The following is a 1,153,433-nucleotide window of genomic DNA, read 5'->3' on the forward strand; positions in this document are numbered from 1 at the left end:
CAGAGACTGGAAAAGTCACTGGCCTTCCTTGTTGGCAGGGAACTGAATTCTGCAGGGTCTGCATTCATGGACAGAGTATCCTGTCTCAGAGTTTATGCAGCACCTTCTGTTTTTAGTTTACTGGTGAACGGGGCACATCACAAGAACTTGGAGTGCAGCTAAAGCCAAATCAGACTTGACAGAAAATTATTAGCAGGGTACTGAAGGAAAAAAGATCCCCCTTCCTTTCTGTAATCAGGTTAATATGTGCATGGAATGTTTCACTTAAAAAGGTAGTGTGTTTTGGCAAAGCTGGTTTCTTAAGTAAAATTTCAGTTCCCATTATGCGAGGCTATCCACTGCTGCTCTGGCAGAGCCTATGATCAGTGAACTCAGTGGGGGAGAAGGGCATAGGCATATTAATAACTTCAACATGTGGCCCTTCGGCCCAGCTGCACCCTGTCTTGGAAGAAGGCCAACTGGAAAGGGTTTTCTTAACACGACCTGTATATGCATATTTTGGAAAGGGGAAAGGGAAGGTAGGGGTTCAAAGGAGGAAATAAAATCTGGTTTTATTGTGGTTCTTTCTCTTGTCCCTGTTACCTATTTGGGCCATTCTACTAGTACATATGTGGATCCTGTGGAATCTGGCTCCATTTTCAACTTTTAGTATCTTTGTTCCCCCTCCTATAATATTATAAAGATTAAACCTAGGGGTTTAATTTACATACCAGCTCAGGACAAGGTTAGGGGGAGGCATGAGGCACCGTAAGAATCTACAGGGATGAGAGATTAATGGAAACCAGGTGTCCGAAATAGGAGCCCAGGGTCCATTTTGCCAGGATTGTATCTTTTGCCCTTTCCCCCCTACTCTGATATTTTTTTACTGTTTAATTTTAACAATCACAGAGTTTAGGCCTCATTACATTACTGCTGCAAAGTAGAGGCTAGCCTGCTCTTTTACTGTGTGTTTCCTTGTATTACTTCATATCATTTTCCTTTCATTTTCTACTTCTGAGAGGTTCATTTTCCATGTATCCCTGTCTGATCTTGAAAAGGTTCCTGAGTGACTCTTCATCATGGTCATGGAGCAGGCTTCAGTTCTCATCACAAGTGGCTTTGCAATGATGACCTCAGCTGACATTCATCTCACATTCTCTCACCCTCCTCCTCTTCTTTCTTCAATTTTATAATATTCTTATCATTTTCTTGATCCAAACCTCCCATGCTTTCAATTCCCTAGCTGCCTGATACCACCTTGTCACAAGGAATTAGCAGGGAATGATCCCAGAGGTGGGATGTAACACCTAAGGGCACTGTATAAGTTAGGGTACAGATTTGACTTATGTAACAAAGGCCAAAATATTAATGGCTTAAGCAAGACAGTGGTTGATTTTTGTCTCATATAACAGTCTGAGCATTAGCAGCATGGGGCTGAAAAGATGACACCATCAATTCTGGTAGTGGAACTCCTCTATCCTTTTGCTTTCTGATTTTCAACACACAGCTTACATTTTGTAGTCTCGGATTGCTTCTCCAGTTCCCATGCCCACATTCCCATGTAGGGAGAAAAGTGAGGGGAGGGCACACTCCTTCCATTTTGAAGGTGTTAAGTTTTACTTATTACTTCTCATATCCCATTATCCAGAACCTAACCACTTGGGCACACTTAGCTACCAGGCAGAATGGGACATAAATTCTTTACCTGCTGGCTTTCTTTGGCACAGAAACCTACTTAACATTTTGTCTCAGACAACTATGGCAGTTGTGAAATTGTGAGATAGTTATAAAACTGAACTATCACAGTTATGTTATCTTCTTGGAAAAGGTGAGAATTAGAAGAACAAGTAACAGTGTAATGGCAATGTTTTCCTTTTGTTTTTGAACTACTCTTCTTTGATCATCTCAATTCATTTATTCCTTCAACAAACTAAGCTCTGGACCTATAAAAGCTCCCCCAACATAGACTCTACCTTTATGTATCTTCCCACAGGCATGTGAAGGAGTCAAACAAAAACACAGGTGAGCATGCTGGGGATCGTGAGTTCAGTGGGACTCTAGTAAAGAGTTTCTACAAAGAGTGAAAGGAAAGAAGCTAGGCAAGAATGAGATTAAGATCAGGATAAGGAGATTCAAATTTATCCTATAAAAGGCAATAGCAAGATATCAAAGATAAATTAGCAGGAAATACATGAATTAATTTCTTTTTTAAGTACAGAATTCCTCTATAAAAGAGATGCTTGATCAATGTGACTAAATGAAAAGTTTTTTAAAATTTGTTGGCACAAACATCATGAAAAAAATCAAAAGATGAATGACAAAATGTGAAAAATATTATCTACACATATGAAAGACAAGGAGCTAATATCCTCATATAATACACAAGCAAATAATCTGAAGACCAGTAATCCAAGAGAAAAGTACCCAAAAGATAAGAACAGACCCTTCACAGAAAAAAATGATTTACTATTGACTTTCAAATAAAGGAAATAAGCTCAACCTTACATTAAAAAAATTAAACAATTGATACACCACATCCAAAGTCTGCTCATTCACCATATTGGTAAGTATTGTAGGGAAGAGGCACTCAGGGCAAAAAGGGTTACTCAAAAGGAATGCTTTTTAATAATAATCGTTTTAAAGGTATACCCCACTATGGTAAATAGCCCCTAAAATAGCCCCCAATCCCTGCTTCCTGGTATTCATGTCTTTGTATAATCCCTTCTCCTTAAGTGTGGGCTGGACTTACTGACTCTCTTGTAACCAAACGAACATAGCAAAACAACTGAGATGTCATTTCTGAGATTAAGTTACTGAAGAATTCTGGCTTCCATCTTGCTCACTCTCTTTCTTTCTTCCTTACTTACTCTGAGGAAGACCAACTGCCCCACTGTGAGGTGCTCTGTGGAGAGGCCCAAGTGGAAAAAAGTGATGTCTCTGGGCAACAGCCAATGAGGACGTGAGGCCTGCCAACAGTCACATGAGTAAGCTTGGTAGTGGATTCTCTCTTAGTTGAGCCTTGAGGTAACTGCAGCCCCAAATGACATTTTGATTACAGCCTTATAAAAGACTCTGAGTCTGAGAGTCCAGCTCAGCCATGCCCAATCCCTGGTCCACAGAAACTGTGAGATAATAAGGGCTTTTTGTTTGAAGCCACTAAGCTTTGGGACAATCTGTTGCACAGCAAGAGATAACTAATACAGACTTTGGTACTTGGAAGTGGGGTGCTACCTTGGCTTTGGAACCAAACATGGGCAGAGGCTGGAAGGATTTTGAGGATTCTGTTAAAGAAAGCTTAAGTTGCCTTGAAAGACTATTAATAGAAATCTGGACTTTGAGGATGCCACCAGTAAGGGCAAAAAAGGAAGTTAGGAACATGTTATTAGAAGGTGGTGAAAGAGAGATCCTTTTTATGTCATGGTAGAAAGCTTAACAACACTATTGCCTTCAGTAACATGGAAAGCAGGATATGCATTGAATGAACTGGGTGATCTAGCTTAGATTTCCGAACAAAGTGTTGAAGTTACTGTCTAAGTTGTTATGTTGTTTATTGTAAAATGTGGGATAAATTAAAGGAATAATGGTAAAATGAAAAGAAATCAGAACTGGAGAGAATTCCAGGAAGATGGTGGAGTGGAAAGTAGCAGAAATTAGTCTCCCTACCTAGATAACATTGTTCTGCAGAAACTAGCTGATGTAACTATTCTGGAACTCTGGAGTCTATTCAAAGACTTGCAACTTCCAGATAAAGGCTTGGACAGTTAATTAATTTTGTTCAATTTCTGTTCTTAATCTGCTAGCTTGCCCACCCACTAGCCCCAGCACAGGCAGTTACACATGTGTTCCAGCAGCAGCTTATACACCACTTGCAGAGACATGGGCAATAAGGGCTCTGTACTCCAGATATAGAAGATCTGTGCTCTGATGACTGACTGCTACTTCTGAAAGCAGAGGTGGAGACACACAAAAGAGAAGCCATTGTTGCTACTCTCACCACCATTGCTGTAAGCCCCTTCCCCTGTGGCTGAAGCAGTTTCTAGAAGATTTAAAAAGCCAACACATTTCCCCTCTTCGGTTTTCTCTTTTTCACCTTTTGGGAGCCAGACATTTAAGGACTAGGACATTCAAAAGCAACTATATATAAAAGATAATTTAGAAAGTAATTACACATATTTAGAGAAAGGTGCCAGCTGAGAAAAGGCATAAGAAACCTTAAATTTACTGATCCCAGGCACAGAGACAGCCTATACCAATTTAAAAAAGAAAGAAAAGCAAACTCTGAGAAAGAAGGAGAATCTGATTTCCAGACTTTCCACATTATAAGATTCAAATCTCCAGTTTTCAACAACAGCAACAAAAAAATCACGAGGCATAAAAAGAAACAAAACAGTATGGCCCATTCAAAGGGAAAAACTAAATCAACAGAAAATGTCCCTAAGGAAGACCAGATGGTGGACTTATCAAAGACTTTAAAACAACGGTCTTAAAGATGCTCAAAAAACTAAACAAAAACATGGAGAAAAATGTTTTAAATGTATATGAACAAAGTGGAAATATCAATAAAGAGATATAAAACATTTTTTTAAAACCTCAAAAGTGTTTCAGGGCTAAAAAGTGCAGTATCTGAATTGAAAATTTCAGTATAGGGATTCAAAGGCAGATTTGAGAAGGCAGAGAAAGAATAAGAAAACTTGAAGATAGGACAATTGAAGTTATTAAGTCTGAGAAACACAAAAGACAGAAAAAAAAGTGAATACAGCCTAAGGGACCTGTGGGACACCATTAAGCTGACCAACATGTACGTAATGAAAATCTCAGAAAGAAAAGAGAGAAAGAAAAGGCAGCCAAACATTTCTGAAATTTGATGAAAGACATGAATATAGAAATCCAAGAATCTAAACTGATGCCAATAGGATGAAATCAGAAGCCAGTATCAAGACATACTATAATTAAACTGTCAAAAGACAAAGAATCTTCAGGCCAGGTGCTGTGGTTCATGCCTGTAATCCCAGCACTTTGGGAGGCCAAGGCAGGTGGATCACCTGAGGTCAGGAGTTTGAGACCAGCCTGGACAACATGGCGAAACCCCGTCTCTACTAAAAATACAAAAATTAGCCAGGTGTGGTGGCTCACTCCTGTAATCCCAGCTACGTGGGAGGCGGAGGTTGCAGTGAGCCGAGATTGCACCACTGCACTCCAGCTTGGTTGATAGAGTAAGACTCTGTCTCAAAAAAGACAGAAATAAAAAAGAATCTTCAAAGCAGCAAGACAGAGCAACTCATTACATACAAGCATTCCTCGATAAGGGTATCAGTAGATTTCTCATCAGAAACTTTGGAGGTAGAAAGCAGTAGGATGATAGATTTCAAGTATTGAAAAAAAGAAACTATCAACTAGAATCCTACATCCAGCAAAAACGTCCTTCAAATATGAGGTAGAAAGTAACACATCTCCAGATAAACAAAAGCTGAGGAAGGTCATTACCACTAGACCTGCCGTTCAAGAAATGGTAAAGAGATTTCTTCGGGTTGAAATGAAAAGACACTAGAAGTTAACATGAAACCATATGAGGAAATAAAGGTCTTAGTTAAGGCAAATATAGGCAATTATAATAACTAGTATTATTGTAACTTTGGTTTGAAACTTCATTTTTTGTTTTCTACATGATACGAGACAAATACAGATATAACCATTGTGACATCAATAACTGAAAGTAGTTATTGAGGGGGACAAAGCTGTACATGAATAGAATTTTTGTAGTTATTAAAGTTAAGCTAGTATAAATTCAAATTAGAATGTTATAACATTAGGATGTTAAATGTTATACCCATGATAACAACAAAGAAAATAGCTATAGAAGATACATGAAGGTAAATAAAAAAGGAATTAAAACATCTCATGACCAAAAATAAAAAAAAAAATACTAATGCAGGAAATGAGGAACAAAACAGCTATCAGGCATATAGAAAAAATAGCAAAATAACAGAAGGGAGTCCTGCTGTATAGGTAATTATTTTAAACGTAAATGGATTAAATTCTCCAATCAAAAGACAGAGGCTGGCATAATGAATTTTTTAAAAAGTAATCCAACTATAGGTGATCTATAAGAGATTCGCTTTAGATACAAAGACAGAAAGAGGTTCAAAGTAGAGGGATGAAGAAAGATATTCTATGTAAACAGTACCCAAAGAGAGCAGGGGAGCTATAGTAATAAAAGGCAAGATAGATTTTACATTTGAAAAGATTACAGAGAACATAGAATGACATTATGTATTAATAAAAAATTTAATGCAGCAGAAGATATAATAATTATAAATATTTACACACCAGCAATAGAGCATCAAAACATAGGAAGCAAAAATTGCAAAAAGATTAACAAAATTGACAACTTTTAGCTAGATTGAGTAAGGAAACCAGATGTCTCAAATAAATCAGAAATGAAAGAGGGGACATTACTACCAATAAAAAGGATTATAAGAGCCAGCAGAGTGACACATGCCTACAGTTCCAGCTACTCAGGAGTCTGAGGTGAGAGGATTTCAAGGAGTTCAGGTCCAGCCTGGGCAATATAGTGAGATCCCACTTCTCAAAAAAAAAAAAAAAAACAAAAGGAACAAAAGAAAAGGAAAAAGGATTATAAGCAAAGACTATGAACAACTGTATGCCAACAAATCAGATAACCTAGATGAAAGACTCGTGCAATGAAAACTACAAAACATTGCTGAGGAAAATTTATAAAGACATAAATATATGCGAAGATTCCATGTCTGTGAGTTGGAGGGCTTAATATTGTTAAAATTGTCAACAGTACCCAAAATGATACAAAGATTCGATGTAATCCCTATTAAAATCTCAGTAGCATTTTCTGCAGAAACAGAAAAATCATCCTCAAATTCACACAGAATCTTGAGCCAAAACAGCCTAGAAAAAGAAGAGCAAAGGTGGAGTACTCACATTTCTTCATTTCAAAACTTACTACAAAGCTACAGGAAACAAAATAGTGTGGAGCAGGCTATTCTATTCCAAATGATTTCTTAGCTATGACACCAAATGCACAGGCAACAACAACAAAAAATTGGGCCACGCGTGGTGTCTCATGCCTGTAATCCCAGCACTTTGGGAGGCTGAGGAGGCTGAATCACTTGAGGTCAGGAGTTCGAGACCAGCCTGGCCAACACGGTGAAAACCCATCCCTAATAAAAATACAAAAATTAGCCAGATGTGGTGGCATGCACCTGTAATCCCAGATACACGGGAGGCTGAGGCTCGAGAATTGCTTGAACCCAGGAGGCAGAGGTTACAGTGAACTGAGATTGTGCCACTGCACTCCAGCCTGGGTGACAGAGCGAGGAAAAAAAAGAAAGAAAGAAAAGAAAAAATAGACAAGTTGGGCATCATGAAAATTTAAAATTTTTGTGCCTCAAAGCACAGTACCAACAGAGTAAAAAAGCCACCTCCAGTATGGGAGAAAATATTTGCAAATCACATATTTAGCAAGGGGTTAATACACAGAATATAGAGAGAACTTCTAAAACCCAACAACACACACAAAAATAAACTGATTAGAAAATAGGCAAAGGACTTGGATAGACAGTTCTCCAAAAGATATACAAATGGCCAATAAGCATGTGAAAAGATGTTCAACTCCATTAGTCATCAGAGAAATACAAATAAAAACCAAATGAGATACCACCTTCACACACATTAGGATGGCTACTATAAAAAACAAACAACAAAATGGAAATAGACAAATGTCGGCAAGGATGTGGAGAAACTGGAAGCTGTGTACTGTTGGTGGAAATGTAACATGTTGCAGCTGCTGTGGAAAACAGTATGGTGGTTCCTCAGAAATTAAAACCAGAATTACCATATGAACCAGTGATTCTACTTGAGGGTATATACCCCAAAGAATTGAAAGCAGAGTCCTGAAGAGACATTTGTACACCCATGTTCATAGCAGCATTATTCACAATAGCCAAATGGTAGAAGCAACTCCAGTATCCATTGATAGGTGAATAATGTGGGGTGTGTATATACACACACATACATATATGTATACATATATATATAGAGAGAGAGAGAGACATACACATACATACATACATACACAATGGAATATTATTCAGCCTTAAAAAAGATGGAAATTCTGACATGTTACTACTTGGATGAACTTTGAGGACATTATGCTAAGTGAAGTAAACCAGTAACTAAAAGACAAATACTGTATGATTCAACTGATATCAGGTACCTAGAGTAGTCAAATGCATAGAGACAAAAAGTAGAATGGTGGTAGTCAAGAGCTGGAGGAAGGAATGGGGAGTTGCTATTTAATGGGTATAGAGTTTCAGTTTTTAGGATGAAAAGTATTGTGAAGATGGATGGTGATGATGTTTGCATAACAATATGAGTGTACTTAATACCAGTAAACAGTACACTTAACAATGGTTAAGATGGTAAATATTATGTGTATCTTACCCCAATTTTAAATTTTTTTTAAGAAATCAGGACTTGATGTTTTTGAAAATTCTCAAACTCTCCAGATTTAGAAGATGCTAACATTAAGAAATAGCTCCCGGCCGAGCATGGTGGCTCATGCCTGTAATCCCAGCACTTTGGGAGGCCAAGGTGGGTGGATCACCTGAGGTCAGGAGTTCAGGACCAGCCTGGCCAATATGGTAAAACCCCGTCTCCACTAAAAATAGAAAAATTAGCTGGGCGTGGCGGCATGTCCCTGTAATCCCAGCTACTTGGGAGGCTGAGGCAGGAGAATTGCTTGAACCCGGGAGGCAGAGGCTGCAGTGAGCCAACACTGCACCACCACACTAAAGCCTGGGCAACAATGACACTCCATCTCAAAAAAAAAATAGAAATAGCTCCCAAGAAAAGTTCATACTGTGGGCACCACCAGGAGAACCCTGGTCTAAAGATGACACTAAGAAACTTTTTACAGATGACTGTAAAAACTTCTGTTATATTAAGAAAGATAAAAAGTGGTACCATCAGAGTACTATTCAGTCACACAAAGGGCCTTTGAAAAAGATTAAGGGTATGCTTCATAGATCCTCTCAAACAGTAAGGCCTTCAGAAAACTTATGTGCCTTGACCCTCAAACTTTTAAGCAGGAACCAAAGGTAAAGAAAGACTTATCGAGAAAAGATTTCTGGTTTGACTTTTGTGTAATGGAGTAAACCCTAATAAGAGTCACAGGAAGCCCACAAGGTTTTTGCAAGAATTTTATCAGGAAGAACTCAGCCAGCTTGAACTGAAAAGCACAGAATGAAAAGTACAGCATGAAATGAAAAAAGACTATTAGACTGCCAATATGAATGACAAGTAAAGAAGGTCGAGGCGATTTCTCAACTGTAGCATGTGCTACCTTTCTTGCAAAAGGAAAGGTAACTCTGAGAGTGAAACCTGAGCCCAAGGAGCAGAGCTGAAGGCCATGAAGAATAATTCCTAGGTCTTGAGACCTAATCAAAAAGCTTCTAACACTGGAAGGCCAGGAGTGGTGGTTCATGCCTGTAATCTCAGCACTTTGGGAGGCTGAGGTGGGTGGATTGCTTGAGCTCAGGAGTTCAAGACCAGCCTGGGCAACATAGCAGAACCCTGTCTTTACAAAAAATATAAAAATTAGCCAGGCATTGTGGCATGTGCCTGTAGTTCAGGCTACTCGGGAGGCTGAAGTAGGATGATCGCTTGAGCCCAGCGGGTCAAGGCTACAGTGAGCCATGATTGTACCACTGCACTTCACCTGGGCAACAAAGTAAGAACCTGTCTCAAAAAACAAACAATTTCTCACATTGGAGTAACTGGATTTCAGAATTGCACTGGACCTTTATGCCTCCCATTTCCTCTATTCTAAAACAAAAATGTCTAAAATGGTTATCCTGTGTCTGTCTCTCTACTGTATGTTGGGCTTGGTTGGGGAGGACTTTTACAGATTGAGCAGAACTGCAGAGGAACTACACCTGAGGCGCCTCATCTACACCTGGACATTATTTAGGTGATGAGATTCTGAACTTTAAGCTGATCATAATTGGATTAGACTTTGGGGGACTGGGAAGGGGGATGAGAGTATTGCATGGATGAGGGACATGATCACTGGGGACAGAAGGAAGACTAGAGTAGACAGCCTCTAAAATAGTCCCCGGAATTCCACAGTTTCTCGTATTTATGCCCTAGGCAATCCTCTCCCCTTGATTATGCACTGTACCTACTGACTCTTCTAACCAAAATAATATGGCAAAAATGATGAGATGTCAGTTCCATGTTAAGTTATAAAAAGACTGGTTTCCATCTTGCTTAAATTCTCTCTTGCTTTTTCCCTCACTCCCTCTAAGGAATACCAACTGTCACACTGTAGGCTGCCTGGCAGAGAGGCCTACATGTCCTGGGCAGGAACTCATGTCTCTGTTGAACAGTCGGTAAGGATCTGAGGCCTGCCAAGAGCCAGGAGAGTAAGCTTGTAAGCAGATCCTCCCCTAGTTGAAGCTTAGGATGACTGCAATCCTGGCTGATACCTTAATTGCAGCCTTGTGAGAGAGACTGACCCAGAGGACACAACTAAGCTGAGCCTAGATTCCTGATCCAAAGAAACTGAAATAATGTTTGTTGTTTGATGTTGCTAAGTTTGGGGGTAATTTGTTATACAGAAATAGAACTAATACAACCACAATGAAGGTTTAGCAATCCAATGATGGCAAAAAGTGTTCTTGATAAAAATGTCTTTAAATTTTTTAAGTAATTTTAAGTTTTAAGAAAGTTAAATTTTTTAAACAATTTGTAATATTCATTTTAAATATGTATCTAATATACATATTATATTCATATTACACATACATATATTTTAAGAACTTTGGGACATTTACAAAAGTTAACTCTATATTAGCCCTTAAAAAAACAATACATTCCACAAAGTATCATAAAACTAGTACAGATAAAATTATCTGATCAAATGGGGAAAAACACCCTAGAAATATTTTTACAACTTTCTTAACAAAGGACAAAAGAAAATCAAGTCCAAAATTACACAATTTCTTTAAAAAAAAGATAGCAGAAAAAGATTTATCAGAACTTATAGATAACCAGAGGATAATATGTAACATTAGTTAAGTATTTATGTTCATTTATGTTATTCACATAGGAATAAAAGTTTAAGTTTCCAATTCAAGAAATTGGAGGGCACCAACAAACCATTTAGCTAATAAGTAGTCTAAACAAGAAAAAAGAAACATAAATAAACAAAAAAAAATTAGAATGTGGAGAGAACAGATTCAGATAAAATATAAAACAAATTATAACTGATTGCTTTTCTCAACTCTACATATTTATTTATTTTAAGACAGAGTCTCTGTCACGTAGACTGGGGTGCAACAGCATGATCATAGCTCACTGCAGCCTTGAACTCCTGGGCTCAAGTGATCCTCTTGCCTCAGCCTCCCAAGTAGCTGAAACTACACGTGTGTACCATCACGCCCAGCTAATTTTTAAATTGTTTTGTAGAGACAGAGTCTCGCTATGTTGCCCAAACTGGTCTTCAGCTCCTGGCCTCTGGAGATTATCCTATCTTGGCCTTTCAGAGCACTGAGATTTCAGGCATAAGCCATAGCTCCTGGCCCCTGAAACCATTATTAAAATGGATGTATTTTTAGGAAAATATAAATAATAAAAATCTAGCTCCAGAGAAGACAGCAAATCTAAATGGACAAATTATGATACAAAAAAAATTTTGATCGTCAGAAAGCTACACCTCAAAATGCACCAGGCCAATAAATTTTTAGTAGTTCACTTTCACTACTATTACTTAGCACTGTCATAGAAGGAATAGCAAATGCGGTTAGGGAAGAGAAAGAAAAATGGGGTCTTAAATTGGAAAGGAAGAGGCAATACTTTCATTATTTGTAGGAGACACATGCCTATTAAGCCTCCTTATGTTCTGGAGGCCACACATTCCACAACTAGGTATACTGATCTCACCTACGTATCAGGCAATATAAGAGGCTGCCAGCTTTGAGTGGGGCTGGGAACAAGAGCTCTTTAGAAGGTACAGGCTGTGATGCAAGTCACCCAGCCACTTGAGTCATACAATCCAGCAGACCCTATGGTATTATATGTATCAGTTTTGATAAAAAGTGCAGTGTGTTTATAGTAAACTCTAGAGGAAGAATCACAGTGCAGAACCTGGGGTCTGTGACATCTGTAGCATAAAATTATATGACTTTTAAAAAACAGCTTCTGGGCCAGGTGGTGGCTCACGCCTGTAATCCGAGCACTTTGGGAGGACTATGTGGGTGGATCACCTGAGGTCAGGAGTTCGAGAGCAGCTTGGTCAACATGGTGAAACCCTGTCTCTACTAAAAATACAAAATTAGCTGGGCATGGTGGTGTATGCCTGTAATCCAAGCTACTGGGGAGGCTGAGGCAGGAGAATCGCTTGAACCCCAGAGGCAGAGGTTGCAGTGAGCCAAGATTGTGCCACTGTACTCCAGCCTGGACAACAAGAGCAAAACTTCATCTCAAAAACAAAACAAAACAAAAACAGCTTCTGATATGATACTGGGACCTGACAGAGATGGAAATTTGACCATGTGACACTTAGTGACCGTATGTCCAGAACTGCTGAACTCAGTAAGTCATAAAGTTAAGATGGCTTGCCAATAATCTATTATAAAATAGAAATACTACATACAGGATAATCACGAGCAGGACCACGGGGCACATGTAAGCTGCATGAGCGGACTCCCCCATCATCCACCACAGTTCACCCAGAATTCTTCCCTAAGTCACACTTATGGCCTACATACCATAACCTATGTACACACATTTATATATACACACATATGTACAACCATGTGAAGGAGGTAGACAAAGCCTGGGTTTTGAGGTAATGAATAGGTTACTCAAGCCAAAAATGAATGGCAGCTGCATTACAACTTCATTGACGGGTGGCCTTGAAAGACAGTGGAGAGGGAAAATCTTTCTGATGGTCCCAGTTCAGGCAATGGTCATCCACCTTGTGTGGAAGGAGGAGTGGGCTTGTGACGAGAGTATGTATGGATTCATGGGCAGTGACAAATGGCTTGGCCTACTAGTCAGAAACATGGAAGACTGAAAGATACAGAGACAAGGACTTCTGGGGTACCAGCATGTAGATAGGCCTATGAGAATTGACATGAATGAAGTACAAAGATTGTTGTATCACACACTAATGCTCATTACAAAGGTACAAGGGTCTTGGCATGTTGCCCAGGCTGGTCTTAAACTCCTGGCCTGAAGCAATTCTCTTACCTTGGCCTCTCAAAGCACTGACATTACAGGCCTGAGCCACAACACCTGGCCCCTGAAAACGTCATTAAAATGAAATTATTATCATGGAAGGAGCATTAAACAATCAAGTAAACAAAATGACTTGGTGAGTTAATATTAGCCAGTTTTTGTCACTGGCCACCCCAGCACAATGGCCCATGAATGAAGTGACCAGAGAGGCAGAAATGGAGGCTATACATGGACTCAGTGGCATGGGCTTTCACTCACCAAGGTTGATATAGCTACGGTTGTCTCTGAGTGTCCCACTTGCCAGCAACACATATCAGTGCTGAGCCTCCAATGTGACAACCAGCCATTAGATGGAAAGTTGATTATGTTGGGCTCCTTTTATCCTCGAAGGGTCCACGGTGTTTTGTTTTGTTTTGGTTTTTTTCCTCACAGCAATTGGTATCCATTCCAGATGTAGGTTTGCCTTTCCTTTCCTCAGGGCCTCAGCCAGCACCACTAACCAGGGATTTAAGGAATATCTGATCGATAGGCATGGAATTTTGGCCTGTTGTGTATTGTTTTTCCTCCTCTCTCTTCCTCGGTATTCAACCCAGACCTTGGCCAGGTAGTCTTGTGTTTATATCTAGGCAAGTCATGATCACTCCAATCCAGATGAGGTCTGATAAAGGCATATTAAGATTCTTGTCCCAGGGTGACAATGGAGATAAACCTGATGCTGTCACAAAGCTCACAGACAGCCACTTCTGTTCTGATTACGAGGATGTACCTTCCTTCAAATGTACCCTGAAGTTTTCTAAAGTCACAGCCCAGTGTAGTGACCAGAAACTTTGTTTTCCCCTAGCCTTTTTGCCTTTTTTCATGAGAAGAAGATCCTTTTCCCCGGCCCCTGGTTTCATATGGAAATCAGGATTCATGCCCCTTGTTCATATACTTTAAGTACTCCTTATCTCATGGCAGCTAAACTCCCAGCAAATACTGCCCCTTAAAAAAACAAGAAACCCACAACACAGAAGCCCTTTGACTTCAGCTCCACTCATTGTTTTGCTTTTCTGTTCTATATTTGGTTCACTGAGAGATTTATCTGTTTCTGAGATTGTGTCTTTTGGTGTTTTAATATTTCATTGAACATTGCTAAGTATTGGAGTGTTTTATATCATAAACTTATGATTATTGTGATTGGAAACACCCTAAAGGTGGCGTTTAAAATATTAATTGAGGAATGTTTTCAGAGAAGTTTAAAAGCATTTGGAAAAAAATAAAATTGGGTCCCTACCTCATATCTCTTACTAAAACAAATTCTCAATGGATTAAAGATTTAAACTTTGAAATAAAGCTGCTGAAATATTATAAAATACCTTAGGGTAGACAAAAGCTTTTAAAATACAAGTGCTAAAGACATACAAGTGCTAAAAATAAAGGGAAAAACTGATAAATGTGACTATATTAAAATTAGAAACTTATGTTCATCAAAAGACACCATTAAGAGAGTAAAACAGCAAGCCACAGACTGGAAGAAGATATTTGCATGATGCATATCCAGTAAAGAATTCATACTCTAGAATATACTTTCTTTTAAACTACTAATCAATAAAAGAGACAAAAAAAACCCCAAAAAAAAACAAAAAACAAAAAAACAACCAACCAACCCTCAAAAACCTAACCTCATTTTAAAAAATAGGCAAGAAATTGGAAAAGGCACTTTACAATATATGATATCTAAGAATCCAATAAACATATGAAAAGGTGATATATACCATTTGTCATCACAGAAATACAAACTAAAATCACAATGAGAAACCACCATCCCCTCATCTGAATGTTGGTGAGGATGTGGAGACACTAAAACTCTAAAAAATTGCTGGTGGGAATGTAAAATGGTAAAACCACTTAGAAAACTGGCAATATGTACTAAAGATAACTATAGGCCTAGTAAAGGTCAAATAGATTAAGTCATAGGCCCACTTAAAGTCACATAAAAAGGAAGTAAAAGAAATGTCTATCAGATGTCTGAGGCTTTGTTCTTTACTGCTATTCCTACATAACCCAGGTCTTGTACAAACACACCAATGCCTTAAATGGACTTGATGTCTCTTTCTGGTTCAATGTTATTTGTATTTGTTTAAAATGGAAGACTTTATCACAGCCCAGCCCTTGGTCAATTGTCGCGGTTTATTGAACCTTAATAGGAACCTAGAACTAAAATACCAGGTAAGAATTAGAAGAAGCATCACATAAACTATTAGTGGTTGTTTTTCTGATTTTAAGTTGAATAAAATCCTTCCCAATATACATCAGAATTATTTTTTAAACTAAATTGCCTTGCTACTCTTTCTCTTGGTTGAAATCCTCGGGGTTCAGAATATCCTCAATTCCTAACTCTAATAAAAATTCAAGGCCATGGCCTTGCCTAGTACTTATTTTGTTTCTGATGTCATCTGTCTATCACCTTAGATCGCTGCCTAACCTCATGTTTGTGAGTCTACTAAAGCTGCCAATATGTTATTACTTCAGGATCTCATCTGAAGTCCTTTACCTAGAAATCACCACAGGTTTTTCTTCTAGAAAATGCTTTTCACTCCTGTTGCTCATCAGGATCCAGTAAATCTGCATCACTAGACTAAAATTTATGACCTTTGTGGCCAAAACTTTTTAAAGCTTTTCCAAATCTTTGTCTTTTGGGCAATCCTAAACTGCTGCTTTCACAGCCAGTCGATGGGTTTCCAATCATATAGACACACCACACATGAACACCTGAACATTCCTGGGATAAATAATATCGCCACATTGATCTGCTAAGTTAATAAGTCTTGCTAATATTGTATTGGAGCCTAAAAGTTATGCATTAAACATTCCATTAAAAAGCAGCAGCATAGGGTGTAGTGGCACATGCCTGTAGGCCCAGCTATTTGGGAGGCTGACATAGGATTGCTTGAACACAGGAGCTCAAGACCAGCCTGCTAGCCAACACTGTAAGACTCTATCTCAAAAAAAAAAAAAAAAAAAAAGCAGTAGCTTAGAAACCATAAAAGTTTAATTTGTATTCATTTATTTAATAATAGTATTATTCACCCTGGAGGTCCCTCAACTAATTAGAAATCTTTTTTAAAACACTGAAAAATTTTAGACAGTACCTAAGGGACAGAAAGAAGACTCAAATTTCAGTCAAAAGCCTGACTATTACAAACAGTTTGCTGGAACAAAGTGAAACAAAGAAATCTCCTCAGATGTCAACCTTTTCCCCAGATATCAAGAGGCTTGGGCATGGACAGGAGCAAGGAAGAGTACACTTCTGAGCTCTGAATCTGCAGGAGAGCGTTTTCTTGATTGATTAAAGCAGGAAAAAAGGATATGAATTAAAGCAATCTGGCTAAATGAGAGAACAGGTTAGTAATGACTTTTTCCTCCTTAAGAAATTTTAGGACGATTCTACACATGTGGGACTGTCTAGGCTTCTCCAGCACAATTTTTTTTTTTTTTTTGAGACGGAGTTTCGCTCTTGTTGCCCAGGCTGGAGTGCAATGGCGCAATCTTGGCTCACCAAAACCTCCGTCTCCCAGTTTCAAGCAATTCTCCTGCCTCAGCCTCCCGAGTAGCTGGGATTACAGGCATGCACCACCACACCCGGCTAATTTTGTATTTTTAGTAGAGACGGGGTTTCTCCATGTTGAGGCTGGTCTCGAACTCCTGACCTCAGGTGATCTGCCTGCCTTGGCCTCCCAAAGTGCTGGGATTACAGGCGTGAGCCACCGTGCCCGGCCTGCACAATTTTCATTCTAGGCTTTGAAACTGTGAAGACTTCTTCCCTATGAACAATGAAGACTAAGCATCCTTAAACTGAAGTTAATGTTCAATTCATATAAGCCATAAATGTATATCATAGATATTGTGACACTGCTTTTTATCAGTTTGGTTCATATTGTGCTATTATATATGCCCTAATGCTCATGTTTATTTTAGAAACTGTGACCCAATGTCCTTTGTTCCTCTTCTAATTAAAAAAAAAAACAAAAAACAACAACAACAACAACAACAAAAAACTGTCCCAAGTCTTAAGTTTCTTACATTTTCCTATGTTTCTGAGACTGCTCTGCCTCACTTGGGGGTGCTCCTTTCTGTCTCCAAACCTGGGTGTAAAGGTTCACAACAGTAAGATTCTGAGTCAGGAACTTAGAATCTATAGGATGGAACTGGCCAGAAGGGTTTGAGTGAAGGCAGTGGATGTCAGGACCTAAGGCAGAATGACAATAATCAGGGATACCCCAGAACCCACTTTGCCTCTACCTTTGGCCACTTTGGAGAAGAAACTTACAGGTAAACCATTACTGGTATTAATCCTCACTCATTCTTACCAAATAATTGATGTGGTTTCTTTTTTGTTTTTTTTTTGAGACAGAGTCTCGCTCTGTCGCCCAGCCTGAAGTGCAGTGGCGCAATCTCCGCTCACTGCAAGCTCCACCTCCCGGGTTCACGCCATTCTCCTGCCTCAGCCTCCCGAGTAGCTGGGACTACAGGCGCCCGCCACCACGTCCGGCTAATTTTTTTGTACTTTTAGTACAGACGGGGTTTCACCGTGTTAGCCAGGATGGTCTCGATCTTCCGACCTCATGATCCACCCGCCTCGGCCTCCCAAAGTGCTAGGATTACAGGCTTGACCCACCGCGCTCGGCCTGATGTGGTTTTTTTTTTTTAATCTTAGAAGACAGAAGGATATTTCTTAGAACCATCAGTGTCCTTATGTTATTCCCATTGTTCTCTTGATCCTTGTCAGAATTCATTTTTAGCCTTCCACAGCAAATTTCCTACAATAGCCTTCTCATACCTTCCTGGAATTATATTTCCCCAAAAGGTAATTTGTTCACTTGTTTTTTTTTTTTTTTAACAAGTAGAACAGTGAATGCCAAAAATTCATAAGAATCATCATAGATAACTGTTAAAAATACAAAATACCAGTTTCCACCTCTGACTTACTGAATTAAGATCCATGGGAGGAACACAGGGATATTTACCTTTAACAGAACCCCAAGTGTTATCTTGGTTAGATAACTTTAAGATACATTGCAGAAGATCATAGTACTTCTGGTTATACATATGGTGACCATATAGTTTATCATCAAAACAGGACACTTTTGAAAGCTAAGTCAGAGCTATTAACAATTCACTGGCACACCTGGTAAAAAAATACTGGTTATTTGGGGCAATCAGAACATATGGTCATCCGAGTTGTGGATCACCATCTTCCTCCTCACCTACACCCCCTTTTTTAATAATAACTTTGAGATAAAATCCTCAAATTTCTCATACCATGCAATTCATCCACTTAATATGTCCAATTCAACATTTTTTAGTATATTCAGAGTTTTGCAATCATCACCACAATTAATTGAGAACATTTTCATCATCGCCAAAAGAAACCCCATATCCTTTAGTAGTCACCCCCACTTCCCTTCTTATATGTGGAATCATATAATAAGTGGTCTTTCATGACTGGCTTCTTCCACTTACATGTAAATGTTTTCAAGGTTCATCCCTGTGGTATTGTGTATCAGTACTTCATTCCTTTTTATTGCCAAATAATGTTCCATTATAAAGACATAACACATTATATTTAGCTACTCATCAGTTGATGAATATTTCTACTTTTTAGCTATTATGACTAATGCTGCTATGAACTTTTGTGCACAAGTTATGTGTGAAAGTATGTTTTCATTCCTCTTGGGTATATACCTATGTTCTCCCCCACCACCCCACCCATTTTTTTGTCACCCCTGTGCAATGCGCTTACCTTGGATGACTCTAATAGTTTTCACGAGCCATGAAGAAGAGCAACACATCAGTAAGAAGGACCTAAAAGGTAGAAAATTATGTTACTTAGATCAAAGAGCTATTTTTGTTTTAACACTACATGTATGCCCTTTTTAGCAATGACCCAAATACTTGTTCAGAAATTAGTGATTGAGAAACAGATCCAGTGAGGGAAGGAATCAGCCTTCAATATCAACAGAAGTCCCTGCTGGGCTACTAAGGGTCCTTGCTTCAGAGTTTAAAGTCATTTATCTATGAGCAGATGGACTAATAAATTGAAGCTAATATAATGGTTCCAAAAAGCTCCTGAGGTCTTTGTTCTCTGACCAAATATTTGCATCCTGTGTCTTGAATAAAAAGTTTTAATTTCCACTTAATAGTTCACTCACTGATGACTTCTTTAATTTGGTCTTTTTCTTTAAAATGTATGACACAGGCAGGCTAAGATTTCAGGAAATGTGTTTAACCTTATAAAGATCAACACATAGGTGTAATGGTCTTATGTGAGGAGAGGCATAGTAAAGTTAGTTGTGTTAAAGTAAAATCAATACCTATAGAAGAGAAAATTAGAAAGGAAACTGCTGATTTTCTGTCCCTCTTTCTTTTTTCTTGTCAACAGTCTGTGTAGGTTTGGAACTCTAGGAATCATTACATTATAAAACTCCAGGTTTCCATTCTAATGGGTTCCAGGTTTTCCTGTTATGGGGATGAAACTAGCAGACTTAGTAAATCCTTATTTATTTGTCCCAAAGGCCAGGCAATACTCTTTCTTCTCTGATGCTGGTTTCTATTCATTCACCACCTCTTCTCACATTCTTTTGCTGCCCATTATTAATCTTTCAAGCTACAGCTGGGTGGGTTCAGAACAAAACCATCAGAGGAACTGAAAAATGAAATATTTACCTGCACCAATGGGGAAAAAAGGCCTATCAACTTTATCCTTTCAATGCAATCACATTTTGAAAAATTTTATTCAACTCACTTTCTAGATAGAAGACAGGAAGTATACATACACACATATATATATTCACTCTTGGTGTTTTTATATATATATATATTTTTTTTACTATCTATCCTCATTTGTAATGAGGTGTAATATATAGAGCTCAGTTAGTTACCATGGAGACACTGGTCCTCTGTTTCTTATCACAGAGCCACACTATCGTCTGGTGTCCGCCAAGGAGGGATGACAAAAGCCTCCCCGAGAGCCTAGCTCTGCAATTACTGAGCAATCAAGCGCCTCTTTTAATAGAGCACATCCAGGTATACATGGCTCCTCTCCCAGCACTGTCTACCCTTCTTCCTTTTTGAACTTATACATAGCAGGATGCACTTACCAAATATAGATATATTCCTCTCTTGGATGGCTTGTTTATTTAGGATTTCAATGATATTCTTTGGTTTAAATAACAGAGCTCACTATCATCCTCTTTGTTTTTAAATCTCTAATTTTTTAGCAATTATTTTCTTCTGATGATACAAAGTGATCATCCTTTTATCCATTAATCCATTTTTATGGTTTGTCATAATTAATGAAGTGAAGGAGTGGATAAATGAAAATCACAGTCTCTAAATTTTCTTAGTCCTGAATTTTCCCTAATTTTTCTAACCAAATTGCTAGAGCTATCAACAACAAAAATTTTTTTAACCTGAACAACTAGCATTTATTCTTTGTCAGTGATGATATAAATGAGAAGCTAAATGAATTGAATGCATTTAAGAGGAGAAACAAAAAAGCCTCTTTAATTATTTTTATTTTATTTGGGGGTTGGTTCGACTATTCCAAGGTTTGCTTCTGATGCTCAGATGTTCTAAACTCACTCAGAAATCTGAAGTGAAACAAACACGAAAAAATGCTCAACACCACTAAGCAGAGAAATGCAAATCAAAACCACAATGAGATAGCATCTCAGGCCAGTCAGAATGGCTATTACTAAAAAGTAAAAAACAACAGACGCCAGTGAGGTTGTGGAGAAGACAGAATCCTTATACATAGTTGCTGGGAATATAAATTAGTTCAGCCACTGTGGAAAGCAGTTTGAAGATTTCTCAGAGAACTTAAAATAGACCTACTATTTGACCTAGCAATCCCATTACTGAGTGTATACCCAAAGAAAAATAAATCGTTCAACAAAAAAGATACATGCACTTGTATGTTCATCTCAGCACAATAGCAAAGACATAGAATCAAGCTAGGTGCTCATCAACAGTGGACTGGATAAAGAAAATGTGGTACATATACACCACGAAATACTATGCAGCCATAAAAAAGAACAAAATAATGTCCTATGCAGTAACATGGATGCAGCTGGAGGCCATTATCCTAAGCAAATTAATGCATGAACAAAAACGAAATACCACATGTTCTAACTTATAAGTGGGGGCTAAACAATGGGTACATACGGACATAAAGATGGCGACAACAGACACTGGAGACTCCAAAAGATAGGAGGTGAGGGTGGAATGCTGAAAAACTACCTATTGGGTAGTATACTCACTACCTGGGTGACAATATCAATTGTACCCAAACCTCAGCATCATACAATATACTCATGTAATAAACCTGCAAATGTACCCCCTGAATCTAAAATAAAAGTTGAAATTAAAAAATAAATAAATTGGGGATGAAATAAGATATAGACTGAGGCATTCAAATTAGCCTGAATGTATTATTGTAGATAGGCTTCTTGCAGTAACAGCTAAGCTTTGCCCTGTGTAGTATCTCTAATGTTACAAAATATACCGCTGTCTTTGATTTTGCTCAAGTTATAGAACTCTCACCTGAGAATTTGAGTGTCAGAGGAAAAAACAAAAAAAGGTTATAGAGCTTTGCTAACACACCCTTATTGCCAACGAAGAAGGAATGTTCAGGTGTTTAAAAAAAGTATGATTATAGTTGGGGTAGGGAAAGATAAAAACAGTGAGATACTATAAATGTATATGACACAATCCCTGCTCTGAGTAAACTTATAATCTAATTGGAGATACAAGCCTTTAATTTATGTACCAGGTTCAGTAATATGAATTAAGTAGCAAAAAGTATGCAACAGCATAAGTGTTGAGTGGCAGGGGATCGATCAAGTCCAGAGTTAGTAAGATTTAGTAGAAGAAGTAAGATTTGAGATTAATTTTGAAGAAAAAAAGCATAATAGACAACAAAAACAGTAGAAGCTAAAATGTAGTAGAAAACTGGTGATGGTCTTCTCAGGGGATTGTGATGTTAGCATTACTGGAGCAAATCATTTTTGAGTTTCAAGAAAACTTCTAGAATCAGTTTAAGTGATGATGTTAGTTTCCTCCTCTAAGACCAATGCCCAAGGTGCATCCCTCTTCCCTTTACTAGGAAGGGTGGAAGCGGTGAGGGAAGGGAAGAGAGGGAAAGAGGGAGAGAGGAAGGGAAGGAAAGAAGAAAAGGAGGAGAGAGAGAGAGGGAAGGAAGAGAGAGGGAGACAGAACAATGACATTAAAAAATGACACAATAAAGAAATGAAAAGCAGAGGTTGCCTTTTTGCAGATGGAGAACAAAGTGGGTTTTCACAGGCAGAATGTGGACACATTCTGTGCTATATAATCCCCATATGCCAGGAATGTCATTAATTAGATAGAAAGGAATGACTGGAGACTGGCCAAATGTAGCTCAGGAGATCAAGGGCTATATACTCACGCATTTTCACCTATGCTATGGAATCTTTGGTATAGCTACACAGTATGTATAGGCTTTGTCAGGAGATTGACAGGAGCCTGAATTAATACAAGGATTTTAATAAATCATTGATTCCTGGCATTTTTGTTACCAAAAGATGGTCTCATAAACATACAGTGTCTTTGAGCTGGACAACAGAGAAAAAGATACCTGGACAGTGGCATAAGCTGGGGGAGGGGGGATGCCAGCATAACAGTTTATTAGAACTACTTGAAAAAGTCTGCAGAAAAGGTTTACTGGGAGGTGATTTGAAAGAATAAAGATCTTCATGATAATATAACAGTAAGGACAGGCATGGTAGCTCACACCTGTAATCCCAGCACTTTGGGAGGTGTAGGTGGAAGGATTACTTGAGCCCAGGAGTTTGAAACCAGCCTGGGCAACACAGTGAGATCCCGTCTCTGCAAAAAATACAAGAGTTAGCCAGTAATGATGGTGTGAGCCTGTAGTTCCATCTAGTCAGGATGCTGAGGTAGGAGGATGGTTTGAACCCAGGAGGTTGAGGCTGCAGTGAGCCAAGGTTGTACCACTGCATTCCAGCCTGTGTGACAGAGCAAGACCCTGTCTTTAAAAGACAAACAGTAAGTGCTCCATAAACATTATCTATGTGCCAAGTACTGTGCTAAACGCTTCATGTGCTTGATCTCATGTAATTCTATAAGGTAAAGAGTAGTTACCTCCATATATTATAGAGGAGGAAACTGAGGCTCAGGAGAAATTAACTAAGCTCCCCATGATGACCTGACTCTATTATAACAAAGGCAGTATCTGCTTCAACATATATAATCACTATAGTATCTATTTCTTCAGCGTTTTCCTCTCTTCTGTTTCCTTTGATAAGGTTATATGCAAAGGCATTAAAAAATCTGCATTTCCTTTGTAAATTTTGTTAAGAAGGCAAACAAAAATTCAAGAGGATATTTCTGAATAAAGAGGGGAAATGGAGACATGGTGCTCGTAGCAAAATACTTCTTAGGACACTAGGGGAAAGTAGTAAAACAGTCAAGATAATTCTCTTCTTTAACATGCTTCATCTAGCTATGTAGAGACTCATGCAAAAACAAAAAAAAAATGTACAAATAAAGAAAAGTTAGTGTATTTCATCTTCCCTCATTCACTTGCCATTCTGCAGGCATGAGATTACAAATTCCAATGAGCTTTGCTCACTTCATAACCTGGTCTTGTCATTCTGGAACATACCAAGCTTCTTCCTATCACAGCATCTTCACACTGCTTGTTCCCTCCACTTAGAATTTACGGCTGACTTCTCAAGAACCATGTCTCAGTTAAGGTGTTAGTTCAGATTGACTTTTCCTGAACAACCTAGGTAAAATGTTTCTCCTCTTCCCTATTCAAAACCTACCCCCTTCCTCATACACTATCTAAATATCTTGATTTTTCCTCTTCACAGCATGTATCATTAACTGAAGTTATTTTTAATTTTTATTATTTTTTAATAGAAACAGGGTCTCACTGTATTTATTTACCAGGCTGGTCTCAAATTCCTGGCCTCAAGCCATCTTCCCATCTTGGCCTCATAAAGTGCTAGAATTATAGGTGTGAGCAACCATGCCTGGGCTATTTTTTATGTTTTATTTTTATATATAAAAATTTCCTCATATGAATATAAAGTTTTATTCATTACTATATCTCTAGTACTTACAAAAGTAGTTGGCACATAGTAGGCACGTAGTAAATATCTGTTGAATGAATGAATGACCACTATACTTGCCAACAGGAATAGGGCAAACCTAAAACAGATACATTTGGTAATGCTTCATAATTTAGAAAGTGCTTACATATACTTCAATAGTCAATATCCCACTGGGGACTAATCTGCATATCAACTGGTTATATCAAAACACCTACAAATCAAAGAATTCTATTTGCTATTACAAGTCTTAGTCTTATTTGTATGAAGGCCCTCAACTCAATTAAAATTCTTGGCATAGTTGTGTGCTTAGTTACTGTCTAAACTCCTTTCAAAGCACTGGTAAGAAGGACTTTCGATAGAATACAGAAGAGCAACAAAATATGTTGTATCAATGAGTTCTGAAGTTTTTATTGCCATTCACAACAGACAAAGTTCCTGCTTTCATCTGCCAAAAATGTCCTTATAAACACTAAGGTTTTTATTTCTGCTTTTCAGACTAGTACAAGTTATACTGCTCTGCACAGCTAGAAGAGAACACCATGGTTAACACATGAAAAATAGCTGGTCAAAGCACGTAACTTTTTTGTTCATAACACAGAGTTACTTTGAAATTTTCTGGGTATTTGAAGAGAGAATGACATCTAGGGTTGAGAATTCAATCTCATGTTCATACATTTTCTTTGCTGACTTATCCAGGAACTAGGATAAATTCTTTATGGATTTTATCCCATTCCAGTTTCACTGGCCTGGTATTATCCTGAAGAATTAGCACCTCCATCTCCCACTTGGGGCTTGACAAGAATCAACATAGTTGGAATTGGTAGAAGATACAGGTAGCAAACTCTGAACTTTCAGAAGTAATGGCATTTCAAAAACACTGAATTATTGGTGTCCCCTCTACCAAATGATTTTTTGTTTTCATTTGCAGAATGAGGCTTAGGTAAAAAATACCATTAAGAAAATCTTATGTTGGGGCCTGCCGCGGTGGTTCACACCTGTAATCCTAGCACTACGGGAGGGTGAAGTGAGGGGATCACTTGAGGTCAGGAGTTCGAGACCAGCCTGGCCAACATGGTGAAACCCCATCTCTGCTAAAAATACAACTAGCCAGGCATGGTAGCACACGCTGTCATCCCAGTTACTTGGGAGGCTGAGGCAGGAAAATCACTTAACCCCGAAAGGTGGAGGTTTCAGTGAGCTGAGATCACACCACTGAACTCCAGCGTGGACCACAGAGAGAGACTCCGTCTCGAAAAACAAAAAAAGCTAAACAAAAATGTTTCCCTTAGTTTTAATTTTAAAATAAGTATTAAAAAAAGAAAATCCTACGTTGAACTTGACAAAGAGATCCCAGGTCCTTTCAGTATCTCCAGTGGGAATTATAATTATTTTTGCTGAACTGATGACTGAAGGTTTTTCCTAGAGTATTTTCTTCTCAATATGAGGCAGAGACTACAGTTCTCATTGACCTCCATCCATCCAGTTATCTGCTCTTAACTCATCAAACAGTTCTGTCTCATTTCTAGGACATTACACATTGTTTCAGACCTCTTTTCACTATAAGAAAGGAAAACAGATGCCTAATTCCTAGGACCTATACGGTGGAAGACAGTCCCGCTCCTGGTGTAGACTCCAGTCACAAGAGTCCTTCTTAACTGACTGAAAACAACTAATCATTCTCTTTTTGTGATTTTATTACTGTGCAAATGTATATCCCATTAGGTATTCATTAACTGATAATTTAAAAGATTTTTGTCTATAAATAGCATGTTTATCTTGGAAACACTGCTAGCAATTTCAGCTTAAAAATTTGCAATGTGGTTCATTTGCCAAAAAAGGGGGTATTTTAAGTGAAATGCAATGTTCAATGCATCATATACAATTATTTTACGAAAGGCTTTTGGTTTTTTTAGCGCCATGTCAGAGCAGGTACAAAGTGATAGAAGAAAGCTGATTGGATGAGCACATAGGGCAGTACTTATTGAACTACACATGGGTAAACAATATGGTAAGGAGACCATTAATAAACTCAATAATGGTATCAAGAAATTGCAACAGAATACAGAAAATGGTAGTGCAAGCATGCATCTTTGAAAAGCTATGTAAACATTTGAGATTACCCAAATGAAGTCCCCTCCCTCACTTTGGTAGCATCTAAAGTTAACAAACCCTGGCTTTTGTCCTTCCCCTCCTGTTCTCCATTTTAACAAGCTAGTTTTTAAAAAAATGGTTGAGTGTGGTGGCTCATGCCTATAATCTCAGCATTTGGGAGGCCAAGGTGGAGGACTGCTTGAGGTCAGGAGTTTGTGATCAGCCTGGGCAACACAGTGAGACTTTCATCTCTACAATCAATCGAAATATAGAACACAAAAGCAAATAGTAACACAAAGAAGGGAAATCAACAAGATGTGGGAGCATCCAAGAGGTACACATATCAGTAAATGCTAAGTAAAATGAATAAAAGACCAAATTTTGGTCTTTAAATATATTTCTATCTCCATTCTTTAAGTATGTATTCAAGAGATTATCATAATAAATTAGTAACTTATTTTTCAACTTTAATTTCATTAAAAAGGGAGGATGTATAATATTACTGATGGTTAGATAAGCACACTAACTTTTATACAACAAAGTGCATATTTTCCTTTATAGTAATAATTGGGAAATTATACATTTATTCCACCACTAAATGTACTATACATTTTTTTAAAGCAAATCTCCTTTGGAGTGCCTTTAGTATCAGTTTAAAAATCCATAGGAGAAAATTTGTCTCATTACTTTAAAAATCCATCTCTTTCTGTTTTCTTTTTATTTTTTGAGATAGGCTCTCACTTTGTCACTCAGGCCGAAATGCAGTGGCACAATCACAGCTCACTGCAGCCTCAACCTCCCTGGGCTCAGGTGATCCTCCCACCTCAGCCTCCAGAGTAGCTGAGACCACAGGCACATGACATCACAACTGGCTAACTTTTGTACAGAAAGAGTTTTGTACAGACAGAGTTCCACCATGTTGCCCAGGCTGGTCTTGAACTCCTGGGCTCATGTAATCTGCCCACCTCAGCCCCCCTCAAGTGCTGGAATTATAGGCATGAATCATCATGTCTGGCCTCTATTTAAAACAAAAACAAACACAAAAAAACCCCACCTTGGTCACTATACTTATTTCCAAATGACTTTTGATTGTTTCAAAAACAGAGATACCTTTGGTTCAAACACTTGAAAAATATGGCAGGGAGGGGCCAAGATGGCTGACTAGAAACAAGTGCGGTCAGAGGCTCCCACTGAAAATGAAAACAACAAGTGAATCCTGCACGGGCAACTGAGGTATCCAAGTTCTCTCATTGGGACTAACTAGGCAGTTGGCATGACCCACGGAGAGCAAGGAAAAAAGCAGGGTGGAGTGACGGCCCACCTGGGAGCCACACATGGCAAGGGGAACTTCCACCCCCAGCCAAATGAGATGGTGAATGATTGTGCTATTTCGCCCGGGAAGCCATGCTTTCCCCACAGATCTGTGCAACCTGTGGATCAGGAGATCCCCTCAGGAACCCATCTCACCAGGGCCTTGGGTCTGTGGAGATTCTCAGTGGTCGCTCAGCTGGAGACTGCCTAAGACTACTGAGTTCCTGGGGGGGAGGGGCAGCAGCCATGACTACAGCTCCAATCTGCTGTTTTCCCCTGCCTGTGCCAGGGAGACTGGGTAGTTTGGACCCAGTAGGAATTCCCCACAGCACAGCACAGCAGCTGTAGAAGACTGTGGCCAGACTGCCTCTTTAGGCTGGACCCTGACCCATCCCTCCTTGCCAGGCATGGTCTCCCTGTGGGAATTTCAGCAACTCCAGCCAGGGAGTTAGGGACAGAACTCTGATCTCCCTGGGATGGAGCCCCTGGGAGGAAGGGTGGTCATGATCTCCATGGATCAGTGGCCTTAGTCTTTCCCCCTGCTGGCTCTGACAAATCCAGGCAGTCCAGACAAGTGGGATTCCCCCCAGTGCAGTGCAGCCCCTCCAGCAAGGGGCAGCCAGAGTGCTTTGTTAAGCAGGTCCCTGATCCTGTGCCTCCTGACTGGGTGAGAACCCCAAACATGGGTCACCAGACACTTTATACAGGAGCATTCCTGCTGGCATTAGGTCGGTGCCCCTCTGGGATGGGGTTCCCAGAGGAAGGAGCAGGCAGCTATCTTTGCTGTTCTGTAGCCTCCACCAGTGACACCTTCAGGTGCAGGAGAGACCCAAGTGAAAAGGGTCTGGAGTGGACCCTAGGCAAATGGCAGCAGCCCTAAGGAAGAGGGACCTGACTGTTGAAAGAAAAACAAACAAACAGAAAGCAACAACAACATCATCATCATCAAAAAAGTCCCCACAAAAACCCCATCCAAAGGTCAGTAGCCTCAAAGATTGAAGCTAGATAAATTCATGAAGATGAGAAAGAATCAGCGGAAAAACACTGAAAACTCAAAAAGCCAGAGTGCCTATTCTCCTCCAAATAATCACAACACCTCTCCAGTAAGGGCACAGAACTGGGCTGAAGCTGAGATGGATGAACTGACAGAAGTAGGCTTCAGAAGGTGGGTAATAACGAACTTTGCTGAGCTAAAGGAGCATGTTCTAACCCAATGCAAAGAAGCTAAGAATTATAATAAAACATTACAGGAGTTGTTAACAAGAATAACCAGTTTACAGAGGAACATAAATGACCCAATGGAGCTGAAAAACACAAGAGAACTTCACAATGCAACCACAAGTATCAATAGCTGAACAGACCAAGCAGAGGAAAGAATTTCAGAGCTTGAAGACTATCTTGCTGAAATAAGATGGGCAGACAAGATTAGAGTAAAAAGAATGAAAAGGAATGAACAAAACCTCCAATAACTATTGGATTATATACAAAGACTGAACCTATGACTGATTCAGGTTCTCCCCGATCCCTGAAAGAGATGGAGAGAATGGAACCAGAATATCATCCAGGAACACTTCCCCAAGCTAGCAAGACAGAATAACATTCAAATTCAGGAAATCCAGAAAACCCCAGTAAGATACTCCATGAGAAGATCAACCCCAAGACGCATAATCATCAGATTCTCTAAGGTCAAAATGAGGGAAAAAATGTTAAGGGCAGCCAGAGAGAAAGGCCAAGGGAAGCCCATGAGACTAACAGTGGACCTCTCAGCAGAAATGCTATAAGCCAGAAGAGAGCGGGGGCCAATATTCAACATTCTTAAAGAAAAGAATTTCCAATCCAGAATTTCATGTCCAGCCAAACTAAGCTTCATAAGTGAAGGAGAAATAAAATTCTTTTCAGATAAGCAAATGCTGAGGGAATTCGTCACCACCGGGCCTGCCTTGCAAGAGCTCCTGAAGGAAGCTCCTGCCTTGCAAGAGCTCCTGAAGGAAAGGAATTTAGGAATTCCTTTCCTAAATATGGAAAGGAAAAGCCATTACCAGACACTACAAAAAACACACTGAAGTACAAAGACCAATGACACTATGAAGCAACTACATTAACAAGTCTGCAAAATAACCAGCAAGCATCATGATGACAAGATCAAATTCACAATAACAATATTAAACTTAAATGCAAATGGGCTAAATGCTCCAATTAAAAGACCCAGAATGGCAAGCTGGATAGAGTCAAGACCCATTGGTGTGCTGTATTCAAGAGACCCATCTCACAAGCAAAGGTATGCATAGGCTCAAGGAAAATTTACTGAGCAAATGGAAAGCAGAAAAAAGCAGGGGTTGCAATCCTAGTTTCTGACCAAACACACTTTAAACCAACAAAGATTTTTTTTAAAAAGACAAATATTTTTTAAAAAGACAAAGAAGGGCATTACATAATGGTAAAGGGTTCAATTCAACAAGAAGACCTAACTACCCTAAATATATAATTACCCAATACAGGAGCACCCAGATTCATAAAAACAAGTTCTTAGAGACCTACAAAGAAACTTAGATTCCTACACAATAATAGTAGAAGACTTTAACACCCTGCTGTCAATATTAGACAGATGATCAAGACAAAAAATTAACAAAGATATTCAGGACTTGAACTCAGCTCTGGATCAAGTGGACCTGATAGATATCTACAGAACTCTCCACCTAAAAACAACAGAATATACATTCTTCTTGCTGCCACATGGCACTTACTCTAAAATCAATCACATGATTGGAAGTAAAACACTCCTCAGCAAATGCAAAAGAACTGAAATCATAACAGTCTCTCAGACCACAGGGCAATCAAGTTGGAACTCAAGATTCAGCAACTCACTCAAAACCACACAACTACACAGAAATTGAACACCCTGTTCACGAATGACTCCTGGGTAAATAATGAAATTAAGGTAGAAATCAAGAAGTTCTTTGAAACCAATGAGAACACAGAGACAATGTACCAGAATCTCTGGGATGCAGCTAAAGCAGTGTTAAGAGAAAAATTTATAGGACTAAATACCCATATCAAAAAGCTAGAAAGATCTCAAACTGACACCCTACTATTACAACTAAAAGAACTAGAGAACCAAAAGCAAACAAGCCCCAAAACTAGCAGAAGACAAGAAATAACCAAGATGAGAGCAGAAGTGAGCGAGACAGAGACACAAAAACCCTTCACAAAAACCCCCAACAAATCCAGGAGCTTTTTTTTTAAAAAAAACACCCTAATAAAATAGACTACTAGGTAGACTAATAAAGAAGAAAAGAGAGGAGAATCAAATAGACACAATAAAAAATGATAAAGGGAATATCACTACTGACCCCACAGAAATACAAACAATGATCAGAGAATACTATAAACACCTCTATGAAAATAAACTGGAAAATCTAGAAGAAATGGATAAATTCTTGGACACATACACCCTCCCAAGACTGAACCAGGAAGAGGTTGAATACCTGAATAGACCACTAACAAGTTCTGAAATTGAGGCAGCAATAAATAGCCTACCAACTGAAAAAAGCCCAGGACCAGACAGATTTACAGCTGAATTCTACCAGAAGTATAAAGAGAAGCCGGTACCATTTCTTCTGAAACTATTACAGACAATTGAAAAGGAGGGAATTCTCCTTTTCACTGCCGGGAGCAAGGCTGGTTCCACATACGCAAACCAATAAATATAATTTATCACAAAACCAGAACTAAAGACAAAAACCACATAATTATCTCAAAAGACATGGAAAAGGCCTTTGATACAATTCAACATCCCTTCATGTTAAAAACTGTCAATAAACTAGATATTGATGGAATATACCTCAAAATAATAAGGTATTATTATTTAATGACAAACCCAAAACCAATATCATACTGAATGGGCAAAAGCTGGAAGCATTCCCCTTGAAAACCAGCACAAGACAAGGATGGCCTCTCATCACTCCTATTCAACATAGTACTGGAAGTTCCAGCTAGGGTAATCAGGCAAGAGAAAGAAGTAAAGGGTATTCAAATAGGAAGAGAAGAAGTCAAACTGTCTCTGTTTGCAGATGACATGATCCTGTATCTAGAAAACCGCATTGTCTCAGCCCAAAAGCTTCTCAAGCTGACAAGCAACTTTAGGCAAAGTCTCTGCATATAAAATCCATGTGCAAAAATCAGAAGCATTCCTATACACCAACAATAGACAAGCAGAGAGCCAAATCATGAATGAACTCCCACTCACAATTGCTACAAAGAGAATACAATACCTAGGAATACAACTAACAAGGAAAGTGAAGGATCTCTTCAAAGAGAACGACAAACCACTGCTCAAGGAAATCAGAGAGTACACAAACAAACGGAAAAACATTCCATACTCATGGATAGGAAGAATCAATATCATGAAAATGACCATACTGCCCAAAGTAATTTATAGAGTCAATGCTATTCCCATCAAACTACCATTGACATACATTCTTCACAGATTTAGAAAAAAAAAATCTCCTTTAAATTTCATATGGAACCAAAAAAGTGCCCATATAGCCAAGACAATCATAAGCAAAAAGAACAAAGCTGGAGGCATCACGCTACCTGACTTCAAACTATACTACAAGGCTACATTAACCAAAACAGCATGGTACTGGTACCGAAACAGACACACAGACCAATGGAACACAATAGACAACTCAGAAATAAGACCACACATCTATAACCATCTGATCTTTGACAAACCTGACAAAAACAAGCAATGGAGAAAAGGATTCCCTACTTAATAACTGGTGCTGGGAGAACTGGCTAGCCATATTAAAAAAACTGAAACTGGACCCCTTCCTTACACCTTATACAAAAATTAAATCCAGATGGATTAAAGTCTTAAACATAAAACCCAAAACTATAAAAACCCTAGAAGAAAATCTAGGCAATACCATTCAACCATTCAGGACATAAGCACAGGCAAAGAGTTTATGATGCAGTGGCCAAAAGCAATTGCAACAAAAGCAAAAATTGACAAATGGTATCTAATTAAACTAAAGAGCTTCTGCACAGCAAAAGAAATTATCATCAGAGTGAACAGGCAACCTACAGAGTGGGAGAAATTTTTTTGCAATCTATCCATCTGACAAAGGTCTAATATCCAAAATCTACAAGGAACTTAAATTTACAAGAAAAACACAACCCATCAAAAAGTGGGCAAAGGACATGAATAAACACTTCTCAAAAGAAGACATTTATGCGGCCAACAAACATGAAAAAACACTCAACATCACTGATCATTAGAGATATGCAAATCAAAACCACAATGAGATATCATCTCACACCAGTCAGAATGGCAATTATTAAAAAGTCAAGAAACAACAAATGCTGGCATGGCTGTGGAGAGAGAACGCATTTACACTGTTGGTGGGAATGTAAATTAGTTCAACCGTTGTGGAAGACAGTGTGGCAATTCCTTTCCTCAAAGACCTAGAATCAGAAAAGCCATTTGACCCAGCAATCCCATTACTGGATATATACACAAAGGAATAGAAATCATTCTATTATAAAGATATATGCATGAGTATGTTCACTGCAGCACTATTAATAATAGCAAAGACATGGAATCAACCCAAATGCCCAGCAATGATAGACTGGATAAAGAAAACATGGTACATATACACCATGGAATACTATGCAGCCATAAAAAGGAACGAGATCATGTCCTTTGCAGGGCTATGGACGGGGCTGGAAGCAGTTATCCTCAGCAAACTAATGTAGGAACAGGAAACCAAATACCGCATGTTCTCACTTGCAAGTGAGAGCTGACTAATGAGAATACATGAAAACAGGGAGGGGAACAACACATGCTGGAGCCTGTTGGCAGGGGTGGGGGATGTTTAGGGGAAGGAGTACATCAGGATAAATAGCTAATGCATGCTAGGCTTATTACCTAGGTGATAAGTTGATAGGTACCGCAAACCACCATGGCACATATTTACCTATGTAACAAACCTGTACATCCTGCACATGTATCCCGGAACTTAAAATAAAATAAAAAGTATGTGCATGTTATGGGGACCCTCCAGTGTTTCTTGCATCCACCCCCTCCTTTTCATTCCCATAGCTATTGCTCCAGTGCAATCTGGCATTTCCCCTTCCCAGGATCTCTCTTAACTAGCATCTCTCTCATGATCAACTGTACACAGTAGTGCCAGGATCATACTCTTAAAGTATAGCGCCTATCTTTTCACCACCTTGCTCAAAAACCTTCAGTGGCTTCCAGTACAGTAGAGAAGATACTCCACTCTCTCATTTTCTAACACTTACATGGTGCTTGTTATGTGCCAGGCATTGTTTTAGATGTATTATATATTATTCCTCATAACAACCCTGTGATGTAGGTACAAATCTTATCCCCATTTTACAGAGGAGAAAACCAAGACACAGTTCAAGTCACTTGTCAAAGGACACGGTATGTTTCAGCACTGAGGTTAGTACCCCGGGACTCTAGCTCCAAAATTCTATCTCCGTTTCTTTTTCTGTCTCACCATTCTCTGACTGAACCAAATGCTTTTCTGCTTTGGGGTCTTTGCTTACAATTTTCTCTTTTCCTGCTATACCCTTCTCCCATATTTTCCTATCTATATCCATCGAGATCTGAAATGCCACCTCTTCCATGATGCTCACCCAGAGACCTTGTCGATTCCACTGTATACATTTATCTGCTATAACACTGTATTTTCTCTTTTTTTTGTTTTGGACCACTGAACTTTTCATTGGCCTCCTGCTCCCCAAAGGGTACCCTGCTTCTGCTGGCTTAAAGTTTCAGAACTTTGGGGTCATTGGTCTCAGACACCACTTTGCCATCCACTATCCGGCAGGTGGTGGTCTTTTGAATGGTTTGCATGGAGTTGCTGCTGTCCAGGGCATCACCAAGATTGAAATCCTCACCATCTTCCAGCAGGCAGCGGTAGGTGGCGATCTCAGCCTCCAGGTTGACCTTGATGTTCTGCAGGGCCTCATACTCCTCGGCCTGGCGCTACCACTCTGCCCGGGTCTGTGCCAGCTCTGACTCCAGGTAAAGCAGGATCCCGTTGAGCTGCTCCATCTGCAGGGTGTAGCGGGCCTCCACCTCCCTCAGGCTGTTCTCCAAGCTGGCCTTCAGATTTCTCATTGAGTCCAGGTCAGTCTCCAAGGACTGGACTGTATATCTCAGCTCTGTGAGTGTCGTCTCAGCAGCTCCAACCTTGACGGACTGCGTGGTGACCACTGTGGTGCTCTCCTCAATCTGCTGAGACCAGTACTTGTCCAGCTCCTCTCTGTTCTTCCGAGCCAGCTTGTCATATTGGGCCCAGATGTCTGCCATGATGTTGGCGAGGTCCTGAGATTTGGGGATCTACCTCCAAGGTCAACCCAGAGCTGGCAATCTGGGCTTGTAGGCCTTTTACTTCCTCTCCGTGGTTCTTCTTCATGAAGAGCAGCTCTTCCTTGCGAGCCTTGATCTCTGTCTCTAGCTGCAGCCAAGTGACACTGGTGTCATCAATGACCTTGCAGAGCCCATGGATGTCATTCTCCACAGACTAGTGCACGGCCAGCTCCGTCTCATACTTGACTCTAAAATCATCAGCCGCAAGACGGGCACTGTCAACCTGCAGAACGATGCAGGCATTGTCCACAGTATTTGCGAAGATCTGAGCCCTCAGGTCCTTGATGGTCTGGAAGTAACGGCTCCAGTCTCTGAACTGGGGTCCCTTCTTCTCCAGGTGCTCCCGGATTTTGCTCTCTAGCTTCCACTTCTCCATCTCCAGGTTCCTCACTGTGTTCAGGTAGGAGGCCAGGCAGTACTTCAGGCTTTGCATGGTCTCCTTCTTGTTCTGGATGCCTCCCATTCTTGCAAGACCCCCAGCCATCCCCGCGGACAGGCCCCCAGACCCCATGCCGCCCCAGAAGCTGGTGGAGTGGGACATGGAGATCCAGGAACCAGAGCCCCTGGTGCCTGCATAGACGCTGGCCGTGCTGCTGACTGGCCGGGCACTGTAGCTGGGCGCCTGGACAAAGCCCAGGGACCGGTAGTTGGTGGAGAAGGTGGAGCGAGTGGTGAAGTTCATGCTGTCCACAGAGGAGAGTGAGAGGACAGGACTCAGGCTTTGCCGACGACCTGTATTTTCTAGTATGTTAATTTGAATGTATATTTCTAAGTTATAACTCTTGGAAGAGAACCATTTCTTATTATTCTATTTTTATCTTATTATTTCTCACTGTCCACCTTCAGTACTTATTAACTGTTCCTGACACAAGGGAGACTGCTGTGCAATATCTACAACTGCAGTAAAAAAGCTAATGGGTGAAATCATGATACTTAAAAAGCACAGGCCAAGTGTAGTTGCTTATCCCTGTAATCCAAACACTTTGGGAGGCCAAGGCGGGAGGATTGCTTGAGGCCAGGAGTTCAAGACCAGCATGGGCAACATAGTGAGACTCCCATCTCTACAAAAAAAATTGAAATATATATATTATAGACACTAAATAAATATTAATTGACCTGCAAAGATAAGTATATTCAAAAGACTCTAACACAAGCTCTGAGGGCAATTCCAGAACTGTTTTGGACACTGATATAATAAATAAATAGCATTCCAAAAGAATCACTTTGAAAATGACCAAAGATTTTCATGGCTTCAACTATTATTGAGTACCTACTACATGCCAAACATAAAAATATTAAAAGACAAGAATAAAAGTCCTGAAGTGTTTAATTAAAAAAAAATCACTCTAGCTCCCTCATATTTTTAAGGAGGTCTAAATGATAAAGTATCATTGGGAACTCTGCTGTGGTATAAAAGCCTCTAAAAAACATGCCAACTGGGCACAGATCTCCTTTCAGTGGGAATAATCATCACTAGGAACCCCAAAAAAATTCCCAAAAACAATGGGATATAATGCATATACCCACCACACCTGCTCCACACCCTGCCAGGAATTTGCAGGAAGCCTCATGTTTTGTATATTTTACATATAACAACTACTATGTATGAAATTTGTGGGAATTTGAGATTCCTGGGTAAAAGATGCCATACTTGTTCAAAGTATTAAAAAAAAGATAGCTTCATCTGCCATTAAAAACACAGCTTTAAAAGAAAATTAAACAAAAAGAGGGGAAGAGGGAAATTCGGCTTTAATATATCTATTAAGGGGTATGTTTAAAGCTGAGCTATTTCCTAGATCTCTATATAATATCCTTAGCAGAGAGTCTAGGTTTTTAAGAACTGTAGATTTTTCTTCATTTCCACAGATGTCTGCTTCTATTTTGAGATGTCTGATTCTTCTGATGAAATAAACCCAATCAAAATGTTCATTTTCCTTCAGTTTTTGTTTATTTAATTAACATGATTTTCTACATGATTATAAAGGCCATAATTATATTATCAAATCCCTGTCAAAGTAATAACTTAACGTAAATCGTTAACACTTAGCAGTGTTTAAAACGATATTAAAAAAAAAAAACCCTGTGTATGAATAGGGTGAATTTATTCAGACTATTTCCTCTGGAATGCAAATGAAAATTTTGGCTATGCTTATTTTTTTATTATATATTATTGCAAGGAGAAACAGTTTTTAGCCTTTATGAATAATAAATGTCTATCCCAAACCAAGACCTTTTTCTGATTGGTTTATAATGGACACCAGCTATTATGAAACCAGGAATGATAATATGACAAAAGAACACAGGACAAGCAAGGTACACATTACCAGGTAATATTTATAGCTAAAATATTTGAGGATAACACAATCAGAAGTATGGGGCTAAAAGGGATTTCATTAGAATTTTCTCTTCCCTTTGGTTGGAAACACATGCACATAGCCATTCTAAATACATTAAGAATATTCTTTGTTTTTAGCCTCTCAGAGTTAGACAGTCTATCATCCTCTTTTGTCTTCCATGCTGTGTCTGTATGCTCCACTGAAGTATATTTCTCTTCTTCTGTCCTGAAGATGGAGAGCTGGCAGCCACCTTTCTGTAGCAAGAACCTTTGTGTACTTGAAGATAATGTTTAATCACTCATCAGCCTTATTGTCTCCAGAATAAAAACAGAGTAGAAGGTTTTGTCTTTTGTTTTTTAAGGATGTCAGAGGATATGGTTTATTATTGGCCCATATATAACATTCAAAATCCTTACAAGCACGTGAGGGAAGAGGAAAGGAATACACAAGAATAAAGGTCCAGCAGGCCAGCTGGAATGTAAAAGAAAGACTAATAGGAAGAAATAAAGAAAACATTCATGGAGAGCTTCAAAAGTAATATTTGAGTGCTTATGATACGCAAGGCATGGTGCAGAGTCCTTTATACAGTTGTCATCATCACCATCATATTAGCTAACACTCACTGAACACATACTTTTGTGTCAGGTACCATTCTAAGTGCTTTTCATGAATGAACTCACATAATCTTCAGGACATCCCAAGGGTGGGGTTATTACTACATTTCAGAAAAGAAACTAAAACATAAGTTCATAATACCTTCATATATTTGGTGCTTTCTATAAGGTTAGACATATTACTTCTTTTTGACAGATAAGAATACTGAGGATCACAGATTAAGTAACATGCTCGACGTCAAAACGGCTAGTAAGTGACAGAGCTGGGATTTAAACCCAGCATTGTCTGATTCCAAAGTAGTTTTTGACTACAGTAAATCTTCACTATCATCAACAGGTTCTTGGAAACTGACTTTAAGTAAAACAAGATATATCAGGTCTTCGAATAACACTGTTATTATAATGTTGATGATTAAAAATTGGTTTATTTGTTGAATCACTTAAAGTCAGTCTTCAAGAACCTCTCAATGATGTTAAGTGAGGACTCACTGTACATGCTTAACTTGATTGAGAGAAGAAAAATAATAATGATGATGACAAGCACGAGCAGTTACAGAGCATGTATTATATGCCAGGCACTGTTTAAAGTGTAACTATTAACATATTTAATCCTCATAACAATCCTATGAGAATGAGTACTATTATTATTTCCATTTCACAAATGAGGAAACTGAGACACAGAGAGACTAATGTACTTAGTGTTATTCAGCTGCCAATTAGGAAATTGGGCCTCAAATCCAGTTCCAGAGCCATGCTCTTACCAAAGCACTATTAAAATATATAATGAAAGCAACTGTTTGGGATACTAAGAATGGTCTCCCAGGTAAATATACATTGACACTATTATATAGCTAATATTTATTGAGTGCTTACTAAACTCTTCTAATAGACATTGTAATGTGCCACCCAACTCCCCCTAAAATAAAGAATAAAGGATTTATTTCCACAGCTAAAAAGACTGCTAAAAGACGACACCCCTTAGTTGTTGTCAGCTCCCAGGAAGCTGAAAAAAACCTGCCTCAGGGTTGGCTGAGATCTTTGTTGGAATGCACCGCAGCTCACCTTCCACAGGTGTTGACAGCACCCCCTAATAAATACACTGAATGTTAATCTCAGGTCTGCTTCTCTAGGAAAGCAACCTGTGACAATACTTAATCTCATTTAACTTACATGATCCTATACATTAAGTGTTATTATCCTCATATATTCATTTTACGAATTAAGACACTCAAGCTTAAATCGTCCAAGGTCACAGAGCTAGTCAAGGATGGAGTCAGAACTTGAACTGAGATTGTCTAATTCGGAGGCTACACTCTCAACATCTGTGTGATTGCAGAGGAAAAGACTTCAGTAAGTGAGACCTATCATTGGTTTAGTATGTATTTTTTGTTTAAAGTAGAGGTAAGAATAGCAGTTGGAATGACCTGAAATGCAAACAAGGTCTCCTGAAACAATTTTTCCTCTAGGCCTTCTACAACTTATTTCTTGGGAAGAAACAACTGAGGACAAAGTTGCCATATGATAGGGAAGAGGAAGATATTCAATTAAAAATATACCCTTATATATTAAATTACCTTGAATTCGAAGATAAAGGTTTCACTCTCCAATATGAAATGGTTATCATTTAATACATCTGTGTAGCATCTTTCCTCATATGAAGGAATTTGAGAACATAAAATGCCAGCATGTGGCCCTAACTTTAACAAGAAGTTACAGTATGCTATCTGTCTATAATATCCTAAAAATATGGAGTAGTGTTAAAAAGTAAGATGGAATGAGACGGCTTGAGGTGGCATAGAGCCATAGCTTTTGCCTCAGTTATGATGGTATGCAATCACAGATTTTATCCAGTGTTGTAAATTTCCTGGTGCTTTTCTCCATCTTTATTGCTTTTTCCAGGATAGAATGATTCAACACATATACAAATCTCTTCACTCATGTAGGCTTAAATTGTGTGGAATCCACTTTTTAAAATTACACTTTTTTGTAATTGCCCATTATTTCCAGTGGAGAAAAGGGAAAATTTGCAACTAAAAAAAATCCAAATATTAAATGTATCCTCTCAGTATTTGTATGTTCTGGGTACATCTTTGATTTCACTTAAAATATAGAGTAAATAAAAAATATATCCAGACATAAGAGGGCCTGAAAAATCCAGTCGAGAGAAAATGAGATGCAGTTAGCAAAGATTACATGCATCAATGAACTGTACTAAATTGAACACTTTTAAATGCCAGAGATTTTCCCCATGAAACTGGGGAGTTTGAAAGAAAAATCAATAATGTTGGGGAAGGGAAACCTTCTTCACACACCTCTAATTAGTCATAGCAGAATCTGGTGGATTTCCATATTATGACTCGATCAAACTTGCAAAATTGGTTTTGATCCCAGACTCATTTGGTACATCTTCCAGAAGAAGCTCCACTCCAGACAATGAAAGGTTTTTTCAACCTTGAATGAGCCTCAAGATCACTTTTTCAGTTTGTACCCATCCTATATTATGTTCAGTATCTGTATAATGTTGACAACAGCAATCTCCCTGGGATTACCCTGTAAAAGCTCCATTTCTAAGAACAGGCAAAGTATCTTCAAACTGGCTGGCTTCAAGTTTAGCATGAGCCTTCAAAATCTATATTAGTAAGTGAAACCAGGCATAAAGAGGCACACTTCTTCAGATCTTTCATTTTTTAATAAATCGAATAAATATTGGCCATATTGTTTATATTAGGGCATGCAATGCACCCTTCTGTAAAGTCATTGCTTGAGTCTAACAATGGAGTAGGTAAAAGGTTTCTGTGTTTTTCTGCATAATCAATACCAAACCTGCTGATGCAAATTTATCTGAACTCCAGGGAACATATCCTTTGAAGTTCTGGGAAAATTTTAAATATTGTGTGCAAATCAATAATTGGACAAAAACATCTCTGCCAATCTGTTCATTTTTATTCAGAGAGGAAATATATATTTAAGTGTAATCTCTCTCTCATTCCCTCTATGAACCTTTTCTCCAAATCATTTCTTTTACAAAAGAAACTCATGACAATCAGCTGAACATAAAACATTCTTTTTGGCATAATTATAAGTGGTATGGAGGTACCTCTCTGAACAGGATGATTCTTCAAGCCCTAAAGAGTCTTCCTCTTTCTACCCTTTTATAATGTTCTATTTTTCTCTTTTCCCATCATTTCACGTCCAAGTTTTGGAGCCTGAGTTAACTAGGACGGTGTGAGGGCATTTCCAGAAGGCCTAATTTGGTAGCATGTCTTATTTTGAATGGGATGCATCTATGAAATTAAAAAAAATTTTTTTTTGTGACTGCCTATTTTCACAGTCCACTAAGCAAAAACACAAAGCAAGTTTTTTCTTACCCCCATTTTCCCTTTCTCCCTTCATTTTCTTTCTTCCCCTGTGGAGTTCAAATTTTAAAAAGGTGAAAATTGAAGCTGTTGTATGGAAGGCGACTGCAACATGCATATTTGATTTTTATGATGGATCTAAATTGCTGAATAAGGCCATGGAACAAAGGGAGACTGCGGCTTCCTGCCCATCACATGCAGCCACTGAATGCAGAACAAAAGCTTCGGCCATTAGGGGCTCAGCAGGGAGACACATTATATAAATGACTTTGTCTTCTCTGCCCCCTCCCCCCCACTGGGTGCACTGGACAGGGATGGGTGTGTGTGTTTGTGTGTGTGTGTCTATGTGTTATGGTTTGCTAGGGCAAGAGATAAGAAATCCTAGGAGAAGCAATGGGAATAGAAATGAACAGCACGTTATGATTCAAAAGGGCCACGCTTTCCTCACTACACCAGTGTAGCTCTTAGTGCTGTGGTCAGAGTGTCACCTAAGACAACTACACCCCAACAAAACTTGGTATGTATTCAGAGTAACCTGTAGCTTTTCTTTATACTGTTTTCTTTCTTTCATCAGGAATGATGAAGTAGAAGGAAAAAACATTTAGAAAAATATAGAGCCCTAGTATTCCAAGGTAATTGCTAGGTCGGCTTCAAGAACAAACAGACATACAGTTTACTGTGGCACCAGTTTCCTAGGAAAATACACTCTAATTCCTCCTTCCAGGCTCAAGGCTTTTCTTTTGGCAGGACAAGAGATGATATCAATAAAAACGTCCTAAGCTATCACATAGCAGTCGGTCTATTTTTAGGAGGCCCCCTGTGGTGGTGACTTGAATAGGTACAACTGTTTTATCTAGTTTGAAAAACCAGCAATTCTGCACACACCTTCTCAATAATCTCTGCACGGTATTGCAGTTTTGTAGAAGAATTTTATTAATTTTTTTCTATTTTTTATTTTCCTCATCCCTGTGAATTACCTGAAGATGTAGAAGAATTTTAGTAAGCTTCACAAAGGTCAATCTTTCTACTACTTCTGGTATCAATGAAAGGGGTAAGGAACAGGAGAGAGTCTCTGCAGATTCTAGGTTGAAGCACAAACTGTACATTATTAAAGGTGACACAGTGAACTGGGTATGTTAGGACTGACACCCAGGTCAATGGACCCCTATTTCCACCCCAACTGTCACTAAACATTTCATGTGGGGAAACGTCTCTGTGGTTAAGTTTGTACTTCAGAAATTGTACTAGGATTTTCCAATAATCCTCCAAGTCTCTAATGGGAGAAAGCAGTCCTACCATGAGCCAAAATAACTGAAGGCCTTTCTATCATGTGCGTGGAACCAGAACTGAGGGTTCTTGGAGAGAATCAATCTCAAAGACAAAACCAACTTAAGGGTGTATCTTGAAGTCACGTAACAATAACTGAACTGTGTAAAGCTAGCTAAGGGAAATGCCATGAGACAAGTGCCATTTGTCACTTACCATCATTACTCTGTCAAAATGGGCTATTCATTTAAAATAAGGTAGAATCTTATGACTTATATAAAAGTTGAGAGGTTATGAGGGACAAAGAGTGGGTTGTCGCTGTAAAGTAATTCAGTTCTGAGCTACAGAGGTCACCAGGCTATCTTTTTATCAGTTCCTTTGGGTCTCACTTTCAGGTGGTATTTAAATATTTTTTTAAAAAGATAAAACTTTTTTATTGGATGGGAGAAGGTCTCTGCTTCATGGATTATGGATAATAGAGAGACTTATGCTTATCAATAGTTTTAAGTAACTGGGATGAATAGAAGGTTAGGGAGAGTCCTTTAACCCTGTATGGCCAGTGGTGAGGGGGTAACAGTCAATATGGATAAATAAGAAGATGGATGAGTACAGTAGAGATGAGACTGCTGAATACTTTATTCATTTATTCAGTTATTAAATATTCATTAATCGACTACTAGGATTTCATATACTGTGGATTCTATGCGAATAAGACAGGCACAGTCCCTGCCCTAAATAATATAATAATCTTATGGTGGGGTGTTGCACAGAAGATATAAAATAGTTATACAAATATATACATAGGTTAACAAATGACAAAAGACAGAAAAAGTGAAATGTTCTATGAGAATGTTAACTGAGAGAAACTATCTCATCCTTTAATGAGCAATAGACATTAAGTTGAAGCAGGAAAGAAAAAGTTAGATATGCTGTCACCACTTACATTTCACCTTTTGGAGGGCATCTTAAGATATCAATTAAAAATATGACTCAAGGAAATTATGTATTTCTTTAGGCTCTTATATATCTTCACCTCTCCTTTATCCTATCAAAAAAGGAAAGTTTATTATTTTGCTTAAAAGTAAAACAAAATACCAATTTAGCTACAGGCCTTAGGTAATTCAAATTTAATTACTTCAGAGTAAAAGCCAAAGGTCACAAGGCTGTAACTGTTCTATCCAACATGGTAGCCACTAGCCACATGTGGCTGTTCATACATTTAAATAAAATGAAGTAAAATTTTAAAAATTCAGTTTCTCCACTACACTACCTACCCTTCAAGTGTTCATTAGCATACTGTACACTACAGCTAGAGGCTATTAAATTAAAATTAACTAAAATTAAATATGCAGTTCCTCAATGGCACTAGCTATGTTTTGAGTGCTCAATTTCAAGTGAGTAATGGCTGTCATAGTGAACAGTGCAGACAGAGCATTTCCATCATCGCAGAAAGTGCTATTGGATAGTACTGCAAAACTACCTGGCACACTCTCCAACTGTTCCCTCTCCAATTTCATTTTTTACTCTTCTCTCCTTGCTCATGTCCCTCCAGCCATGGTGAAATCCTTGCTGCTGCTTGGGCGCACTAGGCATGCTCCTACTTCAGGGCTTTTGCATGATTTGGCCCCTACTTTCCTCTCCAGTTCCTTGTCTCTACACTAGCCATGCTGGCTTCCTTTCTCTGTCATTCCCAGTCTTTCTTGTCCCAGGGCTTTACACATATCGGTACCTTTCCCTGGAAGGCTCCTCCCTCCCTGCTTTACTTTTCCTTCAAATATCACCTCATTTATCACTTCATTAAGAAAGCCTTTTCTGACTAGATCAAATTTTCCTGTTACAAACTCATGTTCCTTTCTCTCATAGAACTTATTACAGTGGCAGGTTTACATTTATTGTGTCATTTTTAAATTCATGACAGACTCTTCAAATCCACTGAGAGCTCCACGAGGGTAGGGACCATGTCTGTTTTTGATTACCACTGTATTCTCAAAAGGTAGCAGAATGAATGGAAAAAGTAGGAGTTTAACAAACATCTATGACTGAATTATGAATGAATGAATGCTGGGGAATGGCAGCCAATGGTATAATAAGTTAAAAGATGTATGTTGTGTTGCTTCTTCCATGCATATCAAACACCCAAATTCCAAAACTTATACACAGTGAACAAAAATGAATGACAGGGATTGTAAAAATGTGGGAGGTATAAAGTACTTCTTTTAGGTTGATAAAAAAATACTGCCCCCCCCAAAGAAAAATTGTTATTTGAAAATGATAGAATTATGAGTGTTATTTGTATTATTTTGCTCAGCTAAATTTTCTAATATTTTCCATAATAGTGTATTAATATTGTAAGCATGTTATTTTTTTACTGCAACATAAAATCATTCTGGCTTCAGTGCAGCAGAAAACCAAAGTACCTAGGAGGGGCAGCAGTTAACCATAAGAGAGCTTTTTCCCGCCCCTCTTCTAGACAGATAAGAGTTGAATTCTTGGTTCATGGCTAGATGAGCATAGATCTCAATAATCATTCTCATTCTTATATATTAATTTCAAAGCAAAAGATTTTAGTTTACAGATTCCAACTTTGGTTTCTGATACTGGGTTTGCTCCCAAAATTGTATGATCTTTCTTTTGAATGTAACAAGTCCACAAATTCTACCAATTGAGATTAGTTCTGAGGAATTAAATCTATTCACTTCTTCAACAAACATTTTTGTATGCCTTTTTTTTTTTTTTTTTTTGAGACAGGGTCTTACTCCGTCACCCAGACTGGAATACAGTGGCACGATCTTGGCTCGCTGCAACCTCTGCCTCCTGGGCTCAAGCGATTCTCCTGCCTCAGCCTCCCAAGTAGCTGGGATTACAGGCGCGCACCACTACCACCTGGCTAATTTTTGTATTTTTACTGGAGATGGAGTTTCACCATGTTGGCCAGGCTGGTCTCGAACTCCTAACCTGAAACGATCCACCCACCTCAGCCTCCCAAAGTGTTGGGATTACAGGCATGAGCCACTGTGCCCGGGCTTTTTGTATGCCTTCTGTAAATAAGGCATTGTGCTGGGGAAATGGTCAGCAAAACACATATTAATACATCTCTTTCAGCCTTACTAACCTAGCTAATTCCTAGGTGAGCATGTAAGATAAAAATTCAGTTACCACCTGTCACACACATTATTTCATCATACCCACAAGAAAATGTTTTAATAAATAATTTTTTAATGCGTGCTATTTGTAGATGAGTGAAAAATGTTTTTATTTATTGGTATTATTTTCATAAGGGGTCTCTGTCACCCAGGTTGGAATACAGTAGAACAATCATAGCTCACAGTAGCCTCAAACTCCTGGGCTCAAGTGATCCTCCCACCTCAGCCTCCTGAGTAGCTGGCATTACAGGTATGAGCCACTATGCCAGCTGAAAAGTAATTTTTTCTGGTGGGGGGGCAGATATGGTTTTGTTCAGTCACCCAGGCTGGACTGTGGTGGTACAATCTCAGCTTACTGCAGCCTCAACCGCCCTGGGCTCTGGTGATCGTCCCACCTCAGCCTCCTGAGCAGCCGAGACTATAGGCATGCACCACTATGCCTGGTTAATTTTTTTATTTCTTGTGAAGTTGGGTTTTTGCCATGTTGCCCAGGCTTGGAAAAGCACTTTTACAGAGATATTATCTTAGCATTGTTTTTGCTATTGAAAATTTAAGTGCTCAATATAGTTACACAAATGATAATATAACCATATTATGGAATATTACACAACTATTAAAATGTAGTACAACTATTAAAATGTAGTGGCGAAGTATATTTACTGCTACAGCAAGATAATGATATGCTGGTAAATGCAAAAGGTTTCAAAACTGTATGTTAGGCAAGAACGTATTTATATAAAAATTGTATAAGCAAAAAGGTTGGAATGATATCAAAATGTTATTTGCTATATCAATGGTTCTCACCTGTGCTTCATATTAGAATCAACGGGGGCACTCAATAAATATACTAATGCAGGATTACAATTAGAAATTCTGATGTAATTGCCCATATGAGAGGCCTGGGCATCAATATTAAAAAAAACAAAAAAACAAAAAAAACACTCTAGATAATTCCAGTGTGCACCCAGACCTTCTTTTTAAGGCCTGAATTTGGTTAGTTATGCCTTTCTTATCCTTCCTCTAGAACCAACTTTTGGCTTTGCTGATGTCCTATATTGAATGTTTATTATTTCATTAACTGCTATTTTTAAATTATTTTCTTTCTTCTAGTTCTTTTTGGTTTTCATTTGTTCTTTTTTCTACTTTCTTCAGCTGGATGCTTAGATCACTGAGTTTTTGGCTTTTCTTCTTTTCTAATATAGGCATCTAAAGTTAAGATCTTCCTTCTATAAGCATCCCTTAGCCATGCCCCCCACAAATTTTGATATAAAGTATTTTGATTATAATTTATTTTAAAATATTTCCTATTTTTCTATTGTGATTTTTCTCAAGGCATGGGATATTTAATAGTGTATTTTGAAATTTCCAAAAACACAGAGCTTTTCTAATTATCTCTACGTTGTTCTTTTCTAGTTTAATTCCATAGTAATCTAAGATTATACTCCATCTGATTTCAATTTTCTCTGAAATTTGTTGGTACTCTATGGCTAAAATATAGTTGTTATAGACTGAATATATGTGCGCCCCTACCCCCCGCATATTCATATGTTGAACTCCCAATCACCAATGTGATGGTATTAAAAGGTGGGACCTTAGGGAGGTAATTAAAATCATAAGAGAGGAGCCCTCATCAATGAGATTAGTGCCCTTTTTGAAGAGATCCCAGAGAGTTCTCTACCTCTCCTCCTGCCATCTTAGGATACAATAAGACAGCAATCTACAAGCAAAAAGAAGGCCTTCACCTGAACCCAACCATGGTGGCACCCTGACCCTGGACTTCCAAACTCTGAAACAAGAGAAACACATTTCTGTTCTTTATAAGCAACCCAGTCTATGATACTTTCTCAAAACAGCCTGAACTACCTGAGACAATGGTCCAATTTTTAAGTGTTGTGTGCACTTAAAAATAATGGGTATTATGTAGTTATGTATTCTGAAGTTTTTACATACAAAATAAATAAGTCATGTTTGTTAATTGTGTTGTTCAAATTTTCCCTCTATAAATTTGTGTTTGTTCAAAAAGTTATTGGGAATGGTATGTTAAAATCTTCTACTGTAAATATGAATTTGCATTTCTCCTTCTTGTCTTGTAAGTTTACATTTTGAGGCTATGTTATGAGGTGCATACATTTTCAGAATTATTTTAGTTTCCAGGTGAATTAAATATTTTCTCAAGAAGTATCACTATTTTTCTCTAATATGTTTTTAAATGACATCCTTATATGATATTAATATACCTTTCCCATATATGTTTCGTTAAGATTTGAATGATTGGTACATTGTATTATTGGTTCCAGTTCTTCACCCCTTCCTGTATCCATATCCTTTGCCACATGACTGCTGTTCCTTAAACTAGAGGCAGGGTACCCTCCCTGCCCTTTGACTTTGGGTTCAGTCATATACTCACTCTGCCTTGAGAAGTTAGTAACTGTGCTGCAATCAGAGCCTTGAATTGCACTTATTCAACTGAACTTGCCCATGCTTCCACCATCACCATGAGATTATGTCCTGACTTCTAAGGAAGAACAGTAGACCTGGACCCAAACTCCAGTTTGAAGCCAAGCTAAACTTAGATCTGTTCATCCCAAGATGCATGAGAAAAAATAAATTATTTTTGTCACTAAATTAGAAGCGTTACTGTAGCAAAAGCTAATAGATAGAGAAGATGGTAACCTAGACATAGGATGCTCCAGTAGCAAAAACCTAAAATAATGTGATAGATTTGGAATCAGAAAGCAAGTAGTATGAAACTAAAATAGCAAGCTGGAAAATGGCAAGGAAAACAGTTACAGGAGACTAGAAAAATGATGACTTATAGTGGCAAAACATTTGGTAAGAATGTTGCATGGGATAATATAAGAGAAAAATTATATAATAAACTTGTGGAGTTCAGGTAGTAGAATATGAGGGAAAATGAACACATGAGCTGTCTGTTTCATGCTGCATTTGGTAAGGTACTACAAGAAAGAAATGACATCAAAAAAAGTGATCCATTTCCAAGTAGGATTAAAGTGACAATGAATTGTCCAGACGTTTTAGAATTGTAAAATAAAACTGTTTGCTACCAAGTAAAAGCTATGGCCATTAAGAAATAGCTTCAGAGAGAAGACCAAACCCAGGGAACTGGGTAAAGACCACATTAAGAATACGGCTGTCAGACCCTGTGCTAAGACCTCTGAATGATAGAGGTGCCTCACAGGTCATCTCTACTTGAGAAAAAAGGGTGACTTCTACAAATATAAAAGGCTTACTCCCACAGATATGTGATGTACCCCCAGGTACCTGTAATATAAGTCTAAAGAGAACAGCATGTCTAAAAAAGAATTGTGGGTGTGGGTTTTGGCATATAGAGTGAATTGGAACCAAACATGAAAACCTAGACAGTTTTTGAGAGAGACAAATTAGTAGAAGCATGGCCGGCCTGACCTAAAAGAAGTGGTGATTATTTGAGGTGTGACACACTTGTGGGGCAGAGGATTCTGGGAAATTAGTGGAGTAAGAGACACCAAGAATCCATCTCACCACCTAGACAAAAATTTCATTGGCAGAATCTAAGATAACTATTTTAAAACACTGGGAACTACTTTGAAGGCTTGCAACTTCTAGAGGAAGGCTTGGACAGTAAACAGTGATTACTTTCAGGTAGCTCTTAGCAAGGTGGCAGCTACGCATTCCGCATCCCCCAGCCCCATAGCAAGCAGCCATGCAAGCGTGTTCCTGGAGCAGTTGGCACACAATCATAAGAGCCAGGTTGGGCAATAAGTGCCCTGTGCTCCAAATATTGGGGGGCCATGCTGATAATCGCTGATTGCTGATGATGGAGGGACAGACAGAGAGACAGGCAGCCATTGCTTTAAGTCCCTACCACTCCAGCTGAATCAATTTCCAGGGGATTTAAAGGACTAGCATATTTTGTGCCCCTAAAGTTTTATTTTTTTCTCTTTTTGGGAGTTTAGTATTTAAGAACTAGGGGATTCAAATGCAGCCACATATACAGAGGATTTAGAAAGTCATGGCATAGGCCCAGAGAAAGGCATAGGCTTAGAAAAAAACTTGAGTTTTTAAAATCTTAAGTTGAACCCTCAGGCTGATGCCCAGCATGGAGATAACCTAAAACAAAAATTTTTAAAGCAAACCCTGGGGAAGAGGAGGATGTGATTTCCAGAGTAAAAGTTCAATTTCTGTACAGTTATCAACAAAAAATTCACAAAGCATACAAAGCCATAGGAAAGTATGGCTCATTCGAAAAAAATATTAAATAAACAGAAAATGTTCTTGACAAAGACAAGATGGCACTTACCAGACAAAACCTTCCAACAAATATCTTACAGATGCTCAAAGTCCTAAAGAAAAATTAGAAGAGGTCAAGAAAACATAGTTTGAACAAAGTAGAAACACCAATACAGACAGAAAACATAAGAAACTAAAAGAAATTCTTGACCTGAAAAGTACAATAATTGAAATTAAAAAGTTTACTAGACATATTCAAAAGCAGGTTTGAGCAGATAGTAGAAAGAATCCGTAAACTTGAAGACAATTTAAATTATCAAGTCTGAGGAAAAGAAAGAAGAAAAGTGAACACAAGCCTAAGGCAATCAAGGTGACCAACAGAGTGAAACCCTGTCTCTAATTAAAATAAGAGCCCCAAAAGAAGAGGAGAGATTATTTGAAACAGGAGTCAGAGAGATTATTTGAAGATAATGTGTGAACTCTCCAAATTTGATGAAATGCATGAATATAAACATCCACAAAGCTCAACTAACTCCAAGTAGGATAAAATCAAAGAGGCCCCACCAAAACATACTATAATCAAACTGTCAAAAGCCAAAGCCAAAGTATCTTCAAAGCAGAAAGAGAAGTAACTCATCACATACCAGATTTCTTCAACAAAAGTATCAGCATATTTCTCATCAGAAATTTTGAAGTCCAGAATGCAGTGGGCCAATATACTCAAAGTGCTAAAACAAAACAAAACAAAACTGTTAACCAAAAACTTTTATCCAGCAAAACTGTCTTTCAAAAGTGAGGGAGAAATTAAGACATTCACAGATAAACAAAAGCTGAGGGAGTTTGTTACCACCAGACTTGCCCATAAAGAAATGGTAAAGGGAGTGCTTCAAGTGGAAATAAAAGACACTAGAAAGTAACACAAAGCCATATGAAGAAATAAAGATAACCATAAAAGTAAATACATAGGCAATTATAAAAACTAGCATTATTTTAACTTTAGTTTATAACTCTACTTTCTGTTTGTACATGACTCCAAAGTCTAATGCATAAAAATTATTAAGTCTATGTTTCTGGACATACAAAAACTATCAGTCTATGTATAAAGATGTAATTTTGTGATATCAAAACGGTAACTGAAATGGCAAGGAGTTATATACAAGCAGTGATTTTGTATGGTATTCTGTATTTGTATGCTATTGAAGTTAACTTTGTGTAAGTTTAAATTTGAATGTTGTAACTTAAGGATGTTAAATGTAATTCCTATAGTAACCACAAAGAACACAGCTATGGAATAAACACAAAAGGAAATGAGAAGGGAATTAAAACACCATACTATAAAAAATTAATTAAACATTGAAGATGACAGCAATGTAGAAAATGAGGGGTAAAAAATGCTATAAGGCATACAGAAAACAAACAGCAAATGAAAGAAGTCTCTCCTTAGCAGTAATTGCTTTTAATGTAATTGAATTCAGTTTTTCAATCAAAACAGAGATTAGCAGAATGGATTTTAAAACATGATTCAAATATGTGCTGTCTATAAGAGACTCATTTTAGATCCAAAGACATAAATAGGTTGAAAGTGAAAGGATGCAAAAAGATATTTCATACAAATAATAACAAAAAGAGAACAGGGACAGTTATACTAATATTAGACAAAATACATCAAAAGATATTACAAAAGGGTGGGTATGATGGCTCATGACTATAATCCCAGCACTTTGGAAGGCCAAGGCAGACGGAACACTTGACCTCAGGAGTTCGAGACCAGCCTGGGCAACATAGTGAAACCCTGTCTCTAATTTTAAAAAAAATTACAAGAGATTAAAAATGACATATATTTTAATAAAAGACTCAATATGGCAAGAAGATACAACAATTATAAACATTATACCTTATAACTGACCATCAGAATATATGAAGCAAAAATGGAAAGAATTGAAAGGACAATTCTACAATAATATTTGAAGGCTTAATACCCTACCCTTAACTAACTGGGACTTATTCCTGGAATGCAAGGATGGTTCAACATATGAAAATCAATCAGTTTTCTTCAGTTGGCTTTTTCCATTTTATATTTTACATGCATAGATACATGTAAACATATCATGTTAACATGTAACAGATATAATATATGTACAGATACATGTAAACAGATACAAAGTTAACAGAATGGAGGAAAGAGAAAAAAAATAGATGATCATCTCAACTGATGCAGAAAAGCATTTGACAAAATTCAACATCCTTTCATAACAAAAACAACACAATAGGGATAGAAAAAATCTACTTTAACATAATAAAAGCCATACATGAACAACCCACAGCTAATATCATACTCAATGGTGAAAGACAGAGAGCTTTTTTTTATAAGACCAGAAACAAGGCAAGGATGTCCACTTTGCCACTATACTCAACATAGTAGTGGAAGTTCTAGCAAGGGCAATTAGTCAAGAAAATGAAAAAAAAAAGACATACATATTCCAAATAAAGAAGCAAAATTATCTCTGCTTGCAGATGTTATAATTGTTTATATAGAAAATTCCTAAATATGCCACACACAAAAATTGCTAGAATGAATGAATTCTGCAAAGTATTAGGATGCAAAATGAATACTCAAACAGCAGTTGCATTTCTAAACACTAATAATGAACTATCCCAGAAGAAAATTAAGAAAACAATGCATAAACAATAGCATCCAAAAGAACAAAATATTTAGGAACAAACTTAACCAAGGATGTGAAAGGCTTATATAATGAAAACAACAGAGCATTGCTGAAAGATATCACAGGTTAATGGGTTTGAAAACTTGATATTGTTAAGATGTCACTAATACCCAAAGTGATGTACAGATTCAATATCAAAATCTCAGTAACATATTCTGCAAAAACAGAAAAATCCATCCTCAAAACCATATGGAATCTTAAAGACTCTGAATAGCCAAAACAATCTTGAAAAAGACGAACTAAGTTGGAGTATTCATACTTCCTGATTTCAAAACTTACTACAAAGCCACAGCAGTCAGAACAGCATGGTACAAGCATAAAGATGACATATAGACCAACATAATAGAATAGACAGCACAGGAATAAATCCCAACATACATAATCAAATGATTTTCTTCAATGATGCCAAGACCACTGGGGAAAGACCAATGGGGAAAAGACTGTCTTTTCAAAAAATGGTACTGGGACTTTGGGAGGCCGAGGTGGGTGGATCACAAGGAAAGCAGTTCGAGACCAGCCTGACCAACATGGTGAAACCCCATCTCTACTACTAAAAATACAAAAAAATTAGCGGGGCGTGGTGGCACGTGCCTGTAATTCCAGCTACTCAGGAGGCTGAGACAAGAGAATTGCTTGAACCCAGGAGGCGGAGGTTGCAGTGAGCCAAGATTGTGCCACTGCACTCCAGCCTGGGCGACAGAGCGAGACTCCATCTCAAAAAAAAAAAAAAATGGTAATGGGAAAACAGGATATCCATACGCAAAACGGTGAACTTGGACCCTTACCTAATACTACATGCAAAAATTAGCTAAAAATGAATAAAAAGCCTATATACATAAGAGCCAAAACTATAAAACTCTTAGGACAGAACATAGGGCAAAAGCTTTATTTACTACAATGGATTTGGCAATTATTTCTCAAAAGTGACGTGAAAAACAGTAAAAGAAAAAATAGATAAATTAGACCTCATCAAAATTAAAAACTTTTGGGTATCAAAGGTCACTATCCACAGAGTAAAAAGTCAATCCATAGAATGGGAGAAAATATTTGTAAATCACATGTCTCATAAGAAATATCTGGAATAAATAGAGAACTCCTACATTAAGCACAACCATTTTGAAATATGTCTGCAAACTCCATTATATGAATCATCTGTGTGATTCTGTTTATACTGAGTGTTGCTTCTCTTGGTTTTCTATTAGGCAGTACTTTCTTAAGCTTTTTATTTTTGATAGAGTACCAATACTGCTTACAAAAACATTGCGGTGAGACAATTGATGGCCTAGGATAATTTCATCTTCCTCTAAAAATGGTTTAAATTTGTTTCTGTGATGGGAAAGGGCACTAGCAATTATGAGTCATCTAAATCAGATTAGGATTTCAAGTAATTTGAAGTTGGTTTTCACTTGCGTGGGTGAGCTGGTCTATTATAGGTTTAACCTTCCTCTTAGATTTAATTAGACATTTCTCCCCTCTCTGTGGGCCTTGAACTCCAATTTTCCCCTGGGCTTCATGATTCTGGGTATCTCTATTCAGCTTTGTAGTCTTTTAGCCATCATCACTGGAAATGGCAGATATTTGCATCTACAGGAAGTGGCACACACCTGAAGAGGGAATACACTTCTTTTTGAGACTGAGTCTCCCTTCATCACCCAGCTTGGAGGGCAGTGGTGTGATCTGGGCTAACTGCAACCTCTGCCTCCCAGGTTCAAGCAATTCTCCTGCCTCAGCCATCCAAGTGGCTGGGACTACAGGCACCCACCACCATGCCTAGCTACTTTATGAATTTTTAGTAGAGATGGGGTTTCACCATGCTGACCAGGCTGGTCTTGAATTCCTGACCTCAGGTGATCTGCCTACCTCGGTCTCCCAAAGTGCTAGGATTACAGGCATGAACCACTGTGTCCAGCCTAGGGGCAATGCACTTCTAAGTGCCGGACATCACTCTTGGATGTTCTCTGAGTTGGGCTCATAATTTTTCAGTATTTTGTTAGTATTACAAAGCCTCAGGTTTTTCTTTCCATTTCATCCAGTTTTCTCATTTATTTTTTTTGAAACAGGGTCTCACTCTGTCCTCTGTCACTCAGGCTGGAGTACAGTGGCCCGATCATGGTTCACTGCAGCCTCAACCTCCCAGGCTCGAGTGATCCTCCCACTTCAGCCTCCTGAGTAGCTGAGACCACAGGCATGCACCACTACAGCCTGCTAATATTTTGTATTTTTGGCAGAGATGGGGTTTTGCCATGATACCACGCTGGCAATCTTTCTAACTGTTGTCAGCATTAGGAATGGTCCAAATTACTTAGTCTACCATTATCACTAGAAACCAAACGGCATGCCTTAATTTTTAAAAGCATATTTAACTGTCAAAGTAAATTTTCACAAAATGGTAGTCATATCATTTACATAAGAATCATCTATGATGCTGGTTTAGAATGCAAATTCCTAGATTCTCTCTCCAATCTAGCTGAGTCAGAATTGTATTTTAAACCAGAATCCCAGTTCACTGAGTAACTATATGCATATAAAAATAAATTATTGGAACAATACCTTATTTATATAACAGTACTTGACCATCAGTCATAAATTACTACTTTTCAGATGAGTTAATGGAAATATATGTGTTCTAATACAGTTCTTAGTGTAAGTTGCATCTTTAATATGAAATTAGATGAAAAGAAAGACAAAAGTGAAGAAAACTGCTATAGTTTCCAAGTAATCATTCTTAAATGGATAGGCAAATACATTGTTAAATTTTCCACATAGAAATATCTTCCTGATTTTTTATTTAAATATAAACTATTAGTTTAAAACATGGTGGCTGGGCACAGTGGCTCATGCCTGTAACCCAAGCACTCTGGAAGGCCGAGGCGGGCGGATCAGCTGAGGTCCACAGTTCAACACCAGCCTGACCAACATGGAGAAACCCCGTCTCTACTAAAAATTAAAAATTAGCTGGGCGTGGTGGTGCATGCCTGTAATCCCAGCTACTCAAGAGGCTGAGGCAAGAGAATCGCTTGAACCCAGGAGGTGGAGGTAGCGGTGAGCCAAGACTATGCCATTGCACTCCAGCCTGGGCAACAAGAGCAAAACTCCATTTCAAAAAAAAAAAAACAATAACAAAAAAAAAACATGGCTATAAGATCTGTATCTACACATGTAAATTATGCAATGAAAAGAGCCAAATGAAGAAAATTTCTTCCCATTAATAAGATCAAGATGTGTTATAATGGGAAACTATCCAATAACAGAAACTGTTTTATCTTTTCTGTCCTGATTTAAAATTCTTATTTAGCAAACTGTCAGATAAAAGAATTTTAAGATCAAGATAAATGATAAGAGTGAACACTATAGAATATATTTAAAACTTAGCCTAATGAATCTTGATTAAAACTTCCTAATGGTGAACTTAAAATTTCATGTTTAGGAAGAAATGAGAAATAAATTTGTTCTCTTAACATACATAACTCCCAGTAGCATGTTAGACAGCTTCTGTATCTTCTTGAAATTTTAAGTGTTCACTGCCAGTCTTAGTTTTTGCTTAGACAAGCCATACATATTAACTTCCATTAAACTTGACTGAGAGATTAGTTCCCTTTAACCCATTAACATCTGTGAATATAGTCTTGTTAATTTCTTCCAATTTCCTTTTAATATAATGTTCAAAATGCAACACAATCGTCTTGTGTAGTCTTGCTGGAATAAATAGAAGTACATAACTATGTTCTTCAAGTTACAGTTGTCTCCCCTCATCCACAGCAGATACTTTCCAAAACCCTAAGTGGATGCCTAAAACTGCAGAGAGTACGTACCCAACCCTACATATACATTACGCTTTTTTCCCCTACACATATACATAAGTATGATAAAGTTTGGTTTGTAAATTATGCACAGTAAAAGATTAACAATAATAATAAAATGGAACAATCATAACAATATACAGTAAAGTCGTGTGACTATGGCCTTTCTCTCTCAAAACATCTTATTGTAAGGTACGCATTTATTTTCAGACTGCAGTTGACCACTGTTAACTGTAACCACAGAAAGCAAAACTGTGAATAAGGGGGGACTACTGTATATGCTTCTTTCATTTTATTGCTTTACCAGGTAGGAACATTTTAATCAATTTTTTATTCCCCTTTTGCTTGTCTCTACCTACTGCTTAGTCATCTTCCTAAATGTTCTGTGCGGTCCTTGATCTTTTAACTCAATCTAATCACAGTGCTTCCCAGCATGCTATTCATCCTTGCAGGATCTTCATCTTTGGTAAAAAGGTAATGTTCAATTTTGAATTGAAGGGATTTTGAATTGTTTGATTTTATCTGTCTCTTATAACCAATGTATTTTCCCCCACACTATAACTGACCCTCATTGTAAAGCTTTTTATGAAACATTTTACCAAAACTAAATTCAAACTGCATGTTCATAGGGGAAAACAGAATACCAACAAGACAAATCAGCTCCACTAGTCTTTGTAAAAATAACTTAAAGTCTGGAGAACGCTAAACACATAAGCAGAGTCCATAATTGATCACCTCTCTTAGTTGTTAGTTAAGTGAGAAGGCATAATGCCAAGGTGAAGGCTAGGATTCAATTAATGGAATCATTAATATTATTCATTAAGTAAAAAATAATATTTGTCCAAATTTCATGCATTAGGAGCAGTTACGTTTTATGTATTTGGTTCATATTTGTTATGGAAATATTAAAAGAAAAATCACATGAGAATAATGTTAGAATCAATGAAAGTAAAATTTTAGAAAAAAACTTGCCACATTAGAAATCCATTGTTATAGCCATAAAACTTCATATTTCTCACATTTTCTTTCTTAGGCTCAAAAAAGAGCCTAAGATTTGAATTAGGGGCTTAGAAGGTTTTCTCTTTCTCCTCTCTGTAAAAGTGAGAAGATAAAGAAGGGTGAGAGGAAGAGGACTGCTTAGACTCCCATTCCTCTATGATGCCACCTTCAACATAAAACACCTAAAATGGTGGCAAACCAAATGATGTCTCAATAAAAAAGAAGTCTACAAAAATGCTGTAGGCATTTAAATTACACTTTTTGTTCACTGCTTAATCTTTATTTGTTCAAGGATTTGCAGTGGGAAAGGAAGCTACGCCCCTGAGAAAAAATTCCCAGAATGCACTATGATCTGTGTTGCATTTGAGGGCTCTGCTTATTAAGGAAACCTACAAATTTCTTCTTTGTGTTTTAAGAGGGCAGAATCTAGTAATAACTCAAATGCTCAGAACTCTCCTCAGACATCATTTTTCTAACAGTCCAAGAGGAGCTGATTCAAGGTCAGAGGTCATAGGCTGTGCTCCATTTGCCAGCTGGCAGTAAGCTCCAAGGACAGAGGGTGCAAGAAGCGTGACGATTCCTCAAGATGCTCATTCACAGAGCATTGAGAGTATCCCCACGGATACCTCAGAAATACTCATTTTGTCTCAGTTCGGTGGGTTAGAGAAAAGGGGGTCAATTTTCTGGGATAGACTTGCAGAGCTTCACATGCTATGATCCCATCTCACTGAGGCTGACTTTATTTTACACTAACACAATAAAGCTTAAGAGAGGACAAAAAGTTTCTATTACAGATAAATATTATCTGCTCTGTGACTCTGAACCGAGCAATACTGACTAAAAGGCAAACATCTGGAACTTCAGTTGAGGCAGAAACCGTGACTAGCGTGAACACTCTATCTGGAGTGATAGGAAAACTTCCACAAGGAAATCATATTAAAATGTTGATCTATAATTATTTTGGTCGAGTTCTTTCTTATCTCAAACTTCTACCTCAGATTTTTTTGTGCCAGTCTCATACCTCATCCAGATTTTGACTGTTTTTCCCTTCTTAAATGGCTAAACTGAGATGCTGTGTGTAAGAAATAGAAAGTGACAAGATATGACCAAAGCATTGGAAATCAATCCAAATGAAATGTGCTTCTTAACTATAAGTGAACAGTTGAAAACAATCCTCTTTTATAGCCATGGAGATAAATACTCTGTTTTTATTAGGAAAAAACTGCTTTGGACTGAATAAAGTCATTTGATTAACAAGTCAAAGCAGATGGTTTATTGATATTTCAAACAGGAGTTTACAAGGTCTACTGAAAAGAGAGACCCAGGTCTGAATTAACAAATTACCCTAGTATATGGGACACTGACAGTTCACTGCTAATAGATTTATGGGCTACTGCTGGGTGTTTCATCCCCATTTGGGTTATTATGATAAAATATTGGGGCATGGGTAACCTATAGCCTTACTGCAATATACTATGTTGACCTTTGACCTTTAGGACCTGACAGCAAAACTATGTATTAGATTTTTAATTTGTCTTAATCTCACAGGATCAACATGAGTATTTTGTGGTTTATTTTGAAGAGGCTATGCAGTGTAACTAACACATGGTGTGCTGCCTTGGGATTTGCTAGAACTCAGTAAGTTAGCTCTCAGAGGTTATAGGAGTCATATGTTAAGATCCAGAAGTCACTGGCAACATATGCTATGTGGCTTGAAGGTGCACATAAAGAATCTCACTGTTCAACATAGAAGGAAGTATTTCTTGCCTCTTGGAAAATTTCAGAATTTTTTTATTTGAAAATGGATCTTTTAATTTCGATGAATTTAATTTTTTATCTCTAGCGCTTCCTTTTATTCCTCCCAAAATCTGCCTGGATATTCGATACTCCCTGTTCTTTTCTCATATTTTCCATTCCTTCTTTTTTTATGACACAGGGTCTCACTTTGTCAACTCTGCCACCCAGGCTGGAGTGCAGTGGTGAAATCACAGCTCACTGCAGCCTCAGCCTCCAGGGCTCAGGTGATCGTCCCACCACAGCCTCCAAGGTACCTGGGATTACAGGTACACACCACTACGCCCAGCTAATTTTTTTGTTTTGTTTTGTTTTGTTTTTTTGGTAGAAATGGTTTCACCATGTTGCCCAGGCTGGTCTCAAACTCCTGGGATCAAGAGATCCACCCAGCTTGGCCTCTCAAAGTGCTGGGATTGCAGGTGAGTCACCGTGGAAATTTAACTCAATTCTGCCATTTTAGAAATGTATTGTTTTCTGCTCAGATCCAAAAAAAAAAGGGAGATTAAGAATAAAAGAAAGGTACTTTATAAAACACGTCTAAGTTACTGTGATACTTTCCTTTTGAAGGCAGAGGAAGCAATAGAATAAACTGGAGTAGCTGTTATTTTTCAAAAATTACACTTATAAATTCAGTATTAATTCTGGTGCAAGAAAAAAAATCAGCCATACATTTTGAAAAATCATCTAAAATAAAATGAATTAGATGACATTTTCCTTCGGAAAATAAAAGGGAAAAAGGCTGAGTTATTCTGAATTAGTGGAAGAAAAAATATGTAATCAGGGAGTATATGTAAATTTGCAACAAATTTTAACTCTGCAGCAGTGCAGATGCAATATCTGCATCTGAAGATGAAATTGTGATGAATGGGACACAAATGCATCTTTTATTTCCTCTCCCAATTTTTTTTAGTCACTGGTAGACAGATGGATACAGGAATTCTTATGATTTGTTCTGCAGTCTCTCCCTGCCCATCCAAAGCCCCAACTCTACTAGGATCTGCAGAAATAATTTAAAAGCCTGAAAGATAATTGTTTTCTCTAAGCTTACTTTCTCTACCCCCTCTACATTTTCCACAAGCACGAGGTACCCTCCAAGTGAACTAACCCTGTTGTAAAATACAGTATTTCTTATCTTTATTCTTCTAGTCTACCAGTTGTCTTCAGTTGTATGTATAAGGCTTTAGATTAAATTGATAAAAATTAGTATTTTGATTTGTCTTCTCTTTAGACTTGACTTTGTATCATTTATTCCTTTAAATGCTATTTGTGTTCCTCCCTCTATCTCTCTGTCCTCTTTTTCTGTTTGTCCATGAGAGGGGTATTATATAAAATAGAATTGTAAAATCCCAGTTTCCATTCTATCTCAAATTTTCTTTTTCTAAAAAGAATCCCTGCTTTTTAGAAAACTAAAACCCCAAGTACTAATATGGCTTTAAATATCCTGAGTTACTCTTTTAGTAAGTGGAAACTTTAGTTTTATATTTGAAAGTTATAAACCTGTAAGTGAACCTAAAGAACAATAAATAAGACTTGTTAACCAGTCTGGGCAACATAGTGACACCCCATGTCTTAAAAAAAAAAAAAAAAAAAGTACAAAAATTAGCTGGGTGTCGTGGCTCGTACCTGTAGTCCCAGCTACTCAGTGGCTGAGGCAGGAGGATCCATTGAGCCCAGGAGGTCAAGGCTGCAGTGAGCCATAATCGCACCACTGCATGCCAGCCTGGGCAACAAAGCGAGACCCTGTCTCCAAAACAAAACAAAACAGACCTGTTAAATGATACAGCTCAAATTCAGAGTAAGTTGTAGAAGAGAATGTTTGACACCGCATATTCTCACTCATAGGTGGGAATTGAACAATGGGAACACATGGACACAGGAGGGGGAACATCACACTCTGGGGACTGTTGTGGGGTCGGGGGAGGGGGGAGGGATAGCATTGGGAGATATACCTAATGCTAGATGACGAGTTAGTGGGTGCAGCGCACCAGCATGTCACATGTATACATATGTAACTAACCTGCATATTGTGCACATGTACCCTAAAACTTAAAGTATAATAATAAAAAAAAAAAGAGAGAATGTTTGAACAGCTAAGAAGCTGGGCATATTTGCAGGTGACTCTGGAACAGAATCTACTCTTCAAGGACAGAATATTGATAATGTGATGTCAAGTCTACAGAGTTAGCCTTAAAACAATAGAAATACAAACCTAAGTATTTTTGTTTCCATAAAACCACCTCTAATGAGATTATGGACATGTTTCAGAAGGTAGTGAGGCATTTTGAATTGTGAGTATCTTTCACATCTGAACTAACTGTCATGGCTCGTGTTCCTCCATTCCTTTCTCCTTTGAAGCAATCTTTAGGAGTTGGGTCATACTTAACGGAGAAATATATGGTGGACCCCCAAGCCAAAGCCACCTAGTTTTAAGAGCACGAGTTGTGATAAAAGGCAATGGTAGGTATAAGTGCCAGCCTAAGTAAGCAATGAATAACTCTGCTTAGTTAACCAAGTCTTTCAAGTAGTTCCAGCATGAACCCATAATGATATCCCAATTTCTACCACTCCACTCCAAAATTAGCATAAATTTCCTTTTATCAATTGCCCATGGCTTGTCTTTCATCTTGAGTTTTTAACCTATATAAAGAAATAAAAGCATATTTACAGGTAGAAGGTAATGTGGGAGTTTGTAGGCAAAAAAACACAAAATTTATAATATAAAGGAAGGTTACATTTACAACTAGACACAGTGGAATACATTCTTTAAAAGCAAACAGTTAACAATTAAGAATGTAAGAGGTACTATAAAATATTTCATAGTTGGAAGATAGGACAGAAGAATGAGAGAGTTTTTCAAAGTTTAAAAAAGATTTTAAAAGGGCAAACAATTCCAACTCAAATTAAATATACAGGAAGGCAAAAAAAATCTGTTTGGATAGAATGTTGGTGAAAGAAATGAATAAAAGAAAGAACTGTATTAGAAATAGAGAAGACAGGCGAATGAAAGGATACAGTATACTAACTGCCAAGGAAGGCAGACTTAGAAAAAAAAGTAAAATGAAATAATGCTCAATAAGGGAATTAAAGGAGATCAGAAAGGATCAAAAATACATTCAAAGGGAGTGCGACAGGACTACCATAACACATGAGAAATGAGTATTTCGCAGGAATGTTAAAAAGAAGCCAACGCGGCGGCTCACACCTGCAGTCTCAGTACCTTGGGCGGTGGAGGCAGGAGGATCACTTGAGCCCAGGAGTTTGAGACCAGCCTGGGAAACATCGTGAGACCCCACCTGTGCAAGAAATTTCAAAATGTAGCTAGGCATGATGTGCACCTGCAGTCCCAGCTACTCTGGAAACTGGGATGGAAGGATCACTTGAGCCTGGGAAGTCAAGGCTGAAGTGAGCTATATGATTCATGCCAAGTGCACTTCAGCCTAGGTGACAGAGTGAGACCCTGTCTCAATAAATACATAAATAAACAAATAAATGATAAAAATAGCTCTTTTGCTTAGCTTCTGTAAAAAGGAAAATGATAAGAAAATCAAGAACATGGGTGAGTCTGGTGACTCATGCCTGTAATACTAGCTCTTTGGGAGACCAAGGCAGGAAGATTGCCTGTGCTCAGGAGTTCCAGACCAGCCAGGGCAACTTAGTGAGACCCCATCTCTACAAGAAAATTAAAAATTTAGCTAGGTGTGGTGGTGTACACCAGAAGTCCCAGTTATTTAGGGGGGCTGAGGTGGGAGGATTGCCTGAGCCTGGGAGGTTCAGGCTGCAGTGAGCTGTGATTGCACCACTGCAGTCCAGCCTGGGCTACCGAACAGGACCCTATCTCAAAAAAAAAAAAAAAAAAAATCAAGAAGAAAGAAAAGAAAATCAAGAACTTTATACAAGAAGCCAGCAGTTGAAGCCACCAATAATTGAGAAAAAAAATACTATAAACCTAAAGGATTAATAAAGATACTGAAAAGACAATTATATTTAATTATATTTACATATACAGATTTGTATGAAGTAGTCCCAAGAATGTTTAAAAAATACTGTGGAACACCCATAACTCATCTTGGAGTCCACAGTTACATTCATGATCAAAGGACAATGATGACAACAATGACAACAACAACAACAACAACAACAAAAACCAAAGGGATTCTACCTCAACATTCTCAAGATAACAGAATTTGAAATCTTGTATTATATGTTCTGGCATTGGCTCCATGAAAACTATAAACTCTCTGCTAATTCACATCTAAAGAGCTAAGAAAAAGACAACTAACTGATTACTAGTAATGGTAACTTTTACTAGATAAATCTGTGTCAAATAAACCACATAGGCTTTGCATAAAAGTTAGAATTTACTTAATAATGACAATTTAGAAGGGAGACAGCAAGAACATTTCGATATTCCTGAGATCATCAAGAATTTTGTAATACCTAATTATCATTTAATAAACTTCTTGTGACACTTAGTAGATTCCAAGAAAATTTTTTATAGTCTGGTTTTTATATGACAGAGTCTGTAAAGATGACACTGAAGTCCCACTATTTCATTTTGGTCACATATTGCCTGATAACATGCAGTTGCAATAAATTCAGTACAAAAAAAGGTGAACTTAAAGCTCTCCATACCATATGTTAGAGTTTGATTAATGAGCTAGTAATAAATACTGATCTACAGTAAAAAAGAACTTAAAAAAACTGTAAGAAATGGAGTTAAACCCCATATTACTTTCCATCAGTATCTAAAATATGAACAGACTCTTATTTTAAGTTAATACAACAACATAGCCTATTCCCAGGCTTTATGCACAAGGAAAACATGTGACTGTCTTGAAATTTCTTGTCCAAATTCTGTGGAAAGATAGAGATTCTGCTCTATCTTTCCCTATAGCTATAGGGAAAATAAGTTGGAAAAAAAAAAACACCAAAAACAATTTAGTTTGTCATTTGGAGATATTAGCAGAAATCAGGGATGCTTCAAAACTCCATATGGGACCACTGACTTAAAATTGCAGATTCTATCATGAATACCATTATAAATGTCAATATCACTGTAAGGAAAGTAACATTACCCCCAATAAATTCAAATTATGATGAAAGGATTACAGAATAAACATTAGATGATGTTTTCCAAGTGATCTAAAGGGTCTTACATTTTGTATCCACAGTTTGCATACTTGCTTTTTGTCTACGCAGTGTAGGAGGTAGATTACAATAAAAAAAAGAATAAAGAGATGATCTCATCCCATAGTTGGGATTTGTGCATAACAATAAATCAGGAAAACATGGAAATTCAATGCCATGATTAAGATAATTCTGTAGTTCTTTTAATATTTGTTTAGTTTAAATCAAAATATGAACAAAAAGGGTCAAGAATCTGAGCTTACAAAAAACTTCTTAGGAAATTCTCTGAAGAGATAGTACAATTGAGAAAGTTTTAAAAGGAAGGCAATAATGGAGGAGCCAGAATCAGAATAAATTATCCATTTGATAAGAATAAATAGTAATGATATCTTTAAAATCATAAATTCCTGGCCAGGCACGGTGGCTCATGCCTGTAATCCCAGCACTTTGGGAGGCTGAGGCGGGCAGATCATTTGAGGTCAGGAGTTTGAGACTAGTCTGGCCAACATGGTGAAACCTCATCTCTATTAAAAATACAAAAATTAGTCGGGCATGGTGGCAGGCGCCTGTAATCCCAGCTACTCAGGAGGCTGAGGTAGGAGAACCGCTTGAACCTGGGAGGCAGAGATCTTGGCTCACTGCCACCCCCACCTCTGGGATTCAAATCACTGAGGCAATTCTCCTGCCTCAGCCTCTCAAGTAGCTGGGACTACAGGCGTGTGCCACCACACCCAGATAATTTTTGTACTTTTAGTAGAGATGGGGTTTTACCATGTTGGCCAGGATGGTCTCGATCTCTTGACCTCCTGATCCGCCCACCTCGGCCTCTGAAAGTGCTGGGATTACAGGCGCGAGCCACTGCACATGGCCGGTTATAACATGGTAAAAGATTTAACAATAAAAAGATATGCCAAGCATCAAACAGCTCAAGGTCAAGGGAATATTTCTGATTTTTAAGAAAGTGATACAGACGTTAAGACCTAAATAAAACTCAAGAAATGCTAACTAGTGGCATCTAGAATGACAAGGATATTGAAAATTCTTAAAGAAATTAAGTTCTGGGTAATCAGAATTAGATACTTAATATCAATAGTAAACTTGATGCTTTTATGCCTTAAGTCAGTGGACATGATTAGTTTACTATTTTTTCGTTTTTTGTTGTTGTTGTTGTTCTTGTTGTTGTTGTTTGATACCGAGTTTCACTCTTGTTGCCCAGGATGGAGTGCAATGGCACGTGACCTCAGTTCACTGCAACCTTTGTCTCCCAGGTTCAAGCAATTCTCCTGCCTCAGCCTCCCGAGTAGCTGGGATTACAGGTGCCTGCCACCACACCTGGCTAATTTTTTATATTTTCAGCAGAGATGGTGTTTTGCCATGTTGGCCAGGCTGGTCTCAAACTCCTGACCTCAGGTGATCCACCTGCCTCAGATGGGATTACAGGCCTGAGCTGCCGCGTCTGGCCTACTAACTATTGTTGAAGTGATTGTAGAAATGAAAGTTATGCCTCTGACAGATGGGTAAGGACCAATATTATGACAGGGTTACCTCAAGGAATATGAAAAAGGCAGCCTCTTGGGGTTTGCTACTAAAAAAAAAAAAGTCCAAAATACTGAACAACATGACCTATTTCAGGTATAGGAGCAGCATTCCCTTTTTTATTCCTCATTACAAAATTTTACAAGAAATTAATGATAATCACATTTATGCCCAGCCTTTTATCCTCCTTATCCTTCTGGCCTTCTGCATGTTACTGGAGTACCAGGTTGTCTAGTAATAAATAATGTAATAACCAAGCATACCACTTTAGGCAACTAGAGATAAACTGAGGGAGCAGTTCTTGTTGTACCTTATATACTCATTCTTGTTGCATATTATATGAAATTTGTTATGTTTCATATGGAAAAGCTGTATCTCCACAGTTGGGAGGTTTATTGCAAGAAATAGACGGATAATGTTCTAGTTCTCCTGTAAAGCTTTTAAGACAACCAAATTGTCTTTGTATTGTGCAGGTATTCAAGTAGCCAAATGATCAACACAATATATCCTCAAAGCACATGAAGGGACCTTAGAAATGATTTGGTCCAATCATCCATCCAATGTAGGATTCTCCTCCATCCAGTGTAGGATTCTCCTCAGTTTCTCAAAATAAAGATCAACTTATTTACAAGTAACACCTTTTTCCAACCAGGTGGGAGTGTTCTTTCCTTCTTCTCCATGCTCTACATGACTTTATGCATAAAAGAAGGAGAATACCTTCGAACTCACTGCTTCTCAAATATGGGTTACTAGTTGGAACATACCAAGGGCCTAAATATTACACGTGGCCTCACAAATAATTTTTTTCAATGCAAAAGTTAAAGAAAAAAGCTTTCCTAAACTACAAAAAATGGAGATTCCTAAAGGCTTTGTTCTGTTTAGACAATTTTTTAAAAAGCATCTATCACATATCATTTAGTAAGTATAGATAGTCATCCAGGTGGGTGATAACATCTTGGGGTCACCTGATTTATGCTGTGCTCATTAAAATACTGTATTGCTAAATGAATCCAGATCTGTGGTTTATTTCTTTATCATTCATTCAGGTCTCAATTGCAACACAGTTCTGAGATGTTACTCTTGTCTACACTCTTTGTTCCATAGTTGCTGATAACATATACCTGTATTTGCAAATAGTGCATGCAGCAGTGGGACACAGACATGACCTAGACCTAAGATAGTTTCAGCAAGTAATCAAGGAATACTATATGTACTTTAATATAGAGGGAAATAAAACGTATTAGGAAGAATCATTTTGTAAGTTTAATTATGGAGACAAAGGAGGTTAAAGAGAGGTAAGGTGCTCTGAATGAGGCCCAGTATAAGTTACATATCTGAGGATGGGAGTTACCTACATTCGATAAGAAGTAGAATCAGCAACTATGAATGGAAAGACTTGTAAAATAGCCCAGGGTAATTTGCTGAAGATGAATATACTTGTTTGCAGTGTTATACGGCTTAATCATTCTTATTACTACTTCTATTTTGTCAGCAGTGGTTAGGTACCAACTTGCGACAAAATGAGATGTCTTCCTGAAGTCTTTTTACTGGAGGTATGAAGAACGAACTATGATGGGAGGAGCCAATATGGCCGAATAGAAACAGCTCCAGTCTACAGCTCCCAGCATGAGCGATGCAGAAGACGGGTGACTTCTGCATTTCCAACTGAGGTACCGGGTTCATCTCACTGGGGAGTGTTGGATAGTGGATGCAGGACAGTAGGTGCAGCTAACCAAGCATGAGCCAAAGCAGGGCGAGGCATCACCTCACCCGGGAAGTGCAAGGGGTCAGCGAATTCCCTACCCTAGTCAAAGAAAGGGGTGTGAGACGGCACCTGAAAATCGGGTCACTCCCACCCTAACACTGAGCTTTTCCAATGGTCTTAGCAAACGGCACACCAGGAGATTATATCCCGTGCCTGGCTCAGAGGGTCCTACGCCCACAGAGCCTCGCTCATTGCTAGCACAGCAGTCTGAGATCAAACTGCAAGGCAGCAGCGAGGCTGGGGGAGGGGCGCCTGCAATTGCCGAGGCTTGAGTAGGTAAACAAACTGGCCCAGAAGCTCAAACTGGGTAGAGCCCAACAAAACCTCAAGGAGGCCTGTCTGCTTCTGTATACTCCACCTCTGGGGGCAGGGCACAGCCAAACAAAAGGCAGCAGAAACCTCTGCAGACTTAAATGTCCCTGTCTGACAACTTTGAAGAGTGTACTGGTTCTCCCAACACACAGCTGGAGATCTGAGAACAGACAGACTGCCTCCTCAAGTGGGTCCCTGACCCCCGAGTAGCCTAACTGGGAGGCAACTCCCAGTAGGGGCAGACTGACACCTCAGACGGTCGGGTACTCCTCTGAGACAAAACTTTCAGAGGAACGATCAGGCAGCAACATTTGCTGTTCACCAATATCCACTGTTCTGCAGCCTCTGCTGCTGATACCCAGGCAAAGAGGGTCTGGAGTGGACCTCCAGCAAACTCCAACAGACGTGCAGCTGAGGGTCTTGACTGTTAGAAGGAAAACTAACAAACAGGACATCCACACCAAAACTCCAACTGTACGTCACCATCATCAAAGACCAAAGGTAGATAAAACCACAAACATGGGGAAGAAACAGAACAGAAAAACTGGAAACTCTAAAAACCAGAGCGCCTCTCCTCCTCCAAAGGAAGGCAGCTCCTCACCAGCAACGGAACAAAGCTGGACGGAGAATGACTTGGCGAGTTGAGAGAAAAAGGCTTCAGACGATCAAACTACTCCGAGCTAAAGGAGGAAGTTCGAACCCATGGCAAAGAAGTTAAAAACCTTGAAAAAAATTAGACGAACGGCTAACTAGAATAACCGATGCAGAGAAGTCCTTAAAGAACCTGATAGAGCTGAAAACCAAGGCACGAGAACTACATGACGAATGCACAAGCCTCAGTAGCTGATTCGATCAACTGGAAGAAAGGGTATCAGTGATGGAAGATCAAATGAATGAAATGAAGCAAGAAGAGAAGTTTAGAGAAAAACGAATAAAAAGAAATGAACAAAGCCTCCAAGAAATATGGGACTATGTGAAAAGCCCAAATCTACATCTGATTGGTGTACCTGAAAGTGACAGGGAGAATGGAACCAAGTTGGAAAACACTCCGCAGACTATTATCCAGCAGAACTTCCCCAATCTAGCAAGGCAGGCCAACATTCAAATTCAGGGAATACAGAGAATGCCACAAAGATACTCCTCAAGAAGAGGAACTCCAAGAAACATAATCCTCAGATTCACCAAAGTTGAAATGAAGGAAAAAATGTTAAGGGCAGCCAGAGAGAAAGGTCGGGTTACCCACAAAGGGAAGCCCATCAGACTAACAGCTGATCTCTCGACAGAAACTCTATAAGCCAGAAGAGACTGGGGGCCAATATTCAACATTCCAGAATTTTCAACCCAGAATTTCATATCCAGCCAAACTAAGCTTCATAACTGAAGGAGAAATAAAATCCTTTACAGACAAGCAAATGCGGACAGATTTTGTCACCAATAGGCCTGCCCTAAAAGAGCTCCTGAAGGAAGCACTACACATGGAAAGGAACAACCGGTACCAGCCACTGCAAAAACATGCCAAATTGTAAAGACCATCAAGGCTAGGAAGAAACTGCATCAACTAACGAGCAAAACAACCAGCTAATATCATAATGACAGAATCAAATTCACACATAATAATATTAACCTTAAATGTAAATGGGCTACATGCTCCAGTTAAAAGACACAGACTGGCAAATTGGATAGTCAAGACCCATCCATCAGTGTGCTGTATTCAGGAAACCCATCTTATGTGCAGAGACACACATAGGCTCAAAATAAAGGGATGGAGGAACATCTACCAAGCAAATGGAAAACAAAAAAAGGCAGGGGTTGCTATCCTAGTCTCTGATAAAACACACTTTAAATCAACAAAGATCAAAAGAGACAAAGAAGGCCATTACATAATGGTAAAGGGATCAATTCAACAAGAAGAGCTAACTATCCTAAATATAGATGCACCCAATACAGGAGCACCCAGATTCATAAAGCAAGTCCTTGGAGACCTAAAGAGAGACTTAGCCTCCCACACAATAATAATGGGAGACTTTAACACCCCACTGTCAACATTAGACAGATCAACGAGACAGAACGTTAACAAGGATATCCAGGAATTGAACGCAGCTCTGCACCAAGCAGACCTAATAGACATCTACAGAACTCTCCACCCCAAATCAACAGAATATACATTCTTCTCAGCACCACACCACACCTATTCCAAAATTGACCACATAGTTGGAAGTAAAGCACTCCTCAGCAAATGTAAAAGAACAGAAATTGTAACAAACTGTCTCTCAGACCACAGTGCAATCAAACTAGAACTCAGGATTAAGAAACTCACTCAAAACCACTCAACTACATGGAAACTGAACAACCTGCTCCTGAATGACTATTGGGTACATAACGAAATGAAGGCAGAAATAAACATGTTCTTTGAAACCAACGAGAACAAAGACACAACATACCAGAATCTCTGGGACACATTCAAAGCAGTGTGTAGAGGGAAATTTATAGCACTAAATGCCCACAAGAGAAAGCAGGAAAGATCTAAAATTGACACCCTAACATCACAATTAAAAGAACTAGAGAAGCAAGAGCAAACACATTCAAAAGCTAGTAGAAGGCAAGAAATAACTAAGATCAGAGCAGAACTGAAGGAAATAGAGATACAAAAAACCCTTCAAAAAATCAATGAATCCAGGAGCTGGTTTTTTGAAAAGATCAACAAAATTGATAGGCTGCTAGCAAGACTAATAAAGAAGAAAAGATAGAAGAATCAAATAGACACAATAAAAAATGATAAAGAGGATATCACCACTGATTCCACAGAAATACAAACTACCATCAGAGAATACTATAAACACCTCTACGCAAATAAACTAGAAAATCTAGAAGAAATGGATAAATTCCTCAACATATACACCCTCCCAAGACTAAACCAGGAAGAAGTTGAATCCCTGAATAGACCAATAACAGGCTCTGAAATTGAGGCAATAATTAATAGCTTACCAACCAAAAAGAGTCCAGGACCAGATGGATTCACAGCTGAATTCTACCAGAGTTACCAGGAAGAGCTGGTACCATTCCTTCTGAAACTATTCCAATCAATAGAAAAAGAGGGAATCCTCTCTAACTCATTTTACAAGGCCAACATCATCCTGATACCAAAGCCTGGCAGAGATACAACAAAAAAAGAGAATTTTAGACCAATATCCCTGATGAACATCGATGCCAAAATTCTCAATAAAATACTGGAAACCGAATCCAGCAGCACATCAAAAAGCTTATCCACCATGATCAAGTGGGCTTCATCCCTGGGATGCAAGGCTGGTTCAACATAAGCAAATCAATAAACATAATCCAGCATATAAACAGAACCAATGACAAAAACCACATGATTATCTCAATAGATGCAGAAGAGGCCTTTGACAAAATTCAACAACCCTTCATGCTAAAAACTCTCAATAAATTAGGTACTGATGGGATGTATCTCAAAATAATAAGAGCTATTTATGACAAACCCACAGCCAATATCATACTGAATGGGCAAAAACTGGAAGCGTTCCCTTTGAAAACTGGCACAAGACAGGGATGCCCTCTCTCACCACTCCTATTCAACATAGTATTGGAAGTTCTGGCCAGGACAATCAAGCAGGAGAAGGAAATAAAGGGTATTCAATTACAAAAAGAGGAAGTCAAATTGTCCTTGTTTGCAGATGACATGATTGTATATCTAGAAAACCCCATCATCTCAGCCCAAAATCTCCTTAAGCTGATGGGCAACTTTAGCAGTCTCAGGATACAAAATCAATGTGCAAAAGTCACAAGCATTCTTATACACCAATAACAGACAAATAGAGAGCCAAATCATGAGTGAACTCCCATTCACAATTGCTTCAAAGAGAATAAAATACCTAGGAATCCAACTTACAAGGGAGGTGAAGGACCTCTTCAAGGAGAACTACAAACCACTGCTCAAGGAAATAAAAGAGGATACAAACAAATGGAAGAACATTCCATGCTCATGGGTAGGAAGAATCAATATCGTGAAAATGGCCATGCTGCCCAAGGTAATTTATAGATTCAATGCCATCCCCATCAAGCTACCAATGACTTTCTTCACAGAATTGGAAAAAACTACTTTAAAGTTCATATGGAACCAAAAAAGAGCACATATTGTCAAGTCAATCCTAAGCCAAAAGAACAAAGCTGGAGGCATCACGCTACCTGACTTCAAACCATACTACAAGGCCACAGTAATGAAAACAGCATGGTACTGGTACCAAAACAGAGATACAGACCAATGGAACAGAACAGAGCCCTCAGAAATAATACCACAAATCTACGACTATCTGATCTTTGACAAACCTGACAAAAACAAGAAATGGGGAAAGGATTCCCTATTTAATAAATGGTGCTGGGAAAACTGGCTAGCCATATGTAGAAAGCTGAAACTGGATCCCTTCCTTACACCTTATACAAAAATTAATTCGAGATGGATTAAAGACTTAAATGTTGGACCTAAAACCATAAAAACCCTAGAAGAAAACCTAGGCAATACCATTCAGGACATAGGCATGGGCAAGGACTTCATGTCTAAAACACCAAAAGCAATGGCAACAGAAGCCAAAATTGACAAATGGGATCCAATTAAACTAGAGAGCTTCTGGACAGCAAAGGAGACTACCATCAGAGTGAACAGGCAACCTACAGAATGGGAGAAAATTTTTGCAATCTACTCATCTGACAAAGGGCTAATATCCAGAATCTACAAAGAACTCAAACAAATTTACAAGAAAAAAAAAACAACCCCATCAGAAAGTGGGCGAAGGATATGAACAGACACTTCTCAAGAGAAGACATTTATGCAGCCAAAAAACACATGAAAAAATGCTCATCATCACTGGCCATCAGAGAAATGCAAATCAAAACCACAAAGAGATACCACCTCACACCAGTTAGAATGGCGATCATTAAAAAGTCAGGAAACAGGTGCTGGAGAGGATGTGGAGAAATAGGAACACTTTTACACCGTTGGTGGGACTGTAAACTAGTTCAACCATTGTGGAAGTCAGCGTGGTGATTCCTCAGGGATCTAGAACTAGAAATACCATTTGACCCAGCCATCCCATTACTGGGTACATACCCAAAGGATTATAAATCATGCTGCTATAAAGACACATGCACACGTATGTTTATTGTGGCACTATTCACAATAGCAAAGACTTGGAACCAACCCAAATGTCCAACAACGATAGACTGGATTAAGAAAATGTGGCACATATACAACATGGAATACTATGCAGCCATAAAAAATGATGAGTTCATGTCCTTTGCAGGGACATGGATGAAGCTGGAAACCATCATTCTCAGCAAACTATCGCAAGGACAAAAAAACAAACACTGCATGTTCTCACTCATAGGTAGGAATTGAACAATGAGAACACATGGACACAGGAAGGGGAACATCACACACTGGGGCCTGTTGTGGGGTAGGGGTAGGGGGGAGGGATAGCATTAGGAGATATACCTAATGTTAAATGATGAGTTAATGGGTGCTGCACACCAGCATGGCACATGCATACATATGTAACAAACCTGCACATTGTGCACATGTACCCTAAAACTTAATGTATAAAAAAAAAAAAGAACGGACTATTGTATTCTTTCTGTAACATGCAGTACATGTGGCTGTAATCTTCAAAATCACTGTATCATAAATTTATATCTACTTTGTTATTCACTGCCACCCTTAAGTCTTTTTGACCATTTGATGACTTTCAGATCTTGTTCCCTTTGAATACTTATTTTGTTTTATTGTTTTTCTCCTAATGCAGTAGTAGTTTCTACCTTGGAAGAAGAGAATCTAATTTTGTTATTTCCACTCCATATATCTAAGCTCTCTGAGTACCTTTACCTTGCTTTTGTTGCCCTCACTGCTGTTTCCATTACCTCCTAATTTAATAGTATCTGTGAATTTCATTAACACGCTTTTCACTCCCTTTTCTACATCATTAATGCAGCAGCTGTATAAGACAGGACATAACACTGATCCTTGCAGCACCTAGACACATTCCCCAACTTGATACATTACCGTTTATGGTTTATCAATATTTTTTATGGTTCTCCAGCTAGTTTTTAATCCATATGACTCTGCTTATATCCAGGACAACTTAAATTAATTGTACACAGATGTCATGAGATACTACATCAAACGCTTCACTAAATTTAAGAAAGACTCTATCTACCATATTTTTTCATTTACTGATATTATATTTAAAAACATAATTTCAGACTAGCTTAATATTTATAATTCTAGTGATATATTTACTTCTCTTTCAATATTTGTACCATTATTTTCATATGAATACAGACTACACAATAATCTTTAAACACTCCTTTTTTTACTTTTGTAATTCTGGAATAATTTTAGACTTACAGAAAAGTTACAAAAACAGCAGAGTTCCCTTATGCCCCTCCCCACAACTTCCCCTAATATTAATATCTTCCAAAACCACAGTAAATTTATCAAAATTAAGAAATTAACATTGATATAATGCTCTAAACTACAGACTTCATTTAGATGACACCTGTTCTCCCACTACTGTTCTTTTTCTGTTCCAAGATCCAATCTAGAATATCACACTGCATTTAGTGGTTATGCCTCCTTAGTCTCCCATGATCTGGGACAGTTTCTCAGTCTTCCTTTGTTTTCCATTAGTATTATAGACTAAATATCTGTGGTTCCCCACCTCAAAATTCAGATGTTGAAGCCAATCCCCAGTGGTATCTGGAGGTGAAAACTTCAGGAGAAGATTAGGTCATAAGGGAGGTGTCCTCATGAATGGGATTAGGGACCTTATACAAGTGACAGAGAGCTCCTTTGTCCCTTTGGCCAAGTGAGGTTATAGCAAGAAGGAAGAGGTCTACGAACTAGGAAGCAGGCTCTCAACAGACAGCAAATCTGCTGATGTCTCAACCTTAGGCTACCCAGCCTCCAAAACTGTGAGAAATAAGTTTTTGAAGTTTATAGGTCACCCAGTCTATAGTATTTCATTATAGCAGCCAAAATCGACTAAGACAATTACCTTGACACCTCAGAAGAGGTCAGGTATTTTGTAGAATGTCCCTCAATACGGGTTTGCCTGATGTTTCTCCTAAGACTAAAGTTATGAAAAGACTACTACAAAGACAAAATACCGTCCTCACTGCATATGAGGGTATATGGTATTAACATGACTTATCACTGGTGATGTTAACTTTGATCAGTTGATTAAGGCAGTGTCTGCCAGGTTTCTCCAAGTTAGAATTTCTCCCTTTTCTCACTCTATTTCATGTATTCTCAGTGGGGGTTGTTAAAATGCCACGGAAGGAAAAAACTGGTTCTTGGTGGGCAAAAATAACTTACTATTTTATGCATAAAACATGGATACTCATATAGCAAAACACATACACAGAATATTTGTGGCATTAATATTTCACTGGGGCAGGGAGGATGTTAGAAAAAATTTTCTAAAGAAGCTCCTGCATGTCTGTGTTTGGGAAGGAGGAGGAGGTAATAACAGAAAAAAATACTATTTTATTCACTGGAAGCAAGTTACTAAGCACAGACCACACTCAAGGGGACGGGAATTATGCTCTCCCTTCTGGTGGAGGGAGTAGTTACATACATTATTTGGGATTTTTCCGTAAGAACATTCTTTTTTAAAAGTCATCATTTTGGTACCTTTTCTGTCACTAGTTTGGGTCTGTGTTTCTTTATTACTCTGGATTTTCCAAGAAGCAAATGCCAAGATGAGACTAGATATGCAAAAAGATTTATTAGGAGATTTACCTATAAAAGATGAAGGAGCAGGAGGAAAAGAAGAGAGCCTTCAAGACTGTGACACAGTTTTGTTACTTGTGATGGAGAAAGGGAAGGAAGGAGGATTGGGTAGGAAGGGTCTCAGACTGCAGCACATTTCTACAAAAGTTCTGGCCCAGCTGATCGGAAGTCCCTAAGCCAAAGTGTCTCATTAAAGGTCCTGCATTTCACAAGAAAGAGCCTGCATTAGAACTCCTACCATACACAGTCACTGCCTAGAAAGACCACTTATAACCACAGTCTTGGGACAAAGTTGGGGGTGAGTTCTAAAGGGCAGCAACTGTGGCCGTAAGTCAGTTACGCTCCCTGCAGCTGGAGATCTAAGCAGTATATATTTTCATGCCCATAGTCCCTAATTTTACAGTCTTATGGAGACACTAGAAATTATTTTTTTAAGATTGTCTAACTCTTTTTCCCATTCTAGGTAGTATCTTTACTTTTCCAAATATGGCTGGGTAAAATTTTAAAAACCAGTAATTTCTTAGAAACCACCCCTTTATTTTTCCATTTAAAAATACTGCTTTAGTAACTGCTGGCTTTCATAAATAGTGGCATATCTTAAATGAGATAACCCCTCTGATAATAACAATTATAAACCCTTCCTAAAATATAAGAAGACAACTATTTGAAGGCACTGTGGAGCAATCAAAAGCAGACAGAAACTGAAGGTGATATGACCCTTGAAAGAAGGAAAGCCAGGTTGGGCATGGTGGCTCCTGCCTGTAATCCCAGTACTTTGGGAGGCCAAGGTGGGAGGATCGCTTGAGCTCAGGAATTTGAGACCAGCCTGGCCAACATGGTGAAACCCCTTCTCTACTAAAAATACAAAAATTAACTGGGCGTGATGGAGCATGCCTGTAATCCTAGCTATCTGGATGACTGAGGCAGGAGAATCGCTTGAACCCAGGAGGTGGAGGCTGAAGTGAGCTGAGTTGTGCCACTGCACTCCAGTCTAGGCGATAGAATGAGACCCTGTCTCAAAAAAAAAAAAAAAAAGAACGGAAGCAGTAGATGATACCTACATTTATCTTGACTTTTAAAATGAGGTTATTCCCCAGTTTGCATGGTACACAGGGAATAAAGCTTACACAGAAGGCAGCAGCTTCTCGTCTGAGGAGTCAGAAGTTAGAGTCTGAGGCTGCTGATGCAGCTGGAGTAAGAGGGAGGAAATCTTCAGTAAGGGGAAGTCATGGGGTGAGGGGGAACAGGGGTTGCTTCAAAATCTGACTCCTGAACTGTGTACATGTAGGGCAAGACCCAAGAAACCTAGAGGAAAACAACAGCGAAAAAAAAAGGAATAGCTAAGCAGAAATTTTCGCAGCTTCCAAATGATGAATCAGTTTAGAGGGTGAATCTCTTTAAGTTGGAAGGATATATATAACACTAGACTTTCTAGAAACTCCAGAAGAAGCATACTGTAAGAGTATGGTTTATGCCTCAGAATAAGGGAAAAACTGAAGTAGATAAATTTGAACAAAGCCTAAAACCAAGCCTCCACAAAATCAAGAAAATCTATCAGTAAATTAACTACCTGCTGGAACAAAATTAAAAACTCTCTTCTAAGATAACAAAATCAAGAATGTCATAAACATATTACTTACAATAGTAATACATAGTCAAAAAATTATAAGATAAGAGAAAAAGCAAGAAAGTATGACCCATAGTCAAAGGAAAACAGTCAATAGAAACAGAATCACTGACAATCGCGATGTCAGGATTAATAGGTAAGTACTTTAATGTAGCTATAATTCATATATATGATAAATGATGTACAAGAAAAGGAGGATATAATGAGCGAAAATATAAGGAATTTCAGTAGCAATTAAAAACTGAAAATAAAAATCAAATGGAAATCCTGGAACTGGAAAAGACAGTATCTGAAATGATTAAAGAAAAGAAAACCACTATAAAGTTAACAGCAGATTGGACAATGTAAAAGAAAGGCTCAGTGCACCTGAAGACAACCTTTAGAATAGAAATTATCTAAACAAAAGCACACAGAGAAAAAAGATTAGAAAAAATTAACAGATCCTCAATGACAGGTGTATTCAAGATTAGGCTAACATATTTATAAATTGGAGTCCCAGAGAGAAAGGAGAAAGAGAATGGGGTAAAGGTTTTGATAAAATATTGGTCAAAATTTCCAGAGCTGGTTTAAAACATAAACCTGTACATCCAAGATGGACAGCAAATCCCAAGCAGGATAAATGGAAATAAAATCACAACTAGGCACATCACAGTTAAATGGATGACAACCAAAGATAAAAAAGAAATCTTGGCCAGGCGCGGTGGCTTACACCTGTAATCCTGGCACGTTGGGAGGCCAAGGCGGGCGGATCACGATGTCAGGAGATCGAGACTATCCTGGCAAACACTGTAAAACTTCGTCTCTACTAAAAATACAGAAAATTGGCCGGGTGTGGTTGCAGGTGCCTATAGTCCCAGCTACTTGGGAGGCTGAGACAGGAGAATGGCATGAACCCGGGAGGCGGAGCTTGCAGCGAGCCAAGATCGCGCCACTGCACTCCAGCCTGGGTGACACGGCGAGACTCCATCTCAAAAAAAAAAAAAAAGAAAGAAAGAAATCTTAAAAGTAGCCAGAGAACCAAAAATTATACAGAGGAACAACAATAAGAATGATGACTCGCTTCTCATTAGAAACAACAAAGAACAGAAGATAATGCAACAATATCTTTATTTTAAAGTCACCCTAATATTCTATAGTCAATGAAAATATCCTTCAAAAATGGTGAAACAGACATGTTCAGATAAATGAAAGCTGAGATAATGTGATACTAACAGACTCGCACTACAAAATTTGCTAAAGAAAGTTTTTTATCTGGAAGGGAATACTGTATGAAAATTCATATCTATGGGAAGGAATACAAAGAATTAAATAGTAAATATATGGTAAATAGACATTATTTCTTTCTTTTCTTACATTCTTTAAAAGTCAGTTGACTTTTCAAAAAATGATGCTGGGAAAACTGGGTAGCCACATGCAAAAGAATGAAGTTGGACCCTTACCTTACACCATATACAAAAATTAACTCAAAATGGATTAAAGGCCTAATTATAAGTGCTAAAGTTATAAATCACTTAGAAGAAAAGATAGAGGAAAAACTTCATGACATTGTATTTGGCAATAATTTCTTGGAAACAATACCAAACGCACAGGTAACAAAAGTAAAAGCAAATACATTGGACTGTATCAAAATTAAAAACGTCTCTGCATGAAAGGACACAATAGAGTGAAAAGGCAACATACAGAATTGAAGAAAATATCTGCAAATAATCTAATAAAGCTTTAATATGCAGAATAAAGAGCTCCAACAACTCAACAACAACAAAACAACCAACAGCCTAATTTTAAAATGAGCAAATTATGTGAAAAGACATTTCTCCAAAGAAGATATGCAAATGGCCTAGCAGCATATGAAAAGATATTCAAAATCACTAACTGGGGAAATGCAAATCAAAACCGCAACACCCATTAGAATAGCTACTATGACAAAAAATAGAAAATAAATAAGAGCCTTAAAAAGAAGAAAATTGTGACACATGCTGTAACATGGATGAACCTTGAAGACATTAGGCTAAGTGAAATAAGCCAGTCACAAAAAAGGCAAATACTTTATGATTATATTTATACTAGGTACCTAGGGTACTGAAATCACAGAGATCAAGTTAGAATGGTGACTGCCAAGTGTTGGAGGAAAGGGAATAGGGAGCTGCTGTTTAATGGGTATAGAGTTTCAGTTTTGCAGGACAAAGAGCTCTAGAGATTGGTAGCACGACAAGGTAAATGTATTTAACACTATTGAATGGTATGACTAAAAATGATTAAGATGGTTAATTTTATATTATGTGTATTCTACCATAATTAAAAAAAAATTGATGATTTTTTTCTTTTTTGAGACAGAGTCTCACTTTGTCACCCAAGCTGGAGTGCAGTGGTGCAATCTGAACTCACTTCAACCTCCTCCTCTCACATTCAAGTGATTCTCCTGCCTCAGCCTCCCGAGTAGCTGGGACTACAGGTGTGCACCACCACACCAGGCTAATTTTTCTATTTTTAGTAGAGATGGGGTTTTACCACGTTGGCCAGGCTGGTCTCGAACTCCTGCCCTCAGGTGATCCACCTGCCTCAGCCTCCCAAAATGCTGGGATTACAGGCGTGAGCCACCACACCTGGCCAAATTAATGACTTTAAGCAAAAATAATAATACACTGTGGAGTTTATAACATACACAGGTGTAAAATATATCACAAAAGTATAAAACATGAAAGAGAGGTAAACAGAATTATACCATTGTAAGGTTCTTGCATTGCAAGTAAGGCAGCATATCATTAATTCAAGGTATAATGTGGTAACATAAGTACATATATTGTAATCTCTAAAGCAATCAATAAAAAACAAACCCTATGGCCAAAAAAAAAAAAGAAATCAAAAAATACTTTATTAACCTAAAAGAAAACAGGAAAGATGAAACAAAGGGACATAAAACAGATGGGACATACAGAAAATAAATACCAAGATGGTGGACTTAAATTCAAACAAATTAGCAATTAAATGCAAATTGTCTGAACACATCAATTAAAAAATGCTGCATTTTATTTTTATAGACAAGGTCTTGCTCTTATATCCAGGCTGGAGTGCAGTAGTGTGATCATAGCTCACTGCAGCCTCAACCTTGTAGGCTCCAGCAATCTTCCCGCCTCAGCCTCCAGAGTAGCTGGGACTACAGGTGCACACTCTCACACCCAGCTAATTTTTTTTTATTATTATGTTTTTGTAAAGTTGGGTGTCTCACTTTGCTGTTCAGGCTGGTCTTGAACTCCTAAGCCCAAGCAATTCTCCCACCTTGGCTTCTCAAAGTGCTGGGATTACAGGGATGAGCCATGCTTTGCCTGGCCCAAATTGCTGCTTTTAGAAAATACACTGACAAATATTAACAGTCCCATTTGAAAACCCCTTCTAAAAACAGGGTTTTAATGTAAAAATTTGAATTATAGAAATGATGCCCTCTATTCTTCAGATAGTTCTGATCTTCCCATATATCACAGTTATATACAAAAGAAATGTGCGTTAATATATATTCTATTATTGTTATCTGCATTATGGATGTTTAAAATGCTTCCAATGAGACCTACTATCAATAGCACTGCTCTGAGGTAAAAAGATAATGGTACAAAACCAAGAAAATGTCTATTAAGTGGGTTGTTTTGGGGAGAACTTTTGTCACCAATGAAGCTTTGTTTTTTGTTTTGTTTTGGTTTTGTTTGAGACACGGTATCACTCTGTCACCCAGGCTGGAGTGCAATGGCACCATCACAGCTCACCACAGCCCCAACCTCCCAGGCTCAAGCGAGCCTCCACCTCAGCCCCTTTTGCCCCACCATGCCACAAAACCTGGGACTACAGGTGCATGCTACCCTGCCTGCCTAGTTTTTGAACTTTTTGTAGAGATGGGATTTCGCCATGTTGCACAGGCTAGTCTCTAACTCCTGGGCTCAAGTGATTCGCCCGCCTCGGCCTCCCCAAGTGCTAGGATTACAGGCATCAGCCACTGCGCCCGGCCAACCTTAACCTTTTTGTCTAAATTGTGTCTCACTCTTTTCTCCAACTGTTTCTATAGTCTGTCTATTTTTAGTTCTATGGATTTTATAGAGACAGAGTATAAAAAGACAGATTATCTAAACTTCTTATGAAAACTGTTTATATATCAAGCCAGCTTGTAGAACCAAGTTCACATTAGCAAAAAGATTTTTTAAATGGGTATATGAAAGAAGGAAACAGGGAAACTAAAGCATTTCCCATATATATTACTATATAATCACTCCCTCCTTTTTTATAAACTCCTATATATCATTAAAATAATGTTTGGTGGACCCTTCCTTGTATTCCTTCACAAATATTTTGTCATATTATAATTGGTTGTCATCTTGGTGCTGCTAAAATCATAGACTAGCTAATCCAGATAGAAAGTAAGTGGAAAATAACTTTTTACCTGATTTTTTTAAGCCTAGAAAACAAAGTTTTATAAGTTAGGTATAGTAATGCTTCTGTCCCAAGATAAAATTCACCTTAAGAAAGTAGCTAGTTTGCATGTCATTTACGTTTTTGATCTGTCTCAAGTAATCCTGATAATCCTAGACATTTTCTTTTTTTTTTGAGACAGGGCCTCACACTGTTGCCCAGGCTGGAATGCAGTGGCACCATCATGACTCTCTGCAGCCTTAACCTCCTGGGCTCAGGCAATCCTCCTGTTCCAGCCTCCAGAGTAGCTGGGATAACAGGCATGTGCCACCACTCCAGGCTAATTTTTATATTTATTTTTGTAGATACAGGGTCTTGCTATGTTGCCCAGGCTGGTCTCAAACTCTTGCAAGGCTCAATGGATCCTGTAGGTTCTGTCTCCCAAAGTGTTGGGATTACAGGTGCAAACCACTGCACCTGGCCTAGTATTTGCCATTTTTAGCTGTGACACTTCAATAACTTTGTCAGTAGCAGCAACACTACAGAATGAAACAGGTTTTTTAAAAGACTGACAAAAAATGAAATTGGAATTAGTTTGTCTAATAAACGATGGCAATGATGTATCTGATGGATAGCAATGGGAAGTAACCAAGCAGTTTCAGGAGATACTTGACTGTCCTTTACAGTCAAATACTCCTTCAAAAAGGAATGGTGAATATTCTTTTATGCATAATAATCGCTATGGTAGACACCCATTCCCCCCTTATTAATAGAACACCAATGTTATTTAGGCATCCACCCTTTAAAAAAATGATACAACAAAAAACCTGGAGATAAACTGATTTGTGTAAACCCATCCCCTAGGTAATTCATAACCCCACTCTCTTCACCAGTAATCATTCAGGAGGTGGGGATGTGACTCAGTCAATCCGTTAGGAAGGGAAGTATGCTAGAAGGCTTCTGGGAAAGATTTCCTTGTTCTTAACAAGAAACTCAGGTTAAGAGATAGATGCTTTTCTTTGTTTTTCTGGATGCTGTTTTGACTGGATTTGAAGACTGAAACTGCAGCAGTCACCTTGTGACCATAAGGTTACCTAGTTTGAAGACAACGACTACCTCTTTGAGGATAGCAGAGTGGAACAATAGAGATCTGAATTCTGATGAAGTCACTGAACATCTGAAATAACCAATTTGGGAGCTGTCCAACTTTGAAACTTATTAGAGAAACGTTTTCCAAATATTTAAGTAATTTTGAGTTAAATTAATCATGGCTGAAGTTACCCATATTTTTTACTTACTAGGTATCTGGCATTGTGCTAAGTGTTCTACCTGTGCCATTTAATACAATAAACATGTAAGATTGTTATTATAATGCCCATTTAACACATGAGGAAACTTTGTTTTATACAGTTTAACTACATCACCCACAGACACATAGCTAGTAAATGGCACAACTGAGAATCCAACACTTTAATTTTAAAGTTAGGGTCTTAGCTACAGTAGTTCTTGAGGTACTGGCTCAATGTTATTTTATCATTAATTCCACAAAAAATTACTGACAACAGATTATGGGCTATGTACTGTGTCAATTTCCTGAAAATTGTCTTCAGATTTTTTAAGTTTTTTTTTTTTTTTTTTTTTTTTAGAAAAAGCAGTATCTTAACTTAGACTGTACATGAGAATAAATATTAAAGGCAACCCAACAAATAGGCTTGGTAATAGTGTTTTCTATTTGGTAAGGAATACCTTCACTAGGTAAGTAATCTGCATTACCTATTTCAGTAGCCTCAGGTTTAGAGTATCTTGGAAAGCAACGTAGATTGCAAAGATCTGTGTTATGGATTAGAGAGGTATAAATCACTCTTATCAGGTCTGCATCTGCTGGGATATACAGGAAGGTTACCTTTGACTGATGAGAATTCTCAGGAGTGTAGCAGCAATCTCATGTTCAAAGTAACATTAATTCCAATTGCAATTATGATGTGCTTAAGAGCTTACTTAGAAATCACCAATTGCTAAAAATAAACAAATGTTTACTGAGTATTTGACTAAGTACATAGTGCTTCATGTAGGAGATACAAAACAAATATGAGCTATGAAATATTAGTATGTATAGGAGTGTATATACTGGTTTGGGAGATGAAATTAACGCCCACAAAATAAGAGCAAAATGCAAGGAAGTATATAATTAAACAATTATATAATGAAAATAAGGACTTCAGAAAAAAGATTATAATCAGTTGTCAAGTGAATATCTACATACCAACTTACAATTTTCAAAAAGCTCTTACACTATGTCATTTGATGTCCACCAAAATGTATGAACATAGAAAAAGCCAATTAATATTCAATCAATAATGACAGCTGCCATTAATGATAACCTGAAGTGTATCAGACACTGTGAAACACTTTACATTCACTCATTCTCATTTTATCCTTACAAGATTTCCATGTGGTAGGTACTACTGCCCCCATTTCCAGATGCTGACATTGAGTTAAAATTAATTGCTTGAGAACATACAACTAATTCACACAACTAATTTACACAGTTGGTTCTTAACACTAGCATCAAAGTTGATAACTGTATCAAAGTTGAGAGTTCTACTGAATTTTGCCAGTACTATGAAATAACGAATCTCCAAAACCTGTAAATATCTCACCTCTAAAGAAATCTTGTCCTTATTTTGTCTGAAATAAATTTTAGCAAATCTAAACGTCACTCAAACATCACATAGCTCACTGTGAAAAATTTTTTAAATGTAGGTTACTATGAAAGAGCCACTGACAGATCTTCATCATATGAAATCTGCATTTTCCACCTTTGAGGTAGTTAGATTGGTACTAAATACAAGAGGAACTCGAGCCTCTCTTGTAGATAGTTGTTGATGAGAAGGTAACATCACACAAATTTAGGGATTTCTTTCCTCCTGCAGCACAGCCTATCTTATCCTGACTAATGAAAAGGTAATATTTTGTTTTTAGAGTTACTTCAATACATAATGTCAAACAGGTAATTTGAATTACCCTGTTTGCACAGCACAACAGTTATGTACTTTGTTTCTATTGGGCCTCCGGGTTTACTATCACCAAGATATTCAATATTCTGGACTCTCAGTGTCAGAACCCCAGCTCAACCAACTCTAATCAACCCCAAAAAGCTAGGCCTGTTACCAAATTCTTCTGAGAACGACTGGTTATTTGAAAAGCACTCATTAAATTATAAAATTAACAGCAGAATACTAGAATATTCCTGATGCCTGGCCAGTATGTTTTATTCTTTTGAGACAGTCTCGCACTGTCACCTGGGCTGGAGTGCAGTGGCGCGATCTCAGCTCACTGCAACCTCTGCCTCCCAGGTTCAAGCGATTCTCCTGCCTCAGCCTCCCAAGTAGCTGGGATTACAGGAGCCACCACCATGCCCAGCTAATTTCTTGTATTTTTAGTAGACACAGGGTTTCACCACGTTGGCCAGGATGGTCTCAAACTCCTGACCTTGTGATTTGCCAGTCTTGGCCTCCAAAAATGCTGGAATTACAGGCATGAGCCACCGAAAAATCTATTTGGAAAACCCAAATAAGATTGAAAGATAAAGAATTTGAATCAAAAAAACCTAAGGGTTTTCTCATTAACTGTTAGGTTAGAGTAGTGATTCTCAAAAATAGTAACTACACTGAATTCTTATTCATATACATACATAATATAGTTTGTGGAAAAAAGTTTATAACATAAAATTTACCACTATAACTGTCTTTAAGTGTATGATTTGGTGGCATTAAGTACATTCACAATGTTGTGCAATCATCACCACTATCTATTTCCAGAACATTATTATCCAAAACAGAAACTCTGTACCTGTAAAGTAGTAACTCTCCATTCCCCCTCCTCACCCTGCAGCCCCTGGTAATCTACTTTGTCTTTATGAGTCATACAAATTTTGAATCATACAATATTTGTCCTTTTGTTTATGGCATTTCAACTAGCATATTTTCAAAGTCCATTCATGTTACAGCACATATCAAAAACTTTATTCTGTGGCTGAATATTCCATTCTATGGGTATACCATGTTTTGTTTATCCATTCATGTGTTGATGGACAATTGGGTTGTTTCCACATTTTGGTTATTGTGAACAGTGCTGTTGTGAACACTGGTGTACAACTATCTCTTTGGGTATATACCTAAGAGCACAACTGGTTGTTTAACATTTTGAGTAATTACCAAGCTGTTTTCACAGAATCTGTATCATTTTACCATCCTACCAGCAATGCACGAGGGTTCTAATTTCTCTGTATTCTTGCTAGTATTTGTGATTTTCCCTCTTTTAAAGTAATAGCTACCCTAATGGGTTTGAAGAAGTATCTTATTGCTTTTAATTTGCATTTCTCTCATTACTAACAGAGTTTAGCATCTTTTCATATGCTTATTGGCTATTTGCATATTTTCTTTGGAGAAATGTGTATTCAAGTCCTTTGCCCATTTGAAAATTGGGTTTGTCTTTCTGTTGTTGACTTGCAGCAGTTCTTTACATATTTTAGATGGTACACCTCATCAGATACATGGTTTGCAAATGTTTTCTATTCTGTGGGTTGTTTTTTCACTCTTGATAGTATTCTTTGATGCACAAAAGTTTTTACTTATGATGAAGTCCAATTTATCTATTTTTTCCTTTTGTTGTGAGTGCTTTGGGTGTCATATTTAAGAAATCATTGCCAAATCCAAGGTTATGATAATCTGTCCCTATGTTTTCTTCTAAAAGGTTTACGGTTTTAGCTCTAAAATGTAGTCCTTTAATCCATTTTAAATTTTGGATACAGTGTAAGAGTCCAGACTTATGCTTTTGCACGTGATATCCAGTTTTGCTAATACTATTTGTTGAAAAGACCCTATTTTCCCCATTGAATGTCTTGGCACCTTTGAAAAAAATCATTTAACCATATATGTGAGGGTTTATTTACGTGCTCTCGCTTCTGCTTCATTGGTCTATATGTCTATCCTTATGTTAGTATCAAACTGTTTTGGTTACTGTAGCTTGTCCCTCAACTTTTTCAAGATTATTTTGATTATTCAGGATCTCATGAAATTCCATATTAATTTCAGGACGAGTTTTTCTACTTCTATTAAAAAAAACACCATTGGGATTTTTTATAGAGATTAAACAATCTATAGATTGCTTTGGGTAGTACTGCTAACTTAACAATATTAAGTTTTCCAATCCATGAACATGAGATGTCTATTTGTCTAATTTCTTTCAGCATTGCAGTTTTTAGATTACAATCTTGTGCCTCCATGATTAAATTTATTCCTAAATATTTTATGTTAATGTTTTGGGTGCTATTGTAAATGGAATTGTTTTCTTAATTTGTCAGGTTGTTAATTGCTAGTGCATAGAGGTACAGTTATGCATCACATAATGACATTTTTGCCAACAATGGACCACATATATGATGTTGGTCCCACAAGATTATAACGGAGCTAAAAATTCCTATTGCTAACTTAATGTCATAGTGCAATGTATTACTCATGTCTGTGGTGATGGTGGTATTACAAAATCTGCACAGCCAATCATACAGAAGTGAAGAGTAATGTGCAAGGCCTTCACATTCACTCACCACTCACTGACTCACCCAGAGCAATTTCCAATCCTGCAAGCTCCTTTCATGTTAAGTGTCCTATACAGGTGTACCATCATCTTTTGTGCCTTTTTACTGTACTTTCTCTGTTTAAGTTTAGATACACAAATACCATTGTATTACAATTGCCTGCAGTATTCAGTACTGTAACATTCTGTACAAGTTTGTAGCCTAGGAGGAATAGGCTGTATCACTTAGGTTTGTGTAAATATACTCTATGATGTTTACACAAAGACAAAATTGCCTAACAATGCATTTCTGAGAAGGTATCCCTGACACTAAGTGACTCGTGACTGTATAACTGACTTCTGAGTATGAACTTTGTATCCTACAACTTTGCTGAATTAGTTTATTACATCTAACAAAGTGTTTTTGTGTGTGTGTGTGTGGATTCTTTTGGGTTACATATGATTACATCATCAGTGAATAAAGATAGTTTTACTTCTTTCTTTGTCTTACCTAATTGCTCAGGACAGAACTTCCACTACTATGTTGAATACAAGTGGTAAGTGTGGGTATCCTTGACTTGTTCCTGATTTCAGGGGAAAAGCTGCCAATCTTTCACCACTGAGTATAATGCCGGCTATAAGCTTCCACAGATGGCCTTTATCATGCTAAGAACTTTTTTTTTTTTTTTTTTGAGACAGGGTCTCATTTGTCACCCAGGCTGAAGTGCAGTGGTACAATCTCGGCTACAAGCATGCACCATCAGGGTTGGCTAATTCCTTTTTTTTTTTGGTAGAGATGGTGTTTTACCATGTTGCCCAAGCTGGTCTTGAACTCGTGAGCTCAAGTGATCTCCTCACCTCGGCATCCCAAAGTGCTGGGATTACAGACGTGAATCACCACGCCTGGCCTGAGTACATTCCTTTCTATTCCTAGTTTACTCAATGTTTTTCACTGGGGGATGTTTCCAGATTTTTCAAGTACTTTTCTACATAAATTAAGATCATGCAATTTTATTTCTTTATTAATGTGGTATATAAAATGATTAAATTACCTATGTTGATCCACCCTAACTTTTTTGGGATAAATCCCACTAGGTCATAGTGCATAATCTTTTAAACAGGCTGCTGGATTTGGTTTGCTAGTATTTTGTTGAGGATTCCTGCATCTATATTCATAATGAATATAGTCCTATAGTTTTTTGTAATATCTTTGCCTGGCTTCAGTATCAGGGTAATGCTAGCCTCATGAGTTAGAAAGTGTTTCCCACCTCTTCAATTTTTTTGGAAGGATTTATGTTAACTCTTAAATATTTGGTAGAATTCATCAGTAAAGTCATGCGATCCTGGGCTTCTCTTTGTTGGGGGATTTTTTTTTATTTTGATTCAATCTCTTGTTACAGGACTATTCAGTTTCTATTTCTTCTGCGATCAGTTTTGGTACTTTGCATCTTTCTAGGAATATGGCCATTTCAACTAGGTTATCCAATTTGTTAGCGTAATATTTGTTGGTATACAACTTTTCATAGTATTCTCTCACAATCCTTTTTCATTTCTGTAAAGTCAGTAGTAATGTCCCCATTTTCATTTGATTTTAATAATTTGAGTTTTTTCTTAGCCAATCTAGTTAAAGGTTTATCAATTTTATCTTTTCAAAGAACCAGGTTTTGCTTTGTTAATTTTTCTGTCTTTCTATTCTCCATTTCTCTCTGTTCTCATATTTATTATTTTCTCCCTTCTAGCTTTGAGTTCAGTTTGCTCCTTTTTTACTCATTCCTTAAGGTATATACTTAGGTTATTGGAGCTCTTTCTTCTTTTTAAATGGAGACATTTATAGCTATAAAATTTCCTCTTAGCACTGCTTTCCCCACATCCATAATTTCTGGCATATTGTGTTTTAGTTTTCTTTTGTCTCAAAGGATTTTCTAATTTCCCTTGTGATATTTTTCTTTTCATTTCTTTTCAAAGAGGGAAGCCCTTGTGATTTCTTCCTTGACCCATTTGTTATACAGCAGTTTGTTTTTTGAATGTCGCATAGTTGTGAATTTTCCAGTTTGCCTTCTATCAGCGATTTCATTTTTCTTTTCTTTTTTTTTGAGACACAGTCTCACTCTGTCGCCCAGGCTGGACTGCAGTGGTACAATCTCAGCTCACTGCAAGCTCCGCTTCCAGGGTTCATGCCATTCTCCTGCCTCAGCCTCTGGAGTAGCTAGGACTACAGGCACCCGCCACCACACCCAGCTAATTTTATATATATTTTTTTTTAGTAGAGACGGGGTTTCACTGTGTTGGCCAGGATGGTCTCGATCTCCTGACCTCGTGCTCCACCCGCCTCAGCCTCCCAAAGTCCTGGGATTACAGGAGTGAGCCACCACGCCCGGCCTTCTTTCTTATTTTATTTGAGACAGAGTCTCACTCTGTTGTGGATAGCGTGAGAGATCTCAGCTCACTACAACCTTTGCCTCCTGGTTTCAAGTGATTCTTGTGCCTCAGCCCCCTGAGTAGCTGGGATTACAGGTGCCTGCCAAAAGATCTGGCTAATTTTTTAAAATATTTTTCATAGAGATGGGGTTTCACCATGTTGGTCAGGCTGGTCTTGAACTCTTGACCTCAGATGATCCACCTGCCACGGCCTCCCAAAGTGTTGGGATTACAGGCGTGAGCCACCGTGCCCAGCCCCTAATGAATTTTTAAGATAGAAATCATACAAATTATCTTCTCCAGGAACAATGAATTGCTTGAACCTGGGAGACGGCAGCTGCACCGAGCTGAGATTGCACCATTGCACTCCAGCCTGGGCAACAAGAGCAAAACTCTGTCTCAAAAAATAAAAATAAAAACTTATTAGGACTTCCTTTGGGGCCTACCATATGGGATATATCCAGGAGAATGTTCCAAGGGCACCTGAAGAAAAATGTGTATTCTGCTGTTACAGGAAGTGAAGAAAAGTGATCTTTATGTCTCTTAGGTCTACTTGGTTTATGTTGTTGTTCAAGGCCTCCATTTCCTTATTGATCTCCTGTGTGGTCGTTGTTTCAATCCATTATTGAAAGTGAGATATTGAAGTATCCAACTACCACTGTAGAACAATCGATTTCTTCCTTATATTTTATCAATATTTGCTTCATATATTTCAAAACTTTGCTCTATATGTTTATAATATACTCTTGACAAATTCAACCTTTTATAAAGAAATAACGTTCTTCGTTTCCTGTTAACTTTTTGGCTTAAAGTCTATTTTTCTGGCTGGGCATGGTGGCTCATGGCTATAATCCCAGCACTTTGGGAGGCCAAGCCAGGTGGATCACTTGAGCCCAGGAGTTTGATACCTGCCTGGCAACATGGTGAAATCCTGTCTCTACAAATAATTTTTTTTTTAAATAACAAGGTGTGGTGGTGGCACATGCCTGTGGTTCAAACTACTCAGGAGGCTGAGGTAGGAGGATCATTTGAGCTTGGGAGGTTAAGGCTGCAGTGAGCTGTGACCACAGCACAGCACTCCAATCTGAGCGACAGAGCAAGACTCTATCTAAAAAAAAAAAAAAAAAACAGTCTATTTGGCCGGGCACGGTGGCTCGCGCCTGTAATCCCAGCAATTTGGGAGGCTGAGGAGGGCAGATCACCTCAGGTCAGAAGTTCAAGGCCAGCCTGGCCAACATGGTGAAACCCCGTTTCTACTAAAAATACAAAAATTAGCTGGGTGTGGTGGCAGGTGCCTGTAATCCCAGCTACTTGGGAGGCTGAGGCAACAGAATCGCTTGAACCCAGGAGGCATGGGTTGCAGTGAGCCAAGATCACACCACTGCATTCCAGCCTGGGGGACAAGAGCGAGACTTCGTCTCAAAAAAAAAAAAAAAACACATAAAAAACCCAGTCTATTTTTCTGACACTAATATAGCCACCTCAGCTTTCTTTTGATTACCACTTGCATAGACTATCTTTTCCTGTTCTTCTACTTTTAACTTCTTTGTTTCTTTGTATTGAAAGAGAGTCTCTTGTAGACAGTATATAGATGGATTGTGTTTTTCCAATTCTGACAATATTCGCCTTTAATTTGCAGAGTTGAATTCAACTACTTTCAAAATAATTACTGATAAGGACTCACTGCTATCATTTAGCTATTTGTTCTCTATATATCTTACATGTTTTTTTAACCTCAATTCCATCATCACTTAAAAATATATATATTTAGTTAATATTTTGTAGTGTACCATTTTGATGTGTGTGTATGTTATTTTCTTTGTGGTTACTGTGGGGATTACAATTAATATCTTAAAGTTATAATGACCTAGTTTGAATAATGTCAACTTTGTTTCAATTATATATATATATATACACACACACACACACACACACACACACTATTCCTATAGACGCCCATCTCTATATTGTCACAGGTAACATATTTTTACGTCATATACTATTAACACAAATCTAAAATTATTGTTTTATGCATTTATCCTTTAAATTACACAGTAAAATGAAACATCACAAACCAAAAATACAATAATGCTTTTATATTTACTTGTGTAGTTACCTTTACTAGTGTAGTTACCTTTACTAGTAGTTACTTTTACTAGTGTTATTTGTTCATATGGTTTTCATTTCAGCCTGAAAGACTCCCTTTACCATTTCTTGTAAAGCAAGTGTACTAGTAATAAATTTCCCCAGTCTTTTCATCTGAAAATATAATAACTGTTTCTCCATTTTTTTTTAGGAGTGGAGGGTGCTTCCAGTGAAGACTAGGAACCAGTTAGACAAATTCTAAAAGAGCTGTCATACTTTTCTCCACTCTTGAAGGACAGTTTTTCCAAATATAGAATTCTCAGTTATTTTCTTTTACTATTTTAAATATGCCATCCCACTTCCTTCTGGCCTCCATAGTTTTTGATAAGAAATCCACTGTTAATCTTATTGAGGATTCCTTGTACATGAAGAGTTAGCTCCTTTTGCTTTCTAGATTCTCTTGCTTTGTAGAATTTGAGTATAACATGTCTTACTGTGGATCTCTTTGACTTCATCCTGCTTAATGTTTAAGTTTTTGGATGAATATATTCATGTCTTTCATCAAATTTGGGAAATATTTGTTCTGTTTTTTTCTCTCTCATCCCTCCTGACACTTCCATGATGCATGTGCTGGTATGCTTGATGGTGTCCCACAAATCCCTAAGGTTCTGTTCCTTTTTTTTCACTCTTTTTCCCTTCCGCTCTTTAAATTGCATAATAGCCTTATCTCATGTTTGGTAATTTTCTCTTTTGCCTACTCATATTTGCAAATGAACTCCTCTGGTGAATTTCCATTTAATCTACTGTACTTTTATGTTCAGAATTTCTATTTGATTCCTTTTTTATAACTTTTATCTTTTTATTGATATGCCCTATTTGGTTGTACATTTTTTATTTTTTTTATTTCTTTTCTTAAGAGACAGGGTCTTACTCTTGTGACTCAGGCTGGAGTACAGTGTCAGTTCAGCCTCAAACTCCTGGGCTCAAGGGATCTTCCTGTCTCAGCTTCTCAAGTGGCTAGGACTACAGATATGTGCCACCAGACCTGGCTAATTTTTTTTTTTTTAATTTTTGTACAGATTGGAGGTCTTGTTATATTGACCACACTGGTCTCAAATTCCTGGCCCCAAGTGATCCTCCCATCTTAGCCTCCCAAAGCACTAGGATTACGGGTGTGCATCACTGTGCCAGGCCTTATACATTGTTTTTCTGATTTTCCATAGTTCTTTGTCCATAGTTTCCCTTTAACTGATTAAGCATTTTAAGAGAGTTGGTTTAATGTCTTTGACTAGTAACTCCAATGTTTAGTATTCCTCAGAGATGGTTTCTGTAAAACTTCTTTAAAAAAAAAAAATTCCCATGAATGGGCTATACTTTTCTGTTTCTTTATATGGTGACTTTTTTGTTGAGAATTAGACAATTAGACATCTTGAGTACTATAATGTGGTAACTCTCAAAATCAGATTCTACTGCTCTTCATGGATTACTCATTTTTGCTTGCTTAAGGCTGCAGTATTTTATGTGGACAAAGAAGTTTCTCTTCTGTTATTGCTGGAGTCAGGCACTGACCTGACAGAGATTTAATTAAATGTATGGATCCAAAGAGAGAGAGAAAAGAGTGTGTTCCTTTACATTTTCTGTTAGTTGCCATGAGAAAGCTGCTACAAGCCAGGGGGGCTGAAAAATAAAAAGTGTCTTTGCTGGTTCCTTAGGGAATTGCCAGACTGACCAAATGCACAACTCCTAAAATTTGTAGGAAAAGTTCCTTACTGCCACCCCTGGCAATAGCCAGCTACTCCAGAAATGCAGACTACTATCCCCATGGCTGCAGCAGGGTAGAAGAAAGGGGATTGCTAGCTGTATTGCAATGAAATGTTATTGCATTTCAGTTATACTTTTCTTCATCAAGCACTCCTCAGGTTGCTGTAAGTGTTCAATCAGTTTCCAGAGTTCTAAAATAGTTGATAATACCTTTTTCACATTTAGTGGTTGTTTTATTAGAAGACCAAGCTCTGAAACTTCTTATTCCACAATTTTCCAGGATATCACTCTTCTTTTTCCATAGTCACTGATGTGACAGTAAAAATCCACCCAAGATGTACAACTAGGTGCATTTTCACAAGAAAGCATTTTGAGAAGAAAGGCAGGCAATGGCCATTGAACCATCTTTTGTTTTTTGAACCATTTTTAAAAGGAAAAAGTTGTGTCATCTAAAAATCCAAGAACTATGTGTATCTAGATTTGAAATTTGAGAGTCTTTGTCATTGTTAATTTCTGTCATGTGGTTCATCCAATTCTTCTCTTACGACATGTAGGCCAAGAACTTAGAAAGAGATCCATTGTTCCAACAGACAGAAGGCTTACGTTTTAAGATGTCTTTATTTTTGACATAAATTAAATGTAAATCTTATTAAAAAATAAAAGTTGTCTATGCCAAAAGGTTACAATGGTTAATCCATTTATATAATATTCTCAAAATGACAAAACTGTAAACCTGGAGAATAGACTAGTGATTTGCAGGGGTTAGCAGCTGGGGTATAGGAGGATCAGTTGTGGCTATAAAAAAATGTGGCATGAGGAATACTTGTGGTGACTGAAGTTCTACATCTTGAATGTAGTGGAGGTAACATGAATCTACACATGATACAACTATATTGAACTAAATGCACACACACACAAATGCATGTTAAACCTGTGAATTCTACATAAGGTCATTAGATGTCAATTTCTTGATAGTGATACTGTACTATAGTTATACGAGATATAGTTACCACTGGGGGAAAATGAGTGAAGGATACAAGAGATCTTTCTGTACTATTACTAACTGCAACTACATGTAAATCTAATATTTAAAAAATAAGCTGTGGCTGAGTGTAACAGTATACAATAAATCATCTCTTCTGCTGTCTTAGCTGAAGAATTGAAAAAAATTTTCAAGACAGAAAGTTAAAAAAATAAGCCTTGTGAGTTAAATGCATGTTGAGAAAGAGAACTGGCCTGGAAATAAGAGGACTGCTTGTTATGCACTAAGTTTCTCAAGCTTTCTGCATCTCATCTGTAAAAGGGACTATCACAATATTGTTGAAAAGACTATATGAAGAATATATTTAAAAGCACTGTGAAAATTGTGATACGTGTTATTTTGAGATTTTTGATAACAGTATTTAACATTTACTGTTTTTATGTGTTGTGTGTTATTCATACTACAAGATCTTCTAATAACCCTAATTTTCTAATAACTTAATCTTCTTGATAACCCTATAAAAACATCATACAACTAATCCCATTTGACAGAAAAAAAAAAACTTAAAAATTCAGAGCAGTTAAGTAAATTGCATAAGGTCATTCACTTAATAAAAATAGCTACCATTTATTGAATGCTTTATATAGTTGGCACATACTTAACATTATATCATTTATTTAATGTTATAAGGCAGGTGTTATTATTTTCCATTTTATAGAACAGGACTAACTTAACCAAGGTTGTATACACAACTTGTAAGAGGCATGCCAGATCTTTTATATAGTTGACCACCACAGTCACTATCTACTTATAAATAGCTTATAAGACTGGCATATAACATGCAATGTTTATAAAACTAGTTTGTTGCTAAACCTAGAAAAAATATTATTTTCCCTCCAACTATTTTTCTTCTTTAAAACTTAAAAACTCCATTCCTCAAATTACCTTTATTCTTTTGTTTTCTTTTACTTCTTAAAAAGAGGACTTTTAATCAATTTTATTAATTCATTTCTTTTACCTTCCCCTACTATTCAAGAAGAACCTTACAAAAATCTATGTTTGGCTAATAATGAATGATTACTATTAATTTTATCATGGCCATTTTATCTCTCACTTTTTATTTCCTTTGATTCTGCTCTTAAAATTATTTTGTTATAAAAAATGGAAGTCTCGGCTGGGCACATTGGCTCACATCTGTAATCCCAGCGCTTTGGGAGGCAGAGGTGGGTGGATCACCTGAGGTCAGGAGTTCGAGACTATCCTGGCCAACATGGCGAAACCCTGTCTCTACTAAAAATAAGAAAATTAGCCAGGCATGGTGGTGGGTACCTGTAATCCCAGCTACCTGGGAGGCTAAGGCTGGAGAATCTCTTGAACTGGAGAGGCGGATGTTGCAGTGAGCCGAGACTGCGCCATTGCACTCCAGCCTGGGCAACAAGAGCAAAACTGTCTCAAAAAAAAACCAAAAAAAAAAACCTCTATGAATTAGAAGTAACTTGAGGGGTCACCTCTTTGTTATAATAATTTCTCACTCTTTTTTCTACATTATAAATTATGCTTAATCACCTAGGTTTGATTTTGCTGTGAATTTATTCTTCAACTCGTAGAAACCCCAACATTCTATAGAACTTCCTCTATTCAACAATACAGATACATGTCAATTCCAGAAACCTCTCTACATCCACACCACAACCCCTGTATTTCTTATTCACCTGCTATAAATATTATTTGCTTGAGACTCTTGTTTTTGGTTTCTGCCAGTTTGTTTTTCTTTCCACTTTGTTTCATATGCTGCCTCTTTGAAGGTCTCTAAAAAGAGAAATACTCCCTCAATTCTCTGTATAACCATTTTCTTTTTCTTTGATCTCTTAGAAATCTTTATTAAACAAAGATTTTCCAATTTTTTCTTCACTCATACCTCTTTTCCAGGCTCTTAAATGACATTTCTTACTTGCCGAATTAATGGCTTATCATATTCCCTGTCGCTCAAGATTTAATCTTTAGAATTCTTTTTCAATAGTCCCTCTTCCCTACTCACCATGGTTAACAGATCAGTGTGTTCTTAAATCGAGGTTTTTAATTTAAATAATCTAAATCAAAATCATGAAGAAGGGTTGTTAAAAATGCTAGATTCATGTGCTTTACCCTGAATTAGCTGAAAAGGTTTTCAAGGATAGATCCCAGAAATCTTTTTAAATCAACAACCCATGTAAGACTTAGGCATACTACATTTTGAGAACTACTGCATTATATCAATTTTCACCTAAGTCTGCTCATTCTACCTTCTCAGTGTTTCTCATCCATTTATCTCCTATTGTCTCTACCCTAGTTCAGGGCTGATTCATCTCTTAGCTGGACATCTGTAATAGGATTTTCCTGCCTTTAGGATATTTCCCACTTTAATTCATCCTACACACTGGTGTCTTATTAATCTTACTAAATTGCAGCTCTGCTCATTTAATGTGACAAGAATTTACTGAGAGCATACTATATACTAGGTGCTCTAGGGCAGTAGATTCTAAATGGTGTGATCACCAGATTTATTAAGTGAGGGAAAACTTTTCAAAATAGAGATCCTCTACCACCTCTCCAGGCCTACTTAATTACAATCTTCAGAGCTAGAATTAAGACAAGTTTCTTTTTAAAAAGTTCCCCAATTGACTCCTTTGGGTAACACTAGATGCTTTTGAATAACATTAGACTGGAACAAATAAAGATTAAGACATTCTTGTGTATTTCAGAACGTACTGCGAGGGATATGAACATAAGCAAATAGCTACCATATAATATGCCGATTAATGATATATTAGAGGTACCAAGTGCCATGAAAAGATTAATTCGAACTGCATTAAATACCTTCAGCACCACACCCAGCTGGATGAAATCTGTTTGTCCTCTAATCTTCCATAGCACTTTATCTATAATCCTCTTATGGTCTTCTTTCATCTTGCTCAATAATTATTTTTTTATTTGTCTCATTTCCTCTACCCTTGTACTTGAGGCCACGGTCTTGGTCTTTGTGGTGCATGTAGTCTGACAAGAAATTTTTTTTTGGAGTTCAAATTTACTTACACGATAAAGTTACACAAAAAATTAAATTTTGTAAAGTTAGGTATTTAACAAATGATCTCAAAAATAGGTCCTTTTAACTCTAGGATATATGTAGCCAAACGTATGGATCTTAATCCCTGCATGGCACTTAGTACAGTTCCTTTAACACAGCAAGTACTCAATAAAAAAAGCTGTGCGTAAACCAATGGGGTCTGGGAAAAATGTATTTGGATATGCAATAAAAATACTTAATATGTCCAATATCCACCATCAGGTTATGATTCCAAACGAAATAACATGGTGATGGTTTTTGCAAACTGATAACCTATAAGTCAAAACCAGCCAAACTGTTTTGTTTGGATGGCTCGGGTGGGGATGGAGGGTTGTTTACAATTTTAATTTGAATGTCTTCTGTCTGGGCAAATATACTTTGAATTGCCACAGGCCCTACCACTTCCTATTATCTTACACTAATCTGACTTACACATTTATGCTATCTATAGGTCTAAAAATGGGAGTTCTGAAAGGTGACAGATAATTGCTCCCAATCATTTCTGCTTTTTGAGTCTTGGCTACTGTTATGGGCTTGAGTCTCCCCAAAAGTTATATGTTAAAGGTGTAACCCCTAGTACTTCAGAAAGTAACCCTATTTGGAGATAAGGTGTTTGAAGAGGTAATTAAGCTAAAATGAGGTCTTTAACATGGGCCTAAATCCAGTAGGGTTGGTGTGCTTACAAGGAAAGAAAATTTGGACACAGGTGTGCACACACATGGAGAAAACAGCACATGAAGACAAAGAGATGAGACAGTGATCTGAGTCAAGGAGAGAGACCTCAGAAAGAAACCAACCCTGCTGATACCTTGATCTTGAACTTCTAGCCTCCAGAATTGTGAGAAAATAACTTTCTGTTGTTTAAGCCACCTAGTCTGTGGCATTTTGTTATGTTTGCTCTAGCAAACTAATATGGATCTCAACTATATTTAGTATTAATCTTGGCAGTTTTACATCAAAACTTATTTGTTCAAGTCTTTCTGCCAGGTACATGGTGAACACAATTCTGAGTAGTTTAGGGTTTAGATGATGCAAGTTATATGTAAGATATATTCATAAACATAAATAAGAAACATTATAAAGAATACAAAAAAATGCCAAATAAAGACTATTATAGGCATTCAGGAGGCAGAGAGGTGACTATGGACTAGGTCACAAAAGATTCACAATTTGACCTGGGTCTTAAAAGCGTAAGTAGGATTCAGCCAAGCTGAGGAGAGAGGACATCAAGGAGAGAACAGTGAACAATGGCAAATACATGTCTACTACCGGAGGAAATTTATTTTTCTCCTTTTAAGTACCTCTACGTTCAAGTTTCTTTTCTGTGCTTTCTAACCTCTAAGATCACTATATATTTTTAAATGAATGGTGTAAGTCCTTACAAAATTTAGGCATTTTTTTTCTTGTCAGATAAATAACAGTTCAACTGACTTTGTTCAGTACAACACTGACATCCAAAGGATACTCGGGTTCATCTGAAAGCCTCTTGGGCTTCTGCTGAGTTGGTTTGATTTTCAAATGGTCTATGTAGGCAGTAAGCTGCTCATGGAACATTCTCTTTTGAAACCCTGGGCATTTTTTGATCTCTTACCCATTTATCAAATCTCATCACATTAAATGGCTCCACAATGCAGGTGGCCTGTGTTTTCTTAAGTGCCTCCTCTTCTTAAGAATGTATTACTCAGTTCATTAATGTTTCATACTTAAGTATTCTGTGTATTTAATTTTTTATTTAATGAAATTTCTAACCTTCAGGCTGACGAATTATTCAGAATGTTTCATCCAAGCTGTTGGAAAAGTGCTCATTAGCAGGGAGTTTTGAAGATGGAATTTTAAGAAAGGGGTTGGCAGGATCCCAAACACACATAGATCTAAGCTTTCATAAATGCTTCCCTACCTTAGCTATGGAGGAAGAAATTGTTGATAAGCAGATAAGTTTTGCTTTAGTTTTTACATTTTAGTGACAATAACTATGATTTCTGTGGTCTGATAAAAGATGTTCGTTTAAAGAGTTATCTGCAGAAAGCTGTGTGGTCACTAATGTTTACTTTCATTGACAAATGAGATCGTCTTGTGTGGGACTATCATCATCAAATGAGACACAACTGAAACTAAAGCAGCCATGTTTACCATTCGGTTTAAAATTTTTTAAATTAAAATAATGCTCCTAACGAAAGGAGTCTCAGCTGAATTAGTTTGAGTGTTGGCATGCACTGGGCTCAAATCACCTGCTCATCTTTAACACCTGCCTTCAGATTTATGGGCGATTAAGAACTTAAGTCTGAGAACCTATGAGACTGTTACAGAAAATAAAATTTCAGTTCTTCGTCCATTAACTGGTTCAGATGAAATTTGGGGTCAGAAACAACCAGAACGTTAAATTTCATTGTAAACTTAAATCGCATTCAATGGTTAAAGACTACAAAATGTATGTAGTGCAGTTAAAAAACCTCACACAGCAAGAGGTTATTGAATGTTTAAAGATCCAAAATTTCAACTTTTTGTGGTTAAGTACAGTTATGTTGGGTAACAAAGTTGACAGCAGGTTTCTGTTAGCACCCTGTTGGAGGAGGAGGAGGCGCTACCACACGCTTACCTTAGGGAAATAACGTGCACTTTATAACCGTTCAGGTAAATCGTTGGGTGAGAAAGAAGAATAAAGGACACAGCCGGTGGAGGGACCCCAGCACACAGTCCCGTGGGTGCTCCGAAGGAAACGGCCGCAGCCCCAAATCTCCTAGTCCCTCTAGCAGGGAGTTTTCCCGCGGAGTCTCGCCTTGCGGCCGGAAGCCACCTCAAGCCGCCCACCCGGAAGCCGTCGTCTTGGCAACTGGGTATCGTCCCACCCCCTTTTCTTAGCAACGCCTATCGCCTTAGACGTCTGAGGTCAGCCGGGCCTCGATTGGTTCCTCTGTCTTTCACTCTGGGAGACGTTTGAGACCGAGCGTCTCTAGATCTCGTATTTGAATTTGTGGCGCTTGGTGTCCGCGAGTTGCCGAATGAAGCTGAGCGTCTCAGTGGAACCAGGGATCTCAGGGGTGAGCGACCGCGAGGGGAGAGCGACGAAAAGGGCGGCCGGAGCTGGAGGGGCGCGGAGTTAAACAAAAAAGGGCGGCCGGAGCTGCAGGGGCGCCGAGTTAAACACGTCATTTCCAGATGGGGGGCTTCAGGCGAGCTGCTTAGCTCCCCTGAGGCAGGCCCTCCGTCTGTTCGCCTATTCGTAGCCTCTGGGTTTTTCCCTCACGTAGTTTTCCTGCAGTCTCAGAGACGCCACGCCTGCCCCCGTTCTGTTGCCCCTGATGGAAGACTCCTCTTAACGCTACCTTCCCTCTTTCACAAACAAAATGTCTCTCAGCTTCCTTCTTTCTCCGACGTGCTTACACCTCCCCCAAGTATAATTCACTCCCCACTGATGTCTTTGGTAGTTTCATCCTCGTCTTCATCACTAATACTATGAGACACGGGGTGCGTGCACTTGACGATGTAGAAAAATGGCTTTCGCGCAACCTGGTGAGCGTCCCACACCTCACAAATTGAATCCAAAAAGTTCCTTATTCATAAAAGATGCTGCTGTCCTACTCTTCCCGACCGGGAATATCATGACGTGGAAAGCAGCAAGTGACAGCGTTTTATAAAGCGCTACAAAAGTAAGCTATTGATGCATTCACATCGGAAACATAATTGTTTTGTTTTCGGTCGGACACTCTTGATCCATAGGTTTCGTATTGGGTTTATGGATACTGTTCAGACTTTGAAACGAATAATGCCAAAAGTTACGTTGGAGGACAAACTGAGGATTGATCCCAAGCACAAAAGTAACCACTGATTAAAACCTTCTCTTCATTAACCTTTAGCTTCTTTGTCTATTATGATACTTCTCCCACCCCGGTGGATTTAATTTCCATTGAGATTTATGAACATTTTAGGAGTTTACAGTCTAAATAGACAGCTTTCCCCACCTCTCCTGCATATGACCATGAAAATCCTCTATTAACTTTCCAGTTTGATAATGCAGTATGAGCTTCTATATGCTTAGCCTCTAGAACAGAGATTCTTTTTGGGGTGGGGGGTCTTAGTCCTGTTTAAGACCCAGAGGAAAACCTTGGAGCTTTTCTCCAGAATATGACACATACACACAAAATTTTGTATTAGTTTTAGAGAGTTGTATTTTGTTTTAGTAGAAAAGAGATCTCACTTTGTTGCTCAGACTGATCTCCAGTGTCAGCCTCCCAAAGGGTTGGGATTACAAGCGTGAGCCGCCGAGCCCAACCCTGTTTTAGGGAGTTTTAGATTCTGTTTTGAAATGTGGATATTAGTGGGACCCCAGTCCAATTCTACACGTTTATTTATATATATACACACACATATGTCTATATATAATTATATATATTTACATAATATATATCTATGTATATAATTTTTTTAAGTAGAAATAAGCAGCGAAACAGAGTGTTTTAAGTTCTACCGAATGACTGTCATTTCTTAGTTTTAAGACTTGTAGTTCGGAGGGAGGTGGAATGAGAAGGCTGAAACTTTTACATGAGCTCTGATTTAAGGATATTAGAAAAGTCATTTCTAAGTGTGGCGGTCCACGCCTGTAATCCCAACCAACACTTTGGGAGGCTGAGGTGGAAAGACTGCTTCAGCCCAGGAGTTCGAGACCAACCCAGGAGTTCAAGACGATAGTCGGACCCCATCTCTACAAAAAAATTTTAACATTAGCCAGCCGTGGTGGTGTTCGCCTTGCTCCCAGCTACTCAGGAGGCTGAGGTGGGAGGATCACTTGGGCCGGGGAGTTCCAGGCTGCAGTGGCCAATGATCGTGCCTATCTCCAAAACAAACAAACAAAAAACAGAGAGATAAAGGTAGTAAGGTAGTATATGAGCACAGGGGCATACCAAAAAAAAAGTTCACAAGGTATTGCATCCAGAGTCTTTTTGAATTAACAAGAAATAGGAAAATTCTTGATCAACATGAAGAGTGAAAATAGTTTGTGTGCCTTAATTTTTTGGATGTTTTATATTAAAATAATTTTATGGTGAATTCTACCAGCATATACCTGAATATAATCTCATAATCTTCTTCCTAACCATCTCAGGCATTATCTTTCACATGAGAACATTAGCTTACCTGAAATTTGCTTTTATATATGATGTGAGGAATGGCTTTAATTTTTTTTTCACTGTTCAGTTGCCATTTTGGGGAGATTGGTCTTCAGTTTTGCTTTATTTTGATTGTCTGGTTTTAGAATTAGGGTAATGGTGTCTGACATCTTTAAGTGATCTGGGATGTGTTGTATTCTTTACTTCTTGAAAAAGTTTGTATAAGATTGGCATTGCATTGTTAAGTGTTTGATAGAATACATCCATCTATGTAGATCCATATTTTCATAATTTTCCTTCAGGTTGAATAACTTCATTTAATACTGCATGTAGGTGAAGGATTCTGTCAGTGTTTGTTTCTTAGAAAATGTTTTTATTTAACTTTCATTTTTGAAAGATTTATTTTTAAACTGGATATATAATTGTAGGTTGACTTTTTTTAGCACTTTAATATTCTATTGTCCTCTGGCTGTTGTTTTTAGATATTTGGTGTCATTCTTATCTTTGTTCTCCTGTATATAATGTCTCCCCCAACCCCATCCCACCTCACCCTCACTTTTGAAAAAACAAAGTCGGGCATATTTAGTCATAATTTGCATATGGTAAAGTTGACCCTTTCAAGGAATACTGTTCTATGAGTTTGGACAAATGTGAAGAGTTGTGAGCTATCACAATCATTTTTAGTATATCTGTAAGTCTGTAAAGTCTCATGCACTTATTATCGATTTTCTATCCTCACCATGGGTCCCTAGCAACCCTTGATCTGATATCTACTGCTATAGGTTTGTGTTTGGAGGCATCATGTTAGTGGAATCACATAGTATGAGCTGGTAGTGTCTGGCTTCTTTCACTTGATATAATACTTTCAAGATTCATCTATGTTCTTGCATGTATCACTAATTTTTTCTTTTAATGTGTGAGTAGTATTCCATTATATGTATTACCAGTTTGTTTATCCATTCAGCAGTTAATGGGCTTTGAGTTGTTTCCAGGTTTTGGCTGTTAGTAATAAAGCTGCTATAAACATTTGGCTACAGGTGTTTGTGTGGCCAAAGATTTTAATTGCTTGCTTGCTTGCTCTTTGCTTTTTTTTGTCTCTATTTTTGTTTTGTTTTGTTTTGTTTTGTTTTGTTTTTGAGGTAGGATATGGCTCACCATAACCTCGAATTCCTGGGCCTCAGCCTTTTCAAGTAGCTGGGACTACAGGAGCATGTCACCAGGCCTAGCTAATTTTTAATGTTTGGTAGAAAAAAGGTCTTGCTATGTTGTCCAGGCTGGACTTAACCTCCTGGTCTTAACCTCCTGCCTCAAGCAATCCTTCCACCTCAGCCTCCCAAAATGTTGGGATTATAGGTGTGAGGCACCATGCTCAGCCTTAATTTCATAAAATACTTTAAAACCTTTTTCAAAAGTGGCTGTCCCATTTTGCATTCCCATCAGCTGCATATGGCAGTTCCAGTTATTCAACAGTCATATCAGCCCTTGGGGTTGTTAGTAGTTAGTAGTTTAAATTTTTTAAACTATTGCTCTGGGTCTGTACTGATGTCTCATTGTAATTTTAAGTTATATTTCTCTGATGCTTAATGAAATAGAATAGTCAGTCATTCATCCACTTGTTATCTGAACGTCTTTTGTGAAGCATCTATAAAAATGTTTTGCCCTTTTTTTTTTTTTTTTTTTTGAGTTCCAGTCTCACTCTGTTGCCCAGGCTGGAGTGCAGTGGCGCGATCTCAGCTCACTGCAGCCTCCTCCTCCTGGGTTCAAGCAGTTCTCCCACCTAAGTCTCGCAAGTAGCTAGGATTACAGGCGCACACCACCATGCCCAGCTAATTTTTGTATTTTTAGTAGAGACAGGGTTTCACCACGTTGGCCAGGCTGGTCTCGAACTCCTGACCTTGGGGATCCACCTGCTTTGGCCTCTCAAAGTGCTGGGATTACAGGCATTTGAGTTACCATGCCTGGCCTGTTTTGCCTATTTTATTTGGTAGTTTTATTGAGGTACAATTTACATACAACAAATTTCATATTTTTAAAGTGTATACTTTGATAAGTTTTGACATGTACCCAAGAAACCATCACCACAATCAAATTAATGTACATCTACAACATGGCTGAACCTTGGAAACATGTTAAGTGAAAGAAGCCAGTCACAAAAGGTCATATATTGTATGATTTTATTTATAAAAAATTTCCAAAATAGGCAAATCCATAGAGATAGAAAGTAGATTAATGGTTGATAGGGGCCAGGGCAGGGGAGAATGGAAAATTACTGCTAATGAGTATAGAGTTTCTTTTTGAGATGATGCAAATAGTCTGGAATTAGATAGTTGTGGTGGTTGCACAGCTTTATGAATACTCTCAAAACTATGAATCGTACACTTTAAAGGGTGAATTTTATGGTATATAAGTTATATCTCAATAAAGCTGTTGTGAAAAAGAGAAAAATAACTCTAGTTGTGATCTAAGGGGCTGTTCAAAAAGCATTGTTTGTAGTAGTAGAAACATGGAAACTAAATGTCCATCAGTAGAAGAATGATAAAAATGGTTGTATATTCTTAAAATGAAAGTGATGCTATTAAAATAATGAAGCCAAACAGTATGTATCAATATGATATATCTCACAATCGTAGTTAGAGGGGAAAAACATTGCAGAAGAATCTGTAACAGATATAATACAGAATTAGCATTTAGAAATATGTAGAATAGTATATAGTTTAGTAAAGGTATCAAAAATGCATGGGGATCATAAACATCAGCTTCCAGGTGGTAATTAGCTGTGGTGATAATTTATGGTACATGTACCTGGTGTCGGTGGAGGAAAGAGAGGGGGAATGTTATTAAGGAAGTGTTCATAGAATGTTTCAACTATACTGGTAGTGTTTTATTAAACTGCGTGATAGATATACAGAAGTTATTTTTATTTTTAGAATATTTCAAATAATTTTATAAGAATATTTGCAGGACACAGCAAAATGATAGTAGATGATTTATCCCATGGAAGGGATAAACCATCAAGATAAAGATTTTTCACTTACAAGAGTAGCAACATCAAATGTAGAACTGAGGCTGAGCGTAGTGTCTCATGCCTGTAATCCCAGCACTTCCGAAGGCCAAAGCAGAGGATCCTTTGAGCCCAGGAGTTTGAGACCAGTCTGGGCAACATAAGGAGACCATGTCTACAAACAATTTAAAAAATCAGCCAGGTGCAGTGGCGGATGCCTGTGGTCCCAGCTACTCTGGAGGCTGAGATGGGAGGATGGTTTGAGCCTAGGAGGTTGATGCTGCAATGAGCTATGATTGCGCCACTGCACTCCAGCCTGGGCGACAGAGTAAGACTGTTTCTCTATCTGTTCTGCCATAGTAACAGAAGAAAAAAGAAAAAAAACAAGTAGAACCAAGGGCAGACAAGAACCAACTGAAGAAAGGATGTTAGGGGAGGCCTGATTTGCATACATGAAGTCATAATCATGTAACTTCTTTTAAAGTAGTTGTGGTTTCCTTTGGGAATATTACACCAAGCAAAAATGTAAAGTATGATGACCTGGAAGCAATTTCACTAATGCATATTTTGCAAAGTGTTATTACTCTCAGAAGTCAAATCAATGCCTTCTAGGAGATTTTTGAACGATATAAAATAGTCTCAGAGGGAGGAAACAGTAAGGATGTGGAGTGTGAGGAAAAACCTTAAGGAGATCATTCTTACATGGCATGGGAGCTCTGTTTTAAGGTAATCACCTAGTCAGGAGATCCCCCGAGAAACAGATTACACAGCTGAAACAAGAAGGTACTTGAATGATTTCTAGTTCATAAAAAATGTTATTGATATCAGACCCCATTCTAGTATCAAGGAATTATGAAGCTTTGATCCATGTCCTCAAGGAGGACAGAAATTTATTCTAACTATACCATCAAGCCTGTTTCCCGGGAAGAGAAACTTCTGTACAGAGGGCTTTTTAGGAGCTGTGAGTTCGAGAGTCTAGGATCATTTAAAAAGCATTACCCAGAGATCTACGAGGGACAAAGGAAGCTCAAGGGATTTCCAAAAACCCAGACCTACAGAACATGGACAGGGATTATAAGAACTTTTAATAGCTTCTTAAATTTAAAGACATTCTCTCTGGTGGGTTGCATTGTGTCCCTCAAAAAGGTATATTCAAGTCCTAACCCCTAGTATTTGTGAATGTGACCCTAATTCAGTGACTGGTTTCTTTATAAGAGAAAGGAGGCCAGTCACAGTGGCTCACACCTGTAATCCCAGCACTTTGGGAAGTTGAGGCAGGAGGATTGCTTGAGCTGAAGAGTTTGAGATTAACCTGGGCAACATAGCGGGACATCATCTCTACTAAAAATAAATAACAACAACAAAAAAATAACCAGGTGTCCCAGCTACTCTGGAGGCTGAAGTGGGAGGGTAGCTTGAGCCCAGGAGTTTGAGGCTGCAATGAGTTGTGATTGTGCCACTGCACTCCAGCCTGGGCAAAAGAGTTACACTCTGTCAAAAAACAAAACAAAACAAAACAAACAACAACAACACCAAAAAAAAAAAAAAAAAACAGAAAAGAGAAAGGAGAGGGAAACTTGGATACAGAGACCTAGACATACACACACACAGGGAAAGAGGTCATGTGATGACAGAGGCAGAAGTTGTAGCTGTGCAGCTGCAAGCCAAGGAACAAAGAATCACCTGCAATTCTGCACCAGAAGCTAGGGAGAGGGTAGGAAGGATTCTTCCCTAGACACATCAGAGGGAGCCCCAGACACATCAGAGGGAGCACAGCTGTGCTGAAATCTATCTGCACCTTGATTTCAGATTTCTAGTCTCCAGACCCCTGAGAGTTAAGTTGCTGTTTCAAACCACCCATTTTGTGGCAATTTGTTACCACAACCCCAGGAAACATACCTTCTTCACTAGGCACTACCTAGTTCCCTATAGCAATTAGTAATAAAACACTTAAAATGAAAATGACTGCTAGGCTTGCTTGGTGGGGCATAAAGAACAAAATACAACATTGGGGGATGTGTGTCCCTATTCTGTAGTCAGTCCTCAAGAAATAGAAGTACCAAGAGTAGTTGGTGACAGCTTTGGGGAAGAAAGGAATAAGACTTGTTTTTATTTATTTATTTTTTTAAGGTATACAACATGATTTTTAAAAATCATTTGTTATTGAAGTAAAATACACATATATAATTTACCATCTTTACCATTTTTAAGTGTACAGCCCAGGGGTAATATATATGTTTATATTTTCTTTTTCCTCTTCATTTGCCCCTCCCTCCTTCCCTTCCTGGCCTCTGGTAACCAGCAATCTATTCACTATTTTCATGAGATTCACTTTTTAAGCTCCCACATGTGAGTGAGAACATGAGATACTTGTCTTTTGGTGTTTTGCTTATTTCACTTAACATAATGGCCTCCAGTTTCATCTATGTTGCTGCAAATGACAGGATTTCATTCTTTTTGATGGCTGAATAATATTCCATTGTATATATATATCACATTTTCTTTATCCATTCATCCATTGATGGACAGTTAGGTTGATTCCATACCTTGTCTATTGTGAATAGTGCTGCAGTAAACATGGAACTGCATACCTCTCTGATATATTGATTTCCTTTCTTTTGGATGTATACCCAGTCACGGAATTGCTAAATCATATGGTAATTCTATTTTAAGTTTTTTGGCAACCTCCATACTGTTTTCCATAGCAGCTATGCTAATTTACATTCCTACCAACAGTGTGTGAGGGTTGCCCTTTCTCTACATCCTTGCCAGCATCCGTTATTGTCTGCCTACCTGTTTCTCTGGTAGAGTAAAGCCAGCATATGGCAGACATACCCTATAGGAGTTTCCTTTGTTACTATGTGTGATCCTCAAGGCACGACTTACCCATTCCTCAGAGTGGCTCATGCCAAGCATTTGACCTTACTCTCAAAAACAGTTACCATTGCTAAGACATACTCTCAAAAGTAATGATCATTGCTGGGAAAAGATAATAAATAGGAATAATAGCAACAGCTAACATTTATTGGATCTTACTGTTACCTCATTTGATTCTTTTGCCACACTCTGTGCTAGGTACTATTATCTCCCTTTTAGAAATGAGGAATTGAGGTTGCTAGAAACTTGACTTATCTATCCCCCAACCCCCCTACCTCAAAATTTACACCTCAAAGAAAAAAAAATCACCGTGTCTCAAGAGAATAAGGAAAACAAGAATTCAGGCATTAAATAGTACTGATTAACAAGCATATGAGATTCCGAATTTAGACCTGTTGGATAATGGAAGAGTCAATGTAGATATTTTAATTACATGTTCTGAAGTTGAACTTATGCAACAAGTATCTTGTAGCTGCTATAGAAATAAAAATGTGATTTCTCAGTTATTCTATGAAGATAATAACTCATTTACTACATTTTATTAGTTTTGTTCTCACTTAAAAAATGGATTAGAGGCCGGACGCAGTGGCTCATGCCTGTCATCCTAGCACTTAGGGAGGCCGAGGCGGGCGGATCACTTGAGGTCAGGAGTTAGAGACCAGCCTGGCCAACATGGTGAAACTCCGTCTCTACCAAAAACAAAAAAATTAGCCAGGCATGGTGGGGCATGCCTGTAGTCGCAGCTACTCAGAAGGCTGAGGCAAGAGAATTGCTTGAACTGAGGCAGGGTTGCAGTGAGCCCACATCGTGCCAATGCACTCTAACCTGGGTGACAAAAAGAGACTCCATCTCAAAAAAAAAAAGGTGGATTGGAAATAATTTTTTTAACTTAAAAAGTATATCCTCAAATGTTTTAAACCCACAGTTTTATTTTTTCAGGAAATAAAGATAAGTTTTCTTGTTCCTGCAATATGGAGAAAAAGATAACCAAAAATGCTATCCCTTACAAACACCTGTATATAGCATATGAGGCATTAAAAAAATAAGGGAAATCCCTAGGGTCTAGAAACAATCAGGGAGCTGTAGGCTCATAAAACTGCTGATAGGAAAGAGTTATAGGTCTCACTGTTCAAGAGGCTTGGGTTTTAAAGTCATATAGCCTCAAGAGATAAGGTCTTGGGGTCCTTAAGAGTCCAGTGGTTAGAAATGAGATGCCTGCAGTTAGACCTCTTAACATCATCACTGATATATTTGTGTTTAATCCCAGCACTTTGGGAGGCCGAGGCGGGTGGATCGCCTCAGGTCAGGAGTTCAAGACCAGCCTGGCCAACATGGTGAAACCCCATCTCTACTAAAAATACAAAATTATCTGTTTGTGGTGGCATGCACCTGTAATCCCAGCAACTTGGGAGGCAGAGGCACGAGAAACTGCTTGAACCCGGGAGGTGGAGGTTGTAGTGAGCCAAGATCGTGCCACTGCATTCCAGTCTGGGCGACAGAGCAAGACTCCCTCTCAAAAAAAAAAAAAAAAATGTAGGCAGGGTGCAGTGGCTCATGCCTGTAATCCTAGCACTTCAGGAGGCTGAGGTGGGTGGTTTGCCTGAGCTTAGGAGTTCGAGACCAGCCTGGGCAACACAGTGAAACACTATCTCTACTAAAATACAAAAAATTAGCTGAGCGTGGTGGCGTGCATCTGTAATCCTAGCTAGTCGGGAGGCTAAGGCAGGAGAATTGCTTGAACCTCGGAGGCAGAGGTTGCAGTGAGCCAAGATGGCGTCATTGCACTCCATCCTGAGCCAGAGAGCAAGACTCTGTCTCAAAAAAAAAAAAAGTACAGACCTTATAATATTTTATGTTCATTTATTCACACTTGTTTTTTGCTACTGTGCATTTTAATTCTCTATTTTTGGTGCCTTTAGACATTAATATTATTATTTTATACAGCCAATAATTGCTTAGATTTACCGTTTTTGTGGCTCTTCATTCCTTTCTGTGTCTTCTAGCTTCCCTTGGTGGGATTATTTCCCTTCTGCCTGAATAATGCACTTTAATATTTATTTTAATGTGGATTTGTTGATGACAAATTCTTTTTTATGCCTGAAGAAAAGTCTTTATTTCACTGTCATTGATGAAGGGTATTTTTGCTGTTTATGGATTGGCATATCCCTTTGATGATGTAATTCCATTGTCATTTGGCTTCTATCATTTCTGTTGAGAAGTTAGCTATCAGACTTATTTTTGTCTGATAAAATAATAAAGAGAACTTGCCTCCTTGGCTTCTTTGAAAGTTTTCCCTTTGTCTTTGATTTTCAGTAGTTTTAATAATAGGCCTATACATATATTTTTTTCCAATATATATATATTGTTTATCCTTTAGTGAGTTGAATCCATGGTTTTTTATCTTTTACCAGCTTTGTTAAAATTCTTGGTCAGTATCTTTTTAGATACAGCTTGTTTTCCCCTTCTCACTCTTTATCCCAGTAAGTTCTCTTGTCCTATCTTCAGTCATTTTCTATCCCTTGTCCCTCAACCCTAGGCAATCATTAATGTGCTTTTTGATTTTATAGATTAATTTGGACCTTTCTCTAATGTAATGTAAATGAAATTAAACAGTGTGTACTATTTTGCATCCAGCTTCTTTTTCATAGTATTGTTTTTGATATTTACTAATATTTTTCTGTGTATCAGTATTATGATATTTCTTTATACCTAGGTCTATCTATAGATTACAGTTTGTTTATCTATTCATTTATTGTTTGACATTTGGGTTATTTCCAGTTTGGAGCAATTATGAATAAAACTGCTGTGAACACTTGTTTACAGTCTTTGGGAAAATACTTAGGAGATGGAATTGCTGAATCATACAATCATTTTATGTTCAACTTTGTAAGAAACTGCCAAACTGTTTTCCAACGTAGTTGTAGTATTTTATATCATTTTCAGGAATGTATGAAAGTTGCAATTTCTCCACATCGTTGGAACTGTCAATCGTTTTAATTTTAGCCACTGTAAAGGGCGTTCGTTGCTATCTCACTGTGATTTTAATTTGCACTTTACTGATGGCTAATGATGTTGAATATCTTTTTATAAGCTTATTGTGTATTCAGGTATCTTCTTTCATGATATGTCTGTTTACATATTTTTCCAATTTTTAGATGGGTTTGTCTTTTTATTGAGGTATAAAAGTTCTTTTTGTGTTCTGTATAAAAGTTCTTTGCCAATTATGTATGTTCAGATTATCTTCTCCCAATCTGAAGCTTACCTTTTCATTTTCTTAATGATATCTTTTCAAGAGCAAAAGTTTTAATTTTGATAATGTGCTGTTTATTTTTATGTGTTGTCTCCTATCTAAGAAACTTTGCCTACCACAAGGTCACAAAGATTTTCTTCCTCTGTTTTGTAGATTTAGCTTTTTTTTTTTTTTTTTTCATTGAGATGGAGTCTCACTCTGTCACCCAGGCTGGAGTGCAGTGGCGCGATCTCGGCTCACCGCAACCTCCACCTCCCAGGTTCAGTAAATTCTCCTGCCTCAGCCTCCCGAGTAGCTGGGATTACAGGTGCCCACCACCATGCCCGGTTAATTTTTATATTTTTAGTAGAGACGAGGTTTCACCATGTTGGCCAGGCTGGTCTCGAACTCCTGACCTCAGGTGATCCACCTGCCTCGGCCACCCAAAGTGCTGGGATTACAGGTGTGTGCCACCGCACCCAGCCAGATTCAGATTTTATGTTAGTTTATGATCCATTTTGTGTTGAGTTTCATGTGTGGGAAGATTAATTTTTTCCATGTGGATATCTAGGTCTCCCAGCACTATTTTTACCTTTCCTAATGAGATTATTATTGCTTCTGATAACAAGAGAGTATCACCTATTTGAACAACTCTTCTGTGCTAACAACTATAATCTGTCAACAAAATATAAACTTAACTACTTGAATACAATGGAGAACAACCAAAAGCAAGCAGAAACTGGAAGAATATCTGCTTGGAAATGGGTGAATTTCCCATTCTTATGGTAACTTTTTTTTTTTACCCCAGTAGACACTACATTAGACAGCTATAACTTAAATAGAATATTAACAGACTTACTAACCTGAACATACAGAGGGCAGGATTTGGGCTAACCCCCACAGCTAGAAAGTGAGTAGGAAAATGACAGATTCACAGAGAGGGATTCTGTTTATAGTCTCTCCCTTCTCTTCACCTGACCCCTGAAATAGATTTCCATTAGACAGTTTTCAAGCAATTCACCTAAAGCTAAAAGATGTGAACAGAGCTTTCAACTGAAATCCATCACAGGAAAGACAAATGGGTTTTCTACTTCAGCCAAATTAACTCCTTGTTAAAACAAAAATGTCAACATTCTTCACAGGAACACAACGTAATTCAGAATCTCCACAACACATCAACATGTCCATAATACTGTCAAAAATAATGAGACACCTAAAGAAACAGTAAAATGTGATCTATACACAAGAGAAAAGGCAATCAATGGAAGCTGGCCCTAAGAGATATTGATTTAGTAGACAAGAATTTTAAAGCAAATGTCATAAATGTGTTCAACAATGTAAAGGGGAAATATTCTTGTAATAAATTAAAAATGAGGAATCTCACCAGAGAAGTAGAAACCGTTAAAAGAATTCTAGAATTGAAAAATATGGTACTCAAATAAAAATAGGGTACCTCAAATAGAAAATAAAAAAATAGATGGGCTTAAAAACAGATTGGAATAACAGAAGAGTTAGTCAACTTGGAGACAGACTAATAGAAATTATACAATCTGAAGACAAGAGAGATAAAGAATGAAAAATGAAGAGACTCATTTACATGTGGGACAGTAGCAAGATGTCTAATATACATCTAGTTGGAGTCCCAGAAATAGAGGTAGAGAAAGGGAGCAAAAATAAATAAATAAATAAATTGAAGACATATGAATGAAAACTTACTAAATTGCTGGGCGCGTTGGCTCATGCCAGTAATCTCAGCACTTTGGGAGGCCAAGGCGGGCTGATCACCTGAGATCGGGAGTTAGAGATCACCCTGACCAACATGGAGAAACCCCTTCTCTACTAAAAATACAAAATTAGCCAGGCATGGTGGTGCATGCCTGTAATCCCAGCTACTCAGGAGGCTGAGGCAGGAGAATCGCTTGAACCCGGGAAGCGGAGGTTGTGGTGAGCCGAGATCGCACCATTGCACTCCATCCTGGGCAACAAGAGCGAAACTCCATCTCAAAAAAAAAAAAAAAGTACCAAATTAGGTGAAAGGCATAAATTTACAGATTAAGAAACTAAAAATACAAAATTAGCCAGGTGTGGTGGTGCACACCTGTAGTCCCAGCTACTTGAGAGGCTGAGGCAGGAGAATGGCCTGAACCCAGGAGGCGGAGCTTGTAGTGAGCCCAGATGGCGCCACTTCACTCCAGCCTGGGCAACAGAGTAAGACTCTGTCTCAAAATAAATAAATAAATAAATAAATAAAAAATAAAAAAATCCCAATATACCTGAATTCTCTATTCAGCAAAAATATCTTTTGAAAATGAAGGTCAAGTAAAAAGAGTTTTTAGATAAATAAAAGCTAAGAATTTTCTGCCTGCAGGTCTTCAATATAAACAATGCTAAAGGAGGTTCTGAATTATTTTGACACCTTTGTTGAAAATCAATCTTATGTATGTTGTTTTATTTCTGGACTGATTAATCTGTTCTGCTGATTTATATGTCCTTTATGCTTATAATATACTGCTTTGCAATTAGGTATAATAAGTCTAAGTCTTAATATCTGGTAGTGTCACACCTCTAGCTTTTGCTACCTTTAAAAGACATCTTGGCCAGGTGTGGTGGCTCACACCTATAATCCTAAAACTTGAGGAGGCTGAGGAGTGTGGATCTCTTGAGCCCAGGAGTTTGAGACCAGCCTGGGCAACATGGCAAAACCCTGTCTCTACAAAAAATACAAAAATTAGCAGGGCACAGTGGCTTGTACCTGTGTTCCCAGCTACTTGGGAGGCTGAGGCAGGAGGACCGCTTGAGCCCTGGAGGTTGAGGCTGCAATGAGCTATGATTATGCCACTGCACTCCAACCTGGGCAACAGAGTGAGATCCTGTATCAAAAAAAAAAAATCTGCAGTTGTTGGCCTTTTTAAATATTAGAGTCAGCTGGTCAATTTTTACAAAAGGCTTGCTGGAAACCTCTTTGAGATTTTACTGAATCTATATTAGACCAATAAATTGTTGCTTTTCCCAGTAAGAAATACGATTCTTCCAATCTATGAACATGGTATCTCTTTTCATTTGTCTCTTTTTTTTTTTTTTTTTTTGAGGTGGAGTCTCACTCTGTTGCCCAGGCTGGAGTGCAGTGGCACGATCTTGGCTCACTGAAACCACCACCTCCCAGGTTCATGCCATTCTCCTGCCTCAGCTTCCCGAGTAGCTGGGACTACAGGTGCCCGCCACCACGCCCGGCTAATTTTTTGTATTTTTAGTAGAGAGGGGGTTTTACCACGTTAGCCAGGATGGTTTCGATCTCCTGACCTTGTGACCCACCTGCCTCAGCCTCCTAAAGTGCTGGGATTACAGGCATGAGCCACCTCGCCCGGCCCTATTTGTATCATTTTTAAATTCTCTCAGAAATGTTTTATAGTTTTCCATTTACAGGTCTTGTACATATTTTGTTAAATTTATTTGTAAATTCAAAATATGTATAAGTAGTTTATATTTCTTGATAACACTGTAAATTTTATTCTTTTTCTTTTGCTAATTTTAAAAATTTTTGTATATTAAAATTTTATGACTTTCCTGAATGCGCTATTAACTTTTTATTTTTAGAATTTTCTGTGTTAACAATAACTTCTGTGATGTTTTACTTCTCTCTTTCAGATATGTATGCCTTTAATTTATTTTTTGTTTTGTGGCACTGTCTCGAACTGCCAGTGTAATGTTTCATAGAGATGAGAGGCTACATCTTTGCCTTATTTCTGATCTTGGGGGAAAAAAAATGTTTAGTCTTATTTTAGACGGTTTTGGAATGAGAGAGAGAACAAAAATAAAGTCAGATACATGCACAAATGTGTTCATATCAAAAAAATTATACTCATAGCTATTACAGCCCTCACTTACTTAACTTATCATGTGGTTGTAGCCAGTATTTATAACTACTTTCTACTGCCAGTCTCAGTTTCCCTTTGCCCTCAGCAAGTACCTGTGTGCACTGTGGTTTCTTTTCTGGTGGGATGACTTAGACCTTCCTACAGGATTTGGTCTGGTAGTTGTCCTGTCTATATTGAGCTGTTTGTGGGGGGAGGGGTATGTTAACTTAGGACATAGCAGTACTCATAGGTTCTTCCTGGTTCCACTGTATTCCTGGTGTACCTTTCCTTATTCCCATCCTGTTTAAGTAGCTCAGTTTCTCCTGGCAGTCAAGAAGAGTCATCCAACTTAGTAGAATAACCCTTTCTTTGCCTGTTGATTCAGTGGCAAGAGAGAGCATTCCACAGGTGAGAGCCATATAAGCACCAGTTGGAAGCTGCATGGCATTTATTATCTAGTTTCATTGCATCACTTCTGTCACTGTAACTCAACAGTCACAAAGCTGCCCAGTTTTAAGATGAGGGGCCATAGACTTCATCTCTCAATAAGAGGAGTGTTTTGGGACCATATGTTTTTTCCAATAAACTTTTAATTTTAGAAGTTTCAGATTAAAAAAAAAACCTGCCAAGAGTTCGACAGTTCTCATATACCCACAGCAGTTTCACCTACTATTAACATCTTATGTAAGTATGGTATATTTGTTACAATTAATGAACCTTCATTGGTTCATTATTATTAACTAAGGTCCGTATTTTATTCAGATTTCCTTAGTTTTTACTTCATGTTCTTTTTCTATTCCAAGATCGCATCTGGTATCCCATATTACTTCCAGTACTCATGTCTCCTTAGCTTCCTTCTTCTTGGCTGTAACACTTTCTCAAACTTTGTTTTTGATGACCTTGAAAGTTTTGAGGAATAATGATCAAGTATTTTATACAATGTCCCTCAATTGGGATTTACCTGGGTATTTTTGTGGTTTTTTTTTTGTGATTAGACTGGGCGGTCACCTGGCTGAGGTAGTGTTTGTCAGGTTTTTCTGCTGTAAAGTTACTCCCTTTTCCCTCCTTTGTATATTGGACTCTTTGGAAGAAAGTCGCTATGCACAGTGCACACTTAGGGAGAAGGGAGTTATGCTCTATTTTTTTAAGAGCAGAGTATCTACATAAATTATTTGGAATTTTTCCGCATGAGAGATTTGTCTATTCTCTCCCATTTATTTGCTTACTCAATCACTTATTTATGTTAGTATGGACTCATGTATATTCATTTAATACTTTGGGCTATAATCCATTACTACTTAATTTTGTTGCACAGATTTTTCCAGCTTTGGCTCTTGAAAGCTTTCATTTGTCTCTTGTGTTTCTTTGACATAATTTCTTTTTTGTGGGCTTTTTTTAAAAAAAAAAAAAACGTTCTGGGGTCATATTTGTTATGCTTTTTTAAAGGTGGATACACATTTTGGATTGTTATATCTCCTTCCTGTACCTATTAAGGATGGGCAGGAAATATATGAACAAAGAATAAAACTTACATGAAAAGTAGCAGGTACTTTACTTTTTTGCTTCAGTAAAGGAGTATGGGGAATAAGGTTGGACTTTTCAGATCATTAATTCCAGGTCTTCAAGTTTGAAATGTATTTTTTAAAGTAGTGGAGCATTATCGATGTTTTTAATGGGGCACACAAATGGACAAGCCAACTTTTTGGAGATCAGAGGAACAAAAGGGAGAAAGAAAAATAAAATATTGAGATTTCTAAGCTTGGTGATTGGGAGAATGGTGCTGCTAGTAGAAATATAAAATGTAGAGCAAAGGCATGTTTGAGGGATGAATTGATGGAGATAGCTTAGGACATAGCAATTTGAGAGACCCCCCACCACTACAATCAGGTAAAGTTGTCTAGCCATCAGGAATAAAGACTATAAGTGGCAAGAGTTCTTGTCTTGAGAAATGTATTAGGGCATTGCCCATATAAAAGAGATATTTGAAGTTATGAGTGTGGTAAGAGCTCAGAAAGAAGAGAAAGGAGACAAAAGTAAAGGTGTCTTTGGCAATAGCAGGACAAAAGGTAATATGACAGGTAAGTAACTGAAATAAGCAGTCTTCACTTTATTGGCTATTGTTGTGTTGTATATTTCTGGTATTGTTGAAATGTAAGCATTTTATCAGTGAAGATGTTCATAGTAGCATTTATTATAGCGTTAGATAAAGTAGAAGCAACCTAAAATATTCAATAGTAAGAGACATACTTAGGGGCAGCATTGATAGTGGTTATGAACAGTATGAGCTTTGTAGTCAAAAAGGTTAAGCTCTATCACTTAATAGTTGAGTTCCTTTGGTACTTACTTGTTTAGTGCCTCAGTTTCCAACTTTGTAAGGTTGTTTTGAGTTTAAAAGACTTAATATGTTTGTTCCCCTGAATGTTGAAGTAAGAAAATAAAAATTTTAAAGTTTGAGAGTTAATATTTTTAAAGTTATTCAAACTGCCTAGCATGTGTTAAGTGCCATAGGAGTGTATATTCAATAAAATGAATTGTGAAGTGAATGTTAAGTAAATTGTATCTGTTTCATAGAATATCTTACTGTTCTTAAGCAATGCTTGTGAAGACAAAAATGAGTGTTTTGTCAGATCACGAACAAGTACAACACAAAATATCTATGATATCATCTCCATGAATATAAATGAAATATAACAACTACTAAAAGGAAATATAACAAAATATAAACAATGGATATGGGAAGTATAGGTGACCTTTCGTAATTTATATCCTTCTGTAATATATTCATATATTTTTTAAAGTTTTCTCTTTTATTTGTTTTTAAATAGATTTAGAACAGTTTTAGATTGTTCACAGGAAAATTGAGCATGAAGTATAGAGCTCTTGTTCACCCTTTGCTCCCACAACCACACAGTTTCTTCCCCTATCAACATCCTGCATTTGAGTTGTATGTTTGTTATAATTTACATGTATCTATCATTTTAGTATCATACAGAATAGTTGTATTGCCAGCCTTGGCAACATGCCAAAACCTTGTCTCTACAAAAAATGCAAAAATTAGCCAGACGTGGTAGATTAGCGACTGTGGGCCCAGCTGTTCGAGAGGCTATGGTGGAGGGATCTCCTGAGCCTGAGAAGTCAAGGCTGCAGTGAGCTGAGATCTTGCCACTGCGCTCTAACCTGGGAGAAAGAGCGAGACTCTAAAACATAAAAAAAAATAAGGAATAGTTTCATTGCCCTAAAAATTTTCTATGCTTTACCTATTTATCCTTCTCTCCCTCTAAGCCCTGGAAATCTCTGATCTTTTCACGGTCTTCATAGTTCTGCCCATTCTAGAATGCCATATAGTTGGAATCATACAGTATGTAGCCTTTTCAGATTGGCTTCTTCCACTTAGTAATATACATGTAAAGTTCCTTTGTGTCTCTCTTGATTTGGCAGCTTATTTCTTTTTAGTGCTGAATAATATTCTATTGTATTGATTTACCATAGTTTATCCATTTACCTGCCGAAGGGCATTTTGGTTGCTTCTAAGTTTTGACAATTATGAACAAAGCTACTGCGAACATATGTGTGCAGGTTTTCGCGTGAATATAAAGTTAACTCATTTGGGTAAATACCAACGAAGAAGATTGCTGGATCAGATGGTGAAAGTATGTGTGGTAGTATCTCATTGTTCTTTTAATTTACAGTTCCTTAATGGCATATTTTGGTGAACATCTTCTGATATGCTTATTTGCCATCAATGTATCTTCTTTGATGAGTTATCTGTTCGGAATGTTCTGCCCATTTTTAAATTGGGTAGTTCATTTTGCTGTTGTTGACTTTTGAGAATTTGGTTTAAGAGTTAGATTCAACTGTTGTCTCAGGTTGTTTTTGATTAATGCTCTAAGGAAAATGCTTTTCACACTGGTAAGCTCTGGATCATTTCAAATAAAGACAGTATATGTGGAGTCTTCCAGGTCCAATAATGACAGTACTCTGAGAATAGGGCTTTGAAAGAGTTTCAACTTCTTGGACAGTCATTGTTGATTGTGGCTATTGTTTTTCAAGACTCCTGTGTTGCCGAGGTTGGGCAGATGCGCATAGAGCAAATTTAAATGCCACGAATCTCAGCGTTCTTACCAAGATTTAGCTGTGGTTTTGTTGTCATTGTTTTTGTAACAATCATTTTCTGGATTGCTGGAAGTCTTTGGTTAGTTTCTAGTGTTCTGAAAAAGTTGGGGTTTTTTTTCTTTGTTTGTTTGTTTGTTTTTTCTTGTAGTCTCATTGATTTTATGGAGGATTTTCAGAGGTTTTTTTTTTGAGATGAAGTCTGGCTCTGTCAACCCAGGCTGGAGTGCAGTGATGCCATCTCTGCTCACTGCAACCTCCGCCTCCCTGGTTCAAGCAATTCTGCTGCCTGAGCCTCCCAAGTAGCTGGGATTATAGGCACCTGCCACCACACCTGGCTAATTTTTGTATTTTTAGTAGAGACGGGTTTTCGCCATGTTGGCCAGGCTGGTCTCAAACTCCTCAGCTCAAGTGATCCGCCTGCCTTGGCCTCCTAAAGTACTGGGATTACAGATGTGAGCCACTGTTTCCTGCCAGAGGTCTTTACTTTCAGTTTTTTAGTGATGTCCACTATCTTTTTTTTGTTAACAAAGCCATAGAATTTATAAGCTAATGGTCTGAGATCTGAAAGATATTCCTTTCCTGTGGAACAGAACAACAAGATCTCAATTATTTGATCAAGGAAAGTAATATGCTGTAAGCATAACATGTCAGTTGATAAATTGTATCGATGCCAGAACTGGATGAGCCAAACTTTGCTCTGTAAATAATGACTGATTAAATCTCATTAGCATATAACATAGAATGGTTTATATCCCTTAAGTTTCAATGAAAAAATATTATTTAAATAATAGTTAATCTAATAATACACTATTTCACCTAAAACTATTTTGCTATCTGGAATGTCTCTTGATAGAATGGCTATGTTTATTTGTTTGTTTTCCCTGAATGTTTTATAAGCAGTGTAATATTTAAGACTAGTGTTAGCTTTTTATTTGAATTTCCTGAATATACAGCAAGGATTTTTGAATCTTTATTACTAGATTTTATTTTTCTCTCCAGTTGTTGCTGTGTATGGAGTATTGTAGGTAGAAAAGAGAGGAAGATTGATTTGTAAATAATAGGTTAATCTGGCTAGGCCAGCCATGTATAGGTCAAGCTGCTTGAGGGTGACCTGCTAACATTGTGGAAAGATTTTATTGTACTTTCATTTTATTGAGTTTAATTATACATGCAGAGCAAATGGAAGGTGTAAATGCACTTGGTTTTGTGGTGTTCCATTCAATGTGATGGTCATTTTATATATTAAGTGCCTACGCTGAAAATACTGGGGAGAAAGGTTTTAAATGTCTTTTATCATCTATGAATTTTACATAAAAGTGCAATGTAGCTAATCATATTTGAAATTCTTACCTATTTTGCTCTATCTGATCTGGTTCAGTTATATTTGCAGTCTAAAAATTAGGATGCCAGTTTACTGTTGCCTGAGGATATATTATGGCATTTAAAATATGTTTCTCTTTTTAAAAAATTAAGCATATTTATATATTTATTATTTATTATTTTTTCTGAGACAAGCTCTTGCTTCATCACCCAGGCTGGAGTGCAATGACCTGCACTTCAATCTCGGCTCATTGAAGCTTCGACCTCCCAGGCTCAAGCAGTTCTCCTGCCTCAGCCTTCCAGTAGCTGGGAGTACAGGTGCACGCCACCACACCTGGCTATTTTTTGTAGAGACAGGGTTTCACCATGTTGCTAAGGCTAGCCTCAAACTCCTGGCCTCAAGTGATTGCACACCTCTGCCTCCCAAAGTACTGGGATTACAGGCGTGAGCCACTGCGCCCAGCTTAAAATACATTTCATAGTTGTAGTTAAATCTCATAGACTTAGGTGATCTTCTCATTTTTCTTGTGATCTGAAATGAAGGAATGAGCGATGGATTGATATTTGAATAGTTTCCTTCCATCTGGTGTTATTTTAGTAACCACATTAATAGGTGGGACTTCATAAACTGTAGACCATTCAAGTTTTCCAAAGGATGAAATGTTATATGAAGACCTACCTTTTTTTTAACCATCTATCTTTGATACAGATCATGTACTTAGTAAATTTGTAGTTCTACTACAAAAGGTAGGAAAACAGAATGCTTTGTGTCAGTGTTGTTGTGTGTTCATTGCTGGTGGATGCATTTAGAAGGCATTACAAGAAAGCAGAGATCAGAAAAGAATTGTCATTTTTGAAAACAGGAATGAAAGGGAATTAAAAGGAACTATGGTGTTGGGAGAGGCACAATTGCTTCTTAATCCTGACTTCACAAAAATAAAATTTATAAAGGCTTTAAGTGACAACGGCCAATTAAAACTCAGTCTTTTAGTAAGGATCAAATCAAGGGCCTGACCTTCACGTCCATTGATAAAACCTTAAAACTGATCCTGTCTCAGAATGAATTTCACCTATGGGTATATTTGAAAGTTCTTTGAATTGAACAGAATATTTCGTGGAAAAGAGTCCCTGCCTCAAATCCTTGATGGGCCCAAAATTCCCATAATTAAGAAGAGAAGTGAAAGCAAAAGGGAAAAAAAAGATGTAGCAGACCTAAGAAAGTCTAGAAAAGAACTGTGGATGTAGCTGTTGGACTGAGGCTCTGACTAAAATAAAGTAGATGAGAAGCCTGTTTATTAAGTTTGTGAGAGAAATGCATATTTTAGCTAAGTAGATGCATCACAGTTTTCCAAAATGGTTGCACCAATTTACACTCTCACAAATAGTGTATCAGGTTTTTAAATTTTAGTCAATCTTGTTTGGGTTGTAGCAGTCTTTTAATTAACATTTCCTTGATGTCCAATGAAGTTGAACATGTTTTCTGATCATTTGTATTGTGTGTGTGTGTGTGTATGATGTGTCTGTTCATGACTTGCATTTGTTGTTTTGGTTGTCTGACATGCAATAAACTGTACTAATTGTAGTGACTTTAAGTGTATAGTTCAAAAAAATTTATTTCTTTACATCTGCGGATAGATCCAGATTAAGATAGAGAACATTTCCAGCAGCCCATAAAAGTCCCTGTGTTCATTCCCAGACCACCCTTTGTCTTCCCAGAGGTTACCACAGTTCTCATTGTTATCAATATCAATTAGTTTTGCTTGATTTTGAACTTCGTTTAAAAGTTTGAGGCTGGGCGTGGTGGCTCACGCCTGTAATCCAAACACTTTGAGAGCCTGAGACGGGTGGATTGTTTGAGGTCGGGAGTTCAAAACCTGCCTGTCCAACATGGACAGGCTGTCTCTACTAAAATTACAAAATATTAGCCAGGCATGGTGGCGGGCACCTGTAATCCCAGTTGCTGGGGAGGCTGAGGCAAGAGAATCGCTTGAACCCAGGAGGCGGAGGTTGCAGTCAGCCAAGATGGCAACCCTGCTCTCCAGCCTGGGCAACAAGAGCGAAACTCCATCTCAAAAAAAAAAAAAAAAAGTTAGCTACTTTGTGTCTAGTTTCTTTTACTTAAAATAATATGCTGTGTCATTTATGTGTTTATAGCAATCTTTTGCTCTTTTTCATTGCTATGCAGTATTCCACTGCATGAACCGTCATCCTAAAATGAGTGATCCAGAGACCAGCCCTCCAAAGCAAAGAGTTTATTCAGGAATAGCAGAGGACTGAAGTCCAGGATAAACCTGCCATAAGCAGACTATAGGTACATCCAAGAGGGTTAGGGGAAAACGGGAAACTTTTAAAGACAAAAAACAAGTCCACATAAGCTAAACAAGACCATTGGCTAGAGGGGCTTGTTGCAGAAGCTGACATCAGTTCAGTGGTGGAGACAGCCACTGCAAGGAAAGTGTCCTTGTGCAAGTAGCTTATCTGGTTGGAGAAATTTCCCATGATAAGGTCTGTTACAAGGGTACATGTAAGACATGCAGGAATTTCTTGTAATAAAACCTGTTATAGGCATTCATATGTGAAGGCTCCTTCTTCCTGGCCCCCTGACTCCATTTAGTTAGTTTGACATAAGTCAAATATGCCATTTTGGTACCTGCATCCCTCACTGAATATACCACAATTTCTTCATGTATTCTCTTTTTCATAGACGCTGAGATTATTTCCAATGTTTGGCTATCAAGGGTAAAGCAGCTGTGAATATTCATGTGCACTTGGAAAAGATTATTTTTCTGTTATTGGTGTTTAAATGTATAGATACTGATAAAGCTTGTTTTGTTTATGTCTTCCACATCCTTTTGTATTTTCTGTACACTTGTTTTGTACTAAGTATGAGATTTTGATGTTTTCTGTTGGGTTTCTTTCTTTCTTGCACCTTTATTTCTCTTTGATTCTGTTTTATTAAAGCAGTTGTGTTAGTTGGTGGATAGATATTCATAACTATTGCATCTTTATTGGAAATTGTAGTCTTTATATCATAAAGTGTTCTTTATGTCATGCTTTTAGGTCTCAGTTCTCTCATGTTTAATATCAGTATTACAATACCTACTTATTGTTTTCATTTGCCTTGAATACCTTTTTTATCCCTTGCATTTTTAGCCTTTCTGATTCACTTTGTGTTTCTGTAAAATACAGTGTAGAGTTTTACTTTGAGTCCATTTGAAATTTAACATTTACAATTTAAAAAATAGGTAAGTTAAATCTATTTACATTCATTGATATGGTTATGTGGTCTCTGTCACATTATTTTATATACATTTATTGGGTTATTATATTTCCTTTGTTTCTTTCATAATCTATTAATAGTATGTTCCTTTCCCCACTCCTTTTTTATTTTTTGTTTTTGTTTTTGTCTTGTATTTTGGGAGGTTTGTATTTTCATTCTGGTGGTTACTTTTATATTATTATTTATAATGCTCTTAATTTCCTTCATTTGCCTTTTACTTACTTAGGTTTCAGCTGTTTGGATTGTCAGTTTAAATGACATACTTTAATTCCTAACTACTCATTATTGTCTTTTCTATGTTGCTACCAAGAAGTCTGACACTGGTTCGATTTTGCTTCCTTTACAAATAATCTCAGAAGATTTGTGCTTATTTTCCCTACCCTTGGATGTATTTTTTAAAAATCTTTAAAGCCTAGTTGTATATTGCAGTACATCTCAGTTTAAGTATTTGTATCAGTTTTTCCAAGTTCTTTATAGGCCTTTTTAATGTATACATTTATATCTTGTTTTATTTCTGATTTTTCTTTGTATATTACAACTTTATTTATTTATTTATTTATTTACTTTTGAGACAGGTTTTCAGTCTGTCACCCAGGCTAGAGTGCAGTGGCACAATCATAGCTTACTGAGGCACTGATCTCCCAGGCTCAAGTGATCCTCCCACCTCAGCCTCCTGAGCAGTTGGGACTACAGGTGCACACCACCATGCCCGGCTAATTATTTCATTTTTTGTAGGGATGGGGTCCCCCTTTGTTACCCAGGCTGGTCTCGAATTAGTGGGCTCAAACGATCCTCCTGCCTCAGCCTCCCAAGTTGCTGGGATTACAAGCATGAGCCACTGCACTCAGCCTACAACTTTATTTATTTACTTATTTATTTATTTATTTATTTATTTTATTTATTTTTTGAGACAGAGTCTCACCCTGTCGCCCAGGCTGGAGTGCAGTGGCGTGATCTTGGCTCACTGCAACCTCCGCCTCCCAGGTTCAAGCGATTCTTCTGCCTCAGCCTCCTGAGTAGCTGGGATTACAGGTATGTGCCACCACGGCCAGCTAATTGTTTTTGTATCTTTAGTAGAGACAAGGTTTCACCATGTTGGCCAGGCTGGTCTTGAACTCCTGACCTCGTGATCCACCTGCCTTGGCCTCCCAAAGTGCTGGGATTACAGGCATGAGCCACCACACCCAGCCACCTACAACTTTATTTTTAATTAAAAAGTTTTTTTTATACAGATGGAGTCTTGCTATATTGCCCGGGCTGGCCTTGAATGCCTGAGCTCAAGCAATTTTCCTGCCTCAGCTTCCCAAACTGTTGGGATTATAGGCATGAGCCACTACGCCCAACCCCTATTATAACTTTAAATATTAGTTTTATTCCATTATTTTATTTTCTTATTTGGGTCTTACAATTTTATGTATGTTGGACCCTCTTTCTCTCTCTTTTCCCCAGGTTCTTCTTCTTCTTCTCCTGGTTCTTCTTCTTCTTCTTCTTCTTTTTTTTTTTTTTGGCAGAGATGGGGTCTCATTATGTTTCCCAGGCTGGTCTTAAACTCCTATTCTCCAGCAGTCCTCCTGCCTCAGCCTCCCAAAGTTCTGGGTTTACAGGCATAAACCAGCATTCCTGGCCATTTTCCTGATGCTTACTACTCTACTTCATTTTGTTTTGTTCTCTTGGCTGTTTTTATGGCTTTGTTCAATGATATATATTTTATTTTCAGTCAATCTTTCCCTCTCTTGGGTACTTTATATTTATTTTTAATTTCTAAAATAATTTTTATCTCTCTCTTTTTTTTTTTTAATTTTTTTGAGACAGAGTCTCACTTTTTCACCCAGGCTGGAGTACAGTGGCATGATCACGACTCACTGCAGCCTTGACCTTCTGGGCTCAAGTGATCTTCCTGTCTCAGCCTCCTGAGTAGTTAGGACCACAGGCGTGAGCCACTGTGCTTGGCCATTTTTGTCTTTTTTAATTTTAATTTTTTGGGCATGAAACCAATTACATCTCATTTTAAATCTTTCTGACTTTTGCCTTTTTTTTTTTTTTGAGACAGTCCTGCTCTGTCACCCAGGTTGTAGTACAATGGCATGATGTCAGCTCACCGCAACCTCCGCCTCCCAGGTTCAAGTGATTCTCGTGCCTCAGCCTCTCAAGTAGCTGGGGTTACAAGTGCATGCCACCACAGCCAGCTAATTTTTGTGTTTTTAGTAGAGATTGGGTTTCACCATGTTGGTCAGGCTGGTCTCGAACTCCTGACCTCAAGTGATCCACCTGCCTCAGCCTCCCAAAGTGCTGCCATTACAGGTGAGAGGCACCACACCTGGCCAGACTTTTGACATTTTTGAACTGAATTGTTGAATGTTTGATTTAAGAGGATTTTTTTTAAAAAATCTGTAAATACTTATTTAACAACATAGAATTCAGGTTAAGATGTATTATAGTTTTCTCTGCCTTATTGTTTTGTTTTGTTTTGTTTTGAGGATGCTATTTATCAGCTGAAGCATTCTTGTTTTCATTTTCTTTATTTTTATTCTTTTATAACATTTTATAGTTGTTGCCTGTTTTCTGATCAGGTTTGAAAATTTTATTTTTCTTAACCAGCAATAATAGTTTATGTAAAAAGAGAAATTACAAGGTTTCTTAGTTCAAAAACATCCTATTCTTTTATTATAGTGAAGTGCAGTTTCTTTAACCTACCTGGTGTGTCTTTTGTGTTTATTGTTTTTGATTTTCTTGGAAGGGGAGGTGGGTTTGGTGTTTCTCTGATTTTATGATTATCTTTTATTCTTTTATTCTTTTTTTTTATTTTATTTTTTCTTTTTTTGAGACAGGGTCTCTCTGTTACTCAGGCTAAAGTGTGGTAGTGTGAACATGGCTCACTGCAGCCTCAACCTCCTGGGCTCAAGTGATCTTCCCACCTTAGCCTCCCAAGTATCTGAGACCAACAGTGCATGACCCTGTGCTGGGCTTTTTTTTTTTTTTTTTTTTTTTAAATTTTTGTAGAGACAGGGTCTTGCCATGTTGCCCAGGATGGTCTCAAACTCCTGGCCTCAGGCACCCCTGCCTCACCCTCCCATAGTGCTAGGATTACAACTGAGAGCCACTGCCCAGGACCTTTTTTTTTTTCTTTTTTTTTTTAAATATCTCTTATCTCTTATTTTCTTCTTTCTCTTTACCATCATATATCTCAGGAATCCCATGTCTAAGTCACAGTCCTCTCCCGGAGAAGTGGTTTTTTCCCCAAGAGTGTTACTTCTCTTTCTTATAATTGGAAGTCCCTTCCTTTAGATTCTATAGTAATCAGTGCTCTGTCCTAACAGGTCTCACACCTAATTTTAGGATTTCTATACTTCCTGGGGTTATTTTATCTGTATTTTGCTTCCCTGCTTCCTTCTATGTTTTCCACATAGTGTCTATCTTGTTTTTTTCTGGCATGGGCTCTAGAGACAGCTCCTGGATTTTAGTGTCCAATTTTCTACTTACATGTTGTGAGACACAGTAGCAAATGTAAGGAACCATGTTTGCTCATTCTGCTTGCCAGAAGAATTTCACAAAGGCTCTGACTCAGTGATGGAGGGCAGCCCTCTGGAAGAATGCCCTGGAGACTGTAAGCAGGATGCCCAGGTTACCACATCTCTTGATGGAATCATTGCATTTTTTTTTTTTTAAGATGAGGTCAATGATCCTAGCCTAGCCCTTGGCTCTTCCTGTATATAAGATAAATTCTGAGGGATTAGTGACTATGCCTCTGTAATCAGTAACAAGATGTACTCTCACACCCAAACTTTGATGGCGCTTTGCTCTAACGTAACTTGTGAGCGTGTTTAATGTAACTTATGAGCAGATGCAGAACTGCCACCCCCTGATACAGGGGCTGAAATACTGCTTGGGAATCTCTCTGAAAGATTCTCCTGGGTTACAGTCTTCAGTAAGACTGAATAAAACTAAATTTTCTTTTTTAAAAGTCTGATTTTTTTCCTTTAGTTGACAATCCATTTGAAGTTTGTACTATTCTGTGCCTCTTAGTTATGCCATAGACATGGATTATGAGGGTTTTTTCAGTTAATTTTTTTTTCTTTTAGCAATACTCATGTAGCCTCATCTCTTCATTATTTTTAAAGTTTTATGGAGGTTATGTGGAGGCATTTGGATTTAGGTGGTTACCATGTTTTTTAGGGGAAGCTATAGTTCTCTTCTGTTTTCTTGAGCATATTAGTGAAAGATATTTTAAAGTCTGGATCTGATAACTTTAACACCTGTGTTTCCTATAGGTCTGTTTCTTTTATTTTTTCCTTCTTATAGATTTGTCTCCTGGTATGCCTAGTAATTGTCAGTTGAATGTCAGATACTAATTTTTTCCAAAGAGGGTTTATTTTTGTTTCTGGCAGGTAGGTAGAATAGAGACAGTTTAACAATATAGTCAGAGATTGAGATGATACATAGTTGGGTTTCATTCTACAGATACACTTCTGGTTTATTGCAAGCAGTTCCCAAACTTCAAGTTTTTTTCCCCCTAGTCTGTGATACTGCTAACAGCTCTACTTAGCTTCCCAGCCTCTTGAGAATTGGCAAATGACTTGGGAAAGTTCATGCTGAAAGTTGAGGTTACTTCCCTGTACTTCTCTTTGGTTCAAGATTTTGGACCCTTGAGTCTTGGCTGCATTAGTAGCTCTCTCATGCCTGCATATAGATGTTTTCTGTATTTTACCTAGTTTTTCTAGTTATTCTTATTGGAAGGGGCAGTCCGTTGTAAACTAATCTTCCATAACCTTTCCAGTGAGTTTTTATTTTCAATTAGTGTATATTTAATTTGTTCAAATGTCTTTCCAACCTTCTAGATCATTTATTTTTAATTTTCTTTCTGTGGAGGTATTTTCCCAGTGTAAAAAATAATTTTAAATGTATTAGCATGGTTATTTTATAATCTACATTTGATAATCCTAATAAATGAAATCCTTGCAGGTTTATTTTGGCTGGTTCTTTTTCATGGTGCCATGTTTTCTTGTTTACTGTATTTAATAGTTTGTTCTACCAGATGACATTCATGTCTGCTACAGTCTGGCACCCAGGAACACTATCACTTGGGCACCACTTTGTGTTTATTTATTTGGGGGGCGGTACTTATTTTTGTGATGTGAATTTAGATTGTATCTCTGAGTGCCCATTTGCGGTTACGAGTTCTTGTGGTTTTTTGTTTTCCCCTGCTTTGCTTATCATCAAGGCAACTTTTCTTTTAGTCCCCTAGGTCCAGACTTCTCATCACCTTTACGTTGAGGGGATAACTCTTTGATGTCTTAGCTTCCTGGGAGGAGAGTCTCCTGTTAGACTCTTAGGTGGTGGTTATTTTTAAATTTTTATTTTATTTATTTATTTAATTTTTGGGGGAGGATAGTGTCCTGTTAGACTTTTAGGTGGCGTTTATTTTTTAATTTTTATTTTATTTATTTATTTATTTAATTTTTTGAGATGAAGTCTCACTGTGTCGCCCAGGCTGGAGTGCAGTGCTGCCATCTCGGCTCACTGCAGCTTCTGCCTCCCATGTTCAAGCAATTCTCCTGTCTCAGCCTCCCAATTATCTGGGATTACAGGCACCCACCACCACACTTGGCTAATTTTTGTATTTTTAGTAGAGACGAGGTTTCACCATGTTGGCCAGGCTGGTCTTGAACTCCTGACCTCAGATGATCCGCCCACCTCAGCTTCCCAAAGTGCTAGGATTACAGGCGTGAGCCACCATGCCTGGCCCTATTTTTGTTTTCTGTTCTTCATTTGAAATAAGATCTGTAAGTCTAAAGATCTTGTCAGAATGGCTGACCAAATATCCTCCGGGCAAAGACAGATTCAGCACTCCTTACCATCTCTGAGTTTGCACTTTCACTTCAATTTTGGATTGGTAGTTTCTTCTCAACTCTTGGATCCTGTCAAGATGTTTTTGTATTTTGCCTTGCATTTTTAGTTGTTGTCAGTTATGAAATTGGTACAAATGCTTTGGTTTTCTACATTGCCTGAAACAGAACTTTCTGTTGTATTACATAATTTGGAGAGCCATTCATAACACCTTTCTTTTTCACTTACCATTTTCTTTCTACTACACACACATACCTACCTTTAAAAGGAGACAAATTCTACTTTTTAAACTTTGCTTTTAGAGAGAAGGTTTTGAAATGCATCTAGTGTTTTCCCTAAAGTTGAGTTTTACTTTTGATTCAGAATTCTTTACTATTTGTAACATTTTTCAGTTCTACGAAGCCCTGAAATCATTTTCAGAAGGCAGAGATTTAGGCTACAATCAATTTATTTGGGATATTTCTGTAATTAGAATAATTTATTTGTATTTAAGTCGCATTTCTTTTAGTAGTGAACAATAAGTAAAGGTGTAACAAGAAAAGCAGGGGTACTCACCTTCTATTTTTTATTGCACTGCTTAGTTTCCCATTTCCTGAGTGATTAGAATTTGGTAAATTGGTGGCATTTTTTTGTCAGTTTGTATATTCATGGGATTACTTCTTCTAAATAATTTCCGAATTTACTTTATATCTTTTAAGGTGTGAATACCTCAAAGACAAGGACTTGTTTTGAGATTACTTTAAAATAGTTTCCTTTTATGAAAGATTACCTAATCAATATTAGGTGACAGAGATGTTTTATGTTAGAATAATATAGAACTTTAATGTTCCTTTAGTATTTAGTTTTGTAAATGAATACGAAAAGTGATCATCTTATAATATGTTTTTAAATTCACTTTCTTCTTTCCTCAGAAAGTAGAAAAGGTACTAAAACCGTTATTTCTTTCCTAATCTTCATGAATAATTTCTTACTGGCCCTGGGTGAGAGGCTGTTTTCAAGGCCATCTTATGGTATCCACAAAGGTAGAGTTTAGATCTTGCAGTTTAGGCCTCTGTGAAAGTGCTTCTAAATTACCGAAGTGAAGAGAGCTTACACTTAATCTTTGGATAATTTCAGTTGTGGACTTTCGAATGAATCAGCTAGGGGGAAAAATGTTCCTTATTAGAAGCATAAAACCTACTGACTCTATCTTGGCCAGTGTTCGCTTTTTTCCAGTAAGCTGTCTGCTATACAGAGGTGTATAACCCTAATGGCTTGTTGTATGCCATTAAAAGGTATTGTACACTCATAAAAGAATGACATTTTGATCAATGCTGTTAAAAGAATTACTGTCTTGACACAGAAAAGCTTTCCTGCTGCAAGTTTAAAAATATGCCTTTAAAAGCTTTTTATTGAATACCTTTGCATCCCTCAGAAATGTGCCATTTTGGCATGAGGTTATTCTGAAGTATTCCACATTGTAACTTAAATGCAAAACCCCCTATTTACCTTTAGAAATAGCAGAGGTATTTCCCTACCAAATAGAGCTTAAAGACTTGGTAGCATCTTAAACCACTGTTGGTGATCTGAAAATAGAATTTTTTAAAAAGAGAAAGCTGAAAACTATTCTTTTTTATTTTGTGAGTTATTGATTTTTTCGTGCTGTTTTGTTTAAACTTTGTGGTTTAATTTCCCTTTGGATTTAAGAATTATGCCTTTCCACCCAGTTCAGAGATAGATTTTTTCTAGTCATCTGGGAATTTGTTGTCTTAAATGGTGACATGCTGGATGTGGTACTGTTTCTTTTTCTTTTATTATATTTTTGATTAGGAGTTGATGAAAACCACGTCATAATAGACACATTCTTTCATGTTTCTTCTATACACAGCTGGTCTTTTACAAATTTTCTCATCTATCATTGCTGTTGTTTTAGCTTTTTTCATACTTTGTAAGCCTTCTACTGTTACCTAACTTCTGACTTTTTATCTTTTGTGAAACTGAGCATTTTAAAATTCAGTATCTTGAAAACCATTTCTTACATGTGTCACTACAAAGTGATTATTTACTAGATAGATAATATTGTACTTTTTGAATCTGATTTTAATCCCACTCTAATGAACTTTTCACACATTTCAGGGTATGGACATATTTTAGGATAGATTAGCATTGATTTTATTTAGCATGTTGGCTTTATCAGTCTGGTCTACTTTTACTTATGAAGCAGGTATTTTTTGTGTTGCTGGTGATGGTGGTTGTGTTTTTATTATTAGTACCCATTAAGTGTCAGATGATTTATATATATTGATAACACTAAAACATGTTACAGTTATGTGCCATGTTCTCTGCTAAAATACTTCCTATGGCTCAGAGAAATCATAAAACTTGATCAAACAATGAGTAAGTTGTGGAGTTGGGATTCAAACAGATAGTCTGACTCTCAACAGTTGTGCTCTTCTAACTCATTTTTTAATCTTATGTAATTGTTCTAGGTAGTATTATCCCCTTTTTAACAAATAAGGGACCTGAAGCTCAGAGTTCATACTTTGCCCATTGATACACAGTAAAGGAATGGCAGAGCTGGCATTTGAAACAAGCCTGTTTGACTTCAAAGGGTATCTTCTACTATGTTGTACTCATTTTTCCTTCAGCCTTCTCGTTACACGCCCTTCTCTTAATTATTTTTTGTTGTATTCAAACATGGCTTTTATTAGGAATATTAGAATAAGAATTTGCCTCATGATTTTTGTTTAATGATTTGAAGAGTAGCATACTGAAAAGATAATTGGACTAAGTGTCAGGAGAGTTGGATACTTTTATTGTCTCTGATTCTGGCCATATGACATTGGACAAATCACCTCTGAGAGGTCTTATTTATAAAATGAGGGTTTTGGACTAGGTGATTTTAAAGGTTTCTGCAAACTCTAAAATCCAATTTGACTATATTTTGATTTAATGTTTACACGTATTATTTTAGTATGGATAAAATTTTGTCACCTGTAATTCAGGCCATTAAATGCTATTTTTTATTAATGTTAGGGGACAAGAAGCTCTCTACTTGCACTATTACATCTAACGTTGAAATTCAATAATGGGAAGAAATTCCACATCAAGAAGTAATTTTATTACAAGGATGCTCTTTCCCTCCCTCTCCCCGTACCCCTCCCCCGGCTCTTCCTCTTCTTCCCTCCTTCCCTTTCCTTCCTTCCTTCCTTCCTTCCTTCCTTCCTTCCTTCCTTCCTTCCTTCCTTTCTTCTTTCTGAGAGTCTCACCCTGTCACTCAGGCTGGGGTGCAGTGGCAAGATCATGGCTTACCAGTTTGATCCAACTACCTCAGCCTCTCAAGTAGCTAGGACTACAGGTGTGCACCACCATGCCTGGTTCATTTTACAGTTTTTTGTAGAGAGGTGGTCTTGCTGTGTTGCTCATACTGGTCTTTAACTCCTGGCCTCAAGCGATCCTCCCGCCTCAGCTTCCCAGCCTGCCTGCTAGGATTACAGACATGAGCCACCGTGCCCAGCCAACACTCTGTCTTTTAAACTACTCAAAAGTCTCATAGTTTTTACAGTCAGAATAACTCTGGAAGTCTGAAAATTATAAAAGGAGAAAACCATTTTTAAAAGAAAACATTTCCACCAAAGAATACAGGAATAGGCAACTGCCACCTTCAAAGTACTTGTAAGTTTTTATCTGTACAGCAATACTATTAGCAATAGTAATAATATTTATTGGGAATTAATTTTATGCTACTGTATTGTACTAAGCATTTTATGTACATTGTGTCATTCAATACTCATGAAAACACTGAGGTAGGTACTATTATCCCCATTTTACATACTGGTAAATAGAAAATTAATGAGGCTAAGTAATTTATCTCAAGGTTACATTCTTGATAAGTGGTAAGCTGAGAATACCTCAGAGATTTTCCTCATATTTACAAATGGAATAATTGTCACAGGTTCCTCTGATAACACTTAGTGAGGTGAATATGATTTAAACATGAGACTTCAGGAAGGAGTGCATCTGATGACTTGTCCAAAATGGCAGTTTGTAAGTTCTCAGATTTGATCACTGCCAGTTACATATATTAATGATATGGTCATAAATAATAGCTTTTGGAAAATTTTACACCACCACATGTTTTCTGAAGAGTGAGTAAATGCATTTTAAGTTTTAGAAAAGCATTCCTTTTTTATTTTATTTTATTTTATTTTTTTGAGACTGAGTCTGGCTCTGTCGCCCAGGCTGGAGTGCAGTGGTGCCATCTTGGCTCACTGCAAGCTCCGCCTCCTGGGTTCGCGCTATTCTCCTGTCTCAGCCTCCCGAGTAGCTGGGACTGCAGGCGCCTGCCACCATGCCCAGCTAATTTTTTGTATGTTTAGTGGAGATGGCGTTTCTCCATGTTAGCCAGGATGGTCTCGATCTTCTGACCTCGTGATCCGCCTGCCTCAGCCTCCCAAAGTGCAGGGATTACAGGCGTGAGCCCCTGCGCCCGGCCTAGAAAAACATTCTTTAGAGTTGGGGATGTGAATGGGTAAGGGAGAGAGTGTGTGTGTGTGTGTTTGTGTGTGTGTGCACATACACATGTTCATGCATCAGTTGGTAGCTGTAGATTAGGGTGACTATCTCAGTTTGCCCAGGCTTGAATTTCTGGATCATGGAACTTTCAGTGCTAAAACTAGGAAAGTTCTGAGTAAACCAGCACAAGTATGTATGCATATATACGCTGATACATGTATATATGTGGGCGTGTGTATGTATGTATAATAGTGGGCTATGGGAAGTCAGATCTTGCAGAGAGTAAAACTGCTCTGAATTCATTGCCTAGACTGATGCTTGTCTGTTTTATTAACAGACAGCTTTAGTCTCCTGTGTTTTCCCCATTTCAGATAACCTTTTCTTGTCTTCTAAGAAATTAATTTCTTTGTTGGAATCATTGCAAGTAAACTTGATAGCAGGAATGCTGTTATTGAGGCAGCTTACACAGTGATTTGCTAAGTATAGCCTCCTCCTAAAAGGTGAAGCAGAAGTCATTTTATCGATCGCTACTAGGAACCTGTTGAACTACCTGATTTTTACCCCTTCTTCTGAAGCCCACTATTTCTATTTCTCTTTATACCTTAGCATTTAGTTGGAAGCATTTTCTAACATGTATTTTCACATCATGTTTTTATTTTTTTTTATTTTTTTGCTATTTGCTTCTTTCTACCATAGAATTGGAACTGTTTAAAAACTATTTTTAGGCTAAGCCACATGAAATTATCAAGATTTGGCTGTTTTTGACCCATAGAAATGGAATTTTATATGATTCAACTAATAGTTAATTCAACTTTCGGTTATTTAGAAATATTAGTCTACTAATTTAAATTTATGTGTGGAGTATTCCATTGAAACCCTGGTTAATGTTAGAGGAGAACTAAGGTGAACTTTGGGCTAATAACTCCATGCTGCCTATTTGCTAAAAAATATTTTTTAAAAGATATAGCTTGTGGGAACACTGAGCATTGCACAGTCATTAATATTAGTCACTTAAAATTTATCTTAGTCAAATGTTAAGACTAAATTTAATCATTTTTCTTAGAATTTTGACCTACTATGTTAATTTTAAGCTAGAGTAGGTTATATATATGTTCATTTTTGATTCATGTTTGTGAATGCTCCTTTCATGGAATCAGAAGTAAAATTGTTGCCGTATTGCTAATAAAAACAAATACCAACCAACAAGATAACTTCGTGTCTTTTGGATGTTCAGTTGGAGTCAGGGTTTGCCTTTTTGGATAATTTAGGCTCCTAGAACCTAAAGTAGTTAAATGAGTGACTACAAGGAGTGACTATGATTTTTTTTTTTAAAGAAATGTAGCCGCTGTGTACGGTGGCTCAGGCCTGTAATCCCAGCACTTTGGGAGGCCGAGGCGGGCAGATCACCTGAGGTCGGGAGTTCGAGACCAGCCTGACCAACATGGAGAAACCCATCTCTACTAAAAATACAAAATTAGCCGGGCGTGGTGATGCATGCCTATAATCCCAGCTTTCCAGGAGGCTGAGGCGGGAGAATCATTTGAACCCAGGAGGCAGAGATTGCGGTGAGCTGAGATCGCACCATTGCACTCCAGCCTGGGCAACAAGAGCGAAACTCCATCTCAAAAAAAAAAAAAAAAAGAAAGAAAAAGAAATGTAGCCAGTTACTATTTGTTTCAGCCTTATATGCTATCATAATTTTGAGATTCTTGTGGTATGTAAAAAATTGCACATGTGAATATGTGATAATAAAAATACTTTTTTTTTTCTCTTGCGCCATTAATTCCGTGTAGTACAACACTTGGCCTATAAAAATGAAAGGATTTCTTTATGGCCCCTAGTTGTGTATGCAGTAGACTAAGCAGATGCTGAGAATTTTGACTTAATACAACGACTCAACCTTATAGAAATAGTAACCTATCATGGAATTTTGGGTAGTTGCTGGGCGTGGTGACTCACGCCTGTAATCCCAGCACTTTGGGTGGCTGAGGCAGGAGGATCACTTGAGGAGTTTTAGACCAGCCTGGCCAACATGTGAAACCCCATCTCTATTAAAAATAAAAAATTGGCTGCGTGTGGTGGCACACGCCTGTAATCCCAGCTACTTGGGAAGCTAAGGCAGGAAAATCGCTTGAACCCGGGAGGCGGAAGTTGCAGTGAGCCGAGATAGCGCCACTGCACTCCAGCCTGGGCGACAGAGCGAGATTCTGCACCGCCCCCACCGCCCCCCGCCCAAAAAAAAAAGAATTTTGGGTAACTAACTGTAGCTTTAAGACTTTCGTATCTCTTAAACTCTAAAAGTGACCTTGGAGAAAGATGTATATTTTAACAGTGCATTGAAAAATTGGAGTTGATTCTTTTTTCTATCATGATCTTTCTTATATACTTTTGGCAAGTGTATATGTCTCTTGTTCTGCCTCTGTCATCAGTATCAAACATTTTGACTGTTCTTTATTATTGAAGTATTATACTCAGTCTTATGTATTTTTCACAAACTACTTTGTGACTATGATATGCATGAGTTGTGGTTTGGTAGATCTTTTCAGGAACAAATCATTATCAGGGCTATTTAAAAAATACTTTCTTGGCTGGGCCTGGTGGCTCACACTTGTAATCGCAGCACTTTGGGAGTCCAAGGCAGGAGGATTGATTGAGCCCAGGAATTCAAGACCAGCCAGATCCTGTTTCTGCAAAGAATATTCAAGAAAATTAGCCAGGCGTGGTAGCACACACCTATAGTCCTTGCTACTCAGGCAGGAGGATTGCTTGAGTCCAGGGATTTGAGGCTGCAGTGAGCTACGATTTTAAATTGCATTCCAGCTGGGTGACAGAATAAGACCTTGTCTCTAAACACACACACGCACGCACATACACAAACCCAAAAAACCTCTCCTAAGTCATTGGAATATTATTAGAAACTCCATTACGAAATAATAGACCTAAATGTAGTGAAACATGTTCCATTGCTCTAGTATGTCTAACTGGAATCTATCCTTAAACAGTTTAGCTTGGAAAGCTGAAAAACAAGTGTGAAACTTGATCAAATGGGAATCTGAACTATAGCTTTTCTTGGAGACTAAGTTCTTGGGGCAGTTGACTAGAGGACATGATGTTTCTTGATCACAAAGCTTTTTTGATGACAAAGATTCACATATTGTAAGTGTACAGTTTGATGAATTTTTATAACCTAAAGATACCTATGTAACTAGCACCTTGATCAAGAAACAAAACGTAACTGCTACTCTTCCTCTTAGTCCTTGCATCTAAACTAAACATCGGGCTCTATCCACCTAGCTAAATTTTAGTTGAGTATTATGTAATTTAGATTTAAAAACTATGTGACGAGCAAGACTACTTAGTATTTATGCAAAATATCCAGGTAGTTATATTATTTTCATCTTTGGCATACTAACTATGGCATACTACTATTCAATTTAATTCTACAGAATTTTAAATGTCTAGTATTTCATTAATTGGCTTTGTGATTGCTGAAAAAAGACCTAGACTGTTTTCTGAGTGCTATCCTGATTTTTCTGATTAACTACATTGCTTGTACAGTGACTGACATTCAAAGCTGATTTGACTGGCTCCTTAAGTTTCTCTGTTTTGAGCTTCTGGGATTACAAAACTCAATCATATGCAGATAATTTGCCATTCATACTGACAGTTCTGCCAGGTCAGATGGTGCAATTATCGTGCATGCTGCCAAGATCATTGTTATTGCTAGGTGTTTGGTTTTCTTCTTTTCACCCCTTCTTCTTGAAATCCAGGTGGAAGCTGTGCTCTCTGAAGGTGTAAAGCTAGAACATCAATCTGACACTTCCACTTGGCTTTAGCTTCTCTGTTGAGTTTCCATCCATGTGTGGTGAGCTGTTCAAGTCACAGCCCCAAACTCAGTGTTTTTCAGTAATGTTTTGTCAGAGAAAGGTCTGTCCTTTTTTGGTGAGATTGAAATGAGTGATGCGCTTTCGACACTATTGGCAAGTGGCTTTCACGGTCCATGGCAGATCTAATGAGTTACACCTGCTTGCTTGTAAAATTCAGCGTTCAGTGGTCTGAAAGGATCCCTGGAATATGGGCTTTAGTGCCTGCATGCGTTAAAACAACAACGGCAACAGTAACAACACAAACTTATAAATATACTATAAATTGCTTTGTAAGCTATTTTGTAACCTAACATTCAAAGGTTTTTAGTTTCAACTGCAATAATTAGTTTTTGCAGAAACCTGGTAAAATCAATATTATGAACTATTTGACAAAACTAGTTTTGCATCAGACAATGAATTTATGGTATGTTTGTTCTACAAAGTCAGTTGTATATTCATATTTAAGAGTAATGAAATTATATAAAACTGCTTTCTACAGTGTCGATTATGTACACTAATCTTTTCTGGGGCCGTCACCTTCTTTCTGCCTATACAACTAGGCATACCATGAAATGGGAATAAATTGTTATGCATGAAAGTATATAACAGAGTATGCTAGATTTCTGCTTCAGTAGACCATCTAGTGTATAAGCACAGTTTTACCCAAGGATCAGGGTTGCAACTTCACTTATTTCTGTTATTCCAATATGGAGAGTGATCTCTTATATTTATAATTCTCATGTAGAAAAGTAACTAGACTATTTTGTCTGAATTCGTGTGAGGTAAGTGTTCCATCTCAAAGTCGAAGGAAACCCTGTTTATGGTATCTTATTAATCTAATTAAACTGCTTTACTATATCAGTTTTAAGAAAGTTTTCTCTTGAAATGGCTTGATTATTCAGGGAGACATTTGGGGGTTATATAGGTGATTATTTTTATATCAACTATAAGAATGGCTCAAGCAAAACATTTCCCGACATTTGTAAGCAAAACTGCCTACCTTTGAAAGCCGATTTTTGCCTTCCTATGAAAAAAGGGGGCTGTCATTGCCCTTGGGAAAGAAGATGTAGGTACAAAGAAGTGCAAACAGAAGTCATTCAATAGCATTGCACAGATTAGTGAATTCACTATTGAGCTTTCTAATAGTTATTGCTATAAAATAGAGCAAATGGAGCTTGTCTACTAACATGTGAAGTTTCCTCATTGCAAGTAGATACCAGTTCTTTGACTTTAATGTGAGAATCTAGATTCAAGAAGGCATGAATCTGATACAGCTCTTGTGGTGCGTGGACTGATTTAGGACATATAGAGAATCTGCAAACAATGCAGAACAAGGGTAAAAAAAATGAGGCTCTAAAACAGGATCAGGATGGGAATGTTTTCCTTATTTATGCTTTTTCTCTAGTAAGGACCTTGGAAGTTAACATCAGAATGACATTCTATATTTATAATTGGAATATGTTTGTTGTATATTAGTTGATGAGTAAAGTAAGAAACAAAAGGAGTGGAAAACTGTGACTTTTCCAAGAACGGAATGTGTAAAAAGTTAAGGTAGATAGAAAAACAAGGAGGACAGTAGTAGACATTAAGGGATCTTCACTAAGATCATAAATTGCATAAACCCCCTTGTTTTTCTCAGGTACCTCTTCTCATTGTCATCTTTGTGACCCAATTTCTTCTTTTTTTTTTATTTTGAGATGGAGTCTCACTCTGTCGCCCAGACTGGAGTGCAGTGGCGCGATCTCAGCTCACTGCAACCTCCGCCTCCCAGGTTCAAGTTATTCTCCTGCCTCAGCCTCCGAGTGTCTGGGATTACAGGCGCGTGCCACCACGCCCAGCTAATTTTTTGTATTTTTATTAGAGATGGGGTTTCACCGTGTTAGCCAGGATGATCTCGATCTACTGACCTCATGATCCACCTGCCTCTGCCTGCCAAAGTGCTGGGATTACAGTTGTGAACCACTGTGCCTGGCCGTGACCCAATTTCTTTTACAAATTTTCATTGAGATGTAATTCACATACCATACAATTCACCCATTTAAAACATATAATGCAGTGATTTTTTTTGTCTGTTCACAGAGTTGTGCAATCATCACCACAATCAATTTTTTTAAAAATGTATTACCCCAAAAAGAAACCCTAAACTCATTAGCAGTCACTCTTTATTCTCCCCAAAATGCTCCAGCTCTAGGCGACCACTAATCCATATGATCCAAGTTTTAAAAGTTGTTGATTTGAAATTCCCTGCTGTCTTCCAAGGACATTCTACTTCAAACCATTTGATTGATTACACAGGCACAATCAGAAAACTGACTACTCTCTTTGTTGAGACCAGTCTTGTAAATCAAAGGGAGTGACACATAGCTGCATTCTTAGATATATATAATTATATATAGCTTCTTAAACATGCTCTTCAAAAGGTTGTTTTTTATCATAGATACAGACTTGTTAAATATGCCCCCTCCCTCATCCCTGACTCCGATCCTTAACTTAAAGATTCTGAATATTGATTGTCTGAGTCTTATAGTTTTTGGACTAAAAGATTCTGACTCATTCTGACAGTACTCACAAGACACTAATGTATAACTCAGAAAACAAATTATTCAATATAATATAAAATGTATTTGCCCAGGGGATTAAACACTATATCCTCTAAACAGCACATTCCCTTCCTTTAAGTAAGCCATAGGGTAAGCCAAAATATTATCAGTAAATTGTCCTGTACATGTGGAACCAGAACAGGGGGCTAGTTATATGGTTCAAACAGTGAAAGGTTCTACTCTCTTACAATCAGACCGTGATAGGCAGAATAATGACCCCTCTAACAACCTTCGTGGCCTAATCCCCATAATCTGATTATATAGCAAGAAGAATTTTGTAGATGTGATTTAGTCAGGGATCTTTAGATGGGGAGATTATGATGGGTTATCTGGGTAGGCCTAATCTAATCACATGGGTCCTTACAATTAGAGAACCTTTTTGTGATGAAAACGAGATGAAACTATGGAAGAACCAGAGAAGCATCAGCCTGAGAAGGACTCAACTGATTATTGCTGGCTTTGAAGACAGGAAGGAGCCATGAGCCAGGGAATGCTGGTGACCTCTGGAAGCTGGAAAAGGGAAGGAAGTAGATTGTCCTCTAGCCCCTTCAGAAAGGAATGCAGCACTGTGACACCTTGATCTCAGTTCAGTGAGACTGACTCCTTTCAGACTTCTGAGACAAAACACTGTAAGATAATAAATGTATGTTGTTTTAAGTCACTAAATTTGTGTAAATTTGTTACAGCAGCAGTAGAAAACGGATGAACACACCTAGATTTCTTCCCGCGTGAATCCAGTTGGTGAGTCTCAGGCAAGCACAGCCTCTTAGAACAGTGCGTGAGTGAGCCTTTCCTATGTTTGCTTCGGTGGCTGTCTTTTCTCTATGTCTCAGGTGCCTTTCCCAAAGCCCTTTCTTAAGTAACTTATTTGTTAAAACACATTTAATAAAAACACAGACTTAAGAGTTGGATGGATCTAGGTTTGAATTCTGGCTCTGCCATTTTACTAGCTGGATATCTTTAGACAGGTGACTTAATATTCTAAGCCTTGTTTTTTTTCATGGGCAAAATGGGACTAATACCTACATTTCAAGGTTTCTTTGAGGATAAAGTGAGATTATATATGTAAAGTAGCACAATGCCTTATGTATAGTGAGCACCTAATAAATGATAATTGTTGTTATCCCTTAAAGGCTAAAAGTGGAGTTTGCCGATGGCATGCATTCTAACTCTTGATCAGATATAAATATATTAAGAAATATTGGTACAGCTATTGTGTTTAGGGGAATATTCTACAGAATTCTCTTCATAACCCTCTGGCTGCTGACATTGAGCCTTCTTACCCAAAGGCTTATTTTTTGAAGCTTTAATGAGTAGGTTAAAACTACCTTTGGTTTATGGTGCAATATGTAACACCTTTTAATACTCCCTTTCTTCTAAGAGCTAATGTGCAAGAGAATACGTTAAGGAAAACCTGTAATTCTGTTTCTACAATTAAAAAATTCCTAATAACTGGAATTTTTCTTCAATTTTTAAAATCCTTAATGCCCAGCAAACAGCAGACACATAATAGGCAACAACGAATGTTTATGGAACTGAACTAAACTAAGTTCTAAGCAGTTATTCTTTCACAACCTGTTTTGAATTCATCCCTTTTGTTACTCTTAGTTTTCTTGCCTAGCTTATTGCAGCAGCTTTTGAACTGCTGTTCTTTCTGTACCTTGTCTTTTCCTTCCTTGATATGGTTTAGCTGTGTCCCCACCCAGATCTCATTTTGAATTCCCATGGGTTGTGGGAGGGACCCAGTGGGAGGTGGTTGAATCATGGGGACTGGCCTTTCTTGTGCTGTTCTCGTGATGGCGAATGAGTCTCACAAGATCTGATAGTTTTAAAAAATAGTTTCCCTGCACAATCTCTCTTCTCTTGTCTGCCACCATGTGAGACATGCCTTTTACCTTCCGCCATTGTTGTAAGGCCTTCCCAGTCATGTGGAAATGTAAGTCCATTAAACCTTTCTTTTGTAAATTGCTCATTCTCGGGTATGTCTTCATTGGCAGTGTGCAAATGGACTAACACACTCTTTGATTGATCTTCCACAGTGCCACCCACCTAGGCAAAGACTACTGTACATTATGTCCTCTCCTATTTACTCCTCTTTGTATCTGTTCCATTGCATATTGCATAATAGCCTTATTGTTTAACCCACTGCTTCCCAACTTTTTATGGCATGATACACTTAGACAATGATGATATTTGTGTGGCACACTGGGGTAGCAGGACAACAACCTTATGGCTAGAGGTTTGGACCTCAAGGGCTGACGAGATCACTATCTCAGTACACCTGACACCCAATTTAGGCACACTAATATGCCTTGGCATGCCCATTGGGAAGGTCTGTTTAGCATTTAAAACTAATTGTGATGGGAATTCATTCTGTCTTTTACATAGATATTTAATGAGCACCTATTGTGTGCCTTATAAGTTCTAGGGGAAGGGAATTAAGAGGACTAAGGAATTAAGAGGTTCTATAGGAACCCTCACTTCCAGGCAGACAGATGTATAATGGCCTCCAAATAGGCCTTCTGTACTCCTCTCCTACCTTTGCTCCTGTCTTTGTTCTGAATAACCTGCACTTCCTTCATCATCATCTGCTACAGTTAAAATATGGTAGTTTTATATGTTGTATTCTTTTTCATTTCATTATACCACTAACATTTAGTTTATTGCCCTCTATAAAGCATTGTTTCTTGTTCTTATTTCATTACTTTCTATCTTGAATTTATCATTTTTTCCCTTATGTACCTGTTGTTCCTATCATGTTTATTACTACTTACCAAAGTATTTACCCTGCTTCTTCTCCTAACAACTTTATCACATAAATTCTGAGAAATATTTAATACTTATACAATAAATATAAAATAATATTCATTGTGCAGATATATTATCAGGTAATAACAAATGTCTTTTGAACTCATACTTGGACCAGGTATTATTTAAATAGCTTTACATATATTTTGTGTATATAATCTTCATAATAGCCCTGTGATTCTAAAGTATTATATTTCCATCTCACAAACTGAGGCATAGATAAGTAACTTGCCAAAAGTTATATAGCTATTAAGTATCAGTGCCATGATTGAAATGTAATCAGTTAGTACAAGCAATCTTGATATATCAGCTCATGCTGATAACCATTCTGTTACACTGTACTGTGACAAAATAATTTATATATGGGTGAGCAGACCAGGAGGTATTAATACTTAATACTATACATTCCCTCTAAGCTGAGATAGGCTATTTTATACGAGTGAAAGAAGTTGTAGTCCTAAGAAACATACGATCTAGAGGGCATGATAATACACAATCAACAAATGCTCAGTATTATAAAAATCAAAAGATAGTGAGAATATTATTTGTGGATCATCTACTATATGAGCCAAGAAGTGAACTGGGTATTTCACATGTATTATCTCATCGAAGCCTTGCAATAACACTCTTGAGTAGTTACTTTTATTTCTATTTTATACATGAGCAAAAATTATCTCAAATAGATTAAGTAACTTGCCCAAGAGTTACTAAGCTAGGAAATGGCAGAGCCAAAGTTAGAACTTCGTCATGTCTCTCCTGTTTTCTATTCATTGTGCCTCTCTGACAATAGGATGTCCTTACAAAAGGGCAGGGCAAGTAAAGCAAGCTATTGCTAGAATGTAGTTAGAGCTGTGCTTAATTTGGGAAAATAGTTTTGTGACAATGTTAATTTGCCCTTCAAATTAGTGTTTGAGGAAGGAGCATAGCCAGTATTCTGAAATAAACCCGGTAAAAGCAATGTTCATTGTTGCTAAACATTACCTGGTGATCATGGCCTTCTCTTTGTGCTTCAGCTGTATCTTCTACAACATATATGTGGTTAATAGGCATCTATTTATAGCCAAAGATGTTTTATGATGTTAGGCATAGTGTTTGGACTCTGGAAGTACTACATAAATAACTATTTTTTAGTTCCTAGTCTGAACACTGACATTTGCCTTCACCATGTTTTATCTTTATAGCATCACACTTTTGCTTTGCTTTCTCTCTCTTATTCTTCTGACACTGACAAAGAGATTTGTTCATAGAGAACTGACTCTGAAGGTGACAACTCTTGGTTGTATCTCAGTGGCTTAGGCTCCACATGCAGTTTCTTCTCTGTCTTTAATTAAACTTATTTTTTTCAGTGTTGTAGCTGGGAGCACTGTGTTGACACAACTCACTCTTGTAAAGAACAGATTAAAATGTCAGTGTTCTAATGTTCTCATCTGTGGGAAAAAGAAAATATTTGGGGTATTTTATTTATAACTTTTAAAAGACTCCTTGGTGGAGAAAGATTACTTGCAAGATGGAAAACCATTTGACAGTTAAAGGGACAGAACTCTCTAATATTAATCTAACAAAAAACAGAGAAAAATATGAAAGCTTACTAAGACTATTTCCTATGGATTTAGAACACATCCTTCTCTCCATTCCTTCTTAATTTTCACTTCATTATGTCTTTTAATTCCCTAGTGTTTTGCTTAATCCTTCCAGATGCTGTGCATGCAGAGTATTGACAGTTTCCGCAAAGGCAGTTAGTCAGTTATTACAGTAAACACATATATCATGCAGAAGAGGACTACTAGTCAAGGGAAATGGAGTTGGTATATTGAGCCTTTAATCTTCAAATCATAAGTCTGAATGTATCTATTTTTACAATGAGTCATTAACATATGTTAGCTGTTTGTTGGTAAATAGGCCAACAAATTCAACATGCCACAGTTTGAGACCCTTTTTTGACTATAAGGCGTTCACAGGGTATAAACCACATAATTTAGCACTGCGTGCCATGCAAATTTTAGAAGTCATAGTAAAGAGATGAGCTTGCTGCAGATTGATAAGGCAGAGACTTAATAATAGACACTAAGACTTTAAGGGCATTTACAATGTATTTGGAGTGTTTGTACATGTCTATATTCATTGATTGTCTAATCCTCACAACCCTATGAGTAGATAAGATTATCTCCATTTTACAGATGAGAAAACTGAGGCCTATAAATGTAAAGGAGTTTGTCCAAGGCAACCCAAAAAGTGGAGAAGTAGGACTTGAATCCAGGGAACCTGGTTCTGTAACCTATTCTATTAGACAGTTTCTGAAAGTTTGTTAACTTTTGGTGCTGTATAGTTGGGAGCTTTTACTCTCTGGTGGTATTGTTAACCAACATGTTAATATTGGGTAGATGAAGAAGATAAACATTAAAATAACAAGGAAATTTCTTTATGTTCATATATTAATAGTAGGTGGTGACCAGGCAAAATGCCTAGTCTTCTTTGAGTATATCTTAATTAGTAAAGGAATTATGAATTGTTCTCACTTGCCCATATAAAGGCAAAAGGCAGCTTTCTAGAAAGGCACACATTAGTATTTCAAGTGCCCACTCCAAACTCCTGGTTTTGGAAGTTAGCTGCCCTCTAGCAGAGCGTCTGCCTTTTAGACCTTATTTAGAGATTTGCCTGGTTTGAGTTGTCCCTTGGGTTAACAGCTGTGGAATCTGAGTTTCTTTGGCATTGCTCCCTTTTGTGTAAATTACAGATGTTCTCTAATGCCCTTTTGGACTGCTTTTGGAAAAAGAGGAAAGAGAAGAACCTTTTTTCTCTTTAAAGGGATCTATCTTAGATTCTGAGTAGGAGGAAATACATTTACTGAGTTTTTCCCCTTTACGTTTCTCTTCAATCTTTAAATGTACTTTTTGCAGCCCTGGTGCTATGGGATCAATTTGTTGGCAAGCGTTATTCAAACATGAGCAGAATTTGTGTCCTCTTTAGATTAAAGCACTAAAGCCAACAATAACAATTTTCATGTGGGAACCCGTGCTTGATATCCAAGTCAGGCTATAGTTGGTGGTCTGTAATTTACTCTAGAATGAAAATATGCATTTGAGGGGAGAGAGGGTCTTTTCCTAGGTTTTTGTTTATTTGGCTTCAGTTTTAGGCTTTTTGTGACTTTTTAAAAACCTACTGTTTTTAAATAGAAGTTGTTCTAGAGGTGTTTTTTTGCCTTTTGATTTGGGAGGTTTAAGGTTGAGTACTGGAAATGAGACATATAATAAAGTTCTTTAAAATACTAACATTTATGTTATGATATAACTTATAAATAAGCAAACAAATCTCAAGAATGTAACTCAATGAATTTTTGCATATATGTAATTCAGTTCTTTCTTCTTCACTTCCGTTTTGATTAACTTTTACTCTTTTTTTTTTTTTTTTTTTTTTTTTGAGACAGGGTCTCGCTCTGTCGCCCAGACTGGAGTGCAGTGGCGTGATCTCAGCTCATTGCAAGCTTCGCCTCCTGGGTTCATGCCATCCTTCTGCCTCAGCCTCCTGAGTAGCTGGGACTACAGGTGCTTGCCACCACACCTGGCTAATTTTTTGTATTTTTAGTAGAGACCATGTTAGCCAGGATGGTCTCGATCTCCTGACCTCGTGATCCGCCCACCTTGGCCTCCCAAAGTGCTGGGATTACAGGCATTAGCCACCGTGCCCGGCCCCAACTTTTACTCTTTTAACCCCTGTTGCTGGAGAGAAATATTACATTATGGTGATGACTGCTACTTAGTTTATACTTTTGGATTTCAACCTCATTTGGACCCCAATACTGTGTGGCAGTTATTTCAAACCTTTTTCACTAGCTCCAGGACTTCTTTCTTTCATTCATTCTTTTTATTTTTATTTTTTTATTTTTTTTTGAGACAAGGTCTCACTTTTCACCCAGGCTGGAGTGCAGTGGCTTGATCATGGCTCACTGCTGCCTCAACCTTCCTGGCTCAGGTGATTTTCCTACCCTCAGCTTCCCAAGTAGCTGGGACTACAGGTGTATGCCACAATGCCTGGCTAATTTTTCTTTCTTTCTTTCTTTCTTTCTTTTTTTTTTTTTTGAGACAGAGTTTCGCTCTTGTTGTCTAAGCTGGAGTGCAATGGCGTGATCTCAGCTCACCACAAACTCTGCCTCCCGGGTTCAAGCGATTCTCCTGCCTTAGCTGCCCGAGTAGATGGGATTACAGGCCTGCACCACCACACCCATACCCGACTACTTTTGTATTTTTAGTAGAGATGGGTTTCTCCATGTTGGTCAGGCTGGTCTTGAACTCCCAACCTCAGGTGACCCACCCACCTTGGCCTTCCAAAGTGCTGGGATTACAGGTGTGAGCCACTGTGCCCAGCTTTTTTTTTTTTTTTTTTTTTTTTTTTAGAGAGATAGTGTTTTGCCATATTGCCTAGGCTGATATTGAACTCCTGGATTCAAATAGTCCACCTGCCTCAGCCTCCCAAAATGCTGGGATTGCATGGGATTACAGATATGTGCCACCACACCCAGCCTCCAGTGCTTCTTTCTTACTATTTTCCTGTTAGCTTTTACAAGATGGCTTACCTCTTACTTCACCAAGAAAGTAGGGGCAATCTGGAGGGAACTCCCTTTGCTCCTGCTAGGCACCCTTATCGCTCCTCAATATTTAGAAATGTTACCCATAACTATCCTTCTTTTCCTGTCTCCTGTTAAAGCTTCGCTTTCATCCCCTTCTGTCTTCTCAGTGACTGACATTATCTGTTGATCACTTTTCCCCATTAGCCTCTGTATTGATTTATTCTTCTCAGGATATATGCGTGATTGAGACTTCTCAGTTAAAAAATAAAAACAAAATAATGCAAAATTTGCCTTTGACTCTGAGCCACCATTACTATCCCCAGCATTCTCCTTCACCTCAAAGTCAAGCTTCCTAACTCTCACTACTTTCACTTCCTCATCTCTCACTGGCTCTTGCTCAGCTATAGGTCGAATTCCCCCCACCCCCAACCTTTCTCCACTGAAACTGCTTTTGCAAAAATCACGTGACTTTTCCCAAATCCAGTATATACTTTTTTGTCCTTCCTAACTTCCTCCTTGATATTATTCCTGTGATTTTTCTTTCTTCCTTTGCAATCCTCAGAATTGTTTTGTGAGTTCCAATTACTTTGCCTATCTCTTATATGTAGGAATTTTCCAGAATTTTGTCTTTCTCTGGCTTTACTTCTATCTTATGCTTCTTGTAAGCAATCTGGTCCACATACACAAGGTTTTAGTTACTGCTTGTTCCTCCTATATCACGATGCTTACTAACTCTATTCTGAAACTCCCTTTTGATCTCCAACTTCATAGAACCAGCTTTCATCTGACAATTTTGTGTTTAGATGTGTTGTAGGCATATAGGAAAAACTGACATCATTATCTTTCCTCAGCATGTCCCTTTTCCAAAACTAATCTGTTTCCCTTGTATTCTCTGTCCTGGTTGGTGACACCTTCTTTGCCAGGCACTAAACTCTGGAGGGGGTACAGAGCTACAAAGACATTATGAAATAAAGTCCTTACCCCCAATCGTAGAGACTAATGGGGGAGACAGACACATGAACAGACAATTACACTACATTAGAATGTAGTAAATACAATGATAAAGGTATGCACTGTGTGTATTTGTAACACAAAAAAGGACATTAAACTCAAATTGTGGATTGAAGAAAAGTTTAGGAGAAGGTGATGCCCAAGTGGAGTCCTCAGAAATAGGATCCGTGATTCCTCCCTTTCCCCTTCTTTTTTCCTCCACTATTTGCTGCATCCCATTAATTCTTGACTCTTAATATCTTCCAAGTTTGTCCTGTCTTTTCCATCACATCTGTTACTGCTTTAGTTCAGGTATCCTGGGATTACTTAAGCAATTTCCTAATGCCTTTCCTTTCTCCATTCTCATGATTTTACCCCTAATCTATTATCCACATTGATATTACAGTAATCTTTATTTTATACAAAATTGTCTGATCGTGTCCTTCACAGGTTAAATCTCTAGCAGCTTTCAATTGTTTTAGAAATATTACTCTTCAGTTACATTTCTAACTGAAGCAGCCATTTCTGACTGGTCCCTTTGGGTGCTGGCCCTGCCTCTTGCCTCATCTCGTTGTTAGTGTTGTTGTTTTAAGGGCTTTATTGAGATAAAATTCCTATGCCATACACCATTCATTTAAAGGGCACAACTCATGGCTGGCGCAGTGGCCCACACCTATAATCCCAGCACTTTGGGAGGCTGTGGTGGGTGGATCACTTGAGCCCAGGAGTTTAAGACCAGCCTGGGCAACATGGCAAAATCTTATCTCTACAAAAAATACAAAAATTAGCCAGGTGTGGTGATGTGCACCTATAGTTCCAGCTACTTAGGAGGCTGAGATAGGAGGATCGCTTGAGCCAAGGTGGTCGAGGCTACAGTGAGTGAAGATTGTGCTACGGCACTCTAGCCTGGGTAACAGAGCAAGACTCTGTCTCAAAAAATTTTTTAAAGTGCACAATTCAATGGTTTTTTAATATATTCACAGAATTGTCTAGCCATCACCAGAATCTACTTTAGAATACTTCCATCACCACAGGAAGAAGCCTCACCAACCATATCCATTAGCAGTCACTCCCCATGTCACCCCACCTCACCACTAGGCAACTAGTAATCTACTTTTTATTTCTATAGATTTGCCTATTCTGGGCATTTCATATGAATAGAATCATACAACATGTAGTCTTCACTTAGCATAAAGTTTTCAAGATTCATCCATGTTGTAGCACGTATTAGTACTTCCTTTTAATTGCTGCATAATATTTCATTCTATGGATGTATTACATTTTATTTATCCATTCAGTGCATTTGAATGGTTTCTACCTTTTGGCTATTATGAATAATGCTACTGTGAAATTCATCTGAAAGTTTTTGTGTACATGTATGGTTTTTTTTTTTTTCTCTTGGGTATAGACATAGGAGTAGAATTGCCAGGTTATGTGGTAACTCTATGTTTAACTTCTTGAAGAACTGCCAGACTTTTTTCCAAAGCAGGTGTACCATTTGACTTCCTCACCAGCAATGTATAATGGTTCCACTTACCCCACATCCTTGACAACACTTCTTTTTCTTTAACCTTTTTTTAATATAGGCCATACTAATGACCGTGAAGTAGTATATCATGGTGATTTTGATTTGATTTTCCCTGATGACTAAGCATATGGAGCTTTTCTTCTTTTTTTTTTTTTTTTGAGACGGAGTCTCTGTTGCCCAGGCTGGAGTGCAGTGGTGCAATCTCGGCTCACTGCAACCTCCACCTCTCCAGTTCAAGCAATTCTCCTGCCTCAGTCTCTGGAGTAGCTGGAATTACAGGCACCCGCCAGCCCCATCCGGCTAATTTTTGTATTTTTAGTAGAGACGGGGTTTTGCCGTGTTGGCCAGGCTGGTCTCGAATTCCTGACCGCAGGTGATCCGCAACCCCCCCACCCCGCCCCCCGCCCCTACAAAGTGCTGGGATTGCAGGCGTGAGCCACCGTGCCCGGCCTGAGCATTTTTTTTTTTAATGTGCGTGTTGGGCATTTGTATATCCTCTTCGAAGAAAAGAGTTTCGCTCTGTCACCCAGGCTGGAGTGTAGTGGCACACTCTCGGCTCATTACAACCTTCCTCTCCCGGGTCCAAGTGATTCTCCTGCCTCAGCCTCCCGAGTAGCTGGGATTACAGACACCCACCACCACGCCTGGCTAATTTTTGTAGTTTTCTAGTAGAGAAGGGGTTTCACCATGTTGACCAGGCTTGTCTCGAACTCCTGGTCTCAAGTAATCCACTGGCACCAGCCTCCCAAAGTGCTGGGATTACAGGTGTGAGCCACTGTGCCTGGCCAAAAATTCAGTTTTTGAAAAAAAACTGTCAAGTTATAGCAGTTCTTTATATATTCTATATACAGGTTTCTTATCAGATATATAATTTGCAAATATTTTTTCTCCATCTGTGAGGGTGTCTTTTCTTTTTCTTGGTAGTATCCTTTGAGGAATGAAGGTTTTTAATTTTGATGAATCCCATAATAGTATTCATTTCTTTTGTACTATGTGCTTTTGGTCTCACAGCTAAGAAACCATTGCCCAACTGATGGTTACAAATTTTACACCTATATTTTCTACTAAGAGTTTTATAGTTTCAGTTCCTTATATTTAGGTCTACAATCTATTTGGAGTTAATTTTTGTGTGCGGTGTGAGGAAGAAATCTAACTTCATTCTTCCGTAGGTAGATAACCCAGCTGCTCCAGGGCTACTTGTTGAAGATAATTTTCCCCCCATTGAATTATCTTGGCACTTTTGTTTATATATATATATATATATATATATATATATATATATATATCATAAATGTAAAGGATTATTTACAGTCTCTCAATTTTATTCACTTGATCTATATGTCTGTCCTTACACTAGTACCACTTTATTACTATATCCTTGTAAGTTTTGAAATTGGAAGGTGTGAATCCTTCGATTTTGTTGTTTCTCAGGATAGTTTTGGCTTTTCTGGGTTGCTTTCATTTCCCATATGAATTTTAGGAAAAGTTTCTAAATTTCTAGGAAAATGGTAGCTGGGATTTTTTTTTTTTTTTTTTGAGACGGAGTCTTGCTCTGTTGCCCAGGCTGGAGTGCAGTGGCATGATCTCGGCTCACTGCAAGCTCCGCCTCCTGGGTTCACGCCATTCTCCTGCCTCAGCCTCCTGAGTAGCTGGGACTACAGGCGCCCGCCACCACGCCTGGCTGATTTTCTGTATTTTTAGTAGATATGGGGTTTCACCATGTTAGCCAGGATGGTCTCGATCTCCTGACTTCGTGATCCACCCACCTCAGCCCCCCAAAGTGCTGGGATTACAGGTGTGAGCCATCACGCCTGGCAGAATAGCTGGGATTTTTATGCAGATTGAGTTAAATTCATAGATAAATTTGAAGAGCATTTTCATCTTAATATTAAGTGATCTAATCCACAAACATGAGATGCCTTTTCATTTATTTAGTTTTTCTTTGTTTTTTTTTTTTCCAACAATATTTTGTAGTTTTCTAGTATTTTTCTTTTTGGTTTTGAGACAAGGTCTTACTCTGTCACTTAGGCTGGAGTTCAGTGACACGTTCATGGTTCATTGCAACCTTGAACTCCCAGGCTCCAGCGATTCTCCCGCCTCGTCCTTCCAAATAGCTGTAAATACAGGCCCATGCCACCACATCCAGCTAATTAAAAAAAAAAAATTTTTAATTGTAGAGATAGGATCCCAGTATGTTGCCCAGGCTGGTCTTAAACTCCTGGACTGAAGCGATCCTGCCACCTTGGCCTCCCAAAGTGCTCAGATTACAGGCCTGAGCCACCGTGCCTGGCCTGTAGTTTTCATTGTATAAGTTTTAAAATCTTTTGTTAAATTTATTTCAAAGTATTTTATTCTTTTTGATGGTATTGCAAATGGAATTACAATACAATTTCATTTTTGGACTCTTCAAGTTTATAGAAATACAATTGATTTTTGTATATTGATCTTGTATAATGCAACCTTTCTGAACTGGCTTATTAGATCTAATAGGTTTTTAGTGTATTCTTTAGGATCTTTTGATATCCAACAAGATCATATCATCTCCATGGAGGGATAGTTTTATATTTTTGTCTCCAACCTAGATGTATATTACTTCATTTTCTTGCATAATTTCCCTGGCTAGAGCTTCCGGTACAATGTTAAATGCAAATGGTGAGAGTGGTCTTCCTTGCCTTTTTTACTTTTCTTAGGGGGAATTCATTCAGTCTTTCATCAATATGTAAAATGTTAGCTGAGTGTTTTTCTGAGTCTTTTTTTCAGATTAAATTCTCTACTACTAGTTTGTCAAATGTATTTTATCATGTATTTTATCATGAAAGGGTCCTGGATTTTGAGAAATGCTTTTTCTATTTCTATTTAGATGATCATGTGGAGTTTGCCCTTTATTCTATTGAGATGGTGTATTACATGAATTGATTTTCAGATGTTGAGCCATTCCTATATTCCTGGGATATCTCTCACTTGGTCATCACGTATAGTCCTTTTTGTGTGCTTCTGGATTAGACTTTCTAGTATTGATTTTTGCATCTATATTAGTAAGAGGTATTAGCGTGTAGTTTCTTTTTTGTGATGTCTTTGTCTGATGTTGTTATCATGGTAATATTGGCCTCTTAGAATGAGTTGGGAAATGTTCTCTGCTCATGAATTTTGGAAGAGTTTGTGAAGACTTAGTATTACTTTTTTTTTTTCAAATGTGTGGTAGAATTTCCTAGTTAAGTCATCTGAACCTGGGCTTGTAGGAAGTTTTTAAGTTACTAATTAAGTTTCTTGTTATGCATAGCTATTTGATGTTCTATTTTTTTCTTGAGCCAGTTTCTGGAAGGAATAATTTGTGTCTTTCTAGGGATTTTTCCATTTCATTCAAATTATCTAGTTAGTTGGTATATAATTATTCATAGTATTTCCTTCTAATCCTTTCTATTTCTGTATGGTCAATAGTGATGCGTCATCTTTCATTCCTGATTTTAGTAACTTAAGTCTCGTGTCATTTTTGTTTTTTGTTGTTGTCGTGGTGGTGGTGGGTTCTGTTTTTGTTTTGTGGGTTTTTTTTTTTTTTGCAATGGGCTCTCACTCTGTCTCCTAGGCTGGAGTGTAGTGGCACAATCATGGCTCACTGCAACCTCTATCTCCCGGGCTCAAGGGATCCTGCCATGTCAACCTCCCAAGTAGCTGGGACCACAGGCATACGCCACCACATCTGGCTAATTTCTTGTGTTTTTCTTAATAGAGACAGGATTTCGCTATGTTGCCCAGTCTGGTCTCGAACTTAGGAGCTCAGGCGATCCACCTGCCTCAGCCTCCCAAAGTGCTGGGATTACAGGCATGAGTCACCACACCTGGTCTCTTGTTTTGTTTTTTTCCTGGTCAGTCTAGCTGAAGTTTTGCCAATTTTGTTGCTCCTCTTAAAAAAGCAACTTTTGGTTTTGTTAATTTTGTCTGATTTTTTTCTATTTCTATTAATTTGATAAATTTTTAGTCTTTTTTATTTCACTTTTTTATGCTTGCTTTAGGTTTAGTTTCTTCTTTTTTTTTCTCGAGTCTTAATGCAGAAGTTTGACTTACTGATTTGAGATCCTTTTTCTTATTTAATATAGGCTTCATAGCTATATGCTTAGTATGTTTTAGCTATATCCCATAAATTTTGCTCTTTTTTCAGTTATCTTAAAGTATTTTCTAATTTCTTTTGTTATTTTATTTTTAATTAATTGCCTAAGAATATGTTGTTATTTTGCATATATTTGCAGATTTCCCAAATTAGCTTCTGTTACATGTTTCTAATTTCAATTTACTCTGTATGACTTCAGTCGTTTTAAATTTATTGAGACTTATTTTATGGCCTGATATATGTCCTATTCAGGAAAATGTCTTATGTGCACTTAAGAAGAATGTGTATGCTGTTGTTGGCTAGAGTGTTGTATAGACGTCTATGTCTGTTAGTTGATTTTTTTTTTTTTTTTTTTTTTTTTGTGATGGGATCTGGCTCTGTCGCCCAGGCTGGAGTGCAGTGGCACGAACTCGGCTCACTGCAAGCTCCGCCTCCCAGGTTCAGGCCATTTTCCTGCCCCAGCCTCTCGAGTAACTGGGACTACAGGCGCCTGCCACCACGCCCAGCTAATTTTTTTGTATTTTTGATAGAGACAGGGTTTCACCATGTTAGCCAGAATGGTCTCAATCTCCTGACCTTGCGATCCGCCCGCCTCGGCCTCCCAAAGTGCTGGGATTACAGGTGTGAGCCACCGTGCCTGGCTAGTTCCTGTTAATTGATAGTGTTGTTCAAGTGTTCTATTTCCTTGTTGATCTTCTTCCTGGCTGTTTTCTCCATTGCTGAAAGTGGGCTATGGAAGTCTCCAACTATTATTTTTAAATTATCTATTTTTCCCTTCCATTTTGTCAGTTTTTTCTTCACATATTTTGTGGCTCTGTGGTTAAGAGCATATATGTTTAAAATTGTTAAAGCTTTTTAGTGGATTTACTTTCTTACTATTATAAAATGTTCTCCTTCATCTCTAGGAATTTTTTTTTGTTTTAAAGTCTGTTTTGCCTGGTATTAATATAGCCACTCCAGCTTTCTTATGGTTGCTGTGTGAATGATATATCTTTTTTCATTGTTTTACTTTCAGTCTATTTAAAATATGTCTCCTATGGACAGCATATAATTGAATCTTTAAAAAAATCTAGTTTGACAATCTGTGCATTGTCATGGTTTATAATACAATTGTGTTATAAATTGTTGGTTGCACTTTATTGCCTGAGCAAACCTTCTAAGTACAGTGATACTCATGGAAGCTTCATAGTGAGTACTTACTGAATTTCTTTTCCTTTTCTCTATTCCTCATTTTGAATGCTGCCATTGTTACAGAACAAAGCCAGTATGCCTCATATTAGGTAGGTTGACTGATTAACACAAAAGTAAGTTATCTAATTAGCTTTGAAACCAGAGAGTTTAGTGTTAGTGGTTGTTGGATCATAATCTTTTGAGTCAGTAAAGTCTAGCCATATATATTAGAATTTAAAAGAACGTTTTTTCTGTAGTAGAAATCTCTTTCTTCTACTCCCAGCAATGTTAAAGTTATAGTTTTAGATTTAGGGTTGACAAGAATAACTTTGCTTTGCATAGCTAATTAACCAGATTGAGTAACAGAGCAAAAAAAAAGTTTATTTTCACACTGTGGTAATAATAGTTACCATTTTTGGAGTTCCACATTATTTCTATTGTTGTATATGTCTTAATAAGGGAATGGCTTCCTCTCACTAACTTCAAGTCACACCAAGAAACCTGCTTCTTCCTGAAGAGGGTTTAACTTATTTCTAAGCTAAATAATTTTTTAGCACAGGATGTTTAGATACTTACTTTTCTTCAGACTACAATCTAGAATTTGTTGGTAGAAAGACAAAGTGCACAGTGTCTGCTTTTGTAGATCCAGTGTTTTTCAATCTAAACTGCTCATTGAGGCATGCTAGTTCTCATATCTGTTTTCTTCCGTGTACTCTGAATATCATTATTATGGACACATAGCTATGAGGTAACCTCAATGTTATACCCTGCTTATATCCTGCTTGTTTAAGTTTATACCCTGCTTGTTTAAAATTGGGAATTTTGGCAAGGAGAAGATACTGGAAAAGACGAGTAAAATGTAATTAAAAGAATTTTGTAGCCCAGACTTCTTTGTAGTGACATTTATAAATAAAACTAGAAAAGGGGTTTTGAGTAATATTTCTAGGTTTCTACTTAGTTTTTGGTTGGAAATATTCAGTGTTCCATCCGTTTCCTTGCTTTCCTTAAATAAATGGGACAAAGAGTTCAAACTGTGACCCTTGAGAGTGTTTGTAACTTAGTTATATATTACTCTCAAATGTACTTACTTGGTGTAGGTTCACAAGAATTTTAAAGCAAAATTAAAAGAGCATCAAACATTAAATTGTTTCTTAAACAGTTTCTGCCCTTTTTATTTATGTTGAAAAACTATTTAGCTTAAGGGAGAAAATAAAATCTCATGGCAATTATTTCGTTCTATCTGTCCTGTCTTGGTAATCATTTTATCTTTTTCACATAGAATATGGCAACTTCCACATTATCTCATTGTAACAATTTTTGTTGGTTGAACCTAATCATCTTTAATGGTTTTATGTCAATCATATTTTCAAAATGAGAATGCCTCATAAAAGTTTTCATTCCACATTCCAAATTACTAACACATTTCATTTGATACTAGAAGGCATCACTCACTGTCCATTCATTAGCTGATGTTTGTTCCTTATCTGCCATCTTTTTGAAATCATATGTTGGTGTCTACCGTGAAAGGAACTGGAAGCCACCTTACCAATAATATCCTCGCTCTTTTGCCTGGGCTGGAGTGCAATGGTATGATCAGGGCTTACTGCAGCCTCTCCCTCCTGGACTCAAGGGATCTTCCTACCTTAGCTTCCCAAGTAGCTGGGACTATAGGAACATGTTCAGCTAATTTTTATTTTACTTGTTGTAGAGACCATGTCTCCCTATGTTGCCCAGGCTGGTCTTGGATTCGTGACCTCAAGGGATCCTCCCACCTTGGCTTCCCAAAGTGCTGGGATTATAGGTGTGAGCCACTATACCTGGCCTAAAAAACATTTTTTTGAAATTTTTACTTATTTAGAGACATGGTCTCACTCTTTTGCCTTGGGTAGAGTGTGGTGGTGTGATCATAGCCCACTGCGGCCTCAGACTCGGACTCAAGTGATCCTCCCACTTCAGCCTCCAAAGTAGCTAGGAATACAGACATGTGCCACCACACTTGGCTAATTTTTAAGTTTCTCTCATCTTGTGGACATGAGATTTTGCTGCGTTGTCCAGGCTGGTCTTGAACGCCTGGCCTCAAGTGATCGTCTTACCTCAGCCTCCCAAAGCGCTGGCATTATAGGCATTAGCCACCACACCTGGCCATCTATGTATTTATCTTGGAGGTATAATTTACAAATAGTTAAAAGCATAAATTTTAAGTATACATACAATGAGTTTTGACAAATGTATACCCAAATGTAAATACTGTCCCCACTTTTAGTATAGAATACTTTCATCACATCGGGAAGATGCCTTTTGCCACTTGTCAGTCAGCAAGGAAGTAAGTGCTTTAGTTACAAACCTGATCTGAATGCCTACTTTCTTGTATCACTGCTGGTAATAACTGCCCCATGCTGGGTCCCCGAGAATGTGGACTCCGAAAGGGAGTTTAGTTTGCAGAGTATTAAGGAATGCCCTTAGGGTCAACACCTTCGGAAGGCAAGGGAGGAAAGCAAGGGTGGGCAAAGGGAGAAATCAAGCTGCATGAAGGCCAAATGCCGGCCTGGACTCACCCTACAGGGAACTCTGGGGCTTGATTGGCTTCATAGAATTGTCTGGAGTTGGGGCAAGGGGTCAAGCCTTTATATTCCCATATTTATCAGTCATTGGATGTAGGGTACCCAGAAATGGGACCTGAGGCCATTGTAGAAGGGCCTATCATATGATAGGTGTAAACTGACCACTCTCTCAACATCTGGGAAACAAATCTTTCATCTAAGGGGAATCTGGAAAGTTCTTCACATTGTCGCCCACATCATGGTTAAGGAAATTCAAGTTGCTTAGAAACACAGGTATTTAAGTCTGAAAAGAGGAAACAAGAATTGGAATAAATAGTCATTGATAGGTAAATACTAGAAAATTTATAATTACATGTATTTATTTTAAACTTGCTCTAATAATATTCAATATATTTTAGGATTTATTCATTGAAAAATATTTGAGAGCTTATATAAATAGAGCCATTTATCTTGTATTGTGGCCACTTAGTTGCTGGATCTTATTCTATATGGGAAATCCTCTATATAAGGCCAAGCTCAACTAGGACTATAGAGGCTGAAAATGGAAGCCACTTGTTTTCCTAACCTCCTTGAGAGGGATGAAGGCCCATAGCCGCAACTCTGCCAAGCCCATAAAGTTTTGGATCAGACCTGGTGATATGAAAGACTTAAAAAAAGGTTTTTTTCAAAAAAGGGGTCTCATTTTATTTTTACTTTTTAAGTTTGAGGTTTAGGGATACATGTTCAGGTTTGTTATATAGGTAAACTAGTGTCATGAGGGTTTGGTATGCATATTAGTTCGTCACCCAGGTACTAAGCATAGTACCCAATAGTTGTTTTTCTGATCCTCTCCCTCCTCCCACTATCTAGTGTTGGTCCCTCTCCCTCCTCCCACTCTCCAGTGTCGGTCCCTCTCCCTCCTCCTACTCTCCAGTGTCTGTCCATCTCCCTCCTCCCACTCTCCAGTGTCTGTCCCTCTCCTTCCTCCCACTCAGTGTCTGTCCCTCTCCTTCCTCCCACTCAGTATCTGTCCCTCTTCCTCCTCCCACTCAGTGTCTCTCCATCTCCCTCCTCCCACTCTCCAGTGTCTGTCCCCCTCCCTCCTCCCACTCTCCAATGTCTGTCCCTCTCCCTCCTCCCACTCTCCAGTGTCTGTCCCTCTCCCTCCTCCCACTCAGTGTCTGTCCCTCTCCCTCCTCCCACTCTCCAGTGTCTGTCCCCCTCCCTCCTCCCACTCTCCAGTATCCATCCCTCTCCCTCCTCCCACTCCATTGTCTGTCCCTCTCCCTCCTTCCACTCAGTGTCTGTCCCTATCTCTCCTCCCACTCAGTGTCTGTCCCTCTGCCTCCTCCCACTCTCCACAGTCTGTCCCTCTCCTTCCTCCCACTGTCCAGTGTCTGTCTCTCTCCCTTTTTCCAGGCCCCAGTGGCTGTTGTTTATATCTTTGTGCCCAGTGGTTCTCATTATTTAGCTCTCACTTATAAGTGAGAACATAGGGTATTTGGTTTTCTGTGCTTGCATTAGTTTGCTGACGATAACGGCCTTTAGTTCCATCAGTGTTCCTGCAAAGGACATGATCTTGTTGTTTTTATGGCAGCATAATATTTCATGGTGTATATGCACCACACTTTCTTTATTCAGTCTACTGTTGATGGGCATTTAGGTTGACGCCATGTCTTTGCTATTGTGAATAGTGCTGCAGGGAACATATGCATATATGTGTCTTATAATAGAACAATTTATATTCCTCTGGGTATATCCCCAGTAGTGGGATTGCTGAGTCAAATGGTAGTTCTGTTTTTAGCTCTTTAAGGAACCACCACACTGCTTTCCACAATGGTTGAACTAATGTCGTACAAGCAGTAGCATTAGTTTCAGGTGAAGCACACAGGAGTAACGGTTCAGGACAATTAGTCTGCATATGCTATGCATAGGTAGTACATGTAAGATTGGTGCATGCCCCTTTACTTGTAGACATAAAGGTTTTATCTGACTAAAAATAAAACAAGGCAAAATCAGGTTTTTATTTTTATTTTTATTTATTGTTTGGTTGCTTGTCTTGCTCTGTCACTTAGGCTGGAGTGCAGTGTCGTGATCACAGCTCAATGCAGCGTCCACCTCCTGGGCTCAAGCAATCCTTCTGCCTGAGCCTCCCAAGCAGCTGGGGCTACAGGCACATACCACCACATCTGGCTAATTTTTGTATTTTTTTGTAGAAATGGGGTTTCGCCATGTTGGCCAGGCTGGTCTCAAACTTTTGGCCTTGGGATCCTCCCACTTCAGCCTCCCAAAATACTGGGACTACAGGTGTGAGCCACCACTCCTGTCTAAAATCAGTTTTTGTTTTTCCACTAAATTTTGCCTTTTTAGGTAGAGGCCTATGCTAGTTGTATTCTACAAGGTAAAAAAAAAAAAAAAAAAAAAAAAATTAGTTGGAAGTCCAGTTGCTAGGTATATCTTATAAGGCAAAAATTCTAGTAATTCTTAGTAGCTAATAGACTGAATTCTGGTCTGAGGCTATTGGTAATAAAAGATCAAAGACTCTTTTCTTTCATCTATAAGACATGCTTCTTCTCCAGAGCCTTCACGGATACTATGGATTAACTTCAGGTTTGGCTAATTTGAAGGAAACTCCAGTCCAGCTTTTTATTAACAGATACCATACCAAATAGTTCCTACCAAAGAGTCAATCTAGTTGGATAACTCTGAGTGGAAGGCAAACTATGTTTTAATTATGAAACCATTGATGATTTGGAGTTCTAAGTGAGGGCCAATGAATCTTGGTAGAATCCATGGAGAACATTTTCCCTGTTCTGCTTATTCTGATTACAATTAAACAGTTTTGTCTTCCTGTGTATAAAATTTTACCAGAAGAAACAAAACCCATACAACATAATATTCAAATGTGAGAAAACTGAAAGCACAGGCCCTGTGCTTCTCAAACTGGCATCTAGATATCATTACCACACTTCATTCCTCTTAACTGAGGATAAACATTCCACTTCCTAAGAGCATCACTTTCCCTTGATACTTACAATGTAAAACTTTATTTTCATCTGGAAACAAAAATGCATATATCTTGTAGTAGAAAAAATATTCTTACATAAAAATATGCTGTTAATATGCAATGATTTTCTATTGTTTTAAAATAATCTAGTAAATTTTTTAAATTTTTGTTTTAATTTTTATTATTATACTATTAATTGTTATAACCACACAAGCAAGCTCTTTGGAGTCCTGAATACTTTCTAAAAGCATAAAGAGGTACTGAAATCATAAAGTTTGACAACTACTAGAAAAAGACTACTCCCTACCAACTAAACTGGCATTTAAAAAAATTCTTACAACCTTGTTCATGGACAATATCTGTAACTTTTTGTTTCAGTTTGATTTTTACAGCTGGACGCAGTAGCTCATGCCTATCATCCTAGCACTTTGGGAGGCCTAGGTGGGTGGATCTCTTGAGTCTAGGAGCTCAAGACCAGCCTGAGCAACATGGTGAAACCCCCATCTCTACAAAAAATGCAAAAATTAGCCGTGCATGGTGGCATGTGCCTGTGGTCCCAGCTACTCAGGAGGCTAAGGCAGGAGGATTGCTCGAGCCCAAGAGGTAGAGGTTGCAGTGAGCCAAGATTGTGCCACTGTGCTCCAGGCTGGGTGACAGAGTGAGATCCTGTCTCCAAAACAAAAGAAAAATCTTACTGATTTTCACTTTTTATTTTCTTTCAGTTCTGCACAGAGTTCAGATAAAACAAAGACCTGGATTGGGAATGGAAAATAAGGAGACAGATGAGCATACTTCCATTATAAGGGGGTAATGGAAAGTATTAGGAAAACTCAGAGAATATCTTTTGTTTCTATGATTCTGACTTAAAGAAGTAGGATTTTGGCTGGGCACGGTGGCTCACGCCTGTAATCCCAGCACTTTGAGAGGCCGAGGCGGTCAGATCATGAGGTCAGGAGATCAAGACCATCCTGGCTAACAGTGAAACTCCATCTCTACTAAAAATACAAAAAAAAGAAAAAATTAGTCAGGCATGGTGGCAGGCGCCTGTAGTCCCAGCTACTCAGGAGGCTGAGGCAGGAGAATGGTGTGAACCCGGGAGGCGGAGCTTGCAGTGAGCTGAGATTGCACCACTGCACTCCAGCCTGGGCAACAGAGCAAGACTCCGTCTCAAACAAACAAACAAAAAAAAGAAGTAAGATGTTAAGCTTAGTATATGTTGAACATTGTTTTTCTTTGAAAACATTTTCTTTTTTTTTTTTCTAGATGGATTTTCACTCTGTTGCCCAGGCTGGAGTGCAGTGGTGTGATCTTGGCTCACTGCAACCTTCGCCTGCCGGGTTCAAATGATTCCACTGCCTCAGCCTCCTGAGTAACTGGGATTACAGGCATGTGCCACCACGCCTGGCTAATTTTTGTATTTTTAGTAGAGACGAGGTTTCACTGTGTTGGCCAGGCTGGTCTTGAACTCCTGACCTCAGGTGATCCATCTGAGTGTTGGGATTACAGCAGGTGTGAGCCACCACTCCCGGCCTTTTTTTGTTTGTTTGCTTGCTTGTTTGTTTGAGACAGAGTCTCACTTCGTTACCCAGGTTGGAGTGCAGTGGTACAGTCATGGCTCACTGCAGCCTCAACCTCCTGGGTTCAAGTGATACTCCTGCCTCAGCCTCCTGAGTGGCTGAGACTACAGGCGTTCACCACCACGCCTGGCTAATTTAGATTTTGTAGAGATGGGGGTCTCACTATGTTGCTCAGGCTGGTCTTGAACTCCTGGTCTCAAGCAATACTGTCACCTCAACCTACCAAATTGCTGAGATTACAGATGTGAGCCACCATGCCCAGCCTACTTTTTAAAAATAATTTTTTTCTTTTCTTTTTTTAATGCTAATGCATTTCCTGTTTTTAATAGAAGTCATGGGGAAATTATTTTGCTTATAAGTCATAGGGAAATTATTTTGCTTATATTTACTTTGCTTCTAACCCTTCAGGGATGGTATTTTGTATATAAATATATACATACATACATATATTTAAATATATTTATTATATTTTGGAGGGTAGAGACAGTCCTGCTATGTTGCTCAGGCTGGTGTCAGACTCCTGGCCTCAAGTGATTCCCCTGCCTTGGCCTCCCAAAGTGCTGGGATTACAGGCATGAGCCACTGTGCCTGGCCCTATATATATATGTTAAAGTGAGATAAGTAATCCGATGATATTAAAACTTCTATTCAGACTTTCTGATATGATAAAAGAAGAAAGATTGCTTTTGAGAATGAATACCCATTTCATTTTTTCTGAAAGAACTTAAAAAATATCATTGCTAGTTGCAAGAATAAATATCTCAGTAAACCTCTCATGATTCCATGTGGACACTTGGCATTTATTCCACCATTAATTGGGAAATTGTCTGTGGATACATTTCTTTGCATTTCAAGGTTATGAGTTTTGTTTGTTTTGTTTTGTTTTTAGAGACTGAGTCTTGCTCTGTCACCCAGACTGGAGCACAGTGGCTCAGTTATAGCTCAGTGCAGCCTCAAACTTCTGTGTTCAAATGATCTCCTGCTTCAGCCTCCCAAGTAGCTAGAACTACAGGTGCACCCCGCCAAACTTGTCTAATTTTAAAAATTTTTTGTAGAGATAGGATCTCACTATGTTGCCCAGGCTGGTCTCAAACTCCAAGCCTCAAATGATCCTCCTGCCTTGGCCTCCCAAAGCGCTGGGATTGTAGGCGGGAGGCACGGCACCTGGCCAAGATGAATATTTTATATTTTAGCTAAGCTGCCATTTTATTCATGAACATTAGGTTTAGGGCATCAGAACATCTGGAAACTGGAGTTAGCTTTTGAATAAAGCCACTCTTCTCTTCCAGAATCAGTAACTTAACATTTTTCCTATTTGTGAAAATGGGAGTCACCACAAAAAAATGCCAGTGTCAGTGAGTACTAGTTGGGAGAAGAACAGAGTGGAGGGAAAGTATAAGAGCGTATAAAAGAAAAAGAAAAAGTGAGGAGTAGTGATGGTAGAATCTTTTAGTAACATGCAGTGAGAATATTTAAAATAATTTAGGGCCAGTATAGGCTTTAGGAGCTAATTAACAAGGCCAGCAAATAAGGCAAGCAGATCTCTACTGTGATTTGTTAGTTAGCTGGTTAGTCCCTTCAGGCAGCATCACCAGAATGCTATTGGGTAGTGTTGAGAAGAGAGTGAGAGAATATTTGTTGATCATACCAGCCATATCAGACGCTGGTTTGAGTGCTTTGCTTAACTTTTTTGAGACAGGGTCTTGCTCTGTTACCCAGACTGGAGTGCAGTGGCACAATCTCAGCTCACTGCAGCCTTGACCTCCTGGGCTCAAGCAATCCCCCCACGTTAGCCTCCCAAGTAGCTGGAACTGCAGGCATGCACCACCACACCCGGCTAATTTTTGTATTTTTTGTAATGACAGGGCTTTGTCGTGTTGCCCAGGCCAGTCTGAAACCTCAGAGCTCAAGCAATCCACCCGCCTCAGCCTCCCAAAGTGCTGAGATTACAGGCATGAGCCACTATGCCTGGCTGGCTTAGTTAAAAAAAAAAAAAAAAAAAAAACTTGTAAATTTTGGAATAAGTTTAGAGTTACAGAAAAGTCGCAAAGATAATATAAAGCGTCCTCGTGCACCCCTTACCCCATTTCATTCCCCCCCCCATTATCACTGTACAGTATTATACTATACAGTACTGCTTGGTTGCTTTTAATCCTCACAAACAACATTTGAAAGAAGTTACTCACTTTCTAGAAATGGGGTTTCACTGTGTTTCCCAGATTGGTCACGAACTTCTTTTTCACAAGAAGAAACTTAAGCCACGTTGTGAGGAATAATTTATCTGTTCTTTCAACAAATATTTGAGATGAATGTGCATATTATGTGGCAGGCATGATTTTAGGGTGGCCATGGCAATACACTGGTAAGTAAGATGGTATGCCTGCTTTCACGGAGTTGTAATATTTATATAATTTATTCTGTGTAATACTTCATTGAACTAATTTCCTTTTTGTTTCTCTAGGTAGTCATTATAGGAAAAATGCTGAAATGTTTTATCTCATGTGTAAAGTAATATTGAATATCCCCTGTCCTCACCATCACTCCTGCCCCCACAAGACGTGCTTCCTCAAAATTTTGAGATCTAGTTAACTCCGTATCTCTACACTTAGAGACCTGTACAAAATGCTTTGTAATGTTAACAGTGCCAATTTGCATTTCTGATCATCTGTATGCCCAGTTATATTTATTGCTGTTTATATGTCATCCTCTAAACATCATTTGTAATCTTATAACCTATGCTATATGGGCTCTGTACATAGTACAGGTTATATGAAAATATAGTTTTCAGCATCAAAAGAACTCTGGGTTGGAATTTTCAGTGAAGTAGCCTGTAACTCCTGTTAACAATAATGGGAGTTCCATGACTACCTCACCATACCCCTTGCTGAAAATGCTACTATTCCTGAGGGAGTCACTGACCTTTGCATCCATTGTAGAGGTATGGGAGGAGCAAGGTGGGAGAAATACCTTAAAAGTAATAGGTTTGCCACACAGAGACAAAAGAATAATCAGAGCACTTAGAAGCTAGAGGAAGCTTATGAAAGAATGGGGAAAAAAGTGAGCTTCTCGTTCCAGGGATCCTTCCTGTTCTCTATTTTCAGTGTGGTCAAGCAAACCAGGCCCCTATGGACTCTAATACTAAAGAATGAATTATAGACCTGAATAGTAATGTGATAGGGCTAGTGATTTCATCAGTGACCACGGTCCTTGTCATTGCTTTTTAGATGTATGTGTGTGTTTGGGGGTGCCAATGTATTAAATAACTTATTTGTTTTAAAACATAAGTTGTGTTTTTTCAAAAATACTCATGATGAATTTGGCAGTATGAGAAATGCACTTTATATATATATATATTTCTGCAGTCGTAGTAATTGAATAAACAAATAGGTTACATCATTAATTTTTGCAGTCATCCCATGTACTATCACTCTTAGTTTGGTCCTTTTCCATCAATCTTTTAGACCTTTACTCAAATTATTATATTAAAAAATAGAATTTTTTTAAATGCTAAGTAATGATGGTATTTATAAAAAGTTGCTTACTTTATTCCACATTTGGTTTTAAGTTTTTTTGTTTCGTTTTGTTTCTAAGAGTCAGTCTCTCTATGTCGCCCAGCCTGGTGTCCTCCCACCTAAGCCTCTCAAGTAGCTGGAACTACAGGCCTGCACCACCGCACCTGACTGAAAACACTGATTTTTTTTTCACTTTTCTCTCCAAACTTGTTTTTCTATTTTTCTTCCAGCCTCTTGTAGTTCATTTTCACATATTAGTTTTTATTACTTTGTAAAGGCAGTCAGATTTCTTTTTGTTCTAATTTATACTTTTTCAGAAATTAGATTTTAATCTTGATATTTTTTAGTTTTGTTTAATGCCTACCTATTATAAATTAGAGATTTATATGCCTTACTTGTCAATGGGAAATGTTATACCACTATTAAGATTAAAAAGCATAGTAATGAATATTTTTACAGATGTATTTGTTGTTCCTCCAGACCAATATCTAAGCTTCAATGCAAAGCTCAGTTTGATTTTAGAAATATTTCACATGTTCTCATACTTCCTTATCCAAACATTCTGAAGAGTTTCTATGCTTTTCATGTCCTCTGCCTCTCAACTGTACTTTTATGACATTAATGTCCTTAGAGTTGTAGTGTTGGACTAGTTTTCCAGAATCTCATGGTCTTTTTAAAACTTATTTTGATTCCATACTGTTAGCTTTAGATTTTTCCCAAGTTCACTAAATGGGATCCTTCAGGGAGGTGAAATTGTAGTTCATGGGAAAATCATGAGACATCATTCAGTCTGTGCTTAAGTATGCAACATGGTCCGGCATTTCGGTGAGGACAAATGAAATGTCTCTTAGCTTCAAGGTAAAAAGTCGACCATTCTCTTGATATTCCAGTAAATACCAAGCTACAAACAACCAGACACCACAAGGAAATGTAGACATTGTACTACACTATGAGAAAAGTTCCAAGATGGGCTATTGTCTTTAATTTACATGAAGATTTATGTGACAGAAATGTATCTGGAGGAGATGGACATCCTCCAAAGAATGTGTCTTCTACCTAAGAATACTGTTTGCCATTGACAGTAAATAGCAACTTTGACCTAGTTGTGTGTGGCCTAACATGAAACAGAGAGTTAGTAATTATCTGTAAATCTGGATTGTCATCTGGATCATTTGTGGTATCAGTCTATTTTTTATTCTCCTACCACTGGGGCATGACCCTTGTGCAGGTGACAGGATTTGCATTTTTGTTAACTTGTGACTTCTAAGAAATCCCCTTTTTTACAAAGGGAAAATTTAAGGTCTCCCATATTGTCTTATATGCTGAATACTGCTCCTTGAGTTTAGATTGCCAATTTTGGCCTAATGGTTTTATCTTCCAGAGATCTCAAAAACAAATAATTCTGCTGCCATTTTTCTTAAATGCCTTTCAAATATTTGGTTGGAAACAGAAGACTTCTCTCTTACTCATCTGGGTAAAACTCATTTACTGTTTTTCCTTTTAAACTGTTAGCTCAAGTGACCTTACACACAAGTCCCAGCTGTGCATTAGCATTGCTTGGGGATGTGTTTGTATCTTTTGTCTAAAAATACCCAGCCGGCAGGATTCATGATCCATGAAAGCTAATTGAAACAATTTCTCTTCAAGTTTTGGCAAGCGAAGCATGCATTATAAGCATTAATATCTATAAATTGAATTGTTAATGAATCTGGACACTAATAATGAATGCAATTTTGCAGGCTTAACTAGAAACACTAAAATTATCAGGATCTGCAGCAGAAATTTCAATCATTTTGCCTATTAAATAGCAAAGCTATGCTTTTAATAAGCTAATCATTTTTATTTGACCCCATAGGAATAGCTCAGTTGATTAGAAACAGGTTTCCTAGCGCAAAACAATGTTGTTTTTCTCTTACTGTTTTAACCACCAAAGCACTGAAATTTTAAGATGGATATTTCATCTCATACTCTGTGTCTTTTAATCACATTTGTACTTGTACTCAGTGTTTCCAGAGATATTTACTTATTCCATTTCTCCTCTATTAGGCTGTATCTCTCATTCATATATATGTATATAGAGATGGATAGATACTGAAGTTTTTAAAATAATGTCACAATCATTTTTAAAATGGTCTCAATAGGCCGGGTGCAGTGGCTCACGCCTGTGATCCCCGTACTTTGGGAAGCCAAGGCCAGCGGATCACCTGAGGTCAGGAGTTCAAGACCAGCCTGGCCAACACGATGAAACACCGTCTCTACTAAAAATACAAAATATTAGCCAGGCGTGGTGGCACATACCTGTAATCCCAGCTACTTGGGAGGTTGAGACATGAGAATTGCTTGAACCCGGGAGGCAGATGTTGCAGTGAGCCGAGATTGTGCCACTGCACTCCAGCCTGGGCGACAGAGCAAGACTCTGTCTCAAAAAAATAAAAAAGTAAAAAATAAATGGTCTTATTTCACACGTAACATTTTAAAAATTACATTATCAAGGTAATACAGTTTTGAGCTTCATGGTTGCCTTTCTGACTTCATTATTTTCTGCGACTTAGGAAAGGATATATATTTCCATTTGAGTATCATCTCCTAAAACTTCCGCATAACACTAGTTTATACAGCAGCAAAATCCCAACATTAAACAACAATGGAGTGTTTTCTCCCTAGTGCTTGAGTGACTTCGAGATCCTAAGCCATGTACTTAGAGGCACACTTAGTGCATAGTAGCTGTGCACCAAATAGTTGCCAAGTTGCCTGAGAGAGTTAATGCACCTTTCTGTGTCCTTTCACTTACTACCCGGGAATGACTTAAACGCTAGGGAGAGTGAAACAGTAATAACAGGGAATATGTGGCATCTCTGTATATATTATCATGAGGTGCCTGAAATTGGAATTCAAAGTACCTTATCTGATTGTATCTTTCCCAACAAATCTTAAGGATATTGACAATTATCTGGACTTCAATTGTGGAAAAGTAAAATGCTGAAGTCTAGAAGTTGAGTCTGATAGTAAGTAGGGGTTTTTGCTTTGAAGGTTATGGGTTGGAATTTTTATGGAAGGGTAAAGGGAAAGGGTTATTAGGATTCTTTGGTATTGTTTATTTTTCTTCAGTATTGTTGCATATTTCTTTTGACTACCAGGTTTGAGAATCTATAATTCATTTAAGGGAATGAATTCAGGAATTCATACTCACGCAGAATTCCTTAGGAATGTAGAGTATATTCATTGCATTACCATTTATATAGTCGCTTTCAGGATTTGTCAACCAGCATAGATGTGATAATTATAGACATGCACATTTGTTTCTGATAGCTATTCACTTTACTGAACTGAAGCTTATACTTTGATTCTCTTATAAATGGCTTCATCAAATGGCAACTGAATGCTCTTAGAGCATTTTGTACTGCATTTCTCAAAATGACTGAATAGGAAAAGCTGCCTTTTCCCCCAGAACCTTCAGAGAACACTCATTTCTTACATATTAAGCTTTCACTACTTTCTGGGATTTTCAATCAAGATTTTAAAGTGTTTTTTAAATTGAATTTAGTCTTTTTTTGTTTTTACCCTGCTATTAATAAAATTTGTGTTGATGAGTTGACTTTTTAAAAAAATCTATAAATCTGATGAAATTAGTCCTTGTATTACAGTCTTCCCTGGATTTAACTACCTATTTTTATTCCAAGGATATGTAATTTTTTTCCAAGACACAGGGTCTTGCTGTGTTGCCCTGGCTGGAGTACAGTGGTGCAATCATAGCTCACTGCAACCTCAATCTCCTAGACTCAAGCAATCCTCCTGCCTCAGCCTCCCATGTTGCTGGGATAACGGGTATGAGCCACTATGCCCAGCCCAAGGATATGTAATAATCTAAGTTTTATCATCAAAATATTCACCAGAATTGCCTAAGTCATTTGGCAATCATTTTACATGGCTTTTTGAAGTACAGAAATAATATATACTTCTGAATAAGCAAGAGGTTTTTGTTTTTTATTTGCCATTATCTGATCAATTTCATGAAAGTTAATTCCATAGACGAGTCTTAATTGATAAGATCAATATATTGTAAGTAATTATTGATCCTCAGGATAAACCAAGTAGTCTTCTATTTTTTTTCTTACCCAAACTGATTTTTCTATATCAGTTTAGTTTTTTTTTTTTTTTTTTTTTTTTTTTTAGTTTCTATAATATCCTGGTCATGTGATAGAAAAATGACACAAAATCTTTATCATAAAATTAGTTAGGAGGTGTGCTGCAATTATCACTATAATATTTGATTTCATCCTATCTGTTTTCTTTTTTTTTTTTTTTTTTTTTTTTTGAGACAGAGTCTCGCTCTGTTGCCTATGCTGGAGTGCAGGGATGTGATCTCGACTCACTGCAACCTCCACCTCCTCGATTCAAGCAACTGTCCTGCCTCAGGTAGCTGGGATTACAGGCGCACGTTTTTGTATTTTTAGTAGAAACGGGGTTTCACCACGTTGCCCAGGCTGGTCTCCGGATCCTGACCTTCACTGATCTTAGCCTCCCGAAGTGCTGAGATTACAGGCATGAACCACTGTATCCAGTCCATCCTGTCTCTATGTCTAAAAAATGTTTTTTAAAATATCTGTAGTGTAATAAATAGAAGGACCAAAATATGTGTTACACTGAATGACATTCAGGGCAGGGTTGAGTTGAAAGGATATTTCTAACACAAACATTTTCCATTTTTTATGAGTGCTTTAGGAAGATAACATCCTATGAAAGAAATTAAAAGCAATAAGCCTGGGCAACATAGCAAAAACCCATTTCTTTTTCTTTTTTTTTTTTTTTTTTTTCAGGCAAAGTCTCACTCTGTCACCTAGGCTGGAGTGCAGTGGCACAATCTTGGCTCACTGCAACCTCTGCCTCCAGGGTTTAAGTGATTCTCCTGCCTCAGCCTCCTGAGTAGCTGGGGTTACAGGCACATACCACCACGCCTGGCTAATTTTTGTATTTTTTTTTTAATCATACTTTAAGTTCTAGGGTACATGTGCACAACGTGTAGATTAGTTACATATGTATACATGTGCCATGTTGGTGTGCTGCACCCATGAACTCATCATTTACATTAGTTATATCTCCTAAAGCTATCCCTCCCCCCTCTCCCCACCCCACAACAGGCCCCAGTGTGTGATGTTCCCCTTCCTGTGTCCATGTGTTCTCATTGGTTAATTCCCACCTATGAGTGAGAGCATGCAGTGTTTGGTTTTTTCGCCTTGCGAAAGTTTGCTGAAAATGATGGTTTCCAGCTTCATCCATGTCCCTACAAAGGACATGAACTCATCATTTTTTATGGCTGCATAGTATTCCATGGTGTATATGTGCCACATTTTCTTAATCCAGTCTATCGTTGTTGGACATTTGGGTTGGTTCCAAGTCTTGCCATTGTGAATAGTGCCGCAATAAACATATGTGTGCATGTGTCTTTATAGCAGGATGATTTATAATCCTTTGGGTATATACCCAGTAATGGGATGGCTGGGTCAAATGGTATTTCTAGTTCTAGATCTGTGAGGAATCGCCACACTGACTTCCACAATGGTTGAACTAGTTTACAGTCCCACCAGCAGTGTAAAAGTGTTCCTATTTCTCCACATCCTCTCCAACACCTGTTGTTTCCTGACTTTTTCATGATCGCCGTTCTAACTGGTGTGAGATGGTATCTCTTTGTGGTTTTGATTTGCATTTCTCTGATAGCCAGTGATGATGAGCATGTTTTCATGTGTCTGTTGGCTGCATAAATGTCTTCTTTTGAGAAGTGTCTGTTCATATCCTTCGCCCACTTTTTGATGGGGTTCTTTGTTTTTTTCTTGTAAATTTGTTCGAGTTCATTGTAGATTCCGGATATTAGCCCTTTGTCAGATGAGTAGATTGCAAAAATTTTCTCCCATTCTGTAGGTTGCCTGTTCACTCTGATGGTAGTTTCTTTTGCTGTGCAGAAGCTCTTTAGTTTAATTAGATCCCATTTGTCAATTTTGGCTTCTGTTGCCATTGCTTTTGGTGTTTTAGACATGAAGTCCTTGCCCATGCCTTTGTCCTGAATAGTATTGCCTAGGTTTTCTTCTAGGGTTTTTATGGTTTTAGGTCTAACATTTAAGTCTTTAATCCATCTTGAATTAATTTTTGTATAAGGTGTAAGGAAGGGATCCAGTTTCAGCTTTCTACATATGGCTAGCCAGTTTTCCCAGCACCATTTATTAAATAGGGAATCCTTTCCCCATTTCTTGTTTTTGTCAGGTTTGCCACAGATCAGATAGTTGTAGATACGTGGCATTATTTCTGAGGGCTCTGTTCTGTTCCATTGGTCTATATCTCTGTTTTCATACCAGTACCATGCTGTTTTGGTTACTGTAGCCTTGTAGTATAGTTTGAAGTCAGGTAGCGTGATGCCTCCAGCTTTGTTCTTTTGGCTTAGGATTGACTTGACAATGCGGGCTCCTTTTTGGTTCCATATGAACTTTAAAGTAGTTTTTTTTCCAATTCTGTGAAGAAAGTCATTGGTAGCTTGATGGGGATGGCATTGAATCTATAAATTACCTTGGGCAGCATGGCCATTTTCACGATATTGATTCTTCCTATCCATGAGCATGGAATGTTCTTCCATTTGTTTGTATCCTCTTTTATTTCCTTGAGCAGTGGTTTGTAGTTCTCCTTGAAGAGGTCCTTCACCTCCCTTGTAAGTTGGATTCCTAGGTATTTTATTCTCTTTGAAGCAATTGTGAATGGGAGTTCACTCATGATTTGGCTATCTGTTTGTCTGTTATTGGTGTATAAGAATGCTTGTGATTTTTGCACATTGATTTTTATCCTGAGACTTGGCTGAAGTTGCCTTTCAGCTTAAGGAGATTTTGGGCTGAGATGATGGGGTTTTCTAGATATACAATCATGTCATCTGCAAACAGGAACAATTTGACTTCCTCTTTTTGTAATTGAATACCCTTTATTTCCTTCTCCTGCCTAATTGCCCTGGCCAGAGCTTCCAACACTATGTTGAATAGGAGTGGTGAGAGAGGGCATCCCTGTCTTGTGCCAGTTTTCAAAGGGAACGCTTCCAGTTTTTGCCCATTCAGTATGATATTGGCTGTGGGTTTGTCATAAATAGCTCTTATTATTTTGAGATACGTGCCATCAATACCTAATTTATTGAGAATTTTTAGCATGAAGGGTTGTTGAATTTTGTCAAAGGCCTTTTCTGCATCTGTTGAGATAATCATGTGGTTTTTGTCATTGGTTCTGTTTATATGCTGGATTGTGTTTATTGATTTGCTTATGTTGAACCAGCCTTGCATCCCAGGGATGAAGCCCACTTGATCGTGGTGGATAAGCTTTTTGATGTGCTGCTGGATTCAGTTTGCCAGTATTTTATTGAGGATTTTTGCAGTGATGTTCATCACGGATATTGGTCTAAAATTCTTTTTTTGTTGTATCTCTGCCAGGCTTTGGTATCAGGATGATGCTGGCCTCATAAAATGAGTTAGGGAGGATTCCCTCTTTTTCTATTGATTGGAATAGTTTCAGAAGGAATGGTACCAGTTCCTCCTTGTACCTCTGGTAGAATTTCAACTGTGAATCCATCTGGTCCTGGACTTTTTTTGGTTGGTAAGCTATTAATTATTGCCTCAATTTCAGAGCCTGTTATTGGTCTATTCAGGGATTCAACTTCTTCCTGGTTTAGTCTTGGGAGGGTGTATGTGTTGAAGAATTTATCCATTTCTTCTAGATTTTCTAGTTTATTTGCGTAGAGGTGTTTATAGTGTTCTCTGATGGTAGTTTGTATGTCTGTGGGATCGGTGGTGATAGCCCCCTTATCATTTTTTATTGCGTCTATTTGATTCTTCTCTCTTTTCTTCTCTATTAGTCTTGCTAGATCTTTTCAAAAAACCAGCTCCTGGATTCATTGATTTTTTGAAGGGTTTTCTGTGTCTTCTATTTCCTTCAGTTCTGCTCTGATCTTAGTTATTTCTTGCCTTCTGCTAGCTTTTGAATGTGTTTGCCCTTGCTTCTCTAGTTCTTTTAATTGTGATGTTAGGGTGTCAATTTTAGATCTTTCCTGCTTTCTCTTGTGGGCATTTAGTGCTATAAATTTCCCTCTACACACTGCTTTGAATGTGTCCCAGAGATTCTGGTATGTTGTGTCTTTGTTCTCGTTGGTTTCAAAGAACATGTTTATTTCTGCCTTCATTTCGTTATGTACCCAATAGTCATTCAGGAGCAGGTTGTTCAGTTTCCATGTAGTTGAGTGGTTTTTAGTGAGTTTCTTAATCCTGGGTTCTAGTTTGATTGCACTGTGGTCTGAGAGACAGTTTGTTATAATTTCTGTTCTTTTACATTTGCTGAGGAGTGCTTTACTTCCAACTATGTGGTCAGTTTTGGAATAGGTGTGGTGTGGTGCTGAAAAGAATGTATATTCTGTTGATTTGGGGTGGAGAGTTCTGTAGATGTCTGTTAGGTCCGCTTGGTGCAGAGCTGAGTTCAATTCCTGGATATCCTTGTTAACGTTCTGTCTCGTTGATCTGTCTAATGTTGACAGTGGGGTGTTAAAGTCTCCCATTATTATTGTGTGGGAGGCTAAGTCTCTCTGTAGGTCTCTAAGGACTTGCTTTATGAATCTGGGTGCTCCTGTATTGGGTGCATCTATATTTAGGATAGTTAGCTCTTCTTGTTGAATTGATCCCTTTACCATTATGTAATGGCCTTCTTTGTCTCTTGATCTTTGTTGGTTTAAAGTGTGTTTTATCAGAGACTAGGATAGCAACCCCTGCCTTTTTTTGTTTTCCATTTGCTTGGTAGATCTTCCTCCATCCCTTTATTTTGAGCCTATGTGTGTCTCTGCACATGAGATGGGTTTCCTGAATACAGCACACTGATGGATGGGTGTTGACTCTTTATCCAGTTTGCCAGTCTGTGTCTTTTAACTGGAGCATGTAGCCCATTTACATTTAAGGTTAATATTGTTATGTGTGAATTTGATCATGTCATTATGATGTTAGCTGGTTGTTTTGCTCGTTAGTTGATGCAGTTTCTTCCTAGCCTCGATGGTCTTTACAATTTGGCATGTTTTTGCAGTGGCTGGTACCGGTTGTTCCTTTCCATGTGTAGTGCTTCCTTCAGGAGCTCTTTTAGGGCAGGCCTGGTGGTGACAAAATCTGTCCGCATTTGCTTGTCTGTAAAGGATTTTATTTCTCCTTCATTTATGAAGCTTAGTTTGGCTGGATATGAAATTCTGGGTTGAAAATTCTTTTCTTTAAGAATGTTGAATATTGGTCCCCACTCTCTTCTGGCTTGTAGAGTTTCTGTCGAGAGATCAGCTGTTAAGTCTGATGGGCTTCCCTTTGTGGGTAACCCGACCTTTCTCTCTGGCTGCCCTTACCATTTTTTCCTTCATTTCAACTTTGGTGAATCTGACAATTAGGTGTCTTGGAGTTGCTCTTCTTGAGGAGTATCTTTGTGGCATTCTCTGTATTTCCTGAATTTGAATGTTGGCCTGCCTTGCTAGATTGGGGAAGTTCTGCTGAATAATATCCTGAAGAGTGTTTTCCAACTTGGTTCCATTCTCCCTGTCACTTTCAGATACACCAATCAGACGTAGATTTGATCATTTCACATAGTCCCATATTTCCTGCAGGCTTTGTTGGTTTCTTTTTATTCTTTTTTCTCTAAACTTCTCTTCTTGCTTCATTTCATTCATTTGATCTTCCATCACTGATACCCTTTCTTCCAGTTGATCCAATCAGCTACTGAGGCTTGTGCATTCGTCATATAGTTCTCGTGCCATGGGTTTCAGCTCCATCAGGTCCTTTAAGGACTTCTCTGCATCGGTTATTCTAGTTAGCCATTTGTCTAATTTTTTTCCAAGGTTTTTAACTTCTTTTCCATGGGTTCAGACTTCTTCCTTTAGCTCGGAGTAGTTTGATCGTCTGAAGCCTTCTTCTCTCAAATCGTCAAAGTCATTGTCCATCCAACTTTGTTCCATTGCTGGTGAGGAGCTGCGTTCCCTTGGAGGAGGAGAGGCGCTCTGGTTTTTAGAGTTTCCGGTTTTTCTGCTCTGTTTTTTCCCCATGTTTGTGGTTTTATCTACCTTTGGTCTTTGATGGTGACATACAGATGGGATTTTGGTGTGGATGTCCTTTCTGTTTGTTAGTTTTCCTTCTGACAGTCAGGATCCTCAGCTGCACGTCTGTTGGAGTTTTCTGGAGGTCCACTCCAGACCCTGTTTGCCTGGGTATCAGTAGCAGAGCCTGCACAACAGCGGATATTGGTGAACAGCAAATGTTGCTGCGTGATCATTCCTCTGGAAGTTTTGTCTCAGAGGAGTACCTGGCCATGTGAGGTGTCAGTCTGCCCCTACTGGGGGCTGCCTCCTAGTTAGGCTAGTCAGGGGTCAGGGACCCACTTGAGGAGGCAGTCTGTCCGTTCTCATATCTCCACCTGCGTGCTGGGAGAACCACTGCTCTCTTCAAAGCTGTCAGACAGGGACATTTAAGTCTGCAGTGGTTTCTGCTGCCTTTTGTTTGGCTGTGTCCTGCCCCCAGAGGTGGAATGTACAGAAGCAGGCAGGCCTCCTTGAGCTTTGGTGGGCTCCGCCCAGTTTGAGCTTCCCGGCCGCTTTGTTTACCTACTCAAGCCTTGGCAATGACAATGACGGGCACCCCTACACCAGCCTCACTGCCGCCTTGCAGTTTGTTCTCAGACTGCTGTGCTACCAATGAGCGAGGCTCCATGGGCATAGGACCCTCCGAGCCAGGCACGGGATATAATCTCTTGGTGTGCCGTTTGCTAAGACCGTTGGAAAAGTGCGGTATTAGGGTGGGAATGACCCGATTTTCCAGGTGCTGTCTGTCACCCCTTTTTTTGACTAGGAAAGGGAATTCCCTGACCCCTTGTGCTTCCCGGGTGAGGCGATGCCTCGCCTTGCTTCTGCTCACTCTCGGTGCACTGCACCCACTGTCCTGTACCCACTGTCCGACACTCCCCAGTGAGATGAATCCGGTACCTCAGTTGGAAATGCAGAAATCACCCATCTTCTGCTCTGATGCTGGGAAATGTAGACTGGAGCTGTTCCTCTTCAGCCGTCTTGGCTCCACCCTCCCCTAATTTTTGTATTTTTAGTAGAGATGGGATTTACACCATGTTGGTCAGGCTGGTCTCGAACTCCTGACCTGGTGATCCACCCGCCTCAGCCTCCCAAAATGCTGGGATTACAGGCATGAGCCACCGTGCTTGTTGCAAAAACCCATTTCTACAAAAAAAAAAAAAAAATTAGCCTTGCCAGTCCTGGCTATTCTGCATGCTGGGCAGGAAGATCACTTGAGCCTAGGTGTTTAAGGCTACAGTGAGCTATGATTGAGCCACTGTACATCAACCTGGGTGAGGGTGACAGGGTGAAACCTTGTCTCTTAAAAAATAAATAAATAAAAAGCAATCAAACATGAATATAAGAACAATTCTTACCGGGTGAAGAGGCTTATGCCTGTTATCCCAGCACTCGGCGAGGCCGAGGAAGGAGGATCGCTTGAGCACAGGAGTTCCAGTCTAGCCCTGACAACGTAGCAAGGCCCCGTCTCTCCAAAAAATTAAAATATTGGCCGGGCACGGCCAGGCACAGTGGCTCAGTCCTGTAATCCCAGCACTTTGGGAGGCTGAGGCAGGTGGATCACAAGGTCAGGAGATCTAGACCATCCTGGCTAACGTGGTGAAACCCCTTCTCTACTAAAAATACAAAAAATGAGCCTGGTGTGGTGGGTGGCACCTATAGTCCCAGCTACTCAAGAGGCTAGGGCAGGAGAATGGCCTGAACCCGAAGATGGAGCTTACAGTGAGCTGAGATCGCGCCACTGCACTCCAGCCTGGGCAACAGAGGGAGACTCATCTCAAAAAAAAAAAATATTGGCCAGGCGCAGTGACTCACACTTGTAATCCCAGCACTTTGGATGGCCTAGGCGTATGGATCACATGAGGTCAGGAATTCAAGACTAGCCTGGCCAACATGGTAAAACCCTGTCTCTACTAAAACTGCAAAAATTAGCCGGGTGTGGTGGTGGCTGCCTGTAATCCCAGCTACTCAGGAGGTTGAGGCAAGAGAATGGCTTGAACCCAGGAGGCTGAGGTTGCAGTGAGCTGAGATCCCGCCACTGTACTCCAGGCTGGGCGACAAGAGTGAAACTCCATCTCAAAACAACAACAAATTAGCTGGGCGTGATGGCACATGCCTGTAGTCCCAGCTACTTGGAAGTGGCTGAGGTGGGAGGATGGCTTGAGCCTGGAAGGTTGAGCCTGCAGTGAATTGTGATTGTGCCACTGCACTCCAGCCTGGGCAATAAAATGAGACCCTGTCTCAAAAAAACAGAAACCCAAAAGAACAATTCCTTTGCAAACTTAATTCTTGACCATCATCTTAAAATATTCCTTTCAGTTAAAATAACAAGATTTAAGGGTCGTTAGTTTTAGAAGTCTGTTCTGTAATTCTCATTATGAAATTGCAACAACAGGAATGATTTTATGCCAACTCCCAAGCTAATACCTAAAAGTCATATGATTAGGCATAGCCAAGACTCAGAATTATTCTCTTTAAATCTTCCCTATGCTTCTCACAGTATCTTCTTATACTCATGTAAGACAAGAGATCAATGGAAATGTTCACATTGTTGAGAAACCCAGCCATCCAAACACATACTAGGATGGGTAAATTATGGGACTTTGAAATTACGTAATACCATCTATTCTTAGAAGTTAACTTAGAAGTGCCTTGAGGGCATTATGTTTCTTATGTCACCTTTTTCTGTCATTATGACCACCCATTAGCCTCTTTTGCATTATGGTGCAGGATTTTATTGTGGGTTCTAAGACTATATCAATTACAACTTCATCTTAACTGCTGTGGATTAATGTTATATTTTCTTATTAAACAAGTAGTTCAGAAGTAGTAAAGCACTAATTAGCTATTTGAGAGAGTCATCAAGGACCCAGTTTCTCTCTGACAACTTCCTGTTTTTCTATCTTTAATGGGTAACTTTTGTTCTTCTAGTCAAAAAATGATTGTTCCGACTGCAGACATTACATCCACATCTCAGGTAATAAGGAGGGAAAAATAACAAAGGCAAAAGGCAGAAATCTTCTTGCTAAGCTATATGTTTACTAGGAAAGAGAAACCCTCCTCAAGGGCTTTCATTTATTTCTCATTAGCTAATACTGTTACCTGGTTACCTTTGTGAGGGAATATGAGATGGTGAAATTAAAAATATATATATATTTTTACGTGTTTTTTTAGTAGCCAATACATTCTTAAGCTTAAAATATCAGAGTGTGAAAGAGTTTATGGTGAAAATCTCACTTTTGTATCCACATCCCTGTCATTCTGTATCTTGCCTTACTTTCCCTCCTCACAACAAATTACCACTGGTATTAATCTCTTTTTTAATCCTTCTAGAGATTTAAAAATGTATATGCAAGCACATCAAATATGTATTCTTCCCCCCTACTTTTTTTTTTTTTTTTTTTAACATAAATGGTATACACAGTGAGTATCTTTAACTGGGCACAGAGCAGTCTCGACCAAAACAAACCGAGCAAGAGCTTGTTTTCTGTGTTTGTTGTTGTTGTTGTTGTTGCTTTGGAGATGGAGTTTCGCCCTTGTTGCCCAGGCTGAAGTACAATGGCGCAATCTGGGCTCACTGCAACCTCTGCCTCCTAGGTTCAAGCGATTCTCCTGCCTCAGCCTCCTGAGTAGCTGGTATTACAGGCATGCGCCACCACGCCCGGCTAATTTTGTATTTTCAGTAGAGACAGGGTTTCACCATGTTGGTCAGACTGGACTCGAACTCCCGACCTTAGGTCATCCGCCCCCTGTAGCCTCGCAAAGTGCTGGGATTACAGGCATGAGCCACCACGCCCAGCCTTTTTTTCCATTTTAAACAGGGTCTCACTCTGTTGCCCAGGCTTGAGTGAAGTGGCAGGATCTCAGTTCACTGCAACCTCCGCCTCCTGGTCTCAAGCAATCCTCCTGAGTAGCTGATACCACAGGCCGCACCACCACACCAGGCTAGTTTTTTACTTTTTTTGTAGAGACGATGTCTCACTATGTTGCCCAGGCTTTTCTCGAACTTCTGGGCTCAAGCAATCCTCCAACCTTGGCCTCCCAAAGTGCTGAGATTATAGGTGTGAGCCACCACACCTGGTAAGAGATTTTTAATAAGGAGGAAAGGAGGCTGGGTATTGGGAAGACAACTAATAATATCTGTCTGTCATGGACTGTTTTGTTTTTGCTTTTGTTTTGGTTTGACTTTAGTCCAGTAGTATCCAGACAGCAGTGAAACCATTGATTCTACTTAGCAATTGACAAAAGCTTAATGTTCTTTAAAACAGATACCTGTGACTTCTGTGTAACACAGTGCCTTGTATGGAGAAGCAGATCAATAAGTGTACAAAATGGAGCCCATGGTGTCGCTTCCCCCTTAACTGCTCATCTTCAACTCAGTTAATGAAACTACTGTTTGATAAGTTATTCAGACAGAAATTAAGAGGCTATTCTTGATTCCAATCACTTCAGCCTCCAGATGCCTCTCCTTCTCTCATACAACACATCTCTTCAATCAGCAAGTCCTTTTGGCTCTACTTTCAAAAGATGTCCTCAACAGCTCACCCGCTCCACCACTACCTCAGTCCTGGGCCTGGTTGTCATACTCACTTGCCCATACTGTTGCAGTAGCTCCTTTACTTATCTCCGTACTTCCCTTCTTGCCCCCTACAGTCAATCTAACAAACAAAATGACCTTAAAAATAAATCATTTCCCTACATAAGACCCTCCAAAGGCTCCCAACTGTAATCAGAATAAAACCCAAAGACCCTACTGTGGCCCATGAGGCCCTTGGTACATCAGATGTTTGTCTACTTCTTCGTCTCTTACTACTATAGGTGCTCTTTCTGTTTTTGAACAGCAAGCTTGTTCCTGCCCTAGTGTCATTACATTTTCAGTTCTCTTGGCCTAGAATGGCATCCCATATGCATATAAGGCCCTGTATTCAGAATTCAGTTTATTTGATACCCCCGCATGGCAACTTTAAGAAAAATCACCTATACAACCCTTCCTGCTTATACTTTATCATTTTCTATTTCATCATTGTTGTTTCCTTATAACACTCATAACTATCTAATGATGATTATTTGTATACTTGTTAATTTCTGTCTTTCCCCACTAAAACATAAGTTCCATGAGTATGAGGACTTTGGCTGTTTTTCTTTAAATTATTCAACAAATGTTTATTGAACACTTGTTATGTGCCAAATGCTAGTCTTGGTGCAGGAGTGATAACAGTAAACAAAAGAAGCAAAAATTATTTCGTGGAGCTTTTATTTGTGTGTGGATGCGTGTATGTAGAGGGATTGAAAATAAAGATGTAAAATACATAGTATCTTAAGTGCTGTGAAGACAAATAAGCCAGGAAAGAGGGTGAGGACTGTCTGGATGTTGGTGGTTTTCAGTTTCTATTTGCTGTTTTTACAATAGTGCTATATAACAAACTGCCTAAAAGTCAATGGCTTACAAACACCAGACATGTATGTTGGTGGATCTCCTAGGGTTCTATATATGTATACCAGGCTAGATAGGACTCCAGGGTATGGCTCAGGTTCAGGTGTTCTCCACATGTCTCCCATTCTTCTGGCACCAGTGGAATACCGAATTATGTTATTTTTCCATGGCCAAAAGCAGGAGTGCAAGAGACCAAGCCTAGCAGTGCAAACCATTTTAAGTCTCTACTTGAATCATGTCTGCTAACTTCCTAGCGACCAAACAAATTGTATGGTCAAGGCTAAAGTCTAGGGGCTAGGACATACATTTGGCCACCATGACACCAGAAATGTAGATATGTGATAGTACTACAGAGGAGTGAAGCATAGAGACTGATAATGTAATCCATTGTAAGGTCAGGGGAGTCCTTATTGTCATTTGAGTAAAGTGGGAGGTAAAGGAAAGGTGAAGGAGAGAATCATCTGGATATCTGGCGACAGAGGGACAGGGTGGTCCAGGCAGAGATTACAGCAAACACATCGTTTTTTGGAGATGTTTATGTCATAAAAGGGTCATTAGTTTTGGTTCTGAGTTCCCGGATAGAAACCATTAGTTAAAAAGAAGAGGCTGGGCGCGATGGCTCATTCATACCTGTAATCCCAGCACCTTGGGAGGCTGACGTGGGCAGATCATCTGAGGTCAGGAGTTAAGAGAACAGCCTGGCCAACATGGTGAAACCCTGTCTCTACTAAAAATACAAAAAATTAGCTAGGCTTGGCCGGGTGCGGTGGCTCACGCCTATATTCCCAGCACTTAGGGAGGCTGAGATGGGCAGATCACCTGAGGTCAAGAGTTCGAGACCAGCCTGACTAACATGGTAAAACCCTGTCTCTACTCAAAATACAAAAAATTAGCCAGGCATGGTGGTGCATGCCTGTAATCCCAGCTACTCGGGATGCTGAGACAGGAGAATCACTTGAACCCGGGAGATGGAGATTGCAGTGAGCCGAGATCATGCCACTGTACTCCAGCCTGGGTGACAGAGCAAGACTCTGTCTCAAAAAAAAACAAAAGAAAGAAAGAAAAATTAGACAGGCATAGTGGCGGGTGCCTGTTATCCCAGCTACTTGGGAAGCTAAGACAGGAGAATTGCTTGAACCCTGGAGGCTGAGGTTGCAGTGAGCTGAGATTGCACCATTGCACTCCATCCTGGGTGACAGAACAGGACTCCATCTCAAAAACAAGAAAAGAAGAAGAAAAAAGAGTTTCATACTGCCAGGAATATTTACTCTTTGTCCCAGCTAAAACCTGATGACAATATATTCGAAAGGATTTACTTTTAGAGCACTATGATCAGAAGTTGGCTTAATTGGAAGTTATTACTCAGGCTACAGATAATTTTTAAGGTCCTGTCTGTTCTTTCTAAACTGGATCCTGCTTCTCCCATGGGACCATCTAAGTCGACTGAAAACTCTCTTCTCAAACCCCTGCTAAGTATGTGCTCCACCAACTCTACTCTGTCCACTTCCTTCTTGTGGAACTTCACTGTCTTCTTTGGGAAACTTCAAATTTCCCCAAACTGGTTCTTTAAGACCTCTTCTTTCCATTTGCTTCTGCTTCTCTACTCTCCTTTTGCCAGCTTTGTTCTTTCATTCAGTTCCCTTGAATCATTGGTATTGTCCTATTTCAAATCCCTACCTCTTTTAGTGCACAGTTATGTTTAAGTTTTAGTCAAGTTGACCAATGTAGCTATAGTTTAATTTTCCTTTCCACTGCTATATGATGTATTTATTCTACTGTTAATGAAAAATTAGGCTCTTGCTACAAATTGTTTTTTCTTGCTACAAATAATGCTGATAAAATGTTTTTTGTATGTATATCTGATGCACACACACATCTAGTCTATATTCCATGTTTATCTGGGAGTGGACTTGCTGGGCCACAGACTGTGTGGATCTTCAGCTTTATTAGAAATGCCAATTATTTTCTCCAAAGTGCTTATATTGGTTTTTGCTTTCACTAATGATATGCATGAATTCCTCTCATTCTGACAACATCTATATTTGTTGGGATTTAAAAATATTTGTTGGCCTTGTGGTTCTGAAATGGTATCTTTTTATTTCAATTTGCAGTTACTTCATTAATAATAAGATTGAATGTCTTTTTTTTTTTTTTTTTTTGATGGAGTCTTGCTCTGTCGACTCCTGAGTTCAAACAATTCTCTTGCCTCAGCCTCCTGAGTAGCTGGGATTACAGGCGCATGCCATCATGTCCCAGTAATTTTTGTATTTTTAGTAGAGACAGTGTTTCACCATGTTGGCTAGGCTGATCTCGAACTCCTGACCTTGTGATCCCCCCGCCTCGGCCTCCCAAAGTGCTGGGATTACAGGCGTGAGCCACAGCGTCGGCTGTATTGAATGTCTTTTCAAATGTTTATGGCCACTTGTGTTTTCTTTTCTCTGAACAGCTTTTTTGCCAGTTTTTCTATTCATTTTTCATTTGTTATTAAATTATGGTAGTCATTTAAATGTTCTGGATGAGAATCTTTTGTTGAGTGTGTGTGTGTGTGTGTATAAAACATCTCTTAATTTGTGACTTTAAACGTTTTTTATTGTACTTTGTGATGAATAAAAGTTGTTGATTTTAATGTAGTCCAATTTATTAATCTTTTTAAATAGTTAATGCTTTCAGTCTTTTGTGTAAGAAATCCTTTCCTGCTGTCGTATTATAAAAATTCTGTTATAAATTGTGTTTTACTGTTTTTACAGAAGAAAAATAGTACAGTATGTCTCTTACATTTAGGAATGTGCTCCACCTGGCAGTGATTTGGTGTGAAAGAGTTCTCTTCGTTCTCAGTTGCTGTACTACTACCACTATGTCTTTATCTTGGCTCAGTAAGTGTTGGTGGACTGGGCGCAGTGGCTCACGCCTGTAATCCCAACACTGGGAGGCCAAGTCAGGCGGATCACAAGGTCAGGAGATCGAGACCATCCTGGCCAACATGGTGAAACCCCATTTCTACTAAAATACGAAAAATTAGCCGGGCATGGTGGCACGTGCCTGTATTCCCAACTACTCAGGAGACTGAGGCAGGGGAATTGCTTGAACCCAGGAGCCGGAGGTTGCAGTGAGCCAAGATGGTGCCACTTCACTCCAGCCTGGCGACAGAGCAAGACTCGCCTCAAAAAAAAAAAAAGTGTTGGTGTTTGGAAGAGGAGTTTTGATAGGGCACATACCTTCAGTTTGTCCTTCTTCGTGAGTATATTGGCCATTCCTTCCTCTTGGCTTTTTCATGTACATTTTATGGTCACTTGTCATGTTCAAGACAAAGGCTATTGAAATTTTTAAATTTATCGGTTAATTTCAGGTAGAATTGCTCTCCTTAAAATGTAGAGCCTTTAGGCCAGGCGCAGTGGCTCACACCTGTAATCCCAGCACTTTGGGAGGCCGAGGGGCGCTGATCACCAGAGGTTGGGAGCTCAAGATCAGCCTGACCAACATGGAAAAACCCCATCTCTACTAAAAATACAAAATCAGCCAGTGTGGTGGCACATGCCTGTAATGCCAGCTACTCAGGAGGCTGAGGCAGGAGAATCGCTTGAACCTAAGAGGGGAAGGTTGCGGTGAGCCAAGGTTGTGCTATTGAACTCCAGCCTCGGCAACACGAGCGAAACTTGCTCTCAAAAAAAAAAAAAGAAAAAGCCTTTTTTTATCATAAATATGCATTTATATCTTTCCATTTATTTATATCTTTTCTATTGTCTTTTAATAAAGTTTTAGAATTTTTAATCTTTTGTATATTTATTGCTGCATATGCTTTTTTGTTACATAAATGGTATTTTATGAAATATTTTAAATATGCAGATAAAAATAGAGAATAGTATAGTAAACCCCTATGTGCCTAGTCCAAGCTTTGTAAAATGTTAGCACTGTGCATTATTCCCTGTTGCTGTTCCTTCTCCTCCAATTACATGTTAGAAATACAATTATTGTTCCCATTGTTTACCTCTCCTATTTCATTGTCCTCTCTCCCTCCTTCCCTAGTAGTGTTTCATGACAGATTTCCTTTTTCTTTTCTTTTCTTTTTTTTTTTGAGACAGGTTCTCACTCGGTCACATCGACTGGAGTGCAGTAGTGTGATCTCTGCTCACTGCAACCTCCACCTCCTGGTCTCAAGCAGTCCTCCCACCTTAGCCTCCTGAGTAGCTGGGACTAGAGGTGTGCACTACCATACCCAGCTAATTTTTGTATATTTTTTTGTAGAGATAGGGTCTCAACATATTGCCCAGGCTGATCTCGAACTCCTGGGCTCAAGTGATCCTCCTGCCTTGGCCTCCCAAAGTCCTGAGATTACTGGCATGAGCCACCTTGCCTGCCCAGAATTTTCATTCTTACACATGTTTTTATATTTCTACTATAAGTGTATTTATCTGCAAGCAGTATAAGTTACTAACTTGTATGTTTTATAACATGAATCGAATGATGTCCTTTATTAAAGCAGTAGCTTTTTTGTATCAGGAGAAACTAGTCTTTCAGGAAAATCTTTTTACCTACACTATTGGTGACTTATTTTTCTCCGGGTTTATCACTGAAATATTCCACCTTTGGAATTTGGAACTCATGCTATTTTTTTTAAATTTTTATTTATTTATTTTTTTAGGCATATAGGAAGCATTTAACAAATGCTTGTGGCTTTATTGATTGAACTTACAAGCTGCAGGCATACTTTTATTTATATGTAAATTTGTCTCTGCAAATTGATTTTTTTTAATTATTATACTTTAAGTTTTAGGGTGTAATGTAAACATTAAGAGCTATAGATTTTACTTCAAACATTGTTTTAGCTGCACCCTTAATTTTTGATATGTTGTATGTTTATTATTCAGTTCAAAGCATTTTATAATTGTGGTTTCTTATTTGTCCTATATGTTATTAAGAAGCATATTACTGTAATTACAAATACTTGGGGCTTTTCTAGATATCTTTTTGTAATTGATTTCCAATTTGATTCTGTTTTGGTCACAATACAAACACCATATTACATCAGCTTTTAAAGTTTATTAGGACTTTAAAAAATTTATTGAGATGCATCAGAAGAATTGGTGAATGTTTTTTCTGCACTTGAATGTATGTTCTGCAGTTTCTGGATTTACTCTTCTAGAACTTAATTAGGTCAAGTTGATTGTTCAAGTTTCTATTCCCTCCCTCCCTCACTTCCTTCCTTCCACCCTTCCATCCATCCATCCATCCATCCATCCTTTTTTTGTTTTTACTTATTCATCTTACATAACTGCAACTTTGTACCCTTTGATCTACATACTCTTATTTATTCTAATTTCCTCTTCCCTGCCCTACCCCTTCCCTTGGTAATCACCAGTTTTCTTTTTGTTTCTATGTATTATATGTATTTTTTCCAGATTCTACATATGAATGAGATCATGCAGTATTTTTCTTTCTATGTCTGGCTTATTTCACTTAATATAATGTCCTCTGGGTTCATCCCCATGTTGTCGTAAATGGCAGGATCTCATTTTTTTAAGACTGAATAATATTTCATTGTGTATGTATATATGTATACCACAATTTCTTTATCCATTCACTCGTCAGTGGACACTCCAGCTGTTTCCATATCTTGCCTGTTGTGCATAAAGCTGTAGTAAGTGTAGGAGTGCAGATATCTTTATAAGGTGATGATTTCATTTCCTTTGGGTATCCTTCAAATTAAATTAAACTACATCACATATGTCTTTAAGCTCCTGTCATTCTTTGTGTTTTTGTTATCATATATTTTGCTTTGATTTCTACCATAAAACAACTTTACAATGTTTAAAAAAATTAAGATATGAAAAAAATATATTCTATATTTACCCACACATTTTTCACTTCCAATGCTCTTCATTCCTTGTATACATGCGAGTTTACATCTGGTATTTTAGTTCAGCTTGAAAAACTTCCTTTAACATTTTCTGTAGTGCAGGTCTAACAGCAAATTCTCTGAACTTTAGTTTGTCTGGGATTTGAAATTCCTTAAAAAAATCTTGATCAAACTACAGATTTTAGGTGACATTATTGATATTTCTACATAAAATAACCAGTTTCCTTGGTTTTTTTTTTTTAACCCCTTTTTCTCCTGACTTTCCTTGAAGTCAAATGCTTCATTTCCGAAGTACAAGACGACTTTTCAACATTAATTAGTTGAAACCAGTTTGGAAACTGAGGGTTTCAGTAACTCTTCCCAGATGACTTCCTTTCACTGCCTGTCTCCTCTTTTCATTGTGCCAGTTGTTAAGGAATACCAGTTTATGTGACATTTTATGTAGGTGTTCTGTTTACAAAACCTCTAGTTTTATTAGCTATGAAGATTTGGTATGGTAGTCTCAGCTAACTCATTGCACTAGAGGCCTTTTTAAGAAGAAACAACACTAGAGTGTTAAGACACTGCAAGACTAATAGAAGGGTATTTTTTAACTTCTTGAAACATTGTCTGCAGTGATTAAAAGTTCTGTGTTTTTTTTTTTCATGAGCAATTGAGGCCATAAAGAAAAGGAAAGTGAAGGGTTTTAAAGTTATACAATATTCATTTCCATATTTTATAACTTAAGATCTTTTCTCTCTCAGTATCAAGATAAATAACTTTAGCAGGAGCATATACAGACCAGTCTTATCTCCATTGTCCTTAGAGGACTCCTTTTCAATTACCAGTCTTCTCTGTCTCCACGGAGAGGTCCATCAGCAAAACCTCTCAGATTTATCTCCAAAATAGAGCCCAAACTTGACTACTTCTCCTCACCTTCAATGCTTCCACTTAGTCCTAAGGTATTTTTTCTTTCTTTCTTTCTTTTTTGAGATGGAATCTCGCTCTTGCCACCCAGGCTGGAGTGCAATGGCGTAATATCAGCTCACTGCAATCTCCACCTCCCAGGTTCAAGCAATTCTCCTGCCTCAGCCTCCCAAGTAGCTGGGATTACAGGCGCCTGCCACCATGCCTGGCTAATTTTTGTATTTTTAGTAGAGACGGGTTTTCACCATGCTGGCCAGGCTGGTCTCGAACTCCTGATCTCAGGTGATCCGCCTGCCTCAGCCTCCCAAAGTCCTGGGATTACAAGCGTGAGCCGCTGTGTCCGGCCACTATTTTTTAAAATTTTAATTCAATTCAATTTATTTATTTATTTTAGTGTTAAGGTCTTGCTTTGTCACCCAGACTGGAGTGCAGTGGCGCACTGTAGCTTCGAACTCCTAGGCTTAAGTGAACCTCCTGCTTCAGCCTTCTTAGTAGCTGGGACTATAGGCGTGTACCAGCATACCTGGCTAATTTTTTATTTTTTGTAGAGACAGGATCTCATTATGTTGGCCGGGCTGAGAGTCCTAAGGTCTCTCTTGGTCTCTTATCTAGACTTCCCTAATAGCCTCTCAACCTGTCTCCCTGCTTCCACTTTTACCTCCTAAAAGTCTATTCTTCACATAGCAGCTAGGGTCAGCCTTTTATAATCAAAGTCATATTATGTTAATTCTCTGCTGAAAACCCTCCAGTGTTTTCCCTTTATGTTTAGAATAGCAACCAGTTTTCACCATGGCTTACAGTATCCTACACAGTCTGGTTCTACCTCTCAAATGACCTACCATTTTATCCCTTACTCATTCTGTACCAGACACACTGGCCTCATTGCTTTTCCTTGAACATGTTAAGCATGCTTGTTTGCTGGGCTTTATTCTTTTCTTTTTTTTTTTTTTTTTCAGACGGAGGCTCACTCTGTCACCCAGGCTGGAGTGCTGTAGCAGAATCTCGTCTCACTGCAAACTCCGCCTCCTGGGTTCACGCCATTCTCCTGCCTCAGCCTCCCGAGTAGCTGGGACTACAGGTGCCCGCCACCGCACCCAGCTAATTTTTTGTATTTTTAGTAGAGACGGGGTTTCATCGTGTTAGCCAGGATGGTCTCGATCTCCTGACCTCATGATCCGCCCGCCTCGGCCTCCCAAAGTGCTGGGATTACAGGAGTGAGCCACCATGCCCAGCCTGCTGAGGTTTATTCTTACTGTTTCCTTTGTCTGGAATGTTCTCCCAGATATTCTCAAAGCTCACATCATCTGTTTATTCAAGTCTCTGCTCAAAGTCATATCACAGAGCACTTTTCAAGTAGCAGCTCTCCCCCTTTGTCTCCTTGCTAACATAGTCACTCTCTATTTCTTTATCCCTAATAAATGAAGAGAGATATCAGGAATATTATGGAGGCTAAGTGGGGATTTCTAGCAGAAGTCCCTTTCTTACTATGTATGAAGTATATATATATACATTTGTTAGTGCATTTTATGGTTGTCTTGTTGTTGTTTTTTATTTTGAGACAGGGTCTCACTCTGTCTCCCAGGCTGGAGTGCAGTAGCAGGGTCATAGCTTACTGTAACCTTGAACTCCTGGCCCAAATAATCCTTCTGCTTCAGCTTCTTGAGTAGGTAGGACTACAGGCATATACCATCGTGCCTGGCTTATGTGTTTTTTGTTTGTTTGTTTGTTTGATTGTTTGTTTTTGAGACAGAGTCTCGCTCTGTCACCCATGCTGGAATGCAGTGGTGCAATCTCAGCTCACTGCAACCTCCGCCTCCTGAGTTCAAGTGATTCTCCTGCTTCAGCCTCGTGAGTAGCTGGGATTACAGGCACACACCACCATGCCTGGCTAATTTTTGTATTTTTAGTAGAGACTGGGTTTCACTATATTGGCCAGGCTGGTCTCGAACTCCTGACCTCGTGATCCGCCTGCCTCAGCCTCCCAAAGTGCTGGGATTTGAGCCACCGCGCCTGGCCTTATTTTTCATTTTTTGTAGAGACAGCATCTTGCTATGTTTCCCAGGCATGATGATACATACACGCTTGTAGTTCTAGCTACCTAAGAGGTCTCAAACTCCTGGCCTCAAGCCATCCTCTCACCTCAGTCTTTCAAAGAAGTGGGATTACAAGTATGAGCCACTGTGCCCACCCTACATTTTATGCTTCTTAAGCAATTGGTTCACTACCTAAAGTACATTATGAAGTTTGTAACTGACAAAGTTACTGGAAAACTTAGATTTGTAACCTTCCCCAAAAGTATGTTGTCAAAAGACAATATTATAACAATTTTATTTTAAAGGTCTTTTAAAAATAATTAATTTTTTATGGTTTTTTTGAGAGGGTGTGTTATTTTTTATTTTTTTTTGTGGAGACAGAGTCTCACTGTATTGCCCAGGTGGGTCTCGTTGTGTTCCCCAGGCGGGTCTCACCGTGTTGCCCAGGCTGGTCTTGAACTCCTGGCGTCAAGTGATCTTCCTGCATCCAGCCTCCCAAAGTGTTGAGATTACAGGCATGAGCCACTGTGCTCAGCCAATTTTAAAGATCTTAATTGGCTTTTATTATCAATTGTAGAATCAGGCAACACCTCATTCTGTGTTCCAATGAGCTGAGCAGAGGAGGTTGACTTTATAGACAGAAAAGGACTGAGGAAAGCAGAAATAACAAAAAGCAGATTGGGACTGGGCACAGTGGCTCATTCCTATAATCCCAGCACTTTGGGGAGGCCAAGGGGGGAGGATAGCTTGAGGCCAGGAGTTCAAGACCAGCCTGGCCAACACAGCAAGACCTCATCTCTAACAAAAACTGAAAAATAATTAGCCAGGCATGGTGGTGCATGCTTGTAGGCCCAGCTACTTGGGAAGCTGAAGTGAGGTGGAAGGATTGCTTAAGCTCAGGAATTAGATGTTGCGATGAGCTATGACCATGCCACTGCACTTAAGCCTGGTTGACAGAGCAATACCTTATCTGAAAGAAAAGAAAAAGTGGATTGGTCGTTTCAAAATTACTTTCTTTGCAAGGGTTAAAGTAGACGGTACTTTTTTATCATGCCGGCTAACACTAGCCTATTGGGGATTTGGCTATTATCTCTCTCCTGATTTCTTGGAAGGTCAGATAAACAACTTAGTTTTGGCTTAGTGGCATGGAACTTCAACATGAGTGAATCCATTTTGGTTTGATCTGTTGAGCCTAGTGAAGGAGCTCTGTCCAAAACAATGGCCACCTATAAGTTTAATTTAACAACATGTTTACCTGCATTAAGAATATATTATTTGGCCAGACTTGGTGGCCCATGCCTGTAATCCCAGCACTTTGGGAGGCCAAGGCAGGCAGATCACGAGCTCAAGAGATCGAGACCATCCTGGCCCATCTCTACTAAAAATACAAAAATTAGTTGGGCATGGTGGTGCGTGCCTGTAGTCCCAGCTACTCGGGAGGCTGAGGCAGGAGAATCACTTGAACCCAGAAGACAGAGGTTGCAGTGAGCCGAGATCACACTACTGCCTTCCAGCCTGGTGATAGAGCAAGACTCCATCTCAAAAAAAAAAAAAAACAAGAATACATTATTTATTATTTCACTCTGTTTCCACCTTTGTTTTTCCCTCCTTTGTTTCACATTTATGTTCTGTTGTTATTTAACATATTATTTCATTCTGTCTTAAATTCTTTCTGAAACAATTTAGCATATAAATGTGTAAACTTGAAGGTTGTAGCATTACCTACAGAAGTGTAACTGGCAAACAAAACAAGGTCAGTTCTTTTTTCCATAGTCTTTTTTTTTTTTTTTTTGGACAAGGTCTCGCTTTGTCACCTAGCAGTGTAGTGGTGTAATCACAGCTCACTGCAGCCTCGACTTCCTGGGCGCAAGGAATCTTCCAGCCTCAGCCACCCAAGTAGCTGAGACTACAAGTACGTGCAACTATGACTTATTTTTTATTTTTTATATTATTTATTTATTTATTTTAAATTTTTTTATTTTTATTGAGACAGGGTCTCACTATTTTGCCTAGGCTGGTCTTGAACTCCTGAGCTCAAGGGATCCTCCCACCTCAGCCTCCCAAAGTGCTAGGATTACAATTGTGAGCCACTGCGCCTGGACAATAGTCATTATTCAATAGAAAAAAACCATAGTGACATTAGTAAGTTTTAATGTAAAAAGTTATTGAAGATAACTTGACTTTTTAGGGTAGTGAACTTCTGTGTGTTTAACACACTTTTTCTGGAACTTTCATTCCCCATTCATATGTTTAACATACTTCTTTGTCCCATGTGTGTACTTCAGGACTACCTAGCTATTCAAGCTGGATACAGTTCCCCATCCACCTAATCAGAGTTAATTTGTCCAAGGGTGGACATATAATTTATTTGGGCCAATGAGAACCTTCCCTGATAATTTTGCATTTGCGACTGAAAGATTATGGTTAAAACTATAATATGTGCAGCTCTCTAGCTCTAGGCAGCCATGTTTTTCTTTATGTGGAAAAAGCCATTCTACAGTGAGGAAAGATTAGGCTAGCCCATGGAAACAGATGTGATTTTAGAATAAAACGTGCCCTAGTCCCAACTGTGTCTTTGTCCACCTTCTTGTCTTTGTATAATTCTTTTAAATAAGGTACTCCAGTGTTGTTTTAGTAAATTCCTCTTTTTGCTAAGCCAGTTCAAGAGTTTCGGTCACCAGAAGAGTCTTTACTAACAGTTATTTATGGGTAAGGTTGGTAGTAGGAAGTACATGTGGGTAAGGAATCCATATGCTATCCTAAGCAGCCTAAACCTGGGAGGCTGCTCAAATATAGAAAGCTTTTATTTCTTGAACTAAATTATGAAGATATGCAAGTTGATGAGTAGTTAAGAATATGTAACAATTTTTATTAAAGCCATTTTCTCCAACCTTAGAATGTTTCAGGTTTTTCTGTTGTTTAATATTCTCATTTCAATCTGGTGCCTAAGCTTTTATAGGAGGTAATAAAATCAGAGATAATAATGTCAGGCTCTATTTGGTCATTTAGATGAAAGGAAGCCCTTGGAATAGAACAGTTGTGTGCAGCGTACATTGTATCATGTGACTAAATGTTAGCTAAGTCTCCAGGGACAAAGCTTTTATCACTGGCAGAGTGTAGCAGCCAGAGCTTTCCTCTTCTCTTGCAATCAGCACTTTGTGTTTAATGTTTAAAAATCTTTGGCAAACACAACAGAAGAAAGGTTGTAGATGTTACCTTTAATTGGACTTTAAAAATTAATACAGTATAACAGTGTTCTGGTTTTTGCCCTTTTGCCATTGACCAGATGAAGAGAAGCCAGAATACTTTCTCAGCTCTATCTTGTTCTTTTAAAAGGCAGTGGTATTAAGAAGAAATTATTTGCTCTTAATGGTACTTTGGCTAGATGCATTTTTGAATTTTGTTTTTTTGTATACATAATCTATGTACAATAATATTTAATGGTTTTATATAGGAGAGAGATTATTCAATTAAACATAACAGGTGATCACTAGACCTCATTACTACCAGTCTCAATTTCTTCAAACAAAGATTCTAGATGCAGGAAAACTGACCAGTTTTTTTTTTTTTTTTAGACAGAGTCTCACTCTTGTCGCCCAGGCTGGAGTGCGATGGCGCAATCTCAGCTCACTGCAACCTCTGGCTCCTGGGTTCAAGCAATTCTCCTGCCTCAGCCTCCTGAGTAGCTGGGATTACAGGCGCCTGCCACCACGCCTGGCTAATTTTTGTATTTTTAGTAGAGACAGGGTTTCACCATGTTGGCCAGGCTGGTCTTGAACTCCTGACCTCAAGTGATCTGCTGGCTTCAGCCTTCCAAAGTGCTAGGATTACAGGCATGAGCCACCATGCCCGGCCGCATATTTGATTTTTATCTGCTCTTCTAAGCCCTTGCCACCTTCTTATGGAGGTACAAATGAAACACTAAAACAGACAATAACAACTAGTCTTGATAATCTTCAAAGTGAAATGTTAACTTTCCAGTTTTTCAGTTAACTAAAATTAACTAAAAGTTAAAACACATATTTTCTCTATCTTCAGAATTAGGTTGCTGCCACTAGAAGGTAAATGGGCGTCTTGAGAAAAAATGACTTTTGACTTCTCTTTGGGATTAATGTTCCAAGCCACCAGCCTATGCCATATGCTCTTTCATTAAGAAAGTTTCTCCACCACTTGGGTGCTCTCATGATTTCCACCAAGACAGAAGAGGCCAGGAAATGAACTTCTCTTTTCCCAATATATCTGCACTAGTATTAGTATTCCTTTGGTGGTACCAGTTCAGTCTGTTCAGAGATCCCCATCTGCTGGTCAAGCCCCCCACACAATAAAAAATAACAGTACAACCACAAAATACAACATTAGAAAGCTTAATTGTAATAATACAAATAAACAATATAGCATAACAAATTACATTGCATTTACATTGTATTAGATATTAAATGTAGAGATAAAGTGTATGAGAGGATGTAAAAAAGTTACATGCAAATAGTAAACTATTTTATATAAGGAACTTGGACATCCATGGATTTTGGTATCCTTGAGGGTCCTGGAACCCAGCAGATCCTGAAGGATGAGTGGATTCTATAGATTCCTTTCTGTTGTTTATAAGCCATCACTCCTCTATTCTTTACTAAAAATAATTTCCAAAGGCACAACTATCTTTCAACAATATGACTATTTTTTCATGGGGTCACCTTATACCAATCTCCAAGTTACTCGTTTGTGTTAAATATAAAGCTTCATACTGGATAGTCTTTCCCCCTAATCTCATATCATGGTATTTTTCTATAATAGATGCCATCACTGGGTCTAATGGAGATGGGCTCCTGGTTGGGGCTGCCTTGCCAGAGTTTTTCTTTTCTTTTCTTTTCTTTTTGAGACCGAGTCTCACTCCATCACCCAGGCTGGAGTGCAGTGCTGGGATCTTGGCTCACTGCAACCTCTGCCTCCCAGGTTCAAGGGGTTCTTGTGCCTCAGCCTCCCGAGTAGCTGGGTTTACAGGCATATACCACATGCCACACACCCGGATAACTTTTGTATTTTTAGTAGAGTCAGGAGTTTCACCATGTTAGCTGGTCTCAAACTCCTGACCTCAAGTGATCTACCTGCCTCAGCGTCCCAAAGTGCTGGAATTACAGGCGTGAGCCACCACACCCTGCAAGCCAGAGTAATTTTTATCAATGCTACTACTGCACCCTTGGGTTTAAGTCTTCCTTGTGTACTTGTACCACGGAGAATGTTTCTTTCATGTCCCTCTCTCAGTAGTAGACTTTTTTTTCTTGTTACTTGATGCTTGCTAGTCTGGTAGTGGGTACCAAGGTAGATATGGTATTGTCCTGGTTTGACTTCAGCCTTAGGTAGGCCCTTGTGTACGTGAGACTTGGGGGTGGGAATTTCTGAGTGATTCTGCTGCTTGGTAGCCCTTAGGAGATCTCTAATGTTATAGATCTGGGATAGTTTGTTGCCTTTCTCTGAGTGGCTTAAGGCTTATGTTCTGTCAAGAGAAGGATCAGCATGTTCCTGCAGCAGTGACCACTCACCTCTTCCGAGCCTATACCATAGAAGGAAGCTTTCTCCAGTCTCCCCCGCTGCCCCCAGTCTATCTTGTGAGCACTCAGTAAAGGTTCATATGTATAAATTCCCCATGAATCTATAGTTCACAGGGTTTTTATATTTTTACAGTAGCCCACATTTGGACTTTAGTAGTTTGTTAAAAACTTTAGCTGGTTTCCTCTTACTCATTTCTTCTATGTTCTTTTAGTGTCCTATCCAAAGTAAGTCAGTGCTCAGATCATGTATCTCCTTAGAGGCATTTGTTTCTCCTTAGGTTCCAGGTTGGTTTGTTTCCCTGTGAATTTAGCTCTAGTAAGTGTAAGGAAAGTTACGATTTGTACATTGTTTGGTCTTTTCTTGTTAGTTTGGGAGAGATGTTTTTTTCCTAGCTCTGTACATCCTGAGTGAAATCTGCTTTAAAAAAAAATAAAAAGACAATTTATTTAATCATTATCTCTGCTTTCTTACCTTTCATTGTATTCTGCTCTCTTATAGTGTGGCTTATGACACTCTCAGATCTGCCAGAATGTTAACGATAACCTCCTTGTTTGAAATCTAATGGACCTTTTCAAGTTTTGTCTAGTCTACCTCTCTGGTACATGTGACACTGTTAATCATTCCCACCTACTTTTAAATTGATAACGCATTATGCTGCTTTTATTTCTTCCTCTTGCTGTTCTTCTTAGTTTTTAATCTTCTATTTTAAAACAGAAAACCAAATAATATGTTACTTATTTCATATTATTGAAGTAATTTAATTTCTGTTAATACAAATCTTAAAAACATAAGAGAATAAAGAAAAAAATCACTCATAGTCCTACCATTCAGAGATGACAACTGTGAACCTTCTGTCTAAATGACCCATGGTTTTACTAAGTATTTCACATAAAGACATTTAAAAATCATGCATTTTGGCCGAGCTTGGTGGCTCACGCCTGTAATCCCAACACTTTGGGAGGCCGAGGTGGGCGGATCACCTGATGTCAGGAGTTCAAGGCCAACACGGTAAAACTGCATCTCTACTAAAAATACAAAAATTAGCTGGGCATGGTAGCAGGTGCCTATAATCCCAGCTACTTGGGAGGCTGAGGCAGGAGAATCACTTGAACCTGGGAGGCGGAGGTTACAGTGAGCCAAGATCGCACCATTGCCCTCCAGCCTGGACAACAAGAGTGAAACTCTGTCTCAAAAAAAAAAAAAAAAAAAAAAATCATGTATTTTGGCTAGCCACAGTGGCTCACTCCTGTAATCCCAGCACTTTGGAAGGCCAAGGCAGGCGGATCATTTGAGGTCAGGAGTTAAGAGACCAGCCTGGCTAACGTGGTGAAACTCCATCTGTACTAAAAATACAAAAATTAGCCAGGCATGGTGGCACACACCTGTAATCCCAACTACTTGAGAGGCTGAGGTGGGAGAATCGTCTGGACCCAGAAGGTGGAGGTTGCAGTGAGCCAAGATCACACCACTGCACTCCAGCCTGTGCAACAGAGTGAGACTAAGTAACAAATGGATAAATAAAAATTTAAAAATAAGTTATGCATTTCATACTTTCATACCTGGATTTTTTTTCACTAAAGTTTATTTCACATGACATTTTTCTGAACTATACAGCTCTTAAAAATTAAAACACTCATCATGCAAATGTATCATGATTTATTGGAACAGTCATATAATTGGAATTATAGGTTATTTCTAATTCTTCCTGAGATAATTTAGTAAACATTTTTCTATAAATAAGCATTACTTACATATCTCTGATTTTATTAGTTTTCTAAAAGTGACAGTATTGAGTCAAATGGTATTATATAGTTTTAAAATGTGCTTTTCTGGTTTTTTAAACTACATAATGGATAGTGGTTGATGGAGTTTTTTTGTAACTATTGAGATATAATTCACAAACCATTCAGTTCACCCATTTAAAGTATAAAATGTAATGGTATTTAGTGTATTCACAGAGTTGTGCAGCCATAACTACAATCAATTTTAGAACATTTTCATTACCTCCAAAAAGAAACACCCTACCCATATTCACCTCAACCCCCTGCCACCCTCTATCCATAGGCAATTATTAAGTTACTTTGTATCTCCATGGATTTGCTTATTCTGGACATTTCATATAAATGAAATTATATAATATGTGGTTATTTGTTTGTTGAAACCTACAGATCACTTTTAGAATCGTCATCTTTACTAAGTTGAGTCTTCCATTTTATGAACATGGTATGTCTCTATTTAGGTCTTCTTTGATTTTTTTCATCAGTGCTTTTTAGTTTTCAGCATACATATTAGTACCTGTTTGGCTACACTAATACCTGTATATTTTAAAATAACTATTTAAATGGCATTATTATTTTTATTATTGTCATCATCATTTTAGAGACAAGTTCTCACTCTGTCACCCAGGCTGAAGTACAACGATGAGATCATAGCCTACTGCAGCCTCAAACTCTGGGTTCGAGTGATCTCCCCACCTCAGCCTTCCAAGTAAGCTAGGACTACAGATGCAGGCCACCATGCCTGGCTAATTTTTTAATTTTTTTGTAGAGATAGGGTCTTGCTGTATTGCCCAGAGTTGTCTTGAGCTACTGGCCTTAAGTGACCCTCCTGCCTTAGCTTCTAAATGGTATTATGTTTTTAATTTCCGTTTCCAATTGTACATTGCCAGTGTACAGACATAAAATAAATTTTATTTTGTGTTGACCTGTATCCAGTGATCATGTTTGCTCACTTATTAGTTCTAGTGTTTTCTTGCTTTTTTGTCCTTTGTTTTTATAGATTTCTTCGCATTTTCTACATAGACAATCATGTCCTCTCTGAATGTACAGTTTTATTTCTTCTACTCCAATCCTTATGGTTTTGGTTTTTGGGGATTTTTTTCTCTTTATTGATTTGGGTAAGACTTCCTTAGGACTGGTGGTCAGAGTGTTCATGAAAAAACGAAATAAAAGGCATCTAGATTGAAAAGGAAATCCCAACAGGTTTTTTTTTTTCTTGTAGATACAGATAAGCTGATTCTAAAACCTACAAGAATGGCAAAGAAACAAGAAGAGCTTAAACTGGTTAGTACTTTTGTTGTTGTTGTTGTTGTTGTTGTTGTTGTTTTGAGACAGGGTCTCAGTCCTCAGTCTGTTGCCCAGGCTGGAGTGCAGTGGTGCAATCATGAGTCACTGCAGCCTCAGCTTCCTGGGCTCAAGCAATTCCCTGACCTGATTATCTGGGACTACAGATGTCAGTCACCATGCCCAGCATTTTTGTTTGTTTGTTTGTTTGTTTGAGATGGAGTCTTGCTCTGTCACCCAGGCTGGAGTGCAGTGGCGCGATCTCCGATCTCCGCTCACTGCAAGCTCCGCCTCCCAGGTTCACGCCATTCTCCTACCTCAGCTTCCCAAGTAGCTGGGACTACAGGCGCCCGCCACCAGGCCTGGCTAATTTTTTTGTATTTTAAGTAGAGACGGGATTTCACCGCGTTAGCCAGGATGGTCTCTATCTTCTGACCTCGTGATCCGCCCGCCTTGGCCTCCCAAAGTGCTAGGATTACAGGCGTGAGCCACCGTGCCCGGCCTTTTTTTTTTTTTTTTTTTTCTTTTCATAGCGACAGCATCTCACTATGTTGCCCAGGCTGCATTTTGTACATCTTTATCTAATTACTTTTTTTTTTTTTTTTTTTTCAAGACAGGGTCTTGCTCTGTCACCCAGGCTGGAATGCAGTGGCGCAGTCTTGGCTCACTGCAGCCTCCACCTCCCCGGTTCAAGTGATTCTCATACCCTAGCCACCTGAGTAGCTGGGATTACAACCACGTCCAGCTAATTTTTGTATTTTTTGTAGAGATGGTGTTTTGACATGTTGGCCAGGCTGGTCTTGAATTCCTGGCCTTGTGTGATCTCCCTGCCTCTGCCTCCCAAAGTGGGATTACAGGCGTCAACCACCACGCCTGGCCAAGTCTCCATTATTAGGAGGAAGACAATTAGTCCTTAACTATAGGTATTGTTAGCTATAGATCATCTCTAAATTCCCTTTATTGGGTTTGGTAAGTTCCTTCTATTCTTAGTTTACTGACTTTTTATTATGGAAATAACCTGTGTTTTGTCAAATGCTTTTCTGCATCAATTGGTATGATCATGTGGATTTTTTTCTTTAGACTGTTGGTAGACTGATGATTATATTGATTGATTTTTAAATAAACTAGCCTTGCATTCCCTAATAAACCCCACTTGGTCATGTTTATTATTCCTTTTATATATTTCTGGATATGACTTGCAATATTTTGTTGAGGCTTTCTTTTTTTTTTTTTTTTTTTTTTGAGATGGAGTCTTGCTCTGTCACCTGGGCTGGAGTGCAGTGGCACTGCAAGCTCCATCTCCCGGGTTCACGCCATTCTCCTGCCTCAGCCTCCCACGTGGCTGGGACTACAGGTGCCCGCCACCACACCTGGCTAATTTTTTGTATTTTTAGTAGAGACGGGGTTTCACCGTGTTAGCCAGGATGGTCTCGATCTCCTGACCTCATGATCCGCCCACCTCAGCCTCCCAAAGTGCTGGGATTACAGGCGTGAGCCACCGCGCCTGGCTGAGGATTTTTATGTGTATGTTTATGAGAGGTATTGGTCTGCAGTTTTCTTTTATTTTAATGACTTTGACTGGTTTTGGCACCTCCAGTGTATGGGATCTGCCGAGTCATATTGCCTAAGTAACACGACTGTTATCTAAGAGCCTCAACCTGATGTAGAGCTCTTTATGCTCTCTGCCCCACTCAAAAGAGGCAACCTTCCACATCTACTGATAGTGGGTCAGAGCAGTATTCTCAAATACTGCATCTGTTCTGAAGAAGTTTACCACATTTTATACATTTTCATTAGTGTTGGAAGTACAAAGTGCAATACATTTTTCTAATTTGGAGAAGAGATCCAGCATGTTCTATGCTACTGGACCCCTGAAACCTTTATCATTGGGGCAGGATTCTCTATCTTTGTGTTTTGTCTCTTGCTGCTTGGAGTACATTTTTTTCTGCTAAGGTATCCAGTATATTTGGTACTTTTGGTGAATAAGGCTTGATGAATATGATGCCATCAACATAGTGGACCAATATCATGTTACATGAAATGTTCAGATAGTTCAGGTCCCTTTTGACTATATTGTGATGGCAGAATTAACATAGTCTGGGGAGCAGGACCATGACAGTATATGTCAAGTAGGCAAACTATGCTTCACATGCCAAATCTGGCCTGTGACCTCTTTTTATGCAGCTCATGAGCTAAGAATTTTTTTAAAAACCTTCTAAATGTTTGAAAAAAGTCAGAATAGTATTTTCTGGTATGTGAAAATTTTGTAAAGTTTAAATGTCCATAAATAAAATTTTATTAGAACACATTCATGCCCATTTGTTTACATATTGTCTATGGTGGTTTTTTGCTACAATGGGCAAAGTAGTTGTGATGGAGACTATGTTGACATTCTTCTCAATTTGCACTCTTCCACAGCACGCTACAAGTCTCAGTGATGTAGTCATAACTTAATAACATATCAAGAGTCACACATACCATTGTCATGTGATGTTTTAAAAAATCACCAGTGAATATGCATTATGTTAAATCAAGAAAAGAGAAAGTGGATTTGAGTGTTACACTTTTAAGACACAATGGACTGTGGATAATTTTTTATTGAGTTAGATGACAAAGTATTGTATTTATTATGTGGTGACATTATAGCTATGCTAAAATAATATATGTCAATTTTATCAGACTAAGCTCTCAGCACAATGTTTTCAACTCATAGGAAAGTAATGGTCAGAAAAGGTAGAAAACTTAAGATGGGATATCTCATGAAGCATAATTTAGTCACATACACAGACACAAAAATGGGCCGGGTGTGGTGGCTCACACCTGTAATCCCAGCACTTTGAGAGACTGAGACAGGTGGATCACTTGAGTCCAGGAGTTTGAGACCAGCCTGGGCAACACGGCAAAACCCCATCTCTATAAAAAATACAAAAAAATAAGTTAGCCAGGCATAGTGGCATGTGCCTGTAATCCCAGCTACTTGAGAGACTGAAGTGGGAGGATCACTTGAACCCAGGAGGTGGAGGTTGCAGTGAGGCAAGATTGAGCCACTGCTCTCCAGCCTGGGTGACAGAGTGAGACGGTGTCTCAAAACAAAACAAAACAAAAAAATGTAAATGAGGCTACACCAAAGTAAGTTTCTAAGTGGTACTTTTGTTAGCCAAGCAAGGAAAATCATTTACTGATAGTGAGTTAATTAAATTGTGTTTGGTTGTAGTGGCTGAAGATATGTATCCTAAGAAAATTAACATTTAAAAGATTGTTCGCCTTTCCATAAGGAAAACTGAGGACACTGGGAACACCACCAGTGGTCAATTATAAAACAAGGCAAAAAAGAAAAAGGCAATCGATTTTCTTGACTCTTGAATAGTCTCTTTGAGACAACTACAGGCAAAATGTATAAAAAACATTAACTTAGTATAACCTGAAGTGGAATCTGCTAAGATGTATTAAAACTGTTAGTGGTAAAGATTTATGTGGAACAGAAAAAGACTTTGTTGGACAAAGTTATAAAAGCTATAGTTAAAGCCATAGTTATTCATTGTATTATTTATCAGCAGGTATTTTGTGGAAAATATTTGAAACTCTTTTTTTGTGTTATTGAACCAGTAGTGTTAACAGTGAACTTCACTGCTTTTGCAACTTAAACATCATTTGTTCTGTGAATTTTTGTCCAAAAGAGATGCCGGCTATCCTGAATTTATTTACCACACAAAAGTTCAATGACTTTGCAATTGTAAAGTTTTATTTTGAATTTTTGAGCTCAGGGGCAAGACTGAAACTTTTCTAAGTAAGAAGAATCTCTCTCAACCAATATGTTAGAAAATGAATGACTTTGAAATTTATTTTTTGCTGCAGACTTAATAATTTTTTAAATTAATTCAATAGCAAATCACAGTTATGTGCTGCAGTAGAGTCATTTCAATGTTAACTCACATTGTTTGAATCAGAACAAGAAGTGGGATCTATAATTTTCATATGAATTTGGAGTGAGTATATTTTCCAAGCTCAACCTACAGTTCCAGCAAGAGTTTTTGGACCTTGATTCAAGTGCAAAGGAAATTTCCATGTTTTAAAATCCATTTAACTTTGTGGTTGAGGAGCTTCCACCTAACCGTCAATTGAAAGTGATTAATATACAATGTAATGAAATGTTAAACTGCAATTATCAAGAAAAGAATCTAATATAATTCTATGAATGCCTTCCAATTGATGAATATGCTCAATTAATATCATATGCTCATGACTGATGTCAGTATTTGGTAATATGTATCATCTTTGTTAAGGACATTTTCAAAGATTAAATGTGTAAAATCTCATTACAGATTAGCTTTAACAGGTGTACCTTACAATTAATTTTAGTAATTGGGAACACTAACTTTGTACCCCCATTTTAGCAAAATGTTATCTCCACACAAAAAGGATTCTCTTCTTATTAGGAGACTTGTATTTTCAAAAAAATTATACTAAAATATTATTAATATGTTTTGAACTTCATCAATAAAAAGTTTGGGAAATGTGCATTTTTTGGATAATGCAAATAAGTGCCTTTATCATATCCTCCATCTTGCCTCTTGACTCACTAAGCTTAAAATATTTACTATGTGGCCTGTACAGATAAAGCTTTGACAATCCCGCTATATATTATTTTTCTATATATATTAGATTATATTGTTTTTTCAATGCATACTTCCTCTGATTCACCTTTCTTGTGAATAGATATTGAAAAGAATGCAATCTCCAAATCAGTAGATACACACCATGTACCAAAGGCCGTGTTAATTTGCTAATTATGATTTCTTTACTAAATACCACATCTGGCACAACAGCTACATTCAGTATTACTGTTTGGCTAAAATTACGGTAGTTCATTGTTTTCTGCCATAATTCATCCAGTTTTTGTAGAAATCTGACTTGTGAATTAAATGGGGATGAGATGAGGACTACCTGCCTGTATTATTCACAATTCTCCAGAGAAACAAAACCAATAAGATGTGCATCTATAAAGAGATTTATTTTAAGGAATTAGCTCCTGTGATTGTGGAGACTTGGCCAGTCTAAAATCTGATTGAGGAGCCCAATAGGCTGGAGATACAAGAAAGAGTTGTAACGGGAGTCTGCTGTAGATTCAGGAAGAATTGATGTGCAAATGAGGTCTGAAAGCAGTAGGAGAGAGAATTCCTCTTGCTTCAGGGAAATCAAGTTTTTGTTCTATTCAGACCTTCTCCTGATTGGACAAGACCCACCCACATTATGGAGGGCAACCTACATTACTCAGAGCTCACAAATTTGAATGTAAATCTCATTCAGTAACTCTCTCAGAAACATCCTGAATAGTGTTTGATGAAATATCTAGGCATCATGGCCCAGACAAGTTGACATATAAAATTAACCATTAATCCTATATCCTTTACATTTCTGAAGGTATGTCTGATCTCTGCATATCCTTTAGGGATACAATGCTATTTTTTACTTACTGTCTTGGGAATGGATGGGACATTTTTAGGAACTTTACTAATGAATTATATTTGCTTTGACTCCACAGGTCAGGGCACCAAGGTAAGGGTTCTACCAACCGCTAATATGTCCATTCTGGTTTTGTTGTTTGTTTTTATTATACTTTAAGTTTTGGTATACATGTGCAGAACGTGCAGGTTTGTTACATAGGTATACACGTGCCATGGTGGTTCGCTGCACCCATCAACTCGTCATCTACATTAGGTATTTCTCCTAATGCTAGCCCTCTCCTAGCCCCCCACCCGGTGACAGGCCCCAGTGTGTGATGTTCCCCTTGCTGTGTCCATGTGTTCTCATTGTTCAACTCCCACTTATGAGTGAGAACATGTGGTGTTTGGTTTTCTGTGCCTGTGTTAGTTTGCTGAGAATGATGGTTTCTAGCTTCATCCATGTCCCTGCAAAGGACATGAACTCATCCTTTCTTACGGCTGCATAGTATTCCATGGTGTATATGTGCCACATTTTCTTTATCCAGTCTATCACTGATGGGCATTTGGGTTGGTTCCAAGTCTTTGCTATCGTGAACAGGGCTGCAATAAACATACATGTGCATGTGTCTTTATAGTAGAATGATACGTAATCCTTTGAGTATATACCCAGTAATGGGATTGCTGGATCAAATGGTATTTCTGGTTCTAGATCCTTGAGGAATCGCCACACTGTCTTCCACAATGGTTGAACTAATTTACAGTCCCACCAACAGTGTAAAAACATTCCTATTTCTCTACATCCTCTCCAGCATCTGTTGTTTCCTGACTTTTTAATGATCGCCATTCTAACTGGCATGAGATGGTATCTCATTTTGGTTTTGATTTACATTTCTCTAATGATCAGGGATGATGAGCTTTTTTTCATATGCTTGTTGGCCACATAAATGTCCTCTTTTGAGAAGTGTCTGTTCATATCCTTCGCCCACTTTTTGATGGGGTTGTTTGTTTTTTTTCTTGTAAATTAGTTTAAGTTCTTTGTAGATTCTGGATATTAGCCCTTTGTCAGATGGATAGATTCCAAAAATTTTCTCCCATTCTTTAGGTTGCCTATTCACTCTCTTGATAGTTTCTTTTGCTGTGCAAAAGCTCTTTAGTTTAATTAGATCCCATTTGTCAATTTTGGCTTTTGTTGCCATTGCTTTTGGTGTTTTAGTCATGAAGTCTTTGCCCATGCCTGTGTCCTGAACAGTATTGCCTAGGTTTGCTTCTAGGGTTTTATGGTTTTAGGTCTTACATTTAAGTCTTTAATCCATCTTGAGTTAATTTTTTGTATAAGGTGTAAGGAGGAAGGGATCCAGTTTCTGTTTTCTGCATGTGGCTATCCAGTTTTCCCACCATTTATTAAATAGGGAATCATTTCCCCATTGCTGGTTTTTATCAGGTTTGTCAAAGATCAGATGGTTGTAGATGTGTGGCATTTCTGAGGCCGCTGTTCTGCTCCATTGGTCTTATATATCTGTTTTGGTACCAGTACCATGCTGTTTTGGTTACTGTAGCCTTGTAGTATAGTTTGAAGTCAGGTAGCATGATGCCTCCAGCTTTGTTCTTCTTGCTTAGGATTGTCTTGGCTATATGGGCTCTTTTTTGGTTCATATGAAATTTAATGTAGTTTTTTTCTAATTCTGTGAAGAAAGTCAATGGTAGCTTGATGGGGATAGCACTGAATCTATAAATTACTTTGGGCAGTATGGCCATTTTCACAATATTGATTCTTCGTATCCATGATCATGGAATGTTTTTCCGTTTGTTTGTGTCCTCTCATTTCCTTGAGCAGAGGTTTGTAGTTCTCCTTGAAGAGGTCCTTCACATCCCTTGTAAGTTGGATTCCTAGGTATTTTATTCTCTTTGAAGCAATTGTGAATGGGAGTTCACTCATGATTTGGCTCTCTGTTTGTCTATTAGTGGTGTATAGGAATGCTTGTGACTTTTGCACATTGATTTTGTATCCTGAGACTTTGCTGAAGTTGCTTATCAGCTTAAGGAGATTTGGGGCTGAGACGATGGGGTTTTCTAAAAAGACAATCATGTCTTCCGCAAACAGAGAAAATTTGCCTTGCTGTCTTCCTATTTGAATACCTTTACTTCTTTCTCTTGCCTGATTACCCTGGTCAGAACTTCCAATACTATATTGAATAGGAGTGGTGAGAGAGGGCATCCCTGTCTTGTGCCAGTTTTCAAAGGGAATGCTTCCAGCTTTTGCCCATTCAGTATGATATTGGCTATGGGTTTGTCATAAATAGCTCTTATTACTTTGAGATATGTTCCATCAATACCTAGTTTATTGAGAGTTTTTAGCATGAAGGGCTGTTGGATTTTGTCAAAGGCCTTTTCTGTATTCATTGAGATAATCATGTGGTTTTTGTCATTGGTTCCGTTTATGTGATGGGTTACGTTTATTGATTTGCGTATGTTGAACTGGCCCTGCATCCCAAGAATGAAGCCGACTTGATTGTGGTGGATAAGCTTTTTGATGTGCTGCTGGAGTCGGTTTGCCAGTATTTTATTCAGGATTTTCGCATCGATGTTCATCAGGGATATTGGCTTGAAATTCTTTTTTTATTGTGTCTCTGCCAGGTTTTAGAACCAGGATGATGCTGGCCTCATAAAATGAGTTAGGAGTCCCTCTTTTTCTATTGTTTGGAATAGTTTCAGAAGGAATGGTACCGGCTCCTCTTTGTACCTCTGGTAGAATTTGGCTGTGAATCCGTCTGGTCCTGGGCATTTTTTCGTTGGTAGGCTATTAATTACTGCTTCAATTTCAGAACTTGTTATTGGTCTTTTCTGGGATTCGATTTCTTCCTGGTTTAGACTTGGGAAGGTGTATGTGTCCAAGAATTTATCCATTTCTTGTAGATTTTCTAGTTTATTTGCGTAGAGGTGTTTATAGTATTCTCTGATGGTAGTTTGTATTTCTGTGGGATCAGTAGTGATATCCCTTTATCATTTTTTATTGTGTCTATTTGATTCTTCTCTCTTTTCTTTATTAGTCTGGCTAGCGGTCTATTTTGTTAATCTTTTCAAAAAACCAGGCCCTGGATTCACTGATTTTTTTTTGAAGAGGTTTTTGTGTCTCTATCTCCTTCAGTTCTGCTCTGATCTTAGTTATTTCTTGTCCTCTGCTAGCTTTTGAATTTGTTTGCTCTTGCTTCTCTAGTTCTTTTAACTTTAATGTTAGGGTGTTGATTTTAGATCTTTGCTGCTTTCTCCTGTGGACAAATTTAGTGCTATAAATTTCCCTCTTAACACTGCTTTCGCTGTATCCTAGAGATTCTGGTACATTGTGTCTTTGTTCTCATTGCTTTCAAAGAACTTATTTATTTTTGCCTTCATTTCATTATTTACCCAGTAGTCATTCAGGAGCAGTTTGTTCAGTTTCCATGTAGTTGTGCGGTTTTGAGTGACTTTCTTAATCCTGAGTTCTAATTTGATATTTGATTGCACTGTGGTCTGAGAGATTGTTTTTTATGATTTCCATTCTTTTGCATTTGCTGAGGAGTGTTTTATTTCCAATTATGTGGTCAATTTTAGAATAAGTGTGATGTGATGCTGAGAAGAATGTATATTCTGTTGTTTTAGGGTGGAGAGTTCTGTAGATGTCTATTAGGTCTGCTTGGTCCAGAGCTGAGTTAAAGTCCTGAATGTCCTTATTAATTTTCTCTCTCATTGATCTGTCTAATATTGACAGTGGGGTGTTAAAGTCTCCCAATATTATTGTGTGGGAGTCTAAGTCTCTTTGCAGGTCTCTTAAGAACTTGCTTGATGAATCTGAGTACTCCTATATTGGATGCATATATATTTAGGATAGTTAGCTCTTCTTGTTGCATTGATTCCTTTACCATTATGTAATGCCTTGTTTGTCATTTTTGATCTTTGTTGGTTTAAAGTCTGTTTTATCAGAGACTAGGATTGCAACCCCTGCTTTTTTTTGCTTTCCATTTGCTTGGTAAATATTCCTCCATTCCTTTATTTTGAGCCTATGTGTATCTTTGCATGTGCAACGGGTCCTCTGAATACGGCACACCGATCGGTCTTGACTCTTTTTCCAATTTGCCAGTCTGTGTTTTTTAATTGGGGCATGTAGCCCACTTATACTTAAGTTTAATATTGTTATGTGTGAATTTGATCCTATCATGATGATGCTAGCTGATTATTTAACCCGTTAGTTGATACAGTTTCTTCATAGTGTCTATGGTCTTTACAATTTGGTATGTTTTTGCAGTGGCTGGTACCGATTTTTCCTTTACATATTTAGTGCTTCCTTCAGGAGCTCTTATAAGGCAGGCCTGGTGGTGACAAAATCTCTCAGCATTTGCTTGTCTGTAAACAATCTTATTTCTCCTTCACTTATGAAGCTTAGTTTGGCTGGATATGAAATTCTAGGTTGAAAATTCTTTTCTTTAAGAATGTTGAATATTGGCCCCCACTCTCCTCTGGTTTGTAGGGTTTCTTCCAAGAGACCCACTGTTAGTCTGATGGGCTTCCCTTTGTGGGTAACCCAATCTTTCTCTCTGGCTGCGCTTAACATTTTTTCCTTCATTTCAGCCTTGGTAAATCTGATGATTATGTGTCTTGGGATTGCTCTTCTCGAGAAGTATCTTTATGGTGTTCTGTATTTTTCCTGAATTTGAATATTGGCCTGTCTTTTTAGGTTGGGGAAGTTTTCCTGGATAATATCCTGAAGAGTGTTTTCCAACTTGGTTCCATTCTCCCTGTCACTTTCATGTACACCAATCAAACATAGGTTTGGTTTTTTCACATAGTCCCATATTTCTTGGAGGCTTTGTTCGTTCCGTTTCTTTTTTTTTTTTTTCTCTAATCTTGTCTTCACACTTCATTTCATTAAGTTGATCTTCAATCTCTGATATTCTTTCTTCCAGTTGATTGATTTGGCTATTGATACTTGTATATGCCTCATGAAGTTCTCGTGCTGTGTTTTTCAGCTCCATCAGGTCATTTATGTTCTTCTCTAAACTGGTTATTCTAGTTAACAATTCCTCTAACCTTTTTTCAAGGTTCTTAGATTCCTTGCCTTGGGTTAGAACACGCTCCTTTAGCTCAGAGGAGTTTGTTATTACCCACCTCCTGAAACCTACTTCTGTCAATTCCTCAGACTCGTTCTCCATCTTCTGTCAATTCCTCAAACTCGTTCTCCGTCCAGTTTTGTTCCCTTGCTGGCGAGAAGTTGTGATCTTTTGGAGGAGAGGAGGTGTTCTGGTTTTGGGAATTTTTGGCTTTTTTATGCTGGTTTTTCCTCATCTTCCTGGATTTATCTACCTTTGATCTTTGATGTTGATGACCTTCAGGTGAGGTTTCTGTGTGGATGTCCTTTTTGTCAATGTTGATGCTGTTCCTTTCTGTTTGTTAGTTTTCCTTCTAACAGTCAGGCCCCTCTGCTGCAGGTCTGCTGGTGTTTACTGGAGGTCCACTCTAGACCCTTTTTGCCTGGGTATCACCAGTGGAGCCTGCAGAACAGCAAAGATTGCTGCCTGTTCATTCCTCTGGAATTTTCCTCCCAGAGGGGCACCCGCTAGATGCCAGCCAGAGGTCTCCTGTATGAAGTGTCTGTTGACCCCTGCTAGGAGGTGTCTCTCAGTCAGGAGGCACAGGGGTCAGGGACCCACTTTAGGAGACAGTCTGTCCCTTAGCAGAACACGAGCATTGTCCTGGGAGGTCTGCTGCTCTCTTCAGTGGCAGGCAGGAACGTTTAAGTCTGCTGAAGCTGTGCCCACAACCACCCCTTCCCCCAGGTGCTCTGTCCCAGAGATATGGGAGTTTTATCTATAAGCCCCTGACTGGGGCTGCTGCCTTTCTTTCAGAGATGCCCTGCCCAGAGAGGAGGAATCTAGAGATGCAGTCTGGCTACGGTGGCTTTGTGGTGCTGGTGGGCTCTGCCCAGTCCAAACTTCCCGGGGCATTGTTTACACTGTGAAGGGAAAACCGGCTGCTCAAGCCTCAGAAATGGTGGTCGCCCCTCCCCCCACCAAGCTTGAGTGTCCCAGGTTGACTTCAGACTGCTGTTCTGCCAGTGAGAATTTCAAGCCAGTGGATCTTAGCTTGCTGGGCTCCATCGGGGTCGGATCCACTGAGCTAGACCACTTGGCTCCCTGGCTTCAGCCCCCTTTCCATGGGAGTGAACAGTTCTGTCTCACTGGCATTCCAGTCACCACTGGGGCGTGAAAAAAAACTCCTGCAGCTAGCTCGGTGTCTGCCCAAATGGTCGCCCAGTTTTGTGCTTGAAACCCAGGGCCCTGGTTGTGTAGGTACCCAAGGGAATCTCCTGCTCTGCGAGTTGCGAAGACTGTGGGAAAAGCATAGTATCTGGGCCAGAGTGCACTCTTCCTCACAGCACAGTCCCTCACAGCTTCCCTTGGCTAGGGGAGGGAGTTCCGCAACCCCTTGCGCTTCCCAAGTGAGGCGACACCCCACCCTGCTTCCGCTCGCCCTCCATGGGCTGCACCCACTGTCTAACCAGTCCCAGTGAGATGAGCCAGGTACCTCAGTTGGAAATGCAGACATCACCCGCCTTCTACATTGATCTCCCTGGGAGCTGCAGACCGGAGCTATTCCTGTTCAGCCATCTTGCCAGCCACCCCCCGCTTTTTTTTTTTTAATACTCCACAGAAATATTCTGAGTTTTTGTTTAGGAACAGGGAAAATAATCTCTGGGTTAGTCTCTAAACACAGTGAACTTGCTGTGAGACAGGCTTGGGTTAAGACTCTTTATTATCACATCCTCCTATGTCTCTTTTGAGGCATTTTATTTTATTTTTTATTATAATTTACTATGAAACAACTTAGAGATGAAGATCTCAGAATTTCACACATCATTGGCTGGGCGCAGTGGCTCACGCCTGTAATCCCAGCTCTACAGGTAGATCATGAGGTCAGGAGATCAAGACCATCCTGACTAACACAGTGAAACCCCGTCTCTACTAAAAATACAAAAAATTAGCTGGGCGTGGTAGTGGGCGCCTGTAGTCCCAGCTACTCGGGAGTCTGAGGCAAGAGAATGGTGTGAACCCGGGAAGCAGAGCTTTCAGTGAGCTGAGATCGTGCCACTGCACTCCAGCCTGGGCAACAGAGTAAGACTCCATCTCCAAAAAAAAAAAAAAGGAATTTCACACATTGTTTTGAATTGGTGATTAATCATCCTTTCCTTTCTTCATAGTATCACGAGTGCTCAATAATAGCCATTCAATTCTGTGATACTGAAATGGCATTTTTGTCTGGGGTAAATACCTGGGGTTCGTTGTCTCACACCAAGAGGATTAAGGACAAGGACACGTGGGTGGGTTAAGGAATAGAAAGTTAAATAGGCAGAAGAAAGGAGGGAGGATAGCAGCTCACTCTCTCTTGCAAGAGAGAGGCATCTGAAAAAGGTAAAGTGGAGGACTGCAGCAGATTTTATAGGCAGGCTTGAGGAGGCAGTGTCTCATTTAGGTAGGGCTCACAAATGGGTTTGACTAGGTATGATGTTTATATAGCAGTGGGGAAGGCTGGTTGCCCCACCCTAATCTTATGCAAATGGGCTTTTCACTTGGCCAGCTCCATCTTGCCTGCTTCTTACTATACACATGGCTGGCAAAAAGAGAAGATGGAGCCACCATATTGAACATGTCTCGTCCCAGGTAGTATATTCCTGTAGGCACAACAGCTTGCGTTCACTCTGCTTGCTTGTTTATGTCTGCAGCTTAATTTTACAGGTTGCTCTTTGTTAGAAAAGAAAATTATTTTGGGGTTGCTTTTCATTAAAAGGAAAACCTTACCGAGGACTAATATACCCTCACTATCTGCCTAAGTAATTTCTTTTCAACTCTTATGTCAATACTTACATACTTACCACTTTCCTCATTCCTCTTAAATCTGGAAGTATGGCACAAGCCAGCGCATTTTCTACATGTATTCCATCCTTGTTCAAGTTTTAGCAGTTGCATTACTGCTACAGAATGCCAAAAACACCACTAATTCTGGGGTCCTCATTGGCAGCCAGCCAGTCAGTGAGTGATCCAGAATCTCAGCCTTGGAGCCTGCTTTCTAGGATCACTTCTGTGCACTGATTCTTTGGGTCAGTGGGTCCCCTTAGAAGCAGAACTCAAGAAAGAGATTCTTGTGCAGTGATTTATTGAGTGCTCTCAAAAGAAAATGAGAAAAGAAGGAAAAAGAGCAAGGATAGAAGCTAGGCAAAGATGAAGTTTCAAAAGCCTAACCTCAGCTTGATCCCCCAGGGAGCTCTGAGGAGTGAATGGTGCCACAGAATTGTCCCTCTTGAGATGTAATGACTTGGCTTTTGTAACCCCATATTTTTCCCTCAACTGTCGTGGGCCACCCTGGGACACTTGCTTTTATACCTCAGATATTACTAGGTGAAGAGACTCTCATTAATAGGCTAAAACTGGTAATCGCCAATTTTAATTAGGTTCCTAATATTCTATTGTAGGATTGTACTCTATTTAATTTAGCTAGATCTCCAGTTATTAGATATTTTGATTGTTTCCCTTTGTTTCTATCATAAACCACATGGAGATGAACATCTTTCTCTAAATAATTGAGTGTAATTTTTAAAGTAAGAACAAGATAACTGGTAAAATATGAAAAAGCCCTCGATTTACCAGCTTTTTACTCTGTGATATCAGTGCTATATAAGGATGAAAGTTGAGTTTTTTTTAGTAAATGGAAATATGTTAAAGTTGTTATGGATATGGACATGAGAAATGGAAATTAAAATGGAATAAAAAATTATGATAGGAATAATTTGATATTTAAAAATAGAAGTTTAGACTGGGCATGTTGGCTCACACCTGTAATCCCAGCACTTTGGAAGGCGAAGGGGGGCAGATCACATGGTCAAGAGATCGAGACCATCCTGGCCAACATGGTGAAGCCCCGTCTCTACCAAAAATACAAAAATTAGCTGGGTGCAGTGGTGCGTGCCTGTAGCCCCAGCTACATGGGAGGCTGAGGCAGAAGAATTGCTTGAACCCAGGAGGTGGAGGTTGCAGTGAGCCGAGATCATGCCACTGCATCCAGCCGGGTGACAGAGAGAGACTCCATCTCAATAAATAAATAAATAATAATAGAAGTTTAAATTTATGAGGGAATAAATATAGGTCTTATATTTAGGTACTGTTTGGGGAAAACTCTCTAAGCATGTTTTTCCTCTGCTTTCATACCACCACAGCAATCATCAACAGAGAAGCCTTCTGCAACCAAAGGTAAGAGAATTTTTTCCCACACACCAAGTGGCAGACACCACCTGAATGTCTGCTAATTAAATTCCAGCATGATCTACCTAGAGATAGCATCAGACCCCATGGATTGAGGGTTCAGTCCCCAAAACTGAGCCCTCTCCTCACACCAGTGGCAAGTCCAAGCCTCTGGAGCTTCTGGCTGAGCAACTCACAGAACCCAGGGAAATGCTTATTTTAGTTTATTGTTCATTATAACAGATATTACAAAGAACACACATGAAGCGATGTGCAGGGCAGGATATGGGGGAAAGTGTTCGGAACTTCCATGCACTCTCTGGGCATGCCATAATCTAGGAAACTCCACGTGTTTAGTTATCTGGAAGCTCTTTGAACCCAGTCTTCTTGGTTTAGTTTTGTTTTCCTTAATCCCAAATGTGATAGTACTTCTTGGGTTTTTATGGAGAATCATAGGCATGAAATGTGATTGAACAAAAAGGGTACAATCTCATATTAATAGGCTGAATGGGGAAACCCAGCAATGCCTGTTTAGATTCTTCTTGGCCTCTCTGTGCAGCATTTCTTCCTCCAGAGTATGGGGCAGAACCTTCTCTGGAATGAGGGTCTTTTGACCCACAGTCAGATCAGAGTTCTGCCTTGAGCAGGTAAAGGAGGACAGGAGGTCAGAGGGAGAGATTCTCTTTCCTGAGGCTTGCTCCTGAAGCCTGCTCCTGAAGCCTAAAGTGCCCCAACATTATAATGAAAGACTAACAAGAGCTATGCAAGTTATGAGCCAGGAACCATGGATGAAAACCATGGGTACCTATGACGTATATATACATATGTCATAGGTATATATATATACGTATGTATATATACGTATGTATGTATGTATATATACATACGTATATATGTATGTATGTATATATACATACGTATATATGTATGTATGTATATATACATACGTATATATATGTATGTATGTATATATACGTATGTATATATACATACGTATATATGCGTATGTATATATGCGTATGTATATATACGTATGTATATATACGTATGTATACATACGTATATACGTATGTATACATACGTATATACGTATGTATATATACGTATGTATATATACGTATATACACGTATGTATATATACGTATGTATATATACGTATATACGTATGTATATATACGTATATACGTATGTATATATACGTATGTATATATACGTATGTATGTATGTATATATACGTCATAGGTACCCACAAGAATTTTCCAATTTCTTAGAAATTAGAAATAATTTCTAATAATAGAAATTATTATTAGATAAAATTAGAAATTATTATTATATAAAATTTGAAATAATGAGATATAAGAATTAGTGAAAAAGCAAGTTACTCCTTGCTATTCTTGAAGTATACATATATACATCATAGGTATGTATATATACGTACTCATAACTCTCATATATGTATATGAGATATATATGTATATACATATATATGAGAGTTATGAGACAGGAACCATGGATAAAAACCATGAGTACCTATGACATATATATACATACATCATAGGTATGTATATATATGTATGTATGTATGTATGCATGCATATATACATCATAGGCACCCACAAGAATTTTCTAATTTCTTAACAAATATAATGAGATATAAGAATTGGCTGAAAAAAGAAGTTACTTCTACTAAGTATGTAAAATCAGATCTATATGCCGTAATTGGGCCATAATAAGCAATTTATAAATATGTATACACTAGTAAATGAGTACAAGAAACTGTCCCAAAATATGTAAGTTAAGAGGATGGATTAATAGGAAAAAGAAAAGTTTGTGGTATGTAAAGCTAACACTAGGATTTAGGTAAATAAAAAATTGAAGAAAAAAGAATGTATGCTTTCTTCCAAGATTATTGAAGACATATGGCAAGATATTCCTGTAGGAAAAGACAAATACTTACAAAAAGTAAATTAGTATAAGATGGAAATTGATGACTGAAATGTCTGAGATATTCAGTTTTTTAAAAATGCATCTTAACTATAGGGATACATATATAGATATGTAAACAAAACGAAGTAAATTATTTTTATAAAGTTAATAGCAGCAGATGCTCCTAAGGGAGAGAAGAGGTAAGCAATTGGAAAAATGTATCCCATAGCTGATAAGGTACTGGTAGTGGTGGTGTGGTGGTGGTGGTGGTGGTGGTGGTGTTTTCCTAACCTAGGTGGTGGATACATATATGTTGTTTCTAGTATTATGTTTCAAAACATACTTTTGGAGGTCTAATGTATTTCCTTATAAAAATGAAATTAAAAGTAGGTTTTAATACCCCAGAAGAATTTTAAATAACCAATAAATTCAAAAGAAATCACAGTTATAAAAGAGGAACAAAATAGCTCTTGTTCAGTTCATATGAACCATATTGATCTTGGTTCAACTTGCCAATTCCAAAATACTTAAAATACAAACATTCTAAATTAATCTTTACTCATTTAATATAACAAACTGTTGTCACAGTAAATTGGAATCTAAAATTTAAAAAACTCACTGCAACAGAATTTGGAATGTGAGATCTTTGACCATTTTACCTCATGGACGTGAGAATAACACATGAGAATAACATCATAATGTTGTTCTTCTGTGATGTTATTAATAGAATGAAAAAACACAGAAAGGTAGAAAATTGTCAGTTAAAGCTTTGTTATGTACAGAAGCAATCATAAAAGTAGTTTAGCACTAATATTCAAAAAAGGATAGCAGTGACCCTGAACATGATTCTGTTGTTAGTCTATCATGAACCACTCCTAAAATAATAAAACAAATATTTAGTGGCAAAAAAGTGGTGCCTTCTTAAGATTATAAACATTATAAGCAAGATTATAAACACTAAGCAGCATTAGAGTTTTTAAAATAAACAAATCATTGTAGAGAAACTTCATTAGTGATTTATAAGAGAGGATACACATCATGTTAATTAAATTTACAGATGATGCTAAATTGGATGGTGTTGGCAAAACCAGTGAGGGCAGATAAAAGGGACCTAAAGTGGTTAGAAATATGGGCAGGAAATGAAATGTGATTCAACCTGGAAAAATGTAGCTAATACATCTGGGGAAAAATAATCAGAAACACAGCCATTCAACTGGCAGGATATACAGTACTTGGAAAGCAGTATTACCAAGAGACTTTGAGATGATAGTGGTAGCAAATTATATATGGTCTTGTAATGCAATGTGGCAGTAAAATCAGTCAATGAGATTTTAGTCTGTATATGCAAAAGCTTCACATCATGTGGCTGAAAGATAAAAGTTATTTAAATGGTACTGCTGAGATCACAAAGAGAATACAAGTTTGGGGCATGTACATGCCCCAAATAAGCAAATCGAGTAGTGTTCAGACTAGAAAATAAATGTATAATGATCTTCAGACTTTAATCCTTAAAATATTAAAATAACAAAATGTATATTTTTTGCTCATCTCTGAGTATAGTTATGATAACATTTTACAAATATTTGTAAGATACAAACATTATGGAAGTCAAGATATTTTTAAAGGTAGGATAAGAGAGTTTATAGTCAAGTATTGGGATGAAATTAAGTAACAGAAATTTAAGACTGAATCTGGGAAATGTTTTCTGACAGTGAAATCTATTAGTCTCTGGAATGGAATCTCTAGAGAGGTGGGGAGAATTTCTATTCCTCTAGTCATTGGACTAGATCAAGACTTGGATAGCGTATTATTTAAAGTAAAAAAAAAAGGTAAAAACTGATTTGACCATTATGCATTGGATGGGCTGCACACAATGACATTGTCAAATCTTATCCAACTGTCTTATATGACCTCAGACTTCTCTGACATGCTATGTCCTATTAGTAAGTAACTGCCCATTATTTTTTAAATGAATGCTTTCTAAAAGACCAAATTCATATTTTCCAGTTCATGGACTTCAATTTCCTAGATTTTTTTTCTTCCAAGTCATAGGAATGCTAGAAAATAAAACACTCCTCCTTTTCCATGTTGATGAGATATGGTCTTAAATATTCCAAGCCTTTTGGATCAAATCAGAAGAGGTAGCTGAATTCTGAAGTCTTACTTACACCAGTGCATTGAAAACATATTTTTACTGCAGTTTTGCAACCACAACTATGCAATATATAAAAATTCATTCACCTCCTTTTGTGGGTTAATCCACAGAGAGATTTTTTACCAGATGGTATCCTGGTGATATTATTTACTTTTAGCAAAGCAATATAACTGAGTTTGAAAAATATACAGTAAAGTATGCACTTCATCCCAACATTAAAACATTCTTTCAATTGTACTTTTAAATTATATAGTCTAAAGTTTGTCTATAACTTTGTTCTGTGTCCTAACAGCAAAATGAAAGTGGAAGCAGAATACTTTAAAATGGCAAATAAATTTTAACCCAAAATGTTATTCTTTTAAGCAAAACCAAAACCAACCAAATAAAAATTAACATTAAAACATGTACCAGACTGTAGGCAAGAGGTAAATTAGATATATAAATTTACATACATTATATATCTATTTAAGGTATAGATAGGTGTAAAGTATGTATATATATATTTAATAGTCTTTTTATTTTTTATTTTTTATTACACTTTAAGTTCTAGGGTACATGTGCACAACGTGCAGGTTTGTTACATATATATACATGCGCCATGTTGGTGTGCTGCACCCATTAACTCGTCATTTACATTAGATATGTCTCCTAATGCTTTCCCTCCCCACTTCCCCCACCCACGACAGGCCCCGGTATGTGATGTTTCCCTTCCTGTGTCCAAGTGTTCTCATTGTTCAATTCCCACCTGTGAGTGAGAACATGCGGTGTTTGGTTTTTTGTCCTTGTGATAGTTTGCTGAGAATGATGGTTTCCAGCTTCATCCATGTCCCTACAAAGGACATGAACTCATAATTTTTATGGCTGCATAGTATTCCATGGTGTATATGAGCCACATTTTCTTAATCCAGTCTACCATTGTTGGACATTTGGGTTGGTTCCAAGTCTTTGCAATTGTGAATAGTGCTGCAATAAACACACAAGTGCATGTGTCTTTATAGCAGCATGATTTATAATCCTTTGGGTATATACGCAGTAATGGGATGGCTGGGTCAAATGGTATTTCTAGTTCTAGATCCTTGAGGAATCACCACACTGTCTTCCACAATGGTTGAACTAGTTTACAGCCCCACCAACAGTGTAAAAACATTCCTATTTCTCTACATCCTCTCCAGCATTTGTTGTTTCCTGACTTTTTATGATTTAAGTATATATATATATTTAATAGTCTTTATACTTCACATTGTTAATCTCTGTTATCACTGTAGAAAGAAGTAAAGAAAATAGAGGCTCCTGTTTTCAAAGTAGTTAACATCCTAGCTGGAGAGATATATGTGAGAGGCAAATGTAGGTGGTACAAATGCATATCAGTTATTTAATAAAAGCATTTCAGTGGAATTATGCAAATTGGGTAGAAGTTGACAAATGGATTTATTTCATTGTAGTAGAGAATATTTTGAGGTCTAATAAACGATCTGGGCGCCTGGGCAACATGGTTAGACTTTTTCTCTACAAACATTTAAAAAACTAGCAAGGCATGGTGGCGCATACTTGTGGTTCCAGCTACTCAGGAGGCTGAGGTAGGAGGATCACTTGAGCCCAGGAGGTTGAGGGTGCAGTGAACTTTGTTTGCACCATTCCACTCCAGCCTGGGTGACAGAGCAAGACACTGTCAAAAAAAAAAAAAAAAAAATCTTATGAAATGGTACTACAGAGTTGGGATAAACAGTATATTAGTCAGTGATCTTCAGAAAAACAGAACTAATAGGAGATACCTATCATGGGATTATGGACACTGGCTAGTCCAAAATCTGTAGAGCTTGTATCCGCTTTCAAGTCCAAAGGCTGGAAGCTGCTATAGAACCAGGAAGAGCAAATGGTATAGTTTGAGGCCCATCAGGCAGGATAATTTTCACTTATTCTGAGGAAGATCAGCCTTTTGTTCTATTCAGGCCTTGAAATGATTGGATGCCAATCCTAGATTATCTGCTTTGTCTAGTCTACCAATTTAAATGTTAATCTCATCCAAAAAACACCTTCACAAAAACAGAATAATGTTTGACCAAGTATCTGGGCACCCTGTGGCCCAATCAGGTTGACGCAAAATTAACCATCACACAGAGATGGAGAGGAAGTTGAACTATAGAGAACAATTCTAAGTTTTTGAGTAAGGAAATAACATCATAGAGCACTTGAGGACTATTCTAATAGCAGTACATAGAAAAAGTGTGAGAAATAGACTTGACTCAAGAAAAGTTGGTAGCTGTGGAAAGAGCTAGCAGGGAGGAGGAGGAGCTCCGGAATTCATGTCTAAAGGGGAAAGATTATGCCTTGATTATCAGCTACGACTATAAAGAGAGGCTACTAATTTGAGTTTAAAGAGATATCAGCCTGGGGATTCAAAGTTAAGTTGAAATAGGGAAGTTGGGAAAGTTTTGCTTTTTTGGATTTCTAAAAAAGATTTATTTTGTCTGCCTCTGAAAAAATAATTCTGAAAACCACAGTTTTATTCTACTTTACCCTTAAATATATTAAAAATATGTTTGAGAGAAATAAATGATCAGTTTTGTTTTGGGGATAATTATAATGTATAGTGTAATATATCACATATAATAATAGAATATAAATTTTTGATGTTAATAAGCCATACAAGTAGAAGAGTCTGTGGCTATGTAAGTACAAATGAGTTGGAAACTCCCCTTTTTTTCTTAGCTAAATAAGGGATATTGAGCCAGGAAAACAGCACTTCCAATGTCACAGATCTAGGGCACCTATTTTTTTATTTGGGGATGTTTACATATTTTTTGTTGTACAAACAAAAATACAAAAATTCCTAATCCAAGTACATAATAAAAAATGACCACATAAATTAGAGGCAGATCTTGAATTTAGAATAATTCTCTTTTTAAAAAAAAAAAAACATGCGGTGGCGCAGTGACTCACACCTGTAATCCCAGCACTTTCGGAGGCCAAGGCAGGCGGATTGCCTGAGCTCAGGAGTTCCCGACCAGCCTGGGCAACATGGTGAAACCCCTTCTCTACTAAAATACAAAAAAATTAGCTGGGCGTGGCAGCATGTACCTGTAACAGTCCCAGCTACTTGGGAAGCTGAGGCAGGAGAATTGCTTGAATCTGGAAGGCGGAGTTTGCAGTGAGCTGAGATCGCGCACTCCGGCCTGAGCAACAGAGCAATACTCCATCTCAAAAAACAAACAAACAAACAAACAAACAAAAAACATGCAGGCTGGGCACACTGGCTCATGCCTGTAATCCCAGCATATTGGGAAGCGAAGGCAAGTGGATGATTTGAGGTCAGAAGTTTGAGACCAGCCTGGCCAACATGGTGAAACCCCGTCTGTACTGAAAATAAAAAAAAAAATTCAGCTGCGCGTGGTGATCCACACCTGTAATCCCAGCTACAGCTACTGGGGAGGCTGAGGCAGGAGAATCATTTGAACCCGGGAGACGGAGTTTGCAGTGAGCCGAGATCGTTCCGCTGCAGTCCAGCCTAAGCGACAGAGTGAGACTCTGTCCAAAAAAAAAAAAAAAGTCTAATTACAGAAGCAGAATTCAAAGTTCATAAATAGAATTCAAATGTTTGTATCTTTACTAACATAAGACAATTCTGAGCTATTATTACATGGTAGCCTGCCAGCTAACAATTCAACTTGCAGAGTTTTTACTTTTTACTTCTTTGTAGTTACTCAGTTTTTTGTGTTGCTTCTTGCTTAACTTCCAACTTGATTTCCTCCAAACGCTGGAGAGATTCTTTAGATGCCAATATTGAAGGAAGGGCAGGGGTCTGAGTGGGAGGTGTCTGAATCCCGCACGCTGCTTCAACCAAGACAGCTCCAGATTATTTTTGTTTCGTTGGTTTCCAAAAAAGATTTGTTTTGTCCACCTATGAGAAAACAATTTTGAAAACCACAATTTTATTTCACTTTACCGTTAAGTGTATTCAAAATATTTTTGTCAGAGATTATATCTAAAAGTAAAGGTGTATCATAGGTAGTCCATAATTTATATTTAGCTCTTAGGAGTAGAACCCTTTGTAAACATAAAACGTTGATTCCCCCCTTTTAAAAACAGTATTATTGAGATTTAATTCACAGGCCATACAATTCACCCATTTAAAATATACAGTTAAATTTTTACATTGTTTTTATGTAGTTTTGCAACCATCACCGCAGTCAATTTTAGAACATTTTCATGACCCCAGGAAAACACTCCTTACCCTCTAGTGATCACTCTCTGTTTTACCCCAATCCTACAAATCCTAGGTAACCTCTAATCTACTTTCTGTCTATATGAATTTGTCTATTCTGAATATTTCATGTAAGAGGAATTATAATGTATGGTCTTTTGTGACTGGCTTCTTTAACTTAGCATTTTTTTTAGTTTCATCCATGTTGTAGCATGAATCAATATTTCATTCCTTTTTATGGCTGAATAATATTCCATCATGTGGCTATAACACATTTTATTTTTATGACTTCATTTTTATACATTCAATTTATACTCTGATTTTAGAAAACATTATGTACAAGTGTAGAAGACTATAAGCCATGTAAAATTATTTGATTCAGTTATAGTTACTACGTACAAAGTGATGTGCTAGACGTTGTAAGAGACACCAAAAGAAGATAAAATAACTATCTTAGGAATACTGTTTAATGATTTACTGAGCTCCTTGTCATATTTTCTAATATTCTTACTGCAATAATCTGTGGATTGTCATCATTGTTGTTAATCCCAAGGAATTAGGACTTGATGCAAGTTATTTAAACTTTCTTGGACTCAGTTTATTTATCTTAGAAACAGAATGATAATAGAAAAGCATTAGTGAAATGATAGGTATAAAATGTTTAAACAGGGCCTAGAACATAATTATTTCTCAGTAAATATTCTATGCATCAGAAACCTAATGTATTGCCCTCCAAGACCACACTGTCTAATATGTAGGCACTGGTCACATTTTACATGCTCAGTAGTCACTTGTGGTTACTGGCTGTTATATTGGACGCACAGATAGAGAACAGTTTCATCGTTGTAGAAAGTTATATTTGCAGTATTACATACTACATATGACTACCAAACAGGGAAGAGAATTTTAAGGTAGTGATTTAGATAGCATCACATATGTTCAGAATGAGTTGGGATCTCTTCCTTCTGTAATGATCAAAGCCCAGGGAGGAGATGCTACTTGAGCTAAACTTTGAAGAACAGATACACCACAAAAAGAAGGGATCATTTAGCAATATTAGGTGCAATATATACATATCAAAAGTACAAGGCACTTAGGAAGAAAAGGATTTATGGGACATAGTGGTAAAAATAAAACTAGGGACTTAGGAAAGAATTCTAGAGGATTTTGTTGTTTTGTTTTTTGTTAACAGTGAAAGTCTTTTTTTTTTTTTTTTTTTTTTTGACAAGGTCTCACTGTCTTTGTGTTGCCCACATTGGTCTTGAACTCATGGGCTCAAGCAGTCCTCCTTCCTCAGCCTCCCAAAGAGCTGGGATTCCAGACGTGAGCCACCGTGCCCTGCTGTCATTAACTTTTGATAAGGGAAATTTTATGTCAGGAAGTTTGATCTGACAAAATGGTTAGAATGGATAGGATGGATCAGAGGCTATAAGACTTATTCACAGGATGTTGCTACAGATCAGGTTGGGCCATTAACAGCCTGAATTTGTGATAATGTCACACGAACATAAGGTAGGTAGATAAAACTGTGTGCCTACCTTGCACAGATATTTGTGCGTATTGAAATGTTTAGGCTAGGCGCAGTGGCTCATGCCTGTAATCCCAGCACTTTGGGAGGCCGAGGTGGGCGGATAACCTGAGGTCAGGAGTTCGAGTCCAGCCTGACCAACATGGAGAAACCCATCTCAACTAAAACTACAAAATTAGCCGGGCATAGTGGTGCATGCCTGTAACCCCAGCTACTCAGGAGGCTGAGGCAGGAGAATCGCTTGAACCTGGGAGGCGGATGTTGCAGTGAGTTGAGATCGCGCCATTGCACTCCAGGCTAGGCAACAAGAGCAAAACTCCATCTCAAAAAAAAAAAAAAAAAAAACTGAACAGTGCCATAACCTCATAACCTCCTCCTTCCACCCAACATTGCCCCCTACCGGAAAGTACTCTTTACATACTTGAGTACTGCTATGTCTTTTCTTAATCATCTGATGACTCAACATCCTAAGTTACTTCAACATTTCCTCTTATACCCTGAGTTTTGTATCATTTACCATCCTGTTTCCCTTCTTTAGATTCACTCAGATTTGTCATGGCCTCTGAAAATGTGGTGCCGAATGAATCTCAGCGTTCCAGATACGGTTTGACCAGTCTAGGATTCAGAGAAACTGTTTCCTCTACTCTACAGGCATTTTATGTGTTGATGTGTTGATGACTAAGGGGAATCCCTGGAGAAATTTTAAGCAGGAATTTGGGAAATTAGAACTGGTGCCCATTCATTCAGTATTTATTTTTATTTATACCTACCATAAGCTGTACTCAGAATTACAGATAGATATTTCATGGTAGTTGACCTGAAGAGGAAATACACACACACACACACACACACAAACACACACACACACACACACACACACACACATAAAATAGTGTACCGAAGACAGATACTTGGACACATAATGTTTTTGAGTGACTTTCTCTGCGGAGGAGGAGCTCGGGAAAACGGATGTGAAGTATCTAAATGAAGCAGACATAAAAGCAAAGAAAGGAGAGAATTTCGAGAGAGGCAAAGAGTTAACAGGGTCTGGAACTTCAAAGAAGCCAAGGAGTTCCAAGAAAGGCTACTGGATTTAGCAATTATGAAATTCTTGATTGGCCGGGCGTGGTGGCTCACGCCTGTAATTCCAGCACTTTCGGAGGCTGAGGTGGGTGGATCACTTGAGGCCAGGAGTTCAAGAACAGCCTGGCCAACATGGCAAAACCCTGTCTCCACCAAAAATACAATAATTAGCCAGGTGTGGTGGCGCCCACCTGTAGTCCCAGCTACTTGGGAGGTTGAGGCATGACAATCACTTGAACTTGGGAGGCAGAGGATGCAGTGAGCCAAGATCAGGCCACTGCACTCCAGCCTGAGTGACAGAGTGAGACTCTGTCTTGAAAAAAAAAAAGGAAGAAATTCTTGATTACTTTTTTGTTTAATGAGATGGAATCAAGCTTTTAAGAGATCAAAGTTTTAATGTGAAAAGGAAGAAAGTAGAACTCTTATGAACAGAAAGCATAGGCTAAAGAGGATAGTAGGACACATGTATAGCTGTTTTTCTGGGTGAAGTTTGGAATTAGTCAAGGAACTCAGTTGTTTACGTGAAAAAAAATAATAACCAGGAAAATTCTTAAAAAGTAACATAATGGGCTGGGTGCGGTGGCTCACGCCTGTAATTGCAGCACTCTGGGAGGCCAAGGTGGGCGGATCACCTGAGGTCAGGAGTTCAAGACCAGCCTGACCAACATGGAGAAACCCCTTCTCTACTAAAAATACAAAAGTAGCCAGGCGTGGTGGCGCATGCCTGTAATCCCAGCTACACGTGAGGCTGAGGCAGGAGAATTGCTTGAACCTGGGAGGCAGAGGTTGTGGTGAGCCAAGGTCGCGCCATTGTACTCCAGCCTGGGCAACAAGAGCGAAACTCTGTCTCAGGAAACCCATCTCACGTGCAGAGACACACATAGGCTCAAAATAAAGGGATGGAGGAAGATCTACCAAGCAAATGGAAAACCAAAAAAGGCAGGGGTTGCAATCCTAGTCTCTGATAAAACAGACTTTAAACCAACAAAGATGAAAAGAGACAAAGATGGCCATTACATAATGGTAAAGGGATCAATTCAACAAGAAGAGCTAACTATCCTCAATATATATGCACCCAATACAGGAACACCCAGATTCATAAAGCAAGTCCTTAGAGACCTACAAAGAGACTTAGACTCCCACACAATAATAATGGGAGACTTTAACACCCCACTGTCAACATTAGACAGATCAACGAGACAGAAAGTCAACAAGGATATCCAGGAATTGAACTCAGCTCTGCACCAAGCGGACCTAATAGACATCTACAGAACTCTCCACCCCAAATCAACAGAATATACATTCTTCTCAGCAACACACCACACTTATTCTGAAACTGACCACATAGTTGGAAATAAAGCACTCCTCAGCAAATGTAAAAGAACAGAAATTATAACAAACTGTCTCTCAGACCACAGTGCAATCAAACTAGAACTCAGGATTAAGAAACTCACTCAAAACCGCACAACTACATGAAAACTGAACAACCTGCTCCTGAATGACTACTGGGTACATAACGAAATGAAGGCAGAAATAAACATGTTCTTTGAAACCAACGAGAACAAAGACACAACATACCAGAATCTCTGGGACACATTTAAAGCAGTGTGTAGAGGGAAATTTATAGCACTAAATGCCCACAAGAGAAAGCAGGAAAGATCTAAAATTGACACCCTAACATCACAATGAAAAGAACTAGAGAAGCAAGAGCAAACACATTCAAAAGCTAGCAGAAGGCAAGAAATAACTAAGATCAGAGCAGAACTGAAGGAAATAGAGACACAAAAAACCCTTCAAAAAATCAATGAATCCAGGAGCTGGTTTTTTGAAAAGACCAACAAAATTGATAGACCACTAGCAAGATTAATAAAGAAGAAAAGAGAGAAGAATCAAATAGACACAATAAAAAATGAAAGGGGATATCACCACCGATCCCACAGAGATACAAACTACCATCAGAGAATACTATAAACACCTCTACACAAATAAACTAGAAAATCTAGAAGAAATGGATAAATTCCTCAACACATACACCCTCCCAAGACTAAACCAGGAAGAAGCTGAATCCCTGAATAGACCAATAATAGGCTCTGAAATTGAGGCAATAATTAATAGCTTACCAACCAAAAAAAGTCCAGGACCAGATGGATTCACAGCCAAATTCTACCAGAGGTACAAGGAGGAGCTGGTACCATTCCTTCTGAAACTATTCCAATCAGTAGAAGAAGAGGGAATCCTCCCTAACTCATTTTATGAGGCCAGCATCATCCTGATACCAAAGCCTGGCAGAGACACAACAAAAAAAAGAGAATTTTAGACCAATATCCGTGTTGAATATCGCTGCAAAAATCCTCAATAAAATACTGGCAAACCGAATCCAGCAGCACATCAAAAAGCTTATCCACCACGATCAAGTGGGCTTCATCCCTGGGATGCAAGGCTGGTTCAACATATGCAAATCAATAAACGTAATCCAGCATATAAACAGAACCAATGACAAAAACCACATGATTATCTCAATAGATGCAGAAAAGGCCTTTGACAAAATTCAACAACCCTTCATGCTAAAAACTCTCAATAAATTAGGTATTGATGGGACGTATCTCAAAATAATAACAGCTATTTATTACAAACCCATAGCCAGTATCATACTGAATGGGCAAAAACTGGAAGCATTCCCCTTGAAAACTGGCACAAGACAGGGATGCCCTCCTCACCACTCCTATTCAACATAGTGTTGGAAGTTCTGGCCAGGGCTATCAGGCAGGAGAAAGAAATAAAGGGTATTCAATTAGGAAAAGAGGAAGTCGAATTGTCCCTGTTTGCAGATGACATGATTGTATATCTAGAAAACCCCATCGTCTCAGCCCAAAATCTCCTTAAGCTGATAAGCAACTTAGCAAAGTCTCAGGATACAAAATCAATGTGCAAAAATCACAAGCATTCTTATACACCAATAACAGACAGATAGCCAAATCATGAGTGAACTCCCATTCACAATTGCTTCAAAGAGAATAAAATACCTAGGAATCCAAGTTACAAGGGATGTGAAGGACCTCTTCAAGGAGAACTACAAACCACTGCTCAATGAAATAAAAGAGGATACAAAAAATGGAAGAACATTCCATGCTCATGGATAGGAAGAATCAATATCATGAAAATGGCCATACTGCCCAAGGTGATTTATAGATTCATGCCATCCTGATCAAGCTACCAATGACTTTCTTCACAGAATTGGAAAAAACTACTTTAAAGTTCATATGGAACCAGAAAAGGGCCTGCATTGCCAAGTGAACCCTAAGCCAAAAGAACAAAGCTGGAGGCATCACGCTACCTGACTTCAAACTTTACTACAAGCCTACGATAACCAAAACAGCATGATACTGGTACCAAAACAGAGATATAGACCAATGGAACAGAACAGAGCCCTCAGAAATAATACCACATATCTATAACTATCTGATCTTTGACAAACCGGACAAAAACAAGAAATGGGGAAAGGATTCCCTATTTAATAAATGGTGCTGGGAAAACTGGCTAGCCATATGTAGAAAGCTGAAACTGGATCCCTTCCTTACACCTTATACAAAAATTAATTCAAGATGGATTAAAGACTTAAATCTTAGCCCCAAAACCATAAAAACCCTAGAAGAAAACCTAGGCAATACCATTCAGGACATAGGCATGGGCAAGGACTTCATATCTAAAACACCAAAAGCAATGGCAACAAAAGCCAAAATTGACAAATGGGATCTCATTAAACTAAAGAGCTTCTGCACAGCAAAAGAGACTACCATCAGAGTGAACAGGCAACCTACAGAATGGGAAAAAATTTTTGCAATCTATTCATCTGACAAAGGGCTAATATCCAGAATCTACAATGAAGTCAAACAAATTTACAAGAGAAAAACAACCCCATCAACAAGTGGGTGAAGGATATGAACAGACACTTCTCAAAAGAAGACATTTATGCAGCCAACAGACACATGAAAAAATGCTCATCATCACTGGCCATCAGAGAAATGCAAATCAAAACCACAAAGAGATACCATCTCACACCAGTTAGAATGGCGATCATTAAAAAGTCAGGAAACAACAGGTGCTGGAGAGGATGTGGAGAAATAGGAACACTTTTACACTGTTGGTGGGACTGTAAACTAGTTCAACCATTGTGGAAGTCAGTGTGGCGATTCCTCAGGGATCTAGAACTAGAAATACCATTTGACCCAGCCATCCCATTACTGGGTATATACCCAAAGGATTATAAATCATGCTGCTATAAAGACACATGCACACATATGTTTACTGTGGCACTATTCACAATAGCAAAGACTTGGAACCAACCCAAATGTCCAACAATGATAGACTGGATTAAGAAAATGTGGCACATATACACTATGGAATACTATGCAGCCATAAAAATGGTGAGTTCATGTCCTTTGTAGGGACATGGATGAAGCTGGAAACCATCATTCTCAGCAAACTATCGCAATGACAAAAAGCAAACACCTCATGTTCTCACTCATAGGTGGGAGTTGACCAGTGGGAGCCCTTGGACACAGGAAGGGGAACATCACCTACCGGGGCCTATCGTGGGGTGGGGTGGGGTGGGGTGGGGCGGGGGGGAGGGATAGCATTAGGAGATATACCTAATGTAAATGACAAGTTAATGGGTGCAGCACACCAACATGGCACATGTATAAATATGTAACAAACCTGCATGTTGTGCACATGTACCCTAGAACTTCATAATAAAAAAAAAGTAACATAATGAGGAAAGACTCTCCCACTAAGATACTAAAACATAATACAAAGCTATATTGATTTAAATTGTGTGTAAGAATACTTTAATAGGCGGATCAATTGGTTGAATAGAAAGTACAGAAGTAGACTCAAATACTTATGGAAATTTAGTACATGTTAAAGGTGATGTTTCCAGTTGGCATAGAAAAGGTGTATTATACAACAATAAGAGATAGTGTGACAATGGGCTAGGCATCTGTACACACACAGAATGCTGGATTCTTATCTCACACCTTACAATAAAAATTTCAGATGAAACAAAGGTTTTATCTTGAAAAATAAAAACAAAAAAGTATTAGATTAAGCCCTGGGAGAATTATTTCTTTATACCAGAGGTGAGAACTCCTAAGTTGGACACAAACCTCAAAAGTCACAATGGAAAAGATTAATTAATTTGATTAAGTAAAAATATAAAAATTTCACAGTCAAATATCATAAGCAGAGCAAAAAGACTAACTATAAACTGTGGGAAACATTTAAAATTCTGTATTGCAAATAAGATACCTTAGTGTATTAGAAGCATCTAGAAATCAATGAGAACTACCAACTATTTCATAAAATAAAAAACAGACAAGCGATGAAAAGGGTAATAAATCTAGTAACTCCTAAAATCTTGATGAGATTGTCATATTTTTAGAACAGACAAGTGAATTAAGACTACACTGATGGACCATTTTTTAAATCCATCAGATAGGCAAAGGTAAAAATTTTGATTAGTTCTGTGGAGGAAAAGCAACCTCACACATTGTGAAATAAGTTGATTGTAACTGTGTGAATTTATTTCTAGTTTCTCTATTCTGTACCGTTGCTCTGTGTGTCTGCTCTTGTGCCAATGCCATGCTGTTTTGGTTACTATAGCTCTGTAGTATGTGTGATGCCTCTAGCTTTGTTCTTTTGCTCAGGATTGCTTTAGTTCTTCAAGGTATTTTGTGGTTCCATACAAATTTTAGGATTATTTTTTCTATTTCTGTGAAGAATGACATTGGTATTTTGTATTTCGATAGTGATTGCATTGAATATGCATATCACTTTGGTCAGCATAGAAATTGTAACAATATTAATTCTTCCAATCCATGAGCATGGAATATTTTTCCATTTTTTGTGTCCTCTTCCATATCTTTCATGGGTGTTTTATAGTTTTCCTTGTAGAGCTCTCTCACTGTTTTGGTTAAATTTATTCCTAGGTATTATTTTATTTTATTTTTCATAGCCATTGTAAATGGGATTGCTTTCTTTTTTTGATTGATTATTGTTAGTGTATAGAAATGCTACTGATTTGTACATGTTGGTTTTGTACTCTGCAACTTTACTGAATTTATCAGTTCTAATAATTTTTGGTGGAATCTTTAAGTTTTTCTAAATGTGAGATCACATCATCTGTTAAGAAGGATAATTTGACTTCTTTTCAATTTACATGTCCTTTCTTTCTTTCTCTTGCCTAATTGGTTTGGCTAAGACTTTCAATACTGTGTTGAATAGAAGTGATAAATTGACATCACATTTCACCTTTTCTTTTAACAAAAAAAAGGTTTTACAATGGGTCAGCCCAATATGAACTATTGGAAACATCTCTAAGATAAATTAAGGAAATACACACACTATGGAATAAAACAGCATGAAGAATCTATGTTTAAGAGGTAGCTATCTATTCTCCAGGGATTTGTGTTACCCTTCCATAGAGTAAAGTTGAATAAGTACCAACTCAGGGACTAAACTTCCCAGCTTCTCCTGCATTTAAAATCACTGTTACTTCTTGTGGAATATGTGCAAAGTGATCTGATAGGACTTCTGGGCAGGGTGATTAAGAAGCAATTATGTCTTAGTCTCTCTCTCTTTTTCCTCCATTTGCTGCTAAAGTGAAGACTGAAGCCCTAGGCTATGGCAGAAGTTGGGCGCCTGAAGTACACATGGAAATATGCCAACTGAACATTGGACTATCACGTGAGTCCAAACTAAACTTTCATTGTGTTAAATCACTGAGATTTTAGGGTTTAGTTATTGCAGCAGCTAGCATTACCTCACCTAAGCAGTATGTTGTTATTTGAATGTATCTATTAAATGTAATACATGTGTGCATCTGTATGTACAGTGTGAGAGAGGGAATACACAAACTGAGAATGGTGTTTCACTCTTGGGATGGATGGTATTCAGGTTCAACATAAGAAGGAGACTTCTCATGTTCTGTTCTTTATACCATATTGTTTGAGTGTAATATCTAGCAAGAAAAAAAAATATTTGACCTTAGAAGGAAAGGAAAAAGTAGGGAGAATATTAGAGATATGAAAGATACTGAAGGAATAGGGAATACTTGAAGAAGTAAATTTCTTAGATGCATTAAGAAAAAAACTGATTCAAAGGCATAGTTAGAGGCTTATAATCAATAGAGATTCCTTATCCTCTGACATGAGAGGTGGCGGAAATAGCAGTTATATTGCCCATAACAAGAAAAATAGTGCAAGTGAAAAAATACCAAAGTGTAATTTCTCACCTGTCAGATGGACAGAAACCCAAAAGTTAGATAATACATTCTGTTGGCAAGCCTGTGGGGAAACAACATTCTCATATATCAGTGGTGGGAGGGACAAGAATATGGTAAAAAACATATCTTTGACCTAGGACTTCCCCTGTGGTTATCTGTCCTGTAGGTCAAGGGTCTCCTACCCTTGGGCCATGGATCAATACCAGTCTGTGACCTGTTAGGAACCGGTAGCAGGAGGTGAGTAGCAGCCTAGCGAGCACTACTGCCTAAGCTCCACCTCCTGTCAGATCAGTAGTGACATGAGATTTTCATAGGAGCAGAAACCCTATTGTGAACTCCAAACACAAGGAATCTAGGTTATGCACTACTTATGAGAATCTAATGCCTGATGATCTGAGGTGGAACAGTTTCATCCTGAAACCACCGCCCCCATGTGTGGAAAAACTGTCTTCCACAAAACTGGTCCCTGGTACCAAAAAGGTCAGGGACCACTGCTGTAGGTAAACCTGCACTGGTACAAAATGACAGAAATATACACAGTCATTTATTATAGCATTGTTATATTGTTATATTGTTATTATAGCATTGTTGCATGAATACAGGATTGGAAATAAATCAAGGATCTAGTAATAAGGGACTGGTTGAATAAACCATGGAACACACGCAAACACACACACACGTATACAAAATAGAGCTGTATATACTGGTATGGAGAGATATACAGAATGTATGAAGCTGGTGGGGGAAAGGGAAACAATATATAGAGCAGTGTTTATTGTTTGTTACCTTTTGTAGGAAGAGTGGAAAAGTAAGAGTATATATTTGTATTTTCTTGTATTTTTGTAAAGAAACTGGAAAAATAAAAAAATAAGCAACTAATGAAATGGTTACCTATAAGGAGTTGACAGGAAATATGGTGGCAGGAGTGGGACAAAGATTCATCTGTTGAATTTTTTGTATAACATTGACTATTTAAAAACTTTTTGTTGTGTACTTTACACAAAAGAAGAAAGAATAGGTTAACTAACCTTGATACCCATCACCTAGCCTCAACAATTATCAATGCATGAGCTATATATTACTTCATCCATAATTCCACACCCATTTCCCTTCACTAAATTATTTTAAAGTCAGTGTCAGACATCACATTATTTCATCTGTATATATCCATAAATATTTCACTGTGTATCGCTAACAGATAAAGGCTATTTTTTAAAAAATCATATCACACTAAAAATTATTGTAATTTCTTATGTCTAATGGAAATTTAAATAATATCTAATTAGACTACATTTTTGTGACCATTACCTGATATTTCAGCTGCCCTGTTTCCTTCTTTATTTATAGTGTCTAAGTTTATTGTGGGTCTTCTTAGTACAAATTAGCAATAAATTTTCTCTTGGAAATAATCTCAGAGAAAAGCCTCAAGAATATTACAAAGAATTTCTGTATACTCTTCCCCCAGATACCCAAATTTACCATATTTGCTTTTTATCGTCCTCACAGTCTGTCTCTATGTATGATATCATATATTTAATTATATATGTGTTATGTTTTTCTGAACCATTTAAGGGTAAGTTGCAGACATAACACCTCTTTCCCCCAAAATACGTTCATTTGTATTTTCTAAGAATATCCTGATATATAACCACAGGGGAAATTAACATGATACAATACTATTATGAAATCTACAAATCTGATTCATATTACACCTTTTTTTCCCTTGTATTTCTTTGCCCTTACAGGAAATAAATAAATTTTTTTTCTGTATCAGAGTGCAATCTAGTATCTCACGTTGCATTTATTGTCAGATCTCTTAGTTTCCTTTAATCTGAAGTCATCCTTGTTTGTCTTTCATGACTTTAACCTTTTTTAAGTAGTGCAGGCTAGATATTTTGAAAAATATTACTCAGTTTGGGTTTGTCTGATGTTTCTGCATGGTTAGAATTTTTGGTGAGGACACCACAGAAGTGACTTGGTATCTTTCTCAGTGTATCATATTAGGAGGGATGTGATATCTTTTTATTCACATGTTTATGTTTAATGTTGATGTTAACTTGGATCATTTGGTTTATGTGCCATCTTATAGGTTTCCCATTGTGAAGTTACTCTTTTCTGTCTTATAATTAGCAAGAATTTTGTTGGTAAAATAATTTGAGATGATGGAGATATCTTGTTATTCGTAAGGTTTTCACCTATGAATTGTAATATATATTGATGATTCTTGACTAAATCTGCTTTTACTATAATATTTGCCAAATGATTTTCTTACCAAATAGTCCTTTCACATTAACTGGCTGGTGTGTTGCTATGAAGAAAAGCTTCTCCTCCTCTCCCATTAAGAAAAAAAAAAGGATCATTATGGACTCACGGATATCACATTTTTTCGGTGCTTATATTGTCCCAAATTCAGCCAGTAGAAATCTCTTCAAGCTGGCTCCAGTGTTTCTCAAATGTCCCTGTCTTTTTTTTTTTTTTTTGACAGGGTCTTACTCTGCTGCCCAGGTTGGACTGCGGGTGGCACAATCACAGCTCACTGCTGCTTAGACCTGAGTTCAGGTGATTTTCCCACTTCAGCCTCCTAAGTAGCTGGGACTACAGGTGTTTACCACCACAGCTGGCTAACTTTTTTGATTTTTTGCTGTTGTTGTTGTTAGTAGAGACAAGGTCTCACCATGTTGCCCAGGCTGGTCTTGAGCTCCTGAGCTCAAGCGATCCTCCTGTCTCGGCCTCCCAAAGTGCTGGGATTACAAGTGTGAGCCTCCAAACTTGGCCCCTAACATTTTTTTTTTTTTAAATCTCTTCCTTGCTTTCTGGTATAACAAAATGTTCCAGACTCATGTTCTATATTCCTTGCCACAGTTCTTCTATTAAGCCGTTTCTCCAGGGAGCCCTGGTTTCTTTTAATGATGTAAATCATCCTCTGTATACCAGATATACTTATTGTTACCAATTTTCAATTCTTCTTGCCTCAGTGTTGACTTTTAAAGCACGTAAATGTATTGTCTTTTTAAAACATTATAGTTAAAAAAACAGACCTGAAATCTCAAATAGATTGCAAAACCAAGTGAATATACCATTAAGAAGAAAAATGTAATACTGTCTGAGGACGCAGCCTTTAGAGTTGAATAGTTTAGGGTTCAAGTTCACCACCCCCAGTTAATAGTTTTGTAATTTCATTTTATTTACCTGCCAAATGATGATGGACAACCTCATTGGGTTATTGTGAAGATTTAATGAGATTTAAACCTAGTGACTCATATTTTACATCTAAATGTAGCGATGGCTTTATGAATAACTGTTTATACTTAGCAAGTATTGGACATTATATTCAGGAAGTATTTGTTGAGTTGAATTACAGCTCTCTCAACTATGAGATACATTTCTAGATTCATTAGTAGTGGACTGTTTCTAGTATTCCCTAATTCCATATTATTAATTCATAGACATGCGGACACAAAGCAACCTGGAATTTCTCTTCAGCTCCAGGATGTTCTGAGTTGATAGAAACTTGAGCCAACAATGCCTAAATCACACTTGTTAGATATACGGAAATAATTTATAAAAACCATTTATTTCAGATTAAACCTATATCTGCCTTATTACTAAATTTCTGCAGGTATATTATTATAGTGTTTTAAACTTTGACACTCTAGAATTATAGGATGAAAGTGAGAAGCAGGGAGAACAGCAGAATATTGGATTTAACATAATAGTGGAACTCATGTAGTTTAGCACAGGAAGGAATAGACAGGAGCGTGTTATTATAAATTGGATTTTCAGTTGGTTCATACATGTCATACAATATGAAAGTGTTCATTTAGGTTCTTATCAACTTCAGGAAGATGGCAAGTTGGCTGTTTTTGCAGCTGCATCTGTTATAGTTTCTTATTCCCCAATAATTATGAACTGTATATATTCAAGATATAATATACACATGGCACTGATGGAACTATTATGCTATCATTGTCAGTAGTTTTCACTCCTACCCTGCCAAATAAGCACCATACTGAATGTTTTGGATGGGGAAAAAAGGGACAAGCCAGTGCAGCAATGGTGGTGGTTAGTCACTTATACTATAGCAAAAAATTGGACTGGAGAAGGACCATTTCCTTCAGCATAACTCTCTATATTTCGTAAGCTTTGCCCAAAACTATTCGAACCAGCAAAAATGACTTATCCTAATTTATAAAATGTTTGCCAACATTAATTAGATGTTTCTTCTACTTCTCTTTATATAGATTACCTTGAAGGAATGTATGTTCTTCACGTGGATGGAGAGAGATGCAGTGTGTGTTTATTTTAGAAATACTGTAGGAATATAGAAAACATAAGTAAAAGTTGTGATGGATAGTTGAAAGGTTGCCTTCTACAGACATTGTATTAGCCAGGGTTCTTTTAAAGGGATAGAACTAATAGGACAGATATAGATATATATATTATTATCAGACTTACTTAACTTACATGATCACAAGGCCCCACAATAGGCTCTCTGCAAGTTGAGGAGCATGGAGAGCCAGTCCGAGGCCCCAAACTGAAGAACCTGAAGTCCGATGTTTGAGGGCAGCAAGCATCCAGCATGGAAGAAAGATGTAGGCTGGGAGGCTAGGCCCATCTCGTCTTTTCACATTTGTCTGCCTGCTTTATATTCCCTGGGAGTTGATTAGATTGTGCCCACCAGATTAAGGGTGGATCTGCCTTCCCCAGCCCAGGGACTCAAATGTTAATCTCTTTTGGCAATACCTACACAGACACACCCTGGATTAATACTTTGTATCCCTCAATCCAATCAAGTTGACACTCAGTACTAACCATCACAGACATGTAGGCAGAACTACAAAAAGGAAAAGAAGGAACTGTGATAGCTATCATATGAGAACTGTGTAATAACTATGTAATGGGATTTTATAAATATTCTGATAATTTTTTTAAATGACATAAGTAAGCTAAGGTTTTCTTATATTCCACACTACATGGTGAGGATTGAGTTACTCTTTTTATAGTATCTTTAAGATTCACAATTAAAATATATTATGAAATCTGCCAGACACAGTGGGCCACGCCTGTAATCCCAACACTTTAGGAGGCCAAGGTGGGTGGATCATTTGTAGTCAGGAGTTCGAGACCCACCTGGCCAACATGGTGAAACCACCACTGTACTAAAAATACAAAAATTAGCTGGGTGTGGTGGTGTGCACTTGTAGTCCCAGCTACTTGGGAGGCTGAGGTGGGAGGATCGTTTCAACTTGGGAGGTGGAGGTTGCAGTGAGCCAAGGTGGTACCACTGCACTGCAGCCTGGGTGAGAATGAGACTCTGTCTCAAAAAATAAAGAAAATATATTATGAAATAGTTACAGTACTGTAAAAAGTATTACAGTATGGCACAAACTTGTGGCAGCATGTGCAGCTGTTCTCAGAGGGCAATGCAGAGTGGTGTGGGCGTGTCATTGCTCTAAACTTTTCAATAATTGCTAATGACTATTTCACTTGGGCATGTAAAAACCATAAACTTAATTCCATTAATTCTCAATACAAAAAGATGTGTTCATGGAATGTTCAGGTTTTCATTTTCCATTGCTTTTCAGACCCTAGGGAAACCTTGAAATTATTCCTTAAAATCTGAAACAAGAGTTTAGATGTAGACCTTCATGTTTTGTTACTCCTGACATTATCCCTGGATAATATCATTCATTCTAATAGTTTTAGCCACAATACATATGTGGTGACTTAAAGCACACCTCAATACCACCATTTTCTTTTCTTTTTTTTTTTTTGTTTTTTTGTTTGTTTGCTTGTTTGTTTAGACAAAGTCTCGCCCTGTCACCCAGGCTGGAGTGCAGTGGCGCGATCTTGGCTCACTGCAACCTCTGCCTCCCGGGTTCAAGCAATTCTCCTGCCTCAACCTCCCGAGTAGCTGGGATTATAGACTCGTGCCACCACGCCCAGCTAATGTTTATATTTTTAGCAGGGATAGGGTTTCACCATGTTGGCCAGGCTGGTCTTGAACTCCTGACCTCGTGATCCACCTGCCTCAGCCTCCGAATGTGCTGGGATTATAGACGTGAGCCACCGCGCCCAGTGCCACCGTTTTCTACTGCATCAATACTGAAACAACAACTAATGATCCAAATAGACCATGCTCTTTTCTTTCTTCGTATTGTTTGCTCTACCAGAAATACCTGATTCTCAGGAGCTCCACTGTTCTAATCCATGTCTTATTTAGTTGACTAACTTTTGCTTATATTCCAAGATAAGTTGCACACCACCTCTACTAAAGAGCTTTCCCTGATAACTGCCAACATCTGTGGACCTTGCACTTCCTGATTTTCTGCATCAAATCTATTCCTGAAAGTATGCTGAATAATAAGGTTTTGGATAATAAAAGCCTTCATTGCATTATTTTAAATGGAAAGAAACAGATTAAACATTCTAATCAACGAACAAGGATTTCCAGAATGAATAAAAGAGCAAGATGCCACCATATGCTCTCACAAGAGACATACCTTGGATTCAAAGACACAAAAAGGTTCAAACTAATGGATAGGAAAACTTATACCACAGAAACAGTAATCAAAATAGAGCTGAAGTTGGTGTACTAATATGAGACTTTAAGGCAAAAATTGTTATTAGAGTCATAACAGGACAATTTATAATTAAAGTGTCAATCCATCTAGAAGATGTAAAAATATCAAACAAATATGTACTAACACCAGACCCAAAAACATAAAAAGCAACAACCAGCAGAATCGAAGGGAGAAGTAGACAGTAAAATAATAATAGTGGGAGACTTCGTACCCCATTTTCAATAATAGCACAACTAGGAAGAAGATCAACAAGGAAGTGTCATACAATACCACCAACTAACATGAACTAACAGGATCTATAAAACACTCCTCACAGCAACAACAAAAGTATATATTCTTCTCAAGCATACATAGAATAGTCTCCAGAATAGACCATCTGTAGTCCATAAAATAAGCCTCAATAAATTTAAATGATTGAAATCATACAAAGCATGTTTTCCTACCACATTGGAATTAAATTAGAAACAAGGGAAAGAAATTTGGGAAATCCAGAAATATATGAATAATTAACAATACACACATGACCAATGAATGAAAAATTTAACAAATGAAGTGAGAAAATACTTAGAGATTAATGAAAATAAAAATAAAACACAGCAAAAGGTATGAGATACAGTTAAAGCAGTACTTACATGAAATTATTGATATAATGCCTATATTTAAAAAAAGAGTTGAAGTCAATAACAATCTTAAGAAGCAATAAAAAGAACAAACTAAACACAGTGAGGCAGAAGAAAATAATTAAAATTTGAACAAAAATAAATATAATACAAGATAGAAAAACAATAGAGAAAATCAATGAAACCAAAATTTGGTTCTTCGAAAAGATCAACAAAATGGACAAAACTTTAGCAGACCAATAAAAAAGAAGATTCAAATTATTAAAATCAGAAATGAAGGAGGAAACAACACTTAAACCGCATGTCCTCACTTATAAGTGGGAGCTGAATGATGAGAACACATGGACACAAGGAGGGGAACAAAACACACTGGGCCCTGTAGGGGGTGGAGCTGGAGGGAGGGAGAGCATCAAGGATAAATAGCTAATGCATGTAGGACTTAATACGTAGATGATGAGTGTGGCAAACCACCACGGCACACGTTTATCTATGTAACAAACCTACACGTCCTGCACATGTATTCCAGAACATAAAATTAAAGAAATGAAATGAAAAGGATCGTAAGGTAACACTATAAACCACTGTACACCAACAAATTATACAACTTAATGAGATGGAAAATTCCTAGGAAGACAAAAACTACCAAAGCTGACTCAAGAAAAAATAAAAATTTGAATAGACCTGTATAAAAAGTAAAGAAATTTAATTAGTAATTTTTAAAATTCCCACAAGCCTAGGCCCAAATACCTTCATTGGTAAATTGTACCATTTGTTTAAAGAACATTAACACCAATCCTTTACAAATGCTTACAAAAATACCTGAGTAGGAAGTACTTCCCAACTTATTCTTGTCAAGTCAGTATTTCCCCGATTCCAAAACTAGACAAAGCAAACATGAAAAAACAATGCTGACCAATTTCCCTTGTAAATATAGATGCAAAAATCTTCAACCAAATACTAGCAAATCAAATCCAGCTATATTATAATATATATATTCACTATAACCGAGTGGGATTTATCCTAGGAATGGAAGTTTGCTTTGACATCTGAAAATCAATCTATGTAATGCATCAAATTAATACAACAAAGGACAAGAATACATAATCATTTCAATAGATACAGAATAAGTTTTTGGCAAAATTCAACATTCTTTCATGATAAAAACATCCAGCCAACTAGGAGTAGAAAGACAATCTGCCAACCTGATAAAAAGCATCTTCAAAAACCACACAACTAACATACTTCTTGGTGAAATACTAAATGCTTTTCAGAAAGATCAGGTACAAGATGATGTCCACTCTCAGTACTTCTATTTAACCTTGTACTAGAAGTTCTAGCCAGAGCATTTAAGCAAGAGAAAGGAATAAAAGGCATCCAGTTTGGGGAAAAAAATGTAAAACTCTTTCTGTTTGCATGATCTTGTATAAGAATACTTCATTTTACTGTGCTTCACAGATACTGCCTTTTTTTTTTCTTCTTTTTTAAACAAATGGATGGTTTGTGGCAACCCTGTGTGGATGAAGCCTATAGGCACCATTTTTCCAACAGCACGTCCTCACTTTGTCTCTCTGTGTCACATTTTGGTAATTCTTGCAATATTTCAAACTTTTTTTATCATTATTATATCTGTTATGCTGATCTTCGATCAGTGATCTTTGATGTTACTATTGTAATTGTTTTGAGGCACTACAAACTGTCTATGAAAGATGGTGAACTTAATGAATGTGATGTGTGTTCTGACTGCTCCACTGACTGGCCATTTCCCTGTCTCTCCCTATCCTCAGGCCTCCCTATTTCCTAAGATACAACAATATTCAAATTAGGTCAATTAATAACCTTGCATTGGCCTCTTAGTGTTCAATTGAAAGGAAGAGGTGCACATCTCTCACTTTAAATCAAAGCTAGAAATGATTAACCTTAATGAGGAAGGCATGTCAAAAGCCAAGATAGGCCAAAATCTAGGCCTCTTGTGCCAAACGATTATCCAAATTGTGAGTGCAAAGGAAAAATTCTTGAAGGAAATTAAAAGTGCTACTCCAATGAACATACAAATGATAAGAAAGCAAAATAGGCTTATTGCCAATGTGGAGAAAGCGTTAGTGGTAGAAGATCAAACCAGTCACAACATTCCCTTAAGCCAGAGCTGGATCCAGATACAAGGCCTTACTTCTCTTCAGTTCTAGAAGGCCATGAAAGGCAAGGAAGCTGTAGGAAAAAAAAAAAATAGGCCGGGTACGGTGGCTCATGCCTGTAATCCCAGCACTTTGGGAGGCCGAGGCTGGCAGATCATGAGGTCAGGAGATGGAGACCATCCTGGCTAACATGCTGAAACCCCCGTCTCTACTAAAAATACAAAAAATTAGCCAGGCATGGTGGCACACACCTGTAATCCCAGCTACTTGGGAGGCTGAGGCAGGAGAATCACTTGAACTGGGAGGCAGAGGTTGCAGTGAACCAAGATTGCGCCTTTGCACTCCAGCCTGGGCCACAGAGCGAGACTCCGTCTCAAAAATAAAAATAAATAAATAAATAAATAAATAAATAAATAAATAAATAAATAAAGCTAGCAGAGATTGGTTGATGAGGTTTAACAAAAGAAGCAGCCATCTCCGTAACATGAAAGTGCAAGGTGAGGCAGCAAGTACTGATGCAGAGGCCTGCAGCAAGTTATCCAGAATATCCAGCTAAGGTAACTAATGAATGTGGCTACATTAAACAACACATTTTCAATGTCGAGGAAATAGCCTTCTATTGGGAAAAGATGCCATCTAGGACTTTAATTGCTACAGACAAGTCAATGTCTGGCTTCAAAGAATTAAGGGACAGGTTGTCTCTTGTTAGGGGCTAATGCAGCTAGAGTCTTTAAGTGGAAGCCACTGCTCATTTACCATTCTGAAAATCTTAGGGCCCTTAAGAATTATGCTAATTTGGGGGGTTTGGTGGCTCATGCCTGTACTGCCAGCTACTTGAGAGGCTGAGGTCAGAGGATTGCTTGAGCCTGGGGATTTGAGGCTACCCTGGACAACATAGTGAGACCCCATCTCTAAAAATAATAATAATTAAAAAAAATTATGTTAAATCAACTCTACCTGTGCTCTATAAATGAAACAACAAAGCCTGGGTGACAGCACAACTGTTTACAGCATGGTTACTAAATATTTTAAGCCCACTCTCAAGACCTACTGCTCAGAAGTGAAGAATCCTTTCAAAATATTCCTGCTCATTGATGATGCACCTCATCACCTAAGAGCTCTGTTGGAGGTGTACAAGGAGATTAATATTGTTTTCATGCCTGCTAACACAGGAGCCATTCTGCAACCCATGGATCAAAGGGTCATTTTGACTTTCAAGTCTTGTTATTTCAGAATAGATAGCCATTCCTTTGATGGATCTGGGCAAGGTAAATTGAAAACCTTCTGGAAAGGAACCAGCATTGTAGATGCCTTTGAGAACATTTGTGATTCATGGAAGGAGGTCAAAATATCAGTATTAACAGAAGTTTGGAAGAAGTTGATTCCAACCCTCTAGGAAGACTTTGACGGGTTCAAGACTTAATAGAGGAAGTAACTACAAATGTGATGAAAATAGCAAGGGAGCTAGAATTAGAAGTAGAGCCTGAAGATGTGACTGAGTTGCTGCAATCTCATGGTAAAACTTTAATGGATGAGGAGTTGTTTTGTTTTGTTTTTTCTTTTTTTGAGACAAAGAGTCTTGCTCTGTCACCCAGCTGAAGTGTAGTGACGCGATCTCGGCTTACTGCAACCTCTGCCTCCAAGTTCAAGTGATTCTCCTGCCTCAGCTGTAGCTTGGATTACAAGTGCCTGCCACCACGGCCAGCTAATTTTTGTATTTTTAGTAGAGATGTGTTTTCACTATGTTGGCCAGAAGGGTCTCGAAGTCCTGACCTCAAATGATCTGCCCACCAAATATTTAAAGAATATATTAACACATATGATAAAATATTTTATTCAGAAAAAGTGAAAATAACCCAAAGGTCCATCAGCTGAAGAATGCAAAAGTAAAATGCCATATATTCATACAATAAACATTCTTTGACCATAAAAAAGAATGAAGTAACATTATATACTACAATATGGATTAATTTTGAAAGCATTATGCTTAGTGAAAGAAGCCAGTCACAAAGGCCACATATCATATGATTCCACTTATAAAAAATGTCCAGAATAGACAAAACAATAAATATTTTGAGTCATTGAAGTTTTTCCTTCTGTGGCTCATATTGTCCCCATCAGGCCTATCGTCAAGTCCTGTATATTTCTTCTAATTGAGAAACTCTTCCTTTTCCCCCAGTTTATATTTTTCTCTAAGGACATGTGCTAGTAATTATTTGAATTTTATTTAAATCATTTAGGTATTAACTCACTTTATAACATAAACATATGTATGAGTGAGTAAGTATGATTAGTTCTTTTCTATCATTAACAGATATAAAATCAGGCTGGCAAGTACTTGGCTGACATTTCATCATTCCTTTTGCCTAATCAATCCACTACTCTGCTTGTAAGCTCAGATGGCCTAGGAACATTTCTTGACACAGTCCTGAGCAGTCACTTATAGTCATTCAGAGTTGGGCCAGGAGATGAGACCTGTTTGTTGTCCCTAATAGGGAAGCAGGTAATGGTGTGATTAAATACACCAAAATGTTTCACTGTCTTTATCTTGTTATATTTTGGGGGGGAAAGGTGAGTAAAGGGTAATCTATGTTTGTTACAATTATAAAAAATGTGGTCTTCAATTTTATGAAAAGGTAGACTTTTATATAATGATAATAATTGTGAATGATTGGACTTCTATAATACTTTCTTTCAACCTGAAAAATCTTTTTTTTTTTTAATGTTTCCAAAATTTAAGTCATCATTACCAAAAGATGGAAAGAGTCTGTTAACTTCCATGGCTTAGGGGCTAAATGGTACCTTCTCCCTTCTTTTGTAATAATGTTTTTCTTAAAGCATTCAGCTCTTTTCAATAAGAGATGATTTTGTGTTAATTATTCTACTTGTTTCATTTGTATCTTTGGTAAGTGGAATAGTGGCAAACAGAATTGCTTCTTTTGAATAGCAATGAAAGGTCAGAAGTGAAGACTTCCTATTTATTTAGCTGTCATATGCTTTACTCATATAAAGGAAAACTGGAAGGATTTTCTTTTAGTGCAGTGCAGTGTGAAAGTTCATAAGGTTAGAAATAATTTTCATCCTGACTTAAAACTCATAGGTAATTTTAAAAAAAAGATTTAATTACAGTTGTCATTTCTGTGATTTCTACTGAGAAAACAGTGGGGAGACTACCCCACTGAATGTTCTCCCTCATTCCTGAATAATTACTATATTCTTGAAATGGTGACCTTGTCAGGTGACACTTTAGTGGGAAGGTCAGAGAGCATCTGATTTTTAAAATGCTTGAATTCATCCATACTAATTGCACCTTAAAAAAATTTAGCATTTTGACTAAATGAATCCTTTGACTTTTAGTAGTACTCTAATGCTGGCTTAGGTGAATAATATTTGCCCTTGGTATATTGATTGCAAAACAGAAAAACCATTCTGAGAAGCTTTGCTGTTTGGGGAAAGTTTAAATTTGTTGGATCGTGCCGTTTTTGTGTGTGTTAAAATATATTTTAAACAAACTGAAAAAAGGAGAGTAATATAAGCAATACTCTTAGGCCTGTTACACTGGTTAATAAATTGCCATTTTGTCATGCTTGCTACAGAATTTTTAGTAATAATAATGGTACATTATAGATATAAATCATGTTTTAACAAATCTGCTTATGTTTCTTCTCAGAAGTAGGCTGTACCTTGAAGATAGTGGTTTTATTCCTAAGAAATCTTATTATTATATGTTTATGTATCCAAAAATGGTATATATTGTTGTATAACAAGTTTTTGAGCTATAAATGGCATCACATTGTGTATGTCATTTGCAGTTTGCTTTTTTCTCAACATTCTATTTTCGAAATTCATTTTCATTGATACATTTTATGGTATTTAATTTTAAAAATATGTACCAGTTTATCATTTTTTATTTTCTTTATTTGAGATAGAGCATCACCTTGCTCTGTTACCCAGGCTGGAGTGCAGTGGCACAGTTTCGGCTCACTACAACCTCTGCCTCCTGGGCTCACATAATTCTCCCACCTCAGCCTCCCTAGTAGCTGGGACTACAACCATACGCCACCACGCATGGCTAATTTTTGTATTTTTTGTAGAGATGGAATTTTGCCATGTTGTCCAGGCTGGTCTCGGACTCCTGCAGTCAATCGATCTACCCACATCTGCCTCCCAAAGTGTTGGGATTACAGACATGAGCCACCGCGCCCAACTTATCCATTCACTTCTTAATTAACATTTGGGTAGTTTCCATTTTTTCAACTATTATAAACAATGTTATAATGAATATTTTTTTGCCTTCTTGTGCTTGTATGTAAGATTTTTGCCCCATTGTGTACCTAAGAATGAATTTGCTGGGTATACGTGTATTATAAACTATATTAGATGTTGGCAAATTGTTCTTCTAAGTGGTTATAGCAATTTACATCTGCATCCCCAACCATTTTAAAAACACTTTCTGAGATATAGTTTACATGTCATAAATATGCATCACTGGTATATCGTGTACAACTCAGTGGGTTTTAGTATATTTATAGTTATACGAATGTTACAAAAATCTAATTTCAGAACATTTTCATTTCATCATCCCCAAAATAAACATTGTACCTATTGGTAGTCACTTCTCATTACTCCCCCTTCCATTTGCTCATGCCCTCCAGCCCTGTGTCATCACTGATCTACTTGTTGTCTCTATAGATTAGCCTATTCTGAACATTTGCATATATGATACTATACAATATACAATGTGTGGTCTTTTGTAATTGGCTGCTTTCACTTACCATAATGTTTTTGAGGTTCATAGATGTAGCATGTATCAGTATTTCATTCCTTTCTCTTTTTTTTCTTTTGTCAAATCATATTACCCTGTTTTATTTCTCTGTTCATCATTTGATGGACATTTGAATTGTTTCCACTTTTTTTACGATTGTGAATAATGCTGTTGTGAACATTCGTGTATAAATTTTTGTGTGGATAATATGTTTTCTTTTCTCTTAAGTATATTCCTAGGAGTGGAATTGTTGGTCTAAGTCATAACGATGGCTCTATGTTTAACATTTTGAGGAATTGCCAGAAGTGGCTGCATCATCTTACAATCCCACAAGTAATGTCTGAGGGTCCCAATTTCTCCAGATCCTCCCAAATACTTGTTATTTATTGTCTTTTTTATTACATATCCTAGTGGGTATGAAGTGGTATCTCATTGTGGTTTTGATTTGCATCTCCTTAATGACTAATCACTAATGAGCATCTTTTACATGCTTATTGGCATTTCTATATCTTTTTTGGAAAAATTGCTATTCAAATCCTCTGCCTATTTTTAAAATTGGAGTTTTAGTCTTTTATTGAGTTGTATGTATCTTTCATATATTTTGAATGCAAGTTTCTTATCAGATATATGATTTGCAAATACTTTTTTCCTGTCAGTTATCTTTTCACTTTCTTGATAGTGTCCTTTGAAGAACAAAAGTTTTTTTCAAATTTTCGACGAAGTTCAGTTTTATCAAATTTTTTTATTGCTTGTGCTATTGGTATCATATCTAAGAAATCACTGCCTAAGTCAAGGTCAAGAATATTTACTCCTTTTTTTTTCTATGCGTTTTATAATTTTACCTCCTCCATTTAGGTATTTGATCCATTTTGACTTAATTTTGTATAGGGTGTGAGGTAGGGGACTACTTCGTTCTTTTGCATGTGGATATCCCTTTACCACAGCACGATTTGTTGAAAAGGTTTTCTTTCCCCCATCAAATTATCTTGCCACCCTTATTGAAAATCAATTGACCAGAAATGTAAGGGTTATTTCTGATATCTTAATTCTATCTCATTGATCTATATCTCTATGTCAGTACCATACAATCTTGATTACTATAGCTTTGTAGGCTGTTTTGAAATTGGGAAATATAAATTCTACGCTTTATTGGCTGAGTGCGGTGGCTCACGCCTCTAATCCCAGCACTTTGGGAGGCCGAGGCAGGCAGATCACAAGATCAAGAGATCGAGACCATCCTGGCCAACATCGTAAAACCCTGTCTCTACTAAAAATATAAAAATTTGCTGGGCGTGGTGGCAGGCACCTGTAGTCCCAGCTGCTTGGGAGACTGAGGAAGGAGAATCACTTGAACCTGGGAGGCAGAGGTTGCAGTGAGCCAAGATCGCGTGACTGCACTCCAGCCTGGCAACAGAGCAAGATTCTGTCTCAAACAAACAAACAAAAAAAGATTCTACACTTTATTCATCTTCCTCAAGATTATTCTGGCTATTCTGGGTCCTCTGTATTTCCATATGAATTTTAGGCTTAGCTTGTCAGTTTCTGCCAAAAGACATCTGATATTTTGATAGAATTCCTAATGAATCTGTAGATCACAATTTGGGGAGTGTGGACATTTAATACGATTAAGTCTTTCAGTCCATCGGAAGACCACTGGATGTCTTTCTATTTATTTAGGTCCTTGAAAATTTTTAAATTTCTTTCAATTATGTTTTATAGATTTTAGTATACATGTCTGTCCTGTTATTATATTTATTCCTAAGTATTTTATTCTTGTTGATGCTATTGTAAATGCAATTGTTCACTAAGTTTTATTTTCAAATTGTAGTCTGTACATTGGTAGCATATAGAGATACAGTTGATTTTTATATTTTAGTCTCATGTTCTGCAACTTTGCTAAGCTCGTTTAATAGATCTAATAGCTTTTTTGGTTTATTCCTTAGGGTTTTGAATGTACAAGATGCAGTCCAGAGCTTATTCATGCTCTTGAGTTTTTAATTTCGGTGACTGTATTTTCATTTCTAATTTTTTTCCACATATACCGTTGTTATTTCATATCTGACTCGTTTTATAGTTTATTGCCTTTTGCCTGAAATATTTTATATTTTTTATTTATGCCTTCAAATATTCCAAACATACTTCGGTGAAAGTCATGGAAGTCGTTGTTAGGCTTTTTCAATGAAACTAATGCTATGTGGAGTGGATTCATTTTCTTTTTCTCTAATTTTTTTTTTTTTTTTTTTTTAGACAAGGTCTCACTCTGTTGCCCCAGCTGGAGTGCAGATCTCGGCTCACTGCAACTTCAGCCTCCTGGGTTGAAGCTATCTTCCCACCTCAGCCTCATGATTAGCTGGGACTATAGGCTCATGCCACCTCACCCAGCCAATTTTTAAATTTCTTTTTGTAGAGATGGAATCTAGCCATGTTACCCAGCCTGGTCTTGAACTTCTGAGTTCAAGTGATCCTCCTGCCTCAGCTTCCCAAGGTACTGAGATTACAGGTGTGAACTACCACACCTGGCCAGAGCGAATTCATTTTCTGAGTGTTGATTTGTTGATTTTGTTTGATACCTTTGTTAGAATTTGATTTCTGTTAATTTTGGTTTTCCGTCCTATTTGAGTAGGAGGTTTTATGAGTGTTTTGCTCTTTTTGTCCTTGTTCATTCCGTCCTGTGATGATCTTTCAATTACCTACAACAGACTCCCCAAGGCTTCTGTCCAGACATATGCCTTACAATGACAGTTCAGCTCAGAGTGATACAGATTCAGCCACTGAGCTTTCCAGTGAGGGGAAGCCACACACCAGCCTCCAATATCAAGCTATTCCCCATTTCTCCAAAACCTATTTAGTCCCCCTTACCATACTGGAGCTGAATCCTGGCTACCACTGTTTCCCTCCAGAGTCTAGCACACAGTAGCCTCAGCCCTGCACACTGTTTTGCAATTCTGTCTTCATACTGGCCCATAGAAGTACGTATCTTGTTTGTGAGCCTATTTATGTATTTTGTTTTTGGTTATCCATTTTTATATTTTATCTCCCATGTTTTCTGTTTTGAGCAGAGGGCATGTGTCAAATTTTATATCAAATAATGAAGTCATTATACCTTCATTATTGAAAACCCAAAAATATTTATTCTGTTTTGTTTTGTTTTTTATAGAGATGGGGTCTTGCCATGTTGCCTAGGCTGGTCTTGAACTCCTGGCCTCAAGCCATCTACCCACTTGGTGCCCCAAAGTGCTGAGATTACAGATGTGAGCCACTGCACCCAGCAATATTTATTCTTTAAGTTAATTTTAAATTGTCAACAGGGTGAAACTTGTACTTGTTCTTCCATATTGAATGTTATTTCGTTATTATAAAACAAGTCATATAAAATGAATATTTTCATTCTCCGAGAGGTCCCCCTCCCCCGGGAAAATTCTTTCCATAGTAACTAGCATGTGAATATTTATTTGCTGTATGATAAGCAGTGTGCTGAGCATTTTACCTATATTATCTTATTCAGTCACAATAACCCTTCAAAGTTGATATTATTGTTTTTTTAATAGAAGAATAAATTGAATTTTAGACTGTTCAAGAACTTGTCAGTAGTCAACAGAATCAATATTCAAATTCGAGTCTGTCTGATTTGAACGCCTGTGCTTTAAATCATTTTTTAATGCTTTTCTATTTTAACTGTTGTGACGTTTGCATTATACTCTCTTCTTCCTTTTGGCAAATTTGTGCAATTTTAATGATGCTTTGGTATAGAAAAATAAGAAACCCGAGACAGGAACAGACTGGATGATTTTAGCGTTGTCAGAGCTTCAGCTATTGTATACGGTACTGTAAGATTTCAGCTTTCAGAGTATGTTTGAGGAATATTCCCTGAACTAGTGGGATCTTTCTTGATAAATTATTAATTTTACTATTGTTAAAGTTTTGGAAGTGGTGATGAGAGACTTCTTTTCCCTATCTTTTCATTTTTATTCCTTTTTTTTTTTTTTTTTTTTTTTGAGACAGAGTCTCGCTCCGTTGCCCAGGGTGAAGTGCAGTGGCGTGACCTTGGCTCACCGCAACCTCGGCCTCCCGGGTTTAAGCAATTCTCCTGCCTCAGTCTCCCGAGTAGCTGGGACCACAGGCACGTGCCACCACACCTGGCTAATTTGTGTATTTTTAGTAGAGATGGGGTTTCACCTTGTTGGTCAGGCTGGTCTTGAACTCCTGACCCCATGATCCGCCCGCCTCCGCCTCCCAAAGTGCTGGAATTACAGACGTGAGCCACCGCGCCTGGCCCTCATTTTTATTACTTTTATAAGCTGACTTACATAGAGGTATACTTACGAGTATGTGGCTTTGGGGACTTTTAAAAATAGGATTAGTTATTATAATCTTACATTCTAAAGGGAAGAATCATTTTTTTGATGTTAACAGTTCACACTCTCCATATATTATCATATGTGATGACACTCGAAAAAGAGACGTCCTAATTACAGAAGGGTAAAAGAAAGGGAGAGAGTTGGCATTAATGAATTGAGTGGTATCTGGAAGTTTTTAGCAGGTTTCCTATATTAGGCATCTATAGATGAAGAAGTAAACTTAAGTCTCATGCCCTGGCAGCATTTATTAACTAACTGAAATCTGCAAGTATTTCTTTTATGGAGAATGATAGGCAACCTATACTGGACAATTGAACTTAAAGAATAATGATTGGGTAATTATAGTGTTGAAAAGGATTTGAAGTTATAAGAAATCGGGAATTAATATAATAGGTATCAGAATCAAGAGACTAATAAGAAGGATGTATATATGCCAAAGCTCAACTAGACTGGTTATTAGAGTTTTAGGTGCTAGTTTGGAGTGGAGTATTGGAGGGACATGATTTTTGTTAGATTTTTAGTGATGAAATAAGTAGGGGAGAATAGAATAGTTCTAAATGGGCTGTAACTATCTGTTGAAATGAATCTCCTCTGTGCCTTTCTTCTAATTGTAGGAGATGGTTTATTGGAAATCTCAAATTTGAGCTACTCAGACTCTGTATCCCATCCCTCTAGGGCCAGCTCAGCCCTTCATTCTGTCAAAGCAGATAAAACAGAACAGCTTGCAATTTGCTATAAAGGGGTCCTTGGGATGAAGCATTTTAATGTCCATAAAGAGTAGACAAGACCTTCATTTTTAAAGACTCCCATGGAACGTTTCAAACGGCATGAATTTGTCTTGGTGCCCTTTGCCAAAACTAATAGATTTAGGCTGTGGAGTTGTCGGAAAGCTGAGCATTCAGGCCTACTTATCATCCAATAACATTTTACTACATTTTTCTTATTTTAGCCCACATGCCCTAAAACTGACAACATATTGAGTAAATAATACTTACATAAGAAACACTACTAATCTTTAGGCCTATGTCAGTTAAACATAGAAGGAATGCAGAATTACAATAATATTATTTAAAAATAAAAAATCAGGTACAAAGATCTAATTGATTTAACTTGACTTTTTTTTTTTTTTTTTTTTCTAGTTTGTTTACTTGTTTTTAATTTTGCCTCTGTTTATCAGTCTGAGGGTGAGCTGCCTTTCTGGTTCAGATAGCTATTCCAATCAAGAGCCCTGAAGAAGAAATGGCACAGAGGGACTGAAGTGTAGTAAAATACAAAGTATGTTATTTTGAATTCTTCTCATGCTCTGAGAACAGGAATATGTTAAGCTTTGATAGAATGGTGCAATTTTATATTTTCCATTTGACTACTTTAAAAGGTTCATTGTCTTTTAATTAAACTACAGGGGGGAAGAGCAGAGATTAAAAGATATAGTACTATAAAGGGGATGGCTTTTAGCTACATGAGTGAAGACACCACAATAAAGCAAGATGGAGTGCAGCAACAAGTTTTGTGCCTTGAAGCCTCCTCTTGTCTGACTGTGGCAGTAATTTGGAGTTAATTTGTGCAGCTTCTCAATAAAAGACTTTGTGTTTTCTATTCTTTGATTCTTCATAGCATCTCTTCCCAGCTGTTCTTTTATCTTTCCTTTTATGTGGCCCAGTGCAGCTTATCCAACTAGATGTGATAAGGAGGCAAACCATTTTAGGTAAGAAACTTGGACCAGGCTCAGTACATGAATATTTTCTATTTATCACCTGCTTTTTATTTTCTACAAAATGACTACCTCAAGTAACACCTTCCATGAATCTCCTACTTTCTACTCTCACTGACAAGTAGAGGCCCACTTTTCTCCTGTAGTAATTTTGTAGTTTTAGCATGGGGTGAATGTTTGTGATTCTGTATTTGGCAGTATATTACAACTAGTAGTTGTCTTATATTCCTTTGTCTGCATGAAGATTTTTTTTTTTTCTTTGTGTCTGTTTTTCTCCCCTTGCTTTCTACTCCCCCACATGTCCCCAAGTCCTTCAAGCCAATGAGGCTGTGGTGACACCTTCTGGGCAGTGCTGGGAGTGAATTACAGTCATAAGTTCCATGGTGGTGTTAACATACCGAAGATTGGGTGTACAATACTAAATTTGATTTGCTTCATTAGAAGAATTGATATTTCATCCTACATGTGCTCAGAGTGTCTAGAACTTGTGAAATATCAATGTTATTTCTTAGTAATAAGCAGTGATTTGTAGTTAGTTACATAAAAAGCCAGTGGGCCTGTATGCTTAATCAACGTAGGAGTATGGTGCTTGGTTGGGCCTGAAAATAAGTGTTAACAGAGCAAATATTAATGTTTTCATGTTATTAGATTATCAACACTGTAGTTCTGCTTTTTTTTCATGACACAGCAGTATTAGGTTATATGCCAGTGTTTTGTAGCAGTGGGAAAAATGTCCCATAAACAATCTCTGCAGAAGCAATGTCATCCACCTCATCCATCCACTGTCGGAGAGTACAGGATGAAGGTTTCTCCAGGGCTGTTCTTATCTATTCATGTCTCGTGTTGGCTTTAACAGATGTGTAAGGAGTCTTCTATGTGGCCTTTGTTGGAAACTTGCCTTTTTCTGAACAAACTTCATTCCCTCCACCTCTACTTCAAAGCGGATGTAACTCTTGTATTAAAAGATTTTAAATGATAACTTCTTCACACAGATAGCATGAAACAGTAAATATGCATTTACTATTACCAATTTACTTATTTTTTGTTGACCTCTGCTCGGACCCTAATTATGATAAAAGCTGTAGTTTCTAATGAAATCACTAGATAGTTTTAGCAAAGTTGCCATTACTATATCTCCAAGAAATTGGCTAATATTAAAATACTTATAAAATACCAAACTTTATAAGTTTGGTATTAAATAATTTTAGGGCTCTCAAGAATCTTTTCTCCAAATGTAGAGGCACCAAGCAACAAAGGCGTGACTGGCTGTCAACGTGGCTATAAAACTTCCCAGCTGTATAACATCACCTTAGGGTAATGTCAAATGGAAAAGCACAAGACATTCAACTTAAGAGTGAGGATGACCAATACAGTTGGATATGCAGACTTTAAAATGGCACCACATTCCTTATCTTTGCCTTTTGCATCATCCTTTGGTCAAATATTGCGTAGCCAATGTGTAATACATACATTTATGTTTGGTACAGAACCCAATATTTCTACTATTACTATATAATAAAATAAAAGCAAGAGCACATTGCTTTGTAATTTTGATTTGCAAACAGATGGTAGATAGCTGGAAAATAGACTAGAGCTATAAAAAATTGGGGAAAATGCTTTCATGAAATTAAAAGAAAACTGACTTAAAATACTAAGGGTGTGAATGGGTAACAAAATATCATGTAGTAAATGTGAAGATGATGGTTTTATTTGAAGTGGGGGGAGGGAGGAAAAAAGCTAGAAGGAGGCAAAAACACAATTTGGCCTAAAATTGAATTTCTGTGATAAGGCATTTCAGAAGCGGCTTGTCTTATTCACTCAGCAGCAAAATAATCATATGCGCTTTAATAATCTTTATTTTACAGGAGTGCGTTGCCAGGGTAACGGAATGTAAGCAGGGGAACAGCACCTTGCAGATCACAAAGGCAAATCTCTGGAAAGAAATTTCACTGAGTTTCTCTTTTCCTTACCAGTGTAATAACAACTCGTATTTTCCCTGCACTATTTAATAGTCTCACATAAACATTCTTTCCCATTTCCCTTTTTTGTATCTCTTTAAACATGGACAATAGCATAAATCTGAAACTGTCAAGCTCAGTGAGCTAAGCAAAAAAACAGATGTTATACCTTTAGCATTTTTATATAATTACTTTTTATTGCTATTTTACCCCATCTCCATTCCTCCTGACCTCATTGTTATTTCCTTCTCTCTGTAAACCAATCTGATGATAGTATTCCAAGTAAAGGGGGTTTGAAGTAGGAGTTGGTATTTGGCTATATTAATCAAAAATTATTAGCTAAGCTTGCCTGCATGGAGATTCTAAAGAGGCAAAGATTGCAACTGAAACATCTATTTTTGGAAGAGGGTAAATTGAATTATGTAAAATGGAGTGACAAGCATTCAGGCCAAAAGCTGCAAAAATAATTATTTCTTTATACTTGTGCACATACACAAATAAGTATACACACACAAGACAGGAGTGAAGAAGGAAAAGAAGCAAAGTTAGGTTATTTTAGCTTTCCGCTGGGCACTGGAACCTCAGTTAGTTCTGGGAAATTGTCTGATTTGAAATTAACAAAATGAAAGTTGCCAATACCTTTCCAAAAGAGGTAATAACAACTGGCAATAAGAATGTGCTTACTGATCATTTGATTGGATCAAATTTATAACTAATCTATGGTTTATAAATATTTGCCTGTCATTGTCTTTGCCAAAGGCCATAGCCTGTGAAAGAGAATGCAGAAAGAAAGTAATATTAGACTATAGAACTGGCAAGAAAAAGCCTTCATAAAATTAGATATGAAAATCTATGTTCACATGATGGTTAAAGGTTTGACTTCTGCCAAGAATTTTACATTAATGCTACATCTTAGTTTTAACATGTTCACTGTGTACCCAAGTATAGTTCATATAGTTCTTTCTCTAAGTCTATGGGACAATCAGTAACCACAAACAAGTGCTCACAGATCAGTTTCTGGATAGACTGCATTCTAAATTATATTATTCTCAATTTTGATGAAATGTAATAAAGTGTTTTAATTAGTTATTAAATTTTTCTAGAAATTATTCTTTTTTTGTAATATAAACCCTGCCCTAATACTTAAAATTCAAGCCAATTAAAGCTACCTTAAAAACAGATAATGGTAAAAGAGCAAGTGAAATTTGAAAGGGCCAAGAAAAAGACTTGTTAAAATGGCAAATTATAAGGAAAATGTTCCATAGTGATATAACTAATGTATTTCTGATGTTCACAAAAATGGAAAAGGGTCATATTGAAATATTAATAGTAAGATTTCTGATGTTCCAGAAGCATTTCAAACCCAAGTGCTATGGAAGTCAAAGCTTGCTTCTCATCAAGCACTATTGAAAGTTCTGGAGAAAAAATTTTAAACCCACTAGAATCCATTTAACATCATTTCTCCATGTTATAAAACTGTTGACTTAAAATCAGCTCCCAATTTTCATTCTGCATAGAATCAATTTGACACTTTCCTGGAGCCAATATCTTCTTGGATATAAAATCTCTATTTGATGTCTATGAGGTTAATTATTTCTTAAGAGCTTAGAATAAGATAATGTTGCCGTAAGGACAGACAATTCCCTCTCCCTGGGCTCTTGTTTACCTCTGGATTCTATATAGAAATTCCTCTATGGAAATAAGGTTAGTAGTTTTGGGTGCAGAATAGTATGAATGTTTTCTTAGCATTTGAGCATTTATCCCTGGTACCTGAAAATCATCAATAATTTTACATTTTTATTGTTATGAAGATAGCATATGGATGGCAAATGAAAACATGTTGGTAAGTAAGTACTGTTCATTTAGTGATCTTCAGCAATAAAAATTTTCTAATTATTTGCTAGCATTTGCTCTTCTTTATTTGGTAAAATAAAATAAAACAATTCTTTTCCCTAACCTCTTGAGTATGGTGCAAGTTTGCAACCATGTGTAACAGAATTTTAAAATGGGACTCTCCTTGTTTGTTTTAGCTATGGCCCTAAGACAGAAGATTTCAAGGTGAGATATGAAGACACCCTCCAGTTCTTACATGAGCAGAAGGGAAAAAAAACAGTTATGTGATTCTTAAGCCACTTAATCATGTCAAGGATATAAAAGGATTGGGAGTTTTGAAATTAAGGAAAGGAGGATGTTTGGAGAGAATTGTTAGTGTGCTAAGTGTCCCATCACACCTCCAAGGGGAAGGAAAGGAAGGTCTCCTTTCATCTGAATCCAAGAGAGGAAGGCTTTAAGAGATGTAGAACTTAGTTAAGTGACCCCTGCCATTTAAGACCAGCTAGCTGACACATGCCTAAGAAATCTAAAGAGCATGAGATTGATTGGCCAGCTGCTTTGAAGGTGGAGTGACAGGTGACTGTTAGGCAAATGTTGCTTAAGTGTATGCCATGGATCAGAGGTAGGCCATATCCACAAAAAAGATGATACAAGGTTGTCTTAACTCCAAAGACTGCCTGCAGGGTTCCAATGATCCCAAAAGTCAACTGAACTGCCATCTTCTCAGGAGCAGTAAGCTGAGAAAGAGCCTCAATTAAATCAAAGGATCTGCAAGTGAGATTCTAACCACCCTCTCTCATGGCAGGTGCCTATAACAGGACTTCAACGTTTTTAATACTAGGCTAGACTAGACATATTAATTGCTGAGTATTTTGATTGCCTATAAATGAATAAAAACATGAAATCTGCCCTGAATTTTATGCACAGACATGGGAAGCCCTATAGAATAAATTAAAAGAGATACTGAAAGTCAACAACAAAGTTATTTATTACATACCAACAGTTTTTTAAATTCAAATTATTTTTTAATACATAAATGCATGAAAATGTGATCTTGAAAGAAGGGTTGTGTGTTAGGAAATAACATTACACATTTCTTTTGACCCCTGTTATCTGTATCTCTGTAGTCAGTATTTCTACCCCTTCTACTTTACCATTCATACTTCAGTGAGAAGGTACTAAAGTCAGGCAAAAAAAGTATTGTAATCAGGAAGATTTTTGTTAGATTGTTTTATCTATGTGAATTTATCTCTTTTTCCAAAAGCCTTTCTACAGCTTTTCTTGATTTAATATTTTGCCACTTTCTTTTTTTGTCCAGAGCTCAAGTGGGTGGGGGGGTATGAAAATCAAGGGGGCCTTGATTAATCTACAAACAGGATCACACATTAGTAGATATCTGCAAGTTAATGGTAGTTATTTTTAAAAGGATATAATCAGTTTCTTAATATAGTATAATGGATTAAATAATAAAAATAGATATTGTGTGTTAATGCAGTATTCTAAAGGCTAATGGTCTAAATTACCTTTAATAAATTTTAAACATATAGGAAGAATCTCTAAAACATTATCCAAATAAATATTATTAGCATTATTACTTTTAGGTTGGTTTCCTTGGGACAATCTGGCCTCTGAGTTTTGGTGGGTTGGCTTGGGCTATAGCTATACTTACACCTTTTATTTAATTTCTTTATAACATCGGGACTTCTCAGAATGTAGGAGATAATGACAGGGAAGCCCAGGTAGAGAGTGAGATACTAATAGAGAGATGTTAGAAAAAGCAGTGATAATAGAACTCTATTTTGGAGATCGTATGATAGAAAACAGCCAGCCACTGCAATGATGTGCACATGAACAAAAGGAGGGATGATGTGAATGTCTTCAAGGCGACCCCATAATGCCCTATATAAAAAGTATTATTTTCTCTTGACCTTAACAAGCATTATGTATCTTAATTCAGACAGAGAAATCAACATATTTTCTAATGTCATAAAAAATGCTAAGGGCAGAAATCCAATTATTAAATATAGTTGGTCTTAGTGCTCTTATGCTGTTTAATTATTCTCATTAGTTGAATGAGACCTGTCCTGTCATTAGCAAAGTGATTTCTATTGCAATCCATGTAAATGGTCAGTGTTTTTTTCCTTTAAAGTTTATACTTTTTCTGCCTACAGGTACAGAGCTGTAACTTACTATAAAAATTAGTTGGTACAGATAGTACTAAAAATTGTTATTGAAATATGTTATCAAGGAAATTGATTAAATATTTTCTGAACATTTCTAACAGTGCTTATAATTTTATCACAGTGAAACATACTGAAAAGACTGACTAGTTCAAATCTTGGCTATGCTACTTGATAGGTTTGAGAGTTTGAATCAGTCACTTAACTTTCTGAATCTTTTTTCATTTCACCTATAAAATGGAAATAGTATTTCTTCCCCCGCTTAAATGATAATTATTGTAAAAATCAAGATAAGGCAAGTTGAAGATAAAATTAAGATAAGGAGTAATATATCAATATAGATATAACTCCATATGTATACATATACATGATGTTTTCACATAATGAAAATATCATATATGAAAAATATATATGATATATACAGTCGTCCTTCCATATCATGGGTTCCACATTCATGGATTCAACCAACTGCAGATTTAAAATATTCAGAAAAAAATTGATGGTTGTGTCTGCATTAAACATGTACAGCTCTTTTTTTATGTCATTAAAATCTAAATATAACAATCATTTACATAGCATTTACATTGTGTTAAGTATTATCACTAATCTAGAGATGATTTAAAGTATATGAGAGGATGTGTGTAGATCATATGCAAATACTACACTATTTTATATAAGGGACTTGAGCATCCATGGATTTCGGTATCTTCAGGGGGTCCTGGAACCAGTCCCCCTGGGATACTGAAGGATGACTTTATGTGTGTGTGTATATATACAGTCATCCCTCAGTATCCAGTGTATATATTATATATACATATATAATTGTTACATGAAAATATCATATTATGATATTCTTTTTCATTATGATTTTAAATGCACAAAAGTATCCAGTTGTGATTTTTCCTTTCCATTGCTGAGAATTGTTTGTTTTTTTGTGTGTTTGTTTGTTTGAGACGGACTTTCACTCTTGTTGCCCAAGCTGGAGTGCAACGATGCACTCTCAGCTCACCACCACCTCTGCCTCCCAGGTTCAAGCAATTCTCCTGCCTCAGCCTCCTGAGTAGCTTGGATTACAGGCAAGTGCCACCATGCCCGGCTAATTTTGTATTTTTAGTAGAGATGGGGTTTCTCCAAGTTGGTCAGGCTGGTCTCGAACTCCTGACCTCAAGGGATCCGCCTGCCTCATCCTCCCAAAGTGCTGGGATTACAGGCGTGAACCACTGCTCCTGGCTTGAGAATTGTTTGTTGAATGAAGATATAAATATATTTTCAGTCAATAGGAGGATTCATCAGGTCCCACAATTATGGGCAAGTCATGGATTTTAGGAGAAAGTAAGAATTTCAATAGTTTTCCTTCATTCTAGAGAACGGAGTTAAAGTTTTTAGACTAGGAACATAGGAAAGAAACAATCTTATTTAGAAGAATGCTGAAAGAACTATAAAGAGATTTCCTGAATATTTCATTTAGATACGTTAGCTTGCATTTTGGCTTTTGGATAATAGAGCTTACTATCTCAGTAGTAGAATAAAATGAAACTCTTTAAAAAAAAGACAACATTCGCGTTACTCATTTTTTATGGAAACAACATACCTCCATAGAAGTCTGTTAAAATAAAGACGATATTGCATCTCTGACTAAGAGTGAGAATAATGTAATTCATCACAGATAAAATATGTAGACTCTTAAAAGCGAGTCTGGGGCTAAGCTTAAAACTTAAATTATTTAATTCAACAGTGGAAACGATTTTTAGAAATACTATTTTATTATTAACCGTGACAATCCCTCCCCATCTTTGTTTGTTCCTCCCTTCATCTCTCCCCTCTCACCACAGGCCCTTTAATCACAAACGATGGAACATATTTGAATAATTTGCTGTTAATAAACTGACAAGCAAGTTATCTTGGCTATAGTTTGAGCTGAGTAATGTGTAACAGTTAAAATATGTTAAAGCTTCCAAATAAAGCTCTAACCAGAAATGTTGTCAGCCAAAAATAGGAATAGGTGACTAGAGACGACAGTGAGTACTTGTTCATTTCCCATATTGTAAGAATCATAAACTAAGAACTTTTTTTTTTAATTTAGAATACCAGACACAAGAACCTTTTGACATTTTATGCTTAGTTTATAAACAGACAATTTTACAGAAAGCATCACATTTTTTGTTCTTTAAGGTATAACCTCATAATGCTTCTTCGTCATTGTGGAATAGTAGAGGCTTACATGAGTCCTCCCACCACACATACAAATTAACTTAGGACAGGTATGTACAGGTCATCAGATTTCATCATTAGTATTAATTAACACTTTGCAGTGACTTCTGTGTGAATGAGTTAGAAAGCATTTTCCAAAGAGTAGGACAAATATGTTTCATGAACTAGGAATTTACAATTTGGGAGATTATTTCTGTGTTCCTTTTAGGAAAGATAAATTCCTTTTGTTTACTGTCTTCAGCTTGAATTCATATTTTTCTAGCCATAGGGTGTGTGTGTGTGTGTATGTGTGTGTATGTTTGTGGCTAAAATAATAGGATGTATCATGGACTGAGAGAAAGGCAAATATTTATTTTATTGTTAATACGATTGTATTAACCTTCATAGTATGAACCATCTACTTACTTTATGAGTGATTAACTGAGATCTTAGTAAGATAGTAATTATAAGTCTGGCTTGAAGTTTGAATTATTTGATCTTTATTATACTAGACCATATACCCTGGTAATAATTATGGGGGTCTTGTGGCTATTGTGTCTGAAATGTTTGCAGACTTATATGTGATCTCTTGTCATTTGAGAGTGGATTTGGCATGACCTACTTCAATATAATTCCTATTAGTAACTCCATTGAAGTGTTAAATGATAAATCCTTTGAAATTTTTTCCTTGGATAATCCTAACTTAACCATATTATGAAAATAGAAATAGCTCTCTAAGGAGGCACAGCGTGTGTGCGTGTGTGAGTGCACGCATGCGCATGTGTATTAGCATCTAGTCTTTATGAAGAGCAGCTACTTTGGGCTTCCTTTTGTCTCACAGAATGTTAGTTAAAGCTGCAGTTGACATTTTCCTGCATAATGCAAGAATTTATGAGAACACCTCTTCATTTCAGGACATGTATATAAGATTTAAATATAATCACAAGACTTAAAAGAAATGATCCAGTTTCTTATTCTAAAGCAGAAAGACAACACTACTTTATCCCACCACTAAGTGTCACGATGAGGGTGACATGTTCCAATTGTGATAAATCTTGTCAGAAACAAAATAGTTTGTCTCTAAAATTTAAGAGTATTTACACCTTAGTTTTCAGAATGGAATTGTCTGCAAATATAAGCGATCGACTAATGGTTGTTCTCCATTTAAAGCAAAGATAACTGTTTATCTTAGCTGATTACAGACCACCAAACCTAAGGATACTTTGTAGATCATTATAGCTGAGAAGGGATATAAAAAATGAACACCAACAAAATTGCATAAAGGAAATGGATTCTTATCATCATTATAACCAAGTGTTTGTTACTGACTGCCTTCTCTCTTCTTTTTCTCCACCCCCGCATCTCCCTGTACATCTTTCCATTTTGGGGGAAACTGTGAACATTTTTATGATTTTTTTTCTCTAATTAAGCTCCATTCTCTGTTAAGTGGACAATGACATGATAACTTAGTTGGACTAATGTAGTGTTACATGGTGGAGATTCTTTATCATGCCTATTGAGGTTCTGCTTTTTTAAAATCTCTTTTAGCTGGGAAAGAATTAATTCATAATTTACCATAATGTTCAAAGGTAGGGTAGAAGTTTCTTTTTTAAAAATAAACCATGATATTTTCAACAGCTTAAATTAGGTGATTTACTTTTTGCTATCATAGTAACCTGGATTCTTCCATCTTTTGAAGTGGAAACTGTCCTAACCCCATAACCTCGACATCACTGTGAGTAAAACTCTTTTTAATTATATGACTGTGTAGTGTGCACATTAGCATTGCTAATCAGCTTACTGCAGTGGATTTGTATCTTCACTACTAATGTTCATAGAATGTCCATTGACATAATTGCAGGTCTGTATCAGTGCTTAGATGCTACTGTATTTAAAACCACAGGTCGGAATTTATTAGTGCATACCACAGTATATGGAAAAATTTTAAACCCGATACAATTGTATGTCACTAACTTGAGTTTACATAGTTTTATCTGAAACCTTCATGGTACATAATGCTATAATACACTGGATCTTTAGCTTAAAAATAAAAAGACACTATCTCACTTGTTTTTGCTGTATTTTTTTCTTCTATGATTGAAAGGCAATCATCTCTTCTGGGGGAAGGTTTTTTAATCTATGTGAAAGAATAGCTGATGATTTCTGAAAATCACTTTCAAAGCCCTGTGTGAGGTTATCATGATTGTCACAAATGAATATTTATTAAATGTCCATTGGGTTCTTGACATCATACTCAGGTTTACAGAAATTTTACTGAAGACATACAATAGTGTTGAGGTGTAAAGGAGAGAAGATACCTGTGAATTTTGTTTTATACATATATAAATATGAAAGAAATTATTGCATAATTAGATGGCATGTATATATTTTAGTAAATATATGGTATATTTCTAATGCCTGTGAAGATGGTAGAAATATGATGAAAGAAGTATATATGGAGCAATTTCTATTTTATTATTTAGATATATTTTTATATTTATATTTATTAATATTCTAATATTTCCTTCTGGAAACTAAAACAAATTTTTATGTAAATCTTCCTCAAATTAATAAGTTATAAGAATAAAGCAGAATATAACAGCAGTCAATGATTAAGAATCATCTTATGTGCTACCCACATTTGCCAGTGCCTTATTTAGTGGAAAATGCAGTTGAATATAACTATTGAAAGAAGAAAAGAGTTTAAGACGATAAAAATGACCAAAATAAGATTTTTGCAAACCTCTTGGCAATAAAATGACATAGCAAGAGTTTCATGGTAAAAAGAGGACCAACAGGTCCACGTAGGGCAAATAGAAGGGAACAAACTGAATGCAGGATTACCATGACTGGTATAATAGTTAATGTGAGAAAATTATGTTAGTCTAAATGAAGTCCATAAAATATGTCATTCACAAATTTATGAGGAATTTGGGAAATCAGATTTGGAGAAAAATAATTAATGAAGGAAATGAATGCTGATAAAGAATGGTAATTCATTCATTCATCCAGTCACTCATCACATTTATGATATACTGCTGCCTAGCAGATGCTGTGCCATGGGCTATGTGACAAATAAAAAGATTTAGTAGAGAATTCCTAGACAGGCAACTTAGTATTAACTTGAAAACTCTCATACTACTACATATTTAGAAATACTATAATATGCAACAAATATCGTTTTGGTTGTATAGCTGTGCTTACAAGAAAGTAAGGAAAAATCTTAAGACCTGAAAATATATAGGGTTTAAAAAACAGAGTGGGAAGCATGAGTAGTGACATGGACTACCATGAGAATGGGATGGAGGGATGTCTTGGCCCAAGGATATAGATTTAATAGCCAGTCAAGATTTGGAGACAAGATCTGGGGCCTACATGGTGAACAGAGTTAGAAATGAAACACCAGTATTAAGCAAGAACCCTAGGAGCATTATCAAATAACAGGATATTAAAAACAAAAACAAAACATCTGCTTTTCTGCAGAGACAGACCACAAGGAAGATTTTTTTCTCAACCTGGGCCCAGTGTCTAAGTGGGGAAAATTTTAAAAGCTTCCCCATGAATTTCTGATCATAATCATAGGCATACCCTTTTTAGGTTTGAGGTTTAAATTTATACTCCTGACTAGTTCTTTACACTGGGAAATCAACCAACGTATAGTTACTGAATGTTAATACTCCTGAGGTGCCTTACAGAAACTTAAGACAAAAGCCATTTTAAAAGGGTGTGTTCTCAACCCAGGCTACGCTGTATTCCCTCAGAAAATCCACTTAGCATGGGCTCACTTTCTAAAAGTTATAAAATATGCAAGGAAACAGCCAGTATGAACAAGAATCAGTAGAACCAATATATACCAGTATTATCCTCTATTAACTTCTGATAATTGAGCACATAATATAAATATTAAAATACAGGCTATTTTTAAGCAAAATGAATAAGCAAAAAAAAGAAGAATATCTAAAAAATGAAAAATATGGCCAGTGAAGAGAGAATTAACAACTGTAAGATAAATTTGAGGAAATTATCCTGAAGGCAGTACAGAGTTATAGAAATAGAAAATATGTTATGGAGTTCAACATACATCTACTAAGAGTTGTAGATGAAGACCATGGAAGAATGAAGGAGAGAGAATATTTGATGAAGAAGTGATTGAGAATATTTCTTACAGTTTGTAGCACCTAAATTTCTGTAGCAAGATACCTTTTAATTTTAAATACCTGGAATCGTTTCTCTTTTCCCAGTTGATATATATTTCCACCTAAGGTATTATTCAAGAATAAGGGCATAATAATGACATTTCCAGAACAAACAAGAAGTGAAAGAGTCCACTAACTTATAGACTCTGTGAAAGAATTACTAAAGAATGTACTTAAAATAGTAGAATGAGCCTAGAAAATAAAGAGCATTATACTGAGCACACACACAAAAAAGCCAATCCCAAAAGGCTACTTAAAGTATGATTCCATTTATATAGCATCTTCAAAATGACAAAATTGAAGGAAAGCATTAGTAGTTGCCAGTGTTAAGGATGGTAGGTAGAAGTGGGGCAGAAAGGAGTAGGGGGGTGAGTATAAAGGAATAGCATGAGAAAGTACTTTATGATGACAGAACATTCTGTATCTTGATTGTAGTCGTGGTTATATGAATCTACATATGTGATAAAGTGACGTAGAATTATACAAAAATGTCATATCAATGTCAGTTTCCTGGTTTTGGCATTTTACATAGCTATTTAAGATGTAACCATTAGGGAAACTGGATATTTGAAATTCCTTGTATTAATTTTGAAACTTTTTATGAATCCAATTATTTTAAAATAAAAAATTTAAAGGGAAAATAGGAGTGAAACTAAAATACTGGACAAGAATACCATGTAGAAAGGAGGAAGACTTTGCCTTAAGAGTCTGAAATTCCTTGTATTCTTTGGAAGGAAGACATAGGATTGACATTGGGATTTAAATCAGTTTTCAATGGTAAAAGCTTAAGTGTATCTATTAAAAATTAAAATTCCAATGTGTAATTTTCAAACCAGTATAAAGGGAAAATATAAGAATTAAGAATATTTAGGAGATTAATTTTATTTCTGGCAATGTGGCTAAGTACTAACACCAACTTCCCAGTAAAATATTAAAAATAATGAATAAGACTTAAAAAAACTTAATTATATTCATGAGTTGGTTAGAAAATAAAGGAAATTCAAACCTAAAACTAAATGAAAGCAAGACCTAAGTCAGGCAAGCAAAACACTGCAGTCAGCTTTCACCTTGAAGACATTTGCTAAAGTGAGTTAACTATAAGTTTGGTTTTTATGATTTTCCAGAGAATAAGAAACAGGAGTTGAAATCCAGGAACTTCCCAAGTAAATGTCTTCTTAAAGCTGAGAACCCAAAGGGATAGAATATCAATGTAAGAGTGAACTAAAAATAAACCCATCCTATACCCATGTCCTCAAGAGACTGGAAGGAAAATGGCTGTATTTAAATATAGTGCTCTATGGAGAGGTTGTGAGTATGTGGGTGGCAGACACTAGCGGGGAGCAGATACAGCCCCTGAAAATTCATAGCCACAAACCAGATATAACATGGGTCTGTATCCCTATACATACTACTTGTGGTCTGAAAATCCTCAAGCCAAGAATTTTAAAGTAAATTTACTTAAAATGTTTTAAGAATAAAGGAGAGGTTTGAAAACAGCAGCAAATAGATTTGAAGAAAAACCAGTTTCTAGTAATTAAACTACCATAGCTAAAATTTAAAGCTCCAAGAACAGGTTTAACTGAGATAAGAAACAGCTAAGGGAAACTATGTGAATTAAAAGATATATCTGAAGAAATATGTAATGGAATGTTGTAACAAATATATGGAAAATGTCAAAGTGATTAAGGAACATGGGAAATGAAATGAAAAAATCTAAATTATGACTAATCAAAATTTAGGAGAAGAGGCAAAGAATGGAGTAGGGATAATGGCTGACAACTTTTCTGAAAGACACTAATCTACAAATTCAAGAATCTCAATCGAATCATAAGAAGGAGAAATAAAGAAATTCACTGCCAGGAACATCACTGTGAAACTATAAAACAGTAAGGTCAAGGAGAAGATTGTAAAAACAGCCAAGGGAAAAAAAAAAAACAGGTTATCATCAAAGAAACAGCTGTTAGACTGACAGCCAGTTTCTTGACACAAACAGTAGAAGCTGATAAACTATGGGATTATATCCTCAATGTACTGAGAAAAAACAACTGTCAACCAGAATTCATCAAAAGTATTTTATGAAAACAAGAAGAGAAAAAAGACATTTTTAGATATTAGTAATGGAGACAATTTGATACTAGCCAATCTTTGCTAAAGAAAATTCAGAAAATATATACTTTAGGCAAAAGAGAGTAATTTCAAGTGGAAGATCTGAAATTTAAGAATGAATGAGACATAGACAAAATGGTAAAATGGTGTATAAATCTAAAGAAAATTGTGCAAGACGATACTAGTAAAATATTGTGTTGTTAAAAACAAGTAGAGGCTGGGCATGTTGGCTCACGCCTGTAATCCCAGAACTTTGGGAGGCTGAGGAAGTCAGATCACTTGAGGTCACGAGTTCAAGACTAGCCTGGTCAACATGGTGAAACCCCATCTCTACTAAAAATACAAAACTTAGCCGGGCGTAGTGGTGCGCACCTGTAGTCCCAGCTACTTGGGAGCCTGAGGCAGGAGAATGGCGTGAACCCAGTGGGCAGAGGTTGCAGTGAGTTGGGATCGCACCACTGCACACTCCAGCCAGGGCGACAAAGGGACACTCTGTCTCAAAAAAAAAAAAAAAAAAAAGTAGAGCTAACATTTATGAGAGCAGAAACCTATAATGAGGGTATAGAGTGACTGGAATTAAAACTTAAGATAAAGACCGTCATGTAAGTATAAAAGTTCTTTTCACTAGAAAGATAAGATATTTCAAAATGCACATAATAAGAGGGTGTAAAAATAAGTAAAGTAAAAACTGACAGAACTAAAAGGAGACAAGTTTACCACCAGCCTATTTGGAAAAGGTTTGACATATCTCTCAATTTTTACAAGATTCATCTAATATTAATAAATTGATTACTGTATTTAATGACAGTATTAAAATCAAGAGAAAGGAATAGCTTTCATATATTTTGTAGATGTTCTTTTTTATTCCCTCAATACTCAATATAAAAAAATTTAAATTGGAAAAAAACCTCAAGTTAATGGAAGGCAGAAAAGGACAAGGAAGTTCTAAGAAAAAGTAAAATAACAAGCAAAAATAAGATGATAGAAAAACACCCAAATATCAGTTTTCAAAAATGTAAAATACACTAATTTACCAAACTAAAAACTAATATTGTCAGATTTTTAAAAATTTACCTAGATTTTACTTATAACAGGTATGCGTGAAACATTAGGGCACAGAGATTAAAAGTTAAAAAAGGAGGCAAACACTAATAAAAAGAAAGCTAATATAATATTATGTTAGACCCAGTGTTATTTGGGTCTAACATAGCTTTATTAGAGGAAAACAACACTACTGCAAATTACAAAATGAAAACTCCAAAGACAATATGTGAGAAAGACTTATTAACAAGGCCAAAAATGGACAGAATTAGAAGAATAAAATGACAAGTCTGTAGCCATAATGAGAAATTGAATATCATTCTCTAAATAACTACTCAAGCATACAAATTATTAGTAAGGCTGGAAAAGATTTGAAAAAAATAACAATATGATCTCAGGGATAGATGTAGTGCAGTTAATCCAATAGTTAATGAATATACTTTTCAAATAAATGTATAGTATTTGTAAGAACTTAACCGTACTAGGGCACTAAGCAAGTCTCAATAAAGCCTTAAAAATCAGTTTGATATCTCTAAACGTAATACAACAAAATTAAAAATGAAAAATAGAAAGATGCTCAAAAGCACCCCTTAGCCTGGAAAAATTTAGAAACACACCTCTAAACTCATGAATCAAAAATAAATATTATAATAGAACTTTGAGAATATTTAGAATGGAATAGTATTAAAAATGCACTATTTTTAAAATTGTAGGATGAAGCTAAGGAGGTACTTAGAGTAAAATACATAGCTAAATGCTGAACTCAAAGAGTAAACCTAAAGAAAGTTAAAAAAAAAAAAGCAAATATAGAGCAGAAATTGAAGAATTAAAAAACAAGATAGAATTTAAAAATTGTTCTTTGAAAAGACTAATAGACAAACGAAGCAAAATTGATAAAGAAAACTAATTATTTAAAAACGTAAGGGAATACAATTTACCTAGCTCTGATCCCCTGGAAACCTGTTTTCTCATTTCCCCTGGACTTGCAAATAATAATGGCAGCTGACTTTTGGAATGTGAGCTGTTCACCAGGCACTGTTGCTTATGTTAAAAATGACACTTCTTGGGTAAATTGCTTTGGCCTGGGAGGGTTGTAAATAAGCTAGTAATACCTGGTAGGAAATCTTAGTGTAGTGACTAGAAGCTATGCTGTTTGGTGGCGGTGTGGCCTGTTGTGATGACTGCTCCTACTTAAGAAGAATGTCTGACATTGCCTTGTCAATATGCTGTGTATCCTGACCTGTATTCTGCTAAAAAAGAATTCATGGCTGGGCTTGGTGGCTCACACCTGTAATCCCAGCATTTTTTGAGGTCGAGGTGGGCAGATCACTTGAGATCAGGAGTTCGAGACCAGCCTGCCAACATGGTGAAACCCTGTCTCTACTAAAAAAAAAAAAAAATTAGCCAGATGTGGTGGGAGGTGCCTGTAATCCCAGCTTCTCGGGAGGCTGAGGCATGAGAATCACTTGAACCTGGGAGGCAGAGGTTGCAGCGAGCTGAGATCACGCCACTGCACTGCAGCCTGGGCTACAAAGTGAGACTGTTTAAAAAAAAAAAAAAATTTATGCGAAGCATGGCCATTAATAGTTATATGAATCTAATTTTTAGGTGAGCTCAGAAAACATCCCCTGGTGGGCGTAAATCGTTTCCTGCCAATAAATTTGAAAACAGCTGAAGTGGACAATTTTCCAGAAAAATAAAACTTTTCCAAACTGAGTCAAGAGTAATTAGAAAACACAAGTAGAATCATAACTCTAAAAAGTTAATATAACTATACCTTTTTAAGAAATTAACTTTTTTTTTTTTTTTTTTTTTTTTTTTTTTTTTTTTTTGCTTATTGGAATACATTGTAAAAAGTGACAATACAATCCAGAGACTGGGAAAGCATTTTGGTAACATGCACTGAAGCCAAAAATGCTCATATCCTACAGCAGAGCAAATCTAGGTATTACTCAAAGGAAATTCTCATACTTATGCACAGAGACATGTATAAGAATATTGGTTACATCATTGTAAGAATGAATAATTGGAAACAAACTGTCCATCAAAAGAATTGATAAATCTCCTATGATGGATTAATGTAAAAGAGTAATACATAGCCAAATTAATGAATGAACTAGAATTGTTTGCATCAACGTGAACAAATATCGTAAACAATGTAGAGCAAAGTAAGCCAGTAACAAAATATTTACATTGGGATGTCATTAATTAAGTTTTAAAATGCAGAGGTAGTTATATATTTAATAAAAGTATAAGAAACATCCATGGGAATTTAGAATAATGGTTATCTCTGTAGGGGAAGGAATTGGGATGGAGAAGACTGTTATAGGATAGTTCAGTTTTACCTTTAATTTTTTCTTTCTTAAGCTAGATACTAGTTAAATTTATCGTAAGTTTTAAAATAGCATTATTTTATTAAACAAAAATATATAAGGCATGGTATCAATTTTTGAGGTACTTACATTATAATAAGGGTATATGATAACAGATCATTAACAATAAAAGGTATCACAAAATCACCATAAGAAAAGAAAAGAGAGCAAGTATTGCAAGATTTCAGATAAAGGAACAATGCCTTCTCTGTTGGGGTAAGAAAAAATTTCGTTGAGAGGTAGGCATTTTGTTGGGGTAAAATTCTGATAGACTTTTTAGGGTTCTATTTTGTCCTTTTCCCCTCATTATACATTTAGTGAAATCTTTATTGCATATCTGCAAAAAGACATGGTTGGGAAAGCATGGAATATGTTTTAAGATAGGGCAAGTGAATCAATTTGAGAGGTGCAGTGGATTTGTGAAGCAAGTCGTAGACAATGAGGATATATTGGTAGCTACAGGCAAGATTAGCATAGGTCTTGAATGTCAGGTGTAGCAAATTAGACCATATTCTTTAGGCCATTGTTTTTCAATTTTTTTCTTTTTAACCATGCTTCACAGGATACATTTATATTGTGACTTAGAGCCATGACTGGAAACAGTGCTTCCAAAAATAGTGCTTCCTTTGAAAAACACTGTTTTAAGCAAATGAAAAATTGACTGTCTTCAAGTAGCAATGTTATAATGAAAATGCACACACACAAGTGTGTATGTTTATCTGTGTTTTAAAAGTAATGTATTAAAAAATGTATCTGACCTTAGTTTGCAGTCAGTTTTAAAATGAAAAGATTTTGGATATAGGGAGACAAGAAAAGGAGTGGTTACATTCAGCTAGACATAAAAGTTTTACAGTTGAAACAAGAGAATTGTGAAGGAATAATCAGTCAATTTATGACTTTTGGAGAAAAAAAAAAAAAGCCTTGATTACCAGGAGTGTTAAAACCTTTAACAAAAACGGAAGAATGTGGCACCTGGTCTTTATCCTGAAGTATTTAAATTTTCATGACACATTGTGAAAGGAGACATTGTGACCTACATTTTAGGTTTGTGGTCTGACTTTATGTTACAAAACTGCTAATGTTCAAGAAAATGCAAATGGTTGATGAAAGCATTAGGACATTTACTAAGGTACTTGGATCCTAATATGAAACTAAAGTTGGAAATTAGGACACGTAATTTGTTTATTGGTGGCATGATGGATATAGATGTTAAAAACTATCAAGGTTAAATAGACTGACTGTATATAGATGCTTGGTCAGTGGTTAAGTGCAAATAAAGGAGTAAATGTAAACTGGATTAGAACTGGATTTTGGGGTTTAAAATAACCTGGACTTTTGAGTGAAATACAGATAAAAAGAGGTGAAGCATTCTACTAATTCAATATGAAAATAAAAGTTAAAAACAATTTCTGAGAGAAAAGAAACTGGCATTGGTGTCAGTTATAGAAGGGAGTTTGGAGTGGTTTGCAGGGGGAACTTTTATAGCACCATCTTGATTTCATTTTGTAATACTGCAGACAAACAGAGAAGAGTAAGAAAAAGAGATGTTGGCTGGGCACGGTGGCTCATGCCTGTAATCCCAGCACTTGGGGAGGCCGAGGTGGGCGGATCACGAGGTCAAGGGATTGAGACCATCCCCGTCAACATGGTGAAACCCTGTCTCTACTAAAAATACAAAAATTAGCTGGGCATGGTGGCATGCGCCTGTATTCCCAGCTGTTCAGGAGGCTGAGGCGGTAGAATCACTTGAACCCGGGAGGCAGAGGTTGCAGTGAGCCGAGATCATGCCACTGCACTCCAGCCTGGCAACAGAGTAAGACTCCCTCTCAAAGAAAAAAAAAAAAAAAAGAGATGTTATTTTTGAACACCAAAGCTGTTTCACCTGTAAGAGATATGATAAAACGGTTCTTGGTTAAAAGGAAAACTACTGTCAATTTTAAATTGCCTGAATTTTATCTTAGGGTGCATTGGCATGTTTAAGATGACAGTTACCTTCTAACTTGATTTTTTAAGTTAATTTCTACTTCATACTATTTATTCCTCCACTCAGCTGATCACTTTTTTAAATTAGATTTTTTATTTTGAGATAATTGTAGGTTCACAATTGTAAGAAATAATTTGCAGAAAATACTGTATATCTTTTATCTAGTTTTCCCCAATGATAACATTTTGCAAAACTATAGTACATATAACCAGGATGTAGACATTAATATGGTCAAGATACAGAACATTTTTATTATTTCAAGGATCTCTTGTATTGTCTTTTACAGCCACACCCACTTCCTTCCTGCCCCAACTCTCCTTAATTCCTGGCAACTACTAATCTCTTGTTTGTTTTTATAATGTTGTCCTATCAAGAATGTTATGTATCATACAGTATTAATCTTTGGGGATTAGCTTTTTTAAAACTCTGTATAATTCTCAGGATTTTTGTGTGTATCAATAGCCTTTTCCTTGTTATTGTTGTGACTCTAGATTCTGCCTCTGTCTTCACATCACCTTGTCATCTGTCTGTGACATGTCACATGTCCCCTGTGTGCTATAAGGACAGTTGTATTTAGGGCACACCTGGATGGATAATCTAGAATGATCTCTTTATCTCGTGATTCTTAATTATATCCGCATAGACCTTTTTTTTTCCAACTAAAGTAACATTCCTTGTTTCCAGAAATTAGGATGTGGACATATCTTTTTGGGAACCCCACCCTTCAACCCACTACGCTGCTCTAAACATTCCTGTACCCATTGTTGTTTAAGGAGAAAATAAATCTTCATTTCATTAAGATAAGTGCCTTGGAATGCAATTGCTGGGTTGTGTGGTAATTGCATGTTTAGTGTTTTTGAGAAAATGCCAAACTATTTTCCAGAGTTGCTGTACCATTTTACATTCTATCAGTGATGTATGAGTAATCCAGTTTCTCTGCATCCTGAGCAGCATTTGATGGTGTCACTATTTTTAATTTTAGCCATTCTGATAGATGTGTAGGGATGTCTTATTGTGGTTATAATTTGTGTTTCCCCAGTGGTTTGTGGCTAATGATGCCTAATATTTTTTCAAGTGCTTATTTGCATCTGTATATCTTCTTTGGTGAAATATCTTCATGTCTGTTGCCTGTGTTCTAATTGGAGTATATGCTTTTTTACTGTTGAGTTTTAAGAGTTCTCTAACTAGACTATTTTCTTCCGCTCTGTAGTTTGCCTTTTTATCCTCTTAGCGTGGTCTTCTACAGAGCAAAAGTTTTTAATTTTGATGAGATCATATTTAGCACTTTTTCCTTTCATGGATCATGTTTCTGGTGTTGAGTCTCAGAGCCCTTTCCATAGCCCTAGATCTGGAAGTTTTTCCCCAGTGTTTTTTCTAAAATTTGTTTATAGTTTTACATTTCACATTGAATTCTGTGAATTATTATGAATTAATTTTTATATGAAATGTGAGGCTTAGGTTGAGGTTGTTCTTTAGTCTATAGATTGTCAATTTCTCCAGCAGCATTTGTCATAAGGCTGGTTTTTTCCTCCATTGAATTGCTTTTGCAACTTTGTCAAAAATCATTTGGGCATACTTATGTGGCTCTATTTCTGGGTTCCTATTTTGTTCCATTGGTATGTTTCTGTTCTCCCATGAATACCATACTATCTTGATTGTTATCTCTAAGTCTTGAAACTAGTTAGACTGATTCTTCACACAATGTTCTTTTGCAAAATTGTTACAGCTATTCTAGTTGTCTTTCCATATGAATTTTAAAATAATCTTTTCTATATAGAAACATCTTTCTGAGATTTTTATAGTTAAACCTGCATATTCATTTGGGGAGAAATGACACCATTGCTAGGCTGAGTCTTCCCATCCATGGACACAATATGTTTTTCTATTTATTTGTAGTTTTCAACCTACAAGTCCTTTATATGTTTTCTTAGATTTACATCTAAGTATTTCACTTTTTAAAATTTTTATTACCAAAAAAAAATATTTTGGAGACAGGGTCTTACTCTGTTGCCTGGGCTGGAATGCAGTGGCTTGATTGTAGCTCGCTGCAGCCTTGAACTTCTGGGCTTAATTAAGCAATCTTCCTGCCTCAGCGTACTGAGTAGCTGGGACTACAGGCACATGCCACCATACCCAGCTAATTTACTTTATTTTATTTTACTTGTAGAGACAGGGTCTGGCTTTGTTGCCCTGGTCTTGAACTCCTGGCTTCAAGTGATTTTCCTGCCTCAGCCTCCTGAAGTGCTGGAATTACAGGCATGAGCTGCCACACCTGGTGAAGTATTTCACTTTTTAAAGGATTGTTAATGGTATTGTGTTTTTAAAAAATTTGGTGTCATTACTAGTATATAGAAGTACAGTTGATTCTTGTATGTTTATCTTGTATCCTGCTGAACTCACTTTGACTACTTTTGTGGGTTTTTTGTAGATTCTTTCAGATTTTCTACCTAGATAATCATGTCATCTGCAATTAAGGATAGTTTTACTTCTTCCTTTCCAATGTGTATGCCTTTTATTTCTTTCTCTTGACTTATCCCATTGGCTAGAACTTCCAGCACTGTTAAATAAGGGCAATGAAAGCAGATATCTTTGCCTTGTTCCCCAATCTTAGAGGAAAAACATACAGTCTATGATCATTAAGTATAATATTAGCTGTAGGGTTTTTTTACAGATGTTCTTTATCAAGTTGAGGAAATTCCCCTCTGTTTCTGTTATTCTGAGCATTTTATCATAAATGGCTATTGGATTTGTCAGTCCTTTATTTGCATCAATTGATATGATCATGGGATTTAGCCTGTTAATATAGAGGTACGTATAAATTGATTTTTAAAATATTGAACAAGTGGGCCGGGCACAGTGGCTCGTGACTGTAATCCCAGCACTTTGGGAGGCCGAGGTGGGTGGATCACCTGAGGTCAGGAGTTCGAGTGAGCCAAGATCGTGCCACTGCTCTGCAGCTAAGCAAAAGGGCAAGACTTTTTCTCAAAAAAAAAAAAAAAAAAAAAAAAAAATTGAACAAGTGTTGTTATAAACCCAACTTGGTCATGATGTATAATTCTTTTTCCATATTGCTGAATTGATTTTTTTTGCATCCATGTAAAAAGGGATATTGGTCTGTAGTTTTCTTTTTATCCTGCTTTCTTTAAATTTTTTTTTCCCTGTTTTTGTCTGGTTTTAGCATCAGTGCAATCCTCGCTTCATAAAATGAACTGGGAAATGCTCCCTCCTCTTCTGCTTTCTGAAATAGATTATGTAGAATTGGTGTTAAGTGTTCCCTGAACGTTTGGTAGAATTCTTCAGTGAAATAATCTGGATCCGGAGATTTTTCTTTGGTAATTTTAAAATTATAAATTCTTTGTTGTTGTTGTTGTTGTTTTCTGATACAGGGTCTCACTCTTTTGCCCAGGCTGGAGTATAGTGGCCCAATCCCGCCTCACTGCAGCCTCAGCCTTTTGGGCTCAGGTGATCCTTCCACCTCTGCCTCCCAGGTAGCTGGGATTACGGGTGTGTACCACCATGCCCAGCTGTCAATTTCTTTAATACTTGTAGGCTATTCAAATTATCTGTTTCATATTGGTGAGTTATGATCATCTATTTTTTGAGTAATTGGTCCATTTCATCTAAGTTGTCAAATTTATATATGTAGAGGTATCTGTAGCTCTTTGTTTTTTTTTTGTTTTTTTTTTTTTTTAGGGTATGCAGTGATGTTCTGTTTTATTATTGATGTTGATAATTGCTGGAGTTTTTTCACCTGTATAGATATCTTCAGAAAAACCAGTTCATCATTTCACTCATTTTTTTCTGTTGTTTTCCTGTTTTCAATTGTATTGAGTTCTGCTCTTTTATTATTTCCTTCCTTCTGCTTGTTTTGGGTTTATTTTGCTCTTCTCTTTCTAGATTCTTAAAGTACAGCTTAGATTATTGATTTGAAACTTTTTCTCTTTTTCTGATGTATGTAGTTAGTACTGTAAGTTTATTGTATGCTGTGTACTACCACCAAAACCAAAAAATATATATAATTTGAAAAATGCCATTTATAACAATAAAAGACATTAAATATAAAGGAATATATCTATATAAGGTACAGAATTTTTAAAGAATACATGATAAACCTTACTGAAAATTGAAAAATCTGAATATATGGTGAGAGAAACTATGTTTATAAATTATAAAGATGATGGTTCCCCCCAAATTAGTTCTAATCATTGCAATGAGATTCAAGTACTGTGCAGCCTAAAAGAATGATAAATGCCTATTATAGATACTATTTCGTACTCATCAGATTAACAAAAAATAAATTAGAATTGAAAATATTTATAAGCACAAATGTGGGGAAAAAACTCAGAAACTACATGTGATAGTATATACAGGTACAGTTACTGGGAAGAACAGTTTGATAATATCTAGAAAAGTTGAACATACTTTTATATGTCTTCATGAAACTCTCTTGTATATCCACACTAAAAGTTAAGATTAATGTTCATTGCTGCTTTGTTAATAATCATGAAAAATCCGGAAAGCCTAATTGTCCATCCATAAGAGAAGGGATGAATCTATTTGGGAATTTTCATTCACTGGAATACATATAACAATTAAGATAAATGAACTAGAACTACATGTATCATTAGGAATAAAACTCTAAAACATAATGTTGAGCATGAAAATATTATTGCAGAGTGTTTGCAGTATGCTAGCATTAATATAAACTTCTAAAATGTGGAAAGCATTCATGGGAATAATGAACGTTAAATTCAGGGTACAGTTTACATCCTGAGAGGGAGGAAGCTGGGGAAGTGAGGTCCCTCATTTCCATAATGCTTAAACTAAGGATTTCCATAATGCTTAAACTGCAACTGTAATGTTCTTTTTTAAAAAATTAAGCAAATATAGAAATGTTAAATTTGACAAAGCTAGATGGCTATATAGGTGTTAGTGGCATTATTCTTTTTACTTCTTTGTATGCTTGAAATATGTGATAATTTAAAAAATAAAAATAAAAACAAAAATATTTTGCTAATGGACCCAGAAACCATACATACAGCTTATTTTAACAATAAAAATCCCAAAAGAAAGAGGGGTAGTAAAATTTCTCAAAGATCACAATGAAGGAAAGAATAGGCAGTGTAAGTAAACTTAATCAGTTTGTTCCTGTGGGGCTAGCTAATAAGTGTTTGATTTATACCTCTATATTTCAGGTACTAGGTATATAGAAGCCCACAGGCTGAGCCTCACAGGACAACTTTTTCTTCTCTTGTTGTTTATTTCTCTTTACCTGTGTTCTAATATTTCTCTCTTCTCTCTTCCCTAGATGTGATACTAGCCTAATGTTTTGCTCTTTCATCTGTCGATGAGAAGCAGGACACATATCTTTATTTCAATTGATCCCTTTTCTAAGTCAAAGGGCACACACACGACAGACTTAAACCAAGTCTCTATGCCTATAAAAATCCTCAAAGAGGGTTTTTTCAAAAAGTGGGAGGTAACATTTTCAGGATCCTCCTGTAGAAGCCGGTTTTCTTTTCCCTTTTATCTCTAGCCTTCCTCACAGAGAAAACTCTCTTTGTTGAAGTTCACTACTAGAACAGGTATGTGTGTCAAGTGTTTGTTGTCTATTGAAGGAGCTACTAATATGATAATATATAAGCCTTAAACACACTTCAAAATTATTTGTTAATTTCGGTGAGAAAGGATCTAACCCATTTAATGTAATGTATTACATAGATTCATCTGACTATGAAGATTCCGCCTGATTAATCTTAAAAATTGAAAGGCTTTGCTAATGTACGTCACTGTTTTCTAAGCCAGCACAATAAAGTAATAGGACAAATTTTCAATTAGCAATCGTTATATTTAGTTAAGCCCTATATATTCTGTTATCACCAAAAGGTAAATTTATGTTATTTATGTTGGGTGGTAATAAGTACTGTAGAGGCGAATAAATCAGGTAAAGGGGGTATAGGGTGCCAGGGGTTAGGGTGATTGCTCTTTTATAATGAGTGGTCAGGAAAAGTTTTTGACTCTGGGAAAAGAATGTTTCAGCTAGAGGGAGCAGTACTTATAAGGGCCTGAAAGTGACAGCATATTTGACACATTCCAGGAACAACACGGAGGTGAATGAAGGCTGGAATAGAGTGAGAGAGAAGATGAATAGCAGGAAATGAGCAGAATGTTGGGGATGAGGGAGTTTGGATCAAGTAGGGCCTAGTATTGGCTTTGATTTTGAATGAGACAGAAAGCCACTGAAGCATTTTGATCAGAGGATGGACCTGACCTGACTTCTGTTTTAAAAAGATCCCTTTGGCTATAGAGAAGAGAAGATACCTACTCGCCATCCTACCTTTATAATCTGGGGAAATTTATAAAATAATAATAGTAATAGTTAATTTTTTATGCTAATATTAACTACACTATGTTTTTCAAGTATTCATTTCTTACCACAACACTATGAACTAGGACTATAATTATCTCTTATTTTACTAATGAGGAAAGTAAAACAAAGAGGTTAAGTAAATAGCCTAAGGCCTCATAGCTTGAATTCAAACCCAGGCAGTCGGACTTCATTGTTTCCACTTTTAATTAATGAAAATGCCATACTGTCTCTTCTACTTCAGGGTGGTATTGTGAAGAATGCATGGGTGTGGGTGTGAGTGTGTATACCTTTAAAATGTTAAAATCCACCAAGTATATAAAACCGGTGAAGTAATGGAAAGAATAAAATTGTAATAGAAATCAATTCCATAAGTAGTTTTAGGGGTAGGGGATAGAACTCATGGTAGATTTTTGATTTAAGGGAAAAAAATTGCCTGTAAAAGATGTGTGAAGAGAATATTGCATTGAAGGAAGAACATTTCTAAAAATAGTTCATTAAAAGGCAAACTTAAAGAGTAAGAAAAGATTAAAATCTAAGTGGCAATATTTAGTCTGGGTAAGAATTGACTGAAGCTGGATAAAATTAAATTTGAATAAGATCAGCAAGTATCACAAAGAACTAGAAGTGTTTTCATCATCCTTTAGAAAACTGATCCTCTGGTATACCACAATACTTTCTGAAAGTGTCTACATTAGCAATTATTTGCCTGTTTGCTGGATTGAACTGGGTTTTAAAGATCAGTTCCATTTGAAAGGAAAATGTTTCTAGTGGTGGTTTAAGACACTTTTTTTCTTGTTCGGTATTTAAACTGAGTCATACAATTTGAGACTATTGTGTCACATTTTCCACCTTTCATTCTCCTCAAGAGGCAGCAGTCAGGAGAAACAGGAGTGATGAACATTAGTGGCAGAGTATGTGGTTACAATAGTCAATAAACCACAGAATGCTTCAGATTCTTAAACAGCTAAAAGAAAAAAAAGCCACTACGTAGAGTCCACAGAAAGAGTGATTGTCTAAAGCTGGCACTCAGAGAGCAAGGACCCAGCCATAATTAAAGCTTCCCTATCCCATTGTAACTCCTTTTACATAGACATCCTGAGAGAACCCATAACCTTGACTGTGTCTGAATATTTTACAAACTAACAAAGCAGTTTTGTAAAGAAATAAACAAAAACAGTCTAGTACTTAATTGCAGTTGCAACAGTGTTAAACAGTCTTGCATGCAGATTAAAGAAAGCCTCCAGGCTTAGATTTTAAGACTTTAAACCAGTTCATTCTAATCTCTCCAGTCTCTTGTGATGACATAAAGTGTCACATCCTCAAAAAGAACTGTTTAGGATTTGTATTTCAAAATTTATTAAAATTCTTCCTTTCCCCTGGACTGATTTTTAACGTTTGTCTGAATAGATTCCATATTTAATTACGTAACACAGACTGATAAACATTTTTGAGGTGCCAGCTCTTTAACTGACCCTTTAATTGAACAGATATAAGCTGTTACTCTGTGAATTCTAAATTAGCCAAAAAGAGAAAACTGGGAAAATCCTGACAATGCATCAGTTTTAACATATCCCCTTTCTTCATTTCTTCAGTTCCAGCTTTTATCTACTTAAATCTAATGAAGTTAGCTTAGATACAGACTTTCTAATAGAAGTAAGCTTTTAGAAATAAATTTAAAGAGCAGAAGACTTGTTTTGTTTCAGGAGTAAGGTATAGAACATAACACAGTAGACAAGGAACAGAAGAGTGAATGTGAGCTAAATAGTTTTACAAACCACAGTCTTCAGGGTTGAAGAGAAGGGAGATGTTGATAGGGCAAATTGAAAAGGACTTTTGATATGAAAACAAAGTAAAGCTGCTTCTTGAATATATTTAAAATTAACTCTTTAGATTACCTATATAAAGCCGATATTTACTGAGCACCTATTATGTACCCAGAGTTTCATATAATTTTCACATGTAATGAAATATCTTTCTTTTGATTTTTATATATTTTTTTAAAATATAAAAATCTTTGGCTCACAGGCCATACAAAAACAGGCAGTGGGCCAGATCTGATCTTAGTTTGTCAGTCCCTGCTCTACAGCAATGAGAATGGACAAACTATAACTACATACATCACTGTGAATTCATGTCATATAATTTTAAGTGAAAGAAGCTAGACACAAAAGAGTACATACTAGAGCATTCTATTTATACAAAGTTCAAAAGTAGGCAGAATTATCTGAGATGCTAGAAGCAAGACAGAGACTACCCTTGAGGGAGTTGGTAGTGACTAAAAAGGAGCAAAGGGGAGCTTCTGGGTAACTAATAAAACATTCTGCTGCTTGGTCTCAATGCTGGTTACACAAGTGTGTGCAGCTAGTGAGAATTCATAGCATACGTTTTTTATTTGTGCACTTTTCAATATGTATGTTACTTGAATAAAGACTTCATTAAAATGGGACGCTATTAGTTATATGGAGTAGGAGAGGAAAGAATAGGTATATGTACAACAGTACTTTTCTACCTGAAAAAAAAAAAAAAGACAGAAAAGGCACAGCAACTAATGGCAGATTTTTTTTAAAGGATCATTGAAACGTTTAAAAATAATTAGGTCAATAACAAAATTCCAAAACAAAAGAATGAAGATTAAATGAAATATTGTTATAAAATGGCTGAACTTTTCAACTCCTTTAAACTCTCTGATTTGAAAGATCATTTCTGTTTCTTAAGGGAAATGATATAGGTAAGACTATATTGCTGAGGAAGTTCCCAAAAGGAAGAAATCAGAGGATCATTTGACATTTCACTAAACCTCTAGCCTTTTCAAGCATCTCTACATATGTACTGATTAGTTTTCTTCTGATGTCTTTGGATCCTGCCAGTGCTGTAGTTATAAGTTAGCCATAGTGAGTCTCAACTGTGCAGCCTTGAGAAAATATAGCCTTTTCGTATTATGCTATAGAACTGAAATTTAATTTTAATTTTTATACCCAAAGGACAAAAAAAATTATCTAAAAGGATATATACTTAAACTTGAAGTGATTTATGTTTCCATGGGTTGATTCCGCTGTTTCGGTGGCATCTATGGGAGATTTAAGAACTTATTTGGGATTTGCCATAGCTGCCAAGAAGTGAGTCCTGTGGCTATAGGACTCTATGAAATTTTACAATTAATTTTTAAACCAAGAAAGTATAGAGAGTAAAGTAAGCTATTATGTAATGAGAAGACAATAAGGGAATTTTTACTTTTCATCTGTTTGTCACTGAGCTTTGGAATAAGAAAAATATTGTTTTTTAAAGCTAGAATACCTTACTGGCTGAACTCTCTTTATAGCTCCTTGGAGTATTTGCATACTGTAACATTCACATATTTTCCATCGGTCTTATCATTCACTCTCATTGCAACATTACTGAAAATTTTTAAACCAAATTTATTTTGCTTAAAACTTCATTTATGGATATATATTTTGTCCTGTTGAATTGTCATCTTCATTCACAGACCAGCACATACAGACTATTCCATCCTGATTTCTAGAAATTTTAATATTTAAAAAATCCTGCTGCTTATAGCTGTGATACCTGATATTATTTATGGGTTTTCATAAAGGGGGGAGTCAAAAGGAAAAATACAGTACTGTCTGGCCTCTCTCTACCTTCTTCTCTATCCCCCCTTTCCACAGAGGAGTTTAATTTTAAATGATAAATGTGGAAATTAGAGACCATCGAGAAAATCCAATTTGGTGAGGAGTTTTAAAAATCCCATAATAAACGCGGAGTGAAATGTATGATTTAATGCGGGGCGCCAATGGCTGCTATTATGGGCTATTAGCAAATCGGGGCTGAGAGTGAATCTTTATCACTTGGTGAGTGCGGGTTGGTCCTGCCTTTCCCTCTGCTATTGATTTGTAGCCGCTTGTCATAATGACACCGGGAAGCAATGAATGGAAGATGTGCTTTTGATAGGATTCAGGGGGGTCTTGGAAGGGGGAAGGAAAATTCAGCAAGTTTTCTATCTCTTCTGCCTGATTAGATTTTTTTTCTTCTTTTAAGAGCTTTCACATTCCAATAAAAATGCCAGATCAGCGCTACACCAGAATTGTTATGGCGTAAATAGCTAGTCACATTTAAAGGAGGAAAAGATATAGAAATATCAACCAGACTATGTAACGTTAGATGAATTTGACTTTATAGAAATGGAGTTGCACATGTATATGCTTGTGAACACATGAAGAGCAGTGTGAAGAAGGGTCAGGCATAATACTAAGTATACACACTACATCAAGATACACCTCTATTTTTCTAAGTATGCGATCATTTGCCTTCAGTATGTGATAGAAGATGATTTAGCTTTGTATGAATGTGTCCGTTTTAGGAAGATCAACTCAGTTTTTGTTCATGTGTTTATTTTCATAAAGAGCACATAAGAAAGAGGTATATTTGTACTGACGATTAAGTAAATTTAATCTCCTGAATCTACTAGTCATAGCAGAAATTTACTCAACATTTTCAGATAGGAAAACCATACTGTTGGAGGACAGAGACACTCATGGGGTAATCCAATGGAAGGAAAAAAGATTTCTCCATAGAAAATCTACCCAAGATTTTCTTTACAGTAAATTAGCTGTGGGCATATGGAAATAGTTTTTTGTAGCCCCAGTATGTTTTTTCTATCCCCTTTAAAAGGAAACAATGGTTTTCCTTCCAGGCTCTTTTATTCCAAGACAATGCTAGGCATAAAAGTTCCTGTCTTTACATGCAGAAGTGCATGCATGCAGGCAGTATGATGTTACAGCAACGGAAAGGGCTAATGCAAGCATGGAGGGAGGAGTGCATTCAGTGAACATGTGACACCATTTTGACAGTTGTATCAAGTGATAAAGTCTGCCTTCTCACTTGCTTTACTTCTCAGGTAGGTCTAGATGACAGCAAGAAGAGCATAAATATTCCCGCTACAGTAAGTAGAATACCACGGTTAGATACTTATTAACGGTTCGTGGTGATCATTTATCCCTTTATCCTTTCTAGTTGAAGACTAAAAAACATTAAAATATAATGTTGCATGTAAGCAGAAACCATATATGAAAAATAAATCCCATCTGGATCCTTAGAAACAAACTTAAACACCAGAAGGTCTTCTAGTCTATTGAAATATACCATGAAAAAATATATATGGAGGACTGGTTTATAGAATTTAATGTCAGGGAACCAAAAAGCAGCTTTGAAAAAAAAATCAAAACAATTAATCTAAGTGTATTTCTCACATTTATGAAGTAAAAAGGGCTGTGTGATACTCTAGGTATTAATCTCCCTAGAAGAGTGTGTGATTTAAAGCCAACAGTAAATGAAATGGATGTTCATAGAGATGTGAACCAAGAACAGATAGACTATTTATCTGTAGTTGGAACTTTGTGCTATAGAAGGACTACTTCCCATTTGTCACGCATACCTGAAAGGACTTTATGAGAGCTTGCGTCTTTTCAGATGTTGAAAACAATGAATGCCCTTTAACAGAGAAGGTTTCCCAGGCAATGCAAACAGATACCAGAGTTCATACACTTCCATACTCCCCACCAACCTCCCATTAAAGGACTGTGCCTAAATTGTGATAAGTTAGAATGTTGCCATTTACTATGTATCATTTATTAAAAACTAATTAAAGGCAGAAAGAGGCATTTCTCCATTTTTTTCAGTGGCAGTTTTATTTTATCCTATGTAATGGAAGTGATTATTATTTGGTCTATATATAGCTGTTTCATACTACAATGAATTACCTGTATTAAAGTAATAATACCATATGTTCACACAGCTTTTGTTCTAATGTAAAAGCACAATTAATCATTCCAAGAGCACAATGAGAGGTAGTCGTTTCCATATTTCATATATATTAAGTGATTTCCACTGTTATCCACTGAAAAGCAATAGAGTTGAAAATAGAAATGTGAAACATTTCTATTTTTCTCCCCTGTGGTTATATAAAATATATCTTATTCTATAAATTGAGATAAAGAAATTTAGAAAATAGTTTTTTCTGTCTATTTTTATTTACTAAGAAATCTATTGAAAACTATAATAAAGTTTATTATTGGTTTATTACATCCAGTGGTTATTTCTTCTTCCATAGTGACACGATGAAAATTTTACTACTATTGAAAATTTTACTACTATTAAAATTTTACCTTTTGAGGGCGTCATAAATAAGATATATAAACTATCAACAATTTTTCTGATTGAGAGTAACTTGAATAAATACCTGAAATAAGATTAGCGTTTGTTTACAAAGCACTTTCAAATATATTAAGTGTTAGTATCATTGTTATGATTGCTTTTATTATACTTGAACAACAGAGATAATTAGTAGAAGAAAAAATAGTATTTGTGCATATATATAGAATGAGGGAAGGGAGAAATTCAAGACAAGAATAAATTCTTGTTTTTTTAGAAATAGAAAACTGAAAAGAAAGCAAATAAAGAGAAAGAATGAGATAGAAAGGGAATTAGAAATTCCCAGACATAAAAATATTAACACATAAGAGGTTATAAAAAAACAATAGATTGAAGAAACTATCAAGATAAATGAAAATGAAGATGTTAAGCAGAATTTAACATAATGTTTTATACATCCATTATCTTCTTTAAGCTTTTGTGGGTAGCAAAAAAACACATGATCTTTCCCAAAAGTGTACACAGCACAGTAAAATTTCTATAAGCTCTGTGCATTATCACACCAATCCTCCCATTATCAACACTCCTATGTGGTTTCTGGCAAGAGTTATTGCTCCTGCTTGATAGAGGAGCAGTGGAGAACACTGACTTTTTCAAGGTCAATGATGAGTCAGGGGTAGAAATAGAACCTAGAGTTGTTTTTTTTTTTTTTACTCTAAGTATGTGGCCTTGTTATGCCCATTTCTCTGTCTGTTTTTGTCTTGGATTTGCTAAGTTCTATTTAGACACCATTCAAGGGATTTAGATAATACAAGTACCTGAAGAGACATGTTTCAAGAATATTTTATTTCTAAACATTGCCCCACTCTGGAAACATTAGGATATGTGCTACTTTTTCTTTGTACCTCTTATATTTTGGGTTGGTATTTTTTAACAGATTTGTTTAATCTTTCCTGTGTTGCACACAGTTAACCTTATTTAATGTGCACAATGCAGAATAACATTCCCCCACCTTAAAAACAAACTAAAAGAAGAAAATGTTAAGCAAATCTAGTGGGTTCATCAATTCTAATCCTTTCTTCAGTGTTTTTACTCCTTATTTACCGGAAGACAATTTCAGAGATCTTATTTTTGCCCATGTTTCTGAGCCAAGTGTTTGACTGATATTCACTTTAATTATTAAACAAAGTGATAGAAATACATAAACATATATACATATATGGACATATCACACACTTGCATTCATTAACATGCTTTTTAGTCCTTTTTAATATTTAGCTTTTCATAATCTTTCTCATGCTATGTCTGTAATTCATTATGTAAATAAGCTCTTTTAAAAGAGAAAAAAGTATGTCCAGGATAGAGTGGTAATTTATGGAGTTACCAGTCTCACAGTTCGAATTTCTTGGTGTGTATTAGACAATGAAAACACTGATTTCCTTCATTCCTTTAAATTTCTTTGTGCTTGTGTCAAAACTGTTTAGAGGAATATATTGATGTTATGTAACGCTATCTTTTGAAATATCTCATTTTTCCCCCTGGAATTTAAAGATATACTCACTTTATAGTCAAGTAATTTATTTTTCTTATGTTCTCCCTTTTGGATTTTATTAAGCATGAACAAAATCTTGACTGTCACCAGAAATAAAAATTTCAGCACAAATACACTTCTGAGAAATTAGGTAAGTTTCCAGAGGTTGAGAGAAGCAAATTATTGTCACTGCTATTTTTTTCTGATAGAACAAATTCCTGTTTTTCTAAGTACTAAAATTCTTAGTACATTCTAACGTTAGCAGTGTACTAACATTTTATGCAAACTGTTTTCTTTAAAAACTAGCCTTTGAACAAAAGGCACATTATTTTTTGAAGTGGATATACCTTATTTTATAAAAGTTTTTTAAAGAAAACCTATAACTCTTTAATATAGGGGTATAGTTTTACTTAGCTGGCATTAAAAGCCAGAAAATTGTTCTAAAGCATCATTTATCTTTCTTGGCTGCAATGCCAAAGAAAACCTAAGGTTCAGTGTAAGCAGAACACTTCACGAAAAAAGAAAAAAAAAAAGGTTATTTCATGTGCATGCAACACAAGAGGGCACTCTTTAGCAGGTTGCAAGATAGGGACTTTCTTACTGGTATCAGAGCTTGGCTTAGTGATGGAGGTAAGGGTTTGAGGAGCTCAGAGGTTCGGGCAGGTGCGGGGTGAAAAAATGGCATTTAACCTTTTATAGTATCTACTCTTCCCAAAAAAACTGGAACATCACAATCAATGCCAATAATACTATGTCTCTTAAAACATATTCTTAAAATTGTTCGTGAAGCATGTATTTCTTAGACATTAATAATCTTAGTTACTTCTACATAAGTGTTTCTTCTTGCTATATGAATTGAATAACACTTATTACTTTAACTTGTTTTTAAAATTAAGTACTGTAACGTTGTTCACCCTATGTTTTGGTTTATATCAGTATTTTCTACAGCAGATAGAAAAAGTAACAAGTTCTGATACTTTGTTTCTGAAAAAAGAAGTCTATTTTAATTTTTTTAATTTGAAAAGGCTGAAATTAAAACCAAAGTAACATTTTTTGTCCTCTAATAAACCTTTTTTTCTTTCTTTTGCTCCACTATAAATGAGACCTCCTTTTTCTTTTGAGTTTGCTTTAAAGAAGCTTCTTTGCATATACTAATCTCATCCTCATGCTTATTATTTTATCCTGGTTCACAAAAGGGATATGATCTCTAAATCATGCATTTTCTCTTGCAATCTTTTGTTTTTTCCTTCTTTCTTTTCTTTTTCTTACATTCATTTTCCCTTTCTTAGTCCACCATGCTATAAGGCTGCAAAAATGAGAGTACTCTAAAGCTTATTAACCAGTTTTTCTGACAAGAAAAATGCTAAATTTACATAAGCAATTAGCATGTACATGCCTGCCTATAGTAGAGATACAATCAACAGATCACCAATATTGAATGATAATATTTAGAAGGCAGCAAACCATAGCAGTTAGAGATTAGGCTTTTGAGTTAGATCAGCTTGAGTTCCTACTCACTATGTGACAGTGAGCAATTTTTTATTTGACATCTATAAGCCTTAATTTCCCTACCTGTAAAAATGGGAATAATAATGATAATTATACTTTAACTCAGAGTTGAGGACTGAAGGAGATTTTATATGTGTGCGTGTATGTGTGTGTCTGTGTGTTTATATATAAATATATATATAATTGCACACAGCAAATAGTACCAACAGGTATGCTATTAGTTATTATTCAGATTTAGCTGAGATCTCTATTAATATTGCTCCTCTACGTATTTCATTTTTTTACAGTACTTTTTTGATATAAAGTTTAAAAATTATGTACTTGATTTTTGTTAGCTTTTGAGCAACAACAACAAAAAGATGTGCATCTGAAATAGCACAGCTTTGACTCTGAAAGACCTTTGACAATAAAATCCAAGGCCAGGACTAGGGTGAGGCTAGGAAGGTTTTGACTAGGGATTGAGACTAGGGTTTAGACTAGGGATTGAGAGCCTCCTTAAATTTTACACCATAGGCGTTTCTCTTACCTCATCCCAGTCTTGGCCCTGATATAAACCTTAATTTTCACTTTGGCTTTTTCCTTAAGTTCATGAAATAAATGCTTATGGAGAAAGATAATCTGCATATGGCTTAATCAGTCTGCAGGGGCTGGGCACAGAAAAGCTTAAAGAACCTTATCCAAGGCCTTCCAAACTATGGATTGACTTGAACACTCAAGGCATCTTTGTTGTTCAGATGGGTATTTGGCTCATAATAATAAAATGCCTTAAATATCTTTAACACTAAAGATGATACAACCCTTTTTTTCAGGCATATTATGACCTAAAAATTCAACTTCAGTTGCCTTGTGGCAACTAAACTTATCTCTGGCACAGCATGTTTTAGGACATTCTAGTAAGGTCACCAATCATGTATATTGCACACAAGTCATTTCAGCTGCAAATAAAATAAAATTAGAATCACTAATGTTATATTCAGAAGCTGAAATTGCATGCAAGTGTAGACTGTAAATACCTACACTGCAATTTAGTAAAGTGACAATGCTAGTATTTGTTCTGGTCATCATTAAGAGTTACACATGTATAAAGGAAGAAAGATCACCTTTTTGTGTGTTCATGCCAGACTAAAATTTTATATCTACTCAGAGAACCAGCATCCCTGCTCTTAAGAGACATTGTGTCCACATTCCACTCAGTTCCAAAGCACTCCTTATGCTAGTAATGCAAACACTTGCTCTCTTCATTACTGTATAGTTTGGTTTGTTTGACCCCTTCAAATCTCATGTTGAAATTTGATTTCTAATGTTGGAGACGAGGCTTAAAGGGAGGTGTTTGGGTCATGGGGGCATATCCTTCATGAATAGATTAATCCTCTCCCTGGGGGTGAGGGGGTAAGTGAGTTCTCATTCTTTTAGTTCTCATGAGAGCTGGTTGTTAAAAATAGCCTGGTGCAAACCCCAACTCGGCTTGCTTTCTCTGCTTCCTCTCTCGTCATGTGATCTCTGTGCATGCCAGCTCCTCTTTAACTTCTGACATGAGGGGAAGCAGCCTGAAGCCCTTACCAGAAGTAGATGCTGGTGCCAAGCCTCTTGTACAGCCTGCAGAACTGTGTGCCAAATAAACCTCTTTTCCTTGTAAATTACCCAGCCTTAGGTATTTCTTTATAGCAAATCTAAGCAGACTAAGACAGTAACTTTCATTTTGAAATTTAAACTCAGTTAAAGCTTATGTATTTGCCTAATTTGACTTTATTCTTATACTTTCTGGGGATCCCAATATATCAATACTTACAAACATAAAGGCACAAGCATTTTTTTTAAAGTATAAGCATAAAATAAGGTTTCTTGATTTGATAATAATACCCAAAGCTATCTACTTACAAGCCTTTCCTAGATCCTCTTGATTTTCCAATTCTTATCACTTAGTAAACTTTCAACTCCCTCTATGGCTATGATCCTTATTGGGTAATACGTAAACTGAGTTAGATTTTCATATAGCCCAAGAAAAACTAAGTCTTTTGACACGATAACTTTCTGGGAAATACTACTTTCTGTGAGTCAAAACTGAAACCAGTTCCTAAACAGAGTTACTGTTGGATGCCATATTGCTGATGATGATATTTTTTATGGTTTTATGATATGAAGCAATTTAAGGTAACTGAGCAGGAGATTTCTGTCATTTGTGTAAACCAGACTTATTTTATGTTCCTAAAATCTTTGTTCTCCCATAGTTCTATCAAATTAAAGCTGCCATACTCTTTTCCTACATTATTACTTTAAATATGCAGTGTTGCACTCTGCACACAAGTCTTTACAAGACTTTGACTGTTAAAGTTGTTACTGTTTCTGGTTTAATATAAGAAGTACTAAGAAAGCAGCCCAGTACAATAGTTAGGAGCTCAGCCCTAGATTTGAACTCTGGCTTCTGAATAAGGTAAATTACTTCCCAAAGCTTTAGCCTCTTTATATGCACCATGAGAATAATGATAGTACCTATCCCATAAAATGATTGTGATGTTCAATTAAGATAATACATTAAAATGCTGATTATTATTTGACATTGGAAGGCTTGTGAGAATTTGATACAGTAAATATGTTCTTTTTTCCAAAAGGCCTTAAAATAATGTGTTCTTATATTTTTTAAAACAATTATAGAATACTCTCTCCCTTGGGAGATCTCATTTATACTCAGGTTTCAATTATATGCCTGTGATTCTTTTAATTTGCATTCCTTGTTCTTATTCTGTTCTACTTGACATCTCTAAACATAGCTCAAAATTAACATGTCCAAATATGAACTCATGATCTTCAAACCACCCCCTACTTTAAAAATAAAGAAAAAAATCTGTTCTTTTGTCCCCATTCCTTACTTTTTGTAAATGACTTCACTAGTTGCAGAGACATTAGAATTATTTTTGATAATTCCCTCCCCATGTCTACTTCATCACCTAATGTCCATTTTACCTTACAAATATCTTTTGAATTCAGCCACTTATGTCATTATCCACTGCACTCTCCCAGGGCAAATTACCATGATATTTCACCTGGCCTACCACAAAAACTTCCTGTTTTTTCAACATCCGTTCTTACCTCTGACAATTATTTCTCCATATCACAACAAAGGTGATGTTTTAGAAATCTGGTCATTTGTCTCCTGTTGGTGAAACTTTTCAAAGGCTTCCTATTTCCCTAAAATGAAGACTGCCATCTTTAATATGGCATTCTAAGCTAAGCATGATCTGAACTTTGTCTGATGCTCCAACTTCATTACATCACATTCTTCCCCCTACTATTTCAGCTGCATACCTATTAACTTGGATCTTTGGACAAGCCTTTCCTTCTACCTACAAATACCATTTTCATCCCATTCCTCCCTTTCCTAGGTAATCCCTACTCATCCTTCAGATCTCAGCTTAAAATTGAGTTCCTCATGGAAATCTTCCCATACTCTCACTCTTTCCCCACCAAACTGAATCAGTCCCCTTCTGTGCATTCAGAGCTCCGTGTGTTTTTATAACACTTACACAATTTTTGATAATATATAGTTTCTTGATTAATGTCTATAAACTATGGGATCTATATCTAGTTTTTCTCTCAATTGAATAACCTATGCTCACAAAGCTGGCTGGAACATAATAAATATTGTCAAATAAGAAAGAGAAAGTCATCTGACTTCGTAAAATAATGGCAATGTTCTGGATCTTTAGATAGCCAAGAAACCTTAGAAATCATTAAATTATATATAATTGTTTTATAGATTAGAAAGCAACAGGCCGGGTGCAGTGGCTCACGCCTGTAATCCCAGCACTTTGGGAGGCTGAGGTGGGCGGATCATGAGGTCAGGAGATCTAGACCATCCTGGCTAACACGGTGAAACCCCGTCTCTACTAAAAATACAAAAAAATTAGCCGGGTATGGTGGCAGGCGCCTGTAGTCCCAGCTACTCGGTAGGCTGAGGCAGGAGAGTGGCTTGAACCCGGGAGGCGCAGCTTACAGTGAGTGGAGTTCGCGCCACTGCACTCCAGCCTGGGCGACAGAGCAAGACTCCGTCTCAAAAAAAAAAACAAAAGAAAGCAACATTTTTGCTGTTGCTGTCATTTGTATTAACTTCGGTAAATTATGCTTGTCTTATTGTACATCATCTATCAGTAATTAGGATAGTCTTTGAAATTCTCTGTGTCAGATATTATTTCTTTATTTGTTTATATTTACAGATCTGATTTATTTTAAAATAAATGGTCACACAATCAAAAAATTTTATTACACCATCATCCACAAACAGTTATCACATGCTGGTGCTCACTTTACACATATGCCATTTTGGCTGATGCACTCACTCCATGGAACCTATTGTTTGCAAACAGGGCCTAAGAATCCCTATCTTTTTTTGAGGATTAACTCTATAAAGCAGATCTTGTCCCTTCTTACCATGTGTACATGGGAATTATCAACCTTAAACCTGTATCTTTTTCTGAGACCCTATTGGGAATAAGATAGCTCCTTCTGTTTCAGTTTACAGAGAGAAACCCGACATTGGCAGTCATTCTTCAGAAACAATAGCTTTATCCTGACATCTGGTTTTTTCCTAAGGACAAATAAGCAGGTACAGGCTTACCTTAAAGGGCAAAATGGAGAAAACAAATAAAAACCAAAGAAGAAAAATCTATCGTCTTCAGTTATCTATGGATATTTGACTTATCCAGTTGTTAACAATTGGCTTTTAGGTTCCTAATACAGCTCCTAGAATTACAGTTTTAGTCTGTGCTTTTTATTTGCACTGAAGTGAATTTATCTGTGTCATATTGAGTTGAAAACTCTGAAGACACAAGAAATTGGTTCTCAAACCTACTAATTTACTGTCTTCATTAACTTAACATCTTCTTTCATAATAGCTCTTTAAATCTAAGCCAAGATTGAAAAAAAAAAAAAAAAAAAAGAACTGGTTTTCAATCCTGTTACTCATTTTGGGTTTATTTGTTGAGACTCCACACAGATGAATATTAGTTGCCCTTGTGGTTTGGAAGTGCAGAAATACATAAACTGAGTCTTAGTATATTCCTTCAGAATAGTGCAAAATAGCGACAACTTTCAGCTGTTGTTTTCTGCAGTAGATTTGTTACCTATAAGACTGTAGATAAAGATCTTAACATCATGGTTTTTACTGTTTGAGTTACAAAATAATAACCCCCAATTTCAGAGTTGGGTTTTTTCTTTAAAGCTGTTAGATTTAAAACCTTGTTAAATTTTACATCTATTAAAGTGTCTTAATATACTTACTTTTCTCCACTGAAACTTAAGGAAGACTCCAAGTAACATTTATAATAATATACGATTGCTCTACTGAAAATATCCTAGTATTCTGACTCCCAGTGAGAGGGGTTTTGGTGCTCAATGTTATGGGTCAAGAAAACATCCTAGTTTCCCTTTAATAACATATGATGAATTTAGCATACATTTATTTATTTTGATAGTTTTTAATCTTGATTATTTTTTTCTCTTGAAGCAATGATTTCTTTCTTTCTTTTTAAAGGCAGGATCTTGCTGTGTTGCCAAGGCTAGTCTTGCACTCCTGGATTCAAGCGATTCTCATGCCTTAGCCTCTCATTCAGCAGGAATACATGTGTGTGCCACTGTGCTGAGCTAGTATCTCATTAATTAGTTTTTTTTTTAAGACAGTGTCTCACTATGTTGCCCAGGCTGGGAAATAGCAATTTCTGAAACTTTACTTTGTTATGTCAAGTAATGTTCTGTCTTGTTTTATTTCATCATATTTGTTCTGTGTTTACCACTTTCAAGCTTCAAAAGATGCCCCTGGCTGGGTGTGGTGGTTCATGTCTATAATTCCAGCGCTTTGGGAGGCCAAGGTAGGAGGATCACTTGAGGTCAAGAGTTCGAGACTAGCCTAGGTAATGTAGTGAGACCCCCGTCTGCCCCTTAGAATTGAAACAAACTAGCTGAGTGTGGTGGTGCATGTCTGTAGTCCTAGCTACTTGGGATTCTGAGGTGGGAAGATTACATGAGCCTAGGAATTTCAGGCTGCAGTGAGCTATGATTGTGCCACTGCCCTCCAGCCTGGGTGACAGAGCAAGACCCTGTCTCTAAAAACAGACAAACAAAACAAAACAAAAAACAAAAGGTGCTCCTAATTTTAGGATTTGGTAAATCAGTTTTCATTCTATAAAAAATCTCCTTTATTCTCAGCTTTCCAGACTGAGACATCTTAATTGTTTTGAGTTTGTCTCCCCATTCCCTGACCTCTTTGATTGTAGTGACCTTTATTTAATGTTTAAAATCTCTGATCTGAACATAGCACATCAAGCATGAGTGAATCATAGTTACTTTGTGAATTCATTCTCATATGGTATGTTTTTCCAGTGGTGCCAGGATTTTGTTTTTTAGTTATAACTTTTGCTGCTCTGTGACACAGTAAGTCAAACTCTGCAGGGAACACTTAGCAACTCCCTAAGAAAGTCACACATTAACATAATGGATTATTTTTTGACCTCCAAAAGTTGAATTTGCCTTTATTAGTTAATATTTCTCTCAGTTTTATTTCTGACATTCATTGTCTTTTGAGCATGTAGCTTTAATTCAGATAGAAGTTAGCTTCAAATTTTTACATTTTAACTTTCTCTAATCAATGAGTTGATCTGGTAGATAATGCATTTACAATAGCATTATAGGCCGGGCGCAGTGGCTCACGCCTGTAATCCCAGCACTCTGGGAGGCCAAGGTGGATGGATCATAAGATCAGGAGATTGAGACCATCGTGGCTAAGACAGTGAAACCCGTCTCTACTAAAAATACGAAAAAAATTAGCCAGGCATGGTAGCGGGTGCCTGTAGTCCCAGCTACTTGGGAGGCTGAGGCAGGAGAATGGCGTGAACCCAGGAGGCAGAGCTTGCAGTGAGCCGAGATCACGCCACTGCACTCCAGCCTGAGTGACAGAGTGAGACTCCGTCTCAAAAAAAAAAAAAAAAAAATAGCATTATAACTACATATGCACTTATTCATACCTAATATACACAATATATTTCCTCAGTACCTCCCATCTTTGGAAAAGTTTGGAAGAGAAAATTTCAGGGAACTGTGGCTTTTGTTATTTTATAGAGCGATTTGCCTTAATATGTGGATACCTTTACTTCTATTTGAAAGATAAAGTTATTGTCAACCATTAACCAAACATTGTTTCTAGTTATGTTCAATTACAATATGAACTAAGTGTTTGCTTTATTTTCAGTATAATTTATTTTTATTATACTGACACTGCCTGGTTTTGAGATGCAGTTAGCTGTTTTTCTGTATTGATGAGAATTGGAGGAATGAGGGAACTTACACACCAAGAATGGTTAAGTTATTCTTTCTTACAAAGAAGCCTCAGAGTTTTCCTCTGCAAAGAAAGCATCTAGGGAGTGTGACATCAGCAAGATGGCAGAACAGGAGAATCTAGCTCTCATTCCCCTCAAGGAAACACCAGTTGTTGTAACCACCCACAGATGAGAATACCTTTGTGGGAGCCACAAAATATAGCTGAGAGTTTCCAGCACACAGGTGGAGCAAAAAATCTGAGAGTGGAAACATTGAAAAGAGTAAGAAGAGCAATTTCACTTTACTAATATCACCCCTCCTTAAAGTACCACATCTTTGTGCCAAAAGAGGCCCACAATTTCTCTCAGGAGGGAAAGGGAGAGCAAAGTGAGAGCCTGAGTTACCCAGCCTTGTGGGATGCTGCCTGAGAGTCTCACATCATCTTTCCCCTCCCAGAACACCAAGGGGATCTGCATGGCTGAATAATCCAGTGGTAGCTAGGAGTAGGGAGAAGAAGTGAACACTCACAGCAACTGGCATGCAGTTTTCAACAGCCAGCCACAGATATAGTTAACTGGTTCATGGACTCCATCAAGTGATCCACCCACAAATGCTGCAATACAATTTACCCATATACATTCCCAACAAGCTGCTGTGCACCCTTAGGACCCCATTCACCACCACCGCCATGGATGGTACCCCATGAGTCCCTGGTGCATGGCCTGTGCAAGCTCCCTCAGACAGTGCATGGATCTCAGTAGCCAATATGTATCTTAAAAGCCTGATCTACTGGTTTGTGAGAAAGCACACAACCTTAAACACTTCAGGGCGCAGCTCTAGGGAAAATAAATGAGAGGCTTTTGGCACCAGTCCCAGCTTTGTAGGATGAAGAGAAGGCACACAGTATTAAGATTTCCCCATAAGAGGAAACAAGAGGAGTGGAGCAAATGCATTCATAGTAAAGGTCTGAGAAACCTTCAGCATCTCTAACCAGGCTCACTGGTGCAGGTCTTTCTCTCTTCATGGTGATCAATAAAGACAGGAAGAGTTGGCTGTTTCTTCAAACGTGAAGGCTTCAAGGAACATCAAGATTCAAGGAAGTATATTACCACTAAAGAATTATGGGCCTTTGAAATTATCTAGGGAGAAGAATAAAAACATAAAAGAATGAAAAGGATGAAGAAAGCATATGGGATGATGGGACATCATCAAGTGAACCAAAATATGCATTATGAGAGTCCCAGAAGTAGCTCAGAAAGAGAAAGAGGAAGAAAGTTTATTTAAAGATATGATGAAAGATAACTTCCCAAATCTGGAAAGAGAAATGAGCATGCAGTTCCATGAAGCCCAAAAAACTCCAAATAACTTGAGCATAATGAGGTCATCACTGAGACACATTAAAATCAAATTATCAAAAGTCAAAGATGAAGATAATTTTGAAAACAGAAGGGGTTTTTGTCACATACAAAGGACTCATTATAAGACTATCAGCAGATTTCTCAGCAGAAACTTTACAGGCCAGGAAAGAGTGGAATGATATATTCAAAGTGATGAAAGAAAATAGCTGCTAACCAAGAATAGCATACCTGACAAAGCTGTCCTTCAGAAATAAGGGAGAGATAAAGATTTTCACAGGCAAACGAAAGCTGAGGGAGTTTATCACCGCTAGACCTGCCTTATAAGAAATGCTAAGGGAAGTTGTTCAGGTTGAAATGAAAGGATGCTTATTAGCATCAGGAAAATATATGAAGCTATAAAACTCAGTAATAAAGGTAAATATGTAGTCAAATTAGAATAGTCTAATACTGTAATGGTGGTATGTAAATCACTTTTAGGATGAAGGTTAAAAATACAAATGTATAAAAATAGCCAGCTACAAAAATTTAATTGATACACAGTATAAAAAGATGTAAATTGTGATATCAATAGCAGAAAATGTTGGCAGGGTGAGTAAAAGTATAAAGTTTTTGTATGTGACCAAAATTAAGCTGCTATCATTTAAAATAGACTGTTATAACTATAAGATGCTTTATATAAGCTTCATGATACTCACAAAGCCAAACTCATAATAAATACATACAAGACAAAAAGGAATAAAAGCATACCACTTAAAAAAAAAAAAGCGAGAGGAAGAAAGAAACCAAAGAACTATAAAATAATCAGTTTTATTCAAATGGCAACAGTAAGTTCTGACCTATCAATAATTAATTTAAATGTAAATGGATTAAATTCCCCAATCAAAAAACAGAGTAACCCAATGAATTAAAAAAATGTGATTTGACTGTAGGCTACCTGCAAGAAACTCACTTTAGAATTAAGAAGACACATGGGCTGAAAGTCAAGGGATAGAAGAAGATATTCCATTCAGAAAGTAACCAAAAGAGAGCAGGAATGGCTATCTGTCACAGAAATAAAGAATATTTCTATGTAATCATAAAGGGATCAATTCATCAAGAAAATACAAAGCAAATATTAACAGAATTGAAGGGAGAAATAGACAACAACATAATAGTAGGGGACTTTGATACTCTGCTTTCAACAATGGATAGATCATCCAGACAGAAAATCAATAAGGAAATGTCAGACTTGAACAAATGGACCTAACAAACATATACAAAACATTCCATCCAACAGCAGTAGAATACACATTCTTCTCAAGGGCACAAGGACCATTTTCCAAAATAGATTATGTGTAGGCCACAAACCAAGTCTTAACACATTTAAGAAGCTTGAAATCGTATCAAATATCTTCTGACCACAAAGGTATGAAACTAGAAACAGGAGGAAAATTCACAAATTAAATAACACACTCCTTTAGGTGGAGCAACATGGCAGAACAAAAGGCTCCACTGATCACCCTGAATTGCTGGGTGATTGAATTGCTGACGCCACCTCTCTACCTTCCCGACAGTGTTGGCATGGTGCCAAGGTGTTTCTTTGCTCTGGGAAGAGGAAGAGCAGCACAGCAGTTGTGAGGCACTGAACTCAGTGTTGCCCTGTTATAGCAAGGAAACAAAACAAACAAAAAAAAACAACCAAATTCAGCTGATGCCCACCTACAGAGTGAGCATTTAAACCAGCCCTAGCCAGGAGGGATTGACTGATCCCAGCAGTCTGAACTTGAGTTCCTGCAAGTCTCACCATTGTGGGCCAAAGCACTCTGGGACTCTAAATGAAGTTGAAAGGCAGTCTAGACCACAAGGACTGCAAACTCTTAGGCAAGTCCTAGGGCTGAACTGGGCCCAGAGCCAGCGGACTAGTGGGGTATGCAACCTACTGAGACACCAGCCTGAGCAGCTAAGGGAGGACGGACATCATCCCTTCCCTAATCCCAAGCTACACAGCTTACAACTCCTAAAGAGACTCCTTCCCTCCACTTGAGGAAAGGAGAGCAAAGAGTGGGGAGGACTTTGTCTTACATCTTGGATACTAGCTCAGCCACAACAGTATAGGGCACCAGTCAGAGTCATGAGGCCGTTTTTCCAGGCCCTAGCTCCTGAACAACATTTCTAGACACACCCTGGATCAGAAGGGAACCTGCTACCTTGCAGTGAAGGACCCAGTCCTGGCAGGATTCCTTACCTGCTAATTGAAGAGCCCTTGGGCCCTAAATAACCAGCAGCAATAACAAGCTACTACATTGAGGGCCTTGGGTGAGACTCTGAGACCTGCTGACTTCATGTGAGACTCAGCACACTTCCAGCTGTGGTGGCTATGGGACAAGACTCCTCTGCTTGAGAAAAGCAGAAGGAAAAGTGAATGGGACTTTGTCTTGGACCTTAGGTACCAGCTCAGCCACAGGTAGGTAGAGCACCAAGCAGGCTCTTGGAGTCTCTGATTCCAGGACCTGGATCTTGAATGCTATTTCCGGACCTACCCAGGGCCAGAGAGGAGCCTACTGCACTTAAAGGTCAGTTTCAGACCAGGCAGCATTCACCCCAAGCTTGGTGAAGAGCCCTTGGGCCTTAGGGAACATCAGCAGTAGTCTGGCAGTATACCCCATGGGCCTGTGATGGCAGTGGCTATGGGATGAGGCCTTGGGAAAGAGAAAGGAAGAATGGGAAAGACTGTGTCTTGTGGTTTGAGTGCCAACTCAGCTATAGTACAGTAGCACACTAGGTAGACTTTGAAGGTTTTTTATTCTAGTTTTGGTTTCAGGATGGCAGCTGTGGACCTGCCTGGGTCCTGGGAAAACTCACGACTCTGAAGGGAAGGACACAGGCCTGGCTAGCTTTGCCATCTGCTGATTGCAGAGCCTCAGAGTCTTGAGTGAACATAGGGAGTAGCCAGGGGGTGGTTACAGAAGGCCGTGGGTGAGACCCAGTGCTGTGTTGGCTTCCAGTGTGACCCAGCATAGTCACAGGGTCATGGTGGCCACAGGGTTGCTCATGTCACTCCACCCCCAGCTCTAGGTGGCCCAAAACAGACACAGAGAGAGACTCCGTTTGTTTGAGAGAAAGTAAGAGAAGAGAACTAGAGTCTCTCCCTTGTAATCCGGAGAATTCTCCCTGATCTTGTTCAGGGCCATCAAGGCAGTACCTCTATGAGTCTCCAAGAACCACAGCATTACTGGTCTTGGAGTGCCCTCTAAAGCAGACTAAGCTTTGATAATAACATCCAAGTCCTTTCAAATATTGGGAAAGCCTTCCCAAGATGGATGGGTACAAATGTGTCCAGACTGAGAAGACAGCAGTAAATACCTAAGTGTTCAATGCCCAGATACAGACGAACATCTGCAAGTATCGAGACCATCTGGAAAATATGACCTCACCAAATGAACTAAATAAGGCACCATGGACTATTCTTGGAGAAACAGAGATTTATGACCTTTTAGACAAAGAATTCAAAATAGCTGTTTTGAGAAAACTCAAAGAAATTCAATATAACACAGAGAAGGAACTCAGAATTCTATCACACAGATTTAACTAAGAGATTGAAATAAAAAGAAGCAGAAATTCTGGACCTGGAAAATGCTATTGGCGTACTGAAGAATACATCAGAGTCCTTTGATCGCAGAATTGATCAAGCAGAAGAAAGAATGAGTGAGCTTGAAGACGGACTATATAAAAATACACTCAGAGAGCTGGGTGTGGTGGCTCATGCCTGTAATCCTAGCACTTTGGGAGGCCGAGGCAGGCGGATCACGAAGTCAGGAGATCGAGACCAACCTGGTTAATATGGTGAAACCCCATCTCTACTAAAAATACAAAAAGTTAGCCGGGCATCGTGGTGGGCACCTGTAGTCCCAGCTACTCAGGAGGCTGAGGCAGGAGAATGGCATGAACCTGGGAGGTGGAGCTTGCAGTGAGCCGAGATTGCGCCATTGCACTCCAGCCTGGGCGACAGAGCAAGACTCCATCTCAAAAAGAAAAAAAAAAAAAAACACTCAGAGGAGATAAAAGAAAAAAGAATAAAAAACAATGAAGCATGCCTACAGGATCTTGAAAATAGCCTCCAAAGGCAAATGTAAGAGTTATTGGCCTTAAAGAGGAGGTAGAGAAAGAGGGGTAAAAATTTTATTCAAAGGGATAATAGAACTTCCCAAACCTAGAGAAAGATATCAATATCCAAATACAAGAAGGTTGTAGAACATCAAGCAGATTTAACCCAAAGATTACTACCTCAAAGCATTTAGTAATGAAATTCCCAAAGGTCAGGGATAAAGGATCCTAAAAGGAACAAGAGAGAAGAAACAGATAACCTACAATGGAGCTCCAGTACATCTGGCAGCACACTTTTCAGTGGAAATCTTAGAGGTTGGGGGTGATTGACATGACATATTTGCTGAAAGGAAAAAAAATTTACCTTAGAATAGTATATCTGGTGAAAATACCCTTCAAACATGAAAAAGAAATAAAGACTTTCCCAGACAAACAATAGCTGAGGGACTTCATAAACACCAGAACTGTCCTGCAAGAAATGCTAAAGGGAGTACTTCAATCAAAAAGAAAAGGATGTTAATGAGCAATAAGAAATCATCTAAAGGTACAAAACTCACTGGTAATAGTAAGTACAAAGAAAAACCCAGAATATCATAAAACTGTAACTATGATGTATGAACCACTCTTAAGCAGAAAGACTAAATGATGAACCAATCAAAAATAATAACTACAACTTTTGAAGACACAGTTCAATAAGATATATTAATAAATAGAAACAACACAAAGTTAAAAAGTGGGGGGACTAAGTTAAAGTGCAGAATGCTTATTTTCTTTTTGCTTGTTTCTTTGTTGTGTATGCAAACAGTGTTCAGTTGTGTTCAGCTTAAAATAATGGGTTGCAAAATAGTATTTGCAAGCTTCATGGTAACCTCAAACCAAAAAACATACAACAGATACACACACACAAAAAAGTAAGAAACTAAATTATATCATGAAAGAAAATCATCTTCACTAAAAGGAAAACAGGAAGGAAAGAAAGAAACAAGAGAGGACCACAAAACGACCACAAAAATAACAAAATGGCAGGAGAAAGTTCTTACTTATCAATAATAGCATTGAATGTAAATAGACTAAACCCTCCAATCAAAAGACATAGAGTGGCTAAATGGATTTTTTAAAAAAAGACCCAGTGATCTGTTGCCCACAAGAAACACACTTCAACTATAAAGACACACATAGACTGAAAATAAAGGAATGAAAAAAGATATTCCATGCCATGGGAAACCAAAAAAGAGCAAGAGTAGCTATACTTATATATCAGGCAAAATAGATTTCAAGAGAAAAACTGTAAGAAGAGACAAATAGGTCACTATATAATTATAAAGGGGTCAATACAGCAAGAGAATATAACAATTGTTAATATATATGCACCAAACACTGGAGCACCCAGATATATATACTAAATACTATTAGAGCTAAAGCGAGATATAGGCCTCAGTGCAATAATAGTTAAAGACTTCAACACCCTGCATTCAGCATTGGACAGATCTTCCAGACAGAAAATCAACAAAGAAACATTGGACTTAATCTGCTCTATAGACCAAATGGACCTAATAGATATTTACAGAACGTCTCATCTAATGGCTGCAGAATATACATTTTTTTCCTCAACACATGGATCATTTTCAAGGATAAACCATATGTTAACTCATAAAACAATATTCAAAAAATATTGAAATAGTATCAAGCACCTTCTCTGACCACAGTGGAATAAAACCAGAGATCAACAACAAGAAGAATTTTGGAAACTATACAAACAAATGAAAATTAAATAGTATGCTCCTGAATGACCAGTGGCTCAGTGAGGAAATTAAGAAGGAAATTGAAAAATTTATTGAAACAAACAATAATGGAAATACAACATTTCGAAACCTATTACGTATACAGCAAAAAACTGTACTAAGAGGGAAGTTTATAGCTCTTAGTGCCTACATCAAAAAAGACGAAAAACTTGAAATGAACAGCCTAATGTTACATCTTAAAGAACTAGAAAAGCAAGAGCGAACCAAATCCAAAATTGATAGAAGAAAATAAATAATAAAGATCAGAGCAGAAATTGAAATGAAGAAAACAATACAAAAGATCAATGAAACAAAAAGTTGGTTTTTTGAGAAGTTAAACAAAATAGGCAAACCTTTAGCCAGATTAACTAAGAAAAAAAGAGAGAAGACCCAAATAAATAAAATCAGAGATGCAAAAGGAGACATTAAAACTGATACCGCAGAAATTCAAAGGATCATTAGTGGCTACTATGAGCAACTATATACAAATAAATTGGAAAATTTAGAAGAAATGGATAATGAATCATTAGTGGTTACTATGAGCAACTACATACCAATAAATTTGAAATTTTAGAAGAAATGGATAAATTTCTTGACACATACAACCTGCCAAGATTGAACCTTGAAGAAATCCAAAACTTTAACAGACCAATAATGAGTAATGAGATTGAAGCCTTAATAAAAAGTCTCCCAGTAGAGAAAAGCCCAGGATCCTATGGCTTCACTGCTGAATTCTACCAAACATTTAAAGAAGAACTAATACCAATCCTGCTCAAACTATTTTGAAAAATAAAGGAGGAGGGAATACTTCCAAACTCATTCTACATGGCCAATATCATCCTAATACCAAAACTAAAGACACATTAAAAAAAAAAACTACGGGCCAATATCTCTGATCAATATTGATACAAATATCCTCAACAAAATACTAGCAAACCAAATTCAACAATACAATAAAAAGATCATTCATCATGACCAAGCGAGATTTATCCCTGGGATGCAAGGATGGTTCAAAATGTGCAAATCAATCAATATGATACGTCGTATTAACATAATGAAGGGCAAAAACCATAGGATCATTTCAATTGATGCAAAAAAGCATGTGACAGAATTCAGTATCCTTTCATGATAAAAACCCTCAAAAACTAAGTATAGAAAGAACATACCTCAAGAGAATGAAAGCCATATATGGCTGACCTCAAGCCAATATCATACTGAATGGGAACAAACTGAAAGCCCTTCCTCTAAGATTTGGATCACCACAAGGACACTCTTTTTCACTGTTATTGTTCAATATAGTACTAGACGTCCTAGCTAGAGCAATCAGACAAGAGAAAGAAATAAAGGGCATCCAAACAGGAAGATAAGTCAAATTATCCTTGTTTGCAGATATATGATCTTATATTTGGAAAAATCCAGAGACACCATCAAAACTGTTAGAACTGATAAACAAATTTAGTAAAGTTGCAAGATGTAAAATCAACATACAAAAATCAGTATCATTCCTGTATGCTGACTGAACAATCTGAGAAAGAAATGCAAAAAGTAATCCCATTTACAACAGCCACAAATAAAGTGAAATACGTAGGAATCAACTTGATCAAAGATGTGAAAGATCTCTATAATCAGAATTAGGAAACACTGATAAAAGAGATTGAAGAAGACCTCAAAAAATGGAAAGATATTTCATGTTCATGAATTGGAAGAATCAATATTGTTAAAATGTCCATACTACCCAATGCAATCTACAGATTCTATGCAATATGTAGACTGCATTCTGTGACATTCTTCACAGAAATAGAAAAAACAATCCTAAAACTTATATGGAATTACAAAAGACCCAGAGTACCCAAAGTTATCTTATGCAAAAAGAACAGAACTGGCCAAATTACTTTACCTGACTGTAAATTGTACTGTAGAGCTGTAGTAACAAAAACAACATGGTACAGGCATAAAAACAGACACACAGACTAATGGAACAGAGTAGAGAACCCAGAAACAAATCCACACACTTACAGTTAACTCATTTTTGAGAAGGGTACCAAGAATGTACACTGGGGAAAAGACAGTCTCTTCAATAAATGGTGCTGGGAAGACTGGATGTCCATATGCAGAAGAATGAAACTGGACCCCTGTCTCTCTATATATATACAAAAATCAAGCAAATGGATTAAAGAATTAAATATAAGACCTCAAATACAAAACTACTACAAGAAAACATTGGGGAAAATCTCCAGGACATTAGTCTGGGCAAAAATTGCTTTCTTGAGTAATAGCCCACAAGCACAGACAACCAAAGCAAAAATTGACAAATGGAATCATATCAAGTTAAAAAGCTTCTATACAGCAATGGATATAGTCAGCAAAGTGTAGAAAAACCCACAGACTGGGAGAAAATATTTGCAAACTACCCACCTGACAAGGAATTAATAGCCAGAGTATGTAAGGAGCTCAAACAACTCTATAAGAAAAATATCTAATAATCCAGTTTTTAAATGGTCAGAAGAAGACATACGAAGGTGCTCAGCATCATTGATCATCAGAGAAATACAAATCACAACTGCAAAGAGATTTCATCTCACCTCTGTTAAAATGGCTAATATCCAAAGGACAGGCAATAACAAATGCCGGCAAGGTTGTGGAGAAAAGAGTACCCTCATACATGTTGATGAAACTGTAAGTTAGTGCAACCAGTAGGGAGAATAATTTGGAGGTTCCTGAAAAAACTAAAAGTAGAGCTACCATATGATCCAGCAATCCTGCTCCTAGGTATATACACAAAAGAAAGGAAATCAGTATATCAGAGAGATATCTGCACTCCTATGTTTGTTACTGTGTTGTTCACAATAGCTAAAATTTGGAAGCAAGTTAAGTGTCCATCAACGGATGAATGGATAAAAAAATGTGGTACATATACACAATGGAGTACTATTCAGCCATAAAAAGGAATGAGATCCTGTCATTTTCAACAACGTGGATGGAACTGGAGGTCATCATGCTAAGTGCAATAAGCCAGGCATAGAAAGACAAATATCACATGTTCTTACTTATTTGTGGGATCTGAAAGTCAAAACAATAGAACTAATGGAGATAGAGAGTAAAAGGATGGTTACTAGAGGCTGGGAAGGGTAGTTGGAGTATAAGTGGAAGGTGAGGATGGTTAATGGGTCAAAAGAAAAAAAGGAAAGAATGTGAACAAGACCTAGTATTTGACAGCACAATAGGGTGTCTATAGTCAAAAATAATGTTATTGTACATTTTAACATAACTAAAAGATAATTGGATTGTTTGTAACACAAATGTAAATGTTTGAGGGGATATCCAATTTTACATGATATGATTATTACACATTGCATGCCTGTGTCAAAACATCTCATGTACCCTGTAAATACATATGCGACTATGTATGCACAAAAATTAAAATCAAAAATCAAAAAAGTAAATATTCACGACTAAGAGTCACAAAGAAGAAATCAAAAGGGAAATCAAAAAGTATCTTGAGAGAAACAAAAATGGAAAATCAACATACCAAAACTTATGCAATGCAGCCACAGAAGTTCTAACAAAGAAGTTTATAGCAGTAAATGCCTACTTTAAGAAAAAAAGAGAGATCACAAATAAACAGCCTAACTTTATGTCTCAAGGAACTAGAAGAAGAAGAACGAAATAAGCCCAAAGTTAGCAGAAGGAAGAAAGGAATAAACATCTAGAAGAAATAAATGAAACAGGCTAGAAAAACCATAGAAAAAAATCAACAAAACAAAGAGTTGTTTTTTGAAAAGATAATGAAAATGATAATGAAAATCTTTAAGGAAAAATGAGAAAAGAATCAAATGAATAAAATTATAAATGAGAGAAGAGACATTACAGGTGATATCACAGAAATACAAAGGATCATAAGAATCTTCTGTGAAAAGTATATGCTAACAAATTGGATAACCTAGAGGAAATGGATAAATTTGTAGAAGCATACAAATTAACAAGGCTGAGCCTTGACAAAATAGGAAATCTGAATAGACCAATAGCAAGTAATGGGATTGACTAAGGAATCCAGAACCTTTCAACAAAGAATATCTCGGGACAAGATGGTTTCACTGGTGAATTCTACCAAGTATTTAAAGAAGAAGTAATGCCAGTCCTGCTCAAACTCCTCCAAAAATGTGAAAAGGAGGGAACACTTCCAAACTCATGCTACAAGGCCGGCATTACCCTGATACCAAAGCCAGACAAGGACACTGCAAGAAAAGAAAATTACTAGCCAATATTTGTAATGAACATAGATGTGAAAATACTAAAAACAAAACTAGTAAACTAAATTTTACAGGACATTTAAAAGATTATATACCATCGTCAAGTGGGATTCATCCTTGGGATCCAGTCATGGTTCAACCTACACAAATCAGTAAAAGTAATATACCACATTAACAGAATGAAATATAAAAATCATATGATCATCTCAATAGATGCAGAGAAAGCATTTGATAACATTCAACATGATTTCCTGATTTAAAAAAAAAAAAACACCTCTCAATAGACTACGTATAGAATGAATGTACCACAACATAATAAAAGCCATGTATGACAAGCCCCAGCTAGCATCCTACTCAGTGATGAAAAACTGAAAGGCTTCCTGCAAGATCAGGAACAAGACAAGGATGCCCACTCTTGCCACTTCTTTTCAACACAGTGCCTGGAGGTCCTAGCTAAAGCAGTTAGTGGGGAAAATCCATCCAAATCAGAAAGAGAAGAGCAAAATTGTCTCTGTGTGTAGATAACTTTACCTTATTTCAAAAAAAAAAAAAAAACCCTAAAGAATCCACCAAAGAGTTGTTAGAACTAATAAAAGTAATAAAGTTGCTGGAATTAATAGAGTTGTATTTATATCACTAACAACAAATTTTCTGGAAAAGAAATTAAGGAAACAATTCCATTTACAATAACATCAAAAAAGAATAAAATACTTAGGTATAAATGTAACCAAGGAGGTGAAAGATGTGTTCACCTGTATTTATTATACTACATTGTATTGTACAATGTAATACAGTAAAATACTGATTAAAGAAATTGAGGTAGATGCAAAGAAATGAAAAGATATCTCAAAGAAAATGAAAGATATATCATGTTTGTGGATTGGAAGAATTTATGTTGTTAAAATGTAAAATTCAGTGTGATCCCTATCAGAATTTCAATGACATTTTTCACAGAAATAAAAACCCAATCTGAAAATTCACTTGGAAGCACAAAAGGCCCCAAATAGTCAAAGCAATCTTGAGCAAGAACAAAGCTGGAGATATCACCCTTCCTAATTTCAAATTATGTTACAAAGCTATAGTAATCAAAACAGCATTTAGTACTGGCATAAAAACAGACCCATAGACCAGAGGAACAGAATCAAGAGCCCAAAAATAAACCCACATATATGCAGTAAACTAACTTTTCACAAGAGTGCTGAGAATACACCACAGGAAAAAAAATTAGTCTCTTCAATAGTGTTGGGAAAATGGGATATCCACATGAAAAAGAATGAAATTAGACCTTTATATTACACTATACACAAAAATCAACTCAAAATGGATTTAAGACGTAAACATAAGACCTGAAATTATAAAACTCCTAGAATAAAACATAAGACAAAAGCTCCTTGACATTGGTATTGGCAATTATCTTTTGAATATGACACCAAAAGCACAGGCAACAAAGCAAAAATAAGTAGGACTGCATCAAACTAAAAAGCATCTGCACAGCAAAAGAAACAATCAACAAAATGAAAAGGCCGCCTACGGATTGGGAGAAAAGATTTGCAAACCATGTATCTGATAAAGGGTAGCTGGGTGCAGTGGCTCACCTGTAATTCCAGCACTTTTGGAGGCCAAGGCAAGCAGATCACTTGAGTCCAGGAGTTTGAGACCAGCCTGGGCAATGTGGTGAAACCTTGTCTCTATAACAAAAACAAAAATTATCCCGGCATGGTGGTGCATGCCTGTAATCTCAGCTACTCGGGAGGCTGTGGTAGGATCACCTGAGCCTGGGAAGGTAGAGGCTGCAGTAAGGCAAGATCACACTACTGCACTCCAGCCTGGGCAACAGAGTGAAACCCTTTCTCAAAAAAGGGGGAGCTAATATCTAAAATGTACAAGGAAATTACACAATTGATAGCAAAAATGAAATAGCCTGATTTTAAAATAGGCAAAGGACCTGCATAAACATTTCTCCAAAGATAACATACAAATAACTTTTCAGGTATATGAAAAAATGCTCAACACCACTAATTATAAGGGAAATGCAAATCAAAACTGTAATGAGCTATCACCTAACACCTGTTAAGATGGCTATTATAATAGATAAAGAAAATGTGGCACATATATACCATGGAATACTATACAGCCATAAAAAAGGATGAGTTCATGTCCTTTGCAGGGACATGGATGAAGCTGGAAACCATCATTCTCAGCAAACTAACACAAGAACAGAAAACCAAACACTGCAGGTTCTCACTCGTAAGTTGGAGTTGAACACATGAACACAGGGAAGGGGATATACACTGGGGCCTGTCGGGTGCTGGGGGGCTAGGGGAGGGATAGCATTAGGAGAAATACCTAATGTAGATGATGGGTTGATGGGTGCAGCAAACCACCATGGCACGTGTATACCTGTGTAACAAACCTGCACATTCTGCACATGTATCCCAGAACTTGAAGTATAATTTTTAAAAAACATGGCTATTACAAAAAAGACAACAGATGACAAGTATTGGCAAGGATATGGGGAAAAGGGAATCCTTGTATACTGTTAGTGAGAATGTATATTGGTACAGCTATTATGGAAAATATGGAATTTTCTGAAAAAATTAAAAAATAGAACCGCCATATGACCCAGCCATCTCACTTCTGAGTATATCTAAAGGAAATGAAACCAGTGTCCAAGAGATATTTGCACTTCCATCTTCATTGCAGCATGATTCACAATAGTCAAGATGTGGAAAAAATTTAAATGTCCAACAGATGCATAGATAAATTATGACATATAAATACAATGTAGTATTTTTCAGCCTTAACAAAAAAAAAAAAAGAAGAAGAAGAAGAAGAAAATCCTGTCAGTAACAACATGGGTTGACCTGGAGTGCATTATGCTAAGTAATGCAGGCACAGAAAGACAAATACTGTGTAATCTCACTTAAATGTAGAATCTTTAGAAGTAGAAGTTACAGATGCAGAGAGTAGAATGGTGGTTGCCACAGGCCGTCGGGAGGGCAAAAGAGGGAGGTTATGGTTAATGGGTACAAAGTTTACTTATACAAAATAAGTTAAGTTCTGGTGATCTACCATATAACATGATGCCCGTAGGCAAATTTGCTAGGAGAGTAGATCTTATGTTAAGTGTTCTTACCATACACACACCAAAAACAATAACAATAATAATGGTAAAGCAGGCGTGAGAAAACTTGAGGAAGTGATGGATATGCTTATGACCTTGATAATGGTAGTGGTTTCTTGGGTGTATACTTCTCCTCAAACTCATTGAGATATATACATTAAATATGTGCAGCTTTTTATATGCCAACCATGCCTCAATAAAGTTAAAAAGAAGCATCTAATGTAATCAAATAGATTTTCTGGTTGGATATAGTTTCATAGAAATTCAAGTATTACCAAAAAAATAATGGTAGGGTTATGGGCAGGGGCATCAGTGGTTTGATTTCTACCACTCAGTGCTTTAGCATCTGTACAAGGTACAAAGGATTTGATTCATAATTTTATTTGACTCACAATGTGTCTCTGTCGAGTTTGCAAGTGGAACTTCAAGCTCAACTATATGGAAACCAGATGACTGTTTAAATTTGAAGACAGAGAATAGAAAAGGATGGAATTCCAAAGTACTGTATCCAGAACACATAGAAGCTATGACTCACAAAGTCAAGGAGAGATGACTTCTTTTGGCATTTAAGATTAGGAACACCTTTAGGTCTTGACCAGTCATTCTCATAAAGAATGAAAATTCATCCTCCCAAGTAGTTAATGCATAAAAGAAAGCCTTTCCTCAAGAAAGAGCCAACATTTTCTTAATAGCATCCTATTATCTCAAACTCTAGAACGACTATGGAGAGGCAGATTATATTTTGTTTCTCTCAGAGAAGATATAAAGTTTTATCCACTTAAAGCTTTTTTCTCCTAAAATCATCATCTAAACTGAATTGAAATATAATTTTATGAGAGAAAGAATTCACAATTTCTAACCGATGAATGGTTATGAATAGCAAAAGCTCAGAATTTTCATTTTAAAAAGGGATTGGGGGAAAGAAGGTGATACTATGGGAAGAATATTGATCAAGGAGATAGGAGACCCAAGTTTTAAACTTAATTCTGGTATTAACCAGCTATGTGAACTTGGATCAGTAACTTTACACCTTTAAGTCCTAGTTGCTTTCACTCTAACTTGATAGAATTAGATTAGGCGATCTGGTCTCTAATGCATATGATTCTGAAAAGAAGGGGGATATCTTTCTTTGAAATTATATGGACTTTATTATCTAATAAGAAAAAGTCAGAAGAAAATAAAATGAGTTATATGGATATCTAAATCTAACATCTATTAACTTGGAAGTGAGCATCCATAAAGCCCTTGCAGTTCTCTGTGCTTTGCAGCTTTTTCCTCTACATTAGATGGAGGTGGAAGAATCAAAGAGAAGTGTACTTTTTGTTCACTGAAAGCTTTTGGCATATACATCAGCTAGAGTTGGTGTGACATTGCTGGCTACTGTGTCCTTTTCTTCTGGTCTGGAAATTCATAGCTAACTTAGGGAATTTATAAAGCATTTGCGTTCTCCGTTCTTTATCAATCACTGACAGACTCATTGTTTTATAATGTACTTCTCAGCAAGCTGTTTGTGACTCATCGCCTGCTTGCTTTATAGTCTATAAATATTTAATTCTTTAATAAACTGCTTGTATGTAATATAAAATGACTGATGCTATTCTCTCTCTGCTCTTTTAATAGCGCTACTATTTGCAAAACAATTCTCTTTTTTTCTAAATAGCAATATGTTTCACAAATGTTTGACTTTCCTTTTTCTAAGTAGCAATTTATTCTGGGAGGTTGGTAGAATGACAGGCAGGAAAACAGCCCCTTACTTCTGGGAGTACAATATAACTCTTCCCTCATCCTCACCCCTACTAAGCTGCAAATTGATGAGGTAAAGAAGATGGACTTTGAAATTGTGACAGAGAGCAATCGCCTGTCTCTCTATAGACTCCGTGTGCAAAACAGCCTTTAAATCTCTAGACTAAATGTTTACAATGAACAAATATGGTTCCCTCTTTGCTCGACATCCTTTGTCTAGGGGAATCATAAAAAATAGTCAGGGATAATATACCAACACCTTAGTGTGCCCATCTTTATAACTGTGTACTTGATTTTTTAATGTTGGCTGATGTGCTTTCTGTGCCATGAAATAATTTTTCAATATTTAATGACTCATTTTTGAAGTTGGATAAGTCAGATGCTTATTGAGTGCTTGTTGTGTGCCCTGCACAGCTGTTAGTGTGTTTACAAGCAAGCTACTATTATTTGTCTATGGTATTTCAATATAATTTATAAAACCCTACAAATTGTGAACTCCCTTGTGCTAAGGCAGGGAGGAAAAATTGGAGAAACCAGAACAAATAACATTTCTTCAGTGCTACCATTAATCAGGTACATTTGATCTTGGAAAATTGGTGGGGAGAGTGGGGATAGAACATTTGTTTCCAAGTTTGAAAATCTTGATTTATATGCTACTTCCGTGATGTATTAGCTATTACTTTAAGCTTTTCACCTACCCTTTTTTACCTGTAATATGGGCATAAAAATTATGCAGTTTATATGAACACCTGACATATACAGGTTTACTTTGTTTTATTACCCTCCTCTGCACTTCACAGATATTGTGTTGGTTTTTTTTTTTTTTTTTTTTTAACAAATTGATGGTTTGTGGCAACGCTGGGTGAGCAAGTCTGTGGTGCTCACTTTGTGTCACATTTTGTTAATTCTCTCAATATTTTAAACTTTTCAGTCTATTACGGTGTTCTGTGGTCAGTGATCTTTGATGTTACTATTGTAATTGTTTTGGGATGCTATGAACTATGCTCATATAAGATGGCTAACTTAAATTATCAATGTTGTGTGTATTCTGACTGCTTGACCAAGTGGGCATTCCCCCATCTCTGTTGCTCTCTTCAGGCCTCCCTATTCCCTAAGACCATATGGATGGTAGACACAACAATATCGAAGTTAGACCAATTTATAACCCAACAATAGCCTCTAAAAAGTGTTCAAGTGAAAAAAAGAGTCACATATCTCTCACTGTAAATAAAAAACTAGAAATGATTAAGCTTAGTGAGGAAGGCATGTAAAAAGTGAAGATAGGTCAAAAGCTAGACCTCTTGCACTAAACACTTAGCCAAGTGGGAGTGCAAAGGAAAAATTCTTGAAGGAAATTAAAAATGCTACTCCAGTGAAGTAGTGAAAGTGACACCGCCTCATTGCTGATAATGGAGACAGTTTTGGTGGTCTGAATAGATCAAATTAGCCACAACATTCCCTTAAACCAAAGCCTAATCCAGGGCAAAGCCCTAACTCTTCAATTCTGTGAAGGCCAAGAGAGGCAAGGAAGTTGGAGAAGAAAAGTTTAAAGCTCACAGCGGTTAGTTCATGAGGTTTAAGGAACGAAGCCATCTACATAACATAAAAGTGCAAGGTGAAGCAGCAAGTGTTGATGGTAAAGCTGTAGCAAGTTACCCAGAATATCTAGCTAAGATAATTGATGAAAGTGACTACACTAAACAACAGATTTTGAATGTAGAGGAAACAGCCTTCTATTGGAAGAAGATGCCATCTGCGACTTTAATAGCCAGAAAGGAGAAGTTAATGCTTTGCTTCAGAGCTTCAAAGTACAGGCTGATTCTCTTGTTAGGGTCAGCTGGTAATTTTGAGTTGAAGCCAGTGCTCACTTACCATGCCAAAAATCCTGGGGCCCTTAAGAATTATGCTAAATCTTCTTTGCCTGTGCTCTATAAATGGAATAACAAAACCTACATGACAGCACATCTGCTTTCAGCATGGTTTACTGAATATTTTAAGCCGACTGTTGAGACCTACTGCTCAGAAAAAAAGATTCCTTTCAAAATATTCCCAAGTTTTATCTCATGATAAAACTTGAGTGGATAAGGAGTTGCTTCTTATGAATAAACAAAGAGAGTGGTTTCTTAACATGGAATCTACTCCATCTTGAGATGGAGTCTGCTGTGAACATTGTTGACATTGACAACAAAGGTTTTAGAATAATATATACATTTTGTTAACAAAGCAGCAACAGGATTTGAGAGGATTGAGTCCAATTTTGAAAGACATCGTACTGTAGGGAAAATGTCAAACAGCACACATGCTACAAAGAAATCTTTCATGAAAAGAAGAGTCAATTGACACAGCAGACTTCATTGTTGTCTCATTTTAAGAAACTGCCACAGTCCAGTCACAAGAATTGCTTGAACCCTGGGTGCAGAGGTTGCGGGGAGCCGAGATCGTGCCACTGCACTCCAGCCTGGGAGATGGAGCAAGACTCTGTCTAAAAAAAAAGAAAAGAAAAGAAAAGAAAAAAGGAACTGCCACAGCCACCCCAACCTTCAGCAGCCACCACCCTGATCAGTCAGCAGCCATCAACATCGAGACGAGACCCTTCTCCAGCAAAAAGATTATGACTCACTGAAGCCTCAGATGATTGGTAGCAATTTTTAGCAATAAGGTCTTTTAAATTAAGGTATGCACATTTTTCAGACATGCTATTGTACACTTACTAGACTATACAGTATAGTGTAAACATAATTTTTATATGCACTGGGAAACAAAAAAAATTCGTGCTACTCACTATATTGCAATATTAACTTTGTTGTGGTGGTATGGAACCAAACCTGCAATATCTCTGAGATATGCCTGCAGTAGACCCTAAATAATGTTAATTTTCTGAGTAAATGTTCCACTCTGAAAGAAGAACTTCAAGACAAATTCAACAATCAGCAAATGTTGTTAATGCAAAGATGATATTAACTTTATGTAAATAGGGCCTATAATTTCAATTGTTTATATAATAATAGTGATGGGCTACTTTAAGCAGTAAACACTTTAAGTTGAGGCTCCTTGTTTAACTGACAGCACACATTTGTAAGGAGACTCATTAGGGTCTTTTGCTTAGGAGCAGAGAGTTTTTTTATGCCACACTTCAGGTCAATCTTTTATCCTTGTATGATCAATCTAAGTGAGCTAATATGCTTATACAAATTAAACTATTCTAGCCTCATGTTCCCTGTACCCCTCTTCACTTTATATGATATTACTTCTTATTTTACAGATATGATTCTGTTTTCTTTCATTTAACATTCACATCAGAAACGGGCTTCCATTTTACTCTCCTTAAAGCAAAATTGCCTGTGATGCCTTTAGTATAAGTTTCTACCCTGTTTAAATATCATAAATTTAAACTAGTTTAGGTGTAACCTCGATTTTTTCTAGTGAGTTCCATTTCCCATGGTGTAGTGTCTCATCTGCTTCCAAAATAGACTTTCACCTTTCTTCCTCACCTGATCTATGATCTAAGATCAGTCATTGTCATATCTAATTATTTACTTTGTATAGTATGTTTTGTTGAAAGATTATGAAGATCAGTGAAAATAGATCATCTTAATAAAAGTAACATTATTTTCATTATCATCTTTATTTATTGAGTTCCTACTATATACCTAGTATCATAGCAATTTTGTGTGTTGCTTTAGGATATGTAAAATGTTTTTCATTAAATCTGACTCTATGAGGTCCAAATTCTGGATTCACAGATGAGGAAAATGAAGTACAGACAAGTTAAGTAGCTTGCTCAAAGTCACACAGCTAGTAAGTAAGTAAAATTAGGATCCCATTATATGTCCTGTTGATTCCAGAACCTATGCTTTGCCATACCTCCTTTTGAGAAGCTCAGCAAAATGTGTTTTGTTGTTGTTATAACGTGATAGGCATGGTTTCTATCTCCATTTTAAGAGTGCCACTATTCATTGAAAACAAAAATTGTATCAGTTCACTTTCTTGTGATGCCTTTCTTTTAAAAGAAACGGTGTATATGAAAGTGCTTTGTACATTGTAAAGTCCTAGACAAATATAAGGTATAATTATAATGGGAATTAATATGAAGCACTTTTATTATAACTGTGTTGATAGTTATGTATTTTTATCCCAAAGACAGGTATATCTTATTCTGTGTGATAAAAAAAAATTCCTGAAAATTTGTAAGTAATTTTACAAAAAAAATGTAAAAACATAATACTATTTTTAATGCCCAAAGAGGCTTGTTAATTCTGGGTGAAGCCTGTAACAAGTAAAGAATCCATTTGTAACGTGACTAATTCTCTAATTATCTGTTTCAAATCTTAAATTTTTTACAATTAAAGTTTTTAAAGGAGGACATTCTTAAATAATGTTGACTGCCACCTTTAATCTCTTGAAATACTATCAAAAAGACATCATGGGAAAGCTGCTAACTTATTTTTGAGGCCAGGAAACATCATAATTAGAGCTATATATTACAGAATTCCTAGGTCTGTATTATTCCAAAGCCTGAACTATCATCCCTTCACATTGAGATCCACTAAAATATGGACATATTTCATTAGAAAAATATTTAAATGCTTATCTAGAAATCAGTTCATATATTTCATATATGCGTTGAACACACATATTGCACAATACTCAAATTTGGGAGATATTATGAGAGTCCACATGTTATTTCTCTAGTTTCATTTACTTTCAGATAACATCTGATTCTATTAAATGCTATTCTTTATTTTTTTAAGACCAATGGAAACTTTTAAATATTCTTCTGTAATTCTTATTTTTATATATTTATTTATTTTTTTTTTGAGACAGAGTCTTGCTCTGTCACCCAGGCTGGAGTGCAGTGGCGCGATCTCTGCTCACTGTAACCTCTGCCTCCTTGGTTCAAGCGATTCTCCTGCCTCAGCATCCCAAGTAGCTGGGACTACAGGTGCGTGCCACCACACCCAGCTAATTTTTTGTATTTTTAGTAGAGATGGGGTTTCACCATGTTAGCCAGGATGGTCTTGATATCCTCACCTCATGATCTGCCTGCCTCAGCCTCCTAAAGTGCTGGGATTACAGGTGTGAGCCACTGTGCCCGGCCCTTTTTTTTTTTTTTTTTTTTTTTTTTTTTTGGTCACAGAGTCTTGCTCTGTTGCTCAGACTGGAGTGCAGTGACGTGATCTTGGCTCACTGCAGCCTCTGCCTCCTAGGTTCAAGCGATTCTCCTGCCTCAGCTTCCTGAGTAGCTGAGATTACAGGCATGTGCCACCACACCCGGCTAATTTTTGTATTTTTAGCAGTGGCGGGGTTTTATCATGTTGGCCAGGCCTGGTCTTAAACTCCTGACCTCAGGTGATCCACCTGCCTTGGCCTCCCAAAGTATTAGGATTGTGGGTGTGAGCCACCGTACCCAGCCTGTAATTAATTCTTAATACAGGACATCCCTCACTTCATAAAACTAAATTCTTTACACTGAATTCTTTAAATTTAATCATGTATTTCATCCTTCTGGAAAATGTTGTTTCTACTTCATGCAAATCTGTAAAATACATGCATTATGTATGTATCTATCTGCACATATATAGAAGCACACATAAGCATTGTAATAATTAGTTACAAGTTTTGTGTTAATCTCAAAGTTGGCCATTTAGTTGCATTCTCTTTCATGAGATTGCATTCTTGACTAGACACGGCATTCATAAATTACTATACAATGGCAGTTGGGAGCTGAATTTGAGAAGAAACATGATAGAAAGCACCTGGGTAAGCATAAAAGTAGAGATCAGAAGTAATTGCTTCAAAAGGATATGCTATAATTTGCTTGGTCAATTAAGTAGTACATTTCTAGAAATCCTGATTCAGATCCTTTTAAAAAGTATAGACTCAGGATATAATAATCATGTGTATCAGCTATTCAAATACATTCTCAAAATCCATTTTACTAAAAGTTGAATTTTGGGCATATTTTTGCCTTGCCTTGCTAATAATCTGCATCCTCAATAGATGAAAGAAATCATAGGGAAACTATATGAACCTAATTTTGATCAACACCTAAGAACTTATAGGTTAAAAACAATTAGAACTCTTAAAGAAAGTAGCCATTCAATATTAAGGCAAAATAACCAGGACTGATGAATATTGGACATATTATATAGCTACATGTCCAATAAGTTCACCCCTAGCCACATGTGACTATTTAAATTTAATAAATTAAAATTAAATGAAAGATTTGGTCCATTGTACTAGCTATTGGTTACCCTATTAGAAATCACATTTCCATAGTTTCCGAAAGTTCTTTTGGACAGTGTTACCATAGACGTTATAAGGCAGATTTTGAAAACCTTCAGACAACGGGTAAATATAACTTCATAGACATAATCTCTAAAAAAAAAGAAGAAGAAGAAGAAAGCTAAAAAAAAATGGAAATAACAAAATAACACTAAAATTGTACCTAACACATATCACATTGTATAGTTATTGACTTATTGCTTATATTGCAACCAGTCTTTAAAGTAGCAGTGTGTTTGTCTGTAATTGATGAATAAAATAATACCCCCCTTTTCAGGAAATGGGGGAGGGGGAAATGTAAAGAAGACCAATGTGATTTCATATTAAATTTAGGTATAAATGATTATATTTAAAATATAAGGAGGAGCATATAAGGGCAAGAATTTGTGGGTTACTTCTAGGGAAAAGTAAAAGAAAGAGACTTGCGCTGCAGGATTTTCATGTCCTGTTAAGAGATTACTAAATGAGGCCTGGGCACAGTGGCTCATACCTGTAATCCCAACACTTTGGGAGGCCAACACGGGTGGATCGCTTGAGGTCAGGAGTTTGAGACCAGCCTGGCCAATATGGTGAAACCCCATCTCTACTAAAAATACAAAAATTAGCCAGGCGTGGCAGTTTTTGTGTGCCTATAATCCCAGCTACTTGGGAGGCCAAGGCACAAGAATCACTTGAATCCTGAAGGTGGAGGTTGCAGTGAGCTGAGATTGCACCACTGCACTCTAGCCTGGGTGACAGAGTGAGACTCTGTCTCAAAAAGAGAGAGAGAGAGATTACTAAAAGTGAGAGAAGGAAGGGAAGAGAGAGAGAATTATTATTCAGATTCTCTTTCTCTGTCAAGAAGAATAGCCTCTAGGGTAGGAAAGGACAAAACTAGCATTGATTAGTGAGGATTGCAGCACAGGATCAGTCACATAGATTGAAAGAGAACAACTCATTACTGGAATTCAAGTCTCCTATCCCACGCTTATTATTTTCATAGGTACTGTGATAATTTGCCATTGATCGTGAAGAATTACATCTGCAGTTAAGCTTAAGGAATTGCAGATTTTTTAAAAATGCAGTTTGGGAGGGATGCCAAAAGTCTGAATCAGAGGAGAAATTATTCTCAATTTCATTACTAGGAATAAATACAGATTCACAAAGAACAAATGTCATCACTTTCTTTTTTGATGGTATTATTTCAGAGAGATTTTTTAATAAGAGTATAGCTCAGAGTTTCGGTTTGTCTTTTCCAGAATAAGATCCTAAGGTGAAATCTACTGAAAGCCCAGTAGAGCTTTCAGTAATCTCATAGTGCTGAGAAGACAAAAATCAGGGGTCATGGTCTGTCAAGGAAATGGGACCTAAGAGATGAGATGAACCAGATGCAACGTAAGTCTTAAAAAAACTATAACCTAGCTTCAAGCCAATTTACTCTTTTATTGGATTGAGGTAATCTGCCCTTGTTCTATCCTGCTACCTCCCAGGTGATATGGTAATTTTTCTTCAAAAGAAGATATCTTCCAGAACTTCTAAAATTTTTCACACACAATATCTGGCATCCATTCAATACCTTCTAGGAATAGCAAAACACAGGACCAAAACGGGGGAAAAAAGCAGACAGCAGAAACAGATCCACAGTGAAGTGGATCAGATATACTTATCAGATATGGCTCTTAAATAGCTCTAAAATGATAATATGTTGGAGAACAAAAGAACTGCAGCTTACAAAAGAAGAATTAAATGTATATTCAAGAACTGAAAAATACAGCAACTTAAATTAAGACATTTATAAATAGGCTTAATAGCAGATGGGAAATAAAGAGAGAATTGTTGAGTATGCTAGATCAGTTAAAAAATGCTGAAACCAAAACATGAAGGGATAAAAGGCTGGAAAATAAACAGCATAAAGCCCATAGGAGATACATTGAAAATATTTAATATATGTGTAATTGGAATCCTACAAGGTAAAAAAAGATTGCAGTAGGTAATTTTCAAACTGCTAAGGACTAACAGTTTCCAAAAAGAGGAAAGATATTAAGCCATAGATATCCCAGGCAGGATAAATACAAAGAAAATCACACCTAGGCACATTAGTAAAACTTCTGAAGTTGAAAGAGAAAATCTTAAGTGAAGACAAAAAAAGAAGACATGCTACTTGAAGGAAGCAGCAATAAGACTGACAGCTGACTTCTCAACGAAATGATGGCGTTCAAAAGACAATGGAATGACATCTTTTAAAAGCAGAAAGAAAATAACTGCCAATCTAGAATTCTGTGCTCCATGAAAATATACTTGAAAATTGAAGATGAAAATAACTGTAGGAAAACAAAAACTGAGAGAACTTATCAGCAGCATACCCAACCTAAAAGAAACACCAAAGGGAGTTATTTAGGTAGAAGAAACATGACCTCAGAAGGAAATGTCAAAATGGAAGAAGAAACACAGAGCAGTGCATAAGGTGTATATGTGAGTGAGTCTGAATGAATCTTGACTGCAAAGTAGAAAAATGAAAATATCTTGCGAGACTTAAAATATATGAATGATGAGATGCATGTCAATAATAACAAAAGGTGGGAGGAAGTAAACAAAACAATACCAATTTCAGTTCTAGCATTGTCTGGGAAGTGACAAAAGTACCAATTTATAAGAGACTATAGTGAGTCCGAGATGTATGTTGCAATATTTAGGGTACCACTTAATAGTAAAATAATGTGTTACTACCAAACTAAAAGAGAAAAAATGTAATAAGAAAAGGACTTGATTAATTATAAATGATGCAAAAAAGATTTTGAAGAATGTAAATCAGGTAGAACAGATAGGAAACAATAAGATGATATGTATATAATGCAAAATATATCAGTAATTATGTTAAATGTAAATTGACTCAATTTTGCAGTTGAAAGACAAGTTGTTAGACTGGATAAAAGACGAATCCAATAGCCTATAGGCAAAAGAGGAAACTATGGTATAAATTAGAAAGTATTTTGAACCAAATGATAATCAAAACATGACATGTGAAAACCTGGGGTTGTATCTAGCTGTTCCTAGAGGAAAATGTATAACCTTTAAATACATGTTTAAAAGGAAAAAAAGCTGAAAAATCATGATATAAATATCTCATCAAGAAACTAGAAACAAAATGTAAAATGAAGCCCAAAGAAAGTAGAAGGCAAAAAATAATAAGAACAAAAATTAACTGAATGGAAATCAAATGTTTAACTGAGAAAATCAACAACAGCAGAACAACAGTGGATTCTTCTCAAATGCACATGGAATTTCAGAAAGATAGACTTTATGTTGGGGCATACAAGTCTTGAGTTGGAATTACATAGAATATTTTCCCTGAAACCGTGGTATTAAGTTGGAAATTTATAGTAATAAGATACCTAGAAAAAAAACAAATATTTAGAAATTAAATAATATACTTAACATGTTTAAAAAATGACAAGGGAATTTTTTTTTTAATCTCAACTAAATGAGAATGAATACACATCCTATGAAAATGTGTGTGATGCAGCTAAAGCAGTTGTTAGAGGAAAATATATCACTTTACACATCTGTTACAGGAAGTAAAGTGTAAAATTATCTAAGATTCTGCCTTATGAATCTAGAAAAAGAGAAGCAAATTAAACTCAAAGTAAATAGAAGAAAGGATATTATAAAATTGGGAGTTGAAATAAAAAAATTAACAATCAGATTGATTCTCTGAAAAGATTAATAAAATTGATTTTAAAAAGCTCAAGGAAAAAAACAAATCACCAATATCACAAATGAAATAAGGACATCACCAAAATTCTGACAGATAAGAAAAAGGATAATAGGATATTATTAACAAATGTATTCCAATCAGTTTGATAACTAAGATGAAATAGACAAATTGTTTGAAAACCCCAGCTTACCAAAATTAACATAAATTAGAAATCTGAATAATCCAAGGTCATTTTTCTAAAATTGAATTTGTAGGCCAGACACAATGCCTCATGCCTGTAATACCAGCACTTTGGGAGGCTGACGCAGGAGGATCGCTTGAGGCAAGGACTTCAAGACCAGCCTGGGCAACAAAGTGAGACCCTGTCTGTACAAAAAATAAAAATAAAAACAAATTAGCCAGGTGTGGTGGCATACACTTGTAGTCCCAACTACTCAGGAGGCTGAGGTGGGAGGATCACTTAAGCCCAGGAAGTTGATGCTGCAGTGAACTGTGATCATGCCACTGCACTCTAGCCTGGGTGACAGAGTAAGATTCTGTCTCAAAAAAAAAAAAAAAATTGAATTTGTTATATAAAAACTGTCCACAAAGAAATCCCCAGGCCTCATAGCTTTACTGATTAATTGAATTTAGCATTTAAGGACAAAATAATAATCTTATACAAACTTTTTCAGAGTATAGAGGAGGGAGACACTCTACAACTCATTCTATGCTATTAGCAAGACCCTGATAACAATGTCAAAGTTATTACGCCCCCAAAAAAATTATAGACTAATGTCTCTCATGCACATGGATTCAAAAATTCTTAACAAAATGTTAGCAGGTCAATTATTGCAATATACAAGAAGATTAATATATCATGATCAATGGGGCATTGTCCCAGGATTGCCAGGTTGGTTTAGCATATGAAAATCAGTCATTGTAATTCACTATACTCACAGCTTTAAGCTGTTATTTGTTTCAATAGAGGCTGAAAATGATTTGACAAAATTTAATAACCATTCATGATTTTTTGAAAAATTGTTAGCTAAGGATGGAAGGAAACCTCTTTCACATGATAAAGGGCATAATTCTTAGTGATGAAAGGCTGAATTCTTCTTCCCCTAAGACCATGAACAAGACAGTGACATCCCCTAAGATTGCAAACAAGGTAAGGATGTTTACACTCACCTATCACTACTTCTATTCAACATCGTACTAGATGTCCTCACCAGTGAAATAAGGAAAAAGGAATAATTGGCATGATTACTGGAAATGAAGCTGTCTAGTCACAAATGAACTTATTGTGTTGACAGAAAATTCTAAGGAATATTGGTAAAAAGTATCATTTGTGTAAGATATAGGAGAGAGACTATATTAATATCTTCTTAATATATTAATAGCTGGTAGAATGAACAAGAAAACAGTAACAGTGATTACTTATTTGGGGGTTGGGTGAGGAACTCATGGGTAGAAGAGGGAAAAGACAGAGACCTTTTCCTTTCTACATTATTTAAATTATTGATACTTCATTGTAATGTATTACTTATTCAAAAATATAACATTTTTGTAAAAAAAGACTGAAAGTTGGCATTGCTTCATCATTGTAGTTAAATAATGAGCACCTTTCAGTTCCCAAAACCCTCCATACCAACCACGATAGAACTCTCTTATCAGACTATTCATGTCATGCAACATGAAAATTTCAGAATTATACATACATTTTTAATGGAACCCTTTCATGGGTCTAGTGTGCATTGACATAAGCTGTAGTTTGACTTCTGATTACAGATCATTCACAGTCTATTCACCATGAATATCTATTTAATGCTTTTCCACTCAGCCTTTTACCTGCATTGCTATTTAATAGTGAAAGTAAAGGTTGAATTTTAAACTGAATTTTATTTTCTTTTCCTTATTTCTCTCAAATGGTAACCAACACACTGAAGTAATAATAGTAATGATAGCAGTAATAAAATCTAACACTTATTTAGAGCTTGTTATGTGCAGATACTGTGCTTAATTCTTTACATGTATTCTTTCAAAATTCTATATCGGTAATTCTGGCAATAGAGATGGAAAGTATAAGAGGTTAAATATGAATAATTCAGATTAAATAGCCATTCTCCAAATAATCATCAATTCACTGTACTCTGTAGTTTTGTACACTGTACCAACAGTTGAGAATCGTGTAACAGTTGGAAATTACTGGAGGGGGAGTCTTAAAAGAAACTTATAAATGGAAGTTTTAGAGATTATAGGTGAAGAGCAACAGTATTTAGAACATGCTTATAATCAGACCAGTTCCAGGTCAATGTTATGATGTCATAATAGAAATTTATGCAGATATGTATATCAGATCAAAAATGTCTTCATGTAATTTCAACTGAAGTATAAAATTCTTTTAGCTGAATTATGAAAGTAATTTGAACTCTGTCCACCTGCCCAAGGGAAGTAACAAAATCTCTTTTTTTCTGACTACTGCTTCTTTGACTTTCTTTGTTAATCCTTGGAGACCATGAGTAATAGTCCAAATATTTTATCAGTTTTGAATCCACCCAATAGGCTCATTCACTCTTTGTCCCTCTCTATTCATTGTAAACATGCATTAAGCCACACTGGTAATTTTAACATTCTGAAAATACTAGACAAGTGCAGTTATCATTATCATGAGAATTAACCAATATAAATATTATCAGGCCTCCTTAAGCAGCCGATTTCATCTGCTCTTTAGCAATGTATACTACGATAGCACCAAGAATTCCATCTTTCACAAATACCTGGATCAGTAGGCACTCTACTGCATCCCCAAATTAGAAGTAGCTGTGCTTTTGGCTTCTGAACTGTAGACAGCTCTGGGGGACAGGCACCAAGTTGCCGCTGCTTTCCTCAGCCTCAGACCTAGAAAGGCCTGTCTCAGTGCTCATCTTGGTATACCCTGATAGCTCCCTACATCAGGAGCCCACAGGGGTGACTAATGAAGCAAAGATGGTTTCTGAAAACCTCCTGTACTCAAAATGCCATGCAGTGGCTCTGAATATACTCTTCTTCGTGTATTCTCTCTTCTCCCCTCCCTCCCATATCCGTGCCCTTGTTTAGTTCCAGTTTCCATTAGAAATGCTATTTGGGCAGCAAATTTCACAGACTGGATCCATCTCAATGCTGCCATGCAAAGAAAACACATCTGTCTGACTCTTCATTTAAAATAAGGGAAAAAATTGAAATAGGAAAATGCTGTAGTCGCTCTGAGCTGTTTCTTAATGAACCTGTTTGTCCCAAGAGCTGTAGTGAGGAGCTTCTCCTCGTCGGTGAGAATTCTTTATGCATATTAATATTATTCATGTTTTCCATGCGACTCCGTCTGACTTGCCCTCATCCCATCCTTTGAATTCATTTAAATAAAAATAATTTATGTGGACATTCCTTCAGTCAGGATTTTCTCTCCCCCTTTCTCGAAGACATCCATAATATTTCGTTGATGCTTTGCGTCCAAACCAAATCGTTATGCTTTTGCATATCATTAGGGCTTTATAAAGAACAACAGCGACATCTGCATGTGCCGCAGTGCCAAGGAGATAGGAAAAATACCGAAAACAAAACTCTGTATTGGCTTGGAGGCTGTCTGACTCTCTGTCTCCCTAGCAGCCCCTGACACCACCATGGATAGGAGTAATTGTACAGTGTAATCACATCATGCCTCATCTGCATATTCATAACAGAGACAAAGCTTTGGAGGATAAGGGGGGAGCCGGGGTAATTTAAATATAAAGCAGCATCTCATTTCCAAATCAAGTTGTGCCAGTTAGACTGTGCACCAGGACTCAGTATTAAGCCAACATTGTTTTACAGTTTGGAAATTGGAGTGAAGAAGATGGAGAAGAGACTCAGTAAAGAGGGGGTGATACTACATTTTCATTCTTAACTGAGGAAAAACAAAACAAGACAACAACAACGGCGACAGAATAAAAATGAAGTAATATTTGAAGAGTCACCAGTAGTGGCTAACCAGCTGCTGTTTTACCAGGAATGAAATAGCCCATTGAGGGAGCTTTAAAAGCCCCCAATTAATATGTTGTGCATGTATAAGATCTACAAAGAACTCACTGTATTCTTTCTCTCCCCACCAAGTCCCCCCCCTCCCCAAGTACTCACATATTCCCTAACCACCACCTTTCTGTCCTGTCGGGTGCAGGGGAAAAAGATCAGAGCTACAAAATAATTGACTGATTGCTTCAAAAGTAACAACATCCCTCTTCAAAAAGAAAGGACAAAAACAAACACATACAAAAAGGTGACTGTTCATTAATGAAGGGATAAATTACCGATGGCTTCTTCATTCTCTTTAGTTCATTACCCCCCAAAAGAAACAAATATAATCCACGTGTTAATATTTCTTGTCTTCGTTTTCTTTGTTTCTAATATGATGTTGTTTATTATATATTTTTAAGTGTTGGTATTTGTAGAAGCCTCTGCTACTGCATTCCCCAAAGAGCTACTAGTTTCAGCCCACTGGAGTTTATATTCCTTTAATTGTCTAGTGCAGGAACATTTCTGCTGTTTTTTAAAATACACTGCTCTGCAGGAATTAGAAGAATCCAAGGTTGTATCCAACTTCAAAGGTTTCCAAGTCATAATGATTTTAGCAAAAGTAGAAGACAGATCATGGAACAAGTCCCCGTTTGAAGATAAGCATCATAGGGACCATTTTTTCTTCCCTCTCTCCCCAACTTTGTACTTCTCCTGGTTCTGAATGCCCCTCGCTAACACAGTTTAATGATATGCAAATGAAATATGCATAAAACCATTCTACTGTATGATGATTAAACACTGGAGACATTAACAGCGGAGGCTTCACTCTGTGTAATAATCCTTCCCGACCATCCACTTTGATTGCAGAGTTATGGAAACCCATAGCAGTTGGCAGAGAGAGCGAAAGAGAGAAGGAAGGAAAGACGCAGGGACACATCACCCATCTCGGTGCTTCTCCCACTGCAGGAGAGGTCCCCCCCTTTGTACTGCGTTCCTATTGCTGTCTTTTGTAATCCATCCATGCAGTCGCACCAGAGCGATTAACGGAAAAAACCTCTTTTCTCTTAATGTTTCAAAGCTCATTAGCCAAACGATTATTCCTCATTAACAGCGAAAGCTCATTCATTAAAAGGAAGAATATGCCCAAAAGATGCCAGCGCAGCTAATCCTGAGTCCCGTAACTGGGCTGTAAATCCCATACTACTTGTATATTCCATGCAAAAGGGACAGGCGCCAATCCACATTTTTTTTTAAGAAAGAAAAAGAAAACAGTTTATGTGTTTTGTAAAATCCACAAGAGCAGCAATTAATATTCCCATTGAATCACTTTATTTTTTTGTCTCTCCCTTTTGTTTCCAGCGCCTGCCCCTGGCTCAGCGCCCGGTGCCAACAGAACACCTTTCAGGATCCACAGCAACGCAGACAACGTAAGTACCAGCCGTTCCCTGAAACCCTTTTGCAGATTTTTTAAAAACAACCACCTAAAACAGAGAGAGAGAGAGACAAGCCTCTTTCCCCTTCTTCTCCCCTGCGTTATGCCACCAGTGTTTCCTCAGTAGCCCCTTCCAAATCCCTCTGCCTTCAAGTTTGTGCATGTCTGTGTGGCATCCCTCCTCCTCCTTCACTCCCATAGTGGATCTTGTAAAAGGGCTTCAGATCGGCCCCATTCATCTCCCTGGTGATAGCAGTGAATGTAGATAAATCTCTGGCTGCCTGCTTGCTGCTGGAGTATGATTTTTATTTTGTCTTCTGTGTATACCTGGGTCAAAAAGTGGGATGTATGCATACACATACATGCACATACACATATTTCCTTCTCTCTCCTCTCTCTCCTTCCTTTTTCTCACACATGCATACATCCTACATATGTGTGTATATGCATAAACATATACACCTATATACATACCCATACCTGTAGCACAAAATATATACATATCTAAACGTTTGTCTGAAAATATGCATATTTATATACACATACAACCTTACACATGTGTTTATACGCAATCGATAGGTGCCTATCTTTTAATTTATACCCATCTATATCTCCATTTAAATATTCCCTCTCTTCTCCCAGCAGAGGCTGTGTGCAATTGCAATCCAGGATTATACAAGCAGTATTCTTTCCTTATGATTTCTAGTTGTAGACCTTTATCCTCCTTTCTCTGCCTTCCTCGCAGCTGTAGAATTGGCATCTTTCCCTGAGGTTTTCCGAGTGGCAAGTGGCACCGGCTGTGGCATGTATTCATGCCGCTTCCTATGGCATTTCTCTTCCGATGTCTGCTTTTTCTTTGTTTGTTGTTGACTAGGCTGAATGGTGGGGTTTTTTTTAAGTTAATTATAAACGAAGTTGAAATAGCAAACAAGCCAACAGCTTGCCCCCCCCCCACCAAAAGAAAAATTAGCCCCACACAAGCGCCTTCTGCTGCAACAGATGCCCAGATCACCCCTGGCACGGGCAAACGGGCAAACGATTTTGGTGGTTTTCAGTTTTTTCTGTTTGTTGCTGTATTTGTTGTTTGTTTTCCTTGTTTCTTTTTGATTTTTCGAGGAGTCCAGAATCCCGGCCTCTGCTTGGAACGGAACAGTGTCATGGCGGAGACGACGGCCTTTGTCTTGCTGGGTGTGAAAACATCCGCTGTGCTGGCTCCACTGCGGCAGAATCAAGTTTAAAGGAAAAAAAGTGATTAAAGTCAGCTTTGTGCCTCTGTGGTGTGGAAGACCCCCAAACCCCAAGTAGCCGAATCCCAGGGTCCGAGGAAGGGCTCATAGTTGGAGCAGCCTAGGCTGTAATCCTGGCACTTGCGCCTTCGGTTGCTGCTTGCTGTTCGCTCCTGGGGGTCTGGATAATCTCCCTTGGCTTTACCGCACTGTCTGGCCCGCATACAGGGCCCCGTATCATATACCCGCTGCTGCTATCACACGAAACTGTGGCGTTGCCCCTGAATGGATGGCACCGTGCCAACTCTTCTGCCATCCGCCCTTGCAGCTTTTTTCTTTTCTCCCTCCCTCCCCTTCTTCTTCTCCTCCTCCCGTCGACTTGACGTTAATTAACACTCGGGTTAATTGATTTTAAAAGCCGAAGAATTACAGTTAACTTTTCCCACAGGGTACAGACGCCAGCCGCTTGGCACACTCTGCTTTTCGCACTGGTGCAGGGGAACAGGGAAAGCCCGCAGCAAAGCTAGCAACTGCTGAGGGAGCGTTGCCTGCTTATTGGAGTAGAGCCGATAGAAGTCGACGTGGCATTGCCTCATCCTTTACAATATATGTAGCCATTATATATTTTGTTAAATAATCAAAACACCACCCTGTTTTTCTTCTTCTCCGTTCCTCTTTCAAAACAGGAAAACCATTCAGAAGTTCACCTAGAAAGGGATAAAATCTTTCCACCAAACCTCTCTTTCATCCATGATATGCTTTTTTTTCCCAATGATAAATAGCTGGTACCTTAATTTTTTTTTTTTTTTTATTTTTTTTTTTTAGTTACAAAAAGAAAGGCTTACCCCTTCCCTAAAAATTACAGACATAGAAGTTTGGTGTTTTTTTTTTAAGAAAAAGTTCCGTAAAGTTTTTCTGTTTCAGTGTTTTGTTTTGTTTTGATGTCTCTTGGCTCAAAAGGGTTATTTATGGTGAAGGATTTCAATGAGAAAGTGGGTACATTGTAATTAACAACAAAATTCGTATGAAAGCTCTTTGTTTATATGTCTGTATATCTTGGCTTTTTGTCCCTTTCCCCCCAATCCTCTAGAAAATGAAAGCGACTGATACTGTAGTTGGAAAGAAGACAAGCAAGGCTGGGGACTTGATGCTTTCACCTTGTCATGCTTTCATTTTATTTCATTTTGTTTTTTAAAAGCACGCAGCAAGTGAAGCGACAAGAGGAATCCATTATGCAAATCATGTCACTTTGCATAACGTCTCATGACTAGAATATGCAAATGAACTGTATAATTTATGAGTGCCAGTGTCTGTCTAAAAGTGTTTCACATAATTTACAAAGTGAGCCTGAGAGGCATGAGGAAGGCAGCTCTTCCGATTCCATTGCCAGGAAAGCGCTATATATTTTTCTGTAAGTGATCCCTCATAATATCATCAAGTGCTATTTAAAAGAAATGAAGATTTCAAATGTACATGAAAGGCAAAGATTTTCCTCTCACTTCCTTCACCCATTGATTTTTTTTCCTAAAATTTGCAAGAAACTTGGACTCTAAAGCCTTAAATTTTGGATTTAATTTGGAAAAGAAAAGTTATTTGAGCCAAACTTGCTCTTTGTATGAGGGTTTTCTTTTTTTAAGCAAGGAATGTCTTAGAGAAGCAGACACCTTATCTATTAATATTTGCCTGGACCTATAGAAGGCAGAAGAATGGGATTTCTCATTTCGGTTGGTTTTATGTTTGCCCTGTAACATTTTATAAATAATAGTCTCATGGATGTATTAAATATTGATATGGAATACTCATACAATCAATATTCTTCTGAAGTTATAATTCTACTTTCAGAATAGTCTTCACAGGAGAAATTATATCCAGTAAAAATCAGATTCTAGTTAAGTGAGTTTAATTGGCCCCTACGTGTCTCATTGTGCTGACTTTTTTGAATAGGGGATTCTGAACCTTTTGAGAAGTCATAACATCTTTGATAATGTGGTCTAATCTGTCCTTATAGTTTTCATTATAATCATAAGTTCTGTGAAAGAGAGGTACAGACCATCAGGAAAGTGCAAACCACTGATCCTTAACAAAGAGGACATAATCCTTGGAGGGAACGTCAAAAAGACTTTCTAAAGAAAGTGAATTCAAGGTCAAGTCTGAAAGTTGAAGAGAACTTAACAAAAAGAGGGAGTATTTTTCAGATAGCGATTTTATTCAGTAAATCCTGATGCAGAAAAAGAACATGTCTACTTTGAAGAACTAAAATAAGCCCAGTGTGACTACAGTATAGAGAATGGGTTATTGGCTCAATTGGGAACAGATTGAGAGGTAAGCATGTGAAGAGGTAACTTATTCATTATCTGCTTTCGTTTGATGGTGCCTAGTCTCTTATGTTATTATTAATTTATGTGTACAGGTACTTCATTAAGTTTATATGGATAACTACTTCAGATTTCCGAATCCAACCTTATGTGACGTTCCTTCTTTTTGCAAAGTTTCATTTTCAAATAATAGCCATTTAAGAAAACAGGAAAAATGACCCATCTGACGAGAGCAGAATACAAATGATTTTTAAGTGCACACAAAACATTTGCTAAAATAGACCACAATGTGTTCCATTTTTAAAAAATCAATAAATTTAAATGTATTCAAGTCAAAATAACATCTCTTGACCACAAACAAATTAAACTAGAAATCAATAACAGAATGATATATAGAAAAATACCAAATTTTTGTAAATTAAACACATTTCTAAATGACATGGGTCAAAGAGTTAGTCACAGGGAAATTTTTTTTAAATGTTTTTAGTTAAATGCAAGTGAGAATAAAATTTCTGAGATGCAGCTAAAGACGTGCATCTAGGAAAATAAGTTTTAGTGTCTTGTTTTAGAAACCTAGAAAGTTTTGAGTCAATAATATGTGTCTTAAGAAAACAAATTAAACTCAAAGCAAGAAGAAGGAAAGAATAAGAACGTAAACCAATGAAGTTGAAAATAGAAAAATAGTAAAGTCAGAATACTCAAAAGCTGGTTCTTTGCAAAGATTATAAAAATCAGTAAACATCTAGCCAGACTGAATGAAAAAAAAGTGAGAAGACACAAATTACTAAGACTTAAGAATGAAAGAGTTTGGATATCAATCACTAAGGCTGACATATATTAAGTGGATAATAAAAATAAATAACAACTTCATTAATACATTTGATAACCTAGATGAAATAGACAAATCCCTCAAAAGACACAAACTACCAAAATTCATTCAAGTAAACTAAACCTGAATAGTTTTATATCTTTAAATAAATTGACTTTGTGGTTTAAAAACTTTCCTGTAAAGAAAATACCATGCCCAGTGGCTTCACTGACAAATTCTACCAACCTTTAAGGAAGAAATCATACCAATTCTAAACAATCTCAGGAAATAGAAAAGGGAAGAACACTCCCCCAACTCATTTGATGAGGTCAGCATTACCCGATGCCAAAAAACAAAGACAGTATAAGAATAGAAAATTACAAACCAATAACTCTCATAAACACAGACACAAAAAGCACAAAATATTAGCAAATTGAATCAAATTTGCTAATATGTCAAAAGAATGAGAAATAACAACCAAGCCAAGTTTATTCCAAGAATGCAAGGTTGGTTCAATATACTAAAATCAATGAGATTCATCATATCACCAGGTTATTATTTTAATAATCATTTCAATGGATGCAGGGTAAAAATGATAGAAATTAACATCCATTCCTGATAAAATATCTTTGCTAACAAGGAATAATAGGTAACTTCCTTTGCCTAATTAAAGGTATCTATACAAGAGGATTACACATTAGAAAGGAATAGATAAAATTATCTTTATTTTCAGATGGTATCATTGTCTGCATCAAAATTCCAAATTTATGAGAAAGTTTCTAGAACTAATAGATGTGTTTTGCAATGTCATGGGATACAAAATCAAAATTCAAAAATGCACTAGCAATAAATAGTTAGAAATTTTTAAAAGAAGTACATCGTAATAATATTAAAAAGCATGAAATTTTAGGGATAAGCCTAAGAAAATAAGTTCAAGGTTTACATACTGAAAACTATAATACACTGAAGAAACAAATTAGAAATACCATGCTCATGGATTGGAAGACTCAATATTATTAATGTAATTTCTCTTTAAATTGACATATAGTGAAATTTAATTCAATCTTCATCAAAAACCCAACAATCTTTTTCTAGAAATTGACAAGCTGATCTAAAATGTATAAAGAAAAGCAATAGAATAGCTAAGAAAATTTTGTAAAAAGAACATTAGAGGACTCACATTAGCTTTGTAATGTTGCTTAAAGCCACAGTAATCAAACAGTGTGATAATTACGTAATGATAGAGGTAAAGATCTATGGAAAAGATTAGAGAGCCCAGAAATTGACACGCAATTTTTTGGCAGAGATTCAAAGGCAATCTGATGTAGAGAGAATAGTCATTTTAATACACAGTGCTGGAACCATGTGAATGAGAGACTTGACCCACTCCTTATTATTTATACAAATACTAATCTTAAAGGGGTATTAGAATAAAATAAAAACGTAACACTAAAATAGTTCTTCAAGAAAACATAAGTTTTGTGACGTTGGGCTAGGCAAAAGATTTCCCTGTAGATGGCAGGGAAAGAACTTATACCACGAATGAATTAGATAAGTTGGACTTCAGCAAAATTGAAAACTTCTACTACTTGAATGGCAAAAAGTAAATGAAAAAATAAGCTACATACTGAGATAAAATATTTTCTACCAATAACAAGGAGGAAAATTAAGCAAGACTAAAAATGACACAGAAGATAGAATTAGTGGATGAGGACATTTAAACAGCTGTCATAACTGAGTAAAGCAGAAACATGTTAAGTAGAGACATGAAAGATAAAGATTGTAATTTAACTTGTAGAGAGTAAAAAGCTACCATGTCTGAGATTAAGAATACCACTAGAGGGGATTGACAGGAGATTGGATATTTCAGAAGAGATTAGTGAAGACATAGAAATGATCCACCATAACACCCAGAAAACATTGGAATCAATGTAAGCTAGAAGACAATGGAGAAACACCTATAAAGTATCAAAAGAAAAAAGTTCAATTAAAATTTTATACACAGCAAAAATATCTTTTAAAAGCAAAGGTGAGGCCAGGTGCGGTGGCTCACGCCTGTAATCCCAGCACTTTGGGAGGCCGAGGTGGGTGGATCACGAGGTCAGGAGTTGGAGACCAGCCTGACCAACATGGTGAAACCCCGTCTCTACTAAAAAAAAAAAAAAAAAAAATTAGGCAAGAATGTGCTACGTGCCTGTAATCCCAGCTACTCAGGAGGCTGAGGCAGGAGAATGACTTGAACCTGAGAGGCGGAATTTGCAGTGAGCCAAGATCATGCCACTGCACCCCAGCCTGAGCAATAGAGTGAGACTCTTATCTGGAAAAAAAAAAAAAAAAAGTGAAACAAACTTTTTCAGATGTACAAAAGCTGAAAGAGTGCATCATTAGCAGACCTGCTCTACAAGAAATATTGAAGAAGCCCTGCAGGCAAAAGAGAAATTATACCACATCAATAAAAGGCCTTGGAAATGGTAATTATGTTGGTGAATTTAGAAAACTTTTTTTATTATTACAAACATTTAAAAATAATTTATAGCTTAAAGCAAAAATAATAATAATGGGCCGGGCACAGTGGCTCACACCTGTAATCCCAGCACTTTGGGAGCCCGAGGCGGGCGGATCACGAGGTCAGGAGATCGAGACCATCCTGGCTAACACGGTGAAACCCAGTCTCTACTAAAAATATAAAAAATTAGCTGGGCATGGTGGCGGGCGCTTGTAGTCCCAACTACAGGCTGGGCAGGAGAATGGCTACAGGCTGGGGCAGGAGAATGGCTACAGGCTGAGGCAGGAGGATGGCGTGAACCTGGGACGTGGAGCTTGCAGTGAGCCGAGATCACGCCACTGCACTCCAGCCTGGGTGACAGAGCAAGACTCTGTCTCAAAATAATAATAATGTATTAGTTTTATAACATGTAAAAGTAAAACTCATGACAACAATAGCATAAAAGGTATTAAAGAAAACAAATGGAAGATTCTATTAATAAGGTCTTATACTATACATGGAGTGGCATAATGTCAATAATATCACTTGAAGGTAGACTAAAAATTAAAGTCTGATTTTTTAAAAACTAAGTTAAATGGCAGTTATGGTTAATAAGCTAACAAAGAAGAGAAAATGAAATTACCAAAAATGTTCAATTAATCCAAAACGAATAGCAAAATAATAGATTTAAACTTAATCTTCAATAATCACGTTAAATGTAAATGGCCTAAATTCCCTTATTTAGTGACAGATATTCTCAGATTGCATTAAAAAATAGCAGGACTGATATATAGGCTGCCTACCACCAAACCACCTAAAATATAAATAGTTTAAAAATCAAAGCGGGGGGGATAGATATTACCATATTAACACTAATGAAATGAAAGCTGGAGTCAGTATATTAATATGACAGTATTATTCAGACCTCGCAGAACCAGATCCCAGAAAGATGAAATTAGCCACTAATATATTGATTTGCTGTCTTGTGGCAACAAGTGGACCCTAGTTTCTCTTTTAGTTGATGAATTCTGAGTCAGAACTAAGTTAGATGTGGAAACTGAGCACAGGGTTATGACTTTTCATAGTGGCTGACTTCATCTTCCTGCTCATCTAATCTCAGTCTCTTTTGAATATAAGTTTTATGTATATGTAAAATATTATATAATTATGTTTGTGGTATACATTTCCATCAAGCACCTGATAATTAAGTGCTGGCACCCAATCTCTGCTATTCCTGGATCATATCATCCACATTGGTAGAAGAGATTCCAGTCCTGTAACACCATCACCTTCAAAGTCCCCATCTACAGAACAGTCATTACTAAGCTCTTCATTGATGCTGGTAAATGAAGCAACTTGCAGATCCTTCCAGGGAACATCATAAGCTGGTTTTTAGCTTCATATAACATGTCCACTTCTGCATACCCACTTTTCTGAGGCTTTTATTATGCTCTGAAGAGTTTACAACATCAGTTAACATATCTATTTAATGGGAGCTTTCACTTGTTTGAAGTACACAAGAACCACCGCATCAGTGTATTAAAAACTGATTCCTGCTGGGCTCAATGGCTCACGCCTGTAGTCCCAGCACTTTGGGAGGCTGAGGCAAGTGGATCACGAGATCAAGAGATCGAGACCATCCTGGCCAACATGGTGAAACCCCGTCTTTACTAAAAATACAAAAATTAGCTGGGCGTGGTGATGCACACCTGTAGTGCTAGCTACTCAGGAGGCTGAGGCAGGAGAATGGCTTGAACCCATGAAGCAGAGTTTGCAGTGAGCCAAGATCATGCCACTGGACTCCAGCCTGGCGACAGAGCAAGACTCTGTCTAAAATAAATAAATAAAAGTAAAAACCTGATTCCGAGGGCCTCTGTCAGAGTGTTAAGTAAGAGTTATGGAAAAGTTTCTTCATTAAGCCGCATTACATTATACTTCCCCTGGTCCAGCACCCTTAGGATTTACTCCCAGGCATACTCCACCAGTTTCTGCAGTACTTATTAGCCAGGTGCTGCCGCTCTATTGACATTAAATGTCCTTTCTCCCTTAGCAGATCCAAGATTTTCCCATGGGGCTATGTCGAGATTTGACACAAGTTATTCCTCTAATGGCCAAGGTTTTGAGGTTAGGCTCTAAGAAAGGAAAGCATTATTCTGTAGGGTACTTTGAAGTCTCTGCATGGTCATAGGGAAGATGGAGCTCCTATATGCTAACGAGGAAGAAAGGGTTCCTTCCACAGGCCCACAAGATTCAAAGTAATATTTTCTATCAGGAACTTAACTTTGGCATAGAAAACTTGGCTGGGATGAGAAAGTAGCCTTCTCTTAAATCCTGCCACCTCTTACCATTAACTCACATTTCTATTCTTAAACCGTGTTTGCCTTTTAATTTTTATTCTTTACTATAAGTTGGTGTTTAATTGACCTAACTTGTCATTCTCTTTCTTCATTAAATCATTGGTGCTCAGCAATAATTACCCAGCTTCACCGTCCTAATACCTACTCTCTTACACAGGCTAATACCATCTTTCTGCATTGTATCACATCCCCATTTACTGTAGGTGAAAGTCTTATAATTTACACTGCAACAACCTGCCAGGGACTCCACAACCTTTTCCATACTATTTTTCCAGTGATCACTACTGGTAGCAACTATCCTAGTTAGGATTGTCAAAAGGCAGAGCCCTAAACAGCAATTTTTGTATGAGTGATATATTAAGATACCAGTCTCTTTCAGGAGATTCTTGTGAGGGAGGAAATGAAACAGGATAGGACAGGGAAGAAGTTAAGCAAAGATAGGGTTTCAGAAGATGTCTAGCCTCAGCTTCATCCAGTAGGGAGCTCTGGAGCATGCATTGTGTCCCAAAGCTTGTCCTTACCAGACATAAGGTAGCTAGCTAGCCTGTTGTACCCCCACATCAGTCATTCATTGGCTCTGGGCTACCTCTGGTGGGGTGGCATATCCTAGCCATTCCAAGCAAAGTGGCTTCTGAAGGCTGAGGTGGTGCTCCCATCAGCCAACGACAATCTTATAAGAGGCAAATGTAAGCTATTATCGGCAGTTGAAGTATAGTTGCAATGTCCTGGTTAACAAGATCTGGGGCAGAGCAACAATAGCATCTACAATAGCCAGGTAGTTAATAATCATATGAAGGTATGTTTATGCTCATTCATTATAAAAATAGAAATTAAAACTCGATGAGATACCATCTTTTCTATATACATTTGAAAAAAGCATGTATTTTGCGATTGTTAGGCATAGGATTCTAGTTGATGGTTGTTCATGTCTATATCTTTTCTGATTTGCTGTCTATTCTATCAATTACTGAGGAATGACTTAAAATTTTCAGTTATGAGCAGGTACTTTTTATTTGTCTTCATTTTTGTCATATTTGTTTCATGTACTTTGAAGTTCTATTATTAGATGCAATCACATTTAGGAATGTAATGCATTCTTAGTGAATTGAACCTTTTATCATTATGAAATCTTTTTCTTTGACTTGTAGTATTTCTTGTGAAGTTTACTTTGGTATTAATTGATTAATCATGTTTTCATAATACATCTTGTATCTCTGTAGTGTTTTTGGTTTCGGTTTTGGTTTTGGTTTTTGAGATGGAGTCTCACTCTGCCACCCAGACTGGAGTGCAGTGGCACGATCTTGGCTCACTAAGACCTCCACTTCCCGGGTTCAAGCAATTCTCCTGTCTCAGCCTCCTGAGTAGCTGGGACTACAGGGGTGCACCACCACGCCCAGCTAATTTTTGTATTTTTAGTAGAGGCGGGGTTTCATGATGTTGGCCAGGCTGGTCTCAAACTCCTGACCTCAGGTAATCCACCCACTTCGGCCTCCCTAAGAGCTGGGATTACAGGCGTGAGCCACCACACCCAGCCACCTCTATAGTTTTTAGTAATGAATACTTAGGTGGTAAACTTATTAGAAGAACCAGGGAACTAGTTAACCTAAAAATCAAAGCATTAGCTGGGTGTGCCGGTGTGTACCTATAGTCATAGCTACTCAGAAAGCTGAGGCAAGATTGTTTGAGCTCAGGAGTTGGAGACTATAGTGCACTATGATTGCACCTGTGAATTGCTGCTGGACTCCATCCTGGGCAGCATAGCAAAACACCATCTCTTAAAAACAAAACAAAAAAATCAAGTCATTGGTTTTCTTCAGGAGGAAGGTTGGCACTGGTATTTGGGAGGCTTTTCTGTCACTAGGTTCTGTTTTTTCACCCAGGTGGTAGTAACACAGGAGTCTGCTTTATAATAATTCACTAAGTATTTAATTGTATTTGGTGTACCTTCTGTGTGTTTTATACTTCACAATGAAGACTAAAGCAAACAAAGAATTTTATTATGTCATGCATACAAAGAATATTTACAAAATTAACCACATACTTTGCACAAAGAAATTTCAATAAATGTCCTAAAATTGATATCACTCAAATTGTATTTTCTGAGTAATACACAATTATATTCAAAATCAAACATAAAAAGTAATTTTTAAAACCCCATGTGAGTAGATTATATAATACAAGTAATGAATTAAAACCTATAGTATTAAATATCATTGAGTCTATACTGATTTAAAAATTTGAATAAATAAATTAAGGCAAAAGGACACAGCTTGTCCTTATAGTAAATTCTAATAAATAACGGCAGAAAAATAATGGAAATAGAAAATCACCATTTGGTAAATACAGAAATCATTTTTACAGGCAATAATCATCTATGGGTGCTAAAATTGTTATTTATGATGAGAAAGAGATTATTTTTTATTTATTTCCTTTAAAAAATCTTATCTCAAATATATCCATGAATGATATGTATTAATTACAAAGGAAAAAATAATAACTTTACTGTGGAAAAACAGGTAGATGCCACCTTAATTACATGTTCAGAGTTAATATTAACCAGTATCTTGACATCAGGTATCTCCTGATGTTATGTACTTAACATCATGTTATGTACATAACTTGGGCTTAACATCACCTTGGCAAAAATGAGTAATTTCAGTCCAAACATGAGAGAATTTCAGACAAAATCGAATTGAGGGACATTCTACAAATTAGCTGTTAGGCCTTTTAACCTTTCACCTTGGCAAAAATCACCTTGGCAAAAATGAATAATCTCAGTCTAAACATGAGCGAATTTCAGACAAAACCAAATTGAGGGACATTCTACAAATTAACTGATCAGTATTCTTCAGGAGTGTCAAGGTCATGAGAAAACAAGGAGAGATTGAGAAACTGTCATTGATTGGTAGAGACTAAAAAGACATGATGACTAAAGGCAACCCCTTCTTCCTATACAGACATCTCAGTACAAGGTTTGTAGCTGTGTTAAGACTACAATAACTGTTTTTTAAATCTAGTAGGAGATCCTCTATAAATATACTAAGGGCTTCTCACATATACAAGTGCCTTACAGCGCTGTGGCGAAGACTCCTTTATGGCTGCTTGTCATGGACCTTAAGTATGTCAGCATGCCATTTCCACTTAATCAAAGGTGGTAGTAAGCCAGTTCACTGAGGGGTATCCTGCTGGAGAAACGACACAAGACTACAACAGAGGTACAAGAAATCCATGATGATCACCTGTCATGAACAACTTAGTCCTTCATTTATAAACATGAACATACACGTAAAGATCACCAGATATATGAGGAAGATCAGTAAAATGAAAATGAAAATAGAAAAATGAATTATTGATTCCAGAGAAAATGTAGATGATGCAAGAAGGAAACAGCAACTTTTTTTTTTTAGATGGAGCCTTGCTCTGTCACCCAGGCTGTAGTGCAGTGGTGCAATTTTGGCTTACTGCAACCTCTGCCTCCTGGGTTCAAGCAATCCTCCCACCTCAGCCTCCCGAGTAGATGGGACTACAGGCATCCGCCAGCACAACCGACTAATTTTTTTGTGTGTGTTTTGTAGAGACAAGGTTTTGCCATGTTCCCCAGGGTAGTCTCAAACTCCTGAGCTCAAGTGATCCACCTGTGCTGGCCTCCCAAAGTGTTGGGATTATAGATGTGAGCCACTGCGCCCAGCCAAAAGACAACTTTAAAAACTTTAGTCTGAAGGCTTAGAGAGACTCAAGAGGATTGATATCCACCAAAGTCAACTAGAAAGATAACAGATTTCCATGCAAAGCAGAAATCAGAGCAGGAAAGGTTCAAAGGCATGACAGTTAAAACAGAAAATGTAATAGAATTGATAAAATGACACATCTCTGACTGAATAATATGAAAGGAAATCCCCTATAACATAGTGCTCTAGAAATACCACATAGGAGTTGAGATGTAGTTACCAACATTTATTTCATTATTCTGTTTATTTTAGAGCATTCCCTTAGGCTTTCTTAGCCATTCCAGTTTGAAAAAGGTGTTTCACGCTATTTTTCTACTATCCAGAATCCATAGACCTAGAAACATTAACAATATCCAAAGTATTTAAACTGAGATATAAAGTAGTTTTTCTATAGCCATCAATTCTGTTCTTACATTTTCATACAACATTTACTATTGCCTTTTCCAAAGCTGAATGTCTGTTACTTACTTAGGAAATAAAATATTGTGTGAAAATGAGCCCTATAAAAAGTATACCCCTCCCTACTATGCCCATTGCAAGTCTCCAAAGTAGCCACTGCTGACAGCTTTCTTTGTATTCTTTTCTATGCATTGACAACTACATACACAAAATGTTGAACAAAAATGGGATTGTATTTATTTTTCAGCATCTTGGGGTTTTTTTTACTCAATAATAAAACATGAGAATCTTTTCATACCTATGTCTACATATCTGTCTTCTGGGGTTTTTTTGTTTGGTTGGTTGGTTGGTTTTTCTTGAGACAGGGTTTCACTCTGTTGACCAGGCTGGAGTGCAGTGGCATCATCACGGTTTACTGCCACCTTGATCTCCCAGGCTCATGCGATCTTCCTTCCTCAGCCTCCCAAGTAGCTGGGGCTTACAGGCACATGCTATCATGCCTGGTTGATCTGGAACTCCTGGGCTCAAGCAATCTGCCCAACTGAGCCCCTCAAAGTGCTGGAATTACAGGTGTGAGCCACTGTGCCCAGCCTCTGTCTCATTTTTAACAGCCAGAGTCATGCGCCATATAATGACATTTCAATCAATGACAGACAGACCACATATACAACAATGATTCTTGCATATTATGGAGCTGAAAAATTCCTCTCACCTAGTGATAACGTCATAGTATAATGATTACTCAAATGTTTATGGTGATGCTAGTGTAAACCTACTGTGCTGCCAGTTGTATAAAAGTATAGTGCATACAATTATGTACAGTAAATAATACTTGATAATAAATGACTATGTTACTGGTTTATGGGGGTTTTTTGTTCTATTTTGTTTTTTTGTTTTGAGACAGAGTCTCACTGCATCACCTAGGCTGCAGTGCAGTGACACAGTCTCCACTCAGATCATAAGGCATTAGATCCTCATAAGGAGCACGCAACCTAGATCCTTAGCATGTGCTGTTCACAATGGGGTTCATGCTCCTGTGAGACTCTAATGCTGTGGCTGATCTGACAGGAGGCGGAGCTCAGGCAGTAATGCCTTGCCTGCCGCTCACCTCCTGCTGTGCGACCTGGTTCTGATGGGACCAGTACCAATCTGTGGCCTGGATGTTGGGGACCCCTGCTCTATGATGTTTGCCCAATGACAGAATCGCCTAACAGTGCATTTTTCAGAACATATCCCCATCATAAAGCAATGCATGACTGTACATAGAATTCCACACAATAAATGCATTGTACTTTAACCATTTTCCATTTGATGAACCTGTTTCACTATAACAATAATTATAAGAGTATCTTCAGCTTTCATTCAATCAGTCATCCATCTTTTAGTGTTATTTTGTTTGCTTTTGATTTGCTGTCCCTGTTCTTAGTATGTTCATCCTTCCTTCTCCCCTTTCTTTGAAAGCTGTGTTTTTGGTACACCCATTTATTCTTGCTTTTGTTCCTGCTTAATATTCTCAGTTGTAATTCTTGTTGTTACAAACACTTTGAAATTTTAAATTAAATTTAGCTAGAAGTCTTTAAGTTCCAACTAATGGCTAATGTTTGTAGCAGGTGCCTTTCAGTAGAATTTGAGGGTGGTGGGAAAACCTGGCATTTGAAGCTTCCAACATTCTGAGACTGAGGAGGAATAATCAAGATTAACAGAGTAGAACCCTCTTAAATAATACCATTGGGACTTGTAATTGGGCAGTTAACTGAAAAAGTCAGTTATAGCTGGGACTAATAAAATGTTAAGACTTAAGCATTTTACTTTCTTTAAAACGTAAAACTGCATTTATTCACCAATCCTTAGACTTAAGCATTTTACTTTCTTTAAAACGTAAAACTGCATTTATTCACCAATCCTTAGATGTAAAGCTGCCAAGATCTTTTCTTCGAGTTTAGATTGTTGAATGGTGTTCTCAGAGCTCTCACAAAAATCACACCCTTGATGCATGATGTATGATTTCCCATTTTGATTTCTTTGGAGAAAGAAACTGAAGACATTTTGAAACAATTTAAATATAGAACACTTTTAAATATTGACAGTTGTTCCAATCTTTTTCAATGTCTCATCCACAAGTTAATTTTTAGTGACCTCTTTATTGAGTCCTTTTGAAGCATTCAGCTTAGTTTGTTGCTGTTTTTATAGGCTACAGTTCTTTTGCTGCACTCATATTTTATCAGTTTATATACAGTTAATTAGATTGTGTAATAAAAGTAACAAAACAGGCATAAACAGTATTGGAAACAAACACAAATGATCTTTAGTAAGCTTCTACTTAACTAGAGGAAAGAGTATCTGGCCATACTAGAGAATAGATTATTAGCCATGAACCTTCAGCAAGGTGGATATGTCATGTTTTTAAAGAGCAAATGGGCCGGGCACAGTGGCTCATGCCTGTAATCCCAGCACTTTGGGAGTCCGAGGCTGGTGGATCACCTGAGGTCATAAGTTCAAGACCAGCCAGACCAATAGGGTGAACCCTGTCTCTACTAAAAATACCAAAATTAGCCAGACGTGGTGACAGGTGCCTGTAGTCCCAGTTACTGGCGAGGCTGAGACAGAAGAATTGCTTGAACCCAGGAGGCGGAGGTTGCAGTGACCTGATATCATGCCACTGCACTCCAGCCTGGGTGACAGAGCGAGACTCCATCTCAAAAAAAAAAAAAAAAAAAAAAAAAGAGCAAATAGTGCTGGGTGATAGAATGAATCACCTATGTGGAGACTGTTTAAGATAATTTTTACTGTACATTAAGATTAAAGGAGATCAGCAAACTGCACACTGGCAGAACTAGGTGACAAGTAGTCACGTAGTTTTCTTGGCTGTTAACACCTGGGTTGTTTTCAGGAGTGTATATCATATTTAACTATTTTTTATTGTTATTAGGATGTTGAAGGGAAAATCCATTTTTATCTACCAATACCTGTTTGCATTGTTGGAACATGGCTTGGGTTAAGACTGAATTTAGCCATCCAAAATTGCTTTTTAGTGTGTGCTTAACTGTGAATACTAATGATATGTCCCTTGCTAATAAGTAAGTAATATTTTATTCTCTCTTTTTAAAATAAATAAGGCTTACCTAAAACAGATCTTAAATCTACTTGTATTTCCAAAGTATTTTGAGAATTCCATTTGACAGCAAAATTTAAACCAATAAACACATTTATACTGCTTTTTCTTAATATAAGTCATTTTTAACCTCTTCCTTCAGCGGTTATGGGATATTGCAGTAAAATGCTGAGATCACCTCTCTGTGTTCTCCAAATACCCTGCTTCCTGGCCATGCACACTGCCTAAGGGTTCAATAAGCAGGTTAATTCTTCCTTCAGGGTTGGCCTGAGGGTTAAGGTTCCTGATGAGCCAAGTAGAGCTTACAAGTAGGAAGAAAGTGGGCGGATAAAGTGTACATGAATGATGGGGGAGAAAAACCACTCCCATGCAGCTGAGGTCACACAATGATCTCTATTCTATTTTACATGTTTTATGCGTTTCTATTTTCTTGTTGATGCTTTGTTTTCAGCTTATCTTATAACTCTATTATAACACAGCTCTTTCAACATCTGGCAAAGGATTGTTAGGAAAACATTTTCCAGTGTTTTCATCCAGCTGCTTTGGTGAAAGTTTTGGATTCTGTTCTTTTTTGCTTTTTTGTTTATCCTGAACCTGTTTCTTATTTTCTGTTTTTATGAATAAGATGAAATAAGGGAGGGAAAAATTGTGATAATATGGAAAAGTTTATTTTTGCTTGATTATATATTTTTCTATGATATCTCTAATATAATGAAGATGATCACCATATCTGCTGGTATTTTATATATTTTACATATTAACCATTATCCCAATTTTAAACTGACTTCACATTTTACTGATTTTCCTGGCAAAATCAGACTCCCTGAGTTTAAGTATAATAACTTGCCCCATGTTATGTAGGTAGTAAGCAGATGAGTAAAACTAGAAAGCTAAGACATAAGCCTCTAAGCCAAAGCTTTTTCCTTCATTCCAGCATTTCTCAATCTAGGAATCCTGAAAGGCTGGGATGTCCCCAGATGTCATTTTATAACAAAGTTTTTTATTCTTTCAACAAATATTGACTGAGTGCTTATTATGTGTTAGACACTGTTCTGGGCACTTGAGATACATTATGAAAAAAGAAAAATGTTGCTGCCCTGAGCTTAAATGAGCTTACATTCTTATGGGAATAGGGGAGATAGACAATAAACAAATAAAGAAGTAAAATATATAATATGTTAGAAGGTGACAAGTGCTATAAAAAAAGAAAATTCAACAGTTTAAAATTGTGCTTTTATCTTTTTAATTATATTTAACAATGATAATGCAAATAATCTTAGTAACCTCTTATAACAAAATACTCCAACCTGGGCAACAAAGTGAGACTCTGTCTCTATGAAAAATTAGCTGAGCATAGTGGCACGGGCCTATAGTCCCAACTACTCAGGAGGCTGACCTAGAAGGATTGTTTGAGCCCCAGGAGGTCAAGGCTGCAGCGAGCAGTGTTGATGGCCCTGCATTCCAGAACAATTATTTGGTATTTTCTCTAGAAACACAATTATTTGGTTGTGTTTGGCTAGATAAGAGAATGCAAAAAATGTCATCGTACAATGTAAAACTGAAGGTCCCATAGTGGTTTAAAGAGGATTGATCTGTAACATAGCATGTGGTAGTAAAGGCAACATGAACCCAAATGAACACTGCTGTCTTTGTTACCATCTTGAATTTGAAATAGTCATTGTATTGCAGAGACCATATTTTTGTATGTGCCTATTTGAAACAATTCCGTGGTGCCAAATACCCTGTTCCAAATCCCATCAATCAGATTATTTAATGCAAATTGAAATAATAGGAATATTTAAACTTACCTTTAAATAAAAGTTCTATAATGTTAACAATGACACTGATACAGTTTGGCTGTGTCCCCACTCAAATCTCGTCTTGAATTCCCACATGTTGTGGGAGGGACCCAGTGGGAGATAATTGAATCATGGGGGGCGGTTTCCCCCATACTGTTCTCTTGGTAGTGAACGAGATCTGATGGTTTTATCAGGGGTTTCCACTTTTGCGTCTTCCTCATTCTCTCATTTTTTGCCTGTCATCATCCACATAAGATGTGACTTGCTCCACCTTGCCTTCCAGTATGATTGTGAGGCTCCCCCAGCCACTTGGAACTGTTTAAGTCCAATTAAACCTCTTTCTTTTGTAAGTTGCTCAGTCTCGGGCATGTCTTTATCAGCAGCGTGAAAATGGACTAATACAGACACCTTATTAAAATAGGCGTTCAAAGATTGTTTCTGAGCAGGACTTTGTTAAGTATAAGTCTGATCATACTGTACTATCAAACAAAGCCTTTACATTGTGAAAACTATTTTTTAAATAGCACAGAATAGTACTTTTAAAAAGTACAGAAATCTTTAGTGTACAACTCAATGAACATTAGTGCCATTTTATAAAACATACTTCTGTAAAGAGGCAGTGCCCACAGTAGTAACATGAAAATTTAAAAATATTAAATTTAGAAATATAGAACACCAAATAATAAATTTAACTATAGACACATACCTGAAGAAATACCACCTTACATTAAACCTAACATTAGCAATTTTAGTAAAACAAAATAATTTATCATACTATTTTTATTTAAATACTGATTTTACAATTTTTTAAAATTTATTTTAGTTTTATAGTTATAAGAGCTTAAGAAAATGCATTAAACCTAACTTTATGATTTTATGTTTCTATGTATTTAAGTAATATAACATTAAGATTATGCAGAATTTCATTTTAAAGGGTCTGTATAGTTCTTACATTTGAGAAACACTTTACTATGCAGCATTGTCTTCCTCTAAGTAGAAATTTATTTGATAAACAATGAATTTATTTGAGTACCTTTAATGAAAAGCTGTAACTTTTCTTGTTTAATGCCAAGTTGCAATTTGGTAGGGTAATGACTTCTATAGAAATATAATTTACGTCTATCCAGTCCTCACTTGTGATCCTATCAACAAGTAGTGGTTATTCAAGTTGTTGATCAGCCTCAAACTATATTGTCATTACAAAAATTTTATTTTTATTGGGAAATTTTTATACATATTAATTTTCCCATATAGGTTCTTATTACAGAAACTTTAATTATTCTATGCTTTGCACTATTTTTATGTTAACATTTTTATAATTCCAAATTCCTGAATTCTTGAATCTAGATTATTAAAAGACTTGATTGAAGTAGACATAACTTAGTAACCACAACTTATATGCAATGACTAATCTGTGTTTCCCAGGTCAATTCCGGGGAAGATTTGTGGATGTGAATTGGAGCATGTGTTTACATCATGGCATTGAAAACAATTTTAAATTCAATATTAGCCATTCTCATTCTTTTTTTTTTTTTTTTTTTTTCGTTTTTTGAGACAGAGTTTCGCTCTTTCACCCAGGCTAGAGTGCAGTGGCACAAGCTCGGCTCACTGCAACCTCTGCCTCCTGGGTTCAAGTGATTCTCCTGCCTCAGCCTCCCGAGTAGCTGGGATTACAGATGCGTGCCACCACACCTGACTATTTTGTGTTTTTAGTAGAGACAGGGTTTCACCATGTTGGGCAGGCTGGTCTCGAACTCCCGACCTCCAGTGATCCACCCAACTTGGCCTCCCAAAGTGCTGGGATTACAGGCATGAGCTACTGCACCCGGCTGCCATTTCCATTCTTACCCTACTATGAATATAATTAAAGCCATTACATTGTATACTTGGAATGGGTAGGTTGTATTATGAATTGTATTTCAATGAAGCCATTTTTTAAAAATTAGAGCCATGTGACCAGGTGCAGTGGCTCACACCTGTGATCCCAGCACTTTGGGAGGCTAAGGCGGGTCGATTACTTGAGGTCAGGAGTTCAAGACCAGCCTGGCCAACATGGTGAAACCCCATCTCTACTAAAAATACAAAAATTAGCCAGTTGTGGTGGCACACACCTGTAATCCCAGCTACTCAGGAGAATGAGGCAGGAGAATTGCTTGAGCCTGGGAGGTGGAGGTTGCAGTGAGCCAAGATTGTGCCACTGCACTCCAGCCTGGCTGACAGAATGAGACTCTGTCTCAAAAAAAAAAAAAAAGTTGGAGCCATGTAACAGTCTGTTTCTATTTACCATCTCATCCTTTGTGATATTATCTTATAGGTAATATATACATTAACCCAGAAGGTGTTATTATATTTCATTAGTCATTTTCTTTTAAAGATAAGAAAAAGTATAGTCCTTTATAGTTACCCAAGTATTTACCATTTCATATTTATTCATTCTTTCTCTATAAATTTTCATCTAATTTTCCTCACCCTGAAGAATTTATATTTCTTTTAGAACCATTCTGCTGATAACAGGCTCTCTCAATTTTTTCTGAAAATGTATTTATTTTGCTTTCATTTTTTAAGATGATTGTTTTCCTAGGTAGAGATTGTAAGATTGGCAGTTCCTGCTTCCCTCAGCACTTTAAGATGTTCCATTATTTCCTCACCTCCATTGTTTCTGATGAGAAATCAGTAATAATTTGTATAATTGTTCCCCTGTTTATAATGGAGCTGTTTTTCCTCTGGCTGCTTTTCTCTTTATTTATGTTTTCAACTGTTCAGTGAAAATGTGCCTAAGTGTGATTTCTTTGTATTTATCTTAATTGGAGTTCAGATCTTGTATCTATAAATTTATGTCTTTCATAATTTAGGAAAAATTTGGTCCTTATTTCCTCAAATCTTTTATTATACTGCATTTTCACAGCTCTGAGAATACATTTAAATATAACTTAAAACCACTTAAATATAGTCCCACAGAATAGTGAGTCTTTGTAGGTTTTTTTCAATATTGTTTCTGTCTCATCTTCAGATTGAATATTTTCTGTTGATGTATCTTCAAGTTCACGGCTTCCTTTCTTTGGCTTTCTCCAACTTACTTTTTTTCCATCCACTGTTTCTTCATGTGTTTAGTAGTTTTTAATTGTGCTATTGTGGAGGCTATGGCTATCTGTAAATACTGCTGATTTTGTTCTAGCAAGCAATTCAAGGGACTGAGCTCAAAAATGAAACTCCTCCCTGAGCTAAACTCTTCACTCATTTTTTTTTAGCCTTCCACCTGTTGTTTTTTGCCAGGTCCTCTGCACATGCATTAATCATGACCAGCCAAGGATTTGAGGGGGTTTATATGAAGATTTTATACCTCCAGGCCCTCAGCTTTCTCCTGTCTGAGGTTTTCCCATGATTTTCTAGCAATTCCATCAGCCCAAAATTTTTGCCTTTGAATCCTCAAATCAGATAAGACTATAGCTTTCTGCTTGCGTTCCAGCCGTTTCATGTGGTGTAGACTGACTGGAAAGAGCCTCTAAGTGAAAAGCCAGATGCAGAATCAATGCAATTCCCCTTTCAGTTTCTACCTGCTTTAAGTTGTCCCAGTGCCTTCAAATAGTTGTTTTTATATTTTTCCCCAGAATGTATTGCTGTCTATTGGAAGGTTAATATAATACAAGTCAATCTACCATTGCCAAAAGTGTAACGGCATCATAATTTTAAAATTTGGATAATACTTTTGCACATAGAATGTTCCTTTTTTATGCCCTCTCGTTCTTGTCTCATGAATGCAATCAAAATATTTTCTTATTTAACAATATTGATTATGGGTCTTCTGAGATTATTTTCTGCTTCCTGTTCTCTTTTCCTCAATGTTTTTTTTTTTTTCCTTATTCAGCTTTTTAGTGTATGGAGAGAGGAACTTTGTTTAGATATCTGGTCCTTGACTTTCCATTCATATTTGAGGGTGAGGTTCTAAAAAGACAATTGAAATCTTCTTGTGCATAAATGTGGATTGTTATCTGTTGAAATCAATGTTAGACAGAATGACTAGTCATTTTATTAGGGATCTCCAAATGTCAGTATTACGAAGTCTCTTATTTTATGATGGTGCTGTTTCAGAGAGGATTTTTCTAAGTTCCTGTCTTGAAATTATGAGTTTAGTTGTCAGCATTCTTGGAGCCACACTGGGGAAAGAAGCTGGCATGGTGATATGGTTTGGCTTTGTCCCCACCCAAATCTTATCTTGAATTGTAGCTCCCATAATTCCCACATGTCGTGGGAGGGGCCTAGTGGGAGGTAACTGAATCATGGGGGCAGGCTTTTCCTGTGCTGTTATCGTGATAGTTAATAAGTCTCACAAGATCTGATGGTTTTATAAAGGACAGAGACTAAGTCTAGAAAGTCCTTCAAACTTATTCACCCTGGTACTATGGGCACCCTTAAAGAAAATATTTGTATATGCATGCCCAGATTCAAAGATGTGAGCCTCGTACATTGGTACATGAAGACCTGGCTGTGAGCCAAAGTCACAAGAAATGTAGGTAAGTACAGCTGGGCTCCTGCCATGCATTGAGAGGTACTCACAGGCTCAGCCCTAAGCAGGCTTGCACTGGGCAGGTTTTCAGAAAAAAGCCATGCCCAATTTATTGTTGCTTATCCAGCAATGACCAAGAATTATGGCATCAGAGTATTTAAATAGTGACAACAAAGAAAATGCTGGGGCTGCTGGGTTCTCCTTGTTTCAATAAGGATATCTTGTGCCAGTGATATTAGTAACAGCTGTAAAGAATTCAACTGCTTGGTTGACTAGTCAGAGGATGCTTACCAGAACTGACCTGTAAGTCTGAATAAGCATCCTTAGAGGTCTTGAAGTTGTCAGCAAAGCAAACATCCTGGGGAGAAAATAAAGCATAGAGACATTTAATTTGAAAATTAAAAGGAATGTGACATTATTATGTATCTTAGGCTTGTGATAACAGATGTGTGTATACACATATAACAAACATTATATATGGACTGCAAAGTACTTGAAAATGATACCATATCAACAACTGTGCACTTAAAAATTCTGAATAAAGAGCACAGATACTAAGTAGAGACAAATTTTATCCATGAACAATCAGTCCAGGAAAGATTCCTGAAGTTAACTTCTCAGCTGGATTTTGAAGAGGATGAAGCCTATGTATCTTTATGGATGAAAGAGGGAAGTGATATAAATTATAGGCTACCAAGCCAAAAAAAAATCAAGTTGAATTTTATTTATTTAATTGTAGAACAAATGATCATCAGCAGAAGTCTCCCCACTGACCCCTAGCCACACACACACCCTTTTTTAATGATCTGACACTCATCACAGTAATGAAGATGTTCTTTAGGCAATGTTATACCATATGGCCTAAAAGCTTAGAAGGCAAGAAAAGTCAAACCTGAGAATAGCAAACATAGTGAGCAGCTGAAGTGGAATATCTTTTATGGAAATAAACTCGTAGTTAATAAAACAGTAGTTCTAACAATGAAGTACCTTGAGTAATAAACTTACTGATTAATACGTAGCCAATGGGATACTTGAACTGAAGAATAATATTGTACAAATAATCTCAAAGTTTAGTTGGTGTACGAAAAGTCAGATGATGAGAATTTTCTAGCGCTTCCTTCTGCAATCATCTACACATGAGATAGTTAAGGCCAAATGATACAGTTGGCTGTATCCCCACCCAAATCTCATCTTGAATTTTAGCTCCCGTAATTCCCACATGTTGTGGGATGGACCGGGTGGGAGATAACTGAATCATGGGGAGGATTTCTCCCATACTGTTCTCGTGGTAGTGAGTAAGTCTCACGAGATCTGATGATTTTATAAGGGGTTTCCCCTTTCACTTTGCTCATTCTCTTGCCTGCCGCTATGTAAGATGTGCCTTTTGCCTTTTGCCTTTCGCCTTCCACCATGATTGTGAGGCCTCCCCAGCCACGTGGAACTGTGAGTCCATTAAACCTCTTTTTCTTTATAAAATGCCCAGTCTCGGGTATGTCTTTATCAACCGCGTTAAAACAGACTAATACACCAGAGATCTGGGAAGTAGAGGAATTGGAAGCTGGGAGTAGGAGTATGGGGAGACCAAAGTTGTTACAAAGAAGTGATTAGCAGAATTTTTAATTGTAAGTTAAAATAGCAGTAGGGAAAAAATGATACCACAGCTTTCAGCCTGGAAACACTCAAGATGTTGTTGATAGTGATGGGGAAATTAGTGAAGATGACTCTTCGGGGAGATGGACTTGTTTTTAAATATGATGTTTCAGGAGTTGTATGGCATTCAAACTGAAATGTTCCATGGACAATGGTGGAGAGAAGTATAATCGTAGATGGCAGTATGGTAGCCCAAACTTGATAACATCTGAAGCCATAAAACTTATCTAGATCCTCCAGAAGGGGTATCAAAGGAGTAAGAAATTTGGAATTTAGCCTTGAAAGTGGCCAGTTGTAGGAAATGAACTAAAGATGGACACATCAGAGAGAGTTGGAAGGAATTGTTGAATCTCTAAATTGCCATAAATCCACACAATCCATATAATAGACAATGTTATAAATTCACCTCAAAATCTACCAAAGGGGACCTCCAGTAAGCTATTAAGAACCTGAAGACACAGTGTTTTACTCAAGCCAAAGCAAGAGAGAAGAGAAATAACTGTGCTGGTTTACACCGAATTACATTACAGGATTATACAGGGCTTTTCCAGACAGTATCTTGACTTCTACAACAACTTACTGAAATGATTGTTTTTATGCTCCTTGTACTGATGAGGAAGGGAAAGAAGGACTAATTGCCTAAATTTCTAAAAAATGGAAACAATGTGGAGAAACCACTGAATCTGGACAAGGAAGACATTTCCGAAAAGATTGAGTCTCTCAAATTTCACATTGTGATTGGGGAAAAATTCTTTCCACATAGGCCTTATTTTGTATTTCCTTTTTTTTTTTTTTTTTTTTTTGAGACAGAGTCTCACTCTGTCACCCAAGCTGGAATGAATCTCGGCTCACTGCAACCTCCTCCCACTGGGTTCAAGCAATTCTCGTGCCTCAGCCTTCTGGGTAGCTGGGACTACAGGCACCCGCCACCACACCTGGCTAATTTTCTGTATTTTTAGTAGAGATGGAGGTTCACCATGTTGGCCAGGCTGGTCTCGAACTCCTGACCTCAAGTGATCCGCCCACCTCAGCCTCCCAAAGTGCTAGGATTACAAGCATGAGCCACCATGCCTGGCCAGCCTTATTTTAAAGATGAGAATTTCTGAACTCTTAACAATTCTTGCTGATAGTAGAAGACTTTCTGTAGTTTGTCATGGAGCAGTCTCCCATAATTCAGAGCAGTAATAAGCAAACCAAAGCATCTATGCTGTTTCAATTCTGCCAAAGTTTATTATAAAGAAATCAAGTTCAGTGGTGAATAAACTATCTTAATATTTTATTCAAAATTCACGTATGGGCCGGGAGTGGTGGCTCACACCTGTATTCCCAGCACTTTGGGAGGCCGAGGCAGGCGGATTGCCTGAGCTCAAGAGTTCGCAACCAGCCTGGGCAACACAGTGAAACCCCGTCTCTACTAAAATACAAAAAATTAGCTGGGTGTGGTGGCGTGCGCCTGTAGTCCCAGCTACTTGGGAGGCTGAGGCAGGAGAATGGTGTGAACCCCAGAGGTGGAGGTTGCAGTGAGCCACAATCGTCGCGACACTGCACCCAGCCTGGGTGACAGAGCAAGACTCCATCTCACAAAAAAAAAAAAAAAAGTATGTGTTTAGCTAGGGATGTTTTATTTTGATATGACTTTGTCCTTCTGTGTGTACTATTCTTGAGGAACTTCTCTGTTTTTCCATAAACTACTAATTTAAATTGTAGATAGGGACTGTTTGTAGAAAATACCAAGGGGAAAATACATTTATAAACATAGGAAAATACAACTGTCTACCTTTCATTGTGTATTTAAAGATGCTCGCAATAAGCTGTAATCATTCCTCTTCCTCTTTCTAAACCCTTCTTAACATTCTCTTCAATTCATTGTACTTCTCTTTCCCAGTTACAGCACTTTTTCTTCTCCCTCTCCCTCCCTCTCCCTCTCCTCCCTTTTCCTCTCCCTTTCTTTCTCTGCCTCTCTCCCACTCCTCCTCTCTTCCCCCAACCCAAACCTTTCTTTGTCTCTCTTTCATTTATGTAAATCTTTCCAGGGTGGATCTACTCTCTTAGCCTGGTCCAAGTGAATCATCAAAGAATAATAGCACATTAGACAATCTCCTCAGTATGTGGCCACAAGCAGCCTCCGTAGTGGGAAGATGAGATGTGGGCTGAGAGAGGCTTATTTTCTAAGCTGAATACCTCTTTTTACAGACCTAACAATTAAATATTTTTCCTGTTGTAGGCACTGGCATGTTTATAGTATATGTACATATCAATCCATTTCTTTGGTAGGACATTTAATCTAAAATTCATAATTTATTCGTGGACTCCTAGACATTCGTACCATTCACTACTAGTCTGTCCAAAAATTATTTATAATCTTTTAAAATTATTTAAATCTGCCTTTTTATAGGTGTTTTATACGTTTTCCGTTAGTTAAATGACTCTGGGAAACTACTCCTAAACATTGGAAATATACTCCCATATGTTATTTATCCAGATTTGCCAGTTGTTTCATTTTGTAGGCCCCAAAGATTCTAGGTCCGTGGATCCCAAACTGTGTACCAAGACACCCCTGAGCATTGCAGCCAACTCATTGCAGGGGCTCTGTGGGATAGTTTAAATTTTAGAGAGAAACACAGCGACATCTGTTGGGCATGACCTGAACTACTACTACTAAGCTGGGACTTCTTTTCTTTTAGCCCTAGAATAGCCCTGAAAAAAACCTATTGCAACACTAAGGGCCTCAAGAACAAAGTTTGGGAATCTCCTCTTAAAGCATTAAAATATCTTTGTATCAAATTATCATTACATTTATTTTTTTACACAATTGATCAAAATAACAAATTTATTACCCAAATTTTATAAGTAATTATTTTAAAAAGTAATTGTTTTTATCAAAAACAAAATTAAAAAAATTTTTTAAAATGCATCTCTGTTAGTGAGATGCATAAGACTTGTTTCCCCAATTAGCTCATGTGCCTGTATGTCAATTTTACTGATTGACTGAATGAATTTTTTAATTTATATTTTTGTTTTGCTGATGTAAGCCTTGAGAAGCCTGTTAGCATAAATAAATAGATGGAAATAGGAGGAAACGTATTATAGCAGTGTCATCATTCTTTAAACTCAACTTTTGAGTGATATACCAAATATATAAGAAAAGAGTTGAGGAACTACCATACTTGTGGAAGAATGTATAGTCTAGACTTGTGTTAACCAGTAGCCATTAGCCACCTCTGGCTATTTAAATTAATTAAAATTTTAAATTAAAATTCAGTTCTTCAGTTGCATCAGCCATATTTTAAGTGTTTAATAGCCATATTTAGCTAGTACGTTTGCCAGCACAGATAATAGAACATTTCTGTCATTGTCGAAAGCTCTATTGGATAGTGTTGGTCTAGACATTCTTTCTTCTTTATTTTTTAGAGACGGGGTTCCTCCATGTTGGTCAGGCTGGTCTCGAACTCCCAACCTCAGGTGATCTGCCCTCTTCGTCCTCCCAAAGTGCTGGGATTACAGGTGTGAGCTACCACACCCAGACAAAAAAACCAGGGGGATTTTTTTTTTTTTTAGTGTAATTTTTTTTTTTTTTTTTTTGATATGGAGTTTTTCTCTTGTCGCCCAGGCTGGAGTGCAGTGGAGCAATCTCAGCTTGCCGTAACCTCTGCCTCCCAGGTTTGAGTGATTCTTCTGTCTCAGCCTCCTCCGTAGCTGGGATTACAGGCATATGCCACCATATCCGGCTAATTTTTTGTATTTTTAGTAGAGACGGGCTTTCTCCATGTTGGTCAGGCTGGTCTTGAACTCCTGACATCAGGTAATAAACCCACCTTGGCCTACCAAAGTGCTGGGATTACAGGTGTGAGCCACTGCGCCCTGGTCTAGATATTAAAGACATCTTCTTTCTCAATACTTGCACTAATATTTTTAATTATTTTCATTTTTAGTACCCCAGAGCTTTTTCTACCCCAGAATAAATGCAGCATCGTTTTTTATTTTAATATGCATGTTATCATACTGACATCTTTTTTAGTAATTTGCCTTTTTTACCCAACTTTATGTGTTTGAAATTCACTCATTGAATATGTAGCTTTCTTCACTTGTTTTTTCTGTTGAACAGTATACCATGGTGTGAATATCCTTTATCAATTTTCACACACATGGATAGTATTTTTTCAGTTATTTTTTGTTATTAAAACCAATGCTGCTGTGAATTTCTTGTTAGAATTCTTGTCTTCCATGGCCCATGTGCAGTTGTCTCTAGGATATATAACTAGGAGTAGAATTTCTGACTCACAGAATATTTGCATCTTCAGCTTTACTAGATAATACCAATTTGTGCTTCAAAGTGGCTATATTAATCCACACTCCCATCAACAGTAGGTAAGAGTTCTGACTATTTCATGTATTATTTCAGATTAGATTTGGCTATGCTTGACAAAAACAAAGAAATGAACAAATGAGTAACAGTAGCTTCAACAAAAGTACAGTTTATTTCTCTTCATGTAGATAAAGTTCAGAGGTAAACAACTTAGTGCAATGTGGTAGGTCCAAAATCGTTAAAGTCCAAGTTTCCTCTCTTGCTCTACCATCCTCAGGGTGTGCTTTTTCACCTTAAAAGGTGAAATGTTACAAGATTGTCATTTTCTCCCTCCTCACACCATTTCTTTCTCTCTCTCTCTCCACCGCCATCCCCACTCCCTCTCTTCAATGCCTACTCCCATCTAAGAGTAATTTGGAAAGTTAGCAACATTATTCCCCTTTACCCCTGATGCTTCAATATATATTTTCTAAGAATGGGCCATTCTCTTACATAACCAAAGTACAATAACCCAAATCAGGAAATTTGACATTGTATAATACTATTATGCTTTAGCCCATATTCATATTTAGTCAGTTGTCCCAATAATGACCTCATAGCTATCTCCCACCTACTCAGTCCAGGATCTAATCAAAAGTTCAAATTGCTCCAAATTAAATTTAGCTGCCATATCTCTGTAGGCATATTTAATCTATAACATTTCCTCAGACCTTTTTCTTACTTGGCCTTGGAATTTGGGCTTGCATAATGTTTGCTCATAATTAGATTTTGATTAGGCATGTGGGGAAGAAATAGCACAGAACTGATGGCATATCCTTCTCAGCCAACTGTATCAGAAGGCTCATGATATGAGCCTATCATGGTTTGCTATAATATTGGGGTGATGATAAGTTGTATCACTTGGTTAAGGTGGTATGTGCTAGGGTCTTTCCACTCTATAAGTTACTGCTTTTCTCTTTCTAATTAATAGATAATGTATGAGTAGCTACTTTGAGACTATGTGACTATTCCACTCCTCATCAAACTTTTACCTATTAGCAACCTTTTTAAAGTATTATATGACACCACTATTCCTTTTCTATTAGTCACATTTTACTGTAAGGTAGATCTTTCCCTTCTCTCTTATGTTTGTTTGTTTTCTTGTTTATATCAGTATGAACTTACCGACACTAATTTTATTCTATAGGTTATAATCCATTATCATTATTTTGATATATAAGTTGTTCCAAATTTGTCAAGTAGCCCCTTTAAACTGTCTCCTATACTCTTTTGATATGTCCCCATCATTCATTGAGCATTTTCTCATTTGCTGGAGCAAGATATTCTAGGCTCACCTTATACTTCCCTGTACTGGTCAAAAATTAGCCTTTTCTCCATGGAGCCTAATTGCTTTTAGTAGACAGTGGCATTTTTAAACCAAAATCTGTGTACTAAGTGTGCTCACTGATGTTGGTGTATCATTGCATCTATGCTCCCTCAACTGATAGAAGTAGGAAATTTGTTTTTATAGTTCTAAAACACACTTTTTAAAATATATACCTATATCTATATTTTTAATCATTATTTTAAAAGTGTTCATCTTGATAACTTTAATTCCATTTCAACATCATAGGTTAAATTCTAGTCTTCCCCCTTTCCATATTTGTAACTCCTGTCTCTAACACTGAAGAAATCTGGTTTCCATTATTCTTAATGTATTTATTCATTTGCTCAAGCCTAGACACAGAAGTTAGTTTTACATTACTCACTCAGATTATTACAAAAACCCAAGCCTACTAATTAGAATTTAATATTTCGTAGTTCTTTTTTGAGATAAAATTCACATACAGTGAAATGTCCAGTTTGATGAGTTTGGTTTTTTCAAATATATCTATCCATGTAATGCATGCCCCTATTAAAGTATTGAACATCATTCAAGAAAGGTTTTTTTGGGGTCCTTTTTTTACTCAATCCTCCTGATACAATTTTCTGATATATTTTTCACCATAGATTAGTTTTACCTGTTTCATAACTTTATTTAAATTGAATCATATAGTGTATGTGCTCTGTTGTGTCCAACTACCTCTGCTCAGCATAATGTCTGTGAGATCCATTTATGTTGTTTTGAGTGTCAGTAGTTTATTCTTCATTGCTGAGTAATACTTCATTGCATGAATATAATATACTATGATTAGTTTATTCATTCTCCCATTTGTGAATATTTGAGTTTCCATTTTGACCATTTTGAACAAAGCTGTTGTGAATATTCTTGTACAAATCTTTTGTATGTAGGTTTTTATTTCTCTGGTAATTGCTGGAGAAAGGGCAGGTGAATATCTAACTATATAAAAAACTATCAAAAAGTTTTCCAAAATAATTGTGCCATCTTACATACCCACCAGCAATATATAAGAGTTCAAATTGCTCTAAATCCACACTAACATTTAGTGTTTTTAATTTTATGAATCTAGTGAGTATGTAGTGTTATCTTATAATTTAATTTTGCATTTCCTTGATCACTGATGACTTTAAGTACTTTTTCATGTGTTTAATGGTCATTTATATCTTTCTTTGTGATATGTCATTTCAGATCTTTAGCCCTTTTTAAAAATTGAGTGATTATTTTTAGTCATTGACTTGTGTTTTTTACAAGTCCTTTGTCAGATACATATTTTTCAAATATTTTTTGTCTGATTCTGTAGCTTGCTTTTCCATCTTATCAATGGTGTTTTTTTGTAAATTTTAATGATTTTTTTTCTTTTTTCTTTTTGAGACAGGGTCTCACTCTATCATCCAGGCTGGTGTGCAGTAGTGGCACAATCATAATGAGGTTTGTTTTTTGTTTTTTTATTTTTGGCACAAAGTCTTTCTCTGTCACCCAGGCTGGAGTGAAATGGCATGATCTCGGCTCACTGCAACCTCCGCTGCCCAGGTTCAAGTGATTCTCCTGCCTCAGCCTCCCGAGTAGCTGGGACTACAGGTTTGCACTACCATACCTGGCTAATTTTTAATATATTTTATTTCATTTTTTATTAGTAGAGACAAGGTTTCATCACGTTGGCTAGGCTGGTCTCGAACTCCTGACCTCAAGTGATCGGCCCACCTTGGTCTCCTAAAGTGCTGGGATTAACAGGTGTAAGCCACCGTGCCCAGGCCTGAAGTCTTCTTTTATAACTATTGCTTTTTGTGTCCTAAGAAATATTTACATGCCCTCCCCATCCCCCAGCACACACACCTGTCAAGAGATTCTCCTGTGGTTGCTTCTTAGACACTTGATAATTTTAGCTTTGTCTATAAATCAGTGCCTTTGAGTAGCTCTTTTTAAAATATTTGTCCAGAATTTATCATTGTTATCTACAGAATGGTTTGCCCAATAACAAAATCTACTTTACTAAAGTAGAGCCGTATGTCTTATCATTTTACACAGCAATGTTTATTTAGATATACCCATATCTAATATATTCCTTTTCTGATTGTTTGTGTTTTTGGCTGGCATTTCTTATTGCAGCACATACCTTCTTTCTGGGAACATTTACCTTCTTCCTGAGGTACAGCCCTTAAGAATTCTTCAGTGAGGGTCTATTGCTTGTAAACTTTCAGTTTTTATCTGAAATGTGTTTATTTTAACCTCAGACTCTAATTTTCTGGGAATTCAGTTATAGGTTGTAAATTATTTCCTCTTAGTAATTTAAATATATTATATTGTAGTTTCCAGTTTTCATTGTTGCCATTGAGAAGTCAGATATCAATACTGTTTCTCTCATGGTGAATTGTCATTCTCTCTGATTGCTCTCAAGATTTACTCATTATGTTTGATGTTTTGAAGATTCACTCTGATGAGGTATGGTGTATTTGTGGATTTCTTTATATTTATCCTGCTTGAGATCATTATGCTTCCTGATTCTAATGACTCATGTTTTCCAAAATTTCTTGAAAGTTCACAATAATTATCTCCTTGAATATTGTCTCTTATTTTCTGTATTATCACTTCTTCTAAAGTTAAGAATAGATTAGATTTTTTCATTGTCCCCTCCTTGCATTATCATTTCTGTCACATATTTTTCATCTCTGTGTTTCTCTATGCTTTATTCTGGCTAATTTCTTTAGTTTTATCTTCTAGTTCACTAATTCTCTCTTTGTCTATGTCAAATCTGATGTTTTACTTATCTATTGAATTTTAAATTTTAATTATTTTTCATAAGCAATCTAGTTGAATCTTTATTTAAAAATCTGCCTGGTTATATTTTGTAGTCCCTTTTTTCTGGCTCATATTTCTATTCCCTTCTTCCATCTTTACACATGTTAAACATACTTATTTTGTGTTCTAAATTATGTGATCCAAATGTTTGAAATACTGTGTTTCTTCATTAGATTTTATTCCTGTTATTTCTGTTTGCTTTTGCTCATAGAATCTTGTTTACTCATGGGCTTTTGGTGACTTTTCTTTGTCTATTCTATTATAAGATCATGTAAACTCGAAAATCTGAGCAAATTCTATGAGTTCAGGGTTGAGGATGCATTTTCCTAGAATGGATTTGTATTTTTTTTTCACTGCTGAGTGCCTAGAAAGAACTATGAACTGAACATTAGTTTAATTTCTAAGCTTGGATATTTTTTAACCTACATAGATGGCCTGATTTCAATCCCCATGCCAACCTGGCAGCTAACCTGTGGTTATAGAGTAGAGTGTTCATACGTCCTGCTTTGCTCAAGACAGTCCTAGTTAATGCCCTTTGTCCTTGTGTAATTATTAATAATGTCGTCTTCTACTGTCAGGAGAATCCTTGTTGGGATTATCAATTACATGTGCCCGTATTAAGAATGTTAATATTAAGAAGAGAGATTTTTGCCTGTTCCAACCATACCCAAGACTGAACAGAATTTTTATTGTTTCTCCATTTGCAGGGCAGAATTCGTACGTTACTCTTTCGGGGAAGGTGTATCTCTTCCAGAATCCTGATTTTAAGTTGGGGTTTGCATTCCAGCTTCACAAATAAGATGCTTTAGGTTTCTGGGGAATTGGCAGTTGCCTTCAGGGCAGCCTCTGGCTTTAGCTTGTTTACCTCTCTGGATTCATGCTTCTGCTTAGTTCTTTGCCTCTAAGGATTTTCCTTTCTTTATTGTGAGCTCAGCTATATATTTAAAAGGATGTTGTAAATCTTTTATCCAGAATATTTAGTTGTTTGTTTGCAAGAAGATTTTTTTTCCTCCTAGAACAAAATTCCTGGACTCCTCATAAACACTGGCTTAGCTGCATTTGGTGTTGAAAGAGCCAATTTTTCTAATATTAAGTAGCCCAGAAGCTTCAAAGAGCAGGTTTTCTATTTGAAAACTCTCACTTGTCCCACTTTGTTGAAAAGAGATGAACAATTTACTTGAAGGAAAAAAAAATATTTTTAAGTGTCTTATATTCTCCAGAAAGGAATGAGAGCATAAAGTATAATCACTTTTGTTTTTCTAATAAAAGAAATAGACAAGTTCTAGCACAGGAGATAAAGGTACTATGGCTATATGCATTTTATAGATGAAGAAATTGAGGCCAGAAAGGCTAAATAACTTACCCATGACCCACTATTAGTAAGTGATAACATTGAAACCCACACCCAGCTTTTCTCTAATACTCATGCCATTAACAACTACCTCATATGCCCCTTTACACAATTATATGCATTCTTCTACCTCGTCAACATAAAATGTATGCTCATGGAGAGAGCACTGCTATATTCGTATCTACTAGAGCCTTCCTACTATTTTGGAGTATTGGTACATATCTAAAGCCTCTCAGTAAAGGGTATAAAGGATACACACGGAGAAGTAAAAAAAAAAAAAAAAAGAATGTCAGCTCTGTAACAGATTATTAGTACTATGGGAATAATTCTGTCCTTTTAATCCTAAATCGTAAATGCTTCCCATTTCTCCATCCTTTTTCTCGTTCTCTTTCATCTCCCTGGAAAACTCTTCCCTGTATGTTTACCTGAAAATTTCTTGCTTATACTTTTAATACAGCTCAAACATTATGTCCAGTTTTCAAAAATTTTCCAGGAATTCCATCCTGCACATAGACTTGCTCTGATAGACTAAACTCAATTATCTGTGTTCCTATAGCATTTTTAAATATTTTATGATAACAGTTATTAACTGTATTATGTTGAACCATATGAAATCACCATTTTTCTAGGCAAAAAAAATGGTTGAATGTTAGCAATGTCATATGGCTTGACCTGAATTTATTGTGTATATGTATACCCCACTAGATGTAAGGATGGGGCCGTGTGTCATGTACCTTTCTTTGTTTCTTTAATTTAGTGCCTGGACATATACTCAAAATATGCTTAATTGAATGAATGCCCATACTCTGCAGGCAATATTAAAAAATATTAAACTCTGACATCTACTGCATGGACATTAACCAGTCAAAACTGATACTGGCATTAAACAACTGCTAAAGCTGTGCCGATACTGTCAGCTATATATCAGCCAGGCCTATGCCAAGGAAACATGCAGAAAAAAAGACTTTGAAGGTTTTAGTGAACCCTAAATGGGGTTCTAACCAACATTTATCACTTGAAACCTCTACAACAGTGCCACCAAATATCACTCTGACCTTTAATGACAGGAAATCAGAATTTTCTGGAGTAACCAGTTCTATCTTTGAGCACATCTCAGTCTAAAAAATTCTTTCTTCCATTAGACATTACATACTCTTTCTTAATTTGCACAGAGCCTAATTACATACTGAAGGACCTTAGCATAGTCTATTCTTCTAGATGTTTGAATAAGGCCATCATATCTACCCCTAAGTAATCTCTTCTAAAAATTGATATCCTTGTTTTCTTAATCCTTATTTTTCATGTTTAATAGTCCCCCATTATTTTAGTATTCTCTGTTTTGGCTTAGCTATGATGCTCAGAGCTGAGCTGTGTAGGACATACCAATTTAGGTTATGGTTCAACAGAATGTTGTCCATGACAGTGGGATTACACTAAGGTATTTCCTGTGGCATAAGATGAGAGTATAAGCCCAGTTCCAGGGAGCCATGCTCTAGGAAGAAAAGGCTAGGCAACTAACACTACACCTTTGGTCCTTAACCCTGGCTGTGCACTAGAGCTACCTATAGAGCTTTTAAAAACCACAGATTCCTGAGTCCTGTGCCAGGCCTACTGAACACAGCAATCTAGATTTTGGATCTTTGAAAAGGGCATGGGAGGCAGTATAAAGTAGTGGTTAAGAAAGAGTACCTGCTCTGAGGCCAGACTACCTGGACTCAAATTCATACTCGTGATTTTATAAGTTGCTTAAATCCCCTAAGCTTTCTCATCTCTAAAAAGGTATAACAACCTTGAAGGGCTATTGTAAAGATTGAATGAGTTACCATAAGTAAAAAACCTAAAAACCTCTTAGTACCTGCTAAGTTAATATTAATCATTATTATGACCTATGTGTATTTAAATATTTGCTGCTGATTTTCATGCATAGACTGAGAAAGCACTGATATAGGACATGGTATGACAGTATAGTCATCTCTGCCAGGAGGGACAGAGAGCAGGTGATCCTCATACCTTTCGTGAGCAAGAATTCCTCATTCCTAATTCTCTCCTTCCTCATTTGCTTATCACCACAGGGAACTCACAGGGGCTTCGGTTCTCAAGAGGCCATCAAAACATAACCGGGCGCGGTGGCTCACGCCTGTAATCCCAGCACTTTGGGAGGCCGAGGCGGGTGGATCACGAGGTCAGGAGATCGAGACCATCCTGGCTAACACGGTGAAACCCCGTCTCTACTAAAAATACAAAAAATTAGCCGGGCGTGGTAGCGGGCGCCTGTAGTCCCAGCTACTCGGGAGGCTGAGGCAGGAGAATGGCGTGAACCCGGGAGGCGGAGCTTGCAGTGAGCCGAGATCGCGCCACTGCACTCCAGCCTGGGCGACAGAGCGAGACTCCGTCTCAAAAAAAAAAAAAAAACATAACTGCTGCCGAGACAATACCTTTCCTTCCCCTCACTACATTCACTGAATGTTCTGGATCAGTGCGTCTCACACCTTTGGATCTTATAAGCTACTTGGAAAAGTGAGTACACCAACAGATTTGCCGACACATATTACCAAGCAAGAACATTCAAAAATTATAATCAAATATATTGTCATAAAAGACATTGTAACACGAAAGAAGTGGGAACAGTGTAATATCAGGATAAATAATAAGCCTACCATAATCAAGTTAAACATACAGCCTCTCTTTTTATCTATGACTATAGTTTGTTTAATTGCATATCTTTGTTAATTTACAAATTGAAAAAAATTTATTGTAGTTAACATAATCACTGTCTTTGCCTAAACCTTCACTTGCAATTATAATTATGGCATACGCACAGAAATCCTCCAAATTTGGTAAATGCTACCTGAATAGAAAGAAAAGGCCAGGCGCGGTGGCTCGCGCCTGTAATTGCAGCACTTTGGAAAGCTGAGGCAGATGGATCACCTGAGGTTGGGAGTTCAAGACTGGCCTGACCAACATGGATAAACCCCGTCTCTACTAAAAATACAAAATTAGCCGGGCATGGTGGCACATGCCTGTAATCCCAGCTACTTGGGAGGCTGAGGCAGGAGAATCACTTGAACCCGGGAGGCGGAGGTTGCAGTGAGCCGAGATTGCACCATTGCATTCCAGCCTGGGCAACAAGAGGCCGTCTCAAAAAAAAAAAAAAGTGCCACTCTTGATTATAACTAAGTTTTGGCATATTTATATTTCTGTGGCTTTATTTATTGAGTTCATTTTGATAGTCTCTTTTAGTAGAAGTTTATGTAGCCATATTTTAGAATTAAAAAATAAGATCTGTTTTCCTATACAAGTATTTTTTGTTTTAGCTAATGAAAATTCTGCCGATTAGACACTAGAAAAATATCTGTTGGTAGTTAATGCTAATAGAGACACCAGAGCATTCTCTCCACTATTAATCTATGGATAATGGAAGGCCCATTTCTTAAGTACACACAGAAGAAAGAATAGAGAAAATACTGGCTATGACACCAAATGAATTGCCTTCCTCCTATACTATTGTGCCCTTGTAACCTAGGGCATGTAGAGCAGGCTGGCAGCCATCGCATTACAGATTTAAAAGTGCTGGAATCTCTCAGTCCTGTAGCAGGTTGCCTGATGGATTGGTGGGTAATGTACTTGAAGAGTGCATTACTGAGCTCTAGACTAATGGCTACCTCTTGCCTATGGCCTTTATGGTAGATCATTCATTGTGCTGCCTCATCAGCTTCCTGCCAGTCTGTATCTGGCATGAGCACTGCCTGTTCCAAAGCTGATTAATACCCCGGGAATAAGTCCCATTGCAGGTCTCAGAGTGGATTACACAAAAGTAGGAATGTTCTGGTGCTTGGGGACAACATAACTTTTCTTTCATGAATAAAACAGAAAAAAACATCTTTCTATATTGTCAAAGTAGAGGTCTGCACAAATTATAAATTTTCTAAATTGTTGTTGATTACAGTTAGCATGTTAAAGGAATAATAACACACATTAAATACCAGACTCTTTGGTGCTTTAAGCAGCCCAAGATTTCTTCAGATTCAGTTTCCTGAAATTGTGTGCGTGAAATAAGAGCCAAGAAACAAAAGCAAATAATAGAAGACCACATGTGACTCAGGATTAAATGCGGACTGTAATTCTAGGAGAAGTTGGAGGAGAGGGAAGTTGACAGTGACCAGAGATATAGACACCATGGAGGAAATACAGGTTAAGCTGACTCTTAACCTGGGTCAATTGGGTAGGCAATGGGGAGGGTGGGTATGACAAGTCAGAAAACAGCATGAGCAAAAGCATAAAAATATTAAAGAGTATGACATATTGATGGGCCAGAAAGAAGAAAAGCCTGACTAGAGTAGAGAATGTGAGTTTGGAAGTAGAGGTAGTAAAAAATCAAGCACAGGCTGACAGGACTTCTGATAGTGTGATAGACTGACTCACCTAAAAGACATCCTGCTGTAATGACCTAGAAATGGTACATATAACATAGAATATATTTCCTTTGGAATAGTTGGCTGACCTTCTAGAAAAATGAAAAAAATTATATACCGGGGTCAGAAATGACCTAGAAACTTATAATCGGAATGATAAACACATGTACCAAGTCTGTGGCTCACCCAAGAAGTTGGACCTGATGAGAGCCAGAGATTATTAGTCTTGGAAATCTGGAAGCTTGATTTAACACCCATGAGTGGACAGAGAATGAGACCTTGAGCTCACATAGGCCAAGAACTGAGCTACCACTTGCTTTTCACTCCCTCCTTATACAGCCAGCACCTTTAAATCCTTGACTGCACAGGGAAATGACAAGGAAGCTTGTCAGTCTTTCAGTGTTTAAAAAAGATGTTTTTTTTTAAATTGAGAATAATAATGATCAGCTGTGTATGAGTTTGGGGAACATACTATTTACAGGACTGCATGGTTTGGGTAATTCTGTAGGCCAAAAAATAACATAGGAAGTTGTCATGGAACATTAAAATCCCTTGAAAGAACTAACACAAAACTCTTTGGAAGGACATTTTACAGATAAAACCCATTGAGGATTAGCTGTTTTGTCAATATTTTATAACACTAAAAGAAACAACCCATAATAAATGGCAATTACTAAACATAATAGCAGAATTAAGCTCTTCAAACAGCCAATAAAAGTTATCTAGAGAGATATTAGAACAAATGGAGAGAACTAATAGAAAGAACATGACAATTTTTCAGAACAGATGAAAGCTGTGAGTCTTCAGATTCAGGTTACATAACAAAACCTGAGTGTAATAACCTACTCCAAGATACCCTATAGTGAAACTTCAGAATAGCAAAGACAAAAAGAAAACTTTTTAAGTGACCAGAGAATTTAAAAAAACATTAGTGAAAAAGGAATAATAAGATTTACAGCAGATTTCTCAATAGCAACAACAGAAGTGAGAGGGCAATGGAGTAGTAGCTCCATTGAGGAAAATTTGTTTTCCAATGAGGAAAAGAATTAAAACTGTCAACCTGAGATTCTATACTAAATTATTCAAGTGGGAGAATTTTAAACATTATATTTCCAGACAAATAAAACTGAGAGTTTTACATACTTTCACTGGAAAAAAAATAATGTTCTTCAGAAAAAGAACTCAGAAGCAAGGTGCATCAGGGAAGGAGCAATGCTGAGCAAAGAAAATGACAAACATATGGGTAAATCTAAGTAATTTTTAACTGTATGAGACAATAATAATAAGATGGAATCTTGCTCTGTCACCCACGCTGGAGTGCAGTGAAGTGATCTCAGCTCACTACAACCTCCACCTCTTGAGTTCAAGTGATTCTCCTACCTCAGCCTCCTGAGTTGCTGGGATTACAGATGCACACCACCATGCCTGGCTAATTTTTGTATTTTTAGTAAAGACAGGTTTCATCATGTTGGCCAGGCTGGTCTCAAACTCCTGACCTCAAGTGATCCGCCTATCTTGGCCTCCCAAAGTGCTGGGATTACAGGCGTTAGCCACCATACCTGGCCAACAAAAAAGCATTTTAAAAAACACTTTAGCATAATTAGTATAACACAATAGCTATATTATATTATATTATATATTAGTATAATGTGATACCTATATTATACTTTAGCAATGCAGTGGCATATACCGTGTTCACAAATGGAAATGCTTAATATTGTAAAGATTTAATTTCTCCCAAAATTAACCTACAAATTCAATGAAATTTACATAAAAACCCATAGAAGTTGACAGACAGCTTTGCAGTAGATTATAATATCTGATAGGAATAGTGGTCTCCCATACATTTTCACTTCATTGTTTCCAGGGCCATTCTTGCATGTTTGTTTTTGCCTATGAAATTTAGTATCAGCTTGTCTAATTCCATAAAATTGCTTGCTGATATCTTACTGGGATTGCATTTAATTTATAAATCAACCTAGGGAGGAATGACATTTCTGTAATGCTGAGTTGCACTATCCAAGAATAAGTGATGTATTTCCATTTGTTCTACTTTTTCCCAAAAGTCTCCTTTAGAGTCTTTGGGGGAGTGTTTTAACATTTTTTTCTATGAGGTTTTACACATTTATTGTTAAACTTACTTATAAGCATTTAGTATTCCTTATTGATACTGTAAATGAGGCTTTCTTTACTATTATGTCTTCTGTTTATTATTTGTATATACAAGGGCTATTGATTTTCTCTGCTAACTTTAAATCTTGCTACCTCACTGAACTCTTTTATTGTTTGAGTTAGTTTTATTATTTATTTTTTCTGGGATTACCCAGGTATACTGTCATATCATTTGCAAATAGAAATAGTCTTACTTCTTCTTTATTTATTCCTATGCCTCTAATTGACTTTTCTTGTCTAATTGCATTAGCTAATACCTCTAGTACCATGTTTAATATAATAAAGGTAGTGGTCATCTTACTTTGTTCTCATCTTAGTGGAAATGTCTCTAGTGTTTTCCCGTTATAAAATAATGACTTTTACATTAGGTATATAAATTTTATCATGGTTAGAACATATTCATATTCAAGAATATAGTCTCTATATTCTTGAGTGTTTTTCTAATGAATCAATGTTGAATTTTGTCAAAGCTTTCTCAGTCTATGGAGGTAGTCATATGATCTTTTACTTGTAAATACAGCATATGGTATTAATGGATTTCTTTTTATTGAATCAGCCTTGCATTTCTGTAATAAATCCCACTTGATCATGGAATATTCTTCTCTTAATGTGGTTAATGTGGTGTTGGTTTTGGTTTGCTAATGTATAGTTTCAAATTTTTGCATCAGTATTCATTGGATATGGACACTGGACCACTGTTCTCTCTTTTTGTACTATACAGGTTGAGCATCTCTAATTCAAAAGTCCAAAATCTGAAATGCCCCAAAGTCTGACATTTTTTTGAGTGCTAACATGATGTCACAAGAAGAAAACTCAACACCTGACTTCATGCGACAGATCACAGTCAAAATGCAGTCAAAACCTTGTTTCATACATAAAGTTATTTAAAATGTTACATAAAATTACCTTCAGGCTATTTGTATTAGGTGTATATAAAACATAAATGAATTTTATGTTTAGACTTGGGTTCATCCCCAAGATGTCTTATTGTGTATATGCAAATATTACAAAACCTGAAAAAAACCCAAACCTGAAGCACTTCTGGTCCTAAGTATTTTGGATAAGGGATACTCATAAGTTTTTATTTTAATTTCTTCTCTAATTGTTCATAGTAGTTTCTTAGATCCTTCATATTTCTGTGGTGTCAGTAATAATGTCTCTTCTTTCATTCATAATTTTGAGTCTTCTCTCTTCTTTAGTTACTCTTCTAAAGGCTTGTCAGTTTTCATTCAAATCAATGCAATAGGATATAAACCAAAAATAAGAGTTAAAATGTATAAAAGAAGACAAAAGTATTAATTTTGGGAACATCATTGTTTTCCTGCACTTCCTAAACCATTAGAACTAATAAGAAAATATACGCTTTCTTATTAAAGTTAACAAAGTATACACTTACAGAGTCAACATACACAAAAATTAATAGTAATGATTCTATTTATATGAGGTTCAAGAACAGGCAAAATTAATCTCTGGTGATATAACAACAGGTGCTCTGAGGGAGACTATTGCCTGAAAAGGAGTTAAAGAAAGTTCTGGGATAGCAGGGAATGGAGATGTTCCAAATCTTGATTACTGTGTTAAGTAATAGATGTATAATCTACATTTAAGATATGTGAATTTTACTATATGTAAATTGGAGTCATATAGTATGTAGGCTTTTAAGACTGATTTCTTTCACTTGGCAATATGTTTTTAAAGCTTTTCCATGTATTTTTGTACTTTAATAACTCATTTCTTTTTATTGCTGAGTAATATTCCATATTGTAGATGTACCATAGTTTCTGTGTCTATTCACGCATTGAAAGACGTCTTGGCTGCTTCCAGCTTTTGACAATTGTGAATAAAGCTGCTCTAGGCAGAAAAAAAAATATTTTTTTACCATTTTATATGTTTTTAATTGCATAATTTAGTGGTATTACATATATCCACATTGTAATGCAACAGGCTTCTAGAGTTTTCCATTGCAAAACTAAAACTCAATACCCATTAAAAAACAACTGCCCATTTTAACGTTCTCCTGAGCCCTTGACAAACACATGCTATTTTCTCTTTCTGTGAGTTGGACTACTTAAGATATCTCATAAGTGGAATCATATACTCACTGTCACTTTGGTTCCTGACATATTTCACTTAACATAATGTCCTAATGGTTTATTGTCACTGTAGCGTGTGATAGGATTTCCTTTTAAATTATATTTCATCATATGTATATATCGTATTTTCTTTACTTGTTTATCTGTCAAGAGACATTTAACTAGCTTCTACCTTTTGGATTTTGGGAATAATTCTATTATAAACATGGTTGTGCAAATATTTCTTTCAGGTCCTGCTTTGCACATTTAGATAGATATCCAGAAATGGGATTGCCAGATTGTGTGATAATTTCATTTTTAATATTCTGAGGAAACTCTTTACTATTTTTTATAATGGTTGCATTATTATTTTTTCCAGCACCAGTGCACAGTGTTCCAATTTCTCTACATCCCTGAAAACATTTGTTATTTTTTTCTTGTTTGATAGTGGCCATCTTAATGAGTGTGAGGTAATATCTCATTGGGGTTTTGCCTTGTATTTCACTAAAGATTTGTATTTTGAGCATCTTTTCAAATTCCTCTTGGCTATTTGTATATCTGCTTTGTAAAAAACATCTCTTGAGTGTTTTGCCCATTTTTAAATAGGATTATTTGCTTTTTGTTGTTGAGTTTTAGAAATTGTTTATACATTCTAGATATTAACCTCTATCAAATATATTATTTGCAATTTTTTTCTCATTTCTTCGGTGGCATTTTTACTCCACTAAATGTTTTCTTTGATGTCCAAAAAGCTTTTTGCACTTGATGTAGTCCCATTTTTCTGTTTTTATTCTTGTTTCTTCTGCTTTTTTAAAATTATTATACTTTAAGTTTTAGGGTACATGTGCACAACATGCAGGTTTGTTACATATGTATACATGTGCCATGTTGGTGTGCTGCACAAAATTGTTTTATTTATTGTTTCAGAAAACAGCTCTTGGTTTTATTGATCTTTTATTCTATTGTTTTTCTGGTGTCTTTCATTTATTTCTTCTGTGATCTTTATTATTTCCTTGCTTCTGCTGACTTTAGACCTAATTTGTTTTCTTTTCTAGTTTCTTGGGTATAACCGTAGGTTGTTTATTGTGATCTTTCATTTTTCTTAATGTAGGCATTTATCATAATAAACTTACCTCTCAAAACCGTTTTTGCTGCATACCGTAAGTTTTGGTAGTTGGGTTTCATTTTTGTTTGTCTCAACATACTTTTTGATTTACCTTTTCATTTTTTCTTTGACCCTTTGATCGTGAGTGTGTGGTTTAATTTCCACATATTTGTAAATATTTCCATGTTACTCCTGCTTTTGATTTCCAATCATACCATTGGGGTTGGGAAAGGAACTTCATATGATTTCAGTCTGAAAATTTTTAAGACTTGTAGCCCAACACATGACCTTCTTGGAGAATGTTCCATGTGCGCTTGAGAAGAATGTGTATTCTGCTGATCTTGGATGAAATGTTCCGTAAATGTTTATAAGGTCCTTTTGGTCTATAGTGTTATTCACATCAGCAGTTTCCATATTGATTTTCTGTTCTATATATTATTGAAAGTGGGCTAAGTCCCCTACTATTGTTGTAACCTTATCTCTTTCTGCCTTTATATATTTGCTTTATATATAAACAGTCCTTGATCTAAGATGGCTTAACTTACAATTTTTTGACTTTATGATTGGGTAAAAGTGATTCAGTAGAAACCATACTTTGAGTGCCTAAGTAAAAAAACCCATCTGTTTTTTACTTTTTGTACAGTATTTAGTAAGTTACATGAGATATTCAACACTTTATTATAAAATAGGCTTTGTGTTTGATGTTTTTGCCTAATACCGCCTAATGTAAGTGTTCTGAGCACATTTAAGGTAGGCTAGGCTAAGCTATGATGCTTGGTTAGTTAGGTGCATTTTCAACTTACCATATTTTCAACTTATGTTGAAGTTTATCAGGACACAACCCGCTCATAAGTTGACAAGCTTTTGTATTTGGATACTCCAATGTTGGTTGCACCAAACCTTGCATTTCTGCTATAGACCCACTAGGTAATTTATGTCATCTTTTTATTTATTATTAGATGCAATTTGATTAAATTTTGTTTTGAATATTTGCATCTACGTCCATGAGGAATATTGGTTAGTAGTTTTCTTTTCTTCTAATGTCCTTCTCAGGTTTGTAATCCTTGTAATTTCCAAGGTAATCCTCGTTTCATAGAGTGAGTTTGGAAGTGGTCTGTCCTCTTCGATTTTCTGAAAAGTTTATGTAGAATTAGTATTGCTTACTTAAATGTTTGATAAAATTCTCCAGTGAAGTAATTTGAACCTAGAGTTTCTTTGGGGAAGATATTCAAATCAAATATAATCTCTTCAGTAGGGCTTTTGAGTTCTCTATTTCTTCTTGAGGGAATTTTGCTAGTTTGTGTTTCTTCAGGCATTTTTACATTTGACTTCAGTTGTTGCATTTATGACTATAAAGTTTTTAAAAATTATATCCCCTTACTAGTCTTTTTGTGTGGAATGTGTAGTGATGTCCCCTTTTACATTCCTGATTTTGGTAGTTTGTGTTTTCTCTCTTTTCTTCCTGGTTAGCCTAGTTATCAAGTTTATTGATCTCTTCAAATAACTGGCATTTGGTCTTTTCATTTTCTCTATTGTTTTTCTATTCTCCTGTTTCATTGAATTCTGCTCCGATTGTTGTCAACTCTTTTCTCCTATTCATATTGGGTCATATTTGCTACTCTTTTTCTTTTTTCTTAAGGAGTCTGAGGTCCTTAGTTTAAGACCTTTATTTTTTTCTAATATATGCATTTTATGCTATAAATTTTCTCCAAAGTACTACTTTAGAGATATTCCACAAGTTTAGATAAGTTATTCTTTCCTTTGTGTCCAGTTCAAAATAATTTCTAATTTCTCTTTGGATTTTTTCATTGATCCACATGTTCATTTTTTTATAAGTGTGTTACTTAGTATCTGGATATGTATGGACTATAATATGCATTATTAACTCATCAAAGTTGATCTTGAGTTATTATACTAATTCACATGTAAATTTAAAAGCTTTAATGTTGGCCAGGCATAGTGGCTCATGCCTGTAATCCCAGCACTTTGGGAGGCCAAGGCTGGCGGATCACGAGGTCAGGAGATCAACACCATCTTGGCCAACACAGTGAAACCCATCTCTGCTAAAATACAAAAGAATTAGCCGGGTGTGGTGGTGCACGCCTGTAGTCCCAGCTACTCTGGAGAGTGAGGCAGGGGAATCGCTTGAACCCGGGAGGCAGAGATTGCAGTGAGCCAAAATCGCGCCACTGCACTCCAGCCTGGCAACAGAGTGAGACTCCGTCTCAAAAAAAAATTAATAAGCTTTAATGTTATAATTTTATTTATCCACTTCTATACTTGGTGCTATTTTGTTACATATTTTACTATACTTTAAAACTATACGTGAAAGTATTATCATTTTTGCTTTCAAAAATCATTTTTCTATTAAAGGAAGTAGAAAAAAAGCATTCTTTTATATTTACCTGGTTTTTAAAATTTATTTATTTTTACCATTTTCAGTGCTCTTCATTCCTTCCTATAGGTTGGAGTTTCTATTTAGTATCATTTTCTTTCAATCTGAAAAACTTCTTTTAGTGTTTCTCATACTGTAGGTTTGCTGTTAGTAGATTGTCTCAGCTTTTGTTGATCTGAAAATATTTTTATTTTGCCTCCATTTTGAAAGCTCTTTTCACTGGCTATCGAATTCTAAATTGACAGTTTTCTTCTGTTAGCACTTAAAAAATGTAATTCCATCTTTTCCTGATTTTCATTGTTTCTCAAGCAATCAACCATATTTCTTGTCATTGTTTCCTTTCTGGGACTTCAATTATAGATGTTAACTGCTTTGCTCTTTCTGTTCAGTGTGAGTTTTTTTATTTTTTTATTTTTTATTTTCCTCGGTTTGGATAATTTATCTTGGCCTATCTTCAAATTCCCTCATTCTTTCTCCTGCAGTGTCCAGTCTGCTGTTAAATACATCCAATATGTTTTTCATATCACATATTTTATTTTTAGTTCTAGAATTTTCATTTGGTTCTTTTTGAAGTTTCAGTTTCTCTGTTGAAATTACCTTTCTGTTCATAAATTCTGCCCGTTTTGTGCTCTAAACTTTTGAACATATTTATATTGATTTTAAAGTGCTGATCCGCTTATTATACTATCTGAGGCATCAGTCTGTTTGTTAATGCTTTTTTCTCTTGATTGTGTATCACATTTTCTTGCTTCTTTACATGAGTCATGATATTTTCTTATATGCCAGACATTGTGTATAGACAAAGCATGGGGAGACTTAAGCATGCTTTGTTTTGTTTTGTTTGAGTTTTCCTCACAAAAGGGTAAACTGTTTCTTATGTCTGGCATCTAAAATGAGAGGTGATAGAATTTAAAATATTTGACGGGTCAAGTTAATCTGTGACTGGGCTACAGCCTTAATAAAAACTAATCTCACCTCTGATAGCTCAGTCCTTAATCTCCCAGGGTGCCTCCACTGAGAAACAAATCCCTCTTATTTTATCAGTATTTGAGCTTAGAGGAGGTTGGCCTGTAATTTCAGCTATTTTCCATTCTTTGTATTTAGCTTCACTAGAGCTCTATGGCACTAGGTTCCAGGCACCCTAAGAATGTAAAAGATTATTCAAATTCTTCACTCTTTTAAGCCTGCCTTCACTGTTGCTTTCTCAGCAAAATTTGGGGTAGAGAAAGGATTATTATGCCAAGTAAATTATTGATATGTATGGGGCTCCTTCAGACTTCAATCTGCCCCCGTCAACCCTCACTATTGCTACTAGCTTGACTGATTACCTTTTGACTCCAAAAAATCTTTTCATCTTTTATAGGTTTTTTCTTTCTGCTTATCTTCGAAGGGTTACTTTTTCTAGAAATGAGTTCATCAAAACTACTTTGCACCCACCAGTCTTTAATAGTCCCCTACATTCATGTGATTTTTATTTTGTTTGTTTTGTTACCACAGGGCAAAGGCCACCCGTGACTTTTTACATCCTAGATGTAAAAACTATGTGCGTTCATTCTTATATGCATTTTATGGCTGCCCTCAGAATCTCAAAGAGATCTACAAAAAAAGAGAAAGATTAAGAAACATAACTGTAGGGCAATGAGTTACTGTTGAAGAACTTTAGGCAGAGTAATGACCTAGCTAGGTTTATGATTTAGGAAAATTCTATAGCAACTGTATGGTTTCTGCATTAAAGTAGCAAGAGAATAGAGATAACTGTGAAATTTGTTATAAGTGATTGTTATAGTCTGGTCTAAAGAAAATAACCTTAACAAAATCTATTCTGGAAGAATGTAAAAGAGAGAACCAGTCTGAGAAATTAAGATCTGTATCTATGGCAGTATGGAGATGCAAAAGAATGGAGATTATTAATGGGAAATAATATTACAAGATTGTCTAAGGTCAGTTTATGAACTTGACAGAAGGGTTTTAAAATTCTGTAGGTCTTGAGGATTTTTTATCAGAGAAGTTTGAATATTAAAGTAGTGTTTTTAAAATACCAGCCTAGAAATGGCGAGGAGAATTGGTTACAGAGGAAAATAAATTTAAGAAAGGGAAACCCAACTGGGGAGTATGTTGGTATAAAACACAAGAGTTACTAAAGGCCTGAGCTAGAGAAGTATAGCAGAAATGGAGATGGAAGAACAATAATGATAAGCAATAATAATCTTAATAAGTTTATTCCTTTCCATATTATAAAGGGGCACATAATTACTAGTCAAAAAATTAATTTGAATGTTTCATCATATTCAAAGTTGCTATGCATCTTAGCATTTGGTACCATATTACTAAGTAATTACTCAATGTGCAATAGGAGAATAAAAGAAAAATAAATCAATTAAAATGATTAAAAGCTTAATAGTATCTGGCTGCAATTAGAATCCAAATTAATAAATGAAGCCTCATAGATTCTGAAGAGTATTCCCTATTAAAAGCATTTTAAATGGGAACAGAATTATGCTTTCAATAATATAAAAGAATAGTGCAATTAAATACACAATTATAAAAGGTAAAGGATTCTAATCCTGATTTTCAACTACTGTGAGAATATTTTTCAGATATAGTCACACATTTCTGTAAACAAAGGCTTTATATGCAATCTGAAGTGAATCCTGAACCATCCTGAATTAGAAAACAATGGGGCCTCTTCATCTTCCCTCTATGGCAAGGTTCAGCAAACTTTCTCTGTAAAAAGCTAGATAATAAAAATTTTAGGCTTTGTGGGCCATACATTCTCTGTCACAGCTACTCAACTCTGTTGTTATAGCATGAAAGTAGACACAGATGATGTGAAATAATAAACCTGGCTGTGTTCTGGTATAACTTTATTTAAACAAATAGGTAGTGGCCATTGTTTGCCAACCCCTGCTATACAGTCTATCTGTATGGGAGAGTATTGGAGGCTTGACTCTTCCAGTATGATCTAGAGAAGTGTTCTCGAATAGAAATGTAATGGAAGCCACATACAAATTTTAAAATTTTCTAATAGCTACCTTTAAAAAAAGGTGAAATTCATTTTAACAATATATGTTATTTAACTCAATATATTCCAAATATTATATCAACATGTTGTCAACATTGTAAATTTATTAATGAAATATTTTACTTTCTCTTATTCATAGTAAGTCTTTAAAACCTGATGTGCATCTTACCCCTACAGCACATCTCCAGTCACACCAGCCACATTTCCAATGTTAAATAGCCACATGTGACCAATGGCTACCATATTAGAGAGTACAGCTCTAAACACTTTATTGCTCCCCCAGATTTGAATGCTTCTCCTACGAACTGGAACTTACCCACTGGTAAGACCACTTCTCACCCAGCAAGGTGTTTCTGGTACCCTTTCCCTTCCCTGACCTCATCTTCATCAGCTTTACCACTTGAAAATGCCCCCAAGCAATGCTTCTCAGTGTTTACTGTGCATAATACTCAACTGGGAATCTTGTTAAAATGCATATTCTGGTTCTGTAGGTAAAGGATGGAACCTGAGATTTTGCATACTTAAGAAGCTCCCAATGCTACTAGTCTAAGAACCATACTGAAGAAGCAAGGATTGAAAAGACCACTCCAAAGAAGATGACCATAACTGGAATTGATGGCCTACCCTCCTCTAAAAATCTATCAGGTCTAATCCCAAACTTGCCAAACATCCCTGTTAGGTCACCACCAGAAATAAAAGCTTCTAGAAAGGCAGCACTGTCCAGTAGAAATGTAATTTAAAATTTTCTAGTAGCCACATTTAAAATAATTTTTAAAAAGTGAAATCAATTTTAGTAACATTTCTTTAAGCCAAAATATCAAAAACATTAAACAATTAATTAATATAAAAATTATTTATTTTTAACTTCTATTTTAAGTTCAAGGGTACATGTACAGGATGCGCAGGTTTGTTACATAGGTCAACTTGTGTCATGGAGGTTGGTTGTACAGATGATTTCATCACCCAGGTATTAAGCCTAGTACCCATTAGTTATTTTTCCTGCTTCTCTCCCTCCTCCCACCCTCTACCCTCCAATAGGTCCCAGTGTGTGTTGTTCCCCTCTATGTGTCTGTGTGTTCTCATCATTTAGCACCCACGTATATATGAGAACATGTGGTATTTTGGTTTTCTGTTCCTGCATTAGTTTGCTAGGGATAATGGCCTCTAGCTCCATCCACAACCCTGCAAAGGACATGGTGTCATTCTTTTTTGTTACTGCAGAGTATTCCAGGTGTCTATGTACCATATTTTCTTTATCCAGTCTATCATTGATGGGCATTTGAGTTGATTCCATGTCTTTGCTACTGTGAATAGTGCTGCAATGAACATACACGTTCATAAGTCTTTATAATAGAACAATTTATAATCCTTTGGGCGTATACCCAGTAATGGGATTGCTGGATCAAACAGTAGTCTTTAGGTCTTTGAAGAATCGCCACACTGTCTTCCACAATGGTTGAACTCATTTACACTCCTACCAACAGTGTGAAAGCATTCCTTTTTCTCCATAACCTTACCATCATCTGTTATTTTTTGACTTTTTAATAACAGCAAAAAATGTGGAATTCTTCACGAATTTGTGTGTCATCCTTGCACGGGGGCCATGCTAATGATGCTAATCTTCTCTGTGTTGTGCCAATTTTAGCATATGTGCTGCTGAAGCAAGCACTGAAAAATTATTAATAAGAAACTTTACATTCTTTTTTTACTGCCTTCAAAATCCAATATATGTTTTATACTTAGAGTACATCTTAATTTGGGCCAGATACATTTAAAGGGCTCAATAGGCACATATTTGCTAGTGACTATCATATTGGACAGTGCAGCTCTAAGGTCATCATCAGACCTCGGTGCTTATCCCTATGTGGTTCTGTACATCTCCAAATCTGACCCAGTTTCTCATCTCTTCTTATTCTCCCAAATCCTTTTCCTGTGTTCTCTGGAACTCATGGTCTGTCATTAGAAAAAAAAACCCAAAACTCCCTATTACTAATCTCATCTCAAAAATGTTCCTTTCAACTTCTTGTTCTAACCCAAACCTGGTTATCCCTTAGCACCCTGCTTCTCCTTCTGCTCTGTTAAAAGTGGTGGCTGCCTCTTCTCACATATCTTCAGGATCTGATGTGGGATAGATGCCTTCCTTCTGCCTCATTGCCCTGTTCAGGCCCTTTCTCCTCCTTCTTCTCTCAAAAACCCATTCCTTTGAATCAGATGCCAATAGATTATGGTACCTGCTATGTCTCCTTTGTTGTGGTCATTTGTTCAGTCTTCTGGTTGAGCAATTTATGTAGTCAGCATTTGATCGATCATATTCTTCTTCACCATCACACCTCTCAACATTCTTGGTGACTTCAGCATCTGCCTGATTCTTTTACCTCCTTACTTCCACTCATCTTTTCCTCTATCCCTTCTCAGGTACCCACCACACCACATCCAAATCTAGATTTAAGAATCCCATTTAAAAATGTTTCTAGCTCACTCAAAGTTCAGAATTCATTTGCCAACAATTCTTCAGCCACATTGTACCTACCCATCAGCTGATTCGACTTCGTATTTCCTTCCTCATATCATCATTTCTCATGTCACCAATAATGAATTCCATGGTCCATCACTATAATTAACCTGATGTATATCCCCTTGCGCCTCTTTCCCTTATACTTGCTGGTAACCCTAAAGCTGATAAATCCAACATCTCACCTACTGTCATCCTTACCTGAACAGCTAAATGTGGTTAAGGAAAACGTACGATCATACTGACTGGTCTCATTTAAAATTTTTACTACAAATCTTAAATCATCCTTGGTATTACTCAGTCTTAGTTGATAACTTCATGTCTTATTTCACTGAGAAATTAGAAACCATCAAAAGGGAACCTATTCCTCCCACAACCAAATCTACCATCTATCATCTCTGCCTTCCCTCCAACTACACTGAATGGCATGTCCCTACTCCTAAGGCCAGTGCGTTGGCTTGGGAATTGGATTCCATCTCTTCCTCAAAGCCTTGGTCTCTGCAATTGTATGCTCTCTTACACATCATCCTTTTCCTTTTCTATTATAAAATTTTCTTAATGGCACACAAACATGCTATGGTTGCTCCCAACATAAACAAAGCCTTTATCTAAATAAAATCCTCCAACTAACACCCCATTTCTCTGCTCTCCTTTCTAACTCATCAATAGAGTTGTCTATACTTGCTGACTCCATTTTCTTCACCACCATTTCCCACTTTGTCCTCCAATCAAGCTTTTGTTCTTGTTACTCCAATGGAACTCTGTGGTCAAGGTGGCCAATGACTTTCATCCAGCCAAATCAAATAACCAATTCTCCGTTCTCATTTTACTCAAAGTTTTGGTGGCATTTTATACAGCTCGTTACTCCCTCCTTTTTCAAATCTCTGTTTTTGTTGTTTTTGGTAGTTTCCGGTTATTCTCCTGTAACACAGGTCACTCCTTTTCTGTCTCCTTTGATGCCTCCTTTTCCTCTTCCTGGCCTCTACTTTTTGGAGTACCCCAAAGCCATCCTTAGGCCTTTTCTCTGTCTAAACTCACTCTTACAGTGATACCATCCAGTTACATGGCTTGAAATGGTATCTATAAACTTATGATAACAAAATGTACCTTTATCTTCATTCCAGACTTCCTGTGAGCCTCACTTTATCTACCCTTGGATGTTTAATGGTCATCTCAAATTTAACCTGGTTAAACTGAAGCTTTTTATTTCATTTTCAATTTGCTCCCCCTTCTGTCTTCTGCCATTCAGTTAAAGGCTTACTATTCACTCTCATCCGATTCCTCTACAGACTCAAAGCTCTATCTTCAAAATATGTCCTGAATCCCTCTACTTCTTACCACCTCCACTGTTGCCACTTTAGTCTAAGGGACCATAATCCATAATCGTCTCTTGCTCAGATTTCTGTGGTAACTTCCTATGTGGTTTTCTTGCTTTCTTTTTGCTACTCCATCCGTACCCTTCAGTTTAGTCTTACTGTAAGGTACCCTTTGATTGCTTTCATCATGGCTAGAATAAAATTCACACTCCTTATCATGGCCTTTAAGTATCTACTTCTCTTGGGTGCTGGGGTACTGCCTGTTTCTCCCACCACTCTCTCCCATGTTACTTTACTCCAGCGACATTGGCTGTATTTAAAATTTTTTAATATGCCAAACTTGTTCTAGTCTCAAAGCCTTTACATTCTATGTGAAACATTCATTCCCCCAGGTCTTCATAGGGCTTGCTATTTTACATCATTAATGCCCCAGTTTGAATGTCAGTTCCTAAGTAATAGATCACCCTGTTTCAAATAATTCCCTTTATTAATCTCTACTCTTTTACATGGCTTAATTTTCCTTCATAGCACTTATAACTACCTGAAGTTCTATTTTTAATTACTGTTTACTTTTTATTTTTTATTTTTTAAATTATTCACTAGAAAGAAAGCTTTGTGAATGAAGGGACGTTGTCCTACTCACTGCTGTGTCTCCTTCATGTAGAACACTACCTGGCACACAGTGAGTGGTGAGTAAATGAGTCTGAAACATTTCAGGAAATAGATCATGTAGTTGATGAAATCAGAATTAGTTGTTTGAATTGTCTTCTAAGCCTTCTAAGAACAAAAGGCTCTAGTACAAAGTAAGCCCTGCAATCTAGTCCATATCAGGAGCTTGTCCCAGTGCTCATTAGTGGTTGGATGCAGAAATTCCCAACGATTCCTGCTAATCAGCTAATTTGCCTATTTCCATCAATAGTTACTGGCTATTTGTTTCTGCTGCCCAGTCTTCACCTAACTTGCCTTACAAGAGCTTGCTTTTAAACTGAGAATTTCTTTGCTTGCTTTGCCATATCCTTGCTTGGCTTTTCTTTCTTTAACAAGCACAACAGCATGCTGCTGCATCTTCAAAGAGTAAATTAATTCTGTCCGCAAAAGGGTCAAGTGCTAGAAAGTGCATAGCCATGCAGTTTGCATGGCAGGATATAGAAGATATGATGCTAATAAGATTCTAAGATGAGAACAGCAGACTGTCTCTGGGGATTCAGATGAAGGGGTCTGTAAATTTTAAAAGAAATGGTCTCCGAAAACTAATGATGTCTGCTTTCCAATTCATTAATAATGTGGAGTGGGGAGATGGGAGTGAAATCCAGGCCATGCTTTGAAATATCAAAATGTAACGAGGAAGAAAACAGTAAGAGCCATCTCAATGGGGTCATAAAGCTGGGAGAAGGAGGCAAACCGTAAGAAGATGTGGTGGTGCTGTATGGAGGGGAGGGAATCAATCCACCCCATGTGTGTATATTTATGTGCATATAGTACCTTTATCTGTACACGAGTAGATAAAAAGTTCTGCTAGGAAAAAAATACTGCAACATTGATAAGGCTTTTGCAATTTTCATATTTAAGATGACTCAGAATATTTCAAGTGTTGTAAAAACACATCTAAGCTGTCTGCCTTTCCATATTTACAAACCCTGCCCTTCACCTCTTTGCATTGCATACAAGGAACTGAGTAATAAGAACCTCAGCCTTGTTTGTAGTTAATAGTGGAAGAAAAAACCTTCAGGCAAAGCCTAATGAACCAAGAGCAATTCTGAGCTCTCCTCTGTAATATCTGCCGAGGCAGTGTCTTTCCAAGGGCTGCCTGGACATATCGTGTGACCTTGCTGCTTTACATCATTAAAATTTCCCATTACTGGAATGGTTTTTGCATGGAGGGGCTGTTGTGCAGATATTATGGCTGAGTTTCTCCCTGCTGCCTTCCGAGTTTGCTCTAATAGAAAATGCCTCTCTGCGTGAACAGTTCCCGCGAGCTGGGAGGTGTGCAGCAGCAGGAGAGTTTAGCTTTGGCTTTTATTTTGACAAAGCTATCACATTTTGCCGATTGAGGTTATGGTCTTTCCTTCTATCTCTGTATTTTGTCTGCATGATATTTTCTGATCTCCCTTTTAAACCCCCATTAGTTACAATTGAGGCTCTGGGGTGGCAGCCTGCCTTGGAGCCATGATATCGTCAGCTTTTCTTATGAGCCACTAAATTGACTGACTGATTCAGTGGGGTTCAGTCATGTGGAACTTTTCCAACGGGCCTAGCCTCAGAAAGGAGACCCCTCTGTGCCAGATAGAGGCCTAGGGGGTTAGTGCAACCCCCAAGGGGCCAACAATTTTAAAAGCAAAAAGAAGTGCTGCCTCATTTTCCAGGGCCATAGGTTCTGTCGGCCACTTCCTTCAGAGCTTCCTTCTTCCGCACGTAGCCGGCTGCACCATGAAGCTATGGAAGTTGAAGAAATTGGTGGCATTTCCTAATCCAGGCCACAATCCCCAGACCCATTTTATCACCCTCCTAAGAAGCTGTTACACTTTCGTGCAACTCTGATCTTATGATTTTAGCAGAAAGTTTAACAATAACAAATGCTTTTGCCTAGAGGGAGCGGAAATATTTCAAAGTACTGGTTATACAGCTGTAAACTGTTTAGAACCAATTGAAGGGGGGAGAGATTCATTGGCCACCTCTCCCAAGTCTCTAAACAAACCATAGCAGATTGAGAGGTTTTGAACCCAAAGCTAGTGCCCTAGTTTCTAAAGCAAGATAGTGTGACCATTTCTTTTTCCATGGCTTTACTATTTTCAGTGAGACAGTGAATTCTTACTGATAAATGCTTCTGAAGCTGGGAGGATAGCACAACCACATGCCTCAAACACTTCACTTTGTTCACCTTCTCTTGAATGTGTGGGACGTGGCAGTCTAGAGTGGGGGCTGTCGGGAGAGGGGGTTGTAGAGGTGAGGAATTTATTTCCCCAGGAAATCTCATTAGCGATGCAGTGCCTGTTTTTCATTGAGGTTTCTGCTCCTTAGCTTTGTTTTCAGCTGAGTAACCGAGCCTGAAAGCCGTCTGGTGACTCACAAAAGGTCACGCTGAGAGTCGGGGGCACAGACCAGAGCACACTGCCTACCTGTGATTGATGTGTATTAAAGCTGTCTTGAGCCACTCATAAACACAGCAAGAATCCTGTTCTCTTTTCATCAGTGCTCTTGACCAAGACTTGATTTACTGTTTTGAAATCAGCTGCTGCTTCAGTCCTCTACAATAGCTTCTTTAATAGCTTGTCATAACAGTTGATGACAATTTGGAAAAGCTCACATATTCAATATATTTTTAAAATTGACTTTGCACTATGCCAGGTACCAAGGCTTTATAAACAGTCTAATTGTTCCTTGAGTGTTTGCTGACCTAAAGGAAAGTGTTGATGAATCACACCCTCCTCTTCTCTCTATGAGGGTATTGAGATGTGTATTCAATATTGTAGCAAATCACTGTTGAAAATTGGTTCCGTGTCCCTGAGGCTACTTACCTCAAAAGGTGAAACGGCAGAAGTACCTGCTATAGAAGACTGACCAGCTCTGCTATTTCTGGATGAGACTGCTTTAAAGTTTGTAGGAGAAGGGATTGAAATTGGATCAGAGTGTTATAAGTGACAGTACAATTCTCATTCTGGTAAAGAATAATCATCATCATCTATAGCCATTGAGTGGGTTTTCTCAGTTTGATACTTATGGCTATGCTATAATGAAGTTTAAGACTGATGTCAATATGACTGAGACAGTAGTTGTATAATCTTAGAATAAATGTGTGCACAGAATATGTGACTTATCTGAAGTGCAACAACAATTAGATGTAAATATTTCTGATCAATTTGATTGTCACTTTTTGATGGCCTGCACAAGTTGAAGGGCCCCCTGACTTCCCAGTAGCTACTCTAAACCTGTGTCCAGGAATGCCCCCTGGGGTGATTTTCAGAACAGGTACAGCAGCCATTTAGAATGAATGCACCACTTGCACAGAACAGATGCTCCCCACAGCAGCCAGTGCCACTGTACCAAAACATCCAACTGAGTTTCAACTCTGCTTCTCACTCCTCTCCATACACACAAATCTAACCTATCCTTCCTTGGCCTAAGTTGTACTTTCTTCATGAAGCCTTTCTTATTCTATAGTCTCTTTTTTTTAAAATTCTGAATTCCTACAACACTTAACAACCTCTGCATCCCAATTGTCCCTATAGTGCTATTATTCTGCTTTTCTATATTCATCATAGCAGGATGTTGTGGACCTGCAGACATTTCAAAAATATTTTTGAACATGGAATATTCTGGTGAAAATGCCCAGAGATGATGTTTTAAAGTGCTACGTTTGGTATAGGGCTCATTTGAATTTCTTTTGTGTGCTTAAGCTTGGTATCCAAGTTCTCCATTTTCTTTTAGAGGAGCCACCTGAACAAAAATTACATTTCAGCAAAGAACTGTATAGCATCAGGACACTGTTACCAGTGCCTCTTTTATTGTAAACATTCTTTTCTCGTATACTATACTCTGCACATTTTCCAGATGAGAAACTTTGCTCCATTCTCTTTAATTTGGAGTGGAATTATGAGTGAGGTCTGCTATAGTGATGGAAGAGTTCAGTTTTCACCAGGTCCTATGGAGAGTTGTATATATTATAATTGATTCTGTATATAATAGGTCAGAGTTTCAGATTTGTGCAGCATGTAATTTCTCTTCAGAACAGCAAAAAATACATATTGAGATAAATTCACAGGAAGTTCCCCAGCATTCGGCTTTTTGCTAAAAGGTTAATTTGATTATCTGAAACTGGGAATGTGGTTTTTTTCCTCCATAGAAATGATATCAAGAGAGACAAGGTTTTAAGCCAGCCCTACTGTGAGTTATCCTCAAAGCCTGTAGCAAAGAAGGGAGCCTGAACTCTGCCAAGAGCGTTTTAAAAAAGAAAGACAGAGATGGATCTTTGAGTAAGACTGTGAGGGGAGAACCCTCAAAGCGCTGGGTATTGTCCCTAGATGATGGCTAATGTATTTCTTTTGTAAAGCTAGAGTAGGGTGTCAGGGGTCTTGTAAAGCTGGTGTGAATAAGTGGGGAATTACCAGTTGCTTTTTGGAAACAGCTAGGATAAGCCCTGTGTGACAGTAAAACAGACATCAGAGCAGAATTAGAAGAGCTAGTTCTAGTCCTGGCTCTGCTACAAACTCTGGTTAACCATCAGCATGTCACTGTACCTCTCTGGCCCTTTTCCTCGTCTACAAGATGAAGGGTTTCACTATACAAGGCTCCTTTCAGCGAAGCATACTATGACAATCATGTTTTTTGGTTTGTTTGTTTGTTTGTTTGTTTGTTTTTTGAGACAGAGTCTCACTCTGTCACCCAGGCTGGAGTGCAATGGCGCAATCTCGGCTCACTGCAACTTCTGCCTCCTGGGTTCAAGCAATTCTCCTGCCTCAGCCTCCTGAGTAGCTGGGATTACAGGCACACACCACCACGCCCAGCTATCGTCTTTCTTATAATGCTGTCTCTACTAAATCTGTTCTGTCCTCCTTTTCATGATGCCTCTGTATATTCTTATATTTCTTTCATTCTGATGAATCCAGCCACTCCTTCCACTCAACCCACTCACGGGCTAACAATAATAAAACAGAGAAGGGAAAAATACTTAAACACATACTGGTTATCACAGTCCATATTTTATTTACTATAAATATGTCCATGTTACTCTCTGTCTTAATCGGAAAGCCCTTTGAGAAAAAAGACTATGCCTTCTTTTGTTTATAACAGATTTTAAAGCACCTGATGGATTTGGAAAATATTTAATGAAGACAATGATGCTGACATCTCAAGTTAAAAGGTAGTATTCCTTTTTCTATTATTTTAATATTTCTGAATGCATAGCAGAATATTGCTTCTTGTACATACACTTGTCATTTTTTGCTAGTGCTAATGGATACAGTTGGTACAATTGTATGACACTGACAAAGCCACCTGTGACTGTATTAATTTGGTTTGAATTATATAGTGTTTCACAGTGACCTGAAAACCTACTCAGTTATATGCCAGTATGTGTGTGTGATTATCTTCCCTTACAGAAATATAGATAGCATTATTACTTCAAGTTGATTGTTCAGACTTTCTGTCCCTATTTACCCAAGACTAGTTTTTGTAGCTCAAATTTTAGCATTTTGTCAGGTAAGATTGCAGGTGGCAGATGTCACCTTATATTTGGATGAATATTTTCAAAATCAGTTTTTTCCTATAAACCCCTAATGGATTATAGAACAACTTCCAAGCCTGTGCTTTCATGAGTAACTTAAGTTCTTAACTGCAGTATCACTGAATGTGAGAAGAGTTGCAAGTAATATGCTAAAAAGCTTTCAGATCTTTTCTTTTCTTTCACAGCAAAAGGATTATAGCCAATGACATGGCTAGTTACATTTCCCAGCCTCCTTCCCAGTTAATTACAACCACATGAGTAGTTTTTCTCCAGTGTGAGTTGGCAGGATGTGTACCACTTCTGGGCTGGTCTTTTGAGAAATCAGCTGTGCCTTCTCCATACTTTTTCCTTCCCCTGGCTAGAGAGAAATCATGTTCTTGTGTTTTTCTGCATTAGTGACAGTAAAAAAAAAAAAAAAAAAATCTTTTCTCATATGCCTCTAGAACACCTCCTCTTATATCTGGAACACATGACCATACCTAACTCCAAGAATATCTGGGAAATGGAGTATCTAGCTATTTCCACCTCTGTGGTTGGAAGTGGGCAAGGGAGAAGAGGGTCAGAAATGGGTAGCTAATAAATCATGTCTGCAATAATGACCTAAACACATAATGCAAGAAGTTTGAAGAAAAACAAAATAAACACAATTTGGGTGGAGATAATTTAGAAAGTAGCAGAAAATAGTGAAGTAAACAAAAAACCTGAAAGAACTAGCTAATAGCCATTAGAATAGCTAATAGAAAGAACTAACTGATAGCCAACAAAAAGTCTGAAAGAACTAGCTAATGACTATTAGCTAGTTCTAATTAGCTAGTTCTTTAAAAGTCCAACCTAAATGGTGAAAATTCTGGCAATTCTGACAAAGGAAAACAGAGTCACTAATAAACAACTTAAGGCAGCAGACATAAATATGAACACAGAATTTTTTCCAAGTGTAAAAAAAAGCTAAGTATGAATTAATGCCAACAAATTTGGAAATCTAAAGTAAAAGGTTGATTTTTCTAGAAAATGTAAATTATAAACATTGACTCAAGAAGCAGAATACTAACATAGAAGAAATGTTTTAAATAGTCAAAGATGTAATCCTTAAAAAGCCTTGAGACTAGATGGTATTATGGGCAAACTATTTTAAAACTTAAAGAGATAATTTCTAGGTTATATAAATTTTCCAGAATAGAAAAAGATAGAAACCTTCCCCATTGGCTGTATATGGCTATCATAATCTTGTTTATAATTCATACAAATAATAACAGAATAAGCCAATTTATGAACATGTTTAAATTCTAAATATTAGCAAATTAAGTGCTGTTTTGAAAGAAAAGAATGTGTTCCTAGCTGATATGAGATTTAAGATCTTGAATGATTAAAATTTATTTCTGGAATGCAAGGATAGTTTAACATTAGGAAATCTATTAATTTAATATATTACATTGCCAGATTAAAGTAGAAAACCAGACCGTCTTCTTAAAAGATGCCAAGGAACAGTTTGATAGCACTTGTTTCTAACTGAATGCAGTTTTTAAAATCCTTTAGTAAACTGAGAAAAGGAAAAAACAAACACTTTTATCCAATAAAGGTTTATGCTAGAAATCTACAATAAACATTATAATTGAAAGTATTTGGCAGAGATGGCTAGCTGTACTCCACTATCTGTTTCCCTGTTCTTCCTCAGTTATATGATGAATCCTGTTTTTAAAGCCAGGCTCCTGGCCACGTGGAATAAAAATTACATTTCTCAGTTTCCCTGGCCACCAGGTATAGCCATGTGATGAGGCTGGCTAAGTTTGACAAGTTAGCTATAAACAAAGTTATCAAGAATAATTTCAAGGGACTGTCCTTGTCAACAAAGATGAATTTCAACAGACCACAGTATCAAGTTACAAAAGGCTACAGGCATTGTAATACCAACTGTATAGATGTAAAACATACAGATTCATAAATATGACTTAAACGTACACATAAAAATATAGAAAATGTTCATGAGAATGAAACACCAATATCAGAGGGAATGGGAAGGGAACGGGGTGGGGTAGGGGCATCTTAGCTTTATTTGTAATGTTTTATTTCCTTAAAGCTAACAAAAACAATAGCAAAGTGTTCCGAATCAACTGTGGCAAACAATTAACAGCTAGCTGTTAAACCTGGATTATATTAAAAGGCCCAGCTATTTAATTAGATCAAATTATTTTATGTGTTTTTCTATGTGTATAAATGTTGCATAATTTAAAAATCTTTAGTTGTATAAAATAAAGGCTCGAAACAAAAGGAAGTCAAAATAAAATATCAGAGGTTTCTTTGTTCTTCTCAGATTCCAGAATGATTGAACATATGTGTGCCTCAGGGGTTGGCCTAATTGCCACCTCTCCAAGTAAAAAAAAAAAGTCCCAAAGCAAAGGCTAAAGGTAGTCACTTTGATTTGTCATATCCTAGAGATCGTTCTGATGAAAGAATCAATTCAGATGCTCTATTACTAGCAATAGATTGTTAAATGACTACAATCAGAGTAAAACTACCCTTATAATTACTGCAGGGATTCTTTTGCTGAATTTGTCCACTAAAGGTAATGACAGTAGAAAATAAAATGTAATACAGCCCATTCATAAACAGCAACAAAAAGCATTAAATGCCAAAGAATAAACCTAACAAGAATTATGCAAGACTATAAAAATTTATCAAAAGTTATAAAAGGAAATCTAAATACATGGAAAGATACTTTATCTATTCCCTAGATGGAAACACTCAGTATTTCACAGGTATTAATTCTCCTCAACTTAATCTGTACATTTAAACAGAGTCCCAGTAAAATGGAACCTGATAATCTAATTCTCAGATTCATCTGAAATAGGATATCCAGAAATACTTTTTAAAAGATAATGAGGAAAGGTGATCCATACCAGATATATAAATACCTTATAAAACTTTAATAATTGAAACAGCATGGTATGAATAGCAAAATAGAAAAATGGAACAGATGATTCAGAAACATTTATATAAAATTTTAATATAGTAAGCGATGTATTTGAAATCAGAAAAATGAGTAAAAAATGATATATATGCAAATATTATGTATATGGTTAGACCCTAACTATAATGTTCACAAATATAAATTCCAAATTGATAACAGAGCTAAACCTAAAGACAAAAAATTTACAAAACTATCAGAAGAGAGGAATATTTCTCTATTTTATAGTAGCTAAAAACAATACCCAGAAGTCATAAGTGAAGAAATGTATACGTTGGATTTCACAAATGGTAACATAAAGTGGGAGAAGATATTTGCAATGTGTGTAACTGAAAAAGGGTTAATAACCACAACATGTAAAGAGGTCCTAAAAATCAGTAGGGAAAAATTCAATCAAAAATGATAAAAATATATAGAGAGACAAATACAGAATAATATTAAATAAGAAATAAAATGGTTAATACTCATGTGAAAATATTCTTCATCTCATTAGTAATCAGACAGAAAGGAAGTTGAAAAAAAGGAGTGAGATTTGTCAGTAGATTGGCCAGTATTTTAGATAGATAATTCTTAGTATTATCAAGAACCTGAGGAAACAAGTACACTCTCATACACCGATTACCTGTCTGTTCCATTTTCCCCCTTGCTTACTCCCATCTTGCCACATTAGCCGCCTTGCTAGTACACACTAGCTCTCTGTCCACCCTTATATACTTTGACTTGCTGTTTCCTCTACCTTGAATCCTCTTCCCTCAGATAGTGGGGTGGCTAACTCCAATACTTCCTCCAAGCTTTTTTTGGAGATTACCATCTTAGCATAATACTTGTACCACCTAATTTAAATAAGCAACCCACCCCATTACTTCCAATACCTCTAAACCTGCTTTATTTTCCTCCGCCGTGTTAAATAGGTAGTAGGTAGGTAAGTAGCCGCTGAAAAAACATTTTTTGAAAGAATAAAAAAAATGCCTCTGGTTAAGAGTATAAATTGGTACAAATTTTCAGGACATTTCACATTGAATTAAATACTAAAAGAACTAAAATGTGATCCAGCAATGCGGCTACTAGGTATCTTTTCTTAACAAATATATTTGGTCTGGGCACAGTGGCTCCCCTCTGTAATCCCAGCATTTTGGGAGGCCTAGGTGGGAGGATTGCTTGAGGCCAGGAGTTTGAGACCAGCCTGGGCAACAGAGTGAGACCTCTATCTCTACAAAAAATTTTTAAAATTAGCTGAACAAGATGGTGCATACCTGTAGTCCTATCTTCTCAGGAGGCTAGGTGGTAGGATTGCTTGAGCCCAGGAGTTCCAGATTATAGTGAGCTATGATTGCACCACTGCGCTCTAGCCTGGGTGACAGAGTAAGACCTTGTCTCTAAAAAAATTAAAATAAAAATTAAAACATTTGTACACAAGGCAACATGTACAAAGATAAGCCAGTATGTTTTGTGCAATGTTATTTTGATAATAAAAAAGAAACAGCCTAAATATCCACCAATTTGGAAGAGGTTAAATTTAAATATGGTACATTTATGTGACACAATACTATGCAGATGTTATAAAAATAAGATGGGCTGTATGTACTTATATGGAAAGATATCTTATGTTGTAATGTTAAGTGGAAATTAAACAAGTCACCAGAAAATATCTAAACTATAATTTTATTTATGGAAAAAACACACTATGCATGCATTTGCATATTTATACACACATTTGTTTTTAGATATATAAACACATGCATACATATAAATAAATGAAAGTGCAAATTTAAGGTGCACACCAAATTGTTAATAATTTGTTAACTTCTCTGTGGAGAGTAGGAGTTTGGGTGTGGAGGAGCTGGTACAGGAGTGTATTCTATATATTTTCCTATTTCAGTCTTTTACAATGAGAATATATTCATGTATTACATTTTTAATTAAAAAATAGAATGTCTCCAAGGTTATCCTCCTCCAATGTCAGTCTCACTCATTTGTATCCTGAAATGCTCTCTTGGGTGGCAGTGAATGAGATGAAGTAATGGCCAGTATGCTGGGAATTGGGTTTAGAAGAGCATTGTGATAGGAAACATTAGTCAGCCACGTATGCCCCCATAGAAAAAAAGATTAAAAACCATGTTCCTGCCCCATTGTTTCATTTCCTCCTGCAGCATCTAGAAACAAAAGAAGCCTCATGTTGCCTTCACTGTGGTCACGATATGTCAAAAGTACAGGAGGGGGATTTTTTTTTTCAGCTTAGGCACATTTCATGCCTACTGAATAGCTCATACGTACAGAATAGCTCTTTGTGCTGTATTCTGAGTAATTTTAAATAAATAAATGCTTCCCTGCCAACATCAAATACAGTGAAATAAATTGCAGGACTCAGGGTGTGTAAATGAGCATTCTGGCAGTCCCCTCTTTTAACTCATATATGTGGATCAGAAAATGTAAGATTATATATGGTACACTGACCTCACGCTTGAAGGCATTTATAAACCTTTCCTTACGTGCATTTATTCTCAGTTGTTGTATTGTTTACTTGCAATTTATACACAAACTTATTTGTGCTAACACATGAGAACACACATGCACAGCTTCACAAACACACTCACATAGCTAAATTGACCGTCTCATTCCCAGGCTTTTTCTGGGTAATCATTACATTGCTTGACCTTGCATCTATTTGTCATCGACATCCTTTTAATGACTACCTAGGGTTACAACTCACTGACCCATGGGCTAGTGACAACCTTTTGGGGCATCTCTGTTTAAATCAGATTCCCTTCTTTTCCTCCTCCTTTTCTTCTTGATTTGACAGGACAGAATTGAGTTGATAGGGTATGAGAAGGAGGAGAGTGATTTCCACTTAGATATATTAATAATGATAGAAATAACGAAAATGATAATGATGACTAATGTTATTGAGCACTTGCTGTTTGCTAAGCACAATTCTAGGCATTTTGTGCATCTAATTTAATTTATACAACAACTGTACAAGCCAGGTATTATCATTATTATTACTATGTCCAGTAGAGAAATTAAATAACTTGTTCAAAGTCACACAAGTAGTAGCTGGCAGAGATGGGATGTGAGCACAAGAACAACTATTATATGATAAAAAATCAGAATTGAAGGCCTGCGTGAATTCACTTTGGTTTTTGATATTTTTAATTCATTCAATACTTTTAAATTACTAGCATAATAATTTCTTATAACAAGTGAAAACAATAAAATAAAAAGTTGTATCCTGGTAAGACTGATCATCTACCTTTTTATTCATAATCCTGGTCATATCGCTCCACTACCATCTCCTCCTAATGAAACCAGGCTTCACAGTTGGGGTGTATCCTTCTGTGCATTTCGTTTTATCCATACCAACATAAAGGTATGCATACACTTACATAGGGGTCCCATTTATTTGTATGTGTGTATGTGATGGCTATGTTTCCCAGAATTTCTCTCCCCAGAATTCCCTTCCCTGAATGGTTCTGGGCTAGGATTGGCCACAAGAGAAATTTGCCCGAGATTTGAAAGGTAAAATAAAGCACCAGGCGTGACTAGATTGGGAAGGTTGAAATAAGCTCAGGTACTGTAGAAGCTTACACACATTGTAGATGTGCTGGCTCACCTGGTTGGCATCAGGTAGCAGCTGGGCCCACAGATTCTCCAGCTGCCACAGGATTTCCTCTTCCAGCTTCTCCTACTCCTATTCAGGTTCTGCTCCATGACCAAGGGCATCAGATTCTCCTGCAGGACACCCACATCATAAAAGTTGGAGGTTTGAAGGAAGTAAAAGAGCTACCTAGGTTCCCACTTGACCTTATAGGTTCTAATATGTCCTTGGAATGGCATGTCATTTCCTGTCCATCTTTGCTTCCCAGCTGCCTGCCCTGGAGACTTTAGGCCCAACACCCAATGCTGAAGCAACAGCTATACAGAAGCTGTTTAACTACTTTCCACCACTGTATAAGGTCAAGGCTCTATAATAAATTCCTTATTCTATATGACTCCTTGAATTCCTACTTCTCTGATCAAACCCTGACCAATACAGTGTGTTGGTGTGTTTTCATCTACACAGAATCAAATTGTACATGTACTCTTCAACTTGTTTTCTTCACTGATATATTGTGCATATTCTTAGACATCAACAGATCTCTCTCCTTGCCCGCATCCATTTCTCTATATATGCTTTCACACATCACACTAAAATATAAATTTACTTTCATGGTATACATCATACATTCTAAGTTTGCTTTACAATTTTATTATTTTTCTTTTTGTCCTTTCTACCCCAATTCCTGCCTTATGTCCCACACTTACCCTCTAGACAATTTGCATTAACGAACTTATGCATTCTTCTGAATTTTTCTTTATGCTCATGATCTGTATATTAAGTATGAATGCAAGCACTGTTGCTTAAGTCAGTTATACTTTACTTCCGCCACAAAGCTGAGCCACCAATTTTTTCACATGCTGAATTCTCATATATATTACAATCTACTTCTGAATTTTCTATCCTATAATCTTATCTCATCTCATGCTGATACCATATTGATTTGATTACAAAAAACTGTATAATATGTTCATACATAACAGTAAATTAAGAATCCTCACACACACACATTGTTCTTTTTCATATTAAAAGACATTTATTCTTACATATAAATTTTAAGATAACAAAAACTTATTTTTTAAAAATTCTGTTAGGATCCTAATTGGAAATGCACTTTCTTTTACATTAATTTGGAGAATTAACATCTTATCATCTTTGATCTCCCTGTCCAAGAACATGAAATGCTTTTTCAATTGCTTAGGTCATATTTTATGTCCTTCAGTAAGATTTTATACTTTTCTTCATATAATCCTATGCCCTTCTTTGTAACTTTATTCCTTTTATTTTATGGTTTTTGTCACTGTTGTGGAAAAAAATTCTATTATTTTCATTTTGTTTCTAGTTTCTTATTGCTAAAATACCAAAAAAAACCACATTTTTTTTAACATTTATCTTATATCCAGCCCTGTTAACCAACTATTTTACTGATTGTATTATTAAGGGTTTTAGTCAGGGAAGCAGAACAACTAATATCATGAAATAGGGTTTAATTATAGAAAAAGGACCTTACATAATTGTGAGAGATGTTCGGAAGTAAGGATTCAAAATGGGGAGTCGGAGGATTAGAGAAAAGTCATTAACAAGCCCTCTTGAACATATGTTCTTAGAAATCTGGAAAGCTAGATACACTCAGGTGCCAGAAAGAAAACATGAAGAGGACATGGCAGAAAAGTTTCTGGAAAGCTGGTACCTCTGCATAGCTCCCACTTGTGGAGCCATCAGTCAGGTAACTGGTGGAGGACCTGGGGCTACTTTTGGTCAGCAGATCTAGCAGTCAGGAAGTAGAGCTGGACATGGAGTGGGGAAAACAATGACAAATGAATTTACTGGCCACTTCTGCATCCATCCTTCATTGTATCTGATTCAGAAAATCTTCAAAGATAATGGCTGTTTTTGCTTCCCAAGTCTCATGTGACCTCTGATTTTTGTCAATTCTTGCACAAAACCATGAAAGAAAAGATTTATGAAAAACACAGTTCCCGTTGTAACTCTGTTAACATTAGAACAATCCAGCACACCTGTCTTAGTAGTTTCTTTCCCAGTGCCTTTCCTGCAGTCACTAATGACACTGTTGTTAATAAATAATAAGTATGTATTATTATAAGCTCCAAGATAACATTAAAGTAACAATTAGTATTAATGGCCCTTCCCAAATTGTTTCTGATTTTAATTGAAATGGTCTTAGGGTTTTGTTAAGAATGAAATTTTCTGTTGGTTTCTGGAAAATTGCCTTCATTATAGCTAAATAGATTCCTTCTACTTATTACTTATTAGGAATGACTTTGGGATTGTATTAAATGCCTTTTCAGCATCTACAGATGTAATAATTTTGGTAATGTAATGAATTATGTTGATAGATTCTCTAATATTGAAATACTCTTTTATTCCTGAAAACAAACCCTTCCTGGTCGTACTGCATTATTATTGTGATACATTGCTGGATTCCATTTGTTAGAACATTATAACTTTTGTTTATGTATTCATAAATGAGTTTGCCCTTTTTAGCTTCATCTTTGTGCACTGTAGAGTATTTTTCTGGGACACTTCACACTGAAGACTCAGTAATTTGAATAGATCATTTGCAGCATTAATAGGTGACCAGCAGGATGGAGAAAGAAGAGGGGAATGTTCACTCTCAAAGCAGCTTTCCCATTGGTTGACCCCTGCGTCCTGAGATAAATTACTCACTGCACAACTCATCTGCAATTTCTCATGTCTTTCTCTTCAGCATGTTTATTGTTTCATTACATACTTATTAATGGGAAGGACCATCTGCTATGATGTTTTCATATAACAGATTTAATTAGTCATTCATTTAGTGCTGAGAAGTTAGAGGAAGGTATTCAATATAAAATGCTCTTTTAAATACTTTTTCCAAATTCAGTAAGAAATAAATACTATTTTCTGGCCATCCCCTCAACAAAATTAATATCTAAACATGTTAAAAACATAATTTTGACTCCATGAAGACCTCACTAGGAATCCAAGTTTTTTTCATGTATGTCAACCACAGTGATTTCAGAAAGTTCATATTAGGTTCATTCCATGAGTTTCATGTTGTCAGTCAATAAAAAATCAAACCTACTTCACATGTTCTCTGAACAGATTTGCTATTTGAATTACTAAAAGCAAGCAAGGATATGTGTACATTTAAAATTTATGCAGTTTGCTGTGAGAGAGGAGAAAAAGGTTGCCTTAGTTCTCACTTGCCTTTGTAGGGGACAAGCAGATATAGGTTTGTGGGGCTAATTCCAGGCTCCTGTTGGAAGAGCTCAGAAACAGAGCAAGGACTTTTAGGGGTCAAAGAATCCATAAAGCGAATTGGTCTGTGCCTGCCTCAAGCTGGGGTGTTAATATTAGTAGACAGGATGCTGTAGAAATGTGAGGGAGAAAACTATAAAAAGTGATATTTAAATTGCTGTGAAGCTCGAATTGAGCCCTTTTCCATTATTCCAGAATCATTACTAATATGAGGAAAGCAGAGAGAGACCCAAACCCAATGAAAAGCCATAGGAAGCTACAGAACACATGAAAATCCCAGCTGGTGAATAAAATCTATCACGTTGACAAAACAGCGTGAGTGAAAATCTTTTAAACATGCATCAGCTGCAGGAGCTGAGTGTTGAGAAATACAGGATTAAGATGATGCTGGAGAGAACTGAGGGGCACTTACGTTCACCCCTCTAGGAAAACCCTGCCTGTGCTCTACTGAGTCATACACCATTAGGGTGATAAGGCAAGCTCAGCTGCTAAAGACATGTCTTTCCTATAATGTATATATCAAAAAAACATGGCAGAGACGTTATGGCTCAGCTCCCTGAATCAAGTTATCTCTAAAATGAAGATTAGATATTAAATAGTTTTATTACTCTATTATTAGAGTTATAACAAATCTAAGTGCTAAATTCCTTTGAATATATTGTCCTTCATACCAAGCTGGCAATACCATAAAGATAACAACTGAGGTAGAATATTTAACAAATATTTATTGATCACCTACTATGTGCAAAACTACAAAGATAAATCAGACTTGGTCTTGGACTTGCAGGAGTAAAACTTCATGTTCCGTGAGGATAATAGACATACATAAATAACACCCAAGCTGACTATAACATGAAGAAGAATGGAGGAGTAGAATTCTGTCATGGTGTGTGTAGGGAGGAGGGTGAGGAAGAATGAATAAAGATGACAGTTGGGAAAAGATAGTGTATATAACATTCCAGTGTGGTCTCGGAGTTTTCATCCTGACTGGATTACTAACAAGCTACGTGACCTTCACCCAGTCTCTGTGCTTTCGTTGTCTCATCTGTAAAATGAAGGGGTTATTCTGTAATGATCTCTGAGGTCCTCCTTCAGAACAAAGACTGTTTAATTTTATTATCCTATTCACGTAGAATACTATAAGAATATAATGGCTCTCAGAAATAAAATTTAAAAATTTTTTTCCATAAAACAGTTTTAGTAACAGAGAATCTTATATATACTTTATAATGTATGTTTCTTCTTCCTGTATAGGAACTGTCTATATCAACACATTAGGAAGTCAAAAGGGAACATCTCTCAAAGTAGCATATTAGACTTTTGGGAAATAAATGCTAAAATATAGAAAAGTATAAAGAATAATACACCAATCACATTCTACACTAAAAAATAAAATATTACACATAAAGCTAAAGTCCTCATAACCACCATTCTTCTGTCCAGTTCTCCTCTTTTCAGTCCCCTGAGGCAACTACTAGAATTTGTTTTTTGGGGGTTTTTTTGTTTTTGTTTTTGAGACGGAGTTTTGCTCTTGTCATCCAGGCTGGAGTGTGATGACATGATCTCAGCTCACCGCAACCTCTGCCTTCCGAGTTCAAGCAATTCTCCTGCCTCAGCCTCCCAAGTAGCAGGGATTACAGGCGCCCACCACCACGCCTGCCTAATTTTTGTATTTTTTTAGTAGAGACAGGGTTTCGCCATGTTGACCAGGCTGGTCTCAAACTTCTGACCTCAGGTGATCCACCTGCCTTGGCCTCCCAAAGTGCTGGGATTACAGGCATAAGCCACCATGCCTGGCCTTAGAATTGTTTTAATCTATGCTTCAAATTCATTTTTCATATCTTAACATACATTTATAGATACATCCATAAGCAATACATAGAATATATTAAAATATTACATATCCTCTATTATTTTGCTTCTTGCTTTTAATGTTTAATATAATTTTTTTGGACCTACCCATCCGACAGTTTATTCTTTTTCATCGCAGTATAAAATTCATCATAATTTTCCGTTTTTGTAGATTTTTGGATTATTTTCAAATGTCTGATATTGCAATCAAGGCTACAATAAACACACACATGCACATCTTGTGCACTCATATGTACTTTCTCTGGGACATATATCTGAAATGGAATAGCCCATTATAGGGATATGTGTTTCCAAAGTTAATTAGATACTGACATATTCTTATCAAAGTGGTTGTACCAATTGACACTCCCCTCAGAGGTGCATGAAATTCTCACCTTCTTACAGATATTTGATACTACCTGACACTTAAACTTCTGACAGTCTGGGTTTAAAAATGGTATCCCATTATTATTTTTCTAGTGAAAATATTTTTTGGAATGTGCTTATTGGCTAAGCAGATTTACTTTTCTGTGAGCTGCTGCCTCGTTTCCTTTGCCAACACTTATGTTGTTGTATGTTTTAATTTTCAATTTTATGGTTTGATCTTATTTAAGAAAGCCTCCTTTACCTTGAAGCAACTTTAATAGTTTGAGCTTGTTTTTCGCTTTAGGTCATCAATCCAATATCTGAAAAATATTTTATGTGGGCACTAAGATAAAGAGTCTATTTTTATTTTTTTCTGTATGAAAAGGCAGTTGTCCGAAACCACTTATTGAATAATCTGTTCTTTCACTCAAAAATTTGTGAAGTAACTTCCTTCAAATACCAAGTTCCCACACATGCTTGGGTCTGTCTCTGGGCTCTTCATACTGATCTGTTGATCTAGCTGACTCTTCGTTATATTGTTTTGGTTCCTTGAGGGATTGGCTATATTTAATAAAAGGAAACTAGTTCAATGAGTGTGTTCATTTCTAATATCTCAGCCCAAAGATTTTCCTCCACTGCCCTCTGGGTAGCCACAGCCTCCTGGGAGCTACTGTGGGGAGATGTCCTCATGGAGTAGGCAAATGGTGGCAGAGCAAAGTGCAGCACAGGCAGGTCGGCCACTCCCAAGGTGGCAAGGTGACCAGTCGGCAAGTTCAAGTTGAAGACTGGACAATTTGGAGGCAAGATTCTGATTTAAGGGAGTTCTGGGCATTTTACTTGCCACTTCAGGATTGGATCCTTCTTTGGCCTTTCCCTGGCAGCTCCTGGCCGGTGGCCCACACTCAGACCACTCTGCTATTTCAGGATATTTGGAATGGCCTCTCTTTCTCCCTTCCTTTTTAGTCTTCACTGCCTCCCTACCATGTCCCTTTTTACTCCTTTCTTCAAAAGTTCTCTTCTTTCACGATAGTCTTTGATGGATGGTTAGAAAGACAGACAGAAATAGAGACTTAGATAACCAAATCTTAACAACAGTAAAACTAGTTTCTCCAGGGCAAGAAAGAACTTTCCAGGAATATAACTGCCTGAACACCATTCCTTGGAAGTCAGGGAAAATATTTTAGCTCTTGCCTGCATCCTGGTCATAGTAACTTCCAATTCAGAAAAGAAAAAAAAAAACTTAAATCCATCAACCAACTAATTTTCATATAAAAAGTCGGTTGAAATCCATTTTCTGCTCCATGCAATTTAGAAAAATTCAAGATGTAGGACGTGTTCGTTCCATTAGACATTTCTAACCTACAATGCTAATATAGAAAAAAAATCACTTTTTCCTTTCTGAAGGAATTCCCTCTCCATATATACCATTTATCCAAGTCCTTTCTAACTCTTAGAACTCACTTTTCTGGAAGAGAAGGTAACTTAATTGTCTCCTTTTGCATGCAACAATGCACTTCCTGGTGTCACTTTCAAGAGATTCCTAATTGTACTACAAGATGGAACAAGGAAGTTAAAGTTCGGAAACCTAATAACAGTTGCCAGATGATTGTGAAGGTTGCATCCCTGAAGAGATACTACATAGATCCAACCCCATGGCAACATCCAGAGTATAGATGGAAGGGTTCATGCCTGGTCCCATGATGGTAAAGAGCTGGGCTTCAGGGTTGTAACATATTTTGGACTTCTTGAAAGACGATCACAATTTAAAATTCAAGTACTATTATTAATTTCCCAGTTACAATTATTTGATATACTTCATTAAAATGTATTCATTAATTTTGTTTCTGTGTATTATTGATTTTATACTACATGAAGATGTTGATTTACCAGCCTTGGATCTTTTTTCACTAATTACAAGATTACAAAATTGTATTTTTCCTTTCTTAAATTGAGAATTGGGAAGAGGATACTCTGAATAGTTTTTCAAAATAAACTTTTGATAGCTGGGCACCAAATTTGCCTTTCTCAGATATTTTTTGTTATTTTTAAAAACAGGTATAAATAAATAATTGTAAATATTTGTGCTTACTGGTTCGAGTCCATCTACGCTCAACAGTTTTTTTTTTTTTGAATCACAAATCATGAAATCAAAGATATTTGAGTAAAAATAACATTCCCACCTCCTTATTTCAGAGGCATTCTCTGACTCAGCCCAGGGGGCAATATCTGCCTTTCTCTATGAGTTTTCCTGGGATCTCCTTTAAAAGAACTGTGGCAGAAGACATACAGTAGCCATCTTGTCTGATGGAAATTTTTATGATAAATGTGCTCCTATTGTTCTAGAATTAGAGCAGCATTATAATTTTATTTTACTCACCATTTTTTAGATCATTCTTGAATCTACCCTACTTTATATATTCTTTTTCTTATTATTTATCTTTTTTTTGTTATTATACTTTAAGTTCTAGGGTACATGTGCACAATGTGCAGGTTTGTTACATATGTATACATGGGCCATGTTGGTGTGCTGCACCCATTAACTTGTCATTTATATTAGGTATATCTCCTAATGCTATCCCTCCCCCTCCCCCCACCCCATGACAGGCCCCAGTGTGTGATGTTCCCCTTCCTGTGTCTAAGTGTTCTCATTGTTCAATTCCCACCTATGAGTGAGAGCATGCGGTGTTTGGTTTTTGGTCCTTGCAATAGTTTGCTGAGAATGATGGTTTCCAGCTTCATCCATGTCCCTACAAAGGACATTAACTCATCCTTTTTTCTGGCTGCATAGTATTCCATGGTGTATATGTGCCACATTTTCTTAATCCAGTCTGTCATTGGTGGGCATTTGGGTTGGTTCCAAGTCTTTGCTATTGTGAATAGTGCCGCAATAAACATACGTGTGCATGTGTCTTTATAGCAGGATGATTTATAATCCTTTGGGTATATAGCCAGTAATGGGATGGCTGAGTCAAATGGTATTTCTAGTTCTAGATCCTTGAGGAATCGCCACACTGTCTTCCACAATGGTTGAACTAGTTTACAGTCCCACCAACAGTGTAAAAGTGTTCCTATTTCTCCACATCCTCTCCAGCACCTGTTGTTTCCTGACTTTTTGATGATCACCATTCTAACTGGTGAGAGATGGTGTCTCATTGTGGTTTTGATTTGCTTTTCTCTGATGGCCAGGGATGATGAGCATTTTTTCATGTGCCTGTTGGCTGCATAAATGTCTTCTTTTGAGAAGTGTCTGTTCATATCCTTTGCCCACTTTTTGATGGGGTTGTTTGTTTTTTTCTTGTAAATTTGTTTGAGTTCATTGTAGATTCTGGATATTAGTCCTTTGTCAGATGAGTAGATTGCAAAAATTTTCTCCCATTCTGTAGGTTGCCTATTCACTCTGATGGTAGTTTCTTTTGTTGTGCAGAAGCTCTTTAGTTTAATTAGATCCCATTTGTCAATTTTGGCTTCTGTTGCCATTGCTTTTGGTGTTTTAGACATGAAGTCCTTGCCCATGCCTATGTCCTGAATGGTATTGCCTAGGTTTTCTTCTAGGGTTTTTATGGTTTTAGGTCTAACCTTTAAGTCTGTAATCCATCTTGAATTAATTTTTGTATAAGGTGTACGGAAGGAATCCAGTTTCAGCTTTCAACATATGGCTAGCCAGTTTTCCCAGCACCATTTATTAAATAGGGAATCCTTTCCCCATTTCTTGTTTTTGTCAGGTTTATCGAAGATCAGATGGTTGTAGATGTGTGGTATTATTTCTGAGGGCTCTGTTCTGTTCCATTTGTCTATATCTCTGTTATTATTTATCTTAATTGGCTTTCTCTGAAACTTATGAAGAAGTAACTTGGGCCAGGCTCGGTAGCTCACAGCTGTAATCCCAGCACTTTGGGAGGCTGAGGTGGGTGGATCACCTGAGATCGGGAGTTTGAGACCACCCTAACCAACTTGGAGAAACCCCATCTCTACTAAAAATACAAAAGTAGGCGGGCGTGGTAGCGCATGCCTGTAATCCCAGCTACTTGGGAGGTTGAGGCAGGAGAATCACCTGAACCCAGGAGGCAGAGGTTGCAGTGAGCCGAGATCACGCCATTGCACTCCAGCCTGGGCAACAAGAGCAAAACTCCGTCTCAAAAAAAAAAAAAAGTAACTTGAACTCAACAGGATGTACATACAACATAAAAAGTCATTTTAAAGGATTAGGGAAAAGACATTTTGAGACCTCTGTATATACTTTTTGTTTTGATTTCATTTTGCCCAAAACCATGTTTGATTTCTAAACTAAACCTAAATTTGTTTGTTCATTCAGTAAACATCTAATGGATTCTTGTTCAAGACACTGCTAAGCACCATGAGTAACATTAAATGAACAAGTCATTGTCCCTATCTTTGTAAAACTTACCACCTATTGGGGAAGTAAAACATTATGTTCTGGCTTCCATTATTTGTGTATCAGTTATATAAAAGAAGCATAAACTAAGGAAGTTTCAAAAAATCAATAAAAAATTTCTAACTGGGAAAACAAGGAAAAGTGGAACTTAAATTGGGAATTGGGGTACTTCTAAAAGCAGAAATGATGAGCAAGAAATGGGATGAAAAAAGATAGTGGCAAAATAGAAATGAGGATGTTTGAAAAAAAGAGAATACAGTAATTTAGAGGTTGAGTTCTGAGAGCAATAAATGTTTAGACCATTGGATGGACGGTCTTGAGCCCTTGTATTTAATTTGGAGCCAAGTGTAAATCCATAGAAGATTTTAACAGGGATGGCAGGTTGGAACTCTGTTTCAGGAAGATTGATTGGCAGTGATGCATAAGGTGGTATGGATGTGGTTTGGAGAACTTTTTGGGAGGCTTTACAATATTCTGTGTTTGAAGTAATGAAGATTAGGCAAAAGGTAGCAGAACAGGGAAGACAGAGGTGATAAGGCCAAATGGGGACCAGTGCCAAGGTGGCAGAAGTAATAAAGTATAATCCAGTTTGATGGTGGTTCAAATCCTGGATTTTAGTCCCAATTTAGTTAAAATCTTGAGGTTACAAGTTTTCCTGGGATCCACTTTTAACAAAGTGTGGTAGAACAAAGTGTGGCCATAGAATGGCTGTTTTGTTGTCTGACAAAAATTTTTCTTCTTGATGAGAGTGAGGGGTGTTAAAGTATCTTCAAGGAAATGGAGCATGTTAGAGTATCTGATTGAAAGAGAAGCTTGGAGTAAGAACTGCTTTGAATCTTAATCTACAACAAGATACATAACTTCTCTGAGTCTTTTTTTTTTTTTTCTGTCAAACAGAGATAATAATATCTACTTCGGGCCAGGCACTGTGGCTCACACCTGTAATACCAGCCCTTTGGAAGGCCAAGGCAGATGGATCGCTTGAGCTCAGGAGTTCAAGACCAGCCTGGGCAACATGGCAAAACCTCCATGAAAAATACAAAAAAGTAGACGGGTGTGGTGACATGCACCTGTAGTCCCAGCTACTTGGGAAGCTGAGGCACGAGAATCTCTTGAACCCGGGAGGCAGAGGTTGCAGTGAGCCGAGATCACCCCACTGCACTCTAGCCTGGGGAACAGAGCAAGACTCTGTCTCAAAAAAAAAAAAAAAAAAAAAAAAAAACCTACTTCATAAGTTCTTTGCAAGGATTCAAAAGTGTGTGGGCATGCACAAAATGTAGGGGAAGCATAAGATAACTAAATCCTAATCCACTCTTAAGAAGTCAGGATGTTGTGCCTAAAATAGAAAAAAATCAAGACGTTGTAAGGCCAGCATGTTCTTCAGAAATACAGACACAGATACTAGAAGAAACAGCTAAATTATTTGAAAGTGGTTGACTTTAGATAGTAGAAGTTGAACAAAGGACTACTATTTTCTGTTATAATTTATAGGATATTTTGACTTTCAAAAACATCTACTTAAAAGTATTGATAAAAATGAAAATTAAATAAATAAATCATCAAAATTGCATTGAGGCTAGGCTCACACCTGTGATCCCAGCACTTTGGGAGGCCAAGGCAGGAGGATTGCTTGAGGCCAAGAGTTCAAGGCCATTCTGGGCAACAGAACAAGATCCTGCCTGTACAAAAAAATGAAAAAAATATTAGGTGTGGTGGCACATGCCTGTAGTGCTAGCTGCTCAGGAGGCTAAAGTGGGAGGATCGCTTTAACCCGGGAAGTTAAGGCTGCCATGAGCTGTGATTGATCCACTGCACTCCAGCCCAGGCAACAAATCGAGACTTTGTCTCAAAAAGAAAAAAAAAACAAAACATGCATTGAAACTGAAAAGGCAATTGACTACTGTTACCTAATCATCATGAAAAATGATGTGTAATCAAGTTACCTGAAGATTAAGTTGTGGAAAGGACTCAACATACAAACATGTAGCAAGGAGATACTGAGTCATGAAATAGCAAGCTACATATTTTTTAAACATTTTCTTTCTTCACCAACAGTTTATATAATTTGTCAGTGAAATGCTATGTTGTTTTGGTGAAATGCTATAATGTGTTTCAGTTGTCATTTTAACTCCTCTAAGTCTTAGTTTATTATAAAGTGGGAGTAATGATTTTGCCTTTCTCATTAGGTTGTTGTGAGCATTAAATAAGATGATACATATGCAGTCTTTGACTGTGCCACACAAAAGGGGCTTGGTGAATGTTAGCTATTATTAATGTTTAAAAATAATATAACATTAATATTATCAGACTGTTTTCAATATAAAATATATTTTTATGTTTTCAACAAACAAAAATAATTTTTTGAATTTATAACCCATTGCTGTGGACAATATCTGTGATTGTTAATTGAATTCATTTGCAGTTATTAACATTGACTGGTAGAATTCAATATTATGGATAATGGTGACACCAAAGTAGTAATTTCATGTGGTTTCAATGTAAAGTATTGATCTAATCATGTGACCAACAGTGATAGTAACCTATCATTACAAGTACTGAATGGATATTTTAACCTCTATCTAATTGTGAACCAATAATTTCTCCTTCCCTTTCATGTATGGGGCCTCTTTTCTGTGTTTTCCAGGTTCTACAGAGAAGGCAAAGATTTTGAAGGCACAGGAGACTATCATAGATATTCACAACGGCATCTCCCTAAAGGATTTGAAAGCTTTGCATCAACCAAAGGAAAAGCACCAGTGAGAGTCAAGATACAGTTCTAGACAGGTGCTACTTCTTATTTAAAAGGTATCAAGGTCTTGTTCTTATGTGTTCAGATCAGTGCTGGAAATGATGAAGACAGAGAGACTGGAAGGAAGAACACAACAGTTGAGTGAGTATTAAGTATTCTCAGTTAGATCAGGGGTCCCCAACCCTCAGGCCAAGGACAGGTACTGGTCTGTGGCCTGTTAGGAACTGGGCCGCACAGCAGGAGGCGAGCAGCAGGCGAGTGAGCATTACCACCTGAGCTCCACATCCTGTCAGATCAGCAGCAACATTAGATTCTCACAGGAGCACGAACTCTGTTGCAAACTTTGCATACAAGGGATCTAGATTGTGCAATCCTTATGAGAATCTAATGCCTGATGATCTAAGGTAGAAGTTTCATCCCAAAATCACATTCCCCCCAACCCCTGGCATCTGTGGAAAAATTGTCTTCCACAAACCTGGTCCCTGGTGCCAAAAAGGTTGGGTACTGCTGAGTTAGATCATAACATTTAATCCTGATAATAACTCTGTGAGGCAAGGTTTGTTCGGCCCAATAAACAGCAGAAATATGGGTCAAATCTAGGTTCACAGTTGATGCTCATTCTACCATACATACTGCCTCTTGTAACAGGTATCCTAACAAGTACCTTCCTGGAGAGTTTTGTTGCCATATGACTTTTGTGTAGTTATTTATTTATTTATTTATTTATTTATTTATTTATTTATTTTGAGATGGAGTCTTGCTCTGTCGCCCAGGCTGGAGTGCAGTGGCGCAATCTCAGCTCACTGCAACCTCCGCCTCCTGGTTCAAGCAATTCTGCTGTCTCAGCCTCCTGAGTAGCTGGGATTACAGGCACGTGCCACCACGCCTGGCTAATTTGGGTATTTTTATTAGAGACTGGGTTTCACCATATTGACCAGGCTGGTCTCGAACTCCTGACCTCATGTGATCTGCCTGCCTCAGCCTCCCAAAGTGCTGGGAGTACAGGCGTGAGCCACTGCACCTAGCCTTTGTAGTTATTTTATTAGGCCTTTCAGACAATCATCTGCATGCATGTTATTTCCCAGCAAAGAACTAAGCTTAGGTGATTTTGCTCAGTTATTCTGTATCAGGGGTAAGCAACTCTTTTTTTAAAGGGAGAAATGGTCGTTATTTTAAGCTTTGGGGACCATACAGTCTGTTGCAACCACTCACTTATGACAGCCATAGACAATGTGTAAATGAATAGGTGAACAAGGCTATGTTCCAGTACAACTTTATTTACAGAAACAGACAGTAGCCATATTTGGCCCATGAGCTAATAGTTTGGCCAATCCTTGTGATATACCAATGATAGTCATTTTTTACATATTTTAGTCTACATAGTTTCAGAGTGCTTTGTCTCCTGTAATTCTTGGAACTCCCTAGTTCTGTATCCTGCAGTGATTCCCCAGTGTCCTTCACCATGGAAGCCTCCATGTTTTAATATAACAGAGCCTTGGAAACAAGGGTGTGAGGCAAGGACTTGAGCCAGTGCTCATCGTGGTGAAATTTGCATCATTAGAAGAATGTTTATAAAGGACTTTAGAGAAGTTAGAGTCAGTACCCCACTGCCTGCATCAGAACTAGCCCTGTGGTAGGAAATCTCATACAGAGGGTGGGCTCTAATTTCAGAGGATAAGAACCTGGCCTTCCACAGAGGTCTCAGTTGGAGCTATTGATTCTATGGTAGAAAAAGATGAGATTGACAGCACTTGAGCTACTAGTATCTAAATTCTCTTCAGGGAATTTTATGCCAGTCAGCTGCACCAATATACCCTGCCATGCTGGCAAGTGTCTTGGTTTAAAACCCTCCCCTGCTCTGCAACTCTACCAAATTATTCATGTTGGCCTGATTTTCTTACTCTTCCATCTTTTCTGGCATTTTTTGTTTTATGTGTGTGTCTGTGTGTGTGTGTGTGTGTGTGTAGCTGCTTTAGAGACATTCTGCCACCTTTCTGGACTTAGCTAGATCAGGGAGAGTAGGCAGGTTGTGATTGGAATCTTAATAACTTGTCAAAACAGAGCATTTAAATCCTGTTCATGTTATTTTATATCCTTCCCATGGAACACAGATAGCCAAGAAGACAAATAAGAGAGGACCCTTGGTATTTTTTCGTTGTTTGTATGATCCTGAGGGTTTTGATGAACTGGCTTTTGCAAGTTACATTGTCATTGTTCAAGCCAGCTTCAGCTGATTGATTTGGCAAGGATCCAAGGCATCGAAAATCAAAACAAAACAAAACGAAAAAGAAAATAAAAATTCAGATCAGATCAGAATACATCATAACAATGTAATCATTCAGCATCTCATCTGGTTACTTATAATAAGTTGTGCAGTGATAGAAATGGAAATAATTTACTCTGGCCACTCTGTGTTACTGTTAAATCATTTATGTGCTGTGAAAAGAACTGCAAACTGTTGAGACTCAAAGATCCCCTAACTGCATTCTCCCAAGGAATTCTCCACCACGATCCCCAGTTCTATTTCATATTTTAAACATTTTCTTAGAGTGTGAGCTTTATTATCCACGTTCAAATTCAGCAAGGCTTACTCGTCCAGATAGCTCACCATCAAGAAATACAGTAATGTGAAATTGAGCTACTTCTGACATTTTTATGGTTTGTGATATACGATACAACGTGATGTATGAAGCTCTTTGTAATAATTTTTAATTTTGAAATAGCTGATTCTTTGGGGATCATTTAATACATAATTCCATAGATTTTAGTGATACCAGGTATCTTTCAAGTATCATTTTAATTGAGCTCTGGTGCTTCTGTCCTATCAACTGTGAATCAAACAGGAGCCTATCAAATCCTATTGGGTGACAAATCATAGAACAAGAAAAAATTGATTCATAAATTATGTCCGAAGACAAATAAGATTTTTTTTTTTATGTATTTTTTTTTTATTATACTTTAAGTTTTAGGGTACATGTGCACATTGTGCAGGTTAGTTACATACGTATACATGTGCCGTGCTGGTGTGCTGCACCCACTAACTCGTCATCTAGCATTACGTATATCTCCCAATGCTATCCCTCCCCCCTCCCCCACCCCACAACAGCCCCCAGAGTGCGATGTTCCCCTTCCTGTGTCCATGTGATCTCATTGTTCAATTCCCACCTATGAGTGAGAATATGTGGTGTTTGGTTTTTTGTTCTTGCGATAATTTACTGAGAATGATGATTTCCGATTTCATCCATGTCCCTACAAAGGACATGAACTCATCATTTTTTATGGCTGCATAGTATTCCATGTGTATATGTGCCACATTTTCTTAATCCAGTCTATCATTGTTGGACATTTGGGTTGGTTCCAAGTCTTTGCTATTGTGAATAATGCTGCAATAAACATACGTGTGCATGTGTCTTTATAGCAGCATAATTTATAGTCCTTTGGGTATATACCCAGTAATGGGATGGCTGGGTCAAATGGTATTTCTAGTTCTAGATCCCTGAGGAATCGCCACACTGACTTCCACAATGGTTGAACTAGTTTACAGTCCCACCAACAGTGTAAAAGTGTTCCTATTTCTCCACATCCTCTCCAGCACCTGTTGTTTCCTGACTTTTTAATGATTGCCATTCTAACTGGTGTGAGATGGTATCTCATTGTGGTTTTGATTTGCATTTCTCTGATGGCCAGTGATGGTGAGCATTTTTTCATGTGTTTTTTGGCTGCATAAATGTCTTCTTTTGAGAAGTGTCTGTTCATGTCCTTCTCCCACTTTTTGATGGGGTTGTTTGTTTTTTTCTTGTAAATTTGTTTGAGTTCATTGTAGATTCTGGATATTAGCCCTTTGTCAGATGAGTAGGTTGCGAAAATTTTCTCCCATTTTGTAGGTTGCCTGTTCACTCTGATGGTAGTTTCTTTTGTTGTGCAGAAGCTCTTTAGTTTAATTAGATCCCATTTGTCAATTTTGGCTTCTGTTGCCATTGCTTTTGGTGTTTTAGACATGAAGTCCTTGCCCATGCCTATGTCCTGAATGGTAATGCCTAGGGTTTCTTCTAGGGTTTTTATGGTTTTAGGTCTAACGTTTAAGTCTTTAATCCATCTTGAATTGATTTTTGTATAAGGTGTAAGGAAGGGATCCAGTTTCAGCTTTCTACATATGGCTAGCCAGTTTTCCCAGCACCATTTATTAAATAGGGAATCCTTTCCCCATTGCTTGTTTTTCTCAGGTTTGTCAAAGATCAGATAGTTGTAGATATGCGGCGTTATTTCTGAGGGCTCTGTTCTGTTCCATTGATCTATATCTCTGTTTTGGCACCAGTACCATGCTGTTTTGGTTACTGTAGCCTTGTAGTATAGTTGGAAGTCAGGTAGTGTGATGCCTCCAGCTTTGTTCTTTTGGCTTAGGATTGACTTGGCGATGCGGGCTCTTTTTTGGTTCCATATGAACTTTAAAGTAGTTTTTTCCAATTCTGTGAAGAAAGGCATTGGTAGCTTGATGGGGATGGCATTGAATCTGTAAATTACCTTGGGCAGTATGGCCATTTTCATGATATTGATTCTTCCTACCCATGAGCATGGAATGTTCTTCCATTTGTTTGTATCCTCTTTTATTTCCTTGAGCAGCAGTTTGTAGTTCTCCTTGAAGAGGTCCTTCACATCCCTTGTAAGTTGGATTCCTAGGTATTTTATTCTCTTTGAAGCAATTGTGAATGGGAGTTCACTCATGATTTGGCTCTCTGTTTGTCTGTTGTTGGTGTATAGGAATGCTTGTGATTTTTGCACATTGATTTTGTATCCTGAGACTTTGCTGAAGTTGCTTATCAGCTTAAGGAGATTTTGGGCTGAGACGATGGGGTTTTCTAGATATACAATCATGTCATCTGCAAACAGGGACAATTTGACTTCCTCTTTTCCTACTTGAATGCCCTTTATTTCCTTCTCCTGCCTAATTGCCCTGGCCAGAGCTTCCAACAGTACATTGAATAGGAGTGGTGAGAGAGGGCATCCCTGTCTTGTGCCAGTTTTCAAAGGGAATGCTTCTAGTTTTTGCCCATTCAGTATGATATTGGCTGTGGGTTTGTCGTAGATAGCTCTTATTATTTTGAAATACGTCCCATCAATACCTAATTTATTGAGAGTTTTTAGCATGAAGGGTTGTTGAATTTTGTCAAAGGCCTTTTCTGCATCTATTGAGATAATCATGTGGTTTTTGTCTTTGGCTCTGTTTATATGCTGGATTACATTTATTGATTTGCGTATATTGAACCAGCCTTGCATCCCAGGGATGAAACCCACTTGATCATGTTGGATAAGCTTTTTGATGTGCTGCTGGATTCGGTTTGCCAGTATTTTATTGAGGATTTTTGCATCAATGTTCATCAAGGATATTGGTCTAAAATTCTCTTTTTTGGTTGTATCTCTGCCCGGCTTTGGTATCAGAATGATGCTGGCCTCATAAAATGAGTTAGGGAGGATTCCCTCTTTTTCTATTGATTGGAATAGTTTCAGAAGGAATGGTACCAGTTCCTCCTTGTACCTCTGGTAGAATTTGGCTGTGAATCCATCTGGTCCTGGACTCTTTTTGGTTGGTAAGCTATTGATTATTGCCACAATTTCAGATCCAGTTATTGGTCTATTCAGAGATTTAACTTCTTCCTGGTTTAGTCTTGGGAGAGTGTATGTGTCAAGGAATTTATCCATTTCTTCTAGATTTTCTAGTTTATTTGCGTAGAGGTGTTTGTAGTATTCTCTGATGGTAGTTTGTATTTCTGTGGGATCGGTGGTGATATCCCCTTTATCATTTTTTATTGCATCTATTTGATTCTTCTCTCTTTTTTTCTTTATTAGTCTTGCTAGCGGTCTATCAATTTTGTTGATCCTTTCAAAAAACCAGCTCCTGGATTCATTAATTTTTTGAAGGGTTTTTTGTGTCTCTATTTCCTTCAGTTCTGCTCTGATTTTAGTTATTTCTTGCCTTCTGCTAGCTTTTGAATGTGTTTGCTCTTGCTTTTCTAGTTCTTTTAATTGTGATGTTAGGGTGTCAATTTTGGATCTTTCCTGCTTTCTCTTGTGGGCATTTAGTGCTATAAATTTCCCTCTACACACTGCTTTGAATGCGTCCCAGAGATTCTGGTATGTTGTGTCTTTGTTCTCGTTGGTTTCAAAGAACATCTTTATTTCTGCCTTCATTTCGTTATGTACCCAGTAGTCATTCAGGAGCAGGTTGTTCAGTTTCCATGTAGTTGAGTGGTTTTGAGTGAGATTCTTAATCCTGAGTTCTAGTTTGATTGCACTGTGGTCTGAGAGATAGTTTCTTATAATGTCTGTTCTTTTACATTTGCTGAGGAGAGCTTTACTTCCAAGTATGTGGTCAGTTCTGGAATAGGTGTGGTGTGGTGCTGAAAAAAATGTATATTCTGTTGATTTGGGGTGGAGAGTTCTGTAGATGTCTATTAGGTCCGCTTGGTGCAGAGCTGAATTCAATTCCTGGATATCCTTGTTGACTTTCTGTCTCGTTGATCTGTCTAATGTTGAGAGTGGGGTGTTAAAGTCTCCCATTATTAATGTGTGGAAGTCTAAGTCTCTTTGTAGGTCACTCAGGACTTGCTTTATGAATCTGGGTGCTCCTGTATTGGGTGCATATATATTTAGGATAGTTAGCTCTTCTTGTTGAATTGATCCCTTTACCATTATGTAATGGCCTTCTTTGTCTCTTTTCATCTTTGTTGGTTTAAAGTCTGTTTTATCAGAGACTAGGATTGCAACCCCTGCCTTTTTTTGTTTTCCATTTGCTTGGTAGATCTTCCTCCATCCCTTTATTTTGAGCCTCTGTGTGTCTCTGCATGTGAGATGGGTTTCCTGGATACAGCACACTGATGGGTCTTGACTCTTTATCCAATTTGCCAGTCTGTGTCTTTTAATTGGAGCATTTAGTCCATTTACATTTAAAGTTAATAGTGTTATGTGTGAATTTGATCCTGTCATTATGATGTTAGCTGGTTATTTTGCTCGTTAGTTGATGCAGTTTCTTCCTAGTCTCAATGGTCTTTACATTTTGGCATGATTTTGCAGCGGCTGGTACTGGTTGTTGACATGATGAAAATGCATCACAGTACTGAAAGATTGGATCCCCAGCAATTAAATCAGGGAGTCTGGTTAATGGGATATTAAAACAGTCCATAGCAGATTGAGAGAGACTGAACAAGAACAGTGGCAATGTAAATAGGGAGGAATGGAGGATAGTGGAGGGTGGGATTTCTATGAGATTTTTGGAAGAAAGAATCAAACTGGAACTTGGTAGCTAATCTGATAATATGGAATATAGGAAGAGTGAATTGAAGATGATTGTAGTGTTTTGAGCTCCAATAAGTAGAATGAGGAAGTAGGGAGGGGAGTCTTAGGGGATTAGCCAGTGTCTCTGGGCACTCGGAGCACACTGTGTACATTTCTCTGTTCCCAGCCCTTATGACACCATATCTGTAACTATTTGTTTATGAATCTCTTTTCATCATTAATTCTGAGCTCTTTACACCTCATGATTTATATAAGCCCAGCACCCAGGACAGTATTCCAGGCATAGTTAAGGCTTCCATAAACACCCCTTTGGAATAAACTTTAAGCATATTAATATAGAAAGTGCTCACTGATTAGGCAAAATATGGCTGTTTATGCAATCGGAAATATGCAATAGACATTTTTGAATGTTATTAGGTTGTAGAAGTAGATTTTGATTATCAGAAACAAAATTTGAAATCCTGAGAACAGATTAATATTTTGAAACAGGATTGAAAAATTGACATATTTATTTAAAGGAATGGCTGATCAATAATGTCAGATACTCAAGACTGAGGGAGTTTGTAATGGTCTGCAAGAATACAGAGGATATTTGTGTTTTTTTAATTACTCAGTTTCTTTTTTTTTAAGATGTGGTCTTTCTATGTTGGCCAGGTTAATTTTGAACTCCTAGCTTCAAGCAATCCTCCCACCTCAGCCCCAAAAGTGCTGGGATTATAGGCATGAGCCACCATGCCCAGCCCCTAGTTATCCATTTCTAACTGCTATTGTAAATTATATTTAAAAAGTATAAATGCTATATTACTTAGAAGGTTTACTAGGCATTATATTAATTAGAAGGTTTACTAGGGATTAGCTTTTGTTTCTTTTAATAAATGTATGTATACTCCCCAGGGGAAAGGAAAACATTTCCATAAGCTAATCAGTTCAGATGGCAATAATTAATACATTAAAATGAGCTAATCATAAACTCATTTCAAACCACTCTCATTTAATCACCCAATGTGGAATAAAAATTAAATTTACTTAAAATTTACTATTGTAACTTTCATACCAACCACTATATTATAATGCCAGATATTCTCCATTAAAGATCCCTATTTCTAATCTCTTAGCATTTCCTGTACATAATTCTTTTTAGACAAAAGCATTACATGTTTTGGATACGTTCTGAAATCATTTGGGAGAAATTCGACAGAATGCCTGTTTAGCTGTCTTTTATTTGCATTTGAAATATTTAAAATGTACTCATTACCCAGTCTTCCTTAATGTATTGAATTAAGAAAACTGGGCCGGGCAGGGTGGCTCATGCCTGTAATTCCAGCACTTTCAGAGGCTGAGATGGGCGGATCACAAAGTCAGAAGATCGAAACCATAGGGGTCAACATAGTGAAACCCTGTCTCTACTAAAATACAAAAAAGTAGCCGGGCATGGTGGCACACACCTGTAATCCCAGCTACTCAGGAGGCTGAGGCAGGGGAATCGCTTGAACCCAGGAGGCAGAGGTTGCAGTGAGCCGAGATGGCACCACTGCACTCCAGCCTGGCGACAGAGCAAGACTCTGTCTCAAAAAAAAAAAAAAAAAGACGGTTACAGTGGCTCACACCTGTAATCCCAGCACTTTGGGTGGCCGAGGCGGGTGGATCACGAAGTCAGGAGTTCAAGACCAGCCTGGCCAACTTGATGAAACCCCGTCTCTACTAAAAATACAAAAATTAGCCTGGTGTGGTGGCAGGCACCTGTACTCCCAGCTACTTGGGAGGCTGAGACAGGAGAATTGCTTTAACCCGGGAGACGGAGGTTGCAGTAAGCCGAGATCGCGCCACTGCACTCCAGCCTGAGCAACAGGACAAGAATACGTCTCAAAAAAGAAAAAAAACAGACTCCAAACATCCTTGCATATATTATTTTGAAAATACAGTTGTTTTGTTGCTTATCTTTTTAAACAATCACAAAAAGTCTCCTCTCCTTAAAGAGCTTTAAGCTCAGACCATTGAAGAAAAAGAATAATCAAAGTTACTAACATTATCCAAATATTATTCTTATAATGTATCATAGGAATAAACAAAAGTGGGTTTTATTAGGCGATATAAGCTATATCTACTTAGTTATGAAATAACACAATTGGCACACTATAAGAAATTGTCTCTTTCCATGTATTCTGGGGTACACACTTCTCAAATTCAGAACAGTAACCCTAGGATGATTATCTTTTAAAAATCTATTCTGCATTCAAACTAGAATAGTATCTTAATATCTATAGGTGGCAAATTTAAACTCAATAGATGTAATAAAATCTAGGTTATACACAGGCAAAGAAATAATTAATGACATATAAGGCAGTAGTAAGAAATTCACACAGAACGACAAAGAAGTAAAGTAAAAATCGTTAAGATAAAGAGGATATATTGTGAGGCCCTAAGCCACATCTAAAAGTTGATCTTCAAGAAACAAATAGAAGGAATGGTATATGAAATAGAAGGAATATTTAAAAACATGACATCTTGGAAATTTCCAGAATTCAAAAGTTAGCAGTCTTCATGTTTAAATTGTGTCTTGAATAATGAGCAGGATAAATAAATAAATATAAAATCACATCACATCACATTATAAGGAATACCCATAAATACCATCATATAATGGTGTTTGGGAGAAAAAATTGTCAATTCAAAATTTTATACTCAACTATACTAACATTCAAGAAGGAAGGCAAAAGCACAGATCCTTACTGTGCAACCAGAAAGGATTCAAGCATATAAGAAACAAAGTCGGCCAGGCACAGTGGCTTACACCTGTGATCCTAGCACTTTGGGAAGCCAAGCTGGGAGAATCACTTGAGATCAGACATTCAAGGCCAGCCTAGGCAACATAGTGATACCCCATCCCTATAAAAAATTAGATTAACAGGGTGTGGTGGTACATGCCTATGGTCCTAGCTACTCAGGAGGCTGAGATAGTAGGATTGCTTGAGCCTCAGAAGTTGGGGATGCAGTGAGTTATGATTATTCCACTGCACTCCTGCCTGGGTGACAGAGCAAGACCCTGTCTCAAAAGAAACAGGAAGGAAGAAGGGAGGGAAGGAGAAGGGAAGGGAATGAGAAGGAGAGAACGAAAGAAAGAAATGTTAACCCAGAGGGAGGCATGGGACATAAGAAAGTACAACAAGCATAAAAATGATAAATATGTTGTTAATTGCCAATTGTAGAAAGGTTTAGTGATTTTTTTTTTGTTTTAAAAAAGGTTAATCCAAAAGTAAGAGAAAAATAGAATGGTAGAGGGTGTTATTTAATGTTTAATGGGCAATTAACATGCACAAATATCCATGTGATATGCAAGAGGAAGAGTTATGTATCTAATAACTTAATGTTTTAGACTTTAGAAAAATTTATTTATAAATGAATATAGTTTTCAAACTTGAAATGGAAAAGAATATGAAAATTTTTATCAATATAATATGCAGATTAAAAAGGAAATAAAAACAAAATAAATAGAAAATGCAAAATAACAATTTAGAAATGAGTCCAGGTATATCAGTAATTACAATACGTGTTCATTGAACATGTTGGATTCAGTAGGTTTCAATCAAGAAATAGTCTTGTATCCTTCCAACTAATCCCCTCCACACTCCTGTCTGATCTACTTCCTCTGACACGGACCCCATGGGTTTTTTTTGTTTTGTTTTGTTTTGTTTTGTCACTTTCAGGTATTAATAAACAACCTTCATTTTCAGGTAGTAAAAAATCTAGTCCCTTGTAAATCCAATTGAAAGCTCCTACCCTTTTCTACTCTCCTGCAGCTCAGTTCTGACCCAGACCTGGGAACTTCCAGTGGGAAAGGAGTCTCCTGGTTTGTCTTTTTGTGACTCCTCCCTGCTCTTGCTCCACTTCCCTGTTCTCTGGGCTGCCTTTAAAAGAAAATCTACAAAGCAAATGTGAAAAGATTTAGATAGAAATGAAAATTAAAGTTCTATATATTAAACTTCATGCACTGTAACCACATGGTACTGAAACATAAATATATTTGTGAAGCATAAAAAAGATTGTAAAAAAGTAACTTAAGTGTTTGACTCATGAAGCTAGAACAGAATAAATAAAAATAAAAGTAGAAGGAAAGAAATAATGGAGAAAAAAGCATAAACTAATAAAATTAAAAACAAAGATATAATACAGAGGATCAACAAGTCGAAAACCAGTCTTTGAAAAGACTAAAAAAAAAAAAAAGCATGTAGCCAGACAAATTAAGAACAGATATAAAAAACACAGATTAATAAAAATTAGGATTAAAAAATAGAACAGAGGTATAAATCTGTAGAGAATTTTTAAATCACTTATGAATATTATGAATAATTGTATGCCAATATATTCAAAAACATTTAAAATGGACTTTTTAATTTTTTTGAGACAGCATCTCACTCTGTTGCCCAGGCTGGAGCACAATGGCGCAATCTTGGCTCACTGCAACTTCTGCCTCCCAGATTCAAGTGATTCTCCTGCCTCAGCCTGCCGAGTAGCTGGGATTACAGTCACGCACCACCATGCCCAGCTAATTTTTGTATTTTTTTTTTTCAGTAGAGACGGGATTTCACCATGTTGGTCAGGCTGGTCTCGAACTCCTGACCTCGTGATCCACCTGGCTTGGCCTCCCAAAGTGCTGGCTCCCAGGCGTGAGCCACCGCGCCCGGCCTAAAATGGACTTTTCTTACATTATAAAAATTATCCAGAAAGAAATAAAAATCTGAATAAATGAATAATCATTAAGAAAATTGAATTAGTAATCAAAGAATCCATGTAAAAAGGACCAGAAATGACGATTTTACCACACATTTAAGGAAAATTAATTACTGTTTTATACAAACTTGATTAGAAAATAGTAAAAAGATAAAGCAGGCATACCAAATTTTTCTTATGAAGCAAGAGTAGTTTTGTTACTGATGGAAATAACTGTGGAAGGAAAGAAACTATTAGACCAATTGCATTTTGAATATAGATTCAAATCCCAAGTAAAACACAAATCAGATTCAGATAGGCAAAGTAAGGTTTATGTTAGGAATACAAGCATTGTTTAATATGTTAGTGTTATTTATTATGTAAACAATAAAGAATAAAAGTTATACAAGCATCAAAATGATACAAAGCATTAAATAAAAATAAAATCTATTCAGAAAATTTTAAATTTAGAAACTAGGAATTGAAGAAAATGTCCTTAACCTGATAAACAGTATCTGTCAAAAATGGCAACAATCACCAATTAAAACAGTCTCCTTCCCTTCAAAAATATTAATCTCAGTAGTTGCAGAAAAAGTATTTAACAAAACCCAACATTTGCTCATGATTTTTTTAAAAAGGTATGCTCAGCAAGTTAGGAATAGGAGGGAATGTCCTGAAATTAATAAAGGATATCAACTAAAACCTACAGCTAACATCATACTTAAGGGTGAGAAATTGAAGGCTTTCCTCTTAAGATCACTAACAAAGCAGCCCTTTAACATTGTACTGAGGGCCTGGCATGGTGGCTTACGCCTGTAATCCCAGCACTTTGGAAAGCCGAGGCGGGCAGATCACCTGGGTTCGGGAGTTTAAGACCAACCTGACCAACATGGAGAAACCCCGTCTCTACTAAAAATACAAAATTAGCTGGGCGTGATGGCACATGCCTGTAATCCCAGCTACTGGGTAGGCTGAGGCAGGGGAATTGCTTGAACCTGGGAGGCGGAGGTTGTGGTGAGCCGCAATTGTGCCATTGCACTCCGGCCTGGGCAACAGGAGTGAAACTTCATCTCGAAAAACAAAACAAAACAAACAAACAAAAAAACATTGTACTCAAGGTACTAACCGGTGCAATAAGGCATGAATAAGAAATAACAGGCATGCAGAATGGAAACGATGAAGTAAAATTTGTCTTTATTCACAGATGGCATAATAATGTTTATTGGAAATTCCAAATAATCTACAAAAAAAGGCTCCTAGAACTAATATGTGAGTTTAGCAAATCTTATGATATAAGGCCAATGTTATAAAAATCAATTGCATTTCTATATAGCAGCAGTAAACGATTAGAAAATGAAATTTAAAAACAATAGCATCAGAAATCCTGAAATACTCAGAGGCAGTTCTAACAAAATATGTGCAAAATGTGTAGCCTGAAAATGTAAAACACTGTTAAGAAAAATTTAAATATCTACAGATAAATTGAGAAATAATACCATATTTATGGACGGGAAGACTCAATGTGGAAAAAATATATCCGTTTTCTAATTGGTCCAGAGACTCAATGCAACTCTGACCTTCTAAATCTCAGTAGCTTTTTTCCCCACTATAAATTGATAGGTTGTTTCTAAAATTTCTCTAGAAAAGCAAAGGACCAAAGGGGAAATACTTTTGAGAAACAGAACACAATTAGAGAACTCATACCATCTAATTTCTAGACTTAATATAAAGCTACAGTAGTCAAGACGTTCAAACCGGTATAAGAAAAGATCTATAGATCAATGGAACAGGATAGAGAGTCCAAAAATAGATCCACACATATATGGTCAATTTAACTTTTGACAAAGGTGCCAAGGCCATTCAATGGAGAAAGGATAGTTTTTCAACAAATGGAGCTGGAATTATTATACATACGTCTGCAAAGAAAAATAATCTCAGCCCTTAGTGCATTTGTATACAAAATTTCTTGGATTAAAAAAAGATTTTTAGGTAGAACACAGCACAAACCATAAAGGAAGAAACTGATACATTCACTTTTATAAAAAACCTTGAAATGTTGCTCTTTAAAAGACATTGTTGAAAAACGAAATTATATGACACAGAATATAAGAAATATTTGGAAAATGTATTTCTGATAAAGGACTTATATCCAGACTATATTTAAAAACCTTCAAAAATCAACAATTAAAAAAAATCTTAAAATGGACAAGAATTGGAAAGACACTTTACCAAAAAAGATATAGTTGGTAAGTAAGTACATGAAAATATGCTCAGCAGCATTAGTTGTTAGAGAGGTGTTAAGTTAAAACCACAATGAAATACCACTATACGCCTATTAAAATATCTAAAATTAAAAATATTGATCATAACAAGTGCTGGCGAGAATGCAGAACAACTGAAACTCAAAGAAGGGATATTAGAAATCAGTGGGAAAATGACAGACAGTTAAATTAATTTGATGTACCAATTGGTAATCCATATGAAAATAAAATTAGTTTTCTAACTCATATAACCAAAAAAAAAAAAAAATCCACAGGTTAAAGACCCAGATATGAGGGGTGGAGTAAGCAAAAGCATTAAACTCCATAAAGAAAATATAGGAGAGTATGGTAAGAAGGAGCATATTGACCAAAATGCCAAAAGCACAAACCAGAAAAGAAAATATTAATAAACTTGTCTACATTAAAACTTTTAAAATTTCCTATTCTACAAAAGACACCACAAACAAAATTCAAAGGTAAGAGATAGGTGAGGCAAGATATCTATAACATATACTATTGATGTATAGTTACAATATACACAAAGAATTTGTAGCCACAATATATCCAAGATGCATTCAACTCTTTTTTTTTTTTAATTATACTTTAAGTTTTAGGGTACATGTGCACATTGTGCAGGTTAGATACATATGTATACATGTGCCATGCTGGTGCACTGCATTCAACTCTTATAAACAAATAAGGGAAAGATAAATACGCAATAAAAAAATAAACAAAGGATAAGAATAGACATTTCACAGACTAGACTGAACAGAAGACTAGACTCCAGTGGCTGCATGAAAACATGTTCCGCTTCAACTAGTATCCCTAGAAATGAAAATTAAGAAAATAATGAAACACCATTTAATTTTTATTAAATGTGCAAAAAATTATAAAATTTAATAGTCACAAGTGTTAGCAAGGATGTGGCCTTAATAAGAACTGGTGGAGTTATAAATTGGTAAAACTAGATTGAAAAGCCATCTTTCAATATAAAATAAAGTTGAGGAGGATTTACATACTCTGATACAGTTTTGTCACTTACAGAGATATATTTAGAACAGTGTTTCTAGTGGTGGACTTATTTGCATTCGGAGTGGGATAGTTCTTTATGTGTTACCATCCAACGCATTGAAGGACATTGAGCATCTCTGGTTCCCAGTACTAAAGCTGGTAGTACTACTGCCAGTAATTTGATAACCCAGACAGTTTTTATACATTTCCAAGCACTTTCGACTTTGGGAGGGGTCCAATACCCCACCTTACTTGAGAATCACTACTCTATAATAACTTGTTCGTATGCAAAAGGGAATGTTTACAAGACTGTTTGTATCAACATTGCTTATAAAGGTAAAAACTGGGGAACAAATTAACAACTAAATGGCAGTAGAAGAATGGATAAAAAGCACGATTTACTCATATACTTAAAAACTTTAGCTGCCATCACCAACACAAAAATGTTCACAGGTGCTGGCAATACTGCCCCTCCTGCACCACCACCACCACCAATGCGAATGTGCTCATGGACACCAGCAGCTTCGCCTTCCACCTGACACCACTACTCAGGTGAACATGCACACAGACACCAGCATGCCTGTGCCTGCCAGCATCTCACACCCACCAACATCCTGTGCCCACCAGCATCCTGCCCCCTGCTGCCACTGCCACTGTGAGTGCAAGCATGGACACCAGCAACCCCACCCCTGCCAGTGCCCTGCCCCTGCCTTCTGCCACCACTACTGGCACAAGTCTGTGCAGGAGTGCTTCAGCCCTGCTCCCACCAGTACCCCACCCCAGCTGATGCACACACACCCCACTGTGTTGCCATGGCTGCTGGCATCCAAGTGAGCATGAATCCTGCTGCCACCATCTTGATAAAGTGCTTTGGCCAGCACCACCCATTAAAGTGTAATGACCAGCAGATTGGGAACACCTCAGTCCCTCCAGCACAGCAGGTTCCTAACCTCAAGGGGCCAGAGAGCAAAGCCAGGGTCCTGGTACCAGCCCCCCAAGAGTTACAGGACACAGTCCATGAGTGATGAGCTGAGCCTTGTTCCCCTGAAATCTTCCAGAAATGAAACCAGTTGACTGAACCCACCCTATACTACAATCAAACCCCCAAGGACATCAAAGAGGATAAGAGAAAAAAAAAAATCCAAAGGACAGCAACTTCAAAGATTGAAGGAATATCAGCCCACAAAGAATAAGTGAACCAGTACAAGAACTCTGGTAACTCAAAAAGCGAGACTATCTTCTTACCTCCAAATAGCCACACTAGTTCCCCAATAATGGTTCTTAACCAGGATAAAATTATTGAAATGACAGAAACAGAATTCAGAATATGGATAGGAACTAAGATCATCAAGATTCAGGAGAAAGTCAAAACCAAATCCAAGAAATCTAAGGAATACAATAAAACAATACAGGAGATGAAAGACAAAATGGCTATTTTAGGAAAGAACCAAACTGATCTGATACAACTGAAAAACTCACTTCAAGAATTTCATAAAACAATTACAAGTATTGACAGCAGATCAACAAACCTGAGGAAAGAATCTCAGAGCTTGAAGACCAGTTCTCTGAAATAACTTAGACAAAAACAAAGAATAAAGAAGAATAAACAAAACCTCCAAGAAATATGGGATTGTCTAAAGAGACCAAATCTGTGACTCACTGGTTTTCCTGAAAGAGAGGGAGAGAAAGCAAACAACTTGGAAAACATATTTGAGGATACCATCCATGAAAATTTCCCCAACTTCACTGGAGAGGCCAACATTCAGATTCAGGAAATGCAGAGAACCCCTGCATACTATACAAGACAACCATCCCCAAGACACATAGTCATCATATTCTCCAAGGTCAAAGTGAAAGACAAAATGTTAAAGGCAGCTAGAGAGAAAGGGCAGGTCACCTACAAGGGAACCCCATCAGGCTAACAGCAAATCTTTCAGCAGAAACCTTACAAGCCAGAAGAGATTGGGGGCCTATATTCACTGTTCTTAAAGAAAAGAAATTGCAACCATGAATTTTATATCCAGCCAAATTAAGCTTCATAAGTAAAGGAGAAATAAGATCCTTTTCAGATAAGCAAATGCTAAAGAAGTTTGTTGCCACCAGATCTGTCTTAGAAGGGGCCCTTAAGGGATTGCTAAATACAGAAAGGAACGACCATCACCAGTCATCACAAAAGCACACTAAGTACATAGACCATTGACACTATAATGTGACCACACAATCAAATCTGCATAATAACCAGCTAACACCACGAGGACAGGATTAAATCTGCACATATCACTATTAACCTTGAATGTAAACAGGCTAAAAGCCCCAATTAAAAGGCACAGAATGGCAAATTGGATAAAGAAACAAGACCCAACTGCATACTGTCTTCAAGAGACCCATCTAACATACAATGACATCCATCATCCATAGGCTCAAAATGAAGGGATGGAGAAAAATCTAGCTAGAAAACAGAAAAAAAGTAAGGGTTGCTATTCTAATTTTAGATAAAACATAATTTAAGAAAACAGTGATCAGAAAAGACAAAGAAGGAAATTACATAACAGTAAAGGGTTCAACAAGAAGAGCTAACTATCCTAACTACATGGGCTCAACAAGGGAGTACCCAGATTCATAATCAAGTTCTTAGAGACCTATGAAGAGACTTAGATAACCACACAATAATAGTGGGAGATTTTAACACCCACCTCACAGACAGATTATTGAGGTAGAAAACTATCAAAGATTTTTGACACCTGATCTTGACACTTAACCAAATAGACCTAAAAGACATCTACAGAATTCTTCACCCCAAAACAATAGAATATATATTATTCTCATCTTTACATGGCACATACTCTAAAATTGACCACACAATCATTCTTAGCAAACTCAAAAAAATTTTTTAGCAAACTCAAAAAAAAAATCATACCAACCACACTCTCAGAGCATAGCACAATAAAAATAGAAATCGATATTTAAAAATCACTCAAAACTGTACAATTACATGGAAATTAAACAAACTGCTCCTGAATGACTTTTGGGTAAACAATAAAATTCAGGCACAATTCCATAAATTCTTTGAAACTAATGAGAACAAAGATACCACATGCCAGAATCTCTCTCTCTTTTTTTTTTTAATTATACTTTAAGTTCTAGGGTACATGTGCACAACGTGCAGGTTTGATACATAGGTATAGATGTGCCATGTTGCTTTGCTGCACCCATCAACTCATCATTTACATTAGGTATTTCTCCTAATGCTACCCCTCCCCCAGCCCGCCACCCCCCAACAAGGCCCCGGTGTGTGATGTTCCCCGCCCTGTGTCCAAGTGATCTCATTGTTCAGTTCCCACCTATGAGTAAGAACATGCGGTGTTTGGTTTTCTGTCCTTGTGATAGTTTGCTGAGAATGATGGTTTCCAACTTCATTCATCTCCCTGCAAAGGACATGAACTCATCCTTTTTTATGGCTCTATAGTATTCCATGGTGTATATGTGCCACATTTTCTCAATCCAGTCTATCATTGATGGACATTTGGGTTGGTTCCAAGTCTTTGCAATTGTGAATAGTGCCTCCATAAACATACATATGCATGTGTCTTTATAGTAGCATGACTTATAATCCTTTGGGTATATACCCAGTAATGGATGGCTGGGTCAAATGGTATTTCTAGTTCTAGATCCTTGAGGAATCGCCACACTGTCTTCCACAATGGTTGAACTAATTTACACTCCCACCAACAGTGTAAAAGCATTCCTATTTCTCCACATCCTCTCCAGCATCTGTTGTTTCCTGACATTTTAATGATTGCCATTCTAACTGGCATGAGATGGTATCTCATTGTGGTTTTAATTTGCATTTCTCTAATGACAAGTGATGATGAGCATTTTTTCACGTGTCTGTTGGCTGCCTAGATGTCTTCTTTTCAGAAGCGTCTGTTCATATCCTTCGCCCACTTTTTGATGGAGTTGTTTTTTTCTCTCATTGTGGTTTTAATTTGCATTTCTCTAATGACAAGTGATGATGAGCATTTTTTCACGTGTCTGTTGGCTGCATAGATGTCTTCTTTTCAGAAGTGTCTGTTCATATCCTTCGCCCACTTTTTGATGGAGTTGTTTTTTTCTTGTAAATTTGTTTGAGTTCTTTGTAGATTCTGGATATTAGCCCTTTGTCAGATGAGTAGATTGCAAAAATTTTCTCCCATTCTGTAGGTTGCCTTTTCACTCTGATGGTAGTTTCTTTTGCTGTGCAGAAGCTCTTTAATTAGATCCCATTTGTCTATTTTGGCTTTAGTGGCCATTGCTTTTGGTGTTTTAGTCATGAAGTCCTTGCCCATGCCTATGTCCTGAATGGTGTTGCCTACGTTTTCTTCTAGGGTTTTTATGGTTTTAGGTCTAACATTTAAGTCTTTAATCCATCTTGAATTAATTTTTGTATAAGGTGTAAGGAAGGGATCCAGTTTCAGCTTTCTACATATGGCTAGCCAGTTTTCCAAGCACCATTTATTAAACAGGGAATCCTTTCCCCATTTCTTGTTTTTGTCAGGTTTGTCAAAGATCAAGGGGTTGTAGATGTGTGGTGTTATTTCTGAGGGCTTTGTTCTGTTTCATTGGTCCATATATCTGTTTTGGTACCAGTACCATGCTGTTTTGGTTACTGTAGCCTTGTAATATAGTTTGAAGTCAGGTAGCATGATGCCTCCAGCTTTGTTCTTTTGGCTTAGGATTGTCTTGGCAATGCAGGCTCTTTTTTGGTTCCATTTGAACTTTAAAGTAGTTTTTTCCAACTCTGTGAAGAAAGTCATTGGTAGCTTGATGGGGATGGCATTGAATCTATAATTTACTTTGGGCAGTATGGCCATTTTCATGATATTGATTCTTCCTATCCATGAGTGTGGAATATTCTTCCATTTGTTTGTGTCCTCTTTTATTTCGTTGAGCAGTGGTTTGTAGTTCTCCTGGAAGAGATCCTTCACATCCTTGTAAGTTGGATTCCTAGGTATTTTATTCTCTTTGTAGCAATTGTGAATGGGAGTTCACTCATGATTTGGCTCTCTGTTTGTCTGTTAATGGTGTATAGGAATGCTTGTGATTTTTGCACATTGATTTTGTATCCTGAGACTTTGCTGAAGTTGTTTAGCAGCTCAAGGAGATTTTGGGCTGAGACAATGGGGTTTTCTAAATATACAATCATGTCATCTGCAAACAGGAACAATTTGACTTCCTCTTTTCCTAATTGAATACGCTTTATTTCTTTCTCTTGCCTGATTGCCCTGGCCAGAGCTTCCAACACTATGTTGAATAGGAGTGGTGAGAGAGGGCATTCTTGTCTTGTGCTAGTTTTCAAAGGGAATGCTTCCAGCTTTTGCCCATTCAGTATGATACTGGTTGTGGGTTTGTCATAAATAGCTCTTATTATTTTGGGGTATGTTCCATCAATACCTAGTTTATTGAGAGTTTTTAGCATGAAAGGCTGTTGGATTTTGTGGAAGGCCTTTTTTGCATCTATTGAGATAATCATGTGGCTTTTGTCATTGGTTCTGTTTATGTGATGGATTACATTTATTGATTTGCATGCGTTGAACCACCCTTGCATCCCAGGGATGAAGCCGACTTGATCATGGTGGATAACCTTTTTGATGTGCTGCTGGATTCAGTTTGCCAGTATTTTATTGAGGATTTTTGCATCAATGTTCATCAGGGATATTGGTCTTAAATTCTCTTTTTTTGTTGTGTCTCTGCCAGGCTTTGGTATCGGATGATGTTGGCCTCATAAAATGAGTTAAGGAGGATTCCCTCTTTTTCTATTGATTGGCATAGTTTCAGAAGGAATGGTACCAGCTCCTCTTTGTACCTCTGGTAGAATTCGGCTGTGAATCCATCTGGTCCTGGACTTTTTTTGGTTAGTAGGCTATTAATTATTGCCTCAGTTTCAGAGTCTGTTATTGGTCTATTCAGAGATTCAGTTTCTTCCTGGTTTAGTCTTGGGAGGGTATATGTGTCCAGGAATTTATCCATTTCTTCTAGATTTTCTTGTATATTTGTGTAGAGGTGTTTATAGTATTCTCTGATGGTAGTTTGTATGTCTGTGGGATTGGTGGTGATATCCCCTTAATCATTTTTTATTGCATCTATTTGATTCTTCTCTCTTTTCTTCTTTATTCATCTTGCTAGTGGTCTATCAATTTTGTTGATCTTTTCAAAAAACCATCTCCCAGATTCATTTATTTTTTGAAGGGTTTTTTGTGTCTCTATCTCTTTCAGTTCTGCTCTGATCTCAGTTATTTCTTGCCTTCTGCTAACTTTTGAATTTGTTTGTTCTTGCTTCTCTAGTTCTTTTAATTGTGATGTTAGGGTGTAGATTTTAGATCTTTCCTGCTTTCTCTCGTGGGCATTTAGTGCTATAAATTTCCCTCTACACAGTGCTTTAAATGTGTCCCAGAGATTCTGTACATTATGTCTTTGTTCTCATTGGTTTCAAAGAACATCTTTATTTCTGCCTTCATTTCATTATTTAGCCAGTAGTCATTCAGGAGCAAGTTGTTCAGTTGCCATGTAGTTGTGCAGTTTTTGAGTGAGTTTCTTAATCCTGAGTTCTAATTTGATTTCACTGTGGTCTGAGAGACAGTTTGTTGTAATTTCTGTTATTTTACATTTGCTGAGGAGTGCTTTACTTCCAATTATGAGGTCAATTTTAGAATAAGTGTAATGTGGTGCTGAGAAGAATGTATATTCTGTTGATTTGGGGTGGAGAGTTCTGTAGATGTGTATTAGGTCTGCTTGTTGCAGAGCTGAGTTCAGGTCCTGGATATCCTTGTTAACCTTCTGTCTCATTGATCTGTCTAATATTGACAGTGGAGTGTTAAAGTGTCCCACTATTATTCATTGGGAGTCTAGGTCTCTTTATAGGTCTCTGAGGACTTGCTATGTGAATCTGGGTGCTCCTGTATTGGGTGCATATATATTTAGGATAGTTAGCTCTTCTTGTTGAATTGATCCCTTTACCATTATGTAATGGCCTTCTTTGTCTCTTTTGATCTTTGTTGGTTTAAAGTCTGTCTTATCAGAGACTAGGATTGCAACCCCTGCATTTTTTTGTTTTCCATTTGCTTGGTAGATCTTCCTCCATCCCTTTATTTTGAGCCTATGTGTGTCTCTGCAAGTGAGATGGGTCTCCTGAATACAGCACACTGATGGGTCTTGACTCTTTATCCAACTTGCCAGTCTGTGTCTTTTAATTGGGACATTTAGCCCATTTACATTTAAGGTTAATATTGTTATGTGTGAATTTGATCCTGTCATTATGATGTTCGCTGGTTATTTTGCCTGTTAATTGATGCAGTTTCTTCATAGCATCGAGGGTCTTTACAATTTGGCATGTTTTTGCAGCGGCTGGTACTGGTTGTTTTTTTCCGTGTTTAGTGCTTCCTTCAGGAGCTCTTGTGAGGCAGGCTTGGTGGTGACAAAATCTCCCAGCATTTGCTTGTCTGTAAAGGATTTTATTTCTCCTTCACTTGTGAAGCGTAGTTTGGCTGGATATGAAATTCTGGGTTGAAAATTCTTTTCTTTAAGAATGTTGAATATTGGCCCCCACTCTCTTCTGGCTTGCAGGGTTTCTGCCAAGAGATCTGCTGTTACTCTGATTGGCTTCCCTTTGTGGGTAACTCGACCCTTCTCTCTGGCTGCCCTTAACACTTTTTCCTTCATTTCAACCTTGGTGAATCGGACAATTATGTGTCTTGGGGTTGCTCTTCTTGAGGAGTATGTTTGTGGTGTTCTCTGTATTTCCTGAATTTGAATGTTGGCCTGCCTTGCTAGGTTGGGGAAGTTCTCCTGGATAATATCCTGCAGAGTGTTTTCCAACTTGGTTCCATTCTCCCCATCACTTTCAGGTACACCAATCAAACATAGATTTGGTCTTTTCACATAGTCCCATATTTCTTGGAGGCTTTGTTCATTTCTTTTTACTCTTTTTTCTCTAACCTTGTCTTCTGGCTTTATTTCATTAATTTGATCTTCAATCACTGATACCCTTTCTGCCACTTGATCGAATCAGCTATTGAAGCTTGTACATGATTCACAAAGTTCTTGTGCCATGGTTTTCAGCTCCATCAGGTCATTTAAGGTCTTGTCTACACTGTTTATTCCAGTTAGTCATTCATCTAATCTTTTTTCAAGGTTTTTAGCTTCCTTGTGATGGGCTCGAACATCCTCCTTTAACTCTGAGAAGTATCTTATTACTGACCTTCTGAATCCTACTTCTGTCAATCATCAAAGTTATTCCCCATCCAGCTTTGTTCCATTGCTGGCGAGGAGCTGCGATCCTTTGGAAGAGAAGAGGTGCTCTGATTTTTAGAATTTTCAGCTTTTCTGCTCTGTTTTCTCCCCATCTTTGTGTTTTTATCTACCTTTGGTCTTTGATGTTAGTGACCTACAAATGGGGTTTTGGTGTAGATGACCTTTTTGTTGATGTTGATGCTATTCCTTTCTGTTTGTTAGTTTTCCTTCTAACAGTCAGGTCCCTCAGCTGCAGGTCTGTTGGAGTTTGCTGGAGTTCCACTCTAGACCCTGTTTCACTGGATATCACCAGCGGAGGCTGCAGAACAGCAATTATTGCAGAACAGCAAATATTGCTGCCTGATCCTTCCTCTGGAAGCTTTGTCCCAGAGGGGCAGCCGCCTATATGAGGTGTCTGTTGACCCCTACTGGGAGATGTCTCCCAGTTAGGCTACATGGGGGTCAGGGACCCACTTGTGGAGGCAGTCTGTCCGTTCTCAGAGCTTAAACGCCATGCTGGGAGAACCACTGCTTTCTTCAGAGCTTTCAGATGGAGATGTTTAAGTCTGCAGAAGTTATCTGCTGCCTTTTGTTTAGCTATGCCCTGCACAGAGAGGTGGAGTCTAGAGGCAGTAGGCCTTATTGGGCTGCAGTGGGCTCCGCCCAGTTTGAGCTTCCTGGCCGCTTTGTTTACCTACTCAAACCTCAGCAATGGCAGACGCCCCTGCCTCAGCCAGGCTGCCACCTCGCGGATCAATCTCAGACTGTTGCACTAGCAGTGAGCAAGGCTTCATGGGCATGGGACCCGCCAAGCCAGGCACAAGAGAGAATCACCTTGTCTGCTAGTTGATAAGACCTTTAGGAAAAGCTCAGTATTTGGGTGAGAGTGCCCCATTTTTTCAGGTAGTCTGTCATGGCTTCCCTTGGCTAGGAAAGGGAAATCCCCTGACCCCTTGCATTCCCAGGTGAGGCAACACCTGGCCCTGCTTCAGCTCGCCCTCTGTGGGCTGCACCCACTGTCCAACCAGTCCCAGTGGGATGAACCAGGTACCTCAGTTGGAAATGAAGAAGTCACCTGTCTTCTGCATTGATCACGATGGGAGCTGCAGACCATAGCTGTTCCTATTCGGCCATCTTGCCAGAATCTCTTACAGCACTAAATGCCCACATCAAAAAGTTAGAAAGATCTCAAATTAACAACATAGCATCATGTCTAGAAGAACTAGAAAAACAAGAGCAAACCAACACTAAAGCTAGCAGAAGACGAAAAATAACAAAAATCAGAGCTGAACTGAGGGAAACTGGGATGTGAAAAACCACACAAAAGATAAACAAACCCAGGAATTTGTTTTTTGAAAGATCAAATACAATTGATAGACCACTGTCTAGACTAGTAAAGAGATAAAATCCAAATAAACACAATCAGAAATGACAAAGGGGCCATTAACACCCTACAAAAATTCAAAGAACCCTCAGTGACTATGAGGATACTATGAACACCTCTATGTGCACAAACTAGAAAACATAGAAGAAATTGATAAATTCCATTTCTTCTATGGAAGGAATTCTATAAAACATAAAACCTCCCAAGACTGAGCCAAGAAAAAATTGAATCCCTGAACAGACAATAACGAGTTCTGAAGTTGAATCAGTAATAAAAATCTTACCAACCAGAAAAAGCCCAGGACCAGATGAATTCACAGCTAAATTCTACCAGATGTTTAAAGAAAAGCTGGTACCAGTTCTACTTAAACTATTCCCAAAAGTTGAGGAGGTACTCGATTGGGAGGTAACTTGATAGGAAGGTACCCCTCCCTAACTCATTCTATGAAGTATCATCATTTTGATACCAAAAACTGACAGAGACACACCAAAAAAAGATTACTTTAGGCCAATATCCCTGATGAACATAGATACAAAAATCCTAAACAAAATACTAGCAAACTGAATTCAGCAGCACATCAAAAAGCTAATCTACCATGATCGAGCAGGCTGTATCCCTGGGATGCAAACTTGGTTCAATATACACAAATCAATAAGTGTGATTCATCACATAGAACTAAAAACAAAAACCACATGATCATGTCAGTAGACACATAAAAGGCTTTTTTAAAAATTCAACATCCCTTCATTTTAAAAACCTTTAACAAACTAGACATTGAAGCAGCATACCTCAAAATAATAAGAGCCATCTATGACAGACCCACAGCCAGCATTATACTGAATGATCAAACGCTTTCTAGCTTCTGCATTTCCTTTGAGAACCAGAACAAGACAAGGATACTCACTCTCTCACCATTCCTATTTGACATAGTACCAGAAGTCCTAGCCAGAGAAATCAGGCAAGAGAAAGAAAAAAAAAGAATCTAAATAGGAAGAGAAGAAGTCAAACTATTTCTGTTTGCAAACAACATAATTCTATACCTAGAAAACCTCATACTCTTTGCCCAAAAGCCCCTAGATGTAATCAACAACTTCAGCAAAGTTTTAGGGTACAAAATCAATGTACAGAAATCAGTAGCATTTCTATACACCAATAAAATCCAACCTGAGAGCCAAATCCCAAAGAATGCAACCCCATTCATAATAGTCACAAAAAGAATAAAACACCTACCAGTACAACTAATCAGAGAGATAAAATGTCTCTACTATGAAAATTACAAAACACTGCTGGAATCAATAGCAAAGACATGGAATCAACCTAGATTCCCATCAACGATAGACTGGATAAAGAAAATGTGGTACACAGACACCATAGAATACTATGCAGCCATAAAATAAAATGAGATCATGGTCTTTGCAGCAACGTGTATAGAGCTAGAGGCCAGTATCCTAAGTGAACTAATGCAGGAACAGAAAACCAAATACTGCATGTTCTCACTTGTAAGTGGAAGCTAAACATTGAGTTCACATGGACACAGAGTAGGGAACAACAGACACTGGGATGTACTTGAGAGAGTGGGAGGAGGATGAGGATTAAAAAACCATCTGTCACATACTATGCTTATTACCTGGGTGACAAAATAATCTGTACACAAAACCCCTGTGACATGCAATTTACCTATATGACAAACCTGTACATGTACCCCTGAACCTAAAATAAAAGTTAAAATAACAACCCAAGAACTGCAACAAAATGTTGCTACAAGTATCTGTATGGATAAATCTCAAAAACATGTTGCATGAAAAAGCAAGTTGCAAAATCATATACTTATTGTATCCACTGTTAGTCAACTAATTTAAAACTTATGAAATGCATAACAGCCCTGTATATTATTTATGTATATGTACACATGTGTGAGATAAATGTATGTGTAAAAGCATAAAAACAGAACCTGAATAGTAGTGGTCACCAGTAGAGAGGGAGGGAGAGATAAATAGGATCATGGAATGATACCAGAGGGCTTCAACAGTACCTGTAATGTGTTATTCATGTAAAAGAAAGGAATTAATGAAATAAGCCAAAACATTAAGATTTTGTTAAAGCTGGATGGGCTGCAATTTCCTTCCACTCCTCTGGTTGCCTTGAAGGAGTATTTTTCCATACACATGCCTCATTTTTCACCACACCTCTTTGTTCTCCCTCTGAAGTAGAGAAAGTACCCCGGTTAATGCGTTTGGAGAGGAACTGAGCGTTCCCATCTTAGCCCCATTCTCCTACTTTCTGGTGTCTTCCCTTCTGCAAATGGCTTGTGCTCTGGTCTGCTGTTGGCTACAAGGTGAGTGTAGTGTTGGAAACCCAGGAAAACTGTCCAGGTAGCTATGGTTGCTTAATTCTGGGATAAAGGGTTATGAAGCTAATTGTCGATCCACACCCAAACCATGTTTTCCACACTTATCAGAAATAAGTGGCTATTTAGATCTGCCTGTCTTTATGTCCCTTATTTGGTTTTTAGAACTTGGAAAGGAAGTTATGTTATGTGTTGCTATGCACACTTAAGCCATATCCTCCAACACAGACTTTATTGGTTGATACAGTTTTGCTCTGTGTTCCCACCCAAATCTTACGTTGAATTATAATCCCCATAATTCCCACATGTCAAGGGTGGGACCAGGTGGAGGTAATTGAATCATGGAAGTGGTTAACCCATGCTGTTCTCATGATAATGACGAGTCTCACAGGATTTGATGGTTTTATAACTGTCTAGCATTTCCTCTGCTTGCACTTCTCCTTCCTCCTGCCTTGTGAAGAAGGTGCCTCACTTCCCCTTCACTTTCTGCCATGATTATAAATTTCCTGAGGCCTACCCTGCCATGCTGAACTGTAAGTCAATTAAACCACTTTTTTTAAAATAAATTATCCAGTCTCAGGTATGTCTTTATTAGCAACATGAGAATGGACTAATACAGTGAATTGGTACCAAGGTAGTGAGGCACTGCTGTAAAGATACCTGAAAATGTGGAGTGACCTTGGGACTGGGTAATAGGCAGAGGTTGGAACAGTTTGGAGGGCTCTGAAGAAGACAGGAAAATGTGGGAAAGTTTGGAGTTTTCTAGAGACTTGGAGGACTCAGAAGACAGAAAGATTTGGGAAAGTTTGGAACTTCCTAGAGACTTGTTGAATGGCTTTGACCAAAATGCTGATAGTGATATGGACAATGAAGTCCAGGCTGAGGTGGTCTTAGATGGAAATGAGGAATTTACTGGGAATTGGAGTAAAGGTCATTCTTGCTATGCTTTAACAAAGAGACTGGTGGCATTTTGTCCCTGCCCTAGAGATCCATGGAACTTTGAACTTGAGAGAGATGATTTAGGGTATCTGGCAGAAAAAACGTTTAAGAGGCAAGGCATTCAAGATGAAGCAGATCATAAAAGTTTGGAAAATTTGTGGCCTGGCAATGTCATAGAAAATAAAAACCCATTTTCTGAGGAGAAATTCAAGCTGACTACTGCTGCAGAAGTTTGCATAAGTAATGAGGATCTGAATGTTAATCACCAAGACAATGGGGAAAATGTCTCCAGGGCATGTCAGAGACCTTCATGGCAGTCTCTCCCATCACAGGCCTGAGATCTAAGAGGGAAAAATGGTTTCATGGGCTGGGCCCACAGCCTGCCTGCTCTGTGCAGCCTCAGGACATGGTACCCTGCATCCCAGCTGCTTCTGCTCCAGGCTGTGGCTGAAAGGGGCCAAGGTATTGCTCAGCCTTTGCTTCACAGGGTGCAAGCCGCAAGCCTTCCATGTGGTGTTGAGCCTGCAGGTGCAAAGAAGTCAAGAATGGAGGTTTGGGAACCTCCGCCTAGATTTCAGAGGATGTATGGAAATGCCTGGATATCCAGACAGAAGTTTACTGCAGGAGTGGAGCCCTCATAGAGAACCTCTGCTAGGGCAGTGTGGAATGGAAATGTGGTGTCAGAGTCCACACACACACACACACACACACACACACACACACACACAGAGTCCCCACTGGGCCACTGCCTAGTGGAGCTGTGAGAAAAGGGCCGCCATCATCCAGACCCCAGAATGGTAGATCCACCAACAGCTTGCACCATGCACCTGGAAAAGCCACAGACACTCAATGCCAGCATGTGAAAGCAGCCATGAGGTGGACTGTACCCTGCAAAGCCACAGAGATGGAGTTGCCCAAAGCCATGGGAGGCCACCTTTTGCATCAGTGTGACCTGGATGTGAGACATGGAGTCAAAAGAGATCATTTTGGAACTTTAAGGTTTAATGACTGCCCTATTGGATTTTGGACTTGCATGGGGCCTGTAGCCCCTTTGTTTTGGCTGATTTCTCCTGTTTGGAATGGGTATATATACCCCTTGCCTGTACCCCAATTGTATCTAGAAAGTAACTAACTTGCTTTTGATTTTACAGGCTCATAGGAGGAAGGGACTTGCCTTGTCTCAGCTGAGACTTTGGACTTGGACTTTTGGGTTAATACTGGAATGAGTTAAGATTTTGGGGGACTGTTGGAAAGGCATGATTGTGTTTTTGAATGTGAGGACATGAGATCTGGGAGGGGCCAAGGGTAGAATGATATGGTTTGGCTCTGTGTCCCCACCTAAATCTCACCTTGAATTGTAATCCCCATGATCCCCACATGTCAAAGGCTGGGACCAGGTGGAGGTAATTGAATCATGGGGGTGGTTTCCCCCATGCTGTTCTCATGATAATGAATGAGTTCTCACGAGATCTGATGCTTTTGTAAGTGTCTGGCATGTCCCCTGCTTGCACTTCTCCTTCTTGCCACCTTATGAAGGTGTCTCTCTTCCCCTTTACCTTCCTCCATGATTGCAAATTTCCTGAGGCCTCCCCAGCCATGCTGAACTGTAAGTCAATTAAACCTCTTTCCCTTATAAATTACCCAGTCTTGGGTATGTATTTATTAGCAGCATGAGAACAAACTAATACATTTGTTCTACAGTAGATTTTATTTCCATCTGCCTGACTTCTTTGTCTTTCTCAATTGAATCAGAACTTGGGTTAGGAGGATTTATTGGCCCCCTCAAACTTCGACAGTAAATACAAAGATGTTTATTATGTTATCCTCTATATGTTTTTTGTAATGAAAAATATTTTTTAAAACATATATATAAAGATTATATATAATTTTGGGTACATATGGATACATATATGTATGTGTATGTATGTATTATATAGGTAAAATATATTATTTATGTATATACGCATATATACATGTATACTATTATGTGTAAATTTTATATATATGCTGTGGATATATGTGTTTCTGTGTGTGCATATACACACCTCTAAATAGTTGACTTTTTATGAGAATAGTTTCTCACAATTACTTAAAAATCAAGTAGTAATAGTTACTGGAGTAGAAGGACCTGGCTGAACAAGTGCCACTTTTAAAGCAAAGTCAGAAATTCCATGATAAGGAAATAAGCAACTTTGTTTTTTCTGCTCACATCAATAAAATAAGAAGAGCACTCTGGAAGCAAAAACACCCATGTTTTGAGCCAACACGGAATAACTTTGTATCATCTCCATTGGAAAATATAAATGAAATGGAAAATGGGTTTTATAGGTAAAGATTTTAGTTTTTTAATATATATCAGAATCATGAAGTGTAAGAATTAGTAAAACAGGTATAAGAAGAGATGCCTGGTTAAAATAACACTATCCTGGTTAAACCTACTGAACTTGTAATTCCTTCAAGTTTTCTAACTCCTTCCCTTCAATTCTCCTACTTTGTTCTTTTCCTTTTAAACACATTTCTATACTTTCAGGACAAGGGCTTGCCCTGCAGAAAAGAAAAAGCTGAGGTGAACTTAGAAGGTTTAATCAAAGCTTTTGTAGACAGCATGAACAATCAGCAAACATTGAATTGGACAAAATGAAATGCCATTTAAATGGAAACAGCCAGAGCTTGCAGTTTTCCCCAACAAAGAGCATGATTCCAAAACTTACTGCTCTTTGTCTCTTGACCACATACATTTTCCAGCATTAAATGTGAGGGAAATTTGGGTTGCTGGCAGAAGGGAGGTTGTGAGGGTTGGGGGTTGAGCAGGGAAGAGTCACACAACATTGCTTCCTGGTTGCTGCACAGAATGCAAGTCATTATTTTTCAGTGACAGTACCCAGAGACTATTTGAATTTGTAGAGGTACTGCTCTCTGAGTCTTTTTTTTTTTTTTTGGCACTGGTTTTCCGTTCTTAGAAATTGGCTCATACTTCACTCTGTAGACACATCCCAATGTGTCATTTTTAACCGCTATGGGAGAAACAAAATGTGCTTCTGACTTTGGAAAGGAGGTCAGAGAAGAAAGAGCATGTGTCAGAAGGACTTCTATGTCTAGATGAAAAAATAAGCATAAACTGGTTTCTTTCCCAGCAGTCTGGCATGTTATGTTATATTCTCGGCACTGTAGCTTTATTAATTATGACTCATGGATAAGCATTTGTCAATTAAAAATGCTGAAATGTGATCGGTTAAGCTGGCCCAATTATATTGCTTCTACAATTGATTATTTTCAAATAACTCCCCAAATTTTATAGCCACTAATTGGAAATGCAATAAGAATATACGAAATGTCAGATTATTTCAATAAGTCCACAAATTCTTTTTACGGAGCTGAATTTAAAGTAATACATTAATATCCTTCCTTTTAGACTGTAATTCATTCAAATAGATAGTAATCTTTACTTCTGAAAAGATAGGATATTGTGGTTTTGAGAGTTTTTTTGTTTTTAGTTTTGTTTTTGCTTAAATGAACTTAAACTCGCATTTGCTCATTTCTCATTTAAATGTGTTTTATACTTATCACCTTTATCAGAGTAGAGCAGGAAACAGGGACTTATCTAAAAATAACGTAATAAATGGACTAGATATAGCTGTGTGGGCAGGGTTAAAGGAAGCAAGAAGAAATAGTGAGGTACCCAGAGACTAGCAACAGTGAAAGCCATCACCACCCATGCCTGAGCCTGAAGGGACAAAGGGTGGAATGGTGTTTACCACGGCCTATTGAAAGCTGAGCCATAGAAGAAAGGCTGTTAGATGAGAGCTTCAGCCATGGACAACCTGGCCCCTGTCACAGCAGCAGAACAAGGGCAAAACAGGGATGAAGTAGGAAGAAGAAACACCCAGATTTCCTCCTACCCTCCCATCTCTTGCTGGTGCCTCCAGTGCATAAGGAAGTCCAGATGATGCAGTCAATAGAGGTCAGCCTCCCAGATGTGGAGCTAGAGAAGAGCAAAAAGTGGCCTGGGAATATACAGAATAACGAGCACACCATCCTTAGACAGTCACATCCATCCACCCATCCATTCACATTTCAGTTCATACCAGAGATCGTTGCTAATGTTATATAGAACATAATAAACATAAATCCCATTTCTCATTCATTCTAAACATTACATTTCAGGTACACAGTACATCCCATCATCATACATTCTGGCCACAACCTACCCTTCCCACATCACTCCTACTAACAATTTTGAACTTTATTCTCTAGGTAGTAGACAGTAGAAGTCTTTAAAGAGATTTAGGGTTGCATTGTTGCTTGTTTGTTTGGTTAGGAAAATAAATCTGAAAGATGAAGTCAAGTGCGAAGACACTGGTGGCACGGAGAGTGTTGCTGGCACTCAGGCTGGAGAGATGATGAATGTTTGGACAAAAGTGGGGTCGGAGAGGAGAGAGCAGCACAGCCAGATTCAAGAGTTGCTGCTGGGATAGAGTCTACAGGACTCTATCTTTGGTGACATATTTAAGATGATGAGAGAGGGAAAGCAAAGAATTGAGAATGAAGTGGATGTTTCTAATTTTGGAGGCCAGACCCCTTGTGCCATTCATCAAGATAAAGTAAATAGAGAGGAGCTGCTTTTGGTGAGAGAAGATAATGAATTTAGTCATAGAAATGTTCAGTTTGAGATGTCTGAAGGAAATCTCTGAAGGTAAGTTCAATGGGGAAAATTCTGGTCAAGATGGCTCTCTGTAAGGTTCATCTTTTGAGTACCCCCTCCCATACACACACAAACATAAAAAAGCAACAATTCGATATAAAAAGAAAATGTAAGAGCTACATTTTTGTTTATAAATGATATAAATACCCAAGAGGATAAAAAATGAAAGAAAAACTCAAATCAGTGAGTGGTGAGAGGGATTGAATGCACAAATCTGGAGAGTTGTAGGTATGGAAAGAATGATGACTGGGAGGCCAGCCCCTAAGGATATTGGGGACTGGGGACTAAAATAGTTGTTCCTTGTGAGGATGGGAATGGGAAATAAGAGCCAAACTCTATTTCTGAAACCAGGGAACAAGGTGGGACTCCTCACAGCCCAAAAGGTGGCTGTACAAAGATCTGCTGCTAGTTCTTGTCTGGGGCTTCAGGAGAGAGCAGACAGTCTCAGTACCAGAAAATAAACTAAATTTTCCACTGACTCAGTGATTAATATGGGGATGTCCCCAATGTAGGTACAAATTTAAGTCTTAGTTTTGGATTTGGATCCCTGAGGGGTTGCCTGAAGTCAACTACAAACCATCAGGAAGGAAGCTGAGGTTAGAAACGATAAATAAACCTTTTGTTTTGTTTTGTTTTGTTTTGTTTTGTTTTGTTTTGTTTTATCTCCTCCTCAAAAGACCCTGAAAACACAAATTCTGAAACAGAAATCTATGCTAAGAAAAACAGACGTAAGAGTAGAATGAGAACGTGAATTGATTCTGAATGCTACTGATTTAATAATCTGGATCAGTAAAGACTTTGAAATACCAACGCATGCCCACTAAAATGACAAAGACAACACTAAGAGTTGACAAAGGTCAAGTAACTGATGAAAGGTTGTAAACTAGTTGACCACTTTGGAAAACTTTTTGGAAATATATACAAATGCTGAATATATGCATACCCTATAGCCTAGTAATTTCAATCGTATACCTACCAGAAATGGAGTACTGTATATATATATACCAACGGCATTTATAGGAATGATCACAGCATCACTATTCATAAGAGTTGAAAACTGGAAGCAGTATAAATGTCCAACAACTGTAGAATGGATTTTTAAAATGTGATATATGTACTGTACAACATGGAATATTGCACAGTAATGAGAAAAAATGAACTGCAACTATATGCAACAACATGAATAAATCTCACAAACATAACATTGAGTAAAAGGCACATACTTGCAGTCAACATGAAAAGAAAAACATTATCTATTACATGAGTTACAATCTTCAAAAGATAAGGGCAGGGGCAGCAGAGAGCAAATTTTCCAGAAGAAATATAATTGTTCTTGCTACTTCAAGATAATTTTCTTTTCCAAATTTTCTTACAGAGAAGCCCGTGCAATATAGTAAATGATGTATAAATAACCATGAGCTATATGAGAGACATATGATAAGGCAATATTGTAGCATCTCATAGTCCACTGACGACCTGCCAAAAAAGCCCATTTCAGAAAAAGAATGGCTTTTATGGACTCTCAAAACAAGAATGTGAGATCATAGTAATGACAAAAGTCTACAGAATTTTCTTAGAAAATCTAAAGTTTTTTTAGCATTTCCATCTTACCTCAAACACAACACTACAACTATTAAGCATGATAACATAATTTTCTGTGTATATCCAAAAAGTATGTTCAACACATAGTTAAAGGTCGTGGGGGAATGTCAGTAGATGTCCCTCTTCTACAGCTTGTTTCAAGTTTTACTTTTAAAACATACACAAGAACACTAAGTGGCCAAGGGTTAATTATATTTACATTTTATCCATTCTTGTGCCCAGCCTGTTTCTTGTGCTCCATGCTGTCTCTCTGGGTTCACTATGCTAGATTGTCACAAATCATTCCTTAGAAGCAGAGTGCAGGCTTTAAAGTCAGTCCTGGGTTCAAATCTCCTCATTCTTTTATTGGCTGCGTGGCCTTGGACAAGTTACTTAATCTTTCTCATGAGATAGTTTTCTTCACTCTGCAATGGGAATAGTATTACTTAACAAGGCTTTTGCCCACTGGCACACAGTAGGTTTTTCATTAGCGCCTGTGTCACATTTTAAAATCTCATTAGCCTGCATCTCATTTTAATATCTCATTGATTTTTTTTCCTTTGAGGAAAGATTTGATACTTTTTAAATTGATAAAATCCATTCACGGAGAAGTCTTGTAACATGGTGAGTGATTAAACTGAGTAATACTGTCTAGGATTTTTTTAAATGAGGTGTTAAGAGGCTTGTTTTCTCATATACCTTGTGTACTGATGCTGAGAGCAATTTCATAAGAGAAATTTCAAAAATGTTTTAGCAGTGATTAGTGCTTGTGGTGTTATTATATAATCTCCTGAGGTGGCTTCACCATGTGGTGTGTAAATTCTGATTTATTACTCTACATCATGTATTTCCTACCATTTGTCTATACCTTATAAGCACATAAGCATATTTATATATATCTTATAAGCATCCCACTTCTTTCTTTCTCTTGCCAAATATTTTTCCTAGTGGATTTCTGTTTGACATTGTACTTTTTTCCCCTAGCCCGGAAAAGCCACTATACTACTAAACCCAAGAGACAGAGATAGAGCAGCTTTGTGCTCCTAGACTCAGAGTCGAAAAGTGTGGGTGGAGGAAAGGGAGGTCAGAAAATAGGTTGTTATTTCCATTGCTGGCAATTTAGATTCAGAGGCATTTCATCTGCAGTTCCCTGAAGTGTTGAATTGAATAAAAGTAGTAGCAGAAACAGTGAAAAGGGTGGTTGGGGGAGGGGCTGTGAACACTTCCAGCTAAAAGCAAAGAGACAGGCAGCTTGTAAGCGTTCATCCTCAGCTTGGAATAAAAACCGCAAGACGCCTGAGAGCCAGCCTTTATTGAAACAAGATGGTGCCATAGTGAAACAAAACACAGACTGAAATCCATCTACACTAGCAGAATAGTGTGATTACTGTGTGTGTGTGCTCCAACGACCAGGGTGGGCTGTGTCGACGACTATGTGAATGAGAGGAAGAATAAAACACTGCTACATTTGCATCCTACCTAATGTGAATGATTTTATAATAGACATGTTTCACATGCACCTTTACTAGGAATCAATGTGTCCGCAGAGATTTACTCCGTACATTACATTTGATTTAACCAGCATTCACATTTGCATTGAGCTAAGCACTACAGAATACAGATTGTGTACAGGAAGCTCGTTGTTTACAAAGACATGATATCCCAAATTTCCTGTTTAGCCATTTTAAGCCAGTTTTCCTTAGAAATATTGTTACACATTATGGTAAGCACCATAAACTAGCCTTCAATATTCTTTTAAATAAGTAATATTCCTAAAGGGTAAGACAAATACAGGGAAAATGAATAGAAAATAATGCTAAAGGAAAACTAGCAATTTAGAAAAAAAATCGGATACTGATTTATTTATCCTGTTTGCCTGCAATACTGAGAGAAAGTAATGGCTTAATTAGGAAAATGAGGAAAAAGACAAAGATGTAAACGTATAAAGGACATTTTGATGTGTTTCAAGGATTGTAGAAGCTTGTAATACTGATCCTTTATTGTACCTAATTTACCTAAAAAAATAAGACTTTTCATTGGTATAGATTTCAGAGTTATATAATAGATATTGACTAAGCTCATTCTACACAAAAGGCACTGCATTATGTGCTATAAGAGATACAAGAACTGTTAAAGACGAGAAACCCTTCCTCAAGGTGCTGCCAGTTTAGTTGTGGAGATAAAATATACGTGATACAAATGTGTATATAATCAATACCATGTACAGAAATATAGACTAAGATAGAGATGTAACATGGATAAGTGGGAGAAGCATGAACCTCGAAGTCATACAGCCTTCGTTTTTATTATAGACTCCACTGCCTAACTTGCTAAATAGCCATGACAAGATTTCTTAATTTCTTGGAGCTTTGGTTTTCTTACCTGTGAAATGAGGTTAGCAGTATGTACCTTATGAAATTATTGTGAAGATTAAATAAAATAATATTAAATAGTTGACATGAGGGGTAAAAATAATTGCTCTATGCTTATTTTATTTTATGTTTTTGTTTTTTAACCAGCAGCTACGCACTGTCTCTCTCTCTCTCTCTCTCTCATAGATAGAAATCTGTGAGAGAGATAGATGAGGTCTCACCACATTGCCCAGGCTGGTCTCGAATTACTGGGCTCAAGAGAGCTTCCTGCCTTGGCCTCCCAAAGTGCTGGAATTACAGGCATGAGCAGCCATGCCCAGCCCTAATCCCTTCTGATAACTGGGGAATTCTTTTCCTCATAAGTCTTGTAGGAAACACCACTCATTTTCCAAGTCTGTTTCCAGCTTGACATGACCAATCAGCCCTTTTAACTATCAGCAATATTCTTATACTTCTGTCTTGATGTTTCAACTCTAGCTGGTACCAAATAGATTCCATAATAATAAAGGCTGAGGTTCTTTGTACACTTAACATTAATTTCTGTCTTCTTATGCACATCTCCTTCCCTACCCTCAATATTCATTAGCTATGTATTTTAAATTCATGTAGTGGTTGCCTTCATGATTTTAAATGACATATTTTTAAAAAACCTATTACTTGATTTCTTATCCTTTGAAAACATTTTTTAAATATTATGGAAATAGTGCCCCACCTTTCACTTCTCTCCATCTGCCACCAAATTTTTGGTAGTTACATTATTTTTATTTTTTCAATATTTACAACATTTATAATATTTTCTATATAAATCTTACATGCACTGTCCATAGGATGATTCTAAACGCTCAAGATAAAATGCAGCTTTTTAAAAAACGTTTAAGTTGAGGGGTACATGTGCAGGCTGTGGTATTTGGTTTTCTGTTCCTGCACTAGTTTGCTAAGGATAATGGCCTCCAGCTTCATCCATGTTCCTGCAAATGACATGATCTCATTCTTCTTTGTGGCTGCATAGTATTCCATGGTGTAAATGTACTACATTTTCTTTATCCGATCTATCACTGATGGGAATTTAGGTTGGTTCCATGTCTTTGCTATTGTGAATAATGCTGCAGTGAACATACTCATGCATGTGTCTTTCTAATAGAATGATTTATAACCCTTTGGGTATATACCAGTAATGGAATTGCTGGAGCAAATGGTATTTATGTCTTTAGGTCTTTGAGGAACTGCCACACTGTCTTCCACTATGGTTGAACTAATTCACACTCCCAGCAACTGTGTAAAAGCATTCCTTTTTCTCCACAATCTTGCCAACATCTGTTATTTTTTGACTTTTTAATAATAGGCATTCTGACTGGTGTGAAATGGTATCTCATTGTGGTTGTGATTTGCATTTCTCTAGTGATCAGTGATGCTGAGGTTTTTTTTCATCTGATTGTTGGCCGCATGTATGTCATCTTTTGAAAAATGTCTGTTCATGTCCTTTGCCCACTTTTTAATGGGGTTATTTGTTGTTTTTCTTGTACATTTGTTTCAGTTCCTGATAGACACTGGATATTAAACCTTTGTCAGCTGCATAGTTCACAAAAATTTTCTCCCATTCTGTAGGTTGTCTGTTTACTCTGTTGGTAGTTTCCTTTGCAGTACACAGGCTCTTTAGTTTAATCATTTTCCATTTGTCAATTTTTGCTTTTGTGGCAATTGCTTTTGGCATCTTCATCGTGAAATCTTTGCCCATGCCTATGTCCTGAATGGTATTGCCTAGGTTGTCTTCCAGGGTTTTTATCGTTTTGGGTTTTATATTTAAGTCTTTAATCCATCTTGAGTTAATTTTTGTATATGGTGTAAGGAAGGAGTCCAGTTTCAATATTCTTAAAATGCAGCTTTTACATTATGATTGTATAGTCACAATAGAACCATATCAGAACGATTGAACCCATACAGAAACAAATGTAATCCTAGATCATTAAAAGGTTGCCATTTGAAGGAAAGTACCCCCAAGCCCCAGGATCTCCACTCATTTCTCATTAAATATATTTCTAGCTTCCTTTACTTCTTTTACTTGGCCACCACTATTTTTATATTCTATATAATCTTCTTTGGGTTATTTGTCATTTATTCAAAATAATCTACTTAAGTACTTTTTTATATGAATATGTGGATGATAAACTTTCTGATCACTTACACATGCAAAATTTGGTTAATTCTTCACTCATATTTAATTGATAGTTTAACTAAATATGTTACTGGCTAGATCCAGGTCCATTTTGCCCAAGTGCAGTAAATCAATCACTGTGACATGGGTTTTGCAAAAGAGAAGAGATTTATTCATAAGGCCACCAAGTGAGGAGACAGGAGAACAGCTCTCAAATCTGCCTCTCTGGAGATAAGGCTTAGAGATATTTATGGGTTAGGGAGGTGAGGTGGTGTAAGGCATGGCGAAAGGTGATTGGTGATGGGGAAAATGAAGTAACAGGTTAATTCTTTGCAAGTGCAACTGGGTTCATAGCATTTTATAGGACATATGTACGGAAAATGGCAGCATTAGCATGATCTGAGGGTGAAATACCTGATGTCAGAAGGCCACTTCTCAGGCACTTGCACAGGCCTAGTGAAAGAATTCATGGTCTCAGCTGGTTTGAACTAGACAGGAGCGGGGCCAAATTCCTTAAAAACAACTGAAGCAACCATTACCATGGTGACCTGTGAATGTTATCTATAAAGTAGCCAGTGAAGGCTAAGTTGCAGGGTTCAGCGGTGAGGTCTTCAGCCACTACCACACTCAAGTTCACGGAAACAAGAAAAAAAGATAACAAAAAGCAAACAGCCGAAAGCAAACAGGGCAGACAGACCTATTCAAATTCACCCCTTGGTTTCAAATATTGTACAGATTTTTCTTTTCTTCCTAAGAACTTTGAAGGCATTGCCTCAAGGTCTACTAACATCCAGTATTGCCAGTGAAAAATTTGGCATCAGTCTGCTTTCTTCTCTATTATAAATAACCTTTCCTCCTTCACTGAAAGCCATTAGGATTTTCTATTAACTCTGGAAGTTCTGAAATTTCATAAGGTTATATCTAGGTGTGAGCCATTTTTCACTTGTTCTCTTTGGTATTCAGTAGTCCCTTCCAATCCAAAGGTACATGTCTTTTTAATCATTCAGGGAAAGTGTATTATTATAGCCCATTATATTTGTGATTGTCTACTTTTCTCCATTATATTTATTTTCTCCTTTTGAGACTTCTGTTAAACACATGATAGATTTCCTGATTCTATCCTCCATGTATTTTGACTTTTATTTTAAATTTTCTTTCTTTTTGTCTTTTTGTTCTACATTCTGGGAGATTTCCTTGACTTTATCTTCCAGTTCACCAATGCAGTATTCAGCTATGTCTATTTCATTAGCCAACTCAACCACTGAGTTCATTATTTTTGAAATTGTATTTTTAGTTTTCTGGAATTCCTTTTTGTTCTTTTACTGTTCCTTTCTTATATTTCTTGTCTTATTTAATAAGTACAGTAGCTTCTCAGATTTATATGAAGGTATGATTTAAAATTTATATAAATTTCATTCTTGTTTTCTCAAATAGCTCCATTTCTCCCATGGTAAGGTCTTCTGTTTATACATTTGGGGATTTCTCCTTCACTTTGTTGATTAATTTCAAATAGCTACTGTTCCTTTAATGTCTATGCATCATATGAATCAGGATCATGGTTTCCTCTGTGGTTAATATATTTGTTTCCTTGGTAGGCCTCATCAGTGAAAAGAAGGACTGACTTCCAGTTCCAGACAAGTGACTGAGTAGATTTTGACAGACAGGCATGGAGCAGGCAGGCTGGCTGGAAACTTCAGTGATTATAAAAGTTAAGGAGCCTTTCTGAAGGTAAAACACTTCTGCATGTACCATTCTTGGGTAGGATTGTCCTTTCTTTTTGTTTCTTCCCTCAAGGTCTTCCATGGAGGAAGGTCAGTCTTGCTCTTCTTCTCTTTTAGACCCCAGCAGCTTCCAAGAAGCCATCCCTAAGCAGATCAACCACTTTCTTTAGAGAGCAGATCTCAGGCTTTGACCAGAAAGCAAAAGCACCTACTAACAAATGCTTGGTTTACTTAGGGAAAAGAGAAAAATCTCCCCAAGCTCAGATGCTGTTTTTTCATAAATCATTCAACTCCTGCTATCTGTAATTGTTCAAAAGATTCTCCACTTATCTCTGAGGCCATGGGGCTATTGTTTACTCATTTTTTGCCAATGTGAGCCTATCCACTGCCTGCCTGCCTGCCTGTCTGTCTATCTATCTATCTATCTATTTTACCTACTTACCTAGCTATTTTTATCTATCTAATTATATATATGGGCATGTATATGTATATACTATAGCTATTAGCTTTGTGTACCTTTTTATTATAAAATATTAGTAAAACGCATACAGAAAACTACATGGAACAAATGTATAGCTTAGTGAATTATTTAAGGCAAACAACCTTATAACCACCACCTCAAGCAAGAAGTAGTACTCTACTAGCCACCTACATGTCCCTCCATGTTTCCCACCACAATTATAGCCCCCTGCCTCCCTCCTGACTCATAGTAGACATTTACATTTCTTTATGTTTTATCAACCAACTACATCTTTAGATTCTACAGTTTAGTCTTCTCCACTTTTTAAACTTGATGTGTCATTGAAGTCTTTACAGTTTTCCTCTCCATTCCTTTTCTTTTCTTATAATTTATCTGTTAAAGAACCCAGGCTGCCTGACTTGTAGGATTCTCATAGTTTAAATATTGACAATTGCAGACTCGTGATGCAGTTCAACATGTTCCTCTGTCCTCTGTATTTCTGCAACTTGGCAGCTAAATCCAGAGACTTGACCTCTGAAGGTTCAAACCCTTTGACAAGACCATAGGTGAATTGTGTTCTTTCATCAGTAGGCACATAATAACTGTTTTTTTTCTTTTCAAATGTTATAACAATTATTAATGCTTAATTCCTAGATCTGTTAATACAGTGGGTATCGCAAAATGGTGATATTATCGATCTATTTCAGTTTCGTATTTTAACTGAACAATTTTATAAAGAGGTGCTTCTCCTTGTCTATTATTTGGCTATCTAGTAGAACAATTTATATAAAAAGAGCAAAATAAATGCTTGATACTTTCTATATTTTTACTCTCTTGTCAAGATAGTTATAATTAGTTCCCTATTGACCAGTTGGTTGTTTTTAACATATATGTAATTATTAGTTTATGGATTTAAACAGTTGATAGATTTCAAATCATTGCAATTCTTGAAGCTCAAAATATCTCATCTTTGCCTGCGAGACAAAATCTCTTCATGTTTGTTCCTTAGTGTTTTGAAATGACCCTAGTAGTCTCTGATAAGCTTCCATGCTGTCTTGTATGTTAAGAAATTCAGACTCATCTTGTGTGTTTCCTGCCTCAAATTTAGAATCAGCTGCAGAAGAATGAAACCAGAACCCCACCTCTCACACTATACAAAAGTCAACTCAAAATAGAAAAAATACCTATATGTAAGACACCAAACAATAAACTATCAGAAAAAAAATAGGAAAAATGTTTAAGGACACTGGTCTGGGAAAAGATTTTATGAATAAAATTTCAAAAGCACAGGTATCAAAAGCAGAAACAAGGAATGAGATTATGTCAAATTAAAAAGCTCTGCATAGCAAAGGAAACAACAGAGTGAAAAGACAACTACAGACTAGGAGGAAATATTTGCAAACTACTCATCTGACAGGAGATTAATATCCAGAATACATAAGAAACCCAAACATCTCAACAGCAAAAAAACAAGCAATTCAATCAAAAAATGGGCAAATGATCTAAACAGACATTTCTCAAGAGACATAAAAATAGGCAAAAAATATATGAAAAAATGCTCAACATCACTAATCATCAGAGAATTGCAAATCAAAACTACAGTGAGGTATCATCTCACCCCAGTTAGGATTGTTATTATCAAAAGTCAAAAAATAACAAATGCTGGCAAGGATGCAGAGAAAAGGGAGCCCTTACACACTGTTGGTGGGAATGTAAACTGGTACAGCCACTATGGAGAACAGTATAAAAGTTCCTTAAGAAACTACAAATAGAACTACCATGTGATCCCATGGAATCCCACTATTGGGCATTTATTTAGAGGAAAGAAAGTCATTGTACTGAAGGTATATATTGTCCTCCGATGTATAAAGCTGTTTATTGCAGCATTATTCACAATAGCCAAGATGTGAAGTAAACCTAGGTATCCAACAAGAAATAAATGGTTAAAGAAAATGTGGTATATATGCTAATTTATATATATATATATGTTATATATACTATTTTGCCATAAAAAATTGAAATCTCATCATTTGCAGCAACCTAGATGGAACTGGAGGGTATTATGTTAAGTGAAATAAGCCAGGAACAGAAAGTTAAACACCACATATTCTCACTCATATGTTGAAGCTAAAAAAAGTTGCTCTTATAAAGGTGAAAAGTAGAACAGATGATACTAGAGGCTAGAAAGTGTAGGAAGAAGGGAGAGATGTATTAAAAGATACAAAATTACAACTAAATAAGAGGAATAAGTTCTAGTGTTCTATACCACTGTAGGATGACTATAATTAACAATAGTATGTGATTTAGATAGCTAGAAGAAAGATATTGAACATTCCCAACACAAAGAAATGATAAATTTTTGAAGCAGTAGATACACGAATTACCCTGATCTGATCACTGTACATTATATGCATCAAAACATTATTGTGTACCTCATGCATATGTGAAATTATTTGTCGATTAAAAATAATGTTTTAAATGGGAAAAAGAATGAAAAGCAAAAAAAAAAAAAAAAAAAAAAAAAGGATGTTTGATATGGTTTGCCTGTGTCCCCACCTAAATCTCATCTTGAATTCCCACGTATTGTGGGAGGGACCCTGTGGGAAGTAATTGAATTATAGGAGCAGATCTTTCCTGTGTTGTTCTCATGATAGTGAATAAGTCTCACAAGATATGATAGTTTTAAAAGGGGGAGTTTCCCTGCACAAGCTCTCTCCTTGCCTGCTGCCACACATGTAAGACGTGACTTGCTCCTCCTTGCCTTCCACCATGATTGTGAGGCCTCCCCAGCCACACAGAACTGTAAGTCCATTAAATCTCTTTCTTTTGTAATTTTCCCAGTCTCAGATATGTCTTTATCAGCAGCATGAAAACAGACTAGTACAATATTCCAACTTAGGCTGTATGTTTCCTGCAATAGACCTGGAATCAACCATTTCTCTAAGAAGGTTTGATTTCTGTTAATAGAAAATAGTATTTCAATACCACAATCTGGGCACTAAAGATTCTTAATGCTACTGGATTAGTCATTATTTCTAGACTTTTAAAATGGATTGAACTATGAAAATATATATATTATATATATGGATATTTTAAAATATAGCATTTATTTCCTATATTTATGTTTATAAATATTTAATTACCTATACTTATATTTATTATATCTATGTATCCTATATTTCCTATGTAGCAAGATAAATACATCATAAGTTCATATTGATATCTCCAATTCAAATTCAGGACTACAGGATTAATTTAAATGTTCTGTGTTGCACCTACATCTCTTTTCTTCCACACCAAGAGTTCTGGTTCTCAAGGACATATGGGACAATAGAATTAGAATATCCCATAATTACTCATTTACTTTATACCATATTACATATACAAGTTTGAAATTATCCTTATTCTACCATCAAAAACCATTTTTGATTACTAAAAACAGTTAAATATTTGTGGCATATGTTATCCTTATTTTTCTCTGCCCCTCCCCTATTTTTTAATGATTATACCATCTTTAGATTTTCAGATCACATAGGTGTTATATACTATGAACTCTTTTTTTAATCCCCAGTTAGTTCTACAAGTAATTATTTAATGTCTAATGCCTCTCTAGTAATTTTAGTCTAAAGTTTGTCCTCTAGTAGATCCCTTAGGTAGAGCTTATGGGTACAGTTTCTCTTCCCATCACCTCCACTGTTACTACCCTAGTTCAAGCCACCCATCATTTCTCTCTTGGTGCTGTAATACCCTCCTAACTGATGTCTCTGTTTCCACTTTTGCCTCCCTGTGCTTTTTCCCCACACAGTGGCCAGAATTAGCCCTTTACAATGTCGACCAGAGAATGTCATTCTCTACTCAATATCTTCCAATGATTCCTCATCACTATTAGAATAAAATATAAAGTCTTACATGGCCTGCATGGCCCAATACTATATAGCCCCTGGCTACCTCTCTGAATTCATTTTCTGCTACTCTTCTTACTGCATTTCAGCCATGCCAGCCTCTTTGCTGTTCCTTAAATATGCCAAGCACATTCCCATCTTTCAATTTTGGACTTGCTTTTTTTTTAGCCAAGTATATTCCCCTGCCCCACAGATGTTCCCATGGCTCACTCCACTTCAAACAGGTCTGTGCTCAAACGTCACTTCCTCAGAGAAGCCTTCCTTGATTGCCCTGTCTTAAAAAAAACTCCATCAGTCTCTCTCTTCTGATCTTGTTTTATTTTTCTTCATAGCACTCAATTGTTACTTGACATTATAATGTATGTCAATTTATTTATTTGCTCAAGTCTTTCTCTTCTACTGGAATATAAACTCTGGAAGGCAAGGACTTTGTCTCTCTTGCTCACTGCCTTCTAAAGCACTGGGGACCCTAAAGAGAGAACATCCTCAAGGCCAAGAACAGTCCTTAGGACAAAACAAACAAAAACATTACAGACGTTAAGGGTTTCAAGGCAACACTTTGACATATTTGTAGGGCTCTTCCACATAACCACATTTACCTCCAAACCCCTAAAATAAGGGAATAAAATTTTTGATTTTGTTGTTGTTGTTGTTTATACTTGGTCCCATTTTCTGAAATTTTTAGAAAAAAATTTCAAAATTTCAGAAATCATAACAGTGGAAAAAAAGGTCTGAATTCCTTTCCGAAAATCTGTATTTATTCTTAACTTTCCTAGGTAGTATGGGCATGTATTCCACTCCCACAGCCTTAACTATTTAATCCACAAAAAGAAAAACTTTCAGTGGTCCTAACACAAAGCCAAGTGTCTGTGGTGTGTCTTTGTGTTGATCACAGGATTTGTGAGGGGTTTTTTCCCCCATCTTTACTCTCTTGCCATCAAAGGAGGAACCAATTAAGCTAAATAATAATATTTAAAACCTGACAGCACTCAGGAGGCTGAAATGAAAACCTATATTTGCCATGTGGATGCTTTAGAGCCCATGCTCTTTGTGTGACCATAGATTCACCCCAGCTTGATGCCATGTGCATTACCGGTGCCTGGACACAGCAGAACTAATTATAGACAGAGCTCAAATTTTCTGTGTCTAAATGTCACTCCTTATATTTGTTGATGCAACTTAGAATCCCTCTTCCTGACCCATGCCATATGAGAACAAAAACAGAATAGCCTAGAACACAGTGAATAGTGTGGAATACTCAACTTGTCCTTGTAACTGCCTACACAAAGCTAAAACGGTCTGACATGTGAAGTGTTTGTGCAGAGACCTAGGACTTCTGGGATTTGTACAGAAGAATTAAACAACAAAAGCAGTTTAAAGAATTTATGTATTTTGTTGCTGTGACTTCTCCCTATATTTTCTTCCTTTTTTGACTTTATCTATTTTAGTATAAGAATAAAAATTTTCAGTCTTTTATAAAGGAAGAAAAAAATATAGCTTTTAATGTGGACCAGATACTGTGCATTGCTTTTATTAAATTAGTCAGAGAGCACAGTATTTTTTCCTTGTATCACGCAGGAAAATGTACATGCATAGGACTTAGGGGTACATGAATATGTACGTGAATATGTACACGCATAGGACTTAGGAGTACATGAATATTTTCCTGCACACCCTATCATGTGCGTTTATGCCCTAGCACAACCATTTTTGTGAAAGTTTGTGTGTGTGTGAATGTGGCTGTGTGCAAAGGAAAAGGACTTCTGCTCCAGTATTCCAAGCAATTAAACTCCAACAGCACAGGGATGAAGAGGGGGCCCTGATTTTCTTTTCCTTTGCAGTAATTGCCTCAGCATTCATCTTTGATCAGGGAAGAGCAGAGGAGGAGAGTCCTGCAAGTTGAAATCCCCGGTATAAATATATACATTTACATACACAGGGGCAGCGCAACTCTGGAGCTTTTTACTGACGTCTCTGACCTGAAACCGTTGTAGCTCCATTGACACCTCATTTAATTGAATCCTTCCCTAGCAGTGCTGAAGCCAGAGACTTGAAAGGGGGAGGGAAGAGGAAGGATGGGTAATCAAGGCAGACTCTTCTGCCTGAATGTCTAGAAATGACAGGGAAGTAATTGCTTTTGAAAAGCAAAAAACCAGAAATAGCACAATTTGTTCTATTTAGCAAGATGCTAAAACAGGATAAAGATATGGGGATTTTGCCCCAAATATAGCAAAATCCCTACACTGAGAATGAGACTGATTTGGATTTCTGTGCAAATAGGAATGAAATAGGTTTTTTAAGAGAAGAAGAAAGAAAGAAAATACAATCCTAAAAAAATTAAAATCCAGAGGTTTTCCTGGTTCAAAATGGCCAGAGAAAATAGTAAGATAATTCTGAGCCCAGAGCCACAGCACAGCCCCTTTTGTCAGCTTCAAATCAGTGAGCCAAAGGGTCGAATCAGTTTAACCTGCCTGTGTGACACATCACCCACCCGCCTGACCCAAGAGTGGCCTCATTTTTATGGATGCAGAAGCTCACGGTGTAATTCATTCCCCGGCACACCCCACTCGTTCAATCTCCTGCCTTTGCCACAAAGGTACACTGCATATTCTCTGCCCGCTGAAGGGATGAGTTATCAGTCAGCTTCCTGCTTAATGCAGGAGTTACCCTGCCTTACAGCTGGAGAATAATGTCCCTCACACAGCATCAATCTGGGGGCCAAATCACCCATGCAAATTAGCGCATGTCCACAAACTGAGGGTCTTAAAGTAATCCTTCTGGACCTGGAGGAATCAGCAAGTTTAGGAAAAATAAAACCTAAAGGATGTTCATTTAATAATCTTTGCCTCCTTGTCATCATCTCTTCATTCTTGATTTTTGGTTATATGTTAATGAGGACACTAGAGCAGGTGCACAGCAGACAGGTGCTTTACCCTTCCATTAGTGCATGGTAAAATGGCAAACAAAAAAAAAATGGCATAGTAACAATACATTACTGGTATATAGAATCTTTACAAAGTACTCACATATACTGTTACATTTATGTGGATCTCTCAACAACCATGTGTAGTGGCAGAAGCAGCAGATTTAAGACCCCTCATACAGATTAGGAAACTGAGGCTCATATAGGTAAATGCTGGCATAAGTCCCCACTGCTGACAAGCAGCAGAGTGGAGAGTCTAACGTACAGCAAGATGGGCCCCAGTTCTGTGCCTCAGAGAGCTCTACTCTGGCCCCACTCTGACTCCATCTCATCCCTTCCCATTGTGTGGGGAGTCCATGGGATCAGGGGGGCAGGGAGCAGGGTGCCCACTCATCACTTACCAACTTCCCTTCCTCTAGACCACATTCCACTCCTCAGGAATCTAGAAATTCAAGCGTGCCTGCAAGACCTGTACAGGACTCTTCCCTGGGTCCATCCTTTTGGTCTACAACACTAGGCCTGAGGGGTATCCAAGGGGTAACTGTTTGCAGGACTGGGAAATGAATGAATTTTGTATGTGTAGGCAGAGTATCCCCACACATCTGCATGAAATAATTCATAGTGAGAGACAAAGACAGAGGTAGAAAGAGAAGGGGGATGGGTTGGAGTCTGGGACCTGTGAACTAAATACCTACGCTGTCATGGTCTAAAGTCCAAGGGTTCCTAACTAGAATGTGGTTTCTCAGGGTGTAAGGAAGGTATGTATTTGTCAGAGTAAGAAGATACAGCATGTTTTATGTTTTTATGTAACCATTTGATTTGTAGCTTTTAAATATTTAGATATAGGGAATACAGACCTCCATTTGAGCTCCCACCTCAGGTTCCGTGAATGTTAACGGCAAGCTGGTTGAAGTGGCACTGGGGTACTGGTAGAGACAAGTGAAAATTTGGAAGAAATTGCATAACCTACACTGACATAAATTTTCTGTAGCTCTCCTTAAGGGGCCAATTTATTGGCTTTTATAATATAGAAGTTTCCCCAATAATTCATTGAAGGCTAAGAACCAATATTCCTGATAGTTAAAGGTATTGATGAATCTGATGAGAAAGTAATAACAATTTTATGTTTTCTAAGTGTATTAACACAAGCTGCTGGTTAATTACCTTGCCACGTTCCTAAATAATATTAAAGTGGCCCAAAAAAGTTAGTACCCTGGATTAAAGTGAAACATTTCTTCCAGGCAATTATGAATTCCTCTTCATCAGCAAGATCAGGCTTAAAACTCTGCTGCAGATTCATGACTAAGTTGATTAGCCATCCATTTTCAGCAGAAGAATCCGTTCTGAGAGAGGGCAGCCCAAAGCAGATGAGACAATGCTATGTATATGGCTCCCTGCAGCAGTTTACATCTGGCTTCTACAGAAATGCTTGTGCTAACCTAAGGGACATGCCAACTCTCACCTCTTCCATGAAGTTCTCTCTCCTAATACTGAACTTTCATACCACTTTGTATCTCCATAGGGTGGAAATTGTGTTCTTTGTTCACCAGCCATTTCACTATCTCTTATCTTTCCTGATAGACTGTAGAAGCCTGGGACCCTACAACTTTCACTTTTGAATCCCCACAGGGTGAAGTGCATATAACAGGCATTCAATGAATATGTAGTGAATGAATAGACAGATGATTTCTACTTTTGTCATTATTTTTTGTACTTAAACAATTTTTTGCCACATTTTTATATGTTCTGCAATATTCTTCATGGCACATCCATGATTTTTTACCAACCACTGAGGAATGCCATTAAAAGCATAGACAAGGCTTTTCTTTTAGCCTTGGGAATAGCCATCAGCTAAAGATATTCCTGTATGTGAACAGGGCAATTTTGTATTAGTTGGTGTAGGGACTGATTGTGTCCCCTACAAAACTCATATGATGAAGCCTTAAGCCCCAATTTAATGGTTCTTGAAAATAGGGCATTTAGGAAGTAATCAGGAGTAGATGAGGTCGTGTGGTTGGGACCCTCATTATAGGATTCATGTCCTTATAAAAAAAAGACCTCGGAAAGCTTGCTCTTTCCTGATGCACAGGCATGTACTGAGGAAAGACCATGTGAGGACTCGGTGGAGAAGGCGGCCGTCTGAAAACCAGGATGCTCTCACTGGGAACCAACCCTACTGAACTTTGATCTTGGACTTCTAGCCTCCAGAACTGTGAGAAAATTTCTGTTGTTTAAGCCACCCGGTTTATGATATTTTGCTTATGGTATTTTGCATGAGCAGACTCAGACAGTTGAGAATGCTTTTTGCAGAAAATAACAGAAAACTTAACATCTATTAGTTGAGTATGTAATAAAGACATTTAATCTCAGATAGTAAGATGTTAGAAGGTTGGTAGTTCCAGAGACACAACAATATTATCAGAAACTCAAAACCTTTTCCTCCTTCTGTCGTGTCATCTTCAGTATATTGGCTTTTTGTCCCTGTGCTTTTGCTTTTGGTAATGCTGATGAAGTCTCTAATCAGGAAGGGAAACAAGACATACACAAGCCCAGCCTCATTTTTAGAAAGCAAACTATTTCCCAGTAAGTCAATAGACTTACCCATAAATATCATTGGCAGGGACTCTGTCACATTGTTACCTTAGCTTCAAGGAGCTAGAAAGGTAAGTATCAAACAAAGAGGCATAGATTGCCAAATGGTCCCAGGCCGATTGTGATCCATCCCCTGAGGCTGGACACATTACCATTTGAACAAAGTCTGAGTTTTGTTAGCAAAGAAGAAGAGCTGTAATGGTTGTTGAATGACAAACAAATAGTGTCTGCCACCTCTTCTGTATGTTTAGTTTCAATATTATCAGTGGATATTTTATTCTCTTAGTCTATTTGGGCTGTTATAACGAGATACCATAAACAGAGTAGCTTATAAACAACAGCAATTTATTTCTCATAATTCTGGAGGCTGGGAAGTCCAAGATCAAAATGTCAGCAGATTCAGTGTCTGGTAAAGGCATGTTTCCTGGTTCATAGGTGGTACCCTCTCACTGTGTCTTCACATAGTGGAAGGGGCAAGGCAGCTCTCTGGGGCCTCTTTTATTAGGTCAATAATCCCATCTGTGAGCGTTCTGCCCTCATGACCTAATCACCTCTCCAAGCCCCCAGCTCCCCACACCATAACGCTGCTAAGTTTTAACACATGAATTTTAGAGTGACACAAATATTCAGACCATAGAACTGTTTTCCCCAAACACTTCATCTTGAGGTTATTCTAAACTGAAAGTTCACGTTTCATTAGTACCCCTGCTTTACTGTGGCAGACATATAGTTTGTCATACATAAAACCCACAAACTCAAGAAAAAAAGAAAGCATCCATGGAAATATATAATTAACATTTTATTAATCATGATGGATTCTGGAAAAAAACTCCAGAGCTCCAAACAAAACCAGCTAAATTAGAATCTCCAGGAATAGGGCCCTACCATTGGTAAAGATTTCCTCGTGATTCTAACATGGAGTCAGGATTGAGAACTACTGCAAGAAGGATTTATAGAAAGCAAAGATACAAGTCATCTCTACTTTTAGCCTCTCTGGAAATCTTTTCCTCACCCATGATTAATTTTCTCATTGTTTCTCAATATTCATATTTGTTTACTCATTAAGATACTGCCTATGTGTGTACTGTGTGCATATAGCTCTGTGTGAGAGGCTATGGATATTATTAAGGAGATTTTAAACAGCCTATATTTCAAGAATTTTCTGTTCTTTGGAGTAAATGAGTGAAGTATTTGTATTTAAACAAGGTCATATTTATTAAATACCAAAATGAAAGACACAGATATTATGGGCTTTAGGAGGTCCCATGAAGGCCAAATAAATGTGGACTGGAACAGTTAGTTAAGGCCCCATATAGGTGTTAGAAAACTTTGGATAGGCAATGGCAAAGGAAAGGCCATACTTGGAAATCACAACATGCTATTTCTAGTGTGTTTGGGATCTGGCTAACTCTATTGGTTCTCTTGGGTAATGGAAGATAAGACTAGAAGTATTGAAGGAACTGATGATTTTGGAGTTTTGTTGTTTTTCTAGTTTTAATTTTTTTTTAATTTTTGTGGGTATGTAGTAGGTGTGTGTATGTATGGGATATATGGGCTGTTTTGATACAGACATGCAATATGAAATAAGCATGTCATGGGGAATGGGGTATCCATCCCCTAAAGTATTTATCCTTTGTGTTACAAACAATTCAATCATACTCTTTAAGTTATTTTGGAACTGGTGTTTTGATGGTTTGATGTCACAGCTAAAGAAAATGTCAAAGCAGGCCATCAGATCCTAAGGTTGCAGGAAAAAATTCAGTTTGTTGGGGCTAGGGAATGATAATTTGGAGATGTCCAGTAAGTAGTCAGAAATATAGGAGTATGCATGGGACAGAGGTGTGTTTGGGGCATAGAGATAATTGGAGAAGCTTTGAAGGTGGACACAGAGGTAGAAAACTGGAAGCTCAGTTCCCAGAATTCCTCCTGGCTCACCCCCTCCTTGGAGCCAACACTGGGCTTTGTACATACCATAATGTAAGCATCTGACACCACTGTAGTGCAATTATTCATCAGTCAGCAAATATTTATTAATCACCTAATATGTGCCAGGTATAGGTGATGTGGCAGCAAATGATATAAACAGGAGCTAAATTTGGAGAGAGAGTAAGAAATAAGCATGTTCAGGAATGGATAAGTTCAGTGAAAAAAATAAGATGGGATAATGTTTAAGTGCATGAAGTTGGATGTGTCTCTGAGCTAAGGTGGTCAGGGGGCCCTGAATGATGAGAAGGAAACAGCCATGTGAAGATCTGGGGACCAGCATTCCAAGTAGAAGGACTAACATGTGCAAAGGCCCTGAGAAAGGAATGAGTTGGCACATTCAAGGCACAGAACAAAGGCTAGAGCTTAGAGGCCAAGGGGGAGAACAGAGGGGCATTCACCTATTTCTGTATTGATTTATGTTTTACAAATATTCATGAAGGGGCTACTCTTCTAGGTTCTAAGGTACAGCAGTGAGCAAGCAGAGTTTTTCCCACATGAAGACTGCATAAGGTCACCTGCATAGACAGAGCCTTGAAGACTCTAGTAAGGAATTTAGGTTTTCTTATGGTTGCCATGGTAAGTCTCTGGAGGGTTTTTGTTGTTGGAAACACATGACCCAGTTTGTGTTTTATTTTTTCCCCATCTACTTCTTTTTGCCAGACCCTGAGGCCCTTCAATGAAGAGACTATCTTGCTCACCTTTGAATCCCCCAACGTCTGAGCAAAGGGCCTGTCCCTTGGTAGACACTTAATAAATATTATTAAGTGATTGAAAGAGCCTGTCATGAATGTCTGCACCCTGAGCCTGAGAAAACTGCTTCAAAAAGAGACACAAAAAGTTTTCAAAAAGTTAAACATAGGATTACCATGTGACCCAGAAATCCCCTTCCTTAGGTATATACCCCAAATAATTGAAAACAGATTTACCAAATATGTGTACACAAATGTTCATAGCAGCACTATTTGCAATGGCCAAAAGGTGGAAACGACTCAGATGCCCATCAATGGAATGAATGGGTAAACAAAATGTAGTACATCTGTTCAATGAACTATTCGGCTATGAAAAAGAAAGAAGTCCCCACAAGCTTGTCCAATATGCAACCTGAAGACCGCATGTGGCCCAGGTTGGCTTTGAATGTGGTCCAACACAAATTCATGAACTTCTTAAAACATTATGAGTTTTTTTGCAATTTTTTTTTAGCTTATCGGCTATCGTTAGGGTTAGTGTATTTTGTGTGTAGCCCAAGACAGTTCTTCTTCCAGTGTGGCCCAGGGAAGCCAAAAGATTGGACACCCCTGTTATAATATGGATGAACCTCAAAAGAATCCAGACACCAAGGGTTGCATATGTATGATTCCATTTATATGAAATATACAGAATAGGCAAATCCATAAAGACAGAAAATAGATTAGTGGTTGCCAGTGTCTGGGGGGAGGAGGGGGAACAGAGAATGACTGCTTAATAGGTGCAAGGCCTCCTTTGAAGGATGATGAAATGTTTTGGAACTAGATAGAGGTGATAACTGGACAACATTGTGAATGAACTAATGCCCCTAAATTGTACATTAAAATGGTTAATTGTGTCTTATGCGAATTTTACCCCAATAAGGGAGAGAGACAGATAGAAGTATCAGTCAATTTAAATCATGGGAGAAGCAAGTATAATTTCCCATACTTGAGAAATTTGACAGAGAAAAGGAAGAGCGATATAGAAGGATAGCAAAGTGGACCATTGGCTCAAGCGAAGGTTTTTTGGGGTAACAGGAAGACTTGTGTCTATTTGAAGGCAAAGAGGAAAGGTGTCAGACTGAGATCCTAGGGAACACACTGAGGTCTTTCCAGGTCTGAGAAGCTGAAGACCTAGACATAACCCTATATGAAGAGATTGGTCATTCACTCTTGTAAAGAATGCTGCAATTAGGATACTTCAAGGAGAAATGTAATTGGGGGGAGCATTAGAAATGATCTAGTCCAGGCTCCCTATTTACTAGTAATGCAGTGAACAGACAGCCCAGTGTTGGAAGTCAAGTCTCCAGACTTACTGGGCATAACAACTATGATTATTTTTACTTTACTAATAGTTTGGGATTATCCACAAAGGCCATTTGCTGTTAAAACTGTATTTTATCCTTCATTTTTTTTGTTTTTGAATTCAACAAATGTGCCTGGCATGTGCTAGGAACTCAGAAGACGAGTATGTTTGACTGGTGAGTTCCACTTACCCTAATTATAGCGCAGGTGTCAATATGTCAGTAACTCCCAAAGCCCAGTAGCCTGATAATGTTGCCGAGAACCTCACTTGCCAAGGATTTATTCATCTTTCTGAGTCTGAGGTCTGATTAGCAAATGAAGTTTGATCTGGATGTATGTGTGGTTATGGGTATGTCTATGTGTAAGAGCTATTTTTAAAATATGTTTATTTATTAAATAGAGAATATATCCTTAGAGTTCAAAAAGCAAAGTACAAAAGGATCACAGTGAAAATCCTGTTTCTACCCACCTTATTCCCTTTCCCAAAGGCAAGGCATGTTGTCAGTTTTTGTGTACTCTTTTAGATATTCCATACATATACGAGCAAATACTAATACATGTGTATGCTCCTCTGTCCAATTTTACACAAACAGCACACTACACAACCTGTTGTCCACCTTTTTTTTTTTTCATTTTACAATGTATTCTGTTCATAGATATTAAGACCTTTCTGGACCCCTCCTGTCATTATTTTATTTTCCTGCAATGGTTACAAAGAAAGAATTTCTGTTTAGGAGAATACTCAACGTTTTCATAGCTTCATGATATCCCGTTGTGTGGACAAACCATTGTTAATGTAACCAGCATTCTACTGATGGCCATTTAAGTAGTTTCTAATCTTTTTTCATTACAAAACTGCAATGAGTAGCCTTCTACATGTGCCATTTCACATGCGTGCAGGCATATCTGTAGGATAAATTCATAGAACTGGACTTGCTAGGTAAAAGGGTAGCTGCATGTAATTTTAGTGGGTCTTGGAAAATTGCATTCCATAGAGTTTGTGCCACTTTCCACTTCCACCATTAATGTATGAAATAAACCTATTTTACCGCACCTTCACAAGTTCATTGTATTATCAATAGTTTGGGGGTTTTGCAAATATATTAAATACAAAATGGTATCTCAGTGTAGAGTTAATTTGTGTTTCTCTTACTGTGAGTGAGATTGTTTCCTTAATATGATTAAAAGTAATTTTATTTCTTTTCCTGTAAACTATTTCCCTGTTTTCCATTAGGTTATTAGACTTTTATATATTGATTTATAGGAGCTTCTTATACATATGTTATAGAAATTAGCCCTTTGTCTGTTATATGAATTATAAATTTTTCCTGGTTTGTCATTTTTCTGTTTACTTATGATGATTTTTTTCATATAGAAATTTGTTTTAGTTTTATGATGATGAATTTATAAATCCTTATGTTTTGACTTCTGGGTTGTGTGTTATATTTAGAAAAGACTTCTCTCCAACATTATTTTTAAAAATTCTCTCATTATTTCTTCTGGTAATTTTATGGGCCTATTTGTAGTATTTTTATTTATCTGAATTTATTTTGGAACATTTGATGCATTGTTGGATGTTGTCCCGGCACCATTTTGCCATCATCAAGTGAATGCCATTTGTATTTATTCGTCTAGTACAACTTAAATCAAAATATTGCTGTCAATTTCCAAATGAAATAAATATTGATTGAATTCCTACTATGTGCAAAGTATAATATCATGTTTTCTTTCTAATTTTTTTCTTCAAGAATAAATAGAGACAGGATTTTAAGGCCAGAGATCCAGGAACTTCCTCTGATAGGTTAAAAAAAATCTTTAGCGATAGTCTCTTCATATCAGTAGGAACTGAATAGGGCCATATTCAGTGAGACAATAAGCTAGTCAAAACTGCAAGCAGAGAAAAGAAAACATAAATGATTATTTATAGGTATGAGCTTTCCTTGTAACCAGGGAAGGAAAATGAAATAGATAACAGGAGAGATTGTCAAAGACCACAATATCTATGAACATATGATGCTACAATATGAAGACCATAGCTATGAACACTATGTAAACATTCACTTGAAATAGAGCTTGTGAAATGGAGCTCAAAACGGATTAGTACTAAGAGATTCTAAAATAAGTCATTATCTTTTAAGTATACTTTCCTTTGGCATGAGAAAGACTATCATAAAGACTATAAACCTTAAATGCTTCATTGAAACAATCATAGGAACCCTATGACTCAGCTATTGATGAACTGTTCCTCCAGACTTCCTTTACCACAGCCTGGAATCACTGGCTGCTCTTCTGCCTAAGAGCTATTATGCTTCTAGCTAGAATTTAATTATCTGATTTTTGGAACATCATTGGAATCCATATCCTAGAAAAGTTTCTAATGAAAACCAAGTTGTACTGTTGCATGGATTCATAATGTGCATGTGTGTGTGATTCATCCATACAGAATGTTACAGAAATATTACTGGAAGGGGAAGAGACAGGAATAAGAGCCAGTGAGTATGAGTCACAGGCAGGGGAGAGAACAAAATGCAAGGAGAAAATATATAGGATCCCTGTTCTTTTAAAGAACACACAGAAACTGAGGATGAACAGGAAGGTGATGTTTACAGTTTCATACTGCCCGTCTGTAGTGGGTTGAATAATGTCCCCCCAAAATTCTTGTCCACCCAGAATCTCAGAATGTGATCTTATTTGGTCTTTGCAGATGTAATTGGTTAAGATGAGATCATACTGGATGTGGACGGGTCCTAGATCTGACTGCTGATATCCTTATAAGAAGAAGAAAGGACACGCGGAGACTACAGTGATGTTGCCACAAGCCAAGAAATGCCAAGAATTTCGGGAGCCACCAGAAGATGGAAGAGGCAGGGAAAAATCCTCCCCTAAAGCCTTCAGAGAGAGCATAGCTCTGCCAACACCTTGATTCTGGACATCTAGCCTCTTAAACTGTAAGAAAGCACATTTCTGTTGTTTTAAGCCATCCAGTTTGCGGTAATTTGTTATGACAACCCTAGGAAACAAATACACCACCCTACAGAAACATCATATACCACCCTAAACAAAAGTCTTTCCTCTGTGTATCCTATCTGTCCTTTTCCCAGTGTGACATAAGTGAAAATATCCTCATAAGGTTAGTCTTTGGGCCTTCAGTTTTGCCAGGCCATATTGTGACCTGATACTCACTGGCTATAGTGCTGTTAGCACTTTTTAAAATCGGTAAAATGCAGAGAATAATATCTGTATCCTTCATAAAGTTGTTTTTAATCAAGCGCTTTTGAAAGTAGAAAATACTATATTGATATAAACGTAATTATAAATACTGCAACTTCATAAATAGTAAGCTAAAATAGTTACTAGTCCAGACTTTTATTTGTATCAGCTGAATTTCACCCATAGTTACACATAAAAAATAGTATTTATTCTGATTTCCTTACATAAATTATCTATCTTGAGACAACAGGTCAAATACTTTCTTTCCAGGGCAGAACAATTAATAGTAAGTTTTCTTAGTCCTCAGGTGTCTCATTTCTTCTGTCTCAGAAGTCATGGATGTCAATGAAGATATGGAATTCACTTATTCATTCTTATAAATATTACTTAGTGTCCTTGTGCTTGGCACTGTGCTTGGTCATTGAGATCTACTGTTCAAAAGCAAGATAACATACAGGGTAAGGTGATGGGGACTGCCTCTGAGGTGCGTAGTCTCTGAGAAGATGGTATTTGAGCAAACACCTAAAGGACAAGAGGTGGGGTAGACCTTGCTGGGTAGACCTTGACAAAGAGGTGGGATTTTAGTCAAAGTGCAATGGGAAGCCCTTGGAGGGTTTTGAGTGAGGGAGTGGCATTATCTGATTTCAATGTAAAAGATGGAGCTGGCTGCTGTGGGGAGGGCTGATTGTAAGGTGCAAAGTGGAGGCAGGAAGGCCCTTTAGCAGGCTTCTGGGGCATGCTATGATTGATGGTGGCTTGGAACAGGATGGTCTTGGGGTGGTGGGGTGTGAATAGACCAGGACACATCTGAAGGAACAACAAGCAGATTCTGTGAATAGGTGGGATGTTAGGGTGGGGAAGAAATAAGTGGGGCTCAGATAACCTGACCTTTTCATCAGCAGCCCTGATTGAAAGCAGCCCCACTGGATACACCAAATTTTGCAAATCATTATTGTCTCAAGTATCTGTCTCCTACCTGGTAAATCTGCATTCACTGCTGGAAGACAGATGAATGTGGTTGAGCTCAGTTACCTCATTTTGGCTGCTTAGAACAACTTGCTTTGAAGCCATGCAAAGAAAGAAGTTCTCTATTAGCACCTGCTCTTCTTAGGGCTCTGAATGACTTTGTCTCTATTTAAACCTGCTAAGGAGGGCTAAGGGCATTTATCCTATCCCTGGTTTTAATATAAGATGAGAATATTTGGGTCATTTCATTTTTCTTTATGTTTCATCCAAGAAGTGGGGATATTAGTGCCCACTCTGCAGAGGTTTTCTGACAATAAGATGAAATAACATGTGGTCTGGCAGATAGTTGAACTTCAATAAAAGATAATGATGATGGTGATGGTGATAAATGTCTCAAAAGACACAAGTGAATGAAATTGACCTGATTCCAGCTGAGCTTGGAATCATCTAGTTCCATCTAAGTCTCTCCACTACCAAAAACCCTCACTACAACTTTAGCCTGGGTCCGTAAATAAATATCCTAGCATTTGGTCCATCCAGAGCACCAGCTCAGGCTGACTGGGTAACCCTTAATGTTAGTACATTACTTATTCTCAGTTATTTTGTGAGGCATGAGAATAATTTTTGAAACAGTAACAAGAAAAACTAGTTTCTGATAAAATAACGAGCCTTCCTTATTTTGAGCTTTCCTTTGATGCTTGCCACCTCCCTCCCATTATGGCTTTTTGTCCACCATTGAAAAGGCCAGTGTCCTCAATTTGTGCCCAGCTGGAAAGAGAACATTGAGCTGAACAGTGCAAAGAAGCAAAGAAATCACACTGAGATGATATTTTCCTTTATGAGACATTGGAACAATCATAACAGAGAGAATGTCTTATGAGCTGATCATCAGTTTTAAATATGGAAAATGTTTCTTGCTTTGGAGCCGTCATTATGCCCTTATATATTTGATGTCACTGACAGAGCAAGTGAGAGATTTGTCCCATATAAATAACATATTTAACAGAAAGAGAGAAAAGAAAAAAGTATGATTGCTTCCTAAATCCTGATATCATACCAGGAGTCCTACACATTTGGGAAGAAGTTGTATTCTTTTTGAGATGGGGGTCTCGCTCTGTCGCCCAGGCTGGAGTACAGTGGCATGATCATAGCTCACAGCAATCTCAACATCCTAGGCTCAAGCACTCCTCCCCTCTCAGCTTCCTGAGTAGATGGGACTACAGAGGTGCACCCCCAAACCCAGGTAATTTTTTTATTTTTTATTTTTTTATTTTTTTTAGAGGTAGAGTCTCACTATGTTGCCTAGGCTGGTCTCAAATTCCTAGCCTCAAGTGATCCTCCCACTTTGGCCTCCCAAAGTGCTGGAGTTACAGGTGTGAGCCACCATGCCCAGCCTAAAGTTGCATTCTTGATCTGAATGCATGGTTTTTATCCTCCTCTAGTTTATTCTCTTTTTTTTTTTCCAAAATGCTTTGCTATTTTTGCATGACACTTTTATGTCTTTAATCATTTTAAGCATATTTATTTGCAGTCTCTACCAGATTGTTCTGTCACCTGAAGTTCTCAAAGGTATAAATCTGCTATTTGCTTTATCTACATTCACTCTTGGTCTTTAGTTTGTAACGTGTGGGTACATCCTCAACAGGGCTTTATTTACAGGAATTCTAGGTGCCCTCTGTGAAAGTGTGGCTCTCCAGAGCATTTGGGTTTGCTCCTGCCAAATGCCACAGAGATATTCCTGGCCTGAGACTAAGTTTGATTTTAATTTTTCAGCTTAGAGGTTTCTCAATTTGGTAGGTAGTAACTATAAATCCCCTTACCTTGTAAAGCATAGTCACAGATTCTCAAAGGACACTTGTTTCCTTCCTATGCACCATGAAAAGACAAGCATTGTTGTGACAATAGATGGATTTTTCCCCCCCTAGGCCATCTTTTTAAGGGTCTAGTTTTATGTGAGGATTCAGTTTCCCCTTGCTAATTTTCATGGACCCTTGTCCCCATGTGAGTACTAAAACCTAATCCCTGTAGTCACTGAGCCTGAGCAGTGCTCCTCAAGGCAGATACACGTCCCACAGCTTACTGATTTTGTTTCAGTTCCCTCTTTGTACCTGGCATTTGGGGAGTTTTCTACTTGCAAGCTTAGCCCTATACTTAATGTGTGTTCCATTTTATTCAAAATATCTTAACTTTCTGGTGGAAGGGTTTTTGAGTTATCTGGCCTACCCACCATATGGCTGGAAATAGAACTACCAATTCATTCTTCAGGCTTGCAGCCAAAGAGACCTGTCTAAAATACAAGATTTTGTCACCAGCCTTGCATAAAACTCTTGAATGGCTCCCCATTGATCTTAGGACAGACACTGAAATCTATAATCTATAAGGCCTTGAATGGTTGGGTCCATACCTGTTTCTCCAGTCTCACGTTGCATCATATCCTTCTCATTCTCTGTGTTCTACTCATACTGGGGTTTTTTGGTTTCTGGAATGTACCTTACTCCTCCTTACCATATCAGCTTCCCACATTCTGTTCCTTCTTAGTGGAACACCCCTGTGTTCTCTCAGGACTCACCCTTCATATCTCAACATAATTGCATCATGGCAGTTGTCTAGGTTGAGTTTCCTCTGGCTCATGTGTTTGTTTCCTCAGATACCTATCCTTTATTATACTTACCACAATTGTGTTTTTACTTTTATTTTTGTAGTTATTTTATTAATGTCTCTTTCACCCACTGGGCTTCAGGCTCTGTGAAGGCAGGGGCTACATCTGTTTTTGCTTTGTGTTTTTGTTAGTCAGTGAAAGTAACATTAGCTTCTACACTCACACTAACATAAACAATCCTAAAATCTCAGCTGTTTAACAACATTAAAATTGGATTCCTTTCACCATAGTCCAAAGTGGATCAGGGCACTCTTCTCCAACTGGATCCCCAAAGACCCAGGTTGCACGCCCATCTTCAGCATGTCACCGTCAAGAGTCACATTGGAAGGGAGGAGAAGGAAGGGCCATGAGGAAGGTTTCTATGAGCCAGGCCAGGCATGCATCTCTCCCACCTACATTCCATTGGCCAGAGCTCAGTCATAAGGCCCCATTGTAAAAGAGGTGGGAAATACAGATTATCTGTGAGCCTGGGAAGAAGAGGAGAAAATAATTATCAGCAGGCATTCAAGTCTCTGCCACACCATCCTATTTTTAGCAAAGAATAGTTCCTGGTAATAGGAAGTTCTTGATAAGCACAAATTGAATGTATCAATGAATAGATGGCTGGCTGGGTGGTTGGGTGGGTGGGTGGGTGGATGGATGGTTTTGCTATCAATGAATGGCTCATTATTCATTTAGTCCGTAAGCTCTTTAAATACAATGGCCATAATGACCATATCTTTAAGTATAATGACCATATGTTAAGTATAATGACCATATCTTTAAGTATATTGACCATACCATATTGTTCATTATGATATCCCCACTGCTAGAGAAGTTTTTGGCACAAGTAGAAGCTCACGCAGGAATGAATAATTACCACTGCTTGGGAGATTTCATGAAGGAGATGGAGTGCTAGGGGGTCCTTAAAGAAGGGTATGAAAAGAAATTAGGAGGGCAACTTAAGAAATAAATTTGTAAAGACATGGGATGGATAGGGGAAAAAGTAGAAAAAATGATGAAAGGTTAGTGTGCCTATAGCTGAGGGTAACAAAGGAGGGAATCAATGGCGAGTGTGCCTATAGCTGAGAGTAACAAAGGTGGGAATCAATGGCAAGAATGAAGAACCTTACAGAGGTAATATTTCACCTGGCTAGTGTTATTTGAACACCATGTCTACTAAGTTGAAAATTCCTTCATTTTCTCTTTCGATGTATGATAGCCTTACACCTAGGAATAAGGTTGTCTCTTCAGTGAAACAACATCTTTCCCTCTCCCTTCTTGACCCTTACTGACTAAAATGAGTACTATGTGCACAGTAAGTGTGTATTTGGATTGGCTGGAAGTTGGTATTGTGAAAGTCACTTTGCCTCTGACCACGCAGAATGGAAAACCACAGTAGTTCCAGCCCCAGCTGTCAGGCCAGGATTTCGCCCTAGCCCTTTTCCAATCAATACTTAGAAATGCCTGGTGCCATCAGGAGGGAGTCGCATTTTAAAAAAATGAATAAAGTAGGACAGCCAAAATCTTTACATTCTTTATGCTCTTCTCTGCAGCTTTCTGCCCAGGGATGGAGACTACTCTGATAGCTGCAGATGGGCAGCCTGAAGGTGCCATACTCCCCTGCCCTGAGAACGGGATCGGGGATACAAAAAGTAGCCAGTCCTACAATACAGGCTTCCGAAATGCACTATCAGAGTTAGTGACAAGGGAGCCGCTCTACCTCTGGGGCTACAGCAGTGCAGGGAGCTTTAGGGGATCAATACTTTAGTCTTGTCATGCTAATTGCTCATTGGTTGACATTCATGATCCTTCCTTGCTCCCTCACTATGTAAACTCTTTACAGCTGGAACAGCGAGATGCAAGAATCCCAAGCCTTCAAAGCCAGCTCCTGCAGAAGAGAGAGGGCCTGGCAGCTGAGGTATGGTGTGCCCCCATTTTCTTGCTCCCCTTAAAAGAGCTTCATGTGTGTCTGTATGTGGTGGTGTGATAGGGAGACACACGAAGAAATTGCCTCAGGAACTCTCCTGCAACACGTAAATGGTATTATCTTTTCAGAACAAAACAATATCTCTTCCTCTTCCACCCCCGCCCCCCCCCAAAAAAAACCCCAGAAAACAAATATATCCACCGGTTCTATGAGTTTGGTTGCAGCCCTTCTTCTGTTTTGGTGAATGTGTCACCCTCCACCAGTTCACAATGAACATGTACCTGCACTGTCCTCTTTGCTGTCAGACTAGGGCATGTCAGACCAAGCTGCCGAGAGAGAGAGAGAGAGAGAGAGAGAGAGAGAGAGAGAGAGAGAGTGAGGGAGGGAAAGAGAGAGAGAGAGAATATGTGTGTGTGTGTGTGATCACGCCTACCATATTGGCTTCCTGTCCCTGGAACATCAGGTTTTCTAGCTGGCTGAGCCTGTCCCCACACTCATTGTTGCCACTGAGACCATCCCAATTCCTACCCTGTATGCTCCAGGCCTGTGCTATGCAGGGTTTTGTTAAGCCGGTTAGTATTAATTGATTTTTTTTTTCCATTTTTTTCTTTCTTTCCCTGGGCGGGTCAATAGCTGGATGCTTCAGGAGCAGAGGATCTATCAACTGCAGACCAAGCATAGGGAGACGCAGGCAAACCTGGAACAGTAACCCAGCCAGCTCCAATTGCTCCGACAGTACTTGGTGGCCAGAGAGTCGGCAGCAGAAAGCATGCCCCGGGCCGTGAAGCAGGAAATCGACTCTGACTCAATCCTTGAGGTCTGGTAAGTTTCTTTACTTTTGGAAAGTAAGGCAAATGTTAACCAAGTCTTTATTTCTTGCTCAAGAGAGTCAGCAGTATCTGGGCCGATTTCAGTGAGTGAGCTAAAGATCAAAATTGGAATGCTCCAGCAGATCTGGAAGGATGGAGGGGTTGGAGGAAGGAATAGGGGCTTGCGGTATAGACAAGGGCTAACCAAACTGCGATCTTAAGGTGAGCCACTGCAGCCAAGCAGATGTCCTGTGTATCGATCCCTGCATCCTGTTATTGATTTCCTCTTGGGGCCAAGAATGGGGTGGACCTATGCAGGACAAGAGGGGAACTGACACCCCCCAGAGGGCCAAGCAGCCCTAATCGGTGATAACAGTGTTAAGTGGTCAGCCTGGAGATGAGGTTTGCTTAGATCTATTGATCTGCACTCCCCTGGGATATAAATCCTTCTGAATTTGCTTCCATGGATATAAATATTTATAATTAAAATAGCCTAGGAGCTTCTTACAGACACAGAGAGAGTGGCCCATCCCAGGGTAAGGCTTGATACCAATCTCTTTCGTCTCCATACTTGGTACACTCTTCTCACTGTCTTGCATCTGTTTATACATCTCTGTTCTCTGTTTTGAACCCTATTTTGCTCAGCCTCTGAGTGACAGGCACAATATCTCAGACTATCAGAAGCCGGAAAAAATCCATTCTTTCTGAATGCAGCCTCCAGCTGAGGAGGGAGTGATGATCCCCCAGCCAAGGCTACACAGTTTCATGTGCATTCAGGAGCCTGGACTCAGAAAGGATTGGGCTATTTGGGGGGCAATGAGGGAAGACGTTTTTAGTTGTTGCTATGTTTTTGCTTTGACTGGGGCATCCGTTTGGATCCAGTAACAGACAAGCTTTGTAGAACAAACATGTTAGCCAATGCTAAGATCCTGTGTTGGCTCACTTGCAGTATTACATCTGGGAGTACAACTTGAAGGGCCCCACACTCTTGTTTCTCAGCACCTCATAAATCTAAGCCCACGTGAAGTGAACAGAGCATCCCTTCTTCAAGAGAATGGAAAAAGAAAGGATGCTGAGGAGGAACTGTTGGGGGCAGAGCCCTTGAAGCCAGCTGGCAAGACTGAGACCACTGATCAATGCTTTGCCCACTGAAAGGACAACCTTATAAAGAATTGGAACCATTAAGCTTTAATTTTTAGAAATTTGGATGCTAGAGGGAATGGTCTTTAGGGACCGCTGCGGTCCCTAAACCCATCATCTGCTCTGGTGCCAGGATACAAATCTGTTCGCCCTGAATCCTTCATCTACTTGGATGTCCAGGATACAATCTTTTCAGTTTGGGAACTTCTGACTGTTTTTCTCAGGTGTCTGCCTTGCTTCAATGCTTATATCTTGAACATTGTGTCTTTACGTGTCTGCCTTCGGCAGGTTTCATTAATTTGTAATTTATGCCTACAAAATTGTTTAAGCACTTCTGGATCTTACACTGGTCAAGGGTGTGTATTAGTGGGTGTGTGTGCACTATACAGACTGTGGGGCAGAATCTACTGGGTTTTGTTTTTCCTGATTTTAAAATGTTTAGTCATTCTGATCCATATGTGTGAGTTAATAAGTGTGTGTCTCTGTATCTTGGTGCAAGTGTCTGTACTCGGGAAGCAGTGAACACAAGCAGTTTAGAATAGTATTCCACATTTCTCTACCATTTGCATTAACTGTGTCTTTCCCACATGCATATTCAGCTTAATTTTTTTTTTTTTTTATTCAGAGGTGGTAGTTTTCAAACTCAAATCTAGCTCATTTGTCTCTTTTAGCACATGATTGAGGATTAGGGACTATTCTAACTGGCAGTCAAGGGTCAATATTTTGGACTCCATTTGGCTCAGATAATTTATATAGAATAAAAGTCTAACAGGTATAATCACAATAGCCTTGGCTTAATAATTTTCCAAGCATACTTGAAGTTGAAAAACACTTCAAACTAAAATTGGAAGAATGTTCTGGTTAGTAAGTTGTATGCTTCTGTAATAATGGAGAGAATTGGAATGCAGTTCTCTTTGTTTGATTTATATGGCAACACCAAGAATGTGAGACGTGTGTTTTACTGTAGAAATAAACTTTCAACATTGACCTAGAGAACAGAAGACTCAGGTTGGTACTTAAATCCTGCTCTGCTAGGTTATAATGAAAAGCATCTTAATAAGAATAGATTTTTTAGGAAGAAAAATCTTAAGATTCATGTCTTTCTCTCATTGTTTGCAATATTTGTCAACATTTGCTTGCATGATTCCTATGAAGAACAAGCTTATTTGGAGAAAGTGATCTAAATTTTAGAATTGAATGTACTCCACTAATTAAATGTGTATGTCCTTGTGATCTTAGTGCCACTAAATCTAAATAGCACATACATAAATTCACTGCTGTCTTATGCTACAAGTCATATTTGAAAGCTTGTTGCCAGCCCTAAGAAAGTGATTTTATTATGGAGTTATCTAATGACTTCAGATAACACGTTTCATTGTCTATAGTCTTGTAAGAATTTAACTCTTATGTTATAGATATTTCATATGCTACATTTACATTTTATATTTTATACATATAGAGATCTTTAAAATTCTATCTGTCTAAAAGGTTTCCTCTTCAATGTATTTTATAATACAATGATAGAAAATTTCACTTTATTTCTATATTCAAAACATAAAGTGTTATAATATTGATATTTCACCTTTATTTCCATTTTAATAACATGTATTATGTTTCAAACCTTTCTAAGCATCTTGACATACTCATTTGATCTTTAGAGCAACTTACAAGATAAGTTAGAGCAGAAGTCATTATCTTCATTTTACCAATAATAAAACATGCACAAGGTGACACAGATATTAGTGTCAGACTTGAAGCTGTGGCCTGAAGCTAAGGACTCCTGGTCAAGTACTCTTTCCACAGCTACTGCTGCTTCTGTTAATGTTTGATAACTTTTTAGCATACTCTGTATTTCCAGTACCTATTATAACCATTACAATGCATGTAACGCAAATGTTGGTTGCTCTTAGACGATCCTTAGCATTCTAACCACATAAGAAAAAGTAGCAAATAAGTATTTCAGGCATCTTTCTTGGGCTTTTATCACAGCACAACCTGCTGCAGAGTCTGATGTCATGATGGACCTTTATTGTTAGCTTCAGAAATTCTGGGTGAGCTATTAATATGCTTAATGATTTTGCTCCCCAGCAACATGTTCCTATGAAAACATGGTGAGTATATATTACTCACTATGTTTCACAAAACAATTGTGTACATATTTTGTCTTCATACCTATCAACATTTGCCTTAAAGACACATTATGTATAATTTGAAACATCCATGAGGCTTTTCCTTTTCCTGGAATAACTAGCACCCCTTCTCCAACCTCTTCCCCATTCAGGGGTTCTTGACCTTCACTGTGTTATGGACCCCACTGCCAATCTGCCATAGACCTAAAGCCTATGGACCTTTCTTAGTATAATGCTTTTAAATATATAAAATAAAGAATAAAGCATGTAGAATTACAAAGAAATTCAATTTATATTGAAATTCAGCTATCAAAATATTAAAATCAATTAAATATTAACACCAATATTTGGTATGATAATATGGATAGTTTCTATTAATACATTAATAAAGCCCAGTGGTTGGTGTACTACTATAATTTTAAAGCAGTGATGAGCATAAGGGATATTTTGAAATATCTACAGTATCTGATATGTAGCTATGGTTTCTATTGGTGACGTTGTCACTAATGTTAATATTACGGTAGTTTATTTTCTACATTTATTTTTTTCACTTTTACATCCATTATATTTAATTTGATTCTTACAACAACCTTGTGAGGTAGGCAAGACGTGAAGTCAATACTTTATAGACAAAGAAGCTGAAGCGTAGCAGGAGCTTAACTGATGGGATCCATTTTCTCTTCCATCAAGCATCTTCTTGTATATTGTCTTAATCCAAATCCTTGACAGAAATGCTGAAGAGGACCTCTGTAGGCTAGGTTGATCCTGAATTCTCAAATAGCACTGACTGGTACGCAGTTTAACCAAGTCAGTTTCACCTAAAAGTGTGATTATCCAACCCACATGTTGCCATTCTGTTCAAAAAGGATGGTACAAAAGACAGTCACAGTCACCTGGCTTACTGACATAAATATTAATATTAATCCAATAAGTAAAAAGCACATGAGAATTGGCTGCCACAGAAAAAAAAAATTTCGACCTGTATCTACCAAGAAACTATCTTACCAACTAAAGAAGCCAAGTCTCTCTCTCTTTCAAAACCCTCATGGGGCCATGTTTTATTATAATGGTTTGTCACAGGTCCTAACCCATACTGTATTTGATTATATACATGTCTCATAATTAAGTCATTCCTCTTTATCACACCCAGCACTTAGTCCACTGCTGCCCATGTAGGAGGCACTCAAATTGGTAAAAGAGAAATCTATTCAAGCGAATATTCTTCCAATATTATCTCCCCCCTCCAAAAGCAAACTTGTGACTAGAAGAGGCACCAGTCATTGCCACATTCCTACTAACACGACTGATTTAAATGCCCTTGTAATTGACTTGGTCATAGTTTCCAACAGGTGCAAAGGCTTTTGCTAGTTAAACCAGTTTTCATTGGATCATTTTGTTTTATATGTGTGTTTTGACCAAAAACAAAGATACGTTCTCTAACAACAGGGAGAGGATACATGCAATAGGAATATGTCTATAAAATGATGGTCTATCAATAAGGAAAATAAGTGATTAATAAAACAAAACATCTGACTGTAAGTCTACCCAAAGAAAGGAAAAAGGACTAACAAACAAGAATATAGTGCTTTACCATTTACATATCTTTCACATACATTCTCATTTGACCCTCACAACAGCCCTGTGAGGTAGGCATCACGGATATTCTTCTCATTAACCAGATGGAGACAGTAAATCTCAGAGCAGTTCACTGATATGCCCAAGGCTCTACAGTTAGTGAGTGATTTGTATTAACGTCAGTCTTTGGCCTAAAAATTCAGCACCCAACTTCTCCTCATACTTGCCCACACCTACTTCACAGGGATAATGAAGATAAAATGAATTCAGGGCTACAAAAATACTTTGAGGGAAACAAGCACTGTATAATTATACCTACAAACTATGATTTTCCACAATATATGGCTCATTCCTCTTCTTATCCCAGCTTGTGTGTGAACTCAGAGTTGTATATTGCCTCTGTTCTGTGCTCAATAAGCAAATAAGGCAGGCAGGGGGTACAGTGTGATCCTGTTTAAAGTTGCATAAATTACAATCAGGGTAACTGCTGTTATTAGGCAAATTGAAAAACAGCACAGAAAAGTCAGTGTGTAAGTAGGACCCACTAAAGCTCAGAGCAAAGCAATGCAAGATTATCAAACAAGGCATGATTGCATAGAAGGAAAATGTGGTATCAGAGTTCAAACTGGCACACACACACAATTATCTAAGGCAAAGTGGTGGCAAAGAAGAGTTATTTGTTCCATGTTACACAAACAAGAGCAGAAGATTCATGGGAACCTGTACAAAAGCATCTTGTGCCACACGGATCTCTCCAGCTGCCTATAGGGAATGTACACAACAGTATATCACCTTCAAAGAATGACTGTACCTATGTTCATATCCTGAACTACACCAAGGAATAGCTCCATGCTAAACTGCCTTGGCTAAAATACAACCAGTGCCATCATTCCTAATCAGACTAATGAACAGAATGGCTTTTAAGGTAAGGAGTTAGATGGCTATGTTTAGGGTGTTTTCAGGATTTACTTTGGATTCTCCTGCTTTAAAATCCAAAGAAAGTTATATTGAGTTTTTATTGATGATTCTATGTGTTTATAACAGAGTGTGATAGGTGAATTAAACATATTAAAAGAGTTCTATAGCATCTGTTTGGAAAAGATTATATATTATACAAAGTATTCAAGTGATACAAAACCATTTTTCAGTGTCTTTTCAACTGAGAAGAATCCTATTCAGCATACTTCTCCTCCTGAGGTGGTTCATACTGAGCAAGCTTTGCTTTCAGTTTTTTATTTTTTTCTACAATAGCTTTATATTTCTCTTTCGTTTTTGCCAGTTCTAGGCACAGCAGCTCTATTTCTGGATTTTCTGGGGTAGCAGTTCCTAAGTGATGCTTTAAGAAATCCAAAGCACTGTTAGGTTTCTCTGGTTCTTCATACCAACACCTTGGTCAGTGTGTCCAGCACCCCTGACTTCTCCAAGTACCTCCAGAACTGCTCACGCTTCAAGTTGGCGGCTTTGTAATGGGCCATAGTGACAGCGACAGCAGCGTAGCTGGCCTGTTTTCTACATTTATAATAGAAGGAAATGCTAAACTGTAGCTCAGTATTAATGAAAATAAAGGTGGATTTTTTTCCCATCTAACATTCATAAACACATTGAACCCTATCCTTGGCTATCAGTGGATGACAGGTTAAGAACCCCTACTCTAGCTAGTTCCTACTTACTTTCAAAACTATATCATTTCTTCTAAAGAACTTCACCAACCTCCCCCTAGATACAGTTAGCTGCCACTCTTCTGTGCCCCAAGAGCACTCCACAACCTCTCCAGCCTAACACTTACCACTGGCTCTGCTTCAATGTACTCGTTTGTCCCTCCTATAGGAGCACACATTCCCGAGGCATGGGCCGTGGCTTGTGAGACTTTATATTACCACCATGTAGCCCAGTATCTGGCATATAGCAGGGCTCACTAGATATTAAAAGGGAGGAGGAAGGAAAATTCAAAGATAAGGGAGCCATAGATCATAGACTATGATCTTTAAAACAGAAAATTAAAGTTAGTAGCTTGAATGTTTCCTTGAGTCAAATTTCCTATCAATGGGATCTTCATATTTCAAGGAGTAGAGATGACCATGTGCACCTGTTCTACTTCTCTTTCAGCGCAGCTCTCAATTTACAGCCTCCTAAGAAATCACAATCCCACACTACCCATCTAATAATAATAATATCCCAGTTTCAGACCTCTTTATTTTAGGTTCTCATTAGTACAGATGAGGAAAAGGGGCAGTAGAGACATGAAGATAAAGGGCTTTCTTCACACCCTGAGCTTTTTTAGGGCTTTATCTTTCAAATTTTTTTATACTTTTTAAGTTCTTGGATACATGTGCGGAACGTGCAGGTTTGTTACATAGGTATACATGTACCATGGTGGTTTGCTGCACCCATCAACCCATCATCTAGGTTATCATTCCAATGTTAAAAGCCAGGAAAAATGATTTAATTTTAAGGCACGTACAAAATGTATATGTTCTCCCTAGAACTCAATGTATTTGAAAATGATTGTTAATATTTCCTTAAAAAATAGAACACTAGTAATAAAAACCTCCTAAGTCCTCAGCACAGATGCTTTATGTAGAATAAGCATAGATGCTTGTGCACAGCAAGGTACACTTTCAGACATAACTCAACTTCTTCCTATTAATGTCACATAAACATTGGGACTTATTCATGCATATTCACTTAATTTTGTATGCATTCCTTCTTTCCCAATAATAAATACTTGCCATTCCTACTCAAATGAATGGACATTCACATATCAATGTGAGGCTGCATATTTCTTGGGTACAAGTTGATTTTTGATCTACAATGAACTTGTTTATTATAGGAGGAAGAAGGTAGAGATCCACATGGAGATAAAATTGGAAAAAATGTATAGCCATTTTTATTGTCTAATAGCAGTCTTCTATTCAATGTTCTAATGTATGAGTACAGGTTGAACCAAGTCTGTGGTTAGCATTTCAATGGCATTCAATAAACCCCTACAGACTATCCTATTGAAATATACTAGTCACCCTCACATATTTAAGTTACTAAATTGAATCTGATTTAATATAAAGTTCTAAGATCTTGACTTGAATAAAGTTTATTTCACCTCATCATTTAATAAGACACTGACCCATTCTCACTGCATGTATTCTGTAAGTGATATCTTATCAGGGTCCTTGGTAAGTAACCAAGGAGCAGATGCTAAAATAGCCTTGTGGGCCTTGGTTCAGCATTCACCACCCTTTACCTACTGAGCAGCAAGTTGAAAAGCAGTATTCTGAGTCCTCCTTCCCACTAACTTTCCTAAGTGGAGTGTTGGTTGTACACAGAGGAAAAGCTGGACAATGTTTATGATGACAGATGAGAAGTTACTTGCATTGGAACTGTGGGTCAAGGAATTGATCTCAAAGAAGTAGTCTATATTTGAGCCTCTACATCTTTTGAAAGGAAACCCCACAGCACCATAACTGATATTCCTGTACTTAGGCTTCTAAAGGTACACAACTTACTGCATGCTCTTTTACCTGCTACATACCTGCATCTCTGACTTTATCATTCTTTTCTTATGTTATATTATTCCTTTCATTCCTGCTGTCTCTCCTCTTTTGAAAACATCTTATATTTTGAATTAGCTATTACCCTAAATTTACTGATTTGGTATATAACTTTTGAGCTCTTCAGAAAAAGAATCTACCCAAAACTAAAAGTTTAGAAGTATGTTTATAAGGCAAGCAAATTGATCTAATACATATAGAGAAACATTCGCTAAGATTTTTTTGCAAATAAATGTAGTCATTCATAGTAGATATGATATTAGTATTACAGCAATAATTTTATACTTATTATCACCCTTAATTTACATAATACAGTACACATCTTTCCCAGGCAGAAAGGGAAATAGGACACTGGAAAACAATTCAAACAAGCAGAACAGGAAAGACAGTTTAAATACTGTATTATAGTTCATAACAAAACTTATTTTAAAAGAAAATAAGGCCTGGGAAAGTGTTTTGAGAATTATCACTTGAAGTAAAGAGATTGTATTAAAGCAATTTGCTTGCAAATTTAACAGTCAGTAGACATTTTCAATAATCCACATTTTAGAGATTACTTGAAAACCTTAAATATTTTCTAAACAGAAAGAAAGGTGTTACCAGTAATTATCATCTATTAAAATATAACCCCTGTGTCTAATAGTATAATGAATCAGACGTGAAGAGGGAAAAACTGAAAGGATGGAGAGGATAATGGAGCCAAGAGCAGGAGGCAGCTTTGGGGATGGATAAAGGACAAATCATTCCAGACAAATATGATCACTGTTTTAAATCGCATTACGAGATTAATGGATGAAGGGAATGCACTAGAGGTAATATATATGGATTTTACTGAAGCATTTGATACACTACTCCATGAATTTCCACTTGCAAAATTAATTCAAATTGGGTAGAATATGTGCATGGTCACATAGATTGAAAATTGGCTGAAGGACCATAAGCAAAGAGCAGTGACAAATATCGGTCCCTCACATTTAGGTGGGAGACAGTGTCCACTGCATTCGTGAGGACCCATGCCCACTTTGGCATCACACAACCACTTCACTAATGATCTGGGGCAAGGAAAATGAAAGTACAGAATTCCCAAATCTTGGCATGGGAAGTATCACAAACCAAGGCACAGTTAGAGCACAAAAAGAGTTAATAATAGTAGAGAATAAAATCAAATATAAGCAATACTTAACCTCTTCTAATGACTGAAAGAAGAACAAAGAATTACTAGAAAAAATTGTTACATACAATTTTCATTTTAATTGTTAAAACACTAATTGGGGAAAGTGCTCTGAAAGTCATGCTGTCAGCTGGGCACAGTGGCTCATGCCTGTAATCCCAGCACTTTGGAAGGCTGAGATGGGAAGATTGCTTGAGCCCGGGAGTTCAAGACCAGCCTGGACAATATGGCAAAACCCTGTCTCTACAAAAATACAAAAATCAGATGGACATGCTTATGTGCGCCTATAGCCCAGCTGCTTGGGAGGCTGAGGCAGGAGGAAGGCTTGAGCCTAGGAAGCAGATGTTGCAGCAAGCCAAGATTGTGACATTGCACTCCAGCTTGGGTGACAGAGTGAGACTCTGTCCCCCCCAACCAAAAAAAGTCATGCTGTCATTAAATAGGGTTGTTCTTCATTTAGTTAGAATCTGAGGCCAGGCATAGTGGCTCATGCCTGTAATCCCAGCACTTTGGGAGGCCTAGGCACGAGGATTGCTTGAACACAGGAGTTCAAGACCAGCATGGGCAACATAGCAAGACCCCTCATCTCTACAAAAAAAAAAAGTTTTTAATTAAAAAAAAAAAAAAGAGGCCAGGCATGTTGGCTCACACCGGTAATCCCAGCACTTTGGGAGGCCGAGGCGAGTGGATCATCTGAGGTCAGGAGTTCAAGCCCAGCCTGACTAACATGGTAAAACCCTGTCTCTACTAGAAACACAAAAAATTAGCCAGATGTGGGGGCAGGCGCCTGTAATCCCAGCTACTCAGGAGGCTGAGGCAGGAGAATTGCTTGAACCTGTGAGGCGGAGGTTGCAGTGAGCCAAGATCTTGCCACTGCACTCCAGCCTGGGCAACAGAGCAAGACTCCGTCTCAAAAAAAAAAAAAAAAACTGAAATGCTGTGCTCCTGTGTTGCTCCAAAATTTTAATTCATCCAAAGAAACTCAGAAATGCTGAAGGAGCAAAGAGAATTGATTTATAAAGAAAGAATTTAATGTCTACTTAAGTGAATAACTATTGAGGTATCAGTAATTTCCCCAAATATGTGATGAAAACAGGGCAAATAATCATCTTATGTGAATCTTGGCTTATTATAGGAATCTTTCTGATGAAAAGTCTCCAAATACCATTTTGATAACTGCCAGGTCAAACTTAATTTTGTTTCTGATTTTTTTGTTAGAATTATTGAAATCACGTAAAATTTAATTGTTTAGAAGCAACATGAGCTCTTAAAAAGTGGATGGGTAAAATATGATTTTCCTTTTACAGAGAGCAGGATCTTATTTATAATCAAAGCCATTTCATATTCACCATCTCATCCATTCCTCATGGCCACCTTGTGAGGGAGGTATCATCATCCCTGAATTATAGTGTGGAAACTGAGGCTCAGAGGGGACAAATCCTTACCCAAGACTATACCTTTAGTAATGTCAGAGTTACTAAGCCCAAATTTTGTGGACATCTAGTCTTGGAGTCTTTCCACTAAACAACACTGTTTCTCATGTCTATGCCATGAAAGAGACTGTCTCAGAAGCCATGTACCAGACTTTAACTGTTCATTTTGTGCTGAATTAGATAATGTAATGGAAAGGGCCTAGCATAGAATCTGGGACAGAGAAGGCACTTAATAATGTTTAGCTCATTTGCTTTTAACCTATTTACAATTTCTTCATTCAACATTTATTAAGCACTTAAGTAAGAGATGCTGGGCATTGCCCAGCAGGTCAATCATCTTAGCTCTTTTTAAGTTCAGGTCTCCCAAGTGAGACCTGAGGCCCCATGGGAGAAGATCCCTGTGTCTGCCTGTTCACTGCAGTGTCCTCAACACCTAGCACCTACTCAATGAAGACTTTCTGAGTTACAGAGAAAACATCTCACCTCATCCCTCCAAAGTTCTTGTGAGCTCTGGCCAGGCTAAAGCCTCATGTGCTCACTTCATACAGCATCAGATAAATGACCAGCAACTCCCTGCACCCACTAAATTCCTGGATGGGGCCATTAGGAAGCTAGTTGGCTTCACTTGTCAAGGTATTGGTTTGGTTTGGTTTTGTCTTGTTTTGTTTTGTTCTTTTCTTTCAACAAAGCATCCCTGGAACCTGATAACAAGTTAAGGGCCATGCTAAAGCGCTTGACTGCTTTGCTTAATGTAGGGGATGGGTCTTCTGCTTCCCCTGTGCCTATTCTTGAACCTCTCCACAAAAAATTCTGTAGAGGAGCAGTAAGAGCACATGACTTTATAGCTTTTGAACCATCTTTCCTGCAAATTTGGAAGGAGACTAGAGTAGGGAAGGCCCAGATGATGGAAAAGCTTGGAGCTTCTTTAGTGACTAGGCCAAATCTAAGGACAGGTGACGGAGCATGTAGCTCAGGTAGTGATGCACAACATAAAGATTCCCCATTGCCAGAGAAAAGACCTGCCCATAACACAAAAACAAATGTGTGCATTCTGCCTGGGAATATTTTACACCACAGATATTTCCACCCACAATTGAATTAGTCATGTTATTTTCAAAAAGTACTTTTGTCATTTCCACCCCTCTTCTGCATTAGGCTTATTGCAGTTGGGTGAGTGCACCTGAAGTCTTCAGTGAAGTGTCAGGTGTAATTTAGCACTGGGAGATGAATTATGGGATTGCCCTTTAGGAAAAGGCTGGGAGCTCAGCCCTGCCTGTCAAATAGGTCCCTGCCTTATAGTGAACTCTGCAGGTGAATGAATCAGTATTTGGCATATCAGCATTTCATTGAGCCTCCATGCTAATGTCTTTTTGAAATGAAACCGAGAAAGCTGTTAACCTCAGTTAGCCGGGTGTCCCCTCTGTGACCGGGATAAATCATCAATGTAGAGGCTCTGTTCTTACTGCTTTGGGGAATGAGAGCCGGGGCTGTGGGGAAGCTGATGGAAGGGGACTCCAAATCTCGGAAAACTAAATCAGGATTTTTATCTTCCTTAAAAGGAGAAATAAATATTACTTCTCCTTGCCTCCTGTTTTAGCTGATCTAAAAGGATTTTGGAGAATTTTATTCAATTAGATAGCATATCCTTACTTATCCTTTTTTCCAAGCCTTTGATCTCTCATATATATATATATATATATATATATATATATATATATATATAAACATATATAAACATATATAGATATATAGATATAGATATATATGTATGCATGAACATATAGATATATATGTTCATATACATACATACATAAATTCCTGGGATGTCTCACAACTGAAAACCTGGTCTTAACTGCCTGAGTAGCTACGGTCAGCCAACTAGAAATTCTCCACCATTTGTTTTTGTTTTGTTTTGTTGAGAAAGAGTCTCACTCTATCACCCAGCCTGGAGCGCAGTGCTGCAATCTCAGCTCACTGCAACCTCTACCCTCTGGGTTCAAGAGATTCTTCTGCCTCAGCCTCCCCAGTAGCTGAGATTACAGGCATGTCCCACCATGCCTGGCTAATTTTTGTATTTTTAGTAAAGACAGGGTTTCACCATATTGGTCAGGCTCGTCTCGAACTCCTGACCTCAAGTGATCTGCCCATCTCAGCCTCCCAAAGTGCTGGGATTACAGGTGTGAGCCACCATGTCCAGCCTCCATGACTTCTTGAATATTTTTCCAAAGCTCGGATTCAAACAACATCTACATGAAATCTTCACGTCAACCTTGTGAAGCAGGAGTCATTATTTCTGATCTTCCATTTGAAAACACCAGGGTGCAGAGAAGTTTCAGGAGTGGCCAAACTCAGGGTCAAACCCAGAGCTTCTGCTTCATTTGTCTGTTCCTCAGTCGGTAGCTGCTGTGCAACCACTGTGGCCAGATGCAATGCCAGGCACCAGAAATTTTTCCCCTAACAATCCAGTGCAAACAGAAGGTTTATGACCTGGGCTTGCAGGCTGTTTTTTGCCTCGAAGGCTCTGGACTACTTCCTCCTGCAGCTGTCCCAAAGGGAAGGCTGTTTGATTACTACTTACGTCTTCAGCCTTTGGTATTTACAATCATTTGTACACTTGCTATTTATAGCTCCAATGTGCATGTTATTCCCTTTTTCACTTTGCCTGCCTGAGCTTTCTGAACTGGAAAAGGAGTAGATGAATGAAGTTAGGGCCCATGATTTTGAGTGTTCAAGAGGAACACGGGGCAAGATGCTAGAAGGATTCTCAATCAGCAGGAAAACAAACTAGGTTAAGTAAGCTGCAAGGTTTTTAGAACAATTATAGATTCATGATAAAATTTATTCTCTAAAACTTAAATCCCAGAAAAAAAATTGAAAAGCACAAATTATGAAAAGGGCCATAGACAGCCTATAAGCATGTAAGTGTCATGCTTGGAAAAGGAGATTTCTTGCTTGCTGCTTTTATTCTTTGGTTGGAGGGAGGAGCAATCAGAGTGGGGATGAAACTGGCTGGTAAGGACAGAGTTCAAACGTTGATAGAATGCATGACACAAAGGTTTGAGGACCAGTAGGAAAGTCCAACTGCATCATTTTACAAAGGTGAAAACTGAAGCTCAAAAATGTCAGCCAGTTTGTCCAAGGCCACAAAGCTTGTTAAATTGAAGAATTAGAACATGAGTACAGATCTTCTGGTGCCAAGTCAGTGTTCTTTATGACATCTGAGGTGGTCTAGTTGAGTTTCCTTCCTTTGTTAAAAGTCCTGAGTGGCAATCCCAAAGGAAAGAGCAGAAAATGACCATCCAGTGCTACTCCGTTTTAAAAGAATACAACCTTTATTTCCAGGCCTGTTTTCACTTTTGTTTACCCACACCCAGGTCCCGCCCACCTACTCCCACGAAATCACATCTTCCACTAGCCTTCTCTTATCTCCCCAGAAAAATTTAACCATGTCTTCATTCACACTACATCTATAACTTTAAACATACCTCTATACTTGCATTTGTCCTTCATGTTGTAATTTATTTGTTCATGGGTCTCTTGTTCCTATAGATTGTGAATTTCATGAGAACCCATTCACCTTAGCACTTCCTCATATCTAGCATTGTAATTGGAAAATGGCAGGAACCCCATAAAAGTTGGTTGAATTGAATATCATCTGCTCTCCAGCAAACTGAAGTGGTCAGGCAATTCTATCTGAGTTTCATATAATCTGGCAATGACAAAGATCTATTGTCTTGGGCTTCATGTTGAAGTTTGAAGGCTCATTATGGCTTTTTCTCATCCCCTTAGCCTGTTTAAGGACTGATCAGGGCCAGGCACAGTGGCTCACACCTGTAATCCCAGCACTTTGGGGAAGTGAAGTGGGAAAATAATTTGGGCCCAGGAGTTTGAGTCTGCAATGAGCTATGATTGCATCACTGCACTTCAGCCTGGGCGACAAAACAAGACCCTGTCTGAAAAAAAAAAAAAAAAAAAAAAAACACTGATCAGGATAGAAAGAAATTTGTAAGTGTTTTCTTGTACTTGTGACAAACTACACTTGTGCAAATAAGTGATCTGGAGACCCTCAAAATGTACTTTCTCCTTGTGAAGCCACTGAAATGGGATTACATTAGTTTTACTTCTTATTCTTTAATGAAAATGAATCAAAACTTTGTGGCAATTTTGCACTCTTTTTATATTTCCAGAAGCAGATCTATAGACAGAGCCAGAAACCACTCCTCAAACAGCAGAGAGATGTAAGGAAGTACAGCTATTTGACTTCACCCTTAAAGGATTTACACTGATCGTGGAAGATGGTTTTCTTGTGAACCCACCCAAAGGAAAATTCTGAATCCACCTAAGGGAAATTTCTGGTTTTTCCAAATTGAACATCAAAATTAAATGCAGGGAAATTTAGTGTTTTGCATGCCCAAATATTCATTGGTTCCTCAGCATGTTAGTGGGATCAAATCAGAAGAGGTTCCCAATTAAACATTTAAAAAATGCATTCACACAAATCAAAACTACAATGAGATATCATCTCACCCCAGTTAAAATGGCTTCTATCCAAAAGACAGGCAATAACACATGCTGGCAAGAATATGGAGAAAAGAGAACCCTCATACACTGTTAGTGGGGATGTAAATTAGTACAACCACTATGGAAAACAGTTTGAAGTTTCCTCAAAAAGCTAAAAATAGAACTACCATACAACCCAGCAATCCCACTCCTAGGTTTATACTCAAAAGAAAGGAAATCAGTATATCAAAGATATCTGTACACCCATGTTTATGGCAGTACTATTCACAATAGCCAAGATTTGGAAGCAACCTGAGTGTCCATCAACAGACAAATGGAAAGAAAATGTGGTACATATACACAATGGAGTACTATTCAGCCATAAAAAAGAATGAGATCCAGTAATTTGAAACATGGATGGAACTGAAGGTCATTACATTAAGTGAAATAAACCAGGCACAAAAAGACAAACTTTGCATGTTCTCAATTGTTTGTGAGAGCTAAAAATTGAACAATTGAACTCATGGAGATAGAGAGTAAAAGGATGATGACCAGAGGCTATGAAGGGTAGTGGGGAGGGTGGGAGAGAAGTGGGGATAGCTAATGGGTACAAACAAAATTGTTAGAAAGAATGAATAAGACCTAGTATTTGCTAGCACAACAGGGTGACTATAGTAAAAAATAATTGCACCTTTTAAAATACCTAAAAGAATATAACTGGGTTGTTTGTAACACAAATGATGAATGCTTGAGGTGATAGATACCCCATTTACCCTGATGTGATTATTACACATTGCATGTCTGTATCAAAATATCTTATGTACTCCATGAATATATACACTTACTATGTACCCACAACTTAAAAAAAATATTTTTAATGCATTCACAATACATTAAGATTTTTGAAACTGGCTTGGTCTTTCTCTGTTCCATATCAAAAAAAGAAACTGCAATTCATTCACATTTCCACCACTGACAGGGAACTTACAAAATATTCCATGGAAATAGGAGATAGGAATAACATAATAACTTAAATCCACAAATAACTCCCAATCCAATGTTAGCTAATAATTCCAACCCCTACTTACCCTTCCTTTTATCAGAGCTGCCTTAACAAAGACAGAAGATGTGACAGATCGAGCTGCATCTCCTTGGATTTCCTTGGCATCACTTGAACATGCAAGGGCCAAAAGAAAGGAAGGAAAGGTAGGAAGGAAAATAAGAGCAAATCCACAATTCATATAGAACCAGAATCACTGAGATTTGATTATATGCACAAGACTAATAACCACCACAGGCCTCTCACCATCACCAATGGGAGAGGAGAGTGGAAGTTCTCCTTCACTGACTCCTTTATTCTGTAAGAAGATCTATGTTGAGAGAGAAATCTCATACTATTCTCTCCACTCTCCAAACAGTATATACTGGGGAAATATTTCTCCCAGGGGAAATCTAAATTCCTTCTGATTTGGTTTTAGCTGAGGGGTTGCAATCAGTCTTCCCTAAGGATCCCTCAGGTGAAGGAGGCAAGAAGGAAAAGAAAACGGACTGACACTGTCAGATCTAGGTGGAAGCCCAGGACCTGTAGGAATTTGGAGCTATTTTCACTTTCTAAGGTGGGCTTGACTAAGATCAGGGGTTGGCAAGCTATAGCACATGGACCAACTGCCTTTCTTCATACATAAAGTTTTCCTGGAACCCAGCCACACCCACCATTTACATATTATCTGTGGCTGCTTGCACACTACAATAGCAGAGTTGAGTAATTGTGACAGAGACTGGCCCATGAAATCTAAAATATTTACTATCTGATCCTTTATAGAAAAAGTCTACTCACCTGTATTAAGATCATCAACCGGCCGCGTGCGGTGGCTCACGCCTGTAATCCCAGCACTCTAGGAGGCCGAGGTGGGCAGATCACAAGGTCAGGAGATCGAGACTATCCTGGCTAACACGGTGAAACCCTGTCTCTACTAAAAATACAAAAAATTGGCCAGGCACGGTGGCTCACGCCTGTAATCCCAACACTTTGAGGGGCCGAGGCAGGTGGATCATGAGGTCAGGAGATCGAAACCATCCTGGCTAACACGGTGAAACCCCATCTCTACTAAAAATACAAAAAAATTAGCTGGGCATGGTGGTGGGCACCTGTAGTCCCAGCTACTCAGGAGGCTGAGGCAGGAGAATGGCTTGAACCCAAGAGGTGGAGCTTGCAGTGAGCTGAGATTGCGCCACTGCGTTCCACTCTGGGCGACAGGGCAAGACTCCGTCTCAAAAAAAAAAAAAAGAAATACAAAAAATTATCCGGGCATGGTGGCACGTGCCTGTAGTCCCAGTTGCTTGGGAGACTGAGGCAGGAGAATTGCTTGAACCTGGGAGGTGGAGGTTGCAGTGAGCCAAGATTGTGCCGCTGCACTCCAGCCTGCATGTCAGAGCAAGACTCTGTCTCAAAAAAAAAAAAAAATCATCAACCTTGAGCAGAGATAAGAAATGAGAAATCTGTATAAAAGCATAGACCACAATCAAGAGTTTATTATAAACTACATCTAGAGCCAGCAATTATAATAGAATGTGACACATTTGTAATAAGTATAAATTTGTCTTTTCAACTAGGTAGGACTCCATTCGGCTGCAAGGAATAGAAACAACAATAGCAGGCAACAGCTGGGGGTGGTGGTGTGTACCTGTAGTCCTATCTACTCGGGAGGCTGAGGCAGGAGGATCACTAGAACGTCAAGTGCTAATGAGCTGAATCAATGATATAGTGTCTATATCTTTCTACCTAGAAATGAGCACTTGATCTCCTAGTGATCTTCCCTCCTCAGCCTCCCGAGTAGCTAGGACTCCAGGTACACACCACCACACCCAGCTACAGCCTAGCGAGGTGGGAGGATCACTAGGAGGTTGAGGTCACAATGAGCTATGATTGTGCCACTGCACTCCAGCGTGGGTGACAGAGTGAGACCCAATCTCTCAAAAAAAAAAAAAAAAAAAAAAAGAGTAAGCTAAACAAATAGGCTCTATTTCCCTCAAATAAGTCTAGGTGGCATTGATTCAATACTCAAAAATGTCATCAAAGAACCAAGCCTTTTCCATCTATGATGTCAGAGCCAAAGATGCTGAGATTCTTGACTTTTTCTTCATATTGGTTACAAGAAGAGTGCTATGGCATCAACCATGATTTGTGTGCCCAAAGAAGGAAAAAAGGTGAAGAAGCGAGAAAAATCATGCCCTCTGTGCCTATATCTTTCTACCTAGAAATGAGCAGCTTCCCCAGAAGTCCCATCCCACCCCTCTGGCAGACATCTGCTTACACCTCACAGTCAGATGAGTACCAAAGCCACCCTCACTGCCCATGCGGCTGGGAAGGCAAGTATTTACCACCCCAGCCTCTATGTGGGAAGGCTGCAAAAGACAAGGGATTAGGAATGGCTTTGGGCTAATCAATCAGTAGTGTCTTCCATAGATAGTTTTCCTCATTTTAGGTATGTAGGCACAGAGGGTACTATCTATGAATATTTATTAGGTGGCCAAATGTACAGGTGGTTCCGTTGATTATTATTTTATTCCATATCAAAGAAGTTATGTCCAGACAGGAACTGCAGAATCTTATCTAAAAATACTTCCAAAGATCTCTCAAGAGAACGCCATTGAAAAGAGTTGGGGACAGGGCAGGTGGATGCTCTGGGTGAATGGCAGAGCTAGGATGCCCTCAAACACAGATGATGCCTATCCTGTTTGCTCACCACATGGTTCTAATTGGATTGTCACAGGGTGGATTTATGGCTCATTTTATCTTGGAATTTATGTTGAGGCTAAAAGTGTCGACACCATTTCCTTTAGTAATGTGAACCTACCCACTTGATGTTAAATATTAAACTAGTCCCTTTAAATAAACCAATAAAATAGTAAAATAAGTTCAGAATCTGTAGGTTGACTTAGTCTCATCTACCTGTGAAAGTACAAAATAATTTCTCCATTTTCTTTTTTTTACTTACCAAGCTATTGTATTTATGGTATTATTCAATTCGTCTTTATACTGGAGAACCTCAAGAGTTGAAGATTTGTAAGTTTGAAACATGCCATGTCAGTCCTCTTAGAGGGTTAATGCCATTGTTATAGCCATGTCAGGTTCATCTCTTTATCTGTAAACTTTCTGCTTGTGGCTGGATCTCACCTCCTAGTCAGACAGCTGGAGGTCAGAAAGCGATCATAGCTTGACAGGGATTTTGTTTTAGCGGAAGTTTGTCTATGATTCTATTGGGATAATAATAACAACAATAATAATAAAAGGTTGCTTGTTCTTTCAGGGTTTCACAGGAAAACAGCAGTTCACAAATTTACAACAGAGGGAATTTAATGCAGGGAATTACAGGGAGACCCTGAGAAGCCAATGGGAGTGGTGAGGTTAACAACAGCAGGAAACCACTACCCTCACTAGGCTGCAGAGACAAAGCGAGGAAGTGGCGTTACCAGAGCCCAGAGCCCAGGGTCATGTCATAGAAACTGGAATCATGGAAGAAGGCCTGTGTAAGAGAGCTGGAGCTACAGAGGAGACACAGCTGGGGCTGGAGCCCTATCCCAAAACAGAGTGGGAGGCAGAGATGTGCCTAATTTCTCCCTCCCACACTCCATTCTCCCTTCAGCTCCTTCCATTGCCTGAACCTATCTGGAAGCCAATTGACTTGTGAGCCTAGAAATGCAGCCTTCGGGGGATCCGATCCCAGCCACACAGAGCAGAACAGGGGAAAGTGGGGAATGGATTTGAAAGCAAACAGGCTTAGAAACAATACAGAAGTTCTATTCCTCCTCTTACCCGACTGTAGGTGAAAACATACACTTTGGCCTCTAGTCATTATTAAGTTGTGCCTCTCAGCCATGTGTGGGTTTCTTTCTAGTGTTGGTTAGAATGGTTATGTCAGCACATTAACAATCTTTATTGCATATCCAATGGATGATAAATATTACTAGACTCTGTAGGAAATAGAAAGAAATCGAAGACAACATCACTAACTATATGTCATTTACCCTTGCACTTATAGTTAGTTGGAGGTTTTCTAAAAGAGGTAAATCCTAAAACAAGAGGTAAAAGGTTTCCTATAGAGTAGATAGGAAGAGTGTTTTAGGTAGAGGAAGTACCCTAAGGAAGTGTGACACACATTTTGCATGACACACAAATATCCATGACAGGAATGCGCAGTCTAGATGGGCTTGGGTGACAGAGAAGTCAGTGGAAAACTTTGGAGGTGCAACAGAGGACTTTAAATGTGATCAATAGGGAACATGGTAAACCTTCCATGTGAAAAATGGTATTGAGCTCTGCTTGGTGCCAGATGGAGCACTAAGGAGCTATTGGGATAGTCTAGTCAGGAGGTAGAGAGCAAGTGTCTGAATGTGAGGAGGCATCATAATGTGGTGGTTAAGAGCACAGGTTCTGAAGCAAATCTGTCTGGGGTCAAATCTCAGTTCTACCACTTACTAGATCCTTCTCTGGAGGACAAAGATGATAATAGTAAGCGCCCCTGCTTGTAGGGTTCCAAGCATTAACTCCATGCCTGAGACATGATAAATGTTAGCCACTATTGAAATCATATTAGAGGACGAGCTTACCAAGGAAGGAAGAGAGAAAGAGTAAAATGCCCATCAGGCAGCTCAGATGTGTATTTGGAACTGTTTGTAATATAAATTGTAGTTGAAATCACTATGAATGCATAAACTCACTGCAAGACTGAGTTCAGAGGAAGGAAAAACAGAGGATCCAGGACAGACAGAGGAGACAATAGAAAAGCAGTCAAGGAAATAATAAGAGAATTCTGTGGACCAGCATATTAAAACCTCAGAGAATAATAAAGCCATACAAAACAGTGGTCACTTGACAGGATATTGAAGCCCTGGATGAATGTCTTCTGTTCAGTTTGCTGAGCTGATTTTCTGCTTACTCTGGCCTAGGCATTACCATCATTTTCGCACGTTGCAGCATTTAAAATAGTATCATTAGAGTAAGAGCCAAATCCCAATGTATAAGTGCCTGTCATCAGTGACCATTAGTGATACATTTTAAAAATCATCCATAGGGAGTTGAGTGTACATCTTTAAATCTTCCGAGGAAGCTAATATGGCGACAACAAGAGCACAACACTTTCTTGTAGGGTACCAGAGCCACGTTGCTAGTACCAATTTCCCTGCTTCTCACTGGAGCCTAAAAACAATAAGGAGAAGGAGTTCAGGAAATGAAGACATTACCAACAGCCACAAAACAGCCAGAATTGCTGCAAAAGGTCTGGCGTTAGCCCTATAACAGCTTTGGCTGAGGCTGTACATCTATATGACATGTGGTTATTGTGCCTGACGTTTGGCATGAACAGTGGAGTGCTGGCCTGAGAGTAGAGATAAGGAAAGGAGATGAGGAAGAGAGAGATGGGTGCACAGATTTGCTGTAGGGTTTTGTGTGTTCAATTTCCAACACTGCTTAAAGAATAGGTGTGCAGAACTCCACTTGGTGGTAGCTTAGAGAATGTGCCTTTCTGTGTTTCTCCTTTCATTAAAACCAGTAAGGGTGAAGTTGAAGTATGGAGGCCACTAGGGTTGGGGAAGGGGCTGTGATCTGACCAAGGGGATCAAAGAAGCTGGCTCTTGTGGGTCTTGAGGTAGTGTGTCATAGAAAGGCAGAGCCATTTCATTTATTTTTCTTAAATGCCTTACAGTTCTTAGTCTCTATACATCACATGAGCCAACATTGAAGAATTTGAAGAAAAGCCCTGTGGTTGATCGGTTTCTCTTATAACTAAAGTAACCATGTAATTTCTCCTTCAGACTTTTTATTGAAAGAGCATACAATGAATACTTTTCCTGGGACAACAGGCATAAACTGGACCATCCCAGAATGATTAGAATATGTAATCATTGGCTGGGTGCAGTGGCTCACGCCTGTAACCCCAGTATTTCGGTAGGCCAAGGCGGGTGGATCACCTGAGGTCAGGAGTTCGAGACCAGCCTGGCCAACATTGCGAAACCCCATATCTACTAAAAATACAAAAAAATTAGCCACGTGTGGTGGCATATGCCTGTAATCCCAGCTACTCAGAAGGCTGAGGCAGGAGAATCACTTGAACCCAGGAGACAGAGGTTGCAGTGAGCCCAGATCACGCCATTGCACTCTCACCTGGGTGACAGAGCAAGACTCCATCTCAAAAAAAAAAAAAAAAAGAATATGTAATCATCCTACTTATAACCCATTTCAAAACTTTTTAGTTCATATAGTATAGTGAATAAGAGAACAGACCCTGGAACCAGACTTACTAAAACCCCAGCTATGCTGGCAACTAGCTATGTGACCTTGACAAGTCACTTAACTTCCCTGAAGTTCAGTACCATCATTAGCAAAATAATTGTTCCTACTTTTGAAGGTTATAGTACTAAGTTAATATGGTTAATATGTGGACAGGCACTTACAGCAATTCCTGGTAGACAGTGCAAGCTGAGTGTGTACTGTTCTTGTTATTTCACACACTGAAGAGTAAGCAACCTAATCTTACAGACCTGATGCGCAGCCTTCCTTTCCCATGCCATGGCATGGAGGGGCATTTGGCAAATTATTTATATGCTGAATGAATAAATTAAAAGAAAGAAGGAAGAAAGGAACATGATTTTTATCCTTTACCTACAATTTTTTCTTTATTCTTTATTCTTTCGCTACTTTTAGGCTACTTTGAAGGACAAGGAATTGACATTCACCCAAGAAGCCTTTCAAATGCCTGTTCTAACCTAGCCTTTTCTATGCCCTGGGATCCCTTGTATTATGAGCTTCCTCTGGAAGGAAGAGAGATGGATTTGGATTAAGGAGAAAATTAGGCCTAAAACCAACACTGGACTCTCTTCATCATCCGCTTTTCCACCTGCATGCTTCTCCTAAGCTGGCAGACCTTGTTGTAGAAAGTTATGTCTTGTCAATTAAAATTAAATATGTCAATTAGCACTATTGCTACCACCTCAATTAGGCCTGTTAGCAATTCTTTTATTTACTCTCAATCATATTCCCCAAAGATATCATCTTTCCCATCCCTCAAGCTTGCAGCCCACTCACCCATACATCTCTCTCCCAAGTTGACCTGCTTTCTGCTTTATTGAGATGAGACTTTCTAAGATGAACTTCAGTTTCCCCCTTCCACATCCAAGTGATTTACAACCCCTCCTATTATTTCCTTGCCTGTGCCAGAAAGGAAACTGCCCCATCTGCAAACTCCAAAGCTAATTTGCTCCTTAGTCGAAATCCATCTCTTTTCCTTCCAGAGCCCTGTTCCATCAGTTATTCCATTCTGTTTTGTTTTTTACAAGTCTCCCAAATTTCTGGTTTCTTCTCTTTTACATATTAATATACTTAAATATTTTTCTACCATAAAATGACAAGAACAACAAAAAGCTCATCTTTATCCTTCTTTTCATTACCAAACCTGCCAAAAGAATAATCCATGAATATTAGCCTCTCTCACTCTTAATCATTTCTAAACCCTTTTAAAGTGACCTCTCATACCATTAATTTGAAACTGTCCTCTCCTAAATTACTATTGACATTCTAATCCCTATATCTGATGACTTCTCCTGAGTCCTTGTCCTCCTCAATCTCTCTGCAGCATTTTCTGTCATTGATCACCCTCTCCTTCATAAAACACATCCTTGGCTTCTTTGACTCGGATTGATCTTGGCTACCCTCTTGGAACTCTAATTTATATTTGCCTCATCCTTCTATCACCCTCTAAATGGAGGTGCTCCCCCAGTGTTCAACTCTTCCATTTATGATCACTCAACTCTTGTGATGATTGCAACCATTTCCAGGCCATTGACTATGTCCTCAGTGCAGCTGGCTCCCAGATCTATATTTCTATCCCAACAAATACTGCAAGTTCACATTTCCAGCATTCTGCTGGACATAAACATTTACTAAAAACTAGACTTTTCTCCTCAACACATTCTTCCAAACCAACTCTACCCCCTGGGTTTCCTGTTTCCCATCTCCCAGCCTCAAAAATTATTTTTGTGCCTTCTTCACCTAATTAGTCTCCAGGTTCTATCAACTCTACCTCCACCCCTGTCAAATCTAACACTTACTTTCCGTGAGCACTGCCACCGTCCAGCATGTCACCTCTCGTCTCAAATTTCACTGCAACCTGCTACCTGCTCCCATTTCTTCCAATCTGTTCTTCCAGCATGTCCTGAATCTTCCATGACTCTCTCTCCTAATAGTGCTTTATGTGCTACAGATAAAAGCCCCAAATGCCACCATCTGGGCTCCTTTTTTTCCCAGACATAATCTCTATAATTGGTCTTTACACATACTGCTCTCCAGCCAATCCAAACTTCACCTTTCAGAATAAGTCCCACACTTCCTACCTCTAGGCCTCATCTTTTTCCCTCTCGCATTAGTTTCCTAAGGCTGCCATAACAAAGCACTACAAATTGGGTGCTTTAAAGCAACAGAAATGTAGCCTTGCCCAGTTCTGGAGGCTGGAAGTCCAAAATCAAGGTGTCAGCAGAGCCATCTTCTCTTTGAAGGCCCTAGGGGAAGAACCCTTCCTTGCCTCTTCTAACTTCTGGTGTTGCTGCAGCCCTAGGTGCTCCTTGGCTTGTGGATGCATCACTCCAGTCTCTGCCTCTATCTTGTCATGGCCTTCTCTCCTGGATATTTGTGTCCAATTTTCCCTTTTTTTATAAAGACGCCAGCTCTAATCCAGATGAGTTCATCTTAACTTGATTATATCTGCAAACCCAATTCCCAAAGGAGGTCACACTCTGTATGCACTGAATGTTTGTGTCCTCATCAAAATTTTTAGGTTGAAATTCTAACCCCCAGTGCAATAGTATTAGGAAGTGGAGCTTTGGGGAGGTAATTAGATCATGAGAGTAGAGCCCTCATGATGGAATTAGTGTCCTCATCAAAGACACCCCAGAGAGCTCCTTGTCCTCTTTCCGCTTGTGAGGATGTGAGAAGATGGTAGTCTGCAACTCAGAAGAATGCCCTCACCAGAACTTGATTATGCTGGTATCCTGATCTTGGACTTCCAGCCTCTAGAACTGTGAGAAATAAATTTCTGATGTTTATAAGCCACTCCGGCCATGGTATCATCTTATAAGTGCACTTACAGAGTGTGACTAAGACACACTTACAGATTCTGGTGGTTAGAACTTCAACATATCTTTCTGGGGGACACAATTCAACCCATAACACTTCTCTGCAGAGACTTCTCCCTCCACCCAGTTCCCTAGGTTAAAATCCTTCCACTGCTCCAGAGTTTGGTTGATTTTGACCTCTCCCAAGAAGTTGCTTATAATCCTCTGAGATAACACAGTATTTTGCCCCTTTTATAGCATAGCTATTTCTATATATCTTCTTTGTGCTGCTAAATTCTAAACCCTTCCAGACATAGGACACATATATCACTCATCTTTGTATTCCCTCCCCCACCCCATGCCTAGCAGAGTGCCTTTTACTCATGAACTTACCTGGTTAAATCAAATTAAAATAAATTTCCTTTTAGATATGAAATTTTGAGCATTCCTATATTTTTGTCACTTAAAGTAATTTTTCACTTTCATCATTAAATCTAAATGTTGGCCAGGCCCAAATAATTTCAATCTGGACTTACTTTTCATTGAAATGTTTCAACATTAAAAACATATCTCTTTCTCCTTTTTTTGAAACTCTATAAATTGGTTTCTATAGGTCATTTTTCTATGCATCGATTTCTTCCTTGGATTATTTTGAAGTTAATATTGCAGGTGCCCTGAATTCTGTTGGAATCTAATCATCTAGCATTCAGAAGATATATCAAAGAGTGGTCCAGGGAGTCTGGCTTGGACCTTCAACTTCAGCCTTGCAGGTAGTATCCTGAGATTAAATAAGCATAGTCAAACACAGGTTCCTTCAGGCCTAATTTTTATGTTTTAAATATGTAAATAACTCCTTATTGTAGGGTCATCATAATTAATATGGTATTCCCAATCCTACATTAATTTATTTTTTATTCCTGCAGGTTTCAAGTTCGAAAAAAGATAGAATAACTAAATGCTATGCTAGCTCACAGCATTATTGTTCAAGAGGAATAATGCTGTTGTACTTTAGAGTAGGTAACTATCCTAGTTTTTCATCTAGAGTTGCTGCATATGTATATTCCTCTCTGTGTGTGTGTGTGTGCGTGTGTGTGTGTGTGTGTGTGTGTGTGTGTGTGTGTGTTCATGGAATGGCTGGAATCTGTTTAATCTCCTAAATAGATTGAGCACATACACAGCAAGAGCATTCAGACTATAGGCTTTTAGTCAAGGACACGATTCTCTTTCTAATGCATATTTGGGACTGACAGACAGAATTACTGAGGATCAGCAGTCATGGGGAGAAAAGGAAAAACAAGTGAAATGGTAGATTGAAATGGTGTTTAAGGGCCAGTTTCTCTGCATGTGCTCCCTCTACAGAAAGGGTCCTAGGGGCTGTGGGGAAATAGGCGGCCTCCGGGCTGTGAGCTAATGCGGCACCACTGCTGTTTGCATAGCTGCACAGCCCTAGGAGAGACCTGGGAAAGCTAGCTTGAATTCCAATGAATATTTACAATTACACTGCTCCGTAGCAGAATGCAATCATAGTGCTCCAGTCTACAGGTTTTATGCATCGAAAGAAAATGAGAGGAGAGCAGCAAAAATGGAGTTGCCTTTGGAGAGACTTACAAACACAGATCTCACTGCTGTGGCAGAACTAAAGTGCTTTATTTCTGATAAGAGCAATTTATTCTTCAGGCATCTTCCTTGATAGTAGAAAGCACCTGACTGGGTGAGAAAGTCTTCAGTAGATGGTTTTTAATTCTGAGCAAGAGAAAGGCATGGAAGGAATTTTATTGCGTAATTATGATTTTGTTTTCTAACAGCAGACCCTAGAGAGGGGTGGGAAAATCCCTAAGCCTGTTCACAAACTCCCTCTTCTTTCAGTTTGTGTTTTCATTCTGTTCTCACAGATTGTCATTGCTTCATTGGATAGCCCTGGGAAAAGCTGCCACCATTTTGTATCCCTAGTTTAAAGCCTTTGGGTAATTGATTACCAGTAAGGCATGCAATCCCCTTGCTCATTTTTTTTCTCATGAGCTATTGATTCATACCAAAGATCCGGAGAGAGCTAGATGGGAAAAATTAGTCAGAGCCACTTGGACCCATTGAGGCAATTCTTAACTTTTAGAGGTGCCAGAGTAGATGAAATGGAATGTTTTAAAAGGACTCCACCAGAATCTGGTTTTGGACTCAGCTGACTAATCTCTCTGACTATTAAGAGTTATACTGGATTACTATTTGCTAGCAGCCTGGGTTGCTGCACTAAGTAGAAGCCCTGTCTGCCACCCATCCGTACTTTTACCCATCATCAGCCCATTCCCTTCCATCAAGATGTCCACCTGATGCCACTGTCTACCATCCACCTCCCTGCCTGTTGACCTGTCCCACCACTAATCCATGCATCTTTTCACATATCCATAAATCAACTTGCTTGTACATATCCAAGCTTGAAGCAGAGGCAGGCAGGAGTCAAGAACCTATATTTGACCTATATATGACTAGGCATTGGCAGATCAGAGAATGCATTCTTCCTTCTCTGATTGTATCTTCTCAGATTCTCAGTGGGTTGTAGATGCAGTGGAATTATCAAACCAGGGGCTGGGAAAAGGGGAGGCTTTAGGTCCCCATGACCTCCATCAACTTTCTGCTATTCTTTGTTGTACATGAATCATGTGTTCTCAGTCATACATAATTGCTATGCAAGCACAGCTTCAGGGTATTCCTCCTGCCAACTGGATCACTGCCTCTAAGTCCCTTCTTCAAGGAAATTCTGTGTCCTCTAAAGTTATTTAGTAAGTCTTATGGTATACAAAACACGTATGGCCTATGAGTTTGCAATACACGAGTAGATATTTGTTGTAAAAACCCATGGATGTGGTATTACTTAGTGCAGGACAAATAATCACCTTAAACTAATGTGATTGCTTGTTCTTTACTCTTATGGTCAAAGAAGTATTACACTTTAATACCTAGTGATGCCAGGAGGCTAGGCATTTGTTCCAATATGGCTGCTCCTGTTGAAAACATTTGGGTCTCCTCTTCTGGAAGTGCCCATTAAAAATCTTAAAGTAGGCAAAGGACTTGAACAGACATTTTTTCCAAAGACAATCTACAAATGGGGCTGGGCGCTGTGGCTCATGCCTGTAATCACAGCACTTTGGGAGGCCAAGGTGGGTGGATTACTTGAGCCTAGGAGTTTGAGACCAGCCTGGGCAACATGGCAAAACTCCTTCTCAATTAAAATTTTATGAAATCTTTTAATAACAAAAAGGATATACAAATGGCCAACGAGCACATGAAAACATGCTTAACATCATTAATCATTAGGGAAATGCAAGTCAAAACCATGAAATACCACTTTACATCCAGTAGGATGCCCACATTTTTTAAATGAAAAATAATAGGTGTTTGTGAAGATATGGAGACATTAGAACCCTCGTACATTGCTGGTGTAATGTAAAATGGTATAGCTGCTGTGAAAAACAGTTTGGTGGTTCTTTAAAAAGGTGAATATAGAATCACCATACGCCGCAGCAATTCCACTGTTAGGTATATGCACGAAAGTATTGAAAACAGGTGCTCAAACAAGGACTTGTAAATGAATGTTCATATCAGAACTATTCACAATAACCAAAAGACATTTGGAGCAACCCGTATGCCCTTCAACAGATGAATGGATGAACAAAATGTGGTACGTACATACAATGAAATGATTTTAAAAGGATTGCTACATGCTACAAAATTAATGTACCTTGAAACCATTCTGCTAAGAAGTCAGTCACAAAGTACCACCTATTATATAGTTCTGTTTATATGAAATATCTAGAATAGGCAAATCTATAGAAAGTAGATTAGTGGTTGCTTAGGGCCGGGTTGAGGAAAGAGGAGGTTGTGAAAAGTAGGGACATAATGGCTAAAGGATGTAGGGTTTCTTTCTATGGTGATGAAAATATTTTTAAGTTGCCTGTAGTAATGGTTGCGCATATCTCTGCCTATACTAAAAACCATTGAATTGTACACTTTAAATGGGTGGATTAGATGGTATGTGAATTAATTTTCAATAAAGCTGTTTTATTTTTTAAAGCAGGTTGTAAACAATACTTATAAATAGTATTAACTCATTAGTTTATGGTCCTAGCCAATATTTTTAAGTAACAAATAATATTATCCAGCTTGTTGACTTACTTATTTTAGAAGTTTGATCCCAAATGACATTTAGCTATTTTTAGAAATCTACTTTGAAGTGGTAAATATTTGCCACCAATGATAATATTCACAATAAAGGCAAGAGGTGATGAGAGAACTGTCCAGAGAAGAGTTCCCAAAATTTTCACTTGTATCCGTGAAATAAATGGGTCATCTCATGACTTCAGAAAGGGCAACTCTCATTTGGAGCTAAAAATTCTGGTATGTTAAAAAAAAAACATAGTCACACTTCATCATATATCTATGTATACTTTGGTATACACATATAATTGGTATATACATCTACATTTACACATATAATTTAGTATATACATATAATAAGTAAATCTATGTGTGTGTGTGGCCAATTTTTGATTTGTAACAGGGCAAGTAGAAAGAAATGGAAGTGAGACTTTTTTTCTATTCTTTCAATGAATGTTTATTGGGCATTTAATAAAGGGTATAAAAATCTTAAGACACATTTGTCAGGAAAACCCCTTATCCAATTAAACAGAGGTAGTGCAGATTTTTGGTAAACTCCAGACTAGAGTTAGAGGCCAAATAATTCATTAGTGCTTAAGAGCAGAGAATATTTTGTAAGATAGTCGAGACAGGTGTTCCCCTGGAGAAATTCCCTGGCAAATATTTTTTAAAGCTTCTAAAAGGGCATTTGACCACCAGAACATCCGAAGGTGGTATAACTAATTGTCTTGGCAAGAACTTATGTACCGTTGCTATTTACCTACGGAGAAGAATCCATCTGCGGTTCTTCCCGTAGTTTCAAGCCCTCCAACAGTAAGTACCCAATAATTTTTGTTAAAATGGTTCCTGTTGGCCCTATCAGCTGATGACAACTGCATAATCATACAACAGGAGAGGGTGTTATAGGTATTGGTGGCTTCTTTGAAATACTGTCCACTGTACTAATGAGCTCTGGGTAAAAAGAGTCACTCATGTATTTGTATAGAATTATTTTAGGTTTTTGTCATTTTTCCTTCTGCTAAAAATGTACTAAGTAAGTCATAATAACTAGCTAACTAATTGCCTCCCCCACTGATGTCCAACTTCTATAGCAACTGGGTTTGAGTGGAAACTTAGCCAGAAAATGATTTTTGTGAACTTAAGTGAAACTCTAATGATACCACCACATAAGAGAAAAACTGCTGCCATCATATAAAAAAAGTTAACGCAGAGCAGATTGATATCTAACAGAGCCTTTTCAACCCTGCAGGCAATGGTGTTTTCAAAAGTTTGCAAGCTGACCATTCTATCTGGTATTGTTTGAATGTTCAGATGTGCCCCAGAAGGATAGATAACATTTTTTTTTCTAACCTTGAAATAGACACTCAATGGAAATGGGAAATAATGAGATTTGCCTGTACATTTCTACTAATATATCAGTCCTCACTAATGGTCGCCATATCCAAGATTTCATTCCTTAGTCAACTTGAATCCCTAACAATCCACCTTCCACAATTATTAGTTTTATTGATGATACTTCAGCATTTATTGTTTTGGGAAAAAATTGTTATTTATTTACAGAGTTAAAAGCTACTTGGATTCCTACCTCTGGGTAGCTACTGGTCAGTCACATTACCTTTCTATGTTTATGTGTGCATTTATAAAATAGGTATAAAATGCACACAACTGGACCTAGAGGAATATGGGAAACAACATTTGTTGCAAACATACCACATGTCAGACATTGTACTTGGTATTTTACAGACATGATCCCATTTTAATCCTCAAAATAATTGTGCCCAGTTAATGAGATTACCGTATTACAGACAACAAAATAAGAATTCAGAAAGTCACTCAACCTGTGACTATTGTCAAATGATGGTACAAGGATTCAAACCTAAGTGGAAAGCTAAGGTCCGTATAATGTTTAAGGTCCTTGTAATTTTTAAGGTCTTGCGTGCATGCCCACTCCATACACCTTATGTCTTGGATCTCAATTCCTATTATCTCTTCTTCACTATCCTCCAACCCTGCAAGCCTACTCCCACCTCAGGGCCTTTGCACTGGCTGTTCCTTCAGCCTGAAACCCCTTCCCCACATGTCTAAATGATGTATTCCCTCACCTTCTCAGATCTTTGCTCCAATGTCACCTTCTTAGTGAGACTTCTGATCATCCTATTTAAAACGACAACCTACAACCCACTCCCCACTCCCAATCATTCTTACCCCAATCTGTTTTCTTTTCCTGTAGCATTTATCACCCTCTAATGCTATTTTTATTGTCTGCTCCTCTTGCTAGAATGTATGCTCCACCAAGACATCGATTTTTGTCTGTTTTGTTCTTGATGTTCCTTAGCTACTAGAACTGTGCATAGCACATAGTATGGGGTCATTAAGTGTTGACTGAATAAGTGAAAGACTCAATTGATTCCAAAGCTGTGCTCTTTCCTCAATGGCCCCAGTAATGAGCTTCTAGAGATTTTCATTTTAAACATTATTAATCTGAATCTCTCCTTCTGCTCTCTGACTTTCTCCTTTCACCAAACAATGGGAAGAAACCCTCCCCTCAACTACCTGGCTGGTGTTTATGTGATTGAGGGTCATGGTTAAGGATCAGAGTATGCAGGATATTATTTGTCTCATATCCCTGAGGGTCTCTGTTGTGTGTGGGGCTGTGAGAAGATGACCAGGGGTTCTGTGTATACAAAGGCTAGATGTGACATGCTTCTAGTTACCTAGCAAGGGGACTGTCAGCTCTTCTAGCCATCCCACAAGCAGGGTGAGTGAAGCCCTGGTGCTGGGCAGCATGGACACTGGAGCTGCAGGGGAAGGCAAGGAGCTCATTCCTCCCCTGTCTTCTTAAAGCCTCCTAGGCCTAAAGACAAGATCCATGCTGTACGTGGCATTTGCAGTCTTGGAGGATGCAAAATAACTCTGAGCTTGGATTATATTTCTAGATGGTTACAGTTCAGAATTTCATAACAGTCATCAGGCTTACTGGATTTTGTGCTTTGCTTTCACTGTTGGATATTTGTTGAAATTCAATGTGGAACTAATTCATCTTTGAAAGCCATCTTAAACTTTCTAATAACCCATAAGCCTGTTGGAAGAAAGGCAATGATAGAAAAGAGGCTCTTGGCCAGGCGTGGTGGCTCATGCCTGTAATCCCATCACTTTGGGAGGCCAAGGCGGGTGAATCACAAGGTCAGGAGTTCGAGACCAGCCTGGCCAACATGGTGAAACCCCGTCTCTACTAAAAATACAAAAAATTAGCTGGGCATGGTGGCAGGTGCCTGTGATCCCAGCTACTCGGGAGGCTGAGGCAGGAGAATCAGTTGAACCCAGGAGGCAGAGGTTGCAGTGAGCCGAGATGGCGCCAGTGCACTCCATCCTGGACAAGAGAGTGCGACTCCATCTCAAAAAAAGATAAAGAAAAGAGGTTCTTATCATTTCCTTGGTGTCATTCTTTGTAGGCCTGAAATGAACCCACTTTTTTTTACTTTATTAAAAAATGTGTGTTTTTGGTTGACTCACTGTATAATAAAGGAAAACTGTATAATAAAGGAAACCCAATAAAGTGTTCAATACAGACATACATAAATGTGCAAGCTACCTATCTCCTTTCAGGCTTTTTTCAATGTGTACGTGTGTGCACATATATACTAGAAGAAAAGTTGTTGAGGAAGTTGTTATTTCTGAATCATAGGATTCAGGGTATTTTTATTTTCTTTTTAAAAAATGTTTCCAAAATCCACCCACCCATTTGTACACTGATACTCTATTTACATGTCTGCATATTTTTCATTTTTTGCAGCAAATGTGTATTACTTTGTAACCATGCAATCAATTTTCTCAGTAATGTTTATAATTTTTATATCATTTTCTTTGAAAATCTACAGGTTTCCCCTATATTCATTATGTTGCTTTGAGTCTGTTTGCTTTTTCTGAATCCCTACCATAAAACTAAAAGCAATGAAAGTATTTTACTAATTAAAAGACACTTTTTGATTCATGCTAAAAAATACATTTAAAAAAATCATGAAACTGTTTGTTCAATGACTTGTCAGGAAAGATTGGTAGCCTTCTCTATGACAGGATAGGACAATATTTATAAACCAACAACTGAAATGCAGAATTATCTTCTGCCTTTGGTTAATACTGTCCTGCCATTCCATATTGCCATCCATGATAATATTGGGGAGCCATAGATGAAATACTCCATAGTCATTGGGAAGAATGGGGTAAATCAGCACACTTACTGACTGGAAGAGATGCTCATGAAACACCCTTAAATAGAAGAAAAAGTTACAAATCAGGATTAACTCTGCTCACATGTTCTTAAGAAATTGTTTTGTATATGTGTTTGTAAACAGACAGAAATCCAAAAGGACATACAGCAAATTGCTCATAGTGATTTTTGCTTAGGAGTAGAATTGGCAAAGATGTTGGTTTTTAAATTATCCTGCATTTTTGAAATGTTAAAAATAAAATAAAATAAAATGGTGTTTATATTTTAAATATGTCCATTTACTCTATTTTTCTAAGCATTCCTTTCTAAGATTCCAACAACTATTGATTGATGCATGATTTCTTTCTTTTTTTTTTTTTTTTTTTTTTTTTTTGCGATGGAGTCTCGCTGTGTCACCCAGGCTGGAGTGCAGTGGTGTGATCTTGGCTCAGTGCAACCTCCGCCTCCCGGGTTCAAACGATTCTCCTGCCTGAGTCTCCTGAGCAACTGGGACTACAGGTGCCCGCCACCACGCCCAGCAATTTTTTTTTTTTTTTTTTTTTGTATTTTTAGTAGAGACGGGGTTTCACCATGTTAGCCAGGATGGTCTCAATCTCCTGACCTCGTAATTCACCTGCCTCAGCCTCTCAACGTGTTGGGATTACAGGCGTGAGACACTGCGCCCGGCCTGATGCATGATTTCTTTCCCCCGAACTCAGACATCAGATCAAGGTCACTGTTATCTTCCCAAGAACGTGTAAAGTGCCTGACATACAGTAGGTACCAGTAAATAATTATTGAATGAAAGAATAAACATATCAAAATGGTATCTACTTTTTAAAGGTTAAAAAAACTAACAAATTTTTCTTTACAGTTTGAGAAAAAAATTCTTGTTTCCTGGAGAGCTAATGAAAGGAAACACACATTCACACATACAATACTTTTTTTTTTTTTCAAACTTTGGGGAATGGATCCATAGTAAATACTCCTCCCCATACATTCGCCTGCTTCACGATTTTTTATTTTTTAATATATTATCAAAAGTCCTGAGGTGACATCTCAACTTCTCTCCTCACCTTACAGGCAGAGAAAACAAAAGCTCAGCTGGAAGACACTGAAATGGAGGCACCTACTTTCAAGCCCAGACTTTAAGAGAGGTAAACCACATACCTAATCCTTCTTAATAGATTCCAGAAAGAACATCGATGAAACTTCTCTTGATCTTTTTTTTTTTCTTACACAAATTTAATACTTTGATCGCTTACAACCAAAAAGCAGTATTTAAAGAAACAGCACAGGTCACTTTTATTATATACAGCTCTGTTAGCAAGATACTACCTTGAGTAGCTGTTTAAAGGGATCACACTTCAAAAGGTAATTGACCTAAATTCTTCCTGCTCTGCACTCGGTGAGTCTTCCCCATGTGCAGCCCTCCCATGGATCTCACACATGGAAGAGATACAGTGAGGTCCTGGGGAGCATGAGAATCTAGGTCACTGTGATTAAAACTAATTCGAACATTATTTTAATGGCTGTGTTTAGTTTGCTAAAAATTCTCAACTTCACTGGGCGCCTAAAAGCTGACAGCCCCACTCTGGAATGAACCAGAAGTTGATTTATAGAGAAGAACACTCTAAAATGATCACACCTGTTCTGATCCCATCTGGTTGGGATATGCTGAAATGGAATTATGTGTTTCTACTTTCAAAGGATTTGTTTTGGTCTGAATCATTAACAAAATTATAAAACACACAAATCTCAAAGAAGAAACTGTGCTCTAGCCAGTTGTCCTATGAGTAGCCTAATGCTACCTAATTTCTTTTGTTCATCTCAAAGAGATTTTTTTTTTGGCAGATATTCACTGATTCAGTCACATTCTCTGGTAATTTTCCTATCCCAGGTCCATATCATTGCTTTGCCCCAATGATATAAAGTGTTTTAACTTGTAAGTTTAAGCGACAGCTGGTAGTCATATTCTTAGGATAATTGTTCAATTGGTTAAAGTTCTTTAGAACTTACTGGAACACTGATTTAAAGTTTTAAGTGTCCAACACACTTCCTAGTTGTAGAAATCCTGTCAGCGCCAACTAATCATTGTTCCAAACATCTTTGGAACAAAACAAAATCAACAAACATCTTTGGTACACGATCTTCCTGGAGTGTTTTTATGGCTTTCTCCCATTATTTTGGAAAATAATATTGTTGCTATCACTTTAGAACACTTCCAGAAGCCGACTTGGCCTTGAAGTTCTGACTCATTTATAAGACCATGTGTTACAAATCACAGCTTTCTGTTCGATACTTGGCAGACCAAGGCAGATGTTTGGTTGGAAAAATTGTTCTGTTACCTGAAGTAGTGTGGTAGCAAAGAAAAATCTGCAAACCAAATTTCTAACTAATATTCATGTTTCTGATATGTGTCATCATATGAGTAAGTGTCCTCCTTGTGTGTTCCCCAAACAAAAACATAGCCATTGCCCTTTAAATTCTAAAATTAAACAGGATAAAAATAAAGAGATATACATAAAATCTCTGATACATAAAAAAGGAAATGGCTGGGGAAAGGAAACAAAAATTAAGCTCTTTGTATCCCAAGATTATATGAATATGAGCAAAAACCCATATGAAGTCACTTAATAATGAGGTCAAGAATGCTGAATAATTTAACATACCCTTGGATCCTGATTTGTGATTGTCCAAAACTAATATTTCACAAGCCACATTGCACCTTGTCACTGAATCCTATTTCACCCTCAAGATAATGTCCAAGTATTAATGGACCCAATTTGGTGGAAATTACCTAATTGGCTGCAGTCACTTCAACTTGAATGTGACATTTTGGGATGTTCTGTAGTCACAAGGATAAGTTAGAAGCTTGGGCAGCAGACTTGCTCTTTGTGATAATTGTAGCTGAAGCTTGTGTTATCACTGAAGCTTATTATTTTGCAAGTTGTACACTCAGCTTTTTGTAAAAATTGTACTCTAAGGAAAAATCCCTGAGGATGCTGCTTTTCTCTCCTGCTTTTTCTAAAACCTCCAGATGAAAATGACCAAACAAAATGCTCTGTGATTGCATTTAAGCACACTTAACTACATGCCACCTTATAAAATATCTTAGTATCATGCATTAGACAGAGATCCTTAAGTCTCTGTGTTCTTTACATTGTGTGATTATTCAGTTAACTAAATTACTGCTAGCAAATGGCATTAATGAAGGGCATTCCTTCTATCCTGGGGAAATTGTGTACCTCTTCATCGGACAGGTAAATGGGGAGTAAGAAGTCAGCTTCCTGCTTTCATTGTCGCCTGCCCCATTTTGTGTCAGAGCATTTTGCTTGTGAAAACAGTAAGCTCATTCCTGAACAGTAGGAGGGCATCAAACAGTGGGCATCTTTCTCTTGTTAGTAAAACTTTTTATTTCTATACTGCTTTATAGTTTCAGGAGGATATTCCTTCCCTCTCTCCCTCTCTTTCTTCCTTCCTTGTATATTTAGAGTAAATAAGATGGTCCATGCCCTTTGCTAGGCACTGAAGATAAAAAGAGAAATAAATATAGTCTCTGCCCTCAATAAGCTCCCTCGTTAAGAAGGGGAGAGAGAATAATAACCAGTCAATCATTATCCTATACAGCGAGCGTTCTAACCATGTGTACTACAGGAAATACTGAGAAGACAGGAAGCCTCACAGAGAAAGTAACCTTGTGGCCAGATCTTGAAAGATGAACAGGTGTTTACAGCTGGAGAAAGAGGAGTGATGAGAGGGGACTGGGGAAGTTGTCACCTCAAGCAGAAGGGACAGCAGGTGTGAGGACATTAAGGCACGAAATACGTGACTGAAATGGCAGGTGAGGCCAGATCACAAAGGACCTATGTGCCTTGTCCAGGTGTCTGGAATTTGTCATATGGCGCTTTCATTTCAGCTGTGCCTCACAGTAGCCTGAGGAGTCTGATGTTATCCAACAGCAAACCAGTGTCCCGAGAAATAGAGGACCTAGGCTGTAGTAGGATTCTGCCACCTACTACCACTTGTCAACTTGAGGCAAGTCACCAGGCCTCTTTGAGCTTAGAACACACATCACCTATTTATCACTTCTCTATGCAACAGTAATTTAATATTAATGCTATTGTCCTTTCAGCAACTGTCTGTTACCATATACTGTTAATGTACTTTTCTTAGGCACTGGGTGCTATTAGCCGATGAGAGTGAATCTGGCAAACTGTAATCTCCTCCCTCCCCAGTGCGCGTAATGCACCATTCTGCAACCACTCTTACCCAATGAGTATGCTCCCACACTATCCAGAGTAGACTGTCTTTTGCAGTGGTGGTGTTTATTCTGCCATGATCTCTCTTTCTGCCATTTATTTTTGCCCCGAGAAGCAGTTTTGATCCATAATGGCTAACAAAAGATGGGCAAGCACTGGTGCTGGAGCAAAGAAATAGAGAGTGTCATGCTGGGTGTTCAAATACAAGTGTAATATCAGCTCAAGTGAAGTTCAAGGAAATGGTTGGAGAGAGAGAGTGAAGGAGAGAGAGAGGGAGAAGCCATCAGCAGAGAGTTAAAGAGCAGTGGCAGTGTGACTTGGGAAGGGCACCGTACAGATCCTGGGAGCACTGCACTACACCTGTGAAGGCAGGCTGGGAGAAAATTTGGCTGGAGAGAAGCCATGAACTCGGGGAACCTGGAGGGAACAGAGTAGCCATCGTCAGCCATTGCCATGATTCTGAAAACATGTCTCTGTAGGGTCTGTGTTTTCAAGACCATATGCAGCACGAATTCAGGCAGTGCACCCTTTTCTGAAAAGAGTGCAACCCCTGTGCAAACCATGGGGAATTCATGGTTTACTAAACTACAGCGTTTAAGAGCATGGACTCTGTAGCCAGGCCATCTGGGTTTGAAGCCCAGCTTTACCATTTACCAGCTGTACCACCTTGGATATTGAACCTCACGGCATCTCAGTTCCCCCACCTGTAAAATGGAAGTAGCAGTACTATCTACCAAGCAGGGTAGTTGAGATAATAGAATACTTGTAAAGTGCTTAGAATAGTGCCTAGCACATGTTAAATGCTCAAAAATATTAGTTATAATTGTTTTTATTATTATAACTGCTGTTATTGTTATTTAGTTTTCTGTCTGTAAAATGAGGAGAATTGATTAAATAATCCCTGAGATCCCCCCCAGTGCTAACATTACCTGAACTCATTAATCCCTTTAGCCCTAGGAGAAAACTGCAACTCTGAGGAATTGACTGCCCCCACCAGGATTACACGGGGAGTAAGGAGTAAATGCAAAACTGGAACTGGAACCCAAGTCAGTTGCCCGACTCTCATGCCACCCATGCTCTCTTGCATGCCCAAAACTGACCAGAGCATCACGCAGCAGGGCCCCTTGCTCCCTAACCTCTTGCACCCTTGGAGTGGCAGAGTTTCAGGCCAGCTCTGGTTTTTGTTTTGTTTTTTAACCCCTTCCATTCTTCTGTGAATCAAGAAGGGAAGTGGCAAGCCTGGGGAGTGAAAGGGATTTGTTGCACTGGAAGAAATAAAATTTAGCCTAACTTTAATAAACTAAAGAATATTTCTCCCAGCATTTACAGCTCAAGCATCTTCTGTTGGTCCCCATACCAGTAGGAGATTTGGTCATCCTTTTGGAGAAAGTGAAAGGATTTTCCACCCAATTTTGGAGGAAAAGAAATCTTTAGATGTGGCCCTTTGTCTTAACCACCCATTGCTCTTGTTTTATGTGGCTGGAATCTCAGTCATACTTGTTTCCTTTCTGGTGCAATTATGGCAATTCTTCAAGGACCCAGTAGAACCTGAGAAAGCAGGGAGAGGGGAGAAGAAGGAGAGGGGACGTATTTTCAACAAACTGACCTATGCTTTATCCTTTAGTGTCAATTTTGGCAATATTTGCATCTATATTCTTTTCTACACATTTACAACCCACTTACACATAACAGGGACTCTGGTCTCTAGCTACTGGGAATGAAGCTTTCCTCTTTTGTTTATTATCTCTCTTTTTTTTCTTGTCTGTGTCCATTTCAATATTAGAATAATCATTACCCTCAATAGCTAAAATATCTGTGCAGGGTTTGTTTTTTTAATACGTATTTTTCATTTGACTGAACCGATTTCATCAAAGGAGGTTAATGTGATCACTTTAATTTGCAAAATGCCTTCCTCTTTTTATTTCTTCTGCATTTGATTTTGAGCACACGTTTAATTGTTTTTGATGGTTTGTGTTTCAGCCTCAGCTGGACATGCAGAATAGGCTCTAGACAGTCTCAGAATTTCATTATGACCAAGGAACCACTATTCTATAAACACTGAAAATTGGAAATTATCTCTAGAGCTGTTTGTTAACGAAGTCGAAGGCTAACCTTTAGGGCTCATTAAAATTCCACTGATGAAAACTCTCGTGCAGGTCAGTCCCTCTTTCAGGAATCTATCCCTGTGTTACGAGTGCTGGTGTGCGGAAATCAGTCTGGACCCTCCCCTTTGCCCTCCCCTTTAATCTCTTGGTCTGGTTTAGGCAGAGATCTTTAAAGCTTATAGATTCTCTTTCTCCCTACTCAGAGTATGTGTTGTGAATCCAAACAAACATGAGTAGGTCTCCGAATGTGTAACTGTGACTGAGCCACTTGGACTGGCAGTCCTGCTGAATCTCCCTTCCTCCATCAATAAAGGAACAGAGTTATTGATACTGGGGATAATTAAGAGGGGCAAAAAGAGGGGTACATTTTCTGTACCTGACAGTAGAAATAAACATGGAGGCAGAGGCAAGAAATGACAAATCTCCAATTTACACCAGTATACAAGTACACTGCACAATTGGTGGAATGCAATGAGTTGTTTTAATGAATCTATTTGCAAATGACAGTTAAAATACAGCCATTCTTTTCCAGAGATCCCTGCATGGTGACAGTGGCCACTCTTCTGTCCTGCTGGCAGATGAAACCTCCCAAATCCTCCCAAAGTGCTGCAGCATCCACGTGCAGAAGGGTATTTGCATTCACTTGGTGCCTCATTGTAAGGAAGGACACCATTGACAGCACATAACATCACTATTATTATTGCTAAACAGATGGAAAATAATTGTTTATGGAATTTGTGTTTTAATCGCATTAATGTCTTTGGCAGGAAGATCCACCTAAGTACACAATTCAAAGCCTGCCTTTGATCTGGGCCCCTTGGGGGCATTTTCCATGACTGATAAAATGCTCCTCTGAGTTCATAGGCAAATGATGAAAATGATAAAAAGACAAAAGTCAGGCACCAACCTCCCATTTGGATATTTTGTCTCCTTGGAGAATCACAAGCTCACCAGGCTTGCAGTCATGCTGACGATACAACACATCTCACCCTGTTATACCCACCCAGGGCTCAATATGAACGCCTTCGTCGCTCTCCTCCCTTCTTTTCCAGTTCCCTCCTCCCCTTTGCACACAAACACACACATGCTTGATGCAAGAATTCATGTGCTCTCTCTTTTCAAAGATTCTTACTGCCTTTTTATATGGGCCAGTTTAGATGCTTATAAAGTATTTCTCAATAGTAGCCCTTACACATATTTTCCCCTTTCATCCATCATGCATTTCTTGGTTAGCATTATATTGTGACAAGATAGAAATCAAAAGCATTGCTTTTAATGAAAATGAACGTTCTAATTTGGAAACAGTTTGTCTTCTAAATATTCTGCCATAAATCAGGCTGAGTGCAGTGTAGTCAAGACCAAACCCTGAAAACTTGACAATTTCCCTCTTACCAAGACCCAAAGGACAGAAGCTAGTGTAGAAATTTTGATAGCTAGTGAAAAAGAAAAGGTTCTATAGATTTTTGTCTCAGAAGCACAATCCCCATCTTTTCTTCTCCTGAGAAGGTTAATTAGATACTTTCCTTTACTCTTAGAATAAAGAGAACTAAGGAGGTTTTAAATTCATAAATGTATTTTTTTGTTTATTTGTTTGGTGTATTTTTCCCTCTCATTCTTTCTCCTCTGCAGAACACAACTAGTAAATGATTGGATCTTTGACAGAACAAAGGTATTTTTGATGGGCTCTGTAATCTAGTGCGCTAATGCGCCCAGTCCCCTCATTGTCTTGCTGTCTGATCCCATCCCTTCTGCCAGACAGTCACTGCGGGATGAGTCACTTTTAATGTCTGATAATCAAGGTGAATTTTCAAAAAGCTGCCATTTTGGAATTATGCACTATATCACGGTGTCAGGGAGGAGAAGAGAAGGAAGGATGAAGGGAAGGCTAAGATAGACACCTACTGCACATTGAGAGAACTGCAGGACACAACCAGCACCGTGCCAGACAGGATGTGTCCGGAGGGTCCAAGTCGATCAAGGCATACATAATGAGAAGGAGACTATGTTAATTATAAATTAAAAATAACTTCTATGATAATGAAGATTATATGCACAGGAGGAAATGTCTTAGTTAAAACAGACTGGAGGGATGGAATTAAACACCAGCCATTTGGGGGTATGAATTCTGTACCTACTGAATATATTGTGGTCCATTAAATAACCTAATACAAACTTACATTTGAAAAAGAATAGAAGTGAACTGTGGCTGTCTCCATGGATGCTGAATTGTCTGCCATCCTTATTTAAAGCAACATAAGCGAAGGGATGTTACTTAGTAGATGAAAACAGCCTTCCTTCAACTAGGGAGACTGGTTATTTCTGGAATCATTTAAAGAACTGAACCCACCCCCATGAAGTAGAGAGAGAGATACTGGAAACCCTGGGTACACAAAGGCCAATCAAATATTCTTGCAAGGCTTTGGCTGTTCAAATATATGGCAGTCAGTGTCTTCTCTAAGGTAATTAACTGAACCCACTGTTAGGTATGATGGCTTTGAAATTTTTTTAATTATTGGCATTATATTAAATAGTAGGGTAGCTGAAGGAAAATGACATAATATGAGAATAGCCTGCTACTTTTGTTTATTATTCAGAGAAGTGAACACCTATAAATAGAACCAGGATGTTTTGACTAGGGAAATGCTATCCTCATTACAGCTGGGAGATGCTGGAGTGATTTAAAGCCAAAGCTTCAAAGCTTTGTCCTGCTTTATAAAAGCATGAGGGTTTTCACGGCTGTTTCAGTGGTCGGTCAGAGCCTGCAGGTGCTTTATCTGTCCTGGAGGAGGGAGGAGAGCCATTTCTGAGAGTGCTATTTTGTAACCATGATGAGTACTTACATATTCCTCCAAGAGGTATTTAAATACCTACATATCTTCTTTAACATAAGTTATGTTTACAGATTATTACACCTTCATATTGTCTACCAAGGTTAACTAGTCCCTCCTCCCCTTAACCCCCTCCACCTGCACCTTTGCCACTCTCTCTCTCTCTCTCTTGCACGCTCTCCCTCTCTCTCTCTCTCTCTCACACACACACACCAGCCAACACACAATTGCAAAATAAGGAAAGATAACAGAGTTACTGTGTTACTACTGTCATATTTACATATAAAAAGATTCAAAATATAAAGAATATTTGAGATGGAAAGGACCCCTTAGAGATCTTTTGGTACAGCCCTAATTGTACTGACATAACAGAGAAGTGACTTGTCCTAGGACACTCAGCCGGAGAACAGCAGATGCCAGGCTGGCATGCTTTCTGCCACAGCATGCTGTCTTCCCATTAAAAGAATTAAGCCTCTACAGCTTGGCTGCACCATGATTCAAGCACAGATGTCACAGTGAAAAAATAAAAACCTAAGGAAGAGATAAGAATCATATGCACTTTGAACCATGATACAAAGGAATAAAATAGAATATGGTATGAAATTAAGGAAACCAAAATGCTAATGAACATCTATCTTAACAAAATGATCTGCCTAGTCAGGAATTCTATTAGAAGGCAGAATTGTCCTACTTTTAGTAGAGACGTTTGGAATTAGCCAAGAAAGCAAGCGCTGCTTGCAAAAATCACAATGCTTTATTTCTGTCTATATATTTTCATCTGAAACATTAGAATAATTTGGTCATATTCAAGTATGTAGTCATTGAGATTCTGACTAAGCTCTGCAAACTAGTAACCATGATAAGTTACTAGAAAGAAACCAGCATTTCCTTTTATTCTTCTAGAATCTAGGTCTTTAGCAGGTACAGCCTCCTTGTTCTCTGTGCCACAGTCTACCTGATATGACCTGTTAGGTATTTTTGCATCTATAACTTGTATTTACCCCCTGATATGTCCTCCCTCCTGTTGGACTAATCTCTAGCTGAAATGTTCTGTGCATTTTTATTAAAATATTTCCCTGGTGCTTAAGGAACCTGAGGTTCTGGTTAAGAAACCCCTAAACCCTCGAGTATATCTCCTATTTTAATATTAAACCTCATGGGTTTTCTTCACAAACACCTAATGACAACAGGAACATTCTTTTTTTTTTTTTTTTTTTTTTTGGAGATGGAGTCTCTCTCTGTCACCAGGCTGGAGTGCAGTGGTGCAATCTTGGCTCACTGCAACCTCCGCCTCCTGGGTTTAAGCGATTCTCGTGCCTCCCGAGTAGCTGGGATTACAGGCACATGCCACCACACCCAGCTAATTTTTGTATCTTTAGTAGAGACGGGGTTTCACCATGTTGGCCAGGATGGTCTCGATCTCCTGACCTTGTGATCCACCCGCCTCGGCCTCCCAAAGTGCTGGGATTAGAGGTGCAAGCCACTGCGCCCAGCCAACAGGAACATTCTTGGAGGCACTAGATGATAGTAATGATAAACCAGACATGATTGTAAACCAAATAGGACCTCTCAGTTGCTGTACTTTTCCTTCTAAAAAAGATTTAAAGAAAGGCCCACACTAGGAATTAAACGGTAAAAAAGAAAATGCATATAAATTGAGAATGTGTTTTATTTAGCATCGCAGAGAATTTTGGGGTAGATAAAGGAATGGATCAAAAGATTATGTATCATGTAAAAAGCCTTAACAAAATATGTGGTGATTAACAGACAATGGAAGGGTTACAAAAGAACAAACTGATTCCTTCAAGTCTCAAAACAAATGGCCTTTCATAGTCTTCCTGATCCTACTTTTTGCTTCTGAGGAAGAAAAAATTGAAGAATATATGTGTGGCTGGTGGGGTAAACATGGAAACATGTTATCGTTGTTTTTGCTTAGAGAGCCATCAGGAGTCTTAATGAGATTTCAGTTTCAATGGTACTATTAGGAAAAAAGTTTCTCAATCTCAGCACTAATAACATTTGGGGCTAGACAATTCTTGTTTTGATTTTTTCCTTACTTTTTGCAAAATCCCTTTTCCTGTTTTTTTGTTTTTTTGGGTATATTTTATTATGCAACACCCTCTTCATAGAATTGACAGGATAATTATTTGCTGAGGGGAGGCAGAGGAGGGGCTGCCCTATGCATTTTAGGATGTTTAGCACCATCCCTGGCCCCTACCCACTAGATGTCAGTAACACCCACCCCACCAAGTTGTGACAATTAAAATGTCTCTAGACATTGCTCCATGGGGAGCAAGATCACCTCTGGTTGAAAACCACTAGACTAGAGTGAATGGTTGTTATTTTAGAAAATAGGCTTGGTTGTCCCATGTTTTGGAGACAATCTTTATCTATGCAATAAAGCCTGTGTTTCTGAAAATATGCTCAAAACATAGCAGGTACTTTATGGTTCCTGATATTCCCTGTGAATAGGTCCTTCCACAGAAGTCTGAAAGCTCAAGATATATAATTAAGTCTAAAGGGAAGCATGTTTCAAAAAGAAGTGAGCAACTGATTACTGACATATAGACTATAAGGAACTTAAACAAATTTACAAGAAAAAAATCCCATTAAAAAGTGGGCAAAGGACGTGAACAGGCACTTTTCAAAAGAAGGCATACATGCATACATGCAGCCAACAATTACATGAAAAAAAGTCAACATTGCTGATCATTAGAGAAATGCAAATCAAAACCACAGTGAGATACCATTTCACACCAGTCAGAATGCCTATTATTAAAAAGTCAAAAAATAACAGATGCTGGCAAGGTTGTGGAGAAAAAGGAACACTATACCCTGTTGGTGGAAGTGTAAATTAGTTCAACCATTGTGGAAAGCAGTATGGCAACTTCTTAAAGACCTAAAAACAGAACCACCATTCAACTTTGCAATCCCATTACTGGGTATATACCCAAAGGAATATATATAAATCATTCTATCACAAAGACACATGCACACATATGTTCATTGCAGCACTATCCACAATAGCAAAGACATGGCATCAACTTAAATGTCCATCAATGATAGACTGGATAAACAAAATGTGATACATATACACCATAGAATACTATGCAGCCATAAAAAAGAATGAGATTGTGTCCTTTGCAGGAGCATGGATGGAGCTAGAGGCCATTATCCTTAGCAAACGAATGCAGGAACAGAAAACCAAATACCACATGTTCTCACTTATAAGTGGGATCTAAATGATGAGAACACATGGACACATAGAGGGGAACAATAAACACTGGGGCCTATTAGAGGGTGGAGGGTGAGAGGAGGGAGAGGATCAGGAAAAATAACTAAGGAGTAGTAGGCTTCATACCTGGGTGACAAAATAATCTGTAGAACAAACCCCCATAACACAAGTTTACCTATACAACAAACCTGCACATGTACCCCTAAATTTAAAATGAAAGTTTTTTTTAAAAAAGACATATAGAGTTGGCTAGGATCAAGTAGATACAAAACGACATTTTTGTAAGAGATTTAATGCCAAAAAAATTTTTTAAAAAGAAATTGAAGACCTAAATAAATGGAAAGACATCCCATGGTCATGGATTAGAACACTTCATCTTGTTAAGATTTCAACCCTCCTCCAAAGAGCCAGCACCTAGAATTTTTTTTTAATGTGACTATTTGAGACAAAGATGGCCTGGAACCCCCAGTCTTCTATGGAAAGCAGGCCAAACCACAGTGGAAAGCATTTTTTTCAGTGCCTTTCTTAGATATGGCCAAGGAGGATAATGAGAAGAAATTACCTTCCTGAGCTATGGACAGCAGCAATATAGGAAGCTTTCCCCAGAGAGCAGAACCAGAACCTAACCAAATAACGTTCCTCCTATCTCTAGGGGTCTCTTCCCATGTCATCCCACAAAGAATTTAGAGTTGGCTGTGAATCAGTGACTGCTCAATGATTTTCCTTCTTTCTCCTTCTAAGCGGGAGTATTTATGGTAGTTACCCTGTCCCTCTCCCACTACATGTTGGGATGTGGGAACAGGTAACTTGGCTTTAGTTCATAAATCTGGATCAAGAGGAGTCATGTGAGATCCAGTGTTTTGAGTTTGAAATGTGATTGAATAAGACTTTGGGACTTCTTTAGAGAAGTGATGAAAGTATTTTGCATATAAAAGGGGGGAACAAATATTTATTACTAAAAGAGCCAAGTGTGGTAGATTTTATTACTCTTCTCAATTATTTGCTGCCCTTTCCTGTGAAAGTATTATACATATCACTTATTTTCGTTTTATTTTCAGCACCTATCCATATGAGATGACTGTCTCTTTGACATCAAGCTTGGTAAGACTTTCTTTTGCCAGTGAAATGTGGGTATAAGTGAGGTGTACAACTTGCCAGCAGAAGCTTACACAGCCATGTTATGGTTTGATCATCGTTTTGTTTTGTTTTGTTTTTCCCCCAAAGTGGGGGTTTCAGTCACTTTGTCCAACTGAAAACATTTAGTGGGTACTGCCAAATCAATTCAGAGATTACAGCAGAAGGAATGATGGCCTTAATCTTGATCATGTCTTGGGTGTGGGGCTTTTAAAAAAATGAGCCTTATTACTAAAGGCATTTCTCAATTTTATCTTTTGCTGGTTGGAAATTAAAAATAGTTACATTTTTCAATCTCACTTACAAACTAGCAAGTTCCTTTGAGCTCTCTCTTTCTTGTAGTACCTTGTTAAATGTAGCCAACAGAAACTAAGACACACTAGTAACATTTTGTTTCCTATCCTCTTCACTTAAGTTTACAAGTTCATTAAGTACATGATCTGCCTTCCTGGAAAAACCAGACTTAAACAATGCAACTTTTGAATTCAAAAACAGAGAAATAGCAGAATATGCATTTGACAAAATCTAATACCCATTCATGATAAAAACAGTCAACAAACTAGGAATAGTAGAAAAATTCCTCAACCCAAAAAAACAGCATTTACAAAAACCCCAAAATTAATATCGTATTTAGTGGTGAAAGACTAAATGCATTCCCCCTAAGATCAGGAACAAGAGAAAACATCTACTCTCATCATTTCTATTCAGCCTTGTATTGGAGATCTAGTGATGATAATGAGGCAAGAAAAACAATTAAAAGCTTCCAGATTGGAAAGGAAGAAGGGATACTCACTTTATTTTTAGATGGCATGATCTTGAATGTAGAAAATCTTAAGCAATCCATATAAAAGCAACTCTTACAACTAGTGAACAAGTTCAGCAGTGTTGCACGACACAAGATCAATAGGCAAAAAATCAATTGTATTTCTATACAGTAGCAATAAACAATCCAAAAATGAAATTAAGAAAACAATTCCATTTATAATAGTATTTTTTTAAACTTGGGAATAAATTTAATAAAAGAAGTTCAAGACTTGTAACTGAAAACTGCAAATCATTTTGAAAGAAATTAAAGACCTAAATAAATGGTCATGGATTGGAAGACAGCTGTCAAGATGACAGTATTTCCCAAAGTGATCTACAGATTCAACACAATCCCTATCAAAATCCCAGGTGCTTGATTTCAGAAATTGATATGCTGATACTAATATGCGTACAGAAATGCAAAAAAAAAAAAAAAAGAATGGCCAAAACAGTGATGAAAAATAGGATTGTTAGAGAACTCTCACTTTCTTATTTCCAAACTACTACAAAGTTATAGTAATTAAGACAGTGTGGTAATGGCATAAAGATAGAAAATAGTAGATAAATGAAATAGAATTGAGAATCCAGAAGTGTCCCCTTATGTTATAGTCAATTGATTTTCAAAAGTTGTGGTATGACAATTCAATGAGGAAAGAATAGTCTGATCAGCAAATGGGGCTGGAAAAACTGGATATTCATGTGCAAAAGGTACACCATACACAAAAATTAACTCAAAATCGATCATAGACATAAATGTAAGAAATAAAACTATAAAAATCTCAGAAGAAAACATAGGAGCAAATCCTGACCCTGGGTTAGGCAATGGTTTCTTAGTTATGACACCAAAAGCATGAGCAACAAAAGAAAAATAGACAAATTGGACATCAAAATTAAAAACTTTTGTGCTTCAAAGTACGCCATCAAGAAGGTGAAAGTACAACCCACAGAATGGGATAAAATATTTGCAAATAATCTATCTGATAAATAACTTGTATCCAGAGTACATGAAGAACTATTACGACTCAACAATAAAAAGACAAGTAATTCAATTTTTAAATGGGCAAAGGACTTGAATAAAAATTTATCCAGTGAAGATATCCAAATGGTCAATAAGCACATAAAAACATGCTCAGTATCATTAGTCATTAGGGAAATAAAAATCAAAACAACAAAGTTGTCAGTGGGTCAGATCAGGTTCTTGACTTCATGACACAAGGTCATGAGAGTGAGTTCAAAGTAAAATAGGCAAAGAAGTTTATTGCAAAGCAAAAGTACACTGATAGCAGGCTGCTCGAGAATAAGACAGCCCCATGTGACACTGGGGAAATTCCCTTTATAGGAAGCTTATATAATTATTCGTAAGAGGGTGGGGTTGGATGTTGCTGTTAAGCATGTTGCAGGTAGTCTCCTGGGTGCACATGCCAGTTGCTGTACGTGCTATGTACATCACATGTCTCATTAGCATCTTAATTCTCCAACCAAGGGTGTGTTTTTTACTATTATAATGAGAATAGGTCAACTCGGGGACACTAATCCTGAGTTTCTGTGTTTGTACGAATTTGGGGATTGTCCCTTCTGCTCATTGTCCTCCTTGCTGCAGGCTGTTTTAATCACAAGTCCCAGATAGTTTGTGCACTGTCGGATGATTTGTTCTCTCCATCTGTTTGGCAAGTTTGTTCCCCTTTAAGGGAAGCTATGACAACAAATGCTGGTTAAGAGAACCTTCATACATTGCTGGTGGGATTCTAAAATGGTGCAGTCACTTTGGAAAATAGTGTAGCACTTTCTCAACATGTTAAATATATAGGGACCAAATGACCAGTAATTCCACTCCTAGGTTTAAAACCAGGAAAATTGAAAACATATGTCCACACAAGAACTTGTACAGGAAACCTCATAGCAAAATTATTTATAGTAGCCAAAAGTGGAAAAAGCCCAAATGTCAATCAACTGATGAACAGACAAAATATGGTATGCCCATACAATGGAATATTATTTGGCCATCAAAAAGAATGAAATACTGATACCTGTTAACAACATGGATAAGCCTTGAAAACATCATGCTAAGTGAAAGAAGCCAGACACAAAAGCCACATATTGTATGATTCACATGATATGAAATGTTTAGCATAGGCATATCCATGGAGGTAGAAAATAAAGTAATGGTTTCCAGGGGCTGAGGGAAGGAGGGAATGACGAATGACTGCCGTTAGGTATAAGATTTCTTTAGGGGGTGATAAAAATATTCTAAAGTCAGATAGTGGTGATAGTTACACAGCTCTGTACACGTTGTGTACATGTACTACAAATCATTGAATTGTATACTTTAAAGGGTTGAATTCTGTGGCATGTGAATTATATCTCAATAAAGTTGTTATAAAAACAGAAATAATGAAGGACAATAGTATTGGTAATTATTCTTATTAGTTACCAACCCATCACAAAGATGCTGTGTTCCATTCAATCTGTTCAAAGCATTTATCTGTTGCATATTTGTTCAGAGGATCTAAATGTGTCCAAGCCCAACAAAGATGTAGGATGACCATCTCTTCTGAAGATTTAAGCCAAGTGGAATTCATTCTTTTCATCCATTATTATTTGCCTTTTTGTGGATCCCTCAGTGCTCACTCAGAACGGTTATTTCTTAAAGACTCGATTTTACTTGAATAAGAGCTTTACTGGGTGGTTTGGGTTAGGGCTAGGGGTGTTGGTATGTGTACATATAATTTTTGGTGGAAGGTAATTGTCCTAATGAACAGTTTTTAACCTAATCCCTTACTATTGGGAGGGTTCAAGTGCATACTGGACTACAGGTAAATTAAACCTTAGTTTTCCCTTTAGCAATTTATAGAAATGATTTACCTTAACATTTTGAGAGTCATTTTTACCAATATAAATGGCTTTGTAAGTTTTTATGTTTTCTAACAATTCTGACAGAGTTAATCACTGTCTCATCTGTATATCAATATCTTGTATAAATTCCTGTTTCTGCCTATCTCCTACCATTTTGCAATCATTTGTATACATGTCTGCCTCTGACACCAGACTATAAAAATGGAGACAGTGTTTTATTAACTTTGCATCCCTAACACTTAGAACATGTTCGGTGCATGTTTGCTGACCAGAACTCCCACTTCCATAGGATTTGTTTTTCATTGCTTGAAGGCTGTCTCCCTGAAGTCTTCACTCCTCCAACCTCTTCATGTCAGTCCCCTCAAATTGAAGTTTGATCTATAAATCAATACTTTTCCTCTTCATGCACTATATCCATTTCCTTATTTCTAAAGTTACTACTAACCATTATTTCACCATTGGCTATAATGAGAAACAGCCCATGACAGTCATGTTAAATGTGTCTTCTAATGGAGTTTCAAGCCACAGTATGAGGACAGCTTATCTGTAAACAAGATTTTAAGTGGTAAGAAATAAATACCTCTGTTCATTCTTTCTTTTGACTATCCCTGCTTTACCAACATTTCTTAGCCTTTTTAACCTAAAACAATAGTGGGTCTGAGAAGCTGAGATCTTCCTTCTGATGTTTAAGCACAGACTATGCATGTCTTTTCCAGAGAGAGACAGCTGCCCTTGTATTTAGAATAAGGACAGCAAGAAGCCTGCATATAGCTTGTGCTTGACAGATATTTATTGTTCAGCAAAACCTGCCCCATCACTAGAGTTTCTATCACTGTGGCTATCAGCCTCTCAAATCAGACATCATGATAATTGATTGAGATCTGAAAGGCATGGAGCGACATTCTTTATAGTTGATTGAAAAATCCATCACTAAACAATACAGTGAACATTATAGTCACAGCTTATATATTCTCTAATGAGGGCTTTTAATCCACACAACCATTGTTTTTCTAGAGATTGACTTGGAGCTCACTAGTTTGATAGGTATTTTCTCACGAAATGGTGTCAACTTGGCCTGACCAGAGATTGAAGTTCTCCAAGACCCAAATAGCCAAAACATTTCCATCTTTGAAGGAAAAATCCAAGCATATCAGATGACAAACGGGTGTCTTCCCAAAAGTATATCTTTGTGAGGAAAATTTTTCCCACCTATCTTTAATAAACGCTTTAAAACAGTGCTATTCAAAGTGAGGTCAATGGACCAGTTTGTTACTGGTTTGTAATAAAATACATATAAAAATTAAGAATGAACACTTAGAAAATTTTGCAGCAGCATGACAGAGTAATTATATATCTGTGCAATCCTCATCATTAAATACAGGCCTTGTATTTTATATTTCTTTGATATTTTATTTTTTAAGATTAACTTTATTGTGTTTTACAAAAATATTAGTCCGTAATGTTTGGATATGTTTTAAAAACTGATCTTTAGCACACACAGTTTGAGAATCACTAATCTAAAACACCATGTCTCATCTCTATTTGTTTGCTAGTCATATTTGCCTTATTCCAATTTTCAGGCTTCATCCCATTTTATACTCACTGCCATTTTCTCTAAACATGGGAAACTTAGACTGTTTTCCCTTTAACCTTCAGGCAGTGGATGTGTCAAAGGTTTGAGGCACTGGTAGCTTCATCTAAAGCCCCTCATATTTGGGGTTCGTTGTGGTCATGAAACTGAAAAAGCCTCCTTTTAGAGACTGTAGTAATGTATGTGTCATTTTGAGAGGAGAAAAGGTTGTTCCTGTTGGTTGTGACTTTGGCTCCTGGAATTATCAAGCTATAATAGGCTTTCGTAAATGATCCTCTGCCTGCCACGTTCACAAAGACCATGTGGCCCTCAAGACACTGGAGAACTTCACCTTAATCCTCTGTGCCCTTCCAGTGTTACCCCCACATCATCTCTGCACAATCCAATCAATGTCGGTTCTCCATGAGTATTATTTAAAGTGAACTGATATATCATTCATTGTTATATTTCATTTGATTCTCAAGCCAAGCAGTCAACCTGTCTCCAGGAGAACTATGTTTAACTGATTATGTCTTAACCTATGACATCATATTTTTTAAAGAACATGATTTGAAGACATTGATATCTATTGCCATTTACAGCTCTTTTTCATCCAGATTGATTATATGCTTATGACAGGAATATGAGTGATGGAATGGAGGGAGCAAGACCAGAATCAGGGAGACCAGTTGGGAGGTCACTGTGTTAATCCAGGCAAGAAATAATGAAGAGCTGATCCAAGGTAGCGACAGCTGAGGAGGAGAAGGGATGGGTGTGAATGATATCTAGGTGTTAGAACATCGGGATTTGGTGACTACTTAGATGTGGGGTTGAGAAGAGGGAAGTGTTGATCATGACTCCCAAGTATTTGGCTTGGGGTAACAAAATGGGTGATGATGATATGGGAAGTTACAGCAGGAAGAGCAAATTTGGACAGAAATAGTTGGGAGTGGGGATGGATCCAGCTTTGAGCGTGCTGAGTTTGCCATACCTGGACCATCTAGGCAGTTGGTCCATCTAGGCAGATGAGTCAACTCAGGAGAAAGTTCTGGGCTAGAGATTTGGATTTTTGAAGTCATGGGCATATGAGTAATTAAAACCATAGGATTGAGTGTAATAATTTAAAGTGTCTTAGAGTCATCTCAACCTATTCAATTTCCCTTTAAATGTAAGATTTTTATAGTTGTGATTTCTCTATCTTCCATGTGACAAAATGGGATAACCTGGTTATATCCTAATGGTTTGTGTATGAACACTATGGGATCTTATGAAAAGGGAAGACAATCAGAGAGGTCAGTTTAAATATTTCCTAAACTTGGAACTCTATTATCCTAGTGCCTAGCTCTCCTCATTACCAGTCAGTAAAAGCACACAAATGAATGTGTTAGGATTCTACGTGTGTTGGCCCATTTGATTCAACTCAATCATCACATGCTCCCCTAAGAGGTATTGTTAAACCCATTTACAGATGAGAAAATAGGTTCGGAGAAATTACATGTATGGAAAGTGACTAAAGTCACCAGCCTTCAGCGGTGTGTACCTCCAGCCCTCTGGTAATATGTGCTGCTGGACAGTAACATTTTCTAGGGCCCTACTTTGTACCGGTCACCTCAAGCACTGGTACCTCTGTTTAGCTCTGTTTATCTCAAATCAGGCACCGCAAAAAAAATAGCCAATTTTTATGGTTAAAATATTGGCTTCTTCAGCTGCATTCCCAAACACAAATAGCAAACCCTAATGGACACAGGAGAGACAGTTGTCTTTCAAATAAATGTCTTACAATTTTCTGCAATAAATCTTACCAAGAGTGCATCAAGAAGCCTAGACAGAGGACATGAGCAGACATTTCTCAAAAGAAGGCATACACACAGGCAACAAGCATATGAAAAAATACTCAATGTCACTAATCATTAGAGAAAGGCAAATCTAAATCACAGTGAGATACCATCTCACACCAGTCAGAATGCCTATTATTAAAAAGAAAAAAGAAAAAAAAATATTGGTGAGGTTGTGGAGAAAAAGGAATGCTTATGCACTGCTGTGGGAATGTAAATTAGTTCAGCCCTTGTGGAAAGCAGTTTGGCAATTTCTCGAAGAACTTAAAACAGAACTACCGTTCAACCCAGCGATCTCATTACTGGTTACATACCCAAAGGAATATAAATTGTTCTACCATAAAGACACATGCACACATATGTTCATCACAGCACTATTCACAATAGCAAAGATATGCGATCAACCTAAATGCCCATCAACAGTGGACTGGATTTTAAAAAGTGTGGTACATATATACCGTGGAATATTATGCAGCCGTAAATAAGAATGAGATAATATACTTTACAGCAACATGGATGGAGCTAGAGGCCATTATCCTAAGCAAACTAACACAGGAACAGAAAACCAAATACTGCATGTTCTCACTTATAAGTGAGAGCTAAACACTGAAAACACATGGACATAAAGAAGGGAACAATAGACATTGGGCTTACTTGAGGCTAGAGGGTGGGAAGAGAATGAGGATCATTCTCTACCAATGGGGTACTGTGCTTATTATGGGTGATGAAATAATCTGTACACCAAACCCCCATGCCACCCAGTTTATTCATGTAACAATCCTGCACATGTACCCCCGAACCTAAAATAAAGTTGGAAAGTAAAAAAAAAAAAAAAAAAAAAAAGTAATATATAAAGAGTATACAAGAAAAATATTGTACTCATCTGTAGAGAAGTAAGGAAAAAAATATACAAGAAAGAAAAGAAGCCTAAAAGTGGTCATCCTTTTGACCCAGTAATCTGCTTCTGCAAAACTATCCTAAAGAAATAGAGAGGCACCCCAAATTTATTCATAAGTTTGTAGATTTAACAAATAGTTTTGGTGAGCATGTAGCAGTACCAGACGTTATGCTGGGGACTGGGAATACAGCTGTCAATGAGATGCAGTCTGTGTCCTGTAAGAGCTCACAATTCAGCTCTGTGTTCCCCACAGTGATGGAGAACTTGACCAGGTATCCTAGAAACAGGAGAGAAGAGTGTCTCAGCAGGCTGGAGCAGGGATGGCTTCCTGGGTGAAGTGATGTGCAGATGGAGTCCATTGTAGGTGTTAGCCTTGGGAAGATGGGAGTTAAGAACATTCCAGGCAAAAGCAACAACATAACAAAATCGTAAGGGAATAAACTGCATCGGGGTCTTTCAGGAATGAGCAGTTTGGAGGTATCGTACACCATACTCAGAACCTTCCTTTCGCCCAGTAGGCCAAAGTTCCTCCCAGTGTGTTCAGAGTAGCCTTAGCATTCCTCAGAAATGCTTTAGGGGCCTATGTCAACGACGGTGGAAGAAGGGCTGGGAATTGGTCCAGGCTCTGAACCCCACCCCTGCCACAACCCAAGTTGCCTGGGAAGTTTTCCTTAAGATGTTTAACAAAAGGCTTCCACTTCTGAAAAGAAAGTTTGAAAACCTTTGATGGGGAGCTACAGATTTCAAGCACAGGAGTAAGCATAACAGATACTTATTTCAGGTAGGTTACCCTGGGGGCTACGGGGAAGATATTTCACTTGGCATTTAGGTGTTTACTTATAACTGGAAACAACCTAAATGTCCAATAATAAGAATGTGATAAAATAATAATAAATACCTACCATTTATGAAGTGCTCATTGTGTGGGGGCACAATGCTAAGTACATGTATATGCCACATCATTTAACCTTGATAGAAACCACATGTGGTGAATATTATCAATATTTTGCAGATGTGAGGACTGAGGCTTAATGAGGATTAGTAGCTGGTTTTGCATCACCTAGCTGTTAGAGGGGTGGGATTGGAATTCTATGCCACGTCTCTCTGACTCTTAAGGGCATACCATTCTGCCTCCTGAGCAATGATAAATCCACATGGAAGAATGTTATATGGCGCTTTGAAATCATGTTTTCAAAGACTTTAATAATATGGGGAAATATCAATAAAATAATGTCAATTTTTTAAACTCAAGTACAAAAATATAAATAGAATCATCCCAATTTTATTAATCATGCTAAAATGTTAAAAATATTTATCACTAGATGATGAACTGTAGGTAGTTTTAATTTTCTTTCTTACACTTTTCTTCCAAATGTTCTAGAATAAGCATGTGTCCCTTTAATCATTGGAAGCATAACAAAAAGTTATAAAAAGGATTCAAGGTGAATTGCTGTCATCAGTCATTCTCACCCTAGACTCAAGAGGAAGGATCAGCTCTTTAACACATCTTTCAGAATAACAGTGCAGACTATCCTGCGTGCAAAATGTAAGGGAAATCAGCATGCTAATTATTAGCCATATAACCTTGAAGTTAATGTCTCTGAATCTCAGTTTCTTTTCCTATTAAATGCGGACATTAAGCTAAGTAGTCTTTACAATTCCTAAAAACACTAAATTTTATAGGCTTTTTTTTTTCTACAAATGAAATCAGGCAGAGGGGCATAAAAGAAACATATTAAATTCTTCTTGGTTTAGTTACATTTTCATGAGCATTTAGGGAGGGTGGGTTTTTTATTAGGTCTCAGCTATTTGGTAATATGGTAATATGCTCAGATTCATTTGACATCCAAGCAATGCCAGGTACTTTCATAAAATTTTTTCTCATCTCATCTTTGCTAAAACCTTTTTAGGTGAGCATTATTATCCTCATTTTTGCTGATGGAGATCAAGGGGTTAAGGAACTGACAAAAGGTCTCTCTTGACATGTTGTGGCGAGACTGAAATCCAAATGCTTCTTTGCGAATCTCTAGAATATTGTTAGTTCAGATGTGGAATTGTTGTTTGTTTGTTTGTTTGTTTTATCATTTCAACCACCTTATGTACCGGTTATCAAATAAAATACAGTTTCTGTCCTCAAATATTTTTTTTTCTAAGAGAGAGACAAAATTCTTACAAAGAAACAATTCTGAAATTAAAATTAAAAATGATATATAATGGAGACAAATGGAAGCTTTTGGCAATGTGTCTGTATCCTTTAGTGAGAAGCAAATAAAAGGACATTATTATAAAATTGAAATGGGGGCAGAAACAGTCACTTGTCATTAGTGTCAGGGTCATTTTAATGAAAATTAACCCCGGAAATGCTTGACTAAGCAGTGGAAGCCTGCGCACCACTTGGACCTTGACAGAACCAGGGCAGTTAAATCTTTCCTACCTGCACATTAGCTTAAGAGAATAAATCAGTCCAAAGCTACTGGCCATGCTAATTGCTCTAATTATTATCACTGGAAAGGCTAGATAATACCTATGAGGTATTGAAAGATAACCACAGCCCAGAATAATCTAGTAACCAAAGAATTCCCAGAGGAATACTCAGACACTGCTCACAAAGCCTGGGCCAGTTGTATTGGATAACAAAGCATACAAATATGTAGCTTGACAGAGAGGATGGATTCCATAGCATAGGGTATAGTCTTCAGCTGGGGATCACCATGTTCAGTGGGAATAAAGTGCTCATAGGAAGAACTGGGTAGGGAATCTCAGAAAGTAGTGTTTGGTAGCTTAGAGATGCTTTGGCTTCTGAAGACTGTTGCTCAGTGTGTGTGTGTGTGTGTCTGTGTGTGTCTGTGTGTGTCTGTGCGTGTGCATGCATGTGTGTGTGCATGTACATGCACATGTGATGTCAGGTATAAGAATTAACCGATTTCTCATCTGTGACCTAGATTGATTTCTTCAAATGTGACTACACACCTAGCATCTATGGGCTATGTGAAAAGGATTATGTCGAAATAAGAGCTTCTAGGATTTTGTGAGGCTTTATTATTATTATTATTATTATTATTATTATTAGAAACAGTCTCACTCTGTCATCCCAGCTGGAGTGGAGGGGCATGATCATAGCTCACTGTAACCTTGAACTCCCAGGTTCAAGTGATCCTCCCACCTCAGCCTCCTGAGTAGCTGAAACTTTAGGCATGCACCACCACACCTGGCTAGTTTTTTGTTTTGTTTTGTTTTTGTAGAGACCCCGTGTAAAGACATGGGGTCTTGCTATGTTACCCAGGCTGGTCTTGAATTTCTGGGCTCAAGTGATCCTCCCGCCTTGGCCTCCCTAACTGCTGGGATTACAGGCATAAGCCACTGTGCCAGGCCAGTGGGGTCTATTGACTTCTTTATTTCCCTGCTGTCCTGAGATAAAAGAGTGACCTAAGGTGGTAAGCTTGACCTCGGAGACTAAGTGAAACAGGCATCTTGTGCATGACCAGCCTGGATGTGCCTTCTGTGCATCATTTGGGGTGTGGGGAGAGCACATGGTTTCTCCTGCTCAGACATTGCTTCTCTGATAGGCTCTTCTTTCAGGTGCTTAAAGAAGTAACTATTCTGAAGTGTTCTAGTTCTTTGAGGAATGCTGATGTATGGATAAAGTATGGTGGAGCAAAGAACACTGGACCAGAAGTTGGGGAGGTCGCCTCAGCTCCACCACTGTGTCTCACCATTAAATTCATCTACAGGTACCATTAATTCTTCATTATTAAAGACAGAACTACATGCTTGTTTATATAAGTAACTCAGAACAAAAAATGTGTCAAAACACATAAATTTTATTGTTAGTAGAGTATAACTAAATTTAAGAAGCCCTTACTATGTGCAAAGTACAGATTCTGTGTGGGATACAAACAAGGCCTTGTTCATATCTTTAGGGATCCTGGAATCTCAGGAGGTGACAGACCAGTGCACGTATTGCAACCAATTGAGGTGTAAGAGACAATATGAAATTGCTATGAGCAAGTTGATTCAGTCACTCAACAAGTATTCACAGGCACTGTGTGAACTCTAAAAGCAAATTACTTCTCTCTGAGGCAGGCAAGGCAAGGTCACAGAAGCTTTATGGAACTGAGCATTTGGGCCGGTCTTTGAAGAAGAGGTTAAAATTTGTCAGGCAGAGCAGAAGGGAGGCAGGTGTGACAAAGGTCATGTGGGAGTCAAAGGCGTGGGAAAGTATAGGGTGTGCTTGGGAAATAGTGAGTGGTTGGGTTGGGCAAGAATAAAAAATGTGTAATTAGAAAAGGAGATAGGGAGAGATAGGCCTGAAAAGATCAATTGTGGCCAGATTCCAGGTGGCAACGTTGAGAAGCTTGAACTTTATTCTGTAGACATCAAAGTCTTGGGGACAGAAGTCACGTGGTTTCATCTATGCTGTAAGACAATCTGGCAGTCAATGGAGTACAGGAGAGACTGGAGGAGGGAGACTCAGGAAGAGGCTCTCGCAAGAGCTCAGACAAGAAAGAGCCAAACTAGGGTGGAGTGGGATGGAAAAGAGAGATGGATATAGAGGACATGGAGGATGAAGAATCCACAGAACATGACACCGATTTGGACATGAGGCCAAGGAGAGGACAGAGTTGCTGATGAAACTTCTCAAGTGTTGCCATCAGCAGCCCAGCCCTGGACAAATTTTTGAAATAGGTTGGCTTTATTTTTATCACTTCAGAGAACTCAGTGCAGTACCTCTCTTCTGCAGGCCAGGGTCATGTCTGTTTACTTCATTTCCACTGTCAAATCTGTCATCTGGAAAGGGTATGAAATTCATCCTGAAGGTAAGAGTTTGCAATGCTATCCTTCCCAGGTATTTGCCCTTCAATAGATCTCTGGCCTTTAAGGTATAGATAGGAACCTTTAAGAAGGAAATTTCTATTCTTAGCTAGTAATTTTCCAATGTGTTTCTCTTCATGTATTATATTCCTTTCAGTATAAGCTTGAAGTTTCAGAAGGTAAGTCCTGTAGCCCCATCCTCTGATAGGTTCCTGGTGCCTTTGACCATGCAGCAGCCCTCCTTTGTCATGTCTACTAGTTTTTGTCCTTTTCCTGTTCAGGGTACTCTACTCAGCAGCTCTGACTTGTTGGCCCTTACTTATGATTTGGGCAGGTGACCTGCTACCTAGGAAGTCTTTTATTCTCATGCTTCATATATTTCAAACTTTGCCTTGGTCCAGCATGGTATTCAAAACACTGAATAATTTTACAGCCCAGCCACTGACTGGTCATAAGGAACACTGAGAACACCAACTGTAAACAACTGTTAGGGCCATATCAGAACAGCCAGCTGAGTACCCACTTGGATATTGGCATCTTCTGGGTTACGGGAGCCTTGCAATTAAGGATGAGCCAACAGACCTGTAATCGGGAACTACACCCAGTCTTTTAAAAACAAGATTAAAACAAAATGAAAAATAAAATGCAATCCACTCACTGTCACTGAATTTCCAAAGATTAGTAATACCAGTTCACTAATACTGATCCACAACTGTCTCCTAGGCAAGGCAGGAAAGAGCCATGGAAATTCGGTGCTGTGACATACTCCCTCAACTTTAACCTTTCTTCCTTGTGCAGGATGGGATTTTTTTCCCCAGTGCCTTTGAGATGTCCTGGAGAACAGGAAGCAAAACTTCCCCCCAGTTCTTGCCCTGCTGCATCCCACTCCCATGCACAGCCTGGGGCAGCATATTCATGACCCAGTGAGGCTGTGTGTCATGACAAGCTGGCTAGCCTTTTATTAATACCCAAGATTATCCACTCCCCTTTTTATTTGAAAGAGCCAAATAATTTTAAATACCACCCATACGACTGCAGCTGTCCCCAGAAATGGAATTCTGATTGAATTCCTACTGCTCCTTTAAGAGTCAACTTAAATGTCACCTTTAAATAATAACTGCTGACATTTACCCAGAGCTTACTCTAAGCCAGGCACTTTGCTAAGGGCTTCTCATGGATTTCTCATTTCATCCTCAAAAAAGAAAAAAACAAAAACAAAAAACTCCAAGGTAAGTACTAGTACTATCCCCATTTTACAGATGTGGAAACTGAGAGATTAAATAACTTACCCAACATCTCATAGCTGGTAAGTGGGAGAGTCGGCAGTCTAACATCTGGGTCCTCAGCACCGTTACATAGCAGGTATTCAACAAATGACCTGAGGGATGGGCACAGTCTTTGTTTCCCTTTGTGCTGTGGTCTCTGCAGTGACCCTCACATTTGCAGTGACTTAACCAGCACCTGTCTTCCCAAACTCAACAAGGCCACTGCTCTATCCCCCCAGACCTGATACCATGCTTGGCATATTGCAAGCATGCAATAAAATATTTGTGGAAATAAGAGATAGAAGGAGGAAGGAGGGAAGAACAAAAAGCCTTTCTAGTTTGAGGCTTGGAAAATACAGTGACCTGAAATGAACTTCGGAATGAAAAGAAGCTGAGGGCTGCACCGGTCTTAGGTTTAACATGCCAGGGTTATGCCAGGCATGGTGGTGAGTGCCTTTAACCCAGCTACTTGAGAAGCTGAGGCAGGAAGGTCCCTTGAGACCAGGAATTCAAGACCAGTCTGAGCAACATAGCAAGATCCAGACTCAAAAAAACCCAACCAACCAAACGAAAAAACCCCACCGGGATTGCAACCCCAACTCTGCCACTTACTCGCCACACGACTCCCATGCATATTGCTTTACTTTGAGCTTCAGTTTCAACATCTTGTAAAATGGTTTTCTTTTTTGGAGTTACGAAAATTAAATGAAGTGACACATATACCTGAGCCCGGCAAAGTGCCTGCTACTCAATAACTGTTGTTAAGTGAGAGATACAGGGAAGAGGTTGGCATATTTCACCTCATATAGAGGAACATGTGGTCATCACTGATATATAAAATATTGCAAGAGACCAGTAACTGTTTCGAGTGATTCAACCAAATGACTCTATGTCTAAACATTAAAGTATGACATATGAAGTATCATCAGGAACATCAATTTTATGTCTCAATGCCAGCTTTACTAAGATGTGTAACTGTTTATATTTATAATGCAAATGTATTGCACGATTCCTGGTCAGAAGAGTTTAAACATCTGTTCTTTTCTCTCCCCCTTCATCCTTCCCGAGAGTAGGTACTCCTTCCCCATACTCTCCCTCCAGCACCCTTCATCTGCCTGTCACTTTTCAAAGACAAGCTCCTCAGAATGAAATCTCTGCTGTCTTTGTTTTCCTGGTTTCCATTTTGTATCCTAAAATATTCACTCCAAGTTCCGCTTGACAGACATTCCTAATCTAATCTCCACGTCTGCTTTCTAATTTTCACAGTCAGGATAAAACAAATAGGTTGGAGTTAATTGCCGGAGCAGCGGGCCAGAGTGCTGAGCTGTGATTTATGAGCTGAGTGCAGGCGCTCTGCAACACATTTTTCTTAATTTATTTTTAATGAGTCTCTCAATTAATTTTCTTGGAAACATCTTAATGATGTTGGAGGCGGGTGTTAATGAGGTCTGCACCAGCTCCTAATTTTGCATATTTTAAAGTGCCTAATGTCATCATGCACCCTTTCTTTCCATTTTAAGAAGAGATGTCAGGGGTGGCAGGGGGCGAGGATTATTGTTGAATGGAGAATTTTCACTCTTCATGCCTCAGTCTTTGCTTAACCTTTCAGACTTTATGGGCTTTTGGTGTTCTCAGCGCAATCACATACCCCTGCTCTCCTTCCCCACCCTTGCTCTCTCTAGGTTCGCTTAGGCTGAGAAGCTGCAGCAGGAAAGGAAGGGAAAGGGCACAATCCTCAGGAAACTGAGAGTTCTGGGGAGCAGTCAGTGGCCCTAGTGAAGATGTCCAGGGGGTACTTCTGCTAGGTTGATCGACCTTTCCCAAAGCAGACAGTGATTAGGGAAAAATGCAACTGGAAGAAACAACTCGAGGGATGTGTTCTTACCATCTGGCCATTTGTTCAGAGCCCTGGGTCCCCTCAATGTGTCTGCAGAGCCTAGGGCACCAGATCCACAGGACTGCAGCACTGTCCACCTTGCATCCTGCAAGGCCTGGAGAAAAATGCAAGGCCGAGTACTGTCTCTGAGCCCTCTCTCATACCTCCTGTCTCCAGTAAGTCTTCTTCATTCTTCATTCTGTGTTTTCTCGTTGGAGCTCATTTTTCTGATTAAATAGTCATTAAATGTTTATATAGAAAATCTAGGAAATGCAAAAGAATTTATCAAATGGGGAAAACCAAGCTCTACCACTTAAAGACAACCTCTATTCAAATTATGGTATGTTTCCTTCTAGACATTTTTTTCCTATTCATGGGCTTTTGGTTTTTATTTTATGCATTTGCGATATACTGAATATCCTTTTTTCCATTTAACATTATAACATTAGATAACATACTTCCTTCAAACATCGTTTTTAATGGCTGTTTAATATTCCATCTAGCAGATGTGTCATAATTTACTAAACCACTCCACTGTAGTTGGGCATCTAAGCTAATTCTCAAACTGTTATTGCAAATACTTTGTGATGAACATCTTTGTACTGAAAGCTTTTTAAAAATAGCTTGAAGTTAGTTTCTTTGGAATAACCTGAGGAATTGATTTAAAGAGTATAATTCTTTTTAAGGCTCTTGATATATATTTCCAAGTTACTTTTCAAAGAGTTATGCCCGTTCATTTCCAACTGCCATACGTGAGTGTGTCTGTTTCTTCAATCTTGTGATAGTATGGAGTATTATACAATTGTATAAAACATTCGCTAAGCTGGCATTTTAAATATATTTATTTAATTTCTCCACAAGTCCCCTTTTTGGGTAATGTTTCAGTTAAACTGAAGGCTGCTTTTGCTAAAGAACTTTCTAGGCCATGAACCCTAACATGGCCAAGACCTGGATTCTTCTGGTGCATAGCAGAGTCTAAGCAAATGTATGTTATATTGACTTATCCACAAAATAGAAAATTGAGGACATTATCTCTCCTTTGACTTCCCTGCTTTCCTCTGTGAAGGCTCTGTGCCCTCATTGCCTTTCTGTTGATAATTCCAAACCTGTATCTCATCCCTCTTCTTTTTCTGGAATGCCAGCCTCAAATTTCATACCATCTGGGTGTCCCACCTCCACCTGGATCTGCCAATGACCTGTCCGGCTCAGCATTTCCAAAACTGAGTACCCATCTCCTCACTCATGTTTTCCATCTGGAGCAAACAGGCCCCCCCGCCCACATCGAGCAGCTCCCGTAGGCACCAGACATCAGTCTTCTGCCGGGCCCCATCCTCACAGGCCCCCAACATATGCACATTCAGTCAGTGAGCAAGTCCTGTGGATATACCTGTCCACGCGCTCCTGGGTGCCTCTTCCCTCCCATCCCTGCCGTCCTGCTTCAGACCCATCTCTCACCTACACTAGTGCAGAAGTTGTCTCCCCACTGTCTTTTGCCTGCTGTCTTTCCCTATGTGCCTTAGCCCTTCACAGTGCCAGGGCACTGTCTTTCTAATACAAGTAAAAAGCCCTACAGCGATTCTCTCCTCCTTGAATAAAGAATACAGTTCACAATCCTCAGTAAAACATCATGGTGACTACACAACAATATGTTGTATATTTGAAAATTGCTGAGAGAGTCATTTTAAGTGTTCTCACCACAAAAAAATAAGTATGTGAGGTAATGTATATGTTAAATAACTTGATTTAGGCACTCCACAATGTATACATGTCTCAAAACATCATGTTATATGTCATAAATTGATAGTTTTTACTTAATTTAAAATAATTACTTAATTAATTTTTTAAAGATCCACAGTACATGATGAGGGGCTTTCATACCATTTGTCCCCTCATGTTTTACACATTTTTCAAACATGCCATGCCCTTTGTTGGGGTTACTTCCTAAGCCTGCGATGCCCTTTTTCCCATACCCCATAGAACAATTGCATGCAACCTTTTCCCTGAAGGTTTATTTACCACTGTGGTTTCGACACACCTGGAATATATTTTGCACATGGTAGATGCCTAGTGAACTTTGGCAAGTGAGCATAGGGATAAGGCATCTGTAGAAATGTGTGTCCTTCAAAGCTGTTACCCACTGTACTTTCTGGAATGTTTTGCACATGAGGTTAGAAGTTGATAGTTGATATTTGAAATTTTAAAGAGCCTTTCAACTTGAGGATTAGATCTTTATATTTAAAATGTTTAAGTATTAGGCTGGGTGCGGTGGCTCACACCTGTAATCCCAGCACTTTGGGAGGCCAAGGCAGGTGGATCATTTGAGGTCAGGAGTTTGAGACCAGCTTGGCCAACATGGCATGGCAACTGTAATCCCAGCTACTCAGGAGGCTGAGGTAGGAGAATCGCTTGAACCCAGGAAGTGGAGGTTGCAGTGAGCCAAGACCGCGCCACTGCACTCCAGCCTAGACGACTCAAGTCTCAAAAAAAGAAAAAAAAAAGTTTAAGTATTAAGAATCCTTCAGTCTGGGAAAAATAGTTTTTCAAGGCATTTCTGTTTTCTGGTAGATTCCATTGATTTTTTGCTGGACATTCATTAATTTCCATTAAAGGATCTATTGAGTGTCTCCCACTAATTCCTTGTGCTTAGTGTAAGTATTGTCAGAAGGTTCCCTGAGAAAAGAGCACAGATTTTAGCTTTAGGTGCTAATTGATTCAAATAAGATTCTGTATCCAGATGCAGACCTAAATATCTAGTAGTCTTAGAGTTCAAACAGGATCTTGTTCAAACAGCCACTTGTATGGATAAGCAGGAAATACTGTATAGCAGTAGCTACTGTGCATTTCTTCCTGACCCCGTGTTTGGAGGCATCATGTTGATAGTTTGAAATTGACCATGGTGGGGATATTTATACCATGGAAACAGGCAAACACTATAAATCAGAGCTTGACTTATTGTTCTGTTGATTTTCTAGGACGTTTTGTTTTGTTTTGTTTTTGAGACAAACTTTCACTCTTGTTGCCCAGGCTGATCTTGGCTCACTGCAACCTCCACCTCCCGAGTTCAAGCAATTCTCCTGCCTCAGCCTCCCGAGTAGCTGGGATTACAGGTGCCCACCACCACACTCGGCTAATTTTTTGTATTTTTAGTAGAGATGGGGTTTCACCATGTTGGCCAGGCTGGTCTCGAACTCTTGGTATCAGGTGATCCACCCGCCTTGGCTTCCCAAAGTGTTGGGATTACAGATGTGAGCCACTGTACCTGGCCTAGAGACTTTTAAAAGTTATGAAGTGTTGTTAATCCAGATTAACTAAAAGCATGTTGTGTCTGTAGCCATTACATTCTGAATAGCACAAAATATTGAGAGAATATCCTTACAGTGTTTGAAAACTGTTAACTGATTCAGCAAAGAAGTTGCCCTCATTACTGATGAAGAAGTAAATTGTGACATACATAAAAACAACAAAAGCATTCTGAGAGAATCAATCAGCTATATGGAAATTACAAGAGTACTGTGTATTTTAAAATGTAATTATAATGTTATTAATTATAAATAACTTGCTGTGCAACCCTTATATTAGCAAATTTATCATAAATTCAAATACATATGCATATGTCTTTTCTGGAGGGCCAATTGTTAAACCCTTACCAGCATACCCTTCCCTCTTCTTATGCTTCATTGGCCAGAACTCAATCATGTGGCTTCACCTAGATGCACGGACTAGAGAGCAATTAGATTAGCTGTGTGTCCAAGAAAGAGAGAACCACATATAGGACACACTCATCTCTGCCCAGGGAAAACAACTCAAAGTCCTGTCCAGTCACTTCATTCCAGCTCAGAGTCTGGGGTCTCTGGATGATGCAAAGATCTATCATGTGACTCTTCTTGGCGTGGCACCCAATGAACTAAAAGAAGTTATCTTTCCTCCCTTTCTCGCTTCACTACTACTTATACTGCAGCGAAGCAAGCTGCCTGCAATAATTGCAATTACAAATTCCCTGTCAGAAAAGGAACAAAAAGGAGGTACACTGAAGCCACTCTTAACAAATGCTGGAATCCTATGGGGCAGATCTCTGCTTGTTTCTCTGGGCCTTTGTCATTTATGCTCTACTGGAAGCAGTAAGTTTTTTCAACCCTTTGACTCTGCAAATGTCTGGACTCTTTGCATTCCCATTTATTTCTGTTTACAAACCTGCTAATTCTCTCCTGAGTTTATCTCCTTAATAGCTTAGCAAAGGCTGCCAATAAAAACCAACACACATTACTAATAGTCTGCTTTCTAGACTCCTCTAGAGCCGCCAACTTGAGGGGAGACCTTATATCTAGTGTGTTACCACAGGTGACAGTTTTACCGCTGCATGTTCTGGTTCTTTTCTTTCCGTCTGCTGCTGATGGTGTCCTTGTCACTCACTGCCTGACCATTAAACCAATGCCACATATTTTTGGTTTTTATTAGGGCATTGTTTCACTTCCATTTCTGTATTAATCAAATAGGATAGGCTAAGCTGTGATGACAAAGAAATTCTAGCAGCTTAACACAATAAAATCATTTCTGCCTAATGGAAAGTTCATCCAGATTCTTGTCGTAGGGCAGCTCTCCTCTAAGTAATGATTCTGGGATAGAGGATTCTTCCACCCAGTAGTTCCATGTCCCCTGGGGTTTCCTCAGAGCCCTCAACACTCAGCTGACCAACAAGCAAAGAAAGAGCAAGGAGGCCCACATGGTGTACTTTAGGGGCCAGGCCTGGAAGGGGTATATCCCACCTCCATCCCATGGGCCATTGGCCGGGACACAGTCACATGATCCCACTTACATGCAAGATAGCATATGTGCTTTGGTAGTGTAGAAAGAAGAGAAAGGAAGAAGAAGAGAGAGACTGGTGAACAGTAGCATCTATATACACCCAAAGGGGGTAAAGGTAGTTAGTATATTTATCCTCTTCCTGACAAAAACAAAGATCTTAAAATGCCTGAACTTCCCTCCTAACTTCTTCCACCCATCTTCCCTATTAGGATTTTCTAGTATTGTAGTTTCACCAACCTTTTGTATGAGCCAAATGAGAGTTTTTTGTTGTTGTTGGATGGATGAGTGGTTAGTTTTTGTGTGTTTTTACAGGGAGTACTTACTTAATTAGCCAACATGTTTCACCTACTTTGTTCACTGTTGCCTCCTGTGTCCTCTTCTCTTCTGGTATAATTTGCCTTCTTGAAACTATTTCCTCTATTCATTCTTTCTGCAAGGGTCTAAGACAAGTAAACTCTTCATCTTTATATGTCTGGAAATGTCTTATACAACCTCACTTTTGAATTATTATTTAGTTGGGTATAAAATTCAGGGTTGTCAATTATTTTCCCTAAGAATTTTGAAGGTTTTTCTATTATCTTCTGATATGATTATCCTGACAAAAATTAGCTGTCAGACTAATGGCTATTCTTTTGTAAACAATCTTGTTTGTTTTTTTTTTTTCTCTCTCTCTCTCTCTGGAAGCATTTATTACCTTACCTTTCTGTGCTTCACTACACTGTGTCTAGGTCTGGATTTAGTTCTCTTTGTTTTGTCATGTTTGGGACTCTGTATGCTTCTTTAATTTAAGGGCTCATGTCCTTCTTCAATTTTGGAACTTCTATTTTCTCAAATATTGGTTCTTCTCCAGTCTCTCAGTTTTCTTTTTCTGGAATTTCTGTTAGACATGCATTGGCAGGTGTCATTCTGGGATTTCTCATTACTTGTCTTTCACATTGTACATTTACCTCACTGTATAGTATTTTTTATTATTTCCTTTGGTCTCTCTTCCAGTTTGCTCATTCTCACTTCAGCCATGTCTAATCTTTTTCACCCACCACCGAAGGTATATCTCAAGGACTGATTTTTATTTCTGGAATTTATAAATTTTTTTCAATGTATATTGGGCCTTTCTTTTTTATGATGCCCTAATCTTACCTTAAGTTTTCCATTCCTTTCATTATCTTTTTGAACCTTTTAGATACATTGCTAAAGTCCCTTTTATATTCCTCTAATTTCCATGAGTTCTTTGATATGATTTCTCCCTTTTGATGTACCTGCTGACATCTCTTATAATGTTGGATTTATTCCTGTGTTTTGTCACATAGTGAATTAGCCTATTTTGCTAGAAGTTATCTTTTGTGGGGTCCTACACATGCTCTGTATTGTGAATGTGTCTTTATTATGCATTTCCATCATTATGCTGGGAACTCTACAGGATTCAAACATTCCAGACCAATTTTTATGACTGTTTCTAAACACTGAATTTCCATAAAGCATGATTAGTAATGGAATTTGGCCTCACATACATTAGGAATACTAATTTCTCATCGTTCCTTCTACCCTGTGCTTGGAGCAGTGGCTCCACGCAGTGGCTCACGCCTGTAATCCCAGCACTTTGGGAAGCTGAGGCGGGTGGATCACAAGGTCAGGGGATCGAGACCATCCTGGCTAACGTGGCAAAACCCCGTCTCTACTAAAAATACCAAAAATTAGCCTGTAGTCCCAGTTACTCGGGAGGCTGAGGCAGGAGAATGGTGTGAACCCGGGAGGCAGAGGTTTCAGTGAGCCGAGATTGTGCCACTGCACTCCAGCCTGGGCGACAGAGCAAGACTCCATCTCAAAAAAAAAAACTTATAATGAAAAACAAGAGACTCCTTTCTACCTATCCACCATGTACTGTCCTAGTTCTGCTCTGCAAGGGCAACCACTTTCAACTCTTCTAGCTGTTTCTTCTGATAGTTACCTCCACACTTATACACAACATATTTATACTGGTAATTTTTTTGTGATGTTAAAAATTATTCAGTGACTGCATATTATGATAAATGAGAACATAGTTATCTCATTCCACCTATCACTCCTTGTTTCAGTTATATATTCAATATTTACAACAGGATGATTATGTTAATACTGTTCACTGTGGAGCCAAGTAGTGAACTATGATTGCATTTTCTTTCCAGTGCAACTTTGGAATTTTCTGTAAGTTTCCATTTGCTGTTTATGTGTAAAATTTGCTACCTACTAATCCTTGATCTCTTCCCCAAAAGATTCCATCATATCAGTTTTCGCTCAACTTTTTTGTATTAGTTATCTATCACTGTGTGACAAATTGTCCCCAAAACATTGCAGCTTAAAACAATGAGTATTTATTTTCTTACAGTTTCTGTGGGAAAATAACCAGACTTGGATTAGCTGGGTCCTCTAACTCAGGATGTCTCACAAGGATGTGATTAAGGTGTCAGCTAGGACTGCAGTCCTCTCAAAGTTCAACCAGGAGAAGATCTACTTCCAAGCCCACTCCAGTGATTGTTGGCAGGATTAGTTCCTCACAGGCTTTGGCTAGGCCCTCCCTTGGTTTCTTGTCACATGGGCCTCTCCACAGGGCAGCTCACAACTTGATGGCTGGCTTCATCAGAGCAAGCAAGTGAGAGAGCAGGATGGAAGCCAGAGTCTTTTTAAATCCTCATATTGGAAGGAACACCCTATCATTTTTATCATATTCCATGTATTAGAAGCAAGTCACTAAGTCCAGCTCAAGAGGAGGGGATTATAGAAGAAAGGACTACGGGGAGTCTGAGATCACTAGAAGTCTCTTTAGACGATGCCTACCACACCCTTTCCCCACCCGCCGGGGCTCTTGCTGTAATCTGGACCAGTTAATCTCTAGTGAGACTTTCCTTCACCACTTTCTTAAGTTGATGTATGTTTCCTGGACCCCATGGTCTCCTTTCTTGGTTTACTGTCTCTCATTTTAGGAGAGCACATCTGTAGCAAGTGCTGTCAGCTAAAGATACTGTGAAGATAAATGTTCTAAGTCTTTTCGAGTCTGAAATGTCGTTATATTGATATTCCCTAACATTTGGACAGATATAAAATTCAAGGCTAAAAATTACTTTCCATCAGAATGTGTAAGGTGTTGCTCCATTTTCTTCTAGCATGAAATACAGCTATTAAGATGTCTGATTTTTCATTCATCTGTAACTGACCTGTTTTTATCCCCGCTGGAAACTTTCAGGATCTTTTTTTTAACCCCAGATGTTCTGAAATTTTACAGTGATATAATCGAGTTAAGGCTCAGTCTTCATTTATTGTGCTGGATACCCATTCACCTTTTCAGCCTGAGATTCCTGTCCTTACATTTTGGGAATCGTTCTTGTATATTTTCTTTGATAATTTCATGTGTCTGCTTATCTCTTCTCTTTTTCTAGAATTCCTATCAGTTGGATGTTGGACCTGCTAGAACAGGAGTAAGCAAGTTTTTTGGTAAAGGGCCAGAGAGTAAACGTTTCAGGCTTGGTGAGCCACATGTGGTCTGTCACATCTTCTTCCTTTTTTTTTTTTTTTCCAGTACAACCCGTTACAAATTTTAAAAGCACTCATAGCTTAAAGAACACATAGAAACAGGCCACAGGCTGGATTTGGCACATGTACCATTCATTGCCAACCTCTTCTAGACAGGTTTATCCTCTATATATCTTATCTGTTGTCTCTTATTTTCTATTACATCTTGCTATAATTTCTGGGAGATTTTCTTGAAGATGTGGTAGGCATCTTCTAAAGAGACTTCTAGTGATCTCAGACTCCCCGTAGTCCTTTCTTCTATAATCCCCTCCTCTTGAGCTGGACCTTCTAATAAATAAAATATGATAAAAGTGATAGGGTGTTCCTTCCAATATGAGGGTTTAAAAAGACTCTGGCTTCCATCCTGCTTTCTCACTTGTTTGCTTCCTATTTTCTATTACATCTTGCTATAATTTCTGGGAGATTTTCTTGATGTTACCTTCCAACTATTTTACCACTTTTTTTTTAATTTTAGAAAAAAAAATTTTTTTGATACAAGGTCTCACTATCTTGCCCAGACTGAAGTGCAGTGGCAGGATCTCAGCTCACTGCAACCTCTGCCTCCCAGGCTCAAGCAATCCTCCCACTTCAGCCTCTCTAGTAGCTGGGACTACAGGTGCACACCACCACACCCAGCTAATTTTTTTGTATTTTTTGTAGAAACAAGGTTTCACCACATTGCCTACACTGCTCTCGAACTCCTGAGCTCAAGCAATCTAACCACCTCAGCCTCCCAAATTGCTGGGATTACAGGCATGAGCCACTATGCCGGGCCCTAGAAATTCTATTTTTAAATTCTAAGAATTCTTTCTTATTCTCCAATTGTTCTCTTTGCATAACATCTTCTCAAATCTCTCTAAAGATATGAACTAGAAGGTTTTTTTCTTTTTTAAGTTTATTTTCTGTTCTCTGCATTATTTCTCTTTCTGTTTGTCTATTTTTGTTTCCTTTCATTCAGAGGTTTTCCTCAAAAATCCTTGCCTGTCACTGTATTTAAATGTGAGATTCTAAACAGGGAGCATTTTCTTTGGGAGTGGGAGCAGGACTTGCCAACTAACAGGCTTCACTTTAAGGTTATTAAGTAGAGAATGTTTGTATGGGGAAGTTTAGTCCCTAGGGCCATCTAGTTTATTCAGAGAAGAAACTTCTGGTTTTCTGCCTGGGGGACAGATGCCTTGCCTCTGGTGTTCTGTGCACTGAGACTGGGAGGTGGGAGGAAGGCCAACTGTTCTGGTCACTGATTTTTATCCAAGCCTTTTGACCATATCACACTCACCACACACAGACCTAAGCCCCCAAGCTCCAAGTCTAGTTTGTTTCATAAGACCTAAGTCCCTATGTTGCCATAGGGCCTGACAAAGACAACTTCTCTGAAAGCACCTAGCACACCCTTAAGTGCATTGTAGAATCTCTTTTCCTTCACCTTCCCTTTACTAATCTGTCCTCTAAGGTGATAAAACCATCCCTTGCCACCCTTCACCAACTGTTAAAGAACTTACCTAGCAAAGAATCCACTTGGCAGGGGACTATTTCTAGCCCCTTCTGGCATATGGTAGATCTTGGTAATCTTGGGCTACAAAAGAGTCGGCTACTGGATCATTTTAGTAAAGGTGGCCATGAGACTAACTTAATGTGTCATTTGTCCTGAGAACCCCTGGCTAGCATCACTCTTACTGTACTAGGGAAGACTTCACCTCAACACTCTATTTTGCTTTGAGTCAACCACTGGTGACCCAATAGCCGTGGGAGGGAAATTGCCCCTGTTTTCCTCATAGGCTGTCAGTCTCTATTACATCAGAGAAAGCTGAAAAATTGATTCTTTTTTGTCCCTGTCCACATGTGGCAGCTGTTTAATTTCAATTAGCAAAGCTTGAAAAAGAATATTATGCCAGGAGTAATTAAAGCAGGAGGGGGTTCCTTGCTCACCCGCACTCCATCCTCCTAATTGGGGATCTGAGGTATCCCCCAGCAGGACTGTGAAGTTTGGGTTCTGGGGAATTCTGGTGCCTGGGGCTTTGATGTAGCTCTCTCTTCAAACAAGTGACAGGACAGGAAGCATAAGCCTCCAGGAAGGATTCATTTAACTTTTTAAAGTCTAAAAATTAGCTGTACAGATCAGACTTGTCTACACCAAAACGCCAACTTGTTCACTTCAAGCCCTTGCTTTTGCTCTCTATAAGTCATCTGTCTGCTTTCAAAGCTCCTCCTACTCTCCTGCTGGGGAAGGCCAACTCCTTTCTCCTTTATCAAACAAGTATTTGTTCTGGTTGACACATTCAAATCTTTACCAACAAGTGAAGCAACCCCCTACCTGCAACTTCGTAAGTTTCCCTGCATCCGTCAGAGTCCCAGGAGGAAACAGAATTCACTCCTAATGGTACAGGTGGATGGAATTTAAGGAAGGGGCTACTGACAGAGGAATAGACAGGGGTATGAGAACAAGCAAGGAAAGGTGCCCAAAGACTAACACCACCAGGAAGCTGTTACTACCCATAGGGTGAAAGGAACAATGGAAGGACCAGAGCCAGTGAGAGCTGGGGGAATGGCCCAGCAGTGGCTGTAGTCAGAGAAGGATGTGACCTTCCCAGAGAGGCTGAAGCAGGGTAAGAACAGGGAAAACATGCCCTGCTGCCTTTCCATCTTCTGCATGTGCCTCCCATGGCCAAATAGCCAGGAGAGTTCATTGTCCGAGTTCATTGTCACTTCTCATGTATGGGTCTTGTTTCCCAGCTTGTGTGTGGTCAACCTGAGGGTCAATATTACGTCTTGTATTTGTTCTGTATCCCATGGGGCTTAAACTAATACTGAGCACATGGGTACTTAATAAATGCTCTGGTTAGATTATTTGAGTATAATTTGTTATTATATTTTAGAAAAAATTGAGAAGATAGATGTCTCCATATATTGAATTTTACATATATTATGATGACAATGTATATTTAAGAATATGATATACAGTTATATATACATATATACAGATAGTACATGCATGGATAATATATACAGATAATATCATATATACAGATATCTATATACAAAATGATATATAGATAACGATATATGATAACAATATATAATAACTGAAAATATATGTACAGTATCATTGTAAATTAATAAGTGGGTCTCAACTGGAAATACAGAGATGACCTTTAAAATAAAAGTAAGAAAACAGTGAAGTCAGTGAGAAATGACAGCTAATGGGCATGTTTGGCAGCAACTTACATATCATGCAAAGCCAACCTACCTGGGATGCTTGGAGTAGAGATACAGGCATGCTGTGCATGTCACTTTCTGGACACAAGCGCTATTTGAGGGCTATTTGTACGCTCTTCTTTAAGAGACTAAGTGATGGAAGATATGGGGTTTCCAGGAAGAGGGCTCACCAGGGCTGAGTGTCCGGGCCCACTGGCTATGTGGGATCTGTCTAAGAGCTGAGGTGTGTGGAGAAAAGGCAGCCACACTGGTGAAACATGAAACTAGGATTCTAGCAAACAGTTTGCAAGCTCAAAAAGGATTTCATCACTCTTTACACTTAACATTCTGCAGAGTCTCAAGTCCTCCATTGTGATCATTGCACTGATCAGATGGGGACCAATGCAAGGACATGTCACTGTGCCTCAGCCAACTTACCACCTGCCCCAGCTGACACAACTGCGGGTTCTTTGGCTCCTTTCTGACCCATCTCGCACCAATGCCTGAAAGGTGTACTTCCCTGTATTTCTTTTAAGTGAACACTAAGGTGGTCAAGATGCTGACAGGAAACATCCATTCTTCTGCACCAATGTTGAAAAGCCACGAATCACACAGAAAAATTAACTTTGATAATATCCTTGTAAGTGGCATGCATCTTTATCCACAGCACATTTTAGATTATGAACTGGATTATTCCTTTGCCCCAGAGTCCTTCTGAGCCACCTGCTTCTGCCAATAGTTGGCATGCCTGCCAAAAATGCAAACTACTTTAAAGTTACCTTTGGGAAAATATAATTAGAATGGAAAATTATATATTCAATTTAATAACCTGGGGGAAAAGGAATGACAGAACAAATGTCTACATGGATTAGCATAAAAGCATCAAGTCAGAAGGTCTCTTTTATCATGTAAAGAAATGTTGGTTAACCCTGCTGCCCATTCAGATTAGTCTGTGATTTTTCTGCTTCTTTTGGCTGACAGCATTCTCAAGTGGGTCGTCTGTGTCTTCCTGCATCCTTTTCCCTACCACACATTTCTTCATTAGCCTTCAACAAGCTAACTGCATGGCACTGTGGTGATGAATTTTATGTATCAGCTCGATTGGGCTACAGGGTGCCCAGACATTTGGCCACACATTATCTTGGGTGTGTGTATGAGGGTGTTTGTGGATGAGCTTAACATTTGAATTGGTGGACTGAGTAAAGCAGATTGTCCTCCCTAATGTGAGTGGGTCTCACCCTATCAGTTGAAGGCCAAAAATTCAGACCAAAAATGCCAAGAGGGAGCTTCTCCTGCCTGGCTATCTGAGCTGGGACATTGGCTTTTTCTGACCTTTAAATGTGAACTGAAACATTGGCTCTTCTTAGGTCTTAAGTCTGCTAGCTTTTGGACTGAAATTTGTACTATGCTCAGGTATTTGGACTCTCACTGGAACTACACATTGACTCTCCTGGGTCTCCTTCTTGCTGACTGTAGATCTTGGGACTTAGCCTTCATATCATGTGAGCCAATTTCTTATGATAAATTTCTTTATATATGTATATGCGTGTGTATATCAGTATGCACACACACACACACATGCCCTACTGGTTCTCTTTCTCTGGGGAACCTGGACTGTACTCTCAAATGTCACCAGTGATTTTCCTGCCAGGCTCTATGAGAGGCTCTCCACCTTCACCCTTGTTGATGCTGGAGTTACCTCTTAGTTCTCAGCCCTCCTCTCACAACCTCCTCTAATTCTCAATGCTGCAATGTCCATTTCTCTACTAAACCACAAGCTTGAGTTATTCTCTGTGTCCCAGCACAAGATCTCCTACTACCTATTAGCCTTGCAACTTAGTGCCCCTATCTCTCCTAAAATTCAGTGGGTCTGAATATTGTTTCTCTCAAAACCATCACTTTTTCTTCTTGATTCTCTTGCTTCTGGCTGAAAACCTCCATGTCTGCTTCTCCCACCCCAGGATCCAATTAATCACAAGCCCTGTGGCTTTTCCTTTCATTTCTGAGGCCATCACCATCTTTTCATTCCCTCTCCTTCAATCCTAGCCCAGCCTCCTCCTCATGTGCAGCAGCCTTCTCATTGGCCTCTCCATCTTCCATCTCCCTTCACCCTGCACTCTGCACTGTCAGCCTGATTGTAGCAGAACATTCGTTCATCCCATCTGTCTCCGCTTGAAAATCTCCAGGGACTCAGTGCCAAGCCCAAACTTCTTTACTGAGCCCCTAAGCCTCTCTACCATCTGACCCACCATTCCAGGGTGGCTACCGAGACAAAATGGAGCTCCAGGCCATTGGAGCCACAGGGCTGCCTTCCTCAGAAAGCTTGTATTCCTTCCAACTCTGAAACATAAAGTAATGGGAAGGACTCATCTTTTCCAATTTAAAATCCCCTTTCTACAGGCATATTTTTAAAATGTTGAGATCACATGCAGTCTGGGTGATAACATGATTCACATGAAGTTCACTATAAAACTTTTAGGGAGGTAAGCATTTCCTAGCCTCCTTTGCTATTGTTACTTTTAGCTACAGTAATCGTTGGCACGTTGAGTTCAGCTAAAAGCAGTGCGCCGGGAAGCGATGATTAACATTGTGGACTCTCAAACCAAACTACCTGGATTTGAATCCCAGCTATATCACATACAGGCAATATGGCCTTGGGCAAGTCAGTTAACCTCCTGGGGCCTTAGCTCCATCATCTGCAATATGGAAATAACAATAATCACACCCATGGACTGTTGTGAGTTTCCCAGAAAGTGGTTAGATCAATGTAAATGCGCATTACAAAGGCCGTATGCATTTCAGTGCATTGTTCCTGATGGTGAGCTGCCAGCAGTATCAGAAGTGACTTATCTGTGGAGCTGCCCTCCTGGAATGCTGATGTCATGGCCACGAGTGAGCATCCCAGTGGTTCCTCCAAATCTTGGCTCACCTATAAAAGTTGTAAAGAGGTGCAGGTCACAGAGGCTCCTGACCAGAAGGTGCCTTTCATTCTATTTGTCAAACATTCTATGAGGACTGTCACAGGCATGACCTCATTTCAACTTCTCACCAACCCATAAAATGAAACAGAGGCTCAAAGGGACCAAGAAATTTGCCCAAGGCTTACAGCTAGAATGTGAGCCCAGATCTACGTGTACATTTTAACTCATGCCTCTGCTTCTGTCCTGTCTCTGCCAGACCTTCCCAAGTCACTCTCACTCACTTCCCCAGACCCCTGGCCCATTTCCCAATAGCAAGCTATTATCTAGTCAGGACATTCATTCATTCTCAGTGGGCCCTAAGTGGAGCAAAACAAAGCAGTGAGATTTCTTTCTGGCTCTGTGTGTGTGTGTTTGTTGTCTTTGGAGCTTCCACTTTCATAGAAGGTGACCCTAGAGCAGTAGAACAGGAAGAGATGGAGGCCCTCAGAGCCTCCATCTAGATGCTTCTAGAACGTACCTGCTTAGGTTATGCCAAGGGCATCAAGGGTGATGGGCAGGGCTGAATTCTGTGGATAAAAATATGAGTGCACAGCAGAGTGGACCAAAGTGTGGTTGATGATCTCCAAGAACTCTATGAAAGAGACGACTATAAACAAAAGGGCCCTGCATGTGTGCTCTAGGAACCTCATGAAAGGAGGCCACTCTGCAGCCAGGTGACCATGTATGTGCACTAAGTGTGTGTGCCATGCTCTGTCTTTGCATCATTATCCTAGTTCTGTCCTGGCATCATACCCTTTTGTATGTGTATGGAGAGCTAGCAAAGTGGCCAGGCCTGGGATGTGTTGGGGTCACCCTACCCACAGCAATCCAGGATGCTCACAGGGGTTGTTTGCATTCTTGCTGTCCAGCTGCAATTGGACACACACGTGGTTACTGTAGGAGATGCCACAGAGCGGGACAAATGTCCTCATGAGAAACTTATTATGCTCTCCAAAAGGAGCTATCCATTCAGGGAAAATCGGTAGCAGGAGGCTGCTCAACACAAGGCCAACCGCCCTTCTAGCGACGTGCTGCCTCTTGCTGCCACAGCACCACACCAACGCTTCAGTGCTTTGGAGTGCAAGAAGCAGGCAGATTGCTTTTAGAAATTAGGGAAAAGAGTATTTGAGAGCTACTCACCTGTTTTTAAAGCCTCCCCATGAAGCTTCCACATCTCTGTCTTTCTCCTGCACTGTAAGGCCCTGGTCCTGGCCCAGAAAGTCAGAGTCACAGCCTAGACACACTGAGGATGGCATCCAGAGTGTCCTGGCCTGTCATCCTGTCCATGGCAGAATGAGTAGTTAGTACATAGGGCCTGTGTGCCCGCCAGGCTAGGATGTGATTTGATGGCACACTCTCCAATATGGCAGCCAGTAACCACAGTGGCTGCTTGGATTTAAATTAATTCAAATTAAATAAAATTTAAAATTCCATTCCTCAGTCACACTAGCCACATTTCAAATGCTCAATAGTCACCCGTGGCTAGGGCTACCTCACTGGACAGATAGAACATCTTCATCATCACAGAAAGTTTTGTTGGGTGGTGCTGGTACTCCAGTGCCATCATTTAAACTGGCATGAGTTCTTTGAAGGGCCCCCAAAATCCACGTGGAGGAAAATAAAAAATGGTATATCAAGTACTAGCCAGGGAGCACAGCTACCTGTACATCCTTCCCTCTGCTCATTCATTTGTTCAGGAATGTCATCGTGTACCTGAATACACAAGGCACACCAGGGTTGACATACTCAGGACCTGCCAAAATGATCCAGACTGTGCTCCTGCTCTTAAAGGACTGCCCATTTGGTTCAGGGGATAAATGTGCACAATGGCCAGGTGTGGTGGCTCACGCCTGTAATCCCAGCAGTTTGGGAGGCCAACGCAGGCAGATTGCTTGAGCCCAGGAGTTTTGAGACCAGTCTGGGCAACATAGTAAAACCCTATCTCCACAAAAAACTAGCAACGTGTGGTGGTGCACGCCCCATCTCTAAAAATAAAGTAAAAGTATTCCCAGCAACTCAAAAGGCTGAGGCAGAAGAATCACTTGAGCCCACGATGTTGAGGCCGCAGTGAGCCAAGATCCTGCCACTGCACTCCAACCTGGGCAACAGAGCAAGACCCTGTCTCAAAAAAAAAATGCGCATGAGTAACAATAACACAAGAAGAAAGTGATCATTTGACCATAAGAGAAGTATGCTGAGTGCTCACAGAGTTCAGCAAGAAAAATCTGCTTCCAGCTTGGGAAAAGGAGTAGCTTTCAAAGGAGAAACGTAGACGTGGAAGAAAAACTATCCCAAGCAGCGGGAAGGACGTGAGCGTGGCACAGAGGCAGACAGGGTCCTCCCTGGCAGAATGGTGGCTCTCCTCCCTGGGAACATCCAGCCTGAGGCTGAGGTAGGACCCCTGCTGACTGACTGATTACCTCAGTGCACCCTGCTCAGCAGTGGGGGATTAATGTCCTAGCCCAATTGCCCTCTGTTTTGATTAAGGGTCAGTCGTAAGGAAGTCATAGGGAATTCACTCTAGCAAGTGAAAGAAGGGTATTAAATGACTTACAAAATTACCAGGAGAGCTGAAGAAACAGACACTAGATTGAGCTTTCAGGAGTGGCTTGAACACCAGGGCACCGAGGAAACTGCTGCCTCGTTGGTGATCAGGAAGCCACCAAGATCAGGAAGTGATATAATTAGAAAGTGGCCACCATCCGTACTTGCCACAGAAAACCCTGACACAACCATGATGGTGCTGCCGGAGAAACAGCAGCCCCAGAAAACATGAGCTCTGACTCACTTCCCCTTCCACATTTCATCTGGGCACGTCTGACTGGCAGAACTTAAATCACATCCAGAGACCCAGGGACAAACGCATCTGAAAAATAGAAAAGAACGTGGAAAACAATGGTTGCTAGTTTTCCAGACTCCAAAGTATAGGAAGGAACATTGGAAAGTTGGAAATCCATTTCACCTCCAACATACCACACCCTCTTACCCACCAGTGGTGGGGGATTAAGTGACCAGACATGCTCCAGTGTGTTTAGAGCAACTTTCAAATGTGAGAACCTGAGATATTTTCTGCTAAAAGCAGAAATCAGGAGACAGCACTCATATAAGTGCACTAACAAGAAAGAAAAGTGGAAAATATTTGAAGGAGACTGGGTGCCATTTATAAACCAAAGGTTCCAGAACTGGGCAACCTCTTTGTTTCAATGCAGCCACTGTGATTCCTAGCTTTTTGCAAAGAACTGCAAGAATCAGCAGGGTTTTACAACACCCTAGCCAGCCACACACTGTAGGACTGAGGGAGGCCACAGGTAGGGTGAATTTCCAAGTCTGAAAAATACCAGGGAAGCCAAAGAAACAGACACTAGGTTGAGCTTGCAGGAGTGACTCTGAACGTCGGCACCCAGCTCTTGGTTTTGTTTGTCATATCAGTCCCTGCTGAGGAAAGCAAACAGCAGGTAACTGTAGAACACACCTGTCTATAGCAGCTGTTTGATGTTAGTAGGCTTTGATTGTCAACCGAGCAATTTGCTTAGGATTTGGAAACAAAGGAAGGAGATTGTCAAAAGCCCGAGGAGCAGGTGACATGCAGCATGCCTGTGTGCTCCCAGCAGTCAGGAGGAGGATGCGTGAGTGAGAGATTGGCACCAGAGCTAGTGCAGTTTGGGGAAGTGACAGCCTCCTACGGGGCAATAATGGGAACTCTGCAATAATGTGCCAACTTCCTATCCCAATGAAGTGTTGATGTCAGCAGAGACCACACTACAGGCAAACTAGTCTAACCAGTGTCAGAGTGGGACCTAGGGAGGAAAATTGCTCAATTCTTAGTATGGTTAGAGAAAAACGTCAGGGCCAGGCTCAGTGGCTCACGCCTGTAATCCCAGCACTTTGGGAGGCCAAGGAGGAAGGATGGCTTGAGCCCAGGAGTTCACGACCAGCCTGGGCAACATAGCAAGATCCCATCTTTAAAAATAAAATAAAATTTTAAAAAGAGATACATTAGTGAAGAGTCCATGAAGGATGCCAGCTGGAATGATTTATAGGTGATAGTGACTAATCTAGAGTCTACTGTGACTGAGAAGTGAATCAACCCTGCTGACTCTTGCAGTTCTTCAGACACTGAGGAGTGTCTAAACCCACCTGTCCTTTAAGATCCAGCTCCAGTCCCAAGTTGACTCATTCACTCACTGATTCATTCATTCAAGGGTTTCTACTCAGCACCTTTTGTGTACAAGATATACAATGAACCATGCTAGTCATGGTGTCCACAGGGAGAGGAATAAAAATAATTTCTCTCTAATATGATGATAGGACATGAATAAATAACTCTATTACAAGGTAGCAGGTGAAATAAAGTAATGTGAAAATTCCAGGATGGGACAGTTACTTCAGTTTGGTGGAGGAAAATGAGAAGGATCTGGGAGGCCTTCCTGGAGGAGGAAGTGGTCTTGGTGAAGGCCTCGTGGAATTTGTTGTCTTTCAATATATCTGATCTTTTCATTTATATCTGACTTCAATAATGAGCTTTGAAAGTATTTTTTAATAAATCAAGGTAATGTATATAAAGAAAGGTGTTTAACCGTATAGTGGGTAATTAATCAATATTAGCCCTTTTCTGGGATGGAAATGGGCCCAGAGGGAAAGGTAAATGTTGTGATTGAATATAAGCGGGAAATGCACTGCAATGCCTTGATCCGCTTCAATGTTAAAGGATTGTGATTGGCAGCTTTGCTGGAGTTCTTTGTTATTTGTTTTGGAGCCAGGCCCTTCTGTAACCTGGAAAGTGTTCCCCATCGTATTCTGGAGAATTACTCTGAGCATCTCTGTTGGTTTCTAACTATGATATTCAGAGGAGGCATACAGGATTTTAACTGAATTGAAAACAAGATGTAATGTGGGAAGTACTGGAGATATAGTAACTGTTGGGAATGAGGAAAATGTATGATGAAAATGTGGACATAGTTCCTGTAACTTTTGCACCTCTCAAACTCCAATTGAAATTTAAATCCAAAATGCATTATTCTGAGGATAATTGTTCAGCATACAATTATGAACTCAAATTAGTATCTCATCACCCTCTCAAAGGAAAGCCTGAGAACCAAGGACATAGAACCAAATTTTAGCTTTCCCATCAGACCCCTCCAGGTCAGTGTTAAAGTATTGCTGGGGGAGGGGGGGAAGAGCTGGGAAAGCAATGGTGTGGTCACACATTATGCATCTGCACCAGTCTTGAGAGCTCTGCAAATCTGTCCTATAGGTGGTGTGGGGACAAGGAGTTATTCAGGCTGCGAAACAATAAATGGGGAAACATTAAGTGGACAGTTGTCCAGGCAGAGAGTCATAACCAGGCAAAAGCACCCAGGGACCCCCCACGGCCAGGTCCCTATGGATGTCACCAGCAGCATACACAGCAGGCAACTCCCTTTCTCCCCTGGCAGCACTGGACCAGGTGTCCTAAGATCTAGATCCTGTCCTTACTCTGTGTGATTCTATTCTAGCCCCAACCTTTCTAGATCCAAATTTTCTCATCTTTAAAATGCACCCACCTACATCACAGGGTTGCCATGCAGTTGAAATAAGGTAATAGTTATGAAAGTACTTTGAAAAGCTGTAAGAATTGTAATAATGTTATTCCTTGACTATAGATTAACGAACATAATAAAATTGCTATTGCAGATATTAGCATAATAGCACAGATTGTCCTTCCCTTTAATGCAATTCATCAGGAATAAAATGCTTCTGCTTTTTCCTGACATTCTCTCACCATCTTTCCTCTGTAGGAGGCTATGAGGCTCACTGGTCTCCAGAAATGTACCTCTGTGTGCGGAAATGTTCCAGAAGGCCACACTGTCTACAGGGCCATTGCTTCACTGCAGATTAGATGTCCTCCCAGAACCTTCCAGGGCACTAATTGCCTAAACAGCTCTGGTAAGAAGATCAGCAAGTATTTTAGACTAGTAAGTGTGGAAATTCTGCTCTAGTATAAATCAAACCAATTTTGATTAGAAAATATAATCTGTTTCATGAACAGCTGGACAGTTTACTCTGCCAGTTAAAGGATAGTACTTCCCCCATCCTAGCCAGAGGGAGCTTGCGCTGGGTTGAAGTCCCTGATAGGAGTCAGAGGACTGGCTCTACCTGAGGTCACCCTGCTCCTCTGCTCTGTGGACAAGTGACAGTGGAGTGAGCCTGTTTGGCAAAGGCCCCTCAGAGGCTCCATCCCAGCGGGGCGGGCACAGAGCCTTGTGTGCTACCAACAGCTTGCCATGTAGTTTTCTCCCTTCAGATCCAAATGTCACACTCAAACTGCTGATATAAAATTCACTGCAACGCTTCCCTTCATTTCCTCTCGGGCTGCTTTTCACTCACAGGCTCCATGAAGATTTCCATAGTTACTAAGCTCTCTATGTAGAGTCAGCTCTGACAACCAGCAGCCCCATCCTAATTCCACGCTGCCATTCCCTCTCTTCTTGACTTCTCTCCATGTTTCCTATTCCAGTGCAGCATTAGAACAATGGCTTGGAACTAGCTGAGTAAGTGATTTGCAACTACATTCCCCCCTCTATCACTAGAGGAACCGACCTGCTAAAGGAAGTCACTGCAGAAACTACCTTTTTTTTTCTGAAAAGCCCTTTCCAATAATCTCCCTACACTTTTTTTTTTTTTTTTTTGAGACGGAGTCTTGCTCTGTCTTCCAGGCTGGAGTGCAATGGCATGATCTCAGCTCCCTGCAACCTCCACCTCCCAGGTTCAAGTGATTCTCCTGCCTCAGCCTCCCGAGTAGCTGGGACTCCAGGAGTGCACCACCATGCCCAGCTAATTTTTGTATTTTTAGTAGAGACAGGGTTTCACCATGTTAGCCAGGCTGGTCTTGAACTCCTGACCTCAGGCCATCCGCCCACCTCGGCCTCCCAAAGTACTGGGATTACAGGCATGAGCCACCGCACCCAGCCACATTTTTAATGTTCCTTTTGCATGACGTTCAACATAGACTTTCTGAGGACTGGGCTCTGCATTGTCTTCACTTAGCTCTTCAAGCAGGTCTTCTTAAAAGTGACATTCATAAAGCGGGGAGGTCACTGAAAGGCTAGGGCCATGCAAAGGCTGTCAGCCACGGAAGATGCTGCCCCCTGCCTCAGAACACAGGCGGACTGCTGACAACACCTGAACCGACAGGGGAGAGGTGACCTTGGGTTGGAAACAAAGGGCTAAGCCCAGGAAGCATGCTTCCTAGTTCCCTGCAACAACACAGCCACTCACCCTAGGCAGCGCAAGAGCACAGAAAACAAAGCCTCATTTGGCATCTCTGATATCATCTTTGGAAGTGAATAAGACAAATAACTTAAAAGGGGCAGGGGAGATCGATGACGCTGCTAACTTGAGACTGTCCATATGAGAGGTTCTGATTTATCAGCCTTCATAGAAGCTGATAAGCTCTTGAAATGAGTGTTCTGTGATCGGCGGCTGTACCTCCTGGTAGTCTGTGTTGCTCCCCTGGTTGGGGTGGGTGGGGGTGGGGGGATGTGACTGTGACAGGGACTGAAAATACACACTGTGATTCCATCATTCACCGATCCACGGGTTTGCCTTATTATGATGGGGCTGTTACTTGTGTCAACCCCAGGTATAGCCCAAAGCTGGTGGGAATTATATTGCAGCACAGGTTTGGGGTGGGGGGAGAAAAAACTGCTACTAAAAGTGGAGACCGGTCATTTTTTAATTGGTATTATTATGAAAGCTATGTTCCTTGCATTAGCAGACAGAGCCAGAGAAACCGTGCAGCCATTCGGAAAGGAGGAGGGCAGCTCTCCCCAGGGCAGGGGGATGTGCGGGATCCAGCAGGGAGAGGGAAGCTATTATTAAAAATAAGAATAAAAAAATAGAGCTGTAAAGTGGGTGAGTAGCCCTCCTGAATATTGGTGCTGAACAGTGTCTGAGCACTGGCTGGGGCTGCCTGAGTAAGATTAAAATCTGCAGGGAAATTTTGTTCCTTAGCACTGGCAGAAATTAGGAATAAATTCAATTGCATTCTGCACAATAGCTGGAAGCGATTGAGGTTAAGTGGCCTCGCTCTCTGATGTGTTAGTATTACTGAGCACTCTCTGCTCATGTGACTTGGTGCGATCTGCTCTTGGAACACGTCGCCATGGCAACTGATGATTTCTATTACAGTACATTCAAGTTCACATTCTAGGCCTGTCATACGCTTGGAAATTTCCAGTTAAAATATTTATTTATGAAAAAGGCAAAAAGAAAAGAAAAGCCACCCCCAGACTCTTTCAGGGATAGAAAACAAAAAGGTGCCCCCAACGAAGAATGATTCATCTGCCAACAAGAAGGGAATGCTGCGTTTTCACTCAGCTGTTGCCACTAAACAAAAAATGTCCCATGGGGTGGCCAACTTTGTCAGGGAGGGGACAAGTTGGAATCTTAGCTGCTGTGGTTTGGTGTGCAGATGTGATGTTGCACTGGATGCAGAGTGACAGAAGTGGCCCTAAAAACCTGCAGATCAGAGTCTCCATTTGACCCTCTGAGGCACACTGCTCCAATTTCAGCTTCTCGCTAAGGTTCTGCACTTTATCTTAGTCAATCCTCAGCAGGGAAAGAGCTGCACTCTCTCCTCAGCCACAAAGAAGGGGTGGAGGGAGCTCTCACTGGGTGGGTCAATATTCTGGGGTCCCTGGGGATTCCAAGGCTGACCCCAGTGGAGGAGGAGGGCAGCCGGGGACATAACATGGCAGACTGCTCTCTCGAGGAAGCCATAACCTTGTCCATGACAGAGTTCCATGTGGCTTTCTCTGTACTCCTCCCAGACACTGCCCATGGAGCCCTGGGTACCCCCAGCCCTTTTAGGAAGACTACTATTTAAGTGTGTATATGCCTGCTGGCTTCTCCCTGGAGAAAGACAGCCAAAGGTTAAACTAAACCTTTCCTGAGAAAGAAAGCATTATTTCTTGACCATGCATGATGCAGGGTTGCTAACAAGGCCTCCTGGCTTCTCATGCTTTTTTCCCTTAGTCAAGCGCATTAAATATGTTAATAAAAGATTCCCCAGTGCTTTCTCTATCAGAAGCTTCCAGGTGGCTGCAATGACCATAGGTGCCCAATTACCTGGTGAGGGCATCCCATGACTCACAGATGGTTTTTTCCCTAGCTATTAAAATCTCCATGATCTTCTTTTGCACTGTGGCTTCTGCTGAGTCTGATTGGACTCACACTCTGGTTCGTAGCTGGAACCCACTTTGTACAAAGGGGCAGTGTTTCCTGGACTTGCTTGATCATTAGAGTCACTGGGCTGCTTGTTTAAAATGCATATTCCCAAGGGGACCTCAGACCTACTGAGTCAGAGTCTCCAGGGCAGAGACCTGAGAATCTGTATTCTTATAATCAAGCAAATGTAAGTCACACTGCACTTGGATTGTAGAGCCTATCAGCAATATTAGGGCTATCTTTCAAAAATTATCTTGCTGACATACTCCTAATGTCTCTCTATGAGGCATTGGGCCAGGAGTCTTCTGGGAAATTCCTAACCATTATTGGTGCAGAATGGCACGAGAGATTGGACAATATTAAAGAGTGGATTGATGGTTGTGGTCCTGGAGATTCCCCAGTGGAGGCACGGATGAATTCAGTCCCATTAATATGAATGTATTCTCTATGCAACCAAATAGTCATCCCATGTGTAAGAAAATAACTTCTTCAACTCAGATTAACCAATGTGCTTACCCAGCTGCTCCACAACAGGAGTGCCGTGCATGTAGAACAGATACCACTCTTTGGAGTGTGAGTGAAATGGTAGGGTTAGATTTTTAGTCCCACTCAGCAGCTTTGCCTATGAGGATTTACAAGACAGGTGTTATGTTTACTGATTGCTAACTGCACATGTCAGAGGTTGGGGGAGGCAGCGTCAAAGATGGCAGTGTTAAAGAAAAAACCTGGTCAGGGAAGTGCCAGTTCTGTACTACAGAGAAGACACCAAGCACAGAATAAGCCCCCGTACCCTGTACTCTATTTGTCTAACACAAATGAGTGTTGCCCAGACACCCAACTCTTTGAAGGAATCCTAGATAAAGACTTTGGTGTTGGTACCATTCGTATTGATCTTTCTCCCGTATCTGGGAGCAGGAGGAGGGGTTGCTGAACTTTCAGTTGTTCTGTGGATCCAAAAGAGCATTCATGTAAGGTGGACTCAGGGGCACCTGCAGAAATTAGAGCAACCAGGGTTAGTTTCTGAATCAGTTCAAGAGTTTTTGAAAGCTCCTTCTCTCTCTCTCTCTCTCTCTCTTTCACACACACACACACACACACATTCTGTAAGCTCTGAGAGAGAGAGAGAGATTTAACACACTTACAGTCTTTACTAGAGTCCAGAATCATGAATACAAAAATGACTTTTTCAGATTCTGCAGTGGATTGCAGACCTGCAGGCCCTACTCAGCCAAGGAAAGGCAGGACCCCCAGCCCAGGACGGCCCTGGCCAAGCCTAGCTCAGGCCGCAGCCTTTGTGTGGGACAGCAGCATCACCTAGTGCTGCTGAGGTTTAAGTACAAGCTTTTCCCTGAGAACGCTCCAATGTGATCAAACTGTATAACAAGATCAATTATCCACATTAATGAAAGAGAGTAGTAGTATTTACAGCAATCCCAAACTGGAGATAACATCCAGGTCTGTTTTTCACTTAGCTTGGAATGTATTCAGTGACTATGTAGCATTTGAGTTTTCCATAAAGTAACATAAAAGAGTGTATGGCTGGGCTCATGCAGGCAGGATGGATGGGGGAGGCAGGAGGGGTTAGCAAGGTTAAAGCGGGGCTGGGTTCTTGTGTCAGTTCAGGTCCTTCAAGAAGCAGATGGTGTTAGAAGTGCAAGAGATTCAGTGAAAGATAAAGGGAGAGGGAGCAGAAGCGGGCAGGGAGAGCCATCAGACTTCAGTGTAGGTCTGACATCTGTGAAAAGGAGAGGGGGAAGGAAGGAAGATGAGGTAGGAGGAGCCTCAGACTGCAGTGCGGCTCAGAGAACAGCTTGACCAGCCCAACAGGACAATCTGGTGCAAAGATCACCTATTGAGGAGTCCTGCACTGGCCAGAAAACGTGGGCCCTGGTGCCATCGCTGCACCCAGTCATTGGCCGGAAGCTGCCCTGGAGACATTGACAGCTGGAGGCTGTCCGCAAAGTGCACTCCCTGGGGCAAGTTCTCTGTCAAGGGAGACCCGAACAGCAAGCCTCCACGGCTGCTGCAGATTGAGGGGAAGTTGTCTCAAATCACATATTTACCTGCAGATCCCCAGGTCCACAAACTGTCAAAAACAGAATGAAGGAACACTATGGATTGATGCATCTAAATTGATGAGTGTAAAATCTAGCACTTGTTCTCATACCATTAACTAATGTAAGCCAGAAAGAGGAACTCCTGAGCAGCCTTTATTAAGCATGGATTTTTAAACAGCAAGTGGCCTGCCTTCTGAGGTGTGTTCTCTGCCCAGGAAACCAAGTTCAGTGTCAACAACCTAGAACACCAACAGTGCCTTAGCTTCTTTGTCAAGGATGGATTTGGGTCTGAAAATATCTATATCCTGCCCAAAGCATGAACAGTGACCTCACATCTCTACCGATTCTCTCACTCCCATGAATGGTCTTTAATACTATTGACCATGAGATACCACTGCCCAGATGATATGACCTGATCTCTGTATTTAAAAACATTAAGGAACTTGCTCAAGCTCAAAGATTTTCAGAAATCCAATTTGGGTGAATTAAGAAACACAGATAGCACTACAGGCAAGGGCACAAAGTTTTCAAATCACAGTTAAGCCACAAAGGCCCAGGATGCCTTGAATAAAAAATGCAACGAATCACTTGACAAAGAATCTTGAAAAGATCTAAGGATGGAAGAAAGCCCACTGCAGAAATAGAGAAAGGATGAGGAAGAGCCAAAAAAAAAAGAATGTGCAACTCTTTCTAAGGCTCATGGAGGAAAGATAAGAGCAGCTGCAGAGAAAGCAGAATGAGTTTTTAAACTGGTCTTTAAAAAAGAAAAATAAAGAAAGGGAGCATAGATAATTAGGAAGTAATGAAGACTTTTAAATATAGATGTTGAAATATACCGGGTAAGGGAATACTTGAAAACATGGTACAATATGTAAATCAGCAGGTCCAGAGAATGCACATTCCCCAACCTTAAGAGAATTAGATAATGAACTCGCTGAACTACTGACCATTATTTTCAAAGGCTCCAAGAGATCAGGGGACTATAAAATGAAAATATTTGACCAGTCTTTTACCAAATTAAAAAAAAAAAAAAGCAGCCTTGATAATTACCATACCTGCCACTATAGACTCTTCCACCTCATGGGGAGGTTGTAATGACAAATGGAACTAGAAATATTAACCCGCCCTGTGGAAAACTTGGGGAGGTGTGGTTAGCTAGCGGTGGTATGTGTGCGCCATGCTGATGGACTGGAGCCGGGCACATATGATTGGGGTAATACAGATGTTTGAATTTTTGTTCAATAGAATGCATTTGGGGGTTGTGTAATTGTATTTCTTTTTTTTTTTTTTCCTCACTGATATAAAGTCAGTTTGCATCCCCAGAGAGCACTGCAAGGGAGAAAAGTTCTTCATAGTAGGTATCAATGATTTTAAATTTTCCATCCACGGATGGATAATGGACTATAGGTCACATAAAAAATCTCCAAGCTTTCTCTTTAATAAATAGACTAGTACAAGCTATTTTTCATTTTCACAAAATAATATATTACTCTTCTAGAAAGACAAAAAATACAGATAAGCAATAATGATAATCACCTAAAATCTTGTCCCTGTTTATACAATTTGGTGTTTTTGCCTTCACAATTTTTTTCATACATATAAATTTATTTATTTATTTATTTATTTTTAGAGACAGAATCTCACTGTGTCACTCAGGCTGGAGTGCAGTGGCACCATCATGGTTCACTGCAGCCTCAAACTCATGGGCTCAAGCAATCCTCCCACCTCAGCTTCTTGAGCAGGTAGGACTACAGGTGTGCACCACTACACCAGGTAATTTTTATTTTATTTTATTGTAGAGACAGAATCTCACTCTGTTGCCCAGGCTGGTCTCGAGCTCCTGGCCTCAAGTGATCCTCTCACCACAGCCTCCCATAGTGCTGGGATTACAGGCGCGACCTACCATGCCTGGCCAGAAGTTATTTTTATAAAAATTAGAGGGTCCTCCATATAGGGTGGTCCATGTAACTGTTGTTATTATATAATTGTTATGTATTATATAGCTGCTTTTTTCCCACTCAATATAACGTGCACATTCTTTCATCATTTTAAATCACTGCATATTTAACCAATAACTTTTGGACATTTAGATTATGTCTTCTTTTTTTTTTTTTTTTTTTTTTTTTTGAGACAGAGACTCCCTCTGTCACCCAGGCTGGAGTGCAGTGGCAGGATCTCGGCTCACTGCGACTTTCGCCTCCCGCGTTCCAGCGATTCCGCTGCCTCAGCCTCCTGAGCAGCTGGGACTACAGGCATGTGCCACCACACCTGGCTAATTTTTTGTATTTTAGTAGAGACGGGGTTTCACCATATTGGCCAGGATGGTCTCGATCTCCTGACGTGGGATGGTCTTGATCTCCTGATCTGCCTGCCTCCGCCTCCCAAAGTGCTGAGATTACAGGTGCAAGCCACCACACCTGGCCCTGCAGTTAACATCCTTAAAAAAACATCTTTGCATACTTATTCTATTCTTCCCTTAGAATAAAATCCTGTAAGGGGTATTGCTTGGCCCATTGTATTTTTTTAAGGACTTTAATTCCATCCATATTGCTAAATTACTTTCAAGAAAAAAAGGCAATTAACACTCTACAAACAATACATGAAACTGCCAGTTCCCTTCTACGTGCACCAACTAGATTTAATAAAATTAAAAATTTTTCAGTACAATAACATATTTAGCATCCTATAACAGTTGAATTGGGACCATTAGGTGAAACAAAATACCTGAGGAAATGTGTGTGTTTTCTAAAGTGACATTAAACTATTAGGGAATTCTGTCTCTCTCTCTCCTCTCAAACGTGTGTGTCTCTTCTTCCCTCCCTCCTTCCATCTCTTTCTTTCTCTCTCCTTACCTCCCTCCTCTTAGGAGGATACATATGTGATAAAAGTATTTTTTAATCACAGGTAAATAATAAACACAAAATTCAGGATGGTGGGGAGAGGCAAGGGTCAGAGGAATGCCACAAGGAGAAACACTTAGAAGCCACATATTGGTAATGTTTCAGCTCGCAGGGGATCACACACACACATTTGATCATTCTGCTTCATAGCTTATGTATATGCTGTAAGCATCTGAATGTATTAGCTACAGAGTGGGGATTATGCATTGCACACTCAGTAGTTAGCAAATTTCATTTTCCAATATGTAAAATCGGGTTCTCATGTCCCCAAAGAGTGGAAGCAGTTTTTCACTGCTAAAACCAGGCCCGATACTTTACTAGCTGGGTGCCTGCCAGGACAGAGCCTCTTCGGAAGATTCCAGAATTCCCCAGAGAGGTGGCTGTGCCCTCATACCTCAAGAGGAGAACTCCTCCCTGCTGGAGAACCAGGAATGGAGAAAAATGAACCAGAACGTACAATAGATACAACTTCTCAAGGAAATACCTAAGGCTCAGGACTATGACCTTACCCATTCTCCTGTACTTTTCTAAAAATAGATCCCCAATTCTGGTAAACTGTTCAGAGAAAATAGCCTATTTTTAAAGGAGAGCTCCTAAATAGCTAAATCATTTTGCTTAAGCAATGAGCCAAGTCGCTTCTAATGAGGTTGTAGCATTACTGGAAATAAGAGATATATTTAAATAAATAGTCCATACATTGCTCCAATAAATCACTTGAAAAATATTCTCGAATGTACTAAATGTGTTTTTAGTGGCATGTGCCTGACCTTTCTGGAAGAAGAAAGATAATGCTAGAACATTTTGAGAATAAACATTTATCCAAATTAGTAGGCAAGACACTAGTAAAATTGTTTTACATTTTCTTAACACCTTTAACTATACCCTGCGCTTCCGAAACAATTTATTTTTCCTACCTTTAATAAAATACAGAATCTGTCTGTAAAGTAGCAGGAATATAGGGGCAGAAAGTTTTTTGATGACCCAATGAGAAATCCTATAATGGCCCTATTACCTCAAGGCCTCGGGCAGGATGGATGGATGTATTTGCAGCATTTCCTGAAATGACTTGCAGGCCATAAAATTTTCATGTTTTATGACTATATTTCCAAGTGTTTTAAAATCAGTGTCATGTTCTTTTTTCATAATATTCACAATAAAAATGTGAATAAGACCCATTCATTCATTCAACAAACACACAAAGAACCTTCTCTTTGCCTGGTACTCCGTTAAGGAAGCATAGGTCTTCCCGCAAAGTCCTCACGATCTAAGATGTCCTATAAAGCTTCCTGTATTAAATCTGCAACCGAACCTGTTAATGTTATGCTTCACTGCCTGAAAGAAATAATAATTACATTGTGCCCCAAAGAGTGTGTGCTCAGATTGAGGTGTGCCAGAGAGAAGTTCTGAGGCTCAGTCTTCTTCATCTGGTCTGCCTCCCCAACCCCACCTCTCTCTCACCCCCGCAACTCTCTGTTCTCCCGCCTGCCTCTGACCCTAAGCTAGGCTCACTCTCTTTCCTTCCATCCCATTTCACTCCCTCTCTGTCGCTCCCTTTCCCTTTCTTTTCTCTCTCTCCCCTCTTCCCTTTATTATGAAACTTCTAGAAAGACATTCACAGCACTCTCTCTTCCCATCAGTTCTTCATCAGTAAGTGTAACTGCAGTCCTCTGTTCTACCCACCCTGTGTTCACTAAGGTCAGAAGCAAAATTGCCTTTGCAAAGATTATGACAGTGAGAGAAATCAAGCATGGCTGAATCCATCTTGCCTCTAGCTTCACGAGCTGGCTGTCCACACTCATTCCTGGGTATAGGCCAAGTTAACCATGGGAGGAATTTCGTTCATGGTTTAACTTTGAAGCAAGGATGATAATAGTCCGTCCCTAAAACCAACCCCCTCCTTGCTCAGAGACTGAATAAAACTAACAAAGGTCAGGAGATTAGGATTATGGGAGAGGCCTGAATTCTACTTAAAATGTAGACATAGTTTCTATAATCCCTTACTGCTTAGGAGTCATGTAGCCAAAGGTCACAAGATTTGTGACTTCCCCGATTGCTGCTATAGATAACGTTGCTAGTGTAGAACCTAAGATTGGTTTTTTGAGATGTTTTTTCAGAATTTTACATTCTAGCAACTGACTGACTGCCTGCCAAGACCCGTGACTCGTGACTCAACCAGTCCCATGACCCTCACCCAGAGGCAGATTCAGCATACAAGGACTATTTTCCACACCCCTATGATTTTATCCTCAACTAATCAGCAGCACCCATTCCCTAGCCTCCTACCCACAAAATTATCCATTAAAAACCCTACCCTCTGAGTTATCAGGGAGACTGATTTAAGTAATAACTGTCTTCCATGTGACTAGCTTAGCATTAATTAAACTCTGTCTTTACTTCAATACCATGGTCTCAGTGAATTGGTCTTATCTTTGCAGCAGGCAGGAAGACCCCTTGGGCAATTACAGCAGAGGCTCCTAATCTCCAAAAGAATGGCTTGGTTTTCCTCTTACTTGAACTTCTGTAGCAGCTGACACTGTGGACTCTGCCATAATTTATCTTCCTTCTCCTCTTTGGAGAGGCCCCTCCTCTGGTTTTCCTTCTGTGGGCTCCTTCTCAGCCCTCTTTGCCAGTTCCCTTTCTCTGCCCATTCCTCCAAGATTGGCACTCACACCCCAGACAGCATCTCTTCTTATGCCACTGCTCTGACCACTGGATCTCTCCTTGTGGGCCACACGTGGTCACACATCAGTGCCCTTGAACAAGCTTGTCCCATTCATCTTCCAGGGACTGGCTTAAAGGGACAGCAGCATGTGGTGGCTGAGGGCATGGACTCTGGAGCAAGATGGTGTGAGTTCAAATCCTGGTTCTGCATTGATGAGCTGTGTAGCCTTGGGAACATTACTTAACCTCTCTGTGCCTTAGTTTCCTCAACTGTAGAATGAAAATAATCATAGTGTCTGCCTCTGGAGGTTGTTGGGAGAATTAATGAGCTAATATTTGTAAAGTCCATAGCACGGTGCCTGGCACATCCAAAGTACTGTGTATTTGTTCAAAAAAAAAAAAGTCAACACTAAAAGTATTTTCCAAATGCCGAAGCTTTTAATCATCTCCTACCGACCGTTTGTCACCATGTGTTACACTTTTTAGATAAGTGCCTCCCCAGGGCACTCTGCGCTCCCTTGGTCGGGGACCCTGTCCTAGTCACCTCTAAATCCTAGCCTGGCACAAGGCAGGTCTCTGCAAATGTTTGCTAAATGAGCAGGAGGTCATAACAGATGGGTTTTCCATGGCCGCCGAGCTTAATAGCAAATTAGGGAGTATGGGCATAGAATTTCCTTGGGAAGTATTTTGGCGGGGGTGGGGTTGAGGTAATGTTAGGCACCAGCGCTTTCCATTCCCACAACTTCTTCAGTCCAGTAAACTGATCAGCTGACAGGAGCCATAATCATGCCAAGCCCAATTAATCCACACCAGAATGGCACACACTGTACCTTTCTGTATCCCATCAGTTGAGTTTTATTTTCCATCCTTCATACCTGTTTCCTTCTCTGTGTGTACTTTATGAGCTTCATATGTAAAGCATGAAAAATCCAATAAAACATGAAAACCACAAGTCAACAGTGCTTTATTCAAGAATATTCCTATTAATCAAGAAACTTTCCCAAGTAATGCGCTCAATCCACCCACCAGGTGCCAGGTGGCAATAGGTGCTTAGGGAGAGGGTTAGGGAGCACGTAAGAGAGAAGAACTGTGCCCCCTGGCCTTGGAAAGCTCTCAGTGCTGTCTATGATTAGAATACACCATCCCCTTCCTAGGAAAACATCTTTAGAAATCAAAGGTGTTCATAACCCACTAATGCATCTGTACCTTTAATTAGCCCAATCAAGCATATAACTTGGAAAAATCTCTTACCTCTTTTGCTCCTTTCAACTAGTTTCTGAACACTGCATTTTCTAGTAAGATTTCACTGCATAACAAGCAGTAATGAAATGACCAATATTAACCCATTGTTATATTAAACAAACTACATCATTGGCTGCTGGCATTCTATAGTCTTGGGGTTTGAAATGGGTTCTATCCTATGATGAAAACATTTGGCATTTGCCTAATGAGACCATTCTTGTACCTACAAAGGAAAAGAGACATTGTATTAAAACATTTCATGTTAATGACAGCATGTTCAGCACTTTTTGCTCACAGCCACATCTGTGGGTGAGGCAGGTTTCTCGATATTAAATGCTGCAGTTGGGCCCATATTCTTAGTGAGGTGTCTGATTGGCTACTCCCCAAATACAACTTAAATTGGCTTAAAATAGAACAATCACATGCTAACCCGGTAGCATTAGCAACTCTATTAACAGCCAATTTCACATCCACACCAGAGGGAGTAAAAGGTAATTTGCTCATTATCAACACCCTTCGGCAGTGGGAGGAAATGACTGTTCATCAGAAAGTATTTTCCAACATAACAATAGCAGTGCCCATATGTAACCACCTCACTCTCCCTTCCCTTCCACGACTTGATCACTGAAGAACCGCTATAGGAAAAAGGCTTTGCAATATAAACAGGTTCAATATAAGAAGTCTCACCACTCCCCCTCCAAAATCAGCCCTACCATCATCTCACCTTTGCTCTTTAGGGTTACAAGTGAAGTGTTTGGCAAATCACCCTACAGGGTACAGGGTGGATCCCAGTATAATATTAGATAATATCATGTAGACATTGTCTAGACCAAAAAGCTTCCCCATCCCTATGACTTGACTAGTACCCCAGACAGCTTTAACCCAATGAGTTGAATGTGGACAGATCTTGGAGCCCACTGTAACCAAATCTATAATCTGCAGACTCATCTAAGGATGGAAGATACTGGACCATTCAAAATTGTAGTATTGTCCTAATGATTATTTTAAATCGCATCCACTATCAATCTTTATTTAGTAAATGTTTCTTCAGAAGTTAAGTTTCTTTGTTTGCTTGCTTTTATTATTTTATTATTTTTATTTTTTTTGAGATGGAGTCTCACTTTGTCACCCAGCCTGGAGTGCAGTGGTGTGATCTTAGCTCATTGCAACCTCCACCTCCCGGATTCAAGCGATTCTCCTGCCTCAGCCTCCTGAGTAGCTGGGATTACAGGCGCACACCACCATGCCCAGCTAATTTTTGTATTTTTAGTAGAGATGGGGTTTTGCCATGTTGGCCAGGCTTGTCTCAAACCCTTGACCTCAGGTGATCTGCCCACTGAGGCCTCCCAAAGTGCTGGGATTACAGATGTGAGCCACCTCGCCCAGCCTGTTTGCTTGCTTTTAATTGCTGCTTAATAAACTTCTATAAATGTGTTTATATATTTGGATATAATATACTATTACAGTGACAAATTAAAGAAATAGATTTCACACCTATCACTCTGCTCAACTGGCTATTTTTATTTGAAGAGTCATCTCCTAACTCCTGTCTAGCTTTCTAGGCCTTCTGCTCTGCTTCCTCTCTCTGTCTATTCGGTCTCCCACACACAGAGGTCAGGCTAATGTACACGAAGCAATTGTTGATGTGTCTCTCCCCAGCTCGAAAACCTTCATGGCTCCCTGTTGCCTCTAGATAAATTTCAGACTCTGAATTCTAGCATCTACAGCTCTTCCCATTCCAGCCTCTCCTTCTCTTCCAGCTTCAGCTTGAAAATTTCATTTCTCCTCAACATCTTAGAATATAGCCCATCTTCATCTGTCAGAATCAAAAGTAGGATCAAATGCAACTATCTCCATAAAATCTTTCTTAATTATTTGAATAGAAAGTGATCCACTGCACCTCTGAATAGCAGAAGCCATTTGGAACATACTGCAAATTCAAAGTAGATTACAGGGGAGCTTCTTCCAGAACTTGAAAATGAGAGAAAAGTTATTCTGGGAGAGCTGGACCATACCCAGCGTCACCTTAGAGAGACAGGATAAATCTCAGATCTGCAAAACTTGACTGGACCAGAGTAGTCTATGTAAGAAAGAGCTTATCAATCTCATGATGCAGACGGGTGGAACATATAGTCCCAGAGGGAATGATGGGTGGACCCCTCCTAGCTCTGTCCTGGAGAGAGGGAGCCTTAGCCAACAGACTGATTGTATCAGCCCCAAGATCTTTGCTATCTAAGATAGTTACAAGATGCTGTCCTAGTCAGTTATAATTCAATATCAGATTATTTCAGTATCCCTTACTTCTGATTCTGTCACCCAAAACTCTCTTTGGCTTCTCATATTGGTCTACCTCTGGAGAGAGTGTGTGCTGGCCATGTGGACTGAAAATATTCCAGTTCTCATGACAGTGATCTCTTACTGCAAATTAGTTAATTTGGCTCTTCATTCTTTCAGTAAATATTACTGAGCATCCACTATGTGCCAGTTATTTCTCTACTCACTTCAGATAAGATGGTGAACAAAAATTTACAATCCCTTGATCTATGGAGTTTGCAGTCTAGAGGGAGATACACACAAGTATGCCCACAATTCTAATATAGTGTGAGGACTGCCCTGGTGGGGACGTTCAGATCAGGAAGGGAGCATGTGCTTGGAGGAAGAACCCAAGCTTGGGGATTCAGAGAAGGCTTTGTAGAGGAAATGATATTTACCCTGAGTTCTGAGTTAACCCAAAGATGATGGGAGGAGAGAAATGGAATAATGCACATAGCTGTAGCACAAGCAGAATGGTCCAAGGACTGGGCGTGTGTCCAAGAAACTGAACATAGTTCAGTAGAGCCCTGGCGGGAAACGTAAAGAAGGGCAGGGAGGAGGGTCAGAAAACAGGACACAAGGCTGTGCGCGGTGGCTCATGCCTGTCATCCCAGCACTTTGGGAGGCCAAGCTGGGTGGATCACTTGAAGTCAGGAGTTCAAAACCAGCCTAGGCAACATGGTGAAACCCCGTATCTACTAAAAATACAAAAATTAGCCAAGCCTGATGGTGCACAGCCATAATCCCAGCTACTCAGGAGGCTGAGGCAGGAGAATCACTTGAACCTGGGAGGCGGAGGTTGCAGTGAGCCAAGATTGCACCACTGCACTCCAGCCTGGGTGACACAGCGAGACTCCGTCTCAAAAAAAAAAGAAAACAGGACACAGATGAAGAAAGGCCTCCTAAACCATTTAAGGAACGCTTTACCTTGAGAGCAATGGATAATTATTAAAAGGCTTTAGGCAAGCAAATGACATGATCGTATCTCTGGTTGTTGGAGGAGTGGGCGGTAGTATTGGGGTTGAGGAGAAGAGGACCAATATAGAAGATTAATTGGGAAGATCCAATAGGCAGGACATGGTAAGTGATGGGATGAAGGGTCTGGGAGTTGAAGTGAGTGAGAGAGAAATACAAAGAAGAATCAAGATGGTGCTTAGATTTCTGGGCTGGAACAAATGAAGTAGATGGCAGTTCCTTTCACTGATGCAGTATATAGTAGTGGTTAAGAACAAATTCCAGAGTTGGGCTACTTGAGTTTGAATTCCGCCTTTACCCCATGGTACTCTGTGATCTTGGGCAAGTTTATTCACATCTCTGTGCCTTAGTTTCTCATTTACAATAAAAATAACCACAGTACCCATAGGGCTGTTATGCAGATTACATAAGTTAATAGTGAAGTGCTCGGAATTGTGCCTCTCCTTCTCACACAATAAACGTTATGCAAGTTTGTTAAATACCTTAAAAAGGTGATATCAGAGGAGAAGCAGGTTTGGAGTAGAGGCTTACGGATTTAGTGTTGGAGAGATTGAATTGCAGAAGCCTGTGGGTCAGTGGAGCACACCTGTGTAGAAGGCAGTTGTTATCCAGATCTGGAGCTCCAGATGGAGAGCTGTGCTGGAGATGTTATTGTAGGAACAACCTGATATGGATGATAACTGAAATCTGACAAGAGAGAACAAGACCAGGGAGGATGTAGAGTGAGAATGGGGAGGACAAGACCAGGAAGACCAGGAAGAACCTGGGACCATTTCAGGAATGGCCAGAAGGAGAGGACTTGCCAAGGAAGTGAAGGAGCCATCAGAAGAGCAGGAGGAAGTCTGGGAGAGAGTCTCAGAAACCAAGGACAGAAAGCATTTCTAGAAGGAGAAAGTGCTTCTAGAAAATATTTCTAGAGGTAGCCACTGATGTCAAGTTTGTGAGATACAATAAGGACCAAAAAGGGTCCCCTGGAGTTGACAACCAAAACTTTGACCTTGGCCATTCAGAGTTGCTGCCACCAGGGTAGGGGTGACAAGGTGAATATGGGGAAAGGGGGATAGAGGAAATATCAAGAGGCAGCAAATGCGAACAATTCATCCATGAAGATGAGAAGTGAGGGGCAGAGAGGAGAGAGAAGACGGTGGCTGGAGGAGGGCAGGAGAGGATGTTTTTCCCCAGTATAATAGAAGATAGTTGCTCATAGGTAACTACTGTTATGGGTTTAGTTGTGTTGCCCCCACCCCAATTCATATGTTAAAGTCCTGACCCCCTGAACCTGAGAATGTGACCTTATTTGGAAATAGCATCATTGCAGATGTAATGAGTTAAGATGAGGTCAACCTGGAATAGGGTGGCCCCCTAATCCAATATGACTGGTGTCCTTATAAAAGGGAAATTTGGAGACAGACATGCACATAGGGAGAACACCATGTAAAGATGAGGGCAGAGACTGGGATGATGAGTCTACAAGCCAAGGAGCACCAAAGGTGGCCAGCAAACTGCCAGAAGCTAGCAGAGAGACATGGAACCAATTCTCCATCACAGCCCTTAGAAGGAACCAACCCCACCAACACCTTCATCTTGGACTCCCAGCCTCTGGAGCCACCTAGAGTGTGGTATTTTGTTACAGTAGCCCTAGGCAACTAATATGCCTGCATATGAGACTTCCTGTTATTTACCTTATAAACTAAGATCCCACCAGGAAGCAGATGGCATGCTCAAGCTGAGTAATTTGTGGACTACTTCATAGAGGGACTAGGCATAAAGGTGTGGCCATGGTATAAGGAAGCTACAAGGTGGCATGCAGTGCCCAGGTATAGTAAGGGTAGGTCTTGATCACCTCCAAGCCTCAGGGGCCAGGGGAGGGAGCAGACCTGAAATGGGGAGTGGAGAAGGCCCCAAGTCCCTCTGGGGACCTGGCAGGGCAGAATCTGAGGACCCAGTCCCCTCCCCCACTGACCTTCCTGCTGATGTTCCACACTGGTCAACCAAGCAGGGGCCAGAGAGCAGAGGGCAAGAGAGCTGGTTGATGCAGCTCATGGGACACAGAGCAGAGGGGAGAGAGGCAGAGAGTATGTGAGGGGCAAAGGAAAACCCAGCGCAACTCCGTATCACATTTTGAAACCAACAGGACTGTTACATATTCAAATGTTGAAACATTAACATGGTAATAAGAAGAACTACTGGAGAGGGAGAGGCTACAGCACAAGGTAGCTCATTATAGGGCACGGGTATTTTTGGAGTTACGCTTCTCATCGTACATTTCTGCTTCACCCAATGCATACTGGGTTCTCAGCACTTTTGAATTAATAAGTAAGTTCATATTTATAGTCTCTGTTTCTCCTTTCATCTTTGGAAATAATCACTGAGAGAGACATTTCCTGCTATCCCCTAACCTCTTGGCCTTTTTTTTTTTTTTTTTTTTTGAGGCGGAGTTTCACTCTGTTGCTCAGGCTGGAGTGCAGTGGTATGATCTCAGCTCACTGCCACCTCTGCCTCCCAGGATCAAGTGATTCTCGTGCCTCAGCCTCTCAAGTAGCTAGGATTACAGGTGTGCACCACCATGCCTGGCTCACTTTTGTATTTTTAATAGAGATAGGGTTTTGCCGTGTTGTCCAGGCTGGTCTTGAACTTGTGAGCTCAAAGCCATTTACCCACATTGGCCTCCCAAAGTGCTGGGATTACAGGTGTAAGCCACCTCTTGACTTTTGAAGTGCCTGAGGTGCACCTCTCTTCTAGAATACCTGTGAGATATGCCAGTGACCAGGAGAATAGGTCTGGTTTAAACTATGGGCTCATACGAAGCAAAGTGACTCCATGGGAAGCTTCTAAACCAAGCTTGTCTAATCAGCGGCCCATGGGCCACATGCAGCCCAAGACAGCTCCGAATGTGGCCCAACACAAATTCGTAAATGTTCTTAAAACATTAGGTGATTTATTTTGTATTTTTTATTCTTAGCTCATCAGCTATCGTTAGTGTATTTTACATGTGGCCCAAGACAATTCTTCTTCTTCCAATGTGGCTCAGGGAAGCCAAAAGATTGGACACCCCTGTAAACAGACATGTAAACACAGCACAATCAGTAACAATCATTTCTTTTATCTGTGATTATAAACATTTATTTAACTAAACCTACTACGAAAGACTATATTATCTAAACTAATACATGTTGGCATGCTATCTTCTTATATGCTTCTATGCTAGATTCAGCCAATGCTTTATTTTATAATGAATATGATCAATTCATTAAGGAAGTCAGCACCATACTCACTGATAAGAATAACAAGTCTTTTATAATGAAGGACGATGTTCACATATTCATCTCAGTTCACCTTTGGGTTTTGCAACCTGAATAATTTTTTAATCCCACAAGGAAGGGCTAGCTTCATGATAGTCTTTTGAGTCCCTGGATTGGGACCCAATGTTTGAGTTGACTCTCAGATGTTTGAAAAGTGGACAGTAGTATAGGGAGAAAACTTGTGAAGCAATGAGAAAAAGCCATAGATAGCTAAGAACTTTTTTAAAAGTAAAAATAAAAGAGGTAAAAGACAAAATGGAAATGAAGTGTGCAGTATCCCAAGGTCCAAAATGTCTTCCAATAAAATGCTCTTCTGTGATGGCCCATAATCCTTATCGAGTATTTAATTTAATTTAATTTAAATATTTTTGTTTTTTTTTGAGATGAAGTCTTGCTCTGTCGCCAGGCTTGAGGGCAGTGGCTCGATCTGGGCTCACCGCAACCTCTGCCTCCTGAGTTCAAGTGATTCTCCTGCCTCAGCCTCCTGAGTAGCTGGGATTACAGGCGCGCGCCACCACGTCCAGCTAATTTTTGTATTTTTAGTAGAGACGGGGTTTCACCATGTTGGCCAGGATGGTCTCGATCTCTTGACCTCGTGATCTGCCCGCCTTGGCCTCCCAAAGTGCTGGGATTACAGGCCTGATCCACCGCTCCCGGCGAGTATTTAATTTTTTTTAAAAAGGCACACCCAAATGCTGCAGTGCACAGGAATCTTTTCATTTCTTCCACTCATTTTGGGGACAGACATTCCCTTTGAAGGCTCCTGGTTACCGGGACCACAGGAGCACTGGGGTTTCCTCCCTCATTGCCACTTGTGCAGTTGATGTGGTCTTAGTTACAAAGCACCAGACTGCTGCTGCCTTCAGTCAATCTGTTTAGCCAAAGGCCTCTGATTTGTTCACGTTTACTAGAACACATACAGAGGGCTGGAGAATTTTTTTTTTTTTTTTACTATTGATCTAGTGCTTTAAGAGGGGAAAAAATCTCCTTGGCTGTCTAAACACTATCGATCCCTGCTTGGGAGTCGCAGCAGAAGTGTAGAAAGGGCGTGGATGAATTGAAATTTCATTTCCGACAACTTGTTCCTGTTATTTTTACCCTTTTGGTTGGGGAGAAACACATTGCTGCGGCTTCAGTCAATGTGGTCGATAGCTCCACTGAGAAACTCAACACGGCTTCTGCCAGAGGTTTGGCAATGAGACATGATGTTGGATTTAGAGTGTATGAAACTGAAGGATGCTTGTGAAAAGTATGAGGTCTTAACACCAGTGGAGGCAGAACAGGTGGCTCTGGGCTCACTACAATCTACAAGAGCTGTGGCTTTGCAGAAAAGCAGGATTGTGGAGACTAACACCAGTCCCATGTAGGAAGGGCCCAGAGTATGCACCAGAAGCTTCCCTGGCCTCTAAGTGCCTTGCTTCCTACTCTTAGCTGGCTTTCTGCAGCAACCATGGGAAAGGTACCCTTTAGCAAAGCTACATTTCAGCCCTCAAAGAAGACCATGATGTTGAGCCCTTACAGGAGGTTGCTCACGTACTGTGCGGGAAAGGACCCATGTAGAAACTGGAGCTGCAGGCCTTCAGGGAACTAGTGGACAGACTGGGCATGCAAGGATAGGTATCTGCAGCCAGTGGTTTTGGGAAGCTCCCCACCCCTCGAACACACCAAGTAGGAGATGTGGTTTGGTGCCAGCAGCACCAGCTTTGTTCTTTTATTAGATGTTCAAAGAATACAGGAGAGAACCAGGCTCCTTCTTCCTAATGGCAACATCTGGCATTTATGTAGCCAGGCACCTTTGATCCTTAAGGATCCCAAAGCACTTTACAACCTGCTATAGTGCTAATGGCCATAGCAACGATCATACAGTAAACATGGCCAAATATTCCCCGTACTGGTTCCCTCCTCTCCATTCTGCAGTGTACACACAGTTTTTCCTTCTGGAAGGAAAGATTCCAGTTTGGATCCGAAACATCTCTTTTGTTTGTCATTTTTTGCTAAGTTTGTTCAGAACTGCCTTTTTTTTTTTCACAAAAATACTTCACAACCATTTCTTAATAAACAGTACTTCATTTACATTTTCAATTATCTTATAAGCCCATTTCTGCCCCTCATCCTCATCCCTCCCACTCTAGAGAAAGATGGAAATGTTCTTCTCTCCTGGGAGTCAAGAATCTGCATTGCGGATGAGGTTGCAAATTCAGACACAATAAACAGAATTAAGAAAAACTGAGCTGGCGTTTGACAGAAATTGTAAAATGACACTCAGAAATGTTGCTCTTGTGGAAATTACTGATATTAAAATATAAATCAGTGTCTTGTGTTTCCCATAGCACCAGGGGCTCTATTAGGTTATGCAGTTTGATTGCTGAGCTGAACCTAAGAGACTTGGCAGTTCAGAGCTGAAGTTATCACAAAGCATTTAACCCTTCTCCTGCTGGAGAGCAGGCACCTCTGAGAATGCCAATTGATAATATCGCCCTCAAAAGTCCTTGACTTTTTTGTTGAGCCCTTTGAAACCTGGGAGAAGGTGGAGGAGGGCTGGGTTGGGGAGAGAAGATAAAGGAATTTGGAAAATCTTTTCTTAAGACAAGAGTCTTGTTGCATAGTATCAGCCCAGGGCAACTCAAGAAGCAGAGTCTATGTTGGAGAGTTTATGGTGGAGAGGGCAAAGAAAAAATGCCCATTAAAAATGTCTGAATATTACCCCATTACATTATTTATTTAATCCCCATAACAACCCTGTAAGGTAGGTATTATTGTTCCAGTTGTTTCCAAATGGGGAAACTGAGACTCAGAGAAGTTAACTTGAGTCAAAATGTGAGCCCTGACTCCATGAAGAAGTGGCTGAGGCAGGGAAAAGTATAAGATGAACCTGGAGCATCTCGTACCCAAAAGTAAGGATGTGCTTAAGAATGGGTATTGTTGAAAGGGCTCAGGAGCCAACCTTTGGCCCATTGGCCAAAGCTGGAACATTTGAGCAACAAAATAAATAACAGTATTAGATTATAGCCCATATAATAGATATCCATGAGTTCATAGTGATGTAAACAGTACATTAATTAAATGGGTGAGAAAGAGCAGCTCTTTCTTACAGAAGAATTCCAGTGAATAAATGTAGAAGAAATAAAGGAAAAAGAAGACCCCCATTAGAATACTACTGTAACAATTATTGCAAGTGAGATCCACCTTGCTAAAGATAGCAGGTGACAGTTTGAAGAAAAACAGGATATTTGTATACTCTTAAAGTATCTCCCTTAATATATTTATTAATTATAGTGGGGAAAAATAATAACTTTATAGTAGATAAACCCGGTAGACACCAGCATAACCAGGTGACCAAGGTCAACATCATCAGGGATAAGATGCATTGGTATCATGTATCCCCTGACATGATACACTAAGAAGGTGTATGACACACTTGCCCAAAATGCATAGCCTCAATCTCAGCACAGAGAAACATCAGGCACTTTGGGAGACCGAAGCAGCCAGATCGCTTGAGCTCAGGAGTTTGAGACTAGCCTTGGCAACATGGTGAAACCCTGTCTCTACAAAAAAATGCAAAAATTAGCCAGGCGTGGTGGTGAGTGCCTGTAGTCCCAGCTACTTGGGAGGCTGAGGTGGGAGGATTGCTTGAGCCTGGGAAGTCGAGGCTGCAGTGTGCCATGTTCACACCACTGCACTCCAGCCTGGGCAACAAAGTAAGACTCTTTCTCAAAAAGAAAAAAAAAAATCAGGCAAATTCAAATTGAGGGGCATTCTATGAAATAACTTTCCAGTACTGTTTAAAAGTGTCCAAGTCATGGAAGACAAGGAAAGACTGAGGAATTATCATAGATTAGTGGAGTCTAAAGATATAAAACAACTAAATGCAATGTGGAATACTGAATCAGATCCTAGAACAGAAAAAGGACATTAGTGAAAAAACTGGTGACATCCTAACAAAGTATGCAGTTTTGTTCATAGTTTTGGACCCATGTTAATTTCTTAGTTTTGATCATCGTATCATCATGTAAGATGTTAATATTGGGGAAACTGGGGAAAGGGTATACAGGAACTCTCTGTACTATTTTTGCAACTTTTCTGGAAATCTAAAATTATTTCAAAAAGGTCTGTGTGTTCCTGTTCTTTCACCAGAATAGATCACTTCTACCTTTGGGGAGAGACAAAGCAAATCACAAACAACCATAATAAAGGCAGATCATTGTGTTAAAAGAGGTATGGGAAAAGGGCTGTAAGGGGGAAAGGGTACACACCTGGCAAGGCTGCTGTGAGGATTAGCTCTGTTATTTTATGTTCAGAACACTGCCCGGCATATAGTAGCTGCCATACAAGAGTTAATGTGACATGTAGTTTAGGGAAGTTGAAAGAAATGGCAATTGGGTTGGGTCTTGAAGATGTGTGGCTTTGGACAGGCAGAAAGAATATATCTCGTAAAGAAAGAAAGAGCAACCAATTGGGAGAATTTTCTCCATGTCAGTCAATGATAATGGCAACAAAGATTAGGTGGACTGTGTACTTCAAAGTGGGAAATTTTCCAAAATGGCATGGGAGTAATAGTGGTGGCAGTAGGAAGGCTGAAATGTTCCTCTCTCCCTGACCCTGGCTGTTTCTACTCCATACAGCAAGTAGACAAGGAGAAAGTGAACACAAAGAACTGATATCTCAAGAGAAAACCAAGGCAAGTCGAGAAAGGGAAGGGGCATTTGAGAAACATATCTGTGGAATCACTGAAGAGCTGGTCCACCATGAAACGGGTTCCAAAATGTAGAGTATAAGCAACTAGTGGAGGTGCTAGAAACGGTGAGTGAATTGTAGAGAGAGATCTCTGAGAGTAACTTAAATAAGTGTGTTTTGTCAGTGTCAGCTTGCATTAGATTCAGGTGTATGAAACAGAAAAATTAAAAACAAAATCATTACTTAAGCAAGATAGAAATTGCTCCTTCTATCCAGGGCTGGCAGTGGTAGTTCCATAGCATTAAGGCCTCATGTTCCAGATGGCTGGTGGAACACCAGGCATTAAGTCAGCATTGCAAGTCATTAGAAAGGTGGGAAGAACAAAGAGCTGTGCACTACTTCTCTTTCAGAAGATTTCATGGAAGTCCCCACAATACTCCATTTTATGTCTCATTGACCAAAACTTAGACACATAATCATACCTAGCTGCAAGAGAGGCTAGGAGATAGAGTCTTTTAGATGAGTGCATGCACATCCCAATAAAATGAGCATCTGTTACTAAGGAAAATATAGAGTATGGATGTTGGAACAGACAACAAACAGCCTCTGTGAAAGGTAGCAAAGAAGAGAGCCAGGGGGAGACGTTTTCACCTAGGACAGTGAGTCTCATAAATCCTGGATTCCTTCTCCTGCTCCTCCTGGCCCCTAATTTCTTCTGTCATTCAAAAGCCTCTTTCTGGGGAGACCCAACTAGCCCTACTTTCTCTCCAGAAGAACTCCAGTCCTGGAATTGGACTATGGCTCAGTCAGTGACATTGGTGTCAGGTTCCTATTCATTGTTACTCTGCAGAACCCCAAACCCTGGCAAAACCATCTCCAACATCATCTCCTCATACCATCTCCCCCTACCAGTTATGCTCTGCACTACCAGGGATTTTCTCCTTTAGAACCGGGTTTGGATTCAAAAAGGCGAACTCTCTGCATGCCAAGCCTCTGCACACCAAGCCTCTGCACATTGGCTCCAATCATACTTTGTGGGTAGAAATAATTAGTATACAATAAGTATCCCTGTCTGTTCATGGGGCTCACATATTTTTAAAAATAGAGAAAACGTTTAGCTCCCTCTCATCATTTCAATAATTAAGAGCTCTAAGATTCATCACACTTTTTTCACTGGTAGGAGGTAGAACATTGGAGAAAAATCTAAAGCCCAACATAAGTAAAGGAAAGACTTATGGCTTAGTATAGGTAAGCCTAAGTTAGTTTGTATTATCCCACAAAGATAGCTTTAATTTTAAACCAAAAAAGCATCTCTTTCCTGAAAACCCAGAAACATGTTTTAGATTAGGAAAAACAGACCCTTGATATTCTTCCATCCAGGCCATGAAGGAAAAGGAATAGTCGGTGTTCCTTAGAGCAACAAGGTTGCTATAAGGCCAGGAGTCAACCATATACCCAGGCACTTACCAGTTCCTTGGTGAGGGAGTCAAAATTAGCAAACTGTGATTACGGCATTTGTGTAACCCAATGTGGGCAGGTGGTATGTGAAGTACTAACTGATGTGTTTCACATCCTGGCCTGCTAAAACTGCATTTCAGAGAACTTGTTCACTTATGCCCCTTTTCCTTCCTCTCTCCAAAACCACACAAAGACTGTTTGAGTTAGGAAAGAGGAGGAATAGGGTAACTGGAACATAAGCAGGAGAATTAGACGCTGGTGAGATCTATGAGATGGGGCAGAAGGGAGGGAAAACAATAGATTCCCAGATAGGTTTAGTGATCGAAGGGCAGAGGGACTTTTGATCAAAACCAGGAAAGTGAGCATCCTGTCCTCTTTCTCTCAATACCTTTCAAGGTAAAAGATAGAATGCTGATAGGACAGGTCTAAGAGACAGTCTGAAACTGCTCTCATGTGGTGTGTGTGTATGTATGTGTGGTATGTGTGTGCATGTGTTTGTGTCTTGATGGGGAACAGGGAGGAGCATCTTCAAAGGATGAGGAAGTGCCAGGTGACCCAAAGCCCTTAGGATGAGGAAGACACAGGATATAAGGTGATATGGTTTGGCTGTGTCATCTTGAATTGTAATCCCACAATCCCCATGTGTTATGATAGGGAGCTGGTGGGAGGTAATTGAATCATGGGGTGTTTTCCCCCATGCTGTTCTCATGATAGTGAATGAGTTCTCACGAGATCTGATGGTTTTATAGGTGTCTGGCATTTGCCATGCTGGCACTCATTCTCTCTCCTGCCACCTTGTGAAGAGGTGCTGTCTGCCAAGATTGTAAGTTTCCTGAGGCCTCCCCAGCCATGCAGAACTATGAGTCAATTAAACCTCTTTTCTTTATAAATTACCCAGTTTCGGGTATTTCCATATAACAATGTGAGAACAGACTAATACTAGTACATGTGGCCTACTGACCAGGACAATGACACCTCGGCATACTCTAGCTAGGAGAGATGCCCATGACCATGGACCACAAGCTTCCCCTGGTGCCAGGATCCAAACTGGGACCTCAAAATCTTAAGCACACTCTGGAGATGCCTTAAAGAGGTTGAGAGAATCATGAACTGTGAGGGAATCATGAACTGATTCATTTTTAACCTGAAAGTCGTGGTGCTTTCTCAGAAATAACTAAGATTGTGTTTTCTGCCATTTGGTGAAAATGGGGCTAAACAAAAACACTGAGTAATAGAAAGAGTTACTTTCTCTTTTTGCACACCTGACTTGATACTTGCTACCTTAGTCACCCATTTGAGGTGTGGTGTTAGGTGTTTCTTGGGAATCTGCAAGATGCTCTGATAGTAGACTGAGGGAAGGCACAAAACATCACTAGAAGCTCTGACCAAGTTTTTGTTTTCACTACAATCATTTTTTTAGGCACAGCTGTCACCAAGAGAAGGCCTACTTTGAAAAGCAGATGGCAGGAGTTTTGAATACAAAAAAGGAGTTGCCTGGGCAGATGGCAGTAGACAAGGCATGAAGAAATGAAGGTCTCAACAGAGACGCAGGAGGCAGAACAGAATATGTAAGAACAAGGGTTCAAGAAGAGAGAGAGACATGAGCAAAGTCCTGGCTTCAGAGAGTCAGTAGCCGGGGATCTGGTAGAGAGTCCCTGCCTCTGGGATGAGCCCTTCCTCCACAAAATATCTGTCCAGCCATACTCCTCAGTCAGACAGCACTGTGAAGGTTCACATGGCATTTCGTAAAGCCTGTGGGGCTCCCCCAAAACACTCTTCCCTATCCATCTGGCAAACATTACTGTCAAATGTATCAAAAACTTATCATATAACACTTCCAGGTTTTTCATCATAAGCCCTTCCAAACTGCCTGCTGCTATTGTTGATGACTCAAGATTCTGACATCTCCTTCATGGAACAAACTCCAGCTCTCTTTTTTTCTTCCTACTTACCTTACTTAGTAAATTTCAATATATTTTCATGCAAATGTTAGAACCTATGCCTTCTACTTTTCCTTCGAAATGCTCTTGGCTCTTGCAACTACAGCTGTGTAACTCCATAGTGGATGAAACCATCACAATCTGGAAAATCATTTTTCTGTCTTTTGGACAAGATTTCATTTGATTTCAGAATCATCTCCTGACTATCCAGTGGGCTTGCCTGCAAAGAAGTATGATTCTCAAGGATACATTTGTTCCATTACAACTTTTTGTATGATACTTGGGTGAGTTCATAGTTCCTCCGAAAGAAAGGTGTCCATCGTGGTAGAGCACTGAATCAGTGAACTTTAAAGCTAGGAAAGACTTCTAAAGGCCATTTATTATAGCTTCCTAGCTTACAGAAGCAGAAATGAAGCCGCAGAGATATGAAGGCCTTTCCAAAGGCCACTCCTCCAGTGAGGTGCTGAACCAGGTTTAGAAGCTTGGTGGCCTAGAACCCTGTTTAGTGTTCTTTTATGCCACGCTTTTTTAAATCTTGCTTGACTAGCATGGAAGTCATTTGTGAGTTCGCCAGTACAGGCACACCTCATGTTACTGCTCTTCACTTTACTGTGCTTCACAGATATTGCATTTTTAACAAATTGAAGGTTTGTAGCAATCCTGCATCAAGCAAGTCTACTGGCGCCATTTTTCCAACAGCATGTGCTCCTTTGTGTCCACATCAGCATTTTTTTAGCAACAAAGTATTTTTAATTAAGTTATGCACCTTGTTTTCTTAGACATAATACTATTGCACACTTAGTAGACCACAGCATAGTGTAATCATAGGTTTTCTATGCACTGAGAAACCAAGAAATTTGTGTGACTTGTCTCATTGTGATATTTGCTTTATTTTGGTGGTCAGAAACCAAACCCGCCATCTCTCTGACATATGCCTATATTTCTTTGAGGAGGTAAAGGAAGAAGTTAGGCATGGCCATGTGACTTGTTTTGGCTAATGAAATGTGAGCAGAAGCAAAGTGTTTCACTTCCGCTTTAAGAACCAGTAGGTGATTCACCAAGTTCCCTTTCTGCTACCATGGCAACATGCAACATACTAGATAATAGAAGTTCACCAGCTGAGGACTACGAGGACATTGAGGACAATGTGGAGCAGAGCCCCAGCTGACTCATAAAGGACATGTAGCATGAGTAAAAAATAAACCTTCACGGTCGTAAGCCACTGAGACTTGGGGGTTGTTTGTTACTACACCATCACCTAGCCTGTCCCCACCAGGTGAGCCTGAGCCACACCTCCATTCCCATGATGCACCTCTGTGCATGAAGACTTCAGAGGGTACTCAATGCAGGAAATCAGAATTCAGCTCCATAAAACATTCCAGAATCCACATATCACCAACATTCTTTCTTCCTCTTGGCTTATATTAGGGATAGGGGATGTGGTTTGTTACAAAGGATGAGTATTTTGATAGCTTCTCATTCCTTGAACTATTCTGCAGGTAAGTTCCTGGTGGAAATTCCTCTATTCTTAGGGTTAAAAACAGAATGAATGAGATGATTTTAATAAGCTCAGTGCATTATGACCTCAAATGCATCATCCTGTACTTACATGCACATACATGTGCAAAGATCTTTGGTTTCCTGGGAGGCTTTCTAGCTAGATAAGTCTCAGCACTTCACATGTTTCCTAACTTTATGAGCATCAACATTATGGCAAGCTGATGCTTCAAAAACACCATATCATCAGATATTTCATATGAATAGTTACAAAATTAATGGAAGCTCCTCATAGAGTAGTAAGAGAGCCTCTGTGACCCTGGGTAAGTCACTTAGCCTCTCTGGGCCTCAGTTTCCTTATCTTTAAATGAGGATAGTAGTAGTCCCTGCCTCCCAGGGTTCATGTGAGAATGAAGTTAGGTCATGCACATCATGTCTGGTTCATAATAAGTACATAATATTAGCTATATCTGAGCCGTAGAGTACATAGAAATCTAAAAAGTAAACTCGATTCAGACTTTTTGCTTTCCAAGAAGGGTAAATTCAGAAACTGTTTGGTTCACCAAGTAGTGGTTTTCTGGAAAAGATGTAAAACCATGCTCCTGCCATCTGGAGGTTTTAACACCCTTTTAAAAACACAAACAGATGGGTAAGCAAGTGGGTATTGCTAACAGTTCAGGAAAATTTTCCAAACCTCTTGCTGAGGGCATAGATCCAGCTGGGAAAATCTTTAAAGGGCAGAGGCTTATTTATACTTTTTCCATCTTAAATACTTGGACTTTTTCAGGTTTATAACAAAGCTCAGAAAATACTAAAGGTTAAAGGAGAATTGAGAGCTGCCAAGGAAATGAAAGATGAGGTAAGGCTCCTAACTCCTCTATATGCATGGAGTTGAATATTCATTACAAGGGACTTTTTTCATGTTTTATGATTCAAAATTCCTGTAATAAGCATCACAAAATATCATGGACAGAGGTGGGCAGCAGAGCATCGTGTTTAAGAGCCCAGACTTGAGCTGGGTGGGTCTGGGTCCATATCTACCAGCAGTATGATACTGAGTTTGTTTCCTACTTTTAAGTTTCCTTTGCCTTATCTAGAAAATATGAATGATGATCACCTATTCCAAAGACTTGGTATGAGGATTAGCAAAGGTAGTGCATGTAGAAAGCACTTAATCGATATTAACTATTGTTGCTAACATTCTCTCTTTATCTGGAATGATATGAAAATGGAGTGTCTGATTAGTTTAATATTTTGGTCAAACTGTGTTTATGGGGCCAGGCGCAGTGACTCAAACCTGTAATCCCAGCACTTTGGGAGGCCGAGGCAGGAGGATCACTTGAGCCCAAGAGTTTAAGACCAGCCTGGGCAACATGGTAAGACCCCTGTCTCTACAAAAAATAAAAAAAATTAGCCAGATGTGGTGGCATGCTCTTTTGGTCCCAGCCACTCAGGAGGCTGAGGCAAGTGGATCACTTGAGCCTGGGAGGTTGAAGCTGCAGTGAGCCATGATCACACCAGTGCATTCCAGCCGGGGCGACAAAGACCCTGTCTCAAACAACAACAACAGCAGCAAACTATGTTTATGTATGCCCTACCTTGTTCCAGACAGGATTTAAGGGGACTTTTTTGATGAGTAAAGGATTGTCCCATGTACCATATGCTTTTTAACAGACCTCCTACCAAGAGGTGAACAGATTCTGAAACAGGCAGTCCACTCCTTTCCTGCTGCATTACTGGAGCCATACAGAACTTGATACCAGTTCTGTGGGGAACAAGGATCTCGTATGGATTTTCTAGAAGGCTCTTTCTTCATTTAATTTATATCTTTGGAGCACCTTCAATATGCCAGGCGTTCATTGTTCTAGGAGCTGGGAATAAAGCAGTGAACAAAATAGACAAAGATCTCTACTCTCATGGAGCTTACCTTCTTAGTAGAATAATTTCTCAAATGATATCATAGTGAAAAGTCTGTGAAAATTGCCCAGGTGCCAATAAAAATCAGCCCACGTTCCATAGGTGGCTGATCTCCACCATATGTCATATGTATCCTAGTCTGTATACTTACAGGGTGTGCCAATTTTGTTTTTATGGCAAACACTAATCTAGCCTTCCACGATATGTGTCAGACAGTGTTCTAAGTACATTGTATTTACCAATACATTTAAACCTTGCAACAACCTTAAGAAAACCATAATTATCTCTATATTATACATGGGGAAATGTAGGCACAGAAGTTAAATAACTTGTGCTTGAATACACAGCTGATAAGGGGATCTCTCAGATATCTTTTTTAATTTGTTAATCTAAGTGTGTGCATGTGTGTGTGTGTGTGTTTAGCTTTCTTACATTTCATAATGTTTTCTTTATTTTTTTAAATCTTTTTTATTATACTTTAAGTTCTGGGATACATGTGCAGAATGTGCAGGTTTGTTACATAAGTATACACCAATTTTAAAAGAATTTAGAACACCATAAAATATAGTCACTCTTCAGTATATGAACATAATTGGTTCTAAATTTTTGTTCACAGGCAAAACCTCGTATAAGTACCCATTAATTTCATTCATAAGTAATGCAAAAACTGTAATATTTCTATAAATGGAAAAGTCAACTTGGGAATCAAGTCAGTAATATCAATAATAGTGTTTAAAATTACTGTAGATAACTGTAAACTCTACTATTACACAAGTGAAATGTAAAAATTCCTGAATCAATGTTAGTTTTTAAGGTTTCATGATTCTTAAGGCATAACTCTTACCATAAATTGAATGGTTGTGATATTAGTGGTGGTTAAAAGTGGTTTCCCATTGATTATTGAAGATTTGTCCTCATCCTCAGACAAATAAGATAATATCCCAAAGATGATGACCTTTATGGTGTTATTGGTTGAATCCAAAATTACTCCGATTTTCATGTTGAAATGCCACATCCCTGGGAATGCTGCCATTGTGAATCTTTGCAATGCTCTTGGGCTCTGAAAATGCTACTGAATCACGAGCTTCAATTTAACATTAGCTTCCCCCAAGAAGAAGCTTGAGAGTGTTAATACTTGGAAACCTAAAGCAAAATGTCTTCTCCTATTTTGAAATGTATGTTTGAGATACCATGCTTTTTGACAAAAGACCCGTTTAATCAATACAGAAAATTTGCTTCAGTAAATAACCTATTTTCCAATAGTTATCATGAATATGGTAGCAACTGCAGTATCAGCACTCATCATTTTGCCTGTGGGTTGATAGCTGCTGCTGCTGTCATATGTTTCAAAGCAGAGTGACCAGGTTCCAACCTTATATAAGAGCAACCGGGTATCTAAGTACATGACTTATGTAAACGAAAACTCACCTAGCAGTGGAGACTTATGATTTCAGCCATTGTTAATGACTTCAGATCCAGGACAAGATCAGATGGTGCCTGAGGGTCAACATTATGACTCTCAGTTCATCTCATGCCCCAGTAATGGTTACAGAGCTATGATTGATGAAATGTCAGATTAAATCTATCCCTATTGCATGTTGATACTCAAAAGGCATCTGCCTGGAATTTAGCCTTCATAAAGTAGATAGGATTATAAATAGTTTACAGCTAATATCTGTGCGAGATACCAGTAAGAAATTAGGTTCACTGAGACCCCAGAAACATTGGCTTTTCTGGGGTTCTGAGGTGAACACAGCCTTTTCTAATAACTCCCTATAATTAAAAATCGAACATCATTCTGGAAATCACCTGATCACTCTCCCAGCATTTTTACTCCTTTTCTGATGCATCAAAACCTCTTTATAATTTGGTCTTCAGGAGTGAATGGTTTTCTTTTCAAAAGTAAATTTCACTTGACATCCATCAAAACATATTTGTTATTCAACTGGTTTAAGGAATATTCAAAGAAAGATGATTTATTCCAAACCTTGTTTCGTGAATGAAGACATTTTCTCAGAGACTCTGAGCCAATGCTAAATGTACAAATTAGATGAGATCATCTATATTGAAGATCCAATTCTGAACTTCTGGTGGTGCAAAAGAATTGGGCTGTCAGGCCTTCTACTCAGAGGACATCCAAAACTGGAGGGAGAAAGGATATTTTTATTGGCCTGAGAGAGAGCACTTAACTTTTAATTTAGAGAGACTCAAGTGTGTATTGTTGGTATTTTGTTAGTGAGCCCTCAGTGTGCTGGTCTCCATGGGGAACAATCTGGTGTCAGGGTCCCTGCCTTAAGACACATATATTCAGCACCAAGGCAAGAGTATAGGGTATTTGGCTCTCCTGTGGAGCAGGCATCTTGTTGTCACCTAACCTGCTCATAGATGCCAAAGAAAGACAGTCCTGTGGCCAGAGTGGAGAGGCTCCTTAGGGTCCCACTTCCTGGAGAGGCTCCATACCCTATTCCCAGTGTGGTGACCACAGGAAAGGGATCCAAAGCACCAGAATCAAACTACCACTCTTTATCGAGTTAAGGATTTTGTTTCCAAGTTAGAAAACAGTGTCTGTACACCATCTTTTAAGGCCACTCTACACATATTCTCTTAAGAGAGTCCCCGGTAATTGTCTTAATGGTAATTACATGCTTGGGGCAGTTGACATCCACTGTTATTTTTCTGGAAGTGAGGAACGAAGGATAAGAGCAAGAGAGGAGGAGGGAGAGTTTTGAGATAATGAAATCCTTTTAATGACAGAGCCATGCCGTTAACCTAATTAAACTGTAAAGTGGTTAAAAAAAAAAAGTCCAGGTACTAAATGGAAATGAAGAAATAAATCAGCGGAGACAGCAGCAGTTCTGGGAAACCTTCTGAATTCCGAATACTCTGACATTGCAATGTCCAATTCTCACCGTTGTCCTCCGGCCTCCCTCGGCCTTGTGCAGGGGTCCTTTAAACTGACCTGTCCAGTAAGGTTTGATTTACGATGTCCATATCAGGTCTCCAGTTCCTCTGGGAATGTGTGTTATGCAGCTCATATATTTCAAAAGACAGACCAGTCAGTTGGATATGAGGGCAGAGCACTGGCTACAGGGTCAGGAAGAATGTGCTCTCCTGGCCCTACTGCTAACCAGATGTGAGACCTTGGGCACTTTGGCTTAGATCCCTTCACTATTTCCATGCACCTAGCCCCTGCCTACTATGCACTTTTGCAGCTGTAACTCTCTTAGAAGAATTGCCTTTAGACTATTGAAGTCACTTTGCCTACAGGGGCAGAGAGCTGGAAGTTCTTAGGAGCTTATAACCCATGGGGTGGCCATTGGCCATTGACTGACTGATGCTGAGTTTGACAGCCCAGCTTTCATTGACACCAATCAAGACAGACTCTAAGGTGTAGCTCATATTCCAGAGTTTCATGTATGAGCAGGCTAAAATTACTGACCACAGGACTCTCTGAAAATGTACCTATACTTGGTTTTTACCCCTTCCCTGTCCTGCTTCCCCCTCTTCCATGCTGGTTTTTCTTGGGAGTGTTTCTTTAATAGATGCCATGAATCCTCACTTAAGAACCCTCTTGGTAATCTAACCTAAGAGATAGGTACTGTATTAGCCCATTTTCACACTGCCATAAAGAACTACTGGAGACTGAGTAATTTATCAGGAAAAGAGGTTTAACTGACTCACAGTTCCACATAGCTGGGGAGGCCTAAGGAAACTTACAATCATAGCGGAAGGCAAAGGGGAAGCAAGGCACATCTTACATGGCAGCAGGAGAGAGAGAGTGAGGGGAAGTGCCACACTTTTAAACTATCAGATCTCGTAAGAACTCACTCACTATTAAAAGAACAGCATGGGAGAAACCACCCCCATGACCCAATCACCTCCCACCAGGTCCCTCCCTCAACACATGGGGATTACAATTTGAGATGAGGTTTGGTTGGGGACATGGAGCCAAACCATGTACTTACCATGAAGGAGCCAGCCTCAGTTCCTAGATTTAAAACTCAGTAACGGTAACATCTGTGCTCACAAGTGTTGTAGAAAGCCAGCACAGTGACAGAACTGAAGCACTACACAGGTTCACACAGGACTTCTTCCACCTTCCTTTTCACACCATTGCCACCCACCACTCTGGGAGTGGAGGTGGCATCCTGGAGTGATAAAGCCCCACCGTCCTACAACAGCTCTGCACCTGCACCCCCACCCAAGTTACTATGCCCCACACATTCTATTTATATCTCAATCACTACTTTCCATCCCCATCTAGCAACAATTAGCTAATTCTTTTCACTCATAATCAAAGACAGAAATCTTACGCCACCAGCCCAGGGATTTCACTTTTGTTCCCATTGTGAATGCCTCTAAAGAAAAGCACTGGGTTGGCCAGGCACGGTGGCTCATGCCTGTAATCCCAGCACTTTGGGAGGCCAAGATGGGCACATCACGAGGTCAGGAGATCTTGACCATCCTGGCTAAAACAGTGAAACCCTGTCTCTACTAAAAATACAAAAAATTAGCCGGGCATGGTGGCGGGTGCCTGTAGTCCCAACTACTCGGGAGGCTGAGGCAGGAGAATGGTTTAAGTAAACCCGGGAGGCGGAGCTTGCAGTGAGCCTAGATCGTGCCGCTGCACTCCAGCCTGGGCAATAGAGCAAGTCTCCGTCTCAAAAAAAAAAAAAGAAAGAAAGAAAGAAAAGAAAAGCACTGGGTTTATAGGTGAGGGAGATCTTTTGGTCTAGTGGGTAGAAGAGAAAGGTAAGAGACTTCAGAATCCCATATCAAGCCCATCATGGATTCACTATACTTGTCTTGACAAGTTCATTTGACATCTCAATATGTTCATCAGTGGCAGAGCCATTAATATTTATAGACAGTCCAGTAGGTGCCTAGAATTATTCTAGGCACTGACTTCCTCTTGAAAAACAGGGGAATTGTCTGTTGTGCACCCCCAGCAGTGTGGTGAAGATTAATTAATATAAATCAGTAATTGTCTGAATAATGCAGAGCGCTCAGACACCTGGCAATTGGAAACTGTGTAAATGTTACACAGGATGAGTAATAACAGCTAATGGTTGATGGACAAATTTCCAGCAAATTTCAAGTCTCTGTCAACCTGTTAAGTGAACGATAGCAGCACTTTCTTGATAGTTTATAATTGATGCTTTTGTTTTTCTGGCTGCCTAGGCGGGGGAGAGAGACAGAGAAGTGAGCAGCCTGAACAGCAAGCTGTTAAGCCTGCAACTTGACATCAAGAATCTGCACGATGTCTGCAAGAGACAGAGGAAGACCTTGCAGGACAATCAGCTCTGCATGGAGGAGGCAATGAACAGCAGCCACGTAAGGGACTTGGCAGCAGCCGCTCACCCCTGCTCTCTTGACTTCTGCCTCTGCTCCCTTGGGCGGGAATAATAGAAAGTTCTTCCACTGTTCATTCAGGAGTACTTATTAAGCAAGCAATGAGAAGAGAATTAAGAGAATTAAACACACACACCCCAACGCACATACACATGGAAAATGCCAGTCCTGCCTTCAGGACTTTTCCATCTATCTCCAAGGTCATGTACATCCTAGGCACGATGTTTTCCTTATCTGGCCTTTCACACCTGTATTTACAGCTCATTGCCCTGAAAATATCAGATCATAGTGATACAAGGGGAGCAGCATCTGCTATGGATCTCAGACAAACTTCTAAGTCAACCATGAAAATAAAAACCATCACACCTGCACTAAGGTATCAGTGTCCATTGGGGTAGCAGGGGGTCTTTATTGCTGCACCTGTGTCTCACTGCCTGCAAGCTTTTCTTCTGGATGTAGGAACCTGATCATAGGACAAGCTCAGGTTCTCAAGAGTTAATGCCCCTAGAAGCAACCCTCAAGCAATGTCAGATGGGGAGATGGTAGATTACATCTCCCACCTTCCTTTCTCCCTAATCAGAGGTAACCCGAGGCATGCTGTCTCACAGACTTCCTCAATGGACCTGAGCCCAGTTGCTCACAGTGGTACCTGACTTGATGACACACCTTTTTTTTTTTAACCCAATGTTGTTGTTGTTGTTGTTGTTGTTGTTGTTGTTGTTACATGAGTAAGTTCTTTAGTGGTGATTTGTGAGATTTTGGTGCACCCATCACCCAAGCAGTATACACTGAACCCAATTTGTAGTCTTTTATCCCTCACCCCCCTACCCTTTCCACAGAGTCCCCAAAGTTCATTGTTTCACTCTTATGCCTTTGCATCCTCATAGCTTAGCTCCCACTTATAAGTAAGAACATATGCTGTTTGGTTTCCCATTCCTGAGTTACTTCACTTGGAATAATAGTCTCCAATTCCATCCAGGTTGCTGTGAATGCCATTAATTCATTCCTTTTTATGGCTGAGTAGTATTCCATTGTGTATATATACCACATGCGAAAATATGGAACCAGTCAAATGCCCGTCAATCAATGAGTGGACACACCTTTTATCTGCTTCCTTCCCTTCCTTGTTTCAGTCTCCCACTCCCCAACCAGAGTTTCCTAAGACCACCTCCCACATCAACTACTACTTGACCCTCAGTTCCTTGTCACAGAGCCTGCTTTCAGGGGTGCCCAAGTCAAGACACTCAGTAGCACTGATCCTACACATGTGTGAACATGCAGACCTCCTGGCATAAGCATCTTTCTTGAGACTGTGATTTTGGACTAATACTTATCTAGAGTCTAGGCTGTTCATCAGCTGAGGTAATTTCATTTTAGCCTGAGGTTTGCTTTCTTTGGAAGCTCTAAATCTAAGGTCTTTAAGTCAGTCTCTAAATTTATCCACATAAGCTGGGGAGCCAGCTGGGAGATATTTTCCCACAGCTCCCTAACACTTTGGGTTTCCAAGAATTCTTTACTTGTGGTCTTCATTTCCATTTACTGACATGAGTTCTCGGTAAACATAAAGAAGGTCCTAGCTGCACAGACCTGTTGCTGGACACCCAAAGTTAGCCTCTGGGAGGCTGTGAAGCCGCCACTGTGTTCTTCACTGTTTGTGGTCAAGGATCTGGCCTCTTTTCATTGCATCTATTAGAGTTCTCCCAGGACTTACCACCTCACTATTGAAACCACAAATTGTTCCTCTGCAATGTCCTAGAAATACTACCAACAAAGCATTTCTACTTCATCTTGTAAGCATTGCTTTCCTCAGGAAGTCACAAATAGAGAAAAATCCACCGGTTTCCTAAATGGATCTCAGGAAGAAGATTATCATAATTTACTTCTTTCTAAATATTAACATTTTAGGATATTTTCACCATTGCTGTCATGAGTTTACTTATTCCCCCAGTCAGGGAAAGCCATGTGGCTTATAAATGTACCTGGCAACTTGGAAGGAGAAAGGTATTAAATTGCATTTTATTATTCTAATTGCCCAGAAGAAGGTCTAACAGCTTGAAAGAAGCTTTAAAGCGAGCTCTTTTTTCCCCTAGCACTTAGTGCAGAATTTAAATAGCAGACTATGCATACAAATCCACAATTAGATGTAGACTTACACTCATCCGCTCGGAAAATCCCTTTAAGATCTGCCTTCCACATGGAAATGTAATATGGGAACAAAAGGGAAACCAAGACTTTCTGAAATTCTGACTACTCTCTAACAAGGAGCTGGGGAAACAAGCAGGAGGTCATAGTTTACAACCGCAATTATGCAAGAAGATTAAAATGTTACATTAGCTGTTATGTATAACAAAAGGAGTGGCAGGGAAGGGGCAAGTGATAGAAAAGAAAACGGCATGACCTTGCAAATCAAAACTACGTTATGCTCCCAATCCCAGGAACACAGCAGGAAATAGGGTGAAGCAAATGAGGTGGCTAAGGTGCAAAATTCATGGGCACAAGCTCTTCAGGTGCCAACCTGCATGTGCTCCACCCTGAGACTGAGTGCCTCCTTAAAATTTGCACCTCACTTGCCTCACTGTAGTCCTGGCCCTGCCCAGGAATCAAAAGAGCATCTCAAAGTGAAAGGAGAAAAGAACAACAGAGATATCATAATAAAATGATCAAACCAGAAAAGAAAGGGCCTTCTGAGCAATTTTCCCAGGCTCCATTCCCTGATGGTAGCATAGGGTGCATGCCCTGATATTCAGTAGAGCTCAGATTGCCAAACTCATCTTTGAAGCGTACAGAGGACACTTTTTAGCATAAAACTATATAAGGCAAGTTTGATTCCTGTGGATAAAAGTAATTTGTTGAAGATGTAAAGATTAGTAGAATCTTGATGGGCATTATTACACAGTATCATTGTGAATCATTGGGAATGAAAAAAAATATTTCACTGAATCTTCTAAATGCAATGTGAAATCCTGGATTGGATATTGGAACAGAAAAAACACGTTAGTGGAAAAACTGGTGAAATCCAATAAAGTATAGTTCATAGTAATCTTCCAACATTAATTTCTTAGTTTAGACAAATGTACCCAGTTATTTAAGAAGTTAACCTTAGGGAAAGCTGTATGAAGAACATATGGGAACTCTCTGGGCTACTTTTGCAATTTTTCTGTAAATCAAAAATTATTCTAAAATACTTTTTTTAAAGTGAACGTCAGGCAAGCAGAAGTCACTAGTGAGAAGAATGTCTGCATCAGAAAGATGCATCTAAAATTAATTCATGTCACTTAAACATACAGTTCTATGCTCTGCTAGTACAAGGAAGTACAAGACATGCAATTTGTAGAAGACATAAGAAATAACAGATAAGGCCGGGCACGGTGGCTCACGCCTATAATCCCAGCACTTTGGGAGGCTGAGGCGGGTGGATCACCTGAGGTCAGGAGTTTGACGCCAGCCTGGCCAACATGACGAAACCCCATCTCTACTAAAAATACAAAAATTAGCCAGGCATGGTAGCAGGCGCCTATAATCCCAGCTACTCGGGAGGATGAGGCAAGAAAATCGCTTGAATCCAGGGGACAGAGGTTGCAGTGAGCTGAGATCATGCCACTTCACTCCAGCCTTGGCAACAGAGTGAGATTCCATCTCAAAAAAAAAAAAAAAAAAAAAAAAGTAACAGATAAACCTATCCAGTGATATAAGGCTAAACTAGAGTTCAAAGGAAATATCTCACTTACTTCAAAGATAGGAACAGAAGTTCATGACAATGACTGAAAAAGTGAGTTAGTCCTCATCTGTGCTAATGGTTGCTGCTGCTACCTTGTGAACAAGGAGAAACTGATTCAAAAGCCAAATAACCCCTCATGCAATTCAGCTCAAAGTTTGAAGACTTCCTAGATTGTTCTATAGACCTCAACACCAAGAATACATATCACAAATTTAATAGATCATGCTGTATCAAAAGGTCAAATATGAAGCACTTAGAGTTTTTCAACTATACAAATGTATTCTCTGGGTTCTGCTATGGCCCGGACAGTGTTAACTTCCTTTTTCTATTGTGGGTTTTGGTCCCCTCCCCAGGAAATTAATTCAGTTTGATGTATCCAAGTCTTAAGTTTCTCAATAAAGAAAAAAATCTCCATTAAAAAAAGATAGTGAGACTTTTCGGTTCTTAAATGAAAAAAAAAAATCATTAGGGATTCAGTTATCAGAACAATGCCAACCTAGTCAGCGCAAACTAGAACAGGGAATAAAATGGTTAAAAAGTATTTTGAAAAGCCAGCTTTAGGCAAATCAGCAGGGCCTGATGACATACTTCGAAGAGTACTTAGGGAATTGGCAGGTGTTATTACATAGCTGCAAGTGATTATTTTTGAGAACTCAAAAGGATAAAGAAAGTCCCTGTAGACTGAAAAAGGGTAAATGAAGTGCTCATCTTTTTAAAAAGGGAAAAAGGACAATCCTGGTAATTATAGACCTGTCAGCTTAACTTCAATACAAGGAAAATACAGAACTTAACATCAATCAATTAGCATCAACTTGAAAAGCATAAAGTATTGGGTGGAAACCAACGTGACTTTTCAAAAGGCAAATCATGCCAGGCCAATTAATTTCCTTCTGTGATCAAGTGGCCACATAGGCAAGGAAGGAGCAATAGCTATAATCTCTTTGACCACAAGTAGGGATGAAATGTGTACTAAATATGGGAACAGGTTCCTATGAACAGCCAGCAGTCCCCATCTTTTCTAGCAGCTGAGACCTGGATAGAAATCCAGCTGAGAAACCTGGTAGACCAGATGGCCTCCAGAATCACATCTCACTCCAGATGGTCATTTTAAGAACTAGTCTTACCTCTGTAAAATCATTTCCAACGTACTTATTTTCTTCAGATCTCAGTTTAAAAGTCAAAGAAGACTCTTAATAAAATATCTGTGTCTTCATTAGGAAGAATGTTTAAAAAAAAAAAAAGACAAAGAAGCAATAGGAAATAAGTTGGTGCCTTTGTGATACTGCTCTTCAGCACATTTGTAAGTGAAATGTAGGCTTCATCCATAGCGTGTCTTTTTCTATTCCTTTAGAATTTAGAAGGATAAATAAGTAGAAATTTAATAGGTCTCAAATAAGTCTAGGCATTTCTCCAAGTCTTTGAAATTTGATTCCTCTAAACCCATTGATATCTATAGTGTGCAAATGTTTAAAATTCCTATCCAAAGAACTCTAGTTTCTCTGCAGATAGAAGCAGTCCTTGGATCTTTATAACCAGGCAAATTAGGTTGGGTGCTATATTTGTCCTGTACTGGAAGAGTTGCATAAAATCTCATCATCTGGCTAGCCCATCATGTTGCCTCAGACCAAAATTAAACCCAGAAGATCCAAGACGACCTCTGGGGAAGATAAAGCATTGACATTTCACCAGTATCCCTGCCAGGCTGCTAAGCTTTATACACATCATTTAGAAAAAAGCATTTATTTCCCACCGGAAGCTTTAAGACCAAAGAGTAGTTCTGAGCACACCTAAGTATAGATGGGGGTACCAGGTACTAGAGGGGAAGCCCTAAAGAGAGAGAGAGTTTGACTTCTTTTAAAAGAAGAGCATTTCTCTCATTCTTCTGGGCAGTGAAGAAAAAATAGGGACGTGGAAGCAAAGAGAAGCAAAGAATGAAGGAGACCACGGTTAGTTTTCAGCAGGGTCATACACACTCAGCAGTGGACAGATGCTTACAAAGCCAAAAGAAAAAGGATTTTGGCAAAATCTGATAAGGATATTTTCTGAGACAGTGTCTTGCTCTGTTGCCCAGGCTGGGGTGCAGTGGTGTGACCATAGCTCACTGAAGCTTCAAACTCCAGGGCTCAAGTGATTCTCTCGCCTCAGCCTCCCAAGTAGCTGGGACTACAGGCACGTGCCAACATGCATGGCTAATTTTTTTATTTTTTATAAAGATGGTGGTCTCGCTATCTTGCCCAGGCTGGTCTTGAACTCCTCATCTCAAGCCATTCACCCACTTTGGCCTCCCAAAGTGCTGGGATTATAGGGATGAGCCACCATGCCTGGCCTGATAAGAATTTTATTGGATTTATACTAAAATAAGCCCTTCTGAATTAACCCTACCACAGGATGTTCACTCCTTTGCATTAATTCTGTCCACGTTAAGTACTTACTTGCGATCATGTTTTTTTCCAGGTAGCTCCCCACCCTCCTAACTTACTATGTAAGCAGGAGGACTCAGGCTCTTCAGAAGCCCCTCTATCCGTGTATGTGCATGTACACACACATACATGAGCACACCACACACGCTACTCCCAACTCTCTTCTCTCCAAACCTCATTCACAGATGAGTTGTGAGAATAGCAGTGTTTTTATCTTGAAAAGAATGAAAGCCCTTAAAAACAACATTTAATATAAATGCTGGCAATTATAGCTACACAGAGTAAATACAAAATTTAGCTTTGTTCAACTTAGAACAACTTAGAAAAGAGGTCTCATCAACTTTCCTCCAGCCACCTACACTGGCGTGTCTTTGCCTAGGATTTCTTTTGCCTGGTGACCATAGTGGGTCCATTTTCTCTGTCTCTCTTCTCAATTCTGAGGCACTTAAGATGAGACACTTCCAAGAGAGCCTGGAAAGGGTCATTCAGATTGTGCTGACACAATCAGCTAGCATCTTTCTGGTTCTGGACTGGGTTAAGCCTCCTTTACCTTCCCTGTGCTGCCACCACCACTCTCAGTAGAGTTTTTTTGTCTTTCAGGTCCCAGCTCTTACTGAATTAATCTCATTAAAATTCCATCTCCCCAGTTACTCAGACAAAAACCCTGGCATCATCTGTTACGGATGACCATCATGTCCCACCATCTAACCTGTAACCCAGCAGCAAATCCTATGTCCTGTCACTTCAAGATACATCTAGAACCCAACCACTTCTCCCGCCCTCCATTGCTACCATCTTGGTCCACGCCGTCATCCTTTGTCTGGATTATTGCAGTAGCCTCCTACCTGGTCTTTCTGTCTTTGCCTGCCTAGAGTTGATTTCCAATAAACAGCCAGTGTGACCTTCATAAAAGCTCAGGGAGATCATGTTGCTCCTCTGTTCAGTACCCTCCAAAGGCCTTTCATCTCCCCAAAAGAAGTTAAAGTCTCGAGAATGGCTATACGATCCTAAAGACCTCACCTCTTTTCCTATCTCACTCCATCAGGCACAGCTTTCCCCCTTACTGTCTCTGCTCCAGCCAGAAAAAAAAGTGGCTGCAACCCCTGGGGCTCCTCAAATACCACCAGGCATGCTTCCACCTCCAAGGCCATCACTCCCTGGAGCATTCCAGATACCTTCTTTTGCCTCCTTCAAGTTTTGGTTCAAACGTCAGCTTCTCAATTTGGCCTTCCATGCAAACATTTAATTCAAAAATGTAACCTCCTCCATCCTGGCATTCCTCATCTTCCTCCCGTTTCACTCTCCCCTGTTGCATTTTGTCCTTCTAATACACTACATATATACTTGCTTAGTTTTCTCTCTCCCCATATTAGATGCAAACTCCACAAACTCAGGATTTTGTCTGTTTTTTTTTTTTTTTGAGATGGAGTCTCGCTCTGTTGCCCAGGCTGGCGTGCAGTGGTGCGGTCTCACTGCAAGCTCTGCCTCCCGGGTTCACGCCATTTTCCTGCCTCAACCTCCTGAGTAGCCGGGACTACAGGCGCCCGCCACCACACACGGCTAATTTTTTTTTTATTTTTAGTAGAGATGGGGTTTCACCGTGTTAGCCAGGATGGTCTCGATCTCCTGACCTCGTGATCTGCCTGCCTCCGCCTCCCAAAGTGCTGGGATTACAGGTGTGAGCCACCGCACCCAGCCGATTTTGTCTGTTTTATATACTGCTATATCCCCATTACGTAGTGTAGTGCTTGATATACTAGGTGTACCAAATTATTTGCTGAGCACCTTAATTAGATGAAAATAACATACCCACACAAAGGCTAATATGGTTAATGTTCATAGCAGCAGTATTTGTAATTGCCAAAAACTGAAACAACCCAAATATCCATCAACTGGTGAACAGATAAACCAAATATGGTATATTTATACAATGGAATACTATCCAGCAATAAAAAGGAATCAAATACTGATTTTTTTTTTTTTCTGAGACAGAGTCTCACTCTGTCGCTCAGGCTGGAGTGCAGTGGCACGATCTCAGCTCAATGCAAGCTCTGCCTCCCAGGTTCATGCCATTCTCCTGCCTCAGCCTCCTGAGTAGCTGGGACTACAGGCGCCCGCCACCACGCCTGGCTAATTTTTTTTGTATTTTTAGTGGAGACGGGGTTTCACTGTGTTAGCCAGGATGGTCTCGATCTCCTGACCTCATGATCCACCCACCTCGGCCTCCCAAAGTCCTGGGATTACAGGCGTGAGCCACCGCGCCCGGCCTCCAATACTGATTCTTGCCGCAACCTGGATGAACCTCAAAAACATTATGCAGCCAGGCACAGTGGCTCACACCTGTAATCCCAGCACTTTGGGAGGTCAAGGTGGGCAGATCGCATGAGCTTAGGAGTTCGAGACCAACTTGGCCAGCATGGCAAAACCCCATCTCTACTAAAAATACAAAAATTAGCTGGGTGTGGTAGCGCACACCTGTAATCCCAGCTACTCCGGAGGCTGAGGCATTAGAATCACTTGAACCGGGGAGGTGGAGGTTGCAGCGAGCCAAGATCACACCACTACACTCCAGCCTGGGTGATGGAGCGAGACTCCGTCTCAAAATAAAATAAATATATATTTTTATTTATAAGAAGCCAAAAAATGACATATTATACAATTCCATATGTGAAACGTCTAGAAAAGGCAGAAAATCCATAGAGGCAGAAAGCAGATTTGTGGTTGCCTGGAGCTGGAGGAGGGAGCAGGGGTGACTGAAAATGGGCATGAGGAAACGTGGGGGGTTGATAGAAATGTTCTAAAACATTGTAATGATGGTCACACAATTCTATAAGTTTATTACAAGTCATTGAGTTGCACACTTAACAATGGTTGCATTTCATGATATGCAAAGTATACCTCAATAAATCTGTTTTCAAAAAGTTAATTTAAAAATTTGAAAGCCACTGTATTAGAAGTACTCTGTTAATGAGGCCAAGGCCACAAGCTCAACCCCTCGGGAGCCAATGAGATTGCTTGGACGCTATTTTCATTTCTTTCATTCAATACATAGGTATGTATGAATCTGTAATCTAGGCCCCATAACAGCAAACATGGCCCTGCCCTCCAGGAGTTTATAATCTAATTAGAAGTTAAAATGCACAGAAATAATTACAGACAGAATACAGAATAGCACATTAAGGACATGCTAGCAAAGTCTGTGGTACTGGTGCAAAGACAGCTTTGCAGGGAAAAAACAGGAAGGAGAGCAGGATTTAAACAGAATCTTAAAGAATGAGTAGGAGGATAATAAGCAGGGTTGGATGCTAAGGACTGCCCACAGGCTACCCTCTTTATCCACCTTAACCTCACGTGTCATTGTCATAAGGGATGCTGGAAAATATAGGAAATATAGAAGCATCAGCAACTCAGAGATGTGTCCTACCAGCAGAATACCTGGTAAAACATAGGTGCTTAGCCTGTGTCTGTTGAGTGAATGAATGAATGAATGAAAATGAAGGATGAGCCTAGCAGCATTTCAGATAGATTGTGGATTAGCAAGAAGAGATCACACCACACACACACATACACACACACACACACACACACACGCACACGCACGCACACAGAGTCAGCATCCGCAAGGTCACATCTTCCTTCAGGAGAAGGAGACAGAGTCAGTGCCCAGATGTACCTGAACAATATCTCTGGCTCTCATTTTTCAGCGTTTCAAAATCCCCAAGAATTCACCCTTGACTCATTGCAATGCTCCTTTACCCAGGGGTTTTTAATACCAAGTTTAGTCCAAGAACCAAGGCCAGAAATCCATTTCCTTCCAAGTCACTAGTGTTATCTTTATATGGGAAGGCAACACCTCAGCATATTATTACACATATCTCCCTAGGTCCTTTATGTGTATATTTTTTCTTCTGACCTAAATAGTAAGATTTTGGTAGATAAGAACCATTTTTTTTCTTCTACTGAACTCTTCTTACTGAGTGGGAATACTAAGTGATACATTTCCTTGTGAATAGAGTGAAATGTTTAATAAGATCTCTGTAGATGAAAAGATAAAAAGATGGATAGATGGATGTGAATGAATGAACAAATGAAAAAAAAATCCTGGAATGAATACGTCCTTAGTGATGATCTAAAGCCTTTTTTGTATATCCTGTCTCTATGGTAGGACAAGAAGCAAGCACAGGCATTAGCATTCGAGGAGTCAGAGGTGGAATTTGGGTCCAGTAAACAGTGTCATCTGAGACAACTCCAGCAACTGAAGAAAAAATTGCTGGTCCTTCAACAAGAACTGGAGTTTCGCACAGAGGAGTTGCAGACTTCTTACTATTCTCTCCGCCAGTATCAGTCCATCCTAGAGAAGCAGACTTCCGACCTGGTTCTTCTACACCATCACTGCAAACTGAAAGAAGATGAGGTATAGACAGATTAACCATGGAAATAACCCACATTCTTAGGTACCTGCAGAAATCAGACCAGGCCCACTAGAAAGCAGACGCTGGACTTAGGAGAGCTTTGCAACATCCCGAGCAGGTTTTATAAACCTTCCCCCTTTAATTCTTGATCTTTTTGAAGCTGAGCAGAAGGAAACTAAACTGAATGGCATAACTCGGTGAAAGCTGCAGTATTCATGCATGTGGAATATGTGGAGTGTGTGTGCAGGCATGTGTGTGTGTGTGTGTGTGTGTGTGTGTGTGTGTATAAGTCCATCTTCTCCATTCTATTACCATTGCAATGTAAATGCAAAAGACTGTAGGTCTCTGAGGGTCATCAAAGAGGTATAAGGTCCATTAAATCCACCATTTTTAGAAAAGTAAGGTCTTGATAATATATAAATTCCTGGCACGTGCACACTAGATAAGATAACCAGATGTTGAGTGGGAGTCAATCATTGACAGTACCAGGTAATTTTTTCAGACTGGAGTTTTAGATCATATAGACTTCACTTAGATATATTCAGGACATTAATTCCCATTCATGTTCCAGGGTGGTATTTTCTAAGCCGAAGAGTACCACCCCTTTAGAATCCCAAGTAAATTCCAAGGACCCAAAGCTGCAGCACTAAAACCACTTGAGCAGTGATAGCACTAGCTGCAGTAAACCGTGGGTTCTAAATGATGGGACAGACATACTCTTCCATCCTGGGGTTTCCCCTGGCATTTTCTTTCTTTAGATTTAAAGATAAAATTTCAAAGAGTTAGGTTCTATTGGAAGGACGGAGAAGAAAAAAAAATTTCGAAGAGTGTTTTGGATGGTGCTGTTGCTTAAGGACTAACTTCAAGGACTTTAGGAAGGACCTTAAAGACCATAGACTTTTTAAAAAGGGAATATTGTCACCTAGTGAAAATCTGCTCAAAAGAATTAAGAGTGGGAGGAACAGAGAAAGGTTATTCTAATCCTACAAATATAATCTATGACTTAGCCTGTGCACACACACATAGTTTTAAAAAGATAGTGCAGGGCTGTGTTAAAACTTACTGGTTCACTACAACTTAAATAAAAGGGTCCAGCCTGGATAAAGTGACCCTGAATGAGTTGGGATTCTATTTAGCAGCATATAACAGAAAATAAATAAGCTAGTTGATTTCTGTGTCATATTTAAAAAGGTCAGAGACAGGTGGTCTGTTGCTGTTATGCCAACTGTGTGTGTCATCAGGTCTAAGGGTCTATCCTTGGGTTCCACCAGCATCAGCTCAGGGCTTCCATTCTCTAAGTCACCTGAGGTGCCTGCTGGAGCTTCAACCGTCACATCCTTTTTTTTTTTTTTTTTTTTTTTTTGAGACGAAGTCTCAATCTGTCGCCCAGGCTGGGATGCATTGGCCCGATCTTGGCTCACTGCAACCTCTGCCTCCCAAGTTCAAGTGACTCTCCTGCCACAGCCTGCTGAGTAGCTGGGATTACAGGCACGCACCACCACACCCGGCTAATTTTTGTATTTTTAGTAGAGACGGGGTTTCACCATGTTGGCCAGGCTGGTCTTGAACTCCTGACCTCGGGTGATCCGCCCATCTTGGCCTCCCAAAGTGCTGGGGTTACAGGCGTGAGTCACCATACCCGGCCACATCCTTGTTCCAAATAATCCAGATAAAAGGGCAGAGGACCAGGTGACAAGGGTGGAAGGGAAAGGCACACTCCCTTCCTTTTAAGGACACTTTCCGGAAGCCACAACACCTTCACTTAAATATCCCTGGCCAGAATTAGTCACATGGCAACAGCTAGTTTCTAGGAAGCCTAGGAAATGTGGTGTTTTAGGAGGTGCATTGCTGCCCCCAGTAGAGTCAAAGTTCTATTAGTAAGGAAGAGCGGGAGAATACATACAGGACTCGGCAAATAACAGTCACTGTCAAAGATCCCAAACCGAGAAAGCATTGAGAAAATTATTTTAGACATTCTGCCAAGTTCCCCCAATGTCTTGTTGCACAGCCTCATCAAACTTCTGTCTAAGGTTGGGTTCACTGAACAGCAGACCCTAAGACAAGGATATAAATTCAAGTAACTAATTCCGGAGGTGATTCCTGCATGCACATGAGCAAGTGAGTCAAAGAAGGACCGGAAGCCCATAAAGGACACTGGTATTGAGTAGATTGCTTGCTTGGTCCCTCTGGGGAACTCTGGGAGATAGTGTAGAACGTGCCTCAGAGTGAACCCACCAACATAGCCCCAGTCATTGGTTGAGGGCTGCTCCTGAGGGCGTTAACCCCCCAGCACTTCTAACCTACCCTGTCTTGCCTCTCTGGTTGAATGGGCTCCTGGTATTAGAGAAGCCCTTAGGCAGAGTTGAACATGCTTGCAGTGGGAATGGGGTTAACTTGCAAAGAAATAGCAAGTGCCCAGGGGATATGGGCTGGCCACTGACAGCTTCGGTTACAAATATTTGGATATAAAATATTCCTCTCCTCTTCCCCTTACGTAGTAGACACCTTACACAAAGTTATCCTTTCCTAAGAAGAATCTCAAATGACAGACAGCAAGTATAATGAGCTTAAACTAATGGAACATGTTCTATCAGCATTCTACATTGGATTATTTAAACTAATATAAAGCCATCCTTCATGACTCTTCTGCTGTTAACTCCTTCAACACATCAAATTCGAGCCATACAATTTAGCATACTCAACTACCTACAGCTGTTTATTCATTTTAAATCTTATGTCCCCAAGATTGTGAAAGTTTTAAACTCTTTGAGGGGTGAGCATATGTCTAATATGTATATATCCCCTCTGCACTTAACAAAATGCTCGTGAGCTTTCAATAAATATCTGTCAGTTTGTTGACTAATTACTTGATGAGGAAGAAAATAAATCTAAACAAGGATTGTGCAAATCCCAGAGGAACTTTGGGTCATGTTCCCCACCTGTCTCTTGGGAACTTTCCTGACATAGTCCTGTGTGCAGGAGGAAGTCTACATTTTCTAAGTTCAACCTCTAGAGAATGCCTGGGAAGGAAAAAATACCAGCATTTCAAGCCCTTAAAAAACAGAGCTATACAAATTCATTCCTATTAATCAACTAGCAAGTATTTATTGAGTTCCTGCCACATGCTGGGCAGAATGGGAAATGGATATGGTCCTGCCTTGAAGGAGCTTACCTCTAACTAGGGCCACCTTTTTTTATTTCCAATCATTAGCATCTTGATATTACATACTGTAGCTTTTAGATCTGTGCAGCCTTCTCTTCTGTTCACCTGGTCTTCTGGTTTAGATACAAGACTTCTCTGCAGGGAATCTTACAACCGCATCCTTTCCTCATTACGTGCTTCCATGGGCTCAATGTGGATTTATTCCTACACCTACAGGTGATTCTCTATGAGGAGGAAATGGGAAATCACAACGAGAACACAGGGGAGAAGCTCCATTTGGCGCAGGAGCAACTCGCCTTGGCCGGGGACAAGATCGCCTCCCTAGAGAGGAGCTTAAACCTCTACAGGGATAAATACCAGTCTTCCCTGAGCAACATCGAGTTACTAGAATGCCAAGTGAAGATGTTGCAGGGGGAACTCGGCGGGATCATGGGTCAGGTAGGACTTAAGCCAGGCCATTCAATCCAGGCAAGTGGATGTTCTCCCAGGTGGTCCCCTCAGACAGTCCCAGCCTCCTCCACTGGAAACCCAAACCTTTACCCAGATGTCACTTCCTGCCCTTGATTTTGTAGCCCTCAGCTTTTGAACCTCCAGCTTTCACATATCCTATAAGATCACTTCTTCACAATTTTGAGGCTCTTTAATTAACATAAAGAGCCACCACTTCAAATAACGCCAAAAGAGAATTACCAAATAAGCTTCAGCCCCGCAGTTCCCTGTGAGGTTGGCTGAGCCTTTGTTGAGATTGCATCACAGCTCATCTCCCTCTGCCCAACCCTGCTTCCGCCCTCTTCCTTTCACAGGTGTTAATACCAACAGCTCTCCCTAACAATGTCCAATCTTTTCTTAGTTCTCATGGGGGTCCGGCAGGGGGCTCTGCTAGGCCACAGGACTCATGCAAACCACAACTTCAGGATCAAATAGGGGGAAAAGCTATGAAACATGGGAAAGAAAAGTCGAAACACCTGATTTGTTTCTTTTTTCTTTTAACTGCTACTTTTAATTACACAAGTAATACAATTATTATAGGCTCTCTAGACAGAAGTACGGAGATTAAATATGAAAGTCTGCCTTCAACCTCTTCCCCATCATTCTCCTCCTCTTCTTAGGTAATTACTTGAATCATGTGTTGAGAATCCTCTCGGGGCTTGTGCTATATACAGTTACATATATAAATGGGCAGGAGGTTATTTTTACCTAAGTGGTTATCAATGTGGTTTTAAAACTTACTTTCAAAATGCACATTTTTTTTTTTTGAGATAGTGGTGCAATCTTGGCTCACTGAGGCCTCCATCTCCCAGGTTCAAGTGATTCTGCTGACTCAGCCTCCAGAGTATCTGGGACTACAGTCACGCGCCACCATGCCCGGCCAGTTTTTGTATTTTTAGTAGAGACATGGTTTCGCCATGTTAGCCAGGCTGGTCTTGAACTCCTGACCTCATGTGATCCACTCACCTCAGCCTCCCAAAGTGCTAGGATTACAGGCGTGAGCCACCGTGCCCAGCCTAAACTGCACATCTTGACAATTTATTTTACTTACTACCTTGTATTCTGTAGTAGGGATGTACTACCTATTGACCTGTTTTTTCCTCTTTTTTACAAACGAGCTGTAATTGACTTCCTTATTTCTTTTGGATAATTCTTGAAGTGTGATTGCTGGGTCAAAGGATATGCTTATTTTTATTGTTTAAAGATACTTCTAAATTATATACCAAAAAGGTTCTACCAGTTTACACTTTTACCAATAATAATTAAGAGAGCGTATTTCCCCACACCCATCCACACTGTACGTTTTCATTCTTTTAAAGTTGTGCTAAACACTGATGGGTAGGGAGATAACGTTTACTAGTTACAATTTTCATTACCTTAGTTCTAATAGTCGCAGGTTGGGTTCCCCAGGAAGCCAACTCTAAGACAGAGTAGTGTGCAGGACGTTTTTAGGGAGAGCTCTTGGTATTAGCACCAGTGAAAGGAAGGAGCGGAAAGCAAGGTTGGGCAAAGGAAGAAGTCGAGCTGCGATGTAGTCTCAACAAAGGCCTCAGCCAACCCCACAGAGCTGGATGAACCTTCAGAGCCTTGCTAAATTGAAGGGAAGGGAGCTGGCCTTTAAGCCTCCATGTCGTCATCAGTTATGGGATGTGGGCCCCATAAGGAGAGGTGCTTGGCCTTGGGCAAAGCAGTTTTCTTCAGCCTACACAATCCCCATAAAGGGCAACAAGTCCTTCATTGCCAAAGGGGATCTGGAAGGCCCAGCACAGTCTCCACCACACTTATGAAGGATTGAGCACTATTCATAAGCATATTGGTCATATGGATTTCTGTTTTATGAATTACTTGTTAACACATTTTTTACTGGGTTTTTAGTCTTTTTTTCTATTGGTGTACAGGAGCTTCTTAATATATTACAGGCAATAATGCTTCATTACATATGTGGCAAATATTTTCTCCCAGTCTGTAACTTTTCATTTTACTTTATTAGTGGTATTTTTCACCATACAAAATATTTTAATTTTTTTTTTATTTTTTATTATTATACTTTAAGTTCTGGGGTACATGTGCACAACGTGCAGGTTTGTTACATAGGTAAACATGTGCCATGTTGGTTTGCTGCACCTATCAACTTGTCATTTACATTAGGTATTTCTCCTAATGCTATCCCTCCTCCAGCCCCCCACCCCCCGACAGGCCCCCGTGTGTGATGTTCCCTGCCCTGTATCCATGTGTTCTCATTGTTCAACTCCCACTTACGAGTGAGAACATGCGGTGTTTGGTTTTCTCTTCTTGTTGTTACTTTGCTGAAAATGATGGTTTCCAGTTTCATCCAGGTACCTGCAAAGGACATGAACTCATCCTTTTTTATGGCTGCATAGTATTCCATGGTGTGTATGTGCCACATTTTCTTTATCCGGTCTACACTGCTGGGCATTTGGGTTGGTTCCAAGACTTTGCTATTGTGAACAGTGTGGCAGTAAACATATGTGTGCCTGTGTCTTTATAATAGAATTACTTATAATCCTTTGGGTATATACCCAGTAATGGAATTGCTGGGTCAAATGGCATTTCTAGTTCTAGATCCTTGAGGAATCACCACACTGTCTTCCACAATGATTGAACTAATTTACACTCCCACCAACAGTGTAAAAGTGTTCCTATTTCTCTACATCCTCTCCAGTATCTGTTGTTTTCTGACTTTTTAATGATCACCATTCTAACTGGCATGAGATGGTATCTCATTGTGGTTTTGACTTGCACTTCTCTAATGACCGGTGATGATGAGCTTTTTTTCATATCTTTCTTGGCTGCATAAATGTCTTCTTTTGAGAAGTGTCTGTTCATATTCTTTGCCCATTTTTTGATGGGGTTGTTTTTTTCTTGTAAATTTGTTTAAGTTCTTTGTAGATTCTGGATATTAGCCCTTTGTCAGATGGATAGATTGCAAACATTTTCTCCCAATCCGTAGGTTGCCTGTTCACTCCTCTGATAGTTTCTTTTGCTGTGCAGAAGCTCTTTAGTTTAATGAGATCCCATTTGTCTATTTTGGCTTTAGTTGCCATTGCTATTGGTGTTTTAGTCATGAAGTCTTTGCCCGTGCCTATGTCCTAAATGGTATTGCCTAGGTTTTCTTCTAGGGTTTATATGGTTTTAGGTCTTACATTTAAGTCTTTAATCCATCTTGAGTTAATTTTTGTATAAGGTGTAAGGAAGGGATCCAGTTTCAGCTTTCTGCATATGGCTAGCCAGTTTTCCCAGCACCATTTATTAAATAGGGAATCCTTTCCCCGTTGGTTGTTTTTGTCAGGTTTGTCAAAGATTAGAGGGTTGTAGATGTGTGGTGTTATTTCTGAGGCCTCTGTTCTGTTCCATTGGTCTATATCTCTGTTTTCGTACCAGTACCATGCTGTTTTGGTTACTGTAGCCTTGTAATATAGTTTGAAGTCAGGCAGCATGATGCCTCCAGCTTTGTTCTTTTTGCTTAGGATTGTCTTGGCTATGGGGGCTCTTTTTTGGTTCCATATAAAATTTAAAATAGTTTTTTCCAATTCTGTGAAGAAACTCAGTGGTAGCTTTATGGGGATAGCATTGAATCTGTAAAGTACTTTGGGCAGCATGGCCATTTTCATGATATTGATTCTTCCTATCCATGAGCATGGAATGTTCTTCCATTTGTTTGTGTCATCTTTTATTTCCTTAACAGTGGTTTGTAGTTCTCCTTGAAGAGGTCCTTCACATCCCTTGTAAGTTGGATTCCTAGGTATTTTATTCTCTTTATAGCAATTGTGAATGGGAGTTCACTCATGATTTGGCTCTCTGTTTGTCTGTTAATGATGTATAGGAATGCTTGTGATTTTTGCACATTGATTTTGTATCCTGAGACTTTGCTGAAGTTGTTTATCAGCTTAAGGAGATTTTGGGCTGAGACAATGGGGTTTTCTAAATATACCATCATGTCATCTGCAAACAGAGACAATTTGACTTCCTCTTTTCCTAATTGTATACCCTTTATTTCTTTCTCTTGCGTGATTGCCCTGGCCAGAACTTCCAATACTATACGAATAGGAGTGGTGAGAGAGGGCATCCTTGTCTTGTGCTGGGTTTCAAAGGGAATGCTTCCAGTTTTTGCCCTTTCAGTATGATATTGGCTATGGGTTTGTCATAAATAGCTCTTATTATTTTGAGATACGTCCCATCAATACCTAGTTTATTGAGAGATTTTAGCATGAAGCGCTGTTGAATTTTGTCGAAGGCCTTTTCTGCATCTATTGAGATAATCATGTGGTTTTTGTCATTGGTTCTGTTTATGTGATGGATTACGTTTATTGATTTGCGTGTGTTGAACCACCCTTGCATCCCAAAGATGAAGCCGACTTGGTCATGGTAGATAAGCTTTTTGATGTGCTGCTGGATTCGGTTTACCAGTATTTTATTGAGGATTTTCGCATCAATGTTCATCAGGGATATTGGTCTAAAATTCTCTCTTTTTGTTGTGTCTCCGTTTTGGTATCAGGATGATGCTGGCCTTTTAAAATGAGTTAGGGAGGATTCCCTCTTTTCCTATTGATTGGAATAGTTTCAGAAGGAATGGTACTAACTCCTCTTTGTACCTCTTGTAGAATTCAGTTGTGAATTCGTCTGGTCCTGAACTTTTTTGGTTGACAGGCTATTAATTATTGCCTCAATTTCATAACCTGTTATTGGTCTATTCAGAGATTCAACTTCTTCCTGGTTTAGTTTTGGGAGGGTGTATGTGTCGAGGAATTTATCCATTTCTTCTAGATTTTCTAGTTTATTTGCATAGAGGTGTTTATAGTATTCTCTGATGGTAGTTTGTATTTCTGTGGAATCAGTGGTGATGTCCCCCTTATCATTTTTTATTGCATCTATTTGATTCTTCTCTCTTTTCTTCTTTATTAGTCTGGCTAGCAGTCTATCTATTTTGTTGATCTTCTCAAAAATCCAGCTCCTGGATTCATTGATTTTTTGAAGGTTTTTTTGTGTCTCTATCTCCTTCAGTTCACTCTGATCTTAGTTATTTCTTGTCTTCTGCTAGCTTTTGAATTTGTTTGCTCTTACTTCTCTAGTTCTTTTAATTGTGATGTTAGGGTGTCAACTTCAGATCTTTCTTGCTTTCTCTTGTGGAATTTAGTGCTATAAATTTCCCTCTACACACTGCTTTAAATGTGTCCCAGAGATTCCGGTATGCTGTGTCTTTGTTCTCATTGGTTTCAAAGAACATCTTTATTTCTGCCTTCATTTCATTACTTACCCAGTAGTCATTCAGGAGCAGGTTGTTCAGTTTCCATGCAGTTGTGCGGTTTTGAATGAGTTTCTTAATCCTGAGTTCTAATTTGATTTCACTGTGGTCTGAGAGACAGTTTGTTGTGATTTCTATTCTTTTACATTTGCTGAGGAGTGTTTTACTTCCAATTATGTGATCAATTTTAGAATAAGTGCGATGTGGTGCTGAGAAGAATGTATATTCTGTTGATTTGGGGTGGAGAGTTCTGTAGATGTCTATTAGGTCCGCTTGGTGCAGAGCTGAGTTCAAGTCCTGGATGTCCTTGTTAATTTTCTGTCTCGTTGATCTGTCTAATATTGATAGTGGAGTGTTAAAGTCTCCCACTATTATTGTGTGGGAGTCTAAGTCTCCTTGTAGGTCTCTAAGAACTTGCTTTATGAATCTGGGTGCTCCTCTATTGGGTGCATATATATTTAGGATAGTTAGCTCTTCTTGTTGCATTGATCCCTTTACCATTATGTAATGCCAGAAGATTTTAATGTTTATGGAGTTGGATCTGTCAGTCCTTTATAAATTCTAGGTTTTATGTCTTGCTTAGAAAGGCCTTCACTACCTTCAGGATTATAAAAGTTTATTGTATATTTTCTTTAGCACTTTTATAATTTTGCATTTTTATGTTTTTATCTTTAGTCCATCTGGAATATATATTTTATATGTATAATGACATAAGGCTCGAATTTTATTATTTAAATGAATATCCAGTGGCCTCAAAACCATTTATTGAATATCCCAAGCCTTCCACACTGGTTCAGGTACCAGCTCACAGACCGATTCTTCTGTACACGGGACCTTCTCTGGACTCTGTATTCTTTTTATCTTTCTGCCGGTTCGTGTGCCAGTGTCAGAGTTTTTTAGTGACTTTAACTGGTAGCTTGTTTTCATAGATCCTGTTAGGACAGGTCCTCCTTCACTCTTCTACACTTTCTGTTTTTTCTTGGCCATTTTTTTATTTCTTCTCTTAATGAAATTTAGATTTATGTTGACTGACTTTCAAATTATGTACTAATTTGGGGGAAATTAGCATGCCCTATGGAATATGACATATTTTTACTTTTATGCAAGTTTTCTTGTGTGTCCTTCAGTAAGATTTTGTACTTTTCTCTGTAGATCTCACGTATTTCTTGCTATGTTTATTCCTGGACATATTTCAGTTGTTATTGGTTTTATAAATGGGATCTTTTATACATTTAATTTTATTAATTTTTTTTTTTGAGATGGAGTTTCGCTCTTGTTGCCCAGGCTGGAGTGCAGTGGTGCAATCTCGGCTGACTGCAACATCCGCCTCCCAGGTTCAAGCGATTCTCCTGCCTCAGCCTCCCGAGTAGCTGGGATTACAGGCATGCGCCACCAGGCCTGGCTAATTTTGTACTTTTAGTAGAGACGGGTGTTTCTCCATGTTGGTCAGGCTGGCCTCGAACTCCTGACCTCAGGTGATCTGCCTACCTTGGCCTCCCAAAGTGCTGGGATTACAGGCATGAGCCACCACGCCCGGCCAATTTTTTTTGTTTCTGAGATGGAGTCTCACTCTGTCACCCAGTCCAGAGTGCAGTGAGGCAATCTCTGCTCACTGCAACCTCCGCCTCCTGGGTTCAAGCAATTCTTCTGCCTCAGCCTTCCAGGTAGCTGGGACTACAGGCACGTGCCACCACAGACAGCTAATTTTTGTTATTTTTGCAGAGACAGGGTTTCACCATGTTGGCCAGGCTGGTCTTGAACTCCTGACCTCAAGTGATCTGCCCACCTCAGCCTCCCAAAGTGCTGGGATTACAGGTGCGAGCCACCACGCCCGGCCTAATTGTATTATTACTGTTGTATAGGAAAACTTCTCTCTTATCCTGCCACCTTACTGAGCTCTCTTACCAGATTTTCACTTGACTGTCTTGGATTTTCCTAAATTGCTTTCCCTTTCAAAATTTACACAACTTATTTTCCACCTTATCATACTGACCAGCATCTCTAGAGCAAAGTGGAATGGTAGCCTCTTTGCCTTGCTCCTCATTTTAAAGGAAGTAATTCTAGTATTTCACTATTAAATATAATGCCTGTTCTTGGCTTCTTTTCAATATCCTTTCTCAAATTGTAAGTATGACTGTCTATATTTAGCTTATCAAGAATTGTTATTAGGAATGAATGTTGAATTTTATCAGATGTTTTTATTAGCATCTATCCATCAATGAAGCAGATTACATGAATAGATTTTCATATATAGAACAATCTTTATGTTCCTGGAATAAACCCTATTTGATCATAATATATTATTAATAATTTTAATGAACTTTACTAAATTTGTTAAAAGTTAATTTTTTTCATCTATTTTCAGAAATGAGATTAATTTGATGGCCTAAATTTTGTGCTTTCCTTGCATATTGGTGTCTGCATTATGCCGTCCTAATATAATGAGCTGGAAAGCTTTTCACCTTCTTTTAAATCTCTGCCACTGTGTATATATAGGAAGTATCTATTTCTTAAATATTACAAATAAACCCAACTGTTTCTCATTACTGTGCTCGGCAGTCCCTTCACCTCTTCTGCATTCTTGGAGTTTTCCTTTTGCTGTAAATAATTCCTTCTTAATTCTTTCAGAAACAATTGTGGGTGGCACAATTTCTCAATATTTCCATGTCTGAGCAAGGTTTATTTTGTCATCATCCTTGAATGCTAGTTTGGCTGGATATACAAACTTTCAAAAGCATCTTCCCTTAAGTCTTCAAAGATACTGCTGCATTTCTTTGTACCACCTTGTACCACAGTATTAGAGATGCATTGTTAGATGTCAGTGTGTTTCTCATTTTTCATAGTTTACCTATTTTATCTCTTTGAACACTGGAGGTTTTTAGGCTTGGGGTGTTAAGCCATTCAACACTTCACTAACCCTTTTAGTCTGAAGATCTACATTTTTCTTCACTTCAGAAAATATTTCTCCTATTCCTTCTAAATTAGTTTCCATTTTTCATCCCATAGTATTAAGAAGATATGTAGATATCTTCTTCCTTGTTAGCTTTTCTGTTATGTTTTCCAGTCATTTGCCCCTGTAGACTCTGCATTATCTACATGAACATTATTTACAGTCAATTTTAGATTTCTGCCTGGCCTTCCTGCAGCTTGCTCACAGAAGGCTTTCATGCTCACTGAACATGAAGTATTCCTAACTTTGCCTGAAAAAGCCCAGTTAGAGAGACAAGTTTAATGGGGAAAGGATCTACCATCCAAACTAGAACGCTTTGCTTTTTTTTTTTTTTTCACGATGTATATCAATTTACCCCCTTATGATTGTGAACCAATAAGAGGGCAGTAACCTTCGTGCATGATTTCAAACGGTCTAGGGAAAGACATTTAAAACAAGCATGGTTCAAGGAAAATAGCCATACTCATGTTGATGACAGTGTTAGGTGTTAATTTCTTTGAAGGACAATAGTACAATATCCAATTTTAAATATGATCTGGGAGTCCTACTTCTATGAATTTAATGTACACAATTACCAGAATAAATACTCAAAGATTTATGTACAAAAGTATTCATTTCAGCTTTGTTTCAGAAAAAAAAATATGGAAACAACCTATATTCTCATCAGTAGGAAACCAGATCAACACATTTAAAAGCAATTTAAAAGAACAAGATAGAAGCACATGTACTAGCATTGATAAATCTCTAACACATCTTGCTGAGTAAAAAAACATTTTTTATGTTTTAAAAAGCCAACATAATTTATATTGTACAGATTCATTTATATTATGTAAATATAGTATAAAGTTCTAGAATATGCACAGACTGTCATCTCTGGAAAGTAGAGAGATAATGAAATTAGAAGTGATGGTCGAAGAAAAATTCAGATCTGCCTGTAGTGTTACAATGTTTTAGAGAGACAATATAAATATAATTACTTGTGTAATTTGAAATTAATTTTAAAAGAGGAGTAAGATAGATCAACAAGTAACAATATGAAAACTATCTTAAATAAATTGTCAAATGAAAACACAATGTTTAAATACTGTATAAGACACTCATTTGTCCGCCAGATGTGGTAGCTCATGCCTGTAATCCCACCACTTTGGGAGACTGAGGCGGGTGAATCACCTGAGGTTAGCAGTTTGAGACCTGCCTGGCCAACGTGGCGAAACCCTGTCTCTACTAAAAATACAAAAAAATTAGCCCGGCATGGTGGCACATGCCTGTAATTCTAGCTATTTGGGAGGCTGAGGCAGGAGAATCGCTTGAACCTGGAAGGCGGAGGTTGCAGTGAGCCAGGATAGTGCCACTGCACTCCAGCCTGGGCGACAGAGTGAGACTCCATCTCAAAAAAAAAAAAAAAAAAAAAAAGACTCATTTGTGTAAGAAAAAAAGTGATTTTTATGCAAATATGCATAAAATATTCCTGAATGATATCCAAAAAGCTGGTAACATGGATTGTCATCAAAAAGGACACCTGAGTCATAGTTAGGATGGAGGAAGACTTATCTTTCAGTGTCTTCTCTTGTGAACCATTTGGACTTTTTAACATGTATATGCACTAGTTAATATTTTTTGTTTTGTTAAGGAAACCATGATTTCCATATATGAACATATACCTTTAGAATATAGGTCTACAGATTTTCCATGCTCATGGAATTCTGAAGTAACTCACAAACTATAAGCAAAATCAACCCATTATTTTTAAATCTCTCAGGAGCCTGAGAACAAGGGTGATCATTCAAAGGTACGGATATACACTTCTCCTTGCATGATTCAAGAGCATCAGGAGACCCAGAAACGACTGTCTGAAGTCTGGCAAAAGGTCTCTCAACAGGATGATCTCATTCAAGAACTTCGAAATAAGCTGGCCAGCAGTAACGCTTTGGTAAGTGTCTTCTTCTAGAACATGTCTCTGGGAGACCCTCAATCAAGACATGGGGAGAGAAAGGAGGGAAAAAGAGTCACCTAAATTAATCTTTTTCGCCAAGAATCCTCAAATGTCTGATATATACTTGCCCCCCCACTTTGTTCATATTCTCCATGGTAATGCTTCTTCCCACCCACATAGTGTGAGATTCTAAAGAATCTTAAAATCTCTCACACAACAACCTAAATGCCCATCAGTGGGGAAATGGTTAAAGAGATTAAGAGAAATAATTGAAGAGATATCCCTACTGTGGAATAATATGCAACCAGTAAAAAGGACTAAGCACATCTGTAAGAGCTGCATGGAAGGCGCTTTGTGACTTATTGTCAAGAATAAGTTGCAGAATTCCATGTATAGTTCAGTCCAACTTTTGTTTTATCTCTAATGATAATACTAATATATAAGTACAAACTGAATTTTCAATACTGTCCTCTCCCTTAGTGGAAGTGAGGGAAGGGAGAATAAGTGAAGAGGGGGTTTCACTTTTCCATGCTCAGGTCTTATTTGAATTATTTTCAACAAATTCAAAAAAGCATAAAATTAAAACCAAAATTTCATGTTTTTTATTTTTCAAAAAAAAAATTACACACACAATTACACACTCCATAAGGAACTTCCTTCTTTAACTTTCAAACTTTGTATCCTGTCCTCTGATAGATTAGGTATATCTCTCCATCACAGCCCCTGAAGAACCTTCTTCTGCCTCATCAAATGGACCAAACAGAGGTTTAGGAGAGAGTGCAAGGGTGGGCATTGATGAACTTGAGACAGATCACATACGCCTTAGAGAACCTTGATGTAAGATGGGGAGCTTAATTCCTTCTCCCTACCTACCCCACAGGGAATGCCTGATGAATTGTATAATTCTGCAACAAACTTATGCTGCAGAAAGGAACACTCTGAAATAATAGTCATGGTAACAAGCACGTTCCATTGATCATCCAGCATAACTGATCTAAGCTTATTTGCAGGTTCTGGAGCGTGAAGAGGCTTTGATAAAACTACAAGCCGATTTTGCTTCCTGTACAGCCACCCACAGATACCCTCCTAGCTCCTCAGAAGAGTGTGAAGACATCAAAAAGGTGGGAGAAATTTGCTGATCTGTGCCTACTGGGATCGGGCTGAGCTGGGTTTGATTCTGGGCTTTCCTACTTATTTTTTATTTTTATATGACAATTTATATTTTATTTTATATCTGTTTGAGCTTGGTTGGCCCTGCCACAAGGATACTGTGTATAATGTATGCCAAACCCAAAAGACAGGCAGCATTCAATTTTGGAACTGCACCTGTCTCTTAACCCACTTCTAACAGTACACCTAAACAAGACAATACTTCTGTTGCCTTGCTACATTCAAAAGGACCATCTAGCCTCCTCGTGTCTGGCTGGAGTTGAAAAGTACTAATTTAGGAAAGATTATTAATCCAAATTTATTCCCCCTGCTTTTTTTTTTTTTTTTTGAGAACTCTGTGTTTGCAAAATTCAAAGCAGTATCAAAAGTTGATTCTAATAATAGGTAAGCAGTTAAACCATGTAAACAAATAGCAAGAATTGAGTGGCCAGGTGTGGTGGCTCATGCCAGTAACCCCAGAACTTTGGGAGGCCAAGGTGAGCAGATCACTTGAGGTCAGGAGTTAGAGACCCACCTGGCCAACTTGGTGAAACTCCATCTCTACTAAAAATACGAAAATTAGCCAAGTGTGGTGGTGCGTACCTGTAGTCCCAGCTACTAAGGAGGCTGAGGCAGGAGAATCACTTCAACCCAGGAGGTCGAGGTTGCAGTGATCTGAGATCACACCACTGCACTCCAGCCTGGGCCACAGAATGAGACTCCATCTCAAATAAAATAAATAAATAAATAAAAGTTGATGAACCAGGAGTTAAAACATGGCCAGGTGTCCTCTTAGGTGAGGTCCTGTTAAGTCAGCCATGACTGAACTTGGTACCTGGCAAAGCCAGCCACAGGAGGCCATGCTGGGCAGGTGCTGGCATGCCTGCATGCCCCAAGACTGATGCCGAAATGGGGGCGAAGTGGGGTGGCAGAGGGAGTAAACAACACATGTCAGCTCCCCAAGGGGTTCTCTAGTCGGGGAGGAGGAGATGCTCCTCTTTCCAGGACTTTCCAATCCCAGAAAGTTGGTTGAACAAGGGATCAATATGGAACTTTGTAGTTCTTCCTTGGACATCTGTCAATATTTATTTTAAAGATCAGTTCCATGTTATTCACATCCTGACCTAGAGCAAAAATCTCATAAGACTCCATTTTTTTAGTGATACAAACTTCCCCAAGAAGCAGAATACACTTTCCCCCACCGCATTATGTTTCCTTTCCAAAGCCCTCACACTCCCTGGGGCTCCATTAGGAACGAGAGACCCGCGCCAGCTTTTTCCAGCAGGCCTCTCCTCCCCTCGGCCAGTGTGGCACAGTGTGGGGCTTTGAGTCCCTGCAGTGCCCACTCCTGGGTCCTGCAGTGGCTGCCCTGAATCTCTCCAGCTGTCACCTCCTGGCTTCCTGCTGCTGCCCTCCCTCCTAGCAGCTCTGAAATCACACAAATAACTCTCCCCAATATCCCTGATGCCCAGGCAACGAATTGCTCCTCCCCAGCCACATGCTCCTGCCTTCTCTTGGTGAGGAAGGCATCCCCTCTCCTTCAGGGTAGAGGCCAATGGTCTTGCAGAAGGACCCCAAGCCCCAGGTGATGTGACCACCCAGCTCCTCACCTCGTCTCCTCCAGCTCTCCCCATTGCCTGCTCCGTGCCAGCCGCACTTGCCTCCTCCATGTTCCCACCACAGGCGTTGTCTCTGGCTAGTCTCCCCACCTGAAAGCTCACCTCCAGCAAGTCTCAGCTGAGAGGCCACCTTCACAGGGAGGCCAGCCCATCCCCCTACTTAAAATTGCAACATGCGCCTCCCCCGCCCATGCCCCTCCATTCCCCTTCACTCTTCTGTTTCCCCCATAGCACTTATCCACTGTTAACATTTTCTATAAGTCACTACTTATTATGCTCTTCATCTCACCCCACTAGGTCAGCTCTATGGGGACAAGGATTTGTCTGTGTCTTTTGCTCCACATTATTTGCTTTGAAAATATTAATGGAGCCATGCCCAGCACCCAGGACAGTGCTGGGCACACAGTAGATTCTCCATAAACAACTGTCTGTCTCAGGGAGGAAGGGATACAGGGATGGCTGCTTTTATGTGTATTCCGTGTGAGCCTGAGAAGTCTGCAATATCCTTTTGTTTTATTCTCTTTTTTAAAAAAAATTCATTGGGAGACAATGGACAAATTATAAAATTCACCATTGGTTTTTAGTATATTCACAAGGTTGGGCAATCATCACCACTACCTAATTCCAGAACATTTGTGTCACCCCAGAAGAAACCCTGTACCCATTAGCAGTCACTCCGCACACCCATCCCCTGGCCCCCAGCAACCATTACTCTGCTACTGTGTCCCTACTTACTGTTGACTGTGGATGCTGGGCATTTTAGAAAGCACTCTCCATTGTCTCTCATCTCCTCATCCTGCCCTGTTCTTCCATCTGCCAGATACTGAAGCACTTGCAGGAGCAGAAAGACAGCCAGTGCCTGCATGTGGAGGAGTACCAGAACCTGGTGAAGGATCTGCGCATGGAACTAGAGGCTGTGTCGGAACAGAAGAAAAACATCATGAAGGGTAAACTGGGGCTGCAGGCTGTGTCAGGGGAGCCAGAAGGAAGCCTAACTCTCCCCTGAGCATAGACTCTGTCCCGCCCCATGGTAGACATGATGAAGCTGGAGCTGGACCTGCACGGAATGCGGGAGGAGACATCTGCCCACATTGAGAGGAAGGATAAGGACATCACCATCCTGCAGTGCCGGCTGCAGGAGCTACAGCTGGAGTTCACCGAGACCCAAAAGCTCACTTTGAAGAAAGACAAGGTAAAGTGAGGAACTCTGGTTGGGGTTCCCAATGGGGCAGGTGTGAGGCCATGTCCTGGCATTAACCGGTTCTGCCTTCACCCACCATTATTGCTTTGGGAGCCTCAACACAAGCACAGTGAGATGGTGGCTCTTCAGGCCCAGACTCAATTCTAAGCACTTCTTTGGTGTTTCTCATCATACATAATAAATGAATCTGATTATGCAGGGACCAAAACAGAGGCACTGACTTTTCCCAAGCCCTGCAAGGTAGCAAGAGCATTTGGGACACACTTACTTGCATTGTTCCCTTATACTCTTTTTATGCTTGATAGTGGAAGGAAATGATATAAAATAACAGGTAGCCTTACTAAGAATTTCAAGTGAATTTCACTTTTAAAATTACAAATATCTGCCTGGGCATGGTGGCTCAAGCCTGTAATCCCAGCAATTTAAGAGGCCGAGGTGGGGAGATCTCTTGAGCCCAGGAGTTTGAGACCAGCCTGGGTAACATGATGAAACCCCGTCTCTACAAAAAATACAAAAATTATCTGGGCATGGTGGTGTGCGCCTGTAGTCCCAGCTACTTGGGAGGCTCAAGTCACAGGATCACATGAGCCCCTTGAGCCCAGGAGGTGGAGGTTGCAGTGAGTTGTGATCATGCCATGCACTCCAGCCTGGACACTAGAATGAGACCCTGTCTCAAAAAAAAAAAAAAAGAAAGAAAAATTAAAAATATCTTATGAATATGTAAATAGGCAGTTTGAAAATATTAATGGAGCTGTGTCCTAAAAGAACTGTTACTGCCAACATAAATCAAGTTCTTGGAAAAGCCTAGAAATGGAACCAAGAACAGAAAGGTCGTGAAACCAATGCAAGCTTTTTTAATCAGTACTATTCCGACTCTGAACTTCCGTCAGAGCTATTAAAAATAATCCAGCTGAGGGCTGGGTGCGGTGGCCCACGCTTGTAATCCCAGCACTTTGGGAGGCCAAGGTGGGTGGATCACTTGAGGTCAGGAGTTCAAGACCAGCCTGACCAACAGGGTGAAACCCCGTCTCTACTTAAAAACAACAACAACAAAAAAAAAAAAAAACACACACACACACACAAAATTAGCCAGGCATGGTGGTGCACAGCTGTAATCCCAGCTACTTGGGAGGCTGAGGCAGGAGAATGGCTTGAAGCCGGGAGGGGAGGTTGCAGTGAGCCAAGATTGCACCACTGCACTCCAGCCTGGGCAACAAGAGCGAAACTCTGTCTCAAATAATAATAATAATCATCATCATCATCCAACTGATAGACTGGCTGGTCATGAAAACCTCCTGTTTCAAGGCACAGAGGAGATATGCCTGTCAAAACAGAGGCATTTGGAGAGATGATGACAAGGCATGGAGTCTGGGTAAACAGTTTTGAGTTATTCGTATATTCACTCCACAAATATTTTTGAGCCCTAAAATATGCCAAGCACCGTCCTAGTCACTAAGAATATCACAAAACCTGCAACATGCCTCCTGTCATAGAGCTTGCACTCCTGTGTAGGGAGACAGCCAGTAAACAAAATTAATATATAATACTGATATACCCACATCAGACACTGATAAATCCCTCAAACAGCTTGATGGCGGTTGTACACAGGGTGATCAGAGAAGTCCTCTCTGATAAGGTGACATTTGGGCAGAGATTTGAATGAAGTGAGGGAGCCACCCAGGCAGAGGTCTGGAGGAAGAATATTCCAGGCAGAGGGAATAGCAAGTGCAAAGGCACTGAGGTGGGGTCTGCTTGGAGTGTTTCAGGAGCTCAGCAGAGGCAGAGAGTTGTGAGGGTGGCAAGGGGTGAGGTCAGACAGGTTGCCTAGGACCAGACCATGGGGTGCTTGTAAGGACTCCCTCCTTTTTCTAAGAGATGGAAGCCAGTGGAGGGTTTTGAGCTGAGGCAAAAGATCTGACTTGCACTTTTAAGATCCCCCTCTCTAGCTGGGCACAGTGGCTCATGCCTGTGATCTCAGAACTTTGGGAGGCCAAGGTAGGAGGATCACTTGAGCCCAGGAGTCTGAGACCAGCCTGGGCAACATGGCAAGACCCCATCTCTGCAAAAAAATGTTTAAACTAGCTGAGTGTGGTGGCACACCCCTGCAGTCCCAGCTACTCAGGATGTTAGCAGTGGTAGTTATCCATATGGGTCTGTAGCAACCTCAGATCTTGCCTCCTCAGAAGAAAGAATTTGACTGAGGGGCAGAAGGCAGAAGGAGAGACTGAGGCAAGTTTCAGAGCAGGCAGGAGTGAACATTTTTTAAAAGCCTTAGAGCAGTAATGAAAGGAGGGAAAATATACTTGGAAGAGGGCCAAGCAGGCGACTTGAGAGACCAAATGTGCCATTTGACCTCTTGATTGGGGTTTTCTTACTGCAACCTCCCAGGTTCAAGCGATTCTCCTGCCTCAGCCTCCCAAGTAGTTGGGATTACAGGTGCCTGCCACCATGCCCGGCTAATATTTGTATTTTTAGTAGAGATGGTGTTTCACCATGTTGGCCAAGCTAGTCTCTAACTCCTGACTTCAAGTGATCCACCTGCCTCGGCCTGCATACTTCCGGGGTCCTGCATTACTTCTCACCACTCTCCCAACTCCTGAGACCTTACCCAGGAATCTGCTGATCACCAGTTTCAGGTGTTTTCTATTAGGACCCTGCCTTTCCCTGGCATGGCCGTGACCAATTATTACTTTAGAGTGACAATTAACAACCTCCTGACCATCACCTGATGGTCGCCCGACAACCCTGGTGTATGTGGCAGGGGAGCCCTCTCCTGCCCTGCTCACACCTGACTAGCTACCTGCTGTAACAGGGAGACTGAGGTGGGAGGATCGCTTGAGCCTAGGAGGTTATAGCTGCATTGAGCTACGATCATGCCACTGCACTCCAGCCTGAGCAACAGAGTGAGAGTGCCTCAAAAACTAAAACTAAACTAAGATAATAAATGGCTGGGTACGGTGGCTCAGACCTGTAATCCCAACAGTTCGGGAGGCCGAGGCAGGTGGATTACTTGAAGTCAGGAGTTTGAGACCAGCCGGGCCAACATGGTGAAACCCCGTCTCTAATAAAAATACAAATATTAGCCAGGTGTGGTGGTGGACACCTGTAATCCCAACTACTTGGGAGGCTGAGGCAGGAAAATGGCTTGAACATGGGAGATTGCAGTGAGCCAAGATCATGCTATTGCACTCCAGCCTGGGCGACAGAGAGAGATTCTGTCTCAAAAACAATAACAATAATAATAATTATAAAGACTCCCTCTCTCAACTGCGTGGAGAATAGCCTGAGGGGAACAGGAGTGGAGGCAGGGAGGTTCGTGCAATGTCCAGGCAGGGGATGCCAGTGGCTTGGATGAGGGCTTGAGACAGCCTCTCATTGCCTTCACCCACTGCCACTCAGACCTTTCCCAGCATTTGCATTTTGCTGTCTTCAGTTCCTCCAAGAGAAAGATGAGATGCTGCAAGAGCTGGAGAAGAAACTGACACAGGTTCAGAACAGCCTCCTGAAAAAGGAGAAGGAGCTGGAGAAGCAGCAGTGCATGGCCACAAAACTTGAAATGACAGTCAAGGAGGCTAAGCAGGACAAGTCCAAGGAGGCGGAGTGCAAGGCCCTGCAGGCTGAGGTCCAGAAGCTGAAGAACAGTCTCGAAGAGGCCAAGCAGCAGGAGAGGCTGGCTGGTGAGGCCCCTGCAGGTGCTGTCCCACCACACTTTTCTGTGGGGCTAGAGCAGCCCTAGAGCAGCCACCTTCTCTCTCCCAGTGGCCACTTCCCCTCGCCCTCCTCCAGTGTCTCACTGCAGACCTTCTCAGGGCCTCATCCTATACCTCACAGCAGTGGCCACCGCCCTCTTGAATTCCTTCACCCACTCCCAAGCTCACCTGCCCTCTGTAGTCACCCACCCACCATTCTCCCAGCAGTCTTGCCTGAAGACCCTGGCCCTTCCTGGCCACAGGGAGGCAGGGCTCTGTCCTTTGCACCACAATCCTCTCCATCTTCTTCAGGCCCTCATCACACAATTCACTTCACCCTTCCCTGGCTTTTTATTCCCTTTCTCCTTTTTGCCCCCAAATACATTCTCTTCTGTGCAGCTTGCACTGTGGATGATGTCCTTGTCCCTCCACAGAGCCTGCTTTCTCAGAGGTCACCAATAACTTCTTGCCTTGGGTACAGGGTTTCTCTGGGGGTGATGAAAATGCTCTGGAATTAAATATTGGTGATGGTTGCGTGACTTTGTGATTATCCAAAAAACTACTGAATTGTATACTTTTAAAGGGTGAATTTGCCAGGCACGGTGGCTCACGCCTATAATCCCAGCACTTTTGGAGGCCAAGGTGGGCAGATCACTTGAGCCCAGGAGTTCAAGACAGCCTGGGCAACATGGCAAAACTTTGTCTCTACAAAACATACAAAAATTAGCCAGGCATGGTGGTGGGCACCTGTAGTCCCAGCTACTTGGGAGGCTGAGGTGGGAGGATCACTTGAGCCTGAGAGGTCAAGGTTGCAGTGAGCTGAGATTACACCAGTGCACTCCAGACTGGGCAATAGAGACTCTGTCTCATAAAAAGTGGGGGGGAGGGGCTAAATTTATGTTATATGAATTACTTATCAATTTATAAGATAAGATCCAAGCTTGGCTTCCTTCCTCACCCTCCTTTAATGCTGTGTTCCTTGATGCTGTTGGCTACTTATGCCTCAAAGTTTGTTTCTCAGCTTTGGAGACATCACGGGTCCGTCTTTCTCCCACAAACCTCCCCATTGTTCTCTTTTCTCTCCTGCTCTGACTGTAGTCATCTAGAGACTCTCCTCCCCTTCTTACTCGTTCCTCAGTGAGCTCCCTCCTCTGTGTAGCTCCCTTTCTCTACAGGTAACTCCAAGACTTCAAGCCCCAGCTCTAACTTTGTAGCTGCCTTCCCCTCATACCCAGTGGAGGCAAAGGCGTGGGCTAGAAGGATATTGCTGGAAGTTTTTCTCTATTCTAATGTATTCCAATTTTCCTGAAGCAGTTTTTCTTTTATGTCAGATTCCTGCTCAAGAACCCACTAAACCACATCTAAGCATTTCTCTTAGGCTTCCAAAGTCCTCCAAAGCCCCCCTCATCCATCCACTTACTCAACTCTATCGCCCACCATTCCTCCCCACTTCCCTTTCCAGTCAAACTGGTGTCTTCTACCCTCCTCCCACACACCTTCCGCATTCTCCTCACCAGGCATCTGCTCTAACAATCCCCGCCCCTGGAATTCCCTTCCTCCCACTTCTTTTTCTACATCTCAGCTTCTGTTCCTCCACTCATCCATCTCCAAGCGTTCTAACCCATGTGGATCTCTCTTCCTGAGCCTAGTTGGTGCGAGTTTAACATGACAGTGTTCTCTAGGACGGTGGGCCGGTAGCCTCCCTCAGGAGCCTCTAAACTCCAGAAGGGTCAGGATTTGTCCCCAGTGACAGAATGAGTCGCACAGGAGTTGCTGAGAAATTTCTACCAATTTGTTTAATTTTAGTCCAGAAGGTGTCCACATCTGAGACAAAGACAGATAATTTAATAGAGCTCTTTAGGACTGATCATGAAATGGAGAGAAATGAGGACAGACTGGGAACTGAAGTAGGGCACAAAATGAAAGGAAAAACTCTTCAGCCAGGCTGATAAGAGTGTGATCTTCATACACCCTCCCTTCTCACATGGCCATCTCCCTGCTTCTGCAGCTCAGCAAGCAGCCCAGTGCAAAGAAGAGGCTGCACTGGCAGGCTGTCACCTGGAGGACACCCAGAGGAAACTGCAGAATGGCCTCCTCCTGGACAAGCAGAAGGCAGACACCATCCAGGAACTACAGAGAGAACTTCAGATGCTGCAGAAGGAGTCCTCGATGGCTGAGAAGGAACAAACCTCCAACAGGTGCCCAGGCTCAGGCTCCCCTCCAGAGAGAGGTTCTGTCACTCTTGACCCAGCCGGGCCCTCTGTGGGCAGCTGCCCAGGCGTGGGAGAGCAAGGACTTCCCATTGGGTCAGCTCCACAATCTGCCCACATGGGCACTGAAGTCTGTCCTCCTGTGGCTGTTATTTTGCTTTAGAAAACGGGTGGAGGAGCTGTCATTAGAACTCTCTGAAGCCCTGAGGAAGCTTGAAAATTCAGACAAGGAAAAGAGGCAGCTTCAGAAGACAGTGGCTGAGCAGGATATGAAAATGAATGACATGCTTGATCGTATCAAGCACCAGGTATGACGGGCGGGCAGATGGCCCATTCAAGTGCTTGCTCTGCTTAAGATAAAACACAGACTAGGAGCAGTGGCTCACACCTGTAATCTCAGCTCTTTGCGAGGCCAAGGCAGGCAGATCACTTGAGCCCAGGGGTTCCAGACCAGCCTAGGCAACATAGCAAGACCCTGCCTTACAAAAAAAAAAAAAAATACAAACATTATCAGGGCATAATGGCACATTCCTGTAGTCCCAGCTACTTGGGAGGATGAGGTGGGAGGATCCCTTAAGGCTGGGAGATTGAGGCTTCAGTGAGCTGTGATCGCACCACTGCACTACAGCCTAGGTGACAGAGTGAGACCCTGTCTCAAAAAAAAGAAAAAGATTAAACATATCAGTCATTATTTGGGAAGATGTCACCACCAATCCATGCAAATTAATTGACCAGAATTGTGTTAGTATGCTAAGCCAGCCACTCAGCACCAGCTCCCATTACCAGTAAGAAGCATTTTCAATGGTTAACCTTAAAATTAATCAAATGACAATGTTGTTCTTTCTAGGATTCAAAAGCTATTCTTATCAATTTATTTATTTTTTAAATAGTGCCCAGCAGTAGGAGATAATTGTCAGTCAATTTAAAGTCTTTGATCTCTGAGTTACTCTTTTTGTTCTCTTCTAAGATTTTTTAAACTTCATTCAAAAAGGTTTTTGATAAAGATTTGGAATCTTCCTAATCTTTGGGAAGAATTGGTAAGAAAGTGGGAGAGAAAGCTGGTACTTAGGAATTAGATCAATAAATAAAATAAATTGGTATATCTGACTGAACAAAGAAAAAATGTTACAGGCATTGGAGGAAACCTTTTATTTTACATATGCTATATAACTAAGGAATTGTCTTCTTCTTCATCTCAGCCATGCCCTGTGTGCAATTGTCTGTATTTTTCCCCCAAATATAATATAGTCTAAGACAGTCTTTCAGCTCAGTCTTTATTTTTTCAGCACAGGGAGCAAGGCTCCATCAAATGCAAGTTAGAAGAAGATCTTCAGGAGGCCACAAAGCTTCTGGAGGACAAACGGGAGCAGTTGAAGAAGAGCAAAGAGCATGAGAAGCTGATGGAGGAAAAACTTGAAGCTTTGCGGCAGGAATTTAAAAAGAAAGACAAGACGGTGAGTGGGAGAATCCCAGGAGAGCTCGGTCAGGAATCCAGAGCGGGACATGACCCCACCTGGGCCTCCGGGGATGCGGAGGCCCTGGATGCTCAGAGCTTAGGAAAGACGGGAGGGACAGTGGGAAAGGCCAGCGAGGAGGGGAGCGAGAATGCCTGAGCTCCCTCAGGGTGGAGATAGAGCTGGGTGAGAGGGAGGGTGGAGTGGGGCTTTTATAGTTATCTGAGATTAACACCTCTTTGCTGTGCCTTGTTCTTTAATGAGGGAACAGTTGAAAGAGAATTCCAGAAAGTTGGAGGAAGAAAATGAGAATCTCCGAGCAGAGCTACAGTGTTGTTCTACACAACTGGAATCCTCTCTCAACAAATACAACACCAGCCAGCAAGTCATCCAAGACTTGAATAAAGAGGTGAGTAGACAGGAACCCCAAGGGAGTGAGGAATTTGAACCCTGTGACCCTTGACCTGAAATCTGTACCCACCTCTCCTCCACACAGAAATGCAGCTAACTGCTCAGCCAACTGCGGATCCTGGGCCACCTACAGCTCTACTTCCCTCCCCATTGGCACCTGGTTGCTGAGCCAGAGAAATGTTTCTTCCATATGTGGAAGGTCTCATCTCATATCTGGTGGAGCCCCAAGCTATTTGGGCTTTGGCATCAAGTCTTCCAATGTTACATTTTAGACCAGAGTTAAGTGAATCCATTTTGGGGGGCAATTTGCTAGGGAACACTTCCAAAACTTGTCACAAAGCACAAAAAGGAGATGAAAGGGGGGACAGTTATTTTTCATTACACAAGTAAAAATGACAGAAAGGAGTAAATAGCATCTGACATATGCTAAGCACTGTGCTTGAATTCAGTCGTCATTTATTTGTCGTCCACTTAAGCTCTTTACATGGCTTCCATCTGCTTTACTGCCAAAAAGAGAGACATGATAGAGGAAAGAAAGATGGAGGGCCAAAGTCACTGACCAGCAAGTGATGGAATCAACCACTATTTGAACCTGAATTATCCAGCTCTAACACCTGTTCCCTTTCTCCCTCATCATAAGCAGCCATACTTTCTCCAGCTAAATCCATTCCATCTTTCTGGGCAAGAGAAAAATATAACACCTTGGTAGTTGGTCTCTTGGACTACAAATGAAAGGCCAAGCAGCCCTTATTCCCTCATAATATAAAAATAAATCTTAAAGTAGTATGACTTTTCTAAGTATAAAAATAGCACTGCCCAGTAGAACTTGCTGCCTTTCTGTGATGATGGAAAAGTTGTATGTCTGAGCTGATGGAATGAATGTGAGAGAAAGTGAGGAATCAATGATGACTTCATGAAATTCACCTATAAAACCATCTAGACCTAATACCATTGACAGCAGAGAGAGTAGGTCTTTTATTAGAACTTTTACTAGAACTTCTTGGTTCTATAATTTACATACTTCTATATGTAGATTCTTAGAATCTTTCTCCAAGCTAAACCACTCATGTTAGCAAAAATTTTTAAAGCTTCCATTTTAGCTTCTAGCTTCACTGTAATTTTTTTTCACCATCCTCAGTTTTAGTGTCTTACCTCTATACTGACATTTCTCAGTTCAGCCATCACTTACCAAGCATTGACAGTGAATTATAGTTTCTCCAGTGATTCCTCTGGTTTACTGGGCAGACGCTGCTGACTCCATGTTTTTCAGAAGTCCCCAGAAAAGATGCACTTCTATTTTCAGAAGACCAAATTATTTCATCTTTAGGAATAGTTTCACCACCAGGGCATGTAAAATATGGTGTCAGAAGTCCAATTTACCACTTTTCATCTCACTAATTCCCAGGGCCAGAAGTACTCAAAATTCTATCTGAAAAAGTAATAAACTTGAAGCACTGATCAGTTACTGGAGATAAAACAAGAAAACCCAAAAGAATGTGTTTCTGTGTGCATGGCCACTTTCAGATGCAGGTGTGCTAGAATACCAAAGAATACAAGTCAGGCATATGAATTTCTGAGGTCTCCCTCTGGCTTCCAGACTCAGAAGCAGATCTCTGTCCTGTACTTAAAGTATATAAGAAGGCTAGTTTCTGTGTGTGTCTGTGACAGTAACTCATAGTCGTATAGTAAAACAAAGCCCTTTTAACACATATCACCTCATTTGATCATCATAAAAACTCCACGAAACAGTTAAAATGATTTCAATTTGTGGAAGCAGAAACTGAGGCTAGAGAAATAAGTAAATGATAGAACCTGGACCTCAACCCAGATTTTTCTGACTCCAGATCCCAACTTCCTTTTAACTATACCATGAATACTCATTACGATGTTGAAAACAGACTTCAGTTTTTAAACACACTTCTACCAGAACTACATGTTCCCTAACATGTTGATCAATTGATCCCTAACTCCAAAAATGCAATATTTCACGTGACAGAACAAAGACCATTTTTGAGCATTTCCTGAAACTCTGTCATGTGCCATGCCCTGAGTTACAGCAATGGGGAAACAGCAGGAAACAAAACACAGGCACAGTCCTGCTTTCATGGCACATCAAGTCTAGTGAATTACATCAGGAACTAAGTGAGGCATAAAACACAAAGGACATGTTGTTATCATGTCCACTAACCTCAAATCGGATTCCAGGTCTTTATCAAAGGCTGCAGAGGATGTGAAAGGGACTTTTTTGTGTACTTGGCATATCATGCCCCAGCACCGCTGGTACTCCTGCTGTTTGAGGGAAATGCTAACTAGAAAGGGAAATATGGCTGGGGGGTGCAAAAGAGCCTGGAAAGACAGCTCTACCTTTTACAGTGGTGAAGTGAAGATGTGAGTGTTAACACGGACTCTGCAGGTTGCTGCAGACAGGAGAGAGCCTGGCTCTTGTTCATTTCCTATAGGCACAGAGAATGCCTCTATGACCCTGACCTGGCACCCTGACAGTTCTGCTCTCCCTCCTTAAAGATAGCCCTTCAGAAGGAGTCCTTAATGAGCCTGCAGGCCCAGCTGGACAAAGCTCTGCAGAAGGAGAAGCACTATCTCCAGACTACCATCACCAAAGAAGCCTATGATGCATTATCCCGGAAGTCAGCCGCCTGCCAGGACAACCTGACACAAGCCCTCGAGAAGGTGAGGCCACACCCTCTAGTCTCCGGGGCTGTTTTCAGGCAAGGAAATGTCAAGGTAGCGGGAGAAGCACAGGAGCCAATTTCCTGCCTATTGACTGTCAATGGGGCCATCTCAAACCCTTGTGTGGGCTGGGATGTCTGTGCAGAGAAGGCCTGCTTCCTCTTTGTGAGGCTTGGAGTTGGGTGGAGGGCGGAGGAAGAGGACAAAGATCAAAACCAAATCTAGCAAGCCTTTCTGCCCATGGGTGACTCGGGGGCAAGGTTTTCCCAAAGTCTGGATTGTCAGGGAAATTCATGCCCCATCCTGTGCTGATCATGGCTGGCCCATCAATTCATGGGATTGGAAAGAGAAGAAATGGAGGGAGTGGGTAGGGAGGAGAAAGCAGGGTGCAGAAAACCAACCACTGTCATTTCCCACCCCTCTCTGGGAGACTAGGCAAGGTGACCGTCTGTGTCACCCTGGGCAGAGGACAGGAAGGGACTGGAACCCTCCTCCATTCAGGACTCAGCAGAGAGGGTCAAAGTCTCTGACAGCCATTCGTCCTCTTTGTCTTTTCCGGAAGCTCAATCACGTGACCTCAGAGACAAAGAGCCTGCAGCAAAGCTTGACACAGACCCAAGAGAAGAAAGCTCAGCTGGAAGAGGAAATCATTGCTTATGAGGAAAGGATGAAAAAGCTCAATACGGAATTAAGAAAACTGCGGGGCTTCCACCAGGAGAGTGAGCTGGAGGTGAGGAGCTGCCAGGGGCTTGGGCTGCCTTCCTGGTAGGGGTCCACAAGGTCACCTCTTGCATCCAGAATTATTTAGCACTAAGTCATTCCCTTGGGCTGCTAGGTTCCCTCCACTTTCTTGGCTCCCTGAACTTCAGACAGAGGCAGCAAAGATCGGAGCATGGGTGCCCTCTGCTGGCCACTGGGAAGAAAATACCCCCAACACGTATCCCAAGGCCCAGGAAGCACCCTCTGGCCTTGTGGGTCCTGGGGTCAGGGAGGCCATCTGGAGTCCCCCTCCTCACTTTGCTCTCCTGAGTAGGTGCACGCCTTCGACAAGAAGCTAGAGGAGATGAGCTGCCAGGTGCTGCAGTGGCAGAAGCAACACCAGAATGACCTCAAGATGCTGGCAGCCAAAGAGGAGCAGCTCAGGGAGTTCCAGGAGGAGATGGCCGCCCTAAAAGAGAACCTCCTTGAGGACGATAAGGAGGTGGGCATGCCTCGGCTTCTGCGTGCCTCCTCTCAGTGCCTCCAGGCACATCCTATGACCACCCAAATGCCAGACAGCCCTTGGTGGGGGTGGGAGAGCCTGGGAGCAAAGGAAAGGTCACCCCCTCCATTTAGCACAAAGCAAGAGCCACAGCTGCTGGTTCAACCCACCTGTGTTCTTGTGGCTTTGTTGATAGATCCTGAGCAGAGCGAAGGCCCCATTCTAGAGAAGAGACTGTCAGGTACACCAGCTACCCCTGACCTAGTCCACTGGGTCCCCTTCCAGAGTACATCCTGACACTTTTGGCAGCCCTGGACCCTACAGTAGAATGGACTAAGTGACCTTCTGGGCTTGTCCCAGGCCCACCTCCCTGAGCAGTGAAGTTCATGGCAGGAGGCCACAGGACAGCTCAGGTGGCCACTGGGCCTTTGCTCGAATTACAAAGAAGGCATCTTAGGCCGGGCACAGTGGCTCATGCCTGCAATCCCTACACTTTGGGAGGCCAAGGCAGGAGGACCGCTTGAGTCCAGGAGTTTGAGACCAGCCTGGGCAACATAGCAAGACCTCATCTCTACAATAAGTTTAAATGTTAGCTGGGCATGGTGGCCTATGCTTGTGGTCCCAGCTACTCAGCAGGCTAAGTGGGAGGATAGCTTGAGCCGGGGGGAGGTTAAGCTGCCATGAGCCGTGATCATGCCACTGCACTCCAGCCTGAATGACAGAGCAAGACTGTCAAAAAAAAGAAGAGAGAAAAAGAAGGCATCTCTTCCTCTTCCTCCAAATGTTTTTCTTCCATCTGTTGGAAAATTGGCTTAGCATACTTCTTTTTTAGGAGTCACGTTAATGCCTTCACACTGAAAACCGTGATTATAAGTGTACAAATCTATGTGTCTCTGCCATAAATGGTGCCTTCTCAGAGATGTCACCTTTGTGTGAGATGCCACCTGCACAAGCCAGAGGGGGAGGTCTGGTGGCAACTCCACAACTCTGGCCTTGGGTTGGACAGCAGAGTCAAGTTTTCTTTTCCCAGGGAGATAGAAGAGGCCTGACTCAGAAGGAGGGGTGACAGGCCTGTGCTCCCACCTCTGACTGTCTCGTTTTCTTCTTGTACCCAAGCCCTGCTGCCTGCCCCAGCGGTCTGTGCCCAAAGACACCTGTAGGCTCTACCGAGGGAATGATCAGATTATGACCAACTTGGAGCAATGGGCAAAACAGCAGAAGTGAGTATGGGAGGAAAAAGGGAGGCAGGGTCCGAGGCCTGGACTGAGCCGAGGAGCCACATGCATGCCAAAGATTAGTCACACACACCCCTGCACTCCTGGAAAACAGATCCAGTCTCAGCCCACACCCAAGGGATGGAAATAAGATGGAGAGGAGGGCTCAACCCTTCAGGCAGGCCTGGAAAGCCCTCTGCTGAGCTGGAAACAGCGACGGCAAGAAGGAAGGGGTGCTTTGCTCAGCAGCAAGAAGGAAGGGGGACATTGGCTCAGATATCCTCCTCCCGTCCCAGGATCCAGCTTCACTGCCTGGCCCCCTTGAACTCATTCCCTTGAACTCACCTGGGGCTCACAGGATTTTGCATAGGAGTTGAGTTCAGAGAGTCCTCTGAATTCCCAGGTGCTAGGAAGGCCTTAACTCTGGGGACAGGGTGATGCGTGGGGGACCTGGGATGCAGCAGCAGTCTTGCTGAGAACCCAGCATCCCATTCAGCCAGCTGCACCCTTGCTCACGGGAGGCTGGCGACTGGCTGCTGTTTTCTCCTGTGATTTTATTACAGGGTCGCCAATGAGAAACTAGGAAACCAGCTCCGAGAGCAGGTGAAATACATTGCCAAGCTGAGTGGTGAAAAGGAGTAAGTCATCTTAAACCACCCTGGCTGCTTCCTGGGAGCTGACAAGAAGGGTCAGCAGGGAGCCAGGGCTGGCTTTAGCCCTTGATAGGGGGATCAGCCCAGGAAAGGCCTGGTGCTTTGGAAAGACCCCCAGGTCTCGAATCTGCATCTATGTGACCTTGGGCATATCACTTGACCTCTCAGGGCCTTAGTTCTCTCACCAAAAATCCAAAGGGAGTTTAGTAGTCTTTTTGCTCCTTCCTGCTCTCATGGTTCTCAGAGGTCAAGGGTGCTAAGCAGGGAACAGGCACTGAAAGGCAGACTGGATTATTTAGGGCAGGGGCTGAGATGCTCTAACAGATCCCAAGTGAAGGAACAAACAAGGAACATCTCTTCATGAAATCATCAGGTGAGCAGGCCAGGTTGGAGGAGCCCTTCTGTTCCACCTGGTCATCTGGGGGCCTGTGGTCTTGCTTCCCCTCATGGTCAAAGCTGGGTCCACTAAGAGGGAGGTATGCGAGGAGTGTTACCAGTTTGAGAATGGAGGTGAAGGTATGAAGGCCTAAAACTGAGATTTTGGAGGTGGCAAAGTAACAAGTAACAACAAGCCTTAGGACAGCGCTTCCCAACCTTTTCTCAGGGAACACTTAGAAAACAACCATGCCTTACGTAACACCATGGATACTATGCAGCTATCAAAAAGAATGAGATCATGTCTTTGTGGGAATATGGATGGAGCTAGAGGCTATTATCCTTAGCAAACTGACACAGGAATAGAAAACCAAGTACCACATGTTCTCACTTGTAAGTGGGAGCTAAATGATGAGAACTTATGAACACAAAGAAGGAAACAACAGACACTGGGGTCTATCAGAGGGTGGAGGGTGGGAGGAGGGAGAGGAGCAAACAAGATAACTATTGGGTACTGGGCTTAATTCCTGGGTGATGAAATAATATGTACAACAAACTCCTGTGACATGAGTTGACCGATGTAACATGTACCCCTGAATCTAAAATAAAAGTGAAAATAAAATAAAAATGAAAAAGAAAATGACCACAGTTTAGGATCACTTGAGGCCAGGAGTTTAAGACTAGCCTGGACGACAGCAAGGCCCTGTCTCCATAAAAAATTTAAAAATTAGCCTAACCAGGCGTGGTGGTGCACACGTACAGCCCCAGCTAGTTGGGAGGCTGGGGTGGGAGGACTGCTTGAGCCCAGGAGCTTGAGGCTACAGTGACCTATGTTCACACCGCTGCGCTCTGGCCTGGGTGACAGAATGAGACCCTGTCTCTAAAAAACGATGAAAGTAACCACATTTGTTTGGCATACTTGTGACAAAGCTGACCAAGCAGTGGCTGCCTCAGAGCCTGCCCCCAAGGGCAGGCAGGCATCTCCAAACACCTGGAATCCATTCGTGGCACCCCAGGTGGAAAGCCCTATTCTAGGCTTTGGCCTTAGGTACATGGCTGAGTTGAAGAGAAGGATGAGACCTTTGGAATAAGGAGGCCAATGAATTGAGAAGTCAGGATGTGGATGAGCTGTATGGGATATTGAAGGCTTTGGGGATGCTGACAGGAGGGAGCCAGAGAGCCAGGGAAGGAGGGCACTGCTGAGACCCCCTCTCCAGACCCACCAGCACTGGGAGTGAGGGGCTACTGGGCGGGGGAAGAGGCGACCTCAAGGTTGGCCAGCTTTGTAGAGAGCAAAAGGGTAGAGCATATGCCCACAGAAGAGGTTGAGGATGAATTCTCTACTTGATTTCCTCTAGAAAAGACCACGAAACTTTTTACTAGGGTGTAAGTAAAAGAAAAGTTGTCAGATTCTCAAGGTAACAGATAACTTCAGTCTTTTTCTTCTATTGTGCCAAGTCCAGGAAGTTCTCTTTCACAAAGAACTCACTCTTGAGTTCTCCTGTTCTTATCTGAAAGAAAACCAACTTTTAATGATGATAGTAGCTCAACTAATACATATTATTTGCTGTGTGTGAGGTACTAAGCGTTGACACGTATGAGCTCATTTCATCTTCATAAGACCTCCTGTGTTCAGTATAGTCATGATCCCCATTTATGGATGAGGAAAGAGAGGACCTGGGAAACTAAGTAACTTGCCCCTGGTCTCAAAACTAATAAGTGGCAGAGTCACAATTCCAACGTGGGAAGTCTGGTTTCAGAGCCCACTTTCACCCACTGCCCTCAACATTAGTTTGGAGACACACAACAGTGATAATAAAAGTTGCTATTTATTGAGCCACGGGGAATGCGCTAAATTATCTTTCCCCTCCTCTACATGGCAGCCTCCATTTCCTAATCTGTAAAATGGGGATAAGTAACTCACCCAAGTTCTTGACAGAGCTAGGATCTCCTGTGCTCCCGACTCTTCAGCAAAGGGGAGCGGAGAGAACGCGGGCTTTGGCATTGGTGCTGGGTGAGAGTGTTTCCAAGGCACGGCCATGAGAACCCGAGGACACATGATCACAGTTGTCCCTACCAGCCTTCTGGCTCTTCAAGTCAAATTTCTATCATTTATCAAACCAGATCCTCGTATGAATCCCATCAGTCAGGCCAGGCCTGACTGTCCCCGTCTGACAGATAAGAAAACAGGCCCAGAGCTGGCAGAGTTGGGCAGGAGTACCAGCTCCTGGTCCACTCAGACCCCAGGCCTGGGCTTCTTTCACAGGACACACGTAGGCTTCCATTTCTACAGAGCATGTGTAACAGGCCGGCTCTGAACAGACCTGGGCATCTGTGCTGTCTTCCCTGTGACACCTTTATCTGTCCTTTCTAGCAGGGAACCAACCAGAGCCAGCAGCCCCAACACAACCCATCCTTCCTCTCCTTCCCACAGCCACCTCCACAGTGTAATGGTCCACCTGCAGCAGGAAAACAAGAAGCTGAAGAAGGAGATAGAAGAGAAGAAGACGAAAGCTGAGAACACAAGGCTATGCACCAAAGCCCTAGGCCCGAGCAGAACGGAGTCCACACAGAGGGAGAAAGTGTGCGGCACCTTGGGCTGGAAGGGGTTGCCCCAGGATATGGGTCAAAGAATGGACCTCACCAAGTACATCGGGATGCCCCACTGCCCGGGTACGTCTGCCATTTGTCAAAAAAATAAGTGTGATTTTTTTCTTTAAATCACTGGATTGAGAATTCAAGTAGGAAGAAGAAAATAGGCCTTTTGTGGCCTGAAGTCATTTTCTTAGCGACTTTGGACCAAAGATCGTTGTTTTCACATCTGTAAAGGGAGGAGGCAAATTAAGACCCCTTCTGATCTAAGAACATCTGAAGCATACCCAAGTGCCTCACATCTCAGACCTGTCCCCTCCCCTGACCCAGACCCATTTTAGGGAACAGGTAGAAGAGGCATCTTCCTTCTACGTCTGGAAACCCCGTAAGAGCACCCCAGCCACCTACCCAGCCTGGGTCCACAGCCGCCTTTCCTGCCACCTGTAAACTCCATGTTACCCCAGAGGCAAGAAGTCACCCTGCAGCAGAGCTGCCTGGCCATGCGGCCAGCCCTTGAGGAATCACCTCGTTAATTTCTCCTCGAATCAAAACTCTCATTTCCTCCCTGTTCCCTCAGGTTCCTCATACTGCTAGAATCCACGTCTAGCCCTGAGCAGCATTTCCACGGGTGTTTCTTCAGAGGACAGTGAGTTCCCAGCCCTCCCTCTCTCTTGACCTGGATCAGCTCTTACAGGAGTATATCACGGTCCCAGCCTATTTTGCAAGACACTAACTTTTGTTGAGTTTTGTCCACTTCCTGCCATGGAGTGAGCTTTAGAACCATACTACCATCTCCAGGCCCAAACTCTGAAATAAAGACATGAGCATGAGCACAGCAGTTGTGGTGAGCTGTTGGCGTCTTGCAGACATTTCTGCCCCGCAATCCCCCAGCAACATGTTCATCCTGTTTTCTCTGAATTCTAAGAGATATTGGTCTCTTCCATATACAGGGAAGCCATAATACCCAATGCAAGCTTCTGGATTCGTTTTTAAACCAACAAAAGTGATAAGTAGCTCCTTTTTTTTTCTTTCCATTACTATCTGAAACTTAAAAAGAGAAAGTCTAAAAACTCCAAAGAGGAAGTAATCCTGAGACCCCAAAGAAAGGAAGAGCAATAAGGGCTGTATTTTCCAAGTGGGGGAGCAAGAGCACGCCACCTGCCCCCCCGCCCACCACCGGGCTCCACATTCCATTCCTCCTTCTAACAATTTTATTTTCCTCCCCAGCCACCTCAATACAAGTGAAATTCCATTATGACAAACTCTAAGGACAGCTAATATTTTATTCTGGTAGGATTTTGTTAAACTGAGTACATGTCTAGAATTTATATTTCTAGTCTATAGGAAGTGGAGACAACTCACTATTAGGGTAATATTAATATAAGGGAAAGAAATGAAAGATCTTACACTTCTGAGGGGGGCAGTAAAAGTGAAGGAAGAAACCCACTGGTTAGCAATGATTCTTCAATATTCTTCCTGGGCCTAATAAAGGCCAAGAAAATTCACTGCTAATAGGAACACTAACATGTTACATAGGATGCCCCTGACAGAACTTGGGAAGGGCAGTTCCAGAAATGCAGTGTGAGCTAGGAGTGACAGGCATCTCTGGTAGTTTCTGTTATGATAGTTGTTGTCTGTTTAAGCTCTTTGAACTATGTTCCCTCATGTGGTTTAGAATACGGGTTGTTTTCTAGAGAAAACAAAGATTGAAAAAATCTAGTACTCATCTAGCCTGTGGCTTACTTTATTCAAACTAAAGTTCAATGCCATTAAAATCCCCAGCCTAGTCTACTAAAAAGGGATTTTATCTCTATAATTTACCAAAATATTTCATATACATTGGCCAAAATGACAATCTCTGGTTTCTTTGAATGTTGTACATCTTTCCAAAGTTATCTTTCACTTCCTGTGGAGTGATTACACCAGAGCAAAGCAGGTAGTCAGTTATGGAGAGCTAATTGGTAGCAGAGCCAGAAAAACATCGACATGTTACCCAGCCATCCGACTGTGACAGCCCAGCCAGGCAGAAGACCTGGCTGAGTACAGGGGAGGGACTTAGAGAAGTGCAGTTTCTCTAAAGACAGGAGGAAGGGCAGGGAAACTGAGTGTTGCCTGCCTATAATTTGTTAAGAAATAACCAAGGAATTGAGCTCCTAAAAAGTAGTTCGAACAGCTGATATTAAAAAGAAATGGTTACAACAACACTCTTTTATGAATTTTTTAAAAAGCATTCAACAAATGAGGATTAGAAGGAAACTACCTCAGCAAAATAAAGCCACATATGAAAAACCCAGAACAAACATTATACTCAATGGTGAAAGACTAAAAGCTTTTCCTCTAAGATCAGGAATAAGGCAAGAACACCTGCTTTGCCACTTCTATTCAGCATCGTACTGGCAGTTCTAGCCAGAGCAATTAGGAAAAAGAAATAAAAGGGATTCAAACTGGAAAGGAAGAAGTAAAATTATCTCTGTTCACAGATCTTATATGTAAAAAACCCTAAAGACTCTACAGACCACCCCACCCCAAAAAAAAGCCTGGTAGAACTAATAGTGAATTCAGCAAAGTAACAGGATACAAAGTCAACACACAAAAATGAGTTGCAGGTTTATATAACAACAATTAATAATCTGAAAAGGAAATTATAAAAATAATTTCATTTATAATAGCAAAAAAATAAACAAATACCTGGGAATTAACCAAGGCAGTAAAAGACTTGTACAATGAAAACTGTAAAACATTACTGAGAGAAATTAAAGAAGACATAAACAGAAACACATCCCATGTTCATGGATTGAAAGACTTAATATTAAGATGTCAATATACACAAAGTGATCTACAGATTCAATGTAATCTCTGTCAAAAATCCCAATTTTTTTTTTTTTTTTTTGCAGAAATAGGAAAACTCAACCTAAAACTCACATGGAATCTTAAGGGATCCCAACAGCCAAAACAGTCTCAAAAAAGAAGAACAAAGCTGAAGAACTTAACTGATTTCAAAACTTACTACAAACCTACAGTAATCAAAATAGTGTGGTACTGCCATATAAATCAAAAGACAGACATACAAACCAATGGAATAGACTAGAAAGAATCCCAGAAATAAACCCTCACATATATGGTCAAATAATTTTGACAAGGATGCCAAGACTATGAAATGGGGAAGGGACAGTTTTTGTTTTAGTTTTCCAACAAATGGTGCTGGGAAAACTGAATATTTGCATGCAAAAGAATAAAGCTGTGCCCTTACCTAATACCTCATACAAAAATTAACTCAAAATGGATCAAAGACCTAAATGTAGCCACTAAAACTATAAAACTCATAGAAGAAAACATGGAACAAACCCTTCATGGCACTGGATTTGGCAGTGATTAGTTCACCAAAGGCACAGGCACGAAAAGAAATAATAGACAAATTAGACATCCTGAAACTTTTAAAATTTTGTGCATCAAAAGCAACATCAACAGAGTAAAAAGGCAACCCACAGAATAGGAGAAAATATTTCCAAATCATATCTCTGATGTTAATATCCAGAATATATAGAGAACTCCTAAAACTCAAGAAAACAAACAACCCAGTTCAAAAATGGGCAGAGCACATGCCAAAGAATGAAACTGGACCCCTATCTTTCACCATATATAAAAATTAACTCCAGATGGATTAAAGATTTAAATGTCAGACCTCAGACTATAGAAATCGTTATCGCCTGTAATCCCAGCACTTTGGGAAGCCAAGGCGGGTGGATCACGAGGACAGGAGATCAAGACCATCCTGGCTAACATGGTGAAACCCCGTCTCTACTAAAAAAAAGAAAAAAAATTAGCTGGGCATGGTGGTGGGCGCCTGTAGTCCCAGCTACTAGGGAGGCTGAGGCAGGAGAATGGCATGAACCCGGGAAGCGGAGCTTGCATTGAGCCGAGATCGCACCACTGCACTCCAGCCTGGCGACAGAGTGAGACTACTACTCAAAAAGAAAGAAAGAAAGAAAGAAATCATTATCAGGCCAGGTGTGGTGGCTCACACCTGTAATCCCAGCACTTTGGGAGGCCAAGGCAAGTGGATCACAAAGTCAACAGATCGAGACCATCCTGGCCAACATAGTGAAACCCCGTCTCTACTAAAAATACAAAAATTAGCTGGGCGTGGTGACACACATCTGTAGTCCCAGCTACTTGGGAGGCTGAGGCAGGAGAATCGCTTAAACCCAGGAGGCGGAGGTTGCAGTGAGCCAAGATCAAACCACTGCACTCCAGCCTGGCAACAGAGCAAGACTCTGTCTCAAAAAAAAAAAAAAAAGAAAAAAAAAAAGAAATGGTTCTCAACATTGGCTTTGGCCAAGAATTTTTGGCTAAGTCAGCAAAAACAATTGCAACGAAAACAAAAATTGGTAGGAGGGACCTAATAAACTAAAGAGCTTCTACACAGCAAAAGAAACTATCAGCAGAATAAACAACCTACAGAGTGGGAGAAAATAGTCACAAACTACACAGCTGACAAAGGCCTAATATCTAGAATCTATAAGGAACTTAAACAAATCAAGCAAAAAACAAATAACCCCATTAAAAAAATGGGCAAAGGACATGAACAGACACTTCTCAAAAGAAGACATACAAGCAGCCAACAAACATATGAAAAAATGCTCATGATCACTAATCACCAGAGAAATGCAAATCAAAACCACAATGAAATACTATCTCACACCAGTCAGAATGGTTATTACTAAAAAGTCAAAAAATAACAGATGCCGGCAAGGCTGGTGAGAAAAGGCAACACTTATATACTGCTGGTGAGAATGTAAATTAGTCCAGCCACTGTGAACAAAGGTTTGAAGGTTTCTCAAAGAACTTAAAATCGACCTACCATTTGACCCAGCAATCCCATGAGTGGGCGTATACCCAAAGGAAAATAAATCATTCTACCAAAAAGACACATGCACTCGCATGTTCATCGCTGCACTATTCACAATAGCAAAGACATGGAATCAACCTACGTGCCCAGCAATGTTGGACTGGATAAAGGAAATGTACATACACACCATGGGGTACTACACAGCCATAGAAAAGAATGAAATCATGTCCCTTGCAACAACATGGATGCAGCTGGAGGCCATAATCCTAAGCTAATTCTTGCAGGAAGAGAAAATCAAATACTACCTCTTCTCACTTATAAGTGGGAGCTAAACATTGAGCACACAGGGACATAAATATAGGAACAATAAACACTGTGGACTACTTGGTTGGGAGGAATAGAGAGAGGGAAATGGGTTGAAAACATACCTGTTGGGTACTATGCTTACTACCTGGGTGATGGGATCCATACCCGAAACCTACCACATCACACAGTATACCCATATAATGAACCTGCACATGTACCCTCAGTATCTAAAATAAAAGTTGAAATTTAAAAATTTTTAAAAAGTTACTAATGCAAAAAAAAAAAGGGGGGGGGGGAAGAGGACTTGAGACATTTCTCCAAAGAAGATAAACAAATGGCCAATAATAAGCACATGAAAAGATGCTCAACACCACTAAATACTAGGGAAATGCAAATCAAAACTGCAATGAGATACCAGCCATTAGGATGGTTACACTAAAAAAAATACAGACAATAACAAGGGTCAGCCAGACTCAGGAGTCCACAACGGGGCCATGGTGCTAGAGACCATGTCATAGGTATGCTTTTGTACCTCTAGAAAAACAATCAGTTGCCATCTGAAGAAAAGACAGTGAGAATCAGAATATTAAAGCTCGAAGGAACTTTAAGGAAGATCTGAATGGAAAGGATCTGTAATTTAAAAAAACACTGGAAACACAGGAAGAGACAGAGCCTTGAGCAGAAGCTCCAGTACTGTGGCAAATTCAGGGGAGCTGCTGTGGGCAGGGGACCCCTCCATTCCTCTTGTAGCACCCACATGTACCAAGTATCCTTTACCAGGTGTTCCTTGCTTGTAAATACGACGGTTGAGTTGGACCCATTGTTTTAATAGCCTCTCTGACCTTATTTTTTTATCTAAGGGACTTAGTGAGTTTGTGACCAAGGTCACAGCTTATTAATAATAACTGTTAAGTAGAACCTCAATCTTTTTCCTACTCCATTGCCTGATTCTGTAAATAGGTCACACATCAGCCAACTTCTAGTCCTCCAACCTAGGGCCAAGATTAGAAGGCTTCCTAGGCAAAGTGCTGGCAGCCCTCTCTTCACTACGGAGCCCTGAGAAGCCCATTTCCACCTGCATTCCCCCAAGGGGGCTAGAGGGAAGAATGGAGGCAGAGGTGGTAGCTGGTGCTGGCTGGCAAAGCTAGGCTTCTGAGCTCACCCACAAAATTGACTTACATTTTAACATTTATTGAGTTATAACATGGAAAGGCAAATCCCAGGAACAGAGGGAGAAAGGGATCAGAACAGCACAGCAGGCCACGCACCACAGGGCTCACGCTGGCACTGGCCTGGTATCAAGGTGCTTCCGAGCCCCAATCCTGTCTGTGACTCAACCCCAACACAGAACCTGCCAACCAGCACACCTGGCAGAAGCCCAGCCTGGAGGAATCACAACATACACACCATGGTTAGTGGAAAGGGCCAAACACCCAAAAAGCCACCTCAGCAGACTTAAGAGACTGCTTAAAAAGAGAAAAGACTGGTGATTCTGGTGTAAGGGTCACCTTTTACATGAAAATCAATAAGCAACATTTTACACTGTTTTTCAGTCAATGGACAACCCTTACCCTCTGCCATCCAGAGCAATCACATGGACCTCTTTCAAGCAGCCAGACCACCCCGGGGAAGGCTGGGGTGGACTCCTGCGTACTTCCCTCCCATGACCTGGCCATCAAGGCAGACCTGCCAGTGCCCCCCAGCCTCAGGAGCAGCTGGGCACCCTCAGAGCTTGGTCTGCCTTGTGCAGAAATAAGGGCAGAGTTCCAGGACGACCCATGCAAAGGAAGTCAGGGCAGGCTTCTGCACCCCCCACCTTTATTACATGATTTAAGAGGGTGAAGGAAAAAATCAGACATGCAGTCATGTTTTACAAATAATAAATTTATTTCCAAATCCTGAATTATAACCAAATTACAATTCCCTTTAGGTCTTTTTTGCTGCTTTACACAAGGATTAAAAAAGACAGCCACAGCCAAGTCACGCATACACCAAGTGTCCTGGGCCAGTTTTAGATGCGATGGGTCCAGCCACCTCCCGCTGCCCCGGCAGCACCTCGGATACTCTGCAGCCCCGCTCCCGCCATGCCGTGCTCCTGCATGGAAGAACTCCACCTCCTCTGCCAGAGAGTCTGGTCCAGCAGGAACTGCCCTGGGGGGCCGTGATATGCACAGATGAAAGTCCTCAGATGAAAGGGCTTTGTCCACAGCCTCAGGGCTCCCGCCAGAAGGCTCAGGACCCAATACCTGCTGCCATCCTCTCTGGGGACAGCCTCAGCTCACAGACCAAAGCGGGCTGGTGTGCGGCGAGGGGTCATGGGCTCCCCTTGCTCTTTCCGGCCTGGAGTGTAGATCTTCGTAGACCTGGAGACACAGCAGGAGAGATCAGGAAACACCGTGCCCTCACCCACAGCCGGGAGGGCAGGAGGATGCAGAGCCCCAGGACTTACTGTTCCTAACCCATGGTGGGGAGCTCTGGGCCGAGGGATCTCCTCCCCGGCACATTCTCACTCCTCTGCCGTCCCCATGTTCGACTGGCGATGTCATCAAGGAAGCTCACTCATTCCGATATGCTTTAGATCGGATTTTAACAACTCCTCCCACAGTCCCTAGGGGAGCTACAAAAGCAGCTTCCCTCCACCTCACGTGCGCCACTCCAACTGTGTAGCAGCCTGCCTTTGTCCCCAGTGCCTAGGAGCCAACTCTAAACCCTTGGAATTTCCCAAGTGACTGGAGTGTCTGCTATTCATGGGGGCCCCTCAGCCCTCGTTTGAGAGATTATGCTAATGAGGTGACTCTTGGTGAACCCCTTGAGTTTATCTAACAACATGACTCAAGGCAGGCTGGCCTCTCTGCCCCGGGGTTAGCACTGGTGCTCTGAGCCACGTGCTATCAGCCTCACCTCTGGGGAGGAGGGGGGACTGGAGGCTGAGCTCTACCACATGACAATGATTCAGTCATTCATGCCTAAGTAACGGAACCCCAATGATAAGAACTCTGGACACTGAAGTTCAGGTGAGCTTCCTGGCTAGCAATAACCTGTCATACTGTCATGCATCAGTGTGCCACGGGGGGACGTGGTCCTGAGGACAAACGAGGCTTCGCATTTGAGACCCTCCCAGACCTTGCTCTATGCATCTCTCCTTTTGGCTGGTTCTAATTTGCACCTTTTTATAATGGTAAGTACGGCACTCTCCGGAGTTCTGAAAGTCATTCTAGCAAATACTGAACCTGCAGGGGTCCATGGGACACCAGTGAGGATGGTGTCTACACCTGCAGCTGGTATCTGAAGTGAGGGTGGTCTCACGGAGGCCTGTGCCTGCGACCTGTCAAGTCTGGCCTAACTCCAGGGACCAGCACAGACGCAGAAGCCCAAGGCGCACTTCTCACCACTGCACTGGGGTTTCCAACCCCCTCGCTCATGAGTAAAGCTGTGAAACCCATCCTGCTACTCCAGGCTGCCTCATGCCCTGAATCCCTGCAGGTGTACTGTCGCTCCTTTAAAGCTGTCAGGAACTCCTCCCACACATCCATGTGACCACCAAATGCACAAGCAACTTCTGTCACCAGTTTGCCTTCACACATGCACCTTCCCATAAATCCTGACCGTGCATCAGGGCCTGGTCTCTGGCAGCCTCCTGGGATGGGTGCCACCCCAGCTAGAGCCCGAAGGCCGGAGCTCACCTGACACTGCCCAGGGGGCTGCGCTTCTCCTGCTCCTGCCGCCGGGCTCGCAGCTGCTCCTCAGCCAGCGCCATCTCCTCCTCCATGGCAGAGGCTTCCTCTTTGGCCCGACGACGGTTCTCCTATTGAAGAGGGACAGACCTGGCTGAGCCTACTGGGGACCACTAAGGAAGGAGGCGTCGTCGGCACCCAAGTCCCTGCCACAAACCAGGTGCTGCATCCACCAGGCCAGTGCTCCACATGGCTGCCTGCCCCAGTACCAAAGCCGCCTTCTCTTCTGCAGCTGAGGCCTGCTTTTTTCACTGACTCAAGACACTGGACAATCAGTCCTAACTCAGTCATCCCTCAGTCCAGGAAGTACTTAACATTTCCTTCTTTTTTGAAAAATCAAGTTCACAACTATGCTAGGAAGTACAGAAAAACAGGGAAGATGTGATTACCTGCTGGCTGGAAGAGACAGGCATAAGATGCAAGGGAGCCTGGTGTGGGGAGAATTATGCTACGAAAAGGGGTAAGCCAAAGCCCAGCACCATTTTGCAACCCTAAATATGGATCTAGGCAATGGCCATCAACAGACGCTAAAACCTCAAGATGGAGGAGCAGTGGAAACCTATCAGGGAAGAGGCAGGTTGCCACCACTGGGGCCCCTCATCCATCCTCCCATCAGCAAAGGTGGGGCCACCAGACCTCACACGCCTCCTGAAGGCATCTAAGAGGAGGTTCACAGTGCCACATGCAGGCATCTCTGCCACACGCAGCTCAGCCGGGATCTAATTGAGCGGTTGGACTCATCGCCAGCTTACAGCAAGTGCACGAAACACAGGCACAGGTTAAACACCACTGTGAGCAAGCAATGAGGCAAATACATCATATGGACTATTCGACAGGACAAATGACCTGGCTGCTCCAATAAATCAATGTCATGAAAAAAAGCGTGGGGTGGAGCCTGTTCTAGAATGAAACAGTTAACACACATAAGCAGTTGCAATGCCTGGATCCTAATTCAAGCAAATCGATCATAAGAAGTTATCTTTGAGATAAATGGAGAAATCCAAATGCGGACTGGAGACTTAGGTGACATTAAGTATTCATTTTTTTATGAGTGATAACGGCACAGAGGTTATATTTAAAATTTTAAGTCCTTTTAGTCAGAGACACATACTCAAGTATTTATGGATGAATAATATATGAGATAAGCTTTAAAATATTCCAGAAAAAAAAAAATGGATGTGTGTGGAGTGGGGTAGGAATAGTGAAATTGAACAAACGTTGACAATTATAGAGGCAAGGCAACGAATTCATGGTGGCCTGTTGTACTGTTTTTCCCACTTTCATGAATATTTGGACTTTTCAATAATGAGTTTTTTGGTTTTGTTTTTAAAGGCTCAGCCTACCAAACAACTGGAGTGGGTGTGGGGAATCAAGACAGACCCAGCCTGCTGGATCACAGCCTTTATGTTGGCAGAGAGAAGTAAGTGGGTTGGATGACCGCAAGTCTTCAATACCAAGCGGAGGGAACACCGACCCCACAGGCAAACAGCACCCCTGCGAAGAGCACAGAACCCTCACCTGCCGTGACTTGCCCGCCTGTTTCACGCTATAGAACATGGGGCCCAGCTCCGCCAGCCACTCCCCGTCCACAGCGGTCACACACTGCATATACTCCTGCGGGCAGAAGGGCAGGGAGGCGAGGGTCACAGGAGGGCCAATGTCCCTCCCAGAGTGGTTCCACAATTAGGAGCCACATGGGAAGGGCCAATCCCTGGCCCTGCAAGGCTGAAAAAAGGAAAGGAAAAACCCCAGATACTCCCATCCAAACTCCTCCACACTTGAGAAAATGCCCCCAGTATCTAAGAGAAAAGGCCCAACCCCTCCGAAAATCCTTCTAATGACACCAAGAGGGGTTGCTCATCCCAAGCAGCAAGTGGGGAACAATCGTGCCCATGCAGCTGAGGTCAATGCAGTCTAGAGGTCAACCCTGTGCAGAGCTTCCCCAAGTCCCCAAATGAAAACCAACCTCACATGCCCCGCAAAACAATGCATGTGGCCTCAAGGCTCCCAGGCTAAAAGCTCATGCCAGAAGGCAGTGAAGGGTTTCAAAGCCTGGCCAGACAGGGGGCCTGCATTATGCAAGTGCCTTGGAAAAGACTCACCTTGGTGGTCATGACCAACTCGTGATACACTATGTAATCTGGGGTGTAGCCCATTCCAAAAAGGGAGCTGGTGGGGTGCAAGTGGCAGGGCATCCCCGTGCGGATGTTCACGTACTCCCCGATGCCCTAGGGAGGAGACACAACAGGCAGCCACATCAGGAAAACAACACCCATTTGGGCAGCGACCCCATCCCTTAACACTCTTGACACAGACTTTGGCGGAAGCCAGATCTGCAGAACCACACCAGGACAAAGGAAGAACTTTGCCCTTATACAGGTATCAGGCTGGGAGGGGCTCACTGGGCTCCTGGGCTCACCTTGAGCTTGGCTGCTTGGTGGAAATAGGCAGCACAGATGCACTTCCTGACGATGTCCCAGTCAGTGCCACACGAGGCCAGGCTCATCCGCTGCTGCACCATGATGTCCTTGAGTTGAGCTCGCACCTCCCGGACCTAGGGCAGGAGACGGAGGCACCAGGAGGGAGCCCTCCTTTCCTCTCGACCCTCCCCTCATCCCAACATCCTGCTCATCCACCACTCTACCTTCCGCATGGCCTTAGCATGGATGAAATGATCGTTACACCAGATGGTGGAGTAATTATTGTTCTTCCACTGCAGGTAAACATTCAGGTAGGTCAAATGATCGCTCTCAGGAACAGCGAACTTCTCCCGGATTTGATCACTCTCCTCCTCTCGACCCTAGGAAGGGAAAAAGAACCTTCACTCTAAGTACAGGGGGGTCCAGGCCCACTGAGCACATCCCAGAGGTTCTAACACTACCACCTACCCACACATAGAACTTCAAACATGTCAATAGGTTGCCCTGACAATTTGAGAAAAATTAAAATAATTTTTAAAAAGGTCTACTGTAAAACATGAGGGCTCAAGAGCAACCATACTAGAAGATAAAAAATGCTCTTGCAAATTTCCAAAGCATTCCCTGAGAACCACTGGCCCAGCCCTTCCTTTCCCCTACCCCAACCTGCTTAACCGAGAACAGCAAAATCATTCTTCAGAAACTCTGATTCTGCCCTCTGTTCCATTTCAGTAATACAGAGAGAAGCCATTCCCCTCCCCAACACTTCCTCGAGCCCTCCGGGGAGAGGGGAGCCAGCCGCTGCCCCACCTTGGGCCTGTAGAAGATGGCTGGGACCGAGAGCATGGAAACGATGAGCAGGATCTCGGAGCTGCAGCCCATGTCACAGGACACGATGAGCATCTTGGACAGGGCAGGGTCCAGCGGGAACTCCACCATCAGCCGCCCGGTAGAGGTCAGACCACCTAGGAGAGATGAGCAAACCCGGATATTTGACGGGACAGTAGAGGAAAGAAGGAAGTCAAGCGCCAGCACCCATGAGGCTCCCGGGGCCGCCTCACCTGTGTTGTCCAGGGCCCCGAGGATCCAGAGCTGATACATAGAGTTGAGCATGTTGTCCTCTGGGGGCGGGTCCATGAAGTGGAACTGCAGCAGGTCCTGCACCCCGAGGGACTTGAGCAGCAGCACCACGTTGGCCAGGTTAGTCCTCTGGATCTCGGGCACCGTGGTGGTCAGGAGCTCATTCTTGTAGGCGCTCTGGGTGTAGAGCCTGCCGGGGAGAAGACCCCATCTTCTCACCACAAGGAAACCCCAAAGCAGCCAGTACAGATGAAATCCCACAGGGAGGGAGGAAATTCTCATTTCTTCTCCCCACCCACTACTTCAGTGAATCACTGACTTCCACCTATTCAAAACTCCAATCTGCCAATTTAGCCCTTCTTCTGGAGCCTCTTACATGTTTCATTTCTTTTTTTTTTAGGCAGAGTCTCACTCTGTTGCCCAACCTCTGCCTCCCAGATTCAAGCGATTCTCCTGCCTCAGCCTCCCGAGTAGCTGGGACTACAGGCATCCGCCACCACGCCCAGCTGATTTTTGTATTTTTAGTAGAGATGGGGTTCCACCATATTGGCCATGGTGGTCTCAAACTCCTGACCTTGTGATCGGCCCGCCTCGGCCTCCCAAAGTGCCGGGATTACAGGCGTGAGCCACCACACCCAGCCATCTGTTTCATTTCTAGAACCAATGGGCCTGGGACTAGAATCATGGCTGGGTTTTATTTTCTTGATATTTTTCTATATTCACTAACGCTCTATAGTGAATACATTAATTTTTTTTAATTGGAACAAAAAAGGGGAAGAGAGCCAGGCAGAGTGGCTCACACCTATAATGCCAACAGTTTGGGAGGCCAAGACAGAAGAATCGCTTGAAGCCAGGAGTTCACAATACCAGCCTGGGCAACATAGCAAGACCCCATCTCTACAAAATATGAACAAATTAGCCAGGTGTGGTGGTGCCTGCCTGCAATCTCAGCCCCTTGGGAGGCTGAGGTGGGAGGTTCACTTGAGTGCAGGAGATCAAGGCTGCAGTGAGCTGTGATTGCACCACCACACTCCAGCCTGGGGTGACAGAGCAAGACTCTGTCTCTAATTGGAAAAAAAGAAAGAAAGAAAGAAAGAAAACGGGGAAAGAGAACAATAGAAATAAAAAGAACCCATGGCATCATCTGTCCAGACCTACCCTCTGAAGGGAGGCAGGCTGTAATTACCTGCATGTGTACCTACATCCACGTAGGTTGGCCTCAGACCTCTGAAATCCCTGGAAAGCCACTCCTTCCTTCCACTCAGTAGCATAGGATGAAAGGACTAACAAGTGGCAGCCCTGCCAGCAGCTTCCAGCCTTGGGGACCAGCTCTAGAGCCAGCATCCTGCCCGCCCCCGCCCGGGCTCCACGCTCAGCAACCCCAGCGCTGCCCCAGAAAGCAGGCTAGCACAGGGCTCCTACCTGAAACACTGACCTGGGCCCGTCCTGCCGGCTCGCCCTGACCGCTGGTTGGCATTGGCCTGGCTAATGGGATAGATCTGCAGAGCATCCATGCCAATCCTGGGGTTGAAGACCTAGGAGGGGACGGCAAAGAGCTGACGAAGGACAGAGTGAGGGGAAAGTGGAAGTAGGCCTGAGACAAAGGCAAGCCCTGGTTGCTACACATGGCAGAGGAAGAGCCAGGAGGCTCTAGAAATGTTCTCATGAACACCTGAAGAAGTCTTCCCCACAAACACCAGCTCTCTGAGCTCTACTGTTAAATTATCTACCTCATCAAGTATTACAAGGGTTAAACAAACCAAGCACAGTGAGTCAATGTGAGCCTCCTACCACCACCACTTCCACGCGCTCCCCACATCCCAGGGCCAGGAGCGAGGCCCTGGCTTCCCACCCGGCAGCTAAGTTAGCTTCTGATGAAGACCCAGGCCTTGCCTCCCGTGTCTTCTCTTACCTTTAATTTGCAATAACCAGAATCGATAACAAACATGATGCCGTCAACAGTGAGAGACGTCTCGGCAATATTGGTGGCAACGATGCACTTCCGAACGCCATCTGGGGCCTAGAGCAGGACATACAGGGAGGGAAAAATGAGTCCCTCGAGACAGGAAAGGCTCCGCAAGGGGGAAAAACCTACCTCCTAGCCCACCCCCTGCCAGGACAGTCACATCCCCTCTCGCTTCCTTTAGAGAATTCCAAGAGCCACTCCTGGACATTCCTGCTGACACACCTTCTGGAAGATTTTGGCCTGGAGGTCAGAAGGCAGCTGAGAGTAGATGGGCAGCACAGCCAGGGCAGGCGCGTTCTCCAGTTCCTCCAGATGCTCCACAATCTGGTCTGAGGTCACCTGAGAGCCCAGGGAGGAGCTGTGAGACACTGGAACCCTAACCTCTCATATGCAAGACACACCCGCTCATCACAGTCGTGACCAAGGCACGCACCTCAATGTCCTCTTGGCCAGGCATGAAGATAAGGATGTCTCCAGGGGCCCCCGACAGGTGCACCTGCAAGGACTGCTTCACTGCAGCCTCCACGTAATCCTCCTGTGGGGTCTGCAACAGCAGTGGGGACACAGTCAGAGGGAGGTACTAGAAGCGCAGGCCAGGCATCTCCTGGGAGCCCAGTGGCCCAGGCACTGCTCTGGAATGGAGCCATGGACTTTGAGGGCCACCACACCTCCACATGGGCCTGACTGCGAGGCCTCTACAAGAGGGCACAGTGCCTCCCTGGGCCCTGTACTTCAGCCTCAAAGAAATGATGAAACAAAACCTCACCCAGAGCAGAGTCCTTTGTCCCCGAGTCCCAGAGCTGCAGGCTGCCCCATTTGCCCCATGGTCCCCAGGAAATCTTCTCCAACCCAGTCCCCTACCCACCCTCCACCCTCCAGCCGGCTTCGCATCAGAGAAGTGCGTGGCATGGAAGGGTCAGTTCGTAACATGGTGGCCTCAATACCTTGCTGAAGAGGATGTCAACAGGGAAGGTACGGCCAGGGATGTGGAAGATGGGGACATTCCCAAAAAAGGCAGCAAACTTCTCCGCATCCATCGTGGCTGATGTGACGATGAGCTTCAGGTCTGAACGCCGAGCCACTACCTGAGAGAAGAGGCGGCTCGGAGGCCCCCATGGTGGGGACCCTTGGCTCCTGTCCCCCAGTCCCATCAGCACCACCCCCGAGGAAACACAAGCCAAAGCTGCAAATGGGCCTATTCAATTCCTACCAATCCTGAAGACTGAAGCAATGGAGCCACTGCCCAGAAAACCCCAAGCCACCCTCAGCAAAGCAAGAACAGCATGAACTACAACCCGAGTCTGAACTGCAACCAGAGGCCTCAGGAACCTCTGGCCTACCAGAGACCCCCTCAGCCCACCTGGAGCACCCCACTAGCTACTGGTGGTGCACTGGTCAACACCCCATGTGCAGAGAGACCAAACCACACAGCCCTCACCTCCCGGAGCAGCCCAAAGAGCACGTCAGTGTTGAGGGAGCGCTCGTGGGCCTCGTCCATGATGATGGCACTGTAGTGATCCAGGTCGGCTTCCCGGAGGGACTCTCGGAGCAGGATCCCGTCAGTCATGTATTTGATCAAGGTGTTCTCTGAAGTGCAGTCTTCAAAGCGGATGGCATAGCCCACCTGGAGGTCAGAGAGATGGCTCAGATGCCCTGGCCACCGGCTCACCACCAGCACACCCCGTACTCGGGTCCGAGTCTTAGCAGATCACACCCTTTAGCAAAAATGGGTGGAAGCTACTAGGGAATAACTACATGGCTCAGCCCCCACGCCCACTCACCTCCTCGCCAAGGTTTCCCCCCATCTCTTCACTGACTCTCTTGGCCACTGACATGGCAGCTACACGCCGGGGCTGGGTACACCCAATCATCCCATAGTCCGTGTAACCATCTTCATGCAGGTACTGTGTCAGCTGAGTGGTCTTACCACTCCCCGTCTCCCCAACCACGATCACGATGCTGTTGTCTCTACAAGGACAAGCAGGCAAAGGGCTTATCAGCCGAAGTGGAAGGCCAATGCCCAGCCTCCAAGAAGACTCCGCTACCTCCTATCCCCATGACTAGCTATCCAGGGAGCATGCCGGTTTAGAAGGGAGAATTTCACTGGGACAACAGCCTCTTACTGAGATACCACCTGAAACATCTGGAATACGGTGAGGTTTAAACAGGTGAGCTAAAACAAAATGGTGCCATCCCGTTACTTTGTGCAGTGTACCCCAGGCATGAGGTCAGAGGAAAAAATTATTTCCCTTCTCCACTGGGTGCAATGCACAAAAGAAAAAGAGCTCCTGGGTAAACATGGGAGACCAAGGGCACCCCTGACTTGACACTAGATTCCTGGGCCCTGGGTGAAGTTACCTGATAATAGTGAGCAGCTCCTGCTGCACTGCAAAGATGGGCAGGTACTGCCTCTGCTCCTGGATGGACTTCTTCTTTGCAAATTCACTGCTGGCTTCGCTCTTTCTCTTCATGTGATCTGCAAACTTCTGCTCTGTCCTAGGAACACACAGCAGCCTAAACACCCTGCATGGTGCCCCATGCTGTCCTTCCTGATTGGGTTGCTGCCCTCCTTCCTACGCTCAGGAATGAGGACTTCGGCAAGAGTCTGAGACACCAAAGCAGCCAGGTAATCTGAGATGGTTCTCATCGACCTCAGGACTGAAACTGCTACTTGAGAATCCATCATCCACAACACACTCGACACCACAGGGTCCAACAGAGCTAGCTGAACACGGATCGGAGGATTTACAGATCACCATGTTAGCAAACCCTCTAACCAAAACTGAGTGAGCAGAAGAGGAGTGGAAATCAATCCCCAGGTCACTAACTTGTAGAAAATACCCTCGGGCAATTTCAGCACAACACCTAAAGGGCTAAAATAGCCACACAGGCCTTGTGAGGAGGTAAGGGTGCAGAGCACGGGACATGGGTCAAACTTCCTCCCTCCTCTTGGCAGGACAGCAGGAAAGCATAGTCTGTACGGTTTTGTTTTCAAAGAACTGTGAAAACAGCCCCACTAAACAGTAACCTGCAACCTCAACTGAAAGCTCTCAATGTCTGACACATGTACACACCCGAGATGCAGAGCACTGTCACTTTCTCAAGGCTGCCCGGCAAAAAGACACCAGTTCAGTGCTCCACACTGTCCACACACCCCTCCCCAACCCCTTCCCCAGAGACTTCCTGTCTGATGTGCCGCCCCATGCTCTGCTGAGCTTCCTATTTCTAATTTCACCCAGTCCCTCCTGGTCACCCAATAACTAATACCTAAGGAATTAAGTTAACTAGAGATGAATAAGGGCTGATCAATAGTACCAACTTCTCGTATGGACATTTCACACAGGAGTGGAGAGAATTATTAACTCAGATGACCATTCAGTAGAACATAAGGGCATTCGAAGGATGAGGATCTTGAGGGACAGATAAGTCCAGCCACCTGCTCAATGCAGGAATCCCAACTCAGCATCTGCTTAGATGCCTCTATGAACAGAGAAGTCACTGGCCAATAAGATAACCCTTTCTATTTTGGAACCTCTTTTAAAAATAGTTCTTATAGTGAACTGAAATCTAAGGGACTAAAACCCAGCTGCCCATGCTGAACACCTGGGAGGTACTTCAGCAGAGTGGCTCTGATGTGAGACGGCCTGGGTCTGATCCTAACTCCCTCATTGACGAGCTGGGTGACCTCAGACAAGTTACTTAACCTCCCTGGGCCTCCTTCCTCTCACAACACCAGCACCAGAGGAAGCAGTGTGAGGGAGCAGGAATCACATATAGGAAAAGTGGAGGACAGTGAAGAGACCAGGAGGAAGGGACCAGAGAGAGTGGAAGATGCAGAGAGGTATCCTAAGAGTCTCCCACTCAGGAGCCACAAAGTCGATGGGTTCTGCCGCAACTGCCCACATGGGCCCCCATCTTTGGAGCAAGGCTGATCTGCTGCTGGCAGAGGCTGCCCACCTGTAGTCCACCTTCCCATCCTCCGTCACAGCTTTATCTGGCTCTTCCTCCTTCTTGACGCCCATTATATCTCCCAGTTTGGTCCCCGCCAGTTCCCAGTGTTTGTGCTGAGCCTGAAAAGGAAAAAGGTCAGTCTGCTCCATCCTGCCACATGACTGCGAGCAATGGAAAATCAATCCCACGGGAGAGCAGGCTTCACCCCGCAGGTGGTAAACTCCCCCAGAGTGCTAGTGGCACTGAGCCACATTCCAATCCTCAAGCCTCCAGCTCTCCCAACACCAGGCCCCGCAGCTGTAGGGACTAAGGACTTGATAGAGGGGACTCCTAACTTCTATCTGTGGGCCTAGTAAGACTTATGAAGAGAAGAAAAAAGAAAAAAATACACATAAACTTCCCAGCCACGAAACCAAGAAACCAACCTTCTTGCGCTCCTTCTGCTCCCTGTGCTTCCGCACTGTCTGGCTGCCTTTCCGAGCAATGATGGCCAGGTCAGAAGTGGCATCCTTCACTGGAATCACCGGCTCCGGCTGCAGCAGTGGGGAGAAAGAGCGATGCCCGTTAAAATCAGCAAGAAGGCCATGTTCATAAGATCCCTACTTGTGAAAGGGACTGCTACCCTCTCATGGTACAGGGCTATTTTCTCCCTTCTCTTCTTTCTGTCTCCACATCAGGCCTTTTTTTTTTTGTGAGACAGAGTCTTGCTCTGTCGCCCAGACTGGAGTGCAGTGGTGTGATCTCTGCTCACTGCAGGTTCTGCCTCCCAGGTTCAAGCAACTCTCCTGCCTCAGCCTCCCGAGTAGCTGAAACTACAGGTGCCTGCCACCACACCCAGCTAATTTTTGTACTTTTGAGACGGGGTTTCACTATGTTGCCCAGGCAGGCCTTGAACTCCTGGTATCCAATGATCCACCCTCCTCAGCCTCCCAAAGTGCCGGGATGACAGGCATGAGCCACTGCACCTGGCCCACATCAGGTCTCTCTGAGCTGTCTTGTCCCTGGCCACAGAGGAGCCTCACCTGCTTGGTGAAGACAATGCGCCCATCCAGAAAGGGAGGCACCAGATTGTGCACCATCAGATGCACCTTGGCCGCGTTGTCCTCTTCAAAGTCCTCATCCACCTCCAGCCGATGGACCACCCCACTGGTGAGCATGCGGTTTGTCTCCCAGCGCTCGTTATCCTGTGAGGACACAATGGGAGCCACACTCAAATTGCCACCCCAAAGGTCGTCCTGAAAGGTTATGAGGTAAGTCCACACATCAAGTCCTGACAGAAGGCCACTGGTAGCTGCAAAGATGTCACAGGCCTCTACCCACAGCTCCAAAGACAGAAGAGGTGCTGATCCCAAATCACCTGCAGGACTTTGTTCCAAGCAGCAGCACCTTTCATCTAAATCAGAACCTCTAGAGGGACACACAAATGGTAAGGGTCCCTAGCCCACATCAGAGACACAAAGAACACAGACCACAGAGGCAGGTCCCAATGCACCTGTTCCCATCAACAGTACTTCCCCCAAGGAAGTACTGCAAAAGAGAGAAGTACGAGCCGGGGCTTTCCTTAAGCTACTAAAAGGCTCATCACCCACTCCTCTTCCACCTCCAGAGGATCTGGGCTTCTCGGCAATCAGGGGACAAGCTGTGCTGCCCTCACTTGGGGATAACCTGCTGCTTCCCCACGTGCTCTACCTCCAGCTCTGAATCTGCTCCAACTTCTGCAGGCAGCCTCACCTCATTGATCTGTCTCCGCTGAGCTGAAATGCGCTTCTGCTTCTGTTTATGCAGGTGCTGCTCCCGCCTCCTCACGTAGTCCTCGGAGGAGTAGGCCAGCGGGTTGTGGAACTCGTCATAGCCCTCGTCCATCATATACCAATCCCGATCAGCTTGCTGCAGGGCAGGAGGCAAAGCAAGGGAGTGAGGGACAGATCAAGTTTATGCACGAGACATGGCCAACAGAGGAAGGGACGCTTGGTAGGAAGTCACTACTGCAGTGGAGCTACCCTTGTGAGGGGTGCAGGAGAGGCCTCCCTGCAGGCACATGCCATCTGGAGGAGAACCACAGTGGGCGACTACACAGGACTGGAGGGCAGCCCATCACGATAGCACTTCTTAGATTTACCACATGGTGGCACCAACACATAACAGAACAGTTAGGTCAGCCTACTGCAGTGAGTGACAGGGTTCACCGTGCCGTCTATGCCTCTGCAAAGAGACTCCAGGGCATTGGGTCTGAACAGGGCTCAGGTGTACCCTCATCAAAGCCCAGTCCTGCTAGAGGGTCACCCATCTACGGACGGCCACCAGCCTCGATCAGCCCCTCAGAGGTATAAAGCTTTACCCTCTGGTCATCTTCCCACTGCTGCCGCTCCTCCTCCGTGTCAAATGAAATTCCTTCTTCGCCCTCCTCGCGTCTTCCTGGAGGAGCACAGGGAGCAGGTCAGTCCATGCCCTGGCCTGTCCCCAGCGGCCCCAGACAGATCTGCAGGGCCATGCAGCTCCAGAAGGGCAGCCCCTGCTCATCCTCGCTAGGGCAAGCAAGCCTGCTCTTCTGCCTCCTGCCCCACAGGCCTCACCTCGGCCCCTGGACAGACGCGGGGTGGACCCCAAGTGTCTTCTGTCATCGGCCCATTCGTTATATTTGTAGGAGGGAGTTGGCAGAGGCGTGTCATCCGAGTACTTGCCCCTCACAGACCTGGGAACAGCAGCACCAGCATCACAAAACTGTCACTGAGCTAAGCCACGTCCTCCTGGCCGCCATCTGCTCTCCCTGCCGAGGCTCCTTACCGCCCACCCAGCGAAACTGGGCTGCTCTGCCCAGAACATCACCTGTCTCGATCTCGAGTGGACAGCCGATGGCTCCGCTCAGAATCCCGATAGGAAGGCGTCGGGGAGGGCGATTCCCACTGTGAGCGCCTTGAGGAGCCATGGCCACTGTCCTCTTCCTCCCAGGTAGACCTTGAAGGGGTGGCTGCATCTGGGCCACAAAAGACACATCCACAGGAAACATCTCACTTAACCATGACATGGTCTAGAACCAGTTGCCAAAAGTCAATTCCCCAAATTTACTCCTTTTACTATTTCTAAACCTTGCACGTATCTATAACGGTTAAGATCGGTTTTGACAGTTTTTAAAGATATCTCAATTTTTAATGGTCCAGGATATATTTTTCCTTTTTTTCTTTTTTTGAGACAAAGTCTTGCTCTGTCGCCCAGGCTGGAGTACAGTGGTGTGATCTTGGCTCACTGCAACCTCCGCCTCCCGGGTACAAGTGATTCTCCTGCCTCAGCCTCCCGAATAGCTGGGATTATAGGTACCCACCACCACCCCAGGCTAATTTTTGTATTTTTAGTAGGGATGGGGTTTCACCATGTTGGCCAGGCTGGTCTCGAACTCCTGACCTCAAGTAATCTGCCTGCCTCAGCCTCCCAAAGTACTGGGATTACAGGTATGAGCCACTGCACCTAGCCAATGGTCCAGTTTTCATTCTGTGTTTATGACAACATTTTAAGGGATATTTACTTTATCTCTACAAACACACCCTTCTTGGATATAAGTAGTTCTTTTTAATAAACACTTCTTCTACCTCCAGCTCCCTATTCTTTCCTACCATTTGGAAAACTGGCCATTCAGCAAACCAGCCTCTCACCTTACAGGAACCATATCCACCCCAAGTGCAGAGCTGTGCCCACCTGACTCAGAACCAACTATCCCAAGATGTTCATGGTAGAATCGGGAATTCTGACTCAATGCCTCAGCAATCTCACTGAAGACGAGAGTCACTCACTCTGCCTTTTATACACTTGAATCCTCACAAGCCACCAAAACAGTGAGTCTACCTTTAGGTCGATGTCGTGGGCTCTCGGGTTCATTTCTTCTGCTGCTACGCTCTGACCCTCCATCTCGCTCCGATCTGCTGCTGTGCCTACTTCTATCCCGCTCATCTGTGAAGAGTCACACGAAGCTTAAAAACATGCATCCCATCCTAAGGTATACACATCTTCAACCTAGAGAAAGGACAGGCTGCCCACTCACTCACAGGTGCAACCTGCACTGCTCGAATGTGATCCGTGGACTCCTGAAACTCACCTATGCCCATTCTCCCAAGGGGGAAAAATAGTTACTGCCTAGAAAGTTTCAAACCCACAGTAACAGTTATTTTCCAGCAAGAATTCAAAAAACACTAGTGCGAGTTTACAGTGAATCATTTTTTTTAATAGTTACAATTCTATCAGCTATAAAACTTAATACTGAGCAAGGACAGCATTGGATTTTTTTGTCTAGCTTTGTTCCATAGCACTGTCCTTTCTCTATCACCAATACTATTAGAAACGCTGGTCTCTTATACATATTTACCCATTATCTCCTTTATCATCAATTTTCATAATAAAACGAAGACCACACACTCAAGGAGAGCAGCTATGTTACAGGCAACAGCTCTTTTCTTAAACTAGTATTCCCAATCCCAGCAGGGTCAAAACCACTCAGGCGGACATCATGCAAATAGGACTCCCTAACAAATGGGTGTTGCAAAAACTCCTGCAACAAGAAAAAGGCTGACACATTTATTCGAATGCTAATGGACAACAGGAACTGTGCTGGACAGTTTACCTCTGTCCCTCTTGCGGTCATAGTCTCGATCCCGCGATTTCTCCTTCTTCCAATCCTTTTCTTCTTTGGACGAGGCATAGACACCATGTTCCCGCCGCTCCCGCTCTCTCTGCCGACTGCGTTCCCAAAACTCTTCGCTCACACCACCCGGATGGGATGGAGTCTCTACCCGAGCAGACCGATAATGTCTGAAACAGGGAAAGCAACTGGTAAAGGCCCCTCCATAGGAGAAAAACTCTGCCCTAAAACCTTTGGCTGTCCAAACAAGTGATCTGTCCTTTTCCACTTTCTCTCCCTGGGACGCAGGCTCACATATGGCAACAACCCAAGGCATTTCTAACCTCTACCATCTAGTCTTTATTCACCTTTGTTTTTCCCCACAAATTCCTACCTACCTTCAGTATTACAGAATCATAATAAAATCATAAAGCTCTAAATCTCCAACAGGAAAACTGAGAGATAAACATGAGCTGTTATTTTCCAGCCTCCGTTCGCTTCCCTCTGGGCTAACCCATACTAAGGCCTTTACCTGTCTTTCCGGATATTTCGGCCAGCCTGGTCACCGCCCTCTTCCTCAGCATCCTTCTGGTCATCCTTGCTCTCTTCCCAGTCCTTGTAGGAGGAGACTTTGGACTTCTTCTTGTCCTCCCCGTCGTCCTTCTCCTCTCGCTCTCTCCGTTTCAGGGAAGCCAGCAAGTCCAGTCCCAGTAATGAAGGGCGGGGAGCAGGAGCCTTGAAGACATGCTGCTCGCTGGCCGCACTTTTGGACTTGCAAATAAGACCGCCAACCTGACAGTCCAGATCAGTGCCTTCCAATCGATGGATCGAGGCATCCTCACTGGTGTCCCCCATCACAGGATCTGGGATTTCTCTGGAAGGAAGGCAAACCATTTGGTACTGGAGAAGGCTCAGCTCTACTATATCCCAGAATAAATGCAGTTATGGTTATATGTAGGTGATTAACCTTCCCCATCTCCCCTTAAGACCAGGACTACTTTTGCTCCCTCTCTCCAAGACCTTTCCATCAAGTCACTGCCAATCTCCAAAGATTCTCCTATTCCAACCCCCAATAAACACCAAAATAGATACACACACACACACACCCCATACATTCCTCCCCAGCCCCCACAAAGATCCAAGAGGCAATAAAAGGTCTCACTAAGGGACACTTTCTAGAGCCTGATGTCAGCAGCTGTAACAGGGATGTAGGAAAAACACCACTAAATTTGAATCAGAAACCTCAGTTAGAAACCAGGCTCTTGACACTTTCTACCTGTATGATGGTAAGCAAATAACTTAATCTTTGTTTAGCCATAATTTCGTATCTATTAAATGGAAAAAATTTTTACCTTATCTAATCCATGAAGCTATTGTGAGAATCAAACAAAAAGTGTATGTGAAACCATAAAGAGTAGCTCTTTATGTAACCATAACAGTTAACATAAATGTAACTGCTACATTATATTATTCGCTATCCTCCTATATACTGTTGGTCCCTCACCCATTTTTTTTACATGAGTTCTACCTCTTCCTCTCTTTAAACAACAGGTACAGCAGCACAGAGATGGGGCAGAAGGCTACCGTCCATGTTCTCCATACTTTAGTGGCTTTTCTTGGCCTAGCTGCGTTTTACAGAAAACAATTTACTCACAGCAGCCAAAATCAGTTTAATAACAATCCATGTTCACCAAAAATATTTATGAGAAACACCAGGTTAGGAAAAGGTGTTACTGAGAAGTATTTAAGTGGCTACAAGACTTCTGGCACTCAAGTTGGAACAAGCTCCTCTTTACCTCTCACTACACATCTGCCACTCATCAACATATACCAGTTCTGGATGCTTGGATAATTCCTCTCATTCCAACAAGTTAGCAAAGCAAAGGAGATGCCACCAGAATCCAGAATTGTTTACCAAACTCTAATTAAATGCACAGCTCTACAGAGTATTGCCAAACAGACTGGACACATAATATTAATGCAGAAACAAGAGTTACATTTTGAAAATGCCATCAGGCAGAACAGAAAAAAAGAAAGCTGCATATTGGTGACATCTGTGCGCATGTGAGGAAATCCACACAAGAAGGTAAAGATATACAGGCTCTACTCAATAGTTGTGTAAACTAGGAAAGGTACCCTGGACTGCCATTCTACGCAGTTGAGAGAACACTGGATGTGTTGTTGACTGCTGTAGCTCAATGTCTAGCAAAATAAGCGTTTGATAAATTAAAAAATGAATTAATTTAAACTTATTAAAGGAGGACAGGAACCCAAACATTTCTGGAGACAGCAAGGGAAGATTCCAGCAACACAGGACAAGGAGACAGCCAGAGAGAACTTCATTAGCTGCTGAGACGAACAAATAAGGAGCTAAAGAGCAAGATTCTTGAAAAGGATTAATGGCAAAGAAACTACAAGGCGTACGAGAAAGCCAGGGAAGAAAGAACCTGGATTCATTCATTCAACAATTATTCACTGAGGGTGTCCCTGAGCCAATTGCTGTTCTCGGCGATAGCAACAGAGAACAAGACAAAAATCCCCGCCCACCTGGAGCTGACATTCTAGTAGAAGAGATCGCCCACCAGATTGCCTGGTATAAATAACACTGTGAGAGAGCAGAGGAAGACACAAGGAGTCCTACTCGGGCTCGGTGACAGTCTGGGGTGGGTTAAAGCGGAGGCCTGGGAGAGGGAGCAAGGCCACTCCAGGCAGCATCCCTGGATCTCAGCGAGGCCGCTCCAGGCAGCAGGATTTGACCAGAGCAAGGAGGAAGGCCAAGGCGGCCAGGACGGATGCAGCATCCCTGAGGTGAGTAAGGCAAGGTGGGTGACAGGGACGACAGAGGAACTCCCGAAACTGGGGCCCGGACCTGAGCAGGGGACCAATATCCGCCGCCTGGAGCCGCCATGATTACAGAAGGGCAGGCCAGGAAGGAAGAAGGGACTCTCACCTCACCAAGCGCGACTCTTGGGACCCTTCTGTCCCGGATTCTGGGGCGCCGGCGCTGCCACCCCTCGCTCAGACAGGCTCAAGGAGCCAAAATCCACACCTTGAAAGCGGCCATTATTGTCCCTTAATACCTTGCGCGCCCCCTCTATCCGCCCAAAGCTACCATAGAGAGCAGCCTGGAACACGCCGATTCCTGGATCCAAGTGTGGAACGGTACGCCAACAGGCTCTCAAGGCCTCCTCTGGGGCTCTGATCAGACACTTCCGAGTCTCCTTGTGACCAATCACTCTTAGCCTAAGAGACTACATCCCGCCTCTAGTCTGGGGGCAGGAAAAGGAGGGGAAAAAGGTCGACCATCTTTAATACGGGCGGAGGTGACGCCTAGCTTCCGGTCAGAGCCGAGCAAGGTGGGCGGTGACTAGAAGCTCTTCCGTTTATTGGGTTGTTGAGCGGGGGCCGACCGACGGCCAGGAGTTTCTTTTCTGCGCTTGTGCGTTTTCTGTTCGGTTTCCTTCCCGCTAGCGGGGCCACGAGGGTTGCTAGGCAACAGCCCCTGGGTGACTTGGTCTTAGGGTCCTGTCCGGCTTGTGGCTGATGAAAGGAGCTGTCCGCGCCCGGGCTCTTCCGAGAAGTGGTTGCTGACAGCCACAAAGTGAAAGGGAGAGAGGCGGCGTGGACGAGTAAGGTAAGTGCTGGGGTCCCTTAGCGCTTGTGGGCCAGGAGCAGCGCAACACAGGTGACTTTAAATATGTATATCGGATATTTTGGAAAATGGAGATGCGCGCCCGGCTGTAAATAAAAATCACCCATGCGTTCACACGCAGAGATGACCACTGATTTCCAGTTGTTTTTCTGGAATACATTGTAGTAAGGTTCTGTACAAAAGTGAGTTCAAGCTTTTTTTCTTTTTTGGTGTTTCTGCAGTTGTGGCGCGCGCCTGAGGTTCCAGCTACTCGGGAGGCTGAGGCGGGAGGATTGCTTGAGCCTGGGGAGTTGAGACCAGCCTGGGCAACATAGCGAAACCCCGCCTCAGAAAAAGAGAGGGAGAGAGGAAAGCAGTGGAGTTATTGGTCAAAGAGTATGTCAGTTTTCTTTCCAGAAAGGTTTTGTGTCTGCATTCCAGCAGGAACTCCCTGTGCCTGCCCCTACCACTATCTTGTTTAATTTTTGCCAATTCAGTGACTTTGTAAACATATCTTTTAATTTGCTTTTCTTTGCTTACTAGTAAAGCTTAACTTTTTAGTTTATTTACTGTCCATTTGTACCTCTTCTTTTGGGAATTCTCTGTGGGTATCATTTACTATGGACATTTTCTTAGATGTGGTCTCAGTTTTCCTCTCCTGCTTCCAACATTGGTCCAGTTGCACACCTAGCCTCACCACTAACAACTTTGTTCTCCCCTTACTTTCTCCTTTCGATCAGTAACACAGAGGAATTGCTGTTTGTTTGAATTCTAGTGGGCCAGATCCGTCTTCTCTTTGACCTTCCCTTTCATTGGTAATTTGTTCTGCTGCTCACATCTGATGACGTCCCTTTGGGCCATCAATGTCCCTGTTTAAAGTATGACCTATAGCTGGAACAATCTTATTTCCTATGTGAATTTTAGTTAAATAATTCCTTTTTTTTTTTTTGGAGACGGAGCTTCGCTCTTGTTGCCTTGCCCAGGCTGGAGTGCAGTGGAGCGATCCTAGCTCACTGCAACCTCCGCCTCCAGGGTTCAAGCAATTCTCCTGCCTCAGCCTCCTGAGTAGCTTGGATTACAGGTGGCACCTGCCACCACGCCCGGCTAATTTTTTGTATTTTTAGTAGAGACGGGGTTTCACCATGTTGGCCAGGCTGGACTCGAATTCCTGGCCATAGGTGATCCACCCTCCTTGGCCTCCCAAAGTGCTGGGATTACAGGGGTGAGCCTGGCCTAATTCGTATCTTAAAATGTGACTTGTGACAAAAAATATAGGAAAAGAAATCCTCCCTTTTCATATTTGGAACTGAATTCAAAATACCGACCATCTCAATGGAGTCTCTTATAGATGACCACAAAACTAAGCTTCTTTGTCAAAGAGTTTCTCAAAAATGAAATTTCTACCAATCATGAAAATAGATTATTGTAGTAGAAGGACCCCTGGACTAGAAATTTGGTGGCCTGTATTCTAGTCCTTGTCATTGTAGTAGAAAGTGCAACTGTAAGCAAGCTAGTTTGTAAAATGACGGGGTTGGATTAGGTCCCTTGTACCTCAGTATTTTATTATTTGTTTATGGTATTGTAGTTTTCACACACACTCTTAATTGATCTGTTTGCCGTGTAATGAGGTGCACCTAATAAGGTGCACACCAAGAATCTTTAAGCCAGGACTTGTAATAATATAATGTATACAATAAAGGACTGTTTAAAAAGTGTAACACATGCAAGAAATGATATGCTGCCATGACAGAGAATATGGATGTTCTCTATATAGAGATATGGGGCAATCTTTATAGGTTAGGTTTGAAATAATGAAAAGTGCTGAAGAGTAGATAAAGTGTGTGTGCTGAATGAACATCTGCCATTGGTCCCTCCACAGCCATTCTTCATCCTCCTCTAGACTGCTCTGGGACGGGGAGGTTTGCCTGCCTCAACAGGCCCCTGCCCTCTGGTTCCAGTTGGAGTCAGCCGGTGGTTGCATGAGCAAAGGTCAGAGGGAGGGAGGATAGTGGCTGCAACACTTAACAGCAGGCTGCCCTCCTATACACTGTCCTCTCCACTCACCTCTTTCTGCCACACAATTCTTATAACTGCTTCCTACCATGGCTTCTTCCTCCCATGGCCTAGGGACGGGTACAGCATCCCGCTGTTACTAGCCCCAAAGTAGTACACTTTACCGTATTGTTTTTCTACACCTGCCTTAATTAAACTGCCTTCAAATTACCAAAGTTGAGAGTGTCATCGCTTTCCTGCTGGAACACTGATACAATAGGCTATCTTTTGGGGGTGGGGAGAGAGAGAAAAAAAATATCGGAACGCATATTTGTATTTTTTGGTGAATGCATAACAAAACTCTGAAAGATACATGAGAAACTAATGAAAGCAGTTATCTGGCCCGGGGGAGGGAGCAATGAAAACTGGTTCCAAGGAGCAGGGACAAGGAGAGGGAAACTCCACAGTGTTACCTTTCTATGATGTTTCTTTCATACCATGTGAATACATTAGCTACTCTGTGAATTAATTTTTTTTAATGAGGGCTCACGCACTTAATCTAAACTGTCTTTAAACATTGCACCTTTATTTCAGGAGTGACAGTGAGGATTCACATTTGGGTTATTTCAAGATGAGCTTCCTACTGCCCAAGCTGACTAGCAAAAAGGAAGTAGACCAGGCGATAAAAAGTACTGCTGAGAAGGTGTTGGTTCTCAGGTTTGGGAGAGATGAAGATCCTGTCTGTCTGCAGCTAGATGATATTGTAAGTGAATGTCTAAAATAAGTGGTTTTTATTAATAATCTGTATATTCTCACTTCAGCATCTGAGTAGTACATGAGAGGGAGTAGTCAGGGTTGGGTATATAGCTGTTCATTTGTTAGTTCACTAAGAGCTGATTGTGTGCCTGCCCTGAACCAAGCCCCCAAATCTGTGTGTGCTGAATCTGTCTTGGATGTCCTTACCCACTAGAAGCTGTCAATGCTGTTTCACCAACAAGGTGATGGAAGAGCAGAAAACTATTAACAAGCATCTGTGAACACTATCTTTTCAGTGCTCGCAATAGTAGGATAATAGTAGCCCCATTTCCCAGTAGGAAAAAAAAAACCAGAGAGGTCAAGTAACTTCCCACAGGTGCAGATCCACTATATTGCAGAGTTGAGATTTGAACTCAGTTTTCTGTAGCTGCAAATAATCTTTTCTAGTGTGCTGCCTCCAGTATGTGCCTGATGCAGAGAGAGACCTAACCCAGAACTAAGACCTCTTACCGCCATTTCTACTGCTACCATCGCGTGTAAGAGCTGAGCGTACAAATCCTCATTTCCATGGTTACAATGAGGGTGTGATGTGTTAGCTTGGGGGAAAAAGGACCAGAGGATTCTACCCTCAGTCATAGGCAGGAGGAAATACCACAGAGGTCAGTGATGTAGACACTGAAGCCATGCTGCCAAAGTTCAAACCCCAGCCCTACTGCTCAGGAGCTGTGTGACCTGGGGCAAATTACTTTACCTTCCTGTGCCTCAGTTTCCCTATCTATAAAATGGGGACTCTGATAGCATATACCTTATAAGAATGATGTAAGGATTAAATGAGTTAACAAATGTTAAGCACTTAGGACAGTTACCACATAGTAATGTTATATAAGTGTCTGCTACTAATTATCATGGTTTTCATTTCTGGAAGGATTGGGAGGAAGGAGACGTTAGGGAATTTCAGTATCCACATTACATATTTCTAAGTTGTGTTGTTTTAAATGAGCATGGGCTACTTTTATAAAAGCATTCAAAGAAAGAAATTAAAGGAAGAAATAGATTCACACAGTTTTCCCCAAGGATTTGTATGCTCAGCTCTTAACACGGGATGGCAGCAGTAGAAATGGCGGGTAGAGGTCTTAGTTCTGGGTTAGATCTCTCTCCACAATGAATAGACAGGAATACTCCCATGCTGTCACCCTCCTAAACTCACACAGTTTTCCCCAAGGTCCCCTTCTAACCTCACACAGTTTTCCCCAAGGTCCCTTCCTAACTTCATACAGTTTTCCCCAAGATTCCCTCCTAACCCCGTCTGCAGTGAATGAGACTCTGGAGGATGGGGTTATGCTTTGTCTAATGTGGGAGCCACATGGGCTGCATTGTTGGCCCAGGAGTTTTTTCAAACAAAACACTCTGTTGTAGTAACAAGTTTCACAGAAGAAACATTAGCTGCCTCTCATATTGTAACCTTTGTCTCTCTCGTCATTTGCAGCTTTCTAAGACCTCTTCTGACTTAAGTAAAATGGCTGCCATATACCTGGTAGATGTGGACCAAACTGCAGTTTATACACAGTATTTTGACATCAGTTATATTCCATCTACTGTCTTTTTCTTCAATGGGCAGCATATGAAAGTGGATTATGGGTAAGTGCAGTTGATCTGAAGTTAATTGCAACCTTGTAAGTTTCCTTGGTAAGCAGTTTCAGTAGCTTGCCTATTTCCATGTGATGTTGGCTCTGTGAGTCTTATATCAGTACTGTTTCCTCAATTGACGCACTCTCTAATTTTTTATGCAAAACCTTGCTACAAAATGAGAGTGCTTCAGGTATGATTGTCAAATTTTATTTATTTTTTTAATAGTGCATACACATGGTTTGTCAAATTTTAATTTCCGACTTAAGTATGAAGAAATAGTACAGTTGGCAAAGCACTACCATCCATAAGTCTATAAAATGTAAAATAGCCATATTAGCTAAATAAAGAACTCTTAAAATTTTCCCAGGAATTTCATTTGAAACAAAACATGCAGTTTTTCTTAAGCTTTTGGACTGGTAAGTGGCATTTATAAAAGAAACATTCCTTCTAGCAAACTAAGATGTGCTTCTCTCTTGCAAAGTTTCCTGCTTTTCGCCATTGAATTTTAAATCATTCTTCAACAAAGCCTGTCAAGAATAAGTAACATGATGTCCTCTTTAATGCCTTCCACTCCATCCAATTACCATCTCAATACTTAATATTGATGATTGGATGCATCCATGATTCTGATCATTTCTTACTGTGGTTGATGTGTCCACTTATCTAGATCTGTGTACCCTTTTTGTCTTTATTTGAAAGTATGTGAAATATTATCTGTTTTAAAGTGTTTTAGGCTGGGCATAGTGGCTCACGCCTGTAATCCCAGCACTTTGGGAGGCCGAGGCAGGCGGATCATTTGAGGTCAGGAGTTCAAAACCAGCATGGCCAACATAGTGAAACCCCATCTCTACTAAAAATACAAAAATTAGCCAGGCATGGCCAGGCGCAGTGGCTCACGCGTGTAATCCCAGCACTTTGGGAAGCCGAGGCAGGCAGATCACGAGGTCAGCAGATCGAGACCATCCTGGCTAACACAGTGAAACCCTGTCTCTACTAAAAATACAAAAAATTAGCTGGGCGTGGTGGCGGGCGCATGTAGTCCCGGCTACTCTGGAGGCTGAGGCAGAAAAATGGCATGAACCCAGGAGGCGGAGCTTGCAGTGAGCCGAGATCGCGCCACTGCACTCCATCCTGGGCAACAGAGCTGCCGTCTCAAAAAAAAAAATTAGCCAGGCATGATGGTGGGTGCCTGTAATCCCAACTACTCAGGAGGCTGAGGCAGGAGATTCGCTTGAGCCCAGGAGGTGGAGGTTGCAGTGAGCAGAGAACGCACCACTACACTCCAGCCTGGTGACAGAGCAAGGCTCCATCGCAAAACAACAACAACAACAAAACACAAAAGTATTTTAAAGCTGTTTATTCTACTGGAGCACATTTGATGTAAGTATTAATTTGGTACAACCTTTTAAGGGGGCCAGTTCAACATTATGTATCAAATAGTTTAAAGTTTTTAAACTTTTTAACCCAGTAATTACACTTCCAGGACTTTAATATGATGTTGTAGATGCACATTTAACAAATGAAAGAAATATATGTCAGCTAGAAAAAAGCATATTACTGAATAATTTGTATGACATAATTCCCAATGTTGGGAAAAAAGAAGTATGTATCTGCACATACACACACACACACACACACACACACACACACACACGATTGGAAGGATAGACACTGAAAAGTGACCTCTGGCCTCATCCGTGATTTTATTTATTTCTTTAAAATTTTTACAGTAACATACCTGGTGTTTGAGATACTTTTCTAAAAAAACAATTTTTTAATACCTACCACTCAAAAGGCCATGAATATTGAATGGGCTTTGCACACTGCCCAGGCAAAAGCAACAACAGCAAATGAAGAAACAATGTGCACTCCAACACTTGGTGAAATCTGCTTGATGATTTGAGAGGTGATAAAAATAGATTTTGTGATTACAATAGCTTTTGAAGCTGAAGCTTTGCACATGACAGAGCTTTCATGCTAGTGGCCCACAGCACTGGGTTGAGTCATTTACTAAATGGAAAAAAATGATTGAAAAATTAATGTTGGGCTTTATGTCTGAAGTGTCATTGACAAGAAGAAAATAACAAAGCTGTTTTTCATTTTGTTTATCCTGAAAGTCTTCAACAAGTGATTACTCAAAGTTCTTAGAGCAGTTGTTTCTCTTCTATGCTGTCTAGATCTCCAGATCACACTAAGTTTGTGGGAAGCTTCAAAACCAAACAAGACTTCATAGATTTGATTGAAGTAATCTATCGAGGAGCAATGAGGGGGAAGCTTATTGTCCAAAGTCCTATTGATCCCAAGAATATTCCCAAATATGACCTTCTCTATCAAGACATTTAGTACATTAATTGCTGTCAAAGATGAAGAAAAAGGCACATCTTGACACAGTACCTGAATCCAGCTGTGCTGTGTTTCTGGAGTCCTTTGGAAACATGTGTCCCAGAGGAGAAGAGGTTTGACTTGCGTGTAGAAAACCCGGCCCCTGAGGAAAAGACCCCACTGGTTCTCTGATGACCTGGGATGCCTAACTGTCTACTCCCTGCGAGCCTCAGAGCAGCCAAGTCATTGGTGTTCATTTTCCCCACAGTGATTTTTGTAACTTCTCTTTCTAATGTTTTTCTTTATCCCTTTAATACAGAACCCTCTCAAACATTGGCTAGTACAATTTGATTTCATCATGTTCATTTGATACACAAGTGAACTGGAAAGTCACTTCCCATAGAAGCAAAAGTACTTATTTTCTACCCTAGCTGGGTGCATGCGTGCACACACACACACACGCACACACACACACACCCCTACACCCCTTTGCTGGTTCCTCCACTCATACATCCCTCGTGCTTTCCCATCTCCAGTGTATTACCGTAGGTTCTCTTCAAATAATTAATTGAGCAGACAAGTTTGTTTTATTTTGGAGCCTTTTTGGCTCTGGCTTTTAAACATTGTCCTGGTTGGCTCATTCAATTTTTTTTTTTTTTTTGAGACCGAGTCACTCTTGTCACCCAGGCTGGAGTGCAGTGGCGCGATCTCGGCTCACTGCAAGCTCCACCTCCTGGGTTCATGCCATTCTCCTGCTTCAGCCTCCTGAGTAGCTGGGACTACAGGCGCCCGCCACCATGCCCAGCTAATTTTTTGTATTTTTATAGAGGCGCAGTTTCACCGTGTTAGCCAAGATGGTCTCGATCTCCTGACCTCGTGATCTGCCCTCCTCAGCCTCCCAGGTGCTGGGATTATAGGCGTGAGCCACCGTGCCCACCCCATTTAATTATTTTTTATGTTATAAAATTTAATATGAAAAGTGAGAATTTGAACCTTCACCATCCACCACTCTATTCAGGTAAAACAATGAATGAGCCACCTTAGCAGGAGCAGATTTTTCCCAGAAGCTGCTGCCTCTTCCTGAGGCAGAAAATTGGATTACTAAGGCTCAAAACTAAAAGAGATGTCAGCATTGTTGGAAAGAAATGTCACCTATGTGGGATTTGCCTGTTTTAATAACTTTGTAAGGAATTCTTGCTCTTCTAGGGGTGCCTGGCGCAACCGTGGGCAAGTTACTGCTCTTGTTTAAACCTCGTGGTGGTTATTGAAACAGATTTATTAGAAGGAGAGGGTAGGTGCAGAGCTGGAGAGCCATGGGCGAGGCAGCTTGTGACCTGCCTAGCAGCCGCTGACCGCCTCTCCAACAGAAGCCCAGTCCTGTTCAGAGCAGCACTGTCACTGCAAGTCCAGCCCCCTTTGCCAGGGGCTCCATTCCACCCCTTTCCTGCAGGGAGGGGTGCCATGAGTCTTGCTTTTGGCTGATACAGGAGAGAGGGAAGGCTGCCAGGCACTGCTTGTATCCCTGCTGATGAGGGAGTCACTCCAGGAATAAGACAAAAGGAGAGGAGGAGGCCATCACCTCTGTCCTCTTCCATCGTACACTTCCTGTCTCTGGTTTAATCATGATGCATGGAGCTATAACAACCATCTTAGGTCCACAAGGTGCCCAGCATCAGGTAAAACATCGATATGCTAAGAAGAACAAAAAGAGCCCAATCTCTGATGTTATTGAGCTCCTGCGTGAACTCTGGACCTGCCTGCCTCAGACTTCTGTGAAAGAATAAAATTTCTTTTTGCCTAAGTCACTGTTAGTTGGGATTTCTGTTCTTCAGCCCAGATCACACAGTATTTGCGGTATGGTAAGCACTCAGTGCACCAGCCAAAACTCAGAGCCTGCGTGTGCAAAATTATCATGTCTTCTTCCTTCTGTTAGAAATAAGTTCTCTTATTTCTGAGTGCCGCAGAGGAAGAGGAGCACTCAGAAGAAAAGTTTCTCAGCAAGGCAAAGTTTACTTCTGCAGAAGGGTGCTGCCCGCGCCTATAGCAGTCGCAAAAGCACACCTAACAAAGGAGAACAGGTTTCTAACCCTAACGCAGTTCCTGCTTCTTTGTCTTTCCCCCATTGGCTGGGGTTGGATCGCACAGTCTAGGCTGACTCCAATTGGCTATGCGCTTGAATCTTTCTCAAATAAGGCAGAGGGTAAAGGTTACAGGTTAAGGTTTGGAGCAAGGCGGTTTACAGCCTATGACAAGAAAGTTGGATCTTTGAAGAGGAACCTTTCTTTTATTCTGACAATTTCCCCCTTTTTGTTGTTATAATTCTTCCTCTTCAAATTATTTTAGTAAGATTTGGCTTTGTTGCTCTTCTTGATTGTCTAGGAGTAAAAGTTGGTCTGAATATGGAGGGGGAGAGACAGAGAAGGTTTTAGTGCGAGCCATTTCTATGAGTCTTTGAACTAACCCACAAACACAAGGTGTGATGCAACAGCCTACAAGGATGAGTGCACTTGTAACAATGGCAAGGGAAGTGAGGATAGAGGCCATAAGTCCTTTCCATTTACCAAACCATCTTTTGGTTAAACCTGTGAAGGGGTCATCTATTCCAGAATTTTCAGCCAGCTCATTTGCTAGGGTGGTGAGGCCTTGTAGAGCCTTGGTAATGGTTCCATCGGGAGCTGTGTTATTTGGGATCAAAGTACAACATTGGGCTCTGATGATTACACAAACTCTGCCTTTTTCTGCTAACGTCATGTCAAGAGCTATCCTGTTTTCCCAGGCCATTTGGCTGGTGGGACCAAATTGCTCAGCTATCCCCAAATGGTATCTCTGGTATAATTAACAAATCCTTGTTGATTGTAATATATATAGTTTATCCAGTCTACGTTTTTGTTTATAGTAGACCACCAAAATAAGACTGACTCAAACCTGGCAGCTATTTGATTTCGAGCTTTAAATTCATTGGCTACTCCTCGTGGTACTCCAATTGCCTCTATATAGACATGGGGGTCAAAAGACCCTTGAGGAGCTTCTCTTTTTTCCCAAGAGGGTGACTTTTTGTCGGACTGATGAAATGCCAGGGTGAAAGAGATGGTCAGTTGGATTAGAGTGCAAGTGCTGCTCCAATTATTTGGCAGCATACCCAGTAGAGGTCCTCCGCAATACCACCAAACATCTGCTTGTGGATAGACAAGGGCAGTCTGATTGGTGAGCTCTCAAAAAGCCTCGGATTCACTGCATCCCATTAGATTCCCGAAAGATGTAAGTTTTCCCCGTCATGAGAGACAAGAGGTAACATTGGCATCAGAGGCCAGGAGCCAGATGGCCCTTGGGGGCTGACCCACTGGGAAGTCTTTGACTTTTGGGAAAAGCAGTGAGAGACTGGTGCATGACTTATTACCCCAGGCTGTGGGGTGCTGGAAGAGAGCTACTGTACAGTCCATGCCCGGTTGGTTAGACCATCCAAGCAGGAAGGGAACTATTTGGGTTTCTGGCCTGCCCATTGCACAGGCATAACAGTCGCTTTTATTTAAATTGCAAACTGAATATTTGATCCATTTCAGCCAGGCATTCATTTCTTGGTGTCCGGTCTCGATGGCCAGGGTTTGTTTTAGGTCTTTGACTTCCACTATGTGCATTTTAGTTTTGTCATTAGGTAGTGGCAAGATAGTTGTTTCATTTGGAGGAGATCTTCGGGAAGGAAGGGGTGCTGGAGGGGCGACAAAACTAATCTCAAAGGACCCTATGGGGTCTTTCCCGCTAACATCTGCCCCATACCATAAAAGCGACTTAGGGTGGGAATATGGTTAGTGGAGGTTGAAGTAGTAATAGAAATATGCACCAGGTTACATCGGAGGTGTTGGCAGTTAGAGGAGTTATTTTGTTTAGTAAAATGGATATAAGGTTTTAGGGAGGTGCAGCCTGCTGAAGAAGTCCAGCCTTGAGACTGAGTGGTCCAGAGAATATTGTACCAGGAATGGCAAGGTAGCCAATTATAGGGAATCTTGCAAGGATCAGATTGAGGGTGGGGTGAGTACCAAGGGCAAAGATACTTTTCTGAAGAGGCTAGTTGCCTTTGACTTTGTAGGTCTCCGCAAGGTATGACTAGGCAAGCATCAAACACAACAGCTTGGGGGAAGGCTGACCTGGTTACATTAACAATGAAATGCGGGCTGGGCACGGTGACTCATGCCTGTAATCCCAGCACTTTGGGAGGCCGAGGCGGGCAATTCACAAGGTCAGGAGATCAGCCATCCTGGCTAACACTGTGAAACCCCGTCTCTACTAAAAATACAAAAAATTAGCCGGGCGTGGTGGCGGGCGCCTGTAGTCCCAGCTACTTGGGAGGCTGAGGCAGGAGAATGGTGTGAACCCAGGAGGCGGAGCTTGCAGTGAGTGGAGATCTTGCCACTGCACTCCAGCCTGGGCAACAGAGCGAGACTCCATCTCAAAAAAAAAAAAAAATGAAATGCCCCTGGGCAATTAGGGGGAAGAAGAGACAAATTAGACCTTTTTGAATGTTAATTTTGAGGGAGTTGGTCCTGGAGTGATGGTCCATGATTCCATAAGGGGTGGGGTCCTTTTTACCCGAGTGTGGTGAGTCCACCCCTGTTCAGCCGTTCGGGCTGCTGTTTCAGTTGTTAGGAGTATTAGATAGGGTCCTTCCCACGATGGTTCGAGTTTTCCTCCCTCCAGCTTTTGATGAGCACATAATCCCCAGGCTGATGTGGGTGTACTGGAAACTCTAGAGGCGGCATTTGTGCCAAGAGGCCTTGGGTCCTGAGGGAAAAAAGGGTGGAAGATAGACCACGTATATAGTTTTTAAGAAATTGATGTTTTGTTTCGAGTGTAGGGATGTCAGTGGTGGAATTTAAGCATGGCAATCTGTAGAGCGTTTCATAAGGGGACAGGCCGATATCTTTTCAAGGGGCGATACGAATTCTTAGTAAGGCGACAGGGAGGTACTTAGTTCATGGCAGTCGGGTTTCCAAGATTAGTTTAGTTAGGTGATTTTTTTGTTTTGATTCATTCTTTCTACTTTTCCTGATGAGGGTGGGTGCCAGGGAGTATGATATTCCCATTTTATCTCCAGTGTCTGTGTTAATCCTTTAATGACCTGTGCAGTAAAATGGGTTGCATTGTCTGAGTCAATGTTCTCTATTAATCTGAATCTGGGTATGGTATCTTCTATTAGTACTTTAACTACATTATTGGCAGTTGCACTTGGCAGGTGAATGGCTTCCACCCAGTGAGTGAGATGGTCCACTATAACTGACAAACATTTGAGGCAGCCTATTTGGGGCATTTCGGTATAAGTCAATTTGGACACTTTGGAATGGCCTTAGCCCAGGATTTCTTCCCCCAAAGGGCAGTTTTCTTAAAGTTTGTTTATTGGTTTTTCTGCATACCATACAACTGTCTGTGAGTTGCCTGGTGAGGGTATAAATCCCTGTACACCCATAGGTTCTAAGGACTGCATCACACATGGCTTGGGGACCCCAATGGGTCCCTTGGTGAAGTTGTGTTAAGATTTCTGTCATTAGGGGTTTGGACAACATTTCTTTGTTATCTGGCAGTATCCGTTTCTCTTCTGAGTTTTTGTTAGCCCCTATTTTCTTTAATTTTTCTTTGTCTGCTTGGGAGAAGATGGGGGTTGCAGATGGGGAAGGGAGACAAGGGGTTCAGTGGAAAAAGGGTGCTTCTTGGGAAGTAACTCTTGAAAGAGAGACCTTTATGGTGTCCTGGGACATGAACAATGGCTATATCCTCTGGTAGCTGAAGGTTTTCTAGTACTTGCATGATTAACTCTTTGTGGACAAGGTTTTGGCCCTTGCTAGTAATAAGACCTTGTTCAGTCCAAATCTTCCCAAAGGTATGGGCCACTCCAAAAGCATATTTGGAATTGGTGTAAATAGTCCCTTCTTGATTCTGCAGCTATTTTAAGGCTTGATTTAGTGCGAACAACTCACATGTTTGGTTAGACCAGTTATTGGGAAGTCTCCCTGATTCTACTTCTGTGAGAGTTTCTCCATCAACCACTGAGTAGCCATTATGTTTTTTTCTCTTCAATTACCCGGGAGGAGCTGTCTACAAAGAGATGGTGCCCTATTTTTAAAGGGGTCTCACTTAGATCAGGCCTTACTTTAGTTTGATGATTAAGTCTAAACATTTGTGCTTGGGGTCTCCAGCGTTTGGATTTCCTGTCAGGAAGGTGGCGGGGTAGGCCGGGCACAGTGGCTCACGCCTGTAATCCCAACACTTTGGGAGGCCAAGGCAGGCGGATCACCTGAGGACAGGAGTTCAAGACCAGCCTGACCAACATGGAGAAACCCCATCTCTACTAAAAATACAAAAAAATTAGCCAGGCGTGGTGGCATGCCTGTAATCCCAGCTACTTGGTAGGCTGAGGCAGGAGAATTGCTTGAACCCAGGAGGCGAAGGTTGCAGTGAGCCGAGATTGTGCCATTGCACTCTAGCATGGGCAATAAGAGTGAAACTCCATCTCAAAAAAAAAAAAAAAAGGAAGGTGGCGGGGTTGAGCACATTGTCAGTGGTTAGGGTTAAATCACCTTTTTCTAATAGGATAGCTTCATATTTTAGGATTCTTGAATCTGTAAGCCATCTCCCTGCTTTTTGGCTAAGAATGGTTTTAACCTGATGGGGTGTGCTTAGGATAAGACTTCCCCCAAAGGTTATTTTTCTACTTTCCTCTGTCAATAAAACAGTTGCTGCTGTAGATAGGATACATTCGGGCCACCCACAGGTTACCACGTCAAGAATCTTTGACAGAAAGGCTGTGGGCTGGCAATGGCCCCATGCTTTTGAGTGAGTACTCCTATAGCTGCCCCATTGCTTATATTAACAAAAAAGTGAAATGGCTGATCTAAGGATGGCAGAGCTAAGACAGGGGCAGTTATAAGTAGATGTTTTAGTTCCTCAACTTGCTGGACTTCTTGTGGGGTCCAAAGAAGGGGGTCAGGCCCTTCTTGGGTAAGTTTTAGATATAGAGGTTTTGTTTTTAAGGCATAAGAGTCAATCCACAGGCAATAATTTCCAGCTAGCCTGAAGAATTTTCTAAGTTCTTGTTTTGTCTCAGGCAGTGGCAGGGATATGATCCCTTCCATTTGTTCGGGCCCTATCTTCCGCTTACCTTTGCTTATTAAGTGCCCCATGTGTTTTACCTCAGGTTCTACAAGCTGGAGTTTACTTTTTGAGACCCGTAACCATTGTTCCCTTAGGAAATTTAGAAAGCTAATTAAAATTGCGGTTACTTGGTCTTTGGTGCCTCCGGAAATGAGCAGGTCATCCACATATTGGAGTAGACATAAGGATGATGAAAGAGGGAAATTCTCTAGGACTTGTTCCAAACTTTGACTGAATAGGTTTGGAGAGTCTGTAAACCCTTGGGGTAGAACTGTCCATCACTACTATTGCTTCCAACTGGAATGAGGGTCTTCCCATTCAAAAGCAAATATGTCCCAGCTATCCACAGCTAAGGGGCAAGCCCAGAAGTCATCACTGAGGTCTATTACTGTGAACCACTGGCAGTCATGAGGGATCTTGCTGATAATGGTGTAAGGGTTAGGAATGACAGGGTGGGTGGTCTGGACTATTTGGTTAATGGCTCGAAGTTCTCGTAGTAGCCGATATGACCCATCCGACTTTTTTACAGGCAATATTGGAGTGTTGTAAGAGGACATATGGGGTTCAAGAAGTCCTTCCTGAAGGAGACCTTCGATTATAAGTTATAAACCTATTCTGCCTTTCAAGGGAATAGAGTACTGTTTTCTCTTTACAACTTCCCCAGGATTTCTTAATTTTACATGGATTGGAGAAACTTGTAATTTTCCCCAATTTCCTTCCTATGACCAAACATCATCAGAGTGGATTTGGCTCTCCTCTAGGGTGGTAAGTAAGTTTAAGGAAGTAGAGAATTTTCCTTGATTAACGTATAGACCTATACCTAATTTTGTCATTAAGTCCCTCCCCAACAGGTTTGTCCCTGCTTCTGGAATTAACAGGAATTTGATGCTAGCTAATTAGTCCTGATACCTGACTTTGCAGAAGCCCACAGGCTGAGGCCAGGAGGTGGTGCTGGGGAGGAAGGCAGAGAAGATGAGTGATCAAGAGAATGCCAGAACTTTTCTCTTACTGTTGTTTTACCAGAAGCCACTTAATACAATCAGACAATTCTTTAAGAAAACTGCAGAGTGCCTTGTTCTTCCAAGAAACTTGGTGCTGAAGAGATCTAAGAAAATGTGTAAGTGACTGTGTTCTAAGAGGCATTTTTTAAAAGAGTTTGACTGGTACTTGCCAGTTTCTGGCTATTATCTCTTTCACAGGTTCTAGAATATAGGTCTTATTGGCCTACTAGCGCTAACCTGTTGAAGTTTATTGATGAATCTGCAGGGTGCCTGTGAGGAGAGCTTCACAGAGATGGCCAGACCCTGGTGAGAGAGAGTGACATCAGTGTCCTTTTACACCCTGCAAAGGAGGGGCCGTATTTTCGCATGAGAAGAAGGCACATTGGTGATTGGTGGTATTGAAGGCTTATAGCAAGAAAAAGTTCTGTTAGAAGATCTGCTGTTTCTCAGAGCTCCAGAAGCTTTCTTCTGGGAGACCCTTAATAGCATGACCTGCCATCAGGAGAGGAGGCTCAGACAGCTTGCTTTTGATTCCTGGTGAAGGGTGGGTTTGTTCCAAGTAGGAAAAGCAGCTTCTACTGAGGCAGGGACTCTACCTCCCCACTCTTTACAGAGTCCCAGAAGCTTATTGCTGATAGGGACGTTACCCTGGCTCAAGTCCTTCATGGAAGAGACCAGGAACTAATGGCCAGGAAGCCTAAATTACTTAGCAAATGTTTGGGCCAAGCCATGATTTGGACTCAGCAAGTCCAGAGATCCTGCCTTTACATCATCATCTTTTGTTTTCTGGAGTGCTGGTAGGTTAGATCCCAAACTCTGAAGTACTGTCTGTGTTAAAACACTTTTTCCCCATCCCATTTTGAGCTAGCCTCTTCCTCACCAGGCCCATGCCCTTTCTCCTAATAGGCTTTGAAGAGGCAACAGCATGCAGTGAAAAGAGCTCTGAGTTTCTATCAACCAGGCCTGGATTCAAAGTTCAGCTTCCCTGTTTCATAGCTATGTAATCTTAAGCAACTCACTTACCATCTCTGAGTCTCTGTTTCCTTGCCTGTAAAACAAGGACAACAGTTACCTTTCTGGGACCTAGCATTCAATAGGCACTCAGTCAGTGAGCATGATTCCCTAAGGTGGAAGAGTTTGTATCACCTTCGGGATTTCCAGTGGGTTTGGGGCGTTTTCTGCCATACTCCCAGTAGACTCTATACCTTCTGACTACCCTGGACCATAAAGGAGCAAATAAAAAAGACTCAAGACTGAACACAACACAGAAATGAGTCAAAAGAAAGCTCTTTATTGATTGACTCAGCAATGCAGGGCTGGCACCCATCAGCTTCAAACCACATCTTATCCCATCCACTCCTGTCCACTCCTGTCCACTTTGCCCTCTTCCAGGCTGAAATCTTGCTTTCAGGCAAGGGCTTCCGGCCAGCCTTCCATTAGTTCTCAGCTATGGTCTTCTGAACCCAGTCCTGGGTGGAAGTCACCTTCACATACACACCATACTCAGCCACAGCACAGCTCTTATCAAAGCTTAGGATCCCAGCCGCGTACCAGGTGTCCTCCTCCAGGTCGTGAACGGCAAAGGCACTGCCCGCATCGCCATAGCAGGTGTCTTCCTGGTACTTAGACATGCCAGCACAGAAGGTGTGTTCGTTCAGTATGGGCTGCACCCCTACAGGGCTCTTCGGTGCCTTCTTTTCGGGGACTGTGCTGCCTTCATAGTGCCTTATGCATTGGTCTTGGTCAGCCACAGGCAGCATGACATACTTCAGATGGTCAGTAAGTTTAAAGTTGTCACTTTGTCCCCAGCCAGAAACATAACCCACACGCCCTACTTCTGCATAATCCTTTGAAGGTAGGCAGATGGGCATCACTCTCTCATTAACAAGCACCTTCTGTTTGAGTTTGATGAGCCCAATATCTGCCTGGGAGTAGTTAGGGTGTAGAACAACCTTCTCAATCTCTACAAGCTGCTTTTCCCCCACATAGAGTGTTAAAGTAGGGGCAATGTCTTTTGCTATGGCATTTTCTGAATGGCTCAGGAAGAGATTTTTAGCCGTGGTCAGCAGCCATTGTTCATTGATCAGCGTGGCCCCTGTGGTGAGATTATGGCGGGAGACCATCTTAGCCTGCCAGGGAAAGCTGCCTTTGGCATCCAGGTGTCCACCCAGGATCCGCTGCACTGGGTTTGCCGGATTCTTGGGCTTCCCACATACTGTCAAGGAGAGCAAGACACTCGTGAGTGGAAATGTGCAAGAGCCTTTCCATCTGAGAAAGGGGTGAAAGCATGGGTGGCTGTCACTGCTGCATGAACTAGAAAGATTTAAATGCTTTGCCCTTACCACCTGCTGATCTCATTTCCAATAGTTGCAGTTTTAAAATAATTCTGTTTTTTAAATTGCTTACATTACAAAAAGCTCTATTTCCCACTTTTCTAACAAAGGAAATGAAAATACTGAGATTTTTTTAACACTGGCTGGTGAACTATATTATATTTAAACAATTATCCCAACAAAGGAATTTCCACAATTCCCTGAAATTCATTGAAAGGGCTAGGGGCCAGCTGCGGTGGGTCACACCTGTAATCCCAGCACTTTGGGAGGCCGAGGCAGTTGGATCTCCTGAGGTCATGAGTTCAAGACCAGCCTGGCCAACATGGTGAAACCCGGTCTCAAGTAAAAATACAAAAAAATTAGCTGGGCGTGGTGATGGTCACCTATAATCCCAGCTACATTGTGAGGCTGAGGCAGGAAAATTGCTTAAACCCGGGAGGCAGAGGTTGCAGCGAGCTGAGATCACGCCACTGCACTCCCGCCTGGGCGACAAGAACGAAACTGTGTCTCAAAGAAAAAAGGGGCAGTGACTAGGAGCTACAGTAATTCATTCTCTCTGAAGAAAGATGAAACTAGAGCAGCACTGGCTGGAGCTCAGATTTTGTACATGGTGCAGCTAATACGACACAGGTTGGCAGTTCCGCACCAGTAAGAGCAGAAGAGGCTGGGCCTTTGCCTCTGGTTCTGAGACGGAAAGCAGAGAGCAACAGTTCCTCCTAATAACGAGAAGCAGGAGTTCCAGCCCATGTCCAGCCTCCTGCTAGGCTTCCATGGATTAAGATTTTATGTCATCCCTTGACTTGTTCTCCCTGGAGCTTGCTTCTCCTTAGATCCAGGGCTCTCTAGCAGGCTCTCTGTATGCACAGGCTCTCCTGATCTGTGGGCAGTGCCGACAGTGGATTCAGCCAGTGCCCTTCAGGCCCCAATGAACAAGACCCTTGGTGACCCTTAGGGAGTCATCACCTAACTGCTTAAGTCTCTCCCTGGCCAGCTGCGGTCCTCCCACATCCCTCCTCCTGGCTCTTGTGTGCTCAGAGGAAGCTGCACTGGAAGGCTGTGCCTCTAGGACGTTCCCCGCTGGACGCCTGTCTGCTCTCTTAAGTGCTCAGCACCCACCTGCTTCACATTCAGGAAGTTTATCTCCAACAGCCTTATTTATCCACTGCTTCTCATTGTTTAAGGTGTACACTCCTGAAACAAAAGGCAAGAAGTGAGCCAAAGGAGAAGTCAAGTCTGGACCCAGAGCAGAGTGAGAAGGCATTTAAGGAGAATAATTAAGAAGAGGAAAGGTGGCAGATAGGAAGGGAGAAAGGAGGGAGAATACGAGAAGGAGGAAGGGAAAGAGTGCTGTGCTGGAAGCCAAGTGCCTGGACACCAGTTAAGCCCAGCAGAACACACTGCGGTCATGGCGGTCACAGCCAGGCAGTACAGGGAGGGCTCAAGGTTCAAATCCTGACTCTGCCTCTTACAGGCTGCCTGAATTTGGGCAAGATACTCAACTTGTCTGTGCCTCAGTTTCCTTATCAGCAAGGTGAAAACAATAAACTCTATTCCGAGGAATACTGTGAGTACTAATACTGTGAGGACTAAAGCCCTTAGAGCAGTGCCAGGACAGCAAGACTTCACTAGGTGAGGGTGACACTGTCATCAGCATTCCTTCTTTTCCCACATCTCCTTCTGGAGATGTAAATCTGACTCTGAGATTTACATGAGGTAGGCTGCATGGCATCGCCTCCCCTTAACAAAACAGAAAACTTGAGGCTGACAAAAGTTAGTCTGCCCAAAGGGCCATGGCTACTGGCAACAAAACGCTTATTAGAATCTAAATCTCCTGGCTCCAAGGAGAGCAATGAACTTTCCGGCAAATCACCTCAGCACCCCCGATCATGGAAATGTCAGAGTAGGGGGTTGTATGCAAGGCATAGAGACAGTTGTCCACATCTTACCATCTCCTTCTGTGCGCAGCCTGTAGTAGTTCTTACACTGGTAGCGAATTGAGTGTTCCCCATAGCCATTTGCAATCTCAGGGGGCTTTGGGCAGCTGTCATCTGCAAAGAAAGTTTACTATCATCATTTGCCAGAGAGTTTACTATTTGGAAATTGTTCCCAGAGACCCATGAAAAGTCAGATGAGAGGAAGCTGCTCTGCACATCAATCTCCTTCCACCCCAAATAGAAGACAAAGGAAGCGCAAGCGCCCCTCATTTCTGGCAGGATCCCCAATATTCTTCGCGGTCCTGAAAGCCCAGAGGTCAAGATAAGAAGGGGGAACTGGGTGTTCTCAGAGAGAGAGTGCAGACCCGAGAGGGTCAGAGTGGGATGCGGTGGCACCAGGGATGCACCCTCCTACCCAACTCAAAGACTGACCTGAAATATCCATGACATAATCGCCTGAGTAAAATGAAAAAAGGTGTCGTCCCCAGAGCAGGAAAGCAATGACACCTCCCAGGGCACTGCAGGGAGAAGACAAGAAGGAGTGGAAAGCTGGTCTCCCTGCTTCACAGCACACGCATGCATCCACACACACAGGCATGCACACACACAAACACACACGCATACACACACACTCCTCCCACTAAGCAGCCAGAAAAGAAAATCGATACATGGAAGTGCTAGGACCAAGAAGTTGCCCCCACCCCCGCCCATATATGCTTTAGCAGCTTCTGAGCATACCAAGCTTTCAGCAAGCTCTGTCCTGCTGGGAATTCTGCAGAAGCTTCAGAGAGGGATAGGAAGGCACATAGGAATGGGGGCCTCAGTTTCTGGTTGCGTTCAAGAAAGTACGTTGTCAATAATACAGAAGCCCTCCAGGAAAGAGAAACCTCCCTCAGGCACCCCAAAGTTACTGCTAATAAAATGTAGATAAAGATGAGAAAGCAGGGCTTATTATGCCATTCCCTCTATTTATTGAAATTTTCCATTATCAACGTTTCCTCAAATATATAATTTTAAACACTTATATGGTTATTTCTAGTATGTTATGATAATTCATCTTTAGGAAATGGTATCTCAAACTCCAAAATGCAAAAAAGTTACCTGGAAGAGAACCAGTGTCTGAAAGCAGGACTGTGGCCATGGGGATTGGCACACAGGTACCACCTGCCAGTTCACCATCCCACTAACAGACGTTGACCATTCAGACACTACTTGCTTCTATTAAAATAGTTTCTAGTCTTGTTATTTCAACGTTTCAGAAAGTCTTTATTTTTGTAAGCTCTAAGTGCCTTAATTAGATGTATCCCAGGGACTAGTGTGTATCCCAGGTACTAGTCAATTAATTGTGTCATTCAAATGTGTTACTACTAGTCTTTCTTATTATACATTTTTAGAGAGGAAAATATCTGCCCATAAATATATTCAAAATGCCAGGAAGCCTACCACAGGAGCTGATGACATCCCCTACAAAGTCAAAAACATAACCTCAGGGAAAAAGAAACTCCTGAGACTAAATCTCATCTCCTGGGAAAGACAGCACTGTCTTCTATGGATGCAGAAAAGGAGAAGATTTAACAGACTAAGCCCTTTAGTTCACTATAATTTAGCCAATTTTCCCTGTTTCTTTGTTCTATTTCTGCATCTTTACCAATGTATGCAAAGAAGAATGAAAGAACCAGAGCAAAGGCAGGAGGGAAAGCTGTGGACCCACCTCATCTTGGTTGGTCTTGCCTCTGGAAGAGCAGTGCTATGGAGCATGTGCTGGTCTTTTTATGGCACCATTAGCTCACCTCTCGCCCTTCTCCATTTCGTAATTCCTGTGTCTTCAAACTTTGGCCCTGATAAGGTCACTGTCTTTTCCAGTAACAAAACCACAAATAACACCCCTGTTAAGAGTTGAGCTCTTGAACCTCTTTCCTCACCTGCCACCAAGGTGCTCTGTCCTTCCTAGGAAGCTAAGGCTGCATTGGGGTGATGCCCTCACTTCATCCGGTGACTAGCACTGCATCCAGCGGCACCAGCGCCACACTTGCCCGCACCATGGACTCCGTCTTTGAGCTCGCCTGCATCTACTCGGCCCTCATTCTGCACAACGATGAGGTGACCATCACGGAGGATAAGTTCAGTGCCCTCATTAAAGCAGCTGTGTAAATGTTGAAACTTTTTGGCCTGGCTTGTTTGCAAAGGCTCTGGCCAACGTCAACATTGGGAGCCTCACCAGCAGGGGCTGGTGCACCTGCTCCAGCAGCGGTGCTGCACCAGCAGAGGATAAGAAAGTGAAAGCAAAGAAAGAAGAATCCGAGGAGTCTGATGATGACGTGGGCTTTGGTCTTTTTGACTAAACCTCTTTTATAATGTGTGCAATAAAAAACTGAACTGTTAAAAAAAAACAAACAGTTGAGCTCTTGCTTTACACTTGATTTTCCCGTGGTGTTCTTTTATAAGCCCAAGGAAACCTGGCAAATTCATGACCCACGAACCTGCCAAAGTATTTCCCGAAATCAGCAACTGGGCAGGACAGGGCAAAGGCAGGACCCATCAATCTGTCTCTTTATCTTGGAGGATTTTCACACTGCAGAAGGCCTCACTTTCATTTGTTTCAAACCCATCATAGACATTTCTGCAGCCTAGTTTAGATGGGGCTCTAAAGAAAGCTCTTCCTTTTCACAGTAATTTTCTCCAGCTTGTGTGTGGCCGTCGCCCTATTACTTAAAAGCTCTCCAGCCTGAAATCAGTAAATGTGTTTATTGTGTCTTCTCTGATTGCTCTTTGCAAGAAATCACACAACTAGTTAAAGCTATAGTGTAGACTGACACAGACCATACTCAATGTCAGTGGTTCTCATGATTTTATAGTCTGGTGATTAGCCTAAATAGGCAGATGAGAAAAATCAGTAGATCTCAGTCAAGTGTCTACACCTGTGTTTATCCCAGGTACTAGTCAATTGAAATTTAGTAGCAACTCAATAAAAGATTGATTTATTCATTAAAAAGGTTAGTGATTCTTGGCCGGGTGTGATGGCTCACACCTGTAATCCCAGCATTTTGGAAGGCTGAGGGAGGCTGATCCTTTGAGGTCAGGAGTTCAAAACCAGCCTGGCCAACATGGTGAAACCCTGTCTCTACTAAAAATACAAAAATTAGCTGCGCATGATGGTGGGTGCCTGTAATCCCAGCTACTCAGGCTGAGGCAGGAGAATCGCTTGAGCCCGGGAGGTGGAGGTTGCAGTGAGCAGAGATTGCACCACTACATTCCAGCCAGCCTGGGTGACAGAGCAAGGCTCCATCTCAAAAAAATAAAAAGAAAAAGAAACCACAAAGGGTTTTAAAGCTGTTTATTCTACTGGAACACATTTGATGTAAGTATTAATTTGGTACAACCTTTTAAGAGGGCCAGTTCAACATTATATGTCAAACACTTAAAAGATTTTAAACTTTTAAACCAGTAATTATACTTCCAGAACTTTAATATGATGTTGTAGATACATATTTAACAACTGAAAGAAATATATATTAGCTGGAAAAAGTACATTACTGAATAATTTGTATGGCATAATTCTCAATGTTGGGAAAAAAGAAATATACATCTGCACATACACACACACACACACACACACACAAGATTGGAAGGATAGACACTGAAAAGTGACCTCTGGCCTCATCCGTGATTTTATTTATTTCTTTAAAATTTTTACAGTAACATACCTGGTGTTTGAGATACTTTTCTAAAAAAAACAATTTTTTAATACCTACCACTCAAAAGTATAAGTGACTAGAACTTAAAGGCCATGAGTATTGAATGGGCTTTGCACAATGCCCAGGCAAAAACAACAACAGCAAACGAAGAAGCAATGTGCACTCCAACACTTGGTGAAATCTACTTGATGATTTGAGAAGTGATAAAAATAGGTTTTGTGATTACAATAGCTTTTGAAGCTGAAGCTTTGCACATGACAGAGCTTTCATGCTAGTGGCCCATAGCACTGGGTTGAGTCATTTACTAAATGGAAAAAAATGATTGAAAAATTAATGTTGGGCTTTATGTCTGAAGTCTCATTGACAAGAAGAAAATAACAAAGCTGTTGTTCATTTTGTTTATCCTGAAAGTCTTCAACAAATGATTATTCAAAGTTCTTAGAGCAGTTGTTTCTCTTCTATGCTGTCTAGATCTCCAGATCACACTAAGTTTGTGGGAAGCTTCAAAACCAAACAAGACTTCAAAGATTTGATTGAAGTAATCTATCGAGGAGCAATGAGGGGGAAGCTTATTGTCCAAAGTCCTATTGATCCCAAGAATATTCTCAAATATGACCTTTTCTATCAAGACATTTAGTACATTAACTGCTGTCAAAGATGAAGGAAAAGGCACATCTTGACATGGTACTTTGAATCCAGCTGTGCTGTGTTTCTGGAGTCCTTTGGAAACGTGTCCCAGAGGGGAAGAGGTTTGACTTGCGTGTAGAAAACCCGGCCCCTGAGGAAAAGACCCCACTGGTTCTCTGATGACCTGGGATGCCTAACTGTCTACTCCCTGCGAGCCTCAGAGCAGCCAAGTCATTGGTGTTCATTTTCCCCACAGTGATTTTTGTAACTTCTCTTTCTAATGTTTTTCTTTATCCTCTTAATACAGAATCCTCCCGAACATTGGCTAGTACAATTTGATTTAACCATGTTCGTTTGATACACAAGTGAACTGGAAAGTCATTTCCCGTAGAAGCAAAAGTACTCATTTTCTACCCTAGCTGGGTGCATGCGTGCACACACACACACACACACCCCTTTGCCGGTTCCTCCATTCATACATCCCTCGTGCTTTCCCATCTCCAGTCTGTATTACTGTAGGTTCTCTTCAAATAATTAATTGAGCAGACAAGTTTGTTTTATTTTGGAGCCTTTTTGGCTCTGGCTTTTAAACATTGTCCTGCTTGGCTCATTTAATTATCTTTTATGTTATAAAATTTAATATGAAAAGTGAGAATTTGAACCTTCACCATCCACCACTCTATTCAGGTAAAACAATGAATGAGCCACCTTAGCAGGAGCAGATTTTTCCCAGAAGCTGCTGCCTCTTCCTGAGGCAGAAAATTGGATTACTAAGGCTCAAAACTAAAAGAGATGTCAGCATTGTTAGAAAGAAATGTCACCTGTATGGGATTTGCCTGTCCTAATAACTTTGTGAGGAATTCTTGCTCTTCCAGGGGCGCCTGGCGAGACTGTGGGCAAGTTACTGCTCCTTTCCAAACCTCGTGGTGGTTATTGAAACTGACTTATTAGAAGGAGAGGGTAGGCAGAGAGCTGGAGAGCAATGGGCAAGGCAACTTGTGACCTGCTTAGCAGCTGCAGACCTCCTCAACAACAGAAGCCCAGTCCTGTTCAGAGCAGCACTGCCACTGCAAGTCCAGCCCCCTTTGCCAAGGGCTGTATTCCATGCCTTTCCTGCAGGGAGGGGTGCCATGAGTCTTGCTTCTGGCTCACGCAGCAGAGAGGGAAGGCTGCTGGGCACTGCTTGTATCCCTGCTGATAAAAGGAGGGAGTCACTCCAGGAATAAGACAAAACAAAAGGAGAGGAGGAGCCCACCACCTCCATCATTTCCCATCCTACACTTCCTGCCTCTGGTTTAATCATGATGCATGGAGCTACAACAGCTATCTTAGGCTCACAAGGTGCCCAGCATCAGGTAAAACATCGATATGCTAAAAAGAACAAAAAGAGCCTGATCCCTGATGTTACTGAGCTCCTCCGTGAACTCTGGGCCTGCCTCCCTCCAGACTTCTGTGAAAGAATAAAATTTCTTTTGCCTAAGTCACTGTTAGTCAGGTTTTCTGTTCTTCAGCCGAGATCACACAGTATTTGAGGTATGGTAAGTGCTCACCCCACCAGCCAAAACTCAGAATGTGCATGCGCAAAATTTTCATGTCTTCTTCCTCCTGAAGGCTTTCTCTCATCTTTCTCTCATGTCCTGATTTGTATTTTTGATCCTATCTTAGTTGCTTTCCATGCCACAAGTATTTATTAAGTGCCTGCTGTATGCCCCATCCTATGCTCACAGCTATGTAAGTACTGTGATATAAGTACTGTCCAGATGGCTCCTGGACAGGAGAAAATGTCCTTAGAGGAGGCAGTGCCTGTATCTTGAAGGAGAGTAGGAGGTGCTCATACAGGAAGGGGAAGGAAATTTCAGCAGAGGGCCTCCGAGGAAATAAAGCCCAGGGGGTGCAGACAGCTGGGCATGTCAGATAACAACACGGAGTTGGGTGTTGCTGAAGCCCACAGGCTGAGGCCAGGAGGTGGTGCTGGAGAGGAGGGCAGAGAAGATGAGTGATTAAGAGAACGCCAGAGTTTTTCTCTTACTTTTATTTTACCAGAAGCCCTTAATACAATCAGAGAATTCTTTAAGAAAACTAGGGAGTGGCTTGTTCTTCCTGGAAACTTAGTGCTGTATAGAACTATCAGAGGAAAAGGTGTATGTTGGAAACAAATGCTCAGTGCTGCAAAGAAGAATCAGCACTCCAGGAAAAAGCTTTCTCAGCAAGGCAGTGTATTTCTGCAGAGGGGTGTCACTTGTGCCTGGTGTGGTCACAAGAGCACACCAAGCAGGGTGGGGCGGGGGGTTTTATCCCTAATGCAGCAGCTCCTGTAGCTGTGTCCTTTCCCCATTGGCTGGAGTCGGACCACACAATATAAGCTGACCTGATTGGCTACTGTTTAAAATTGAATAGGGCTAACTAGGCGGGAAGGGAGAAGCTGTAAAGGCAGAAAGGATGGTTGCAGCGTTGGTAATCAAGAGAATAGATGTGAGTTATAGATTAGCACTGGCAGGAAGGTTGTTTACCATAACTAGGGGGACACAAAGAACGAGGAAGTTACTCTTTGAAAATAGAGAACAAAGAACAATGAAGCTGAACAAGCTGACTCTTTGAAGAGGAACCCACTGTACCCAACAATTTCCCCCTCTTGATTTTTACAAATTTTCCTCTTCAAACCTTTCCATCATATCTTGGCTTTGCTGTTTTGATTGGTTTTCTAAAAGGAAAAGCTTATCTGAGTAAGGTGGAGGAGGGCTAAGAGAGGTTTTGGTGAGTGCTGTTTCTATGAGTCTTTGTACCAGTTCACGAATGCATGGTACGATAAAGCATCTAACAAGAATCAGCACGCTTATAACAGTTGCAAGAGAAGTAAATATTGAGGACATTAGTCCCCTCCATTTTCTAAACCATCTCTCTATCCAACTGGTAAAGGGGTCATTTATTCTAGAATTCTTTGCTAACTTACTGGATAAGGTTAGGCCTTGCAAAGCTTTTGTTAACTGTTCTGTCGGGGGCTGTGTTATTAGGGATAAAAATACAACATTGGACTCTAATCATGACACAGACCCCGCCTTTCTCTGCTAACATTGTGTTAAGAGCTATTCTATTTTTCTAAACCATCTGACTGGCGGGGTCTAATTGTTCAGCTGTTCCTTTAATGGCATCTCTTGTGTAGTTAACAAACTTTTGTTGATTATAGTAAATATAATTTATCCAATCTACATTTTTGTTTATACTTCACCACTAAAACAGCACAGATTCAAATCCTACAGCTATTTGATTTTGGGTGTTAAATTCATCTGGTGCCCCTCCTGGAACTCTAATAGCGTCTGTATAAACATGAGGGTCAAAGGACCCACGTGGGCCACTTCTTCTTTTACAATTTTCTTTTCTATCATGCTGATGGAATGCTCAGGTGAAAGGGATGGCCAGCTGGACTAGAGCACAAGTGCTGCTCCAGTTACTTGGCAGAGTGTCTAGTAAGGGTCCACCACAGTACCACCATACATCTGCTCAAGGGTGAACAAGGGCAGACTGACTGGTAAGCTCTTGGAAGGGCTTAAGCTGACTGCATCCCTTTAGTCTCCAAGATACGCCAATTTTTCCCCTTGTCATGAGAGACATGAGGAAAAATTGGTGTCAGGATACGGAGGCTGGATGTCCCTCAGGGGCTGACCTGCAGGGTGTTGGACTTCAGGGAATAGCAGAGAGAGAGAGAGCTTGGCAGAATTCATTACCTCAGACTGTGAGGTCTTGGAAAAGAGCTACCATACAGCTCATGCCAGGTCAGCTGGAAGACCATCTGAGTAAAAAGGGGACAGCCTGGGCCTGTGGCCTACCGTGCATACAAGTGTAACAGTCACTTTTGTTTAGAGTGCAGATGGAATATTTAATCCATTTCACCCAAGCATTCGCATCTCGGTACCCTGTCTCAATTGCTATGGTCTGCTTTAAATCTTTTAACTTCTACAATGGCTACCTTAGTTTTATCATTGGGTAGAGGAAGAGTAACGGTTTGATTGGAAGATGTATTAGAAGGACGTGAAGGGGGTAGGGGAGCAATACAGCACATTTCAAAGAATCCTATAGGGTCTGTTCCTGAGACTTCTGCTCTTGTGCCATAAAAACGATTTAATGAAGGAGGAATTTTGGGAAGCTGAGATGGTAATTTGTACTGGATTACATTGGTTTAGCTGACAGTTGATGGGGGTAATTCCTTTAGTAAAATGAATATATGGTTTCAGGAAACTGCAACTACTGGTTGGGGTGGTCCATCCTTGTTCCTTGATAGTCCATAAGACATTAGACCAGCTACAGCATAAAAATTCTATTCTAGGAGGGCAAGATTCCCAGTTCATACTGGGATCATCATCAAAATCTTCCTAGACTAACTCATCTCAGTTAACAGATTTCCAGTCTGAGGAGAGCCAGGAAAGACAAAGATACTTTTCTGAAGTGGAGAGTTGCCTCTGGTTTGGCAAATCTCCACAGGGCATCACAAGGCAAGCATCAAAAGTAATAGTTTGGGGTAAACTCAACCTAGTCACATTAATAACGAGAGGATTAGCAATAGAAGGGGAAAAGAAAGAGATGCAATATAAGAGGATCAAACCCGTTTTAGCTTTAACTTGTTTGGGGTTGGCCCTGGAATAGCTGTCCATGATTCTGGAGAGGGTGGTGCTCTTTTGACCCGGGTGTGATGAGTCCATCCTCTTTCTGCTTTTCGAACTGCGGTCTTGGTGGTTAGAAGCACTAGGTAGGGTCCTTCCCAAGCCAGTTCGGGTTTTCCTTCTCTCCAACTTTTGACTAGGACGTGGTCCCCAGCCTGATATTGCTGTACTGGAAACTCTAGGGGTGGTGCCTGTGCTAAAAGACTTTTAGTTCTGAGGGAAGAGAAAGTGGAAGATAAACCAAGTATATAGTTTCCGAGAAACTGATCTTTTGTTTCGAACGTGGGAATGTCAGCAGTGGAGTGCAAATAGGGCAACCTATACAACATTTCATAAGGGGATAAGCCAACATCTATCTAAGAAGCAGTTTGGATTCTTAACAGGGCAATGGGAAGGCAACCAAGTCTCTAAGACTAATTTGGTTAGGTGACTTTTTAGAGTTTCGTTCATTCTTTTCCACTCTTTCTGATGAAGGTGGGTGCCAAGGAGTATGATACTCCCATGTTATATCCAGTAGTTGGGCTAATTTCTTAAGGACATGTGCAGTGAAATGAGTACCTAATGAGTAAGGTGATCTACTACTGCTAATAAATACTTTAGATGACCAATTGGGGCATCTTGGTGTAATCAGCTTGGATACTTTGGAATGGCCTTAATCCTGGATTTCTTCTCCCAAGAGGTGGTTTTCTGAGGGTCTGTTTATTAGTCTTTTTACATACTAGGCAACTATCTGTAACCTGTCTTGCCAAAGTATAAATTCCTATACATCCATAAACCTTAAGAACTGCATCACACATAGCTTGAGGCCCCCAATGAATCCCTTGATGCAGATGAGAGAGAATATCTCCCATGAGGGGTTTGGGTAACATTTCTCTTTGGTCTGGTAACACCTATTTCCCTTCTGAATTTTCCTTGACCCCTAATTTTTCCTTTTCAGTGGAAGAAAAGATGGGGACTGCGGTCAGGGGAGAAAGGCAAGGAGTTAAGTGAAAAACAGGCATTTCAGAGGAAACAGCAGCTTGTTTGGCTATATGATCTGCAAGATTATTCCCTTGGCTTTCAGAAGAGATACTTGTCTGATGTCCTGGGACACAGACAACAACTATTTCTTCTGGCAGTTGGAGGTTCTCTAATACTTGGGTGATTAATTCTTTATGGATCAGGTCTTGACCCTTGCTACTAATAAGACCTCATTCAGTCCAAATTTTTCCAAAGATGTGAGCTATTCCAAAGGCGTACTTGGAATCAGTATAGATAGTCCCTTCTTGGTTTTGCAAGTGCTCTAAGGCTTGATTTAATCCAAACAACTCACATGTTTGGGCAGACCGATTATTGGGTAGTCTTCCTGACTCTACTTCTGCAAGGGCTTCCCCATCGACCACTGAGTACCCATTATGTCTTTTTCCTTCAATTACCCAGGAAGAGCCATCTATAAATAAGTGCTGCCCCGTTTTGAAAGAGGTCTCTCTTAAATTGGGTCTGACTTTAGCATGATAATCAATTAAATCTAAACACTCATGCTCAAGTCTCTTTAAATTTGGATTCCCAGGCAGGAAACCTGCTGGGCTAAGTGAATTTTCAGTGGTTAGTGTTAAATCATCTCTTTCTAATGGGATAGCTTCATACTTTAAAATTCTTGAGTCAGTAAGCCCCCTTCCTGCCTTCTGATTAAGGGTAGTTCTAAATGGATGAGGTGTACTGACAACGAAGTTCCTTCTAAAAATTAACTTCCTGCCTTCTTCTGTTAGTAGGGCTGTTGCTGCTACCCTCGGATTACAGGGCCAAGAATTTTTGACCAAAAGGCTATGGGCTGCCGATGGCCCCCGTGTTTTTGAGTGAGTACTCTTAAGGCTACTCCTTTGTTTACATTGATGGAGAGATGAAAGGGCAGTTCTAGGGAGCGTAAAGCTAGGACAGGGGCAGTTACTAGTAACAACAGAGTGGTTGGTTTGGACTATCTCATTAATAGCTCTAAGATTTTGCACTAAGCAGTATGACATGTCTGGCCTCTTTACAGGCAGTATTGGAGTGTTATAGGGAGACATACAAGGCTCAAGAAGCCCATCACGGAGAAGACCTTAAATTATCAATTACAGGTTTTAAATTTACCCTGGCTTTTAAAGGAATAAATACGGTATTGCTTGCTCTTTACAACTTCCCTAAGGGTTTATAATTTAACATGAATGGGAGGAATCTGTAACTTTCCTCGATTCCCGTCTTTTGACCATACCCGAGGATGAATGTGTTCTTTGTCTGTGGTGGTGAACAAGTTTAGGGAGGGGAGGAATTTTCCATGATTGATTTGGAGGCCTAAGCTTAATTTTAGCATTAAATCTCTTCTCAATAGATTTGTCCCTGTTTCTGGAATTAACAGAAATTTGATACTAGCTGATTGGTTTTTGTATTTCACTTCTGTCTCCTCTAAGTTTTTTTTTTTTTTTTTTTTTTTTTTTTTTTTTGCTGTAAACCCTTCTCCTTTTACCTTTGAGATAAAAAGTTCTTCTTGTGAGCAAGTTACACTAGATGGAAGATAACAAACTGAGGAGCGAGCTACTCCTGAGTTGATTAAAAAGATAATAAGCTCAACATTGGGTCCCACTTCTAAATTTATCAAGGGCTCTTGGTGGGACTCAAGATAGAAAGATAGAGCCCCTGACTTCCTTAGTCTTCTTCAAAAGCCATAACTGGGTTTCTTTCTTTTCTCATTTGGGACATTGTCTTTTAAAGTGACCTAATTTTCCACGTTTGAAACATTTGTTCTGTCCTCTTTTTTTTTCTACCTTTGAGTCTGCTGGCTTTACTCTTTTGTACCCTTTATATTGCCTGGAGAGTGGGGGTCTGGGTTCTTTATAGGTTCTGGCCCCCTGGGTACTTTGTTGTATGGTAGACAGCAGAATTTTTGCCTTCTGCTTTTGTTTTTCTTCATCTCTTCTTACATTTACTTTTTGGGCTTCTCTCAGAAGCTCTTCTATAGGTCTATCTTTCCAGTTCTCTATCTTTTGTAATTTCTTGTTAATATCTGGCCAACTGTTAGTGACAAAATGAAATTTTAACATTCCCTGCCAAAGAGGATCCTCAAGATCTAGATCAGCATATTTTCTCGTTTGTTCCTTTAGTCTGTTTAAAAATTTTAAAGGCCCTACATCTTTCCCTTGCTGTATATCAAGTGCTTGGGTAAGATTCAGGGCTCGGGGTACTGATTCTTTAATCCCGTTTATTATCAATTTCCTAAGGTCCTGCATATTTTCTTGGTGGGTTGTGTTGTTATTGTCCCACCAGGGATCTTGGGCAGGAAATTTTTTTGATCTGCTGTAGGAACATTTTGGCCAGGAGGGTGTTCACATTCCCAGGCTATTGTAGCAGCTCTGTGGATCATGCCTCTTTTTTCCCTGCAAGAAGAGGATGCCTAGGATGGACATTAACTCACCCCAAGTATATAACTGAGGTCCCAGAAATTGGTCAATTTGATCTGCTTCTCCATGAGGGTCGTCTAATACTGGCTTAAGCTCTCTTTTTTGGTTTCAGACCTCCAAGCTGGTTAAAGGAGCATTTACAAAGCCAATGCCCCCTCCTCCTAGGGGCACCCCCCTTCAGGGGAAGAGAGCTGGAGCTGATTCCCCCGAAGTAGAGGGGAAAGGGAAGTTCTGAATATTCTTTTTACATTGCTTTATCTTGTGTTGAAGTCCTTTCAGGGAAGGGTACTTAGGCTGGTAGTAAGTGAGCTCTTGGGATGATTCCAAAGAGGCAGGGTTATAAGGAGGGGACAACAGGGGTAGGAGAAGGGTCTGGGACAGCAACTGCTTTTTCTTGTTTTTGGTCCTTTCATTATCCTTCTAATATTTTAACATTAGGCCTAATGGACTATCAGGGGAATATTAGTGTTGCTAGCTTTATCCCTTTTATCCCCTACCTTACTTGGGGTATTTCCCATCTTGATGGTTTTGGGGTAAGGCTCAATCTCCCCTACTGGAGATTTCTCACCTTTCAGGGTGAGGCTCAATTTCCTCTACTGGAAATTTCTTGCCTTCCCTACTACTGGATGTGTGTATGAGGCTCAATCCCCCATACTGGAGATTTCTCGCCTTCCTTTCCTAGAGGCTCGAGCCCCCTGCTGGAGGCTTCTCGCACTCTTCTCCTTTTGCTTCATCCTTCTCTGGCTGCTTCTCTCACGGGAATGTTACATCCCTCTTAGCATTGGCGGGTTGGTATAAACCCCCAATCCAGACTCTTAACAGGAGGGCCACCCTAGGCCAGATGAGGTGACCACAGAACTGCAGATCTGAACTCACCACTCACTTTGCACTCAATGGTGCATCTCATTCACACACTTTCAACCTCCAAGATAACCTAACCACCAAGGAAATACTTTGTCGCTCTTAACAACATTTCTTACCTTGGTCTGTAACCAGAGTTACCTGGTCATTGCAGTATGTGACGATCTTTTCTCCCCAAGTTGTTGGTCTGTTTCTTCCTGCGTTGCTGAAAGTCCAGGTTTATTTGTCACATTGGGTGGGTCTCGATTCCTTACCCCTGAGGCCACCACAACGAGGCAGCGCAGTGCGCCTCCTCACGGAAGAGGACCAGAGAGACCCTTCCTCGGAGGAGAATGGGAATCCCAGGTGGGCCCCCAAATTTTTTAGAAACAAATGCTTGGTGCCGGAAAAAAGAATCAACACTCCGGCAAAAAGCTTTCTCAGCAAGGCAATTTACTTCTGCAAGAATAGTGCCACTAGTGCCTGGCATCACAAGAGCACACCGAGTGAAGTGGGGCAGGGGTTTTTTGTCCCTAACACAGCAGCTGCTGTAGCTGTGTCCTTTCCCCATTGGCTGGAGTCGGGCCGCACAATCTAATCTGACCCGATTGGCTACTGTTTAAAATTGAATAGGGCTAAGTAGGCAGGAAGGTAGAGGCTGTCCGTCACAGTTTTAGGGCACAGTAAAGGCAGGAAGGATAGTTGCAGAGTGAGTAATTGAGGGAATAGATGTGAGTTATAGATTAGCACTGGTGGGAAGGCCATTTACCGTAACTAGGGGCAAGAAGACACAAAGAATAAGGAAGTTACGCTTTGAAAATAGAGAACAAAGAACAACGAGCTGAACAAGCTGACTGTTTGAATAGGAAATCACTGACCCAAAGGTGTAAGTGACTGCGTTCTGAGAGGCTTTTTTTTAAAGAGTTTGACTGTTATTTTCCATTTTCTGGCTATTATCTCTTTCACAGGTTCTAGAATATAGGTGTGTGTCTTATTGGCCTACTAGTACTAACCCGTTGAAGTTTATTGATGAGTCTGCAGGGTGCCTGTGAGGAGAGCTTCACAGAGATGACTAGACCCTGGTGAGAGAGTGACATCAGTGTCATTTTGCACCTTACAAAGGAGGGGATGTATTTTGGCATGAGAAGAAGGCACAGTGGTGATTGGTCAGGGTATTGAAGGCTTATAGCAAGAAAAAGTTCCGTTAGAAGAGCTTCTGTTTATCAGAGTTCCAGAACCTTTCTTCTGGGAGACCCTTAATAGCATGACCTGCCATCAGGAGAGGAGGCTCAGACAGCTTGCATTTGATTCCTGGTGAAGGGTGAGTTTGTTCCCAGTAGGAAAAGCAGCTTCTACTGATGCAGGGATTCTACCTCCCCACTCTTTACAGAGTCCCAGAAGGTTATTGCTGGTAAGGACATTAGCCATCGCCTGGCTCAAGTCCTTCATGGAAGAGACCAGGAACTGATGGCCAGGAAACCTAAATTACTTAGCAAATATATGGGTCAATCTGTGATTTGGACTCAGCAAGTCCAGAGATCCTGCCTTTACATCATTGTCTTTTGTTTTCTGGAGTGCTGGTAGGTTAGATCCCAAACTCTGAAGTACTGTCTGTGTTAAAACACTTTTTCCCCATCCCATTTTGAGCTAGCCTCTTCCTCACCAGGCTGATGCCCTTTCTCCTAATTCACTTTGAAGAGGCAACAGCATGCAGTGAAAGGACCTCTGAGTTTGTATCAAACAGACCTGGGTTCAAAGTTCAGCTTCCCTGTTTCATAGCTATGTAACCTTAAGCAACTCACTTACCATCTGAGTCTCTGTTTCCTTGTCTGTAAAACAAGGACAACAGTTACCTTTCTGGGACCTAGCATTCAATAGGCACTCAATCAGTGAGCATGATTCCCTAAGGTGGAAGAGTTTGTATCACCTTCGGGATTTCCAGTGGGTTTAGGGTGTTTTCTGCCATACTCCCAGTAGACTCTATACCTTCTGACTACCCTGGACCATAAAGGAGCAAATAAAAAAGACTCAAGACTGAACACAACACAGAAATGAGTCAAAAGAAAGCTCTTTATTGATTGACTCAGCAATGCAGGGCTGGCACCCATCAGCTTCAAACCACATCTTATCCCATCCACTCCTGTCCACTCCTGTCCACTTTGCCCTCTTCCAGGCTGAAATCTTGCTTTCAGGCAAGGGCTTCCGGCCAGCCTTCCATTAGTTCTCAGCTATGGTCTTCTGAACCCAGTCCTGGATGGAAGTCACCTTCACATACACACCATACTCAGCCACAGCACAGCTCTTATCAAAGCTTAGGATCCCAGCCGCATACCAGGTGTCCTCCTCCAGGTCGTGAATGGCAAAGGCACTGCCCGCATCGCCATAGCAGGTGTCTTCCTGGTACTTAGACATGCCAGCACAGAAGGTGTGTTCGTTCAGTATGGGCTGCACCCCTACAGGGCTCTTCGGTGTCTTCTTTTCGGGGACTGTGCTGCCTTCATAGTGCCTTATGCATTGGTCTTGGTCAGCCACAGGCAGCATGACATACTTCAGATGGTCAGTAAGTTTAAAGTTGTTACTTTGTCCCCAGCCAGACACGTAACCCACACGCCCTACTTCTGCATAATTCTTTGAAGGTAGGCAGATGGGCATCACTCTCTCATTAACAAGCACCTTCTGTTTGAGTTTGATGAGCCCAATATCTACCTGGTGGTAGTTAGGGTGTAGAACAACCTTCTCAATCTCTACAAGCTGCTTTTTCCCCACATAGAGTGTTAAAGTAGGGGCACTGTCTTTCGCTGTTGCATTTTCTGAATGGCTCAGGAAGAGATTTTTAGCCGTGGTCAGCAGCCATTGTTCATTGATCAGCGTGGCCCCTGTGGTGAGATTATGGCGGGAGACCATCTTAGCCTGCCAGGGAAAGCTGCCTTTGGCATCCAGGTGTCCACCCAGGATCCGCTGCACTGGGTTTGCCGGATTCTTGGGCTTCCCACATACTGTCAAGGAGAGCAAGACACTCGTGAGTGGAAATGTGCAAGAGCCTTTCCATCTGAGAAAGGGGTGAAAGCATGGGCGGCTGTCACTGCTGCATAAACTGGAAAGATTTAAATGCTTTGCCCTTACCACCTGCTGATCTCATTTCCAATAGTTGCAGTTTTAAAATAATTTTTTAATTGTTTACATTACAAAAAGCTCTATTTCTAAATAAGGAAATGAGAAATACTGAGTTTTTTGAGACCTGGCTGGTGAACTATATTATATTTAAACAATTAACAAAGGAATTTTCACAATTCCCTGAAATTCATTGAAAGGGCTAGGGGCCAGATGCGGTGGCTCACGCCTGTAATCCCAGCACTTTGGGAGGCTGAGGCAGTTGGATCACCTGAGGTCAGGAATTAGCACCACTGCACTCCAGCCTAGGCGACGAGAGCAAAACTCTGTCTCAAAAAAAAAAAGAAAGAAAGAAAGAAAAAAGAAAGGGCTAGGAGCTACAATAATTCATCATCTCTGAAGAAAGAGGAATCTAGAGCAGCATTGGCTGGAGCTCATACTTTATAGATGTTGCAGTTAATACGAGGCAGGTTGGTAGTTCCACACCACTCACAGCAGAAGAGGCTGGGCCTTTGCCTCTGGTTCTGAGACGGAAAGGAGAGAGCAACAGTTCTTCCTAATAACGAGAAGCAGGAGTTCCAGCCCATGTCCAGCCTCCTGCTAGGCTTCCATGGATTAAGATTTTATGTCATCCCTTGACTTGTTCTCCCTGGAGCTTGCTTCTCCTTAGACCCAGGGCTCTCTAGCAGGCTCTCTGTATGCACAGGCTCTCCTGATCTGTGGGCAGTGCTGACAGTGGATTCAGCCAGTGCCCTTCAGGCCCCAATGAACAAGACCCTTGGTGACCCTTAGGGAGTCATCACCTAACTGCTTAAGTCTCTCCCTGGCCAGCTGCGGTTCTCCCACATCCCTCCTCCTGGCTCTTGTGTGCTCAGAGGAAGCTGCACTAGAAGGCTGTGCCTCTAGGACGTTCCCCGCTGGACGCCTGTCTGCTCTCTTAAGTGCTCAGCACCCACCTGCTTCACATTCAGGAAGTTTATCTCCAACAGCCTTATTTATCCACTGCTTCTTATCATTTAAGGTGTACACTCCTGAAACAAAAGGCAAGAAATGAGCCAAAGGAAAAGTCAAGTCTGCACCCAGAGCAGAGTGAGAAGGCATTTAAGGAGAAGAATTAAAAAGAAGAAGAAGAAAGGAGGCAGACAGGAAGGGAGAAAGGAGAGAGAATACGAGAAGGAGGAAGGGAAAGAGTGCTGTGCTGGAAGCCAAGTGCCTGGACACCAGTTAAGCCCAGCAGAACACACTGTGGTGATGGCGGTCACAGCCAGGCAGTACAGGGAGGGCTCAGGGTTCAAATCCTGACTCTGCCTCTTACAGGCCACCTGAATTTGGGCAAGATACTCAACCTGTCGGTGCCTCTGTTTCCTTATCAGCAAAGTGAGAATAATAACCTCTATTCAGTGGGAAACTGTAAGGACTAAGTGAGCAAATAAATATAAAGCCCTTAGAGCAGTGCCAGGACAGCAAGACTCACTAGGTGAGGGTGACATCAGCAGCAGCACTCCTTCTTTTCCCACATCTCCTGCTGGAGATGTAAATCTGACTCTGAGATTTACATGAGGTAGGCTGCATGGCATCACCTCCCCTTAACAAAACAGAAAACTTGAGGCTGACAAAAGTTAGTTTGCCCAAAGGGCCATGGCTACTGGCGACAAAACGCTTATTAGAATCTAAATCTCCTGGCTCCAAGGAGAACACATGAACTTTCTAGCAAATCACCTCAGCACTACCCATCATGGAAATGTCAGAGCAGGGGTTGTAGGTAGAGCACAGAGATAGTTGTCCAGGTCTTACCGTCTCCTTCTGTGTGCAGTCTGTAGTAGTTCTTACGCTGGTAGCGAAACAAGTGCTCCACATAGCCATTTGCAATCTCAGGGGGCTTCGGGAAGCGGTCATCTGCAAAGAGAGAGAAGCCAGAGAGTTTACTATTTGGAAATTGTTCCCAGAGACCCATGAAAAGTCAGATGAGTGGAAGCTGCTCTGCACATCAATCTCCTTCTACCCCAAATAGAAGCCAACGAAAGCTCAAGCTCCCCTCATTTCTGGCAGGGTCCCCAATGTTCTTGGCAGTCCTGAAAGCCCAGAGGTCAGGATAAGAATGGGGAACTCTGTGTTCTCAAAGAAAGAATGCAGACCCGAGAGAGTCAGAGTGGGATGTGGCAGTGCCAGGGATGCATGCTCCTACCCAACTCAAAGACTGACCTGAAATATCCGTGACATCATTGCTTGAGTACAGTGCAAAAAGCTGTCATCCCCAGAGCAGGAGGGAAATGACAGCTCCCAGGTCACTGCAGAGAGAAAACAAGAAGGAGCGGAAAGCTGGTCTCCCTGCTTCACAGCACATGCATGCATCCACACACACAGGCATGTACACACACACACACATGCACACACACACATGCATACACACACACTCCTCCCACTAAGCAGCCAGAAAAGAAAATCGATATATGGAAGTGCTAGGACGAAGAAGTTGCCCCCACCCCCCGCCCCACATACACGCTTTAGCAGCTTCTGAGCATACCAAGCTTCCAGCAAGCTCTGTCTTGCTGGGAATTCTGCAGAAGCTTCAGAGAGGGATAGAAAGGTACATAGGTATAGGGGCCTAAGTTTCTGGCTGCAGTCAGGAAAGTACATTGGCAATAATTCAGAAGCCCTCCAGGAAAGAGAAACCTCCCTCAGTCACCCCAAAGATACTTCTAATAAAATGTAGATAACTCAAAGATGGGAACAGAGGGCTTAGTATGCTATTCCCTCTACTTCTTGAAATTTTCCATAATCAAAGATTCCTTAAATATATAATTGTTGAAAACAAATGCTTGGTGCTGCAAAGAAGAACTAGCACTGAGACAAAGGACAAAGGGTCTCTCAGCAAGGCAAATTTACTTTTGCATAAGGTTGCTCCTCATAGGTTCGGTTGCCACGAGAGCACCCCGAACAAAGGAAAGCAGAGGTTTTTATGTCTAACGCAGCTTGTCCCTGCTACTGTATCCTGACTCCATTGGCTAGAGTTGGACCGTACAATCTAAGCTGACCCCGGTTGGCTAACTTGAAAAGTGCAGGAATGTGATTACACTGCTGGGAAGGCAGGAAGATCAGTTTTGCCGGGAGAAGCCATTGTGATGGGAGGGGTAATTCACAGAGTGGGTAGCAGATGTGGAATGTGGGCTCTATAGATAACGACTGGCGGGAACGTTGTTTACCAGCGCAGGGAGAACACAGAGAGTAAGGAAGTCTGGCCTTGAAAGCAGGGAGCAAAGAACACGGAAACTTAAGCAAGCTAAACCTTTGAAGAAGAATTTCTTGCTGTATTTAACAATCCCCCTGTTAAATATTTTACAGCATTTTTTCTTTAAACCCTTTTAACATAATTCGGCTCTGTTATTCTACTTGGGTCTTCTAAAAGAAAAAGCTCACTGGAACGAGGAGGAGGAGGATTGAGGGAGGTTTCGGGGAGAGCTGTTTCAATGAGCTTTTGTATTAATCCTAGGGCACAGGGTATGACACAGCTTCCTACAAGAATAAGCAACCCTATTCTGATGGCAAGAGACATGAGGATTGAGGACATAAGTCCCTTCCATTTGCCAAAGAATTTCCCATTAAATTTGTGAAGGGGTCGTTTAGTCCAGAATTTTTGGCTAGCTCATTTGATAAGGCAGTAAGACCTTGTAGTGCTTTTGGTGTGATCCCACCTGGAGTAGTATTATTAGGGATAAAAGTATAGCATTGGGTTCCGATAATGACACAATCTCCACCCTCTTTCTCTGGTATCATGTCTAATGCTATTTTATTTTCCCAGGCCATTTGACTGGTGGGTCTTAATTGTTCAGCTGTCCCTTTAAGAACATCTCTAGTATAATTAACAAATCATAGGCTGGGCACAGTGGCTCATGCCTGTAATCCCAGCACTTTGGGAGGCCGAGGCAGGCAGATAACCTGAGGTCGGGAGTTTGAGACCAGCCTGACCATCATGGAGAAACCCTGTCTCTACTAAAAATACAAAATTAGCCAGGCGTGGTGGCGCATGTTTATAATCCCAGCTACTCGGGAGGCTGAGGCAGAAGAATTGCTTGGACCCAGGAGGCAGAAGTTGTGGTGAGCCAAGATCATGCCATTGCATTCCAGCCTGGGCAACAAGAGCAAAACTCCGTCAAAAAAAAAAAAATCGTCATTGGTTGTAATAAATGTAGTTTATCTAATTCACATTTTTATTTATAGTTAACCACCAGAAGAACGTGGATTCAAATCCTGCAGTTGTCTGATTTTGGGCCTTAAATTCATCTGGCACTCCTCGTTGGACTCCAGTGGAATCTATATAAATGTGGGAGTCAACAGACCCATGAGGGGCCTCTCTTGTTTTACAGTGTTTGGTTTCTATCTTTTCTGGTTGATGAAATGCCAGAGTGAAAGGGATAGCCAATGGAATTAGAGTGCATGTTCTGCTCCAGTTACTTGGCAGTGTCCAGTAATGGTCCACCACAATACCACCATACATCCGCTCGAGGATGACTAAGGGCAGACTGATGGGTAAGCTCTTGGAAGGACTTAAGCTCACTGCATCCCATTAAGGCTCCAAGGAACACCAAGTTTTCTCCCTGTTGTGAGAGACACAAAGTAAAATTGGCATTGGGAAACGGAAGCTGATGGCCCTCGGGGGCTGACCCTCAGGGTGTTGAGCTTCAGGGAACAGCAGAGAAAGAGCTTGACATGATTTGTCACCCCAGGCTGTGTGGTCTTGGAAGAGAACTACCATACAGCTTATGCCCGGTCAGTTGGAAGACCATCTGAGTGGAAAGGGGACAATCTGGGCCTCTGGTCTACCGTGAGCACAAGCATAACATTCATATTTGTTTAAAGTGCAGATGGAATATTTAATCCATTTTAGCCAAGCATTTGCATCTTGACATCTTGTCTCTAGGGCTATAGTCTGCTTTAAATTTTTTACCTTTACAACCGTTACTTTGGTTGGGTTGTTTTGGAGATGGGAGGAGGACGCTGAGCTCGCTATACTTGGAGAGAGTGTTGGATTCCACTCGTTTCCCAGACTCTGGGTGTGGATTTTTTTTTAATTATCATTGTTAACCAGTGGTTGAAGATTTTTATGGGATTTTGTTTTGTAACATTTGCTCCTAATCCATACTGTTTGAATATAGTGGGTTCTTGGGCCATTGTTTGGGGGTTAGCTATAATTAGCAATGAGGGGTTACACTGCAGTGGTTTACAGTTTGGTGGGGTGGGACCATGAATTAGATGGAGTTTCTGTTTTAGTCCCCATAACTTATTTGAAAAAGGGGGCCTGGCTGTCCACCCTCCATACTGAGTGGTTTACAAACATCTGTCCAGTCACCACAGGGGCTTTTTAAGGCTCTATACTTATACTTGGTTGACTCTTTATGGTATGGACATAGGTACTTATCTACATGAGACAGCTTCCTTTGAGCTTGCTTGTCTCCACACAGGATGACTGAACAAGCATCAAACTGAAGGATTAAAGGATGGTTAGCCCAAGTTACATTGATGACAAGATGACCTTCTGTTGGAAAGAAAAGAAAAAATAAACAAGTGATTATTAAGCCCTTTTTAGAGTTAATTTGGTTGGGGTGAGCCCTGGAGTGACGGTTTATGATCATGGAGGTGGCAGCGCCTTTTTGATGCGGGTGTGATGAGTCCATCCTCATTCTGCTGTTCGGACTGCAGTCTTAGTATTTAGGAGCACCAAGTAGGGTCCTTCCCAAGCTGGTTTGAGTTTGCCTTCCTTCCACCCTTTTATGAGGACATGGTCTCCAGGCTGACGCTAATGTGCTGGAAACTCCAGGGGTGGCGCCTGTGCTAGGAGACCTTTAGTCTTAAGGGAAGAGAAAGTAGAGTATGGACCAAGTATATAATTTTTTAGGAACTGATCTTTTATTTTGAATGTAGGAATGTTAGCAGTGGAGTATAAATAGGGCAATCCATAGAGCATCTCATAAGGGGAAAGGCCAATATCTCTCTGAGGAGCAGTTCGGATTCTTAACAAGGCAATAGGAAGACATTTAGTCCATGGCAATCAAGTTTCTAGAACTAATTTAGTTAAGTGGCTTTTTAGAGTCTGATTCATCCTTTCTACTCTTCTTGAGGAGGAGAGATGCCAAGGCATATGGTTTTTCCATTTTATGTCTAGTACCTGGGCTAACTTTTTAATGACATATGTAGTGAAATGGGTTCCACTGTCTGAATCAGTGTTTTGTATTAGTCCAAATCTGGGTACAATGTTTTCAATTAATGCCTTAACTACGTTACTGGTGGTTGCATTTGAGTGTGGGATAGTCTCTACCCAGTAGGTAAAGTGGTCTATTATTACTAATAAGTATTTTAAATGACCAATTGGGGGCATTTCAGTATAATTAATTGAACACTTGGAAATGGTCTTAGCCCTGAATCTCTTTCTCCAAGGGGCGGTTTTCTTAGAATCTGCTTACTAGTCTTTTTACATATTAAGCAACTATCTGTAACTTGTTTGGCTAGGGTGTAAATTCTTATACATCCATAGACCCTGAGAACTGCATCGCACATGGCTTGGGATCCCCAGTGTGTCCTCAGTTATAGTTGAGACTAGATCTTCCACATAACGGGCTTGGATAACATTTCCTTTTGGTCTAGTAACAGCCGTTTTCATTCTGGTCTTCTCCTCTGGCTCCTATCTTTATTCTTCTTTTTCAATGGAAGAGAAAATGGAAATTGCAGTAGGGGAAGGAAGACAAGGAGTTAAGTGAAACATAGGTGTTTCGGGGGAAACAGCAGCTTGTTTGGCTATCTGGTTTGTTAGGTTATTTCCTCGACTTTCAAAAGAAAGGCTTTTCTGGTGCCCGGGGACACGGACAGTAGCTATTTTTTCTAGCAACTGAAGGTTATCCAGTACTTGGATGATTAACTCCTTATGAACAAGGTCATGACCTTTACTATTAGTGAGGCCACATTCAGTCCAACTTTTTCCAAATGTATGAGCCACTCCAAAGGCATACTTAGAATCAGTATAGATGGTTCCTTCCTGGTTTTGCAAGTGCTTTAAGGCTTGGCTGAGTGCAAACAGTTCAGAAGTTTGGGCAGACCAATTATTAGGCAATTTTCTTGACTCTGTTCTTATACATAGAGAATTTCTCCATCGATTACTGGATACCCGTTGTGTCTTTTTCCCTCAATCAGCTGGGAGGAACCATCTATAAATAAGTGCCGTCCTGTTTTGAAAGGGATCTTTCCTAGATCTGGCCTGAGTTTTGTTTGGTAGTCAATTAAATCTAGACATAGGTGTTCTCTCATCTTTTTTTAGTAGAATAGCCCCATATTTTAAGATTCTGGAGTCAGTTAGTCACCTTCCTGCTTTTTTATTTAAAATAGCTCTAACTTCGTGGGGTGTGCTTACTGTTAATCTCCACCCAAAGGTTAATTTTCTACTCTCTTCAACTAATACTGCTGTAGCTGCAATGGATTGGATGCACTGAGGCCATCCACAGGTGACCAGGTCCAAAATTTGTGACAGGAAGGCCATGGGCTGCCAGCGGCGTCTGTGCTCTTGGATAAGCACCCCTAAAGCCACCCCATTTTTCACGATGACGAAAAGGTGAAGTGGTTTTTCTAGGGAAGGTAAGGCTAGGGCAAGGGCAGTTATAAGCTATTCCTTTTAGCTCTTTGACCTGATCGACCTCTTTAGAAGTCCACAGGAGATGCTCAGGTTTTCCCTGGGCAAGTTTTTGGTATAAAAGTTTACTGTTTAGGGCATGTGAGTTAATCCATAAGCGGCAGTATCCAACTAACCCTAAAAATTTCCTGAGTTCCTGTTTAGTCTGAGGCAAGGGTAAGGACACGATTCCTTCGACCCATTCAGGCCCTATCCTTCGCTTGCCCGCACTTATTAAGCGGCCTAAATATTTAACTTTAGGCTCCATACACTGAAGCTTTCCCTTTGAGATCCATAACCCCTCGAACTGCAGATGGTCAAAAATATGTGTAGAGAAGCCAGCTTCTTTCTCTCTATCCTCACCAGATATGAGAATATCATCGACATATTGAAGCAGGCATAACTGTTTTGGAACAGAAACTTTGTCTAGCACTTGTTCTAAAATTTGACCAAAAAGGTTGGGTGAATCCATGAACCCCTGAGGCAAGACTGTCCATTGATACCATTGTTTTCACCCTAACTGGGGATCTTCCCACTCAAAGGCAAATGTGTCTCGGCTCTCTTCAGCCAGGGACATGCCCAAAAAGCATCCTTTAAATCTATTACAGTAAACCATTGATGATTATATGGAATTTTGCTGAGAATGGTGTAAGGGTTGGGGACAACAGGGTTAGTGGTCTGGACTGTTTGGTTAATGACTCTGAGGTCTTTCACCAGCCGGTATGACCCATCTGATTTTTTGACAGGCAGTATTGGGGTGTTATAAGGAGACATACAGGGTTCAAGAAGCCCATCATTAATGAGACTTTCAATTATAGGTTTTAGCCCTAGCATGCCCTCTAAGGGAATGGGGAATTGCTTCCTCCTCACTACTTCCCAGTGCGGGGGTGTTTAGCTTGATGTGGATTGGGAGAATTCGAAGCTTTCCTCAGTTTTCTTCCCTTGACCAAACATCAGGATGAATGTATTTCTCATCCGCAGTGGTGAGTAAGTTTAATGAGGTAAGGAATCCCTTTGGGCTGACTTGTAGGCCTATGCCTAACTTTAACATTAAGTCTCTTCCTAACAAACTAGTTGCTGCTTCAGGGATTAACAAAAATTGAACCTGGGTTGTTTAGTCTTGGTACTTGACTTCTGTATTTTCTAAGATTCTCACCGTAAATCCTTCCCCTTTTATCTCAGAGACTATAAGTTCTTCTGAAGAGCAGGCAATATTAGATGAGGGGAAACAAACAGAGGAACAGGCCGCTCCTGAATAGACCAAAAATGTGATAAGCTCATGTGTAGGTCCCACCTCCAAATTTATCAAGGGTTCCTGGTGGGACTCAAGATAATATAGACAGAGCCCCTGACTTCCCTGTTCCTCTTCAAAGGTCGTGAGTGGAAGGGCTTCTCTCTCCTTTTCTAATTTGGGACATTCTCTTTTGAAGGGGGCTGTCCTTCCACATTTGTAACACTTATCTTGTCCTTCCCCTGTCTCAGTTTTGGGATTTTTTGGTCTTGCTTTTCTATGCTCTTTAGGGGGCCTGGGAAATGTAGACTTGGGTCCTCTAGCTGAAGGTTTAGTTTCTCTAAACTGGGTTTGGGAGGCTTGGGACCTTTTATAGTTTCTGGCTCCCTGGAAGCCTCATTTAGTAGCATATGGGTTTGGAGCCACCTGCTGGAAAGTAGATAACATCGGTTTTGACATCTGTTTTTGTTTTTCCCTGTCCCTCCTCACATACACCTTTTGAGCTTCTCTGAGAAGTTCTCTTAGAGGTCGGTTTTCTCAGTCCTCCAATTTTTGTAACTTTTTTGAAACATCTGGCCAGCCTTTAGTGACAAAATGGATCTTTAACATCCTTTGCCCAAGGGGATCTTCTAAATTCAGACCTGTATATTGCTTCATTTGCTCCTTTAGTCTGTCTAGGAATCTTATAGGTCCCTCATCTTTCTCCTGTTATATATCAAATGCTTTAGAGAGCTTTTGAGTTCTGGGTATGGATTCCCTGATTCCTTTTATTATTATTTACCTTAGGTCCTGCATGTTTTCTCAGTGGGCTGCATTGCTGTTGTCCCACCAGGAGTCTTGCTTGGGCAGCAAATGTTTGGTCCACAGTAGGAACGTTTTGACCAGGAGGGTGTTCATGTTCCCAAATTGCCATAGCAGCCCTACGGATCATGCTTCTTTCCTCCCCTGAAAAGAAGATGCCTAGGATAGACATTTGCTCGACCCAAGTGTATAACTGAGGTCCTAAGAATTGATCAACTTGATCTGCCACTCCATAGGGGTCATCTAGCAGTGGCTTAAGTTCTTTCTTCAGACCTCAGACTTCTGAAATAGTCAAGAGAGCATTTACAAAACCAATGACTTCCCCTCCTTGTGATACCCCTTTTAAAGGGAAGAAAGTTATGGCTGACTCCTTAGGTGTGGAAAGAAAAGGGGAGTTCTGAATGTCCTTTTTACACTGCTCTATTTCATGTTGGAGCCCTTTTAAGGAAGGATATTTAGGTTGGCAATGAACAGGCTCTTGGGACGACTGCCCCTGAGAGTCAGGGTTGTAAGCGGGAGGAACATCATGAGTTGGGGAAGAATCTGGGATGGGATCTGGGGCAGCGGCAGCTGCCTGAGGAGTAGGGGGGTTAGGATTGGGGCAGTAAGCAGAGGAAGACAGTCTAGGGGATCCCATGTGCTGACTTTAGGTGTGGGAGTCGGCTTGTCTGACTTCTCAATTTGAGATGCTGGATCGGATTCTTCCCTAGTTGTCTTTAAGGGAAAGAGGAGGACAGGACCCTGCTTCCAACAAAGAGCATAGTCTAGTTCTTCTTGAGAAACCAGACTTTTATCATTAACATATTGGATTAGGAGTTGACACATTACACCCTCATTCGACCCATACTTTGGCCAGAAGATTGAGGGTTTGAGGATGGGACCTTGGGTCCAAATGAAACAGCAATATTTTATCATTTGCTCCTTCTTCTTATGCTTAGTCCTCTCATTATCTTTCCAGTATTTTAACATGAAACCTAGGGGACTATCAAGGGGTATATCCTTGTTACTATTTTCATCCTTCTTATTCTCTTTCTTTCTTGGGGTATTTCCCATATTGGGTCTTAGCTAGGCTCAATCCCTCATATTAGGGATTTGTTGCCTGCTGGAGGCTTGCTGTGGCTCAGTTCCTCATATTAGGGATTTCTTTTTTTTCTGTCTGGAGCTTTCTGTGGCTCAATCCCTCGTATTAGAGATTTCTTGCCTATCTTTTAGCCCCACCTCCTGGAGGTTCTTCACACTCTTCTCCTTTTGCTTCATCCACTCTGGCCACTTTCCTCCTAGGAATATTTTAAGTCCCGCTTAGCATTGGGAAGACTATATAAACCCCAACATCAGGATCCTTCAGAGAAGGCTAAGCTGTATGAGGTAACCATAGACCCACAGATTGGACTCATTCACTCCACACAGCAGTAGCACTTGTTACCATTCACGAACTTTCAACCACCAGAATATAGTGACCACCAAGGAAGTACTTTGTCACTCCTGCGACATTTCTTACCTTGGTCTGCGCACAGAGTTACCTGGCCACCATAGTGTTGCAGGTCTTTTTCTCCCCACGTTGTTGAGAGTCTGGGGTTATTCATCACACCAGGTGGGTCTCGATTCCTTACTCATGAGGCCACTGCAACAAGGCAGTGGGATGTGTCTCCTCACAAGAGGTGATCAAAGACCCTTTCCCAGAGGAGAATGTTTTCCCTGTATGGGCCACCAAATTTGTTGGAAACAAATGCTCGGTGCTGCAAAGAAGAAACAACACTGAGCCAAAGGACAAAAGGTCTCTCAGCAAGGCAAATTTACTTTTGCAGAATAGAGCTCCTGGTAAGTCTGGTTGCCACGAGAGCACCCTAAACAAAGGAAAGCAGAGGTTTTTATGTCTAACGCAGCTTGTCCCTGCTACTGTGACCTGACTCCATTGGCTGGAGTTGGACTGCACAATCCGAACCCGGTTGGCTAACTTGCAAAGTGCAGGAATGTGGTTGCACTGGTGGGAAGGCGGGAAGATCAGTTTTGGTGGGAGAGGCTATTGCGACGGGAGAGGTAAATCACAGAGTGGGTAGCAGATGTGGAATGTGGGCTGTATAGATAAGGACTGGCAGGAAGGTTGTTTACCAGGGTAGGGGAAACACAGAGAGTAAGGAAGTCTGGCCTTGAAAGCAGGAAACAAAGGACAAGGAAACTTAAGCAGGCTAAACTTTTGAAGAAGAATTTCTTACTGTATTTAACAATAATTTTAAACACTTATGTGGTTATTTCTAGTATTTTGTGATAATTCACCTTTAGGAAATGGTATCTCAAAACCCAAAATGCCAGAAGGTTACCTGGAAGAGAACTGGTGTCTGAAAGCAGGACGGTGGCCATGGGCATTGACACACAGGCGCCATCTGCCAGTTCACCATCTCGCTAACAGACGCCCACCATTCAGGCACTATTTGCTTCTATTAAAATAGTTTCTAGGCAGGGTGCGGTGGCTCACACCTGTAATCCCAACACTTTGGGAGGCCGAGACAGGTGGATCATGAGGTCAAGAGATCGAGATCATCCGGGCCAACATGGTGAACCGCATCGCTACTAAAAATACAAAAATTAGCTGGGCGTGGTGGCACACGCCTGTAGTCCTAGCTACTTGGGAGGCTGAGGCAGGAGAATTGCTTGAACCGGGGAGGGGGAGGTTGCAATGAGCTGAGATCGCGCCACTCACTCCATCCTGGTGACAGAGTGAGACTCTGTCTCACAAAAAAAAAAGTTTCTAGTCTTATTATTTCAACATTTCAAAAAGTCTTTTTATTTTTTAAGATCTAAGTGTCTTAATTAGATGTATCCCAGGTACTAGTGTGTATCCCAAGTACTAGTCAATTAATTGTGTCATTCAAATGTGTTACTATTAGTCTTTCTTATTATACATTTTTAAAGAGGAAAATATCTGCTAATAAATATATTCAGAATGCCAGGAAGCCTACCACGGGAGCTGATGACATACCCTACAAAGACAAAAACGTAACCTCAAGGAAAAAGACACTCCTGAGAGTAAATCTTATCTCCTGGGAAAGACAGCAGCACTGTCTTCTATGGATGCAGAAAAGGAGAAGATTTAACACACTAAGCCCTTTGGTTCACTATAATTTAGCCCATTTGCCCTGTTTGTTTGTTCTATTTCTGCATCTCTACCAATGTATGCAAAAAAGACTGAAATAAAGAACCAGAGGAAAGGCAGGAGGGAAAGCTGTGGACCCACCTCATCTTGGTTGGTCTTGCCTCTGGAAGAGCAGTGCTGTGGGGCATCTGCTGGTCTTTTTATGCTGCCACTAGCTCACTTCTCCCCCTTCTCCATTTCGTAATTCCTGTGTCTACAAACTTTGGACCTGGTATGGTCTCTATCTTTTCCAGTAACAAAACTCCAAACATTGCCCCTGTTAAGAGTTGAGCTCTTGATTCACACTTGATTTTCCCGTGGTGTTCTTTTTTTTTTTTTTTTTTTTTTTTTTGAGACAGAGTTTCACTCCTGTTGCCTAGGCTGGAGTACAATGGCATGATCTCAGCTCACCACAACTTCTACCTCCGAGGTTCAAGCAATTCTCCTGCCTCAGCCTCCCGAGTAGCTGGGATTACAGGCATATATCACCATGCCTGGCTAATTTTTTGTATTTTTAGTAGAGATGAGGTTTCTCCATGTTGCTCTGGCTGATCTCAAACTCCCACCCTCAAGTGATCCACCCGCCTCAGCCTCCCAAATTGTTGAGATTACAGGTGTAAGCCATCACGCCCAGCCCCCTCGTGAGGGCTTTTGATCGTCTTTCTCTCACATCTTGATTTGTATTTTTGATCCTATCTTAGTTGCTTTCCATTCCACAAGTATTTGTTAAGTGCCTGCTGTATGCCCCATCCTATGCTCACAGCTACGTAAGTACAGATGGCTCCTTAGAGGAGGCAGTGCCTGCATGTTGAAGGCGAGTAGGAGGTGCTAATACAGCAAGGGGAAGGGAATTTCAGCAGAGGACCCCCAAGGAAATAAAGCCCAAGAGCTGGAGACGGCCGGGCTTGTCGGAGAGCAACATGGAGTTTGGTGTTGCTGAAGCCCACAGGCTGAGGCCAGGAGATGTTGCTGGGGAGGAAGGCAGAGAAGATGAGTGATCAAGAGAATGCCAGAGCTTTTCTCTTACCATTATTTTACCAGAAGCCACTTACTTAATACAATCAGACAATTCTTTAAGAAAACTGGGGAGTAGCTTGTTCTTCCAGGAAACTTGGTGCTGAAGAGAACTACCAGAGGAAAAGGTGTAAGTGACTGTGTTCTGAGAGGCATTTTTTTTAAGAGTTTGACTGTTATTTTCCAGTTTCTGGCTATTACTTCTTTCACAGGTTCTAGAATATAAGTGTGCATCTTATTGGCCTACTAGCGCTAACCTGTTGAAGTTTATTGATGAATCTGCAGGGTGCCTGTGAGGAGAGCTTCACAGAGATGGCCAGACCCTGGTGAGAGAGAGTGACATCAGTGTCGTTTTACACCCTACAAAGGAGGCGCCGTATTTTGGCATGAGAAGAAGGTGCACTGGTGATTGGTGGTATTGAAGGCTTATAGCAAGAAAAAGTTCTGTTAGAAGAGCTTCTGTTTCTCAGAGTTCCAGAACCTTTCTCCTGGGAGACCCTTAATAGCATGACCTGCCATCAGGAGAGGAGGCTCAGACAGCCTGCATTTGATTCCTGGTGCAGGGTGGGTTTGTTCCCAGTAGGAAAAGCAGCTTCTACTGATGCAGGGACTCTACCTCCCCACTCTTTACGGAATACCAGAAGGTTATTGCTGATAGGGACATTAGCCATCGCCTGGCTCAAGTCCTTCATGGAAGAGACCAGGAACTGATGGCCAGGAAACCTAAATTACTTAGCAAATTTATGGGCTATTCTGTGATTTGGACTCAGTAAGTACAGAGATCCTGCCTTTACATCATTGTCTTTTTTTTTCTGGAGTGCTGGTAGGTTAGATCCCAAACTCTGAAGTACTGTCTGTGTTAAAACACTTTTTCCCCATCCCATTTTGAGCTAGCCTCTTCCTCACCAGGCCGATGCCTTTTCTCCTAATTCACTTTGAGGAGGCAACAGCATGCAGTGAAAGGACCTCTGAGTTTGTATCAAACAGACCTGGGTTCAAAGTTCTGCTTCCCTGTTTCATAGCTATGTAACCTTAAGCAACTCACTTACCATCTCTGAGTCTCTGTTTCCTTGTCTGTAAAACAAGGACAACAGTTACCTTTCTGGGACCTAGCATTCAATAGGCACTCAATCAGTGAGCATGATTCCCTAAGGTGGAAGAGTTTGTATCACCTTCGGGATTTCCAGTGGGTTTGGGGCGTTTTCTGCCATACTCCCAGTAGACTCTATACCTTCTGACTACCCTGGACCATAAAGGAGCAAATAAAAAAGACTCAAGACTGAACACAACACAGAAATGAGTCAAAAGAAAGCTCTTTATTGATTGACTCAGCAATGCAGGGCTGGCACCCATCAGCTTCAAACCACATCTTATCCCATCCACTCCTGTCCACTCCTGTCCACTTTGCCCTCTTCCAGGCTGAAATCTTGCTTTCAGGCAAGGGCTTCCGGCCAGCCTTCCATTAGTTCTCAGCTATGGTCTTCTGAACCCAGTCCTGGATGGAAGTCACCTTCACATACACACCATACTCAGCCACAGCACAGCTCTTATCAAAGCTTAGGATCCCAGCCGCGTACCAGGTGTCCTCCTCCAGGTCGTGAACGGCAAAGGCACTGCCCGCATCGCCATAGCAGGTGTCTTCTTGGTACTTAGACATGCCAGCACAGAAGGTGTGTTTGTTCAGTATGGGCTGCACCCCTACAGGGCTCTTCGGTGTCTTCTTTTCGGGGACTGTGCTGCCTTCATAGTGCCTTATGCATTGGTCTTGGTCAGCCACAGGCAGCATGACATACTTCAGATGGTCAGTAAATTTAAAATTGGCATTTCGCCCCCAGCCGGAAACATAACCCACACGCCCTACTTCTGCATAATCCTTTGAAGGTAGGCAGATGGGCATCACTCTCTCATTAACAGACACCTTCTGTTTGAGTTTGATGAGCCCAATATCTACCTGGGAGTAGTTAGGGTGTAGAACAACCTTCTCAATCTCTACAAGCTGCTTTTTCCCCACATAGAGTGTTAAAGTAGGGGCAATGTCTTTCGCTGTTGCATTTTCTGAATGGTTCAGGAAGAGATTTTTAGCCGTGGTCAGCAGCCATTGTTCATTGATCAGCGTGGCCCCTGTGGTGAGATTATGGCGGGAGACCATCTTAGCCTGCCAGGGAAAGCTGCCTTTGGCATCCAGGTGTCCACCCAGGATCCGCTGCACTGGGTTTGCCGGATTCTTGGGCTTCCCACATACTGTCAAGGAGAGCAAGACACTCGTGAGTGGAAATGTGCAAGAGCCTTTCCATCTGAGAAAGGGGTGAAAGCATGGGCGGCTGTCACTGCTGTGTAAAGTAGAAAGATTTAAATGCTTTGCCCTTAACCACCTGCTGATCTCATTTCCAATAGTTGCAGTTTTAAAATAATTCTGTTTTTTAAATTGTTTACATTACAAAAAGCTCTATTTCCCACTTTTCTAACAAAGGAAGTGGGAAATACTGAGATTTTTGAGCCCTGGCTGATGAACTGTATTATATTTAAACAATTATCCCAATAAAGGAATTTCCACAATTCCCTGAAATTCATTGAAAGGGCTAGGGGCTACAATAATTCATTCTCTCTAAAGAAAGATGAATCTAGAGCAGCACTGGCTGGAGCTCAGATTTTGTAGATGGTGCAGTTAATACGAGGCAGGTTGGCATTTCCACACCAGTAAGAGCAGAAGAGGCTGGGTCTTTGCCTCTGGTTCTGAGAATGAAAGGAGAGAGCAACAGTTCCTCCTAATAACGAGAAGCAGGAGTTCCAGCCCGTGTCCAGCCTCCTGCTAGGCTTCCATGGATTAAGATTTTATGTCATCCCTTGACTTGTTCTCCCTGGAGCTTGCTTCTCCTTAGACCCAGGGCTTTCTAGCAGGCTCTCTGTATGCACAGGCTCTCCTGATCTGTGGGCAGTGCCGACAATGGATTCAGCCAGTGCCCTTCAGGCCCTAATGAACAAGACCCTTGGTGACCCTTAGGGAGTCATCACCTAACTGCTGAAGTCTCTCCCTGGCCAGCTGCGGTTCTCCCACATCCCTCCTCCTGGCTCTTGTGTGCTCAGAGGAAGCTGCACTGGAAGGCTGTGCCTCTAGGACGTTCCCCGCTGGACGCCTGTCTGCTCTCTTAAGTGCTCAGCACCCACCTGCTTCACATTCAGGAAGTTTATCTCCAACAGCCTTATTTATCCACTGCTTCTCATTGTTTAAGGTGTACACTCCTGAAACAAAAGGCAAGAAGTGAGCCAAAGGAGAAGTCAAGTCTAGACCCAGTGCAGAGTGAGAAGGCATTTAAAGAGAAGAACTAAAAGGAAGAGGAAAAGGGGACAAAAAGGAAGGGGAAAAGGAGAGAGAATATGAGAAGGAGGAAGGGAAAGAGTGCTGTGCTGGAAGCCAAGTGCCTGGATGCCAGTTAAGCTCAGCAGAACATACTGTGGTCATGGCGGTCACAGCCAGGCAGTACAGGGAGGGCTCAGGGTTCAAATCCTGACTCTGCCTCTTACAGGCTGCCTGAATTTGGGCAAGATACTCAACCTGTCTGTGCCTCAGTTTCCTTATCAGCAAAGTGAAAACAATAAACTCTATTCAGAGGGATACTGTGAGGACTAAGTGAGCAAATAAGTATAAAGCCCTTAGAGCAGTGCCAGGACAGCAAGACTCACTAGGTGAGGGTGACATCATCATCAGCATTCCTTCTTTTCCCACATCTGCTGGAGATGTAAATCTGACTCTGAGATTTACATGAGGTAGGCTGCATGGCATCGCCTCCCCTTAACAAAACAGAAAACTTGAGGCTGACAAAAGTTAGTCTGCCCAAAGGGCCATGGCTACTGGCGACAAAACGCTTATTAGAATCTAAATCTCCTGGCTCCAAGGAGAGCAACGAACTTTCTGGCGAATCACCTCAGCACCACCCATCATGGAAATGTCAGAGAAGGGGGTTGTATGTAGGGCATGGAGACAGTTGTCCACATCTTACCATCTCCTTCTGTGCGCAGTTTGTAGTAGTTCTTACACTGGTAGCGAACCGAGTGCTCCACATAGCCATGTGCAATCTGGGGGGGCTTCGGGCAGCCATCATCTGCAAAGAGAGAGAAGCCAGAGAGTTTGCTATTTGGAAATTGTTCCCAGTGAACCGTGAAAAGTCAGATGAGTGGGAGCTGCTCTGCACATCAATCTCCTTCCACCCCGAATAGAAGCCAATGGAAAGGCAAGCTCCCCTCATTTCTGGCAGGAACCCCAATGTTCTTTATGGTCCTGAAAGCCCAGAGGTCGAGATAAGAAGGGGGAATTGGGTGTTCTCAGAGAGAGTGCAGACCCGAGAGGGTCAGAGTGGGATGCACACTCCTACCCAACCAAAGACTGACCTGCGATATCCGTGACATCATTGCCTGAGTCCACTGCAAAAAGCTGTCCCCAGAGCAGGAGGGCAATGACAGCTCCCAGGGCACTGCAGAGAGAAGACGAGGAGTGGAAAGCTAGTCTCCCTGCTTCACAGCACATGCATGCATCCACACACACATGCATGTACACACACACGCACACACATGCATACACACACACTCCTCCCACTTAGCAGCCAGAAAAGAAAGTCGATATATGGAAGTGCTAGGACCAAGAAGTTGCCCCCACCCCTGCCCATACACACTTTAGCAGCTTCTGAGCATACCAAGCTTCCAGCAAGCCCTGTCCTGCTGGGAATTCTGCAGAAGCTTCAGAGAGGGATAGAAAGGCACATAGGTGGAGGGGTGGGCTCAGTTTCTGGCCGCATTCAGGAAAGTACATTGGCAATAATACAGGAGCCCTCCAGGAAAGAGAAACCTCCCTCAGACACCGCAAAGATAGTGGTAATAAAATGTAGATAACTCAGAGATGGGAACTTTGGGCTTACTGTGCTATTCCTCTACTTCTTGATATTTTCCGTAATAAAAGGTTCCTTAAATATATAATTTTAAACACGTGGGTATTTCTAGTATTTTATGATAATTCACCTTTAGGAAATGGTATCTGAAAACCCAAAATGCCAGAAGGTTACCTGGAAGTGAACTGGTGTCCGAAAGCAGGACGGTGGCCATGGGCATTGACCCACAGGTGCCGTCTGCCAGTTCACCATCTCACTAACAAATGCCAACCATTCGGGCACTACTTGCTTCTATTAAAATAGTTTCTAGGCCAGACACGGTGGCTCATGCCTGTAATCCCAGCACTTTGGGAGGCCAAGGCAGGCAGATCACGAGGTCAAGAGATCGAGGTCATCCTGGCCAACATGGTGAAACCCCGTCTCTACTAAAAATACAAAAATTAGGTGGGCATAGTGGCGCACGCCTGTAGTCCCAGCTACTTGGGAGGCTGAGGCAGGAGAATCACTTGAACCTGGGAGGTGGAGGTTGCAGTGAGCCGAGATCATGCCACTGCACTGCAGCCTGGTGACAGAGCGAGACTCCATCTCAAAAAAAAAAAAAAAAGTTTCTAGTCTTATTATTTCAACATTTCAAAAAGTGTTTATTTTTATAAGATCTAAGTGCCTTAATTAGATGTATCCCAGGTATTAGTGTGTATCCCAGGTACTAGTCAATTAATTGTGTCATTCAAATGTGTTACTATTAGTCTTCCTTATTGTACATTTTTAAAGAGGAAAATATCTGCTAGTAAATATACTCAGGATGCCAGGAAGCCTACCACGGGAGCTGATGACATCCCCTATAAAGTCAAAAATGTAACCTGAAGGAAAAAGACACTCCTGAGAGTAAATCTTATCTCCTGGGAAAGACAGCAGCACTGTCTTCTATGGATGCAGAAAAGGAGAAGATTTAACACACTAAGCCCTTTGGTTCACTATAATTTAGCCCATTTGCCCGTTTCTTTGTTCTATTTCTGCATCTCTACCGATGTATGCAAAAAAGACTGAAATAAAGAACCAGAGGAAAGGCAGGAGGGAAAGCTGTGGACCCACCTCATCTTGGTTGGTCTTGCCTCTGGAAGAGCAGTGCTGTGGGGCATCTGCTGGTCTTTTTATGCTGCCACTAGCTCACTTCTCCCCCTTCTCCATTTCGTAATTCCTGTGTCTACAAACTTTGGCCCTGGTAAGGTCACTATCTTTTCCAGTAACAAAACCACAAACAATACCCCTGTTAAGAGTTGAGCTCTTGCTTCACACTTGATTTTCTTGTGATGTTCTGTTACAAATCCCAAGAAACCTGGCAACTCTATGACCCACAAACCTGCCAAAGTATTTCCTGAAATCAGCAACTGGGCAGGACAGGGCGGCGGCAGGAACCATCAATCTGTCTCTTTATCTTGGAGGATTTTCACACTGCAGAAAGGCTCATTTTGAGTTTTTTCAAACCCATTGTAGACATTTCTGCAGCCTAGCTTAGGTGGGGCTCTAAAGAAAGTACTTCCTTTTCACAGTAATTTTCTCCACCTTGTGTGTGGCCATCTCCCTATTGCTTAAAAGCTCTCCAGCCTGAAATCAGTAAATGTGTTTATTGTGTCTTCTCTGATTGCTCTTTGCAAGAAATCACACAACTAGTTAAAGCTATAGTGTAGACTGACACAGACTATACTCAATGGCAGTGGTTCTCATGGTTTTATAGTCTGGTGATTAGCCTAAATAGGCAGATGAGAAAAATCAATATGTCTCAGTCAAATGTCTGCACTTGTGTGTATCCCAGGTACTAGTCAATTGAAACTTAGTAGCAACTCAATACAAGGTTGATTTATTCATTAAAAAGGGTTAGTTGTTCTTAAATTAGAGTGTACAAAAGAATTACTTTTGGATAATCATGGTGACACTGATATAATAGCAAAGTAACTAGAAACAAGACAAATGCCCATCAACAGGAGGAAGGGTCAATACTGCATTGTATGTGGATATAATGGAATATTATACAGCATAAAATGAATAAACTCTGCAAGAACATGGATCATCTTATAAACATAATTTTTGAAAGAAAACCGCAAGTTTCAGAAGATTACCTTCAGTATGATAGCAGTCTTCTAGAGATCAAAACCAAGTAAAACTTGGCAATGGATTCTTAGATAATGACACCAAAATCACCAGCAATCAAAGAAAAATTAGATAAATGGGGCTTCATCGGAATGAACATTTGTGTATCAAAAGACAGTATTAATAAAATGAAGACAGGCCAGGCGTGGTGGCTCACACCTGTAATCCCAGCACTTCGGGAGGCTGAGGTGGGCGGATCATGAGGTCAGGAGTTTGAGACCAGCCTAACCAATGTGGTGAGATTCCATCTCTACTAAAAATACAAAAATTATCCAGGCATGGTGGCGCATGCTTTAATCCCAGCTACTCGGAGGCTGAGGCAGGAGAATTGCTTGAACCTGGGAGGCAGAGGTTGCAGTGAGCCTAGATCGCACCACTGCACTCCAGCCTGGGTGACAGAACAAGACTCTGTCTCAAAAAAAAAAAAAGTGAAGACAGTCTACAGAATAGGAGAAAATATTTGCAAATTCTATATCTGATAAAGGGTTGTTATCCAGAGCATATCCTAACTACAACAACAAAAAGACAAACAATTAAAGCATGGGCAAAGGATTTAAATAGACATTTCTCCAAAAAATATACATAAAGTGCCAAAAAGCACATAAAAGATACTCAAGGCTGGGGAGTGACTCACACCTGTAATCCTAGCACCTTGGGAGGCCGAGGTGGGTGGATCACCTGAGGCCGGAAGTTCGAGACCAGTCTAACCAATACAAATATGGTGAAACCCCATATTTTCTAAAAATGCAAAAATTAGCCAGGCGTGGTGGCATGCATCTGCAGTCCCAGCTACTACTTGGGAGGCTGAGACAGGAGAATTGCTTGAACCTGGGAGGCAGAGTTTGCAGTGAGCTGAGATCGCACCACTGCACTCCAGCCTGGGCAACAGAGCGAGACGCCGTCAAAAAAAAAAAAAAAAAAGTCACTCAACACCATTGGAAAATGTCAATAGGGAAATTTGCAAATCAAAACCACAATGAAACACCACTTCACACCTACTAGGATTGCTACAAATGTGTGTGTGTGTGTGTGTGAGAGAGAGAGAGAAATGTTGGCAAGGATGTGGAAGAGTTAGAACCCTGGTACATTACCTTGCTAGTAAGAATGTAAAATGGTGCAGTTGCTGTAGAAAACAGTTTTATCGTTCCTCAAAAAGCTAAGCATAGAATTGCCATCTGACCCAGCAATTCCACTTCAGGGTATACACCCAAAGAATTAAAATCAGAGACTCAGAGACGTGTACACCAATGTTCATAGCAGCATTTTCACAATATCCAAAAGGTAGAAGCAATCCAAGCGTCCATCCACAGACAAATGGATAAACAAACTGTGATATCTACATACAATGGAATATTATTCACTTATAAAAAGGAATGAAGTTGATACGTGCTACAACATGAATAAACCTTGAAAACATACTAAGTGAAAGAAGCCAGACATAAAGGGACAAATATTACTTGATTCCACTTATAATAAAGTATCTAGAATAGGCAAATGCATAGAAGAAAAAGTAGATTAGACTTTACTAGGGGCTGGGAGAAGCAAGAAATGGGAAGTGATTGCTTAATGGGTACAGAGTTCCTGTTTGGGGTGATGAAAAAATGTTGGAAACTGATAGTGGTGATGGTTGCACAACATTGCTGGTGTAATAAATGCTGCCGAATTGTACACTTCAGAATGGTTAAAATCAGAAATTTTATGTTATAAATATTTTAGCACAAAAAATTCAAGAAGTAAATAAGTAAACTTATTTTTATTGGAGAAAAAGAAAGAGAGAGAAAGAAAGAAAGAGAAAGAAGGAAGGAAAGAAAGAAAAAGAAGAGAGAAAAGGAAGGAAGGAAGGAAGAAAGAGAAAGAAAGAAGACTCAGCAGTATGTTGTTCAGGCATAGATATCAAAGAGTCAAAACTGTATTTTTAAATTTCTTGTTGGAATGGAAAACCCAAAATGTAAAATGTTACATCTCATGAGGAGGTAGGAGGAAGGCATAAGAGAAAGACACTTAGGTAAATATAAATAAATTGTTAATGACCCAGCTTTTGGGCTGGGTAGTAGGTTCATTAACATACATTATATTATTGTGCTTTATTTTTAATAAAACACATATATGCCCACACATATATGTCACATATAATATATTATAAGTATCAAATAAAATATTTTAAAATATGAAGGAGGAGGGAGTCACCCGAAGGACATAGTGAGAGGCCCCTTTTCCATGAATTGGATCCAACAGGTCTGTGTGGGGATGTGAGAATCTACATTTCAAGCGTCCATAACTTCTCCCCAGCCCTGCAGGTATGAGGCAATAGACTGCAGCTCTTCAGTCATAAGTAGGAGCCCATTTCTCCACCCCTGGAATCTGGGGTTGGCTCTGTGACTATGTTGAAATAGTAGCAGATGTAACAAGGATAGTCTTGAAACACGCTTGTGAATTGGGGTTTGACTGCTTTTACAGCACCCGGAATCTGGGGGCTACCCTGTGAATGAGCCCAAGTTATTCCTCCATTGCTGGAGAATGAAAGGTCCCCATAGAGCGGAACCCAGGCATTCCAGCTGACAGACAGCCAGCCCCAAATTTCCAGAAGCCCTCCACAGATGCATGAGTGAGCTCCTGCCAAGATTAGCTGAAACTGATCCTGACCAAAACCACCTCCAGCTAAGCCCAGCCCACATTGCTGACCCACAGAATCATAAGCTAAATAGAAGATGACTGTCCTAAGCTACAAAGCGTGAGGAACACTCATAGGTAGCAGATGTTAACCAGTAGAACTGGTGTGTGCAATGATGGAAATGGAGCTGCTCTGGCTGAATCTGGGGTGAAGGTGTTAGAATTCTGCTCCCTAGGTCCCTGGGTTCCTGCTATCCTCTGTCACAGCTTGTCTTTACCTGTGCTTTGCCACCCAGGTTTTCCTTCAATGGCCAGAAGGAGGGAGCTACACCCTACTTTTTCCAAAGAGAACCCGCACTGTAGACTGTGAAGGATTCCACTAAACCTGGAGCACTTCTGTCCTATGGCATCCTCATGCCCTCCTCCCCCTCCCACCTCATCCAGTCCATCATCCCTCCCCACAGAAACTGTCAAATCTCAGCCTCTCACAGTCCTCTATCTAGAGTCTTGCAAATGACACAGCCCCAGGCTTCTTTTTTCTTTTCTGTCCAGTTGCTGCTACTTTTCCACAGAGGGAAGAGATGGCCTCTATTTCTGCAGCTCTGTGGGTCCTCAGGGAAGTGGGGAGAATGCTGGTCCTATGAAATGGAGGGAGAGACTTCCTCCTCAGACTGGTGCCCTCCTAGGGTGTCTAAAATGAAACATTTCTCACCACTGTTGTAGAACAATTGTTTACTCACCAGGTACGTGAAAATTCACGTTCCTCCTCTGAACATACCCTGAACTCTATTACTCTGACCCCTTGTCTTGGGCAACAGGGGAGCATTCACACACAGCCTTCCTGCCCTGGGCATCTTTCATTAACTTGAGGAGAAACAGAATCCAGCCCAAAAGGCTTCTCTCTATCACTGGACAAGTCAAGATGGGAGATAGCAAGTCAGAAGACTCCACCAAGGAAAGTAGGCATATATTTTCTTGGGAGAATAGAAAGCAGGAAAGCTTGAAATATTAATAGGCCAGGACAGCAGTTGACAGAGGAGCTTGAAGGGGAGAGTTTTGATTTTAGAAGGAAAATATGATTTTTTAAAAGTTCACTCTGCCAGCCAGGCATAGTGGCTCATGCCTGTAATCCCAGTGCTTTGGGAGGCCAAGGCGGGTCGATTGCTTGAGCCCAAGAGTTGGAGACCATATGGAATAAAATGGGCAACATGGTAAAACTCCGTCTCTACAGAAAATACGTAAAAAATTATCCAAGCACAGTGGCACATGCCTGTAGTCCCAGCTACTCTGGAGGCTGAGGTGGGAGGATTGCTTGCACCTGGGAGTTGAGGCTGTAGTGAGCTATGATCATGCCACTGCACTTCAGCCTGGGTGACAGTGAGACCCTGTCTCAAAAAAACAAAAAGTTTACTCTGCCATTACAAAAGTCTTGAAATTTTATAAGCTACCAAAAAATAAAAATAAGAAATAAGTCTCCGATAATTTCACCACCTCAAGACAACCAATAACCACTATTAACATTTTAGTGTTACTTCCTTTCAGATTTTCTCTGTGCATACTTTTACACAATTTTGATCATTCTTTATATAGAATTTTTTGGTCTAACCTTTTCATCTGTTAGAAATGCAAAATGCTTGTTCCCCAGTGCCATAAAGAAATAGCACTTGAACATAAATTTAATTCTCTCAGCAAGGCAATTTTTACTTTCTGCAGAAAGGGTGCCCATCACAGATGGAACAAAGACAAGAGCACACTTGAACAAAGGAGGTACAAAACATTTATATCTGACCCATCCAGACCCTACTGCTGTGTCCTGATTCCATTGGCTGGAACTGGACCTGACAGTCTAGGCAGCACCCAGTTGGCTAAAGGTTTAAAACTTTTTCTAAAGAGGTAATGGCAGAGGAGAAGAAAGGAAAAGAGGAAGTTGCTTATGAAAAGACTCAGAAAAGTAATAACATTCCCAAATAAGGAAGGGACAGGGGCATAGGCTGCAAGCTGTGACATGCCTGTGCACAGGTCTAGCACAGATATCTTGGTTAAAGTACAGGGACATAGAATGTATTTATTTTCTTACATTTAATAACTACATAGGATAGGGCTTAACAAAGAGTTATTAGCACAAAGCAAGGAAGCTTGAAGGAAGTTAGTTTTTAAAAGAAACTATTATTTCTAACACTTATGATTTATTCTTTAACAAGAAGGGAAATTTTGAAGAGGAACATTTTGCTTTCTACATCACCCAATGTTGTAGGCATTTTCCATGTTGCAGCAAACTCTTAAAACATTTTAGGCCAGGCACGGTGGCTCACACCTGTAATCCCAGCACTTTGGGAGGCCGTGGCGGGCAGATCACGAGGTCAGGAGTTTGAGACCAGGCTGACCAACATGGTGAAACCCCATCCTACTAAAAATACAAAAATTAGCCAGGTGTGATGGCGTGCGCCTGTAATCCCAGCTACTCAGGAGGCTGAGGCAGGAGAATCACTTGAACCTGGGGGGTGGAGGTTGCAGTGAGCCAAGATCGCGCCACTGCACTCCAGCCTGGGTGACAGAGCGAGACTCTGTCTCAAAAAAAAAAATCTTAAATGCTATATTACACTCCTAACTTAAGGAGGTATCACATGTACTTTAATTTTACTGTTATTGATAGCTTGCATACACACAGGGAAGTGAGGTAAGGAGACCACACTCATTTTACTCCATTTGGATGTACAATTGATCCAGCATCATTTACTAAAAATACCAAACCTTAAGTGTTCATCTCAGTGAATCTTTATAGTATGAAATATTTCTAGCACCCCAGAAAACTCCTTTGGGTTCCTCTCAGTCCACACCCCACCCCTACCAAAGTAACCACTGTCCTGACATCTGTCATGATGGAATACTTTTGCCTGGTCCTGAACTTTGTATAAATAGAATCAAATAATAGGCATTCTTGGTTTCTGGCTTGTTTTTTCGACATAATGTCTGTGAGAAACATCCATGTTGTCACATTAGTTTCTTTTTTTATTGCTGAGAAGTATTCCATTGTGTGACTAAAGCACAGTTGATTTATCCATTCTCCTGTAGATGGATGTGTAGATTGATTCCATCCGGGGGCTACTGCAAACCAAGCTGCTATGAACATTCTTGCATATATTGTTTGGTGGTTACCTGCATTCATTTCTCTTGGATATGTACCTGGTTTTGTCATAGGGTAGGCATATGTCTAGCTTTAATAGATTCTACCAGTTTTTCAATAAACTCTCCTATCATCAGTATATCAAAGTTCCAGTTGCTCTGCATCCTTGCCAATACTTTTTAAGTTTTGCCATTCTGCATATGTGTAGTAAAACATAATAATGGAGGCCAGGCACAGTGGCTCACGCCTGTAATCCTAGCACTTTGGGAGGCCAAGGCAGGTGGATCACCTGAGGTCAGGAGTTCGAGACCAGCCTGGCCAACACAGCGAAACCCCATCTCTACTAAAAATACAAAAATCAGCCGGGTGTGGTGGCATGGGCCTGTAGTCCCAGCTACTCAGGAGACTGAGGCAGGAGAATCGCTTGAACCTGGGGGGCAGAGGTTGCAGTGAACTGAGATCGCACCACTGCACTCCAGCCTGGGTGAAAGAGCAAGACTTCATCTCAAAAAATAAATAAATAAATAAAAATAATAATAATGGCTTTAATTTTGCATTTCCCCAATATCAAATGATGTAGAGCACTTTTTAGGTTTGTGTTGGACCACTTAGATATCCTCTTTACAGTATGTCTTCTCCTTGTAGATTTGTTGTCTTTTTCTAAAATATTCTGAATACTAGTCTTTTTTTGGATAAATGTATTGTAAACATGTTCTCCCATTCCATGGTTTGTCTTTTAATTCTTTTAATCTTGTATTTTGATGAACAGAAGTACAGAAGTTCTTAATCTTAAATAAGTCCTAATTTGTCAGTTTTTTAAATTTCATAGTTAGTGATTTCTGTGTTCTGATTAAGAAATTTTTGCCTACAAGGTTGTGACAATATTCTCCTATATGTTTTTCTAAAAGTGTATTGTTTTATCTTTCAAATCTAGGTCTATGATCCATTTGGAATTAATGTTGGTATAGGATGTGAGAGAAAAGTTCATTTTTTCCATATAGGCATGCAATCGATCCAGTATCATTTGCTAAAATGACCATCCTTTGTCCCTGAATTCCAGTGGTATCTTTATTATAAATCAGGTGATTATATATGTGTTGGCCTCCTCCTGAATCCTCTATTCTTTTCCATTAGTCTATTTGTCTAATCTGGAGCCATTGTCATACTGTCTTAATAATGTGTGAAAGGGGGTTGGGTGCGGTGGCTCACGCCTGTAATCCCAGCATTTTGGGAGGCCGAGGCGGGTGGATCACGAGGTCAGGAGATCGAGATCATTCTGGCCAACATGGTGAAACCCCATCCCTACTAAAGTACAAAAAATTAGCTGGGCATGGTGGCGGGCGCCTGTAGTCCCAGCTACTCGGAGGCTGAGGCAGGGGAATCGCTTGAACCCGGAAGGCGGAAGTTGCAGTGAGCTGAGATCGCGCCACTGCACTCCAGCCTGGGCGACAGAATGAGATTCTGTCTCAAAAATAAATAAATAAATAAATAATAATAATAACAATAATAATAATAATAATAATAATAATGTGTGAAAGGAAACTATCTTAAACCCCCAGAATCACTAAGCTAAAGGGAAAAGTGAAGCAGAGAACTGCTTAGGGCAAACCTGCCTCCCATTCTATTCAATGCCACCCCTCTGCTCACTGAGATAAATGCATATCCTTTTGCCTCTTTTGGAGAGACTCATCAGAACCTCAAAAGAATGTAACCATTTGTCTCTTATCTACCTATGACCTGGAAGCCCCCTCCTGGCTTTGAGACTTGTCCCGCCTCTGCGGACGGAACCAGTGTTCATCTTACGTATGTTGATTGATGTCTCAGGTCTCCCTAAAATGTATAAAACCAAACTGTGCTCTGACCGCCTTGGACATATATCAGGACCTCCTGAGGTTGTGTTGGGTGTGCGTCCTCAACCTTGGCAAAATAAGCTTTCTAAATTAACCGAAACCTGTCTCAAATTTTGGGGGTTCACAAATGGGAACTTTTTTTGAGACAGGGTCTCACTGTCCCCCAGGCAGGAGTGCAGGGACACAATCTGCAGCCTCAACAATGGTCTCCAACAATCCTCCCACCTCAGCCTCACAGGTAACTGAGACTACAGGTATGCGCAACCACGCACAGCCAACTTGTTGTTGTTGTAGTTGTAGAGATGTGGTTTTGCCATGTTGGCCAGGCTGGACTTGAACTCTTGGGCTCAAGTGATCCACCCACCTCAGCTTCCTAAAGTGCTGGCATTACAGGCATGAGCCTCCACACCTGGCCAATAATGGGAACTTTATACTAAATCTTGCTATCTGGTATCATAAGTGTTCCAACTTTATTTTCTTTCAGAGTTTGTCTTGACTATTCTAGGTCTTTTCCATTTTATGTAAATTTTAAAATCAACTTTCCAATTCTCACAAAATGTCCTGATGGGATTTTTATTGGGATTACAATGAATCTCCAGATCACTTTGGGGAGAGTTGACATCTTGACTCTGTTGAGTCTTTCGAGTAATGCACGTAGCATCTCTCTTCATTTATTTAGGCTGTCTTTAATTTTAATGCCTTGTTCATAATTGATACAGACCTCTGGCACCTCTTTCATTAGATTTATTCTTAAGCATTTGATGTTTATGTTATTGTAAATGATATTTTTTAATTGATTTAAATAGTATAGGAATAAATACCTCAGTAGCCATGAAATGAGAACCCTGGATTTTCCCAGGAGTATACATGACCTTCAAACAGAATGGAGAGTGGACTGTTGAATTCAGAACAGCACATGTTGTTCAGAATTGCAGTTTATCTTGATAAGAAAATTAAACAAAGACATTCACACGATTACACCTATTTCTAGAATTTCTCCTTTTTTTCACAGTCACCAGGACCAGGGGCTACAGGGTCCCACGGTGCCTGGAACATAGGCATTGCTTCCCAGTTGCACTGCCTTACAGTCAGCAATTCTCTTCTCCAAAACTGAGCCACTGGCAGACACACATATTGATATTTTGTACCATACACATTGATATTTTAAGCTTTTTAAGAGCTTCTTAAAAGTAGGATCATCCCTGACAGTTTGTAAATGAGGAACTTCCAAGATCCAGGCTGCTAAATCAAATATTATCCTCAGACCAGCTTCCTGTCAGCAAAGACAGCCAACCAAGGTGGGAAACCCACACAGCCTGTCAAAACTTCCAAAGAAATGCTGCCTTTCCCAGCATGAAACTGGTCAGATGTCAAAGGCATGAGGATATTAGTACGAGTGTAAAAACTGACTCTATATTCAAAAGAATTCATATCAACCTTCCTTAATTTCTTCAACCTACCACGTTTGTGGGATGGGTCCCGGGAAACAAGGTAGGACCAAGTCGGTGTTTTTTCATTCACCCTTATCTCTATACCCAGCAATGCCTGGCATACAACAGAGGCTCAGTCCGGTTGGAAGAATTGAATGGGGGATAAACATAGCCTCTGCCTTCAAAGAGTTCAGAATAGGGGCAGAAATAAAAACTGTAACACGAGTAAGTAATGCCTGTATTGTCATCTTCTGTCTGCAGTGGAGAAGATCCAGCCCTCAGAAGCATAAAAGCTGTCCGCAGAACCAGCCCTGCAGGTACTTTAGGAGAAAAGCCAGTCAACTCCTAGTAATAACAGGTAACATTGGGAGGGTTCTGTGTGCCAGGCACTGTGCTATGTGCTTTCTGTGTATTTACTCATTTAATTCTTCAACAGCCCGTAAGCATTGGGTCTTTTTATTATCTAATAATCCCGTTTTTTATAAATGGGGCACAGAGAGGATAAGGAACTTGTTCAAGGTAACACAGCTAGCAAAGAGAGGAGCCAGGATTCAAACCCAGGCCAAGCCCTTGACCACCCTGGGGTGCTACCTCTCCCACATGACAAACTACACAGAATTCTCAAGACTCCCTCACATGTGCTGGGCACAGTGGCTCATGCCTATAATCCCAGCACTTGGGAGGACATGCTGGAGGATTGCTTGAAGCCAAGAGTTCAAGGTGAGCCTGGGCAACATAGGGAGATCCATCTCTACAAAAATAAAAAAATAAGAAGTTAGCCAGGCATAGTGGTATGCACCTATAGTTCCAGCTACTCAGGGGACTGAGTGGGGAGGATCACTTGAGCCTGGGAGAGGCTGCAGTGAGCTCTGATTGCGCCACTGTACTCCAGCCTGGGCAACAGAGCAAGACCCTGTCTCAAAAATAAAATAAAAAAGATTCCCTCACATAATCAGCATCAAGGGCTCACCATTAGAGTCACTTTTAAGGGTCATCTGGAGACAGATCTTTCACTGGGTTAAGGCATTTCTTACCTGGAAGGGATAACAAACTTGCTAGCTAACCACATTAGCCAGGCTAAGGGTGTCAATTGTACATGGCTATGGAAGCCCATTAAGAACCTTGTGTATCAGATTTAAACCATGAATGAGGCAGTGATGCCCAGCAAAGAGGATAAGGAGGACCTTAAAGCACTGGCACCCAAGGCTGGAGAAGCCTGAGGCTGCAAAGAATTGAAGGTTTTCTCCAAGCATGACCCCTGTGTTGGCCTTGGGGGCACTGGAGCAATCTGAAACCACGTGGACCGTGGCTGGGAAGCACGTTAGGAAACAGATCAAGTAAACTACCTGACAAAGCATTTGGGCAAGAGTGCCCTGGGTGCCAGCCAGATGCAAAGAGGAGTTGAACCATGCACCCTGGTCATAGCACAGATCTCCAGAAGGAATGGATTTAAATGGAGCTCTGCTTTTCAGCAGTCAGTGCAAGAAATCAGGGACTTGCATAAACTTGCCAAGCCCCAAAGCAAATCCCCTTCCACTAAAGAAGCGCTGGGCTTGTCGTAGGATGTGACCCACTGGATGCTGGCAGGCGGTTCTTCTGAGAGACTGAGAGATGCTGGAAAACTCAGCATCTCAGTGAATGATTGAAAGAACAAGGGAGTAAAAGAACATGAAGGTGGTCCAACCTATTCACACACACACACCTATGTGTGTATAGATATTTGTATATATGTGTTTTTATTTTTAAATGATTCTGTCAGGGTCTCAGATAGAGGTGAAATTCTAACCTACTCAGAGTCATTTCTTTTAGGTTCCCAGACCTGGGATCCACATTTTTTGCTCTACTGAGGTAGGAAGGTGTCACTAGATCCATTAAGAACTGCAAATTCAACATCTGTGAGAATGGTTGAAGCTCAAAAGACTGGCCAGCTTCTCAAATACCCAGTGACTGAAATACCTAACTGGCCAGCTTCTCAAATAGCCAAGGCAGTGCCAAGGTTACTACTCAGGAGAATGTCTTCCATGTGCCTGGGGCAGACAGGAAGTGTTCTGACCCTCTGCCCACAGCTTTGTTCCTGTACCCACCAACTCAAGTGATTAATGGGGTGGCAGGTGGTGCAGCAGCCAAGTGACCTTCACACACTGTAACTCCTTTTGTTTCCTATGGGACACTTTCCAGATGGGGTTTTCAGCACTCAGGAAACCTCTTTGTGGCTGGCAGTAATGCAAGAAGTGCAGTGTTTATCCATTTCCTCTCCTGAAGCCCTGCCCTTTGGAGCCTCGTCCTTGTATTGCTGCCCCGTCCTTATATTGCTGCCCAGGTATTTCACAAATTCCAGATCATTCCCACACTGTTCCTGCACACACAGCGCTATGCCCTGTCCCCTGGTGTCCTCTTGCATGTGACAAGCCACAGTGACTTTATTTCCTACGTGTCTAACCACAAGGCTCTTACAGAAATTTTCCCTGACTGCCAAGACTCATTCAACATCATAGGTGGCCCAGACTAGAGGGTAGGTAACATTATCATCTCAGAATGTTCTTATGGTGTGTTGGGACCGGAGATCTGTACCTGGAGGAAAAAGAGAAATCCTGAAACATGTTTTAGCCAAGTAGTAAGCACATAACATCTCTTCCAAGCAAATATAAAACTATAGTAGACCTCAATCTGGCTTCTTTATTAGCTAGGATTAAATTTGACTAAGTGACTTAACAGGGATTAAAGCACACAAGGTCCCAGCCTGGGCAACAGAGTGAAACCCCATGCCTACAAAAAATACAAAAATTAGCCAGGTGTGGTGGCACACACCTGTAGTCCCAGATGCTCTGGAGGCTGAGGTGGGAGGATCACTTGAGCCCAGGAGATTGAGGCTGCAGTGAGCCATGATCATGCCAGTGTACTCCAGCCTGGGTGACAGAGCAAGTGAGACCTCGTCTAAAAAATTTTTTTGAAATTTTTAATTAAACACACACACACACACACACACACACACACACATACACAAGGTTCTGTTTTCTCAAGTAAAAGAGGTAGGGAAGTAGGCAGACAGAGCTGGTATTAGTGTCAGCATTAAGCTGTTTCCAGCTTTTGCCTCCATCATCCCTGCAGAATGACCCTGATCTTTAGGTCTAAAATGGATGCCAGAGCTCCAGCCATCATACCCATATTCCAGGCAGCAGCAGACTTTCCAGAAACTTCACACAATACTTTCACATATATGTCATTGAATAGAACTTGGTCACTGGACCACATCCAACTATACTGGAAATCATGAAATGTCTTTATGCTGGGAATCCAGAACATGGAACCATTGATATGGTTTGGCTGTGTCCCCACCAAAATCTTATCTTGAATTGTAGTTCCCATAATCCCCACGTGTCATGGAAGGGACCTGGTGGAAGGTAATTGAATCAGGGGGCAGTTATCCTCATGCTGTTCTCATGATAGTGAGTTCTCATGAGATCTGATGGTTTTATAAGGGGCTTTCCCCCAACCTTCACTCTGCACTTCTCAATCTGCCGCCATGTGAAGAAGAACATGTTTGCTTCTCCCTTCCACCATGATTGTAAGTTTCCTGAGAACTCCCCAGCCATGCTGAACTGTGAGTCAATTAAACCTCTTTCCTTTATAAATTACCCAGTCTCAGGTATGTCTTTATTAGCAGCATGAGAATAGACTAAAACAGCCATCTACAAGATAACTGGCCTGATCTTATGAGAGGTTACTGTTCTAGATTAAAAGAAACTAGCTGGGTGCGGTGGCTCAATGCCTGTAATCCCAGCACTTTGGCAGGCCAAGGTGGGCGGATCACCTGAGGTCAGGAGTTTGAGACCAGCTGGCCAGCATGGTGAAACCCTGTCTCTACTAAAAATACAAAAAAAATTAGCTGGGTGTGGTGGCAGCCGCCTGTAATCCCAGCTACTCGGGAAGCTGAGGCAGGAGAATCACTTGAACCCAGGAGGTGGAGGTTGCAGTGAGCAGAGATTGCGCATTGCACTCCAGCCTGGGCAACAGAGTGAGACTCCCTCTCAAAAAAAAAAAAAAAAAAAAGGCCGGGCACAGTGGCTCATGCCTGTAATCCCAGCACTCTGGGAGGCCAAGGCTGCTGGATCATGAGGTCAGGAGATCGAGACCATCCTGGCTAACACAGTGAAACCCTGTCTCTACTAAAAAATACAAAAAATTAGCCAGGCGTAGTGGCAGGCGCCTGTAGTCCCAGCTACTCGGGAGGCTGAGGCAGAAGAGTGGCGTGAATGCAGGAGGCGGAGCTTGCAGTGAGCCGAGATCGCTCCACTGCACTCCAGCCTGGGCAACAGAGCTAGACTCCGTCTCAAAAAATAAAAATAAATAAAATAAAATAAAATAAATAAAAGAAACTAAAGAGGCATATGGATGAGTGTTGATTGGATATGGAAGATATTTTGGATACAACAGGAGAAATTTGAACATGAACTCAGTGTTAGATGATATTAGCAAATCATGGTTAATGCTCTTATGTGTGATTATAGACTTACGGTTACATAGGAGCATGTACTTAGATAATGCAGGTTACAAAGTACTTAGGAGTGAATCAAAATACACAATAAAAATAGGTTAAAAGATTGGCAGAGCCAACAGGGAAAAGATAGTAAGAATTACTGAGTGTAGGTGGAAGGAGTATGGATATCTATTATACTATTCTTTCTGATTTTCTGTATATCTAAATTTCCTTTTTTTTGAGACAGAGTCTTGCTCTGTCACCCAGGCTGGAGTGCAGTGGCACAATCCTGGCTCACTGTAGCCTCTGCCTCCCAGGTTCAAGCAATTCTCCTGCCTCAGACTCCTGAGTAGCTGGGACTACAGACATGCACCACCATGCTTGGCTGTTATTTGTTTTTTTAGTAGAGACAGGGTTCCCCATGTTGCCTAGACTGGTCTAGAACTCCTGGCCTCAAGTGATCAGCCCATCTTGGCCTCCCTAAGTGCTGAGATTACAGGCATGAGCCACCATGCCCAGCCTAAAATTCCTTATAATACAAATTACACAAATTACAGGAGGGTAATTATCTATTTGGGCTGACTGTTCCTCAGCTTTCTCATGTGAGGCCGATGGCCTCCTGGTGAAAATGAGTGAGGTTCCTGGCAGTATTCTGGAACCAGTCAACACAAAGGGTCTGAGGAGTGGGTTGAAGCCCATGGTCTCAGCCAAGATGGATCTCAGAGCTTGTGGATGTGGGGAGAGAAAGCTGCCCTCCAGCCTCAGCTTCTCCGATAGTCTTCTGTCATCACCCAGCACTGCTGCAAGGATCCACAAATCCCATCACTTATGTGAGATAACAACATGGCAGAAGACAGAAAATGAATCTAAGACATCTTATATAGTGGAGACATCAGTACTCTGTCAGGACATGACTGGGTGGAGTAGAACAAATGCCAGACTTGAGATTAGGGGAATTTGTTGCCCCCTCCACCATTTCTGCCCATATCACCTTGGAGCAGGTGCTTAATCTGTTTCCTCGCCTGTAAAATGGGGATTGTAATTGCCACCCTCACCTACTCCACAGAGCTGTCTGAGGCTCAAATAAGATAATGTGTGTGATTTCTGGAAAATGTGCAAGACCATTTGGAAGAAAACCTTCTTGTCCCTGAACTACTGCTTCATCCTGTTAGGCTCGCATACAATTATCCACAGACCCCAGAACCAGGTGAACTTTTCCAAAACCCTGCTTGTGGTGGCTGAAAAATATCTCCACAAATTATTGGACATTCCTCCCTTCAAAAGTGGAAGCCCTTCCCTTGAGTGGTGGGCTGGACTAAATGACTTGCTTCTAACATAGGGTTGCCAGAGAAAATATATGATACCCAACGAAATTTGAGTTCAGATAAACAACAAATAAATTTTAGAATAAGTATGTCCTGAATACTGCATGGGATAGACGATAGACTTATACTAAAAGTGTATTCATTGTTTATCTCAAATTCAAATTTAACTGGGCATCCTTTTGTTTTAGTTTTGCTTAAACTAGCAACTCTATTCCAATGTGTAGAATGAGGCTGGGCACAGTAGCTCATGCTTGTAATCCTAGCACTTTGGAAGGCCAAGGCTGGAGGATCACTGGAACCCAGGAGTTCGAGACCAGCCTGGGCAACATAGTAAGATCCAATCTCTACAAAAAATACAAAACTTAGGGAGCCCTAGTGGCACGTGCCTGTAGTCCCAGCTACTCAGGAGGCTGAGGTGGGAGGATTGCTTGAGCCTGGGAGGTTGCAGTGAGCCGTGATCATGCCGTTGCACTCCAGCCTGGGTGACAGAGCAAGACCCTGTCTCCATAAATAAAATTAGAATGAATGTGGCATAAGTAATGATGTGTGACTTCCAAGACTAGGTCATAAAGGCACTGTAGCTTCCACCTTGCTCCCTCTTAGATCACTCATGCTGGAGGAGCTGGATGCCATGTTGTGAGAACACTCAAGCAGCCCTATGGAGAGGTTCACCTACACTTCCTGCCAACAGCTTGCATCGGGAGGAGATGCTCATACCCTGGAGGCTCCAGTTCTATTGAATCCTGGCCGTATGGTTTAGGGAAGTTATTTAATCTCTCAAAGCCCTTGTTTTATCTGTAACTATGGGTATACTAATATCTATTTTCAGGACCCATTTGTGATAATCAGAAATATAAAAATAATAGCTAACATTTATTAGAAATTTAGAATATGCTAAGCACTATTCTAAGCACTTCACATTTAATCCGTGTAGTAACCCTCTGAGATCGGTGCTGTCCTTATTCCCATTTTACACATTGGGAAACTGAGGCACACAAAATTTACATGATCACCCACAGCTAATAAGTACATAATCTGATGGGCACATAACATGCATCCTTTTTTTTTTTTTTTTTTTGAGACAGAGTCTTGCTCTTGTTGCCCAGGATGGAGTGCAATGGCCTAATCTCGGCTCACTGCAAACTTCTGCCCCCCGGGTTCAAGTGATTCTCCTGCCTCAGCCTCCCAAGTAGCTGGGATTACAGGCATGCACCACCATGCGCAGCTAATTTTTGTATATTTTGTAGAGATGGGTTTTTGCCATGTTGCCCAGGCTGGCCTCGAACTCCTAAGCTCAAGCAGTCCTCCCGCCTTGGCCTCCCAAAGTGCTGGGATTACAGGCTTGAGCCACTGCACCCAGCCTGCATCCTTTTATTTTTTTTGAGACAGAGTCTTGCTCTGTCGCTCAGGCTGGAGTGAAGTGGCGCCATCTTGGCTCACTGCACCCTCCACCTCTCAGGTTCAAATGATTCTCCTAGGCAGCCTCCCGAGTTGCTGGGACTAGATATAGGTGCGCACGACCACGCCCGGCTAATTTTTGTATTTTTAGTAGAGATGGGGTTTCGCCATGTTGCCCAGGCTGGTCTCAAAATTCTGGCCTCAAGTAATCTGCCCACCTCAGCCTCTCAAAGTGCTGGGATTACAGGTGTGAGCCACCATGCCTGGCCAATATTTATCTTTTTAAAAGTTGCTGTTGAGGCTGGGCGCGGTGGCTCACACCTGTAATCCCAGCACTTTGGGAGGCCGAGGTGGCGGATCACTTCAGGTCAGGAGTTGGAGACCAGCCTGGCCAACATGGTGAAACCCCATCTCTACTAAAAATACAAAAAATTAGCTGGGCGTGGTGGCGAGCGCCTGTAATCCTAGCTACTCTGGAGGCTGAGGTGGGAGAATCGCTGGAACTCGGGAGGCAGAGGTTCCAGTGAGCTGAGATCGCGCCACTGCCTGCACTCCAGCCTAGGAAACAGAGTAAGACTCCATCTCAAAAATAATTAATTAATTAATTAATTTTTAAAAATTTGCTGTTAGCATATCATTGAACCCTCCAAACCACTGTTTTTACAGTTGAGAAAACAGGGCCTCAGGGAGGTTAGGTAAATCTTACAAGGCTGACTCCAATGTCTATACTTCCACCCTATACCCCCAGTGAGTCTGGGGTCAATAGCACACCCTCTGGTGCCCTCCTGCCCCACCCCTGGATGGAATGGGCCATTTTCCTGATATACCCCTAAGTCCTCCGCTGGTGCTCCTCGTTCGTGGACATTACTAATCACTACCAAGGATTGGTATTGTCAAATTTTGCCCCCAGACAAGATCGACCTGAGGGATGCATCTAAATTAAACTATGCACACAATTAGAACAAAGAGGAGTCTGGATTTCTCAAAAATACTAAGAGGCTTTCCTTTAATCAGCATTTTTGAAAGCTCCAGACGCAATTGGCAGTCTCTAAATTTTTAAAGGAGACTAACCGGAACAATTAACCAATGTCTGTAAAACAGAGAGCCCTGTATCTCCCTGCTCCCCCACTTGCATTCCACCTCCATTTTTTCCATCTCACCACCACTCTCTTTGCCTGGAATATTGCAGGGACCCTGAGGGTACCAGCAAAAGCCCTTTGAGCCCCTCCAGCTCCTCCAAGATTGCAGACAACTGGCTGCATTTCTCCTGAGTCTCAGACTTCCCACATAATTCCGGTCCTGAGTTCTGTTCGGCTAGATATTCTCACTCCTCGATGAAGTCGTGAGTTTTTCCTTGAGACTTTTTGTTTCTCAGGAAGGGGGTAATCACTCTGGGGTTCTCCCCTGTGTGCACGTGGATAACTGTATGCCATTTCTCTTGCTCAACTCCTTTGTGAGGTGATTTTTCAGTGAACTTTCAGAAGGCAAAGGGGAAGCTTTCCCTTGGACCCTACAGTTTTGGTGCTGTGGGCAGGCTCACCAAAGCCACTCTGCTCTTCTAGAAGCCACAGTGAAGGGAACCCAGGGCTTGACAACGGGCAAAAGGGTAAGAATTCCTCAACAGTCAGGCTCCCAGCCTGTCTTCCTGTGAAACCCAGTTGAGCAGACAGGAAAAAAATAACCGTTTATCTCCTCTACATAATCTCAATTAATGGGAGTGATATGGTTTGGCTCTGTGTTTCCACAAAACTCTCACCTTGAATTGTAGTAATCCCCATGTGTCATGGGAGGAACCCAGTGGGAGGTAATTGAATCATGGGGGCAGATTTTTCCCATGCTGTTCTGATAGTGAATAAGTCTCACAAGATCTGATGGTTTTATAAAGGGGAGTTCCACTGCACACGCTCTCTCTTGCCTGCCGCCATGTATGACATCCCTTTGCGCTTCCTTCATCTTCCACCCTGATTGTGAGGCCTTCCCAGCCATGTGAAACTGTGAGTCCATTAAATGTCTTTTCTTTATAAATTACCCAGTCTCACGTATGTCTTTGTTATGCTTTTTTTTTTTTTTGTCTTTTTTTTTTTTTTCCTTTTTCTGGAGAACAGGGTCTCGCTATATTGCCCAGGCAGGTCTCAAACTCCTGGGCTCAAGCTATCCTCCCACCTCTTGCCTCCCTGAGAGCTGGGATTACAGGGGTGAGCCACCGCGCCTGGACTCAGGTATGTCTTTGTTAGCAGCAGAGAACTGACTTATTCAGGGAGGAAAGGATTTGTGTGACTAGTTTTGGGTGTAGAACTCTGGTGTGCTTTTTGGTAGTTTTTGGTATGCATATTCTTATTGTTTGATCCCTTTAACTGACTGAAATAGTGTTTTCCTTTGTTTTCATCTTTCTGTGTCGTTCTGTCACCAAGAGGGGTAGAACACAAGGCTAAGCCGCTAGAAGCCCGCTTATTCAACCCAGCCCTGCAGACTGCTCAGTTTGTGGTTCCGATCAACATACTTTTAGTGAGACAGGGTCTTGCTCTGCTGCTCAGGCTGGAGGGCAGTGGCACAATCATGGCTTACTGCAGCCTCAACCTCCAGGTCTCAAGCAGTCCTCTCACCTGAGCCTCCTGAGTAGCTGGGACTACAGGTGGTTGCCACCACACCTGGCCAGTTTTGAAATTTTTTATAGAGACAAGGTCTCTTTTCTGTCCCAATAAAAGTACACACACTAAAAAAAGCAACAGAGTCTCACTGTGTTGCCCAGGTTGGTCCTGAACTCCTGGTGTTACCGGTTGAAGGTGTCCAGGTTCTTGGAGTCTTGAACAAAGAATTGGACAAAATGCACAAACAGAGCAAGGAAAGAATGAAGCAACAAAAGCAGAGGTTTTTTGAAAATGAAGGTACACTCCACAGGGTGGGAGCGGGCCTGAGCACAGGGGCTCAAGAGCCCCATTATAGAATTTTCTGGGGTTTCAATACCCTCTAGGGGTTTCCATTGATTACTTGGTGTATGTCCTATGTAAATGAAGAGGATGAAGTAAAGTTAGAAAGTAATTTACTCAGTGTATGCCCTATGTAAATGGAGAGGGTATTTCCTGTCAGAGCTGAAGTGTTTCCATTTGATTTAGTTCTAGGAAGTCAGCATGAATTGGCCTTATGTTCCCTATCTCCAGACCCTATTCTCCTGCCTTACTGGGCTCAAGCAGTTCTCCCACCTTGGCCTCCCAAAGTGCTGGGATTACAGGTATGAGCTGCAGTGCCTGGCTTCAACACACATTTTGTTCTGAACATGTCAAGTTCTTGGAGGGGTTTGTCTTAAGAAGTCACTGTGGGGGCCGGGCGCAGTGGCTCATGCCTGTAATCCCAGCACTTTGGGAGGCTAAGGTGGGCAGATCACGAGGTCAAGAGTTTGAGACCAGCCTGGCCAACATAATGAAACCCTGTCTCTGCTAAAAGTACAAAAAATCAGCTGAGTGTGGTGGCACGTGCCTGTAGTCCCAGCTACCTGGGAGGCTGAGGCAGGAGAATCGCTGGAACCCGGGAGGCGGAGGTTGCAGTGAGCCGAGATCACGCCACTGCACTCCAGCCTGGGCGACAGAGCGAGACTCCGTCTCAAGAAAAAAAAAAAAGAAAAGAAGAAGTCGCTGTGGGGCTTCTCTCATCTCAACCCTTGTTGCCTGGTTAGTCCTGGGAAAGTCCAATTCCAGGAGGGTCTGCCCAGTGTCACAGATTGAGAGGTCTGTGACTAGCGACCCCCCACAGACTTATAGGTTGCTAGAGGCAGCATATGCACAAACACCGTCATCCTTAACCATCTGTGGCAACAAGAGTCTTTTGCCAACTTAGCCTATTCCTGGGAGTGAACTTTTTTGCGTAGGGGGATATTTGGCATTGCCTCTTCTATACCCTTTCCAGGAAACATCTGTTTCTTAACTGGTTTAAAAAAAACAAAAAACAAAACTTTCTCTACACCTGGAAAATTACATTCTGGACTTTCCGTAAAGAGGCTATTGGATTGTGCCATTATTGAAATGAGTACATGATTGAAAATTCTAAATGTCAATGGCCAGAAAACAGATCCTTTAAATTACCCTCCTAAATTTTAAAAATATCTTAGAGATCTCTCATTCTAAACAAATGCTTTCTTTGTATTTATAAGAAGATTAAGTTAAAATATAAAGACACTTAATAGTTTCATGGCTAGCCTTAGAAATTCTCTTGACAAAATTAAAGAGCAAAAACATGATCTAAAACAAAGTTAAAATATTTTTTATGCTCAAACTGCCTGCTTTTGATCCCCTGTAGGATTTACAAAAAGCCCTCCACTCTGTGGTCTAGTGGCTGAGATTCTGGGCTCTTGTGGCTGTAGCCCAGGTTCAATTCCGAGTCAGGGAAGCAATCCCATTTGTTTTAAATTGTTTGACTATTGACCTTTTTTGGGTACCCATTTGTTATTGATCCTTTTTCCTTCCATGGACGCTTAGGAGTGTCATGGCTAGCCTTGGAAATTCTCTTCACAAAATTAAAGAGCAAAAATGTAACCTAAAACATGATTTGATTTCCCGTCTTTTTCCTTCTGTAGGGCATATGGGACCTTTGGGCCTTTATGCATAGGTGCTCAGCTGAGAAGCTGAGATCCTAGAAAATATGACCAGTTAGAAGTATAAGTTGTATTCCATTTGTGGCTAAAAAGACTTTTTATCTTTGAGCTGACTTTGGGGTAGTTCTGGATCTTGTGAGGACTGCTTTGCACCTCTTGGAGATGCCTGGTTCATCTTTGACTAACCAAGTCATAACCTTGGTTAAGGGTTATTGCTTTTGGTAAACTATTTGAAAAGGTACCTTTGGTTCAAAAGAAAAAACAAGCTAACTAAAGTGTTTATAAAAGATAGGTCCTCAGGTAAAAATAGACTTCCTAAGTCCAAGCATAGAAAAGGCTGCTTTTACCCTGTTAAAGGGCTCAATAATCTAATCAAGAAACAGCCTAATTTAAAAAGACCAGTCTAATTAGATTGGTCTCCAAAATATTTTCTGGAATTTAGCTGGCTATTTTGAAATTCTTTGTAAAATAAATTTACATATATAAAAAATCTCCATTCATAAGGGCATCTGCATCCCCGCACTTAAACCACTAGAAACTTTCCAACAAGGAAGATGTCCTAAAGTTTACCTAACAAACCTTAAATTTGTTTAAGACACTTTTCCTGGAAAGCTTGTCTTGAATGGGCTTTTACCTACCCCTTTTTGTCTTGGCAAATAATGGTGTTTATATCTAAGTTCTGTGTCTTTGAAATGTAAATTTTTACCAAAGAAGTCCTGTCTTGGAGAGTACAAATTTCAGGTTGCCTAGCTAACAACTGCTTAGAGCTTGATAGTCTGTCTGCAGGGGGGAGAAAAACTATTTGAAAACTGGCAAATGAAGAATCTTGTAAAGCTATAAAATCTTCTTCTGTCTGTATGTTTATATGTGTCATGTGTATGTGATATTTCACTACCAAAATATATGAAAGAGCTCTAATTAGTTGGCTTAATGAAAAAGTAAGTGCTTAAATCAAAATACTGTATCAGAAAAATAGAAACTAACTCAAATGCTTTTTAGCTCATGTGACTCTAGTAATCTCTGGTAAATAAAACTGGTTTAAATTGTTGGCAAAATAAAATTAAATGTCTTCAGAATTGTCCGTATTAAATTTGACTCAGACTTCTTGCCTGAATGTACTGGTCAGACAGATTTAGTTAATTTCTGTAGATGTTTTTGTTTTTGCTTTTGTTTTTGTTTTTGTTGAGACGGAGTCTCACTCAGTCACCCAGACTGGAGTGCAGTGGTGCGATCTCAGCTCACTGCAACCTCCAACTCCCTGGTTCAAGCGATTCTTCTGCCTCAGCCTCCCGAGTAGCTGGGACTACAGGCACATGCCACCACGGCCAGCTAATTTTTGTATTTTTAGTAGAGACGGGGTTTCACCATGTTGGCCAGGATGGTCTCAATCTCGTGACCTCGTGATCCACCCACCCTGGCCTCCCAAAGTACTGGGATTACAGGTGTGAACCACTGCACCCAGCCTGTAGATGTTTTAAGGTCATAAAACTGTTGCTTGTTTTGTCTGTGAGGTAAAGTTGTGAGGGTTGGCTGTTGGGCTCCCCAAAGCCTTGGGCATATCTTACTGTCAGCTTCTTTTCGGTTTTGAGCATCTGGAGTCTAGGGTCTGGACAGGCTGGCCATGGTGGGACCTGGGGACATGTCCTCAGTTCCTGACCACCAGCTTAAGGCAGAACCAAGCCCAATATGGCCCCATTCTCCCTGGCCGAGTTTTGCCTCCTTGCCATGCTGGGATGGGTTGGATTCTCCAGGCATTATGTTCACAACTCTGTCCTGTCCTGAGCTCTATACTTGGTATGTAAATTTGGGACCCCAACAAGGCCTGCCCTTCATAGCTGTCCTTGGGTGCCACATGGACACGTGAGATGCCAGACAACAGAAAAAAACATTAGGAAGGGTACCTGGGTCGTCATTTCAAATTATTAATTTAAAAATCTTAAAATCATGCTATGTTAAATAATAGGTAATCATAGAATGTCTAAGTCACCTATATGGTATAGAAAACAATATATTTCGATCTGTTAATAAAAAATTGAGGAAACAAAATGGTTTTCATCTACAAATACTGATATAAAATAATTCAACGGCACTTCCTAAGTTTTCCACTAGAAATTAGGGCTACTAAGAGTTAAAATTATAGTTAATATATATAAGTAAAACTACTAGATATGCCTGTAATCCCAGCACTTTGGGAGGCTGAGGCAGGTGGCTCACCTGAGGTCAGGAGTTTGAGACCAGCCTGGCCAACATGGTGAAACCCTGTCTCTACTAAAAATATAATAATTAGCCAGATATGGTGGCAGGCTCCTGTAATCCCAGCTACTCTGGAGGTTGAGGCAGGAGAATCACTTGAATCTGGGAGGCGGAGGTTGCAGTGAGCCGAGATCACACCATTGCACTCCAGCTTGTGCAACAAGTGTGAAACTCAGTCTCAAAAAATATATATATATCTAGCAGGTGTCTGCCCACTTTACACTCTGCTTGGCCCAAGTTGTTCAATTGTCATAAGTTTCTTAGCCACATGAGTCCCACCGGGGGACTAGATGGTCCCAGGGCAGGTAGCCACACCATGCTGGCAACAATATGTGATAGAGCATAAATTGGTCATCAGTGCTGCCTATGGCAAGTTTCTACCAAAAGGGGGAAAATGACGAGTTATACCCCCAGTTGACAGACAAGATGGACTCCCTGAGGCTCAGAAGTTAAAAGCAGAACCAAGAGGCCATGGCAGGGTGAGGGAGTGGTAACACTGTGTCCTTGGAAAGTGTTGCAAAATCTGTTTTTCTGCAACCAAGTCAAAGAACAGTGCCTGAAAACAGCCGTACCTGGAAATTCCCAAACTGACCACCAGCCGACCACCAGGTCCCAACTGACCAACCACCTGGAACCAGCCAATGAAGAGACTGGTGATTTGGGGCTTAAACGTCATTCAATCAAGACTGTTCCTGGCCAGGCACGATGGCTCACACCTGTAATCACAGCACTTTTGGAGGCTGAAGCAGGAGGATCACTTGATCTCAGTAGTTTGAGACCAGTCTGAGTGAGACTCCATGTCTACAAAAAATGTTTTAAATAGCCAAGCATGGTGGTGCACACTCAGGAGGCTGAGGCGGGAGGACTCTTTGAGCCTGGGAGTTCAAGGTTGCAGTGAGCCATGATTGTGTCACTGCACTCTAGCATGGGTGACAAAGCAAGACACTTAAGACTGTTCCTCACTCCTCTCCTGTGGTTTTTTGCCTTTATAACGTCCTACTCTCTCACACATTCTCTGAGCGCACTTTCATTTTACACCAAAGCCTGTGTCTCCCCAATCTGCAGACTGCCTTCAGAAAACAAAGTTCTCCCTTTTGCCTCTGCAAATCTCGTGGTCTTTTGTTAACAGTATGGATTTAAATTAGAAGCCCTAATTCACATATGGCCCACAAACCAGTTTCAATGGACTGGCACAATATCAGTTAATGTCTTAAAAACTGGAGATGATCCACAAAACATGCAGATTTCTGCCTTCTCTTATTTTTATGTATTTATTTTTTAAGATGGAGTCTTGCTCTGTCGCCAGGCTGGAGTGCAGTGGCACGATCTCAGCTCACTGCAACCTCCGCCTCCCAAGTTCAAGTGATTCTCCTGCCTCAGCCTCCCAAGTAGCTGGGATTACAGGTGCATGCCACCACACCCAGCAAATTTTTCTATTTTTAGTAGAGACAGGGTTTCACCATGTTGGCCAGGATGGTCTTTTTTTTTTTTTCTTTTTTTTTTTTTTTGAGACGGAGTTTCACTCTTGTTGCCCAGGCTGGAGTGCAATGGCGCGATCTTGGGTCACTGCAACCTCTGCCTCCCAGGTTCAAGAGAGTCTTCTGCCTCAGCCTCCCTAGTAGCTGGGATTACAGGCATGTGCCACCATGCCCGGCTAATTTTGTATTTTTAGTAGAGACGGGGTTTCTCCATGTTGGTGAGGCTGGTCTTGAACGCCCGACCTCAGGTGATCTGCCTGCCTTGGCCTCCCAAAGTGCTGGGATTACAGGCGTGAGCCACCGTGCCCAGCGGCCAGGATTGTCTTGATCTCTTGACTTCATGATCCGCCCGCCTTGGCCTCCCAAAATGCTGGGATTACAGGCATGAGCTACCACGCCCGGCCTGCCTTCTCTTATTAAAGGCTGGCCAGTGTTGTGGGCAGCAAACTAGCTGGAGTGCAAGAGCAAGGTCTTCTTCCAGATGGAGCCCGTGCCTCCCATCTGCTGCTGAGAGCAGAGCTGAGTGAATCCTCGGTGTCCTGCCAACTTGATTTTCCTACCCAGGGGCACTGAGTAAGCACCACCAAGGAGCTACTGAGGTAGCCAAGTTACACCCTTGGCCTCCAAGATGGAAGTAAGCAAATCGTCTCCACGCTACATCACAGTTCCCCGCTTGTCCTTGAGACTGCCATTCTGACTGGATGTTTTCCTCATGGGGAAAACAGACTAAAAAAAGTATTGGCTACAGAACTTGACCCAGAAGCAGCCTATCAGAAAGTCAGTGGGGAAATGGATTCTTTCAAAACACTGAGTGTATGTGACCTGACGTACCTGCCCCTTTGAAGGAAGGTGGTGCATGTAGGAACCTCAGCCCTTTCTGATACAGAACTGAGCCTACGGTAGGAGAGAGAGGAGAGAAAGAGAGAAATGCATGTGGCAATCACTCTGGCTGCAGCCCGAAGTAACCTGCTAAACCCTCCATTTCTTTTTTTTTTTTTTTTTTTTTTTAAACCAAGGGAGAGCCATAATGCAAGCCATTCCTAGTGGAAAAGTTGAGAAGGAAGAACAGCTTATTCCAGACCAGTGAAATTGAAATTCCCATGTGGAACAACATAAGAGGAAAGAGGCCTTCCCTTACAAAGTTGGACAGCCCTCTCGCATGGCAATTTGGCGGTAAGTATCAACATGTTCAGTGTATATAACCTTTGCCCAAGCAATACCACTTCTGGGAATCTACAGAAATTCTACCAGAAGACCACAAAGATACATAAGCCCTGAGCACTGAAGCACTGTCTGATGTGAAAACCTGAAAATATCCTTTGTGTTTCCCATAAGCAAACATTGATGCATTTATGCCGTGAAAAGGGCTGTTAGAGCAAGGCCGATCTGAGGGATGAATATTGACGTATATCATTATGATGACACGTGAGAAAAGTAAGTCACAGAATAGGATTAGCTTATTGCTTATATTTAACTGATATGAAATTGGCAAGCAAAGACAATTATGCACTCCACACAAGAGTGAGTGATGTAAATAACATTTGGAATTCTGCACACCCTTCCACCATCCTTGGTCCCAGAGGGAGATGCGGGCATCATCAGTCTCCCAGGATTCCCAGCATTGAGAGCTGCTCTGGTGTCTGAGTGTGGCTTCCAGCATTAAGAAAAATAGGTATCCTTGGGCCGGGTGCGGTGGCTCACACCTGTAATCTCAGCTCTTTGGGAGGCCAAGATGGGTGGATTGCCTGAGGTCAGGGGTTCGAGACCAGCCTGGCCAACATGGTGAAACCCCGTCTCTACTAAAAATACAAAAATTAGCTAGGCACGCTGGCTCACGCCTGTAATCTCAGCACTTTGGGAGACTGAGGCGGCCAGATCATGAGGTCAGGAGATCGAACCATCCTGGCTAACATGGTGAAACCCTGTCTCTACTTAAAATACAAAAAAACTAGCCAGGCATGGTGGCAGGCGCCTGTAGTCCCAGCTACTCGGGAGGCTGAGGCAGGAGAATAGTGTGAACCCGGGAGGCGGAGCTTGCAGTGAGCTGAGATCGCACCACCGCACTCCAGCTGGGGCGACAGAGCAGGACTCCGTCTCAAAAAAAAAAAAAAAACAAAAACACACACACACACACACACACACACACAAATTAGCTGGGTGTGGTAGTGGGCACCTGTAATCCCAGCTACTTGGGAGGCTGAGGCAGAAGAATTGCTTGAACCCGGGAGACAGAGGTTGCAGTGAGCTGAGATCATGCCACTGCACTCTAGCCTGGGAGATAGAGCGAGACTCTGTCTCAGAAAAAAAAAAGAAAAGAAAGAAAAATAGGTATCCGCACACCACATGGCCCCTGAATGCAAGACAACTCCTTATCCTGGTGCTCAAGCAGCCTCTTCCAGCTGTGCTGAGACAGAATGTCAGTCTCTCAAGCCGGGCGCGGTGGCTTGCACCTGTAATGCCAGCACTTTGGGAGGCTGAGGCGGGTGGACCAAGAGGTCAGGAGTTCGAGACCAGCGTGGCCAATATGGTGAAACCCCGTCTCTACTAAAAATACAAAAATTAGCAGGGCACAGTGGCATGCACCTGTAGTCCCAGCTACTCTGGAGGCTGAGGCTGAAGAATCCCCTGAACCCAGGAGGCGGAGTTTGCAGTGAGCTGAGATCATGCCACTGCACTCCAGGCTGGGCGACACAGCGAGACTCCGTCTCAAAAAAAAAAGGCAGTCTTCCGTGGAGAACCTTCCAAGGGCCGACTCTTCCCTCTTCTCCTCCACCCCTTCCCTTCCCTTTCCTGAATTGTTCAGTCCTGAAGCTATTAGGTGGGACAGAGCAAGGTAGATGCCTGTAGCATGGGAAAGGGAGGGCAGATGACTCACAGAGAGCATCAAAGCCCAGAGAGAACGAGGAGGGTGTCCAGAGTATGTGCGCTGGCACCTGACGTGGCATGTCGGAGCCCAGGCTGAGGAAAGTGACCCTGCAGGGGTCTGGCCAGCATGTGGTTCCTTTTGCCCATTCCCATTTCTCCTTCAGTGCACTGCTCTTCCTGGAGTAAGGAACGAATCCGGAGAAGCAGAAGGCAATGAGCCGGCTTTTAGAGCAGCCGAGGCTTGGTCCATGGCAGAGCCATTCAGCACAACATGCTCTATGACCACACCGCCGGGCTCGAGCCCAGCCAAGCAGCCTCCACGCAGGGGGACTGGACAATCAGCCGCCTCTCTGCCCATTTCCTCATCCTTAAAGAGGAAACGTCAAGCCCTTGGTACAGTGTCCAGCCCACAGTCAGTGTTCAGTGGACATGAGCTGCCTTCAGGGCAGCTCTGTCTTCAGGCCTCACAGGGTAGCTTTGAACAGGCAGAGCCAGAGGAGCTGGGGATGTCCCCTCTGTTGCTGTCTCCACGGTGGGAAATGGGCAGCTTGAAAACCTGATAGGAGAAACTTGGCTCTATCTATCAGAATGTGAAACATGCCAGCCCCTCAGCCCAGCTGTCACGCCCCTTGGACCCTGCTCTGCACCGACACCAGAACGAAGGCACAGGCACATTCACAAGGTGTTCACGGAGGCACCGATGGTGATGGGAAAACGCCGGAAGTTAGCGATGTGATCACCAACAGGGGACTGGGTAAATAGACCCCACTCAAAAGACCGAGGCCCAGCATGAACCATGCCACATAAGAATAGTGAAGAAAGTCAACGGCAGAATTCTATTTGTGGGATGATGTCATTTGTATGAAAACGTAAAGTAACTAAACAGATAACAGTGTGCATTCCATCCAGAAATCGGTACACAAAAAATACAGCCACATGTATGTCTGAGTGTATGTACAAAATGAACATCTTTATGCAGGGGAAAAGTCCGGGAGGACAGACAGAAAGGCATGTCTGCAGAGTGGGGTGAGGAGGAACAGGAATGTTTACACTTCAAGAGTGCTGTACCGTTTGAATTGCTAGTAAAGAATGCAGATCAATTTTATAATCAAAAAACTAACATCAGGATGCTTAGGAGATACAGACTGAAACACTGAAGAATAAGGCACCAATGACTCAGCAATAATAAATACATAAGACGTGAATATTTTATCCATGTTATAGAGAAAGGGATGTAGAGAAATGGGAAAATTTGTTTGTTTGTTTTGTGTGTGACAGAGTCTTGATCTGTCGCCCAAGCTGGAGTGCACTGGTGCAATCTTGGCTCACTGCAACCTCCACCTCCCAGGTTCAAGCAATTCTCCTGCCTCAGCCTCCCGAGTAACTGGGATTAAAAGTGCCTGCCACAATATCTGGCTAATTTTTTGTATTTTTGGTAGAGACAGGGTTTCACCATGGTGGCCTGGCTGGTCTCCAACTCCTGGCCTCAGGTGATCCGCCCGCCTCGACCTCCCAAAGTGCTGGGATTACAGGCATGAGCCACCACACCCCGCCCTTATGTTTGAAATATTTTTAAAATAAAGTTTAAAATATTAAATAAACAAAAATAAAGATCAAATGAAAGACAGTCAAGTTCCTGGGAAGCCCACTGCAGATGCAGATAGCAGAGGCCTGGATGGACCTGCAGTATCTTGGCAGGGCCTATGGCAAACCAGAAAGGGCTAGCGTTGAAACCCAGGTTCTAAATGGCTTTATTTTTTCCATGACTTTTTCCTCCTAATATTCAATGTCCTTGCAAGACTGATGGATCCTAGGGTTTGAATCCACAAAGAATCAAAAATGCAGTTTATGGTCTGACCAAGGGACTGAAGAAAGCCTGCGGTTGATCCTGGTGACCCCCCGACTGGCGTTTACAGTGCAGCCATGCCATGGCTGGGGGACATGGCTCAAGATGGAGTCCCTCCTCTCATGATCCAGCCACAAAGGCTTGCCTGAGTCCTTGGGAAGGTTCCAGATCAGGCTTCCCGTCAGACGCTGTCCTCACCTCCGATGATCTGCTCCAATGGCATCTGTGACTCTGCCAAAGCCCTGCTCTCTGGAAAAAGAGCAAACAAAGCAATTTCAGCAAACAGTGGAGGACAGGCCCTGCTCTTACAGGAAGCCCAGGTTCACCCAGAAACGCATCATCCCGGCCCAGGCACATCTGGTTTCCTCTACACTCTTCACCCAGAGACCTAGGGATATTTCTACCCAGGTAGGAACAGAGCAGGAAGGAAATTGCTTTTAAGTATTGACAGCTCCCAACATTGAACCAGTGTTGCTTAATTAATGGGAATGCTGATGGGATTCCTCAGGCTCCCCTCCCTTGAGCAAATGGACAACTCCACCTTAGAAACACCATTGCCTTGGAGGTTAATCCTCAGTTCTCCTTGGCACTGTTTGTCCTTCATCAAAAGAGTAACCCAGAATTTCTCTCCCCTTCAGAGTGTACCCCTCAACTCCTTTTTGAATGAATAAGAAACAGATCAACAGTATCTCGTTGACTTGAGTGATCTAAATGAACCTCTGCCTAACTTCTGTTTCAAGCCACACATGACCTCACTCACTTCAGAAGGGCCTCCAGTTCCCGCTTGACTTTGCCCACAACGGGTGGCCCCCAGAAGGTGAGGGCCGTGTACAGCTGCACCAGGGAGGCCCCTGCCCGGATCTTCTCCAGCGCGTCCTGCCCGCTGCTCACACCACCAACCCCAATTATGGGAACTCGGCCTACAGAGAAGCACATGGCGACACCATAAAGAAGGATGTGGCTTCAGCCCCAGAGTCCCCCACAATCAAGGCAGATTAGGGAATGATGATTCCCATCACGACCCAGGAGCCCAAGCCACACGCAGATCTGAAGACACAAACACGGGAAACCTTGCCTTGGGTGAGTGCATACATCTCCCGAATGGTTTGAGTTGATAAATCCCGGAGGGGCTTCCCACTCAGCCCTCCTGTTTCAGAGCGCAGGGCACCCTGGAGGCCCGCAGGGCGACTCACGGTGGTGTTCGTAACAATCAGCCCATCGATGCCCAACTGCAGTGCGAGATAGAGAAAAAGCCATGAGTCATGGCACCGAAGGACCCAGAGGCGCTTCTCTGGAGGTCGAAGGCAGCAGCCGGGCCAGGTACCCACACCTACAGCCCCCAAAGCAAGAGCTACACCAGACCTCACTACTCATCTTTTCCTCAACAAGTTTTAGAATGAGCCATAACATGACGACAGCAGCCATCACACACTGACCACCCACAACATTCCCCTAGGACAGGGTCCAGTCCTTACAACAACCCAATTACAGTGTCTTGTCTGAGGCCCCCAGGTAGTAAGTGGTGGAACCAGGATTTGAACCCACGATGGCCGGGCTCAGTCTGTTTCCACTACTCTCCTATGCCACAGAGACCCGCTGTCCAGACAGGCTGGAGAGAGGAGTGAGAGAAAGAATTTTCAGTCCCAGTCAAGACTGGCCAAGGAGCCAAGCTCAAGCCTTAACCTTGCTGGATGCAGTTGACGAAAGAGAGGAAGAGGCATTAGAAAAACTCCTTCAAGCACTTATTCCAACATTCGCTTTTGACCACAGGGTGAGTTACACCATGACACACACCAAACCAGCCTTGAATACCAAGGAGAGGAAATCACAAAGAACGCCATTCTGGGCTAGCCCAGCTGGCCAAACGGCCTCTGCAGACCATGGGAGGCACACCCTGGGCCCAGGCCCCGAATCAAACCTCTTTGACCACACTGGCAATGTCCTCCTTGTCCTGGCTGGTGAGGTCAGGAGCGATCTTCACCAGGACTGCCGGCCTGTGCACTCTCCGCAAGCCATCCCTCTCCTGTAGCACCTAGGGCGACACACGGCCAGAGCTGGGGACCCCACAGACCACAGCCCCGCAGTGCAGCTGTGACCTACGCTGCAGGTCAGTGGGTTTCCACAATAGCGATCAAACTAAAGCAGAAACAATTTCTTTTCAGGAAAGCCAGCCCTCAGACATGTGAGGAGCACAGTCAAGATGGATCCAATTCCATTCTTTTAGGCCAAGGGATCCCGTGGGCATTGGCTAATAGCTCAAGGGTGTTTTAGACTTTTCTTTTCTTTTTTTTTTTTGAGACAAGGTCACACTCTGTCACCCACACTGGAGTGTAGTAGCATGATCACGGCTCACTGTAGCCTGCACCTCCCTGGGCTCAGGCGATCCTTCCACTTCAGCCTCCAGAGTCTCAGGGACTACAGGTGTGCACCACCATGCCCAGCTAATTTCTGTATTTCTTGTAAGATGGGGTTTTGCCAAGTTGCCCAGGCTGGTCAGCTCCTGAGCTCAAGTGATCTGCCTGCCTCGGCCTCCAAGTAGCTGGGGCTATAGGCTTGAGCCACTGTGCCTGGCTAATTTTTAAATTTTTTGTAGAGACAGGGTCTTGCTCTTTTGCCCAGGCTGGTCTCAAATTCCTGGGCTATAAGTGATCCACCCGCCTTGGCCTCCCATAGTGCTGGTATTACAGGCATGAGCCACGGTGTCCAACGTTTTTTAGTCTTTTATTCCTAAAAGATAACCAGGAAATATTACCACAGGTACTGGGTGATGAAGTCCTTCAGTTCACTCAGAGCTCTGGGTGCTAGGGTCAGAGTGACAAATGAGAGAGATGTGGTGTCTGCTCTTACAGACCCCGTGATTTATAGCAGCAGGGACAGATAATTTGTCACTGTCGCATATAATCAGTGTCATGAGAGGGGATCAGAGGGGACTCTGGGAAGGTATAGCCAGGGGTCCTACTGGTCCAGGTGCTAAGGACAGCTTCTGAGGGTGATGCTGAAGGTTTGCCCTGGAGAATGAAGGGGAGCAGGTAGGACAGGCAGGTGGGACAGGCTGGTGGGACGGGGCCTGGAGAGGGGTGCAGTTGCCCACCTTGGTCAGCAGGCGGCGCAGCTCGGCCTTTCCCTGAAGGCTCCGCAGCCCGGCGGTGTTGGGGCTGGACACATTCACCACCAGGTAGTCGGCCAGGGGGCCCAGCACGCGCACCCCTTCTGCGTAGTCCTCCGCGGCGTCCACTGAGGTCTTGTTCTTCCCCAAGTTGACCCCCAGAGGCAGTCCATCTGCAAACATCGCTGGTCAGGCCTGCACCCCGCACACCATTTCCTGTGCCACCTTCTGAGGCTGCCCTTGACCAAACCACCTGTGGACAGCCGCGCAGGTCTTCCCTCCAAACCTGACCTGCCTGACACCGGCTGACAGGTGCTCAACTGCGGCCTGGGCCCGCCTGCTGACCAAAACCACTCACTGGCTTTGTCTAGCAAAGTCTGGGCAGCTACAAGGATGTTTTGCTGCATTTTGCCCTTTTTATTTTTAAAATTTTCCTGGAAAATAGACAAATTAGTGCAAATACTTGTGGGGCAAAAGATGGGCCTCATAAATTGAATAAAACTGAGAACAGAGAGAACTCAGTAGGCACATCAGGCCCGCAACTCTCACCTCAAGGAATGCTTGTTGGCCTTGGCTCAGTTGACTGGATGTACAGTTTCGAAGAAAAAACAAAATGAAAGAACATGTATAAAATACTGAAAAACAGGCCAGGTGCGGTGGCTCACGCCTATAATCCCAGCACTTTGGGTCGTCAAGGGCAGAGGATTGCTTGAGCCCAGGAATTCAAGACCAGTCTGGGCAACATGGTGAAACCTCGTCTCTATAATTGAAAACTCAGCCGGGAGCAGTGGTGCACACCTGTAGTCCTAGCTGCTCGGGAGGCTGAAGTAGGATTGAGGCTCCAATGAACCGTGATCGCGCCACTGCACTCCAGCCTAAGGAGCAGAGCAAGACTCTGTCTCAAAAAAAATATATATATATATATATACACACACACATATACATATACACACACATATATATATATATATATATATATATATACACATATACACATATATATATACTGGAAAAAAATTTTTTTTTTTTTTTGAGACGGAGTCTCACTGTTGCCCAGGCTGGAATGTGGTGGCACAATCTTGGCTCACTGCAACCTCCGTCCCCTGAATTCAAGCAATTCTCCTGTCTCAGCCTCCTGAGTAGCTGGGATTACAGGCATGCGCCACCATGCCCAGCTAATTTTTGTATTTTTAGTAGAGATGGGGTTTCACCGTGTTGGCCAGGATGGTCTCCATCTCCTGACCTCATGATCTGCCCACCTCAGCCTCCCAAAGTGCTGGGATTACAGGCGTGAGCCACTGCAACCGGCCTAATTTTTGTATTTTTAGTAGAGAAGGGGTTTCACCATGTTGGCCGGGCCGGTCTTGAACCCCTGACCTCAAATGATCCGCTTGCCTTGGCCTTCCAGAGTGTTAGGATTACAGGCGTGAGCCGCCATGCCCGGCCAAATGTTTTCAATTATCATGCCTAAAATGTAGAGGTGTAATTGTTTTCTAACATAATTTTATTTCTCTGAGGAAAGGGACTCTCCCTCATATAATAACTGAGGGTACCCTGTATCTTCGGTGCTCCCCGGACAACCTGATTACTCCCCTAGCCTGGGCATCATTGTTAACACCTGCCCCTTTTTACTCTCAAGAGGGTCTCAGTTTACATGTAAGCAATTAGGTCAGCTTACTTAAAAATCCACAGGACTATCAATGGACTTGCATTTTGGACCTCCAGAAAAATACATTTTCAGAAACACACTATGTGTAAAAGAAACGGGTTGTCTCTACTTGACTTCTTCTAAGTTTACTATCTTATCTGCACGGGGAGTGGTACATCAATGGTACAGGCTGTACTTTCGATCTGAGAGTTGGGGGAAGACTTAGAACACCAAGTAGCTCACAAAATGTGTTGTCAGGCCAGAGAGGATCAAACAACATCTGTTGTACTGCTCACCACCTTCCCAACCCCAATCACACTCTCGCATCATCAGCAAATGAGATGAGTGTAGCTACTTTCCAGGGTGGGGACTGGAGGAGGGGATCAGAACCCAATTAGAAGCCGGGTGCAGCGGCTCACACTTGTAATCCCAGCACTTTGGGAGGCTGAGGTGGGTGGATCAATTGAGGTCAGGAGTTCAAGACCAGCCTGGCCAACACGGTGAAACCCTGTCTCTACTAAAAATATAAAAATTAGTCGGGCATGGTGGTGGACGCCTATAATCTCAGCTACTTGGGAGGCTGAGAAAGGAGAATCGCTTGAACCTGGGAGGTGGAGGCTACTGTGAGCTGAGATTGCACCACTGTTGCCTGGGCAACAGCACGAGACTCTGTCTCAAAAAAACAAAGAATCCAATTAGACAAAAGTTTATCATAAGGTCTCCAAGCTTCCCAGTCTAGCACCCATCAAGCCAAGATCATCTGTAAGCTTGAATTCTTTTCCACACAAGTAAACTGACTTGAAGGAGAATATCACTTTCATGTAGCTAACGGATTAGGAGTCATCTGCCCAAACTGACAAGATTTGGGAGTTAGACAGAAATTGCTGGATTACTCTGTCCCCAGAGGGCACCAAAGCTTTTGTCAACACGTGTTCCTTGGCATGGTGCTAACAAGAAGCTGCCATGAAGGCCCCTAAGCTGCTGGCAGACACATCCATGCAGAGCACTGCTGCAGGCTCCACTTCACTCCGTAGACCAGGAGGGACACAGGGAGGGAGGGCTGGGTGAGGAAGAACAGGAGATAAAGCCAGGACACTGCACTGCAGACACCGAGGAGAAGAAAAAGCAAGCACGAAGGCGGGCAAGCATCACAAACCATGCAAGTCCTGTGATGACCTCCAAAGCTCCCCAGGTGAGCGGCTCTGCAGTACAGCGGGGTCTGGTTCCACCCAACCCAGGGGTTTCCAAAAGATAATTTCCTATTCCCCAAATCTGACACTGCTGAGTGCCTCAGCCCTTTCCACCTCACTTCCTGAAATGAATCCCATATCCATTGGTTTCTTCATCCTGCTACAAGGACTATCTGAGACTAAGACATCCTGGAAGGAGTTTCAGAGGGACCCAAAGAAGAAAATGGTCGCTACTGAGCCGCAGCCCCACACAATCCCAGAGGGTCCCAGGGGCATTAGGGTCAGGACAACAGAGGGCTGCGACCACTAAGTGCATCCTGAGAGCGAGTGAGGCAGAGGCCACAAAGAACACCCGCATCGCCGGAGGCGTCTTCAAAAATGCATGTTGTGGCCGGGCGCGGTGGCTCACGCCTATAATCCCAGCACTTTGGGAGGCCGAGGCAGGCGGATCACCAGGTCAGGAAATCGAGACCATCCTGGCTAACACAGTGAAACCCCGTCTCTACTAAAAATACAAAAAGAAATTAGCTGGGTGTGGCGGCGGGTGCCTGAAGTCCCAGCTACTCGGGAGGCTGAGGCAGGAGAATGGTGAGAACGCGGGAAGCGGAGCTTGCAGTGAGCCGAGATCCCGCCACTGCACTCTAGCCTGGGGCGACAGAGCGAGACTCCGTCTCAAAAAAAAAAAAAAATGCATGTTGTTTTTGGTTTTTTTAGAGAAATGGGATCTCACCATGTTGCCCAGGCTGGTCTTAAACTCCTGAGTTCAAGTGATCCTCCCAACTTGGGCACCCAAAGTATTGAGATTACAGGTGTGAACTGTCCCGAACCAAAAATGAGTTTCCAAAACAACTCATGAAGAATATTTTCCCAAATGCTAATATTAGTTACCCTTAAGTAGGGAGGAGTATCTGTTTCTTGAACATTCTTTCTTTACGCTTCTCTGTATTTACTAAGTCTTCTATAATTAATGAACATTATTTACACAATGGACGACAAAAAAGGGAGGACAGAGTGGGCCACAGGAGGATGACGTTCAAGTCCTGCTCCTGCCCTCATTGCCTGTGTGATCATTGCCCAGCCGCTTTGCTTCGCTTGCTTTCAGGCCTCCCTAGTTACGGTAACAGGTTACATAACAAGGCAGAGGCAAAGTGAGTATTTGCTAAATTGCAAAATCCAGTTAAACTCTTGGAAGCTGTGTGGGACCAGGAAAATCGCTCTAGGAGAGGTGTCCTGAGGTCCTCAGTGGTTTTTGCTATTGCTCAATCATGTTTATTTCGCTAAAAATGTTCCCAGCATTTCTCCCACGTTTCCTCCTAATAAATAAGAAAGGCCCGCTGACACAACCCCACTTTACCTTCTGTGAGCTTGGCCTGCTTCTGCTGTCTGGCCCGTAACCTGTGTTCCACCACTGAAAGCCCGTGACTGTTAAATCCATACCTGCAGAGCACAAGCAGACGGGAGGGGCAGAGTGAGAGGGCACCATAGCCACTTCCCGTACACTTAGGACTTTTTCAAACAAGAGAAAAAAAAATCACAGTCAGTTCTTACACTTCCAGGGTCTAAACACCCCTGGGGCTCCTAGAGAACTTGCCAGAACACCATCCAATACCCAGGGAAAGATTAAAATTTGCAAATGCTCAGCCAACTAGCACTGGAAACAGCCCAGACTCAGCAGCAGCTGCCCCAGACCTGCTGGATCCCCACTCCTTACCCAGCCACTCTCTGAGAATTGCACGCTCACTTGCCACCTTCTGCCTGGGCTCCCAAACAGCCTCCTGAAGCCCCTGCAGCCACTCCATCTCTCTAGGCTTTCTGTCTGAAAATCACCTCTCTTCCTAGCTCAGAGCAAACGCTCCCTCTCCTCCTGCGCAGAGCTCCCAGCTGCAAAGGATCCCTCATCCCCCTGGCCTTCATACAGAGCTTTGGCCCCACCTTTCTCCTGGCTTGGGATAGATACATACATATATGCTTAAGGTCCCTAGGTTACAATCTTCTTGAGGGTGAGCAACATCTCATACTTCTCTCATCCCTCTGTCACTGTCACTAGACACTCCCTGAAGGCAGGAGCCTCATCTCTCTTTCATCCCTGTATCCCCAGCCCCACTGTGGGTTTTGACCTAGTGGCCAGTCCCCTTCCTCTTCCTCCCTACCAGTGAAACCCACCTGCCCTGATACAGGGTAAAAATGCTAATGACTCCTTTCCCAGCCTTGCTGGCAAGGGAAGCGTAAGTGTATGCCAAGTGTAGACACTGAGACACAAGTGAGACCTACTGGGAGCCTCTGAGAACATCGCTGCCCTTTTTCCTTTCTGCTCTTGGGCGTCCGTGTAAGAACATAATACTTGCAGCCGAGGTCACTCTCTGACAAGCAAAAAGAAAAGGCCCAGAGAAGTTGGACCAGAGTCTCAACACTGCCCTGGTGCTCAACCAACCCTGGACCTGCCCATTGCACCTGTTATGAGAAGAAAATAATATCAAATGTGCCTGTTGTTTAAGTCACTTTGTTAGAGCCAAAAGCATCCATAATAACAGACACACTGGCACACATATCTGATGACTTCATAACTTCACCCATTCATTAAGTGTTTACTGCACACTCACCACATGCCACGCAACCAGGAGGCCGCACACACAGGGCTCAGAGCATGATCTCACACCCCTGCTCACCTATAGGATTCACCAAGTACCATCATCCCAGCACCTGCAGTTATCTGTAGCAGCTGAATGATTAGCAAATATATTTTGCCTGGCCAATTCTGAAGATATTGATCCCCACCTGCAATGCAGCAGAAAGATCAATAACTTGATCTCTAATGCTGGAGAATTTCCCTGAAACAAGCACAAGAAAGCAGGAAGCACGGCCAAGTAAATGTCCTACAGGTCCGTCTCCCAGGAGGCCACCAGTGGCCCCAAAGATGCCCATCGAAAGGCCCATCGAAATCTCCCCAAGGAGGCTCTTCAAAATCCTCTTACGAAAAAATAGGCACTTCTTCACCTTTTGGGTTTGCTGTAGTAAAAATTGCCCAGGGATGACAAAGGGAAGGGCTTTATACAGTCTAGAAGGATTTCTCTTACTAAGAGCAGCTGTGCATGTTGAATATTACATTTCCCTGTTTGCTAAAGGCTGGGGCTATGCTAGCCAATACAAGCCTGCTGGCCACATGTGGCTACTGGCTGCTGGGAATGCGGCTGGTCCAAAGGGAGAGGTGCTGGAAGTAAAATGCACACTGGCTCTTGAAGACTTGGTACAGGCAAAAGAAGGTAAAAACAGCGAATTGATACTTTTTATGGTGTTTTAAATATACTTTTTTTAAATACTTGTAACATTAAATATAAATTACAATTTTAAGTAAGTATTAACTTCACTCATTTCTGTTTACTGTGTTAATGTGGTCACTAGAGTACTTTAAATTACATATGGGGCTCACATTACATTTCTCCTGGACAGTGTCGAGTAAGAGCATTGGAGAAACAACATGGACAGAGCACAAACTCTCAAGTCCAATAAGCCCAGGCCATGCCCAAGCTCTCCTGCTTATTATCTCCATGACTGAAGCGGAGTTATTTAGCTCTATGAGCCTCCATCTACCCAACTGTTAAATGGACGTAACAAAGCATGCTTTTCAAGATAGATGCCTGGGGCACATAGTAGATGCTGAACAGGGTTCCTGAACATTCCAAATGACAGAAGAATGTCCACATTGTATGAGAGAAAAAAACAGAGGCAGATCTTATATCTCTGAACGCCCAGCTGGAAAGAGGGCATCCCCCGTTAACTCTGGGCCGCTCACCTACCTGTTAATGACAGCTTGGTCCTCGGGGAGGCGGAAGACTCTGGGTCTAGGGTTTCCTTCCTGAGGTTTTGGAGTCACACTTCCTATCTCAACAAAACCAAAGCCCATCTTATAAAGTCCGTCCACGGCTTCCCCATGCTTGTCAAATCCTGCAGCAATTCCTACCGGATTTCGGAATTTATGGCCCAGAACTCTCACTTCCTGGGAAGAGGAAGACAAAGTCAGAGGCACGTAAGGCTATCCCGGTATTTCTCAAAGCATGGTTCCTGGCACAGCTACATCAGAATGACCTGGGAAGCTTGTGAAACCTCAGATCCCAGGGCCCACCCCCAAGGTCAAAATCTTTGGGGGTGGAATGGAGCACTGGGGGAACTATTTTTAACAGTGCTGGCTCTCCAGGGGACTGTGACGCCTGCTAGAGTTTGAAAACCACGGGGCTTTATTATTAGCAAGCCTGGGGGGAGAAATGGTGTTTCCACCGTGGGTTGAACAGGAGACAAGCACTGTCTTTCCCAGTTGTGGTTAAGGTTCATACCTTCTTATCAACTAGCCTTGGTGGGAGAGAGTAGCTCGCTGGTGTCAGGCCCTAGATAGTGCTTCCCTGAAACCAAGGCGTGTCAAGCAGCAAAACCCTTTAATCAGCTTAATAAACATCAGCTCCAGCTGTGTCCCTCCTCATCCAGGCTGGCAAGAAGCCCCAGCCACGTCCCCCAGCCTCCCACGGGGAACCAGAGGAAGGAAGGTGTTCAGCTGGGCAGAACTGACTGATGGGCTCCAGCGACCTTTCAGGAGACTAGCAAAGGCCTCCCAGGGTGAACACCGTCAGATCCTGGAAGCAGGGGATTAAGAGAGATGCTCCAAGAAGGAAGAGCAACAAATGAAGGTGAGAATGCTCACAGCACCTCAGGAGACTGGTAGGCAAGATGTGTAGGGGCCTTCCTCCAGGACTGTGGTTCTCAGCTCCAGCTGCACCACAAAGGCCCCTGGCAGCTTTCAGGTCCTGCTCTCAGATGTGGCGGTGAAACTGGTCTGGCACCAGGCCAGGGCATCTGAATATTCCAAGTGCACCCCCGGGGGATTCTAACATGCCTGACATAGGTGAAGGGTGGAGAGCCAAACCAGGAAAGTTGTGAAATCAAGAATCCTGGTTACCGGTTAAAAAGTCTGAGTCACATTCTAAATGAGCTGCTGCAAGTGTGGGCCCACGCAGAGGTGTTTAGGACAACACCTCAGAGGTCAGGTTTGCCTGTCTCTGTCATCTGTGTTTATACAGACACAGCTTGCACCGTCAGGCACCCCGCACTTCCTTCTAAATTCACCCCATCTCTGCACCCCACTCATTATTCACTCCCATTTTACACTGGTTCCAGGGCTCTCAAACTAGCAGTCTGGGGTGAGGACGCCTTAACGGAGTGCTCTTTCTGAGCCTGCAGTGCCTGTTAGTGTGTGAGCATGGCCAGTCAGGGGAAATGACACGTCTGCTTAACACCATATAATCAGATAGTGAAGAGGAGTCTAAGGTAGGAAGAGAAAATGTGGTGAAGGCCCCTTTAATTTATAACAGTGACCCTTCCCACCAGAGTTCTGAGGGCTTCTTGTTTGCATTTTCACACTCATCATTCTGATGTCCTCCCATTTGGTAAGAAGCCTCTCGAAAGGAAACTGCCAAGGCTTCCATGAGGAAGTAGCTTCCATGAGGATGGGGACTCTTTTATTCGGTTTGCTGCACTAAGCCCGGAAGGTCACATGAAACAGAGGCCCTTAGCCTTCCGCTGACACTGGCCTCTGCAGTCAGAGGCTGTATCTACACTTCTGCCTACACACCCTCTTCCTACCCTAGAGGCTTTCCTGGGACTCTAGGCCAAAGATTTCAAGCATATGGAGAGGGCCCGTGTGCTGAACACGTGGCTGAGTGAGGCTGGGACACGATGCTCCTGCCTCTCACCAGTGCTTAATGACTGTGGCAGCTTCCCCATTTAGCCGAGGGGAAGACTGAGCTACCCACGACCTCAGCAAGGCAGGACAGTGGCCAAGGGGCGGGAAGCCAGCGTCAGACTCTGTGGGTTTGAATCCTGGTCCTGCTACCTCCTAGCTGTGTGACTTGAGTTCCTTTATGTTGCTAATCTGTTCCTCGGTTTCCTGATCCATGGCTGGGGATGGTAACAGGATCCAGCTCATGGAGCAGCTGGGAGGATCAAACAAGAACACCGCCTAACACAATCCCATATACGTAATAGATAATCATCGTTGCTAATTACATGACATAAAATAATAATGCTCAGACTGAATTCCAAATCCCCACTGCTCACTTGGGGTTCTGGTTTTCAAAAAGATCAGTCCCAGCTGAGAAGTTTAGGGGACTGCAGCCTTCGCCTTTGTATTTAATGTATAGGGTGTCTGGAAGCACTACCAGCATGTCAGAGTCTTGAAATCTGGCCCGTGGAAGGAGCCCCAGGGAGGTGAAGCGAACAGCCAGTCTGTGGGCTGACTCCGGGTCCAGCAGCCCCTGCAGAGTCGGCATCAGGTGTTCAGCATAGAAACGCTCATCTCCCGTGGCCATCAGGTAGGAGGCGAAGACAAGTCCTCCACCCCCCAGGATGATCACAGCATCCTGGGCCCGCTTCTGCAAAAAAGAGCATATTAGGGGGGGTCCCCCAGGCCAGGCTGCAGCACCCTTCCTGAGCCCTTCACACCCAGGCACACAGAGGGCATAACGGCAGGTCACATGAAACAGACGCCCTTAGCCTTCTGCTGACACTGGTCTCTACAGTCAAAGGCTGTATCTACACTTCTGCCTACACACCCTCTTCAGGCCCTAAAGGCTGTCCTGGGACTCCAGGCCAGAAATTTAAAGAGGGACAGTACTGTCCCCTAAGGTGATCGTGGTGGACACTGCTACTGGTTACAGTGACAGGGTAATGCTAATAGATGTGGTGGGCAGGAATCCATAAAGTCAGACATCCTTCTCGGCTTGAGACTATCTGACATGAACTGCCCCATTTCCTGTGTGACTTTTGAACATTCTGACATTCATGTGGGTAAAAATTATCTGTTCATATTATCTAAGCCAAACTATATTTTACCACATAAACACAAACTGTCTTTCCTGACCTCAAGCAATCCTCCCCTCCTCAGCCTCCCCAAGTAACTGTGACCACAGGCACATGCCACCAAGCCCAGCCAATTTTTTGAAGAGATAGAGCCTCTTTATGTTGCCCAGGCTGGTCTTGAACCCTTAGGCTCAAGCAGTACTCCTGCCTTGGCCTCCCAAAGTGCTGGGATTACAGGCATGAGCCACCGTGCCCAGCCTCTACATGGTTTTCACATACAGTACAAACATCTTGTAAATTGAGGGACAACTGCACAGTTTCACATAGAACATTCCCAAGAATTGTTCTCCATTTCAGAAAATCTCATCGGGAATGGTACAGTGCTTTGCTGGGGTGCCTGATAATGTAACACACCTGTGTACTTGCATTTCTAAGTAGAGACTTAAACACAACTATCTCACTAGGGGAGTCATAGCAATATTCACATACTGAAATACATGTAATTTTATTATTAATATAAACTACTTTTACATTTTCTCCTTTATATTCCAGTTAGGGTATTAATTATGCTGGCTTTTAAAAATTGCACATAGCTGGACTTGGTAGCTCATGCTTGTAATCCCGGCACTTTGGGAGGCTGAAGTGGGAGGACTGCTTGAGCTCAGGAGCTTGAGACCAGCCTGGGGAACATAGTGAGACCCCGTCTCTACAAAATATAAAAAATTAGCCAGGCATGGTGGTGCGCCTGTGGTCTCAGCTACTTGGGAGGCAGAAGTGGGTGGATCCCTTGAGCCCAGGAGGTCCAGGCTGCAGTGAGCCGGGATCACACCACTGCACTCCACCTGGGCGACAGAGTCAGACTCTCTCAAAAAAATGTATACATACAAAGACATTATACATATATTCCATTTCAAGGTAACAGGGGTGTAAAATATAAAACAGAAGCTTCAGGTCTTATTGGATCAAAAGTGGTTCACAATGCTTTTCTCTATCACTGCCAGATGCTGAGTTATTCATTCATTAGTTCAGTCATTCATCAAATACTGATTGAGCAAAGATGGCAAAACAGATCTTGCCCCTACCCTCATGGAGAGTGTGATCTTAAGAAGCGACAGATAGAAATTAATGATCATGCAAATATGTAGTCATAGCAACTGTGATGAAGGATAAAAAGTATAAGGTAATGGAAGTATTCAACCTAATCTTAGAGGTAAGGAAAGGCTTCCTTAAGGAAATGACTTAAAGCTGATACTCAAGGGATAAACGAGTTGATGGGGGTCTCTCTGAACCTATTCTGGTTCAATTATTTAAAAAAGTAGTTAACCAGAAGGCAGTAGGGAGAGGAAAAAGTGTGACGGCTCTCTCAGTAGCAGAAGAGAATGAGAAAGGGAGAAAGTGTGGAACAGAGGAGTGAGGGAAAGTAAGGCTTAAGACGAGGCAGGAGAAAGGAGCAGGAGTCTTGGCCAAAATAAAGATTTGGGTTTTGTTCCCTGAGCCAGGAAATGACATGATCAGATTAGCTTTTAAGGATCCTTCCAAACTGCTAAAGACATGTAAATCAAGTATTCATTGGCTGGGCGCGGTAGCCCACGCCTGTAGTCCCACCACTTTGGGAGGCTGAGGCGGGAAGATCCCTTGAGGCCAATAGTTCTAGACCAGCCTGGGCAACACAGTGAGATCCCATCTCTCTCCATTTATTTATTTTAAAAAGAGACTCAGGCCGAGCGCGGTGGCTCACGCCAGTAGTCCCAGCACTTTGGGAGACTCACGAGGTGAGGAGTTCGAGACCAGCCTGACCAACATGGTGAAACTCCAGTCTCTACTAAAAATACCAAAATTAGCCAGTCGTGGTGGCGCGCGCCTGTAATCTCAGCTACGCAGGAGGCCGACGCAGGAAAATCGCTTGAACCCGGGAAGCGGAGGTTGCAGTGAGCCAAGATCGCGCCACTGCACTCCAGCCTGGGCGACAGCGCAAGACTCCGTCTCAAATAAATAAACAAAAAGAAAGTCAAGGTATTCATTGCCTCCCTTGGAGACTGTACTCCCCCCGCCCCATGTCAATCAACAAATATCTGAACACCTATTACATACGGGGATACAACTAAGAACTTTTCACAGAGACCCCCGCCCCTAACAAAACTTTACCTAAAAGGGTTGGGAGCGTGTCCTACTCTAGTTTCATTCCCCGTTGGATCCTGCACACAACGCTAGGCGGTCATGTGTTCACTAAGCACCCCTGTGCCAGGCTCAAAAACAGGGCCCAGGCGCAGACACTCAGATCAGCACCCACCTAGACCTGCAGGCGCTGTCTGCACACGCCTGACCGAGTCCACGTGCAAATGCACACGCACGAGCATTTGCAGGAGCCCCCGGAAACACGCACACGTCCCAGGGGGGCCCACACTCCCGGAGCCGCCTTCAGTCCATGCCTCGCCCGGCCTGACTCTCCGTTCTCGCCCTCCAAGGACCCTGGTCCCCCCTTCACACTGCTCACTCGCCGGACTCACTTTCAGGTGTCTCCACGCCATGCTCCTTCCGTCATTAAGCCCGCCCCTGTCTCCCTTCCATTGGAGGAGATGGTGGCGGCCCCTCTTATCTCCGCCCCTTAGCCGCCAACCCACCAGTCGCCGGGCAGAAGGGTTGAGCGAACGCCTCCGCGCAGCTGGGAAGGCCCGGCACCACCCCTAGGTTCTGGTTGGGAGCACGTGCGCAGTAGCGGCGGCCACGCCTCTTCCGCCCGCCCTCCTCCCGGCCTGCCCGCTTGGTCGCCGGCTGTCGGCGGAGATGAGATGCTGCTGCACGGTGTTTGTCTGTACTACCGCAGCCTCGAATCCAAGAGTCCGCGAGCATCAAAACACTGTGTTTCACACCAGAAATATTTGTACAGTTTTTATCACTTTAAAAAATAAATTTTACTGCTGTGTTGATATAAAGATGAATATGTTAATATATAAACTTTTTCAACTTAAAAGTTGATTTTTCTTAAGGTTTTTTAAGGAAATTAAAACATTTTCTTGAGGCCGGGCATGGTGGCTCACGCCTGTAGTCCCAGCACTTTGGGAGGCTGAGGCAGGCAGATCACTTGAGGTCAGGAGTTCGAGACCTGGTCAACACCCAAAACCCCGTCTCTACTAAAAAATAAAATACAAAAATTAGCCGGGCGTAGTGGCAGGCGCCTGTAATCCCAGCTACACGGGAGGCTGAGGCAGGATAATCGTTTGAACCCAGAAGGTGGAGGTTGCAGTGAGCCGAGATAGCACCACTGCACTCCAGCCTGGGCGACAAAGCAAGACTGTCTCAAAAACAAACAAAGAAAAATAACCAAAAAAAAAAATTTCTTGAGATCCTAAAAGTGTCAGAGGCCCTTCCCTGGCCCTGCGCCTGTTGTGCCTCCTGGAGAAAGTGGCCCTGGTTATACCTTGGCATTGTGGTGCAACAGATGTGGAGGTATTTTTTTAAATACTGTTTCTAATCAAGACCCTGAGTGTGCAGGCCCTTTGGAGTGTGGTTTACTGCGGTGATTTTTTTTTTTTTTTTTTTTTTTTGACAGAGTCTTGGTCTGTTGCCCAGGCTGCAGTGCAGTGGCGCAATCTCGGCTCACTACAAGCTCCGCCTCCCGGGTTCACGCCATTCTCCTGCCTGAGCCTCCCGAGTAGCTGGGACTACAGGCGCCCGCAACCATGCCCGGCTCATTTTTTTGTATTTTAGAGACGGGGTTTCACCGTGTTAGCCAGGATGGTATTGCAGTGATTTATGACGACCTAATGTGTCACTTTGTAGTCCTCTGAAGCAATCGTGCCCTCACGAAGAATTTTGAAATGTCTTACCTAATGATGTCCTGGCTGTTGGAGAATAGCCTCTGTAGACTTAGGTGTCAACAGCATTAATCAGATACTTATTGTTTGGAGGCTCTACACCCATCCGTGTCATTTTTGTCCAGTTGCAGTGTTCCCGCCATCAGCTGAAATAGCTGGGTTATTGTCGTAGCAGAAATTAGAGCAAAAGAAAGGTGTATGAAATATCTTGAGTCAAGCCATTTTTGAGCTTCATCAGTTGTATGAAGCTATCAAATTAGAACAAATTCACAGACCCAGCTGAGACTTAGAGACAGATTCTACTGCAATAATTTACATGCTAGGTGTTTCAGTCTACATGCAATAGAAATCATTGAAAACATTTATCAAGGTAAAAGTTATGCTTGTCAATCTGTCTTCCCTTTACACTTTAATGGAATAAGTTAATTCAGCACACCTTAGTCAACATAAATCATTGCTCATCTGGGACAAAAAACTACTTACATGTTTATCCTCAGTTCTGAGCACTCTCTCACCAATTTTTTGGTCGTTTAAATTAAAACTTTTATTGATAGAGTGCTTGTGTCTTAGATAAAGCATGTATTGAAAGAATATATACAAGGACTTTACCCTTTATGAAAAGGATTGAAATGAAATTACAGCATTGTGTAAGATACCTGACTTGACTTTCAGAGATTTCATCAACATCAGGTTTCATTTAAAAATGCTTGAAACGGTCCCAGTCAGTCCAGAGGCTGCGGCTGTGGAGGTACCACCTGTGGAGAAACTGCAAAGATGCTGTCTGTGTGTGTCTCCGCGGCCGTGGCCCGTGACCTCACTCGGTGGGCAGGACTGGTCTCCAGAAATGCTTTGGGTTCATCTTTCATTGCTGCAAGGAACCTCCATGCCTCTAACACTCATCTTCAGAAGACTGGGACTGCTGAGATGTCCTCTATTCTTAAAGAGCATGTTCTTGGAGCTGATACCTCTGCTGACCTTGAAGAAACTGGGCATGTCTTAAGTATTGGTGATGGTATTGTCCATGTACATGGGCTGAGGAATGTTCCAAGCAGAAGAAATGGTAGAGTTTTCTTCAGGCTTAAAGGATATGTCCTTGAACTTGGAAACTGACAATGTTGGCATTGTAGTGTTTGAAAATAATAAACTAAGGAAGGAGGTATAGTGAAGAGGACAGGAACCATTGTGGACGTTCCAGTCGGTGAGGAGCTGTTGGGTCGTGTAGTTGATGCCCTTGGTAATGCTATTGATGGAAAGGGTCCAATGGGTTCCAAGACCCATAAGTGAGTCGGTCTGAAAGCCCCCAGAATCATTCCTCGAACTTCAGTGTGGGAACCCATGCCGACTGGCATTAAGGCTGTGGATAGCTTGGTGCCAATTGGTCGTGGTCAGCATGAGCTGATTATTGGTGACCGAAGGACTGGGAAAACCTCAATTGCTATTGACACAATCATTAACCAGAAACATTTCAATGATAGATCTGAAGAAAAGAAGAAGCTGTACTGTATCTATGTTGCTATTGGTCGAAAGAGATCCACTGTTGCTCAGTTGGTGAAGAGACTTACAGATGCAGATGCCGTGAAGTACACCACTGTGGTGTCAACTATGGCCTCAGATGCTGCCCTACTTCAGTACCTGGCTCCTTACTCTGACTGTTCCATGAGAGAGTATTTTAGAGACGATGGCAAATATACTTTGATCATCTATGACGACTTATCCAAACAGGCTGTCGCTTACTGTCAGATGTCTCTGTTGCTCCACCGACCCCCCTGGTCGTAAGGCCTGTCCTGGTGATGTGTTTTACCTACACTCCCGGTTGCTGGAGAGAGCAGCCAAAATGAATGATGCTTTTGGTGGTGGCTCCTTGACTGCTTTGCTAGTCATAGAAACACAGGCTGATGATGTGTCTGCTTACATTCCAACGAATGTCATTTCCATCACTGACAGACAGATCTTGGAAACAGAATTGTTCTACAAAGATATCCGCTCTGCCATTAACATTGGGTCTGTCTGTGTCTTGTGTTGGATCTGCTGCCCAAACCAGGACTATGAAGCAGGCGGCAGGTACCATGAAGCTGGAATTGGCTCAGGATCGTGAGGTTGCTGCTTTTGCCCAGTTTGGTTCTGACCTCGATGCTCCCACTCAACAACTATTGAGTCACAGTGTGCGTCTAACTGAGTTGCTGAAGCAAGGACAGTATCCTCCCATGGTTACTGAACAACAAGTGGCTGTTATCTGTGCGGGTGTAAGGGGGTATCTTGATAAACTGGAGCCCAGCAAGATTACAAAGTTTGAGAATGCTTTCTTGTCTCATGTTGTCAGCCAGCGCTAAGCCCTGTTGGGCACTATCAGGGCTGATGGAAAGATCTCAGAAGACTCAGATGCAAAGCTGATGGAGTTGTAACAAATTTCTTGGCTGGATTTGAAGCTTAAACTCCTATGGATTCACATCAAATATCAGTTTAGTTTTGTCACTGTTTGTTCTAGTAAATTAGTTTCATTTGTAAAAGAGTTACTCTCATATTCCTTATGTACAAAAATCACATTAAAAAGTTTCCGTAATGCATTAAAAAAAAAAAAAAGAGGAGAGTTCCGGGGACCAGGCAACCGCTACAGTTGAACGCTGCTGCTCCACGGTGGAGTCACCGCACCCCCGCCAGCATCATGGTGTTCTACTTCACCAGCAGCAACGTTAATTCATCTGCCTACACTATTTACATGGGAAAGGATAAATATGAAATAGAGACAGGGTTTCACCATTTTGGCCAGAATGGTCTCAATCTCCTGACCTCGTGATCCGCCCACCTCAGCCTCCCAAAGTGCTGGGATTACAGGCATGAGCCACCGCGCCCGGCCCTTGAGTTTTATATCTCTCCTACTAACCCATAAATCATCATGAAGATCTGATGAAGCATGGCTGGCCTGAATATATCTGGTTTCGTGCGGACAGACTCTCTTTGGCTCATGTATACCTTCAATTGCATAAGGGAGAGAATATAGAGGACATTCCAAAGGAAGTGCTGACAGACTGCGCCCACCTTGTGAAGGCCAATAGCACTCAAGGCTGCAAGAACAACGTTAATGTGGTAAATACTCCACGGTCTAACCTGAAGAAAACAGCTGACGTGGATGTGAGGCAGATAGGCTTTCACAGGCAGAAGGATGTAAAAATTGTGACAATGGAGAAGAAAGTAAATGAGATCCTGAACCGATTAGAAAAAACCAAAGTGGAGCCGGGCGCGGTGGCTCATGTCTGTAATCCCAGCACTTTGGGAGGCTGAGGAGGGCGGATCACGAGTTCAGGAGATCGAGACCATCCTGGCTAACACGGTGAAACCCCGTCTCTATTAAAAATACAAAAAATTAGCCGGGCGAGGTGGCGGGCGCCTGTAGTCCCAGCTACTCGGGAGGCTGAGGGAGGAGAATGGCGTGAACCCGGGAGGCGGAGCTTGCAGTGAGCTGAGATTGCGCCACTGAACTCGAGCCTGCGCGACAGAGCAACACTCCGTCTCAAAAAAATAATAATAATAATCTTCATTTCTGTTAAGAAGAACATGTTGGTGGGTAATTATGCGAATGTTTCCCTGTCCCTGATTTCCCAATTAGAAAAAACAGCATATGAGTTTTGGAAAAGGGAGTTCCAGAAGATTGTTGGCTTCAGTATTCACGTTCCATCGTGTCATCTGGGTCTGTTAGTGTAGTGACCCTCAGCGCAGCCTGTCCTGGCTTTTACGTCCTTGCTTCCTCTGAGCAGGGGCCTCCATCTTAGTATCATCATATTTAAAGAAATCAATGGTGTTCATCAAGGTGGGGCCTGTGGCAGTTGTTGCCGGAGCACCAAGTCACACAAGTCAGCTACACAACAACTTCTGGGCTCGGGAGTAATTTCTCAGCACTGAGGGTAAAATAGGAAGGAACGCTCTGTTGATCATTTGGGAGGTGTAGGTTACCTGATTGGTGCCTTGGAATGCAGCATGAAGCAGAAGTCCATATTGCAATTATGATTTTAGAAGGAACTAAGCATTTCACCAGCCAGCCAAGTAATTATTTTCTTTACCTTGAAATCATATTTGAATTGTAACCCCAGAGTTCAATTTCTCATTGTAAATTCAGTAACTTACTATGTAACATTACTTCTCACTTGAACCTCTCACTATCTGTTGTGATTCCGAGCAGAAGATGTCTTTTGATTGCAGTATGTAAGATAACCCCTGTAGAAGGAGACCAAACGAGGAGAAAGAGAACAAAGCCTGCAGGACCAGAGGCATACAGATAGACATTTTACTCACACCCACAGCAGCAAGAATGACCTCCTGCAGCAGATACTCCACCTGTAATAGCACTTTGGAACTGTGGGCAAAACCAAAAGGCTAGTGTTTCCATTTATGTATGGGGTTGAACTGGAAAATTCCCTGAGGCATAATTCATTGGCCAAATTTTGAGAGGGTATAGAAGATGACTTTAGAGATGAGTGGTTTTGTGTATGTGTCTAATGATATTCAGCCTGACGTTCTGCAATTTTAAAAATTATAATAAAGTATCATTTTTTAATCATATGTGTGGATGTATCATGCATTTATTTATGTATGTATATGAAGATGTTTAGAAGTTGAGGCTCTGTGAACTTTGAAAACAAAAGCATCCCACATCCAGATGATTCCATTGCCACAAACTCTTGTAAGGGTGGACTACTCTGCTCAGAAACCTTCCAAATAAACTGCAAACCCTTTATCCTGGCATTTGAAACTCTCCCATTTTCTGGTTACAGTTCCCACTACTGTTCCACCAAGTACCCCCTACATGTACACACACACACACACACACACACACTCTCAAGTATTTCTTTCTCTCTATCAATACCTTCCACTTTGCCACCTCTGTGTATTTATTCACATCTACTCCTCTGTCGAGATGTCCATTTCATCTGTCTAAATATTGCCATCTTTATATGTTCATTCCAAAAGCTGGAAGTAATTTCTTCCTTATCTGAACCTTCCCAGCAGCACCTAAGCTGTCCCTCTGGGCTGGCACTTTTCACTGCCTATATTAATTACAATTATTATGCCTTTTCTTCCCTAATTGGACTTTTTGAAAGGGAGGATCATACTGTATTTATCTTTCATTTGATTACTGCAGTGTTTTTGGTGTTTTTGTTTTGGGTGTTTTTTTGTGTTTTTTTTTTTGAGACAGAGTCTTGCTCTGTCCCCCAGGCTGGAGTGCAGTGGTGCAATCTCAGTTTACTGCAACCTCCGCCAACCTACTGCCAAGTGATCCTACTGCCTCAGCCTCCCGAGTAGCTGGGATTACAGGCACGCGCCACCATGCCCAGCTAGTTTTTGTATTTTTAGTAGAGACGGGGTTTCATCATACTGGCCAGGCTGGTCTTGAGCTCCTGACCTCAAGTGATCCGCCCACCTCGGCCTCCCAAAGCACTGGGATTACAGGCGTGAGCCACTACGCCTGGCTGATTACTGCAGTGTTTTTCAAACAGGATGTATTCTTGCAGTCTGTGTTTTAGAGAATTTCATAATCTTGGTGACCACTTCTGTACTGATTTTTAGAGTAACATAAGCATCATTTAGACTATCTGGATAACCATCTTAACCCTGAAACCTACCAAGCAGTTCAGTGCCCACATTTGTTTGAGTTTATGATCACTTTTTGGCACCAAGAAAGAACGAGCTGTAATACACGTGATAGATATGCAACAGGTGGAGACCAAATGACCTGCTGTGTGAACAAAGGTTTTGTGTGTGTGTGTGTGTGTGTGTGTGTGTGTGTGTGAGTCAAATAAAGAAACGTGGTATCAGAACTGAACCCTCCCCATATCATAAAATAGCATGCATGCCAGATTCAAAGGAACCTGTGTAGTCGTAGGCCAGAGCCCTGTTTATCTGCCATTTAGCTTGGCAAAACTTGGATCTCATTGATTTTCAGTTTTGTTTGTATTTAATTTGTATTCATTCTTCCATTTAATATTGTTTTGTTTTTATGACTGTGTAAGAGTTTTAAGATAAAGTTCATGGACCAGGGACAGTGGCTCACACCTGCAGTTTGGGAGGCCAAGGTGAGAGGATCGTTTGAGTCCAGGAGTTCAAGGCTGCACTGAGCTATGATCACGCTACTGCCCTCCAGCCTGGGTGGCATAGTGAGACCCCATAAAATAAAAATAGCGTTTATGCCTAGTTCTGTTTGCATGTACTTAAGAGACAGAATACAGTAATTTAAATCAGTCCTGGGGGTAGCAGAGATGTAGGATGAACAAGTCGAGAGAGTTAATGTACAAACTGAAGATTACAGGTAATAAAACCATACAGTAGACAGGATTCATGCTAGATGAGATTTTAGCTGCTCTTGCTACAAAAAAAAAAAAAAAAGTGGGTAACTAATGTGAGATGATGGATATGTTTGTTTTACTATAGTAACCTCCTTAATATCTGTATGTATCCCATGACATCATGCTGTGTGCCTTAAATATACACAATAACATTAATTTTTTTAAAAAGTCAGGCCAGGTGCAGTAGCTCACGTCTGTAATCCCAGCACTTTGGGAGGCCGAGGTGGGTGGATCACCTAAGGTTAGGAGTTTGAGACCAGTCTGACCAACATGGCAAAACTCCATCTCTACTAAAAATACAAAATTAGCCAGGTGTGGTGGCACATGCCTCAGCTACTTGGGAGGCTGAGGCAGGAGAATCGCTTGAACCCAGGAGGCAGAAGTTGCTGAGATGACACCATTGCACTCCAACCTGGGCAGCAAGAGCAAAACTCTATCTCAAAGAAAAAAAAAATCAATCCTAGGGGGTCTGCAAGAATAACTTTCTTTAAAAAAAAAAAAAATGTGGCTGAGTGTGGTGGCTCACACCTGTAATTCCAGAACTTTGGGAGGCCGAGGTGAGCAGATGGCTTCAGCCCAGAAGACCACCCTGGGCAACATAGCAAGACCCTATCTCAAAAAAAAAAAAAAGATTAGGTGGGCATGGTGGTACACTCCTATAGTCCCAGCTACTCAGGAGGCTGAGGTGGGAGGTTGAGGCGCAGTGAGCTGAGATCATGCCACTGCACTCCAGCCTGGCCAACAGAATGAGACCCTGCCTCAGAAAAGAAAAAGCTACACTTATTAATTTTTAGCAGCACTAACTTAGATGTTAGATATTCATCATCCTCTACCCAGTGCAGCTTAGACTCAGCTTTATAATCGATCTCTATTTGCTAAAGGCATATTCGGTAGGTAGACACAGATGGTGGGGCCCCAGATAAAAAGGGCCATTGTTTTATTGATCTCTGCTATTTGTTTTCAGCTTGTAGGACCTGCACCTGGGTCCTCAAAACAAAACCTTTTGTATCCTTGGTAAATTGTTCCCAATTCATAAAAGAATAATACTAATAAGACAAGCCCGCCAATATATATATTTAAAGGACCAGGCAGCTGCTAAACCCCCACACTTTTTCTTGCTACAATTCAGAGAAAATGTTCTTAAAAGGAGGAAGCTGGCTTTGGTTATACATCAGAACAAGTATTATTCTAGGGAGTGAGCTAAACAGCCCAGCACCACATGGGCAAAATAATTGTTACCAGCTTAACAGATTTCAATGCAGCTTTGAGGAAGCAGAGCATTACTGTCATGTGCAGAGAGGATTCCTAGCTCATATTTGGAACAAGGAAGTTCAAGATCTCATCCGGGACTATCTGGAAGAAGGAAAGAAGTGGTGGATTGGGCAAAATGTAATGCCATTGGAAAAGCATCAAGACAACAAATACCCAGGTAAGACTCTGGGGTTCCGTGTTTATGAAGGAAACTTCCTTATATTTTATTCTGGGACAGAAAAAAAAAAAAGAAAATCTTAATCTTTCTGCTTTTGTAGACAGAAAAACCAGTCACTTTACTTCATTACCATCTTTCCTCTGAAATATTTCCATTTTGTGCGACAGCCTTTGATTTGTCTGTTAGCAAAAATGATGCAATTTTTCCTGGAACCCATCTAAAGTTAACTTACCTGACCTTTCACTAAAAGAATTATGCTACGTTCCAAAGACGAAAACTTTGATGGTCATTTTTTTCCTAATAAACATCTCTTCATTATTCTGATCTCTAAGTTTCCTAACACAAAACTAAGAGGAAGAGTATCTACCTATTGTCTTTCTTACAAAGTGTTTTCTTTTTCTTTTTTTTTTTTGAGATGGAGTCTCGCTCTGTCGCCCAGGCTGGAGTGCAGTGGTGCCATCTCGGCTCACTGCAAGCTCCGCCTCCCGGGTTCACGCCATTCTCCTGCCTCAGCCTCCCGAGTAGCTGGGACTACAGGTGGCCGCCACCACGCCCGACTAATTTTTTGTATTTTTAGTAGAGACGGGGTTTCACTGTGTTAGCCAGGATGGTCTTGATCTCCTGACCTCGTGATCCGCCCGCCTCGGCCTCCCAAAGTGCTGGGATTACAGGCGTGAGCCACCGCGCCCGGCCCTTACAAAGTGTTTTCAAAGTTATGCACCATAATCTTGAAGCTTTAGAGACAAATCCAAGCCATTATTATATCATTCTCATCATCTTCATTAACGTGTAGATAAAGTAATACTAAGCCTCGTGGTAAGGAACACATATGAAAAAATAAACTATAATGTATGGGAGGAAATTCTACATTTTTATCTATTGGAAGTCAGTCAAATTTGGCTTTCATATTTACTTTTAAAAAATGCCTGGCAGGGTGGGTGTGGTGGCTCACGCCTGTAATCCGAGCACTTTGGAAGGTGGAGGTGGATGGATCACCTGAGATCAGGAGTTCGAGACCAGCCTGGCCAACATGGTGAAACCCCATCTCTACTAAAAATACAAAAATTAGCTGGGCGTGGTGGCAGGTGCCTATAATCCCAGCTACTTGGGAGGCTGAGGCAGGAGAATTACTGGAACCCAAGAGGCAGAGGTTGCAGTGAGCGGAGATCACACCACTGCACTCCAGCTTGGGTGACTGAGTGGGACTGTCTCAAAAACAATAATAAAAAATAAACCTAAAAGCCTGGCTTTCGAGTATGAGGCTCATCTGGGTCTGATCTCCCCTCAGCAGATGTTGCAGCCAACGGGCCCCCAAAGCCCCTCAGCTGCACCTACCTGTCCAGAAACTTCATTCGGATCTCATCCAAAGGGGACGAGTGCTTACTGAAATACTATTTCATTTGCCAGACTGGTAAGTGATAAAGCTACATGCTGCCAAAGACCCAAATTTTAGAAACTGATTCTAAATAAGGAGTGCATGTGAGAATATTGGTTAAACAGTCTGTGAGTGGTAGACCATGGATGATACAGGGCTTTTGATTTTCATGATGCTGATTAGCATGAGAAAATTATCTGGAGTGACTTCCTTGGATCCATCCCCACTGGGAGTTGGAAGAGTTGTGCCTTGATGTCCTCCTCGTGTTTTGACTTGGGCAGAGTGTGGGAGAAATTGTATTGGTGACACCATTTTCCACACGCACACTCATAATTCAGTCAGCATTTGGGCTTCAGAGGGAAGGATGGGAAAGAGAAGGAGGAGAAGAGAATAAGGTAGAGGAAGATGAGAAGTCGAACGGTGAGAGGGCTGTTATCCGAGGTTCGCCTCTGCAGAAGTAGATCAGGATTAAGCTATGTATGTATGTACGTATGCATTTGTGTGTGTGTAGTTGTTGTATTTATTTATTTATTTATTTATTTATTTTTCCAAGACTGAGTTTTGCTCTTGGTGCCCAGGCTGGAGTGCAATGGCACAATCTCGGCTCACCGCAAGCCCCGCCTCCCGGGTTCCAGTGATTCTCCTGCCTCAGCCTCCCGAGTAGCTGGGATTACAGGCATGTGCCACCATGCCCGGCTAATTTTGTATTTTTAGTAGAGATGGGGTTTCTCCATGTTGGTCAGGCCAGTCTCGAACTCCCAACCTCAGATGATCCGCCTGCCTTGGCCTCCCAAAGTGTTGGGATTACAGGCATGAGCCACTGCGCCCAGCCTATTTATTTTTTTGTGTGGAGATGGTGGAGTGGGGAGTGGGGGGGGGTCTTGTTATGTTGTCCAGGCTGGTCTCGAAGTCCTGGACTCAAGCAATCCTCCCACCTCGGCCTCTCAAAGTGCTAGGATTACAGGAATGAGCCACCGTGCCCGGCCTTGGTGATTTCTTAAAAATAAAACAACTACCATACAACCAAGCAATTGCTGGGCATTTATCGCAGAATGAGAAAACCTGTGCTCACGTAAAACTATGTATATGGATGCTTATAGCAGCTTTATTCATAACAGACACAACTGGAAACAATTCAGATGTCTGTCAACAGGTGAATGGTTAAACCACGGTGGTCTAGCCATGGCAGTCATACTGTTTCCACTCTCCCAGGTGACTCTTTCCCACTTTCCTCTCTCTACTTAACCTCCAACAACTGGGAGCCTCCCTCAGTCTCATTCTTAAGTCAGGTGATAACCTCGCTTTCTAACTCAAGGAGAAAAAAAAAAAAAAAAATCAAAGCAATTTGGAATCCGTCCAAGGCTCGGACCACCAAATCTACCCACCTACCAGCACCTGTACCTGTAGAGAGATAATGTCTTCTCTCATGCTGCTACAAACCTTCATACTCCTACCCAAAGTGAATCCCTCTGGTTGTTGAATTGGATTCCATGCAGTCCAATTCAGTAATAACAAGAAACAAACTATTGATACACACAGCAATCTCCAGAGAATTGTGCCAAGTGAACAAAGCCAATCTCAAAATGTTACGTACTCTATGGTGCCATTTATTGAGCATTCTTGAAATGATAACATGATAGAAATGGAGAACAGATTAGTGGTTGTCGGGGTCTAAGAAGGGCATGGGGGCAGGAAGGAAGTAGGCGTGGCTATAAAAGGACAATGTGGGCCAGGCACAGTGACTCACGCCTGTAATCCCAGCACTTTGGGAGGCCAAGGCGGGTGGATCACGAGGTAAAGAGATTGAGACTATCCTGGCCAACATGGTGAAACCCCAGTCTCTACTAAAAATACAAAAATTAGCCGGGTGTGGTGGTGTGCACCTGTAGTCCCAGGTACTCAGGAGGCTGAGGCCGGAGAATCGCTTGAACCGGGAGGCGGAGGTTGCAGTCAGCCAAGATTGCGCCACTGCACTCTAGCCTGGTGACAGAGCAAGACTCCATCTCAAAAAAAAAAAAAAAAGGGGGGGGAGGTGGGTCAATGTGAGGGATTCTTATAGCAATTGAAAAAAATTTTTGACATGACTGTATCAGCGTCCATATCCTGTTGTTACCCTTGCAAGATGTTACCCTTGGAAACTGGATACAGGCATCTCTCTGCATTTTCTCTTACATCGGCATGTGAATATACAATTATCTCAAAATAATAAGTTACATTTTTTAAAAAAAGAAAAATGCCCTGATGTAAGTATACACATCACTTACACAGTATTTTTGCCAAAAAAATAGAGTAATGCAAATTAAAAATAAACTGAGATACCCTTTCCCACCTATCAGATTGGCATAAATCCACAAACTTAACAACACATTCCGTTGGCAAGGCCGTAAGAAAATAGGTACTCTCATAAGTTGCTAGTGAGAATGCAGTAAGATATAATCTGTATATATTTATAAATAAAGGGGAATTCAGCAATATCTAGCAAAATTACATATACATCTACCCTTGACCCAGTGTCCACTGCTAGGAATCTATCCCAAAGTCAAACCAGCAAAAGTACAAAAAGATGCACATGTAAGGCTATTCATTGTAGCTCTCTGTGATAGAAAAAAGTAGGAATAATCCACATGCCCATCAAGAGGGAACTGGTTGTAAAAAGCAAATAACAACAATCTCCATGTACTGCAGTGGGGTTATCTCTATGATGTATTTTTTTAGTGGAAAATAAAGGTACAGAACATATATATTTGCCTGTATACATACACGTACGTATAAATATAACAGAAGGAGAAACAAAAACTAATGAAAATGGTTACCTATGAGGGAGAGAGAAAATAGGGCAGAAAGGATGAAGATGGAAATGAGACCTTTCGAAATGTACCTGGTTTTATAGTTTGGCATTGGAACTCTTTAAATGTTTTCCATAATTATTGCTATGGTTTGAATGTGCCCCTTCCAAAACAGGTGTTGCCAATGTGATCGCATTAAGACGTGGGGCTTTAAGAGGTGGGTTGGCCTACAGGGCTCCTCCCTTGTGAATGGGATTAGGGGCCCTTATAAAAGGACTTGGCAGAGGCAGAGCTTCTCTTGCCTTTCCACCTTACGAGGTTGCAGCCCTCCCCCAACTCCAAGTGCCAGTGCTTTCTTGGACGTCCAGCCTCCAGAACTGTGAGCATTAGATTTCTGTTCTTTATAAATTACCCTGTTTGTGGTAGTCTGTTATAGCAGTGCAAAACAGACTAAAGCAATTATAGAACAAATTTAAGTCAACTGTTTTTTTTTCTTGAGATGGAGTTTTACTCTTGTTGCCCAGGCTGGAGTGTAATGGCGTGATCTTGGCTCACTGCAACCTCCACCTCCTGGGTTCAAGTGATTCTCCTGCCTCAGCCTCCCAAGTAGCTGGGATTACAGGCACTCGGCTAATTTTTGTATTTTTAGTAGAGACGGAGGTTTCACCATCCTGGCCAGGCTGGTCTCGAACTCTTGACCTCAGATGATACAGTCTCCTCGGCCTCCCAAAGTGCTGGGATTACAGGCATGAGCCACCGCACCCAGCCTGTCAACATTGTAAACAGCAATCCCTAAATGTAGGGAAAAAGAGGGGAGGAGAAGAATTGGAGCTAATAAGTTTGGACAATTTTTAAGGTAATTTTGCTCAAGAGCAGGAAACAGCTGGGGCAATAGTTCACGAGGCCAATATAAGTTGCTGGGTTTTTTTTAAGGCAGAAGAAATAGCATGCAGGAATGATGTACTTAATCTGAGCTACCAAACAACTAGAGGGATTCACTTTGGGTAGGAGTAGGAAGATTTGTAGCAGGATGAGAGAAGGCGTTGTCTCGCTACAGGTACAGGTGCTGGTAGGCAGCTAGATTTGATGGTCAGAGTCATGCAAGCACTCTAAATTGCTTTGATATTCCCCTTGAGTTAGAAAGCAAGGTTATCGCCTGACCTGAGAATGAGACTGAGGGAGGCTCCCAGGTGTTGGAGGTTGAGTAGAGAGAGGGAAGTGGGAGTCACCTGGGAGAGTGGAAACAGTATGACTGCCAGGCAGTATGAAGGCAGGCTGCTCGAACTTCATGATAGCGAATTTAAGCTGAGCCATAGTCATCGTGGTTATATGATTTTCTCTAGCCATGTCCAATGGTGTGTGTGAGAAACTCTTGCTCGTGTATGCAAGGAGGCATGTTCAAGAATGTTACTGCCAGATGGGCGTGGTGGCTCACACCTGTAATCCTAGCACTTTGGGAGGCCAAGGCGGGCAGATTACCTGAGGTCGGGAGTTCAAGACCAGCCTGGCCAACATGGTGAAACCTCGTTTCTACTAAAAATAAAAAATTAGGCGTGGTGGCACGTGCCTGTAATCCCAGCTACTCGGGAGGCTGAGGCAGGAGAATCACTTGAACCCAGAAGGTGCAGATTGCAGTGAGCCAAGATCGTGCCATTGCATTCCAGCCTGGGCAACAGAGCAAAAATTGTCTCAAAAAAAGAATGTTATCATCCACCTTCTGAACTCTTTTATCTCTACCAATGAGAGTTACAGAACACAAAGGAGAATATTACGCTTAGTATGGAATTTTCCATTTATGCTGGAGGTTGCAAACTTTTTTGGTGAAAAATCAGACCCTGGCGATGACCTGAAGCAGTAGGATGTAAATAACTCCACATGCCTAGTGTTCCAATAATGGAACACTAGGCATAAATGGGTTAATGAACTTCTCAGTGTTGACCCAACTAGTGAACTTAATTTGAAATGTGGGACACCATAATGTGAGCAGAGCAAAAGGGCTACTGCAGAATTCTTAGTGTCCTTAAAAAACTGGATAGGAATTTTTAATTTGTGTTTTCCTGATTATCACATACGTGCATGTAATGATGGTTTTATAGACTTGTAGCCATAGCTATAACCTATAAATTAACTTGTGTGTTGGCTTTCAAATAGGTGACTTTTTGGACGGAGATGCCCATTATGAAAGAAATGGAAATAATTCTCATTTGTACCAGAGACACAAGAAGACAAAAAGAGGAGTTGCAATAGCAAGAGACAAAATGCCCCCAGGTAATGCGTTACTCCTCTAGTAACCTTAAAAATCCGTGGAATCAGTTTCTGCTAAAAGAATGCACAAGACTGAATTAATGCTGAAATGTGTTATAACATGTGCCCAATATTCGTTGCGTTCTATTCTGTCTGATCTTAATATGGCAGTCTTTGCCTTCATTTTATGTATGTTTTCTTGCTATGCCCTTGGCCGCCATCTTTTCATATATTCCCAAATAAAAGACAAGGTTTTATTCCCACAAAATTTTTCATCAACAAAGTAGTCGTCTTAAAGTTCTTGCAAAGTCTTTCAAATTATGGTGTTATCACTTGTTTATTTAATTTTGAAAAACAAGTACTATTTGGGAAGGACGCATTAGCCTGAAATGACGGCAATCAATATCAGTGGATGGGTGGTTATAGAGATCACCTGAAAGAAAGAAGTGAAACAGATCGATTTAAAGTGGATCTCGTGATCACTCTTCGGGGTATGACCTCACAGCTGCAAGTGTTAGATGTCCTGATCAACAAACCCTTTAAATATCACTTAGCAATTTAGAAGGTTTTATTTAGAGACATGAATATATATTTAAAGAACAAATATAAAGTCCAGCTTTTCTCAATCCTTTGTAAATGGAGACTTGTGAGTTGTAGGAAAATGTTTAGTGATAGCATTAGGTGGAAGTAAAGATGATATATTTTGGGAAACTGTTAAATCCAAAAGTTGTTCTGATGATAATTAATGCAATGATGTTAAAGACACATTTGAAATGTTTAAGCTGTGTCCCGCAATGTGAGTTTAGTGAGAGCAATGCTTGCATTATTACGTTACGTAACATGTGGCTTTAAGTGTCATAGTAAAACTAAATTACTGAATTAAATAGACATTTGACTATTTCACCTATATCCTTTAAGTTTATATTGTCAAGCTTGCCCCAGGAATACTTTTTAAAATCTCCTCATTGGGAAAAATGTAGACTGCCTTATTGTGGGGCAATTTACCTAACAAGCAATATGCCTAATATTTATGTACGCAGGGTCCTTTAAAAAGTTTGCGGGCTGGATCTCCCCTCAGCAGACATTGGCTCACACCTGTAATCCTAGGTGTGGCTTGGGTGTAATACGGTGGCTCACACCTGTAATCCCAGCACCATGGGAGGCTGAGTTGGAAGGACTGCTTGAGGCCAGGAGTTCCAGTCCAACCTGGGCAACATACTGGGTCTCTGTCTCTACAAAAAACTTTTAAAAATAAAAATTAAAAAAATTAGATGTGGTGGTCCATGCCTATAGTCTCAGCTACTCAGGAGGCTGAGGAAGGAGGATAGTTTAAATCCAGGAGTTAGAGGCTGTTAGAGCCATACCGCACTCCAGGCAGCCTTTTAAAATCTCTATCAGATTGCTTGTAAAAGTTTTTTGTAATTCAGAAATTTTCTCGGTGTGTATCTAGGTTACTTTTCACTAATTGTGCTTAGAACATGATGCTACATATACACATCTTTCTTGAATCAAGAATATCCTACATATGTATCACTTCTATTTCATTTGTTCTGGTTTTGTCCTTAGGAAATAACAGGTATCTACATGCCATATTGCTGCTTCCTATCCTCTGTGTCTTTCCTGTACTCTCTTTAAATGAAAAAGAATGGTTTCGTATTTATCACCCTTTTTGTTGTTAGGAGAGCACCTTACATTTATCTTCCATATCAGGGACTAATTTTTCCACATCTGCTCAGTATTCCCTCCCATGTGGATTTTAATTTTTCTACAGTATTTTTTTTTGTCATCTTGAAATCCTTTGATATCGTTTATTTTTCTTTTAATTTACCTAATTCTGGTGCATGTTAGCTTCAAGTGGTTTATCCTTAGGATTTTGTTTGGTTACCTCTACCTTTCTCCATCATCATGGTGGGTGTGGTTGACTCGGTTTCTTGCCATGTCTTCTCACAAGACTTTCAGGATCATGTGATTCCTGGCCAAGAAATAAAAGCAAAATCATCTTATTCCCCAGTGGATTCAGATGAAACCGGTGATAAAATCAGGTACAACTCCAAGAGGAGACATTGGAGAACAGGCATGCCGGGTCTGTAAGGAACTGCACGTTAAGATGGCACATATACTTATGCTGTATCAATCAGGGTCATCCCTGTATCAATCACTGTCATCTCACCTTTTCAAGCTGAAAATGTCCCATATGTTCAGGCATTTTTTACTGGGAAAATGGTTTTTCTCTTTGTTTCTATGCTCTTCACTCATAAGCTGATGCAGTAATAAATATGTGAGACCTTTTATTTGGGGAAATAACCTTTTTCATTCTATTAAGGATGTTCTTACTAAGGATGTATTAACGGCTTTCTGAACTTTTTTTCTGGATTTTGCTGTTGATAATTTTCAGGGCTGTGCTTTCCTTGGAGTCCTCTGGATTCCATTCCCAGGTCCTTGAGTGATCATCATAGGTTCCCTTTTGTCTTTTCCTTCCTTACCTTTATTTTTTTTTTGGCGGGGGTTGGGGGTGGAATCTAGCTCTGTTGCCCAGGCTAGAGTGCAGTGGCACGATCTCGGCTCACTGCAACCTCTGCCTCCCAGGTTCAAACAATTCTCCTGCCTCAGCCTCCCGAGTAGCTGGGATTATATGCATCTGCCACCAAGCCCAGCTAATTATTATGTTTTTAGTAGAGATAGGGGTTTCACCACACTGGCCAGGCTGGTCTCAAACTCCTGACCTCAAGTGATCTGCCTGCCTCAGCCTCCCAAAGTGCTGGGATTACAGACATGAGCTACCATGTCCGGCCTTGGTTTTCTATGTAAAACAATTTGCATTATTTTTAGCCATGAATAAGAAGTCCTCAAGTAAAACAAATATTTCTGTCCTAGGCTTTTACTTGAACTTAGTCTGCTTTCTTTTTTCTATAGGACCTGGTCATCTTCCAACCACATGTCACTATCCTCTTCCTGCTCATCTTGTAAGTGCTTCCCTTGACAACATACATTGTGAAATGTTGATCTCTTTGTCATACCTAGTAGATCTGGTCAGAGCTCTATCTTCTAGAGTGTTCTGAATATAGTTTTTCTAATAAGGAAAATAAAGTACTTACGTGCAAGAAAAAAATTGGATTTAATAGGTACTTCATTCAAGGACTTTTTTTTTTTTTTTTTTTTGGTGGGAGAGACAGGGTCTCACTTTGTCACCCAGGCTGGAGTGCAATGGTGCAATCCATCTTGGCTCACTGCAACCTCTACCTCCCGGGTTCAAGTGATTCTCCTGCCTCAGCCTCCCAAGTAGCTGGGATTACAGGCCTGCGCCACCACACCCAGCTAATTTTTGTATTTTTAGTAGAGATGGAGTTTTGCTATGTTGGCCAGGCTGGTCTCAAACTCCTGACCTCAAGCAATTCACCTGCCTCAGCCTCCCAAACTGCTGGGATTACAGGTGTGAGCCACCACCTCCAAACTTGGAATTTTTAAAGCCTCTCTTTCTGGCTTTCATGCTGATGTAATTATCAAGTGTTTGTTGGTTGGGTATTTATTCCCTGCTTCATTCCAGAAAGGACTTGTGGCATCTTACAAAAATACAATGCAATAAAACGTAAACATCTAACAGAAAGGGAAAGGAAATAAAGGTAGAAACTGTCCACATAATCTATAAAATTTCACCTTCAAGAAATCTCTCAGCATTCTTGCCCTTGTGTCCTATGTAGAAACCCTTTAGTTGATGCCTAAACACAGATATGCATTTGTTTGACTCAATGCTCGCTGCAAAAATAAGTGTTTCTAACAGTATAAAAGAACAGAGGCTGGGCACGGTGGCTCACGCCCATAATCCCAGCCCTTTGGGAGGCCGAGGCGGGCGGATCACCTGAGGTCGGGAGTTCGAGACCAGCCTGGTGAAACCAACATGGTGAAACCTCGTCTCGACTAAAAGTATAAAAATTAGCCAGGTATGGTGGCGCGCCTGTAATCCCAGCTACTTGGGAGGCTGAGGCAGGAGAATCACTTGAACCCAGGAGGCGGAGTTTGCAGTGGGCCAAGATTGTGCCACTGCACTCCAGCTTGGGCGACAGAGGGAGACTCCATCTCAAAAAAAAAAAAAAAAAAAAACCCTCAACTCAGTATTTCCCATGCTGTTTTCTGCAGAGCAACAACCACTAGCCCTTGAAATCGAAAGAGATAAAAATATGCCACTCTGGTATATTGATGATTTCAGTTAAAGGCATTTGAAAAATGGCAGGTGCAAAAACAGCACTCTGACCTTGGTACCGTTTCTTAAAAACAAGGTAAAATTCTCTTGTGAAATATGCAACATTGTTGTCCTCCAGGAGAAGTCAAGACCTGGAGAATTCTGCACAGGACTTGTTAAGATAACGCTTATCTTTTAAGCCTCCCCACATAATTTCACTTCTTCACAACTATTTGTCCAATTCAGCATAGGAGAGATGGACTCTAACTGCTGCTTCAGGTCTTCATTTTTTTTATGAGGGCTCCTGTGCCACATAAAACTTGGACTCAATAAATGTGTGTGCTTTTCTCCTGTTTATCTTATGTTAGTTTAATTCTCAGGCCCAGCTGGAGCCCTAAGAGAATGGAGGTGGAGTTTTGCCACCCCTATAATATGTTGCTAGAAGAGAACACAACAAAGGCTTTTGACCATAGGACTTTCACAGGTCCCAAATCTAACCCCTTCTCACCGTCGTCACCACGATCACCACATGGTCCAAGTCACCATCTCCCATCTGAACTTTCACGTTTGCTGGCTGGGTGCGGTGGCTTATGCCTGCAGTCCCCATACTTTGGGAGGCCAAGGTGGGTGGATCACTTGAGGCCAGGATTTCGAGGCCAGCCAGGCCAACATGGCGAAACCCCATCTCTACTAAAAATATGAAAATTAGCTGGGTGTGATGGCAGGTGCCCGTAATCCCAGCTACTGGGGAGGCTGAGGCAGAAGAATTCCTTGAACCTGGGAGGTGGAGGTTGCGGTGAGCCAAGATCGCACCGCTGAACTCCAGCCTGGGTGACAGAAGGAGACACGATTTCAAAACAAAAAAAATTTACAAATGAACTTTTACATTTGCCTCCTACTGATCTGCTTCTACTCTTGCCCCTTTTTCTGACCCTTCTCAACAGAATGGTTGATCATTTAGAACACAGAAGGATCCGTTAAAACAGAAGTGAAATCATGCCACTGTTCTGCAAAGCCCTTTGTCTTCCTGCCTCATTAAAAATAACATCTGCATTCCCTTCAACTGCCTGATATATGACACTCCCCCGGCCCTGGGATCTTATTGATCCCCCTCCTGCCACCATCACTCCTCTAGCTTCCTTGGTCTTCCTCAGAGCTAGCTGGCTGTGGGCTTGGGGGCCTTTGCACTCCTCACATGCCGTCACTAACGTATGGGCAGAGCTCTCTCTCTCCCTTTATTCAACTCAGCAAAAATGTCCCTCCATCAGACACAGTGCCTCATGCCTGTAATCTCAGCACTCTGGGACTCCGAGGCAGGAGGATTGCTTAAGCTAGGAGTTCAAGACCAGCCTGGGCAACGTAGTGAAATCCTGTCTAAAAAAGTGAAAAGCCAGGTGCAGTGGCTCACACCTGTAATCCCAGCACTTTGGGAGGCCGAGGTGGCGGATCACTTGAGGTCAGGAGTTTGAGACCAGCCTGGGCAACATGGTGGTGAAACCCTGTCTCTACTAAAAATACAAAAATTAGCCGGGTGTGGTGATGTGGTCCTGTAGTCCCAGCCACTCAGGAGGCTGAGCCAGGAGAATTGCTTGAACCGGGAAGAGGAGGCTGCAGTGAGCTGAGGTGGCGCCACTGCACTCCAGCCTGGGTAACAGAGCAAGACTCCATCTCAAAAGTAGCCAGGCATGGTGGTGTGTGCCTGTAGTCCCAGCTGCTTGGGAGGCTGAGTCAGGAGGATTACCTGAACCCAGGAGGTCAAGGCTGCAAGGAGCCATGATTGTGCCACTGTACTCCAGCCCGGGTGACAGAGTGACAACCAGTCTGAAGAAATCCTCTCCTCAGCCGGGTGCAGTGGCTCACGCCTGTAATCCTAGCACTTTGGGAGGCCAAGGTGGGTGGATCACAAGGTCAGGAGATCGAGACCATCCTGGCCAACATGGTGAAACCCTATCTCTACTAAAAATACAAAAATTTTAGCCGGGCATGGTGGTGCACGCCTGTAATCCCAGCTACTGAGGAGGTTGAGGCAGGAGAATCACTTGAACCCAGGAGGCGGAGGCTGCAGTGAGCCGAGATCGTGCCACTGCACTCCAGCCTGGGAGACAGAGTGAGACTCTGTCTCAAAAAAAAAAAAAAAAAAAAATCCTCTCCTTGCCACTGAACATCCTCCATGACATCCACTTTCTCTCTGCTTAGCATTATTGTTTTCTTCATAGCACTTATTTAATACGTGACATAATTTGTTTTTCTGCCTCTACCACTAACACAGAGGCTCGACAAGCGCAGGAACTTGGCTCCTTTTGCTCATTGCCATACTCAATTCTCTAGAACATTCTTAGCAACTTATAAATATTTAAGAATTTATTGAACGATTGACAATAAATACACTAATATAAATCATGAATCTCAAGTAATATGCAGCTTTCTTGAAATTTCAAAATTCTGTTTGAGCACAGAATTTTTTTTAACAGAAATGCCTATTAGCATCTCATAGGACAGAGTTTCAGAGTATTTGGGGAAATGCTGCCTTAATTATAAAATGGTAAAATCAGCTTCAGTCTTTTCCTTTACATATTTTTATCTTTTAGTCCAAGACCCTGTGTCCTCCCATCAGCCCGTTTCCTTCAGTACCACCAAGTGTCACATCACAGGTAACATCAGCCGCATCTGAACCCAGCAGCCAGCCTCTCCCTGTGATAACACAGCTCAGCACGCCCGTGTCTGTCACGCATGCTGGGCAATCTCTGGCAGAAACAACTTCAAGCCCAAAGGAAGAAGCTCATCCGAATACCTTCACCTCTTATCTACAAGTGTCATTGCAGAAGGCATCTGGTCAGGTAAACATGGGAAATTCAAGTCACAGGTAGCTTTGTGACCCCCAAAAAGTACTTGGTTCACCCATTTGCCTCCCTGCAGAACTACACCTAAGAATGCCTAACAGACCAGCATATATGCCAATCCAAAACAAAAACTAAACAAGTCCATGGAAACAGCCAATTTGACAGCACATATGCAGCCCAACGTTTCATTAATGACACTATTTAATGCTATTGTATTTAATGCTTCAGATGGGGAAGAAGTTCTGTTCACCTACCCTGCTTTTTCAGCAGCAGCAAACCTCTAGACAGTTCCTCCTACTCACTGTCCCCTCTCTCCGCCTTGTTTCCTTCCTCCCAAAAACATGGACAAGGCAGCCAGGCTCACTGAGTCACACCTATAATCCCAGCATTTGGGAGGCCAAGGTGAGAGGATCACTTGAGCCCAGGAGTTTTAGACCAGACTGGGCAACGTAGCAAGACCTTTCTCTACTAAAGTTCAAAAAAATTAGCCAGGCACAGTGGCTCACGCCTGTAATTCCAGCACTTTGGGAGGCCGAGGTGGAGGATCACTTAATCCCGAGTTTGAGACCAGCTTAGGCAATGTTATGAGACCTTTTCTCTATTAAACTTCAAAAAAAAATTAGCCAGGTGTGGTGGCATGTGCCTGTAGTCCCAGCTACTTGGGGGTGGCTGGGCAGGGGCTGAGGTGGGAGGGTCACTTGAGCCTGGGAGGTCCAGACTGCAGTGAGCCATGATTGTGCCACTGTATACTGTAGGCTGGGCAACAGAACAAAACTCTCTCAAAAAAAAAAGGCAAAGCCCCTTTGACAGTATTGACTGAAGAAAATAATCCTGCTTCCCTCATGCTTTTTTTTCCCTAAACTCAAACGAGCCCTGTTTATATGCAGTTGAACATTTCCCTGCTAAAACATAATCCTGTTCACTCTGGATCTGCTTGCAATGGTAATGGAAATTTGGTGTTCTATTTGGGGGAGAAACTGACCTACAGGAGTTTAAACAAAGATTTTTGTTTTTGTTTTTGTTTTTCTTGGAAATCCTGAAGTACAGAATATCTAAAAGAATCTATAATAAATTATTAGAAATATTAAGAGGATTTAGCAATGTCAGCATTTAATCAAGATTTCTTGAATATGTGGTTGAATTAGGCTGTGAGTGAGCTATTCTCCAGAAATGGACCATGTAGTTGGCATTAATGGTGATTGTCTCAGGGTTGGACTTCGAGTTCAAGTGCAGTAGCCACTTAAGCTTTGGGACCGCGGCCATTTGCTCAGTTTGTTTCTTAGGGCAGGGAGGTTTTCTGCTTCCCACCTCTTGCTATGAGTCATTTTAAGTCATTACCTCTTGAATATGGACTCTTTTTTTGAAACAGATTCTCGATCTGTCACACAGGCTGGAGTGCAGTGGCGCAATCTCGGCTCACTGCAACCTCTGCCTCCTGGGTTCAAGAGATTCTCCTGCCTCAGCCTCCCGAGTAGCTGGGACTACAGGTGTACACCACCAAGCCTGCTTAATTTTTGTATTTTTAGTAGAGACAGGGTTTTGCTATGTAGGCCAGGTTGCTCTTGAACTCCTGACCTCAAGTGATCTGCCTGCCTTAACCTCCCAAAGTGCTGGGATTACAGGTGTGAGCCATCACGCCCAGCCTTAAATACAAATACTTGAATGGAGGGAAACACACACACAGGGAAGCCTGAGAGGAAAACATACTTCTGAATAGAAAAGTTTGGTTTTGGCTTTTTGATTTCCAAGTTTCCCTCATCTTCATGGCCTTAAGACTTAAAGTTACTGCTATAAATCTTATTTCCAGACTCATTTGCCCTTGGAGCAATCATTATATAATCTCGTTATTCATTTTCTCTATCGTATGGAAGAAGTAGAAATAAATTCTGTCCAGTCGCAGAAAAGCTTCTGAAAGTAATCACTGTTTTAGAGAGCTGTGGTTCATAGGGTTTATAAAGTTACCCAAGGTCAACTTGGATGAAAATAATCTCCCCGACTACTACAGTACAGTAATTTTGTATAAGTAATTTTGACAACTTCTTTGTTCCCAATAGGTCATAGATGAGATAGCAGGGAACTTCAGCAGAGCAGTTCATGGTTTGCAAGCTCATAACAAACTGCAGGAAGCTTGTGAGTTCCTCCAGAAACTAACAGCCTTAACCCCAAGATTTTCTAAGCCAGCTCAGGTAAGTGGAGGGTGACTGGGAGGGAAGAAGGTAGGAGAGAGGGAAAAGTGGAAAACAGAAAAAGAGAATCTGAGGCTGGGTGCGGTGGCTCACGCCTGTAATCCCAGCACTTTAGAAGGCCGAGGCGGGCGGATCACATGAGGCCAGGAGTTCAAGACCTGACTGGGCAACATGGCAAAACCCGTCTCTACTGAAAAAACAAAAATTAGCTGGGCTCGGTGGCGGGCACCTGTAATCTCAGCTACTTGAAAGGCTGAGGCACAATAATCGCTTGAACCCAGGAGGCAGAGGCAATGAGCCGAGATCCCGCCACTCCACTCCAGCCTGGGTGGCTGAGAGACTGTGTCTCCAAAAAAAAAAAAGAAAGAGAATCTGGAGATTGTGCCTTATGCCAAGCTTGGCATTATAAAGACTGTATTTAAATTTTAGCAAGCATATTTTTTTACATTTAAATCTGGAAAGTTATGAGTTAAATTGGTCAGTAGTGACATTTTTGGATATACTGTGTTTATGTTCATTTGTTGATGAATCAGCTTGTACTGCCTTGCTGATGCATTTGTTAGAAGTCTGTCGGCATTCAGTGGAACACATTGGCTCCCACCTGTAATCCCAGCACTTTGGGAGGCCGAATCGGGCGGATAGCTTGAGCCCAAGAGTTCGAGACCAGCCTGGGCAACATGGTGAAACCCTGTCCCTACCAAAAATACAAAACTTAACTGGGTGTGGTGGTGCTCACCTGTAGTTGCAGCTACTTGGGAGGCTGAGATGGGAGGATGGTTTGAGCCCGGAAGGTGGAGGTTGCAGTGAGCCAAGACTCTGCCACTGCACTCCAGCCTGGATGACAGAGCCACACTCTGTCTCAAATTAAAAAGACAAAGAACTCAGCATTGGTCTTTCCTTCATTCCTTTTTTTAGTCTGGTGGTATTAATTGGATATTTGGTCTACTCACCACTCAAAAAGAATTGTCAGTTTGGCAGAATAACATGAAATATGAATCCTCCCTTATAGGTTATATGAAATAATATATTCTCCTTCCCTGTCAAATTGTAACTTTTTTTTTTATAAAATGCATTTGAAATATATAAAGAATATTAAGCTGCTAATAAGTATGCAAATTGAAAATAATCATGTGCTAGGTGTGTGGCTCTTGCCTGTAATCTAAACACTTTGGGAGGCCAAGACGGGGGGATCTCTTGGGGCCAGGTGTTTGAGACCAGCCTGGGCAATATAGTGAGCCCCTGCTTCTACAAAAAATTTTTAAAAATTAGGTGTGGTGGTACCCACCTGTGTCCTAGCTACTGGGGAGGCTGAGGAAGGAGGATTGCTTGAGTCCAGAAGTTCGAGGCTGCAGTGAGGCATGATTGTACCACTGCACTCCAGCCTGGGCAACAGAGCAAGACCCCATCTCTTAAAAGTAAAATTTTAAAAAGCAATCATAGGCTGGGCGTGGTGGCTCACACCTGTAATCCCAGCACTTTGGGAGGCCAGGGCAGGAAGATCACCTGAGGTCAGGAGTTCGAGACCAGCCTGACCAACATGGAGAAACCCCGTCTCTACTAAAAATACAAAATTAGCTGAGCATGGTGGCTCATGCCTGTAGTCCTAGCTGCTCAGGAGGCTGAGGCAGGAGAATAGCTTGAACCCGGGAGGCAGAGGTTGCAGTGAGTCGATATCACGCCATTGCACTCTAGCCTGGGCAACAAGAGTGAAACTCTGTCACCAAAAAAAAAAAAAAAAAAAATTCAAGGGTGTATGTTTGCTTTCTAATCCTCCCAGGTTAATCTCATCAATTCCCTTATTTACCTGAGTGAGGAGTTACTCAGGATCCCATTTCAGAACAACAACAGTCTGGGCATCAAAGTTCCTCCAACTGTCTGCCCCTTTCATTCCTTCAACAATGTCACCAAAGCTGGAGAAGGAAGTTGGCTGGAATCCAAGCGTCATACTGAGCCGGTAGGTGCCAGATATGCAGGTGGCCAGATCTGCTTAGAAGCATTTTAATCTTGACAGGTCCAGGTATCACAGCCTCTCCCCAGACCTTTAAAGATAATCTTGCTGAAGTTTCTGCTGCAGAAGAAACTCGTCTGCCAAGCCTTCTCCAGGGTCTCCCTCCCCACCCCACCAGTGAGCCAAGACTCCCTAGTGCTGTAATCAAGTGAAAAGGACTTAGGGGCTGGACCTGGTGGCTCACACTTGTAATCCCAGGACTTTGGGAGGCCAAGGCAGGCAGATCACCTGAGGTCAGGAGTTCGAGACCAGCCTGGCCAACATGGCGAAACTGCATCTCTACTAAAAATACAAAAATGAGCCAGGCATTGTGGCATGTGCCTGTAATCCCAGCTACTCAGGAGGCTGAGGCAGGAGAATCGCTTGAACCCGGGAGGCAGAGGTTGCAGTGAATCGAGATCATGCCACTGCACACAGCCCAGACAACAGAGCGAGATTCCATCAAAAAAAAAAAAAAAAAAAAAAAAAGAATTTAGGAAAGTGTTGGCATAAAGCAAACACTCAACAGGTTATGTTTGCTATTCACATGAAAAGATGCTCAACATCATTGGTCATTAAGGAAATGCAAATCAAAACTAAAATGAGATACCACTTCACACCCAAAAAGACAGAAAATAACAAGTACTGGCAAGGATGCAGAGAACTTGCCACCCTATCCATTGTTCGATTGTAAAATGATGCAGCCACTTTGGAAAACAATTTATCAGTTGCTTAAAATGTAAAAAATAGAATCGCCATGTAACCTAGCAATTCTACTCCTAGTGTCTACCCAAGAGAGTTGAAAACATGTCCATACAGAAACTTGTACACTCAAGTTTGTAGCAGCATGGTTTAATAGCTAAATAGCCAAAAAAGTGGAGATAACCCACACATCTATGATCTAATGGATGGCTAAGTAGAATCTGGTCTATTCATACAATGGAATATTATTCAGCAACAAAAAGGAATGAAGTCCTGGTACATGCTCTAACATGAGCTTTGAAAACATTATGCCAGGTGAAAGAAGCCTATCACAAAAGACTGTATGTTGTGATTAATTTATATGAAATGTCCCAAAGAGGCAAATCTGTAGACACATAAAGTGGATTCGTTGTTGCCTAGAGCTAGAGGGACTAGGGATGGGGGAATGGAGAGTGACTGCTAATGGGTACCAGGTTTATTTTATTTTATGAGACAGAGTCTCGCTCTGTTGCCCAGGCTGGAGTGCAGTAGTGTGATCTGGGCTCTCTCTGCAACCTCCACCTCCCGGGTTTAAGCTATTCTTCCACCTCAGCCTCCCGAGTAGCTGAGACTACAGGCACACACCACCATGCCTGCCTAATTTTTGGTACTTTTAGTAGAGACAGGGTTTCACAAGGTCGGCCAGGTAGGTCTCAAACTTTTGACCTCAAGTGATCCACCTGCCTCAGCCTCCCAAAGTGCTGGGATTACAGGTGTGAGCCACCACACCCGGCCACCAGGTTTATTTTAGGGAGGATGAATCCTAAAATTAGATTGTGGTGATGGTTGCACAACCCTGTGAATATACTAAAAAACGTTAAATTATACACTCTGAGTGGATGAATTGTATATGTGAAAGTTACCTCAATAAAGCTGTCATTTAAAAACTCTATCGTGAGCAGGTCTAGGGCAATTATATGATGGGGCAAAGGCATATTTCCTTGGCCAGCCCTCTTAGTTTGGTTCAAAGGATGCTAAGTCTTTAGCCAGGTTGCAAGTACTTTCTGTGAGATTCCAAGGTCCTCTCTAAGGAATACCACCCTTCATTACAACACTGTGAAAATTCCCCTTCCAATCTTCTCCAAAACATTATTTTACTAACATAAGACACTGAGGTTTTACAAGTCACACACTGTTTTCCTTTCCATGCAGGTAGAAGACATCCTGGAAATGTCCTTGGTGGAGTTTGGGAATATCGGGGAAGCATTTCTAGAGCAGAACCAGTCTCCTGAGTCTTCAGTGACTTTGACCTCTGCCATTGCTACTCTGCTGCTGAGCAGGTTAATGGGAAGAAGGAACGGGGAGAGTTTCACTGTGTTTTTCACTTTCAGAGGACACACAAAAATTGACTTCCATTTTAACTTTTCTCATTAGACAAAACATATCAACTTTACCGCTGAGCTCTTACACTCTGGGTCACCCAGCCCCTGTGAGGCTAGGCTTTCCGTCGGCTTTAGCTTTGAAGGAGCTCTTGAATAAACATCCAGGAGTTAATGTCCAAGTGAGTGTGAAATTGATTGTGATCAGAATGAAAATGGGATCTGATGGCCACGTAGGCATTTGGGTGAAAGTAATGTATCATGAAATGTAAGCTGAACAGACCAGATCAGATGAGAGAGTTTATGTAGCATTCGTTTTTATTTTACACTGGCAGGGATAGAAGGCCTCTTAAAAATGATCCACTGTAGAAGTTGGGAACATTAAACAGATTTCTGGATTTAACTAAATTTCTGTGTTGTAATTTGAATTGATTTCAACTCTGCAGTTTGTTTTTTGTTGTTGTGTTTTTTGTTTTTTTGTTTTGTTTTGTTTTGTTGAGATGGAGTCTCAATCTGTCACCCAGGCTGGAGTGCAGTGGCGTGATCTCGGCTCACTGCAACCTCTGCCTCCCAGGTTCAAGCGATTCCCCTGCCTCAGCCTCCCAAGTAGCTGGGATTACAGGCATGGGCCACCATGCCTGGCTAATTTTTGTATTTTTAGTAGAGGCGGGGTTTCGCCATTTTGGCCAGACTGGTCTCAAACTACGGACCTCAAGTGATTCACCCACCTGAGCCTCCCATAGTGCTGGGATTACAGGTGTGAGCCACCATGCCCGGCCTCTGCACTATTTACAAAAAGCTGAGACTATCTAAATAATTGTTGACTCAGTATACCAACCCAGTCCTATCAATATATTGTATTCCTTTCAGCAGTTACCTGACAAATACAAGTAGCATTGTTGCCTTATCCTGAAGAGCAGAACAGTTACTTCCTAGTAAAATAGAATCCTCTAGATATAAAGATTAAAAATAATAATTCTGGGGATCCCAAGTATAATTCATCTTTAATTTACTGTTTCTCATAGAGGTTATAAATGGGGAATGTTATTTCATTTGCGGTATTAGTAGGGGGCACATCCCAATATTTAATATATGATATCCGGCTGGGCATGATAGCTCAAGCCTGTAATCTCAACACTTTGGGAGGCTGAGGCAGGTGGATTACTTGAAGCCAGGAGTTCGAGACCAGCGTGGCCAACATAGCGAAACCCTGTCTCTACTAAAAATACAAAAATTAGCCAGGCATGGTGGTGTGCACCTGTAGTCCCAGCTACTTGGGAGGCTGAGGCGGGAGAATCGCTTGAACCTGGGAGGTGGAGATTGCAGTGAGCCGAGGTTGTGCCACTGCACTCCAGCCTGATTGACAGTGTGTGACTCTTTCTCAAAAAAAAAAAAATGTATGTATGTATATGTGTATATATATATGTATATATGTGTGTGTATATATGTGTGTATATATGTATATATGTGTATATATATACGTATATATACATATATATACGTATATATGTATATATATGTATATATATGTGTATATATGTATATATACGTATATATGTATATATGTATATATACATATATACGTATATATGTATATATACATATATACGTATATATGTATATATGTGTGTATATATGTATATATGTGTATATATATGTATATGTGTGTATATATATATACACACACACACATATATACATATGTATATATGATATATCTTTCTAGTGGGGTCACTTAAAAATATTTCAGCAATGGATAAAACTGGGCTTTTCTTTGTCTTTAGATAACAGGACTAGCTTTCAATCCCTTCAAGGATTTGGACAACAGAAACATTGTTGGAAGCATTGGAAGTGTGTTACTAAGCGCTAATCGTAAATTGCTCCAAGTCCATGATTTAATGGAGGACATTGAGGTAGGAACTGATTCTTAGGGAATAAAATAGAAGAGAATGGGATATTCTGGAACAGGATGGAAGGATGCAACAACTTAAAGGGAATTATGTTAGATTGATGGCAGTGCCATTGTTTTGTTATTAACATCTTAGGAACTTTTACAAAGAGATACACCTTATCCTTAGAAAAAGTGTTTTAAAGGGCCGGGCGCAGTGGCTCATGCCTGTAATCCCAGCACTTTGGGAGGCTGAGGCAGGCAGATCACTTGAGGTCAGGAGTTCGAGACCAGCCTGGCCAACATGGTGAAACCCCATCTCTACTAAAAATACAAAAATTAACTGGCATGGCAGTGGGTGGCTGTTATCCCAGCTACTCTGGAGGCTGAGGCAGGAGAATAGCTTGAATCCAGGAGGTGGAGTTTGCAGTGAGCTGAGATCGCACTGCTGCACACCAGCCTGGGTGACAGAGTAATGCTTGGTCTCAAAAATAAGAAGAAGAATAAGAAGTGTTATAGGTCTCGGACTATGTACTTATCCTTAACCCCAGCAGTATTAGCTACTAACATCCAATGAGGAAGACCTGGCTGGGCACAGTGGCTCATGCCTATAATCCTAGCATTTTGAGAGACTGAAGCAGGAGGATTGCTTGAGACCAGGAGTTCAAGACCAACGTGGCCAACATAGCAAGACCCCATCTCAAAAAAAAAAAAAATAGAGGAAGACCTAGGACGTTTCCTTACCTTATCAATATAAAGGATTTTGAAAGACATCAATGGATGGACCATTATAATGATTAACTGTCTCTTATTCTAGATCATGCTCTGGAGAAATGTTAGCTTGGAAACCCATCCCACCAGCCTCAACATGAGCACACATCAGCTTACAATCACAGTGAATATCACTTCCTTGGAGAAATCCCTGATAGTGAGCATAGATCCTGACAGTCCCCTTTTAATGACGCTTTACCTGGGGTTCCAGTATCAGCCTAACTGCACTCACTTCCACCTGAACATCACCCTTCCCAAGGATAAGGTGTGGCAAAAAGGTAAAACCCAATCAGCTGTCAGAAACTTACTTTGATTTCTTTTTGCCTAGGATGGAGTGCAGTGGCACCATCATTGTTGACTGCAGCCTCAAACTGTCAGGCTCAGGGGATCCTCCTGCCTTAGCCTCTTAAGTAGCTGGGACTACAAGTGCGCACCACCACGTCTGGCTAATTTCTTTAAAAAAAATTGTGTGGGCCGGGCGCGGTGGCTCGCGCCTATAATCCCAGCACTTTGGGAGGCCGAGGCGGGCAGATCACAAGGTCAGGAGATCGAGACCATCCTGGCTAACACAGTGAAACCCTGTCTCTACTAAAAATCCAAAAAAATTAGCTGGGTGTGGTGGCAGGTGCCTGTAGTCCCAGCTATTTGGGAGGCTGAGGCAGGAAAATGGCATGAACCTGGGAGACAGAGCTTGCAGTGAGCCGACACCGTTCCACTGCACTCCAGCCTGGGAGACAGAGACAGACTCCATCTCAAAAAGTGGAGACAGGGTCTTGCCATGTTGCCCAGGCTGGTCTTGAACTCCCAGCTTCAAGCAATCTTCCTGTCTCAGCCTCCTGAAGTGCTGGGATTACAGACATGAGCTACTTCATGTGGCCACTTTTTTTTCTTTTTTAAAAAAATTTTCATTTTGAGATAATTGTAGATTCGCATGCGGTTATAAGAAATAACAGAGACAGGCCAGGCAGAGTGGCTCATACCTGTAACCCCAGCACTTTGGGAGGCTGAGGCGGATGGATCACCTGAGGTCAGGAGTTGGAGACCAGCCTGGTCAACATGATGAAACCCCATCTCTGCTAAAAATACAAAAAATTAGATGGGTGTGGTGGCGGGCACCTGTAATCCCAGCTACTTGGGAGGCTGAGGCAGAAGAATTGCTTAAGCCTGGGAGGCAGAGGTTGCCATGAGCCAAGATCGCACCATTGCGCTCCAGGCTACAGAGCAAGACTGTCTTTTAAAAAAAAAAAAAAAAAAAAAAAAAGACAGGCTGGGCACTCAGTGGCTCATGCCTGAAATCCCACTGTAATCCTAGCACTTTGGGAGGCAGAGGCAGGTGGATCAACTTAGGTCAGGAGTTTAAGAGTATGCTGGCCCACACGGTGAAACCCCATCTCTCCTAAAACTATAAAAATTAGTTGGTCATGGTGGTGCACACCTGTAATCCCAGCTACTTGGGAGACTGAGGCATGAGAATCACTTGAACCCAGGAGGCAGAGGTTGCAGTGAGCTGAGATTGTGCCACTGCTGTCCAGCCTGGGTGACAGACCCTGCCTCAAAAAAAAAAAAAAAAAAAAAAGAACAGAAACACCTTGTATACCTCTCATCCAGTTTCTCTGAATGGCAGTATCTTGCATAACTAGAGTATATCACAACCAGAAAATAACTTTAATACAATCACTGATTTTATTCCGATTTCACCAGGTTTACAAGCACATTTCTGTATGTGTGTGTATTGAGTCCTGTGTGATTTTACCACATGTGTAGACACATGTGACCATAAAATCATTTTTTTTTAAAGATTGATTATAGGATGGATAAGGATATGTATGTAAGGAAGCAGACTTAGTAGAATGTTAATTGTAGAATCTAGTTAATGGTTATATGGTTATTCCCTGTAAAATTCTCTTTGTATGGTTGAAGATTTTCATAATGACATGTTGAGACCCACAGCAGAAGTAAGGCTCACAGCACCATGAGTTACATATACTTCACATTTATATATTGTAGATGACTATATATGAAATATGTCCTATGTATTTCAACTTTATTTCTAATCTTAGATTTGAGGAAGAAAGGCCTGACGATATCTCAGTATGCCTTGGTATAAAATCAGAATGAATGTATTGTAGTTTAGAAAAGTTAAGAATTTCTGAGACGTAACATTACAGTTAAAAATGTCTGGCGTGGTGTAGTGGCTCACCCCTGTAACGCCAGCACTTTGAGAGGCCAAGGCAGGAGGATCACTTAAGCCCAGGAATTTGAGACCAGACTGGGCAACAGAGCGAGACTCTGTCTCCACAAAAAAAAAAAAAAAAAAAATTTAGCCGGGCGTGGTGGCGTGCACCTGTAGTCCTAACTACTTGGGAGGCTGAGGCAAGAGGATTGCTGGAGCCAAGGAGTTCAAAGCCACAATGAGTGTCGATGATACCACTGCACTCCAGCCTGGGTGACAGAGCAAGACACTGTCTCTAAAAAATAAAAATTCCTGATATATATAAATAGTGCCCAGATATACTTGATCAAAACCATGCTCTGTGGGTATCAACTTTAAATACAGTACTGAAAAGTCTTAATAAGAGCTACACTTTTGTATTTATTTTTACGTTGGGAAAAATCTGAATGGAGAAAGCATGCTACAGTCTCCCGCCATGACCACCTTCCATATTGGAAAGAACTTTCTCTGGCTCTCTCATGGGCACCACTCACACAGGAACAATCACTTCTAAGTTCTTGCTTTTAGGCAAAGTCCCCGAGGCAGCAATGCTCACGACCGGGCTGCCCACTACAGAATCTGTGGAAATTACCAACGGGCCCTTTCCCAATTCCAAAGGTGTACTCAGTTTTGTTTCTGTTTCGAGACAGAGTCTCACTGTGTCGCCCAGGGTGGAGTGCAGTGGTGCGATCTCCACTCACTGCAGCCTCCGCCTCCTGGGCTCAAGTGATTCTCATGCCTCAGCCTCCCAAGCAGCTGGGACTGCAGGCGCGTATGCCACCATGCCTGGCTAATGTTTTGTGTTTTTAGTAGAGACAGGGTTTTGCCATGTTCGCCAAGCTAGGTCTCAAACTCCTGGGCTCAAATAATCCTCCTGCCTTAACCTCCCAAAGTGCTTGGATTATAGGCCTGAGCCACTGAGCCTGGCCATGGACTCAGTTTTTCTTGGTGATCTTGGCAATGATATGTCATTCAGAGCCGGAAGGGGCCTTCAGGAACCTTTTTTTGAGAGACAGGACTATTTGAAAGATGAGAAAGCTGAGGCCCAGAGAGACTGGATGACTCACCTTAGCCCCTACCAGCCAGCTGGTGACAGAGCCAGGCCCGACCTCCGGTCCCTAGCGTGCAGTCCTGGGCTTTGTTCCTGAAGCCACCCTATCTCTATCTTTGCTTCACCCTGGGGTTTCTTTTGTTACCTTAGTCTTCTATCTGCTAACTTAGATATGTGCTCATTTCGTTTTTCTAAACCTCGTAATACATTCTAAATCATTAGACCTAAATGTTCACATGTTCACATACCAGAAGAATATAATTTTTTTTTTTTTTTGAGACAAAATCTCACTCTGTTGCCCAGGCTAGAGTATAGTGGTGCGATTTCAGCTCACTGCAACTTCCACCTCCCAAGTTCAAGCAGTTTTCCTGCCTCAGCCTCCTGAGTAGCTGGGATTACAGGCTCACATCACCACACCCCACTAATTTTTGTATTTTTAGTAGAGATGGGGTTTCACCATGTTCACCAGGCTGGTCTCGAACTCCTGACCTCAAGTGATCCGCCCGCATCAGCTTCCCAAAGTGCTGAGATTATAGGCGTGAGTCACCACACCTGGCCAAAAGACTATAGTTCTTTACTGGAACAGTAGTAATCCAGAGCCCGGGATTGTATCACTGGTCATTTTCTTTCAAATCATTTGTGACTCTAGTTTTATCATGGTCTCATTTGTAAAATATTAATAATAGATCCTTTAGAAGAGAGGTTCAATGGTGTTTTTGTTCCATGTGATATACAAGTAAGCACTCTTCTTTGTTCTAAGATGAGGAGTACACGTGGGTGCTGACTCCAGAGCATCTACAGCACGGGATTGGCACCTACTATATAACAGCTGTGCTGAGTGAGAGGGAGGAGGGTGCTCAGCAGACACCCAGCTTGGTCTCGGTCATCACCGCCGTCACTCAGTGTTACTACTGGGAGATCCACAACCAGACATGGAGCAGCGCCGGATGCCAAGTAAGAAACTGAGCCGCTTCTTGGGCCTCTCTCCTGCCATAGCCACTGTTAAGCCCAATGCATCCGTTATCTCATTTGGGGCAGCCCAGAAAGAAAAATAATCAGGTGGTTTGAAATAACTCTGCCTGGGCAAAAGGAGGGAGGAGGGTTGTGTGTGGTGGGCAGGGCAAGTGTGCCTCTTCGAAGCAGGAGCAGCTTTGTGCTTTATCTTTGTGATTTCTTTCTCAAACACAGTCCAGGGTGGATCTGACAAGTGTGGATAAAATAGCGTGTGGAAGCCATAAAGTTCTACAAGTATTAAATATGTTGTGGGTGGGTAAAATGAAACCTCTTGCTAAACGAAAGAGAACTTTCGTAGCTCAAGAAATACATTCTCAGATTCTTTTACGTTCCAGGCCAGGTGAGGACAGGTTGTCACTTTTGTAATTATCACCTTGTTCCTGGTGTCCAACTGCTTTAAACCAGCACTATTATATTTGCACACTCGTGATTCTGTGAGATCCTGCCTGATGAAAGTCCTGGTTTGGTTGCTCAAAGAATGTCGTGTAAGGTCTTGCAAATCAGCAAGCTGTTCTAAAAAGAGCTGAGAAAGTGCCATCTAGATTGGAAAGAGAAGGAAAGATAATTTTCTTTTTTTTTTTTTTTTTTTGAGGTGGGATCTCATTCTGTCCCTCAGGCTGGAGTGCAGTGACATGATCACGGCTTACTGCAGCCTCAACCTCCTGGGCTCAAAAGATCCGCCTGCCTCAGACTTTCAAGTAATGAGGACCACAGGCATGTGCCACCATGCCTGGCTAATGTTTTAGATTTTTGAACAGACAGGGTCTCGCCATGTTGCCCATGCTGGTCTTGAACTTCTGAGCTCAAGCAGTCCTCCCTCCTGCACTTTGGGAGGCCAGAAGGAGGAGGAGGAGGAGGATGATGATTACTTTTAGACGGAGTTTCGCTCTTGTTGCCCAGGCTGGAGTGCAATGGCATGATCTCGGCTCACCGCAACCTCTGCCCTGCTGGGCTCAAGCGATTCTCCTGCCTCAGCCTCCCCAGTAGCTGGGATTACAGGCATGCACCACCACACCCAGCTAATTATTGTTTTTTTCTGTTTTTTTTTTTTTTTTTTTTTTTTTTTTGAGACCAGTCTTGCTCTATCGGCCAGGCTGGGGTGCAGTGGCGCGATCTTGGCTCACTGCAAACTCTGCCTCCCAGGTTCATGCCATTCTCCTGCCTCAGCCTCCCAAGTAGCTAGGACTACAGGCACCCACCACTGCGCCCGGCTAATTTTTTGTATGTTTATTAGAGACAGGGTTTCACCGTGTTAGCCAGGATGGTCTCGATCTCCTGTCCTCGTGATCCGCCCGCCTCGGCCTCCCAAAGTGCTGGGATTACAGGTGTGAGCCACCGTGCCCGGCCTAATTACTGTATTTTTAGTAGAGATGGGGTTTCTCCATGTTGGTCAGGCTGGTCTCAAACTCCCGACCTCAGGTGATCTGCCCGCCTTGGCCTCTCAAAGTGCTGGAATTATAGGCATGACAGAGAGAGGATTCTTAGGAAGGCATCTGCACCATTCATAGCCTTAGGCAGTCATAGCTGGACAATGGCTATCAAGCAAATCTGTAATCAGTTTGTTAAAATGTAGATTCTGAAGCAGTAGCTCTGGTCAGGCCTTTCTAACAAGCTCCCAGCTGATCCCAGTGCTGCTTGTTAGGGAAACCATACTTTGAGTAGAGAAGCTTGAGAGCTTTTCTCCTCTCACAGCACAGACCAGTTGATTGCAGAAGGCATCGGATATTTCCCACCTCCTTGAAGCACGTTGAAGTGCTTGGACTCCATGAAAGGAATTGAGCTGCCCCAAGTACAGCGCAAGAGTTCTTCCAAAGGCAGACTAGATTGGGCCTCCAGGACTTAATTCTGTGCCATGGAAATAAGTAGTCGTAATGACAGTACTGGAGGCTTTTCACCCACGAAACCAAACACAGAATTGGTAGCTTCCATGTAATCACCTACTGACATATTTTTAAATATTATGCAGAAATGTTCCAACATATGGAAAGCCATAAAGAATAATAAAAAACATTGAATGCACATTCAGCTTTATCAAAGTTAGTATTTTGCTCTGCTTCATATTTTCTTAAATAATAAAACACTCATGAATAATTGAAGCCCTCTGTGTATCCCTCTCTAGTCTCTCTCCTTCCTTCCCTTCCACCAAAGGGTAACTACTGGCCTGAATTTGAGGGGGGAATTCATTCTTTCACCGAATATTTATTGAGTGTCTTCTACGTGCCATGCCCAAGTCTAGGAACTAGAGACACAGCAGTGAACAAGACAATAGCCTCATGAACTGACGTTCTGGAGAGGGAAACTGACAATGAATAGATAAATAAGTGTTTTGCATGCTTCTTAGGCTTTGTGCAAATGGCATTATACTGTACATATCTCTTGTTTTATTCACTTAGCATTTATCCATGTTGATACATCTACCTCTAATTCATCCATTTTTTAAAATTTTTATATTTATTTATTGTTTATTTTGGAGACAGAGTCTTGCTCTGTTGCCCAGGGTGGAATGCAGTGGTGTGATCTCGGCTCACTGCAACCTCTGTCTCTCAGGTTCAAGCAATTCTCCTGCCTCAGCCTCCCAAGTAGCTGGGACTACAGGCATGCGCCTCCAAGCCTGGCTAATTTTTATATTTTTAGTAGAGATGGGGTTTCACCATGTTGTCCAGGCTGGTCTCAAACTCCTAGCCTCAGGTGATCCACCTGCCTCAGCCTCCCAAAGTGCTAGGATTACAGATGTGAGCCACCACACCCGCTGATTCATTCATTTTTAACTGCTGTATAGAATTCCATCAGTTTGCCTCTGCTTACTTATGTACTTGTTAATTTGTATGTTCTGCTATTGAACATGTAAGTTGTTTCCTATTTTTGATAATTATAGACAAAGGTGACAAAACATTCCTTTTCGTATATCTTCATACACATGTGCACAGTTCCCCTAGAACATGTATACACTCAGAACTGGAATTGCAGGATTCAAAGAGTTTGTTCTGCTTCAGCTGTACTAGATGTTGCTAAATTGCTTTCCACATTGGTTATATCAATTTACGCCTTCACCAGCTGTGAATGAGAGAACCAGGTACCTCTTTCCATCTCTAAATTGCTGGTGTTTGTTTTATGTCTGTCCCCTCCTTAGCACTCTGTCCGACTAGAATCAAAGTCTTGATTCTAATTCCAGGTTGGGCCACAGAGCACAATTCTGAGGACACAGTGTCTCTGTAACCACCTGACCTTCTTTGCCAGCGACTTCTTTGTCGTGCCCAGGACCGTGAATGTTGAAGACACGATCAAACTGTTCCTTCGTGTGACCAACAATCCTGTTGGGGTGTCACTGCTGGCCAGCCTTTTAGGATTTTATGTGATCACAGTTTTGTGGGCTCGGAAAAAGGATCAAGCAGATATGCAGAAGGTAATGAGACTTTGATTTCAACAGATTTGCCATGATGTCTTGAGTAATTAAATAAGATGAGGGAAAAAACACCTTCGTCAAAAGCAGCAGGAAGCCTGGTACTGGGAGGCATAGAAATTCAAGTGAAACTTTTCTTAAATTTATCTTCATGTCTGCTGTCTCAAGACCTGAGAACTTTTTCTATTTTTTTTTTTCCTTTGGTTCCAAGATTGGACCTTGCAGGACTCCTTCTAGGACAGGAATGAGCCAAAAGAAAACACTAGCCAGGTGTAGTGGCTCATGCCTGTAATTCCAACACTTGGGGAGGCCAGGGCAGGAGGATCACTTGAGCTCAAGAGTTCAAGGCCAGCCTGGCCACCATAACAAGACCTTGTCTCTACTACCAAAAAAAAAAAAAAAATGAGCCTGGCATGGTGGTGCATGCTTGTAGTCCCAGCTACTTGGGCAGCTGAGGTGGGAAGATCGCTTGAGCCCAGGAGCCTTGAAGCTGCAGTGAGCTATTGTTGTGCCATTTTACTCCAGCCTGGGCAACAGAGACCCAGTCTCCAAAAAGAAAAAGAAAAGACCTAGAGAGCTTAACTAAAGTCAAATGCAAGTTTATCTTACTTTATACATTGGATATGAAAGTTACATGTAACTTGGCCGGGTGCAGTGGCTCACGCCTGTAATCCCAGCTCTTTGGGAGGCCGAGGCAGGTGGATCACCTGAGGTCAGGAGTTTGAGACCAGCCTGGCCAACATGATGAAACTCCATCTCTACTAAAAATACAAAAATAAGCCAGGCATGGTGGCATGTGCCTGTAATCCCAGCTGCTCGGGAGGCTGATGCAGGAGAATTGCTTGAGCCCAGGAGACAGAGGTTGCGGTGAGCTGAGATCGAGATCGCCCCACTGCACTCCAGCCTGACCGACAGAGTGAGATTCTGTCTCAGAAAAAAAAAAGTTATATGTAAATCAAATTGTAACTTAATGTAACTGGCCGGGTGAGGTGGCTCACGCCTATAATCCCAGCACACTGGGAGGCCGAGGCAGGTGGATCACTTGAGGTCAAGAGTTCAAGACCAGCCTGGCCAACATGGTGAAACCCTGTCTCTACTAAAAATACAAAAATTAACCGGCTGTGGTGGTGCATGTCTGTAGTCCCAACTACTCAGGAGGCTGAGGTGGGAGGATCACTTGAACCTGGGAGGCAGAGGTTGCAGGGAGCCAAGAATGCACCACTGCACTCCAGCCTGGGCAACATAGTAAGACTCCGTCTCAAAAAATAAGACTACAACTATAATATACAAGAAATTTATATGGCATGTTTTTTAAAACAAAAATCTTTTGACAGCCTCTTCTTTCCATGTGTTTGTTCTTCCTATGTTTTCTTGCACTTGGAAATTCTAGAATACGCCAAGTGTTCACTTCTTGATGCCCTGGGTGTAGGGTTGTCAGCATTAGTAAACAAAAATACAGGCTACCTAGTTAAATTTGCATTTTAAATGAATAGTGCATCGTTAGTGTAAGTGTGTCCCAAATTATTCATAGTTTATCTGAAATGCAGATTTAGCTGGGTATTCTCTGTTATCTGGTGACTGTACCTAAGTGGGAAGGAGGTGGAAGGATTTAGAGTCCCAAGACCTGATCGGGTGATTCTATGACTGTTTCACTTGAGAGGCACAGGCCCTGGAGGTTCAGGCTTCATCCCCACTTTAGTGACTTAGGTCTGCTCATGTGTCTGTCTGCTGCCCACACCTCAGCCCTGCTTTCTGCAGGGCTGCCAGACACCTGCCGGAGTTTCATCCTCCTGCTCCTCAGCTGGAGGAGGCAGGAACTATACCAAGTGGAGGCCTAGTAAGTTGCATGGTTCTGCTTTTCTTGCAGGTGAAGGTCACCGTCCTGGCTGATAATGACCCCAGCGCTCATTTTCACTACCTTATTCAGGTCTACACCGGATATCGAAGAAGGGCTGCTACAACAGCTAAGGTTAATGAAATAAATGTTTTTCACATTGCCTTGTGTCTTCTGCCACATGAGACACACTCTGAGTTGGTGATATCCTGGCAACCAATAGCACTTTGAAAGAGACTAGAGATTGGTATTTTCTAGTTCTAAACTGTACATGTGGGCCGCGCATGGGGGTTCACGCCTTTAATCCCAACACTTTGGGAGGCCAAGGTGGGGAGGTCACCTAAGGTCAGGAGTTTGAGACCAGCCTGGCCAACAAGGTGAAAACCCTTCTCTACTAAAAATGCAGAAATTAGCTGAGCGTGATGGCCCATGTCTATAATCACAGCTACTCAGGAGGTTGAGGCACGAAAATTGCTTCAACTTGGGAGGCAGAGGTTGCACTAAGCCAAGATCACACCACTGCACTCCAGCCTGGGTGACAGAGCAAGACTTCGTGTCAGAAAAAATATATCTATACTGCATATATGAAGAATTATCTATGCTTGTCTAAGATCCGAAATACTTGATCTAAATAGTTTTCTATGTCTTCGTCTTTCTCCTTAGGGATAAACCCAAAGAATTGTGTTAAAATTCCTTATATTTTATCTTTCCCTATCTCATTGTAGGTTGTCATCACCCTCTATGGATCAGAGGGACGGAGTGAGCCCCATCACCTCTGTGACCCCCAGAAGACAGTCTTTGAACGAGGGGGCCTGGATGTCTTCCTTCTCACCACTTGGACCTCTCTAGGGGACCTGCACAGCCTTCGGCTCTGGCATGACAATTCTGGCGTCAGTCCCTCCTGGTGAGTACTTACATCCTGTTGGCTGTTGCTGCTGCTTTGTGGATCCAAGAGAGAAGAAAGCAGATCACCACAATAAATCACAGTAAAGCTTTGAGCCAAATAGTAACAAATGACTATTAGATTTCAGTTTCAAAGCTGTCTACACAGAATAAGCCCTGGAAAGAAGTGTGAGAGATTAACAATGTGATTTTTTTTGGATAGTAGAATAATAGATGCTTTGTTTTCTCTAATCTCATTTTCATTAAATGTCATGATTGTGAACAGCAAATAACACCATGAAATATTGCCTGAAAGTGCCACAAATTAAAAGTATTTCTAAATATGAAAAAATATCCTTAAAGACTAACTTTAGTAAACAACTATCTACTGACAGTCAAACTTTGAGTCAAATTTAAGAGCTTAAGGGCAGGGCACAGCAGCTCACGCCTGTAATCCCAATACTTTGGGAGGCCAAGGCAGGAAGATCACTTGAGGCCAGGAGTTTGAGAACAGCCTGAGCTACATAGGAAGACCCCACCTCTACAAAAAAAAAATTCAAAAAAAATCGCCAGGCATGGTTGTGTGCACCTATAATCCCAGCTACTCAGGAGACTGAAGTGGGAGGATAACTTGAGCCTCGGAGGTTGAAGCTGCAGTGAGCATGTCTGCACCACTGCACACCAGCCTGGGCAACAGCAAGACCCTGTCTCGGAGGGAAGGAAAAAAAAAAAAAAAAAGTCAAGATCTTAAGGAAGGAGAAAGAATTACTGTATGAGATGTGCCTAAGGAGTTAGAGAAATAACTAGACGATGATAAAGTCCTTGAACCTAACGTGTTAGGTTTGAATGATTCAGTATCTTCCTTCAGCAGCACCCAGAATTAGGAGAGGTGCTAGAGAAAGTAGATGATACAATTAATTAAGAATGAGGATTACTGGTTCCTTGGAGTTAGGAAAAAAGAGAAAAATGAAGTAGAAGTCTTAAGGCTCAGGCACTCAATCTGTTGCCACATGTTGCCCACCCACAAAGAGCATACGGTCTGCCTAAATTTGTTAGCAAAATACATTTTTCCCCCTAGCTAGACATACCAGCCACTGGGCTGGTAGAGCCTAATAACTTCCTTGCTGCTTCCATTCTGTTCCAGTATGCACAAATCAGCTTGTAAACCATCCTTCCCGTTTTATTTAAAAAGCTGAATAATGTATAGTAAGCACTTGAAAAGATGTTCAACGTGGTTAGTCATCAGTAAATGAAAATGACAGCACTAGCCATCCATCAGAATGGCTTAAATTAAAAACTCTCACAAAAGGCCAGGCACAGTGGCTCACGCCTGTAATCCCAGCACTTTGGGAGGCCGAGGCGGGCAGATCACTTGAGGTCAGGAGTTCGAGACCAGCCTGGCCAACATGGTGAAACCCTGTCTCTACTAAAAATACAAAAATTAGCCGGGCATGGTGGTAAATGCCTGTAATCCCAGCTGCTCGAGAGGCCGAGGCAGGAGAATTGCTTGAACCTGGGAGGCAGAGATTGCGTTGAGCAGAGATGGTGCCACCGCAGTCCAACCTGGCAACAGAGTGAGACCATCTCCAAAAAAAAAAAAAAATTCTCACAAAACCAAGTTTAGGGGAGGATGGGGAGCAACTGAAACACTCACACGCCCCTAGTGAGAGTGTAAAATGGTATGGCCACTTCAGAGAACAGCTTGCCAGTTTCTTGTGAAGTTAAACATACACTGACCACGTGACCCAGAAATCACACTCATAGGTATTTACCCAAGATAAACAAAAACGTGTCCACTGCAAGACCTGTACACATATATTCATAGCAGCTTTATTAGTAGCCCAAAACAGAAAACATCACAAATGTCTATTGAATGAATAAACAAATGTTAGTGTATTGATTCAATGTAATACTACTCAATGAAAAGAAAACGATTGTTACATATGACTACGTGGATGAATTTTTTTAAATTATGCTTAGTGAAAGAAGCTGTACATAAAGAATGTATAGGCCAGACACAGTGGCTCATACCTCTAATCTCAGCACTTTGGGAGGCCAGGGCGGGCAGATCACGAGGTCAAGAGATCGAGACCATCCTGGCTATAACACAGTGAAACCCCATCTCTACTAAAAATACAAAAATTAGCCGGGCGCGGTGGCTCCTTCCTGTAGTCCCAGCTACTTGGGAGGCTGAGGCAGGAGAATTGCTTGAACCTGGGAGGTGGAGGTTGCAGTGAGCCAAGATCACACCACTGCACTCCAGCCTGTGCAAGAGAGTGAGACTCTGTCTCAAAAAAAAAAAAAAAAAAAGATTTTGACGAGAGAAATTTAAGTGGTTTCATGACAAACACAGACCCTTGGGGAAAATAGCATCATTACAGTAAAGGAGGAGGTTTGCCGAATAGTTGTGAGGTGAAATCAAACAGGTTGAATAATCAGGTGTCCCAGAGGACAGGGGTGTGAACGGCTGAAGTTAGCGGAGAAATTAGTGATAAAACACTGTGGTTGGGAAAAGGATGAGCTCTCAGGGCCTATGGCTCTGTGAAGTGGAGATGAGGCCTGTGAAGCGGAGATGAGACTAAGTAGAGTGAGAAGTCATTAATGTAAATGATAAAGACTACACCCCATTTATGCCCCCTGATGATGAAAGGCAGATGGGATATTTGAAAAGGTGGCAAGCCATTGTCACATATGGGACAGAGAAAGGTTATAAAATGTGTAGATACATACTGATCTATTCATAGGTGAGAAAGGTTTGCAGTCTGGTGTCTGGTACATGAACTCCCTTAGAAGTTGGGAAAGGAAAGATAAGATCTACTCTATTTTCTTTTTGTTTTTTTTGACAGAGTCTCATTCTGTCACCCAAGCTAGAATGCAGTGGTGCAATTTCAACTCACTGCAGCCTTGACCTCCCGGGCTCAAACAATCCTTCCACCTCAGCCTTTCAAGTAGCTCAGGACTACAGGTGCACACCACCACGCCCAGCTAATTTTTATATATTTTGTAGAGTTGGGATTTTGCCACGTTGCTCAAGCTGTGCTCAAATGCCTGAGCTCAAGCAATCCGCCTGCCTCAGCCTCACGAAGTGCTGGGATTATAGGTGTGCATCACCATGTCTGGCCTCAACTTTCCTTCCTTTCCTTAGTTCTTGCCTTGCAATGAAACAGTTCATTTACTTGGACAGTTTACTAATGGTCTGAGATTACGTCTTACTACAGACAACTGATTCAAGCCCATCTCCCTAACGTGGTTATCTTCATTTTACTATAGGTATGTCAGCCAGGTAATTGTCTGTGACATGGCAGTTAAGAGGAAGTGGCATTTCCTGTGCAATTGCTGGCTGGCTGTGGACCTCGGAGACTGTGAGCTTGACCGGGTCTTCATCCCAGTTTCAAAGAGAGAGCTCTTTTCCTTTAGGTACTGTTGGAAAATTACTATTAACAGTGAATATTGATGTTCACTATTAATTGAATTGTTCATGATTGAATTGTTTTTAATGCAAATTAACATTTTATTAATGTATTATTTCAAACATACATAAGCATTACTGTTGTGGTTGTAAATGGTGTAACCATTACCTTAAAAATCAGAAGGAAGACAAAAAGAGATTCGCAGTATAAAAATTATAAATATTGCCCTTATTTTCTGAAACTGTTTACCTAGAGAATCATTTATAAATTTACTAAGATATCTAGGAATAAAAGAATCACTCAGATCAATGGAATATAAAAAGGATACCACTACTTCTATGATGCAAATATTTATGAGAACAAAATATAAAAATAAAGGAAAGTATTAGAGGGCTGTAGCCTTCAACTGACTTTCAAAGACACTAGTAAACTGGCCGGGCACCGTGACTCATGTTTGCAATCCCTGCACTTTGGGAGGCTGAGGCAGGCAGATCACTTGAGGTCAGGAGTTCAAGACCAGCCTAGCCAACATAGCAAGACCTACTAAAAATACAAAAATTAGCCAGGCGTGGTGGTGCACACCTGTGATCCCAGCTACTCGGGAGGCTAAGGCAGGAGAACTGCTTGAACCTGGGAGGCAGAGGTTGCAGTGAGCCAAGATTGCCACTGCACTCCAGCCCGGGCAACGGAGCGAAACTCCATCTCAAAAAATGCAAAGATGCTAGTAAACCAAAATAATTGAAGCAATGTACTGGTGAATTCACAGACCAGGAGAACGGTATAATGTACATATCAACTTCTGTATCTTTCTAGGTATCCATGTATCTTTCTATGTCTCCTGAATGCTAAAGATGAGAATATTCCTAGGAGAATATACCTCTGCTATCTGACCTTCTTCTTATCTTCAGCTTTCTGGTTCAATATTAGGGCTCTCGGCTTTTTCCTCATGGGAACAAGATGATTGTAAGAGGCCCACACACCATGTCCTAGCCGGGCATGGTGGCTCACACCTGTAATCCCAGCACTTTGGGAGGCCGAGGTGGGCAAATCACTTGAGGCCCGGAGTTTGAGACCAGCCTGGCCAACATAGCAAAACCCCATCTCTACCAAAAGTACAAAAATTAGCCAGACGTGGTAGCATGAGACTGTAGTCCCAGCTACTTGGGAGGCTGAATCAGAAGAGTGGCTTGAACCCAGGAAGTGGAAGTTGCAGTGAGCCGAGATACAGCCACTGTGCTCCAGCCTCAGTGGCTCTATCAACCAAACACCACGTCCTTACATTAAAATGCCTAAAGGCAAAAAAACATGGAACTGTTTCTTCTGGTACTTGACTCCCAGAACAAACAAGAAATGTGTATTTCTTTATTCAGATCTGCTCCAATTACAATTGCGGCATATAAGAAATTACTCCCAAAACTGAGTGGATTAAAACAACCATGTTACTTTTCTCCTGGTTTTGTGGGTCAGAAATTCAGTGAGGCCATGGCTGGGGAGTTTTCCCTTGGGATCTTTCATTCTGGCTGGGTCTGTTACTCATCTGTAAGCTCTTCTGTGTTAGATTTCCAAAAATGATTCGCTCACAAGGTCAGCAGGGGGCGCTGGCTGTCAACTGAGAGCTCATCTGTGGCTGTGAACAAAGCACCTATGTATGGCTTCTGCGTGGCAACCTCAAGAGAGTGGCATTTTTCATAGGGGTGGCTGTCTCCCTCCAGAATGGGCAGTTCAACAGAACTAAGTAGGGGCTTTAGCCTTTTATGTCCTAACTTTGAAAATCAGATTCAAGGGGAAGGGCCAAGGTACGGTGTCTCACTCCTGTAATCCCAACATTTTGGGAGGCTGAGGTGGGCAGATCACCTGAAGTCAGGAGTTCGAGACCAGCCTGGCCAACATGGTGAAACCCCTTCTCTACCAAAAATACAAAAGTTAGCCATGCGCAGTGGTGCACGCCTGTAGTCCCAGCTACTGGGGAGGCTAAGGCAGGGAAGTTGAACCTGGGAGGTCAAGGCTGCAGTGAGCTGAGATCACGCCACTGCACTCCAGCCTGTGCGAAGGAGTGAAGACTCCATCTCAAAACAAAACAGAGAAAACAAATAAGTCTTGAAACTAAAAATCATGGACTCTCAGCAAGAAGTGGGGGGAAAAAAAATGAGATCCTGTCTCTAAAAAACAAACCAAAAATATATGTTTTAAATTGTGTGTTGCTTGTGTATAGGAATAAACTGGTAGAAATTTTCTCTTCTTCACCAAAACTTAAGGGGTAGCGAATACTATTTCCCCTCCCTAGACCTGATACAGTTCTAGGTTTGTTTTGTTTTGATTTTTGAGATAGGGTCTCACTGTGTTTCCCGAGCTGCTCCCAAACACCTAGGCTCAAGCAGTCCTCCCACCTCAGCTTCCCGAGTAGCTAGGATTACAGGCATACACCATTGCATCCAAAGTTCTAGTATTTTTAAAACATATATAGACATATTTATTCAAACATACTCATTTTTGTTGCAGAAATGTGATTTTTTATCTGTTTAATCTCTGTGTTTCCAATAGAGGAATGACTGTGAGTTTAATTCTCCTTCAGTTATGTAAGTTTTTACCGTATAGACATATTTTATATGTCTATTGGATGTTTATTAGGAGCATTTAAGTGTATGTTTGTTATTTCTTCTGGATACATTTTTTTTTTTATTATATAGGTCTCCCTTTGATCCTGTTGACACTTTGTATCTTAAATTCCATTTTATATTAACTAAAGAAAGTTGACATACTGATATTATTTCTATTGTTTGTTCTTATCTTTTTACTTTCAGCCCTTTTTATGGTTTTGCTTAGAGTTATGTCTTGCAAGCAACATATAACTGGATGTTTAAAAAACCAGATCTAATAATCTCTTTTAATACATGAGTTTAATATGTTTACATTAACTATGATTACCAATCCATTTGGACTTAATTTACCATATTATTTTGCATTATTTGTTATAATCCATTCTCTTTCCTTTATCTACTTTCCACATTGTCAAATTGACAGGTTTTGTAGTTTTTTTTGTTTTTTTTTTTTTAAGGTTCTCTGCCTCTTGGTTTGTTGGCTAGTTGGTTGTTTCTTTCAGATGGGGTCTTGCTCTGTCACCCAAGCTGGAGTGCTGTGACATGATCACAGCTCACTGTAGCCTCAACCTCGCCAGCCTCAGGTGATCCTCCCACCTCAGCTTCCTGAGTAGCTGGGACTACAGGTGTGTGCCACCATGCCTGGCTAATTTTAAAACTATTTTTGTAGAAACAGAGTCTCACCATGTTGCCCAAGCTAGTTCTTGAACTCCTGGGCTCAAGTGATCTGCATGTCTTGGTCTCCCAAAGTGCTAGGATTACAGGTGTGAGCCACCATGCCTGACCACTTCTTGTATTTTTAATCTTTGCTGGTTTAGAAACTGTACATTGTATTTTTTCCTTTTTCTCCTCTTGTTTTTCCACTTCCTGCTTCTGTTCCTCCTCTTCCTCTTCTAATTCTTTTTATTGGTTACTTTTAATTTTTAACACACTTTTTCTCCATATTTTCTAAGAAGAATGTTTCTTCTGCCTGAACATGACAAAGAATTAGCAATGCTTTAACCATTCTTGAGTAACCTCTCTCCCAATTCCCATGTTTTAAATTACTCTCTAGTGTTATGGTTTTACCATTTTGTTTTTAGATGCACAAAAAAGGTTTTTCCTTTCATATTTCACAGTTAATTAAATAAATAATATCAATTTCTCTGTTTATTCTAGTTTTCTGTATTCTTTGTTTTTTGTTTGTTTAGTTGGTTGGTTTTTGAGACGGATTTTTGCTCTTGTTGCCCAGGCTGGAGTACAATGGCACGATCTCAGCTCACCACAACCTCCACCTCCCAGGTTCAAGTGATTCTCCTGCCTCAGCCTCCCGAGCAGCTGGGATTACAGACATGCGCCACCATGCCCGACTAATTTTGTATTTTTAGTGGAGACGGGTTTCTCCATGTTGGTCGGGCTGGTCTCAAACTCCTGACCTCAGGTGATCCACCCACCTTGGCCTCCCAAAGTGCTGAGATTACAGGTGAGGGCCACCGCGCCCAGCCTAGTTTTCTGTTTTCTTTTCGTGTCTTTTTTTTTTTTTTTTGAGACGGGAGTCTTGCTCTGTCATCCAGGCTGGAGTGCAGTGGTGCAATCTCGGCTTACTATAACCTCTGCCTCCCACGTTCAAGCAATTCTTTCTCAGCCTCCGGAGTAGCTGGGATTACAGGCATACGCTGCCATGCCTGGCTAATTTTTTGTATTTTATTAGAGATGGGGTTTCACTCTGTTGCCCAGGCTGGTCTCAAACTCCTGCGCTCAAGCAGTCCACCCGCCTCACCCTCCCAAAGTGCTAAGATTACAGGTGTGAGCCACCGTGCCCGACTTTTTTTTTTTTTTTTTTTTGAGATAGAGTCTTGCTCTATTGCCTAGGCTGGAGTGCAGTGACATGATCTCGGCTCACTGCAATCTCCGCCTCCTGGATTCAAGTGATTCTCCTGCCTCAGCCTCCTGAGTAGCTGGGATTACAGGCGCCCACCACCACGCCTGGCTAATTTTTCTATTTTTAGTAGAGTTGGGGTTTCACCATGTTGGCCAGGCTGGTCTCAAACTCCTGACCTCAGGGTGATCCACTCACCTCGGCCTACCAAAATGCTGGGATTACAGGCATGAGCTACCACGTCCAGCCAGTTTTCTGTATTTCTTATCATTACTCTGGGCTTTTTTCTCCTTGTTGAAGTAGCTCTTTTAATAGTTCTGATGAGAAGTGTGTGTGTGTCCATCTTTACTCTTGACTCATAGTTAGCTATTTAACTGGATAGAAATTTTTTGTTATTTTTCCCTTAACACTTTGAAGATTTTAATACATTGTCTTCTGCCTGTGGAGCAGTTCCTAAGTAGAAACACTGTGACAGCTATATGGCTGGCTAGCAACACTTCCACTTGGCTTGTAAGAAGACAGCACAGATGAATTTATCTTCGTAATTGACCCTTTAATAAAATGTCTTTGGCTCTAGTAGTAATTCTTGTCTTGAAGTATATTTTGGCCTATATGAGTATAGCCACTCCAGCCCTTTTTTGATTGTTGTTTACATGGAATACCTTCTTCCATCTTTTTAGTCCAGTGGCTTGATCTTGGCTCACTGCAACCTCCTGGGTTCAAGCAATTCTCCTGCCTTAGCCTCCCGAGTAGCTAGAAATACAGGCACGTGCTACCATGCCTTGCTAATTTTTGTATTTTTTTAGAGATGGGGTTTCACCTTGTTGGCCAGGCTGGTCTCGAACTCCTGACCTCAAATGATCCTCCCACCTTCTCCTCCCAAAGTGCTGGGATTACAGGTGTGAGCTACCACTACTGGCCCATCCTTTTAATTTCAATTCATTTGTGTCTTCATATCTAAATTATGTCTCTTGTAGACAGAATACAGTTGGATTAGGCATTTTTTTGGTCCATTCTGCCAATCTCTATCTTTTAATTTGTGAGTTTAACCTATTTACATTTGATATAATTACTAATAAGGTGAGGTTTATATCTGCCATTTTGCTATTTGTTTTCTATACGTATTGTATCTTTTTTGTTCCTCTGTTTCTTTATCACTGCCTTTTTTTTAATCACCATCACAAATGGGGTTCAACAGTTACCCACACCTACTGGCATAGAATCTCCCAGAGGACATCACTGCCTACTCTGTGTTAAATGGATATTTTCTAGTCTACCGTATTCTTTTGTCATATCTTTTACTATATATTTTTAAATTATTTTCTTTATGCCTCCCCTGGGGATTATAATTAAAATTCTAATTTATGAAAACCTAGCTGGATTACTATCAACTTAATTTCAATAGTATACAAAAACTTCACTCCTATAGCTCAGTTCCTTTCCCACTCTTTTGTGCTATTGTTGTCATACAAATTACATCTTCATGCGTTGTGTGTCCATCATATAGATTCTTAATCACTGCTGCATGTAGTTATTTTTTAAGGCAGAAGAGTTGCAATCTATATATTTATTTATGTGTATGTTTACACTATTTTTACAACTTTTAAAATTACGGTAAAAACACATAACATTTACCATCTTCACCATTTTTAAGTGTGTAGTGCAGTAGTAGTATATATATTGACACTGCTGTGCAACAGAGCTCCAGAGCTTTTTCACTTTGCAAAACTGAAACTCTACACCCATTGAACAACTTCCTGTTTCCTCCCCCTTCCAACCCTTGGCAACTATTCTTTCTATTTCTATAAATTTCGTTACTTCACATTCCTCATGTAAGCAGAACCGTACAGTATTTGTCTGTCGGTGACTGGCTTATTTCATTTATCACAATGTCCTCAAGGTTCATTCATGTTGTAGCATGTGCAAGAATTTCCTTCCTTTTTGGGCCGGGTGCGGTGGCTCACACCTGTAATCTCAACACTTTGGGAGGCCAGGTCGGGTGGATCACCAGAGGTCCGGAGTTTGAGATAGCTTGGCCAACATGGTGAAACTCCATCTCTACTAAAAATACAAAAATTAGCCAGGCATGGCTGTGGGTGCCTGTAATCCCAGCTACTTGGGAGGCTGACACAGAAGGATTGCTTGAACTTGGGAGGTGAAGGTTGCAGTGAGCCAAGATCAGGCCATTGCACTCCATGCTAGTTGACAAGAGTGAAACTCCATCTCACAAAAAAAAAAAAAAAAAAAAAAAAATTCCTTCCTTTTTAAAGCTAAATGATGGGCCAGGTGCAGTGGCTCACAGCTGGAATCCCAGCGCTTTGGGAGGCTGAGACAAGTGGATCACTTGAGCTCAGGAGTTCGAGACCAGCCTGGGCAACATGGTAAAACTCCATCTCTACAAAAAATACAAAATTTAGCCAGGTGTTATATTTAGTCTATTCTCATGCTGCTATGGAGACGTACCTAAGACTGGGTAATTTGTAAAGGAAAGAAGTTTAATTGACTCACAGTTAATCATGGCTTGGGAGGCCTCAGGAGACTTACAATCATGGCAAAAGGGGAAGCAAACACATCCTTCTTCACATGGCAGCAACAAGGAGAATGAGTGCCCAGTGAAGTGGGGAGCACCTTATAAAACCATCAGGTCTTGTGAGAACTCGCTCAGTATCACAAGAACAGGATGGGGGAAACTGACCCCATGATTCAGTTATCTCCACCTGGTTCCTCCCATGACAGAGGAGAGGACTCTGGAAACTACAATTCAAGATGAGATTTGGGTGGGGATACAGGTAACCTGTATTAGGTGTAGTGGTGTGCACCTGCACACCACTGAGGTGGGAGGATCACTTGAGCCAGGGGGATGGAGGTTGCAATGAGCTGAGATCTCACCACTGCACTCCACTCCAACCTGGGTGATGCAGCAAGACCCTGTGTCAAAAACAAAAACCTAAATGATATTCCGTTATGTGTGTGTGTTTATATACACCACTTTTTTTGTTTGTTTTTTAGATGGAGTCTCTCTGTAGCCCAGGCTGGAGCGCAGTGGTGCGATCTCAGCTCACTGCAACCTCTGCCTCCTGGGTCCCATTAAATTAATTTCTTTTGGGCTGGATTATTACTTTCCCTCTCCCTCCCACTCCTCTCCCTGCCACTGCACCTCCACACACACACACATACCATCCCTTCCACCCCTTCCACCATAAACACCACCCGTGACTGGTTTTGCTACTGTTTTCATTCCAACCCTTCACATCTCTAGTCTAGAACTGGGCCTTATTATATGGGACCTTGGAGCTCCTATTTTTCAATGAAATTAATGAAACTAGGAGTATTGCAGATCTTGTCATGAGCCTTGGATCTCTTGACTCAGTTCCCGGTCATGAAGCTGTCCTTTTTTTCTCACCTCCTTACTATAAATGTGTAGCCCTACAGAGGTTTTTTTGTTTTCAAGTATCCTTTCATGAGCTCCAGGCTCAACACTGGCTTCTAGCAATGAAGTTGGCTTTGTCCCTCCCTTTTCTGCACCCAGTGAATCATTTTTAGTTTCAGTTACTGTACAAAAGTCAAACTCCCACTTTTGTACTACCTTCCTCCGGGTCTGGAGCTCAGTAATCCTGTGGCTTCTACCTCACTCTCACCACCTTGTTTTCTCATTCTGCTTCTCTTCCTCAGAAAAGGTTTATTTTGTGTTTAAGCCCAGCAAAGTCTTTTTGGTTCTTTCTTTTTATATATTATTTATAGTTCCTCCATATTTGGAGTAGAGAAAGTGCTCAGAGTATGAATTTACCAAACTATTTTGAGCAGAAGTTTAATGTAAACTTTTGAAGAGTAAAAGATTCATCAAAACTCTTATAAAGCTAAAACAACCATTTTTAATTTTAAACTCGCATAGCATATAAATTATCCTCAACAACCTTTTATCCTAAAACAACAAAAGAATCTTACATGGACACATTCGGATGATGGTAAAAGAATTTAAAATAAAAAAGAATTAAAATATCTGAAAGCTTATTCACAGAGGTGTTGAATATAGGCTTGGGAGTTGCTACGTCGCTTGTTGCTGGGCAAATCACATCTTAAACTGGTGCACTTTCAGAATAAAATCTCATGTATTTCCTCTTCTGATTTCTCTTTTCAGACATCTGTTTTCCTCCATGATTGTGGAAAAGTTCACCCAGGATTATCTGTGGCTTTCAATTGCAACTCGGCATCCCTGGAACCAGTTTACAAGGGTCCAACGGCTATCTTGCTGCATGACACTGCTACTCTGCAACATGGTCATCAATGTTATGTTCTGGAAGATAAACAGCACCACTGCCAAGAGAGATGAGCAAAGTATGGATGAGCCCTGATGTGTGTTGTTTGTAGTAAGCAATCCTTTTTTTTTTTTTTTTTTTTGAGACAGGGTCTTGCTCTGTTACCCAGGCTGGTCTAGAACTCCTGGCCTCAAGTAGTCCTCCTGCCTCAGCCTCCTGAAGTGCTAGGATTACAGGCATGAGTCACCATGCCCAGCCCACTATGCAATACTTTTACTAAACTCCACTACCCTTACTTTCAGGATTAGAAAGAAACAGAATCATGTTGTGTGATATGGTTTGGCTCTGTGTCCCCACCCAAATCTCACGTCCAACTGTAATCCCCCTGTGTTGGGGCGGGGGGAGGACTTGCTGGGAGGTGACTGGATCATGGGGGCAGTTTCTCCCATGCTTTTCCCATGATAGTGAGTTCTCATGAGATCTGATGGTTGAATTGCTTAAACCCAGGAGGCGGAGGTTGCAGTGAGCCGAGATTGCACCGCTGCACTCCAGCCTGGGTGACAGCAAAACCCCGTCTCGGGGATTAAAAAAAAGTGTGTGGCAGTTCCCCTGTCACTCTTCTGCCACCATGTAAGATGCTTTGCTTTGTAAGGCATGTAAAGTGTAATGCCAGGTAAGGTGCTTTGTAGTGCTTTGTAATGCTTTGTAATGCCATGTAAGCTTTCTTGCTTCCTCTTCACCTCCTGCCATGACAGTGAGTTTCCTGAGGCCTCCCCAGCCATGAAGAACTGTGAGTCAATTAAACCTCTTTTCTTTATAAATTACCCAGTCTCAGATAGTTCTTTATAGCAGTGTGAAAACAGACTAATACATTGTGCCTTCATTTTTCTTCCACTGCCTTAACGTTAGAATACTCTAACAAATTTTCTCAGTGTTCTCATTCATTAACAAATGAAGCAGTATTAGGAACACAACATGGTCTTTACTGCCAGGATAATTTTATCCCTAGATAAACGTAGTTAACTTCCTCAGTAAATAGTTAAACCTAGGAGAGGAATGACTTTGCGATTATTTTAATTGTTGAAGATGAAAGTTGATGTCATGCTTTTCTTTCAGTGCGTCCATTTGCTGTGGCCTGGTCTGAACTGCTGGTTAGCATCCACACTGCTGTCATCCTCTTCCCAATCAATCTTGTCATAGGGCGGCTCTTCCCGTTGATTGAGCCACAGGAGACTCTGCCCCTCTTTCCTCCCGTCCAGGCCTCCTACCTCTCAGATGCTTCTGTTGAGCCTCTCTCTGCCACAATGGTAGTTGAGGTAAGATTGGTATCAAATTTTATTTTATTTTATTTTATTGCCTGCTTGTTTGTTTTGACATAGGGTCTGGCTCTGTTGCACAGACTGGAGTGTAGTGGTGCAACCTCGGCTCACTGTGGCAGCCTCAAACTCCCGGCTCAAGTGGTCCTCCCACCTCAGCCTCCCAAGTAGCTGGGACTACAGGCATGTGACACCATGTCTGGCTAATTTTTGTATTTTTTTGTAGAGACAGGGTTTCACCATGTTATCCAGGCTGGTCTCAAACCCTTGGGCTCAAGCCATCCTCCCACCTTGGCCTCCCAAAGTGCTGGGATTACAGGCGTGAGCCACCGTGCCCAGCCAGTATCAAATTTTACAGATAAATTATGTGCTCCCAGCTGGGCACGGTGGCTCATGCCTGTAATCTCAGCACTTTGGGAGGCTGAGGCAGGCGGATCACGAGGTCAGGAGATCGAGACCATCCTGGCTAACATGGTGAAACCCCGTCTCTACTAAAAAGACAAAAAAATAATAATTAGCCAGGCGTGGTGGCATGCATCTGTAGTCCCAGCTACTCAGGAAGCTGAGCCAGGAGAATCACTTGAACCCAGGAGGCGGAGGTTGCAGTGAGCCAAGATTGCGCCCCTGCACTCCAGCCTGGCAACAGAGACAGAGCAAGACTCCGTCGCAAAAAAAAAAAAAAAAAAAAAAAAAAAAAGACATGCTCCCTTTCCCCACGCAGTGGAAGAGAGCAGTGGGAAGAATCTCATGGGAGGCTGTCAGGGTCCTGTTACCTGTAATATATTTTTCCCAATTCCTGTCCCCTGAGCCGTGATCAACCACATGCTTAGCTTTTACTCTTGATGATTAAGTATTCTGAGAACTAAATGGGAGTGCATGGGCACCACTCTGGCCTTGCTTTAGTCTTTGATGTTTGATCAAATTGTCTCTTTTTTCATTCTGTATTGTCTCATAAAACTGGTATTGAAGCTACCATGAGCTGTGAGGTGACTGCTTTCTGAAAAATTAGAGGAACATGAAAAATTGAGGTTCTTTGTGCTAAGCATATCCCCTTCTGACTAAAGGGAACGGCCTTACCACCTGTAATTGGTACAAATCCTGGGTTAATGAAAAACAGGCTGATTTTTCTCATCTGGTCCTACATTCAGGAATTAAAGGAAACTGTGAGATTCCTGCTCAGGAGAAATACATACCTACTCTCCAAGTGTGAGCAGCCGCCATGGAGTTCTTGGGACATTACTAAGCTGGTGAAACTTTTATCCAGCCTCGTATCATCTCACTTGGAGGGTCAAGGCTGTCATCAGCAGGGAGAGCGCCACTGGGCACGTGGTAAACTTCAGTAGATTTCAGTAACGAATCTTCCATCTGCCTCCCACTCCCTTGCATATGTCTTACTTTCTTACTCATTCATAACCGACAGGCCTGATACAACCTTCTGGTTGTTTTAATTTCCTTAAGCTTCTAGTATAGAGTTGATAGCTTTGTTCTCCTTGATGACTTGTAGACAATCTTTCTCTATCTGGTGAAACAAAGTACAGGATTAAGAAAAAAACACAAGCCAGATGTGGCTCACGCCTGTAATCCCGGCACTTTGAGAGGCCGAGGTGGGCGGATTACCTGAGGTCAGGAGATCAGGGCCAGCCTAGCCAACATGGCGAAACCCTGTCTCTACTAAAAATACAAAAATTAGCCAGGTGTAGTGGCGGGCGCCTGTAATCCCAGCTACTGGGGAGGCTGAGGCAGGAGAATTGCTTGAACTCAGGAGGCAGAGGTTGCAGTGAGCTGAGATCACACCACTACACTCCAGCTTGGGCAACATAGGCTCTGTCTTGAAAAAAGAAAAAAACACAGGTCGGGCAGGGTGGATCACGCCTGTAATCCCAGCATTTTGGGAGGCCAAGGCATGCAGATCACCTGAGGTCAGAAGTTCAAAACCAGCCTGGCCAATGTGACAAAACCCTGTCTCTACTAAAAATACGAAAAAAAAAAAAAAATTAGCTGGTCATGGTGGCAGATGCCTGTAATCTTAGCTACTAGAGAGGCTGAGGCAGGAGGATCACTTGAACCCGGGAGGTGGAGGTTTCAGTGAGTCAAGATCGTGCCACTACACTCAGCCTGGACGACAGACCAAGACTCCATCTCAAAAAAAAAAAAAAAAAAAGAAATACAAAAAAAAAGTTTTCTGTATTATACCCACATATCCTTTCTGCTTTGTCAAAGGCTGTTGAAACTTGTCATCCTTTTTCTTTTATGAGATGATGAGATTATGGAATTTATGGATTCTCAAATACTGTTTGAGTCTCCTGGGCACTTACTAGTATAGGTCACATGTACTGCCATTCTGGTGAAGAACTCAATAAGGTTTTAAAAGTCTTTAGATCAAAGCTTAGAATTTTACAATTGTTACAAATTCACCAGCATCCTTAGAGAAGATGGTAGTACTGCAAATGTGGGGTACGGTCCAATCTCTGCTAGTAGTGGGAAAATATAGCCTCATCATCCATTAATGAATTGTTAATCTCTACCACTAATTGCTTCTTATTGAAATCCACTTGTGAAAGTGTCAACTTGAAATATATTTTCAGTTGTTCCTGAAAACCACCATCATTTCTGCTGTTACCTGCATAGAGTTCTGCAGAGGCTGAAATCTCACTTAGGCACGCTGGGTCTCACCCAGGGTCACCAGTCCTGTGACTTCCTAGATGCAGCCAGCCAACTTCAAAAACTCCAGGAACTCTTGGAATCACATATTCTTCCCACGGAGCAAGAGCCATCCAGGTAATGCACCACACCAGGCCTTCTTTATCCCCTGTAATCTTCCTCATCCTCTCTCTCAGCCGATGCGTACGAGATTATTCCCTCAACTTTTGTGCTTCAGGGAAGTCACCAGTTTTGCCATCCTGAGCTCAGAAGAAGGAAAAAAGCCCATCTCAAATGGCCTGTCCAAATGGTTGACTTCAGTCTGCTGGCTCCTCTTAGGTCTCACTAGCCTGGCTTCAGCCTTTTTTACAGCACTTTATAGCTTGGAATTGAGCAAAGACCAAGCCACCAGCTGGATGATTTCAATTATTTTATCAGTGCTTCAGAACATCTTCATCAGCCAGCCAGTAAAGGTATGTGAGGGATGGGAAGAACCATTGGAGTTGCAGAAGTTAGGGGAACTGAGGTCCCTGGGTGTCAATCCAAGGTGCCTAGTGGTTTTGACAATGTAACATAAACAACAAAAAACAAATAGGCAGACCAGGCTGGGTGTAGTGGCTCACGCATGTAATCCCAGCAATTTGGGAGGCCAAGGCAGGCAGATTGCTTGAGTCCAGGTGTTCGAGACCAGCCTGGGCAACATGATGAAACTCCATGTCTACAAAAATTAGAAAACATTAGCCAGGCATGGTGGTGTGCTCCTATAGTTCCAGCTACTTGGGAGTCTAAGGTGGGAGGATTGCTTGGCCCAGGAGGTCGAGGCTGCAGTAAGCCGTGATTGCGCCACTGTACTCCAGCCTATGTGACAGAGTGAGACCCTGTCTCAAAACTAAAAAAAAAAAAAAAAAAAGCAAACTGACCTTTAACTGACATTTGTTAGGGATAAGTGTAATTCATGACAGAAAAAACTAAGAAGTATGGCAGAAAAGGATTGAGGAGTGAAGAGGACTGTAACAAATCAACAACCCAAACCACTTTGAAAAAAATAAACAACAAAAAACTTAAAATGTTTTTAATTAAGAAAAATGTCAAACCCACACAAAAGTGTAGAGACTAGTATAATGCATTCTAAAGTCGTACCACCCAGCTTTAACAATAACAAACTCATGGCCAATTTGTTTCATCTATTATTTGGGGGGAACAATATCAGACTTCATATCATTTTATCCATTTCATGTACTTCAGACTTTATATTTCTAAAAGATACAGACTGTTCTGTATCTTTTAGATATGGAACATAAATATAAATACAAAGGGACAGCCTGAGGGAATTTTGGGGGTGATGAAATTACTCGGTATCTTGACTGTAGTGGTGGATATACAACTCTAAGTATTAAACAACACTCACGGAATTACACACCAAAAAGTGACTTTTTTTTTTTTTTTTTTTTTTTTTTTTACTGTATGTAAGTTAAGATATAAATTTTTTAAAGCAAAACCTGTAATTGCAGTGGCCAAAACACATGTAAGAAAGTCAGTTTCACTAGTCCAATAAAATGATAATATTGCATTTTCGTTTTAATAATGGCAAAGAAAAATAATAATACACAGTAATGCCAAGGAAATGAACAGCCAGTGCTCGTTAAGGAAAATCTGGCAATATGTAGTGACAACCTGCAACTTCTGCACCTTTTGCTAGAGAGGTTTCACATCTAAGGATCCATCCCAAGAAAATCCATAGTGGCTGGGCGCAGTGGCTCATGCCTGTAATCCTAGCACTTTGGGAGGCCAAGGTGGGCAGATCACTTGAGGTTGGGAGTTCAAGACCAACCTGGTCAACACAGTGAAACCCTGTCTCTATTAAGAATACAAAAATCCCAGGCCAGCTGTGGGGGCTCACGCCTGTAAACCCAGCACTTTGGGAGGCCGAGGCAGGCGGATTACCTGAGGTCAGGAGTTTGAGACCAGCCTGGCCAACATGGCGAAACCGTGTCTCTACTAAAAATATAAAAATTAGCCAGGTATAGTGGTGAGTGCCTGTAATCCCAGCTACTCAGGAGGCTGAGGCAGGGAGAATCACTTGAACCCGGGAGGCAGAGGTTGCACTGAGCCAAGATCGTGCCGTTGTACTCCAGCCTGGGCAACAGAGCAAGACTCTGTCTCAAAAAAAAAATAATAAAATAAACTGGGTGTGGTATGCACCTGTAGTCTCAGCTACTCGGGAGGCTGAAGGAAGAGAATCGCTTGAACCCAGGAAGCGGAGGTTGCAGTGAGCCGAGATTGTGCCACTGCATTCCAGCCTGGGTGACAGAGCGAGACTCCGTCTCAAAAAAAAAAAAAAGAGTCTGGATCTTCATCAGAGGTTTTCCAAAGATACTGAGAGATGTTATTGAATAGACAACACAAATCGTTTGACAGTGTAAGCTTCCCCAGCCAACCAGATTAAGAACTATAAGCAAAAAATATGAATATTAGCATTATTTAGAGTCTGATGGTCCTTCTCCTGGTCCTCATCATTGTGCAAAAATTACTGTGAAATTAGTTTTTCATTAAAATGAAGAACCAAATAATTGAAGTTTTTCATGAGTGCCCACCTCTTCCTTTACATACGGTATTATCTTCCTGGGTCTGTAATGTCTGCTCACGATGTTCTGTGATTCTCCTGCCCAGGTGGTCTTCTTCACATTCTTATACTCACTGATGATGAGCAGGATGCCACGGCTTAACAAAGAGAATGAACAACAAACAAAGAGGATCTTGGCACTCTTGGGTAACTCAAGTAGTTCTAACAACGACCTAATTTTGCAAAAAGCAAATTAGATCTGGCCACCTTGCTGACTCGATAAATTAACCCATTCAAAGGACTTGTCTCTAACCAACTGGTTATTTCTCCTTTTCTGCCCAAGACTAATGCCCTTCCAGATGAGGATCTTCACCTCAGTCATCACATCCTCTCTCCCAGTGCTTCATCTCTCCCCTGCATTTTATTTATTTTTATTTTTTTGAGACGGAGTTTCACTCTTGTTGTCAAGGCTGGAGTGCAATGATGTGATCTCAGCTCACTACAACCTCTACCTCCTGGGTTCAAGCGATTCTCCTGTCTCAGCCTCCAAGTAGCGGGGATTACAGGCCTCTGCCACCATGCCTGGCTAATTTTTTTGTAGTATTAGTAGAGACAGGGTTTTGCCATGTTGGCCAGGCTGGTCTTGAACTCCTGACCTCAGGTGATCCACTCGCCTCGGCCTCCCAAAGTGCTGGGATTACAGGCGTGAGCCACCGCCCCCGGACTCCCCTACATTTTAGATCTTTTTCATCTCTCTCTCCCTTTCTCTCTCTCCCTCTCTCTCTCCCTTTCTCTCTCTCCCTTTCTCTCTCTCCCTTTCTCTCTCTCCCTTTCTCTCTCTCTCTTTCTCTCTCTCTCTCTCCCTCCCTCTCTCCCTCCCTCTCTCCCTCCCTCTCTCCCTCCCTCTCTCCCTCTCTCTCTCCCTCTCTCCCTCTCTCTCTCCCTCTCTCCCTCTCTCTCTCCCTCTCTGTCTCCCTCTCTGTCTCCCTCTCTCCCTCTCTCACTCCCTCTCACCCTCTCCCTCTCTCCCTCTCTCACTCCCTCTCACCCTCTCCCTCTCGCCCTCTCCCTCTCTGTCTTGCCCGCCCTCTCTCTCTCTCTTGCCCGCCCTCTCTCTCTCTCTTGCCCGCCCTCTCTCTCTCTCTTGCCCGCCCTCTCTCTCTCTCTCTTGCCCGCTCTCTCTCTCTCTCACCCGCTCTCTCTCTCTCACCCGCCCTCTCTCTCGCCCGCCCTCTCTCGCCCTCTCTCTCTCTCGCCCTCTCTCTCTTGCCCACCCTCTCTCTCTTGCCCACCCTCTCTCTCTCTCGCCCTCTCTCTCACCTGCCCTCTCTCTCACTCGCCCTCTCTCACCCGCCCTCTCTCACCCGCCCTCTCTCTCTCGCCCTCTCTCTCTCGCCCTCTCTCTCTCGCCCTCTCTCTTGCCCCTTCCCACTTTCCCCTCTCCCCCCTCCCCCCCCTCCCCCTCCTCCCCCTCCTCCCCCTCTCCCCCTCTCCCCCCTCCCCCTCCTCCCCCTCTCCCCCCTCCCTCCTCCCCCTACCCCTCCTCCCCCTACCCCTCCCCCTCCTCCCCCTACCCCTCCTCCCCCTCCCCCTACCCCTCCTCCCCCTCCCCCTACCCCTCCTCCCCCTCCCCCTACCCCTCCTCCCCCTCCTCCCCCTCCCCCTACCCCTCCTCCCCCTCCCCCCTACCCCTCCTCCCCCTCCCCCCTACCCCTCCTCCCCCTCCCCCTCTCCCCCTCTCCCTCCTCCCCCCTCTCCCCTCTCCCCCTCTCCCCCTCTCCCCCTCTCCCCCCTCCCCCTCTCCCCCCTCCCCCTCCTCCCCCCTCCCCCTCTCCCCCCTCCCCCTCTCCCCCCTCCCCCTCCTCCCCCCTCCCCCTCCTCCCCCTCCTCCCCCTCCTCCCCCTCCTCCCCCTCCTCCCCCTCCTCCCCCTCCTCCCCCACCTCCCCCACCTCCCCCTCTCCCCCTCCCCCTCCTCCCCCACCTCCCCCTCTCCCCCTCTCCCCTCCCCCCTCCCCCTCTCCCTCCTCCCAGAATCCATATTTTAATAAAATTCCCAGATGATTCCTATGCACATTAAAATTTGAGAAATACCACTATAGAACAGTGCTCCCAAAGTGTGGTCCACTGACTAGAACAGTTTGTTTCTAGTCTAAGTACAGGAATCAGGAATAAGTATTTAAAAACTTTAACAATTTGGCAGATTAACTTTATATGTACTAAATCTAATTTTCAAAAACAGGGCTTGTATTTTGCATGCTTCTGCTTTATTTTTTTCTTTTTTTAATATATGTTTTAATTTTTTTTTTAAGAGACAGGGTCTCGGGTTGATTGCCTGAGGTAGGAGTTCGAGATCAGCCTGGGCAACATGGCAAAACCCTGTCTCTACTGAAAATACAAAAATTAGCCAGGTGTGGTGGCATGTGCCTGTAATCCCAGCTACTCAGGAGGCCGAGGCAAGAGAATTGCTTGAATCTGGGAGGTGGAGACTGCAGTGAGCCGAGATCATGCATTGCACTCCAGCCTGGGCAACGAAGTGAGACTCCGTCTCAAAAAAAAAAAAAAAACGGACATGGTCTTGCTATGTTGCCCAGGCTGGTCTCAAACTCCTGAGCTCAAACTATCTGCTAGTCTCAGTACAACATCAAACTCCTGGGCTTAATCAGTCCTCTCACCTCAGTCTCCCTAGTAGCCAGGACCACAGGCATGAGCCACTATGCCTGGCTAATTTTTTATTTTTTTGTAGAGACAACGTCTCACTATGTTGACCAGGCTGGTCAACTCCTGGCCTCAAGTGATCCTGCTGCCTTGGCCTTCCAAAGTGCTAGAATTGGAATTACAGGCATGAGCCACTGTGTTCAGCCTAGTAACTCATTTTTACTGTATTGTACAAAAGTATCAGTCCCCAATTGACTGGAATTTTTTAAAAAACAGGTCCTTTATAATAGAGAGTTTAAGAAGCACTGCATAGGTAGTTTTATTCCTTGTTTAACATTTAAAAGGAGGTGCTCACAGTAGATGCTCAATGAATGGTGAGTGACTGCTTAATGAAATATAACATTTCTTTGGTCTATATTTGAATTTTTGACAGCAAAATGTTCTTCGTCAGTACCAGGTTCAAGAGATAAGAACAACCCCGTCTATGTAGCCCCAGCTATAAATAGTCCAACTAAGCACCCAGAAAGAACCTTGAAAAAGAAGAAACTCTTCAAGCTGACTGGAGATATTTTGGGTATGGAGAGGAAATGGCAACATACTGATAACACAGCACCTTTTCCAGAAGGGAAAGGAAGAGAGAGAATAAAATGGAAAATAAAGAAGGGTTTAAAAAGCTGTCTTTTAAAATCTTCACCTTGTGAGATTTGGGATTCCAGTAAAGCAGGTGGGATGGTAACTGGACAGATCCCTGACCTTGGAGTCTAGAGGTTTTATTGTGTGCTTGAGTAAGTCACTTTCTCCACCTGCAAAATGTAATAACACTTGATCTATGGAGGGAAAATGAAAATGCTTTGGCAGATGGCTCTTCTGTAGGTGCCAGTTGACTGGCTTCAACACATCTAGTTCATTATTGGATTCCCTAGTCCAAATAAGACAAATTCTGCTTTTATCATGACTTCACTTCTTGTAAACACAATCACATGAGAGACAGAGTGCATGCTTAGTCCTTAGAGCTAAACACCATATTTCTTGTGCGGGATTTTATGTATTTTTTTTTTTTTTTGAGACGGAGCCTCACTTTGTTGCCCAGGCTGGAGTGCAGTGGTGCAATGTCAGCTCACTGCATCCTGTGCCTCCTGGGTTCTAGCGATTCTCCTACCTCGGCCTCCTGGTTAGCTGGGATTACAGGCACAGACCACCACACCCAGCTAATTTTTGTATTTCTAGTAGATGGGGGGGGGGTTTACTATGTTGGTCAGGCTGGTTTCGAACTCCTGACCTCAGGTGATCTGCCTGTCTCAGCTTCCCAAAGTGCTAGGATTACAGGTGTGAGCCACTGTGCCCAGCCACAGCCATTGTATCTTATTTTAAGTAAAATGTATCATTAGTGGCAGAATAATTCTAGGAAGGAAATGTGTATGTATGTATTTATAATTATTAGATTGAACCTTATGAAACAGCCAGTTTTTGACAGGTTTTGACCTGCGTAAGTCTGTAGACTTAGGAAAAATGAAAAAGACATAGAGGATTTCTAAGTTAACCACTCAACTATGACATTTTTTTCCTCTTCTAAACTAGTACAAATCCTCTTCCTTACCCTGTTGATGACTGCAATCTACTCTGCAAAGAACTCCAATAGATTTTACCTCCACCAAGCTATCTGGAAGACCTTTTCGCACCAGTTCTCGGAAATCAAACTTCTTCAGGATTTCTACCCCTGGGCCAATCACATCCTCCTTCCTAGCCTGTATGGGGATTACAGAGGTAAGAATGCAGTCCTGGAGCCCAGTCATTGCAAATGTGGGGTACAATTAATTTTCCAAATACCCTGTACCAAGACCTATGAGAAAGTGGACGAAGGTCAGCTGGCGTTTTGTGATAACGGCCATACCTGTGGGCGTCCCAAGAGCCTATTCCCTGGACTTCATCTAAGGAGGTTCAGTTACATCCGTTCACCCAGGCCCATGGTGCTGATTCCCACTGATGAGCTTCACAAAAGGCTGACAAGCAAGAATGAGAATGGATTCAGTTACATCATGAGAGGTAACTGGAGTGACCCCTGGAATTCAACCACACGTAGCAAAGAAGGCTGTTCAATAAGTGCAAAACCAGGAATGTGGTTTCATTGAAGGATCTCCACATGAAATGTTATTTTGGCCTGAGCCGTCTTTCCAGGTCTATGAGTGTGTCTGTGTGACTTTGCTTGCGTGGGTATCCAGTTCAGCCCCACAAACATGCATTGAACTTCTATAATATGCTCAGAACTGTCCTAGGAGCTAACAATGAAAAGATGGACACGATATGGTTTGTGTCTTCAAGGAACGCCACCATGCAGAGGAGTTAGTATGCTTTGCTGTGGACAGTGATGAAGAAATGCTAAAGAATGACTTTCTTAAGGAATGCATCTTTTTTATTTTTATTTTGAGACAGTCTCACTCTGTCACGCAGGCTGGAGTGCAGTGGTGCAATCTAGGCTCACTGCAACCTCCACCTCCCAGGTTGAAGCAATTCTCCTGCTCTTCAGCCTCTCTAGTAGCTGGGATTATAGGTATGCACCACCACACCAGGCTTTTTTTTTTTTTTTTTTTTTTTTTTTTTGAGATGGAATTTTGCTCTCGTCGCCCAGGCTGGAGTGCAGTGGCACGATCTTGGCTCACTGCAACCTCTGCCTCCTGGGTTCCAGTGATTCTGCTGCCTCAGCCTCCTTTAGTAGAGATGGGGTTTCACCATGTTGGTCAGGCTGGTCTCAAACTCCTGACCTCAAGTGATCCACCCGCCTCAGCCTCCCAAAGTGCTGGGATTACAGGTGTGAGCCACCGCATCTGCCAGGAACGTTTTGTGTTCAATATTTTTCCACCGGTTACCAACACCGTCATTATTTAACTTTAGATCTTGTTAAGTAAGCTGCATTCTGGAAACTGTTACATTCATTTATCTCAGGATTGGGGGCTTCCTGACGAGATTTGGATCATCTCCTAGGTTCCTGAAAAAGAATCTAAAATACATTTTTATCTCAGCAAACATTTACAGTCTTAAAGGTATGGTTAGTGTGTGTTTGGGCGAGTTTTTGTAGATGACAATTCCTATTTATTGCATGTTGAATCTATTTAGTTCAATTTTTTTTTAATTTAAGTGCTAGGGTACGTGTGCACAATGTGCAGGTTTGTTACATATGTATACATGTGCCATGTTGGTGTGCTGCACCCATTAACTCGTCATTTACATTAGGTATATCTCCTAATGCTATCCCTCCCCCCTCCCCCCACCCCACAACAAGTTCGATTATTTAAAATTTTACTTTTAGAGTCAGGGTCTCAGTCTCCCACTCAGGCTAGAATGCAGTGACATAATCTCATCTCACTGCAGCCTTGAACTTGTGGGCTCAAGGAATTCTCCCACCTCAGCATCCTGAGAAGCTGGGACTACAGGCGTGCACCACCATGCCCAGTTACTATTTTTTTTTTAGAGACAGGGTCTCGCTATGTTGTCCAGTCTGGTGTCCTTAGTTCAGTTTTAGGTGGTGACAGTTCTGGGTTCAGGGCACGTTCTTTTTTTTTTTTTTTTTTTTTTTTTTTTTTTTTTTTTTTTTTTCCTCCTGAGACGGAGTTTCACTCTTTCGCCCAGGTTAGAGTGAAGTGGCACGATCTCGTCTCACTGCAACCTCCACCCCCGGTTCAAGCAATTCTCCTCCCTCAGCCTCCTGAGTAGCTGGAATTATAGGTGCCCGCCACCACACCCGGCTGATTTTTGTATTTTTAGTAGAGACGGGGTTTTGCCATGTTGGCCAGGCTGGTCTCGAACTCCTGACCTCAGGTGATCCACCTGCCTCAGCCTCCCAAAGTGCTAGAATTACAGGCGTGAGCCACCGCACCTGGCCCAGGGCACATTCTACTTGCAGTCTGTAACTGTAACTTGTCCTGAACAAAATACTAAAAGCGACTGGGCCAGGCACAGTGGCTTACGCCTGTGATGCTAGCGCTTTGGGAGGCTGTAGTAGGGGGATCATTTGAAGCCAGTAGTTCAAGACCAGCCTGAGCAACACGGCAAGATCCCATCTCTACAAAAAATAAAAAATTAGCCAGGCATGGTTGCACACGACTATAGTACCAGCTGCTTGGGAGCCTGAGGCAGGAGGATCATTTGAGCCCAGGAGTTCAAGGCTGCAGTGAGCCATGATCTCACCACTACACTCTAGTCTGAGCAGAGCCAAGATCCCATCTCAAAAACAAAAATAGTGACTGGATCTCTGGCTGAGGTCTGCACCATCACAGCAGGCATGGTCTCTCTTGCACTCTTTGGCTCCTGAAGTATGTAGTGTCTTGGCTGGGCACAGTGGCTCATGCCGGTAATCCCAGCACTTTGGGAGGCTGAGGTGGGCAGATTGCTTGAGCCCAGGATCAAAACTAGCCTAGACAACATAGACTTCGTATCTATTTCTTAAAAATATAAAAATTTTAAAAACAATAGTTTTGCAAATCAGTAAAACATGAATATGAAGAAAATCCAGCCAGGCACGGTGGCTAATGCCTATAATCACAGCACTTTGGGAGGCCAAGGCAGGAGGATCACTTGAGCCCAGGAGTTCAAGACCAGCTTAGGCAACGTGGTACAACCCCATCTCTACAAAAAATGCACAAATTAGCTGGGCATGGTAACACACACCTGTGGTCCCAGCTACTTGGGAGGCTGGGGTGGGAGAATTGCTTGAGCCTGGGAGGCGGAGGTTGCTGTGAGCCAAGATCGCATCACTGCACTCCAGCCTGGGCGACAGAGTGAGACCCTGCATCAAAAAAAAAAAAAAAAAAATCAAAATGTACAACAAAAGGGTATATTGTGCAACTCTTCCTTGTCCCTAGTCCCCCTTCTCTCAAGAGGCAGCTACATTCCCAATTTATTATATATTCTTTCAAAGGTAATGGGAGGGCACGGTGGCTCCTGCCTGTAGTCCCAGAACTTTGGGAGGTGGAGGCAGGCGAATCATGAGGTCAGGAGTTTGAGACCAGCCTGGCCAACATGGTGAAACCCCGTCTCTACTAAAAATACAAAAATTAGCCATCCGTGGTGGCAGGTGCCTGTAATCCCAACTACTTGGGAGGCTGAGGCAGGAAACTCACTTGAACCAGAGAGGTGGAGTTTGCAGTGAGCCGAGATCGCACCACACTACACTCCAGCCAGGGCAACAGAGTGAGACTCTGTCTCAAAAAAAAAAGTCATGCATTTTGCTTTTTTCCCCTTAACAGTTTATCCGGGGCTTGTTCTATCAGCATATATGAAGCTGCCCCTATTATGTTTTATTCACTTACTATATAGTATCCCATGGCATGGACGTACCATAATTTGTATACCCAGCTCCCTACTGATAGGTATTTAGATCATTTCCAGTCTTGTTAGCAAGATTATCATTAATATCCTTGTACATACTTAATTCCACAAAGGTACAAATATATCGAAAGATAAATACCTTGGAGAAGACTTGCTAGGTCAAAGTATATATACATTTTTAATTTAGAAAGATATTGCCAAATTGTCCTAGTGTACCAATAAACACTCCTATTAGCAATATATGGCTGGGTGCAGTGGGTAACATCTGTAATCCCAGCACTTTGGGAGGCCAAAGTGGACAGATCACTTGAGGTCAGGAGTTCAAGACCAGCCTGGTCAACATAGTGAAACTCCATCTCTGCTAAAAAAAAAAAAAAAAAAAATTATATATATATATACACACACAAACACACACAAAAGTTAGCTTGGCCTGGTGGTGCATGCCTGTAGTTCTAGCTACTCAGGAGGTTGAGGCAGGAGAATTGCTTGAACCTGGGAGGCAGAGGTTGCAGTGAGTCAAGATCGTTCTACTGCACTCCAGCCTGGGAGACAGAGCAAAACTCCATCTCAAAAAACAAAAACAAGAAGCAATATATGAGAGCACCTGCCCATATTCCCAACAGACAGCCTGGTGAAAATTGGTGTTTTCAAACAATTCAAGTGTCCCTGAAATATATGAAAGACTTTGCAACTGCACCTAGAGAAATGCAAGTTAAAACTAAGATACCGTTTTTCCCTTCTCATAGGGGCAAAACTTGCCCGTATGCTTTTGCCTTTTTTCATTCAGTCCTCCCCATATTCTATTTTTAAGACATAAATCTGTGTTGCTTCACTGTTGAAAACCGCCCAGTGGATTCCCATCAAACTTAAAAGTCCCAAGTCCTTTCCAAAGCTTATAAGGGCCTGCCCGGTTTGGCCCCTGGTTGCTTCTGTTACTTCATCTCTTACTCCTCTGACCCTCGTTCACGCGACTTCAGCGACCTAAGCTTCTGTGCTTTCCTTAAATAGGTCAAGCATGCTCTCACTCAGGGCCTTGGAACTTGCTGTTCTCCTGGTGGCTGATGTCTGACTGTGTTAGGGCCTCTCCTATGCCACCTTCCCAAAGAAAGCTGTTCTAATGATCTTACCCAAGGTAACAGCATTGCCCCCTCTCCAAATCAGTCTTGATTCCCTTACTCTGCTTAATTTTTCTTCATAGCCCTTATCATTACCTGAATATTATTTGGTTATTGGCTGTCTCTCTTGCTCCTCAAATATGGGCTCTCTGTGGCCTGGACTCTCTTGCATCCACTGCTATATTCTGGGTACCTAGGCGGGACCTGGGGCCTTTGAGCACTCAATAAGTACTGATTGAAAGAATAAATGAATAAGCGTCCACCCATATTCTTTGGCTATTTTTCATCAGGCTGTGTGGTTTTGTTTACCCGTTTTGATTTGTAGGAGCTTTTTACATATTAAGAATGTATATAGTTATAGATCTAGATCTTTATAGAGATAAAGACTAAGAACCTATAAAGATTAATTTAGGGAATTAAGATTTTTATTACGCTCTCTTCATCCCTGAGAGCATGGTATACTCTTCTGTTTGTTTTCCTCTTCATTTGTAGCGCTCAGTAAGATTCAGAATTGTTCCCCATAGAGTTTTTGCACATCTCTTGTTAGGTTTATTTTACCTTTTGTGTTACTATTATAAATAAGATGTTTTAGGACAGGTATGATACCTCATGCCTGTAATCTCAGCACTTTGGGAGGCCAAGGCGGGCAGATCACCTGAGGTCAGAAGTTCAAGACTAGCCTGGCCAACATGGTGAAACCTTGTCTCTACTAAAAAGTCAAAAAAATTAGCTGAGCGTGGTGATGGGCACCTGTAGTTCCTGCTGCTCAGGAGCCTGAGGCAGGAGAATCGCTTGAACCTGGGAGGCGGAGGTTACAGTGAGCAAAGATTGTACCACTGCACTCCAGCCTGGGCAACAGAGTGAGAGTCTGTCTGAAAATAAATAAATGTTTTAATTCTGTATACCATCTAAGTAAATATTGTGTGGCCATATGAACACTGTTGATTTATGTTTATTTAGTATCCAGCCACCTTGCTGAATTCTTTTTATAAGTACAATTGACCCTTGAACAACACAGGGCTTGGGGTGCTGGCCCCTGATACAGCTGAAAATTCATGTATAACTTTTGACTCCTCAAAAACTTAACTACAAATAGCCTACTATTGACTGGAAGCCTTACTGATAACATAACAGTTGATTAACACATATTTTATATGTTGCATGTATTATATATTGAATTCTTAAAATAAGCTAGATAATATTAAGAAAATCATAAAAAAGATAAACTAATTTGCTGTTCATTAAGTGGAAGTGGATCATCATAAAGGTCTTCATCCTCATCATCTTCACATTGAGTAGGCTGAGGAAGAAGCAGAGGGGTTAGTCTTGGTGTCTCGGGTGGCAGAGGCGGAAGAAAATCTACTTATAAGAATCTTGGCTCACCGCAAGCTCCGCCTCCCAGGTTCACACCATTCTCCTGCCTCAGCCTCCCGAGTAGCTGGGACCACAGGCGCCCACCACCATGCCCAGCTAGTATTTTGTATTTTTAGTAGAGACGGGGTTTCACCGTGTTAGCCAGGATGGTCTTGATCTCCTGACCTCGTGATCCATCTGCCTTGGCCTCCCAAAGTGCTGGGATTACAGGCGTGAGCCACTGCGCCCGGCTGCCAGTCAATTCTCTTAATTCATCTAGATTAGACATATCATTTACAAATTGTGATAATTTCACTTTTTTATTTTTATAGGTCTCATTTTTATTATTAAACTTTTTTTATATAAAAACTGGGTACCCCTTTGTTGCCCAGGCTGGTCTTGAACTCCTGGCCTCAAGCCATCCTCCCACCTTTCCTCCTAAAGTGCTGGGATTACAGGTGTGATGTACGATATCCAGCCTTATTTCTTTTTCTTACCTAATAGCATTATCTAGAACCTCCAAAAATGTTTTCAAACCTAATGGTGAAAGTATGCATTTTTTCTCACTACTAACCTAATGTGGCACTTTTTACATCGTTTCTTTTTTCTGCACTCTGGATGTGCTGGAAAGAAAGATTTTAGAAATATATAAACCAAACTGTTTCTTTCACTTTCTCATTAGGATTTATTGCTGATGGGAACTCCTTTCTTTTGGGCAATGTTCTGCTTCGTCAGATTCGCATTCCTGATACCGGACTCTTCCCAGCTGGAGTGTCTCCCCAGGAGCAAGTGAAGCCATCTCACCAACATCAGGAGGATACAGAGAACTATGGGGTTAATTGGGGCCCCCTTGATACAAACATCACCAAATCAGATAGCATTTGGCATTATCAGAATCAGGAGACCCTGGGTGGCTATCCTATTCAAGGGGAATTTGCCACTTACTCAGGAGGAGGATACGCTGTGAAACTTGGAAGAAACTCCAGTACTGCAACCCGGTGAGTAAGCCTGGGCCCTGAACAAGAGGACCAAAATACTTGCTTTTGGCCATTCATAGGACAAATAGGAATTTCAGACCCATTTGACTAGTTTTGACAGCTACTATACTGTCTGTAACTCTTATGGACACTTTTATTTTAGACTTCTAAGGAAATATATGCTTTAGTTTAAAAATTACTTGCTCAGCTTCAAATTACAGGTATGTTTTGGTTTGGCAATTTGCCAAAATTTATTTTGTAGCTGGAAAAATACCTATCATTTTCAATCTTAGCTGAAGTTAAATTCAAGTAACCATAGCTTGGACAAGCTGTAATCTTCACATATAAAGGAAACATTGCCGTTCATGAGCCAAAATACAGGAACCCAAAAGTCCAATGCCAAAATTAAATTTCCTGAGACTTAGAGAGTGGTTTAGTATTCTGAGAGTCTTTGTCATTACGTGAGAAAAAGCCTAAATAAAAATAATTAACTCTTCATTTAAGTGCAAGGAATTCATTATTCACAAACCACAATGTCAACTGAATAATGACATTTCTACTCCTCCTACCTCCCAACACTGAACAGCTGTTAGTAAAGAGTAGCATTTAATACTTCAAGTAGAAATAGTTGTCATAGCATATGAAATTCTACTTCAGACCTGAAATGCCAAGTGTATTTTCCTGAATATTTAACCTTGTTGTGAATACTATTATAAAAACTTTCATTTCTATGGTCTACTAAATGTAATACCAGTGAAAGTTTGGGCATTAGTAATCATAAAATATTTCATAGGAAAAGTAGATTGGGAAATGGAACATCTTACCTGGTATATGACAGTGATATTGGAAGCATCAGGATATTTTCCTCCTTTGCAGTATTAAAGAAAATGGGCTGACCCTGTCCTCTGTTTACCCAGAGTTCTACAGCATCTTGAACAGAGGCATTGGCTAGACCATCGCACAAAAGGCCTCTTTGTGGAATTTGTGGTCTTCAATGCTAATGTGAACCTCTTCTGTGTTGTGATCCTGATGTTGGAGTCCAGTGATGTGGGTATGAAGGCCTCTTCTCTCCTCTCTGTGATCTTGTACTATGGGTTGGATGTTTGTCCCCTCTAAAACTCATGTTGAAATTCGATCCCCAGCATTGGAAGTGGAGCCTGGTGGGAGGTGTTTGGGTCCTGGGAGGCAGATCCTTCACGGATAGATTGATGCCCTCCCTTAGGAGTAAGTGAGTTCTCATTCTATTGGTTCCCAAGAAAGCTGGTTGTTTAAAAAAAGCCTGGAATCTCCCCCACCCTTCTCTTGCTTCCTCTTGTTCCATGTGATCTCTGCACAGGCTGTCTCCCCTTCACCTTTGCCATGAGTGGCAGCAGCCTGAGGCCCTCACTAGATGCACATGCCCAATTTTGAACTTCCCAGCCATCAGAATTGTGAGCCAAAGAAACCTTTTTTCTTTATAAATTACCCAAGTCTTGGATACTCCTTTATAGCAACACGAAATGGACTAAGACACCTGGGTAGTTCAAAAGAAGGCCCAGTTTCTTTCTCTGTCTTATACCATTAATTTAAATGTATTATTTTAATTAAAGTTATTATATTTAAATATAACTCTAAAAGTCAAACAGTTCAAGGGAAAAACAGGAGTCCTCAGTTCATCCCTACCTCATTCCTACTCCCCAGAGGCTACTTTCCATTTTTTTAAACTAGATCTTTCAGAATTTAAAAATTATTAACTTGGACCAGGCACGGTGGCTCACGCCTGCAATCTCAGCACTTTAGGAGGCCGAGGTGGGTGGATCACCTGAGATCAGGAGCTCGAGACCAGCCTGGCCAACATGGCGAAACCCCATCTCTACTAAAAACACAAAAAAATTAGCCGGGAGTAGTGGCGGTTGCCTATAATCCCAGCTACTTGGGAGGCTGAGGCAGGAGAATCACTTGAACCCAGGAGGCAGAGGTTGCAGTGAGCTGAGATCATGCCATTGCACTCCAGCCTGGGCAACAAGAGATAAACTCTATCTCAAAAAAAAAAAAAAAAAAAAAAAAATTAACATGGTTATTGTCTATTTCACAAATTTTCTGTTTTAGGTGTTATCTATTTCTGTTAGGATGAAAATTTAGCTTTTTTTTTTTTTTTTTTTTTTTTTGAGGCAGTGTGTCACTCAGTCTCCCAGGCTGGAGTGCAGTGGTGCGATCTCAGCTCACTGCAACCTCTGCCTCCGGGGCTCAAGCCATTCTCCTGCCTCAGCCTCCCGAGTAGCTGGGATTACAGGCACCCACCACCACACCCAGCTAATTTTTGTATTTTCAGTAGAGATGGGGTTTCACCATGTTGGCCAGGCTGGTCTTGAACTCCTGGCCTCAGGTGATCCAACTGCCTCAGCTTCCCAAAATGCTGGGATTACAGGCTTGAGCCACCTCACCCAGCCGGAGGTAGCTTTCTTACACCCACATATATCTCAAACATATACACGTCTTTTATCTTTCCTCATTCTCCCAATATAGTAATAAAATTTATTTAGTTTAATATTGAGCATTACCATTGTGTTTTTCAAAGATGAGACATTAGTATATTATAATTAGATTTCCTTTCTTATACATCCTTTTGATTTCTCTAGAATATTACTTTTTTAAAAATCTGCTTGGTTTTCTATGTATCTGTCATTGATTAATCTCCAAATTCTTCCTAAAAGTAGAAACCTCTCATTCTCTTAGAGTATCATGTAAACTATCATTTTATCTTCTTGGAGACACCCTCCCTGGAGCCCTCCGTCTTGGGTACAGTCTGGATTGATTATTCTCTAGGCTGCTGTACAGCCGTCATCCAGGACACTCCCTTCACCATCACCCTGGGATTATCTTTACCTCTCTCCTCTATTGGATCCCCTTTCTTCTGGATTCCATGTCTTCCTTCCTTGGCTTACTTGCTCATTTTGCTAGAGCACATGCTCTGGTAACTTCCTGGAAGAGTACAAGAGAGGTAAATTTGTTGGAGACTTACATCTCCAAAAGTGTTTTTATTCTCCCATCACATAAGATTCTAATTTATCTGTATATAATTTCTTTCTTGCAGGATTTTGGTTCGTTTGTTTGAGATGGAGTCTTGCTCTGTCGCCCAGGCTGGAGTGCAGTGGCACCATATTGGCTGTCTGTACCCTCTGCCTCCTGGGTTCAAGCAATTCTCCCTGCCTGAGCCTCCCAAGTAACTGGGATTACAGGTGCCCGCCACCATGCCTGGCTGATTTTTTTATTTTTACAATTTATGTATTTACATATTTTATGGCGTTTCGCCATGTTTGCCAGGCTGGTCTTGAACTCCTGACCTCAAGTGATCTGACCACCTTGGCCTCCGAAAGTGCTGGGATTACAGGTATGAGCCACCGTGCCCAGCCAGAATTTTGAAAAGTGTAGCTCCATTGCTTTCTAGCTTTTCATGTTAGTGTTAAAAAGTATTATGCTGGCATGCTGATTCCCAGTCCCCAACCCCAAAAGTTTTTAGGTTTTTTTCTTTGTCCTCTGAGTTATGAAAGAATGTCATAGAGGTCGGGCACGGTGGCTCATGCCTGTAATCCCAGCACTTTGGGAGGCCGAGGCAGGTGGATCACAAGGTCTAGGAGTTCGAGACCAGCCTGGCCAATATGGTGACACCCCGTCTCTACTAAAAATACAAAAATTACCCAGGCATGGTGGCTCGCGCCTGCAGTCCCAACTATTCGGGAGGCTGAAGCAGAAGAATCGCTTGAACCCAGGAGGTGGAGGTTGCAGTGAGCTGAGACGGTGCCACTGCTCTCCAGCCTGGGTGACAGAGCGAGACTCCATCTCAAAAAAAAAAAAAAAAAGAATGTCATAGAATGTTCTATCATCTGGAAATGTGACCTTAAGTTCTGAGGAATTTTCTTGCATTTTTTTGGTTAATTTCTTCTCCATTTTCTCTGTTCACTTTTTCTGATTTTCTAGCATTTTGACATTGTAACTCCTGGAGTTCTGATTTTCTTATATTTTTGCTTCTGTTTTCCATCTTTTTCATCTAATATCTGCAGTATTTAATTTTTATCTTCTAAACTATTTTTTCTTTCTATAATATTTAATTTCCAAATTGTTTTTTTCATAGTCTCTTATTGTTCTTTTACGGATGCAATATCCTCTTAACTCTGAGGATATTATGGTGGGTTTTTTCCTTCTGATCCTTTACTGTCTCTAGTTTTTTGATTTGTTGTTTGTTTTGATCTACAGTTTTCAGCATTAGAGGTTCAAGTGCCTGGCTGTCCTTTTAAAGAAAGGCAGGCTGGGTGTGGTGTCTCAAGCCTATAATCCCTGCACTTTAGGAGGCCAAGGCAGGAAGATCACTTGAGCCCAGGAGTTCGAGACCAGCCTGGGCAACATGGTGTGAAACCTCGTCTCTACCAAAAATACAAAAATTAGCCTGGCATGGTGGTGTGCACATGTTGTCTCAGCTACTTGGGAGGCTGAGGTGGCAGAATGGTTTGATCCTGGGAATCAAAGGTTGTAGTGAGCTGAGATCATACCAGTGCACTCCAGCCTGGGTGAGAGCCAGACCCTATATCAAGAAAAAAAAAGGCAATAAAAAGCAAATAAATGCTAATTATAAGCTCTGTGCCTGGCTGGGCATGGTGGCTCACACCTGTAATCCCAGCACTTTGGGAGGCCGAGGCAGGCAGATGACCTGAAGTCAGGAGTTTGAGACTAGCCTGGCTAACTTGGCAAAACCCCATATCTACTAAAAATACAAAAATTAGCCAGGAATGGTGGCACATGCCTGTAATCCCAGCTACTCAGGAGGCTGAGACAGGAGAATTGCTTGAACCCAGGAGGCGGAGGTTGCAGTGAGCTGAGATCGTGCCACTGCACTCCAGCCTGGGGGACAGAGTGAGACTCCATCTCAAAAAAATAAAAAAAAAATAAAAAACAAAGCTCTGTGCCCATGCATAGAGCTTATCAACTGGGTATCTAAGTCTCTCTTTTTGGGCAGTCAGTTTTTAGAGACCCTACAAACTCCAACCTTGAGTATACTTATCAGAGCAAGTTGAGGGAAGGGATCTGGGAAGTGTCTCACCATGCAGCATGTAAACTTTCCCTTAATCCCCTTTTCCAGTAAACCATTACTCTCAGAGGTAGCTGGTGCCCCCAAGTCCAGATTCTCTCATACAGCATCACTGGGAAACAAACCTTCAGTCATGGGGTGGTAGAAGGCAAGATAGGTAGCAAATACCTGGTTGTGAATGGTGAGGGAGGAAATTTGGAATCTAGTTGTTGTTTATATATATATTGACTTTCAGTTGATGCTATTTTCAGTTCCACCTGAACTTCTACCTTCAGAAGTACCTGATGCCTGCAATTTCTGAGGCTTTCCAAGGTTTCTTGGTTAGAATTAGCTTGCTTCCGGGTTTCCTGTACAGCTGCCTTAGATTTCAGCTTTCTTGAACTTGCTAAGTCAATGTGATTCCTCTACTTTTCAGCTTCCAGCAGTTTGTTGCTCTCATCTGCCCTCCTTTTCTTCATCTATTGAAGTTTTTACTTTATCCTGTCACTTTCATTATAGTGGCATTTTGCAAGGGATTGGAGTTAAACTGGTCCATTCAGTTCCCCCACCTTTCACAGGACATCTATCCTAATCCAACTTCTCTTTCTTCTCCCAGAATTGGCTCACAAGTATCCTTCCGTTTTCCATCACATCTTTCTCCTAATCAAGAATTCTTCTCTCAGACCTGCAGAGTAGACCACTTCTCTTATGCTTGTTTCTAATGAAGCACAAAGGCTTCCTAAGGGTCTTCATGGGGTTTTTAGTTACTAACAAAATATAGACAGGGATTAAAATAAACATGGGAAAAGTTCCAGTCTTGAGAGCTAGCTAGGTGAAATAGAAATTCCTTTTGTTCTTAAATGTCTTTTTTACCTACAAGGGGTACATCTTAGTTCTAATGTCACAGCATCCTTAGGGTGTTGCTTTGCCAGCCAGAAACCTCTGTGGCCGGCAGCACCTTCTGCCTGAGTATTGCTTGCAGCCACTGTGCTCGTTCTGCCGAATTGGCCTGGTAGCCTGTACTCAGCTCCTGCTACTGGCCTGGATCCCACACCTGCCAAGAGACAGCCAGGTACAGAGCAGTGAGGGATGTATGGATGAGCAAGCACGGGGTCCAGCCATTGCACACAGCCAGGCACGCTGGCTGCTGCAGTGAGTTGGGCAGCTCTATGTGCTGGCACAGGTGCCAGCTCCCTGAAAGGCTAAAGCTGGACCAGATGTACTGCATGTGGTTTCTGCTGTGGGTAACTGCATCTGAGGAATGCCATGGTGCCTAGAATCTTGGAGATGCCAGAAGCACAGAGCCCCAAAGAGGGTGTCACAGCCCTGGCTCAGGGAGCCTGTAGGTCTGGGCTCCCCCAAAGGGCCACAGCTATTCTGTCCTTCTCATTGCCTGCAGTGTGGCAAGCAAGGGGGTGTGTTTCAGCCCTGTTTGTGTTACAGCTCTTTCAGTCCCACCACTCGGCGGGTCCCGAGTTCTTGTCCTGCATCCAGGAAGAATGAGGTACACTCACAACTGGAGGGTGAGAGAGGTGGAGAGGAGCTTCATTGAGTGACAAGACAGTTTTCAGGAGACCTGGAGTTGGTAGCTCCTATCCACAGGCAGGTCGTCCCATTGTTTGTGTAGCCCTCAGCAGAGAGACCTGGAGTGGGTAGCTCCTATCTGCAGGCAGGTCATCCTGCCATCTGCCCAGGTCTGGCTGAGTCTGGTGTTTTTATGGGCTTCAGAGGGGAGTAAGTGTGTGGTTATTGGTCCATGGGCAGCCATGGGTGGGCCCAGAAGAAGCGCCATAAGTTCTCAATTGAGTTAGTGAAACTGACAGGTTCCAGAACTGGCAGCCCAGCCCCCAGGCTTCAGATGATCCCTGGCTTAAAGGTGGGGCTTTACTGGGTACTGCCCCTTTCTGCCCAGGAGCCTGCCTGCCTCCTGCTGCCATCCATGTCACCCATGGTGCCCAGGCTGTTTGTGCCAAGGGGCACCTGCGGGCCCATGCCAAGCCACCCTCAGCCCCCCCTCACCCTCCCTGCCTCACATGCTTGTCCGTGTCCAAAGTTTGGAGAAGGCCGAGGCAGTAGGGGGCTGCTTGTCAGCACTGCCCCAAGCGCACACACACCCAGCTGGGTCATGACAGTGCCCAGGCTTAGCCAAAACTTTGCTCCAAAATCAGAGCAGGTGCTGGGAGTGGGGAGAGGCCATGCAGTGGGAGCAGGCACTTCTGAACCTGCAGGGGCAGGGGGGTTTCCTGAGCCCCCAAGTGCAGGGATGCCCAGGTCTGCAGCTGTGGCTGGGCAGCTGCAGCTCTGCCCAGGAGTGTGGGGCTCCCAACCCTCCAACTCAGAAGGGGGCAGGGCTCCCACCTGTTACTGGCTCCCGCAGCTCAACAGAGCACAAAGCCCCGGCCATGCCTCCCACTGCAGCCGATGTCATGGCAGCAGCCACTCCAGACAGGGTGATGCTGCCATCACTAATATTTTGAAGCTTTGTGAAAGGTTTGTATTCACAAGACCTTTCATGATTTTATGAATGTCAACATTTTCAATGTCCTTCCAGGTGGAGGCTGAAGCCTTTTAGTCCATCCTTATGTAAATTACTGAGTATCCATGGGATACCGTTAGTACTCGTGGGGTATCAGTGCTTTAGACCTCTCTCTGCAGCCACTCTGACATGGATAGGGTAACATCTATAATAACTGTTAAGCCACCGACACCTCCCTTCAAGGTAGGGTCAACAGCATATCCTTTCCCACTACTGACTTTTGTAAAACCAGTATTTCTCCAATAGCTTTGCATACATGATCTCCTTTAATGTTCATGACAGCTCTAAAGGAAATACTAAGTGGAGCACTGAGACTCAGAAACATTTGATGATACAGGAAGAGTTGGGGTTATTAAAAGACAAAGTTTAACAAGAAGAGGGCAAAAGTTTTAGACTCTTGACTCCAGGTGTTCTTTGTTATTCTCAGGTGCTTTCTTCACCTCTGTGAGACTGGAAAGCTTCACTTCCCTTCAGATGTCAAAGAAGGGCTGTGTCTGGTCTATCATCTCACAAGTCATCTATTATCTATTGGTCTGTTACTATGCCTTCATACAGGTGAGTCAATAATGTTAGATGTCAGCCTGGGCAACATGGCAAAACCTCATCTTTACCAGACTACAAAAATTACCCAGGTGTGGTGGCATGCACCTGTGGTCCCAGCTACTCGGGAGGCTGAGATGTGAGAATTGCTTGAGCCTGGGAGGCAGAGGTTGCAGTGAGCTAAGATCACGCCACTGCACTTCAGCCTGGGCGACAGAGCAAGACCCTGTCTCAAAAATAATGATGATGATGATGGTGTTAGATGTGAGAAATAAAGGTTGCCACATTTTATTTGGGAAGCTCTACAATGACATGTTACTAGAATTATGGCTATAATCTTGGTCCTTTTCAGAAACCTGAATTCAGTTAAAGGCTGACTGGTTTTCCACCAAATAGATTGGCTCTTTCAATTTTTCAGGAGCTAAAGAATTAAGTCTATAGAAATAGTACTTTTGTAGTTTTATTAGCCCTATATGAAGTAATACCAAGCAAGTATGATGAACAAAGAGCAAGCACTCAAAAATACAAATGATTGGCTCATGCCTGTAGTTCAAGCACTTTAGGAGGCCGAGGCAGGCGGATTACCTGAGGTCGGGAGTTCGAGACCAGCCTGGCCAACATAGAGAAATGCCGTCTCTACTAAAAATACAAATTTAGCCGGGCGTGGTGGCATATGCCTGTAATCCCAGCTGCTCGGGAGGCGGAGGTTGCAGTGAGCCGAGATCGCGCCCTTGCACTTCAGCTTGGGCAACAAGAGTGAAACTGCATCTCAAAAAAAAAAAAAAAAAGAAAGAAAAAAGTGATTGGCCAGGCACAGTGGCTCACGCCTGTAATCCCAACATTTTGGGAGGCTGAGATGGGTTGATCACCTGAGGTCAGGAGTTCAAGACCAGCCTGGCCAACATGGCGAAACCCTGTCTCTACTAAAAATACAAAAATCAGCTGGGCATGGTGGCGGGCTCCTATAGTCCCAGCTACTCGGGAGACTGGGGCAGAATTGCTTGAACCTGGGAGGCAGAGGTTGCAGTGAGCCAAGATGGCACCACTACACTCCAGCCTGGGTGACAAGAGTGAAACTCTGTCTCAAAAAAAAAAAAAAAAGAAAAAGAAAAATACAGATGATTACACTCAGAAGAAAATATATTTATATCTTAAGCCAAACATAGTATTTTTTTTTTTCATTCTCAGGCTTGATAACTAATTTAGAAATTTTTGCTGGGCATGGTGGCTCACGCCTGTAATCCCAGCACCTTGGGAGGCTGAGGTGGGCAGATCACTTGAAGCCAGGAGTTCAAGACTAGCCTGGGCAAAATGTCAAAACCCTGTCTCTACAAAAAATACAAAACTTAGCCGGGCATGGTGGCATGTGCTCGTGGTCCCTGCTACTTGGGAGGCTGAGGTAGGAGGACTGCTTGAGCCTGAGCCTGGGAGGTTGAGGCTGCAGTGAGCTATGATCGCACCACTGCACTCCAGCCTGGGCAACAGAGCGCGACCCTGTCTCAAAGAAAGAAACTTTTGTATTATTGATTTTTAAGTGACAGTTTATGATCTCCAAGAAAAACAATAAATGTATCCAATGGAAGTTGTTTGAAGATAACTTTTTTGTAAGCAGCATTTCTGAAGACTACAGAGCTGAACTAAGACCATAACCCATTTGTCCAAGTGAGATCTGATAAATGCCTGGCAGTGTGCTTTGCCCATAGACATCAGCTGCATTCGTCACACTTGAGCAGGGAGAGACCTAGCTAATCTCTCAGACAAGCAACAGTGACTGTGCTGTCTATGTTTAGGGTTGTCAGCTGAAACAGCAGAAGTGGAGGTTCTTCACTGGGAAAAGAAACATTCTGGACACAAGTATAATCCTCATTAGCTTCATCCTCCTGGGGCTTGACATGAAGAGTATTTCTCTACATAAGAAAAACATGGCACGATACCACGATGACCAGGACAGGTGAGAGGAAGCCTGAGGGGCACAGCATATTCCTACCTCATGTCTAAAGTTTCCTGTTTATACACAAGTATTCTTCAAACTCCCCTTCCTTCACTGCCCTACCAGATCTGTATTTGCATAACATTAGAGTTAAAAGAGAACTTGGACTCATGTCCACAGCAGAGAAGACAGTGAACTAGAAGCCATTTAACTGCTAGTCACTTTGAAGAGCTCTTCTGCCTTCATTAGTGCTTAGGTATGTGCTTAAGGATAATGCATTTAAATTTCAGAAGGGCCTGGAATTGGTCATTATTTTGCCCTCTGGCGAAGGCATAAAGCCTAACGCACGACAAATAATCCTTTAAATAAAACCACGACACATAGTCCCATCCTTTAAATGCAAAGGGAGCTGCTTTCTGGGTAGGGATGTTCATCCATTCACTCATCCATACTAAGAGATTTTTGGTGCCTCTTTGGGCACCTTCTCTGGTTTTTCCCATGGAGAGGGACATCTATCTGTTTCCCATGCCAAGTGTTGCCAAGTGGTGCTTTGCTAACCTTTGCATCAGTGGCCAACAGCCTGGGTGGTGATCTGTGTAACTTTTCCTGAGGCATTGTTTCAAGTAGGCCTTATGGAGAGCAGTTTATGCAGCGACAGCGGATCTGTGCAGAGTGCCACTTGCCTAGTGTCTGTGGGGCTCCTTCCAAGTAACCTGGTTGCTGCAACCTAAAATTATGAATGTCTCTCTCTCAAAACAAAACCTAATTGCTAAGCAACACCCCTCGCCTCTAGTCTACCACCCATCATTTTGTTCTAAGCTTGATTGCACCTATTACATCAATCCTGTACTGCCAGAGAACACAGGATTAGTGTGCCACAGAAAACAGACCAGCAGCATGGCTCCTCTCTCTGGGCTGAGTTAATCTCCTTTTGAGAGGAGAGATGTGGCTCAGAGCAGTGCAGGAGGCTGGTTTTGCTTCCCAGGATGAATTTGGAATAAAGAAATCAGCTAGAGGTCACATTTTAAGGCTTCTTCGGCACAGCTCCCAGTGCAATCTGCAGCAGGTAGATCACTTGAATAGTATGTGGCCTTCTGTTACTCCCATATCCACAACTCACAGGAGGCCACACTAGAAAGCAGTTCTCACATCAAAAAGCATTTGACCTCACAGGACTCAGGGCTGCCACGATCAGCAGCAGGGGCGCTGGGGAAACTGCAGTATAGGCACATACTTCTTGCTCAGTAACTGTCAGCTTTCCTTGGTGCAGATTCATCAGCTTCTATGAGGCAGTAAAAGTGAACTCTGCTGCGACTCACCTTGTGGGCTTCCTAGTTCTCCTGGCAACTGTTCAGTTATGGAACCTGCTGCGTCATAGCCCCAGGCTGCGGGTCATCGGCAGGACACTGAGCAGAGCCTGGGACGAGGTGGTGGGCTTTCTGCTGATCATCCTAATCCTGCTGACAGGCTATGCCATTGCCGTAAGCCCCCACGTTGCTGTCTCTCCTTCTCCGTGTGCTGTGGTCTTGGAATCGCATCGCTTCCCATAGAAATGGTCACAACACAGAAACCCGAGGTGGTACAGTAGGAAAGCCAGGTTTAGTTCTAGTTCCATACTTAACTGGTATGACTTAAACCCACATATTTTTCTCTAAAATGGGGATAAAACTTAGCTCACACGGTAATATAAAAGTCAAATAAATTTCTATGAAAACACTATGTTATTACAAAGGAAGTTTATGTATTCTTTGGGCACAATTTGGCCACAAGGAATTTCTGTTCCATTGCTTCTATGTTGGCCACATCCCCAAGCACCTCAGGATAGAAAGATGTGCGCTCGGCTTGCACTAACTGGCCTTTCTCCTTCTGTTCAGTTTAACCTGCTGTTTGGATGCAGCATCTCTGACTACCGGACATTTTTCAGCTCAGCAGTGACTGTTGTTGGTCTCCTGATGGGAATTTCTCACCAAGAGGAGGTAAAAATAATAATTTGTTTCCTCACAGAATTCAATATATTGAACAAGGAAAATTGGGGGGGTCCTAAAACAGCCCCCTACTGTACACTGCACACTGGAAAAGGGGGAAAATTTCAGTCCTTTGCTCTTCTGCTTTATGGTACTGCCTATGCATACAGCATTTACATGGCTGTTGCTTTCAGAAATCTGCCCTTTCCTAAGCACTCAGTCCCTCCTTCCTCACTTCTTGTGTCCTTAATCTTATTGGCAAAGGACACTGAGCCGAAGCTTGTGCTCTTGTGCTTGGCCAGATTAACAAGATTCTCTGCTTCTCAATGGCCCTTTGAAAGTGCATTAACAGGGTAGGGTAAGTTGGTTCAAGCCATGAGAGGCCAAGAAGGGGAGGACTGCTTGAGGCCAAGAATTTGAGACCAGCCTGGGCAACATAGACACTTTGTCTCTACTAAAAGTAAAAAATAAAAATTAGCCAGGTGTGGTGGCATGCACCTGTAGTCCTAGCCACTCAGGAGGCTGGAGGCTGAGGAGAGAGAATCCTGTGAGCCCAGGAGTTGGAAGCTGCAGTAAGCCATGATCATGCCACTACACTCCAGACCCTATGTCTATTTAAATTAAAAAAAAAAAAAAGGCCAGGTGCGGTGGCTCACGCCTGTAATCCTAATACTTTGGGAAGCCGAAGCCAGCGGATCACTTTTGAGGTCAGGAGTTCAAGACCAGCCTGGCCAACATGGTGAAACCCCATCTCTAATAAAAACACAAAAATTAGCCTAGCCAGGCGTGGTGGTGCACACCTGTAATCCCAGCTCCTCAGGAGGCTGATGCAGGAGAATTGCCTTAACCTGGGAGGCGGAGGTTGCAGTGAGCTGAGATTGTGCCACTGCACTCCAGCCTGGGCAAGAGAGTGAAACTGTGTCTCAAAAAAAAAAAAAAAAAAAAAAAAAAAGTGACATAATGGAAGTGACAAAGAATTAGGAAGGTACAGTTCTAAGAGAAACTGCGTTATTTCTGTTGAGTTAATAACTACTCACTTCAGAGAGCCTATTATTTCCTCCCAGGAACTACCAACAGAAATCCCTGCCTTCCTCCTCAACATATAAAGTAGGAAACCCAAATGAGGCACTGGGCTCCAAACCCTGGTATGTAAAGGGTAGATATGACCAAGCAAGGAAAAACCTGCCATTTAAGCAGTGAAACTGGCAAGATTTTGATCATGGTTGATCATTCTAATGATCTAGAATTCCAAAATTACTAATTAAAATGGGTAGCTTCAGTTTCTAATGTTGTATCTGCAGGGTCTGCATCCACAGATTCAACCAATCCCAGAATGAAAATATTTGAAAGGTAACAATAAAATATAACACACATTTTAAAATACAGTAGAAGAGTCAGGCATGGTAGCATGTACCTGTAGTTCCTGTTACTTAGGAGGCCAAAGTGAAAAGACTGCTTGAGCTCAGGAGTGAGGATGCAATGAGCTATGATCATCCCACTGCCCTCTGAGCGAGACTGTCTGTCTCCCACAAAAAACCACAAACCGGTGTAACAACTATTTTACGTAGCAGTTCCACTATAAAGTACTAGAGGTAATCTAAAGTTTATTTCAAGTATAAGAGAGATGTATATAGGGTTTATGCAAATACTGTGCCATTTTTAAAAAGGGACTTTGAGCCGGGCACAGTAGCTCACGCCTGTAATCCCAGCACTCTAGAAGGCCAAGGTGGGGCTGATCACTTGAGGTCAGGAGTTCAAGACCAGCCTGGCCAACATGGTAAAATCCCGTCTCTACTAAAATACAAAAATTAGCCAGGCATGGTGGTGGGAACCTGTAATCCCAGCCACTCAGGAGGCTGACTGAGGAGAATCGCTTGAACCTGGGAGGTGGAGGTTGCAGTGAGCCAAGATCACGCCACTGCACTCCAGCCTGGGTGAGAGCAAGACCATTTCAAAAAAAAAAAAAAAAAAAAAAGTGGGGGAGAAGACACTTTCTTAACCTTTAGGGAAGCTTGCAATTAAAAAATAAAAATAAGGGACTTAAGCATCCTCAGATTTTGGTACCTGTGGGGGCCCTGGGGCCAATCTCTCTCAGATACTAAGGGACAACTGTAACTGCTATTTTGGCTGACTAGGCTGTGTTCTGTTGTTCTAGCTCCAATAACTAGGGGATGAGCCTTTGCCACTGTAGCACTTCGTATCCTAAAGCTGTGAAGGAAGTAATCAGAGTAACAAATTTTTGCTGACACCTCCTTTTGGGGATAAAAAAGGAACTTTTCTGCTTTGGATGTAATTGTACATAAAAATACAGTAAACATAAAGTAAAAAACAAATAGAGCAAACAAAAAATAAACAGTAAAATTGTACGTAAAAATAAACTTATTGGAAATAAGTCTTGTATCACAAACTCAGAGATTGCCCACATTATCTGGTTGACCTGAAATTGTTATAATAAGCATTTTTAAGTAGGTAAAACAGTTTGGTGCTTGAAAATATTTTGCCATATAGATTTCCACCAGGGTGGCATTGACTGTAATCAACCCCTCTGTTGGGATATTTTTAAACAGTGCCCTAGTGGCAACAATGAATGGGCCAATACCAAGGGAAAATAAATACCATTTGTTGAAAAAGAACATCTAAATTTTAAAGAGTTTTTGTTATGGGAACCATTCCAATAAGCCCAGAACTTGATATTTATTTATGCAGAAAAGTAAAGAATGGCAGAACTCAATGCTTGTACCTTTAAAAATGACAATGGAAAAAAAAATACTAAAAAGCCAGTTTTCTGTGGCCAACCTGTTAACTTTTATTGGAATGCTCCTGTGTTTAGGGTTGTAGTTTCTTGATATGGCAGAGACAGTTTGCATTCTCATTTCTGGTATGCATTTAATCTTTCAATGTTTGCTTACCCCCCCCCCCCCACTTATAGCTTCCATGATTAGATGTATTTTTTGCCAAAACTCATGTGACATTTGAATCATTTCCAATTCCACTGCAACTCACCTGTTTTCTTGTGAAAGCCCTGCAGTCACAATTATCTTAACCTCCTTAAAATGAGTCATTCCTGCTCTTCTGTCCATTTAAAAGTATTTTCCTTCTTATTATCTTTTGACTCTCTCCCTAAGTTTCCTTCGGATAAGCTTTTCTTCTGATAAGATCCCAAACATTAGCATATAGCTTATGTTTGTAAAGTATAAACTAAATTGTCAGTCACTGCAAGTGTTCTTATTGTTTTCCCAGGTTTTCGCTTTAGACCCAGTCCTGGGCACCTTTCTGATCCTCACCAGTGTCATCTTGATGGTACTTGTGGTAATTAATCTTTTCGTTTCGGCCATTCTCATGGCCTTTGGAAAAGAAAGAAAGTCGCTTAAGGTAGGTAACTAAAAGATAAACTAGCATGCTGTTGTATCACTGGGAAAGCTCCACTGTAACTGCCCCTAAGATTACGGGCTGACATAATTTATAATGCACAGTATCATATTCCCTTTATTAGTTTCAAAAGCTCTGCCAGCTATCTTCCTAGGAAACCCAATTTATAAGACTACATAATATTCTATAGCCATTGTCCTATAAATAGTTGGCTTGCAACCATTAGTGGAAACACTCCAATGCCTGACTGCAAATTATTAAAGAAATTGTATCTTTACATTTACTAATTTTAAAAAAATCTTTGGTACTTTTTTTTACTCCAGTATTAGCCGTAATTTCAATTTTCTCACTTTTCTCTTTTTGTCTTCAATACTCAGAAAGAAGCTGCACTAATAGATACACTGCTACAGAAGCTCTCAAATTTGTTAGGAATCAGTTGGCCCCAAAAAACCTCATCTGAGCAAGCAGCCACGACAGCAATGGGCAGTGACACTGAAGTTTTAGATGAACTACCTTAATCCTGTTATCTCCTACTTGGCTTAGTATTTATTAGCGTATTACTACTTATCTTTGCATGGCATAGCTTTAAAATTATAATATACTTTGTTTTTAATTCTGTAATTATAATATACTTTGTTTTTAATTCTGTAAGTTAGGAATCAAAATCCCCTTGGTCCCAAGTTCTTATGGATCTTGGCACTGTCAAGATAGGATTAACAATGCAAGAATACTACGAGACAAACTAGCTCTGCTGCCAAGCAGCAAGTAACAGAACTCACCACCCATGGCCCAGGATGGCTGCGGGAAATGAAGCAGTCAGAAGTGAGCTCACTGCAACTTACTTACTAAAAATAAACATCCAAGGAAGAGGCATGGCAGATGCGGAGCCCTGCCACTGAGGAAGACCAAGGAAATTCACAGATGCTATCTGGGCTATCTAAATACAGAGATCAAAATGAGCTCTGTACTGCTCCAGGAATCCTGAAAGTAAGGGCTGGTTTACATGGATCACTTGGTTAAAATATTCTCCACTAAAATCCAGATTTATACTTCATCATCTGACCAAACAGTAGAGAAAGCAGGACACAGGATCTTTAACTTTATTAGCAGCTACTGAGCTACAGAATACAAACCAACTGAAAAGATTAAAGAAAGGCTGCCTGAAACAAGTATGTACAGGTATACTACACAGAAGCAAAAGCTGTATCATCCAATCCCAAAGCCACCCCTGTGGGGAAGGATGACCTTAGCTATGGGCCAAAGGAGTAACAGGAGTTATGACATAAGAGTCCCATCCATCCAGGAAAGCAGTGAACAACTACAGCTGCATGGGCACCAAAAATTTTTCTGAGATTAGTTTTAAAGGTTCCATGAATCAAAGTTTTCAAATGAAAACAGGTACCCCTCTTTTCCTGTAGGCTTTCCAGCTCACTACCCAAAAGACTTGAGTACTTCTATTAAGGCAGCTGGAAGCCCACCCTAGACTTGAATGGCACCTTGTCCTTTCTCTGCCAGTAATGCAATCCAACATAATATGCTACAGGGAAAACAATTTCCACGGTGCCGCCCTCTGGTACAAGGGAAACAGCATGCAAAGCAAAAGGCCACAGAGGGCTCCCTGAGAATCCAGTACAACTAAGCGAGGCATTCAACTGTCAAGACAAACTTTGCAACTGGATCCCGGTGGGACAGTGCCCTGCAGCGAGGAGTACTGTATATGCCAATGAGAGGGCCCAGCTTCCAGGAACCGTTACAATGGCGTCCCGAGTCATTTTCTCTCTCCCACTTGCATTCGAGAGTGAGAAAACACACAAGGTGGCCTTGATTCTCACTCACCACAATCCCCCTGTACAGAGGGGTCTGTTTCTAAGTCTGGAACCTCAACACGAGGCTGGGATGCTTCACAACGTGCTCTCTCCCACTGTCCAGCCATCTTTGGTGGTCTTCCCACAGTGCTTCCCCCATCCTCTCTCACTCCTGTGGAGGGACCATGGGACGGGCCAGGAGGAAACCTGGGATCACTCTGACAGGAAACGGACAAGCACAGCTGCCAGGAGCCAGTTGCTCTGGCCTCGGTCTCCAATTGTTAGTCTCAGGATCAACAGAGAACTGGAAAGCAGCAGAATCTGGAGGAGCAGGAAGAGAGCCCAGAGGGAGTGTTGTGCTGAGTGACAGTTAACAGATGAAACAGAATTTCATGGAGATTCTTTGTTACAAGGAGAAATTGCTCAGTCTCAACTCCCAAAACGTGAAAGTTGCCTGGTTTAAGAGACCTATGTTTTCTTTTTCAGCTCTTCAAACCTCCGGGAAAGATCATCAAAGTCAATGTCTTCAGATGCTGAGGTGCTGGCACCAGCAGATGCAGTTGGTAGTGTGTCTGGCACAGATGGCAACTCTGGTAGGACAAAGTTGTCATAGTTATCCGCAGGTCTGGAAGGAAGCTTTGCAGAGGCTTCTGGCTTGGGTCCAGGACCTAATTAGGGCAAGGAGCACAACGTTACAAATACCAGAGAAATGACTCAGATCCCCTTTGGCAGTAAAAATAAAATGATCAAAACACAGGAGAAAACCTTAGTTCACAAACTTTTTTTTTTTTTTTTTGAGACAGTCTCCGTCACCCAGGCTGGAGTGCAGTGGCGTGATCTCGGCTCACTGCACCTCTGCCTCCTGGGTTCAGGCAATTCTCCTGCCTCAGCCTCCTGAGTAGCTGGGATTACAGGTGCACACCACCACACCTGGCTAATTTTTGTATTTTTAGTAGAGACAGGGTTTCACCAGGTTGGCCTTGAACTCTGATCTCAAGTGATCCACACACCTCAGCCTCCCAAAGTGCTGGATTACAGGTGTGAGCCACCGCACCTGGCTAAAAAAAAGTTAATTCTAGGGCTAATAAACATTTGAATGACAGTTAATATCTACATTTTCTAATTAGGGTTGAATCCTGTTTTACTTTCCTGTGGTGAGAAAAAAGTTTAAGGGAAATCAAAGTGGGATACATGGGGCCACATCCACAGAGCAATCGACTGTTCCTTTTCATAAGGTCTGTTACTTTACCAACTAAGTCCAAGGAGTGATAATAGGATTCTGATAGAACAAACACTGCTTCCTTAAGAACCAACATTCTTTAGGGATTGGGGGCAAAGTTTTTTTAAAGGAATATAATGTCCAAGTTATTTTGTTACAATAGTCTGATCTGTATTTCCAGTCTTCCATCTAGTATTTTATATTAAGATCACACCCCCACACACACCTACTGTATGTTTCCTTAAGTTCTAGATTCAGGAAAACTAAATTACAAAAAAATCAAAATAGTGCTCTGACTCTGGACGGAAGGGCAGAGTTGACTGGCAACAAGGGAACTTTGAGGTAAGACTAATGTTGTATACCTTGATCAGAGAGTGGAATTGTGTCTGTATACACTTAAAATGTATGGGTTTGCCGGGCGTGGTGGCTCACGCCTGTAATCCCAGCACTTTGGGAGGCCGAGGTGGGCAGATCACAAGGTCAGGAGATCAAGACCATCCTGGCTAACATGGCGAAACCCCGTCTCTACTAAAAATACAAAAAAAAATTAGCCAGGCGTGGTGGGGGATGCCTGTAGTCCCAGCTACTTGGGAGGTTGAGGCAGGAGAATGGCGTGAACCCGGGAGGTGGAGCTTGTAATGAGCCGAGATCACGCCACTGCATTCCAGCCTGGGTGACAGAGGAAGACTGCCTAAAAAAAAAAATATGAGTTTTTTAAAAATGTAAATTGTATCTCCATAAGACAACTGTCTAATATTATTCTTTTTAGACAAAGTCTCACTCTGTCGCCCAGGCTGGAGTGCAGTGGCATAATCTTGGTTCACTACAACCTCCGCTTCCCGGGTTCAAGAGATTCTTCTGCCTCAGCTTCCCGAGTAGCTGGGATTACAGGCGCCTGCCACCACACCCAGCTAATTTGTGTATTTTTAGTAGAGACAGGGTTTCACCATGTTGACCAGCCTGGTCTTGAACACCTGACCTCAGGTGATCTGCCCACCTAGGCCTCCCAAGGTGCTGGGATTACAGGGGTGAGCCACCGCACCCGGCCTCTAAATTTAAAAGTATTCTTCCCTCTGGTTTTTGCTGGTAGGTAGTATCTTAATTTTTGTTTTTTAAGACAGGGTCTCACTTTTGTCCCCCAGGCTGGAGTACAATGATCACTCACTGTAATCTTGAACTCCTGGGCTAAGAACGCCTCTTGAGTAGCTGTGACCACAGGTCCACACCACCAAGCTCAGATGGGTTTTTTTAAAATTTTTTGTGGAAACAAGGATCTTGCCCAGGCTGTTCTCAAACTCCTGGCCTCAAGTGATCCTCCTGCCTCAGCTTCCCAAAGTGCTTGGATTACAAATGTGAATCACCACACCTGGCCAGTACTTTTTTAATTGAGAGGTAGCTACATGAACATGTTTGCTTTGCAAAATTCACTGAGCTGGCCGGGCACGGTGGCTCATGCCTGGTGGCTCATGCCTGTAATCTCAGCACTTTGGGAGGCTGAGGCAGGCGGATCACAAGGTCAGGAGTTCAAGACCAGCCTGACCAACGTGGTGAAACCCTGTCTCTACTAAAAATACAAAAATTAGCTGGGCGTGGTGGCGTGTGCCTATAATCCCAGCTACTCAAGAGGTGAGGCAGGAGAATAGCCTGAACCCGGGAGGCAGAGGTTGCAGTGAGCCAAGACTGTGCCACCACACTCCAGCCTGGGCAACAGAGCAAGACTCCGTCTCAAAAAAAAAAAAAAAAAAAAAAAAAATAGCTGGGGGCGGTGGCTCATGTCTGTAATCCAAGCACTTTGGGAGGCCAAGGCAGGCGGATCACAAGGTCAGGAGATCAAGACCATCCTGGCTAACACGGTGAAACCCCGTCTCTACTAAAAATACAAAAAAATTAGCCAGGCATGGTGGCGGGCGCCTGTAGTCCCAGCTACTCAGGAGGCTGAGGCAGGAGAATGGTGTGAACCTGGGAGGCGGAGCTTGCAGTGAGCCAAGATCACGACACTGCACTCCAGCCTGGACAACGGAGCAAGACTCCATCTCAAAAAAAAAAAAAAAAAATCACTAAGCTATCACTTAGGATTTGTACTTAGAAGCAGGATATCCTGACTTCTATTTTAGCATTTGGGAAGAGAACAGGGCATGCAGATAGAATTCCATGGACATGGAAACGGTCTCTAAGGGAGGAACAATAATGAGAAAACAGCAGAGGGTTCAGCACTGAGCTCTGCAGGTTTCTGATTGATACTACTCACCAACAATCTGTGCAGAAGAGATATTCTTATCAGCATTAATGTCATCTACCTGAAACACAAAGATTGTTACCAGAGGAGACAGCAATAGTGTCACTGGAGAAAGTACTGGTGTAAGCCCCTGTGTTTCCAAAAGTTAAGTTGCTCACCAAATGCAACAGAGCCTGTTCCAAAGAAACTGCCCCTGCATTTTTTCCAATCAGGTAGATACTATGTTGAACTCCTTTGATTTTGAGACAGGGTCTCCTTCTGTCACCCAGGCTGGAGTGCAGTGATACAATCACGGCTCACCACAGCCTCCACTTCCTGGCCTCCAGCCATTGCCCCGCCTCAGCCTCCTGCATAGCTAGGACCACAGGCATGCAGCACTATGCCTGGCCAATTTTTGTATTTTGGGTAGAGACAGGGTTTCGCCACGTTGCCCAGGCTGGTCTCGAACGCCTGCCTAAGCCTCCCAAAGTGCTGGGATTACAGGCGTGAACCACCAAGCCCAGCCCCATGTTGAACTCTTAACTGCCAAGCAGAGAAAAAAAAATCCTTACCATACTAAGACAACTTTAATGATACTTTCACCTTTGGGCAAAGGGAAAGCATTCTTGAATATATCTTAAGAACCAAGTCCTCAAATACTGATGAAGATTTTCGACCTCATTCCTACCAACAGCTGTGGCTTATGTGACGCATGCAAAAGGAAAGCATAAGAAAAACTCAGGCCCAAGGTAGAACACATCAGCTACAGATGGGAACCAAAGGAAAGAACAGAAAGCAAGCTCAGGAACAGGAAGATCTTCCTAGATGAGTAATTTACATAGCAAATGCCACACCAATTTGTTTCTCAGTAAAATACTAGATGGAGACAGGTCTCAAAAGGCCTACAGTAACTGAAGAAACAAGGCTGGTCAAAAACAAGTAACCTGAACCACCTACAGTTCGAGGTATTATATTAGCTATTCATTAGCAAATTTTAACTAGAATACTAAAATGTGAAATCAATGCTGTCGGCCGACATGTAACTGGACATTTCTGATTAAGATCAATCTGGTCACTCTTCCTCTACATGTGTTGAGAACACATAGGACTAATATTTTAATAATTATGATACTTTAGCACCACGATTGTATCAGCTCAGTGTGATTATCTGCCTAGTCAGTCAAAACAACTGGTTAAGTGCCCTCATAGAGCACTACAACTTTCTAAGAAATCTGCAGTTCCTTCCTGATTCCTGGCTTAATTGCAGACAAAGCATTGCCACCAATGATACTGCCATCACCACCCACTCCACATTTCCAGGGTAGTGTTATAAAGCAACACAAAAATCCCAAAGCAAAAATGATGACAGTACTAGGAGTTGATCAAAACTCTGCCTTCCCTGTGGTCATTATTTTGCTCGCTCTTCATGGCATTCACTCTCCTGTTGCTTATAAAAGAGGCTCAGGCACTTACAGATTCATACGATGGGGGAGTTGCTGGTATCTGAGGTGGATGAATATTGGGAAAGGCCTGATAAGTCCCCATTGGCAGTCCATTGAAATCTGACTGTAAGAGGAGAAAGGCAACATCAGAGACACTGCCTCCAGTTTGCAATCTCAAAGGTTTGGGTATGGGAAGGGAGAAAGAAATACATTTATATTCTCATACTAAATATATATAAATATTCAAGATCCTTAAAAATGCCCAAAAGGACCACATGTGGTCAGGATTCCAGATTTTTAAAGATCTAGAGCCAAAGGCTATTCTTTATTTAATCAAGTGCTTCAGTGTTTAGAAGGGAAAACTCCAATGAGACTTTCTTACTACCAATGACCATCTTATCTACAAAGGTTGTTCTGCCTGGTAATAATTGGTGGTTTATTCATTTGTGGAAAAAACTACTAGTATGACTATAACAGATCCCAAAGATATTCAGTAAACCTATATGAAAAGTGTTTTTCTAGCACCAACTCTATAGATTTTCCTACAGCTGAACTAAAAGACCTTCTCTGAATCCAATGTGTTTTTTCCCCACAAGATGACTGCCAGCTAATACCAAATGTTCTTACTGCTAATGGCTCCTGACAACCTATGATTCCTGAGTGTGTTCACAGAGCCAACTTGTTATCTATAACATTTTCTAAAGCTTACATCCACACTTATGTATACTTACTGGTCCCTTTGGCAGTGGATATGAGAAAGGCGTATTTGCAGATGGCATAGGCATGGGCATGGGCATTGGCACCGTTCCATCAGGTCCACCAACTGGTGCTGTGAAGCCACCACCCCCTCTTCCAGGGCCTCCTTTCTTCACATCATCTGTGAATCCAACATCAATAAGATCTGTCTCTACCCCAGGAGGAGCTTCTGCCTGAGAAAAAAAGAGAAACCCAGGTCATTAACCCATGTCCAAGGCCAGGTTCCCCAGAAAGCGGAGTCTGAGATGGAGATTTGCATAAAGCAAGTTTACTGGAGTGCTTCTGGGATCAACACCTGTGGGGGAAGAAAAGGCAGAGTTAGGTGGAAGGAGAAGTTGGGCTGCAACACAGTCACAACAAAGGCCTCAGCCAATTCCCCAATGACTTCTGCAGCTGGAATGGACCTGATGGTTTTTCCAACTGTGGGTAATAGGGATGTCTGAGCAGTACACACCAAAGCATCCACCACACCCCACTGACCTTAACTGGCGGATGTTTTTTTTTTGAGACGGAGTCTCACTCTGTCACCCAGGCTGGAGTGCAGTGGCAAAATCTTGGCTCACCACAAGCTCTTCCACCTCCTGGGTTCAAGCCATTCTCCTGCCTCAGCCTCCCGAGTAGCTGAGATTACAGGTGCCCACCACCACACCCAGCTAATTTTTTGTATTTTTAGTAGAGACAGGGTTTCACCGTGTTAGCCAGGATGGTCTCGATCTCCTGACCTTGTGATCCGCCCGCCTCAGCCTCCCAAAGTGCTGGGATTACAGGCGTGAGCCAGCCACTGCACCTGGCCAACTGGTGGATGATTTTTTATCCCTGTATCCTCAGCTTTCTGTGCACTATCAGACACATGGTGGGTACCCAATAAATGTTTCGGGAACTGTTTGGGTCTTGGGCATTTCTTGCTATGAACAGGAGGTTTCTCAATTCCTGAAGTTCACCAAAAAGTAGCAGTAATAGTGCCATTTTACATTTGTATCAAGGTTTTGACCCTCTCAAAGTGTTGTCATTCATCTAATTCCTTAAGTACCCTGTGAGATATGCAGGCACATTTATTGTCATAAAGGTACTAACTGGACAAAGGCTTAAACTCACACAAATTTAAGTTAGTGCAAAGAATATTTTTTTTTGTTTTCCAAAGAAGGTCATACCTACAAACTCATTTTTCTTTGTATTCTGGGATAAACTTACCATGACCACAGAGTCAGGTTCATAGGGTACATTGTAATTCTTTGCAATTTCAATCAGGTATCTCTCCACCAGGATTTTGGGTGGGGCTTCCACACTCAGCTTGTGCATTAGCTGTAAGTAAAAAGACCCAGGGCTAAGATGCATGTATACCAACCAGCCTAATCCTCACCTCACTATGTGAAGTTAGCTCCTCTCATTTTACAGGTAATATTGAGGGAAAAAAAGGTTCAGAGCAGTTAAATGATTTTTTTCAGAGTCACAAGACACATCAGAGGACCCAAGTCTCTCTTTCACATTCTCATTACACATGACCCAGATGCTGGCAAAAGATGATACTGCTGCCTTCCACAGTTCAATTCATCCACCCTTCTCCCCACCTCACTTCCAACCTTCACAAATGACACGAGGCATACCAAGTGGGAAAGTGGAGTCAGGAATGACAGTAACCAGAGGAATTGGGCAGGTGTTAAGGACTGGACCACACTGCCAGCCACACAGCTGTCCTCCTCGCCCCACTATGAAAGGTGAAACCCCATACTGAGCAATACAGTGGTACCCACTAGAATTGCCACAAGCAGTACAATAAACTGCTCCCACACACTGCCTTCATGTTTACCAAGTATGTTCATTACCCTGTCATTCACAGTTCCAATCTGGTTGGTCCTACATAGCTTGCCATATTCCTTGCTATACTTGGCACAGAGCTGATCAGCAACCTAAAAAGAAAAAGGACAGCAAATAATAATAGAGACCACTCCAACGGACTGCTTTAAGCTTCTTCCTGGCAACAGTAAACACGCGTCTATTACAAGATTTCCAAAACACTGGAGTCTGCAAAACCTTAAGGGGTATGCATTAATCCACTATTTGTTCATCCATCCATCCATCCAATGAGCAGCACTCGAGTGCCAAACACTATCATGAGTATTATACAATATAAATAAAATGAACAAAACAGATACTGTTCTTACTCTTATAGAGTCTTACATTAATCAAATTGTACAAAGTAAAGTTTCCTCTTCAAAATTTCCCTTGTTAAAGAATAAATCATAAGTGTTAGAAATAAGTTTCTTTTAAAAGACTAACTTCCTTCAAGCCTCCTTGCTTTGTGCTAATAACTCTTTGTTAAGCCGTATCCTATGTAGCTGTTAAATATAAGAAATACATTCTATGTCCTTGTACTTTAACCAAGATATCTGTGCTAGATGTGCTCACAGGCAAGTCCCAGCTCGCAGCCTATGCCCCTTCCTTATTTGGGAATGTTAGTACTTTTCTAAGTCTTCTCATAAGCAAGTTCCTCTTTTCCTTTCTTCTCCCTTGCATATATCTATTTTAAAAACTTTTAAAACCTTTAGCCAAACGGGTGTAGCCCAGACTGTGAGGTCCAGTTCCAGCCAATGGAATCAGGACACAGCAGTAGGGTCCAGATGTATAGAATATAAATATTTTTACCCCCTTTGTTCAGTGTGCGCTCGCCATTGTTCCATCTGCAAGGAGCACCCTTTCTGCAGAAGGTAAAAATTGCCTTGCTGAAATAAATTTATATTTGAGTGCTATTTCTCTGTGGCACTGGGGAACAAGCATTTCTAACAAAATAATCACACAGATAAAGGTACAACTGCAACTACAGTAAGTGATACCAAGGGAAGGTGCACCATGCTATCACCAGCTTCTAACAGCAGAATCAAATCTAATCAGAAAAGTCAGGTAAGGCTTCCTGAGGGAACTGATGCTTTGCTGAGATTTAAAGGATGACTAAGGCCAGGCATCGTGGCTCATGCCTGTAATCCTAACACTTTGTGAGGCTGAGGCAGGCTGATCACTTGAGTTCAGGTGTTCAAGACCAGCCTGGGCAACGTAGCAAAACCCTAGTCTCTATTTTTAAAAGATACAAAAATTAGCTGGGCATGGTGGCACGCACCTCTTGTCTCAGCTACTCAGGGGGCTGAGGTGGGAGGATGATCAGTTGAGCCCAGGAAGCCGAGGCTGCAGTGAGGCAAGATCGTGCCACTGCACTCCAGCCTGGGTGACAGATCAAGACCGTCTCAAATAATAAAGGATGACTAGGAGTTAACTAAATAGGGAAGGAAGCGCATTCCAGGAAAAGAAAACAGCAGTGCAAAGGCCTCTGGCAGAAACAAACACGGTCAGTTCTCAAGCCTGCAATCAGCCAGTGAGCCTCTAGTGCAGAGGCCAAGGAGTGTGGTAAGAAATGAAAAAGGGAGGTGGGAGCCAGACAATGCACGACCATGTAGGCTGTATCAGGGAGTTTTGTTTCTATCACAAGAGCAACAGAAAGCTACTAATGGGCTTTAAAGCAAGAGGATCGGAGCTGTGTTTTGGACAAAACCCTCAGGTGGTTCTGATGGAATGGTGAATAGATTAAAAGAAGCCAAAGTAGGAATAGGAAGAATATTCAAGAAGCTACTCTCATTTCCAGATAGGAAACGACAGTAGCATTGGACCAGAGTGGTCCCAACATTCCAGAAGCCCAGTAGGAGAGTTCTCACTGTTCATTATGAAGACTTTCAGGGGTACCTGACACCTATGATATAAATGGCATTTGTGTTTTATGGTTTTTGTTTTGGCTGGTTTATACTACACAGAGATTTTTTTATTCACATTAATTTATCACTCTGTTTATGGCTTTTGAGTTTTGTAACATATTTAAGCCTTTTCCAAAATTAATTTTAAAGGAGTACAGAAGAGACCAAAAATGGCTGAACATGGTGGCTCACGCCTGTAATCCCAACACTTTGGGAGGCCGAGGCAGGCGGATCACGAGGTCAGGAGTTCGAGACCAGCCTGGTCAACATGATGAAACCCCGTCTCTACCAAAAATACAAAAAATTAGCTCGGCGTGTGGCGGGCACCTGTAATCCCAGCTACTAAGGACGATGAGGCAAAAGAATCGCTTGAACCCAGGAGGCAGAGGTTGCAGTGAGCCAAAATTGTACCACTGCACTCCAGCCCAGGCGACAGTGCAAGACTCCATCTCAAAAAAAAAAAAAAAAAAAAAAAAGTCTACATATGCATCAGTTGCCTCTACTGTCCCTCTTCTCTGCCCACAAAACTCAATTACTATCCCTGGTACCCTATTGGACTATTGGAAATTTATTCTCTGGGGGGAGTAAACTAAAGGGACTCGAGTCTACACACAGGAGACAACAGTGATACTTACAACAGAAGAATTAAGTGTAAGTCTTCTATGTATCAAATAGATTTTTGGCTTCCTTCTCCACTGGGCTCTCAGAAATGCTGGCAGCTAGCTTATACACTCGACAGAAGATAGGAGGATTCTGGAGAAAACGACCAACCCAAGGAAAGATGACTAGTTCCTCACAGTCTGGAATTCCTCCAAATAAGAGCTTAACCAGATCACTCAGCAATGAAGGCATCTGGCAGTAAAAACCCACCCATGCACACGAGAGGTTCCAATCTCCTTTTTAGTGCCTCACTCTTAAATGTAAACCGACAGCCAAGGACCACTAAATCTTTGGAAAGCCTCTACTATAAAACTAAGAAATAGGAAAAATGAACTTGAGAGAAACAAACATGACAGAAGTTTAAAAATAAACCATAATTAATATCCTCAGAGACTTAGAAAAAATTGTAGCCATGAAACAAACCATAAAAAATATTCAGAGAATTAAAAAGAGCTCTTGAAAAAAACCTAGAAAACAAGGAAATCTCAGTAGATGGGTTGAGAGATAAGAATGACACAGTCTCCTAGGAAATAAAACAGAAAGGCAAAGATGTAGAAAATAGAAAACAACACAACTGAATTTGTATCCTAGGAGTCAGTACCATATCCATGTTGTGATGTGCAATTTTCTGGTTAATGTCTGTCTCTTCTGCTGGACTCTAAGCTACAGGAGTATGGCTGGTGCCATATTTTGTTCACCACTGTTACCCCCAGCACTTACATAGCTCATACAATTTATTTAATAAATATTTCTGGAATTAATAAATAAAGCAAAAACATCTGTCACCTTAATGTTATTTTAACTTTACTGGTTTACAGTTGTATAAGAACTTTTCTATTTGCATAGAGTTAAATAACATTAAGACAAAACTGGAGATACACAAAACTTTGCTCCTTAAAAAAACTGCTCAAGTTTGCAAAACACTGTTCTATTCTACGATATAAGGCTGAAAGGGAGAAACAAATTTACAAAACCTATTTCAAAAGCAACATAAGAATGGTACAAAATATCTGGTCAAATCAGCAGAAGTAACTTATATTAACCAACCTTTCTAACAATATGAAAAGCTACAGACATCACTGAAACTACTTGTACTCACTATTTTCAACTCAGCCACTTCTGACTGGAGTCGAGGAGCAGCCCAGATCAATGTAGACACAGATTCAGCCAGACCAGAATCTAGTTCCCTAATCAAGGAAAAAAATTAATATAACATTCTTTAAAACAAACCAACAAAATCCTAGCTTTTGTTTCATATACTTTATAGCCTCCGAAGCTATTCTGTGAATCTCACTAGATTCTCACAATAACTCTAGGCTTCTAGCCATTTTCGTGATCTTATTTTACTTTTGGAGGAACTCAAAACTAGGCAACAAGCTCAAGGCCATGAACTCGGAAAATGGTCGAGCCAAGACTCAAATTTAGGCTTCTCAGTTTCAGATTCTGTATTTTCTTTTTAACAGGCCTTTCAGCAACTGTTAGGAAGCAGATCCTTGGGCATGTGAAATAGTCCCTTAATGCAGAAAGAGATCATATTACTCCTTTCTCAAATTCCAGAAATGATTTAGGTCTCTGAATCAAAATATCTTACTTCATAGACTGGATAAGGCCAAACCGAGCCAGCAGCAGGTCACAGTACAGCTCCAGGATCTCCATGGCCTCCACGAGGTAGTCTTCGCGGATAATGTGCTCCACACGGATCCGAGCTCGTTCATCTTTCCCAGCAGCCAGATAGTCAGCAATCTCCTTCCTTGCTTTCTGGGCCAGTTCCGCTAAGACACAAATCCCACTCCGATCTCACAGCAGTAGAGCACTTGCATCTGGCCTACAGACCAATCTCCCCCCAACAGGAAGAACTGGGTGTTTCTACTATATCCTAGCTCCTCTCCTTTAGCAAATCTACCCATCCCCTCTACTGTAGAATTTGCTACTCTGTCTAGGTGAGAAAATATAGCTCATGTGGCTTGACATTTCCAACTCAGGAGTCAGGTGACCTAATGCCACAACAACAGAGTATGTCCCTTTCTCTGCAAAAAAAGTACTCAGTCTAAAAGTCACAAAGGGCAGAAATGCATCCAAAGCTTAAAAGATATGATCCCAGGGCAGGCATGGTAGCTCACGCCTGTAATCCCAGCACTTTGGGAGGCTGAGGCAGGCAGATGACTTTGAGGTCATGAGTGCAAGACCAGCCTGGCCAACGTGGTGAAATCCCGTCTCTACTAAAAACATGAAAATTAGCCAGGTGTGGTGGCACACACCTGTAATCCCAGCTACTTGGGAGGCTGAGGCACAAGAATCGCTTGAACCCACGAGATGGAGGTTGCAGTGAGCCGAGATCACACCACTGCACTCCATCCTGGGCGACAGAGTGAGACCCTGTCTCAACAACAACAACAACAAAAAAATATGATCCCTAAGACTTCATAGTACTGGCCTGAAAGACCCATTACTGGGGTACTAGTATCCAGTGATTTATTTTTGGGGGAAAAAAGTACACTACTCACTTTTCTTTTTCTCCAATAGTTTAAGGCGATTTATGACTAATCTCAAATTCACTCTTAAGCGCTCAGCTTTAAATCCAGAGCCCAGCATGCTGTGCTGTTCCTCCTAGAAACAGAAGAAGCACAATGACTATTTTCAAGTCAACATTAGTTCAGGAACTAACACCTCTTAGGGGTGAATCATGTGAAACAAAAACAGAGTGTTTTTCTAATACAGGAAAATGACATGATCTAATTCACATTTTTTACAGATTGTTTTGGCTGTTGTAAAGAAAACTGATTGGGGAAGGATAATACTGGAAGCAGGAAGACCAATGGGAAGGCTATTATTATCATCCAGACAAGAGATGGTAATAGCTCAGACTAGGGTGGTTAGCAGTGTCAGCAACTGGATTTGAAATCTACTTTAAAGGCACAGCTGAAAGAATTTGGTGACAGATGAAATTAATACCTAGATATTGGCATGGGGGTGGTGTGATAAAAAGATAAAGAAGCAGAAGGGCTCCCTGCTTCTCCCAAAAAAATCTCAACAGGGATGGCAATGGGGGAAGATGATTAAATTTAGACCCATAATTGAAAATATTTTCATCTTAACTCCCCAAATCCTGCCAACAAGTCTCAATTTTTGGGGAAAAGCTAGTACCCAAGAGTACAGAAATATCATTGACATCTACTCACATACAGGGTTACACAAAGGGGTGAAAAGTCCAAGGAAAACACTGCTCTACAAAATTCTACAACAGAAGGCTCTTTACCAGGAATTTCACTGAATAGCAGAGTTACAGTAAACAAAACCACCCCTCCTCTATCCGCAAGACTTTAGGGTATACCATTGTGCACTGAGCACTGTGCATTCTATTTCAAAACAGCACAATTTCTATTTCTCTAAATTTAAATTCTGGACTCAAACTTAAAAACATGTAATATCCAAACAAAAGATAGGTCAAACAAAGTAACTGAAGAACAGACAAATCAAAAGAGCACCAAAGAAAGAAAGAGCAGTAGGAAAAGTACTTGTCTACTAGTGAATTAACCACTAATAAAAAACATCAGATGTGTTTTCCTTTTGTAAAACTGCCCCCAAAAGCCTTTACCCTACATTTAAGAATTAACCTAAGTCCCAGGTTAAAATGGGGCATTTATGTCATCAAGTATCTGGAATCCAGTAATTAAATTATGTTCAATCCATGCAATAAGTATTTACTGATTACCTGTATGTGAGACATTGGCTTGATGGAGATAAAAAGCATAAATTAAGGTACACTCCTGGCTGGGTGCGGCGGCTCACATCTGTAATCCTAGCACTTTGGGAGGCCGAGGTGGGCAGATCATGAGGTCAGGAGATGGAGACCATCCTGGCCAACATGGTGAAACCCCATCTCTACTAAAAATACAAAAAAAATTAGCTGGGCATGGTGACGCACACCTGTAGTCCCAGCTACTCGGGAGGCTGAAACAGGAGAATCGCTTGAACCCGGGAGGTGGAGGTTGCAGTGAGCCAAGATCGTGCAACTCCAGCCTGGAGAAGGAGCAAGACTCTGTCTCAAAAAAAAAAAAAAAAAGGTACAACCCCTGTCCTCAAATGAACCTGTATTCTACTGGAAAAACAACAAACAAACAACAAAAACCGGCTGGGCGCAGTGGCTCACGCCTGTAATCCCAGCACTTTGGGAGGCCTAGGTGGGTGGATCACCTGAGGTCGGGAGTTCGAGATCAGCCTGACCAACACGGAGAAACCCCATCTCTACTAAAAATACCAAATTAGCCAGGCGTGGTGGCGCATGCCTGTAATCCCAGCTACTCCGGAGGCTGAGGCAGGAGAATTGCTTTAACCCAGGAGGCGGAGTTTGCAGTGAGCTGAGATCACACCATTGCACTCCAGCCTGGGCAACAAGAGTGAAACTCCGTATCCAAAAATAAAAAGCTAAATAGTAGGGTGTGAGTGTGGTGGCTTATGTCTGTAATCCCAGTCCTTTGGGAGGCCAAGGTGGGAGGATTGCTTGGGCCCATGAGTTCAAGACAAGCCTAGGCAACATGGAGAAACCCCATCTTTACAAAAAATACAAAAATTAGCCGGGCGTGGTGGCATGCACCTGTGGTCCCAGCTACTCGGGAGGCTGAGCTGGGAGGATTGCTAGAGTCCCAGAAGCAGAGGCTGTGGTGAGCCAAGATCACACCACAGTATTCCAGGCTGGGTGAGAGAGCAAGACTCTGTCTCAAAAACAAACAAACAAAAACCAAGAGCTAATTGCATGTAAATGACTCCTGTAACTCAATAACAACAACCTGATTAAAAACTGGGCAAAATACTTGAAGATATTTCTCCAAAAATGATATACAAATGGTCAATAAGCATATCAAAAGTGCCAATATCATTAATTTCTAGAGAAAGGCAAAATGAAATCACAATGAGATACCACCTCACACCCATTAGGATGGCTACTATCAAAAAAAAAAAAAAAAAGAAAATTTCAAGTACTGACGACGCTGTGGAGAAAATGGAACCCTTGTGCACTGTTGGTGGGATTGCAAAACGGTACAACCATTATGGAAAGACAGTATGGCGGTTCCTCAAAAATTAAAATTAAAAATGGAACTACCACATAATCTAGAAATCCCACTTCTGGTATATATCCAAAAGAACGGAAAGCAGAACTTTAAAGAGCTATTTGCATACCTATGTTCCCAGCAGCATTATTCACAATGGCCAAGAGCTGGAGGCAACCCAAATGGCCACTGAGGGATGCATGGATAAACAAAATGTGGTCTACACATACAACAGAGTACTAATCAGCCTTAGAAAGGAAAGGAAATCCTACCCATCACATGCTACAACATGGATGAAATTTGAGGACATCATGGTAAGTGAAATAAGCCAGTCACGAAAAACAAATACTGTAAGATTCTGCTTTTGTGAGGTATCTAAAATTCAGAGAAACAGAAAGTAGAATGGTGGTTACCAGGGTCCGAGAGTAGGGGGAAATAGGGAATTGTTTAATGAGTACAGAGTTTCAGTTTTGAAAGATGAAAGTTTATGGAGATCTGTTGCACAACGATGTGAGTACACACTACTGAATTCTACACCTAAAAACAGGTAAGTTGGTAAATTTCATGTTGCCATGTGTTCTTCACCACAGTTAAATTTTTAATTCTCAAGAGCTAAAATAAAACTATTAACATAGGATAAACATAAAAGAATATTTTAGGCTGGGCGCGGTGGCTCACACCTGTAATCCCAGTCCTTTGGGAGGCCGAGGTGGGCAGATCACGAAGTCAGGAGATCGAGACCATCCTGGCTAACACGGTGAAACCCCATCTCCACTAAAAATACAAAAAATTAGCCAGGCATGGTGGCGGGCGCCTGTAGTCCCAGCTTCTCAGGAGGCTGAGGCAAGAGAATGGCGTGAACCCAGGAGGCGGAGCTTGCAGTAAGCTGAGACCGCGCCACCGCACTCCAGCCTGAGTGACAGAGCGAGATTCCGTCTCAAAAAAAAAATTTTTATAATGGAGACAGAATAGGCCTTTTTAAGAAGAGACATAAAATTATTTTGTATGGAAAAATTACCTAAACTATAAAAAAATTAAAAGGTAAGCAATATTTGGGGGGAAATCTGCAATGGAGATTATTCTAAACTTGATCATGATGATGAGTGAGAAAACTGGTGCATTCTCAAACTCCTGCTGGAAACGTAAATTGGCACCACCTCTCAAGGTCACTCTTTCAAACTTCCAAGTTTGGCCGGGAGTAGTGGCTCACACCTGTAATCCCAACACTTTGGGAGGCAGAGACTTGAGCTCAGGAGTGAGACCAGCCCGGGCAACATGGTGAAACTTCAACTGTACCAAAACTACAAAAATTCGCCATGGCATGGTGGTGCGAGCCTGTAGTTCCAGCTACTCCGGAGGCAAGAGTGGGAGGATCACTGGAGCCTGGGAAGTCAAGGCTAATGTGAGCCATTACTGTGCCACTGCACTCCAGCCTGGGCAACAGAGCAAAACCCTGTCTCAAAAAAAAAAAAAAAAAAAAAAAAATCGAAGTTTAAATGTCTATCCTGAAGAACAGTTCACATTCACATGTATACAGAGGGGAACATACAATGATAAAATCACCTAAATTCCACCAATTAGAAACTGATTAAATTAAGACACATCTATTTTATGGGATACATGGCAGTAGTTTTGTTTTGTTTTTTGGTGTTTTGTTTGTTTTTGAGACAGTCTTCACTTTGTCGCCCAGGCTGGAGGGCAGTGCTGTGATCTTAGCTCAATGCAACCCCTGCCTCCCAAGTTCAAGCAATTCTCTTGCCTCAGCCTCCGGAGTGTCTGGGATTACAGGCGTGAAGCACCACACCTGGCTGAACTTTGTATAGCAATAGTTTTTTTTAAAAAAAAGGTAACGTAGCATTCTAAAACATTTTAGCACAAAGCACGCACTCAGATAATAACTGCTGAACAAATGAAAGGGAGGAGCTCCAAGATGTGTTACTTTTATTGTTTTGTTTTTGACGTAAGAGTCTCACTCTCGCCCAGGCTGGAGTGCAGTGGTGCAATCACCGCTCACTGCAACCTCTGCCTCCTGGGTTCAAGCTATTCTCCTGCCTCAGCCTCCCAAGTAACTGAGATCATAGGCACACACCACCACGCCTAGCTAATTTTTTGTATTTTTAGTAGAGACGGGGTTTCACCATGTTGGACACGCTGGTCTTGAACTCCTGACCTCAAGTGATCCACCCACCTCAGCCTCCCAATGTTTTTTTTGTTTGTTTTTAAATCAAGCTGAAAAGTAGCATATACATTATACTACTACTTTATACACATATATAAATGCATGGAGAAGGGGCCTATAAAAACAGGTATTAACATTTTAATGGTGTTAACTCTGGAAAGTAGAGCTGAAGGGAAGCCTCAGTATTTTCTCTTATATACTCCAAATTGATGAATATTTACAAAAATGTATTCACATATACTTGAGTAAGAATATTTCTATTAATACATAACCACCCTTGCCCTTATGAAGTACAGTAGTACCCCCTTATCCAAGGGTTACGTTTCAAGACCCTAGTGGATGCCTGAAATCGCAGATCATACCGAATCCTATACATAGTACCTTTTTTTCTTTTTTTTCTTTTTTTTTTTTTTTTTTGAGACAGAGTCTTGCTCTGTCACCCAGGCTGGACTGCAGCGGCGCAATCTCGGCCCACTGCAAGCTCCGCCTCCCAGGTTCACGCCATTCTCCTGCCTCAGCCTCCCGAGTAGCTCGGACTACGGGCGCCCGCCACCACACCCAGCTAATTTTTTGTATTTTTAGTAGAGACGGGGTTTCACCGTGTTAGCCAAGATGGTCTCGATCTCCTGACTTTGTAATCCGCCTGCCTCGGCCTCCCAAAGTGCTGGGATTACAGACTTGAGCCTCCACACCTGGCCAGTACCATGTTTTTCAATCTGATATCCAAGAGGGCTAAGTGACTAATGGGCAGGTAGCATACACAGCGTGGATATGCTGGACAAAGGGGTAATTCACATCCCAGGTGGGATGAACAGGATGGCACGAGATTTCATCAAACTACTCGGAATGACACACAATTTAAAATGTATGAACTGTTTATTCCTGCAATTTTAGACCACACTTGACCAAAGTAGCTGAAACCCCAGACAATGAAAACATGGATAAGGGAGGACTGCTGTACATCAAGGCCTTTTATTATATAACCGAGATAACAAATCAACTCCCACACAATTTATTTTTATCAGTAGTGACTGAAATTAGAAGACATTAACCTAAGGAACATTATCCAACTTGCCATTAAATTACTCAATATACCCATGATTAATAAGGTAATTAGGTTTAAAAAGGTACAAAAAATATTCCTGAGTATGGCTCTATCATGGGTCCTACAAAGATCTTGCCCTTAGTAGACAACTACTCCAGCTTAAACACGGATACACCAAACTTGTCAAGTAAACAGTGACATTTCTAAGAGAAGGATAACCTAAGGCGTTATTCTCGAGTTTTCATTTACTATTTTGTATAATCCTAGAAGTGAACATGTTAACAAAGATAAGATTATACCTGCCAGACTGGCAAAAATTAGAAGTAGACTTTCAAATACTGGCCAATATAAATGTATAAATTGATATGACCATTTTAGACACTAATTTGGCAGTATTTAATGAAAAGTATGCTTTAATGAAAGGTATCCATATACCTTAAGACACAGCAATTCCATTCCTGGACACACACCACCACAGAAATTTGTACACAGCACCATGAAGACGCATGTATGCATTTTGTGGTAGTAAGGAAGTAGAAGAATGCTAAGTGCTCATTTCAAGAGGACAAATGAGGCCAAGTACGGTGGTCCATGCCTATAATCCCAGCAGTTTGGGAGGTCCGGGCAGGAGGATCGCTTGAGGCCGGAGTTCAAGACCAGCCTGGGCAACATGGCAAGACCCTCTCTACAGAATATTTAGAAATTAGCTGGGTGTGGGGGTGCACGCCTGTAGTCCTAGCTACTTGCAAGGGTGAGGTGGGAGGCTCACTTGCGCCCAGGAGGTCAAGTCAAGGAGGCAACAGAGAGCTATGTTCATGACACTGCACTCCAGGCCTGGGTGACAGAGTGAGACCCTGTATCCAAAAAAAAAAAAAAAAAAAAAAAAGGACAAACAAAATTTGACAAAAACATGCCAGAATACTATGCAGCAGACAAAATTAAACAGCTGTACTTAAAGCAACATGGATGGTCCTTAAAAATAGAAACAAAAGAGGTAAGGAACAGGGTTCTAGGTTCAGTGTCTCTTTCACTGAATGAAGCTGTAAAACCTGAAAAGAATGCATGTAGCAGCTATCTGAGAACTATGAAAAATAATAGCAGATGGACGAAGAAGACCACAATTTGAAGTACCAATAAACTGGCAGCGAGTTTATCATTTTTCCCTCTGATGTTCCCCAGCCTGGATGCACAGCAGGCTGAAACCCGGAAACGAGCATCAGCAGACAGAAAGAGCATCAAGAGCTCTCTAGTCCTGGCTTGAGGAACTAGAAAGGGGACCGCTGGTATAGACAGAAAGTGGGTGATACTCACTGGGAAAATCTCAACTCACACATCAACCTGAGACAACACCAATGTTGGAATTAACTGACAAAGACTTTAAAGCAGCTACTATAAAAATGCTGGCTGGGTGCAGTGGCTCACACCTGTAATCCCAACACTGTGGGAGGCCAAGGCGGGTGGTATTCGAGACCAGCCTGGCCAACATGGTGAAACCCCTGTACGAAAAATACAAAAATTATCCGGGCGTGGTGGCACACGCCTGTAGTCCCAGCTACTCAAGGGGCTGAGGCAGGAGAATCGCTTGAACTGGGGAGGCGGAGGTTGCAGTGAGCCAAGATCGTGCCATTGCACTCCAGCCTGGGCGACAGAGCAAGACTGTCTCCAAAAAAAAAAAAAAAAAAAAAGCTGCAATGAGTAAGGGAAATTTCTCTTGAATGGAAAGACTAAAAAGTAAAGACAGGCCAGGCGCAGTGGCTCACGCCTGTAATCCCAGCACTTTGGGAGGCCGAGGCGGGTGGATCGTGAGGTCAGGAGTTCAAGACCAGCCTGGCTAACATGGTGAAACCCCATCTCTACTCAAAATACAAAAATTAGCCTGGTGTGGTGGCACGTGCCTATAGTCCCAGCTTCTCAGGAGGCTGAGGCAGAGAACTGCTTGAACCCGGGAGGCGGACGGTGAAGTGGACTGAGATCACACCACTGCACTCCAGCTGGGCGACAGAGCGAGACTCCGTCTCAAAAAAAAAGTAAAGACATAAAGAGGAGACAAATCTTAGAACTAATCCTTGCTTCTCAGGGGGCTGAGGCAGGAGGACTGCTTGAGTCTAGTTTAATTGACTAGCCTGAGCAATATGGTAAGATCCTGTCTCAAAATAAAAATAAAAACAAAAAATCTTAGAATAAAAAAATACAAACCAAAGAAAGAAACTGTATGGACTAAACACTAGAATGGGAAATGACAGAGAAAAGAGCCAGGACACTTGTAGGTAAGTCAATAGAAAGTATCTAATCTGAAAAAAAGAGAGAAAAAAATTGAAAAAAGTGAACAAAGCCTTACAAATCTGTAGGACAACAGCAAGGGGTCTTAATGTCTTAATGACAGTTGGGTCATTAAATCCGATAAGGGGGCCAGGCGCAGTGGCTCACGCCTGTAATCCCAGCACTTTGGGAAGCCGAGGCGGGCGGATCACGAGGTCAAGAGATCGAAACCACCCTGGCCAACACGGTGAAACCCCGTCTCTACTAAAAATGCAAAAAATTAGCCGGGCGTGGTGGCGGGTGCCTATAGTCCCAGCTACTCGGGAGGCTGAGGCAGGAGAATGGCATGAACCCGGGAGGCGGAGCTTGCAGTGAGCGGAGATCGCACCACTGCACTCCAGCATGGGCGAGAGAGAGAGACTGTCTCAAAAAAAAAAAAAAAAAAAAAAAACCATAAGGATAGGAGAAAGAGTATTTTTATTCTTTAAAAACATTATTTAAAATATGGCCTTTCTCAGATCTCGATTTAAAAAAAAAAAAAAAAGAAAGAAAAAATACTGCCTGAAAACTTCCCAAATTTAGCAAAATATATTAACTCTACAGACTCCAAAAGCTTAGCAAACTTGAATCAGACAAAATTCAAAGAAATTCATGTCCAGACTCATAATCAAACTGCTAAAACCCAAAGACAATTTTTTTTTTGAGACGGAGTCTCGCTCTGTTACCCAGGCTGGAGTGTAGTGGCACGATCTCTGCTCACTCCAACTTCTGCCTTCCAGGTTCAAGTGATTCCCCTGCCTCAGCCTCCCGAGTAGCTGGGACTACAGGCATGAGACAACCGTACCCAGCCGACAATTTTTTAAAATATTGAAAGCAGTCTGGGAAAAACGATGCATTACCTACAAGGGACCTATTAAATGACTGTAGATTTCACTTCAGAAACCAGGGAGACCAAAAGGAAGCGAAACAACGTTTTTAAAGTGCTGAAAAAAAAGAACTGTCAACTTAAAATTATATATCCAGGGAAAATATCCCTCAAAAATAAAGTCATTCTCAGATGAGGGAAAACTAGTAAGAGAATTTGTCACCAGTAGACCTGATCTAAAAGAATTGCGGGCCAGGTCTGGTGGCTCACACCTGGTAATCTCAGCACTTTGGGAGGCCAAGTCAGGTGGGATCACCTGGCGTCAGGAGTTTGAGACCAGCCTGGCCAACATGGTGAAACCCCATCTCTAAGAAAAAAAAATACAAAAAATTAGCTGGGCGTGGTGGCAGGCACCTGTAATCCTAGCTACTCAGGAGGCTGAGGCAGGAGAACCGCTTGAACACAGGAGATAGAGGCTGCAGTGAGCCGAGATCGGACCACTGCATTCCAGCCTGGGCAACAAGCGCAAAACTGTGTCTCAAAAAACAAAACAAAACAAAAAGGCCGGGCGCAGTGGCTCACACCTCTAATCCCAGCACTTTGGGAGGCTGAGGTGGGCAGATCACGAGGTCAGGAGATTGAGACCATCCTGTCTAACACAGCGAAACCCCGTCTCTACTAAAAACACAAAAAATCAGCTGGGCGCAGTGGCGCTCGCCTGTAGTCTCAGCTACTCGGGAGGCTGAGGCAGGAGAATTGGTTGAACCCGGGAGGCAGAGGCTGCAGTGAGCTGAGATGGCACCACTGCACTCCAGCCTCGGTGACAGAGTGAGACTCCGTCTCCAAAAAAAAAAAGAATTGCTTAAGAAGTTTTTAATGCAGAAAGGAAGTGTTAACCAGAAGGAAACCCAGAACATTATAAAGCAAGAGTTACAGAAATGGCGAGTATCTGTTATAGATGGCTCTGCAAGTCTCTTAAAATATGTTTGACAATTAAAAAAAAAAAACCAGTACTGTCTGATAGAGCTTTCAATGTATGTAAATGTAATACATAAGATAACCAAAACATTATGGGATAAAGGGAAGAAGGGTAAAGAGATCATCTATAGAATAGTAAGGTTTTCATACTCCATGAGAAGTGGAAAAACATTGACTGGAAGTAGCCTATGAAAACAAGTTCGACTGGGTGCGGTGGCTCACGCCTGTAATCCCAGCACTTTGGAAGGCCAAGGCAGGTGGATCGCCTGAGGTCAGGAGTTCAAGACCAGCCTGGCCAACATGGTGAAACCCCGTCTCTACTAAAAATACAAAAAAGTAGCTGGGCATGGTGGTGGGCGCCTGTAATCCCAGCTACTAGGGAGGCTGAGGCAAGAGAATCACTTGAACCCAGCAGACGGAGGTTGCAGTGAGCTGACATGGTGCCATCGCACTCCAGCCTGGGCAACGAGAGTGAAACTCTGTCTCAAAAAAAAAAAAAAAGAAAAGTTCATCCATTGTAACCCCTAGAGCAACCACTAAAAAATTGTATACGGCCAGGCATGGTGGCTCATGCCCATAATCGCAGCACTTTGGGAGGGCGAGGTGGGTGGATCACGAGGTCAGGAATTCGAGACCAGCCTGGCCAACATAGTAAAACCCCATCTCTACTAAAAATACAAAAATTAGCCCAGTGTGATGGCACGCACCTGCAGTCCCAGCTACTTGGGAGGCTGAGGCGGGAGAATTGCTTGAACGCGGGAGGCAGAGGCTGCAGTGAGCTGAGACCACGCCACTACACTCCAGCCTGGGTGACACAGTGAGACTCCATCTCAAAAAACAAAAAAACAAAAATACTATACAAAAAAAGCAAAAAAAAATTTTTTTTCAATGGAATTTAAAAATATGTTCAAATAGCTCAAAAAGCAGGAAACAGAAACAAAAATGAGAGAACAGAAAACAAATAATAAAATGTAGACCTAAACTCAAACATTCAAAAATTACATTAAATGAAAATGGTATAAACACAATTAAAAGACAGATATTGTGAGAATGAACCAAAAAATGATCCACTATATACTGTCAACAACAAACTCACTTCAAATATAATAATGTAGGTAGTTTAAAAGTAAAGTATGGGAAAGGTATATATGCAAACACTAATCAAAAGAAAGTTGGAGGCCAGGTATGGTGGCTCATGCCGTAAGCCCAGCACTTTGGGAGGCTGATGTGGGAGGATCGCTGGAGCTCAGGAGTTCAAGACCAGACTAAGAGCAAGATCCCATCTCTACAATTAAAAATAAAAATTAGCTGGACATGGTAGCATGTGCCTGTAGTCCCAGCTACTTGGGGGGACTGAAGTGGGAGAATTGCTTAAGCCCACGAGGTCAAGGCTGCAGACAGCCATGTTTGTGCAAGTGCACTCCAGACTGGGCAACAGAGCAAGATCCTGTCTCAAAACAACAGGCCGGGCGCAATGGCTCACGCCTGTAATCCCAAAACTTTGGCAGGCCGAGGCAGGTGGATCATTTAGGTCAGGAGTTCGAGATCAGCCTGGTCAACATGACGAAACCCCATCTCTACTAAAAATAAAAAATTAGCCAGGCGTGGTGGCATAAGCCTGTAATCCCAGCTACTTGGGAGGCTGAGGCAGGAGAATTGCTTGAACTTGGCAGGCAGAGATTGCAGCGAGCCGAGATCACACCACTGCACTCAGCCTGGGCAACAACAGCGAAACTCCGTCTCAAAACAACCACCACCACCACCAAACAAATAGAACGTTGGAGGGGTTACATTAAAATCAGACAAAGTAGACTTCAGAGAAAGGAAAACCAGGGATACAGAAGGACATTACATAAGCATAAAAGGGTGAAGTCACCAGGAAGATACAACAATCCTAATTGTGAATGCACCCAACAACAGAGCTTCAAAAACACAAAGCAAAAACTAACAGAGAGGAAAGGAGAAATAAATCTAATTATAGTTAGAGGCTTCAACATACCTCCCACCATAATTGATCAACCTAGCAGACAGAACACAAACAAGGACAGTGAACTGAACACCACCACCAACTGACGGCATCTCACTGACACTTATAGAACATTACACCCAACACAGCAGTGTACTAGAACATTCATGAATGTAGGACATAGCTGGGGTTCTAAAATCAAACTTAACAAATTAAATAGGACCAGGCATGGTAGCTCTCACCTATAACCTCAGCTACTTGAGAGGCTGAGGTAGAAGGATCGTTTGAGGCCAAGGGACCAGCCTGAGTAACACAGTAAGACCTCGTCTCTATTAAATTTTTAAAGAAGAGGAAAACAAAACCCAAATTAAATAGAATTGAAGTCATACCAAGAATGTTCTTTAACTGTAATGGAATTAAACTAGAAATCAACAGAAAATCTCTTAATATTTGGGAATTCAACAATATACTTCTAGATGAACTGCTTGGAGGTCAAAGAGAAAGCTTCAAGTGAAAAAAATTTTTTAAAGGTTTGTACTGAAAAAAAAAAATATATATATGTAACGAATTTGTGGGATGTAGCTAAGGCAGTGCTTAGAGAAAAATTTATATCATTAAGGTTTTAATTAGAAAAGAAGAGGCCAGGCTCAGTGGTTCACACCTGTAATTCCAGCACTTTGGGAGGCCAAGGGGAGAGGATCACTTGAGGCCAGGAGTTTGAGACCAGCTTGCACAATGTAGCAAGACCCCATTCTCTACAAAAAAATTAAAACATTAGCAGGGCATGGTGGCACACACCTGGAGTCCCAGCTACCTGCAAGGCTGAGGCAGTGAGCACGAGAGTTTGAGGAGGCAGTGAGCTATGATCATGCCCACTGCACTCTAGGCTGGACAACAGAGCAAGACTCTGTCTCTCCAGAAAAAAGGTCTCAAATTACTAATCTAAGCTTCCACATTAAGGAACCAGAAAAAGAGCAAAATCAAACCAAAGTAAGCAAAAACAACAAAAAGAAAGCAAAAATCAATGAAATAGAAGAAAAAATAGAAAAAAAATCAAGGAAAACTAAATGCTGATTCTTCAAAACGATTTTTTAAAAACTGACATACCTATATAACAAACTCACAAAGAAAAGGAACATATAAACATATAAATTATCAGTATCAGCGATGAAAGGGTGAATATCACTACAGATTCTAAAGACTTTTAAAGGCGATATTATAACCAACATATATCTATAAATTCAACAATTAAATGAAATAAACAAATCCCTCAGAAACTCAAATTTACTAAATTTGACACAAAGAAATAGAAAATATAGCTGCACTAGATCTATTACAAAAATTGAATCTAGGCTGGGCGCGGTGGCTTACGCCTATAATCCCAGCACTTTGGGAAGCCGAGGCGGGCAGATTACTTGTGGTCAAGAGTTCGAAACCAGGTTGGCCAACATGGTGAAACCCCATCTCTACTAAAAATACAAAAAGTAGCCAGGCGTGGTGGCAGGCATCTGTAATCCCAGCTACTCGGGAGGCTGAGGCAGAAGAATTGCTTGAACCCAGGCGGTGGAGGTTGCAGTGAGCCGAGATCACACCACTGCATTCCAGCCTGGATGACAGAGCCAGACTTTGTCTCAAAAAAAAAAAACAATTAAATCTAAAATTAAGAACCATTCCCAAAGAAAATCCAGGCCCAGGTGGCTTCTCTGGCAAATTCTATCAAACATCTGAGGAAAATCAGTACTAATATTACATGAACCTTCACACCTCTTGGGCTGGTATGAGAATTAAGTGAAAATTTGTGAAGAAATTACACAGTAAGCACCATGTAAACATTTGTTAAATAAATTCCAGTCAATGGACCCATATTTTAAAAAGTCTTAGCTCTTCATCTAAAGATTAGCTAGCCTCTTTTGTGTGTTTTATGTTAAAATAAGATGTTTAAGGCATGCTTTATATCTTTTTCCCCCGGTTTAACAATTCTGATTAATCTGTTTCAATCTCACTGCAAGACAACTGTTTCTTACATACTGCCTAGCACGGTATGTCACCCACACACTGCCTAGCACAGTGTTTTGTACAAAGCTGTCGCTCATGTATTATGTTAATTAGTAGAAAATTTAATTAAAAATCACATGCTTTTAAAAAAATTCTACAAATTTACATAATCTAGTTTTGTTTTAGAATTAACGAAAGAAAAGCAATTTGCTAAACTATTTTGTTAAGTACTGAGGATTTTTCAACTCCTATTCAACAGATCCCCATTTTACGAAGAAACTAATCATTAAAGACAATGACAGTAAACCACAAAAGTAGTAACTGAAGGATATATCCTAAATGATTACCAGTACATTAAATAAATCAGACTAAAAACGAATTTAAAGCAAAAGACTAGGCAGGGCGCGGTGGCTCACACCTGTAATCCCAGCACTTTGGGAGGCCGAGGCGGGTGGATCACGAGGTCAGGAGATCGAGACCATTCTGGCTAACGCAGTGAAACCCCATCTCTACTAAAAACACAAAAAATTAGCTGGGTGTGGTGATGGGTGCCTGTAGTCCCAGCTATATGGGAGACTGAGGCAGGAGAATGGCGTGAACCTGGGAGGTGGAGCTTGCAGTGAGCCGAGATCGTGCTACTGCACTCCAGCCTGGGCGACAGAGCAAGATTCCGTCTCAAAAAAAAAAAAAAAAAACCAAAAGACTGACTTAATTACTATCTCAGAATTTGAACCTGTTTCCAAAGCTAAACATAACATAAACTTTGTTATCCTGTATGATTAGGAACATTAATTTTGGAAATAATAACCTAAAAGTTAATAAAATATTCTAGTCAACATTTACTATTCATATATACATTAACAAACATAAACAAATTTTTATACATATGTGATTATATACACATCACATACTAACATTGTCCAGTAAGTAATCTAAAATTCTTTTTGTGATTCAGACGTTACTCTAAAATCACTCTGTGCTTCAACATCTTTACTGTCATTCACTCACTCACCAAATATTTATTGAGTGCTATTCTATTAAGCACTGTGCTAAGCCACTGTCTACAACAGACATTCAAATGAGAGCTTCCCTAGCCTTCAAGGGGCTCACAATCAAATGGGTATAGCTGACATAAAAACAACTATAAGACAAGTAAGCAATTATAACATAAACTCTAAAAAATGGTTATGAACTAGTGACCACAATCCTAGTTCTCGGTATTATGTTTATATACATAAATATACTTATCTTTATTAGTGTAACACCATTATTTTTATTAGTGTCACACATGGATCAGCAGCCCAATCCTTCACTTTACTCCAATTCTTAACACTGGCATAGCAAACCCATCTAGTTCCTCTTTTATTACTCAGCTCGCTGAGACTTCGCGAGCTAGATAGCCTCCCCATCCTGAATAAGCAAAGTAAAACCATGGACTGAGTCCTTCCTCTTAGGATATCTGGAGGAGGAAAAGAATCAGAACTGCTGCCCAAAATAGTGAAGCTGCCCAGAGGTAGTGATCCTGAAAGCTCTATTCAAAGTAGTAGCAGCTAAAAGTAGCCAAAAAAAAAAAAAAAGACTTCCTAAGGGAGTAACTTCAGTGTTTGTAGCTCTAAAAGTACGAAGTGAGGAGGGGAGAGAGCAGGGTCAAGACTGGCTACAGACACTCCAATACGTACAAAAGCTTTTGGTTTTGACATGTATTATTTTATTTATTCTGATCTTTTTTTTTTTTTTGAGACCGAGTTTCACTCTTGTTGCCCAGGCTGGAGTGCAATGGTGCAATTTCAGCCTACTGCAACCTCCACCTCCCAGGTCCAAGCGATTCTCCTGCCTCAACCTCCCAGGTAGCTAGGATTACAGGTGTCTGCCATCACGCCCAGCTAATTTTTTTTTTTTTTTTTTTTTTTTGAGACAGAGTCTCGTTCTGTCGCCGAGGCTAGAGTGCAGTGGCGCAATCTTGGCTCACCACCACCTCTGCCTCAGCCTCCCGAGTAGCTGGGACTACAGGCACCCGCCACCATACCCAGCTAATTTTTTATATTTTTAGTAGAGACAGGGTTTCACCGTGTTAGCCAGGATGGTCTCGATCTCCTGACCTTGTGATCCACCCGCCTCGGCCTCCCGAAGTGCTGGGATTACAGGCGTGAGCCACCATGCCCGGCTGTTCGCCCAGCTAATTTTTTCTATTTTTAGTAGAGACAGGGTTTCACCATGTTGGCCAGGCTGGTCTCAAACTCCTGACCTCAGGTGATCTACCCGCCTCGGCCTCCCAGAGTGCTGGGATTACAGGTATCAGCCACCACTCCCAGCCTGAGGTTTCTTTTGTTGTTGTTCTTATAAAAGAAGTAATTTGAACAAATTTAGGTATGACCACTGTATCGCAGTTATGAAGATGTGACGTTAGAGTAGAAACAGACACAATGAGGTGCTAGGACACATTTCCAAGATAATACAGCCCAATTCCGTTATCTTTTTAAAAATTTTTATTAGCAGAGATGGGGCCTTGCTATGTTGCCCAGGCTGGTCTCCCAACTCTTGGGCTCAGCAATCCTCCCGCCTCAACCTCCTGAAGTGCTGGGATTACAGGCATGAGCCGCCACACCTGGTGGTCCAATTCCTTTAGAAGCATTACATGTACAAGTGGCACAAAGTTCACTGTGTATTTTCACACTATAATCAAATCTTCACTGGTCAAACTAAGACTGAAAATTTAATTAAAAAAACTGTAAGATCAACAGCATCATGTGTTATTCACAAGAAAATAAGGCTTCAGAATTCAGAGACCATCAAAATTTTCTTGAAGGAGCTATAAATACTGAAATGCACAGGCATAACGAAAGTATCTTCATCTTGTTCTCAATAAAATTGAGATAAAAACATTATGGGAAATTCATTGGGTCTTTTACCAAGAGTGTTTCTTTTCTTTTCTTTTCTTTTTTTTTTGAGATAGAAGCTTGCTCTGCTGCCCAGGCTGGAGTGCAGTGGTGCCATCTCGGCTCACTGCAATCTCCGCCTCCTAGGTTCAAGTGATTCTCCTGACTCAGCCTCCCGAGTAGCTGGGAGAACAGGCACCCTGCTAATTTTTGTATTTTTAGTAGCGACGAGGTTTCGCCATGTTGACCAGGCTGGTCTCCAACGCCTGATCTCCTGATCTGCCCGCCTTGGCCTCCCAAAGTGCTGGGATTACAGGCGTGAGCCACCACTCCCGGCCTCAGTGTTTCCTTTTTTTTTTTTTTTTTTTTTTTTTTTTTTAAGACAGAGTCTCACTCTGTGGCCCAAGCTGGATCTTGGCTCACTGCAACCTCCACCTCCTGGGTTCAAGCAATTCTCCTGCCTCAGCCTCCCAAGTATTACAGGCGCCCGCCACCATGCCCAACTAATTTTTGTATTTATAGTAGAGAGGGGGTTTCACCATGTTGGCCAGGCTGGTCTTGAACTCCTAACCTCACATGATCCGCTCACCTCAGCCTCTCAAAGTGCTGGGATTACAGGCATGAGCCACAGTGCCCCGCACCAAGAGAGTTTCTTTTTTTTTTTTTTTTTTTTTTTTTTTTGAGACAGAGAGTGTCTCTGTCACCCAGGCAGGAGTGCGGTGGTGCAATCTTGGCACATTGCAACCTCCACCTCCCAGGTTCAAATGATTCCCCTGCCTTGGCCTCCCAAGTAGCTGGGATTACAGGTGCCCACCACCACACTTGGCTAATTTTTTTTGTATTTTTAGTAGAGAAGGGGTTTTACCATGTTGGCCAGGCTGGTCTCAAACTCTTTACCTCAAGTGATCTGCCTGCCTCAGCCTCCCAAAGTGCTGGGATTACAGGCGTGAGCCACGGTGCCTGGCCAAGGGTGTTTCTTAAGGTATAGTTTTACAAAGCTATACTCATGGACTGAGCAATATAGAATCCTTCTCATCGTATCTTGTTACAGTCTAAAACCTTGTAGTAAACGCTGTCTAATATTCCACTCAGTAATAATTTTTTCTTTTTAAGACGGATTCTCACTCTGTCACCCAGGCTGGAGTGCAGTGGCACGATCTCAGCTCACTGCAACCTCCGCCTCTCGGGTTCAAGCAAGCAATTCTCCTACCTCAGCCTTTGGAGTAGCTGGGACTACAGGCCACACCAACACTCCTGGCTAATTTTTGTATTTTTAGTAGAGACAGGGTTTCACCATGTTGTCCAGGCTCAAGCAATCCTCCTACCTCAGCCTCCTGGACTATAGATGCGGGCCTCCACGCCTGGCTGTTTTTATTTTTGTAGAGAACGGGATTTTGCTATGTCGCCCACGCTGTTCTCCAACTCCTAAGCTCAAGTGATCATCCCACCTAGCCCTCCCCAAGTACTGGGATTACAGGGGTGAGCCACCACATCTGGCCAGTTTTATCTTCTAATGACTATTACCAAGTCCCCCTATCCCAGAAGTTCTGAGGAAGCAAATTTCCCACAAACTATTGGCTTGTAAGTACAAAAGCCAAAAGGCTTCTACTGGGAAAGGAGAGGGAAATATATACATATATATTTCAACTATTACTAAATTAGAAAAACACAGACATAGGAGGGGTATAGATAAAACAAGATTAGGCATGAGTTGATCGTGTTTGAAGCTGGATGACAGAATTCATTATACTCCTGTCTGCTTGAAATTTTCCATAATAAAAAGTTAAAATATTACACATAATTTTAAAATTCAAGTTTCCCCTAAAGATCTAAGACCAGACTTTAAGTTTACTACGACAGACAGTGTCTTTTGTAATTAACCTACAGCTCCTGGGTCCCGACCCTCCTCAAAGTTTATGCTGTTGAGTTCCAAGAGGTCACCTCCAGCACCCCGGAAGAAGAGCACCGAGAAAAACAAAGAGGAGAGGCGCAAAGATCCTTCCAAGACCTCTCACTACACACGCAGGGATCCGAGAAAGCGGGCAGAGGCCGCTCCTTACTTCGGCGAAAGAAATTGTAATTTTCTCAGGCCAAAGTGGACCCAAGTCCGTTCCCCCAACCCAGGAACAAGCCCAGGAGACCACCCCGCCCGGTGGAAGCTGCCCGGACTGGGGGGCATCCGCCTCTCGCGGCACTGGAAGCTCTGACCTTCCCGAAGTCTCTCCGGGCCAGAAAAGACGGGGTAGGGGTGTCGCCGAGGAGCCCTCGCCGAGGCCGCGGCGTTTCCGCCCCAGGGAAGACACACCTCGGGGCAGGAAGACTAGAGGAAAGTTAAGCGGCTTCGAGGATCCAGGACCAGCGGCCTCCGACCCGCTCGCGGCCCTGCCACGCCCCCCACCCAGGCCTGGGCAGCCTCCTGCGCCGCGGGCCCTCGAGGGCCTGACCTCCGGTCTGACCCCCACTTCCACTATCCTTCCCTTTCTCCTCAGCTGCCCCCTCCGAAGTCGTTTGAATCCCGGGCCCTAGCGCTAACTAGAGACCGCTAAATCAGGAGCGCAGAGAGAAGAGGAAGACAGAGACCTCTGACGCCGAGGATGCCACACTCACCTAACCGAATCCTGCCGTGAACACAGCAGACACCGACTTCAGGGTTCACCATCCAAAATGGCGACTCCCTCGGCCTCAGCACAGCAAGCGCGGGCGGAGGGATCCACGGGGCCGATATAGCCACGCCCTCCTTCCCAGGGATTGGCTGCGCGATCGCCGCTGCCGGGACCCACGCGCTGACTCGGGGCACCCTCCCTCGGTTTCCTTTGGAGTCGGCGCGGCCGGGGACTACTTCCCGCGGCGGAGGCACGGGAGACGTTGGGAGAAGCGCCACGCCGACTGAGTCAGCTGCTGGGGGCGCGCCCTTAATTTCGCTCTGGGCGCGGTGAGGCCAGCCACAGCTGTTGATTCTCGGACTCTGCGCCCACGGCCTCACCGCGCCCAGTGCTTTGGTGCCGGATTCTTCCATTACCGGCTGCCAGTACCGCCTCTCTGACGCCGGGAGTTGCTCCCTAAGATCTGCTGCCGCCTTTCGCTGGACTTTCCCCCTGGGTGGAGCGGCCGAGGGGGTTTCGAAGCCTGCGTATCCCTGACTCTTCACCCAGCGCCTCCGTGTCCCTCTACGGGCTCTAAGCGTTCCCCCGCCCCGCTTTTAAGCCGTCCGGTTGCCCTTTCGACCAGCATCGCTCCGGTCTGTGTGGTGTAATTCAGTAGTGTTTCCTCAGCACCACATTCTCTGGCGATTTCCCTAATTTATCTCGGTATTCAGAGAAAACTTTTTCCTTGGTTACCTTTGTTTTTAACTTGAAAACCATTATCGCTGCTTAAACCTGGAAGGGACCTTCCCAGCACTTTGAGAGGCGGGGCGGGAGGATCGCTTGAGCCCGGGAGTTGCAGACCAGCCTGGACACCATAGTGAAACCGCATCGCTACAAAAAAAAAAAAAAAAAAAAAAAAAGTTAAAAATTAGGGGAGCGGCAGTGAGCACTTGTGGTCTCAGCTACTCGGGAGGCTGAGGCAGGAAGATCGCTTGAGCCCAGAAGGTCGCTGCTGCAGTAAACCGTGATCACGTCACAGCACTCCAGCCTGGGCTACAGAAAAAAAGAAAAAGGGCCGGGTGCGGTGGCTCACGCCTGTAATCTCAACATTTTGGGAGGCCGAGGCAGGTGTATCACTTGAAGTCGGTAATTCGAGACCAGCCTGGCCAACATGGAGGAACCCCGTCTCTACTAAAGAGGAAATTACGCATGGTGGCGCAAGCCTGTAATCCCAGCTACTCCGGAGGCTGAGAGGCAGGAGAATCGCTTGATTCTCGAGTTACAGTGAGCCGAGATCGGGCGATTGCCCTCCAGCCTGGGCAACAAGAGCGAAACAACGTCTCAAAAAAAAAAAAAAGAAAAGGGAAAAAAGAAAAAGGGGCCTCCAGAAGGAAGTCATCTGCTCCCTGCTGTGGAGGCTGCATCTAACGCTTGTACCGGGGCAGTCATATGACAAGTAGGAGCTAGCCCTTATCATAAGATGTTGATGTGAATTTAGAAATACTGTATCTTTATAAACGTTTGCAACATTTCAAGATAAAACCAGGTTCCATGCCAGGCGCGGTGGCACATGCCTGTAATCCCAGCACTTGGGGAGACTGAGGCAGGTGGATCACCTGAGGTCAGGAGTTCAAGACCAGCCTGACCAACATTGTGAAATCTCGTCTCTACTAAAAAAAATACAAAAAAAAAGAAAAAATTAGCCAGGCGTGTTGGCACATACCTGTAATCCCAGCTACTCCAGAGGCTGAGGCAGGAGAATCGCTTGAACCCAGAAGGCGGAGGTTGCAGTGAGCCGAGATCTCCCCATTGCAATCTAGCCTAGGCAATAGAGCAAGAGTCCATCTAAAAAAAAAAAAAAAAGTGCAGATTTTTTTGGCTGGGCATGGTGGCTTATGCCTGTAATCTCAGCACTTTGGGAGGCCGAGGCGGGTGGATCACCTGAGGTAAGAAGTTCAAGACCAGCCTGGCCAACATGGTGAAACCGTCTCTACTAAAAATACAAAAATTAGCCGGATGTGGTGGCAACACACCTGTAATCCCAGCTACTTGGGAGGCTGAGGCAGGAGAATCGCTTGAACCTGGGAGGCGGAGGTTGCAGTGATGTGAGATTGTGCCACTGCACTCCAGCCTGGGCAGCAGAGTGAGACCCTGTCCCAAAAAAAAAAAAAAAAAAGTGGGCCAGGCGTGGTGGCTCACGCCTGTAATCCTAGCACTTTGGGAGGCTGAAGCGAGTGGATCACCTGAGGTCAGGAGTTGGAGAGCAGCCTGGCCACATGGTGAAACCCCATCTCTACTAAAAATACAAAAAATTGGCCGAGCGCGGTGGCTCACGCTTGTAATCCCAGCACTTTGGGAGGCCGAGGCAGGAGGATCACGAGGTCAGGAGATCAAGACCACCCTGGCTAACACGGTGAAACCCCGTCTCTACCAACAATAAAAAAAAAAAAATTAGCTGGGGGTTGTGGCGGGCACCTGTAGTCCCAGCTACTCGGGAGGCTGAGGCAGGAGAATGGCGCCAGGAGGTAGAGATTGCAGTGAGCCGAGATGGCGCCACTGCACTCCAGCCTGGGTGACAGAGCCAGACTATATCTCAAAAAAAAAAAAAAAAGCCAGGCAGGGTAGCTCATGCCTGTAATCCCAGCACTTTGAGAGGCCGAGGTGGGTGGATCACTTGAGGTTAGGAGTTCGAAACCGACCAGGCCAACATGGTGAAACCCTGTGTCTACTAAAAATATTAAAAAATTAGCAGGGCATGGTGGCGGGCGCCTGTAATCCCAGCTACTTGGAGGCTGAGGCAGAAGAATCGCTTGAACCAGGAGGCGGAGGTTGCAGTGACCCGAGATCATGCCATTGCACTCCAGCCTGGGTGACAGAGCAAGACTCTGTCTCAAAAAAAAAAAAAAAAAAGCCGGGTTTGTGGCTCGTGCCTATAATTTCAGCTAATTCGGAGGCAGAGGCAAGAGAATCGCTTGAACCGGGGAGGCGGAGGTTGCATTGAGCCGAGATAACGCCCCTGCATTCCAGCTTGAGCGACAGAGCAAGACTCCCTCTCAAAAAAAAAAAAAAAAAAAAATTTGGCCGGGCACGGTGGTTCACACCTGTAATCGCAGCACTTTGGGAGGCCGAGGCGGGTGGATCACGAGGTCAGGAGATAGAGACCATCCTGGCTAACACGGTGAAACCCCGTCTCTACTAAAAATACAAAAAAATTAGCCGGGCTTGGTGGCGGGCGCCTGTAGTCCCAGCTACTGGGGAGGCTGAGGCAGGAGAATGGTGTGAACCCGGGAGGCGGAGCTTGCAGTGAGCCGAGATCGCGCCCCTGCCCTCCAGCCTGGGTGACAGAGGGAGACTCTGTCTCACAGACTGAAAAAAGATAAGCTAAAAGTATCATTGAGCCCCACCTAACTAAAAGTGCTAAAGGTGACATGATTCTTTTTTTTTTTTTTTGAGACGGAGTTTCGCTCTTGTTGCCCAGGCTGGAGTGCAATGGCGCGATCTCAGCTCACTGCAACCTCCACCTCCCGGGTTAAAGCGATTCTCCTGTCGCAGCCTTACAAGTACCAAGTAGCTGGGATTACAGGCATCCACCACCAAGTCCAGCTAATTTTTTTTTTTTTTTTTTTTTGAGACGGAGTCTCGCTCTGTCGCCCAGGGTGGAGTGCAGTGGCTCAGTCTCAGCTCACTCCAACCTCTGCCTCCCGGGTTCAAGCGATTCTGCTGCCTCAGCCTCCTGAGTAGCTGCTACAGGCCTGCACCACCACGCCTGGCTATTTTTAGTAAAGATGAGGTTTCACCGTGTTGGTCAGGCTAGTCTCAAACCCCTGACCTCATGATCCGCCCGCCTCAGCCTCCTAAAGTGCTGGGATTAAAGGCATGGGCCACCACGCTTGGCCGATTTTTTGTATTTTTAGTAGTGATGAGGTTTCACCATGTTGGCCAGGCTGGTTTCGAACTCCTGACCTCAAGTGATCTGCCGGCTTCGGCCTCCCAGGGTGCTAGGATTACAGGCGTGAGCCACCATGCCCAGCAAACATGATTCATTTATTCGTTTAGAAAAATTGCTTTCTACTCGGGAGTTGTAAAGATTTAGCAATCATCACCTGTGTCCTGGGCTTTAACAAAACCTACCTGTCTATTTAGATCCTGTAATATATCAACTGTGAATTGTACCCCAACAAGCCAATTATTCGAAACAGTATCTCTGAGGGAATTAAAAAACACAACATTATCTCTGTCCCTGGCTGAACAGACAAGTTTCATTCAGAAGCTAAACATACTGAAAAATAAACACTGTTTCCCTTGAAAATCCAGTTTTGCTGTTGGGACAAATGTTAACACATTACATTTCTTTGGTAACTAACCAGGTACTTTTTTTGTGTAAATGACTATAACTAGTAGCTGTAACTAAAACCAGACACAGTGTTTGAGCCCAATAAAATAAGAATCTATAACAGGCCTGCAAGCCTTAATCAGCCAACCTGTTTTGTGTACAGCCTCTCCAGCTAAGAATGATTTTTATATTGTTAAAAGGTTAAAAAGCAGGAAGGGGCTGGGCGCGGTGGCTCACGCCTGTAATCCCAGCACTTTGGGAGGGTGAGGCGGGCGGATCACGAGGTTAGGAGATGGAGACCATCCTGGCTAACACAGTGAAACCCCGTCTCCGCTAAAAAATACAAAAAAAAATTAGCCGGGCGTGGTGCGGGCGCCTGTAGTCCCAGCTGCTTGGGAGGCTGAGGCAGGAGAATGGCGTGAACCTGGGAGGCGGAGCTTGCAGTGAGCCGAGAATGCGCCACTGCACTCCAGCCTGGGTGACAGAGTGAGACTCCCTCTCAAAAAAAAAAAAAAGGCAGGAAGGGGAGGAGCATGAATGTGTGACAGTGACTTTATGTTGCCCACAAATCCCAAAATATTTACTATGTGGTCCTTTATAGAAAAAGTTTGCTCACTTGTAATCCCAGCATTTTGGGAGGGTAAGGCAGGGGGATCACTTGAGGTCAGGAGTTCGAGACCAGCCTGGTCAACATTGCGAAAATCTGTCTCTATTAAAAATACAAAAATTAGCCAGGTGTGGTGGTGCACTGTAATCCCAGCTACTCAGGAGGCTGAGGCAGGAGAATCGCTTGAACCTGGGAGGCAGAGGAGGCTGCAGTGAGCCGAGATTGTGCCACTGTACTCCAGGCTGGGAGACAGAGTGAGATCCTGTATGAAAAAAAAAAAGAGTTTGCTGACTTCTGCATAAAAGTACTACACATTGTGTAAGAGAAAGAAGGGAAAGATGATGGGCATAGAGTTATTTCCTTTGTTTTAACTATTAACATTTAGACTAAAGAATATACAATGAAACAAAAAAAGAAAAAGAAGAAAAACAATAAAAAAAAGAATATACAAGGATATAGGAACTGCTCTGGACATCTTCCTAAAGCCTAGGAAAAAAAAATCAAGATCACTTGTTAAAGAACCCATGAAACAAGTCTTCAGAGAACTAATTAATGTCACTAATTAGGGCTATATACAAATATTAACTTATCTTTGTGGCATTTTACAGTTTACAAAGCACCTATAAACACATTATCTCAATTTCAGGCTGACATTTCTGTGAAGCAGCTGCAGGTCAAAAATCATTTTTTTGTTTTTGTTTTTGTTTTGTTTTGCCTGAGACAGGGTCTCGCTCTGTTGTGCAGGCTGAAGTGCAGTGGTGCAATCATGGCTCACTGCAGCCATGATCTTGGGCCCAGATGATCCTCCCACATCAGCCTCCTGAGTAGCTGGGACTATAGGCACATGCCATGCCACCATACCTGGGTAATTTCTTATATTTATTTGGTAGAGATGGGGTTTTGCCATGCTGCCCGGTCTGGCATTATCAGGTCAGGTTTTTTCGGGTTTTCTTTTGTTTTTGTTTTTTTGTTGTTGTTTTGTTTTTTGAGACAGAGTCTCACTCTGTCTCCTAGGCTGGAGTGCAATGGCATAATCTCGGATCACTGCAACCTCCACCTCCCAGGTTCAAGTAACTTTCCTGCCTTAGCCTTCCAGGTAGCTGGGATTTACAGGCATGCACCACCACACCCGGCTAATTTTTGTATTTTTAGTAGAGAAAGAGTTTCACCATGTTGGCCAGGCTGGTCTTGAACTCCTGATCTCAAGTGATCCATGCACCTCAGCCTCCCAAAGTGCTGGGATTACAACAGGTGTGAGCCACCGCACCCAGCCATTATCAGTTTTTATAGGAGGAAAGTGAAGCTTAAAGCTATGAAGTGACCAATCTAAGGTCAACAGCTATAAATGCCAGGATCAGATCTTGAACCCAGACTTTGACACTCAACATCATATATTTTCTTTTCATTTATTTATTTTTTATTTTAAGACATGGTTTCACTCTGTCATCAGGCTGAAGTGCAAGGGTACTATCACAGCTCCCTGCAGCCTCAAACTGCTGGGTTCCCATCTCATCCTCCTGAGTAGCTTGGACTACAGGTACATGCCACCATGCCTGGCTAATTTTTAAAAAACATTTTTGTAGAGACAGGATCTCACTATGTTGCCCAGACTGGTCTCAAACTCCTGGCCTCAAGTGATTCTCTCACCTCAGCCTCCCAAAGGCATGAGCCACCTCGCTTGGCCCAATTATATACTTCCTGTATATCCATGTTTCCATAATAATTTCCAGCCCTGTTTTACTTTCAATTTGTGTATATGGAGTTTATCAATACATGAAAATAAAATGCATTAAATCACAGTTATTACTGTGATTTGGGTTCATATATAAGATCAAAAAATTTTCAAATCAGGTTTTTACATTTATCATCATTGTAATCATCTAGAAAACTTAATTTTTCCTTAAATGAACTCAAAGCCATGAAAACTTGTAACTCTAGATTCTAAATATAAACACAAAAGTTTAAACATTGTCCTTTAAAATATCAGATTTTTATCAAGACTGTATGATAGTGGCATAAGGATAGGCATATAGGTCAATGGAATAGAACTGAGAGTCCAGAAATAAACCCATGCATTTATAACCAATTGATTCTCAACAAGGATACCAAGACAATTCAAAGGGGGAAAGAACAGTCTTTACAACAAATGGTGCTAAGAAAACTGGATAACTGCATGCAAAAGAATAAAATTGCCCCCCACCCCGGCCTCACACCATATGCAAAAACTAACTCAAAATGGAGCGAAGACCTAAATGTAGGAGCTAAAATATAAAACTCCTAAGAGAAAACATAGGTGTAAATTTTCATGACTAGGCGGTGATAGTTTTGTAGACATGGCATCCAAACCACAAGCAATGAAGGAAAAAATAAATTAGACTTCATATAAATCAAAAACTTTGTGCTTCAAAGGACACTATGTGCCGTGACCAAATAAATAAAAATAAATATCATTTTTATTTGGGATACCAAATAAATAAAAATAAATTTTAGGCCAGGCACAGTGGCTCATGCCTGTAATCCCAGCACTTTGGGAGGCTGAGGCGGGGAGATTGCTTGAGCCTAGGTGTTCCAGACCAGCCTGAGCAACATGGTGAGACCCCGTCTCTACAAAAAATACGAAAAGTATTCAGGTGTGGTGGCGTGTGCCTGTAAGGGCATGCCTGTAGTCCCAGCTACTCGGGAGGCTGAGGTGGGTGATCACCTGAGCTCAGGGAGGTCAATGCTGCAGTGAGCTGTGATCACACCACTGTGCTGCACTCCAGCCTGGGCAACAGAGTGAGACCCTGATTCCAAAAAAAAAAAAAAAGACAACTCAATTTAAAAACAGGCAAAGGATTTGAATAGACATTCTCCAAATGGTCAATAATAAGCACATGAAAAAATATTCAACATCCTTAGTCATTAGAGAAATGCAAATTAAAATCACAATGAGATATGACTTTATATCCACTAGGGTGGCCATTAATGTCAAAGACAAACAATAACAAATGTTGACCAGGTTGTGCAGAAATTGGAAACACCATATGTTGCTGATAGGAATATAAAATGGTGCAGCCACTTAGGAAAACACTTTAGCACTTCCTCAAAAAGTTGAACACAGAGGGCTGCGCACGGTGGCTCACGCCTGTAATCCCAGCACTTTGGGAGGCCGAGGCGGGCGTATCACGAGGTCAGGAGATCAAGACCATCCTGGCTAACACGGTGAAACCTCGTCTCTACTAAAAATACAAAAAAAATTAGCCGGGCGTGGTGGCGGGCACCTGTAGTCCCAGCTGCTTGGGAGGCTGAGGCAGGAGAATGGCGTGAACTGAGGAGGTGGAGCTTGCAATGAGCCGAGATCGCGCCACTGCACTCCAGCCTGGGCGACAGAGCAAGACTTGGTCTCAAAAAAAAAAAAAAAAAAAAAAAAAGTTGAATATAGAGTTACCATTTGACCAAGCAATTCCACTCTTAGATATATGTATGCACCCATGTCCATACATAATGTAAAGACATATGTTTACACAAAAACTGTACACAAATGTTCATAGTAGCATTATGCATAGTAGCCAAAAAGTAGGCCCAAGCCAAATATTGTTCCACTAATGAATGGATAAATAAAATGTGGCATATCCATACAACAGAATATAATTCAGCCATAAAAAGGAATTAAGTACTGATATATGCTACAACATGAATGAACCTTGAAAACCTATTAAGTGACAAAAGCCAGATTAAGTGACAAAAGCCAGACACGAGAGGTCCCATATTGTATAATCAATCACATTTATATGAAATGTCCAGAATAGGCAAATCCACACAGACAGAAAGTAGATTTGTGGGTGCCAGGAGCTGGAGGAAGGGAGAATGGTGAGTTACTGCTACTGGGTATGGGATTTCTTTTTGGGGTGATGAAAATATTCCAGAATTAGATACTAGTGATGTTGTCAACCCTGTGAATGTACCAAAACCCACTGAATTGTACACTTTAAAAGCATGAGTTTCATGGTATGTGAATTATACCTTAATTTAAAAAAATGTAACATGAGGTTCTTAAAATCCTCCTACCTTTATTGTTGGAATATAGAGCCCTAACAAGGTCACTGTAGAAGCCAACAAATATAAAATGGATTAGGAAGATATTTCAAGTGGAAAGTTAAATAGTTGAAGTGGCAAAATGATGACATAACTGTGAGTAGATTGGGAAAGTAGAAAAAAGTGAAGCTAAAAAAATGTATATGGTTAATTAAAAGGTCTTCTAGATGTAGAACAAGTTTAGGTGAAAGCAGAGGAAAAATAAATTAATTCTTCTTTTTTAAAGAGACAAGGGTTTCACTATGTGGCCCAAGCTGGCCTCAAACACTTGGGCTCAAGTCATCATACCATCTCAGCCTCCTGAGTAGCTGGGACTATAGGTGCCAGCCACCATGCCTAACTTAAACTAATTATGTATTTAATAATTTTTTCATTATTTGGTTGTAACCCTGAATCACAACACCTCTGAGAAATTTTTAGAGCACAGGAAAGTCATAAGAATAGCATTATTATCATCTCATTTTATTTGGAAGTCAAGGAGATGGAATAAGCTGCCCAACATTACATAATAATAATGCATCCAAGAAATTTCACTGGAGGCAAACTTTACCTGTTTGCTACTTTTCTGTTGAAAATGTCAACTAAGTCAGCTTTAAAGTGACCTAATAAAGCCATACTTGTATCCCTCAGTCCAAACTGATCAAGAATTACTGTTAAATATAAAAGCCAGTGTGTATTCTAGGTTGTATTCTTACACAAAATAGTACAAAAACTTGCGGGTTGGATGATAATATTCCATTTTCTGTCTACTTGGAAACTAAGTTTTTAAATGAAATTAAAATGTTTCCTTGACTGAAGTTAAACAACAATAATTGCTATCTAAGTATCCCAATCACAATAAATAAATGAGTGAATGATGAATGAGCTATTTATCACAGAATTGTGAAGGACCAAGATCCCTCAATGTAGTCATTCTATTACATTGAACACAAGATGCAGACAATGAGATCATCTCATAAAAGATTTGGGGGAAAGACAATTTGCAAGAATGTTCTATGCAAATACCAGGACTTGTCACTTTATCAGCAAATGTCAGCATCCTCGTTAGCCCTGCCTTTGTGCAGCCAGTAATCACGAAAAACATTTGCATGACGCTTTTAGCCATTTGTTTTACTTAACTGGCACAACAACCCTCGGAGAGTAAAGGCCAGGAATTATTGCATCATTATCCATTTGACATCTTAGGAAGCAGAGGCTCAGAACAGGGAAGTGACTTGCCCAAAGTCAACAGGCTGGTGGGTGGCAGAGCTGGGGCTCAAAGCCAGATCTTCTAATACCAGATCTCATCTTTCCTCTGCATTCCCTGCTTCTCCAGGTAAGCGATGTCAGGGCAGGCTCAGGCATTCTAGAAGAGAGGAAGAAAAGAAGGCAACAGGAACTAGGAGAGAGAAGGACGTGGACAGGAGGAGGTGTTTGACTAGAAGTGCGTCCAACCAGGCCGGGCACAGTGGCTTACGCCTGTAATCCCAGCACTTTGAGAGGCCGAGGCGGGCGGATCACCTGAGGTCAGGAGTTCGGGACCAGCCTGGCCAACATGGTGAAACCCCGTCTACTAAAAATACAAAAATTAGCTGGGCGTGGTGGTGCACGCCTGTAGTCCCAGCTACTCGGGAGGCTGAAGCACGAGAATCGCTTGAACCTGGGAGGCGCAGGTTGCAGTGAGCCAAGATCGCGCCATTGCATTGCAGCCTGGGTGACAGAGCGAGACTCTGTCTCAAAAAAAAAAAAAAAAAAAAAAGGTCCAACGGCTCTCCATTGCCCCCAAACATCCCTCACGTGACAACAGTGCCACAAGTTTCCCTGCCCCTGGGTCTGCAGCCAATTTTATTTTATCAGTTGAGAATCATGTCAGAAAATTAAATACTCAAAAGAAATCTCAAGATTTCCCAGCTCTGAGGTTCTGACAGCTGAACTTGGCCCCTCCCACCAAGGCCCGTGGTCACATTCAAAGCCTCGGGAGCCGAAGCCACCGCGAAGCGTGGGGGAATGAGGCGAAGAGGGTTTGTGACGGTGGTGGGGATCCGGGCTAAGGAGAGGGGGTGCCTGCGGCGGAGCTGTGGTTGGGGGATGTGGGTTTTGTGGCTGAACTCGATGGTGGGGTAAGAAACCAGGATCGGGGCTGGGTAGGGTGGCGTTTACACGTCCAGGAAGGTCTGGGGGAGCTGAGCGGCTGAGACAGCCAGAGAAAGACCCGGGAATGGGCGAGGCGGGGGGTTCCGGAGCCCTGGAACGCGGGCGAGCCCCTCTCGGGCGCCCGGGATTGGGCGCTCCCCGGAGCCCCTCCTCTCCAGAGCCCCTCTCCTCAGGCCCCGCCCACAGCGCCGGGCGCGCGCCGGGCCGCGGGGAGGGGGACCTGGCCGGCGCGGGGGAGGGGGAGAGGGAGGCTCGTGCACGCGCCTCACTAGCTGCGGGTGCGCGAGCCGCGCGCTCCCGCCGCCCGCGTCGCCATCTTTTTCCCCCTCCGTCTGTCTGTCTGCTGTTGGCTTTGTCCGTCTGCAGCGCCGCCCCTCGGCTCCCCGCCACCGGCTCGGCTCGGGCCGGAGCCCCTTCCGCTCGCCGGGGCCGAGTCCCGGAGCGCCCCGGCCCGGCTGGCTTGGGCTGCGGTCCCGGGTCCATTGTCCGGCGGTCCGTCTGTCCGGAGGCGGGGCCCAGGGACCCAGAGCGCAGCGCAGCGCCGAGGCGCCGGGTAAAAAGACCCCCGAGCCCTCCCTCCGGGTCCGGGCTGGGGATGCGGGCTCCTCGCCCCCTCGCGGCCGCCGGCTGTTGGTCCTTTTGTCTACGCTGGGGAGAGGGCCGGGGGCCAGCTCCGGCCTGGGGGGGTAGCCCGGGCTCACCCTCCCCGCTTCCAACCCCAATTCCTCCCCGGCCGCTCCTCCTGCTGCCCCTTGGCGCTCTCGGGCGCGGGGCGCGGGGCGCGGGGCCAGGGGGCTTTTGCGCGGGCCGCGGGCACCCCGCCTCCTCGGGCCCCGGCGGGGACGGCCTCGGCGTCTGACAGCCTTGGGTGGAGCTGGGGGAGGGGAGGATGGGCGTGGGCGTGCAGACCGGGGGGTATCAGTCCCCGCGTCTGGGTCTCGCAGAAAAGCTTCTAAATTTAGATTTCGGAGATTGTGTTGTCTAAGGGTTTGTCTGAGCCGCCTCGGAAGACCTCCGGCTCTTGTCAGGCTCTTGTCTGGTAATTCCTGGGAATTTACCTGGGCTCATGCTTGAAGAAGCAGAGGGACCATCTCGGCTGATTAGACACGCCCCAGACCCAACCCCAGGGGTCAGGTGAACAGCCAGGCGGCTAAGTGACCAGCTTTGTTGTCCTCTCCTTTTTGGCAGATACAGATCACTTGGATTCAGTCGAGTTTGCTTTGCTCCGTGGGAACTGCACCAGAACTGGAGGTGGGAACGCACTCTCTTTTCATCAAGCTGAGATTTCACTCGTTTTTTTTTCTTGCTAAAGTCTGTGGTGTGCCCTAAACGCTGCAACCTAATACCTGTGGGAGAGCAGAGACAGTGTTCAGGGGAGACGTTGCACCTTCCCGAGGACTCTTAACCTTGCTCTGAAGACAGACAGAACTGCTTTCCTTTTAAAATGGAATCCCTTTAGACCTGAATCTCACCGTTTACCTATCTTCCCAGCCCATGTTCAGGCAGCTATCTATTTACATTTTTGGTTTGGTTTGGTTTCAGGTTTTGGCTTGGAAATTGAGGCAGTGTTAAAAGTAAAACAAAATGAGTGACCTTTAGGGCTGTATGTCTCTGGGTTTTATTAGCTTTAACTGCCTATAAAACAGTCATCTGGCCTCTGAGATCTTGCTTTGTGGTCAAGAGTGTCCTTTCAGCGCCATTTATTTATTTACTTATTGATTTTCAACAGCCCATGACCCCACAGGCCTGTTTTTGTGGGTGTTTTTGTTGTTATTTTCGTTTCCTTGTGTGGGAGGGGACTGTAATTGCTTATTTTTCTCTTGATCACTCAGGTGTGAAGTCCCATTGGGTACCATCTGGTCAGTTCCCCATTTGGCCACTAGGAGGATTATAAGATGCAGCGGGCATTGCTGATTTAAATACGCAGACACTCATCTCTGTCTTTTGACTTGGAGCTTTAATATTGAAATGTTGTCTGGTTCAAATTATTTGGCCTTCCTTCAGAAGGGACTTTATTACCTTTATCTTACAGTTTCAGTTTCTGATCTTGAAGGGAGAAAATATAAAAATTAGTCAAGATTCTGTTTTTTCTTCTATAATAGAGTATATATATATTTAGCCTCAATAGATTATCACATTAGAGGAGTATATTTTATTTTTTTAAATTTTTATTTATCTTTTTTTTTTTTTTTTTTTTTTTTTTTGAGACGGAGTCTCGTTCTGTCGCCCAGGCTGGAGTGCAGAGGTGCGTTCTTGGCTCACTGCAACCTCCGCCTCCCGGGTTCAAGCAATTCTCCTGCCTCAACCTCCTGAGTAGCTGAGGTTACAGACATGCATCACCACGCCCAGCTAGTTTTTGTATTTTTAGTACAGATGGGGTTTCACCATGTTGGCCAGGCTGTTCTCAAACTCCCGACCTCAGGTGATCCACCCGCCTCAGCCTCCCAAAGTGCTGGGATTACAGGCGAGAGCCACCGCCCATGGCAGTTTTTTATCTTTTTTTGAGATGGAGTCTCACTCTGTTGCCCAAGCTGCAGTGTAGTGCCTCCATCCCAGCTCACTGCAACCTCCCCTCCCCAGGTTCAAGCGATTCTCATGCCTCAGCTTCCCGAGTAGCTGGAATTTACAGGTGTGCACCACCATGCCCAGCTAATTTTTGTATTTTTATTAGAGGTTTCACCATATTGGCCAGGCTGGTCTCAAACTCCTGGCCTCAAGTGATCTGCCTGCCTTGGCCTCCCAAAGTGTTGGGATTACAGGCGTGAGCCACGGTGCCTGGCCATATTTTTTAAAATATTAATAGAGCCTGCATTTCATTACCTTTCCACTTGGTGATTCCACACACATATAGGAAATCCAAAGTGTGATATTCATTCACTGCTTCTGTGAATAAAACAACTACTTGATTAGAAAAAAATGACATACACAAAACTTAGAGAACATACACTATCAGCACTCAGTATATTGCCCTCTAAATAGTTTAAATTGATTTTTATTGTATACATTTAGAGTTTTGCTTTGTTTTGTTTTTAATTAAAGGTCTGAAAAAGAACTGTGTTTGATATGCAGATATGCTAGAAGACTGCCTGAAAGCTGCTTCCTTTGCCACTTCCTGTGGAGGCCTGTCTTTGCCATTTGCGGTTTCTTTATTCTTTTGGTAAGGGGAGGCAGGATCTGATTATAGGTTTGAGGTCCTTCTAGCTACATAGAGGAGTTAGTTGGCATAACAGGAGGTGAGTCTTCATTAACTGGAGTACAAAATATAGCTAGCAGTAGTCTCCCATAACTCCTCTTAAGGCAATAAACTATGATTTTATGTTTGCTTATTCAATGTGAGTATAACTCAAGAAGGCAGGAACTGAAAGAAAACTTAAGAGTGTGACCAGATCCATATTCCTGTCTTTGGTAGGAAAGACAATCCCTTTTTATTCTATGTCTTTATTCACTCTTTCTAAGAAAATGACACAGCTATCAATACTAATCCATTTCAGATTCTCTAACAATGCTTAAGGCTGGGGCACTCTTTCTGTAGTTAATCAGGAACCTTCAGGCTTACGTATATATCCCCTCCTATATGGGGTGGGGAGCAGATGCATGTCTTGGCAGCATTTTTCGTTTGGGGAACTTTTCTCTTTATTCCTCCTACTGTTCTCTTTGCTAACCAGAGGCTAGATTGAGAAGAGCCTCTAAAGTTATTAACTTTGACCACCTCTCTGGAATGTGTGAGGAGGGCCAGGTGGTATTCCACACTGGGGTGTTGAATTAGTACTCATCAATGTGGATGGCATCTGTCTCTTCTGGTGAGAGCCCATCTTCAACATTAGAAGTTTGATTTGCTTAGTGCCATGTCATTCACAGTGCAGCATAGCATTGCGCCTGTATCACCAGATAGAGGCTTTATTTCCCATGCTGTTCTCATTTACAGATGCCTATTTGAGACATTTTCTGTCTCGCAGGGATGTGATGCCTTTGCTACCTCTAGGCAAGATAACATCATGAAAAATCCGCTGGTGTAGACTGCAGGGCTTGACTTCCAGTGGGCATGTGACATGTGAGCTGCCACCCTCTTTGGCTTCCTTTTGCTTCCTTTTGCAATTCATGGGAGTTATCCCCTTGAGCCCACAGTACTTCTAACCCTGGATGCCTGAGTTTTACTTCCTCTTTTATCCTGTGACCTTGATCGTGATCACTTAACAGTATTCTGGATTCCAAAGATGGATTTAGAGTATAATCCTCTAAGTCCTCTGAGGGAGTCCCCTCTTAAACTTTCTGGGACCTTGACGTTAGGCTAGAGATTTATTCATTTCTTTCTTTCTTTCATTAGTTCAATTATTTATAACTGGTGAGTTTTATATGCTCAGGAGCTGTTTTTTAAGTACATTTTATCTTTAAATTTTGTGTAACTGCTGGGGAAAATGACATGTGCTAACAATAACCTTTTTTATTGCAGGTTAGCATCTTGCAAGGAGGTGGTAACATATCCAGTCGTGAAACTGGGAAAGACCAGAGCTCTTGCATCAGGGAAACATGTCCCGTCGGAAACAGACAAATCCAAATAAAGTTCACTGTGAGTATCGGGCTTTGTCTTCTGGAACCTGGGAATGCTAAGGGGTGGAATGGAAGAGTAACCTGAATTTAGGGGAGAAGCTCACGCTAATTTGTGAAGAAGAAAAGTTTAAATGTAAAACACAGTTTGCTGAGCAGAAGAGAAAAAAAGAAAGAAAGAAAAAGGGTTAAAAATGTTGGAAATGGTGGATTTAAAGTGTGTCTGGTTGCTGGGGGAGGTGTTGGAAACCTATCTTAGGGGTGTGTACACTTGATACATCTTTAATATCACATTAACAAACAGTTATAGGATACCTACTCTCTGCAGATCCTTGTGCTAGATGTCAGGGCTGTAAACCAATATAAGATCTATAAGACCGTATTGTAACCTCAGATATATAAATATGAATGATAGTATATGCTAATTGCCAAACAGATGCTGCAGACTGTATGTACTAGAGAAGTTCGGAGGAAGGAAGTTAAAAGAGCTCAGTGGACTGAAGTAGCAAGGGGAATGCTTAATGGAAAAGCCTCTAGACCATGCGCCTGAACTGGGCCTTAGAGGGTAGAAAATGGATTTGAAAAAAAAAATTAAAAAACAAGAGGCAGGGAGAGGGAACATCAGGTAGGGAAAGTGAAGTGAGCAAAGACAGAAGCGGGAATCCACATGTTCAGAGGACAAGGAGACTTTATATGAAGCAGAGGTCTCATTTGTTCAAAAGTCAGAAGATGTGAGGTTAGAGATGCTTAACTCTACACGTGGAAGCCTGAATGCCAGGCCAGGTTCAAAGTTCATTCTATAGTCCGTAGGGAACTACTGAAGGTTTTTAAGCAGGGAGAGGGGAGTGACATTTAGAATACAGCGTTTTGCTACTATGAAGCAATTTGTGGGATGGATCACAAGAGGGAGAGGCTAGAAACCAGAAGGCCAAGTATACACTATTACCTTGTGTTGTTTTCAACAGGGTCACATGCATGTTTTTCTTTGCTTTTTTTTTTTTTTGAGACAGAGTCTCGCTCTGTCACCCAGGCTGGAGTGTAGCAGTGTGATCTCTGCAACATCGGCCTCCTGGGTTCAAGCAATTCTCCTGCTGCAGCCTGCCGAGTAGCTGGGATTAAGGTGCTCGCCACCATGCCCAGCTAATTTTTTTGTATTTTTAGTAGAGACAGGGTTTCACCATGTTGGCGAGGCTGGCCTTGAACTCCTGACCTCAGGTGATCTGGCCACCTCGGGCTCCCAAAGTGCTGGGATTACAGGCATGAGCCACCGCACCTGTTGCATATTTTATTTCAGTAATTGCATAGTAAACTTCTAGAAGGCAGAGACTATGTGCCATATGTATTTCCTTATATATCCTCTTTACTTCTAGCACTACTCATAGAAGGTGTTCAAAAAGTGCCTTCTTAAATTGACATTAATATCTACACAGATTTGAGATAATTAGCCATTTTCCTATTATCTGGGAAGATAATCGTTCCCACCCAAATGTTCGTTAAAAAGACAAATAGTGGCCGGGCGCGGTGGCTTGCGCCTGTAATCCCAGCACTTTGGGAGGCCAAGGTGGGCCATATCACCTGGGGTAAGGAGTTGGAGACCAGTCTGGCCAACATGGCAAAAAACTCATCTCCACTAAAAATACAAAAAAAATTAACCAGGCGTGGTGGCAGGCGCCTATAATCCCAGCTACTCTACTTGGGAGGCTGAGGCAGGAGAATCACTTGAACCTGGGAGGTGGAGGTTGCAGTGAGCCAAGATCGTGTCACTGACTCCAGCCTGGGCAAACATAGACTCCATCCAAAAAAAAAAAAAAAGACAAATAGTTCCCTATTATTATGAACTGTTTGAGTAAAGTGCAGCAACATTTGAAGAGAATTCAGAGGTATAACAGATGAAAAGTTTGTAAAAAACAAAAAACCTATATATATGTGTGTGTGTATATATAAAAAATATATATACATATATATTTATATATTTTTTATTTTTTTATATAATATATATAATTTTTTTTGAGATGGGGTGTTGCTCTGTTGCCCAGGCTGGAGTGCAGTGGCGTGATCTCAGCTCACTGCAACCTCGACCTCCTGGGCTCAAGCAATCCTCCCATCTCAGCCTCCCGAGTAGCTGGGACTACAGGTGCATGCCACCACGCCCAGCTAAATATTTGTATTTTTTGTAGAGACAGGGTTTCACCATGTTGCCCAGGCTGGTCTTGAACTCCTGAGCTCAAGTGACCTACCCACCTCAGCCTCCCAAAGTGCTGGGATTATAGGCATGAGCCACTGCAGCTGGCTAAAACCGTACATTGGAGAGGACAGATTAGTCAAGTAATTGACAAGATAACTAAAATTTCTTAAAAACATACTATATAGGCTGGGCGCAGTGGCTCACCACTGTAATCCCAACACTTTGGGAGGCCAAGGCAGGAGGATTGCATGAGCCCAGGAGTTCGAGACCAGCCTGAGCAACATGGCAAAACCCCGTTTTTACAAAAAAATACAAAAAAACTAGGCCTGGGGGCCTACATCTATAGTCCCAGCTACTCAGAAGGCTGAGGTGGGAGGATGGCTGGAGCCTGGGAAGTTGAGGCTGCAGTGAGCCAAGATTATGCCACTGCACTCCAGTCTGGGTGCCAGAGTGAGACCCCGTCTCAAACAAACAAACAAAAACCAAAAAACTATATCCCAGGCACTATGCACTTTATCTGAATCTTACTGGGTTACTTCAAGAGTAGAAGACAAAATAGTATAAACAGAGGAATTAAGAGGGTTTTGACATTTTATACATTAATGAGATTACAATAGCAAACCTCCATATACAATTCTTTCTTCTATTTAAGTCCTGGAAAAGTGTAAAACGGAACGAGTTGGATGCTTCTAGGAGTATATTCTGGAATGGGGATGTGCAAAGGCTACTTAATACACAGATGAGTGGTTTAGGGAAGATTTAGAAATTGCTGCTAAAACAGCAAAATGCAGTGGGCTTGCATGTGAGGCTTGTCAAGGAAGATAAAATGAAGTATCTTCAGCCGAGGTCGGTGGCTCATGCCTGTAATCCCAACACTTTGGGAGGCCACTGCAGGATAACTTGAGGCCAGGAGTTTGAGTGCAGCCTGGGCAACAAGGCAAAACTCCATCTGTACCAAAAATACAAAAATTAGCTGGGCGAGGTGGCACGCACCTTTAGCGCCAGCTACTTGGGAGACAGAAGTGGGAGGATCGCTTGAACCCAAAAGGTCGAGGCTGCAGTGAGCTGAGAGAGCTGAGATCATGCCACTGCACTCCAGCCTGGGCGTCGGAGTGAGATCCTGTCTCCAAAAACAAAAAAAGAAAAAGAGAAAGAAAAAAATGAAGTATTTTAGCATAGGCCATCCATCACAGGGGTTTAGGATCGTTTCTCCTCTCTGGTTGATAAAAGACACAAGTGGCCGGGCACAGGTGGTGCACGCCTGTAATCCCAGCACTTTGGGAGGCCGAGGCAGGAGGTGGATCATGAGGTCAGGAGTTTGAGACCAGCCTGGCCAAGATGTTGAAACCCCATCTCTACTAAAAATACAAAAATTAGCCGGGTGCTGTGGCGGGTGCCTGTAATCCCAGCTACTCGGGAGGCTGAGGCAGGAGAATCACTTGAACTCGGGAGGCAGAGGTTGCAGTGAGCCGAGATAGTGCCACTGCACTCTAGCCTGGGCAACAGAGCAAGATCCCGTCTCAAAAAGATAAATAAATAAAAAGACACAAGTGTGACCCCAAGAAGGCATCTGGAAAGGTACTCTTAGTAGAAATGATAGGTTCACAAACAAGGCAAGTATAGGAGTTGGGTGTTCACCTACAAAAGCCATCTGTCCAAGAGCCTGCTTAGATTTGAGGAAAGTAGCTGGTGGGGTGATGGTGTGATTGTAGTAAGGCCAGGGGAGCCACTTCAGGCTTGTGTGGCCAATGTCTATGCCCACGTAGCATATATCCATAAGCTCCATCTCCCTGCACCATAGTCAAAGCCAAGATGAGCTATTAATGGAGTTGAAAAATAGATGGAGGCTAGGCGTGATAGCTCACGCTTGTAATCCCAGCACTTTGGGAGGCCAAGGTGGGCGGATCACCTGAGGTCAGGAGTTTGAGACCACCCTGGACAACATGGTGAAACCCTGTCTCTACTAAAAATATAAAAATTAGCGCCAGGCGTGGTGGCTCACGCCTGTAATCCCAGCACTTCGGGAGGCCGAGGCCGGCGGATCACGAGGTCAGGAGATCGAGACCATCCTGGCTTACACGGTGTAACCCCGTCTCTACTAAAAATACAAAACAAACAAACAAAAAATTAGCCGGGCGTGGTGGTGGGTGCCTGTAGTCCCAGCTACTCGGGAGACTGAGGCAGGAGAATGGTGTGAACCTGGGAGGTGGAGCTTGCAGTGAGCCGAGATCGCACCACTGCGCTCCAGCCTGGGTGACAGAGCAAGACTCCGTCTCAAAAAAAAAAAAAAAAGAAAAAAATTAGCTGGGCATGGTGGTGCACGCCTATAATCCCAGCTACTCGGGAGACTAACACAGGAGAATCACTTGAGCCTGGGAAGCAGAAGTTGCAGTGAGCCAAGATGACACCACTGCACTCCAGCCTGGGCGACGGAGTGAGACTCCATCTCAAAAAAAAGGAAAAAAAGAAAAACAGATGGAAAAACAGGCCATGGAGGTGAGGAGAATATCACACATCCACAGTTGCATAAATGAAGTTACAGAGTCAAGCGAAAGAACATTGTTTTGAGGTGGAGTAGGTGGGACTTTGCAGGCTCTGTGGAGGTGGCCTTTACAAGGGCCTTTACTGCGGGGCTGTGAGCACAGATGTTCAGCTACAACTAAAGAGCAGACCCCCAGGGAGGGGCTGTTTTCAGTGACGCATTTGGTCAGGGAGCCATGAAGGCTTCTCAGGTGATACACTAAGCTTGACTAAAAAAGAAAAACTGAGATTTGCTAGTTTCAGAGGACCTTCTATTTATTTGTTATTTGGGAACTGAAGCTGACCCTACCCTTTTCAAAAGATCATCTTTTCATTGCGTATGGCAATAGTGGCAAGTAGAAATAGGTAATTTCATTTTCTGACCATGTGAGTCTCCTATCACCTTGCAGTGAAATAGAACCAACTAAATATATTTAATTTAATGCTGCTTGTCTATTAAAAGTAAATGAAATGGGGCCTAGCGTGGTGGCTCATACCTGTCATCTCAGCACTTTTGGAGGCCGAGGCAGGCAGATCACTTGAGGTCAGGAATTCAAGACCAGTCTGGCCAACATGGCAAAACCCTGTCTCCACTAAAATCCAAAAAAATAGCTGGGCATGGTGACACACGCCTGTAATCCTAGCTACTTGGGGGGCTGAGGCAGGAGGATTGCTTGAACCCAGGAGGCAAAGGTTGCAGTGAGCCGAGATCACGCCACTGGACTCCAGCCTGGACGACAGAATGAGACTTGGTCTCAAAAAAATAAATACACAAAATAAAGTAAATGAAATGGACTCAAGGTCTGGGGGGCAGGAAAGTCTGCATTAAGCTTTGCTTAAATATAAAAGTTAATTGACACTTGAGCAGAGTAACGGCTGAGCTTCATTAGATCTGCCTTCTGGGAAGACGAAGATTGTGTGGCATGAAACTAATAGGCCACCTAAAGGGATATATTAAGAATTCCCAGGTCGGGCTCAGTGGCTCATGCCTGTAATCCCAGCACTTTGGGAGGCCAAAGCGGGTGGATCACCTGAGGTCAGGAGTTCAAGACCAGCCTGGCCAACATGGTGAAACCCTGCCTCTACTAAAAAAATACAAAAATTAGCTGGGCATGGTGGCGGATGCCTGTAATCCCAGCTACTCGGGAGGCTAAGGCATGAAAATCGCTCTGACCTGGGAGATGGAGGTTGCAGTGAGCCAAGGTCGCGCCATTGCACTCCAGCCTGGGCAACAAGAGCAAAACTCCATCTCAAAAAAAAAAAAAAAAAAAATTCCAGCCGGGCATGGTCGCTCACACCTGTAATCTCAGCACTTTGGGAGTCTGAGACAGGAGAATTGCTTGAGGCCAGGAGTTCGAGACCAGCTTGGGCAACATAGTGGGACCTGATTTCTACAAAAAATTTAAAAATTAGCCAGGCACAGTGCTCATGCCTGTAATCCCAATACTTTAGGAGGTTGAGGTGAGAGGATTGTTTGAGCCTGGGAGTCCAAGGCTGCAATGAGCTATGATTGCACCACTGCACTCCAGCCTGGGTGACAGACCAAAACCCTATCTCAAAAAATATATATATATATTTTAAAAAGAGTCCCACTGCTGTAACCCAGCAACATTTGATGGATCCACATTAGAAGCCAGTGGGCAGCTGCTTTGGCACTTGCTGGGTTTTTGTCAGGACTGTTTTTATGTCTAAATCACTGGCATGATCCTTTCCTCAGAAATATCTAGTTAGACTCTTGTATTTTGCCCACTTCACTTCATTAATAGACTCGTTACAGAGCTTTTGGAATAAAAGCCCAAAATTGTTATTAGTTATGGAAAAACTGCTGATGGGCTGAAATCTGTGTTAGACCTTCTCCCTACCTCCTTCCCCATTTTACCCCTTCTGAGTACAGTTTTTTTTTTTTTTTTGAGATGGCATCCTGCTCAGTCGCCCAGGCTAGAGTGCAGTGGCATGATCTCGGCTCACTGCAACCTCCGCCTCCCAGGTTCAAGCAATTCTCCTGCCTCAGCCTCCCAAGTAGCAGGGATTACTTGCGTTCATCACCATGCCCAGCTAATTTTTGTATTTTTAGTAGAGACAGGGTTATGCCATGTTGGCCAGGGTGGTCTCAAACTCCTGATCTCAAGTGATCTGCCCACCTCAGCCTCCCAAAGTACTGGGATTACAGGCATGAGCCACCTCGCCCAGCCCTGAGTACACATTTCTGTCAACTACTTGTAGAAAGGTTGAAAATACAGTGTGTCATACACTTTCATTTAGTGTGTTTGAACTAACCAAACCACTAAGCAAATGAAAACCTCTTTTACTTGAGAGACTTTTGCTTTCAGATTGTAAAACACATGAGTGACTTAAAACTTTCAACTTCAACTAAAAGCTTTACAAAGAGAAGGAGGAATAAAAGCCTTTGAAGTCCTTTCTCTTATAAAAAGCACAACTTGCTTAGTTTTTATTTATTCTGTTAGCATCCTCGTGAAGTAAATGGCTATGTTCCCCACTTTGGATAGCACCGTGGATTACAAAGACTGTCAGCTAGAAATGGAATCCTAAGCTCCTCACTCCCAATACTAGCTCATTTTTCCTGAACTGGATATCTGCTCTTTTTTTTCTTTTTTTTGAGGTGGAGTCTCGCTCTATCGGCCAGGCTGGAGTGCAGTGGCATGATCTCGGCTCACTGCAAGCTCCACCTCCTGAGTTCACTCCATTCTCCTGCCTCAGCCTCCCGAGTAGCTGGGACTACAGGCGCCCGCCACCACGCCGGCTAATGTTTTTGTATTTTTAGTAGAGACGGGCTTTCACCGTGTTAGCCAGGATGGTCTCGATCTCCTGACCTCATGATCTACCCACCTTGGCCTTCCAAAGTACTGGGATTACAGGCGTGAGCCACCGCGCCCGGCCTATCTGCTCTCTTAAAGAATGTTCCAGCTGCTTTACTTAATTGTAGTCAGCTTGAAATTACATTTGTTTAACTGCACCAAGGACCCAAGAGAGAACTGTGAAATCTTTACCTTTCTAATAACTTTCATCTCATTCCTCTCATCTGTTCTCCAAACTTGCTTACATGGCCTTGTTCTCATCTGCTCTGAAAAACCTTAACCAGGCTGGGCGCGGTGGCTCACTCCTGTAATCCCACCACTTTGGGAGGCCAAGGTGGGTGGATCACCTGAGGTTGGGAGTTCGAGACCAGCCTGACCAACATGGAGAAACCCCGTCTCTACTAAAAATACAAAATTAGCCAGGCGTGGTGGTGCTTGCCTGTAATCCCAACTACTTGGGAAGCTGAGGCAGGAGAATCGCTTGAACTCAGGAGGCGGAGGTGGCAGTGAGCCGAGATTGCGCCATTGCACTCCAGCCTGGGTGACAGAGCGAAAAACTCTGTTTCAAAAAAAAAAAAAAAAACCTTAACCAAATTGCAGACAAACAGTATTTTCTTGATTTTGTATCCAAAAATAAAAGGAGAGAGAACACCTTGGTTTTTATTGTGAGAGTGTAGTTGACTCTTAGCTATTAATAGACAAATAAATACACATATTAAATAAGATGGCTGCCCTACATTAATATCTAGGGACCAGAGGATTTTTTAAAACCTACTCCAGAGGTCTCAAGACAGAAGGGAATAATAATTCTAATATTATAAAAATAGGCAGTTCTGTAACACTTCTTAATCACTAGTATCTCCATAGATCACATTAGACATTATACAGCAGTTAACATGACATGCTTTTAGCAAGTCTCACTGCCTTCTTATGAAGGGATAATTCTGAACAATTTTATTTGGAGATTAGGTAAATAGTAACTACTGGAAGATAATTCACATATCTTTTCTTATGAGGTCTGCTAAAATTGCTTCTTTTTTATGGTTTTGATATATTTTGCTTTATGGTGATGTATAAAATAGGAATAGTTCTGAGGAATAAAGTTCACCTTTATTCTTTTTCCCAAGTCAGGAATAGACTAAAATATAAGAACACAAGCTTTTCTTTCCAAATTGCCAAAAAGGAATGACAGAATTAACTTCTCCCGGTTACACCAGGTGAGATTGCCTAAGAGTCCTAGATAGGCAAGTTGTGTTGAACAGACTCTCTCTCTTTCCATGAAAGCCTCAATATTTAGACAACATCAATAGAAAAAAATAACTTTTGAACTCAAGTTGGAGACGAAACTGAATTACTGACTCATCTTGAAAGGTACATATCCTTTTAGGTGTCTTTTTACTAATCCAGTGGTGAATCCAAGAAAGAGGATAGAATGTTTATTCTTAGTATGTTCTAAATCTAGCTGGTTTCTAAGTTTCTTTGGAGACCAGAAGTATCACTGATGAGAAAGGTCTTCCCCTTGATAATTATATGCTAGTACATAACTTATTCCTTAGTGCTATGTCTGCCCATAGCTCCTAGGTCTGAAAACATGCACCTACCCCAAAGAATTCAATAACTATTACAGTTGGCCCTTGGCCAGGCACAGTGGCTCATGCTTGTAATCCCAGCACTTTGGGAGGCCGAGGCGGGAGGATCACTTGAGGTCAGGAGTTCAAGACCAGCCTGGCCAACATGGTGAAACCCCATCTCTACTAAAAATACAAAAATTAGCCAGGCGTGGTACTGGGCACTTGTAATCCCTGCTACTCAGGAGGCTAAGGCAGGAGAATCTCTTGAACACAGGAAGCAGAGGCTGCAGTGAGCCAAGATCACGCCACTGCACTCCAGCCTGAGACTCTGTCTCATATTAAAAAAAAAAAAAAAAAGGAAAGTACCAATTGGCCCTGGTCTTGGTGCAGTGTAACCAGCATGGAGAAATTAAGTATTTCACTTCTGCAAAGGGACAAGGAAGTATTCCCCCATCGAATTCATTTTTTTTGTTTTGTTTTCTCTACCCAGTAATTTATATCCAATGTGTCATCTTGGATATTGTGAAGATGGACTTAAAACAGCTTATTTTTCCTTTCCTTGAGGGATATGTAGCTAAGAGTAGACTTTAACATGAACCACCTCCATTCCCAATCACAGTATGAGTCATAATAGCCATAATGTTAGTTACTGTAATCCAAGCATGATAACTCATGATGTGGTATCAGAACCATCATTTGTCTTTTGATCATATACTGGCCCTGATAACATAATTTTGCTATTTGAGTTGTATGTATCCGTTTCTCATGGTATGAAGGAAACACTAACACTAGGATCAGAGCCATTCCCACACAGAGATAAGAGTTTGTTTTCAGCAAAACCATCTGAGGAAGCTTCTAACCTTCTAATTACATCTCTATTAGAAGGCAGTTAAGGAATATAGACATTAGGCTGGGCGCAGTGACTCACACCTGTAATTCCAACACTTTAGGAGGTCGAGGTAGGGGGATCCCTTGAGAGCAGGAGTTGCAGATCAGCCTGGACAACACAGTGAGACCCTGTCTATACAAAAAATAAAAATATTGCCAGGCATGATGGTGCACACCTGTAGTCCCAGCTACTCTGGAAGCTGAGGTGGGAGGATTGCTTGAGACTGCGAGGTTGAGACTGGAGTAAGCCATGATCACACCACTGCACTCTAGCCTGGAGGAGAGAATGAGACCCTGTCTCAAAAAGAAAAAAAAAGAAAAAGGACATTAGAGTTAGATCTGGGTTTGAATACTTGGTTCCACCGTTAACCTTAGTTTTCTCCTAAGTAAATATAGATAGTAATCCCTACCACACAGAGTTTTGCAGAGAATTAAGGTGAGGTGATAACTACAAAACACCATAGAGCCTGGAGCTTGCAAGTGTCAAACTATTATTAGTGTTTGGTAGCTGGCATATAATAGATGCCCAATGAATGTTTGCTGAATGAATGACTAAGGGGATCACATGAAGCCTACTCCACATCAAGTCTTTCACTGCCCAAGGTCTAGGAGTGCAGGTCAGCTCACCATTTAGTTCCTCCCACATCACTGTATCCTATCTCAGAACCTGAGCCTGTATGCCTGCGTACTTTCCTTTCTATCTTCAGCAAGAAAGGGCCTGGCTATTGTCAGACATTTCACTAGGGCTTTTTATTATTCCCTCTTGCTGGCTGGTGAATGGGGACTGTAGTTTCTACTCTGACTGAGATAATAGAAACCTCAGGAAACCCAACTCTCTTTTCTCCTTATGCCTGGTCTCCTGGAAATAAAAGGGCACTTAGTATACTAACTCTTCAGTAGCCTCATGGATCCCAAGCAGAGTTCATGAGAAGTAAATGCAAAATCAAGGATAGGCCTGGGGCTTTGGGATACTACATTTAAAAAAAAACTGGACTGGCCGGGCATGGTGGCTCACGCCTGTAATCCCAGCACTTTGGGAGGCCGAGGCGGGCAGATCATGAGGTCAGGAGATTGAGACCATCCTGGCTAACACGGTGAAACCCTGTCTCTACTAAAAAATACAAAAAAATTAGCTGGGCATGGAAGCGGGTGCCAGCACTGTACTCCAGCCTGGGTGACAGAGTGAGACTCTCTCTCAAAAAAAAAAAAACTGGACCAAGAAGACTACATGAATATTATTTGTTGTAAATTAGCAGTGTGTTTCAGGAAGTTTGTTCTTCTGCAGAAGTGAGTTCATATCCATTCTTCTTCTAGTCCACTATTCAACCAGTTGTTAATTTTCTCATGGCTAATTATGATAAACATTATAAAGAAAGTCAAGGAAGAACTTCCAGGGTACGTTCTGGAAGAAGAGTGGATGAAAGATGGGGTTAGAGAGATTGTTATTTAGAAGGATGATTTGAAGCACTTGTTTATAGTCAGAGATAAGACACTGAGTCAAGACCATAATGCTAATACATTAAGGTACAGAGACTTGGCCCAGATTTGTTGCCCTGTCTTCATCCCATCACTTTGCCCCTTCTTGCCTCTATCTTCCCAATCCTGATGGAAGGTTGTAAATGGATTTGAGAGTCTGCAGTTACATTTGTGAAGTAGCAGTTGATCACCTTTTGAAAGGAGTCAAGACTAGGAGGATTTAAGAGGAGCAAGTGATGCTTTCTAGAGCATCTGGCTTACTGCCCAGGAAGAGCAGCTGCACCCAGAAGCTGTTGGAGGCAGCAAGCTGACTTGGAGATGAATGACTCCACCACAGGGTACCTGCCTGTCTCCTACCTTTGAATGGTCTGACCTTCCAACCAGCTTGCCTGGGGATATGCTGCCCAGCTGGTGGCCTGACTATTTTTCCTTGTGACCACCAGGGGATCAAGTATTTGCTGGGTTAGAAGAGCAAGCCCGCCAGGCGATGATGAAAACTGATTTTCCTGGAGACCTTGGCAGTCAGCGACAAGCTATCCAACAACTAAGAGATCAGGACTCCAGTAGCAGTGAGTTCTGCACCTTCTGGTAATGACTCAGGGCAATGGGAGAAGAATTATCAGAGTGTGTGTGCTCTGGGGATTGTGCATGGGGGTTGGGAGAAAGACATGAAAAAGGAGATATGTGGATCCTCAGTGTCCCCAAAGGTGGTCTAAGGTGTGTGGGCATGTGTTTATCCAGAAAAAGAGGACAGGTTTGGCATTTTATTTATATATATATAATTTTTTTTTTTTTGTGACAGAGTTTCGCTGTTGTTGCCCAGGCTGGAGTGCAATGGCATGATCTCAGCTCACTGCAACCTCCACCTCCCAGGTTCAAGCGATTCTCCTGCCTCAGCCTCCTGAGTAGCTGGGATTACAGGCATACACCACCATGCCCAGCTAATTTTGTATTTTTAGTAGAGACGGGGTTTCTCCATGTTGGTCAGGCTGGTATCGAACTCCTGACCTCAGGCGATCCACTCACCTCGGCCTCCCAAAGTGCTGGGATTACAGGCGTGAGCCACTGCACCTGGCCGATATATATATTTTTAACTTATGGACTACAGTACTTGGCACAGTGCCACATACAGATAGGTTTGTTGGTTGTGATAGGCAAGGATATAGGAATAAATAGTGCTCAAGCAGTCCCTGGGTTAGGTCAAATGAAAAGAAAAAAAATCCCTGTCTCCTAGGATCTATGTATTTGTAATCAATAAAATATAAGGGTGGCATTAATGAAACCTTGCTTGAAGGCCCAGTTTTAATGTTAAACAAGAAGATTTGCTTAGTAATGAGGTTATGCAGTGTATAAAATGCTAACGTCAAGGTCTTCCCATACCAATTCCCTAAGAAGATCCCTGTCGTTACGACAGTAGCTTTTACAAGTTGAGCCTCATGGATTGTCTGTCTGTCCTGTGACCTGTCCGAACAAACACGTCTTGAGATGTGTTTTCCTAGGAAGATTTCAGCACTTTCCCCACCTCATCCATTTGATATTGGTTATTATTAGTATAAATTCAGAATGACTTTTCCAATTTTTCACCACATTTGAGGCTGGGTTGGGTGAAAATGGAGAGAGGACTCTGCAACCTTCTAGGAACTTGTTTCCACCCAAGCTAATAATTAAGCAACATCAACAACATAAAATAATTTAGCAATTAATTGCTCGGGCACAGAAAAATGAACCCAAACATGTCTGGAAAACCTATGGAAGCCACCACTTTCTTGAGTAGCAGGTGGGAATTACAATATCTGCAAACATCTAATAGTTTTCCATTCTGAAGGATGTACTATCCCTCTAGACAGTACACATTTTAAAAAATTTTTTCTAGTAGCGAGATATATTTGGATTATTGCAAAATTACAAAAATATGTTTGATATATCACTTTATATTATATAAAGTTTACAAGTATTTCAGATAAGCTGGGGAGAAAACATGGTATGATGTAATCTGTGCCAATCCTTCATTATTGAGTTGGATTCAAATGAAAGGAGCTTTGGGCTGGGAAATAAGACACACAAACCATAGCTCTTTCCAGGCCCCAAATCCAGTCCACCAGTTGCCTGGAGTATCTATCTAATAAGGACACATGTAACTACTAGCAGATTATTTGGTTAGACCTTCTCATGAAGAAAGGGAATATAACTAGTTTTGCCCAGGAAGAAGGGAAATATGTTGCTCACATACTGGTGGATTTAGATATTATGCAAGGGTAGTAGAGAAGACAGGCACACTGTTAGCTAGGAAATCTGAGTTTCTTGCGGACAGCCTGGTGAGACTCTGCCCTATATTTCTCTCTTGCTCACATCAGGCCCAGAAGTCCAGGATCCAGGTGGGGTTAAGATAGGGCTGGAGTGTGACAGCTTCCCTAGGCTTGGCTACTTCTTGTGATCTTCAAGGTACTAGCACTTTATTTTTTCCCTTTCAGAAAGAACTACGTTCGTTATTTGTTTTTCTGATCTGTTTTCATTTTCTATTTTATAAGTAATAGAGAAGAAAAATCAGCTCACATAAACCTTGCAGACTCCCCAGCCACAGGCAGACCTCCTCATAGCCACATCCTACCCCTAAAACTAAAACAAACTCAATTCCTATGTTAGTCACAAGAAATTACATTTCATCCTAAAGAATGGCCCGTTCCTTCCACTTAATGCATTCGGTTACCCATCAGATAATCCAAATAATCAACAGAAACAATGGACTTACTTAGTTTAGAATGCCATGTTACAATAGTAGAGTAAGAACCGAGTGAGTCGGATACCACTGCAAAGTGCCTGAGGTTGGTTGCTGTGCTAATTTTTCCACTGTAATGAGCAGCCCTTTCCCTATAAAGTGACATCATTTCAAACTCATTTACTACTGCTTCCATTGCTGGTAAGAGGGAAGAAAAACTTGATGTTTCTGTAAGTGTGCCTTGAGGTTTGCTGGGAAAGAAGAGATTAGTGGGGTTCAGAGTAGAATAGTATAGTGACACCGTGGAGAAGTTGTGCAGGGGGCTCATGGCAAAATCAGTGGAAAGTGTTGGTAAGTCGTTGGTGGTGTACAGTGGGAATGAGCTCAGTGTAAGGTGCTTGGGGAGGTGTGATTTGAAGTGTGAGATATTTGAAAACCATGAGTCAGAAAGATTATTTTTATAATCATGTAGAGGGCACGATAACCATTTCCAATGCAGCTTTGCTTCACATCTTCCCTTTACGTGTATATGGCATAACAAATGACAGCTATAGTTGGTTTCCACTTGACATAATATGTACCCAACAAAACTATATAAACTATATTATGGAAGATCTGAAAATGTTTTCTATTGTAACTGCCAACTCTAGGGTGGAGAGCAGCTCAGGATGTATTCATGCAAAAATCAGAACAAGTGACCAGTTTGTGTGTTCCAGGTGACAGTGAGGGTGATGAAGAGGAGACGACACAAGATGAAGTCTCTTCCCACACATCAGAGGAAGATGGAGGGGTGGTCAAAGTGGAGAAAGAGTTAGAAAATACAGAACAGCCTGTTGGTGGGAACGAAGTGGTAGAGCACGAGGCAAGTGATAATGGCCCCTGGGTCCAGGTCCAGCAATGCCCTACCCTTCTGCCTGCCCTGATGCTGCTCACCCCTGTGGCACAGTCTTGCCTCTGATGGTCTCCTGGGCCTGCACGGGAGGCCTCTTCCTTCATGGCACCAGAACCCACACCTCAGACTCTCAGTTCTCGCCACACTCAGTTTTCCTTTTCCATCCACGAATCACTGCGCCTGTGCACAGCTCTCTTTCCTGCAGCTCCCCACGTCTTTCCAGACAGGAGAGAAACTTTGTTGAAGTAGAAAGCTGACTTCCCAAGGTGGACTCTTGAATGTGCTTGCAAATCTAAGTCAAGGTGTCACCTAGAGTGCCACCTTCTCACTAACTTGTTTCCTGAGGATTCCTGAAAGGAACATGACAGGAAAAATGCTAACCCTGTCTGCAGAGTTTATCTTCAGGGAAAAAAATTGATTGGCTCTCTCTGAGGCAATCCTATGTCCTCATGGCTAAAAGCCATAATTCCCTCTCAACTATTACTTTTTCCTTCAGCCCACAAAGGGAAGCTAAGAATAACATGCGCCATCAGTCTGGGTTCCTTTTAACAGGATACCCTGTTTAAAAAGCTGGGTCAGGGAAGAGATGAGTAAAGAGTCCTAATGAGTTGCCTATTTGTTGAATCACAGGTCACAGGGAATTTGAATTCTGACCCCTTGCTTGAACTCTGCCAGTGTCCCCTCTGCCAGCTAGACTGCGGGAGCCGGGAGCAGTTGATCGCTCATGTGTACCAGGTATGGATGGGGGAGTTGTGTGCTCTGGAACACAAGTGTGGGCAGCTTGTCTGTAGCCCAGATCCTGGTTTGGCCTTTGTCTCTCTCTGGCTCCTGAAGGAGTCTTGGGTTGTCGCTTCTATTAAGATTCGTCTTAGGGAGGCTGGGCGCAGTGGCTCACACCTGTAATCCCAGCACTGTGGGAAGCCGAGGCGGGTAGATCACTTGAAGTCAGGAGTTCGAGACCATCCTGGCCAACATGGCGAAACCCTGTCTCTACCAAAAATACAAATATTAGCCAGGTGTGGTGGCATGTGCCTGTAGTCCCAGCTACTCGGGATGCTGTGACAGGAGAATTGCTTGAACCCAGTAGGCGGAGGTCGCAGTGAGCCAAGATCACGCAATTACACTCCAGCCTGGGTGACAGAGTTAGACTCTGTCTCAAAAAGAAAAAAAAAAATTCAGCCCAAAGCCAGGTGTGGTGGCTCACACCCAGAATTCCAGCACTTTGAGAGGCTGAAGTGGGGAGGATTGCTTAACCTCAGGAGTTCAAGACCAGCCTAGGCAACATAGCAAGACCCCAGCTCTACAAAATTTTTTTTTAAAATTAGTTGGGCATGGTGGCTTGCACCTGTAGTACCAGTTACTTGGAAGACTGAGGTGGGAAGATAGCTTGAGCCTAGGAGGTTGAGGCTGCAGTGATCATGCTTCAGCTAGGGTGACAGAGTGAGACTGTATTAAAAAAAAAAAAAAAAAAAAAAGAGATTCTGCTCCAAGCTTCCAACATTTTAGAAAATAAATGAGATATATTAGATAAACACGTTCTGGGTTTCCGGGCAGATACACTGTGAAAATTAAGTGATTTTTTTTCTAAATTATTTAATGTATATTTTAAATAGTGAAATAGAAACTAATGTATACTAATAATGAGGGCTTTGTGTTAAAGAAAAGAAAATTAGTTAACATGGGCCAGGCGCAGTGGCTCACGCCTGTAATCCCAGCACCTTGGGAGGCCAAGGTGGGCGGATCACTTGAGGTCAGGAGTTTGAGACCAGCCTGGCCAACATGGTGAAACCCTGTCTCTAATAAAATACAAAAAAAATTATCCAGGTGTGGTGGCGCACGCCTATAATCCCAGCTACTCGGGAAGCTGAGGCAGGAGAATGGCTTGAACCTGGGAGGCGGAGGCTGCAGTGAGCTGAGATTATGCCACTGCACTCCAGCTTGGGTGACAAAACGAGACGTGTCTTAAAAAAAAAAATTAGTTAACACAAATGGTATGTTAAAAATTAGTGTGAACCAGGGGATCCGAATACCAGACTTTTGTGTTCTTTTTACCATGATCCAATCACAGGGCACCTGTACCTCCTGGTCGGTGTTGACAAGGCATCAGCACACATGGCAGCCTGGGCTGTACCATAAAGATAGTTGGTTCATGAGGACAAGTATTTCTTCAGAAGACTATCTTGAAAAGATTGAGAAAGCAAGATATAAATACCTGTTGCATACCAGTATTCCAGGCCAGCTTCTAGATTTGGCCTTTATTGTTCCCTTAACATGTATTTGTACCTGCACAGTGTGAGCCAGGGAGACAGAGAGAAATTATCCGAGACATGAATTCCTCTTAGGCTCTGAAGAGGGCTCTGGCGCCCCACTGTTGTTGTTGTTTTGTTTTGTTTTGTCTTTGAGACAGAATTTTGCTGTATTACCTAGGCTGGAGTGCAGTGGTGTGATCTTGGCTCACTGTGAACTCCACCTCTCAGGTTCAAGCGATTCTCTTGCCTCAGCTTCCCAAGTAGCTGGGACTACAGGCACCTGCCCCCACACCGGGCTAATTTTTGTATTTTTAGTAGAGATGGGGTTTCACCATATTGGCCAGGCTGGTCTTGAACTCCTGACCTCGTGATCCACCTGCCTCGGCCTCCCAAAGTGTTGGGATTACAGGCATGAGCCACTGTGCCTGGCCCCCAATGTTCCTTAAGTCAGCCACATGTCCCAGAACGTAGGCAGAGCTCAAGCTAATGAAATCTAAGCAGTGGTCTAAATGGCCAGGGCCTCTAATGTAAGAGACTGACTTTTCTAGGGGCTAAACAGAATACTTGGAAGTTCCTTATTCTGAGACTAAAGAAAGGGGACATTTCCCAAAAGTCATTTCTAAGTGGGTGCAGATTGTCCTGGAGGTAGCGCAAGACTGACAGATCAAGGCTCTGTTTTACAGCACACTGCAGCAGTGGTGAGCGCCAAGAGCTACATGTGTCCTGTCTGTGGCCGGGCCCTTAGCTCCCCGGGGTCATTGGGTCGCCACCTCTTAATCCACTCGGAGGACCAGCGATCTAACTGTGCTGTGTGTGGAGCCCGGTTCACCAGCCATGCCACTTTTAACAGGTCAGCTGGGCACTTATCCCTGTTGTGCTGGGAGCAAATTACTGGGTGTGAGTTCTGCTTTCTGAAGTCAAAGCGAAGGCTAGAAATAGGTAATGCAAAGGCAGCTGATGCATGCTCCTTGGAAGTACAAGTAAGAAGGCTAGGAAATATGCCTATTCCCTCACATAGCCCCAAAGGAAAATGAATTCCCATTTATTTTCCCATCAGAATATCTTCAACTAGAAAGAGATGTAGGCAATTCCAAGAACACTCATGATAAAGCATGGAGAAAGAAGTTATAGGGTAGAGAGGACCCTGGCATGAGGATGCAGTCTCCATCGTGTCCTAGGAAGACTGGAACGTTGTGTCCTTGTCCCGTTTGTCTAGTGTACAGTGCAGAGTCTGCCTTTGCATGCAGGTAGTGTGAGGGAAGGAGGTGAGTTGGTGGTCTGCACCTTGCCTGAAGGAGGTCTCCACCTCCAGGAGCCTCCATTCCCACAGCAGGACTGCCCCTGCAAAGCTCTTATCAAAACCATTATTCTGGCTTGAGTGAAAACACCAAGGGTTTGTCTGATTTCTGGTGCATTGCTGTGGCAGGTGGCTCAGTTAACTCCAGATGGGCTTTTAGAGTTGGTAGACACCCGGCCGGGCACAGTGGCTCACGCCTGTAATCCCAGCACTTTGGGAGGCCGAGGCGGGTGGATCACAAGGTCAGGAGTTTGAGACCAGCCTGACCAATGTGGTGAAACCCCGTCTCTACTAAAAATACAAAAATTAGCCGGGCGTGGTGGCGTGTGCCTGTAATCCTAGCTACTCAGGAGGCTGAGGCAGGAGAATGGCTTGAACCTAGGAGGCGGAGGTTGCAGTGAGCTGAGATCGCACCATTGCACTCCAGCCTGGGCGACAGAGCAAGACTCTGTCTCAAAAAAAAAAAAAAAAAAAAGTTGGTAGACAACTCTCACGCGAAGGGAAGGGATGGAGCAGCAGAAGAGGTCCACCAAGCATTCAAACTGACCCCTTGTGGTGAGCGTGGAGCCACTGGCCTCATAGGAAAAGAATAAGGCAGGGCTGGAGTCCCGACTCTTGCTAGAAGGAAACACTAACCATCCAAAATGTTTCCTTTCCAGTGAGAAACTTCCTGAAGTACTAAATATGGAATCCCTACCCACAGTCCACAATGAGGGCCCCTCCAGTGCTGAGGGGAAGGATATTGCCTTTAGTCCTCCAGTGTACCCTGCTGGAATTCTGCTTGTGTGCAACAACTGTGCTGCCTACCGTAAACTGCTGGAAGCCCAGACTCCCAGTGTACGCAAGTGGGCCCTACGTCGACAGAATGAGCCTTTGGAAGTCCGGCTGCAGCGGCTGGAACGAGAGCGCACGGCCAAGAAGAGCCGGCGGGACAATGAGACCCCCGAGGAGCGGGAGGTGAGGCGCATGAGGGACCGTGAAGCCAAGCGCTTGCAGCGCATGCAGGAGACAGACGAGCAGCGGGCACGCCGGCTGCAGCGGGATCGGGAGGCCATGAGGCTGAAGCGGGCCAACGAAACCCCGGAAAAGCGGCAGGCCCGGCTCATCCGAGAGCGAGAGGCCAAGCGGCTCAAGAGGAGGCTGGAGAAAATGGACATGATGTTGCGAGCTCAGTTTGGCCAGGACCCTTCTGCCATGGCAGCTTTAGCAGCTGAAATGAACTTCTTCCAGCTGCCTGTAAGTGGAGTGGAGTTGGACAGCCAGCTTCTGGGCAAGATGGCCTTTGAAGAGCAGAACAGCAGCTCTCTGCACTGAACCACACCCTCCTGCCTGCCCTCCTCCCCACCTACCTACCCACCCACCCACACCCACAGCCACGAGGACCAGTGCTGCTGCCACCCACGAGGCCCTGTCCTTGCTGCCAGAGGCAGGCCTGGGTTTATTGCAGGTGGACCTGAGCAGCCCTTGCATATGGTAACAGGATGATGGGGTCAGGAGGGACCTGGCTCAAGGCAGCTCTGGACAAGGGAGCAGGCAGTCCAGAGAACTGGCCTCCCCAGCCCACTGCCACAGGCTGTGCTTCTAGGACTGTGGGGCCCCTGTGTGGCCCATGAAGTTGTGAAGTCAAATAAATTAATTTTATCTTTACTGCCCCTTTCTTGCTTTTCTCTCAATGTCATTCTAGCAAATGAAGTGATCTAGGAGAAACCTGGGTGGAAATTTTCAGACAGTGGCTTCTGGTGGCTTGCTCTTTTCTTAGGGAGGGTGCTCCTCAGCTTAGGCTGTCCAAGCAGAGGTCCTTATTTGGGCCTTTACAAGTTGCCGAGGAATTAGCATGACACCGAAGAAAGAACCGATGTTGACTGTGATGATTATTCCCACAACCATAATGAAGATACCTGTGGTCCCAAGGGCTGTTTAAACCTAGCTTACCTTTTCCAAACTCAGAAGAAGTCTCTTCTCATAACTGGTGTTTTCTAAAGACTATGCAATACCTTCAACTAGGTGTGCAACTTTTCCCAGCAATATTGTCGAACATTTACAATTCTAGACAGTAGTCAGCTGCATCTAGGAATAGGCTCATAGAAATAGCTGCAATATTAAGGTGCACAGCACCAAGAAACTCATGTTTGCATTTTATTTGTGTTTTATTTGTTCACCAGAGGCAAGGTAGGAAAATAAGCTCACTGAAGAAAATCCAGAATTAAGGTGGTAAGAGAGCTCAGGTCAATAGTGGTTAAGGCTAGGGCAAAATGATTACTCTGGCAGGTTGTATGACTGCCAAACCATGGAGGAGACAAGAGCTGAGGTCATTTCTAAAAAGTTTCTGTGATGGTACAGAACAGGCACAGAACCTTCCTAGCCTGCACCAAAGGTTGTGTTCAGTTTAGATAATTATAGATCTTGAGGTCCAGAAGGAAGTGCCCTAGTTAAATTGTAGCCAGAAAAATAACTATGCCAGGAATGCGGACTTCTTCCAATATCTTAACAGGGAAACTTGGATTCCTCTCTGACCTCCATAGGTCCAAGGCTGTTTAACAGTGTCAACTGACCCCCACCAAACTAGGGGTTTTGTTTTTTGTTTGTTTTTTGAGACGGAGTCTCGCTCTGTTGCCCAGGCTGGAGTGTAATGACGTGATCTTGGCTCACTGCAACCCCTGCCTCCCGAGTTCAAGCAATTCTCCTGCCTCAGCCTCCCGAGTAGCTGGTATTACAGACACATGCCACCACACCCGGCTACTTTTTGTATTTTTAGTAGAGACAGGGTTTCGCCATGTTGGCCAGGCTGGTCTTGAACTCCTGACCTCAGGTGATCCCCTGCCTTGGCCTCCCAAAGTGCTGGGATTACAGGTGTGAGCTACTGAACCCTGCCTGGAGTTTGCTTTTTTGAGAAAGGATATCACTCTGTCACCTAGGCTGGAGTACAGTGACAAGATCATAGCTCACCATAACCTCTAACTCCTGGACTCAAGTGATCCCCCTGCCTCAGCCTCCCAAGTAGCTGGGACTATAGGTGTGCACCACCACACCCAGCTAACAAACTAAGGTACTTTCACCAAGCAGGCTAAAATATTTGTTTTGAAAAATACATTTAAAAGAAAATACTTAGTTGGCGTGCTTGTAATCAATCCCAGCTACTCGGGAGGCCGAAGACGAGAATCACTTGAACCCAGGAGGTGGAAGTTGCAGTGAGCTGAGATTGTGCCACTGCACTCCAGCCTGTCAACACAGTGAGACTCTATCTAAAAAAAAAAAACAACAACAACAACAAAAAAACACAAAAACTATTTAATTTACTTAATTGACCCAAATGCCTTTCTCTCAGAGCTCCATACTGGAGTCCTACTTGGGATGCTTTAAAATGACTGAGTCTTCACTATGTGCCACAGATGATTCTAAGCGCTTTACATAGATGATCTCAGTCTTCACAAGAAACTCTGAATTCATACAAACTCAAGAGCTGCACCTCTGGGTTCAGAAGTGCCCTGCCACTTACTAGCTGTGTAACTTTGGGGAGGTTACTTAACCTCTATGTCTTGGCTTCCCCATCCACAAAATGGAAATAATACTAGCAAAAAAAGCTTGTCCGTACATACAAAGCACTTAGGATATTTTGTAGCCCATAATAAGTGTTCCATAAATGCCATTACTAGTGGCAAGCTTTCTAAATTTTAGGCAGTAGCTATGATTGGGGCTGACTTATTCCAGCAATTTCTGGCAGTATTCCTGAGTAAAGAATTGGGGAGAAGGCCAGCAGCGAAGGCACCTACAGATCCTTGTGATTCCACTAGAATCTAAGTCTTCAGGTAGACTTCCGGGTCTCTCAAATCCACACCAACAGAGGGGAAAGACCATGCTTGAGGACAAGCTCATGCCATCTCCCTTGAGCTCACCGCACAAATATAGCCACCATTTGTGTTCCATTACAACTGCTCCCACAAAGGTTTCTATCCCCCACCCCATGGCCACCATCTAAGGCTGGGATAGGAAGAAGGCGCAAACACCAAAAGGAAAAGCTAGTAGTTTATATAGATAGATATATAGATATATAGATATTGATAGATATTGTGTTTACATAGTCCACAAGTTAAATGCAGGTATCCATAAGAAGAGCATTAACAATAAAAATACAATCTGTGTGTAGCCAAGTACAGAGACTTAAAATGGTAAAACAGCAAAAAGGATCTCACAAAAGTACAAATATACAGTACAAATTGATTTATTTAAAACAGTTACAAAAAAGCACAACAAAATAGAGATTATCCTTAGAATTATTAATGCTTTGTTAAAGATCAGGTAGGATTAGAGGGTAAGAAATGGTATTGGGTGGAGGGAGCACCTGACTAGTTCTAAGGCTTTAGATACAATGCAGTTGATTACATATTAATTCAGCCATTACATACTGGGGATAGTAGATGGGGGATCAGTAATTTATCTACAGGGAACTCCTACACAGATCCATCCAGACCTCCCCAGTGCCATCCTTCTCCACTCCTTAGGACCCTAAAGCCACCTGGATGACAACATTCCCATCCTTTCTCCACCCCATTCCCTATCCGTATATTCTTCCCTCGCCTAAGGTGCTGTGCAAGCTGAGAGCAGTCTGCTCTCTGCAGCTGGATCATATACTGTTTTGGCTACAGGGATCCTGTGTGACTAAGAAGGTTGTAGGGGACAGCCTTGTTTTAATACTTTAAGTTAGCCATGAGTACAGTCAGTCCCTCCCCAACACAATCTAGATTCTCTTGAATGCAAGTATCAGTCAAGTGAGGGATCAACCCTGCCTTCAGCAATACCAGCAATGCACTAACCACTCACAGCTCACAACTACGTGCAAACTCCCTGCCCAGGGGGTGGGTGTAAAACCACTGTGTCATCAGCTCACACTCTTTCTCTGAAGAACCTCAGTCCCCATGACAGTCATAAAGACAAATAAATGCTTGCAAGTTTGACAACAGGTAAAGGCACATGGGCTGCTGCCACACACACTGCAGGCAGGAACCCAATTTGAGGCCATCTTCACTGCTGGGCATTTGCAGTGGAATGGCTTTGGGATCACAAAACTTTTGAGTTCGCAATCTACCAGGGAGGGATCTAGGTTTAACTGGAGAACTAATAAAGAAACCTTTAGTGTGAAAAGTGCATTTATGACTATTGTTCCTGCTGGGGAGGCAGCAGGGCAAACCGCAACACCTCTCCTCCTTCCGCCCCAGGCACTGTGCATAGTCTGCAGCTAAGGAGAGAGTGCAGTCGACTCTAGCATCTCTGGGGCCAGTGTCATCCTAGGCACAGACCAGGCTTCTGGTCCAAAGATGGATCCTAGAGTTGAAAGAGCAACTGACAGCTGCAAAGACCCAGATGCTTATTTTATTATTGCATAATGTGGGAGACCTTCCCTACCCCAGGAAAGCTGGAGAGTGAAGGCTTCCCAGCAAAGGGCAAACAGGTTCCTGATCGACATCCAACCTAATAAGGTTCAGCTCCTCAACTGTAGTGTACACTTTTGCCCATCTGGAAGGTACTATAGCTTCAGTGTGGTTTAGTAAACTTAGCCTAGGAGGCCAAGATGTCTCCCTAAAACTTAGTCTCTGTCCTATTTACTTTGTTTATAAGACTGTGACCTAACTTCCCATGGCCAATTCAATCGACTAGGTTATCTTTACTCCAATGGACCCAGGCCTTTTCCCAGTCAATCCATGTCCAACCCTTCATCTCCAGCGTGATCACTCAACTCTTCAATATGCCTGCTTGCTGCAGGTTTAAACCACACCACCATCCTGTGCTTCCCCCTAAATCGCCCATGATGCCCGCAGGTAAAACTAAAACTAAACCCCACTTGAGGTGCTATTTCAGCCAAACTTTAAACCCTCTCCGAACTCCAGAATCCACCTAACTGGAGCTGGACGAACTTCACTGGGATGCTGGCATGGGCCCTAATGTGGTTCCCTTCATTTAGTTTTTAAAACAGGATACAAGATACCACAAAGGAAAGAAGTTAATACAACAGAAGACACCACTAGTAGAAACCTGCTTGTTTCTCCCTCAAGATAGACATTTGGAGCCAAAGGGCTCCCAACAGCACTGAAGCCTTATCCCTTTGGATTTACCAGCCCACCAGCAGCATTTCATACCATCCCTATTGAACATGACTTCGCTATAAAATAACATGGCCTAACACAGGTAAGAATGAACCGGACGCCTACACTTAATCTACATGGCCAAAGACATGGAAGGATAGGGAGCTGTAGAGGACAGCAGGCAGGACAGTGAGCAGACAGCAGCAGTGGCAAAGCAGCGCAGGGCAAAGCCCTTGGTGTTATGACCAACTGAGACCAAGAATACAGAAGGATCAGCCCAGATTGGCTGGGGGCCCTCCCCTCAGGTACAAGTACTCAGCTCTGAACTCCCAGAGCCCCTTCCCCCCATGCCACCTCTTCCTCATGTATACTAATCTTGATAGGAATGATTCAAGACTTGGCTTATTATCCATCCATGACTGGGTTCCCCTATTCCCAAATTGGTATACACATTTTTATACAGCGCCAGACAGTCAGCAGTCCTCCTTTCTATTCCTAAGAGCTGGAAATGTCCTACTGCTGACAAGGGACAGGCTCTGGCCCTTGTCAACTGCTCATTCTTAAAAAGTTGGTGACTTCCCACTAAAATACTCTCTAAAAACTGCTCTCATGTCTCCTGCAAACTCAGGAAATTCCTATAAGGAAGAATGGACACACCACAGGTTAGTCATATTTTTCATGCCTGGAGGAAAAGACTAAACTAGAGGTTAAAGGCAAGGGGGAGGCCACAGCTCTGACCGAGATTTAGAGCACAGAGATTCTTTTCCTGGGGACCATATTTTATGACAGATACCTTTGCAGCTCAGCAAAATCAAGTATTAATATGGTATATATGCATGGAACGATATTGTGGTATTACAGGAACTGCTGGTATTGCTTCACCAGCAAGAGACAGCAACAGAAAGGTCAGGGCCCAACTTGCCAGGGTCCTCAAGAATTTCTCTTTCCAGAATTCAGTGGAAGTTACCAGGTTGGAAAGTCACAAGTAGCCCAAGTGGAAGGTGATTTGATCTAAACTAATTGGTCTGTATCTGGTTAGACATAGGTTTGCCCCATAAGGAGAAAGCTCAGCTTGTGTCCTTGCAGACACTGCTTGAGCATCTACTGTGTACATGTCACTAAATTCAGTTGATGAGCCTTCCTATGAGGAAGGACGCTTGTGAGAAACCCATGCAAACAATGAACTCTAGGAATGAGTTGCTCATGAAACAGCCAGAGATGAGGCCTTCTCCCAAGGCCTTCTCCTCATTTGAGGGGATTCCTCAAGACTCAACCCTACAGGCCCCCACTGTAGGAAACAAGCCAGAGAAAGCAGCATTCAGAGAATGGGGGACAGAGAAGGGGAAAGACATGATCCCAAATGCAGTACAAAGTTGGTGTCTGGTTCTGACACAAACCAGATACTGAAGCACTCACGGTCAGGTCAGCAACTTCCTTTGATGGACCCCCAAAAGCTGACTGACCAGGAAAACTGCTTTCAAGGAATGAAAGAGTGGAGGGTAGGGCTTGTAGCAAACAAGCCAGTTTCAGTCACTCTGTTCCCCCAGGAGAACAACCTTTAGCACCTGAACACTAAGAATGACTCCATTCTCAGAACTTCCCCTCCCCCAAGGAGGTAGGTAAGATTATTTATCCCCATTTGGCAGGTGGGGAGGAAGTGAAAGAGCCAGAGGTCACGAGACTTGCCGAAAGTCCTTGACAGAGCAGAGATCAGACCTCAGAGGTTTGGACTCCTGATGCCAGGCCAGGTCTCGGCCAATCCAAGTATACCTTATAAAGGACATGCCAGGATCATAGCCTGGGAGAAGTCTAACCAGAGAGCTGCGTGGACAATACCCTGAGTTGCCTTCAAGAGTCTAAAGACCCCCAAAAAACAAACAAAAAAACTTACCCACCTGAAAGCTAGTGGGGGAGCCTAATTCCCAATACCCAGTGGAACCCCACGGTCTGAGCTGATGCTAAAAGTTGTGAAGAAAATGTGGGATTAAGACATTGGTGGGGGGTAAGGGGGGTGCCAATGCAACCAAGATTGAAAATACTTTTTGCAGAGGAATATACCACCACAAAATGACATCTATTCAGGTATTGAAATGTTATCAAGACTATCCTAGAATCTTAGAGCTGGTGGTGGGAGGGGATGGCTTGGAGGCACCAGAATGCTGGGAGAAGCAGTGGAATAAGACGGGAGGGGCATATGGGACGTGTGAAAATGCCATGATGGGCACTGCCCAGCCACGCATTCGCCCTGGCCCAGGGCATAGTTCCCTTCTTGTTTCTTCACCAAGCTGTTTGGCAGTGGAAGTGGAGGGGACATGATTTTGAGATTTTAAAAATAGAGATTATAGCTGAAGGGGAAACCAGAGAGACCCCCTACCCACCAAAAACTAGAGGTCTTGGTCAGAGTGGACAAAACCAACTTTGCAGACAAGGAAAGGCAGTGCAGCTACAAATGAGGCCCAGGTCACGACACCATGCAGCGGTCAGGGCAGCAGGAGGGTGGGGGTGGCGCAGGCACTTGGGCACAGCACAACACAGACAAAGGTGGGGGGTCGGTGCCTGGGAAAAAGGGTCTACTAGTTCTTTCTAAAGTCACCATTACCAGCAAGATTCTGTGAGATTTCAAAGTGGGTCTGGCATGCTGAGTTGGAGGAGCTTTGTTAGGTGAGCTACCTTTCCAGAGGGCCTGCCTAGAACCCAGTCAGCCTGGCTATCAAGTCTTTCTCCCAAAGTCCCCTGACTGAGTCCCTGGCAAGGTAGTACTTCACTCTGAATCCTGAAGGGGCTCTCCCTCCGGGCCCCCGTGCTGCTAGAAGCCTTGTAGGCAGAATGGTGAGGAGAGATGGGGAAGGGCTATGAAGCAGAGGATCAAGCAGAGTCCTGCAGATGAGAGTGCTCCTCCCCCACACACCCAGCCAAAGACATCTGGAACAAAATCACCCTTTAAAGTGCGCATCTCTCACAAGAAGGGTTCTGGGTGGGAACCCTCTTATTTCCAACCTTGGGGCCTCCTGCCCTTCTACCACAAAAAAGAAAAAAAACTTCTGACAGTTTAACTGCTACTATAAGCTGTGGATCATCATTTTTGGCTCTTTCTTTACTCCCTCCCTCTGCCATCTGCTCCCAAAGCCTGGACTTTCTCTTGCAGGAGCTAGGGATGGGGAGGAAAGAACAGGGAGGCCCTGATTTTGGAATGTTTCTTCTCCTGTGTGCACCCCCTTCCTTCCTTGCCCCAGGCCTGCTGCTCCCCATCACAACACCCTCTGGGGTTGTCCTGAAAGGACGCCATGGGGTAATGAGCAACAGATCCTGCCTTGGGAGGCTGACTTCATGCCTCCCCTTTCCCCCAAATCTCACTGCCAAGAAAGCCATTCCCTGCTCGGCGTGTGCAAATCCTCTGCCTGCTCACGGCGGCGAGGCGAGGCTCTGGGGTAAAGCCCCAGTCCTGGTCTGGGGAAGAGGTTCATTTTCCCGCATTGGAACGCCCTTCAATGGACAGCTTTACCTCCTGTGGAATGAAAGAGGGACGGAGCAGTGCAGCCCGTGCCTCCTCCCCTTGCATGCTGTATCTTTGGAAGCTCGGGGCTGGCCAGCAGGCCTGAGCACCGGACTCAGGCTGGGAAGGCTCTACCACACGGGAGCCCTCTCCTGCCGGCTGGCTCTTCCCCTCACTGTCACATAGCTCTCTGGATCCCAAGACCGTCCTCTCAGGCCTTTCTCGGGGGGGACCCAGCTGGCTTGGGGGAGCACAGCTGGCCTGAGAAACTGAGTTACTGTTCAAGCTCTGTAAACTGATAGAGATGCAGACATCTCCCACCTGTAGCCGATGGCAGGGCAGAGAGAAGAGTTGTGTCGTCCGCCCAGGGCTGCAAGAGGACCAACCCTGGCCATATACAAAGAAGGGGTGCTCGGGGGGCACTTCGATGCTCACTTTGCTCTGCTGCTCACCAACCACAAAATGCAGCATGACAAATCCAGGCCATTGGCTCTCCTGAATGTCCACGACCGTGCTAGAGTCAATCTTCAGCCCCCCGCTCACTTCGGCACTGCGCACAAAATCCTGGGTCTGGAGGTCCTCCACCCGCTTCAGCTCTCCCGTAGCCAGCTGGATGATGGCGCCTTTCATGAAATGGGAAGGCAAGTGGGAGGAGGTAATGGGGGGCGGCGTTGGCTCCTTGTCTGGGAAGGTGGCTCTGGCCTGCACATCCAGACTTGATGCTACCAGGATCTCCGAGCCCACAGGCAGCAGGCCTGAGTCAGTTCCAGTGGGCACCAGGTTGCCATTGGCTACAACCATTGCTTTGGGTAAAGGTCTATGTTTTACTGGTTCCTGATGGGACTGAGGGTAGAACCCACGGGCCTGACTTTTCTCTGCCAGCTCTGCAGGGTTCCTGGCTGACCCTCGCCCCTCACCCTGATGGTCGGGGGTATGATGGGATAGGTTGAGGGGGCTGGGTTCCTCCTTCCTCTGAGCTGCCACCACACGATAGTCCTGAGAAGCTAAAGCGCCAACCACCCGCTGGACCTCAAGGTCAGTGTCCGGGGTCCCCCGGTGTGCTGGTGCTGCTACCTCTACCCGTGGAGTCTGAGAACCTGAAAACAACTGTCCATCCACCACACATTCTACCACTGGCACCAGTCCCTGGCCTTCACCCTTGCTGTTGGGGGAGTCAAGGGCTTCACTTTCCCGTCTTACTAAATTTCGCTCTCGTGGTCTCTGTCCTCCATTTGCAGCAGCTGCTTCCAGAGCAGACTGGCTCTCCTGAGGGGTAAGAACTGGGCTGGCACCTGCTGGAGGGGTTTCATGCAAAGTATACCCAGCAGGTAGCCTGGACATCTGATAATAAATGGGCATCCGACCTGGAGCAAGGTCCAGCGGCTGAGTACTTGAATGATGTGGCAATTGCCCAGATGGGGAGGTGGCAGAGGGAGCTTTGTTAAATGAGTGGGCCGGGGAGGGAGCCTGTGGGGGAGGAGTGGCTCCTTCAGCCAGAAGTGAGGCATATGGCACAAAGTGTGGAAGGTGAGAGGTGGCAAGGTTGGCAGAAGGAGATAGGAGGGGACTCGGTAGGAAATTAGGTGGCACAGCATAGGGAAGGCTATAAGGAGACCCAATGAACTGCAGCGAGGTGGATGGGAGCTGAGCATAGTGGATTGGAGGATAGTGGATGCCTGGATGTTGAATTAGTGAAGACGCTACATTAAACGTTGGGGGCAAGGGACTCATATTCACCACAGATGGGAGGCCAGTTGGTGAAAAGGTGGCAGGCGGCACAGCCACCTTATACAGCATGCCATACTGGTCCACTGTCAGACCGGTGATGGCCTCAGCTCCATCACCCCCCAGGCTGACTCTGGCTCCTGCCTGGCTCTGCCCAGCCACCACAACCCCTCGGGACCATTCAGAAGCATCACTGGAGGGTGTGTGGTTAGTGGAGCAGCTGGTAGTTCTCCCCATATCCTCGCTGGTCACGGGGAGGTCTCGTTTCTTTGGTGGAAGGCATTCCTGACTCCTTTCATGAACAGGTTTCATATTGCTTTGTGGTGTTCCTGGAGCCTGGAAGGAGTCGACTTGCTCCCTGGGGCATCAGAAGGGGCTTCTCTGTAGCTTCCCTGTACCCCTCTCTGCTTCTGGCTGGGGCGCCCACATCTATTAGGGAACAAATCAGAGGCAAAGAAAAGTAACCTAGGGATGAGCCAAGACAAAGGAAATAGAAAGAACTGTGCCATGGAGGAAGATGTAACAAAGGGGACTGTTAGAAAATAAGGAGGAAAGAGAAAGGGGCAGACAAGGAAGCTACCCCCAACTCATCCAGCCTGGGACATGAGAGAAACAGTCGGGGAAATCACAAGGCACAAAGAGCTACAGGGACAAGCATTCACCAATGCACAAATAACCTGTGGGCTCCACAAGCCCAGGGAGACCAACAGCTTCACGGTTAGTCATGTGTCTCATAAGCACCTTGTCTCTTTTCTGCCTTCTTCCCAAAGGGGGCTTTGAACACATGGTCTTTCCTGCTGGCTCTTTTGCTTTTTTTTTTTTTTTTTGTAAACACATGGAGTTTTGCTCTTGTTGCCCTGGCCACAGTACATGGTGCAATCTCAGCTCACTGCAACCTCGCCTCCCGGGTTCAAGCAATTCTCCTGCCTCAGCCTCCCAAGTAGCTGGGACTACAGGCATGCACCACCACACCTGGCTAACTTTGTATTTTTAGTAGAGATGGGGTTTCACCATGTTGGCCAGGCTAGTGTCGAACGCCTGCCCTTGGGTGATCCGCCCACCTCAGCCTCCCAAAGTGCTGGGATTACGGGTGTGAGCCACAGCGCCCAGCCTCCTGCTGGCTCTTTTTCTTAAGTTTCTCCTTTTGCTACCAAACATGAATGTGCCACCTTCTTTCCTGAACATATGACCTCATCCTTGCTTCCTTTCTGTAGCCTAATTTGGGTTATGATCTCACCTACTGCTATCCCAAGCCTGGCTAAAAACTCTCTTCCTCCTTTGCCTCATCTCATCAGTACCTCAAGGACCTAGGTGCCAAAACCCTCAGGTCTGCTTGTGTTTGTTTTTTTTTTAAAGACTTTGCTCCCTAACCAGGTTATGAAAATTAACATCTTTGACCCATGAAATAATACATTTTAACTCAGCCTCTATATAGTGAAAGTGATTAAACTAGTTTGCTGTCAACTTGTTTCTCCTCTTCACCAAAGAACAACAAAATTCTAAATTCTTCTGACCTTACATACACTTCCGGTTCCCTAGTCTCAAAAGGCTTCTTTTCTTCTCAATGATCACCTTCAATTTGCCTTCTCTATTCATTCCCTTTCTTTTTCTTTGTGCTTTCTTTTACCAATAGCTCCTTCTCCACTGTAGGTCTGCTCCAGGCACCACTCCATGAAATTCTGGTTCCATTCCTCTAAACATGCCTGTTTTTTTCCCCGTATCTGTATGATTCATAAGAAAGTTCTCTTTCCCTTTTCTCTTATTGTCACCTTTCACAAATGCTTTTGTCCATTGTTATAAAGCAACTTTTTGGTCTGAACACTTCAGTGCACATGAACTTTGCTGCCTATTTCTTCCAACCAGGTTCCAGTTCTTTGGATCTGAAAAGAGCTTTCTATATTACATTCTGTTCTGTTTTTCCACTGTGACATCGCAGATATTTTCCTGAAACAAGGAATTCAAAGTGCCGGTATTACCTGAGTTTCCAGTGGTGCTTCTGAGCAGCTGTAGTAAGTGTCCTCCCGGCTGGCTCGGGAGCCTAGAAGATAGAAACAGGAATGGAGTAAGCGGCTGCCTGACCTCTAATTCTCCCCAGGGTCACCATGAAAGGTAATTCCAAAGCATTAGAGTATACACGTCCTTGCCTCATCTTCTTCTCCACAGGTAAACAGTACATTTACCCAGAGTGCCCAGGCAGTTGAACAGAGAGAAAAACACCTCTAATGCTCCAACTTGTAAGAAGACATCCCTGAAAAAAAATTTCCATGTATCAAATTTCATTGGTTTTCCGTAACATCATTTCCCTAACATCTACCTGTGCCTGTTCCCCAAAGGATAAATTTGCTCCAATCCAAATTTCAGATAAACGCACAAATAAAAATGGAAGCTTTAACACTGTTCCCATACGAACAATGGGAAGCAGGAAAAATCAACTCTATGGATTTCCCCTTTATTCTGGGCCTATGAAAACATAAATGTGGAGTTATTTAAATGAAAAAAAGCAGCACTAGATGAAAAAGAACAATTATTTATGTTTCTGGGGCAGAAAAAGAGGTCAGGGGGGAGTCACTCAAGGAGAAGACTTATTAAGAGATTTTCAGGGTTAAAAAAAAATGAGCATATGTGTGTGTGTATGTAAAATTTTCTGAGTGACAGTATACCAAGTGCTGAATCAGGTATGAAAGAAACTGAAAATATTGCCTTGGTCCTCAGCTGGCTAACACTGGTGAAACAAAACTACCACTAAACCATCACTATGTGAATCTACACTTGCCAGAAACGCAAAGCGAGAAAGAATGGAGCCTTAACCTCTGAAAACAGAGAAGGCAGTACAGATGAGTGAGTGCTCTGAGAAACTGACTATCCTGTCCAAGTCCTATAGAACACTCTAAGCCTCAACCCAAACCGAATGCAACATTTCTCTCTTAAGATTGGCAAGGTGCAGGTGTACACAAAAGGTGGAAGGATAGGAAAACACAGTGGGAAGACAAATTCCTAATTCCACAAACACATATTATTACACAGTGGCATAAATAATGACTCTTTTCTCCACCAGCAGCTTTAGTAACTGAAAAGCAGCTTGCTTTCTTCTTCATTCCCAACAGAAACTGGGGTCACACTTCAATCCCAAAATGATCCTTGCTTTCCGTAACGAAAACTTTAAAGAAAACCTGCCTCCAGGTCACCCAGAAGTTAGCAAACACAGGCTAGTAAAGGGACCGAAAGAGGCAAAAGGTCTGCAGAAAGGACAACAAAGAGCCAAGCCTGTGCGCCAGGTTCCCACAACGCAAAACACACTTAAGAATCCGAAACCTCCGCCTCTCGAGAACCTCACTGAGCATCTCAAAGGGAAAACGCAGCTTGTGACCCCAACCGAGCTAACAGGCTGTTCAGGAGAGTTGCCAACGCTGCTAGCAGAGCCCGGAACCAAGCTCCTCATCACGCTTGGGTCGGAATCAAGGGGCTGAACCCAGCTGGAGACCCAAATTCTCTGCGGGCGAGAGGTGCGCCCGACAGAAAGGGAGAAGCTTGTCAGAGACTACGGTTATGGCTCCCAGTGGTCCCGCAATCCTTGATCCAACAAGGGTAGGGCTCGAAATTGGGAATTCTGCGTTTAGAGAGTAGGGGGTCCACCCTTCACCAAGGGGGCAGGGGCGAGGCCCTGCAGGCGACGCTTCCTTGTCTGGGGGCCCTTCCCGCCCCCACAGACTCGGACACCTTGGCTCGCAGGCACACAGCCTCCGGGGCGCCGGGGCCTAAGGCCACCTTCCAGGACAGGCCAGAGAGAAGCGCGAGGGGGTCTAGGTGCGGCCTCTCCCCTCCGCCTGTCCACGGTTCATGGGCCCCGGCCCGCCGGAGCAACGGGCTCCTGAGGGCCACTTCCTCCGGAGCACCGACCCCAGGCCTGCCTGGCCCCGGCGGCCACCACTTCCAGGGACACTCACCAGCCCATTTCACAGCGCTTCCCAGGATCCACTCACTCGTCCCGGAGCCGCCGCAACCGCGGCCGCCGCCATCCCCGGCCCCGGAGCCGCCCCACACCCAGCGCCCCCCCAAGCCGGGCGCCCGGAGATGGCGTCAAGCGCGTCCCGCCCCCGGCGCGGAGAGATTGCGTCACGGCCGGGGTGGGAGAGCAACGCCCAGGACTCCCCGGGAAGGGAGGGTGCTACACTGCTTTCGCGTCGGGCGTTCCCTCTGGTGGGTGAACAAACTCCTCTCCCTGGGACCGGGTCACGTGAATAGGGCTGGGCCCGGCCTCCTCAGCCTGACCCCACAATGACCCCGCAATCTTTCCACCTCAGTAAATTTTGGGGGTTCCCAAACAGAGCCCCGGGGCGTGGTCATCGGCGACCCCCCATTTCCTGGACTTCTTGTCCTGACTTGTGCAGCCCCTTCTGGGGAACTTCGGGGGACCGCGAGGTGACCTAGGCTCAGGAGAAAAGGAGATACCTCTTACCTCTTGGGGACCCAGGTGGAGATAGGAAGTCTTCTTTTTTTCTTTTCTTTTTTTTTTTTTGGAGACAGAGTTTCGCTCTTGTTGCCCAGGCTAGAGTGCAATGGGCACGATCTCGGCTCACCCAACCTCCGCCTGCCAGGTTCAAGCAATTCTCCTATCTCAGCCTCCCGAGTAGCTGGGATTACAGGCATGCGCCACCACGCCTGGCTAATTTTTTGTATTTTTAGTAGAGACAGGGTTTCTCCTTGTTGGTCAGGCTGGTCTCGAACTCCCGACCTCAGGTGATCCGCCCACCTCGGCCTGCCAAAGTGCTGGGATTACAGGCGTGAGCCACCGTGCCAGGTCAATAGGAGCTCTGTAAGTGTTGAGAAGTGGCCCCCGAGGGAGCTAAGAGTGAACCCCACTCAGGATCTAGGGGAAGGTGACAAGGAGTGGAACACCTGAAAGTTTAGAGAGAGCCCGGGGTTTAGTACAGTGAGAAGCAGCTTGGTTTAGTGGAAAGAGGGCTTGACTACTCAGTGAAATATTATTCATTACAAATTAACTAGTTATTCATTACAAATTAACTAGTCAACTTCATAGTAACATGAACATCTGATTAACTTAAGTGAAGACAAAAGTGAGCGCCAGTTGAATTTATGTTTGAATAACAACTGTGTTTTTGTTGTTGTTGTTTGTTTTAAAGTATTAGGTTGGTGCAAAAGTAATTGCGGTTTTGGCCACCGAAATGGAGACTTTCAGTTTCTTCAAACTCTGTTCAATAAATAACAATTGGGCCAGGCGCGGTGGCTCACGCCTGCAATCCCAGCACTTTGGGAGGCCAAGGCCAGCGGATCACGAGGTCAGGAGATCGCAGACCATCCTGGCTAACACGGTGATACCCCGTCTCTACTAAAAATACAGAAAATTAGCCGGGCATGGTGGCGGGCACCTGTAGTCCCAGCTACTCGGGAGGCTGAAGCAGGAGAATGGCATGAACCCGGGAGGCAGAGCTTGCAGTGAGCCGAGATCGTGCCACTGCACTCCAGCCTGGGCAATAGAGTGAGACTCCGTCTTAAAAAAAAAAAAGATATGTCATTGCAGTTGCGTGTATGTGTGTGTGTGTGTACATATAATTTTTTTTTTTTTTTTAGCCCTGTCGCCCAGGTTAGAGTGCAGTGGTGCCATCTTAGCTCACTGCAGCCTCAAATTCCTGTGCTCAAGCAGTCCTCCCACCTCAGCCTCTGGGGTAGGTGTGATGATAGGCATGCACTACCATGCCCAGCTAATTTTTTAAAATTTCTTGCAGAGACAAGGTCTTGCTATGTTGCCCAGGCTGGTCTTAGACTCCTGTGCTCAAGTGCTCTTCCCTCCTCGGCCTCCCAAAGTGCTGACATTTCAGTCATGAGCCAACCACACCCAGCGTCGGTTGTATGTATTTCTGTGTATCTGTACAGAAAAGGAGTAGAACACATAACTAATTAACATTGGTTATTTTTGGGAAGGAAAGTGGAATTGGGTGGTGGTCAAAAGGCAAAGAAACAACTTATATTATTGTTTGAATATTTAGGAGAATATTATCTTAGAAATAAAAAAAGTAAGTTGAGATACAGATACAATGCATGATCTCTAAGATTCTTTCTAGGGAAGCCTTAGACCTCAATTATATTTTCTCACCTGGATGGACACATAGGGCCATAAAAAATTATCAAGCACCACACAGACACACACACACACACACACGCACACATACACACAGCACAAATGGGAAAAAACATAGTGAAGTTACTGCTGTCATCTAAATCATCTGAGTGTTTTGCTTCATTAATATTAATATTGTTCATGACAGTCTCCTTCTCTCTCAGTTTGGCCAAGAAGGAAGTCCTGTGGTCACTCAGTGTGTCCGTTTTAGCACTAACTAGCATTCTGGTTTCTAGTTCATTTCTTAGCTCACTAAACTGGCATTAAAATAGTCAAGATAGGAACCCTTGGACTATCCAAGCATATTCAAGGATAGCTAGTTTCTCCCAGATCAAGATATACACTCAGAGCTGGGTTTTCTGTACAAATTTGAAAGAGTAGACACAGGTAGATGTAAGCAAAAAAAAAGTTTTATGGCTACCAACCATTAACATAATGATGTACGTGATACAAAAGCATGTCCATTAAAAAGTAAAAACAGGATGTTCTGATTGGTGAAACACAGGTGATTTCCGGGTTTGGCACTGCAGTCCCAAAAGGGTGGGTCATATGTCCGCTGTATCCCATTCCCAAACTCTTTACTACTCTTGAGTAATCTTTTTTTCTTTGGTTGTATATCCTGATGGTAGAAAGCTCCATAGCAACAGTTTGACAGGTATATTAGTGATAAGTAAACTAATAAAGTTTTTAGATTTATGGCACAAAAATAACCAAAAGTTACCTAATTTATCCAAATATCTGTATTATTTTTCTGGAATCTGGGTAACACCCCTATTTAAGCTATTTATATTCAGTAAACCAGGCCGGGTGTGGTGGCTCACGCCTGTAATCCCAGCACTTTGGGAGGCCAAAGCAGGTGAATCACCTGAGGTCAGGAGTTCAAGACTAGCCTGGCCAGCTTGGTGAAACCCCATCTGTACTAAAAATACAAAAATTAGTTGGGCATGGTGGCCTGTGCCTATAATTCCAGCTACATGAGAGGCTGAGGCAGGATAATCACTTGAACCCAGGCGGCAAAGGTTGCAGTGAGCCGAGATCGTGCCACTGCACTCCAGCCTGGGCAACAAAGTGAGACTCTGTCTCAAAAACAAAAACAAACAAAAACTGATAAAGTAAATGTTTTTTTGTTTTTGATGTGTTTTAGGTATTTGGGGTATTTGGAAAATGATAAGTTAAACTTCAGTCTGTTTTGTCCACTTCTTCCCTTTCCCTGGATTCCTATTGAATTCCATTGTTGTGTATAGATTGAATTTTTGTGATGGAAGAGCTTGAGCTGCTCTGTTGGAAGGAAAACAAAAATAAAACACTGTTAATGCTGGTTATTTTTCTCCCTGAGCAGTCAGGAGTTGCAAACTAGCTCTCTGTGTTACCTAGTTCTCACTGGTGATATTTCTTGTCCTGTAATACAGGGAGAGGAAACTCAGGAAACTACCCCAACTCTTTTTGACAATGCAGATCAAACCAGAGAGAAGCACTGGTAACTTGGGAAACCATGCGTGTCATAACAAGAGGAGTAGGTGGCGTCTTTCATAATGTCATGTCTTCCTGTTTGTATACTTGAGCATGTCAAGGTGTCATTTTAGGAAAGGAACTTTATCTTTGGATGCCAATGGCAGAAACAACAACAAACCAGCCAGGCGCGGTGGCTCATGCCTGTAATCCCAGCACTTCATGAGGCCAAGGCAGGCAGATCACTCGAGGTCAGGAGTTCGAGACCAGCCTGGGCAACAGGGTGAAACCCTCTCTCTACTGAAAATACAAAAATGAGCCAGGCATTGTGGCAGGTGCCTGAATCCCGGCTACTCGGGAGGCTGAGGCAGGAGAATGGCTTGAACCCAGGAGGCACAGGTTACAGTGAGCTGAGATTGCACCACTGCACTCCAGCCCCAGTGACAGAGTGAGACTCTGTTTTAAAAAAAAGAACAGCAAATCCCAACTATACACTGAAATTGTACTAGGCCAGGTGCAGTGGCTCACACCTGTAATCCCAGCACTTTGGGAGGCCGAGGCGGGTGGATCACAAGGTCAGGAGATCGAGACCATCCTGGCTAACACAGTGAAACCCCGTCTCTACTAAAAATACAAAAAATTAGCCGGACATGGTGGTACGTGCCTGTAGTCCCAGCTACTCGGGAGGCTGAGGCAGGAGAATTGCTTGAACTCAGGAGGTGGAGGTTGCAGTGAGCCGAGACCGCACCACTGCACTCCAGCCTGGGCAACAGAGCGAGACGCTGTCTCAAAAAAAAAAAAAAAAAGAAGGAAATTATACTAATACTCTAGAAATGTATCGGTGCCTAGTACTAGATTACATTTTTTTTCTTTTTTATTTGAGATGGAGTCTTACTCTGTCTCCCAGGCTGGAGTGCAGTGACCCAATCTTGGCTCACTGCAGCCTCTACCTCCCAGGTTCAATTGACTCTCCTGTCTCAGCCTCCCGAGTAGCTGGGATTACATGTGCCTGACACCATGCCCAGCTAAATTTTGTTTTTGTTTTTGTTTTTGTTTTGAGACGGAGTCTCGCTCTGTCGCCCAGGCTGGAGTGCAGTGGCGCGATCTCGGCTCACTGCGAGCTCCGCCTCCTGGGTTCACTCCATTCTCCTGCCTCAGCCTCCCGAGTAGCTGGGACTACAGGCGCCCGACACCATGCCCGGCTAATTTTTTGTATTTTTAGTAGAGACGGGGTTTCACCGTGTTAGCCAGGATGGTCTCAATCTCCTGACCTCGTGATCCGCCGGCCTCAGCCTCCCAAAGTGCTGGGATTACAGGCGTGAGCCACCGCGCCCGGCTAAATTTTGTATTTTTAATAGAGGCAGGGTTTCGCCATGTTAGTCAGGCTGGTCTAGAACTCCTGACCTCAGGTGATCCCCGCCTCAGCCTCCAAAAGAGCTGGGATTACAGGGGTGAGCCACTGTGCCTGGCCTTAGGTTACTTTTCAAAAGCTTTTCTAGATATCCAAATGTAGAGATAGGCAATTCTCAAGCTTCTGTTTTAGCTACTTCTCTGAACAATTCTGTGTCCTCATTTCCACCTGCTTTTAATGTTATGTGACCTTGCCAGATTCCAAAAGGGATTTCCCTTGAAAATTCATTAATATTTTATTTAAAAGGAGGTCTTACAATTTCTCTGTAAGTGACTACTATTTCCTTTGGTGAGGGGGATCTCCATCTCTTGTATATTTCCTCAGACCCTTGCCAGTTTTTGTCAAAAACTTCCTGCAGAACTCTTACAGGTTACAGTAGAAAGAATGACCATTGGAATAAATTGAAGGAAAGCTAACCCTTATTTGCACTGTAAGAGTCATATCTGGGGAACTGGTCCACAGAGAAGCAAGTGCATTCAGGCCATTGCTGACTGGCCAGAAGTTCCTTACAGGAGGCTTGTTGAATGAATAAATTGAGTGTGGAAAAACTGGAGCCATTCGTAATACTAATAACTTTCTCTGGGAAGCTTGCTCAGCAAGGTAACTTTTGAGCTGTTGTGTCCTGTGATGAAATGTTCAGCTCTACCTGCAAAGTTAACTTTGTAGTTAATTGGCAACTAGTTATAAATCGCCTGTAACTCCTGGGAAAAACGTGAGTAAATATTCTAGGCAGCATGGCAAGCTGCCTCTCAGATCACTGCACAGTCCTCAGGGCAATACATCGCCTAAGACCTCACTTAGCAATTTTGGAATTTAAAGGAATGTTTCTGACTTGTGAGAATGTGGTAATAATTATGATAGTGATCAACTCATTTTAAATGTTTCCAAAGACTGGAAGGGCACCGTGACTCATGTCTGTAATCCCAGCACTTTGGAAGGCTGAGGCGGGCGGATCACTCGAGGCCAGGAGTTCAAGACCAGCCTGGCCAACATGGTGAAACCCTGTCTCAACTAAAAATACAAAAATTGGCCAGGCACGGGGGCTCATGCCTGAAATCCCAGTGCTTTGGGAGGCTGAGGTGGGTGGGATCGCCTGAGGTTAGGAGTTTGAGACCAGCCTGGCCAACATGGTGAAACTCCATCTCTACTAAAAATACAAAAATTAGCTGGGTGCGGTGGTGGGAGCCTGTAATCTCAGCTACTTGGGTGGCTGAGGCAGGAGAATTGCTTGAACCCAGGAGGCGGAGGTTGCAGTGTGCTGACATCGTGCCATTGCACTGCAGCCTGGGCGACGAGCGAAACTCCATCTCAAAAAAATAAAAAATAAAAAAAATTAGACAGGCGTGGTGGCAAGAGCCTGTAATCCCAGCTACTCTGGAGGCTGAGGCAGGAGAATTGCTTGAACCTGGGAGGCGGAGGTTGCAGTGAGCCGAGATTGCACCAGTGCACTCCAGCCTGGGTGACAACATGGGACTCCATCTCAAAAAAAAAAAAAAGTTTGCAAAATCTGTTCTGTATCTTGACTATCAATATCGAGATCCTGGTTGTGATATTCAACTACACCTTTGGGGAAAGTTAGAGGATATGGTACTCCAGATTTCTCTGTATTGTTTCTTACAACGTGTGAATTACATGTGAAGCTACCATTGTCTCAAAATAAAAAGTTTAAATTTAAAAAAGTTTCTGAAGTTTTAAATGTAAAACAATGCCCAGGATGGGCACGGTGGCTCACGCCTGTAATCTCAGCACTTTCAGAGGCCAAGGCCGGCAGATCACGAGGTCAGGAATTCAATACCAGCCTGACCAATATGGCAAATTCCCGTGCCTACTAAAAATACAAAAATTGGCCGGGTGTGATGGTGTGCACTGGTAATCCCAGCTACTCAGGAGGCTGAGGCAGGAGACTCTCTTGAACCCAGGAGGCAGAGGTTGCAGTGAGCCAAGATCTCGCCACTGCACTCCAGCCTGGTCGACAGAGCGAGACTCCATCTCAAAAAAAAAAAACAATGTCCAGATGTCCAGATTACTGGACTTCTCTCCACAAAGGCAGAGAACTTTTATCTGGTCAGTCTTTTAAACTGTGCAATAGCTATTAAGTTTGAGCCCTCTGGGCAAATTTCTCTGGAAGGGCTCCTTTATTTTTTTCTTTTTTCTTTTTTTTTTTTTTTGAGATGGAGTCTCACTCTGTCGCCCAAGTTGGAGTGCAGTGGCGCAATCTTGGCTCACTGCAAGCTCCACCTCCCAGGTTCACGCTATTCTCCTGCCTCAGCCTCCTGAGTAGCTGGGACTACAGGCGCCCGCCACCACGCCCGGCTAATTTTTTGTATTTTTAGTAGAGACGGGGTTTCGCTGTGTTAGCCACGATGGTCTTGATCTCCTGACCTCTTGATCCGCCAGCCTCGGCCTCCCAAAGTGCTGGGATTACAGGCGTGAGCCACCGCGCCTGGCTCCTTTACCTTTTTTCAAACACACACACACAATGCTATTCCTTCCATCAGGTGACAGCTCAAGTCAGAATACACCCATGAGCAGGGGTAGTGCTGAGTGTTGTTTTTCTTAAGTTCAACTTGTTTTCTGTTGCCTTTTGCTCTTTCCTCATTCCTATGGGTCACATGAGTCATTAACCCCTCAATAAACTAAAAAACTGATGATCTCTGATTCTGAGAAAGGTTCAGGTGAAATAAATATTGCATATGTTAATTAACTGCAGTTCCCTGAGTCTACAGTTAACAGCCCTGTTGATTTATCATCATCTATTAGTAGGAAGGTAGCCGTTGCTTAGACTTTCAAATTGATTTTTGGGCTTCTTTAGCCAGGTCTTGAAGATGTTTGTGCATTATTTAGACAACAAAGACCTAAGGAAAGTATCCAAAAAACACATGAGATTTATGCAAACCCATTGGTATCCATTATTATGACCATGAACAATGAGGATGACGTTGATGGGATAAACAGCCCTTGTAAATTTTAAACTGTAGGCCGGGCACGGTGGCTCAAACCTGTAATCCCAGCACTTTGGGAGGCTGAGGCAGGCAGATCATTTGAGGTCAGGAGTTCAAGACCAGCCAGGCCAACATGTTAAAATCCTGTCTCTACTAAAAATAGGAAAAAAAAAAAATTAGTAAGGCGTTGTAGCGCATGCCCGTAATCCCAGCTACTCTGGAAGCTGCGGCAGGAGAATCACCTGAACCCGGGAGGCAAGATCGCACCACTGCAGCCTGGACGACAGAGTGAGACTCTCTCAAAAAAACTATACATATCTATTTTAAACTGCATGTCCACATGTTCTTTTATTTTATCCTGACAATCTGGGGACACATATTATCCAGATAAATATTACCCTCTTTTTACAAATGAAAAAATTTAAACGAAGCACCCAAGTGATTTGATATAAAACAAATTAGCCCTGTCTTACTGAAGTTTACTGTTTTTTTGAAAGGAGATAATAATCTTGACCTTCTATTTCTCCAGAGTTCTATTTGTAACACAGTTCTATTACCTGGGCACACAATAAATGTGTGCTGATATTGGTATTGGTGTAACGGTGGCTCAGCATTTATCTGAAACAAGTCTGGTATTACCATGATTTCTTTTCCTTGAGCTGTCTAGTGCAAAGAACATTTTCCTACTTTGGACTTAGTCATGCCCCCTTTCAAGCACTGGGCCTTGTGCTTATCTCAGATCCAAATGTAGTCTCATGTCAGCATGTTTTGCAGTAACAGAGTAACTCTGTCTATTCATGATTACATGGTAAACATCACTTGTTAGGGTATGGCGGACAGACAGCATATGTAATTTGGAGGCTCACAGGTTTTCCCGACTTGTGAAAAGACCATTTCCTCAGGACTCAGTCATCAATTGATAGCACAAAGTTGTTGTTGTTGTTGTTGTTGTTGTTTTGAGATGGAGTCTTGGTCTGTCGCCCAGGCTGGAGTGCAGTGGTGCAATCTCGGCTCACTGCAAGCTCCACCTCCCGGGTTCACGCCATTCTCCTGCCTCAGCCTCCCAAGTAGCTGGGACTACAGGCAGCCGCCACCATGACCGGCTAATTTTTTGTATTTTTAGTGGAGATGGGGTTTCGCCGTGTTAGCCAGGATGGTCTCGATCTCCTGACCTCGTGATCCACCCGCCTCGGCCTCCCAAAGTGCTGGGATTACAGGCATGAGACACCGCACCCGGCCTACAAAGGAGAACGACTTTTTTGTCTCAGTGGATTGGCCTGGGAGAGGTTACATTTGTTACCTTTCCAACATGACTCTACTTGTTCATTCTGTGGCATAATGTGGTTAAAAAAAAAAAAAATCATAGGAATTTGCAGCCGGAAAGTTTGGCCTCAAGTTCCAATTCAACAAATTACTCCTAATCATGTGACCATGGGCAAGCCGTTTAATCCACCAGAGCCTCAATTCTCTCAGCTATAAAATGCAAATAATACAAACACACAGGTGTTGCTGGGATCAAATGGAACTGTATATATATACAAACACGTTTTTCTTTTTTATTTTCTTAATATAATTTTTTTCTTTTCTTTTTTTTTAAGACAGAGTTTTGGTTTGTTGTGCAGGCTGGAGTGCAGTGGCATGATCACAGCAGCCTCGATCTCCTGGGCTTAGACGATCCTCCTGCCTCAGTCTGATGAGTAGCTGGGACCACAGGTATGTATCACCATGCCAGGCTAATTTTAAAATTATTTGTAGACAGCTGGACATGGTGGTTCACGCCTGTAATCCCAGCACTTTCTTGGAGGCCGAGACAGGCAGATTGCTTGAGGCCAGGAGTTCAAGACCAGCCTGGCCAACATGGCAAAACCCTATCTCTACTAAAAATACAAAAACTAGCTGGGCGTGGTGGCAGACACCTGTAGCTGCAGCTACTTGGGAGCCTAAGGCAGGAGAAATGCTTGAACCCAGGAGGCAGAGTCTCAAAATTTTGAGAATGAGGCTCAAAAAATAAATAGGCCAGGCACAGTGGCACACGCCTGTAATCTCAGCTACTCGGGAGGGTGAGGCAGGAGAATCGCTTGAACCTGGGAGGCAGAGGTTGCACTGCATCCAAGATTGCACCACTGCACTCCAGCCTGGGCGACAGAGTGAGACTCCATCTCAAAAAAGAAAAAAAAAAAGCTCCAGGGAATCTTGTTAATGAATGTGCCAATGTGTTGAGGCAAAGAACATGTATGCACAACTACTAGTTTTATGTCCTCCCACTGACTGGTATCAAAGTTCTTCATTAGGAAACTTGTGGGCAAATTAGAGGGAGGTAAAGGAGTTTTCTTGATTACCTCCCAGAATTCCTGCATCTGTTGCAGCACATGACGGGTTCTGACACGACTTTGATAGCTTCAGCAATGTTAAGGCCTTTCACTGCTCCTGCAAGACGGTGTTGAGTTTGTTGATCTCTGGATCAGTGGTTTGCCTAACTTTAAGTTTCATTTTTTGAGGCTGGGTACAGTGGCTCATGCCTGTAATTCCAGCACTTTGGGAGGCGGAGGTGGGTGGGTCACCTGAGGTCAAGGGAGGCTGAGGCAGGAGAATCACTTGAACCTAGGAGGTGGAGGTTGCAGTGAGCTGAGACTGTGCCATTGCACTCCAGACTGGGTAACAAGAGGAAAACTCCATCTCAAAAAAAAAAAAGTTTAATTTTTTATTTTTTGGATCCAATTCACTTGATTTAATTTTTTTTTTTTTTGATAGAGTCTCGTTCTGTCACCCAGGCTGGAGTAGAGTGGCACAATCTCGGCTCACTGCAGCCTTCGCCTCCTGGTTTCAGGTGATCCTCCTGCCTCAGCTTCCCAAGTAGCTGGTAATACAGGTGCATGCCACCGTGCCTGGCTAATTTTTTTTTTTTTTGAGACGGAGTCTCACTCTGTTGCCCAGGCTGGAGTGCAGTGGCGCCATCTCGGCTCACTGCAAGCTCTGCCTCCTGGGTTCATGCGATTCTCCCACCTCAGCCTCCCGAGTAGCTGGGACTACAGGTGCCCGCCACCGCGCCTGGCTAATTTTGTTTTTGTATTTTTAGTAGAGACAGGGTTTCACCGTGTTCGCCAGGATGATCTCAATCTCCTGACCTTGTGATCCACCTGCCTCAGCCTCCCAAATCCCTCAGTGGGATTACAGGCGTGAGCCACTGCGCCCGACCTAATTTTTGTATTTTTAGTGGAGACGAGGTTTCACCATGTTGGCCAGGCTGGTCTTGAACTCCTGACCTCAAGTGACCCACTCGCCTCGACCTCCCAAAGGGCTGGGATTACAGGTGTGAGCCACTGCACCCGGCCTTTATTTCAATTCTTTAATACTTTACTTAAATATTTTAATCAGTAACTTGCTAGTCTCCATGGTATTCAAGCGAGAAAGAACATCTCCCCAACGCCAGTTCTCAAAACTCTAAAAGAGGGATTCAAAGGCATAGCCATTTCTTTTCTGAGCATGAACTTCTTCAATAGAACAGAAGACAATGCTTGGTGTGGTCAACACCAGTAGCACGGATTCCACAGATTAGCCGTGTACCAGTCAGCCCGAGAATGCTGAGAGGTACTCCAGATGTCCTTTGAACACTGGCATTTTAGAAGAGATCTTGATCTTGTTATATTTTCTTCAAACCCTTCAGGGAGTAATTAACCTGCAGGCTGTTGACTCCAGTTGCTGAAGTTTCCTTACAGCACCCCAGGGCACTTGACTGAATGGAGGTAGTCTCCACAATGAATTCTGCACATTCTCCTTTAAGCTACCTTGTATTAGAGTTCTCTCAGAGGGGCAGAACTAATAGTTTTTATATATGGGAGTTTATTAAGTATTAACTTACATGATCACAAGGTCCCACAACAGGCTGTCTGCAAGCTGAGGAGCAAAGAGAGCCAGTCCGAGTCCCAAAACTGAAGAACTTGGAGTCTGATGTTTGAGGGCAGGAAGCATCTTGCTCTGGAGAAAGATGTAGGCTGGGATGCTAGGCCCGTCTCTCCTTTTCACGTTTTTCTGCCTGCTTTATATTCGCTGGCAGCTAATTAAACTGTGCCCACCAGATCAAGGGTGGGTCTGCCTTCCCCAGCCCACTGACTCAGATGTTAATCTCTTTTGGCAACACCCTCACAGACACACCCAGGATCAATACTTTGTATCCTTCAATCAAGTTGATTCTCAGTATTAATCATCCCATGCCTTCTAAGCATTTTTTTTTTCCGGAAGTTGTGCAAGTAAGCCAAAACTCAAGGATATCAAACAGACTGTAACAAATTGGGCATATGAGATCTTTCAGCACCTCCATCACATACTTTGTTCCCTGCCAACAGATGTATTCAGCAGGGTTACCATCTCCCAGGGCAAAGCAATCACATTTATCTCCAGATCCAGACATAAGAATTGTGGTGTCTCTCCTTTCAGTCCCTATGTATGTAACTATATGTAACATACACAAGTGTGTAGACACAGGTATATTAATATATAGGTTTATGTTTCAATTTTAGTTTTTAAAACTGATTTAACATTATATTGTGAGCATCGTCCATGGACTACTCTTGAAGCAAGGAAAAGAGGGAAACATAAGGCCCCGAATTTCATAATATCATGCTTTCCTTAGGGAACTAGATTCTTGTCTGGCTGAATCTATATCTATACTAATCTGAGCAGTTGTCAATTGCACGTAGAGTTGCCTCAGTTGAACTGAGTTTGACCAGTTCTAACTCTCTGCACCATAATTGTTTTTTGTTTGTTTTTAGGCAGGGTCTCACTCTGTCACCCAGGCTGGAGTGCAGTTGTGCGATCTCGGCTCACTGCAACCTCCGCCTCCCAGGCTCAAGTGATCCTCCCACCTCAGCCTCCCAAGTAGCTAGAACCACAGGTGCACGCCAACACGCCCTGCCAAATTTTGTATTTTTTGTAGAGACGGGGTTTTGCCATGTTGCCCAGTCTGGTCTCAAACTCCTGAGCTCAAGCGATCTGCCCACCTTGGCCTCCCAAAGAGTTGGGATTACAGGCGTGAGCCACCGTGCCTGGTGTGTCTGTGCTGTAATTGTATATGAGGGTATTCCTAGTGTTACTTGTTTGGAATTGTAGGATTATTTGGGGAATCCTTTTTTCTGTTAAGGGATAACCAAAAAGTATTTCCTTTTATTAGTCTTTTTAAAAAGTGAAACATAAATACTTTATTATGGCAATGGTATAAAAACTAAATAAGCTTTAACTAAAAACAAAACAAAACTTAAAAAGTGAGTTTGTTTAGAATTAAAGGTTTTTTTTGTTTGTTTTCTGTTTTTTGTTTTTGACAAGCCTTGCTCTGTTGCCCAGGCTGGAGTGCAGTGGCATGATCTCGAGTCACTGCAACTTCCACCTCCTGGGTTCAAGCGATCCTCCCATCTCAGCCTCCAAAGTAGCCAGGACTACAGGCACACACCACCACACTGGGCTAATGTTTTGTATTTTTTTGTAGAGATGGGGTTTTGCCATGTTGCCCAGGCTGGTCTTGAACTCCTGGGCTCAAGTGATCCACCCACCTCAGCCTCCCAAAATTCTGGGATTATAGGTGTGAGCCACCGCACCTGGCCCCAGTTGTTCTTCGTCTAAAACAAATTCATCATAACTGATGAATCTTGCCTTTCTTTCTTTCTTGGTGATGATTTGCTGCAGGTATCTAATCAGCTGTGTGCTAAATATAGCCAAGAATATAATCAATGAGATTGGAATTGTCAGCTCTCAAGTAGTACCATTTCTGGAGACACTTATTTTTTCTTTTCTCTTTTTCTTCTTCTTCTTCTTCTCCTTCTTCTTCGTCTTCTTCTTCTTCTTTTTTTTTTTTTTTGAGACAGAGTCTCACTCTTTTGCCCAGGCTGGAGTGCAATGGCACTATCTCATCTCACTGCAACCTCTGCCTCCTGGGTTCAAGTGATTCTCCTGCCTCAGCCTCCAGAGTAGCTGGGATTACAGGCACTCGGTACCACACCTGGCAAATTTTTTTGTATTTTTAGTAGAGACGGGGTTTTACCATGTTGGCTATGCTGGTCTCAAACTCCTGACCTCAAGTGACCCACCTGCCTTAGCCTCCCAAAGTGCTGGGATTGCAAGAGTGAAACACCACCCCAGTGACACATACTTTTTCTAAATGAAGAAGTCTGAGAAAAGCTGAGCAACTTAGAACACATAATTTGGTGCAGACGGAAAAATGTATAGAAATAAGTTTTGCATTGGAGGCAAAGCAAGTTGGATAAAGGTCTCAAACTAGAGAATTAAACTTTATAAAAAAGCTAATGCCACCAGGCATGGTGGCTCACGCCTGTAATCCCAGCACTTTAGGAGGCTGAGGTGGGAGGATCACTTGAGGTCAGGAGTTCAAGACCAGCCTGGCCAACATGATGAAACCCCATCTCTATTAAAAATACAAAAAATTGGGCTGGGCGCAGTGGCTCACGCCTGTAATCCCAGCACTTTGGGAGGCCGAGGCAGGTGGATCACGAGGTGAGGAGATCGAGACCATCCTGGCGAACATGGTGAAACCCCATCTCTACTAAAAATACAAAAAAATTAGCCAGGCGTGGTGGCGGGTGCCTGTAGTCTCAGCTACTCGGGAGGCTGAGGCAGGAGAATGGCATGAACCTGGGAGGCGGAGCTTGCAGTGAGGGGAGATCGTGCCACTGCACTCCAGCCTGGGCAACAGAGCGAGACTCCGGCTCAAAAATAAATAAATAAATAAATAAATAAATAAAATAAAAATACAAAAAATTAGCTGGACGTGGTGGCAGGCACCTGTAATCCCAGCTACTCAGGAGGCTGAGGCAGGAGAATCGCTTGAACCCGGGAGGTGCAGGTTGCAGTGAGCCGAGATTGTGCCATTGCACTCCAGCCTGGGCGACAGAGTGAGACTCTGTCTCAAAAAAAAAAAAAAAAAAAGCTAAAGCCAAGAAAACTGAGCTGACTTCTTTTTAAAGAAAGTACACATTGGCCGGGTGCGGTGGCTCACGCCTGTAATCCCAGCACTTTGGGAGGCTGAGGCAGGTGGATCACGAGGTCAAGAGATAGAGACCATCCTGGCCAACATGGTGAAACCCCGTCTCTACTAAAACTACAAAAATTAGCCAGGCGTGGTGGCGCATGCCTGTAATCCTAGCTACTGAGAAGGCCGAGGCAGGAGAATCGCTTGAACCTGGAAGGTGGAGGTTGCAGTGAGCTGAGATCATACCACTGCACTCCAGCCTGGAGGACAGAGCGAGATTCCATCTCAGGAAAAAAAAAAAAGAAAAAAAACAAAGTACACATTTGACTAAATGTAACTGGCTTAGTAATATAAAGAAAGCTAATGAAATTTAGAAGTTTCGACTTTTGAACATCTGACATCATGACCACATTTACATAATTCAAAACTGACATTCAATGGAACACAGAGACCTGGCCACAGCAGTTGCTTCAGGCTGGTGGACATTTTTTGTCATTCAGGGTGTCCATTCTGATTGGTTAGTGCCGTGTAGTACTGATTCTTGAATATATTTACTGTCACCCTTGACATAATTCAAATACTTATCACAAAATCAGAACTGTTGATTCAAAGTTTGGATTTTTTTTGAGACAGAGTCTTGCTCTGTAGCCCAGGCTGGAGTGCAGTGGTGCGATCTCAGCTCACTGCTGTATTTTTAGTAGAAACAGGGTCTCGCCATGTTGGCCAGACTGGTCTTGAAATCCTGGCCTTAGGTGATCCACCCACCTCGGCCTCCCAAAGTGCTGAGATTACAGGCATGAGCCACCACGCCCGGCCTTTTCTTATGTTCACTTTCTTCCTCATATTCTGCTTGGTTTGAAGTTCTCTAACTCTGGAATAGGGCTGTCTTATACATTCACAAGCAAGGCCCCTTTTTGTTGCTAAATTATACATCATCTAAAAAAATTATACAGTAGTCCCTGCTTATCCATGGGGAACACTACCAAAACCCCCATTGGATGCCTGAAACTGCAGATAATACCGAACCTGAGTAAGTTTCTGTACATGTTTCCCACCCCCAAAATTAAGGCTTTTTCCATCCTCACTAAGCATTTATCACGCTCTACGACCAAAAGTTTTGCAGTTTGTTTGAGCTGCGACAGGCAAACTAGCATGAATTTCTTTTTCCTTCTTCACAATTTCACAAATAGAAGATTCGTTCTTGGCTGAGCATGGTGGCTGACACCTGTAACCCTAGCATTTTGGGAGGCCAGGCAGGTGGATCGCTTGAGCCCAGGAGTTAGAGACCAGCCTGGGCAACATGGTGAAACCTAAACCCTGTCTCTACCAAAAAATAATTTTTAAAATATTAGCCAGCTGTGGTGGCACGTGCCTGTAGTCTCAGCTACTCAGGAGGCTGAGGTGGGAGGATACCTTAAGCCTGGGAGGCAGAGGTTGCAGAAAGCTGAGATCCTGCCACTGAACTTCAGCCTGGGTGACAGCGAGACCCTGTCTCAAAAAAAAGAAAAAAAAAAAAAAAAAAGATTCATGCTACCCATAGATCTTTGCTCTTTGCAACCTTACCGTATGATTTTTTTCTATCCTTACACTTTTTTTTTTTTTTTTTTTTGAGATGGAATTTTGCTCTTGTCCCCCAGGCTGGAGTGCAATGGCATGATCTCGGCTCACTGCAACCTCCACCTCCCGGGTTCAAGTGATTCTCCTGCCTCAGCCTCCCGAGTAGCTGGGATTACAGACGTGCACCACCGTGCCCAGCTAATATTTGTATTTTTAGTAGAGATGAGGTTTCACCATATTGGCCAGGATGGTCTTGATCCCCTGACCTTGTGATCCACCCTCCTTGGCCTCCCAAAGTGCTGGGATTACAGGTGTGAGCCACCATGTCCGGCCCATGGTAAGTACTTTTAAGATGGGAAAATTGACTTAAAGCTGAGGTTTTTATTGTGCACTGAAAGATTTTTTTCTACTTAGTGATGTGGCTTCTAGAGTAGCTCTGGAAGAATTGTAAAGAAGGTAAAATTTGTACTTTTTCTCTGCCCACATACTATTCCTAACAGACCCTTATAAGTGGTTAACAATAGAGTAGAAAACAAAAAAACGAAGGTACCTAAAAGTGTTATATCCAGAAGTGTGTGAAACATTTTTAGTTCTTTTCTCCCCCATCCTCTAATAAAAATACAAAAAAAAAAAAAAATTAGCTGGGCATGGTGGCGCATGCCTGTAATTCCGGCTACTTGGGAGGCTGAGGCAGGAGAATCGCTTGAACCCAGGAGGCAGAGGTTATGGTGAGCTGAGATCACACCATTGCACTCCAGCCTGGGCAACAAGAGCGGAACTCCTTCTAAAAAAAAATGAAAAAGAAAAAAGAAAGAAGAGTATGGGTTCAGGAGTGAAACGATACATATTCAAATCCTTGCTCCACCATATATTAACTGTGAGACCTCAGGCCAAGTGTCAACAACTCAGTTTTCTGGGTTGGGGATAATAGTATTTCCTAACTCATAAGTTTGTTGAGATGACTCCATTAGCTAATACACATAAGGAACTTAAATGCAATGCCTGGAACATAACAAATGTAATCAAATTTTGCTTTTGCTTTTTTTCATTGTAATCATTATCATGGGGGTGAATTAAGCTTCCAGAAGATGGTCATGAACTGTCTCAGGACAAGAGAGATTTTCCCCTAATGCATCTCACATCATTTCATGTAGGGAGCTACTTGTTTTAGTGATTGATTAAGCTGTCTCTGGTGACTTCTTTATAAAGGATGGCTTCATACTTGGGTGCCAAACTTCTGCTTAGTGCAGGCATGCAGCAAAAAGTCTGTTCCATCTCCTGTGTTCCCACTGCTCTGCTTTCAGATTGCTGGATGTATCATGTTGGATTCCAGAGAATGGGGCACATTTATCTTTGCTGATGATGGTTTCCTGATAGGGATTCTTTTACTCTTGTTCTCTTCCAAAGAATTATATAGCTTTTTGAAAAATGACACATTGTATACATTTAAACAATACAGAAAGGGACTTTAAAGCAGTAAAAGACAAATGAAATGCCACTAGAGATGTGCTCAAGGGCTTAGTCTTTGGACCTCTTCCCAACTCTTGAGCTGACTTCATCCAACCACATGTTTTTCAATACCTTCTTTATGGTGGGGGCTTCTACATGTATAGCATTACCTAAGGCTTCTCAGTTTATATGAGCTCCAGGTTCATATATCCTCCTGCCTTCTTGACATCTTCACTTGAGTGTTTCATAGACATCACCAACTTAACACGTCCCAAAGTGCTCTCACCCCTTCCAAAATATCTACCTATTCTACCGTTAATGGTAATTCTATGCTACGACAAAAATACTGATATCTTCCTTGATTCTTCCCTTTCTCTCAACCCCTACCCATCCAGGCTGGAGTGCAGTGGTGCAATCTTGGCTCACTGCAACCTTTGCCTCCTGGGTTCAAGTGATTCTCGTGCCTCAGCCTCCCAAATAGCAGGGATTACAGGCACACGCCACCACGCCCAGCTGATTTTTTTATTTTTAGTAAAGACAGGGTTTCACCATGTTGGCCAGGCGGTCTTCAACTCCTGACCTCAAGTGATCCACCTGTCTCGGCCTCCCAAAGTGCTGGGGTTACAGACATGAGCCACTGCACCTGGCCTCCAGTGCCTTTTCATTTCTTTTTTTTTTCTTTGAGATAGAGTCTCACTCTGTCACCCACGCTGGAGTGCAGTGGCTCAATTTCAGCTCACTGCAACCTCTGCCTCCTGGGTTCAAGCAATTCTCCTGCCTCAGCCTCCTGAGTAGCTGGGATTACAGGCGACTGCCACCACACCCAGCTAATTTTTTATATTTTTGGTAGAGATGGGGTTTCACCATGTTGGCCAGGCTGGTTTCGAACTCCTGACCTCAAGTGATCCACCCATCTCCACCTCCCAAAGTGCTGGCATTACAGACGTGAGCCACCACACTTGGCCATATTTCACTTAGAATAATAGGCAAAGTCTTTCCCACAACCCATACCTTCCCTCCCCATCGCTCTGACTTCATTCCCCCCAACCTTCCTCCTTGCTTACTCTGCCTTAGCCACACTGGCCACTTTATGCTTCTTCAAATGCTCAAGAACATTCCAACGTCAGGGCCTTTGTATCTCCTTCCGGTATTCTGTGTTCTCTAGATATCTGCCTCGTTCCTCCCTTACTTCCTGGAAGTCTATACTTAAATGTTCTCTTCTCTGTGAGGCCCTCCCTGGCTATCTTCTCTAAAATGTCAACCTCCTCCCTCTTCTCTGCTATTTTTTTTTCCTCTGTAGCACTTATCTCTAGCTCACATCCTGCATAGTTCACTTAGTGATCGTGTTGATTATTCGTCTCTCCCACTAGAATGTCAGCTCCATGAGGGCAGGGACTTTTGTCACACTTGCATCCCCAGCCCTGTTCCTGTCTGTTCATTTTGTCAAATGAATGAATAAATCTGGAGTTTACCACTGCTAAAGTTTAATAAACTTTCTTGTAGACCTATCTATTCATATTTACAGTTAGCTCTTAACTGTTTGTGTGCTAGTGTCTAACCTCATAGGTACTGAAAACATAGGCATGGAAAGAGAGAGAAGGAAGAAGCCTGTGGACTGGAAGGCCCAAAGTTTGCTTTTAACTCTCATTGACTAGACTATAAGCTTCATGAGGGCAGGAACCATGTCTCTTTGCTCACCATTTCTTCCCCAGGGAGTCCAGGAATGTTTGGCATGTAGTAAGCGTGCAATAAACCAATGTGTAAAAGATAGAGAACCTGGCCAGGTGCAGTGGCTCACACCTGTAATCCCAGCACTTTGGGAGGCCGAGGTGGGTGGATCACCTGAGGTCGGGAGTTCGAGACCAACCTAACCAACATGGAGAAACCCCGTCTCTACTAAAAATACAAAATTAGCCAGGTGTGGTGGTGCATGCCTGTAATCCCAGCTACTTCGGAGGCTGAGGCAGGAGAATTGCTTGAACTTGGGAGGCAGAGGTTGTGGTGAGCCAAGATCATGGCATTGCATTGCAGCCTGGGCAACAAGAGCAAAATTCTGTCTGAAAAAAAAAAAATATTGAGAACCTAGTGGAATTCTTACTCTCTTGTAAGGCTGAAGCCCCAGCAGACCTGGTCAGTATTGGATTTACTGATGATGTCAAGAAAGATGGCCGTGGCAGAGGAGGTGGTACTGAAGTAGGAACTGGTGATCAATTTAGGGTATCAACAATATGTGCACCAGGACCCTTACATGTCATCTCCAGCCCTTTGTTGCTCTGTCCTTCCTCCTAAAAGATCAGTATGGATAGGGAAACAAAATCTGGAAGGATACTTGGGTAGTGCCAAAATACGTTTTTTTTTTTGGTTGTTGTTGTTTTGAGATCGAGTCTTACTCTGTTGCCTAGGCTGGAGTGCAGTGGTGTGATCTCAGTTCACTACAACCTCTGCCTCCCGGGTTCAAGTGATCCTCCCACCTCAGCCACCCAAGTAGCTGGGATTACAGGTGCACTCCATCACACCCAGCTGATTTTCGTATTTTTTGTAGAGATGGGGTTTCACCATGTTGGTCAGGCTGGTCTTGAACTCCTGACCTCAAGTGATCTGTCCGTCTCAGCCTCCCAAAGTTCTGGGATTACAGGCATGAGCCACTGCGCCCAGCCACATTTTTTTTTTTTTTTGAGACAGGGTCTCACTCTGTTGCCCAGGCTGGGGTTCAGTTCCGTGTTCTTGGCTCACTGTAACCTCTGCTTTTCAGACTCAAGCAATCCTCTCATCTCAGTCTCCTGAGTAACTTGGACCACAGATGCACACTACCGCGCCCAGCTAATTTTAAAAATTTTTTATAGAGATACGGTCTCATTATGTTTCCCAGGCTGGTCTCTGAACTCCTGAGCTCAAGTGATTCTCCCTCCTTGGCCTCTCAAAGTGCTGGGATTACAAGTGTGAGCCACTGCACCCAGCCAAAAATACATTTCTTTTTCTTCTTTTTTTTTTTTTTTTTTGAGATGGAGTCTCACTCTGTCACCCAGGCTAGAGTGCAGTGGCGCGATCTTTGCTCACTGCGACCTCTGCCTTCTGGGTTCAACAAATTCTCCTGCCTCAGCCTCCCGAGCAGCTGAGACTACAGGCATGCGCCAGCACGCCCAGCTAATTTTTGTATTTTCAGTAGAGACATGGTTTCACCATATTGGCCAGGCTGATCTTGAACTCCTGATATCATGATCCGCCTGCCTCGGCCTCCTGAAGTGCTGGGATTATAGGCATGAGGCACTGTACCCGGTCTGATCTTTGCAATGTTTTTAAGGATGGAGGGATATTTGCAATCATTTAGCTGATATGTGATATATTTTTACACTTAAATCATAAGAAAACAAGGCTGTAGTCTCTCATCAACCTCTTAACAATAAAACAGTACAGACTGCAGAGAACATTTTTATGAGCTGGACAAATTTGAAAGTCTTTAATGTACAGTGATTTAGACTCATGTTTTAGATTAGATATATTCAATTCATATAATATGGAAAACAATTTACTTTTATGTTGAAAATAGTATTAAGTCCAGGTGCAGTGACTCACGCCTGTAATCCCAGCACTTTGGGAGGTGGAGGCGGGTGGATCACCTGAGGTCAGGAGTTCAAGACCAGCCTGGTCAACATGGTGAAACCCATCTCTACTAAAAATACAAAATTAGCCTGGCGTGGTGGCACATACCTGTAATCCTAGCTACTCGGGAGGCTGAGGCAGGAGAATCATTTGAATCCAGGAGGCGGAGGTTGCATTGAGCCGAGATCGCATCATTGCACTCCAACCTGGGCAACAAGAGTGAAACTCTGTCTCAAAAAAAAAAAAGAAAAAGAAAAAAGAAAGAAAATAGTATTAAAACTTTGGGTGGGTATGGGGGCTTACACCTATAATCTCAGCATTTTGCGATGCCAAGGCAAGAGAATCATTTGAGCCCAGGAGTTTGAGACCAGCCTTGGCGACATGGGGAAACTTCATTTCTACAAAATATAAAAATAAATTAGCTGGGCGTGATGGTGTGTTCCTGTGGTCCCAGCTATTCTGGGGTCTGAGGTGGGAGGATCTTGAACCCAAGGGGTCAAGGTTGCAGTTAGCCACGATCGCATCACTGCACTCCAGCCCTCGTGACAGAGCAAGACCTTTTCTCAATAAAAAATAAAACCTCACAAAATTTGTATACATAAATCTGAAGAGGTCAAATAAATAAAAACTAAAGAGCTGTAGGCACTAATTTTCTTCACTTTTTATTCCTTCAGCATAAAGAGAACTTCTCTGATTACTTTGCTAGGCTTTGTTTGTTTGTTTGTTTGCTTTTACTTCAAAATTTTCCTCATTACTTGCTAGGCATTTCTGAGCCTGAAGCTCTTTTTCTGAGACTTTATATTTCAGACATAATCCAAGTCTGATTTTCTTGTTGAAATTATTTGTCTCAACCACACCTTGTATATTGCTCAGCTTCTATTCTCGAAATTCGAGTCCTCTGATTTAAAAATAAAACAAAGAAAACTTTATTAAGGAAAATTTTAGATACTGCCTTTATAAAATTAGTATTACATATGAACTCCCATGTACCTATCATTCAGTTTCAATAGTTATCAATATTCTGCTGCTCTTATTTCATCTATCTCTTCTCAACTTTTCTTTTCTTTTCCTTTTTTTTTTTTGAGATGGAGTTTCGCCCTATCACCCAGGCTGGAGTGCAGTGGTGCCATCTCGGTTCACTGCAAGCTCCACCTCCCGGGTTCACACTATTCTCCTGCCTCAGCCTCCCGAGTAGCTAGGACTACAGGCACCTACCACCACGCCTGGCTAATTTTTGTATTTTTAGTAGAGACAGAGTTTCACTGTGTTAACCAGGATGATCTCGATCTCCTGACCTCGTGATCCACCCGCCTTGGCCTCCCAAAGTGCTGGGATTACAGGCGTGAGCCACCGCGCCCGGACTCTTCTTAACTTTTCTGGGGGAGAAAGCAGAGGAAGAATTTAAGCAAATGTGAGAAATTATATAATTGCAACTGTAAATACTTCATTACATATCTCTAACACATATCCTTTGTTTAACATAAAACAATGTCATTATTCTCATTATAATGAAAATAAGTCCTGGCCAGGCACGGTGGCTCACACCTGTAATCCCAGCACTTTGGGAGGCTGAGGCGGGTGGATCATGAAGTCAGGAGTTCGAGACCAACCTGTCCAACATGGTGAAACCCTGTTTCTACTAAAAATACAGAAATTAGCTGGGCGTGGTGGTGCGCGCCTGTAATCCCAGCTACTCAGGAGGCTGAGGCAGGAGAATCGCTTGAACCCGGAAGGCGGAGGTAGCAGTGAGCCGAGATCACGCCATTGCATCCCAGCCTGGGCGACAAGAGTGAGACTCCATCTCAAAATAAATAAATAAATAAAATAAAATATAAATAAAATAGGTCCTTAATATCATATAATATTCATCTATATATTAAATTTATCCAACTGTCAAAAAAGAATTTTGCAGTTATTTTGTGAAATCAAGATCCAAAAAGATCCACATATTGTATTTGGTTGATATGTATCTGAAGTCTTTTAATCTTCAACACTTCCTTTTTTTCCCATTACTCCTTTTCCCCTCTCTGTTTATTTATTGGAGAAGGTGCCTTCTGATTTTTTTTTTTTTTTTTTTGAGATGGAGTTTTGCTCCTGTTGCCCAGGCTGGAGTGCAATGGCGCAATCTCGGCTCACGGCAACCTCTGCCTCCTGAGTTCAAGCGATTCTCCTGCCTCAGCGTCTCGAGTAGCTGGGATTACAGGCATGTGCCACCATGCCCGGCTAATTTTGTATTTTTAGTAGAGATGAGGTTTCTCCATGTTGGTCAGACTGGTCTTGAACTCCCGACTTCAGGTGATCCGCCCGCCTCAGCCTCCCAAAGTGCTAGGATTACAGGTGTGAGCCACTGCGCCCGGCCGCCTCCTCTGATTTTATTAAACAAACATCTTTCACAAATAGCATCTCCAGGTTCAAAGACAAAACATTTCCTGGGTTCTTATATGAGGCCATACATGACAGAAGCAGCAAGACCTATGGTCACTCTAAGGCTAATTGTTAGAAAGCACTAAAAAAAAAACTTCACCCCAAACAGGGCAGGCACGGTGGCTCACGCCTGTAATCCCAGCACTTTGGGAGGCTGAGGCGGGCGGATCTCGAGGACAGGAGATTGAGACCATCCTGGCTAACACGGTGAAACCCCGTCTCTACTAAAAATACAAAAACAAAATTAGCCGGGCATGGTGGCGGGCGCCTGTAGTCCCAGCTACTCGGGAGGCTGAGGCAGGAGAATGGCATGAACCTGGGAGGCGGAGCTTGCAGTGAGCCAAGGTGGCAGCACTGCACTCCAGCCTGGGGACAGAGGCAGACTCCATCTCAAAAAAAACAAAAAACAAAAAAACTTCACCCCAAACAGGAAGGAAGCTTGACTGTGATAATGGGTAACTAAATTTCTATTCATTTTAAGAGATATTTATTGAGGGCCTACTATGTGCGAAATATGCATTTGTAACACAAACCAATTACTTCCCAGTGATCTTTTTTTCTTTTCTTTTTTTTTTTTTTGAGGCAGGGTCTTGCTCTGTTGCCCAGGCTGGAGTGCAGTGGCACAATCTTGGCTTACTGCAACCTCTGCCTCCCGAGTAGCTGGGATTACAGGTGCGCGACACCATGCCCAGTTAATTTTTGTATTTTTAGTGGAGACGGGGTTTCACCATGTTGGCCAGGCTGGTCTGGAACTCCTGACTTCAGATATCTGCCCTCCTCTACTTCCCACCAGTGATCTTTTTTCTTTCAGAATGATGACTGGAAGAATGATTTCCTTCCTTCATTGGTTCCTGGTAATTATAGAGAATGCTGGTAGAAGTTGGAGTTGTTTAGTATTCACTGAAGAGAGAGAGATATATATATATATATATATATTTTTTTTTTTTTGAGATGGAGTCTTGCTCTGTTGCCCAGGCTGGAGTGCAGTGGCGTGATCTCAGCTCACTGCAACATCCACCTCCCAGGTTCAAGCGATTCTCCTACCTCAGCCTCCCAAGTAGCTGGGATTACAGGTGTGTGCCACAACCCCCGGGTATTTTTTGTATTTTTAGTAGAAACGTGGTTTCGCCATGTTGGCCAGGCTGGTCTGAACTCTTGGCTTCAAGTGACCCTCCCACACTGGCTTCTCAAATTGCTGGGATTACAGGTGTGAGCCACCACACCTGGCCTCATTGAAGATATTTGAGTTGTTATAAGACTACTTATTTTGTCCAAGTACTGTTTCTCACGCCTATAATCCCAGCACTTTGGGAGGTCAAGGAGAGATAATTGCTTGAGTCCTGGAGTTCATGACCAGCCTGGGCAACATGGTGAGACCCCATCTCTATAAAATAATTAAAAAACAAAAATAGCTGGGCATGGTGGTGCACGCCTGTATTCCTAGCTACTTCGGAGGCTAACGTGGGAGGATGGCTTGATCCCAGGAGGTTGAGGCTGCAGTGAGCCATGATTATGACATTGCATTCCTGTCTGGGCAATGAAGTGAAACTCCCTTTCAAGAAAAAAAGAAAAGAAAAAATAAATAATATATATAAATTTCTTTAGCACTTAGTAAGTGCGCAACAAATATTAGTTTCCATTATTTCCTATCTTCTAGTGGACTAAATGTTAGTGATTCTGTGAGACTGGAGAGGCTAGAAAAGAAGGCCAAAATATTATTATTTTTTGGTTTCTTGCGTAACTAGCTTTTGTTTGTTTTTATTTTTATTTTTTGAGACAGGGTCTTACTCTGTCGCCCAGGCTGGAGTACAGTGGCTTGATCACTACTCACTGCAGTCTTTACCTCCCCCAGCTCAGGTGATCCTCCCATCTCAGCCTCCTGAGTAGCTGGGACTACAGGCAGGCATCAACACACCTGGCTAATTTCCTCCCTCCCTCCCTCCCTCCCTCCCTCCGTTCCTTCCTTCTTTCCTTCCTTCCTCTCTCTCTCTCTTTCTTTCTTCCTTTCGAGATGGAATCTCGCTCTGTCGCCCAGGCTGGAGTGCAGTGGCACTATCTCGGCTCACTGCAACTTCTGACTCCCAGATTCAGGAGATTCTCCTGCCTTAGCCTCCCAAGTAGCTGGGACTACAGGTGCGTGCCAACACGCCTGGCTAATTTTTTGTATTTTTAGTAGAGACGGGGTTTCACCGTGTTAGCCAGGATGGTCTCAATCTTCTGACCTTGTGATCTGCCCTCCTCAGCCTCCCAAAGTGATGGATTACAGGCGTGAGCCACTGCATCTGGAATTTTTTTTTTTTTTTGAGACGGAGTTTCACTCTTGTTGCCCAGGCCGGAGTGTAATGGCACGATCTCTGCTCACTGCAGCCTCTGCCTCCCGAGTTCAACCGATTCTCCTGCCTCAGCCTCCCGAGTAACTGGGATTACAGGCATGCACCACCACGCCTGGCTAATTTTTGTATTTTTAGTAGAGACGGGGTTTCACCATGTTGGCCAGGCTGGTCTCGAACTCCTGACCTCAGGTGATCCACCCACCTCAGCCTCTCAAAGTGCTGGGATTACAGGCATAAGCCACCACGCCTGGCTTCTTTAATATTTTTTGTAGAGACAGGGTTTCGCCATGTTGCCCAGGCTGGTCTTGAACTCCTGGACTCAAGCAATCCTCCCACCTCAGCCTCCCGAAGTGTTAGGATTATTGGCATGAGCCACCACACCTGGCCCATTTTTCCTTTTTCTTCTTTTTTTTTTTTGAGACGGAGTCTCCCTCTGTCCCCCAGGCTGGAGTGCAATGGTGTGCGATCTCCGCTCACTGCAAGTTCCGCCTCCTGGGTTCACGCCATTCTCCTGCCTCAGCCTCCCGAGTAGCTGGGACTACAGGCACCCGCCACCATGCCCGGCTAATTTTTTTGTGTGTATTTTTAGTGGAGACGGGGTTTCACCGTGTTAGCCAGGATGGTGTCGATCTCCTGACCTTGTGATCCACCCGCCTTGGCCTCCCAAAGTGCTGGGATTATGGGTATGAGCCACCGCGCCCGGCCCCATTTTTCTTTTCAATATACTTTATTTTTAAGATTCGTTTTAGGCTCATACCCAAAAGCCAAATTAATTTTTAGATGTAATTATTGGTTATGCAAAATTTTTGGTTCAGAATTCTCTTTTACATATCCGGGGAAGTTTACATTCCTCCTTTTGCATATGAGAAGGTGATACCTATAAACCAATGACTCTTTAAAAACCCGGTTTGGGGCCGGGCGCGGTGGCTCACGCCTGTAATCCCAGCATTTTGGGAGGCCGTGGCAGGCGGATCAGGAGGACAGGAGTTGGAGACCAGCCTGACCAACCTGGTGAAACCCTGTCTCTACTAAAAATACAAAAAAGTTAGCCAGGCGTGGTGGTGCGCGCCTGTAATGCCAGCTACTCAGGAGGCTGAGACAGGAGAATAGCTTGAACCCGGGAGGCAGAGGTTGCAGTGAGCCGAGATTGCAACACTGCATTCCAGCCTGTGCGCCAGAGCAAGACTCCATCTCAAAAAAAAAAAAAAAAAAAAAAAAAAATCAGTTTCATTTTGAATGCTTCATTCTAAGATTTTCCACTCCTCATAAAAGACAAGTTTATTTAAAGAATATGGAGTTAGAGAGAAGATCTTTAGGTCCAGGGCCAGCGACCCGCTTGCATAGCAAACTGCTTGCCTCTCCTTAGAAGTAAGACACCTCACTCTTGGCACCTACTTGGGTCCTAGACCATCAGCTGGCATGTGTGGACGGCTTGGCGAAGGAGTTTGTTGTTCCCTGAGTTGGCCACCAGGGACTGGCTGCCCCAGTTACTGCAGATGTCTTAACACTTCTTGGACGTCCCAGGCTAATTTTAAAGCAACTCATAGAACTGATTTTGGAAGAACAAGTATGAGACTTTGCAATGAAAGGAAAACAAAACAATTTACTATAGATTTTTCTAGACAAATGACGGTGCCCATATTTATACATATTTTCGAGATGAGGTTTCACTATGCTGTCCTAGCTGGTCTCAAACTCCTGGGCTCAAGGGTTTTTCCTGCCTCATCCTCCTGAGTAGCTGGTACTACATGTATGAGCCACTGCTCCTGGCTTAATGGTGTCCATATTAAGGAAATAAAATTACTTGAGTAGAAAACAATGGGTCAGAAATCCTGCTTTGTTTCTAGATGGTGCATTCTCTTCTAGTGACCTTAATTTTATCATTCCTAACAGGAGAATGGCACCATTTCCTCAATTTGGAATTTAAGTTGATTGCAGTCTCATACCTGGTAAAGTTTTTCCCTCCAAAAGTGCCAACATAATACAGAATAATTTACAAGTCAAGAAAAACTACTCTAAGAAAAAGAAAATATTGTAACATAAACCATCTCAGGTGGCACTTTGGGCTGCCTCTTTTTTTTTTTTTTTTTTTTGAGATGGAGTCTCACTCTATTGCCCAGGCTGGAGTGCAGTGGTACAGTCTCGGCTCACTGCAACCTCCACCTCCCGGCTTCAGGTGATTATCCTGGCTCAGCCTCCCAAGTAGCTGGGATTACCGGTGCCTGCAACCACGCCTGGCTAATTTTTGTATTTTTAGAAGAGACAGGGTTTCGCCATGTGGGCCAGGCTGGTCTTGAACTCCTGACCTCAGGTGATCCACCTGCCTTGGCTTCCCAAAGTGCTGCATTACAGACACGAGCCACCGCGCCCGGCCTAGGGCTGCCTCTTTAAAAAAAAAAAAATTCTGAAACAAAGAAGCAGCTTGGCAGAAGCTAATGTCCTCCGGGCTTTGGTCTTTACTCTTCTACATATAGCAGAATTCCTAATGCTCTTGGTAGGAGGTCAAAGAGTATGGAGTTGGCTGTTGGAATTTTAATTTTTACATCCTTTCTGGCTTTTGTCATAAGTTAAAGATGAATTCCTAAACTCTTGTCTCAGGCCAGCATACATTGTGATTAGGGACTGTGCTTTAAAAGAATTGTGAAAATGCTTTTTGTGAAAACATTACATAAACAGCAGACAGACTAATTTCTCTCTGACTTTCAGTCTTATTTATAGATTCGTGTGACTCAAAGGATAACAAAACAGGCCAGTGGAGCCGCCTCTTTGACTCACGTCATTGTATTTCTTACACGGCTGTGCCCCTCTTCACTCTCCTTTCTTGGCTGAGATCTCTGGCACGTGGAGAGGCAGGAAGGGTTCTTTGTGAAAGATGCTGACTGCATTTCTTCAGAGAGAGCTTTCCCCATCTGCTCTAAAGGTCACATGGGCTTCAGCTGCTGATACTGACCGAATCATTTAAGAAACTCACTGTGCCGGATGAGGTGGCTCAAGTCTGTAGTCCTAGCACTTTGGGAGGCTGAGGTGGGAGGATCACGAGGTCAGGAGTTCGAGACCAGCCTGGCCAACATGATGAAACCCCATCTCTACTAAAAATACAAAAATTAGCTGGGTGCAGTGGCATACCCCTGTAGTCCTAGCTACTCAGGAGGCTGAGGCAGGAGAATCACTTGAATCCAGGAGGTGGAGGTTGCAGTCAGCCGAGATTGTGTCACTGCACTCCAGCCTGGGCAACATAGCGAGACCCTTTTTTTTTTTGTCTCAAAAAAAAAAAAAGAAAGAAAGAAAGAAAGAAACTCACTGCATCCTAAGCCCAAACAAGACAGTTCCCCTCTAGTACCCCAGATTCCACCAGATACTATGTATTCCAAAAGCCATCTTTCACTGCTCTAGCTCCCAGCAACCTCTCCTTCTTCTGCTCCTTCTGAACTAGAACTTCAGCGACCTCTCCGTTTTCTTCTCTTTCTGAACTAGGACTTATCTGCTGAATGATATCACTGGCTTATTTTATATTTGTGGATTTTTAAAAAATCTCGTTTTCCTCAATCAGATTGTAATTAGCTGAAGGGTAGGGGCAGTCTCTTTTGTTATGTCTATTACAGATTCTGGTGCACCCAGGACAGTGTGGCATAGGGGAAATAATCAGGTAGCCTGTTTGAATGATTACTATATGGGCTAGAAGACAAATCCAGAGATGGAAGGACTAGATTTGAGTCTGGCCTCTACTGTATGAAAGTGTGACCGATCATTTAATCTCTCTGAGCCTCTCCTCCCCTCCCCTCCTCCTTTTGTTTCTCTCTCTCTCTCTCTCTCTTTCTTTTTTTAATATATTTTTTGAGACAGAGTCCTATTCTGCCACTCAGACTGGAGTGCAGTGGTGCAATCATGGCTCACTGCAGCCTTACCTTTCTGGTGTCAAAAAATCCTGCCTTAGCCTTCTGAGTAGCTGGGACTACAGGCACATGCCATGATGTCCAACTAATTAATTTTTTTTTTTTTGAGACAGCATCTCACTTTGTCACCTAGGATGGAATGCAGTGGCGTGATCTTGGCTCACTGCAACCTCTGTCTCATGGGTTCAAGCAATTCTCCTGCCTCAGCCTCCTGAGTAGCTGGGATTACTGGTGCGTGCCACCATGCCCGGCTAATTTTTGTGTTTTTAGTAGAGACAAGGTTTCACCATGTTGGCCAGGTCTCGAACTCCTGACCTCAAGTGATCCACCCACCTTGGCCTCCCAAAGTGCTGGGATTACAGGCATGAGCCACTGCGCCCAGCCTGAAAATACTTTTGTAAATGTAAGACACACTGTACTACTGTTACTTATAAAGGGCAGTCAGTAAATGCTTTAGTTGAATGATGAGGCGGCACAAAAATTTCAGTATTTACATTCTTATGATGCTTCAGGCTTTTCAAAGTGCTTTCATGTAGCTGATCCCTTTTGCATAACAAGCCACTCTAAATCCATTTTGGAACAGGGAGGACATAAATAAATATTGGAAAGCTGAGTAAACAGGCTCAGAGATGTTTAACACCTTGCTCTGGGCAAAAAGTGAATTAAACCTAGCCAAGACTGCCATCTAAGTGGTCTGACTGCTAGCCAATGTTTCTTCAGTTTTATTTTTTGTTGTTGTTCTTTGTTAAATTGTTATTATTATTATTTACTTATTTATTTTCGAGATGGAGTCTTGCTCTATCGCCCAGGCTGGAGTGCAGTGGTGCGATCTTGGCTAACTGCGACTTCCGTGATTTTCTAGTGATTTTCCTGCCTCAGCCTCCCGAGTAGCTGGGATTACAGGTGCACGCCACCATGCCTGGCTAATTTTTGTATTTTTAGTAGAGATGGGGTTTTGCCATGTTGGGAAGGCTGGTTTTGAACTCCTGACCTCAGGTGATCTGCCTGCCTCAGCCTCCCGAAGTAATCATGTTGGGATTACAGGTGTGAGCCACCGTGCCCGGCCTATTCATTGTTAAATTGAAGCAGTCCTCGGTAGTAAACAAAACCATAAAAATAATAATCTTTGGCCAAGCACAGTGGCTCATGCCTGTAATTCCAGCACTTGGGGAGGGTGAGGTGGGAGGATCACTTGAGCCCAAAAATTTCAGACCAGCTTGGCTAACATAGCAAAACCCCGTCTCTACAAAAAAAAAAAAAAAAAAAAAAAAAAAAAAATTAGCTGGGTATGGTGGTATGCACCTGTAGTCCCGGCTGAGGTGGGAGGATCACTTGAGCTCGGGAAGTCGAGGCTGCAGTGAGCTGTGATTGTGCCACTGCACCCCAGCCTGGGCAATAGAGCAACACCTTGTCTCAAAAAAAGAAAAACCAAAATTTTTTTCCTAGTTATTATCTCTTACTAAGTTTGTTTAACACTTTCAGGATATTGTTGTTTTAAAAACAAAAATTGGCCAGGCATGGTAATACCAGCACTTTAGGAGGTGAAGGTGGGCAGATCACCTGAGGTCAGGAGTTCCAGACCAGCCTGGCCAAAATGGTGAAACCCCATCTCCACTAAAAATACACAAATTAGCTGAGTGTGGTGGCAGGCACCTGTAATCCCAGCTACTCGAGAGGCTGAGGCATGAGAATCTCTTGAACCTGGCAGGCAGAGGTTGCAGTGAGCTGAGATCACGCCACTGTACTCCAGCCTCAGCAACAGAGCAAGACTCTGTCTCAAAATAATAAATAAATAAAATAAAAACAAAAATCCATAAAACTGCATTTTCTTATAAGAATTTTCTTTTTAACTAAAAGAACGGTGTGCTTGTTGCAAAAACAAAATATAATATAATATAATAAAGTAAAAATTATCTGTAGTCCCATCATCCAAAAAAGCCATTTTTTTGTTGTTGTTTGTTTTGTTTAAGACGGAGTCTCGCTCTGTCCCCCAGGCTGGAGTGCAGTGGTGCAATCTCTGCTCACTGCAAGCTCTGCCTCCTGGGTTCACACCATTCTCGTGCCTCAGCCTCCCGAGTAGCTGGGACTACAGGCGCCCGCCACCACACCTGGCTAATTTTTTGTATTTTTAGTAGAGACGGGGTTGCACCATGTTAGCCAGGATGGTCTTGATCTCCTGACCTCATGATCTGCCTGCCTCGGCCTCCCAAAGTGCTGGGATTACAGGTGTGAGCCACTGCGCCCGGCCCAAAAAAGCCATTTTTAAATTTTAGTTTTGTCCTTCAATTTTTTTCTATGCATGTAAGTTATCAGTAGTAAACAAACCCATAAAAATAATAATCTTTGGCCAATGGCAGTGGCTCACACCTGTAATTCCAGCACTTTGGGAGGGCAAAGTGGGAGGATCGCATGAGCCCATGAGTTCCAGACCAGCTCGGGTAACACGGCAAAACCGTGTCTCTACAAAAAATTTTAAAAAATTAGGCGGGCATGGTGGTATGCACCTGTAGTCCCAGCTACTCAGGAGCCTGAGGTGGCTCAATATACACTTTGCAAGCTCATTTTATAACATTGTTTTATAATATTTCCTTTTAAAGTCTGCCATACTATAATACTAAGGTTTTCATTTTATTGGTAGCATAGTATTACCTTTTATAGATGTGCTGTAATTTATTTATCTGGAATTAGGGATTATGTTTGAGAAGATGGGGAGTAAGCCTTTCTAAACTTAAATCACTAGCCATGGAAACCAAAGATTCCAAGATAATGTGACTATGCTACATATTGGGGCAATTGCTTTTATTTATTTATTTTATTCATTTATTTAAAAGATGAGGAGGCCGGGCATGGTGGCTCATGCCTGTAATCTCAGCCCTTTGGGAGGCCGAGGCAGGTTGATCACCTGAAGCCAGGAGTTCGAGACCAGCCTGGCCAACATGGAGAAACCCTGTCTCTACTAAAAAATACAAAATTAGCTGGGCGTGGTGGCGCATGCCTGTAATCCCAGCTACTCAGGAGGCTGAGGCAGGAGAATTGCTTGAACCCGGGAGGCGGAGGCTGCAGTGAGCCGAGATTGTGCCATTGCACTCCAGCCTGGGCAACAAGAGTGAAACTCCGTGAAAGAAAGAAAGAAAGAAAGAGGGGCGGGGAGGGGGGAGGGAGGGAGGAAGGCAGGAAGGAAGAAAGGAAGGAAGGAAGAAAGGAAGGAAGAAAGATAGGGTCTCACTATGTTACCTGGGCTGTTCTCAAACTCCTTGGATCAAGTGATCCTCCCACCTTGGCCTCCCGAAGTGCTAGGATTACAGGTGTGAGCCACTGTGCCCAGCTGGGGCAACTGCTTTTAATTTTAGTTGCATGGAAGAAGGGTTTGGTAATTATAAATAAAGATAAATGGGCTGGGCGCGGTGGCTCACGTCTGTAATCCCAGCACTTTGGGAGGCTGAGGCGGGCAGATCATAAGGTCAAGAGATCAAGACCAGCCTGGCCAACATGATGAAACCCCGTCTGTACTAAAAATACAAAAATTAGCCGGGTGTAGTGGCACGTGCCTGTAGTCCCAGCTACTCGGGAGGCTGAGGCAGGAGAACCACTTGAACTCGGGAGGTGGAGGTTGCAGCAAGCTGAGATCATGCCACTGCACTCCGGCCTGGCGACAGACTCCGTCTCAAAAACAAAAACAAAATAAAGAGAAATGTAAGTTAAAAAGTACTGAGAAAGGGTTTAGTTTTTAATGTTTAAAACTCTTTAACGCTCTGCACTTGATATGGTAGGAAAAAAGCTCTTTCCGGGGCCGGGAGCGGTGGCTCACGCCTGTAATCCCAGTACTTTGGGAGGCCGAGGCGGGCGGATCACGAGGTCAGGAGATCAAGACCATCCTGGCTAACATGTGAAACCTCGTCTCTACTAAAAACACAAAAAACTAGCCAGGTGTGGTGGCGGGCGCCTGTAGTCCCAGCTACTCTGGAGGCTGAGGCAGGAGAATGGCGTGAACTCAGGAGGCGGAGTTTGCAGTCAGTTGAGATCGTGCCACTGCACTCCAGCCTGGGGACAGAGTGAGACTCCGTCTCAAAAAAAAAAAAAAGCTCTCTCCTCCTTAGGTAGCTGGCTTAATTTTTCTTTTGTGGTTCACAATGATACACATTTAAATTTGACCTCTAAGCATTTTTTTGTGGTGTTCCAAACGGAATACTTTAGCTAACTCTGCTTTGCAACCTGCAAACTTCTTACTTATGTGGAAACCCCAAACTAAGTTTGGCCTGTGTTCCCTGCATAGCTATACCTCAGAGGAAATTGTGTTTTGGCTTCATTCCACTATTTACTAGCCTTGTAGTCCATGGTTGCACTGTACAGTAGCAGCATAGCAGAGGATCTGAATTCTGTAAACATTCTGTTCTCTAAACCACTTGTTGGGGGTTGACTCCATCCACCCTGAGAGTGTAGGTATGTGTGTAGGTAGGTAGGTAGGTAGGTGGGTGGGTAGGTAGGGGTGGTGGAAGATTGTGGTACCCTATGCTAATTTATAAAATGGCACTCTGGCCTGGCATGGTGGCTCATGCCTGTAATCCCAGCACTTTGGGAGGCCGAGGTGGGTGAATCACCTGAGGTCAGGAGTTCGAGACCAGCTTGGGTAACATGGTGAAACCCCGTTTCTACTAAAAATACAAAAAATTAGCTGGGCGTGGTGGCATGCGCCTGTAGTCCCAGCTACTTGGGAGACTGAGGCAGGACAATCACTTGAACCTGGGAGGTGGAGGCTGCAGTGAGCCAAGATCACGCCATTGCACTCCAGCTCGGGCAACAAGAGCGAAACTCTGTCTCAAAAAAAAAGGCACTCTATAGCTCTGTAGCAGAACCCCAGTGGAGGAGGGGAGAGGATGTGTCTTTTAGCCAAGTTAGTTTCTTGGAGCCTCTTTTTCCTTATTTGTAAAACTAAGTTACTTATGCTTGCCTAGCCTGACTCAGGAGGTTGTCCAGAGGGTCAGATTAGATTATACACATGAAAGTGCCTTATGAACAATGTGATATCAATATTTAATAATACAAATGATAATTATTATCGCACCCATGGCCTCCTTTCCAGCCACTTGGCATGCCCCAGTAGTTCAGGGACAAAATTGTACAGATGGGCCTACTTGGTTCAATTTTTTTTTTGTTTTTGTGAGACAGGGTCTCACTCTGTCGCCCAGACTCGGCTATCTGCAACCTCTGCCTCCCAGGTTCAAGCGATTCTCCTGTCTCAGCCTTCCGAGTAGCTGGGATTACAGGTGCCCGCCACCATGCCCGGCTAATTTTGTATTTTTAGTGGAGATGGAGTTTCACCATGTTGGCCAGGCTGGTCTCAAACTCCTGACCTCAGGTGATCCACCCACCCCGGCCTCCTAAAGTGCTGGGATTACAGGCGTCAGCCACTGTGCCCGGCCTACTTAGAGCAATTTTTGTTAAGTGTTTTGAAATCCCTGCATGAAAATGACTAAGGAAAAAAGTGCAACCTTCTCTCTATGACACCCAAATCCTAAACTCAAGATTTGTGGTTAGTTCTGGCCAGGCCGGTGGCTCACACCTGTCATCTCCACACTTTGGGAGGCCGACGCAGGCAGATCACCTGAGATCAGGAGTTCAAGACCAGCCTGGCCAACATGGCGAAACCCTCTCTCTACTAAAAATGCAAATATTAGACGGCCGTGGTGGCGGGAGCCTGTAATCCCAGCTACTTGGGAGGCTGAAGCACGAGAAATTGCTTGACCCCGGGAGGCAAGGTTGTAGTGAGCCGGGATCCCGCCACTGCACTCCAGCCTGGGCAACAGAGTGAGACTTTGTCTCAAAAAAAAAAAAAAAAATTTTTTTTTTGTGTGGTTGGTTCTGTTCTCTTTGGCACCCAGCCTGCTGCTGTGTTGTATTGTACTTTGTTGCCAATCTAGCAGAAGGATTTTAGTCTAGGTAGGTCACCTTTCCTTTAAACAGGCCAAGATATCAGGCCCTCTTTACATTCACATGGAAAAGACTCACGTCATATGTTAGTAATTATTTATCAGGTTAGGAACTGTCTGGTTAGACTTTCTTTGGCCCTGGTCATTAATTCATGGAGTCATAGACCGAAAGCCCATTCTGTAAGGGTTTCAGCTAACATGAGTCCAAGTCTTCTTTCTACATATGAGGAAACTGAATCCCTGGAGAGTTTAAGTGACTTGAGCAGTGCAAGCACCGCGGTACCGGGCGTGGAATCCATTCTTTTCAGTCATCCTCTTAACTCTTCATAAAATATGTTGCAAAGACACCATAAAACCATAGAATACCACCTGGAGCATGCTCCTTAAGTTATAAAGAAAGCAAAAATCTTAAAGGAGACAGCAAAGAGTTCGGAATTCCCGTGGACAAAGACCTTTTCAGCCCTGCTGTCTTCTCCGCCCCCACCTGTCTCACTTGCTCTCACTTCCTGGGCTACCTGACCTAGCTCCGCCCCCTCCAGGTGGCTCCACCGCTTCCTGGTAGCCCAGCTCCACCCCCCCACCCCCCTACCCCCCTACCCCCCACCCTCCACCCCCCTACCCCCTCACCAAGCGGAACCAATGTCCGTCCGCTACGGGGTAGGCCGGATCTTTCTCGCTCAGACTCATCGCAGCGGTGACTCGGCAGCAGCGTCTCGCGTCATCAGTGACAGCCCCGACCCTTGCTACGTTTGCGTCGCTCTGCCAGGAGCAGTCGCCTCCTCCTTGGCAAATAGTCCTCGGCAGGGTCCGAGTTCTTGGATAATTCGAGAGAAAAGGCACGATAAGTTGCAGTACGAGGACACGGAAACGACCAGGAGAGGAGGACAGGGAGCGAAGTTTCCGCAATAGTGTGTGAAGTTAGTTAAAATCTCCCTTCTTCCTCAGGATCCCTCCGCCTGCGGTAGCGGTGGTGAGGCCGAGGGAGCCGCCATTTTGGATGTTCGGTTCCTGCTGCCACTGCTGCCGCCGCCCCCGGAGCTGCTGGTTTCATTCGAGGTTTCGGGCCGGTGAGTGTCACTCCCGGCGCTGAGAGCATATTGCTGCTTTTGCCCCGCCGCTGCCGCGGGTGCTCGACCGGAAGCTTCCTGTCAGTTTCAGGGGTCCAGTCCCAGGCTGTGGGTGTTGAGAAGAGAAGACAGAGAAGCTGGGCCAGGAGGGGCCGGGAGCCCCAGGGGCTGCTCCGACTTCTGGAGGGCCGACCCCGAGGCCTCGGACCGGGAGGTTCCGCGCGCAGCGGCGTTCCGTGTTGTGGCGTTGCCCCGCCGGTACGGGCCTTCTTGAGCCCTTGACTTTCTCAGACTGCTATCTTTGAGGGCTCATTCAGGGAGCCTGGGGTTTAGCGGGGCGGGCCCCACCCCCGCGTGTCTTCTCTGAGCCACGTATCAGCGTTCTTGTGTCTTGTACCCGTGTCAGGTCTCTCAGATAACTCCCAGCATATCCAAATGCCCAGTTAATCGCTGCCTGCCCCTGCAGTGCCGTCCTCTCGGAACCGGACATCGGCCTCGCCTCTCTCTAACCTTCCGACCAACTTCTTTCCCAATTTTTCGTGTGTGTGTGTATATGTTTGTTGTTGTTTTGTTTTTTTCAACCTACCTGCGAGTATACTGTTTACCCTTTTCTCAGCTCCTGGCCCTGCGGACGTCAGCGTCTAATAATTCTCCCGGTCTTCCTGATTGCTTGAAAGAGTCGGGACGGTTCGGTTGATTGTGTTTCCCGGTTAGGACTTGGTGTAGGAGATCCATCGAACCACTCGCTCAGAGTAATGTTTATGAAGCAGATTATGTTTATGAAGCAGATTAAATGGCTTTTGGGAGGCAAGAGCTGTCAAATGTTTTCTCATATGCGGATTCCCTCCCAGTGCTGAATACTTAGCTTTTTGGTACATACTGACACTTGTGTGGTATTTTTTTTTCTCCCCTATTATATATCCCTGAGCATGGAAATCTGTCCATGGAGAAAAATATTAATCTGAGGTAGGTAGAAAGGAGAGTTGGGCTGCTCTACAGTGATTAGTTAACAGAAGGGAGGAGTTAGTGCTTTCTTAGTGACCTTAACTTTGAAGTGTTTGTACAGTAATGATCTTTGCTGACTGATTCTAAAAAATACTTGTAATGATTTCATGTATTGTGTTTTTCTGGGGATAGCTGAATTTTAAATATTCACTTCCACCGTTCCCTAGAATACTTGTCAAATACCTAACTTGTCACACACCCTAACTTTCACGTTTGAAAAATATGAACCCTCTAAGTACTCGTAATCTCGTCACTTTTGTTCTAAAGGCATGTTTGCAGTCTAGCATGCTTGAATAAAAAGTATGTCTTTATTTTTATTTATTTTTTTTTTGAGACGAAGTCTCGCTCTGTCTCCAGGCTGGAGTGCAGTGGCACGGTCTCGGCTCACTGCAACCTACGCCTCCTGGGTTCAAGCAGTTCTCCTGCCTCAGCCTCCCAAGTAGCTGGGACTACAGGCACACGCCGCCACGCCCGGCTAATTTTTTGTTGTTGTATTTTAGTAGAGATGGGGTTTCATCATGTTGCCCAGGCAGATCTCGAACTCCTGAGCTCAGGTAATCCGCCCGCCTCGGCCTCCCAAAGTGCTAAGATTACAGGCGTGAGCCACCGTGCCTGGCAAATAAAAAGTATTTCACAGTAATTCACTGATATATTTCCTACGTTTCAAGTTAGGCGAGTGTGATTGAATCACCCTTATTTCATTTCAGCCTGGGTTTTCACATCTGCAATAGAGAAATTAACTTATTTGAGATCACAGTCTAGTGGTTGAAGTTTAAATTTATAACTTGAACTGAGTCAAGCTTTTTAATATTGCTAAGCCACTTATAGATGCATTATTATTATCAGGTTATTGAAATGAGATTGTAGATAAATTCCTCTATAGGTCATATGATGTCTCAGAAGAAAACAATATTTTCAGTTTAAATACTCAGTGATCTTGTTATTTGTTTTAAGCAGATTTTTCAAAAATATATTAGTTACTATTAGATACGTGAGTTCTGTATTACCCTGAAGCAATGGAATTTTCTCTTTTGGTTTAAAGGAACTGTCAAACACTGAACACCTATGTAATGCTCACTCATTTAGTAAGTATGCCCTCGCAGTTACTACTGAAATGTTCCATTTCTGACTTAGACTTTTCAAGTAAGGTGTTAGAAGAGCTATCACATAGATGTTAGTTAACTCAGTGTTTTTCATGCTTTAATATATTGGTATTTAAATGTCATTCAGGCGGGCGCTCAGTGGCTCATGGTTGTAATCCCAACACTTTGGGAGGTGGAAGGTGGATCCCTTGAGCCCAGGAGTTGGAGGCCAGCCTGGGCAACCTAATGAGACTCCGTCTCTACCAAAATAATTAAAAATATTAAACTTTTAAAAATTCATTCTTAGATAGTTTGCATTCACTGTAGAAAGGGTCCTTTTGCCTTAACAAATTCCTAGCAAAGTGTTGTTTAGTGCACCATTGATCAGTGCATATTTGAATGTCTGCTTTGTGTTTAGGAAACCTCCGTTTTCTTTTGGGAGCAGTTGCTTGTTCTTTGGTCTGACCTCTGTCATTGATAGCAGTTCTAGATTTGAGGGCAGATTTTAGAGTGAAACTATAAAGTACAGAATTTGCCAGGAATGCCTTGGTGATATTTCATCCCAGTGTTTATTTTAAAAAGGAGTTTTAAAAATCAGTGGTATGCAAACAAAACCAACTTCTTTATGATTTATAAAAACTCTTTTTTTTTATTATTTTTATTGTTTGAGACAGGGTCTCACTTTGTTGCCCAGGCTGGAGTGCAGTGGTCTCGGCTCACTGCAGCCTGGACCTCCTGGACTCAAGCGACCCTCCTGCCTCAGCCCTCCACGTAGCTGGGACTACAGGCGTGTGCTACCACGCAGGGCTAATTTTTGTATTTTTTGTATAGATAGTGTTTTGTCATGTTGCCCAGGCTGGGCTCAAGCAATCCTCTTGCCTCGGCCTCCCAAAGTGCTGAGATTACAGGTGTGAGCCACCTCACCTGGCCAAAACTTTTAATTTATACAAATTTAAAAAGTTGAATGAGTATTTTCCAAGATATTATTTTTAATTAAAAAAATTGAATTGGCAATCTACATACCAAAACAGATTTTCCACAATGCTTAATCCCCTTATTTGCATTTGATGAGGATTTTAAAATTTTGTGTATATAGCAGGACTTAATTGCTATCAAAACTTTAAAACTGTTACTTAGAGCTTCAGAACATTTAAAAATACTGTTTTAGGTGTTTGTAATTTAGTCTGTCCTTGCTTTATGAATTGTTTTCAGTTCTTTTTTGTTTGTTTTTTGAGACAAAGTCTTACTCTGTCTCCCAGGCTGGAGTGCAGTGGCTCGATCTCGGCTCACCGTGCAACCTCCACCTCCTGGATTCCAGTGATTTCTGCTGCCTCAGCCTCCCGAGTAGCTGGGATTACAAGCATGCGCCACCATGCCCAGCTAATTTTTGTATTTTTAGTAGAGGCGGGGTTTCACCATGTTGGCTAGGCTGGTCTCGAACTCCTGAGCTCAAGTGATCCACCCACCTTGGCCTCCCAAAGTGCTGGGATTACAGGCAGGAGGAGCCACTGCGTTCAGTCTGTTTTCAGTTCTTGATTTTGGCTTTCTTTATTCTCTGTTGCTTTTACTCAGTTTCTAATGCAGAATAATGTTGAAAGTAGCAAACAATTTTTTTTCAACTCCTCTCAGCTTATAAGTAACAAGCAATTTTATTTTTATTGATTGATTGATTGAGACAGGTTCTCACTCTTTCACCCAGGCTGGAGTGCAGTGGTGCAATCTCAGCTCACTGCAGCCTCGACCTCCTCCCAGGTTCAAGTGATCCTCCCACTTCAGCCTCCTAAGTAGCTGGGACTGTAGGCATGTGCTGCCTGATTTATTATTTTTTTGTGGAGACGGGGTTTCGCCATATTCCCCAGGCTGGTTTCAAATTCCTGGGCTCAAGAGGTCCTCCCACCTCTGTCTCCCAAAGTGCTGGTATTAAAGGTGTGTGCCACCATGCCTTGCCCACAAGCAATTTTAAACTTAAGAGAGCAGGCTGGTGCAGTGGTTCATGCCTGTAATCCCAGCACTTTGGGAGGCCGAGGCAGGCGGATCACTTGAGGTCAGGAGTTTGATACCAGCCTGGTCAACATGATGAAATCCCGTCTGTACTAAAAATACAAAAGTTAGCCGGGCATGGTGATGCGCACCTGCATTCCCAGCTACTTAGGAGGCTCAGGTGGGAGGATTGCTTGAACCGGGAGGTGGAGGTTGCAGTGAGCTGAGATCACGCCACTGCACTCCAGCCTGGGTGACAGATGGAGGCTCTGTCTCAAAAAAAAAAAAAAATTAAGAGAGCATATAGAAATCTTTTGTATTTCTTGGCTTATAGGTTTTGAAATTATCTTTGTTGGCTGGGCGAGGTGGCTTATGCCTGTAATCCCAGCACTTTGGGAGGCCGAGGCGGGTGGATCACGAGGTCAGGAGATCGAGACCATCCTGGCCAACATGGTTAAACCCCATCTCTACTAAAAAATAGAAAAATTAGCTGGGCATGATGGTGCGCGCCTGTAGTCCCAGCTACTCGGGAGACTGAGGCAGGAGAATCACTTGAACCTGGGAGGTGGAGGTTGCAGTGAGCTGAGATCACGCCACTGCACTCCAGCCTGGGGACAGAGCGAGACTCTTGTCTCCAAAAAAATAAATAAATAAATAAAATATGTTTATCAAAATGTAGTAGCATTTTTACAGTTGCCTTTTTGTATAGAAAATTTTATTTCAATGAGGTCAAGAAATAGAAAAGGGAAAAGAGGTGTCTTTTTTTTTGAGACGGAGTCGTCCTCTGTTGCCCAGGCTGGAGTGCATCGGAGCCATCTCTGCTTACTGCAACCTCCACCCCCTGGTTCAAGCAATTCTGCCTCAGCCTCCCGAGTAGCTGGGACTACAGGTGTGCGCCACCATGCCTAGCTAATTTTTGTATTTTTAGTAGAGACAGGGCTTCACCCTGTTGACCAGGCTGATCTCGAATTCCTGGGCTCAAGTGATCCACCAGCCTTGGCCTCCCAAAGTGCTGGGATTACAGGCATGAATGAGGTGTCATTTTTACTTTGAAGATACGTGTTAAGTTTTTTTCTTCACTGACCTAGTAACACAATACACTTAATATGGCATGAGTTTTGGTTGCTGGAGAAACTGGTTAAAGTTTGAAGGGTCCAGAAGTGGGAGAAAAAAAACTCACTTGCCAAATGTGTTGAGTCAGCATTAGCTAACACTTTAGCATAAAAGGGCAAGGTTTAGGATGAGATGATTGAAATGAGAAATGCTTTTTTTCACTAGGTACTTGGAAATTTTACTTTAAAAAAAAGCCTACTCAGACCATTGGAGAGATTTAATTAGTAAATCATAAATGTTGGCAACAAATTAAGTAGGTTTAGAAGGAAGAAGTCATTTTTTTAAAAGATGAGGAAAAAATACATGTGACTTTTGTAATTTATAAATAAAAACATCTTATTTTTTATTTATTCTTTTTGAGACAGAGTCTCACTCTGTCACCCAGGCTGGAGTGCAGTGGTGCCGTCTCAGCTTACTACAGCCTCTACCTCCTGGGTTCCCGCGATTCTTGTGCTCAGCCTCCCGAGTAGCTGGGACTGCAGGCGTGCACCACTGTACCTGGCTACTTTTTGTATTTTTAGTGGAGACGGGGTTTTGTCATGTTGGCCAGGCTGGTCTCGAACTCCTGACCTCAGGTGATTGACCTGCTTCAGCCTCCCAAAGTGCTGGGATTATAGGTGTGAGCCACCGAGCCTGGCTAAAATATTTTAAATCTTTCAAAGATATGTAAAGATGTTACGTGTTTTCTAAACCTAAAAATAAACTTCGCTGGCCAGACCTGGTGGCTCATGTCTGCAATCCCAGTACTTTGGGAAGCCAAGTCGGAAGGATCACTTGAGGACAGGAGTTTGAAACCAGCCTGGGAAACACAGTGGGACTCTGGCTGTACGAATTTATTTTTTGAGACGGAGTCTTGCTCTGTCACCCAGGCTGGAGTGCAGTGGTGCGATCTCGGCTCACCTCAACCTCCGCCTCCTGGGTTCAAGCGATTCTTCTGCCTCAGCCTCCCAAGTAGCTAGAATTACAGGCGCCCGCCACCATGCCCAGTTAATTTTTGTACTTTTAGTAGAGATGGGGTTTCACCATGTTGGACAGGCTGGTCTTGACCTCCTGACCTCAGATGATCCACCCACCTCGGCCTCCCAAAGTGCCGGGATTACAGGCATGAGCCACCGCGCCTGGCCCAAAATTTTTTAAAGTAGCTGGGTTGTGGTGTCTTTGCCAGTAGCCTTAGCTGCCTGGGAGCCTGAGGCAGGAAGATCACTTGAACCCAGGAGTTCAAGGCTGTAGTGAGCTAAGACTGTGCCACTGCACTCCAGCCTGGGTGACAGAGATAGACTGTCTCAAAAAAAAGAGGTAAGTAAAAAACGCTTCTTTTGCTTCCTTTTAAGACTGAACACTTTCTCAGTTGTTTAGTTTTGAGGTTTAGTTAAATAGGTTCACTAACTTGAGCTGTAAAAACACTAATGGAACTCCTTTTACTTTGAGTTGTACAACTGTATAATCATTTATATAAGTTAGCTCTTTCAACCAAATACACATTGAGTATCTCTTATCTGAAATGCTTGAGACCAGAAATGTTTCATATTTTGGATTTTTTCAGATTTTGGAATATTTGCGTTACACCACTTGTACATCCCTAATCCTAAAATCCAAAATCTGAAACACTTGAAGAGCATTTTTTTCTTTTCTTTTTTTTTTTTTTTGGTTACGGAGTCTCGCCCTGTCGCCCAGGCTGGAGTGCAGTGGCGCAATCTCGGCTCACTGCAAGCTCCGCCTCCCGGGTTCACGCCATTCTCCTGCCTCAGTCTCCAGAGTAGCTGGGACTGCAGGTGCCCGCCACCACGCCTGGCTAATTTTTTGTATTTTCAGTAGAGACGGGCTTTCACCATGTTAGCCAGGATGGTGGTGATCTCCTGACCTTGTGATCTGCCCGCCTCAGCCTCCCCTGCTGGGATAACAGGCGTGACCCACCGCGCCCGGCCTTGAAGAGCATTTCTTCAAGCATCATGTCAACATAAAAAAATGTCAGGTTTTGGAGCATTTCAGATTTTGGATTAGGGATGTTTACCCTATAGTGTTTAACCTGTAGTGTTACATCATCTGTTCTATGACAGTCTTAATTTTAACCCCAAATTTTAACAGATTATGAATGAATTTACCCTTCAATATTTCTCTCAATGCTTAGTTAAGTACTGTATATACTCACGTAAGTGTACATAGGAATTTTTTGTTTTTACTAAAGAGAGATCATATTATTTATATTACTCTATGACACGCTTTTTTTTTTTTTTAACATGTCATGGTCAGTAAATATAATTCTCTTTTTTTGTTTGTTTGTTTTTTTTGAGATGGAGTCTTACCCTGTCACCCAGGTGGTGGGAATCTCCGCCTCCAGGGTTCAGTGATTCTCCTGCCTCAGACTTCAGAGTAGCTGGGATTATAGGCACCTGCCACCACACCCAGATAATTTTTGTATTTTTAGTAGAGATGAGGTTTCGCCATGTTGGCCAGGCTGGTCTCAAACTCCTGACCTCAAGTGATCTGCCTGCCTTGGCCTCCCAAAGTGCTGGGATTACAGGCATGAGCCACCGCACCCAGCCAATATAATTCATTTTTGTTTTGTTTTGTTTTGTTTTTTTGAGACGGAGTTTTGCTTTTGCTGCCCAGGCTGGAGTGCAATGGCGTGATCTCGGCTCACCGCAACCTCCGCCTCCCAGGTTCAAGTGATTCTCCTGCCTCAGCCTCCCGAGTAGTTGGGATTACAGACATGCGCCACCATGCCCCGCTAAGTTTGTATTTTTAGTAGAGATGGAGTTTCTTTCTTTTTTTTTTTTTTGAGACGGAGTCTCGCTGTGTCGCCCAGGCTGGAGTGCAGTGGCGCGATCCCAGCTCACTGCAAGTTCTGCCTCCCAGGTTCACGCCATTCTCCTGCGTCAGCCTCCCGAGTAGCTGGGACTACAGGGATCCACCACCACGCCTGGCTAATGTTTTGTATTTTTAGTAGAGATGGGGTTTCACCATGTTAGCCAGGATGGTCTCCATCTCCTGACCTCGTGATCTGCCCGCCTTGGCCTCCCAAAGTGCTAGGATTAAAGGCGTGAGCCCCCGCACCCGACCCGAGACGGGGGGGTTTCTCCATTTTGGTCAGGCTGATTTTGAACTCCCGACCTCACATGATCCTCCCACCTTGGCCTCCCAAAGTGCTAGGATTACAGGTGTGAGCCACCGTGCCTGGCCGATATAATTCTTTTTTTTTTTTTTTTTTTGAGATGGGGAGTCTTGCTCTATCACCCAGGCTAGAGTGCAGTGGTGCGATCTCGGCTCACTGCAAGCTCCACCTCCTGGGTTCACGCCATTCTCCTGCCTCAGCCTCCCGAGTAGCTGGGACTACAGGCGCCCGCCACCACACCCGGCTAATTTTTTGTATTTTTTTTTTAGTAGAGACAGAGTTTCACCATGTTAACCAGGATGGTCTCGATCTCCTGACCTCGTGATCCACCTGCCTCGGCCTCCCGAAGTGCTGGGATTACAGGCGTGAGCCACCGTGCCCGGCAATATAATTCTTTATTATTATTTTTTTAAAAGATGAGATTTTGCTATGTTGCTCAGGCTGATCTCGAACTCCTGGGCTTGAGCAATCTGCCTGCATCGGCCTCCCAAAGTGCTGGGGTTACAGGCGTGAGCCACCGCACCCAGCCAATATAATTTATTATTATTATTATTATTATTATTATTATTATTTTTAAGATGGAACCTCGCTCTCTCACGAAGGCTGGAGTGCAGTGGCGCAGTCTCGGCTCACTGCATGCTCTGCTTCCTGGGTTCACGCCATTCTCCTGCATCAGCCTCCCGAGTAGCTGGGACTGCAGGCACCTGTCACCACACCCGGCTAATTTTTTGTATTTTTAGTAGAATTGGGTTTCACCATGTTAGCCAGGATGGTCTTGATCTCCTGACTTCGTGATCTGCCCACCTTGGCCTCCCAAAGTGCTGGGATTACAGGTGTGAGCCACCGCTCCCAGCCTATTAGTTTTTTTAATAAGAGATGAGATATAGCTGTATTGCTCAGGCTGGTCTCAAACTCCTGGACTTGAGCAGTCTGCCTGCTGTGGCCTCCCAAAGTGCTGAGATTACAGGTGTGAGCCCCTGCCCTCAGCCCACAGTAAATATAATTCTATCTTGTTCCTTTAAACAGTCCTATTGTGTCTTATAGCATGGATGTACCATAATTTATTATTTTCCTGTGGACATTTAGATCATTTCTAGATTTTTGCCACTTAACAAAGTGCTACAATAAATATCCTTGTACATGCCGCCTTATATGCTGATGCTTTTATTTCTGTAGTCTCCAAAGGGGGAATTCTGCGTTAACAGAGAAATATATTTTAAATATTATTATTGCTAGATTACTCTCTAAATAGGTTATCATAATTTTCATCCCAAATAGCAGTAACTTCTCAATATCATGAAACCACTGGGTATAAATACATAGTTTAATTTTTACTAGTCTGCTAGATGATAAATGGGTCATGCAGTTTGTCTTAATTTTAACTTCCCTGTTACTGGGGCTAGCCTTATTTGATACGTGTAATGGCCATTGGATTTCCTTTACCGAGAATTGTCTGCTCATGTCCTTGCTTCATTTTTCTTTCTCTTTTTTTTTCCTCCTGTAGGAGCGCTTATGGAATGTTAATTCTTTGTTATATGGCACGTGTATTTTTCTTGTCTTTGATTTATCCTTTTTTTTTTTTTTTTTTCTGGGAGACAGAGTCTCACCCTTGTCGCCCAGGCTAGAGTGCAGTGATGTGATCTCGGCTCACTGCAGCCTCCGCCTCCTGGGTTCAAGCGATTCTCCTGCCTCAGCCTCCTGGGTAGCTGGGATTACAGGTGCCCGCCACCATGCCTGGCTAATTTTTGTACTTTTAATAGAGACAGAGATTCGCCATGTTGGCCAGGCTGGTCTCAAACTCCTGACCTCAGGTGATCTGCCTGCCTCTGCCTTCCAAAGTGCTGGGATTACAGGCGTGAGCCACCGCACCACGCCCGGCCTCATTTATCTTTTAATCTTATTTATGTCACAGACATTTTCAGGTAATTATATATATCCCTCTTTTCCTCTTTGGTTTCTGAAACTGTCTTAGAATCCATTCCAGCTGGGTGCAGTGGCTCATGCCTGTAATCCCAGCACTTTGGGAGGCCGAGGCTGGTGGATCACGAGGTCAGGAGACTGAGATCATCCTAGCTAACAAGGTGAAACCTTGTCTCTACTAAAAATACAAAAAAATTAGCTGAGCGTGGTGGCATGCGCCTGTAGTCCTGGCTACTCGGTAGGGTAAGGCAGGAGAATTGCTTGAATCTGGGAGGCAGTGTAGAGACACAGTCTCACTGTATTGCCAAGGCTGGTTTCTAACTCATGGCCTCAAGTGATCCTCCCACCTTGGCCTCTAAAGTGTTGGGATTACTGGCGTGAGCCACCGCACCCAGCCTTAACAGTTTTTGATGATAATTTTTCCTTGCTGTAGTGTGTGTCTATTTGTTCAACTTTATTTTAGGTCTTTCAACAAATATTTTATAGATTTCGTAGTTTTTTTCATATAGTTCCTATACCTTTCTTACTAAATTTATTCCTACGTATTTTATTTTGACACTATTGTCAATGGGACTGTTTACCCTCCATTTCTAACTAGTTAATATCAGATACATTAATTAAAAGTAAATATTATACCATCTTTAATTTTCTTTGGACAACTTCTCCACTCTCCTTGTATATCCAGAATTAATAGAACTTGGATTCATGAAGAATATGCTCGGGAAAATTTGTCATCTTAGTATTAAGTAACTTTTTTTTTTTGAGACTGCGTCTTGCTCTGTCGCCCAGGCTGGAGTGCAGTGGCGCGATCTCAGGTCACTGCAACCCCCGCCTCCCGGGTTCAAGCGATTCTCCTGCCTCAGCCTCCTGAGTAGCTGGGGTCACATAGGCGTGCACCACCGTGCCCGGCTAATTTTTGTATTTTTAGTAGAGATGGGGTTTCACTATGTTGGTCAGGCTGGTCTTGAACTCCTGACCTCATGGTCTGCCTACCTCAGCCTCCCAAAGTGCTGGGATTACAGGGGTGAGCCACCGTCTCCAGCTATATTAAGTAACTTTCTAATGTTTCTGCTTGTCATCCTAGGGAAGAGTACACTTAGATAAGTTTTTCTGGAATGAATGACACCTTACTAGGTTTGAAAGTTTACAGTTGCTTTATTTATACGTTTTTGTTAATTTGTTTGCTTTTTTTCAAAGCAAGTTTTATTCCAAGTTTTACTTGAAAGATAGCAGACTATATATAGAAGTTAAAAAGGCATCCATATTTACATCAGATAACCTCCTTCAACATTAATTATACCCTTTGGGTCATGTCTTTAAGCCAAATTTTCGTTTTGAGAATTTGATGATACTTCTTGAATTGAGAGTACTTTAGTATGGTTTTGCTAATAAGATTATGGTTGGGAGAATGAAATTTTTTTTAATTTCATTAGTGTCAGATTAGATGTTTGTCTTGTTTAGCGATCATTGTTTACTTGGTCTTTATTGCTTTTCATGCTTATATACATATACATATATATATATGTATATATATATATAATTTTTTTTTTATGAGTCAGGGTCTTGCTGTGTTGCCTAGGCTGGTCTTGAACTCCTGGAATCAAGCAATCTGCCCTCCTCGGCCTCCCAGAGTGCTGGGATTACAGGCCTGAGCCACTGTGCCCAGTCTGCTTTTTATGCATCTCAGTGCTGTTGAATTGTTCAGTAGGCATGTTTGCATTTATAGACATCTGCTTTTTAGATCTCAGTTCTGGTGAATTTTGGTTATGGATAATTAAGCATAAAATAAGATTCCTGTAATTACTGTGACAATTTAGGGAGAATTGAACTTAAGTCCTCTTAGAGGGATGCCAGCTGGCTGCCTAGACAGGGTGGGGTGGTATCTCAATGTGATCCTACATTCCACAGCCTATTCTTTAGCCTTGAAGATCCAGAAATTCCATTTTAGTAGTTCATCTCCTAGGGGTGATTGAGACCAATCAAACACACTGATTTGTAAGTTATAATAATACTGTAGTATTGTAATTCACAAGGGGGGGATATGCTTTTCTCCTGAATTACTTGTGTCTGCATTCCACAGGACACTATTCCTTGTATGGAGGTACTTGGGAGTTGAGGCGCTTAAGGAAGTATTTAATAATCAGAAAGTTGCACTGTGAGCCTGAAACAGACCATATAAAGTTGGTCTTGAGTGTTTTGTCATTTTAGGCCATGGTGAAACCTGATTAAAGAATTATGCTTGTCTTACAATGCTGTTTGCCTCTCTAAAGACCAGAATACTTATCCCCAGATTTATTTCATTGTATTATTATTATTTTTGAGACGGTCTTACTTCACAACCCAGGCTGGAGTGCAGTGATTCGATCTCAGCTCACTGCAACCCATGTCCCCTTGGCTCAAGTGATCCTCCCACATCAGCCTCTCGAACAGCTGGGACTATAGACGCATGCGCCACCACTCCCAACTAATTTTTGTATTTTTAGTAGAGACTGGGTGTCGCCATGTTGCTCAGGCTGGTCTTGAACTCCTGGACTTGAGCAGTCTACCTGCCTCGGCCTCCCAAAGTGCTGGGATTACAGGCGTGAGCCACCATGCCTGGCCTATCCCCAGATTTAATCTCTCCTATTCAAACAGTGAAGTTCTAACTCTGGTCTTTTCCGTTTATTCACTCTGTAGACCATTTCCCTTCTGTGAACACATTTCTTCATATAGGGGAAATAGGTATGCACCCCTCTACTCCCCTCAAAAGAAAGAAAACCACAAAAACACAGGCAGTGAGAAAACCAGCTAGGCTAGATCAGTGTAATGATAGCCAGAATAAGATGTATTGTAAAGTAAAAGTCTGATTGAAGCATAATACAATCAGTTGATTTGATTTAAGCTTTTCTAGTGTCACATTCTAGTCATAGTATTTTGCAGGTTGTAAATGGCGTTAAAGCAACTCAGATATACATATGAAATAAAAATCTGAAATAGGGGTTCTGTATGGCCCATAATATAAAAATATAGGCCATCTGAAGAATGCAAGAGGGAAAGCATGGTAACTTCTTTGGAGGGTTTTGCCTGATGTTAACTTACATCCCTTGAACATTCTCAGCTAGACTGACATTCTGTGACTGACACAGTAGTCAGTGGTGAAGTTAATTGAAGTCTCGCTTATTTGCTTGTGTCTTTTCTCATTGTTTAGCCAGAAAGACTTCTTCAAGTACAATCTTTGTTGGATAGAAAAATAGGTGATTTTAATGTTGAAAAGTTAAGTTTTAGAATTTTGTTTTTAGATTTAGAGCTCAAATAACTTGAGGTCTATTAGGGGAAGACTGACCACATAGTTGCAGAAGCTCCAGCTTTTTGGTTGTGTCCTTGATAGTTGGCTGTCAGTAGCTGAAAGTGCACAGCGGGCAGTGTGAGTTCTAAAGCAGGGAGAACATTATCTGGGCAGGGTAGAAGAGAGAACTGGGTTGAGTTCTGACACCCTTTTTCCATAGCTGTTGGTGAGCAGCTGGTACACCTTTATTTTGTGTGCTTTGGAAAGGACAATTCAATTTTTTTAAAGATATTTTAGCATTTAGGATTTAATAAATATAGTATTTATCAAGTTTGTATTCTTATAGGAGGATACAAGAGTGAACAAGGCAAATGAAGATCTAGCCTTAGGGAGCTTGTATTTAGTGGGAAAAACAGGCATTTCAAAGTAAAAAAAAAAAAAAAAAAAAGGCACTTCTCATGGCCTGAGAATGGTATTGCTGTATGAGAAAAATCTTTATCCTTAAAGGGATTTGTGGAGATGTTGGAAAATAGCCATCTTCCCCATTTTGGCCATAAATTTTAGGAGAATTGAAACATGCACACATTATTTTTTTCTTCTGTTTACATTTTTTTCCTTTAGTTTGTTTATAATTTTGATTCTTTGGGCATATAAAGTAATCTTATTTAGTTTAAGCTCCAAAACCCAATTTTGCTTAACCATTTTGGATAGAAATTTTTCTAAAATGAATTTTATGTTTCCTTTTTTCCTCTGTTTTTATCATTATTTATAACTGTTAATAAAATCTGAAACACATTAATCTATAATCCGTGTCCCTTAAGTCAGACTTTTAATATTTTTGTGTTCCCTTTCCATCCTTGTTTTAAGAGATGTTTTTATTATTTGCTTTAAAAAAACAGGACAAAGAGGGACATTTTATTTTGTTATAGTGTACAAGCCATAATGAATATAAAATATGGAACACTTAAGCATAGAGTGAAACCATCGAAATACTAAATGTAAGTGGTTATATGTAAATGGAGAAATTGACAGAAGCACAATCATAGTGGTAGATTTTAACATACCTTTCTCAGTCTTTGATGGGTCAGGTAGTTAAATTAGTAAGGGCAGATGGTATCTGAACTGTAAGATTTTTAGAAGTTGGTTATAATACAGATATAATTTTGTATTCATGTTTTTTCCCTGTGCATTGAATGTTAAATGTTAATCTTATTTTAACCACTTCTTGGAGAATCAAGGTCTTTTTATAAAACCACATTATGGTCCAGGTGCGGTTGCTCATGCCTGTAATCCCAGGACTTTGGGAGGCCAAGGTGGGTGGATCACTTGAGCTCAGGAGTTTGAGACCAGCCTGGGCAACATGATGAAACCTCATCTCTAAAAAAAATACAAAAATCAGCCAATCAGCCTGGTGTGGTGACTTGCGCCTGTAGTCCCAGCTACTTGGGGAGCTGAGGTGGGAGGATCGCTTGAGCCAAGGAGGCAGAGATTGCAGTGAGCCGAGATCGCACCACTGCACTCCAGCCTGGGTGGCAGAGTGAGACCCTGTCTCAAAAAGAAAGCAAAAAACAACAACAAAAACTATATTGTGGTACTGTTTATAATTTATTGGTGCTCTTAGGACCTCAGTGGGAGTTGGCTACTTTTTGGTTACACACTAAGTAGCTCCAGACTGTTTTAAAAATGCTTGTTTCTGCTGTATATAGGTTTTTATTTATTTGTTTGTTTTTGTTGCTGCTTTTGTTTCTTCCCTTGGTGTTGGGTGACATTTTTAACTATCATAGATACCCTTTTCTAAAGCAGTTTCTATCTCCTGGGTCCACCCTCCTCCCCTCTTTCCCTTACAGTTTTCTGATTTGTAGCTTCTATTCCAGAACAGGCTGAATGAGGACTTCTATCTGGAGTAAAGTAGATGTTATAGTGTGTTGATGTGTCACTCTCTATATTGGCTGCTTGAGATAATAAAAATGTGTTTTTGGATTCTCAGCTATGTTCTGTATAGTTTCATTACTGTGTTCCGGACTTTTTAAAAAAAGGTTGGAGTTTATTATTGTTATTTGTTTTGTTTGTTTGCTTTTTCTGTTTTTTGAGACAGGATCTTGTGCCATCGCCCAGGCTGGAGTGCAGTGGCCTGATCTCAGCTCACTGCAGCCTCACTCCTAGGCTCAGGTCATCCTCCCACCTCAGCCTCCCAAGTAGCTGGGACCACAGGTGCATGCCACCATGCCTGGCTCATTTTGTTTATGTTCTGTAGAGACAGGGTTTCAGCATGTCGCCCAGGCTATTCTTGAACTCTTGGGCTCAAGCGATCTGCTCGGGTCTGTGTCCCAAAGTGCTGTGATTGCAGATGTGAGCCACCATGCCCAGCCTCACTTGTAATTCCTTTTTTTTTTCTTTCTTTTTGACAGAGTCTCGCTCTGTCACCCTGGCTGGAGTGCAGTGGTGCGATCTTGACTCACTGCAATCTCCACTTCCCGGGTTAAAGCGATTCTCCTGCCTCAGCCTCCGTAGGAGCTGGGATCACAGGTGTGCGCCACCACGCCTGGCTATTTTTTGTATCTTTAGTAGAGACGGGGTTTTGCCATGTTGGCCAGGCTGGTCTCGAACTCCTGACCTCAGGTGATCCACCCATCTCAGTGCTCCCAAAGTGCTAGGATTACAGGTGTGAGCCACTGCACCCAGCCTCCTCACTTGTAATTCTTTAACTTCCTGTTACTTCCAATGCTTGGTTCCTGTGGTGTGCCTCCTTCCTTTCAGTGCTTTGGCCAAAATACGGACTCACATTTCTTTGTTTTTCAGGGTTGGAAAGGGCTGGGATTTTCAGAATAGACTTTCTTATATATCTAGGGTAGAAATAAGTAAAAATTCCTGAAGATTTGTCATTGCCCTTCTCCACATATGTTAAGCATTATCTTCTCTTTCAGTCTGATTTTACCAGTTTAGAATGCCAAAAGGGACATAGCTTAACTGGTGGCTTTTTTGACCTGCCTGTGTTTGGAGGGCACGGTCTTTGAACCTGCCATACTGAAACTCCTGTGTAGACATCTTGACACCTTTATGGTTCAGATTAATAGAACCTTATTTTAGCCTTCCATCCCCCATAGTTCACGTCTCTAGTTTATTGACTCCGAAAATGACTTCATTTTTGAGATGAGACTACCTTCAGCCATCCCTTGTATAAGAGTTTAGTGTTGGCCTGGCGTGGTGGCTCACACCTGTAATCCCAGCACTTTGGGAGGCCAAGGCGGGTGGATCACCTGAGGTCAGGAGTTCGAGACCAACCTGACCAACATGGTGAAACCCTGTCTCTACTAAAAATACAAAAATTAGCCAAGCATGGTGGTGCATGCCTGTAATACCAACTACTTGGGAGGCTGAGGCAGGAGAAGTGCTTGAACCCAGGAGGTGGAGGTTGCAGTGAGCCAAGATTGCGCCATTGCACTCCAGCCTGGGCAACGAGCGAAACTCCACCAAAAAAAAAAAAAAAAGACAGAGTTTAGTGTTAGCTTTTATAGGCCCAGCCGTATGACCATATCTTAATATACCCATTACACACAACTTTTTTTTTTTTTTTTTGAGACAGGGTCTCACTCTGTCACCCAGGATGCAGTGTCACAGCTTACTGCAGCCTCAGCCTCTAGGGCTCGGGCTATCCTCCTGCCTCAATCTCTCGAGTAGCTGGGACAGTAGTCGTGTGCCACTATGTTTGGCTAACTTTTTTTTATTATTTGTAGAGACAGCGTTTCCGTATCTACATACAACATTCTTCACAAGATTTTACAATAACGTTTTGTTACTTGAGTGGTTAAATATGCCTTTAAGCAGGTTAGAATAACTAGTAATTTTCTCAGGTATATATTCTATAACTAATCAAATAGGTCTCAATTGTTTAGTTCAAGGGCTTTTTTGTTTACTTTAAAATAAACTCTTTAAAGTTAACATATGGTAAAATTGACTCTTCTGGTTTATTGTTTTACAGTTCTGTGAGGATTTTTTGTTTTTGTTTTTTTTGGTTTTTTTTTTTTTGTTTTTTTGAGACAGTCTTGCTCTGTTGCCCAGGCTGGATTGCAGTGGTGTGATCTTGGCTCACTGCAGTCTTGCCTCCCAGGCTCAAGCAATCCTCCTCCCTCAGTATCCCAAGTAGCTGAGCCTACAGGTGTGTGCCACCATGCCCAGCTAATTTTTGTATTTTTTGTAGAGACAGGGTTTTGCAATGTTGGCCAGGCTGGTTTCGAACTTCTGACCTCAGGTGATCTGCCTGCCTCGGCCTCCCAAAGTGCTGGCATTAAAGGCGTGAGCCACTGTGCCCAGCTGGTGTGTCCTATTTTCATAATGATGTCCTTTGGAGAGCAAAAATTTTAAACTTTGATAGGGTACAGTTATTAAGTTTTTCTTTTATACTTTGTGGTTGTGTGTGAAGTCTCTCTGTTTAACCTGTTTGCAAAGATTTTCCTCTGTGTTTTCTTCTGGAAGATTTTTAGTTTTAGCTTTGACTTTTAGGTTTGTGATCCATTTTTAGTTAATTTTTGTGTATTGTGTGTGGTTAGGATTGAGGTTAATTTTTTTCCCCCATGGAGAGAAATAGTTGCCAGCACCATTCATTGAAAGACTATCTTGCTCCTGTTGAATAACTTTGGCCTCTTTGTTAAAAATCACTTGTGTATATTTGTGTGGGTTTGTTCCTAAACTTTCAGTTTTGTTTCTATTCTTTTTTTTTTTTTTTTTGAGATGGAGTTTCACTCTTGTTGCTCAGGCTAGAGGGCAATGGTGCGATCTTGGCTCACTGAAACCTCCACCTCCTGGGTTCAAGCAATTCTCATGAGTAGCTGGGATCACAGGCATGTGCCACCATGGCCAGCTAATTTTGTATTTTTAGTAGAGATGGGGTTTCTCCATGTTGGTCAGGCTGGTCTCGAACTCCCGACCTCAGGTGATCCGCCCACCTTGGCCTCCCAAAGTGCTGGGATTACAGGCGTGAGCCACCGTGCCTGGCCTGCTTCAGTCTATTCTTACATTCAGTTAGTTCCACATTTCCCTGATTACTATAGCTTTGTAGTAATTCTTGAAATTAGGTAGTGCACGTTCTGTTTTTTCTGTTTGTTAACAATTATTTAGGCTGTTATATGTCCCTTATTAACTTTTTTTTTTTTTTTTACTTTTAAAAGATATTCATGACACTAATAGCCTTATTTTCTGAGGTTAGTTTATTTTTTTCTCATCACATTTTCAAAGTATACACACAGTGTACTGGGATGGTTACAGTTTGTTGAATGTGTTTTAATCTGACAATTGGTCTTCTCTCTTAATCTCTCATATTTTGTTGAGTTGAGCTATGATTGTGACCATATTTATTTTTGTTGAGCTATGTTATGTTTAACAGCAGTTGAACAGATAATATCTATCTTTTCTAAGGTTAGGCATAGGCCTTTCCTTATTATTTTAAGGATTGAGTAAAGATTTGAGTTGTATTAGTTTCTGAGATATTTTGATATTAGTGATAGACTTACATATTTAGTGTATTCTTTGTTTTATTTTGCTTAATTTAATACTTAGCCATTTTTGTTTGTAGCCTTTCCAGAAATGTACAGAGTTGAGAGGTCTGTATGTAATAGCTTTGTGGAAACTTAGCACGCTTTGTTTAGCTTCGCTAAGCTGGATTTGGCAAGTCTTGAATTCTTAAAAACTAGTCAAAAATTTAAATGGGAAGTTGTGTGAATAGCTTTGGTAGTAAAAAATGTGAACATCTCTATTTAATGTCTTTCCATATCCAGAGGATGCCAGCCCCCATCAGATTGCGGGAGCTGATCCGGACCATCCGGACAGCCCGAACCCAAGCTGAAGAACGAGAAATGATCCAGAAAGAATGTGCTGCAATCCGGTCATCTTTTAGAGAAGAAGACAATACATACCGATGTCGGAATGTGGCAAAATTACTGTATATGCACATGCTGGGCTACCCTGCTCACTTTGGACAGGTAGGCTGGGCTGAGACTACATGTAGCAAGGGTATTCTTTGACATTGTTGCTCAGGGATTGTCCATCTTTTTCTGGTGGGGAGGTTCTTTTGATAGCCTTGTAGTCTGATCGTTGTGGAACTGAGGGTAAGATTGAGAGAGCAAGCCACAGACCTGGAAAGGCATGATATTGCTATCAATTATCCTTTCCACTGGGAGTCTCATTATACGGATGAGAGAATGTTTTGATGGTGGCAGCTAGCTTGCTTAAAGATTGACCAGGATTATGTGGTGGTTCTGCCAGAGTACCTGGACTATAATGAATATTTAAGAAAATGTTTCTTGCTGGGCATGGTGGCTTGTGCCTGTAATCCCAGCTACTTGGGACACTGAAGTGGGAGAATCACTTGAGGCCAGGAGTTTGAGATCAGCCTGGGCACATAGTGAGACCCTGCTCTTAAAAAAAAAAAAAGCATGGTGTGGTAGAGCATGCCTTTAGTCCCAGCTACTCAGGAAGCTAAGTCAAGAGGATTGCTTGTGCCCCAGGAGTTTTGAGGCCTCATTGAGCTACGATTGCACCACTGTACTCCAGCCTGGGCAATAGAGTAAGATCCTATTTCTTTTTTTTTTTTAAAAAGCTTGCTAAATGTCTTCTTAATTGCTTTATCTGGGCACAGTGTTGTGTGGAGAAGTTCACAATATGTTTTTCAGTTAAGGAAATTAGGTGGTTGCCAATTGGTGGCATCTATTTTGTTCTAATTACTTTGTGCCTTGATTGCTGTAACTAGAGCAGATCTGGCAGCTGATTCTCTCCCATGCACAAATGGTTACTATCTAAGATGTCCATTCTGGGCTTTGAGAATGATAGTCTCAATGATAAGTACTTTCTTCTTTGCATGTTTATATTGTCATAAGTGGGATTTAGTCATGGAAAAGGAAATAGTGGGGTTTTTTTATTTCATATTAATGCTATTAAATTTTATTTTAATAATTTAAGAATTGTATTATATGCTAAATAGTCTCTCTAAGGAACAGACTGCCCAATTGAAAGAAAGAATGTGCAACACTATCAGGAAAGATAGTCATCAGCTTATTTTCTGTTTAGGTCAGTAATTTCAGTGGAAGGAGATCTCCTGCCCCCAAGTTAAAACAAAAAAGTACTGGGATTTAATCTTATCAGACTGACTTGGGTTTTATGGTCATCTTGGGGTTTAGAGTGGGGTCAACATCTTTAGAAATACATGATCAAGAGTGGGAGTCCATTAATTTCACAAAGAAAAATTGATGTGTTAGTATCAGAGGAAAGGGGACTGGATCAAAAGAAAAGGGGCCAGGCAGAAGCAACTGCTGGGTCATCAACATAGTCATATATTTGGTTTGGGACAGAATTAGTGTCATAATAGCATTCTTCTCTTTCACATGAATAATTTCTAAAAATATAATATGTTCTTTGAAATATATTTCATATTTCATTCGTAGAGTGTTAGGAGTGGAATGAAACCCTGAGGCTCTGATGTTTCAGTTATAAGCTTTACTATATCAAAAATTGATCCAGGTGGTTATCCATATATTGTGTGTCATAGTATAAAGCAAATAGATGCCTACGTGTTCTTGTTGATTGGTTGATTGATTTTAAGTATTAGGTTAGATTTACAGAAATCTGATATATTAGAAATTGGGCTATAAAAAAGTCTAGTGAGGGAGAAGACTCTTAATTCCTCAGCGATAAGCATTATTAACATTTTGGAAGCAGTACATTTACATATTCCCAAGGAAGTTCTTTAAGAGCATATTTTTTGTTGTTGTTTTCAGAGGCAGGGTCTTGCTGTATGGCCCATGCTCTGGCTCTGTGATGGCTCACTGTCGCCTCAACCTACTGGGCTCAAGTTCTCCTCCTACCTCAGCCTCTCGAGTCACTGGGACTGTAGGTGCATGGCACCACACCCAGCTAATTTTTTTTTTTTTTTTTTTGAGACAGAGTCTCGCTGTGTTGCCCAGGCTGGAGTCCAGTGGCGTGATCTCGGCTCACTTCAACCTCCACCTACTGGGTTCAAAAGATTCTTCTGCTTCAGCCTCCCGAGTAGCTGGGACTACAGGTGTGTGCCACCACACCCGGCTAATTTTTGTATTTTTAGTAGAGACGGAGTGTTACCATATTGGCCAGGCTGGTCTCGAATTCCTGACCTTGTTATCTGTCTGTCTCGGCCTCCTAAAGTTCTGGGATTACAGGAGTGAGCCACTGTGCCCGGGCCCAGCTAATTTTTTGAGACGGGATCTCACTCTGTTGCCCAGGCTGGATTGTGCAGTGGACACCTCAGGCTTACTTTCTACTGGGCTCACTGCAGCCTCGACCTTCTGGGAACCACACCCAGCTAATTTTTGTATTTTTTATAGAGACAGGGCTTTGCTGTGTTGCTCAGGCTCATTCTGAACTCTTGAGCTCAAGCAATCCATGTGTCTTGGCCTCTCAAAGTACTGAGATTACAGGCGTGCACTATTGTGCCCGGTCAGCTAATTAAAAAAAAAATTTGGGCTGGGTGCGGTGGCTCACGCCTGTACACCCAGCACTTTGGGAGGCCGAGGTGGGTGGATCATGAGGTCAAGAGATAGAGGCTATCCTGGCCAACATGGTGGAACCCCCTCTCTACTAAAAATACAAAAATTAGCTGGGCATGGTGGTGCGTGCCTGTAGTCCCAGCTACTCAGGAGGCTGAAGCAGGAGAATCGTTTGAATCCGGGAGGTAGAGGTTGCAGTGAGCTGAGATCGTGCCACTGTACTCCAGCCTGGCAACAGAATGAGACTCCTTCTCAAAAAAAAAAAAAAATTTTGTTGAGTTGGATTTCTGCCACATTTCCCTGGCTGGTGTTGAACTCCTGGGCTCAAGTGATCTTTGGGCCTCAACCTCCCAAAGTGCTGTGATTATAGGTGTAAGCCACAGTCCCTGGACTAAGGGCAAATTCTTGAATTTGGAATCAGAGTAGATTTAAGACTTTGGGGGATATTTCATTTTGTAAAAAATCTCTCTATATTTTCTAAGATTCATTTCTTTAATATGTTTAAATAGAATGTGCTTTTATGGTTAGGTGGCATTTGGGGGTATTTTGGGACTTAATTATTTGATAAAATATTTAATTCTTAGAAAGTGTAAATGCTCGAGAAAACTGTGCTAAAATTTTATCATAAAATATTTTTCTGAATGGGACTGGGAATCATAATTTTAAGTTCTTATTCTGTTTCCTCTGTTTCAATGAGTCACCATCTTGTTCATATCAGTAATTTGGTACCCCATCCGTTGGAATTACCTTTATAATATGCCTTTAAAAGGTTCATATCTAGATTTTGTCACCTGCACATATGATCACAGTGCCATTCTCATTTAGTGTATAATAATAGCCACTTTTTTTTTTTTTTGAGATGGAGTCTCGCCCTGTTGCCCAGGCTGGAGTGCAATGGTGTGATCTCAGCTCACTGCAAACTCTGCCTCCTGGGTTCACGCCATTCTCCTTCCTCAGCCTCCCTAGTAGCTGGGACTACAGGCGCCTGCCACCATGCCCGGCTAATTTTTTTGTGTTTTTAGTAGAGACGGGATTTCACTGTGTTAGCCAGGGTGGTCTCGATCTGACCTCGTGATCTGCCCGCCTCGGCCTCGCAAAGTGCTGGAATTACAGGCGTGAGCCACCATTCCCGGCCCACTTTTTTTTTTTTTTTGAGGCAGGGTTTAGCTCTTGTCACTCAGGCTGGAGTACAATGGCACAATCTTGGCTCACTGCATCCTCTGCCTCCCAGGTTCAAGCGATTCTCCTGTCTCAGCCTCCTGAGTAGCTGGGATTACAGGCGCCTGCCACCATGCCCGGCTAATATTTGTATTTTTAGTAGAGACGGGGTTTTACCATGTTGGCCAGGCTGGTCTCAAACTCCTGACTTCAGGTGATCCACCTGCCTTGGCCTCCCAAAGTGCTGGGATTACAGGCGTGAGACACCGCGCCCAGCCTGCAGCTACTCTTTAATTGCATTTTATTTGTTAGATGCCATGTTCATTATGGTAACCAGTAGCTGCATGTAGCTATTGACCTCTTGGAATGTGGCTATTTGAACTGAGGTGAATCCTAAAGGAAAATAAGGTTTTTTTTGGTACTTGATTTAGCTATTGGAAAACTTTTTTTTTTTTTGAGGTGGTGTCTTGCTCTGTTGCCCAGGCTGAAGTGCAGTGGCACGATCTTGGCTCATTGCAGCCTTCACTACCCAGGTTCAAGCGATTCTCCTGCCTCAGCCTCCTGAGTAGCTGGGCTACAGGCACCTGCCACCACACCCGGCTAATTTTTGTATTTTTGGTAGAGACAGGGTTTCACCATGTTGTCCAGACTAGTCTTGAACTCCTGACCTCAAATGATCCACCGTCTTGGCCTCCCAAAGTGCTGGGATTACAGGTGTGAGCCACCACACCCAGCCTAATTATTGGAAGACTTTTAAATATGTTTTAAACAACTTGGGTATGTGAGTCTACTTTATAAATAGTAAATTTTATGAAATCTAAATACAATTCAACTATTTTTTTTTTCTTTTTAGTTTAGCTATTTCTGATGAAAATGTACAAATTGAGATGTGCTGTAAGTGTAAAGTACATACTGTATATAGAAGCTTTAGTGCAAAAGCAAGTGTAAAATACCTAATTATAATTTTTGTGTTGATCATATGTTGAAATGATATTTTAGATATATTGATTAAAGAATATTATTAAAACTAATTTCACCTTTTTAAAACTTTTTACTACAGTATCTAGTATGGTGCTGATAGAAATAAAATACAAGCTACATAGAATTTAAAAATTTCTAGTAGCTATATTTTAAAAGTCTTAAGTTTTGCAATAAAACTTAAGGGGTAGAATGGACATGGTGACTTACACCTGTAATCCTGGCACTTTGGGAGGCCAAGGTAGGGGGATCACCTGAAGTCAGGAGTTTGAGACCATCCTGGCCAACATGGTGAAACTCTGTCTCTACTAAAAATACAAAAATTAGCCGGGCGTGATGGTGGGTGCCTGTAATCCCAGCTACTTGGGAGGCTGAGGCAGGAGAATCACTTGAACCTGGAAGGTGGAGGTTGCAGTGAGCCGAGATCATACCATTGCACTCCAGCCTGGGCGACAAAGCGAGACTCTGTCTCAAACAACAACATCAAAAAAAATCTTAGCCCTGCCTTGCTGTACAAAGGATTTGAGATGGCATAAACTACCAGCATCTACATTAAAGAGAAAAAGAATAGTAGAAATTAAGAGTTGGAAAAAGGAAGCATTTAGAGCATAAGGCCAGTGTAGTTGCTGTTGGTGCGACAGCTAAGGCAAGAAAAGAGACAGTCACCTCTTAGGTAGTTGTTATTGCCAAGATGGAAGAGCAAAACTGCAGAGAACCAGACTGCCTGGATGTGACTTCTGGCTTTGAGCAAGATCTTTAACCTTTCTGTGTCTCAGTTTCCTCATTTGTAAAATGGGGACAATCTTAATGCCTACTTTATAGTGTTATTATGAAGATTAAGTTATAAGTGTTAGACACATTTTGTATATAAAAAGCCTCATGTTATGCATTTTACCATTTCCTAAAGGACAGCAATGTTTTTTGAAGCACTGAATTCTAAGAGATTTTTTATATGGACCTTTTGTCTAGGAGTCTCTTAATAATGTAAGAGACAGTATCCTCAGCATTTTTATAACAAAAGTGGTGATAGATTTCCTGTAGTGTGTGTAACCTTTTGCGTGTGTAGGTTAAGCACAACCCAGAAATATTAGTGAATTATCTAAAGATAAGTAGGTAGATTGCAGGAGTAGAAAACTGGTGGCTCGGGGCCAAATTCTTCCACAGATGTGTTCTTTTTTGTCCTGTATGGTATTTAAAATTGTTTCTGCCAGTACATAAAAAAAAAAAAAGAATTTCCATAGAAATCTGGATTTCTAGTTTCTCTTAGAAACATAATAAGATTTGTGGAATGGAAATCTACATTTCCATATGTCAGTAGTATGCTGCTTTTAGGCTGGGCCTGATTCTGTTTTTCCTCAGTTCTAGCCTTGCTTGCCATACCCAATTACCTGTGTAGGATATTCTTCCCTTCCATCTGTGTAGCATAGGACTGCACTTCTTTAGCTTCTCTAAATTTTACAATGTTCTCTGTACAGTCTTGTACATCTTTTTAAAAAATTAAAAAAAAATTTCCCTTAAAACACAGGATTTTTAAGTCTTAACACGTCTTTGGAGAAATATATTTGTAGGTTCTTTAGAGCTCTTGTTTCTGTTGCAAATAGTATCCTTTAAAATTTTAAATAATTATGTTGTAGATCTGTAGTGATATAATTGATTTTTAAAAATATTTATCTACTTTGCCACATTATTGAACTTGGTTCTAAGAGTCTCTGTGGACGTCATTGTTTCCATGTAGTCAATACTACTATTGTCTGCAAACAATGGCAGTTCTTTTTTTTCCTTTGATATCCTTATACATTTTCTTATTTTCTTATTACACTGTACAGGTAGTACATTATTGCAAATAAGTGATGATAATAGCCACTCTTGTTAAAGCCGTAAACAAATGCTCTACAGTAATATGTGGGTGACTGTCATAGGGTTTAGTAGACACGCTTTCTCACATTAAGGAATTTTTTCTTAAAAAAAAGTACTTAAGCTATTACTATTCCTTGAAAAGCCTTAGAATTAATGACCAGACCAGAAGCAATGAGCTATCCTTAAGCCTAGATTGTGGTCTCCAAATACTATTTTCAGCCCATTGGAAAGATGGCTGATCCCAAATCCAGGGTAAGGAAATGTACGAAATAAGCTTGAATGATGTTACTATGCCAGAAAGCAAGAAAGACTGCAAAGATCATGTCGAAAGGTTTCAGTAATCACCAGAAGAGGCAGTCATACCCCCAAAAGAGATAATTTGAGTATTAATAAGAATAATAATCGGCTGGGCATGGTGGCTCACACCTGTAATCCCAGCACTTTGGGAGGCCGAGGCAGGCAGATCACGAGGTCAGGAGTTCAATACCATCCTGGCCAACATGATGAAACTCCGTCTCTACTAAAAATACAAAAATTAACCAGGTGTGGTGTCAGGCGCCTATTAATCCCAGCTACTCAGGAGACTGAGGCAGGAGAATCGCTTGAACCCGGGAGGTGGAGGTTGCAGTGAGCCAAGACTGCACCACTGCACTCCACCCTGGGCAACAGAGCGAGACTCCATCTCAAAATAATAATAATAATAATAATAATAATAATAATTGTAGGCTGGGTGCGGTGACTAAACTTGTAATCTCAGTCTTTTGTGAGGCTGAGTCGGGCAGATTGCTTGAGCTCGGGAGTTTGAGACCAGCCTGACAAACATAGTGAAACCCCATCTCTACTAAAAATACAAAAATTAGCCGGGCATGGTGGCAGATACCTGTAATCCCAGGTATTCCGGAGGCTGAGGCTTGAGAATCGCTTGAACCTGAGAGGCGGAGGTTGCAGTGAGGCGAGATCGTGCCACTGCACTCCACCCTGGTTGGCAGAGTGAGACTCTGTGTCAATAAAAAAAGGATAATAATTGCAATTGATTGAAATAAACATTTATATTGCCTTTCCTTAGCAATAGTATGGCCTTCCTTCTATATAGAGAAGTTTCTTCTTAGAGCTGTAGTCCAACTAATAAATGAAGGAATGAATTAGAATCTAATCATTTTGCAACCCATGATGATCATCAGTTGCTGCTAATGTCACAAAAGAGAGACGACTACCAGAAATAATTATACGCCTCCTGGTGAAAGTTCATACCACTGGCTCTAAGTGGTGCATATTTGCAAAATGAGATCACAACAGAACAAAGCAAAACCTGAAAAGTCTGAATTTGATCAAGCCTCCTTAGGTATGTAACCTAGATAAATTTTCCAGTATACAAAGACATGTATGTATAAGAGTATTCATTTCAGCAGTGTTTCTAATAGGTAAAACATTGCAAACAATCTGTTTGTCCTCAGATAATAGATAAGTTTATATTCAAAAGTGGGATACTATGTAGCAGTGAGTTATGACTGAATTAGATCTTCTTGTCTTGATGTGAGTAATACTCAAAGCTGTTGAGTGAAAAGAGCAGGAATACAGTTTGATATTTGTTTAAAGTTTAAAACATTTAAAACCACCTGTCTCTCCATGTGTAGTAAGAATATATGGCATGGCAGTCATGAGCAGCAGTTTAGGGTTCTGATTACTTCTGGGATGGAGAAATGAGATTGAGGCCCAGTACACAGAAGGCTTCAGTTGAATTTGTAATGTAAAATAAATAGGGTGAAATGTTAAGATTTGATAAAGCTGCTTGGTGCGTCAGTGACAGTTATGTGATTTTTATGTATTTTGAGTGGAATATTTCATAATTTTCTCAAAAGAAAAAATTGGATTCACTAGGAATGTCAGGTTTTTGTATTTTGTTTTTCTGCCAGAAGAATGAAGAAACAGACTCTGGTCTATATAGATTTTATGTTGTCAGGCCTACATAGTGTTAGTGCAGTTGTAACAAGCTTGCTTTTCAAAAATGATGATTTTAGGTGTGTGTGTATAAACCAGGCAGTTATTTCTGAATATTAAAAAGAAATAGGTTGGGTATGGTGCCCCATGCCTATAATCCCAGCACTTTGGGAGGCCAAGGCAGAAGGATCGTTTGAGGACAGGAATTCAAGACCAGCCCAGGTAACATAGTGAGACCTCATCTCTACAAAAGTAAAAAGTTAGGGTAGGGTACAGTGGCTCATGCATGTAATTCCAGCACTTTAGGAAGCTGAGGCAGGCAGATGGCCTGAGCTCAGGAGTTTGACACTAGCCAGGGCAATACGGTGAAACCCCGCTCCAGCCTGGGCGACAGAGTGAGACTCCAGCTCAAAAAAAAAAAAAAAAGTAAAAAATTAGCCTCATGTGGTGGCACATGCCTGTAGTTGTAGCTACTTGGGAGGCTGAGGCAGGAGGATGGCCTGAGCCCAAGAGTTAGAGGTTACTAACTGTGAACTAACAGTGAACTGTGATCATGCCATTGTAATCCAGCTTGGGCGATAGAGCAAGACCTGTCTCTAAACAAAAAAATAAAATAAATAAAGGTGACTTTTAAAAAGGTCTACCCAATCAGTTGCAGGCCTGTTAATATTTACAGAATTTTAATTGCATGTTTTCATTAAGGTGATTGTTCATATCATAAAGCTGCAATTTTTTTTTTTTTTTTAATTAAGAGACAGGATCTTACTCTGTCACTCAGGCTGGAGTGCAGTGGTGCAATCGTAGTTCACTGCAGCCTTCAACAGGAGGCTCAAGCGATCCTGGTGCCTGAGCCTCCTGAGTAGTTGAGACTACAGGTGCATGCCACCACGCCTGGCTGATTTAAAAAAATTTTTAAACAAAATTTTAAGACAAAACTTTGTTTAAGAAACTTTTGGCCGGCACGGTGGCTCACGCCTGTAATCCCAGCACGAGGCCAAAACGGGTGGATTGCTTGAGGTCAGGAGTTCAAGACCAGCCTGGCCAACATGGCAGAACCCCATCTCTACTAAAAATACAAAAATTAGCCGGATATAGTGGTGCGTGCCTGTAGTCTCAGCTACTTGGGAGGCTGAGGCAGGAGAATTGCTTGAACCCAGGAGGCAGAGGTTGCAGTGAGCCGAGATCGCACCACTGCACCCCAGCCTGGGTGACAGAGCCAGACTTCGTCTCAAAAAAAAAAAAAAAAAACAAAAAAACCTGAAACAAAATTTTTTGTTTTTAAATTTTGTAGAGATGGGGTCTTGCTGGGTTGCCTGGACTTGTCTCGAGCTCCTGGGCTCAAGGAATCCTCCTGCCTTGGCCTCCCCAAAGTGCTGGGATTACAGGTGTGAGCAATTTAGATGTGCATCTGACCGTGTGCGAAACTGTTCTAAAAGCTAACAAAATAGGTGCAGCTTTTTATCCAGGGGTAACCGGATTAAACACTGATAAATGGCAACATTTGTACTTGCTACAGGAAAATGTAAAAAGGCCAGAAACATGGAAAGTTCTCTTCGTAAAATAGCTTTGAAATTCAAAGAAAATTGTAACATTATGAGCCATTTGGCGGGGTGTGATTGCTCACACCTGTAATACCAGTGCTTTGGGAGGCGAGGTGGGCAGATCACTTGAAGCCAGGAGTTTGAGACCAGCCTGGTTAACGTGACAAAACCCCGTCTCTACTAAAAACACAAAAATTAGCTGGGGTTGGTGGCACGCATCTGTAGTTCCAGCTACTTGGGAGGTTGAGGCACGAGAACTGCTTGAACGTGAGAGTCAGAGGAGGTTGCGTTGAGCCGAGATAGCACCACTGCACTCCAGCCTGGGTGATAGAGTGAGACTCTCCCCCCTACTCCCCAAAAAAGAGAGTCATATAGAAAAACTTTGTAAAAATTAAATTGTCAGTGTCTATGTCAAATTTACTCCATCAGAATATCGGCGGGGGTGGGGTGGGGGCCGTGACCCATAGTTTTCAAAACTCTCCTACCTGTTCTGACCAGTTAAGTTTGGGAACCACTTCTTCAGGCACTGTATTTGTTACAAAGGGGGCTGAAAACTTCGATCTCTTAGGCTTGTTGCTAATGGCTGACTAGAATGCTTCTGCTGAGAAGAGTTTGAAGTAAAAGTTTTCCGTTAATTGTGTGGAATTTGGATATAAAAGCTGGACTGTTTACTCTGGTCTTATTAAAGCGTCTGCTAGAGTTGTGGTTAGAAATGTTTCAGGTAGGTTTTTCAAGTCGCTTTAAGTGGAGTAGTAGTACTCCACTGAAATATTTGAGATTGTTACCTAAGGGGCAGATGCATGTAATTGATTACTTTTTTCCTTCTGTTCTTTAACTCATGCAACAGTGTGGAGTTTTGCTTTTGGAGATTTGGAGATTGCTGCGGAAAAATGGATGCCCTCCTTTTGTGTGCATCTCCCCCATTGTACTTTTTTCCCCCAAACCTTTATCTTTCTTTTTCAACATTTGATAACTTTGATAACATTCTTTTTTTTTTTCTTTCTTTCTTTTTTTTTTAAGACAGAATCTCAATTTGTTGCCCTGGCTAGAGGGCAGTGGTGCGATCTCAGCTCACTGCAACCTACTCCTCCCGCTTTCAAGTGATTCTCCTTCCTCAGCCTCCCGGGTAGCTGGGATTACAGGCTCACGCCGCCACGCCTGGCTAATTTTTTGTATTTCAGTAGAGACAGGGCTTCACCGTGTTGCGCAGGCTGGTCTAGAACTCCTGAGCTCAGGCAGTCCACCCACCTCGGCCTCCCAAAGTGCTAGGATTACAGGTGTGAGCCACTGCGCCCGGCCTTGATAACATTCTTAAAGATTAAACATGGTATGTTCTCAGCACTATTGCTGGCCACTTAAGTATAAAGTGTGATCAGAGTTAATCCATCACTGGAGTGTATATATCAGATGCTATTTCCAGTCATATAACCTTATATTTTCACTTAGATTTGTCACCTTCAAAAAGCAAATGCTTGTTTTTGAAGCAGAGTCACTATAAATGGGGGAATATTGAAATAATGCTTGCCCCTTTAAATTTCAGCTTTTCTTTTTGCTGTTTAGTTTTTAGGTAAGGTTTTTTTGTTGTTGTTATTTGTTTTGTTTTTCCACTTCTTCTCTGTGCCTACTGCACACAGAGGAAGAGGGCAAATTTTAGGTATGTCTTAAATGTTACAAAAAACAGCTTGTATTCGTCAGTCACTGGTGACTTAGTGTGACTCTCTTAAAACTTGACCCGACTGAGCAACTGCTGCTGCCGCCACCACTGTCACAATGCCAGGTTCTGGTCTCAGCCACCCTCCACTGTCCAGGGCCCCTCTGTCTTGGCCCTGGGACCCTAGCTGCCTGCCAGCTCCAGTCCTAGCACCATGTTGGAGAAAAGCATGGAGGCAGTGGCTGAGTTGGGCACCAAGGACCTGAAGGAGAAGGTGGAGGAGGAGGCAAGCCAGAAAGAGCGAAAGAAAGAAGTGGTGGAGGAGGAGGAGAACGGGCCCGAAGAGGAAGAAGGAGATGATGAAGGGCCCGAGCTGAAGAGAGCTGCCGAAGAGGAGGATGAACCGGATCCCTAGCAGTAGAAGACAGAATGGGGCATCGGCATGACCGTCTGCCAACAGGCTGGGGATGGGAGGCCTCTCTCGGTGTGGAGGTTGGGGGTGGGAACAGACAAGTCCAGCCACTCTTCGCCTGGCTCCTTGCTATGGGCCCTGCACCAGAGCCGCCACCCTCTTCTTTCTCCCCAGCTTTCTCATTTCCACCTCTCCAGACACTGACCCCTCCACCCTCAGTCTACCATTGTTCCACCTCCTGACCTACTCCATCTGAGCTCCCCAGCTGGCCCCCAGTTGCTCCTCTCTCTTTGTTTTCTTCTTGCCTCCCTCCCGCTCCCCCCACCCTCTGGTAGCCTCTCCTGCCTAACCTCTGCATCCCCTAGCCTCATGTCCTGCCTCATCCCTATCCTGCCTGGGATCTCCCTCAGATCCCCTCCTCTAAGACAGCGCCAGACTGGGGGTGGGCTGGGGTTGGGGCCAAACCCCACAGCTGCCTCCCTCCCCTTCCTTTTTGGTATAGTTTTTTTTTTTTTTTTGTAACAGTTTGGCTGTTCTCCTAGGCTGGAGTGCAGTGGCGCGATCTCAGCTCACTGCAACCTCCCGCCTTCAAATTTCAAACCATTCTCCTGCCTCAGCCTCCCGAGTAGCTGGGATTACAGGCGCCCACCACCACACCTGGCTAATTTTTTATTTTTAGTAGAAACGGGGTTTCATCGTGTTGGCCAGGCTGGTCTCGAACTCCTGATCTCAGGTGATCCATCCACCTTGGCCTCCCAAAGTGCTGGGATTACAGGCATGAGCCACTGCTCCTGGCCTGCCTTTTTTTGTATAGTTTAATAAGAAATGGTCGTGCAAAAAAAACCAAAACAAAAAAACCACACTTGACCCTAAAACCACAAAGTAGTATTAATGCCTAAGAGTATGTCCTATTCCTAATAAAATATTTTTGGATAATTTATCTGTGTAATGCTTGGAGTTTGTCAGAAGTAAGATTGAATGAGGATGATGAAAACTCTGATATCTGAGTCTTGGAACATTTGCTTTCACTACTAAAATACTTACAGAATTATGAAATGAGAAGATTGAAAAACCAGTTTGAAAAAGAGTAAGATTTGTTTGATAATATTTTAGCTTCTGATTTTCTCATTCACCTTAGTAAATTTTCTGTTGACATTGTAAAGATGACTTTCATCAACTTCTGTTTCAGAAATTGCTGTTTAAATTTAAATTGAATGTGAAGAAGAAAGGGAAGATTTGTTACTTACATAATCTTCTCCATTTCACAGGCATTTATGTTTTCCTTTTTGATCCTGGTTATTTTCCTTGGAGACTTCTTTGAAATGCTCGTGATAGTATAGTCATTCAGCTAACTTTAGATATTTTTAATGCAGGTACATTGAGAGAGCAATTTTTAGATAGCTTGAAACAACTCTGTGGAACTGTTTTACTTTCCTCAATTTCACTTTCGAATTTAGTAGATAAATTCATAATGGAAAGTAGTCTCACGTGATTTTAGCTTCCTGTATACACAGGTATTCATTTGAGCCCCTTCCCTTGGGAGGTATGATTCTAAAGGGGATCATGGTTTTTAAAACTCTCCTTGGTTAGTCTGTCTTGTGTATGCCCTTTGAATACTGCTCTAGAGGTAATGTTTTGGCCTTTTCCATGTTTGTCAAGATGGAGTGATAAAGTATGTCAAAGTGATTTTGAAGGTGGTTCAAGAAAGGCCAAGTAGAGGGACAAACTAATTTACAAGAACTCTTAAGCCCTAAGAAGCTATTTCTAGCAATGATGTAAAGAAGAAATGTAAATCGTTTTAGCTTAATTCCACTACTGAGTTTTCCTCTGTTTTTTGTTTTTTCTGTATTGGATTCCTAAACCCTCGCCCTCTCCCATAGTACTTGGATCAAGCTCTCAATGTACTTGGTTCACATACTTTCCACATTATATTAAACTTAGTTATTGCCTCTCTCTTTTTAAATTAATTATACATTCCTCATGGTTAGTATGGGTTGGTGTATTTCTAGTTATTGAGTTTTTTTTAATTCCCAAAATGGAACTATACCTTAAGTACACGTTAGGTGCTCATTTAATGTAACTTGGGGATTAAAGTAGGAATTTGGTTTGTTAATCTCTTATAATACTTCTAGTTTGTGTTTGTGTGAATCTGCAAAACTAATGCAAAACTGAGAGATTATTTGAATGGCAAATATCATGGGGCCTTGATAAAATGATCTGTTCTAGAACTTGATTTCTATTAAGATATCCAAAGGTCTTAAATCTTTGCCTTCTAAAAAGATTTAGGTAGTTTGGCCGGGCGTGGTGGCTCAGGCCTGTAATACCAGCACTTTGGGAGGCCGAGGCGGGCGAATCATCTGTGGTCAGGAGTCCGTGACCGGCCTGGCCAACATGTTGAAACCCTGTCTGTTCTAAAAATACAAAAAAAAAATTACCTGGGTTTGGTGGTGGGGCCCTGTAGTCCCATTTACTCGGGAGGCTGAGGCAGGAGAATCGCTTGAACCCAGGAGGTGGAGGTTGCAGTAAGCTGGGATCGTGCCATTGCACTCTAGCCTGGGCGACAAGAGCAAAAACCCCGTCTCAAAAAAAAAAAAAAAAAAGAAAGAAAGCCAGGCGCGGTGGCTCATGTCTGTAATCCCAGCACTTTGGGAGGCCAAGGCAGGTGGATCGGCAGAGGTCAGGAGTTTGAGACCAGCCTGACCAACATGGTGAAACCCTGTCTCTACTAAAAATGCAAAAATTAGCCAGGCATGGTGGCTAATTCCTGTAATCCCAGCTACTCGGGAGGCTGAGGCAGGAGAATGTCTTGAACCTGGGAGGCAGAGGTTGCAGTGAGCCGAGATCACGCCATTGCACTCCAGCCTGGCCAACCAGAGCGAAACCCCGTCTCAAAAAAAAGAAAAGATTTAGGTAGTTTGATGAAACACACTTGTACTTTACTTTAGCCAGCTGGGGACTCTGGGTTAAAAACACTGCTTTTCTAGATTGTGGTAGCAAGTTTTTAATTTCCTTCTTTTTTTTTTTTTTTTTCTTTTTTTGCAGTTGGAGTGCCTCAAGCTTATTGCCTCTCAAAAATTTACAGACAAACGCATTGGCTATTTAGGGGCAATGCTGCTGTTAGATGAAAGACAAGATGTCCATCTTCTCATGACCAACTGTATCAAGAAGTAAGTCTTACTTTTCTGTCTTCTAACAACTGTTAACTACTTTGTTCTTTTTTGTATTTTCTTTGAGACGGAGTCTTGCTCTTTTGCCCAGGCTGGAGTGAAGTGGCGTGATCTTGGCTCACTGCATCCTCCTCCGCTGCCACCGTCCTCCCCCAACTGCCAGTCCGATTGAAGTGATTCTCCTGCCTCAGCCTCCTGCGTAGCTGGGATTATAGGCACCTGCCACCAGGCCTGGCTAATTTTTGTATTTTTAGTAGAGACGGGGTTTCACCATGTTGGCCAGGCTGGTCTTGAACTCCTGACCTCAGATTATCCACCCACCTCGGCTTCCCAGAGTACTAGGGTTACAGGCTTGAGCCACTGCGCCTGGCCTACTTTGTTCTGGGTTTTTTTTTTTTTTTTCTTTTTGAGACGGAGTCTCGCTCTGTTGCCCAGGCTGGACTGCAGTGGCGTGATCTCAGATCACGAGGTCAGGAGTTCAAGACCAGCCTGGCCAATGTGGTGAAACCCCGTTTCTACTAAAAATACAAAATACAAAAATTAATGGGACATGGTGGCGTGTGCCTGTAGTCCCAGCTACTTGAGAGGCTGAGGCAGAAGAATCACTTGAACCTGGGTAGCTACTCAGCCTCCCAAGTAGCTGGGATTATAGGCGCCCGCCACCACGCTTGGCCAATTTTTACAGTTTTAGTGGAGATGAGGTTTCACCATGTTGGCCAGGCTGGTCTCGAACTCTTGACTTCAGGTGATCCACTTGCCTCGGCCTCTGAAAGTGCTAGGATTATAGGTGTGAACCACCCCTACCCTGCTGCCAAGTTTGCTGAGTTTTCTAAAGTGTGTGTCTGACATCCAGTAGATAACATGTTTTTCAACTTCCACTGCTTTGGTACCTGGAAACATTGGCTTGTAAGCCTATAGGAGGGATTGTCAGTCTGTTTACTATATTGATAATTTGTAATAAAGTTGGGATAAACATTTTCTGCAACAAATAATCCTATTGTTTTTGTTATTGGAGAAATCTTGAGTCATCCTGAACTAGTTTGAAATTGTGAAGCTGCTTCTTGAGGAGCACCAGGCTTGTTCCTACCTTCCTCTTTTCTTTTGCAGTGATCTTAATCATAGCACGCAATTCGTACAGGGGTTAGCACTTTGTACCCTCGGCTGCATGGGCTCCTCAGAGATGTGCAGAGATCTTGCAGGAGAGGTAGAGAAGCTCCTGAAAACCTCCAACTCTTACTTAAGAAAAAAGGTAACTTTTAATGAACCAAATGTCTGTTTGGATTAGGGAGTATTATGGAGATGAGAAGGCAGATTACTCATTTTTGAAAGATCTGATGATAATGTAAAGTCATTTTTTCTGTGTAGTAAATCTGTTTTACATGATTATATATTAACCTTAATTCCTCTTTTCTTAAGGAAATGATTTATAAACAAACAAATGTTACTGGATATATCCTAGGTGGCATACCAAATTCCTAACTTATCTGATTCTAAACAGTATTACAGCAAGGTGATTATGAACAGATTTTTATGAATTTACTTTTGTCCTAATAATTAATACCCATATCTTTGTATTAGTGCCTTTGTGTCTCTGGAAGGGCAGTTCTGTTGGGACCTAGGTAATTATTAGGGAATGATGTAGAACCCACTTTCTGAATGGATTAGTAATAGAGGAGAATTATTCTTCTATCTGATTTTATTTGTTGATATAAGCATTTTATTGAGTTTTAAAAAATTGCTTGAACCCTACAACCTTTGAAAATGAAGTGTATGGAATTTAGAAGTCCAAGAAATGAACATAAACTGTGATCTGTTTGGCATTTACTGTGCCTCTCTATTAATGGTTTGGGAAAGAGGCATTGAAAAGGCCAAGCCATTTCCCAGGATGATATGCAGTTAATGATGGCTGCAAACAAAGTTAAATTATTTTCTTAATTTGTAAGCTGGTCCTTTTTCTTAAAGAATATGTGAGCTACTCTTGTTCAGAAAGCTCATTGTCATATTAAAATGAAACATTCCTGCAGGTTAGAAAAAAAAGATAGGCTGGGCATGGTGACTCATGCCTGTAATCCCAGCACTTTGGGAGGCCAAAATGGGTGGATCACAAGGTCAGGAGATCAAGACGATCCTGGCTAACATGGTGAAACCCCGTCTCTACTAAAAATACAAAAAAAATTAGCCGGGCGTGGTGGCGGGCGCCTGTAGTCCCTCACCTGGAGGCTGAGGCAGGAGAATGATGTGAACCCAGGAGGCGGAGCTTGCAGTGAGCCGAGATTGCGCCATTGCACTCTAGCCTGGGCGACTGAGCGAGACTCCGTCTCAAAAAAAAAAAAAAGAAAAGAAAAGAAAAAAAGATATTTTTTCCTCCCAAATATAACATGGATGGAATTAGCAGAAATTTTTTTTGTTAATATATCTAAACTTTTATGGTATTTGACTCAAACATATAGTAGTTATAGTTACTTTGGGGGATATACAAAAATCAGTGTTTAAATGTACTTTTATTTTCCAGTGAACAAGCTAGTAAAACCATCTTTTCTTTAGTAGAGACTAAGTATTTTTCAAATGATTTTCTTGATGTCAGTAGAGTCATTTGAGGGCCACATAGATACTATTAAACATAACAGTAGATTTATAGCATTTACAGTATATATCTTTCAGTTGTGTGATGTTTTTATAGGCTGTTAGTCATCTTACTCAGAGGTATGATTATCACAGATTGAGATTATCTATTTTTACTTCCTTAAAACTCCACATAAGTTATGTTTAACTTTTTGATAAATTCATATTAACCATACATAGTCTAATGTAGAAAGTTTTTGCCTACTTGTCTAGCAATATATTAACAAAGGGAGAGGTGAACTAGAAGATCTCTTTAATATAATAGTATAAACTGGAACTTCCCAACCAGTTAATAAATAATTTTCTCTCCTCTTAATTTTTTTTAAATAGAGGCAGGTTCTTACTGTGTTGCCCAGGCTGTTCTCAAACTCCTGGGCTCAAGTGATTCTCCTGCCTTGGGGCTCCCAAAGTGCTGGATTATAGGAGTGGGCTATCACTGTGTCGAGCCATAAATCTAATATCTAACCTCTTCCTTCTTTATTTTTCTAGTAGATGAACTAGTTGGTGAGATTTTTGTGTTGGTGGTTTTTTAATAAGATTGGTTGCCCTGGCATAATTGAAATAAACCTTTTGTTCTTTTCTTTTATTTTTTTATAGGCAGCACTGTGTGCTGTTCATGTCATCAGGAAAGTTCCTGAACTTATGGAGATGTTTTTACCAGCAACAAAAAATTTATTGAATGAGAAGAACCATGGTAATGTAATTTGGATGTATTCATGAAGTATTGAGGGAGAAAGGGAAAGAGAAAAGGCTTAAGGCTATGTTAGTCCTGTGTCTCTCAGAACAGTGGAGTCGCCTTTCTGCTGTGCCTTAGACACTTTTCCAGGAAGGTCTGGTCTGACAAGTCTTTCCACTCACATATCCTAGTTTTATATTAAGAGATTGATTCCTTCATAGTAAACTTATCTTTCATCCCTGGTCCTCTTTTACTTTATTAAAAATATTAAGTTATTAATATTTAGTGTAATATACAAATGAGCCTACCTATAATTTTCATGTGTAAAATCCTTTGATTTCTTGCCTATTTTACAATAAAAGAAAAAATTCCATTATCATGTGGTAGGAGTATAAGATTTGTGCGGCTGGGCGTGGTAGCTCATGCCTGTAATCCCAGCACTTTGGGAGGCCAAGGTGGGCAGATCATTTGAGCTCAGGACCAGCCTGGGCAACAAAGTCAGAACCCATCTCTGTAAAAAATACCAGAATTAGCTGGGTGTGATGGCACATGCCTGTGGTCCCAGCCACTCAGGAGGCTGAAGTGGGAGGATGGCTTGTACCTGGGATGCAGAAGTTGCAGTGAGCCAAGATTGTACCACTGCACTCTAGCCTGGGCTACAGAGCCAGACCCTGCCAGACTCAAAAATTGTGAGAATTCTTTTGGGTTATTTCTGACAGAAGCTTGTATTAGGTACTCAGAATCTTTATATAAAACAGAGGAATTAAATGGAATGTGACTGTTCTTTTCCCAAACATTTTATTTTTATTTGAAGTCAGTGAAATAAGTTCTGAATAAAGAAAATTCATGTGGCTTAAATGCTAAGAGGAAAAATTGTATGGTATATTTAATTTGACAAATTCAGTGCTGTGCCCAGAATGCTCAAAATATACTTGTTGAACAACTGAATTATTTGGAGCACGTATTTATTACTTAGTGAAAAGCATTGTGAGATTGTTTTTACTGACTCTGGAGCAATTAAACTTACTTTGTCATCCAAAGTTTTCTCAGAGTTTTGATGCGTTTTATCTGGAAATGTAAAATCTTACTAAGATTTTTGCCTCTTGAATTATCTGTTAGTACTCAGATAATAGCTTACTGATTAAGTATAGAACAGATCATACCTAGCTTGCATTGTGTGTTTTTATGGATATTCTCAGATGGAGAGACATATGTATTGGTCGTCACTTTTTAATAATTATTTTGATCACATAATTGTTGAAAACATTCCGATTTTACCAACTTGGCCAGTTTTAAATCAGGCATCTATTAAGTTCCTCCTTTGTATTCACTTCAATGCTTAGATTCTTTGGGGGATTACAAAGCAAAAGTAGCAACTATCCTTTTGGAATTGACCTTCAGGAACTCAAAGTCCTGTTCTATAAAATTGAATAATAGGCCTCATTTTTAGTTTTCCTTTGATCTTTTCTTTCAGGTGTCCTCCACACATCTGTAGTCCTCCTCACAGAAATGTGTGAGCGAAGCCCAGACATGCTTGCGCATTTCAGAAAGGTAGGTGCCATTCTGTATGCCTAAGCCTTTCTTGATTGAAAAATGATTTTCCTGAAAAGTACATGATTTTCTTCTTATTTTTTTTTTGAAAGCAAGCTATGGATCTGAATAAGGGATTTAACTAGCCCTGCTATGCAATTGGCCTGGAAGCCAGATTTAGGCATATAAGTGAGAACTAGCACTAGTATTGTGTTTTCCCTTTCATAATAGAAGTCTTCTCTCATTGTTGGCAGACACACCAATCTCATGTGTTTTATCTGCTGTTTTCACATTTGAGTCAAGAAACATAATCTGAGGTCAAATTAGAAATAGGAGTTTTGTGTGTGTTGTTTTTTTTTTTGAGATGTAGTTTTGCTCTTTTTGCCCAGGCTGGAGTGCAATGGCGCGATCTCGGCTCACTGCAACCTCCTCCTCCTGGGTTCAAGCGATTCTCCTGCCTCAGCCTTCCTTGTAGCTGGGATTACAGGTGCGCGCCACCATGCCCATCTAATTTTTGTATTTTTAGGAGAGTCGGGGTTTCACCATGTTGGCCAAGCTGGTCTTGAACTCCTGACCTCAGGTGATCAGCCCGCCTCAGCCTCCCAAAGTGCTGGGATTACAGGTGTGAGCCACTGCTCCTGGCCTGTTTTTTTTTTTTTTTTTTTTTTAAGGCAGGAATTTCTTTTCTTTTCTTTTCTTTTTTTTTTTTTTTTTTTTGAGACGGAGTCTTGCTCTGTCGCCCATGCTGGAGTGCAGTGGCGCGATCTTGGCTCGCTGCAAGTTCCGCCTCCCGGGTTCATGCCATTCTCCTGCTGCCTCAGCCTCCCAAGTAGCTGGGACTGCAGGTGCCTGGCACCACGCCCGGCTAATTTTTTGTATTTTTAGTAGAGTCAGGGTTTCACTGTGTTAGCCAGGTTGGTCTCGATCTCCTGACCTCGTGATCCACCCGCCTCAGCCTCCCAAAGTGCTGGGATTACAGGCGTGAGCCACCGCGCCCAGCTCTTTTCTATTTTTTAAGGTTAAAACTAAAAATTTTTTTATTACTTTTACCCTACTGTTCGTTTTAGGACATTGACTCCTGTGATGGAAGTCTTAGTTCTCTTAAGTACTCCCTTCTCTCTTTTTTTTTTTTTTTTTTTTGTGGCGGAGTTTGGCTCTGTCGCCCAGGCTGGGGTGCAGTGGTGCAATCTTGGCTCACTGCAACCTCCACCTCCTGGGTTCAAGTGATTCTCCTCCCTCAGCCTCCTGAGTAGCTGGGACTACAGGCGCCTGCCACCATGCCCGGCTAATTTTGTTTTGTATTTTTAGTAGAGATGGGGTTTCACCATGTTAGCCAGGCTGGTTCGAACTCTTGACCTCAGGTGATCCACCCGCCTCAGCCTCCCCAAGTGCTGGGATTACAGGCGTGAGCCACCGCACCCGGCCTTTTTTTTTTTTTTTTTTTTTTTAAACTAGTATTTTAAACTGGACATTTCTGTTTCTCCACTTAATTTTAGACTCAGAAGAAGACTGTTCTTTGGGTAGTTACATGCATTGAACTTCCTTTATAGGATGCTGGTCATTCCGTAAATAGAACTCACTTTGTACTTTAGATCTAGTAAGGCTCTAACAGGAGTTCTTTTTTGGCTTTTTTTCCCTTAGATGTTCATGTCTTGATTAAATTATTGTAATATAGTATGAGACCCGTATCTGTCCCTAATGCTTGCTTTGTATGTTTTGTTCCTGTTGTCTGTTTGGAATCCTGCTGTATGTTAGAATGAAAAGGTAAGAATTAACCCTCTTTTAGATGGTGCATGCTGGCATTAGGTCCTTAGTAGCTTTTGTGTATCCATCCACAAATGTGGCTTTTAAAATATACTAATGCTGAAGCTGTGCTTAATACTGTGAGTTATTGTTCTAGCATCTTTGGCTAACTTCCTAGTCTAGTTTTTGTTTTGTCACTTAAACTCCTGACTCCAAAGTCAGCCGTGGATTTCAGTTGCAGCCTTTCCTGAGTTGTAAGCCTTCTTCTCTGCCTTTTCTTTATCTTTACTTGAGAAACTTTGAGCAGTTTCCCAGTGGCTTTGGTGATGGCAATTCCAGATTAGTCTGGAGCTTTGACACAAAATGCTGCTGCTTTTTGAAGTAGATATTTTAGAACCGCATGTGGGTAACCTCATACTTTAAAAAGCTCCGTATGTACTGCTGAGCTTTCAGTTCAGACTTAGAGCTTTTATTTCTCTCTTACCTGTACTTAATCTTACATAGAAGTTTTGGAATATTAAAAGGATTTTGAGGTAGAGTAGTGGGCACCAACTGATTTTCATGGCTGCAGCCTTTCCCTATGTCATCTTATTTTGTTTGTCTTGTCATCAGTTTTAATAACTTGCATTTTTGTCTGAAAAATGAAACTGGGTTCCAAGAATTGTATGCGGAACATTTAGACATTTGTGCTCTGTGTCCCAGGGTAATCTTATGTGATGTGCTGGCCTTTTTGGCAGTGGATAAAACAATTTCTGAATTTAGTAGCCCAAGGAAAAATGACTTTTCCAAGAAATAAACCAGATAAAAAATAACTAGGGTTATATGTAGTACAAAAAAAAGAGACCATTGGGAAGTATGCAAGATAAGGTTGGTAACTACTTGGTCTTCATTTTATTACAAAAATATTGATTTAAAGTGGTTTTAAAAGGTATATTATTATCTCTAATATAACTTTGCCCATAGTTGACAGATTTAATGAATTTACAGATCTCCATGGCTTAGATTTGTCTTATTTGGAGTTGTCCAAAGTAGACTTTTGTTTAGGTGACTTATAAGTTACTTAATTCCAAACTGTTATGGCTCAACTTATTTAAATTCTTACATACTGTGTTTTCTTGTGTTTATAAGTGGCCTTAATGTTTTGAATGCTTTGAGTGCATGCCTTGGATATAGCTTGGCTTTTCATTTCAATCTCGATCCCCTTTTAGGCTTGGGGAGTAGTAGGGAAGGGACAGAGTCTAAATACAGTGAGAAAAAATAACTGAGTTGCAGCAGAGTTGTAGCTAAAATTGCCTGCAAAAGAGATGGAATGCAATTCACTTTGCACACGATTTAACTTAATTTTTGGTCATTAGAGTTGTTTATATAGCTAAAAATTGAGTTTTTACTTGGAAACATAAAAAGTTCCTATTGTGGCAAACCTTTTGTTTTAATATCAAGTAATTGATCAACAGAAATGAAATGAGTGCCAATATTTAAAACATCTTCAGCTTGGCAGTAAAATTGCCTTTACTACGTGTTAGGACTCTTAATGGATAAAGTAAAGGAAGGACAGGAAGGAAATTCCTGATTATAAGGAATGTATAGTCTCATTGAAAAGACAAGAAAACAGGCCATAAAGCCATATATATAAATAAGTCCTGAAATTTAAAAAAATTGTATCATAGGAGTTAAGAATAGGAAGAGGAAATTATTCATGGCCTTGATATCTCTTAAGATGAAAGATGTAATTTTTTCATGTGTCTTCCATTTGATTACCGTATTACTATTGTCAGCTTTGGTATTCCTTGTTGTTTGTTGGAAAAGGGTATAACTCTTCTATCTTAAGAGAAGAGATTTTTTTCTCTATTTGAGGTTGTATGTTTTAAAGCTATAATTTTAATAAGATCACTAGTTGTATTTTGGTATGATGACATGTTACATGCAAATGTTTGAATGGATGAAAACTGAACATGTTTTTGCCACCTAGGCTTGTCAAGTTCTACAGAACTAGAAATGCGGTATGCCCCATAGGCATCTGTTTTACCTGGTTCCCATAGGCTTTCTGACCCAATATTATTTGTAATATCTTTACATATAACTCTTGCATAAACAAGTCTGGTTTGGTTTTATCCAGATAAAATACATACTACTTCTTGAATATTGCCCTAAGTTACTCCTAAGTTTATCAAACATCTACAATACACTAGTATATTAAATCAGTAGAATTTGCTTGGATTGGGACCCTTACACCCTTTTTCTAAACCAAAGGACCTGCTTATTCATGAGACATTCTTCAATATTCAGTGTTTTTTGATGCATCTTTCTTCTCTGCAGCTTGTGCCCCAATTAGTTCGTATTTTAAAGAACCTCATCATGTCCGGATATTCACCAGAACATGATGTTTCTGGTATCAGTGACCCCTTTTTGCAGGTGAGGTTGAAAGAACGTTTTAAATAAATGTTATATGAATTTAATATCTTTAAGTAGACAATTTCCTTCCTCTTAAGTTTGTGTTGAGTAGAAATTTGATAGTTAATTGATTAATTATATTAATGAATAGTGACACAATTCTATATTAGATTAAGAGGATACAATTACAGGTCTTGCTCTGTCACTTAGGCTGGAGTGCAGTGGCACAATCTTGCCTCACTGCAGCCTCGACCTCCCAGGGTCAAGTGATCTTCCCAAGTAGCTGGGATTTCAGGTGCATGCCACCATGCCCGGCTCATTTTGTATATTTTGTAGAGACAGGGTTTTGCCATGTTGCCTAGGCTGGTCTCAAACTCCTGGACTCAAGTAGCCCGCCCGCCTCAGCCTCTCAAAGTACTGGGATTACAGGCAAGAGCCACTGTGCCCCACTTCAAATTATAGTTTTAATAGTCAAAATCATTTATTATTTGAATTATTTAATATAGCTCTGCAGGTGGTAGTATCTGGTAGTATCCTTTAGCTGTGAAGTACTGAAGTGTGGGTTGTTTTATAATAACTTTATTAGATGTAGAAGCATATATAGCTTCTCTAAAGAAAATGTTTTCAATTCTTCTGTTTGATTTTTGACTATTTCTGATATGAATAAATGGTTCCAAATGAATTTCTAAGACTTCATTTAGTTATTTGAATTTCATACCAAGTGAGATTTCTTTGTGTGAGACATAATTTGTTGACACCTCTCATCTTTTGCACGTTAGGTACGAATTTTGCGGTTATTAAGAATTTTAGGACGAAATGATGATGATTCAAGTGAAGCTATGAATGATATATTAGCACAGGTGAGTAGACCAAACATATTAAATATATATTTATTTTAGTTTCGCTGGGAGTAGAATGATTATGGTTATATGGAGCAGTTTTTATTTGTGTTTCCTCATTCATAGCTGTAATCACAAAATGCCTCTTGTTACCTGTGAATATTTTTTGGGAGCATTGTTTTTATCACTTATGTACCGCCCTCCATATGTCTTTTCAGGTTGCCACTAATACTGAGACTAGTAAAAATGTAGGAAATGCTATTCTTTATGAAACGGTTTTGACTATCATGGACATTAAGTCAGAGAGTGGATTGCGAGTAAGTCTTTTTGAGTCTTTTCTTCCCCCGCTAAATGTTTCACTTAGAATGGTTGACTTGGACTTCAGTACTTCAGAATTGTATTCCATTTGGAACTCGACTTTAAGAAAGAATGATGCAAAATGTGGAATGCTGGATTTTTGGTATCTGAAATATTCCTTCCCACTGAAGGCTTAACATTGATTATAATAAACTTTGGGAGATCTCAGGTGTAGCAATATAGTAAATATATTTGTCTTATCATTGGTGACATTAAGCTTGATCATTTGGTTGAGATGGTGTCTGCTGGGTCTGTCCACTGTAAAGTCATTATTTTTTCTTTTGTAATTAAAAATATTTTGGCAGATATTTTGAGACTATGTAAACATCCTATTCTCAGATTTTTACCTATCAGCTTTAGTATCCACCAGAGGATCTGGCCCACAACAATTATTAAGATGTATTCTAATGACAATTTTTCATTTCCCTCATTTTTTTCTCATTAATTGGAATTCTTCTATAAAGAGGAGTTATCCCTTCTCCTTCATGAATTTGTTCATTCTATCATTTATTAATATTAGAACTATTAGCCCATAGCCTTGTAAAAAGCAAATTTACTAGAGTATAATATTTGTGTACAGTTCTTTTTGTCTGTAGCATTATAGTATCTAGTTAGATAACCAAAGTAACTTAGGTTAAGTTCTTTTCTTCTCCCCACCTCTCAAACAGAATGGTAACATACCATATATATTGTTCGCACCATACTTTGTTCACCTAACATTATCTTGGAGCCACTTCCAAATTCATGCATAGAGATAAGTCGTGTTCTTTTTTTCTTAATTGTGATAAAATATATATAACATAAAATTAACCATTTTAAGCATTTTTAAGTGAACAGTTCAGTTAGTACACTCATCTTGTTGTGTAACCAGTTCTATAGTTTATCTCCATAACTTTATTGTGTTCTTAAAGTCTGTATCCATTAAACAATAACTCTCCATGCTGTAACTATCTCTAGTCCCTGGCAACCACCATTCTACTTTCCGTCTGTGAATTTGACTACTCTCAGGTGCCTCTGAAGAGATATAAGAAAAAAACCCAAAATGTTTTTTCTACTTTTTACTCTCTACTCTCACACAATCATTCAACAGTTCACTTCTTTTTTGTTTTGTTTTAGTGACAGGGTTTCTCTCTGTTGCTCAGGCTGATCTTGAACTCCTGGCCTCAAGCAATCTTTCCACCTCAGCCTCCCGAGTAATGTGAGCCATCATGTCCAGCTCCAGCATTTCACTTCTGACGCCATATGTGTTGGGGCTATTTCCCTATACATCAAGCAGTTTTCTGGTGAATACCAGCTGGGTATCCTCTAATTGAATTCAATTCTGACACTGTCTCCCTGGAGATAAGGTGTCACATCCCACAGTTTGAGGGCTCAGTCCCAGAAGACTGACCCCCCGCCGCCCCAACTTCAGCTGCCACTCCCAAGCTCAGATTGTGACCTGTGCTTCTGACCAACCAGTTGTAAGTCAGGGTTCCCACAACCCCCTCCTCAGTTTTGGTTAGTTTGCTAGAGTGGCTCACAGAACTCAGGAAAACACTTTACTTATGCTTGCTGGTTTGTTATAAAGGATATAGATGAACAGCCAGATGGAAGAGATGCATAGGGCAAGGCATGTGGGAAGGAGTTGGAAGCTTCCATACCCTCTCCAGATGTGCCGCCCTCCAGGAAGCTCCACATGTTCAGCTATCTGGAAGCTCCTCTGAACCCTGTCCATTTGGGATTTTTGGAGGCCTCATTACACAGACATGATTGATTAAATCATCGGTGATCAGCTTAAACTTCAGCATCTCTCCCCTCCCCAAGGTTGGGGGATGAGACTGAAAGTTCCAGTCGTCTAATATCATGGTTGTTCCCCTGGCAACCAGTCTCCATTCTGAGGCTATCTTAGGAGCCCATTGAGAGTCATATCATTAGAACTAAAGATGCTGTCACATAGGAAATTCCAAGGGATTTAGGAGTTGTATGCCAGGAAACAGGGACAAAAACCAGATATGTATTTCACCATATCACAGTACCTCATATAAGTGGAATTGTTCAGTTTTTATCCTTTTGAAAAGCAGATTATCTTATTTCATTTAACATAATGTCTTCAAGGTTGAACCATGTGTCAGAATGCATTCTGTCTTAATGGCTGCGTGACATTCCATTGCATGGGTGTGCCATAGTATAATTAGCAAATTTGCTATTAACGGAGTTTTAGGGTATCTCCTATCATTTGCAGTTATCAGTAGTGCCACAGTAGACTTTTGTCTATATGTACAGTTGTTTGTCAGATCAATTCCTAAAAGTGAAATTGATAAAACAGGGAATATATATTCATTTTAAATATAGTTATTGCCAGATTTCCCTCTAAAGAGGCTGTACTAATATCATTCTTCCACTGACAAAACACTGTCAAAGCATTAAAACAACCTTCCAAAACTTACCTTTAGAATATGATTTTAAGAGTTTGCCTTTAGATTTTTTCCTTTTTTTTTTTTTTTTGAGACAGAGTCTTGCTCTGTTGCTCCGACTGGAATACAGTGGTATGATCTTGACTCACTGACCTGGCGATCCACCGGCCTTGGCCTCCCAAAGTTCTGGGATTACAGGCGTGAGCCACCGCACCCAGCTCCTTTTTTTTTTTTTGCTAGCAGTCTGTGAAGCACCAGAGGTCATGAAGTGATCCTTTAAACTCAGGGAACAATATAAAACTTCCATTTTCCTAAATTTCGACCTATGCTGTTTCTCTTTAGGTCCTAGCCATAAATATCCTGGGTCGTTTCTTATTGAACAATGACAAGAATATTAGGTAAGTTAACTGAAATATGTCTTTTATCTTGGATATTATAAGCCCAGTATTTTAAGAGCGATTCTGCTCAAGATCATACATGTATTAAGTCACATATCTAGAACTTTTAGCTCAGAATTTTTATGTTTTTCTGGTCTTAAAACACTGTTTTGTGAAGAACTTGAGGATTTATCTCATGGCATATATTCCTATTTGTTCTGTAAATCAGGAGTCAGCAAAATTTTTCTGTAAAGAGTCAGATGGTAAATATTTTAGGCTTTGTGGGCCATGGAGTCTTTGGTAACTACTCACCTCTGCCCCTTAGCATGAAATTAGCCATAGATAATATGTAAATGATGAGTGTGTCTGTGTTCAATAAATTGATTTATTTACATCAAACTTGGGAGCTAGTATGAAAAAAATATTTTGATGTACAAAAACAGCAGAGAGCTGGGTTTTACAGGTGGGCTGTAGTTTGTTGACCCCTGCTCTAAATTAAGAAATATGTAACATTTCAGGTAGCAAATCTGGAATGTCTTTGTGAACTCTAGCTAGTTTTTTAGGTAAATGAATTGATCAGTATTATCTTTTATTTTGTTATTTTCCTGTATGTAGTACGTATTCCTGCTTACCTGTTTTTCTAATCAGGAAAAATTTTTCTTGTATTAAACATGAAAAGATGTAGAAGCTAGGCGTAGTGGCTCACCCCTGTAATGCCAACACTTTGGGAGGCAGAGATGGGTAGATCATGAGCCCAGGAGTTCGAGACCAGCCTGGGCAACATGGCAAAACTCCATCTCTACAGAAAAATACAAAAATGAGCCAGGTGGCTTGGTGATGTGCACCTGTAGTCCCAGCTACTCAGGAGGCTGAGGTGGGAGGATCACCTGAACCCAGGAGGTTAAAGCTGCAGTGAGCTGTGATCATGCCACTGCATTCCAGTCTAGGTGACACAGAGAGACCCTGTTTTTTTTTTTTTTCTTTTTTTTTTTTTTTTTTGAGATGGAGTTTCGCTCTTGTTGCCCAGGCTGGAGTGCAGTGGCACAATCTTGGCTCACTGCAACCTCCGCCTCCCGAGTTCAAGCGATCCTCTTGCCTCACCCTCCCGAGTAGCTGGGTTTACAGGCGAACGCCACCACGCCCAGCGAATTTTTTTGTATTTTTAGTAGAGACGGGGTTTCACCATGTTGGCTGGGCTGGTCTTTAACTTCTAACCTTAGGTAATCAGCCCACCTTGTCCTCCTGAAGTGCTGGGATTACAGGCGTGAGCCACCACACCTGGCCGAGACCCTGTTTCAAAAAAAAAAAAAAAAAAAGATGTGGAAATAATTATTGTGGCACCCTGAGTTATCTTCTCCTTCTAAAGAACACTTGGATTGCCGGGCGTGGTGGCTCACACCTGTAATCCAGCACTTTGGCAGGCTAAGGTGGGAGGAATGCTTGAGCCCAAGAGTTTGAGACCAGCCTGGGCAACATAGTGGGGGACCCCATCTCTATTAAAAAATAAATACATAAATAAAATGTTAAAACACTAACATACTAAGTTAAATACTTGGATTTTAAACTCAAATTTTTATAGATACAGTTTTGGTACTAGATCAAACAAAAGCAGAGAAAACTCACATGTTAAAAGTAAAATTGCATTTTGGGGCAAAGGCAGCCTTAAAAGACATATTATATGCTCTTTTTGTTTCACTATTTGGAAAACTTTTAAAGAATTGAGTCAGTCACTTCTATTTATTTTATATTTTATATTTAATTTAATTTAATTAATTTATTTTTTTTTGAGACAGAGTCTTGCTCTGTCGCCTAGGCTGGAGTGCAGTGGCACGATCTCCGCTGACTGCAAGCTCCACCTCCCGGGTTCACGCCATTCTCCTGCCTCAGCCTCCTGAGTAGCTGGGACTACAGGTGCCTGCCACCACGCCCAGCTAGTTTTTTGTATTTTTAGTAGAGACAGGGTTTCACCATGGTAGCCAGGGTGGTCTTAATCTCCTGGCCTCTTGATCCGCCCACCTGGGCCTCCCAAAGTGCTGGGATTATAGGCATGAGCCACCGCGCCCAGTCCCAATTTTATTTTTTTTTGAGACAGAGTCTCGCTCTGTTGCCCAGGCTGGAGTGCAGTGGCATGATCTCAGCCCACTGCAACCGCAGCCTCCCAGGTTCCAGCAATTCTCATGCCTCAGCCCCTCGAGTAGCTGGGACTACAGGCACATAACACCCATGTGCCCAGCTACTTTTTATATTTTTATTAGAGATAGTGTTTCACCATGTTGGCCAGGCTGGTCTTGAACTCCTGACCTCAGGTATCCACCTGCCTCGGCCTCCCACAGTGCTGGAATTACAGGTGTGAGCCACCATGCCCGGCCTACTTTTAGAAGTTTAAATGGACTTGACCATGAATACAAATCTAAAATCCAAAGCACCTCCTGGTTGCCACTATTTTAGATTATGGTATCGCTTATACCTTTGAAATGTTACTTTTATGTTCACTAACTTTCTTTTAAATAAAAATGTATGCTTTCTCTTATCCATTAGACGTCTTTCTTTTTATTTTTTAAACGGAGAAAAACTATCCTGAATTTTACATTTTAACTGTTATTTTGCAACTGTTTCATCCAGATATGTGGCTCTGACATCTTTGTTGAAGACTGTACAGACAGATCATAATGCAGTACAGAGGCACAGAAGCACAATTGTGGACTGTCTTAAAGATTTGGATGTCTCAATAAAACGGTAACAAACTGAGAGCCTTTCTCAGTCTAGTGTTTTTGGTAAATTGAGTGACAGATTATTGATAGCTCTATGCCGCTGCCATGTGATACTTTGTTTTCAGAGCAAGAGTGTTGACATTTATGTATTTAGTCATTGTGTTCACAGATGGACTCTGCTCAGTGAATCCTTTTTTTAGAAAGGATTGGCAGGGAGAAGTTTAGGTTGTTAAGGAGGCCAATAAGAATACTTAAGTGCACACTGAAGTTGTCCTAGGCTCTTTGATAAATACAACAGGCACAGATAAGCTAGGCAAAAGTTTACCTAATGGAGGTACTGTGCTTTGTGTGTTGGAGGATGAAAGTACGGAGTGATCCATCGGCTAAGTGTCTTATCACAATGCTGACACTCAAATTGCTGACAGCACACGTTTTTCACAGTACTTACGCCCCAGGATCCTGAAGGCAGCATATTGCTTAGAACAGTGTATCCTGAAATGACTGTTAGGCAGCAGGTAGCACTCTCAAAAAGCATAAATCTCTTCCCTCAGTGGAGTAATTCTACTGGATGTCTTCTTAGAACTCTAGATGTTTGTAGAATATGTAGAACTTAGCTAAAGTTGGCCTCTGAACTTTGGTTGTATGTTCAAATCTAGAACAAAGTATATTTAAAGTGATCTCTGAAACCATTCAGTTAACAAACATTTATTGATGGTGAGTTCCTTTGATTTGCACAGAACAGGTACAAATAAAAGGTGCTAAGTGCTTGAGCAATCTAAAGATAAGACCTAAACTTAATAACACCAACTTTTATATAGTGCTTTGCAAAAGATTTTATAAGTACCCTCTCAGTGGGTTCTCAGAGCAAGCCAATGAGAGAGCCTAAGCAACTACTACTATCCCTAATTAACAGATTAGTTAAAATTCGGTCCCATGGGGATCAAATGACTTAACCTAAACCTTAATCCTTGTAAGGGGCAGTCCTGGGAATAGATATTAGCCTTCTGACTCTTTTTGTGTTGTTTCTCTCTAGCTCATTACTGGGCTGTGAATTTCAAAAAAAGTGAAACTTGTGTCTCTTTGAAAGGATATATAACAGTAAGAGCTTAGACTCTGGAGCCAGACTGCTTCATTTCATTTTCTGACTCTGCCTTTAATAGACTGGGTCAAATTACTTAAACTTTCAGTGCCTCAATTGCCTCATAAGTAAAATACAGATAGAAGGGCAACCACTTCATAGGGTTATGCAGGATAAATTGAATTAATATATGTAAATTACATAAGCACCCTATAAAAGTTATTATATCTAAGGATTGAATGTTTTGCTACTTACATGTTAGCTAAGATGAAAGTGTCCCCTGCTCGTTAATTTTTTTTTTTTTTTGGAGACGGAGTCTTGTGTCGCTCAGGCTGGAGTGTGGTGGCGCAACCTCGGCTCACTGCAACTTCCGTCTCCTGAGTTCAAGCGATTCTCCTGTCTCAGCCTCTCAAGTACCTGGGATTACAGGCGCCTGCCACCACACCCGGCTAATTTTTATATTTTTAGTAGAGACAGGGTTTTGCCGTATTGGCTAGGTTGGTCTCGAACTCCTGACCTCAGGTGATCTGCCTGCCTTGGCCTCCCAAAGTGCTGGGATTACAGGCGTGAGCCACTTGTGCCCAGCCTAAATTGTTACTTTTGAAAGTCAGTGTACATACAGTGTTTGATATTATTGACCAAGTATGGAAAGATGCATATAGCAACCTTACAGCTTTTACATGTTAAACATTCCTATTTTTAACTTCATTGCCAACTTTGAATAGGCAGTTATAGAAACTCTTATTTGTCCTCATAGCACATGCCACTTTTTTTTTCCTTCTCATGGCCCTCATTTTCCCTTTGAATTTTTTTTTTTTTTTTTGAGACAGAGTCTCACTCTGTTGCCGAGGCTGGAGTGCCTCACCTCACTGCAATCTCTGTCTCCTGGGTTCAAGCAATTCTCCTACCTCAGCCTCCCTAGTACCTGGGACTACAGGCGCCCACCACCATGCCCGGCTAATTTTTGTATTTTTAGTACAGAAGTGCTTTCACCATGTTGGCCATGCTGGTCTCAAACTCCTGACCTCAGGTGATTGGCCCGCCTTGGCCTCCCAAAGTGGTGAGAAAACAGGTGTGAGCCACCATGCTCGGCCTTGAATTTGTTTTTAATTTGAATTTTCTGCATACCTTTTGACATAAACTATATTACATCATGTTTGGACAGAGTGGGGTGTAATAAAAGTAGAATATGGTGACTTAACATGTCACATTTTTAAGGAATGAGGCAGATAGGTATTATTATTGGGTAATACGTTTATTTGTTGCCCCTCTTTTTGAGACTCTCAGGTATTCTAACTTCCACCTTTGTAGAACAGCCTGTTGAACCCAAGCTGCATGTTTGGACATTAGTGGTATATCTCGTAGGGACTTTTGAAGAAGAATATTGCATGAAGATTCAAAATATCAAAACTAACTTTGATTACATAAGAATACACCTCCTTGGTTATTTTGTGTGCAAAGATTGGGATCACAAGATCGTGCAAGGACGTTAGCACATCTGGCAGTACTTGGTGTTCACAGAGTGCATACCTGGGTCTTTGTTTCATTTCCACTATAAATTTCTTAACTGTTTTTAATTTTTCCCTTCTGCAAGGCGTGCAATGGAATTGAGTTTTGCCCTGGTAAATGGGAATAATATCCGAGGCATGATGAAAGAATTACTTTATTTTCTGGATTCGTGTGAGCCAGAATTTAAAGCAGACTGTGCATCTGGAATCTTTCTTGCTGCAGAAAAGTAAGATTTAATTTTTACCTTTATTGGTAAAGTCTGCTTGGAACTTTTGGAAGTGTCTTTAAAACATGGGGAGGGGGCTGGGCGCGGTGGCACACGCCTGCAGTCTCAGCAGTTTGGGAGGCCAAGGCAGGTGGATCATGAAGTCAGGAGTTCGAGACCAGCCTGGCCAACATAGTGAAACCCTGTCGCCACTAAAAATACAAAAATTTGTTGGGCCTGGTGGCACGCGCCTGTAGTCCCAGCTACTCGGCAGGCTGAGGCAGGAGAATCACTTGAACCTGGGAGGTGGAGGTTGCAGTGAGCCAAGGTTATGCCACTGCACTCCAGCCTAGGTGACAGAGCAAGACTCCATCTCAAAAACAAACAAAAAAATGGGGAAACTACTGTAAATATGTTTAAAACACATAACATTTATTTCAAACCCTCAATTATAAATTAGCTTGGAGAAGGCTATTATAGCCAGCATTTAAATATGCTGAGACCAAAAAAATTTCACACTTTTATGAAATCTTCTCCTTTATCTCTTCTTTAACCTCTCATCTATGATGCTGGTTTTTTTTTGTTTGGGGTTTTTTTGAGACAGGGTCTCACTTTGTCACCTAGGCTGGAGTGCAGTGGCACAGTCTCAGCTCACTGCAACCTTGACCTCCCAGGTTCAGGGGATCCTCCTGCCTCAGCCCCCCAAGTAGCTGGGACCATAGGCTTACGCCACCACACCCTGCTAATTTCTGGGTTTGTTTTTTTCTTTTTGTAGAGATGGGGTTTCGCTATGTTGTCCAGGCTGGTCTCGAACTCCTGGACTCACGCGATTCGCCTGCCTCAGCCTCCCAAAGTGCTAGGATTACAGGCATCAGCCACCACACCTGGCCTGTGATGCTGTTTTAATAAAGGCAATAGAACAGTTACAGCACCTGAATTGCAGCTCTATGCGGAATTTTGAGGAAGTACCTTATGATTTTAGTAGTACAGCTATTCTTTCTCTTCTTTCCACTCTGAATTTAAGGAAACAAGTTTTTAGTCCAAATGTTGTTGTCTTGGTCTGAAAACAGTCCCTTTTCTTCTTTCTTCTTTATCATCTCCTGCCCTGACTGAATGATTCATTTTCTCTGAAACTGAAAACAAATCTCATTTCTCAGCTTAGCAACTCTTATTGCAATCTTATGGGAAACATCTGAGTTTGACTATGTACCCTCTTTTTTTTTTCTTTAATTTTAGAAACGGAGTCTTGCTCTGTCACCCAGGCTGGAGGGCAGTGGCCCAGTCATAGCTTACTGCAGCCTGGACTTCTGGGCTTAAGCCATCCTTCTGCCTCAGCCTCCTGAGTAGCTGGGACTGTAGCTGCAAATCATCATGTGCCACTAATTTTTTAATTTTAATTTTGTAGAGATGGGGTCTTGCTATGTTGCCTAGGTTTGTGTGGAACTCCTGGCCTCAAGCACTCCTTCCTCCTTGGCCTCCCAAAGTACTGGGATTATAGGCATGAGCCACTGAAGTCAGTTGACTGTATACCTTTTTATCACTCTTTGAAATGGCATTTGCTGCTAGATTTGAAGTTGAAATGTTTCCAGATATGTTCACTTATCCAGGGAACCTAGAAAAGACTGTAGGACAGGATTTTCTTCTCTTTTCTTTTCCTTTCTTTTCCTTTCCTTCCTTCCTTTCTTTCTTTTTCTTTTCTTTCTCTCTCTTTTTTGTTCCTTCCTTCCTTCTTTCCTTCCTTCCTTCTTTCCTTCCATCTTCTTTCCTTCTTTCTTTTCTTTCTTCTCTTCTCTTTCTTCCCTTTCTTTTCTTCTGTTTCTTCTCTTTCTTTTCTCTCTTTTCTTTCTCACTGTAGCCTCAACCTCCTAGGCTCAGGCAATCCTCCTACCTCAACCTCCCAGAGTAGCTGAACTACAGGCACCCACCACCACACCCAGCTAATTTTTGTATTTTTTGGTGAAATGGAGTTTCACCGTGTTGCCCAGGCTGGTCTCGAACTCCTGAGCTCAGGTGATCTCCCACCTCGGCCTCCCAAAATGTTGGGATGACAGGTGTGAGTCACCCTGCTTGGGCAGGATTTTCTAGTCACTGAAAACAGTATATTTTACTGGTTCCAAGTGTCCCTTTCCATTGTTTTTTTCAGGTATGCACCTTCCAAACGATGGCATATAGACACAATTATGCGTGTTTTGACAACGGTAAGTCGCTTTTTTCAGACAGCATATACGAAGTGCTGGGATATACTGATGTTATCATGAAGTTTATGTTCTAGTCAGGGAGGTAAGAAATTCACAAGTAAATAGGTAACATTAATGTCAGGAATAAATGCCATGAAGAAAAACCTAAAGCAGCATGGAGGAATATAATGATGGCAGGATAAGGTGGGATATAGGGCAACTGGCCAAGTGTTTTAGATTAGAGTTAGTCAGGGAGGTCTCTCAGAGGAGATAACATTTGAGTAGAGACCTAAGAGACATGAGGTGCAAGCCATGCAGAGATCGTGAGGAATAGTGTACCATACGGAGGGAACACTAAATGCAAAGACCTGAGGTAGGAACAAGCATAGCTTGCTTGGAGAGCAACAGGAAGGCAAGTGAAGCCATAAAGTGAGAGAGGCAGAGAATGGTAGGATGGATGTCAGAGACATAAGCGGAGCCAGACTATGTAGGCCTCATGGGAGCTTGCATTTTATTTTGAATATGTTAGGAAGCCATTGCAGGGTTTTGAATGGCTAAAGTTACTCAGGATTTGAAATCCTGTTTTGGATGGGATCCTTTCTTTGGCATTCTTGCAGAAATTCAGGGTTTCTGTGTTTATTATTCAATTAGTAGGCAAGGATTAGGTATTTAAGAGTAAAAATGAAAGTGTAGTGACATGTAAAGAAAACCATTTCGATTAATTAAGTCACTAGAAGTAGCTACTGTAAAGGAAAAGCCACAAATTTAACCATATTAAAATTTAAAAATTGAATAACAAAAAGGGGAACAGTCTACGATTTAAAAGGCAAATTAACAACTGGGGAAAACATTAACATATGACAGCATATTCATATATTTAATCTATGAATAATTTATAATTAATAGGAAATACCACTCTAATGGAAAAATTGGTATTTGAACCAGCAATTCATGAAGAAAGAAATGGCTAATTAACATTTGAAAAAATTTTCTTATTAAAGAAATAAAGTAAAAGTGAGGTATCATTTTTCACATTTCGTATTTTTTAATCTAATTCCCAGTGTTAGAAAATAGAGAAACAGGCAGTACTCTTCACTTTATGGGAGTATAGGATGATGCCATCTTTTTACTATGCAGTTTGGTAGCGTGTAGGAAAAACCTTAAATTGTACCCTTTGATTCATTAATTCAATTTTTAGGACTTTAGCCTGAAAAAATAATAGGACAAGTACACAAAAATGTGTATGTAAAAGTATTCATCCTAATCTTGTTTATAGTAGGAGAAAACCGGAAACAACTAGTAGTCCCCAAATGGGGATTAAGTAAATTATGAAACATCTATAGGGAGAGAATTATATCATTGAAATTATGACTTATATGTATTTGTTGACTTATGAAATTATGACATATGTATATGTATTTGTTGCTGTGGAATTCTCTCTGGGGCATACTCGTTTTTTAGTTTACTTACAATGAATTAACTTGGTAAAAGGTTAAAAGTTAATAAATTTGATTAGCAAGGGGAAAAATTATAATCTAACAAAATGTAATTAACCTAATGATGAACAGGACATGTTTTCCTAGTTTTCATGAGGCTCAAAAGAAGGGAGAAATTAACACTCCTGAAGGAAAGTGTTTATGAGAATTCAAAAGCTTTTTTTTTGTGCCCCTGATTTTATTTTTCTAACTGACTTGTGTTCTCTTATGATCATGTGATTTGTTTTCTTTAGCCTGTTACGTGCTGGGTTACATTGATATTTGAATGCCTAACCAGCCTTACATACCTGGAATACGTGGTCAGGGTATATTATTCTTTTTATAACTTTGTTGGGTTTGATTTGCTAATATTTTGTTGAGTATTTTTATATGTATATTCATGAGAGAGATTGGCTTATAGTTTTCTCTTATAATGTTGTTTTTGACCCATGTGTTATTTAGAAGTATGTTCTTTTAATCTCCAAATATTTTGGGATTTTTTTGCACCTGTCTTTGTGTTGCAGATTTCTAGTTTAATTCTGTGTGGTCTAAGAACATACTGTCTATGATTTATGTTATTTGAAATTTGTTAAGATATTTTTTATGACCCAGAATATGGTGTTTCTTGGTTCAGTGTAAGTTTGAGAAAAATGTGTATTCTGCTGCTGTTGAATGAAGTAGTCTTATTATACAAGTCCATTAGATCACCCTGATGCTTTCGTGTATTTAATGCACTCTGCTTTAGGGAAGGATGTAAATAAACTATACTGCAAATTACCTGCTTTTTAGCTTCTCACCTTTCCTTTTGATCATTTCCCCAGAATTCTTCCTCTGTCTTTGTGTTTCTTAACAGGAGTGACCTGATAAAACCCTGATCACCTGGCTGTTTTTTTTTTTTTTTTCTTTTTTTTCCTTTCCAAAATACACATGGTTAGGACTGGTCTCAGTCTTACAAATTAAATCTATTGTTCTATTTAGGAATGGGAGATTGACCAAGGTTGGGTGATAAAGTTTTAAACCTTTACATTATTATTATTATTATTATTATTATTATTATTATTATTATTGTTGGTAGTGATGGAGTCTTGCTGTGTGGCCCAGGCTTGTGTCAAACTCCTTGCCACAAGCAGTCATCTTGCTTCAGCCTTCCAAAATGCTGGGATTACAGGTGTGAGCCACTGTGTCCAGCCTTCCTTTTAATTTGGACAAAGAGAAATTTTTTTTTTTTTTTTTTTTGAGACGGAGTCTCAGTCTGTCGCACAGGCTGGAGTGCAGTGGTGCAAACTCGGCTCACTGCAAGCTCGGCCTCCTGGGTTCACGCCATTCTGCTGTCTCAGCCTCCTGAGTAGCTGGGACTACAGGCACCCACCACACGCCCGGGTAATTTTTTGTATTTTTAGTAGAGATGGGGTTTCATCGTGTTAGCCAGGATGGTCTCGATCTCCTGACCTTGTGATCCACCCGCCTTGGCCTCCCAAAGTGCTGGGATTACAGGCGTGAGCCACTGCACCCGGCCTTTGGACAAAGAGAAAATTTTTAAAAATAAAATAAAATTTAAAAATTTAACATATTTAAATAAGACTTTGAAGTTTGAGCTGTTATGAACCTGAGAATTGGAACCAAATTTATCTTTGAGGGTGTTTTGTGGTATTCTTCTTTTAAAAACAATAGTAATGGCTGGGCGCAGTGGCACATGCCTGTAATCCCAGCACTTTGAGAGGCCAAGGCAGGTGGATCACCTGAGGTCAGGAGTTCGAGACCAGCCTGACCAACATGGTGAAACCCCATCTCTACTAAAAATAGAAAAAATTAGCCAGATGTGGTGGCATGTACCTGTAGTCCCAGCTACTTGGGAGGCTGAGGCATGAGAATCGCTTTAACCTGGGAGGTGGAGGTTGCAGTGAGCCAAGATCGCGCTATTGCACTCCAGCCTGGGTGACAGAGCGAGACTTTGTCTCAAAAAAAGAAAGGAAAAAACACACAGTAATAATAATAGCTAACACTTGTTATCATCATTTCTGTGTGTTTCTAGGGGTAATTGTCTGCATTTCCTTTTAGGCAGGAAGTTATGTTCGTGATGATGCAGTCCCCAATTTAATCCAGTTAATAACTAATAGTGTGGAGATGCATGCCTATACTGTCCAGCGCCTGTACAAAGCAATTCTTGGTGATTATTCTCAAGTAAGTACTTCATTCAAGTATTTTAGGGGGTAATTTTACCCTCAATTTTTCTGGTATGTTTTTCTTCTTTTTTTTCCCCCCTCCTCTCTCCCCTTTGGTATGTCTTTATTTCTAACACTCTAGATATGCACAGTTTTGATCTTTATTATGAGATGACCTATGATTTGCATTAAATAACTTTGGAAAAATTGAAGTTCTTGAGAAACGTTGACTTTTCTTTTCACAGCAACCTTTGGTACAAGTGGCTGCATGGTGTATAGGTGAATATGGTGATCTTCTTGTATCTGGCCAGTGTGAAGAGGAAGAGCCTATTCAGGTACTCCTTGTCACTCTTGGTTAAGTGGGGGAAAATAGTGGTTTTGGTTATAGGAGAGTAGTGTTTAATGGGGAGTTGAGGTTGATTCCTTGAAAACTTTTTAGGCCAGGCGTGGTGGCTCATGCCTATAATCCCAGCGCTTTGGGAGGCTGAGATGGGAGCATCGCTTGAGCCCAGGAGTTTGAGACCAGCCTGGGCAACATGGTGAAACTCTGTCTCTGCAAAAGACACAAATATTAGACAGGTATGATGGTGTCTAGTCCCAGCTACTCAGGAGTGAGCCCCTGTCTCAAAAAAAATTTAAAAAATACCCAACTTTTTAAAGAAGCAAATGCTAATTATATTGGAAAACCTGCCATTTTTTGAGATGGAACTTATTGAGCCATTGTGAGGTTTTTTTTTGTTTTTTGTTTTTTGTTTTTTTTTAATAGAGTCTCACTCTGTCACCCAAGCTGGAGTGCCATGGCGGGATCACAATTCACTGCAGCCTTGATCTCCTGGGTTTCAAGCGATCTTCCCACCTCAGCCTCCTGAGTAGCTGGGACTATAGGCAGGCACCACCCTGGCTAGTTTATTCTGTTTTTTTTTGTAGAGACAGGGTTTCACCGTGTTGCCCAGGCTGGTCTTGAACTTCTGGACTCAAGCAATCTGCCTGCCTTGGCCTCTCAAAGTGTTGGGATTAACAGGCGTTGCTGAGTGTGGCGGCTCATGCCTGTAATCCCAGCACTTTGGGAGGCCAAGGCAGGTGGATCATGAGGTCACCTGCAGGGTGGTTAGCCAGACCATCCTGGCTAACACAGTGAAACCCCATCTCTACTAAAAAGTAGAAAAAATTGGCCGGGCGTGGTGGCAGGCACCTGTAGTCCCAGCTACTCGGGAGGCTGAGGCAGGAAAATGGCGTGAACCCGGGAGGTGGAGCTTGCAGTGAGCCAAGATTGCGCCACTGCATTCCAGCCTGGGTGACAGAGCCAGACTCCGTCTCAAAACAAAAAAAACAAAAAAAACACAAAACAGGTGTGAGCCACTTTGCCTGGCCCCATTGTGAGATTTTAAAACCACTTTAGGCCCAAGTCTCTGTCCTAGTGGACTGAATTACTGTTTCTCTTACCCTCTGGCTGGTAAACAAGAAGAAATGAGACATGTATCCGTGTTCTTATTTGCACATTAAAGGACTGGCTTTAAAAGGGAAAATTGTGGCAACAACACTTGAACTCTGTATGTTTTTCTTTTCTTCTTCTGTTTCTGCCACTTGAAGCTCTAATATTGCCTCTCAGCCCCAGTGGTCATTTTTCACTCTTTTTACCCCCACCTGCTCTGGTTGTTAGAACCAGAGCACTTTTTTTTTACCCCCACCTACTCTGGTTGATAGAACAGCTTGGACAGTTACCCTGGCAAAGCACAGGTTGAGTTAGAGGCTTTTGTAACGGTAGGATTGTCTTTCTGGCTGCATCCCCTGACTTGATATCAGATTTAGATGCTTAATCATGCTACTCGTTCTTCATCGTCTTCTTTTTCCTCCTCCTCCTCAGGTAACAGAGGATGAAGTGTTGGATATTTTAGAAAGTGTCCTAATCTCTAATATGTCCACCTCTGTGACACGAGGTTATGCCCTCACTGCCATTATGAAGCTTTCCACTCGATTCACTTGTACTGTAAAGTGAGTATTGAAGAAACATAGGGTGAACAGGTTGTTTTGTAATTAAAAAACAAAAAAAAACCCAAAAAACTTGTTATCATGGAAAATTTCAAGCATAGACAAAACTAGAGAGAATGATAACACAAATTTCCATTACTTATTTCTCCACAGTCACAGTGATCAATTCGTGGTTAATCTTTATTCATCAGCACTTTGTTCCCTCTCATTCTTTTACTCCCTTGTGGATTATTTTGAAGCAGAAAAGTTTAGGGGGTTTTGTTTGTTTGTTGAGACAGGGTCTCGCTCTCTTACCCAGGATGGGGTGCAGTGGCGCCATCATATTTTACTGCAACCTTGAACTCCTGGGCTTAAGGGATCTTCCTGTCTCAGCCTCCAGAGGAGCTGGGACTATAAGTGCACACCATCGTGCCTGGCTAATTTTTACATTTTTTTGTAGAGAAAGTGTTTCGTTTGTTTGCCCAGGCTGGTCTCAAACTCCTGGGCTCAAGTGATCCTCCTGCCCTGACCTCCTAAAGTGCAGGGATTACAGATGTGACCCACTCCACCTGGCCTAAAAGTTACGTTTTTAGAATGAGATTTCTAATACCTTTTTTTTTTTTTCTAAGTTGAGAATCTACTTCCCCACATAAAGGTTTTGGTTTATTTGTATTTTATATTTCATTTTATTTTATGACAGAGTCTTGCTCTGTTGCCAGGCTGGAGTGCAGTGGCATACAATCTCGGCTCACTGCAATCTCCACCTCCAGGGTTCAAGCAATTCTCCTGCCTCAGCCTCCTGAGTAGCTGGGATTACAGGCGCGCACCACCATGCCTGGCTAATTTTTGTATTTTTTGGTGGAGATGGGGTTTCACCATTTTGGCCAGACTGGTCTCGAACTCCTGACCTTGTAATCTGGCCAAGGTTTTGGTTTATTATATTTTGACAAGTCTTAATAGGAATAAAATCATGAATGTTTTGGTGATTAAATCTTTTAATTCTCTTTGCTTTTTTGAATAAAGTAGATTCTCAGGTCACTTTCCCACCCAAGCATATTTAAGGCAAACGTAGTTCTTGTAGTCCTTCTGCTTCACTTTTAAATGTGAAGTCTTATAAAAAATGGTATTGAATTACTTTTAAAATTCTGAACTGGAAGAATTTGGGGTCAACATTTTGAGGCTCTGACCCTTTTATAGATTAAAAAGTATTTAAAAATTATCAAAGAAGAGAATGAACAGTACAAATTTCTTTTGTGGCAAAGTAATAGTTGGTACTTTTGTCTAGCAAAGTTTAGGGAGTGGCATATATATATGTTTTTTCCACACCATCATTGCTACGGAATGGGGATGACATATTTAACAGACAAAAATCTAGTGTTACAATGAGAATAGTATAATGCGAATGTCAGATAAATGGATGAAAGTAAAGTGTTTTGTTTTTGAAGAACTATATAAATTAAGAAAAAATGAGTATTTCAGTATTTTAACCAGAAAATTCTGGCCTATTAAACATTATCTCTGCTTATTTGTGAATTTTCTTTTGGGTATTTTATTTCGTTTGTCATTTTATCTATAGCCGAATTAAGAAAGTGGTTTCCATCTATGGAAGCAGCATTGATGTGGAACTCCAGCAGAGGGCAGTAGAATATAATGCACTTTTCAAGAAATATGACCACATGAGGTGAGCGAAAGAAACTAAGCAATGCGTGTATCTCTTAGCATCCTGACTAAATTGTCATGGTAATCCATAAAGAAGATTCATTCCTTGTGCTTTATTAATTGTTCCTCGTATCCCTATTTAGTTCTAATTGCTTGTCTGCTTCTGTTTTGTCCATCTTCTATTCTGCCTAGTCTCTAAAGAAATAAACTTTCATTCCACCTCCAACCCTTACACTTTTTTTGTTATGGAAAGTTTGCTTTATTTTCTATTTTATTTAGTTAAGAAGTGGGAGGCCGGGCGTGGTGGCTCACGCCTGTAATCCCAGCACTTTGGGAGGCCGAGGTGGGCAGATCACGAGGTCGAGAGATCGAGACCATCCTGGCCAACATGGTGAAACCCCGTCTCTACTAAAAATACAAAAAAATTAGTTGGGCATGGTGGCGCATGCCTGTATTCCCAGCTACTCGGGAGGCTGAAGCAGGAGAATCATTTGAACCTGGGAGGCGGATGTTTCAGTGAGCCAAGATCACGCCACTGCACTCCAGCCTGGCGACAGAGCAAGACTCTGTCTCAAAAAAAAAAAGAAGTGGGAGTTGTATTTTTTCAAGACAAATAATCTCATTCAAATTCTTTTACTGTTAACATTCTAGTGTTTGGGTCATCTTTTTTTCTTCTATTATGCACAGTATCTTCTTGACTGTTAATACCTATGGATTTACCTTTCTTTCATCTCAATCTCTCTACCCCTGAAATATATGCTTTGGGATTTAGCTGGGCAGTCTGTTTATTCAAGATTTTTTTGTCTGCCCTTAATCCAGCTAGGAATTTAGGTCATGTATTCTTGTAATCTACCTTCTATTTTAGTGTGTGTGTTGGATGGGGAGGGGAGATAGATCTCCATGCTTGGGCTCAACATAGTTAATGGTGATTATTTTGGGTAGGGAATCTAGGTTAACTGCCTAGAATTTAACCACTTCAGATTCTTCTAGGTCTGCCCTACTTGAGAGAATGCCTGTCATGGAAAAAGTGACCACAAATGGCCCTACTGAGATTGTGCAGACAAATGGAGAGACAGAACCAGCTCCACTAGAGACCAAACCGCCACCCTCTGGGCCACAGCCCACCAGCCAGGTAGCCAGCCTTTCACTTGCTCATCTGGGGCTTCTTACGATTTTATAGTCCCTTACAGCTTGTCTCTTAGCTGAGTCCCTTTAATGTTCCTGGGTTGGTTGATGATTTCCTTCCTTATTTTTACATATTGAAAGAGCTTTGCATTAGATATATACTAGACAAATCAAATAATAATGAATTGAGGTGTTGTTACCTTGTTTAGGCCAATGATTTATTGGATTTGTTGGGAGGAAATGACATAACACCTGTTATTCCAACTGCACCTACAAGCAAACCATCTTCTGCTGGTGGAGAACTTCTTGATTTGCTGGGAGACATCAACCTTACAGGTGAGGCAGTCTGGAGCTATTTAATACCTGGGAAAAGATAGAGTCCTCAGGGAAAAACTAAACTGAACCCAGACTTTCCAGCACGTGAATCATTTGAAGATGGGAGAGGCTAAATCAGAAGCAAGAGTCAAATTTTCACAATATCCAGGTTATGTGTTGTATACTAATAATGCTCTAAAGATAATTTATACGGATTTCTTAAAGGCAAACTTCTAATTTTGGGTGAATAAATTATTCATAGTGTTTTAAGATAGAAACTACTTTCCCTGGCTGGGCGCAGTGGCTCATGCCTGTAATCCCAGCACTTTGGGAGGCAGAGGCAGGCGGATCACCTGAGGTCAGGAGTTCTAGACCAGCCTGGCCAACATGGTGAAATGCCGTCTCTACTAAAAATACAACAATTAGCCGGGTGAAGTGGTGCATGCCTATAATCCCAGCTACTCCGGAGGCTGAGGCAGGAGAATCGCTTGAACCTGAGAGACGGAGGTTGCAGTGAGCCGAGATCGCGCCACTGTGTACTGCAGCCTGGGTGACAGAGCAAGACTCTGTCTCCAAAAAAAAAAAAAAAACACACTTTCTCTTTCAAGCTCAAAAAAATATATCCCATATCACCTTTGCTTTTAGTGTCCCAAGACATGACTTCTTCTTGGTTCCTTCCCACTAATGGTTAGTTTTCAGTAGCTGTGGCCATTTGTGGAGAGATGTTAACCTGCTACTTACCTCTTACCTTACTTCCCTTCCACACTTTCTGTAATTAAAGCAACTGAAGGGCAATCACTCATAATATTCAAACATAACTTTTCATTTGGGAATATTTTTTCTTTTGTTCATATATACCAGTCATTTGTAATTGACATGTTCAGCAATATGATAAACCCGAGTCCAATACAACTTTTATTTTTATTTTGAGATGGAGTCTTGCTCTGTTGCACAGGCTGGAGTGCAGTGGCACGATCTCGACTCACTGCAACCTTCGCCTCCCGGGTTCAAGCGATTCTTCTGCCTCAGCCTCCTGAGTAGCTGGGATCACAGGCATGCACCACCATGCCCTGGCTAATTTTCGTATTTTTAGTAGAGATGGGGTTTCTCCATGTTGGTCAGGCTGGTCCTGAACTCCTGACCTCATGATCCCCCTGCCTCGGCCTCCCAAAGTGCTGGGATTACAGGCGTGAGCCACTTTGCCTGGCCTTTCTTTTTTTCGAGACAGAGTCTCACTCTGTCGCCCAGGCTGGAGTGCAGTAGCATCATCTCGGCTCACTGCAGCCTCTGCAACCTGGGTTCAAGCAGGTCTCCTGCCTCAGCCTCCTGAGTAGCTGGGATTACAGGCGCCTGCTACTGCGCCTGGCTAATTTTTGTAGTTTTAGTAGAGACAGGGTTTCACCATGTAGGCCAGGCTGGTCCCGACCTCGTGATCCACCCGCCTCAGCCTCCCAAAGTGCTGGGATTACAGGTGTGAGCCACCACGCCTGGCCTACAACTTCTATCCTAAATTTCAGTGTAAAGTATAGCTGAAAGGTTAAAGTGTCTTTTTTTTTTTTTTTTTTTTTTGAGACAGAGTCTCACTCTGTCAGCCAGGCTGGAGTGCAGTGGGATTATCTCGGCTCACTTCAACCTCTGCCTCCTGGGTTCAAGTGAGCCTCCTGCCTCAGCCTCCTGAGTAGCTGGGATTATAGGCGAATGCCACCATGCCCGGCTAATTTTTTGTATTTTTAGTAGAGACGGGGTTTTGCTGTCTTCTTTAAGAGGATAATGAAGAGTTAAAGCACACATGACCTTGAGTAAAAAATAGACATAGGATAACAAGTTGGATGGTTAGCTAAGCTCATTCCCACAGGCTGATTTTTTTTTTTCCTAATACAGTGGAGTCACAGAGTATAGGATTTATGTCTGTGTCTTAACAAAATTTCAAAATGTTACTTGTCATGTACTTATGAATCATTTACAAATGGTCAATTTCAAATCCTCAAATGTCAAAGCTGTACTGGATAACTGGCAAAGAAAAAACAACCCCACAGTTAAACCATAGCATATACTTCACCTAATATGTTAGTATTTCCATGTTAATATATATAGCCTTCATAATTATAATTTTAGGTGACTAATACTTTATCAACAAATTTGCTCTGTTTACTCAGTTCCTTAGTATTGGGTAGTTTGGCTTTTTTTTTTTGTTTTTTTGAAACGGAATCTTGCTTTGTTGCCCAGGCTGGAGTGCAACAGCACGATCTCGGCTCACTGCAACCTCTGCCTCCTGGGTTCAAGTGATTCTCCTGCCTCAGCCTCCCGAGTAGCTGAGATTTATAGGCACGTGCCACCATGCCCAGCTAATTTTTGTATTTTTTTAGTAGAGATGGGGTTTCACCATGTTGGCCAGGCTGGTCTTGAACTCCTGACCTCAAATGATTCTCCCGCCTTGGCCTCCCAAAGTGCTGGGATTACAGGCATGAGTCACCGCACCCAGCCAGTATGGGGTATTTTGTTTCTAGATTTTTCTTACCTAGCGGCCTCAACAAATATTACATCAATTTGTTCTTATTTTAGATTAATTTCTTAGACTAAGTGACTTAGTCTTTCTGAATCTGGTTAAAATTAAGATGATGAATACTTACTCCATAAGATATTTGTGAGGCCCATTGACCTATTCAGTGCATGATACATAGTAGGCACTTGGTAAATATTATTTACCTTTCCCTCAATTTATATGTTTAACCGCACAGTCGTAAGCATTGTATATTATCATTTTAAAAAGCCCTAATAGGTGAAAATTTGGTCCTATTATATTTTATTTTTATTATTATTTTTTAAATTTTGTAGCCCTCTGCCAGGCTTGGTCAGCAGAGAGAGGCCCTATTATTTTTTGATCACGGAGAATGTTTAATATTTATTCACATATTTGTATTATAGATGAGGTTCCTTTCTGAACATTCTTGTATCCTTAGCTCATTTATTGTGGAGTCTTTTCTTTTTGTTCCTACTGTCTTGTTTTCCTAGTGTTATATGTTAAAGCAAAATGATAAAATGTTAAAAAGTCTGGGTTTTCTTGCCTTATTCATAATGTGTTTTATTTTATTTTATTTTTTTTTCATAATGTGTTTTAAAGATGTTTTTCCACTTTTTACATTAAGTTTTAAAATTTTGAATTCTAGATTTCTTAATTTATCATTACAGTTTTACCCCATTATATAGAAATTTAAGTCAGTAGAAATTCAGAAATAGATTTAACATGTGTTTTTAAAGGGTTTGGAGCAGTAAGTTTCTGCTCTTCTCCTAAACTTCCTTGCTATACTTTTACAGGACAAAGAAAAGTGAAAATTTGAGGGAGTTGGGGACCTGTATGCTGCCTGTATCTTGAGTAGCCTCTGATTTTCCATGAGAACACATTTCTAAAATTGTTTTGAAAATGGGAATTGGGGGAAATTTTCTCGATTTGATTTTTTAGACTAGGAGAACTGTATGAATATTTCTTTGTCTACTTCATTGATAATCTGCTGGACTGCACAAATGGTGTTTGCATTTATTTTAGCTTCTCGTGCTTGCTTAGCCATCTGTATTTCTATTCTCTTTGCTAATTTTTAATATGTCATTTACTTGTTTTTGTTTTTGAGATGGTGTCTTGCTCTGTCACCCAGGCTGGAGTGCAATGGTGTGATCTTGGCTCACTGCAACCTTTGCCTCCCAGATTCAAGCGATTCTCCTGCCTCAGCCTCCCGAGTGGCTGGGACTATAGGCGCGTGCCACCACACCCGGCTAATTTTTGTATTTTTAGTAGAGATGGGGTTTCGCTGTGTTGGCCAGGCTGGTCTCAAACTCCTGACCTCAGGTGATCCACCCGCCTCGACCTCCCAAAGTGCTGGGATTACAGGCATGAGCCATCGCGCCCAGCCTGTCATTTACTTTTCTAGTATTCTTTAGTATCTTTTTTCCCCCTCATTCTTGCTGTCAATTTCTTAAAAAAAGATGATATTCTAGCCTTCCTTTATTTCATTGTGATAGTTCTTTTTTAAATGGCATATTTTCAGTTAATTTCACAAGTAGTTTGAAATCTATTTAAATATTAAATACATTCTCTTAATTTTGCTGAATTTTCTTATGCTTCTTCTTCGAATCTTGATATCCCTCATGTTCTATGAATTATCTTCTATTGTATGATTGTCAAGTTGTTCTTATTTGGAAAGATTAAATAAGAATGGTAATCTATTTTTTTTTCCCATGACACTTTATACCACCCCTCGCAGGGTATGTGTGTGTGTGTGAAAATTTTATTATACAGCATTTAACATCTACAAAATTTAATGAATGTTTTGATCTACCTAGTTTGTAAAATAAAATATTAAGAGGGTTGATGTTCTTTGTGTATTTCCCTCTCATCCCATTTCTTTTTGATTCCAGACGTAACTACTGTCTGTCCTAAAGTAGTGTTTAACATTGGTGTTTGCCATTCCTGTGCATTTCTTGATATAGTATGTAATATTATTTTGCCAATTTTTACCTTTTTAGACAAGGTATCCAACTGAATGTATTCTTTTTTGCACCTTTTTTTGCTAAACATTGTAATTGTGAGAATGAGTTATGAATAATCCATGTTGTGTATTTCTAGTGAATTCACTTTTTACTGTTGTACATGTGTAGTATTTTAGTATATCAATATATCAGTTTACTTATTCATTATCAAGATGACAGACATTTTGGTTGTTTCCAGTATTTCACCATTAGGAGTGTTCCTGCTATGAATGCTTTTGGATGTATCTCCCAGTGAACACATGCAAGGATTAATTAAAAGCATTCCTAAGAAGGGGTAATCGGTTCTCAACTGGGGAAGATTTTGCCCTCCAGGGGTTGGCAGTGTCTGAAGATATTTTTGGTTGTTACAACTGGGAGGATGCTACCGTCTAATGCATAAAAGCCCAGGGGTGCTACTTAATATCCTACAATAAACAAGGCAGCCCCCTACAACAAAGAATTAGAAAGCCTAAAAGCTATTACTGTCAAGGTTGAGAAACCTCAGTTTAAGGATATACTGATGTTCAACTCTACTGTTGCCAAATTACTCTCTAGATTGGTTGTGCCAGTTTACCTTCCTATAGCAGAGCTTAAAATTTCCCATCGTTCCATCTTCTTGCCAACATCTGGAATTATCAGACATTGACATTTTCACCATTCTGATAGACATGAGGTAGTATCTCACTATAATTTTAAATTCCACTTCCATCATTACTGGTAAAATTGAGCATCTGTTTGTAAGATTCCCTTTTCATTCAGGTTTCCTCTTTTGTGACTTGCGTGTTTTTATATCTTGACACTTTTAAATTGGGTTATCTGTTTCTTATTGGTTTTATAGAAGACAGTTATCGTTTGGATACTTATCCATTCATTACTGTATAGCAAACATTTTCTCCTGTCTGTGGGCTCTCTCTCTTTACTTTTTTTTTTTTTTTTTTTGCGACAGAGTCTCGCTCTGTCCCCCAGGCTGGAGTACAGTGGTGCAAGCTCACTGTAGCCTCAACTTTCCAGGCTCCAGTGATCCTCCCACTGCAGTCTCCCAAGTAGCTGGGACTACAGGCGCACACCACCATGCCTGGCTAATTTTTGTATTTTTTTTTGTAGAGACAGGGTCTCGCCATGTTGCTCAGACTGTACTTTTTCTTACAGTATTTTTTAATAAACAGAAGTTGCTCGTTTTAAAGTACTTGAGTTTTTAGTTCTTTCTCTTTGTGGTCTATGCTTTTTGCATCTTGTTTAAGGAATCTTTTCCTTAACCTGAGACCGAAATAATTTTCCCTATAATTTCTTGGTAAGCTTTGTCATGCTGCCTAAGGTTAACTTTCCATTAAAATATTTCCTTTAGGTGCTCCAGCTGCTGCTCCTGCCCCTGCCTCAGTCCCACAGATATCCCAGCCCCCCTTCTTGTTGGATGGGCTTTCATCACAGCCTCTCTTCAATGATATTGCTGCAGGTACGATGACTGTTGTTACCATCATTACATGGAGCACTGAGTAATGAGAGGTGGTTATTAAGAAAAAGAAGTAATAATTCTGCAAGCATTAGGCTGACTACAATAAGACTTATCTTCCTGTACTTTCTCAGGCATCCCCTCCATCACAGCATACAGTAAGAATGGCTTGAAGATAGAATTCACCTTTGAACGGTCAAATACCAACCCCAGTGTAACAGTGATAACGATACAGGCCTCCAACAGCACAGAGCTAGATATGACGGACTTTGTTTTCCAAGCTGCAGTACCAAAGGTACTACAATGTCTTCTTTAGATGTTTCCTTTGATTAAAGATTGGCTGGTTTTTTTTTTTTTCATGTGTTTGGTAAAGGATATGTTTTAATGTTTACAGATTAAATTTGTAGACTTAATTCAAACTAACAATAATGTAGCTTATGGTTCATGGAAGCATATCATTTTTAGTGAATAATTTTTACTAGGTTACAAGTATTCTGATGGTTAGCATTGTAGGATAAAGAAAAACAATTCTAATAGTAGTGAGAGCAGAATTCTACGAGGTGATCAGTTAATGCTCAGGGCATTGAGGATAGGTTAGGCTTTAGTAATACAGTGTTAAAGACCTAAAAACATAAAATATGGCATAGGATTAAAGTTAAGTAAGATGAGAGACTTTGTCTATCTGGTATTATCTTCTAGTTAACCAGATCAGAATTGAAATTTTTTCTCTCTTGATACATAAGTGAGAGAAACATTCCTCCTTCATTAACATCCAATTTATTATAGATACAGTAACTGTTTTTGTGAATCAAGGTTTGGTTTACACCAAATTTTAGTTTAAGGATATTTATGTTCATTTTTGAATAGTGAAAAATCTTGAGGCCGGGTGCAGTGGCTCACGGCTGTAATCCCAGTACTTTGGGAGGCTGAGGCAGGCAGATCACTTGAGATCAGGAGTTTGAGAACCTGGCCAACATGGTGAAACTCCCGTCTCTACTAAAAGTACAAAAAAAAAAAAAAAATTAGCCGGGCGTGATGGCAGGTTCTTCTAATCCCAGCTACTTGGGAGGCTGATGAGGCAGGAGAATTGCTTGAACCCAGGAGGCTGAGGATGCAGTGAGCTCAGATTATGCCACTGCACTCCAGCCTGGGTGACAGAGCGAGACTCCATCTCAAAACAAACAAACAAAGAGTTCTAAATAAAGAAAAGTTGAGAATGAGGAGTGGGTAGTTTTTCTTAAAAAGATGAGACAGTAAGTATTTTAGGCTGCTATCTGGTCTTTATTGGTACTCAGTTCTGCTCTTATAGTACAGAAACAGCTGTAGATGACATGTAAATGAATGAACATAGTTCTGTTCCAATAAAATGTTATTTGCAAAATCAGATGTTGGGCGATTCTTGGCCAGTGGGCCATAGTTTGCCAACCACTGGTTTAGACTAAGCTAACCTAATCTTGGCAGTGGCATGTGAAATATGGCATTTAGACTTTCCGACAACACACTTTTGGAAATTGAGGATGTTTTCTTTGTTTGTGGGTACTGCTGACTTTGCAGTCTTTTTTTATTTTTTCCCCATCCTCTGACTCTCATGCAACCTTCTTTGCTTACACTTTGTAGGAGCCAGAATAATTTAGATGTTTAAGAAGCAGTTAGCTGGACACGGTATCTCACGCCTGTAATCCCAGCAATTTGGGAGGCTGAGGCGGGTGGATCGCTTGAGCTCAGGAGTTTGAGACCAGCCTGAGCAACATGGTGAAACCCCATCTTTACAAAAAATACAAAAAATTAGCCAGGTGCAATGGTGCGTGCCTGTGGTCCCAGCTACTCAGGAGGCTGAGGTGGGAGACTCACTTGAACCCAGGAGGTGGAAGTTGCAGTTAGCCAAGATCATGCCACTGCACTTTAGCCTGGGTGATAGAGTGAGACGCTGTCCAAAAAAAAAAAGAAAAAAAAAGGGGAGCAGTAGTGTCAATTGGTGAAAGAACACTAATGAACTCTAGAGCCATTCTGTTTGGATTTTAGTAGTAGTTGTATGACATGAAGAAAGTCACTGAACCTCTATGCCTCAGTGTCTTCATTTGCAAAGAGGGTGGTGATAATGATAGCCACTTCCTAAGGTTGCTTAAAGGAATAAATAAGTTTTTTGAATCAGGCACTGTTTGAAGCACTTTTCATCTGTTCAGTGCTCAGTATATTTAGTTTCTTCAACTTAGGTTTTATACTTGTTACTTTAGGCTGCTGCTCTAGTGACTTATCACTTCTGCTATTAAAACATGACATTTTTGGTGGTGTACTGTACAGTGCAACATTATAATGTATTTTCAACTTAAAATGTCATATTTTGCTGGGCGCGGTGGCTCACGCCTGTAATCCCAGCACTTTGGGAGGCCGAGGCAGGCGGATCACGAGGTCAGGAGATTGAGACCATCCTGGCTAACACGGTGAAACCCCGTCTCTACTAAAAAAAAAAAAAAAAAAAAAAAAATTAGCCGGGCGTGGTGGCGGGCGCCTGTAGTCTCAGCTACTTGGGAGGCTGAGGCGGGAGAATGGCGTGAGCCCGGGAGGTGGAGCTTGCAGTGAGCCGAGATCACCCCACTGGACTCCAGCCTGGGCAACAGAGCGAGACTCGTCTCAAAAAATAAATAAATAAATAAATAAATAATAAATTAGCCGGGCGTGGTGGCGGGCACCTGTAGTCCCAGCTACTCAGGAGGCTGAGGCAGGAGAATGGCGTGAACCTGGGAGATGGAGCTTGCAGTGAGCCGAGATCGCACCACTGCACTCCAGCCTGGGCGACAGAGCTAGACTCCGTCTAAAAAAAAAAAAAAAGTCATATTTTATAGGTTCTACTATGTACTAATTTCGTGTTTTAATGTTTCTAAAATTAGGATACATTTAAAAATTGGTATCTTGTCATAATTCAGTGGGCAGCATGTTTTCTATCTCAGTGGTACATAAAATAATGGTGTGAATTACAATTGGTATCTTACATTTAATGAAATATGGTAGTAATGAATAATACTTTAGCTTACATAATTTTAATGTGGCAGAATTATGAATAAGACCATATATATATATATATATATATATATATATTTTTTTTTTTGAGATGGAGTCTCACTCTGTCACCCAGGCAACCTCTGCCTCCTGGGTTCAAGCAAATCTCTTGCCTCAGCCTCTCCTGAGTAGCTGGGATTACAGGCCACCATACCCAGCTAATTTTTGTATTTTTAGTAGAGATGGGGTTTCGCCATGTTGATCAGACTAATCTAGATCTCCTGACCTCAGGTGATCTGCCCGCCTCGGCCTCCCAAAGTGCTGGGAATACCGTGCCCAGCCCCCAGTGTAATATATCTGTACATTGAGAGTGAATCTTCACTTTTGCAACTTTTGGCCCTAGAGAAGACTAGTGTCTCTCTCTCTCTTAAATATTTTAGAAGTTTAATCTACTTTTAGGAAAGATTTTCAAATGCTAGTTCATACAATAGCTACGTAGTACAGTATGGTTTACCTAGCTTGCCCTATATAGCACCTTTTTTTTTTTTTGAGACGGAGTCTTGCTCTGTTGCCCAGGCTGGAGTGCAGTGGCACAGTCTCGGCTCACCACAACCTCCTGGGTTCAAGCGATTCTCCTGCCTCAGCCTCCCGACTAGCTGGGACTACAGGCATGTGCCACCATGCCCAGCTAATTTTTGTATTTTTAGTAGAGACGGGGTTTCACTGTGTTGGCCAGGCTGGTCTCGAACTCCTGACCTCGTGATCCGCTTGCCTTGACCTCCCAAAGTGCTGGGATTACAGGCTTGAGCCACCACACCCAGCCAGCACTTTCAACTCTTATTTCTATAAGTAAGCAAATAAACCCCACCAGCATTCAACAAATTAATAGTGTTTGGCTTATCTAGGTCTTTTGCTGTATAGGCTGGTTCTGCAAGTCTTTCCGTTCCTTCTGTCATGTGGAGAGGAGGCTCTGACACATTATAGATTATGCAGGCTTTAAAAAACAAAAGTTCAAGTCTCTGCGTCCCAGTTATCCAATCACACAAAAGCCTAAAAGCTTATAGTTGGTGACCAGTATGTTGGTTTGCTATTTTTGGGAAGCTTTTCTTTTGGTTTCTTTCTGGCTGTTTTTTAAGCCAAAAGCACCGATATTTTACTTGCATAGTTGATCAGTTACCATTAAGTGAAGTTGCCAGAACAAGAATTGGTCAGCTTTTGAAAAGAGGTAGGCTAGAATTCCTTCTGCCAGAAAGGAGAATGTGGTTTATTACTAGTTGTCATGATCAAAGAACCGAACAGTGGATTTTTACAAATACCACAGGGAGTCAACTCACGTGCTGTGAATTCCTGATATCTAGAAAACAAGTAGTAGGCAAAACTTAGTAGTAGTGAAATCTGTTGCTTGACCCATCATCTGGGTGTCTAAATGGTTTTTGGTATCTCTGACCTAGCGTTGTGTATTTCTTTTTCTGAAGAGTGCCCTTTGTTCCCCCCTAGACATTCCAGCTGCAGCTCTTGTCTCCTAGCAGCAGCATTGTCCCAGCATTTAACACGGGGACCATCACACAAGTCATTAAAGTTCTGAACCCTCAGAAGGTGAGTAGCACATTTGTAGCCAATATCTGAGCCGAAGTGTAAGCATATTTCCCGAAATAAAATTCTGCTTTGTTTCTTTAGGTTTTTCTGACTCATAGTTAGAGAAGAGATCAATGAAAATGCCTGGTCTAACTTCCTTGCTCTTTTGTAAATAACAAATGGAACCCAGAGACATCAGGTGGCTTAGTGGCATCTTATTAAAATGCAACTTCAAAAAAAGCTAGATTAAAGGTCTAGTTTTTGGGGGTAGGGGAGAAGCTTAGACATTTTAATTTATACACAAGTTGAAATCTGAGGTAAGAGCATTTGTTGAAACCAAATACCTACATTTACTGCTACAGTTATTAAGTATGAATAGAAAAATAGAGGCATTTTAAATGAAGCAGCCAAATGAAAAATAGCTTTAGAAACTGAAATTAAGCAATATTTTTATTATCTCTTCTCAAAGAAATAAGCTCACCTTAATAGTAATCAATTGGTTTTCAGTTTTTGAAAATGGTTCAGAGAATTTCTTTAATAGAGCTCTACTAGTTGCTCATAAGTAACAGTATACTTTCTTTCTCTTGTAACACTTGCCTTTCCTCTGCTATTCACTATATTTTGAGCATTGGCCTCTATAGTACAAGCATAAATTCCTTTGACCATCTGATACAGAGAGTAAAAAATTTCTTAGTGCATTTGTATTTGAAATCTGCCATATAAAAAGTGTCTAATTGAGTTCTCTTAAAACTACTGCTGTTACCTGTGAGTTAAGTCATTTTTTAAACTTTTATGCTTTAGGAACAAAAGGTCATGTTCACATTTACTGTAGGTTTTTCAGATAAAGCAACAGTGTATCTGAATGGAGAGCATACAGATGAGTATATGTTCACCTCATTTTTTAAGAGACTTGGATACAAGGTTTGAATCTTTTTGAAAAGGACTCAGCAAAATGTTACTAGGAGAATGCTCCATGGTGGCTCACGCCTGTAATGCCAGCATTTTAGGAGGCTGAGGTGGGCGTATTATCTGAGGTCAGGAGTTGAAGACCAGCCTGGCCAACATGGTGAAACCCCGTCTCTACTAAAAATAAAAATATTAGTCTGGTGTGGCGGTGAGCGCCTGCAACCCCGGCTTCTCTGGAGGCTGAGGCAGGAGAATTGCTTGAACCTGGGAGGCGGGGGTTGCGGTGAGCCAAGATTGTGCCACTGCACTCCAGCCTGGGCAATAAGAACAAAACCCTGTTTCAAAAGAAAAGAAAAAATGCTCCCAAGGGGTTCTGTCCTTTTAATGCAGTTCAAGGATTAAAGCTAACCGTGTGTTCTGCAGATGCGCTTTCTCTACTTGGTGGCATGACATTGTTAGCTTCTTGGCTCAAGCCTAGAGTACTGGGTGTTTTTTGTTGTTGTTTACCTGTCATTCTTAACAGACAGCTTTGCTTTAAGTTTTGACCTCTAAGATTAAAAGTCTATTTGTGGACTGGACAGATTCTGGAGATTTCATTTCAATATATAATTTGCACTTCTCTTTTCCTCTTATAGCAACAGCTGCGAATGCGGATCAAGCTTACATATAATCACAAGGGCTCAGCAATGCAAGATCTAGCAGAGGTGAACAACTTTCCCCCTCAGTCCTGGCAATGAGGGTTTGGCACCATTCTCATTCTTTATCCCACTCAATCAAAGGAACTCTGGGAAGGAGGTTGTGATTGCTGGCAAGTCCCCCCCAACTGTACCACGGGCATGAGGAGCTGAAGAGAACTGCTGAGGAGGATTTTCCTAAAGTTACTGCTGACCTTGAAGCATTGTTAAAGACTAATGTCCTCTCCTCCACTGTTGAGGCTGGCTGCTTCTGGAGGCTACTTTGCACTCTTCCTCTTCTCCTTTTTCCGCACTTCTCCACCCCTCCCACATTTACAGCCAGAATCAACATTCCCTGGGCCCCTGAGGAAATAAGCAGCTGGTCTGGAGGAGAGGACTGCAATCCATGGCGAAAAAACACTCACTTTGTCTCTGCAGCAAAGAGTTGCCCCTTCTTTCTACTGTTGTTTCTCTGTGGACTGGGCAAGGTGGGGTATTTATTCCTCACTAGCTGGGTTACCATCTTCAGGCACTTCTAACATCTGGCATTCGGAATGGAAATGTAATAATGGACATTAGGGAGCCCTGCCTTTTTCTACTGGTTCCCCCAATGTTTGAAAGAGGCATTAGGCTCCTGGTAGCCTTTTCTGTGCATTGCTGTATACACACAGACACACACATGTATGTTTGTTACCAAGAACTGGTCAGACCTTGCGAGTTTATTTGTAAACACTGGACAGATGGAGTTAAAAAGAGCTTTTGTTGAGATTTGGCATGAAGGATATGGTGCTCTATTTGTAATAGAAATTTCCAAGGCTCTTCCAGCTCCCCTTTCTCACCATTCTTTAGCTGTAGTCATGAATAGTCTCCATGATTTTCAAAATTGATTCCCTTTAAAGTGCAAAATGGTCACCTTCTAAAAGATATATTCATAGTTATTAATGACCCTATTCCCACCACAAATTTTAAAGTGCTCCTAAGCCCATAACTTGCCTGTTTGAACTATGGTAATGGGTAGAAGAGGAGTTCACCAGTTTTAAAGATCAGACTCTGTATCAAAAGTACCTTTGCCCTTAGGAAGAGTGAGTATTGGAGTCATCTTATCTATTACTCCAAACCTCCCTTTTTATTTCTTGAGCCTGGCTTGGACCTTGGCATTCCGTTTGAATTCCTTCTAACTGGAACATTTGTGTTGTATCTGTAACACTGGCACTGAAATAAAGACCATACGGTTAAAGAAATCTTTCCATATTGTACTTTATGGTGTTGGAGTGAAGCCTTGTAGCTTCCATACCCCTATGTCAGAAGAGGTCTTACGGACACCATAGGGTAGGAATAGCCTTTCCTCAGTCTGAGAAATTGGTCTCTTTTAAAAGACGAATCTCATGAATATTCACATCAAAGACTTGAGCTTTTTAAACTAGTGAGAGTGCCAAGTGCTTTTTAGAAAGGACCCATATGTTATCAAACTTTGAAATTGAGTTGCTGGACTGAAGTAGAGGTGACTCTCTCTGTGGTACACATTGAATGTACTATGTATGTTCAAGTATTCAGGCGCCATGTCTTATATACTGAAGAAAGAAAAAGTGAGGCCCACCTTGCTCTTACAATGTTTGCAATTGTTACTGTATTGAATACAGTATAATGACTACTATGGCTTCAATCTTAAACCTGGAAACAAATATCCCTTTTTTCCCCCCTTCATTTCACCAAGCCTTTACTTAAAATCTTCAGTGTCTTGTCAAATCTAGCTCTGTATCAGATGCTGGACTATTCCTAACATTTGACAAACTGGAGTTGAACTAAAGGCTCCACAGGGGAAAGTTTCTGGTCTTACTAGTGTGTATGAGCAAGATCTGCTAAAACTTACTCCACTGGGTAAATGGTTGACTGAGTCAAGAACAGGATAATATCTCCTGCATAGTTTTCAGTAATGTAAGTGTGGACTAGTGCATATTTCAGACAACTGCTCTGCCTGTGCAATGAAAAATAGCCTTTAAGGGTTTCTTTGCAGACTGATTTCATTGGATGGATACTTAATGCTGTGAAACATGATAGGATTAACATAATGTTGGTGGATTTCTTGAATAGAATTTGTCTTAACATTCCTCTTTGTGTAGAGGCTTTATTTTCTCTCTTATATTTGTAGCTAACCAGCTCAGGTTTTTTTATTTGAACTGGGTTGAATCTCTGAAGAAATCTGTTCAAGACCATGCTATAAGACACTGTCAGCTAATGGAGCTGGGAAGGGTCTACTCTGCTGACAGAGCATTTCCTTGGGTGATCATAGTTTCGAGGTAGAGTTTATGATCATTCATAGCTTTGTCTAGAAGGAGTAAAATATCATGGCCTTAACACAAAGGGTGCTGCGTAGAATATGAATTGATTTTGGAATCAGAACACAAGCACCATACTGAAGGACTAGCAGCCAAATAACTGCCTAGGATACTGATGGTTGTGAAGACTGTTTCAAATGATTGGATCTTTGAAAGCTTCAGCGTGCCTTAGTTTCTAGGATCAGAATTAGTTTTCCTCTCACTTGGCCTTGCAGCTAAATGGAGAAATGTTTCAATTTCTTTGAATACTTGCACATTTCAATAATTCCTTTCCCGAGTATAACCACTCAAGGGGGAGCAAATTTGGATGGATTTACAACTTCACAGGCATTGTGAGGAAAGAGCATTTTCCAAGGCTGTTTTGATAACCCTGGGGTGATAAGCAGTGAGCCCTCACACACTTACTTTGACAATTTCACATGCACTTGTACTTCATTATTTCCCTCTTCAAGAGTCGTTTCTATTCTAGTCTCTGCCCCATCCCGGGGAATCCTAAAGGAGAATTAATTCATCTAAGTAATCTCAAAAAACTGTAGGAAGGGTGCTCTCCCTGAGAAGCTTCTCCCACAGTGCTTTGGTGCTGTTATTACCTTGAGGTGGTTTGGACAGTCACGGAAGTTTTAGGCTGTGCATAGTGATCATCTGTTAATTTTAAGGTCTTTATCATTTAAAGAAACATTCCTCAGTGTAACATTTGGGAGGGGATTCTTTCCTCTTGCTAGTTTAAAGGTGTGATTTGTACTCCTTGTTTGTCCCATTCATATATGAAAATAGACTTTTAAAACTGTCCAACACTAATGGTTTATATAACATGCTTCCCATTTTTTTTATGTCGTAGAAGAGATTGGAAGTTAGGGAGTACTGCTTTCAAGGTTCAACTTCATTATCTTCTGCATTGGAAAATATTTGGGCCATGAGAACTAGGGGAAAGGAGTTTGAATGTGTGTATTTTTTTCTAGTGAATGTATTTTAACCACAGTGTCCTAAACTGAGAAAACAAGAGAGGAAAAAGTGGGTGTTCATGAACTTTGTAGTTGGGAGAGTGGTTTTACATGTCTGTGTATTCATGACTTTGGGAGTGGGGAGGATCATTGGAGAGAGAATTGCACAGAAAGTCCTGAAGTTTAAAACACTTTTGACCAGCTTTGGCTCGGGAGAGTGGGGCTGCTTGTAGAACTGGAAGTGAATAACTTTTTCAAGCAATATCAGTGAGTGGGTCCCATCGACAGGGTTCCAGGACCTGGAACACTTTAACAGAAGGAAATGCCGAAGCAGCTTGCACAGTTGCTTTACAGACTTCCAAGAGGCTGATTCTGGCTTCAAGATGGAGCCTTGGAGTTGGTTTTTTTTTTTTTTTTTTTCTTCCCTCAAAGAACCTGCGGTTGCGCTTTGTGTGTTTTGTTTTTGTTTTCCATCTGGGGGCCCCATGGGAAAGAGCTTCTGAACTCTTTCCTTTATGAACTCCCACTGTGTTCCTATAAAGGCCCTTTTCTTTCATAGTGTTGTAAGTTACATTTTCATTATGCCCCATCACATCTTCTTTACTGTAAAAATATTAAAAAGCTGTTTCCAAGTGGGACAGCTAATGAAGCTCTAATTATTGCAGACATATTTTTGAGATGTAAAAAAAAAATTTAAAGTTAAATGATAAGTCTTAGAGGCGAGTGAGGAATAAAATGGATGTAAACATTTACATGGGATGCATTAGAATTCTGCTGTGTGTACTGTCTTTTGGTTGAAACAAATTATGAACAGTGACTAATAATAAAAAGTCAATACCCAATGATTTAAAATTTGCTTCCTTGCTTCTTACAATTGGATTAGAAGACTTAGATGAATTCTTATTCCAGAGGTTGAGCTACACTTACTGACCTGTTAGTATTCCTTTCACACATAAGTCTCACCAAGAGAGGAATTTGAATCACTTAAAAACTTGTAGCCAGGCGCGGTGGCTCACGCCTGTAATCCCAGCACTTTGGGAGGCCGAGGTGGGCGGATCACCTGAGGTTGGGAGTTCGAGACCAAACTGACCAACATGGAGAATCCCTGTCTCTCCTAAAAATACAAAATCAGCCACGTGTGGTGGTGCATGCCTGTAATCCCAGCTACTTGGGAGGCTGAGGCAGGAGAATTGCTTGACCACAGGAAGCGGAGGTTACAGTGAGCCGAGATCACGCCATTGCACTCCAGCCTGGGGTGACAAGAGTGAAACTTCATCTCAAAAACAACAACAACAACAAACTTGTGTTATAGACAGTGAAAAAGTCCTAAGTGCAATTGGACATTTTAACTATAATATGATTAATTTCATGCTTAATCTCCATAGGTCAATTCTCAAGGCAGAGAAACCAAGATGAAATGTATATTAAGGGTGGTTATAGGTTTTCTTTATAAGCTGCTTTTTGTGAATTGTTCAAGTGTATCTGTGACTGGGCAGAGGAAGGCTTGACCAGTCAAAATGAGTTATATTTCATGGTCTATTTTGTATGAACTGTGTATTTTGTATATATTAACTTTTGTAGGGATGTGGTCTTGCTATGTTGCCTAGGCTGGTCTTGAACTCTTGGCCTCAAGCAATCCTCTTGCCTCAACTTCCCAAAGTGCGGGGATTACAGGCGTAAGCCACCGCACCTGGCTTGTCTTTTTTTAAGACAGAGTCTTGCTGTGTCACCCACAGCTGGAGTGCAGTGGTGTGGTCACTGATCACTTCAGCCTTGACTTCCCTGGTTCAGGCAATCCTCCCACCTCAGCCGTTCTAGTAGCTGGGACTACTGGCATGCACCACCATGCCTGGCTAATTTTTGTATTTTTTTTTTTCCTTTGGTAGAGACAGGGTCTCACTATGTTGCCCAAGCTAGTCTCAAACTCCTGGGCTCAAGTGATCCACTAGCCTCTGCCTCCCAAAGTTCTGGGATTACAGGCGTGAGTCACTGTGCCTGGCTGTCAACTCTGTGTTTTGGAGGTTGGTAGCTTTAGGTTTTCTGTTATTCTGATGATCCCTGACAGTCCCTTGATTGAGAAAGGGGAGAGTGTGATAGTCCCGATTGAAAAGGGGAAGGGTGTAGGCCCTGGCAGTTATCTAGTTTATGCAGAAGTGCCCTTTGGTACTGTTTGATAAGCAACATTTCTATAATCTTATGTATGAGTTAGTTAAAATTCATAGTTGTTTCTAATATTAAATTTAGTTGGCACCTTCATGTAATTAGAGGAAAATATAAAAGCTGCAATAGAAAAGTTTAGCCAATAATAGACATTTATTTAACAATACAACAAATAGTATTCAGATCTGAATTTCAATTCAGAAGCACCAAATTAATTTTTATCACTTTTAAGGGTTTTCTATCCTATGTCTTCAATTGTCAATTCAATTGTCCCCATATTTGAAAAATATCAAAATGTTCACAGAAAAATTCTCCAAACTTTGAAGCTAGGTAAACACTGCCTGTTTATTTGGAACCAAAATTAGGAATATCCAAATCTGCTTAACCTATTGGTAGAATAACAAGGGATTTAGGCCCAAAGATGACTTTGTGGATCACTGGAGTGCGTACTAGATATAAATAAGTAAATATAAGTCTCATCTGCTTCCTCTCCCAACATCTGATAGGCATGAGCTTCCCTTCTCCAGACTTCCCATTTTGTAGTGAAGATCTGGAAAAGCTCCTGGCATAAAGAAGGTGTGTGCGTGTGTACATACCAGAGAGGGGAAGCACAGCTGCTACAGGAAGGAGACAGAAAGGAGAGATCATGATGACTTCTCTGTCTCTTGGTTTGAGCTAAACAGTGATTTTTGTAATGATGAACCTGCAGTGAGGGCAGATGGATTTTCGCACAAAAAAAATCCCAGAGGAATTTATTTTTAGGGTTAGTCTCAGCTGTTTACCATTTCCAGAAATTGTAGTTACATAACCCTTGGCATACATAATGCACACTGCCTTGAACTGGGGGAGAACATCAATATGTGACCTTTGAAACAAAGTATAAAATGTTAATGGCACTACATGATTTGAAAAAAATCAACTGGTTGTCACTACTGAATTGGATCTTAAATCATGGGAACCATTAAAGGTAGTTACATCATAAATTAGCCCCTGAAACTTTTGGGCGGATGGGTTTTTTTTTTTTTTTTTTATGTTTTCCCTTTTGAAAGAGGAACTACTGTTGCCAGAATGAAGAAGTAAATAGCAATGCTTATGCCTACTATCCCTTTAATTAAACAATTATTCACCACTGCTGTTCCCCAGCATGAGCTGAAACTTTAGTTCTGGAACAAGATCTTTCCTTTTTGTGTAGTCAGTCAATAAAGAGCTTCTACTCATGAAATCTGGAAAAGGTAATGTATAATGCCTCAAGAAACAGACTCTTAACAGCCAGGTGTGGTGGCTCACACCTGTAATCCCAGCATTTTGGGAGGCTGAAGTGGGCGGATGGCTTGAGCTCAGGAGTTCGAGACCAGCTTGGACAATATGGTGAAGCCCCATCTCTACAAAAAAATGCAAAAAGTAGCCAAGCGTAGGGTGGTGCTCACTTGTGGTCCCAGCTACTGGGAGGCTGAGGTGGCACGATCACCTTAGCCCATGGAGGTTGAACCTGCAGTGAGCTATGATTGTGTCCATACCGTACTCCAGCCTGAGCAACAAAGCGAGACCCTGTCTCAAAAATAAAAAAAATATAAAAGGCTTTTTAGAAACACTTTTTTTTTTTCTTGAGACAGAGTCTCCCTCTGTCACCCAGACTGCAGTGCAGTGGTGGGATATCTCGGCTCACTGCAACCTCCACCTCCCAAGTTCAAGTGATTCTCCTGCCTCAGCCTCCTGAGTAGCTGGGCCTACAGGCTCGTGCCCCCACACTGCCTAATTTTTGTATTTTTAGTAGAGATGGGGTTTTGCCATGTTGGCCAGGCTGGGTTCAAACTCCTGACCTCAGGTGATCTGCCCGTCTTGGCCTCCCAAAGTGCTGAATTACAGGCATGAGCCACTGCACCCAGCCAGAAACACTTGTTCTAAACCACATTTTTTTCTTATCACTGCTTGCCTGCCCTTGGTAAAATTTGCTTCTGTCTCCATATTGGTGCCTATTGCTTATATACCAGTTTTCTTGTTGGGAGAAATTACCCAGTAAGCACTGAAATGAGAATCCAACTACTTTGAGTACCTTTCCTGAAAATAATTTCAAGGTGGAAGGAAAATCCAGGAGGTGGATGACCTAAGAGTTTTCTCCCCCCTTAAACCAGACTCACAGTGACAAATCGTTTTTAATGCATTAAAATGAGGCCAAGAAATGAAGATTACTGGAGATTGGAATTTTGGTATACACAAAGCTAACTTGTGAAGGGAGAAAGTAGGTCAGAAAGGGGTCGGAACCTGCAAGAGCCAAATTTGGTCCTGGCATTTAAAATATCTCCAAATGGATACATATCTCAGATGGGGGACACAGACTGCCCTGTTAAATCTAAAAGTCTTGTACTAAGCCTGCAATTATTCTAGACATACAGTTAGTCTGAATGAGGCAAACTGAAGCAATGGATAATAGGGACAAAGGGTCCTGCTTTGTCACCCAGGCTGGAGTGCAGTGGCACGATCTCGTCTCACTGCAACCTCCGCCTCCCGGGTTCAAGCGATTCTCCTGCCTCCACCTCCAAAGTGGCTGGGATTACAGGCGTGCGCCACCCTGCCCGGCTCATTTTTTTTGTATTTTTGGTATAGACAGGGTTTCGCTATGTTGGTCAGGCTGATCCCGAACTCCTGGCCTCAAGTAATCTGCCTGCCTTGGCTTCCCAAAGTACTGGAATTACAGTTCTACGAAAGTGAAGAAATTACTGTTTTTTGCTGTCTAATTCCTTACAAGTTGCTTGAAGATTCAACACCCTAAGTACGAGGGGAAGCCCTAAAAATCTGCAAGTCTAGAAGCCTTCCTAGGAAAATTTAGGAGGAATCGACTTTTCGAGAAACCGATTGGATCTTCAATTTAGAATTTTGGAATTCTAATGGCTACTATGAATCCCCACTGTACGTTAGGCACTTTGTATGCACTAAATCTTCATCATAACTACTTGGCAGATTTTAATCTCTTTCTCACAGCTTAAGAACGAAAGGCTTAGATCAAGTAACTTGCACAGGGGTATAGATCTAAAGAAGGGCAGAGGGGAGATCTGGAATCAGGCTGGCTGACTCCAAATTTGGCCCATTGGCAACAAAACTACTATCACTGCGAGAACGAAAAGAAAAACAAAACAAACAGAAAGAAAAGAAAAGAAGTTAACTTTTAAAAGTTTTTTTCTGAATCAGCCTTGCAAATAAATCATAAATCGGGTCACAGGCCATATTACTGCTTGAAGCAGAGCACCGAATTCTGATAATTTTGCTCCAGGAGGAGGCAAGGGAATTAAAACATGGCTGGGAGGTGAGCGGACGTTTCGTACGAGGTTGGGATGAATTTGCCTAAGAAGGTCGCACGTATCTCTGATAAGGAAGAGAAAAGACCTTGCCAAGGTGAGTATTCTCAACAGTTCGTTCAACGCCTTGGCAGGTGAGGGAAGTTACAAGAGCCACCCTGGGCGGAGGGCAGCGTCTTGTCACAATTGACAGGTGCCGGCGCCACCTGCTTCTTTCTCCCGCGGGTTTTTTAGAGGGCGGGGAAAGCAGCAAATACCCCTCCTTGAGCTCTAGTCCTCCAAGCCTAGGGCGGCGGGCAGTGGAGGCCCCGCGCCCTGCGGTGGTGCCAGGTTCCGCCACGCGGGCCGCGGCCGGGATGCGGCTCGGTGGCGCCCGGGCCACTCGGCGCCCGGGCCACTCGGCGCCCGCAGCTGCTTAGGTCCAGCGGGGCTGCGGGAGGGGCGGAGCCGGCGAGCCGCCGGAGGGGCGGAGCCGGCGGGCCGCGGGGGGCGGGGCCACCGGTTGCTCGCGCGCGCCGCCGAGGTTCCGCACGCCGTCGCGCGGGCCGGGCGTCTCTGTGCAGCCTGGGTCGCCGATGGGGGAGGTGGAGCCGGGGCCCGCGGGCCCGCTGGAGCCCCCGGAGCCGCCCGAAGCGCCCGCGAGCCGCCGGCCGGGAGGGATCCGGGTCCTGAAGGTGAGGAGGCGGATGGACCAGCGAGCGAGCGAGCGGGCGAGCGGGCAAGCGGACAAGCGGACTAGGGAGGGAACGAGGGAGTCTAGAGGCCGCTGCCGCCCCCGCCCCGCGCAGTGGCTGAGGCAGTCGGCGGCCCCCGCCCGGCGTCAGTCAGTCGGCCGCCCCACACCCGGCTGGGGACGCCGAGGCCTCCGCGCCGCGCCCGAGTCCAGGCCTCGGCGCCTCGGTCCCCCGCTGCTGCCCATCCCTGGCCGCGCGCCGCCCGCCTCGCAGGCCCACGCCTTCGGGCTGCCGGTAGCCGCCGCCCACCCGGACCCTTCGCCGCCCCTGCTTGCCTCACCGCGCTCGGGGCCCGGAGGCCGGCTGCGGAGGGCTCGGAGGGCCGCCGGTTCCTGGCACAGGAGCGGGGCTGGAAGTACGCAGGGCTTTCTCCCCTCCCGGACACCTGAAGACATCACCCCAGCGGGAGGATGGCAGCGGCGATTGGCCGGCGCCGCGGAGGGTTCGGGGCCAGGCCGGGTGGAGCCGGCTCCTCTGCCCTCGGGGCTCGCTACCCGAGGTGCCGGCCGGCAAGGACGACCCGCCCAGCTTGGAGAGAGAATCCCTGCTGGAGCTGCGTCGCGGGGACTCGCTGGGCGTGTTGCGGAAGGGAGGAGGGGCCGGGCCGAAAGGGGCATTCCTGCTCCCGGGAGCGGGGCCGACTGCCGAGGGTGACGGAATGGGGGAGCCGTTATGCAACAGGCAGCTAGCGGGGCTTCTTGGCAGGAATTGGGGGAGTGGGAGGATATGAAAACAGATGTAGGCAAGAGGGGAGTGGAACCTCGAAGGTGATGACAAGTAAGTTTACGAAGGAATGCACAAGGTAGGGTGGCGATAGTGGGGAGGAGAAGATGGTTAAAGGGAGGGGTTGTGGGAGGCTGACTGGGTGGAGTTTTTTACTAGCATTTGAAAGAGTTGCAGAGAAATTTTTCTGTAGGTCAAATACGTAAACTAGGTGTCCTTCCGCAGGTGGAATGGAATTCCTTCTAGAGTTGTACATGAGGAATTCAGGATATGAAACTTGCCCAGTAGAAGGATGGAAAGGAAAGAAAATTTAAATTTGATGTGTTTCAAAAATACATTGCAAAACAAAACGTATGACGTTAAAAATACTTTAGTAGTTTATTGGGATTGAGGTTCAGCAGTATTTACATGTTATGAAGGTTAGTACGATGTCACAAAGATGGGAACACGGAAAAACAATAATAGAACCCAGTGAATCCATGGAACAACATAAACTAGAACTCTGTAAAATATAAAACATTTTTTGTGCTACTGCCTCTCAGTTTTTTTTCTTTTTATTTATTTTTTGAGACAGGGTCTCACTCTGTCACCCAAGCCTGAGTGCAGTGACTCGATCTCTGCAACCTCTGCCTCCAGGGTTCAAGCGATTCTCCTGCCTCAGCCTCTTGAGTAGCTAGGATTACGGGCGCCCGCCACCACACCCCACTGATTTTTTGTATTTTTAGTAGAGACAGGGTTTCGCTATGTTTCCCAGGCTGGTCTTGAACTTCTGATCTCCAGTGATCCGCCCGCCTTGGCCTCCCGAAGTGTTGGAATTACAGGGATGAGCCACCACGCCCGGCCTCATACAGTTTTGTTAAGTAGCTGAGTGGTTGAATTTTGTGCCAAGTGATGCTGGAAAAGAAGTATTACAGTAGAATACTCTGAATTGGGAAGAGTCATCTCCCACTCATTTTTCTCCGAAGACCCTTCCAAAACTTCATTCTTTTTTGTAACTCTTTTATACCTAATACCAAATCATGAACATTATTGTCAAATAATACAGATATTCTTCAAAAGGCTAATATAATTAAGCCAGTCTAACTTAGCCAGACTAGATCCAGTTCCATCTATCCTGGGATACTGGAAAATTTCCTTCAAAATGTGCCCCCAGATTTATTTAGCGAATTGCTGGACCATAGGTTTGTAAATTTTCCAGGTGTTTCCTACAATTTGGGGTTTATGGTTTTTTTTAGTAATGATTAACTTTTTTACTCAGCTTATAGAAGATATGAAGTTACAGCTAATGTCGGTGTGTGTCATGAGATTCATTTTTTTTTTTTCAAGAATAGTTTTGGGTGTTTAGCAAAGTATGTATAAACAATTAATGCCAAAAAAAATTTAAAAAGATTTTTTTTTAGAGACATAGCCTCATTGTGTAGCCCACGCTGGAGTGCAGTGGTGTGATCATAGCTCACTGCAGGTTCAAACTCCTGAGCTCAAGTACCTCAGCCTCCCAAGTAGCTAGGACTATAGGCACATGCCTGGCTAATTTTTATTTTTATTTTTGTAGAGATGGGGTCTTGCTATGTTAATCTCAAACTCCTGGCCTCAAGTGATCCTCTTAACCTTGGGCTCCCAAAGCACTGGAATTACAGGCATGAGCCACTGCACCCAGCCCAAAACGTTATTATTGTTATTATTTTTTTGAGGCAGAGCCTCTCTCTTGCCCAGGCTAGAATGCAGTGGCGCGATCATGGCTCAAGTGATCCTCCTGCCTTAGCTTCCTGAGTAGCTGGGATCACAGGCACGTTTTTTTTGTTTTGTTTTGTTTTGTTTTTTTAGTAGAGATGAGGTCTCACCTTGTTGCCTAGGCTGGCCTTCAACTCCTGGGCTCAAAGGCTGTCCCTCCTCGGCATCCCAAAGTGCTGGGATTACAGGCATGAGCCACCGCACCCAGCCCCAAAACATTTTTAAAGCGCTGACATATTCTTTCTCTATCTCATCCCATCCCTCCCCACCCCTTTCACAATATTTAATAACGTGTGTATTCCCAGATATGAGTCTATATTGTTTTAAAGTTTTGAATGCAGAAACATCTTCTACCTAAGAGTATTTCACATTGTTTTTTTTTTTCGTCTTTTGTTTTTTTTTTTCGCGGTGGAGTTTCGCTCTTCTTGCCCATGCTGGAGTGCAATGGCACGATCTTGGCTCACCGCCTCCCGGCTTCAAGCGATTCTCCTGCCTCAGCCTCTCGTGTAGCTGGGATTACAGGCATGTGCCACTACGCCTGGCTAATTTTGTATTTTTAGTAGAGACAGGGTTTCTCTATGTTGGTCAGGCTGGTGTTGAAGTCCTGGCCTCAGGTGATCCGCCTGCCTCAGCCTGCCAAAGTGCTGGGATTACAGGCATGAGCCACCGCACCCGGCCGTATTTCACATTCTTGCAGAACTAACTGAATATGGAGAGTTACTTTACCAGACCCTGTTTATACCGTGTATATCTTATTATTGTATGTGAATGTGTAATAGTATATCACCTTTGAACTGATCATTGCCCTCATGGAACACTTTTAGAGTTAAAAGTATAAAACTGGGCTGGGCACAGTGGCTCACTACTATAATCCCAACACTTTGGGAGGCCGAGGCGGGTGGATCATTTGAGGCCAAGAGTTCAAGACCAGCCTGGCCAACATAGTGAAACCCCGTCTCTGCTAAAAATATTTTTAAAAATTAGCTGGGCGTGGCCGGGCGCGGTGGCTCACGCCTGTAATCCCAGCACTTTGGGAGGCCGAGGCTGGTGGATCACAAGGTCAGGAGATCGAGACCATCCTGGCTAACACAGTGAAACCCCGTCTCTACTAAAAATACAAAAAATTAGCCAGGCGAGGTGGTGGGCGCCTGTAGTCCCAGCTACTCGGGAGGCTGAGGCAGGAGAATGGCATGAACCCTGGGGGGCGGAGCCTGCAGTGAGCCGAGATTGTGCCACTGCACTGCAGCCTGGGCAACAGCGAGACTCCGTCTCAAAAAAAAAAAAAAAAAAAAAAAAAAAAAAAATTAGCTGGGCATGGTGTTGTGCATCTGTAATCCCAGCTACTCAGGAGCCTGAGGCAGGAAAATCGCTTGAACCCGCGCGGTGGAGGTTGCAGTGAGCCGAGATCGTGCCACGGCACTCCAGCCTGGGCAACAGAGGGAGATGCTGTCTCCAAAAAAACAAACAAACGAAAGTGTAAAATTGAAGCAGTGGGTACTTAATTCATGGCTTACCCTCAAGACTTTTGCCTTCTAGAAAGATTTTTTTTTTTTTTTAAGACGGAGTCTCCTTGTGTCACCCAGGCCCATAGCTTATAGAAGATATGAAGTTACAACTAATGTCGGTGTGTGTCATGAGATTCTTTTTTTTTTTTTCAAGAATAGTTTTGGGTGTTGAGCAAAGTATGTATAAACAATTAATGCCAAAAAAATTTAAAAAGTTTTTTTTAGAGACATAGCCTCATTGTGTAGCCCACGCTGGAGTGCAGTGGCGTGATCTCCTCTCACTGCAGTCTCCACCTCCTGTGTTCAAGCGATTCTCATGCCTCAGCCTCCAGGGTAGCTGGGATTACAGGCATGCGTGCCACCACCCCCGGGTAATTGTTCTGTATTTTTAATAGAGACGGGGTTTCGCTACGTTGGCCAGGCTGGTCTCGAGCTCCTGACCTCAGGTGATCCTGCCCGCCTCAGCCTCCCAAAGTGCTGGGATTACAGGCATGAGCCACTGCGCCCGGCTAGAAAGATCTTTAAATCTAAAATACGCTCTTTGTATACTTGTTTGATGTAAGAGGTAATTGTCATTGTGTTCCCTTTCAAATAAATTTGTGATAACAATTCTATAAGAGTAAGGGGAAAATAGTTTTCTCAACCTAGCAATTCCAGTAGAATGGTGATTCTAAAAGTTGAAAGCACCTCAGAGGACCGTGTCATCTGCAGTCCTGGCTCCTAGGAAGGTTTTTCCAGCAGTTAACTGATGTGTTAAGCAGTGGAGCAAGACATTGTTGAGAAGAAGGAAGCACTAGGCAATTCAGCAGTGGCTAATAACAGCTAAACAGTCCATCTAGATTGTTGCTGTAAGCCTTTGCTTTGCTTAATATCCAGGCCTTTTAAGTGCCCATCGGTCAAGTTTAAGAGAATGATATATACTGAAGTTGTAACTTAGCAGTTTATCTTCTTAGGGCGGAATGTATCATGTAGACAGGAGATAGATCCTTTGAGGTAAATGATGACCAACAGCGTGTATATTTTGTTGTTGTTGTTTTAATCTTTATTTTATTTTAATTTTTTTTGAGACGCGGTTTCACTATGTTGCCCAGGCTGGTCTTGAACCCCTGACCTCAAGTGATCCTCCCTCCTTGGCCTCCTGAAGTGCTGGGATTACAGGCATGTGTTTTTTTTTTTTTTTTTTTTTGAGATAGAGTCTTGCACTGTCACCCAGGCTGGATTGCAGTGGCGCAATCTCGGCTCACTGTGGCCTCCGCCTCCCAGGTTCAAGTGATTTCCTTGCCTCAGCCTCCCAAGTATTTGGGATTTCAGGCGTGCACCACCACGCCCAGCTAATGTTTTTGTATTTTTAGTAGAGACGGGGTTTCACTATGTTGGCCAGGCTGGTCTCGAACTCCTGACCTCGTGATCCGCCTGCCTTGGCCTCCCAAAGTGCTGGGATTACAGTTGTGAGCCACCGCGCCCGGCCGCATATATGTTTTGATAATGTAAAGTTCCTTAAGGAATTTATAATCTAAGGTAAATATATATGCACTAAAAATGACTGTTAAAAATCCTCACAGAAGAAAAATCAGGCCTGGTGTGGTGGCTCATGCTTGTAATCCCAGCACTTTGGGAGGCCCAAGCAGGAGGATTGCTTGAGTCCAGAAATTCAGGACCAGCCTGGGCAACATAGCAAGACTCCATCTCTTAAAAACATACAAAAAATTAGCTGCGTGTGGTGGCATGTGCATGTAGTCCCAGCTACTCTGAAGGCTGAGGCTTTAGGATCACTTGAGGTCAGGAGTTCGAAGCTGCAGTGGGCTATGATCACGCCACTGTAGTCCAGGCTGGGTGACAGAGCGAGATCGTGTCTCAAAACAAACAAAACTTCCTGGGGTCTTCCTTGACTTTTCTAAGATTTAGAAGGTCAGTGGACCATTATTTGACCTTAGAAAGTTTTTCTGAAGACAACTTTTTTGTTTGTGTGCAACAGTGTCTGCTTACTCTTTTTTCTCCACTGAGTAGAGAATGCGGAGCTTTGTATAAATATTGCTATACTATATGGGATACTGTTTTCAGATGGTCCAGTTAATCTTTCCCAAAGATTAAAAAATGAGGAGTATTTAAAATTTAACAGTATTTACCTACTAAATTTTTAACTATTAGCAGTATTTGACTATTCAGTGGTTAAAATTACTTAGTAGTACAAATACGATGGTCCCTATGTTTATGCAGTAAGCCCTTAAAAGCCCTTTCATTCTGAGATGTTCAGCTTTGAGAAAATGCATTTGATGAGAAAACTAGTTCTCACTTGTAGCAGGGATTTATCCTACTTCTCTAAAGTTAGATTCAATAATCCTCATGGTTTTGAATAGCAATGCCTAAATCCCCAAGATCTGCAAAATGATCAGTTTTCCTGAGTTCTAAATTTAAACAATAAAGCCATTCTTACTCTTGTTTTTCTTTTTTCCCACATAGAAATACCTGCTAACTTTTCATTCCTCTTTCTCTGACATCTTTAGAAATGTATTACCCTCAAATATTTAATCTTAGTAATTATAAAAATAGTATTTGCTGTATTTATAGGTATTTCTATTTTCCAATGAGGAATACTACTGAAAGTATTTTATTTACTCCCATTCACTTTGCAGCTGCTGCAAAGATATAGGATTCTCCATAGAAATGGGAATTTTTCCCCCCAAGTTTGTTCAGCTTCTTGCCAGAGCTAATTGGACTAAGGTACAGATTGGGAATAGGTTTCTGTGATGTCAGCTGAGTTCTACAAACACTTCTGTGTCACCCAGGTGTTAACATGCTAGAAATGGAGAAGAGGAAGAAATATCAAATAAATAAATAAAACCCATCGTCATCGATGTAGTATTAGAGGTGTACTCAAGGTGAAGAAGTTCTTAATTCTGTCTAGATAATTCATTAATTCTGTCTAGTAAAAATGTCTGGTAGTCATTAATTCTGTCTAGGGAGAATGAGGATAGGAGATATGGAAGGCTCCATAGAGAAGGTGATGCCTAAGTAGGATTTTGAAGAATAACTTGTCATATGGATGAGGTGGAGAAGGACATTTCAGACAGGCCACAGAATTGTGGTGTACTTGGTGTGTTTGGAGAGCTGCAAGTAGTTGGAGGTGATTGAAACATGGAGTAAAGGGCAGTAGTAGGGAACGAAGCTGGAGAGGTATGGCTGCAGAAATGTCAGTGGAAATTTCTTTTTTATCAAAAAGAACAGAAATAGCCCAGCATAAAAATAGAGCAGGCAAATGCTGATCTTTAGAAACTTGTTATATTACCTGTAGAAATTGTTTTTGCTTTGAGATAACTTTGCAATATATGAATTTCACATACCTAAATTATCAAATGCGACATTAATTTTTTTTGAAACAGGGCAGGAATGGAAAGTATATTTGTGCAGTATTGTGTTGATACTACACTTGGCTTATTTGGGATGTAAAGCAAAGGGTTAGGACCCTAGAGAAACACACATTTTCATAAGGAGACGTGTACAAAAATGTTTATTGCTGGATTGTTTCTAGCAGTGAAAAATTGGAAGCAAACTAAATGCTGTCAACAGGAGAGTGGATAAAGTTTGGTGTATTTGTATAAGGGAATATTATTCAAATGAATGAACTGGGTATATTAACACAGTTGTATCTCTAAAGCAGTATTGAACTAAATAAAATTACAGGGTGAAACATAAGTATTGTTAAGGATTAGATGAAGTTTAAATTACATAAGACAATACTGTGTATGGTTTATAGATAAAAGTTTTTTTTTTTTTTTTTTTTTGAGACAGAGTCTCTGTTGCCCAGACTGGAGTGCAGTGGCACAATCTCGGCTCACTGCAATCTCTGCCTCCTGGGTTCAAGTGATTCTCCTACCTCAGCCTCCCAAGTAGCTGGGATTACAGGCACGTGCCACCACACTCGGCTAATTTTTTTTTTTTTTTTTTTTTTTTTTTTTTTTTGCATTTTTAGTGGAGACGGGGCTTTACCATGTTGGCCAAGCTGGTCTCGAATTCTTGACCTCAAATGATCCCTCACCTGGGCCTCCTAAAGTGTTGGGATTACAGGTGTGAGCCACCTTGCCCAGCCTAAAGTTTCTTTTTTTTTGAGATGGAGTCTTGCTCTGTCACCCAGGCTGGAGTGCAGTGGCGCTGTCTTGGCTCACTGAAACCTCTGCCTCCCAGGTTCAAGCAATCTTCACACCTCAGCCTCCCAGGTAGCTAGGATTACAGGCGTGTGCCACCACAGCTGGCTAATTTTTTTGTATTTTTTAGTAGAGATAGGGTTTCACCATGCTGGCCAGGCTGGTCTCGAATTCCTGACCTCAGGTGATCCGCCAGCCTTGGCCTCCCAAAGTGCTGGGATTACACATGTGAGCCACTGTGCCCAGGCAAAATATTAAAATTTCTATTTTTGAGAGACAAGGTCTCGCTCTGTTACCCAGATAGGGTTGCAGTGGCACAATCACGGCTCACTGCAACCTCAATCTCCCGGGTTCAATCTGTTCTCCAACTCAGTCTGTTCTCCACCCTCAAGTAGCTGGGACTACAGGCGTGTGCCACCATGCCTGGCTAATATATAAAAAAAAATTTCTTTTGTAGAGATGGGATGTTGCCATCTTACCTAGGCTAGTCTTGAACTCCTGGCCTCAAGCAGTCCTCTTACCTTGGCCTCCCAAAGTGCTGGGATTACAGGCCTGAGCCACTGCAACCCGCTGTTTTGTTATTCTTGACACGTTTCTGAAAACACAAGAAAAAGAGAGGGTCAACGAAGATGATGGATGGAAACACAGACAGCAGTAAAGAAAATTAAGTTATCTGAGTTATTACGAATGAGCATGACAGGTGTGAAGTGCTCCACAAAAAGAGGGGATACTTGAGCAGAATGTTGGGGAATATAAAGTAGAGAGAGGTGGGGTGAGGACTGAAATGTCTAATTCAGTCAGATGTTCTAGCTAACGATTTCTTTCTCTTGATATTTTTTAGAGAAATATGAAACGCAATGGGAGCAGAAATTGTTTGAATAGGAGAAGTAGGTTTGGTTCTCGAGAAAGAGACTGGCTAAGAGAAGATGTAAAGAGAGGCTGTGTTTACCTTTATGGAGCAGACACTACCACTGCCACTACAACCACCACCACCTCCTCTTCCTCTTCCTCCTCCTCCTCTTCCTCTGACTTACATCTCGTCCTTTGCACTGTAGAGACACCAGCATCAGAAATATGTGCTGGAGAGGGAAGAGAAAGTCTTTATTTACAGCTTCATGGAGACCTGGTCAGGTGAGGTCTCAGTTTTACCACTCTAATTCTACCGTAATATAAATAATAACGTGTTTCTGCTTAGAGCTGGACTTTAGGATTTTAATTCTGCCGGAACTGATGTTGATTACGGACTCACTGGGCTTCAAGATTTGTCCTTGGAAGGCTGACTTTATGAATCTTGAATTTAAAAACTATTGACCAGGGAAAATTTGAGAGTTCTTTGATTTGGAATACACCATAGGTCAGATATCTAAATTTAAAAATAAGTATTTTAAAAGTTAAATTTTTTTGGCTGGGCGCGGTGGCTCATGCCTATAATCCCAGCACTTGGGGAGGCTGAGGTGGGTGTATCACTTGAGGTCAGGAGTTCGAGACCAGCCTGGTCAACATGGCGAAACCCTGCTGCTACTAAAAATATAAAAATTAGCCAGGCATGGTAGTGCGCACCTGTAATCCCAGCTAGTCAGGAGGCTGAGATATGAGAATCTCTTGAACCTGGGAGACCAAGGTTGCGGTGAGCCGAGATGATGCCACTGCACTCCAGCCTGGGTGACAGCAAGATTCTGTCTCAAAAAAAAAAAAAAAGAAAAGAAAAGTTGTTGTTTTTTTTTTGAAAAGTGTAAATAGAATGAAATTTTTAAAAGGGTATAGAGTGAGAAGTACTTTTCTGTCCCTCATTCCCCAGCTACCCAGGCCTGTTCTTGATAGTTATTATCAGCTTCTTATGCACGCTAGGAATATTCTGTTAAATTATAAGCATGTATGTGCCCATGCGTGAGTATGTGTCTCTACATATATTATAAATTTTAAAACTCATGGTGCTGTATGCAACACATTATTGACTTAGTATCTTTTAGAGATCTTTCCATGTTAAAATTTATATAGTTGTCGTTTATTTAATGGCTGCAGTAGTGTTCAATTTTGAGTCTACTATAATTTTAGCCAGTCTTCTATTAATGGACATTCAAGTTGTTACCAGTTTTTTGCTACTACAAGAAGTGCTGCAGTGAGTATCCATGTACCTGTGGTATCTCTCGTATGTGAGAGTCTGTATGATAAACTCCTAGAAGTGGAACTGCTGGGTCAAAGGATATTAGTATTTTTAATTTTCATAGTTACTGTCAAATTCTTCTTCATAGAGGTTATATTTCCATCAGAAATATGAAAGTATATCTATTTTCTCCTTACTTTCTCAAAAATATGTTAGTATTAAATTTTATGTATAAATAGAGACACATACACATGAATGAGCTCAGACTTGCTCGTAAATAGAAATGATTGTTAAAAGTTTTAAAATTAGAGAATCATAAAGTCAGCATTCCAACGACAAATCTTTTTCTAGGCCAAGTGACTTAGATTTCTGCAAATGTGAGAGGAATTTTGTTGTTTTGTTATTTTAATTTTCATTTCTCTTAATGAGCATATTTTCATGGGTTTAAAAGCCATTTGTGTGTTAAAAAATTTTTATGCAAATGTGAAGAAAATATTTTTATAATAGTCTTATACTATGCATGTGAACTCTTTGATTCAGCTTTTTAAAGAAAATCACTGTTAGTTCTTTGAATTAGTTGTCAAATAAGAGGTCTTTAAATGCCTGACCATGATTTTTCTCCTTTCCGCATTTCCTATCATTGAAAAAGCGTCTTGAAACAGAATTCAAAGCTGTGGATTTAATACTGTTGAAAGTGAAAAGGAAGCTCCCACTTACACCTTAAAAGTGTGGTAATAATAGTAACACCTTTAGCTGAGCTAAAATTTGATGTCATTTTTAAAGTCTAAACTGAGATCTACTATGTGTTCCTTTTAGGATTTGGACTAATTCCTGAAAAAGTAGATTAGCATTTGAATGTTTTCCTTGTTCACCAGTTTACTACATTTGCTAAATCCATTTGTAAAACGAAAGGATCAGACTGGGTGATCCTTAGGCTTTTCTAAGTCTTAACACTGATTCTGATCTAATTTTATCAGGTGGAAAGCCTTGACCTATATTATATCTGGTAGTGATTGATTAACTTATTTAAGTATATGATGTATTCATTTGTATAGTAATGTTTATGTATACAAAGATATTAGAAATACGAAGAAAACCCCACTGGAATGGCTTGCTATTAGTAGTTGTGTAATTAGTTAAGAATCCGAATGTGATAGTTTATTTACTTATGTGTTTGTTTACTTATGTGCCCTGTAGCCTTCATCATTTATAATGAAATAGCCCTTTGAAGGTATAATTGATTAGAAAATAATGAAAGCACTATTGAACTGTGGTTTCAAAGAATGAATATATTTTCATTGCTGGAGTAGGAGCTTAATAACTTTTATCCAGCTAAGGATGATGATGATGGTAGATTTCAGCTAACATTAAGTGCTTTCATGTGTTGGTATGCTTAGTGCTTTATGCACATTTTCTCATTAAATCCTCACAATAACTCCAAGGGAGGTAGTATCGTTGCTTTTAGATGAGGAAGATTGAGGCCTTGAGAGACATTCAGTAACCTGCTCAAGGACAGGCAGGTACTGCCCTGCAGTTGGAATGCCTGAATCATTCAAGGTAGATGATGGACTTCTTTCTGAGTAAAGGCCAGCTGTGACAGGAACTGGCGCAGCAGCGACACTTCCTCAGTTTCGCTATTTAATCATGCTTATTTCAAGATTGTTTTTAGATCTGTTACTCAGCTGTTACTTGTTTATGATCAGTTTTACATTATCTAATCAAGGGAGTATTTTCTGCGTAAAAGCCCTTTGTCAGATAGTTGACAATCTAAGGCATTATCTTTTTAAGGAACTTTTTGCTGATTACTGAAGTATGTTCACCGAAGAAATTTTGGAAAATGAAAAAGCATAAAGAGAAATGATAATCAATGCTTATGCTTTATGTAAATTACCTCATTTAATCCTCACAACCATCTTGTGAGGTAGACACTGTCCCCATTTTATAAATGAAGAAAATAAGGTGTCACAGGGTTAAGCATCTCATCTAAGTGCAATCGGCTACTAAGTGGTAGAGCTGGAGTTTGAATCCTGGCATTCTTACACTACGTCTGTCTTCTGTATTGCCTCCCCATAGTAACATTATTTTTACCCAGATCTTTTTTCAATCCCACATACTTTTAAATATTTATGTATTTGGGCTCACATCATATTCAGTTTTGTATCCTGTCTCCTGTCTACTTAGTGGATCATCTTAATTTCTTTTTTTTTTTTTTGAGACGGAGTTTCACTCTTGTTGCCCAGGCTGGAGTGCAGTGATGCGATCTCGGCTCACTGCAACCTCTGCCTCCTGGGTTCAAGCAATTCTCCTGCCTCAGCCTCCTGAGTTGCTGGGATTACAGGCATGAGCCACCACACTTGGCTAATTTTCTGTATTTTTAGTAGAGACGGGGTTTCTCCGTATTGGGCAGCCTGGTCTCAAATTCCTGACCTCAGGTGATCTGCCTGCCTCGGCCTCCCAAAGCGCTGGGATTACAGGCATGAGCCACCGTGCCCGGCTGGATCATCTTAATTTCATGGTGTCATTAGAAATTCTTTAGACACCAGTTTTAATAGTTACAGAATATTCCTCTGTATGGATATACTATAAATTGAGACATAATATGCAGCAATGGTTTAGAGATTGGATTCTGGAATGAGTGTATGGGTTCAAATCCTGGCTTCGACAGTTACTATGCAGGATATATAATGCTCTGTGCTTCAGTGTAGTAATCTGTAAAATGGAAGATGATAATATTTACATTGTTGAGTTGTCATGAGGATTAAATTATAAATGATATGAAGATTAAATGAATTAATATTTGTAGTGCTGCTTAAACTGTCCACCTGTGGGGCTTGTTCAAGTACAGATTCTGATTCAGTAGGTTTAGGTGGAGCCTGAGAATGTACATTTCAATTAAGCTCCTAAGAGATGTGCTGTACTTCAGATAGCAATAAAGTACTTAGATTGATGTCTGGCACCTAACAAGTGCTCAATAAATATTACCTATTTCAGTTGTCTGAAATCATGCAAGTCTTAGAATTGGTGTTGCATTGACTAAACCATTGCCCATGTATTGTCACATTGCTGATTTCCCTAGGCTAGGTCCTGGAAATGGGATTACTGGGATTAAAATTACCCCACGTTTTCTCTGAGTTATTCATTACTACTTTATGTTTTTTTTAACCATGAGTTATCACTTGACTATAACTCAAGAATTACTAATTTATAGAATTTTAGCACTTGAGGAAACCTTAGAGAGATCATCTGGTGGTGAAACTAAATCTACCCTGTAACCCTCCCACCTTGCCATTTGGAAATAAGTGTGGGGACAGGGTTTTTTGGTTGTCATAACTGCTGGGAAGAGTTACAGAATTTAGGTGGCAAGGGCCAGAGAGACTTATTGAAATGTGTGTGTGCCAAGTGCAGTGGCTCAAGTCTGTAATCCTAGCACTTTGGGAGGCCAAGGCAGGAGGATTGCTTGGGCTCAGGAGTTCTAGATCAGCCTGGGCAACATGGTGAAGCCCCGTCGCTACCAAAAATATTAATATAAAAAATTAGACAGGCATGGTGGTGCACACCTGTGGTTCCAGTGCGTGCACTTCTTGGGATGCTGAGGTAGGAGAATCGCTTGAGCCTGGGAGGCGGAGGTTGCAGTGAGCCAAGATTGCACCACTGCATTCCAGCCTGGGCGACAGAGAGATCCTGTCTCAGAAAAAAAAGAAAAAGAAAAATGTGTGTGGGACAACCTTGTACAGCCAAGGATTTTCCTGCCCCAAAAGTCAGAAACTTCCCCATTAGGAATCACTGAGGCCATTTCCGTCAGTGAAAACAGACTCAGAGGGTTCAGGTTGAATGCACATTCCTGCAGCTGGCTGGTGATAGATTGGTCTTGTCTCTCAATCTGCTGCTACTTACAATTAAAATATTTGGCTTGTCTTTTCTATTGAACTGTTTCGAGTGATAAAAATGACTCACTAGTGAAGCTTAGTGTAATCATTGCCTCCTGTCTGAAAAGTTGTTAAGATCATTTGTGATAAAATGGATTGCCCTTTGGCTGATGGTCATATACTTTTATTCTTAGTCATCAAAATAACCAACTGTTTTTCTTTTTTTTTAATTTTTATTTTTTCATTAACCAGATGAGAAGAGAAACTAAGATTTCTAAATAGTCAGTAGCTATCTTTTAAAATTAGTTTAGAACCAATAGGGTGTGTATAGCAGAAAATAGCACCCTTGGGATTTGGGATGCTGAGTTCTGATTCCCATTTGCTGAGTCACTAAAATTTTGTTTGCCATATTTTGAAATTATAAAGGTGGAATGAAACATCCTGTTTTAGGATACATACTGAACTGATTACCACTGAATAGGGGAAAGGGAGTTTTTTTTCCTACATGTTTTTGTGCTATTTAAAAATTTTAAAAGAATGCATTATATGTTACAAAATTGGAATATAGGTAAATAATTTTCTTTATTTTGAAACATTTTTTATCCATTTTAAAACTTCTGAAATCAGCATATATATTAGAGTTGATGGTAGGTTATAGTTTAATTGGCAGAATTTTTTAAAATTTATTTTTCTTTTTTTAAAAAAATAGAGATTGGATCATGCTATGTTGTCCAGGCCGAAGTACTGTGGCTATTCACAGGCCCTGTCATAACACACTACAACCTTGACCTCCTGGGCTCAAGTGATTCTTCTGTCTCAGCCTCCTGAGTAGCTGGGACTACAGGGGCACGCTACTGCATCTGGCTAGATTTTTTTGTTTGTTTGTTTCTGAGATGGAGTCTCATTCTGTTGCCCAAGCTGGAGTGTGGTGGCACAATCTCAGCTCACTGCAACATCCGCTTCCTGGGTTCAAGTGATTCTCATGCCTCAGCCTCCCGAGTAGCTGGGACTACAGGCGCGCAACACCAGGCGCAGCTAATTTTTGTATTTTTAGTAGAGACGGGGTTTCACCATGTTGGCCAGGATGGTCTTGATCTCTTTGTCAGGGACATCCGTGTGAAGAGACCACCAAACAGGCTTTGTGTGAGCAATAAAGCTTTTTAATCACATGGGTGCAGGCGGGCTGAGTCGGAAAAAGGAATCAGCAAAGGGAGATGGGGTGGGGCAGTTTTATAGGATTTGGGTAGGTAGTGGAAAATTACAGTCAACCTGCTCTTGCGGGCAGGGTTGGGGGTTACAAGATGCTCGGTGGAGGAGCTTCTGAGACTCATTGTCCAGGAGAAGGAATTTCACAAGGTAATGTCATCAGTTAAGGCAGGAGCCGGCCATTTTCACTTCTCTTGTGGTTCTTCAGTTGCCTCAGGCCATCTGGATGTGTACAGGCAGTCTTGGGCTCAGAGGCTTGACATTCCTGTCTTTTTATATTAATAAGAAACACAAAACAAAACAGTGGTGGAGTATTGGGATGGCAAAAATGTTTGGAGGTGGTATGGAGAGATAATGGGCGATGTTTCTCAGGGCAGGTTTAGGGGCGGCGTGGACACCTTAAAGAAAGGCTTTGACCTGGTGATTCACCCACTGCTGCTTCCCAAAGTGCTCGTATTACAGGTGTGAGCCACTGTGCCCTGCCGATTTTTCTTAATGGTTATTCTCACACCAGCTGGCTTGCTGTAATACAGGTCTGTCACTGACTGCCAGAGTTAGTGCAGAATTCACAAGTTAAAGGGCAAGGCCCCAGCAAGACTGCCCTTCAGACTCCAGCTGCACTTCTGACCAACTGTCTGCAAGGAAGAACTTGGCAGAACTGAGGAAGGTGCTATACTTACAATTACAGTTTTAGCTTGATGCAAATCAGCACCAGCCAACTGAAGAGACACATAGGGTGAGGTCTAGAAGAGTCCCAAATACAGAACTTTGTACCCTCTCACAGTGGAATCAAGGCCTGTCACCCTCCTACCATATCGAACAGTTCATCAGCTAGGAAACTCCACTGGTGTTCAGTACAGTGTTTTTATTGGGGAATCATTATGAAGGCATGATTGGTTGAATCTTTGACCTCATGATTCAACTCAGTCTCCAGCCCCCTGTGCTACCCCACCCAGGTCAGGGTGGCTCAGAGCCCCAACCCTCTAATCACATGGTGGTTGGTCTTTTCTGGTGACCAGCCGCTGTCCTGAGTCTTCTCATCTCTTAGCATAAACTGGGGGGTGATCCAAGGGGGTCATGAATAACAAAGACACTCCTATTATTCAGGAAATGCTAAGGATTAGAGTCTCCTTCCAGGAACCAGGGACAAAGACCAGCTGTATTCTTTATTATTCAGCAGTGGTGCGTAAAAAATGGTGTATCTTTTAAATCATGATATATTGGACTTAATGAAATAATGGTAATTTTAAAACATAGCTTTTTTAGGTTTCTTGGTGTGAATAAGTTAACACATAAAGTGGTTTGAGCTCTCTTCTGCTTAATTTATTTTAACTATATATAAAATAATTTGGTTTTCCTAAAAAGAACCTAGGTTTTATGAAACCGACACAGGTTCCTACCCTGATGTCATTATGTACTAATTGTGTGACTCTGAATCTCATTTTTCTTATTTGCAAAATAGACATAGTTTTGTAATAATTAAACATTTTCAGCATAGTGTCAGGTATGAAATAAACATTTGTTGAAGTATCCCTATTGTTTCTATTTGTATTATTATCTATATTATTGATTTTAACATTTGCAGATTTTACCTTTATAGGCAGTCAAGGATTGAGTTTTAATCTGAATTTGATGTAGAACATGGTACTATACTTTGTTAGGGCCTTTGATTCCATGTGTTTGATTTTAATAGTGTATGGTTTGGCCCCCCCACTATTAACTAAAACTCTTGTGAAATGATACTTGGAATGAAATTTACTCTTCTTACATATATCTTAACTATAGGGACTGCTTAGAATAACTAATACAGAATGATACTACTCTTGGCTAAGCAGTATAATCTGCTGTTAACAGCATTGCTATGTCCGTTGGCTGGTTTGGAGAGAAATTACCATATGCATATATATTCAAATTTACATGGACTATAGTAGGTCTTACAAGCATTTGAAGCAAACCAAAACTGTTACTCCAAAACTATTGTCTCCTTAAAGCAGTAGTAGAAATAGTTCAAATGCTGAATAGAACTTTTTGTTGCCAGTATTACTTTCTCTCACACCTGTTTTGCAGTATATAATTTCCCTTTGATTGGTGAGAGATTTAACAAATAACTAATTACCAGACTCTTAAACTTTTGGAACTTTGAAACACAAAATTGAACTGTAAGCACATTATAGCATTTCCCTCCCCAATACTGTCTACTTTTTTCAGCAGAAGAGTTTAATGAGTAAATGGAATTAGTCCTTCATTTTACTTGTTTTTGTACTTCTTGAAATATTACTTGTTTACTTAGAAGAAAGAAAATACTTTCTTACGGTAGATATGTATAAGGAGGTCCGGGTGTGGTGGCTCATGCCTGTAATCCCAGCACTTTGGGAGGCCAAGGCGGGCAGATCACGAGGTCAGGGGTTTGAGAGCAGCCTGGCCAATATGATAAAACCCTGTCCCTACTAAAAATGCAAAAATTGGCTGGGCATGGTGGCGTGGGCCTGTAGTCCCAGCTACTCGGGAGGCTGAGGCAGAAGAATTGCTTGAACCCGGGAGGCAGGGGTTGCAGTGAGCCAAGATCGCACCACTGCACTCCAGCCTGGGCAACAGAGCGAGACTTCGGCTCAAAAAAAAGAAAAAGAAAAAGAAAAAAAAGACGTGTAAGGAGGGTTTCCAAAATCTACAGAGCATTTTTAGGCCAGGAAATTTGGTTGTGTAAAATATGTCAGAATTAGGATGCTTCCATTTCTTTCAGTTTTCTAGAGAGAAATAGAAAAATTGAGCACTCGAGATTTAGCCTGAAAGTATAATTGTTTGTTGGTCCTGAATACGTGATCCTTATATGGAATTATAGTGTTTAAATACGCTGAACTGTAGGGGTCAGGTAGAATTTGTATTATATTAGGAAGGTGCCTTAGATACCTCATAGACCCTTGATTTCTGAAATGCCCTGAAGATCATCTGGCCCCGTTTGATTCTTACAGGTGTTTCTTCTAAAATGTCTGTGACAGATGGCTCTCCAGGTCTCTCTGAACAGTTCTGAGAGGCAGTTCATTTCATGGTTGAGCATCTCTAATCGTTAAAATTCTTCCTCATGTTTAGCTTAAATCTACCTATGCACCTTCTCATTGTTCTGAGTCCCATTCTTTGGAGCAGTACAGAGTTAAGTCCAATCCGTCTCAACATTTGAAGATCTGTCTCTTTATATCCTTACTCTCCTTGTCTTCAAGTTAATCCTCCATCAGTTTATTCATATTATATGGTTAGTTGACCTCTCTCCAGGATGCAGTTTATTAAAAGTCCCCCTTAAAACGTGTCTTTCTCTCAGAAGAATTGCACCATTGTGCTGGGAAAATGCCTAACATTGTCATAGACAATGAGTTTTGTAAATTTTGGTTTTGTTTGGCTAGGGATTAATTGTAATTGATGTCTACATAATCTGAAAAGTTTATTTCCCATTTCTCTTTAATTCAATCTTTATTGGTCGTTACAGGCTTTTTTTTCTTTGATCATTCCCCATGTAGCAGTTCATTCTGAGTTTATGTGATAGTTTCTGGAAGCTAAAATACTGAACTGAGCAGTCAGGAGAGGCCAGGTGGTTGTTTTATTTTTGTCTTTTTTGTACATCAGTATGATTTCTGTTCCTAAATTATCATTTTGTTACAGTTGTTTATGTTCAGCTTTGTAGTTGTTTATGTTCAGCTTGTTGCCAACAGCATTTTCTAGTTCTTAAACTACAAAGTGCAGACATCATTCATATGTTTTTGTCATGATGGGAAATGCATCATGTTTCTTATAGTTATTAATACTATAATTATTAAGTTTTTTTTTTTTTTTTTTTTTTTTTGAGACAGAGTCTCACTCTGTCGCCCAGGCTGGAGTGCGGTGGCACCATCTCGGCTCACTGCAAGCTCTTCTCCCAGGTTCATGCCATTCTCCTGCCTCAGCCTCCCGAGTAGCTGGGACTGCAGGTGCCCGCCACCACGCCTGGCTAATTTTTTTGTATTTTTAGTAGAGATGGGGTTTCACCATGTTAGCCATCTCCTGACCTCGTGATCCGCCCGCCTCAGCCTCCTGAAGTGCTGGGATTACAGGCGTGAGCCACTGCGCCCGGCTATTCTTAAGTTTTCTGAACAGGTTCTTTAAATGTTCTTTCAGACCTTTTGAACACATACGGACTTTCCTGTGCTTGCTTTTGGTTGTTGTTTGAGATGGGAGAAATACTCTATTTTTATTCTAACTAAAATTGATTCCAATCTTAAAATTTTTTAGAATAATAATTGTCAGTATCTTACTGAACACTTACTACATGTGAGATATTTTGCTAAGCACTTTTCATACTATATAGTATCTTGTTGAAAGTAAATAAATAAATTTAAACATCTTATGAGTTAGGTATTGTTGCTATTCCCATGATACTGATGAGGATTTAAAACAGCGAGAGTAAATATACTGGGGCATGCAGTTGGTAAGTGGCAGGACTAAGACTTGAACCCAGGCAGTTGACTGTTGGAGCCTATACGTTTAGCCACTGTATTTATAACTGTTTGGTTTCTGGTAAAAGCATTATAAAAGAGCTGTCTTGCTATTATGACTATTATAGCCCCTTCTATCAAAATACACATTCATCACTTTTGTTTTTTTTTTAAAAATATTTTTCAGTATTTTAAGTCTGTAATTTAAAATACAGTGTCACCAGAGGCCACAAGTGATTGCAGGACATTCTGGTTTTACCTTAGCTTTCAATTAGGACCATGTAGTAGAATGATCTTTAGGGAGTTATTTTAAGGTGAATTAATAAATGGAAATTCTCAATTTTAATTTCTAATTTGGTAAATATCAATAGATATAACACATGTAAACAAAAGCTCTTTGTGATCCCCAAAGTATAAAGGGGTCCTGACACCAAAAACTTAAAAAAACACTTGTTTAGATTAGTTGTATCATAGAATATTAAAGAAAAACTTGACCTAGGAATAAAAATCAAGAGCAGATTTTGTATGTTGAGTTACTGCTCAGCCATGAAAAAGGAATGAAGTCATGTCTTAATGCAGCAACATGGATGGACCTGGAAGTCATTATCTTCAGTGAAATAACTCAGAAAGAGAAAGTCAAATACTACCTGTTCTCTCTTACAAGTGGTAGCTAAGTAATAGAGTGTGGGGTAATAGACATTGGAAAAGCAGAAGGGTGTGAGGGTGGGGTGGGAGTGAAGGATGAGAAATTACTTAATGAATACAATATACATGATTCAGGTGAGGATTACACTAAAAGCCCAGACTTCACTACTAAGCAGTATATTCATGTGACAGAATAGCACTTGTACCCCTGAAATTTATACAAATAAAAATAAAAATACTAAAAAATTAAGTGAACCATTTTTATTACTTACCAAATATATATATTTTTTTGAATTGTGTAATCAGGAGACTGGAACCTACTGAACGACCTCTTCAGATCGTTTATGATTACTTATCCAGGCTGGGATTTGATGATCCTGTGCGCATACAGGAGGAGGCTACAAATCCTGACCTCGGCTGTATGATTCGATTTTATGGTGGTAAGAATTTATCAGTGGCTTTGTATGTTAACTACTTTTAAGGTGATCATTTGTACCTCTTATCTGCCGTCAGCTTTTTAAAAGTATTTTATCAAAAGCTAGTTTTAAGCCAATTAACTAACGTAGTTAACACCAACCAAACAACAACAAAAGCCAAGAGGTCAGGGGTAAGGGAACACTTTAAAAATATCTTCTCTTTTTATTTTTGCTCATTTTGCACTTGTATTTTGCTAACTTACTAGCATTATTTTATACCTTTGCCAGAATCTTGACTGGATCATGCTTTAGTAAATTATTTTTTCAAGCTCCTGGTAAAGTCTGTGAACTTCTGGATAGCTCAAAAATGTTGAGAGTAAGTAATCATTATCATATATGACTTGACGTTGATGAGTATACCTGTCAAATTTGTATATTGGTGAATTTAGTGGGGTTTAAATCTAGGATTTTTGACTCTTCTGAGAAAAATATTTTAAGATGAATTTGAGGAACACAACCCATCTATCACTATAATAGTTAAAAAAACAAAAACTTGGAACAGTAACATGCTTCTTATCTGATTGTGGTTGAACCCTAGTTCTTCATTATGGTAGTCCCCCCTTATCCACTGGGATTGTGTTCCAAGATCCTTAGTGGACGACTGAAATTGCAGATAGTACTGAACTCTATATATACTATGTGTTTTCCTGTATACACATACCTATGGTAAAGTTTAATTGATAAATTAGGCAAAGTAAGAGATTAACAATATTTAATTATAAAATAGTATAATTATAGCAATATGCTGTAATAAAAGTTAGTGAATGTTCTCTCTCTCAAAATATCTTGTACTTTACTTACCTATTTTCAGGCCATGATTGACTGCAGATAACTAAAACCTTGGAAAGCAAGACCACAGGTGGCAGGGGGGCTACTGTATATTTTTTTCTAGAATGAAAGTTGAACCTTTCTTTTATGTGCAGTTATACTGCACAGTGGTTGGCTCTGATGCCCCTACTTTTCCTACCACCATCTGATAAATTACAGCATATGCAGGATCTTAATGTACTATACCCTTAAGAGGATATTTCCAGTAGAGTCTAAAAGAGTACCAGTTTGTAGTACTTAAATTTTGAGGCATCTTTCCAAAAGTGAGTTCTGTTGACATAGAAAAGCTAGTATGGTTTGAGTGAGGAAATTAAGTTTGGGATGAAACTTAAAGTTAATAATCTTTGAAAAAAGGTAATAATGTACCTGGTACCAAAAACAAAAGGTAGGTAGGTAGGTAGGTAGGTAGGTAGATAGATAGATAGATAGATAGATAGATAGATAGATAGATAGATGAATTAGTTATCTGTTGGCTCTGTAACAAATTGCCTCAAAAGTTAGGACTTAAAATGGTTAATACTTTATAATTATATAGTTTTTGTGGGCCAGAAATCTAGGAGCAGTTTAGCTGGAGGGATGGTCCTCGCTTGGGTTTCATGAGATTTTAGTCATCTGAAGGCCTGAGTAGGGCTGGAAGATTCACTTTCAACACGGTTCACTCACATGGCCTCAGTTCCTCACCAGCTGCTGGTAGGAGGCCTCAGTTCCCTCTTCTGTGGATCTTTCCATAGGGCTTCCTAGGTGTCTTCACAACATAGTGGCTAGTTTCCCCAGTGATGAGACACACGTATACACACATGCATGCACGTGCACAGAGGCCTCAGTGTCTTTTATAACCAAGCTTTATAAGTCACCTTTACTTTTACCACTTTTTACTTATTAAGAAATGAGTCACAGGCCAGGTGTGGTGGCTCAAGCCTGTAATCCCAGCACTTTGGGAGGCTGAGGCGGGCAGATCACAAGGTCAGGAGATCGAGACCATCCTGGCTAACACAGTGAAACCCTGTCTCTACTAAAAATACAAAAAATTAGCTGGGCGTGGTGGCGGGCACCTATAGTCCCAGCTGCTGGGGAGGCTGAGGCAGGAGAATGGCGTCAACCTGGGAGGTAGAGCTTGCAGTGAGCCGAGATCGCGCCACTGCACTCAAGCCTGGGTGACAGAGCGAGACTCTGTCTCAAAAAAAAAAAAAAAAAAAGAAATGATTCACTAAACACAGCCCATACTATAGAGAGAGGAATTAGCTCCAGTTTTTGAAAGGAGTGTCAAAGAATTTGTGGGTCTATTTTTTTTTTAAATTTTTTATTTTTTTTGAGACAGGGTATCACCCAGTTGCCTAGGCTGTAGTGCAATGGTGCCATCATGGCTCACTGCAGCCTCAACCTCCCGGGCCCAAATGATTCTCCCACCTCAGCCTCCCAAGTAGCTGGAACTACACGTGCGCACCACTGCACCTGGCTAATTTTTGTATTTTTTGTAGAGCTGAGGTCTCGCCATGTTGCTCAGGCTGGTCTCAAACTCCTGGGCTCAAGTGATCCTCCTATCTTGGCCTCCTAAAGTGCTGGGATTACAGGCATGAGCCACTGTGAGCAGCCGGATCTATAATAAAACTGATGCAGGATATTTTCTTGACCCCTCTTTGGGACTTGTGACAGGGGTACCCCATTTACTCAGCCCACCCCGCTCAACCCCTTGTGGGAGGGAATGCGCAGGTGATTGAGTGCGTGAACTGGCTAGCTGATTGGACGCTGGTGGGAACAAACCGTGTTCACTGGGGTCTGTTGTGCTCCACCCTTTGTGGGATGTAGCGCATAGGAGAGCGAGTGCAGGAACTGGCTGCCTGCTTTAGCAGCAGCAGAAGCAAACTCTGTGCAGGCTTGCAGCAGCGTCCAGGTGGGGGTGTCTGTGATCCCAAGGCCCCAGAGGACATGTTATAATGCTCTCTTACCTCTCTCATCTGCAGACGGCAATGTGTTATCAGGTCAGTGGTCCCTTTGCCTTGTTGCGTAGGGCGGCTGCCTTCCATCAGTGAGGGTAAAGGGCCAGTGTGACAGCCTTTTTGAATACCGGCACTTGGTGCGTCCCAAATTCTTGTCTGGTGCCTAAGAGGCATGAGGTCATGTGGACAAATTGAAAGATGGTGAATGCGGAAAATTTTATTGAATGATGAAAGCAGCTCTCAGTGAAGAGTGGAGCTGGAAAGGGAATGGGAAGGGCAGCTCATTCTCCCTTGAAGTCAAGTTGCCTCCCTGCCACTGTCTTCTGAAGTCAAGTCGCCTCTCCCTGATGTCCAGCTGCTTCTCTTCTCTGCTCGCTGAGTCTGGGGTCTTCATGGGCACAGGATGGGAGGTGCTGTAGGTAGTTTTGGAAAAGGCAACATTCGATTGGTAAAAAGACACTCAGAACCATTCAGGAGAGAGCAGACAAACAGGGATGGAAATTCTCACTTTGGGCCACAGGTTTCAGGCTTTTTGGCTCGAAGGTGGGGTTTTGCTGGGGACCTGTCCCTGTCTGCCTAGAATTTCTCTGCCTCCTGTCTCTATCAAAACTATCATAGAAAATATGCTTCCCTCTCACCTTTTTCCTCCAACCACCCAGTTCCTGAAACCAGACACAACTATTGTTACAGAAGGAAAGAGTTGAAGTATTCTCTTTGAAGTAAATAGCTTAGTAATCAGCTTCAAATATTTTATGTGTAGAGTTTTTGGTGCATCAGCTTAGTTGGAATATAGTGTTAATAAAGTCAAGGTCATAAGGGCCCGAGTGCGAACCAGTTAATGTTGTGTTCTCTGGTTATAAAAGGGCACTGGGTAGTGTCCCAGTCAGCCATTATGCAAATGCCAGTTATCAGTCTTGCTGGAGAGGGAGTGCTGGGGGAAAAGTGAGTGGAATGGCTCTCTCAGTTCAAATTCATGATATAAAAGCTGTGGAGATAACATTTCGCTAAAGTCAAGTTGAGTAGGTAGCATGATTAATCATGGGATTAAGAGAGCATGTAAATCCTCTGCAGCCAGTTAAGCCAACTGAGTTCCTTTCCTCATGGGGGCCCAGTGTACAATGGCTGCCCACAGCAGCTTCCTTGGTAGTGTACTCAGCCTGTTTCTTGTATGGGTTGCTCTAAGCGACCTTGGAGACAGGCCTCTCAGATGGATGTTCATGTCTCTGACTTTGTGCTATCCCCAGTCTAGGCTCCAAACAGGTATGCGAGGTGCCTTTGGAAAGCCCCAGGGCACTGTGGCCGAGGTTCACATTGGCCAAGTTACCATGTCCATCTGCACCAAGCTGCATAACAAGGAGCACACGACTGAGGCCCTATGTAGGGCCAAGTTGAAGTTCCCTGGCTGCCAGAAGATCCCACATCTCTAAGAAGTGGGGCTTTACCAAGTTCAGTGCAGATGAATTTGAAGACATGGTGGCTGAGAAGCAGCTCATCCCAGATGGCTGCGGGGTCAGTTACATCCCCAGTAGTGGCCCTCTGGACAAGTGGCGGGCCCTGCTCTTGTGAGGGCTTCCACTGTGCTGCCCCCTCTTAATGCTCACCAATAAATCCTACTTTCTGGGCCGGGCACGGTGGCTCACGCCTGTAATCCCAGCACTTTGGGAGGCTGTGGCGGGCGGATCACGAGGTCAGGAGATTGAGACCATCCTGGCTAACACAGTGAAACCCCGTCTCTACTAAAAATACAAAAAATTAGCTGGACGTGGTGGCGGGTGCCTGTAGTCCCAGCTACTCTGGAGGCTGAGGTGGGAGAATGGTGTGAACCGGGGAGGCAGAGCTTGTAGTGAGCTGAGATGGTGCCTCTGCACTCCAGCCTGGGCGACAGAGCAAGACTCCATCTCAAAAAAAAAAAAAAAAAATCCTACTTCCTGTTCACCTTAAAAAAAAAAAGAGAGAGAGAGAGAAAGAGCAAACCCCTTATTTGCGTTGGAGAAAGTGGCATATAGAGGGTATGATTTGTGAGGGAAGTTGTAGCTCTGGGACTGTATGGCTCAGGTAGCACAACTCCCTGCCTGAACGTTTCTCTGTGTACTGCATTCTCTGCACATATTGTTTAAAACAGCCTTGTCAAAAGAGCATAAATACAAACATCAGAAGCCAGACGCAAAAGAATTACATCGTATGTTTCCATTCATTTAAAGTTCAGAAAACAGGCTAAACACAGCCATATTATTTTGAAATGTGTGGCAATACTATTGTTTATCAAAATCTGTTCTTTCATAATAACAAAATTGTAGTGGGGCATATAACTGCCTAGCTACAGCCCATTTCGCAGCCTTTCTTGCGGTTAGGTGTGTACATGTGACAAAATTTTCTTCCATTGTATGGAGTGGACTTGATGTGCGCCACTTCTACCTGGTTCCTAAAACCCCCAGTGTGTGCTTCTCAGGGCTCTGGTGCTCTTTTCCTGTCTGGTGGGCTAGGATGGCAATAATCAGAGCAATAATTGAAGTCAAGTGTGGAAAATTGCAGACCCTGAGTTTCTTTTTTTTTTTTTTTAAATTTTTATTTATTTATTTATTTATTGAGACAGAGTCTTGCTCTGTCGCCCAGGCTTGAGTGCATTGGTGCCATCTCAGCTCACTGCAACCTCTGCCTCTCAAAGATTCAAGCAGTTCTCCTGCCTCAGCCTCCTGAGTGACTGGGATTAGAGGAACCCACCACCACAGCTGGCTAATTTTTGTATTTTTAGTAGAGATGGGGTTTCACCATGTTGGCCAGGTCTCGAATTCCTGACCTCAAGTCATCCGCCTACCTCGGCCTCCCAAAAGTTCTGGGATTACAGGTGTGAGCCACTGTGCCTGGCCAGAACCTGAGTTTTTGAATGACAGTGTTAACCCCTGGCAAAACAGAATGCTCACTTGAATGAATTAAATTCCTGTTGCTTGAGACATTATATTGTTTGCTACAGCCATAGTTAATACAGGATATATACGAAAGTGGCAAAAATATAAAGAGAGCAAGGAAATTATTATAAAAGTCAAGGGAGTGACTGAGGAGTGTAGGGAAGAGGACATGATTCTTACAAGTAGAATTTTTTTTTTTTTTTGAGATGGAGTCTCACTGTGGCCCAGGCTGGAGTGCAGTGTCGTCTAGGCCGGGTGCAATCTCAGCTCACTGCAGCCTCTGCCTCCTGGGTTCAAGCAATTCTCATGCCTCAGCCTCCCAAGTAGCTGGAACTACAGGCACCCACCACCATGCCTGGCTAATTTTTGTATTTTTAGTAGAGACGGGGTTTCACCATGTTGGTCAGGCTGGTCTCGAACTCCTGCCCTCAGGTGATCTGCCCACCTTGGCCTCCTGAAGTGCTAGGATTACAGGCGTGAGCCACTGCGCCCGGCCACATTTAAAATTTTGACTCAGCATTCCCAAGTTGCACAAATAGGTGTTACTAGTGTGTAGTTGATTTGGTAGAATTTGAGAGTACTTATTTCCCTACACCTTTGACAACATCAGGTATCATTTTTCCCCGATTGCAAAAATACTATCTCATGTTAATTTGCATATTTAAAGCTTCTTTGTTAAAATACAGGAGTAACGTGGTAGAAAAACATTCCACCACCCTAATACAATTATTTTTATGATGGTGTATTTTCTTAGTCTTATTTTATATGCATATTTTATATTTTTATTTATTGTTCATATATTTTTGCTTTTAAAACATTGGGTTTTTAACTACACAAGTGTAATATGACTATGGTGTCATTATCTGTGCTGTTTTAATTTGTTACAATCACCTCCTAAGTCCATTAACTGCTCTATAGATAACCACCGTCAATTTGGTGTATATCTGTTCAGAATTTTCCAACTTGATTATTTTTATATAGTATATATTCATAGAACCATATGGATTTTGTTTACATAAATGGTATTATTTGGTATTGGTCTTCATGCTTTTTTCACCCAAGAGTTTGTCTTGGAGATCTTACCTTGTCAGCATTTGCAGAACCATCTTCTGTATGCATTTCTTTTTTTTTTTTTTTTTCTGAGACAGAGTCTCACTCTTGTTTCCCAGGCTGGAGTGCAGTGGCATGACCTCGGCTCACTGCAACCTCCACCCCCCAGGTTCAAGCGATTCTGCTGCCTCAGCCTCCCAACTAGCTGGGATTACAGGTGGCTTACCACCACACCCAGCTAATTTTTGTATTTTTAGTAGAGGCGGGGTTTCACCATGTTGGCCAGGCTGGTCTTGAACTCCTGACCGCAGGTGATCTGACGGCCTCAGCCTCCCAAAGTGCTGGGATTACAGGCATGAGCCACTGTGCCCGGCCCTGTATACATTTCTTTAAGGGGCATAGTATTGGACATCATGTATGCATTATAGTCTGTGTAACCATCTCCTTAGTGATGGACATTTACTTTGTTTCCAGTTTTGGACGGTTAAAACAGCCATTTTAGTAAAATTATCTCTTTATGCACCTGTTTTCCTTCAGAGTGATCTCTAAGAATGAAATTATTGGGTTATAGGTTACTCACGTTTAAAATATTAATAGTTACTACTTCAGAACACTTTTATATCCTGTCAGTATAACAGAGTACCCCTTTGCCTATAACCTTTCAATATTATTAGGCTTTAAAATATTTACTAATCTGATAGATAAAATGATGGTCTTGGCTGGGCACGGTGGCTCATGCCTGTAATCCCAGCACTTTGGGATGCCAAGGCGGGCGGATCACGAGGTCGGGAGATCGAGACCATCCTGGCTAACACAGTGAAACCTTGTCTCTACTAAAAAATACAAAATATTAGCCGGGTGTGGTGGCAGGCGCCTGTAGTCCCAGCTACTCGGGAGGCTGAGGCAGGAGAATGGCGTGAACCCAGAAGGCGGAGCTTGCAGTGAGCCAAGATCGAGCCACTGCACTCCAGCCTGGGCGACAGAGCAAGACTCCGTCTCAAAAATAAAAAAAAAAAATTAAAAAGATGATAGTCTCTTTGTTTAAATTTTTTTCCCGTGATTACTAGTGTGATTGAGAATTATTTCATATTTTTATTGGATCTTTCAGTTTCTTTGAACTACTCATTGATATTTTTGTACATGTTTCTGTTTCTCTTTTTTCATATTGATTTAAAGGACTTCTGCATGTATTCTGAATATATATCTTTTGAGTACTATATTTTTGACTCAATTTTTTTCCAGCCTGTAACTTTTTATTGTGCATAAGTTTAAAGTTTTTATTTAGTCACTGTTTAGTCAATTTATTTATTTTATTTATTTTTTGAGACGGAGTCTTGCTCTGTTGCCCAGGTAGGAGTGCAGTGGCATGATCTCGGCTCACTGCAAGCTCGGCCTCCCAGGTTCAAGCAATTCTCCTGCCTCAGCCTCCTGAGTAGCTGGGATTACAGGCGTCTGCCACCATGCCCAGCTAATTTTTGTATTTTAGTAGAGATGGGATTTCACTATGTTGGTCACGCTGGTCTCAAACTCTTGACCTCAGGTGATCCGGCCAGTCAATTTTAAAAATTATTTTATTTTATTTTATTATTTTTGAGAAGTATTGCTCTGTCACCCAGGCTGGAGTGCAGTGGCATGATCTCAGCTCACTGCAGCTTCTACCTCCCTGGTGCAATCGATTCTCCTGCCTCAGCCTCCCGAGTAGCTGAGATTACAGGTGCCTGCTACCACGCCCAGCTAATTGTTGTGTTTTTAGTAGAGATGGGGATTTTGCCATGTTGGCCAGACTGGTCTTGAACTCCTGGCCTCAAGTGATCCAACTGCCCGGGCCTCCCAAAGTGCTGGGATTACAGTTGTAAGCCACTACACCTGGCCAGATTTTTACTAATATACATATATGATATATTTTGCTAGCTGATAGGAAAGTTTTCTGTCCCTGTTCTCTGGAAAATCAGAGATGTCAAGAAATTGGGGGAAGTCTTTGTGAAGAAGTTGTATTTGAGTTGGTTCTTTAAAAATTGACAACGTTTCACTAAGCAGCAATGAAAAAGAAGGCAGCCGTGGGAGATTAAAAATTTCATTGCATGTTCATGAATCACAGTTAATTTGAGTCCAGATTGTTTTGGGCCATGGGTGCTCCATCAGGAGTTTAGCCGTCATTTGGCAGATGGTAGCAGGAAGTGATGGGATTCAAGTGAGCCCAGGGAAGATCAGTCTGGTGCCAGTGTGGATAGTGATTCAGGTGTGAATTGATAAGGATCTGAACTAGGGAATAGGAAGGAATTGTTCATGTGAGAGACTTTTTGAAGGAGTAATCAGTAAGACTTAATGATTGATTGAAAAGAGAAGTTGAGAAAGCGAACCCAAGAGTTGAAGCTGCTTCTGAGGTTTTGAGCATGGGTGACTTCAGGAGATGAGCTTGAGTTGTGAGAAGGAGCTGCTGCTGTACAGGGATGGTGATGACTTGGTTTAGGCATGTTGATCTTTTTTTTCTTTTGTGAGACAGAGTCTCGCTTTGTCCCCCAGGCTGGAGTGCAATGGTGCGATCTCAGCTCACTGCAACCTCCGCCTCCTGGGTTCAAGCGATTCTCCTGCCTCAGCCTCCTGAGTAGCTGGGATTACAGGCATACGCCACCATGCCTGGCTAATTTTTGTATTTTTAGTAGAGATGGGGTTTCCATGTTGGTCAGGCTGGTCTTGAACTTCTGACCTCGTGATCCGCCCGCCTCAGCCTCCCAAAGTGCTGGGATTACAGGCATAAGCCACTGCTCCTGGCCAGGCATGTTGAATTTTAAGTGATGGTAAACATGTAGTTGGAGATATCTGGATAGTTGGAAATGTGGAACTAGAACTTAGGAATATAGATCTGGGAGAACCAAACTCTCTGAGGAAGGTGGAATTTAGAATACAGTCAGTCGTCCATATCCACAATGGATAAAAAATATTTAAAAAAAATTAAAAAAAAACAAAGAAAAATATGGCATAACAACTATTTACTTAACATTTACATTGTTTTAGATATTATAAGTAATCTAGAGATTATTCAAATTATACAGGAAGATGTGCGTAGGTTATATGCAAATACCATTTCATTTTATATAAGAGACTATAGCATCTGTGGATTTTGGTATCCTTGGGGAGGTCCTGGAATCAATCACTTGCCAATACCAAGGAATGACTGTATAGATGAAAGGATTGACCTAGAATAGAAGGAGAAATGCTTATCATGTATAGTGTATTAATATACAAAGTTTTATTGAATAATACAATTTTAAGGCTTTGAAGTAATCTAGCTCATTTCCTCATATTGTATATGGGAAACACATGGTTAAATAGGCAAAGTGATACCTAAGTTAAATAGGCAAAGTGATACCTAATTAAAATAGGCAAAGTGATACCTAATTGTATAAACAATTAAGTGGCCAGGCGCGGTGGCTCACATTTGTAATCCCAGCACTTTGGGAGGCCGAGGTGGGCAGATCACGAAGTCAGGAGATCGAGACCATCCTGGCTAACACAGTGAAACCCCGTCTCTACTAAAAATACAAAATATTAGCCGGACGTGTTGGCGGGCGCTTGTAGTCCCAGCTACTCGGGAGGCTGAGGCAGGAGAATGGCATGAAGCTGGGAGGCGGGGCTTGCAGTGAGCCGAGATCGCGCCACTGCACTCCAACCTGGGCGACAGAGCAAGACTCCGTCTCAAAAAAAAAAAAAAAAATTATGTAATAATACCAGGAGTACAACCCAGTCTTTCCAACTTCTGGGTTACTGTTTGGACCACCTCATACTGCTACTCCTGCTCATTTCTGTGTATAGTTAGTTGTCCCTTTTTTTTTTTTTTTAAGACACAGGGTCTTACTATGATGTCCAGGTTGGCCTTGAACTCCTGGGCTCAAACAGTCTTCCTGCCTCAGCCTCCTGAGTACCTGGGACTACAGGTGCACACTTCTTTTAATAGTGCTCTTACCAAGAACTTCACGTCTTTTCTGTTATTATGTGCTGTTTTGTTCACTGTATCTCAGTCATGAAGGCCTCTGATGAGAAGTAGAATTTCCACCACCACGATCGGAATAGTTGATTGAAGTACCACCCATAAGCTTTTCCATATTAGTGGCAGAGAGATGGAGGATTATGTACAAAATTAGAGTACTCCTGTAGTTACTAATTTCTTCCTTCTAGGGTAGATTAGTAACAATAGTGGTTGTCATTTATTCCATGTTCTTTTTGTACCTAAAACTATGCTTAGTATTTTATATTCCTTATTTATTTATTTATTTATTTTTTTGAGACAGAGTCTTGCTCTGTCGCCCAGGCTGGAGTGCAGTGGCATGATCTTGGCTCACTGCAAGCTCTGCCTTCTGGGTTCACGCCATTCTCCTGCCTCAGCTTCCTGAGCAGCTGGGACTATAGGTGTCCGCCACCATGCCCGGCTAATTTTTTTGTTTTTGTATTTTTAGTAGAGACGGGGTTTCACCGTGCTAGCCAGGATGGTCTCGATCTCCTGACCTTGTGATATGCCCGCCTTGGCCCCCTCAAAGTGCTGGGATTGCAGGCGGGAGCCACTGCAGCTGGCCATCTTACTTAATTTTTATAAGAATCCTCAGAAGGTAGGTTGTGTTAAGATTCAAACTGTATAAATGAGTAAAGTAAAGCGTAATGAGAATAAATAGTTCAAGGAAACAAAGTGACAGAACCAGCATTCAAATTCAAGTATATCTGACTTCAGAGTTCATGATCTTAACCACTCTACCATACTGCCTTTCTCTGGGTACATAGGAGATACGGCTGTTGGAAGAAGGGTTAATGTAACAATGGCATCCAAAGTACAATTTTGCTTCGTAGACCAAAATTCAAAGGTACTCCTACTGTATATAATTCAGTGATGGACTAGATCTAGTTTTGTCTTAACTATATTGCTTGGTTACTTATATCTATAAATAAGGTTGTTGAATGTTGACACACAATGCTTTCTTTTTCCATTTCTGTATTCTTACACTACTTTAATGGTGGATTCTGAAGTATTATTTCCTTTTCAGAAAAACCATGCCACATGGATCATTTGGATCGAATCCTATTGTCTGGCATCTATAATGTACGCAAGGGAAAGACCCAGCTGCATAAGTGGGCTGAGCGCCTAGTTGTCCTCTGTGGTACCTGCCTTATCGTTTCCTCAGTGAAGGATTGTCAAACTGGAAAGATGCACATTTTGCCTCTGGTTGGTGGAAAGGTAAGACTCACAAAGATGAATTATTTTTCATTTGATCATCTTAATTAAGAAAATATCACATAATGCTTTTCATAGCTTTTATTCATATCTTTTCAAAGAAGCCAGTATGGGCATTATTAAAGATTATATCAGAGACTGTTTCAGAGGTTCAGAGGCTATTATGCCCCAAATCCTGTTGCAGAACTGTCTGTTCAAGACATCCCCACCTCCACTGCTAGGCATTAGATTCTGGGGCTCACAATAGCCAGAGTAGACAGTGGGTGCTACCATTAGAAGCTGCCTTTGGAAATTAGAAGTAGCTGCCAGCATCCATCACCAAATAGATTCTTTCTGGGTTTTTTTTCCCCCCCAATTAAATTAAAACTCAGAGTCTGAGGTAGTCATAAGTTGTGATCCAGCAGCCAGGGAGCCATGCCATTTCTTCCATCTGTCCTAGAGGAGTCTCCATCCCAGGAAAGGAGTTCAGTTGTTAGTCAAACAGAATGAATGACAAATGACCATAAACAGATATGTTAATATTTTTAGGAAGCTATCTATACATGATTTTACTCTGTTTTGAATCTTGACTGTCATAAACCAATCTGAGTTTGTCTGGAAGACTTCCAGACAAAATTACCTCATGAATTCACACTTTGGATCAGGCATCCATTCTGATCCAAATACACAGCAATGTTGATAGAATACATGTATGAAAAAGATAAATAAGCTGGGCGTGGTAGCTTGTGCCTGTAATCCCAGCTACTCAGGAGGCTGAGGTGGGAGGATCACTTGAGGCCAGGAGTTTGAAACCAGCCTGAGCAACATTAGCAAGACCCTGTCTTGGCCGGGTGCGGTGGCTCGTGCCTGTAATCCTAGCACTTTGGGAGGCCTAGGTGGGCGGATCACTTGAGGTCAGGAGTTCAAAACCAGCATGGCCAACATAGTGAAACCCCGTCTCTACTAAAAATAATTTTAAAAAATTAGCTGGGCATGGTGGTGGTTGCCTGTAATCCCAGCTACTTGGGAGGCTGAGGCAGGAGAATCGCTTGAACCTGGGAGGCAGAGGTTGTAGTGAACCAAGATCATGCCATTGCACCCCAGCCTGGGAGACAGAGCAAGACTTCGTCTCAAAAAAAAAAAAAAAAAAAAAAAAAAAGCCAGATGTAGTGGTGTGGCGCCTAAAGTCTCAACTGCTTGGTGGGAGGTTGAGGTGGGAGGAGGATGGCTTGAGCCCAGGAGTTCGAGTTGCTGTGAGCTGTGATCGTGCTACCGTATCCTAGCCTTATGTGACAGAGTGAGTCCCTGTCTCTTAAAAATAAATAAATAAATAAAAATATGAAAAGACCTAGCTGAGCTTAGAAATACAGAATAGAAACATAAAATGATCAGAAGGTCTGTGGGCCTCCTGGGCTCTGGGTCTGAAAGGTTGTGGCAGCCTTGGAATTTGGCTCTTATAAGTATTTAGTAATAGTTTTCTGCTCATAATGGGGGTCCTGGGTTAGTCTTACGGCCTAATGCCAGGCTGATTGGTATCTTTTGTTTCTGCAAGAAAGCTAAAACAATAACTGCCATTAAGCACTGACTGAAACCAAGGCTTATTTCTAGCTGTGGTCCTAAAGAGGTGGGAGAATCCAGTTACATGGCCTTTGACCAGGAAATGAATGAAATCCCTACTAGTTTAATGAATGAGTGTTTGTAACTCCAGTATCAACCATGGGGCAGGAACCCACCACTGTCAGTATGAGGTCTTAGGGGCTGAAGGACAAAGTGAAGAAAGTAAGTAGAATTGCTTGAGAGGGAAAGAGTGAATGAGGACAAGGTTGGGGATTGGTGGAGAGGAAGCAGCAGATAGGGTGAGAGAGAAAATGAACCTACCATTCAAATGAACCTGAAATGTAAACTCCCTCTCACACACATACAAAAAAAAAAAAAAAAAAAAACACAGAGAAATTTAATACTAGGGAGGATTTCCACAAACTCAGCCATCAGAAGATAAACTCACTTCAGATTGAAATGGAAATAAATGAGCAAACATCTTGAAAATAAATGTGTTTAGAATTTTCTAAGAGAGAATGGAAGAACAAAAATGGAAAACAAATTCAGAAATAAGAATATCTGCCTATGAAAGAGCCAAGTAGAATATTGGAAATAAAAATACAGTTACTAAAATTTAAAACTTAAGTGGTTAAACTCTAGATCAGACAAAGAGAGAATTGATGAAGAGCAATTTTGTGTCTTCTGTTTGCTAATAGAATTTTGTTCAGGGTAGCAATATGCCCAGGATCAAAAACTAAATCTTCTAGCGGAACCCTCTTGTAGCTACTGAGATAAACACAGAAGTTTCCTGGAAGGACTTTTGGAAAAGCTCTTTAAAATGAGATAGACTTTTAAAGAGCTTGACCTTTAAAGGTCATAAAGGGATGGCTTGACCCTTTGCCAGTTCCTCAGTGTCAGAGGTGGAGCAGTCATACGATGACTATGAGTTGGCAAACATATGTCCAGCGTAACGTTTGAGGGAGAAGGAGCCTGGGTCCTTGCTGGCCTATGGAGCTGTTAGGCTAGTCCTGGACTGACTCCTCTATTTTTTTTTTAAGCCACTGTTTAGTAGCTGAATGTAATTAACTGATGTACTGAAGAATTTCACAGATAAAAACTATAAAAGAACCCTTCAGAAAGGCTCTGGTATACATCTAATAGGAGTTCTAGAGAAGAGAGAGGAAGAGAAAAGAGAAATAATATCTGAAAAAATAATAGCTGAACATTTTCTAGAAGTGAAGACAAAATGAGTGTTTAGATGTGGCAATGTGTTTATTAAGTAAAATGTGATACACTCGGGGTAAGAGGATAGAGACATCAAATAATCTTAAAATTTATTAGGAAAATTTAACAATAGCCACTAAAATTAGAGGAGGAAAAGAGAATATAGAAGACTTTGTAACGCTAAAATAAGGCAAGAAGAATTGAGAAAAAGGAGCAAAATAACATGTTAAATTTTCACAAATTATAGTGATAGTAATAAATCCGAATATATCAGTAATCATAATGATTGTGATAGTCAGATGTTATTTTAAATACTATTTGCTGTTCATAAGAGACATAATTAAAACTTACTCTTAGAAGGTTGAAGGTGAAATGATGAAAGAATATATACTCATCAAATGGCAATCAAAAGAAAATTGGTGTGGTTATATTAATAGCATATGAGACATTTATATGAAAGTTTATGTGCAACAAAGGACTTGTATTCAGAATATATAAGGAACTTTTGCAACTAAGTAACAAAAAGACAAACCCATTAAAAAACTGGGCCAAAGATTTGAAGAGACCTGTCACCAAAGCAGATATACAGGTAACAAACACATGAAAAGATCTTCAACCTCAGTCATTAGGGAAATGCAAATAAAAATAATAGTGAGATACTGCACACCACTAGAATGGCTGAAATTAAAAGACTGATGAATAACAAGTTTGGCAAATATGCGGAGCAACTGGAACATTTATACATCATGGTAGGAATGAAGTTACTTTGCAAAACAGTTATTCATTTTTTGTAAAATTAAATGTGTGCTTTTCAAATAACCCAGCAATTCTGTTTCTAGTTTTTATCCAAAAGAAATGAACATATGTTCTTTAAAAGACTTGTACATGAATGTTCATAGCAGCTTTATTCATAATGGCTAAAAACTAGAAACAACTTAAATGTTCACTGACTTGTGAAGTGATAAACAAATGTGATATATCTATACCAGGAAATACTGCTAAGCGAAAAAAAAAAGGGAAAGAACTGCTGATACAAGAACAAGGATAAATCTTAACAGCATAATTCTGAGTGAAAGAAGCCAGATACAAAAGTCTATTTATTGAATTATTCAATTTATATGAAATTCTGAAAAAGGCAAAAAATTGTAGTGATAGAAAACAGATCAATGATTGCCAGGGCATGGTGGGGAGGGGGCTGACTGTAAAGGAGCACAGAGGGAAGTTTGGGGGCCATGGGGTTGCACACTGTATTTATTCATTTATAAAAACTCATGAAATTGGTTACTTAGTGAATTAAAAAAAAATCAAGGCCAGGCATGGCACAGTGGCTCACACCTGTAATCCTAGCACTTTGGGAGGCTGAGGCAGGAGAATTGTTTGAGTCTAAGAGTTCAAGACCCCTGGGCAACATAAATGGGACTCTGTCTCTACAAAAAAATAAAAAATTAGCCAGGAACAATGGCAGACACTTGTAGTTCTAGCTACTCAGGAAGCTAAGGCGGGAGGATCACTTGAACCCGTAAGGTTGAGGCTGCATTGAGCCATGATCACGCCATTGTACTCCAGCCTGGGTGAAGAGTGACCTGTCTCAAAAAAAAAACAACAAAAACCAGTGAATTTTATTTTAGGTTATACCTCAGTAAGACTGATCCCCAAAAGGACTTTTTTGTGTGTGTGTTTGAGACAGAGTCTCGCTCTGTCACCCAGGCTGGAGTGCAGTGGCACGATCTCAGCTCACTGCAGCCTCCACCTCCCGGATTCAGGCAGTTCTCCTGCCTCAGCCTCCCAAGTAGCTGGGCCAAAAGGACTTTAATACAAAAAGCATTAGTAGGGATAAAGAGACTCATTACAAAATGATAAAAGGAACATTTTACCATGAATATTTAATAATTCCAAAGTTATATATATGTAACAATATAATTTCAACATCTGTAATACAGAAATTAAAATACTCAGGGAAGTTGACAAATTAACTTACAGTGAGAGATTTACAGATCTGTCTCAGTGTTTGACATTATATGATTCTCTGTACTTTTCAATGTCAAGCATTCCAAAATAAAATATTTAAAAGATTATGCTAAAACAATCAGTATCTATTCTTCATTTCAATAATATTCTTTATTTTGACACAGACTCATTCAGTTGCAATGATTTGTTACTAATGAAAAATGGTTATGTTGTATCACAATTTAATATTGTGAAAATTATTTAATTTTAATGAATCTTTTTAATATGATTCTCTTTTCTGGAAGTATTTTGTTTCTGCCGCTTGGTTCAATCTTCAGTTGGCACAGAAACCTAATGTAAGTTTCCATCTGATTTGCCAAGCTGTGACGTAACAAAGTGAGATACCAGACAAAAAGATGTAAGTGGTTCCATGACTGTAAAAAGACTGCTTCCTCATCAAAGCTATATAGGTTGAGTTTGTTGGAATTTGGGGGAGAATTTCTTTTTTTGTTTGAGACGGAGTCTCGCACTGTCGCCCGGACTGGTATGCAGTGACGCGATCTTAGCTTGCTGCAACCTCCGCCCCCTGGGTTCAAGCGATTCTCCTGCCTCAGCCTCCCAAGTAGCTGGGATTACAGGAGCCCGTGACCACACCCGGCTAATTTTTTGTATTTTTAGTAGAGACAGGGTTTCACTATGTTGATCAGGCTCGTCTCAAACTCCTGACCTCGTGATCTGCCCGCCTCGGCCTCCCAAAGTGCTGGGATTACAGGCGTGAGCCACCACGCCTGGCCGAGAATTTCTTTAAGGAGCTATTTTGTGCTGTGAATTCCTGCCACCGCTCCAATAGGAATGGGGGAGGTTTTTGCCTCTTTTCTCAAGCCTAGTAAAGAGATTTGAATTGGACTGAAGAGGACTCGTTAAGAGTTCCGTGCAGTAAGGGGGACATAGTGGACTGGTATCCTGCTTCCTGACCTGCAAGTCCTGAGGACAAGAGGTGCTATCACCAGCTGCTGGTGATAGAGCAAAAGCACAGCTAATGTGTTGGGATCATTGTGTACTCCTTGGGTGTGTTCATGTGTGACCCATTGGCAGATGGAGGGGGACAAGGAGGGAGAGAGAAAAAATAAAAAATAACTCTATTTTTAAAAATTCAGTTGTTCGTCTTGTGATTGCCTTTTGCTTTTTGACTAGGATTTTTTTTTTAGTGGTTCTGGTTTTCTCCCCTCCTCTTCTTCAGATAGAAGAAGTGAAGCGACGGCAATACTCCCTTGCTTTCAGCTCAGCAGGAGCCCAAGCTCAGACCTATCATATCAGCTTCGAGACTTTGGCCGAGTACCAGCGATGGCAACGGCAAGCATCCAAGGTGAAAAGTGGTAGGATGTTCTGATGTGGAGATAAGAATAGAGAACCCTAGGCTGGGCGTGGTGGCTCACGTCTGTAATTCCAGCACTTTGGGAGGCCGAGGCGGACGGATCACCTGAGTTTGGGAGTTCGAGACCAGTCTGACCAACATGGTGAAACCCTGTCTCTACTAAAATACAAAAAATTAGCTGGGTGTGGTGGTGCGCACCTGTAGTCCCAGCTACTCGGAAGGCTGAGGCAGGCGAATCGCTTGAATCCAGGAGGTAGAGGTTGCAGTGAGCCGACATCGCGCCACTGCACTCCAGCCTGATGACAGAGCAAGACTCTATCTCAAAAAAAAAAAAAAAAGAGTACCCCAAGAGAAATGTATTTTGAAACTGATGGCCGGGTGCAGTGGCTCATGCATGTAATCCCAGCACTTTGGGAGGCTGGGGCAGGTGGATCACCTGAGGTCGGGAGTTTCAGACCAGCCTGACCAACATGGAGAAACCCCGTCTCTACTAAAAATACAAAATTAGCGGGGTGTAGTGGCACATGCCTGTAATCCCAGCTACTCGGGAGGCTGAGCTGCAGGAGAATCGCTTGAACCCAGGAGGCGGAGATTGCAGTGAGCCAAGATCATTCCATTGCACTCCAGCCTGGGCAACAAGAGCAAAAGTCCATCTGAAAAAAAAACAAAAGACAAGAAAAGAAACTGAACTTATTCCCAAGATAGCAAATTATAATTTTTAATTTCCTTTCTAGGCCTTTTCTGAGTATATAATGAGTAAAATCACGGAATTCCACCAGGTCTTTAACTTATTTATATGTGCATAGTACAAAATGCTGTCAAAAATGTTTGCAGGTGCATTTTCCTCTGTACTGTCTGTGGGGGTTAGGGCCTTAGAAGGAATTAAGACACAAAGAGATTTGACCTTTGAAGGAATTGAGATACAATGAGATTTAAATGACCTTCCCTCAACCGTAATAGTCAGTGATAGATGGATTTATTCCATAACTTGGGTCCCAGTGCTTCTTGGTATGCATATGTTCAGAACAGCCTTGGTGAATGACTTCAAATGTGCAGTTATTGATGGGACAGTGACCTCTAATGCTACCACAAACCATTATTCCTATATGCCAAGGATAATTAGTCTTTCAACATAATTTCTGCACTTTAGCCTTTGAAAAGCAATAAAGTGTATTGTGATTTCCAAATTCTCTTTTTCTTCTAGCCATCTTTGCAGGATTTTGTATAAGAGATTGTTATAGTATAAGGACGTGCCATCAAAACATGAATGACTTTTCTTTTCCTTTTTTTTTTTGGAGACAGAGTCTCACTGTCACCCAGGCTGGAGTGCAGTGGTACAGTCTTGGCTCACTACAACCTTTGTCTCCTGGGTTCAAGCAGTTCTCCTGCCTCAGCCTCTGGAGTAGCTGGGATTACAGGTGTGCGCCATCACGCCCAGCTAATCTTTGTATTTTTAGTAGAGACAGGGTTTCACCATGTTGGCCAGGCTGGTCTCGAACTCCTGACCTCAGGTGATCCGCCCGCCTTGGCCTCCCAAAGTGCTGGATTATGGTGTGAGCCACCACGCCTAGCCATGAATGACTTTTCTAGTGATATATTGTTTCTTTTTTTAGATCAATTTTTATAACCCATATTATATTAGCATAATATTATAGAACTATCAAGCTTGTTTTGATTTTATTGACTATTTTACAGTTATATTGTGTTGGCTATAAAATCTGGCTATAAAACTAGTCCCAGTTTTAAGTACCTATTCCATTCTTCTGCCCTTTTAAAGAGAAGTTAATATTTTTTGAGTGTCTTTTGCATGTTTAGCAGTGTGCTGTATGCTTGGTTATTTACTTTTATCCTCAAAACAGATGAAGAAACTGCTGATAAGTAGCAGAGCTAGTGTGGCTACAGAAGGCCATGTCTTTTCATATCACACTGCCTCTTAAAGTTTTTTCCATTTATTTCGAATCATCTTAAGATAACTTCTTGCGACGGGGTGCTGTGACTCACGCCTGTAATCCCAGCACGTTGGGAGGTTGAGGTGGGTGGATTACCTGAGGTCAGGAGTTCGAAACCAGCCTGGCCAACATGGTGAAACCCCGTCTCTACTAAAAATACAAAAATTAGCCTGGCGTGGTGGCACAGGAGAATTGCTTGAGCCCAGGAGACGGAGGATGCAGTAAGCTGAGATTGTGCCACTGCACTCCAGCCTGGCTGACAGAGCAAGACTCTGTCTCAAAAAAAAAAAAAAAAAAAAACCCAAAAACAAAACAAACAAAAAAGATTACTTCTTGCATGAAGTGTTAACTTTCCATCTTTAATGATATGTGTTTTTTTTTAACCTTGTACTTATAGAGACTTTATAATTTATACCCTTGTTTTTCAAGCAGCTTATGGTTTTAGGAAAAAGTAAAAATTAACTGGTATTTATAAATGAATAATTGGATCTTATTGCCTTTTTTTCACTATCTTTTTAATCAGTGTCTTTTTGTGTAAATGCCATTCCATTCTTTGCTGGGTGATAGACATCCAGTACTAGCTCAGAAGGCTCTTCTCTTTGACATTATTCAGGTGGTGTCCCAGCGAATCAGTACCGTGGATCTCTCGTGTTACAGCCTCGAGGAGGTTCCTGAGCATCTCTTCTATAGTCAAGATATTACCTACCTCAACTTGCGACACAACTTCATGCAGTTAGAAAGACCCGGAGGCCTCGATACACTCTACAAGTATGTGGAGAATGGGTTTCCAGACTAACCTGTTAAAACCAACTCATAATCAGTATCTTATGGCTTCTACCTGCTACCATTGTATGTATATTCTAAAATTTCCCCTCCCTTTTGAAGAGGAAGTAAAAATGTTTATTCACAGAGTTCTCCTACCTGCCCTTTCCCCCCATAAAACAGAAGATTGATGTAAATGTTCTGTGAGCTTCTGTTGATCTGGGTAATCTTTTCATGTGAATCATTGACACCGATGTATGATCTGCTGCCAAGTTACATCAAGAGATTTAGTATACGGGAAATTTTTGAATTAGAAGTATAAAATTTCAGTAACTTAAAGGAGATAGTCCTAATTATAAGACTTTCACTCTGAGAGACAAGGCTCTATCTTCTCTTTGTACCTTCCACTGCCAACTCTTATGCGTTTAGTCAGCTGTGAAGCTTCTCTGTTCTAATACAGGAACCATTTTAGCCCTACAGTACTATGACCTACTTGTTATTCCATGTCCTTTATTAAAATATATACCCCATTCCCACACTCCACTCATCCCACCTCATTCCTCCACTTAAAAATGGACGCAGTGAATAAATATGTGTTGTAAGTAATTGTCTGGGCTTCTGGAGGAGAAGGGAGAAATTGGAAATTAAAGCATTCAAAGTGATTTAAATTAGATGGTGACTAAAAAGATAATATACATTAAAATGACATATTTTACGTACTTCCTTAATAGCTAATAATTCTAATGTCCAGAAAATGTTGTTTTTTTAATCTCATCTGATAATTGTTTTAGAAAGTGTTTCAAGTATAAGCCTCTGTTTAGTAATGAGGTAGTTATTTTAGTAATATTGGCATGTAAAAATGAAAACAAGCAATAATTTTAAGGAAGTTGGTTTCTAGCATTTCTTTGTGAGTTGCTATGAAAAAGAATTAGTCCAGTTTGAGGGCTGTATCATAAATTCTGAATTTAAAGCACCAAGCCAAAGGAATAATCAGTAATCAAGGTTAGGTCATCTGGAAATCAGAAGTTGAAAAATTGGAAGAGAAGCGTTACAGTGAGGTACCAGGGATTCAAATCTAGAAGCAGGTGATAGATCATCATCATGGAGAACATCTCAGCCTTACCATCTTGCGCTTGTATAATAACGAAGTATCCTACTCCCCAGTGGAATTACCAGAGTCTCTCATAAAAAGTTCTTAGTAATGAAACCTTTAACATCTTAATTATAATACAGTGGATATCAAGAAGAAACCCAGGAGATCCATTTTATAACAATGCTATCTCTGGGTAAGACAATATAGATAATTTTACTTCCATGAACAAAATAGAAGCACTAAAAATTATTTTGTGTTGTGTATCAGGTCACATAATGATAAAATGCTGTCACATTTGTATTTTCAAGCTCTAACTGGTTTATTCATTTTATGTGACATTTTAGCCAACATAATTTCAGTATGAAAGTAGAAGTTGCTTATAAATGGGATTTGATCTACATATTTGTTAGCTGTTGCTCTGTCTATGAGTTGATTAATTCTTGCAAGGATTTTGTATATTACATGTAGAAATTTAATAATGGAAAAAGATTTCAAGCATATCAAGTATGAAGAAATACAAAAGAATTGTACCAGCAAGAGCTGTTCTTCAAGATTGTCTACCTTTTTTTTTTTTTTTTTTTTTTTTTTTTTTTTTTTTTTTGAGACGGAGTCTCACTCTGTGGCCCAGGCTGGAGTGCAGTGGCGCAATGTCGGCTCACTGCAAGCTCCGCCTCCCGGGTTGATGCCATTCTCCTCCCTCAGCCTCCCAAGTAGCTGGGACTACAGGTGTCTGCCACCACGCCCGGCTAAATTTTTCTGTTTTTTAGTAGAGACGGGGTTTCACCAAGTTAGCCAGAATGGTCTCGATCTCCTAACCTCGTGATCCACCTGCCTCGGCCTCCCAAAGTGCTGGGATTACAGGTATAAGCCACTGCACCCGGCCAAGATTGTCTTCCTTTTTAAGGAGAAAAGAGAGCTCCTGTAATGCTAGATGTGGTTTCCTTCATCACATGGACTGTGCATTAGTCATCTTGGTGTCCTCTGTCCCCACTCAGTGTTTGATATGCAGCAAGTGCTCAATAAGTATTTTTGGAATAAATTCTATTATAGACATTTAAAATAGATATCAAAGGCCATTGATGTCCCTTGTAAAGATACAGTAATAGATGTATTGAAATGCAATACCCATTTTTGCCTTTGCTCTTTAGATTTTCTCAACTGAAGGGCCTGAACTTGTCCCATAATAAACTTGGGTTGTTTCCTATATTGTTATGCGAGATCTCTACCCTGACTGAGCTCAACCTTTCCTGTAATGGATTTCATGACCTACCAAGTCAAATTGGCAATCTGCTAAAGTAAGTAACTTTTACTAGATTCCTCTTTTCCCTTGCAGAATAAGGAACTTGCCTGGGGTTTGGAATGAAGGTAGTATCTTGAACTCTTGCAGTGAACTGTATCATGTACTACTTAGGATTCTAGTCAGCAGCAGTTTTTGACCTCAGAGATATACCTGCCCATAGCAGTGACTGATCCCTTAGCTTCAACAGCAGCGGTCTTAACTCTTTTAATGTTGGAGGGACCATTTGTTTAAGTTGTGTGTAAATCATCTATTAAGTCTGCATAGATGGAGAGTTAGGACACTTTACTATTTTGGGATTTATAATAAATTAGTGACATAAATCAGAATCCCTAACTCTGATTCTGTGCATTCCAGTGAAACCTTTCATAAAGTAGACTTGTTTTGTTTTCTTCCTATAGTCTTCAAACCCTCTGTCTTGATGGCAACTTTCTGACTACTTTACCTGAAGAATTGGGAAATCTACAACAGCTTTCCTCCTTGGGAATTTCCTTCAACAACTTTAGTCAAATTCCTGAGGTTTATGAGAAACTCACTATGTTAGATAGAGTGGTTATGGCAGGAAATTGCCTGGAAGTCCTGAACTTAGGGGTGCTGAATAGGATGAACCATATCAAGCATGTGGATTTAAGGTAAGGTTATTCTTTACCACAGCTTCCTTTAAATTGACTCTGGTGGACCTTTATGTCTTCTGCTTATGAAGATTTGTTTAAAACATTAGGGTTTTTAAAATTTTGTTGTTGTTTTGAGACAAGGTCTCACTTTGTCACCCAAGCTAGCATACAGTGGCACGTTCTCGGCCCACTGCAGTCTTGACCTCCCGTTCTCAGGCGATTCTCCCACCTCAGCCTGAGTAGTTGGGACTTCAGGTGCGCACCACGAGGCCTGGCTAATTTTTTTCTACTTTTAGTAGAGATGAGGTTTCACCATGTTGTGCAGGCTGGTCTCGAACTCCTGGACTCGAGCAGTCCACCCACCTCAGCCTCCCAAAGTGCTGGGATTACAGCCACCACACCTGGCCCATAACTTTAGGTTTTTTGAATAGTGTAGAAATACATGTTTTCAAAGGTGTAGTAAGACTTTATCACTCAGTAGCAGAGAGATTAAGGATCAGGTAGTTGTACCATGTGATAGAGACTATCAAATTGCCTTTGACAAAGATTGTTTTCACTTACCCTCCCATCAGTGTATATTTTTTATTTTAAAATTTTTTTATAGAGATGGGGTCTTGCTGTGTTGCCCAGGCTGGTCTTGAACTCCCTGGCTCAAGTAATCCTCCTGCCTTGGCCTCCTAAAGTGTTGGGATTACAGGTGTGAGCCAGTGTGCCCGACCCCTCCACCATTTTATGAGAATTCCCATTTTCTCACATCTTTGTCAGTATTGGATTTTAGCATTTCTTTTTATTTATCATCAGTCTAGTAGGTTGAAAAAAGTATTTCATTGTTTTAATCAACGTTTATTTACATAGCAGTGAGGTTGAACATCTTTTTATATGTATATTAGTAGTTTGTAGATTTCCATAAATGACCATTTTTCTGTTGAGTCATTGGGTTTCTTCTTGATACCCATTGTATTACAATTAAAATGTTAAGGGTTTCATTACTAAGAACTTTTTATGAGAGTTTTATTTTCTAGTCATAATATTTTCCTAAAGGAAGCTGGTAAAAAGACACCTACTGGATGTTCTGTTATTTACAGTAAGCCATTGATGTAGCTTGTAAAGACAGTAAGAGAGTTTTTTTTTTTTTTTAACCACACTGTAGATTTAAGAGAGAGATTTATAGAAATACAGGAAAGTGAGAATAGACCTGCATCAATTAAATCATATACTTGTGTAGAAAAAACCCAGAGGTCATTTTCTATAATTTGCCTTTGAACTCTTCCATATATATATATGTATGCAGATTATTTCCTTGTCTGTTAATTAATTTTATGTTTGAACCTTAGCTCTAGAGATAGAGCAGGCATAGCAACAGGAAGAAGTATGGCTCCATCCTTATACTCTGGACATGGTACTGTTGTGACTGCTTTGCTACTCACTGACTCAAAAGGTTGTGTTCATCTTCCTGTTCCTTTGTCCTACTTAGTGCCCACCTGACATTATTAGGTATTTGGATATAAGTGTTTAACTGTTCGTAGATGTGGCCTCTTTTTTCCTTCTCTTTATTAATTTGTATATGTATTTGCCAATTTGGATTGTCTAACTTAGCTGTACCTTGAGTTATTCATCAACTGTAATTATTTATATAGTACCTTGCAAAATGAGGCGAGTAGTGAAATTCTTAAATTGTTTAGGAAACAGAGAAAGGGGGCCGGGCACAGTGGCTCATGCCTGTAATCCCAGCACTTTGGGAGGCCGAGGCAGGCAGATCATCTGAGGTTAGGAGTTCAAGCCTGGCCAACATGGTGAAACCCCATCTCTACTAAAAATACAAAAAATTAGTCTGGCATGGTGGGGGTGATTCTAATCCCAGCAACTTGGGAGGCTGAAGCAGGAGAATCGCTTTAACCTGGGAGGCAGAGGTTGCAGTGAACCGAGATCACGCCATTGCACTCCAGCCTGCGCAACACAGCGAAACTCTGTCTCAAAAAAAAAAAAGGAAACAGAGAAAGGGATCATACCTGTCCTATTTTTTATTTTTATTCTGGTAAGCACATTTAATAGACTCTTATTTATGATTATTTTCTTGTTTCTGCATATTAAGGATGAACCATTTGAAAACCATGGTTATTGAAAATCTGGAGGGAAATAAACACATCACCCACGTGGATCTGCGGGACAACCGACTGACTGACTTGGATCTTAGCTCCTTATGCAGCTTGGAACAGCTGCACTGTGGGCGGAATCAGCTGAGGGAGCTAACACTCAGTGGCTTTTCCCTTCGGACCCTCTATGCCAGTTCCAACAGTGAGTTTTCTATGCAGCCTTTTGTTTTTTCTCTTTCAGCTGTTGTCAGTGCTTTCTGAGAACAGTGACACCTGTGGTGTTCCTCAGCCACTCTGCAGGATGGGGTTTGTGGCTCATTGAGGCGAAGCTTTATCTCTTCACTTTGCTGTCAATACTTAAGTGGTTGCAGTGTGCATAAAAAGACATGGCAGGATACTTTGAGCTTTACTAATTGAGCATAATAAGAGGCATTCCACAGAATAGTGGTGGTGGGGAGGTGGGCAAGCATGTTCAAAACAGAGCATCAATAATAGTCTAAAACAGGTTGGCAAACTATACCCCAGGACTGCATCTGGCCTGCCACCTCTTTTTTTATGGCCCATACGGAATGGTTTTTACATTTTTCTAATGGTTGGGTAAAAAAAAAAGTCAAAAGGAGAATTTTGTGGCCAATCATGGGGGCTCATGCCTGTAATCCCAGCACTTTGGGAGGCTGAGGTGGACTGATCACCTGAGCTCAGGAGTTCGAGATTAGCCTAGGCAACATGGTGAAACCCCATTTCTACAAAAAATACAAAAGTTAGCCAGCATGGTGGCAAACCTGTGGTCCCAGCTACTCAGGAGGCTGAGATGGGAGGATCACTTGAGCCTGGAAGGCAGAGGTTACAGTGAGCTGAGACCGTGCCATTGCATGTTCTCATGAGAGAACTGGGTGAGACTTGTGAGACCCCATCTCAAAAAAAGAAAGAAGAATTTTGTGACATGTGAAAATTACTATGAAATTCAGGTTTCTATGTTTCTGAATGAAGTTGTACTGGAATGCAGCCTCAGTGGTTTGCTTGCATATTGTTTATACATTCTTGCTCTTGTGCTACAGTGGCAGAATTGAATAGTAGTAAGAGAGACTGTGATATGGTCCGCAAAGCCTAAAATGTTTACTATTTAGCCTTTTACAGAAAAAGTTTGCCAATTCGTAGTTTAAAAGCTTGTGTAGCCTCAGTGCTAGAATGAGAAGCCACTGATTTCAATAGTGATTTGCTCTAAGAATATTTTTCAGTGAAAAGGTCCTCATATTTGTCGAGGCCATTCTTTTTATGGAAAGTTCTTTACCTTTCTTTACTTTTGATATGTGTTTAAGGAAGGAAAGGAAAATAGGTTAAATTTTACTGTCAGAAAAATGCAAATTTAAATAATAACATTTTATACTCATCACATTAAAAAAAAGGTAATTCTGAGTGTTTCCAGAGGCGAGGAGAAGCATCTTCCTGAGCACTCACACACTGCCAGTGAGAGGTGACTGGTAAAACCACCCCAGAGAGTAATGTGACAGTGTTAGAGATGTCGAGACACACACATACCATATTCTAGAAGTTTCCTGATTGGGATATATCCCAAAGACACCCACATGTGCACAAGGAGATGTATAACAGATTGTTTATCACTTTCTGTGAGCATGAAAAAGTAGGATTTTGAGACGGAGTCTAGCTCTGTTGCCCAGGCTGGAGTGCAGTTGCCTGGTCTCAGCTCACTGCAACCTCTGCTGCCCAGGTTCAAGCGATTCTCTTCTCTTAGCCTCCTGAGTAGCTGGGATTACAGGAGTGTGCCACCATGCCCATCTAATTTTTGTATTTTTAGTAGAGACACAGTTTCACCATATTGGCCTTGCTGTTCTTGAACTCCTAACCTCTAGTTAGCTGCCCACCTCAGCCTCCCAAAGGGTTGGGATTACAAGTGTGAGCCATTACACCCGGCCTAAAAGTAGGATTATTAATAGGAAAATGGGCAAATCGGTAGTGATATATTTATGCAATAGAATATTGCACAGCAGTGAAAATGAATGTACTAAAGCTTTGCATGGTAATATGGATAAATTGCAAACTTTTTTTTGAGCAAGGAAAAGTGCATAATTAAATGTATATTGTGATAGTTATATCAAAATTTAAAACACTCACAGAAATATTGTTTTCTTCGTTATAAATATGCCATAACTATGAAAGAATACATGAGAGTGATGAAAACCATATTCAAGATGATGTTTACTCTTGGTATGTGTGGTATTTTAATTCTTTAAAAAAAAAAAAAAAAGTCTGGGCCGGGCACAGTGGCTCAAGCCCGTAATCCCAACACTTTGGAGGCCTAGGTGGGCAGATCACCTGAGGTCAGGAGTTCAAGACCAGCCTGGCTAATATGGTGAAACCCCGTCTCTACTAAAAATACAAAAAATTAGCTGGGCATGGTGGCGCGTGCCTGTAATCCCAGCTATTCGGGAGGCTGAGGCAGAAGAATTGCTTGAACCCAGGAGGTGGAGGTTGCAGTGAGCCAAGATCATGCCATTACACTCCAGCTTGGGCAACAAGAGCAAAGCTCCATCTCAAAAAAAAAAAAAAAAAGTCTGCCACATATAAAGCAGAATGTAGGTTTGTTAAAAGCTATATGATAGGTGAAAGAGGGTTCATTATTTTATTCTCTTTATTTTTCTGTATCTGTAAACTAGATTATACAGATAAAAGTTGAGGACTTCTGTTTGCGTTGCCTTTTATTATGTTATAGAAGCTTCAAATTGTAGCTTAGATTAATTGCTTGGTCAGAAGAGTGTTAAAACTGGTGAGTGTTGACTTATGCTGTTTATAGATGCCTGACATCGTAGTAAGTCCTAGCTGTGGAGATTTTTGTTATCAGGCCCATCCCTATCCTTAATGTGTCTAAACAGTGAATTCCTGGCCCTACTGGAAAAGACCTCATCAACAGGCACACAGTCCTAAATATTTACTCTTTGTAAATATTTAAGAATATACAAATAAATGAAATATTTTAATAGTATTTAAATACCTAAATACTATGAGTCACCAGGATTCTATCACAGCAGTTAACTGAACAGGGCTTGTTTGAGGTCTGCTACTCCGTTTACAAAATCCTTAAATTCTACAACCTGGAGGAATTCACATAAAAACTTGAAGTTTTGATGCCTCAAAGTCAAGAACTCTGCTTTACAAAAAGAAGTTATCGAAACGTGATCAGTTAATATAGGGAAAGCACTGAACTTGACTAGTCATCAGGGATATGCAAATTGAAACTCCTGCGTGGCACCACTATACACCTACCAGAATGACTAGAATGGAAAGGCCTAAAAATCCCAGGGGCAGCTGCTGGAGTGTAAATTGGTACAACCACTTTGGAAAACTGTTCAGTAGTATCTGCTAAGGTGAACAGAAACATACCCTGTACCCAGCAGTGCCTCTTCTAGGCTTATGTTCAATATAAGGACTTATATTAGTCCACAAAAGACACGGACAAATATGTTCATAGAAGTACTATTCATAGTAACTGCAGACTGGAAAAGACTTAACATGTCATCAACTCTAAAATGGGCAAATAAATTGTGGTATATTCACATAAAATAATTTTTTACAGGCATGAGAATAAATGAACTATAATCATATGCAACTGTATAAACAAATCCTGTAAACATATTGTGGAGTGAATGAAGCCAGACAAGTAAATTATACATACTGTGTGCATATATTTATGTAGATAGGCAGAAATAATTATACATACTGCATGCATATGTTTACATAGATAGGCAAAAGTAATTATACATACCGCATGCATATATTTATGTAGACAGGTAAAAGTAATTTGGTACTTGGAGTCAGGACTCCTTGAGGGGAAGTGACTGGAAAGGGAAACATGGGGCAGTTCCCAGGGAGCTGGTAATGTTCTGTTTCTTGATCTGGGTGTTGGTTCCACTAGTGTGTTCAGTTTGTGAAAATTTACTGAATTGTTGCACTCTTCTGTATTTTTGTTATACTTCAATTAAAAGTTAAAATATTGCCAGTAAAAGTCTAATTGTTTTTATCAAGTTAAAAAGCTAAGTAGTTACTGTTAACATTTAACTACTGCTTAATATTGTATAAAGGCAGTGCAGTACACAGGATTCTTCAATTAGCTGTTACATTTGTTTTTCAAGACAAATTGGGATCAGTTAGTCAAAGTGAGTTTTCAGTAGTTTTTGTCTTTAGCTCATCTTGGTAGAATACATCAGTTTTCTCTCTGGTGATTTCACTAAGCTACTTTTCCATTGTCAGCTCTCAGTTACTTTCTTTTTTAGAGGATGTCACTAACACCTGTTTGTTTTTGGATTAGGGCTGACAGCAGTGAACGTCTATCCAATACCCAGCCTGCTCACTTCCTTGGATCTCTCCCGGTGAGTGTCTTTCGTGAGGGTGGCGCTTGCTTCTTACTATTTAAGAGATACATGTGGATTCTTTGGCAGTTTTGATGTACAAGAAATCTAAGTATTTTGAAATACTTGGATAACCTGGAAAAAGGAGAAAGGATGAATGGACGAATAAGTTTAATAGCTTTACTGTATAAAGGAAGGATTCTCTTGAAATAGTAAGGTGTCTGTGAATTACTCTTTTCTTAAAGACTATAGATGTAGGATGAGATGCAAACAAAGAAGACCTGTTATCTTCAAGGCACTGATTCCCGTTTAGTCAGTTGGAATCAGATAATTCTTGATTTTTAGATAGTGGGTGTTTGTTTGTTTGTTTGTTTGAGACGGAGTCTTGCTCTGTCGCCCAGGCTGGAGTGCAGTGGCGTGATCTCGGCTCACTGCAAGCTCTGCCTCCCAGGTTCACGTCATTCTCCTGCCTCAGCCTCCCGAGTAGCTGGGACTAAAGGCGCCCACCACCACGCCCGGCTAATTTTTTGTATTTTTAGTAGAGATGGCGTTTCACTGCGTTAGCCGGGATGGTCTGGATCTCCTGACCTTGTGATCTGCCTGCCTTGGCCTTCCAAAGTGCTGGGATTACAGGCGTGAACCACCGAGCCCAGCCAGATAGTGGGTTTTTAAAATATTATTTAATTTTTTTGTACTCCTATAACTCATGTTGGTCTTATTTTTGAAGGGACATTAATTATATTCAGGATTTTATTACTTTTTATTCATTTATAACCACTGTTGGGCATTCTGGGTTCAGCAGTAGAGTTTTGCAGTCTAGTGGCAAGATGAACAATCAAACAAGCAGTGACAGGGCAGCATCCTAAGTGCTGTGAGTACAGGGTGCCCAAAGCAGATCAAAGGGGCAGTGGGCAGGGTCCTATTTGGTCAGGGTTGTTGTGAAGACTGAGTGAGATGATAAATGCAAAATGCATAGGATAGTACCTGACGTGTAGTCATCTCAAGAAATACTAACTGTTGTAGCCAGGTTTCTTTTTGTTGATTTCGTTACTTTATCATTATCATTTTAAGCTAACGTTTTAGATTCGCTTCCATTTCTTCCTGCTTATCTTCCCAGCAATACCCCAGCATGGATCAGTACTAAAATTTTACCTTTTCCGTTGAGCTTGATCATTGCCGAAGAAAATCACATCCAAGTAGACACCACTACAAACTCAAAATTTCCAACCTCATCTGGAGCTTATTGGTTCTTTGTCTTGCCAGCTCCTTCCAGTGTCCTCAGCATCTACCTCCCTCAGTGTCCCCCTCCCCAGTCTCCTCCATGCTGGAACTTAGCTTCCTACTTGATTGGGAAAATAGAGGCCATTGTGGGCAATTTCCCTCAGCTTCCAAACACCCACCTTGCTTGAATTTATATAGATGCGTATTCATTCTCAGCTTCTCTCCTCTGTTCATGGCCAGTCCAGCTGTCTGTGCCTGTGACTCCTCCACTCCCACTGCCCTGGACCTTGCTCTGTTCGTCGTCATTATTGTCCTCCTCTCTCCCCCTCCTCTTCCCCTCCTCTCGTGTGTGTGTGTGTGTGTGTGTGTGTGTGTGTGTGTGTTTGTGTGTGTTTTCAGCCTCTTTTTTCTTAGTCTGTACACATACTTTGTCTCTTCTGTCATAACAAAGTTCCCTTTACCTCACAATCCCCCTAGCTATTTTCTTAATTCCTTTCTTCCCCCTTTTGTCCAAATTTCTCAAGAATTATGTGCATTTGTTGGCTTAGTTTCTTCAGTCCCCATCTGCTTATCCCTCTAAACAGCTCAGTTTAGTTCTGCTCTTATTGGAACTTTTCTGTGTTGACACAGTTAATTTTGCTCTCTTTTCTCCAAACATGCTTTTTCCTTGGCTAGCTAATACAGTCTGATTTTTTTTCATGCCACTTTGGCCATGTTTCTTTTGCATACCCTTCTTCCTCAGCTAGCCCTTTAAAGGTCGATTATCCCCAGGGTTCTGTCCTTGGTCTGCTATACTTCATTGGACGTGACCTCATTTACTCCAGTTATTTCAGCTACACTCAGATCTCCAGCCCAGGCCGTCTCCTCCGGGTGCTCCAGCATCACCAAGCTGCTTGTTATTCCCCATACACATCATGCGTTTCTTCTCTTGCCTCTGTGCTCTAGCTCATGTTGCCACCCTGTGCTTGGAATGTGCTCCTCACCTCAGGCCTTTGTACAACATCTTCATATTCTAACCCACATATTTCTTAGAGAGCTTGTTTTGATCCATTTTAGGTAAAGGGTTTCCTTCACTAAGGTATAGCAATATGTGTGTTTCTCTTACATAGCGCTGCTTCATTCTGCCTCATTATATCGCTTGATAAACCTGTAGATACCTTGAGGCCTAGAGAAGCTGTCACATCTGAAAAAAAAATTCTCTTGACTAAATATCTGCCTAGTGCTCTACTAATTATTTGAGCTCACATTCTAAATGGTTTGAAACTTTTTCCCCACTAATTATCTTTGGTTCTACTGTCTCACTTGTATTCATTTTGTTAATTTTCCCTGGAATTTGCTTCTCTTCTCACCCAGTCATTACCTGTGGAAGTCTTAACTCATCTTTGAAGGTTTGTTAATTATAATTCCTTATCTTTCCCTCATCCCATCCCACCACAAGTGTGCTTTTCTATTGCAGAAAGCCTTTTTATCTTCTTTGAGCATGCAACATAATTGATCCAGTATTATACATTTTCAGGTACTTGTCTCTCCTCTCCCTTCTAATTCAGCAGCATTCACTGAGCACCTACTATATTCCAGGCAGTGTTCCAAGGGATGCCTTGGAGACAGTGTTCCTGCCCTCAAGGGCTCACAGGCTGGTTAATGGATACATTATAGCCTAGTGAAATGAGTTGCACTTGTCATCTTAAATGGTGCCATTTAATTATTTATTTTCTGCAGAAACCTGCTAGAGTGTGTCCCTGACTGGGCCTGTGAAGCAAAGAAGATAGAAGTATTAGATGTGAGCTATAATCTTCTCACAGAGGTTCCCGTGAGGTATGTGTGCCTGGATGCATATATTATGTATATATGTATGTATATACTAACATTTACGTGTGTGCGTATTTAAACTTTTTTCTAGATTTGGGTTGCCTTTTATTTGTTCAGTGTGTTGAGTACCTGCTGAGCATGAGGCAGTGTGATGTGCTGTAAGGAACATAGTAAAGGCTAAAGCATGGGCTTGGCTTGCAAGGAACTTAATGAAAAGATAGTGTAACATATGTGGATAACTGTGATGAAATAAATAAGAGTTGCTGCCATAGGTTGGTGACATGATAGTAATAATAGTTAATTTTTATAGGATGAGCTATTATAAGCTGAGCAATGTTCTAAGAACATCACTTTTATGATCTTACCTAATCCTTTAAAAACCTTATCATATATTTAATAGGTGCTGTTATCTTCATCTTAGAAATGAGGAATGTAAAGCTTAGAGCAGTTAGGTAACTTGTTGAAGGTTACACTTAACCAGGAAGTGACGGGAGCTGGCATTTGAAGGTAGTCTTTTTTTTTTTTTGGAGACAGGGTCTCATTCTGTCACCCAGGCTGGAGTGTAGTGGCACAATCACTCCTCACTGCAGCATCAACCTGCCGGGCTCAGGTGATTCTCTGTCCTCAGCTCCCCCTCAGTAGCTGGGACTATGGATGCACACCACCACACCCAGCTAATTTTTGTATTTTTAGTAGAGACGGGGCTTTGCTATATTGGCCACACTGGTCTCAAACTCCTGGGCTCAAGCAATGGGCCCATCTCAGCCTCCCAAAGTGTTGAGATTACAGGCGTGAGCCACCACACCTGGCCTTGGATGTAGTCGTTTTTACTCCAGAGCCTTCACTCTTTTTTTTTTTTTTTTTTTTGAGACAGAGTCTCGCTCTGTCGCCCAGGCTGGAGTGCAGTGGCGCGATCTTGGCTCACTGCAAGCTCTGCCTCCTGAGTTCACACATCCTCCTGCCTCAGCTTCCGGAGTAGCTGGGACTATAGGCACATGCTGCCACGCCCGGCTAAATTTTTTTTTGTATTTTTAGTAGAGATGGGGTTTCACCATGTTAGCCAGGATGGTCTCGATCTCCTGACTTTGTGATCTGCCCGCCTCTGCCTCCCAAAGTGCTGGGATTACAGGCGTGAGCCACCGCGCCCGGCCAGAGCCTTCACTCTTAATCACTACACTGTATAAATTAAATGGAGAAAATCAGAAGAAATTTGAATAATTAGGGAATGTTTCATGGAGAAGATGGCATTTGAATTGACCTTTACTAGATGATGGGATTTTTCTAAGTGGTGGGAGAAAGAGAGTGGGGCTTGGTGAAGGCGGCAGGGAATGATACATTCAAAAGCACTGAGGTATAAAATGTTATTTTCTATGGAGTCTTTAAAATTAAACTAGAGGCGTTTAACATACTAAATATGAACACAGTCTTTGGAGTCAAACCTTAATTCAAGTCCAGACTTTACCATTTACTATGCAGTGTGAAATCTTAGGCAAATCAAAGTTACTGAACCTTTCTGAATTAACTTCGTTGTTAAGTGGCTTAGCACATTTTAAGCACTCCATAAATAGTAGTTTTTATTGTAATGAAATGTTATGAATTTATTCACAAGATGTGTTAATATTAATATACTGAATTTTTGGTGCTGCTTAGACTTAAAATCTAAATTGATTTATTCTAGAAATTGCCTTTTTAGTATAGATCTCCTCTGTGCTGTTTGCCTTCACTAATTCACCTTTTCTCAGAATGACCTTAATGACTTCCTGGTGGGTGGTAGGTAAACATATGGTCATAGCTGCTTTCTTGGCTCAGGCACTTGTCAGTGAGTATACAATCTAGGAGAATATGTTTCTATAAGTTAACTAATTTCAGTTAAATAGGCTAGGACAGCCTCAGAAAGAATGATTTAAGTAAGTTTTTAATGTGTTTGTTTGTATGTTCCCCCCTTAGAATTCTGAGTAGCTTGAGTCTTAGAAAACTGATGCTGGGACACAATCATGTGCAAAACCTTCCAACACTGGTAGAGCACATCCCCCTCGAGGTGTTGGATCTTCAGCATAATGCACTCACGAGGCTGCCAGACACCCTCTTCTCCAAGGCCTTAAAGTAAGTATCATAGGATTTTTTTCGGAAGAGCAGAATCATTGGCTAAACAGACTGCAGTGACTTATCATTGGAGTGACCTTTGGAACTATATTTACAGAGCGTTTACCTAATAGTCCAACTATGAGTGGAGACTTATTTGCAATTTTTATGAAACAAAATATGACACTGTTTTATGAGGCAGTAACTCATAGTTGAAATAACTGTTAAATCCTTAAAGAGGTTTCTGTGTTGTAAACAATTTCAGACAGGTTGAGAAGTTCAGGCTTTCATCTCTGAAAATGAATATAGTTATGATATTTAAAGAGAAATTACAACATTCTGCTGTGGCTTCTTTGGGCAATTTTGAGCTTTTGCATTGGAGAGAAAAGGACGTACCACTAAAGTTAATTTGGTTTTTGCTCCTAGCTTTACCAAACCGCCTTTGAATTACAGTCTTTATGTGCAAACCTTTTTGTGTACTTTTTGAAAACTGTATTTACAGATAATGTCCTTCCAAAAGGTGTCATTTGCCTTCTTACTATAAATTAACAAATAGATGACATGTCTTCCTATTTTAGGCCTGTAATCAGGTTTACCTAATGTGTACATCACCTTTAAGTGAAAACTAGTTTTGTGGAGTTTATTTGTTTTTTGTGGGGTTTGTTTTGTTTGTTTTTTGTTTTTAGAGACATGGTTTCACTCTGTCACTCAGGCTGGAGTGCAGTGGTGCAGTCATAGCTCATTGCAGCCTTGACCTCCTGGGTCCAAGTGATCCTTCCTCCTCAGCCTACTAAGTAGTTGGGACCACAGGGATGCACCACCACACCTGGCTAATTTTATTTTTTGTAGAGACACGGTTTCACCGTTTTGTTCAGGCTGGTCTCAAACTCCTGGACTCAAGTGATCTGCCTGTCTTGGCCTCTCAAAGTGTTGGGATTAACAGGCATGAGCCACTGCACCCAACCTGAAAACTAGTTTTTTTCTTTTTCTTTTTTTTAATACGCAATGGTTCACAAATTTGCCTGTCATCCTTGCTCAGGGTCCATGCTAATCTTCTCTATATCGTTCCAATTTTAGTACATGTGCTGCCAAAGCGAGCACTGAAAACTAGTTTTTAATTATAGTTTTCTACAACATGGAGAAAGCAATATTGTCTTCAATTTAGAAATGGAGAAAACAGAGGTGAGCAGTAGTAAATGAATAGGAGACGTAAAAAACTGTTTAGCCCACAGTTGTCTGGCTTGTTCTCTCTTTAGCAGCTTATACATCTCTTAATGTATAATACAGTTGATTGGATAGTCTTCAAAATAAAATCTTTGGAAATTCTAAAACGTATTTAAAGAAAGTTTTCTTTATGTAACATTTAATGGAGTATTGATGCAGTTGTTAATCTACAAATGTTTGTTAGCAATGCATAACGCTGCATTTGGTCCTTATGATATAGTCTGAATGAAATTAGTTTACAACCTTAGAATCTGTAGTGAGTAACTTAGCTGTAGCGAACTGTCAGTGGTATTTATTTAATACAAACTCTGGACAGAGCTTTGTTGAGACCACAACACAAGCAGACACACAGTACCTGCCATTAGCTTAAAAGCTAATTCGTTATGTAAAACTTATATTTCAATATAAAAAGTGAATCAGGGATTACGGATCATAACAACATGAAGAAGACCTGAGAACACACAAGTTTAGTAATAATAGCTGCCTTTTATTGAGAATGTTCTGTATATACTAAACACTATGTTAGCAAATTTTAAAATTATACCATGTTTTATCTACTAGACTGGCAAAGATTAATGGATTTGTAATATTCAGTGTTGACAAAGGTGTGACAAACTGGCATTCTTAATAGTCTTCTTGTGGAAGTATAGTTTATTTTTTTTTGAAATGCAGTCTAGCTGTGTCGCCAGGCTGGAGTGCGGTGGCACCATCTCAGCTCACTGCAACCTCCGCCTCCTGGGTTCAAGCGATTTCTCCTGCCTCAGCCTCCCAAGTAGCTGGGATTACAGCCATGTGCCGCCACACTCAGCTTTTTTTTTGTATTTTTAGTAGAGATGAGGTTTCACCATGTTGGCCAGGATGTTAACCATCTCCTGACCTCGTGATCCGCCCACCTTGGCCTCCCAAAGTGCTGGGATTACAGGCGTGAGCCACCTCGCCCAGCCGGAAGTATAATTTCATATACTCTTTCAGGAGCTCAGTTTGGCAATATATTAAATCTCTAAAAAATGTATATCCTTTGATCCCACAAATTCTGTTTTTAGGAACGTACCCTAAGGAAATAATTGGTTAAGGATACAAAGATGCTCATTACAGTGTCTATAATAGCATATGTATAGAAATGGAAACAGCCTATATGTTCTTTATTAGGGGATTATGGAATTGGCTGAATACATAATGATGCTATTAAAACCAGACAAAAGTTTTTTTTTTTTCTTCTTTGAGATGGAGTCTCACTCTTTTGCCAGGCTGGAGTGCAGTGGCACGATCTCGGCTCACTGCAACCTCGGCCTCCTGGGTTCAAGCAATTCTCCTGCCTCAGCCTCCCGAGTAGCTGGGACTACAGGGGTGCACCACCACACCCAGCTAATTTTTGTATTTTTTTTTTAGTAGAGACGGGGTTTCACCATGGTGGCCAGGATGGTCTTGATCTCTTGACCTTGTGGTCTGCCCACCTCAGCCTCCCAAAGTGCTGGGATTATAGGCGTGAGCCACTGCGCCTGGCCCAGACAAAAGTTTTTCTAAATGATGTCTTCACAGTTCAAAAACATGTGAACATGATATTCAGCAACATCCTTTCAGTAGGCAGTTTGAGAGTAAAAGATGAAGTTAGGTTAGAATCAGTCACTCCAGAAGCCTGGGAAAACAACCAGGCTTGTACTTTTTCCTCTCTACTTGGTTTGCATGAGTTGAGTGAAAGGAACTTTGGGTTGGATAGGATCAATTAGAGAAAAACTACGTGGAGAATTTTTTTTTTTTTTTTTTTTCCCCATTTGGAAGCTTAGAATGGCAGCATTCCATACTGAGGTGACATGATGGTTTCTATATAGGAAGGCAGCAAATAAACTTAAAGGAGGTGATGATCTGTGTGTGTTCTGTCAGTCTCAGATACTTGAATGCATCTGCAAATAGTCTGGAGTCTTTACCATCCGCCTGCACTGGAGAGGAGAGTTTGAGTATGCTGCAGCTGCTTTGTCTGACCAACAATCTCCTGACGGATCAGTGCATACCTGTCCTGGTAGGGCACCTGCACCTGCGAATCTTGCACCTTGCAAACAATCAGTTACAGACCTTTCCTGCAAGGTAAAATGAATGCAAACTTTGATCATTTCAAATACACAACATTAATTCTATATTTGTCAGAAAAAATATAGCCATCTGACTATGACTCTTTGTTTACGTTCACTGACTTACAGATGCTATGATTTCACTAGTTGAGTGGCAAAATCTCATCTTAATAGTTAGTACCCTGTTAAGTATTGGTAACCAGGAAAATTGGTTAAAATATGTTTAATTTTTAGTTGTGACTTCTTAATTATGGTCTAATAGTCAATCTAGAAAAGTACAGGCTTATGAAACAGATTCTGAAGACAATTTTTTTCTTTTCTCTTGTCAGCACTGTTTTGTAAAATACTGTTATCTATTTATTCATAATACAAAAATGGAATGCTTACTATATGTCAAGTATTGTGAACAGTTACAGTCTCTGTCCTCTGGGAATGTATAGTCAAATTGGGAAAATAAACAAGTGGATGGGCAGTTGCAGTGCAGTCTAAGAAAGGCAGGGTGTTTGGCTGGGAGTGGTGGCTCACGCCTGTAATCCCAACACTTTGGGAGGCCAAGGCGGGCTGATCACAAGTTCATGAGTTCGAGACCAGCCTGGCCCATATGGTGAAACCCCATCTCTACTAAAACTACAAAAAAATTAGCCGTACGTGGTGGCACATGCCTGTAATCACAGCTACTCGAGAGGCTCAGGCAGGAGAATTGCTTGAACCCAGAAGGCGGAGGTTGCAGTGAGCCAAGACTGCGCCACTGCACTCCAGCCTGGGCGACAGAGTGAGACTGTGTCTCAAAAAAATAACTAAGTAAATAAAATAAATAAATAGAAAGACAGGCTGTTAAAGACGATATGCACACATTGCCGGTCACACTGCACAGAGCCTGGGGATGGGGCTAGGCTCCCTGGAGGAAGAGATGAATAGTAGTTAGCCAGGCTATACTTATAAGAAGACATAAGAAAGATGTTTAATGCTGTGAAAGTTTGAGACAGTGTCAGTGGATAAGTAAATACCTTTCAAAGTACATTTGGTTAAAAAAAAACAACTTTAGAACTTTTTTTTTTTAAGAGATGGGATCTCATTACGTTGGCCAGGCTGGTCTCAAACTCCTGGGCTGAAGTGATTCTCCTACCTCAGCCTCTCAAGTACCTGAAACTGCAGACGCATGCCACCATGACCAGCTAAAACCTGGAAAATTTAACACCAGAAAAATCTATGCCATGAAGGTAGTCATTAAAAATAATATTTTCAAAAACTAAGAATGTGAGGCAATGACATTTGATATTAATAATTTTGGATGAAATTATATGTATGTAAATTATAAAATTATAATTTTTATGAACATTTACCATTTACAACATGAGATAGAGCTTCAGAAGACATACAGGAGAAACTTGATTGGAGTTCAGGTGATTCTCCTGCCTCAACCTTCCAAGGAGATGGGACTACAGGCATGCATCACCATACCCAACTTATTTATTTATTTATTTATTTGAGATGGAGTCTTGCTCTGTTGGCCAGGCTGGAGTGCTGTGGCGTGGTCTTGGCTCACTGCAACCTCTGCCTCCCAGGTTCAAGTGATTCTGCTGCCTCAGCCTCCCAAGTAGCTGGGATTATAAGCATGTGCCACCACACCCGGCTAATTTTTTGTATTTTTGTAGAGACAGGGTTTCACCATATTGGCCAGACTGGTCTCGAACTCCTGGCCTCGTGATCCGCCCACCTTGGCCTCCCAAAGTACTGGGATTACAGGCGTGAGCCACCGTGCCCAGCCCGCACCCGACTAACTTTTTACTTGTAGAGGCCGGGCGTGGCCGCTCATGCCTGTAATCCCAGCACTGTGGCAGGCCGAGGCGGGTGGATCATGAGCCAAGAAATCAAGACCATTCTGGCCAACATGGTGAAACCCCGTCTCTACTAAAAATACAAAAATTAGCCAGGCGTGGTGGTGGGCGCCTGTAATCCCAGCCACTTGGGAGGCTGAGGCAGGAGAATCGCTTGAACCCCGGAGGCAGAGGTTGCAGTGAGCCAAGATCGTACCACTGCAACTCCAACCTGGCAACGGAGCAAGACTCCATCTCAAAAAAGACAAAACAAAACAAAACAAACTTGTAGAGGTGGGATCTCGCTGTGTTGTCCAGGCTGGTCTTGAACTCCTGGCCTCAAGTGATCATCTCACCTTAGCCTGCCAAAATGCTGGGATTATAGGTGTGAACCACTGTGCCTGGTCAGCCTCCTTGAACAATGACTTTTTACTTTTACATTTTTTTTTTAATGACTTCTAAAATGAATGCAGAATCTTAATTTCAGGGTGTGGTAGCTCTCTTGAAATTTTATCAGATTAACCTAATTGACCTCAAATATGTTCATATAAAGTGAAAATAATAGACCACTGGAAGCTGTTGGATGGTACCAGGCATAATGCTGTAAAACCTAATTTGATGACACTTTTATTGTTGGAGGGGTCAAAAGCAGGTTGATATAAAACTTTTAAAACATATCAAAGAAAATGAAAATAAGAAGTTAGTAATAAAGACAAGAATTAGGCCTGGCACGGTGGCTCACGCCTTTAATCCCAGCACTTTGGGAAGCTGAGTTGGGTGGATCACGTGAGATCAGGAGTTTAAGACCAGCCTGGGCAACATGGTGAAACCCTGTCTCTACTAAAAATACAAAAATCAGCTGAGTGTGGTGTTGTGTGCCTGCCTGTAATCCCAGCTACTCAGGAGGCAAAGGCATGAGAATCGCTTCAACCTGGGAGGTGGAGGTTCCAGTGAACTGAGATTGCGCCATTGCACTGCAGCCTGGGCAACAGAGCGGGACCCTATCTCAAAAAAAAAAAACAAAACAAAGACAAGAATTAACATCACAAAAAATAGAGTAATCTGAATATATATAATAAAACTGAATGGAATTCAGGAACAACATATTTTTTAAAATGTATGTTCTGTACTAAATAATAAATCCACTATCAGTTCATTTCCTGAGCAGTGTTGTAATTGTATAGGCACAATAGAAATCTTGTTTGTTTCTTTTGAACTATTTTCAGAATCTAGCACAGTTCTGGGTACTCAGAAACTGATTGAAGAGGCTGCATTTCTATTTACAAGTCAGAAAAATCCAGGCAGGATAAGGGAAAAAAGCACGAGATTTGGACATGGGAACACTTTTAAAATATATTGTTAAATAAAATCATAAATACAATGTATAGGCCGGGCGCAGTGGCTCACGCTTGTAATCCCAGCACTTTTGGGAGGCCGAGGTGGGCAGATCACGAGGTCAGGAGATCGAGACCATCCATCTCTACTAAAAATACAAAAAATTAGCCGGGCATGGTGGTGGGTGCCTGTAGTCCCAGCTACTTGGGAGGCTGAGACAGGAGAATGGTGTGAACGCAGGAGGCAGAGGTTGCAGCGAGCCAAGATTGCGCCACTGCATTCCAGCCTGGGCAACAGAGCAAGACTCCATCTCAAAAAAAAAAAAAACAAAAACAAAACTACAGTGTATATAATATAGTACCTTTTTTTTTTTTTTTTTTTGAGACAAGGTCTTGTGTTACCCAGGCTGGTGTGCAGTGGTGCAGTAATAACTCACTGCAGCCTCAAACTCCTGGGCTCAAGCGACTAACCTGCCTTAGCCTCTGAAAGTACTGGGATTACAAGTGTGAGCCACCACACCTACCTGGCCTATAATACCATTTTTTAATTTGAAAAGTGTAGTTTCATGCCTTAAGAAAGACGAGAATACTATCTACCAAAATGTTATCAGAGATTATTTATTTTAATGAAGTAGCATTAAAAGATTTTTTTCCTGTTTGTCTCTATTTTTCAGTTTTTTTCAGTGAGTATATATTATTACTATCAGAAAAAATAATTGTAATTTACAAAGCTTAGTTATTTAAAAATATGAAATTTCTAGGAGTAGAAATTATTTATGATATGTTACATGAAAAAGGCAAGATATAAAATTTTTGTAAAACAAATATATGAAACATTTGATAGGAAATTCAGCAAAATGATAAAAGTGATTCTTTCAGATTGCTGGTATTGGTGATGTATTTCTTTATTTTTCACTTTCTCTCCATGTTAACAGCAGTTGATTATTTTTATAATTTTTAAACCAATAAATCAAAATAAATTAGAACTATTTGTAATAACCTGAAGGTGTTAGTCTCACTTAAGTTATTTTGCTTACCATGTAGAAAACTTTGCTCAGTCATGGAACAGTGTGAATCACTTGCCTCACAGCACAGTGCTGTGTGTATAATAAGAACTTGATAAATGTTTAGTGGAGATGAGTTAATGTCATGAATGGGTAAGTATAGAAATTTAAAGCTGTAAAGAATCTTAGTGATGGGCCGGGTGCGGTGGCTCATGCCTATAATGCCAGCACTTTGGGAGGCTGAGGTGGGCAGATCACCTGAGGTTGGGAGTTTGAGACCATCCTGGCCAACATGGAGAAACCCTGTCTCTACTAAAAATACACAATTAGCCGGGCGTGGTGGCGCATGCCTGTAATCCCAGCTACTCGGGAGGCTGAGGCAGGAGAATTGCTTGAATCCAGGAGGCAGAGATTGTGGTGAGCTGAAATCAGGCCATTGCACTCCAGCCTGGGCAACAAGAGTGAAACTCCATCTCAAAAAAAAAAAAAAAAATCTTTGTGATGATTTAGTACAACCTCATTTTTCATTTTTTACAGCTGAGGGTATTAAAGACTGCTGACATTAACTTACTTAGTATTTTGCCGCTAGTTAGTGGTAAAGCAAGCATCAAGACTAATCCCCCAACTTGAGGCCACTCCTTTTCTAGCCACTTTTTGTACATTAGGTAACAGGAAGATGTTCCTCCCCGCAAGATCCAACAGCCCTTGAAACACACTGAGGCAGATCAGGCTTAGTTATAGCAGGAGTAGTTATCTTCTTGAGCCATTGCCTTTCCTGGTATTCCTGGTATCGGTTTCATTTCTCACCAGTCATCTGGCAGTGGACCGTGTCGGCCTTCTGTACTCTGTGGCTGCTGTAGAATAGCACTTCCTTGGCAGCTGCTCAGTCTTGGTGCATTATAGTATTCTGTTGTTTCTTTTTCAGCAAACTAAATAAATTGGAGCAATTGGAGGAACTGAACCTAAGTGGCAACAAGCTTAAAACCATTCCCACAACCATAGCAAACTGCAAAAGGCTGCACACCCTTGTTGCACACTCCAACAACATCAGCATTTTCCCAGAAATACTGCAGTTGCCTCAGATCCAGGTACTTCTGTGTGCTGGAATGATGTCCTCATTGGGGGAAATGGCAGGAGAGTGAATGACATTATTCTCCTTTTATAAAGAAGAAGAAAGGAGTGTGAATGAGATTATTCTTATAAGGAAAAATATTATTGTCTTCTTATGTACTCCAGTTTGGGACCAGAATGTATGTAATGGATTCCTGGGAAGAAATTAAGTTCCTCTTTGGGGATGTAATAAGAGATTGGACACTTGGGAGTAAAGAACTAAGTCTCTGTGATGTATTTTCTTTTGATTTCTCAATTTTTTCTTAGTTTGTAGACCTAAGTTGCAACGACTTGACAGAAATCCTGATTCCAGAGGCTTTGCCTGCTACATTACAAGACCTTGACCTGACTGGAAATACAAATCTGGTTCTGGAACACAAGACACTGGACATATTTAGGTAGGAAAAAATTTGAAATGGAATCTCTATGTGCTCTTAGCCCACCAGCCATGTGTAGGTCTTCCTTAGTACTGTGGAGATCTTGATTAATTAAAAGAACAGAATGAAGTTAGGCCATAAAGCCCCTAGGTTCTCTTCTTTGATTAAGTTATGAATAGATGTTCTATCCAGTAGTCAACCTGTTTATATTAGGACTACTCCATGGCTACTACCCACCCACATACTGAATATTTTCACAACAGGCATAGATGTTTTAGGTGGCACGGATTATATAATATCTAAGAGACAATACAAGTTCATCCATTGTACCAAGACTTCATTGTATCAAAATACTTAACATAAATAGATGGTTGGCTAAAACGTAGAAATCTTTGTTGTGCTTAGTTTTTTATTGAAACTCCTACCCCTTTGATCCTCCTACCCCTTTCCTTTCTCTCCCCTCCTTCTTTGCCAGTAGTTCAGCATACTACTTTCATCAGTCTCTCTGGAAATGAATCTTAGTCAGTCCATAGATTATTTTATTAAAAGATAATATTATTGGCCGTGTGCGGTGGCTCACGCCTGTAATCCCAGCACTTTGGGAGGCCAAGGTGGGTGGATCATGAGGTCAGGAAATCGAGACCATCCTGGCTAGCATGGTGAAACCCCGTCTCTACTAAAAATACAAAAAATTAGCCGGGCGAGGTGGCGGGCGCCTGTAGTCCCAGCTACTCGGGAGGCTGAGGCAGGAGAATGGCGTGAACCCGGGAGGCGGAGCTTGTAGTGAGCAGAGATCGCGCCACTGCACTCCAGCCTGGGTGACACAGCGAGACTCCTTCTCAAAAAAGAGAAAAAAAAAGATAATATTATTGTTGGCCGGGCGTGGTGGCTCACGCCTGTAATTCCAGCACTTTGGGGGGCCAAGGTGGGTGGATCACCTGAGGTCAGGAGTTTGAGACCAGCCTGGTCAACATGACAAAACTCCATCCCTATTAAAAATACAAAAATTAGCCGGGAGCGGTGGCTCACACCTGTAATCCCAGCACTTTGGGAGGCCGAGGCAGGCGGATCACTTGAGGTCAGGAGTTCGAGACCAGCCTGGCCAACATGGTGAAACCCCGTCTCTACTAAAAATACAGAAATTAGCTGGTTGTTACGGCAGGTGCCTGTAATCCCAGCTACTTGGGAGGTTGAGGCAGGAGAATCGTTTGAACTCAGGAAGCGAAGGTTGCAGTGAGCCGAGATTGCGCCACTGCACTCCAGCCTGGGCAACCGAGGGAGATCGTCTCAAAAAAATAAATAAATAAAATGGAATAAAATAAAGAAATACAAAAATTAGCTGGGCATGGTGGCATACACCTGTAATCTCAGCTGCTTAGGAGGCTGAGGCAGGAGAATTGCTTGAACTGGGAGGCAGCAGTTGCAGTGAGCTGAGGTCACACCACTGCACTCCAGCCTGGGTGACAAGAGGGAGACTCCATCTCAAAAAAAAAAAAGAATACTATTGTTGGGATAGTTTTTGTAAAATACAGAAGAATATATGGTTTAATCTTCCTTCACCTCCCACAGCCATATCACAACCCTGAAAATTGATCAGAAACCTTTGCCAACCACAGATTCTACAGTTACGTCAACCTTCTGGAGCCATGGACTGGCTGAGATGGCAGGGCAGAGAAATAAGTGAGTATATTGGCCATGGAGACTGAGAAAGAAAAAAGGCAGCCCCTGGCATCTGAGAACTGGCCTGATGCTCATAATAGCTAGGCCATGTTGTTCTGTTGTACACAGACAAATCATAGAACATCAGTGTCAGATAAGATCCCTTTGGGATCATGATAACGTTTTAAGACAAAAACAATACTAATGTGTAGTCAACAGAATACCAAACACCCCCTTTCATGGCTAAGATGGGTAGATGCTACTTTCTTTACCAGTTACAGCTTTATCCTTCTGCTAATTTTCCTTCCCTATAGATAAGTTTTATACCCAGCAATAGAATGGCCTCACTTTCTGATGACACCCAGTCTAGTATGATCCTCTTCCTTAGACCCTCCCCAAAGTGACCAAACCAAAGTCCAAACCCTATACTGGGTTCTTTTCAGCACCACTTACCTGTATACCCCAGGGTTCCATGGGGTGCACTCTCATTTGCTATAAGGGGTAATAAACTCAACTTTTTCAACCATAGGTGTGCTCTGGTGGTCTTTGACTGATAGGCCTTGACAAAGCTCATCCTTAGTCACTACTAAGAGAAAGTGTTTTATCTTACCAGCCTTTGGCAGCATTGCAAAGCTAATATGTACTGCCCATGAATGCGACTGTTTCCCCTTTCCTTAGGACATTAGCTCTTTCAGATGTTGCTTAATTATCATGTCTAGGGACTTTTCTTACGTGTAGATTACGATTTGCTAGTAGTCTTCGCCACCTTTAATTAATACTTACTTTTTAAAAGAATGCTCCCGGCCAGGCGCGGTGGCTCACACCTGTAATCCCAGCACTTTGGGAGGCAAAGGTGGGCGGATCATGAAGTCAGGAGATCAAGACCATCCTGGCTAACATCTCTACTAAAAATACAAAAAAATTAGCCCAGCGTGGTGGCAGGCACCTGTAGTCCCAGCTTCTCGGGAGGCTAAGGCAGGAGAATGGCGTGAACCTGGGAGGTGGAGCTTGCAGTGAGGCAAGATCATGCCACTGCACTCCAGCCTGGGTGACAGTGCAAGACTCCCTCTCAAAAAAAAAAAAAAAAGAATGCTCCCTTAAGAATAATATTTTACCAGTAACTTTTCTGTTTTCTGTTTTCATGTTTCTGTTATAGGCTGTGTGTCTCAGCACTTGCTATGGATAGCTTTGCAGAGGGGGTGGGAGCTGTGTATGGCATGTTTGATGGAGACCGAAATGAGGAGCTCCCGCGCCTGCTGCAGTGTACGATGGCAGATGTGCTTTTAGAAGAGGTACAGCAGTCAACTAATGACACAGTTTTCATGGCTAACACCTTCTTGGTATCTCACAGGTAAGCAGGTGGGTTGAAAAATCCCTAACTCAGTTCTACTTTTGGAAAATATATTTTTCTAAACCAGAAGGTCAGGGTCTAAATTATGGATACAGGATCAAGGAGAGAACTCACGTTGTTGTCTTCTATGATCATTCTCTGTATGAGCATGGAGTGCGGGGACTTTGGCTCTTTCAAAAGCCTGTGGGGGTCATCTGTTTTCTCTGTTGAATCCAAAGGCTGCTGAGGATCTGGGAAGCCCAGAATTATGTGCAGAATATTGTGTGTGTATATATATGTGGTTGTACATTTTGAGGAGGAAGGTGGTCAGCTTTCATAAGATTGTCCAAGCAGTCAGTGACCTACAAAACAGTTAACCAAATACTTATCAGATTGATAACGTTTAGAATGCCTCTTTCTGGGGTTTTACCAAACTAATCTTCTAAGTAAAGTATAAGCCACTTAAGGGCAAAAACCGTATACAGATGCTCCTCAACTTAGAATAGGGTTACACCCTGATAAGGATGTAAGCCTGACATCATAAGTTGAAAATGTGATAAGTAGAAACTACATTTAATACACCTAACCTAACGAACATCATGGCTTCACCTAGCCTACGTTAAGTGTGCTCAGAACGCTTACCCCATTAGCTTATAGTTGGGCAAAATCATGTGGTGACACAGGGCACTGTATTGGTTGTTTACCCTTGTGATCAAGTGGCTGGCTGGGAGCTATGGCTCACTACCTCTGCCCAGCATCATGAGAGAACATCATACCACATGTCACTAGCCCAGGAAAAGATCAAAATACAAAGTACAGTTTCTACTAAATGCATACAGTATTGCTTTTGCACCATCGTGAAGTCAAAAAATCTTAAGTTGAACCATCATAAGTCGAGGACATCTGTATAACCTAATTGTAATGGAGCATTTGCATGTCAGGTGGACCGATAAAGGATAGGAACAACTGAGAGGTTGTTTGTCAACTTGTATAATCCAGGTTGAAATGGAACAGCTTGGAGCTTGAACTAGTTTTTTTTTTTTTTCTTTTTTGAGACGGAGTCTTGCTCTGTCCCCCAGGCTGGAGTGCAGTAGCGCAATCTCGGCTCACTGCAAGCTCCGCCTCCCGGGTTCACGCCATTCTCCTGCCTCAGCCTCCCGAGTAGCTGGGACTATAGGCGCCCGCCACCTCGCCCGGCTAATTTTTTGTATTTTTAGTAGAGATGGGTTTTCACCGTGTTAGCCAGGATGGTCTTGATCTCCTGACCTCGTGATCTGCCCACCTCGGCCTCCCAAAGTGCTGGGATTACAGGCGTGAGCCACCGCACCAGGCTAATTTTTTGTATTTTTAGTAGGGATGGGGTTTCACCGTGTTAGCCAGGATGGGCTTGAATTAGTTTTATCTGTCATAACACAAAGCAAAGTGTTAGGAAGAAGTCAGTTTTTCAGTAGTATAATTGAGCTAGAGACTTTGCAAAAATAAAGGGTTTAGGAAAGGGAACTCCATTTACGAAGCAACTCGAGCCAGGAATTGTAGCAAGTATTTTCCATGCTATATATTTTATCAGAGAAATTTCCTGGAGAAATGGCTTGCTGAGTGTCTGTAGCCAGAAAATGGCAGAGCTGAGATTTGAAACTAGGTCTTTCTGCTAGTGTCTGTTCCTCGTTAACATTGTTTCCAAGTACAGACGCATGGTTGCCTGCTGCATATGGGGGAAATGCAAGAATCATGGTCCTTCCCTCGAGGAACTTAGAACCTAAGTGAGTGGTTCTCAAAGTGTTGTTCTAGGACCAGCAGCCTCTCAGCCTCACCAGAAATTGCTTAAAGTATAGTTTATTGGGCCAGCCTCTTACCCACTGATTCAGAAACTCTGGGGCTAGGGCCCAGCAGTCCCTGTTCTGACAAGCCCTCAGGGGATTCTGATGTGTTAAAGTTTGAGAGCCCCTGAATTAGGAAGTCTTTGATCAGACACAAAAGCTATGGAGAAAGATGCAAAAGGGAGATTATCTCCCTTTTGTAAAACCTTTTCCTTAGCTGAGAGTGGAAGGCAGAACTGTCTCCACCACCATCAGCCACAGCAAGTCTGCATTTAGGTGGATAAAGGGTAAGGCTGGTTCACGATCACATGGTAAAAAAAAAAAAAAAAAAAAAGAAGTGATGTACGTGCAGGACCACCACTTTCTTCTAAAACTAGCCACCACGTCTTCTTTTCCTTTTCTTTCTGAACAGGAAATTAGGAATGGCTGGCCAGAAGTTGGGCTCCTCCGCTCTCCTGTGCTACATCCGCCCTGACACTGCCGATCCAGCAAGTAGCTTTAGCTTGACTGTAGCCAATGTTGGCACGTGCCAAGCAGTCCTGTGCCGAGGTGGGAAGCCAGTGCCCCTCTCTAAAGTCTTCAGCCTGGAGCAGGACCCAGAGGAGGCTCAAAGGGTGAAGGACCAAAAAGCCATCATCACAGAGGTGTGTTCCGCTCCCCGCCAGTCACTTCTGCTCCCCAAATCAGTGGAGGCTGCTTTGTGTAGAGGTGATGAAGGCCCATTTTCTTCCTATCATGCCCTGTAAATTGTATCCAATCCAGATAAAAGTTCAATTCAGATGGTTTCAGCAACAGTACTGGAGGAAAATCTGATCAGTTAGTGACTAGCACAAAGAAAAAGCAAAGTGAATTAGAAATACAAAATCCTAATTTGTGATCCTGTATATTGATAGCTGGGTTGTAAGATGGATGTTAAATATCTGCCTTAGCTAATTTCCAGCTCATCTGGTTTGTTATTCCAAATAGAAGAAAGAGTTCTCTAGTTTGACATCCCCATTCTGAAATGCAAAGTTTCAAAATGTTTTGTGTTTATACTCTATGTGGTATAGTATGCTCTGGTGTTCTGTTTTGATAATGAAACATTAGTATTTCTACTGTTTTATAGCTTTTCTCCTTTTTTAGAAATTAACATTTTTGCTTTCAGAAGAACTTTAGCAATTACTTGTGAACATTGTTTATCACAAAGCGGAATTCCGTGATGAATTCCGTTCAGATCTTTTGAGAACTGTAAATTGGATTGTTTGTTTCTGTATTGTTGAGTTTTAAGAGTCTTTGTATATTTTGGAAACAAGTTCTTTATCAGATACCTGTTTTGCAAATATTTTCTCCCAGTCTGGGGCTTGTCTTTCCATTCTTTTAGCAGTGTTTTTTTGCAGAGCTTTTAGTTTTAATGAAGGCCCACCTGTCAGTTTTTGTCTCATGGATCGTGCTTTTGGTATTGTATCTAAAACTCATCGCCAAACCCAAGGTCACCTAGATTTTCTTCTGTGTTATCTTCTATAAGTTTAGTTTTGTGTTTTACATTTTGGTCCATGGTCTGTTTTGAGTTAATATTTGTGAAAAGTGTAAGCTCTGTATCTATATTCATGTTTTGCATGTAGGTGTCCTCTTGTTCCAGGACCATTTGTTGAAAAGACTATCCTTTGTATGGCCTTTGCTCTTTGATTTTCAGAGATCAGTTGACTGTATTTGTGTGGGTCCATTTCTGGGCTGTTTTGTCAGAATTCTATATTAGAGTTCATCTAAGGAAACAAAATCAAAAACCATCATTTTTATGTGATTGATACTATTAGAATTCTGGAAGTATGAGACATTAGTTTTGGGAAGCTCTTTCAGTCAAAACAAATGAAAGATAAAAGATAGTGTTTTAAATTTTTAGTTATTTTATTTTTATTTTTTTTAGAGACAAGGTCTTGCTGTGTTATCCAGTTTGGACTTGAACTCCTGGATTAAGTGATCCTCCTGCTTTAGCCTCCTGAGTAGCTGGGACTATAGGCACATGCCACGGCACCTGGCTTCAGATAACTTTTTGTTTGACTAGTCTTTTTATAGAATTTGGATAATGTTTAGATTTTTCTTTTCTTTTCTTTTCTTTTTTTTTTGAGGCAGAGTTTCGTTCTTATTGCCTAGGCTGGAGTGCAATGGCGTGATCTTGGCTCACCACAATCTCCACCTCCCAGGTTCAAGCGATTCTCCTGCCTCAGCCTCCTGAGTAGCTGGGACTATAGGCATGCGCCACTACACCTGGCTAATTTTGTGTTTTTAGTAGAGACGGGGTTTTTCCATGTTGGTCAGGCTGGTATCCAACTCCCATCTCAGGTGATCCGTCCACCTCGGCCTCCCAAAGTGCTAGGATTACAGGCGTGAGCCACCGTCCCTGGCCAATGTTTAGATTTTTCTTAGGGGATTGTAGACAAGTAGGAAGTATTTTTATAAATGTTATTTTAACCACAAACATTTATTGTTTGTCCATTATTTGCCAAACACCATACCTTTATTATTTTCCTTAATCTTAACAGTAACTCCCATGAATTGGTGGGCCCTAGCCCCAGAGTTTCTAATTCAGTGGGTAGTTGTTAAACTCCCATTTTCATTTTACAGATGAAGAAAGTACAGTTTAGAGTTTATGACAAATTCTGGCGAATAAGCTCAGTTCTTCTCCCAGAGGGTGATTGCAACTGTGATATTAATTTATTGATGACTTTAGAGTTTTGTTTTGTATTTTTTTCTTTTCTTGAAATCAGTACAACAAAGTGTCTGGCTTGTGAGCATTCCCATCCTGCAAGCAGGGTTACTCTGTTTCCTCTAAGTTTTGAATTACAGGGATTTTGATTTGATCGCTATTTATTCTTGATACAGTCCCCAGAGCATAGGTAAATTATGCTGCACATCTCAGACTCCCCTTTTTTAGGCTGAATAACCTTAGAGATTATTTGATGCCTTAACTGCCAAGATTGTCTTTGCCATTGGTATCTTTTCAGTCCCAGCTGACACCCCTTTAAGTGAGAAATCACTTTTAGTGACCTTTCTGTTTCATCCTGTCTGAGAGTACTAGTGGTAGAGAATTAATGATAGTTCTGCTTACTGTTTTTCTGTCATGTTTCTCTATTTATAGACATACTGAGGCCTGTTCTTCATGTTAAAGCAAACATCTTTTGGGATGGTGGTGCCTTTTAGTCACTTATTTTTACTTGGCTCTATAGTAACCATATAATATTTTGTCTTTTAGGACTTCTCTACATTTATTTGTGTGCATCCATTTAAAATTATACTAATCCATAGGAAAAATCATATATAAATTGTTTTATTATAGTTCCCTAAGCACTGTGATCTAGAAAGATAAGTTGGCTCTCATCGTTGCTTGTTTCTCAGAATTTGTGTCCTGCTCTTCTGTAGGACAACAAAGTGAATGGGGTAACCTGCTGTACCCGGATGCTGGGCTGTACATACCTCTACCCTTGGATCCTCCCCAAGCCCCACATATCTTCCACTCCGCTGACCATTCAAGATGAGTTGCTGATTCTGGGAAACAAAGCATTGTGGGAACACTTGTCCTACACAGAAGCTGTCAATGCTGTACGTCATGTACAAGACCCATTAGCAGCTGCTAAGAAGCTGTGCACATTAGCGCAGAGCTATGGCTGTCAGGACAATGTAGGGGCGATGGTAGTTTATTTGAATATTGGTGAGGAAGGCTGCACTTGTGAAATGAATGGGCTCACCCTCCCCAGTCCTGTGGGATTTGCTTCAACCACCACTATCAAGGATGCCCCTAAGCCAGCCACTCCATCCTCTAGCAGTGGGATTGCCTCTGAGTTCAGCAGTGAGATGTCCACCTCAGAGGTGAGCAGTGAAGTGGGGTCCACTGCTTCTGATGAGCATAATGCTGGGGGCCTGGACACTGCCTTGCTTCCGAGGCCAGAGCGGCGCTGCAGCCTCCACCCAACACCCACCTCTGGGCTGTTTCAGCGCCAGCCTTCTTGTGCTACCTTCTCCAGTAACCAGTCTGACAACGGCCTGGACAGTGATGATGACCAACCCGTTGAGGGGGTCATAACCAATGGCAGCAAGGTAGAGGTGGAAGTAGACATCCACTGCTGCAGGGGGAGGGATCTGGAGAACTCACCGCCTCTCATAGAGAGTTCTCCTACCCCGTGTTCTGAGGAACATGCTAGAGGGTCGTGTTTTGGGATCCGAAGACAGAACAGTGTGAATAGTGGCATACTCCTGCCAATGAGCAAGGACAGGATGGAGTTACAGAAGTCTCCCTCCACCTCCTGCCTCTATGGGAAGAAACTCTCCAATGGCTCTATTGTGCCCCTAGAGGACAGCCTGAACCTCATTGAAGTGGCCACAGAAGTGCCCAAGAGGAAAACTGGCTATTTTGCTGCCCCCACTCAGATGGAACCAGAGGACCAGTTTGTTGTGCCTCATGACCTGGAAGAAGAAGTGAAGGAACAAATGAAACAGCACCAGGACAGCCGGCTCGAGCCTGAGCCCCATGAAGAGGATCGGACCGAGCTCCCGGAGGAGTTTGACACAGCACTATGACTGCCCCACTGGGCACAGTGTGGGAGGAGGCTGTGCAGGGTTGGGGTAGGGACTTGCTAGAGGCATTCTGCCTCTACATTTCTTTTTGTTTGTTCGTTTTTGTTTGTTTGTTTTTTTGAGACGGAGTCTTGCTCAGTCGCTCAGGCTGGAGTGCAATGGTGCGGTCTCGGGTCACTGCAACCTCTGTCCCTGGGTTCAAGCCATTCTCCTGTCTCAGCCTCCCGAGTAGCTGGGATTACAGGCACCTGCCATTATGCCCGGCTAAGTTTTATTATTTTTTTTAGAGACGGGGTTTCACCATGTTGGCCAGGCTGGTGTTGAACTCTTGACCTCAGGTGATCCACCCTCCTCCGCCTCCCAAAGTGCTGGGATTACAGGCCTCAGCCACCACGCCCAGCCCTGCGTCTACATTTCTAAACCATAGCTGTGTGGGTTTGAACTCGGAGCCAAAAAGTGTGAGAGCCATCAGGGGCTGGCTCTAGATAAACTGGTAGCCACTATCAGTGTTAAGTTTCACATTTAACCTGCATTGGAATTCCCAGGGGTACTGGGAAGAAAGCAGCTGTTCTGTATCAGTCCTACCACCTGCCATTAACCCTTTCTCTCCTAGGATCATTTTGAGAATTTGCCTGCCTGGGCAGGAAAGGGACTATTTCTGTGGAGGAAAAAAGTGAAGATTGATTCTCTTTACTAGTTGCTGCTGATGGATCTCTGTGACAGAGAAATCACCTTATCCCAGACTAATGGGGTGTGATGTGACTAGTCACATGGCTTTTCATTCTTCTCTACGAGAATACAGCCTATCAAAATGATGTCTGTTGGAAATGTAGAACCAATCAAACATAATTTATGTATGTAATGTAATGAGAGCACTTTTCATTGACTGTGAACTTTTTATTTTTGAATCTGCACTCGAGCCAATCTTCTTAGAGGCAGCCCGGCACCTTCATCCATAGGCAGAGAGAGAACTGGGTGTTGGAGACTTACTCGAGGGTATAGGAAGGGCCCTGTGAAGTTGATTTAACTTTTGGATGTCAGACTGTGAAAGCTCCTGAGAAACTTGGGGTAATAGGATCTTCTTTTGGGGATGAAAATGGGGAAGGCGTGAGGACCTAGACTACTTCTCCCTAGATCAGAAAAAGAGAATTACCCCTTGACAAATATGATACCTGCTAGGTATTTCCCAGGGAAATTTAGGGATTGGCCTCTTTCCCTAGCATGTGGAGGAATTGGCAGACAGCTTCCTAAGGGCGGGGAGGGGGGGCCCAAGGCTGACACTGCTTGCATCCACGTGACCTTAAGTTATGGCAGATGACTCTGAAACAGACTGAGGCCAGTGAGAACAGATCAATGGAGCACTCAGGTTAGACTTGTTCCTTCTCCTATGCTGGAGGAGAGGGATGGTTCTCTAGAATGTTGGAGGTGAGTTGAGAGCTTGCCTCTTGAATGTTGAACAGTGTACTCTTCTGAAAACTGCATATTCACTTTATGTGGTTTCAGAATACTGGGCTCAATACTAACATAAGAAAGACACTTCATTGAGAAATTCTTAAGCTTACAGAAAACCTATACTTTTTGCACATTCCACATAACCCTAGCAAAATGCAGTTTCTTCATATTTCTGTCACTTTTTCCATTGGAAGATTTGCTTAGGAAAATTAATTCCTGTTTATTCCCACAAAATGTTGGCATTGCTTGATTTTACCCAATGGGGAATGTGCTTTGAATTTTTGAAACACTTTTACAATTAAAAATAAAGTAGAGCCATTTTTAATTTGTTTCTTCAGAAACTATGTTAAAGAGAGGGTTAAATATAAATATATTTTCGTGTGTATTTTTGGGAAGATTTTTGTTCAAAGCAATAGTCAAAAATCAGATGACCTGTCCATAATAATTATGTGTCTTCATCTTCTCAGAGGCCCCATGCTCATATGCACGTGTCATTGGGATACACTCTTGGGGGATTTGGTACACTCTAATGGATGTCTAATGTTCAACCCCTCGAGAATCTGAACTTGAGTCCCCAGATTGTCAAACTACTGGTCAGCTATTGAGAATTTTAGAACTCAGGTCTTTGATTTGAAATAGGGAACATAGTGGCTCACACAGAGTTTAGGTGCTGTTAGAAAGATGGGAACAAGAGTGTTTTGCCACCTTATTTTTATATGGGAAATTTTTTTTAATGAAGAAAAAATGAAAATGAAATAACAGGATGATAGTGATGAGTGATGTAAAACATCTTACTTAGACGGCAGAACCTTCGGGTTGTAGAATAGTGATGTCTGAAAATTAAAGTTATTTTGGGAATACACCACTTTAATAGTATAGTCTTATAAAAATTATTCATTATGGTGAACCCCTTTCTTGTCTGCTATTCGTTTCCCACCCTACTTATTGGAACCACCTCAAAACCCAGTTCTGAAATGACCTTACCAAAAGTAGATGTATTTATTTTTTAGTCAGCAGAACGCTGTAATTCCAAATGTTGTTCGTGTGGTAGAATTTTTTTTCAGGAACCATTAGGGTGTATTGAAAATCTTTGTTATAGGCGATACCAAAACTGATTATTCTTCTTTGCAGTCTGCTTTAATTCATGTCCTTCTGCAGTTGCTCTGTATTAAAACAGGGTAAAAAGGCCATAGCCCATTATGAAAAATATAATACAAAACTCTTTGACCTATGAGGTAACTTACAGACATTGTGTTTTCTAAACAGGCTGTCAGTGAAAGCCCGTATCTGTCTCCAGGTGAATGTAATCTACTTCCGAGTACTTTACCCAGAGGATGTGTTCCCCGGGTGGGCAGAGTACAGTTGATCTCTAGCACAGACAAGAGATTCTGGCCTCTGCATATTCTCAGGTCTCTGTGCGTACCTCCCATTGAGTAGAGAAGCTTAAGATAATTTCTGAGAGAAGAACACTGCTGATTGTGGGAGCAGTTTAGGAGTCCATGGAAGAAAGAAAAATACATGTGTCTTGGCAGCCATGGTGTATTTTTGTCCAAATGGATTGGAAGGATATTTGAATATTTGAATGTTGGTATGACATAAAGCTGCAGTGCACTATAGAGTCAAGTCATTGAATTACCACTCCTGATACAGGGCTTTATTGTACTACTGTGAAGTGTATGTGTGCAATACACTGGTGTACGGAAGAGCCAGCAGGAGCAGCGTGGTCATTGCTGGGTGCTATTACAGTTGCTTGTAGTGAGTGCTGTTTTCCAGGAGATAGAGCCAGTTGGGTGTGGCAGATCTACTGAATATCAAATGATGCTCTTCTTCCCATGTAGACCTTCAGCAAAAGCCGGTACTTGGAAGCCACAGGCTCACCTTCTCTATCTATCCAATAATTATTAATGAAGAGACCTCCATAAGGGAGCAGCTGGCTGTTATCGATAAATGTACCAATTATTAAATAATTAGTCTCCAAGCCATTCAGTGATGTCTTCAGCATCACTATAGAACTGTCTAGTGTCACTTTTTACTTCCTTCTGGGTGGAGGCTTTCAGACTCCCAATCATGAAGGCAAGTTAATCTTTCCAGTTAGTGACTTTTGCCCCATAGTTGGGGTAAGCACTTCCTAGATTGAGAAAAAGCAGCTACAGTCAATCCTGCTCTGTTTCCCTCATTTGGTGATCAGTCAGTCACACATAAGTTCCTTGTATTCTAAATTTCATGCACTTCTCCCGGATGCTATAGGGTTTTCTCTCACTGTTGCCAATGGATGTCATCCAGACAGTGGGCTCATATCTTACGGTTTTGTGCAATCATTGTCGTATTGTAGTCTTAAGACTCATTATAGTGTATTTTTGATATTTTTGAAATGTGTTAAATTTTTTAATTCAATAATATGAGCCAGAGCATGTTGCAGCAAATCTATTGTTTGTAAAAATAACAGTAACAATAATAAATAAAATGAAGTGGAATCTTTTTCATGGCTTTGTTTTAAAATGGAGTGCTTGTTATTTCATAAGTATTTTAGCATGAAGCTATAATTTTCTCTCTTAACTTGTTTGTAGAATTGGGTTCTTAGCCAAAAGCACCTGCAGGATTTTCCTGGGGAAGATAAGTGAGAACAAACACATGAAACCACATTCCGTGACACTGCAAAGCTATGAGTTAAGGCAAGAATAAATATTTTTGATCAGCTTTTAAGCTGAAATGGCAATACAGATTTTTACTTTATGAAACACTATATTTTGCCTTGGTTTATATGCTTACAGAAATCACAACGCCAGGAAAAAGGAAAAAATCAGGAAACACCGTCCTTATTGACATGCAAATTAGCTGACTAGCAGAAACTCAACTGTAAACAATCCACAGCTCTGTCTAAATGACAGCTGACGACACCATGGAAAAGCCGGTCACATTTTTCATGACAGCTTTGGTGTAAGAAGGAACTTCAGAGTCTTGGCTCATGAGCTCCAGTTAAGTGGGTGTCTCCCATAATCTCTGGGCTTTCAAGCAATATTAGCTACCTCTCATTGATTGATTGATTGATTGAGACAGGGTCTTGCTCTGTTGCCCAGGCTGGAGTGCAGTGGTGTGATTTTGGCTCATTGCAACCTCTACCTCCCATGCTAGCATGATCCTCCCACCTTAGCCTCCTGAGTAGCCAGGGCTACAGGCAGGCACCATCACACCCAACTAATTTTTGTATTTTTTGTAGAGACATGGTTTTGCCATGTTGCCCAGGCTGGTCTCGAACCCCTGGGCTCAAGGGATCTGCCTGCCTTGGCTTCTCAAGGTGCTGGGATTACAGGCATGAGCCACTGCACACTGCCTGCTACCTCTCATTTTAAATAAAGGTCAAGATAAAGTCATTTTGGAAGTTTCCTCTTCATCTACCAGAAGGAACATTTATTTATTTATTTAAGACGATATCTTGCTCTGTCACCCAGGCTGGAAGTGCAGTGGTGTGATCTTGGCTCAGTGCAACCTCTGCCTCCTGGCTTCAAGCTATTCTGCTGCCTCAGCCTCCCAAGTAGCTGGGACTAGCGCTGCCACACCTAGCTAATTTTTTGTATTTTTAGTGCAGACAGGGTTTCACTGTTACCCAGGTGGGTCTTGAACTCCTGAGCTCAGGCAGTCCACCCGCCTCGGCCTCCCAAAGTGCTGAGGTGGCATGAGCCACCGCGCCCGGCCATTTATTTTTTATTTTTATTTTTATTTTTATTTTTTTTTGAGACGGAGTCTCGCTCTGTCGTCCAGGCTGGAGTGCAATGGTGCGATCCCAGCTCACTGCAACCCCTGCCTCGCAGGTTCAAGCGATTCTCCTGCCTCAGCCTCCCAAGTAGGTGGGATTATAGGCATGGCGCCACCACGCCTGGCTAATTTTTGTATTTTTAGTAGAGACGGGGTTTCACCATGTTGGCCAGGCTGGTCTCAAAACTCCTGACCTCAGGTGATCCACCTGCCTCGGCCTCCCAAAGTGCTGGGATTACAGGCATGAGCCACCACACCTGGCCAGAAATGGTTCAACAACCATTTATTGAGCACCTTCAACATGCTTTTATACCTCAGTTCCACGAGACACACACCTCCCTAGGCCAGCATGGCAGAAATGAATCAATGTCATGCGATATAAATTCCCCGGTACACCAAAGGCCACAAGAGTATGTTAGTCACTCAGAACACATTCCAGTGTGTGATTCAGTGGGGCTGAGTTTTGCCTCTGCTCCTTAAAAGTTTTGTGACTTCAGGCAGTTACTTAACCACTCTAAGGCTGTTTTTCTCATTAAATGTTAATACTAATATCTTTTATCAAAGGTCTTCTTTATCACAGTACTGTACATACCTGGCACACAGTGAGCATTAACTCTTTCATAAACCACCTAACCTTGAACCTTGTCTCCTTATCGGTAAAGTGTGAACAATACACCTTGGCCTGTCTGACTGACAAGTGGTAGTAAGAGAAGGTTTGCTAAAGCATCGTGAACGTTATAAAGCCGTAAGATGTGGGAGTGTTGTTACAGTGATGGCTCCATTCCCTTGAGAGGAGCTGCCTCTCCGGAGCAGTACTGGCGCCGGGCCTGGGCACAAGGTTGGGGTCAGATAGGCCAAAGTCTCCATTTTATCAACCAAAGGACCCAGATGTGGGCAAGGATCTAATAAGGACCTATTTCAGGGAATACATGCTAGGTGAGAATAGTGGCTGGGGTTGGTGGTATTTCTCTGGAGGGTAGGTGGAGAGTGGGTCGCTTGATTCTGGCTGCAGTTATACTTCTCATCTACCACTGAGTGAAAATTGTGTGGGACTCTAGCCACTGCCTTGGGCTAAGGGTGATGGAGTGGAGACACTTTTCTGAGGCACCACAACTTTTTTTTTTTTTTTTTTGAGACGGAGTCTCACTCTGTCACCCAGGCTGGAGTGCAGTGGCGCGATCTCAGCCCATTGCAACCTCTGCCTCCCCGGTTCAAGCAATTCTCTGCCTCAGCCTCCCGCGCAGCTGGGATTACAGGTGCTTGCCACCAGGCCGGCTAATTTTTTTTGTATTTTTTGTAGAGACAGGGTTTCACCATTTTGGCCAGGCTGGTCTTGAACTCTTGACCTGGTGATCCACCTGCCTTGGCCTCCCAAAGTGCTGGGATTACAGGCGTGAGCCACCGTGCCCGGCCAAGACACCACAACTTTTAACCTAGCAATGCAGATCTCCAGTTGATTATTTTCCAAGCTTTATTTTTATAAAAGTATAATCTAGATCTTTTCCGCTTAGGTAGGAGGCTTAGCTTCAATCCTTTGTCCTGAACAGGTTCCATAAGAATTCACTACTAAAAAGCAAGAGGACAATTAGCAAAAAGAACATAACGAGAATGTATATTTCTAGTTGCATCTGATTTAAACTAATATATTTGGGGCAAGCTGTAAAGTATAAGAATAGGTATAAAACACGTAAGATTAAAATTACTAAAAGAACTTTATTTTTAAGATTCAGTGTTAGTGATCTGTTACATTATGAGAACAGTCCAGGGTAATGAGATTACTATCTACCTTTGAAGACCTACTCTATGGAGCACTGTCAGGGAATGCAGAAATGAAAAAGCCTCCAGTATGCTTCCGGGTCTAATAAAATCTACTGTCCTATCTTTTTTGTTGTAGTTGTTGTTTTTGAGACAGAGCCTCGCTCTGTTACCCAGGCTGGAGTGCAGTGACGTGGAGTGGAGTTTGCTCACTGCAACCTCTGCCTCCCAGGTTCAAGTGATTCTTGTGGTTTAGCCTCCTGAGTAGCTGGGATTACAGGCGTTCACCACCAAGCCCAGATGATTTTTTGTATTTTTTTGAGACAGAGTCTCGCTCTTGTTGCCCAGGCTGGAGTGCAATGGTCTCGGCTCACTGCAACCTCTGCCTCCCAGGTTTAAGAGATTCTCCTGCCTCAGCCTCCAGAGTAGCTGGAATTACAGGTGCCTGCCACCACGCCCAGCTAATTTTTGTATTTTTAGTAGAGATGGGGTTTCACCATGTTTGCCAGACTGGTTTCAAACACCTGACCTCAGGTGATCTGCCTGCCTTGGCCTCCTAAAGTGCTGGGATTACATGCGTGAGCCACCATGCCCGGCGATTTTTTGTATTTTTAGTAGAGACAGGGTTTCGCTATGTGAGTCAGGCTGGATTCAATCTGCTGACCTCAAGTGATCCGCCCACCTCAGCCTCCCAAAGTGCTGGGATTACAGGCATGAGCCACCATGCCCGTCCTCAATTCTTTAACTTTGCCTCAGTCCAAAGAGAGCATTTATAAAGTCAAGTGTGTGAAAACCATAGTTGTCTAATGCGGAGTTTTAAAAGACCTGTCTTTTTGAGAGAAACAATGTGCGTTCACATTTAGGTTCCGGAAGATCTCAAAGAGTTCCAGACCACAGATATTCCGGTGCATCACTGTAACTTCCGGGCTGTTCTCGGCTGCCTTTGTAGCGCTTCTGTTCTCGGTAGCTACGCAGGGCCAGCACCACGCTGGCGCCGTACATGATCACGAGAAGACAAGCAAAGGTGGCTGCTGCTCCGTCGGTGCCTGCCAGCTGGCAGTTCATCCAGGTGAGACCCTTGCGGGCATAGAGCCTCTCTCTTGTTTTGCAAGTGTCGGTGCTATTGATCTGCAGAGCCACGTGGAGGTAAACACCAATGCCTGTGCAGTAGCCCACTGCCGCTAGGAGGCTGAAGGCGGCCTCCGTGAGGAGCCACTTCCCTGACAACATTGTTCGACTCTTGGCTCCTTGGAGTAAAACACCCATGGTGAGGACCCCCAGACCCAGAGAAACAGCCACGCCACCGTATATCAGGGGCGACCGGAGGATCGTGTACTGCTGGTCCAGCTGCCGAACCTGCTCTAGCTCAGTGCCCTCGAACGGTGAGTAGTAGTTGTTCCCAAAGCCACCGCCGCTGGAAAAGCTGGCACTGAATCCGGCAAGGACAAAGTAGGAGGCCACGATGCATATGAGAACCATCCCATTCAAGACCACCTCCACTATCTGCACCACACCTAGGAGAAGAGAGATTCGGGCTTTAACACTGACATTACTCACCCAGGCCAAGCCAGAGACATACCACAGGCCACCTGATTTTAAGGACGTGGTTGATTCAATGTCAACTTTTTTTTTTTTTTTTTTGAGACGGTGTCACTCTGTCATCCAGGCTGGAGTGCAATGGTGTGATCGGCTCACTGCAACCTCCACCTCCTGGCTTCAAGCGATTCTCCTGCCTCAGCCTCCTGAGTAGCTGGAACTACAGGCACGCGCCACCCTGCCTGGCTAATTTTTGTATTTTTAGTAGAGACGGGGTTTCACCATGTTGGCCAGGCTGGTCTCAAACTCCTGACCTCAAGTGATCCACCTGCCTTGGCCTCCCAAAGTCCTGAGATTACAGGCGTAAGCCACCTCACCCAGCCTCAACATCAGTATATTTAATTTGCTTTTTGTTTTTGTTTTGTTTTCAATCTATGTTTGAAAAATCAAATTACCACTCTGAAAACAAAGACGTGGACATAAATATTCATTGTAGCTTTATTTATAATAGCCAAATATTGGAAACAACGCCAATGTCCTTCAGTGGGTGACTCTGGTTACACAAACGGGTACACCCATACCATGGACTACCCTACTCAGCGATAAAAAGGGATGAACTCCTAGGCTGGGTGCAGTGGCTCATGCCTGTAATCTCAGCACTTTGGGAGGCCGAGGCGGGCAGATCACTTGAGGTCAGGAGTTGGAGACCAGCCTGACCAACATGGTGAAACCCCATCTCTACTAAAAATACAAAAATTAGCTAGGTGTGGCAGCACGTGCCTGTAGTTCCAGCTACTCTGGGGGCTGAGGCAGGAGAATTGCTTGAACCCAGGAGGCAGAGGTTTCAGTGAGCCGAGATCATGCCCCTGCACTCCAGTCTGGGTGACAAAGCGAGACTCCATCTCAAAAAAAAAAAAAAAAAGGAATGAACTCCTGATACATGCAATGACTTGAATGAATCTCAAGGGAATTATGATGAGTGAAAAAGAACCAGTCTTGGCTGGGCGCAATGGCTCATGCCTGTAATCCCAGCACTTTGGGAGGCCGAGGCGGGCAGATCACCTGAGGTCAGGAGTTCATGACCAGCCTGGACAACATGGTGAAACCCCAGCTCTACTAAAAATACAAAATTAGCCAGGTGTGGTGGCAGGCGCCTGTAATCCCACCCACTCAGAAGGCTGAGGCATGAGAATTACTTGAACCCGGAAGGCAGAGGTTGCAATGAGCCGAGATCGCGCCATTGTATTCTAGCCTGGGCGACAAGAGTGAAACTCTGTCTCAAAAAAAAAAAAAAGAACCAGTCTCAAAAAGTTACATACCGTGTGATTTCATGTATGTAACAGTCTCAAAAGGACAAAATTATAGAGAAGCCCAGATTGGTGATCAACAGGGGACAGGAATGAGTAGGGATGGGGGAGGAAGGAAGAAGATGGATGTGACTATGAAGACTTAGCACAGGGATGTCCAGGGTGAGGGAACAGTTCTGGATTGCATCGTGGTGCCGCTCATACAAATCTACACATGAGATAAAATGGCTTAGAACTACAAACACATACATATGTGTGCAGGTAAAAGGGGGAAACCTAAATGAGCTCTGTAGATTGCGACTTTCCTGGTCTTGATATTGTACTAGTTATGCAATATATTATCATTGGAGAAAACTGGGTTAAGGATACACAGGAGTACTCTGCACTGTTTTTGTGACTTCTTGCAAATCTATATTTCAAAACGAAAAGTTTCTAAAAAATTGAAATGACATAAGATATAAACTGAGAAATTTCACTCATACCGTCTCTTCAATGTTGCCAACCGCTTTCATTGGTTTCAATATAATTGTCCAGTGTTCCTTTATGCAAATAAAAAGCACATTTAAATCTGCATTTCATTCCCTTCCCTGCATTTTTCCACAAAAGTAAGTATACCACGTACACTGTTCTGCATCTTGATTTTTTCATTTACTATATCTTCCAGATGTTTTCAGATCAGTTCCTACAAGAGGAGCCACATTTTGTTAAGTGGCCTTCGACTTCGTTGTATGGATGGATTTGTCTATTCAACCAGGACCTTACTGATAGATATTTGGACTGAAAGGAACCCACAAATGGCACGAGGCAGAGGAAGCCAACAGGCCAACAGACTGAAGATCTTCTTGTCCGAGGTCAGCTTTTATTTGTTACTGACAGAGGCCCCAAATCCTTCTTAGGTGTCCTTCTGGGAGAGGGTCTCCTGCCATTCCCGTGGTGTTCAGGGATGAGCATGAAGAGAAATACAAATGAACCGAGAGCAGGACCACCAGGTTCAAGTCCCCGCTTTTTACTGCCTTGTCATCTTGGCCAAGCCATTCAGTCCTTCTAAGCCTCAGACAATATGACAAATGAAGCTAAGTCTGCCAATCTTCACCCACAGGGATGTGGGGAGGCTCAAATGAAAGCAGCCGTGTGATACTGTGGGAAGTTAACAGCAACAACAAAAAAGCAAGTATGTGAAAATACTCTAAAAATAAAATAATGTACAAATGGATAGTGACGCTACTCAGTAATGTTTCCAAAATGGAAGGGGATTGGTGAGAAACATAAGAAAGAATGGGATAAATTTAAGAAGAGTGTGGTTTCCCAGAAATCAGGACAACCCTCTAACACACTAGGGGATACCATGATGTTTATAATCAGGGCAGTGAAAGACTCTAAAGTACTTAGGCAACAGCTACTCAGCTTGCTAATCCTATCTCCTGCTGGGCCCACAAAAATTCCTAGCGGTCCACAGGGACATAGTAGTTGAGGGCTTTGATAGTTGAGAAGTTACATTCCTCTAATTTAAAACTGAAAATAACGTCAGACTAAAACTGCCCACTCATCACTCAGGCACAGTAAGCTACTGGTTTACACTCTCCCTACAGCAGAGCAAGTGAATTGACCCAGACATCATTTTAATTCATGGGGGTTAGTGGACCCTACACCTTTCTCTCCCTTGGTTTTCCTTCTTCATGGACGTTAATATTTCACCCCCTGAAGGAAAACAGAAATACTGTACTGAAAATACTGAAATTCCTCTGGGACGGATTCACAACCCAGGCAGCATCTATCTGTTAGGCTACAATGGAATAAATCTAGATCTTGTCAATCACCTGTTGACTGTGCCAACTGACAGGAATAATGGTCTTCTGCTGGGTCCAATGATATTCGGACTGTTGAAGGAATATGGCCAGGGAATATTATCCCAGGTTCCAGCCAGGGTTGGCCTGGCTTAGCTATCAATATCAAGGCAGGCTCAAGTATTTCCAAGCATGCTTTTAGTGCAGAAAGACACATGGGGCAGGGGAAGGGGAAAAGGGTGGCGAGCAGAGCTAGCAGTTTATCTCTATGGTGGGATGGGACACGTCTCCGGAAAGACAGCAGAGGGTTTGGTAGAGGGAAGCAGAGATCCTGAAACGACATGAGATCTTTGTTGTAAATAACGTCTTTCTGGGTCTGGCGTGGTGGCTCACGCCTATAATCCCAGCACTTTGGGAGGCTGAGGTGGGTGGATCACTTGAGCCCAGGAGTTCGAGATGAGCCTGGGCAACATGGTGAAACCCCATCTCTACTAAAAATAAATAAATTAGCCAGGCACAGTGGCATGGGCCTGTAGTTCCAGTGACTCGGGAGGCTAAGGTGGGAGGACAGCTTAAGCCTGGGAGGCAGAGGTTGCAGTAAGCTGAGATCCCACCACTGCACTCCAGCCTGGGTGACAGAGCCAGATCCTGTCTCAAAAATAAGAAATAAAAAAATAAAAAAAGTCTTTCTGGGTGAGGCTGTTTTTGTGGCTGATCATTTAATAATCTGCTTAACTATATATCCATACCTGCCTTTGAACTTTAAATGTGGTCCTGAAAAAAACTGAGGAGAGCAAGTCAACTTTTTTACTTTTTATTTTTCTAAAATTAATACATGTGCAGTCAAGCCATGTATAAATGAAAAGTCCCCTTCTCTTCAAAAGCAAAACTGTTAATACTTTCTGATGTTATTCTTCAAGAAATTTTCCAATCATATACAAGCATGTATATATATATTTCCTTTTCTAAACTCAAATGGAACTCACCTTTTAAATGTGAAAAATTGTCTCTATTTAAGAGAATATTATAAATGTATTGTAAAGAGGACATCAACTCCAAATTAAAATTCTTTGGATTTTTTATTGGATTCACATAAAGCAAAGAACTTACTCACTTGGACCGAGAATATATTGTAATGTTCCATAAGTCATAATTTAAGGACCGAGAATATATTGTAATGTTCCATAAGTCATAATTTAATGTGCAGTAAGAACCCATGAAGTTGTCTGACCAAAAGTAACACTCTTCTGTTGGGAAAGATTTTACATCCTTTTATTCTGGATGAATCCTGAATTCTAGATGTTGGGTTTAATGCTTCACACAATGGCACATTTACAAGAGGTACAAAACACTTATTGAGCTTTCAGGGCCACTGTAAGAGGCTTGCAGAATAGCCTCTTTGCAACCCAGAGAATTAATCTGATTCCTCTTTCCTCAGCCCACGCCTACCTCCAACTTCAATTTTACAGGAGTAGTTTCCCAAGAGTCCCCACCCCCTCCATTTGCAGAATTAAGGAAGTGGAAGGACTGGAGAGTTCAGTGTGGAAAAATGTGTGGAGTAATCTGCTTGAGACAACTGTGTTTTAGAAAAATTCAGGCTGAAGTGTGGTCTCATGTCTATGTGGCTCTCCATGAACTTTTTTTTTTTTTCTGGTATTTTGGCAATACGGTCTTGGTCTGTTGCTCAGGCTAGAGTGTAGTGGGACAATCATAGCGCACTGCAAACTTGAACTCCTGGGTTCAAGCAATCCTCCTACCTCAGCCTCCCAAAGCTCTGGGATTACAGGTGTGAGCCACTGTGCCCAGGAACTTTGAAGGTAAGGTTCATCAAATTCTCTTGGTGACCTCCCTTTACTGAATGAAGAGGTGCACTCTGTTGTAGTACATGCTTTTTCCTTGTGGCTCTTGGGCTCCAGTTTTTTTGCTTTTTTTTTTTTTTTTTGAGATGGAGTCTCGCTCTGTCACCTGGGCTGGAGTGCAGTGGCGGGATCTCGGCTCACTGCAATCTCCGCCTCCCAGATTCAAGCGATTCTCCTGCCTCAGCCTCCCAAGTAGCTGGGATTACAGGCGCCCGCCACCACGCCTGGCTAACTTTTTTGTATTTTAGTAGAGACGGGGGCTCACCATGTTGGCCAAGCTGGTCTCGAGCTCCTGATCTCAAGTGATCCACCCACCTCAGCCTCCTAAAGTGCTGGGGTTACAGGTGTGAGCCACCGAGGCCGGCCATTTTTTTGCTTTTTGAAAAATAATTTTGATTGGTCCCTCACTCACAGAGGACTCCAGAAGCCAGGGTCTGTTGCATCCATGAACACCGCTCCATGCGACTGGGAGCTCCGCCCACCACACCAACGCTGGCTCGCTGCTTTTCCAGCATTGGAAACTTCCACAACAAGGGATTCTTGGGAAAGGCAGTGGCTCAGACTACCTTCCAGCACCACTTGCATCTGGCAGAGCGTTTTAGAAACCCTTAAAATTCAAACATTTCTGCTGGCTTCTCTTTTAGCTTCCTGACTTTTCGGTAACCCTTTATGGCCAGGACAGCCCCCAGGGCAAAGACCACAATGCCCAGGGCAGCAAAGATTCCAGCTCCTATATCTGCTCCGTGGAAACTGCAGCCGAAACCGCTGTAGCCTTTGCTTTGGTACAGCGCCTGCCTCTCTTTACACACAGGAGAGCCATAGGCAGCAGAGAGGTAGTGGAAGTAGAAGTACAAGGCCGGGATGTACCCCCCCGCGATGAGCATGTCCAACAAGCCTTCGGTCACCAGCAACAGTGGACAATGCCACGGGACCCGCAGGACACCCATGGCAACGAAGAGGCAGCAGAGGGCAGTGAGGGCTCCACTACAGGCCATTGCCACAGTGACCATGGGCAGCTTTAGCTGGTAGAACTGGACATCCAGTTGCTGGGCCTTCTCCCCGTCAGCACCATCAAAGCCACTGTAAGCCCCTCCGAACTGATAGTAGTAAATGCCCCCCAAGCTGGTGATGCCCGTGTAGCCCCCTGTGGAACTGTAAGACACAGAGCTGCAGGCCAGGATCAGCAAGTTCAGGAGAACCTCCAGCATTTGGCAGCAGGCTGCAAAAAAAGGGTGTTACCATTTTTGAGTGATGCTGTTTGGCACCAGGAGACTCTTCCACCTGAGGCCCACCTTCCGCGCAGGGCTCAGACCCCTGACGGCTTCTGGCCCCGTGGAAGACCCGAGGCCAAAGCAGCGCGATTAAAACTAGGGGGCAGTAGGGAACTGTGGTCTCCAGAAATGGTGCCAGAAATACTATGGACTCAGAGGGGTGACTCTCAAAAGAGCAAAGCGGTGTGCCCTGAGAGAGCAGCAGGAGGATGATGGGAGAGATCAGGCCAGTGAGCAGGAACAAAGCCATCCTGGATGGAAGGGCAAGAACATTCCACCTCCCACCACCAGAAAGATGAAACAAGGCCGGGCGAGGTGGCTCACGCCTGTAATCCCAGCACATTGGGAAGCCAAGATGGGAGGACTGCTTGAGCCCAGGAGTTTGAGACTAACCTGGGCAACATAGTGATACCCCATCTCTAATTTAAAAAAAAAAAAAAAAAAAAAAAGACTGGGTATGGTGGCTCACGCCTGTAATCCCAGCAATTTGGGAGGCCAAGGCAGGTGGATCATTTGAGGTCAGGAGTTTGAGACCAGCCTGGCCAACATGGTGGTACCCTGTCTTTACTAAAAAATACAAAAATTAGCCAGGCATGGTGGTAAGCACCTGTAGTCCCAGCTACCTGGGAGGCTGAGGTAGGAGAATCACTTGAACCCGAGAGGGGGAGGTTACAGTGAGCTGAGATCGCGCCACTGCATTCTAGCCTGGGCGACACTCCGTCTCAAAAAACAAAAGCAAACACAAACAACAACACAAAAAACTAAACAAGTTGTCTCTTTTTTTTTGAGACAAGGTCTCTGTCACCTAGGCTGGAGTACAGTGGCACAATCACAGCTCACTGTAGCCTTGACCTCCCAGGCTCAAGCAATCATCCTGCCTCAGCCTCCCACATAGCTGGGACTACAAATGCATGCCCCTGGGCCTGGCTAATTTTTGTATTTTCTCGTGATAAAGGTCTTGGTGTGTTGCCTAGGCTGGTCTCAAATTCCTTGCTTCAGGCGATCCTCCTGCCTTGGCCTCCCAAAGTGCTGGGATTACAGGCGTGAGCCACTGCACTGGTCGTTATCTCCTCTTTATATATGTTCTGTGGTGAATACAATTTGTAAGGGGAGAGTTCTCCAAGTTTGAAGAAAATCACAGAGCTTAATATAATAATTCAGAAAAAAAGCGTGGAAGTTACACATCAAAATGTTAACTGTGGTTCGTGTATTAGAAATAAGAAAAATTGGCCAGGCGCGGTGGCTCACGCCTGTAATCCCAGCATTTTGGGAGGCCGAGGCAGGCAGATCACCTGCGGTCACGAGTTCTAGACCAACCTGGCCAACATGGTGAAACCCTGTCTCTACTAAAAATACAAAAATTAGCCAGGTGTGGTGGTGCATGCCTGTAATCTCAGCTCCTCAGGAGGCTGAGGTGGAAGAATCGCTTGAACCCAGGAGGCGGAGTTTGCAGTGAGCTGAGATTGCACCACTGTACCCCAGCCTGGGTGACAGAGTGAGGCTCTGCCTCAAAAATAAATAAATAAATAAATAAAAAATTAAAAAAAAAGAAATAGGAAAAATTAAGTTAATTAAACCCTTAATGCTTACTGAATTAAAAAGTTGTTTTATTGTTCTTAGACTTTAACTCGTAAGTATGTCTTAAAGTTTAATGCTGTTTTATTTAGTTCCCTAAAGAGTGTATCTGGGCTGTGATATTTTCCCAGAGCTGGATTCTTCCCGGTCCCTTGGCTTCTTTATCTTGGACAAGGAAAACTGGCTGCTTTCCTTAAAATCAACGTTAGTGAAATATAACTTATATGCAACAAAATGACCCACATTAAGCTTACAGCTTGATGCGTTTTGACAAATTTATGTACCATGTAACCACAATCAAGACACAGAACATTCTCATTAGCCTAGAAATTTCCTTAGTGACGCTTTGTAGTAAATCCCTCACTTTCCTTGTCAGCAAACCACTGATCAGCCCTCTCTCATTAGAAACTAGTTCTGCCTTGTGTTGTATGAAAGGAAAGAAGGTTAGAAACTAGTTCTGCCTTTTCTAGAATATCATGTAAATGGAATAATACAGTTATGTCCTTTTGTGTGTGTGGTTTCTTTTGCTCAACATCATATAAGCTGGGTGCTTCTGAGCTGGAAATTGTACGTGCTGCCAACGTCGGCCTGTCAACATCCTGCCTGATGTTTGATAACCAGATTTAATGCCTGGTTCCAGTTGGTCTATTCATGAAACCACAGCTACACATTGTCTAAATGAAATGATGATGCTCTCTCAAGTGCGATCTTTACACTGTATAATTTTCCCCCAGAATGCAAACAACATTATTGTTTTCTTTCTTTTTTTTACAGACAGGGTCTCACTCTGTCACCATTTTATTTATGAAAGTTATATGGCCAGGCGTGGTGGCTCATGCCTGTAATCCTAGCACTTTGGGAGGCCAAGGCGGGCAGATCACGAGGTCAGGAGTTCAAGACCGGCCTGGCCAACATGGTAAAACCCTGTCTCTACTAAAAATACAACAATTAGCTGGGCATGGTGGCACGCGCTACCTCCCAGCCACTCGGGAGGCTGAGGCAGGAGAATTGCTTCAACTGGCACCCGGGAGGCAGAGGTTGCAGTGAGCCGAGATCATGCCACTGCACTCCAGCCTGGGCTACAGAGCAAGACTGTCTCAAAAAAAAAAGACAGTTATACTTACTTATAACAACAACAAAAAAAGAAAATGTAGACTTAAGAAAACATGCAATGTAACAATTGCCTGTAATACAACCAATTTTAAAAAATCATTGTGAATATTATATTTTTTCTTGAACTTTATTTGTATATTCATAACTTTTGTTGTTGTCTCTCATTAAGAACACAGTCCTCTGGATATCTTACTGTACTTCTCTGAAGCTCAGGAGCTGCTGACAGAATTACAGGCTGTGAGGTTGTGCCAATATCTGCAACTAGAGTAATGATCCTTGTACCTGCATTGCCTGGAGCACTTTCCTCAAAGTTCCTATAATCATATGCATCTTTGGAATTATCCTGAGATTACATTTTCAGGTATGAGCTCCATAAGTTCTCTCCCTTAGGCTGGAACATTTTCTCCCTTAGTCATAGTAAACCAAAAAATATTTCTCACCAAATCACGTGAACTATAAGCTCTCACCTAGACAAACCAGATTTTCTTCATTGCTGGCAAGGCCAAGACCGCTAGAATGGGAACCTGGGGATGCCACATTTGGGGTGGATACATGATAGGCTGGAAGTGTTTTTCAGACTGTGGGTCCCAAATAACTATGGTTTTTAAAAAATGATTTTGTTCTTAATGAACGGGATAGAAAATATCAGAATACTTGGTATATAATAGGGTCAGTATGGTTTCACAACATTTTTGTTTCTGTGTGTGTGTGAACTCGGTCTTAATGTAAAAAATGTATATACGTAACAACCTTGTGAATATATTATGTGTGTGTATATATATATATACACATATATTTTATTATTTTTGTTTTTTTTTTTTTAAGACGTAGTTTCGCTCTTGTTGCCCAGGCTAGAGTGCAATGGCGCAATCTTGGCTCACTGCAACCTCCGCCTCCCGGGTTCAAGCGATTCTCCTGCCTCAGCCTCCTAAGTAGCTGGGATTACAGGCATGTGCCACCACCCCGGCTAATTTTATATTTTTAGTAGAGACAGGGTTTCTCCATGTTAGTCAGGCTGGTCTTGAACTCCCGACCTCAGGTGATCCACCCACCTCGGCCTCCCAAAGTGCTGGGATTATAGGCGTGAGCCATCGTGCCTGGCCTTATTATTTTAAAATTTTTTTAAATTTTTAATATTTTTGAGATGGAGTCTTACTCTGTCACCCAGGCTGGAGTGCAGTGACGTGATCTCTGCTCACTGCAACCTCCTCCTCCCAGGTTCAAGCAATTCTCCTCCTCACCACGTTGGCCAGGCTGGTCTCGAACTCCTGACCTCAAGTGATCCACCCACCTTGACCTCCCAGAGTGCTGGGATTACAGGCGTAAGCCACTACGCCAGCCTTTTTCCTTTTTTTTTTTTTTTTTTTTTAAACTAGAGATGGGGTATTGCTATGTTGCCCAAGTTGGTCTCAAACTCCTGGGCCCTCCTGGGCCTTCCAAAGTGCTGAGATTACAGGCATGAGCCACTGTGCCTGGCCTCAGTCAATAAAGTTTAAAAGCCATTGATCAAGTGTTGGGCGTCAGATCTTCAAGGAGAACAGGTGCTGCAACTTGCCTGCCCACGCCAGGTGACTTTCCCTCTCTGTTAATTCAGCTGCCTCGCCAGAAGATCCCTCCTCTGACAGCTGGCAGCTCATAGCCAGTTCCACCTACAGGCCTCTGCACTTCCTCCTGGAGTCTGAAAGCTGCAAACATGGCTGCTTGCCTTTGCAAACCCAGGGCATGTTTAAGGAGAAGCACAGGAAATCTAGCAGCACTTTTGAGACGTTCCTCCTTTTTTTTTTTTTTTTTTTTTTTTTTTTTTTTTTTTAAGAAAACAAGAACCTCACAAGTACAGAAATGAAAATGCTAGGAACCCACAAGGGAATCTGCTTAAATTTTTGCTTCACCAGCTCAGACCATCCCTTCCAGAACCACCAGTGACAGTAAATGATCAAACAGCCTGCAAAACGGCTCACCTCTCCCAGTGCACAAGTATTTGCATTTGTGGCATTCCAGGAGTCCTTCTGCCTCTGACTGGTAATATTCCACCTCCTCTCGTCCAGGCCTGGGGGTCGAGGGCAGATATCTCTCCGAAGGGGGTTCACTATAACCAAAAAGCATACATGGTCATTAGGGGGTGTCTCATTCAATAGCGTTCAGGATTAGAACTCTGGACTCCTCGTGCTGGGCCCAAATATTAGCAGAACAGAAATAGAATTTGTCCTGGTATTTTAAACTCCAGAGAATTCTCTGGTTTAGTGGCCCCACGGGACATCCAAATACTTGGCCCAGCTCCACTAACCACATGACAGATGCTGTGATCGGTACCGCTGAGCACCACCTTTGATGGTTTGTCTGCCCCTGGGAGCTGTCTCACCAGGTAGCTGCGAGCTGCCTTTCTGTGAGTGCAAGTTCTCAGTTCAGCATGCACCAGGCCTCTTCAAAACCAGTTTGCATTCACATGACTCTGATGCCCAGGCAGGCATTCTCTTCCTCCCTTTGTTACTTTGGAAAGTGCTGAGTCAGCAATAACTCTCCAGGAGCATGGGAGCTGCAGACCACGGATTTTGACATCATCACATCATTTCCTCCTCTGGCAGCCCTAGCATTTTCTGTCCCTTCTCTCCTTGCTTTATGCAGCACATCCTGGGCTTTGTCCAAGATTCAACAGGGGGCTGCATTCTACTTGCCAGGCTCCCACAGTCTTTCTAGAACATCATGTCTCTCTTAGGTTTGAAATTTTTCAAACTTTTAGCATGCACAGGAGGCCCCATCTCTCTACACTCACAACCTCATGCTGGCAGACCCAGCCATACTGAACTACCCCCTTCCCCTCAAAAGATGACTGCTTTTCCATGCCTCTGGGTTACTACAGAAGCTATTCTCCTTGGGACACCTTTCCTCTTCCTCCCCAGTCTTCCTTTTTTTTTTTTGTTTTGAGATGGAGTCTCACTCTGTCACCCAGGCTGGAGTGCAGTGTCGAGATCTCAGCTCACTGCAACCTCCGCCTCCCAGGTTCAAGCAGTCCTCCCACCTCAGCCTCCCGAGTAGCTGAGATTACAGGCGTGCGCCACCGCGCTCTGCTAATTTTTTTGAATGTTTAGTAGAGATGGGGTTTCGCAGTGTTGGCCAGGCTGGTCTCGAACTCCTTACCTCCAATGATCTGCCCGCTTCGGCCTCCCAAAGTTCTGGGATTACAGGTGTGAGCCACCGCGTCCAGCTCGGACAGTGGTTTTTAAAGAAACCTAAAAATGCAGCTCTGAATTCTCCCAGGTCCTGCAGTTGCAAGTGCAATGGGCTTTAGTCAGGGAAACAACAGCTGTTTCCCTGGGCGAAGCTTTGACTGTATCTGGGCGCACCCTTTGTTATGCTAGTTAGTTTTAGATAATGTAACATAAACTCAGGATAGGAGCTCTCCCGCTGTGTGGACATAGCAGGGAGACAGACTGGACTCAGCCTCCAAGTCCCTGGGAGAGGGGAGCCTGACTCCTCCCTAGAGGAGAGGCCAGGTGTCAAAAACCAGAAGCAGTCGTCACCTCGGACCTGTCTCCTTTTGGAGCTGGCAGGGGAGATATCCCATCTGCTCACAGTTCACCGTGTGGGGCACATTATCTGGGTATTCAACGGATGGAAAAAACACCAGGTCCCTAGGAGGCAGTGTGGGGACCAGGTCCCCTCTTGTCTTCCCTTCCCCCCCACCCTCCCCTAGCTCACAGAGTCTTCCAGTACACCCTGAACCTTTCTCCTTACAAGGGGCCTACGGGAATTCTGTGCAAGGCAGAGATGGCAAAGTTTTTTCATTAGGAGGGTGCGGTCTCAAGCAGCCGTGGGATTCGAATGACGCTGCCTAGAGAGACCTCACTGGCAAAAGGGAAAACAAACCTGTACCCTTCTGTGGGAGAATTTTACGTAGACTTTGTTCTTTGGTTAAAAATGTAGCGTCTCCCATCTGTCTTTTTTTTTTTTTTGAGACGGAGTCTCGCTTTGTCGCCCAGGCTGGAGTGCAGTGGTGCGATCTCGGCTCACTGCAACCTCCGCCTCCCGGGTTCAAGCGATTCTCCCTCCTCAGCCTCCCAAGTAGCTGGGATTACAGGCATCTGCCATCACGCCTGGCTAAGTTTTTGTATTTTTAGTAAAGACGGGGTTTCACCATGTTGGCCAGGCTGGTCTCGAACTCCTGGCCTCAGGTGATCCGCCCGCCTCGGCCTCCCAAAGTGTTGGGATTACAGGCATGAGCCACCGCGCCGGCCCACCTGTTTCTGAAGGCACCTATTCCTGGGAGGGGTAACACATTAAACTATTAACTCTTCATCGGGCTTCCCAAGTGGGCGGCCCGGCCACACGGAAGAGGACTTTGGAGTCGGGAAGGGCTGGCTCTGGAACACGGGACAAGGGTCTGAACCCCAAGGCGCAGTCCTGTGACCATGCGGGCCGGGCCGGGGAGGAGCCTGGGGTGAACCCCACCCGCCTGGTCTCCTCCCACCCCTCCCTCTCGGGTCCCGGGGCCTCTCTTTCTCTTCTCCAGGTCCTCCAGCCCAGCCACTGCTCACAGGGGTGGTTTTTGCTTTGTTAGTTGGGTTCAGGCCACGAGAAGGGGGAACCCTAAAGTTTTCCTTCCCTGCCAGGTCGCCTCTGAGAGCGCAGAAGGGAGAAACGGCATTTGTTCATTTAAACGGGCTCCTAGGACGAGAACCCGGGGACGCCAGGGCCTCGCGGGCCGGCCTGGGCCACAGGTGTCCCCGGCGCGGAAGTCGCAGCGCCCCGGCCCCTCTCACCTTTCGGGTCTGCGGCGCCCGGGGTCTCCCTTCCTCTGCGGCTGCGGCGGCTCCGGGGCTTCCCAGGGCGCGGGCCCAGGAGGCGCGGCTGCGTCCCAGGTCAGTCCCCGGGCTCCGTCCCGCGTCCGGCTTTGGCGCGGCTTTTCCCAAACTCCGTGTTCACCTGCGCGAGGGCCCGCGTCCCTGTGTGTGTCCCGGCGGGGGCCTCGGTCCGGGTCTCTTTCCCTCTCTCTCTCCCTCTCCCGGTCCCGGTTCCGGTCGCGGTTCCGGTCCCTCTCCTGGTCTCTCTCCGGGTCCCGGTCCCGGTCCCTTCGCCGGTTCCCGTCGCTGCTTCGCTTCCTGCGCGGGTCCCCGGGTCGGTCCCGCGGTCGATCGTGGGTGCGGCCTTGGTCTGGGTGGGGGCGCCGTCCCGGGTCCTGCTCTCTCGGCCGGGCCCGGGGCTCGCGAGCCCCCGACGGATCTTCCATGGCCGGGTTCCGTGTCCCCGCCCGGGAGCGACCTGAGGGCAACAACCAACAAGTTTCTTGGGCAGGTGGCCAAGCCCGGGGGCGGGGCGGGCACTCACCTGTGCGCATGCGCGCTAGTCCGGGAGCTCACCTGAGAAGGGCGCCCTCAGGGGGCGGCCTGAGCGCGGCTGGGGCCCGGGCGGGAGGGGTGCCTGTGTGCTGGGTGGGGGCTGGGGTGCTGCTGCTGGAAACCCGGGCGGGGCGACCCACAGCCGCAGCTTTCTGCCCCGAAGTAACCCCTTGGTGACCCCACAAGGTGGGCGGCCTAAGGGAGCCAACTGTGGCCACCTCCCCTGGCTCAACTTACACTGCAACTTGGATTTACCTTCCCAGAGGTACCCATCCTCTCACTCACTCAGCCAGACACTCATTCATTCACCCAATCACCCACTACCCGCTCATCCATTCACCCACCCATCCACCCACTCACCCACCCATCCACCATCCATCCACCCATCCACCCACTCACCCACCCGTCCAACCATCCACCCATTCAACCACTCACCCATCCATACACCCATCTATCCACCTATCCACCTACTCACCTACCCATCTAACCATCCACCCATCCATCCATCTATCCACCCACTCACCCACCCATCCACCACCCATCTACCCACCCACTCACCTGCCCATCCGCCCACCCACCCACCCTCCATCCATCCATTCATCCACCCATCCACCCACTCACCCACCCATCCACCCACCCATCTACCATCCGCCCACTCACCCACTCACTCACCTGCCCATCCATCCACCCACTCACCCAACCATCCACTCTCACCCACCCATCCACCATCCATCCACCCACCCATTCACTCATCCACCCATCCACCCACCCACTCACCCACCCGTCTACCAACTCACCCATCCATCCACCCATTCATCCACCCACTC

At 41.0% G+C, this 1,153,433-nt stretch overlaps 15 protein-coding genes, 1 long non-coding RNA gene, 4 other non-coding genes and 6 pseudogenes across 129 annotated transcripts; 12 read left to right on the forward strand and 14 right to left on the reverse strand.

Moving 5' to 3' along the window:
- Positions 1–34,489: 34,489 nt before the first annotated feature.
- On the reverse strand, positions 34,490–35,902 carry LOC468023 (keratin, type I cytoskeletal 18-like; annotated as a pseudogene).
- Positions 35,903–92,337: 56,435 nt separating this feature from the next.
- On the reverse strand, positions 92,338–92,399 carry LOC112205934 (U7 small nuclear RNA). Its single transcript, XR_002940072.1, has one exon. It is a non-coding gene; the product is annotated as a U7 small nuclear RNA (small nuclear RNA).
- An 8,468-nt stretch (positions 92,400–100,867) lies between these two features.
- LOC134808766 (uncharacterized) lies at positions 100,868–519,383 on the forward strand. Of its 24 annotated transcripts, XR_010152435.1 has the most exons (16): positions 100,909–101,005; positions 142,237–142,288; positions 200,234–200,295; positions 214,978–215,011; positions 232,556–232,639; positions 327,755–327,822; positions 386,838–386,907; positions 406,343–406,482; positions 463,777–464,020; positions 464,583–464,740; positions 469,733–469,807; positions 470,450–470,638; positions 487,222–487,324; positions 505,662–505,735; positions 508,236–508,422; positions 518,067–519,361. XR_010152435.1 is itself a non-coding variant. In XM_063797383.1 (8 exons), exons 3-7 carry the CDS (start codon positions 200,266–200,268, stop codon positions 386,871–386,873), a joined length of 252 nt encoding a protein of 83 aa, XP_063653453.1. In that variant the 5' UTR covers positions 100,888–101,005; positions 142,237–142,288; positions 200,234–200,265; the 3' UTR covers positions 386,874–386,907; positions 406,343–408,708. The 24 variants fall into 24 exon arrangements, 6 of the variants coding, with proteins under 6 accessions (XP_063653452.1, XP_063653449.1, XP_063653448.1 ...); XR_010152431.1 differs by lacking the exons at positions 142,237–142,288; positions 508,236–508,422 and adding an exon at positions 447,054–447,186 and having other exon boundaries at positions 100,868–101,005; XR_010152428.1 differs by lacking the exons at positions 487,222–487,324; positions 508,236–508,422 and adding an exon at positions 447,054–447,186 and having other exon boundaries at positions 100,883–101,005; positions 518,067–519,383.
- Positions 378,776–378,891, reverse strand: LOC112205992 (U6 spliceosomal RNA; annotated as a pseudogene).
- LOC107968895 (uncharacterized) lies at positions 467,069–488,971 on the reverse strand. Its single transcript, XR_001710432.3, has 3 exons — positions 487,956–488,971; positions 487,207–487,288; positions 467,069–468,374 (listed from the first exon to the last, which is right to left on the reverse strand). It is a non-coding gene; the product is annotated as an uncharacterized LOC107968895 (long non-coding RNA).
- On the reverse strand, positions 476,624–476,948 carry LOC107968893 (c-Myc-binding protein-like; annotated as a pseudogene).
- A 6,999-nt stretch (positions 519,384–526,382) lies between the features above and the next one.
- Positions 526,383–635,682, forward strand: PMFBP1 (polyamine modulated factor 1 binding protein 1). 25 transcript variants are annotated; one of them, XM_063797363.1, is made up of 27 exons: positions 526,383–526,883; positions 527,484–527,648; positions 529,669–529,833; positions 530,844–530,919; positions 554,331–554,478; positions 561,448–561,559; positions 580,763–581,566; positions 583,567–583,638; positions 589,878–590,030; positions 600,352–600,600; positions 603,978–604,199; positions 614,223–614,393; positions 615,407–615,517; positions 617,985–618,111; positions 618,199–618,356; positions 621,799–622,042; positions 624,063–624,252; positions 624,428–624,572; positions 625,551–625,718; positions 625,990–626,127; positions 628,653–628,817; positions 629,380–629,547; positions 629,851–630,018; positions 631,135–631,238; positions 631,796–631,870; positions 634,695–634,933; positions 635,430–635,682. In XM_063797363.1, exons 8-27 carry the CDS (start codon positions 583,627–583,629, stop codon positions 635,444–635,446), a joined length of 3,024 nt encoding a protein of 1,007 aa, XP_063653433.1. In that variant the 5' UTR covers positions 526,383–526,883; positions 527,484–527,648; positions 529,669–529,833; positions 530,844–530,919; positions 554,331–554,478; positions 561,448–561,559; positions 580,763–581,566; positions 583,567–583,626; the 3' UTR covers positions 635,447–635,682. The 25 variants fall into 25 exon arrangements, 22 of the variants coding, with proteins under 22 accessions (XP_063653433.1, XP_063653434.1, XP_063653432.1 ...); XM_063797364.1 differs by lacking the exon at positions 527,484–527,648 and adding an exon at positions 577,833–578,010 and having other exon boundaries at positions 526,406–526,883; positions 529,682–529,833; positions 561,448–561,590; XR_010152419.1 differs by lacking the exons at positions 526,383–526,883; positions 527,484–527,648; positions 529,669–529,833; ... (2 more) ...; positions 561,448–561,559; positions 580,763–581,566 and adding exons at positions 582,355–582,558; positions 630,215–630,259.
- A 6,193-nt stretch (positions 635,683–641,875) lies between these two features.
- Positions 641,876–660,961, reverse strand: DHX38 (DEAH-box helicase 38). Of its 2 annotated transcripts, none has more exons than XM_063797359.1 (27): positions 660,712–660,961; positions 658,294–658,635; positions 657,765–657,952; positions 656,993–657,097; positions 655,982–656,129; positions 655,729–655,847; positions 655,494–655,570; positions 654,887–655,042; positions 654,178–654,339; positions 653,581–653,688; positions 653,162–653,274; positions 651,563–651,700; positions 650,986–651,172; positions 650,643–650,828; positions 650,149–650,289; positions 649,638–649,748; positions 649,427–649,543; positions 649,151–649,258; positions 648,661–648,773; positions 647,220–647,428; positions 646,969–647,123; positions 646,386–646,541; positions 646,161–646,295; positions 645,844–645,969; positions 645,260–645,355; positions 643,691–643,812; positions 641,876–642,370 (listed from the first exon to the last, which is right to left on the reverse strand). In XM_063797359.1, the coding sequence occupies exons 2-27, from the start codon at positions 658,614–658,616 to the stop codon at positions 642,286–642,288; spliced, it is 3,684 nt and encodes a 1,227-aa protein (XP_063653429.1). In that variant the 5' UTR covers positions 658,617–658,635; positions 660,712–660,961; the 3' UTR covers positions 641,876–642,285. The 2 variants fall into 2 exon arrangements, with proteins under 2 accessions (XP_063653429.1, XP_009429494.1); XM_009431219.4 differs by lacking the exon at positions 660,712–660,961 and having other exon boundaries at positions 641,876–642,158; positions 642,254–642,370; positions 658,294–658,616.
- On the forward strand, positions 656,572–756,679 carry TXNL4B (thioredoxin like 4B). 9 transcript variants are annotated; one of them, XR_008540062.2, is made up of 6 exons: positions 661,108–661,395; positions 663,979–664,147; positions 665,627–665,778; positions 726,974–727,070; positions 743,245–743,401; positions 756,331–756,679. XR_008540062.2 is itself a non-coding variant. In XM_054669524.2 (5 exons), the coding sequence occupies exons 3-5, from the start codon at positions 664,016–664,018 to the stop codon at positions 668,110–668,112; spliced, it is 450 nt and encodes a 149-aa protein (XP_054525499.1). In that variant the 5' UTR covers positions 656,572–656,982; positions 659,313–660,569; positions 663,979–664,015; the 3' UTR covers positions 668,113–669,892. The 9 variants fall into 9 exon arrangements, 7 of the variants coding, with proteins under 7 accessions (XP_054525499.1, XP_511098.2, XP_063653445.1 ...); XM_054669524.2 differs by lacking the exons at positions 661,108–661,395; positions 726,974–727,070; positions 743,245–743,401; positions 756,331–756,679 and adding exons at positions 656,572–656,982; positions 659,313–660,569; positions 667,947–669,892; XM_511098.8 differs by lacking the exons at positions 661,108–661,395; positions 726,974–727,070; positions 743,245–743,401; positions 756,331–756,679 and adding exons at positions 658,173–658,658; positions 659,313–660,569; positions 667,947–669,892.
- On the forward strand, positions 665,698–682,939 carry LOC134808765 (large ribosomal subunit protein P1-like; annotated as a pseudogene).
- Positions 677,504–682,245, reverse strand: HPR (haptoglobin-related protein). 2 transcript variants are annotated; one of them, NM_001204060.2, is given in 5 exon segments: positions 677,504–678,447; positions 679,682–679,756; positions 680,512–680,613; positions 680,932–681,017; positions 682,211–682,245. In NM_001204060.2, coding segments are annotated over 5 exon segments (1,047 nt in total). In that variant the 5' UTR covers positions 682,216–682,245; the 3' UTR covers positions 677,504–677,668.
- Positions 695,782–699,130, reverse strand: HPRP (haptoglobin-related protein pseudogene; annotated as a pseudogene).
- HP (haptoglobin) lies at positions 711,963–716,688 on the reverse strand. The gene is made up of 5 exons (NM_001204058.1): positions 716,643–716,688; positions 715,057–715,139; positions 714,669–714,770; positions 713,836–713,910; positions 711,963–712,911 (listed from the first exon to the last, which is right to left on the reverse strand). Exons 1-5 carry the CDS (start codon positions 716,645–716,647, stop codon positions 712,133–712,135), a joined length of 1,044 nt encoding a protein of 347 aa, NP_001190987.1. The 5' UTR covers positions 716,648–716,688; the 3' UTR covers positions 711,963–712,132.
- Positions 746,037–762,419, reverse strand: DHODH (dihydroorotate dehydrogenase (quinone)). 5 transcript variants are annotated; one of them, XM_001171601.7, is made up of 9 exons: positions 762,234–762,419; positions 759,087–759,299; positions 756,678–756,877; positions 754,238–754,320; positions 750,031–750,218; positions 748,858–748,971; positions 748,015–748,168; positions 747,700–747,859; positions 746,037–747,188 (listed from the first exon to the last, which is right to left on the reverse strand). In XM_001171601.7, exons 1-9 carry the CDS (start codon positions 762,252–762,254, stop codon positions 747,134–747,136), a joined length of 1,188 nt encoding a protein of 395 aa, XP_001171601.1. In that variant the 5' UTR covers positions 762,255–762,419; the 3' UTR covers positions 746,037–747,133. The 5 variants fall into 5 exon arrangements, with proteins under 5 accessions (XP_001171601.1, XP_063653443.1, XP_063653444.1 ...); XM_063797373.1 differs by having other exon boundaries at positions 762,017–762,258; XM_063797374.1 differs by lacking the exon at positions 762,234–762,419 and adding an exon at positions 761,872–762,214.
- Positions 762,420–764,227: 1,808 nt separating this feature from the next.
- On the forward strand, positions 764,228–768,093 carry LOC745849 (ATP synthase subunit alpha, mitochondrial-like; annotated as a pseudogene).
- Positions 768,094–771,010: 2,917 nt separating this feature from the next.
- On the forward strand, positions 771,011–851,993 carry PKD1L3 (polycystin 1 like 3, transient receptor potential channel interacting). Its single transcript, XM_511095.6, has 30 exons — positions 771,011–771,305; positions 772,594–772,716; positions 777,618–777,734; positions 780,624–780,673; positions 784,476–784,724; positions 786,782–786,913; positions 788,691–788,867; positions 790,794–790,921; positions 791,016–791,142; positions 792,745–792,873; positions 793,666–793,897; positions 797,643–797,836; positions 801,069–801,299; positions 803,164–803,265; positions 803,856–804,034; positions 807,283–807,429; positions 816,016–816,212; positions 817,250–817,449; positions 818,598–818,778; positions 820,035–820,227; positions 820,328–820,562; positions 822,760–822,859; positions 825,742–825,882; positions 826,887–827,351; positions 842,080–842,207; positions 843,983–844,143; positions 845,393–845,603; positions 845,997–846,098; positions 849,327–849,458; positions 849,833–851,993. The coding sequence occupies exons 1-30, from the start codon at positions 771,011–771,013 to the stop codon at positions 849,971–849,973; spliced, it is 5,199 nt and encodes a 1,732-aa protein (XP_511095.4). The 3' UTR covers positions 849,974–851,993.
- IST1 (IST1 factor associated with ESCRT-III) lies at positions 850,542–932,755 on the reverse strand. Of its 12 annotated transcripts, XM_063796309.1 has the most exons (15): positions 932,627–932,755; positions 930,659–930,720; positions 895,291–895,578; positions 893,318–893,444; positions 884,809–884,930; positions 883,839–883,976; positions 863,794–863,896; positions 862,881–863,061; positions 862,389–862,476; positions 858,716–858,799; positions 858,084–858,194; positions 856,868–857,065; positions 856,168–856,260; positions 854,728–854,776; positions 850,542–851,928 (listed from the first exon to the last, which is right to left on the reverse strand). In XM_063796309.1, exons 6-15 carry the CDS (start codon positions 883,860–883,862, stop codon positions 851,729–851,731), a joined length of 1,131 nt encoding a protein of 376 aa, XP_063652379.1. In that variant the 5' UTR covers positions 883,863–883,976; positions 884,809–884,930; positions 893,318–893,444; positions 895,291–895,578; positions 930,659–930,720; positions 932,627–932,755; the 3' UTR covers positions 850,542–851,728. The 12 variants fall into 12 exon arrangements, with proteins under 12 accessions (XP_063652379.1, XP_054524042.1, XP_063652378.1 ...); XM_054668067.2 differs by lacking the exons at positions 930,659–930,720; positions 932,627–932,755 and adding an exon at positions 897,053–897,112; XM_063796308.1 differs by lacking the exons at positions 884,809–884,930; positions 930,659–930,720; positions 932,627–932,755 and having other exon boundaries at positions 895,291–895,520.
- ZNF821 (zinc finger protein 821) lies at positions 893,204–919,034 on the forward strand. Of its 27 annotated transcripts, XM_063797389.1 has the most exons (10): positions 894,656–894,785; positions 895,421–895,483; positions 897,272–897,389; positions 898,158–898,283; positions 898,683–898,799; positions 910,677–910,802; positions 913,666–913,811; positions 914,472–914,576; positions 916,774–916,940; positions 918,047–919,034. In XM_063797389.1, exons 5-10 carry the CDS (start codon positions 898,760–898,762, stop codon positions 918,699–918,701), a joined length of 1,239 nt encoding a protein of 412 aa, XP_063653459.1. In that variant the 5' UTR covers positions 894,656–894,785; positions 895,421–895,483; positions 897,272–897,389; positions 898,158–898,283; positions 898,683–898,759; the 3' UTR covers positions 918,702–919,034. The 27 variants fall into 27 exon arrangements, with proteins under 27 accessions (XP_063653469.1, XP_024205670.1, XP_024205675.1 ...); XM_063797394.1 differs by lacking the exons at positions 894,656–894,785; positions 910,677–910,802 and adding an exon at positions 894,037–894,099; XM_063797391.1 differs by lacking the exons at positions 894,656–894,785; positions 898,158–898,283 and adding an exon at positions 894,037–894,099.
- Positions 921,398–932,704, reverse strand: ATXN1L (ataxin 1 like). Its single transcript, XM_016930135.4, has 3 exons — positions 932,627–932,704; positions 930,659–930,720; positions 921,398–929,111 (listed from the first exon to the last, which is right to left on the reverse strand). The coding sequence occupies exon 3, from the start codon at positions 928,992–928,994 to the stop codon at positions 926,925–926,927; it is 2,070 nt and encodes a 689-aa protein (XP_016785624.1). The 5' UTR covers positions 928,995–929,111; positions 930,659–930,720; positions 932,627–932,704; the 3' UTR covers positions 921,398–926,924.
- A 36,571-nt stretch (positions 932,756–969,326) lies between the features above and the next one.
- On the forward strand, positions 969,327–1,050,099 carry AP1G1 (adaptor related protein complex 1 subunit gamma 1). 4 transcript variants are annotated; one of them, XM_511092.7, is made up of 23 exons: positions 969,327–969,846; positions 989,095–989,298; positions 1,004,411–1,004,535; positions 1,005,643–1,005,784; positions 1,007,755–1,007,851; positions 1,009,308–1,009,384; positions 1,013,423–1,013,518; positions 1,014,277–1,014,357; positions 1,014,555–1,014,653; positions 1,017,429–1,017,484; positions 1,020,086–1,020,199; positions 1,022,847–1,022,987; positions 1,025,110–1,025,164; positions 1,028,677–1,028,799; positions 1,029,026–1,029,115; positions 1,030,645–1,030,772; positions 1,032,325–1,032,429; positions 1,033,398–1,033,539; positions 1,033,742–1,033,868; positions 1,039,714–1,039,821; positions 1,039,953–1,040,113; positions 1,044,313–1,044,411; positions 1,045,932–1,050,099. In XM_511092.7, exons 2-23 carry the CDS (start codon positions 989,098–989,100, stop codon positions 1,046,031–1,046,033), a joined length of 2,469 nt encoding a protein of 822 aa, XP_511092.2. In that variant the 5' UTR covers positions 969,327–969,846; positions 989,095–989,097; the 3' UTR covers positions 1,046,034–1,050,099. The 4 variants fall into 4 exon arrangements, with proteins under 4 accessions (XP_511092.2, XP_016785623.1, XP_054525511.1 ...); XM_054669536.2 differs by having other exon boundaries at positions 969,506–970,104; XM_016930134.4 differs by lacking the exon at positions 1,013,423–1,013,518 and having other exon boundaries at positions 969,418–969,846.
- On the forward strand, positions 1,001,071–1,001,454 carry LOC129135259 (parathymosin). The gene has a single exon (XM_063797407.1). It carries the CDS (start codon positions 1,001,171–1,001,173, stop codon positions 1,001,369–1,001,371), a length of 201 nt encoding a protein of 66 aa, XP_063653477.1. The 5' UTR covers positions 1,001,071–1,001,170; the 3' UTR covers positions 1,001,372–1,001,454.
- LOC112205950 (small nucleolar RNA SNORD71) lies at positions 1,020,520–1,020,605 on the forward strand. Its single transcript, XR_002940084.1, has one exon. It is a non-coding gene; the product is annotated as a small nucleolar RNA SNORD71 (small nucleolar RNA).
- A 5,121-nt stretch (positions 1,050,100–1,055,220) lies between the features above and the next one.
- On the forward strand, positions 1,055,221–1,133,803 carry PHLPP2 (PH domain and leucine rich repeat protein phosphatase 2). 8 transcript variants are annotated; one of them, XM_511230.9, is made up of 19 exons: positions 1,055,223–1,055,374; positions 1,064,377–1,064,666; positions 1,076,123–1,076,256; positions 1,088,047–1,088,237; positions 1,094,164–1,094,289; positions 1,096,861–1,097,015; positions 1,099,251–1,099,397; positions 1,099,801–1,100,031; positions 1,102,106–1,102,308; positions 1,106,431–1,106,491; positions 1,109,411–1,109,506; positions 1,111,448–1,111,603; positions 1,114,688–1,114,888; positions 1,119,953–1,120,115; positions 1,120,405–1,120,535; positions 1,122,084–1,122,194; positions 1,123,330–1,123,524; positions 1,125,733–1,125,964; positions 1,128,717–1,133,803. In XM_511230.9, the coding sequence occupies exons 1-19, from the start codon at positions 1,055,276–1,055,278 to the stop codon at positions 1,129,869–1,129,871; spliced, it is 4,077 nt and encodes a 1,358-aa protein (XP_511230.6). In that variant the 5' UTR covers positions 1,055,223–1,055,275; the 3' UTR covers positions 1,129,872–1,133,803. The 8 variants fall into 8 exon arrangements, with proteins under 8 accessions (XP_063653479.1, XP_511230.6, XP_016785618.3 ...); XM_009431195.5 differs by lacking the exon at positions 1,055,223–1,055,374 and adding an exon at positions 1,056,171–1,056,211; XM_009431194.5 differs by lacking the exon at positions 1,055,223–1,055,374 and adding an exon at positions 1,056,214–1,056,236.
- Positions 1,080,123–1,080,257, forward strand: LOC112205936 (small nucleolar RNA SNORA70). Its single transcript, XR_002940073.2, has one exon. It is a non-coding gene; the product is annotated as a small nucleolar RNA SNORA70 (small nucleolar RNA).
- LOC112205996 (U6 spliceosomal RNA) lies at positions 1,112,577–1,112,683 on the reverse strand. Its single transcript, XR_002940122.2, has one exon. It is a non-coding gene; the product is annotated as a U6 spliceosomal RNA (small nuclear RNA).
- Positions 1,133,804–1,136,766: 2,963 nt separating the features above from the next.
- On the reverse strand, positions 1,136,767–1,152,561 carry MARVELD3 (MARVEL domain containing 3). Of its 2 annotated transcripts, none has more exons than XM_016930132.3 (3): positions 1,152,031–1,152,561; positions 1,149,232–1,149,359; positions 1,136,767–1,138,342 (listed from the first exon to the last, which is right to left on the reverse strand). In XM_016930132.3, the coding sequence occupies exons 1-3, from the start codon at positions 1,152,495–1,152,497 to the stop codon at positions 1,137,705–1,137,707; spliced, it is 1,233 nt and encodes a 410-aa protein (XP_016785621.2). In that variant the 5' UTR covers positions 1,152,498–1,152,561; the 3' UTR covers positions 1,136,767–1,137,704. The 2 variants fall into 2 exon arrangements, with proteins under 2 accessions (XP_016785621.2, XP_016785622.2); XM_016930133.3 differs by lacking the exon at positions 1,136,767–1,138,342 and adding an exon at positions 1,142,516–1,144,533.
- Positions 1,152,562–1,153,433: the final 872 nt, after the last annotated feature.

Source organism: Pan troglodytes, chromosome 18 (genome assembly GCF_028858775.2).
Source record: "Pan troglodytes isolate AG18354 chromosome 18, NHGRI_mPanTro3-v2.0_pri, whole genome shotgun sequence".
Lineage (NCBI taxonomy): Eukaryota > Metazoa > Chordata > Mammalia > Primates > Hominidae > Pan > Pan troglodytes.

Excerpts from the sequence above, each read along its gene's own strand:
- TXNL4B (XM_054669524.2), top strand. The coding sequence starts at position 664,016 with ATGAGCTTCCTACTGCCCAAGCTGACTAGCAAAAAGGAAGTAGACCAG. Across the intron at positions 664,148-665,626 it reads GTCTGCAGCTAGATGATATT|CTTTCTAAGACCTCTTCTGA; the intron begins GTAAGTGAATGT and ends CGTCATTTGCAG. Across the intron at positions 665,779-667,946 it reads CATATGAAAGTGGATTATGG|ATCTCCAGATCACACTAAGT; the intron begins GTAAGTGCAGTT and ends TATGCTGTCTAG.
- ZNF821 (XM_054669528.1), top strand. The coding sequence starts at position 894,167 with ATGTGGGTTTTGTGGCTGAACTCGATGGTGGG. Across the intron at positions 897,390-898,682 it reads GCGGTTTCTTTATTCTTTTG|GTTAGCATCTTGCAAGGAGG; the intron begins GTAAGGGGAGGC and ends TTTTTATTGCAG. Across the intron at positions 914,577-916,773 it reads TGATCGCTCATGTGTACCAG|CACACTGCAGCAGTGGTGAG; the intron begins GTATGGATGGGG and ends TCTGTTTTACAG.
- DHX38 (XM_063797359.1), bottom strand. The coding sequence starts at position 658,616 with ATGGGGGACACCAGTGAGGATGCCTCGATCCATCGATTGGAAGGCACT. Across the intron at positions 650,829-650,985 it reads GGGGAAACCTTGGCGAGGAG|GTGGGCTATGCCATCCGCTT; the intron begins GTGAGTGGGCGT and ends TCTGACCTCCAG. Across the intron at positions 650,290-650,642 it reads TCTTTGGGCTGCTCCGGGAG|GTAGTGGCTCGGCGTTCAGA; the intron begins GTGAGGGCTGTG and ends CTCTTCTCTCAG.
- HPR (XM_063796316.1), bottom strand. The coding sequence starts at position 678,355 with ATGGTCTCCCGCCATAATCTCACCACAGGGGCCACGCTGATCAATGAA.
- PHLPP2 (XM_511230.9), top strand. The coding sequence starts at position 1,055,276 with ATGGGGGAGGTGGAGCCGGGGCCCGCGGGCCCGCTGGAGCCCCCGGAG. Across the intron at positions 1,064,667-1,076,122 it reads CTTCATGGAGACCTGGTCAG|GAGACTGGAACCTACTGAAC; the intron begins GTGAGGTCTCAG and ends TTGTGTAATCAG. Across the intron at positions 1,125,965-1,128,716 it reads AAAAAGCCATCATCACAGAG|GACAACAAAGTGAATGGGGT; the intron begins GTGTGTTCCGCT and ends GCTCTTCTGTAG.
- LOC134808766 (XM_063797378.1), top strand. The coding sequence starts at position 200,266 with ATGGCAAAGAAACAAGAAGAGCTTAAACTG. Across the intron at positions 200,296-214,977 it reads AACAAGAAGAGCTTAAACTG|CAATCATCAACAGAGAAGCC; the intron begins GTTAGTACTTTT and ends ATACCACCACAG. Across the intron at positions 215,012-232,555 it reads GAAGCCTTCTGCAACCAAAG|TGAAGACTGAAGCCCTAGGC; the intron begins GTAAGAGAATTT and ends TTGCTGCTAAAG.
- IST1 (XM_063796309.1), bottom strand. The coding sequence starts at position 883,862 with ATGGTTTTCAAGTTAAAAACAAAG. Across the intron at positions 858,800-862,388 it reads AAGTGGCTGAGTTGAAAATA|GTTGCTGATCAGCTCTGTGC; the intron begins GTGAGTACAAGT and ends TTTTCTTTTTAG. Across the intron at positions 857,066-858,083 it reads AACCTGACTCTGTGGTCATG|GCAGAAGCTCCTCCTGGGGT; the intron begins GTAAGTTTATCC and ends TTTTTTTCTCAG.
- ATXN1L (XM_016930135.4), bottom strand. The coding sequence starts at position 928,994 with ATGAAACCTGTTCATGAAAGGAGTCAGGAATGCCTTCCACCAAAGAAA.
- DHODH (XM_001171601.7), bottom strand. The coding sequence starts at position 762,254 with ATGGCGTGGAGACACCTGAAA. Across the intron at positions 759,300-762,233 it reads TGGCGTGGAGACACCTGAAA|AAGCGGGCCCAGGATGCTGT; the intron begins GTGAGTCCGGCG and ends TCTTTTTTGCAG. Across the intron at positions 747,189-747,699 it reads GAACTGGAGGCCCTTCTGAA|AGAGCAGGGCTTTGGCAGAG; the intron begins GTGAGTGAGGTC and ends CTCTTTTTCCAG.
- HP (NM_001204058.1), bottom strand. Across the intron at positions 714,771-715,056 it reads TGATGTCACGGATATCGCAG|ATGATGGCTGCCCGAAGCCC; the intron begins GTCAGTCTTTGG and ends CTCTCTTTGCAG. Across the intron at positions 712,912-713,835 it reads ACTTCCTGAATGTGAAGCAG|TATGTGGGAAGCCCAAGAAT; the intron begins GTGGGTGCTGAG and ends TCTCCTTGACAG.
- PKD1L3 (XM_511095.6), top strand. The coding sequence starts at position 771,011 with ATGTTCTTAAAAGGAGGAAGCTGGCTTTGGTTATACATCAGAACAAGT. Across the intron at positions 771,306-772,593 it reads TCAAGACAACAAATACCCAG|CAGATGTTGCAGCCAACGGG; the intron begins GTAAGACTCTGG and ends ATCTCCCCTCAG. Across the intron at positions 817,450-818,597 it reads CTGCCACAATGGTAGTTGAG|GAATTAAAGGAAACTGTGAG; the intron begins GTAAGATTGGTA and ends TCCTACATTCAG.
- LOC129135259 (XM_063797407.1), top strand. The coding sequence starts at position 1,001,171 with ATGTTGGAGAAAAGCATGGAGGCAGTGGCTGAGTTGGGCACCAAGGAC.
- AP1G1 (XM_511092.7), top strand. The coding sequence starts at position 989,098 with ATGCCAGCCCCCATCAGATTGCGGGAGCTGATCCGGACCATCCGGACA. Across the intron at positions 1,014,654-1,017,428 it reads AGTCAGAGAGTGGATTGCGA|GTCCTAGCCATAAATATCCT; the intron begins GTAAGTCTTTTT and ends GTTTCTCTTTAG. Across the intron at positions 1,025,165-1,028,676 it reads TTATGCGTGTTTTGACAACG|GCAGGAAGTTATGTTCGTGA; the intron begins GTAAGTCGCTTT and ends ATTTCCTTTTAG.
- MARVELD3 (XM_016930132.3), bottom strand. The coding sequence starts at position 1,152,497 with ATGGAAGATCCGTCGGGGGCTCGCGAGCCCCGGGCCCGGCCGAGAGAG. Across the intron at positions 1,149,360-1,152,030 it reads GGGCGCCGCAGACCCGAAAG|TGAACCCCCTTCGGAGAGAT; the intron begins GTGAGAGGGGCC and ends TTTTGGTTATAG. Across the intron at positions 1,138,343-1,149,231 it reads ATACTTGTGCACTGGGAGAG|GTGTGGTGCAGATAGTGGAG; the intron begins GTGAGCCGTTTT and ends CTCTTCTCCTAG.
- PMFBP1 (XM_063797360.1), top strand. Across the intron at positions 618,357-621,798 it reads TCACTTTGAAGAAAGACAAG|TTCCTCCAAGAGAAAGATGA; the intron begins GTAAAGTGAGGA and ends TGCTGTCTTCAG. Across the intron at positions 631,239-631,795 it reads CAATGGGCAAAACAGCAGAA|GGTCGCCAATGAGAAACTAG; the intron begins GTGAGTATGGGA and ends ATTTTATTACAG.